This window comes from Rhinolophus sinicus, chromosome 4 (assembly GCF_057876585.1).
Source record: "Rhinolophus sinicus isolate RSI-liver-muscle chromosome 4, RSI-T2T, whole genome shotgun sequence".
Taxonomy (NCBI): Eukaryota; Metazoa; Chordata; class Mammalia; order Chiroptera; family Rhinolophidae; genus Rhinolophus; species Rhinolophus sinicus.
In genome coordinates this window covers 23,648,542-24,801,974 of record NC_142504.1, presented here as the reverse complement: position 1 = coordinate 24,801,974, position 1,153,433 = coordinate 23,648,542, and the positions used below count along the sequence as shown (strand labels likewise).

The window sequence follows — 1,153,433 nt, the reverse complement described above, 5'->3', positions numbered from 1 at the left end:
TTGAGAAGGATTGGTATTCATTCTTCTTTGAATGTTTTGTAGAATTCACCAGTAGAAACTATCCAATCCTGGAATTTTGTCTGTGGTGAAGCTTTTCACTACTGATTCCATCTCTTTACTAATAATGGATCTGTTCAGATTTTCTATTTTTTCATGATTCAGTACCAGTAGGTTATATGTTTCTAGGATTTTATTCATCTATGTTGTCAAATTTGTTGACATATAATTATTCATAGTACCCTCTTATGGTTCTCTGTCTTTCTGTAGTATCAGATATAAGATCTGTTTCATTTCTGGTTTTATTTGCTTCTGCTGTCTTATTTCCTTGTTGAGTCTAACTAAAGTTTTGTCAACTTTATCTTTCAAAAAAAAAAACAGCTCTTGGTTTCATTGATCTTTTCTATTGTCTTTTTAGTCTGTATTTTGTTTATTTCTGTTCTGATTTCTCTTATTTCCTTAATTTTAATCTATGTGTTTTATATTTAAAGTGGTTTATTTAGACAACATATAGTTGTCTTTTTTATCCATTCTCACAGTTGCTGTATTTTAATTGGTGCATTTAGACCATTGACATTCAAAATGATTATTGATATAGTTGAATTGATATCTATCATACTCACTGCTATTTTCTACTTGCTGCCCTTTCCTTTGTTCCCATTATCTTCTCTTTTTATTGCCTTTTGTGGTTTTAATTGAGAATTTTATATGATTCCATTTTCTCTTCTTTCACAGCATATTGGTTATACACTAGTGTTTGCAATATTCATTTACAACTAATCCAAGTTCACTTTCAAATGACAACTATAGTAGTTCACAGGTAGTGTGAAGACCTTATAATAAAATAATACTAATTCCTTTCTTTAATATTGTTGTCAGTCATTTCATTTATATATAAGCATATATAAATATGTATTTATATATATATATGTATTTATATATATATATCATACATAATCTAATACCTTGTTGCTAATATTATCTTGAACAAACTGTTAACTATTAGAATAATTAAAAGTAAGTAAAATGAAAGCTATCTTAACCTTCATTAGTTCTTTTTAAAAAACCAAAAATATTTTATTGGGGAAGGGTAACAGGACTTTATTGGGGAACAAAAGTCCTGTATACTTCCAGGACTTTTCCAAGTCAAGTTACTGTCCTTTCAATCTTAGTTGTGGAGGGTGCAGTTCAGCTCCAGGTCCAGTTGCCATTGCTAGTTGCAGGGGGCACAGCCCACCATCCCTGTGGGAGTCGAGGAATCGAACCGGCAGCCTTGTGGTTGAGAGCCCACTGGCCCATGTGGGAATGGAACTGTCAGCCTTCGGTGTTAGGAGCATGGAGCTCCAACTGCCTGAGCCACCTGGCCGGCCCGCCTTCATTAGTTCTTTCTTTAAGGCTCTTCCTTTCTTTCTGTAGATAAGAGTTTCTGACCTATATATTTATCTTCTCTTTAAAGAACTTCTTTTAATATTTCTTGCAAGGAATTTTTACTGTAACCAACTTCCCTCAATTTTTGTTTCTCTGATAAAGTTGTATTTCTCCTTTACAATTGAAGGATAATTTCACAGGGTGCCAAATTCTGGGTGGATTGTTTTTTTCCTTGCAACACTTTAAATATTTCAGTCCACTCTCCTTGCTTGTATGGTTTCTGAGGAGAAGTTAGATATAATTCTTATCCTATATATTCTTTTTTTCTATATAGGTAATGTGTTCCCCCACCAACATTGGCTTCTTCAGGATTTTTTATATTTGTTTTTTCTATAGTTTGAAAATTATACACCTCAGTATAGTGGGTGTTTTTAGAGTGTGAGTGTGTGTGTGTATCTTCTTAGTGTTTCCTGTGCTGTGATTTCATGTCTGACATTATTTGGAGAAAATTTGTTATTATTGTATCAAATATTTTCCTTTCGTTTCTCCATCTGTATTCTGTTTACATGTGTGTTACACGTTTTGTAGTTACTCCACAGTCCTTGGGTATTTTGTGGGATATTTTGTTCAGTGTTGGTTCTCTTTGCTTTTCAAGTTTGGAGATTTTTATTGATATATCTTCAAGTTCAGAGAATTTTTTTCAGCCATGTCATCTGCTAATAGGCTATCAAAGGCATTCTTCATTTCTGGTACACTGTTTTTGACCACCAGCATTTCTTCATTTCTTTGTGATTCTTTCTTAGGATTTTTTTTTTTCTTATCTTGCCCATCTGTTCTTGTAAGCTACCTATTTTATCCATTAGAGACTTTAGCATATTAATCATAGTTGTTTTAAATTCCTGGCCTGGTAATTCCAGCATCCCTACCAAGATTGCTTGTGACACTTGCTCTGTCTCCTTCAATTTTGTTTTTTGCCTTTTGTTATGACTCATAATTTTTTTCATGATAACCAGATATGATGCCCTGAATAACAGGGATTACTATAAACAGGCATTTAGCAATGTTATGGTAAGGTATAAGGGGAAGGGAAGCATTCTGTCATCCTATGATTAGCGATTAGTCCTTCAGTGAACCTATGCCACTACGCTGTGAATGTCATAAGATTTTCTCGATTATTTTCTGTCCCCTTAGATGGGATAGAATAACTAAAGTGGGCTGGAGTTGGGTTATCTCCCTTCTTCCAGGTCCTTTGGGGACTGTAAGTACCCCAGCAGATTAGACTCTGATTAACTAATTTCTCCTGAGGGCAGGTCTTGTTAAAAATAAGAGAGCAACCTGGTGTATTTCAAAATGATTCATTTTCCCCTTCCCCTGCTGGATTCATCTCCAATGTTTACTGTAATAATCAGGTTGAGTTCCTGGAGGTAAATGTCACAATATTGTGAGGGCACCCCTATGACTGCATCCTCCTGTAGTTTTTAACTCTCAACCTTGTGTGCTCTGAGCCTCCACAATGCACCAATTACTGTTCAGGTTTTCTTACGCTGGCACTACTTCCCAGAGAGGTTTCCACTTGTGAGTTTGTTCTTTAAGCCACAATTCCCAGTCTTTCTCTGCCTGTCTCTCCAGTCTTGGGGGCAGCAGTTTGTCTTGTGTGTTCCCCATTTTTAATGATCCAAGAAGAGTTGTTGACTTTTCAGTCTGTTTATCTTTTTTACTTATCAGGATGGTTGACTTCCAAGCTCCTTACATGTGGAACCAGAAACTGAAAGTTCTAATGCTTTAGATTTTTACAACTTTCAAAGCTCCATTGCAACAGATTTCACACTGGCCTACCATCCCACCTCCATAGTCTTTCAGGATATGTTTTAAAAAGACATCTGGCAATATTAATTCCTATCTTAAAAATATTTTCACTCTTCATTGCCCTCAAAATGAAGTCCAATCATTTTATGATGGCATAAAAGAGGCTTCAAAACTTAATTGCAGATAATGTCTTATCTCCCATTATAAAACTGTTTTATGTACAGAGAATCCAAGTTCTCTTAAGGAAGTGTACATGTTAATATTTTTGGCTTTTTCATTGGTTAACTTGTATGCCTAAAAGTCTCTTCCCATTTTTCATTGTAAATAGCTTTCCATCTTCAAAGACCCAATTGGAACATTCTCTCTTTAGAGCAGTTTTCTATAATCCCTAGAAAAATCTAATCCCATAGCCTTATGTAAATGTCTGCATTAAGAACTATTTTGTAATGCATTATTTTCTTTTTATGTGTCTATCTGTTCCACTGGGACATGATCGGCTTGAAGTGAGTCATTTCGTTTTCACATCTTTTGTTATCACTAAGTATTCTTAATGAATAAATGGATGCATTATGCTTACTCTTATGACTTGGACTTTGAAGTTTAAGGGGGAAGTTTGGCTTGGTTTCTCATTCCATTACAACACCGTGAAGTGAAAGAACAGAGGCTACCAGAGTATGGGTCCATTAACCGCTTAGGAAAAGCCTTATGTAACACTGATAACTTACATGTTCCTTACTTGGGAGGTAATGACAGAAGGATGGGTAATGATTGGCCTCAAACCATGACTTCCTAAACACCCAGGCATCCTTTGGTTTGAAGGGAAGCAAATACTCTTTGCAAGTAGAATGTCCTACTGATTTATTGGAGCTAGCCATGATTACCAATACTATATGAAAAATAAATTACTTAGAAGAATATCAGTTTTCAAGTATTCTTAAAATCCCCTTATTCTTGGAGCAAGAGAAACTGTTAACAGTCTGTCTAACAGGCAAATGGGCAACCATTTGCCTTCCAAATTGTAAAATAACTCCAAAATAGAAAGCTTTCTCTGTCTACCCTGGGCTGAGTTGTTATCTCATTTCACTATGTAATAATATTTTATTCACATTGCTATCACTGTACTTACTACTTTGTATTATAACTATTGTTGACATGTTGTCAATTTCTCAAAAGAGGGTGTCTTAGATGAAAGCATCAATTAATCAATATTGTAAAATTTAAGACCATAGATCAAAGATTATAACATCTACTGAGTTGTTTAAATCTTTGCGAAGATTTTGCTGTATCCTTACCCATATCTAGGGTAAAAAAAAAAAATTGAAAAATTAGAATTCCTAAATGTAAGAGTTAAAATTTCTACTTTCAGCCCTACAGAAGCCTATTATGTATTGCCCCCACTGGTATACTGACACAGGGTTAAGGCATTGTGTTGTTAGGAAAGAAAATATTCAAAATATTTTGATCCACAATGTGTGGATCAAATGCATGGAGAAACACAAATAACACAGCATAGTCCACACCCTTTCTTCAAAAGTTGACAGAGAGTCACATACCCAAAACTATTTTTACAGCTTGCTGCATCTTTGAGTATTTGGTGCACAATTTTGTTTCTATTTTAATTTCTAAGGTTCATTTGTTTTGTTTTGCTTTTCACCCTGTTCTATTACAACTAGCATAACCTTTGGTGATATTCATATACAACATTTAGACTTTATAAAGAAACTTTGTACAATAGAGATTCTTGCAAGAAAAAGAATCTTATAATAAGCAGTTTCTATGAATGAGACTGAAAATACATATTTCTAAATCTTGAGTTACCTGGAAAATGACCATGGATTTGATATCTTTTCTTTTTTGACAGACCCAATTAAAAAAAAAAAAAAAGAAAGTTTGTTCTTTAACCATGTTAAAGATACTAAAGGGTAAGGGTCTAGAATCCAGAGATGTGAGTGAAATACCATAGAAATAGTGTGACTATTATTATACTATGAAAACAAGATGTCATTATTCGTGGTCACTTATGACGGGAATACACAGCATAATGAGCTGCTTTCTTTCAAACTTTTAAATCTAAGAGGTACAATACGTCTTCCAGGACACTTTAGCGCTACCTAATGACTTTCTTACAAACTTCTTGTTAGATACATATACCAACCCTCTGTCCCTCTGGTTATTACCTAGGAGGGGAAAAGAAAAAATGACAAAAAGTGTTTTCTCTTTGAGGGTTAGTGCTCTGTGATAGAGTTCAGTCAACCTCCTTCCAGATCTAGTTACTCTCATGCTTTGCATACAGTGAATGTGCAACTTTGCTACCTTTATAAAAAAACAAAACAAAACAGGGTGTAGGTTCATGTTTAAAAGGATTTGAGCACCAGGTATATTACTATTAAGCAATTCCTTTTAGGTGGTTGAAATAAAGGCAAACAGATATTATCAATCAAGTTTAAAAGTATCAAAATATTTATTTTATACATTTAGAATGATGGTTAAATGGATAATACATGTAAAAAGTCACGCTTAACGAGTGGTAAATTCTTATTGTTGATATTCCAAAGAATGCTTGTGTTAATCACTTGGAACTTAGAGCAGAAATACAATTCCTGAAGGCAAGTTCTCTAGAAATGGAGATGAGAAGGAAAAGGCCAAGTTCTTTCCTTACATACCTGAGAGGTATTTGGTTGGCATTTCTGTAGGACCCAGTAATCCCTGTGACTCCCATTTATTCTGACATGACTTTGGAAGCTGCTACTCTCCGTTTTAAAGTGGATATAAAGTACAGAGATGAATGGTTCTTTTAGTACTGAGTGGCTTTAAAGATATCTTTGCACAGGATAAACTTATCAGGAGTGGCAAGTAATTAAGTGAGGGTTATAAAAATTTAGGAATCTTTTACTTACCCTAATTGATGGCTCGCACAAGATTCATAACTTTTTTGTTAGTTGCTTTTTACTTTCCTCAGTGTCTGAAGTCTTTACATGGCATAGTTTGGAGGGGGTTTTGTAAAGTTAATTAATGTTAATTGTGTCATGAATTACTTTAAGGAGTCTGTTGACTGATGTACCCAGTGAAGGGGGTCGATACCATTTAATGTTCAAGAGGAGATAATGCTGATCTTTGGCACCATTTTATGATCATTAGGGCTGTGCAAGAGCTTGTCAGGAACAGCTCTAAAGATCAGTTGCTCATGGCAATTAAAACAATTGAAAATGACCTGGTATTACATTATACATGATGCAACACTGATCCCAGTATGAACAAACTTTCATTCCATTAGCGATTTCCAATTTTATACCAAGCAGTGCAATTTATTTTTCTTAGTTACCTTACTATGACCGTGTACTTCTAACAGGATATTATTAATATTTATCCTATTATCTCATACAACATTTTATGGTTAAAGCACTTTGCAATCTTACCTAATTAATCTTTATATCCTGCCTAAAAGGATGGTAAATATCCTTTTAGTGTTAGGGAAACTGAGTTGGGAGTAGTTAAGAACTGGCCATCAAGAAAATAATCTGATAAATTCCAGAGTCTAGGTTTAAGACTTTCCCCCCACACCCCACCTCACCCCCAGCCCCGGCACTAAAATTAATGAAAGTTTGCTCCTCAAGGTCAAACTCTGAAATCTATATGTCCCTTTCTCTACCCTCATTACAAAGGTAAATGGAATTATTTTTAAATGGAATTTACTCTTTAAATTACCTCCCCAAAATGAAAAAAAGAAAAAACATTCCTCATAAATGAGTGTAGAAAATAGAAAGTTTAGTGATTTTTTTTTTTAAAGTTAAAGTTATTATCTATTTAGAGGAACAAGTGAAATTTTACTCAAAACACAAATATGTGTGATTTTTTTTTCCAAGAAAATGTCTTAGAGCATAGAGCATATAAAAATCACCTAATACCAGGTTTCCCTGAAAATAAAATCTAACCGGAAATAAGCCCTAGCATGATTTTTCAGGCAGACATCTCCTAAACATAAGCCCTAATGCTTCTTTTGGAGCAAAACTTAATATAAGACCTAGTCTTATTTTCGGGGAAACACGGTAGATACCAGACAAATATCAGGTACTTTATACACATTATCAACTTATAGCAATAGTTTGTCATATTTGGTATTTACCCAAATTTAATGATAAAGCAACTGAAACATAAAGGGTTTTGAGTGACTGACTGATGGCTACATAGCTAATAAAAGCTAACGCTGGAGTTAAAACCCAAATTTGTCTGACTCCAAAGTCGTTAGTTCTCAAATACATTGAAACTGATCTCCAGTTAACAACTCCCATACTTGACTCAATAATGATCTACTCTTTTTAATCCTCTGAAATGCTAGACATCTTACTGAAGATCTCTCTAGAAGCCCTCACTTCAGTCCATGACATTGTTTATTATCTCCTTCAAATAACAACACATCAAAACATAAAACTACAAGGAGTGAGTCTAGTAAATAAGTGCTCCAAACTATTAGAGTCAGGGGCTACTATTGAAATCCTGAAGAAGCATCCTTATGTTTTATACTTTCAAGGTGAATTCAAGAAAAATTAAAAGAATTAAATATATTTATAATTTGCATAACTAGGGTAGTGATACAAATTTTAGAAACATAGCTTTTATACTTCCTGTGAGAAAATATACATACATTATCATATGTGTGCCCATTTAAATGTTAACAAAAGTAGAGTCTGATGTGAGTGGCAGATATGCAACTATATTTTGGATTTGCTTTTACTCTTTCCAGTTTCTAGGCTTGTGTAGCAGAGTGTCACAGCATTCTAAAAACTGTGAAAAATACTCCAGAGTATTACACAGGTGAGTTTTGTAAAAACAAAAAACAAACAAACAAAAACAGTGTATCATTGCTATCTTAGCATTAGAGTAACCATTTCAAGTGATTTTTCCTATTTTGTGGCTATCTGATGAGAGGGAGAGGTGATTTTTCAAAAGACCCCAGAACCCTTTTTGGTTTAGTTCACTTTTTAGACAGCGGTAGATGATGCTTACAAATATCATGGCATAAAATACCTATTATTGAATCGGAATTGTTGAATATAACATAGCATATTACACTTTTTGTTAGTGAGGGTGGGGTTGGACATTGCTTTTCTTGGGAACTTGAAAAGATAAACAAGTACATGTGGCATAGATATCATCTAGCACATCTTATAAAACATGATCTTTGAGCCTTTAGACACTAGCAAATATCAGTCCAACTAAAGAAAAAGGAGACAAATCTCAAGAAATTCACTTTTTTCTCCAAATCTTTCAGCTTATATGATATATCAAATTATTTCCATATTTTTCTATCAGTATTTCTTTAAATTTCTTTCATAATTTATATGAACGTGTTAATCTAGTGGTCTCTATACATGGATTTATATTTGATTTCCTAAAGTGTACTAAAATAGTAGTTTTCTATTATTAGATATGTTTCTTCTTTAAAACTCCTGCTTCCTTGTAGAGAGAACCAAATAACTCTAAAATTATATCACAAAACAACATGTAAATTACTGAGAAAAAACTAGTAGAACTCATCTGAGTAAATTCAGAGCTGCCTATTTGTTCCTTCAGTAATACCTAGTAATGCACAAACAGCTCTATATTAGATTATTTGTCAATGTTATTTTATGAAGAAATTTAATAAAATTTACTACTCTGCAATCCATTGAGCACTTCCTAACTTAATTGTCATATTCTGCATTTCCTGAGATTTACAATTAAAATTGTGACGAGCCAGACATACAAACTATTCCTTGTGTGACAACACAGGTTATTTGTATTTTACCAAAAGTATCTGAGATACTCATTTATGATAAAATTTTTATTAAAAATTGATTTCACTTATCTATAAGTACCTATATGTGACATATTTTGTTTGAATATTTTTTCAACCCAAGTTTTTCTTAATATCCACTACAAAAAAAAAAGGATAGTTCAATTTACTATTTATGCCCGTGCCAGATCCAGTTAATAAAAAATAATGACTCTGACATTTTATATTTTCCAAAGATGATCAAATAAGGAATGGTCTCCAGAGCAGAATAAACGTTTATTTTGATTAAGAAATGTTCAGTCTTCCTATTATTGTCTCTAGTCACCAACATTACTTCCTAAATTTTTAGCACTACATAAGGCAATGTATTAACTTACAATATTTTATCCTAATTTTTTTAAACTTAAGTTTAATTGGTACAAAGACCAATAATAATAATGAGAGACAACATTACCAGTAGTATTGCTAATTTGTTTGATAATTGTATGAATTGTAAACAGGAAACAGCTTGGTACTAAAAAAAAAAAAAAAAAAAAAAAAATTCAAGGATTGATTTAATTTTACCGTATCTTTAAGATAAATTTAACTTTAAATACTTGTGACAATTTCCCACTAGCTTTAACAAGATATTCCTTACTGAATATGGATACAAAAGTCCACGTTTCTTCACGCTCATTCTTTTGTTTGTTCTTTCCAATAACCTGAGTGAATGAGTGTGAATGAAGAAGGTGGAATGATTAACAACTTTGTAAATGATTTCATATAGACATTAAATTGAGAATCAACTTTAAGAACCAATTGTTTAGTCATTTCACTACATTTTCAACAAATATTGATTTAGTTCTAGGTAGGCTTGTTGATAGGCTAGTTAAGGAAATGATACCATGTTTCCCCAAAATAAGACCTAGCCAGACAATCAGCTCTAATGTGTCTTTTGGAGCAAAAATTAATATAAGACCTGGTCCTATTTTAATATAAGATTGGGTATACTATAATAATATAATATAATACCGGGTCTTATATAAGACTGGGTCTTATATTAATTTTTGCTCCAAAAAAAGACACATTAGAGCTGATTGTCCGGCTAGGTCTTATTTTCGGGGAAACATGGTAGTGCTCTTAACTAAGAAATTTGAGAAAGGGAGACCACCTGCAAGTAATAGTAGCACTTGAAGTTCCACTTTGAGGTGTTTTGACTAGTTTTGGACATGTTTAAATATTTCTATGCTTGACATCTGAATAGTCTATGCTTATTTGACTTAGCTCATGACTTGGACTATTAAACTCTTTGAGAGTCAGCACCCTAAATATAAAATAGAATTAATATCCTATACCTTCCAGTATTGATATGAGGGAAAATAAGCAGACATATAGTATATATGAAGGTGCTTTGTCAACTATGCAAACTTACACAATTGAATTACATGGCTGTTAAGACATTTAACTGGAAATATCCAGAGGGCTTTTGTGTACATGCAACTTGAGGGTACATTTATATATTTCAGTTATAAAACAAAATATTTTTAAAAGAAATCTTAAGAGCAATTGACTTATCCTAGCCAAAAAGCAAGTCAAAGATAGAATCTTAAAATATATGAACAATTACAAGGTGTTAACAAGAAACAGAAATCAGATGAAAAGTGTGGTGGCATCCAAAATGTAAATGAGAAATAGAACAATGCAGTCATGCAAGGCAAAGACACAGACCTAGCTGAGGTGATGTCCGTGATGGAAAATCACACACCTCATTGACAGATATATAGGTGTTTTTTGATATTCAAGAGGTTGTTTACAGCAGAATAATCATGACGCAAGATTAAGAAATTCAGATAAAATAAGGGACATTGTCTTTATCTCTAAATCTAGTTGTTTGTATCTTTTTAAATTACTCCCACTTTCCCTCTCAATTGTCAAATGAACTTCAGAGGAGTAATATTCTAATGGATGCTTTCTGGTTTTGAATGTGTCAGATGTGGAGACCCATATCCCTAGAGAGAAAGAATCAATACGAACCTTGAAGACAAGCAAACTTGACTTTAGGCCTGTTCTAGTCTGTTCTGGCTATCATACTAAAATACCACATGCTTGGTATCTTAAACAACAGAAACTTATTTATTCACAGTTCTGGAGGCTAGAAGTCCAAGATCAAGGTGGCATTAGGGTTGGTTCCTGGTGAGGCCTCTCTTCCTGACTTGTAAACAGTTACCTGTCTCTGTGTCCTCAAGTGGCCTTTTCTCTGTGTTCTCAGAAAGAAAAAAAGATCTTTGGTGTTTCTCCTCTTCATGTATGGACACCAATCCTATGAGATTACGGCCCTGACTTTAAGTCCTCATTTAACCTTAATTACCGCCTCCCTAAAGGACCTATTTCTAAACACAATCACATTGGGGATTAGCGCTTCAACATATGAATTTTAAGGGAATATAATTCATTCCATAGTAAGATCCAAGATTGCCAATGGCTAGTGATTGGTGACAGTTTCTCTCATCTAACATCTAGGACATTGGTTATAAAATACCACTGAATTAACATAAATACTTTGTGTGAAGGAAGCCATTCAAAGTAAAGTCTCTACTTTTCTCATACTGAAATGTCTGACATTTCTTCCATATTTTCTGTCTTTGACTTTCCAACCTGTCCCCTATATAGTTATGAGTTACCTTCTTAAACTTTATGTCAGATCTTTTAATTCCTCTCTCCAAAACCTTCAATGACTCCCCACTGCTTAATTAATAAAATCTAACATTTTAATTACTCATTCAGTTCTCAGTAGCCTGGATCCAACATGCATTTTCAGTCTCATCAATTTCTCTACTCTTTAACCACAGAGGATTATTCATTGCTCCTGGACTTTCCATGCTTTTTAATGATGCTAGGCCTGTGCTAATTCAGCCTGTAATGTCCTCTCCCTCAAGATTCACTTCTAAATTCTAGAGCTCCAGCAAAGTCTTCCCTGATCTCAGTGAGAAGAAATCACTCCCCAAAATTTTGAGGATAAGTTAATTGCTTATATATGTGTCTTCCCCAAAATACTCTGAGCTTGTTAGAGCAGATAATTTTTTTTTCATATTTTAACCAACTTATCTTAAAACATACAAACATATCTATCATATAGTAAGTGTTGAATAATTGTTCAATGAATGAAGAAATGGTGAGGAATTCGGGAGGCTATGTAGAATAGTTATTACAAATGACTAGTAGGTAAAGAAAGGTAAAAAATAGAAAATGTCCTTAAGAAGTACATGAGTTGTTATTTTCTTTAAGTGGAGAAACTGTCTTTATTTATTAAAAAAAGAAAAAAAAAAGAAGCTATGAACATGTTTCCTATGACCACCTATACAAAATGGCCCCATAAATGAGAGACAACCAGACTCTATATCACTAGGCCTTAAAAAATACAGCTTGATTAAAGAAAAAAAGTGCATATATTCATTTTCCTTTTATAAAACAACAAGAACAACAACAAAAGAAGTAGATATAGGGGGAAAACTTAAAATATTGTCTAACTTCTTTGACCACATAAAGTAAAAATCTCTTGTACCTCTCTTTATAACCCAGGGAAAGGAGCAAAGTATTTCATGGACAAAGTCTATTGTAGGAAAAAAAAAAAAAAATCTTGTTCAGAGTTCACACTAAGTATCTTTTCATAAGAAATTATACAGCAGCATAATTAAAATGAAATACTAATTGTAACAAGAAAAGATGGTGGCTGTAGATTATAACTCAGCCTTAATAGATTTTCTAATGCCTTTCTTTATATCAAAGGGGAGTAGCCCTTTAGCCAATAAAGTAAATTTTCTGATCTCTAAATGGGTACTTTATCCTCATTCAGGCTGATATTGCAGCGACATCATGAATTACTCAGACAGCTTTGTGAATCAGCAGAGTATTTCAGAGGAGAGCACTGACTGCTAAAAGCAAAGTCGTTATTTTTTTAAACAGCCTTTAAACTAGTAGATGAAACATTTCGTTTTGGGTCAAGAATATATTTGCTCCAACAACCTGGAGGAACAGAAAGGGCTGAACCAGTTGGGAAGGAACAGAATAATGTTACTGTATCAGCCAAACTTCACATTATACAGTTTTGCAGGTCAAACATTTTTGACTTTTTCTTTTTAGTAACCCTGTCTATAATTCTTATTTCCAAAGAGCTTAAACATTGATATTCCATGAACTATCACCCTATATTTCCAAAGAATCTTTGAAAACGCATTAACTAACTTGCTCATAAGAAACTTTGAAGACTAGAAAAAAAAAGTTGGTTTTCTTTCTATTTAAAGAACCTCAAAGAAAGGAAATTAAAGGCAACAAAAGTGTATGGTTCCTAATACATTCATTCAACAAATTATCTGAGTGCTACCATATTCCAGACATTGTTAGGTGCTGGGAATACAGAAGCAATAAGACATAATCCCTTTCCTCACTCCTACAAATACTAAATAACAATGACTAGTACAACAATATGCAATATTGAAAGGCCAAAATAATTGAACTCCAGGTATCCCTATACCTCTCTCCTTCTCTATATGTGCATTTATAAGTGTTTTTGAATGCTTTTGTGGGGAAAATTCACATTTAAGTCTGACTCATAGTTTTAAATAGCTTAACATACATTTAATTTACTCAAAACTTGGGATATATATTTTACTTTCCGTTTTTTATTGATATAAAATATCTTAGTTTAGCTCTGTCTTCATCAAGCAATGTCTTTGAAATGTTATACTGCATGTACAATAAGATTGAGAGTATAGCATAGGATATTTATAAAAGTTTCTAATGCTGAAATTATATGTGTTAAGGAAAAACATTTTCTTACACAGAATAATCTTCCTATATTACTGGCAAGTATATTGATTGATTGCTATGGCTATGTGACCCTTCAGTCTCCATATAGGTGTATTCTTGTATCTTGTTAACTTGTGTGCGTGTGTGTATGTATCAAGTATGGACAGTTTAACTGCACAATTTCCTATGGCCACAGACAAATTTGAATCTTCAAATATCATTCTATGGGTTTACAGTTGTCTGCAGCCAGCTTTTTAAACTAACATAAAATTGAGAGCATTTATACTGCAGAAAGTTTCTTCTTAAAACAGGTTACTGAATTTAATTTTTCTCATAATTGTCATGTCTATATATCAACTATACCATTATTCATATGTTTTCAACTCATATTTTCTTTAATAAAGTTAGCCTTATCCCAAATAATAAATTGAAATCAGTTTGGTATTATATATGTACACACACATATCTATAATGCACACACATATATATTCTATTAAACAATACAATTAATATATAACCATAAATGCATGCCATTTTAGCCAAGGATCAACAATATTTTTTCTGTAAGGAGCCAAGTAACTCTACGCAGGGCATAGAGTCTCTGTTACAACTACTCAACTGTGCTGTTCCAGGGCAAGAGCAGCAATAGACAACCATGTAAACAAATGGACACTAAAACTGAACAGAAAGCCAGCTAGATGTGGCCCATTGACTGTAATTTTAAACTCCCCATCATGACACATCCCATATCACCAGTAATAGGCATGCCATTCTTTATGAAACACTCACTTTCATACAAGTCTTGGGAGTTACGATTCTAATATCTTAGGAGTTATTTGCAAACATAATGCATATCTGACCCTCTTCTGTTCCTTAAATAGCATTTCTTGCTCCATCAGTATAGAACTTGAAAGAACCCATGCTGATATTTCTGGTTAGGAAAGTACAAGGTGTGGTTGGTTTGCTGATTGGCATTTTGAAACTCTCCTAAGTACTCCTACAGGGAGATTAAGAAAAAGTGGTGTGAGTGAGCAGGCTTAGAAATTTTAGGATACAAGTTTTGTTTTGTTGCAATACTCATCATGCTTATTATAGTCATTAATAAAATGTATGTGTTGGCTACATATCAGACCTTCACTATTAAAATGTAGATTCACTAAAGGAAAGGTCTTTGAGTATTCATTCTTAATTTCCATGCATTCCTGCATATACTAACGTCCAGATAAATTTTATTGAATGAAAGAGTGATAAATGAGTAATGAAATAATAAGAAAATAGGAAAGTACAAAATCAGAGGGAAAAACATTTAAATAAATAGTGTTCCCATTTATTTACAGAAGAAGGATTTCTTTTTAAGAATATAAAGATCAGTTCTTCTCCATTAGAGAACTATACGTGTATGAAAAACAATGTCAGTTTCTTAATTTAGAAATCAAACCATCTGTAGCAGTTAACATGTGTCCCCAGTAAAAAAAATAATTATTTAACATCTAAATGGAGCTTTACTGTGAATAAGTTGATACAATATGACCATCCTTACTTTTCAATAGAATGAGAATATCTAAAAAATTAAGTATTTCGAAGTCTTACTATTTATTTAATTCATTTTAACGTGGCATGTACTGTTCTTATTGCATTAACTCACATCTTAGTATTTTCCCTGTAGCAAGAAATACATTTGACAGACTATTTGAAAAAGCACAATATTTGTCAACTGAATGCTAAATTATTACTCAGAGGATTTTTTTAAGTACATTTACAGTTTTGAATGAATTTTAATACTATCATAGATAAACCATCTATGTTATAAGTAAGTTAATCAAGCTTTGAAAGAAGAATTTGCTTTGAAACAGGACTGTTGAATGCATTTCATTAAAACTGTGTTTCATTTTTCATAATATATGTATGCTTCCTACTACTCTATAAGTGTTTTTACAGTTTGTTAGGAAATTAACATACCATTTAAAGTAGAGTGAAATTTATAGTTATACAATATACCATATCAGTTTCAAATAGTTATGGGTAGTGGTTAAAAAAGTAACATTTGAAAAGTAGTTTGATAAATATTTACAAGACTGGGCTCTAATGGATCTGACAGATACTTTCATTAAACAATATATGTACATATTTTGATTGTGACATTTTTCTGAGAAAAAAGCTTACACTAAAAATAAGATAAAGAATATGTTGAGACACATTAAAACAGCACTGCTTTCTATATTTTAATGTAATATTTTATATTTAAAGAGTTGACTCTCATTTAGTTGACAATTACAAAGTATTACTAGGACCAAGTGGTTAGAAAATAGAGTGGGGGAATAATAATTTCATTATATCAAAAGTACAGGAATGCCAAAAACTGTAAAAATTAAACAAAATATTAATTATGCCCACAATTTAAAATGTGGAAATAGATTGGATTATAGCAGCAAAGTGGAAAATTTAAAAACAATAGCAATAATAAAGACATTTCCAAATGAGGAACATATAATACTACATTTTTTAGTTAAATAGTTCTTATAATTAATCTACTATATGTATATATGTCTATACATATATAAAACATGTATATTAAATATATCAATATTTATATAAATAGATGTATATAGTTTTAAAGACAGTGATATATAGTGACTACATAATTATGTCACGAGTACTGAACAAGAATGTTTTTTATTTTTTAAATAAGCAATATATCTGTGTGCTGGACAGTGCATTTAGAGAATTATATTTTATTATTCCTTTACTACCTATATTTTCTATGTATTTTATGCCAACAAATTAAACAACCTAGAAGAAATTATTAAATTTCTAGACGCATACAACCTTTCAAGAAAACCAGAAAAAGAAAAAGAAAACAGAAAATATGAACAGACTGATTACTAGCAACAGAATTGAAGCATACTCCCAACAAACATGATTCCAGGACCTGATGGCCTCACCGGTGAATGCTACCAAACATTTAAAGAAGAATTAATACCTATGCTTCTCGAACTTTTACAAAAAAATTGAAGAGGAATAAATGCTTCCAAACTCATTCTACAAGGCCAGCATTACCCTGATACTAAAACCAGACAAAGCCATTACCCAAAATGGTAAACTATGGGCCAATATGCATGATGAACATAGATGCTAAATTTCAAAAAAATATTAGCGAAACAAATGCAGCAATACATTAAAAGGATTATACACCATGATCAAGTGGGATTTATTCTAGAGGTGCAAAGATAGTTCCACATTCAAAAATCAATCAACTTGATGCACCACATCAACAAAACCATAAATAAAAATCATATGATCATCTCCATAGATGCAGGAAAACCATTTGATAAAATTCAATATCCATTTATGACAAAAACTCTCAACAAAGTTGCTATAGAGGGACATACCTCAATATAATAAAGACCATATATGATATCCCACAGCTAATATTATGCTCAATGGTGAAAATCTAAAAGCTTTTCTTCAAAAAAAGGAACAAGTCAAGGATGCCCACTCTCATCACTATAATTCAATATAGTATTGAAATATACATATATGTGAAGTTGCAAGATATAAAATTAATATAAATTTGTTCTATACATTAATCAGAAGGAGAAATTAAGAAAACAATCCCATTGACAATTGCACCATAAGAATAAAATACCTAAAATAGAACCAATGAGGTGAAAGACATTTACTCTGAAAACTCCAAGAAAGCTATTGAAGAGGACAGACAAAATAAGTATGCATACACCATGCTCATGGATTGAAAGGAGTAATGTTGTTAAAGTGTACATACACCTCAAAGCCATCTACAGATTCAATGCAAAAAACAATCAAAACACCAATGACATTCTCAGAACTAGAACAAACAATCCTAAAATTTGTATGAAATTATAAAACACCCCAAATAACCAAAGCAATGTTAAAAAGGAAGGACAAAGTTGGAGGTATCATGCCTCCTAATTTCAAACTATACTACAAAACTATAGTACTCCAAAGGATACTGTACCGGCACAAAAACAAGCCCATAGCTCAATAAAATAAAGTAGAAAGCTCAGAAATAAACCCTCACTTATATGATCAATCAATCTATGACAAAGGAGTCAAAAATATGTAGTGGGAAATGACAGTCTCTTCAGTAAGTGTTGCTGGGAAAACTAGACAGATACATGCTAAAAAACAACTGGACCACTTTTTTATATTATATAATGAGCTCAAAATTGATTAAAGACTTAAATGTAAGACCTGAAACTATAAAAATCCTAGAAGAAAATATAAACAGTAAACTCTTTGACATTAGTCTAAGCAATATCTTTTTTGAATATGTCTCCTCGGACAAGGGCAACAAAGGAAGAAAACAAATGGGATTATAACAAACTAATAACTTTCTGTACAGTAAAGGAAACCAGCAAAACTAAAAGACAACGTATTGACTAAGAGAAGGTATTTGCAAATAATATAGCTGGCAAGTTATTACTATCTGAAATATATAAGGAACTCCTACAACTCAGCATCAAGAAAAAATAATTCAATTAAAAACTGGACAGAGGACCTAAATAGACATTTCTCCAAAGAAGACATACATTTGGCCAATAGACATATGAAAAGATGCTCAGTATCACTAATTATCAGGGAAATGCAAACCAAAACCACAATGAGATATTACTTCAACTTGTCAGTATGACTAATTATCAGAAAGTCAATAAGTAACATGTGTTTGTCAGGCTGTGGAGAAAAGGGAACTCTCTTGTACTGTTGGTGATGGGATCACAAATTGGTACAGTTACTAAAAACAGTATGTATGTTCCTCAAAAAAATAAAAATAAAAAATAGAACTACCATATGACCCAAGAATTCCACTTCTGGGTACTTACCTGACTAAAGTGAAAACACTAATTTGAAAAGATATATGCACCCCATGTTCATTGACTTGTTTACAATGTCCATGATATGGAAACAAACTAGGTATCCGTCAATAGATGAATGGATAAAGAAGAGGCAGAATATACAATGTAGTATCACTCAACCATAAAACAGAATGAAATCTTGCCATTTGTGACAACACAGATAGACTCAGAGGAGGATATTAATATCAAATAAAGTAGGTCAAACAGAAAGACAAATCTCATATTTTATTTATATGTGGAATCAAAAAAAAAGAAACACACACACACACATACACTAAACAAAATAGAAATAGACTTACAGATACAGAGAACAAACTGACAGATGCCAGAGGAGATAGGAGTGGGAAGAATAAGTGGTACAATATTCCAAGTATAAAAAAAAATACAGAATGTAGCGTACAACACAGATAGTCAATAGTATTGTAATAACTTTGCACCATACAGATGGTTATAGACTTATGACCTTAAGATGTGGTCACCATGAGAAGTCTAGTAACCATCTGTCATGGTGCAAAGTTATTACAATATTATTATACAACATAGTGATTAAACATTTGTATAATTTGCAAAGATAAGTGTTGAACCACTGTTGTATACCTGAAACTAATATAACATTGTATGCAAACTATATTACAATAAAAACTAAAAACTAAAAATAAAAAATCACTGGCAAATACAATTCAAATGTTAGTGAAATGTAAGATTTATATATTCTTATTTGATCAGTAATGCTTTGAACTGTCCCCAAATTTATAATGTGTGCTTAGTGAAATGAAACATCTAAAAACTATAAATCATTGATACTAAGTTTGTCTTAAAAATCAATTGATCCAAGTTAGATAACATCTGGTGGCAGCCAGTATCCAAAAGTATTACTAGGCAGATGGTGGATACCAATAAGTTTTAAATAAAATCTTCACTAAAAAGGTCAAATAGGTAACACTTGAGGAGTCAGGTGGTTGCATTAGAAACAAGGTTCTACATCTGCAAAATCCATGCATAGGAGTTCAGCTGTTCAGCTAAATGTATTAGTGAAGTATAAACATATCTCCAAGTTTTGCACTGGTATTTATTTTAATGTTGCATGTGCAAAAACTCAGTCAAAAGTTTGTGTCTTTGAAATCCATACAGTTTATTAGCAGACACCTGGAATTCAAACTTAAAACACTTAATTAGAATAATGTACAATGTGGGGACGGGAGCAACAAAACAGTCCTTAGCTTCTGAGCAGCCCCAGGTCCTTGTCAGGACTCGGCCATTAGCTGAGTTTCCCTGGGCAAGTTACTTCATCACCCTTGGTCCCATTTCCTCATCTGTAAAGTGAGGCATTTGGGTTTAATTGCTAAAATTGTTCCCAGTTACAAAATTCAATGACTCGATGAATTATAACAAAAGTTGTCACTATGAAAACTGTCCCTCTATCATTAAAATAAAAACATGAAAATAGTCTGAAAACCTCTCCTCAAAACCCTTTTATAATTTTTAAAATGCATAGAGTAGATACTGTTTTCCAGCTTACGTGTTAACTTTAAGGAGGATATTATTGTCCTTGAAGATTTATGAAATCATTTCTAACTAATATTTTATCTTCACACTTGATGAAGGCAAGTCTGCCTGCAGTAAGCGAATTGCTCAGACTTGTGAGCCATCAGTGGACACACAAATAAGCTTTCTCACTTAACTCATTCTTTTCTACAACACTGTAGTTTAGATTGGAAGGGGTGAACATAACAAGGACTTGTAAAAAAAAAAAGGTAAATCTTTACAGAAAAAAAAAAGGAATGTAAAATATGTGACAAGTAATATTTATAATTTAACCAAGTCAAAACCTGCTTAAGTATAACTTATCAAAGATAATTTTTATAGTTTCTATGACTTAGAAGATGTTAAAATTCATCTTCAGAATTTATTTAACAAAAAAAATGTGTTGCATAATTTCAAGTTCTTATTAACCACTAAGATTTTTGTTTGTGTATCCAAGACAAGTCTTCCTCCAGAAAATCTACCAAGGGAAAAATAAAATACACGCATACGAAATTATATTTTCTTATAGATTTCTATTTTCTCGTTATATATGTTCATTGTTGAAAAGGTAGAAAACAAGGTGTATAAAGAAAAAAATGTTGAATGCTCATTATATGAGAAGCTGTGTTCTAAAGCTGATGTATATTTTTATCATTAATTCATATGAACAATCTTATTTAGTTGAGAAATCCAAGGCTTAGAGTATCAAATTCAGTTGCTAAAAGTCAAAACATCAAGTGATGACACTGGAATTCAAACCTGGGCCTAGCTTCAAACTCTAAATTCTAAACCTCACCCTATATTTCTTTCACTTAAAAAAAAGGTGGGGCCACTGGCCACGTCTCATGATTCCCTGGGACTCCCTGCCCAGCTAGTGCTGCATCACCAAGGGCACTCTCAACACCACGTCAACCAGGCTGGCCCATGAACCTAAGGAGGTTCTTTCAATGGCTGGGCCTTACGTGATAGCTGGCAGGTGGCAATAGGCCTAGGAGGCCCTGAGCCTTTTGCTAAGCTGCCTCAAGCCCACTATTGATAGCAGCCATCCTTGGTTCTCAGTGAGGCCACACACATATGCCTCCAGGTCCAGCATTGGCAGCAACAAACCACATATAGCTTTTTGGTTCCTACCAGGTAGTCATGGGCCAGTAACAGGCAAGGCTGAAATCGACCTGCATGGGAGCCCCTCCCAAGAGACACCAGACACAATACACCCAGAGGCCAGCCTCAGGCCACACCAGAGCACTGTGTGGTTAGACCCACAAGCAGCACACACAAAGGAGGGTCTCAACAAGCACCAAAGCCTTTGGGGACAAAGCCTCTTCTGGGGGGCCAGCCTCCACACAGGAGCTCATACATTGTGGGCATAGCCAGTTCTCACAGTCAGTTAGCCTGGATCCCACCAACTGATGTGCCCAAATCAATCAAGGCTCGACTACAACAGGAGAATACACACAGCACACTGAAGGGACACTCCTAGAACACATGCACAGGAGATCACGGAGGCTGCACAATAGGACACATAGTACATATGGCCACCCAGCAGACGGTAAGAGACAGGAAATCTACCTAAGACATAGAAGCAAATACAGAGAGGCAATCAGAATGAGGAAACAAAAACAAACAAGCAAAAAAACATGTCCCAAATAAAAGAACAGGAGAAACCTCCAGTAATAGAGCTAAATGAAATGGAGGAAACCAACCTACCAGAGAGAGTTTAAAGCACTGATTGTCAGAATGTTTAAGGAACTTAGTGAGAATTTCAACAAAGAGATAGCAAGCATAAAGGACATAGAAACCACAAAAAAGAACCAGTAAGAAAAAAGGAATACAGTTACTGAAATGAAGAATGCCCTAGAAGGAATCACCAGCAGATTAAATGAAGCAGAGTATCGAACCAGCAATTTAGAAGACAAGGTAGTAGAAAACACCTAATCAGAACAGCAAAAAGAAAAAAAAAAAGAGAATAAAAAACAATGTACATAGTTTAAGGAACCTGTGGGACAACACCAAGTGTAACAACATTAGCATCATAGGGGTACCAGAAGGAGAAGACAGGGAGCAAAAGATCGAGAACCTATTTGAAGAAATAACTAAAATCTTTCCTAACCTGGTAAAGGAAATAGACATACAAACTCAGGATGTGTAAAGAGTCCCTGACAAGATGAACCCAAACAGGCCCACACCAAGACACATCATAGTTAAAATGGCAAAATTAAAGACAAATAGAGAGTACTAAAAGCAGCAAGAGAAAGACAACTAGTTACTCACAAGGGAACTCCTATAAGACAATCAGCTAATTTCTCAACAGAAACTTTTCAGGCCAGAAGGGAGGGACAGGAAATATTCAAAGTGATGAAAAACAAGGGCCTACAACTAAGACTACTCTACCCAGCAAGCCTATCATTTAAAGTTGAAGGAGAGATAAAGAGCTTCCCAGACAAGAAAAAGCTAAAGGAATTCATTACCATGAAGTCTGTATTATAAGAAATGTTAAAAGGACTTCTTTAAGCGGAAGAAAGGAGAAAACAAACAAAGGAAGATAAAAAATACGAATAATAAAATGGCAATAACTACCTATCAATAATCACTTTATGTACATGGATTAAATGCTCCAATTAAAAGACATAAGGTAGCTGAGTGGATAAGAAAACAAGACCCAGGCATATGCTAGCTACAAGAGGCCCTCCTCCAATCAAAAGACACACACAGACTGAAAGTAAAGAGATGAAGAAAGATATTTCACACAAATGTAAATGAGAAAAAAAGCTGGGGTAGCAATGCTTATATCAGACAAAATAGGTTTTAAAACAGAGACTATAATAAGAGACAAAGAAGTACATTACATAATAATAAAGGGATCAATCTAACAAGAGGACATAACCCTAGTAACATCTATACACCTAATATAGGAGCACCTAAATACATTTAAAAAAAAATACTAAGATAAAGGCAGAGATCAACAGTAACACTGTCATAGTAGGGGATTTTAATACCCAGTTGACACCAATGGACAGATCTTCCAGACAGAAAATCAATGCGGAAACAGCATCCTTATATGACACACTGGATCAGATAAATTTGATATTTTTATAGCATTCACCCCAAAGCAGCAGAATATACATAATTTTCAAGTGCACATGGAACCTTTCCCAAGACAGACTACATGTTAGGCCACAAAACAAGTCTGAATAAATTTAATATTGAAATCACATCAAGTGTCTTTTCAGACAACAGTGGTATGAAACTAGAAATCAATTACAAGAAAAAACTGAAAAACACATAGAGACTGAATAACATGCTACTAAATAATGAATGGGTCAACAATGAGAGCAAGGAAGAAATCAAAAGATACCTTGAGATAAACGAGAATGAAAACACAATGACCCAAAGTCTAGGGGACACAGCAAAAGCAGTCCTAAAAGGGAAATTCATAGCAACACAGATCAACCTAAGAAAACAAAAAAAATCTCAAATCAACAATCTATCTTTATACCTAAGGGAACTGGAAAAAGAACAGCAAAATAAGCCCTAAGTGCATACAAGGAAGAGAATAACAAAGAGCAGAGCAGAAATAAAATAGGCACTAAAAAAATAAAATATGAATAATCAATGAAACCAAGGGCTTTTTTTTTTTGAAAAGATAAACAAAACTGACAAACCTTTAACCAGACTCATCAAAGAAAAAAAGAGAGATGATCCAGATAAACAAAATCAGAAATAAAAGAGAAGTGACAATTGATACCACAGACATAGGGTAGTCTTAAAAATTTTGTAAGAAAATGCTATAAGCAACTATATGTCAAAAATTAGACAATATGGAAGAAATGGATGAATTCCTAGAAGTATACAATCTTCAAAGGCTGAATCAAAAAGAAACAGGAAATCTGAACAGGCTGATTACTACCAATGAAATTGAATCAGTAATTAACAAGCTCCCAACAAACAAAAGTCCTGGACCAGATGGCTTCACAGGTGAATTTTACCAAACATTTAAAAAAGAATCAATACCTATTCTCCTCAAACTATTCCAAAAATATCCAAAAGGAGGGAAGTCTCCCAAGTTCATTTTACAAGGCCAGCATTACCCTGATTTTTTTTAAAAAAAAAAGGTCTCCACAATTTTCAACCTGTTAAATTTAACTGTTTTCCACTTTTAGAGATTTAACTTGTCTAGATATTTAATTGTCTAAATGTTTTATTAATATTTTATGCATAAAAATTATGTGAATAGCTGCTATTCCTTTAGAATAAATTTCTATACTATGCATATATTTTGAGTTATTTACATATAATTTTCTATGAATTTTTCACTTCCATCGACTATTTTATATTTAGAATTCTGAATGGTGCATACCTCTTGCCTGAAAACTTGTGAACGTTTATTAACATCAGTAATATTTTTGAACACAGGGTCAGCATTATATGGCAAATATATTTCTTCTTTCTTCCTTCTCAACAAAGAATTAGACATCTATCCATGAACAAAAGTGCTAGTGTGAGAGTTGTGGGATTCAGCACTACACACCAAGGAACTTAGGGAGAGTCTTGCCTTCCTGTGCATCTAGTAATAGGCAGAACAATTCAGTACTGTGAAACAAACAGAATAGCAAACCCACCCCAATCCCTCTCACCAGAGTTAAAACCACAGATGAGAGAAATGGAAATCCAGCTTTTCCAAATGGGAATTGAAACACACCACTGGAGAATTAAAAAATGTATGAATTTGGACATAGCTGAGATGGTAAGATAAAATGTATAGTGCTGCCCTTGCCCCCTAAGGCAACACTGCATAGGGTTGATCTATCAGGAGGTGGTGACTTCTCCCACAGGGAAAAAGGAGAGCATTGACTGAGTGCACAGCTATTCCAATGGCACCAGGTGCAGCTGGAGAAAACATTTCTCTCCAGGAGCACTAAGTACTGAGGCAGGACTTTCATGACTGAAAGAAAGGAGAAGATCTAAAAAGAGAGAGAATATCAATGGGCGTTAAAGGGACACAGTTCCTGCTGACTGAGCTAAGCAGTAAGTCCACCCATAAGTATGTGGCAGGATCATACACAAGGATCTCCATACCAGGGCCGTGAACACCCCAAATGCCCCAAGTGCTAAACCTACACTTCTCCCCACTCCATGGCTGTCTTCTTGTGTATGCTTCCAAGTACCATTGTAAAAGGGAGCAGGCTCTAGTAGACAGGAAGTTAGCTCACAAACAGGCCAATCTGTAGGCAAGGAAGAAACCACAAAGTTGAGCTATAGTGCCACCTTATGGGGAAAAAAAAAAAAAGGAAAGAAAGAAAGAAAGAGAGAGAGGTTTCCACTAGACAGACTTGTGAGTTGTTAGAACCAGAGAAAACATAAAAGTTTAGGAATTCTGCCACAAGAAGTATGGAGCAGGTGTATCCATACAACTTTGGAGACAATAACAGACATAAACAAGACAAATTAAAAATCTGTCCTCCCACCAGACGACAAGTCAAGATTTGAAAAGTCTACTACTTCAAATGCAAAAACAATGAAGCAAGGCTCTAAGAAACATGAAAAATCAAGGAAATATGTCATCACTAAGAGATAAGTGTTCCAGTAACCAAATTCTACCAAAAATTTAAGTAATTAATGTTAACACTTCTCAAATCCTTCCAAAAAATTGGAGAAGAGGGAATTCTCCCAAATTCTTTTTATAAAGCCAGCATTACTCTGATATTGAAGCCAGACAATGACATTACAAGAAAACAATAGACCAATATCACTGATAAATATACATGTAAAAATTCTCAACATTTTGGCAAACTGAATTCATCAAAACATTAAAAGGATTGTACATCATGACTATGATTTATCCCTGGAATGCAAGGATGGTTCAACATATGCAAATCGATAAATGTGATATAGCAATTAGTAGCATGAAAAATGAAAATCATGTGATCCAATTTCTGGTCACCATAATGGTGAAATAGGTTCTTCCTCACTTTGGTCCCTTTCACAAAAGAACAATAAACAGGACACTACTGAGAAAATCCTAGGACATACGGATGAGCGTGATGAACCCCAAAGCACCACAGAGACCAAGACAGATTGTATTAGAAGGATAAGAGCAGCAACTGCATGCTGACTGCATTGCCCCTCCCCTCAGCTGGTACACTACCTTATGGAGAGGTTTACCATGAGAGCCTACAGTTCCACCAATAGGGGGAAACAACAACAACACAACAGGCAAGATATCAGCACCCCCAGTGTTATGGGTCACTTCTTAGAAGACAGGACTCTGGTTTCCCCCCATGGAGACTACATGGGAATCTGATTGTGATGGAGAAGAGGGAAGGAGCTTGCAACAACCAGCACTTGGATTTTGGCAGATTAAGTTTCTATCTAAATATATAGTCAAAGTTAGATTCTGTAACATGGTAATGGTAGTGCATAATTCACTTACAAGTCTAATTTATTTTGACTAAAGGATTCTAAGTATATCAAAAGTACTGTACTTGACTTTCAATTATGGAGTATGCATTTAGTGTACCAACTAACCAGTTATACGGCTGATAAATGTATTTCAATCAGCTCTCTAGGAAGACAGGGAACACTTATTTTCAGTGTTTGCTAATTTCTATGGTATAAATACTCCCATCATAGCCTATGTATTGTACAAATTGTTGCAAAGAGATACAATCAGATGCAACAGAACTTAGCTCTAGCAAACTGCTGCTCACCGGACTACTGGCCAACCACAAAAAGCAAACTTTAAAAACTTTAAGTTTTTAAGGAAGAAAAGCTTGAAATCAACTGTTGCATAGAGAAAGAATATAAGACATCAGAAAAATTTTATAACACTTCTCATAGAATTCAAGTCTTAAATAAAAATAGATTAGATTACCCTAAAAGGCAACTTATATTATCTGAAACCAAGTATCATAGTAGCTTTCAGTATACATATTTTCCTCCTTTCCTTTTTTGTAAACTCATCTGATTCGTAATTTCAAAAGTTATTTACATTAAATATATTCTAATTTTCATTTAATCTGCTTACTTTTACTTTGATGTTTCTTAGTTGATTAAAAGCATTTAGAATCTGTGTGCTATGAAATGTGATTGATTAGTAATGTCATATTTCTTAAGCTTATTTTGTCAACACTTTGCACATTGAATTTTGATCAAGTAATAGATAATATCTTGTTTGCAAATCTGTCGTGGTAATTGTCATAAAAATATAGCTGTAGTTTAAATTAATAATTGATCTAGCAACTGAAGAAATAGTAAATCATTTCATTTAATTACATCCTTTAAAAAGAGCTGATGTGAAGAAATTTTAAAATGCTGCTTCATACGTCAGCAAAGTATAAGATACTTTAAACTTCACTCATTGATTTGTTACTAAGAGACAGGTAGATTTGGGGAGGGTACCTTCAGTGTAAAACCTCTAAACAAAAGGCTTTACTATAGTCTCTGAAAAATCTACCTATAGAAATTATTCTAATCCATTTTTTTGTTTTTTTGTTTTTACTAAGCAACAGCTTTCTGTTGTCACTAAGTCACTGCAGATTAAGATTGATGTGTTAAAAAATAAAAAAAGAAGAATGATGTGTCAAACCTTTCCATGTTTGCACCCCAAAATAAATTATAAATAATTGGACATTAGTTATTATGAAAATGGTCTTCTATATTGGTTTGTTCCACAAGACACGCCATGGCACTGTCAATGAAAATGGACTCCCAGACTCCAGATCTCAATTGTGTGGCTAAACAAACAAACATACAAAAAAAATACCTTTAAGAACTGAGAAAGATTTAAGAGTGTGCCTCTTTGAAACTTTCTTCTAGATAATAAGGTGAGAAGAGCCTTTTTCAAAGAAATGTCTGTCTCTCTTAACAGAATGGACTATATTTTGATACTCAGGACTCCCACAAAAATGTCTGCACATTTATACCAGCTTGTAGTAAAAAGAACAGTGATAATTCAAAATTAAAAGAGGCTTTTGAGTCCCCCCAACTGCCAGCAAGCAGGACACAGCCTGAGAAAGCGACTCAGCTGCATACGTGGGATGTCTCTTAGGGAAAAGGATGACCCATTTGGGAGAGCCAGTGGCCGGCCCAGAGGGTAAAGCCAAGAGGCACAGATAAACAACCCAAGAAAGCCAGAAGGAGCCCTAATCAAGAAACTGACATTTGCCCATCTAAATTTCAAGATTTCCATGAACCAGTCACTGCTATTTTCCTCCCTACTTTTTGAATGAAGGTGTCTAATAAATTCTGCTGTCCTTATCTCAGCATTGCATATTGAGTTTGTGAGGGTCAGATAACTTGTCTTCTAGTTCATAGCTCTTCGCACCATGAGAAGTCTGCAGAGCCTCATCCATACCTAGACCTGATTTAAATAATGAGATGCTAGATTTTGAGCTTGAGACAGTAATGGGATGAGGTTTGGGGGTCCTGGGGAGTGGTGAGAGTATTTTGCATGTAGGATAAACTTAAGTAGTTTTTAACTGGACTAACAATAGCCAAACACTTTTGATTACTCTTCCCATCAACATGTGGAGTTCATTTCCCTTCCCTCTTGAATCTGGGTTGGCCCTGTGACAACTTAACAAATAGAATGTAATGGAAGTGACAGTGTTCCAATCATAGACGTAATTTTTAAGAGAACTTACAGCATCTATTTCCTCCCTCTAGGATTTCTCATTCTTGGAACACTTCTTGGAACTCAGCCATTATGTTGTGCAAAGCCCAAGCCACATGCATAGGACACGTGTTGATGTTCCCATTGACGATTTCAGATGAGCTCCTAGCCACTCGCCAGCCCAAATGCCAGCCATGTGAACAGTCCATCTTAGCTGTCCAGCACATCTGAGCTCACAGATGATGCAGGCAAAGCTGGTATCATATTAGGTAAGAAAGCAAGGCACCTTTCTTACCTAGACTAGTCAAAACCAAGACTAGTGAGAAGCAATAAAATAACTGTCGCTTTCAATCGGTAACCACAAGATTGCCATGGGGATATGAAAGTTAGTTTGGGGAATTTAATCAATAATGTTGTAAAGAGTTTGTAGGGTATCCTATGGACACTTGTCTTATTAGGGAGACCACTTCAGGGATGCTGTAGATGCCTGACCACTGTGCTGTACACCTGAAGCTGAAGCTGAATAATAATGTCAACAATAATTTATATATATATATATATATATATATATATATATATATATATATATATATAGTCACAAGAAGCAGAGTACAGCATTAGGAATAGAGACAATGGAAGTGTAACGACTGTATGCGATGTCAAAGGGGTAGTAGATTGGGGAGGGGGGTTATCACTTTGTGAGGGGTATAAATGATAAATGTCTAACTATTACATTGTTTTGTTCATGTGAAACTAATAAAAAATAATAATAGTTGTTGCTTTAAGCCACTAAATTTTGGAATGGTTTGTTATGCAACAATAAATAGCTGAAAAGGGAGTCTTCTGTTTCGAAGGTAATAAAGCCATATAAGAATGAATGAGACTTAAACAGTATGTGACATGGAAGGATAGAGGCTTAGAAAAGAATCCTGGGAATTCCAAAATGTTAGACAGAGGAACAGAAGCCAACAGCAAAGTCTGTAAAATCTGTTCATAAAGGTAGAAGGAAATCTAGGAGATTTTTAGTGACCTGAAAGCCAATGAAAGAGAGAGGGGCCCCAGAGTTGAGTGCTAATGAGAGAGCAAATAAGTTAAGATACAGCTGATAATTGCTTGTTACATTTAATGACATGAAAGTCAAAGGTTGCCTTAGCAAAAATAGATTTGCAAATTGATAGAGAAGCAGCTATATTGTTAGAGGTAAACGTAGTTGAAGAATGAACAGTAAAGGAGTAGAGAGAAAAAGAGTATAGATTCTGTTGAAGAGCCAGAAAAGATGACAGGAAGAAGTGTGTGTGTGTGTGTGTGTGTGAGAGAGAGAGAGAGAGAGAGAGAGAGAGAGAGAGAGATCTGGAAATATTTAAATTACCTTTAATGTTGATGAGAAGGAAAAATGTATAAAAGTTAGGGGAAGAGAAAAATGTGAGTAATATTTTACTCTTTCCAGAAAGGATCCTCAAACCACAGAACATCCATTTAGGCACTATCTATGTCCATTGTCTATACACACAGTAACCTCAAAAGAACATTTACTACAAAGAAGACTTTGTAATAATTTAGCTGTATCATGAATCCAAAGGAAATTATTTACTGACATCAAAATGACCTTGTTAAAATGCATGCCATGAAATCTGTGGAGGAGATTCAATCTTAAGATTTTATAGCTCACATAAACTATCTTTTCAAATTATAGGCAAATTCTTCTTTCCAGAGTGAACAGTGAAATCTACCCTTTGAGGGGTCCATCCTTTACTTGGGGAACAATTGCTGGAATAATATTCAACAGTGTCAAAAATATCTACTAATTGGTATGAAAAAGAGTATGCAAAAGTTTTGCTTGCCAGGCTTTTGAGGAAGAGTGTAGGTACTTAGGATTGTGGGTAAAGTTAGATATTGCCTTTCCCCAATATATTTCTGTTCATCCATGAGTTTATATACCTACAGAAGAGCCTCCTGGGAGGGAGTAGAAAGTCTTGTACCCTGGTTCTTTCTCTGGGTGTTTCAAAGATGTGAACACATATCCGATAAAATGGTTGCTGTATTTGACTAAGATCAAGTAGCAAAGAAAAATGGCACTGGAAGATCATACAAGGAAGGAAGGATTCTAGACTAGTGACTTCAGATCAACATGAGGATAGGAGTGGTTGAAGAGAAGAACTTCCTGAGCACAGCATGTGACTTGATGCAAGAAGCCATCCTGATCCAGATACCCTGGTACTATGGAGACGGACCATGGGGAAAGTTCTTTGAGGATATGAGTAAAAGATATGTGGTCCTAAAGACCAGTAATTTGTTCTTCAGGATGAAGGTGCTTTTCCTAGAGAAATCCTGAAAGAAGAAATTCATCCTATTTTCCTCCTTGAAATTCCTTGCAGCCTGAGAAAGTCAGTATGCTTGAGCTTGAGTGAGTCAGGCCACTAGCCAACTCTTCTTTAATCCCTCCCCTGTTCTGACTGCCTAATTTCCACTTACCTACATCAGAATTTGTGTTTTTTTTCGCCAACCCATTTTCTCCTTTATGTTAGTCTTACAGAAAAAATTAGCAAAAACAGGATTTTCATCCCATTCCCTTCCCTCTTCTAAAACTTGGAATTTTCAATTTTCTGAAAACTGCAAAGAATGAGGTAAGGAAAATTCCATGACCAATAAACAAAAGTATAGAAGATAATTTGTTTCTAAAATAATCTTATGAGGCAAAAGCACAAACCAGAGCAGAATTTTTCTTAACACATAAGCAACACCTGCTCAATTCCACTTGCTACAGTTGAATAAAAGTAAGCAGAGGGAACACAGACAAAGTAATTCTTTCAAGCAATCAAATAAAAATTCCATTCATTAATTTCTAGCCCAAGCGGAGCAAATCAGGATGTTTTCAGAAGCTCAAAGAATCTCCAAAGTATGCTTATGTGTTTGCTCAACTGCTGCCAATTACCATGCTCCCTAAGCATCCTCAATATTTTAACAATAATTTTAAGTCTTTCAAAGTTAATATATGTGCATCAAAAAATATGTATCAGATAACAATACTTGAATATGTATCAGATAACAATACTTGAACACTTTTCACTGGACTAATTATAGATTTGTGTCCTAATTGTTAACATGGATCAAACATAACAAACAAAAATGCAACTGCAATACCAAAATTGTCATCTGACTTACTTAGTATCAACTCACCAATAGAGAAAACAGCAAAATATATTAACCAAATGTCCCCAAGTTAAAATGAAGCCAATTAATTTCCAAATTGTAGAGATGTCTGTAGTTCTCAACTGGGAGGGATTGTGCCCCCCTACGTGACATTTGGCAATGTCTGAAGATATTGTCACAAATGGAATGGTTGCCACTGGCATCTAGTTGGCAGAGAGCAGGGATGCTGCTAAACATCCTCAATACACAGGCCAGCCCCTACATAAAAAATGTATTGGCTCAAACATCAGTAGTTCCAAATTTGAAATCCTGAGTTACAGTTAATCATAAAGTCCAATTTATTTTCTTATTTATGAAGCCCCCTATAGTTTATAACAACAAAATCATAGCATAGGTATGTAGACAGAAACATGTCTTCCAATCCATATGGTTTTCAGGCAATAGAGAGGAGAATTACTATTGTTATACCTGAAAACCATACCAGGTCATTAAGAATTTAAGTAAAGAGTGTCCAAGACACAGAAATCTTTGTACAACTTAATCTTTTAGATAAATTTGAAGTTTAGAAATTCCTTGAAATACTGATAAACTCTCCAATTTTCCAAGTTTACAATAAGCTTTCTAGAATATTCTAAGTGTTTACCTATGTCATATACATGCCAAACAAGATCCTAAGGTACTTAGAAGCAAACTGACTCCAAATTTCTATAAATAAGGCTAATATTACAATGATTCCTTAAAGGTCTAGACTAAAGAAAATGATTAAGGGAGATTAAAGTAAAAGACATAATGTTTAAATTAATTTTCAGTTAAGCATTATTAGTTGGTACCCACTTCCATTAATTTTATTTTTCCTCCCATTCAGATGTATATGCTACTTTTCAGAGGCAACGCAAGAAAGAAAAGAATACAGAAATTATTTACATTGATTCTGTGGCAGTGATTTCAAAAGGCTCAGGGGGAACAAGCAAATTTAAGGATATAAGGGAAGCAAACTGACTCTCTGGGAACTTTATTAGGTAAAAGAAAGACAGGCTTAAAAAATGTCTCTGCTGTTAAACAAAAGAAAACTCTTCCCTGGCAACATCTTCTTTTACTTTCCAACCATTTCATTTAAACGAAAATGTCATGCTTAAAATCTTGGGGACAAAGTCTACGACCTATGTGCTTTATCACATGCAGGTATCCAAATGGTAGGCTAAGAGTTAATATATAATGGGCTTTAGCAAAGATGTAACAAGATTAGGAACTTAAATTCTCTTTATAATTTTGAATTTTAATAACTCTACAGTGGATAGAGTAATTGTTTTGGAATTTACTAAAATCTCCATTAATAGAGATACACTTCTTCTGGCCAAAGCCCTATTTTTTTCAATGTTATACTGAAGTAAAAATACTCCAGAATGTCTATCATATTGTTCTCCTAGCACCATTAAAATTACAACTTAATGTATCAAATCAGATCTAATAGTATATTCGTAATTTAGAGAGAAAGGGGCAATAGATTTTTAAATGAAGATGATAAATTGACCTAAACGTTCTTTTCCTAAAGAGAAATCCTTAGAACTCTACATTTTTAAATTGGTAATAGAGGAAAAGATAATTTAAGTTCCTAAGAAGTTTGGGACATACTGCTTAGGTTAATTCTTCTTAGAGATTCATGGTGCTTATTAGAAGACTAAAGCCTTCGACAAAACTAGCTAGCTGTTTCTAGCAAGTGACCAAATATTTGTTCAGTTATCCAATGTGATCCGTAAAACCAATTAATATACCTTGGTATTAATATCCTGAGTAAAATTTGGGAACTAGATATCTAGGACATGAAGAGTGTTGTTGGATGTATTGGTTATCTATTGCTATGTAACAAACGTAATTATATGCTAATTTTCATGGGTCAGAGGTAAGGGTCAATGTAGCTGGGTTTACTATTCAGGGTCTCCTAAGGCTGAAATTACATATGGATTGAGGCTTGGGTCATGTCTGATGTTCAGGATCTTATTCCAAGCTTAAATGGTTGTTGACATCATTCATTTCCTTATAGCTGTAGGACTCATAGTGGCTTCTTCAGGGCTAGCAGGAAAGGTCTATGATTTCTAGTTCCTCCTTTAAAGGGGTCACCTAATTAGATCTGGTCCATCCAGAAACATCTCCTTTTTGATTAACTTCAATCAACTAAAGGAACCTAAATGTATCTGCAAAATCCCTTCACCTTTTCTATAACACATTCTCTACTAATAACTTGAGTATAGCCCCTTAAATTAAGAGGTCCCACTCATACTCAAGGGCAGGGGATTACATAAAGACTTGGAAACCAGGAGGTGGAAAACAGAGGACCATCTGGGGCTCCCATCTACCGCATTGGGGTAACTTGAAGGAAAGCAACAAACATATTAGGGAGCTCAAAGGAGAGGACAAAAGATCTTAGACACCATTTGCTTATGTCCCAAAGACCCTCCCATGGTCAATGTCCCAACAGAAATAATTATCATGTCACAGACTGCATACTCCAGGCTGCTTCACTTAAAAGATAAAGTAATTAGTTTTACTAAGACCAGTGGAAAATAGACCATGTCCATTCTGGTACCTACAGATGAAATTTTTAAGCCATACAAGAAAAATAACACATTTTCTGTCACCTTTTCAAGTTTCTCAAGATAGTGTCATTCTGCCATTTTATTTTAACAAACATTTAGGCCCATTAAATCACAACACAAAGAAAGAAAAACGTGTTGTGTCATGCCTGGCCTGTAATGAATAAAAACATCATTCTTAAGAATTGGAAATTGTGGAAATTAAGTAGATGATAGATATTGATAGATAGATAAATAGACAGACAGATAGATACACAAGATGTAGATAGATAGATAATCCATAATATAAGTAAAAATCTAATAGTTTGTCAGAATTTCTAGCAACTAGATTCAAGATTTCAAAAGTTATATTTTATCAAAATTTACCTTCACTAACTGCCGCAAATTGTTTCTGACTATAATCACCAATTGCAATATTTTACAGCCATGACGTTTATTAGATAATCTTTTAAAAAGAATTTACCTAGGATTTACATTATATTCAAACTTAATCGGAAGCAGTAAAACAGAAAAAGTAAGGAGGAGGTACAATATTATTTTTTATCATAATTGACTTTCTTAAATAAATTTACATTTTAAATTCAGACACAAACCACAGAAAACAGACTGAAGTCTGTCACTGCCTTTGTTGTTTCATTAAATCATACACAATACATTTTCAAAGTGAAAGGAGAGTCTCATTCCTGTATTTACAATCATGGTTTTTAGCCTATTGATTTAAAAAATATTTTGCTTCTCTTTTCAACAGGAAGTATGAGATCACCGATGTAGCTTAAGCCCATATGTCTTAATAGAGCATTATTCTTTGTACCAGTTATACTCTGTACTTATTGCATATTTTAAATTATTTATATTTCAGAGGAAAGAGTTAGCTAGGTGATTTACGTACTAGTGGTAAAATACCAGTCCACAAAACTAGCTGTACAGAAGACAATTGAAGCTTAGTTCTGAATATGTCTAGCTAGTTCTAAAAATTAGGATAACAATGTAATTTTCAAAAATCACAGTGAAAAGCAAGAAAAGTTCCTTTTTGAGAAACAGAACAGATCTAAGTTTCAAATCCCAATGGACTAGGACATAAATCAGGGCGAAAGATATAATTTCACATAGAGCCAATTCTCTATTGGAAAGGGGATGTGGGTTCTGGGAAGCATGCACTTAATTCTGACTTATGCACACCACATTGTTGTCCATAGAATTGTACAAATCACCCCCTGAAAAAGGTTAATCAAATATGTAGCGTGACTTAGGATAAAATGCCTGGGATTCATATCTCCTGGTGGAGATCCATAATGTCTCAATTCTTAATTATCTAGTCTTTTGTTCATTAAAAAAAATGGCCAATAAAATGTCAGCCAAGAAACACACTGTTCATTCCTTTCAGGTTTATTTTAAACCTATTGCACTTAGGCTAGAGCTAAATCAATTTTTCATGAATATCTACCCCGGTAGATTGCACCTCAAGCCAGTTCAGATCCCCAGAGAATTTTAAAAAAGAGATTTATCAAGTAACAAGTAACACCTCAGGAAAAAGAAACAGGGTTTTTAATTGCTTTGTGCGCTCCATAATTGAAGGCAGGCACCTTCTTGAGGCAGTCCGTGCCAGGAGGAGTGAAACTCCAGTTGGCCCTGCCTAATTAATCCTGTGATACAAACCTTCTGGCTTCAATTTTCACATTTCTGTCTCTTTTTAGAGGTGATAATAAAACTAAAAATTTATGTTGGTTACTGTATGACTATAACTGTGCCAGCAGAACACAAATAAAACCATATGGGCTAAAGAGACCTTGTGTCCACATTTCTGGTGTCTCTGTGGTACGAGGCACAAGGGCAAGCTTTGTGCTAACAAGAAAAGGTAGGGAAAAATTCAGTGGCGGACGGAAGTACAGGTCAACTCCTTCTGAGTTGACTGTGTTGCGATGACTCATTGAAGCATATGCCTTTTTTATTGACAAAAAAAAAATTCTCAAAATAGAATTGTGTTCTCTGAAAGCTCACTGGCTCAGTGACTACAAATCACAAAACTGCACTAGAGCTTTTAACGAAAGACAAATTGGGCAGCTTAGCCTTTAAAAAAGTTGCCAGAGTGACAAGTGCAGGGTCTTTTATCTTAATAGCTTACATATTAAAAGTAATATAAAACATCCTTCAAAACATTATCTGTGATATCAGCAATGTCGGCAGTTGAGCTGTGATGCATAATGCATCCTGTGTCAAGAATTGACTCCACTGTTGACACAGGTCAAAATTATTTTGCTTTTATAAAGAGCCTTGATTTGTAACGTGACTTTATTGTTAAATACCCCATGGAATGCTAGTTATATAAAGAGGTGGTGTATTACAGGAGATGTCACGTTAATAATACAGCCAGTTCCAGGGAAAAATCTATAAGCACCAAAGTATATGGATTTGTCCTTATACTAATTATGAGACATAACTTTTGTGTTATTTAAAACATAGCATGAAAATACTAAAACCACTCTATCATGATATTTTGAGCAGTTTTTTCCTACATAGTATTTTTTCTTCCATCTTGAAATACCAATAGCAATGGTATTATCAAGACTGGAGTAAAAACCTGAAAGGTACATGGTATCACGTTGTTCATATATATTTCATACATATTTTTATAGAGAGAGTAATTTCCAAAAATTATGGGACTTCAATTATTTCATGGTCTTAAGATTTTTAAAGATTATGCCACTTTCTTTAACTTTATTCCTTTTACGTCTACGTTTATTTTGAATAGAATTTCTACTCTTTCTGCTGAATTTTTAAAAATATGGGAGCCATCTGGTGGTCAACAATTATATTTTTTTTAAAAAACAATTTTTTAGCTAATACAAAATAAAATGTTACCCCATTTTAAAATTTAGTAATTTGTTTTTCTTTTTTAATAGCAGCATTTTAATAAAGGCACTAATTGTCCACTCCCATATACTTAAATGGATTCTGAATATGAAACTAACTTATAAAATACTCTGTTTTCACTGAACACACCACCCGATTTTTATAAATATCAAATGAACTATTTTTTCCATGTACTTATATTTAAGTGCATTAAATTATGCAGAGTCTAGAAAAATACAAATATATTCTTAAAAGCTTTATAATATGTGCATTTTTAAACTTTTTAAAATCAAGTGATTTTTGTAAAATATTCTTCATAAATAGGAAGATTTGGTAACTAGGTTCAGAATTCCAAAATATATACAGATGTGGAATAAAATTTTAAAAGGAAAGATTGAAATGTAAAAAATATGAAGGTTCAAGTTCTGGCCAGTAATATGGAAAACATCAAAACAGAGCTGACATTGATAGTGTTGTTGATATTCTACAAGACTTGTTCATACAGATATAAAATAAGCTATTCATCTTCTAAACTAGTATAGTATTAATATATATATATATATATATATATATATATATATATATATATATATATATACACACACACCAGGGTTGCCAAAAAAATGTGTACACAAGTTGTATTCCTCAGTATATATTGAGTATTACAATTTTAATAGTTTTTTTTTCCTTTCTTAAAAAGTGTATACTTTTTTGCACCCTCTGTGTGTATGTGTGTATAATATATGCACATATGATACACACATACGAGGTCTGACAATTAAGTTCGTAAACTCATCCTAGAAAAAGTGCTACACACCCTCATTGCTGAATATCACTATGTTCATCTTTGAAGTACTCCCCTTGGGAAGCTATTCACTGGTGCCAAGTGCCTAGTCCACCCTTCAAAGCAATTTTGGAACTCTTTTTCTGGAATGGTCATCAGAGCTGTCATTGTATTACCCTTGATGTCCTGAATGTCATCAAAATGTCTTCCTTTCAATATTTCATAAGCTTTGGGTAAAGAAAGAAGTCATTGGGGGCCAGATCAGGTGAGTAGGGAGGGTATTCCAATACAGTTATTTGTTTACTGGCTAAAAACTCCCTCACAGACAGTGCCGTGTGAGCTGGTGCATTGTCGTGATGCAAGAGCCATGAATTGTTGGCGAAAAGTTTAGGTCTTCTAACTTTTTCACGCAGCCTTTTCAGCACTTCCAAATAATAAACTTGTTTAACTGTTTATCTAGTTAGTACAAATTCATAATGAATAATCCCTCTGATGTCAAAAAATGTTAGCAACATCATTGCAACAAGTTCACAAACTTAATTGTCAGACCTCGTACATATTATATATACATATACACACATACACATATTATAAGGTGTGTCTGTTTTGAATATAGTAATACATGGCAATTGCACTCTGAGTTCTAGCATAATTAAACTATAGAATTCTTTTAGTTATCATTAGACTTGGTTAATTGTTTTTACTATTAACATGCATTGAAAATTTACTATATGACAAAAAGTTTTTGACTAAAATCTTTTATAAATTATCTCATTAAATCCATGTAAAATACTATCTTAGAGGTATTGTTATTCTCCCATTTAACTAATAAGGCATATAGGGCTCAGAGAAGTAATGAAATTTCAGTAAGCGTGAGTGGCCTTGATTTAACCTTAATTCTAACTCCAAACTCTATACTTTTATCTATCATTCAAAACTAAAACAACAGCTAGACATCTAGTTACCTGTAGTTTTATTATGTTTTCAACAACATAATTATATCCTCAATCAGCTTCGAATTAGTAGATAAGGCACCAAACTTAAAAGCCAAATCTGTTACTTATCTACCAAGTGATGTAGGAAGTAATACGAATAAGTCAAAGGATGGCTGTGAACTTGTCACCTAGTGTTTTAGTTCATCAGGCTCTTTTTTCTTCCTCCTGTAGTACCTACTCCTCCCCTTCCATCCAAGCTCAGCTCTCTCCCTGCTCCATCTCTGGAGTTGAGGGAGGGTGTCATTCCTAGTACTCTAGGGACTGGGCATGCAACCCAGGCCTGGCCACAGTGATGCATCCAGGAGAGAGCAGGGACCCAAACCAGGACAGAGGCATTCCCTGGAAATTTTTTAACTGTGGTCTGAGAATAAAGATGGTGAGAGCTCTTTCCTGTCAGATCCCTAAACTGAGATGATATAGGTGTGAAGCTGTACTTGCCCGTGGGGCCCTTACCACCCATCTCCATACACACACACACTCCTCAGTATGGAGGAATAGGGGAAAAAAGAGAGCGAGAGAGCGAGAGAGCGAGAGAGAGAGATGAACACACGTGGAAATACAGAAAATAAAGAAAAGCAGACAGCCTAGGGAAGACATAGCCTGCTTGTGTGTCCCTAAGAGCGCCAAAGCACTGTCCTTCTTATAGGAGTTCCTTCAGTGTTTGGACTACCTCAGTATCCTTCCAGTAAACCTGTGGTAGTACTTGGTTGAGTTTTGTTTTTTATTGTCATTGTTTTGGCTTGAGCTAGTGTGAGTTGGATATTTGTCACTTGAACACAAAAAGCCATTATAATTGTACAACAATAACAAAAATTGGGTTCTGTATGGCAGAAAACAGGGATAACTACTGTTTAACCAATAGTGTCTTCCGAGTGTGATTTAAAATAAACAATTTCCCTAGGAAAAGAGCCAATGTGCCTGCATATGGCAGGGAAGTGTGACACAAAGCACCAGACTGGTTGTAACAAACACAGGAATGAGCCAATTTCCAAAAGCTCAACAGTTTTAATCCCTACCAGCACATAATTTTTGTTTTTATCTCACCCTTATATGTGTAAAACCAGACTCAAAATTTTCACACTTAAAACCACACACATATACTTAGACACGCCTTCCTGATTTTGACATGACCTCACTCAGGCCAGGAAGTAATTCTTTGAACTCTATCTAGTCTACTGAAAAGTGGTAAACATATTGAAAGAAATAGTGTAAATTTGAATAAAGTCAGGACAAATTTAGCTATTGTGACTAGAGACACAGGATGAAAAAAGCCAAAAAAACATATGCTTTCAAATTGGACCACTCTAGCTTAGTATCCCAGCTTTGCCACATATAAGTTATGTAAGTTGGTTAGTCTAATTGTCCATTTCCTTTGCCGTATAACAGGGGCATATCAAAGTAAATTTGAAGACCGGAGCTAATCTATGAAAAGAACTTAAAATAGATGCTCAATAAACGGCAGGTGTTGCTGTGATTATAGTTTATATTAATGTCAATACTATTAAGTCTGCATATACTTTTATTAACTAAAGTATTGAGAATAAAACACATGGCAAAGAGAAAGAAAAGTTTAATTTCTTAATTATTAATTTTGCTTTTTCTGTGTATTCATAATAAGCTTCTTCTAAAGGCTCTAGCAATCAAAACTAATAGGTAGAAAATGCAATGATAAAGTATAACATAGTATTGTCATAATTGCAAACATTAAATATTCTATTGTGACGACTTTTCTAGTTAATCTTCTCATTTAAGCTTATCATGTTTCTTTAAATACTCCATCTATCTGTCTTCTGTTTTCTAAAATGTGATGAGAGAAATTTTATGGTCTCACATCCCAGCCCCATGACATGCTCTCATACACAGTGTATTATATAATCTCTACTCAATCTTTGTTATGTATATACTTGGACAAAACTATTACATGACAATATTGAATTTGAGAAGGATTTATTTTAAACAGAGTAAAGCCAAGTTTGAAAGTGACGCCCATTATATATGATAAAATAGCTGAGTCCCCAACTTTTTTGCTCATTGCAATCACTGGGAAACTTAAAAAAAATACTGATACCTGTGTCTCACTTCTATCCACCTACTAGATTGTCATTTAATTGTCTGAGGTATGACCTTGGCTTTGAAATTTTTAAAAGACCACCTGGTGATTCGAGCATGCAGGAACTTTAAGTAACACTGGACCAGCGTCCCCAACATGTCTCATTATTGTTTAAGCAGTCTCTCAACATTTCATTTCTTTACCTCTAAGTCCAAGTGTCCACTAGAGAAACTTTTATTTTGTAACAGACATTGAAAACAAACAAACAAAAAACTTTTTTCAATCAATTAATCAAATTAATGTGTCTTATGCTCCAATATTCAACACACTCTGGAAGGGACTAAAAAGAAAGAAAAAAGGTACAAGGTACAGATTCTGTCCTAATATTTTAAAAATATAATCCACATGACAGAACAAAAAATCTTCCTTATATACACCAGAATTTTCTCTGGCAAATGTTATGGAAATTCTGTTAAAATTGAGACAGCTATCTAGAAACTCCTTGATTGATTTTCATCTACACTGGAGGTGACCAGACAGCTACATGTAGGCAGCTTTTTCTGATTCATAATGACACTCTCTATTCCTTGAATCCACCATCTAGTCCCACCTGTGTGGCCATATCAAATGCTTATGCTGAGACTTTGGTGGCTGGAAGGCATTAATATGTCCTTAGTATCCATATTCTTTATTATCATATGAAGAACGGAAGGAAAGGTCTACATTTACACAGATTTGTTTACTGCTTTCTAAAAATCCCAACTAACACCACAACTTGGCATTATTAGGTTTCTAAGTTTTATATCCCAAGAATGCAATCTTTATCATGGACCTATGATAAGGACTAAAATAATGTAAAACAGAGGACTTAGCACTGTGCCTGGGACATAATAGCCACTCAATAAATGTGTGTTTTTAAAACAAATGTCTGATTCCACTCTCTTGAAATGACTGGTAATTTTTAAAGTATTCATAAAAAATTGCTTGAAGTCATTTATAAGGGAAACACTATCTCACTTTATTGAAATTAGTGCCAGTTACTCCCAAACTTACTTTTTTTTTTTTTTTTGACTGAGGGTAGATTCCCCTTCATTGGAGTTCAGTCTTTCAAATGTGAGTAGTTGTAGATTCTTAACTAATAGCCTGAGGATATCCAAAGTATTCTTGTCTATAGCAGGTTGTGAAAGGGACACATAGATAATTGGAGATAGAATAATAGCTTACTTCTCTGCCCTTTATTAAGTCCTCACTCATTTCCCAGCAAAGATAGAGAAAACCAAAGTCATAGAACACATGAGCTCTGTCCAAACTTCAGCTATATTTTGAAATTTCAGGTTAGAATGAATAATACATTAATGCTATACAACTTTTATTGTGTTCACTTTAAAATTTATATTAAGTAGATTGCTACATTATGGTAATGTACTAAATTACCTAAAGCAAAGTAATACAATGATGAACTGACTATAAACATTGGTTTATGGTCAGATTATAAAGTATTACAATGATTAACATTATGCATTTTCATAACAGTAGAAAATTGCAGGATGAAATATGTGTGGATTGACTCAGTGCCATTAGGAATAATAAAACAGTGGTGTAACTCAGTCTCAAGTTACATTTTGAGAGTAAACTTTGTTTTAAATCTCCTCTGTAAGTGGCTGAAAAATTCATTAATTTAAAATGCCCAAGGCTTGCCAACACAGGGTAGAGAATGCAAGTGTTCATTCAAATTCATGATGTTACGTAAAGTAGGGCTTCAAAGTTTTTAAGTCTTTTTCTCTAACACTTGGCTATTTGAAATGGGTTACAATCTTAAAAAGTAGACTCTCACATTTAGAGAAATTTTAGTTCATCAGTTCTACAACATAATGTGACAGACTGATCCTTTGGGGAGAAGCAGACAACACAGAGAAATAAAGACCTGGAGAAATCACCGATTTATATTGTCCTTTGAAGGTAAAGGGTTGGGAAGCAGGAAGGTATCAATCAAAAGACATGGACCTCAGGGAGGAAGGCTACAGAAAAATCACAGTGATGGGCTAATGCTGGAGAATGCTGTAGAAGAATTGTTGGGGCTTGACTCTCACTTTGCTACATAACTGTTGTATACTCATAATCTTACCCAAATAACTTAATTTCATCGTCTGTGAAATGGGCATATCTCTCAGTTGCTGAAACGATCAAACAAAAACTGTAAAGTGGGCCGGCCGGGTGGCTCAGGTGGTTAGAGCTCCATGCTCCTAACTCCGAAGGCTGCCGGTTTGATTCCCACAAGGGCCAGTGGGCTCTTAACCACAAGGTCCCGCAAGGGATGGTGGGCAGCGCCCCCTGCAACTAAGATTAAACTCGGCACCTTGAGCTGAGCTGCCGCTGAGCTCCCGGATAGCTCAGTTGGTTGGAGCTCGTCCTCTCAACCACAAGGTTGCTGGTTCAACTCCTGCAAGGGATGGTGGGCTGTGCCCCCTGCAACTAGCAACGGCAATTGGACCTGGAGTTGAGCTGCGCCCTCCACAACTAAGACTGAAAAGACAACAACTTGAAGCTGAACAGCACCCTCCACAACTAAGATTGAAAGGACAACTTGACTGGGAAAAAAGTCCTGGAAGTACACACTGTTCCCCAATAAAGTCCTGTTCCCCTTCCCCAATAAAATCTTAAAAAAAAAACAAAAAACTGTAAAGTGACTGGCCTTAATAGACAATCAATAAATCAGTTATTTGTATTAACATTATAATTATTACTAGTGATTACAAGTTAATTATTAGATTCTAATGATAGGGAATAGTTGTGATAGGAAAGGGGTAAAGCAAAATTTGAAAGGCCAGTTTAAGAATACTGGCTGATGAAAATGATATAAGCTTGGCAAATTGTATTAAGCCCCCAAACACATACGTTGATCATTTTATATTGTAGAGCCTCAGACTTTCCACAATGATATCTCCCTACTGGAAAAGATGTAGAGGAGTGAGAGTCTTTCCTAAAACAGAACTTCTATTATATATACTGCTTCTTCAGTGGTTTAATCCATCAGATTGCAATTACTTATGTTTTTATTTACTTTCCCTAGACAATAAGCAATTTTCATACTGGGAGTCATATTTTTTATTATTCTAGCTCCCCACATAGTCATGGTTTATAATAGATGCTGAATAAAGATCGGTTAAATTTCCAAGTAAATTAATGAATACCTAAGAAAACATTTAAATTAATGAATTTTATTTTTGGTCTATATTTAATTAATGTGTTAACTTCCATTGGAACCCATATATCCATTTATCTGCTCATCTGAAAACCTCTTTCCTGGTTTCTATTATCAAACATATTTAAAGCAAACATTAATTAAACAGGTCAATCATCATATTACCATGCTGTGTTTCTCAGGATGAAGAATCTACCTGTAAACTGAGTAATATTAGACTTTTCAACATGGCTACTCCAATAGAATGTCCTAGAAAAATAAGAAAAGTCAAACTCATTGGTTCTTACTTCCTGCAAGAATATGTCAATATAACATTCCTGGGGTTGGGTGGGTTGTGTGACAAGCAAAATGACACTGAAGCCATTTTGTATCCAGAGAAAAATAAATTTTAATATTCCTTAATAAAAATAAAGATATATAGGCAAAAAGTTTAGAATTTTTTTTTCAGTTCCATGCCTTTCTACATGGTATTGAAATGCCTCTTGCTGAACTTATTTTTTTTTTCCATTTATCTTAACCTTAAAAAAATTAGAGAACATGTTTTATATCATTATCTGTATATAAACTAATTCCTAATACAAAGCTTTCCTCAAAATGTGGTTTGCGACCTATTTTTTTTTTTGGTCTGTAATGTGACAAGTACAGAAATTTTAATCACCCATACATACACTTTCAACGAACTATGTGTATAGTTTTTGTGACTCTTTTCTTTATTCCTATGTTATGTTTGTTCTGATTTATTCATGGAAATGCAATTTTATGTCTGTCAAATCTAATAACAAAATATTGAGGCTTATATTGTGTATGTTTTTTAAGTTTATTTTCTAAGTAATTCACCTTTATTCCATTTCAGAAAAGTGTTAGTCTATGACAGATTAAAAAAAGAAAACATCAGTCCTCCACTACAGATAGTTTGAGAAGCACTGTCCTTGAATATTACGACCTTTTCTTCACACCACATATTTTCTTTTAAAAAAAATCTATTTTAAACATATTAAATAATTTCCAATACTGATTTCTTATTTTTTCTAGCTGTTGCATTCCATTTGCTATTTATGTGGTCACAAAGTACACAATACTTTTTAAAAATCATAGGTTTATCAAAACTGAGTTTGACAAAAACAAAAAAATTTGACCATATTTCATATTTCCCTGCTTAAAATGCTGTAGTGGCTTTTCCTTAACAGATATTTTTAATGATTCTGAAGACTTAAAAATGCTCCAAGATGAGCCTCTGATTACATTTTTTACCTGATCTCCTCTCCATCCCCCATTCTCTCCCTCTCCCCTACAGACCACAAACATATGCTCTCATCTGCAGGCCTCTGAACATAAGTTTACTTTCCATGTAACCCTCTTCTCTCTCTATCACACACACACACACAAATATACATCCATACACATGTACATACACCTGTGACCACTTGCTAATATTTCTAATATCTACCATTTATTTAGGTGTCAAACTACAGAGAACTTTCTCCTGAGTCCTTGGCCTCTTACTTATGCTGTTAGTTCTTTTCTATTTCCGTTCCATAAAATTTATTACATATGTAAAATGGTTTTAATAGCTATATTTTTCATTGGCTATAGCTCTGAGAAGGCAAAGAACTAGTTCTGTCTAGGCTTTTGTATTCCCAGAACCTAGCTCAGTATCTGACACTTTCAGGTTCTCAATATTTATTAAGTGAATTAATACATAAAAGTGATGCATGAACTGGTGATTTATAAATACAAATTCACATCAATTCTTTTGTTTCATATCTTTTTGCAATATGCCCTATAACATGTCAGAGTTATTATAATTATATTACTAATTTATAGAAAGAGTTCCATAATCTCTAGTCTTTTTCTTTTCTTTTTTTTAATCTTATAAAATCTTCTCTCTGCAGTGTTTGCTATACAAAGAAAATTGTTGAAAAATTCAGCTTGTCATTTCTGGCAGTTTTTTGTTTTGTTTTTTTTTCAAACTCATCGGAGGTATTTAAAATTTTAATCCTTTCCTTTATGTGAAACAAAAACTTGTTAAGGCAATTAATAAGGGGGGGAGGAGTGGGATAAAAATTCTCTAATTCAGTGTAGTTTGATCTTCATTTGAAATTAGACTCTCTATGACTCCAACCTTTAGATTAATTTACACTGACTTCAAATGTAGTTCAATCCTCCTTACATGTTGCTCATTTTTATTTATTTATTTTGCTTCGGTCTTTTAAAATAATACCTATTTTCTTTAATTTAGGTATTAATTTAATTATTAATTTTAAAACACTTATTTCTTGTCCACGTAGGAGCCAGACACTATATAAAGACTTTCGCATAGACTCCATACTCATCGTACGCCTCTGAGGCTGTTCCTATTATTTCTGAGAACCTGAATCCTAGAATAATTAAGTGATCTCTATTAAAGCATGTATTAAACTCTAGGAGAGCCAAAATTCAAACCCAAGCTGACTGACTCCACACGTAGGAGAATTTCTAATGGTCTTATCATCATCACCGACATTTTCTAAAAATGTATTTGGTTTACCTCGCAACTTTTTTTTTCTTTAAAGATTTTATTGGGGAAGGGGAACAGTGTGTTTTTCCAGGACTTTATTGGGGAATAGTGTGTTTTTCCTAGGACCCATCAGCTCTAAATCAAGTTATTTCCCTTCAATCTTCGTTGTGGAGGGTGCAGGTCAGCTCCAAGTCCAGTCACCATTTTCAATCTTGTTGCGTGGGGCACAGCCCACCATCCTATGCTGGGGGTTGAACTGGCAACCTTGTTATTAAGAGCACATGCTCTAACCAACTGAGCCATCTGGCTTCTCATTGGCAGCTCAGTGGCAGCTCAGCTCAAGTTGCCATGTTCAATCTTAGTTGCGAGGAGTGCAGCTCACTGGCTCATGTAGGAATTGAACAGGCAACCCTGTTGCTCAGAGCTCGCGCTTTAACCAACTAAGCCATTTGGCCGCCCTGGCAACTCTTTCAAGATTATAAAAATCTAGAGTAATTACCCTCAAAGGTTGTAATTGAGAACACATTTGGTACATTCATTAATCCAACTGAAAACCATGTAAAAGCAAAACATAAAGGGTAATGTTAGCACATAGGGTGATTTGGGGTATAAAATAAGAAATAATGACTGACTAAGTTACATGACATTATGGCTGATTTGATGGGAAAAGAGCAATAGTTCATCCTGCTCATAAGTCAGGTGAGTTGGCTCAATGGCAATGGCCAAAAGCATGCCTGTACAATTTAAACTCAAACTTACTTTAATAATTTTCAAAGCAGAAAAATCTAGAAATCTCTGTATTACTCCCATGTAGAATAGCATATAAAATGTGAAATAGAGATAGATTCACTTGGTTTCCCTTCCTTTCAGTATTTGTCTTTGTGCCAGAGTCATCAATTCTAGTCAATCTCTACTCAGGTATGAAGGACAAGAAAGACACCTGTAGGGAATTGACTCTCCTATGAAATAGCAGTCACTTCCACCAAAAAACTAGGTCTTGTCCACAGATCATCACGTTACTCAAGTTCTGTGATCTAGGAATGTTGTTTCAATTGCTCAGAAGTTATCGTAAATGTGACCAAGTTAATTATCCAGTCACTCAGCCACAGAGTAAGTTTTCTCTTGCAGAGCACATAATGTGGCCAGCTGTGCCACAAGTGTTTGCTACTGACCACAAGTAGGATCAGAGATGACAGTCTAATTGGCTACAAACATAAGTTAAAATATGTGACCTTCAGTTATTTGCCATTACACACAAAAGAAAACTTGATATGTTTCTAGAAATCCAAATAATTTAAGTCATTAATTATGGGATAGTCTCTCAAACATGTACCTGTTATTTTTATTACATATGTTAACATAAATAACTCACCATAAACCTTCATAACACATAAAAATCAATGTTTTTGTTTGTTTTTTAATGAGCAGAGGACCTGAATAGACATTTTTCCAAAGAGGACATACAGTTAGTTGGCCAACAGATATATGAAAGATGCTCACATCACTAATAACCAGGAAAATCCAAATAAAAACCACAATGAGATACCACCTCACTCTTGTCAGAATGGCTATCATCAATAAGTCAACAAACAAGTGTTGGTGAGGATGTGGAGAAAAGGGAACCATTGTGCACTGTTGGTGGGAATATAAGTTGGGGCAGCCACTATAGAAAACAATATGGAGTTGCCTCAAAAAAATTAAAAATAGAACTACCATACGAGCCATCAATTCCACTTCTGGATATTTATCTGAAGAAATCCAAAACACTGATTCAAAAAGACATACGCAACCCTGTGTTTACTGCAGTACTATTTACAACAGCCAAGATATGGAAGCAACCTGTGTCCATCAATAGGTGAATGGATAAAGAAAAAGTAGTAAATATATATAATAGAATATTACTCAGCCATAAAAAAGAATGGAATCTTACTATATGCAACAACATGGCTGGAACTCGTGGGTATTATGCTAAGTGAAATAACTCAGAGAAAGACAAATATATTTCACTTATATATGGAATATAAAAAAGTAAGTGAACAAACAAAACAGAAAAAACTCATATATACAGAGAACCAACTGATGATTGCTAGATGGTAGGGGTTTGGATTATGGGTGAAAAAGGTGAAGGGATTAAGTACAAATGCTCGTTATAAAAACAGTCGTGGGGATGTAAAGTACAGCATAGGGAATATAGTCAATGATATAGTAATAAATATGGATACCAGACTTATCAGGGTGATCGCTTTGGAAGTTATATAAATGTCTAATCACTATATTGTACACCTGAAATTAATATAACATTCTATGTCACCTGTAATTGAAAGTAATGTTTTAAACAATGGTTCTAAACAGATAAACAAAACATCCTTCAAACTAACAGGTAGATGCTTAATTTGGAATATGAGTTTTTTCCTCTCACTTTATACCTTTGCCTCCATAAGAATAAAGAGTCCTCTTATAAGAAAACCCCGTGATATATAAACAGGCAAGCAGAAATTTAAACCGAGTATGTTGTCATAAGGCAGATTGGCTGTTGGAAAATGTACAAATGTTCTTCAGAATAACATTCACATGAAATGGGTTTTGATTGTTGCTTTGATCATAGGGTTAGAAGTGATGAAGGCGGAAATCTTATCCACTATATAAACTGAGGGTGGAAACCTGTATTAGGCAATCTGAGAAGCCTAAATACAGAACGTTAAGTCTGTAGAAATGCCTTGCACATACAACTGAAATGGCAGAAAACAGAAACCTTCAGCCTTGCATAAGTATATTTCCACTTTTCAATTTATAAGAGCAATTACGACTGTAGGGAAGGATATTTCATAGGGATTAATGACCAACTAAAGGTAATGATTCCTGCCCTCATGTTAGGCTATCAAGTCCCTTCAGAGATGAAACCTAATCAATCTGTCATTACTGAGCTGATGTTATATAGGAACTTAAAAAAAAATAAAAAACTATTTCATTTGCTGCCAATAAGCTTCTGGAGATAAAGGAACACAATCGCCATCAGGACCACCCTGATTGACTTTGCCCCCAAAATCTGCAGAGAAATGTAACAACCTAACTGTAAAGCTAAAGTACTTGCCTATAGCCACATTCAACTTAAGACACTGAGTGTATGAACCTACAAAGCCACACTTTTCTGTGGCTGCAAGGGTTATTTGTACCATGGGGTAAGAATTGCTTTCACCCACTCAAACATTATTTTGGGAGACAAGTAAGCACCGAGCACTGCCTTAAGGACCAGAAATACAACTATGAGTAAGTCACAGTCCCTATCTTGAAGGAATTTTTAGTCCACTGGGAAAGAGTAAAGTGAGAAAGGAATTTCAAAGCAGAGTGCAAAACGCTACAATGGGTTGAGAGTGTTTTGAATGACAAGAATATAGATGAATTGTCGTTCTCCCTAGAAGAGTTAACATGTCATCTCTGCATATTATCTGAATGTGAAAAAAATTCAGATTTATTTTTCTTTCCAGTTTACCATGGTTCAGCTCACCCTATCAGAGATTGAGGGGATCCAGAAATGAGACAGTCAGCATCAATCGTTATCCCTTTCTCCCTGAAAAGGCACAGATTCTGTGGCTGAAATCATAAGGACTTCAAGAAAAGGTTGATGTCAAAAATACAACAAGTACATGACATACATACATATATATATATATATATATATATATATATATATATATATATACACACACACACACATATATACACACACATATATATACACACACATATGTACAGACATATATAAAGACATATATATACATATATACACACATACACACACATATAAAGTATACAACTGAACAGTTTCATGCCATCATCAAGTACACATGTGGGATTTAGAAATATCCAACAAGAGTTACCTATAATTCCAGATCATGTTTTAAAATGTTGTTTTAAATATGTATAAAAGTACTTAAATTTGGGTGGTAACATACAGTATTACCCATGAGATCTTGACAAAATTATCCTGGGTCAGGAGTTTGTAGCTCTGGATTTAACCCATGAATCTAACAACCAAGTTGGGCAAGTAATTTTGTCCACTTTCATGAAGTAAGGCAGTTTTGTTTTGTTTTATTTTTTCCCTGTTGTCAAAATCAGAAGAAAAACTGATTTTTTTCTGCAAAGCTTAAAATGAGCTCACTGTTTCAAACATTCAGTATTTCCAATGAGAGGAAATTTTTTTTACTATCGCATTCTATTTAAAAAAATTTTTTCACAGAAAATTACATCGAAACAAAGCCCCAGTTTCTTTCCTGAATAAGTTGAACTGCTAAGCAGTGGCATCTTAACATATAACTTTCCATGTAGTTGTTTGAAACTTAATAATGAAATAACATTTGACCAATAACTATTATATCAAATGCTTTCTCATCTGATAGCCCGCATCTTACTATAGTTTCAATGTGTACTACCTTGGTAAACCCAAGTTAGATTTAAAATGACCCCCAGATACTTTAATCCCATGGTATAAATTAACAGCTTCAGCAAATATTCTAATGTCACATTTCTCCTTACAAGCATTCTTTCAATCGTTGATGAGTTCTAACCAGAGATGATACTAAAACCACACTTTGGAGAAACATAATTTTAACCTGTCAAGTTATTCAGATTCTTTCCAAGGTACAACAAGGATTAATTTTATTTAATGCAATAAAATGCACTGCATAAACCCCAAATTTGTAGAAATTATATGAGATCCATTCTCTCACTCTTGAGTCACAGATGCCTTTAGCATAAATGTTCTGTATTACCTTCCTTTCCTGTCTACTCTAGGCCCTATCCAGGATCCATGGATGGGCTTTCCAACAGGTAGGTGTCTCAGTATTTTCTTTCCTGTGTGCTTGTCTCAACAAACAAAAGAAAGCATGTGAGAGTTTTGTTTTGCCTTTTAATGAACAGATGACTAACAACTATTAAATGTTATTCAGCATGCATATTGTGATTTCAAAACTCCCCGATATAAAATTCACAATATGATTTATGCTTCTCTTTTCTGAAAGAAGAGCTTCTACTGCCTTAGATATTGTTGGCTGAAGTACTGCCTTTGCAGTGTTTTTGGGTTTTTCGGGGGCTGGTGGGGGTGGGGGGCGGTGGAAGGATCCTAGGAAGGTAGCTGAGCTTTCTTATTTTCAGAACCTTCTACACCTTTAAAGCCTCTGGGTATTTTGGTTACATCGGGCCTCAAATCCTGGAGTGTGGAGGTGGGTCAGGGAGGAAAGGGGGATGGGCAAATGAGGTCCTTCATTATCATAGTTATCCCATACTTCTCTCTCTGGAATTTGACTCCTGTTTGAACTCAGGGAGCAATTAAAATGCAATCATACCCAACTCTCAGCCCTAGCCAAACGCTTTACACTTTTCTATTAAAGGAATGTTTGTCTCTTAAGCCAAGATTCCAGCCTCTGTTTGTCCCTAGGCTGGAAAGGCTCTTCATTTATCTGGCTGTTTAGATGAAGCAGAGATAGTGGACTGGAGTCCTGACCGTTCACTCACCACCACCCCAGACACACACACACACACACACACACACACACACACACACACACAGCACCCCGTAAAGCACCTCTATGAAACTTCTGGATTTTGTGAAGCATAGAGTTAAAACCACTAGTCTAGAACAGTCTTTCAAGGTTCTTCCAGGTCCAAAATCCTTGCATTGTATATAACCCAAGACTATCGGTTTCTTTGGGTAACACACATGTCCTTCTTTAGTTATTTAGGATTTTTGTATGATCTCTCCTATTCAAGTATGTGAGAGGTTACATTAGGAACCAAGTTTCCAATACATTCACCATGATTTTGGGACACAACTGTAGAGCATACTGTGGCAGTGGATATCTAATCCATAAAAAATGTGAAAATGTTTGTTGCTTTCCTAGGGATGGAGTAAAAGATATGATAATAGATGAATATAGGTAAATAGCAGAAAAGGAAGTTTAAAGGCATTTTGTCTGCTGCATGTGCTAACAAATTTCCGTGTTCTTTAGATAAAGATCAAGAAGACCCCCACTGATATACTACTGTCCCCTGATAGCTAAGTCTACAATTAGATGAATACTTAGCTTTAATCCTGTATCTGGAGGGACACAACATGTTTACGTGGAGCTGACACTGCCCTCTGGCTGCTAATCTTACAGAAATAGGTCTACAGTTCTTCATGAAGCTCCTTTGACAATATTCTCTGCGAGTCCCTCATTTGTGTCACGATGTCAATACTCCCAACATACTCTCTCAACAGTAGAAAGCACTTCTAAAGGGCCTTATATCAGTCCTCTGTGTTTCGACTAGTCAGTATTTCCAGTGAGAGGAACTTTTTCTTAAAAAAAAAAAAATCACATTCCCTAAAAATAAAAATAAACAAACTTCATAGAAAAATCACAATGAGACAAATTCTTTTACCAGCATCTCTGGCTTTCACATGTTTTTGCATAATGAAAGGGCTAATATAACATAACAAATCCTAAACTGTTTTCACAAGGAGTGGAAAAAAGATGTGTAAAAGTATGCTCTGTCTTGCTTCCTTCTGTTCACAATGTATCTAAATAAAACAAATGGTGTTCTTGCTCTTTCTGTCTGTTTCCCAATCTGTTTGGATAGTAGCCACCGTTCCACAGCCAACCATAATATCTGACACTTCCTGACATCAAGAAAGCCACCATCTGTCTATCACCAAAACTCTGTATGTTTTAAAGACTACTGGCTTGATCCTTAATGAAGCTCCACGTTGAATGCACAGATCACTTTAGAGAAAATACAGGGAATAATTGACACAAGGAATCTGTACAAAATCACGTTTCATTAGGATTCAGTCTGAAAACACAAAATGAAATATTAAGTCCCCTTTGCAGGCAGGAAAAAAGCTTGGTTTAGTTTCAATTGTGTTTCATTTCCGATTTGCCTGTGAAAGTTTAGACAGGACTGAATACCAAGAATAAACCTAAACTAAAACCTAAGCTTTAAATCCAATATTTTCAGTCTTGTAAAACTAAACAGTTAGACATGAGTTTTCAGTGTGTATATTTGAGCTCTGGAAAAAGAAGAAGAAAAATACATCAATTAATTTTCCAAGGCTTGAGAAAACCATGCCATTTAAAATTGAATCAACTTCTCCTTTAACACCTGAGCGATTATCCAGGAAACAAAAGAAGGCTCTGTATGTCTTCACTTGTAAATGTCACAGGTGAACACAAACAACTGAGTGCTGGCAATGTCAACTCACTCTGTTTTATTAAACTATTGTACCTCTATTATATGTGCAAGGAGGGAATACATTAACAAGGGACATTGAGGAAGAATATTTTCCTATGTAATATTGAGTTCTTGCAGAAAAAGTAGAGCTTTCCAGGAAGAAGACAGAATAATATGATTCAAATACAAACTTCATGACTGTACTCTATTGTTTGGGATTATATGATAGGTTGATTTTCTACCAATCTGGTTTTTTTCTCTCTTTACCCCAGGATTATTCCTGTGATTCTTTTAACAACTCATAAATCCAAGTTTTGTGAAGTTATAGAATTTCATTTAGCAGTCAAAAAAAAGAAGTATAGGTAAATAGAGAGACTATATTTGTATAAATGTATATGCATTTATGTGTATATGGATGTATACAGAGAGACAGACAGGGACAAAGAAAAGCTGTTCCATATATACGCATATATAAATTCTATATATAGATTATATTTAGTCTACAGCAGCCTAAGTTTGAATCTCAAACTGGGGGAAAGCTACATACGGCATTCTATATGAGTCCTTGTGGGAGTTGAAGTTACATCTCTCCAGAAAATATCTTGGTTAAATAAAATTTATTAAGTGGTTACTCTGTGCCAGGTACAAGATCAAGAAATTCATATGAGCTATTTCATTTGATTCTATGTGTTGGGCACTATTCTCCCATTTTGTTGAAGAGAAATCTGAGGTTTAGAGAAGGTAATTATGTCACCCAAGATCCCACAGCTAATAAGGGCTAGTTGTTAGATTCAAATCAAGATGGTCTGGTTCAAAGTCACTGCTCTATCTCACCACCATCCTACATTACCTCTTGGTTAGACTGCGTATTCTGATATATTGTAGCTATGACCTTATAAAACTTGGAACAGAGCAGGGCAGGGAGGTAGGAAAAAGTGTATGTCAGAATAGCTTCAGCCATATGAGTGACAGCCTTCAAAATCATCATCATGAAAATCTAAACTTACTCGTGCAAGGATGCTAACACTCTGGAAAGGCAAGTGACTCCAAGATGGATTATCAGCCTTAAAAGACCTTATTGCATTTTGCCCCACACTGTATACATAGAAAGAGCCATGAGTTCATTAAAAAGCAGTCTCGTTGCTATTCTTTGCCTGTCCAACTCTTCATCAATATGTTTTCAGATGGAAAGTGAAGAATGAATTATCCACTTGAAGTAATAGTGAGGGAGGCAGAATGGTTCACTTGAGCAGATAGTCTGTCATAACACTAGACTCTTACTCCACTCAAACAGACTTAAAACCGACAGATGCTCAGGGGGACTATATTCAACATGTTACCTGAGGCCCTTCCTAACTTGTCATGGATATAGCTATAATTTCTTTTCTGAATAAACTCAGAATAAAACATGTATTTTCATATCACTGAGTCTTCTGCTTTTTGCCTGTCGCCTTACCTAATTAGGAAAAAAAAAAAAAAAAGAGAGAGGTAAAAATACCCCGTCTTGAGCTGAGACATGAGCAAAACAAACTGTCCTTTAACTGTTTGTATGTCCTTAATAGTATGGCAATCTTGGGACGCTCTATAGACAGTTTTTACCCTTTAGTTTAATGACATTTAATTCCTTCTCATTTGTTCCATATAAACATACATTTATTTCATGCCACACTTCCCTCTGCTAGGGAATTCAGGTTTGTGTTCCTCAACCTGGAGATGGGGCATTGTAGTTTTTAGAATAGAAGCAATACGTGAGAAAAAAATGAAAGCAAGTTGTTCAAACAAAAAGTGAATAAATTATTCAGACCAGCTGTTTGGATTTGGAAAGAACTTTTCCGTGTTGATTAAAACATCTTAATTTTTTCTGTGCTACTGTGAAAGAGCAGGGTGTAAATAAGTTGGGATGAGAATGCTGTTTTCTGCTGAAATCATCTGGACCAGCCTGAATAGATATGGCCACCTCGATATATCTTAATTTTCATCTTTAAAATATGCAAAAAAGCCCAACTTTTTATAATGATGAATATATTTATTTTAAAAAGATCCAAGTGTTGATGAAAAGATATATTTGTTATTTTAAAAGGATGGAAATTTCCAGGGACTACAAAATGTATACCTTAAAATAATAATAATAATAATAATAATAATAATAATAATATCCCACGAGAAAAGAGAGAGAGAGAGATACAGAGACTGGAACTGTTTGTTCATTGTCCCGCCTTCATAACCTGTTAAAGGCTTTCTATGTTGGGAATCAGTAAATCTAAAAAGTATTCTCCTTTCAATACAAAGGCTACTTGGCCATCACTCTTTAAATCTCATCGTAATGACTTTTTCCTACATAGCTTTATTATGTTTTGATTCATATTAATTATAGCCAATGAATAAAATAATTAGAATAAGAGATTCTCATTTATGTGTATAATACCATAAATTGACCTTCCTTACATTCTTTTTTTTAAATATTACACATAATGAATGATTCCTAAGTAAAGTCACTTGTGTTTATAAACTGAAAGCAATGACCTCTCCCGATGCTAAATTCCTAGGGCATTATTACTCATGATAAATGCAATTTTCATATACTTGTTTTATAAATTTTTAAAACTTAAAAAGTAGAATTATTTTTAGCCTATTCATGAAAATATTAAAATTCATGCTGCAGTAATTATTGTTTGGCAACCTTTTTTGATGGTTTCAATGTAACTCAAAAGATAGAATAAAAACCTTGATTTTTTTCAAAGAGACATCCCAGAAGGACCCTTGGACGTAATACTCCTGTTTGGAGGAAGCAACTCCAGAAACATCTGTCATCACCCCACCAGGCTTGTTTCTTCTCTAATGAGATGTACAGATGCCATTTATTGGGTACGCAGGTAATTTAAACAGTGCCTACAGTGTAAATGTGGGCTAAATAGAGTTAGAAAAAAAAAGAAAAAAAGCATTCATAATTTATAAATAATATTCAACATAAATAGCCCCAAAGATATTTGTAGAAATACCTAGAGAGTAGGGAGTTGTGTTGTAGGCTGTTTGTCTTTCATTAGTTATGCAAATTTACCAACTCAAGTTAAATTTTAAAAAAGCTTGTATTAAGAATGTTTATAACATATGAAAATAAGATCCAGGCTTTTACATAGTACATGGCTTCCTACTTCTTAACCACAGGTAGCAAATTACAAAGCCACTGTTTTGCAACAAAATATAAGATGCTGACATCACTACCTTCATAGAATCAGACAAACATAACATTAAAGGCAAAAGCGTAAAAAGGTACAAGACACAGAGGACATTTACATTATGATTACCATTGGATTGAATTAGGTAGAAATAATTGGCATTCTTAAGAAAGAGGATTTAGACTGTTATTACTATAATAGAATATTAAATGACAAGGGAATACAGAAAGTATATTAAGTGAAAACAAAATAGTTACACATACGCTTTTTTAAAAGAATGTACATTAAAGAGAAAGTAAAGACGAAGAAAATAGACTAAAACCTTAATAGTAGTTACTTATGGATGAGAGTCAATGGATATTTTTGTATTATTATTTTTAATTATCTGTAGTTCTCAAATTCCCTACTATGTACATACATGTGTATTTACATATATACCCACAAATATACATATATTCACATGCACATAACTTTCATAGTGAAAATATTTACTTATTTCAAAAGGGGACTTTTATTATTTTTATCATACTTATAGAGGAGGTCGGAAAGCAGGCAAGCAGGAGGAGAGGAACTAAGATGCCCCCACAGGTAACCCAGTGGCATCATCAGCATCCTGTTACAGACCCACTGAAACGAGGAGCCAGAACAAAGACTTGGGCTAACAAAACACACCAGGATGAAGGAAACCTACAGAAGGAGAGAAATAAAACAACAACAAAGAACAACAAAACAGGAGAAGGGAAGGAAGAGGATAGCCCAATCTGTAGGATAGAAAAACAGAGTCCCAGAGATGCTAGGCTGCTACCCACCTTTGGGTCAGCTGGCTCTATGCTGAGTGTACTTACTTTAAAAATAAACTTCGCTATCGCTTGCTTCACTCTAGTCTTTTGATTGAATTATTTCTCTCAAGAAGACAAGAACCAAAGAAAATTGCTATTTCCAGTAACAATACCATACTTAGGCTATTGTCCAGCAATGTCAAATCAGTCTCTTGACAATTGTCCTTTTCTGCCACAATTGATTTCACTCAGAATTACTTTATTTGCAAAGACATTTTCATACTTTCTCTGGATGCAAAGATACTTGTGACAAAGATACCTAGAATCAGCATCTTGCATGAAGTAGGGACACTAGTGATGTCAAGATGCCAATTTCAGATTTATTTGCTAGTTCCCCAATTTATTTTATCCTTTGCTCATCTTCACACTAAGGTCTATTTGCTCATAAAATGACTAATTACTTCTTATAATTTAAGTTTATGTTTTGGGCTTTTTTGGCAAAATTTAAAGCCCCTTACCCCTTTTTTCACAGACAAATCAATTATGCAGTTCACATGTGGTAGTTTTATAGAGAATTAGCTGCATTTTCATTTTGTAGTTTAGATCTATCACACACAGCCTCCTTGGCTTTCTTAGTCTAATCGTAGTTTCTTTCACTGTTGTTTTAATGTTCTTTATCCAGTGCCATACGTAATTAATAGCAGAAAAAAATTTTCCAAAGACATTAGGGCTGTAATCCGTCCCAAAATAAGGGAAATGTAAAAGATATAGGAACCCAATTATTCTTTTGACACTTCCTTATTAAACGTATGGAATTATAAGTTTTATACCCTTTTGAACTGACTTCACAACTTTCTTACCAATGAGTTTCTAAGAATAACTAAATAACTTTTTCATGGACTGTATTAAAACGTCCATTGTTATTTTAACCCCAATAACTCAATAACCTTTTAATACTACAGAATAAACATATTATTTAATGTAATTATTATGATGACTTTTTTATAGAGTGTAGTGTGTTAATTATGGAATATCATTTGGAACCTCTATTTTACCTTTACCTTAGTTCTAACAAATTTAATATAGCAATTAGCATACAAAGTTGAAAAATGATAATTTAACTCAAATGTAGTTGGATAAAATATACAAATATGTACATGAATACATATGTAATATTTGAAATTGATATTTTTTGGAAAATCTTCTATCAAGTAGATTGGATAAATGTTTTTCAGCACATGTATATGCAACAGGTGTTTATGTTTTCAATATATAGACATTATTTTTAAAGTGATAAAATATATTTGATTCAAGTGCTGTAACTCAAAATGCTACATCTTGCAAAATATATACCAAGTCCATAAGTGTCTACAATGTTTTATATTACTTGATTTAATCTACTTAAACAGTGAAGCACAAGAAACTTTCTCTCCAAATTTTACATCTCAGTTTTTTTTTTCTTCTTCTAATATTGTTTCATTTTACAAATCAAAACAATTGCAATGTGGACATCTGCATGCAGACACTCTCATTTGCAAGAAACTACATTTGCAAAAACAAAACACCAGGAAATGTGAGAGGGAAAAGAGCTGCTACCCAGAATCCTGTAGCTAAGCAACGGGATGTCTTCTTTTCGGTAACCAAATTATCCAATCACCCCCTGTGGGCTCCAGAGCTCTATAGGATTTCTATCATTTGACTCTAACTTAAGCCATTTCTGGGCTTTTTCACTTCAGGCAATCAATGCTATCCCTGTCAAGCTTAGGAGGTATGGATTTCCATCTCAAAATTGGACGGTCTACTCTCTAACAAACCGTCTTATGGAATACTTGTTACAACTGATAATAATAACAAATATAAGTATCCATGAAAGAGAGCAGCTGCAATGAATGAGAATTATTTATACATGAGTTAATATTTATTCTAAATCTGAATAAAATTCTTTCTACATGCAAATTTCCCAAAGTCAAACATAAAAAAGGACATTTATACCTAAAATTATGTATTAGTGATAGAACTGTCTGTAATGGCCCACCAGTGAAACTATTCTCTAAAACATCCTAAGCTAAACTCTTATTTATTTATTTATTTATTTATTTATTTAAATTCTGGAAAATACCTTTAGAAATGTATACATATGCCAGACACCTAGGACTTCTGGAACCTGACAAACCACTTTTTAATTTTATTTTTTTTTTTAAGGAACAATGCCATCTCAACAGATGGGTGTTAGTGTAGGCATGCCAGGGAATCAAAATGTACATCACGTTCCACTACAAGGGGGCAGAATCTCATCCAGAATTGTCCGTCTGTGCCATTGGCTAAAGGAATATTCCATTTCAAACCCACCTCAGAGCCAGATCACTTAAAACAATAACTTCTAAGGCCACAATATTTATTTGTTTATTTATTTTGGCTTTTTGCATGTAAGAATTCACGATGCACTGGAGAAAGTAGGACAGGAGTCATTGCAGGGAAATTTTAAGCAGCAAAATGTTAGTATGACCCATTTAAGTTTTCGACTGAATGGCTTACCTCAACAGGGAAACCATTTCATGGAAACCAGCACATAATTTTTGTTAGATAGAACCCCAGAGATTCTTTCTGACTTAACAAATATTTTAAAATATTTCCCCCCTTCTTGGAACCTATAGAAACCCATCTTAAACTGGGAATTTAAAAATTTCACTAGAATTGCCCTACTGAGCAGAGTTGCACAGGTAGCCATAATTGAACATAACTACACAAGACTCATCCACTGGTTAAAGGTGTTCACCAAGTCTACTGTTAAAGAGGCTATTCAATGATTCTCTGGCTTTGACTACAGTATAAGAGAGACATTTCTGAAAGAATGGAAATTGAGCTTTTGTATTTTAGGTTCCTTTTCTCCCTTGAATTGATGACTTCATAACACCTACCAAAGCAATCTTTCATTGAGATCACAGTAAATCATTCATATATAATGGGTTTTAGTTCGGATTGTGCTGCTGAAACTAAATGTTTTGGTCGTGTGTGATAATGGAAGTTTGGGAGCTAATATCAATTACAGAGACAATATATTTTTAATTAGGCCTAAAGACAATTTCATCTTAAAATTTGCACTACTCATATCAATATTTGCTTCCCCTACTAGTCATGTTATGCCAGTTACTAGCTATGCATATTAAATTTCACTAGGTTTGAAAAGTAACTATTTTCAATAAATTATTTTAAGAGGTGGTCAAATTAACATGTATTTCCTAATCACTGTTAAGATAAATGAATACTTTTATTTTTATTTAAGCATTCAGAGTAAACTAAATCTATTTAGGTACATGGGTTCATGGACTACCAAGAAGCATTGTAATTTTATATCAACCATCGCAAGTCATATAGACTTAAATGTGACTTTTTTCATTTGTGATTTTTTTTTAAAACTTCTGCAGGGTTTTTTCATCTTTATTGTTATTGCCTTAATGAGGAACAATGTTCTTTATCATAAACATAGTAACAAAATTTAGGTAAAACAAATTCACCAGATGGCAGTAATATAGTGTTCTAACTATTAAAACAATTATAGCTAAATATACTTGTTCTAATGACATTTAGAAGTTCAAAGGAAAATTATATTCAATATTAAGATACATAAAGAATGTCTGGATTTTAAATTAAGAGTAAATCAATAATTGTTGATGAAACTCCCAAAACTAATACCTCGGCCATCAACCTAATTAGTAATTAAATATATTGCAGAACTTTGAGAAGTGACATATTAATGAAATTGTATGAACTATATAAAAGCATATTTCTCCTTTTTTTAAATACATATATCCCAACTAAATTTATTTTACCACATGAACCATAAAATCACCTGGTGATTAAAAGATATAAAACAAGACTTCATTTTTTTTACAGTTTTCCAAATATATTACTCCTTTTGGTAAAACTATTGTGAAAAACAACAAAAAAGTACAGCTGTTGCAAACACAAAGTTCTCTCTTTAAGTGGCTATGAGAATGATCTAAATGTTACTTGCTTTCATTTGCTCTTCTCATTTGTAAATGTGCCAAGTTGACTAGCCTTTCTATTAAAATAAAGACTACCTTAGCCAAAGAAGAAATTGGACAGATTCTCAGCTTTGTCTGCAAACATGAAGAACAAAAATACACTAATGGAAGCAGCATGATTCTTCATTATGGACCCCTCCAGGTCTTGAAAATCATCCAAGGAGCTATCTCATCAAAAGTTGAAAATCTTCCAGGGATCCCTTCACACACACCCTTTATAAGTGGTGAGTTCCGATCAAAGATTTTCTCTACTGAAAGGGGCTTCTGGAATGATTTCTATTTTCTGAATCTTGTCCAAGTTCTATCCACACACTGAAAAAGGGTTCAATATACCTTATTTCCTTTTTAAGGATAGATTTCCTCCAAGGAAGAAGTGACCTATCACCATGAATTCCATGGACATGTGTTACCTGTCGTTTGGTGGTGAAAAATATCCAGTGGATTGTGTCTTCATATGTATGTATATATACCTTCCTTCAGCCCCAAAGAATACAAGTATCCCTCTTTCGGTCAAGAATTTTCTCATAGTTACACATACGTTACAAATATATCCCCTTTTTTCTACTGAAATATTTCCAACTAGGAGCCTTCAAATTATGAAAAAGTTTTTCCAACAAAAAGTTATTCCTAATCATATTGTTTATATTTTGAAGTAGTACTTACATTTTAAGTACTCTAAAGCATTTTTAAATACATAATAAAGTAAGTTATAGAGCATTTATCCACATAGAGCAGAGCATGGTCAATAATCCATTATAATCTTCATATTTAAAAGATTTTACTTAACTTTTTCCTATTCTAAGTTCAATTTATCAAAAAAAAAAAAAAAAGAAAAGAAAAAAAAATTAGAATAGGAAAGGGAAATTATCACATTGTACCACCAAAGTCAGAAATTGAACTTGGGATACAAGAAGTAGAGATTTTTAGGTGTCCTGAGAATATGGAGATACAAGTCAGGCTCCAGATAAACCCAAAAGTGCTACTGGTAATGATGCCAAAACACATATGCTCAAGGAGAGAGTAAAGTCGTGACCGCTTTCTCCAGGTCAATTCCAGAACAATAGTACGCCTTTTGATTCAATTGCCCTTTACAGTGGTACTTCTAATTTGCACAGGTTACTTCTGTACAGGTTACTCCAACTCTTCTTATATGAAACTGTACAGGTAACAGGTTTTGAACAGGGCTTTCAGAGTACAGGTAAAATTAGCAAATTTTGTATGAGGTGACATTTGGAAGCTGAGAGCATTTGTGATTAAGAAAAATGAAGTAAATCAAGTATCCAAGATTAAAGAATAAGGTATTGGATGAATAAAGAATACCCGTAAATTAAAGCACTTGCTAAAACTGATAAAAACTTTTCATTAAAATTTGGGGAAATTTTGTTTAAATATTTTGTTTCTTTTAATATGGCTTAATTTATACCCTTGATGGGTAAACTCGGAGCTTCCCTTTGAGCTTTAATGATTATCCAGAGGAAAAGTTACTGAAATTTAGAAAGCTGTGACAAAAGGAATCAGTCAGAATTCCATTGTCCTAGCATGACCACTTTGATGTACTAGCCTTATTACATATTTTGAAGGTTTGTAATCTCACTGCACACATAGTGTTATTTAGATCTATTTTTTCTACTTAATATAGTATCAAAATAATTTTACAATTAGCTCATTTTTAACAATGAAATTTTTTAATGACTGCAGTATAGTTCATGAAGAAAATATGCAACTAGAAATTTAATTATCTTTTAAATATTTTTACATATTTAGCTTATTTCTAGCAATTCACTTTTTAAATAATACGTGCAACACATCTGTAAATTTTTTTCAACACTCATTGTTTGAAATAAACTTTTTGTTTGGGAATAATTTTACATTTATAGAAAAGTTGCAAAGATAGTAGAGAAAGCTTATATACACCTCTCATTTCAAACTTCAGTTTCTCCTATTTTTATCATATGACATTGTCATGATTCATTAATTAAAACTAAGAAACCAGTATTGGCATATTGCTATTATCTAAATTTCAGACTTCATTAGTATTTTACCATTTTCTCCAAATAATTTAATGATTTTGAACATTATGGAAGAAAAAGAAACTAGATAATGTTTATGTGAGGCTATCACAGGACCAAAAAATGGCCCATGAGGTTAGTGTATTTGTTTGTTTGTATGCTGTTTAACAAGAAATCAGTCATCACCATTAATTTTTAAGGCCACCTGTTTCTGTCCTAAAATCTAATAATGATTAGTAAAAAGAAACAGATAATATCAATTTAACAAGTACAAACACATTTTCTGTTCAAATTAGAATATTTCAAATGTCCCTAGGGAGAATATATTTTAGCAATGTGTGGGTCCATTTTGATGTATGTACAGGTAGTCAGTCTTAATGAAACGGCAATTATGTGCTCAACCCTATAACACGTGCTGAGAAAGGAAAATACAATGTATCTAAAATAGTTGACTCTCCTCTCAGAACCTAAAATTCCAAAAATCAAAAAAAGAAGCAATAATACATTCATAAAGTGACTATGTAAGCTCTGTAGCAATAGAGAACACAGAAATAATCAAAGAAGTTTTCTTGACACATATAATCCTAAGAAATGTTGAAAAACGCACACACAAACACACACACACACACACACACAGATGTGTCTTGCAGAATAAAGGAGAATTTTTTACCAGAATTTCTGGCTCTCCCTTTAGAGTTACAACAAGAGTTACTAAAGACTGCCAGTGCTATTGAGAGCTCACTACCAGCCAAGAACTGATGGGCAAGTCATGCATTCTCCAAACGAGTGAAAGCATATAGTACCACAAAAGCAGCTAATTCAGAATCCAAACTTCAATGAATTGTAGGTCTCAATATAAACCTCTGGATCAGAAGGGAAAAAAAAGAAAACAACAACAAAAAACACATTATTTTTGGTGGACCTCAGAAAGATGTTTGACACAATTAAAAACATATACATATGTTCATATATATATATATATATATATATATATATATATATACACACACACACACACACACACACACACTTATTAAACACTTGAACTCTTATTGAACTCTGTTCTAGGCTCATTTTTATACACTTTACATGCATTTCCTCATATAACCCTGACAACAACCCTATGCAGCAAGGTCTACTATTGCCTCCATTTAAAGTTAAAGAAACTGTCACGAAAAGCCATGTAACATGTCCATGGTATTTAAAATTGCAAGTAGAGGAGTCACTATTCAAACCCAGGCTGATACTGGAACCCTGTACCTAGAAAAGAGGAGAAACTGGAAGTAGGGGGTTCTAGTGGGGGTGGGGGGGAAGCCATAAAGAGAAAAGGAAGATTAAGAAGTAGATGCCTTGGTAGTAAGCTTTGGAAACTAGGTAGGAAAATTTAGATTTGAAATATAACAGTGCACCAACTTAATCTCATTTTCACAATAATATCATAACCAGTCAAAAAGCAGAGTGCTTCACTTATAACATACAGCATTAGGTTTAAAGTTACATGGCTTCTCCTTCTGTTTCATATAAACCTTCTGTTGATTTAGCTTGTTGTTGTTTTCAACAAAAGATATACACTATTTTCACTTGTGCCCAAACAATAGAACTGCAATTGCAGACATTAATATAGCTAGTTTTATGTCTTCTAGTTTCAAGTGTTCTGGAAATCTTTCCTTTTGTTTTCAATGTGTCTTGAACGTCATTTTGAAAATGTTCAAACTTTCCATGTTTCAAACTCTGTCCTTTGGTCATAATCTGATTGTTTTTCACCCACTCTCCTTTCGGGGCACATTTAACCATTTAATCTTTCAGTGCCTAACACAGTGCTAGACTTTGTTGTGGATCCCATGGCAGTTAGTCAAAAGCACAATCTTACCACTCACCAAGGATTAGCATAAGCCTAGCCAACCAAGAGCAATTTGGAGGTTGACAATATTCTCTGACGATCTCAAAACAAGAGTAACTTGAATGCAAGGCTCCATTATCAAGGCACTCGCTCACCCTTCTCCCCCTTACCCTCCTGCCTCTTCCCTTTTACATTTTGATTTTCTGGTTGGGCTGTTAAGCTTGCATTAACAGTCAGGTATTTGTCAAAAGTTTTGCTTAATATTTTGCTAATTTCATATGATTTAAAATCATGTTTCATGTATTTCCTATTAAGCATGATTAAGATGTTAAATACAAGATATTTTTGTAATATTTAATTTTCAAATTTGACCCCATTTTTGTTCTCTTAGTTCTACAATATTCAGAGGAGTAGAATATCATTCTTCATGTTATATAGTCATCTCATCATCATTATTAAAGCTCATATTTATTGAGAAAGTAATATATGTTTTACAGATACTAATATAATCCTCCTAACAACCTCTTTAGGTAACTGTTATTATTCCATTCTACAGATTGCACCATAAACTAAGGGACTGAGGTAAAGTAAATTGCCCAAGATTGCGCATCTATTACCTTATGGCGCCAGGATTCAGTATGGACATTTTTACTCCCAAACACATGTAGTTAAACACATCATTATCATTTTACTCAATGTATAAGAGAAATAAGTTTTTCAGTATATTTATCATTGAAGTAATTTACAAAAATATAGCATACGAACAGAAAACATTTGCACACGTTCAGAGAGGGTGAGAGAGAACAAAATTTTTTTTAAATTCACAGATATTGAAACTAGTTTTGATTCAGAGCCAATGTCATATTTTTCCAATTACTGAACTGTTCGTGCTAATCAGCATGCTTATAAAGCAACTACCATAGGTACCACTGTGAAAGATGTTATCCAAACGCTTGAATGGTTACATAATACTCTCAATGTTTACTTAAGTATTTGCTTCCATAATTACAACGTCCCCTGTTAATATTTCACCTTTAGTGTTCTTTATAGGGACAAATGTATTGCTTGAGTAGTTTTGAAGCTAGTTAGGAAAAAATAAATATTCCATGTAGGTTAAAGTGACTTCCATGTACACATGGCTTCAGAGTATCAAATGCTATATGTGCTGATGTTAAACACACCTGGGATTTACTGATAATTCATTCTGTTCAGGTAACTGCAGTCCTGTATGTGATCTATTTTTGTTGTTGTTGTGATTGATACATTTTATAAGGCTAACGTAAAATAAAATCACTTTACTTTATTTCTAACATGGTTAAATGAATGAATGGATATGATCTCTTGTGTTTTCTAATGGAATCAACTAAACGATTACAAATAAAAGAGCAAAGACAATAACTGTCCCTACTGTTTGTTTGAAATTGGGTGATAAAAAAAATCCTCTATTATTAAAATAAAGTGCAAAGAAAAATATGTTTTTATCTGCAACATTTGTGTTGGCTACTCAATGACCAAACCAAAATTTCTGAATAGTTCAGGCCTACATAAGAGGTGTTTTTTCTTGGGTTTTTTTCTTTGTTTATTTTACTTTGTTTTGTTTCTAAGTTTCCTAGTAATCTAGAGAAGGCAATAGGCAATGGTAAAAAGGTATAATATTCAAAGATAGTTGTCAGAGGTGAACTAACTAGAACATAGTAGATGGGTGGGTTGATTCCCATACCAGGTCTCAGGAGTCAGGATTTGCACAGACGAGGTTACCTAAAATAAAATCTTTACAGCATACCTGCTAGACACAGATAGTACAAGGACATAGCTTTGATAAACCTTTGGAACCATATTTTTGGCTTTGAAAATACACAGTTGTAACAAATTGGGCAAGTTACCTAATTTTTTTTTTTTTTTGAAATCTCCATAGTTCTTTTTTTTTTTTTTAATTTTCTAACGTACATAATGGCAATAAAATTGAAAGGTATGTGTAAGAATTAAATGACATCATACATATCAAACACCTAGCACATATCTTGGAAATTAAGACGTATTATAGCGAAGACATCACCTCAGCCTGTCTTCCACTGTTGAACCCAAATTCTAGCCCTGGAACCTGATGACAATATTGCACTTAAAACAGTGCTCAATAAGCCTGACACTCAAAAACCTCATGATTTCTTCACATTCTACTCATTATCAATGATCTTATATTTCATCTTTACGGTTCTATTTTCCCTGCCTTCTCCCCAACTCTTCTCTTTCTCTCCCTTTCCAGAAAAGTAACAAAATATACAAGTGAATGCATGGGACATTGCCTTATTCTCCTGAAATAGTCCAACCCTGGCAGTTGTACCTCATCAACAGAAGTTGTGCAATTGTAACCTCTTCCAATTAGTTCTCTTCTAAATAGCCAGATGTTTTATTTGGTGTCACCACTGGACAGATCAACGGAAAATACAAAACATAATCCAAACTCATTGCCTAGGAAATATCATGTGACTTTCAATTAGAAAGGTTAACAATGGAAAAAACTAATGCTAACTTATAAAGAAATGGTTAACTACTGTATACAAGTTGACAATCCATTTTTAAAACAAATCTTTCCAAATCTATCGACTTTAGCTTCAGATTTAATTGTTCAAAGCCAATATATTTAACCTTGGGGAAAAAAAGAGCTATAATATCTATTTACTTAGAGAAGTTAAATGATGCATGTAACATCTCAGATACACGGCACACAACAGTGACCGACTTTACCCCTTAAATTACATTTGTTATTCACTTTGACTGCAAAGTGTCCTATACTCATTTATGTTGATTTACATCAGATTATGCTCTTCAGTTTTCAACTGATGCTGAAAAATGAATACAGACTGGTTCAACATGAAAAATAAAAGAATTCTAAATTAGCCAAACACCAAAGCAAGTGTCTACAAATATCCAGCATCACTCGTGTTTACAGAGAACAAGACATCAAATGGTAGTTTCTAGATGTTTTCATTACTTGTCCTCCTTCCCTCACACTTAGTTGGGGGGGGGGGAGTATAAACTTAGACTCCGTTTATAAGTACAAATCCCAGCTCCATTACTTAAAAATGTTTTTGTCTTCGGCAAAATAATAAATCTCTCTGTACCTCGGATTCTTCATCTATAAAATGGAAACAGCAACTATAGTAGCCTCCTGAGAGAACTGTTGAGAGAGGATTAAATGAGATGATACACATAAAGCTATTTAAACAATGATGGATACAGTGAGTGCTCAAATGATGTTAGTTATTAATACCCTCAATAATGCCATTTTAGAGTCCAGAGAGGGCACCATTACAACTTGGAACCCTGCTCAATAATGCTATTTGTAAATCTCCATGCATTCTACTCACCATGGAGAAATTTCTAGCTGATAAGAGTAAGAGAAGAGTAAGTTGTTAAACCACTAGTGTATATAAACAAGTTATTTATCAGTATAACCTTAAATACAGCTTGATTTTAGTTTGGTATCCTGAAGTTCCAACAGAGGGTCAGGAATCAAGTGTGTGACTCAGAAAACTCGGGCAGTATTTGAACAACAACCTGGTAAGTCCAGATATGAGATTACGGCAATGGTAGAAAGGAAAAATGGTGAGCAATGCAGCTATTATATGAAGAATGGGAGACACCGGAGACGTATGAAAGAGACAGAACTGTATATCACTGAAGTAACATGGGTGGTACCAAATAAATCAAACCACACCAAATTATTTTTTTGAACTTTCTAGAACAGGAATCCACCGTAGTTTTCTTAGTATATGCTTCATACAACAGTAATTATTAACTCAAAATTTATCTTGCTCTCATCTTAATAATAATTCTAATGTCTCATTGTAGAAGATGGAAATAATGTATATAGCTGGTAAAATATAATCACCTTCAGAAGAACATCAGGTTAAACTATCTGTATACATTTATGTTAATTGATAATTTTCATGTCTCGCAACAAAGGTGTAAATTTTGGCATCATCTAACCTTCAAGGCACACATGATACCAGTGATGCTTTTTTTTTTTTCTTACTAAGGTGTGCAACTGCTAAAATTAATTGCACCCCAGGGCTATTATATTATGCATGAATTGTCACCCAAATAAATTACAATCTTTGAAAGGGAGTGAAAGAATAGTGATTTAGATGTGTTCTCAGTGAATGCTGTCAGCTACATGACAACTGACATGATACCCAATTACAAGATCACTAATTAAGGCTATCAAACAAGCCCATGCATATTTGTCCATACTAGCATTTTTGACCTTGGCTTTTGAATTTTCTTTCGGTAAATGAGTAAAAAAAAAAAAAAAAAAAAACCTTTCAGAATAGCTTATTCTAGATTTCTGAAACTAGGATTTATCGTTTCATAAGTAAGAAAATATGGAAATTTTAATGTGTCCAATTTTAACATGTAACACAATAGCAACAGTATGTTTTTATTTTATTTTTCCTATATTCAAACTGAAAAAGAACTAAGAATATCAGGTACACGACAGATAGGTAGAGCTTTTGTATACAATCAAAGTTAAATTGCTCTCAGTTTAAAATGGACTGTTTTATCCATAAGATGTTTATGTAAGTTTCATGGTAACCATAAAACAAAAGCCTATAGTAGGTACAGAAAAGATAAAGACAGGGGAATTAGAGCATACACCACAGAAAATCACATACACAAAGAGAGGGAAAAAAGAGGAAGAAACAAACAATGAAAATACAAAACAGCAAGAAAGCAATAAGAATATGGCATTAGTAAGTCTTTACATATCAATAATTACTCTAAAAGTAAATAGATAGGCAAAAGGTGGCAGGATAAATTTTTTAAAAATACCCAATTATATGCTGCCTACAAGAGACTCACTTAAACTTTAAAGACACAAATAGACTCAGATGAAGGAATGGGGAAAAAGATGTTTCATGCAAGTGGAAACCCAAAATAGTTGGGGTAGCCAAATTTATATCAGACACTTTAAAGTGTCTACACTTTACAGTGTACTAAAGTACACTTTAAGCCAAACTGGTAACAAGAAACACAGAAGCTCATTATATAATAATAAAGGGGATCAATTCATCAAGAAAATATGATAATCATATACCAGGGCCATACACACACACACACACAAAGGGTGCCAAAAATGGATACACATTTTAAGAAAAAAAAATATTAAAATTGTTAATACTCAATATATACAGATAACAAAAGATGAATACAAGTCACGTTTGACTTCTGCAACTACAAGAGGTGCTCAAAGTGGTTACCATCAGCCTAATTTTAATACAGTTTTTTTTCCTTTCTTATAATGTGTATACATTTTTTTGCTCTGCTTGTGTGTGTGTGTGTGTGTGTGTGTGTGTGTGTGTGTGTATACATACCAACACACCATATTTTGCTGTGTATAATGTTCACCCACATTTTTGGCTCAAACTTTCAGGGAAAAAATCTTTCATTTTAATTTTTTAATTCAAATATTTGTTCACATTTTGTTACTTGTTTTTTGTATTATAAAGGAATTTTAGCACTTATTCTTTAACATACTATGGTATGAGGAATTTTATGTAACAAATAATTACAAAACACAATAATAGATACCAGGTATAAAAAATTTTATGCACCGGTAACAAATTTACAATATTTACACATCATAGAAGGCCAAGAAATCTTCGTCGTTGCACATTTGTTGTAAATTGAACAAAGCCAATTATCGTATTCCTTGGGATTATTTTGCATATGGATATCATTATTGATTTCTAGAGTTACATTTTTAACTCATAAGCATAAATAAAAAAATTAAAAACATTTATATAGATACGGAATTAGCACTGCCCATGCATAATGTGCATCCTTATTTTTCCCTCACAAATTTGGGCAAAAAAGTATACATTATACATAGCAAAATATGGTGTGTATAGTCAACATTGGCGCTCCTATATGTATGAAGGAAATATACTAACAGTTCTGAGGGAGAAATAGAGAACAATACAATAATAGTAGGGGACTTCAATACTCCACTTTCAGCAGTGGATAGATATCCAGACCAAAAATCAATAAGGAAATACTGGACTTAAACTACACACGAGGGCAAATGGACTTAACAGATATTTACAGAAAATTCCATCCAACAGTAGCAGAATGCACATTCTTCTTAATTGCACATGGAACATTATCCAGGACAGATCATTTGACAGGTCACAACACAAGTCTTAGCAAATTCAAGAAGACTGAAATCGTACTAAGTATCTTTTCTTACCATAATGATATGAAATTAGAAATCAAAAAGAGGAGAACTGGGACATTTACAAGTTTGTAGGAACTTCTAAACAACCAGTGGATCAAAGAAGAAATCAAAAGCAATTTTTTTTTTTTAATCTCAAAACAAATGAAATGAAAACACAACACACAAAAACTTATGGGATGCTGCTAAAGCAGTTCTGAGAGAAGTTTATAGTAATAGAGGCTTAATTAAGAAACAAGAAAATCTCATATAAACAACCTAACCTTACATTTTACATAACTAGAAAAGGAAGAACAAACTAAGTCCAAAGTTAGCAGAAGAAAGGAAAGAAAAAAAGATCAGATTGGAAATTAACAAAATACAGACCAGAAAAACAAACAAACAAACAAAATCAATAAAAGAGCTTATATTTTGAAAAAATAAACAAAATTGCCAAAACTTTAGCTAGACTACGGGAAAAATAGACTCACAAAAATAAAATCAGAAATGAAAGAGAAGGTGTTACAGTTGATACCACTGAAATACAAAGTATCATAGAGACTATTGTGAATAATGATATGCCAACAAACTGGACAACCTAGAAGAAATGGATAAATGACAAGAAACTTATAAACTACCAAGATGAATCATAAAGAAATAGGAAATCTGAACAAACCAATAAAGAGTACAGAGACGGACGCTACTGAAAAAACCTATCAAAACACAGGAGTCCAAGACCAGATAGGTTTTTCACTGATGAATTCCACTAAACATTTAAGGAAGAATTAACACCAAACTTTCTCAAACTCTTTAAAAAAATTAGGAGAGAACACTCCCAAATTCATTTGCAAGACCAGTATTAACCTGATACAAAAGCCAGATAAAAATACCACAAGGAAAGAAAATTGTCGACCAATATCCCTGATGAATGTACTCGTAGATGTAAAATTTCTCAACAAAATACTAGTAAACAAAATTTGATGGCACATTAAAAGGATGATGATCAAGTGGGATTTATCTCTGGAATGCAAGGATGATTCAACATATGCAAATCAATAAATTGGGTACACTGTATGAACAGAATGAATAATAAAAATTATGTGATCCTCTCAATAGTTGCAGAAAAAGCATCCAAAAAATATAACATCCTTTCATGATCAAAACCCTCATAAAGTTGGATATATAGAAGGAATATACCTCAACATAATAAAGGCTATATACAACAAACTCATCTCTTATATCTTACTTAATGGTAAAAGGATGAAAGCTCTTCCTTCTAAGATATGGAACAAGACAAGGGTGATCATTCCCACCACTCTTATTCAACATAGTATGGAAGTCTTAGGTAGAGCAATCAGGCCAGCAAAAGAAATAAAACGCATTCAAATTGTAAAAGAAGTAAAATTATTATTAATGGCTGATATAATTTTATATACAGAAAATCCTAAATACTCAACCAACCAAAATTTTAAACTAATCAATGAATTCAGTAAAGTTGCAAGATATAAAATCAACATAAAAAATTGCTTGTGTTAATATGCATTAACAACAAAATGTCTTAAAAAATAAAAATAAAAAAGACTATCCAATTCACAATAGCATCAACATCAATAGAATACTTAGGAATATGTTTAGCCAAGGAAGTGAAAGATCAGTGCAGTGCAAAGTGCAACTCTTTGACAAAAGAAATTAAAGAAGATACAAACAAAGGATGTCAGTGTTCATGGATCAGAAAAATTAATGTTATTAAAATGTCCATACTACCCAAAGCCATCCATAGATTCAATGCAATTCCTACTAAAATTCTAGTGACATTTTTCACAAAAGTAGAAAAAAGTCCTAAATTTTTTATGGAACCACAAAAGACCATGAATAACCAAAACAATCCTGAGAAAGAACAACAAAGCTAGAGGCATCACACTTTCTGATTTCAAACTGTACTACAAACTATAGTAATTAAAACAGTATGGTACAGTAAGTCCTCACTTAATGGCATTGATAGGTTCAGTGACTTTAAGTGAAACAATGTATAACAAAACCAATTTTACCATAAGCTAACTGATATAAAAAGACTTATGTTCCTACTGCATCTCATCAATGTTATAATGAAACTATGTTGAACAAAATAATATTATTTGAGGACCTGCTGTTTTAACATAAAAATAGGCACATAACCCAATGGAACAGAACAGAGTCCAAAAATAACCCCCCACATATACAGTCAACTAATATTTGACAAAGTCAAAGCATACAATAGGGAAAGGATTATCTCTTTAATAAATGGTATTGGGAAAACTAAATAGCCACATACAGAAAAGTAAAATTGACCCCAATCTTACACCACTCATAAAAATTAACTCAAAAATGGATTAAAAAAAATTAAACATAAGACTTGTAACCATGAAACTCCTAGAATAAGACATAGGGGAAAAGTTCTTTGACATGGGTCTTAGCAACGATTTTTTTTTTTTTGTATTTGACATCAAAGTATAAGCAACAAAAGCAAAATTAGCAAGCAGACTACATTAAACTAAAAAGCTTTAGGAAAGCAAAAGAAACAATCCACAAAATGAAAAGGCAACCTCTGGAATGGAAGAAAATATTTGCAAACTATATACTGGGTAATGGATAATATCCAAAATATAGAAAGAATGCATCAAACTCAATAACAACAACAACAAAATCTAATAAAAAAAAAATGGGCTAAAAGACTAGATCATAAATGGTCTCACCAAAAAAAAATGAAACATAATGTGAGCTTATAGAGGTGCTAGCTAAGGCAACCATGGTAATCAGCCATCCAGCCACAAATAAATAAATAAAAAATAAATGTATCAAATCAACAGACTGTACATCGTAAACTTACACTGTTATGTATGAACTATATCTCAATGAAAAAGTATTATATTTTGATAAGATTTTTCTTGTTTTTATTGGAAAATGATAATCACAGCTACATTCAGGATTAGATCTTATGATCAATCTGATTTGTATTTTCTCTTACTTAAAAATTTGTTTTTCTTAAATTAATTCTACACTTCTTAAAGTAGAGCCCTATCCTTATTTGAAGCAATGCAATTCATGTCTTTTTAGTGGAGTGCTCGGTCATTTCCCAGAACAAACTCCTTAAAACATGATGAGAGGAGTACAAAAGGGCACAAAGAAAAGAGCAGAAGCTAGAAAAGTAATAAAAAGGAGATGGACTGCTAGGAAAGTTCTGAGCCCCTACATTATAGCAGAAAACTGATCAACAGTTGTCTCCAGTGATGTGGAAGCAATGCTACTGTTCATGGTTGACTTTTGCCTTGTCTTCCTTATAGATGACCCGATTTTTGACCTTGGCACCCAGCTCACTGCAGAAATCAGCCATTATGCTCCAGACTAAACTATCTGCCTAGCTGACCCACAAAATTAGAAACAATGAATTTCTATTGTAAACCACCAAGTTTGGGGATGGCTGAATAAGCAGCCAGAGAGAACTGATAACATTGCATTAATCCACTGAGATTTTGAATTTGATTCAGCAGCCAGGTTTTCTTTTGCTGAAAATTAATGCTAGTAACAGAACTGGCACAGCAGAGTGTTACAACCCAATGGCTGAGAACTACTGGCCTTGGTGACAGGAGATCCACTTCTGTAGCTGAACATGCTTTTGGTAGAATTTAATGGCAGTGGACAAAATACAGTTTTGTGGATGTCCTGGTTTTTAGAAACAGCTTTAAAGCCTGTCTTGAAAGAAAGGTCAGCATTCTGCTCTCCTTCTACTGGACCACATGTGTTAAATACAGAGCTTTCATTTCAGGAAAGTTTTCGTTTCAAAAAAGGTCCACCTGAAAATAAAATTTTGTAAAGATGTGAATGTCATTAATTTTGCCGAACTGCATGATGTATTTTTGAGCCAAAGCCCAGAGAAGTAAGATGGTTTGTTCAAATCCATGTAAGTGGGAGTGAGAGAGAAGGAATCCAAACTCCATTCTTTATCCACCTGCCTCAGATTTTTGCCTCCTACAACATCCTCAGACTTAATTTGGAGGACAGCAATGGCTTCTGAAACCCCAAAGAGCTTGCACCCTATGAACTACATATATCAGTAGTTTGATATTTTATAAATTTAATCAACACATATTTATTAAGCAACAGTCCCAGTCACCTACAAGTACATCCTACTCTATGCATATTCCTCTTTAAAGGAGGAAGCCAACCTGACATTGTAAAATAGCAGGACTGAGTCAGCCTTTTTTTTCTAAGTCTCATTACCACTCTGTGTTTATTAAGATAAACAAAAATCCACTCTCCCCTTTCTTTCTTTTTTATGATTCAGTCTTTGAGATTTTATATCCTACATACACAGCTTTTAATCCTGAGGGTTGGTTTTTGTTTTGTTTTTGTTTTTTAATGTAATTCAATAGAAAACATAGAAACTGTAGTCCCAATACTAAGCCATCATTATGTTGGATTGTCCACACACTAAAGTACAGTTTGAGTATTGTAAATGAGCTCTATTCATTTTGCAAACCAAGAACAAGTCAATAGTGTTTGCTTACAAGGTCAGGACAAATGAGTGCACTGTACTTTTCTCTTTCTTCCACTCCGCAGTAACCCTCAAATGAAATATGTTCAAAAATAACTATTTAGTATATAGTAAAATCATATATAAAACAAAAACCCCTTGTTCTTTGATAAGGAAATGGCTGCCTCATAGTAAATCTCCCATCTGGCTTACCCAAAGTGTATTTTTATCAAGCAGTCTTTATTAAGTCTATAGTGCCATTTCCCTAAGCAGGATAAATGAATATGCACCTGAATAACAACCATTTACAAACAAGTTAACAGACTGACCAATTAAAAAAAAAATTTTTTTTTAAAAAGCTTGCCAGAAATCAACATAGATAGAACTGGAGCAAACTTTTAAGAGTCCTACATTTAAGTCCCTTGGTTACATCAGAATTGTTAATGAACTTGCTATATTTAAGATATGTTTTGGATAGTATGCTCTTCCCTGGTACCAATAGAGACTTCACACATTTCACAAATTAAGAAAGTTCCTCTCACAATTAAGAATAATCACATTCCTGCTTTGGAGAAAGAAGTCATAGAAAGTTCTTTAGATTCAGCTTCAGCTACCATTTTGAAGACCACGTGCCACTTTTACTACATTTGGTTATTTAATCCTCTAAACAGTCTGTGAAAATGAAAAAAATTATCACCTCCTTTCCACAGATAAGGAAACTGAGAATAAGATTTTTTGAGAAAAATAGTAACTTTGTAGCAGAGCAACCTTACAGATATTATCTGTAGTTGCCAGACTAATGCCTCCCCACTCCCCACCTCCCCCCTCCAAAAAACATATCCACAGCTTATTCATTAGGGTCTGTGGCAAAGTTGAATTATGTTGCAGATAGAATTAAGGCTGCTAATCATCTGTCCTTTATATAAATTATCATGGATTAAGTAAAGTGGGCCCAATGTAATCACAAGTATCTTTAAAAGATGAAGGGCAGGCAGCAGATGTGAGTCAGAAGATTTGAGGATGTGAGGATGCTGGCTTTAAAGATGGAGAAAGACAAGCCAAGGAGTGTAGCAGCCTCTAGAACCTGGAAAAGGCAAGGAAGCAGATTTTCTTCTAAAGCCTCCGGAAAGGATGCAGCCCTGCCAACAACTTGATTTTAGCCAGTTATATCTGTGTTGTATTTCTAACCTTTAAAAGTATCAGAAAATAAGTTTGTGTTGTTATAAGACATTAAGTTTGTGCTAATTTGTTACAACAGAAATAGAAAATGAATACACCATCATAACCAACTAACAACTTTCATATCACCATTAATGTCACATGCTCTGATAAGATGCAATGAGGAGGGCATCTTCATCACTGTGGTATTCTACACAAAAATTCCTAAAATCTCTCAATGGTTCACAAATCCCAAACAAGCAGAATCTCTTCAGCATGATCTGTACCTCTTGCTCAGTAGCTCCAAGCTTGGCATTAGCAGCAGCCAGCTATTTTTGAGCTTAGTCTCTCCCAGGCACCTCCAAGCCCAGCATAAGCGGCAACCATCTGCAGATCACTTTGTAGCTCATAGCAAGTGACTCTGGGCTGGGCAGAGGCAGCAGGTAACATTGGCCTGCAACAGAACACCTCCAAGAAGGTTCAGAACTAACACACTTGGTGACAAGCTTCAGAGCACAGCAGAGCAACACTCAACCATCTCCACAAATGATACACCCAAAGTGCAGACTAGACAGGCACCAGAACCCTGCTAAAGCAAATCCTGCTCTGCAGGTCAGGCCCTATACAATAGCTCCGCCACTGCAGTCATGGCCAGTCCTCAAAACCAATCAGCCCAAGAGTCAATCCATTCTATTGACATACAAATAGCAACCAAGACTCATCTACAACAGGAGAGCACACACAACCCACACAAGAGACATACCTGGAACACCTGGCTCAGGTGACTAGGAAAACTGCTCCACTTGACCCTGCAGGACACTTACTACATAAGGCCACTCTACAAAGACTGGGAAACATACCATGTTTCCCCCAAAATAAGACCTAACTGGAAAATAAACCCTAGCATGTTTTTTCAGGATGCTTGTAATATAAAATAAGCCCTACCGTATTTCCCCCAGAATAAGGCTGGGTCTTATATTAATTTTTGCTCCAAAAGACACATTAGGGCTTACTTTATATTACGAGCACCCTGAAAAATCATGGTATGACTTAATTTCCAGTTAGGTCTTATTTTCAGGGAAACATGGTAGCAGCTCTACCTAATACACAGAAACAAACACAAGGAGGTAGACAAATGGGGAGACAAAGAAACATGTTCCAAATGAAAGAACAGAACAAAGATCCAGAAAAAGAACTAAACAAAATGGAGAAAACCAATCTACCAGATGCAGAGTTCCAAACACTGGCTACAAAGATGCTCAATGACCTCAGTGAGCACTTCAGCAAAGAAAGAGAAAACATAAAAATGAAGATTAGAAAGCACAGCAAAGAACCAGCAAGAAATTAAGAATACAATACACGAAATGAAGAATATACTACAGGGAATCAACAGTAGATTAGATTAAGCAGATAATTGAATCAGCAATTCAGAAGATAAGGTAGCAGAAAACAATCAGCACAGCAAAAAGAAAAAAAGAATCCAAACAATTGAAGATAGTTTAAGAGGCTTCTGGGACAACATCAAACGTACCAACATTCATATCACAGAAGTACCAGAAGGAGAGGAGAGAGAACACAGAACTGAATACCTAGTTGAAGAAATAATTACTGAGAACGTCCCTAACCTGGCAAAGGAAATAGACATACAAGCCCAGGCAGCACAGAGAGTCACAAATAAAATGAATCCAACAGGCCCACAGGAAGACACATCATAATTAAAATTCCAAAGGTTAAAGACAAAGAGAGAATCTTAAAAGCAGCAAGAAAAAAGTGGTTAGTTACCTACAAGAGCTCCCATAAGACTGCCAGCTGGTTTCTCAACAGAAACTTTACAGGCCAGAGGGATTGCCATGAAATATTCAAAGTGATGAAAGGTCAATACCTAAAACCACAATTACTCTACCCAGAAAAGCTCTCATTTAGAATTGAAGGACAGATAAAGAGCTTCCCAGAGAAGAGAAAGTTGAAGAAGTTTGTCATCACCAAACCAGTATTACAAAGAATGTTTTGGGGGGACTTTTTTGAGAAAAAGAAGAAAAAAATCAAAAATATGAATAACAAAATGGCAATGACTACATATCTAACAGCAATTACTTTCAAGGTAAATGGAATAAATGTTGCAATCAAAAGACAGATATAGTCTAAAAGTAAAGACATGGAAAAGGATTTCATGAAAATTGGAGGAAAAAAAACAAAAACTGGGTAGCAATAGTTATACAGACAAAATAGATTTTAACACAAAGGCTATAACAAGAGACAAAAAAAGGACCCAGTAATCCCATTTCTAGGTATTTATCCTAAGACACCCAAAACACTACTTTGAGGGTACATCTGTATGTTTGTATGTTCACTGCAGCATTATTTATAATAGCCAAGACATGGAGGCAGCCTGGGTGTCCATCAATGGAATAAGGGATAAAGAAGTGGAAGTACATATGTACAATGGAATATTACTCAGCCAAAAAAAAGAATGAAATTTTTCCATCTGCAATAACATGGATAGACCTGGAGTGTATTGTGCTGAGTGGAGTAAGTTAGACAGAGAAAGGCAAATGCCATATGATTTCATTTATATATGCAATCTAAAGAACAAAACACACAAACAAAACAGAAACAAACTTACAGATACAGAGAACATTTTGATGGTTGGTAGATGGGAGGGGGGGTTGGAGGAATGGGTGAAAAAGAGGAAGGGATTAAGAAGTACAAATTGGTTGTTACAAAACAGTCAAGGATGAAAAGTATAGTATAAGGAATATAGTCAATAATATTGTAATAACTATGCATGGTTTCGGATGGCCACTAGATTTATTGGGTGATCACTTCAGAAGTTATATAAATGTCTAATCACTATGTTGTACACCTCAAATTAATATAATATTTATGTCAACTGTAATTGAAAAGTTAAAAACACATATTTTAAAAAAGATTATCTAGAATAAAGAACAAGGTTATATTACTTGCTTAAAATTAGCAAATGAATAGTTTAGAAAAAGAAAAGAATCTTAAAAGTCTGTGGATTAAGAAACGTCTCTATAACTCATTCTCTTTATCTCAAATTCTCAGGGTGTTTTTTTTCCTGCTTATTCGTATCTGTCCTTGTGGAATTTTATTTTAAATCAGGAATAATACATCTACAATAATTTCTGGTGTCGATGTTGGCCTCAAACACTAGATGTCCTGAAGCAATGCTGTAATAGAAACATCTTATCACACGATTTGGGGTTAAATAGAAAAAAATGATCATCTGAGCTGTAATCATAACAACATTCACTGAACTTACTATCATCCAGGCACTACTATCAACATTTTAAATGTGTTTATCTCATTTAATCCACAAAATTACCTCATGATGTAAGACTATCTTTACTCATGTTCAAGTGAAAAAACAAACAAACAAACAAACAAACAAACTTTAGACACAAGAAAGTTAAGCAACTTGTTACGTAAGCAATAAGTGGTAGAGGTAGATCTCAAACCTCTTCGGTTTGATTCCAGGGTTTAGTGTCTGACTACAACTGTAAAATAATTTGGACTGAAAGTATGGTTCAGTACAGGTTTATCCAAATTACTATAAATCAATAGTCAATATTTATTAAGTGATCTCATTTAAGCCTCACAGCCATCCCTCTGAGGGAACCTGTGCCAGATCAGGTTCCCTGGTAATTAGAGTCTGACATAGAGATCAGAATTCAGGAAGTTTACTGGGAAGTGTACCCCCGGATTGACATCTATAAGGGAAGAGGAAAAAGGGAGATTGGGCAGAGGCAGGAGTTGGGCTGTGTTGCAGTCACAAGAAAGGTGTCAGTCATTCCCCTGGGGAGCTCTGGAGCTGGGATGTCCCTGCAGAGTTGTAAAACTTGGGACAAGTGAGGCCAGATGTTTAAACCTCCTCAGTCACCAATCACTGGATGTGGGCTACCCCTGGGAATGATTGAGGCCTTCAGTGAGGGCAGAGAGCAAGCTCCAGAATGATCAGCTGTGAGTCACCAGCTCTGACACCCTCAGCAGCTGGGGAATAAGTACTTCAGACCTGAAGTATAGGCAGAGGGCTTGGTTTATTCTGGGTAGTGTACTGGGTACTGACAGATGAAAAAAGCTGAGGAGAAGATAGCAAATTACTTGCCTCAAATCAAATAAGTAGAAAGTGATGCAGGTAAGGCATGACTCTAGATCTGATGGACTACAGAGTGAGTCCTACCCAGTGGGCTATGCTGCCTCAAGGTGTGCAAGAACTATTGGGGACCAAAGGAAAGGTTAGCTGGAGTGTGGTGGGAACAAATATGTCAATACAACTACACAAGAAGCTACCTAATTCTGTCCAGGATATCACAGGCCAAGGGCAAATGTTCCCTGAGAAGTGACAGAAAAAGGCAAGAATGAATTCAGTGTATGTTTTGATTTTGGTAATAGTGATTGTTAGACACCTTTCAAAAATGATGATACAATGTATCTTTTTTAAAAGAACAAGGAATTAAAATATTTTTAAAAGTTTACATTGAAAAGCATGGAAGATTAAAAATGGAAGCTCAACTAAGACAAATCAGTAGTATAAAAGTAGAACTCCCAGTCCAACAATCTCAAACTTTCTGGTAGATTAAGCTTTTTTTCAACTAGAACTCACATATGTGTAATTAACTCTACTCACAGAGACCAAGGGAATAGATTTCTGTGGGCAAACATATTTGTAACAATTGACATGCAATACATTTTTATATATTTACTCTAGCTCAAATCATTTAATGGTCAACTATCATAAATACACCCCCCAAATAACTATTTTACTTTTTTTTTGGGCTAATTTAACAGCAATTGAATGAACTCGTAAACTCTTTTTCCCCCCAAAATTACAGAACTTATAATGCCTTTGAAAGTCTCTAATTTCCAACATATTGAAGAGCGAATCTAATTCTCCCCATTCCATATTTAACAAATGTGAGCTAGTCGAAAAGATTTGAAAGAGGTAATTCCAAACAGGATTACAGGGAGTGTGACTAGGAGAATTAAAAGGAGTTGAGAAGGGAATGAAGGGGGAGATGGAGAAAAAGGAGGCAGAGATGGAGGAGATTGTTTGAGGTTTAACTGTAGAAATAGTAAATAACCATGAAATTATCAGAAATAAAATATTTTAGAAACTTGGTCTTCCAATGCTCTTTCTGATTCATATATCTCTGCAAAACTGCTAACAAGTATTATTCTTCCCATAATTGTGTTTTTATCTTTCCTTTAAATATAAAGAAACTGTCAAATGCCTTTTTCTTTCTCAAGTCAAGCTATGTCTATAGTAGAGCAGTCCCCCAGATTTTCTAGTCCAATAAACATTGACTGAAAAAGGAAATGACTCTGGTTTGACTTTAGTTCCTAAAAAATTGGCCCTATGATAACTGCGTCCTTTTCTAAGGATCTACAAAGTGACTGTTTATTAATCCATTTGAGAACTTGACCAGGGGGTGATGCCATAGTAACACATAAATTCTATGTTTCAAAATTACTCTACTCTTTGATATTTGTAAGATTACAATCTTTAACACCAGGTTGTTAATGGTTTTCCAGTGGTAAACAATCTCAATGGTAAATAGCCATAAAACCATTTTTTGCATGAAATTTTTACTGTATCTTAATATGAAGATTATTCTCCAGTGGCAAAAAAACATTCTCAAAATAGCAGAACTCCTGTCCACAGAAGTATTCAAGCAAACACTGGATGATTCCATGTCACATAGAGTTAAGTGCTGCTGCTTTCTTTCTGTCACCTATGGAATCTTTAGTCTTTCCAATGTAGTAGTACATCTACCACATAAATGTAAGGTATTTATTCATTCTACAAATGGTTGAGGAAAAAAAAGTTTTTATTTGATTACTATGTACTAAGTAGTGAACTGAACACTGAGGTACGAAGAAAAATAAAGCAAAACCTGAGCCTATAGAGTCTGCATTCTTTTTGCCATGACTAAACTCATTATAATCAATTGAAACATTCATTAAATAAAAACGTTTTCTGAATATTTTTTAAATCAATCTGTTAGAACCAAAGTATGATGTTCAGCATCAACATTAACACCAAGGATCATATATTCTACTATAGAACTTCTCAGTGTCATAAATATGCTAATATGCATTATGACTCTGTAGGAGAAGAATAGAATATAGCATTTGCCAAACTTATATGGTCAGGGATCCCCTTTTCGCCTTGAGAACTCTTAAGGGAATAGGCTTTTGCAAAAAAAAAAAAAGAAAAGAAAAATCAATGTTTCCAATCTGGGTGGGAAATAATAGACCTGAGAATTGTCTTTAGCACTGCACTGTCTTTCATTCTGTTATCACTGAGCAATTCAAAGATGATTCCGAGGCAACCAATGACTAAGTGCATGAGTGAACAATGCAGACCATACACTTGAGGGAACTGAGGTTATATTAAGTTTTTATAGGAAAAATACAAATCTTATTTTTTTTACTAACCTGAAAAGCTTCAGAATGGATTCTATACATAGCTACATTGATTCCCAAATTTGAGAGTGCCTGTACACAAAACTGAACGGATAATTTTTGCATCTGCATGGACTAACTTTTGTATCACTCAGATGTTGATTTTTCTTTTAGGAAATTACTTTGAACACCTGAAATTAAGCACAATGCTCCTCCCTAAAATAGTTATTCTCAAACTTTAGTCCACGGAGCACCTATACCCAAATTCTTGTGATGTTCATTAAAAATTGTAAATTTCTTAACTTTCAAAAAAATCAGAATCTCTGGTAGTGATCCACAAATGTGTATATTTTAAACTATTCTTCTAGTGATTCTTATGCACAACAAAACTGAAGAGGCATTGAACTAGAGCCCAATCTATCTTACATTTGTTCCCTCATTTTAAGAAACATATTCTTATAGTGCATTGCTTTGAATCTCCAGGGCAATGGGAGAACATATCAATAGAGATAACAGTATTCCACAGCTGAGTGAGAACTACTATCGTGTCCAGTGTGGCAAACTTATTAAAATTCAAACCTTCTAATGGGGGAAAAAAATAAGAAAAAAACAAAGATGGCTAGTTTTGGATTAATTTCCATCTCATTATTGCAAATTGGAAAAGCTAAGAAGTCAGAGGAAGGAAGATAATCAGCTTGAAGATAATGAGATAATATATTTCTAAGCATCTTTAATACATATTTATTCCCTAAGAAGTTAAAAATCCGTATCTGGAATGAAAAGACGATTCTGGGAAAATGGCTGCCTGAAATTTTCCTGGTGCCCTTGTCCTCTCCTCAGCTCCTTGATAAAGAGGCTTAACAAATAAATTAACTTGGATGGCAAAAGCACAGTTAGGTATTTCATTGTTGGTAATGTCTGGGAGAGAATCAATGTATCAACAGAACTGAAAGGTTTGGTAGAAGACACTGGTAGACTCTGCTTTAGGGGTAGTGAAGGGGGGTCCACTCTTTGCTCTCTTCTGAGAGTCACCTATTTCTCAATTTAGAAAAAAAAAATCTAGAAGAAGGTATACTCATAAACTGAGTCATTTGTGGCCCATTGGTCAAAAGGGGCCGATTCTCTTCTGCTTAGTCCAAAAGAAACCTAAAGTAAGAGGAGTGTCTCCCTATTCCCCAGTAGAATACTCAGTTTTCCCTCCCTGAGCGACCTGCAGAAAGTTCTCCAGGACTGCCACAAATGGAGAAGTCCCAAAATCTGTCTGTGCGGTGCTCAGGTAACTTATACCTAATGGACAGGCAATAAAAAATTCCAACCACCAAAGTAGACATCATAAAGACATTGACTATAAGAAAAAGACAAATCACCCAATAGAAAACATAGTCAAAAAATATGAAAAAGCAATACAGAAACACTCACCTAAGAAAAGCTCAAGCACATGTATATAAAGAGTCATGTACAGAAATATGCATTTCAGAATTACAGAAAAATTGAGAACCCCTTTTTAAAATTATTGTTCATTCATGTAGTTGAAAACTGAATTAAAATGAATGAAATAGAAACACATGAATATGGTCAAATTTCAAAAATCTTACATTATATGAGAAAAAGCAAGTACATTAATTGTAAATTCACTATACTATGTACACAAACCATAAAATAACACTATAGTTATGCATTTACATATAAGAAGACAAAATCTGCATGCAACAAATTGAGGATTATAATTACCTCTAAAAACGGAGAGAAGAAAATATGGCCACAGAATTTAGTGAACTCAGAGATTCACTACTGAATCTCTACTGTTTTATTTGTAAAACACACACACACACACAAAGAAGAAGAAAATTAGGATTTCAGGTATGTGTTCAATGATGTCTATTATATAGATTTTCTGTATTTCTATATCCTTAAAATGTTATTTAATGCAAGGAGGATATAAAAGACCTCAGCTTAGCTAAGTAACAACTCAAGTTTTCAATTAGGAAGAAAATCACTAAATCTCAATGATAATTTTAAAAAAAGAATAAGTCACATCTATACACAACTGATGAAATAACTGTACTCTAAGGACAAAAACAAAATTTATAAGCTTTTGGACAGAAACAGGAGACTAAAACAAAGAAAGGAGAATCAGACTAGAAACAGATTTCTAATCTTCAACTCTAGACAGCAAAATATAACCTGTTTTGAGGAAAGAAATGTGATTTCAAAATTCTATTAGCAAAGATATAATTCTTATCTGAAAGCAAAAGGACTTCTGCTTTCTTGTTCACATAAAGAGCTTGGAAGATGCCACTCCTTCCTAACAATAAGTAAAAATCTGAACACATTGAAAAATCAACAGTCCTTCATGGATGCATAAGTGAGGGTAGGTCACAGGTCAAAGTGCTTCACCCAAGATTGAAGAAATGGAGAAGCAAATACAAGGCATCATGGCTTCCCGGAGCAGAGACTCACCTCAGAAACCACCTTGAGAACTAGTGCGGGGCTGGCAGGAAAGCTGAGCTGTAATCAACAAGTTGCTGAAGGCAACTATCCACACTCATGTGGCCAAATCTGAAAATTAAAACCTCCAGAACACATTCATAGGTGGGCCGAGCAATGTTGTGAAACTTACCTCTAGATGCTGACCTGGTTTCCACAGTAGAGAGCAGCAAAAACTCTCCTCAAGCGTCTGGTAGGTGGATGGGGAAAAGGAACCACTTTTAAATAGGCCAGAACACACTGTTTTTCTTAACAAGGCCTATACTCAGGAAAAACTAGTTAACTAGAGCCTAGCCTGCTGGAGTATAATCAGAGCCTACCTGACCTGGAGTAAGGGAATATCCAACACCAGCCTCCTTTAGCCTCCCAGGTGGGAAAAGGGAAATATCCAAATCCAGCCATCCTGCATCACCTAATGGGAAGAAAAGAAAAAAAGAAAAATCACACACAGCTGAGGGGCACAAGCTCACTAAAAGAGTGACACCTAGTCAAATGACTAGACAACATTTACCCACCGCCCGTACCTCACCACCATTTACCATCAGTTCCTTTTACCCAAGTACATCATGAGCAGCTATCATGAAAGCAAAAGAAAGACATTTTCTGATATGCAGCAAATAATGTATATACTTTCTATAATCATCCATATAAACATATATACCGACTGTGCCAAAAAAATGTATACAACTAGACACTTTTTTCAATGTTGCTCAAGCCATAGTTCGCCAAAATCAGAAGTGTCTGGATGCTAATGGTAAACACTTTGAGCATCTCTTGTAATTGTAGAAGTGGAATGTGACTTGTATTCATGTTTTGTTATCAGTATACATTGAGTATTACAATTTTAATAGTTTTTTCCTTTCTTAAAAAGTGTGTGTGTGTGTGTGTGTGTGTATATATATATATATATATATATATATATATATATATACCCTCTGTACTCTTTGAGGAAAATACTAGATATGCCCATATCAAGTGACAATTTATTGAGAACACAATTAACAAAATATGAGTAAACGAAATTCAGTAACAGTGATTGTTTTAAATATATACAATGTGTATATATGTATGTATGTGTGTATGTGTGTATGTGTGTGCATATATATATATATATATATACATATATATATATATACACATACATATATATATATATACACATACATACATACATATATATATATATATATATATATATATATATATATATATATATATATATATACACATATATATATCCTGTTTCCCCGAAAATAAGACCTAGCCGGACCTGGACAATCAGCTCTAATGTGTCTTTTTGAGCAAAAATTAATATAACACCCAGTCTTATATTACATTATATAAGATCCGGTCTTATATTATATTACAGTATATAAGACCCGGTATTATATTATATTATATTACATTATAATTATATTATATTTTATATTATGTTATATTATTTTATACCCAGTCTTATAGTAAAATAAGACCCGGTATTACGTATTATATTATATTATATTATATTATATTATACCCAGTCTTATAGTAAAATAAGACCAGGTCTCATACTAATTTTTGCTCCAAACGACACATTACAGCTGATTGTCCGGCTAGGTCTTATTTTTGGGAAAACATCATGTATATATATATCTATATATATATATATAGATATATATATAGATATATATATTCTCAAACTTATATGACTAGGAATTATAATGAAAGTATTAAGTAATTATTTTCAAAACACAATTACTGAATTCATAAATAAAAATTCCAAATTACTAAAATTCAGGAGTAGGGGAAGTGAATGCTTTGCAAACATCTTCCTCAGTAGAGATTTTTGGGACATCAGTCCTGTGAAATGTTCTTTGAAGGCTTAGTAATTATTTAACATTTCTTTGATGGTAGATATATGTTTACATAGATGGTTACAATGGGAATGTAAGCAGTAATGAATGAGAAATACAGTAGTATTTCCAATTTAAATTAAGGAGCAAAAGAGAAAGAAACCTAAGTCAGTATAGGAAAGGCAATTTGGAACCAAGCAAAAAGAAAACAAAATGTACTCATTAATTAATATTAAATATGATGAAAATATGTGAAAATATCATAAATGATTGAATTTATTATACAAAGACAAATGCTATAAGATTGAATAAATTTAGGAACTCCAGCGACATGCCATTTGTAAGTGATACATGGAAAACAAAATATCAAAGATAAATTGAAAACAAAGGAGTAGGCATATCATAGAATTACAAACCAAAAGAAAGTAGAGTAGTTATATTAACATCAGGTAGCAGGCAATTCAAGACCAAAGGCAGGAAAAGGGACTAATCATTTGTAATGATTACTGCACACTTGTCATTTTCAGGTCAAAAATAGTCAAATATTTTGCAATTTCAAAAGTGTCTGCATATATAATTATTAAAAGTCCTTAAAAAGTAAGTCAAACACATCACTATATTATAATTCTAGTAAAGCAAAGAATATTGGGACATTTTTAACATTAGTAGAAAAAAGAAAACTCATAAAATTATATTAATAGATGCCAAAACACATTTGCTAAAATTACTCAACCATTTCTAATAAAACTTCTAAGAAAGACAGGACTAGAGGAAAAAATGCAAAAAATACTTATTAAAATTAGCAACAAATATTTATTAGACAGTCCAGAAAAAAAAATTAGAAATACATGAAATGACCGCTGTCAACATAGATTCTTAGTAAAATCTTGGCAGGAGAAAATCAAAGGAGGGATATTTATAAAGTTTGGGGAATTTGATTTAAGGTGGTTCTTTCCATATAGGGTGGAATGCCTGATTGGGATGAAACAAAGTTCATGATAGTTTGGGATTGATGGATGTAGCAAAATGAAGATTTTGAAGGAAGTCATAAAGAGCAAAAATAAGTAAAAAAAATTAATTTTTTTGAGAAGTAGGTTGTTTAGCCTGAGTATTTTCTTTGGATAAATGAAATTTCTGAAAGTTTCTGAAATAAATGATACAATTATTTATTATTTTGTTCAGTGTTATTATTCTGGACAAAAATTTCCTGGAATAATAGTGGTCTGCTATGGCAGATGAAACAAAGTTGTAAGTGTTCCCCAAAAAAGAGCTAATTTAAAAATAAACAAAACTTAGGAAAATATTCTGTAAACTTCAGGTGATGGTAAACTTTTCCCAGACCAGAAACTCAAAACTGGACCAGAAAAAATTATATATTTGACAACTTTTTAAAAATTGTACTTAAAAATAGACAAAATTATCAAAGTCAAAAAATGAAAGAGAGACTGGGAGAAAATTGTTAAAACACATATGAAAAAAATAATATTCATCATAAGATGAGGAAAAGACAAACCACCAACAGAAAAATAAATACATGATAGGAGGAGGCATTTCACAAAAGAAGAATGGCAAATGGCCAATAAATATGAAAGGATGATTATTGTAGCTAGTCATCAAGGAAAAGCAGTGTATACCATTTTGTGCACATCAAATTTGCAGAGACAGAAAGAAAAAACTCATCAGGCTATGCGTGGAAATAGGCACTCATATTCTGTGGCTAAGATTATAAATTACACAAGTTTATAAGTTATTTTTAGTTGTATTTGTAGTATTATATATTTACAGTGTGTTTCTATTGATTCTATTTCCTTATCAATTGGAAAAAAAAAAAAAAAAACAGGGACACCAACAGGACAGTCATCAAATGAAGAGCTGACCACATTCTTGTACATACATTTTATAAAAAATCAGAAAACTACTGTAAGGGAAGAAAAAAATCTTCTCTACCCTCTGTGTCTCTGGCTAGCCCTAAGAATTAAACAGACTAACAGGAGAAAAGAACACACATTTTACTAAATTCTTACATGTACATGGGAGCCTTCACAAAAGAATGAAGACCCAAAGATGAGACCAGAGTAGGCAACTTAATACTTTTTAGATAAAGAAACAATACAATTGTGAAGAATTGACCAAACAAAGGGGTTTGGGCTAGGGGTGGTAAATAGTGAAGAAGTAACTTGGAAAGCAAAGTATAGTTTAACAAGTTTTGTTTGTAGAGATTTCTCAGCCCCACATTCCCCATCTCTGGTGGTAAGAATGTCTTCTTTCTTCCTGATACAGGGAGAGTAACTTTCACATGTGAATTGTATCTTCTGCCTTCAGAAAGTAAAATACACTGCTCTCATACATTTCTTTATTTCAAAATAACCAATATGCCCAAATGGCTTAATTTGGGGTGATATATTTTGGTTTCTTTCACCAACTAAAAAAAAAAAATTCTTAGACTCACATAAATTGATAAGTAACTATACTTGGATTTGATTAAGTGGAAAAAGGTTGCAGTATAATTTTTACCAAATAATTATATTAAAAAATAAAAGGGAGGGAATAAATATATTTTAATATTTGTTTGTGAAACTTCATATGAGCTTAAATCAAAATGTGGAAAAACGAACACAAAAGTATCATTAGTGTCCTGGAGTGTGGCGGGGGATGGAAAATAGAATTGAAGCAAGGGGAATTTCTTGGTCTCTCCTAATATATCTTTTGTTTGTATAGAAGAGGAAAAAGTTTTCATTAAACCTTAGTTTTGCTTATTGGGTCTGAAAACTAAACTGACAAGGATAGATTAACAGAAGGAAAGCATACCAATTTATTTAATATAAGTTGTATATGACACGGAGCATTCATAAGGAAAAGAAGACCCAAAGAAAGTTAGACCTGGGTATATTTACGCTAGGTTTGATGATGAGTGGGCAGTTATGTTGAAATATGATAGGTTAAGGTGTATGAGGTAAGTATAGTAAACTGGGGAAACAGCAAGGCCTGTTTGTCCAGAACTCTTCTTGGCATCCCTTTGCTTTTAGAGGTTAAGATGCTCCATTTTTCTGGGTACAGGAAGGGTACCCCTCACAGGATAGCTTATGACTTTTGCCATTTTTTCAAACTCCTTCAGCTTAAAATATTTAATATGCCAAGGTGCTGTATTTTGGGGGTAGTGAGCCCCATCGTTTGACTAATAGCAAAGAGCTGATATTATTTTTGTCTTTGGAAAATTGTATCTAAAAACGTAAAATAAAAAATTGATCAAATTATCCCAAATAGTTTTTAAAGTTATGGTAGTTGTTATTTTTTTATGGTGACTCACTGACAAGTGAATTTTCTTCAAATGTTATGCTTTGTATCCCCCACTAAATACTAAAACAAAACTTCTCATGACAGATTATAGATTAGATGGTTTCTTTAAAACGATCCCCTGGTGTGACTTTTGCTGAGATTTAAGAGATATGCTAGAAACAAATCTAGCTATTTTTCTGAAACAGCAATCATGTTGACGATTTCTTATGCCACAAGTATGTCAACCGAGAGAGTAAGTGCCCTGAAGATCTCGAAGACAAGTACAATCTCAGTGTTCAGAGGAAGTAATTTGTTAGAAATGTGATAAAATAGTAATTAATAAAATAAGCTAATACATGTCATTTTTAACTCTGTAACAATGTCAAGTTTATCAGTTTTCATCAAGGTAGAAATTAAAAATAAAAATACATTTAGAAAGGTATTACTTCATGTTCATATTATCTGGGAATTATCTACAACCATTTTTTTCACCTTGTTAAATGTCACTTTCCTTAAATTATATCATTCTTAAACTACGGAAATATTACAACAAATTAACTGACGTTAGACCCAAAAAATGGCACATGGAATACTTTTTTCAATCTTAAATTCCATATATTTAAAGTCTATCATTATCTTCTCACCAAATTGCCTTTTTTTCCAACCATTTCATTTCTGTGAAATTTCTTAAGCAAAAACCAGGAAAACCAACTTCAATTCTTTACTCTGTTTATAAACAAGCTTGCCTCTAAGTCTATTACTTTTTCACTTATTTTTTTGTTTATCACTTCCATTTCACTAATTATTATTATCAAAGTATTTATCACCTTGCACCTAAATTATTTATGTAGTTCATACCCAATATCATGATAGCTATGGTGTTTCTCTTCATCTGTGCTGTTTCAGCTACAGTTTTCTTTCTTGGGAATCCCTTTCTTGGCAATCCCTCTCCCCAAGTTCTTTTCAAGCCACTGTTCTACTGTCCTTCTCAAGTGCTTATCATCATCACTTATTATAGCGTAGCCCAACAAATCATTCTTCCTGGCTGTTAAGTTCTTCTACAGTATACACTCATTTTCCCTCACTTGTGTTCATCTTCTACGATGGCGGCCTTCCACTTCCATTCAGAATAATATAAAGAGCAAAACATGGGCAGGGCTATTGTGGTTACCCCAATCATAGTAACAATTTACTAATCTTTTAAAATAGAAATTGGCTTTCATTTAGAGAATAAACTGAATGTAGTTTGAGAGAAGGTAGGAAAAAGGATCTTCTCTATTGTCCCAAGCAAAATAGCTCTGTCTCAAACTTAGAATGCTATCCCCAACACTGAAGCCCTGATGCTTACCAAATCTATCCTTCACAGAATGGAATTTAATAATCGTCCACAGTAACTTTTCTTATCAATGTATTTTTCCAAGAACATAGTGCTCCAAAAGAAATTCTAGCAAACTTAACCTTCTCTTAACATGTTATATTTTAATGGTATTTTCCCTCATCTGTGTTGTTTCAACTCCATTTATGGATAGGTACTCAGAGTGACTGTCTGCTTGTCCTACTGCTTAATCTGTATTTATGCACAATTCTTTTTAAATCCATACACCGGCTCTCTCCCACATGAAATGCTTCTCTTTCCTGTTCTCCTACAGAAATACAATTTACTCACAGGGGCTAACTCAAATTTCCCTCTTGCTTAAAAAGCTTATTCTGACTAAATCAGGATATAGTTCCCCCATTAACAAGTCATTATTCTGTTTCTGCTTCATCTATGCTAGTTTTGTCTCTTGATCAGGATTGCAAGTTACCAGTGATTAGGCACCCTGTTTTCTTTCTTCTGTGTCTCTCTAATCACGTAGCACACACACAGTGATCGATAAGTGTCTGTTGATCAATTGAATACTGTAACCCTACCATTTTATGATAGACAAATATAAAAACAAACTTATAAACAAAAGTAAACATTAGTACTAAATGATGAGTTTTAATCCTCAATAATTTGTTGGCATAACATAAGAGAGCCCAATGTATAAATCAAGAAACAATGGACTATTCATTATTGACCCAATAAATTTAGAGTATCAGAATAGTAGAATGTTATATATTTGAGTCATATTTTCTGCCCCAGAGATATTAACTCAAACCGTCTAAAATTAAAGTATTTCAGGAAGTACAAAAGATGGCTCTTCCTTTGTACAAGAAGATACCCAACGACTATCCATTGTGTTTCAGTTGCAATAAATGATACACCATGAGGAAATGAGGGAGTTCAAGAAATGCCATGAAAGAAAGGAAACAAGGGGAATGTTCTATTAAGATACTCTATGGTAAATGTTGCTTATATATTAGATAGTCTCAGGAGTGCTAGAAGAAAGGAATTAGTCATCAGTGATGTCCCATGAACACAATGCCCTGGGAAATTCATATCAGAGCACATTGGCATGCATGTTATATATTAGTTTGAAAATTCTTCCAGGTATATTCATGTCTTTGATACAGATGTTTCTTCTACATATTTTTTTTTTCCTTTTCAGCACTAAAAAACTGCCTTTGAAATTCTGGATCAACTTACGGATTTCACGTAATGTTAATTCATTTCCTATAATGCATAATTTGAAATTTTAAAAAAATCTTTGTTGTTTATGGCCATGGAAAAATCTTTTTGGAATAATTTTTAGTGAGTATAATAAGTTAAATAGTACATTTTGCTTAGGGACAATCTGGTTTGTTTTGATTTCTTAGAGAAAAAAGGAGTCAATTTGTAAAAATTATTTGTAAAAACAGTGTTAACTTAAAATTCATTCTGTCTTTTATTAAAAATTGTTTTTTAATTTTTTTTCAAATTCCTATTACTCTTCTAATTTAGCTATGCTTAAATAATTTTTAGAATCATGTTTCATAACTGTGACTAAACTTCAGGTTTAATGGTTCAAAAATTATGATGGTTACAACAAATAGTTTTGTTAAATAATAAAATGAAAATATTTTATAACACACTACTGCAAAAAAATAGGAAATGATGTCAAAAAACAATGCAAACAAAATTTTACCACAAAGTGGAAAAAAAACCCTCCTTGAATTACAAACCATGAATAGGACAAGTCCATAGTTTTACTGGCGTCTAGTGGGGTGAAAAGTTTATAGTATTTACCAACACAAATGAGCATTTTGTTTAAGTAAGGATTTTCCTAATAAAGTACTACATGTAACAATGCAAGTAGCCCAATATATATTAAAGAAGTTTTGTTCCTTTTCTACAATAGAGCTTCTCTTTTCTTACTTAGTATCATGTTACTTAAAACTTAGTGTTGACATTTTCTGTGCCTCTTGTTTAGAAAAAAAAAAGCATTATATAATGCCATGACTACATATTTACTATATTTTCCTCCCAATGGGAGAAATCAGTTTTGTTGATGATTCCACATTTTGCCTAAAACAAATACCCAGTACAATTATAAACCAATTATTGAGGATGTTTTAAAGATTTTCATTCACTTTACCACTCAACCACATTTTAGTTAAGAATGTTTCAAAGTCAAAGCTGAAGCAAATGAAGCTTTTAGGATTTTTTAATAGCAAATATCATTAATTGTCCTTATACTTCTATTTACATTTTTCTTTTTAACAATATATAATTTAATTTTGCAAAAGTTGTCCAAATTATACCAGGAAGGTGGAAATGTATGCCAGTTCTAACCACCTTTTAATAATTAAAATCCAAGAATTCATGAGACACTTTTTTCCTGAAATAAAGCAACAGCTTCCACCTTTGGCTGCTAATTGATCGCAACGTGAGGGAGGGCAGAGTAAAGATCAATTATCACACAGTGGTACCCATCACATAAGATAACGACAATTAGGAGCCTCTAAAAAAACAGATTCAGTCAGGGTGTGTTTCTCCTTCTTTTCAATGAATGGAGAACCATGTATAATTGGTCTTAAAAAGTGACTTAAGGGGGGCAAGGATTGGGTGAGTTTACCACCTATGCTTCTGAATCTATAATTTGCTCCTTTTTTTTGCTAAGTTTCCTGGTCCTTCAGAAACTTAATTCTCTTTTCAATGATATAATCAAACCTATAAACAACATTAAACACATATTTAAAAAAAGATATTTCTCATATAATTTTTACAAACATTTTCTCATTGTAAATTTTTCTCACTATGTACCCGATTATGACCTCTGGTAACTATCCCTTCAATCGAAGCACAATAATTCAATCTACTGAGTAATTATACTGTTTAAAGAAACTTTACCAGGGGAACTATAAATGGTGTCATAAGAACTCTAATTTACCCAAAAGAAAAAAATATATATATAATACTTCTGTCACAGTTTTTTATTTGTTACTTCAGGAAAAGTCCTTAGTGAAAGATATTTGTTTATATTAACAAAGGGCTAATTTAATGTTCTCACTTTTACGTGTAGAGAAACATACAGAAAATTAAACTATATTCAAGGAATATGATTTAAGGAAAACATTTGTTTTCAAATGTTGAGTAACAAATCTGAGAAACTCTTATAATCAGTATTACAGAGAGAATAATCTTGGGTTGTAATTATTGAGCATTTTTATTAAAAGTTCAATAGAAAGATATAGCCACGTGCATAATTCATTTTAATTTGGAAGAGTAATGTTAACAGAAAAGAAAAAATTAGGGCAAAAAAACCAAAAAAACAACAACAAAAGAAAACCACAGAAATAATCCAGGAAAGATAAACTTTTCATAGAAATAAACATATTTCTGGAGATCTATATTACCTCCATTTTCCAAATTGTAGAGACATAAATCATTCCATGAACTTCTAGGTCTAGAGACCATGTTTGGGTTGTGTGGATCAATGATGAGAACGGGCAAATGTCTTGTGTTTAGCCAAGACAGAGACATTGACTGTATATAATGATACAGTTAGGCAAAAAAATAGTCAAAATAGGATAAAATCACATGATTTAGTACATCCATGCAGGTGAACAGGGTACAGAGATCAAAAGATCATGATGTAAACATGTGACCTCTGATTCTATTTCCTTCTTGAAGTGGGCATTCCTGTGCCTAGAAGTACTCATCATGGCCAGGAATTGATCAGAAGCCTATAATTCAACCCATCCCCTCACTGAAGCCAGACAATGATACTTAGATTCATTTAACATTCGTTCAACAAATACTTATTGAACATCCATTGATTATGTGCCTGGTACTCTGTGGGGTACTGGGCATAAAACGGAGGACAAAACACATGTGATCCCTGCCCTCAAGAGCTTATGATCTACTGGCAAAGACAAACAATAAACAAAGAAACAAATACACAAATAAAGGCTTGGGTAGTATAATAAATAAAAAGTATAGAGTGTTATCTTGTGTTGAGTTCCCTAGAAATAGAATCTAGATCAGAATTCTTGTTTAAATGACTTATTAAAAGAATTCTCTCAGGAAAACTGGAATAGGCAAAGCAGGAGAAGCAGGGAAGAAAGCTAAGTAAGAATGCAGTCTCAGCTTGAGCTTGAGCCCACAGGGATCTCTGGAGTATGAATTGCACCACTGAGTTGGTCTCTCATTGATGCAAGGAGGCATACTTTTTATAATCCTGATCAGTCATTGGGTGAGGGCCACGAGACAGAGTGAGGGTCACCGGGGTGGGGATGAGGGGCATACTTCCTTTGGAATAATATCCAAGTTGAGGTCAGAAGATTGTATAGTATTTACCTAGGAAAACAAAAGGGCCAAGAATAGCCAAGGTAATCAAAGAGGTTAGTGGTCACCAGGCATCACAAGAAGATGGTACCAGTATAGTGGAAAGAGGCAGACAGGAAATCACATAGGCCATGTTTAAAATGTTGTTTTTATCCTAAGAGCAGTGGGCAGCTTTAAAGGATTACAACCAGGGAAGGCACTTAATCAGATATGCATTTTAAAAGATCATTGGAGAAAAAGAATCAGAGATAGTCAAGAGTAGATCTTGGAATACCAGTTAGGTGATAATTGTAGGAATCTAGAAGGAAATAATGATGGTTTGAACTAGAATAGTGATAGTGCACATGGATACGTATAAATGGGCTCAAGAGATAATTACCATGTTAACAGTGCTGCACTAACCGTTCCATACCTGCTTTCCCTATTATGACATCACATATTCTCTTCCCGCTGCCTCAAACAGTCCAAGTAAGATATATTGATGGATAGATGTCATAAAGAATATAATGAGGTATAACAATACCATACCAGACAGCTACCTTGTATTATTTTCTGTAGTTATGCTAACCAGGTACTGGCACAGCGAGAGAGGTCAATTAATCTCAACCAGAGTAGATGATTTGGCTAGATGTAATGAAAAGACAAAAATTCAAGAGAGTTTAGGTCACTGGTGAGAGAGTTATTGAAATAGTAGGCTATAGAATCAAAACTGGACCAAGAGATAAGAAGGATGGCGTTGCAAGTATGGAGAGACAGAGGCATCAACAGGCTGGAGCTACTCACTAGGTAGCCTAGAGATATGTCCTAACTACTCTATAGGGTTAGTCCAGTTGTTCTAATTGTGAAATTATCCAAATTAAATAAATCAAATTTAATAGCAACGAGTCCCTGAAAGAATACATAGAGGAAATTAAAGGTAACTTTGCACAGGAGAAATAAGCCTAGTACCAATGTAGACATAATTCAACAATGTAATGCAATGGTACTCAAAGTAAATTCACCACTGAGAAGATGGACCTTCGAGAAGCAGTGTGCACTAGTTAGGTTCTATGCTCACCATGGTACTCATTAGGACTGTACAGTAAATTCTGCATTGCAACACTAAAGCACATTAAATGAAATTTGGAAAGCCAGTAGCGACATACAAAAAGGAAAGCAAAAAATAAATATTGAGATGTGCCAGGGGATGAATTCTGAGGCCATGGTGATCTTACTGTTTGATTTGCTTAGATACTTGCTTCAGTTCTTCATTTTTGAATGTATACACACAACCTTTGTAAGTTTTGTGTACATTTTGAAGTCCTCGAATTCCACTACCATCAGGTAAATGGTAACAGGAGTGAAATCAGAAAGAGAAATCCACAGTGTGTTCCCTGGAATGGCTTCGAACAGCCTGACAGGCTGCCCCAATTGGCAATGTGGATCTTGGATTCATGAAAAACGCAGCTGTGTAGACCAGGGTGCAGATCAAAGGTGAGAATGCCTATTTTTATTTTAATGTTGTAAAAAATTCCCTGGTCCAAGAACCACATAGATTTTGACATAAAGGCTGCATAGTGAGAAGTCAAAGGCCTTCAGTTCAGAAGTCCGTTGGAAGGATCACATATTAGTGAATAGGTGGAAATGAAAGTGCTCAAGTTTTTTTTTTTTTTAAATCACATAAAATTGCGACATGAATTTTGGAAGTCTAAAAATACCCTTAATGCAAGCAGAGTGGATTTTAAAAGGTTCCATACTAAACTTTTACCTCTGAAAATAAACAACATGCTGTGTATAGCAACAGTGAGTTGTTGTTCAGTGTTTCTTAAAGGTGATTATAACTGTGTCAAGATTACATTTGGGATTCCAGAAGCAGAGCTGATCTCATTATCGGAATTATTTTTTCTTCATTTTTTCTTTTCTTTTTTTTTTTTTGTCAGGGTGGGACTGCCTCTACATTAATTCTACTTACGAACAAATAAAGTAGAAAAAATATTGTAAGGTTCTGATCTGTGCTACTAAAAAAATATTCCGTTAAAAAGGGAACAGTGCTGCACTAACCATTTCATACACCTTTTCTTTAATATGAGCACATATTCTCTTCCCTCTGCCTCAAACAGTCCAAATTTTGCCTCAAAATATATCTTCTTGAAGCCAAGAAAATCTACAAGACTGTTTCTGAAGACCAAACGCCTACTTATTTATATCTAAAACAGAGTTCACCCCATCATAATCCCCTGCAATTGGATAACCCCCATAGCCGAATCCCCTTTCAAATAGCAACTGAAGCTGCTGAGTTTTGTATTAAATTATAATACCAGGTAGATTAGGGTCAACACTGACAGGAAGAACATCCAGCAATGGAATACAATGGAACTTTCTGCTCCACAGCAGTTCCCAGCTTTGGAGGGGAACTGCGACTGCCAGCAGTTCAGAGAGTTAACATGAGTAGCATTTTGTCTCATTTATTTTTATAGTTTCCTCATTTTTAGCAGAGTTTTTTTGTTTTTGATTTTTGTTTGTTTGTTTGTTTGTTTGTTTTTTTGTCAGTGTTTTAGATTCCCAGTGAATACCAGCTCTCAAAAATACCTGGTAAAAAGTAAAAAAAAAAAAAAAAAAAAACTGCAGGAAGATCAATGAACTCTTAAATTGTTTCTAAAAATGTCCTTTTTTTTGTAATCTATGCATTATTTAGGGAATTCATGATAGCATTTTGAAGGCATCAGTGACCTTTAATGTATTACAGATATATTTCTTAGCAACTTTAGTATATACTGTACTGTGCCTTTAAACTGATGGTCGCATTATAAAAGCGAATTGCTTTTAATTTGAATGTATTACTACCAGAGCAACGTATAGTTAAAAGAATTTTATCTATAATTAATTATTTAGCTCAGGGATTTAAATCTGTGTAGTAAATGGGTTTCTCATTTTCTTAACAGAAGGTTAGTTCAGGCTTTTAAATGCTATCACAAGTTGGCAGCCAGGCAATCTCTAGTTGCCTCTGTGCTTTTCAATTTGTTCTAAGCTACCTGCTATCAGCTTCAATATCCAGGTTTGCCAGCTGCTCTTGTGTATTCTGGGTAGCATCATGGAACGCAGCTATTATGTACAATTACACAATCATTCCCAACCACTTAAATCTAACATTACCCCAGAACAACAAAAGCAAATAGGTTCAAACCTATTTTACTCCATGAGTGTACCAATGTGTGAAATGATTTTAATAAAAGTGTTATGTCAAATTTATTAGGTGATTGTGAGGAGAAAAAAAAATAAAACTTTACCCTGTCTAAAATCAGAATGTCTCTCTCACTGTGTGAATATGAATATTCTACTGAAAACTAGGGTAGCTGCTGCTCTCTGTTACTCCTGTTTTCCAGGCCTGGGAACAGATGGTGCACCACCTGACTCAGAATAGTCTAATGTAAGATTCATTGTGCTTCACAGGAAATCAAAGATCAAGCAACATTACAGAAGGTGACGCAGCACCTCAGCAACCAGTAACCCAGTATGATACAGTCAAGTGGAAAAGAAAGAGGGAAGGACAGCAACAAATTAAAAGAAAAAAGAAAAGAAAAAAAAGACAAAGAGTGTAATCAGTCAATCTACTCAGAAAATAAAACCTTCAGTCCTTCAAGGCTAATATTTGAAAATACTATCAACCTTCACCTCAAACCTTTAGCCCAAAACAGTAATAACTTTCTCTCTAAAGGATTTTAGTTATGTGATTGTTGTCAACATGAAAAAATTGTTTAAAAGATTGTTCTGATGTCCTTCAACGAATGTATTAAAATCAAATCATCTTTAAGGCACAACAGTAGAGTATGATCGTGACAACTGTGTTAAATTTGTAACTTTACCAAAGCTATGGAGAAGGTGCCTAGGAGAGAATAACTTGGATTATATGGGTTAATGTGCCCTCACAGCTATTTTAAAAAGATAGCAAGTATAGTGGTGCAAGCATCTGCAAAGCCCTCCTTCACTTAACCTAGAAAAGGAGTTGGCAAACTCTGACCTGTGCATCAAATTTGGCCCACTGCCTGTTTATTTTTAAATAAGGTTTTATTGGAACACAGACATGCTCATTCATTTGTTCATTGTGTATGGCTGCTCTTACACATTAGCATAGATGAGTAGTTGCGACAGAGAACGTGTAATCTACAAAGCCTGAAATGTTTACCATCTAACCCTCTACAGAGAAAATTTGCTGCGCTCTGATCTAGAACATCTTTCACTCTCATAATCTACATATGAACCCAAGTTTTCACCCAAGCCAAGAAGTCACTGAAAACCCCCATAACAAGAATATCTTATACAATTGACTTACTTTATCTTTTAAAAATAAACCAGTTCCTCTGGGTATAAATTCCTTGTCCCTTGCAGTGATATTATTTCTCTGACTCCCCTACCCACCACCAGCATCGTCTACCAGTTCAAATCAACATCAGCAGAAAAGATATAAAGATGGAGTCTTCATGCCCAGATGTCAGTTTCTGACATATATTTATGTGTGTGTGCGTGTGTGCGTGTGCGTGTGCGTGTGTGTATGTGTGTGTGTGTGTGTACATATATATAAAGTGCCTCTGGGTTACAATATACCATTTTGTAGCCCCCTACCCTTATTCTGCAAAATCTTGTTGATTCATTTGTTCCTGTCAAGCTGTCACAACAACAACAAAAAGTTTCAGGGCCTAGACAAATATCACGTGAGGATGTATTCCTAACCTTGTTATCTCTGTAACTGGTTGTAACACAGACTCACCCCCAGAGACAGAGTGGCATTAAAGTGCAGTCAAGTCATTTACAAATAAATTACTGCCTGAAAAAATCATAATAAGTGAAATAGCATTTCATCCACAAAGAGCACACTTGAAAATCCGTTATCAAAGTCAATTTGCTATTTCCACCCTACATTAGCCTAATACAATGCACACAAGGCACAGTCGGTGGTGTTCCAGCACACGCTCTCCGAAAAATAAGCCTTTAAGGATTTCAAAATATCTGAGGAACTGCATTACTGGTCAAGATAATGGCATTTTTATAACAAATGAAAAATAGCAGCTGAAATGCACAAGGGCATGAGATTGGGCATGAACAATCTGGTTCCAATACTACTCCACCATCTGCCACTCCACACATCATCCTGAAGCAGGTCGGCACTTTACCTATTTTGTTTTAAATCAGTATTAGCGAGAGGGATGATCATGAGACACAGGGATACCTTTCTTACTGTCCTTCCCCAATATTGCATCGAGAATGAATATACCACTTTTTGTGCCGACAACCAAACTTCCCAACTTTTCTCCCAGAAAACAAGATTGTGATACACAGAGGAGTGACTAGTTAGAGATATTGAGGACAATTTCATCCTACAGTAAACCCTTTATACAGTAGAACCAACAACAAAAAAAGGTTTAAAAAAAAACAGAATTGAATCATTGGTAGTACCCGTATTTCCTTCAGCCAACTCAGCATTTACTTATGTTAGGTAATAAGAATATGAAAGGTCAATGAAGAAATAGGGAACCTCCCTCTTTCTCTCTTTGAGCCTTTTCAGCAGGTCCAATAAAAACCTAAGTAGCTCACTGTACTGCCTTTGTGGAATTAGAACAGGTACTAAAGGGAGTTTTGTTGCCAATGAAAATCACCCTGCCATGGATGATCACTTTAATAATATGCTGCATGACTTACATACATACATTCATTCTTTTGTGTGTCAAATATTTCATAATAAAAATAGGGAAAAAGAAAAAAAAATATTTAAAAGCAAATGATTTGACTCTTAACTCACTGACCTAGTTCAAATGGCAAAAACAGATCTGAGAGATTATCTTCAGCATCACGATCCTTGCTGAAGTGGGCATAGTATCTATAAAGATTTTTGCTTTTTTTTTTTTTTTTTTATTGGGGAATATTGGGGAACAGTGTGTTTCTCCAGGGCCCATCAGCTCCAAGTCGTTGTCCTTCAATCTAGTTGTGGAGGGCACAGCTCAGCTCCAAGGCCAGTGGCCGTTTTCAATCTTCAGCTGCAGGGGGTACAGCCCACCATCCCATGTGGGAATTGAACCCACAACCTTGTTGTTAAGAGCTCATGCTCTAACCAACTGAGCCATCGGGCCACCCCTTCGGCAGCTCAGTGGCAGCTCCTTGTCTTCAATCTAGTTCTGGAGGGCGCAACTCACTGGCCCATGTGGGAATTGAACCGGAAACCCTGTTGTTAAAAGCTCGTGCTCTAACCAGCTAAGCCATTCAGCTGCCCCTTTGCTTTTCTTTTTAAAAGAATCGTAGTCTATAAACTTTTCAGTCTATAAGACCCAAGGCTTTTAATGGCATAATCCAAAGAGCAAACTTTTTAAGGCATATGAAAACTCAAACACCCCATCAATATTATCTTCTATAGTAAGAAAATTAACTCCTGAGCCTATCAACATAATTAGGAATAAATGAAAAGAGTTATTGGTATCTCCATGACTGTATGTCACTATGTCAGTGACACTGTAGTTTCATCTCAAGATTGAGCCTACTGAAAACGCTGTTATCTTGCCTAGCAAAAAACAAGCGATTTCGGTTACAGCTTTTAGCAACACTTTAATCTTTGATTCCCCAAATTTAAATAAATGTATATAATTTGTACCTTTTATAAGAATTTTATACAAATATTTTCTATTTACTCAAATCATAGCACATGAAGCTAACTTCTGAGGCTATAAAGAGGGACTAATTTTCAAAAGTTGGGAAAATACTTATTACAAGATGAGAAAATAGTTCAGTCTTGCTTTTGTAGCCCCACATGAAATAAATCAACACAGGAATACTAACTTCACATTGACCTGAAAATCAGTATTAGTCGTTCTAATATTATATTGCTATGTTTTCAGATTGTCTGCCACTTAGATCAACAAAACTATGTGGAGTAATTCATTCAACAAACATTTACTGAATACTTACTCTGTCCACTGGGGAACAGGAAATAGTTTGCAATAAAGGGCTTCTGGAAGAAAGTGACACCTAAGTGAATCTTAGGAATTAGCTAGGTCAGAGTGGAAAAGGAGAGAGTCTTCTTAATAGTAAGAACTAAGACACAGAGCAGAGGAATTAAATAGTGTCTGACAAAAATGCGAGCAGATTGGCTTTGCGGAAGCAAAAAGTACAAGACAGTGGGTCACTAGAGGTGACTGGAGATGTAGGCAAGAACTAAATGAGAGCTTTTGCCCTGAATTAAGATGCTTGGGATGTGTCTCCTAAATTATAAGATGAAACTGAAAGACTAAGTAAAGACTATTATATGCTTAAATCTGTATTTCTGAGGGATCATCTGGCAGCTGGGTTGAAGATAGATTTGATTGGTATAAGAATGGAGAAAGGAGACCAATTAAAAATATAATAAAGAGAAAGCAGCCAAATGAAAGATAATGAGGACACGGTCCAAGGTGATAACCACAGGGATGGATTAGAAAGGATGGACTGTGATTTAAAAATCAGCAGTATTCTATAATTAATTAATATATATATAGATGGTGGGTAAAGGGGAGGAGTAAATTATTTACAAATTTGTATCCCAGTTTTCTGGCTATGGTTTTATCAGTGGAGCTAAAAACTATAAGATGAGGAGATAAATTTGGTAGAGGACTCGCTTTTTGACATATTACAGGTAAGTTTCCCATACGACCATCATTTAGTGGTGCTCAGTAGACTGTGCGATATGCAAGTCTAGGGAGAGGTTTGAACTATATGTTTAAGTTTGGAAGATGAAACTGTGTGAGATGAGCCACTCCAATAAGCATGAGAAACTGACATAGAAGAGAGATGAATAAGACAAATAAGCCACATTCAGAAGACCCAGGAGAATACCTGTTCACAAAAGCCCAAAGAAGAGGGAATAGAAGGATCACAAATGGCAGATAGAGCAGGTCGGACAAAAAATAAACAGTAAGCAGTTAGGAACAATTAGAAGCCACATTATCGTGGATCAAGGACTAAATAGAGGTAAATGTGGAGTATTACTATGATCAGGAAAAATGGGCAGATTCTCAAGTAGCAGTAAAAAGAAATAAACTCAACATGATTTCTAGTTATTTTTGTCAGAGACTGTGGTTTGTGTTTTACTTCTGTTAAAAGGTACTATGTTATAATTTTTCCAAACCTCTTTCTCTGTGTTTAATACTCACTTGATTATAAGAAAATGAATTTTGCACAATCGAGAAAAACCAATATTAGGAGGCAGATGACATTGCTCCTTAATAGAAATGGTACCTAACCATAATTGGAGAGCAAAGGAAAACTAAGTAAGGTAGAATTGGGGCTTGGACAGTAGTAATGTCCACATTATAATTATTGAGTCCTTGCAAAGTACTTCTCCATGAGGATTCTCACAAAGGGCCAATTTCTGTCCATCCTTCACTTTAGTAGGAAGTGCTTCATGTTTATACACTAGATGAAGGACAGCACACTGCTTGCTTTGGGGACATGTGACATTCTGAATGAAAAGGGCAATAGTTATCAAGCTACATTATATTCTGAGAAAATGTGTCCTCTAAAATGTGACCAGAAATTATGAGTCACCATATATTGTCCCCATTTCTTTTTTTTAATGAGTAACAGAAGACAATAATAATTTAAAATCTGATTTATAGGCAAAAACTGCTTCCTTAGAAAAGAACCAATTTCACAAAGCCACTGATGAAGTTCAGATGATTCAATCACTAACCTCAACTTCTAAGTGAAACTCATACTTTTTCCCTCACTTTGACCAGAATATATTACTGCTGCAAAGCAATTTGCACTTTGCAACTTTAAAGAGAGCAGAAAGGACTAGACTTGCCAGAAGGCACTTGGGCAATTGTCACAGGCAGATTATTTATTCTACCTACAAGTTTATTATTATTTTCATAGAATTCTGCAAAGATCAAACAAAAGTGCTAACAGGCTCTGGTGGGTTTTTTAAAAGGTGGAATTTAAAGTATTATAAGCAATAAACCATCAAGTTGCCTGACACTTTATACGCATAGATAGTTCATATGACTATATTAGCAGAGAATACACTATATTTTCATTAATTCCAGAACTGTGCAGCCCAGCCAAAAGTACGATATGAGGGATTTTCTTTTTTTTCTCCCCAAATTTTAGTAAAGCTCTGCAAGTGATTCAGTGCTAGACTGCAGTATACCAAAAGCATCTGAATCAATATTGACACCAGAAGTCATGATTCTGTCCTTTTCAACTTCAAATACAAATGATAAGAATAGTAAGAGTACACTAATGAAAGCAACAGTCTCATAAACTTAAGCAAAAGAAAAAAGGAAGGGAAAAAAGGGAGCTTCCTTACTATAAAATAAAATTGCTCAAACTAGAAAACTGAGAAGTATCTGTATTAGTTTCCTGGGGCTGCTGTAACAAAGTAGCGCAAACTGGATTGTTTAAGCCACCCAGAAATGTATTCTCTCACAGTTCTGGAGGCTAGAAGTCCAAGGTCAAAGTGTTAGAAGGGTTGATTTCTACTGAAGACTGAGGGGGACTCTATTCCATGCCCTCCGCTGGCTTCAGGTGGTTCGCTACCCACCTATGCTTGTCCCTTGGCTTGTATACAAACACCTCGACCTTTGCCTTCATGTTCACATAGGGTTTTCCCTGTGCATGTACCGAAATTTCTCTTTTATAAGGACACCAATCATATTGGATTAGATGTGCACTCTACTCCAGTATGACCTAACTATTTCCAAATAAGAGCACATTCTGAGGAACTGTAGCTTATGATTTCAACAAAGTAATGGCCGGAGGTCGGGGTGGGGTGAAATTCTTTCCACATACAAATACTATTGTCTCAAAGTCCAGTTCATCCATGCTTGATCTCTCCATTACCACTATTTTGTCAGTTCTGCTATTACCCTTGCAGTGTCACATTTGGTCCTCATTGAACTATGATTCCACAAAGGTAGGGTCCCTGCCCACTTTTTCCCACTATGTATGCCTAGTGGCTAGTTGCTTGCTGGCTTGCTCTTAATATAATAGCTGTTTCATGAGTTTTAAGTGAAAGACTGCTCACTGATTATTAAAGTTAATTTCTCATTGGATTTCCTATTTTGAAACCTAATCTCCACTTCAAACCATTCACTTCACTGCTAACAGAAAGCTCTTTGAAATCGTTTTACCATGCTTAAAAATTAACAATGGCTTCTTATGACTTAAAAGATAAACATCTAAACTCCTTAGCTGACACATAAAGAACTTCATGCTTACTTCAGTTGACTCTTTCAGTCTCATTTCCTCAACTTCCTCTTTTACCCCTTAACAAATAAAAGCAATAATCGTAGCTCTTTGAAAACCTTATACTCTCTCATGAATCTATGTCCTTGTAACTCTTCTCTTTGCCTAGACTCAAACATAACCTCGGGTGTAAAGTCTTCACCAACCCCTCCAGTACAACTTTTATGTATATCAATGTTAGAAAAGGTTATGTAGTATATAAGTGCTTGTTTTTGTGTCCCACTTTCCGCAAGACTCTGAACTCCCTCTGCTTCTTGAGGACCAGATAAAAGGCATTGTTTCATCTTTGTATTCTCAATACATAAGGCAAGGGCAGGAATTGAATAAACATGTGTGGAAAAAACAAATGAATAGGAGGAAAACTATATGATCCAACATTCATTTACAGATCATACTTGGGACAATCTTTTTGGAAATATGACATGAAAGTAATTGTAATGCTTCCAAACCAGGAGCCCGAGACAACAGAACACATACTTCAACAATGACCTCAGTGTCAGCATTCTGCCTCTCAAATCCAGGCAAGCCCACCAGGACAGCACAGCTTAGAATCTCCCTTTGTTCCTAATGCTTTACAAACGTTTTCTGAGACTGAGGTAGGGAAGAAAACTCAATATACTTTGGCTTATACTCTAGGGGTGCCTAGTACATGTTATGAATGCAACAAATCATATAGAGATGTGAGGTAATATTTGCCCTTTTTCTTAAAGCCATGTTAATTGAGTAAACAGTTACCTACTCTTGGATCAGATAATAAAATCAAATTAAATCTACTAAAATTAGCAATAGAGTTAAGAGTCTCTCTCTCTCTCTCTCTCTCTGTAGAAATAGGTATCCTACATAGCCTGATCATTGCCCACAGATATTTTTCTGTTTATTGACAAACTTTAGATGTAGTGGTTTGAGTTTATTAAGAAATACAGTGAGCTTCCTTACATATGAAGGCGGCAGTGACATTAGTAAAAACACTCCAAAGAAATGGACAATCTGAAAGTTTGTAGCTCTGAGGCACAGACATTGCTACGAGAGACATTTACTCTTCTCTTTCTATTTTTTGTCATCCAGGCATCGTTTAATGATAGGAACAGGCAAACTGAATTTCCATACTTCTGTGTATACATGTTGTGTGGTACATACACAATGATATTGCAGGCATTGGAAATAAAAATAAGGTTTTCTCCTCAAGGAGATCACAACCTATTGAGGAAGGCGCATCTTCAAGTAAGTAATTAGGACAAAATGTGTGTCGAAACGTTTTGCAGAGAATATATTGCAAGCTCAGAACAAGCAGTAGCTAACATTGTCTCCACTGTCCATAAAAAATAAATCCGAGTTCCATGAACCTTCCTTATTTCTGCACTATATCACTGACAACATTTCCCAGTGTGGGCGAGACAGGACTGTGCAGAGGAAAGAGGTGGTGCTTCTGTCTGAGCTTGGTCAAGGTGATTGACCAAGTGGATAGTAAATAGTGAGAAATTGGAAGGCAGAAGGAAGCTAAAAGCACAGTTACGGTATCTCTGTCTTTCTCTCACTGTCTTGGATAGCATGTTCAGTAGTGGCTATGTCTCCTCCATAGCTCTGCACAGGTCAAGGAGTCCTGCCATTTTCCCTGAATTCCACATCCCCTGACTCTCCACACAAGGAAAAGCAGTAACCTCCCGCTGGCACTAATCTCTGGGTTTCCTTAGCATCCTCTGTTTGGCTTCTTAGCTCTTTTATCAACTGTGTAACCCACTCTGTATATTTAACACCCTCTGTTTTAAATAATTTGTGATTTCTACTTTTCTGTTGGACCTTGACTGATACACATAATACAAAACAAACCAAAATCAGAAAGGAAAATATGAACTTCTGTCTCCAAATCTGCAAATCTAGGATCTTCTATGAACAAATAATTGAGTAGTCAGAAAGATTACTAATGATTATCTCATTTCTTATTTCACACTTTTATGCTTAAAGATGAGCTTTTGAGTCCCAAGCACTAATATATTGTTTTTAAATCAATGCCAGAAATTCTTAGGGTTTTTGTTTGTTTGTTTGTTTTTAAACATGGGATGGCACAAATCAGTCAAATAACTGGGATTCAAAGGTTATGCACAAAACCCAACACAGTATCTGAGGAGAAAATAAACAATATTCTAATCTTCACATATAGAAAAATACCAGTAATTTACCTTTTAATTTCAAATTTTGCTATAGCTTTGATAGTAATAACAATGATCTAATTACCCTAAGGAAAGGAAACGGAATTTCTTTATTATCTCAATTTAATAACAATAATAGAGATAATATGAAACAAAAACTTAATACTAATATTAATAGTGATAATGATTAAAAACTGCTAATGCCAATAAAATAATGACATAAAACATGCAACATGTCTAACTACATTTAATAGTTGGCAAATGCATCAACTCTTTGGGACTCAATTTTCTCAGGGGAAACTGAAGAGCTTGGATTAAATAGTTTTTTCCAACCATTGATTGGTTCACAGGTCTAACAGTTTCCATAATTAAAGATAATATTGATCTCTATTGCAATTTCTGGTACTTTAATAAAAAATAAAATAATGGGGCCGGCCCGGTGGCTCAGGCAGTTAGAGCTCCATGCTTCTAACTCCGAAGGCTGCCGGTTTGATTCCCACATGGGCCAGTGGGCTCTCAACCACAAGGTTGCCAGTTCAATTCCTCGAGTCCCACAAGGGATGGTGGGCTCTGCCCCCTGCAACTAAGATTGAACACCGCACCTTGAGCTGAGCTGCCGCTGAGCTCCTGGATGGCTCAGTTGGTTGGAGCGCATCCTCTCAACCACAAGGTTGCCGGTTCGATTCCCGCAAGGGATGGTGGGCTGTGCCCCCTGCAACTAGCAATGGCAACTGGACCTGGAGCTGAGCTGTGCCCTCCACAACTAAGACTGAAAGAACAACAACTTGAAGCTGAACAGTACCCTCCACAACTGAGATTGAAAGGACAACAATTTGACTTGGAAAAAAGGCCTGGAAGTACACACTGTTCCCCAATAAAGTCCTGTTCCCCTTCCCCAAAAAAATAAAAAATGAAAAATAATGATTACAAAAATGTTTTCTTTAAAAAGGAATAGTTTAAGATATTCCATGTGCACTCAAGTGGGCATATTTGATGTTTGAAGGACCTCAGATAAACTGGTTCATGATTCAGTTACTTAATTTCTGATTCAGCTGATAATCCTAACTAGTACACTAGTTTTAAACAGCACATTGCTCTTTAAAATTCTAAGTTCAATATTGTTTAATTTATATCCATAATTGACCATTTGTTAAAGGCAGGAAGCACAAGGAACACTGATGTTGAAATGCAATAAGGAAACTAATAGCATTATGATATAATTCTGCAAATTTTGTTCAATTTTCCTTTCATCAGATCAAAATTCTTGTGTATGTTTAGTACTTCAAAAATCAATTTTGAAAGCATAAACTAATTTAATGATTATGAAATATGGCTTAGAATTACGGGAAATAAAAATTACACCATATATATATATATATATATATATATATATATATATATATATATATATATATTTATTTATTTTACAGACTTTCAAATAACAACTTGAACCTCCTCTCTTATCCATCTAGTTAGAAAAAAAATGATGTAAGAATTACAAAAGTCTTAGTTGTTTTTAAAGTAAAGGTAAAGAATAGTTCTACACATGTGGTCACAATCGCAATTTTTTCTCATATTATAGCATGCATTTTAAAAATATATAATTTGAGTTCTGCTCAAGATGGCACAGGTGACAGCTGTGCTTACCTTCTCTAGTGACCACATCAAAATTACAACTAAAGTATAAAACAACCATCATTGAGAATTTCCTAAATTCTTGCTGAACCAAAGACCTACAACAAAGGACATGCAGAAGAAGCCACCTCAAGACTGGTAGAAGGGACAGACACACAAAATGGGTTGGTCCCACACCCGCATGTTACCAGTAAAAAATTGGGAGGGATTTCTCAGCTGTGGAGGTCACTCCTGGAGTAGCAAGGGGTCCCAGTTCCTGCCCAGCCCAGGGTTCCTGTGTCATGGAGAGAAGTACCCATAATTTCTTGTTGTAAAAATCAGTAGAGATTATGGGTAAGACAGAGGGTGCTGCACTCCCAGGCACTCCCCTTAAAAGGACCTCGTACAGACTTAACTCACTGACGGAAAAACTAGCTCTGAGCTCTAGAGCAGCATTAGGGCAGCAGCTGGAGAGAAGGCAGAGATATATCATAGGAAATTGAGTTTTCTGGCTTCAGGACAAGGGCTGGAGGGTTCACTTTCTCCCAGATGGAGAAGCTGGCAGAGGCCATTATTCCTTTGTTGAGCCCTACATGTTCCCAGCTTGCAGATGCAGGCAGCTGCCAAGCTGGCTAACACCATTTGTTCACCAAGCCCTTGAGATTCTGAGACCCTGCCCTGCCCAACTTTCAGGCACACCCAAGCTTTTTCAAGTGCTTTTTCATACAAACCACCTGCCTTGGTTCATGGTGCAGAATTTTGTAGCATCTCTGAAAGGTCCACGGAACCTAGACAAGCAACATCTGTCTTGAGTATGTCCTGTACCTCTGGCTGAGCAGCCCTTGACCTGGCATTAGCAGCAGCCAACCTGCATTCATGGCTTGGTCACTTGAGGCACTTACAAGCAAGGCATGGGAGGCAGCCATCTAGGATTGCTTTGTGACTCCTGCTGGGTAGATCCAAGTGGGGCAACAGCTGCAGCTGAACTCCATTTGCAGCGACTCCCCTCCCAGGTGGCCCTGGGGCTGGCATGCCCAGTGACCAACTTTGAAATAAGCTGGAGGATCACCCATATGCCTCCAAGAATGACACACCCAAGGGGTGGATTAGACTGGCACCAGACCCCTGCTTAGGCAGATTCTCCTCTGTAGGGTAAGCTCCTGCACAAAAACTCCTCCACTATAGTCATGGTCAGTCCTCAAAACCACTGAGCCCAAGGGTCAATCCGTCTCATTAACGTGCAAATAGCAACCAAGGCTCAACTACAAGAGGAAGGTGCACACAACCTACATAAGGGACACACCTGGAGTGCATTGCTCAGGTGACCAGGAAGACTACACCACTAAGCCCCACAGCACATCTAGTACATAAGGTCACTCTACTAAGACTGGGAGATATAGGAGCCCTACCTAATACATAGACACAAACATGGAGACAGCCGGAATGGGGAGACAAAGAAACATATCCAAAATACAAGAACAGAACAAAGCTCCAGAAAAAGAACTAAACAAAATGGAAACGAGTAATCTACCACATGTAGAGTTCCAAACACTGGTTATAAGGATTCTCAATGATATCAGGGAGAATCTCAACAAAGACATAGGAACATAAAAAATGGAGATACACATAGAAAACATAAAAAAGAACCAATAAGAAATAAAGAATACAATAATGGAAATGAAAATGCATTACAGGGAATCAACAGTAGATTAGATTAAGCAGAGGATCTAATCAGCAATTCAGAGGTAGCAGAAAACAATCAGAAAAGCAAAAAGAAAAAAAGGAATTCAAACAATATGTGAAGAATTTAAGGGATCTCTGAAACATCAAGCATACCAGCATTTGCAGTTATAGGGGTACCAGAAGAAGAGATACAGCAAGTAATTGAAAACATTTTTTGAAGAAATAACGACAGAAAACTTCCCTAACCTGGCAAAGGAAATAAATATACAAGCCCAGGAAGCACAAAGAGTCTCGAACAAGATGAACCCAAAGAGGCCAAAACCAAGACACATCATAATTAAAATGCCAAAGGTTAAAGACAAACAGAAAGTTTTAAAAGCAGCAAGAGAAAAGCAGCTAAGTTACTGACAAATGAGCTCCAATAAGACTATCGGCTGATTTCTCAGCAGAAACTTTGTAGGCCAGAAGGGATTGGCAGGTAATATTCAAAGTGATAAAAAGTAAGGAAATGTGGTATTTGACGCGAAGTTCAACAAACCAGCAGCTGCATCTGCCACAGTTCGGTCTTCAGGCTTCGGCTTCACAATGTTTCCCTTGGCCAAAAATGCTAAGTCGTCTCCCAGCTCGAAGTATTCAGCAATGGCAAGGCAGATTCACCAGAAATGGACACCTGATTTCCATGACAAATATGGTAATGCTGTTTTAGCTAGCGGAGTCACAGTCTGTGTTGCTACATGGACATATACAGCAACACGGATGGAATAGAATGGAACCTGTCCCCTGTTGGCAGAGTCATCCCAAAGGAATGGCGAGATCAGTAATCATCCCAGTTGGCATAATACTGAATTGTTTCAAAACCAACTCATAATTGATACCAAGCGAAAGCACTATGTAGCTGTTAAAATATGGCATGACTGAATAAATAAAGTGCATTTGAAACCTTAAAAAAAAAAAAAAAAATAGTAAGGACATGCAACCAAGTACTCTACTCAGCAAAGCTATCATTTAGAATTGAAGGACAGATAAAGAGCTTCCCAGACAAGAAAAAGCTAAAGGAGTTCATCACCACCAAAGCAGTATTACAAGTAATCTTAGAGGAACTTAAGATAAAAAAATAAAATAAACAATATGAATAATAAAATGACAATAACTACATACCTATTAATCATTATTTCAATGTAAATGGTTTAAATGCTCCAATCAAAAGATAAGGGAGCTGAATGGATAAGAAAACAAAACCTTTACATATGCTGCCTACAGGAGACTCACTTCAGATTGAAAGACTCATACAGACTAAAAGTGAAGGGATTAGAAAGATTTTTCATGAAAATGGAAACAAAAAGCTGGGCTAGAATACTTATACCATACAAAATAGACTTTAAAACAAAACTATAATAAAAGACAAAGAAGGACCTAGTAATCACTCCTCTGGTTATTTATCTGAAGAAACCCAAAATGCTACTTCGAGGGGACATGATCATCCATATGTTCATTGCAGTATTATTTATGATATCCAAGATACGAAGGTAACCTGGGTGAATGGGTAAATGGATAAAGAAGAGGTGGTACATACATATAATGGAATATCGCTTAACTGTAACAAAGAATGAAATCTTGCCATCTGAGACAACATGAACAGACCTAGAGGGTACTGTGCTGAGTGTTGTAAGTCAGACAGTGAAAGACAAATGTCATACGATTTCACTTATAAGTGGAATCTAAGGAATAAACAAAAAACATTTAAAAACCTTATATAGAGAACACTTTGATGATTGCCAGATGAGAGTGGGGTTGGGGTGTGTAAAAAAGGGAAAGGGATTAAGAAGTACAAACTGGTTGTTACATAGTAGTCATAGGGATGCAGGGTATAATATAAGGAATAACTATGTATGGTGTCAGATGGGTACTAGATCTATCGGGATGATAGATGGGAGGGGGGTTGGTTGGGGGCAAGGTGAAAAAGGTGAAAGTATTAAATACCAGTTGGTAGTTACAAAATAGTCATGGGGATGTAAAGTAAGTATAGGGACTATAAACAATAATATGGTAATTGCTATGCTTAGTGACAGGTGGTTACTAGTCAGAGGGATCACTTTGTAAATTATATAAATGTCTAACAACTACGTTGAACACCTGAAACTAATATGAAACATTGAATGTCAACTCTAATTGAAAATTTTAAAAAGGGGGAAAAGATCAAGAAAAATAAGAGGTTCAAAGTTCCAGGTATAAAACAAATAAGTCTTGGTGATGTAATATACAGCATAGGAAATATAGTCCATAATATTGTGATAACGTGGTACCATGGTGATCACTTCTTTAGGTATATAAATGTTGAGTGACTATGGTATACAGCTGAAACTAATATAATGTTGTATGATAGCTACATTTTAATAAAAATCTTTTTAAAAAATGGGCAAAGGACTTATTGAATAAACATTTTCCAAAGAAGACATATGAACTGAAAGTTTGTTACTATAATTCCAGGGGCCTAATACACAGGATAGTGACTGTAGTTTACAATACTGTATTGTATACTTGAAAGTTACTAAGAGAAGATCTTAACTAAAAGAAAATAATAATTGGAATTTTTAAGTGAAAATGTTAACTAACCTTATTGTGGTAAATATTTTGTAATATATGTGTATATTAAATCACCGTGTAGTACACATTAGTCATATAGGATGTTTATGTAAGTTATATAGCAATAAACCTAGAGGGATAAAAAGATCCACTGGAAATTCTCTTTGTTCCCTGTCTTTGTTTTGGTGATTGTCAAAGCTCCTGTAAAACTCTTCCTTTAGTATGGGCCCCTGAATAGATGCAAAGCATCTCCATAACACATGTTGCATATGCAGTGCAAACAAGAAACATCTTTACTGGATTAAGCCACTATGTTTCAGAAGTTATTTGCCACTAGGAGCAAATCACACACGTTAAGTCTGCATAGTGCATAATGCTTAATAAGAGGACATAAATATGTGTTTCCTTTACTCTGGCCACAAATATTGAACCTTATTCAAATACTGTCTCAGTTTTCCCATCTGTAAAGTTGAAGCAATGACATCAATATTGCCTAATTCAAAGATACACCATGAAACTCAAATAGAGGTCTAAATGTTATTTTTTAAAATATGGAATCTATGAATGGAAAAGTATTACTTTTTCTGATCACTACTTTGTACTATCAGCTAATTATTTCTATAAATTCAGCTGTTTTTATTTTCATATTTATTCCTCTCCTGAAAGAGTGTAGCTCTTTCAGGGCCAGACTTTGTCACTGATAAAACATTCTCTTCAATATGTGTCCTTTTTGAGTTATTAAAAATACTGATTATTTTTAAAGAAATAAATCACCAAATTTGAATTGGCATCTTCTCAGTAATTGGAAGGTAGATTCAAGGTCCTGAAAGATGGCATTCATCATAAAAATTAACTTCTGAAATGAGCCTGTTGAAAACAACGTTCCAGAAAAGAAAATGTCTAAGAACAATAATTCATCCAAAGAGAATAGACTTTTTTAAAATAAGGAAGAAAAAAGGTAAAAAAAAAATGTAATTTACAAAGAAGTTTAATCCTTCGAAGGATAATTTAAATGTCTTTTCAGTTTAAAGGCTACATTCATGAAGCCATTAGCTTGTACTTCTAAACCCAATTATTTCTTTCCCTGGCCTTTGTTTTTCTTTATTGTTTCAGTGTATGTCCTAGACTTGTAAACATTCTACAGTGAGCTTTTACAACTCCATTTCTGTCATATACACATAGTTCTCTTCTATACCTGATACTGCTGCCAACTGTGGAAATGAGGTAAGGGAAAGCTCAGCATAGAAAAAGATAGAACAATCACCTGACCAGCTGGCCAGAGACCACGGTTCCCAAAGAGCCACTAAGGTGTACAGTCAGGAGAAACTGCTGTGGTTTTCCCAGTAGCAGGATGTTCTTTGTAATATGTTTTCAATTTAACCTGTTTATCATATATAAGACTTTTCACATATTAGTCAATGAAACATCAGCTGTATGATCTTATTGCCTCTCTTACGCTTCTATTCCACTCTAGTTGCTCTGGCTTTTTTCACTGCAATTCCCTGTTTACAAGGGGCACAAAGAGCTATTTTAAATAAGAAGCACTATCCGGGTGCCAGACAGCATGCTGGTGCCACATAGCATTCATTCCATAGTGAAACTGCAAACCAAGACCTTTCTCTGCTAAATGGTACTATATCTCCTATCCTACTTCATTAGAGTAGATTTCCTTCATCATACCCGCTGCTTTTCTGGCACCAGACATGAAGACTAGGGCTAAATTATCCCCACTAAAAAAACTATTGCTGGTGTCATTGTGCCAGACGCACCACTCGGACCTCTCTTCCATCAGGCTAAGTTGGAAGGCACATCTCCTTAGGCCTGTTTTAGATTTTTTTCTCGTTTTCCCTGGATTTTGTACTTCTGCATCATTTTTGTGGGCACGGTGTTAGATAAACGAGTTGATTGCTGTTACTCACGAATGAATTTCACAGCTCTTCATGCAGAGACTTGCTGTCTTTTCTTCATGACAGTCTCCATAATGAGAATGATATAGTTCAAAGAATCACAAAGAAATAGGGAATTAATAGTTTTGATTCAAGGTGAGACAAAAGTCATTGTGTTGTAGGGAGTCTGTCTCTTTACTAAAACATAGCTCTATGAATGATTTTCAACAAGCCTTCAGTGTAAATTATTGGTATACTGAGATTACCTCTATTGTTTTATGTGTATTTTATAACCCATTTTCCACAAATGGAGGTATTTCATAATGTTCACTTATTTTTTTTTTTAATTTTAGCTTTATTGTGGTATAAGTGACAAGTAATAATGTTCATTTCTTTACACAACTTAAAAACATAATCTTCACTGTTCCACAATGTTAAAATAATGGCAGAAAGTAAGACTTACCGTCCTTCACCAAAGTTGAACACCAGAAAGGGTACTTGGGCATAGGCTAAGTGATTGCAAAGTAATCTGCGTTTATCTGAGTGCAAAAGAGGGAGACAAGAACCACACTACATCTGGAGACTGGTCCTCACCTAAGAACTCTGTATTTTAAGCAACAGAAAATCAAAATCAAACTGGCTTGAGCAAAAAAAGAATCCATTGATTAATATACATGGGTGATACAGAAGTAGATAGAGCTTCAGATTTTGGTTGGACTTAGCATCTCGAGGACATCATAAAGCTACTTCCTTTTCCCCATTTCTAAATTGACTTCCTATGTGTCAACTTTATTCTAAGACTGTCTAAATCACTGCCACAGGTTCAAGATCCATATCCAAATACCATACCATCCAGAAAGACAGAAATTTTGAACTGCAGCTAGCTCTCATTCCCCAATTACTCATCAACGTCCTTCCATGTTTTCTTGGCCCAGATCACCCATTCCGAAACCAATTTAACTGACACAGGAGTATCTTGAAAAGCCAGACTGAAAGGTGAGCTTTCTGAAGCATTCATCATAGCAGGAGGGAGGAGTTTGCATGATGGAGTCAAACAGGGCCCACTTGTAGGTGGGGTGGGATCAGGGTGCCCTCCACCCCACCATCAAGTCTTTGCTCCTATGCAACAGGGAATGATGGGAAGGGAACATGAGACAATCACAAAATCCTAGCAATAACTAAAGCCATATCTTTCTCCCTAGAATCCTTGCCTAGAACTGCTTTGGGGGAATCTGTTTAACCTAAAGTCTATGCAAATCCACCTTTGTCAGAGGTCTCTCAGAACTGAGATAAGTAAGCTCCCGTTCCATATTCAGCGTACTTCTGAATTTAATTCACAAATTACCTTAAAATATTGTATTGCGTTTAATGTACAAGGTCTCCTCAACACATCAACATGCACAAAACTCCCTGTTTGAGGAACTATCTTGAGCAACTGATTTGAGAAAAACTCAGGCATAAAATAAAATATTATCTCTAGGACAAGAGCTTAAACTATAGTCCTGCTTTTTAAAGAAAATGCCGCTATCCAAGGAATTACATAAAAATAAATATATCTACATATCTGTACATATATTCATATATCTGCACTCACACAAACATAACATATATATATACATATATATGAACATATGTATATTTGGGTATGACAATGTATGTACATATGTGTGTGCTAGTATAATTATATGTGCATATATAGATATATACATGCATATATATATATACATTTTAATCATCAGATATATTTGTCTTCATTTACAAAGAAACAGGAGATAAATCTTAAAGTCTTCTTTAACAATTATGACTCTCAATAAATTCTTGTTTCCGTGTGGGTATCCATCAGAGATTATAAACTGAATGTGGCCCACAAAAATGTCCTATTTAATGCTTCTCTAGACAGGCATTCTCTCTCCAATTTGACCAAAGTCCCCAACTCCCTGTCTTACACCAGGCTCAATTGACAATTTATTGTTAATCCAGCCTCTAAAGATATTAGAGTACACCCATTAGAGTTGTGATCAAGATGTAGTCACCCTGTCTTAATGTAGGTCAAAAATTTAAATTAATAATCAAGCAACTCCTTGGTAAGCAGGAAAAAAAAATACCATAGTGTGTTCAGGGCAAAATGAGGACAATTAAAGCTATCAGAGATTTTTGCTGTCGCTCTATTTTTTATTTATTTATTTATTTATTTATTTATTTATTTATTTATTTTTACATCTAGGGTCAAACAAAATTGAGTACATGATAACTTTAGCTATGCTAAGACAGTCACCCAATAACCTAGTTGTGGAAATTTGTCTTTAGGTGTTTCTAGACTCTTCAGTCATAGATTATTACTTTAGTTCAGTTATTTCTATAGCTGACTGATCTCAGTTGTTTCATGATGATTGTGTCTAATTTCATTCTCAGAGGGAAACCTTAATTCTAAGAGCCCAGGTTACCTAGCTGTTACCCCCGAGATACTCACTACAATTTTCACTCTGGGTGTTAAACTCAAGATTCAAAAATATTAGTTCAGTATCACAACATGATATTAAATTGATATTGAATTATTTTCGCTCTTTTAAACATTTTCCTAGTTTTCTCTCTGTAGGGTTATGTTTTCTCTTTAGATGAAGTATAACACATTTTTAAAGCATAGAATTTCCATATATCATACTCTGTCTGACAATCTTGGCATTCAAACAACTAGTGTTGGGTTCATACAGCATTTGTATATAGCAGTATTTGCTATGCTACATAAAGGAGGCTGACAAAGGGCAAAAATCTATACACCTTTATGAGTTAAGTGATAGCATAAAAGGTTTGTGAACCAAGAATGATCGAGCTATATTTCTTCAGAACATTGTCTTGTTAAGCATTTTGTTCCCAGCACCTAGAACAATGCCCGGCACATACAAAGTGTTTGATATATATTTTTGAATGAATTAATTAACCACAAAAGTTGAAAAAGAAGCTCAGAGAAAACATTCTCCTGCGTACTTAGCATGCATGTAGACTTCTTGTAGATCATCTTACCCAAGGCAAAAATATACATACCAGGAAAAAAATAAATATATACATACCAGGAAAACAATGAATAACTGATTCTCCATTTGAACAAGTGTTACTTCCAAATTACTATTTAATGACCAATACTACTTTTCAAAATTCACAGGTAGAAACAGTTGTTTTCTATAATTAGTCTTAAAGTTAGATATTTTGTTTAAGGAGTCCATATTGTTAGGAAATGTTTCGTGAACTTAACCAGTAAAATATTTTGCTTCATAAAGAGCCTCTTCTTAAAAGAGATTAGTGATGAAACTAAAACATTTATAAAAGTAATATGGACATTGAAGTGTCACAAGGATTATTCATGCAGTTAAGCTCTTTAGGTTTACTCAGCTGTGGCATGCGTGCTAGGAGAGGACATTTTACTTTACCTGTTTTAAGTATACTCTTAAATAAATGAAGAAATTAAAATCCAAGCTAATATTATTGGCTATTACATGTTTAGATTATTAAGAAGTTTGGATCATAGGTATGTTTCAATTCAAAATGATTATTAAAATGCAGTAAATCTTTTTCAGGGTGGTAAAAGTTAGTTGAACAATAATTGCACTAGAACAACATGAAAAAATACATGACAGGCCATCACCAACACCACCTATAACTTTCCTGGCTATAAGCAATTTAGAATACAACTTTATTTTACTTATAATTCCAGCTTGAATCCAAGCATCTACTACCCCAAGCATCAATGCTCTTCAATATCTAATTTCACAGTTTTCTTAACACGTAGCTCATGTTATTTATTATAGTCAGAGGCATCCCAACACCTTTGTCTATCCTTGCTACCTTTTAAATGGTTTATCTGGCAAACCATCAATCACAAATCATGAAACATATTTTAACTCAAGTAAGATCAGTTAAGAAAGAAAACAAGGCTGTGTAGGCTAATTGGAAACATTACTCACATCAATAAGTGATAAATGCTTGTTCTGGGGAAGAATATTTTTCCCTCAGATCTGTCTGTAATGTACAATATGGACAAGATTAAAATCTCCAATCACCTTCTAACTTGAGGCCATATAGATATTGATAAAAACAACTCAAAGTTTTGTGAAGATAAAAGTTTCAAAAACTCAATTTCAGGTTCAGAAGATTGCTTAAACAAGTAGAAATATATATTTTGTTCATGACTTATTGTCCGGTTAAAACAACTGGGGGAAAAAAATGCACCATCAAATTATGCAAATGTTTTGGTTGTGTAACAAATGCCTTGATAAATTGGGTTACTTGGCTTTATCCTGAATGATATGTGCTAAGAGTTTTCAATGATCTCATTTGATATTTAAACTATTCATATAAACTTTATTAATGATATTATATAATGTATAAGTCAGAATTTATTGATATTATATATAGTATTTTCTGTGTCTTGTGGAGGATGCATTAAATATGTTCCAGTAAACATATTCTCAAAGTGGGAAAAGACAAAAAGTTTCTTTCATAAAATTTTAATTTAAAGAACATAGATGAGCTCACTTATTCCATGAGGTCAATTGCATTACCACAACTTCGGTAACCAACCAGGTGATGTTCATTTCACTTTACAGGTAATTTATTATAACTGCAGGACTGTCACAGTGATGGTTCACACAAATAATTTAACTTAAGTAAATACCATTTTCCAGTAATGATAGGATAAAACAAACTTTGGGAGCATTTATGAACAGTAACATCTCATCCTCAGTCCGCATTTGCCAACTGATCTCTGTTGTTTGCAAATGAATTAACAATGGCTTGAAAAATCATTAGAGCCATCTGCTTTGATGGTAAAGAAAGACTGCTGTGATCATTTTATTATAGGAGCAGAGACTAGGGATTATTTTAGCACACTTTAAGCATCATTTACCCTAAATTTTACATGCAATCTAAACAATATTACCAGTGTTATCCATTCTCTTTGAAGCTCCTTGTAAATCCCATGACTGAGAAACCATTTTGCACAGATAACTGTGCAATTTTTTAGAGATGTTGAACATGGCAAATGTCTATTTTCCCCCCATTGAAATCAATCATTCTATCCTAAAACTAATACAATATTGTATGTCAACAGTATTTGAAAACTAAATTTTTAAAAACTAGAAAAGAATGAATCATTATGGTTATCAAAATGCTTGATTTTTCAGTGTGTTTTAATCCCTCAAGTAAGAATTGATGAAATAAATTAAAATCAGATTAACAAATTAGTTCCTTTGGCTGTTTTTAGTCAATGGATTCAAAATTTGTTCATGTTCAATATATTTTCTTGTTTAAACAATTTATATGAATGTTATTTTCAATGATACCAACATTTGAATAGCAATTTTTTTCACTTTCTTGAAAAGTAACTATCTTTACTATAGATAGTTGATCCAGAAACATGTTTATAAAGTGACTTTTAGTATTTGCTTGTATTTGGCAGATATAAAAACAGAAGGGGAAGCGTATGTATGTACCCTGTTTCCCCAAAAATAAGACCTAGCCGGACCATCAGCTCTACTGTGTCTTTTGGACATGGTCTTATATTATGTTAGACCCTGTCCTATATTGTATTAAAATAAAACTGGGTCTTATATTAATTTTTGCTCCAAAAGATGCATTAGAGCTGATGGTCCCGCTAGGTCTTATTTTTGGGGAAGCACGATATGTATATACACACATACACACATTAAACCTATTATTGTATCTGTCTCTCAAAGATGCTTCCATTTTTCAATAGAAAGTAATGAGAAAGAAAGGATAGAGGGAGGGTCTGGGTCGTGGGGAGAAGAAGGGAGAGGGAAAGAAAGTTTACTGATGCATATCTACAATGGAAATTTTCCAATAACCACCGAGCTTAAATAATATTTGATACATGATATTAAATACGTTTTACCACAAAATCTTTTTTTCTTTTCTTACGATGGTGGTGGTAGCGAGATGATTGTAAAGAAGAACCTGTCCATTTTTAAGTACACTTGAATTCAGTAGACATTAAACAACTAAACATAATAAGGTCAATGGATGGATAGATAGATATATTAAACTGTATCCTTTCTAAAGCTCAATTAAAAGTTAAAGGGGAGGGGCCAGCCCAATGGCTCAGGCGGTTAGAGCTCCATGCTCCTAACTCCGAAGGCTGCTGGTTGCCAATTCAATTCCTCGAGTCCCGCAAGGGATGGTGGGCTCCGCCCCCTGCAACTAAGATTGAACATGGCACCTTGAGCTGAGCTGCCTCCCAGATGGCTCAGTTGTTGGTTGGATTGCGGGCTCTCAACCACAAGGTTGCCAGTTTGACTCCCGCAAGGGATGGTGCTGGTGGGCCGCGCCCCCTGCAACTAGCAACGGCAACTGGACCTGGAGCTGAGCTGTGCCCTCCACAACTAAGACTGAAAGCACAACAACTTGAAGCTGAACAGCACCCTCCACACTAAGATTGAAAGGACAACAACTTGACTTGGAAAAAAGTCCTGGAAGTACACACTGTTCCCCAATAAAGTCCTGTTCCCCTTCCCCCAATAAAATCTTTTTAAAAAGTTAAAGGGGAAAATTTTACTTATGTACTGGAAAAGAAGTCCTCTTCAAACTTAGAAATGTACTTTTTCTCTTCTGTGTTTGCATTAAGAGGGATACAAATATATATTCTAAATCTATCAGATTAGCTGTTTGACTTTTTGAATCTGTGGGGTGAAAGATATGCTAAATATATCTTCACCATAACTGCATTCAGAATTGTGTTTATCAGTAGGACATAAAAAGGAGTAAGCAGGTCGATTTCACAAGTTTCTCATAACCCTAAAGGTATATAGCAAAATAACAGATGTACTTGCTTGTGACAGTGAATATAACAGGATATATCCTTTAAAACTTAAGTTTGTGTATTCAAAATGGAATTTCACAATCTGGCAACTGACATTTTTTTTTTTTTTTAACATTATTGAGAAAACCAGCATTACTTCCTAGTGAAGGCTTAAGTCATTGAAGCCAAGGGCTTGCCACAGGCTGGTGGTAAATGCCTGGCCCCTTCCTCTAGTTGGAAAGTGTTGTGAGAGAACAAGAGAGTGGGCCCAAGATGGAAACCACTGTCTTTTCACAACCTAATCTTGGAAGTAACACCCCATCAGTTCTGGGATATTCATTAGAAGTCACTAGTTCCTACTCATACTCAAAGGGAAAAAAAAAATTACACAAGGGAGTCAATATCAGGAGATGGAGATCACTGGAGACCATCTTAGAGGCTGCCTACTCTAGTTCTTTAAACCATAGTCAGCCCCTTCTCCATTTGTTCATTCCAAGGTAAAACTCTTTTCTGAATTTCAATAACTTATTTTAAATTCAAACCTGATACCAATTAACCTATCTATAGACAAATGATTCCTTCATCCTTCCCATAGATGTTAGAAAAAGAACTCTTCTCTCACCTACCCTATAGGGTTACTGAAAATATTAACTATGAAAATGAATATAACATCTGCTAGAGCACCTGTGATACACAGTAGCCCTTACTAGGCCACCTCTTTTTTTATTTTTATTTTTAACCAACATTGTTATTTAATATTAATTTTTAAACCTATTCTGGATCCCATTTCTATTAGTTCTTGCACCATCAACCATTCTTCTGTCCACTTTAACACCAGTTATAGACAATTTTAAGTCACTATCATTTTATTTATTCATTTTAGTTTCAAATATTCTTTCTCATATCCTTCATCTTTAGCAGTAACTACCCTATCCATCCTCAAAATCCACTTTCCTATAGAATAATAGGAACAGCCAGACCCACATTCAGATCTCATAGCACTCTAGTCCTCCATCCCCACTATGCTTCTCTGATAATGATTGAAGGGGATCTTCTAACTGCCTAAACCAATGATATTCAAAATATGGTACCTAGATCAACAGCATCAATACTACCTGTGAACTTAGAAATGTACATTTGGGGGCCCTTCCATAGACCTACTGAAAATCTGGGGCTGAGGCCCAATAATATTTGCTTTAACAAGCCCATTCTGATGCCTGCTGGTTTGAGAACCATCAGCTTAGAACATAATAGAAGAACCAGTGGCCTACAGTAATAGACTCTTTTCAGTTTTTATCGAACTTTGTTTTTGCAGCTTTCAGAAACTCTTGAAAGTCTCATCACACACCCTCCAAAACATTCTCTTCTCTTTCTACCTCTCTGATAATTCATTCTTAGTGTTCTTTTTACATTTGTCTTGCCCCACTTGTCATAAGAATGTAATACTCATCTTAACTTTTCTTCTTTTATATTTATACATAAAAGAAGTTAATTTTGCCCATCCTATCAATTTATACATGGAACAGGTAATAACTACCAAACTCTTATCCCTTGTCCAGTCAACTCTAAGAGTTGACTCACATTTCCAATATCCAAATCAAGGTCACTAAGTATATGTCTTTTGTAAGTTCCAAATCAACATGTCTAAAGCAGAAATAATCATTTATGTTCCCATATCTCCCAAATCTGTTCCTGTTATATTTTTTTAAATTTATTTTTTAAGTGTTTTTCCAGGACCAATCACCTCCAAGTCAAGGAGTTGTTTCAAACTAGTCGTGGAGGGGGCAGCTCATAGCGGCCCATGTGGGAATCAAACCAGCAACCTTGTTGTTCAGAGCACCGTGCCCTAACCAACTGAGTTAACCGGCCGCCCTATAGTCTTTATCATAATAAAATGCAACATAATTTTTATAGTCATCACATTCACCAAGTTGGCACTCACTTTATAGTCTACCATCCTCCCATACTTTCATATAATCAAGACATTTTCTAGATTCTGTCTCTTCTGTTATCAGAACCCTACTCTGGGTCTTTATTGCTATGCCTGTAACTCCAGGTTTTCTTATTCTATTCTTTGAAAAGTTTTTTGTTCTTTTTAAAATAACTAATATGTTTTATTAAATATAACTGCATTTTTTAAAAAGTGAGAACACTGTGGTTGTTTTAAATGTTTGTGAATCTCTTTAATGTCAAGCTTACCAAAAAACTACTGGATTCTCATATCTGCTCCTGCATTCACTGATACAATTTATCATATTGGTTGAAGTAAACAAAGAAAAGCCTTTTTCATACTAATATGTAACTGAAAGATGGAGGATTATTTTAATAACCTTTGCATACAATTGTGAATATTCGTCTTTGATATCATAGAAAAACTCAACAAGTAATGGTTTATTAATAATAGATACAATGTGGTAACTGAATTTATATCAACAAACTTTCTATAATGTGTTATATTAAAATCTATTTGGTTTCCCATGACTTTTGAATGTATGTTTTCATGTAACATCATACATTGGCCATTTGTCAAATAATTAGTGAATTAGGCAGATCTCCCAAAACTGACTCAGTTTATTACATAATATTTGTTTTTAAATCACATTCATCATTATCACCACTAATATCATCAGAAAAGCTTTAAGTATTAGAAAGTGGTGGATACAGATTTCTCCAAATTCTAATTATCTCTTCAACACTTAAATTTTATCACTGATAACAAATACTGTCAGTTATTTCCCTTAAAGTGATAAGCTCACTTTCTTCATTTTCAAGAAAGTTTGTCAGCTACCCAAGTTTGAACAGCCAGTATTTGTCTGTCTGCCATTCTTTCCAGTAAAACCAATGCTCCTGAAAAAGATGGCAAATTCTAATGGGAACAAAGTAGCTATGATACCTTGGTATTTACTAGGTGTTCTTTATGAGTATTTCTCATTTCTTCACACAGTATATTAAATAGACATGAAATCAGAGACTGAGATTTAATTAAGTCATATTTTTATGGCTGCCCCCCCCCCCCCCCCCCCCATGAATCACTGGTGGTAAAGAATACTATGATTACTAGTACTGTTTGGTGCCCAGGTCTTTAGTTGTGCTAAGACACTAGGAATTTTATCCACCATTGTTTTTGTATCATCAATGCAATTGTCAACACAGTGAAAATAAGTGAATAACCTTACTACTAGTATTGACTTTGCAAACTTTCTGAAAGGATCTCAGGGACAACCCCCATCACCCTAAGGACTCCACAGACAATGCTTTGAGAACAGCCAATCTAAGCATTCTGTCTGTAAACCTCATGCACCCTAATTTTACACTCACTATCCTCCCCCATTTAGAAAGCTATTATGGTCAAGTTGCCAGGTCTATGGTCTCTGAGGTTGGAATGCTGAAATTTGAATCTGACTGTGCCATCTATTAACATCTATTAGCTATGTAACTCTAAGCAATAAATGTTACCTATAATTATTAACCCAAGGAGTGGGGGGAACAGCCTAGTAAACTGATCAAATAGGACTTAATCCAGGTTTGTCTGCTGGTACCTACATTTAAAATCTTACATTCTTTATGTGGCATTCAGTACTCCCCATAATCAGGTTCTTGTCTAGTCTCCCACTCTGTCTCTCTCTGGTCTCACTCTACTCTGAACCTCAACTCAGGCACCCCAGTACTAAACTGCTTGTAGTCTTTCCATTTACAAACATATCAGAAGATGTATTTCACATCTGTTTGACCTATGAATACTCTCTTCATGGTCTCTGCATCTCCAATACTAATCCCAGTACTGGGGCCCCACATACTTTTATAAGAACATTAGTGCATTTTATTCCACTTAAATGTTTACAAAACTGGTTTCCCTTTCTTGTAGAAAGGTATCTTTATACAATGGAATGGGTGAAATAATAATTATTTTATAACTTTCAAAGACTTCAAAACACAATGTAGTTTTAATTTAAAAGATATAAAAGAAAAGGATTTATTACAAAGCACTTGCATAAATATGTTGACTTTCAAATGAAATTATGAGAAATTTTTTAGAAAGAGCTGGAAATTTCCTCCTATCTAGAGATCAGTAGGTAGTCTTAAATGAAATCTGGCTTAATCACCGTATCTGAAGCTGGCAAAACCAAACTAAATTACCAAGTATAAAGAAAAATATGTGATGTAGACAGGGTGAGGAGGTGGAAGAAGGCACTAATTGAAGAACTAAACTTGTCTAGAACCCAGGATGATATTTGGGAACTAGTAAGGGATGTGCTCCAAATGTTAACAGTGGTTTCTTTGGTTGATAGAATATGCATGCATGATTTTTTTCACCATATTTTTCTTTTGACCCAAATTTTCTACATTGGAAAGGTCATAAATGTATAATTTGAAAAAAGAAAATGTTATTTTTAAAAATACCTGAGAAAAACAAAACAGAGTTGCCCAATCACAGTAGATAAAGGTAAAGTTTAGTAAAGGAAAATAAATTCCAGAAAGGTTACTTGTTTAATCACAGGACTGCAAACCAAAACTATTTTGTGGAAAACCTAAGGCAGGAAGGAACATTCAATGAAATTTAGCATTGACTCTCACCAATCTTAAATACACACACGCGCGTGCGCGCGCGCACACACACACACACACACATTTTCAAGCTGCTGTAATACCTAATCCTCAGGATATACAATCACAGTCCTGTGTGTCACAACCATGCCTGGCCTCTGTTAACATGTATAGTTGAGACATCCATGTGGTATGGGTAGAAAAAGTTAAAACACATTTATATCTAGATTTCCTCAATAATGAAAAAGGTTTAATAAAGCACCTATTGTATAGATTTGCTGCAAAGGACATACAAGTTAATTCATAAAAAGCACTTAGAATCATTGGGAAGAAAGTCCCTTGATCAATAAACGGTAATGCTTATTATTGTAACTATTATTATTGTTATTGATTTTTTAATTAGACATAAGTCGAGCTGTACCTATATTTACAGAATGGGACAGCAGTGATAACTACAGAAATACACATACCTTGAATGTTCATATTCAGAAATATTTACTGATGGGTTTCACAATCAAAATATTAGCGATCACTGACATACAGAAAAAAGACGAAACTGAATCTCACCTCCACCCAAAGTCTGCCTAAATTCAGCCAAGGTGACAAGGTCTTTTTATATCTGTGCAAAAGAAATTTCTCCTGCCTGGAATTCACTCCCACCTCCTCTTATCAGCTTAGTAAATTCTTTAATCCTCAACTTAACCATCTTTGTGAACTTTCCTTTCTATTTCTCCCTTTTTGTCTCATTTCTCTCTTTATAAAAATATTTATACACTACACATATTTTATAACTCCTATCTGGTATTATAATTGATTATGAATTTGTTTTTCTTACTTAATCATAAACTCCTTGAGTATAGAAACTGTCTTAGTGAACTTTACCTCTATGGGGATTAACACATTTAACAATTGTTTGTGGAATGAATATTGAATGATCTTCCTCTCTATCTTGATGTAGCAATGGACCAATTTCTTTCCCCATAGAGTGGTACAGGAGAAGCAAAACACACAAAAGAATCTAGAAGGAATAAATGTACATATATTTAATATGTATATTATCTTTTATATATCATATAGTATCTATTTATGTATAAGTTATATATATTTACTCTTTAGTTTTTTTGTATTTTGTTTTAATTGTGTGTATACACACACACACACACACACACGTGCGCAAAATCTCACAGATCTCTTTTTCTTAGATTATTAAAATCTGGTCAGAGATTGATTCCATAATATATATCTCCTTGGAGGTGAAGACCTTAGTTTTCCCCTCACTTGTCTGACTTTGATGTTTGACCAAGATGCTCGAACTGCTAAACTGGCAAAGGTTGCTAGGAAGGCCAGATGGTGTGGGGCAATGGATATACTTCAGAGTCATAGAAAACCTCAGTTTGTACGCTGGCTCTGCTACTTGGGAAAAGTCATTTTATACTTTATTTTATAATTTTATCAGTATATTAAAAGAAAATTATAAAGTTTAACCCATAGCTTTTTTTTTTTTTTTTTTTTTTTTTTTTTAAAAGAATGTAACATCCCAGACACTCTCTGGCATACTGGCATAGATTAGTTTCCTTATACATGATAAATATCACTGACACCCATGTAACTCAATCATTCTCTCCAAAAACGGGAATTGCATTTTTAAATTATGTTTTAATATTAGATGATTACCTCATGTCTTTACTATACTAAGCTCCTTGATGACAGACTCAATCTCTTCCTCCTCTTTATGATTGTTCCAATGTTAAGCCTGGGACAGAGTGCTTACTGAATCAATATTTGTTCCTTGAATTGAACTGGGGGCGGGGGGAGGTACGAGTTTCCTCCAGTTTGGGTTATTTTCAATGTGTGCTAATGTAACTTAGAATCTGGATGATCCCTCCCTCAAATACAGTCTATGTAGCCTTGCTCAGCTTGCCAGGCTGTGATCACCAGCCAATTTTCAGCTGCAAGACCACATTTTTTTTTTTTATTCTGGGAAGTTATAAAAATAACAATTCTGCCATCACTTTCTAATTCACAAAGTGACTTTAGTCTCCTGCTTTCTAATTCCTTTCATTTCTCCTTTATGTGACTGCCAAAAGCCTTGGCCTTTGCTGGCCTTCCATATTTAATCAGAGTAACCAATGTTGATGATTTTTACAGAGAATTAAGTCTGATTTGTTTTGAAACATTTATTTATTCCATATGGCATTTAAAGTGACTGAATTATTTTTGGTGTTGGAATGAGTTTGCATGAACTATATTCAAATGTCCCACTCCCCCCACCCCCCCAAAAAAAGAAAAGAAAGAAAAAGAAGAAAAAAAAACATGCAAAGCAAACACTCATGAGTAGTTCTGTGGGGGGAAAAAATCCTCTGTAAAAAGAATTAACGTATAATGAAGGATCAGATCAGGAGTTTTGGCAAAATCATAAAGATAATTTGGCTAAAGCTAAGTCTCCAACATAAATCTTCTCAGTCTCAGGCCAAGGTTTGCTTCCACATTCTAGTGAGCTCTGTGGATTTCCATCCTGCGAGCACCATGTCAGTGCTGTATTGCAGTGCTCTGGTTTGGCTGACATTGGCAGTGACATTCTCTCTTAGCTCTGGGGGATGAGGGGAGAGGGCTAAGAAATCTAAGCCAGTCATTGAAGTGTCGTCATTCTTGCACAGGTTCAGGAGAGTCAAGGGTCCAGACCTAAGCCCCAGCACTGTGCACAGTGACTGGTGATTTGGTCAGATTGAGGGATGGGACCTACTTTTGTCTAATCAGTAATTTATTCAATAGTTGGATAAAGATAAAATCTATTATTCCACATCTTACGGTTAGAGATATGCATCCCAACACCACTGTGGCCATTTTCCTACCATGACTACACAAACAAAAAAAAGAGAGAAAATTAAAGAAATACAGAGTTCAAACCTCATCACCAAGCACTGTCTAAAATTCACTAACCTTGATGTGAACCAAAATATTGTCTGTATTGTTTAAGCAATGTAAGTTGTTTTCTTTCTTTTTTTTTTTTTTTTGCATTTCAAAAATAACAAAATATCCTGACATGTATAAGCAGAGACATAGAAAATAAATACATCATTAGTAAATACTTGTGCTAGGGTTCTTCTGCTGGGGCTTGTAAAACATGGTGTATATTATTTCTCACATTCCCTTATTGAAATAAAATTGCCGTCAGCCCTTAACCATGCTCAAGGGGAAAGACTGTGTTGGGAAGACCACTGTTCCTAATGTATGTTGCAAAGTTGATGCTCATAAGCATTGTAAACTACTTAAGTGCATCACTGTCCTTTCCCTTCTTTCACAGTTAGAGGTGTGAGTCATGCTTCCTGTTAAGCCCAGAGACAGTGCCTCTGTTTGAGGTTTTATTATTTGGTAACAAAATGGAAAGCACACTGGTGCTGTGTCAGTGAGCTGGAAGCAATCAACTGTACTAGGCTTACACACATGAGAAATGCAAATATGTTCATTTGCAGGGATATGGGTTGGTGACTTGACTCAAACAGTTTTTACCCCCAGGAAAAAGGAAGTTAAACCACAGGCTTAATTCTTGACTAAATCTTGAGGCATTTAGAACCACAAAGAAAATTGAAACCAAAATGTGCTTTGCCATTCCAAAACTGAAGCCCTAAGCTTTTACTTCAGAGGCTGGTAAACCCCACCATCTTCACTTGATTCTTACCCACTGGTTTACTTTTATGGCCTACTGCCAGACTGTCTAATGCAGAGCTACGCAACCATGACTTTCAGCGATGGAACCAGAGACTGGGTTGCAATTAGGCTTGAGAAAGCACCAGAAGCTTCCACTAATATTTAATTGCTGAATTTCTAGGGATAACTACAGGAGGTCTTTGGGCTGTCTTGAGAGAAAAAAATAACAATAATAACCTAAAAACTCACATCCTTCAGAGTTGGTGTAAGAGGCACTAATTAAAAAGTTAAAGGTAATTACACTCCAGTAGATATGATAATACAGAAAAGGTAGAGAGGAGGTGCTCTGTCATTCAAGATGACAAGGTTCTCAGCAAACAGTAGTTGAAAATGATGATACATTAAATTTATGTGTTCCCTGAATTCTTTGTGTAAATTCCTAATTTTATTCCACAAAGATTTTGCCAGTGCAGTGAGACATTTTTAAGAAAACAAACAATTTTTGAGCACTGCTAAGTTGAAAATCTTATTAATAGTATGAGCAAAACAACCCAGAGAATACAAGTTGCTTATGATTCATTTAAAAAATAATTTTCAAGAGACCAGAAATTAACCCATACACATACTGTCAAATCATATTTGACAAGGGAGCCAAGAATACTCAAAGAAGAAGACAGTCTTTTCAATAAACAGTGCTGAAAAACTTTTCTTTTCACATGTAAGAGACTGAAACTAAATCCCTGTCTTACATTACTCACAAATATTAACATGAAATGGATTAAAGGCTTAAATACAAGACCTGAAACCACCAAACTCCTAGAAGAAAATTTAGGAACAAAGCTCTTTGATCCTGGTCTTGGCAATGAATTATTGGATATGACACCTAAAGCACAAGCAGCAAAAGCAAAAAAAAACAAAGAGGACTATATCAAACCAAAAATCTTCTGCATGGTTAAAGAAATGATCAATAAAATGAAAAGACAACCAACAGAATGGGAGAAAATATTTGCGAACCACATTATCTGATAACGGTTAATACCAAAATATATAAAGAACTTATACAACTCAAAAACAAAACAAAACAAAAATTCAATTTTAAAAATGGGCAAAGGACATGAATAGATATTTTAACAAAGATATATTAATGGCCAACAGATTATGGAAAGGTATTCAACATCACTAAACATTAGGGAAATGTACATCAAAACCGCAATGAGATATTACTTCATACCTGTTAAAATGGTTATTATAAAAAACATTAGTGTTAATGCTGGCAAGGATGTGGAGAAAAGGGAATCCTTATGTACTTTTGGTGGGGTTAGAAAGTGGTAAGCCTCTGTGGAAAACAGTATGGAGTTTCCTCAAAAAATTAAAAAAATAGAACTACCGTATAATCCAGTAATCCCACTTCTGGGAATATATCCAAAAGAAATGGAAACACTATATTGAAGAGCTATCTACACCCCCATATTCATTGCAGCATTATTTACATTAGCCAAGATATGGAAGCAACCTAAGTTTCTATCAACATATGAGCGGATAAAAAAGAGGTGAGATATATATTGAAATATTATGCAACCAAAAAAATCAAGAAATCCTGCCACTTGCTCCAACATGGTTGGACCCTGAGAGCATTATGTTAAGTGAAAACAGTCAGAAAGAGAAAGACAAATATTCTATAATATCACTTATATATGGACTCTAAATAAAGAAAAAAAGAAACAGATCAGATTTGTGGTTGGTGGCAGTAAGGGAAGAGGAAATTGGATCAAGGCAGTCTAAGGTACAAACTTCCAGTTATAAGAAAAATATTAATAAGTAGTGGGGGTGTAATGTACAACATAATTACTATAGTTAACAATTTTTAAATATACCATATAGCAGTGTTAAGAGTAAATCCTAAAGAGTTCTCATCACAAGGAAAAAATATATATATTTTCTTCTTTTTTGTATTTATGTGAGATGATGGATATTAACTAAACTTATTGTGGTAATCATTTATAAACATATGGCAAATCTTATGTTATACAACTTAAAATTAGACAGTGCTATATGTCAATTATATCACAATAAAACTGGAAGTAAAATTAATAATTTGGAAAGAACACGGTAGAGAAGTTAGGTAAATAATTTTGAGAACCTACAACCTATGAATCAGTTCACAAACTCTGGTTTATTTAATACTTACAGTAAAAAATAAAATAAAAATTCCTACTAATCAGAATTCCAGATATGAAGCCTGTTAATCTGTGTTTCTACAAATGTCCTGAGGTATTCTAATGAGTATTTGGAAGGAGTGAAAGCAATGCGTATGTATATCTTTCATTAATCATTCATTAACTATTAAAGCAGTGCTAACATAGTTGCAATATAGAGCTATGGAGCTACAAAAGTGAATGGAAAAAAACCCCCTGAAATTCCTGTCTCAAGAAGCTCATCACCTAGCAGCAGAAGAAAGGCATGGAACTGTGTGCCCTGCCCCTCTTTTGTATTTGGGATGCAAATTGTGTGCCCCACTTGTCAGGTCTGGAATTTGACTTTCTCTTAGTTAAAACTAGTAAATTCGCCAGTTTATGCTTCAGAGATGCTGGCAGAAGACAGACTCCTGTTTAGAGACAAAGAACTTTACTGATCATGCATAGCACAGCAAGCAGCATGAGCATCAACAAGGTTGTGTCATTTTCTACCACCTCCTACTCAAGTCCAACAGCGTGATGTGAAGGACCCAGACAGAAGTCTTTATGCTCAGTAGATTGTGTTACCGCAGAGGGACACTTGCATAGTAAGCATGAAGCAACACTGTCCCAACACCAGGCAGGCTCTGGAGTACAATACTGGAAATACCATTCATTGGTTAAAGCACAAAGTCCAATCTCTCTCCCTTCAATGTTCAACTATCTCCCTTTCCCATATCTAGGGATCCCATGTTCTTATACTTTTCTGAGGCAAGGGAAGAATCCAGTCTGTCAATGACATATCTCAGTAAAATGTGGTGCTGACTGTAGGGTAAAAATATGTGGGTCACAGCATATGCAGAGCATAAAGCCCAGTAGCTAAGTCTTATTTCTGTGCTTGCAAAACTAACACATGTTAGCCACCATAGTAATATAGTAAATATTAGCAACCGATATTATCTTTTAATACAGTGTATTAACTATTTCAAAATATATTTCAGAATCCTTATTTTGAATACTATAAAATTCAGAATAGTGAGGAGAGGGCAAAGGAGTCACCAGCTTTTGGGTAAGCTGTGTTATTTGTTGGCGTTCAGACATTCTGGTAATATCTGTGAAAATGATGAAGAGAAACTAAAAAGAAGACTTACTTGGAGAACTGAGAAGCCTCCAGGGCAAGACATCATCCCAAAGGAAGAGAGAGCTATCAATGACCAACTTGATTCTATACTTCAGGTTTGTTTTCAGAAGGGAAAATTGATTCTGAATATAGTCTCATGTCAGATTGTCACTGACCCAACACCGTGGATTTCTATCTGGGTCCTAATGGAGAGAGAGAACTCTGAGTTAAAACCTAAAGGGCAATTTCACTGAATACTTTAAAATTATGGCACAACTTGTATTGTTTTGGCATGCCTCTAACACATTTTAAAACAAAATGGTGGTACAAGGCATTCTATTCTAAACTGCCACAAATATCTGTGAAGCTTTGGAAATCTGAGGAACCTTGCAATGCCTGGTGGTCACAAATGTATCTAGCAAAGTATCAGCATGGGTGACAGAAACTTTAATAGTCCTTAGAAAACACCAAGAGGGAAGCACTAGCATAGCATATAGATGTGAAAAAGTAGAACGGTGGTGCTGGTAGTCCTTAACATCTTTAATTGGTCCTAGCAACAACTCTAATAGAGGATTATTACTATGCCCATTTCACACATGGGGAAAACTGAGGGTTGAACAGTGGCAATGCCTAGTCCAAGACCACAGAATTACTAGACAGAAGAAAAAGTATTTTAACCCAAGCAGTTGAATTTCTAGAGCTGAGAATTTTCTAAAATGCATGTTAAAAACCTTTTAAGAGCAGAGGTCAGGGATCTTTTTCTGTAAAAGACCCAATAGTATTCTCAGCTTCGGGGGCTTGATGGTCTCCATCACAACTATTTAACTTTGCCATTATAGTGCAAAAACTGCCATAGACAATATGTATACAAATGGACATGGACGCGTTCTAATAAAAGCTTATTTCCAAAAACAAGAGTCAGCTGGATTTGGCCCATAGGCCATAGTTTGCTGACCCTTGACTCCTTAACTGCTGTGGCAAATGATTAGTTCAGTCATGAAAACATGGCACTTAAACCCACATCACCTCTTTCTCCTCCTTTACTCTTAACCCCTGTGAAACTGTTCGATGTTAGTAATCAGCGCTGATTTGTTTCACTTAGTGAGACTAGTCCTCCTTGGTAACAGAGCTAGAAACAGACCCTTGATGTGAATTTTCCATAATAAATCATTAACTTTTGCATCTCTTTGCTACACCTCTCCATCACCTGCATGCTGCTTGTTTATATTTCCCTCATCATTTCCTCCACCTGTACTAGCCAACCTCCCCTTTCCCTTTTACTTCTAAGCTAACTCCTACTTATGTTTCTGAAATTTCAAAGTTGTTTGCTGAATTTTATATATTATATATAAATAAATATATATATTATATATTTATATATAATATATATATATTAATCTGTGGTCTTTTTTCCATTTGCTGTTCCTATTTCCCAAATACAGCTGTGATTGTAACACATTTATTTATACGTATAGCATATGTGTCTCTATGCACGCCACATAAATTCTATGAACACTTCAAATGATTAGACGATTAGCATTGGGTGGGTACACTCTCAAACGTTCAGTTATTCAAAAGTTTAATTATATTAATACAGCATAAAGACTGAGAAAGAAATACAAGATAAAACCAAAAGCATCTAAAGTGAAAGTAAACTGACCACGTTCCTTAAAGAGCTGAAAGAAACATAACTACATCCCCCATTCTCTTATAAAATAAATAAAAATAAATTCAAAAAAAGACTGAAATGAAGATATTTGGAGAAATTTACTGAACTGATTATAGAATTTATCGCAGAGCTGACGGGTAATTTAAATCTGCTGATTCATCATCTAGGCTTCTTTCTACCTAGTTAAGACCTGAACTGGTAGAAAAAAGTATGTCTAAAATGTTGTTCCTTCTGTTGATCTAACATTGCATCATTATTCCTGGTTCTAATTCCTCAGGCAGACTGACTGAGGCTTCTTCCCTCATCTACAAGTGTCAGGGTCAGAGTTAGTTACATCTTTAAAGAAAGTTCCTTTTTCAATATTCTTATCAATTCAAGCATCACCTTCTCTTCTTTCACTTGCAAAAAATTCCAGGACACACTAAATCTGTCCTTAGTTAGTCTTCCTACCTACAATACGAGATAAATTCCTAAAACAGTTCTGAAAACACCACTCTGCTGCTCACTCAAAAAGCATCCAGAGACTGCTCCCTGCTTCCTCACACTGCAAGTACTTTCTAATCTTCAAATTTTGCTTAGTTTTTTCCTTCACCTAAAACCAAAGTAAAACAAATCAATCTCTTTCTCTCTTTGCCAATATTCTTGTCAATACACTTGTATTAGTTTGCTGGTACTGCCCTAACAAAGTACCACAGACTGGGTGGCTTTAACAAGAGAAGAGAATTGTCTCACAGTTCTAGAGGCTGGAAGTCTGAGACCAAGGTTAGCAAATTTTCAGAAGTCTACAGGTATAACGCAGGGATATTGTGGGTTCTGCTCCAGACTACCGTAATAAAGCTACTGTGTTTCCCCCAAAAAAAGACCGGGTCTTATATTAATTTTTCTCCAAAAGACGCATTAGGGCTTATTTACAGGAGATGTCTTAATTTTTTCATGTACAACAATCTACACTTATTCAAACACAGTCATGTCATCTTCTTTTGGAACACCATCATAACGTACTGTCGTGTGGGGGACCCTGCTCACTGCGCCATTTGTCGTGTGGGGAGGCATGTGGGGTCTCAGTTCCCGCTCCCCACAAGAGAACGCAGGATATGGTGAGAACAAAAAGGAACACCCACAGAGCCATAGATGGGGGAGTCATACCACTATATTCTTGCTGGCGGCACTATAGTCTCACTGGAGGCTGGATCCACACTGTCCGCAACCCGCCATCCTAACTGCAATCCGCGTTTGCCAGCTCAGCCACCATCTTCTTGCTAGCCCCCATTTTCTGCTAGCATGGCCACAGCACTTATATTAATGGCCAATGGCTCACTGGTTACAGCTGACGGCCACTAGCCACAGCTGATGGCCATGAAATCACAGTTGATGGCCATTTACTACCTGAGCCAGCACCTTTCCACGTGAGGGCGAGAGCCTGGAAACTGCTCTTTGGGGCTCTGTCCCCACACGTACTAATGCATCTGTCTGGCTGACAATCTAAACTGGGGCTTATTTTTCGGGTAGGGCTTATTTTCAGGGAAACACGGTAGGATTGCAGGCAATAAAGCAAATCATAACCTTTTTGCTTGTGGAGGGTGTTGCCTTTAATTTGTAAAAAAACAACACCTGTGAAATGCAGTAAAGTGAGGTGCAATAAAACGAGGTGTGACTATGTTTGGTTCCTTCTGAGGACTTTGAAGAACAATCTGTTCCAACCTCTCTCTTAGATCCTGGTGGTTTGCTGGCAATCTTTAGCATTCCTTGGTTGTGGCAGCATAAATCCAATTTTTACATGGTGTTCTCCCTGTGTCTCTTATGTCCAAATATTCCCTTTTTATAAAGACACCAAACATATTAAACTAGGGTCCACCCTAATGACCTCACCTTAACTTGGCTATGGTTGCAAAAACCCTATTTCTAAATAAGGTCACATTTTGAGGTAAGGGGGTTAGCTCTTCAACATATGAATTTGAAGGGGAGACACAATTAAACCCATAACAACCCCATTCGTGTTATAAGGCCTTATACGAAAGTCATATGTCCATTTAAACAATTCCCTACCTCCAGGCTGAGGGAGTATTTTCCCACACTGAGCCCCTTAGTGACAATACCCTCTCTCTACTTTCTGGCAAATTTCTTGATTTCTTGAAATCAGGGATTGTATTTTTCTCAATTTGGTACTTTATCCCCAAAGTCTATCATGCTGTTTGACATGTAGTAGAATTTCCCCAAACATGTTTGCTGAATTGAAAAGGAGGTTCCTACCCATTATGGTGACAGGAATTTTTATGTGGCTGGGATCCAGGTAAGGGTTCTCTATCCTCTATTTCATATTTACACCACAGTGCTGAGAGTCTCTAATAACCCCTAATATTGTGGTTAAGAGGATGGACTAGGTTCAAATACTGATTTTGTCACTTATATCTGTCTGTAACCTGATGATGTTACTTAACATTTTGCAAACTTCTCTCAGATTTCCTCATTTATAAAACATGACCTGTAATCCATACCTTGAAGGATTTGACTGAAAGATAATACACCCAACCTCCTAAGCAATGGTAACTAATAATATTGTTTGTTGCGCAGTACAACTGCAAGCTTAAAGTGCTGACACGTTTTAAAGGCTTGCAAGAAGTTTTTCAAGAATTTAGCACCACTACAGATTACAGAGAGGCCTCCAAACACACAGAGGAAACGTTTTTGAGCCAGATTCACGAAAAGGAAAACAAAATAAGAGACACTTTGTATAACATCAAGGAAACAGTGGTCACCATTGGTCAAGGAGAACAGACAGTAATTGTGCTGAATAAAGTTATAGATCCTACCTTTGGCTTTTTAGTCAGCCACACAGCCAGAGAGCCGTTTTCAAATACCAAGGGCAATCCAAACAGAGTTATTATCACTCACTCTTCAAAGCAGTGACCTTTACTTTGGGCTAGTTTCTTTGGCATGGGAGTTTGGCACGAAGCTACTAAAGCAACCTTAAATAGCAAAAATCTGTTCTTATAACTACTCTCTCTTAATGGCAATTAAAAAAAAAAAACACAACAAAAAAAAAAAAACACCTGACGTCAGGCTCAGAGGTAAAAATGCTTAAGATAACCCACCTGAGACTCCCAGGCAGCCTATTTATCAAAACGAGTTAAAGTCACCTTCTGAGTAATTGCTATGGAGGTGTTTTAGCACAGCAGACAGGCACATTTTCTGTGGGTTGAGCAATTGATCACTAAGTTCTAGTAACAGGTGCATCTTGCTTCTGGGGCCCTGAAACATGACAGCCTGTAGAAAGACTATTAAAATCACTTTGCTAACAAAGAAAAATCAATTATTCTCCACAAGGAGGTGCCCTTCGGTACAATCGATATACAATAGTACAATGCTGAGCTGTAAAGCCTGTGAACAGATTTAAGATTTTGATTAGGTAAAAGGTAAAAAAAAGTAGCTATTTTTCATCTCTCTGATGGACTAAAAGAGATAAAGATATATTTTGCTGCAAGTTGAATTTGGTTTTCATTCAGTAGATCAACTTGTTAAAAGGATGGTGTTTTTTCTTTTCTTTCTTGCTTTCTTTTTTTTTTTTTTTTTAGTGTAATCCTGTATAAAGTATCATTTGACTTGTTTTCAGTTCCAGTATGTTGGGAGAGTCAGTTGGTCAGAGACATACTTATGAGACTAGTCGAAGAATAAAAATAAGGAGACATATGGGAGCTGACACTATCAATTCCATTGTTAAGAGCTCTAGTTGAAAGTATATAATATTTGTGATTTTTCTGCTAAATGTAAGACATATATGAGTTGAGATGTTGGTAAGGTCTTGGTACTTTGCACATTTTTCTACCAACAAATCAATAATCATTTGTCACTGACAGACATATTTTAAGAGTAGAAAAATGGCATTTTCCTGGCATTTACAACCTCTGTATTTTCATAAAGCTTTACCTGTGTGCCAACAATCTTTGAAGCAGGTACAAAGCTCAAAATAAACTCTATTTGGGCTGTTCAAATAAGGGAAAAGCATGCTCTCAGTAACAAAGAACTTTATGCTGAGAACACGAGTGCTTTTTTACCCAAACAAATGTTATTGTTGAATAAAGCAGACAAAATCCACTGAACAATTGTCAGAATTTTTTTATACTTAGCTAGAGTGTATATATGTTAACGGATATGAAATTCAATGTCAAAAAATGTTAAAGGTCTTGATTTTATAAAATCAGCAACAAAATTCAGTATTTTTATAGAAAATTATATGCATTGATTGACCATAAAACAGAAATAAAGATATATTTTTAATTTACCTGGTGTTAGAAAGCACACATTATTTAGAGGGTAAGTTTTGTTCAACATAGATCAACTAATAAGTATCATATACTATAACTTCCAACCTCATGAGTTTGAATTTAAGCAGATTAATCTCTGGTTAATTTTGTACCTGTGAGGCTGGTTTGGCCACAGAGAAGTCAAGTAGTTTGCCAGAAAGAAAACAATGTGGTTCTCAGTCTATGCATTCAAAATAAAGATCTGGATGTTTGACAGGTAGTGTTAGGAAATGAGGCCAAAATTCCAAAACAGCGGAGCACTGCAGAGTCAAAAAACCAGGAGAAGTCTATGAAATTGTTTGCTCTAACAGTCATAGAGATACTGCTGCCAACTCTTCAACTGGAATGAATTAGACATAGCTATGAATTATCCCTGATCTGAATCTCCAGAAGAGAGCTATGCTTATCACTGATCAGACACCCTCATTGTCCATATGCCTGAATAAATTCTAAAGGGAGTTCCTCAGGCAGATGAAATTAATATAAGAGGGAAGCATAGAGATGAAGGAAAAATGTTTGGAAGAACAATATATTTGGAAAGCTATAGGCAAACCTAAATGGATATTGACAATATAAAATATAATGTTTTAGGTTTAAAATATATAGTGTTTTAAGATCATTGTATTGTCTGGAAAATGGCAAATGTATTCATTTACATTAGACTTTAATCAGTCAAGAAAAGAGTGTTGTAATCTCTAGGTTAGATGTTAACACGTCAAGAAATGTTGTAATGGTAAAAATAGTTTAAGAATGTATAACTGATGTGTACCCAGCTAATGGATGTGAAATTTAATAATTAAACACAAATAAAAAAGACTTAGAAGGAGAAAAGATACATAGAACAGATAGAAGAAATAGAAAACAAATTATAAGATTTAAACACCAGTATATAAGCAAATTCATTAAATGTAAATGAAATAAAATTACAATTAAAAAATGAAGATTAAAATACTTTTAAAAAATAAACTCAAAAGCTTCTTGCAGGAGACATGCTTTCCATATTAAAGTTCAGAAAGTTAAAAGTAAAAGAATGATAAAAGAATTTTTGAACATCACTAAGAGAAAGCTTTTGAAACTATACTAATATCAGACAAAACAGACTCTAAGTCAAGATACATTATGAGAGATCAAAGTAATATTTCACAATGATAAAAGGGTAAAACCACTTAGAAAATGTAATTTTAAATTTGCATACACGAATAACATAGCCTCAAAATAAATAATGAAAATTTCACAGAACTACAAGCAGAAATGGTTTCATAATTATATTAAAAGACTTTAAAACAAATTTCTCATTAACTGATAGGACAAGCAAATAAATCAGTAAGAATATAGAAGAGTTGACTGGCATAATTAACCAACTTGACATAATTGACAAATATAGAATATCCAACCCAACAACTACAGAATATAAACTAATTTAAGCTAAAAGTAAAGGGAATTTATTGGCTTATTCTAATTTATGATAACAGGGAAGTCTGTGCTTGTATCTTCAGGATTCAGATGTCATTGAACCCAGGGAGTTAAAAATAGCTTGTGAATTTTTTGCAATTTTTTTTTCCTAACTCAGTTCTGCTTAATTTCACGTATTTGACCTCATTATCTCCTGTTGCAAATAAACTGCATTTTTTGGACCCAAAAAATGGATCCAAGCTATTCTAAATTTATATTATTCTAGCATTGAAATTCCAAGGGCAAGAGACAATTATCCATAGTGGCACTTACTAAAAAGATTTGGAGAGTACTCTGACCTTGCTTACATCACATGATAATCCCTGAATTAAACACTGAGAACAGGGAGATGGGTCAAGCATCTGTAGCAGCCCCCATTAACATCCCATAGAGCAGAAGAGAAGTTTGTCAAATACAAATATTTTGTTGTATGACTGCATAAGAAGGTCTAAACTTCCATCTGGTTTTTTTGAATACAAAAACCATCTTTGATGCTGGATCATAATAGAAAATTTACACAAAGAGTTATAATTGGTCTATTTTGCATCACAAATTCATCTTTTTTTTTAAATCTTTTTTAGGGAATATTTTTTTTTTTTTATCTTTTGACTTTTTATATGAAAATAATTTCAAATTTTCATTAAGTTTGCAAAATACTTCTGTTTCTAAACCATCTCAAATATATTGCAAACACCATGGCCTTTACCCTTCTCAGCCCTCATTTCCTAAATGCAACGATATTCTTTGGTATATTATAGCAGAATGATCAAAATCAGGAAATTTCATACCTATACGATACTATTATATAATGTACAGTTCATATTCAAATGTATCCAATTGATACATTTAGCCCGTTTTCCAATGTTGGATATTTCAGTTCCTCTTTTCTTTCCATATTCATTTTGATTCTATACGTTTCTTACCTCTAATACCACAGTAGACTATCTACCTTCTGTGTCTCTTTGGTCTTGTTGCTCTCTGCTACCTCCTTCTCTTGTCCCTTCTTTGTGTTGCCTACATCAGATTCAAGCATGCAGTCTGCGTTTCCTCCTTTCTCCTGCTACACAACAGCTACACTACTATGCTTATTGCTTTCTTATGGTAATGGTTATGCACAGGACTGCAGGTACTTTGGGATTATATGATTCTATAAACATGAGATATTATTCACTCTAAAAAAAATTTTTTTCAGCAGAAGTAGAAAGGAGAATGTTCCCAGGACTTCACCAATGTTCCTTCTAAGACCAGAGCATATTTATATCTTCCTGTAGCTAGAAAAAAGACAATTACTCTAATATTCCATAAACCAACCTGAACTTCCAGGCACTTACCTTAACTGAAAAACTCATTGATTTGCTTTTGCTTGGTTACCTTTTATTCAGGAATATGGCTTTGTTATTATCTCTAAAATGACCTTGACGTGATTTTTTCTGCTTGTTGATTAAACTTCAGCAAAAGTTAAAATAATGGCACAACAGCATATCCTGTGACCGAGCAATTTCAGTCCTAAGAATTTAACGACAACAAATAAAACTGCAAGATAAAACTACAAAGATAAATCCAGCTGGAATTTATAATAATGCAAAACAAACATAAAATCTAAAAGCAAGTAATTATCCAAATTGGAAAACTGGTTAAACCATAGAACAGCTATACAATTATATTGTATTACTTTTAAAAATCATTATGTACAATTGTACTCAAGAACACAGAAAGTTGTCCGGTCAATAAATCAAGTTATAAATAATTATTGTAGCATTACTCCTAGATTAGGTAGGAAAAGTTGGGATTGATGGATTTCTTATTCTGGAGACAAAAGGAAAACAGTACCTAAAGCAAAAACTAGATATATTCTTTACAAAACCTGTAGACAATTTGACAGTCATTCAGAGTTTCCATATATTTAGCCTCTGTGCCGGTCACACAAAGGATTCAACCCAGAATCTTACTAAGCTCCATGGGAGGCCAGTCTCTCAACAGTGTGTACAGTTTATATTCTTCTTCTCTCACCCATCACTATTGGTTAATTTTCTTAGGTATCCAACCTAAGTATAGTGCTGAAACACAAAGCACAACTCTCCTTTTCCTTTCCTCCAGCCCATAGGCAAAGTTGGGGTATATCTTATGTTAGAACCAGAATGACTGAGTCCTCTTGATGCAGAAAACAGTTGACATATGAGCTCTGCAGCTGGTTATCCTATCACAGGCAAGGTAAAGAAAAGCAAGTCAGGTCTGAAATACCCAATACAGTCCAGGATGATTCTGCACATGATTTTTATAACTTTTATCTTCTGCTTCTAGATGACAGAGACAGGGGCTAGTAACAGACTGCTTAGTGCCTTACTTGGACCATATACAGAGGTAAAGATTACCTCTAGACTGCCCCGCTCATTCATATCCCTGATCCTCCGCAAGTCTGCATACATAAGATATATGGAATTCCATTGCCCCGTTGTCCTCTTGCTGTGTTTATCACACTAGCAATAAAACATGACTATTCAATATTTGCTTAATATTGCATCAAAATATGTCTTGTAGAAGGTAAAATTTAAACAAGTTATTATATCAGTTCCTTTGAGACACTAATACAGAATACAGCTAGAACAAGCAGGGAGACATATTGGAGGGTGAATTTCAAAAGATTTCCCAGCATACACGATTGTCAGGTGACTCAGGGGACAAGCACAGGGAAAGAAAGAGTTGTTAGAGGATAACTGTTGAGTTCTGTTTAGGACACATTAAATTTGAGAGACTTGGAGAATATCCAATTTGAGGCGTCCAACAATAAATTTGAAATTAGGATGTGAAGCGGGGTTAAGAATTCAATTTTCAGAATACATCAGAATAAGTGTTTTCAAAGAGATAATCAAGAGGGAATATATGAACTGAGACTAGAAAAAGGCCAAAGATGGCCACTAGAGCAAGAACTCACACAGGGGACTCACAGGAGAAACAAAAACAGCAAGACAAAGCAATACCTGGTAGTCTCCTAAAGACAGAGGAAGTAGCCAAATGTTACAAAAAGATAGTATTTGTCTCTAGGTCTCACACAAGTCAACGTAGAATCAAGTTTATGAAAATACTAGAAGGATTTTCATCATAACATGCCCTCTCCATGTATAGGAGAAATTGTCCCTTCTTCCCTGGAATATCTGGTGCGTGACAAGAAGAACTTTCCAGTTTTCCCTGGTGTAGCCTACTTACATGGGTTACCTGTCCTCAAACTTTAGGTCCTGTTATGATCCCTCTCGTTCCACTGGTTCCTGCTTGACTTGCTGATGGGTCTTGGCCAGTTACTGCTTTTGCTTCAACTGTTCCTGCTCAGGCTGCAATGGCAGCAGACCACAGTCTACCACTTACCCAATTTCTTTCAACATTGACTTTCTCAGATATCCTTTGTTTCTCAATGCTAATTTTTCTAATAGGCCCCAAGTGATGGAGTCCTGAGGTATTAAAGGGCTATTTTTGCTCTTTTAACTTTCTATTTTCAATGTTTTGCTCTTTATGACCTATGATTGAGTTGACATATTCAAAGACATTCTACGCAATAATGCACAAAGGGTCACCTTCATCAAACTGGAATCTCCAAAACCTCAACTCTGGAATTTTCTGTCAGAACAATTTGGTGGCTCATAATGTGTAAAGACTTAAGGCACACCTTAAATCTCTGATCTTCAAACCCATGCAGTATTCTATAATGAACTGCAATACTGAATAACTATTTAAATAGACCTGTCCATCTAGTCTCTTCTGTCATTCACAAATGAGCCAGGATGCTACTATTGAGCTGATCCTTGAGGAAAATTTAAAGGACCCTCCAGTCAGCTTATTTCAGATCTTGATATACTGACCTCACCAGCATCACTGGCAATGTACTTAAAATCAGTCTCTCCAAACCAGGATACCAGTGTTCTTACTCCAGACCACGGTTGCACTCAGAATCTTCCCACACACACTTTCTTTCTTGGTTTATTTCTTTCTGTCATTCAAGAATGTCTGATTTTAAGATCCTTGGAAACAGATGTGATGATGATAACTGTAATCTCCACTATCAATTTCCCTGTGATATTAACATAGAATAAAAGACAATAATAGTGGGTGGGGGACAGGGCCAGGCATAAAACCACGGCCCTTCTTTTAGGCTCTCCCCAGAGGAACTCACAGTTCCTAGAAAATGAGTCTCCAGGGTCTAATTATCGTCTTCATCCATCTCTTGCCTCAACTAATTGCATCTTAATTGATCAGCTTGTCTCCACATTTGATAGTCCCTAGTATATCCTACATACATCTACAAAAGAACATTTTTAAAACAAAAGTATCAGTCTTCACACTTCTGCTTAATAGTTTTTAATGACTCACCTTAGCCAAAGCCAGATTTCTAAAGCATGCTTTATATTAAGAATCACTTGAGCCTTTTAAATTTATTTTATAAATTAAATTAGCATACAGTGTAATTGACTTTTCTTTTGGTTTACAATTCTGTGAAATTTCATGCATGTAGTACGTACCATGTTTCTCTAAAAATAAGACCTAGCCAATTAGCTCTAATGCGTCTTTTGGAGCAAAAATTAATATAAGACCCGGTTTTATACATCATATTATACTAATTAGTTATGTTATGTTGTGTTGTGTTGTGTTGTGTTGTGTTGTGTTGTGTTGTGTTGTGTTATGTTATGTTATGTTAAATGCCCGGTCTTATATTATAGCAAAACAAGACTAGTTCTTATATTAATTTTTGCTCCAAAAGATGCGTTAGAGCTGATTGTACAGCTAGGTCTTATTTTCGGGGAAACACGGTAGAAGTAGGCAGAATAGTACCGTCCCCAAATTTACAGCCCACCCACATTTCCTTCTCTTGCCATGGAAGAATGCCACTCTCAGTTTCAGCCACTCTCAATAACCTCAACCGCAGACATAATTCCTCATATCTTCCATCACACAAAAGTGAGATCAGGGGATCACCTGTAGCAGAACCAGGTTAGGATTCCTGGACCCTATCCCAGGTCAACTAAATCTGAAACTCAGGAATTGTTAAGGCAAATCCCCTAATGATTCTGATGTTAAAGAACCCAGCTCTAGTAGAACAAAATGTGGAGTCGTGATGGTGTTCTTACAGATTGTAGGTACATTACAATCATCTTCGAAGCTTTATCAGGATGAGCACGCCTCCAGTTTTTTTGTTTTGTTTGTTTGTTTGTTTTTTCTGTTGTGTCATTGTGAGTTGGGGGAGTGGGGTGCATGGTTTAAGAAAGTTTCCAGAATATTCTGACAATCGCAGATTCTTTCTCTTTTTCCCTATATTCCTCTCACCTGTCAGTCACTATTATCTACGTGAAATTGTTCACCAAATTTATATGCTTGGGTCATACATTATTTCACCTATAAAGATGTCTTCATATCCACATTCAAGCAAGATTAACTGCTCGGATAACTGTACTCCAATACTTATCAAATATTTATAATACAAAATTTCACTCACTGAATTATGTCAGTGATCTCTGTGTCTTTCTTGTGTGCTGGACTGTGTGTTCCTCAAAAGAAGGAGCTGTGTCTTCATTGTTTTTGTCATCTCCAGAGCCTGTTCAATAAACATGTTGAATTAATTAAGAATTACGTGTTTTATAAACATGACAAAACAAATATCTCAGTAACAGTAATAGGGAAGTCAGTGAGACAATGTCTAGGTTGTAACTTTGACTTTCTTGTCTCCAGAAACCTCTGTATGGCCTGATACAAAGCAGTTCTGTTCTAAATTTTCTTAACTTTTTATTATGAATGTCAATGTAGTGATGACCACCTCCTTTAAAGATGTGATTTCCACTACGAGAAACTTAATGATGAATTCCAATATTATTTTCCTTGAAATTCAGAGAGGATATTAAGGGCCAAAGCAGTTTGTTTATTCATATGAAGTTCCCCTCTTTGCAGAAAGATTACTATGTATGCCCACTCTGGAACTCAAGCATGGCCAGTTGACATTCTTGACCAATGACTATGAACAGAAGTGCTAATGTCATGTCTGAGTAGAAGGTCTGAGAGCCAGCAGATGGTTGCCATATTCTTTTTCCCCATGCCATAAAAACCATCAATGTTCTGGCCTGAGATTACACCATCATAAGGAAGTCTAGAACAGAAATGTAGCCAACCCATGGTGGATATGTAGATATAAGGCTCCTGTGACTTTGGACTCTTTATTGGACAACCATCAGCATCTTAGAATTCCCATGCAGGTGTGACAATAAACCTGAATAAGGAAAACTTAACTATCAAGCTGGTTATAGTGAGTGTGTTTAAATTTTTTTTGAGCTCTTCTGAGGTACAGGGTGAACTTAGGTTCACTTAGAAATGTGTCAGTGTGTGTCTGTATTTAGGGGTTTAGCTGTTATACATCCTGGAAGATCTACTGGTATGTAATGCCAGCGGTCTACAGATGTTATACATCCTACAATACACAAGAGAGTCTCGCTCAAGAATAGTTTGGCCCAAATGGCCACTGCGCTGGTAGAGAAACACTGGACCACAAAAACCACTTGAAAACGTGCAGGTTAATTTAAAAAAGAAAGAAAGGAGAGACGGGGAATGTGCAGATTCAATAGTTGTACTCATAATAAATATATGTAAAGTGTATATTAAAATTTGAATTTTTATTGAAATAGGTTACTGCATCTGTTCAGAAATTCATCACATTTCTAAATTTATGGCATATTCTTGAGTTCATTCTTTAATCAAAAGGTGAAATTTGAAGACTCTCAGATATACAGTATCTCCCCTTTCCAGGATTTTAATTTTTACTAATGTGGATATAAATTTATTCATTCTCAGCCTTTCCAATTGAGTGGGGGATTTTTTGCCCTTTAGAAATATTGACTCTCTTTTGCTACAGATGTTCACCTGCAGACTACCTCTATTTTGTTCCTTTCCCTTCTAACAATGCTATACATATTTTGATTTTTCATCGTGAGCTGATCCTGACACTTCAGGATCTTTCTTTGTTGCTATGCTCTGATTTCTCTCTGTACCTTTTAATTATTCTAGAAAATCATGTTTCCAAAAGGAATAAATTGAGTCTTCCAAAAGGGATCTAAACGTATATTCAGAAACTGATGAATCTTTTTCAACCTCATCTAATAGGTCAAACATCCTGTTACATCTCTTGGGTGATACCTGACATTGTAAACTCATATGAAAGTTGCTGTTTGCTCTCAGTGTCACCTTGTTGCATCCTGCTGAATGTTTCTTTCCTTTCCAAGTTACTCTTGTGCTTTTCAGTTGATATATGCATTTCTCAGTTGCACCCAGGCACTGCTATAATTTTACTGGCCTCACTGCTTTTAGTGGCACCTCCCCATTTAGTATGAACTATGAATTTCATTGGAATGCTTCTACTCTTTCCCATTTATTTAATTAGGTAACATATTTAACTTCCACCATGAGGGCTGTATCTAACATGAAGTCTACACCGTCATATAATTCGTATCCTGAACACTAAAAAGTCAGGCCACTGAGAAAGCTTGTGCTATCTTCTTCATGAATCTTTAGTATAAAGCCAGGCAGATTGGATGACTTAAAGAACTGGCTCATTCTGAGACACAGAAAAAGATCAAATAACAGCATCATGACAGAATCTTAGAGCATTAAGTGAATTAAATAATCCAGTGATATAAGTAACTATTTTCAAAAGCATAAAAATGTTTGAGGCCAAATCTATTTTCTCCTTCCTCTAAATCTGAGTTGATTGTATATAATGTCTGAAATCATGGGGTGCATTCTGAATCCTTTATTTCATTTTTTTTTATCAAATCTGAGAAAGCTGTGTGAATGTTAATATGTATTGAATAAATTCTGTGATCACTATAGCACCTTATAATGATGTGTTCCCAAGCTGCCATATCACGGTTGATTATTACTTCTTTCTCTTTGCAATCCTTCATTTAATTTCCATTCCTTACCCCAGTGTTAATATTCCTGACTATTTGAATTCATCTTAGAGTTCATGAGATGCTGTATCAAATGTTTTGCTAAAATCCAAATGTATTACATCTCCCACATTGCATTCATCCACTAATCTTGTAATTCAATAAAAAAAGCAATCAGATTTGTTTGGCATGATTTGTTCTGTGTAAACCCATGCTGCTTATTGCTCAATGGTGCTTAAATGATAAGCAGTGCTCAATGCAAATTTTCTCATTTAACTTCTCATTTTAGCTCAGAAAAGTCTACAGTGTTTTTCTTCATAGATCTTATCCTGGCACATAGTTCATTTCTAGGTCCTAAAAACCAGAAATCAAAAAGAACCTACTAGTTTTATCATGGTACCATTTTTCTCTTTCTGCTTTTATATTACCCATTTCCCTCATTCATTATCCCTACATCTTAATATAGAATTTCATTAAATTTATTATGTAAGTAATCCCTTTAGTCATATTTTTCTATAACATCTTTTTAGGAAAAGTGTTAATTGATGGTAGGGACACAAGAAGACTTTAAGAATAAAATTTATTTCAAACATCTCTATTTAGAATATAGAGTGATGCCTTTGTTATATTTATGCAATTATCCATATTATTCATGTAATGTAATAAAGATATAGTTGTAATTTATTGCTTAAGTCTGAATGTCACGTGTAATGGATGCCAATCATTTCATTTTAACAGATTCTTTCACTTACACTTGACCATAATTTAAATTTGTTATGGATTGAATTGTGTCCTCCCCCCAAAAAAAGATATGTGGAGTCTTAAATCCAGCATGTCAGAATGTAACCTTACTTGGAATTAGGGCCTTTACAGAGGTAACATAACATGAAGTCATTAGAATAAGCTCTAATCCAATTTTACTGGTGCCCTTCTGAAAAGAGAAACAGTATATAGAGGCAGACGCAGAGGGGATTGGATGTGAAGACACATGAGAAAAATCCAACTATCCGCCAAGGAGAGAGGCCTGGAACAAATCCAATGTTCAGAAGGTGCCAGCCCTGCCAACACCTTGATTTGGGACTTCTAGTCTCCAGAATGTGTGACCATAAATTCTGCCGTTCAAACCATGCTGTTTGTGTTACTTTGTTTCAGCAGTCCTAGCAAACTAATACTTTGCCTATCCTATATGCATACATTGTCATATTGTTTTATTCTCATTATTCCTCTGATACTTTTCTAGAACTTGGGAAATATTATTGCTTTTATGCACATGTACCACATCAGCAGGCTTTAAGGTCTTATAGGAATCAACACCCTTTTATGGAAAATGGAAGAACAAAAAAGACATTCTATATTCAGGGTTTTTCCCATTCTGAAGATTGATGGTACTATTTTTAGGGACTTTGAGAAAAACTGGACACCAAACAGGCAATTCGACTTCTTTTTAAGTTGCCAGTTACTTAAGGAAATTACTTCTCAGTCATTATGCAAGAGCTTGATGGGACTGTAAGAAAGATGCCATCCCCTTTACAGGCAAGGAGTGAGTACACAAACCCAGGGCAAAGTCTTGGGTTCTCTCTCCTGGGTTCCAAATATTGGGTAAAGAGGTGCAAGAAAAAGAGATCCAAGACGGCGGAGTAAATAAACTGTGGTTGCCTCATCCTGTGAACACATCAAAATTACAACTAAATTATACAAAAATCAACCAGGAGAACCATCTGAAGCTTAATTGAACAGAAGTTTTATAATACGGATATAAAGAAGCTACATCATGACTGGTACGAGGGGCAGAGACACAAAACGGGCTAGTGCCACACTCACATGTGGTGGTTAAAAATCAGGGGAGATATCTTGACCACAGAGATTCCTCATGAAGGAGAGAGGGACCCCAGCCCCGCACGAGGCTTCCCAGCCGGAATACTGGTGCCAGGAAGAGGAGCCCACAAAGCATCTGGCTGTGAAAAACCCAGATGTCCTATTAAGGGGCCTGTGCAGGTACTCACCCTGGGCTCCATTGGAGGAACGGTGACTCGGAGGGTGTCAGAGGCATATAAGGAGAGACTGAGTGGTGTAACTTTGGGGTGAGGACTGGAAGGACAGTTGCCGTTTTCCCTGTGAGGGGTCCTGTTCATTGCAGCTGTCAGACTGGCACCATCTTTCCTGGGTTGAGTCCCTCCCCAATGCCTATGGTCAAATCTGAATCTGAATTGGTATGGTGAGCTGCGATTGCTCCATCCTGCTGACTCACTGAGACTCCGTCACACCCAACTCCATACTGCAGGAGGCTTTATCAGGGGCTGAAACTTATGGGTGCTGGCAGGTGACAGCAGGCCTCTTAGGGAGCTACTCCAGACCTGGTACTGGTGGCAGCCATCCTTGGTTCAAAATGTGGCCTCTGCCATGTGCCTCCAGGTACTGCACAGCCAGTGACCAACCATGGATTGCTTTGTAGCTCCTACCAGGTACTTCTCTGCCAGTAACAAGCAGTAGCTGGCGTGGGCCTGCACTGGAGCACCTCCCACAAGGCCCTAAAATCAACATACTTGGAGGTTGGCTTCAGATCACAGCAGAGCACCACCCAATTAGCCCCACAAGTGGCACACCCAAAGGGCCATCTCAAAAGGCACCAGACACAGTTGGGGCAAATCCCACTCCATGCAGTTACCCCCCACACACAGCAACCTATAAACTGTGGACGTGGCCAAACCCCACAGCAAATCAGCCTGAGGGTCAATCCCACACACTGATATGCTAATAGCAACCAAGGCTCCAATGCAACAGAAGAACACATACAACCCACACAAAGGACACTCTTGCAGCACCCACTGCAGATGCCCAGGGACACTGTGCCACTGAGCCCCACAGGGCATCTACTACATAAGACCATGTGGCCAAAACCGGCGTTGTAGCCTATCTACTTAACATATAGAAGCAAACACAGGGAGGCAGCCAAAATGCGGAAACAAAGAAATATTTACCAAATGAAAGAACAGGATAAAACTCCAGAAAAAAGAACTAAATAAAATGGAGGCAAGCAACATACTAGATACAGAGTTCAAAACACTGGTTATAAGGATGCTCAAGAAACTTAGTGAGGACCTCAACAAAGAGATAGAAAGCATAAAAAAGAACACCGACACTAAGAAAGAAAAGTCAGAAATAAAGAATATAATAACTGAAATGAAGAATACACTAGAAGGAATTACAAGCAGACTGGATGAAGCAGAGGATCAAATCAACGATTTGAAAGACAAGGCACCAGACAACACACAACCAGAACAGCTAAAGGAAAAGAAAGAATAAAAAAAAAAAAATGAGGATAAGAGACCTCTGGGACACATCAAACATAACAACATTTGCATTATAGAGATAACAGAAGGAGAAGAGAGAAAGCAAGAAATTGAGAATATATTTGAAGCAATAATGAATGAAATGTTTCCTAACCTGGCAAAAAAAAAAAAAAAAAAAAAAAGACATAAAGACATACAAGCTCAGGAAGTGCAGAGAGTCCCAAACAAGATGAACCCAAAGAGGCCCACACCAAGACACATTATAGTTAAAATGACAAAGGTTAAAGACAAAGAGAGAATCCTAAATGCAGCAAAAGAAAAGCAATTACCTACAAGGGAGCTTCCATAAGACTGTCAGCTGATTTCTAAACAGAAATTTTGCAGGCCAGAAGGGATTGGCAGAAAATAGTCAAAGTGATAAAAAGAACGGACCTACAACCAAGAGTACTCTACCTAGAAAAGGAATCATTTACAATCAAAGGAGAGATAGAGTTTCCCAGACAAGAAAAATCTCAAGGAGTTCATGAACATCAAACCATTATTACAAAAAATCTTAGAGGGACTTCTTTAAGATCGAAAAAAAAAAAAAAAAAAGTTTTTTTTTAAATTAATAAAATGGCAATAACTATATACCTATCAACAATTACTTTCCATGTAAATGGATTAAATGCTTCAATCAAAAACATAGGTTAGCTGAATGCATAATAAAACAAAAGCCTTACATATGCTGCCTACAAGACACTTCAGATTGAAAGTCATACACAGACTGAAAGTAAAGGGATGGAAAATGTTATTTCATGGAAATGAAAACAAAACAACAATAAAATAAAACTGGGGTAGCAATATTTATAGCAGACAAAATAAACTTTAAAAAAAGACAAGAGACAAAGAAGGACCCAGTGTTCGCATTTTTGAGTATTTATCCAAAGAAACCCAAAACACTACTTCAAGTGGACATGTGCATCCATATGTTCATTGCAGCATTATTTACAATAGCCAAGATGTGGAGGCAGCCTGGGTGTCCATTGGATGAGTGGACAAAGAGGAGGTGGTACCTATATACAATGAAATATTATTCAGCCATGGAAGGGAATAGGTTCTTGCCATCTGTGGCAGTATGGATGGACCTGGAGGGTATTATGCTGAATGGAGTATGTCAGACAGAGAAAGATAGATGCAATGTGATTTCGCATATGCGTGGAATTTAAAGGAAAAAATAAACAAATAAAACAGATACAAACTTATGGATACAGAGAATATTTTGATTGGTGCCAGATGAGAGAAGGGTTGGAAGTGGGTAAAAAGGGGGAAGGTGTTAAGAAGTACAAATTGGTTGCTACACAGTAGTCATGGGGATGTAGAATATAACACAGGAATATAGTCAATAATATTGTAATAACTACTTGGTGTCAGATGGGCACTAGAGTTTTTGGGTGATAGATGGGAGGGATGTTGGGGGGCAGGGTGAAAAAGGTAAAAAGATTAAGAAGTACAAATTGGTAGCTACAAAATAGTCATGGGGATGTAAAGTAAAGCATAGGAAAGTCAATAGTATGATAATAACTATGTGTAGTGCCAGGTGAGCAGTAGACAAGGGGGCCACTTCTTCAATTTATACAAATGTCTAACCACTATGCTGTACACCTGACATTAATATAAAATAATATTGTCAACTGTAATTGAAAGATTAAAAGGTGGGCAGGAAGGTGAAGGGCAGTAAGTAGTACAAATTTCCAGGTATAAAACAAGTCATGGGGACATCAGATATAGCATGGGGAATGTAGTTAGTAATATTGTTGACACCATGGCATGATGTCAGATGGTTGCTGGACTTATCCTGGTGATAACTTCTTTAGGTATATAGATGTTGAATAACTATGGTGTACACCTGAAAATGCTATAATGTGTGTTATCTATATTTTTTAATACAAACCTAAAAAAGAGAGATGTAAAAAACCAAAGAATGAAATATTCATTTCAGTAGTACTGACCTGAATAAATTTATGATTATTTCCTTCTATTATGATGTTTTAAGCTAAGTTCTTTGTTATTTCCATCAGTTTTACCATCTACGCACTATTCTTCTAAAGCTCCTTTTTCAATTTAAAACAGGTAGTCATGGTGCATTCATTTTCATGAGGACATATCTATAGTTCATAAACCTTAAAATCTATCTAGTTCAGCCTCAACAAAAAACATACAGATGTCTATGTCCCTTATTCCTGTAAATCCCATCATTCCTTGACTGATATATAACATGCAGAAATATAAATATAAAATTTATGATAACAATTGTAGACCACAACAGATATAGAGGGGGGAAAAGGTTAATTTTATCAGGTAGGGGGACGTTTCAGAGATATCTCTCCTGGAGAGATAGTGAGATGATTCAATCACAGAAAGTCATTATTAGAGACTTTCTGATCTAGGGTGCAGGTAAAGTGAATTTATTTTCCAAATTTGAAAGTAAAATTGGGCACTGTTAATAATATGCAAGGATAAAATTGGTGCACTCTCCCAGACACAGAGACTATCTGGGGTACTAGGGCAGGTAACAACTCATGAGCTTCCTGCTATAAAGTTGTCACTGCAATGGACTATTGGATGGAATGGGTCAAGAATTAGAATAACTCAGGATGCTGTACTCATCTCTATTGCCTTTTTAAAACATCATTTGTAGGTTGAGGACAGGGGGCCATTTGTTAGGGTGTGTACCGAGGATAACTATAGCATCTATGAATGGGGCCCCTTGGCTTTGAAAATCTCCCAATCAGTTGGTTTCTGTTGCTTGGAACTGTCAAATACTCATATAATGACCCCTTCATAATACAGTGAGGAGTCCCCGTATGTACGTGTACACAGCGGGTGCACACATTAAATGCTTTTAATCAAGATGCTCAGGATCATGGAAGTCCAGAAGATAGTGACTTGGCAGTCTGCCCTGCCTTGATTTTTAGTTAAATTTTCAACATCCTCCTGTATTATGGGCCACATAAACTAACACTTAGTGATTAATTAAATGTTTTTCTTTATAGAAACAGGCATGATTGAACTTAAACAGTCATTATGTGTGAATAAAACTATCCCTTTTCCCCACTGTAACTAGCATTAAGGCCACTTTTTAACCATACTCCTTTTGCATAGATTCTGTGCACTAAAGGATAGAATGTTTCAGCCTAATTATAATATACCACATTGCATAGTTCTCTAAGTATGTGTTAGATTCACATGGGTTAGTCTTATTTAGTTTTAGGGCAGGGATCACTTTTTATAAATCTATCGTATCTTCCATAGACTCTACATATTGGGGGGGAGGAGTAATTTGGATGCAGAACATAGTACGTAATCAACTGATTTTAAAGCAGTGTTTAATACCAATTTGTAGAAAATTCATATTTGGCATTTCGAAGGATTAAATGAATGGATTTCCCAACATAAAAGAAATTGAAATGAATAATCCAAAGGCTGTTCTAATATGATGTAATATTCACTCAATGAATCAATCAGTGTGCAGCATATTTCTTCTTTGGAATCTAAATTATCCAAATATTTATTTTCATATTTCTCTATGTTTTGGTTGTAGAAACACTGCTTCAGGGTTTGTACATAATCACAAATTTGAGTTAAAATAAACAGTATATTTTGGGGAAGAAGTCTTTTTTCAGTTGGTTCTATTTCATAATTTGCTTGATACTGAATTTCAGAGGTAAGCATGTGAAATAATTAAAATGACAATTTTATGGGTTATTTGTAACTTTACCTATTTATACCTGCAAAATCAGCTCTTTGTGAAATAAACAAGTAAAAATCAACAAAACAAATTTGGAATGTATCACATTTGGGCCTGGTATTTTCTGAGGAAAAATTAAATATAATAGTAGACTCTTACCTAATCAGATGCTGCCTTTTCAATAATAAACCAAAAGTTTACTCTGTAAGTGAATGATTCTAAACAAGTCACCTTAATTTATGTGATTAAGTACCATATTTCAAGGAACAGATCTTGAAAGGAACCTATAAGACATCTTAAAAGTCACAGACAAATATTCAATTTATTTTAATTTAGGAAGTTCTCAGGGCTTAGACTAAAGATATGGTGAGGGTGTGGTGGAGAGATGCCCAATTTATCTTGCTAGCCTAATTTCACATTAATTAAACACTGTTATTAAAGCTAGCATGTTTCTGATTGGGAATTTTTTTTTCCTTAAAAAGTTATCTGAAATTATCACTGTCTTAAAGAGTTTAAGCGTAGCTTCAGTATTGTTGTGTCTTTATAATACGTTAACCAAATTTGTCAATTCAAATAAAAGAAACATGAGTGAAAAAGATCAAGTCAGTTTGACATGGCTTGTTTTAAGGGGCTGTTTTTATTTGTTAACATACACTTAAGTAACTGAGTTATTTCCAAAACATCCAATAAGTTGGTTATCTAAATGAAGTTTTTTTCCTGCAACAATCATTGGGCCTTTGTAGAAATAATGTTTATACATAATGTGCATTTTTCACTTCTTAAATACAACTATTAAACTATGGTATAAAATCAAGGCCAACCATTAATAAAAAAGTAATGTGAATTATTAGAAAGCATAAAGTTCTATGTTTTTTACATTTCTAATTCTAACATAAAACAAAGTATCTCCTGTAGTATTTTTAACAATAAAGCATTATTTGGAAATAATGGTGATGGATGCACAACTTCGTGAATGTAATAGAAGCCACTGAATTGTACAATTAAAAATGATTAAAATAGCAAGTTTTATGTTATATATATTTTACTACAATTTTTTAAATGGAAAAAAATAGAGAATTCAAGGTGTAAGAGTATTTTAAGTATAAAGTAAAATATTTCTGTCAAATTAAAAGGTAGGATAAAATTTTGCAGTTTAAAACATAGTGCCACATGCATTCTTATCTTCTTATTTTATCCCCCACCACATTTTTCTTCTGCCAATAAAATTCACTTTCTACAGGACAAATAGTTTTACTGGATATGCAGAAAATTAAGAGGTATGTAAGAGGTCACAATCCCCTTTGCAGCAATGTGACTTTTTTTAAATTAAGACTATTTTTATAAAATAGTTTCTATGCTTTCAGTTCTACCTTCTACTTCAAAAATCCAGTTGTTGTTTCTTCTGAATCATGTGACTTCAAATCTTCTAGGTTTTAAAGTGTTCTGGGGAAAAGTCATAAAAGCAGTGTTAATTTTCTGAGGAGTTTGATCAGTACATCTGTCTCTGGAGATCATTAAGCTCTATCCCTGTCCAATAGGAAACAAAAAAATCACTTTGATTTCTAAATACTTAAAGACTCAAAATACATACATATACATACATACATGCATACATACATACATAATTATGGCTTGTGTTGGTGTTGTTTAAATAGTACTTCATTTTCTTTTCAGATTTTTCTGTAGACTATTCAAAAATTGTTAAAGAAATAAATTCTAAGTAAGAATGTTTAAGGAAAATGTGAGTCATGGTTACCTACATTTTTAAGTTATTAAAAATTTAAATCGAGAAAGGTGCTAGGTCCAGATTACACAAAGAAAGTAGGGCTTATGAGTTTGCTTGGGATCACATGACATCTTGACACAAAGACATTTTGGTTTTACCATTAGCCTCAGCTTCTCAAAGCCAATCAAGCGATGGAGGCAGTAATGTATGTCACGTTGACTGGCTCATGGGAGTCACTGAAATAATTTCGATAGTTCCTTTACCAAAATTTCTTGCCAATACGGTTGCTGAAGGGAAAGAGGAAAAAAGTATTTAAAGAGAATAGAACATAGAACTAGAAACAGTTTTATCAGGTATCCTGGGATCTGTTACCAGAAAGAGAATCATACTTGATAATTGACAGAAAGAGTACAGACACGACTCAAGTGCCTTGATCATAAATTAAATGATTAAGATGTTACAGATGCTTAGAAGCAAGTCAAAACTTTAGACTTCATCGGTTTTAAAATGTGCCGTCTTCCAGAGTGATCACGATAGTCTAATATTTTCAGTTTCTGGGCTTTTATTTTATATTTAAATTTTGAGTATATTTAATTTGCTATAATCACATAAATTTCATAGCATGTTTTCTTAATCCATAAATATTCTAATACATCCAAGCGAATTAAAAAATTTCTCAATAGAAACATCATTTTAGAATGGAATATCAGTCGATATGCAAAAAAAAAAAAAAAAAAAAACTACCTTACATGTGAATTCATAAACCATAGCTATTCTATGTATACTTTTAATTGAACGTTCTCAAATGATCAATATTTCTATAAAGGCATTCACTACTCTAATCAAAGTATCTCTTCTTAAACTATATTTTTCCATAATTTCTTTTTATAAATCTTTCTAAACCAAATCTTATAAGTTTAAAAAAAAAAAAAAAGAGCCAAGCCCTGAAAGTACTTGCTGTGTTGAGCAAATTGGGCCAAATTCTTCAGTATCATGTCCAACACTGATAGCTTATGGAAACTTGGCTTTTATGCAATTCTTATCATAATTGCTCAATATGTCCATTTGCTTTCTTTAACTTCCTCCTATTACTTTTACCCAATTACTATTTTTTAATACGTCCATTTCTCCCCTGCCTCATATCAAACTGCAACTGGAAAATATTTCGCACTCATTTCTTTTTAAGTTTTAGGTGTTCTCTTTTAAGATACCAAGTAAGGAACATTCAGATGGCCTTCTCCTCTGTAATGTTTTGTCATAAATTCTGGAAATGCTGCCTTATAGACAAAGCGGCTCACTTTAGAAACTCCTATAATCGGGCCAAATGCTATCTTGGATAATAGATTTATTTCCTTGTCATATAAAGGTAAGTTGACTCATTCTAGAATTGTTCTTCTGAGTAACAGACATATGCTACATATTATTACCTAATAGTAATCACTTGCAGATGTTAAGACGACATAGTAACAACTCACTAGCACCAAATTTATTTTAAAAAATATAATCGGTCTTGGACAACAGAATTAACTGTGCTACTACTCTGTAATTATCACACCTGTGTTTTTTTCCCCTATTACATAATGTTTACATGAAGGGGGATTAAATAATCTAAAAGCTTGATGGGATTACCAGATGCTTTGATGAAATAGATGAACTCTAATATAGAATGCGATCTGTACCATTTATGCAGAATAAAGCAGAGACTATCTCAATGGTAAACAATGTTTTTCAGTAATTTCTAATCACAGTTTCATCAATAGAACTTTTTAATCCATAGGTAAGTCAATCAGTATTTTTACTACAGTGTCTTCCTCTGTGTGGTAGGCTGAATAAAAGCAACTCCCCACTACCACCTCCATACTCATGTCCTGATCATGGGAACGTATGAATATGGTATCTGGCAAAAGGGACTTGGATGATGTGATTAAGTTAAAGATCTTGAGAGAGGGAGATTGTCTTGGGTTATCTGGGTGGACCCTAAATGTAATCACAAGTGTCCTTAAAAGACACAGGCAGAGGGAGATTTTGCTACAGTAGAGGAGAAAGGGATGTGACCATAGAAGCAGAGATTTGAATGAAGCCAGGAGCCAGGAGTCAGGAATGTCAGCAGCCTCTAAAAGTGGAAGATGCTAGAGTGGGATTCTTTGCTGGAACCTCCAAAAGAACCAAGCCCAGCAGACACCTGATTTATTCCCTTTAGACTCATTTTGGACTTACGATCTCCAGAACTGTAAGAGGATACATTTGTGTTGCTTTAAGCTAATGAATGTGTGGTAATTTGTTACATCTACAGGAAACTAATACAGGCATACCTCAGAGGTATTGTGGGTTCCTTTCCAGACCACCGTTAATAAAGCGAGTATCTCAATAGTGAGGCATAATCTTTTTGCTGATGGACGGTCTTGTCTTCAGTTTGTAAAAAAAAAACACAACACCTTTGAAGCACAATCAAGTAGTGTGCAATAAAACTGAGGTATGCCTGTACAATCTGTAAAAAGTTTCAGTTAAATGACCTCCAAGATCCTTCTATGATTTGAGAAAACTGCTCTGCACTATCAGCATTGTGGATTTTTATTTTTAAGCATTTTTAATAGGCATAACTTAAGAAAAATTATGTTTCGTTTGTTATTTGGGATGTAAAATTGTTTGCTGTTATTTGTCAGTTGAGTATTAGTATGTCATCATTAAGAGACAGTAAACACTAGGGGAGATATTTTAGTTACTCTTACCAAGTTGAAGAAAAAATGTTTAATTTTTAATTGATTTCTATGTTTGAGTAGCCAATTCAGTTAGAAATTCAAAACACAAGAATGTTGCAGAAATCAGCTGCCAGATTTATTAATCTATCTGAAAATAGAAACACAACCAAACAAAAAGTAGAATAAAAATAGAACTTAAAGAAAAAAAACAAAAAACAAAAAACTTCAGATCCATTTCCCGAGTGTATAATGCAATGTTTTAAACCCTTCTGTATTGGAAATATCCTTAATGTTGGCCAATTACTTATTTTGTTCAGTGAGTCACTACCTTAAACAGCAAAATATATAGTTTGTCCTTAAATATTATATAATTAATAACAGTTTCTCTTTTGAAACCTTAAGATAACTGATAGCTCAATTCTTCCCTCCTGGCAAACTAGGAGTGTAATTTTAAAAAGAAAAAAAGAAAAGGAAAAAGAAAAAGGAAAAGAAGAAGAAATAGAAAAGGAATACAATTTTCATTTAAATCATATTTTAAAGACCCACTTTCAATTTTTCCTTCAAAAAAAAAAAAGAATTATCCTTCAATTTCTCCAAATATAACAATTTTCCTCTCAATAAAACTTTAGCTGGCTATTTTAAAACCTGTTTTTTATTCTAAGTACTATAAATGGCTACATGAGCATAGTAGGGTGAAAAAAATGTTCTGATTTTTAAGGCATACTTATTAGCCCACAGTGGGCCTAATGGTATATAACGTATGTGCAGAACAATCATTGAAATCAAAGGTTACACACATCTTGAAATTAGAAATTTTTTATAGGATTAAATGTGAATAATATTTATTATGATATGTGGATTTCCCAATAACTGTTCAATTTAGCGATGTGTGGGAACATGGGTGGCTGGAACATCGTTCAACAATCTTTCCTGTGCCCATCATGAAATGGCTTTCAGGGGTTGTTTTCAAATTTGTGTTTAGAATTTTTTTTTTTTTTAACATTTTGCTATAAACTCTTAAAAAAACTGTTGTTCCTCTGGGATACTGATGGACTGAACAAAATTCACTTGTGTTACTTGGCTTGGTTAGCAAGTTATTCAAGAGATACCATGACACCATTCACTTATGGTTGTTTCAACGTGAACGGAACAACATACATATCCTGCTTTCAAAATTTTCTCCAAATGCAAAACAGAAACAAAACAAAAACCTTTGAAACTTTAAATCTTTAAATCTTCTTTCAAACAATCCAATAACATTTACATGAGTGTCAAAACAAGATGATGGATATCAGTGCCAGCACTATGTCATACAGCAACTTCCTCATATATTTTAACAGTTTGTAAATAATTTTCCATTTCACGAAAAGTTACAAAAGTTTCCACAGTTTCCTTAGCAAGCTGAAGCTTACTCTTCATTTGTCAGTGTGCATCAAAGCTGCTTATAGCATAGCATGGCATAAGCTACTTCTTAAGCAATAAATGGTTTGAGTCATCTATTTTGTCCTGAAATGCTATCTGTAGTTAATTGCATTGCTTATAAATGTAATAGTAAGTTCAGCATGAAAGAGAATATTACAGAAAAGACAGCAGCAGAAGCATTAGCATTATCTAATATTTATATATGTTATCAACATAACACAGCAGTAAAAGGTTTAAATGCATATCAGTGGGTACCATCTCTAAAAATTACTATAGTACCTATTTAAGTGTATTGGATATTTTTCTTAAGGAATGCTTGCTGTGTCTAGAACAGCATAATATGTGATTTAGTACAGTTAATTCTTATTGATTAAATAATGTTTTTATGTGCTGAAGGAAGTGAAAAGACACGAATATTTTTTGCTTCATTGTGATCCCAGATTTAACATTTAAATGAAGGTCTCAAAGGACCATGATGTATCTTTATTTAACAGAAATGGGCTTCAAACTTTTTAAATGATAGTATGATTTGTATCTAAACAGCAAGGTGGCACCAGATACATGTAATGCTACTGGCCTGTGACTCAGTTTGAAGCCAGAGTCCAAAATCGTGCCCCTCATTTACAGTTGTATTGATTATTCAACTTCAGAGAGAATTACCCATTTTATGGTTATCCTCTGTGAGTCATATATAAAGCAAAACAAACAAACAGACAAAAAAACAGCAAATGCAATCTCTAAATACCTTTCTACAAGAGGTGCAAAAACAGTTATCTCTAACAATTAAACTGCCATTTACAGATTTCTTTGTACACCTTACACTCAGAAATGACAGGGGAAGATGCCCAAGGCAAATAGTCTCCAAGTGGATATTTACACAATGTGAATTAACTGTACCATAGATACCCAGAGACAATGAACATTTTTTTGTTGTTAGGAAATCAAATAAACATGATATAGCTTCATCATACTTAAAACCTGTAGGACCCCATCCCAAGCCTAAGTAAAAAGTAATCCCCAATGCCCCCCACCCATTATCTTCCTGTTACACAGAATAAATGTTTAGATTACTCCCACCCACCCTCAAATAAAGTGCGCAGTCCATGGCAGACCATAGAATAATGCAACAGGAAAAAGCCCCTTCTTGTGTATTATTATTTTAAAATAAAATACAAACAACAAAAATCAAAGATTCAAGAGAATTCAGAGATTCTCTGCATCTTGCAAAAAGACGGCAAGAGCAAGGAGGCCCTGCTTGGCTGTCACTTGTGTTAATATACGTAGCCTTCATTGTAGGGGTGGGGGTTGCAGCAACCCCCTTCAGGCATGTAGGCCATGCTTTCATCAAAGTGAGACAGCGGCACTGTGTCCTCTTCATTGATGTGACGTTCCATGTCTGTCTTCAGCAGCGGGCGCTGGTTATCTGGAAAGGCCATCGAGAAGAGGGCTTCTGGATCACACACAAATTTGTAGACATATCTCTCTCCAGCCACCTAATGAAAACATGGAAGAGAAAAACCCATCCTTATGTATGGAGCTGGATGTGAACTAGACTTACTATGGTGATCATTTAGAAATATTTACAAATATCGAATCATTATGTTGTACACCTGAGATAAATCTAATGTTGATTGTTAGTTATACCTCAAAAAACAAATAAACAAAATCCCACACATCTTCACCATACCAGATGGAGAAGGAAAGGGAAGGAAAAGAACAAAAACATGGTTTAATACACCAGAAAGGATGGATCAAAGAAAGAGCAACCAAGTATTTGCAGATACACATAAAAGAAAATAAAGGTTTTACTTTGTGAAATAAACTATGGTTCAATTGAGGGAAGTGCAAAACATTGGGTAATATTTACATTTATTCCACATATAAGTGAAAAGATTAGCAGTTTGCATGTTTTAATATAAAGGTAAACTTACATACATTGTTGGGAGAGGGAACAATGATTTCACGCACACATCTCACACTAAAAGTTTTTTTTTTTCTTGTTTTAAAAGGTAATATCTATACGTGTAAAATAACTGGACCTTTAAGGTATAGTGTGTCCCTTCTGATATTACAGTTCTGAAATTGTAGAAAACTAAACTTCCAAACCGTAAAAGTAAAACGTGCTGTGTTCCTAATAAGACTAGACTAGTGATTCACCAATTCACAGGGTGAACTATTTTTTTTTCCCCTACTGTGTATTTTCATAAAAAAAAAAAGATGCATACCCTTATTTAAATGAAAGATGGATCAAGACGACAGCATTATCCTGGGTACATCACTTTTAAAAATGAAGGCAAGATGCATTAGACAGAAGTTAAGGATGTGTGTAAAGTGTCAAATTGAAGTAAGAGGTGTAAAAAAGTGAAAGGAATTTAAAGTACACAACGCATAGGAAGGAGAGGAGAAAAAGAAATGTGACAGCTACTTGAAATAAAGAAATGGCGTAATTTGTAGGGAACGACATGTTCTAGACTTAAATTTTGAAGAGTAATGCTTCTCTAGGAAGTTATAAACAATTGAGTGAAACAAAGATGGTCCCCCTTCGACCCACCGCCATTAATAAACAACTCCAAGTTTCTCAAAACGGGGGAGGAAGGAGGTGTAAGGATGAATATGATTCTTTGTATTAACTTTGATAGTAACTTTTTGTGCGTATCTAGAGTTCAGTAATTTTAGAAAGGTGAAAATTAATCCTATCCATCAAATAGGCACGGCTAGTTGCTTTTTGATGTGGGGAATAACGAGTTCATAGTTTACTAACGATCTGTATATGTTTGGAAAAAAAGAAACGATTCCCAAAGAGCACTGCTGTTCTGGACTCAGATTTACAATATTTTTTGCTCTGGGTTTTTAACCCTGTAAGAGGAACCAATTTAGAGAATCCAAATAATATGAATACTCTTAGATTTGAAAACAGTCAATACTTAGTTTTTATGAATTTGGATATGTTTCTTAAACTGCCCTCAGTTCCCCCTTTCTAAAAGTAAAATGGGGATGGGAATGGCTCCTTGGAAAGAGCGTCTGTTGTAAGATTGAGATAGAAGTCCCTGGTATACTGCGTGGCAAACAGAGGAGCCTGGCATAAATGTATTCACTTTAATCCTTTATAAAAAGGAAATTAAGTTCATAAAAGTGAAATTGTGATATTACCATAAAAATAAAAATATCAGAAACAAAGCTAAGATGCTGAATCCTGGTTTTCCTATTTATATTTGTTCAAAGAATTTTGAGAAAAAAATAAAATGAATGCTTCTCATACCTCAGAGCCTCAGACCATTTAATAACCTGCTTGGTTTTGTTTGAGGCTGTGGAGAAAAAGGTACTTACTTTAGGCTACTGGAGTTTTTTTTGTCCAACCTGTTGCTATTGGTTATAATTGGAAATGATTTGATAAATCAGTGTGGAATTAAAATGTGTAACATGCAATCAAGATTATAAAAACCTCTTAAGGATTCTGCCTTGACTCACTGCTTCCTTCCATTTTTCTTTTGAATAAACATTTTTAAGACTATTACTATATTTATTGGACTATGTAAAAGGCTGCAGAGTTTACAACAAGGGATGATAACCAAAGTAAGGAAATAACAATGTCTTCCATTACTAGAGTTGCAACTTCAAAATGGAAAGTATGCCCAAATTGCAAAGCTGAGATAAACAAAACATGACTTCTGCAAGAGAGATGAATCAGAATAAAACAAGGAGGAGTTTTTTGAACTGCGCTTTAAAAGACTAGATATTTAAATTATGTGTTAAGTTTTTAAATTTCAGAATACAGGGATACTGGAGGAAAATGAACAATTACAGATTAAGCCCCCAAAATAATGATCTATCATTATATCTTCCACAAATAACCACTATTAAAATATTTGTATATACTTTTCCAGGTATTTCTAAATTTTGAAACAGAAGTATACACATGTACTGTCTATAAGGTATAATAAACATTATTACTCTGCCATTTCTTAGTTCTCCCATGACTACTGAAATAATCTGTGTTGTGGTTTATTTTTTACACATTTAGATCCACTTGGTCATTTTTATTTTATTTTATTTTTATTTTATATTTTTATTTTTTATTTCATTTTTAATCTTTCCACTTAATTTTCTATTACATACAACACATATATAAAGTTTTAAATTCATTTAACAAGTGTAGTTGTATAAATATTTTCCCTTACACATTGAAACATATAATTCTACACCACAGTTGATTTTCTTTAAAAAAAAAAAAAAAAAAGGACTGCATAATTTTCCTCTGAATGACTATACTAGAATTTACTGAACCATTGGAGTGGCACATATGTTAACAGATAAAAACAACAATTCAAGACATTCTAGAAAGCACGGATAATGAGGGAGTCAGGAGCAGCAAGCAGAAAGGCTCAACACGTGTGAGGAAGAAAAGTTAACATGAGCATCCATAAAAATTGTAAAAAGCCTTGATCGTTGTGCTAGTTATAAGTAGACTTCAACTTTTGCATGTTTCATAGTAAACGATTACCCTTTCTTACGTTATACAGCAACACCCCAAAAGGTCAGTCATATATGACATTTTGCTATCCTATATTAGCTGATGAATAAATACACAGGGTGCCAAAAAATGTAAACACATTTTAAGAAAGGAAAAAAAAAAGTATTAAAATTGTAATACAATGAATGACGCTAGCACTCATTCGATTAATGCACACTTTTGAGCAAATGTCATACTACACATTGCTATCATGTAATTCAATTCAACTTCGAAAGTAATACGTAGATAACATCTCTAAAAATGTGTACATTTTTTTGGCATCCTGGTACTCGCAAATAGTTTTCTTTGGCAATTAGAGCCTAATAGGAAAAAAATGTGAGGAGCAGCCACATTTGTATCTGCATTTCAACATCTATGCCATTATTTATTTGATAGTATCTTGCCTTATTAATTTATTAAAATAGGAGGTAAATAAATGAGATAACTGGAAAAATAAATAGGAACATGCAAGTGGTGATACTAGTACTAAGAAGCATAAGTCTGAACACTTTTGAGAATATTTAAGACCAGCGATGACATCCTGGAGATAGCCAGTCAAACACTGTGTCTGAAAGCAGAGGTGTGTGTGCTTAGAGATCTTTTAATACTTTTTAGTGCCCTGTGAATGATATCTTTAATGAGGTGTTAACAGTTGAGACACAAAGCCAAGTATGCCTACATTGTGAGATGCACTCAGAGCTACCATTTGTTTGAGACTTTTATTGTGCCAGATACAATGCAAGTGTCTCAAACACATTATTTCATAATCACAACAACTTTTGAGAGGTAAGCACACCACCATTCAGCAGGAGAAGCTAGCTTATCTGTTCAAAAAGGTGATCCGATAAGAAGCTAGCATGCAAACCTAAATCATGACAGCATTTTCCTTTACTGCTGAGCAACACAGCCCAGGGGAATTATTGAGTACCTACTGTGCCAGTCCACTCGATGTGCACTGGAATTAGAAAGATGGTGATGAAAATGAAAGGACTGGGATGCATTTGAAAGGATTTGGCTACCAATGGAAGTGGTGAATGATAGAAAGGGAGGAATTAAAAATGACCCCAGGGTTGGGAGAGAGAAGAGAGGAAAAGCAGGTAGTAAACACTTATACATTTTGAAGGTAAGACTCAGAGACATAGGAAGCAACTGAGAATCTAATTCAGCCTTATCTTTTAAAGTATCCTGGAAGTTCTAACTTCTACCTGGCAAACTCCAGAGCACTGATTTCCTTTCGTCTAGAAAACTCAATAATGCTGTTCTCTCTGTTCTAGTGTTTCATGTACCAACTGGTCTAGTTATTTGCCCCAACTATGGTGACATAAAAATATGCCACAACCGTAACAGTTCATGCCCTCCCAAATGAACAAAAGATGCATAATAAAACTGTAAATTTCACAATGGACACACTGTAAACTTAGTTCACAGTCAAGACAATTAGATTGAATACATATGCAAGGCTGAAGGATGTTATAATAACAAATGTTCAAATATTTTACTTTCATTTATTCATTACTGTCTTCAAAAATGTTATATTCTAAGTGTAATTCATTGTTTTATCTCACTTTTTTAACTCTTTCGCTGCGTTGATTTCAAGGCTTTTTTCAAAATGTGTCAGAAATCCACAAAAAACAACAAAAAAGTTGGTATTTTGACTATTTTATGCATTTAATAACAATTTGAGATGCTTTGCATATAAATGACGTTATTTTTATGTATAAAGTTTCCTATTATTACTCATTCTCGCAAAACACAAAAATGTGGGAAAATGTAGATCTGCTTTCCTAAACTTCCTTTCTGGAAGTTCTTATCTGTACTCACGGATGTAAATATTCATTTGGATATTCCGACTATCGAGGCAAAAGCAGTAAAAAGCTACTTTCAAAGATTAAGGGAAGCTCATTTGAAATAAAACAAAATATATTTCACTTAATTCTACCAACAAAATAAGATCAAATACTTATTTTTAATAAATAGTTTAGGGTGTTAAGCTGTCAGGTATTGAGACCAGGCAAGATTTCAGGCAAGAAAAATGTTTTTCAGAATGAAAATAAGAAATGTTCTGAATGTTTTAGGAATCAAAACAAAGGGAGAAAAGTAAGAATTTGGTTAGAATTGGAATTTATAAGCAAAAGCATTTCAAAATTATATAATTCTTGAGAATAGCAGAATATTAACAACTTCTGGGAATACATACATGTAATATTAATGCAGAAACAACCTCTTTTTATGAAAGACAACAAAGTAGGAACTTCCAGAAAGTCTACTACTTGGTATATCATGTTATTACACATTTGTCTATGATGTCCACAAATTTAGAAAAGGAAAATCTTGTAAAAAGCAAAACCAAGAGCTAAGCATATGTTAAAGTGACTGAAAGCTTGCTTCAGCAATGCAATATGTGGTTTTTAAGTATGACATGCAGATTTATGTGCAACATTTCAATGAATTTTAATGCTGTATTAGCTGCTCACCTTTTGCATGATTCCTTTCTCATAATAATACCGGAGTGAACGGCTAAGTTTATCATAGTTCATAGCTGGCCTGTTTTTCTGAATGCCCCAACGCCGGGCCACCTGCCACCAAAACAGAATTACATTGTAGTGTTAAGTATTAACTTATCAACATATTCCATAGAAATTGTTCATTCATTAATTACATCCAACCAATCCAAAACACATCCAAATCAAAGAGGCAAAAGCTACCATAATCTGAATTTCCTGTGTTCCGGTTTGCTTTTTAAACCAGGCATGCCGTGATCACTCTGAAACATCACAATAGAATTCTTTGTCATTATTGTTTTGGATACAAAATGAAATGGAAATAAGGGAATGTGTTTACAGAGGGAATGAACAGGCTACAATTCACTAAAATGAGGCAAGTTTCCCATTCTGAGATACACTGTGGGGTTTTTTTTCCCCTTCTTAGTTTTTCAGATAAAAACTATAGATTAAGAGCAGCTTAGTGATCGCTCTATAAAGGTGTTTTTGTGAGGTTATGATAAACCAAAGGAAACAGATATCCTGCTTGACATTAAATAAAAGTGAACAAGTAGCACAGTGTGTATAGCACAGGAAACAGTATACAAATTAATAATCTGGACTATAAATGATTTTCATTGCCTGAAGCAGCATCAGAATAAAATTGTAGCCAATACCAAACTGGGGAATTAAACATTCATTTAGAGAATAGTAATTGGATGCTAAAAATAAGAAGGAAATGGAAAAGGTCACCATGTATATGAGCCCACAAACAAAAATCTCTAAAGCAGAATGTCCACTTTGTTGTTTAGCAAAAAATCATCGGAGCTTTCTATAATGTGGCTTTGGAGGGGCAACTTCTTTGGCAAAGAAAAGTCTTCTATGGAGCTTTAAGAAAACCTCCTTCCTCAATATTTATATATCCCCCCAGTCGCCCACCCCTAACCACCACCCTGGGCTAGCTGAAACATTATACAGACCAGTGTAGCTAAAGTCACGTTCTCATTAATTTCCACTTTTTATTAGTCTGAGCAGAAACTGCAGCTGCCACTCATACCTAGCCAACCCCAAGAGAGCATTATCTAACAGGGTTAGTGTTTTCTTTCATGTCCATGAAATTTCAAGTTGTTGCTATGTCACATATACTAAAATAGAAAAGAGAGATCACGCTGTCTCTCCACTTTATTCGCAATATATTTTCTCCAGCGTATTTTTTTTTCTTTCTTTTTAAAAACACTGATCCTTGAGCTATTTTCTCTCTCACTGACTTGTACTCCCTCAATGAAGATACAATGTAATTTAGTCACATGCATCAGTGTATTTTTTTAAGAGCACAGAGTTGGGATTTAACAGGGACATGACTATAGAGCTTAGCAAACTGTCACCGTGGCAGGTACATCTTCATTTTCCAAAGATAAACTTCATTTTAATGTAAATGTTCTGCGCAATAGTGAAATGGCAGGGTGGCAGTACGAAATGAAAGCAATACTTGTAGAAAATAAAATGTCTTTTAAAAACCTAACAATGGACATTGCTTAATAGATTTGGCAATTGAGCAGCATGTGATCCAGGAGGGGACGTGGACATAGATTATTAATATCTCCTTAAATAAACAATGATTTCTGGAAACTTATTCATTTACAAATGATTTATTTCTAGGAACTCACCAGGATGCATCGAGAAAGTAAAATATTTGCAACAAACTTTAAAAAAACATTGTGGAAGTCTCTGCGAGAGAAAGATACATTTTTTAATACTAGAAGCAGAATTTGACTTAGGATACCAGTGAATTCTTATCACTGTGGGTATTGGTAGACATTTTGAAACAATAAAATATGGTTTTAGAGCTGTAGCAATGTCACGTTCATCGTAAAGTTGAGGGAAACGGACCAATATGCCTATGAGATACAGACAAGCTATACAAGAGAAGTAGGTTCTAGAACTCTGCTGTACAACCCAGTGCCCGTAGGTAACGAACAATACTATATGGTGCACTGAAAATTTTGACGAGAAGGTACGTCCCATGTTAGGTGTTCTGAGCACAGTAAAAAAGAAAGATTGAAAGTTAAAATTAACAATTAGCATAAACAATTTCTAGGATAGTTCAGACCACCCACCAACTAGGAAAGTCCATTCAGCCCTGACATAGGACCCACCAATCACCACGACATCCAGCACCCCTAAAAGCCAAGGTACCGTTTTCAACATAAAGTGGGTGCCATGGTGGCAGTAACTGCCGTGACATCCTTATAATACTCCTGCAAATGAAAACTTTGGTTGGAAGTGAGGAGAGTGAAAAGATGATGGTGCTATAGGAGTCACTCTTATTGTCAAATGAATTAAATAGGAAAATGTAATAGTTCATTCAAGTATTATTCAACGTATTTTTTTAAAATTATGCTTGAATATGCAACAGTAAATAATGGAAACCACAAGCAGGGCCTGACTCTCAGACTTCTTGGTAACTCTTCCACCTTAAACAAGTGTAAATATCATCAAAAACTTCTACCCCGAGTCCATAGATGCTTTGCTATGTTAATAAATGTTCCCTGGAACAATTCCCTCAGATCCATGATTGATTTGAAAATAATATCTCATTGTCTTAAATATCTCAAAAAGGAACAGTTAAGGATGATATGCTTGCTGAAGTTATCCAAAGACATGGAGCGGATAATCAGCGCAGATCTGCAGTCTCACTCAGTATCATTTTAAACTGCAAGAGGAAAATATAAATGAATTGAACCCAAGGGTCATTTCAACAAGGACAGCTTCACAGCCACCTTTCAAGAGTGTGCTGACATCAACCCCCAACGAGCTGCTGTATAATACACAGAGGGTGAACATGGGCCACACAGGCTAAAGAAATTTCAAAAACACTTTCCAAAGAAGACATTTAAACATAAACAGCACCTTCATGGCCTGATGGAAGCAATTGCCACAGTGAACAATGCAACCATCAGAAATGGGATGTTTCATTTTGAACAAAGGCCTTAGGAGACATTTAGTGCGTATCGCACAATTGCCACTGAGTTAGTAGCTATTTGGAAACGGTCTACTGAGTCTGAATTACCCAGCCCTGTTTGACTTTATGAGTCTGCTATAGACAAGGTGTCTAAATGTTCGTTTGTTGTATGGAACAGATGTAATTGTATTTCTTCCTTGCATTAAAAAACAAAAAAAAAATCACAGTAATTTACAATTTGATGGAACTTAGTGATCATCTGGTCAAGGCTTCTACTTAATTTGAACTTGATCATCATAAAAATCAACAGTTGCTATATAAAGAATTTAAACACTTGCGTAAGAATTTTCACTCTTCTGAATGGATCAATAATTACTGTCATAATTCAGCAATTTCCCCTAACTTAACAATCGTATGGAAAAACATTAAAGATGTGTTTCTGCTCAACTTTATTTTAATCATACATAGAGGGAAAGAACTGTTTGCTATAAATTCCTATTGTATGCACTCAGTTCTAGCATGAACCAACTCTTGCAATGATTATTAAACAGCACATATTTCCATCATGTTAAAGGGTTTTGAAATGACTTTATGTTAAGGGTTCCTAGTCTCCATTTGTTAGCGCTTCACGTTTGCATTTCTTTCACTGACCTCACTTAAGTACATCTACACAAAAACTAATTTCCTTTGACAAATTAAGCTGTAGAAACATTACAAAATTCAAACACTTATTTAGCCCATGCTAGATAACGGACACTTTCAATTTTTAGTATTGAGCCCTCTGTATGTGTGTTCTTGGTGTGGGCAAGGGAAAGGCAGCCAGATTAATCCCTAGTGTTACCAGTTACTGATATAACCTGGAGAAGACTTAATTGTGCTAACCGGCTCCTCTGTTTCTTATTTCTTTTGAATACATTTGACTCAGATAATCTCTTAAATCTTCATAAATTATGTGACCTTATCTTCAGGATATCAAATTAAAGCATATGATCTGATTATGACTGAACACATGGTTTCATAGGGCAGAAGATTTAAGATGTATAGGCCCATTAGCCTAAGTTGTAGTTGTCCAGTCTATGTGAATCTAGTCACTTTAGGTTCAAAATTAGCTGGGTACTTACTGAATTTTTCTACCTTTCTGGAATGTTTAGATACTATAGTCAGTATGACCAGTTATAGGTATGTTGGCTAAACGCCTTCCATTGCTTTCTCGGCTAATGTAAACTAAAGTTGATTTTAATAATAGCGGAGAAGATGTAAACATTTTGTATAACAGTCACCTTTCTATATGGGTCCAACATGTTATTGGTGGGTTATGCTGCAGTAATAACAGTAGCCTTAAGCCTAAAGCTAGTCCTGGGAGGAAAAAAAAAAACTGAACTGAGTTCTTCAGGAAAATACTCCACTTGTATGTACTTGGGAATGAGGAAGCAGTGGGGGACAGAGATAGATAAATATGTTTTCCATTTATCCGTATTATCTGTATCCGGAGTCCTCTCTCCTCTCGTTTTGGTAATGTCTTATGAATTATGGTGACATTTTAAGCTTCATCCCTACCTTCCAATGGATTCCGCATGGCCTAGTTGACTTGAAACATGTCACCAACAATCAAAGGGAAACAATGTTCCTGCCAGGTCTGTGTCTCCTGAGAATCACTTAAGGAGTGAAAATTCCCGACTGTGGCCCTTGCATGCTTGATCCCCACCCTCCCCACAGTTGTTTCTTCCCCATCCCATATTGCAGAGACTTTAGTCTCTAAATATTCCCCTCTAACCCCCTAAACCAAATCAAAAATGTTCAAATAATAACTGCTAATTTGCAAGAACGATACCTCTATATCCAAAACAAGTTGAACCTCAGCAGACACCCCCACTCTCCTCCAAATACTATCAAATGTCTCCAACTTAGATGCTCCTTTAGAGACTTCCTAAGCCCTGCATTCGTGAATAAAGGTTTATACTCATTTTTTATTTTTGAATATATGCATGCATTCCTCCCTCCCCGCCCCCCCAACTTCTGATTTGAGGGTTTTCTCTAAAGTTTTAAAATAAAGAAGGTACATATTTGGCATGTTAGTCAAATATGTTTCTTTGTATTGTGAAATACCTGATTTTCCTAACTAAAATCTACTACTAAACTCACCTCTTCAGGCTCAATCAGTTTAAATTCCATGCCTCGCCCAGTCCAGGCAATGAAATGAGAATTTGAAGGGTCATCCAGAAGAGCTACCAAAAACTGCCAGAGTTGAAGTGATCCTCGCCGCTGGTATGTGGGTCCTTCCCGATACATTCCTGGCTCTTGTTTGATGTCTCCTAAATTAAAATAAAAAAATTAAAAAAATTAAAGTTTCTATTATAGTATGACACATAAATTTACATTAGACCAATCGCTAAAATGGCTAAACCACAAATACTTTATTGGTTTATATGAAATATAATGTTACCATTAAGTAGCGATTTAAAATACCTAAAGGGTTGAATGTAAACCAGGAGTCTGCACAAACTTACGCACAACTATATATAACATATAAGGGTCAAAATAATTGCACACAGGTGCAGAATAAATCCACAGATGTCATTACTTATAAAAAAAAATTGTATTCCTTTTTTTTTTCCCATTGATTTCTTTAAAAACTATAGCATCTAAACATACTTCTTTGCTTTTACTGTTAATGCCATTTACTCACTGATCTAAGCAACACTGAGGAGGGAATAATCAATTTTAAACTCTGGGCTTTTTATTTGAAGAAATTATATTCTGTAAGTTACAATTTATAAATATCTCACTGACTCGCACATGACAAACTATTGCAAATTTAAGCTAATTTAATAGCATCTTAAACTCTGAATTAAGTAATCTGCATTTTATATAAATTAGGAAAATCTCATGGGCAATTCGGGGCATACTGGCTTACCATCATCTATTTCCTGCACAACTTCATACTAATACTACCACTTTCTCAACTGGAAACAAAGGAAAATTCTCTCTCATTTTTCTTTATTTCTAGTTTGTACTTCACTTACTTAAATTTAGTTTGCTACTCTTTATCTGAAAGTCCAGTTTAAAAGTGTACACACTAGAGCTTTCTGTAAATCTATTATTTTTCTGCAAGAAAAGTCTGTTATATTTATTTGGCATTCATATAAAGTGCAATAATCTATTAAATAGATTATAGCAATAAAACTGTTAGTGTTGAAATGCTTCTGGTATAAATCTGGTCAGTTATCTTGGTTTTACCAAAAAATTAAAACAAAAACAAACAAACAAAACTCGGTTCATCACTACTGATTATTTACTTGTCTCCTGCCATTTCAAAAATATGTGGAATTGGTCACGATGGGGATTGACTGTCTAGGGCCCGACAACATATCATTGTTAATGCGTGAATTTCTCTTCTCCACTAAAGAAACAATTCAGACAGAATATATTCAATCTGATCGACTCACATTAAGAATGAATTATAAAACAGACCAAATCACAAGTTTTTAAAAATCTTTCCTTTGGTCAGTAGACAGACATACACCTCTTAAAATAATTACAGAAAAAAAAAAAAATGAAAAAAAACAACCCTTTAAAAACCTAAACCAAAGTAAACTTACGGTCAGTAGCTGCTAAAAATCATTATATTATTTTGGTTTAAGCTAGGTCATATAGAAGTGTCTCTTCACATTGATTTCAATGACAGCTTTATTTATCTCAGTTTTTCCTTCTGAGATTTACAAATTTTTCATGGGAAAGCAGCAATTATAGAGACACTGAAACACTATCAAATTTTATAATCTCTAGATTGCTTCTGCCTATAAATGTGACTGATTGAACTGGCCTTGTATGATGAAAAAAATTAACCTTCTGTTACTCTTTCTTCTTGTTCTCTATTCCTTATAAATTGTAAAACTGAAGCTATCTTCCAAAAAAATGTTTTATTAGTGTAAAACTGAGGAGTATTTAAAAGTCAAAGGTAATAAATAATCAAGACAGTTAGCTTCCCTAAACATTAGTATGACTTTGGCCTGTTAGATTATGTCATAATCTTCTCTACAGTTTTGAGCTATTTTTCTTCCTTATATGCCCATAGTGATTACCAAGATTTCTTAAAGCTCACAAAGACTGAATGAAACTATAAAGGTCATTCCAAGAAGTAAAGGCTTTATGCTTTCTCTCAAGAGAAAAGGCTGTAGTTTTAAGAATTGTGATGCTCTACTAATGTTTAAAAATAACATAGATCACACGTCTGAAACTCAAAGCTTAAAATTAGTATCTATTGTAGGAAAAGGCCAAAAAAGTGACTCCTACTAGAGTTTTAACCCTGTGACCTTGAGTTAATTTAGCAATTTAAAGGAAAGCTAAGGAAACAGGTCTTCCCAAGACTTACCATCTTTTGAGAAGTATAAGAGTAGCAAAAATGTTGAAAATAGAATAGTCCACAAGCAACTAATAGAGACTGAGAAGCAATCTGAGCATGACTTTGCTGTTTAAATAACGACAATTAAAAACTTCTGAAAAAACTCAGTACAGCCAGGTTCCCCAAAGTTTGTGCAATTAGCTAATCAGAGGGTCCCTGCTCGTTTCCTGGTAAACAATCAAAGCAGGAAATATGGAGACCACGCTGAAGAACCACTAAATCAATTAACTGTTCAATTTTTACCCAAGCTTCCTTGTAGATGCCAATTTTTGCAACCGTTGTCAAGAAGATTCTGTCTAACTTGACACCCCTTTGAAACATCTGGGACCTTCTCATTGCAACAGCCCATGATATTACAAAAGGTAATGCTTTCCTAACTCCCTTTTAAGCAATTACAAAGTAATGCCACATTAGTAATGAACATCTTCCCAGAAATAACAAAAAAGGACTGACAATTACTAACTAAATGGGCAGCTATGTTGTTCCTGTGTTTCATAATGCATCTTTTCATGAACAATAAAAAGGAAAGAGGCTGCATTAGTCATCTGTGCATCCACAGTAGCATGCTTTCTGTTCTGCTTTGTTAATTATGGGATCAGCTTTCAATAAATCTCGAAAAACAAGCTGCATGTGCTCAGCAGGGCAATGGAAAGGCCCCTCTTATTCTACACAAAGCTCTGCAAGAACGACACTATGGTTATATTTCTACAAATGAGATGTTATGAGACAAAAGAAAAAAGCTTTCTAATGGAGGAAAGAAAAATAATTTATAAAAAGGTAAATTTTTAGCAAGAGCTGAGTGACTCGTAAGTGATGTGCATAGAAATCTTTAAGTAGGGATGTCGACTGTTTTCAAGAGACTGTTTTCAAGATTGCTCCTCTACAAAAATCTTGCAGCACAATGAAAAACCTACCATCAAATTTCTCTGGGACAACACAGGTGTCATCATAGAATTGCCTGGGACCCTTTTCAAACATACAACCTGTGGGTGGAAATGGGACACATTTATTCATGATAGAAATAAGGCTCACAAACAATTGGCGTAGAAAAGAACTCTGCCATTTTTCAGCTCTGGAACCTTGGACACATTATTTAACCCCTGTGTCTCAGTTTTATCAATAAAATGGGGATAATAACAATCCACTTACTTTATAGGGATGTTGTAGGATTAAATTATTTAATATATGCAATTTAGAATAGTGCCTGGCATACAGTGACATATATATATATATATATATATATATATATATATATATATATATATACACATATATGTCATAGAGTTAGCTATTTATATTACTACTAACCCAAGCACAGAGCTCACCTAATCACTGGCACACCTAGGAATTATAAACATATCATCTCTTTTTACATTTTCTTCCAAGTTTTATTATTCAATGAGACAAGAAGGAAATCAAAGTGAATTACTGATATTTGCCTTGCATTATTACCTTGATGAACTAAAAATTGATTTAGTTTAGCCCCTCCCTAGGAGAAATATGTATCTGGGTTAGGATTCTCATGTTTTTATCTTCAATAGACAAGGTAATTAAAAATAATAATAACTTTCCTTTTTTTTATAAGTCCGTAAGAAAAAATGCAAAATAAATTGACAGCTTTTTACAATTATTTTCTCCCCCAAATATCCTTGACTGTGGACCTTTATTTAATTGCTGATAGCTTTAATCACCAGGAGGAAATTTCATACAGTCAGTTTTATTTCACAAATGTATTTGTCTCTATGCTGGGTACATACTAATAACAACAGCATCAACAATAACTGCATTGCATTGTGTAAAATTTTTGGTCTCAAATATTTTAGATTTACCAGCTCATTTTACTATCCTTTAAACAAAGGAATTTACTTCTATTAATATAATTCATACAAAACAACCAATATTAGACCTAACCTAAAAGAATGCATCTAAATCATCTTACTGATAACACAGTATTTACAACATGAACCATGCATACACATATTTTCAGAAATATTTAAATGAGGGTTATACCCAGATAAAAGTATGTTTATTCATTACTTTGCAGGTATCAAACAAAGTCCATTAGATCAAAGCTTTCTCACCATGATTACCATAACCACGTCCACATTAAAATCTCCTTCTCTTGGCCTCTTATGTGAATTTCCACTCTTAACAATTACTTGTCCAAAAATGTAAAATCCAGGGTATTTAAAGGCAAATGTATTTAAATCTGCTGTTTTATTTCCAAAACAATGACTTAGGGCTGTAAAGCAAAATTGAAAATTCCTCGAAGATACATTTCAGTACTGAGTAATAAGGTGGGGTAATCTATAAAGCACATGTTTTATTTCAGGAGGATGTGGTTGTTGCCAAAAAAAAAAACAAACACACAGACATCTACTTTTCAGCTTTATATATGCACAAGACACTCATGTTAACCACCAAATGCAAGATATAATGACCTGATAAATCTTCCTTTTACTTTAAAAAGATAAAGTTTAAAAATAATGGTTTAGGGAACATAAGCAATGTTTCCCATAAAATATAATGATGAAGCGACTGCATCCTTGGGATGTGTGATGATTTTGACAGGTATTTATAAGGAATTTCAATAATGGAAAACTTAACTTCTGTTCTGCTGGGATGAGCCAGGAAGCCTTCTTGCCTCATATAAATCGAGTGGCAGCTAGGCACTTCTGAAAGAGGAAACAACAGTGGTCACACACAGTCTGGAGCTGAAAACATGTTGTAACAATGGACAGAGGGCAGATAGGAAAGTTACAGAAAGTGACATGAGTCTCCATGAGGGAAACTTGTCAACACATAGTGAACATTTCAGGCAGGGCCCACCTAAAAATGCAAGAATGAGTAGTTGATCATGTTGTACCAATTCTCTTGAACAGGCATGGGAATTCAAAGTTTTATCCACGTCAACTATGCTAAAGGTTGTTGGTTCTACCTACAATCCTACATGAATGTGATGGTATCTTTGAAACAAACAATTTCATGAGTTAAAATATATTTCAGGCCATTTATGTAATAAATTTATATACCCTATGGCATCAAAGCAAAAGTCAACAAAAGACCCCTTCATAGTTTATTTCATGAACACTGGATAAAATCATGAAAAGATAAAATCGTTAAATCTCTTAAAATTACTCCAGCTCTTTAAGGTAATTTTTTTTTTCCCTAGATAAAAAAGCATGACTGGCTTTTCATTTTGTTAAGTACACAGTTCCAACTAAAAACCAATGAGGCTATAAAACAGAAATCCAAAAATTTCAGCAAACACTATTATTATCCTAAGAATGGGGCCTTTCCTATGTGATCTAGTTAACTCATCACTGAGAAAATAAACTTGGTTAATGATTAAACTTGAGTCATATTGATGGCTGTGTATTTGATATGTTCAGTAGCTTAGAGGAAAAAAGGACAAGAAATATGGATTACAAGACAAAATATTAAAATTCAAGTCCTTCGTTCACTACTAATTAAGCTACATGACTTTAAACAAGCCATTTTGTTCACTGTTTCTATTAAATAAAGGGTTTGATCAGATGTTACCTAAAGTCTACTATAGTCCCAAGTTCTTTGATTTTGAGTACAGAAGTTCACTCATATAATCAGAGGTGGATTAATAGTGAAACCAATGAGGTTTAAACTTTAAGACTCTTCACTTGCATGAGTCCATTCTGAGGCCCTGAACCTAAATTTGTATATAGAATTTCATTTTCTTTTCTTTGAGATTCCCCAAATTTTGTAAGTTTTAGGTTCCACAACCCTGACCCAAAGCTGCATGTAACATATATAGTTTCTATAGGAAGGTATAAATATATGTGATCAAATTAATTCTAATTTCTATATGTATTATTAAAGCTTTTTAAATAACATATACAAAAATAAATTTATAAAATGTATATGAATGTGCCATTTCATATAAGAATATGTCCTCTGCCACCACTTGGAGTAAGCACATGACCTAACAAGTAATGAAGAGCATTTCAATTAATTTGAACCTAATGTCCCTTATCTCTTCTTAGCTATCCATCTATGGACTTTCATGCTATAATAGATAATGTGGCCCAGATGTCATTTTTCTTGACCTGGAATGTTCCATTTTTAAAATCTGTCTTATTTATTTTTAAATTTGTGTTGTGATGAATGTCAACCAAAATATGAGATTTCTTTTTTCACAGAAATTTTATCTTATGTGGGTTTGTCAAAAATATCTTATGGCAATCCATAATAGCAAAAACATTTGAAAGTATGTAGGAGTCAATAGCTTACAAGTTGAAAACAGTGTAAAATTCATTATCAAACATTTTATTATACCTCGCCTTCTTTATATAAAGTATTATGTAGTGTACATTCTGAACCTACAAAAGCAGCGTGAACCTTGTTTCCTCATATCAGAATTTATAATAGGTGGCAATGTAGTTGATCTTCTGGGTTACCAAATAGCTAGCAATCCATTTTATCCCAACATTTTAACCAATGGTACTTCAACTTAATTTTTAATATTATTTTGACTTATTACCAGGGATAAGGTCCCTCAAAGCAGCTGGGCCTGAAAGGGACAGTGTTAATGACTCTGCCATCAGCTCAGCAGCTGCTTAGAGGCAAGCATTTAGTTGTACCAATGTTGACACCCTGCTACAAAATACTTTTACTGACGCTGCCCAGCTGGAGTGTAGCTGTAAAACAGCTGGCTGGCTCTGGAGGCAGCTAGAGGAAAACATATAGGCTAAACTCTATTATATATAAGCGTGTGACTAAATGTAGTCTTTCCTCCCCAGAGGGCGAGAAAAAGAGAAAGAGAGGAAATGCAAGGTTTTCTGAGAAACCCACTATTCCAAGTTGAAGGAACATCTTATAAAAGTGTTCTAACACAAAATAAGCATAATCCTGGAAAGATAGACATTTGACATCAAAGATAGGATTTGATGGATAATTTTACTTATACTCATGTATCTTCTGAATGGGTTGATTTCTTGTTCTTGTTGCACTTACTCTGGAATGTTTATTAATCTATGATATTTAAAGTATACTGATTTAAAATACACAATGAATTAATGACATAATAAAGATAAAGCCAGAACCTCCATTACATTTCCAAAGGTACTTGGGATCTAAGTTCTAAAAAATAGAACTAAATGGCAATTTAGGGGGAAAAAAAATCATGAGAATATAATTGTGTCTTTGCCAGTTCTTAATACTATTTATTATAACCCAGAGTGAATAAAATTAACATTTAGCTCTTAAAATTGAGACACTGAGCTAGCACTGTTTAAATCCAGTCTATCTTTAAAATCAGTATCTTTCATACAGTCCAGAGAAGCCTGAAAAAATATGGCTAATAGGAGTTTATTCCCCTAAAGTAACTAAAGTCATGTTATCCTAAAGTGATATCAGTTAATTTATGACTATTAGAGTAGGTCAGACTCTAATCAAATTGTAGAAACATTTCCAAAGTGATTATTCAATCAAATGACTAACATGGTTAATTAGGAGCCATAAACATTGCTCTGAAGTTCATCAAAGTAATGACTTGCCCAGAAAAATTACTGTTAATTAAATTGCCTGCTGCTTTCATTTCTACCTTATCTAATAAAAAATCTAGCCAATGAAGTTTGGCATTACATTTTAACTTTTGCTAAATGCTCATCTAAGACCCAGCTAGCTAAGCGGTGACTTCAAAGGCAAATGTTTTGTGGAACAGCATGGAGGCATTGCATATGTGTTCACTTATATTTTTTCATGGAATAAAATTCAGCAACAATGATGAGCTGCAGTTTAACCTATGCACAAATGTTACTATGACAGCATTTTTGCATTGCACTCATCTATAGATTATAATCTTAGGGTTATTAGTATAGCCCAGTATTACAAACGTGCATCTTGTCATTAATTAGACCTGGTTTTGAATCTCATTTATGACATTTTGTGGGAGTAGGACATTTTGTTAGTTATTTAACATCTCTAATTCTCAACCTTCACATATGTAAAATGGGAATCATCATAGTGAAATCCTTCAAAGGGTTGTTGGGAGGACCATATGGATAAATGATAGATAACATTTCACCCCATATCTTTAAATAGTGAGGATTCCATATATAGTAATTATTACTAATAAAATAATCTATTTTTAAGTGAACTTCACAAATATTTAAACAGAATGAACTACAGTATTTAAAACTAGAAATAATTATACACATCCAAATTATTTTGTATCTTGATTTGCTGTTCCTATGCCACATATCTATTGAGATAGTTAATTTGTTGCTCATTAGTGCACTTATTCTGTAATACTCTTCACAAATCTACTAACCTGTGATATTTAAAATGTATCAATTTTAAATTCATTAGAAATGTATTATTTCTGAGTTTTAATTGAGAATCTCCATTTCATTTTAAAAATATTTGGAGACACCTCTTTTTAGCTTCTTTTTATAGTATCACTTCTTGATATTTGGTACTAAATAACCTTGGTTTAAAAAGTTTTAAATTCTATCTGTAAATCAAATTATGTAAATTCAATTTAAGAGAAAGGATTTTTTATTATTTTGAAATGTACAGATCAAAGAGCCCTACAACATGACATTAGTACTGGGTGAAATCAGCTTGCAGAAACTGAACTGCCTATAATTTGTCACAGATGAGTTCATGGTGATGAAAGCTGATCTAATATACTGCAAAAATTCAAAGCAGAAAAGCACTGTTGTCATTTGAATGCACTAGTCAGAGGAGGAGGGAGTTAAGAAGAATTGTAAACTAACACTCCAAGTTACCCAATTTGATTAGTCTTCATCTGTAGTAACATTGTTAAAATTCTCTTTAAATTAAGTGAAACTAAAAAGTTGTCCCTTGATTTGCATTTTAAAGCCATATTGGGAAATATAATACTGATTTGGGAAATTTTACCAAGTGTTTGACCACAAAATGTAGTTTTAAATTTGCACATATACTACTACTAGGCACTGCTCTGATTTGCATATCTGCTGCCTAATCACAAAGAATGAAGGTTTTCCTGAAGGGCATGGTTTGCCTAAAGTTTCTAGTAGCAACATCAGGCCAGATCAGAAAAAGATGTTTATCACGACTGTTTGAGCTACCCCTACAATATGTTGAAATTGTTATCAAATAGTAAACAAACCTGGATATATTTCAGATAGTAAACTCTAAACATGGAGGGGGAAAAATAAACACCTTTCATTTGATGCTTCTGGTTACACACCTATAGCAATTATCAGTGTGATAACTTAAGAGTAAATCTCTAAAAGTAAATGAGAAACCCCAGCAATTCAGGAATAAGTTTGATGTTGCATTTTAATAAGATTTTGCTTTCATATGCATGTCCAAAGCAAGGACAGATTGAGTATACACTTGACTAACTATTTGAGGAGGTAATATGACAAAATCAAGCGCACCTCAACTTGTGTATTATATATGATAGTGGGAACCTTGACACAGTAAATGTCCAGAGCCAAAATGTGTGTGTGGACATATGCTTGCTGAAAAATATGTGTATGTGCATGTTTGTATTTCAGTGTATACATAGGAGTTTTAATAAGTTTTTTTAAAAACATGTATCTATTATCTAAAGAAATATTGAGTAGTATCAAGAACTAGTGACACCAATCTCATTCAAGATAAGCATTATGGCATATCTTGCCTAAGTTTCATCTGTGCTAAACTTCATACTTTACTGTTTTGTTCGTTGTTTTCCTCATTTCCTGCAATCTCAGGTAATGTTTAAAACCCAAAGATTTTCTAGAGTACATAAATAACATGAGTTTTATGAATATGTGTTTAAATGCAAATACATTCACATACATCCTAGTATAGCATCCTTTTGCTCTGCTATTTGCACGTGTACATGAATAGATTTTATGTAGCTAAAATTTTATAATGCTTCCTGAAAAGGATGCAAATGGGAGGGAATTTTTTATTCTCACATGATCTCTCTATTACAGATCAAACCTAAAAGTAAGCAACTCTAAAAATAAGGCCCAGTATTAGTATGTCTGAATTCATTTGAAAAATAAATGAATAAGTATGAAACCAAAACAGTTGAGTTTTATAAGGCCTATTTGTTGTCACTCACAAAAGCCTTGTTTCCCCGAAAATAAGACCTAGCTGGACAATCAGCGCTAATGCGTCTTTTGGAGCAAAAATTAATATAAGACCCGGTATCATATATTATATTATATTATATTATATTATATTATATTATATTATATTATATTATATTATACCCGGTCTTATAGTAAAATAAGACTGGGTCTTATATTAATTTTTGCCCCAAAAGATGCATTAGAGCTCACTGTCCAGCTAGGTCTTATTTTCAAGGAAACACAGTATAACATCTTAGTCACTGAATCTCAGGTGAAGGCAGGAAAAATTGGAATTTGTCTGAAATCTTAAGAAGAAAGTGATGAATTTAGTATTACCTCATTCACACTTCGATGGAATTTTTTTCCATTAGGATTGTAGTAAACCATGAATATATAAAACTCCAGAGCTATCTATCACTTTCACCACAGCTCAGGTGGATTGAATCTACTACTGTTGATAGACTTGGAGGACAGAAAGAGAATGTGCCCAGCATAGTATTTGCAAAATTAAAAAAAATAAAAATAAAAAAGTAATGCAGTCATCTGCATTCAGATGCTTTTAAAACTTAAAATCTATGTAATGTGAAAATACATAAATAAAAAATTAAACAAAAAACCTTAGAGGCTACATAATGTGAAATAACAGTGTGGAATTTTACCTACAAAACTACAAGCATCTGGGGTTTTTTTGGGGGGAAAGGGAGGGCAGTGTTCTATACAAATAAGGACCAGATTCAAACACGATTAGTTTATTTGATCTAATAGGCTCAAACTTCTACAAGTTTTACAAGGCTGGAAGGTGTTATTAGAGTTAAAAAGTTGAAGTGATAGGAAACATAAGCACAATTGTAACTTTGACTGTTTATTAGATAATGTTGTACTCTGACAATTAACAGATGTTTGAAAAAAAATACGAGAAAAGATGCCTTTAGCTGCCCAAATAGGCCAGAAAAAAATTCTAAAGAGGTGGAAGTTTTAATGTTGAGCTTCAATACTGAATCATCCACCTTCTGGACTCTACATGATTTGAAACAAATGCATCATGGGTTGCTTTGTCCTCTCACTTTCATCTCTCCTTGGATCACCACAACATTCAGACGATTTATTCTACTTGCTTTGTACATGAAACTACTAGTATTCAAGAAGTTCACTATGATTGTTTCATTATCAGAAACAACATAATAGTACAGTTATCATGTTTGCCTTGCACAACACAATCGTTTAAACATAAGGATATGTCTCTTATTTTATTATCTCCTCTAGTCCCAAAAAGTGTATTCATAAATATTAGAAATAAGAACGGCATCTTATTCAAACACTTGCAGTCTTTGAGGATGTCTCTGGAAGTCAAGATAAAATTGGAACAGAATTCCTTTATTATTGCCTCTACCAGTAATGCTATATCTGTAACTTTACAAACATAACCATATTTAATCCTTATAGAAACAGAAAAGTATGAGAATTATTTGGCCCCTTTCATAAATGAGGAAATTGAGGACAAAAGAAGTAACAAAACATGCTCAGTGTGACATAGATAGTAAACAGACATCAGGCCCAGGAGTCAGTATAATATTTTCAGTGTCATACAAAGTGGGTGGTTTTATTTTTTAATGCTAAGAATAACAAAAACATGTGGATGAGGCAGTGAACTGTGAGGGCCAGCACACTGAAAACAAGGATCGTCAGAATGGGGCAAAGATACTTTTCTAAATTTAAAAGAATAGTACATAAATCACAACAATACATGCTGTCAATCTTTGGGTTTTGTTTTATTTGTTTTTCACATGTATCTTTGAATATCGATCCTTGTAAAATTTTCCAGAATTAGAAACAATTAACTAAAAAATTCATACACACACACACACACACACACACACACAACACATGATAAAAACAATCATCTATTTAATCTGATAATAATTCCTTGAAAAGGTCTAAATTAAGTTATTTATATGCTAGGTAAAATTATTTTATGAAACAAAAAAAGTCTTGTCCTCTAAACTATTAAATAGTTAACCCTCTTATTTAGAGAAATCCTTTAAGCGTAAAAAAAATTCTCTAACTATATTCTAAATCTAAACTTTAAAAAAATAAATAATATTTATCTCCTCTTTCCTGTTCACATTCATGAAACACACACACACACACACACACACACACACACACACACACACACACACAAAGGAAGAGATCCAAATATGCACCCTTAAACTGTCTCATTTAATTGTAAATCTTAGTTGCACATATAAAAACAGTTATTCATTTCATCCACTTTCAAAATGCAGTTCTGGGCCTAAGCATCCTGACTGTTTTCTTTAAAAAGAAACTAAAATTCTCACACTATAAAAGTACTTTCTCCTCCCCCTTCTAATTCCCTTTTTTCAAGCCAGTACAACTCACAAGCAGATTAGCCCTCCCTTCCCCCTTTCCTGCCTGTAAAATCCAAGTTAGACAAACACTGTGTGGCTGAAATGACATATTTGAATGGAATTCAGACCCACCAGTTCCTGTTTATGTTTCTGATTTGAGAATGTTGTCTTCTCATTCACTATACATTAGGAACGCTGCAAGGCCATAAATAGTGTCGGGTTACATGCAGGCAGGACCAATGAGCATTAATCATTACTTCCAGTCAACTGGCAAAAGCAGCAGCTGATGGAACACTACACCCTTCAGCTCTGTATAAATGAACATTCCAAAGAGTAAGAGAGTGAGTGTGTATGCGCGTGTGTGTATGTGTGTGTGTGTGTGTGTGTGTGTTTCCTTTCAGTCTCCATTTTATGAATGAAACTCCAGGCTCTATAGAGTCCATTCATGTAAGAGAAATGCTTACGGATCTGCCCCTAGGGTCCAATCCATCATGGGGAAAACTGATGTGATTGGTTTAAGACAGCCTTCAGCCTTCCATTACTGATTTAAATGCAGTCCCTGTCCATTTGACCTGTGTTAATGCATAAAGAGTAAATCCAGACCGTAGTCTCAATTCTCAAATCAAATCACTAGCCAATGCCACTTACTGTAACCGTAGATTTACAGCATATTTAAGTATTTCTTAGAAAAACTGACAGAGTGGACCAGAGTACTGCTTTGGGAGATTTGCTATTTTAACTCATAAAGGAATGAGGAAAACCCATCTGAGATACACTAAACAATAAAAAGCAAAGTCAAATCGTAAGGCCTATCCATGACCTCTATTGTAATAACAAAAAATCAATTAGGAAGACATCACTGTCACTTTTCACAATTGAGGCACCTAAAAATCAGAGATCAAGTGATCCACAAATCACTGGTTGAGTAAAAGAAAATTATCTTTGGATGTTAGAGAAACAGGTAAGATGTTAACATTTTCTAAAGGATCAATAGCTCATTCCTTTAAATTCCAAAGTGTTTTTCCACTTGAATTTCTTGAAGCGATAAAGTTAGGAGGGTAAATAAATGAGCTGCCATGTTTCAGGAGAAAGTGTGGGCTAAGCAACTGCTGCTTAGTAATGGCACAGGGCAAAGGCTCGGCTTTTGGTAGTATTATATATCAGGTACAAAAAGCCAAAGTTCATGGAACCATAACCATCATTATCCTAGAAATTACTAAAGATGGTTATGTTTAAAAATATTTACAGTTTTGAGGAGGGAAAAAAAGGCTATGTATGATAAATTATGGGACTGATTTGTGAAGTCAGTCCTATACTGCACACTGTTAAACATACACATTTTATCAGCCATCTGTAATCTGATCCTTCATTCCAGAGGAAAGAAAACACTTCTCTCTTCCAGTGAACTGAATCCATGTAGGAAAACAGTTGCAGTCAAAATCCCTATATATATCTCTAAACTATTTCTCACAGGATCTTCACCATGCCTGTAGAAGGAATGAGAAGGAGAAACATTGAAAATGCCTAGTTTTTGGTTTTAAACCTATGAAGGATTATCTACTACGATGTTATGACAGTTTATCTTCTAAATGTGTAATATCTAGTAAATAAAATGGCAGAGGATAAAGTTACTACCATATTTTGGAGTTCAAAATTGAAATACTTGACACAGCCAGATGTGGAGGTGATAAGGGCTCCTCTAATCTACCATCCAGAAAAAAGATGGAACAAAGCAAGACCACTGAAGAATAAACACACATAGAATTATGAATTCCTAAATAACATTTTTTAAAGACTTTAGAAAAATTCTGTATTCTTTTAGGAATTACTTTTTACAGTGATTCAAACATACGTAAATGAAAATGAGGAAAAGAGGCTAAATATTTTCAAATGTAATATTTCGTATTTTTTTAAATTTAAATTATAAGTATTAATCATGGGGCTTTCCACTTTGGAAATGACAAGCTGCTAGTTTATGGGACTAAATGTTCAAAATAAATATCAGGACCTTTACTTCCACTCCCTTTTTGCCATCTGACTTTAATTAGCATTTTTTCAAGTTTCCTTTTGTAATCACTGTATTCCTTGTGTTTCGTGAACAATATTTTTTATTATTTATGTGCAACTCTATTTCCAAAGGACATAAGGAAATTTATTAGAATATATGCATGAGTTCAATTTCCCTATAATATATAACTCCTCTTATAAATAAATAAATATATACATAAATACATAAATAAAAATTAAAAAAATAATATGCCCTAATGACAGAATTTCTGAGATATTGATAAAGTAATAATAGTAATATTCATAATGGTAATCATTTAGAGGTAAACTTATACTGAGTAATTTTAGCCTTCTGACTTTTTAGAAATTTTGTGCAAGTTGAGTTAGTTGATTGAGGCCCTGACAAATCATGCCCAAAAACATAAAGCACTATTTATTTATATTTCCATGTGGCTGATGAAAATAACTATGTTCTTGCTCTGATATCCACTGATTTCATCCTAAAACTTTCACTGTAAAACCATATTATACTACTCTGCCATAAGAACAGATGAAATAGTGCCATTTGCGACGACATGGATGGATCTTGCGATTATGCTAAGCGAAATAAGTCAGACAGAGAAAGTCAAGAACCATATGACTTCACCGTTACGTAGGAAATAAAACAAAGGAACAAGACAAACAAATAAAGAAACAAAAACTCATAGACACAGACAATACTTCAGTGGTTACCAAAGGGTAAGTGGGGAGGGACGTGGTAGAAGAGGGTAAAGAAGGTCAAATATATGGTGGGGGAAGGAGAACTGACTCTGGTTGGTGAATCCACAACGTGATATATAGATGATGTATTATGGAATTGTACATTTGAAACCTATATAATTTTACTAACCATTGTCACCCCAATACATTTTAATTTAAAAAAAAGAAAATGTATCTGCTAAATAAAAAATGGATATGTTTATAATTGAAAAAAAAAAATTATAAACTCTGCAAGAGGAATCCCCCAAGCAATGCTTATTAGAAGTAACATTAGGAATTACTTCCCTACTTTCCATACTGTTTGATTAAGATGTGTACCCACCAACACAGCAAAACACAGAATAGCATTTACAACATACAAACTTCCTCTTTTGTCATTTCAGAAACCCATGAGTATTTAACTCTCTTGACTAAAGTGCCAGCTTGGGCCTACATGAGTAGCAGGTATACTAGTCAGCTCTGACAGACGAAAGTTACATGTATTCCCAGTTTTAACCTATTTAACATGAGGAAAATATTTTTCAGTATTTATTTTATCACTTCTCAGTCTATACGTAAATTTTTGACATGCTAAGGACAGTTATTCTTTCTCTAAATTTAAAGTTTTGTTTACTGGCCTTCATCAAAGTCTCAAAAAGTGTGTGGGGAACTTGGGGGGGGGGGGGTTGTTTGGGTGAAGAATTAATGAATTTATAAATGGAAGATAGAAAAGGGCCATCTTATTCTTCCAAATGAAAACTTTCCTTACATCTGTTTCATACATTGCAGTCTCTCTTAAGCTTCCTGGTGAAACATGGATCCAGCTGACAAAAATTTAAAAAGACTACTTTAGTTAAATTTTAAGCTATCAAGCTATCAGGGGTTTTAACAAAGAGTGAAGTCCAATAAGAAACTTCAAACAAACTCAAAGTTCATTTAATCAAAGAATTTTAGATCTGGACGGGCCATTAATTTACCACTTTCCTTCTAATTATTAATTCAGCCATTTCCAGAAAAACTATTAGGAAAAGTCACTTCCTCAATAATCTCAAATCCTGACAATATATATTTTTTAAAAGAAAATAGAATGCAAAGCTAAATATCATTTGAGGTCCTATATTTTCCTATCTTTCAACAGTGAATACCTAACAATTAACCTAAAATTTGGGGACCATCTAATGTGAAATGTACACCTCCAGATTAGGAAAAGCATATCCTCAGTCATAGTACAGATGCTTTTGTTGCCCTGGATCATATAGAGCTTTCAAAAGCCATAGAAAAATATTTAGTCCTAACTTAGAGAACAGGATCAATAATGTATGTAACTAATAATGGGTTAAAGTACTTATTTGGACAATTATATAGAAAGACTGTGAACTATGCATTAAACAAAAACTAAGAAAACCTTGGTTCTAGTTTTGGCTGTTTCACAAAACATTGATGTTACTGTTAACTTGATATAGTATATGTTCAACTGAGATTTGGATAAAGAATTTGAATAGGTAATCTCCAAGAGCTTTCATGAGTTTAAAGACTGATAATTCTATGACTCACATTTGTGCCAATTTCCCAATTTAAAATAGTGCTAACATTTGTCACAGCATCAATATTACATGCCTCCAAATGAAAGGAGGCTGCGTCAGTACCCACAGGAGTAGCCACAAAAAAATAAAACTAAATTAAAAAATACAAACACATTTTCTTCTGGAAGCACATGTCAGCTCTCTCCTGTACCCTCTACTTCTGCCTCTTTTCCCCAAGCTCAAGACAAGCACTTCCCCCTTTTTTTCATTCCAGCAACAGTCTTCATGTCCCTGAAAGTTCTTTCACCTCTTCACTCTCAGCTCTCAGATTATTACTCTAATTCAGGGGTGTCCAAACTTTTTTCAACGTTTTTCACGAAGAGCCATACGAAGTAAAATACACAAACAGCCGGGCCACTCACTCGAGGTGAAGTACGTATTGCCTCACCGGGTTTATTTAAGTAAACTAAATATATTTTTGGAATTTGCTGCAGGCCAATTAACAATGGATCATGGGCCGCAGTTGGCCCATGGGCCACAGTTTGGACACCCTTACTCTAATTAGTTTAAAAGATGCCCCTCGGTTGTAAAATTTTAGTTTCATTTGCCCACCAACCCTTTAAAATACTGCCCTAAGCTATCAAAATAAATAAGAAATAAAACAATAACAATAATAATAACAAAACAAACACAAGACCAACCAATCAAGTAGCACAATTCTAACAACATGGCGTTAAGAATACCTCAAATAATTGTCTCATGGGGCATTCTGGACCTGCAGAACCTCATAGGTGAGCATGAAATAGGGAAAATAATCACAATTTTATGAAAATGGAGCACTGCCTAAGGTACTCCAAATTAAGCATTCAACGCATATTCAACTCTTTTTATGTAGTCAGTTGGCCCTAAGGGCAAGAAAGAGAAAATTATGTTGGATTCAGGAAAAACAACCAACCAACAAAAAATCTGTGTACTGCTTGGTGCTGCACCATTAGGTTACAGAGTAAGGGAAAAAAATAATACTAGATATAATTGGACTAGTTTGAATTTAATAGCATAGTACAATCACGATCACATTGTATAGGTCCAGCAAATTGGCTCCAGCTATTGATGTTTTATCTCCTCAGTGTCTTCTGATCCAAGTGCTTTTTTTTTCTCTTTCCCTGAATAAAAATTTCTACTCTACTAATATTTTGCATTTTTTAGCTTAAATATTCAGCAGTCGAAATTGCATTCCTGTAATTATAATTATAACTAATAGACCTTCCATTTCCCATGTCATAATTAATGTCAGGCTTTATTAGAAGTATAATCATGCTGCCTTTTCACTTATACAGCTTCTTTTATTTTCACAACATTTACATTGTTATATTAAATTAAGCAATAGAGTTCTGATGGCCTTCCGAAAGGACAACCTTTGATCACAGATGCTGAGTAAACTGACTATGAAACATTTTTGACATTGTTTTCAAATCACATAAAATATTTCCTAATTGCTCTTTGTTCAATATCAATAAGTGAACCAAGAAATCAACGATTCAGTGATAAATACATTAGATGTCCTATAAAGTTTACTTAATGTGCCGTCAGCAAAGATAAAAGAACTAATGACAACAAAACAAAATATCTGGATATCATACTTGTTGACTCCAATGTATGACATACAGAGTCGCGCCAACTTAATTGCTGCAATTTGGTGGCACCATGTAGTAAAGTACATTTTGATACCCACTGATTAATTTTTCATAAGCCTTTGTTTCACTGTTATTACAGTTCTTTTAGATCACATCCAGAAGACACTATTTTACTAGTCAACTATTCAAGCAAAACAGCACTGTATCCTATGGGCAATATTAAAATTAGAATTCAAAGGTGTTGTACAGCTTTAGCAATTTGAAATGTAATTTAGAGGGGAGGAAGTTACATAAATTAACAGCTTCTCAAATATTCTCAAGTATTCTACAAGGTATGTGGTACGCTTATCAAAGCGATGCCCTACATACTTTTAAAATAGGATACCGGAACTGTTATGGACTGAATGATCCTGTCCCCACCATTCATGGCTGAAGCCATAATGCCCAATACAATGGTATTTTGAGGTGTGGCCTTTGAGAGGAAATTAAGGTTAGATTAGTTCATGAGGGTGGGGCCCCCAAGGTGGGATTAGTGTCCTTACAAGAAGAGGAAGAGAGACCAGAGCTCACTTACTATCTCCTTCCGCCATGTGGGGACACAGTGAGAGAGTGGCCTTCTACAAGGCAGGAAGAGGTTCCTCACCAGGAACTCAATCTGCTGCCACCTTGATCTTGGTCTTCCCGCCCTACAGAACTGTGAGAACTAAATTTCGGTTGCTTAAGCTTCCTGGTTGATCATATTTTATTATAACAAACTCAGTTAAGACATGGGCTATGCTTTTGAGGTAATAAGTGACTGAATCTGTGCTTTTGAGGGTCAGACAATGACTGACTGGAGTTCCTATTAGTGTGACCCATAAATAATGCAGTTAAATCTTACGGCACCAGGTCCTATTTTTTGCCATCATTGGATTATTTAAACCTCTTCTTGTTTGGACCACATCTTCTCACAAAGTTACACATCCTCAACACCATGTTACGGGGTTTTTTTATATATAATATAAATATGAGGAATATATATATAACCACACAATAAAAAAAATGGCTTCAGTGTTAAACATTTCTAAAACACACAAAGAAACTTTTTAAAATGCTATGCTCTGCAATTGCTTTTGAGCCACTTATTTGAGCTATTTTATATGATTTCCATGTAAAGTTTCTTGAAACCATGGTGAATTCAAAAAACTGAAGCAAAGTAAAATATGGTTTGGAGAATAAGAATAACATCAGTTAACAGGATTTGAAATTTACAAAGAAAAAATGAATCTTATCTATAATAAAGTGCATTGTAATTCAGGGCTCTTAATTATGGACATAAATTATGGAAAACATAAAAGGTCCTAAACTGAACCCACTAAGGTACATTTCAGGATAGTCACCAAATTACAGGGTTTGGGGCAAGCATTCAACTAAAGGCCTTCACACCATATGTTCAAATGTTTTTCTTTACAAACAAGCCAAACAAACTAATACATACGTTGTCTCCTACCATTCCTTGAAAATATATCATCACAACAACCTGGAAGGCTGGGTCAAATCTAGAATTTGGGTAAATCTCTAAGATTAGCACTGGAATAGGATGGTGTGGAGCTCACTTCCAGCCTTCAGATCCCCGCATACCCCACTTCCTGCCTTTCTTCCTATCATTCAACCCCTCATTGTGCCGTACCATGGGGTCCTGACATGTAAGCATATGAGACATCAAGCTCCCTCCTCACCCTCTCACAAACAGACATCACTTAGCTGTCTCCTTGAACCTAGAGGCACACACAGGTTCAGTGTGCTCTGCCTTCAGAAAATTAGGCCACGGAAGAAACTGCTCAGGCCCTAAAAGTGGACTCAGGGCCTGCTTGGCAAGGAACACATGGGTCTTGGGGAGCTGGTGCACTTTCCAGAAATGGAGGCAAAACCTCTGAATGGGTGATTCCTTTTAGGCCTTTGAACTTCTTGCCCAATGAGGAAGGGTAGCTAGAGGGAGAGTCTCAGTTATAGGGCCCTTCTTGCCAAGCTTTAAAGGGCAATTCATAATAAATCAAGTAATTTTATGCAACTTGGAAACTCAAGACCCAGAAACAACACTCTTTCCTGAAGTAGAAGTGACACAAAAACTCAGCAGAGTTTTTCCTAGAGAAGCCATAGTTCTTTCATAAAGAACATCCATAAATCTGTATCTAAACAAAAGAAAATTACATTGTTTTCAAATATTCCCAACTCCACAACCATCTATTGACCACAGTCACAATGTTAATATTTTGCAAATACATGGTGTCCCTCTTGTAAGTATTAGTTTTTATTTCATACAAAAACAAATAAATAAAATAAAACCCTGAGATATTTGAAAAGCAGACGCCCTGATTGTGAAATTGTAACAGGAGACACAGCACAAATGAGTTAAGTAATCCATCTAAGGTTTCAAGGTCAAATTTGGTGGTAACATTTGCAATAGATTTAAGAGTTTCTTACTTTTAGGAAAACTCCCTTTTCCATGCTGATATACTACTTTGTGGGGCCATTCTGGCTCAGTGAGCCTCCAGCTAAAGCTCTATGAATAAACCATAATCTTTATTTTTGTATTTTTCTCCTAATATGTAAGAATCTTATTTCTGAAACCTTGGAATCTTGCCACCAATAAAGGAAAAAGCAAACAGTTATCAGTAATAAGTGACCCCGTATAGAAGAATATCACTTTCTTTAAACACAGTTATTAAATAGTGAGTGCTGTAGCAGCAAAATAGAAAAAAAAAGCCAGAATCCAGAAAAGAATGATACTGTTATTCTCTTGGGCTGAGAGTGTGCCTCATTTTACAAATTGCACTCTTCTGTGGACTGGTTTCATTTCTAGACACTATTTCAACCATTGGCTTATGCCAAAATGGTTTGATTGTCCCACCCTTCACATAGAGACAAAGATTTAAAGAAGGGGTAACATCAGAAAGATTACACACACACAAAATGTCAGAAGCCACCCAGTCGGATGCCAATACTAATCCAAGTGACAAGCCAGTGAAAAAAATGTCTTACATGTAACTTAAAGCATGGGCCTACCTGAATCATATGCAAAATCTCTGGGTTCCTGTTTAATCATCAGAGGCGGGGGGAAGCTTTGGCTGGGCGCACCACCAACCATGGTGTTGTGTTCATACACTGGGTCGTGGTACTCCTGCTTAAAGCCTTGAGGTGGGAAGGGGATGTTTGGCTCAGACATCTGCCGTTGGTACATGGGACGTCCTTCCCTCGGCATTGTCGGCAAAGGAGGAAAGGAATTACAGGGTTCAGAAAGCTGGCGGCGAAATCTGGGAAATAAGAGAGCATGTTTCAAATAAAACAGTAACAGGGAATACTCTTTAAAACATTGGTATGATTTATAACTGTTTAGTTGATGAACATAATACCAACTGACAGGAAGTGTAAATCTTTAACGGAGACTAGATTTCTCCCTCTTAGGTCAGCAGCACCTAAGTGCGTCTTAATCATAACATGACTTGTGTTCCCCTTTCTAATTAGTCCTTTGCAGAATCATTTGGTACATTACAGCAAGTTGAAGGTGTGCTTTGAGTAGGGCTGGGAGAGCAGTGCACTATTTTGACGAAATACATACCATAACAGTAAAAATACCCAATTCTAAATCAATTGAATCATTTTTCAAATTTCCATATTAATAGAGGTTCTCAAACAATTATATACTAAAAAAAGAACAGGGAAAAAACAGAAAGAAGCTGATCTCAAACTGCATCCTCCATCTTTTAATTCTGTTACCCAAATAATCAACAAACAAGCAAACAAACAAACCCCAACCAAATAAAAACCTGCTTATTGGTTTTCATTCCCTCACCAACAGTTAATGAGGAAACAAGAGAGGAACGACTCTCTTCTCAAACGGACAGGGCTCTTAAATCTTCAACAGTGTTCTAAATAATATGGTATTCTAGTGATAAATAAAACTGTGAAGCAGAGCGACTAATCCAAGCTGGCTTTTAAAAGACCATCGCTTCACTGTCAAACAGTAGCACACAACACACTGACTTCCAAAAGCTTCAAAAAAAAAAAAAAATAAGATTGATAAAAATCAGCTTAAAATATACAGCAGCCCTTGAAAGATGGAAATGACACATATGTGTTGCATAGGTTTGGGACAGGTCACGCTGTTAGGAGATGAGGACGTTCTGAGGCCTTGGCAGAAAGCTGAAAGTAAGACTTGCTGCTCCTTCCTTCTTGGTTGGTTATACCCTGTAGTGACTGGCTAATCATCATAATCGTTGGGTTCTGTGTTTTTCATCCATAATATCATTGACCTACCACAAAGATATGGATTCATTAAAGATTTAAAAGTGCTCTAAAAATGCCCAGGAGTGTTTAAAAATAACCTATCAAACATCACTGCGAGCTAATATAAGCCTGTTAACTCCCTTCCCCCACACTAAACGCATTCTGGAGACTTTAATTTGGAACGTTAACATTTAATTTTGATAATGTTAAATGAAAATAAAGTAAAAGCTAAAGAAGTGCAAAGCAGTTGCTTTAGCATTTCTGAGAACACTCCATCCTGTGTTTTAACCCTCGCCTCACTGGCTGCCCTAGAAAGCAATGACATTCCACCTACACCTGCAGAAAATAAGCTTAGAAACTTGGATATTGCAAAACTGTTAGCCTTGCTGGCACTGCATTCATATCCCTTCCCTTGCTTATTTCATTAGTCAAAAAAAGAAACAGAATTTATCATTAAGAACTGTCAAGGAGTGAATCAGAAAATTGTAACTTGAAGTTAAAATAAGAAAGCAGCTCACTTGTAAAGCCTTAACAGGAAGTTAACAATACTTATACCAAAAACTTTAAGGAATCAGCCATTTGTTTTTACAAATCAACCTGATTCCAGTTGGTACTTGCTGAGGACCACATTATATATCAAACAGACATGCTTCATAGGAAGCTACACAATGTTGGTGCCATTCTTATGAGCTGCCAACCAATTATAAAGAGAAAGTGACTCAAGAAGCTTCTGAAAGAGAGCTAAAGATAAGGAGAGCATGCCGATGAGCTCTGGGATAAAGAAAAACAGCATATAAGTGGTGGGAAACACTGAGGAAAAAGAGACAGGGCTCCTGCACAGTAGGTTCAGGAGAAAGTGCCAAAGGGCTGGCCTGAGGAGCAGAATGAGCCTGAGGAAAGGAAGCAGGGTGCAGCCCAGTTGGCCACAAAGCATTCCCAGAGTGAGGTGGGGTGCCTAGGCTGGAGGGGGCTATTTGGGGAAAGGATCTGTTCCCAGAGCAAATTTGCCATTTATAACTGAGGGACTGTCATTTGTTGGCTGGAGCCCTCCAAGAAATCCTCCTCAGAAACATACGGCTCCAAAGATTTTCCTGGGATTGGCCAGCTGGTACTGTCCTCAAAACACAATGGGGGGCAGTGGGAAAAGACCCTGAGCTTCCCTCTTACAGTTCCGGACCGGCTGTTCTCAGTCTCAAATATTTGACTTCAAGTAGAGAAACTAAAATGGATTTGGCTAAAGCATTTCAAGTTAGGTCACCTAAAAGCAGGCACACTGCTTGTTTAGCCGTCACCTTCCATAAGAAATAACTACTCTGCATAAAAAAAAACCCTGCAATCTAGAATTCCGGCACTCATTTGAAGAGCACGAAACTCAGGTATCAAGAACTCTGGGAAGTCACCAGAGTGGACAAAATAAAATTTGCTTTTTTGTTCATACTTTTTTTTCCCCTCTTAGCCCCGCACCATGTGCATCTGTTTAACGACCCACCCTGCAATAAGATTTCTTTCATCTGTATTTACAAAACTGTTTACACAGATGCACATAACCATTATGCTCTGACAAGGTCTTAAGTCTACAGGGTGAGAAGGGAAAGATAATAGGAAACATTTAATAACTAAAGCAAAAGAGGACTTAGTGATGGAAACAAAGGTACAGCTTAGTTTCACATTGGAAAGAATGCTTTCATCTTATCCCTTCACACCAAAAGAGAGTCACTGAATTTGAGATTGGGTCACATTAAGAACTTTTAAAAAGCAGATTTGAGTATTCCCTCATTTTCAGCAAGTTGCCAGTGGCACATCTTCCGGTTTCCTCTGCTGATCTAGAGAATTCCTTCACCTGAGTTATTTTTATAATGGTGTGTCAGAGCCAGGTTGCACTAGCTTATTGTTAAATTTTCAGAAATGCTGTGAGTCCGTTGTTAAACAGCCATTATTAAGAAAGCAAACTATGTAAATTTATAATTAAATATATATATATATATACACACACACACAAAACAAATTCAATTAATACTGAAAACTCATAACTTCCTACTTATTGTACTACATTTTACTACCAATTATGATCTTGAGGTTATGACTGAAGTATCTGTATGGTAGAAATACTACACAATGGTGTGCTACTGCACATCTCTTTCCAATTCCACATTCAAGGTTGTCACATTGGTAACTTAGAGTCAACCATGGGAGTAATAGTTACAACACAGATTCACCAAATGCTACATATTAGGTCTTTTGGATTTTTCTCCCATAGAGCCTGTTGTTAAACATTTACCAGCACACCACTGGCTCTATATATAAGTACAGGGAGAGGGGGAAGGAAGGATGCTCTATGTAATCAACCTGTGTTTTAAGTTGTATTAGCAAGACCTCTAAAGGTCTCCCAATATTTGATTTAAATGTGAGTTAACTCATCTCTAGGAATCAAGAATTAATTACCCACCACAGCATTCTCCCTAGCTCCTCGCTCTGGTTCTTGCCTCACTCCTTTCTAAGTAATAATAATGTGGTCTCTATTGCCTTAACTTTATACTCTCAGTGTCCAGGGTCATGTATCTACTGACATTAAATATTCATCACTTGGAAAGGATGGAAAATACTTTTAATCAAATAAGTTCTGTTCTGCAAAACTGTGTATGCCATTCAATATAAGGTAGAGAAACTAATTCCATAAGCCACCTACTAAAATTAGTCTAACTTTATAGAACAAGTACACACATATGCTCATAAAAATGGGATGATCTGATTTAAAGTTTAAGTGAAGCAATTTAATTCAGGCAAAGCGAAAGGGAAATGTTCAAATGTCAGTATATAGATTAATTTTCCATTTTAGCAATACGTTAAAATGTTTATAAAAGGAATATTTATAAATGACCTTCTCCACAAATTACAACTATAGATAAAGGTCTTTCTAAAATATTTTTCACAGATGTGCAAAATTAATATGCTCACCTTGAATCGAGTATAGGTCATAGGAATTGGTAATAGTAATTTCTTCCAAGAATACTAAAAAACAGTTTTCACAATAATAGGATTTGCTGTATACCTGTGGTCCATGGGGTAGCTGCTGTCTTGCATGGACTGCGATGGAGGCAGGTGAGCTGGGAAAGCGCGGTCTGGTTTTGGAGTATGAGTTGAGTTTGGAGATGCATGATGTAATGGGGACACTGGAGTGCTGGATGGTGTTGGGGGGTTGGAGGGCCTCATTCCCACTTGTGGCTTCTGATCATAGGCACTACCCAAGGAACAAAAAAGAGAGAAAGACAGAGACAGAGAGAGAAAAAAAAAAATTTTTTGTTTCTTTGGAGCAATTAAAAAAAAAAGAAAGAAAAAGAAAATTCTAACCCAAGGAAAGAAAAACATTTTAGCCTTAAGTCATAAGGAAGTTAGAATTTTATGTTCTTGGTTTTTGTAATTCTAGAACGTGCAATCTTAAAAATCACCACACACTTAAATAGAAAGTAGGATACTTAATATATGACTTGGTAACAGCATAAATATAGAATGTACATATTTGTAATACATACAAACAACTTAGTATAAGGAAAATCACTGCTTATGAAAGTGTTATTATTTCCATCTGTTCTTGGTATGTCTCCTTGAGCAAATTGCACAGACCTTTTCTACATCATTAAATATTTCTGGTATAATTCTTCTATATTAAATTAGATTTTACAACAAGAACAAACACCAGTTAAATAAGATGGAGATCATACCTGGCTTGACATTATGGAAGAATTTTAAGGAGATGCTGTTGCCTTATTTTCATTATTTTCATATAAAATAAATGATGCTTGGCATTGACTTCCTCACATGGGATAATAAAAATCAATGAGGCAAATTAAAATCCCTATGATATATTTAAACATTCTTGGAGTATAAGAATAAGTACAAAATCATAATGTTCTTAAGAACAAAGCCCTATTGTCACAGTCTAACTTCTAAACACTCACAAATGAATAAGGTTATTTATTATGAATTTCAGTTGATTTCCTATGTGTAGCCTTTGAGAATGTGATTTAACTTGTTTTTGTAATCTAAATATTTTACTAAAAACAAATTTTACTTAAATTTCCAAACAAAAAGATATTTCTAGGTTATAATACTGTATTTCTTTGTAAAATAAAAAGCATTCATCAATACATACTTTTATTTAAAAAAGGAAATTTTTTTTTTTTGCATTAACTTATGTGATAATTTATTCTGTTGCTCCATTTATACAAGAGAATTACAACCAAGTGCAAAAATACTTCACAGAATTGAAGGAGTATGTGCTGCATAAGTCTAGTCTTGCCTTAAAGTCAATAGTATTAATATGAAGAAGATTATGTTTGGCTCTTCTTATTTTCTTTACCAATATTTCTAAATGAGAATCTACTTCTTTTATAAAATGGTTCACCTCTCTCAACCCACCCCACCCCCAAAATAAAAAAACATACATCTTTTGCTCTGGGACATTACTTTGTCCCCCTATGAAATGTTGTATTTACAGTTTGCATAGAGAAGAATATAATCCATATTTCAGTGTGGGAATTATTGGTTCTCAGGGAGAACTTCAAAATATTCAGGCAATTCCTCTACTGTTAATTTATGGATGTTATATGTGTCACACGAGGTGTGATCAGAAAATATGGTGAATACTTAAATTTTTAAAAAATATATATATATTATAGTAAAAGACACACTGCCGTTAATCCCTCTCACTTCAAACACACTTATCCCATAGTTCTTGCCACCTTCTGAAGCAGTTCTGGAGTCCTCTCTCGTGAGTTCTTTAGTTGCGCTGTTGTGGCTGCCTTGATGTCTTGAATTGACTCAAAACATTTACCTTTCATTGTCAATTTGACTTTAGGGAAGGGCCAGAAGTCGCACGGTGCCAGATCCAGTGAATAAGGTGGATGAGGACACACCGTAATGTTTTTATGTGACAGAAGTTCCCATACCAGAAGTGATGTGTGACATGGAGCCTTTCCGTTGTGACCAAAGAATACAGTGAATGCTGCTGCCGAGTGCCATCCAACGGAAAGACAGGTATCTTCAATTTGGAAGCGGCGTGGCGAACCTTAGTAACAGTGAGTGACAAGTTTCATCTTGTTCACTGCAATCAGTCAGATGTGAGCTACGGTTGAGAATAGGTGTGTTTTAAAGTGCATGGTAAATCATCCTCCATCGTGACAATGCTCAGTGTCATGCATCACTTCTGATATACAATTTCTGTCAAATAAAAACATTACAGTCTGTCCTCATCCGCCTTATTCATTGGATCTGGCAATCAGCTACTTCTGGCTCTTCCCCAAAGTCAAAATGATTTAGGGCATTGAGGCAGCTATGACAGAGCAACTAAAGACACTCACGAAAGAGGACTTCCAGACTGCTTCAGAAAGTGGCAAGAGCAATGGGTTAAGTGTGTTTGAAGTGAGGGGAAGTATTTTGAGAGGTATTAATGGCAATGTATCTTCTACTGTGATTTTTTTTATTTAAACATTCACTGTATTGTTTGATCACACATTACATATAGCACTAGTTATTTCAGTCACATTTCTGATCAATGCTGAAATGCAATGACAATTCTACATTTATTTGGTTCATTAATTTAAAATTCTTTAATATATTGAATAATTATTCTGTGAACACATAACACTCTTAAGGAGAAAATGCAAAACTTAAAAACAGTATAAAATAAAACTTAGATTGATCAATATTGTTTTATGTGAAACAACTATGCTTTAATAGTTAGCTTCTACAAGACATCTTTGGTTCTACAAGATAGCTTTTCTATAAAAGCTTTGTAGTTTTAATTGAACTGGCTCGTAATTTCAGACTCTGGTGAACCTCCTAGAAAAGCAGATATAAAAGACAAGTTTGCAAGAATAAATAGTAATCAAATATGTAAGTACTGTTCAGCTTCCAAGAGACTGCACAAATCTAAGTTTCTTGAATCTTATATATCCTGGATCTAGAGAGTACCAGTAGCAAACATATGAAGAAATAGAAGACCTCTTTGGATAATAATGTATTACAAACTTGAATCAACGTAACTTATAAAGCTGCAAATATTTGTAATCACATTTTTAAGTTTCCAAACTAACTCCTTTTAAGAACTACGTGTTTACTATAATTGAGAGTAATAATACTCAATATGCAGAGCCAACTTCTTCCTTATGCAATTAGAGGCCAATATGAAAAATAGCAGAATGCAATTTACTATGAAGGGTTTTTAATGAACATATATGTTATCAAATTTGACAATGTACTTTTACTGCTCCACCCTTTATTATCAGAAGGAACACTGGCTTTTTAATACATAATAGCCTCTAATAAGCCTTATAAAATCCTAACTTTATTGCAATTGTTCATGAATGCATCTTATAGCTCATCTGCAAAGCCTGTCAGATAACTAATGTACTGCTGAGACCTGCCAAATGTTTCTTTTTTTTTTTTTTTCCCTATAAACTCTATCTAAAGTGCATAATGCATTCATTCTAATGAGAATTTTCAATAGCTACTCAGGCCAAGTAAGACCCTCTTTTCAAGCCCAGGATACATCACTACAGTAGGAAAGCAACCAACAATGTGGATGAAAAATACTGCTTAAAAATTTAATTACAATTACATTATTATTTTATTATTTTTCATTAATAATAGTGAAATAATAATAATGTGTGATCAGATGGTACATGGTTCTTTGGAGTTCTGCTACACATATTACCTAATTAGCTTGTTATATGCTGAAGATGTAAGTCTTATGAAATATGACTCAAGATTTTATGTTATTCCGGACTTTTTGTTTCCATAAGAACCACCATCCTCTATATATACACCTGATTGCTTTACCTGACATTGTACAGGCACTTTTCTCCATAGCTGAATTTAAAGGGCTGTTCTTGACTGCAGGCAGAGCCAAGTTCTGAACAGGGACTGTGGGGTTCTTTCTTGATTTTCAGTGGTAGGCCATGAAAAGCCACTAGAAACAAAACAAAAATACCCATAAAAATGAAATGCAGTTAGCAATTAAAAATATTAACCTGACCTATTTCTCTTGGTTAAAATGCCATTAAAACTTCATATTAACTTACATATATAAAAAAAAGTCAGATTTGATGAAACTTCATGGAAGATTCTGGAGAAATCTCTGTATACTCCTTTTCTGTTTTTGCTAAGAAACTATTTGCTTGAACGTGCTCTCATTATTTAAAGTGAATCACTTATAATTTGCTTAGCTGATACCAATAATACTAGAGGCTCAGTTTTCAGAAACTACATTTTGAAAACATTTCAGAAAGATTTCCAGTGATTAAAGCAGAAAAAATACAACTGGTTATACAAGAATTAACGGAAGATTGGAACAGAGTTTTAAGCATTACTGAAAGGAAAACATCTCAAATCCATCAATAGTAATGGTTTAATGGAATGATAACTGAACTAGGCGAAAGAAAATCCAGGTGCAACTGATGTCAATTTGGTAACATCTTTGAGTCAAATGCTCATCTATAAAATAGAGAGAGAAGTACATGCCTACCTACCTCCCAGAATTGTGAGGAAGAAATGTGCGAAATATGTGAAAGTTGTCACATGTAATCCACCATACAACAATTATTCTCCATCAAATGATATTTTGTCCTTTTTCATGTCTTATATGTGGTTATATTTATTTACATTCATTAATGCTTAATATAATACAAAGAACATATAAAATATGAAGGCTAGAAGACATGTATATTTGAAGAGAACCATAGCTTTAAAAACAATAAATACCATGTAGTTTTTTTTTTTATTTTTGTATATGAAATTGAAAAAATAGCTATTAGAGATCTTGTCAGAATAACTGAAGTTTTACTATAAACGGAAAATCGATAAAAGAATAAAGCAGACATGAAAATGGATTTTATTTTTATGTATAATATTCACAAGTATGACTAATCAAGGGATAAACATAAGAAGTACACACGTTCTAGAGATTTATAGTAACTACTATAAAAACTAGAATTAAAATAAAATATTAAGTCTGTATTCTATAAAAATGTGACAAGAGAAACCTTGTAGTTTATGATACCATTCGATCTTGATTATATTATGGCATAATAAACTTGTACCAGTCTGAATGTTATATACAATTTTAATATAAAAATTTGATATCAAGAACTACTAGCTACAGGAAAATAAATGCTATTTGTTTTACATGTACATAATTTTGACAAAATTGTTCAATGTTACTCAAAAGCCGTCTGAAACATCATAGAAAACAAATTTGCCTAAGAAACAAATTTCACCAAAATCAATTGTTTAAGGAAAACTTAATAAATAGTAACAAAATAATTTTACTCGGTGGTCAGTTTAATATCTGTAATGTGTGTTTAATATACCTATTCACTGTAGAGAGTAGAAGAATAGAAACAAAGGGAAAATTACACGTCTTCATATGCCAAGGGTGTTCATGTTCATTAACTTTACCAAGTCAGAAAGTTATAATGTATTAATCATTCAGATAGGAGAGATTTAAGAACCTCAAGAATCAATTATAAGGACTTGTCAGGGTTCTGATTTGAACAACTAAGTAGAGAAAGAAAACTGCAACAAATAAGACATTTGGTGTTAGATATTTAATAAATTATTGTTAATTTTGTTGGATGTAATAATAATGGAATGGCAGTTGTACAAAAAAGGTTTGAAGTTAGAGAATCACAACGTATTTCCAGAAAACAATAAGGTATCTGGGATTTTCTTTAAAATAGTCTAGAAAAAATGATGGGGGATGATGCAAATTAGAAAAATGTTGATAAATGTTAAAATCTAATTGATGGGTAGATAGAAGTTCATTATCTTATTCTCTGCTTTTATCTACATCCCAAATCTGCAGGATGAAAAGTCTTCATAATGTGACAAAAAAAAAAAAAGAATTTAAAGTCATATGTATAAAAAAAATTATCTTCCTGTGTGTGCATCTACTACTTAGAATGACAAATATTGTATACGCAACCATTAGCCACATATTTGTTGCTTTCTTAACAGATCATTTTAACTATTTATTACATCTTTGCACATATACAGAAAATGTGGATACTCAAGGTTAGCACTTGGGATTAAGTTTTAAGTTCTATATTTTTCTAAACAACAACAAAAAAAAATCAGTAGTAACATATAAGGAACTCAATTTGTGATTCAACGAAGTAACAGATTATTATACCTGAGAGATCAGAACTAATTTATAAGAATAAATTTGATAAGACCAAAAGAGTTAAATATGCAGTATGATGCAAAGTTTACCACATTTGTCAAAATGTCCAGTATATCAGAGACTAAATGTCTTTGGGACCATGAGGTAGAATAAGATTAGTGAACAGGACACAAAAATCACTAATCATATAAGAAAATAATCTGAACAGTAGGTTTCACTGAAATTTAAAACTTCTCTTTATCAAAATACACTATTAAGAGTAGAAAGTAAGGGAGCCAGCCCGGTGGCTCAGGCGGTTAAGAGCTCCGTGCTCCTAACTCCGAAGGCTGCCGGTTCGATTCCCACATGGGCCAGTGGGCTCTCAACCACAAGGTTGCCAATTCAATTCCTCGACTCCCCTCCTGCAAGGGATGGTGGGCAGCGCCCCCTGCAACTAAAATTGAACATGGCACCTTGAGCTGAGCTGCCACTGAGCTCCCAGATGGCTCAGTTGGTTGGAGCATGTCCTCTCAACCACAAGGTTGCTGGTTTGACTCCCGCAAGGGGTGGTGGGCTGTGCCCCCTGCAACTAGCAACGGCAACTGGACCTGGAGCTGAGCTGCGCCCTCCACAACTAAGACTGAAAGAACAACAACTTGAAGCTGAACAGAACCCTCTACAACTAAGATTGAAAGGACAACAACTTGACTTGGAGAAAAGTCCTGAAAGTGCACAGTGTTCCCCAATAAAGTCCTGTTCCCCTTCCCCAATAAAATCTTTAAAAAAAAAAAAAAAAGAGTAGAAAGTAAGCTACTGACTACATTGCAATACAAAGATCTGACAACTCATATTCAACATAGTACAAATCATATTCAACTGCTACAAATTAATAAGACAAAACTAGTAACCCAATTAAAAATGGACAGAAGACATGAACAGGCAATTAATAAAAGAAGACACCCAAATGGCAAAACAAACAAATGAAGAGCATAAAAAGCATATATGAAAAGGTATTCAACATCTTTACTCATCAGGAAAATGCAAATAAAACCACATGAGATTATTACTATATACCTACCAGAATGGCTAAACTACAAAAGCTTGGCATTATGAAGACTGAAGTTCTAAAGCAACAGAAACTTATATATGCTATTGAGATTGTAAACTGATAAATAAACTTTGAAAAATATTTTGGCAGTAGCTGCTAAGGCTCATAAATCTACCTTATGTCCAATAACTACACTCTAAGGTGTATATCCAAGAGAAAGGACTGCATATGTTCACTGAAAGACGCATATGAGAATGTTCGTAGCAGCTTTATTCATAATGGCAAAAACTGGAAAATTCAAATGTTCATTAGCAGGAAATAGATAAATAATATGTGGCAAATTCATACAATGGAATACTATGCAGGAATAACAAAGAATATATTACTGACACATGCAGAAACACAGACGGTCTCACAGACGTGAGATTGAGTAAAAGCAGCCAAGCATGAAAGTGTGTGGAGTATATGAATTTCAAAAACAGACCAAACTAACTGATAATGAAAGAATCCCCTTCTATTTGTGGATGCAAGTAACCTGCTACAGTGCTGGAAATATTTGATATCTTGCTCTGGGTGATGGTTTTATGAATATATAAATCTGAAAAAGTCATCAAGCTGCACGTGTAGGGTTTGCATTATAATAAATGCACATCTCAACAGTAAGTTTTTAAAACATGAGGACCATCAAGCAATGCTATACAAATTAAGATATTTGAACATGTCTGGCCTCCTGTTCCAGCAGAGACATCTGAGAATGTGCTTCAAATTCATAGGATAAGTAATTCCAGATGAGTGAGGGGAGGAATGACAAGTCTGATGCACCATCAGGAATGGTTGCTACCATGACAGTAGCCTTCTACCAAAATATCCACTGGCATCAACCAAGAAGCAAAAGGCGTGATCCATCCCAACGGATACACTGTCTATCTGGAGCTCTGGGGCTTTCAGATTGGACCATGAACTCCCTGAATTGACTTGAGACGAAAGGACATACGGATTCCCAAAGTGCCATCAGAGACAAGTTAATCCCTACAGTCTAGATCCCAAATCTAACTAATCACCAAATTGCCCAGGCAACTTTTGAAAAAACAAAGATTCCCAGACCCCACATGTTATAGGATGAATTGTGCCCCCCCCTAAAAATCAAATATTGAAGTCCTAATACCAGTACTTCAGTATGCGACCTTATTTGGAAGGTTAATTAAGATGAGGCCATTAGGGTGGGATCTAATCCAATATGATTGATGTCCTTACAAAATGGGGGAATTAGGGTACAGAACTACTCACAAGAGAACGCCATGTGAAGATGAAGGTGGAGATCAGAGCGATGCTTCTACAACCCAAGGAATGCCAAAGATTGCCCGCAAATCACCAAAAGCTGGGGGGAGGCATAGAACAGATTCTCTCTCACAGCCTTCAGAATCCTGCCGACACCTTCATCTCAGACTTGTAGCCTCCAGGACTCTGAGACAATAAATGGCGGGGATGTTTTTAAGCCACCCAGTCTGTGGTACTTTGTTATGGCAGCCCTAGCAAATTAACATACCATTTGCAGAAGTTCCGATTCAAGAAGACTGGGAGATAGATAGATAGATAGATAGATAGATAGATAGATAGATAGATAGATAGATATGGATTCTGTATCTTATAACATTTTTAGGTGATTCTCATAACCAGGCTAATTTCAAATCCATTGTAATGCTTAATAACACCTGGATCCAGTGTGCACTACATTGAAATGTGTCCAGTAATTGGAAAGACTTTAAAAAAACAACACTAACAACGTTGTCCTTTTCGTCAGATGTCGACACTCAGGAATTCTCACAGTTCCCCTACTTCCAGAAGTTCAGAGCTTCCCTACTTTTTCCAAAACCCATTCAATGTGTGTGGGCCTCTTAATCATTATGGGCCCTTGGAACTGTGATTGTATTTTTCTAATCATAAGCCAAATAAGTAATCCAATGAATTTGAGTTGGCTAGATTTTTTTTTTTTTTTTTTAATTGTTATGGGCGAGGAAAACAAGGAGAGAAGCCACCCTAAAGATCCTACCATTTTGCACAAGAACCACATGTTATTTTCCTCCTTTTCACTTTCCTGCTTCCGGGAGATTCTATACCACAACAGTGGCTTATCTTATTTATTCTTAAATAAGGGTAGTACAGAGACTCCCACCAGAGAGGGCTGAGCTGAGAACATGTTGGATATTTCATCACAGGGCTGAGAGTCTGAACGTCTGCTAACAGGCAGTTTTCCAGCTCACTGGCACAGGCACAAGTGAAAGCAGCACATTCATTTTGTGCAATTTGCTTTACCTTCCCACATGGAGTTGGTGCATGTAAAAGGCTGTTAAGTACTAAATTATTCCTTATCAAATCACCATCATCTGGAGTCATGATCAACACTAATTAAATTACTTTTGCTGAACACGGCTCCAGCCTGCTGCAGAGGCTGCGAGGTACATTTCATTTCTCTAACTGTACCATCCTTGCTGGGTCTGGAACAGAGAGCTACAGGCGTCTGCATTGTTTGTAGTTTTAATTAAAGTGAATCTTTCCTTCTTCAAGTGCATCCAATCAAGTGAGTTAACTCCTTCATTTCATTTACAAAGAAGTGATGGTTCAAAATGATATCACATTATATCTTGATCCCTGACTTCAGACATTCAGATAAATTCTCTTTGAATTCCGCAGTCTTCCTGAGGCACTCCTTGAACACATTTCCATGCAAACTTTATGACCTGTAACTCCTTTGGACAATCCAGACCTTTAGGAGAAGAAGCAGAAAGAACACGCAAGAGCTGCATCTTGCATTTTTTCTTTGATAGCAGCTTGACCTTTCAAACCACGTCATAAGGCTGACTAAATGATGACAGTTCTTCTAGTAGTTCAACTTAAAAGCTCCAAAATACCAGGACTTAAAAAAAAAAAGAGTACTTCCCAACTAAACTTAACCACTTCTTAACTCAAAAAGTTTACTTGGGATTATTGTATTCATTATAAAGTATTTGTTTAATTAGTAATCGTTTTCATTTTAGATTTATGAACTATGTGACATCATCTTGCTTCCATTTTTTTCTGCCTACATTTTTCAAACAGAGGCGCAAACTTGTCCTCATTCTATTGCAGCATAGAAATGCCACTGGCTTTCCAAGTGCAGCAACTCCAGTATAGAACCACATCTTTGGCTGAGGGTAGCTATATAATAAACCACATTTAAACACCTACAATGTAGATGAAGATAATGAATTTAAAAATCTGCTTATAGAAGAATAATTTCTAAACAATCAGGATACCGAAGCATTCTTTTTGTACTTTATATTAAAAACAGATCGTGTTTGTTAAAACTGACTGGTTTGTGTTCAGTCCAAAGAATAAACAATGTAACCTATGAATTGAGTTTTGATTTGCATGTCTATGGTTGTAAATTTAAGAAAGATAATGTGTTTCACTGTAAGTGTCAACTTATTCAATTGTGGTTGAGTTTGGAACAGTGATAGAAAACAGTAGCTGTAAAGCTTTTTAAAAAAACCTCAAGTTTACATAGTATTACAAAGTTTGCAAGGAAGCTTCACCTATATTATGTTTGATTCTCATTCGAGACCACAAAAAAATTTATTTTTATCTCCCCATTTTGCAAATTTAAAAGAAAACAACAACAAGAAAGAAAAAAAAATAAGGCGCTAAGCTTCCCCTCTAACTAAAGACCTAGAACTAACTTATAACCGGTTAAGAATTAGAGAGCCCTGAGCTTTTGACTGCAACTCTGGAATCCTTGAGCATATAATCAAATTTATTTTGAATAAATACGCTTCTGATTTCTTTCATGCATGAGCAGCACTATAAAATTATATCAGATGTTTTTTTATCCATTCATTTTTTTCATTAATTCACTCATTTATTGTGGCTCAGATACTGAGAGGAGGAGGGAATGTGGGGCTATAGAAAGAAGATGAAAATTGAGACAGTTTTACCATCAAGAGCTCACAGAAGTCCAATTAAAACTTTATTTAGGTGTTTTGTTTTGTTTTAAAGGAGTTTTCTCTAATAAAGATATTGGCAAGTCTTTAAGTTTGATTAATTCATGGGTATGTGATGCATATTTCTGTATACATGACCTTAATGATCTATTCTAGGCACTTGTATCTAAATGAACATATTTCTCAGAGCATTTGTGTTTGCTTTTAGGCATTCTGCCTTCTTTCAATTTATTACTGTGACCAAAGGCATTTAAAAAGTCCCATCACTCATAGTCCACTGAAGGAAAAATGGTGCTATCCAGCATCTAAAGCTTCCCCTAGACTCTGATAACCAAAATGTCACAAGTGATGGGTCCCCTTTTGTATGTGGACAGCGATGTAAATAAAACAAGTTGTCTTGGTGCTGACCTTCTACTCTGCTTTCCTCTCAACTCTTACCATAAGAGTGAAATAGAGTAGCAATTTCTGTGAGTACAAAACAATTACCCTAGGAAAAGAAACACATCACATATTTAATTACTTCTCTAAACAGAACCATGTTTTTAAATCAAATCTGTAGGTTTTGGTTTTTTTTTAAGTAAAACTAGCTAGGAATACAGAATCTTGATGAGAGTCATGGATTTTGATGTTGAGATTTCTGGTCTGCTCAAAAATTCTGTTCCAGAGTAGTTTACTACTGTATGATGTTCTAGAATCGGGGTTGGCAAATTACAGTCTGTGGGCCAAATCTGCCTTCCCGACTGTTTTGGTAAATGGAGTTTTATTGGGACATTGTCCCACCCATTCATTTAACTGTAGTCTAGCTCTACTTTGAAGTTACAATGGAATTTTGTGGTAGACTCCCTATGAGCTGCAAAGCCTAAAATATTTATTCTCTGACCCTTTGCAGAAGAAAGTTTGCTGATCCTTATTCTAGATTATGGTCTACAATGAAAAAGGAGAAAGAAAACATGAAAGTGGCGGCATGGTACAGTGACATCTGCTAGTGACAGGGTGCGGCTAAATTAGTTAACAAAGGACGTTTAATTTTGCTTCATTAACTTTGTTTGTTCTGACTCAAAACCAAGTGTGCAGCTTGTATAGCCAATCAATGGGTATATATATAGAAACAAGATGATGAAAAAAAGATACAATATTGAGGCTCTAAAATACTACAAATGTATGTGATTTGAGGAATTTCAAGGCATTTACTTACCACGGCTATGTCTGATGTAGATAATTTTTTTTTACACTTGTCCACAAAGTATAACTGAGAAAGTCAAAACAAATTCTGTGGACACTGAAGTGCTTGTAAAATTTTTTTCCACTTGGCTATAGCAGTGAATTTATATACATACATATATATATATATATATATTATATATATATATATTTATTTATATATATTATATTATATATATAATATAATATATAGATCTGTGTATACATATATATATCTGTATATATATATCTGTGTATATATATATATCTGTGTATATATATATATCTGTGTATATATATATCTGTGTGTGTATATATATATATATATATATATATATATATATATATCTGTAAAAGGGTAAAAAAGTAAACAGTATACATAAATTAGATTAAGACCTGATACAAGCATGGCATGAAAAAACGCATGCAGCCTTTTATACAAATATATAGAGATAGTTAGGGATACATTCACTAATTGCAAAACATTCACTTTAAGTGAGTATCACTTCAAATTCAGGTGATAAATGGATAGCAATGACCTCAATTAGTACTCAGTTAAATTCCAGAGGCAAAGGGGAAGGCTTGTGTACAAATAAAGACAATAGTGTCACATCCCCTGTAAATCCATCTTCCAAGAAAGACACACAAAAAAGCAGTAGGCACTGCTTCCACATCTGAGGCTCACAAAGATTCTTTTCCAGTGCATTTACCTCTTCCGAGGCCCCACACACACACACTGTACACACATATCATTCACACATACATACACCAACATCCATTACTAAAGGGCTTAATCTCAGCTATCAGCAGACTGCCTTTATGGGGCCATTAAACCATTTCTCTTGTTTACAGTGCCTGAAGAAAGATGTGAATTATGTCTGTGACAAAACAAGCGATAACATTTCTAAACTGCTATCAAAATGCAAACTGAATCACATTTAAGGACAGGGACCCTGATTCAAGTTTTCATGATTTTCCATTACTTGAATCATTTGGAAATACATTCACCTATAACATTTCTGAGACAGGAATTTAGACCATAGCACAGCAATCTGATACTTTTTTAAAAATGATATTCTTTAAGTAGAGCAGTTATAAAATAGATGATACCTTGTTTTTAAAGGACTATTATCAGTTGGGATAGATCCCATACCTAGTTCGCTCTTTGTTGTTATTTTGGCCACACAAAATATGCTATTTAGTAGTCATCACAAAGGCAAAGGAAGGGGGACTTTCACCCCATGTTATGCATCTCAGAATTTTTCAATTGAAGAGGATATTAGATATGAACACGTTTTAGGAATTGAGTTAGTGTTTGTACTAGGAAACCTTCATATGACAGGAATTATAAATGGAAAGCCAATGGGTAAACGGATAAAAAAGAGAAGGTACTTTAATTATTAGAGGAAAGCAAACGGTCATCAATATTCCCCTACCTTGCTCCCAGAAGTACTTACTCAGAATCTGTAAGGAACTTTCTGGGCAGTTTCGAAACCAAAACTGAGGCTCGCAGAAATCAAACACATTTCTCAGAAGAGGATAGCAAACCTTTTTTTTCTAATACCAAACTCCTACAGTAATAGAGATTGCACATTCTATTGTAGGGACTCCTGAATGGTCTTTCCAGGGGCGTGCCTGGATAAAGAAGGGGATGTAGATTTTAAAAGTCCCAGAGGTGATCCTGCACCTCAGCAGAATTGGAACTAGTGCTGAGGACACAGCTGAAATCAGAAGCCAGGAGTCCACAGAGTAAAGCCTACTAATTAGGTTACAGTTTCAGAAGACAATTATTTCTTAAAAGTATACTTAATAATTCAACTTTCTCTACACTGCAGAGTACCATTATGCCATCTTTATAGAAAAGAATAGACCTGAAACACAGGGTTTGGCTTGTCTTCCTTCTCTTCAAAAACAGTGATAAGTGAAATGCAGCCAGCTCTCTCATCTGAAGGTCACTTACCGTGTTTCCCCGAAAATAAGACCTAGCTGGACAATCAGCTCTAATGCGTCTTTTGGAGCAAAAATTAATATAAGACCTGGTATATTATATTATATTATACTATACTATACTATACTATACTATACTATACTATACTATACTATACTATATTATATTATATTATATTACTATATAAGACCGGGTCTTATATTAATTTTTGCTCCAAAAGACACATTATAGCTGATGGTCCAGCTAGGTCTTATTTTCAAGGAAACACAGTACTTATGGGTCTTGATGATCTAAACCAGAGGTTGCCAATGTTTGTTTGGTTCACAGATGGTTTCAGATTAATTTCAATTAGTTGTGATCATTTAAAAATCAGCTTCAAAACCTTTTTTTCTGGTTTAAAAATCTAAACTCCTGGATTCTCTAGAAAAAAACACTATATCCAACAACACTGAGTCCACTTTCCAGACTGAAAAGCAGGGAAGCCATTGGCTGAGCCCATTATCAGCTGCCTTTTGCAAGCATCTATAGTTTATTGTTTGCTACAGTCCCCACCATCCCCACCATTCCCACCACTCCACACCTCATTATCTTTTGCACTAAATAACTTCAATCACTTATATGCTTGGAATGAATGTTTTCTACCCCTCATTTAACACACACCTAAGAAATCATTAGTGAATGTGTATCCACATGTGGACCTGCATGAGTGCACACACACACCCTCTCTAGTCAGCAAATATAAATATTACAAAATGCATGTTACCCCATGGCTCACATACTCAAATACTCATTCCTAGGCAATAAGGCATAGTGGCAAAGCTGGCAGTCACTCAAGTCTGCCTAACTTCAAATCTCGCCACTGCCACTTACCAGCTATAAGACTGGGCAAGCCACTTAACCTCTCTCTGTGCCTCAGTTTCCTCACCTATAAAATGAGGATAATAACACCCACCTCACATTTACTGATAGGATTAAATGAGACACTATGTATAAAGTGTATAGAACCATAAGTGCTCAATAATGTTAACTGTTGGTGATGTTATTTTTCAAACCCAGAAGCATTAGGCATTACAGCTACAGTAGATCATCCAGAAACTAGAATGGTTGAGCACAGGGACGCTGAATCTTGGCTTTGCTACTTACTAGCTAAAGGACTCCTGGTAAACCAGGTAACTGCTCTGTGACTTAGTTTCTCCCTAAGTAAAAATATGACGTTTATCACAGACCTTCCGCCTGGGGTTTGTGTGAGACTTAAATGAGGTAATTCACATGAGACTAGTACCTGGCACATTGTAAGTGCTCAGTAAATGTTAGTTATTACCATTATTCATCCCCAACAGCTTCCTTTCACAGAGGATAAACTGAGACTCAAGGAAATAAAGTGACTTATGATAGTAGCAGGACTCCCGGCCATCAGACTGTCACTTCAGTAATTTTTCTATTTCATCTTGTACCCAATTTCACTTTCTGTCAACTACATATTAAGAGCGAAAAAAAAAAAGTACACAAGAAGAATCTGTAGGGAAAGATACCTTGACTGAAGGAAAAAGTAAACATGTGGCCTGGTAGAATGAGCACTGGACTAGGAGTAAATTAATCATACCTAGATCCTACCCCACCCTTAACTAGCTGTGTGACCATAGACAAACTGTGCAACCTCCCAGGGCTTCTGTCCCTAATCTACAAAATAAAGGCATTGGACTAAGCAACCTTTCCTTGTAGCTCCAAAATTGAATGTGTGGGTATAGGTGCCTGCTTATCAATGTCAGAAGGGAAAAATGTAAAAATCTAATGTAATTCAGAGGGCATAATGTTCTGAGGACACACAGGTGTCTACACACCTCAATAATAACTGAGGGCGTTACTGCATTTTAGCAAACAGTGGTCACTGAAACTCATGATGATGAGCCTTAATCATCATGAAAAAGCAAAATCGGGTATAACCCACTATATTCAAGAAGGGAGGGTACATAATGCACATTAGAAAGGTATACATGCAATATGGTTAACATTTTAAAACACTTGATGTTTAAAAGGTGTTTCATGGACCACCTACTTTCCAGATGATGTCAGAAAGTAATGTTGTTATATTAATAAAACAAAAGGCAGAATCAAGGATAAAGTTGCTTTCCTAATTTTAAAAGCATCAAACGCACCTTTAATTAAAAAATAAAGAAACAAAGTACAGAATGTATTGATTCATTCCTCTAAATTGTAAAGCCCAATCCTGCTATCATAGGGCTTCAGCAATAGTGGTACTAAATGAACCTCATCTTCACAGTCTAATTGCCTAGAGAAAGTGCCCTGGGAGGAAACTAGTTCTTCCATCTGGAAAAAGGTAAGGACAGGGAAAGAAAAGCCTAATGTATGAACAATCCAAATCTAATCAGTTTTGCATTTTGCATTGGCTTCGAATCAGATCTTCCTACCCCTACTGGTCCAGTAGATGGAAAGCAGCACGACACTATTTTTTTGGAAACAAATTCTGTACCGTGAGCCCAAACATACAGGACTTTATATCCAACTGGCAGGAATAAAACCTGAACAAGCTGCAGCTATTTGAGAAACAGACCTAATAAACTGAAATGAAGTTCTGAATCAAGATGCCCACCCAATCCCACACTTCTCAAAAATTGCTCCACTTAATAAATTCCCTCATTCTGATTATGACTTTTATGAATATACCTCTTCTGCAGAAATTGGTCTACTTTGCTTTAATATAGTCTTGGTAGCCCTACAAAGTTACAAAAGTAAATAGGACTTCTCTGCCTAGTCATTCTACAGTTTCTTTTCAATGATGGGCAAAACTATTTGGGAAAGGCTTCCCAGTAACTATTATTATTCCTAGGGAAGGAGGGGTTGGAAGATCCCAGCACTACCTAGTGTTCTTCAGTGTGGCCTCAAGAAGTTCTGAGGAATGCTATGACAGATGGGCCCTGCAGAATACCCAGAAACCACGGGTGCTCAGCCCACGCCACTGTGGAACCAGAAAGACAGACAGGCCCTTCCCACAGTTAGAACGCATTTTAATAATAATAGGTAGGCTTCCTCTGTCCTGCCTCCCCTGCCTCTCTCTCCTCCAGAACGAACCCCAGAGTTCCACCCTTTGTACACTATCTGTATAGATCTCTAACAAATGGTTCTGGAAAAAAAAGTTGTTAAAAATATCATTTAAAATCCACCTATACAAAAAAAGAAGGCAGATAATAGTCATCAGACAAGAATTAATGCAGATGGTAGGATCTAAAGATATTTTATTTATATAATAAACAATGTGCTCTTCAATTTTCCTTCTTTATTAAATCACAAATAAAGGAGCTCAAACCTAAAATTTTATATTACCTACTCTATAGACCATAAAAAACCTAAAAAAACAAACAAAATTAAGCTAATTATTTCATTGCCAAAGAAGACTGCCAATTACTAATATGCCTGTCATCATTTTGGAAAAATAGTCACTAAATGGACCAGCAGTTTCTATGATTTGTAGGTTTTACTAAGAACAATTAGACAAATAAATAAGTTTTTATGAAATAGAGTATAACCATTTCATCCAGCATTATTTTAAAAGCAATTAAACAAGTTATTAGTGATGCAAATACTTGCTTAAGTGAATTTATTACTGTGGTCTTCAGAACTGGAACAATATTAACTCAAAATTTAGAATTCATCTCACATGCATCCACATGATATGGAAAAGTCTTTAAGTAAGCCCAGAGATCAGGAAAATGGTACATGGCCTACAGAGTGACTACCACCACCAAGACAACTAAACCTACAAACCTACGTACCACACTCCTGAGTCTAACAAAATCCTATTATTGTTCCATTTCTTCAAATGTTTGAGCTTTACTTGTTTTGGTATTTACCCACTGAAAAGGATCTTTCAATTTTGATTTGATAAGCCTGTACTGCTTGAAAAATTCTATTTTCTTTCAAGTTAGTGAATCCTGACTTTTGATTTATAATTACAACATACTTTTTTTTTTCCCCAGGCTGCATGTGAAAAGAGCCTGTAATTTGCATGGTCTTAAATCGATCAGGTCAGTACAGAAATGATACACTAGAATAAGTAGGAAGCAACACTTATATTGAAGCACACCTGCAGCATTCTGAGGTCACTCCACTAAAGACAGGATTGAGATCAATCCACATTATTAGCCACTTGGCTCCTTGCTCAAAAAGACCCCATTGGTAGACAATCAAAGCTGAAAATATGTTCTTAATACCAAAGCTAGAAAAGTTTGCCCAAAAAAAGCAAGCCAGCTGGCTAGGCCAAAAAAAAAGTATTTTTCAGGAAATGCCAATAAAACTCTACATGCTGTCAAAATAGTAAAGATAAAGTGATTACAAAGGAAACTTCGCAATTTTCCTAACAATAAACACCTTCTTAAAAAAAATTATCTGTCACTTGGCCTCAATTGTTATAGCTATTAATATTAGCTAGGGCAAATCCTGCAAACACATTAAACCAACTACTTACTAATTTGGTGCAAAATTTTGAAATTTCTTCCCCAAAATGAATTTGGGGATTTTCTTTAAAATTGGCTTGTAATATTTAATTCTGTATATATTAGAGCCGCTTCCATGAGGAATCACCACTCTACGGAAAAATTTTTCCCCAAAGTATTTTGCCCTTCTTGGAAAATGTTCACTTTATCAGATTAAGAATCAACTCAAAAGGAACAGGGAACAAGCATAAGATATAAAATTACAAAAAAACAAAAACAAAAAACTATGATTTGGGAGCCACATTTTTTAAGCCCAAAAATAGCCTTTGTGAAGAAAAAAAGCCATCGTGCTTATGTAGAAACATTTAGAAAAGTGCATTGTTTCTTCATGCAGCAGATAATATTGATGTTGGCCAAAATTCCTTATGAAAATCCATGAGACTTTCTTAAAAAGTGGGACTCATAGGTAAGTAGCAGTATTGGCTTCCTAAACTGTGACAATACCCCATCATCGGCACACAACCAGATGCCAGTCAAGCCATTTTATCATTTCTTAACAATAAATATTAACTTAAAAATATCTAAAGCACAAGAGTGACATTAGAATAATTAACTATAGTCTCTTCTGACATAAGCCCAGACTTAACCAGTAAAACGAGAAGCAAACAAGCCAAACGTTGACAAAGAAAACCAACCAAGAGAGCCCTTAGGTTTAACATGGCTATGAAATTAGTCAAGAAACACCATGTAAGATACACTACACATACTGTGTGATTTTACTGTGTGAGTATTGAAAGAAGTCAATATAAATGATCAGTGCGTATACACAGATCACATTTCCATAGCTAAAGGATAAAATCCTAAGAAAACTGTTACTGGAATGAAGAGTTTTAGAATTAAATTACCATTTTGTGATTATTTAACATACTCATTTTTAATAGATTGTGTCCTTTAAATATAACCTTCTTTTTAAAAATGTGTTATATGTTAGATTAAAAAGTTATTTTTCTTCCCTACAGGAACACATCTCTAATTTTTCATTGGCATAACAGTTGGGAGTTATGACTCACAAATAAATGCACCAAGTCAGATTGCAAGACTTCATAAGGAATTTAAGAGATTACTCTGGTCCATCTTCACATTCTTTACAATGAGCAGCTATTGAGAAATACTTTAATCATGGATATACAGCTTGTTAAATCCGACTTCTATGCCTTGCAGGCCAACTTACATTAAGACCTGTTTAAATGAAGTTACAATTATATTTGACTTAGTTGATATGATCTAGGGATATAAAATTGCTAGAATAGCTGAAAATATAAAATCAAGTGTGATGCAATTATTCATTAGTTATATACACATGTAACCTAAGACGTTTTCTCAATTTTCATCCTATTTACAGTATTCCAGAAAGGTTTCTTAAATGTGTACAAACTTATCCTTAAATTTTTATTATGCATTAGTTTTTATATAACTTCCGAGCGGCTAGTTCAAAGGATGTCTGCTTCTTTTTTCCCCTACTCTAGAGCCTTCCTATGGCACCATCCCACAAGTCCATCCTCGAGGCTACATTACAGGGGAAAGCTCCGTATAGTACACTACACAGGTCATTCGATCCTTCAGGAAACAGGCCCTGTCTAATGGGAACCAAGATATCTCACCAGTTACTAAATGTGGCTCCATGCAATAGTGCCATGGCAACATTCCAACGCATGGGATTTTTTTTTTTTTTTTACTTTGACTTGCTAACTGCAAATAAGGGGAAATTAGATAACCATCATTAAACATAAAATATAGAGCATAACTAGGTAGCAATGTGGTACAGGTGTTATAAGATATAGACAATTACAGCACAAAGACAATAATACATGAAGATTACAAATCTTTTTACTTCTATCTTGGGCAGATCATTTCATGATAACATCAAAATACACATAAAATCAAATCAATCCTTGTGCAATGCAAGCCTTTATGTTATCCACAATATATAGATGTACTAACTGGGAAATAAATTCTGCATTTGATTTAATTTTCACATGAATTTCACTTAAATAAATAGTAGTTACTAATCCTTGTGGATTTTAAAATTTTAGGATGTGATGTGAGTTACACATAAATGGATCTCTAATCTTAAATGAGGTAGCATATTCAAACACTCAATGTATTCTTTCTTTTAAACTGTCAAAACTACATTTACTGCTATGTAAACCTAAAGCATCTACAATTTAAATTTAACCTTTTTGAGACACTTAGAGGTTAACAGTATGCTCACAGGAATGCAGATATTATAATGCCTGCTATAGATCACAGAATATACAGGAATAATGATTTTTCTATAACTTAGTGATCGAAGAGCATAATACACAGTAATGACAAACAGCATTCTTTCAAGTCTCTTCCTCAATAGTTTACCAACGCAACATAGTGTAGGAAATTCAGGTGTAGAACGGATTTATTTTTTTACATTTCCTTTTCATTTTATATTCTGAAATATAATCTAATTCTTTAGAACACAGAGCCCTGCCACTGTCTGTGCTGTAAACTCCAGGTATAAGAGGACTATTAGGTGTGTCAAATACTGTAGCCAGTTGATATATTCAGCAGCTTACATTATCACTTAAACACACAAAGGAGATTTATACAGACCTCCTTTGTAACTCACCGTTCCAAAAATCTAGACAAATATGAAGATGAAAGTACTTTGGTTTCCTCCCATGTGTGCAAATAGAAAAGATGAGCTTTGGAGAAACACATGGATACCACCTGCAAAACAACTGTATGATTACAAACATAATAGGCCTGGCTTGCATTCTCCTCCTCACCCCTTTGAAGTTAATAAGAGCTTTGTAAATTGAGGGTGCGCATAGGGATAAATATTAAGTCAGATGAAGTTTGAGTCTCCTCTTCCCTTACAATACATACGTACATTCTTAGCCAGTGCACATTTCTTTGAATTACCACATTAGATTCCACTGACATAATTATAATGTCTGAAACATATGCATTATTTAGTATGTATTTGTTCTAAATATGGTTAACTACAGTGTGCATATATGGTAAAACACATTTACAAAAAAATGTATTATACCCCTTTGTTTTTTCCTCTCCCTTTTCTCTTCCTCAATAACATGACATCTAATTTCATACTCAGACATTTCCAGGCTGGGGCAGTTGCCCTTAGGAATAAACCCCAAGTGTATCTGATTGACTTTTACATACTCACAAAATATGACTGACTTTGACCTTTCAAACTTCATCTTTACCACTATCCAATGCACACGTCTGTCTCCAAATACTGCGCCTTTTCCCTGATGAGGGACAGAAAACGCTCATACCTACTTCAGAGCAATTAACACCTGTTCCCTAACAGGCTGTCCCTTCACCACTGGGTAATTCATACAAATCTTAAAGAGCCAACTGAGGTGTCATAAACACAGTAATATTGAAAATCAGGGGCCAAGGAAAATTAAATTCCACCTCTGTCACTTACTACTTGGGTACTAACTAGTTGTCACCTTGGACAAACTGTTTTGCCCCCACCACCTTATCTTTGGCACACCGCTCTATCTGAAACAGTGTAGGATATCGGTTACAAGTGTCAACTCCAGAGTCAGGTCTGCAACTTTGTCGTTATGTGACCAGAACAATTCATTTAACTATTCTGTGCCTCAATTTTTTTCATCTGACAAAAAGGAGATAATACTGTGTTTCCCCGAAAATAAGACCTAACTGGAAAATAAGCCCTAGCATGATTTTTCAGGAAGACATCCCCTGAACATAAGCCCTAATGCGTCTTTTGGAGCAAAAATTAATGTAAGACCCGGTCTTAGTTTCGGGGAAACACGGTAGTTCCCGCTAAATAGATCACAGAATATACAGGAATAATGATTCCCACTAAGTAAGGTTGAAGATTGGATGCATTAAGGTATATATAAAGCGGTAGAAGAGCAGCACACAGTGAATACTATGAAAGTATTGGTTATTACTGTTCATTAAGGGAGGATGATCTCTAGGTTCGTTTCATTTCTAATTATTTCATGAGCCTGGGTTTCCAGTTCCAAGTCATGTTTCATTTTCTTCATGAAGCCATTCTCAACTATTCCTATCTATATTGATCTCTTACTTTAAAAACCAAAAGAAACAACAACAACAACAAAAACCCTATAGAATTTATGGTCTGTACTATTGCTTTAATTTGCAGTCATATAGTATTTTTATTATTAATGTTATAGTAATGGTGTCAATAATTATGAATGCCCTGACTTCTTGTATCTTTGTTCCACATCGACAGCATCCTTACTATTAGGTGCCCCTTCGTAAGCTGAGAAAATGGAAATACTGGGAGATTAAGTGACTCACCAAGGTCACCCAGCTAAAAAAGTAGCAGACAGGGGGCATGGTGCCTAACTAGTAGCACTCCAGAACCTGCATGTTTGGCTATTATATTCACTCCTCACTCTACTGTATCTTAACTATCCTCAGCATGTTTCCCCCTCTTTGTCCAAATTTCCTAGTAGGTTTCTTGAAGTAAGGGATCATGAGTCTTTTTTTTTACATATATTTATGCATGCAAATTTTATCCTATGTAAATAAATACTTAAATATCTAACTATATTTACCTTGGCATTAAAACTATGCAAGTAATTAATGCAGTTTCTAAAATGAAATGACTCTGTAAGCAATGGTTTAAAAATAGTTTGGTCCGTGGAACCATTTTTTTTTTTTTTCAGTTAGTAGTCATGAATACAGTGTTCATCCTTTTTTTTTTTTTAAAGTGTGTTTTTCCAGGACCCATCAGGTCCAAGTCAAGTAGTTGTTTCAATCTACTTGAGGTCGTGGAGGGCTCAGCGCAGAGTGGCCCATGTCGGAATTGAACTGGCAACCCTGTTAAGAGCACCGCACTCTAAACAACTGAGCTAACCGGCCGCCCCCACAGTGTTCATCCTTTTAATTAAAAGAAATATTTAGAGCAGTGTGCATAGACAACCTACCACACAAATTAGAGAAGGAACAGGGCCTTCCACAAATTTGTAATGTATATGCTACAACAGCTGCAGAGTTTCCTCCTTTTGGATTGGTACAAGGAGCATAATAGAAAGGAGTGTGATATTTACTTTTTGGAGAAAAATCTATTCATTATATCTATCTAAGGAAGCTATACCAACTACCTGCATGTGGTAGGGAGCAGGAATATCACAAACCAACATGTTTCACTGCTAGGCCAAACAAATGCAATCATTCTGAGTTATTTTTAACTGTATTATTGGCATTACTGTTCTGAAACTGTTACTGTAGCTTATGAAACCCTCTGTCCTCAGAAAGGTGCATGTATTAAATAGATATTGATAATGTCTTATTTCTATAGAGCTACTGAGTTATCAAATACTAACCTGTGTGCCAAAATCTTGACGTAAAATATCTCATTTAATCATTGCATTAACCCATTCACTTTCCACTTTTACTTACAAGGTTTAAAGATGTTAGATAACAGCCCAAGATCACTAATATGATAAACAGGGGAACTAAGATTTGAACCTAGACATGTTGGGTCCAAAGTTGACATGTTGCTTTGTGAAATTATAGCTACTTTAAGATCTTCAGTGCTGAACAATCCTCTGATGTTAATAATGCTACTTTTTTTTAGTTATAACAAGAATCTACTTTTCTTAAATTTAGCATGCAGTGTCCCATTGCTGGGTTAAACATATCAGGTCTGGTAGAAGTTCAGCCACTGCCTAATAATTGATTCATTGTAGTGGCTATTTTATAAGGATGATCTTAGGTCATTCACAATTTAAGCAGCCAATTACTTTTAAATGAGTTTCCAGAGGCCACACCTAAACCTGAGTATCATTTTATTGCAAGTAGTGGTACAGCAAGGGTTCCGTGGATTCATTTTCATTATTTAAATAAGAAATGATCATAAAATTAGCACCTTTCTAATATAGTTCTCATTTTGATTATTGCTATTTAACTAGTGAGATTTGTTCTTCAGGCTGAGTGAACACTATAATTATTATTGCTTTGCATTGTAAAGGTTGCGTCTTAATTGAAAAATCAACGCTTTTTTTTCCCTTTCAATGACTACATCAGTTTCAAAGTCAACAAAAATATTGAAGATGCAGGCAATTTTCCTAGACCCACAAATTAGGGTGTCCTTGATCAATCAGAATCCATAACCTGTAATCTTAAACATAACATGGTAACTGATCTTACAACCAGGCCTGTATTTCAAGTACAAAATGTCTCCAGCTCAACTTTCTCTTCATGAATCCTCATTGTCACAAATGATAGCAGGCTTGCACAAACAACACTTCTAAACATTTTCTGACAGTATCACTGTGTATATGCACTGAGCTGCTTAACGTGATAAACCGTAAAAGGACAAGCTGTTCTCATAACTATTTTACAGTATGTGTAGATACAGCCTATAAGTTGGTAGCTATAGATATAATTTCTGAGCATGGCAAAAACAAACAAATAAAACAAAAACAAAAAGAAAGTTAAGTGGATCAAAATGCATGCATTTGTGATATATGAATTATGCATTTTGTATATATTTGAATATATAGAGAAAATGTATATAGAATGCTTTTTATTTGCCAGACATATATATCACTTACATATTTCATATAAACATGCACAATTTACCCTAATACTCAAATTATTCTAGGAAAAAGTAACATTATTATTTCTGTTTTAAGTAGGAGGACACTGAGGCTCAATGATCTTAAACTGCTTGTATCGTACAAGGTCACACATCTAGTAAAGAGCAGAAATTGGAACTCAAATGTCCTAGGTCCAATACCTTGCTCTTATGCAGTACACCATATTCAGTCCCCCTGAAAGAATTACATCATGTTTGTATTATATGACTGTAGTGCATAATCACTAATACTATAAAATGACATGGATAGATATTTTAAAAAGTAGTATCAGACAAAATGCCAAATACAATGTTCAATTAATCTCAGCATAATATTAGCAAATGTTTCCGGCCAAATTATATAATATCTAAAGATAAAGTGTCCAAAACTGAAATTTAAAAATTTTCCTTTGAGAGCATAATTATTTTGTTAAGCAAACGTTCAGGATTTCTAAAGCTCATGGCTTCTGTATACATAGGACTTAACCACACTTCTACAATTCAAAGCATGGGGACGAAGATTTCCATAGCATAACAGGGAACTTACAGGGCTGTCTACTCCACCCTTGCTTTCCATATATGTGTAATTTTGCCCATGATGTGAATAGACTAGAAGAACTCTATAAATAATAAGAAATATTTTTGATGCTTTCCATTTTCCTTGATCTTATACAAACATAAATTTCAGTATGCATACATACATATGGCAAAAATATTTGTATGTATTTTATTCACTTGTATAGTCATAGCATTTGAATGAATGATTAGTACATTTTGTTGTGATGTAACCAGAGAAAAATGTTGCAAGCTGAGTCCTGGTTCTGCCATTCACTATCTGAGACTTTGGGAATCACAATAAACCTGTAGGAGGCTTATCTGCCCCGCTTACATCCCAGGGCCAATGTGAGAAGCAAGTAAGATGTGGGATGTGAAAAAGATCTATGAATTTAAATTGCTAAACAAATATAAGAAATTAGTATTATCACTAATATTATTTTTACCTTTTATTCCATAGCACCTAGTATAATGTGTGGCACTATGAATATCTGTTAAACTTAGTTTTCATATTAAAAATAAAAAAGCCATGGTAGAATTTAACTAAAAGAACAAGCTGCATTTTACCAAAATAAAGATGCCAAATCTTAACATTCTAAAACTGTTATCCATTTAACTATATAATTAATAATAAATAAGAGTTGATATTTTATTTCATAATCGCAGCATCTGTATCTATTTCACAACATTTATAATTACTGAAATTTTACAGTAGAGATTTAGGAAGTATTTTAATACTAGTCCTAACCTCCTCCCCACAAAAAAAAAGTTTTATATATTTAGAAAAAGAGAAGTTTGCTGATGATCAGAATTTGACAAAAATGTTAAGAAAAGTGAGAATGCAAAAATAAAAGGAAAGAAAAGAAAAAGAAAAAAGAGAAAAGTAAGAATGCAATATTTTAAATTAAATGCAGATGAAGTCATTTCTACGTGTGGATCTGCTTATGTGTACATCACACACACAGAAATTCCTATGACTACATCCAAATATACATAAGATAGGTCTATACATTCCATAAGCACATTCTCCAAATCTCCAGAAATTGCCATTTAAAAACTAAGGGCCTAAATTTCTACTTTGATCAATGGGACAGCTTTATTACAAGATGGGGATGACTGAAGTTTATTGATTAGCTGATAACCTTCTAATACACCAGCCTTTAATCTGCAATACAACAGTGAATGAGAGTAGAGCTTTCAAAAAAGAAAACAGGGTTTGATTATCCTAGAAGAAAACAAGAACATGGAGAGACTCAGGAAGGCAAAAATATCCAGAAAAACAGAGCAAGACATCCAGTTACTTAACTTTCCCTGCAGATCGTGAGTTGAGATAACTGTGTCACCTGACAGTCTAGCCTCAGTGCCAAGGACTAGAGAGTCAAATCAAATCAACATAATAAGGCTGTTGTGTCCAGGAGGATAAAGAACAACCTCAAACAGCAGCAAAAGTTCATTTCACAGCATGACCGTCATTTCAAAGGAAAAGCTAACATTATTAAAGGGTTTACTTCAATGTTATCCATACATCTTGATAGGAATGAGCCACTTTTAATGGAGTCCAGTGACTTGATAGTGTTTGACAGAATTTTCACAGACAACTTTATGGCTGGAAGGAAATCTAAGAAGAGCATCTTATGGTTAAGGACTGAATGTCAGTGTTAAAAGTTCAGGGGGAAAAGTAAACAAAGGGGGAGATAAAGTTTCTTTCTGATCAAAACGTATCCAGAAGTTTGAACTGGTTTGTAAATTTTGGCCATACTTAATGTGAAAAACTTAAATAACAGTAATCGAAGAATTATGTAGAGCTACATTAAAATTGGTAGATAAACAGAAGCATGGCATAAAGATGTGTCAAACTGAATTCATTCCTTTATCCAACAAATACATATATTGTGCTAGTGAGACAAAGGAGTTTAAAAGGGCCTTCTTTAACAAGAAAACGGTTGAAAACATATTTCTTATTCCAGTCACTAATCGGTAAGTATATGGGTTCGTATAATTCTTAATTTGCTATTTCCCCAACACTCAAGTAAGAACATACAATATTTCTTATAAAATTAGACAAACCAATAACCTTTTTGGATTTCAGTTTGTCACCTTAAAATAAGCGTTTTAATATCATTAATCTACAATGTCTCTTCAAGCTGCAGCATTAGGATTTTCATGAATATTTACGACTACTTTGGGGACTCCATGAATACTGCTACTATGACTAGTACTCTACTACCACATCTACTGTTGCTACTAGTATTACTGTATCAATTGTTCAAACAGACCTTCTCCTCCAGTGAGAAAAATGTTCCCCGTCTGAAATATTTCAGAGGTCAAAAACTGTACATAAACAACATGTAAGTATACAGTGTTGCCATATATCTCTCAAATTCTAGACAAGTAAGATCAAATCTTTGAGGCAGGGAAATACAAGCACTGTAGCCTAGATGAGAATTGGCGCAGTTCCCCAGTACCAAGGCCTCCCATCTTGCTTTCCCACAGTTATTAGCACAAACAAGTACCCAGAAAATCTTGAGACAAACCCCTGTGAGAAGGTTCTCTTGGTCTCTCTCAGTTATGTCATACCTTGATAGAAAAATTTTCAAACAACATCAATGTTCTATATGAATAACATTCTTTCTTGGTAATGTAGATTTTTTTTTTTTTTTCAAGAGTAAAACAGTTTTGAAGCCTTCAAGTGAGCTGAGTACTGGCTCTTAGAGAAGGAAGACCTCCACAGAGTAAGCAAGTATGAGCTGGGGAGCCAAGCTAGTAATTTCAGTCATCCCATGCCTCAGTCATAACGATTATTTTATGTCCTAGGTTTCTTTCTATATAAAATGGGGATAATACCAAGTCATTTCAGAGTATTTGTACTAAGTAGAGATTACTGAGAAATGTATTGTGAGTCTCAAATAACATTTATTAGTCAGCCCCAATCTGATAAATGAGACTTAGCTCTGTTACATAAATGCAAACAGCTTCCCATTACCCCTCAAAGAAAAATGAAACATGTGAAAAATAAAGGCAGGTATGTGTATTAGATTTCAAACAACTTAAGCCACCTGTGAAATGAATATATTAAAAAAAAAAAAGTTTCTGAATACCAAAAAGCTATTCATTCAATTCAATTCAATATTCACTGAGTGCCCACAACATGTGAATTATACGAGGATAAGTAGGACGTGATCCATCCTCTACAAGTCAACTGAAAGCATTAAAATTGATATGTATATAAAGCACTTACGGGCACATAGAAATCATTAATTCTGACTAAAATAATCATGGAATAATGACATCTGAACTGAATCTTAAAGAACAAGTATGATCTCAAAAAGTAGAAGAGGTCAATATTCTGTGTATACAATAATTAACATCAGAGTACATAATGTTTAGAGAGCTATAAGATATTTTTCTTAGTCCCCCATCACAGGAATTTAGGCATAGGTTAAAGAGACATGAACACAGACACTGATAGTCGTCCACTGGAAAATGCAGTGGCCACACCTTAAAGCAGAGTGTTTTTTTATGGAAATTGACATAAAATTAAAACACACACACACACAATACAAAAACAAAAAACTAAGAACATTTTCTTCAGAATGTAAAAGATCAGCATGTGAATATACAATGATTATGTATAGATACTGACCCCTATACAATTTCACATCCCTTGAACTGGGATGAATTAAGACTATATATCAGTTACATACAGTTAAGAATGTAAGTTGCATGAGAGCAGAGGTATTTTCTTGTTTGTCCACCAATGTATCACCAGTGCATAGACAGAACATGACATAATAGGCTCAAAATATATTTGGTGACTAAATAAACTTTCAGGGTCTTATAAACTTATAAACCTACTTAGCATCCTCAAAAAAATATCCATCTGTAGAAATATGTATCCATAAATAAGTGAAACTAAAATTTCATAAGTAAAATAAGAATTGTTACACTATGAAGACTTATTTTTCCTATTTTTAAATCATAAAAATTAAGCTAGTGACAAGGCTCGCATTAGTAAGAATACAAGCATTGTAATTTTGCAAACAGAAATATGATTATAAGATTTACCTATAAGAAAACATAAATAAAGGAACATTCACAATTCAAACTTCTCCAGGATCTAAAAATCACTCCTAACAGGATTACACAGCCAAAGCTAGGAGGAACTGTGAAACAAACCTCTGAATGATTTAACAATGTGGCATCTACAGCAAAATGAACTTCTTTGCTGAACCTTAGATTTAAATAAGATTTAAAGACAGCATTAAAAATGATTACACCAAAGTACTTTTTCTTAAAGTTTAATCAGACATTGTATAAACAGGATTTTTAATCTAGCTTTTCATGGTAAATTGTTAATAATTGAGTTCTTGAGTTAGCATTTCCCTCACCTAACGTCAAATGCAAGTAGTCCTTGTTGGGGTATAATTAATTACATTTTAAAAAGCAACCACATAACACCAACCATTTTACTCACTGAGACACCACACAAAACTCTCATTAGGAGAAAATTCAATAACAGACAGCAGCAAATATGCACTGTGCATATTAAGTGCATGTTCAATGTTATAAAAGAGAAACAATGGGGAAAAGAATTATATAAAAACCCCTAAAAACACTAAACATGCAATTATGACATAAAGATTCAATTTAGCTTAGATTATTTCCTCTTTACACCTGATTTCATGAAATTTACATATTCTATGAAATGATGGCCCCAAAACGTACTTATTTTCATGACTACTTTGGCTTTATTTGCAAATACTAACAAATGTGTTGGAACACTATACTTAAGTGTATGTATGTGTATTAAAAATCCTGAAAAAGAATATTTGGTTCTGCAAATAATTTTCCACCTTCATCCTTCACCTAATTTTCCAGCAAATACTGTTTGGGTCTTAGACTAATAAGTCCAGTTAATATATAACAATATACTTATTTAATATTGAGTAAGGTTCAACCAAAGATGGCACAGATCTTTTTCTCAAAATAATTTGTTACTAATTATAGGCAGGGCGAGTGAAAAGTATTTGTTGACATACGTCCTTTGAGCATGCTTCTAAGGTCAATTTCTAGGATGATTTGTTATACTAAAGACAAAATTAAGAGGGTAAATGAAATAGGAAAGAAAAAGCTAAAAACCTGTGATATATAATTTCAGCTTTCAGCTATAAATGGAGCAAACCTCAGTTTTGCGGGGGGTCGGGGGAAGGTTGTTGTTTTGTTTTGTTTTCATTTTTATTTTGTCATTAAGCCTGAACTACTATCTATCTTAGGAAGAATTAACAAATAAAATAATTTTTTTTAAAAAGGCTCTATTAAAACAAACTTTATTAAAATGGATGTAATTTTCTAGCTATAAGTATATTGTCATTTACAATAATTTCTATTTCTCCATTATTTCCCATTCATTATGTTTTTTCTAAAGTTCACTTTTAAATTCGAGCAAGAATTCACCACCATACTTAGATGTTATAGTTTTATTTTTTTCCAAGTGTGGAAAAAGTATTATAGGAAATCATGTCCTGTGCCTGAGAGATTATTTCTTTGTCATAAGTAAATAAAGGTTAACTGACATGCCCATGGTGTATGATTCAGATTTTGTTTCTTCTATTGAACTTAATCTATACCTGGGAGCTTATCTAAAACAACATTTCTTGCAAGATATAGCTTTTATCCCCACTAGGCTTCTCTTTTGATTCGAAAAATACGTTCCTTGTGAAACAATCAAACACCAAACTAAAATGTCTGTTTTGCTGAAAAGGGGACCACTGGACTCTAACCTGTGACAGATATGGGGTAGATGTGCACCACCCATGGAAACGTGAACTACCAGATGACAAGACGTCCTACTGAATGAACCTGGAACAGGGTAGGTCCCCAGGGCTCTTCAACCAGAGTTGGGAAGATTTCACAATTTTACTAGTCTTTCTGACTTCCAATTGATTCTAGCATGACAGGGAGCTATAGTCTGCAGTGACTTTCTCATAGCTAAGGGTAAGAGAAAATAAATAGAAACTAGTCTTTGGAATTGGAAAATACAAATAACTCTAGCAAAGATGACAAAACTAAAGAAACTATTTTAACAATATCGTTTTTACATATACTTCATTTCTCATTTCCTAGAATATTTAAATAATACAATGACAATATATTACTTATATACAAAATTTTTAGGAAGTGTACTGCATTATGAATTGTACATGTGTATGAAGAGCAGTGTCCATCTCACGACTTAATTGCAAAAGACTGACATTGCCCACTTTATTCTACAAATAAGTAAATAAATGACAGAACGGGTAAAATGTCTAACTTTGTGTTCCACGGAACACCTGCATCAGAATCATCGAAAAGCTCGTTAGAAATCTGGGGGCCCAATTTCAGACCTAAAAAGTCAAACTCTCACAGGATCAGGAACATGAAACTGCATTTGAACAAGCTTCCCAAAGGATTCTTAGTCATAGTCACATGTAGGATTACTGGACTCCTGTAGAATTACGTAATTGATCACATTCAGGAAAATAATTAAAACTCACCCAAAGTTTCTCTATAGAGCAACAGATAAAATCTGATAAATCAAGAACTTGTAGTACAAGCATATTACTTAGTGGTTGCCTCTATAGAATAAAAATGGGGAACGATTTTGTGGGGGTTTTTTTCCTACTCTATGAATATATTGCTTTGATACAATTTAAACTAGAAAAAAGAAACAGCCGAAGACAAAAAACAAAGCAACCAACGAACACCGACCAAAATAACAACAAAAACCCATCCACATAAGACCCAGAACCTTTAAGAGCCAGCTATTGCTTTGAGCTCAAGCACGCTATCTCAGATGAGGAAACAGGAGACAATTCATCTCTGAATGGAAAGCTTCAGTCTGACTGCAGTGACATGTTTAAATACGCCTTTTTTTTTTTTTTTTTTTTTTTTAAGAAAACAAAACACAGTAACAAATGCATGTCCTCAAATCTCAGAAATGGAATTACTCTTTGAATGTGTGCTCACCTTCTGGTAAAAGCAGTCAGAGGAATGAAAAGACAAAGTCTTTCTCCCCAGTCATACCCAAAAATTTAATCAGGCAAGAAAGGTTTTCAAATTAGGAACAAAAAGTAAAGTTTTATAAACTACTCACTATATGTGTAGAAAGGAACAGAAGGCAGCAAGGCAGCTTAGAAGAAAGGCAAAAAATTAAGAAACAAACCATATATGGAACTTTCCTCTCTGGGGCAAGCCCATGTTAATATAAACCATTCAGTGAGGGTCTACATAGACCTGTCTGATTTCAGTTTTTTTAAGAAGCAGATTTGTAACAATAATCTACGTTATTTTTTCCCCACTTCACTGTTCAAGAAAAGTGTTACTCTTTAAAAAATTCCTAAGAAAATGAAGCATAGCTATGCCTTCTGTTCGCTTGAACAAAGCATCACCCATGTATGGCTTTACACAGCCAAGTACCCACACACCAGTTTGTCTTGATTATTTTCAGATGGGTCACTAGGATTGTAGGACAAATTTCAGTTAACGCATAGAAATTTGCAAACTTTTTATATTTACTCTATAAATATGTCAGAGAAGAGTGAAGATTATTTTTCCTTTAATGACATTATTCTCATTGACTTGCATTCCAGTGTCCTTTCTTTAGTGTAAGAAAAAGGAGTAGAGTTACAAGGATCTGTCCTGCCAGACATTTTATAGAACCCTGGATATACCTCCATGATTGGTCTGTGAGGATGCAACATATAAATGTGAACATCAACTATTACATGAGTCACTATAAAGAAGACACTGAAAGGAACTAACGCAACTGATGGAAACAAACTAGAAAAATAATAACACATAACTTTGTAATGAAGAAAATGAGAGGTGGTAGATTTTAAAAGATTAGTGATATGACTAAATTTAAAGTATATAATTTAACATATAAGAGCACTGATATATTAAAACACAGGATTTAGAAAAACTCAGTTTACAAACAAATTTATATGTATTTTGGAAAAATAAGGTCCATCCATGTTCTAAATAATTTTTAAATTCTCTTTTCTGAAGAGACAAATTCTACTTCCTCTGGACGAAAGCATATCCTAAAGTAATTCATTTTTTGTTTTCCCCAGGAGAGTGGCTGAGTTCTAAAAAGATTTGTTTCTAAGAAACACATAATTTGTTAGAGCTACATAATTGTTTCTCTTAGCCTTCATGCATTTCTTAGGATGTACTTATAGGAAGGTTTTTGTTTTTTGGTTTGTTTTCGTATGTCTATACGTGCTTCAAAAGTCAGCATCTTTCAAAGGTTAGCAAGCTATAGTGTAACATCATTAGACTCCAGATTTCCAATTGATATATTCTATAAATAAAAATAAAGAATGCTCGGGAATATTTTTAGAGAATGCCCAAGTGTTATTGTTTAATCTCACTTTCACAATTTTTGAATGCTCTATTCTCTAATCTTCTATATATATTCACACATGTTATAGTCAAATGTATGTTCTATAATCTGGTGTTGAGCAGAATTTTGCAGTTCGTTCTCCTAACCTATATTTACCAAAGGGCTAAAGCAGTAAAAGCAGAAGCATTTTATTTGATTGAGGCATGAAAGGAAATCTGATTATTCATGTTTGAAAAAATAGGCCCATAGAATTTATAGACGGGCCACACAGGTGGAAGGGAGTTTCTTTCTATCCCGAGAGATAGGATGCCTCTGAGCATTCCCAGACAGACAAGATTCAAACATTTGTAAAGGGCATTTAGGAGACAATACAACCTTTCAGTTCCAATATTTGATAAACTTCTCTATCCAAAAGTCCTCCTTAGAATCGAATCCATATAACCTATTCCTCTTTTTTAAATAATTTCTCTCTTGTTCTGTCCTGAATGAAGAAAATTGAAACTAGATGGTCATCATCATCTTAACAATAGTCTTTTATGTCAGTCAAACCTTGAAATAAAGCATACCTCCACTTTCTTTTCAGTAGACTATTTCAGATTTCGGTTTACCTTTGTTTACAGGTTCCCATTATAATTAGTTGCTTTATCCACAAATCTCACAGTCCTATTTGTTAAACTATAAACATTCACTAATTGAAGTAAACTAACATTTTGGCATTCTGAAATTGTTTGGTTAAACATTCACGGTTTCAGCATGTTTTTCCAGAATGAGATTATATGTATTCCTTGAAGGCACGATCACGTTTCTACCTTAAGAAGGGAATTAAGACTTTGAAAATACCTAGGAGGAAATAAGCACTAAACAGCTGACTGTGATTTTGATGACAATTTTACTTATTGTGCTTTTATGACATGCAAGGCATACTGAATATGACATACGCCTAATTCTCAAGAAGTTCAGACTTATCAAAGACATGCATCTAAAATATTATACTATAATAAACACAAGATACGAGGTGGTATAAAGTCTAACTCTGTAAGGTAAAGATGGCAAAGGAAAGGTCAAGAAAGATTTCAATGAGATGAAGTCTAAACTGAGTCTGCAGAATCATCAGATCATGAGGCAAAAGTGAAAAAAGTATTCAAACAAAACTAACATGTGCAAAGACAAAAAGGCATAAAATAGCTCACTCTGAAGAACTGAAAAATTAGAAGGGCTCGAGCTCAGAGAGTGGGGCGAGACAGAGTGCTGGAATGACAAGAGTTAAAACTAAAACTGTAGTCCAGGCTCAGGTTATAGAAAAATGTTCTGTATAGTTAAAGATTTAGGACTTTGTCCTGAAAGAAGTTTCAGGAGAAAATTAACAAGGGTAAACGGCTGTGTGATAATGCCTCTGCAGAGAATAGACTGGAAGGAGGGAAAATGGAAAGCAAGGCAGATTCACAAGTTCAGTCTAAGCAGAATGTGGGTATGAACTAAGGAAGTGAAACAAAGATGGAGTAAGGCCATGAGATTAAGATATTTTTGAAAGGTAGACTCAATAGTTTGGCAGCAATTGGAAGATAATGGTAAAGAACGGGAGCGACTGAAGATAAATCAAAGGTTTTCAGCTTGAATGGTGAGGCCATCAACTTAGAAAGGCAACAACAGAACTAGAAGTCAGATGTTAGTCAGAAAAAATAATGATTTCAACATTGGATTTACTGAGTGAATTGTCTGTGGAGCAGCACATGGATGGTTGGGGTTGCTGTGTGAATCGTGTTTTATGCTGTCGCTAAGCTGAGGGCTGAGGAGTGAGTCCAGCGGTGTCGCTTGTTTCTAATTTGCACAAGGACCCCAGCGTTGGGTCAGGGAAGATGCCCAGTTGGCAGGGCAGAGTGAGACCCAGGCTAGAGGTAACAATGTGGGAGAGCTAGCCACATGTGCCTATTTAAATTTAAAGTCACAATAACTAAATACAATTAAAAATTCATTTCTTCAGTCCCATTAGCCACATTCCATGTGTTCAGTGACCATTGTGATTAAGGCTACTGTATCAAACGGTATAGATATAGGTTATTTCCATCATTGCAGAAAGGTCTGTGGGACAGTGTTGGCATGGCACATGTAAAATAAGAGGAAAGGCCTGGGAACAGAATCCCGGGAATGAGAAGGTAAGGAAGATGAGCAGAGTGAGGAGACGGAATTGAAGGAATAAACAAAGAAAGGGAGTATCATACCCCGTGACCACGAGAAGAGCGTTCAAGGAGACAGAATGGTGAAGAATAAGAAAAGCTGAAAAAAGGTCAAATAAGGAGTAAAAAATTCCTTAAGATAGCTATTTTACCCTGGCATTTGGTATAGTGTTGGAACCAGGACCAATTTCTTCGGAAGCAAAATGACTCAATGAGATGAATTCTCCCACTCAGATGACAGGCTTAGCTTTCAGAAAGAACTCAAGTGCCCCACAGGAAGGAAAATATCGGAAATATGACCATTCTCTTCCCACACTTTAATGAAGGGGAGGCCTCGCCTAGCCGTCATCCTTAGCTATCATCCTTCTGGGAGTTTCTAAGTCTCTAATTAAGGTATACATCATTATGGTATAGATTTCTTGAAATCATATAGATAATAACTATATCCAGACGTCAAGCAACACACAAAATTATCTTCTCATATCAAAAATCAAAAGGCTAGAATAGCAGTTACCAGGGGCTAGGGGCAGGGAGTATGAGGAGTTAATTTTTCAGTAAGTACAGTTTCACTATGGGATCATGAGAAAGTTCTGGAAATGGGTGGTGTTTAGGTTTGGACAGCAAGGTGAGTGCCACTGAACTACACACTTAAAAATGGTTAAAATGGCAAATTTTCTGTTGTATGTATTTTACCACAAGCAGGGGGGGAAAAAAAAAACAGTGAAGCTGAACTAAAAACATTTAACATGGGAGAGAATCTGGAAGAAATCTCTTACAACTCTTGACACATGGGAAATTTAAGATACCAAACATTAAAGTTGAAAACAATGCTCACAAACATCTGTTACTTAAAGTAACATAGGTGTTTGTAATAGATTTATGATATTAGACGTAAAAATATGGGTTTGATAAGTTGTCAGATATCAAGCATATCTTGTTGCTGTTGATAATTGCCTCATGTGAAAACGTCAATGGTCTGGAAAAATGAAACAAGTTAGAGCTTTAAATGGTGCTAACAGAACAAAAATATATTAGGTCAGTTACATAATCAAGATGGTGTTTAAACCCTTTTCTTTGCTATTGGCACCTCAGGTCAGTAGCGGCAGTTAGCTGGTAGAACCACAAAGCAAAAATATCAGAAGTAAACCCCGAGGCAACCATGTTTGTACAGGCAAAATGATCACTCTGCAATTACAGGAGGGCAAGTACCCATGAATCACTCCTCCTGCATTCTCTGACAAGCCCAGAGCAAGACTCAGGGAAACAAACTCTGAAGGGATCCTCAAAGAAGCCAATGGCTACTTCCATTTGTGTTAGTGCAACCAGGAAGCAGAAAATTAGGCTAAAACTTAATCCAAGCAGGTGGAAGCTCATGAATGCAAAATAATACAATAAGCTAATGACTGTTTGGCCCAGCAGTTTTAGAAGTTATACAATAAATAATTTCATATGGATTTTTAACTACTGACTGTCTCCCATCAACATCCAGACTTTTCCTTGGGAACATACTGAAAAACTGAAGTAAACACTTTCAGATTCATAGATCTCCCTTTGTTTTTTCTCCAAGGATATTGATCAGATACAGAGAACAGGACCATCCTATAATCAAATCAGTTTTCCTTATCCATTATTTGGAGTTCTGCTCAGATCATACAGGGATTCTGCTGATGTCACAACCTAATAAGTAAAATCACCTCATGACTGTAAGCTACAAACACACCGACAAAATGCAAGAACACACACTGGGAGTGGAAACGAACCAATGGCAGAGAATAAAAGAAGGAAGACAGAGAAAAACTCAAGAGATGAGTCAAGCTTTACTTACAACTTTCAGCCTGATAGTCTGGCACAAACTGCTCATCATTGTCAGGTACCTGAGCTGAAGGGGAAAAAATGAAAAAAATTAAGAGAAAAACTGCCAAGACAAGGAATATCAACTAAGATCTTTCATGTAAGATCTTTTTTAGGCTGAGATAAAATGTATTACTATTTGCCCATGAGCTCCTATTTAAAATGGTATTGATAGCAATACTTGGAAGGGGAAATAGAAATAATCATTGATGTCAACTAGAACACATGTGTCAGAAATATAATGGTGGCAGTCCCTCTGAATTTTACCTGCCAGGTAGAAATAAAAGACACATGCAAAATAAAGGCAGCTACAGGATTTCCATGAGGTACAGGGTTTCTTTTTGCAAGAATGGAGTAAAAAGTATTTGAATTCACCCACTGCCAGTGCTTAAGCAGCCCATTTAATGTAACCACATAATTCTTTCAAATGATGCACAGTTAACACACACACCCCTCTGCTTTATAGAAATTTCCGCTTTTGGTGTGTTCTGTCAACTGCAAATAGACTACCATGATTAAAAATGTTTGCCTTAAATTTGGCAAAAATATGCGACAAAATTTCTTAAATTACTGTCATTGATTTTGGTCATATATAATAAAATGTTATACTTCAATTATTATGGTCATAATAATGCAAATAAAAAATAAACTCCATCTTTTCACGCAAAATATTTTTCTAGTGACTATTTAGCATTAACAAAAAAGAATACCATTATTTCATCAGTCCTAATGTCAAATGACTTCCTTATTTTTAGCAAAGGAAAAAAAAATTACTGAATAGAAAGGACTAATCACATTTGGCAGTAATCAAAACACAAGTAAAATTTTTCACTTTTACAATCTTTTCATCATGGTTGTTTTAAACATTAAAATAGCCTATTCCAAAATGACAGAATATTAGAAAAACAAGTTTTCACATGCACACAAATGTGCATACTCACACACATACAAACTACATAAAATAGAAGTTAGGTTACTTTTAATTTGGTAAAAATACATGAGTGTCCTAATTAACTTTAGCTGTGATCTGATTAGCTAGTTAGTATTATTTTATTAATACTATCTAATAATGAAACTTTTTATCCAATCATATCATGTTAAAACAGATGTCAATTAATTTTTTAAAAAGAGCCTATTCTGTATGAGGAATGCTCATTAAAATAATCAGTCTCTGCTGAAAATGTTATGGGTTGGTAACTGAATGAGTTAAGAAAAATTCTACATAAAAAAAAGTCTATATTTGGAAATTCTAATAAAAAGGATTACAACACACACAGAATTAAAGGTTCTTTTTACCGGCTTATTTAATAGTATTTTTTAAAATAGAATTATTTGGCTAAATAAAATTTGTTACATTATTAAGAGTAGAACTAATGATAATCTTGCCTATTATCAAAATATATGCAGCTTGACATTCAACCATTTTCTAACAACTTTCTTCTTTACACCAGTATTTAAGCTCACTAAAGGCAAATTCCATCCTCTGTCACAAAATGAAACCAAACAAATTAAGAACTTTTTTCCAAATTATAACTGATGGCTATTTCTTCAGCCTATATTAGAAGTGTTTTCTCTTCCTATTCCACTATTGTCTGATATCTAACTAACTAAAGTCATGCAAACTTCAAATCATAGTTCTATGACTTGCTACATTAGTTAACCTCTTTGAACTGCATTTCATTCCTCAGTTCAGTAGTGATAATACACGTTTTTTTATAAGTATTAAACAAAATATTCTAAACAAAATGCGAGGCAATGCCAGATATTCAAGGAAAGTTAGTTTCTTCTTTCCAAGTCTCCACCACCCACCCATTATTTTTCCATTTCACATGCAAAAAACTACTTTACTTATTATAATGCAAGTCTAGTATCTTCTAATGAGTTATATTGGACACGGATAAAAACAACTGCTAAAATTTGTACATTAGCATTCTCTTAGCTATAAACATTTTTCTTGACATGACAAGTAAACTTGAGTTTTCTCAGACTTCCAAATTAAAACTGGAGGAGTGCCCCCCAAAAGTTACAAAAATATTTTTAACATCTATTTAATAAATAAAAGGAAGTAGACAGAATCAAATCCCGCGTACTTTTCCCATCATAGCCACATGTTTTGGTTTTCCTTCTAAATTAACATCTAGATAGATGTAAGTATTGAGATGCAAAAATTATCAACCACAACAATTACTATGCTTTTCAAAAACCAACATTTACAAGAACCTAATAAAAATGTAATATCCCTTACAGGAATAGTTAAAAATAGCTGATGAGTAACAAAAGTATATTTGTAACTGAATATGCTCGTATGAATGTACTACAGGCCAGACTTCTTTTTTTCTTACTATCATAAAACCAAGTTGCAAATCCATGACACATATCACTTCAAGAAAGGCATAAAAATCTCTGGTGGGTGTGTGGTACGTGTGTTGGGACATGTGTGTAAAAAAAGGCAAAACTTTAGGAGCAAAAGAAACTGGGAGTTCTACCTCACAAATACACAGAAAATAGCTGCATACTAGCAATTTGTAAAAAGAATAAGAATTGCTATTTCTGTTCTAACTCCTTAACATACTGAATAAATACTTCACACTTATGCTTGAACATATTACAGAATTTTAACAAAAAACATATGACTCACATTTTTACAGAAGCTAATCTTCAGAAACTGAATAGACCAAATGAAGCAGCATGCTACTTAAACAGACAAAGGCTTAAGTCTACCTCTAATTTGAAGTTAGAGTAAAAGGAAAGCAGTTAACGAAAAACACAAGTTGGATCTGGACAAGGAAAATATGACAAAGTATTGCCACACTCGTATCATACATTTCCTTTTTTTCCCTCTCAATTCTCGGGAATTCTGTGAAGTAGCAAAATGCAGCTGCCTAAAAATTTGTGACAAGTCATACCAACTCCAAAATGGAAAATGAACAATAGAGGCCAACCGAAAAAAAGAAAAAAAGTTTGTTTTCACTACTATATATTATAAACTATGCTTGGAATAATCACCTTGGAGGAATGAAAATGTTTCCCCACATTATGTAATTAAAGAGGAAGGGGAAGGAGAAGAAAGGAGAAGAGGGGAAAGTATATACCAAAAGACCAATAAAAGGCTTTCAAGGAGATTAAGCAGGTGGATTTTATTGGTAATAGCTGGAGCTGCTCTAACAGTTCATTGCACATTAATAGACAAGTGGCCATCAAGTCTCAGGACTTCGGCTTTAAAAGGGTAGTGTCTGCACTCTCAGCTATTTGCTTTACCTAGATTATTATCCAAAGTTCCTTCTCTCTGTCTCTCTGTCTTTCTCTCTGTCTCTCTCTCTCTCTGTCTCTCTCTCCAGCCTGCAGTACATATCATGATAAACTAATGAAAGTATTAATTCTGGTCTAGATGTCACAGAATCACTATCCTTTATATTTAATTTTATTATATACTTTTTAAACTAACATTTCCTGTGGGGGGGGGGGGGGTAAATAGAGCTTGCCTTTCTGCATATTTTAAACTTTCAAATAAAATAATAAGCATTACTTAGGAAAACGTTGAGCGTTTAAATATTTTCCAAGGTTGGCTGCAGGCAGTTAAAAACTCCTTTTTTCTTACAAACTAGGCTCCTGTTGAGTTTTCTTTTAAAGCTAAGGGGAAAAGTGGAAAAATTACAAAGGAAACAAATTGTCAAGTATAAAAGGGGTTAATATTTAATTAAAACCAGTTCTATCCACTGTAACAATGACCTGGAGCCAAACAAGGCGGAAGATGTATGAGTCATTCTTTCTGCCCGTGAATGAGACAGCTGATCTCCTCAGCAATTCCTCCAGACAAGCAGGCAGAACTGGAGTTCTGCCTCCATTCACAAAAACACAGTCCAGCATGAGCCATGTGGCCCAACCACAATCTTTTCATGTCACACCCTTCTAGAGAGCTGAAGCAAGTCAACTTGAACTTGCAATATAAACACAATCTTATGTGCTCTATCAAATACAGTTCAGATCCATTAAGGCATACATTTAAATAAATGGCAAGTTTACAAAATTAAATCCATATATTTTACATATTTAACCCATCCTGCTTTGTAGGGTAACTTGTCAAAGAAACTTAAATGTACAAAACTAAGAAGGAAGGGAGGAAAGAAGTAAAGAAAAAAAGGATGAAATGATGGAAGGAAGGAGAAACACCCTTTTCAAAATGCCTTATTTTTCTGGCCTATTATTCAAAGTTTCTGATCCTAAGATTATAACAGATTACTGCTGACTCTGTAGCATTTCACTTTGAATCAAAGGGTTAAAAACAACTTTCTCTGAAGAATTTTAAATCTTCAGTAAAAGTAAAACAACAAGAAAAATCAACCTTCATACAGTGGTATTTTGTTTAATGCTAAAACGAAGCTTCAGGCCATGGAATAAAATAATCATGAGGCCACTAAGCCTGGTTTTATACCACATCCGCTTTCAACATTAAAATGATTGTACTAATGTATAAGCATTAATTAATGCAGAAGTATAAACATATTTAAACAAACCAAAAAAGGGGGCTATTTCCCCACGACAGGAACATCTTTTATATTTTGATAAAGACATTCTATATGTTCTAAAAGAAAACAGCACGTTTTAGTTGTCTTTAGTCTCAAATTAGTTCCAATTCCTAACTCTAAACTGACCTATTATAATGACTTGAACATTTAAGGGTAGCTCAGACCTGTTGTTTCCAGACAAATATTTTTATTATTTTAATTACAAGTTTGTACACAGGTCAAAGGGAATGAAGTTATATCATGAATTTCAAGAAATTACACATTTCCTGTAACTGAACTAGAGAAGCTTAGCAATATTTCATAAACATTTGTTAGGCCCTCTGGAAAAACTATATTATGCTACACCGAATCCAAATTCTATTCTTAAACATTTCTATTTTGCAAATAGACCTCAAATGAAAGGCATTTCTATAATTCCAATGAATATTTAGAAATATAATACATTACCTATCTTTTAATCAAGTACAAAGGCGAAGTGTTTCTTTCCCAGTTTCGAGTATTTTCTGGTACAATGCAAAGAGGGGTAGTAGCCCCACCCACCCCAAAATGACTCTTGCTCAATTCTAAGAAATAGTATAGATGCTGTTATTTTAATGTTTAAATTCTCAATTCCTTTTTTATGTAAACCACATAAAATAATGTTTTTAAAGGTTTTATTCTTTACTGTATCACAGGAAAACATTCATGAGCACATATTCAATTTATGTTTTATTAAAAAAAAAAAAAGGCGTAAGTTTTGAAAAATAGAAATGAGTACATTATAACTGCTGAGTATTGCTGGATGACAATGTGTATACCAAAAACAGCACATAATATTTAAGGAACTTCATAATAAATGACTTTGAATATAAACAGGATCACCACTGAAGTGAACTGATAAGATACAAGGATAGCTCTACTTTTAAGTCAACCTGATTATTATCTGAAGGTCACATAAAACAAAAGAAAACAATTTAAAAAAAAACAGCCTTTTCTACATGAGGTACGAAACTTTCATGTAGAAAGGTTGTTCTTGGAAGATAAAAATTTGACTCAAGCGTGGTGGCAGCATGAAACCTGACTTACTACAACTCCATGGAAAAACATTTTGCCCTAATGGCAGGGAATCGTTGATGACTTTTTCCCTTAATATTACTGAGGAAAGGGAACCTCAAGAACAATCTAGACCAACAGCAAAAATAAGTACTATGCATTTCTATTAGATACATACGAAATTTATTATTTCTCTTTAGGTTGTGTTAGTAGGTAAACTTTAATAAACAACTTTATTAGAATGTAATCTATTTAAAACTCAAATTTGCATACTTCTATTTCTGTCCCCCACGTATAAAAGGGTCCATTTTAACTATGAATTTCTGGGCATCTTTCGCTAAAGCACCACTTAAAACAGGTTGTTAAGAACGGACGTTACCGTGATGTTGATAGGATTGATATTTGAACTCATTATTTCATGGGATCAAATAATTGAAATTGCCTTTCTGTCAGTAGCAATCTAATTCAAAAGGCAAAGAATCAATAAAGAGTTGTACATAGTTAAAATTACAATATTAAGTAGCTATAACAAAATATAAAATAGATACAGTTTCTACTTTTTTGTTTTTAAACTGCTACGGTGTTCACTGAAAACATTACCTTTTCGATTTCCTTCAGAATGAAACATGGTTATTTTAAATTGTGGTATATATGTTAAAAATATTTAAATTGCAGCATTAGTACTTGGAAAGTGATACTAATATAAAGTTACAATCTTCACAAACACATTTTTAATCCCTGTTTGAAAATAAATTTTTTGAGAGAATGGAAGTCTATTTTTAGAGATAACTTTAATGAATTAAAAAAAAAACTGATTCCAAACCCACCGTCAAATAGCCCTGCCTTATTACCCAATTTCTCCTTAGACGTAAAACATATTTCTTACTCCATAATAATTTACCTAAGACCAATCCATATGTTGCACTTTTGGTCTAATTCATAAAATTCTTATAGGAAAAATAAACATGCTAAGACACATCATCTCCCAAGTATTTAGTGACTTCGAAAATTTTTTCTTTTTTACCTGATTTTCATATGACACAGGACAACTAAACTTGACTCTCAGGTCCAATAAGATTTTTTGACCTGGTTAACTTCCCAGTGGGATTCTAACTCATAGGAGAAACTTGGTTAATTGTCAATGATCTTCTTTAAAAGGGTCAAGATGGTTTAAAATTCCATGGTCAGTTTCTTGGCTACAAATTATTATGAAAAGAAATATGTACACGGTGCATGGTCAGCCAATTTGGCAAGGTTATAATTTCTGAATGTCCAGAGGGACATAAATGGACAAATCTAGCTACGAATAAACTAGTGTAATTTTGAGATCTCTTTTTAGCTAAAATTGTTCAAGAGTGGAATAAGTCAAGTTAAAATGCTAATGCCAGTAATACTTAGCTATAATTGCTAAAAATAAGAATAAATACGCAGTATAACAAATATTAAAAACAAACTTCTCACTATTAGATTAAAAAAAAATCATAGTAACAACTTTTTGCTTATATCATGATGGGATAAGTTAATGTAAACTATTTTGGAGAATGTTACAATTATTCTAAGTGCAATTGTATCCATAGTTTGTAAATAGTAGCCCACCTACGTATTTAATTCTTGAATTTGGGGATTAATTCCTGAACTTATTTAACATTATGAATTGTTTTCTAAGTAAAAGTCCATGTTCCTCCAAATACATCAGTCATTTTCTAGGTTTATTTTATATAAAGCTAAATCTTCAGATTTGATTTACAGGCATGTTAATACACATGGGTAAGAACAGTCAGTATAGAGTTTTGAAAGATAAAGTCGGATAAATTATTCAAATCACTTATCCAAGGCACAAAGAAACAAAACAAGTCCAAAGTGAAAAATTGTACTGAAACTGATTATAAAATGGTAAGAGTCTGTCACAGATTCCACATTTTAAAATTCCAGGAACAGAGTTGCTATGCACATTCAAAATCTGCCAGCAAGTGCACCGAGTTGGAATCAATGAGACTTAAACATCTTAAAGAAGAAACCTACCTTCCAGAACAATTAAAATAGATATTTTAAGTTATTTGGGGTAAGCAAATAAATTCTCTCATAAATGTAATGTTCTCAAAACCTTCAACTTTCCAGACTAACAGAAAAACGTTAACACAAGAACCTCTGTGCATTTTTTTCTTGAAAAAGTTACATTGAAGTATATGGCTTATATTGCAATAATAAGTGATGTATTGCAATAAGTTTCATTTACAGAGACAAGCAAAATGACCTTTAAATATAACTAAAACTTTCATTAGTACTTACCTTTCATTAACATACAAATACAATCACCCTTTCCGAAGGGCTCCCAGGAAAGCTATTTAACTTAAAAGATTAAAAAAGACTACTGCAAAAGCTCTTTGGAGATTTAGAATATCAGCAAAACAAAGAAACTTATTTTACATGCTAACAGCAACTTTATCAACTGCAAGCAAGACCACCGATAAAACACAGCAGTCGGCCTCAAATAGCGACAGCAACACTTGGGTTCCATTTAAAGAGACCCTGCCTCTTCTTTTAAACACTTTAAAAATGTGTTCTAAAAACTATGTTTCCCATATAATGTAAAAACAGAAATAAGACAGTTATACTCAATGCTTAAATATCTATAACTTTCTTTGTTTCCCACAAAACACATAACAGTACAAAATTAATATTTCACATTTATTAGGACAGATCCAAAAGAAAAATTTCAAATTATGGACACCAACAAAAAGTCCCTCAACATTAGACATTTCTCAAGTTGTATAAAGCTGTACTGAAGCAGTATCTCATTGTTCCTCTAAAATAAAGTTTACGCAATAAAAGGTACCATAGATTGCAACACAATTTTTTATCCAAAAGTAGTCAAAAATTAAAATAATGCCTTTAAATGTCTCCTTGCTGTATTAAATAAATCCTAATAGAAGTGGCATAATAGCAAAGGTCATTTTCAGCAAACATCACATCATAGTAACAACAAATAGAAAACATTTTAAAATTCCTCAAAGCCCCCAAAGATATATTTTAAAGCCATAGATTTTCTAAGTATTGGATACACACCTAACGTTCTGTGTTGTGAACAAGGTGGAAAGAAGACACTTGCACTTAAATCTTGAAGCATCCCGTCCTGATGAACCCAGAGAAACTAATTTCTGCCATCAGAAAAGTCCTCCACCAGAACACCAAATAATGATATGCACTGCTCTAAAGGAAACAGCAAGCTGGGTTCTGGCTCTAGGAGGTCTCTCGAGGTACAATAATATAAACCTGATCAATTGCAATTAAAATCTGAACAGAGGCTTAGAACTTGAAGTCTTGGTGCATTAGTTCTTGCCAAAAGCAGATGTGATTGTGAGTTGGAAGCAATTTCTCCTGGTAATTTGTGATGACACTGGGTAGTGCAGCCCCAGATTCCCCAAAGACAAACTCATCAGAGGCTCTAATGTATGCATGACACATGAGGTGGCTCTTTTAGAGCTCAATTAATTGGGCTGAACATTAAGACAGCAAGTTCAGGACTCCCTCCCCCCCCTTCGAGTTGTCTTTCCCCTCCTTTTAAAGGAATTTTATTTTATTTTATTTTATTTTGCCTTACCTTCTGCAAGCCATGTTTCCTGTAATTGACTTAGATCTTGAAAGAGTTCTAAAAAACAAGTGAAAGACAAAAGATGTGCAAACCTTTAGGCTTCATTAAATGGAAATGTTTGTCATACAACTAGATACACACACACACACACACACACACACACACACATATCAATTTATTTGGGGGAGGTCAATACAAAAAGAAAACAGAATTCATAACTTAAATATCTCAATAATCCTGCTCCTTTTGATGGCTATCAAACAATACTTCTTTAAGAAATTACTGCAGTCAACTAAATAATAAAGTCAATATATTTTCCCACCTTTTTCAAATAGCTTAATAAGTTTAGGGACACCAAACAACTCACATACACTAAGATTCAAAAAAAAGGCTGAAGTGAAGATGTGCCTATCCATGGAAACCTTTCTTAAATATATTCAACTCTTGTAAAATAGTAACAGGGAAAAGATTAAAGACTGAAAAACATTTTATTTATATCTTCCGAATTTTATAAGAAAGATGTAACAGTACATGGTGTAACTCTCAAAGTAATGTACATTTTTGGGTTCAAAGATAAAAGGGACAACTACTAAATGCTAGTTTTCAGAGGAAAATTTCTATATTAATAAGTTTACAAAAGTCAAAGAAAGATAATTCCCTGGCACCTGTTTATTATCAAGTGCAAAACTTTGTATTCTGTCATAGTGGGGAGGGAGAGAGGTGTCCAATAATTATGAAGATTTCAGGAAGTTTCAGAATTTAATATACCTAATCTAAATGGCAGACTGAACTTTGATAATTAAATCTAAGTATATTAAGTTTATTATTAATGCTCCCATATGGCTGGAATAATTTATAATACATTGACTTCCTACCAACAGTTCATAAAAAGAATCTGTAACCTAATTTCCCAAATAGGTATTATAATTATTAATTAGGCCTTAATTATAATTCAGTGAATACTTTAATACCTACAAACAAGATATTATGAACTCGCCATGGAGTCATCGAATTCACCCATGAAAAGTTTGATAACAGTATATGGTTTTAGTGTAAGGGGGATGGGAAATCAAACAATAATTTATATTGTTTAACTTCTAATAAAGTAGAAAGGAGAAACTAAGCAGTGTTCATCGCTCCTTGATTTGTCCCACTGTGTTGGATATTTTTAAATTGTTACCTTAGTGTATGGGATTAGTTATATGCCATATGGGCAAGGGTATTTAAACATAAAAGAATGATTAAAAGAAGGACGTCACTGTTAACTTTTTATTTCCTTCTTTCATTAGTTTGTGACAGGGCCATGAAATATCCTCCAATGCAAACTGTCACATTATGGTAATTGCTCTAAGTAAAAAAAAAAGTCTTAGTTAAATACAGTAATTTGAATGTTCATTATTTTTAAGCAAAGATTGAAGTGCTCCTCTTCTTTGTGAGGGTGGGGAATATAGGGAAAGGGGGAATTCAGCCCAAAATAAAACCTCACCTTCTGAATCATGAGCCAGATCTCTGTTAATGAATTTTCTTTTCCTGACATTTGTTGGTTTCTCGTTACAATTTCTCCCACGCTGATTCTACAAAGGGAAAGATAAAATCCTTTAAAAGAATGTAAACCTCAAATGTCACACACAAAAAAAACACATGCATACATACGTCTACTGAATCCTCTCTCTAGATAGAAAAATTAAAGTCCACAGTATCAATTCTAATATTCATTTTCTGCATTAATTTGACAGTGAAAGCTTATGCTGGGATTTCAACAGCCCCGGAGGGTTGCTTCCCAGAGCCGATCCTAACACACTACTAGTTATTAGTTATATATTCATGGTATCTCAGCATCAAAACAACAGTAAGCAATTACACTTCAAGTCGTTTTTAAGCTGGGTCAAAGCTAAATTAAAATACAATGAATTTTATCCTGATACCCCCCTCAAAAAATAAAAAAGAGTAGTGAAGAGTAGTGAAATGAAAAACTACGAGAGAAAAAGACGGAGGAAAAAAAAAGAAACAAAAACACCCCATGTAAACAGAAAGTGTCAGTATTTGTCTCAACTTCATTCTTTTCAATGTGGCAGACAATCCCAGCCAAAAACTTTGAGTGCAGCAGCTGCTGCTGCCCTCCATCTACTCTTCCACTCATCTTGGACACTTTAATCAGGAAAAAAAAGGGGGGGGGGTCTTAAAAATAAAACTATGCCTTATCCAAATCACTGAAAGGTAAGCTCATTTTGAAGATTGGGCTTCTAGAAGCAGAGTCGCCCTACAGTGGCAACAAAGCAGATAAAATATCTGCAATCCCAACCCCCTTGCCCCCTCCCTTCTCATTCTATCCCCCCCGCCCCCCCCCCGGAGTCAAGTTTATAAACAGCAACTTTCGAACTGATCACTCACATTGGTGACCATGTAAGGCACTTGCTGGTCATAAAATCCATCCATTCTGCTGCTCTTCGCAAATCTCAGCTCAGTGTTTTATATTTTGAGCATTTAGCAGGAGCTTTCCTCGGGATCTGGACTTCTGTCAACCTAGAGGGGAACAAGATGGCTTTTAGGCTAAAAAAAAAAAAAAAATCATGAATGAAGCTCTTGAATTTGCATAGCTAATTACCCTCCGACAGTCCCATTCACAAAAATAACCCTCCCTACACCGCCTCCTTCACCTGGATCCAAAGAGAGCCAAGAGTTCACAATTTACATATTTTCGGCGGTAGCAAAAATCCGAACAAGAGACGATGTATTTATGTACACTCTCGATGTTTCCCTGGGCGGTCGGTGTACCCCGGGCAGCTCTGATTCGCAAACGTGTGCAAAACTAGCAATGGCGATCAACGAGACTTGCTTTGCACCTAACGGGACTAAAGAGACGGAGACACCTCTTTCATAAGGATAGTTTTTGCAACCCAGAACCATGCAATTATCTGGAGAGACATAAAAAGTTGTTGGAAAGACCCACCTGAAGGCCACGCTAGGCGAACTGCTGCAAAAAATTCCCTCCAAATTTAATAAAAACATTAATTATTGCCCAGCACTTCCCCTTGGAAGCCGAAAGCGCCTCTGACAGAGCTCAATTCGGTGGTTTTTCCTCTACTTCTCCTCCAGGGGCCTCCAATCCAAACTGATGGATCGCTGCCTCCCATTGGCTCCGCGTCTCTTTCACAAGATCAGATTTCGGGCTGTCAATCAGGCGGCTTGCTGCCCCTTCTCCAGGATCTCGCGCGCCCCTCTGTCCAAGCCGGTGTTTGGTGGACTGGTGCAGGGTCCACAGCCTGAAAACGCCACAGAGGAAAATCGGCTGCCTTCCTAACCCGCTGCTTATTGTTAAGGCGCCGGGGCATACTGGATCCATGTGTAACGAGTCCTCAGTTCTTACTGGTGTTTGGTCCACTATTGAGCTGATTTCCTAAAACACTTTTGTTCAGTTCGGGTATATACTCTGAAGCCTGATCCACTAAGCCCGTGCCTCCTTACTCCCCCGCCTCCCCTCCCCTCCCTCAAGATCACCATCCCCCCAACACACACACACACACACACACACACACACACACACACACACACTTTTAACCTGATGAGCCCACCTCAGTCTGTTGCGTTGTTCCCACTAAGTTTTTGGCCCAAGTTCTTTTGCCGTTTCAACACGACCACCATCACTATGGTTTATAAAAAACTTTTTTTTTTTTTTTAACGGCCTTCCTCAAGTAAAACAAGACCCTATCGTTCAGGGAGCAGTAAAATAAAGAAGCTGTGGGGAAAGCACCTGGGAAAAGCAAAGGGATTGCTTGTTAGGCGGGGTGGCGCTGGGAGGGAGAACTGGGAGGGCTCCGGAGCAATCTAGGTGAGGAAAAGTATAAAAGTCAGATTTCTCCCCCATGTGCACTGGGACAAGGTGCTGCCAGTCCACTTTGGAGGTGGGGAGGCACAGGGAGGGGGTGAGGTGGCTCGGATATCCGAGGGACCCGCACATTTCCTGAGCTTTTGTTATGTATACACGGAGACAGAGGGTGTCACTTACTGAACTTGACGCTTTCACTTCCTCTTCAGCTTTTAAGCGCCACAACCCAGAGTTGGGGGCGAGCAGTGAGGGAGCTCGGGTTTCAAGGACAATGACTAGGACGTTAAAAAGTGAGGGCTGCAACTCTGAAACCAATTGCTCTGACCCTCGTGTGGGGCTTGGCGCTGTAGACTCACTTAGGAAACCACGACCCAGCAGGGGTTGGGGATGGGGATGGGGATGGGGATGGGACCAGGGACTCAGTGGTGTTGAAATTCACTTGTGATCCTAGTGGCGACCAGAGCTAGAGACCAAAGGATGTTTCCGGCAGCTGTTCCGCCCGTTGGAAAACATGCTGCAGTTCTCAATTTCTATTTGAAAGTTTCCTTCCTTAAATGGAACGATATGGAGACGCATTAAAATGGAGTGTGAGCGCACAAGGCTCCACAGGAACCAGAAGGGGAAAGATTTTTAAAATAGATTTTTAAAGAAAACGTATTTCTGGAGAAACACCAATAACTGTGAACAGCGAGGACACAGACCATGCATTCCCTGAAACTCATAAATCATAGTAGCGGGTGCTAACGCGCGCACCTACGAGCATTTTTTTTAGCGGGAATTGCACTTTAACCCCAGCCAGGAGGGGTTCCGGCTACAGCCAGCGCCTGGAGGCTGGGATACTGAGGCTCTTGGGAACTTTCTGAGGGTGCAATCAGGCCGTGAGCCAATAGCAAGGGTGTCCCTCCGCCAAGCACTCCCGGGATAACCCAGCCTCTGTAATCTGAGCAACAGTTTCCAAAGACCTTCTCAGCGGTCGGAGCCTGACAAGTATCCAGGGTAACGGGGAGGGGGCGGAGCTTCAGCTCAGGGCCCCGCGCGGTTCTCGCCGCAGCCAATAATATACCGTATGTTCCCAGCCTATTGTTGTTTATTGCTGACCCCGCAGCGCTCCGCTAGGAGATTGGCCGCTTTAGGGAAGGGGGAGGAGCCTCTCCCCGCCCCTGCAGCCACCTTTCAGTTCCATTCACAAAATTCCGGCCTGTCCTGGTCACGTGGCTGGGGGCGTGGAGGTGCAGGGGAAATGACACAACAAAGGCCTAAGTTTCCCAAACCACGAAACTTCTGCCTTGCAACCTCCTCTATGTACCATTACTGAACAAATACTAGAAAATGAGAAAAAGGGCCCCTAGTGCAGGGAGCAACAACAAGAGAGGGGAAAAAAAAAAAAAAAGAAGTCTCATAGGGGAATAATTCCAGGGTGCACTGCAAGAAAAGCTGCGATAAAAGGGATGTAAGAGAATTAAGGAGAGTGGCGAGAAAGCTTTAAGGACAGACTGCTTCAAGGCATTGCCTTTATAAGTACAAACAGTCCCATTGTAGACGGATTTTTTTTTTTCTCACTTAACGTTCTGTAATTTTCATTTCTACCTTTGATTTATCCCTCAGGTTCTCGTTAACTTTTTTAAAGCTCCTTTTAGGAATATCGTAGGGTTTCTCTGGCTGACAGTTTTAGTTTCCATTTCCCAAATCCACACTCATTCACAGGTCCCCCCAAAGCACTCCTCCTCCCCACTAATACTGGATTGGCAAACAGAAGCGGGGCCCTAATCCTCTGATTTTACTCCATATTTCCCATTCGGATTCTTTAAGTGAACCCAGCCTTTAACTATTTGATCTTAACAGTAATTGAAAATGATGTTATGTAGTCAGCCAGTCTCGCTACAGCTCAGTTGTGAAACGGTATACAATTTTGAGACAAATGTGCCCCTCTCCAAAGTAAACTGTTGGACCAAGCTCCTTTCTCTCTTCCACTTTCTCTTCTGCCCTTTCTCTTTCTGTCCTCTTTGTGCCGTGATACTTAGTAAGACACTAGCTTTTAGTTTGATTGTTATCTTCTGTGCTTGGCACTGGGAAAAACCAATAGACCTAGTGGCTTAAGATTCGTTTTTCAGAAAATATTACCTTTGTGGAAAATGTCTACAGAGGAGTCTATTCTATCCACAGAGAGGGACTCAAAAGTTGCACAAAGTTTCCACTACTTTTGAAAGTGAGTCTTTAAAAACATCAGTTTAGTAAATGCCAGTCCTTGAATGGAAAATTTCCTTTTGGCAGGATTTCAGGCATAGAATGGCAGAGCAGAGGCCAAGAGGCTTTGACATTTATTTACTTGTATTTTGAAATCCCATTTGGGTTTTGAAATAAGAGCTCTTGAGAGAAAGCTACCCCCCAAAAAAAGAAAATCCGTTTCTGAGTTTGGAAAGTTTTTAACTTGCATATAAAGCTATTTAAATCTTTATAGTTCCTTTAGTGTTATTTAATAAAGTAAAATATTCATTAGTTGCTTTTCTGCAGTTAGCTTATAGCATCATACTGAAAATACAAATTATGTTAAATAAAACAAATTTCTAAAAGCAGCAAAATATAAAAAACTAAAATAGCACTCATTGTTTTAAATGGTTAAGATGATTAAAATTAAATACAATTTATTCAAATTGGATTAATTATTAAATAAAATAATAACATATATAGCTTTTTTTTTAATACTGTATAAAGCAAATTTTTAATGGCCAAGTTTACACAAATAGATAAAGAAAAGGTAGACTATTAAATAGCCAAATGGGCAAAGTAAATGAACAGGTGAATATAATTCCAAAGGAAAACTTAGAGTCCTGCCATTATGGTAAAAAAATAATTAGTGGTTTTAGTGGGCTCCCTGTAGGAAGAGAAGCTGGGATTTGAGAGGACGGTAGAGCCTAGAAGAAGGTAAGCAAGGAAACTGACACTCTGTAGGTGTTGGCTCCCACTCTCAACCCTGACCTTGTCAACCAGCGAATATCCACAAACTTCCCGAGTAGAGGAAATGCAAACATATGATTAAAAAAATATTCTTAACTGCACTAGAAGTCAGGATATTATACATTATAAAAATACAGAACATTTTTATCCCATCACGTTGGAAAATAAAAAATCTAATAACCAGAGACGTCTGTGTTGGGATAAGGACACTAGCATATATGGTTACAATGTAACGTACTACAACTTTTTAAAAGTAAGTTTATAAAATCACTAGACGCTAAAATGTCCAATATGTATTAGACCCTAATATTAGACCCAATAATCTTGATTTGGGAAACTCATCTCATAAAAATAAAAGCAATGTGCATGCGGACATTTACTGCAGTACTATTAATGGAGGAAAAAATTTAGAAGCGACTACAATACCCACCAATAAGGGAATGGTTTAAACAAAGTATGATAGTTATGATAGTTTTATTCTTTCAAATTTAGTTATTATTATGTAGCTGTTAAAAAGTATGTTATATCCTTGGTTTTCAAACTTGAGATTACATAAGAAATTTCTTGTTAAAAATTCATATTCTTAGGAGGATCCATCGAGTTTCTGATTCAGTAAGCCCGAGCTGGGGTCCAGCAAGCATATCAAGTGAAAATTCTGTTGCAGAGGATTTTATTGTAGTTGGTCTCTCAATCTTTTTTGAGAAAACGTGGATTGGAATTCTACCAGAAGTCCAAAAGAAGGCCTGCAATGTTTATTTGGGCAGCCATGTTTTGAGTGACTCACATAATGTTGACTCTCATGGGGAATTCATAGTCAATATTTAAAATTCAGATTTCCGGTATTGCTTGTCAAATCAGAGAATATGATAACACTAGGCTTAAATTCCCACATGGCAACCATCAACTTTTATGGAGAATGTGACACATTTTTGTGACACAGAAAAACATTCTTTGTGACATCTAAGGTGTGATATTTATGTCACCAACAGCAGAGTATCTGAAGTATATAATTCAGGATCATAGTACCAATGTGACCTTTTTAAAAAAAATTATTAAATGAAAGGTTTGTACTAGATGCCCTTGAGACTCCTTATGAAAGAAATCCCCTGATTTTCTTATTTTTAATCAGTTGTTGTGTTGGATTCACTCACAGAAAGAAAAATAAACAAACAAACAAAAGGGATATAGTGGAAAGAGGATTTGGCATCAGACAGTCATGGATTTGAATACTGGCTCCAACACAGGCCAAATTACTTCATCGCTCTGAGTCTCAGTTTCCACATCTGTATGATGGATATGAAACCTATTTTCTAAGATTACTGTGAGGAAGAAATGAGCTAATGTTATTTAAGCTGCCTAGCAGAGTTATTCTCCATAAAAGTTGGAGATGAGTATGGCTACCTCTTGTAAGGAAGCATGGGCTCTCAATTTTGCCATGGTCCACACTCTTCCCCAATCTCTGTATTTTTTTGTTTATATTATCCACCCGACCCCTGTTATCATTTGCATGTCTCAACCCTGAGTTATATAGGATATAACATGTTAAATGAAAAAAAGCAAGAGACAGAATAGAGTATCACATATCCTGCTTTTTTTCAAAACAAACAAAAAATAGTGTACATAAGGTGTATGTATATATAGACACATACAGATATATGTATATGTACATAGATATCAGTGTTTCTCAACATTTTCTTCATTATTCCCATTAAGGATCCTTTTTAGACATTTTTTTTTATTAATAGTTACTCTCCTCCTATTAAATTTTAATACCACAGATATACTATATATCTGTTTATGTCCTATAATCCTTTGGAGGGTCACAAATCACTCCAATAGGTAACATCCATCCCTTCAAGAAATAATTATCAACATTTGGGGGCAATCTCACCCCCATTGAAAATGTATAATATACACCTATACTTTTTTTTAATAGATACTATATTTACCTATAAATATTGATTTTTATCATAAAAAGGATATTCATTTTTTATTAATTACATGTATCTCTAGTATGTCTGATTAGAGATATAAAAGAACATAATTAAATTTTTCTTTTGTTTTGGGGGTGGTTTGTTACAACATGCTTGTATCACAGTCATATTTTTTAATCCATTAAAGGGATGAACAAATTAGTAGTTTAAATTAAAGTTAGTTTTGTAAAAACCACAGATATTTTCAACAAACAAAACAAGGAACAAAACGTAAATCCTTTACCTTCCTTTAGAAAGACCACTTGCATTTTTTTTAGACTTGAAGGCATGTTGTTGATAACTTTAAAATAAATAGTAAAACATCATCAGAGTTCACCAATCTCCACTCTTGTAGTTGTCTAGAGATATAAGTATGGTTGCTGTGCTTTCCTGAAAAGTAAAAGACAGCTTATTAACAAAGGCAAAAAAGGATTCTAAACATATGTTTTCAAAATAGAATTTTATTCTCCTGGGACACCATTTGATTTAGAATGATCTAAATCACTAACAATATAGTTAACCATTTATGTGTATTATATAATTCACTGGGAGGACTCTTATTTTCAGGATGACTTCCCAAATACCTCGGCGGGGTGGGGGGGAGAGTCTTCCTAGAAACTGTTTTCCCCAGTTCTGGACTCGAAAGTAGCATTAGGGGAACTCCTTCATGTGGGCTCTCAAAGCTGGCATTTTCCCATAGCTCTAAATTCTGTGTAAATGATTATTACTGTCCTCCATTGGATAAACTCCTTAGGACCCTGATTACACTTGTGTTTTAGCTACTGGCATATAGAAACTGTTAATGCTTGCCGTGAGCTGAATGCATCAATGAATGAATAGCATGCTTCTGAACTGCCCTGCTCTGCAAATATAAACAAATTTCAAATATTAGCTAAGCCATGTTAGCAATGACTGTTCAGAAAACAAACAAAAATTTACTGGACCATTGTGAAGCATTGAATACCCAAGTACAAATGGCTTTAAGATAAAAGTTTGCTCTTAAAATGATTGTCGAAAAGAAAATTAAAAGCTGCACTGAGCTAAATATATTTCTCGTGAGTGTAGATTCATTTCTTTTTCTTTTTTTTTTTTTGTGACACAGAAAAACATTATTTGTGACTTCTAAGGGTGTGATATTTATGTCACCAACAGCAGAGTATCTAAAGTATATAATTCAGGATCATAGTACCAATGTGACCTTTTTAAAAAAAATTATTAAATGAAAGGTTTGTACTAGATGCCCTTGAGACTCCTTATGAAAGAAATCCCCTGATTTTCTTATATTTAATCAGTTGTTGTGTTGGATTCACTCACAGAAAGAAAAACAGACAAACAAACAAAAGGGATATGGTGGAAAGAGGATTTGGCATCAGACAGTCATGGATTTGAATACTGGCTCCAACACAGGCCGAATTACTTCATCTCTCTGAGTCTCAGTTTCCACATCTGTATGATGGATATGAAACCTATTTTCTAAGATTACTGTGAGGAAGAAATGAGCTAATGTTATTTAAACTGCCTAGCAGAGTTATTCTCCATAAAAGTCATGTTTCTTGTCCCTGAGAGCTTTTCTCTAACATAAGCAGATAGAGCGCTCCTGTCTGGGTCAGTCCTTATTGGCCTGATGCTATAAATCTGTCTGCATCACCTTCCGGATGACTTTTAGAACTGTCCTTGACATCTAGGCACAGTCGGCTGGACTTCCTGCCTATGATTAAAACAATTTCCCGGCTTCCCATCTAGGTGGGAGTCAATTACTAGTTTCTAATACTTCCCCCTCTTGGGCAGTGGACTGATACGTAAGAGTCCTCTCCCAACTAACTTGATGCCTGACAGAACTAGCCAATTTATCTTGCAGTTAAGATCTCCTTACTGAGTTCATAATAGTTGCAGGAGAAAGAAAATGTTGTTTGACAAGAAAGTGCAACAGAAGAATCAATCTCAAGAAAGTAAAACTGAATAATGGTCCAAAACAGAAGTTTCTGAACAGGGGAGGTGGGGAAAGGCAAAACAGAGCAGTTTCTGAAAAGGGAGCAAAAGAATGGCCTCACATCCATCACTTTCTTAAAACCTAGAATTTCTTCCCTGAATGAGAGTCACCACTGATACTTAAGTCAAGCTTCTTGGTATTTGAAGAACAATGTGTCTTTGAACTTTGTAATAGTGATTTCATTTCTTTGTGATCTTGCTGAATTCTCTTTTATATTTAAAATGTTCCTTTTGTCCTGAATTTCTTCTCAAGTTTAAAAATAACCGTTTGACTACAGGCATTTCATGTGAGCACATCAAAGAAAGCTACAAATCTTTGTGTCTGTATGATACAACCTAAATAAAACTCAGGTTTTCACTCTTGGTTCGGTTTTATGTTCTAAACTGAAATTACTCCTTGTTTCTATTATGTCAAATAATATCAATGCTCATTGGTTTGTCAAATATATTTGGGAGCAACACAGTGCTCCCAGAAAATAAATTATTTATGAATAAGTCTTACCTTTGTTAGGAAAGCTTTGTATCTGACACTCTTGACATCATTTGAGTCAATAAAGGAAGGCATTCAGGAATCAGCACCCCATTGCCCAGGTATGTGGATGGATGACATCTAAAAATAATCTTTGCATTTAGAATTAAAACAAAGACAGTCTTTCCTGTATATACACACATATTCTCACACCCATTCCCACTGAAATCTACTCAGAATTCTTAAAATAATGAGCATCATCAGTTAAAATAGGGGGAAAGGCCTTGCTATTTATTATAGGTAGCTCTTAGCATTTGACTCATTCATGATGCAATGGGAGATATCAGTGCTTGGATTCTGGATAATTCAGCCTTACAGCAGGAAGAGGCATCAATAGTTCATCTACTTTGTTATCAATGCCTTAACTACTCTTCTTATTTTCTACCCCATAGAGCCATACTTACTAAGAGCTTGTCAATTCCTAATTAAGTCTTCAATATCTGACCATTGATCAAGAACACTCTAGAACATTGTTTGTGAAACTATCTGCTGTGAATGACCTGTATTAGTGATCTATCACTGAGTAACAAACTACCCCCAAATTTAGCAGCGTAAATCAATCCACATGTATTCTCACAGTTGCTATGAATCAAGAAATCTAGGAGGAACTTAGTTGGGTGTTTCTAGCTCAGGGTCTCTCTTGAAGTTGTAGTCAAGCTGTGGGGTAGAGCTACAGTCATTTGGAGCTGGGAAATCTGCCTCTAAGCTCACTCATGTGGTCATTGGCCATCTCCCATCTCAGCTCTTTGTGACTACTGGCCATAGTGTTCACATTTTTACCATGTGGATTTCTCTGTAGAGCTGCTGATGACTTGGCTTCCCAGTGCAAATAATCTGAGAGAGAGCTGAAGATGGAGGTGATAGTCTTTTACAACTTAATCTTGGAAGTGCTGAACTATCACTTCTGCCATATACTATTGGTCCCACAAACCAATACAATGTGAGAGAAGAATGTAACAATGGCGTGAATACCAGGAGGCTGGGATTCTTAGGGGCCATGCCAGTGGCTGAATATAAGAACTTTTTTTTTTTTTCAAATATCCAACCCATCACAGATTGTACAGATTTGCCATTCTAATTTATGCAAAATATTTTCCACAGCTAGACATAGGGCTCCAGGAGAAGAGGGACTTTATCCCATTCATGGTTGTATTCCCATCACCTAGTTCAGTGATGAAAGTTGAAGGAATTAATAAACACACGCTATTTTTAAAGCTGCTGAAAACAGTGTTGTGGACTGAATGTTTATGTATCTCCAAAATTCATATGTTGAAGCCGTAACCACCAATGTTGAGAAATCAGGCCTTTGGGAGGTCATAAGGGTTAGATTAGGTTTTGAGGGTGTCTCCACATGATGGGCCTAGTGGCTATATAAGCAGAGGAAGACGAATCTTGCCCCCATATTCTCTCTCTCTTTCTCTCTCTCTCTCTCCAACATGCTTGTCCTGTGAACACACAGTGAAAAACCAAGCCAGAAAGAGAGCTATCACCAGAACGTAACTATGCTGGCACCATGATCTTGAATTTGTAATCTTCAGAACCAATACATTTCAGTTGTGTAAGCCACCTAGTAGTCTGTGGTATTTTCTTATGGCAGCCTGAGTAGACTAAGACACAAAGGAAACCCAGAACGTCAAGTTACAATTCTATTTAGGGATTTAACACTTCAGGATTGGGATATGTTTAGTAATTACTAAACTAAATCCCTTATGCTGAAGTTTAAACTTATTTCTTCATATTAAATTCTCTATTCATCTTTCATTACTACAGTGTACAAGTCATTGTGTTATATCAGGAATACACAGAAAATATAGCACCACCCCAAAAAATGAAAAGGCATAAACTACAAGTAGAGATATAATAACGGCAAAACACCCCTTTAGAGAGTCCTTCCATAGCCACCCCATTTTGTTTCCTCTAACTCTCTAACATACTGATGTTTTATTTTCATCATAGGACTTAGCTTGTTTAATCTCTTCCTACTTGTTTACATATATGGGGGGGTGCCAAAAAAATGTATACAAGTGGACACATTCGTCACTGTTGTTCAGCAGTAGTTTGCCGTAATGAGAACTGTCTGGAGGCTGATGGTAACCGTTGTGAACACCTTTTGTAATTGAAGAAGTCAAACATGACTTGTATTCATCTTTTAATATTGGCATATATTGAGTATTACAATTTTAATATAGTTTTTCCTTTCTTAAAATGTGTATACGTTTTTTAGCACCTTCTGTAAGTCCCTGGTTTTTGTTCATTTCCTGACCCCCCTCCTTTCCAAAATGTAAGCTCCAGGAAAGTAGAGTGGATCCTGGTGGTCTTATTCATTATTTTATTTATAAGCCTTCCTAGAACTGAACTTGGCTCAAACTAAGCATTCATCAATTACACATTGAATGAATACAGTTAACTAGAGGTATGTTCCAGGCAGGATGGAATCTATTACTAGTATTTTCTATAAATCCTGTCTTAGACTGTCTATGACAAGGCCTAAAGTTCTCTTTTTTGTCATTTATGCTTTATTTAAGAGCTTGTCTTTCAGGATTTTGATCACTGTTTTGTTCCTCCACTGAGTCCTCTTCTTCCAGTTGTTTAGGTTGTGGAGCCACAACACGAGTACAATATTCTTGTGTCAGTTCGGTGGTCCTGCTTTCATCATTTATATCACCTAATTTAGTTTGGAACTAAGTGATGTCAATGGGAGTTTTGCATGAATAAGGACTGAAAACACATCTGTTCAAATTAAATAGAAATTAAAGAGACATTTTCAAGGACATTTGCTCTAAAAATTGATCTGCTTTGCAATTAGTCTTATGTAATATTATTTTTCAGTAGTCATGGAAATATCAGGTAGCCCATGAACAGAAGATGATTACAGTAGATCAACTCTTTGGAATTTATAAAAATTGGGGTAGTAAATTTATTTTGTTTTTCAGTTAGATTTTTTTTTAAATGTAAAAAAATGTAGATTTAAAAAAATGTTTATTTGTAAAATGTAAGGGGTGAGTAATGGTTGGGCAAAAATATTGAGTTATCTGTGCTAAGCTGTGCACTGGGCACTTCATGTATTACATGGATTCTCTCACTGGATCTTCAGAACAACACTGCAACAGCAGTACCAGTGTCCCATTTTACAGCCAAGTCTGTAGACACAGTTAATCGTAGCAGAGGTCAATATCATAAAGCATAGGACTCAAATCAATTATTTTACTAGGCCTCATTCATTTAATGAAGAGCCAGATTAGGGTGGTGGTGGTGGTGGTGGTGGTGGTGGTGCTGTATATATCATTGGTTCTAAAGAATCTCAGATAAATTACCATTACCAAGAATGGCTAAAATTACATTTAAGTGCAAGCCAATTCTTACGACTTTCAGGACAAAATAATATTAACACCAAACATACAAGTGAAGGCCCATGCATGTGTGGAAACCTGAAAAGTCTGAGTCTAAGGACAGGGCCCCACAGGTGTTTCTGGGGGGGGTCATGAGTCTCCCTAGAACCCTGGCACACAGATTATTAGATTATAAAAGCAAATTATTAGAGCTGAAAACAATAGAAGCCCAACAAATTCATGAGTTTGTTACCTCTGCCTGTCTTGCCAAAACAGATTCAAATAGAAAAACCTGCTTTAGGAAGGGAACCTTAGCATATTCACCTCAGCACATATGAATTAAGTGTGGCAGACAGGGAGGATCCCAGCAAAAATCTGTCCCTGTGTTCCATTGTTTCTGAGAGACCCTGCAGGAATTTGTTTGCCAGGTGCTTGATCTTTCTCATCTGCCTATGAATTGCTTACCTCTCCCTCCTTGGTCCAAGAAGACGTGTGTACCTCATTTTGCCTCACTGTCTTTGGAATTTTCATGTTTACAGGAATTCCCTGTGCTCACATATTCAAATTCGGTTTTCTCCTGTTAATCTGCTGTAAGTCGTTTGAATTACTCGACCAGCCAGAAGACCTAAAGGGGTGAGGGGAAATTTCCCCGACCCCAAAACTTCATCATTCTCACTTATTCCCTTCTATTCTCTCACACTTTTAAGAATGAAAGGGAGTAGAACGTATATGTATATTCGTAATCTCATTCTAATGGTTGGTTTGTGTTCAACAAAAGTCTGGAATTCAGTGAAGTGGTATAACTTTAATGGAAGAATAGCAAAGAAGGGGGATTTGCATTTCCTGTTTGGTAATGTGAATACAACAGAGAATTTAGGAAGTGGCTGCTAATACCATCAGGAGGTGGTTTACACACTATTACAAAACATTTGCTTTCCAACTAAGTCCTATATATGGGCATACTCTGGGGGTTTATAAAGGAAAGAGTTGAGAATTTAAAATCATGGATTAAAAACCTGGGTACTTTAGGGTAAGTCTATGTTTATATATATAAATACATTTTTTAAATATAGAGGAGGAGAGAAAAATACTTACAACATATTTGTCTGTTCATATAAAGTTTTCCTCCAATTTGACTATGTAGCTTATTTTCTCTGTGTTAAGGAAACCAAAGAGATGATTTCTTTGGCGTTTACATGTAAAAATTTCATAGACCCTTTATAAGATAGGCTGCACCCTCCACAGTATTATCTATTTTGTGTTAATTACTTATTGTTTCTTTAAGGAGTGGGCATAAACTTGCTTTATTGGCTAAATATTCTTGCATTTTATTAGGCAGAAAGCTTTAACTGAGAGAATTAGTACATCTGACTTTACGTGTTTTCATCAAATGAAAGTTAACTGGCTTGAGTTTCTTTATGTTTTAGACTTAGTGTTACTTACTCCATAACTTTGTGGATCTCACTTACTGACGTCTTTGCTTCAGTTTTCCTAACTATAAAATGAAATTACTACCTTTTTGTCTGGTTTCTTTCCTGCCCTCAAACCCTGTGGACAAATTTGTGTATTCCTAGTTCAAGTGAATGCCTTTGTTTAAATCCCATTAAAATATTTTAAACAATTCCCATTGATAAGGCAAAGAATGTGTATGCACATTGTGATTGTACAGTTATTAAACTGATTTCCAGCAAACATTCCAAATCTTTAAATTCAAAAAATGCTGGCCCCTTGATATTCTGGGTCCTCGGTTAACAGCGGGTGCATGTCTAACAGAAAAGGGCACTTCTTTTAAAAAAATCATAAATAAATAAAAAATCAACATGCATTCCTTATATTAGTGAAGTGAATAAACTATGTAGACTAAAGGGTGATTATTGCAAAGACACTTCCTTTGCATAAAACACTTTCAGATCTTATCCTTTGTAGCTGGCAGTACATTCTTGCTGAATAAGTTTAATATAAGAGAGTCTTTGTGGATTTTCTTTGAAACAACATAAACCACTTTGAGGGCAACTTGTGAATAAAACGGTTTAGGTAACGTTGCCTTTGTTCAAATATCGGTGTGAGTTTAATATCGGTGTGATAGCACTGGGACTCACTTTGTTGAGTAACTCAAATGGACTCCGAAGACTATAAAGAAAAAGAATCATTTATAATGTGACTCCTCTAATTCGCAATATAAATACATGAATGGCAAGGATGATGGCAGTTCTTAGTATATTTGGCTGAAGCCCAGGGAAATAAAGTAGTTGGAAAAAATATTTTTATAATAGAGAATTCAAGTTGGCTGAAGCTTTGGAATCTCTCATTATAATCTTTTTAATTTAGAGATGATACTACTGAGAATCGGAGAAGTTAAGCAATTTAATCAAACCTACAGAGTGAAGTCAAAAATTGGGACTAGAGTCAGGATACCCTACACACAGTAGAGTGTTTTTCCCACCACTTTATCATGCATGGTGACAAGTTCACTGGGCTGTCTCTCAAAATAACAGCTTTGTTATTTTAAGAGGTTATTTGTTATAATCTCTTGAATGTGTAGTGATGTACATGAATAAGTGCTAATATATATGTGTATATATATACACATACATATATATGCATATATATATATATATATATATATATATATATATACACATATATACATATGCCATATTTATTGATTTATTTAAATTTTACATTTCATCCCTTGAATTTATAAAAGCGAATTTGGGAGTTTTACAATTTTTGTGCATTAAAAAGTTCTAGAGACTTTTTATCTACAATGATCCCTTCTAGTGCACTACAACACTATTTCACTCTATCGTAACATATATGTATATTTGGCATCTATAGTTGGAACTAAACATTCAAAAATGTTTATAGCAGAGGAAAATAATTCTAACTTAATTGCTCAAAATTATGTTTGCAGATCATTTTCAAAAGTATTTTTATTGTTCACTACTTGCTGCCATTGTAATTTTCACTTCCTAAATACACGAGCAAGAAATGTCACATTATCTTTGTTGTCATTAACTCAAACTGAATCTGACTCCAAGCCTCTTCTTGTTTGGCTGGTAAGAGATCCAACTTCAGTCATTGTGGCAACACTCATCTGCCTCTCTGGGACCACACAGGAATCCAGAAGTTTTACAGGATGATTGGGAAATAGGGGAAGGCCTCAGTTCTTTAGTTAAGCATGACTGATGACATGCTCAATAAACCCAAGCTCACTTCTTCGTGAAGGTAGGTAGTGCCAAAGGAATCTTTGTTAAGTCTTTCAAGATTAGCCTTCCTAGAAGTGACAGTTAAGACAATGTTCCTTCTCTACTTTCATGCTTCTGCCCTCCTGCATCTTCCCCCATTCTGCTTCTCGCTCCAGCCTCTACCATAACCCCTCAATAAACTGAAGCTTTTGAAAACAAAAGCTAGAAAGGGAGTTTATCATCAGCTAACAAAAGGAACACAAATTCTGGCTACTGTTTGGAATGAGGGCGTGACATACAAATGTCAAAGTAAAAATAGCTCTTGTTCTCTCTAATCCTTCCATAGCAATGAAAACAAAACATAAATTAATATCTCAATAAATAATCCTGTCCTGTGCTCTACACTTTATTTTGATCACTATGAATATTGGTCTATAAAAATAATGACTAAGCACAGTTCTTTATTACTACAATAGCCTATTAGCAGAGAGGACCCTGGAACTAATGTAGTAACCATTCCTCATTTTGCAGGATGTGAAATTAAGAACCAGAGTGGGACATCCTCATTCTGACCATCCCATACTTCGGTAAAGTTAGTAGTAATTACCAGTCCAGCATTCTTTGTATAAGAAAAATTCAAATACTTTTCTTTATGAATAGGAATAAATAATTCTAATGAAGACAAAGATGTTTTTAAAGCACGAACATTGTCAAAGTTGACAATAATTTCAGAGTAATTTGCACATAGCTCTTGCATTATTTATACTTTAACCCTAGTTAAAATCAATTCATAATACATTGAATAATTATATATAAACAACTTGTTTTCATTATAAATTACTTAAAATTAGAACTTTCTTCCCACCTTTCCACCCCACCTTACAGAGACAGCAGAAAATTAAAATGTTTAGACAGGAATAAATTATTTCTTGTGTTTCCTCTTTAATGATGTGATGATAGTCTCGGGACCAATTTTCCAGTAGGATCTCTCTTATCTATTCCCTACCCATGGCAACTGCAGTCAAAGAACATAGCTAATGTGTCACCCTCTTCAGAATTCCTGGAAAAAGGAGGGAGAACCAGCAGTTATTAAGCTGCGTGTGGCAACGCAAAAACAAAGTCACAATCCTTAGGCTTATTTTGACATGAAATTTGTAACAAAACTGGGCTAAGAATTTTTGATAGCCAAGCCCTAAATTCTCTTTTTAATTTTGAGCTTTCTAAAACTATTTCATCTATAAGGGCCTTGAAAGGAATTTAAGGGTTTGATCATCCTAGTATTATTAGCAATACGTATAGCTAAATGCATAGGTATAGATCTTATTAAGTACTGTGGAGAGTAGGAAACTTTTTGAAATAAGGTTATGTAATATAATCTAACAAAGTGTTCTTATATAACATGGTGCTTAGTCTATATGCAATTACGTATTGGCAAACACTGCAGGAGGCAAAGATTTGGTAAAAATCAATAACTGTTGAATATTTTTTTTTTTTTTAAGGAGGGTGCATCTCACAGTGGCCCATGTGGGGATCAAACCAGCAACCTTGGTGTTACTACCACCATGCTGTAACCAACTGAGCTGACCGGCCATCCCCTGAACATTTTGTTCAATGATGTCATTTCCACATGGAAGTCAATGCAAATGTGTAAAATAGTTTGCAGTGTATTTACATAAACATGTTCCATGAAGTTTTCTTTAAGAAACTGCTTACTGAAACTGATTTTGGGAAACGTGTCAAGAGACAACAAGGGTAATTTTTAAAGATTCAGATCTTAAGCAATCTTCTCATGAATTTTATCACTGTAGATTCAAAATTACACATTTTAATTTTTGTGTTTAGTACAAACAGGAAACAAAACCCAAGTCTCTTAATATTTTAAAACATAGTTTTACTTATTGAAATTGCTAGCTTGAATGAAATCATTGTAATTTCTCATACTAGTAGAACTATGAGTAATAAAGAATAATTAGTACAGAACTGCCACATAAACATGTCAAATATAAGACAAAATTGGATATATGTTTTTTTCCAGTTTCATAATGCAGATATAGAAACTAAATTTCTATATTGTTTAATTTTCACTTATTTTCTTACAATTGAATTTGTTACAAGGAGTATCTACAATTGCATCTTTAGAAATCAACGATTTTGACGTATACTCATATTTCAGATATAAAATATAAATGTAAACTTAATAAAAGCTAATTATAAAGACATGAGGTACGTAGATTACTGGTCTCGATTCTTCACATCCTTTCTGTACATTTATGCACTTTGCCATGTGACTTTGGAGCACTGATCTTGGGCTAGGCCAAGTTAACTTCCTTTGGCTCCTAGAATGCGAGCAAAAATGATAGTGGAACAGTTCAGTCTATTTCTTGAGGTCCAGTGACGTACCAAGAAAAAAAACCATTCCCAAGGTAGCCGCTGCCCCTTTAGCTTGACCGCCAGAAAGAAGATACATTAAGAAAACCTGAATCCAACTGTCAGTCCACAGTTAAGCTCACCTGGACTGCAGCCCAAAGCAGAACTCAATGTAGGTCAGCTGAAGTCTCATCAATGATAGTCTCCTAAGCATGAAGATGGATACTTCTTGTTGTATGCCAGTGGGACTTGGCGATTGTTGATTATACAGGATTGTTGAAGCAATAGATTAAGCTTATATAAGCTTATACAAGAGTTAAAAGTAAATACACTAATTCATGATGAAATCAATGTATAAACCATTGGGACACGGAATTAGTCCATCTTACTTCTGGACCCATGTTGTCCTTAACAGCATGAGTTGGGCACGTCCTGGTGGTTCTCAGATTTCTCAGCTGTAGTGCTAATGTTGGATGAGATGATTTCTAAAGTACATGTTCATTCAATAAAGTAAGGTCACCTTTGCATTCCAAATGTAATTAAAAGATCTAAAAGAGAAACATTTCATAAATTGCGTGTCTCTAGAAAAGCATTATTGCAGGTTACAAGTTACCATCATTTATGCATGTAGGGGTTACTTTAGAATAACCATCTTGTGTCAAGAATTAATTCCAAGCACCAAGAAGTATGAAGAAGAAGAGATGATAAGTTATTTGTCTACAAGAAATAAAAAACTCAATAGGGGACATAATACCAAAAGAAAAATCTAAGTGTTGTAAAAGTATTACTAAGGGCTTTAAGAAGGTAATCTCTTCCAGCTGGAGAGATTAGGAAAAGCTCTTGGTAGGAAGTGGTCTTCAAACTGGATTTTGGTGGACGTGATTTCAAAGGGAAGAAATTTAAAGTCATTTGTTGACTAAAGGAAGGACAGTGAAGCAGGACAGAACTTGTTATTTGAAACAGCAAGGTTTTTTGTTTTTGTTTTTTTCCCTTTCAGTGCAGTTTACTGTGTTGGGGACAGAGCAGTGATGTGACTAAAAAGAGAGGGACTAATTTTTGAAAATTTTGATTTCTATGTTCAGGAGCTTAAAATTTATCTTATAGAGAATGATTAAGAACTAAAAGATTTTGAAAACAAGGGTGTCTAATGAGGGCTTTAGAAACATCCAACTGCTAATGTGCAGGAAGAAAAGAGATGAGGAAGATTCAAGGAACTTTGGAAGCAGTTTTGAATGAGACTGAGCTAGGGTGGGTGAGAGAGGGAGTGGGTACTTTAAATGCAAATCCCAGCAGTGTGCATTTATTTTCTTCAAGGAAGATAGCATATTGATAAGATAAAATGATGGAGTTACTTAAGAGTGACTTTAAACTACTGGTAGATGATAAGAAAGCAGTATTAAAAGATTAAGTTCAAGTATCTAAGAACTGTTTAAAAATTTTTAATGTGCATAAAAGTCACCTGGGATTCTTGTGAAAAATACAGATTTCTAGGTCTCAACCTTAGAAATCTTGAAACAGTTGGTGCTGAAAGAGACCCAGAATTTGTATTTTTACTAAGTGCCTCAAGTTATCATAATACAGGTGGTTTGCAAATCATTCTTCGACACTGGTTGAAAAATATAGAAACAATAAGAAGAAATGTCTATTGCCTGTTTCATATGTGACACACTCAGCTAAATGCGTGCGTACAGTATTTCCTTACAGCTTCATGATAAGCTTAAAATGAAGCTATTAATATTATTCTTCTCTCCACCTTACCGAAAACCAAGAGTTAAAGGGGTTCCATAACACTTTGAAAAGTCAAAGTGATAAATTTAGGATATGAATCAAAGACTGCCCAACTTTAGAAGTCATATTGGAGAAGATCATGATATTAATTACTGTTGCTTTTGTCTTTCTCCCTATACTTTCTCTTTTCAAAACTTTCAACGAATTGGGACTAGTGCCACATTTAACAAGATTGTCTGATTAAATTTACGCCAGTAAAAAATTTCATTCCTAAGTAGAGAAAGACCAGCTGGAACATAATCAGGCATCATAGTGGGATGTCCTAGATATAAAGATGCCCATCCTATCAAGAAAAATACATATGCACATAGCAGTAATTTTAAAATAAATATAGAAAATTTCTACAGCTTGTGTTATTATAACCATTTAAGTAGAAACACAAGGACTTTAAAGTGGGACATTATCATTGCCTTGAACATTTTTCCCTCACTGTCTTAAAATTGACATCTCAAAATAAATTCATGATCTTAAAGCCCAAGCATTAATTGTCTAAAGGAATGGTCTACAATAAAACATGCTAGAGGTCAGATTTAACTTTATTTTTCTTAACTATTTCTTGGTTCAAACTACTGTTTTTAGGCTGAAGGGCCAGTCACTTATCTATATTTCCTGTGATAATGGAAGCAGTATTAGTTTATGTTGTTCCTAAAACAGGAAATGGGTTAACTATGTTATGGGCCATATTGAAAATGCAGTCAGCTGAGTACAGACACTAATTCTCTCCACTATGAGAAACACACAAAAGAGGGAACAATTAACAGGTCTCCCTCCCCCCTCCTAAAACTAAAGGAGAAATGAACAACAACGTAAAAAAGTTCAGAGTTGAAGCAGCAATTGATATGTCATCAGTTGTAATTTTCCAGTTTTAAACCCAACTATTCGTTGTTTGTTCTTGAAGACAATGACTGAGCAAAAGGTAGCGATAACATGTTATTACTTTAAACTGATAGTGAAGTTTTTGTTTGTTTGTTTCTTTGTATTTTTAGTTTCAGGTGTACAACTCAACACCAACAACCCAAACGAAAAATGGGCAGAGGACATGAAGAGACACTTTTCTAAAGAGGACATACAGATGGCAAACAGACATATGAAAAAATGCTCAACCTCACTAATCATTAGAGAAATGCAAATAAAAACCACAATGAGATACCACCTCACTCGTATCAGAATGGCTATCATCAATTTATCAACAAACAACAACTGCTATTGAGGATGTGGAGAAAAGGGAACCCTGGTGCGCTGTTGGTGGGATTGCAAATTGCAAATTGGTGCAGCCATTGTGGGAGACAGTATGGAGGTATCTCAAAAAACTGGAAATGGAACTAACTTATGACCCAGCAATTCTACTCTTAGGTATCTCTCCAGAGAAACCCAAAACGCTAATTCAAAAAAATCTATGCACCCCTATGTTTATTGCAGTGCTATTCACAATAGCCAAAATGCCCATCAGTAGATGACTGGATTAAGAAACTGTGGTATATTTATACAACAGAGTATTACGCAGCCATAAAGAAGAATGAAGCTTACCATTTGCAATGATATTGATGGACCTAGAGAACATGATGCTAAGTGAAATTAGTCAGACGATGAAAGACAAATACCTGATAGTGAAGTCTTTATTTGCATTTCTTAATAGTGAGTGACATTCTCTCATGTAATGGCATTTCTTTCTTGCTCCTAGAAAGGAAGATGATAGTTTTAGAAAAAGTTCTTTTTATTTTCAGACTTAGTAACCAAAATCAATTTATGAAGATTTTAAAATTATTTTTCTAGGCCTTTTAGAGGTGGCTTTTATTTAAAGTTTATTCAGAACTATGTCCCAGAGACTATGCTAAACTATACTCAGGGCACCAGTGAGTACTGATTTCTCTGCATTTGAATACAGCTTCTTTCCATTTGAATACAGCTTGCTGTATACTTTTTACATCCTCAAGGAACTTAATATCCTGTAAAGAATAAGGAAAATATAAAAGCCTACTTTACCATGAGCAAAAAGTTTGATACACGATAAAGGATAGATATTTGAAAAATACATGAACTGAATGTTGCAGATTTTATTTAATTCCCTTCTTAAAAGAGATACATCATATAACCATTCAGGGTCTCATTCCATATACATTCTCTGGTCTACACTTCAGTATAAACTTTTTGATTGTTTGATAATGTAGAAGGAGCCAGGCAACTGTTTATAGAAATGGAAGCCTGAAAAGAGAGTTCCAAAATGATTTACTTAGGATATGATTATTTATTGGGAAACCAAAGAGAATCAACTGAAACTGTTTAATATCAATGTATAGATACAAAAAGTAGATACAAAAGAAATACATCTAAATCAATAATAGTCTTACACTTAATCAAAAAATACTTTGAGAATAAAAAAAAAAATTCTCACTCCTAATAAAAATAAAACAAAATAGGGGTGGCTGGTTAGCACAGTTGGTTAGAGAGCTGTGCTCTTAAGTGAATTCCCGGTTTGATACCCGCATGGACCACTTTGAGCTGTGCCCTCCACAACTAGATTGAAACAATTACTTGACTTGGAGCTGATGGATCCTGGAAAAACACACTTAAAAAAATAAAATAAAATAAAAATAAAAAATAAATAAAACAAAATACCCAGTAATGAACCTTTAAAAAAGGACAGAACTTATATAAAAAAAACTATAGAAATTAGTATCTTTTTATATAACTAGTTTGCATAAATGGAGAGCTAACAGATGTGAATATTCAATATTGCAAAGATGTCGATCCCTTCCAAGTGAATCTATAAATTTAGCACAATTCCACTCAATATCCCAATTAAATTTTTCTTATAAGAATATGTCCAAAACTTTTGTGTTAAAAAGAGCATTTGAGGTAACATTTAAAATGCATTATTATTATTATTATTATTATTAATACGTTGTGGTATGAGCACACAAATTAACAAGCAGATAATTGGAATGTAAGAGAAAAATCTAGAAACAAAACATATAAAATAATTAAGAATATAACGAAGTAATGCTTGAATTAGGAGAAAATATAATCAAATATTTGGTATTAAGATAATCGGCTAATCATCTAGAAAAATATACATCAATAGTTCCCAATCTCATACCTTACACCAAAATAAGTAAAAATAGTTAAGTGAAAGTTAAATTAATGTGATACTATTTTTCTATTCATCAGATTTGACAAAAATAAAAACAATGATAACAATTATAAACTAGTTGAAACATTTGAACAAGGAATTTGGCAACATGTACCAAAAGCTTTAAATCACACACATGGACTAATAAATTAATTTTTAAGAATTTATGTTAAGAAATAAAATGACAAGTGTCATACTCATACAGCAAGTTAGATAGCAAGAGAAGGCAAGCAAATTTGGACACAGAGTCTTTTGTAACCTAATCGTGGAAGTGATAACCCAAGATTTTTGCTGCATTTTCTTACTAGAAGCAAGTCACTAAGTCCAGCCCACATTAAAGGGTTGTATGTTAAATAAGAACATGAAGACTAGGAGGGGGGCCGATGTTGGGAGCCTACTTAAAAGATCACCATTGCAAATTAACTGCACCTTTCATTAAACATCTGACTTTCTCTCCTGCAATTTTCCCCTTGGTCACTCTGCATCAATTACACTGGCTCTTCTGTTATTCCCTGTGTCAGTTATACCCCTTTAGGCCATTTGGGCTAGACACAGGAAGAGTAGTTGTTGTTGTTGTTGCTTTTAAAGGTTGTATCCAAGTCCTAAGAAGTTGTCTAGAGCAACAAGGATGGTAGTGATCTCATCTTAATTTCACAGGAATCCACCGTCGTCCTGAAATCAGTAGCAGGTTTAGTCTTACTGTTGAGAGTGGGCTATGTAATTAACGTGTTACCATGAATTTATAGTATCGTGCATGATGGAAAGTACCTCAGGAGTCCTACAGAGCTGGCTTTCTGAACTAAAGGATTCTCTTGACCAGTTACAATTTTATCAGCAGGTATGAAGTGAATCTCAGTTATCCCAGTGCTTATTCATTAACTAAGATAAGAATGTTATGGTGGCTGCAATGCTCAGAATGATCCAAAAAGAAATACAATGTAAAAAGTCAAAGTAAATATTCAGATGCAAAACAAATAACTTAAGGCTAAACATTAAAAAAGAAAGAAAAAAAAAAAAGAAAAAAATTAACAAGAGGCAAACAAAATTACTACAAGAAATGACCAGATTGAGCTTTACAGAAACTTGAAGGGAAAGCTACAGACAACATGAAATGTCTTTATAAATGAAGTGAAAATTTGGTATGATAGGATATGGGTAAAATATACCATTAATATAGAAGAAAGACCAGTGATGTGGCCCTAAGTTGTGACTGTAAAATGATATACACCATCAATCTGTTTTGATGGAACAGTGAAAGGAAATAAGAAAGTCTGAAGGACAGAAAATTATAAAAAGAAATTCATTTTGATAAAATATTTACCTTTGCTTCACCAGATCTTCCATTAGTAACTTCTTATAAAGGTTAGTATACATTCTTTCAGACAAAGATCAGGCTTTATGGGTTTCCAGTTAACTTTATAGATACTTTGTAACTATTAAATAATTAATTTCAACTCAGCAAACAATGACAGGATCTTCAATAACAGCACTACATTTTTCTGACCATTACATTATCCACAGATAAATAGATTTTTTTTAAAAAAATGACTGAATACAGTATTTATTTAGAGTACTTTCATTAATTTACCATCTCCCATAAAACATTTAAGCTCATTTAATATGAAATCATATTTGCTACTTAAATACCAAGATAAAATTTGAGTATTATAATTACCAGTATACGTTATTAAACACTAAGAAAGAATATTTAAAAAGAACTAATTTTACCATATTATTAAAAAAGCCCAGACCTTTTAAAATTCTTATTCTGTGAAATTTTTCTCTAAGTTAGATTACTAAGGCAAACATTTTCAATTGCTATATTGCATAAATAGTAAGGTTTTTAATATTACATATTAAGAAGAAGGGATCATGGTTTTTATTAAATGTATTCAAAGGTAACTAATCATATTTGGAGTTCTCTTTACCTAACATTGTTAACTTGACATTTAAAAATTAAATAGGAAGAAATGCATCGAAATCTATGCTGCACATTTGAAATTGATCGTTTATATTTGGTATAAAAGGGATAAAATTTATAGTCCTGAGTGACAATTTTATGTAACAAGGCATGAGAATGTAAAATTCCATTCAAATTCCTTTCTTATCACTATTCATGAAAACCGCATTTCTCAGCTGGGAAAGCTAACAGTGATATTACATGGTGACATTATTTCAGAAGAGTTGTCTACGATGCAGAATATCTAATTTTTTCACACATGAGTAAGGACTATGCAAAATTTAGCATTTAATTTGCATTCTATATGCAAGATTTTAAAGGGCAAGGTTAAGTATTTTTTGAAATATTATAATAACCTGAAATTAATTTAAAAATAAGAATTTAATATTTATGTACCTCCTTTCTTCCAAATCTTTCTAAATAGCTTTTCCAAAAAGAATAGTATATCTTGATATATATAGAAGATACAAACACTATTATTGCTGCTTTAGAAAAAGGAAACTGGAGCATGGAATTGCATAAATGATTTTTCTAAGGCAACCCCAGTAAAATGTAAAAGTAGAGAAATCATAATATAGCCACAGCTTCACTAGTCCTCATTTTAGTGCTTGACACTGTTCTTTTAAATATTAAAACCAGTAGAACAGCCTAATAACATTATACGCAAGGGACAAAGCTGTTAACTGCACTGTTTTCACAACCTTATAGCATCAGTCGATGCAAGACCCTGCAATTCAATCCCCTGTCTTTATGGACAAGGAAACTTAAATATAAGGGGATTGTGACTTTCCCAAGGCCATAGAGTATATTAATAGTACAGATAAGACTCCAACTCAGGTGTCCTTTATGCCCTGTATAGTGCTGTGTCCACCGTAATAAAGATGAAAGAATTTATCAGGTACCCAGATACTTTGATTCTTTATGTAACTGATACAGTTTTGTTATAATACATTTTGACTTTAATATGTTACAAATATAACTATACACATTGCATTGTTTTTTTACTTGCCTTTTATACTTCAGAGGCAACATAATTTAATCATCTTTCTTACTTAATTCAGAAATAGATAAAATGTTTGCTACTCTTCATATCTGATTCTTTACGTATTTATTATTATTATTATTTAACAAAATAGCACTAACTCTTGTATTCCTGTAGCTTAGCCTCTAAAGCAGTTGTTAGCAAACTTTTTCTGTAAAGGGCCAGACAGTAAATGTTTTTGTAACTACTCAATTCTGGTGTCACTAGCAGTGTTTATAGCACCAAAGCAGCCATAGACAATGTCAATGAATGGAAGTGCCTGTGTACCAATAAAATTTTATTTACAAAAACAGGTGATTAGTCCATGGGCTATAACCTGTTGACCCTGATCTAAACAAACTATAGTGATTGCAGATGAAGGCCCCAAATGATGATATGCTGTGGCATTTCAGTTCAAAAATATTTCAGTTCTCTAACAAAATCACCATCAAAGTCTGAGAGTTCTAGTGTTGTTTTTTTTTTTGGTTTTTTTTTTAAGTGATATCTATAGACCTGCTGAGTTGGCATGCCTTTTAAAAAATAAAACTTATCTTAACCTCTCTCAGACTTCTCTTTCTCTGTCTGTTTTCAAAGTTACCTTAGTGTTATCATCAGCATTATTTTCTTTTCAGGAGAGAAAACTGAAGAATTAGACAATGCATACATTGTAAAGAACACACTATATACTTTCTTAATTTAAACACACGTATTCCAAATTTTTGACCTGCACACCCATTTGTCTCATTGTTCATCACTGCCTCTTGAGAAAACCAACAAAATGCCAATAAAAGAATTTAAAAAGGTATAAACCCACAAGGTTGCAGAGAACTAGAGGAGATACATTGATGGGCCAGAATTTTAAGCACGTTTGGAAGATGAAAAGCAGAAGGAGTGATGGTGACACACTTAGGAGGCTGAGCGTAAGGCACCTGTAGAGAAGGGCACAGATGAGAAAAGGGCCAATCCAAACTTCAAATTGCAAAATGTTGGGGAGACTCAGCACTTGAAGTTAATAAGGAAGTTAAGATGCGAGGCATTGGAGTGAAGATAGGAATATTGCTTTAAAGTTTGCATGTCAAATGTATAGTTGCCTTCTCTACATCCCCAGGTTTCCAACTCTCTCACAGGCCTGCATCCCCTGAACACCTCCATAATCAGTGGGGACTGGAAATTTACTCTGAAGTAACTGTGCCAGAGATGCTCAGGGATTAGGGACACCCAGTTCAATGAGAGGAATGGAACGGAAAGAAGGAGATCAAGTTACCGTCACTACAGTAAATTTGAGATCCTCTAGGCTTCATTTTCTACCTTGCTACCAGAACACCAGCCACAAAGCCCGAGGAGGCTACACTTGCGAAACCAATAGTCCAGGAGAAAAAAAAACAGAAAACACCAAAACATTATATGTTGACACATGAGGGTCCAAATTACCCAATTTAAGTACTTATACTTCTTTCTCCCTGTCTTTCCTCTCCAAACCATCATTTCTTTAGGATGTGGCAGAAGAGATCTATGTATGATGACTGACAATTAAGTTTGCGAACTTATCCTGAAAAGAGTGCTACATACCTCATTGTTGAATATCACTACAGTCACTGAAGCACTCTCTTTGGGAAGCTATGCACCAATGCCAGTGCCTACTCCACCCTTCAATGCAATTTTGGAACTCTTTTTCTGGAATGGCCGTCAGAGCTGTCATTGTATTACCATTGATGTCCTGAATGTCATCAAAATGTCTTCCTTTCAATACTTCCTTTATCTTCAGATAAAGAAAGAAATCATTGAGCCAGATCAGGTGAGTAGGGAGGGAGTTCCAATACAGTTATTAGTTTACTGGCTAAAAATTCCCTCAGAGGCAGTGTTGTGTGATCTGGTACATTGTCGTGATACAAGAGTCATAAATTACTGGCGAAAAGTTCAGGTCATCTAACTTTTTCATGGAGCCTTTTCAGCACTTCCAAATAGTAAACTTGGTGAACTGTTTGTCCAGTTGGTACAAATTCATAATGAATAATCCCTCTGATATCAAAAACAGTTAGCAACATTGTTGCAACAAGTTTGAGAACGTGATTGTCAGCGCTCGCATAGAGTGCCTGAAGGCTACATGGCTCTTCATGTCTCTTCTAGTGCTGGATACCCAGGAATCTTTACAATTTCTAGGGAGTGTAAGAAAGTGGTTGGGACTAGATATTATAATGGGGAGTGGCCTGTGAATAAATGACTCGACTCAGGGAAACAGAGGAAAAGAGGAGGAACAGGACCTGGGGTGATGCAGATTCCAAGGGAGGGAAAAGGAAGCTGTGCCAAAAAACAAACAAAAAAAAAGTAGAAGTGGAAAGAAAACAAGTATCAGAATTGCTGATTTTACATAGTATATCACCTCAGCATTTTTCTCGGCATGTGAAACACTGTGCTGTATTCAGAATATCGGTTTCACCCTATTCCTTTCTGAGGTATAAATCTTTCCATCTGAAATTTCTATTTGTAAAGTTATTACTTGGTTTCAGAGTTATTCAGGCTCAAATGGCTCCTGCCCCGCAGAATTTTCCATTTATAATAGTGTCCTAACTAGTGTATCTTTTCTGGGAGGATAAATTACTACAGCTGTGGCTTTATATCTATGGTTACTTTCTGACCTCCTGCATTTTTAACTGAATTTACATATCAGACTCTTCAGAGAGAAATATGACTAAACAACCAAGAGAAGGTTGCATTACCTAATCCAATTGTACATTAGTGGCAGGATAAAGACAAACTCTAGGCCCGATAAGCAAGGTAGACAATTTCCTGGAGACTCTTGTGTCTCCTGCTGCTCTATTTAGCTTTTACCTGGGACTGACGCTAGTATGATAATTGTAACAGTTATTGATACAGAGTCATCCATATTTTTATGAATCCCTCCCCACTAAACAGGCAACATGACATTTGTATTATAAATTTAATAGATGGAAGACCACAGAAAGAATAAAAACGAAACTGTCAATAAAAGATTAATTATAAGGAAGCGTTTCCATGAAGATGGCAGGTAAATCAGGTCAATCTAAAGGAGATGAATTTAGTATAAGCAGGAAACATTATGAGCAAACAGGCCTGAATGGGGTTCCTTCCATAACTGGACTGCATGGGATATTATTTGATGTGGGCATATCACTTGACTGAGACAGTTTAAGCAAGGAGGAGGGGGGAATTGCTGGGGCTTGGGAAGCATCCTTGGCTTAGTCTCATGCATTCCTCAAGCTTTGCTGGAGGCTAGACCGTGATGGAACAATGTGCATACCTGCCTTCCTGCCTGCCTGCCTGGGTTTTCCTACCCAGAAATTTCTGGCTGGCACAATTAGCACTTATTTTCTTGAGAAATTTCTATTATGCCTAATATATTGGGTATATCAGTATGTCCTAATATACCCAATACTAATATGTTCCTGTATACTCAAATCTGAACAATCTAAGGAATTTACATTTTTCCTTCCAAATTCTTCTGGATTCTTATTATGGCAATCTTTGATGATAAGGCAACCTATATGATACTCTTCTCCCCAAGCTTTTTTAATGAATCTGTAATTTGAAAACTTGTATATATACAAGGTGTGATCAAACAAGATAGTGAATGTTTAAATAAAAAATTGATTACAGTACAAAGACGCATTGCCATTAATCCCCCTCAAAATAATCCCCCTCACTTCAGACACAGTTATCCCATTGTTCTTGCCACTTTCTGAAGCAGTTCTGGACATCCACTTTCCTTGAGTGTCTTTGTGCTGTTGTGGCTGCCTCAATGTCCTGAATCAATTCAAAACGTTTTCCTTTCATAGTCATTTTGACTTTGGGGAAGAGCCAGAAGTCACATGGTGCCAGATCTGGTGAATAAGGTGGATGAGGACACACTGTAACTTTTTTTTTAAAGTGTGTTTTTCCAGAACCCATCAGCTCCAAGTCAAGTAGTTGTTTCAATTTAGTTGTGGAGGGTGCAGCTCACAGTGGCCCATGTGGGGATCGAACCAGTAACCTTGATGTTAAGAGCACCGTGCTCTCACCAACTAAGCTAACTGGCTATGCCTGTAATATTTTTATTTGACAGAAATTGCCATATACCAGAAGCAATGTGTGACACGGAGTGTTGTCATGATGGAAGATGAAGTAGACATTCACTAAAGTGGACTTCCAGAACTGCTTCAGAAAGTGGAAAGAATGATGGGATAAGTGTGTTTGAAGTGAGGGTAAGTATTTTAGAGGGATTAATGGTAATGTGTCTTTTACTGTAGTATTTTTTTTTAATTTAAACATTTACTGTATTTTGTGGTCACACCTTGTATATGCTATATACGAAATAAATGGTATTTATATATTTTTATATTATATAATACATTTATTATATATAAATATGTTTTATATATAAATTGATATAGACATACAAATATATGACCATATATATTTCCAAATATATACAGAGGGTGCCAAAAAAAAGTATACACATTTTATGAAAGGAAAAGACTATTGAAATTATGCTGATGGTAACCACTTTGAGCACCTCTTGTAATTGCAGAAGTCAAACGTGACTTGTATTCATTTTCTGTTATCAGTATATATTGAGTAGTAAAATTTTAATACAGTAAAAAAACTGTATTAAAAAACAGTTTTTCAAAAAAACAAGCTTTTGTTGCTTTTGGTCAAATCTCTATTGTACCTTTGTTTTTATCTCATTAAGTTATGCTTGTACCTCTAATATTTCTTCTCTGCTCTTTAGTTTTTATCTGCTTTTAAAAAAAATTTTGAAAAAAAGCATTAAAAATATGGTTTTAAAAGTATACCAGGAGGTATAGTTTATCATACAGATTGTTTAATTTTTATCATTAAATTTGTCATTTTATGATTCCTGAGCTTTGTGTCATTCAAGGAAGCTGTTTCACACATCCAAGGTAATAAAAGCGGTATCATATATTTCCTTTTAGTACTTTCGTAATTTATCCGTTGGTGCTATTTATGTATTCAATGCATTTGGAATTTACTTTTGTTATGGTCTGTGTTATTTTCTTCCAAGCTGATGGTTAATTGTCCCAACAAGGTTTAGCAAATAAATTTGATATTCTCTTTTGGAAATTATATGTTAAATTCCCAAATCTATCTGGATTTATTTCTGGATTTTTTTCTCCAATTTTTATTGGGGAATATTGGGGAACAGTGTGTTTTTCCAGGACCCATCAGCTCCAAGTCAAGCCATTGTTTTTACTCTAGTTGTGGAGAGCGCAGCTCACTGGTCCATATAGGAATCGAACGGGCAACATTGGTGTTATGAGCACTGCACTCTAACCAACTGAGCCAACTGACTGCCCCTATTTCTGGATTCTTTAACCCATTCTACCTAGCTGGTTATCAATCTGTCTTGTGGTAATATACTGTTTTAATTAGAGTTGCTTTATAGACAATTTTAACATTCAATAATAAAAGACTCCTCTCATTATTCTTATTTTCCAACAGTTTTCTCCGCTATTTTCACATACTTATTTTCCTTGATTAACTTTATTTCTTTTAAGATTTGGTACTATGCACATGTACTACAAAATTTATAAAAGGAAATACAGAGAAAAGTATGTCTTTTTGTACATTTCTCACCCAGCCTCTTAAACCTGTCACTGGAGACAACTCCTCTTACCAGAGACATTCTATGCTATAAAATAACATAGATATGTTTTCCTTTCATGCTCATAAAATAATAGCATTTGTGATGTACTTTGCTTTTTTTCACTTACTACCTTGGGCATTTTGTTGACATCAGACATAAGAGGCTATGCCTGATTAACTTCAGAAGTAATATGGCAAATTTTCAACAAAGTCTATATCATTGAAAACTCAAACAAATGACCAAATGTCATTTTCAAATGCTACTTCTAGCAACTTAAATCCACAGAAGTAATGCTTTATCATGTCCTATGAGGTCAACATTTCAGCTCAATCAAATAACAAACTAAGTCAACTTATGGATAATATTCTTTGAAAGCTGAGATATAACAACTTTCATGTCATCACACTATACTGAGGAAATGCTAATTTAAAGCACAAACATACATATACATATACATTTTTTTTTCATAAATTTGGGCAAAGTATGTATTCTCTCTCTGCTTTAGTTTCCTCATCTTCAAAGGTATTTTTGAATGAAATAACTGAGATCACTTTTAGCCCTTTGAAAAGTCTATTTTATTATATTCTGAAAGGAATTACTTCTTGTTAAGTCAAACATGAAAGACAATGTAATGGACGGATAACGGAATATATCTTTGACTTCTTGGAAGAGGTGAGCATTTGTATTTAAAAGTTTTGTCATTATGGCAGCTTCAGTGGCCTCAGCAGTAGCCAGCCATGGGCCTGCTCAGCAAAGCATTGCCATTAATGTGATTCAAGCCTCTAAATTTCCCTTTTTGATACTCTGGTTTTAAAATTCCATTTTTCTTATAATGGTGTATCTGGATTGACTCAACTTGAGACTCCAGCCACCTCTGGCACAACAGGCAGAAAATAGCAAGATACCTGAAATAACAGCTCCCCTTGCTGGAGCACTTAACTGGGAATTGAAGCTTCTCTGAAAAGACACCATTGTCATGTCCTTGGGAGCTATACCGAGAGGTATTTATTCATCTAATGTGATTGGTATGCATAGTATAATTCTGTATTCCAAATATATTCTAGTTACTGTATTACATTTGCGAAAAAAAGTACTGGACACCATTACTAAATAAATATTTCAATTTCACAAAGTGAATTCAGTAAACACTAAATTTGCAGTGCTTTATTTCTATATACACAAAATTCTTGAATTTCTTTTGTGTTTCCCTTCTTCTTGTTTTGGTGTGGGATTACTGCTGAATGTGTTTTATTCCTTAGAGATATTGGAGTCTAATAGACAATGGAGTAAGCAGTATTGATTTTACTAGGAAGTCAAAGAATACAATTTCTAAGACAATACTCTCCTGTTTGTTATTATATACCCGTAACTATTTGTTTAGTGGATATAGCAGTTGGATTGAAAATCAAAGCAGGTGACTTTACTTATGTATGAATGAGGACTAATAATTTTGACCTATGCATGAAAAGAGAGACTGTGAGGAGTAAGTAATGCATTTACAGAAATTTAGGAATGAACATGTTGAAAATATGACATTGTAAAAATTTATTCATGGTCTAGCTTTTCCTTAATAGTTTTACCAGATAATTGCTAGACTCTTAGCTCCCTAAGCACAAAAATCAAATCCATATCACTTATTATCCACTAGAAATTGTGGCAAATGATCAATGCCTCCGTATTTCATAGAAGGAAAGTGGTCTTGGGGGGAAAGAGAAATGGAATTACAATACAAAATATACTGAAAATGAGACGAATAAAACCATGATTGTAAAGGTGAACTGGCACAGAACCTAACAGCAATGCACACACAGAGGAAACAGAATTGGTGAATAAGAAGGTCATAGCCAGGCTGGTCCAGAAAACAGGCATTTGCAGAATGACTCGACCAGCTCTCAAACTCCACTACCCCAGGCAACTGTCGATCTTCCTCTTGTCCTTGTGCCAGCCTGTCACTCTCCCCTGATTCTTTGAAACCATATAGATTCTACAACAGTCCAAGGAATATTTCTCCTTTATGGTCTTGAATCTTTAAATCATATTCGGTTGATATTTGACATTCTTGTTGACAGCCTAAATGGATTTTTTAATAGTGTAGCTTAGATAAATCTTTCCTCTGTTGTAGGGGAGCCAAAAATGTTTTTACGGCTAACTCTAACTCAGCCAGAGTTTTAAAAAACTGCAACCATTTAATTTTTAATATGGATTGGTTCCTTTTGGTAATTAAAAACAAACATTTTGTAAAACTGCCAACGCATTAATCAGAATAATATAGGGTTATGTACGTCAGGCATTTAAACATGTTTTAAACCTTTTTGAGATGGAATCATAAAGTAAAATTAAAACAGATTGAAACAATGTTCTTTATTGCTTATGCCTGGTGTAGACCAAAGGTCATAAAGTTCAGTTAGGGCCATATTAAATTTCAGTAGATTTTAAGGTTTACTTGGTAATACATATATAAACGTGTGTGTATCATTATAATAACATGTAGCACCAAGAAATAAAAGACATATGCTTCACCTTGGTTATGTAGGCCTCAAAGTTTTTGCCACTGGTCAAGTTTGATCAATGACAATAGAAATCTCTTCTGTTTTTCTCATTAGTAGCAATGCTGACATTCTGCTCTTGAGTCATCATAACAATGTAGCTAGGTATTTCTTGGCAATTTAGAGATGGAAACCCTCTTGTTTTATCCAGCCAGAATGCAAATGAAACAGTCCCAAAGGACAGTTTTCTTTCTTTTTTGTGCTTGAATGGCTATGTTGTTAGTAAGCTGACAGACATAAGGATTATCAAGTGTAATCATTTTAAGACCCTTGAAATGGGTATGCTTTGTACAGCTCTCTGGACTGTGCTCTCATTTCATTTACTTCTATTATTTCTGTACTGTCAGGAGTAGTTCAGAATTCTTTTTGCCATTTTAGCCACTATATCAGTAAAATAGAAATTAAATACTAGTTATCTTACATTGGATTCTAATAAAAATCAATACATTAACATTTTTGTCTTAATATTAAACATCATGTATCTTACTCTTTTACTAATATCTTACTAACTTTCCAACATCAAATCGTAATACGTATCTATGTCTATATATATATATATAGAGAGAGAGATAGATAGATAGATAGATAGATAGATAGATCTCTTATTATGCCACACTGGCAGCTCTTTTGGTTTAATCAGAATCTTAGATCATTAAGACATTAAGAATGATCAGACATTGTTGAAACCACTAAAATTCCCAAATAGCCAAAGCAAGAAAGCAGAAAGAAGCAGGAGGTATCACACTTTCTGATTTCAAAGTATATTGAAAAATATAGTAAACAAAATAGGATGGTTTTGTCATTAAAAAAAAACACGACATGTAGATCAATAGAATGGAATAGAGAGCCCAGAAAGAAATCTGTGCACATATGATCAATTAGTTTTCGACAAATGGACCAAAAATATACAATGGGGAAAGGATAGTTTTTTCAATAAATTGTGTTGGGAAAACTGAATGGTCACATGCAAAAGAATGAAACTGGATCACTGTCTTACAGCAGATACAAAAATCAACTCAAAATGTTTGATTAAAGACTTGAAAATAAGACCTAAAATTGTAAAAACTGTAGGAAAGCTCCTTGACAATGGTCGTGACAATGATTTTTTTGGATTTGACACCAAAACCAAAGGCAACCAGAAGCAAAAAGAAACACATGGAGCTACATCAAATTAAAAACCTTTTTTACAGAAAAGAAAACCATCAAGAAAAAAAAAATCAACCTATGACAAGCAATACAACATTTGCAAACCACATATCTGATAAGAGTTAATATCTAAAATATACAAGTAGCTCATGCAAGTCAATGGCAAAAAATCAAAAACTCAATTAATGGGCAAAGGATCTAAATAGATACTTTCCAAATATCCAACAAGTACATGAAAAGGTACTCTAAATCACTAATCATCAGGGAATTGTGAATCAAAACCACAATGAGACATCACCTCACATCTCCTAAAATGTCTATTATTGAAAAGATAAGAAATAACAAATGCTGGTGAAGATGTTGGTGGGAATGTAACATAGCCACTATGGAAAACAATATACAGGTCCCTCAAAAAATTAAAAATAGAACTGTCATATGATCCAGCAATTACACTTTTGGGTGTATATCCAAAGGAGATGAAATTGCTCTCTTAGAGAGATGCCTGTACTCCCACGTTTATGTCAGCTTTATTCACAATAACCAAGATATGAAAACAATTCAAGTGTCTGTCAACAGATGAATGGATAAGTAAAATGGTATATATACATATAATACATTTTCAACCTTCATAAAAAGAAGGAAATCCTACCATTGGCAACAACATGGATGAAACTGGAGGGCATTATGCTAAATGAAATAAGCCAGACAGAGAAAGATAAATATTGCATGGTGTCACTTACATGTAGACTCTTAAAAAAAAAAAAGAAAAGTCGAACTCCTAAAAATAGAGAGTATTAGAGAGTATAGATGATGGTTGCCAGGGGCTGGGGGTATGGGGGAATAGGGAGAGACTGTAAAAAGGTACATACTTTCATTTTTTAGATGAATCAGATTTAAAGATTCAATGTATAATATGGTGACTATAGGTGATAACACTATTGTATAAATGAAATTTACTAAGAACTTAAGGGTCCTCCCAAGAGAAAAGAAAAACAAACAACTATGTGAGGTGATGGATGTGGTAATTAACTTGATGGTGGGAATCCTTCCACAATGTATATGAATATTAAACCATCAAATCCTTCCACAATGCATATGAATATTAAATCATCATGTAGTTCACTTTAAATATACAACAATTTTTTCAATTATACCTCATTAAAGCTGAAAAAAAGAATGATCACACATATTCTATCAGTCTCATTCTTTCAAAAGACTGAGCTGAGAATGTGATAAAGTTTTTAATTCTGAATTTAATTTTCCTCAATAAATAGAGCTAGTTTAATAATATTAAATGATGATCATCAATGAAACGATGATCTCAGTGAAGTAAGTTTAACAAACTGAACTCAAAAGGACATTCCCTCTGCTCAAAGACAACGCAACATTATTCATTTTTAGAAAACGAATAGGTTGCAAGAGCTAATAGTTTGGCCTACACAACACGTAGAAATGTAAAGCCCTTTGAAATAATGTAAAAGTATATGTGGAGATGGAATTGGTCTGAAACTTGAACTACCATATAGATCGGTCTGCTTCCTCCTGATTGTTAGTTTTTCCATGTATTTTTGCAGGACTATGAAGGTGAAGAACACCAGACTCTCATTTTCTTTATGTTGATGGAGCCACTGAAAGCCCCAAACCACCACAAAGTCAGGAAATGCAACGTGTGGTCACTTTCCACAACCTATTATGAAATAAAATTGCTTAGTATTCTTGCGTTATGTGAGGTTTCAGTTATTGATTTGGAGCATAGATCATCAATAGTGAATGCAGACCTCTTTCCCCCCTTTATTTTCTATAAAGAAACAGCCTCATATTATACCAGCCACAACTTCACTGCCCCCCAAAAGATTAGTGTACATGCATTATGAAAATCAACAATTAATGTGTTTTTTATTATTGTGCATTATTAATGTGTAGTTTATTTTTGTGATGAGAGTCTAAAATTACTTTTTTTTTTTTTTTTAATGGTTTCCTGTAGTTCTGTGCTTGGGAAATACAAGTATCAACATTAAGAAATGCTTCAGCTGAAATGTACTGAATTTTCACTTTTGGAATATAAAGTTATTTTATAGACGCCACTGAACTGAAATGATCTTTAGTTATTTACTATCCAAAAGATAAGACTTACATTTTGCCAATTAATGCAGTTCTCCAGGTAAAAATGTATAGTCTAAGACAAGCTAACATTTAAAATAAATTTTCTCCACAGAATCAATTGCATATGTTCTTTAAACTTTGGGTGTTTTCTTAAGAAATAACTTTATCAATTTTCCTTGAAATGCACTGTCTCATTTGCAGCAATAAACTAAGATCGTTAACAATTTGAAAAGTCTCAACAGTTTCTCTAAGGCCTCCAAAAGTCTGTAATGCAAAAGACTATAGGATTTAAATTTGTTCTTTGTTTTAGCATCACTCCACACTTTTACACGAAATAAAACAAATACAGGCTAAAATCCAAAACAAAATCTGTAATTATAATGTAGCTGTTGAGAGTGTAGGATTCGGAACCACATAAATTTGGGTTTGAATCTCAGCTTTCCTTTATTACCTTGAACAAAATATTAGCTCTTCTAAGATTTCATTTCATATGTAAGATTCCTTGCAATGATTGTTTCAACCTTCAGATTTTTGGAAAGATTCTGTGGTACATTCTGTTTAGCAGAGAACCTCCCACTCAGGAGCCTGGTTATCAGGCAAATGCCTGTTGGCTCTTATCAGACTTTTCTTACTGTCATGGGCAGAATTAGCTTCTTCCAAAAGTCATATGTTGAAGCCCTAACCCCCAGTACCTCAGAATGTGACTGCATTTGGAGGTAGGGCCTTTAAAGAGGTAATTAAAGTAAAATGAGGTCATATGAGTGGGCACTAATCCAATATGACTGATGTCCTTATAAGAAGAGATCTGGATAGACATGTGAACACAGAGAGGAAAGACCAAGAACACAGCTACCCACAAGCCAAGGAGAGAGGCCTCAGAAGAAACTAACCCAGATGGCACCTTGATCTGGGACTTCTAGCTTGCACATCTCTAAAAAAAAAAAAAAAAAAAAAAAAAGTCTCTTGTGTAAGCCTGTGGTGTTTTGTTATGCCTATCCTAGAAAACTAATATATCTATGCAAGACAAAATTCTCCTCTTGTTTTGGAAACAGATCTTACAGCATTGGACAAAAGAGTTGAACTTATGACCAGGCGAGGCTGTGATCATTGCACATTAGAACAGCCATAGTCATTTGTCCAGGCCCCAAACATGGTCTCTCAAAGTCCTACCAAAGGTCTTTTCTGTTAAAGGAGGTGAGATGGTTGTCTAACTCATCATTAAAGATTGTGTTCCTAGAACTTCTGGTAACGTCTGGTACTCAGCAGGTACCTGGTGAGAAGCAAACATGAGAAGAAGCAAGGGAGAATCCCAGGACTGCCCTTTGATTCAGCAACACTCTTTAAATTTGCGAGCATCCCTCCAAAAAGAAAATTATTTTTAAGTTGTATTGCAGTTACTTTCCACTAAGAGAATACTGACTATTCTTTTGATTTTTGTTATAAAATTGAACATATGGTTCCATGAGTGGACAAAAAAAAATCCTTACATCAACAGAATTGATATGTTATGGGTTGAATTGTATGTCCCCCTCCTCCACCCCCTCAAAAAAAAAAAAAGAGATGTGTTGAAGTCCTATCCCCTGGTACCTCAGAAAGTGACTTTATTAGCAAATAGGGCTTTTGTGAATATAATTAGTTAAGATCAGGGCATCCTGTAATAGGGTGGCCCTTAGGCCAATATTATGACTAGTGTTCTTATAAGAAGACAGCCGTTTGAAGATACAGAGACATATGGGGGAATGCCGCATGAAGATGGAGGCAGAGATTGGAGTGATGCATCTGTAAGTGAAGGAATGCCAAAGATAGCCGGCAAACTACAGACGCTAGGAAGAAGCAAGGATTTCAGACATCTAGACTCTGGGACTGTGAGACAACACGCTTTTTTTGTTTTTTTTTTTTAGGCTACCCAGTTTATGATAATTAGCTCCAGAAAACTTAGGAAACTAATACAGTTTATGGAAAAGGGGTTAAGTCTGTAACACTGAATTTTTTAATTGAGATCCCATGTTTTGAGCAATAAGGCCCTCCTCTTATCTCCTTTAGTCCCTATTTGCACTCTTCATATTTTTAAAAAGCATAATGCTATTTATATTGCTGTTTTAACATATATCCTATATCAACAACTAGATGATAAACATTTTGAAGTCAGGCTACATGTCTTTTAGCTTTCCACATCCAAGCACAGTGAATAAATTTGTCTCCATCACCTTGTTTTCATTGTCATCATCATCACCATTATCATCACCATCATCACCATCAATCAATGCCATTAATACAGCTACCATTTATTGATCACCTACTACCTTGCCAGGAGTTAAGAAAGGTACATGCCATACATTATCTCATTTAATAGTCACGAGACCTGTGGCAAATAGATATCAACCTATTTAAGGAAGATAAAGTGGCTGCTAAAAGAGATGTATAAATTCCCCAAATTTGCACAGTTGGTGGGAGAGGGACATGAAACACATTTCTATGTGTCTCCAAAGTGACAGCCTTGATGATAATGTGAGTGTTCTTTCCTAATTTTGTAGCTGTTATATATTCTAGAATCTCATCTATGCTGAGTCATCCGAAATACCCTACACTTTTTTATGGGGGCTATGTTATATTACTATATTATTCGAATAATTACCATGTTTCCCCCAAAATAAGACCTACCTCGAAAATAAGCCCCAGTTAAGATCGTCAGCCAGATGAATGCATTTAGTACGTATGACAATATTCCAGAAGAAGATGACATGATGTATTTGAATAAATGTAGATTGTTGTACAAGAAAAAATAAGACATCCCCTGAAAATATTCCCTAAAGCATCTTTTGGAGCAAAATTAACGTAAGACCCAATCTTATTTTTTGGTAAATACGATATAAGACCCAGTCTTATTTTCGGAGAAACACAGTAGGTTTGTAATACTGATCTCTTCTTTCTCTTCTTTCTTTTCCTCTCTCTATCTCACTTTCTACCATGCCCCTCTTGCAATTTCCTTAATCTCCTGGCTGCCATTGTGATTTAAAGTTAGGTGAAACGAAATGAGTACTTTTCCAATACCATAGAAAAAATTCCAAAAACAAATTTTCATGAATTGAATGATACAGACATTAGCTATTTTTATAATTTCCAGGACAAAACTAGGGCTCCTTTAAAAACCACGGGGGCAACCTTGACTTCTTTTCAGTCTCAACAATGAACTAGCACTGCTTCATTGTTTTCTCAGAAAATGTTTACTTCCCACTCTAGATCAATGCCCACATTATATATTAGAACAGTACCATTCCCTATTCTTTGGTAGCAATTATTATTATTAATTTGTTATAAACTTGCTCACCTGATTTTTTTCTCTTTATTCTTATATTGGTGTTCTCCATTACTTTGTAAACATCATGAGGGTACTACAACTTCAACTTTTATGCTCACCTCCATGTTCCTGGTAACTAGTTCAGTGCCTCGTATGTAAATAATATTTAAAAAAAATTGAGTAATGAATAAATAAATGACCCTAAGTGCACTCTCCCTCACTTCTTTCAAACTTCATTCTATTTGGATTCTGTATGATTTGTTCCTAAAAGTATATTTTCCATGGTTTCCATGACATGGCACCCTGGGCTCTTCTCCTATTTCTATACCCACACTTGATATCTTTTCTGGATTGTCTTTTCCTCACCAATTAGTATGTGCATTTTTCTTCTCCCAACATCGCTTATGGGACAATCATCCTCAGTTGTCATCCTGACCTTCCTCCTCAATTCTTTCTCCGGTGCTGGCTTGCACCCTATACCTGATGCATATTTCCATTATGGCACCAAAATACTTCATAGCCTTCACTTGTTTAGTGTGTCTGTCTACCCTCTCATGCTCCTTCAGTGATGGAAAGGATTTATATCTTATTTGTTTTACCTAATATAGGGCTTCACACATACATTTATGAAAAAATAATTGTTTCAAACTTTGGGTCACTCCTTTCTTATATACTCGTATAAGAAGAGAGTCTGTCTCTTGAATCATTGATTTTGAATTTAGTCTTTAACTTTTTTTGCTATTACATTATTTTATCTCTCTTTCCTATCTTGCTTTTCCTGTTATACGTTTAGTTTACATACGAGACTACTAATAGTATGAAATATACAGATACATGAGCAAATTTTAGGTCTATAGTGCAACAGATTATTTTATATGGAACAAATCTAGTACCGACAAAGATTACAAATAGTTCAATAAGTATGTCAGAAAGAGTCATAGTAGATAAGTTACATATAATTTAGTAATGGTATAGAGTCTTCTATGGAGCCATTTTGGCTAATCATTATAACTTTGTTATCAATAAGTGGAAATCACGATATACTGGGCTTTTGATACCATATGAATGCAAGTAATAATCACTTACCAGAGAAGAAAAATGTGGAATTTAACTGAACTGTTTATAATTTTAGAAATATTTTCCATAATATGAGTAAAAAATTCCTGGACTGAATTTCAGAAAGTCAGATTGAGGTTTACTGCTTAATATTTGTCATTTAGAACCAAGTGACTTAAATTTTTAGTATCTCAGCTTTCTTTCTTATATATTGTCTTTTAAGCATCTCATCAAGGTAAATGAAATGGGGAGACTTATTTTTTCTCTTCTTTTAACGAGGTCTTATTCATACTATGTGTGAGGGTTCAGCCCTTTCTTTAAAAACAAAAATTCATGGCACAACTAGTCCAGAGAAGTTGTAGAACTTCCTAAAATGAAGAGTTAAGCAGATGTGTAACTGACACACAACAGGGAATCCAAGCTATAGTTTCCTCACTTAAACATTATGTGTCGGTCATGTTATATAAACTTAAAACAAAATGAAGCATGTTTGACTCCTCTCCAACTGACCACTCAATTAGCATTCAGAGAATTTTTTATTTGAGTCAACCATATTACTAGCTAAAGGGATGGGAAGAAAGAAAAGGAAGGCATCAAAGCTGCATCCGCAATAAAAGGATCTAAAAGACTAAATGATTTAGTGTAAGAAACTCTAAACTGCAGCTATTATAAGGAAGGCACATTTTAATAAAATTCTATGTCAGGGGTTCATTACCTCACATCTACCAACCCCGGGGCCCCTAAATTTCAAAGGCTGTGTGAACATGTATAGGGAAAACAATTACATCTTTATTTTCATTAACCTCCAACTGAAATTTAGCGTTTTCTTTAATTATGAATGTACCCAACAATAGTGGTAGAATCACCTATAATTTAATCACCAGAGGAAATCAGATACTTTAAAATCACATTATAGTTGTTAATGATATCCAGATTATTGTTTATGCTCATCACTGCTTTGATAGTTATTTCACATATTACTAGGTCTTTTTATTTAATGTGTTCATAGAGTCACACACTTTTAAAAATATTTAAATAGCTGCATTTCAACATAATTGGTTACGTTTATAAGTCTCTGTTTTGTTTTATACATTTGAAAATATCATTCTGAGAACTCAGTCTTTAATCGACTACCAAAAAAAAAATTGTTTGCACAAAAAAAGATTAAGAATCTCTAATAGGTTGATATTTTGTATTGAATTAGTATTATTTGCTAAGATTAGTCTGTAAAACCAATTTAAAGGGCAAAATAAAATAAGAATTGGAACAAAAACTCCTTAAAAATCATAAAAATGGTATAATGAAGACATTACCAAAAAAGTGTTGTTGATAAGAATATAAATGAAATTTATAAATAATATGTATTATAAAATGATGGATGTGTAACTACCTTCTAACAATGTATATCAACATAATCTAGAACACTGACTCCAGGCCCAAAAAGAAAGCTTTATGACCTCTCTCAATACAATTTCTATAGAATGGGCATTTCCCTTCCAGAGAAGAGCTAGCAAGACTTTCCATTAACTTGACAGTGTCTTTGAAGTTACTGGTACATGTGTGAAAATTCTCTCATGGACAATTAGATTTTTTTGATATGTTTAACATCACCTCCTGCATTATTTGCACATTTTTGTTAAGAAATTTTCTGGACAATATTGCCCTTGTGACAGAAGCATAATGAAAAACAAGTTTTCTTTAATAAAGCTTAAGAAAGCTTTAATTGTAACATTGGATTTGGAGCACCACAAATATAATTTCTATCAATCTCTATTTTTAAGTGCATCTCTATTTTTGGAAAGAGATAACTAAAAATGTTTCTTTTTTTTTAATTTCTGAGAAATTATTGAGATATATTTTTCCTTCAGTTTTGTTTTTTGAAGTGGAGAGAAAATGCACTTTATCTTACCATTGCACTTTAACAAGCTCTATAGGCACTGAGATAATCAGATTGGTTCTGAAGATGAGAGGGAAGCATATTAACAAACAAAAACAAGCCCCAACATCAATGACAAAAGTGATTGATAGCTCAAGAATAACCTAACCTAATTTAGAAAAAAAATAAAAAAATGTATATATATAGGCTTAAAAATAGTGTAAATAAATATTATTTTTAGAAAAGTCATACTCTGTTGCTAAGTGATTTGCTTATTAGTTATGACTTATACATGAATGTGACCCCAAGTTCCTCATTTCTTATTCGCTACATTTATCTTTCTTGAACTTGTGGGGTTGACTGAAGGGGTGAGGAGAAGTGATGATGAGATGATATTTTAAAAGTTCTCTTTGATCTTACTTGAAAAGTTTATGGCACAGTGGATACCATCTCTTCTAACCATAATCTAAATGCCAAAATAGAGATTATAATAACCTTTAATCTTTCCATTGGGAGTTCTAAAAATACATTTTATGAGAGGTTAAACTAGAAATATTCTTTAAAAAAAAAATTAGGTAAATCTATTTTAAAATTATGAAACTAGAGCCACATGTTTTAAGTAACCATCTAGCTTATATTTATTTCTCCACTTTGGTAAACCATATGAGCCACAAGCTGACAAAATGTAGAGAGTTCACCAACATAGTTACTGTCTATGCACAGTGAAAAGGATGTCACCTTTTGAAGTGTTAGTAGTTAAATCTTTTTTTTTTTTTTTTTTACCATATTTCTTATTATCAAATAGAAAAGAATCTTCACATTGAATGCTACCCAACATTCCAGAAATAACTGACTCATAACTTAAAGGAATCTTTTAGAAATTGTATAGTCGGTCCTTCTATCTAAGAGAAAAACATATTTAAACAGCAAAGTTACAAAACATAGAGAGATTAAATTGATCAACGTTTTAGACCTTGAGTGAAAAAAAGATTAAAGTGTTTCTCCATTTTTTATGGCCAGAAAGCCTTTTCTCTATCTCACCTAAGTGGAAATTTAACTTCTTGTTCATTAACTTGTTAATCATTCTGTGTTTGAGGATACATGGTAACTTTCAAGACAAATAAGGTAGGATCTGTATCTTCTGCTTTTCTTACTTCCTGTAACCCACTTCAAAATAATAATAATACTTGGCATTTATATAGCTTTTCACAAAATTTAAGCTCTCTCCCATACATTATTTTATTCAATCCCTAGTGAAATGGAAGAGTAGATATAGTAATGTCCTGGAGCCAGCCCGTCTCAGTTGTCTTAGCTCCTGAGAGCCAACTCTTAAATTTTTAGGAATAAGTTTAATAAAATGAAATAAGTTATAGAAATTTATAATTACATAAATTATATTTGAAACAAAGGTACTAAATACTCAAGACTCATCATTTCCTGATTAATTTACCACAAATTCTATCAATCAGGGCTTTTTCCCATTCACTAACATAATTATTATTAGCCTAACTTCACTAAAGGGGAAAACTGAATCTTAAAGAGTGGAGGAAGTAAATGACTTACTTAACAGGGTGGGGACTAGAGTGGGGCCTTTAACCCATATCTATCTATTCTCTCTCTCTCTCTCTCTCTCTTTCTCTCTCTTTTTTGTCAGTTGCATAGTCAACACATATTGAGTACCTTCTAAACGAAAGTCATTGTAGTTGGAAATTTATAGTGAAAGCTTAACACCTCCTTCCCCATCCTCATTCTCCGCTGGTGATTTTGCTTTCTATTCCACAAAGAAAATAGAAACTCTAAAGAGAGAACTTCCTCAGGCTTTCTCAACCACATTTGATTATCCTCTTTGAATCAGACCCTCATCTTAGATGATTGATTAGCATCATTTGATAGTGTAGATTATTCTTCTTTGAAACTTCTCTGGGATTCCAGGAAATCACTGTGGACTAGTTGTTCTCCTTACATTTCTGACTGCAACATCATTTTTTTTTTCCTTCTCATCTCACTTGCCTCTAAATGTTGGATTGTGACTATGAGATCTTATCATGTCTCATGGCTTTATAATCTGTCCGTTTGTATGTCTATTTATGTGTCTTTCTATCAGATTTACATATCTCCATTCCAGAAAGCTCCTACAGATCTCGAACTCTCACTGGCCTATTTGACATTTCTGCTTAGAAATCTTTCAAATAAATGGTGATGGAAGGAGAACTGACTCTGGGTGGTGAACACACAATGTGAGATATAGATGATGTAATACAGAACTGTACATCTGAAACCTATGTAACTTTACTAACAATTGTCACCCAAATAAACTTCAATTAAAAAAAAAAGAATAAAAAGAAATCTAAGACGCATTTCAAATTCAACATGTTTTAAGTTTGAAACTGAGCTCCTGATATACCTGCCCTCTACCTAATTCTACATCAGCTCCTCCTTCAGTCCTCCCATTTCAGGCCCCAAATTTTGATTCCTTTACTTCACCCACACCCTAAATCTACCTAACAGTAAATTCTTTCAGTGCTGTTTTCAAAATGTATGCGCGATTTAATTGCTTTTCAACATTGCCATTGACACCACCTTGGTCTAAAGCAATCATTCAGTTCCTACTTTGAACATACTAGTAGCCTCTTAACTCATCTTCCTTCTCTTCCTTTAGGCACTTGTAGTTTGTTATCAACACTGTAACCAGAATGATCCTATTAAAACTTCTCAGAACATGCCACTTCTCTGTTCAGAATCTTTCAATGGCAACCCATTTCACTTAGAATAAAAGCCAAAATCAGTACTGTGCCTGAAAAGGCTCATCCTGATCTGCTCATGCTCATCTCACTCACTCTGCATCTCACCTCCCCCTTTCCCATGGCTCTCTGACCTCACATCCTAATTCTTCCCCTTGTTTAGTCTGTTATTCTTTAAACATATCTTGCACTTCGGAAACAACACTGGGCCGTTGTGTTTGTTTTTCCCTCCACCTAGAACTTTCCATGTATGCTCATAGCAATGGTCTTATTTTCTTAAAGCCTTTACTCAAAAGTGATTGTTTTCCTTGTGACCTTTCGGGGCCACCTTATGTAAAATTTAACCACCCCTTTTCTCCTTCAGTATTTCATATCCTTTTGCTTTGTTTTATTTCCTTTTCTTCTTAGCATGATCACTATATTAAAAGGTGTATTTAACTTATGCATTTTCTATATGGTATCTCCCTTTCTGTAACATAAGTTTCAGAGACCAAGGATTTGTTTTGTCTTCTGTTCAAGACATCCTAAAACCTAGAGGAGTGCCTAATGCATAACCGTTGCTAAATAAACATTTGCTGAATAAAAGATTGACAAGACAAATATATGGAAAATAATGAATGATCTAGTTAGGCTTATATTGGTATAAAGAAGAGAAATACAGCCAAGATTCTTCAAGTTATGAGGAAGTGATTCTGATTACATACACACCCACGGATACAGGAATTTTGAGGTTTATTATGAGGTAATTCCAAGTTAATACAAGAGACTTGGGCAGTAAGAGTTTATGGATTCGTACTCGAGCACTGAGCCATTAACTTCATTCAGCAACTCCGGGCAGGTCCCACTTTTTCTTCTCTCACCCTACTAACCTACTGTCCAGACAATATATCTGTCTTGTATTGCATAGTTTTTATTCTTGCATGCCTTTGGCTTAAACATAAGCCACGTCAACACCCAACCCCACAACCCCACCACTTGCTTTGTATATTATGAACTTTCAGCTTCAGTTGCCACTACTGTATACTTTTCTCTATCTCTTATATGGCATTCATAAGAGATAGAATCTTCTTTAGCAAATATTTTTAGAATTTTGGTAATCAACCAGTCTAAGCATTGGCTCTTTGTTTTAGACACATTCCCATGACACTATCTTGGTACAATGGCAGTGTCTCATAGCTCAAAAATGGTTTCCTAAGGACTAACTTTTTTTTTTTTTTTTAATGTTTAATATGGAAAATTTTAATTGAAGACAAAAATAATATTACACCAATTTTCTCAGCAAATCTCTAATTCAGGATTAATGACCACCAGTATCAATTTGGATTTAACATTTTCTCTACGACATCCTAATTTTAGGAAATAATGACAGAAATACTACTACCTCAATTTATGAGCTCAATATAATAATTTTTGGTTAATTCATTTCATTGAAAATATTTAGCAGTGCTTACGCAAGGAAATGGGATATACCAAGAAACAAGATGGAGTCCTAGGACTGACTTTAGCAGAGTTTCGCAATAAAGCATGGTTTCTTAGAAAGAGTCATCAGCCAATTATAGTATCAAGACCGATGTATTCGGTAAATGTAATGACATAAGAAACATCAAACTTATCTTAAAAATATCATAATCATCACAATGGATGCTAGAGAGGTCAGTAATTGAACACATGTTATTGAGCAACTTTTTTTTTTTTAATCTCTATACACTGTTCTAGGTACTATACCATTGGTGGTGAACAAAACATACAAGGTCCTTGCTTATATGGTGCTTAATGCTGGAGGACAAGATGAACAATAAACAATTAGATAAAAGAAGACAATTTCTGATTGCAATAAGTGCTATGTAGATAATTAAAATAAGGTGCCACATCCTAATTTAGATTGGGAAAGAAAGTGTCTCTGAGATGAGTATTAAGCTGAAATGTGAATGACAAAATTACAACAGTCATGGGAATATAGGAGGATAACATTGCAGGTCAGTGTAATAAACTTGGTAAACTTGAGGATATTTAATGCTGGGGTGACTGGAGACTAATGATTGAAGTATAGAGAGTAGAAACTTTAAAGTGACAATCTTAGATTTTACTCTAGTTTGGATAGGAAAACACAGAAAATTCTTAAGAAAAGCAATAGCATTATTTCATTTACATTCTTAAAGATCACTTTGGTTCCATTTGTTGTTTGAAAACAAGAGTGGAAAGTGGGCTACAAATTGGTAGACTGTTGCAATCAGCAATCATCCTGTTGAGAAATTACAGAGGCCTAGATAAGGAAGGTGTCAGTGGAGATGTCAAAAAGGGGGAGACAGGAGTTTTAGAGATTTAATTGATAGAACTTGATAATGGGTTAGGTGTAAGTTATACAGGAAAGAAAAAAAAATATCAATGCTAAACCTTACAATTTGGTTTGAAAGGCTGGCTGTCTTGTAATAGTACTTATCAAATTAGAAGTCTAGGGAAGGTAAAGTTTGGTTGTATCTACATATTGTTATTGTCGCACAACAATTCCTACCCTTTTAAATGGTCCAATTTTTCGATCACTGAAAACATGGAATCTACATTTCTCTAACTCACTTGTCAACAGTTACTAGTTTCAGTTTCGTCAGTGAGAGACTCCTGTATGAGATTTGAAAGATGAACAAGAAATAAAAGGCATTATTCTTTGTTGGGAGCCGTAGGAAGCTGCATGGGCATTTGAGAAGGAAAATACAGAATTTCCCCCAGTGGCTTCCAGATATCTTCCTAAGTGTCACCCACTTCAGTGTTCCAGGTAGCTGAGACCACAAACAATAGTTTCTGAATTTCCTACTTATCCTGATTTCTTTCCTAGTGGGAGCTTCTCCAGACTTGATAATAGTTGTATGATTCTCTAGTTTCCTGAATTGTCACTTCCTGTATAAAATGCTCAGAGTGGTTATAGTTTCCTGAACAAACTGAATAATATAGGGAGAATAATCAATAATTCTGCTTTCTGCATTGAGAGAGAGAGAGAGAGAGAGAGAGAGAGAGAGAGAGAGAGAGAGAGAGAGAGAGAGATAATAGCTGGAGATAAAGATTTTGGAGTCATTTAGATAATAAATAGTATATAGATAATAAACATGGAACATGATAAGATTCCTTTGCAGATAAAAAAAAATGAAGCAGGAGAGAATCCTGTGGGTTCAAACCTTTTGAAGTCAAATAAAAGAGAAGTCAGGAAAGAATACCAAGCGGAAGACTTCAGTGAATTAGAAGGAAATTCAGATGTGTATGGCATAAATACCATGGGAATAAATTGTTTTAATGAGTACAGAGTTCATTGAAGTCTAGAATGGTCAGGGATGGTTTAGTTGGAGATGAAGGGCCTTGAAAGGTGAATGTATTTAGGATTAGAAAAGAATGACTTTTTAGCTACTTATTGAAGACAGCTAGAAGAGTTTGACCATAGGAACAGAAGTACTAATTCTTATAGGGCTGTTGCATATGGAGTAGGGTGGAAAAAAACAGGAGAGCCATTAAAGGTTTTGGATTTGATGAAAACTATAGGTGAGGCAGGTCATTCAAAAAAAAAAAAAATAAGGTGAGATAAGCAAAAGTCTTCGCAGTGAAAGATATTTAGAACGCCTTGAGGGCATTGAATAGTGACATAAAATAGACAATTTTGGTCAATATTAAGTTGAAGTGATTAGAAGTAGGACAACATTATTCTCAAAAAGGGCAGTTAGGAGATGGAACTAATTCTGCCTTTTTTTTAATAGAAGTGGCATTTTTTAACAAAGAATAATCATCACTCACCAAAATAGATGAGTTAAATCATTTAATCAGAATTTTATATGGAAAGACATTGCTTTTCTCTTTTGTTCTCTTTTTATTATAGAAATTCAAAACTTGTACCAAAGTAGAGAGTAATATGATAAATCTTTACATTTCTAATATCCACTTCCACATGCCCAGTGTTGTTTCACTATAGCCCCATCTACTTCCCCTTCAGCCCTAGGTTATGTAGAAGCAAAATCCAATTATTGTATCATTTAACCTGTAAATAGTTTAGTAAGTATCTCTAAAACAGAACTCTAAAAAAAATCAAAACTATAATACTCCACATACCTAAAACATTAGTAGCAATCCCTTAATGTCAGTGTTTAGTTGAAGTTCAATTTCCCTGGTTTCTCATATTTCTTTGTTGGTTTGATTTAGTATCCAAATTATGTGGACAATTGTCTTTTTAAAAACATTATGTAATTTTACCACTCATAAATGGGTATACATATAATATATATGAAAGATATAAATCAAATAATAAAACAAATACTATGAACCTCAAATCCCAACTCAAGAACTAGAATTTAACAATACTGAAGAATCTACTCACTTTTCTCTCCTCTGTTCAAACCCTGTGCCATTGTATCAAAAGCTAGCACTATCCTCGGTTTTATATTTCTCATTTCCTTGTTTTCTTTACTTCTTTTGTTTTAAAAAATAGCTTTACCACATATGTATGTGTTCTTGAACAATATGTTATATAGTTTTACTTGTTTTTAAGCTTTAAAAAATACCATACACTGTAATTTGTTTTTTTCACTCAAAATTTTTGTAACTTTTAATCTATATTGTTTTGAGTAGGTGAAGTTAATTCTTTTTCACTGCTATATAATCTTTCATAGAGTGACTATTGCTGTTTATTTACCTATTTTCCTGTTCATGGTCATTTTGTTTATGTCTATTTTCTATTATGGACAATTTTTTTATGAAGATATTTCCTATTAAACATGTACAAATGTGTCTACAAAGTGAACCAAAGCATGGAATTACTAAATCATAGATTACTGTTATGTTCAACTTTGCAAAATAATGCCAAATTACTTTTCAAAGTGATTATACCAATTAACATTCCCATTAGCAGTTTATTAGAATTCTCATTTCAGCACATCCTTACCAAAGTAAGAAATTTCAAACTTCTTAAGTTATGCCCATGTAGCTAGTAAAACCCAGTATCAAGTCTTCGTTTTAGTATTTCCCTGAATACTAGTGAGATTAAACACTTTTTCATATTATTATTTACTATCAAACTCTTCTGTGAAGTGGCTGATTATTTTTAGCATTTTTATGGGATATTTGACTTTTGAAAATTATAATGTGAAGATGTTAATCTGGATAGTCATCCTTTACTACTAACAAGGTTTGAAATACTTTCTTCTAGGTGGTAGCTTCTATTTTCACTTTCTTTGTGGTATTGTTTAACAAGACATACTTATTTTAATGTAATCAAAAGAATCAACCATTTTAGTGTTAGCTATTTTGGGGTCAAATTAAGAAATCCTTTTTACCTCAAGTACATAAAAAAATTATCTTACATTTCTTAGGGTAAAAAAAAAACACTCCAATTGAGAGATGCAGAGGACTTATTGTGTGCTTTTGCATCCCTGTGTCTAGTGGTTCCTCCTAACCAGGCACATTCCAGTTTTTGAGTTGTATGAGACATATGTCTTATATTAATGATCTTTGTTGTTGGTTACGAGAGACTGAATATTGTCTCTATGACATGCCACCAAAAGATTCCAGCCTAATACAATTACTATTTCCCCAATAAGTTCTGGAGAGTCGATAGGTTTCATTTTGAATATCAACTATAGTGCCTACTGGTATTCGCTGCCTGGAATGTTTGATTGAGAGGGAATCCAAGGTAGGGGTATGTGTGTGTTTTCTTTTTCTTTTTCTTTTTCTTTTTTTTTTTTTTGAGAGAAAGAACGAGAGAGAGAGAGAGAGAGAGAGAGAGAGAGAGAGAGAGAGATGACCATGAAGAACAGGTCCTCTCAACCTCAGCACAATTGACATTTTGAGCTAGAAATTATTTCTTGTGGATTGCTGTTTTGTGCATTGTAGGATGTTTAGCAGAATATTTCGTTTCTAATACTAGATACTAGAATACATCTTACCACACAGCTGTGACAACTAAAAATATCTTCAGACATTGTTAAGTGTCCTCTGGGGGACAACATTTCCCTGGGTTAAGAACCATCGGTATAAAAATATTTGCAAGAGATAGCAAAGTGGCAGTAAGTAAACTAGATATTTTTCAACCCAATTTAGATCATACAAAATGTGCATCAAAATTATCAATTATCAAAAAAGAACAAGACAAACAAATGAGAAACAAAAACTCAAAGACACAGACAATAGTTTAGTGGTTACCAGAGGGTAAGGGAAGAGGAAGGTGGGAGATGAGGGTAAGGGGGATCAAATATATGGTGATGGAAGGAGAACTGACTCTGGGTGATGAACACACAATGGGATTTATAGATGATGTAATACAGAATTGTACACCTGAAATCTATGTAATTTTACTAACAATTGTCACTCCAATAAAGTAAAAAAAAAAAAATCAAAAGGTTATTCGTAATGGATATTTATTTGTAAATTAGCTGCTCTTTCAGTTTAATATATAGTCACATACATACATACAAGCTAAGGGAAATCTACCGAAAAAAGAATATAAGCAAAATTTTTTTTTACACTTCTGTTTCTTTTACATGCGCAACTTAACATTTGTCCTCCTAGATGTTGATTGTTGACTAAAAGTTCTGTGCAGCAATCATTGCCTGCAACTGCTCTGAGATTCTCTTAAAAATGATATACTAAGTCTGAAGTAATAGGGACCATCACGTAGAGAGAAACTTCAGAGAATGAAGCCATCACAGAAGAGCGCTGAGCTGAAAAATGGCTAACACTATTTGAGTCTGGGAATCCAGCCGTAAATGAAATCAGTATTTTTCAGATACAGGAGAAAATGAATTTCCTTGTTTTGCTTAAACTTATTTGAGTTTTCTTCTTTTATAACTATAATGATCTTCAGCAATGCAGAAAGGCATGACAACAACAAAATCAGGATATAATTATTTCACTATTAATTGTTTCTTAATCCATTTTAATGCTGGTATACCAAAAAGAGAAGTTATAAAAAAAAGCTGAAGGTGATTCAGTGAAAACAGAAAATGTCTTATGAGGTAGAAAAATGAATCTTATGAATAAAATTTGTAACATACCTAGAGGAGATAAACTATAAAACTGCTTAGATATAGTTGACCGTTTGCTATTTAAAAAATTTGCGCAGACATTGTCAATTATTGTATTCCTCAGTCCATAGCCCCTCCCCTGGAAAGGGGAGCCATGTTTTATGCCATGTGACCCTATCTCCAGGTACAAAACCAATTAGACTAGAAGTGGTCTCAAGGACAGCTAATCTATACACTATAATCTTAGTGGTGTCTGGTGCAAAAAGAAATGAACTTTGATAAATAGATTCCCTCTTTAAAGAACTGGGGACACTACATTATGTCTTGATAGAATGCAATGCAAATAGAAATGGAAGTTGAAGCTGAAATGTCTCACACAGAGAGCAGTTAGAGAGATTATGATGGCCATACACAAGTTAAAATGATAAAGAAGGAAACCAAGAATGAGGAGGGAAAGGTAGAGTTCAGAGAGATACCTTGAGAAAAAAAAAAACTTATAGTCAGGAGAGAGAGAAAAACAGAAAAAGAGAAACTTGTCCCTAAGTGTAGACTTGATCCCTTATGATTTTTTAGTGTCAGTTTTATTCCACTCCCATTTGTGCCAATTGTCCCTTTATTGCTTCACAGCTTCAGATTCACCCTTCAGTACCTGCACTGCAATAATGAATTAGACTTCAAGCATTTCTCTGTTTTAGTGAACACATGTTAAAATGTGTCAGTAGTGGGTGCAGGGGAGACACTGAGTGAGGAAGAAGACTTCTGAATCTGGGGTGCTGCATTTTATTTTGCATTTATTTTTACTCCTGCAGTACATTCTATCAGTGGTGGATGTACAGGGATACCCAATGGCTCTTTGTCCCAGTTCTGTCCCCAGAACATACAGTCCTTCAGTGACCTTGTAAGCCAAGGACCAGTGGTGACCATGGCCCTCTGTTAGAACACCACCTCCACACTCTGTGTGCCTGCCCACCAGCCTGTGCCCTGGATAGATGTTTCCCACAGTCATCCCTGTGAACAATGAGCACTGCTGGACTTGCAGCAACACTCTGACCCTCTGCACACCTGCCCCAGGCTCAGCTTGTCATGCACCTGGAAGGCTGTTTCCATGAGTTCTCTTCACACGGACACCATGATTCCAATTCTCCAGTGAAAGCCCTGCTCCTACTCTCTCTGTACATACAGGCTTAGGAACCTTGTCTAGCTGCTGCTTTAGTTTTTGTTTTCCCAGCCGGCATGGACTAACTCTGACCTAGCAAATTTTTCAGGGGGTTGAAGCCACATCTTCTCCGAAAAGATCTAAAGCCCACCTTGGAATCCCCCCTTGTAATCTTGTCCTTCATTGCATATTTTCCCTCAGCCTTGGGTAACCTGTAAAGTTCTCTTTACATCCTGACGGTTGACTCTCCCTCTCCCATCTTAATTTAATCATTCTTTATACAAAAATTTTCCTGTTCAGATTGATGTGTCTTTGTTCTCTAATGGAACTCAGATGGATACAACCTCTTTATAATAAATTCCATTTCTCTTGGACTAACTTGAACAAATTTCTGCTTCTTCTGATCACAAGAGCTGGATTCAAACAGCGAGGACACACCAACAGATTTTTCTCTTTAGATCCAGATTCTTCTGCCCTTGTTCTTCGACTCCCACTGAATTTCATGAAACTGACCTCAAGGCCTAGATGTGACCTCTCACAGCAAAGTGCTGAACACTTAGATCAGTTTTGATGAACAAAAGGTTTGACATATTTGTCAATAATACCAGGAATAGGTTTGCATACTATAATATTTAATAACCACAGGAGAAGGGCAAACCAATATAAATAAGGTTAAGGGTATGTGGAATAATTGACTCAGAAAAACTTAATGTGTCCCTATTAGTATTTTAACTCTGTTCATGAATCAATGAACTAAAGCAAAGACATGCAAAAAGAGTAAATATCCAAAAAGGATTTGCTGGACTTTCCCCAGATGGATTGTATGTAATGCAGGTTAATTTATCCATGGAGAAAGCATGCAATTTTCCTGATATTCCCATATGCTCTGGGGCTGCAAGTCAATTCTTTCATTTAAGAAAATAGTCACAGAATATCCTCAATGGTTATTTAAAAATTGATTTTAATAAGATATGTACAAAACGAATTTCTGCAAAATTAGATTCATTGATGTTGGTACACTTGGGCACAGAAAACTTTTAAAAAATGGAGAGTAGAAATGGAACCTCTAAATTATCTCATACCATTTTGCATTTAAATATGCTTAGTCATTAATTATATCACTAACAGGCTACAAATCTGCAATACAATGGTTTTGACAAGTATTGACATAAGAATATTAAATAGAATTAGGAAAAAAGACAATGCGATAGTTTTGGGGATTTTTAATATAATAAATATTTTTAAATGATGTCTATACTAACATGAGAAATTAAAAGTAGTCTGACAATCAATAATTATGCAGCAATACTGGGAAGAGCAAAGTACAATGATTTTCAGTATAGCTGATTGTTCATTACAGATAAACCATCTAATAGAATCTGAAAAGATGAAGAGCATTTCTGCTTAGAAAAGCTGATTAAACATTATAGTGTGCAATCAATATGGTATTTGCAGAACATCAAAAACTAGTACCTAAATATTAACTACTTCAAAGAAAATTTCAGCTAGGTCATGACACATTAGAGACTGACATTGAAAAGAGACAGAAAAATGTCTTTCTGAATAATTTACTTTTTAAGGTTGAAAATTATAAGGTTAGATTATAAATTTAAAAAATAAGGAAAAAACTTTTTAAATGCTTTAAGAAATATTTTGGAAATAGCATTCAACTGAGATCAACATTTCTATTCTCTTGAGGTGAAAAGAATACGGCATGAGTATTTTTGATGAGAAGTGGAGAACCAATTAGGATTACCACAGGAATTATTTCTCCTGAATTAAGTACATAATTATTTAACTATGCACTTCATGAATATATACAGTAATACATTTCCAATGCAAGTATTCTTACTCTAAATAACATTCAGTATTTTGTGGGTACTTTAAACTTAAACATTATTTATAAGTAGAATTATATATTTAGAGTATAAATCAAAGGTTTTCAGATATTTTATGAGGTCAACAAAATTGAAATAAACAGGAAAGTTTGTAAGAAACCTCCTCAAAGAGTAACCATTACAAATTGTTAGTGAAAAATACCTGATCGCAAAAAGGAAACCAAAATGTTGGAGAAAAATATTAAAATTTAATTTAGGCTCTAGATTAATAAAAAGGAATTTGTGAAAAGAACACAATGAAAACATATACAGCAATATGAAGCTGTTAAGCCTTGTTTTTTTTTTGGTACTAAATTCCTGGAGAATATAGAAAAAAAAGACACAAAATATCCTCAATAGTTATTTAATGATTTTCATTAAGATATGTACCTAACAAATTTCTGAAAAATTAGATTCATTGATGTTGGTCTACTTTGACACAGAAAACAAAAAAAAATGGAGAGTAGAAATGAAACTCCTAAAATATCTCAACCCATTTTGCATTTAAATGTGCTTAGTCATTAATTATATCACTAACCGGCTATAAATGTGCTATATAATTTTGCTAATAGATGATATTTGGGATAAATAGCTCAATTATTCCTCAGAGATGCTCAGCCAAAACTTGAAATATTTTACATATGAGTCCAAATGTTGTCTATTCCCACTCTTTTGAAAATTCTAAAACTCTTTATTTCCACGGGACTATGGAAGAAGAGCATTAAGTATCGGTTAAAAGTACAGTTCTACTCATCTCCACATCTTATTAGCCAGGTGAACTTGGACAATTGTCTTATCTCTCTGTACCTCAGTTATGGACTGAAAAATGGGAAAATAATACCTATCTTATAAGGTTATATGAGGAATATATATGTACATACAATGTTCTTAGACTAGTACTTAACTCATAATAACCATTCAAATAATAATATCAGAATACATTTTGGTTTATTTAACGTCCTTTCAACAGCGTTAGTTTCTATACACTTATGATATAGTGATAATTGAAGATTACAATTATCAATTCATTCAGCTTACTCACTTGTTCCAGGATAGTTTTATTTCAATTCTTTCCATCAATCTACAATATTGTTCAAGAACTAATAATGTTCCCCTACTGCATAGACCATCAGAGGTAAGTTCTATCTGGAGTCTAAACCTCTGTGTAATTGAAACTAATTTTAGTTATTTAGGCTCCTTTTCTCTTTACCCCATATTATATCCCATCTTTTCACTTGAGATTGCCCTTTCCTATTTTGCATGTGCCATGTCTTTGTTCATCTGTACTACTGGCCTAAAACATCTTTTCTCTTTTCTATTCTTTCAGAGACAATTCCAAAGCATTTCATTGAGGAGACCTTGTGCTTGGAATTTCCTCCTCTTCATTCTTCAATGAGGTATTTTGCAGTTTTTGAAGAATTGACCCATTTCGTCTAGGCTGTCAAATTTATGAGCTTAAAGTAATTGTTATATTCACTTATTATTCTTTTAATAGCTACAGGATCTGTGGTAATATTCTCTATATCATTCCTAATATTGTAACGTGCGTCTTTTTAAATTTTTTTATTTACTCTTGTCAATCTTGCTAGAGGTTTATCAATTGTACTGATTTCTTTTGAAGAATCAACTTTTGTTTAATTTATTCTCTTATTTTCAATTTCCCTGATTTCCACTTTTATGTTTATTATTTTCTTCTTTCTACTTTCTTTTGGTTTATTTTGCTCTTTTCTTTTTTCTAGGCTTTTAATGTGGGAACCTAGATGATTAATTTGATCATTTCTAATGTAAGCCCTTAGTACTATATTTTTCTCACATACTTATAGCTGCATATTATATATTTTGTTATATTATATTGTTTTTCTTTTTTTTTTTTCATTCAGTTCTTTGTCTTCTGTTTTTATTTATGGATTTAAAAATAAAGTTTGTTGTTTAATTTCCAAATGTTTAGAGATTTTCCTGTTATACTGTTACTGATTTCTAGGTAAACTCTGTTATAGTTAGAGAACATACTCCTGTAATTTTAATTCTTTTAAATTTGTTAAGGTTTGTTTTATGGCCCATAATATGACCTATCTTGAAGAATTTTCCATGGACGCTTGAAAAAATGTGCATTATGCTATTGTTTGATAGAGTGTTCTATACATGAAAATGTAATCCTCTTAGTTGACCGTGTTGTTCAATTCTAACACATATTTGCTGATTTTCTGTATAATAGTTCTATCAGTTGCTGAGAGGCGAGTGTTGAATTCTTCAACAATAATAGTGGATTTGTCTGTCTCTCCTTTCCACTTCATTAATTGTTGCTTCCTGTATTTTGAAGCTCAGTTGTTTGATACCTATACAATTAGAATCTTATTTCTTCATGGTAGATTAATTTTTTTATCATTATATCTCATTCTTCTGTCTTTAGTAATTTCCTTTGTTCTGACTTCTATATGATTGGCTATTTATATATCCACTCCATTTTTTATATAAATGCTTGCATAGTATATCTTCTTCCATGCTTTTAGTTTCAACCTACCTATGTCAATGACTTGTAAATAACATATAGTCAGGACATTTTTGTTAATTCTTCCTGCCAAATTCTGTCTTTTGATTGACTTATAAGGTAATTAGTCATATGTTAGGGCTTAAGTCTACCATTTTATTACTTGTTTTCTGGTTCTCATTCCTCTGTTTCTCTTTTCCGTTCTTCCTCTGGATTACTTGAACAATTTTTAGTATTTCATCTTGATTTATTTACATATATTACATTTTTTCTAACTATTCTCTTTGTATAGCTTTCATGATGGCTCTCATCATTATAATACACAGTATTACTTATCACCATGTATTAGTACATGCATTTTACCACTTATAGTGAAATGTAGAATGTTAATTTCCTTTTCAGTCCCTTTACCTTCCTTATTAAAAAAATAACTATCTAGATTATCAGATGGTGTCACGGTTTTCATTTCAATAATCAAATATAATTTAAAAAATTAATCGGGAAAGGATAGTACATTTTATATACGCATATTTTTGCCCCTTCTATCATTCTTTCTATAGTCTTAATGCTTCAAAGTTTTCTCTTATAATTTCATTTATGTTAAAGGTCTTTCTTTAGACAATCTTTAAGGATAGATATGCTAGTGAAAAGTTCCTTTAGTTTTCTTTCATCTGAGAATGTCTTTCTTTCTCTTTATTTGCTTAACAATAGTTTTACTGGCCATAGAATTCATAGGTAGTTGACATTCTTTTCTCTCAGCACTTGAAAAATATTGGGCCGTTTACTTCTGGCCTTTATGGTTACAGATGAGAAATAATTTAAATTGATATTCCCCAGTAGATAATGTGTGGCCTCTCTCTGGCTTTTTTCAGAAACTAATTATGATATGCCTTGGTATGGATTTCTTTGGGTTTGTCCTGTTTGAGATTCACTTGACCTCTCACATCTATAATTTTGTGTCTTTTGCCAAGTTTGGAAAGTTTTCAGTCATTATTTCTTTGAATATTCTTTCAGTCTCACTCTCACCTTTCTGCTGGAACTCCAGTGACATTAATATTGAATATTTGTTATTGCGCCACAGGTCCCTGAGGCTCTCTACTCATTTGTTTTTCATTCTATTTTTTCTGCCTGTTATTCACATTGGGTATATACTATTGATTATCCTTAAGTTCACTGATTCTATCTTCTGTCACCCCCAATCTTGTATTGAACCAATCCAGCAAGTTTTTTTTTTTTTTTTTTTTTTTAAATTTCCATTATTGAATTTTTCAGTTCTATGCTTTCTATTTGCTTCCATTGGTTCTTTTTATAACTTTTGTTTCTTTCCTGAGTTTTCTATTTTTATTTGTTTAAAGAGAATTTATAATTGATGCTGAAGGGTTCTATCTTTAAAACTGGATGCTGATAACTCCAGCGTCTGATTTATCTCAGTCTTGGCATGGGTTCATTATCTTGTTTTCATTCAAGTTTATATTTTCTGGTTCTTAATATGATGAGTAATTTTGGATTGTCTCTCAGAAGGTTTGTCTATTATGTTAGGAGATTGTGATTCCAAATTAATTTTTTTATTTTAGCATCCAGTCATCCTGTTTAGCTCTAGCATTCAGGTTCTAGCTTAGTCTTGTGGGCTGATGTTCCAATGACAGTTTAATTTTGTGTATCTTTTTTTTTCCTTTGCGATTTTATTTTGGTTTGCATGTTATGTCTTGTGCTACTGAGGCTCTCACTGCTTCTTGTTGGTAATGCCTGAGGGGATGGAAGGGATAGGGAATCTAACCAGGCCAGGCTGCCTGGTGTCACCCACTGGATGAGGAAAGTCTCAAGCCCACAGGTTCCTGCTTATGACCCTTTACCCCTATGGAAACAAATTCCCTAATAGGATACCTGCCCCCTACCCAGTTTATGATTATACTGTAATAAAAGTGTCCCATTAGTGAGGCACTACAAGTGACTTTGCTGTTGGGACTTCCGGAGTATGGACAAAAAGCAGTCACAGATCTTTTATTCCAGCTTCCTCATGTGGGACTTAAAGACAATAAAAGGGAGCAGCTATTTAGGACCTAATCACTTGGAAGCCTTGAGAAGGTTAATTATAAATGGTATACAAAAGGAGAAAACTGACAGTGTGCCTACCAAAAGCTTGGTTGAACTGTATAGAAAACTCAGGAACTTACTATTTCTCTTCAACCTTTCTAGGATACAAAAACTTCAAGGGATACATGCTTAATTTATCTGAGCTTAGACCAACTACAAAGAAAAGTTTTGATGAGCCTCCAGTACTGGATATCAAAGTGCTCTCTTTTAACATTAAGTTTGTAACGTAAGAACATTGACATGATGGTGAGGGTCTCCTGACCAAGTCTCCAGTAAGACACCGTAATATTGGATGAAATGTGTTAGGGGTTGAATAGAAACTTGTTTTGGTCCTTTTGGATAAAAGAGCACAACATATAGTACTACTTAGACCTGCCAATAAGTCTAAGAAGGGGTGACAGAATTAATTTCTGGGGTATGGAGTTACAGCTGTAGTAGGGTAAAAATTAAAGGCTGGTTAAATTCTGAAATGTATGTTAAAAATATATATGTCCTGGTGGCAACTACTTTACTTAAATGTATAATTGGCTATAGATATTATATCTAAAGGAAAATTCCTCCTATTAACCAGGTCAAAATGAAAAGAAATATGCTCTTCATCAATGCTAATTAGGCAAGCAAAACTGAATCCTTTAGAGTTACCTAAGCAAAATAAAAAAAAAAAATAAATAAATATGAAACAATACTGGATATCTGGAGGACAACTAGAAACTACAGCCCTAATTAAGAAAATCTCAGATTCATGTGTATTAGTGCTTGCAAACGCATTGTACAATCACTCTGTGTGGACAATAAAGCAGGCTGATGGAATTAAGGGGCCAACAGTAAATTCTAAGAAACTCAATTAAAAATATTCCCAATAATCTCAGTTTGTGACATGATACACTATTCAACGGATACAATGTGGTGACTGGTATTCTGTAATTAATCTGGTTAATGTATTTTTTCTTTTAAAGCAGTTGCCAAGGAGAATTAACAATGATTTAATTTTATGTGAACCCATCTCTAATATACATTTACTGTATTATCTCAAAGATATTTGAACTCTCCCTTATATTGTTGCAATCTAATGAGGTGGGATCTAGATTTAATACAACTGGAAATATTGTAATACACTATTTTGATGATATTATTATTTCTGCAACCAAGTGTTAAGCTTAAAGCAACCGTATTATGGTCACAAATCACATGATAAGCAGGGTTTACTGATTAGCTCCATAAAAATCCAGAACCCCACATAAGTTGTGAAGCTTTTGAGGATTGGACTGTACTACATGCTACATGGACTAGAGCAATCTGTGACTTATCATAGACCACTAAAATTAAATTATTTTCTCTGTCTCTCAGAGTGAACAATACCTAATGGAATTTCTCCCCCTTTTTACCCCCCGCAACTCTGATTCAAGCTGTTGGTCTCAGTCTAGTTGTGTAAGACGCAGCTCCCTGGACCATGTTGGTATTATGAGCCTTGCGGTCCACCTGGCTGAGGCAATGGGTCACCAGCTATTGATTGTCAGTTGGCCACTCACAGCAGCATGGCGGCTCTCGCCGACTGCCAGCCACTCACTCCTGTCCTCTGGCTGCCCAGGGCAGCCAAGTTCCAGGTCGAGCCATTGTTCACAATCTTAGCTGTAGAGGGCGCAGCTCACTGATCCATGTGGGAATCCAACCAGTGACCTTGGCATTAGGAGCACAGAGCTCCAAACACCTGAACCACCGGGCTGCTCTCTAATGGAATTTCGTGACTTTTGGAGGAACTAGAAGCAAATAAAAGCCCCACTATTTTGGTATACTGATTTGGGGCTTGCAATTTGTTCTGCAAAATGGACCATGAAAATGACCTTTATATGGGCTACTGCTCTTTGAAAATCTCTGTGGTAATTCTGAGATAAAATCAAAGTAAGGCATGCTGATGCTTGCCAAAACAACCCTGTGCCAGGATCTGCAGGTGATTGGAATTGAGAAGTGGATGCTCTAGTTTGATCTCTTGAAATGTCAACTATGTTGAGTGAAATCAGCCAGTTACAAAAGGACATATACTGTAAGATTCCATTTATATGAGATATCTAGAGTAGTCAAAATTATGAAGACAGGAAGTAGAATGGTAGTTGTCAGAGTCTGGGTTGGGAAGGAAAATGGGGAGTTGTTCAATGGGTATTGAGTTTTGGTTTTGTACAGTTAAAAAGTTCTAGAGATCTGTTATGCAACAGTTGTATATAGTTAACATGACTGTACACTTAAAACGGTTAAGAGGTTACATTTTATATTGTTTATTACTACAATTAAAAATTAAAAAATACTGATATTGATGTCAAATGCATTGGTAGATTAAATGACACCTTCCTCAGGTCATCATGAAGGAGAATTGGCCTGAAAATGATTCAGACTGGATTACTGATAGATGTATTCTCATTCTTAATTACTCAGTGGATGTATACCATAAAGTACAGGAAGCTGAAGATCAGAGAGGTGAAGGAATTGTAAAGTTAGCATGAAAATACAAGGAACTTTGTGCTGATGTTATTGAATAATCCAAATGTCTAAGTCCATTGCAACCTCTAAGGTGCTATGACAAAAGTGAAAATGTAATCTGTAGGGAATCTTAATTGTGTATTTGATTTTGCAATGTTGTAAGACATGTGACTGGTTAATGACTAATGGAATAACTATTACTCCTTAATCTAGTATTTTCCCATGATAAATGCAATTTTAGCAAAAATTGTTGATTTTGTTTCCTAATACTAGTAAGTTCTGTAAAATGACATAACACAGGGATAACTTTTCATTTGTGGCCCATCTTCCTTTACCAAAGAGATTTCTACTTTGTAGTATATTCTGCCTTTTAAGATGAGTGAATGCTGACAGATTTGCTAAAAAATAAAGAAATAAAAGGGAAAGTTCCATTTCTTTTTTTATATTAAATAATTAAAACTGCCATGGCAGTTATTAAAAAAAAACTGCTACTTCTTTCCATTTATTATATAATTTTCATGACATCAAAGATGGGATTATGGTAATAAATTATTATTGTGTTTTCTACAATTTCACTGAAGGACTTTGTTCAATTGCCATCATGGTTTTGAGACTTTTATCGCCAAGTTAGAACACCCAGTACCATATTGGATAATTAATATTGACTATAACATATTTCAAAAAATATTTTTGGTGAGATGCTTATTGGGCACTTTGGGGATTTTTAAAATAGTTTTGAGGAAAAATGAAATGTTAAGAAGTGCTGAAAATATTTTTACGAGCTATCCTACCATATATCTAATTATCTAGCCAGTTCCCAGGAACACACACACACACACACACACACACACACACACACACTCACACACACACACACACTTCTAGAACTGAATCTATCCTCATCAAACAATATTTTCTTCAAAAATAACATGTTATGAAAGCTTGTGTGAATTTTTACTTAATTTAAACAATGTGATAATTTTAGTGCTTTCTGTATTTCTTTAGGTTTGTGTACTTTCTTCAGTTCTCTAGCTGGTTCATTGGAAAGACCATACAACTTAAAATTAAAAAAAAAAATCCTAATTCTCTCATGAATTAGTTGTGGATTATCCCCTGGGAAACACCAATTTTTTTTGTACTCATTTAAGTATTTAGTAAAACAACTACTCAGCCCAAGAAAGGTAAAACAAATCCATAAATGAAATAAGATACAGGGATGCTTTGGGCAACCATGCCATGAGTATTCTCATACTCAGTTTTCATTTCTGTTTTATTAGACCCAGATGGTGCAGTTTCTCAACACACCTACTAGAAAGGTAAGAAGAAGAAGAAGATGTTCACAAACTAACAGAATTCCAGTGATGAAAATATGACTGTTAATTGCTAAGTTTTACTTCCAGATGTTCAGACAGCTGAATGCTTTTCAGATAGCACCAAAAGCTTGACAGAATAACTCCAAGAAAGTAAAATAAAACAAGAGGTCAAAAAACAACTAAAGTTTGAGAAATATGAAACCACCATAAAGGAGTGAATATTCAAAAAATCTTGGTGATGGGAACATCTGGAAGATACGTAGAAGATACACCAGGAAATAGAACACCCAGTTTAGGCTCATTTTATGGAAGATAGAGTTCATGACAATTTATTTAACCTGAATAGTAAAATACACAATATCTTTCTTTTACTAGGCTATTAGTTGTGAACATTAAAAATTCAACAAGAAGAATTTAATATGTTTAATGTTTTTACTTGTTTAAATAAAACAATTTTTAGTAAAACGAACATGATTTTTATCATTTTTTAAGTGCTTCTATAGTTCATCATTTTTCAAAAAAAAAAAAAGAAAAATTCTCCAATGCAGAATATTGCTATATCTTTATGAAAGGACAGTTTTGCAAATTTCTGTGGTATATAAATATATCCTATAAAAATCAGATTCTACATACATAAATACATATTTCTCAGCCAGAACCATTGATAAGCTTGATTTCATCTGGAGCAGATTTATGAATATGTTAAGAAATCAAGTATGGGTGGCTTTTGGAGCAGTTTAAAAGGATAATTTTCTGAAACTGTGATCTCCAAACACTGTCGATCTTATACCAATATCTATGAAACATTTTTTAAGTATGTACACCAAGTATATGTGTATTAATTTTGGCAATAAAAAATAAACCTGTACTTCTATAATAGTATTTAAACTACATTGTAAAATATATTTAAAAAATATTTTAAAGGATAGAATGGCTTTTGTGTTGGATATAATACATTATAGTAGGCCACTGGTCCTGCCATAACAATGAAAAGTAAAAAAATATATATATATTAGTTCTGGTTCAAGATGAAGATGCAAGGAAGATCCTGAACTCACCTCATCCTAGACACAGCAAGTTTACAACTACAGATGGAACAATTTCCTCTTAAAAAAACCTAATGTCCTCAAACTCACTCACTGGCTAAGTGAAAACTACACATCAGGCAAACGAGAAGAAAACCACATCAAAGGAAGAGAAGCTGAGATACAATCTCGCCATAAACCCCAATAGCGTCCAGCAACTCACAACCAGGAAGAACTCAAAACCCTGAGCTTCTCTCTGAGGAATAAAGGCTTGAACCCCATGTCAGGAACCCCAACTTTTAAGACATGCATTTGAGAGATGAGCCCCCAAAACATCTAACTTTGAAAACGAGCAGAGCTCATATCCTAAGTCCATAAGACTAGAGATCTGAGAATTGACACTTAAACCGCTCCTGAGCTCAAACTCACTTGTCCCAGGGCCCAGCTCAGAGGCAGCTGATCATACTCAGAGTTAGACTAAAAGAGGCTCACTTGCTTATATTAAAGCCCAGTCCTAAGGGGCAGGCATCTAAATCAACACACATATCTAGGAGCCTGCTGGAACATTCTCTGGGAATAGAGATGGACCAGGTGCCATACTGGTGCTCTCTTTTAGCTGTATTCTAGAGTACCAGTATCTTCCAGAGGGAGCTTTTATATCCATTTGGTGTCCCGATTTTGGGGGATGCCACCCAGTGGACTCCTCTTGATCACCTGGCTCTGGAAGCCAGGGGATCTTGCGTTACTGTTCTCAGGCGATCGTGATAAGCAGTGTCTCCCAATAATCCATATCTGGTGTCCTAATTTTACATCAGCTGGCCCTAGTGGCCAGTGGGCTTATGCTCATGGGACCCACAGTATTGTAACCAATGGAGAAAGTTCTTAAACAGCTGCCACCCCCAACAGACTCAGGAACACAATCTATCTTTGAAGGAGGCCAATTAGCTAACCATCATGACTACAGCCTGAGGTGTAGGCTACTAATTAAACATGAATCTAGGGACTGAGTGTACTTTTTTCCAGAGACCTTGGAGGGTTCATGTTATCTTCATACTCATTCTCTGCTATGCTCCAAAATGCCAGTGTCTCCTAAAGGGGAGATTTACATGACTCTGGTACCCTGTTTATTATGCCCGGTGCACTGGTTTTTACAGTTGCTGTGAAGGGGATGCCTCTTGATTGTCTAGCTCAGGTGGGCAACGGTGGGGGCTGCATTCCTGGCTCCCATGGGACTGTTGCAATTGAAGAGATGATTCTTGACAGTCTACCATCCACAAGGTACTTCATAGACAGGGACAGAGGCACCTCCTCCCCCATATTTCTCTGAAGGAGGCCCCTTCACTTGTCCTGAGAGGCAAGGTAAGGTTTGGCACACATCTAGTGGCATACAGAGCTGGCCATAAGGAACCAGAGGCTGTGGATGTCACCTTGGTGCTCTTTCTCTGCCTTGCTCCAACTCATAAATATCTCCCAGAAAAAGGCTTATATGCTTGTCTGGAGCCCACATTTTTGCAACTGCCATTCAGGGACACCTTCAGATTGCCTGGCTTTCTTGGCCAGTGGGGCTTATGCTTGTGGACCCACCGGATGGTATAAATTTGCATACTTTTAAAAGCTGTTTCCTGAGGATCTGGCTTCCCGTTAGCCTGAGTCTAGAGAGTGATATCCTTCCCCTTGGGACACTGACAGGTGTTGGCACATTCATAACTACTGGGACCCATTAAAAATGTAATAGACTGCTTGGAAAATCACAGAGGATTGAGAGATAACCAAGAGCTGGGGCAAGGTTGAACAAAGTTCATGTCCTATCTGAAGCCACTCCTTCAAGAATGGGAGTAGTGATTGTTTCATCTACTGTAAAGAAGCCAATAAAGACAGTCAAATAAAATGAATAAAGAAAGGAATATCTTCCAAATGAAATAACAAAATAAAACCTCAGAAAAAATGCCTTAACAAAATGGAGATAAGCAACATACTTGAGAAATAATTCAAAGTAATGGTCATAAAGATGCTCACTCAATTAGGGAGAAGAATGAATAAATATGACAAGAACTTCAACGAACAGAGAGATAATATAAGAAAGTACCAAATAGAAGTCACAGAACTGAAGAATGCAATAACTGAACTGAAGAAATACACTAAAGGGGTTCAACAACAGACTACATGAAACAGAAGAAAGGATCAGTCAACTTGAAGACAAGGCAGCATAATTCATCCAATCAGAGCAGCAAAAAGAAAAATATGAAAAAAACAATTTAAGATAGCTTAAGGGACTTATGGGACAACATGACATGAGCTAACATTTGCAAGAAGGAGAGAAAAGAGAGAGGGAGGGGTAAAAACCTTATTTGAAGAAATAATGACTGAAAACTTTCTTAACCTGGGCAAGAAAACAGACATCCATATCCAGGCAGCTCATAGAGTTCCCAATAAGGTGAACCAAAAGAGATCCATATCAAGAGACATTATAATTAAAATATCAAAAGTTAATGACAAGGAATCTTAAAAGCAGTGAGAGAAAAGAAAAACAAAAACAACTTGTTAATATTCATTTTAAAGGGATCCCCCCCCCCCCATAAGACTATAAGATGTTTTTTTCAGCAGAAACATTGCAGGCCAGAATGGAATGACACAATATATTCAAAATGCTTAAATTAAAAAAAATCTGCCTGCCAAGAATATTCTACCCCGCAAGTTAGTTAGAATTGAAGTAAAAGCTAAATAAGCTTATCAAGAACACAAATGAAAAAACAACTTTCACTGGAAAAGTAACTATACAGTAAAAGTAGTGGATTAATACAAAGCCAGTATAAAGGTTAAAAAACAAAAGTAGTAAAAATAACTATGATTACAATCATTAAGGGATACACAAGATAAAAAGATATAAACTATAAAAAACAAACGGTGAGGGGGAGAGTAAAAATGTTGAATTTTAGAAGGGGATCAAACTTAAGTTATCAACTTAAAATAGGCTTATAGAAATAAATTATTATTATAACCTTCATGGAAACTACAAAGCAAAAACCTATAGTAAATCCAAAAATAAAAATAAAAAGATAAAGACAAAGGAATATAAGCATATCATTAAAGAACATCATCATATCACAAAGGAAGACAGCAAAATAATAAAGGAATAATGAGGAACTATAAAAACAGCCAGAAAAAAAACAACAAAAATGTCAATAAGTATATACCTATTACTAGTTAATGTTAATGTAAGTGAATTAAATTATCCAATCAAAAGACAGAGTGGATGAATGAATTTAAAAACAAAACAAAACAGCACTTTCATTCAACATAATAGTGGCAGTCCTAGCCACAGAAATTACAGAGGAAAAATAAATAAGAGACATCCAAATTAAAAAGAAAGAAATGAAATTATCACTATTTGCAGATGACGTAATATTATACATCGTGAGCTGTAGAGTGTTAGAACTAATAAACAAATTCAGTAAAGTTGCAGGATACAAATTCAAAACACAAAAATCTGTTGTGTTTCTATACACAAATAACAAACTATCAGGCAAAGAAATTAAAAATAAATCCCCCTTACAATTGCATCAAAGAGTATAAAATAGGAATAAATTGAACCACGAAGATGAAAGACCTCTGTATTGAAAACTGCAAGATATTAATAAAATAAATTGAAGAAACAAATAAAGGTAAAGATACTTAACGTTCATTGACTAGAACAACTAACACTGATAAAATGTCCATACTACCCAAAATAATACATACATTCAACGTAACCCCTATGAAAATTCCAATTTTCCACAGAAATAGAAGATATAATCCTATTTCTATGAACCGAGAAAAGACCACAAATTGGCGAAGCAATCAGTTTAAACAAGAGTTTAAAACTCCTAGAAAAATACATAGGCAGTAAATTCCTTTGTATAGTTTTTGGCAATTCTTTTTTTTTTTTTTAATCTGACACTATAAGTGAAAACAACAGAAGTAAAAATAAAGAAGTGGAACTACATCAAACTAAAATGCTTCTCCCCAGCAAGGATGCCCTCAACAAAATAAACTTATGGTCAGCTCTTCTCAAGATACATGCCATATTTTAAACCTCCAAGTGTTTGAGGTTTAAAAATCCTAAACTCAAAACCTATTAATGATGAAAATTAATTCCCCACAGTGTTTCAGAATCAAGGAAGCAGAGATCAGCCAGACTGTCAATCAAAACCCAGAAAAAGGTGGGACTAAAACTCAAGCTCACCTAGCCCCACCTTTTTTTTTTCTTTCAACACTTTTAATAATTCACTCCACTCTCTTCTTGCTTGCATGGTTTCTGAAGAGAAGTCTAATGTAATTCATATCCTGTACCTGTATATGTAAGCAATATTTTTCCTTTCTGGATTATTTCAAGATTTTCTGTTTGTCTTTGGTTTCTACAGTTTGAATATGATATGCCTAGATTTTTCTTTTCATTTTCATCTGACTTTCTGGGCATGATGAGAAGTCTGATGTCAATTTTATTTTCCTTTGTTTTTGGAAGGTATTATATTATATTCATTTTAAAGAACATTTTAGTATATCTTTCTTATCTTTATGCTTTTTACTGTGAACCTCAATAGAAAGTATATATACAGAGGGTGCCAAAAATGTATACACATTTTAAGAAAGGAAAGCTGTATTAAAATTGTAATACTCAATATATACCAATAACAAAAGAAGAATACAAGTCACATTTGACTTCTGCAATTACAGGAGGTGCTCAAAGTGGTTACCATCAGCATAAACTGTTCCAACACCATGGCAGAACAAGCAGGACTTATTGCTGTGTGAGGCCTCCTGGCTCTTCCCTTGTGCACATCACACAAAGTACCTTGTATCTCAAACTTATCACAAATGCATACAATTGTTAGGCGTGTTGGAGGTTCTATTTCATACTCACGTCTCCATTGTCGCTGTACTTCCACAATGTCCTCAAATTTCAAATACCACTTCAAAATGGTCTTGTGCTCCTCAAACAACAACTGTGCTTCCACCATTTTCTTTGATTGTCCTGCCTGTCACATGGTGATGCTAGCATTCATTTGATTACACCATCTTTTGAGTGAACGTCATACTACATATTGCTACTATAATTCAATTCAACTTTGAAAAGTAATACATAGATAACAGCTCTTAAAATGTGTACACATTTTTTGGCACCCCCCCCCAGGTATATAATTTTACCCTATATTCCAATTTTGTGATATTTCCTTTCTATTTTAAGACTTAAGTATTTCTTCAGCTTGGGAAAATGTTATTCAGTCCTTTTCTCTCTCTTTCTTCCTATTTTAAAAATAGTTATTCCTTCTCATTCTTTCTCTTCTAATCCTCTGAGGATGAGATGCTACAGTTTCTGAAAACATTATGTCTTTCAACTTGACACCTATATATTTTTTGTTTTTGTTTTTGCTCTATACTCTAGAAATTTCTTTGACCTTACCTTCCATAGTGCTGATTTATTCTTCATCTATTCTATGATTTTACTCTAGAACATTTTTACTTTGCAATTATGTGTGTGTGTGTGTGTGTGTGTGTGTGTGTGTTTAACTATGCATTCTTTTTTCTTTACATTTTTTTAAATTGGGGAATATTGGGGAACAGTGTGTTTTTCCACAGCCCATCAGCTCCAAGTCATTGTCCTTCAATCTAGTTGTGGAGGACTCAGCTCAGCTCCAAGCCCAGTCACCGTTTTCAATCTTAGTTGCAGGAGGCGCAGTCCACCGCCCCTTGCGGGAATTGAACCGGCAATCTTGTTGTCGAGAGTTCGCAATCTAACCAGCTCAGCCATCTGGCCGCCCCTCCAGCAGCTCAGCGGCAGCTCGTTGTCTTCAACCTAGTTATGGAGGGTGCAGCTCACTGGCCCACGTGGGAATCGAACTGGCAACCCTGTTGTTCAGAGCTCGCACTCGAAACAACTGAGCCATCCGCTTCCCCTGGCAATGATATTTTAAGTCTATTTTGTTCATATTGATTCTTTCCTATAATCCCATTTTTTCTTTTTTCTTTTGTAGTTGTGGCAACTTCTCAAATCACTATGAAAATGTAATTCTTAAATTATTTTATTTCTTGAATCATATCCCTTTCTATGAGCTTAATTGTTCTATTTATGCATCTTGGTCCTTCTCCTTCCTGCTGCTGATTTTTCATAAAATAAAATTTTAATCATCTGTTTAGTTTTGCTTAAGCAATAAATTGAATATTTCTTCATAAATGGAATGTCTAGGAATGATCAGGCATGCTGAAACAAGATCTTTCTGTTTCATTTCTAATCTCCGTTTTCTCACAGCTTCTTTTAATTTTCAGGCAACAATCCTCTAGTAGAGAGATGGCCACAACAATTCCCGGCAATATAATAGCATCTGCAATCCCAAAACACTAGTTTTGTTTTTGAAAACTTCCGCAAATGCCCCAGAAGATAATCTGTTTAGCCTGATTTAGCTCACATACCTTAAGACCATTTTTATAGAATTACCAAGAAAATACATGTTAATTATAACACATTTCAATCTTAAATCAAATATAATATTTGTGTAAAAATAGAAATCCCACTCTTTTCTTATGTCAAACTATAAGATCGATTTTTCCCCCCCAAACTTTAGGTTATATGATGTCAATCATTTCTCCAAATGAGATTTGATAAGCAAATTTTTCTTCTTAAAATTGCTGTCACTCATTCTCATGTAACTAAAGGCTTTAATATTCTGCCTTTTGATATATTATGAAATCATAAGAAAACTTTTCATTTTATTAGAATAAACACCAAGAAATCAGACTGCTGTCTTGATGGAACACAAACATAAAGGTAATACTCTGTGAAAATGCAAAATTATACTGTTTATTTATATCTTCTACATTTGAGAGTTCATTTTTGAACATATATGAAATATTAAAGCAAATGTAGAATGAAAACTTTAACAAGCAATTATTTTTTACTACGATCGGTTCATATGCTCAAATTTATTATAGGGTTTAGTTTGAGTACTGTAAATTAAAAAAAATACATATAACTTATGAACTCAGAGAAAGGCTATTTTGTATGATCTAATCTACATACTACCAAATCTATAAATTATCCTAAGTTCAAAACACCAATACAGTTATAGATTAAATTGTATTGATATAGGATAGGAGGACTAGGCTATTGGAAAAAGGAATATTTTCAGTACAGATAGATCAGTACCAACCAGTGAGAAGCAGAAGAAAGAACCTTGAAGATCAGCATGAATCTGGGACAATTGTGAAAAAACTGAAGAGAAGACCTGTCACCTAGAGATAAAAAAGCCTGTTTCAGAAAAGGATCAAAGCCCTAACAACAGAGAAAAACTGCAAAAGGAAAATTGTTGGAGGTGATTATAGAAATAAGCTCTCTTCCCTTGGAATGAACTTGCTGAAATTTTGTTGCATCATTCAAAAAATAGTTTGAGTACATCACTGAAGTGTTTCTTCAGGGACTCCATTTTTCTAACAGCTGAAAGTTCTTTAGTTGCAAGAGGCAGAAGAAAGGGTTCTCTTATGTAATGTGCTTTGCTTGATTTGGAAAACTTTTCAGGCCTTGGAATGCCTATTGTGTATATATACAGGTTAAAAAATGTACACAGGGACACACTCTATGTAATCAAATAATGCTAATTCAGTTTTCATCTATGAAATGGGGAAAACATTGGACTCTGTGAGGTGCAGGCTAGAAGATGGATATCATAAGGATATAAAATACTCTTGACACGATAGATTTGACACACTGTTTTAAATTACTTTTGAGACATTTTGTACACATATATTATATAGCAATATGTAATTTTGCTTGTTATAAGTGTGAGCAACTCATAGCACAAAGCTAGCAGGTAGAAATGAGCTTTAGCTAGTGAGCGAGATGACCACCAAGCAATCAGATTTCACTGTCATTTTGTGTTCTCACATTTACAGTATATAAAATTCTAATGAAATGCTATAAAACTGTGTTTCTTTACAAAAAATGACTCAGGAAAATAATCCAGCTGCTAATGGTAGAGATTCATTAAGAATATTAACATTTTTATCCAGAAATTACATTTTGGATAAATTAAAAATGGATTATCAAATTGTATGGTGGCTTGGAAATTTGAAGTTGTCAAGCCCACCATGAGTTCTGTGTAAAGACAAGAAAAAGAGATTTGTGAATCTGATTCAGCAAATGTTCTACATATTCTAACATTTGTTCTCATTGTGAGAGATAAAACTTTAGTAAAATTTGAAAAAGCAATTAACTTGTAGTATAAAACATGTAACATTAGAAGTGAATGTGCTTTGGGAGATATTTATTTTAATAGCTTTATAAATAAACCATAGTCCCATATTATAGATGAATTAAAAGTCTGAAGATATGATTGGTGTTTTTCAGTTATACTCTATTGCATTTGAAAGAACAAAATATATGCTTAGGGCTGTATTCTTAAATTAGAGAAGACCTCAGAAGTCACTTTACCAAAATATGAGGGCTCTACTACATTCCACTTATAATTATCATGAAGAATTCATGATGTCGTAGAAATAAAATATGATTGGAATGCAATAAATCTGGATTCTAGCCTTGATTTGGGTAGCAGATAGCTGCATGATTCTGTTCAGGGTATTTGATCTTTCCAGAGTTTGGATTCTTTCTCTTTTAACTGCAGGAGATGAGGGATGGAATAACAAATTCAGGTGTGTCCCTTCTACCTCTAAGCTGTCATGCTTTCTCTGATGTTCTTTGTCCACAAAAGAAATGGGAATGTCCCAAAGTGTCTGCAGATGATTATGAGTCACTTCAGCTGAGCCTCACTTTACATGTTGGCAGCACCACAATTTATGAAAGACTTTCTGCCATGAGATGAGTAAGAGATTGTGATCCATCTACTCTTTGAGCAGACTGGCTTTTCTCTGTCACACGCCCTCAGACTGAGTGGGAAGTGGCTGCCAAGCCAAACCTGATGACACTGTGGATTTGAACATTAGCCTAAAATACAGGAGTTAAATGCTATTACAACTGTCTATGGTTCCATCTACCCTTCAATTAAGTATTCATTGATCCAGTTATGCGATCTAAATACATTTTGGCATTCAAATATTTCTGTAGCTTTCCCCTCTCATCTTTTTATCTTTGAGAGTAATGCTTATAGCATTTTCTCTGTGAATAAATGGAAGAAGGAGGAAATGATAGGTTAAATCAACACATCACCAGTGGCTTTTGTTAGAGAGAATTCAAGAGGCACCTGGAGCCGGTGTGAACCCATGCCTCCACCTAAAATTAAAAGAGCGATGTTACAATGAGGTTCCATTATAAATTTAATTTTAAGGGGCAGAGATTTTTTATCATGCTCCATGATAACTGAGGTATTTAATCACTGTAACAGGATGAGGTTTTTCAGCCAGGCTTCAAGGTCTATTGAGGTCTGCACTCTTTTGTGTACCTAGCCTGCATCCATTGAGTGGATCTGATTGTTCTTGGCCCTGTGCTCTCTACTCTGCAGTCTATGTGGCATCCATGGATCCTAGCACCCATCACTTTTTATTGAAGTCTATCTACTTACATGTTTACAAATATGATGGACCAGTCCTTGAGGACAGACTTGTGCTCATATTTTCTACTTTAGAAACCAGGAGCCACCAAACACATAGCAGGCACTTAATACATGCTTATTGAATACATGTACAAGTTATGTTCCTCTGACACTAGTTGTATCCTCTGAAATTTCTTTGCCAGAAGTTCTGTAACAGATGATGGTGGAACTTTGCCCAACAAACTAATTGCCAAAATTTAAAAGGAATTGACATTGCCATTTTCAAAATTAGAGAAAAAAATTTATTCTAGCTAATATTTATATAGAGCTTAATTCATCTCAGGCTCTGTCCTAAATTCTTTATATATCTTAACAAATTTAGTCCTAACTCAACCATATGTGAAAGATATCATTATTATTCACATTTTACATATGAAGAAACAGACACAGAGAGGTTAAGTAACGTCATTAAATACAGACATTGTCTTCTTAAAGATTATGCTATGGATCCCTATAACCTTATTTTTAGAAACAAAAAGGTGACTCAATTAATTAGAATTGGAATATATCATCCAGAGGAATCTTTAATGAGCTATACTGGTATAAACAAACAAACAAACAAACAAACAAATAAATAAATAAATCACACACACACACACACACACACACACACACATCCCTTGGTGTTAATTATTTTAAAAATGAATTAGATCTATTGGATAAACATAAAGGATTGCCTCTTTTAAAAAGATGACTGCTTCCACTCAAAAAATTTTTACCATTGACTTTGGCTTATAAATATGAGTAAGTGTGCTACTCAGCTCTCCCATGAAGTTCTATTGTTGCTAAATTTGTTGAACCAATAAGCAACTCAAGGAAGCTTTACAAATTCTCATTGTCTGACCACTTGTGAACTTTGATTTTTATATTGTCTCACTGACCTCCCAATACCCAGTGATAAGGTATGCATGTAAAGTATGATAATGTAGATTTCTGTGGTCCCAGAATGAAAATAATCCAAACAGTTTTAAAGAGCTAGTATCTGTGACTCCCTGTAACCCACACAAGCAGATTGCTGCATTGCATTTTAGCAGTGGGATAAATATATTACGAATTTAAGAGAAAGGGGGAGGGGCAAAAAGTAAACACAAAGCATCAAGCCCTTAATTGTAAAACAAATTTTGAATTTGCTGGGGCCAGAAGTTATTACAGTACTGAGCAAATAATGAATATGCATTTGTGCTATAATCTTTGTCTGGAAAAGAAAAAGCAGTGTGAATAAAACTGGAAGACTTGAGAGAGATATTTCCTAAATTGTCAAAGGATTTCCTATTGCTTCAACTTCTCTTTGGTAAACTCTGATTATTGTAAACTAGTATCTGAGAACCTAACTATATCAATAGCCATTTAATGTTAAATTCCTTTTGGTGAATTAGTGATATTTTCATTACTTTGAGTGGTACTTTTGTTGTAGCATTTGAAAAAATACAATCACTTAAGGTATGTTTAATATATGTATAATTAACTTTTTATACTAAATGAAAATTTATATTACTAATGCAGGGAGTTTTGTACTAATTTTTCATAGATACTGTATTTCATGTAGAAGCTGTGCTGCACGAAGATCATCTGTGATGGATTACTTCACTTTACAAATGATTTTTCCACTATCGGTGAGTATTTAGAGTACACATCAAAAAATTAAATTAGTGGCATTTGAAGAGACTGATACATTAGTTTTTAAACTATTTTAAATATATTATCTGATAATAGTGTTATTTAAATTACTATAACTGACACAAATATTTTAAAAAATACATTATGCATACAGTGGTGAAATTGAGATATATTTGAATATAGTAGAATGATTTCCAGAAAATCTAGTAGGATCTCATTCCAGAAAATTCTGGGCAACTGCAGAAGTGGAAACTAGATGTGTCCCTCGTCATACAAACCAACTGACACTTCTGAATCATCTTTCTTATTTATCTGTCAGCATCTTTTCACCCTACTGATCTATCTCTCCCTCTTGTCGCATGGCTCATAGAATATAAGTCCCTGGTGGTTTGTCTCTTATCTTTCTGGCTGCTTCTTCTAAGTCTTTTTTTGCCTTCCCTTTCTATCCAATCCGTAAGTGATGATGCTCTGCTAGATCTATAGCCCAGACATCTGTCCTGAACTTTTTTGCAGATAATTAATTCAACATCTCCACCTACATTTGAATGACTAATTTATCCTTTTCCTCTTTCGAAAACAGGAACAGTCCACAACATCTATGCTCCTTGGGAATTGATATGTTCCTGGTATTTGATGATTATATTAATAGTCATTCCATCGCTTAAACCAAAAATGAGGAAGTTATCCTTTTTTATTCCTCTTATCTCTTATAATCAATCATCAATAACTCTATATTCTACCTTTCAAATATTCTCACATCTGTTTTATTTTTAAATATGTCCTCTGTGTTCTCCCCTTATGGTAGGAGAAGCTTAGAAGTATCCAGAATAATAGTAAGAGCGTTGCTTCCTGTAATTGCATTGTACTTTCTAGCTAGGTTCTCCCCAGTCAACACAAGATTTTGGAGCTTTCCAGTTTATATATTATAATTCTAGTCCCATCCCCATACTACTGTTGAAATCTACTCATCTGACCTAAGCCTCCACAAAGCGCTTCCTCACAAACCTTCTGACAACAACTACCAGATCACCCCCTCTGTGATCAGAAAGCTCTCCGGTGTCTTTAACCTCCTCTTGGGATATTCTTCTCTCCTCCTTGCCTTAAGTGAAACCCAGATATTTACTGGAATAAATTTATTGTTTTCTTAACTTGAGGTTGTTTCACTTCTCACTCGCCACTTGGTCTAGGTGTACTACTTAGAATTTTTTACTGTCCATTATTACTTATATTCCATTATTACTTACTTAAACATCATTTTTTGAGATTCATTCATCTGGATAAATTATCCTTGCATTCATGCTGTCAACTAATTATCTTCTTTTCATCAAGCTCATTCATTGAAGGCTACACCTTATAGCTAATATATTTTTCTCTAGATACATCTCATTTTGTTGTGTAACTTCAGTATGTACAAATTCTGTCCCATGGCCTTTCAGTTTTCTGCCGTAATCTTTTCCAATTACGCGTTTATCCATTCTATTGCTGCCATTTCCATTTACGATAATAAACATAAACCATTATCACACACAAAAACACTTTAAAATAGAGATTTAAAGCAATCCACTCTGAGACAAATAACTTTGTGTTTATGGCTTTCTTATTAAATATTTCTATGGCTACATCCGAAGTCAGACCATTAAGTTCACGAACTCATCCAGGAAACAGTGCTACATACCTCATTGCTGAATATCACTACCGTCACCTTCTAAGTACTCCCCTTGGGAAGCTAGGCACAGATGCCAGCACCTAGTCCACTCTTCAAAGCAATTTTGGAACTCTTTTTCTGGAATGGCCATCAGAGCTGTCATTGTATTACCCTTGATGTCCTGAATATTATCAAAATGTCTTCTTTTCAATATATCCTTTCTCTCTGGGTAAAGAAAGAAGTCATTGGGGGCCAGGTAGGTTGTAGGGAGGGTGTTTCCATGCAGTTTTTTGTTTACTGGCTAAAAATTCCTTCACAGACAATGCTGTGGGAGCTGGTGCATTGTTGTGATGCAAGAACCATGAATTGCTGGTGAAAAGTTCAGGTTGTCTAACTTTTCCACGCAGCCTTTTCAGCACTTCCAAATAGTAAACTTGGTTAACTGTTTGTCCAGTTGGTACAAATTCATAATGAATAATCCCTCTGATATCAAAAAAGGTTAGCAACATCATTGCAACAAGTTTTCAAACTTAATTAACAGAATATATATATATATATATATATATATATATATATACACACACACACACATATATATACACACATATATATTCTGATTCTATATATATAGTATCTCTCTCTATATCTATATCTATATCTATATCTATATCATCTATCTATCTATCTATCTATCTATCTATCTATCTATCTATCTATCTCTATAGAGAGAGAGATTTAATGTAGGAATTGACTCATGTCATTATGGAGAAAGAAAAGTCCTAAGATATGCTGTCTGTAAGCTGGAGAGAGATGAAAGGTAGTGGTATAATTCAGTCTGAGTACAAAGGCCTAAGAAATGGGGAGGCCACTGGTGTAAGTCCTGAAGACTGATGGCCAGGAGAACCATGGCTCCCATGTCTAAGGACAGAAGAAGATGGGTGTCCCATCTCAAGGAGACAGAGAGGGAGAGAGGGAGAGAGAGAGAAAGAGAGAGAGAGACAGAGAGAGAGAGAGAGAAGATAGAGAGAATTTGACCCTTCTCTGCCCTTTTGTTCTTCAGCTCTCAATTGATTGAATGATGTCTGCCCACATTGGTGAAGGAGTATCTTCTTTCCTCCATCTATTGATTCAAATGAAAAAACACCCTCACAGACATACCCAGAAATAATGTTTTACCATAAAGCTGAGCATTCCTTAGTCTAGTCGAGTTGACAGGTAAAATTAACCATTACAGGGAGTGACAAGATCAATGCCACGCTTTCTCTTTCTATACTGGTATAAGGTCTATACTTTCACATTTTCCCAGATTACTGATTTAAGTTCTTATTGATTCTTTGGTGACTATTTGTAAATTTTATCATGAGTTTTAGTATATCTTAACAGACAAGAGTTAGATTTTGTGAGAAATTTCTTAGGTAGAATTCTCCATTCACATTTCAAGGCTTCCAAACTGCTCCCATCACTTCTCTGCTCAATCAAGGTTACCTTCTTGTGACCCCCAGTGCCATTCTTGTGGAAAAACAAATAAACATTTCTTCAAACTTGTCTTCTTTGGTCTCTCAACATAGTTTCCTAAGATTGTCAATGAATTGGCTTTTTCTTGAAAGATTATCCCATCTGGGCTTCCTGGAAACAAACGTCACCTAATTCATTGGCAGCAATTTTGTTGTCTCTTGGTTGGATTTTTCTCCTTTACTTCAGAAAGAAAGTTTTCTTCAGAGTACTGTCTTGAGCCATCTTCTTTTTCTCCACACTCATTTATTCCCTGGCTTACAGACCAATTACATGCTGAAGATTTCCAAAGTTGTATCTATAGCATGGACTTCTACTTTGAGCTCCAGAAATGAATGTCTGTCTGCACTTCGATATTCCACCTTTATCTGCAACTGAACTAAAACAGAATCTTACTTTTCCCTTCTGAAATCTTTACCTCACATTCCAGGTGGATTTTGTTTTAGTGTTTATAAATAATAAATCATATTTTGTTCAGCTATTTACTGTTGAAAAATAAATAATATGTACAAAAGATGTGTACATAATATATGTACAATATAATGTTTATTAATAAAGTAAACACATATGTACCTGCTGATCCTAAGAAATAGGTCAATATTAGTAGCTTTGAAGTCCTCTGTATTCCTCTCTCAGATGCATCTCCTTCCCAACTCCTCTATGTAATCACAATTCTGAATTCTCTTGACTTTCCTTATGGTTTTTGCATACATGTGGGTAGTATCTGAATATAATTGTGCAACTATATATAACTATATATAAATAACAACATATACATATATATATATACACACACACATACATATATATGCATATACACACATATAAACATGCACACACTTTTGGTGTATTTTTTGCTTAGAGGAGAAACCTTAGTTGCTTTCTCTACTTGAAGTTCAAAGTTTTAGGATTATTTTCGCATACAAATAAAACCCATGCCATACTCAGACAAGAAGTTTTTACAGTGTACTAAGCACAACTTATACATTTAATGGGTAAGTATTTGCTCCTCCACACCCAAGGGAAGAAGTACCATATTATTAATATTATGATTTAAAGGTTGACTGAGATTCTTAATTACGAGAGATTTGGATCTCTCTTTCGCTCTATAGAGGCATCTTTGAGGTTTACTAGATGCTTGGGACCCAGGAGGGTTTACTCCTGTAGCCATGGTAAATCCCATCATTGTTCTTTCTTCTTGAAATGCACAACCAATTAGCACCTTCTTTTCCTATTTCTATTAAGCAACGATGCCTCTGAGAGGCTCAGAGACAACTTATAGCTGACGTAGCCCAGAAGAAACTTGTTGCTGCTCTCAAAGGCTCAAGTTTAGGAGCTAGGCTTCTCAAGCATCATGCCCCCACCTCCCTTCTGGCCTGCTGAGAACAAACAGCACTGAAGAACTACCTTAACTTCATCAAAACCTCTTCTGTTCTTCCTAGGTCCAGGCAAGACTAAAAGTGCTGCGTTTCAGGTCCACCACCTATGCAAATACAGTATCATGTGCACACTTTTCTCCGCTTCCTGCACACACACACACACACACACACACACACACACACACACACACACTATATTTAAATCCAGATGACGGAGAACTGTTGTCTCAGAGGCTAAATATCTCCTCTGTAGATCCCTGAAACACAAAACTTTTGACCCCCTAAAGAAAATGGATTAAAAAAAAACACACCTTTCATTCTTTCAATCTTTTAGTGTGAAATCAACATTTGAAGGAACAACTTCTGCATAAACACGATCGTCTTATCTGAATCCTTGTATCTTTTCCCCCTAGTTTTGCATTATTGGCTAATGCACGTCTGTGGCTCTCAGTATCAATGTTCCATGTCAGTTTATTGCTGCAATTGTTCAGACTTCATCACCTGTATTTCTATGGTTCTAGCTGCTCTGGACACTATTTGAATTTGTGACACCATCCACTCCTTTATCGTGCACAGTGCTAAAAATCCTCCTGCCGTTTAGTCTTGGAAAGTGTAAGGTCTTCTCTCTTTGTCTGCCTATGTCTTTCCTTTGGATATTTTCTTTGCTTTCTTCTATACTCCTCTTCAATTCAGAAGAAGAAAAAAAAAAAGAAACCCACAAAAACGAGAGGGGATAATATGGCCTGAATTGTCTTTTGGATAAAAGAAATAAGCTTTCAGGTTGACTTTGACTCTAAGCCTCTTTTGATATTTCTTGAATTGCAATATCAAACAGCACCTCTATTTTCCATTCCACTGAAAATGGTACAAAACTTTACAGAATAACTGCTTCCTGCTCACTTCCTTGTGGGCTGTAACAACAGGTTCTAGCGTGCTTCCATATTCTGTCAAATCATGAAAAGATTTTGATTAGAAACTTACACTCATCAAGGGACACTTCCATTTTATAATCTGACTCTGTTCTCTTTATGAAAGAAAAAAAACACAAAAAACAAACAAAAAAAAACACAACGGCAATGTCTCATGTTAGCAATGGACTCAGCTCTTACCTAGTCTGACAAGCTCAGATAGGGCTTCTCTTGTCTTTCTTATATCATCTATTGTCAAGTTTTTCATTCTTCCATGTTAGCAAAAAGATTGAGGAGGGAAAACGAAAAAAGCAATGGGGTTAGATTCTGGGGTTTAGGAATTATTAATATCTATAACATTAAAAATTTTGTTTTTTTGCTAGAGTAATTTTGTCGGTGAATAAATTATCATTTAATTCAGGTACTATTTTCTTCCACAGACTTTTGTACTATCTGAAACATGCCTTCTGGTAAATGCTTAGAATTAAACTCAATGATGCATTCCCATCAGTAGTCTTATCTAGCCCTCTACTCAATGAGGCTAGATATCTTTTTATTCTTTGGAAACATTTAAGTGAACCTGTTTAATCTCTCCATAATCCTCTTAAAATCTAGAGCCCTGAAAGGGAAGATGAGTCTAAAATCAATTATCAGTTAGTAATTTATTTTTCATAAGTCATAAAACTGCTTATTACATTAAACTATCTTGTATTAGTATGTACTATGCTATAATACAAAATAAGCACAGCTATCACACTCATAGGCCAGTCCTGTTTGTGTAAATTGCATAGAGTAAACACAGACAATCCTGTTGCCTTTCAGAAATTGGAATTGAAGTTATTATTATTTTTTTAAATAAGAAATCACTTAAAATTTCTTCCAATGCAAGTCGGGATAAGAATATCCAGTTTATGAATAAACTATGTAAAATTTCCTCAGCTGTCTGGATGTGCACTAAACGCAGACACCCTTGGACAACACCTTTCTGTTATTTCTTATCCTGTTAGCACTATTTTTCAAGTTTCTGATCTTCAATGTCAGTGAAATTTCTCTTGATGACTGCCTTTGATTCATGTGCACTGAAATTCAGGTGGGAAGTACAGGATAAATCTAGTTTGAGAGTAGCAACGCTATTTATGTTTGAAAAGTTTTACTGGTCTTGGCTAAACATTCTAGCATTCAAAATCTAGTTTGCTAAAAAGTAAATATGAAATATGTTCATAACTCATATATTAGTTATAATACGATGACTATACTGCATACTTCTTTAATATAGTTAGTCTGTGATACTCTGTGAACCTCTGAAGTAGTGTTTTTTTCTTTGCTCTCTGGTTTATTATATATAGAGTATGAGTCTCTCAGCCTCTTCCTGTGTCCAGTGTACAACTTCATCCCCTTAATCTCAAAAAAGACATGGCATGACATCATTTCTCTGTATAAGACAAAATGTATCCTTTGTTGTAGAGAGGTTGAAAAAGTTAGCCACATTGTAAAAAATTTTGGTTTTTATTATACAACAGATGCCACAACCTGTATTGACAGCAGAGTCACATCTCTGTACTGCAGATAGAATATGAGAGAATTGGAACTTGCTGTGCTAAACTGCTGAGATCACCATCATGCATTATTAATTAAAATAAACAAAAAATAAAAGAAAAAATGACTTTTGCTTTTGCTATTTGAAAGGTCTATAGTGCATTATCTAGTTATCAATTCAATTTCTTTTACCACATCATGCATCCACACTTAAACTTTGTGGGTGACAAAATTCTCTCTGTGACCTTGTCACTTTAAGTTTTTATAAATATCCCCTACTCCATTATCTTTCTCATATTCACTGGAAACACACTTCCCTGAAACTTATGCTCATAATCACAAAGACTTAGAATAATAGAAAAGATGCTGCCATTGATGGGTTATTTCAAATTACCAAAAATAATGAGTGAATTTGTCACTTGGAAAACTTAGACTGACATAGTTTGATGGGTGACACTGGAAGAAATATTTAGGCTATACTATTACATTCCAAAGCAGAAAACTCAAGTTGTCAATTGAGCGAAAGAGCAGATGTTTGAAGAAGGAGGAAGAGGAAGAGGAAGAGAAAGAAAGGAAGGAAGGAAGGAAAACCAATTATGTTTTAGTGAATTTACTAGCTATTAGAGTAAAATAAACAGTCTTATAATTAAAAATAAAATGGGAAAATCTTAATCTCTTATGTATGTCTGATGATTTAAAAATATCTCTGCAAATTCACTGATATTCCTTTCTCTAAAAGGAGGAGCATAATGTCTCTATGAATGTCAGCTGGACTTGTGAATCATTTGTAATGAACAGAATGTGGTGCAAATCAAGATTAAGCCATAAAAAGTAGAGCTGTTGCCTGCCCTTTGCTCTTTGTATCACTTCTAGAGGAAGCCAGTTGTCATAACATGAGGACAGTCAAGCAGGCCTTGACAACGATATCTGAGGCCTCTTGACCGCAGCTAGCATCAATGTACCAGTCATGTAAGTGGCCATCTTGGATTTAAATGCTTCTGCCCTAGCCAAGAATTCAGATGACTTCAGTCTTGACCAACATCTAACTACAACATCATGAGAAACTTGAAGCCAGAACTGCCCCTTTAAGCTGCTCCTGAATTCATGACCCATAGAACCGTAAGAGATTAAAAACACATATTGCTCTTTTAGACATTAAAGTTTTGAGGGCAACCAGACAAAGACACTCTAAGAAAACTACAGGCCCATATCCCGGATGAACATAGATGCAATAATCCTCAACAAAATAGTAGGACACCAAAGTAAAAAATGCATAAAAAGGATTATACACCACAACCAAGTGGGGATTTCCTCCAGGGATGCAAGCATGGTTCAACATCCACCAATCAATCAATGCAATACACTGTATTAGCAAAGTGGAGGATTAAAAGCACACAACCATCTCAACAGATGCAGAACAAGCATTTGACAAAATTTAGCATCCTTTCATGACATAAACCCTTAACAAATGGGGTAGAGAGGGAACAGACCTCAACATAATAAAGGCCACATATGACAAGCCCACAGCTAATGTCACACTCAATGGGGAAAATATGAAACCTTTTCCTCTAAGATCAGGAACAAGGCAAGGTTCACTCTCGCCATATTTACTCAACATAGCACTGAAAGTCCTAGTAACAGCAATAGATAATTAATACTTAGTCATTTTAATATTTTTATTCTTTAACATGTACTCTTTGAGGAAACGGTGGAGATGTCTATTTTATATGTATTCTACTACAAACTTGTTTCTTCTATTTCTCCATTTAAATTGCAAGGAAAAAAATGTGAGTTAATATTAAAGATGGCTTTTGGATATGATGGAGTAAGCAGACTCAAGAACAGTGCCTCTTCTTATTCTTATTATTCTTCCTCTCCCTCCTCTTCCTCTTCTTTCTCTTCTTCTTTTCTTCTTCCGTGTTTTCCTGAAAATAAGACCTAGCTGGACAATCAGCTCTCATGCGTCTTTTGGAGCAAAAATTAATATAAGACCTGGTCTTATTTTACTATAATATCAGACCCGGTCTTATATACTATAAGACCCGGTCTTATACAATATAAGACCGGGTCTTATATTAATTTTTGCTCCAAAAGACGCATGAGAGCTGATTGTCCAGCTAGGTCTTATTTTCAGGGAAACACGGTGGTGGTTCTTCTTCTCCTTCTCCTTCCCCTTCCTCTTCCCCCTCCCTTGCCCCTCCTCCCCCTCCTCCCCTTCCTCCAATTCATTCATTCAACACACATTTAATGAAGGCCATCTTTGTGCCAGGTACTGGGAACCTAGCAGTGAATACAGTGGATGTTATGGAGTTTACAGAGGGAAGTTAAGCTATATTAGTAATTAATTTACGCTATAATATGAAGAACTTAGAGTGATTAAGCATGTTAACATTGTAGCAAGTAGAAAGGCCCTCTGCATTTAATCTCTTTGTCTGTGCTACTCAAAAGTATTTGTCCATGAAGCGGTCCATGAGTGTGTCTGAATGGAAATCAACACACTGCTACCTTCATTGAAAAAGTCTTAATGAGGAAAAAAAATAGCAGCTGCAGTTTAGTGCGCCTCATGATGTAGGTCATTTACATTCTGGCACAATGCAGTTTCCTGCATTGTGCAGTTTATCGCATTATGCAGTTTCTACCAAAGTCCTTACACTTCACAGACTAGTGAGAAGCAATTTGCAGATGGGTAGCCAGGCTTCTGACCTCAGTTTGGATTCCATTGCTCTATACTATTATATATTAGTGCCTTGTTGAGAGTTATCAAGCATAGATTCAGTTCACAAAGGCTATAATTTGGGTGCATGCATAGAAAAGTCTAAATCTTAGTATGAAGAATCCCCGTTCAGAGTAGACATGGGGGGGTATACTGCTTGTTTATGTCACACCTGCCACATGTGGTGGATAAAGTATATGATGCTACTACTATAATTTTTAGAGAACTGGTTTCAGGTTTTTTTTAAATTTATTTAATCTTATACATTTTTTCTTTCATCTATATCATCTCTTATTCTTTTTATCATTCTATTCTAAGATTTACATTGGTTAAATATTAATAGGAAATCAATTTTAATGCTGATTATTAAATATCATGAGAATGGTTAGGGAGAGAAATATCTAGGAAAATGCTATCCTTTGCCTGGGGCTGTGGAAATAATAATAAATTTTATCATTATTTTTGTTTTCTATAGGCATTTATTTTATGTCATTCTTTCATTTTTTCTTTCTAAAAGAAAAATATTTAATATTATTTATTGAGTGTTTCAATATTCTACTACACAAAGAAACAATTTTCAAATGATTTAAAGCAGACTGAATATAAAGGAAAGTTATATTAAATTAAAAAAAAAAATTTACCTTGTCAGTAAGTTATTAGAATTTTAGAGTCAGGACCTTAGGATTTATCTGGCTAACCCTCTCCGTTTATATACAGGAAAAATCAAAGGCCAGTGCAAATGGGCAAATAGTGGGGGAAATAACAGTGGGACACAAGTTCATAGTGTGTCCTTGCCACTTTATCATCTTGCTGTCTGTTTTGGATATATTTTTCTTAGTTGCCAAATTTACCTTTGATTCCAAAGTTACTATTTTATTCTCAAAATCTTATACCATTTTCTTACATCTCATTGGACTAGGCTAAGGTAACATAAGTTTTTTTCTACCACAAAAAACACGATGGAGCTATAGAAGCAAACATGGTCCATCATGGTCAAACATGTCCTGAGGCTGTTCTGTGCCCTGGAATCCATTATCTGGGTCACTAGTCTCAGGTGAATCACTGAGACAGTTGAACTGTGCTCTTGGTCAGTAGTGCCTGCATGTGTACAGGTTATTTTTCCTCTATACCTATTTTCTTGGATATGTAATCAAATTACTACAAAAGCAGAATATGAAAGTATTTAATTGATATTTCACCCAGTAGCTTATCAGCGAAATTGCTCGCAATCTTCACTTTGTTGCTCTAAGTTGAAATCTACCTCTTCCCTGTGGATACTGCTTACCTTGTCGTCTCAAGGAACACAGATTTGCTTCTTCACGCACTGCATATTCCTCTCCCAGAGAGGTAATAGACCCCCTTTCTTGTCCTTACTCTTTTAAAACATCTGATTTTACTTCCATGAATCCATGTCATGAAACTATCTAGTATTCCTCCTTAGTGCAGTTTGTAACCTGGATCTCTTATCACTTCCTTTTGTCCCTTGAGAATTCTAATAACTAGTTAGTAGTCACTCTCTCTGCCACTACTCCTACCATAATTCTAAAGAATTTCAATATCCATTAGATGATTCTTTCAATATCTTTACCAAAGGTTTTTTTGACCTCCTTCCATCCAATGCCTGTGGCCCCAGTTACTCTCAAGGTCACTCCCTAGAACTTGTTATTACCAAAAACTGATGTCCATCCAAATTTCATTTGCAAGCATCCTGTTCTTCCCAACAATCAATCACATCTTATCTTTCTAGTGCACTTGGTCTAAAATCTCATCTCCAACAATCTCTTTAACTCATGGGGTCTGTCATCCTTTTACCCACCACCTTTTATTATCCCTCACTCGTCCTCATATTTCTATTCTCCTTGTCATGCTTCAATTCCATGTTCAGTCATTACAACCACTCCCTGGTCTCTACCCTTTAGTTGTCCTGCCTTTCACTGACTTTGCTCTACTTTTTTTGGCAAGGCTTGTGTCATCCTGTTTACATCCAACTTGTCTCCCTTTCCACTCCTACCCAGAGAATGCCGCTAAACATGCTGGAGAAAAACACACTGCATCACTTTAAATATGACCACAAATGTCAAGTGAGTTTTTAATGATGCATGGAATTCATTGCATTTTCCCAATCCAGTCTCTGTCCCATTTTCCTTGATGACTATTTCAAACTGTCTTCTCCCCTCAAATCTTCAACATCTATTCCTTTATGTCATTCTCAGGCCATGACCCAGCATGTTATTTTTTGAGAATACTGAAGCAATCAAAGAGAATTTCAAAATGCCCTGGCAAATACATCTACCCACTTATACGCAGCTGTGCCTGTGAACTGTGTCTGTTGTTATAAATTATTTGTACTCAGCAATGGCCAACTCTTTCACTTGTGTGCCAGTTTCTAATTAACCACTCAAGCACACTGCTTCCATAAATTTCCCACTGCCACTTCATCATTGTTTCTTTCCTCTCTACTGAGTTCTTTTTTTCATAAACATAACATATTCTGTAGTATTTCCCACCTTACAATTCTCCTTGGATCCCTCTTTTTTCCCTAGTATCTACACCAAATATTTTCCATCACGTATTTTTTTTTTTTATTTAAAAAAGACCAGGCTTTTATTATTTATTTATTTTTTCAATTACAGTTGACATTCAATATTATTTTATATAAGTTTCAGGTGTACAGTATAGTGATTAGACATTTATGTAATTTTCGAAGTGATCCCTCAATAAGTCTAGTACCCACCTGGCATTATACATAGTTATTAAAATATTATTGACTATATTTCCTATGCTATACTTTACATCCCTGTGACTGTTTTGTAACTACTAACTTGTACTTCTTAATCCCGTCACGTTTTTCACCCAGTCCCCAAACCATCAGTTTGTTCTCTGTATCTATGATTCTGTTTCTGTTTTGTTTATTTATTTATTTTGTTCTTTAGATTCCACATATAAGTGAGATCATATGATATTTGTGTTGTTCTGTCTGACTTAGTTCACTTAGCATAATACCCTCCATCACTTTAAAGAAAAAATTCTCAAAATCAGTGTCCTCACTAGCACTCTCTAATTTCTCTTCCTTTATTCTGCCTTGACCTCACCACATTCAGGTTTTCATGCTTTCCACTCCACTGAAATTACTCCTGTCAATGTCAACAATGATCTCTTTATTGCTCCTATTCTTAGTCAGCCTCTACTGACCTCTCAATAGCCTTTGACAGAGTTAATGGGTCTCTCATCCTTAAAACACTGCCTTCACTTGGCTTCCAGAATGCCTCACTATCATGGTTTTTCTCCTGAATAACAAGTTGCTCATCACCTCTACTTGCCTATCTCTAAAATTGGAGTGTTCCAGTGCTCAAACTTTAGAACTCTTCTATTTGTTTAACCCATACTTTTAAAAAATAAAATCTTTAAAGATTATTTGGATTGAGAAACTCTAAATGAACATCTTCAGTCCAAACCTGAATCCTAAACTCCCAGCTGGAATAAGTAACTGCCTACTTGAGATTTTCACCTGGACATCTGATGGTTTAGTGGGCATCTTAAAGTTAGCATATTACAAAATGAACTCCTGATGTTCTAAGTTTCAAAGCTGTTTTCCTTGCAACCTTTTTCATCACTTAAAGACAGTCCCATTCATCTAGTTGCTCATGCTAAAAATCTTTGAGTCATCTTTTTTCTCTAACACCCTAGTTCAATCTGTCAGTATATCCTTTTGACTGTACCTTCAAAATACAGAGGGTGCCAAAAAAAAGTATACACATTTTAAGAAAGGAAAAAACTGTATTAAAATTGTAATACTCAATGTATGCTGATAACAAAAGATGAATACAAGTCACATTTGACTTCTGCAATTACAAGAGATGCTCAAAGTGGTTACCATCAGAGTTCAGACACTTTTGATTATGGTGAACTACTGCTTGAGCAATTTTGAGTGAGGCCTCCAGGATCTTCCCTTGTGTACATCACACACACAGTACCATGCTTCTCAAACTTATCACAAATGTGTGCAATTGTTAGATGTGTGGAGGTTCTGTTGCATACTCACACCTCCACCATTGTTATTGTACTTCCACAATGTTCTGGAATTTCAAATACCATTTCAGAAAGGTCTTGCACTCCTCCCACAACAATCTTGCTTGTGCCATTTTCTTTGACTGCCCTGCCTATTGCATGGTGACGCTAGCATTCATTTGATTAATGCCATCTTTGGAGCGCATGTCGTACTATACATTGCTACTGTAATTCAATTCAACTTCGAAAAGTAATACATAGATAACATCTCTTAAAATGTGTATATATATGTTTTGGCAGCTCGGTATATTCAGAATCTGGCCATTTCTCATCATCTCTTATTTATTTATTTATTTATTTATTTATTTATTTATTTATTTATTTATCTATCACCACACTGGGTTAAGCCTCCATCATTATTCACTTGAATTAATGCTCAAACTTTCTCACCAATCACACAGCATCAGCCATGGGCCCATTTACTCTGTTATTATCACAACTGTTAGAGTGCTTCATATAATACGTAAATCCTGTCAGAGCAACCCTCTACTCATGATTCCTCAGTGGCGTCCCATCTCATTTGATGTACAAGCCAAGTTATTGGAAACGATCTAAACTCCTGTTAAAACTTATGGCTTCATCTGTTACGATCCCCCGTTTCTCACTTTGTTTCAGCCACTTTGAACTCCTTTCTCACTCCTAAACAAATCAGACATGCTCCCATCTGAGGGCCTTTGATCTGGCTATTTCCTCTGATGGAAACGCTCTTCCTTTGGAGACCCCTACATCACTTTTTACCTTCACCAGATCTTTGCTCAAATGTTACCTTCTCCATAAAGATTTTTGGCAACTCTATTTCATCTTCCGTGCACTCCCTATAATCCTTTCCTTCTTTGTTTTTCTTAATAGCAATATGTAATATGCTATGTATTTTATACAGTTCTTTTATACATTATTTTATGTTCTGCATTCATTCACTACTAAACTAAAAACCCCATGAAAGTAGGGGTTTTTCTTTGTTTGCAGCTATATTTCTGCATCTAGAATAGAGCCTGATGCAAAGTATACATATTAATGATATTCATACCAGTTATATTACCCAAAGTAATAATGAGCTAAATTAATGTTGTAAAATGTTATATTTCTTTTACTTTCATGATGATACATATGAAAAAGTGTATTTCTTTTATTCCTTTAGAGGTGTTTAACATTAGGTGGTTCATAGCACAGGGCACAGAGATGAATAAGAGTGGAAGATGCCGGTTCTACTCACACTGATAGATATGGCAGGCCAGCGTGAAAATGGTTAGGAGGGAAAACATGAGGACAACTACTCTAGGAAAGGAAGACCCTTTTTATGGTTTCAGACTCAAAGCTGAAATTGAATAAATTCATGTACCCACAGAGTGGGAAACATCAAAATATAGAAGACAATTTTATAAGCGACACATAGGTCTAGTAATTCAGACCAAGAAAAGTGAGAAGAGTCTCAACAACATTTATAAATAAAGGAGCATGAGCCAGCATTCACCTTTGAAAATAGGTGCCAAAGACTAGCAATCCTTGACCCAGGCATGGCCCTCCACTATTTTCAGCCATTATCATATGTGTTCCGTTATTTAACCCTCACAACACACAGAAAAAGGCAAATATTCACTTCAATTTTATAGAAATGAAGTTTAGAAGTCATGTACCATATCCAATGTCACATGGCTTCAAATGAGTATAGTATGTTTGCCCGGCTCTCAGTTCAAAACATTGTCCTGGCAGTAAGCCAGGAACTCTGACTGGGCTGAAACTACCCAGGTAGGGGGCCTTTATCTATGTTACATGAAACTGCTGTGTGGACATTGGGATGGGACCTTCTGTTCCAAGTTGTCAAGGGTTCTTTAGTGTGGATAGATCCTTTCAATGAGTCAGGGCTCCACAAGTATTCAAGATGGGGTATGGCTGCTATATTAGTCATCTATTGTATATAACAATTTGTCCCAAAACTTAATGGCTTGAAACAAGAAGCATTTATCTTTCCATTTCGGTGTTTCATGGATTTGGGAGAAGCATAATTGGGAGATTCTGGCTTGGAGTCTTTCATGAGGTTACAGTCAAGATATCTGCAATCATCTGAAGGCTGGATTGGGCTGGAAGACCTCCTAATGTTGCTCTCAAGTTGTTGTTGACTCTTGGTAAGAAGCCTCATTTCCTTTCATACAAATTCTCCATAGAGCTGCTTGAGTATCCTTATGGAATAACTGCTGGCTCCCTTCCCTAAGTGAGTGATCCAAGAGAGCAAGGTGGGATTCTCGATGTCTTTATTACCTATCATTAGATACCACATTCCATCATTTCTGCATATCCTGTTGATTAAGCAAGTCAGCCCTATTCAATACGAAAGGGCACAGCACAAAAATGCGAACACCAGAAGATGAGGATGGTCCTGGCCCATTTGGGAAGCTGGCTGCCACAGCTGCGCTTGAGAGAACCAGGTCTCACATTTCTAGCAAGAGCATCATATTTTTGAAAGAATGAGTATAAATGTTGAGACCTGGATAAACGGACATCTCTAATGTAAAAATAATTATTTTATCACAGTTGTTTATGTTTAAAAAATAGTTTCCATTTTATACTTCCACGTCTGTATTCAAAATGTACCTCAGCATTCAATTTTTCAGGAAGCTTGGCCAGATCAATCAGTGTAAGAGCAAAATAGTGAGAAGACGGAATCTCTGCACTGACATAATAATAAAACATCTATTACTGGCACTCTAAGAGTAGTAATGGTTGCATAATTCTCATTAATTTAACATTAAATATCCAGCAAGCATTACCTCATCATATAGGTCCTGTTGCTATAGCACTATCAGTTCAACTGTTTTCTAATCAATTTAAATGTATTTTTGAGCGGAAATAGTGGTAAAACCCAAGTAATCTGTAGATTTATAATGTAATTTTAAGGTTGGAAGAGAAAACATACATGATGCAATTGAATTTGATTGATCACACTGAATTTTATCACTCTCAGGGAGTTAGTGTTAATTTTTACTTGTTAACAGATAAGAACATAATCTACATTTGTAAAACAATTTGCTCAAGATTGAACACAAAAAACGCAAAATAATCATAATTTTAAAGTATCATATAAAGTTGAAAATAACCTAGTCCAATATTTAGCTTAATAATGCCGTCTTCTACATGATTAACAGGTGATTATCTAGACCAGCAAATTTTTCTGTAAAAACCCCAATAGTAAATATTTTAGATCTGAGAGCCAGAGGCTCTTCCACAACTACTCAAATTTTGCTCTGCTTGTGTGAAGACAGTCATAGGTGATACATAAGGGAATGAGCATGGCTGTGTTCTGATATAACTTTATTTATGAAAACAGGCAGCTTCCTGCATTTGACTCACAAGCCATAGTTTTCCAACCTCTGATTTACCTTATGGGTCAAATGCTGGTAACCCAGGCCTACTATAAACAAAATAATAGTTTTTTTTATTTCTATTGAGTCCATGTTTTTCAGGATAAAATGCGTTAAACATTTTCTTGGAGATATAACCATTTTACACTTTGTTTCAAACTCAGTCAGCTTTCAAACAATTGTGTTTGTTATCCACATTGAAATGCTTTTGAGTCCAACTCATATTTGGCTCCAATGTCTTCTGTGTTTGGGAATGTCAGTATCTACCTCTCAAGGTAACACATTAACTGATTGACTGTACTGAAATGAGCTAATCACCACTTCCTCTGTACTCCCTTAGCATATTATATTACTTTATAACATTTTATTTATTTTCATTTTATAGATATTGGTCTCTTAGAAGCTCCCAAGTATATAATACAGTTTTGTTGACTATAATCATCCTTCTGTACATTAGATCCCCAGAACTTATCTTATAACTGGAAGTTTGTATCTTTTGACCAACAAGAGATAAAACTTCTTAAAATAGTCAGTGCCCTCTTTTAGGGTCCTTATCTATTTTTGACTGAAATTCATCCTGAAAAATGAACAGTTTGTCAGATGCTACTAAGACTCATTTGGAATACTAATGAAGTAAGACTCCTTCATCTGTAACACATAACTGACAGAAGATTACTTTTCAGGATATGTAAAAATAATGTCTACAGATCCATAGGAAAGAATTAACCATCAGATTGACTACAAGAGTATAATGTCAAAGACTACAAAATCCACTAAAGAGGAAATCTGCATGGCCAGTAAATCTTTTTAGTGACCAGGAAAGCCCTGTAACCCTTATGTGGACACACAGTTATTTACAGTAATTTTTCATGTTTATCTTATTTCTCATTCCTTAGATATTTGTGTACAAGAATCTGATACTAAAATTTGTGTTGCTGAAACTCTTCTCTGTTGCTTCTGTACTGGTTATTCTGTTTTTTTAAGTGTATTTCTTTTTCTGTGAATTTTTACCCCACCATCAAATTTTATTGAAATCTCTTCTCTCATTCCACATACAGAGACAACGTCTCATTCCAATATATTTCCTTTCTAAAACACTAATTTTCCCTAACAAAAGTTTGAAAGCATTAACAGTGCCCACATGACTTCCAATTTCTTATCACTAAAAAATATGTTTCATCTCTCTTCTAGAAACATTCCAGCCTTCAGGATTATACAAACTCAATAAATATTTCTTAAATTGAAATGAACTATGTACATTTTATTTTCACATGAAATCACAAAATGATGCAGTGATGAGGGGTTGATATAACTGCAGGGAGAGAGAACACTTTCCTATTAGCTATGTTACACTTGGCCTCTTGAGTACCCTTCACCATTGAGTGTGTTACAAGTTTCTCTAACTGATAGGAGAATTCTTCATCTCTACTATCACTTAGGAGTCATTCTTTTCACATAGGTTGTCCTTCTTCTCAAGGACTAGACCACTGATTTGCAAATGAATACTCATGATTCACAAAATCAATTCCTGACCAGCAATTTTTTAAATCAAGTGAAATACTAGCCTGGGTCCTGCCCCAAAGAAAAGTAGAAGTTGAGAGTAGAGTATATGTGCAAGTGGTTCATTTGTACTTTGGTTCTCAAAAAACAGTAGCCAAGGACTGAGAGTTGTAAAACAGAGAAGAAAGAACCAACCCACAGGTGTGTTATCCTGGTCATTACTGTGGGCATCAGGGGCTAGATGTCACTGATGCAACTCTGAAAAGTGACATGTCATGTGTCTCAGAAACGGAATGGAAGAAAGGATATTTCTTCCACTGGCCTCTGTCCCCTAACTGTCAAGTTTATTTCCAAAATATGGTAACTACCTCACATGTTTAGTTTTATGCTCTCAGAATGGTTGATGGTACAGGAGAAATACTTGATACAGCTGTGGAAAACATTATCATCTGAATATACAACACAGACTACAGTTACCATTTGGAGCATGGAAGTTGCCACAATACAAATGAAAACAAACAGAATAGGATGAGATGAGATGACATGCAATAGGATGTGTTAGAAAACACCAGAATATATCTCATGTAATAATGGCAAATGTTATTTCATGAAAATTATATATTTCATTTCTCTTCATGTGTATGTTACTGGATAATGAAGTAAATCCATATATCTTGGCTCCGGCCTGTGGTCAAATGTTCGAAAGCCACTCGTGCATGCTTGCGTAATTTTGCACATGCTGCTCTACTTGCATTGTCCGCTTTAGAAGTCAGATTGTGTTATTTTTTTCTCAGGTCTTCTGAGATCCTTTTACATTGAACCATCATAATCTCTAATAAACAGAACCATATAAAGTAGTTCCTCAACATTGTTCATCTTTCTTCTATCATTTATAACTGAATATTTGTAGTTTGAATATCTTGAATCAGGTACAAATAGCATTTGGATTGGAGTGTGGTTTACCCAGGAAGTTAGGTAAAAGCTATATTCTACTTTGTTTATATCTGAGAAACAATGGCTACACCGTGAATACACTTATGAGAAAAATCAATTAAATAAAATGTGGGCAATGTATTGAATTAAAACAAAGAATTAAACTGGAGTCTGAAACCCATTTCTGTAAAATAAACCCCATTTTAGGGGCCGGCCTGGTGGCTCAGGTGGTTGGAGCTCCATGCTCCTAACTCTGAAGACTGCCGGTTGGATTCCCACATGGGCCAGTGGGCTCTCAACCACAAGGTTGCCGGTTCGACTCCTGCAAGGGATGGTAGGCTGTGCCCCCTGCAACTAACAACGGCAACTGGACCTGGAGCTAAGCTGCACCCTCCACAACTAAGACTTGAAAAGACAACAACTTGACTTGGAAAAAAGTCCTGGAAGTACACACTGTTACCCAATAAAGTTGTGTTCCCCTTCCCCAATAAAATCTTAAAAAAAAAAAAAAAAAAAAAATCCCATTTTAGGCACTCGCTTGATGCCCAAGATGAAAAGCAAACAAAATAATGTTTAGAGGCCTACATATCAGATGCAATTGTTTGGGGGAAAAAAACAAACAAAAAAAGACATTTAAAAGCATAGAAGTTGATCACATGCTCTTTAACCAGCAAAATTCTACAGTCAAAAGAAATAAAAGCCCAGAGAGATGGAAAAACCAACAACAAACAAACGTCTGAGTTTTGATTACTACATGATCTTCTCTGACTTTTCCTTCCATATAAGGATTTTGGTTACTGTTGGGGTATTTTCCAGAGGTCAAACGTTTGAGCCTGAAGAAAAAGCAAGAAGTTGGATCTTTCACCTATTAGGAGTACTCATATGTCATTCATGTTGAAAGAATACAGTAGGGCATGTGAATTGACAGATTTGGATAAATTATTCAAAACTCCCTCCATTTTTTGGTTGATAAGAAGCAAAGTCTTTTCAGACAGTGTTTGTGGCTTTCTTCAGGGAAATGCTCTAGAGGTCAGAGATGGACACACATCCTCCTGTGTATATTACAGGATGGACATTTCTATTTCTTGTTTAACATATTTGATATTATGGGTAATGCATTCACTGTCAAGCAGGCTAATAAAAGGTCATCTGTGATTTAAGATTTTTCAATCTATAAAGATACATATAAATATTTCAAGTATCACCTCATCTCTGTTAGGTTTAGAGCATTTGCTTTGCTTTGAAAATCTGATTAATAGTGATATCTATGTATGTAAACATTTAAACTACAATTTTAAGCACTAGAAGTCAAGTGTTAAAGTGATTGAATTTTCTGCTTTGAATTTCAATTCATGTGTCATCAGTGTGAGATTAGTAATACTTAGTAATACTTGGGCGTCACCAGATTTTAGAAACACAACTTTTTCACTTTCCATTTTCTATTAGCTTCAACAGAATGAATGCCACTAAAGAGTAGCAGCCACTTCTGTGAAAGGCATGTTTCTGTTCTTAAATAAAATAACTGACAGTATTACTCAGAGAAAGTTAACCAGTAGCATTCTGACTTTGTATGTATAGCTTCTTTACCTGGCATATCATTAGGCCACCTCACCTGGGAAAAGGGCCAGAAGTTTTAATAATGATAAAAATCTCTCTTCTGAGGGAGAAGGGGGGAGAGGAGGGTGGAAAAGAGGAGGGGAGAGGGAGAGAAAAAGAGGGAGAGAAGGGGAGAGAGAGAGAGAGAGAGAGAGAGAGAGAGAGAGAGAGAATTGAAGTGTTGTTTCTAAGTCAGTAACAGGAACTCCAAACCCGCAATTTTCAGGGGCTTTGTGGTGTTATTGCAGGCTTACAGGCGAATCATATATTAGAGAATGGCACAAATATATCCAATTCTATTTGGTATTTGGCCATTCATCTTAGTGAAATAGGCTGGAACTTGTGTGAGCGGAAAAAAAATTATTTTGCTAATTTAACTTAAGATTCAGGCTGAGTCAAACCAGTCTACCTTGTTCTTTTACCTGATACTATATCTAAAGATTTACTATACTTACATGTTGAAAAAGCATGGAAGATTTAGCTCTTAGAAAAATAATTCTTATCTCCTTCAAAAACTTGGGTGTGCAGCCTGCCATCTCACCCACCCTATGGCTCCAAACCTTTTCAAAGGCGGAAAAGCAGATCTATGCTTATCTTACTCTCCATTTGAGAGGGAACAGAGAGAAGACAGAAAATGCTGTCCAAATTCATAAAATAAATATAACAACAAACATTTTTTTTTGGATCTTGCTATGTATCAGGTACTGTCCTCAGCTTTTTACATTTAATATTTTATTTCTTATAATGTAAGAATATCATTATCCTCATTTTATAGATAAAAAACACACAAGAGGACCGTCCCGGTGGTTCAGGCGGTTGGAGCTCCGAGCTCCTAATGCCGAAGATTGCCAGTTCGATTCCCATATGGGCCAGTTGGCTCTCAACCACAAGGTTGCCGGTTCAATTCCTCGACTCCTGCAAGGGATGGTGGGATGCGCCCCCTGAACAGCTACTAGACTTGGAGCTGAGCTGCGTCCTCCACAACTAAAATTGAAAGGACACAACTTGACTTGGAAGAAGTCCTGGAAGTACACACTGTTCCCCAATAAGTTCTTGTTCCCCATCCCCACTAAAAACTCTTTAAAACAAACAAAGAAAAACAAACAAACAAGAGTTCTAAGAATTTAGAAGTCCAATGTCAAACAGCTAGGACTTAGAAGAGCTGGGGTTCAAAAGAAAAGGGGGAGGATGATAGACATTCAGTTGTGAGGTGATATCTCATTGTGGTTTTGATTTGCATTTCGCTAAGAGCTAGTGAAGTTGAGTATCTTTTCATATGTCTGTTGGCCATTTGTATGTCTTCTTGGGAGAAGTGTCTGTTCTGTTCCTCTGCCCGTTTTTAATTGGATTATTTTTTGTTGTTGTTTTGAGCTGTACCAGTTGTTTATATATTTTAGACATTAGCTCGCTATGGGAGGCTAAGATGTTTGTCACTATCTTCTCTCATTTGGATGTTGCCTCTTTGTCTTGTTGGTTTCTTTGGCTGTGCAGAACCTTTTAAGTTTGATATAGTCCCATTCATTTATCTTTGCTTTTGCTTCCCTTGCCTTTGTGTCAAATTCCTAAAATCCTCTCTGAACCCAAGTTCCATTAGTTTAGTACCTATGCTTTCTTCTATGCAGTTTATTGTTTCAGGTCTCGTATTTTCCCAACACCATTTATTGAAGAGGCTTTCTTTTCTCTATTGTATGCTTTTGACTCCTTTGTCAACAATTATCTGTCCATAAATATTTGGTTTTATTTCTGGGTCATCAATTCTATTCCATTGGTCTGTGTTTCTGTTTTTCTGCCAATACCACATTGTTTTGATTATTATCGCGTTGTAGTAAAAATTGAAGTCAGGGAGTGTAATACCTCCAGCCTTGTTCTTTTTTCTTAGGATTGCTTTGGCTATTTGGGGTCTTTGGTGAATTAACAAGTGTTGGAGAGGCTGCAGAGAAGAAGGAACCCTCGTACACTGCAGGTGGGAATGTAAATTGGTATAGCCACAATGGAAAATAGAATGAAGGTTCCTCAAAAAAAATTAAGAATAGAATTACCATACAACTCAGCATTCCTTCTTCTGGGTACCTATTCCAGAAATCTGAAAACATTTATCTGTAAAGATATGTGTAACATGATGTTCATTGAAGCATTATTCAAGGTGATTAAGACATGGAAACAACCAAAGTGTCCTTTGATAGATTGAATAAAGAAGTTGTGGTATGTATACACAATGAAATACTACTCAGCCATAGAAAAGATGAAATACAGCCATTTGCGACAGTATGGGTCTTGAGAGGATCATGCTAAGTGAAATAAGTCAGACAGTCATGAACCATATGACTTCACTCATATGTGGGATATAAAACTGAAAGCAACGAAGGAGCAAGACAAAGAAAGAAAACCTCAGAGACACAGACAACAGTTTAGTGGTTACCAGAAGGTAAGGGGGGAGCAGGAGGGTGGTAGAAGAGGGAAAAGGGTGCCAAATATATGGTGATGGAAGGAGAACTGACTCTGGGTGGGGAACACACAATGTGACATATAGATGATGTTTCATACAAATGTACTCTTGAGGGCTGGCTCGGTGGCTCAGGCGGTTGGAGCTCCGTGCTCCTAACTCCAATGGCTGCCAGTTCAATTCCCACATGGGCCAGTGGGCTCTCAACCACAAGGTTGCCGGTTCGACTCCTTGACTCCCGCAAGGGATGGTGGGCTGTGCCCCCTGCAACTATCAACGGCAACTGGACCTGGAGCTGAGCTGTGCCCTCCACAACAACTTGACTTGGAAAAGTCCCGGAAGTACACATTGTTCCCCAATAAAGTCCTGTTCCCCTTCCCCAATAAAATCTTTTAAAAATAAATAAATAAATGTACACTTAAAACCTATATAATTCTACTAACCAATGACACCCCAACCAATTTAATTAAAAGAAAAAAGAAAAATACGAGGATATACCAAAAAAATTAAATCCTTTACTCACCTCACTCTTCACACCTAAAGCCTTGCCCTCCAGCCACAAACGCCATCATGCAGACTATAAAGTCTTCCTCCTTAGGACATAGTGGGCAGTCAGAAAATTTGACCCATAGATGGCAAGTCTTTAAATGACATCATTTATATTTACCTTTTGGGGTCTATTATTATATTTTTTCCAATTACAGTCTCTCTAAATCTCTAAGGAGGGAAAGTCATAGGTTTCTTGAGAATGGAATCTGTTGCATTATGTGTAACTACTGAGGTTGTTTTATAGTTAACTTCTGTTTGATACCAATATAAAAACATCTATGTGTGCTCCCAGAATCACGCACACCTAATCATCTAAAGCATCTATTCAGAGCCTGTGCTATTGAGGGTTAGTGTCCTATGGGACTGTCTCACTTAGGATGCAGTTTTGAAGGGGAGAAATATTTTTACCAACCTCGTTTTTACATTTATTTCACTCTCCTGATGAACTTGCTTTCCCAAATATTCTCTAAGGACAGGAGAAATTAATAGTAATGAGCTCATTTGGAAAGAAATGGACTCGTGATCATTTTGGCTTCATTCACTCTGCAGCTCCTGCCTTTTTATTTTAAGGAATTTTGCTTAGGCAAGGTTGCTGATTACAGCAAGGTGGTGTTCACTAAAATAAACTTATTGAACTTTGGTGAGCCTTTGGGACAAAAAAGGAAAGACAATTGCCTATAAAATGTGGAATTGTTATCTTTTGGAGAAGGAGAACAGTAGGTGTATGCAGCCTCTAAGTGATAAACATGTACATTTCTAGCTTCATTTGTACACCTGCCAAGTCTCCCCAGCAGCTGTCTTCCTTACAGCCATCTGAGTGCTAACAGAACAAGTCCAAAATTTCCCAAACAACATGCATCATAACTAAAATTTAAAAAGCTTTTTATATCATCAGCTGGAAAGTTTCTGACAGTATGTATAGTAAATTTTAGGGTGTAAACTTTGTGGGGATTTTTATCCTTTTGTTTTACATAAACACTATGGTTTTACAAGATAGCACATTTAATAAATGAGAATGAAAATGGCAGTGTTTGTTTCATGTAATGCAGTATTTGTTATTGCTTAGGGTTGGATAGGAAGGCTGTGTTAATCTAACAATCTAAGGAAATGATCCTGTCTTATCACGGTTCCCATTTTTGATACACGTAGTTTTAAGAACCCGATTTACGATTTTCTTATTGGGAAAAGTTGGAGAACATGAAAGGGAGGAAATAGTCCCTGTTTCTTCTGGGGATTTTCCAAGGTGATGATCCTAGGCTCATGTCTGACCTGCTTAGGAGTTTGCTTATCCAATGTAAGCATTATAAGGTAGGATGGGGAAACACCCGTACGTGGGAAGCAATCCTCCTGGTCGGTAATCCTGGATGCTCTCCTATTAACTCTGTTGTTTTGTATATTTTGATTTACCTCTCAGTTTACCCATCTGAAATAGGGATAAGGTCCAGCGATCTACTGCATCTTTCAGTTATGAGAACTGTTAGATAATATTGTATGTCCAAAGTGCTACGCGTATTACCTGGCACATATTGCTAAAGGAAGGCAATTAATCATCTTACTCGTGTGAAAGCTGAAGAAAAATTTTCATGAACTGATTTTCAATATTTGAAAATTAGAACTCGTATGAATAGGGCTTACAAAAGGACTGAGAAAGTGGCCTGAAGGCTAAAGTGCATTCTGCAGTCATCTTTAAAAGGGACTTGTTAGGAGGTCAGGTCACGTCACACAGTGAGGTGTGATTCTTAGCATAGAAAGAATCTCTAGCCTCTCAAGAAGGAAATGGAAGGAACGGGGCAGATGGCTCTGTGTGTGTGTGTGTGTGTGTGTGTCTGTGTCTGTGTGTTTGAGGTGTTTGTATTTGGCATTTGACTGGGGGAAGGGAGTACAAAAGCATGTGAAGGTATAGCAGACAGAAACTGCAAAGACCTCAGTCCTACCTTATAATTTATAGTGTGGTAGAGTTGCGAACAACATTTAGGAAATGATTCTCAGTCTGTTGTTCACTGATGTTGGATGACATATTGGGATTACGCTGTATGTGAATTAAGCAAAACTTGTTTCCACCAGAAGAGAAGTAAAACAGTTATTTTTTTTATTTTTAAAGTTGCATGGTCTTTCAGATTTTGAAGTCATCTGATAGACTAGAAAACCAATGGGCTCAAAAGTCAGTTTTCTAGTCCATCAGGTGACTTCAAAATCCAAAAGATCATGCAGTTTGAATTGAGCTTCCCTTATATTGCTATGGAGTTTTAGTCAAGTCATCTGCTTTGAACTGAGGTCCACGCTTAGACAATAGGGGATTTTAATACCTCCTTTAGAGGATTCTTGTGAGAATCAAAGTGAATAATATATGACATATCTATGACAGTGCTTGTCTTATTACAGGTGTTAGAGAAATATTACGTTAGTCTCTCTCTGTTTAATTATGATGGAGTTATTAACTAGGGAGACGTAGTAGCTAAAATAGTTTATGGAAGTGAACAAGAAAAGGTGTTTCATGTAAAAGAGTATAATTGAATCAGATAATATTAGGAGACCATGAAAGTTCAATGAAGCTAATCACTTAATAACACTAATTAGAAAACAGTTTATTGAACTCTTACTGTGTGCCAGGCATTGTGTTAATTTCTCATACGCATCTTCATAGCCATTCCTGACAAAAGCCCTATAATATAAGTAATAACCTACATCTTATAAATGAGCAAACAGACATACAGACGTTAGTAGTGGTGCTATGTTCAGTAAGTCCTCAGTTAATGTCATCGATAGGTTCTTGGAAAAGATGACATGAAGCAAAAAGACAAATAATGAAACCAATTTTACCATAGGCTAACTGATGTATACAAAAGTTCCTACAGCATTATTTCTGGTCACAAAGACATCACCAAACTTATAAATGAAAACCACAGACACTTCTAATATTGAACTTGAATGTGAGCTATACATCTATTTAAGAAAGATGAATAAAAACAAGTCAGATAATTCTTTTCCAACCTGCTGATTGCAGTTCAGGGTCACCGGAAGCCAGAGCCTCTCCCAGCAGCTCTGTGCACCAGGCAAGACCCACCCTGGACAGGACACCCTTCCATCGCAGGATCACTCACACCCACACCCACACCCACACTCAGTCAGACTGGGACAAGGGAGACACGCCATTCACCTCACATGCACGTCTTTGGGATGTGAGAGGAAACCGGAGGCCCTGCAGAACTCCCTCGCAGATATGGGATGGATATGCAAACTCCACACAGACAGTGGTCCTGAACCAGGATCATTTCTTTTTCTCATCAATGTTATAACAAAAGAAATAACATTGAATAGAATGACAATGTTATTTGAGGACCTGCTGTATTGCTCTCACTACATACAGAAGATAAAGAAAAAGCACGTACAATACCATGTACTTAAATAAGAAAACAAGTGCCATCTCGTTTTTAAAAACAAAAACCCTTAATTATTTTTTCTAATCTGACCTAAGACATAAGAGAAACAAGAATTTTCCAAATTTTGGGTTCAACTAAGTAAGACATTTAAATGTACTTTCAAGAAGTTATTCTTTTGAAGTACTGTTTATTTTTCATAATGACACCTTACCAGTGATGTCTTAAGCTTGTCTGTGGTATACAGTTTTCAAAGAGTTTTAGAATTTCACAAACTTATCTCATACGGGGCAGTAGTGGCCAGAGCACATCACCAGAATCCTGGCATTTTAATTCCAAACCTGCTGCAATTTCCCTTTGTAAGTTTGGCAAATTAAACACTTTTTGAACCTCTCTTTTTGCTCGTTAAAATGAGAGAATATGGTCTGGATTTTCTGGTACATCTCTGCTCATTTTAAAACTGTTTCAAGGTCATGTAAGTAAAACCGACAACAAAAACAACAAAAAGAAAACATTTGACATAGCTCCTTTTTGGCGTAAGGAAATCACTACGATAAAGTGGCAAAATATTTCATAGTACTGTAACGAATCTGCCGTGTCATTCTCACAACGTGATGAAGTGAATATTTCAAATTTTTCACGAGACATTCTTATAAAAAATGTTCAGTTAAACTTGTAATTTTATTCTTTCAAGGGTTGCAGGTTGGTTATGCATATGTTGCCTCAAAATACATATAAATTTAAATTATCTTACATTTTAGGTAGATGCCACTGTGGAATGACAGATATCAATAAAACCATGTCCAAATAAATTTATATTGAATTTTCATATTCTGCTTTGTTTTGGTCATGTTAAATATAAATTTTCCTATATGGATTGCATATAGTAAGGAAATTATTTTGTCACTAGTCATAATACATATAAAATGTGTTCTATAATCCATTCATATTGGATATTTAATTTATTCTTATACCCCTTCCCAGAAGAAAGCTTACACTTGGCATTATAAGAAGGCTTTTGTTTCAAATTAGAGGACAAGTGGAATGGTTTCAGATTTTGGTTATATGAGGGAAACATTAGCAAATGAAATAAACGTGATTTGGAGCTTTCTAGCACTTAGTGGCATAATTCATTTTGAACTCTAAATTATTTATGGCATAAAAGGAGACACTTGGTAAATAACAGGAAAGGCATAGAAATCAAATGCAGATTGTGGTATTTGCTAACTCTAACACTTGGGTTACCAAAACCCACACCTGGTGATAATTTATTTATTCTGAATTAGTTCCCAAAGAATAGTTACATTTCTGGTGGAAAAAAAATAAATTAGGCCATTAGCAAATGGCTAAAAAAATTTCACAAGGAAAAAAATAATCCTTCTGATCTGATGTTAAGGCAAATTGTATAAAGCCAGCAAGAATCTGAAAATATTTTTCTTAGAACTGATGAATGTTTGATAAATAGCCAGTCTTATTTCAGTGTAAATTAATAGGACATGTATCTATGAAATGTAATATGTTACCACCAGGGCAGTAAATAAATAAATACTCACAGGAAAGTTGGAAATCTATGTGTCTGTAAAAATTGTTACATATGTAAGTAAATAAGTGTGTGTATATGTATAATTTCAGAAAGCTACTGACTCATAAATAAAAAAAATAATACAAAAAAGAAAACCAAACACTGTTTGTATAAACAACCATGAATTAGAGTTCACTTATTCCAAACCAACTGGACTTAAAGAAAAATTGAACTTTTGAATTATCTTATTTAATACATTTCAATCTCCTTTATGGCATGCAAATAGTTATCCTTATTTTTAAAGCTTTTTTTTTTTTTTTAAGTATTTCTCAAGAGTTTCTCTTTTCTTTATTTGAATTGGTTTCTACTCCTGGATTGCACGTCAGACACTATGGGCTTGAATCCCAAGGACCTGGTCGGTCTCCTTTTTCATGGAAGGAAATAGTCATACATGATGCTTTCTTCTATCAAATTCAGTAGTGAATTCTTTCATGGGCATTCGCTCCATTTGGTTTATTTGTTATATAATACACAGAGTTACTGTATAAAGCGGTAGAAGTCATAATGCTTTTTTCCTGAAATTTCCCTTAAAGTTTCATTATGCATACATTTAAAAAAACTCAGCGTTCATTATTTATACACCCTTTCAATATAAATACCATATTATTTGTTTCAGTTTTAAAGTGGTAGAGTCCAAATACAGTAATAACTAGAGCACAAATGCAGTTTTTACTTCTTATTTATCATCACACACTTACTCTGTTCCTTCTTTTCCTTCTTCTTGTTATTTTCTTTTTCTCAGGATTTTGGAATTGAGTCAGACTGACTGGAAATCTAGGGAGCTTTCTGCTACCTTAGGCTGTTTCTCAAAAGAAACATTTTGCAAAAACTAGATCTCTAACTATAAAAGACCTGGTTATAAATATTCTTTGCAATCATGGATTGTATTATCAGTTTCTTGATCCCTGAGATAAGATCTTTTTCAATGGAAAACATTAAGTGTTTCTGATAGAATGCAACCATTTATAGTTGGCATAAGCTTTGTTGAATTTTCAGTTTTGACCAAGGCCAGAGCGGTATACACATACTAGTACAAAAGATAATTAATCACACAGGATGTATGTACTGTATGCATGTATTCTCCAAGAAAAGTTGCAGTTTAGTAGACACATAAACTATGAAATGTGAAGGGAAGATGCTGAGAATGTTTGACAGACCCTCTTGTGACTTCCTCATGATTGATTTCCTGAGACTTTTGCTCTTCCTCACTGGTCACAGGTAATAAGAATGATACAACTGGCAGAAGTACGGGAGATTACACAGAAATCTCAACCCCTTAAAATTTAAAGGTGAAATACCAGAGTAGATCAAGATGTTTTCAAAAAGATCGGCTGGCAAGAAAAGGAAACCTGACTCCTAAAACAAAATATTTTTAAGAAAAGGTAGAGTCTAAACGCTAAAGATAAGATCTAATGAAGGAGAGTTGTTTTGAGCACAACTTTTGCCCATTTCAACAGAGCAAACACAGCATGGTGTTATATTTTGGTGAAAAATGGTCAAACACTGTAAGTGAAGAAAGAGACATGTAACTGTAGAAGCTATGCTTCGGGGGTGGTTACTCTCATAGCATTCTCAGGGATCTACATCAGCATAGCCATCACCACCAGCTTGTCGACAACTTTCAATGGTGTCACCTCACGGCTCTAAAAAACAATGGTACAATTGTATGTGTCAAGATTAATTTTGTCCTCTCTCTGTGCCTTCCCCACACGTGGCCCTTCTCCTCATAATACAGGGTCCTGGTGAGTGATACCTGCATCAGAAGATGATTATCAATTGGTTTCTATGCTAACAGGAAATGTGCAATTATGAGCAATCATTTGTAAAAATAAATATATGACTATATTTAAATCCTGAGTTGATGGAGAAGGTCAAAGATTAAACACATACCCATTTTGTTCTCTATGTGCCAGAATAAAATGCTGTTAATTCACTGCAGCACTAGCAATGATCCAGATGCCATCAGCAGAAGAGAAATACAGTAGGAGGTGAGTGACCATACTAAGCATAGGCAATGGTGTAACAGAAAGATATTTTTTTCCTGTCATTTCCATCCAAAACCAAAGGTTGAAGACAAACCTCGTGGATGGCTTTTGACCTTAATTTAAAATCTAGGTTAAGTTGGTAGGGAAAAGCTAACAGTGAGTGAGTGTATTCAAAGTATCTATGAAGTATTTACTCTTAAAAGTGTTGAACTAAGAAGCTCTATATTATTGGTAAAAATTGCTTCAAATCAGTTTTTAAATAAAGTGTTTTTCTTATTTAGAGAAGAAAAGTATGCCTTTCTCTATCTAGAATCAAATGATGTTACAAATTTAGTCTTATTTTTTCAGACCAGTATGGCTAGATAACACTATACCTGGCTACCTGGCTGTATAGTGTTCCTTAACAAAGCTTTCTAAACCAATAAATAAATAAATGAATAAATGAATAAATAAATAAATAAATAAGTAAATAATATTTCAATAATTATTATAAGTATGTGCATGACTAGTTTCTTATTATTGCTTTTTTTTAGTTATTTCAATGATACTTTCAATTACCTGCACAGTTTAAGGTTTTGCATTTTATCCAAGACGTGTAGTCTGAAAAAGCTTGCCAACTCCTGCCAACCCCACTTCTCAATTTTCCCTATTATCATCGGGAATTACTTATTCAGGAGAAGCAGAGTAATATTAATATTTGCCTAATAAAACATAACTATGCAAATTGCCTCTAAAATTAAACAATGTTCTCTAAAACCAAATATTTTGGAAATAACTATTCTATCACACATATGCTTTTATTTTATTGGATAATTCAAATTAGACTATAATTCTTTTATTTTAAAAGTCTTAGGGCTTTTTTTTTTTTGGCCAATTTTAGCTATTTATGGAGTAGGAGAATTCTGGAGTATGTGGGTGCTCTATTTCTAGTTAACTGTGAGAACATGGCCAAAGAACTGAAGTTAAGTGGGTATAATTAAAAAAAAAAAAAAGTATATATATATATATATATATATATATATATATATATATATATGTTTAAATATATATTTAAAGTAATATAAAATATATATTTAAAATAAAAATATATATTTAATAAGGGGTTCCTATAGCTCTAAAATGGGCAAAGTGTTATTGAGATTAATTCAGAGAAATAAAAAATGTGGGAAAATAAATTATACTTTTGTCCAGATAAAGATACCAGAGAATAAGTATCACATTCAGATATTTGAAATCCATGTCCCCAAGACATAGAAAAGGAATGCATATTTGAAAATTAAAATGAGATAATATCGAGGGTGCCCAAAAAATGTATACACATTTAAAGAGATGTTATCTATGTTCAAGCAGTAGTTCGCCATAATCAGAAGTGTCTGGATGCTGATGGTAAACACTTTGAGCACCTCTTGAAATTGCAGAAGTCAAATGTGACTTGTATTCATCTTTTGTAATTGGTATATATTGAGTATTAAAATTAATACAGTGTTTTTCTTTCTTAAAATATGTAATCTTTCTTTGGCACACTCTGTATGTGTGTGTGTGTGTATTAATTTGAAAAAGTCAAATTTAAAATAGCTCTAAAATTGAAAGGGAAATTCTAATAATTTAAAAATAACTACAAAATCAGAGGTTATTATGCTTTTCAAAAAACACCTGGACTAGAAACCAATCGTAGATAGAGTTCTACGAAGGAATGTTGATTGCTATTATTTTCAATTTTCAAATGCCATTGTCCTTTCTCTAAAGTTGACAGGGCATTTTAGGTTAGGAGCACTTGTAAACTAGGAAAATAACTGAAATCAATATAAGATCAAAGCCCTAAAAGTTTTTCCTTGAATTTACAAATTTCACTGTTCTTAAGTGTTAATACTATGTGTTTGGGAGCAAATATAAAAGTTATTTGAAATCAGTGGATCATTTAGAAACCTTAACGTATACATTTATTAAGCAACAAAACATATTTACCTAAGGGTCATCACTGGTCTTTCAGCTACATGAATAAAAGGGAACCTCTACTTTGCCTATGTGTTGTCTTATATGAAAAAAAAAAAAAAAGAAAGAATGAAAAATAAATATGAAATAACAACTGAACGAGAATTTTCCAATAATATTTTAAATTCCTTTCCATAATATAAACTTTAATGCAGCAAAAGTAATATAGGTATATATGACTCTTCTATTCTTCAATTAAGCTTATTTTGCCAAATTGTGTGTAATGTGGCATGTGTATATGTGTGAATAAAAGAATTAGACAAAAATTGTGCCTTTCTCCAAAAAGTGTCTAAAAGGTAGAATACACATATTGAGAACAAGAAAACAAACAAACAAAAAGACAAACATATCTATCACATAACAACTTTAAAATAAATGCCAGATATTTAGAGCTACATGTGTTAAGGTAATCTAAAATATTATAAGCCAAAATACAACTAATTTTTCACGGATGTGAAAATAGAGCTCAACACATATCTTTACCAGACAGCACAGAAAAAGTTAAAATCATGTATAAACATATTGGAAATATTATTTAGTCATCTGCAGATCTTTATAGATCCTAAGTGCTTTAACTCTCATTTTATCCATAGTTTCTTACACCAATCCATTAAAAGTCACTTTTTGTTTAATGATTGGATGCAGCGAAACAAGCTTTGAATGAACAAGTTCTCTACTAAATTGTGAGCTATTAATTCATGTAGTTACTAAGATTGCAAGGGTATTAGAGAGTTAAGGAAATACGAGGGCATAGGCTTTGGGATTCCTTGGAGCTCTGAGTTTTTCTGGAAGTCTTCTAAGTGAGTATTATTCAATACCTTTATCTACTGATATGGCGGTTAAGGTCCATGCATCACTACCACACATGTAACTCGATGTTGGCTGTGATAAGATATTGTTGATGCATATTGCTATTATGTTTGTCCTTTCTTCCCTCACTCAAAATAGCTCATTTTAATGCAGGAGAGTAAAGACCTTATCATAAACATTTTGAAGCCGTTACCAATTATATGAAAAATTAATCATTCACCTTATTCAGTCTATAGTCATTTCCCAGTGTGTAGTAGTCATTTATTCATAATATATTTGGGTTTTAGAAAAAAAATTCTTACATCTTGTGGTAGGATCAATTTAATAGCAGAATCAATTGAAAGCAGATATATCAGTTAGGTTATTATTGAAAAAGTTTAAATGAGAGCTAAGGACCAAAAATTAGACAATAGCATGGAGTAGAAGTAGAAGACGAAAGAAAAGATATGAAATACATTGAATAGAAAAGACTTGGTGACTGATTAGCTGTGAAAGAGTGGGTCATGCTTCTATTACTACATGGAAAGCCAAGGACAGACAGGAGGGCAGTTTGTTATTTGAGACTGTGGATGGGTCAAGTTTCAGGAATGGTAAATCTGTGATGCCTGTGGAAGATCCAAGTAGAGATACCAGCAGTCAGTTAGACACAAGTCTGCAGCTTAGAAATGAGATCCAGGTTGTTGGTGAAGATTTGAGTGTAGGGCAGATCTTTTCCTCAAGTATCTTCCAACTTTCTGCTTGCATAAACCAGGGAGCTTGGGAGAATATTTTAAGATGACCTATTGCAAACCTGAAGTTGCACTTTAATATTGCTTCCATTTTAAACATGCATGTAGATTTGTGTTGGTTTTTGCATAAAATTTATTTACTTTTTCAAAATCCAAGAAGACACTCTGATGGATGGATACCAACCCTACTTCAAGAGACACACAGTGAGTAGTGAAATATTCAATTCTTAGTATTTAGCTGTGTGACCATGAGATTATTCTCAGCTCCAATACAGAATAGCATCATTATATAATGTAAAAATTTACCCATCATGTTGACTTTTTATCCCTTTCCTTTCACGATGTAGAAGTAAAAATCAGGAGTAAAAAAAGTCAATGAAATTTGATGAGGAAAATTGAATAAGTAGAGAGCAAAGAATGAAAACAAAAATCCCAAACCTAATACTATAATATGAAAGTAGTTACTTCTGCTATAAAAAGACTTTCCCATAAGCTTCCCAAGCATAAAACAAACTCACAGAAGTTTTAAATTGTAACTTTTACATATTGCCATTTTAAATGACTTACAGAGATTAATTGTTATGTCAGCTAGAATGTAACCCATGTGAGGACAATGGACTTTGTTTTATTGATGGACATTTTCTGAGCTCATAGGCATTCAAATAACATGTACTAAATTTGGTAGAAGTATCTATAAGAGATAAGCAATATTTTTGTCTCATCAGTGTTTTGGTACATTCAATCTCAGTTGAAACATTTCACATTAACTATAATCCACTTTTTTTTTTCCAAGTTAAATTGTTGTCCTTTCAATCTTAGTTGTGGAGGGCGCAGCTCAGCTCCAGGTCCAGTTGCCATTGGTAGTTGCAGGGGGCACAGCCCACCATCCCTTGCTGGAGTTGAGGAATCAAACTGGCAACCTTGTGGTTGAGAGCCCACTGGCCCATGTGGGAATCGAACCGGCAGCCTTCGGAATTAGGAGCACGGAGCTTTAACCGCCTGAGCCACTGGGCCAGCCCTAATCCAGACTTTTTAGCAGAGGAATTTGAGGTAAAGAGTACTGAGTCTTATCATTATCAGATAGATAAATAGTTCTGACTTCAGAACTGACATTTCACATAGAACAAAGTCCTTAAGTGAAAGATGATGAGAATTTAGAACCAGTGGGCTGAATGCAATATACAGAAGTGTTTTTGCTTGTTCGTTAGACACAACATTTTAAAGTTAAAAGACTTCATATAAAAATCTTAGTTTGCCACTTCTCTTGAAAAAGGGAAGAAATGACAATGTCAGTGTAACTTTCTCATTTTGCAACAATTTGTTTGCTAAGTGATCACAGACCCTTATAAACCAGGTGGTTGTGAGTTTGCTAATTGAACATAGTTCTCACCACTATCAAGTACTCCACTTATCAAGGTCTACCCAGTGGGCTTTGCCCCTTGTGTTACCCTTGTTCAAAACAAAACAAAGCAAAGCAAAGCAAAGCAAAACAAAACACCAAAAACTAATGTTAAAGAAAAAAAAAGTCAATGGCATCATAAGGAAGACTTTATTTAAGGAGGGACTATTGGCATAGATTATAGGGACCCCTGCAATGGCATTTTGCAGTGGGGGAGAGAGATTTGAAAGGCTTACCTTCAAATATAGCATGGGCAAGTGGGAATTTATAGCTAAGGAGTAGGGTAGGGGTCAGTGGATGCAAAACTACTAAAAGGAAATATCACGGGCAAGGGAGGATTCTTGCTTACAGTAGGCCAGGGTAATCAGACATCATCTGGGAGACGGTGGGAGAAGGCTGATTAGATAACTAGTTATCAGATACGGAAAATGGGGGATTCTGGCTAAACTGACTTAGAACGATCCTTGCTAAAATTGAACAATGCAGAGATACACATGGAAGTCCAAACGTTGAGGCCTAGTTGAAAAAGACTTTGGAGGAGACTGAGTAGAGTTTAGTCAAGGAGAGAATCTGTGTCACCAAATTGTACCAAACAGACTACTGAATTGACTGATTAATTTCTCCCGTGTGTGCAGAAGACAAAAGAGTCTTTGGAAACTACATAAAACTCCGTTACAATCGGGAAAGCTCTGGAATATGAAAAGGACTCAAGTTAAAGACATGCTAAGTTTTCATCTGGCTGGCAACCTTCTTTTGACTCAGAAAATTCTGATCTATGCACAAGATAAGAGGCCCAGAAGGTCTTTTACACTATATAATATCTGCCAAGTACTTTAATTTTCCATTCCAAACACCTAGTAATTTAAACATAAACCAGTTTAAATTCATTAGCATTTGCCAAGCACACTCCTCTTCAAGAGCTTCAAACTGGGCTAGCAATGCAAATGGAAAAGCAGGGCTCTGACCCAGCAGGTAGGGGCGGCTTCATTAGCTGACTGGATTCAGCTATTTCTCCTGCTCAAGCTGAACTTGCGAAATGAATGTGCAGGAAAATGTGGGGCAGACATAACATAAATAATTTAACTTAAAAGGAGAACTCTAAACCTCTCATGTACGGTCACCTTTTATTATTTTTTTATCCCTAAAGACAAACGTAGAGTGTCTTAAGTGTCTCGAGAAGGGAGAATAAGCATTGTTATATTTCAAACTTCCAAATAACTAAAACCAGTATTAAATACATCATCTTAAAAAAAAATTACTGTGATCATTGTCTTCAGTGAAATAGGTCTTCTCACAAGATGCTTATATATATTTTTTTCATTTCGTCCTTCTTAAAGTGATATCAATCAAAAACTAATGAACTAGCACATAACATCCCTCTCCCCTTTTCTGCCTCCCTCCCCCCCTCATCAATTTTTCTACATTAGGGTCCAAGGTGAGAACATGTATACTGGATTCTAGCAATCCAAATGCATTTTAATGAGGATTAAGCAATTGAAATGCATTAAGGTTTAAACAAGAGAACTTTTACTCTATTTTAAAAGGCATCGATGTGTAGCCACAGCTCTCAATGTGGATATTCTATTTTCCTACCTCCCTGTAGTAGTTTCCTGTTGCTGCTCTGTAACAAATTACCACTCATTTAGTGGTTTAAAACAACAGAAATTTAGCTCACAGTGCCACAGGTCATAAGTCCAAAATAGGTCTCACTGGGCTAAGACCAAAATGTTGTATTTCTTCTAGAAGCTCTAGAGAGAATCCGTTTCCTTACCTTTTGCAGCATCGAGAGTCCCCTGCATTCTGTGGCTCGTTAGTCTCCTTTCCCCCATCTTCAAAGACCATAGTGTAGCATTTTCAAATCTCTTATTTACTTTGACTTCCTCTTTTGCCTCCCTCTTCTACTTTAAAGAATCCTTGAGATTACATGAGGCCCACCTGGAAAGTCCAGGCTACTCTAAGTTAAAGTCAGCTGGCTTCATCTCAGGGCTCTCTTTGTTGGTGGTAGTAAAATTTAAGTTGTACTTTGGAAAGTGTTCTGGCAACAACTAGTTTACTTGAAAATTCTTCTACACTAAACCAGCCTCTGGGTCTTACATTCTACAGGAATTCTTGGCACATGCACCTCAAGGAGCTACGTACAGAACATTCACTGCAGTATTGTTTTCAATTGTAAAAACCGGAAACCAATGTCCATTAGAAAATGAAAGAAGTGTGATATGTATTTGCAGTATTTGGCTATTAAAATGAATCAATACAAAGTATGTGTATTAACTTGACTACATCTCAGAAACCAATGATGAGTTAACATGACCAAATGATACGTGCTATGTGATAAAATTTGGTAGTTTTAGAACATGCAAAATAAAGACTGGTGTATATACATATACTAAAAGTGTTAACAGCACATATGAGAATGATAAACACCAAAATCTGGCCTATTTATCTCTGGAGACTTAGGAGGAAAATGGGATTAACGTGTGCACAGGGGAGCCTTCAAGTGTGTCTGTAAAGTGTGTCATTAAAAAATATCAAATGTGAGAAAGATTTGGGTTTATTGAAGTTGAGGGATGGTCAGTCACACATTTATATGCTTGATATTTAATAATAAAAAACAATATTTAAAAAAAGAAAAACATCAACGGATTAGTATCATTAATTCTATCTGCAATCTTAATTCCCTCTTTCCATGTCACATAACATATTCACAGGTGCCAAAGATTAGCGTAGATAGATTTTGAGGGCTATTATTCTGCCTACCATCTTACCAGCATTCCTTAGAGAATAAGAAAACAGTTGTCCATGATTTCCACTCACACTGGACATGCAGACCTTGCCCTAGCCCAACAATAGCATTACATTTTAAATAACATCTCTGTGCCTCAATTTTGTAATGAGTGAATTGGGTGTGGTGTTCCTAATTATAGAACTCAGATGAGTGCATTTATGTGTGGAATTGTGTATCAAACAGAGAAGCACTATGGAAGCATTGGTTCCTACTTTTCTTAATAAAATTAACATTGTTAATGACTGATGGGTAAGGTTTTGCTGGGTTTTAACAAACGCATCCTCTTAGATGGAATGGTAACTCATAGGGAAAGTGAAAAGTAGGATATACAATATCCCCCTCATTCCATATACCCTATGGGCCTTTTCTATCTCCTGCAGCCTCCTTTCCATAGCTTGTTGCCTGTGGTTATACCACCTGTGCTTACACCACAGGCAATAAGCGATAGAATGCTTCCCATTATTGTCCACACTCCTGCTTTTCCAGCCTCTCCTTTCTCACACACAAAGATCCATGAAGTCCATAGATTCTGCAGTTTCTACCAGAGTCCTTGAGAGGGTGACTCTGGGGCAAGTCCTGGCCATCAGGGTGAGGTCTACAGCCCCTGCCCCCCAACACACACAGTGTAGTCTGGCCAGAAGCAAGGAGGGTAGGTATCAGTGTGTGAGAGCCATGGAGGTGCACAGGGCTGGTAAATACTAGCTTTACTCACAGTAGTCTTCCCCTAGGGCCTGCCAGACCTGGGTGGTATAGTAGAAACAAGGGGAGTTCTCTGGAGTCCCTGTGGCTGGTTGGCTGTGGGGGCGGGGGGGGGGGTGGGCTGTCAAAAGTAGTGCTTATTATGAGAGGCTTAGGATCTGACAACCATAAGTATCCATCAACTGTTACAGGTACTGAGGTTCTCTGAAGAGAGATGGGTCAGAGTGGATGCAAGAGGTAAGATGTGCATTGAGTGAAGAATTTGAGTGTCGGCGGTTTAATTTGGATAACATTGATTGGAGTTTGAGGTGTGGTAGGTGGGGTGGAAGGAGAAGCACAGAGAATATAATTAAGAAGTTAATGGAATTTCATGTGAAGTATTTATGACTTTGGACAGTGGCCAAGGATTCTGGTAATGTGTCTGTCTCATGATATTATATTACTTTGATCCTAAAGATGATATGGAGTTGTCCAACTGTTGGCTTCTCTTGGTGGTCTAATGACATTTGCCTGAATTTACAGTTTGTATGTTATTCTGGCACATGTGCAACAGTCCAGATAAGTTTGTGAGAGAATTAGGTTGGGAGAAGTGTAACACCTTATAAATACTGGATATACAGTGACAAGTTATGTTGAACCTGAAGTTAACAATTATTTTTCTAATAGACAAAGTAGCCATTTGTCAACCATTTTTGCAGAACAAAGTAAGGTCCTCTGTACCATGGAATTGTCTTGCCTTTATTAACATGTATGTGCCAGACACTGCTCTGAATTCTTTAATATATTAATTTAATTTTAAGTACATATTCTGCTTTTTCAGTTGAGAAAACTGAGGCTCAAAGATCTTGAATAATTTGGCCGAGATTTCACAGCAAGTAGGTGGCAAATCCAAGATTCGTACTGAGGTCTGGTCTTGGAGCCCTCATGCCTAAATATCTCAACATATTATCCTTTGCTGGGAAGTTGGAAATGCATTGGGAGCTTAACACTGGGATGGTCTTCAATATTTTAACACTGTATTGAAGAGCATTTTGTGGGGCTGTGTAGTGTTTAATTTTTCTACCACTTTCAAATATTTGAAATGCAACAGGGACGTAGAAACATTTTTTCTGAATTCTGGGTATTGTTTGACAGTACAAGATTCTAATAATGGGGCTATAGTAGGAAGTCAAAATATACACATACACCCTGAGTAGTCTTCTTTTAGCACAAATATATTTTCTAATTTTCCATATTTTTTCAACAATATGCTATAAAGTGCCTAAAAACTTGAGTATTAACACAATATTAATCACCAATTTTTTTTTCTTTGTTCCCCCCCCCCCCAACCCCCCTGAGATAAACTGAATTCAAGGAATGGATACTTGGTTAGAAAAACTAAGTAACAGAGATAGAGCCTTTTGTACCTGTTAGTGACTGCCTCCATGTGTAAGATGTTAGACTATTCTATTTTTCTACTAGGAATTTTTCCATTATTCTAGTAATTATTCTATATGAGTTTTAAACTTATTTTTTTATGTATTTTATTTTATTTTTTTTGTAAATTTAGCATTAACACACTTTACACTTAGCATTCTCTATTAGCTTTAGAGGGTCTGTAAAGTTACCTACATTATTACAATATTTTATAATCAAAACTCCCTATAAAAGGTACGATGGCCAGACATTGCTTTGAGGCATTATATGTCAGAATACCTGAGAATCGTTTATTTTTTTTTCTCTCTTGCAGAATGCAAAATTAATTCTTACAGCCACTTAATCCTAATTTTGAGATTTGCCTTTATTCTCTTACTTTCTCATTATGTCCATTCTTTACTTTTTCCCCTGCCTCTCTCTCTCTCTCTCTTCTTCTTCTTCTTCTCTTGCTCCTCTTTTCCTAATAATTTTAGAACAACCATCCAAATGCCTGATTTATAAATTCCCTAACCTTTTTGTGAAATGACGCAAAGAAGCATCCAGGACTTGATTTCCATCCCTTCTCTTATTCCGGAGTTCTTTTTTTCTACTTCTCTCTCCATGTAAAATTCTAGTTACCCTGAAAAGGCAGATTTATGTTCTCTAGAGGCATTTATGAATTTCTCCAACCAAATTATCTTTCCTCGTTTGAATATTTATCACATTTTGCTTACCTTGGTTCTTACCTTACTCCATCATGTAATATGGTCATTCATTTACTTAATTCCTCCAATAGACGAAAGACATTTAGAGAAATGTCATTTAAAACAATTCTGCAATTGCTGCAGCCCCTTTGTAAAATATCTTGTACCTAGTCAGTGCCCATGAGATATTTTTTGAAGTCTGTTACACAAAATAAAATTAGAAATCAGTTTCATCAAGAAAATTCAACATAAGTCTTCCAAGAACCCCTGGCCTAGTCATTTAGTCTTCACTATTTTATCTGGTTTACTGGTGTTCCTGGAATCTCCGAAATTTCTGGAATGATGTTCACAGCAGCAACTCGGGGCCAAATCACCGCACAATAGAATGGTCTGGTTCTTAAAAACACAGAATTCTGTCCCCAACTATTTAGAATCCTTCCTACCCGACAAAAGCCAGGGTTGCTGGCCTGGTACTCTTAGTGGATTTCACCATAGTAGATTGGCTGTCAACTGCTTGAAGAGTTCATTTATGAACAAAATCTGGCCAACACGGCAGTAAGGAATGACACTTATCTGAGTGATCAGCATTTTTATTTCAAAAAACACCCAAAAAACACAGAATACTGTATATAACACTTTCTGAGAAAACATGGTACTTTAAATGCATTCCATGGTTCTAAATGTAATAAGGATGTATAGAATCCTTCAAATGTGATTTTATCCAAACTTTAAATAGATGAAATTTAATTGGGAGATTTGAAGAGCGACTTCTTCCTTTCACAAAATAAAAACTCTTTTGCAGGTTTCTGTTTGTTTTACTTAATTAAATTTTACATCCTCAACATACATTATAAGGGCTTAATCATTTAATTTAAGATCTATGTACTATATTTGAATAATTATTTGGGGTTATATGTGCCATGAAAAGTACATTTTCTAGTTTGTAACTAATAAATAGCAAATTGACTTTGACAGAAAAATGAATGGAGCCATTTAAAAGTTTTGTCTCATTCAAGTAAAATACAGTCTGAGATTCAAAACAGATTCTTCCTTGAAAATTGCAATTGCTTCCCATCTCCCTAAAAAAGAAAAAAAAAGAACAAAATGCAGAAACGTATACATGACTCATTAATTCTCATTGGATTTAAAATTCTGCCTCTAGTAGACCACACTAAACATCTGAAACTTTTACTTTATTCTGGCTATAATTGCATAACCTGTTTAAAAATAAAAACTTGTTTTAAAATGTTACTTTTCCCTCTTCTTCTTCCATGCATTTTTTGAATCAAATACACATGGTATATAGATGTAAGTGGAAAAATACATCCTGTAAAATTTGTAGTTCTACATAGATACTTCCATTCCTATATATGGATATCCAGGTTTATTCTGGAATCTCTTTCTCTGTTTATCAACTAAGTGTATAAAAATGTTTAGCAAAGTACACATCTTCTTTTTCTTTTTCCTCCGACCCCTGTAAACTCAGTGTGAACTTTTACTTAAGAGCTTCAGCCACTTAAAACTTTATACCACTATGTCTAAAAGAGGTTGACTCAATTATTCAAATCGTCATCCACATACATGTAAGAAAAAAATTCTCTTGTAATGCTAACATTTTTTATTCAATATTTTAATATACCATAGAACTTTCAGCTTAGAAATTTTCTTAAAATAAATATTCTTTACTTGAAGCTGTCATAAAAATGGGAAGAATATCTTCTGTGATTTCAAAACCATCAAAGTCTGTTTTTATAAACTACTTTCCAAACCCCAGGAGAAGTGTACTTGAAGGGCAAGCACATCAGTATCTTTAGGAAATGAGTTGGGAAAAGTAAAATTTGATCCATATTTTAACATTTGTTATTGGTACCAATGACTCCAATTGACTGAAAATGTAACTACTTATATAATTATAGTTACATAGCTACATTGAAGTAAAGCTGCATCCTATTATTTCAATTATTGAAGTCTTATAGGCAAGTTGTTTAATTTGTCTCATCCCACCATCTATTCAACAGCTTTGCACTGTACAGATTGTCAAAAATGATTCACAAACTGTTGCTGCCTTCAAACTATATACCCTAAAAGGTAGCCAAGAACTAATTGTATGTTGTACCCAACATAAAATAATTTGTGGAATTCAGAATATGTTTTTGACACAAAGACTGCCTGCCCATTGTAGAAAATTTTATCAGTTTATGTGAGGATATTTATTACCTATAACCAAAGATACACACAAAAAAGCGTGTGTTATGTAACATTATATCAGTAATACATTTGTTACTGTTTTGAGATTTCTTTTGGCCTAGATTACAGTTCTGCCAAATACCATTTTTTAAATTATGCTAGGGCAAGTGACTGCTGTGGTACATTTGCAATTGTAATAATAATTTTCCTGGGAATGCTAGTCTTAATTTTATTCAAAAGCTTTTATTTTCAAAGCAATTAAACTTATTGTTGATTAATATTTACCATCCAATATTCCTGGAACACTAAAAGAATATGCTTTATACATAATCTTCCATTACAGCACATTGCTTGAGAGTAGCTATTTGATATAACAGCATTCAGTTGAGTTTTCAAACCAAAGAACAAAAATTATAGCAATTTTACTTGAAACCCATAAATCCATGCACAGGATTGTGTTCAACAGAATCACTAAATGCTATTTGTTATTCAAAGATGAATGAATCAATAAAAAAACAGAACTGATAAATCATTAGTACTTTAATGCAGAGTGAAGAGAGAAACTAATAAATCATACATTTCAAGCACTTGTTTTCCTTATGGCATGTTTGAAAACATAAAACATGCAATGATGAGATGCATATCAATATGAATGAACAATACCAAAACTGCTCAAAATAGCATTTCATTTTATATCATAAGTTAAATGAAACACTAAGAAAAGTACTATTCCATAATTTCTTTAAACAGAAAGTCCAACCATGCCATGAGCACTTTAAACAATGATCTAGGCCATTATTTCCAAATAAACATTTGAAATGTCAGAGATGGGAGTGAAGTAGGTGAGGGGGCTAATTGCATGCAAGCTTCGCTTCAATGAGCTCAATATTATTACAGGTCTCAATTCATATTGGAAAGGAACTGATACAGTCATTTTCTTTCTCAAGTGTACTTAACTTATCCGTTAAAAATTACAGATACTTATATTTATAAACGACCCCCTAAAAAGCAAGAAATCAGCTTTTTATATATTACCTCTGTTAGGTTAACAATATTGAGCTTTGAATGTGTTGTATGGCCTATTGTCTATGAAAAGTGAGAATTTTAATTATAATTAATGGGTAATTCACTCTCTTCCAGGGTTTTAGTAATCACAAAATTAATCATAAGAACCATACATTTTCTCCACAATTAATTATGCATTAAAACATTTCTCTCAAGTGTCTTTTTACTGAGTCTTTGGTGGGAAACACAGTTTATTAGGCACATAGTTTAAAATATCTATTTGGTTACTGGTGTGGTTATGAATATTCTTCTAGATTCACGTGCAGAAAGGAATAAGGCTTGTCATACGACCACACTTTACTGCCAAGTAGCATGTTTTCACTTATTTCTGGAATTAAAAACAAACTAAACAAAATAAAAACCACTTCCTATTTTTCAGCACACGAAAACGTTGTATCTGATATTTAAATTCCACTCAGAAGCATTAAGATGTCAAAGAAAAACTATTTAGATACAGCAAGGTATCATATACAACTATTTAATAAATTCTTTCAATTAAAAGCTTCTCCTTAAGTCATAGGTCAAAGACTATTGATACACTGATTCTAAGGGAAAAGCATAGCAATCTGCGATTATCATTGTAGCATTACTGATTAGTGCTTATCGATAATGGAATCACACTGAGAATCACATTTCCCAAGGCATTTCCTTTTTTATATTTCATAGGTTTTTCTCCCAGGTTAGGAAATGGAAATTGAGAGAGGAATGGGTGGGAGACATAAAAATCTATGGGGATGCATGCAACAAAAATAGGCAGTATCACTTCATGTAAACTTCTGCTTGCTTCATGCAAAGATGCCTATAAAAACTGAGACAATAAATTTTCTAATAGATGAATTTTACATGAACTCAGTAACAAAAACTGTTAAACCAATTCCATAATTTTGCATGAGCAGGAGACTTGAAATGATTCAAAGACTTCCAGCATAAGTGTTCCATGGCCCAATTATGCTAATTAGATCTCTAAGAAAGAAACTATGCAGGATTATTCCTTGCTTCTGTTTCTTGTTCTTTTGACGAGGGAGCAGAACAACCCAGTTTTTGGAGGAGGGCCCATCAGCATTGGAGCTTGGTTCTTGTGTGTGATTTTTATCTAGGAAAAAAATAAAGAGAATGAGAAAAATCTCCAGATACAATACCACTTTCTGAGAATCTCCGTTAGTTAATTAATATTCCATGAGAAACACCATAAGTATAAGATGTAGTTTCATAGTGTTTATTATTTCGAAAATATTTTTAAGAGAGATAAAGATATACATTTGATATCCCAAATGCTCAGGGTACTAACGAAACATAAAAATTAACTGAAATCACATTTTAATCATCATCTTACCTTAACCTCACTTGTAACAATACCCCCAAACTCCTTGTTTAGGTTACATGATTATCTGATGTAAAATATTGACCATTAGTTATGCATCATTTACTTAATGCAGGAAAGGATGCACTGTTATATATTCTGAATCCCAGTGATAGCCAAACATGAAGATGCACTTGGTATTAAGGCAAGCCTTATTTATCTTGCTAATCAGATTGTTTCTCTCTTTCAACAAGAACTGCAAGGCTTAATTTCAAAACAACCATTAGGATTGAAAGTCACAAGTTAACGTGCATAAAAGGTCAGGAATGATGAACTAGATTTCTAATCTGTTAATTAATTGGTAATAGAATAGAATCAAATATTGAAAAGCCTGCTTAAAACACTTTGAGAGACTGTTCTAAAGCTACTCGTTTTGATTTCTTTGATATAAAACCACGAATCACCTTAAATGAGACAAGCTTAAAGTAGATTATGTCTGCAATTTTCTCTAATTCAAGTCTAAATTAGAGAAGACATTTTGTGAATATATGCTATGCTCAAAGCTAATTGAAAGCAATTATCAAAGTGGCATTTTGTCTGTGACTTTAAGATACATTGTAAGATAATAAATGATTCTCATTATGTAATAAAAAGGTCACATCTTGCCTTTGGGCTAGTGACGCTAAGAGTTTTTCAAAAGCAATCTGAGACATTTTCTTTAGAGAACTGTGACTAATACAAGAACCATCGCTTATTAAATATCAGTTGTCACCTGCACAGCACTGCATCAGAGATGAGTATGTCTTTCAAAAAGAAACACCATCTCATTAAAAGCTGAAAAAATATATCTCTTAAAGTGCATACGTGACATTTTCAAGTTAAAATGAATATCCTTCACTTGTCATTCACTAATAGAAGTGAAACAAAAAGAAAATATGTCACGTGGACAGGATCATTAAAATTGGTACTGGGGCTTTTGGGAAATAGAGATTTACTTCACAGTCTAGAAAGACAGAAGTATGTCAAAAACCTGGAAAAACGAACAACTTTGTTTAACTCTGTTGGAATCAGGTTATTCTGGGAAGATTCAGTGTTCTTCTCTTTACTGTAAAAATAAATTGCACCTGTAAAAGGCCACTAGGCTAAACCGGCCCCTAACTCTCTGGATATATTATTTTATTTTATTATTTTATTTTTATTATCTTATGAACTGGGAATTGATAGCCAGATTGTTAAGATTCTAAAATGTACATACACACACACACACACACACACACACACACACACACACACGAAAAGATCTTTACCAGATTTTTCTCTCTTAATAATTCAGCGTTAGATTACACTGTACCACATGCTATTGATTTAAACTCCTCTGAATGCTAGCTTTGTACAGTATCTAATAAGGCATTCATTCACTTGTTCATTTCACAAAATTGACTGAGCTCCTACTATGCTTTAGACACTGTACTAGGACCTTAAAAAAAAAAAGACAATGCACAGTCTCTGCCTTCAAGAAATTATAGTCAACTAGGAAAGAGAAATATAACAAGCACATATGATAAAGATATTGATGCTGAAATAGGCTAAACGAAAGGCACTACTTTTTAAGGTCGAACATGAAAATGAATCTCTTCACACAAAAATATCATTTTTAAATGAGTATCTGGGGAAGTAGTTATAACATATTACTTATATGATAACCTTAGATTCAAATAGAACACTAGCAGCTGAAGTTAAAAGGTATACATTTCTCATTTACAGTTGCTGGACTCAATCCTTTAGAGAGTACAAAAGTATTCGAACATGTTGGAAAATACAATCATTATTACCAAATTATTGGTGTTAAGACTTTGGAAGAAACATATCATTGTAGTCACTTATATAAGCTTAGCATCAATTTATGACAAAGCATACACAAAATACCACAAATTACTATGTATGAGATTTTGTTTGCTCTTTGTGTTTTTTAGGTAATTGAATTTTGGTCATGGCTATCTTTATATTGGCAATCCATTTGTTTTGTTTTGTTTTTTTGAAAGAAATAACATGTTGGTATGCCTTTGAAAAAATAGCACAGTATCTCCTTCTGTGCTGTTGACACAATGGGACACTTAATCCATGTTACTGAGTTCTAATTTTCAGTTTCTAAGCAGAACAACAGCCAGTCCTATTTTTAAAATTATCTATAACCTGTTCTCTTGGTTGTTTAATCAGTCCTATGGTTAAAGTACACAATTCTTTCTTTAACCTAACATTATTTCTGTAAAAACAAAAAATAAATCCACATATGTTTTGGTTTGTTGTTTATGGAAATGAGAAACAATTGGCTGTGTTTTCCTCTTAGGGGAGATAGCATGGAAGAAACAAGCCTTCATGAAACGTCTGTTAGGTGTCCAGGCTCTTTACATATGTTATTTCATTGTAAAATTACATGTTTTTTAATTTTATTTTTTATTTTTAAGCAGAAGCAAAAACTAGTCCATCAAGGAAGAGAATATTTCTAGTAATGCTGAATTGATGCTGTGGTATTCACAGAGTCCAGGTGTAGGCTTCAAAAAGCTGTAGAGCAAGTGTAACTTTAGATTCAGATTGTCCATGTCAGGGAAACCTGGTTAAGGGCCTGGAATAATGACTCATGTGCCTGTGTTGTAACAAGATTTGGTTCCTACTGTGTGCTGACCATTATACTGAGTGTTTTACACATGTTATTCAGATACTATCTGTTTCATCCATCTCTTTGAGTTGCCCTCAACAAAAGTCTACTCCCACACAATTATTATTATTAAAGAGTGTAGAATTGAAGTAAAATTTCATAAAAGGGATAGAAGACAGGGTTTATGTCTCACAGCAGACAGTAAACAGTGCCTATTCCCATTAGACATTGATATTGTCTCCAATGACCTTCTGTAGCCAAACTAAAATTGAGGGAAGAGGGGAGGGTCTTCCCTGACTTGTTCTCCAGGCAGGTTTAGCGCAACTCATTGGTATTTTCTTCCCTAGTTCCTTGTTTCCCAGCATGGAATATTCCCACCACCCTTTATTAAAGAGGGCAGTGTCTCTCTTTGTCAGGTTATCTGAACACCTTGCTCAACATCCATTCCCTAGAGGCCACCTCTACCCACTTAAGGGCTTATCAAAGCACTCTGATTAAGAAAAGATGATATAGGAACATTTGTGACAACATGGATGGATCTTGAGAGTATGATGCTAAGCGAAATAAGTCAGACAGAAAAAGCAGAGAACCATATGATGTCACTGATATGTGGTATATAAACCAAAAACAACAAAAGAACAAGACAAACAAATGAGAAACAAAAATTCATAGACACAGACAATAGTTTAGTGGTTACCAGAGGGTAAGAGGGGTGGGAGGTGGGAGATGAGGGTAAAGGGATTAAATATATGGTGATGGAAGGAGAACTGACTCTGGGTGGTGAACACACAATGGGATTTATAGATGATGTAATACAGAATTGTACACCTGAAATCTATGTAATTTTACTAACAATTGTCACCCCAATAAATTAAAAAAAAAAAAAAAAGATTAAAACAGAGGTGGATCTATTCTCCCTTCAAGGAGTTCTCATACCTGCTTCCTAAAGGATAATTTTTTTCATAACTCTATTTTTATATTATCTAATTTTATCCTCTCAACAACCCTGGGAGGTAGGTTTCAACATCCTTAATTTACAATATAGGACAAAAGCTTAGAGAGGTTCTATAACCTGCATTACACGACTCAAGTTGGTAAGTGCAAGAACTGGGTTTGAGAGCTGACTCAAATCTCCCAAGCACTGCTTGTTAAATCCCACCTTTGTACCTTTGTGCCAGTTACTGCACTGGAGAACCTTCCCTCTATTTTCTGCCAATCAAACTTCGATCCCATCCAGTTCAAATCACACACTATTGTGACATTTCAAAGCACAAGATAAAAAGGAGATTCTAAAATGCCCTCTGAGAGGAACAACAGATCACTTACAGAAAAATAAAAATCAGCCTGGCACCAGGCTTCTCAAAAACATTAGTGCTAAACAACAAAGGAGAAACCCTGTCAAACTCCAGAGGAAAAGTTAATTTTACCCTAGAATTCTATATTTAGTCAATATATTGATTAAATGCAAGGGTACAATGAAGACATTTTCAGTCATAAAAGGATTTAGAGTTTACCTTTCATATGCCCTTTAAAAGATATTTGAGGGCAGCCAGATGGCTCAGTTGGTTAGAGCGCGAGCTCTGAACAACAGGGTTGCTGGTTCTATTCCCACATGGGCCAGTGAGCTGCACCCTCCACAACTAGACTGAAGATAACAAGCTGCCGCTGAGCTGCTGGAGGGGCGGCCAGATGGCTCAGCTGGTTAAAGTGCAAGCTCTCGACAACAAGGTTGCTGGTTCAATTCCTGCATGGGAACTGCAACTAAAGATTGAAAACGGCAACTGGACCTGGAGCTGAGCTGAGCCTTCCACGACTAGATTGAAGGACAACGACTTGGAGCTGATGGGTCCTGGAGAAACACACTGTTCCCCAATAAAAATTAAAAAATATATTAAAAAAATATTTGAGGGTGTTCTCTATCAAAACAAATGAGTGAGCTAAGGAAGAGATTCAAAATACACAAGATCACACTGCCAACGCCAAAGTGTGGTGAGGATGTGGAGCAACAGGAACTCTCCTACATTGCTGGTGGGAACGCAAAATAGTACAGTCACTTTGGAAAACAGTTTGGCAGTTTCTTACAAAAATCATACATACTCTTATCATATGATGATACTCCTCAGTATTTATCCAAAGTTGGAAACTTATGTTTGCACAAAAACCTGCACATGGATGTTTACAGCAGCTTTACTCATAATTGCCCAACCCTGTAGGCAACCAAGATGTCCTTCCGTAGGTGAATAGGTAAATCAGCTATGGTAGATGCAGGCAATGAAATATTATTTGGTGCTGAAAAGAAATGAGCTATTAAGCCATGAAAAGACATGGAAGAAACTTTAACACATACTAGTAAATGAAAAATCTGAAAAGGCTAAATACTGTATGATTTTAACATATTACATTCTGGAAAAGTAAAACTATGTAGACAGTAAGAAGATCAGTGGTTGCCAGAGGTTATAGAGAAAGGAAAGAATGAATAGATAGAGCACAGAGGATTTTTAGGGCAGTGGAAATATTCTGTATACTATTATACTGATGGATATGTCATTATAAATTTGTCCAAACCAAAGCCATAGAATATACAACACCAAGAGTGAACCATGATGTAAACTATGGACTCTGGATGATTATGATTGTATCAATGCACCACTCTGGTAGGGGATATTGATAATGGGGAGGCTCTGTATTTGTAGGGGTAAAGGATATGTGGGAAATCTCTGTACATCCCCTTCAATTTTACTGTGAACCTAATAGTGCTCTAAAAAATTGTCTATTAAAAAATAAAACAAACAGAGGATACAACTAGACCCAAAAAGATAGATTTGCAATAAACTTGCAGGGAAGGGCTTCTGCTATATAAAGGAGGGGAGTGAGGATAACAGATAAATTGATACGGTGTAGCTTTAAAAAGTGAGTATTGTAAGTTTTCAAAGTGAAAAAAAATATCTAAAAGCTTTATAGGAGAGAAAATGTGGTTAGTGTCAGTGCTTGGCTCTTCAGTTGATTCATTTTCATAATCTCAATTATTATATATTTCATATTGATTTAAATAAAATTGTTATATCTTTTTTTTTTTAGAAGTAGAATTGGCATAATAGTTAAAAATCAGACTGCCTGTATCCACCACTTCCTATCTGGAGACTTTGAGCAAGTGACTATGATTCATTTCTCTCCTCAATTTTATAGAGATTTTCATATAGGTCTATTTCATTGGTTTCTTGTAAAGACTAACGAATCAATGTACACAAAATGCTTAGAATATTACCTGGTACATAGAAATCATTTAGTACATATTAACTATTAGTAAGAGAGTTATATGGAGTAAGGTAAGAGTGTTAAAAAACATGTTACTATACCATGAAGTAGAACACATCTAAAACAAATGGTTAAAAAAAAAAAAAGAATAGCAAAGCATATGTCTACAAATAAGGAGTAAATGATTACCAGAAACAGCCAAATAATTAAAAAGTTGACCTGGTGACATAGAAATGATGGTACAGAGACTGGCCATTTTTCTTGCAAGTCTATACATTCTGTTTTATTTTTTTCCAATAAGCATATGTTATTATGGTATAAATGTTTAAAAATAAATAACAATTACAAAAATCCCTCTGCAGATAATTATCTTGCACTCTAGTGTTTTGGTTTTCCAAGTGTGGTCCACAGACTGGGAGCGCTGCATCACTGATAGAAATGCAGACTGCTGGGTTCTTCCCTAGACCTTCTGAACCAGATTGTACTTTATAACAAGAGCCTCAGATGATCAATACGTACATTTAAATTTGAGAACCCTGATCTATTCGCCATTTCACCTATCTTCCTAAGGCCTAAGGTCATAAGAATCTGTTGACTGACTGATTGACTGAATGAATGAATGACAGCACCTCCTTATGCTCACTCCGAAAACATATGGCTGAGAGCTAATATTAATGGAAACAATCTAATTTACTAAACTGTAATTAGCTTTAATGTTAATCTACAAGTTACCAGTTTACTTCAACTAAATGCTGGGGATTCCAAGTTGAATGTAATTTTTTTAAAAAAATGACTGAGTTACTAATAGTCTAATGATGATAACATACGCGGTAGTAGAATGTGATATGCATTGTGCCACAGAGATAGTCTTAGGCTCAATGGGAGCACAGAACAATGCCATTTAGATCATGTTGGATGAACAGGACATAATTGAACTTGAGTTTTAGCAATATTACTCTGGAAACATCGATTAGGAGTTGGATGCCTTAGGAGAGGCACGGAGATCAGATGGGAGGTTAATATAATAATCCAGAAAAGAAGCAAAATGGGCTTTAGTTATGGCAGTGGCAGATTAGAGAGATATCGCAGATTAGAAAGATATCACGGAGGTGCAATGTACAAGACATGGTATTATTTGATTTGCTGTGTGCAGTATTAGAAAAGGGAAAGATTCTAGTATGACTTCTATGCTTTTAGCTTTGCTTGTTATACATGTGGTGATAATTCTTATAGAAAGATGCATCTTTTTGGCAGGAGTAGGAACCAGGAAGTTGGTCAACTCAGTGTTAGGTGTGACATTCTGAGGAAGATGTTCAGCATCATTCAGATATGTAGTCTGGTGTTCAGAAGATAGAGTAAGTCTCAAGACAGATTTGGGTGTGATGAACTTATAATAAGATTCATCGAGAAGAGATTACTTAAGGACAGTGTGCCAAATCTGACTTGCAGAGGTTAGACTATGTGACTGGGGAACACTGACATTAAAGGGTGAAACAGAAGAATGATATTCTATGAAGGAATCTAAGTACAAGTAGCCAGAGAGGGAGGAGAAAAAACTAGGGAAAAAAAATCATCATATAAACATTTCTAATCAATCTTCAGTGTGGCCTATTCCTCTTCTAGTAATGCGAGTGAAACCATCAAATCGAAAGCATCTAGGCTAGGTATACCTCATTTTGTCACTACGGTTTGCATATAAGTGATGCAAGTTACTAAAATGCTTACACTAATTCTAAACCTAGAAATCATTACATTTGAGAATTATATATTGCAGGATGCTTAAATCACTGTTCATATTACTTACAGGTTGGCAAGCATTTTCTATAAAGGGTTAAATGGTAAATATTTAAGCTCTGTGAGCTATGGGGTCTCTGTAACTATTCAACTTTGCCATTGTGACACAAAAGTATCCATAGACTATATGTAAATAAATGGGTGTGGCTGTGTTCTAGTAAAACTTTATGCATGGAAACTAAAATTTGAATTTCATATAATTTTAACATTATGAAATTTTATTCTTATTTTGATTTTTTCAATCATTTAAAACTGTAAAAAAAAATCCTTTTAATTCTTTGGTCATACAAAAACAGGCACCTGTCCAGATTTGGCCCAAAGGGCATAACTTGCTGACTCCTGATGTAATTACAGTCAAGTACTGAAAATTACATCTATAATTATGAAGCACATGGTGGAAGAAAAAATTTTTTATTTAAAATTATGATTTAATGGGTCAATAGCTGAAAAATGGATGAAAGTGCAAATAATTTCACATGGCATATTTTTTGCTGTACTGAGTGCCACCATTCAGAATTCATTGTGTGAAAATCTGAAATAGGACAAATACGAGCTCTCCCAAATTTGATAATGTATCAACTGATAAAATTTGACTTAAATATATAATATCTTTATTGCTATGCACTAGGGTGGGCTTAATAATATTGTAGTTCTTAGAATGTACCTTGGCAGGTGGCATTTTCCTCTTGAAATATTCTCCCTGTATCTAGCCATTATTTTCCTTCCCTGCATCATCTCTTTAAAAGTTTATTATCACTGGATTTATTCAGCTACCTTAAAAATGAATGGGGTTTTCAGAGAAAAATAAATGCCATAAAATATCTGTGGGGAGAGCTTAATTTAGCAATTATCTGGAACATTAAAAGTTACCTAGCTTGATTCTAGAATAAGACTGCCTCCTTCCAATAATGGAAACCATTTTGAATTCATGCGTGTAGCTGAGCCATATGACAGTGGGAATAAAGAGCATGCTAAATTTTTCAGGTCTGTAACTGCCAAAAAGCAAAGCAATGAAACATAACAATTTTCTGAAATCTCTGTGCCAGCATCTCTATGATTCCAACCATTATTTTCTGGAATGAGAGTAATTTCAAGTTGAATGTTAAAGTGTTTGATTTAGCATCAAATCCAGAGAAATCATTGAGAAGAATTTACAATAAATCTTTAAAAAATGGGTTTGAGAGGTTTACTTGCTGATGAAATTCATAGGAATTTTAAATATGTATGATAATGAGAATAGAGAAACTTTTTCCTAAAAGTAATGGGCTATTTGGCAACATTGCAGGGGAAATATTAGTACCTGGATTTGAAATCTTGTTGAAGATATAAATTTGGTTTTTCCTTCCAAAGTATTTTATTGTTGTAGATTGTTTGCCAGGGAAAGTCAACATTAAAAAAAACAACAACACCTTGTTATAACTTCCATGTCTGTACACAGAAATTTAACGCACAACTTTAACCCAGTAATTGTTTTTCTTTTCCTAGGGCCTCTGCAGAGCTTTGGTTATATGAAAACAAAACAAAACAAAACAAAATAATAATAATAAATCTCATCTTTGACTATAACCAGAGAATATTTACATTATTCTCTACTAGTGATTCTACTTTTCTTAAAAAATAGTACTTCATATATTTTTCTTTATATGACCTCTTCATATAGCACAGGGGTATTTCACATTTTGAGTCTCAGTCTCTATTTACTAAAGGAGGATAATAAGACACCTATTTTATAGGACCATTGAAAGTAACAAATGAGACTATGTATGTAACATATGTGCTTATTAATCTCTTACCTACTATTTTTAGTATAATTATGTTTAGTCTAGTAGGGAACACATTTTGCTAACCCACCTTCTATTTGAGACAACAAGGGTTTCAAGTTTCCTTCAGTGACATTGAGAGGTGGCATATTATGGCCATCTGCCTTCTCTGAGATGGCCAGAATTACCTGGTAGCATTCCAGCCACGTTCCAGTTTCCACTTCGACCCAAAGGAAAGACTAGAAAAAACAATCCATGTGGGACATTTACTAACCCACAGAAAGAATGGATTTTTTAAACCAAGGGAGACCAATAAGCGTATACTGACATATAATGAAAAGAAACTTCTTTAATGACCCGAATTCCTAGACTCAGTTATACCCTTGGCTATTTGGAGCATCATAGCACTGATCTTAAAAAATTTCTATCAATGTTAAACTATTTCATGGTAATCTAGTAAACATTTTGAAATGCTACCCGTAAAAAAAATCACTATCCCATGGTATAATGATAATTGACATTCTTAAGAATGTGCCTAGGACATTGACTGGGGAGCATAATTTAGTTGAATTAAATTGTAAAGAGAAAATAATCTACAGATTTTCCAAATTCTCCTGTTTTAAGGAATTGTTCTACCATTTATTCAGTTGTTCAATTCAGAAATCTGGTTCATCCTTGGCACCTTCTCCTTAGATCTCATAGCCAATCTATTAATTTTATGCCTCAAATACTTTCTGTATCTCTTGATAATTTTTTGTACTTCTACTACCATCAGTCTAAAGCCAGAACAAATGCAGAAGTTTCGTAACTGGTTGCCTTCCCTTCCAAACCATTCCCCACCCAGAATGATCTTATTACCTGATCACAGCACTCTCCTGTTTCAAATCTGTTTAGTTCCTCATGCTTCTTAAACTAAAACTAAAAATCCTCCCTGTGGGCTTCAAGGCCCTGTATCTCTGATTCACACTAAATCTCCTCCCTTAACCCACGTCTGTCTTCCTTCTGTTCCACATCTATCATGTCATCTTTCAGATCCTTGTACACACCATGCTCCTTCCCACCCCATGCTGTTCCCTCTGCATAGGACACTCTTCCCTACCTAGTTATATGCTCCTATATAGGTTATGCCTAGTTATATGTTCCTCACCCTTTAGTTCTCAGGTCTATTTTGAGTTCTTTTGAAAATCTCAGACCTCCTTTGAGAAGGTCAGATTCTTCTATTACACCCTGTCATAGTACCACAGTACCACAGTATCGCAATACAATGGACCTGTTGCTCCAAGTCTTTATATCATTACTGGAATTTTGTATTTTTATGACTCTGACTAATGGATACCTGCACTGTGTTCAGAAATTAAACCTCTTTTTTATTAAATTTATTGGGGTGACATTGGTTAATAAAATTATATAAGTTTTGAGTGTACAATTCCATAATACATCATCTATATAGCTCATAGTGTGTTCACCACCCAAAGTGAAATCTCCTTCCGTCACCATATATTTGACCCCTTTTACCCTTTTCTACTGCCTGTCCCTGCCTTGCCCTCTGGTAACCACTAAACTATTGTCTGTGTCTATGCGTTTTTGCTTGCTTGTTTGTCTTGTTCATTTGTTGCTTTCAGTTTTATATCCCACATGTCAGTGAAGTCATATGGTTCTTGACTTTTTCTGTATGACTTATTTCACTTGGCATGATGATCTCAAGATCTATTCATGTTGTTGCAAATGGGAGTATTTTACATTTTCTTAGGGCTGAGTAATATTCCATTATATATATGTACCACATCTTTATCCAATCATCTATCGAAGGACACTTTGGTTGTTTCCATATCTTGGCCACTGTGAATAATGCTTCAATGAACATAAGGGTAAATGTATCTTTATGGATAAATATTTTCAGATTTTTTTGGGGTAGATACCCAGAAGAGGGATTACTGAGCTGTATGGTAATCCTATTCTTAACTTTTTGAGGAACCTCCATACTTTTTTCCATAGTAGCTGTATCAATTTACATTCCCACTAGCAGTGTATGATTCTTTATATAGAAAACCCCAAAGACTACACCAAAAAAACTATTAGAAACAATAAACGAATAAAGTAATGATGTAGGATACAAAATCAATTTACAAAAATCCATTGTGTTCCTATATACTAAAAGTGAAATTTCAGAAAAAGAAATGAAACAATTGATTTTGCAATTGCAACAAAAAGAATAAAATACCAAGAGATAAACTTAACAAAGAATGTGAAAGACCTATACACTGAAAACTATAAGACATTATTAAAACAAATTGAGAACACAAAGAAATAGAAAGATATCCATGTTCATGTCTTGTTTTGTTTTTGTTTTACCTCCATTATAACACTCTAGGACAAACTGTCAGTACCTTTATCAAGAAGGAATTCAATAAACATTTGTTGAAGGAATGAAGAAATGAATCATTGACATTCTTGACAGCTTGGATGAAATAGTTGTATTCTCGTATTAATTTTTATTTATTGATTTGAAAATCATGTTTAATAATGTTAATTTGTTCACCCCACAGAATCATCATGTGAATAAAACAATGTAATATGTCAACTTTTAAAATTTTCTTTGTCTCCTCAAATAAAACATGTGCAACCATGTTCTAACTATTTAAGAAAATAAAAAACAATAATGTAGTAAATTCTATTCAGTGTGTTTTTATTAAGAATTTTTTAATTCAAGTTTTTATTTGCAATGTGTAACTCACCCCAGGAATACAACACTATGAAACACTGGATCCTGTTCTCTGTTATTGCATATAGCAACAATACAGCTTGTTGCTCTTTGAGGAAAATCTAAGAATGTGATAGCCATATTTTCTAATTTGAATACACAAAATCAGAGGAAATGAAGAGCTAGATATGTTATGACCACAGGCAAATGTGGGAGGAAAGTCAGGCTTAAGACTTTTGATTCTACAGTTTGTATCCTCAGAAGAAAGACCTATAACTGCTCTGAAAGGAAAGAAATCAAATATACAATTATTAGTCTGATGATGCTCATCAACTAGGAGACTACTTATTCTAGATGAATATATTCATTTATGAACTAGATGTAAATATAAAAAAAGAAATTGCCTTCTCGAAAGCTAATGACAAAATTCTGTTAAGTGCATACAATTTTACCACTTTTAGAATGTTTAACAGTCCTGGATAAGATCAATATAAATGCATAAAGTATTGCATGCTTAGTAAATTTCTTATTTCAATTTTTGCTCTTTTGTGTTTTTGGACATTGTGTCCAATTTGGGTTAGAAATTTCTATTAAAAAAATATGAAAATGAGAGACCCTATTATATTTAAGCATAAATGAAATGAACTTTTCTAAATTGAAACTGACTAGATTAATTCAGGTTTAAAAATGAAGAATAAAGGAACAATTTAGGTTGATTCCACAATATTAAAATAGTATGTATTAAAGAGAAGAACTGTAAAAAGGAGGCCTAATTATAAACATAATATGTTTGAAATAAATTTTTAAATATAATATGGTAAGAAAATTTTTTAAAAATATTTTTGTGCAAAATGCAATCAAATCTAATCAGTTTGGCATTAATTAAGCTCTAATAATGTAGTTCAGTATCTCTCCTAAGTAGTGTGATCCATTTCCCCTTCATCTAGGTCGATTTGTGCACATTATGGTGTCATCATAATTTTAAAACATACTGAGAAAATGACAGAGCTGCAAAATTAAAATAAATGATTAATGGTATTTTTTTTCATGTTTTGTACTAATAGGTATTAGTGAGCCTTTAAATTAATAGAGCTGTCAAGCTCATGGGTATTACAGATCCAGCAATGAACCAAAATGGAAATTATATATTCCACAGACACCTAAAGATGACACTTTGGAATATTTTAAATTTTAATTAGTAGGTGCAATTGTTTGGTTCCCTGTAACCACAGCAAATTAATTGGAAATTAGTCACAACCAATCCTCTTTTTAACAATCTGAAATGAAGAGATTGGTGCTTTACAACTTAACATTCTTGTTTGGAGGCCAGAAAGCACACATGCAGTAAATTGCATTGTCAATTACAAAAACAACAACTGTTGTGAAATTAGGAAAAATTATGCACAGGTAAACAAAACTAATTAATGCATAAGTAACAGGGGAACACACAAAATAACACCCAACTAAACACTAAAGTGCCAGTCTTTGAAAGAAACTAAAGGCTTTAGAAATGCAAATTTATTCAAAAGCATTTACCAATGAAATCTTAGGTAAAAGGATGCTTTTAGTTTATGTTTTATTTAAACCGTTTTTGGAGTCTCACTACCACTCACACATTACAAAATATACCCATCAGAATAGCAGTTGGCTTATTCAAATGTATGTCAAGATGGCAGAAGACTGTTAGTTAATTTCTATTCTTCAAAATATCAAGATTCAGAATCAATAAATAACAAATAGTGGTATTTCCTTTTTTAGGACTTATCTTTATTCTGTATTTAATTAGACAAAATACAATTTCTATGCACATCAGAAAAATATTATCTTTAACTACCTCTTAAGCATTTTCCAATTGAAAATGTATAGGTTATTCTTTTTCTTTCATCACAAAAATACAAATGTTCCCTCCTCGTTTTTTTATCCCCCTCTCCTAAAGTAAGCCATTAGAGCATCTTAGGATTCCCTGATAATGGTGTGTCTACAAAGTCAGCAAGTGTCAAGTTACAACAGCTGTGTAACTTTTAATGAGAAAATAATATTCTCATCAAACTTTCAAAACAACACTAATTTCCAGGATATCAATCTGGTACATTTAATATTATTTCATGCTATTTAAAGTTAATAGATTTAATGAAAGTGTCTTGAGAGATTCAAGAGTTCGGTAAACCTTAGATAACTTTCACAGCACTATTCTATTCTGGATGAGTTTTAATATAATTTTCTATTTAGATAATTAATAAAGATGTTAGATACTATGGTATAATGATGTCCTTTTCCAATATAAGCTTTTCTGTAAACGATCACGGGAAAACAATAAAAGTCATAACTACATTTTCTGTAGCATTTTGGCTAAATCTCAAAAACATGTCAATTTTTGTCCCACCATAAAAAAACATGGGTTTGGGCCGGCCCGTGGCTCAGACGGTTAGAGCTCTATGCTCCTAAATCCAAAGGCTGCCGGTTCGATTCCCACATGGGCCAGTGGGCTCTCAACCACAAGGTGGCCAATTCAACTCCCTGAGTCCTGCAAGGTATGGTGGGCTCCGCCCCCTGCAACTAAGATTGAACATGGCACCTTGAGCTGAGCTGCCACTGAGCTCCCAGATGGCTCAGTTGGTTAGAGAGCACCCTCTCAACCACAGGGTTGCCGGTTTCGACTCCTGCAAGGGATGGTGGGCTGTGCCCCCTGCAACTGGCAATGGCAACTGGACCTGGAGCTGAGCTGCGCCCTCCACAACTAAGACTGAATGGACAACAACTTGAAGCTGAATGGTACCCTCCACAACTAAGATTGAAAGGACAACAACTTGACTTGGAAAAAAGTCCTGGAAGTACACACTATTACCCAATAAAGTCCTGTTCCCCTTCCCCAATAAAAAATAAAACAAAAACAATAACAAAAAAAAACACATGGGTTTAACCTTTTTTTGTTGTACGATTAAGGATAACAGGGAAGTTAATCTAAATAATGGAAAAAAGAGACAATTCAGATGCATTAATAAATAGAACAATACTTAATATACACCATAAAACAACTGATATTTTCTTAGTGTTATTATAATGTGATGTATAGTAATTTTCACCAAACCTTTAAAACTCCTTTGTGACTTTTAGATAGCTAGTTTTAGGACTAAAGAAACAGTTTCACAAAGATTAAGTAATTCTCTGAAGTCCAGAGGTCACTGACATGAATATGAAGCCCTGGTCTCTGGCCTTTATTTCTGTTTTCTACCTATTGGGATATATTTATTTTGCACAGTACTTTTCCTAAGGAGTATTTTTCTCTCCCTCCTTATGAAAATCCCATAAAACATTGTTTTCAAGGAGTGAAACACATTTTTAACCTCAGACTATATTGGATTTCTGCAAGAGTGCTAGAAAAGTTGACTATTTCAAGTTGTAGATGTCAGCTTGCTCAAAATAACATTTAAAATATTAAAACCTAGAATGGATTTTAAATAAAAAAGCTGATATACAGAAGTTTTAATAAAATGGTTGAGATTCTATAATAAAACAGTGGTAAGGCTGCATAATTTCTAATATATTATCAGTTCTTATATCTGTGATCTGTTCATTTAGGTAGTAGGTCTAAGGAGACACACTTACCATAAAGATAAGCAAATTCTAGTTATTTTCCTACTTCTCAAATTCACCCCATTCTCCCCATAAATCTTTCCATGTGCTGGAGTAGGCTTTAGTAGTTTCTTCTCACGAAGCAGTTGTACCCACTATTTGCCTTTAAAAATATTTATTTTATCTTTAGCAATCAAGAGACATATAAGCACATAAACTGAAAACAAACAAACAAAAAGCAATCCATCTAATACCATTATATTTTCTAATGTTATGTAAAATGCTCATTTAAATGGTATTCCCAAGTAGAAAGGATTTTCATGGTATTCAGCTTTATAAGTGGTTTGAAAGTTCCATTAAAACAATCCCTGCTTATTTTTCTTCTCAGTTGTGTCTTATCCTATGCTGGGTGTGCTGTGGTTACAGCTGCTGGTTAGAGTGTCAAGGAGTCTCACTGGCCTGAGTGCCCCCTTTACACTTGTGCTTTTTCACTCAATACTATGCATTGCAGAAAACTTTATAGAGTCTTTGTATTTCTTTTTCTAAACTTTTTCATCCTTAGGCAAACAAACTGATGAAGTGAGGGCATGTTTGGATGTAGAAAAACAAGTTAGGAACAGTCTCAGTCGTATAACTCTTTGCTTCGTGACCTTGGACATTCACTTAACTTCACTTTCACAGTCTAAAAGCCTCCCATATGATCACAAAACTTATTTGCAAAGCCTTAAAATATGTTTACCGACAGACAAAGTAGTCTAAAAAACATAGACGTATGTGGTGATCTATACCATTACTGCTCTAGAGAAATAACTAAAACTTAACTTTATCCTTATAGGTGAGTAGAAGAGCTGTGTCTTTTTGGTCAATTATTTTCACTCAAATTGAAAAGGTAAATACTGACTCAAATGATTACATGCTGGACAAAAGAATGGAAAAAAATAATGAAGTTTTCTCAAAATGGAGAAGATTAAGGATTCAAGGGTTAGGGCATTTCTTAGACTTATTTAGTACTTTTGTAAGGTATATGAAAATGGGGAATATATCATGGGATCTTAAAGTTGGAAGATAAGCAGTTCTGGCAAATAATATGCCAAACCGATGGAGACAATTCAGGCAGCTATCCAAACAGCCATACACGATAAAAACCTAAGGAAAGTGGTGGCATTTTCAGTTCTAGTTAAAAAGAAGTAAATATATTTTACTTCCCCACTGAAGGCGACTCCAAATCCTGCACAGAACACATGGAACAGCTATCTGAGGATGCTGGAAAGCAAATGATAGCAGGCGACTGGAGAACAAAACCAGAGTATGAAGTGCCACTGATCCAGTGATGAGTTTCTTGATTTTTCTTCCTCTCCCGCATTTCTGACTCTGGACTTAAAGACAGTCAAAAACCTCAAATTGTACACCAAGTAAAGATAGAGAGCACTAAGAAAAGCCCTGTCTTTCTGTTTCCAGGAGTATAAAATTAGGGCCCCACAGGTCAGAGAGAGTGGGGAAAATATCTTGTCCTATTTAAGCCCCGAATCTCTCCCATACTATTTCATAGCAGTGCTCGGTGTCTACAACCACAGTGAGAAAAGCCCTTCTCTGACTAGTGAAACCATGATCTTAAAAGCATGGGTTAATACCTGATTTTTGTTTCTCTCTCTATCCCCTTACTAGATGGTCCTGGAGTCAGATGCTATATCAGGAAGTACATGGCAGAGCAGGGAAATTAAGACCTTTGATTTCTAGCAGAAGAACAATATGAGGGCCCTGGGAGGAAAAAAAATTCAGAGAGTTCCTGGAGTAGATGGGGGCGTAAGAAAACTATTCTTTAAAGTTGTATATGATCTCTTCATTACATCCCTGAGCTGTTTATGCATAGATTTGACCTTGAGAAGCATACTGACAATTTAGAGAACTGAGTTAGGGGTTAGCCCACCACCCAGGTTCCAGACAGTCCTATGGATCTTAAATTTAGGATAAATCAGAAGAAAATTGCAAAGATTTTGAAAATTGAACTGACATGGGAACCGCAACTCTCAGGAAGTAGACTAGAATTTGTGATCTGAGCCTAACTGGGTTACCTGCTAAAATAACAACAACAACAACAACAGCAACAACAAATCGACATTCTCCACAAGAATTGAATAACACCCAGAATTAACATGATATCTAAAATATTCAGGATACAAACTAAAATTTCTCAACAAATGGTGATCCAGGAAAGTCTCAAAAAGCTCCTAAGGAGAAAGATAGCCAGTGATGAAACCCTTGAAATAATACAAGTGCTGAAATTATCAGATAAGAACTTTACTATAACCATGTTCCAAGAAGTAATGGCAGACCTTCTTGAAATGAAAGGAAAGATAGAGACTATTGGCTGAGAAATAGAGGCTGTTTTTTTAAAAACGGAACCAACTGGAACTTTAACAACTGAAAAATACAGTGACCGAAAAAAAATAATTGGATGGGTTCAAGAACAGAATGGAGATAAGAGGAAAAAGTCAGTGAACTTAAATACAGATGAAGATATTATCCAATATGAACAATAGAAAGAAGAAAAAGGAAAAAAGAACAAAAAACATAAAAACATTAACAGACTCAGAGATCAATGAGATAACACACAAAGAATCGCTGGAATTACAGAAGGAAAGGAGAAAGAGTGTGGATCTTAAATAAATATTTGAAGACATAATGGCTAGAAATTTCACAGTTTGGCAAAAGACAAACCAACAGATTCATGAAGCTCAGAGAAACTAAAACAGAACAAGCTCAAAGAAATCCATGCCCAGACTCATCAAAATCAAATGACTGGAAATTAAAGACAAATAAAAAAATCTTGAAAGCAGCCTGAGAAAAACGATTATTACACACTGTGGGGCAATGATTCAACTGACTATGGATTTCTCACCAGAAACCATATTATGTAAAAGACACTATGCGAGGTATGAAGTGGAATTAAGGATGGGTTTTAAAATGCTTACAATTATGTCAGAAGAGCCGGACGCATACATGTATAGCCAAAATACAGGACCATGCATTGGGATGCCATTAAGAAGATATCAACAGACAGTCACAGGAGTACAAAGGATCAGGCAAATATTTCAGACAGATGGGGAGTTAAAAAGGCTTCATGAGGAAATTGCTGCTAAGCTTGGCATTGAAGGAGGGATTTTATTTTATTTTTAGTGTACATGTATTTATATCCATTGCCTTTCAGAAAGATTTTGATGTAACTTATAAAAATACATATATCCCAACAGGATATGATCATTAATTCAGGCAATCGAAGTAACAGGAAAAAAAAAAAAAAAAAAAACTACAGGTAATACTAGATGAAAGAAATGAAAGCCATGGGTCCTAGAGAATTGCTGGAAGAAACTACAGATTTTCTGGTAGCCTTGGAGGCCAGAAGATGAGTCTATTTCTAAACAACAACATAGGGAATGGGAATTTTAGGCACAAAGTTAAGAAGCATGAGTAGAAAGCCTCTGGAAAGTGGTCACTATATACCATGGCAGGCTGATGTGAGCCTTGAGAGGATCATTTCATGTCATGACAAGGATTCTGGGCTTTATTATGTGCGAAATGAGGAGACATGGAATTTTGAGATCAGGCAGTGCTGATCATAGTTCCGCTGTTCAGTAGTGATTCTGGCAGTAATGCTATAGGTGGCTATGGGTATACTGGCATTCAAACGATAATGTATTAAAGGGTAAAAGATGTAAATAAGCTGAAAAAGTATTGAATTCTGTTATAAATAATACAGTTGTGATTGACTGGTAATATTAGCGCTACATTAAGGCCCTGAGAAGTGACTAAGTGCGGCAGCATAGCATCATAGGTAAGAGGAAAGGCATTAGAGCCGGTTGCCTAGTCTACCTCTGACTGAGTGGCCCTGGGGAAGTTGCTTGACTTACCTGGTTTCAAATTTTATCTATTTATTTTTTTTAAATTTATGATGTGGAGACCATAACTTTACTGATCTCTTAGGGGTGTTGTGAGGATTAAATAAATAATGAATATGACTAAACAGAACAGAAACTAGTACATGGTAAACATGCAATAAATATTAGGCATCATTACCATGTCTTTGTTACATATATATATATATATATAATTTTCTATCTTAATGACCTGAGATTAATTTGTTCTCAGCAAATTATTCAAGATTAACACTTTAAAATCATGATTATTTTCAAAACATACAACAACAAATGCATAAATACAAATTTTAATTGTGCTGGAAATATTCTCTTTGTGAAAACAAGTGTCAAAATGAAGATTAACTCCAGATAATGGCATTAGGACAATGGAGAAAAAAAATCCAGTCTTCCTAAGAGATGGTGCAAGCAGAAGCTAGGCAAGTAGCCAGTGTCTGAGTCAAATAGATGATAGTGCCAAGGAAAGAAACTGACACTGAAGTCAGAAAATAACATATTATAGAATGGCCTACACCATGGAAATGGGTACAGCAGGAGGCAGGTCCTCTTATCGCTGAAATGACCAAGTATTTGCCCCAGGAATTCCAGGGACCAAGCCTAAGGCAACAAGACAACCAGACTTGGCAAGGATTAGGTCTGTACCAGGTCAGGCCTGAGTTGCATGTTGAAGGTATGTAACACTGGAAGCTAAGATTGGGTAAGTAGTTTCAGGGTCTTGACAGGTATTATACCAATGGAGGTATAAGAAAAGTAAAACCCATGTAAATGCTTTCCAGAAGTTGCCTTGACTTCAGCTCTAACTTTGATGAGTTTTTCTACTTTATCTGTAGTTATTTTACCATTTAGCTTATGATCTGTTCATGACTTCCTTCCCATTCTCTACCACATAAAAAAAAGTTTCAGGAATTCTCTCTGTCTTAATTGTAGACAAAACATCCAGAGTGATATTACATTATTACCTCTTTGGCATTACTTTTCATAAGACAATCACAAGTAATAACTAATATATGACTTCAAATTATTAACAGAATGCAGCCTATGTAATATGTAAAAGAAATACATAGTTGCTAAGGCAGAGGAAAGTGACCTAAATAAGTTTAATCCTACCATATCAGAAAACATAAAGATTAAATATTTTAAGGTTGAGAAAGAATTTCTTCTCTGATACATTCAAATTTCTTGCTTTGAGAATGTAACGAATAAAGATAACTCAAAATAACGTGTATGTGTATTTATGCATAAAAAATAGGTGAACGAATTGCTAGCCAACCTACATTATGTTCGGAAAAAGAATTAGTAAAAAACATTTCTTCAAGTTGTTTCATTACCTCAAAAACATTTAGGAAACTCACAAATTTAACATGCTTTTCAAATTGTAAGCCTAATGAGGTGTGAGGCAGAGTGCTATGCTCTGGGGATACAAAGATAACTAAAATCATGGTGTCAGACCTCAATGACTTTATGCCTACCAAGAAGCTAGCCAGATTAAGTTGATAACTTTCTTTTCTTGAAATTTATTTTTATTAAGTATAGTTGACATACAATATTATATTAGTTTCAGATGTACAACATAGTAATTTGACATTTATATGCCTTATGATGTAATCACCATGATAAGTATAGTGACTATCTGTCATCATACAAAGTTATTATATTATTGACTATATTCCCTGTACTGTAAATTATATCTTGTGACTTGTTTATTTTATAATGGGAAGTTTGTACCTCTTATTTCCCTTTACATTTTTCACCCATCCACCCACACCCCTCCCCTCTGGCAACTAGCAATTCTTATCTGCATCTATGAGTCTGTTTCTGTTTTGTTTTTTACATTCCACATGTAACTGAAATTGTATGGTATGTGTATTTCTCTGATTTATTTCACTTAGCATACTTTCTAGGTCCATCCACGCCGTCACAAATACAAGATTTCATTATTATTTATTGATGAACAACATTCCATTTTATGGCTGAATTATATATGTATACAATGCATCTTCTTTATCCATTCATCTATCAGTGAACATCTAGGTTGCTTCCATATATTGGCTATTGTAAATAATGCTGGAATGAACATAGAGGTGCATATATCTTTTTGAATTTGTGTTTTTGTTTTCTTCAGACAAATACTCAAAAGTGGAACTGTAGAGTGTATCGTAGTTCTAGTTTTAGATTTTTGAGGAATCTCCATCCTGTTTTCCATAGTGGCTGCAAATTTACAATCCCACCAAGCATGCAGAAGGATTCCCTTTTCTCCACATCCTCGCCAAAACTTGGTATTTGTTGACTTTTTCATAATAGCCATTCTGACAGGCGTGAAATGATATCTCATTGTGGTTTTGATTTGTATTTTCCTTATGATTAGTGATGTTGAACATATTTTCAGAGGACTGTGGCTATATGTATTTCTTCTTTGAAGAAATATCTACTCAGGTCCTCTGCCCTTTTTTAATCAGATTTTTTTTGATGTTCAGTTTTATGAATTCTTTATATATTTTGGATATTATACCATTATTGGATATGTCATTTGAAAATATCTTCTCTCATTCAGTGGATAGTCCTTTGTTTTGTTGAGGGTTTCCTTCACTGTGAAAAAACTGTTTAGTTTCATGTAGTCTCATTTATTTATTTTTGTTTTTGTTGCCCTTACCTGAGGAGATATATCCAAAAAATATTCCTAAGATCAATGTCAAAGAGTTTACTGACTATGTTTTCTTCTAGGAGTTTTATGGTTTCAGGTCTCACATTTAAGTCTTTAATATATTTTGAGTTTATTTTTGTATATGATGTAATAAAGTGGTCCAGTTTCATTTTTTTTATGTATCTGTCCAGCTTTCCAAACACTATTTATTAAAGAAACTGTCATTTACCTATTGTATATTCTTGACTCCTTTGTCATAGATTAATTGACCATATACGTGTAGGTTTATTTCTGGACTCTATTTTGTTTCATTGATAGATGTGTCATTTTTGTGCCTATACTATACTGTTTTGATTACTCTTGTGTTGTACTAGAGTTTGAAATCAGGGAGCATGATGCCTCCAACTTTAATCTTTCTCAAGATTGCTTTGGCTATTCAGGGTCTTTTGTAGTTCCATATAAATTTTAGGATTATTTGTTCTAGCTCTGTGAAACATGCTATTGTTATTCTGATAGGAATTTCATTGAATCTGTAGATTGCTTTCTTTTCATTTTCATTTGCACCAAAATAATTTTTCCATCCCTTAACTTTCAGTCTGTGTGAGTCTTTTGATTTGAAGTGAGTCTCTTGCAGGCAGTACATAGATGGGTCTTACTTTTTTATCCATTCAGCCACCCTATCCTTTAGATTGGAGCATTTGGTACATTTACATTTAACATCATTATAGACAAGCATGTATTTATTGCCATTTTGTTAATTGTTTATGGTTGTTTTTCTAGTTCTCTCTTTCTTTCTTCTTCTCTTGTTCTTTTTCCTTGTGGTTTGCTGTTTTTCTTTAATGTTATGTTTGGGTTCATTTCTCTTTACTTCTTGAGTATCTTTCCTAGGTTTTTGGTTTGTGGTTACCATGAGGTTCACATATAATGATATATATGTATCTATATATACCTCTCTCTCTCTCTCTATATATATATATATATATATATATATATATATAGAGAGAGAGAGAGACTCTATTTTGTTTATATATATATTTACACACACACATATAGAGAGATAGATAGATAGATCTATATATCACTCTATTTTAAGTTGATAGGTATTTAAGTGCAAATGCATTCTAAAAGTGCTACATTTTTACTGCCCTCCACGATTTATGTCTTTGATGTCATATTTTAGAACTTTTTGTTTTATGTATATAGTCGATTTTGCTACTTTTGTCTTTTAACCTTCATACGAACTTTTCAAGTGGCTGATTCACACTGCTTTTATTATATATTTGCTTTTACCAGTGAGATTTTTTTTTCTTCCATATGTTTTCTTACTTATGGTTATGGCCTTTTCTTTTAGCTTAAAGAAAACTCTTTAACATATCTTTTAAAGCTGGTTTAGTGGTGATGAACTCTAGTGTTTGCTTCTCTATGCAGTTATCATTCCTTCAATTGTGAGTAACTTTACTGAGTAGAGTGTTCTAGGTTTTAAGTTCTTTCCTTTCAGTGCTTTAAATATATCCTGCCACTCCCATATAGCCTGCAAAGTTTCTGCTGAGAAATCTGCTGATATACTTAAGGGTTTCCCTTGTATGTGACTATGTATTTTCCTTTTGATGCCTTCAAGATTCTCTTTATTTTTAACTTTTGTCATTTTAATTACAATATGTCTTCGTGTGGATCTGTTTGTGTTCATCTTGTTTGGGAATCTCTGCTTTGTGGACCTGGATGTCTGTTTCCTTCCCCAGGTTAGGAAAGTTTTCAGCCATTATTTCTTCAAATAAGTTTTCTCCTCATTTCTCTTTCTTCTCCTTCTAGGAGCTATATAATGCAAATGTTAGGATGCTTGATGTTGTCCCGGCATCCCTTAAACTATCCTTTAACCCCCTCCCCCTTTTGCTGCTTTGATTGGGTGATTTCCACTATTCTGTTTTCCGGGTCACTATTCTGTTCTTCTGTATTACCTAATCTGTTATTGATTCCCTCTAGTGTCATTTTCAGTTCATTTATTGTATTCTTCAGCTCTGATAAGATCTTTCTTATGTTTTCTAACTCTGTTAAAATTCTCACTGTATTCTCTATTTTCTCCCAAGTTTGGTGAGCCTATTTATGACCATTACTTTGAATTCTTATGCAGGCAAATTATTTTCATAATACTTAGTTTCATTAGCTTTTTTTTTTTTCTTCCTTTCTGTTTTTCTTTCATTTGGAACATATTTCTCTACCTCCTCATTTTGTTGGACTCTCTGTCAATTAGATGAAGCCGCTATCTCTCCCACTCTTGAAGGAGTGGACTTGTGTTGGAAAAACTTCTGTATAGATGTGTGTTTTAGTGGCTTTGGCAAGCTGGCTAGAGCTGAAGTGGGCCCATGTGACTCTGGGCAGGACACCTTGACAGACTGGCTTGCCATGTCTGGAGTAAGTGTGGGGTAAGGTATCCAGGAGCTCGCTATGGCAGCTTTGCAGGCTGGCTAGAGTGCCTGGATTGAACTCCCACCTGTGTTACCTAGGTGGAAGGGGAATGCTAACAATGGTGCTACCTGGCACCTCTGATCCTGCAGAGTTTCAGCAGATCCTTGTGAGTTCCTGCAATGCCCCACCTGTTTGGCAGGTGACTTTTGGTTGGTAAATTGATTTTTTATGTATAGTCTAGATGACATCTAAATTGTTGTTTTATCACTGTGCCCCAGGGCAGGTGACTCTGTGACAGGCCCAATGATATCCCACCCTACAGCAGGTTGACTTTTCAGAGTAATGTTCCCTTGGCTACCACTTTTCCTATCCTTCTCTGTGTGGTCCCTCTCTCGTTTGTTTTGCAGAAGTTGTTCAATCAGTGATTCTTCAGCAGGAATTGCTCTATCTGTAGGTATATAGTTTGTGTGTCTGTGGGAGGAGGTCGGTTCAGGGTCTTCCTCCACCACGTTGGACCCCAATAAGATGTTAATTTCAATGTAATATAATCACATAAAGCTATGAAGCACTAAGGCTGAACTTTTGGATTAGTTGAGGTCAGGGACGATATGGAGGAGTGGAGAAAATGGCAACATCCAGAAAAGGCTTTATGGAGAAGGGGCAGTATGAAATAAGTCTCAAAAGATGAGTTGTGGAGAGTTCCGGAAAAATGGCGGAGTGAGGTGAGCCTCTGTAAAGCTCCCCTGGAATTTACAAAGAATCGAACAACAAAAACTCCACAAAGGACTCCCTGCACAGCAGACAGGCAAGACGAAGAGGCCCACTACCGACTGAAATCACCTACAGGTGGGAGATTCGCGCGCGCGAGCGGGGGGAGGAGGAAAGTGAGAAGCGGGCGGAGACGCAGCTCCGCGGGCGCAGGACTCAGACCCAGCTCAGTGCGCCGAGCTCGCTGCTTCCCGGAACTACCGCAGCTGCGGGAGATCGGACTGCTAGGGCTCCGCCAGGGCTCCACAGGGCTGAGGGGACAGCATATAACACGGCTGAACCCAACGCTCACGGCAGAGACCTCGGAGAAAAGACTGAGGGAAAAAGGCTGAAAACGGTGGTTTAAGCCCGCACTGCCGAGCAGAGAACGGAGCCTTAGGCACTGAGACTAGCCGCCCCCTCCCTCCCCTCTCAGAGCTCGCCCCGCCCCCACCTGCCCGGTGCTAGAAGCGAAACAGTAGCAGTGTCAGATCAAAACAACAGAAAATTTGCTATATTTGAGAACTGTGGCCCACAAACACAAATCCACAGCCCAACTAGTTCCGGCAAAGGGAAGAAAGCTGTGGAAGCAGGACAGGCTGTGGTGGTGGTCGCTGCCATTGCTCTGGGCCACCTCTCACAGCTCACCCCGCCCCTGGCCCCACCTATCTGGGCGGTTCCCTGCAGGAGTAAACAGAACTGCTGAACAAAAGAAAGACCTCTTCCTATCAACTTGTTGCAGAAGTCACTCCTGTAGATGTCTAGGAAGAGAAATAGTAAACCAGTAATCGCCATGAGTAACCAAGGCAACAAGATAGCTCAGAAAGAAAGTGAAAAATCTCCAGAAAAGGCACTTAAATATACAGAAATATGTGACTTAAATGACAGAGAATTCAAGGCTGCAGTTCTGAAAAAACTCAACGAGATACAAGAAAACACAGATAGGCAGTTAAATGAACTCAGAAACTCAATTAAAGAACAGTATGAGCATTTTACGAAAGAGATTGAAATTTTAAAAAAGAACCAAATAGAATTTCTGGAGATTAAGAACTCAATAGAAGAAATTAAGAATGAAATAACCAGCTTAGGTAGTAGAGTTGACCAGATGGAGGAAAGAATCAGTGACATCGAAGATAGAAACCTGGAAATGACACAGATAGAAGAAGAAAGAGACTTGAGACTTAAAAGAAATGAAAGAACTCTACAAGAACTTTCTGACTCCATCAGAAAGAGCAATATAAGAATAATGGGCATACCAGAAGGAGAAGAAAGAGAGAAGGGAACAGAGAATATATTCAAACAAATCGTCGATGAGAACTTCCCAAATTTGTGGACAGAACTGGACCCTCGAATCCAAGAAGCAAATAGAACACCTAGTTACCTCAATCCCAACAGGCCTTCTCCAAGGCACATTGTACTGAAGCTGTCTAAAATCAACGACAAAGAAAGAATCCTCAAGGCAGCCAGGGAAAAGAAGACGGTAACTTACAAAGGAAAGCCCATTAGATTATCATCAGATTTTTCAGCAGAAACTCTACAAGCCAGGAGGGAGTGGAACCAAATATTCAAACTATTGAAAGAGAGAAATCATGAGCCAAGAATAATATATCCAGCAAAGATATCCTTTAGATATGAAGGAGGAATAAAGACCTTTCCAGACATACAGAAGCTGAGGGAATTTTCTAATACACGACCTGCACTACAAGAAATACTAAAGGAGGCTATTCGACCACCATCAACAGGGACAATTTGTGGCAACCAAAACTCAAAAAGGGGGAGAATAAAGGCCTGAACCGGAATATGGGAATGGAGAAAGTAAGCGTGCTGAAGAAAATGGAATACTCTAAATATCAAACTTACTTTTACATAAACTTAAGGGTAACCACTCAAAAAAAATCCAGAACTGAAATATATACTGAAATAAAAGAAGAAACAGAGGGAAACATCATAGAATACCACCACACAGAAATAATAGACAACAACAAAAAGGCAAAGAAACAATGGAGACACAGCCTTACCAGAAAACTAAAGATAGAATGACAGGAAATTCTCACATATCAATAATCACCCTAAATGTAAATGGACTGAACTCACCAATAAAAAGGCACAGAGTAGCAGATTGGATCAAAAAACTAAACCCAACCATATGCTGTCTCCAAGAGACACATCTCAGCTACAAGGACAAGCATAGACTCAAAGTGAAAGGGTGGAAATTGACACTCCAAGCAAATGGTGCCCAGAGAAAATCAGGTGTAGCCATAATGATATCAGATGAAACAGACTTCAAGGTGAAAAAGATAACAAGAGACAAAGATGGACATTTCATAATGGTGAAGGGGACTGTAAAACAAGAAGACATAACAGTCATCAATATTTATGCCCCCAGTCAGGGAGCACCGAAATACACCAAGCAACTACTAACAGAACTAAAGGGAGAAATTGACCAAAACACAATTATACTAGGGGACTTAAATACATCATTGACAGCTATGGATAGATCATCCAAACAGAAAATAAATAACGACATAGTAGCCCTAAATGACACATTAGATGAAATGGACATAATTGACATTTATAGAGCACTTCATCCTAAAACATCAGACTACACATTCTTTTCTAGTGTACATGGAACATTCTCAAGGATAGACCATATATTGGGACATAAAATCAGTCTCAACAAATTTAAAAAGATTGAAATCATACCATGCATATTCTCTGATCACAAGGCTTTGAAATTGGATATCAACTGTAAAAAGAAAGCGGGAAAAAACACAAATACATGGAGACTAAACAACATACTTTTAAAGAAGGACTGGGTCAAAGAAGAAATTAGAGGAGAGATCAAAAGATACATAGAAACAAATGACAATGAAAATACATCCTACCAAAATTTTTGGGATGCAGCGAAAGCAGTTTTAAGGGGGAAATTTATCTCATTACAGGCCTATCTCAAGAAACAGGAAAATTCCCAAATAAATAACCTCATGTTACACCTTAAAGAACTAGAAAAAGAAGAACAGGTAAAACCCAAGGTCAGCAGAAGAAAGGAAATAACAAAAATTAGAGCAGAAATAAATGAAATAGAGAACAGAAAGACAATAGAAAAAATTAATGTGACAAAGAGCTGGTTCTTTGAGAAGATTAACAAAATTGACAAACCCTTGGCTAGACTTACTAAGATAAAAAGAGAGAAGACACTGATTAACAAAATCAGAAACGTAAAAGGGGAAGTTATCACGGACACCACAGAAATACAAAGGATCATCCAAGAATACTATGAAGGACTATATGCCACCAAATTCAACAACCTAGAAGAAATGGATAAGTTCTTAGAAACATATAGCCTTCCAAGGCTGAACCATGAAGAACTGGAAAATCTAAACAGATCGATCACCAGTAACGAAATTGAATCAGTCATCCAAAACCTTCCCAAAAGCAAAAGTCCGGGACCAGATGGCTTCACTAGTGAATTCTACCAAACCTTCAAAGAGGATCTAATACCAATTCTGCACAAACTCTTCCAAAAAATTGAAGAAGAAACAGTACTCCCCAACACATTTTATGAGGCCAACATTACCCTGATACCAAAACCTGGTAAAGACAGCACAAAAAAAGAAAACTACAGACCAATATCTCTGATGAATACCGATGCAAAAATCCTAAATAAAATTCTAGCAAATCGAATACAACAATGCATTAAAAAGATTATTCATCACGACCAAGTGGGGTTCATCCCCGGGGCACAAGGATGGTTCAACATACGCAAATCCATCAATGTGATACATCATATAAACAAAATAAAGGACAAAAATCATATGATTATATCAATTGATGCAGAAAAAGCATTTGACAAGATACAACATCCATTTATGATTAAAACACTTAATAAAATAGGTATAGAAGGAAAATACCTTAACATAATAAAAGCCATATATGACAAGCCCTCTGCTAATCTCATAATTAATGGAGAAAGACTGAAGCCCTTTGCTCTACGTTCAGGAACACGACAGGGATGTCCCCTATCACCTCTGCTTTTCAACATCGTGTTGGAAGTCCTTGCCAGAGCAATCAGGCAAGAGAAAGAAATCAAAGGCATCCAAATTGGGAATGAAGAAGTTAAATTATCACTCTTTGCAGATGACATGATGCTATATATAGAAAACCCTAAAGACTCCACCAAAAAGCTATTAGAAACAATCAACGAATACAGTAAAGTTGCTGGCTACAAAATCAACGCACAAAAGTCCATTGCCTTCCTATATACCAACAATGAAATCTCAGAAAAAGAAATACAAAAAACAATTCCTTTTACAATTGCATCAAAAAGAATAAAATACCTAGGAATAAACTTAACCAAGGATGTGAAAGACCTATATGCTGAAAACTATAAGACTTTTCTGAAAGAAATTGAAGAAGACACAAAGAAATGGAAAGACATTCCGTGCTCATGGATTGGAAGAATCAACATAGTTAAAATGGCCATATTACCCAAAGCAATATACAGATTCAATGCAATCCCCATCAAAATCCCAATGGCATATTTTAAAGAAATAGAACAAAAAATCATCAGATTTGTTTGGAACCACAAAAGACCCCGAATAGCCAAAGCAATCTTAAGAAAAAAGAACTATAATGGAGGTATCACACTTCCTGACTTTGGCCTGTACTACAGGGCCACAATAATCAAAACAGCATGGTATTGGCAGAAAAACAGACATATAGACCAATGGAATAGAATTGAGAACCCAGAAATAAAACCACATAAATATGGACAGATAATTTTTGACAAAGAAGCTAAAAACATACAATGGAGCAAAGACAGCCTCTTCAATAAATGGAGCTGGGAGAATTGGATAGCCACGTGCAAAAGAATGAAACTGGACTGCTATTTGTCACCATGTACCAAAATTAATTCAAAATGGATCAAAGACTTAAGCATAAGACCTGACACAATAAACTGCATAGAAGAAAACATAGGTACTAAACTTATGGACCTTGGGTTCAAAGAGCATTTTATGAATTTGACTCCAAAGGCAATGGAAGTAAAAGCTAAAATAAACAAATGGGACTATATGAAACTTAAAAGCTTCTGCACAGCAAAAGAAACCATTGACAAAATAAAGAGGCCACCAACTGAATGGGAGAAGATTTTTGCAAACAGTGCCTCCGATAAGGGGCTAGTATCCAGAATATACAAGGAACTCATGCAACTGAACAACAAAAAAACAAACAACCCAATTGAAAAATGGGCAGAGGACTTGAAGAGACATTTCTCCAAAGAGGACATACAAATGGCAAATAGACATATGAAAAAATGCTCAACATCACTAATCATCAGAGAAATGCAAATCAAAACCACAATGAGATATCACCTCACCCCAGTCAGAATGGCCATCATCAACAAGACAAATAGTAACAAATGTTGGAGAGGCTGTGGAGAAAAAGGAACCCTCATACACTGTTGGTGGGAATGCAGACTGGTGCAGCCGTTATGGAAGGCGGTGTGGAGGTTCCTCAAAAAATTACGAATAGAATTGCCATATGACCCAGCAATCCCTCTCCTGGGTATCTACCCAAAAAATCTGAAAACATTTAGAGATAAAGACACGTGTGCTCCAATGTTCATTGCAGCTTTGTTTACAGTGGCCAAGACATGGAAACAACCAAAATGTCCTTCGATAGATGAATGGATGAAGAAGTTGTGGTATATATACACAATGGAATACTATTCGGCAGTAAGAAAAGATGATATAGGAACATTTGTGACAACATGGATGGATCTTGAGAGTGTAATGCTGAGCGAAATAAGTCAGACAGAAAAAGCAGAGAACCATGTGATTTCACTGATATGTGGTATATAAACCAAAACAACAAAAGAACAAGACAAACAAATGAGAAACAGAAACTCATAGACACAGACAATGGTTTGGTGGTTGCCAGAGGGTAAGGGGGGTGGGGGGTGGGGGGTGGGGGGTGGGAGATGTGGGTAAGGGGGATCGAATATATGGTGATGGAAGGAGAACTGACTCTGGGTGATGAACACACAACGGGATTTATAGATGATGTAATACAGAATTGTACACCTGAAATCTATGTAATTTTACTAACAACTGTCACCTCAATAAATTTAATAAAAAAAAAAAAAAAAAAGATGAGTTGTGTTACTCAACTAAAGAAAAAGAAAAGTTTATTTGGACAAGAGGGAAGTGTATGAGGAGATGAAAAATGAAGAAATGATATTGGTGAAACAGAAAGACTGATTCAAATCACATGAGGTGTGATAAAAATATACAGTGAATGTTTAAATTTAAAAAAATACATATTACACTAAAAGACACATTGCCATTAATCCCTCAAAATACTTTTCCTCACTTTGAACACACTTATCCCATCATTCTTGCCACTTTTTGAAGCAGTTCTGGAAGTACTCTTTTGTGAGTGTCTTTAGTTGCACTATTGTGGCTACTTTGGTGTCCTGAATTGTTTCAAAACATTTACCATTCATGGTCATTTTGACTTCGGGGAAAAGCCAAAAGTCACGTGGTGCCCTCAGATCCAGTGAATAAGATGGATGAGGACACACCATAATGTTTTTATTTGACAGAAATTGCCGTAGCAGAAGTGACGTGTGACACAGAACATTGTCAGGATGGAGGATGAAGTAAAGACACTCATGAAAGAGGACTTCCAGAACTCCTTCAGAAAGTGGTAAGAATAATGGGATAAGTATGTATAAAGTGAGTTGGAGTATTTTGAGGGGGATTAATGGCAATGCATCTTTTACTGTAATATATTTTTTTTAATTTAAACATTCACTTTATTGTTTAATCACACCTCATATTTTATCAGATAGAAAACAATTAAATCATTTTAAGTAGAAGAATGTTACGGTGCGATTAATGTTTTATAGTGATCATTATGGTAGAAAAGTGAAGGATGGATTTAAATAGAAAATATGGTGATTGGGAAAGATTGCTGTTCTTATTGCTGGGAATGAGAGAGAAATAAAATGGCCAAATCTAAGACAGTGGTAGTAGGTATGGAAAGAAAGGAACATATTTCAGAAATATGTCATATCATTAGGCGGGCATGACAATTGAATTTGAGGGTATGAAGAAGTATAGGATGACTCTCAGATCTCTAGCTTAGAAAACACTGGATGCATAATGGTAACTAACTCAATATTGTAAAGGGAGGAGCAGAAGTTTTGGAATATAACAAGAAGTCAGTATTTGGTGGCTAGGAAGGAGAAGGAGGGAAGCAGATGATGAGTTCACATTGATTATATTGAATTTAAGGTTCAGTATGGTCACTCCTCGTTTAACAAAACTTTACTGGGCACCCATCACTTGTAATAATTAGGTGTGGGAGGGCTGTGTGTGCAGATACAAAATGAAATCTGACCTAGTCTATGATCTCCTGTATCTTACTGTTTTCCCTCTCTATCCTCCTGAAGTTGCTCTTTTTTTCTCCCTCTGATAGGAACATATTGAAAAGAGAGTCAGTATGTTTGACATCCTCAGGAGGAAGGATTGGGGAGAAAGAAGATAGAGAGAGGAAAGCAGGCTCTGGAGTCCAGCCTAAAGAAAGGCTTTTTGTGAACTATTTCAATATGAAGTTTTCTAGAATTATCTTTTTAGTTTGATATGCCTATTAAGATGGCTAATAGTTAAATAATCCATTATCTGTTAACTCAGTAACTATTACAAAACTGTAAACACAAGAGTACTTAATAAACATCTGTTAACTACTTTAGTGTGAGGTAATTTAAAGGGTCATAAAACTAACTGCAAAGTATATATTCGAAGAGTTAATTTTAAGCTCTTTGGTTTTTGCTTTTCTTTATATTTGAACTCAGGATTGGTCAAATTTGTAAATAAAGATTATCTTATTTTTTTATTGTGGTAAAATATATATATCAAAATTTACAATTTCAGTTATTTTTAAGGATGCAGTTCAACAGCATTAAGTACATTCACACTGTTGTGCAAACATCACTGCCATCTATTTCCAAAACTTATTATTGCTTTGATTTTTTAAAAGTACTAATTGATGTAAGAATCAAGACCCACTTATCACCTGCCTTTCCATTTTATGTATTCCACTTAAAGAAAAGCAGAACTTCTGCTGTGCTCTAAAATTATATCTAGAGCAATTCCTGCATAAATTGAAGATCAGCTTATGGATATTTAAATTCGGCAAAGAATTTTAACATTCTACCAATTCTTATGTTCTGTAAGAAAAACATTTTGTTATTCAATTGAAGCAAAGAGCACTTTTTAGTGAAACCATACCAATGCTATGAATTTAAGTGAAATTTAAAGTTCAGAACTCCATGTGGTTCTAGGAAAAGTAGAGAATGCCAAAATGTGAAATAACAATAATAAGCCATAACCTAGTACAGTTCTTGGCCCACTATAGACAGTAATAAATGTTTTAAATGAATAAGAGAGTTTACACGGAGAGCAAATTAAATATGAGTTATATAAAGTGTATTATTAATTTAACAATTGTATAGATCATGATATTTAATAGGTGAAATGAATGTCCAATTACTAATAGAAACAAAACAATAAATGTATAATATCATTAGAAGGCCTGTGTGAAATAAGCTAAAATTACTCTAAAGCATTAGATTTTAATAGATGTATACTTTTAAATGCTGGAGAAAGGCAATAAGTGATTTACCAAAGGCCACACTCATCCTGCCACAAGTATGGCCAGGGGCCTTTTCAGGTTGAGATCTACAGTGGGGGATAGCCACGAAGAGTGCAAACAGTAGAGCTAAGACACCTACATTTCAGTTTCTACTCTGCCACTTATTATCTGTGTGGAATTAGGCAAGTTATTTAATCTTTACCTGCCTCAGTTTTATCCATAAATGAAGGTAATTACAGGTTTTTTTGGTGAGAATTAAATGTCTCAATACAGGTCAAGTGTCTCAACTGTACATGGCACAGACTAAAAGCTTAATAAATGTTAGATATTATTATTGCCATTAATCCTTCCTGATTTAGCACAGAAACTAAATTCACCTTCCCCCTGAGAAGAATGCAAAAGAATATAAAGTACTAATGGAAGATGTTTGGTTTCAATGTCTTTAATTTATTTTCTTGTGACCCAGGCTGATGAAAAGTGGTCTTTTATAAAAGACAAGAATAGTGCTACTATCACCGCCATCACAACCATCACAACCACCATCACCACCAGCACTGCAACTACCATAGCTCTCATCACTGATAGCACCTCCACTAGTACATCATGACCACCATGATTGCCATCACCACCACCATCACCACCATCACAACCATCATCACCATAAACACAGATTCACCACTATTTTCACCATCAGGATCATGACCACTGTTGTCCCCAGCACCATAATCTTAAATACCATCATCACCACCACCACTCACAACAACAACAACAACAACAACAACAACACCTTTAACTTGCCTATGAGTATAAATGTGAACCTCGAGGTGTCATTGGGAGAGTGAACAATAATAGACAAGATGCAATTGTATACATGCTGGTAAAGAGAGGAACAGGAAAAATTGTAAAGGGTATTTTGAAGCACATACAGAGATAACAAAAAGCATTAAGAAGTAGCCAGTCTAAAGTAATTTTTAGACCAGTTTGTTTTACATTATTATTATAGAATTAATGGATTTCACAAACTTGGGATTTGAGTAGCTAAAAGGACTATACCAGGAATAAACAAAAAGTCATACGTATATGCTATACACAAAGACTGAGCCAACAGCTTCGAAGTAAAATCACTGGAAAGGCATAATTAAAACTTTCCTCTTATATGCTAAGCTGTGCTGTTTGGAAGACGTAGCTAAAGTTGTTTAAACTAGTGGTTAAGAGAATGGGCTTTAATCAAAGAGTCGTAGGTTTGAGTTCCATATCTGCTACATATATGATCTTGAGTAAATTATTTCACCTTCCAAAGCCTCAGCTTCCTCCATCTGAAAATTGGTGATAACCATTATTTAGAGTTTGTGAAAATATATAATAAATACTAATATCATGCAGCATGTCAATTATACCTCAATGAAAAAAATACACGTTACACCAGCACTTAGCACAATGATTGTACTTTAAAATTAAGACCTCCCCTGTCACTCCCTAACCAGTTTCCCGCCCAGTCTTAACTACACAGTAAATGGCACCATCAGTCACAAGTAAGAGCTAACATTGATTGTCTCTTTCTCTCTTCCCCTACTCCCCTTCCCAAGGGAACTCATTAGCAAATTCTTTTTGTTCCAGCTCCAGTATATAGCTCAGATCCATCCATTTCCCTGCCACTATCCTTCCCAAGCCCAACCTAGTCTGATAGATCCTGTCTCCCAGCTACCTGCTAGTCAGTATATCCATTTTCCATCTAGCAGCCAAGGTGAACTTTAAACGTGTAAATCAGATGATGCCTAAAGCCTTCCATAGCTTCCTGTTATACTTAGAATCAGATGCTAAGTCTCTACCATCATTTTACACACATGATCTGACTCCATTTTTTCTATTTTATCTCTTACCACGTTCCCCCTACCTACCTCTAGAAACTTTAGTCACACCCTCCTCCTTACTGTTTCTTTAACACACTGAGTTTTTGACTCTTCTTTCAAAGAGGCCTCCCAGATCCACTTATCTACAGTAATACTCTCCATATCTCACCCAGTGCCTCTTCATTGTTTTGCCTTATTTTTTTTATGATTCTTGTAACCTGTAGTTATATTTACTATTTATATATTTATTTAAACTCCTATTATCAAAACGTAAGTTGCTTGAAGATAGTTATGTTATTGACCATGGTGTACTCACTGCTGCTGTCTCAGTGTTCCATTATTGATCATGAGCTATATTAAGAAGTATATTTCTATTCATAGTGCCAAGAGCAGTGTCTAGCATGTTTTTGAAGTGTAACAAAATATTCACTATACAAATGGAAAAATAAATTTGGGGGGTATAAATGCCTGACTCAAATAATATCTCATTATGGAGAAAATAATTATAAGAGGAGTTTTTTCTATAGAGAACGAAGCCCTCAAATCCCCAAATGGAGGCAAAAGAACAGATGGGTAATAAATTCAGGGAGACTTGTATCTGAAGGTACCATAAATAATTTTCTCATAAGGTATTCTGAAATAAGTACAAGAAAGGTTAAGAGAAACTATCAATTTTGTTCAGTTCCAGAGTTTATAATCACTCTATAGTATTTAAAGGTTACACTTAGGCTAAAACAAACATTCCAAAGCTAAATCATTGCCAAGGGCATATAATGCCTAACTCCTGAATGCAACGGCTCTGCCACATAAATAACAAACAAACAAACATAATAATAGGTCCAAAGCTTAGATATTATGATTATTTAGTGATATGAGTATGTGATTAATTAGTTATAGGGAAGCAAATATATCTGATATCTGGGAAGCAAAAATGAAACTGACATAGCATTTCAAATCCTCTGTACTCACTGTGCATGGGGTCTGCATCCATGGTTCCCCATCAATCTGCATTGGCAGAGACTTGTTAGTCCTGGAAGAAAACATTTCATTTTAAATATAACACAACAGACTATATGTAAGATATAAGATAGGAACAGGAAATGCAAATATGGTAATAGCTGGGCTCTAAAGTTATCTTTTCTGAAAAGGACTTCAACTCTTAATTATTAATGAATAAATACCCTAAAAGGTACCTCAGTCACAGGAATGTTAAGAGCTTCCTGGTAGATGTAGTAATATAAACAAAAATTCTGATGCCAAATGAAAAATGTAGGGTTCATGTTTAATGATAAAAATCAATTTTCTTACAGCCAAAAGAGGCTGCTTGCTTTCATGTAAACCCACGTTGCAAATCACAAACCTGGAAAAATGGTGTTTGGTGTCTCAGACTTTCCAGTATGAATACTTTTATATAAATAAAAAGCAATTATATCTGTGCTATAATCCATGTTTGCACCTTAGGGGCAAATACACCTTTTCTTTTCTTTTTTTTTTTTAAAGGTAAAATTATGGGAGAATGTTTCTTGACAAGGTTCAAATTTAATACATATAAACACTTAATTCACAGAAATTCATTATTTAATTTTTATAGAAACACTGATGCACTTCAGTCCATGAAAGAATTTAATAATGCTTCAACAGTGTTTTCATTGGGTAATTTGCCCAGCAGATACTCTGAGGCTTCAGTAAACTAAATTGAGTGTGAACCAGATGAGAGGGGATAAAATCTGTATGTTAGAATTGTATCATTTGTCTTAGTAAGAGAGAAGCTAATTTTTTTTTGGTTTTGAGAAGGAGATGCTTTTTATTAATGAGGTCAGAGAAACTAATACTAAAAGTAAACAAAGTCAGAAAAACAACAACAACAAAAACAGATCAAAACAAAATAAACAACTGTAGGACAGAATCCCTCCTGAATATAGACATAAACATCTATAACAGAATATAACAAATCAAATTCACTAGTGTATTCTTTAAATGCAGCACCACAGCCAAGTGGGGCTTATCCCAGAAATGCAAGGCTGGTTTGACATTCAAAAAAAATCGAACAACCATGTTGATAGTTCAAAGAACTGAAACCATATGATCCCAACAATAGATACAGAAAAAATATTTGGCAAAATCCAACAAAAATCCAGGCTCACTAGAAACTGAAGGGAACTTCCTCAACCTGATAATGGGACCTCTACAAAATCCTGCAGTGACCATAGTATTTAATGGTGGAAAACTAAATGTAGGTGGAAAACATGGAGGAGGTAGTGGGAGACATGGACATGAGGCTTTTCTGGGGAATGCCCTAGGTCTTGAAAGGCACTTGTCTTCCAGCAGAGAGTCATCCTCCCTGTGGCCATCCAAGGGCACATGAGAGACACCATAGAGCCTGTCCTTCTTTGCATGAGACACAGCCTAGAACTACTTATTCAGCACGGGCAATGGTTCACCCAAATGAGTGTCTTGCCCTTAGGAAAAGGCCCACGTGCATCCAGCTGGCCCAGCAGAGGATTTTAAAACCCTTCAGCACAGCAGAGCCCTCACACTTGGTCTTTCTCTGAAACTCCTTGCTGGTTAAATGTACACCACACATTAACCATTAGCTCCCACATCCCTGCCATCTCATAGTGTGTGAGACGTCAAGGTGATAGACGTGGGTTAGAAAAGCAGCGGAGTGGGAGTTTGAACCACCCAGTTCTATCTAAGAGTATCACATGTTGGTAGGATGAATGTGGACAAATCATATGACCTTTCTTAGGCACAGTGTCTGTTTCTGTTTAAAACTAAAGTAACTATTAATCCACAAAATGGTTGCGAGACTCACATGAAATGCCACATAGGCTATAGAATGCCTAATATAATTACTACTACGAACTATTTGCATCTCTTGGGATAGTATCCCCCCAAAGCTCACCAAGAGCAAGGAACATCAATGTATGTCTGTCTCCTCTCCTTGTTCATAGGTCCTCAAGGGACTAAACCTTCCTGGGAAAACCAAGTGGAAATAAATGTGCCCTGACTAAATGCTGAGGGAGGATCTTTGTGGACTGAATGTCTCAGAGATGGTGTTTTCTTGGTTTGTTGGTTGGGTACCCTGGGGCCTCTGGTGAGAAAGTGAGACCCAACTCCCTGGGGCTAAGCAGGATCAGGCTTGCCAGGGCCTGTGCCCAGCTCTCTGGTGGGGGCTGGAGGGCAGGCAGTAATGTTGTGGTCTCCGGCTTGGGCTTATGTGCAGTTGGAGAAAATCTAATTCTAATGAACCTGATAGGTAGTAGCTAACCAAAACTTTGTAAAATCTGCATTACTTTGAAAGGTACCAGTACTAATCATTAATAATTTGATGCACAGATAAGATAAATGGTATCATAGTCCTGCATACTTTTAATTAGTTTGTAGTGATGCCATGTCAGCTCCCTCTGTCAATCATAGAGAAAGAGTTACCTGATGACCACAGAGGAGCATTGAGCTAGCCGCCTCCCAGCACTTTTCAGGCCTGTGTATATTTGCCCCATCTCCATGGCTCCTTCTAAGCCAACCACCTCCAGCAGCTGATCACTCAGATCTGAAAGAAAAACAAGAAAGAAAGAAAGAAAGCGTTGTACGTTATAGTACATATGCACATGTGTACAATTTAATGTCTTTAGATATTATGGAGGTGAAAAATAAAGGCTACTTCATAAAAGCTTCTCTTTCTTGGATGCTGAAAGGAATGAAAAGATGGCCTACTTATGAAGCTCTCAGTTTAACTAAACCTTGAGGTGCTGTGGGAAAAGATTTGCTGTCAGCTTATTCTAAAACAAAAGATTCTGAGCCAAATAATGCCAAAAAATATACCAGTAGTTTTTAACATCAACAAACTTAATGTTATTCCACATGTATATATGGAACATTTATATATCCCACATCAGACATTTGGCAGCAAATAGACATTTCAGCACTATAAATAAAGTATGAGGATATGCTGTCAAACATGATTTTGTTACATTACTCGAATAAAAGACCTAAGAGATAATGAATTAAAGTTTCTCATTTTAGGGATATGAAGACAGAGTCTCTAAATCACTGAGTGGCTTATCCAGAGTAACTTCACGCCAAAATTCAAGAAGCAATATTAATTTCTTGAAATGTTTTTCTGATGATAAGGAATCTGCTATCAAAATACTATTTGGAATAGACTAGATAATTATCACAGTACAATCATTACTTATTTTCTTAACAAAGGACAGTAGAAAGAGGCTAATAGTAATAGGCAGTGCTCGTTGAGTATTTACTAAGTACCTGTCAGTGGACTAATCACTTCCTACCTATCATCTCATTCGCTCCCTTTAAAAACCATATTACAACAAATATGATGACTCCCATTTGTAGACAGAAAAGCTGAAAATTAAAGAAGTTAATGAATTTATTTATATGTACATACTTAGGAAGTGACAGTGACAAAACTTAAACACAACCACTCTGATGCATAACCACAAACTATGCTATATTTGATACATCAGCCATATCAAAAAGAGAGACTTTGAAAAACAATAGAAACATTTCTTACAGAGAAGGAGTGGTTGCACTGTGTGAGCTTCAAGGTCCCTTCCCAACCTGAAGGTTTTCACTCAGCCAGAAAGCAAAGGTTGCACTCACATCGGTCAAATCCCATACAAACTAGCCCTGACACAGAGCCCATCCACTGACCTACTGAGCTCAGAGTGCCTGGACCCTTAATTTGAAGGCAAAACTCTCAGTGCACACATATGGTCCTTTCTATTTTAACGTTCTCATGAATTTTCAAATGTAAATAAGTAGTTTAACATTGTTTTAGTAGCAGAAAAACCTGGAGGTTGTGGCATAGAGTGGGAGGGTATGATGTTTAAACAAGGTAATCATGTAATTGCTGGTCATAGCTGAGGTTCTACTTGAAGAAAAACAAGCAAATATGTTTTGTATGGTTTCCATTTTGTACAGACATCCTTCATTCTCAGCTAATAAATCCATTGTTGTCTGGAGTTCAGGGATGTAGATGATACATTTTCAGGGTAGTTCAAGTGTGCGGCAAATAGCACATTGAAATCCCAAAGTTTGTTAGGCTCATGACCACTGGGAAATTTAAGATAAGCCCTTAGAAAGTCCTTTAATAGAAAGTGTGACCAAGCCTCTGTATTTTTTTTCAGTGAACTGATATATATATATATATATATATATATATATATATAAATATATATATATATATATATCTAAACTTTAAGCTATAGTGGCAGCATAAAATTTTTCCAAGTAAACACAATCTTCTAGCTACAAAATCAAATGTTAACAAGTCGTAACATGTTAGACCACTCACCTTGCTGTTCTAAAGCCTATTTAGACTTATTTCTCATGAAACTTATTCTGTGTTTCTAGTTTAAATTTATGTTGCCAAGAACAGATGGACAAGGAATGGAAACATATTCTTTCAGCTGTAGCCGGCACTAAAATTTGCTTGGCTCTATAGCCTGGGTGTTAATATACGCATTTCTTAGATATATGTCAACCAGAAAACTACACTGTGGCAAGCACTAAAATCCCAGATGTGTGTCTTGTAGTATTTATAAAACAACAACAAGGTTGAAGTTCATATTTAGTGTTATATATTGTGCACTTCCTGATTCTTAAATAGGTGAAATTTTATACCAATTTTTGTAATGATCCAGTTGATATGAACTGTTCTACAAGAAATTAAACACTTTCTCACCACAGAGTTAATCTGTGAGCCCTAACTTTTCCATGAATCACAGGGATTGTCTATACCCACATCATATTGCTAGTGTCTACCATCCTCTATCTATTTTTTTTTCCTGCCTTTTTATTTATCTTTGTTTTTCTCCTGGCAAAAATGCCCTGCAACTCAATTCTACCATTAATAATCAGTAGTGAAAATATTTCTTATGCATTTAGAATACCCAGGCTTTCAAACTTTCATGTTGTTGCTAATCCAAAGAACTATATAGAAAGAGTGGAATATTTACTAACTCTGGTAAAGGTAAATAAATACCATATTCCTTCAAATTATGTGTTCAGAAAAAAAAGAAATAAAAAAGAAACTCTAAAGTTGTGCTATATTTTTTTGCTCCATAAAACTTGCATATTTTTGATATAACAGTCTGCAATATCTGTTTACAACTAATGCTTCTTTCATATTGTCTTTGAGATCAAGGTCCTGATTGATTTTAGACAAAGCTAGTTTCTATCTATAAAACTTTGAACTCTGTTTCTATATGTGGCATCACCTAAAAATATCAAAGACTTTCTCAAACTTCACATTCTAGCTAAAATTTATTTTAAGTGCAGGCCCCCTTGGGATGTCATAACTAACCAGATGAACCTACTTAATTGGTTTGCTACCTGGCTATTGATCTCATACTTAAGAGTAGGAGTAGCAAACTACAATCCATAGACTTAATCTGGGCCACCGCGTGTTTCTGTATGGCTTGTGAGATAAAAATGGTGTTCACATGCTTACAAAATGGAAAAATAAATAAAAAAAGAATAATATATCTTGACATTTTAAGGATTATATAAAATTCAAATTTCAGTGTTCATCTACTTAGGTTTTGTCTATGTCTCCTTTCATATAACAATAGCAGAGTAGTGGAAACAGAGACCACGTGTCCCACCCACAAAGCCTAAAGTATTGACTATCTGACCTTTAGAGAAAAAGTGTCAATCTCTCCTTAAGAGAAATATTAACTCTTTCAGGTCACTGTAGTTTTCACTTTAGCACTGCCACTATAACTGTTAAATGGCATCACGGTGGACTGAAAGACACAATGTCCGAGTACTCATTCCTTAGCATCTGTATCTCTGTGTAGAACAGCTGTTCTCAACCATGGAGTCTCACCACACTGGTGTACTATGAGTTTTCTCACAATCAATTTGTTATTAATCACAAAATACCCAAGTTTCCAAATAACTTTATTACAAAAGAAGCTAGAGCAGTTTAATGTTCAACATTATACTAGGTCACTGCATCCTGTTTGCTGTTCTTGAGCGTGAGGAAAAGAAGTGGAGTCATAGATAGGAAGGCACAAGTTGCATCCGGACCTGGAGATCCAGGTGAGACTCAGTCCATCTGTGAAAGTCACCTGCCAACTATTGAGAAATCTCGACATCCTGATATTTGGAAGTGTTTGCCTATCCCAAGGAAGATGTTGCTTTTATTCAGGGGAAAAACTACATTTCTGAAAGAGATAATATGTCTTTCCAAATGGATCCATGGGGGTAACAAGGCAAGAGAATCCACCAAATTTAGTATTTTCATATTTAAAATAAAAAGTCTAGAAGAGGTGCTTTAGAAGGAAGAAACAATGAATTAACCCAAATCGGGTCATATTAGAGCAAGATTCTCAACACAAAATCAGTGATGCTGAATGCAGAAAAACACAACTTTATTTTCACTAATATGAAAGTGAAATTAAGCACTTTTAAAAAATATAAATTTAGGTGACAAACCATAGTTGTGTAAAAATACCTGTGATTTGTCACTGACAAATATCACATATTTAACATTATATTGTTGCAGTGTTTCATAATGCTGTTTGTACTAACTATTACTTTTAAATCTTAATACTTATTGATCCTGTTACATTTTGAAGTGAATTTATTAATAAAGAAGGGCATATATTGCTAAATCAAAATTTTAACAGTATTTCAATATAATTTGTTTCCATTGTTAGCCTATCAATATTTTTTTATGAATTTTGAAACATTGCTCTGAAAGGAGTCTGAAGATGTCACCAGACTTGCAAAAATGACTATAGCACAAAAATGGTAAGAAACCCTACTTTAGAGTTTAATTTGCCTTTCATTTTGTAAATCATTTCCTGAAATTTGTTAGTGCTGCATTACTCTGTTACACAGGTAACCAGGGGCTATGAATGTAAAATCTGAAAGTAGGGGTAAAGTGCAGATTTGTGAGCACAGGAGCAGCACAGCTAATAAGTGGGTAATATTTATTCATAGCTTAGTTTCATCATTTTTGACAGTTATGCCCTGTTAATATGTCTCATTATGTAATTGTTTCAGACTGCCATATGTGAGGGAACAGAAGAGGATGCATTACAAACACAGACTGAATGTGGGTTGCAGCATTTCAATGTTTCATAGAATATAGTGTATACTGAAGTGAGAGGAAGGGGGCAGTGCAGGGTATACTCCTTTTGCATGGTGTCCAGACACATGTTGCAACACTGTGGGAGGCCATGTTCTGGGGTACACTTATTGACTCAGCATAGACATTTTGTAATCAGATCACCGTAAATTGCTAATTATATCACCATCAGGTAAATCCTTATTTGGCCAGGGTGAGACCAGACTAGCTATGGAATAGAGTTGTACCTTCTGAGTGTGGGTATATTTTATGTCTACCTGTGATGGTTCATTTATCTAGGAACTATTGGAACCATACCTGAGGATCCAGAATAAACTTTTGAAAAACCAAGGTATGTATAAAATTCATCCACCAAAGTAAGTGCTTTGAGGATCCTTCCTTAACATGTCCATCTATTACCCCTTGATTCTTAACTTAGATGACTTCTCACAAGAATAAATAGCTGTTTTCCCAGACCTCCATAAATTAAAACAATGCAAATTAGAAAAGGGGGTGAATGGAGCGAGCTGAAGAAAAATTATTAATATGGACTCTGTGTTTCACAGTACAAGTATACAAACATTAGAGCAGACTTTTAGCATCTCAGGGAATATAGTAACTAATTATAAATCTATAAAGAAAATGGGAAGGATATAAATATACGTATAAATATACATATAAATACACACACACACACACACACACACACACACACACACACACACACACTATATGCCTTCTATGGGCAGCTCTCTGTTCCGGGATTTACAGGTATTTTTCCATGCAAGACTCATAAAAATCATTTGAAGCTGTATCATCTCCTCATTTTATTGATGAAAAAACTATATTGTCCAAGTTTTTTTATACAGTTGAAAAATCTGGTTTTCCAAGTAGGTATGCTTGACTCCAAATTCCATGCAACGGTATATATGGACAACAGTAAGACCTAATCAATTGAATGTTATTAGTAATGGAAGAAGACAAAAAAATCTACAAAGAAATATAGGTATATAAGACCTTGAAATGGTACCACTAGTAATCATACCACTAAATAGTTTCAGATGTTATCACCAAATGAAAATACAGTATAAAACTCTCATTTACAATTACTACTGAGGTCACAAATAAGTTAGACTCTGACGAATCTCTATAGGAAGGTTAAGAAATGCAAAATACTTTTTGGAATGGTTTCCATCCAAAATGGTTAAAATGTAAAAACTAAAAAGGTTAGAGTCTCATATGTAAATAGATTAACTAGAGTTATCTGGAAAATCTAGCAGTGTGAAATATCCCATTTCCTGTTGAAATTTAAAAAAAAAAGGGGGGGTTAAGGTATATATACAGAAACTATATATATATAAAATGTAATCACAAGCCTGCCTTTAAAAATGACTTTTAAAGAATGGATTTGATCATCTCCTTTAAAGCCATCTGTTTTTTGAAAACAAGCAGCTAAAGCTGACTAAAACTGTATTTTCATTCTAAAATTCTGAACTTCACTAAAAGAATTCAAAAAAAAGTAAAGACCAGAAATCACAGTGTGACATACTGTCAGCACTCTCCCTTATTGTGACCAAAGTGGTTCAGGGCCTTCAAATCACTTTGTTATTTGAAGGTGTATTTGAAAAGTGATCTTCATCTCAGGACATACAAGAAATCATGAGCGTTTCATTCACAAGGCCCATTGAGAACCAGCGTAAGGAATTCCCACAGCAATCTATTCCTGAAACTGACAATGTGTATTAAGTAGATGAAAGTAGAGAGCATACAAGCCCAAGCTAGCAGTGAATCTCAACATTGCTGCTTTTGGATTCTTAAGTCAGTTTGTTCTCATAAAGCTTTGTGGAGGGACTGAAGTCTGTGGCTCCTTTTCTGTGTGAATGAGCCATTAAATTGTGTAGGAACATTTTCACAGCACCATGCCTCTCCTGTCCTCTTCCATAAAGCAAGTTACTTCACTTGTCTCCTCACATCAACTCCATCACTAAACAAAGCAAGTGCTCATGAATGATAGCTGATGTCAGCAAATTTGGAATAGCTTCTAGAGGGGCATCCTGCACCCTAACACTGATGCTTGCTAAAGGGGTGAAGTTACCAAAGAGATCACCCACCCTTATTCTCCAAAAAATTAAAAAGTTCTGACAAGTAAAAAAAAAAAAAAAAAAAGAAATTAAAATCCAGTTTATTAGCGGGGCAGTGTCGTATTACTTTACATATGGCTATATGGTTTTTACATTCAATTTCCAGAAGCACTGTGAAAATCAATTATTTTCTTGAAATATAATATAGAGTATAAAGGCATGTTTTATTGTCCCCTTATTTTAGTTTCAATGAAATAAGAAAAACACTTGTGAAAAACAATAAAATTTAAAAAAAACCCCACAAAAACCATGGTAATGCATTTAAACTAATTTATAAAGTTAATGCTGAAAATTAAAATAAGGACAACATAATGATGAAGGACAGTGATTTACACTAAAAATTATCCCTGTATAACCGATCTAGTTTTTATACCCAGTTTATCCTGGTAACACAAATATTGTACTCCTACCAAGAGACTAGAAGATTGTTACCCTGGGGTTATTGTGCTTTCACAGACCATTTGCATAAAAACTCTCCTGGTCAGAAGTCAATCTTACTCCCCTGGCAGCACGTCTTCAGAAAAGAGGTTACATGCCCAAATAGAATTAAATCCTGTAACCGTCATTTAGAACTTTTTTGATATCGGTAAAATATAGGATTATATCCTGAAATCTGGCTTTCTGCCAGAGAACCCTTGAAAACCTGCTGAGTTCAACGCGTTGTACAACAGGAATGCCAACGTTTCTGGTTAGAACCATGTGTGCATTTAAGTAGTTTTGCTGTAATGTCGGACCGAGGACCCCCATGTCAATGGAGGCCAGGATATGAGAACAGAACTGAGACAGGATCTGTCAGTGTCTCAAGCACTAAACAACACACTGAACATCATCATCGCCTCCCCCTTTAAAAATGAGTGGTTTTTGAATATCAATGACTTTAGGAAAATAAAATTACTCAAGGCAAAGAAGACTCTGCCTAATTTGTTTTTTTCTTTTTCTTCTGCTTTTTATACATTGTAAACAGATGGCCCATCATACCTGATAGGCTACCTGTTAACAAGTTACTACAGCTTACAATATACCTGAATTCTTCTGTTTTGTATATATCCTCCCTTGTTTCTTTTTTCTGCAGTAACATAATTTTATGACTTTATGGCTACAGAAAAAGGATTATATTACATTTTGGATTACTAAATCGAATTAATGTTGACATAAGTGGTTTTATTTGGATGGGATTTTAAATTAATCCCATTTGTAAATATAAGAAATACAATATCCTTTGTCATGTCAATTACAAAGTTAGCAGAGAAATCCGTTCAACACATGCAATCACTTAGAAGACAGAACTTGCAACCTACTAAGTATAGGAGATTTTCAGGGTCTCTTCACTTCAGGACACTTATTAATCATGCAGTGACAAGTTTCCAAAGAGCTTGAATTTTTAAAAAAATAAAGAATAAGCCCTTGTATATAGACATATTGAGGGATTCAGATAAATACAAAAGATCTCTGTGAAAAGTTTTCCTTTACATTTTAAAAAGCATGTCATTTTAATCTCTATAAAAGAACTGCACTGATATTATTCCAGCTTTTAGAAAATACAGAAACATTCATAACTAACAGTAATGTGAAATGTAGAAATGGAACATTCAAAGTTCCATCATCCCTAACAACATTTGAGAACATAAGAGAAGTTTGAATGCAAACTTTCAGGTTTCCAACACTGAGAAACTAAGGACTTTATCGCCCCTTTCAAGAAGTTGCTTTGGGGGTGGGGGAAGACAAAACCTCTTTTATAATATAAATTTTACTAATATAACTCATTCTTCTCCTACCTCCACTTAGAAGAGATAAACTATTTTTAAAAATAGTTTAAAATACATTCGCATCGATACTCCTGGTACAAAGAAAAATTATTCTATTTAGTCGTATTCTTTTAAAACTTATTTGTTTAAAAGGGCTTCACTGTATTGGTCTTGTAGCCCTTCATACAACAGAACAAAAGCAGTTCTTTGAAAGAAGTCTAAACTTGGACAAACCGTAAAAAAAAAGCAAAGTTCCTCTCTGTTTTTATCAAATTTGATTGCTGCAGCTGTTCCCAGTTTCTGTATTTTAAAAATAGCCTTATTCAGTGCCTTGTTGGCTAAAGGCCAGAGTGCCATTAGAACATGCTGTACGGAAAACCTCTATTCAGTTACAGATACAGAAATATATTTAAGATCAGTGGGGGTCATCTGCAGCAAACACTTGTAAAGGAAAATAGAATTTTAATGTGTTTGGACTGATCGGCACTGTTACCAGATAGTTTAAAGCTCCTGAACAAAGCATTTCTATTATTATTTTTTTTCCTCTTAGGTAAAAATGCAGACTGAATATCAATTTCATTGGAAAAATATTACTACAGAGGTCTATTTCTCCAATAGCAGTTGTATAACAGAGATAATGCATTTCAAAAAATACCTTCTAGTGGTTTGTTTGACACGTTCACAGGAACGTGAAAAGGGGGTATTATAGAACAAATGCTACAAATGAAATCACTTCTCTCTGATATAGGCCACCTAACTAAGGTTATCAGGTGTGAAATAGACCAATGTGCCCAAGGAAAATGAGGCGAGGGACTCATTTTGGTCCCTATATATCCTTTGAAATGTGCATCTCAGCTATACAACTGCTATTTGAGAAACACACTGATAAATTAATACCTTTGAGATTGAAGTGTGTGGGGATAGGTCAAAGAATTGAATTATTCTGTAGAGTCTTAGAGTTGTACCCCACATCTATTCAGTTCTTTCCTTTTTCCTCAACAAAGGATTAAAATGACTATTTGGAACTAAACAGATTTATAAAGGAATGCTAATTTGAGTTGCAAGTAAAAGAAAAAAAAAAAAATCTGTCCTGCATGGATTATTAATTAAAGAAAAAAAACAAAAACAAAACAATTTTGAAGCCAGAGAAAGAGTAGTGAGAAAGAATCAGAAAGCAGGGATTTTGGGAGAACCTAGGTGAGAAGAGAAGATTACTTTACAGAAAGGTACACTGTTGTCAAGAAGTGAAGCATCTGAGATTTCACTGTTTTTGAAAGCCACCATGTTAGCCTTCCACAGTTTTGGGGAGGCTGGCAGAAGACGTGAATCTCTGGAGTCAGAGACCCAAGATTTTATTACCTGCAGCAATATGTCAGTCCACCAAACCTCAGTTTCCATAGAATGAAGCAAAGAGCATTTGCACTGTGGAATAAAAGGGAGATACAGCAACTAGGCCAGCACTCTGCAGGCTTCTTGGGACAGCACTAGGCTCACTGTGAACCTGAAGACAGACCTATGACCCAGTATGGTCTTATTTCCACAAGGAATAAGGATGAAGAGACGATGCCCAGGTGTTCTACAGTAGGCACAAGGCATAGTAGAACCAGAAGTTCAGTGGGATTGAGTTGATAAATAGAACAAAACTGCACTATAACAGGGCTGGCGGCAGTCCATTGTAATGAAGCTATTTATTACGCTGTTAAATTAGTACAATTAATTTACTATTATTACTTAATGATTTCAGAAATAAAAGTAGTAGAGATGACAATATGTACAATTTCTTAGATTTCTGGAGAGCAGTATTACAAAACGAGATATTTGTTATTGACCCCATGCTGATTATTCTCTCAGAAATAATTTTTTAAAAAATGTCGAAACAAAAATTAAAGAAAAATATTAATATCAGATGTATCAGTTGTCAGGCTAGGTGCTGAGTATACAATGGTCAGGAACACATAAACAGTCACTTAATGTAAGCATTAAGAGAAAGGAGAAATTTACCTGTCACTGTAGGTTCAGAACTGGACTTAAATCTGGAACTCCTGAAGGGTGACTTGCTATCACACAGGAGAAGCCATTCTGGTTACTACATGGTTTGAGCCTGTGTATTCGGCTATTCCTGAAGCTGGTCATGGATCTTTCAAGCATATAAGCAATATATCCATTTTGTATCTTTTAAAATCACTTAAGATTTAAATATAGAAAATAAAAATGGTCTAGTTTTGTTTAGCCAGTTGAATTGGGTTTCTTTCACTTGTGAGGAAATGACACCTGAGTGACACGACTTGCGGCTCTTACTACTGCCAGATTCATTGTCCTCATTATACTTTGGTGGTGTCATTCTCCTTCACTGACACTTTTAACTGATTTGTATTGCTTAATGAGTAAGAATCTTGACATTCAGCTATCTATAATCTTAATTCTATTTCCAATATTACTCTATGTAAATTTTTACACTTTGTCTAAACTACTATTTTCTGTTTCCTAATTAGGCCTCATTGCCACTACTATGCTACCCAATAATTTGGAAGCTTTTTCCTCCTTTCCTATTTAAACTCTGTTAGTCCTTTCAGGCTTAGTTTAATAACATCTTTTCTGCAATGCTTTCTTTTATGCACCAACCCACCACTAACTTTTATAAAAACACAGTATCTTTATGACTCTTTTGGCATTGAACCTACCCTGTGAGGCGACAATCACAGAATCAAAGATTCAGATAGGGTGGCCCCCAGAGTGCAAGACCCAGCAGTTAAAAAATGACACATAACACTTTGCATTTTGGTCATCTCATGGCCTAACGGAGCACATGAGAGCTCTTTGCTGTTGAGTATGATTATTATCAACATTTTAGTCCAACTCTGATTTGGCCCCTACACTACTGACAAAAGTAGTTCCGGATTTTACATACCTATTATGAAGTTCTAATTATCTCATTTTGTCCTATCTTGATTAGAAATTTGGCTAGAATTTTTATTTTCCTAGTTTAAATTTGATCTCTCTGTTTACCTTGCTATGTCATACTTATTGTTTCATAATACTACTTAACATTCATTTGTTCATTTACCCATTTATTTCATACAACAAAGTTACATTGAGCACAAAATAGATGCTCTGTAGACCAATTCAATTGTCCCTCAGTATCCACTGGGCACTGGTTCCAGGACCCCCTTGGATAACAAAATTTATGGATGCCCAAGTCCCTTATATAAAATGGCATAGTATTTGCATATAACCTGCACACATACCCTGTATACTTTAAATCACCTCTAGATTACTTAGAATACCTTATACAATATAAATGCTGTGTATATAGTTGCCATACTGTATTGCTTAGGGATCAATTTTCTGGTATTTTACTTTTTGAATATTTCTGATCCATGGTTGGTTGAATCCATGGATATGAAGCCCTCAGATATGGAGGGGTACAACTGTATATGCCAGGTACTGTGGAAGGTGACTGAGATGGATGTGAATGAAGTTACATTTCCTAACCTCAAAGAGGTTAGTATCCTTAAGAGAACTGACAGGTTAAAAAAAAAAAAAAAAAGTAGTATAGTTTAATTAATGCGACAATAGATACACATACAAAGCTTATGTTGCCAAAAATGGAGAGTGTTTAACTCTGTGAATGGTGGCTGGGAGTGGGAAAAGTTGGGATGGGAGAAGTTTAGGGAAAGTCTTTCTGTAACTGATGATATTGAAGGTAAACTTCAGTTTTCTAATGTTGGGTTGAGTAAAGGTTTTCCAGGATAAGAAAAGCGTATGTAAATAGAATAATGTTTAAAATCACATGGCATGTTCAATGAATTAGTAAAACCTCGATTTTTCTGCATTATAAATAGCAAGGGCAAGAGTTGTGAGAAATGAGGTAACGAGACTCAGTCATAAAGGGTCCTATAAACCTTGCTTGGGAGTTTGGATTTCCCTGTAGTTGACTGGGAGCTCGTTAGAATTTCTAAGCTAAGTAGAGAAGTGATTAGATTACATTTTAGAAAGAACATTTTGGGAGTCATGTGGAAGATGGATTGTAAGGAAATGAGTTAAGAAGTAGGGTGATCAATTAGAGAAGCACAGAAATAATCCTAGTGAGAAATGACAAGGAGTTAAAGTAATGCTGTGCCCAGGTACTTGAAAGAAAGAACTGTTTAGGAGGTAGAACTGACAGTTATCATTACCTGGAAGGTGGGGTGTGTTAGAAGCATTGTGATGACCGGGGCAGGCTTATGAGAAAAGCCAGTGGCAATGCCACCAACCCAGATAAGGAAAAGAAGAGGAAAAGCAAATGGGGAAGAGGACGTGAGAGAGTTTGGTTTAGGATATGCTGACAAGAACTCTGTGGGACATTCTCATAGAGTTCTCTGAAACTCCACCCAGAGGACAGCTTGGAGAAATCGATAGATACAAACACTATTTTCAAATTAACATAAATCTTTTAAGGGTGAGAAACATATACTGTTTTGCTTTGGAGTTTGTTGTTTTGTTTTTAGATTTCCCAAATGCACCACCTGGCACAGAACAGACAATCGATAAGCATATGTTGAATTAGTAATAGTGTACTGTATTAAGTACACTTGAAGCTTGCCTCACAGTCTTATGTAAGTGTCTCTGAAAGAAAGATAGACTCACCTTTGAATTTGTTTAACAATGAGTATTAGCTGGAAAAAACAAAATGGCTCGTGATTTGAGAGAAATTTTCTGGAAGAGACAAACATATTCCTTTTGATTAAACATAAACATTGATAGATGATCTTTTATGTAGTAATTATTTATTACATTTATTTGGCTTCTTTATTTAGTTTTCCATAGTTTCTTTCATGATTTAATATAACCATAGTACTTAGGAACTATGCTTAAGCCATTGCTAGATGGATTTTTTTTTTCTTCCTTGTTTAACTTGCAACCAAAAGCATTCTTTACTGATACAATTTTACAGGTGGGGAAAAGAAGTCAGAGCAGATAAATTATGTGCCCACAGTTATACAGGGAGTGTCTAGAGTTATGCTCATAATATCACAATTCTTCTTTGCACCTCAATGATACTGATGGAAAGATTATTTAGATAACTATTATTAATTAATATCTGATCAAGGTGAATTTCAAAGGCAAAGCTGTTGTTATCTAGTCATATTTTTGTTGGAAACTTCTTTGTCATTATTAATTCTTCTCAATCTCATCATGATTCAAGGATATTGATAACTTCCTTATTTTTACTGACTGCTCTAAAGATTGAAATCAATTTGCCATATTTGTTGATATCTTTTCAATAATATAAATAAGTATAACAATATAATAAAGTGCTATATAGCTGTCTACTAAAAGCTTTGTTTTCAAATATTTCCAAAACTAATTACAATCTCATAGAATTTTAAAATTTAAAAATTATTTTCTTTTTTTCCCCCATCCGTCCAACCCTCTCGGTTTTTTTCTTTTTTTTAAAGCCATTGTTTTTCAGTCTTGTTGTAGGGCGCTCCCTGGCCCATGCTGGTATTATGAGCCTTGCGCTCCACCCGGTTGAGGCAATCAGTCACTGGTCATTAGTTGGACGCTCACAGCTCTCGTGGACTGCCTGAGCCATCGGGCCGCCCCCCAAATTCTTTTTTTTTTTTAAATCAGAAATCGCCAGGTACTTATTTGTCATTATAAGATCCTAATCATATCATTACATTGTTAGTTGTTAGAAGTATTTTATAAATCTTAAATTCTATTAAATGATGATTTATTTTTTCTAGATAAGTCATCATGCAAGAGGCACTTACTTATTACACATGTTTTTCAGCATATGTTGCAAGTTTATTTTAATGCTGAAAAGGCACATTATGATCAAAGCAGAAATCTGCCCAATTTAAACTGTTCCAAGCTATTTTCATACATTCACTCATGTAATATTGTAAGATTTACATTAAAATGAAGGCTCCTCTACAATTAAGTGATTCAGTCAACATTAAAAAAAAGGTGCAAATGTGTGCAACATGAAAAAAAAAAATCAACAGATGTGCGAATAATCTCTGATTGGGGGCCAGTCTCAAAAAGAACAGTAGAAAAAAAAAATCAACTTTTATTCTTTCTGTGCTTTAAGGTTTTTCTGCACCCACGTTAAAGGACATACACAAAACAAACACAAGATTTTCACTTATGATGACAACTGGATTAGCCAATAATAAATTGGAGTAAGGAGCAAATAGTAACTACAAAATCAACAATAGTACTTAGAGATGGATATATATTTTGATTTTGCCTCATTCTTATACTTCTCTATTCTAACAATGAACACATTCCAAGGGCATCAAATTTTCACCCATATTCAGAGAAGGTTCATATGTACAAACCAGAATATTTAGCACTAAAGCATTTAAATAGAATTTAGCCAGCTAGTGTACAATCACAAAAAGAAAAGGTTGTGATCCTGGAGGTCGTCAAACCTGCAGGCCAGCGCATGCAGTTGTACAGGTTGTATACCACACATCTATGGTCATGATCACATCCTAGTGACATGAATGGCATCGCCTCAAAGTTTACAGAGCACTTCCTGCACAATCATATACACTGAAGCCCTGGAAAATACCATTAGGCTGTGGGAAATGTGAAGAACTTTGCATAGATGGGATAAATGAAATCAAAGTACTTCATAAAGCATCATTTCTGTTTCCGTCAGGCATATCATGTGATTATGGGAAAATGTCCATTATTATCTACTTCAGTAGGTGTGGATCAAAGAAAAACTTGATGTGACAACTGACAATCTGAAATATTTAGACAATCTGAAGCCCATGAAAGACACGTGTCATTCCTATTCTCTCTTCCCTGAGGTCACTGCAGACATGTATCCCTGTCATTTTAACTGAGTTTCCCAGTGCCATCTATTTGAGAAAATATAAAACTGGAAATGACACTCACTGACAAGCACATTCCTAAATGGGAGGAAAATGAGCTGATGTGATTGTACTTAAAAGTATCCATTCATGTTTTTTCAACTAATTAACATTTATAGAAGTTATTGATAAACATTATATTAAACCACACACTTTTAAATGAAGAGGGTACTTTTGTTTACAAAATTCAACATGCTCTACTATTGTAGATGAAATTTTACTACATGGAAACTTGTATATCGAGGCTTAATATTAATATATGCTTCCATGTACAACTCTGACATGACCCAAAGCTTCAGTAGTTCTGATATATTGCAGCTCTTCTACACATTTCTACAAGTAGCCTTGGTGAGCTGAGCCTTCTAAATGTGTCTATGTATGTGTTTATCTATATAAATACGAGTGAGGAAATGATTAGCCTGAGGTCTCTGGTTAAGTCACTGATCATACTTCAATCCATTACATGAGACCGCCTCTCACACACATTTTAAATTGGGAAATATAAAACTGCTGAGAAAACATAGGGTTTATGATTTGGTGAGAAGTTAATATGACCTAAATTGTCTCATAAAAGTCTTTGTTGGCTCTTTGCCCATGAGAATGAAAAAGTTCAGTTTAGTCAACTGGCTAAAAAGAAGTTCAGAGTGTTTTGGTACATTATGAAACAGATAAGACCCCTGTTGTAACAACAGAGCAGCAATTGTTTTCCACAAAAAAAGAGGATATAAAAGCAGGGTCATGAGGATGGGAGGGAATGTAGGTTCAGGTGGATGAATTCAAGGAGAAAAAAGAAAAAATGTGTTACTATGGATTGTTTCTGTTCTTTATCTCTGGTAGTTATTTTCATGCAATTCTTTGAAATAACAGAATGTGCTTTTATTTGGAGAAACTTTAGGCATTTGAATAAGCTTAGTGTGCATGCGTGTGTACATGTGCTCACACACATACACAATATTTTGCGTTCAACAAAATTACCATAATTTTTATTTTCTGTTAATCAACTTAATTCTGCCTCCGTGTTCCGATTACTCTACCCTATCAGTAAATTAGATCTATGTTGTTTTAAAGGCTAATTTCCTCTCTAAAGATCATATAATAGCCAAGAAAATTTGAAAGCAGCCTCTCGTTTGCAGTAATTGCCACTGTTATTTGTGTTATGTAAGCATGCAGTCTGACGCCATGCACAGGTGGGACTGAAGAAACTTGCTGAGACTTGTCCTGGGGCTGCCTCTCAGCTCCTCCATCTCAGATGGAACATGCCTTCATAGCTCTTCCATTTGTGGATCTTACCACCTCATCAAGAACCTTCCAGGGAACCACTTGGTTCTACACTGTTCTTGGGACCCACCCACAGTAAACCTTTCCCCTATATGGCCCAGCAGAACCTCTTCTTTTTCTGTCTTTACTCTTACATGCTTTTCTTTCTTTGGAACAGCTCATATAATCACTGCAGAGAGCAAAAGTCACAGTTTTTTGGTCAGACGGCTGAATCTGGTCCACAGAGCTCTTTAACTCATACCATACTATGTCATAAAATTGTTGCTACCTATTTTTTAATCTGTCATTTTTTAAAAATTACTTTATTGAGGCATAATTGACACACAAAGTCATATATATTTTATGTATAGAATTTGATGACTTTGGAGATAAGTATATAACTGTGGAACCATCACCACAATCTATGCCATAAACATATCCATTACCTCCAAAGTTTCCTCCCCTCTTTTTTGGTGATAAGAACACTTAGCATGAGATTCACTCTCTTAACAAAGTTTTAAGCAAATAATAGTGTTATTAACTATGGCTCTATGCTATTCACTAGATCTCTAGTATTTATTTTTTATGGCATAAATGAAAATTTATACCTTTTGACAAACACCTCCCTGTTTCCTTCTCCCCCAATCACTGGTAACCACCATTCTATTCTTTGCTTCTATGAGTTTGACTATTTCAGATTCCTCATATACATGGGATCATATATTATTTGTTTTTCTACATCTGGCTTAGTTCCCTTAGCATAAATTCCCTCCAAGTCCATCATGTTGTCACAAAGGGGCAGGATTTCCTTCTTTTTAAAGGCTGAATAATATCCCATTGTATGTGTACACCACATTTCTTTATCCATTCATCCATCAATGGATATTTAGGTTGCTTCCACGTCATGGGTATTGTAAATAATGCTGCGATGAACATGGGAATACAGATATCTCTTCAAGATCCTGATTTCAATTATTTTGAACATATACCCAGAGGCGGGATTGTTGGATCATAGGATGATTTCATTTTTAACTTTTTGAGGAACCTCCACAGTTTCTACTGTAGCTGCACCAATTTGTAATTCCACCAACAGTGCACGAAGGTTCCCTTTTCTCAACATCTTTGTTAACATTTAGTTTTTTTTTTTTCAATAATAGCCAGGTATGAAGGTGTGAAGATATGAAGTACTATCTTATTGGTTTTGATTTGCATTTCCTTGACGATTACAAATGTTTAGCACCTTTTTATACACCTATTTGTCCTTGCTTGTCTTCTTTGGAGAACTGTTCATTCAAGTCCTTTGCTCATTTTTTAATCAGGTTATTTGTTTTTGGTTTGTCTCTGCTAATGACTTGTAGGAGATTCTTATACATTTTGTATATAAACTCTATTTTTAATTAAATTTATTGGGGTGACAATGGTGAGTAAAATTACAGCTTTCAAATGTACAATTCTATAATACATCATTTATATATCACATGGTGTACTCACCACCCAGAGTCAGTTCTCTTTCCATCACCATATATTTGACTCCCTTTACCCTCTTCTATCATGTTCCCTCCCCATGTCCCCCCGGTAACCACTAAACTGTTTTCTGTGTCTATGAGTTTTTGTTTATTTATTTCTCATGTTCATTTGTTGCTTTCAGTTTTATATCCCACATATGAGTGAAGTCATAGGGTTCTCAACATTTTCTGTCTGACTTATTCTGCTTAGCACAATAATCTCAAGATCTGTCCATGTCGTCACAAATGGCAGTATTTCATCTGTTCTTACGGCAGAATAGTATTCCATTGTGTATATATACCACATCACCTTTACCTAGTCATTCACCAAAGGACACTTTGGTAGTTTCCATGTCTTGGTCACCATAAATAAAGCTGCAGTGAACATTGGAGTACCTATATCTCTACAGATAAATGTTTTCAGATTTTTTTGGTAGATAACTAGGAGATGGATTGCTGGGTCATATGATCACATCACTAGATGCATAAATGCATTTGACAAGATACAACATCCATGTATGATTAAAACACTTAATAAAATGTGTATAGAAGGAAAATACCTTAACATAATAAAGGCCATATATGACAAACCTTCAGCTAATATCATAATTAGTGGTGAAAACTGAAGCCCTTTGCTCTATGTTCAGGAACAAGACAGGGTTGTCCCCTATCACCTCTGCTTTTCAACAGTATTGGCAGTCCTAGCCAGAGCAATCAGCAAGAGAAAGAAATAAAAGGCATTTGAATTGGGAATGAAGAAGTTAAAGTGTTATTTTTTGCAGGTGACATAATTCCTTATCCAGAAAACCCTAGAAACTCCACCAAAAAGCTATTAGAAACAATAAACGAATACAGTAAAGTTGCCGGCTACAAAATCAATGTACAAAAATCCATTTCATTCCTATATACTAACAATGAAATTTCAGAAAAATAAATGAAAAAAAAATTCCTTTTGCAATTGCAACAAAAAGAATAAAATACCTGGGAACAAACTTAATAAAGGATGTGAAGGACCTATACACTGAAAGCTTTAAGACAGTTTTAAAAGAAATTGGAGAAGACACAAGGAAATGGAAAAAACATTCCATGTTCATGGATTGGATATTAGCTCTGTATCAGCTATGTAATTTACAAATATTTTCAACCATTGTGGTTAACATTAAAAAAAATAATAAGTAGACTCCACATAAGCAGGTAACTCTAAGACTCTTGAAAGACTGGAGGATCTGACAATCTTGAGCCAACTTGCCCTCCTTGAAAATCTCATCTTTAGGAGAAGCCCTTTTCAATTCAACCAAAGCCCTGCCTGCAGTGCTTCACTTCTAACCCTACAAAGCATTTATGATTTTGTCTTTTGAGCTTAGAATAGTAACTGGAAAAACTCCAAGGGCCAGAATGTGGAAGAGCCTTACTACATCCATAAAACTGGGAATGGAAGAATACAGGCAGACAAATCAAATAATAATGCATGTATACATTATGTATACATATTATTTTAGATAGTGATGCAGACAGACAGATGGAGAGATAGATAAATGTAAGCAAGAAAAACTATCGACTTTGAATAAGATAATTTCTGATATATAGCACTAACCAGGTGATAATTTAGTTATGTACACATTAAAAACAAAAAACAAAAAAACCCACAAAAACAAAAAAACAACGGGTGTGCTAACTACAAGTTGTCAATTTCTTAATGAGTTGCATTACTGAGATGAATTAGAAAGACATACGACCTCACAGGGATTCAAGTCTAATAAAGAGAGGAGGAGGTGTATGGAATCCACATAGACAAATAATTCATTAAAGCATCAATTGAAAAAAGTGATAAAGGTTATAATAGGGCTAAGTTCAAGGTACTAGATCATTTGTAGGAAGGGAAATTAACCAACCTTATGGGAAAATTTCTCAGAGGAAGTCATGTATCTGCAACAACCTAAGGAATATGAGTCTCAGTCAGGTGAATAGGTAATCAATGGTGGTTTTAGGCAGAGGAACAGAATATGCAAAGGTACAATGAAAGGTGAGATAAATCCTGATACTTAAAATGACTTAGAAATTGTTCAATATGACTGGAGCATGGAATTTCAATGGGTATAAGGAAAAGGCAGATTAGGCTCAAAAAAGTGACCAAGTGAATAGAGACATAATTTTATAAACTACGTTAAAGAGTTTGGATTTATGTCAAAGGCTGTTGGGTCCCCATTGAATTATTTATTGTGGAGAACATAATCAGATTTTTGGTGATGAGAAATCACCTGACTCTTATTAAATCCAGTTTCTTTATCTGTGAAGTAGAAATAATGTCATATATCCCCCTTGCCTCTTTGGATTATTGTGGCGATCAAATAATATAATATATGCTAAAGGTAAACACTAAGATTTACCTGAGTAAATCTTATATTGGAAAATTCATTTAATGTTTTAACTGTTTTGTAGATAAGTGAGAAAGATTTTTGATAGGTAAATACATTTTATTATGTAAGACAATAGTAGTAAAGAACAATATATGTTAGTTACTAGCGAATATTCAATCAAAAGACAGATATGATACAAAAAATAAGTATTAGGGTAAAAACTATGAGATTAGTGACTACAGGTGTTGAGAATAACTTTAGTTAACCTTTTCTCTTATTATATTGTTTCTCTTTTGGGGTGTTAAAGACATTTGTCAGGTTTCCTTGCTGTCCAGTACTATTTAAACAATCACCCTAAGCTTCAGGAAGATAAATTATGACTTTAGCAGAAAGCAAAAACCCACTCCCCCTGCCTCCTTTGGGGTCAGCATTCGATCTTTCAGTATATAATCCACCTGCGTGTGACCTATAACATGTGACACATCAGCATATGATTGATCAGAGGTGATCCATCTACACGGGATCTATCAGCATATGACCCAGCAGAGTGTGACCCACCAGCATGCGACTAGGCGTTATCAATCAGGTTTACCAATGTGAGACTTTAGTTTGGAAAGCAGTGGCTTGAAGAAGGAGGTGCCAGGCAGAAACAATTCTCACCAGAATGGCATGGATACATTCTGTTCCCTAAAGAAGCAGTGTCAGAGGTAGCATCCTGTGTCCAGCATCTCTAAGGTAAGGTGTTGTACTCCTGAACAGTGACAAAGTTGCTCATGATCAAGTCAGGTGACATACTTTACATGTGGTTCCTTGTTGTGTGGCTTTTCAGCCTGATTCTCTGTCCTCTGGAGAGATTCTGAGGCTACTAATATCATTAAATAAATTACTTTTTCTTAAACAAGGGAAACTGGATTTTGTTGTTTGCAACTAAAATTCCTGACTGATATATGTGTCAAAATAAAACTATGATGTTTATCCTGAGGTGGCAAACTTTATAGGGCCATTCTTTTAATGTACTTGGGAAGTAGGGCATGAAAACAGTGAGAGTGAGAGTGTAAATGAGGAGAAAGAAATGAATTCTGATACTATATCCTCAAAATAAAGTAGACTTTTTAAAATTAACAACTTCAAAACTGAAATATGAGTTAACACAATTTCTTATGTGATCCTTGAATACTTCTACAAAATTTTGTTGGTAACGCTTTATTCTATGATCTTGATAGTTTTATAGTTTTAAAAAGTTATAAAGTTTTAAAGTTTTATAAATGCATACTTTATAATATTCTGGGTCCAGATGGTTGTTCCCTAAATAATTAAATGTGTGACCTTGAAAAAATATTTAATCTTTGCATTCAAGTATCTCTTGCATACAAATGCCTACTGAGAGAATATATTCCATACCCTTAGCATAATGCTCGGTACAGGACACTCAATAATTGCTGTCAATATCATAAAAAGTAAAACATTTTGTTGAACTAGAAAAGTATTCCAAGGATGGGAAATGGAACAGTGTGTACTGGTACTCTGGCTTCTTGGGCTGTCGTGGGAGTGCAGTATTAGAAGCCTCAAAGTTCTCAAAGAGAACAAAGACTAGTCTAGGATAAAGAAGTATATTCTATTTAATCCTCACGTTTGAAGCAGGAGGCAGGAAGGGTGAATGGGGGGTTCAAGTTCTACTTCAAACCATTTTACTGGAAGCCAGTGATGGCCAAACAGTTCCAACTTCTCTTTCTTTACACTTACTCTCCTTCCCTCTTTCTTACAAGATATGGATTGATGTTTCTTTGTGCCTCTGTGTATACATATACCAGCATTTATATGTTGAACCAAAGAATTCAAAATGAAAATAATTGCATGAATTCTAAAATATTTGAGGAAACCGGCTTTTATTGATTCCTTTCTTCATTTTTCTGTGTTCTAGCTTTATGTCTTTAATTTTGGAATAGAGGAGTACATACTAGGTAGCCTCTGCAGCTAGCTTTATTCTCTAACTGTCCACTGAATACACTGCTAGTGTCTGTTCAATCCTATCCTAGTGTTCCAAGAGTTGTCAGAAATAAACAAAAGGACATTCATAGCCTCCTGGATATGGCTAGTTTTTATTTTTTTATTTATCCTTTTTGTGCCTTCATTCTTCCTTTTGGGTTTTCTTTTCGTTCCATTCCTTAATTAGCTGGCTTCTTGGTGGCCTCTAATTCTACACAATGAATGACTCAATTACTGGAGTAATATTGATATAATGACGTATATCATTTCTTTTTCCTCTGTGGGATGCACGTATACGTCTCAAACAATATAATTGTGGCTATATGCAGAGTGGGAAATAAGCAAGACATGAGTGTAAACCTGGGAAACTATTACTACTGATGAAAAAGAAAAACACCCAACAACTTTAAAACCATCACCACTCATCAATTTTTAAAATATTGCTCATGTTTAAACATTTATTTGTTTCAAATGAATAATGAAAGGCTGCTCTATCTCCCCCAAACCAAAATTAAGTAGCACTGAAATTCCTTTTCATAGAGAGCTATATTTCAAAATTAGGTATTTGGAAAGATACAGACAAAGCTTCCAACTATAAAAACAAGATCAAAACATTTGATGCCCTTTCCTCATTTCAGTAGGACAGCAGCTACACAAGGCTATTCTCTAGAGTAATGATCTTGCCTCCCTACAAAGGTTCTTTTTTAAAAAAATCCCATATTCAGGAGGTCACATCCAGTCTTCAGCTGCACAGAGCTCCACTCCTATTAATTTAAAATGGGGGCTTCAGAGGTTCACATTCAGGAAAATGTGCTCCTTTAGAGGTAAGCTCTACCAAAATCCCATTTGGAAAAAAAAAAAAAAAAAAGGAGACTATTGAGAAAAACAATCTATAGAATCTATCTTCTTCACCAACAAGATATAAAGAAAAGCTTAGAATAGAACTTAATAAAATATCTTTTGCTTACCCTTATTTCAGCTTACCTTCATGCTTTAGTAACATTTTTTTTTTTAAATCTAGTATTGTTATTTTTATCATCATCATCACGATTATCATCGTTTTGTTAAGCTATCCAGCAGAATCAAACGGTTATTCACCCTGTGGCTGACTCGTGTTTAGGAAAATGTTGAGCTTCCATCGAAAAGAATGAAAGACATCTGGTTAAAGATGCAGGTGCACTAATAAATAGGTGGTCTTTGGATTACAGTATTTATGTGTGCAAAGCTGAACAGAAACCTAAATGTTATACATACAAAGTGGTACAACAAGAACATCTGTGTTGGGGGGATTGAACTGGCATGGCTAACACCTCCAGTGCCAGGTGCAAAGGAAATTTCAATACAGCTTGAGTAATCTTGACTGCTAGCATCTGCCTGCATCAGATTATCCCCTATGTTCCTAGGCCACCACTATCCATTAGAGTATTTATATGATACATCTGGTGGTGCAATGTCCAAGCGAGACATAGCAATGCCTCCATTACTGGGGGCTCATGCCTGTCTCTTACTCAATATGAAGGCACACAGGAATTCTTTTCAGGTTCAAGAGCAGCCAGCCAGTTCTATGAGACTGATTAGCAGATAGTTCTCCAGAATAATGGCCGCTATGTCCTTTCAGATTATTTAGATACATATCCATGTGCATAATCTGGAGAAGGTTAACACTTTAGTTTAAAATTCTGTCTCTAGATAGTATTGCCAGGAAAGGAACAGAGTGTTAAAGTGTTGTAAAAATCATAATAGAGTTTTAATGTGATATGGATCAATCAAAAGTCTCAATATGCATCTGATTTTGGAATCAGCCAGTGTGGTAGGATGACAATGGTGGAGATTCTCCACCCAATCGTCTCCATGATGTGAAGCTTCACATAATCAACAACTTGTTCAACACAATGACTATATACCTCTCTTCAAATTTCCCTTACCCTCAAGAGATGGCAATGCCACCTGTTGCAGAGAAACTAGAAGTCGCCATATGGGTACCTCTTCAACTTTCCACAATCTTGGATTCTACACAAACTAGCACCCACCGTTTCCCCTTTGCTTCTGCTTCCTGTCAAAATAGACTTGTGGGCTCTTTATAAAGCAAGCCCATCTCCTTCTGCTTTATGTGTTCACATTTTCTGGATTTTCCATGTACTCTCCCTCTTTATTGGACCCTAGCCATTCAAATCTTAACCTGTTCAGGATTCCCTCCATAAAAGAAAACCTCGATAGGTGCTCAGTTCACCTGCAATCATTATCTTCAAGATTGCTCTCCTTTTTCTCAATCAAACATCTTTACAAGTTGCTTACCTTGTTCCCCTCCTACTTACCTCTCAAACCACTAAAATCTGGCTTCTCTCCTTAACATTTAGAATTCATCATATTAATTTCATAAGTCCCTTCATGCAGCTAATGTCAATGGACTTCATCATTCTAATAGATATTTCTGTATCAGTTGACGTGTGTGACAACTACTTCTACATTCAGTGTCTTTCCTTAGCCTCTGCTTTGTGACACTCACTCATTTTTTTTTCTTCTTTATCTCTGGCCACTTATTCCTAGTTTCCTTTACTCTCCCCTTTTCCTCCAACTAATAATTAAAGAACAGAATTCTGCAGAGTTTTGTCTTGGGTCCTCTTTTCCATTATACTCTTTCATTACCAACATGGCTTCAGTTACCACCCACAATTTTGCAGCTGACCTATAAAGTTTTAATCTCCAGTCTTCTAGAATTCAGGCCCTAACAACTGTTCATCCAACACCTGCATTTGAATGACTCACAAGTACTTCACACCATACTCTTCTGAAGTTAACTTATTCATTCCCATATCCCCCAAATACCTATCCCTTTTCTAAAGTTCTTGATTCTTCCAAATTTCACTCCTATCCACCCAATTAATTAAGCCTGACAACTTGTCATCTTTGACAGCTGTCTTTCTCATTTCCCAAATCTATCAATAACCAAGGCTTGCCAGTTTATTTTAGAGATTAAATAAGTCATATACGAAAATGAACTTTATAAAAGACGGCAAATGTGGTCTTTCACCATGGCTCTTAATCTTTGTCCATCTTTGTATTTCTCTATCCAAAAGTAAAATTAATTATGAATTTGTTGTGCATTTACCTAAAGCAATTGTCTATTCTTATATGCACTAGTATATGCACCAATTCAATTTCAAATATATGGATTAGTATGTATGTCAGTTTTTACAAAAAAAAGAAAGAAAAAAAGAAAAGAAGGAGAGAGAGAGAGAGAGAGAGAGAGAGAGAGAGAGAGAGAGAGAGAGAGAACGAATGAAAGAAAAGATAACATACTTTGCAATTAGGTTTATTCAGACAAAAAACATCCTGGAGAATTATTTTTGTATATAGTTGACCCTTGAATGACATGGGTTTGAACTGCAAGGATCCATTCACACACAGATTTTTTTCAATAAATACCTGTACTGTTTTCCATCTGTGGTTGGGAGTCCACAAATGTGAAAGGTTGACACCATTCATTGGTCTACACTATTTTATAGAGGGGACTTGAGCATCCATGGAATTTGGTATCTGATGGGGGTCCTGGAAGCAATCTCCTGTGGATACCAACGGTAACTAAATTCGGGGGAATCAAAAGTTATATGTGGATTTTTGATTGGGTGGAGTTGGCGCCACTAATCCCCATGTTGTACAAGGGTCAGGTGTATATAGATTTGTCTCACTTTAATAAATGCACAAAATACCACAATATAAATATCCCAATGTAAGAGTGTTCTCTATTTAAAGCTAGGCTTCTCCTTTTTTCTATTACAATGCTGTAATGAGTGTACAGCCATAGTTTGTAAATATTGCAGGTTCAGTTCCAGACTACCCAATAAAGCAAGTATTACAACGAAACCAGTAGTGACATTTTTGTTGGTGGAGGGTCTTGTCTTCAATTTGTAAAAAAATGCAACATCTGTGAAGTGCAATAAAGTGAAGTGCTCTAAAACAAGGTATGCCTGTACTCATTTCTTTATGTGTTTCTCAAGACTGAAAAATAGAGTTTTAGAAGATACTATGAGATTATACTCCCAAGTAGTATTGGAAGACCATGGATCCCCCCCCCCCCCATTTCTGTATATCTGACAAGTAAACTTTTGGCTATCTGTGTTCTGCCCTATCATTTCAATGATGCATAGTGAACAGTCTTGGAAGACAGTATGTCTCCCTCCAGAGCAAAAGGAAGACATACTTACTGTACAATATAATAACAATCCCCTAAACTCAGAGTTCTTTACCTACAGTACAACACATTTCATGGACAGATGTTATCTGGCTCTCTTTGTATTGTCCTGTGGGAATTAGGGCTTGGGGAACCAGTGTAAAAAGGCTGATTTTTTGGCTACTGTTACTATGTTGACTAATAAACTATACATCATCTCCAGTCAGGATTCTTATGTCTTCTGCCAGCATTCATGAAAGTATAGTGATAGCCATACAATTTAGAGTTTATATTCTTACCATAAGACTATGGAGAAGATAACCTTCCCCACATTATAGCCAATGATTGGTAGTAACAACTTTTGTGTGTGCGAGTTTGTGCATGTGTGTGTGTGTGTGTGTGTGTGTGTTTATTTCTAATAAAATAGGAGAAAAATGATGTCTAATTGTTTTAGTTTCATTTCCCGGGTTATCAGTATAGTGGTTGTACATGTGCCTCACTACCCCCAGCCCTCTACTATTGGCTTCTTCTCAAGTACTCCTCATACTTTTTGTTTTGTTTTTGTTTTTGTTTTGTTCATCTCTGATACCACCATCCTAGTCCAACATAACTGTAATAGCGTCCTAACTGGTTGCCCCACATATACTCACTCTCTCAAATGCAGATCTGATCACATCACTTCCCTGTCTAAAAACACTTAATCTTTCTGATTATTCTTAGGATGAAACTCCAGATCCTTGACAGGGCTTACGTGGCCCCATGTTATCTTGTCCCTGCTCACCTCTCTAGCTCTGTCTGTTGCCATTCTTGCCTTAATTTTCTACAATAAACAGAGCTGTTCACTCTCTTGAATACATCATATACTTGTTTTGGGGATGTTCATCTATTTATGAAAGTGAATTCCATATACTATTTCAAATTCATGTTTTTAAAGAAGTTTATTATGATTTCATATTTTGGAAATAAATTTTGAAAAACTCATGCGTTTTGATTGTACATTGAAACACAAATAAAAGAAAAAGTATAGGATATATACATATATATATACACATATATATACATATGGAAATATTACATGGCACTTATTTCTGGGTAGTAGGATACATACATATTCATCATTAGAGTTACTTTAATTATCCATATTATTCCCCTTTCTGCAACATTTTACTCCATTGTTAGAAAATTCATTTCTAAAAAAGTCGCATGTTTATCTCTATTCCGCTCTCTTCTTTCATATAATTATAACAAAACAAATAATAAAGTTTCAAATGTAGTGCCTGATTCTACTTACAGGAAGGTATCACAATTTTGGAAATACCAAGAGAAGATTAAGTGTATTAACTGCTTCTTTATCCTCACCTAAATGAACTTCAAATTAGTAAGAGCTAAGAAAATACAGCACTGAGTTGAGAGGACATTTTATTGACTCACAGGTTTTAGAGTCTGACTGTTCCACAGGTTTTACAGTACTGTCTTGGATTCCATTTACATCTCCATTCCTCTTGCAATCCTTTGCTCCTCTTCTCACTCAACATTTAATAAGCACTATCCATATGCCAGGACACTGCTAAGGAAGTGGGGGAATGGAGGTCATGGGGGAATGGAGAAGTTTATCTCTAAAGTCCTATTCTCATCAAAAGCACCCATGGTAAGACCAAAACATGAAGGCAATGATTATGATCGAAAGTAGCATTTGAGTAGTGTCTTGAGGAAAACGTGAACATCTGCTTGGTGGCTGAGGGATGCAGTGAGAGGTTTTTTTTCATGCAGGAAAAATAAGAAGAATCTTGCAAGTTAAGGCAAATATAAACAATTCTATAAAAGAGGATGAGTAGTATAGGTATGCATGCGTGACAAATGGTTAATGACAAACCTGGGAGAAAATTAGTTTTGGGGACACATTCTTCTCAAGGGTAAAAAGGGGCAGTATACTAAAAGCACCTCACAAAATACAGGATCCCATAGTAAGCATAAATATTAGTCACTTTCCTTCTTCCATCGTTTATATGCACAGTCCCTTTCTCTCAAATTTCATAACAGTCTATGCATGTAGTTCAGCCCATAATGACAATGGCAATAGTAATAATCACTAATACTTTGAGCGCTTAATAAGAGCAGTTAGTGTACAACTGTCTTATATGTTTTATTTCATTTAGTCCTCAAATAGTCCCATAAGATAGGTGCTAATTATCTCAGGAAACTGAGACACAGAGTTAGCTAACTGGGCTAATTAATTAGTGGTGAAGATAGGATTTGCAAGCAAACGTTATTATTTTGGATTTGAGCTTTTATCTAATGCAATTACTTCCAATGTTACTTCTCCATGTACTGAAATCATATGCATATGGAAAAAGAATGACTTAAAAGGCATACACTTCATTCACAAAAGTCAAACATTTTGAAACATATCTGTTATACAATGTTAAGCTTGTTTTCCTCTATATGTGTCCCAGTGTGTACAAGCCATAGCCTGTGTATCATTTCTTTAAGCAGATTCATTTGCAGATTCACTGACAAATAGTTACCGGGTCCTTAAAGTCAAGTCTTATGCTAGGGCTTTAAAGGGTTGAAAGCAAATGGATGCCATTCTTGCCTTCCTGAGTTTACTGTCTAATGAGTACAACAGAGTTAAAACAAAAACTAAGATCCATAACTGCACATTATAATACATACTATGAAGGAAATGGAAAATATGCCATGATAAAAAGAATAATAAGGGGACATAATTTTTATTTATGTTTTTTAGCTTTTTAACTTCTTAAGGCCATGCTAGCATATTGCTCTGTCATGAATAGTACATTTGGTTTTAAAATATTATTACAAACCCAAATTATAAATTAAAAACAAAAAAAAGGTATGGCCCATGATAGCAAGCTATGTTCCTCTCAAAGTACCTGATTCTCCACCATTTTCTCTTTTTCCCCCCCACTTCCTTTTTCCTCCCTTAATCTATTAAGGTCTATGTGGCAACAACTCCATTGATATGAACCCGTGGTCCTGACCCTATTTTTGTAAACAAGTCTCTTTGTAAATAAACCTTTCTCTATCCTAACTCGAATGTGTAATCTGTTTCTTATTAGGACTCTTACTTAAATGTTAAATTTCATTTGGCTTTGAAATAAACTGTTTTATTTGGTAAGGTAGATTCATATATATACATAGATATACCTACCAGACATAGCTCTGTGTTCATAAGACTGCAGTCTTCCAAAAAAAATTTGAATGAAAAGAATAATCATTTAAAAAAAGAGTTATAAATCTTGATAAATATTACCCTATGTGGCTTAACACTGAAAACATCTTGCAAAAGCACTCAATAGTTAAATAAAACTATCACTGTAATAAAAACAAATAATAAAAACCATAATGGTATTTGTTCAACTTCATAGGTGAATTTGTTGGTGGTCTAAGATGTCTGCCAACAAAAACTCTTTTTTGTGCTGGAAAGTGACCAAAGGCCAAATGTTAATGGGAATGAAGACCTGATCTGCTTTGGAAGAGGCTCTAGTCTATAATGAATAAAAGATGGCTTGAAGGAATATAAGGGAAATCTGATCATACTTTGGTCCATTTATGGACTTTCTAGACTAAAATATTATAATATTTGAGGAAAAAGCTAAACCACCATTCCTAGGGCAAACATTTGTTTTACAGCTTTATTAAAACATAATTCATGTGATATAATTCACCCAAAGTGTACAATTCAATGTTTTTCATAGATACATGCACCATCACCACGGTAAATCTTAGGACATTTTTTCATTCCCTCTAAAAGATATTCCATATCCTTTAGATAGTGCCCCCTTATTATTTCTCAAACCTCTAATCCCCAAGTCCTACCAACTCCTCAGGAACTACTAATCTACTTTCCATTCCTATAAATTTATCTATTCAAGATATTTCATATAAAAGTAATCATATAATATGTGACTTGCTTCTTTCACTTATTAAGAGTGTAATGCTTTTAACGTTTATCTATGTTGTAGGATGTTATCAATATTTCATTCCTTTTTATGGCTGAATATTCCACTGTATAAATATACTATATTTTGTTGGTCTATTCACCCATTTAGAAACATTTTGATTCACACCTTTTTGCTGAATAAATAATATTGCTATAAACATTAATGTACAAGTCTTTGTGTGGACATATGCTTTCATTTCTCTTAGACATTTACCTAGGAGTAGAATTGCTAGGTCATATTCAAACTATGTTTAACCACGTGAGGAACTGCCAGACTGTTTTCAAAAGTGGCAGCACCATTTTACAGTTCAACCAGAAAGGTATAGGTGTTATTACGATTTCTCCATATCCTCGTTAACACTTATTATTATCTGACATTTTGAATCTAACTATCTTATTGGGTATTTTGGTACTATGCTGTTAGGTACATATATGTTTATAATACTTTATATCCTACCGATGGACCAACAATTTATCATTATAGGATGTCTCTCTTTATCTCTAATAACATGATTTGTTTGAAAGTCATTTTTGTGTGTGTGTGTGTGTGTGTGTGTGTGATATTACTTCAGCCACTCCAGCTTTCTGTGATTGCTGTTTGCATGATATATTAGGTTGGTGTAAAAGTAACTGTGGTCTTTGCAATTATTTTTAACCTTCTAAACCACAATTACTTTTGCACCAACCTAATATCTTTCCCTGTCTTTTACTTTCAATATAATTTTATTTTTGAATCTAAAGTATGTCTTCTGTAGAGAGCATATAATTGGATCTTATTTTGCTATTTGTTTTCTATTCTAAATATCTCTGCCTTTTGATTGGGTTGTTTCATGTATTTAGATTTAGGGCCATTTTTATACAGTAGGACTTATGTTGGCAATTTTACTTTTTGTTTTCTGTATGTGTCATATCTTTTCTGCCTATCTCTTTGCTGATTTTTTTGCAAGTGACTATTTCTTAATATAGTACTTTCATTACTTTAATGCTTTTTTTTCAGTATATTTGTTGAGCAATGTCAACAAATTGCTCAAGGTCCATTATTTAAATCTTAATTTGTCAGAGTCAACTGAAAATTTAAACTAACTTAATTCCAGTGAGATATAGAATTGTTACTCCTATAACTCTATTCTCTTTTAAATTCTTATGTGATATTTTTTATAATTACTATATCTATAAATGTTAAAAATATTTTAACATTAGATTTATAATTATTATATTATATAGTTTCATGTCTTTCAAAGAAGCTGAAAGAAAAAAAGAGAGGAAATAAATATAGCTTTTGCTGAGTAATCTTCTTAATTATAATTTCTGGATTTCTTCATTTTTTCCTGTGGATCTATTTGGAATCAATTCCTTAGCCAAAACAGCTTTGATTTCACTCACCTCTTTTGAAATACTATTGCTAAATGTATCACATATCTATATGTTATAGGTCAAATACACCATATGCATTATATTTAATACAATAGCTTTTTAAATCAGTAAAGTGAAGGGGAAGAAATATGCATTTATACTATATTTCATAGTTACATTATTATCTTTATCATTGCTTTTCATATTTTTGTATAGATTCAATTTACCATCTGGGGTCAATTGCTTTCAGCCTGAAGATTTTCCTTTAGCATTTTATGGAAACTGGTTTTGTTAGCAATGAATACCTTGTTTTTTTTGGGGGGAGGGGGAGAAGGATGTTCATTTTGCCTTAATTTATACAACATAGAGTTGCTCAATGTAGAATTTTTGGTCTACATTTTTTGAGCACTTTTAGTGTATATCTCACTTCTTTTTGGCCTCCATTCTTTCTGATGGGGAGTCATCTGTTAATCTTACTGGAATTCCTTTGTAAATTAGAGTGTTTTTTTCTTCTTGCTTCCTGAAAGATTTTTCTTGTTGTCTTTGGCTTTCAACAATTTTACTGGATGTGTCTGATTGTGAATCTCTGTGTTATCCTACTTGGAGTTTTTTGAGCTTCCTGGATGTGCAGATTAATGTTTCCAATAAATTCAGGGAGTTTTTAGCCACTATTTTTTGAGTAGTTTTCCTGCTCCTTTATCTTTCTCTTCTCCTTCTGGCATTGCCATTAAGCACATGTTGGTGCACTTGATAATGTCTATATTTCTCTGCGTTGCAGTTTTGATTCTTTTTTCCTCCTTATTTCTCTGATTGCATAATCTTTATCAATCTATTTTCAAATGACTAATTCAGTTCAAATATACCGAATTTCCCCCCTCAGTTATTGTACTTTTCTATCCCACAATTTGTTTTTTAAAACTAATTTTTTTGTTGATGTTGTTTCGCTATTGTCTAGATGATGTGATCATACATTCCTTTATTTCTTTAATCATGATTTCTTTACTTCTCTGAACATATTTACAATAGTTATTTTGAAGGTTTTGTCTGTTGAATGCCACATCTGGTTGCAATCACAGGCAGTTTTTGTTATCTATCTTTTTTCCCTTGTGTGCAGATCATACTTTCTTGTTTCTGTGCAGTTCTCGTTTTTAAATTTTTATTCTTACGTTTTTATTGGAAGCTTGACACTTTCGATTATGGTTTAGCAATTCTGGGTACTACTTCCTCCTCTTGAGGCTTATTATTGGTATTTGCTTATTTATTAGGTTGGTGCAAAAGTAACTGTGGTTTAAAAGGTTAAAAATAATGGCAAAAACCGCAATTACTTTTTCACCAACCTAATATTTGTTTAGCGATTGTCTCGGTAAAGTCTATTCCACTACCACTACTAATGCCCACTAGCACAAAGCCTCTGATGTTACTGCTCAGAGAACACAGTTAGATATGCCCACCGTCACTCTGGGATGACAATGATTTTTACAGGGTACTCTTTGTCTGTCTCCTTCCCTTACCACACCCAGGCCCACTACTTGCAGGCTTATGGTGCTCTTATTATCAACAGTGCTCTTGGGGGTAGATTGCTTGACAGATTCATTCAACACTTTTTGGATCATTTGAAGGGGTAACTCCTGAAATCTGTGTTTGAGATTTGTTCTAACCCCAGGAGGGTACTTCCCTGCTACAACTATGCCTGGTCCTCTCCAGCAAAGCAGACAACTTGCAGTCGAGCCTAAGTCTCCAATAAATCTACCAATCTCTTCCCAATTGCCTTTTACCATAAAAACTATTTTTGAGAACACAATTCAGCTTGAACTTCTGTACATTCTATTGTATATGAAGTTAGTTCCTATGGGAAGAGATATGGAGCTCTTAATTTTACAGCCTGTTTTTATTTTGTTTTGCTTTGTTTTCCATTGCAAAATCTCCAAGGTACTGCTCTGGAGCTAGGTGTGAGGAAAATAATACACTTCTCTCTGAGTAAACCACCACTTTGGGAGCCGAGTGTTCAATTAATGGGGAGGGCAAAATAGTTGTAGCAGATTTTCTCAACTATTTCTTAATATATACATTATATGACTCATGTTTACCTACCTTAGAACCATTTCCAGAGATTTACAATTTTTTCAAACAATTTTTACCAGTTTTATTAGCAAGTAGGTCTGCAGAGCTCTGTGTAGTATCATGCTGAAAGTGACACTTCAACATTTTTTTCTTTCTTTAGCTGGGAGTTGGGGGCTAGATTTATATAATTCAGTCATACGTATTACTTAAAACTCTGTACTCTATTTTATAAGTACAGCTGCTATGAACAACAGTATGGAGGTTCCTCAAAAAATTAAGAATAAAATTACCATATGACCCAGCATTTCCTCTCCTGCGTATCTATCCAAAATATCTGAAAACATTTATTCATATAAAGATATATGTACCCCAATGTTCACTGCAGCATTATTTACAGTGACCAAGACATGGAAACAACCAGAGTCCTTCGATAGATGATTGGATAAAGATGTGGTATATATACACAATGGAATACTAGTTGGCCATAAGAAAAGATGAAATAGTGCCGTTTGTGACAATGTGGATGGATCTTGAGATTATTATGCCAAGCAAAATAAGTCAGATAGAAAAAGTCGAGAACCATGTGACTTCACTCATATGTGGGATATAAAACTGAAAGCAACAAAGGGACAAGACAAACAAAAAAACAAAAACTCATAGAGGCAAACAATTTAGTGGTTACCAGAGGGTAAGAGAGGACAGGGGTGGTAGAAGAGGGGAAGGGAGATCAACTATATAGTGATGGAAGGAGAACTGACTCTGGGTGGTGAACACACAATGCAATATACAGACGATGCATTATAGTATGTACACTTGAAACCTACATAATTTTACTAACCAATGTTACCCCAATAAACTTAATTAAAATAAGTGGATTAAAAAAGAGTACAATTTTTTGCTTTTCCTACACTACAAAGGACTAAATTTATTCTTTAAAGTCACCAAGGTTTACGCATATGCAATGTGCTTTTTTTATATAAATTTATTTATGTTCTATTTTAGCAGAAGAATTCAGGCCATTTAATCTTATGATTAGTTCCTTTAAAATGAATTAGAAAAATATTACTTTTCTTCATACTTAATATAATTTGTATTTATGTTTCCCACCCCATGAGTCATTGCTTTTATAGTTTCTAGACTAGTTACTAAATTTCAGTTTGAAATATCCAAAGGTCAAATTATTACTTGGCTATAGGGGTCCAAGGATTGAGAAAATGTCTAATCACATCATAAATAACCTTTCAGAATCCCGACACGGTATAATAGAAATGAAATACATAAAAATAAATCCACATGCACAGACAGAAACATATCAAAAATTATTACAAATGGCTGAATTTCAGAGAAAAATGCTATTATAAATATGTAACCCCTACTCATTTTTCCCAAATTCTTAGATTTAAAGCTCAATTTCTTCATTATTTCTGACCTGATATGAAACACCATCTGGCATGTGCATGTTAATAGGATTATATGTAAGCAAAATAGACATTTTCTCTCTTTCTAACTTTAAGACTTTTTAAAGGCGTATACATTATTTACATTTGTAATGTGAATTAAAACAAAACTGACAAAGAGAAAAGATTGTTTTTAGTATCTATTTTTTAAATTAAAGCAATTATACATTTAAGTACTTTAAATTTTAGCCTCATGACTATTCATTGAAGAAAGATTTTAAATTGAGATTTCATGGAGCAAATGATAAAGAAAATGCTTTTATAATTATGATATATACATATGTCAAACTGCATCACGTAGTTCACTAAATCTATATTGGACAAATTTTTCAGATAATTAGCAAATATTTATCAATATCCAGTATAAGTTGTTTTATTTATATTATATGAAATGAATTGTATGTGGAAATATAAAATGGTATTGGAATATATATATATATATATATATATATATATATATATATATATATGCACACACACATATATATTTTTGGATGACAACTTTCTGCTGTTTTTAACATTTACTTAGAATCATAAGCTTTAAAGAGAATAGCTAACAGGTCATGTGGTTAATTATTTTTTGTTTTTTATTTTAAAAATAAGAAAGCTGAGGCTTAAAATATTATTTATTATATATATGGGGCTATAACTATTTAGTGAGAAGTCCAGGCTCAGACTACAGATTGCCAAAATCTTGGTCCATTCTACTTTGGACCCTGCTGTACTTCTTTCATAATCCTGATGAATTTCTGTCCAGAGAAATCTCATTCTGGAGGGTCTGAGATCTATATAGTTACTCTAGCCTCATGCACACCGCACTGGACATTCAAACTAGATTCATACTTTGGGAAGTTCTCTTTACTTAATTTTTTACTTAAATAATCATAGTGGCTAAGTGTTTGAGTTTTAAAACATTTCACAAATGTGCAAGCTAGTAGAGAAATCTGTGAGAAAGTAGCCAAGTACATCTAGCCAAGCCCATCTAGCCAATACAAATAAAAAAAGTATAGACCATAATAAATGTAACCAAGAAGGATTCTCTAAGGTCAATTACCAGGAAATAAGATTCAACTAAATTTCTATTTCAAATATGGAATAACCAAGGCTCATTGGGTTCTAGCTTGATAAAACTACACAAGAAGGCAGAGCAAGTAGGAGGCATAGAGGAAAAAGAGAATCAGTGATCTTGTTTATTAGTCCAATCTTTATGCCAGATTATACGAAAAAAGAAAATTATGCAAATACTAAAAGCATGGAACAAAGGTATATAATTATATATACATTTCACATACACCTACGTTACATTTATCCATCATTTCATTAAAACAGAAAACAGCAGGAAAAATAATAAGACACTGAAAACTTGAAGTTCTGTTAAAGTTGGATCTACTCTCTTTCATCTCTTGCATACAAGATTGTATCTGTCTTCACAATTCTGGAGGATTATGTATGCCAGAAAATATGAAATAAAATGTTTTAGCAAAGGTCACTAGTTGTTGTTAGGTTGTGTCTGCCAAGAATATGATCAATTAAGCATTTATTAAGCCATTGTTTATGCTGAACTAGCTACTGTACAAGTGGTTTAACCACTTTTCTTTAGGCTCAGAGAACCATTTCAGCATCATAGAGAATTTCTGGCTTTGAGGACAAAGGTTGTTATGTCATTAGCTTCTGTGGCTCATTAATTCCAGTGAAGACAGGGTTCTTTGCAACTTATTTTTATTTTGTTGTCCAACTGATGCCTGTTTGCCTTGTAGACGGACCACAGGATAGAAACACCTGCAAATGGTGCTATTGATTATTTTTTTCTCAATTTGAAGGAAATAGAGGCTGACGACACAGAAGGACAAACACTTAGTTGTTGTTGGACATACTCTGGCACAGAGATCACTTCCCATTGCAATATGCTCTACATTAATGCAGAAAATACACTCACTGTTATTTTAATACTGTAACCGTCTGAAGTAGTCTGTCTGTTGTGGTAAAGAATTTCACCTCATTATTGCTTTTGTAAAAACAAAGACTCTAATCAGAAAAATCACCAATTTAGTATGAGTAGTCTGAAAACATCTAGGGTTATGTAGATAGCACATGTGTGTAGACACCACACACACACACACACACTCACACACACATACAGTGTAATACCACACTGTGTGTGTCATGATGATGACACACAGACACAGTTACACACAGAGCAAAGTGGCTTTGCCCAAAACAGTGCATATGAGCTAATGTGAAACTGGCACATGATTTTGCCCTTTCATCAAAAAAACCATAAGAAAAAAACATAGGTTTTCAGGGATAAGTAAGCACTAAACCTCTATCACTGTATGTAATATATTAAACATTTTTTTTAAAAACTTATTTTGTGTTTCAAAAATCATTATTTCTGTAACCAACAAAGAGGACTAAAGCTTAAAACTACCTGGAATCAGTTTTTTTTAATTTGTTTTTTTTCTCTGTGTGTTTTAAAATATTTTCCTATGAATGATGACACTTGAAAAAAACACACATTTAGAATCACTTATAGTAAATTTGATCATGTATGTACATACAGGTAAGTCACATGGGGGTCATGCTTCTCCTGTACTAAAACTGAGCTTAAAATAAAGTTATAGAGCTTGGGAGTTTTGGTTTCATATGTAAGGAGTTTGGAAGTAGCAACCCTGTCCTCAAAAGTATAAAGCTAAACAGACTGAAAGATAAACAACTCCTTTTGGATCCATAAGAAAGAGGAGGACACAGGGCAAACTGTGGAAAGACAGTCAAATACAGGGAGCCCAGGCTTACCAGGCAGAGACTCAGTTCACAAGCAAAAACTGCTGTGGGCACTAGTGCTTGAATAGGAAAACCTAAACTGTAATTGATGAATTTCTGGAGGCTCACTGTGGACAACTCTGATAGTCAAAAACTCCAGGGGGATCCAGTTATTGGGGGCTCCCACAATATTGTAAGATTTAACTCTAGGAGCTTGAGAAAATTTCCACAGTAAATTAGAGAGAAAAATCCCCTTAGTCTTCTTGCAAGGGTAAGGATAAAGGACCAATTTTTAAAATATACCAGAGTACTCGGTTCTTTTAAGCAAGGCCTGCCTTTGGGGGAAACTAATTAACCGCAGCCTAACCTACTGCAGTATTATTGGACTCTAAGGGAAGGGAAATAGCCAACTCTAGTCCATTCTAACCATGCTGACCCACCTAAGGAGGGAGAAAAAAACCTGAGAAATATTTGTAAACTTCACAGACAAGAGGCATAAGATCACTAAAAGACCGAGACTCACTTATAGGACTATCGACCTAATTATAGGACTATACGCTCCCTTTACCTAACACCTCACCAACACATTACTAAAGGCCTATCTACAGTAATTACTTTTACTTGGTATATCATGTCCTGCTATCAAGAAAAAAAATTATAAGGCATAGAAAAAGGCTAAAAACAAAATTTTAAGAGACAGAGCAAGCATCAGAACCAGATATGGCAGGGATGTTAGAATTATCAGACCAGGAATGTAAAACAACTATGATTAATATGCTAGTGCTCTAATATAGACAATATATTGAAAATAGAGAATACAAACAGAGAGATGAAAATCCTAATGAAGAACCAAAAAGAAATGTAAGATATAAAAAACAAACAAACAAACAAACAAACAAACAAACAAAACACACTGTAACAAAAATGAAGAATGCCATTTACGGGTTTATTAGTAAACAGGACATGGTTGAGAAAAGAATCTCTGAACAAAACTGAAAAACAGGTAACAGATTATCCAAGGACTGTGGGAAAACAACAAAAGGTGTAACACATGTGTAATGGGACTATCAGAAGGAGAAAAATAGGAAAAAGGAACAGAAGAAATACTTGAAGCAACAATGACTGAGAATTTTCCTAAATTAATGTCAGACACCACCCCACAGATCCAGGAAGCTCAGAGAACAGCAAGTAGAATAAATGCCACAAACAAACAAGCAAACAAAAACTATACCTAGGCATATCATTTTTTAAATTATAGAAAATCAAAGAGAAATAAAAAAAATCCTAAAACAAGGCAGGTAAAGAGAACACCCCACCTACTGAGTAACAAATATTAAAAATTATATTCAATTTACCCTCAGAAACCATGCAAGCAAAAAGATAGTAGATGAAATATTTAAATTATTGACAGAAGAAAACCACCAACCTAGAATTTGTACCCTGCAAAATTAACATAAAAAAGTGAAGAGGAATCAAAGATTTACATGGACAAACAAAATTGAAGAAGTTTGTTGCCAATACACCTGCCTTGCAAGAGATATTAAAAGATGTTCCTTAGAGAGAACGAAAATAATATAGATCAGAAACTCAGACACACACAAAGAAAGATAATCAAGGAAGGAATAAGGAAGGTGAAAGAAAATTTTTAGTTTTCTTATTCTTAATTGATCTAACAGATAATAGTTTACTCAAAATAATAGCAACAATGTATTTGATTATGTATGCTTATGCATATATGATATATACATCCGTACACATGTATACATATCACACACACACACACACACACACACACACACACACACACACAGTTACTCACACTACCTGTGAAGTGCTATGGTGTCATTTGAAGTGGACTTTTAGCGACCACTAAATATATTCAAAAAGAAATATAACTAATATGCTAAGAGAGAAAAGAAAATGGAGTAAGATAAAAGGCAAGAAAAAGGCAGGAAAAAAGAGTGGAACACAAAATTAGAAATGAAGAACAAGGGCGAAAAATAGAAAAGACTAATAAATATGGCAGATGTTAATCCAACTACGTCAATAATCACTTTAAATGTCAAGGATCTAATTAAAAGGCAGAGATTGTCAGAGTGGAACAAAAACCACGACCTAATTATATGTTGTCAACAAGAAACCCACTTTATGGAAATGTAATGGCTGTATGCGATGTCAGAGGGGTAGTAGATTGTGGGAGGGGGATTATCACTTTGTGAGGGGTATAAATGATAAATGTCTAACTATTGCATTGTTTTGTACACCTGAAACTAATAAAAAAGAAAAATAACATGAGTTCAACGCCCTCCACAAAAAAGTTATGAAAAATGTTATATTTTAAATGTATAAATGAGTAAATTCAAAAAATTTGAATAAGTTATTTTGAGTTTTAATTACACATAACATCATGGCCATAGCTTGATAATAGAAAGAGTCAAATAAATTTTGATATTTAATTGTTGAAGAGCGGTTAGAGATTTATGAAAGATTTTTAACCCAGAACTTTGGGAACAATAAGAAGTCAATACTTTTCTGATGATGGTAATAGGCAGGTTGACTATATAATTTATCATCAGCCAGCAAAATTTTGAAAATCTAACAGGTTTTAAAAATAAAATATTAGTATGAAATAAAAAAAAAGAAAAGAAGCTCACTTTAAATATAAAGACACATGTAGATTGAAAGTAAAGGAAGGAGAAGAAAATACCATGCAAACACTACTCAAAAAAATAAAAAATAAAAAGGTAAGAGTAGTTATATTGATATCATACAAAGCCAACTTCAAAAGCCTGATGCTATGCAACTTCAGGATATTATGAATCTACAGTGTTCAAGACAGTGTGATATTAGTAAAATAATAGACAAACAAAAAATATCAGTGGAACAGAATAGAGAGCCCAGAAACAGACCATCATAATTATAGTCACCTGACCATTGACAAAGGAGCAAAGGAAATACAATGGAGCAAAGATAGACTTTTGAGCAAATGGTGCTGACACAACTGTACATCCACATGTAACAAAAGAATGAATCTAGACAGAGACTTTGCACTCTTCAAAAAAATTAACTCATGGATCATGGACTTAAATGTGAAACACAAAACTATAAAACCCCTAGTAGACAACATAGGAAAAAATCTAGATGACCGTGGGAATGATGATGCCTTTTTAGACACAGCATCAAAGGCATGATCCATGGAAAAGAATAATTGATAGACTGGACTTCATTAAAAACTTTTGTTCTGCAAAAGAAAATATCAGAATTATGAGACAACCGCAGACTGAAAGAAAAAATTTGTAAAAGACACATCTGATAAAGGACTGTCACTCAAAATGTATGAATGACTCTTAGAAACTCAACAATAAGAAAATAAACAACCCCATTGAAAAATGGGCCAAAGACCTTCATAGACAGCTCACTAATAAAAGATATACAGATGACAAATAAGCCTATGAAAAGATATTTCATCACATGTCATCAGACAAATGCAAATTAAAACAACAATGAGATACCACTACAAACCTATTAAAATGGCCAATGTCCGGAACGCTGACAATACTAAAAGCAGATAAGGATGTAGAAAAACAAGGACTCACCTATATTGCTGGTGGGAATACAAAGTGGTACAGCTATGTTGGAACACAATTCGGCAATTTCTTGCAAAAATAAACATACTCTTGCCATATGTCCAGCAATCATGATCCTTGGTACTTATCCAAAGGAACTACAATCTTATGTCAACATAAAAACCTACACATGGATGTTTATAGCAGCTTTTTACATAATTGCCAAAACTTGGAAGCAACCAAGATATCTTTCAGGGAGTGAATGGATGAATAAACTGTGCTACATCCAGACAATAGAATACTATTCAGTGCTAAAAACAAGTGGAATATCAAGCTACAAAAAGACATGGAGGAATCTAAATGCATATTCCTAAGTAAAAGAAGCTGATCTGCAAAGGCTATATACTATATGATTCCAACAGTATGACATTCGGAAAAGGCAAAACTATGGAGGCAGTAAAATGATCACTCGTTGCCAGGGGTTGGAGGGGATGGAAGGATAAATAGGTAGAGCACAGGATATTTTATCATACTCTGCATGATACTAGAATGGTCCGTACATGTCATTATACATTTGTTCAAACCCATAGAATATACAACACCAAGATGAAACCTAATGTAAACTATGGATTTTGGGTGATTTTGACATATCAATGTAGGCTCATGGCTTGTATAAAATGTACCATTCTGGTAAGGGATACTGATAATGGGCGAGGTTCTAGAAGTGTGGAGGGCAGGAGGAGATATGAGAAATCTCTGTATTTCCCCTCAATTTTGTTGTAAACATAAAGCACATTAATAATGCAAAATAAATAAATAAATAGACTAGGAGCCAAAAAAAAAAAATTACTAGGACACAACAAATATTTAACATAGGATTACCTCAAAACAGGAGGATTAGATTGAAGTGGTGTAAACGATGCTTCCTCTTTAATCCTTCACTTGGTAAATTCACACAATTAAAACTTATTTCATATGACTTATTTTATTAGGAGATGTGACTTTCCATAACTTGGTGACTGTAATTTTTCTTGAAACAGTAATGTCAATATAATACTGCTTATGGTCTAGTCAGTGTAGTTTTGGGGGAAAAAAGTCATTTCACTGGGAAAAAAGAAATCTTGTCTAAAAAAATGGTATATATTTTCAAAAACTGTTATGGTGAAAAGTCATTACATGAGAATTATTATGTGAGGTAATCTGCAATGTCAAAAATCCTTCACAAATTAAGAAAAAAGAGTAGAAATTAATGATATCAAGATAAGATAGAGCAATAACTAAACTATTTTGAATGAAAAAAATGGTATAAGCAGTGAATTATTGTAACATTAACAACTTGGCCACATTTTATTACAGCAACATAGATATAAAAGTATTTTAAAATGTTAGACTTCAGATAACACTTGCTAGATCAGTAGATTACCCTTGCTAATCTTACCTCTTTTTATTCTCTTTGATGTTTACTTTCCTTATTTGAGTTACTATAAAAGAACAAACCTACTATATGCAGTGCAGCTTTCACACATGCTATTATATCTGTCTGGAAAATGACCCTCTCCTCATTTCCTGCTAAGTCCAAATACCTCAGCATAGTCTTTCTTCCCTTCTTATCAGATGAGACAGGTCCCTAACAGCTAGGTCTATTACAAATATCTTTATAGCAATTAAATGATTACTATGTAATTGTCTGTATCTTCATTATTATGCTGTAATCCTCCTGGAGGACAAGTGTGGAGTCTCTATTGTTCATTTTTAGTTGACAGATTGGATTACACAAGAATCTACTTTTTAATGACTATTCAGGTGATGCTATTTTTTTGATAATATTCTATAAAAGAAAACTGCATAATATTAAAGTGATATATTAGTAATTGAAGAACTGAGTATATCAGAAATTCATGAAAGAACTGGAAAAAAATAGTTGGGTATACTGGAAAATTAATTGAATTTTGTTATGTGTTTATGTTTGTGTGCATATTATTGCATTCTCTCTCTCTCTCTCTCTCTCTCTCTCTATATATATATATATATATATATATATACATATATATATAGTCTATATACATATATATGATTATATATATAGTCTATATACATATATATGATTATATATATATATATATATATATATACATATATATATATAGTCATTTTCTGCTATCAAGAAAAGAAAAGCATTGCTTAAAACTAATTTCTGTATTATATTCCCTCATAATGCCTGAAGGTTCACTATCATATGGTGATTCTGATTAAACACAATCATGTTTATAATTTTCAAAGAGAAAAAAGAAAAGGTCTAGTTGATGTCCAATTTTGTCATTTATAAGGGAAACACAGTGTTGGAGGCATATCAACAAAATTTTTCAAATATCCCAAGTTATCAAGACTTTGACTATGTTCAACTTTGCCTAAGCCCCATTCTATGGGTTTGAGAGAAGTTGTTGAGTTCTACTGAAATTTCCTATTAGGACTTCTGATAATTCCTAGGAATGAATTCATAGCATACAAATCTGCCAAGTGCTTCTCTCCTGTCGACCAGATTGTTCTACTGGTTCACTGCAGCTAGCTCAGGACCACGTCTTCTAATTGCTGTACTCCTTCTGCAACCTTTGCCTCTCCTTTAATTCTCCGCCCATATGTAACAAAATTAAATAAAGATTTAAGAGGATGGAATTAAATGAAAAAAAGTAATAGGCTAAAGTAGATATTGGATACCCCTCTAGAATCCATCAGTGTGGCCTTCCCAGGAACCTACTGCCTCTCGTTATCTCAGTCCTTCAATGCTGTGGCGTGTCAGGAGCCATATGACTTCTACAGACATACAACTGCTCAACATTTCTTCCCTTCAAAGTCCAGAGAAATTTTGAGAGTGAGAAAACAAACGAACAAACAAACAACAATTTAATTCCCATCAGGAACCCAGGGTTGACTAATTTTTACTTGAACTTGGAATAATTGGCAGTGTGATCATGCATTTTCTTCGGAAGAAAATTCCCATCCCATTATGTAGAGTGATGCAGACCCTGAAGACAAAGAAAAGGAATCTTTAAAGTAGACCAGTGCTTCTTCTCATAATCTGTGTGATTTAATCTTACCCTATCTGGCATGTAGCACACATCAACAGGACCGGCTCAAATTCCTAATTTGGAAAGCAAAAAACTAACTTCTTTAAGGGCATAGTCTTGCTAAGAAAGGAACCAAAATGCTAATTAGAAAACGTAATGTTTATTGTAGATTGCCTGATTAATTTATGAGTTCAAGGTTTGTCTCAAAGCCAGGAAAGGTACTTTTAAGACAAAAGTGACAACTCCCAGAATAACGGGGATGCCTGATTTAAGGACAGATTCCAGGTTCCACCTTATACGCACAAACTCTTTACAAGCCGTGAAGTGTCCATTTCTAAGCTCCAACAATTTTGAGATGTAGACTACATCCAGAGCAACAACAGGAAGAATCTGCTGGCCACTTTAAAATAGCATTTTGTCCTTGCTACACAAAGACCACTCAAGCTTATTATTCACGCTTGATATTTTCCCTTTATGGTTGCAAAAAGGAAGACTAATTTCTTGAGGTGTCTTGGCTAGAGTCGGAAGACAGAGAGAAACACATGAAGGCCTCAAGACAATGCAAGCTTATGTATAAAAAAAATAAATAAGTAAATAAAAAAAGGCTTGCCTTGAGCTATGTACAGGCAAAGCAAAAAGAAAAGGGACATAGAAAGGAAGTAGTGGGGAAATGATTTTTCAGACAATTCTCCACCCTAGTCTGGCTAGCCAATGACAATTGGGGCTATCTGAAGTGACTGTGTGAAGAGGAGCAGTCTGAAAGTCTCTTTCTTTTGCCTTGTACTTCATATCTTAGCCAAGGGAGGATGTTCATATTTGCTATTTTGTAAAGCAAAAATTCATGCCAATGCCCTCTCTTCTTAGCCCCATTAATTGAGTCCTAGAATTTTCTTTTTGATGATCCTTTGAGCCCCAGGCCCCGGTCTTCAGTACTGAGTGGCAAACTTAGTGAGATAAATGCTGGTATTTGCTCCTTTTGTTTCCTTAGCAACTGTGAGAAGGTGTGATTAGAGAAAAACCCAACCCTATCAGAGGCCCGTACTGCTCAGTAATAACTCTTCTCTTAGAGGTACTGTGACTGAATCCCTGAGGTAATAAAGTAGGGATGCATTTATATCCATTGAAATGAATATTCTATGCACCTCTATAAATCACTTAAAGATGATGATCATTATGTAAGAATATTAAGTACAAGCTATATAGAGGTGAGGGAGGAGGTCAGGTAGTTCCAGAGGAAAAAAAAATCTATATAATTAAGAACTAAATGTCAAGACTTAGGAACCAGAGTATAGTGAGTGGGGGTACATCCAAAGATAGATGGAAAGAAGAGTGACTCTCCCACTCCTCTCCCTGACCTCCACACTCCTACCCCCTCAAAAGGGAAAGGAAACTAGAAATAAAGCTTTGTTTGTCACTCCCCGCATTACAATTTAACTCAGTTGAGCAAAGGACTAGCAAGGAAAATTTTGTAACTGCAAGTATTTTAGGTTCCACACAAGAAACGCAAAATGCCTGAAAAGCCCGGTATCTTCATGATACTCCTTGCCAGGCAACTAACAACTTTTGTTACCAAATTGCCTATGTAGCTGTCCTTCTATCTCTCCTGGGGGTGACACTGTCCAATGGAGAAAAAGTAGGGAACCTTTTGATACAATTTGAAATTCAACATTCTATTTAAATATTAAGGGAAAAAAGAGTCTCCATTTCCTCTCAGAAACACAGTTACACACATCCTGTCATTGCTAGTTGGTGAATGAAGGATACAATAACAAATAAAGATTTAAAAGAAAACTAAATTTCATATAGTAGTCTCCAAAAGTAAGTGTGGTTTCTGAAATTTACAAATACACGTATGTATTTTTACGGTTCTCAAACTTCTCGGCGCTATCTTAGGAATATTTTCCCAATGAAATATTCCTCTTCTTCTGGAAAACATGAACCACACAATGTTAAGTGAAATACTTATTACAAATATTTTTTTTCAGTGATATAAGTGCTCTAAATGCCAAATAAATTGCTAGGAATAAAGATAATAATTTTGAGAATGGTTTCATGTGAATGTTTATGCAAACATTGATTTAATCATCTGAATTCAAACAATAAAAATCAGTCCAAGATATACTCATTATATTATACCGTCCTATCCAGTTTTCATCGAACTTATGCCCTTGAAAAGTTACTTCCTATTGATATTTTTGCACTGGCAACAGTAAAATCCCAAGGGATTTAGAAAAGGTGATGAAGGGGGGTGTATTACAAATCTTATATCACTGCAGTATTCACTTTAAAGCAGAATAATCCTTTTCTGTTTCTGCCCCAACATTTCATAATTATGTCATTTTACAAGAATTGTGTAATTTACATAACCACCTAAATTGTCATAATTGCTAGAAAGTGCTGAAAAAGCATACGTTAAGCATTTCAGATTCATTTCTGCTCTCTGTTTTAAACTCATTTGAAATGCCTTTTGCATAAAAATTGTTTTGGTCAACAAAAAAGTAACTTGGATTTGATTTTGAAGGAACCCTCTCTTCTTCCACTCAAGCTGACTTCTCCTCTTTTCAGGAAGCCTCTCCCAGGTGAATGCTGAGGTTCTACCTCAGTACTGGAAGGCCACCAAGGTAAACTAGCCCCTTATTTTGATTTTTCAGAAGAGGAAACTGAGACTCTGACTTGATCTGTGTTACACAGGTCATCTCCACTGAGTCAAGTGTAGAACTCACTTGGTTGACTTACATATTTTGTTAATTGTCCCACACCTTTATCCACTGTATTTAGAAAGAGGAAAAAGGCAAGATAAAAGAATGGAATGGTCTCTCCAGTTTTCTCAGTATGCCATTTCCATTATAATTATCTTAACCATCTGTTTTGCTTGGAACAGGAAAAATAATTTGATATTAAGAAATGAAACTGTCATTCTGCACAACAGAGAAGGGCTTCAGAAACAGGACCTTATTTCAGGATACAGGAGTGGGTATCAATTTTCTCAGGTTTCATCAGCATTATTCTTTGGGAAATTAGTGGCTCATGTAATTTTATAAATAAAATTTATAACTAAAAATCAATGAAGCATATTATATACGATAATTGCTAAGAGTGTAATCGGAAAACATGACGTAAAACGCAACTAAACATTTAAGCATATTTGAAAATGTCAACTAATTTTCTTTATCTAACACTGCTTCAAATTTTCTAAAAAGCTAATCTAACTTGCATACTTAAAAGATAATATATATATATATATATATATATATGTAGCTAACTTGGCTGTTATGTGATGCTATAAAATTTTGTGGCAATATAAGTGATATGTATAGATAGCAAACCACGTTTCTGGAGTGTTTACCTCTTGCATGTATACACATATATGGTCATAGACTGCATACAACACACATACGCACAATTTATGATACTACTAATTCAGACTGAGCTTTGAAATGAAGTAAATAAAAAATGAGCTTATTCACTTATTTGATGTTTTGTTAAAAATTACTGCAAAATATGCACTTAATTCTGATTTAAAGATAGAATTTAGTGATACACATATTTTGCAGTTAGTCTTTTAAAATTATAAATATTATTCGAAAGAACCAATAATACTTCATATTCATCATTTTAAATGAATTATAATTGTTTAACTTAAACCAAGCATCATAATAACTAATTATCAACAGAAAAAGAAGCTTATCATTTCCCAAATAAGCAGGGAAGGCACAGCAATTTTCTTAAGGAAATGAAGAGTATTCAATTAAGGAAAAAAAAAGAAATAATAAATGATGATTTCTGCCAAAAAACTGGGAAAATATTAGCAAAACTAAGAGGAAACAGAGACCCCTTCAATGATAACTTCTTCCAGAACTTAAAATTTGTAATAACGACATTGAAGAAGAAAAAAGGAAAAAATGAGACATATATTTTGATCAAAGAACAATTTTGGGCTTTCAATAAAAATCAAACTGAGAATCAAATTTTATAAAGCTGATATATGTAACATAGTCCAGTAAATTTAGTCAAATAATTTTATATATGATGGCAAATTTCATCTGAAAGGAACACAATAAAGTTCATAAAATTTTCTAAAACTCAAAGCAATGAAACTTTTCCCAACTATAAATTATATATGAGAAAGAAATTATTTAATGCCAAATTTATGTTTTCTGTGATAGTTACCAAAATGTTTATTAACAAATAACTCAACACACTTAAGGCAATTCAGCTCTTATACTAGCACTATTAATTGCATGATCAAATCTCCAAAAAATTAAAATTACGTGGAAAAAAATTAGTGAAAATAAGCATGTAGAACACTAAAAATTTTCAAAATTTAATATTAAGCCCTTTTTTTCTTCTCCTGGCCTCTTTTCTTTTTATCCTTTCTTAAGTTTTAATGTACTATATTTACCTTCCTTTTTCTTAAAGTTTTTGCAGTGTGGTAGAAGACCAACAAATCTACAGTACTAAATCTAGCAATCAGTTTAGAATATAAGAAACATCTTTCTGAGATGTTTTCTGTTTATTCTCTTCTAGTAAATAAAGTTCATTTTAAAGCCACAGGTAACACCCTGTAGTCCATCATTACATTTGCCTAATACTTTTCTACAGTAATCACTCATAATAACCTGTTACTCTGTTAAATAAATATGTATATATATACATACACAGGGTTCCAAAACATGTATACACATTTTAAGAAAGTAAAAAACTGTATTAAAATTGTAATACAATGAATGACGCTAGCGTTCATTTGATTAACACCATCTTTGAGCGAATGTCATACTATACACACTGCTACCGTAATTCAATTCAACTTTGAAAATTAATACTTAGATAGCATCTCTTAAAATGTGTACATTATATATATACACATATTTACTTATACAGTATATGTATATATATATATATTACTTATGTATAAATATAAAAATAAAGTTGAAATTGACTCCACTGAAACAAACAACACAGATATGAATTATATGTTCAATTCATGCTTTCCTCCTCTCTCCCTCCCTTCTTCCTATAGTCGTTTTTTGCTTTTTTTTTTTAGTTACTTTCTGGTTTATGTATTGCCTTCCTTGCCCCCTTCAAGTGACCAGTTTTGACAGTGATAATAAATGAGGCATTTATTCTTCACTGTAGTATGTTCAATCCATTAATGTGCCTGTATAGCCACTAATGTGAGACTATATTGTCCCAGTAAGTGCAAATAATATATACTTCATTTTTCCTAATATTTCACAATTATTCAAGATAATTTTAATTACATCTGAATTTTAATTCATAGAGCATTTATGCAATTTACCCAAGACATTTCAATAAGAATCAGAAATAGGTCTGATAACAAAATAGTTTCTATGGAGAAATCAACAATGTAATTATCTGGGATATGGCTCAAGCCATCAAAACGCATCATTAACTTGGCAACAAAGATTAGAAGTTATCATTTTAAGTTTATCTCTTTAACATGATGTAAAGAACCAGTTATTTTTTTTTCCTTTCGTGTATATATTTTTCTTGATAATCTTTGTAGTGTTCCATGAATGTTACTCATTTAACATTAATTTTGACACAAAACATAATCAATAATTTTCTGGTACCCAGTAGAGTTTGTAATTATGAAAGGCACTTTTATTACTATACATGTCACTGAAATCTAACAAAGTCATTTTCATGTTAAAACATTTTGGATATATCTATTAAATTGGTCGGTAATTTTTCTATATCTCTCAGAGGTCGTTTGGTGAAAGAAAAAAGATTCTCTTAAACCTAAGAACTTCCTTTTATCCAAAATAAGAATCAGTGAAAACTGTTACTTTTGCCTTAGTTTCCAGGAATCCCAGGGTTAAATTTTGGGCTCAACTGTAATAACCTTTCTTGGAGTATATTTTCTGATTTAATAAGATTGAAACTCAACAATGTGCTTAACAAATAATCATTCTCAAAATAGTATCAGTCAAAGGGTTATAGTTTTTTCTTCTGTGGAGAGCAGAGAAGTAGAGGTGAAACTTCTAGGCAGGGAGGTTTCAGACAATATTCTTGATGTTGGAAGCCTGGGCAGTGGTGGTACCTCCAGCTTCCTAACCCAATTTCCCTGGATTAGGCTGGCAGACAGGAACATTCTTGGCATCATGGCTACTGGCCACAAAGTCCCAGTGAGTCACAAGACCTGTGCCAACCCTACTACCATTTAAACCAGATTAGACCACTGTTTCCACATGCGAAACTCAACTGAGACACACGAATGTGGGTGGTATATCCACACCCGTGTGTCTCCTAGACGGGTAGACGTACAGAAGTACCCAAAGTCACTTACTTACCTCCACAGCAATACAACCCTGAATTTTATGGAACTGGATTCATCACATTATCGTGCGAGTTTACAGAACTTATCCTTCTTCTCAACTCTACCATTTTAACTTTCATTTTGATCTCTTTACTCCTACTTTAAAGATTTTAAATTGTATTGCATCTGTACCTTTTATTATAAAGCTTGAAAATCTTACGTAAATAAGTAAGTATGGTCTAAATTCAGGTATGATAATTTTAACAACTCTTGAACTATTAAACTAGTCAAAGATATTATAGGAGATGAAAAGGAGGAAAATCTATGTTAAGTGCAGACAGGCATTCAATCAATTATAAATATAGTATCTATTATCACTCAGAATAAAATCAGAATTATACAGATTTATGAACAATTACATATCGACAAGGTGAATTTGGTTAACCAAGACAGGTAATTCCTAGTATGAACATATATCAAAGAAGCAGTTGGGTACTATTTGAAGAATATATTAGTTGATATACTACCTATTACACGTATGTACACATGACTATTAATTTTCAGGTGCTTGTTGAAGTATCATAGGAACATAGCCTATGAAAGTTAGCATGCTTTAGCTAAAGTCTTAATTTTTCTTAATTTATTTCTTTCTTAACTTGTCAAAAGGAGATAGTGACATTCAGCAATGATTATATTACAGTGAAGAGGGATTTTGTATTGTCAGCAACAGAGCATCTTCCAAAGGAGATAGATGAATGCCCACTCCCAATGCCTAACTCCGTAACTGCTTTTGCTGTTTGTTTCCTCTCATTCATTTTGCATCCATGTTAGGCTTGCATCTGTTTATGTACTTGTCTATTATTCATCTACAGGATAACTGCTCAGCAGTCGTTACTTCCTTTCATATCTTTTCTGCATCTTTTTTCCCCCCATGGGTTGTTTTGGCAATAAAACCAAGAAAAGGGTACAAAGCTTATAAAAAAGTGCAGTTGGAACATCATGTTTTTATAGCTCTAGGAACATTATTGCTGATTTCAAAAAGTTTTAAAAAAATGTTAAAATGTATTCAGCAAAGTTTAAAGCTCATAGGTATGATAAACTTGAAAATTTGAGAAAATGGAATTTAAAAAGTGTTTTCTAAAACAGCTCACTACTGTTTGATCTTTACATGGCAGACTGCCTCGTGCAATTTTCTGTAGACTGTACATTTTTATACCAAAACTCAAGCAATGTAGTCACAGTAATTCCTTACATTTATATAGCACTTCATAATTATATTATGTGTTTACTCATTCATTATGTCCTATGATCTTTCTAGGCAGATAATTAGCACCATCATTTCAAGAATGAAAAAAAGGAGAGTTACTATGTTAAATGATGTGCTAAGGTCAAAAGGTCAATGAATCTGGGAACCTAGACTAGAATCTATATTTACCTGACATCCATCCAGCCTGATGTGGGCCAGAAGATGTAGGCCAAAGAGGTAAAATATAATTTGGGAATCTTAGATTATGTAAGCATAGCCCTGTATGTGATTTCAAATTATTTTTGTGTTTCTAAATCCAATAAAACTGTATTTGTAAATAAAGACCATAAGGACACACAATACAAAAATGTTGCTTTCTGTGTTAGAGGGTTCATGAATTCCCTGAAGTCCTTTCATTTACCCCAGAATAAAAACTTCAATTTTGTATGATTAATTTGGTTGCCTCAAACTACATTATTTCTTAACTATCTGATTCAACATACTAGGTTGGGCCCAAAATATAATTTTAAGGTTATTTTCAGCAAAAATATTGAAGGTACATAAAACCAATTCAAAGGATCAAAAGCAAGACATCCATATAAGCTTTATGGATTCAGAATATACTTGCACTTGTTTCTTTACAGAATCTTCATATACACATATTTACATGCGATGCTTTGTAGATTATTAGAAATAATTGCTATTTTCCTTATGTAGACACTTGTTAATTTGTTCCATGTCTTCACAACTATGAAGAACATGAAGTATTACAAGGCAACCACAATGTCATTCCTTCAAATGCAAGGCCCATTAATCATGAAAATATAAAATCTCTTAAAGTTTGACAAAGAATGATACAAACAAAGAAACAATGAAAATCATGATAAAGTCCTTGTGCACTATTTAGGCTTGGTTGAGTTTAAAATGTAAAAAAGGGATGCAAACATGACATTTGGTTCTGTCTAGGATAGCAAATTTTATGTGAATGATGAAAAATATTCCATGGTTTTGAAAGCCTGAAGGACTTCTCAGATTTAAGCACTAATTCTTTCATTAAATGCCAAAGACTTCTGCTTGAGCCCATGAATTAGGTTATGACTTCCAAAATAATACTGAGTTGGGGTCATTGGTTAAGCTACCTGATTATTCTGAGTTGGAGATTAGTTGGTATAGGGGATTAATATGGGGGTGGCGTTTAAAGATAAATCTATAAAGATATTTGTATTTTATCATATTAGTATTTATAGATCCTCCAGGAAAACATTTTGGGTCTCAATGTTGACATGTAGATATAATTAAAAAATAACTTTATCCTGTTACCTTACCAGCCACATATATAAGTTTTGTTTAAAATAAAAATGGAACGGTCATAGCACAGGTACACATATGTCCTATATCTTTCCTCACCAATAATATATTGCCATTAACAAGAAAACACTTTTCTGCTAAAGAGATTTTATTATTATGTCTCCTTGTTAAATTATTTTAACATCCTATATCCTACAATAGTAAAAGAAAAATAAAGCAATCCTCTAAAACCTAGGTTCCATTGAAGAGAAATTGTATTTGGTAACAGTGTAATTGTATTTGGTAACAGTGTATATTGTGAAATATCGTAGAATTTTAACAAGCCATCTGTATTGTGCCCCAAAAAACAAAGTGGCAATGTTTGAATAATTGCTTAATTATTTTAAAAGTTACTATCTTTGGAGTGGTTAAGCTATCATTAAGTAATAAGTGGCAAAATTATTTTATTTTGTCCCGTGACATCCAGGATTCTCCTAAGAAACCTAGGAGATGCTTCCGTATCATTATAAGAGCTGTCACTGTATCAATAAACGACTCATAAAGAAAAATAAACTACTCCCTCTTTCAATCTCCTCAATCAGAAATGTCAGAAAGTGCCCCCTTACCTTTTGTTCCCTCCCCAAAGAAAGATCCTTGGTGAAAAGGCTTAAATCCTGCCATTTGGGTCTCCTATTTACTTATAGCAATCAAGAAAGTAAGACCATGTAGCTAGAAGAAGCGTCCTTTCTGCTCTGACACCTTGTTCTTCACTGTTGTCTTTCAGTCACTGAATAAATAACTCTTAATAAGCTAAGTGACATACTCAGTAAATGGTTAGGGTTTAGCAGGATTAACAGAAGGTGCTGTTAAAAAAACACTCTTAATAAGCCACAGAGGTCACTGAAAATTTTTGTATGTGCACCTTGTTGAGTCTGCAGAATCTGTGAGTAAATCATTTCATAAATGTTTTTGAGGAGGTCTCTCTGTTTCTTCCAAGTAGTTGTGGTCATAGATGTGGCCTTTAATCCTTTGTCCTCCTTTTAGACTCTCAATCATAAATGCCTACTAGTGGTTAGAAATTCAAGCACCATCAGGAAATGGTCCCAAGTGACTTAACTGTTCTGATTTAGATTTAGTCTTTCAGAGCATTAATTAAATGCATGGAGTTTTCTTCTTCTAACCTAGCTTTACAGGCATCTAAGCAAATGTTCATTATTATTATCATTATTGTTAAAAATTATAATATTAATAACCACTATGCATGATGTACATCAGTATAAAACAATTATATTATAAATACATAATTATAAAAACAAGATACATATTACATATAATATAAATATCAAAACAATCAGTAGCCTGATTTTCATTTAGTAGTTCAAACATACAATTTCTCCTACCTAATAATACCTTAGCATTTTCTTCCATGGTGATCCATAATTCTATAAATGTTATCAAAATTCTGAGTATCATGACCATGTGAAGAAGGGTCTTAAATAAATCTTAACATATTAAATATGTGAACGTTGTGTTCAAACCCAACTCATACAGCTTCTGAAAAATGACATAAGTAATATCCTATAGCACTTATACATGCCCTAAAACCGTCCTGATAAGCTGATTTTTTAGGCAACTTATACACATTTAACAAGAAATACTGCAAATTAAGTATTTTAAAAATTTAATTGAATTTGAAAATGTTTTATCTTAACTAGTTGGCTTTTCCCTGAAAGGAGGGAAGCAAAGTAAAATGAATGAGTAAAATTGATTTACCTGAACTCCAGGGGACGTATAAACACATCATGAAAACATTTATGTAGACATACGAACAGAAAGGAGGAGAACATTAGAGATACCATATGCAAAGTTCAGGGGAAAATATTCCGAACAAATAAGCAACTTTACAAACATTATAAAAGTACTGCAAATTAATGATTAAATAATAAAGTATAAAGAAAATTACTTGTAACAAATTACTTTTAGAAGCAATAGATAGAAAATAATTAATTGGGACAATAGGACCAATTGCATTAGGGTACTGACCTGCAGTAATTTCTATACTTCAACACATCTATATAACAAGGCAAATGTGAAATAAACAAACATTTTCTGGTCCATATTTATTAGGCACATGATGACGAATGAATGTGAAAACCTAAGCCAATTTCACTTGACGCTGCCTGTCCCTGACCTGCCTGCAGGCTGACATAATTTTCCTTCCCAGAAACCAGTCTCTGGTGGCTACCAGTCTTGATCTCATCCAGTGTAGGATGAGTTCTCTTTGAATTACTGGAGCAGGGCGTGTGCTAAGATGGATAAATCAGCCAAACAGAAAGGCCTAATAGGGCAAAGAAGCAGTCGGGCACACGTCCTCACATTGTCCTGAAAGTGACCTCAAGAGTGACTTTCCACGAGGTTAAGAGGTAATTCCGTCCCTACTGTGGCTTAGTTTATATCACTCACAGTAAAGGTCACAAATTGTGACAGTTTTCTGTGCTGGAGAATCCGATTACTGTTTGTCTGAGAGGGAGCAGAGAGCCGGGAGGCCCGCTTCTCTTAGGAATCTAGGTCAGGATTCATCCAAGAAATGCCACCCATGCCTTTCAAAGCAATATCTTACATTGTGGAAATGCTTTGAGCAAAACCTGACCGTTGTTCATAAATTATATTACAACCTGAAGGGAGAAAAAGTGATTCTGTCCTTTTTTTGACTCCAGCTTTTCATAAGGTAAGTCATAAAATTTAATTGGTGACCTCAGAGAAAGGTCATAGTTCTTAAATTCAACTATATCCTTCATAACTTCCAAGTCAATAATGATAACTGAAGATGATGTTAGTGCTTCTAAATTCAATAGAACTGTCAGCAGCAGTAAATATACAAGAATTACATCCAAATATATGGGAGCTTAAAAAAACAAAACAAAACAAAAAAACTCTATCAAGTGTTCTGAGTGTCCTGGAGATACTGCAAATAATTTGTACTTCATGCAAATAGGAAGCACATGCACATATCTTAGTAGAGGTGATAATATAAAGATTGGAGATTGGAAGAGGATATGATAGTGGAAAAGAATTACAGAAATAGAATAATCTTTTTTTTAAAGCAGTTTTACGAGTAGACATTTGATGTAAATAAATGAGAAAGTCCATAAGCAAATGCATTAAGCCTATTTTTTTTATGATTTACCTTTTCTTATACAAAAAGAAAGACAGGAAAAGAAAAAAAAATAAAATGGAAAAGGAAAGACTTAAGGGGAGATTTGCTTATTGCTCTGAGCTTGAATAAATAATGTTGCCTAAACTATGCCCAGTGCCTACTAAAGTGTGGGAAACAGAACTGACATTTAAGTTTTGTGCAAATATGACTTCCAAGTCTGGAAGCCTGTTGCTGGTGTGAATGGAAGTGAACTTCTAGTTCCTTCAAGGGCCAGGCAAATCAAAGAAGATGAATAAGTGATGAAAACTGGTGGTGAGAATTAGCAATACGGAGATATTTTTAAATTCCTAGAACCAGATGGACACTAATATATTAGCTTTTAATACAAGTAACTAACTCAAATATCCTGATTTTTTTTATCTTTAAAAGTCAAGGTCATATGCTGAAATCACCAACATTTCATCCACCTTCGAACAGGAATCACATTTTTAGACCCTGATCTGGCATTTCAGTTTCCAAAATAAATATATCAAGGAATGTCTTTTGAAGCATTAGTATATCAAAGCACACTGCTTTTCAAATACTTTATTCAGAGAAAAAATACTCAATTTGAATTATTTCCTTAGCATGTCTCATCTGATAAATAAAAACTTCCCCTCTTAATGTTACCATTCTTCTCCCGATGAAGCTGAGACTACAATCACTTTAGAATGTAGCCTTTTCCTCAAATTAGTCTACAATATTGTCAATTCTTCCTTCAAAATGACTCTCACCTTGTCCTTTTTTTATTTTTATAGACATATCCATAATTTGAAACTAATCTGGGATTCATGATAACTGATTTCTGTCCCATCTTTGCTGTTTGATATTGTTCAAATTTCCTATCTTTATTTATGAAATGAAAAAGACTGCTTAATCTAAATTTCTGTTATTGCTATTTCCCTCTAAGTGCATAAGGTACTATGAGAAACTGTGTGTGTGTGTGTGTGTGTGAGAGAGAGAGAAAGAGAGAGAGAGAGAGAGAGAGAGAGAGAGAGAGAGAGAGAGAGAGAGAGAGAGATATTGATATAATTTCCAGGTGCTCATCACCATATAAAAAGAGAATAAAGTGACTTCTGGGAAAATGAGAAAGATGGGGAACACATAAAAAGGAGGTAGAACATGACCCAGGCCTTGAGTAATGAGAAGAATGTTAAATAGTTAGAAAGGGGAGCAAAAATGAATTAATCTACCACCATAATTCTTGGTAACAATTTTCTCAAAATTAATTATTTTTATAATGTCTTCTAGCACAATTTCACTAAATACCAGCCATTTTTATTACTTCACAACTCTTATTGCTTTTACCAATTGTGTCTAATTTGTGGAGAGAGAGAGACATGTATGGAGTAGTTTTTGAATGGAAGGAGGAATGAGATTCATGGAGACGTCATAGAGGAGTCTCCCCAAATTTGAATCTAATTTAGTCTTCAGATTTATTTATACTGGGGAAACACAGTGACTCACTTATTCACTCACTCACTCATTCACTTACTCACTCACCATGATAAACTTTTGGAATCATAAAAGAAATGGCTATCTGCTGCAGTTAATACCCTACTAAAAAGTTTGCTAAAGCCCCAAACTCTAATTATGATTACTTACAGGTAAGGCTGGGTAACAAAGATAGGAAATGGACTGAAAGAAACATAGAAAATGTGACATGTTCAATTACATTATACTCTGTTGGGAAAAAGACCCCACAAATAAATAAAAGGGAGTTGGGTAGCCAGAAATGCACAGAAAAAGGGAAATCCTAGAAGTAGGTGCTGGTCAAAAGGTAAGGAGCCTGTCCAAGTGGCCTCTAAGTTCCAACATCGTGGTTTCCATGGTAATACACATTGTTTAATAGTAAAGAGTGCCTCAAGTTATATTAACTAAGGGACAACTTTACCAACAAAAATTATAATAATTTTACCCTCCATTTAACACGTCTTCATGGAGAGTATGTGCTAGCCAGAGCAAAGTGAAAACTGATTTATTTGACAGTTGTGTTTTGTAAATAAGAAGTGACATTGTAGTTATAAATTGGCTTTCTATAAAGAAAGTCTTCTTAAGTGACAATTCTTAGCTAGTTTGTCTGCAATGTTCATGAAGGCTTCAGTTAGTTCAGGCATCTGTATGTCATGCTACCTGAATGGTTTTTTGATTTTTTTTTACTAAATCAGTATATTATAAAATATTAAATCTAAATCTAATGCTAACATTTATTGGGTGCTGCTTATTTGTTAGATGCTGCTCTAAATGCTTCACATCTAATCTTGACAATAATTTTATGCTATGCATTTAAAAAATCAATCCCATTTTATAGATGAGGGAACTAAGGAACAGAAATATTAAGTACCGTACTTAATATCACACATTTGGTAAGTGGAGGGGCCAGAATTCAGAAGCAGATAATCTAGCTTCTGCTGCCACATTCTTAAAGAGTGTGCCAAACTGCCTGTTGGATTGTGTGAAAAATGCTACATCAATTTCCATGCTAAGAATGGCATATAATTCATTTAAACACTGTACAGCAAATTAAAATTGAAAAGAATATATCCAGTAGCTTTTGAAAAGCCAAGTTCTATGTGTTACTATTATTGGTATTATTATTATTATTATTATTATTTTGGCTAAGTAATTGGTAGTAACTTTAAGAAATGTGGCTCAGAGATCGGTCCCCTGAGTTTCTGTCATTTCCTCCTCTGAGTCTCCAGCAATCTGGCCCCAGGCTATCAGCACTGGATCCTCTAACATTTCCCTGAGGACCCTTATTACCACCTCCCCTCAATAACTGATTATTAACCACTGAAATAGCTACTGTTCCCTATTTCTCCATCCTTAATATTCTTATGTCTGAAGTCTCTGGCAACCAATTTGTTCCCCCTCTTCTGGGAATAGAGTTTTGAATACTGTGGCAAGGGTAAAATTTTTAAGCATCGTCAATAAAATATTTTTCAGCTTAGAGACGGAAATTTAAACGACTCTTCCCTCTGTTCTCTCACAAGTATGTATCCACTCTATGAATGCAATCTGACTCTACCATACTCATGACTCAAATTCTCTCACTCTCTACTGTTTGCCTTTCCTCCTTTCCCTTCCTCCCTCTCTTTCAAACTCCGTAAGAGACAAGATCCACTTGGGTAAAGTAGTCACCTTCTGAAGCGGACACCTGTGTTAGACACTATTCTTGTGTTAGGCTGCTTCTGTGGCCCATCGGTCTCTCAAATACACAGTGTACAGAAATTTGCCTTTGGTTTAAGGACTAATGCTTGTCCCATATCAACTATGACCAATTTAACGGGATCACATGAAAAAAAAAAAAAGGTGTTTTATATTCAGAAAACAAAATGTGACTGCTAAACTCATGAGGATTATGGATAAAAAGTTCTTGCGTCATTTATGGTCTATTCTGTATAACAAGTAAACACTTCCCTAACATTAAGCTGTTTAAACTCAATAACATGTGGGTTTCACTTTCATGTATGTAAACTCTTAAAGAAGGAGGAGGAGGAGGAGAAGAAGTGAGTGGGGGAAGGAGAAGGAGAAGAAAAAGAATATCACCAACTACATTTTATAGATATAAAATCTGAAATATAGAGGGGATGAGTAACTTTTCTGAGGAAATGAAAATAAGGGGCAGAACCAAAATTTGAATTGAAATCATGATTCCTGTCTTATTGTATTACGCTGAATCCCAAATAGATCCCAGGTTCTTTATAAGAGGTCTTTTCCACACTCTTGTGCTTCTCTATATGCTTGTGTGCTCTCTCTCTTTGTAGTTTCTACGCATATATTTCAATTATTATCACTGTAAGCTACTTCTCGATATTTTAAAACTTTTTTCTAAATGTCCCAAATTGTATCTTTTTTCCCCTGCTTTTCCTCCAGAGCAAACACAACACTATGTTATCAAATTTATCCTAAAAGTAAATAAGAAAACAAAAATAGAACCCAACTGAGTTTTTTTTTTTTTTTTTTTTGACCCTATCTCAAACCCTTCCCTTAAACGCCATGAAGAATTCTTACCACAGGTATTCAGAAATACTGATGATTTCCATAGAACGAACAATGATACTTAGCACTGAGAAGTGTAAACAATGGGGCTTTTCTCTTCTACTTGGCAGGGCAGCCAATAGAAGCTGGAGGAAGTTTCACATTCAATTCATTATATTAACTTAACATGAAAAATTCAGACTTTGTTTTTAATGTAAAGAATGAGTTATAGCACGAAAGAGAGTTACAAAAGAAAAGACAGATGTAGAGGTCAATGTGATGAAGTCTAAGTGTAGTACAACCCTGTTAAATTAACCTTCTCTTAAAAACTGTTCCCCATTGCCTACCCAACAATTATTTGCAATCCACAAACCTGAAAATTCTTATTCAGGAATGTTTTTATTTTTGTTGCAACATTTGCATTAGACAGATGCAAATGTTGCAACAAAAATGAAAACATTCCCATATTAAGCCTTGGAAAAAATAAAATAATTTGGTTAGAGGCATTTTAATGATTACAATATTTTAATATTAATCACCCTCCTATTGCTATCACACATAATGCAATCAGCAGAGTCAATATGTGTATACTTCCATGATGATAAAGGCCAGGACGCAGAACTCAATTAAAGACATTTCACTCTACTCGAAGCATCTCTTTTGGCCCCTAATTAAGTAGGAAGAAAGAAAAAATGTATAAAGACTTCGTGAAAGATTATCAGAGAACTCTAAACCAGGAAGCATACCTAGAGGTTACTTGGAGACCTGTGTGTCACGGCAAAGGTAAGAGTGAAAACCAAGGCTAACATAATGTCCTTGCCAAAGACTTTCACACACACCAAAGAATACTATGGGTACCTACTCCTAGATCCAGAACTTACCTTCTACTGAGTCCTTCACTGTAGTTTGTGAAAAAACCTTTCATCATTATTATACTCTCCTCCCAGGCTTTTCCCCCTTCTCTTCCTTTCATAGCTAAGCTTTTAGTACAGGTATTTGCACTTTCTTTTCCACACTTCCTCACCTGTCATTGACTCATTTGTAAAGTGCATTTAAGCTTCGTCCATGTGGTCTGACCCCACTGAACCCATGCCGACAAAGATCACCGAGTTCTTACCAAGTGTGAGACATATGCACATATATATTTCAGCTCTGCTTCTCTTGACCTTTTGGGTGTTTGTGGAACACCTCTATATTCCAGAAAGTCTCTTATTTCCATATTTTTATCATAATGTTCTCTCTGATTATCCTTATTCCTTACTGATCATTCTTTTTAAATTTTAGCAGAGTTTTGTCCATTTTATTAGATTTTTAAAGAACCAGTTTGTTTGATTTGATTAGCTATTGAATATTATCTACTAAATATTTTTTTTACCTTTACCTTTTATATTACTTCCTCCTTTTATGTTTTTTGCTTTCACTCCATGATTTTTCTATTTTCTAAGTTGATTGCTTAGCTCATTAATTTTCAATCTTTCTTCTTTCCTAGTACTTACATTATAGCTATATAATTTTACTATTAAACACAATTTGAGCTGACATTCCTAAAGTTAATCTATAGTATTTTATATTTAATTCCTTTGTAATATTTTCTTACTTACATTTTGCTGTTTTAAACTTTCCAAATGTATAGACATTTGAAGTACGATATTTTTTGTATTTTATAACAGCAATTTTCAGTGAGAGAATAAAATAATTTGCTTTATGTGTTTTAAAAGATTACTTAAGCTTTTGTGGTGATAGTGGATGGAATGTGGCTAGAGTGGATGTTAGAAAATAAGTTGGAGGTTATTGAAGTAGTTGTTTGGGAGAGAACAATGGTTTTATTAGGATATTCATAGCGAAGATAGAGATAGAGTGGACAGATAACAAACTATTCATTGAAGGTACAATGAACAAGGTAAGTAGTAGCGTCATGAACAACATTATGAAAAAAGTGAGTAAAGGATAAGCAAGGGCCAGGAGCAAGTAGTTTCTCCCTGATTTTTCAATATGTGTCCCTTCTAATTAAATAATGAGAATAACTGATGTTGGTGCTAGACTTTAAGTTATCTGACCCTGACTGCACTCATTATTTCCATTTTTAACAAAAACATAGATATGTTTTTTTTTAAATTCACTTAGTAAACAGACTTTAAATGACGCAAATACAAAATAATAGCGTTCTTCATTTGGAAGAGTCTCTGAGTTGGATAACAAAATGAACCAAAGGACTGTGATGAGTAAAAGTTGACATACATAACAGCAAAAAATGTTCTTTTAACTGTGAAAAGGCTTAATAATAAATCATTTTCAATATTTATTTATTTACTTATTTTTGCAATCCAATACGATTCTGTGATACCATTTACTCAATATATTGGATCGAACTGAATTTTTAATGGGCACGCACAATAAGAAGACTGTGTGTTAGGGGTAGGAAGAATTGTGCTTGGGAAAGGTACTTTGAATAAGAACTAGGATACAGATTTTTTTTGGTGGTGCATTTAGATTTTTTTTTTTTACACAGTCAAGAATCAATCAATAGTCTGAATTAAATACATTTTGGATTTGTTGCCTAGAGGAATAATGAAAGATACATTTTTCAAAGACTACGGACAAAATTTATAGACAGCTGAAATCAGAGTGAAATACAGGACGTTCTCTCCTACTTTGTCCTATAGCTTCCTTGCATAATCCAAGAACACTTAATCAGTTCAAATTTGCCTGAATAGAAGAGAACAAAAATTGCTGGAGGGTGAAAGGGATGGGAGGGAATAACCCAGAGATGGCAACTGCAGCTGTAGCTCTCCAATGGCAACAAGTGTTATGGAAATACCCATCAGCACAATCAAGTCTCTGCATAGCAAGAACGTGGTGTTCGGTGCAAAGAGGAACAGACTTTTCACAGTTGATTTAATTTGCCCATGTTGCAAAGTGGAGTAATGGCCATATAAAGGAATTTTAAAAAGAACCCATAGTTCTAGGATAAGTGTGTTGCTTTAATAGGGCCCACTCCTCTAAAAAAAAAAAATAATAATAATACAATTAGCCCCAGGAAAATCTACAGCTTTTGAATTATTATCAAAGGTATTTATTTTAAACCAAGAAAATTTTGATTCTTCAAGCCTGGTTTAAGTCATACTTTAATTTGTAATGTACATGTCTGATGTATTAATCTAGGAAATCTGTTCAACAAGTTTGAAGCAATTATCCTATAGCACAACTTGGTTTCTTTTTGTTTTGTTTTGTTTGTTTTTTAACTCTACACAATTCCCTGTTGAACATGGTTTTTAAAAAAAATCCCTTGAACACCTACCTCTTTTCTAACTGGTGTAGAGTACAGATTCACTAATATGAATTGACTGTCTCTGTTCTACCTAATGAAATTTTTTGCAGAAACACAAAGTTAAATACAAACTCAAAAAAAAAGGAAGTACAGCTATGTGCAGTAATCTTTGACATATAAAGGTCATTTTATATATTTATCAACAAGATATTTTTTTTAAATGCAATACTGGTAATGTAACAAGGTATGTTAAGTTAATTAACTTCAATGAGATTTTCTGCATTTGTTCAAAATGCAGTAAATGTTTATATAGTGAAGTGAATATATTTTGATTGTTCATTTTAATTGCACTTGTCTTACAATTATGGAGCGTGTGAGATTGCCAGTTGATAGCTATGGATTTCTCTTTTTGGTAAATAATAGGGATTTCTCACATAGTCATTGAAACATTAAAATTACAGAAATTTTTCACCACGTTTCCTATTTTTCTTTTCACCTTTTATCTAATGTTAAATGGTGTTTCTTAATTTTACAATCAACTTACTATATAAAGCAAACACATTTTAAATTGTGGAGCACTTTTATCTTCTCGATTTGCAATTATGTGTGTCCTGACTTTGAAAGTTTATTGCAGATTAAAAATAGATTAAAACACACGCACCCCCACCCGCAAACACACACACACCTTGAATTTGCTTAGGAAAGAAATCCATCAAAATGAATAATTCATGTAGGGATGGACTGAAATCTAGTCTTTTAGGAGGTGGCAACAGATGGTTTACATTTATAGAATGCACACTTGCTGACTTCCAAACAGAAATTAAAATTCATAAAGTATATCATTAGTACTCCTTATAAGCAGCATTATGTTTATAATATGAATCTGGATTTTCCCAGGTGAACAGTTTTCCATCATAATTTTACTAAAATAGAAAAGTGAAACAAATTGCTTTCCAGTTACAATTTTGTGTTAGCAAGCTTAAAATTAAACCCTGCTGGGGATCATCCAGCAACATAAATCAATGGTCTCAGAGCTAGATGAGGTTTTGTTTTCACAATATTCAAGATTTTATAAGAACCTTTAGACACTTATAATCATTAAAACAATGGGTATTATTGCAACTAATAAAATAAGATAGTCTCTCTAGCATTCATTTCTTATTACATCAGTTAGGTTAGGAACGTCCAACCAATATAATTAAGAGTAAGACTTCAGCTTAGTAAAGGTCAGGAAACTAGGGCCTGTTAGTTAATTTTAGCAACTCTTTGGCCTAAGTGTGGCCACTTAATACCATGGAATTACAGTAACATTTCATTTTCAGTGAACCTTGCTACTAACTAAAATGTTAACATTTAACTCAGGTAAGGTTATGATTAAAACTTGCTTTAAACCCACAAAAAGAGATAATTTATTGCTCATTAAGATTTAATCTGCATAGTATAAAGGGTAATATTGTCAATTATGCATTCAATGCGATCAAAAATCAAGAAAATCATTAAAAAAAAAATTCTGGGACCTTATTCACTAAGTATAAATAATGGCTTACTTGATCAAATTAACTAAATAAATGGCAAAGCCTCTACAGAATGGCTGTATTTACATGCAGGCTATAAGAAAATTAACTAAATGAACTGACCAATTGCTAGATCATCTTAACTATGTTTTAACTGCTTTAAGTTATGCAGGCAATTGTTTTCATTTTCTTCTTCAACATGTTGGGTTGCCCAATGCCAAAATAATTTAGACAAATATTACAGCAGCAGCAAAAATTTGTCATTTCAGAAAAACAAACAAACAAAAAGTCAAATATAAATGTTTTGGCATCATAGAAATAAAACAACTGGCACTGAAGCTGGATTTGTTGCTTTTCAAGCAATACTTTTAATAATGTGTAGATAGTTCTCCCACATTTTTATGCAGAAATACCTCAGTGCTGTCATAAATCATTCCAGGGCAAACATAATATTCTCCCCTTGTAAACTTTACATATCATATACCCTATGGTGAAGGATGAGAGACAAATGTTTTGGAAACATCTATTCACAAACACCTACAGTTGAGTTGATATGTTTGCCTTTTCAGTGATTAACTTGATATGCTAAATTAAGGATAAAAATAAACATTATATTTAGATTCAATTAATCCATAATCAGTTTAATATGTGGTTAAACATGACCAAATATAAAATAAGATTGAGCAAGTTCCTCTTCCTTAACATGGGTTTAGGAAAAAACAAAACATATTTAATGCAACTATATTTTATTCTTAGAAATAAAATATAGAATATAATTTTTGATGTTTTAAAAGGGATACAATGATCTGGTGGTATTTTTGAAATTTATGCCCCAGTATTCAATATTATTATATGCCAGTCTGGTTATTTTTCAACTAGACACATAGTATTCCAAAAGCTTACATTCTATATTCTTTTCTGAAAAGCAATTGTCATTAAATGTTCTTAGGAACACGAACTAGAAATAAATTCTTCCATATAAAGCTTCCTAATTAAACAACTAAAGAATAAACTGTGAGCATAAGATTATGCTTAGTGAAATATACTTTGTACATCATTGAAGACCTTGAATAAATCCTGGGTTGTGTGGTGAATAATTAATAATATGGATTTATCCTCTCTAGCCTTACATTAGGAGAAGGTATGGTGAGGACAGAGGGAGCCCTCTGGAGATTTAGAACTCCCCAGATAATAATACAGTAGTTAAATTTTCAGCCTAGCGAGGGAAACCCAATAGTACAATGGTGGTAAAAAATAATTTACATTTTTGAGCCATCTCTTTTACCTTGTAGCATGGATGGAATACACATATACTCAACTGTCCCTGGTAGAATGGCTTGAAATACTTCTGGGCTCACAGTCAGGGACCTGCCACCATTGTGGACATTGCAAAGGATAGTTTGACTGGATAAAGGTGAAACACCCAGATGGGGAGTGGATGTGGGATGACAGACCCAGAGTTTTGGTCAAAGGAGCTCCTGTCAGACAGACCGTGTTAAACTACAGCAGACTACAGCTTACAAGAACACCTGGGCTAGCTGCAATTATCTTGACAAAGGTTACTGCCCTGGGAACCAAGGGAGCCAGAGGACAGTTTATCCAACAAGTTGAATTTTCCCTTCCCATCATGAGATGACATAGGCCATACCCCTCCCATCATACATCAAGATGACATTTTGGAAGAAATCTGAGGAGGGGGACAGGTGGCTAAGAACACTGAGGAGCGGGACGTTTTACCTTAGATTGACTGAGATTATGTAAAGAGATTCATTAACTATCAGAACAAGCCCATTTTAAAATAGGTAAGACTATACTTTGTTTTGCTTTCCTGCTATTCAGCAGATGGTGGTAAATTAGACTCAATTAATTATTGATAAATAAACTAAGTGTTTTCTACATATCTGAGTAAACTGTGAGTTTGCAACCCTACAAAAGCAGGTAGTATTACTATGATTATTTATGTTCTTTATTTTGTGATATCATATCCTACATCCAAGGGAAGGAGGGAACCATAAAATGTCCGACTTTTTAGTTTTCACACATTTTATCAGAAATCTCTCTGAAATAGCCATACCACGTTCTTTAGAGTTGACCTAGGTTTCTACATTAAATAAACCCAAAGATAAAAGGAAAAAACCTGCCTCTAGGGACCTCAGTGTCCTGATTGTGAGACACCTAGAAATGCTCTGGTTGTTTTCAAGGCAGGGGTCCTAAAGGAATAGTCCTAAATCTTGATCATAAATAAGTCTCTCACTCAGAGTATAGGCTCAAGTTTCATGAGTAGTAGAGACTGTCAATGAACTGAACCTAAATCTTAAGAAAGCCAAGGAGCTACTGTTTTTGTACTTTTTGGAACCCTGAGTCACGATATAAAAAATATGGTTATTCTTTTGAAGTGACCTTCAGAGAGGTCGTGTGGCGTGTCTGAGTCTCTGAGACTACATGGGAAGAGAGGGCAAGCTGCCCAAGTGTCCCAGCACAGACGCTGCCATGTGAGTGAGCCGTCTGGTACATGTCAGCCCATTGTGCTCTCTGATGGTCAGAGGCCTAGTGATATCAATAGGAGCAGAACAACTGCTAGGCTGAGCTCAGTGAATGCACATGATCATGAGGAAAAATGGTTGTCGCTGTTTAATGCCACTACAACTTGGAATGGGTTTTTACTCAGTAATAAGTAACTAAAACTGCAACTTTACCAGAAACAGGGTTTTCCTGTAACACAAACTGGAAATATGTGGCGTTGGCATTGTGACACAGACTAGGGAGAATCTGGAAGGACTCTGAGGAGACTGTTAGTGAAAATCAGAAAGGCTCCTTTTTCCAATTTTCCACCCCACACTCAGATTTATGCAACAGTCTCTTGATATTCCCATTTCCAATCCATTTATTCCAAGTCAGAGATGATTCTAAAACCAAATCTGATTTTGTGAGATTAAAACAAACAAAAAAACCCTTCAAAGACACTCCACTAATACTTTGTTTTCATTTTCATATTGAGGGCTTCATGATCTAATTCATGCTTACCTCTCTGGTCCTAATAGTTAGCACATATGTTTTGGCTTTAGGAATGTTTCTCTCTGTTTGGAATGTTTTCTTTTCTCTTGTTTTTTTTTTTCTTAGCAGTGTCAGTTCCGATGTTATTCACCTTACTTATGAAATCTCCACACTCCTCTGCTACCCTCCCCATACTGTGCTAATTGCTTCAACTAACACATTTTTTCTATTCTTCTGTCATTTTCATATTCCTTTCTCTCTTTTGTGCTTTCCACATCCTTTCTTAGATAAGCTAATTCCCAAATGTCTTTCTCACATTTATTTTGGGAAATCTCTATCCCACTTTTCGAAGACTGAGTTAGATGCTGTGCCTCTGGATCCCATAGCATCTGATCCTTACCCTAGAAATTGTGTTTTTCAAACTGCAAGTTACCTGTGTGTTTATGTCTCTCTTTCCCCTTAGATTTTCAGTATACTCATATTGAAAGCAAGAGCTGTGTCTATGTTTCTCTATCCCTGGGGTTGAGAATAGTACCTGGCACACAGTAGGCTCTTTATAAATATATTCTGAATAAATAAATTAATGAAAAATGAATACATGATTGGGCTAGGTACTTTCCCCCAAAATATAATTTTCATTCTGGCAAAGTAAACATGCAAAAGACCATGTCCCAGTTGGTGGTATTTATGTGAGTTTTAATTTACTTGCTTTTATTGTCAGGGGATTATATAGTGGAATGATGGTAAAAAGGGGGAGTTTAGGTTATTTTGAAGTACTCTCTTACCCTTGTCTTAGACTAAATAGGTAAACGCTATTGAGTACATGTTAGTACTACATAAAAGGCAACCTTTTCTATGGTCGCTTGTTCTCTGTGCTCATTCAATTGTTATTTTTACAAGGCAAATAGCTATCAGTGTATATAGAAGCCATCAGGCTCTTATAAATGGTTTTAAAATACTGTTTTTAGTTTGTATGCCTTCAAATTGCATCTAAATAACATAGTTATTTTTGACTGATTGATTCTAAGAATTTTGCTTTTACAGCCAAACTATGACATTTTGCATCATATATTTTTAGCATTTTTAAAGAATGAAACGCTTTTCTATTTTTTTAAATGATTTTTCATTTTGAGTTTCAGCCAAATATCTCAAAAATCCATAGCTCCTAGAACTCAGAGAAAATTAGCAAGGCCAAATAAAATATATGTGGCTTGCTGCTGCAGCTGTATGTTTTAAAGAAAGCTAATATATTGACTAATTCTTAGAAGAGCATCCATAAATTGCTGTCTTTGAAAAATGTTTGTAGCTATAAATGCTAGAGATGAAGTCATTTTGCTGCTACAGGTAAAGAGGCTTCTGTGTGTTTGACCTTTTAAGTATTTCTATTGAGATTCTAAATACAAATGTACCAAAATATATCCACCAGTATTTATCTAACAAGGCTCAAAATAAAACATTTCACTATATCAATTTATATCCTTATATTATTTTTATCCTCTGATTATTTTAATGGTGCAGTAGCCTTTTAATACACAAAGGAATATACCTTGGTTTAACTAAATGGACAATACTGTTCATTTTAATACTACCTCATAATTTAAAATGACCATTGTCTACTCAATTTACTTGATATAAATGATCATCACCAGCATTAAAATACATGAATACTTAAGCAAGATGATATGCTTCAGTATAACTGAAGTTTTTTGTTTTGTTTTTTAAATTTCCTGGTCATATTTACATTACCTTATTTATTTATTTAGCTAGTCAATTTTGTGTTTTCTTTAATTAAATTATTGTAACCCTTTTCAATTCAGATACTTTCTCAGACATATGTAAAAAAATACAGTTTTTACCAACTCATGATAGCATCTAATAAATTACTAATAACACATCTTTGTTGTTACAAATGTAAACATCTGTCTCATACTACAGACTATTCGATATAGTAAAATACTAATAATCACAGTAATAAGAATCATCAAAGTAATATCTAACTGCGACTGAGTACCTAATATTTGCTAAGTACTTTTATGAATTGTTTCATAGATGCCTCCCCACAACCTCATGAGAGAGATAAAAGGATTTGCTAATTCCTCTTTTCGTGAATGGCTATGATTTGTATTGAGAACCTACTGTGTACCAGGCACTGTGCTCAGAGCTGTACATGCACTAACTCATTCATTCTTCACAACTGCCCACACAGCAGCTGCTCTCATGATGCCCATTTTAGGGAGGAGGAAACAGGAACAGAGTGGAAGTGACCTGCCCAAGGCCTTGTAGCTATAACTGACATCGCCAACACTCACACTCTGGCAGGCTGTCTACAAGCTCCGTCTCTTCCTTACTAAGCAGCTGCTCAACACTAGCTATGTTTTCTTTGAGCCTTTTGTGTGCCAGGTACTGTGTCAAATGATCATCATGTGTTCATGATCCCTCCTTGAGGAGCCCCTTGTTGTCCTATTTTTCAGATGAGGAAAGTAAGGCAGAGGCCATCTGCTCAGGGTTCAAAACATGGTCTTGGCCGATTCCCATGCTTCCCATATTCTTTCCATTTGATTACACAGGAAAAGTAGGTATAGTTTTGAAAGGTGCACAGTGACTCTGAGGGAAAAGTATAGGCAGTGTGAGAAGACAATTAATCAGATCCCGAAATCCCATCAACATATGAGACACATAGGAGTTAAGAATGAGACGGCACACTCTCCATTTATCTCCCTGCACCTTTCAGGTTGCTGGTCCCAGAAACAGAGATAAAGAAGCTGCCATCCTCAGAAAGCAGTCCTAGAGGGTGAGTCAGTCTCGTGGCAAGCTTGACTTTTATGGCCTTGCCCAGGCTCGAAGACACAGGATCAGACTCTACCTCATGGGTCCCGATTCCATCTGTTTCTCAGATTTTGGAGTCATTGATTTAATATTACCTTATATTTTAAAGCCAACTTTATTTCAAATATAGATGATGAAGAAGTTTGCTTCCTTCTAGAGATATGTGTGTTACGTGAAACGTATTTGTGTACACATGTGTGACTTTATGTCTTCCAGAGTGTGGAAGATTAAAGATGCCTCGCTGTTCCTATCAAGTCTTAGAAGGTTCAACGATTGTTTTAATCAATACACAATGGCAGAAGTGATACTGTGATAATTCCTGGGCCAGCCCGTAAGAGACGTAGCAGATTCCACCTCCTGTCTCTTCAGACTATAGGGAGAAAGAAGTGAATCCAGATTAACCCAGCCTTTCAGCCTTCCATGCTAAGGTGCTGAGCTAAACACCACTAAGTGACCCAGTCAGACCACATGGAGCAGAAATACTTACCAAATTACCGACCTATAGAACCAGGAGTTGTCATAATCAGTTGCTGTTTTAAGCCACTGAGGTTTGCATGGTTCGTTATACATCAGATAACAGAATATAGGGGACACGGTGTGATGCTCCTGGCTGACACTATTTTGTGATTTTCTTTTATCAAACTATGATCAACAGAACCATTCTAATGAGGCTACAATAGGACATATAGCTAAATATCAGAAAATGACTCACAGGTATATAGAAATATTGAAATCATTTGGCCTGTAATTCAGAGCTAAAGAAAAAAAAAATCAGGCTTGCCAGCCATGTATTACCTGATTTTTATAATTGTTTCGGAGGTAAGTCAGCTCTGTTAGCTTCTAGCCCACTGATCTAACCACTGAGTAGAACTATCTGACTTAGATTTTAAACATGTATCTTACATATTAAAATAACACACACACACACACACACACACACACACAAAATCTTGAATCACCAGATTATAAAGCACTTTACAAGTTATCTTATAAAGATTCTGTGAGATAAGCAGTGCCTTCACCCACCACCCATAGGCAGCTGCTTTGGGGTAGGAATTAATCTACAACAGCAATAAATAAATAAAAAATGGAATGAAAAACAACATACGCATTTTAGTATTCCTATGTACGTATATAACCTGGTGAAGAAAATAGAAACACAAGCCCAGGAAGCACAGAGAGTCCCAAACAAGATGAACCCAAACAGGCCCACACCAAGACACATCATAACTAAAATAGCAAAGGTTAAAGACAAAGAAAGAATCCTAAAAGCAGCAAAAGAAAGCCAACTAGTTACTTACAAGTGAGCTCCTATAAGGCTAACAGATGATTTCTCAACAGAAATTTTGCAGGCCAGAAGGGAGTGGCAAGAAATATTAAAAGTGATGAAAAACAAGGGCCTATAATCAAGACTATTCTCTCCAGCAAGGCTATCATTTAAAATTGAAGAAGAGATAAAGAAATGCACAGATAAGAAAAAGATAAAGGAATTCATTACCACCAAGCCAATATTACAAAAAATGTTAAAAGGACTCCTTTAAGCAGAAGCATGAAGAAAACAAACAATTATCAAAATATGAATAATAAAATGGCAATGACTATGTACCTGTCAATAATCACTTTAAATCGAAATGGATTAAATATTCCAATCAAAAGACATAGTGAAGCTGAATGGATAAGAAAGAAAGACACATGCATATGCTGTCTACAAGAGACTCACCTAAAATTGAAAGACATACATAGACTGAAAGTAAAATGATGGAAAAATATTTCATGCAAATGGAAATGAGGAAAAAGCTGGTGTACCAATACTTATATCAGAAAATAATAGACTTTAAAATGAAGATTTTATTGAGACAAAGAAGGACATAACATAATAAAGGGATTGATCAAACAAGAGGACATAACCCTAATAAACATCTACGCACCCAACATAAAAGCACCTAAATATATAAAACCAACATTGAATGACATAAAGGCAGATATCAACACCAACACAATCATAGTAGGGGACTTAAACACCACACTGACACCAATGGACAGATCTTCCAGACAGAAAATCAACAGACTAAATGACACACTAGATCAGGTGGCTTTAATTGATATTTTTAGAGCATTTCATCCCGAAGCAGCAGAATATACATTCTTTTCAAGTGCACATGGAACCTCTTCCAAGATAGACTACATGTTAGGCCACAAAACAAGTCTCAGAAAATTTAAGGAGATTGAAATCATGTCAAGTGTCTTCTCTGAACACAATGGCATAAAACTAGAAATCAATTACAAGAAAAAAAATGAAAACCACACAAACACATGGACACTAAATAACACACTACTAAATAATGAATGGATCAACAATGAGATCAAGGAATAAATCAAAAGCTACCTGAGATAAACAAAAATGAAAACACAATGGCCTAAAACGTATGGAACACAGCAAAAGCAGTCCTAAGAGGTATGCCTTCATAGCAATTTAGTCATACCTCCAGAAACAACAACAAGAACAACAACAAAAGTCTAACTATGCACCTAAGGGAACTGGAAAAAGAACAGCAAACAAAGCCCAAAGTGAGTACAGGGAAGGAAATAATAAAATTCAGAGCAAAAACAGAGGCTAAATAAGCAATACAGAGCCAGCCCGGTGGCTCAGTCGGTTGGAGCTCCATGTTTCTAACTCCAAAGGCTGCTGGTTCAATTCCTACATGGGCCAGTAGGCTCTCAACCACAAGGTTGCCAGTTCAACTCCTTGAGTTCCACAAGGGATGGTGCACTCCACCCCCTGCAACTAAGATTGAACACGGCATCTTCAGCTGAGCTGCCTCCCGGATGGCTCAGTTGGTTGGAGCACGGGCTCTCAACCACAAGGTTGCCAGTTCAATTCCTCAAGTCCTGATGGTGGGCAGTGCCCCTGCAACTAAAGATTGAACAAGGCACCTTGAGCTGAGCTGCCACTGAGCTCCCGATGACTCAGTTGGTTGGAGCATGTCCTCTCAACCACAAGGCTGCCGGTTCGACTCCCGCAAGGGATGGTGGGCTGAGCCCCCTGCCACTAGCAATGGCAACTGGACCAGGAGCTGAGCTGCGCCCTCCACAACTAAGACTGAAGGGACAACAACTTGAAGCTGGACAGCACCCTCCACAACTAAGATTGAAAAGACAACAACTTGACTTGGAAAAAAGTCCTGGAAGTACACACTGTTCCCCAATAAAGTCCTGTTCCCATTCCCCAATAAAATCTAAAAAAAAAAAAAAGAAAGAAAGAAAGAAAGAAAAAGCAATACAAATAATCAATGAAAGCAAGAAATGGTTTTTTGAAAAGAAAAAAAAAAAGACAAACCTTTAACAAAACTTACCAAGAAAAAAAGAGAGGACCCAAATAAATAAAATCTGAAATGAAAGAGAAGTAACAAACGATACCACAGAAATACAAAAAAGTTTTAAGAAAATACTATGAGCAACTGTACACCAAACAAATTGGACAATCTGGAAGCAATGCATAAATTCCTAGAATCATAAATTTTACAAGACTGAATCAAGAAGCAAGAGAAAAACTGAACTGACTGATTACTACCAATGAAACTGAATCAGTAATCAACAAGCTCCCAAAACTCAGAAGCCCTGGACTAGATGGCTTCAAAGATGAATTTTACCAAACATTCGAAAGAGAAAGAAAGAAAAGAAAGAAAGAAAAGAAAAGAAAGAAAGAAAGAAAGAAAGAAAGAAAGAAAGAAAGAAAGAAAGAAAGAAAGAAAGGAAGGAAGAAATTTAACATCTATTCTTCTCAAACTATTTGAAAAAAATCAAGAGAAGAGAAGGCTCCCAAGCTCATTTTACAAGGGCACCATTACCCTGATTCCAAAACCAGACAGAGCTATTACAAACAAACAAACAAAAAAAAAAACTATAGGCTGATATCCCTGATGAACATAGATGCAAAAACCGTTAACAAAATATTAACAAATTGAATCAGCAACACATTAAAAAGTTCACACAAAATGATCAAGTGGGATTCATGACCAGAATGCAAGGTTGGGTCAATATCTGCCAGTCAATTAACAAAATGAAAAATCATAATCATATGGTTATGTCAATAGATGCAGAAAAAGCATCTGACAAAATCCATCATCCGTTTATGATAAAAACTCTCAGCAAAGTCGAAATAGAGGGACAACATCTCAACATAATAAAGGCCACATATGACAAATCCACAACTAATACACTCAATGGGGAAAAGCTGAAAGCATTCTCCTTAAGATCAAGAACAAGACAAGAATGCCCACTTTCACCACTTTTATTCAATATAGTTCTGGAAGTCCAAACCAGAAATATTGAACAAGAAAAATAAATAAAAGGAATCCAAATGGGAAAGGAAGAAATAAAACTGCCATTTGCAGATGACATTATACTATATATAGAACCCCAAAGATTCCACCAAACTATTAGAACTGACAACTGAATTTAGTAAAGTAACAGGATACAAAATTAATATTCAGAAATTAATTGCATTTTTATACACCTATAATGAACTATCAGAAAGAGAAATTAAGAAAACAATCCCACTTACAATTATATATGTATAATACTTAGGAATAAATTTAACCAAGGAAGTAAAAGACCTGTATTCAGAAAATTATAGGACATTGAAGAGAGAAACTTAAGAAGATAAAAATACCATGTTTCCCCGAAAATAAGACCTAGTCTGACCATCAGCTCTAATGTGCCTTTTGGAGCAAAAATTAATAGAATACATGGTCTTATTTTAATATAATATAAGACTGGGTCTATAATATAACATAATTAATATAATACTGGGTCTTATATTAATTTTTGCTCCAAAAGACACACTAGAACTGATGGTCCAGCTAGGTCTTATTTTCAGGGAAACACGGTAAATGGAAACATATACCATGCTCATGGATAGGAAAAATTAATATGGTTAAAATGCCCATACTACGCAAAGCAATCTATAGATTCAATGCAATACCTAGCAAAATACCAATGACATTTTTTTTCTTATAGAACTAGAACAAATAATACTAAAATTTATATGGACCCATAAAAGACTGTGAATAGCCATGGCAATACTGAGAAAGAGGAACAAAGCTGGAGGTATCAGGCTACCTGATATAAAATTATACTACAAGGCCATAGTAATAAAAACAGCATAGCATTGGCATAAAAACACATAGATCAATGGAACAGAATAAAGAGCCCAGAATTAAATCCATCCCTGGATGGTACTTTAATCTGTGACAAAGGAAGCAAGAATTTGCATTGGGGTAAATACAGTTTATTCAATAAATGGTGCTGGGAAAACTAGCCAGATACATGGAAAAAAGAAACTGGACCACCTTACACAATATAAAAGAATATACTAAAAATGGATTAAAGACTTAAATGTAAAACCTGAAACCATAAAATTCCTAGAAGAAAATATAGTAAGTAAACTCTCCGATATTACCCTTAGTAATATTTTTACTGATATGTCTCCTCAGGCAAGGGAAACAAAAGAAACAATAAACAAGCGGGACTACATTGAATTGAAAAGGTTTTACACAACAAAGGAAACTATCAACAACATGAAAAGATGTCCTACTGAATGGTAGAAGATATTTACCAACGATACATCTGCTAAGGGGTTAAGATACAACATTTATAAAAATCTCATACAACAACTAAACGCTAAAAAAAAAAAAAAAAAGAAAAAAAATCCAATTAAAAAATAGTCAGAGGACCTGAACAGATATTTCTCCAAAGAAGACATCCAGATAGCCAATAGACATATGAAGAAATGCTCAATGTCACTAATCATCAGAGAAATGCAAATAAAACCCACAATGAGATACCACCTCACTCTTAACAAAATGGCTATCATCAATAAATCAACAAACAACAAGTGCCAGCAAGGATGGGAGAAAAAGAATCCTTACTATTAGTGGGACTGCAAATTGATGTAGCCACTGTGGAAAACAGTACGGCGGTTTGTCAAAAATTTAAAAAATAGAATTATCTTATGACCCAGCAATTCTGTTCCTGGGTATTTATCCAAAGAAATACAAAACATTAGTTAAAAAAATATGCAATCCTATGTTTACTGAAGCACTATTCACAATAGCCAAGATATAGAAACAACCGGAATGCCCATCCATAGATGATTGGATAAAGAAATTGTGGTGCCTTTTTACAATGGAGTATTACTCTGCCATAAAAAAGAATGTAATCTTACTATTTGCAACAGCATGGATGGATCTAGAAGATATTATGCTAAGTGGATTAATGCAACTCCATATTCTGGCAATATGGGAGCAATCCAGGTCAAGGTGTTAGCTAGATTGGAAAAAAACTGTGCAAGGCTGAAAACCACCAGCACTGAATTGCAGTTCATGGATTTAGAAACTTCCTATTTAGATGCAATCCATTTGTCTTCTCAGTTTTATTTGTTAGGGGAAATTTTGTTTTCACTCCAGAGAAATACTGTAACATAATTTGAATCCAAAATAAATCTTAAAATCAGCTACACAGAGAAGACTTCATAACACCTCTTTAAATAGATGGCAAATATTTAATCATCTGAACTAAAAGTCCTATAACACTACGTAAGATAGAGAATTAATAGGTAGGCATTGAGGAAAGGTGGAAATATATTGACCTTTCTGAACCAGGAGTCATGGATTTCTATGGTTTTCACCAAATTCATTATAAGGCCTCTATTGTTACAAGAGAAGGATTTTCCTCAATTTACCTCAAGAGAAAGGGGTTTTATTTTCCAGATGAATGCAGATAGTAGTGAAACAGAAAAGTAAAACTCAAAAATGATGCAGCTCCAGTTTCAGACTACATGTTGTTTCTCTCTCATAGGCTGCATACTCCGTCTCTCATGTCATTTCCACTTTTTACTGTCTATGCTACATATCCCTCCTAACCAGGTTGCTGTGCATACTCCTAGTTTCTACTCTGTCACAACTTTTGCTGGCATTTGGCCCATTGGAGCCTCCCCCAGCCCTCTGCCTATCATATCTTTCAGCTCTATATCATGTCTGGTCAGCCTGTATTCTGTCCCACGTAATTGGGGGAGGGGAGGCACACCCATCCTTTCAACCAATCAGCTCTGGTTGAGGCAAAGAGGCTGCAAAATACTTTCTCTTCAGTAAGGGCTGTGGGAAATTTGTTCCTCTCAGAAGGGGAGTACATGTCTTTAGTCGTTGTCCAAGTAGCCAAGTGTTAAATAAATAGATGATTAACTGAATTCAGTATTTTAGTTCTATCTTTTACTAACGTCCTACAGGACCTGATGAAAATATGTTTATGGGTGTACATTTTCTTATCTGTCAAAGAGAAATTCATGTGTTTATTTACTAAATAATCATATTGAAGACTTATTTCTGTGAAGACATGTGCTAGAGTTTGTGGGGTTGTGAAAGATGCTTAAGCAGTTCCTTTACTTAAAAGCTTTTAGTGATTAATAGGAGGTATGAAGCATAAAATAAGTAAAATATGAAGTAGAAAGCGATTTTTAAAAATAGAGTTCAAACATATAGCTATTGGGGTTCACATTAGGACTAGGTAAATCAGAGATAATATCTTCCTTAACTACTTTACAGAAGTAATAATGCATTAACTGATGTAATATGGTTACAAGCGTTCAAGGAAAAGTTTGTAGGAACAAGTTATGAAAAGAATAAAGTCCTGCAGAAACAGGCTCTGTAATGAGAAAGCAATAATTTAGCAATTGATGACCAAATTTTTTAAAGCTGCCTGGAATTATTTAAAATATTTTTATTAGATGCTCAGACTTTTTTCCCAAAAAGCCTGTGGCCAAATTTAAATTCATTTTCTATACTATTTTAATATATAACAAAATTTGATTCGAAGATCAATAATATGAGAAACAGATTATGCCATGGTCCCCGCTTTTTTGTTTGCTATTTTTTATGTTCTGGTGCAAGTCTTAGTATTCCTTGAAAACATAAAATCACTAAAGAATTTGAAGATCCTTGTAGCTCTGTGAGTCTACTGAATCTGGTCCAAGAAGTCAGTTACCTGCCATTATAAAGGCTGCGGTGTATACATTTTAGCACCAAACCACAATTTAACAGGGCACAGGAGCCACAAAGCCTCCTATTCTGTTCCATTACTTATTTATCAGGGGCTAAAAGCAACCAAATTGAGGATCCCAGGCAGACAACGGTGGCCTTGAGGGGCAAGGGAAGCATCATTTAAAGGGAAAGCATTATCATTCTAAAATAATGGCAGAGCACATGACTTGAGTGCTTGGAAACAGAGCACCACAAAAAAGGTATTCTGGGCTTAAAGGACCCAAACGTAAAAGCTTTTAGTTGGGACTTTTAAGGATAAAAGAAAACAGCTCCCAATAAATTGGTTTCACCAGTATCCTTTTGTGTATGTGCTGGTGCTGAGGGGGCTAGAAGTGGGGGTAGGGAAAAGGCAAACGACCAGCTTCCAAAATCTATTACATTTCTTATTTGGAACAAAAATTGCTCATGAGAATAAAGAGAGCAGAAGAGATATTCCCGTGCATTTAACTATTTCAGTTTTTGAAAGATCATGCAGAGAACCATACTTGTTCAGTGTGTTAGCCAATATAGTTACATATCTTTTGTCCTCTGCTCTCCTGATACTCTGATTTAAAACAAGTAAATAAGCATACAGGACTATATGTGCATATCTGATTTCATTTAATCTGATTTGAAGGGCAGGAATGAGACTAAAAAAATAATTTGCTAATTAATTATGTCACTTATCTCTCATAAGGACATATGATGATAGTATGTTTTAGTTGGAGAATTAGATGACTTAGTGGTTATCGACTTAAAGAAATACAAAAGTAACCTTTCAGTATCTCCATCAGGTGCCACAGCATTTGTTGACAGATTTTCAGTACTATAGATTTTTAAGTGTGAAAAATTGTACTAAAATGCCAGGAATTATTATTACCGTATACATACATATAAACTTATAAATTGGAAGAATAATCTCATATGATAAAAAAGGAATGTGTTTTCTAAATCTGTTTAGATAACCATAAAGTATGAACAAATATTTAGATATTTAGATCAGAAAAGCCTATTTCTGAATCAGGATCATTTTTCTATTGAGATTCCTGTCTTTGAAGAAGCTATGCACATAATTACTTGACAATTGCATCATGCAATAGTTATCTTTATCTCCCATATCTTTAGCACCTCCTTAACTATGTGTAATGTCACTCTACTTTTGTTGTTTAAACCAGATGTCATTCATGACTGAAAACATTTTCTCTCTGACCCATTATTGTCCTTATATAAAAAAATAAATCCCATAAGAACCAGGAGATGTTTGTAGTGCACTCTGGAGTTTTACCTATTAACTTATCACACAGAAATGGCTATTGCCCTTGTATCTTTAAGTGAAAGATAGATTCTAACCTCAACGCCCTCCTGAATAATCAGATTTAAAAGGGAAAGAAGAATATAAAGTTTGTAGGTTATAGTATTGAGAATAAGAAACCTATTTTGGGGGGCAGACGGAATAGTTGAATAAAGGATGTTTCTGATAATAGTCAGGATATCTGGTATAGCAGAACCAGGAAATGACGGTAATGTAACCCAATATGTTTGTCTCCCTATGAGTTCTAAATTCACAAGAAGGATCACAATTTGCCTCAATAGGACATGTGATGATGTGTTTGACAATCTCATTTCAGATGTAACAATATATCAAGGACATGAAACTGAGTGCACATAGCTTATGGATTCAGGTTGATCGCTTTATACTCATAGCCATTATATTAATATTAGGCACTGTGGGCTCTCTGGTTTAGACTATTGTTGTAATGACAGCGCAGCAGGGGTGCTGAGTTTAGGGATGATTGACTGTTCTGGTTAGGATAATTTAATGGTGGATATTCATGTGATATTGTTCAGAGAACAGATTTTAATTGACTGACAACTCTACAATTGAATGCTGTGAGCATCTCCACTGGCTAAGCTTATTTCTCTTGTTTTGAAAAGGCATGTTCTAAAACTGTACAGACATGATATCACTCAGTTGTTACTAGTAAGTGGCTCTAATTTAATTTTCCTTCTTCCTTTCTCCTTTCCTTCCTTCATTTCTTCTTCCCTCCCTTCTTTCCTCGTCTGTTCACAATTGAGGTGAGCGTATGTTGTATCTAAAAATATATCTGCATATTAGTCATTTCTCATTTTACCCACCAATAATCAATATATGAGTATCTAGAATGAATTATTCTAACACTTAACTCGAAGAATGATTTTCAGAGGGATCAAAATTCTTGGACACGTTTATATATCTCATTGTGTTATGGAAGAATGTCCTAGACTTGAGTTGCCATGTCCTTTTTTGATGGGCTTGAGAAATGTACTTTGGAGGGGGTGCTAGGGCTAATATCAGAATATGGTGACTTGTATGCTCAGCCCAGCATTTGAAGTAGAAGGTAATTGCCTCTGTAGACACTGACTGCCTGCTTGCTCCACAAAAGCTTCTCGACAATAAATGATCTTGCCTTCATATACCTAGCCAGAGTTTTAGTACTAAAATTTAAGTCACTTCCTACAAACAGTATTTAATGATTTCTAGTTGTCCAAAATTCTAATTTGAGAATATGGTACTAAAGATCCTTTTTGTCATGACTTTCTCCTACCACCTGCCTTTATATTGTCTTTATCATTTGACAATTTGTTCGCTGACATCATACTTACGGTTTTTCACTCTATACTGTTTCTATGAATGTGTTACAAATGAAATGTCTTCTATTTTGAATGTCCTCCACTGGCTTAAATTCTTTTTCATTGTTTAAAATTCAGATTAAACACCACATCTGAAGTATCCTTTTATCACCTTTGGGCAGAAGTAATTTACACTTTTTGTGTTACCATTACTTTGAATATACTTAACTTTTGTGTTTATCTTCATTGCACTCTGGTTTTGCTTTGTTTCGTTCTGTTTGTAAATGTGTGCTTCTCCTAGAATCTTGAGGCAGATTCCATATCATATACATATGCCGACTCCTACCGCAGGTACGGACATAGGGTTGTCACTCAATAAAAAGTTTTTGCATGAAAACTTGTTTAACTAATATTTATGAACATTTTTTCCCCAACATAGAACACAAGGTTCTTGTTCACAATTCACTATGAACCTATTTCTTCAGCTAAACCAAGCTTATGTTTAAATCTTTCCACATTTTTTCCCCTCTCTTTGCTTTTCATTCAAGAGAGGAAAGCAACATTTAGCAAGCACTTAATTGCAGCACGTGTAGAATGAGTCAAATGGCATCCATGTGTGGAAATTTTAATAGTTTCAATTCACACAGGGTCTCTGCCTGCTGAAACGGCCATGCTTCCTAGGCCTTGGACATTTGACAAAAGACAAGAAACACCTAAAACAAATAATGTCTCTTAACAAAATCAACTAGTAATGCTTAAAAGGCCTTAACAAATCAAATTCACAATGTTGATGATGTCCTGTCAGTAACAGATTAGAAGAATCCCTTAAGTTTGGAAACACACCTCTAAAATGGGTCATAATAATGATGAGGATAACCAAATTTTAGGAAAATGAGAAATGTAAGTAACGAAATAAGTTGTCATTTAATCATGTCTTTTCCAGCACATGAATATTTATCTAATTTGTAATTCATAAAGAATCAGTTCTTTATGCTCTATAAATATATATGCAAAAGGTTCTGAAATCTCATTCACAATTTTAGTTACTAGCCTCATATGCTGTAGTGCTAGACCTATTAGTATACAGAAAATACTATTTTGTTCTTTTTAATATTCAAAAATTAGATGATGTAAAATTGATATTACTGTGATGTCCATAGTTGGCATTTTATTGTTTCTTAAGTTAGCATAGTTATATGTAATCTGCCCCTGCTAAGAACCACAGCCTCAATATTTAGTGAAACAAATTGTTTTGATCAATGATAATACACAGTTCCCCATTCCCTAAAAAAGGCAAGTAAACCAGTTATCATTCTTGCTGAATAGTAGAACTACACATTTTCTTACTTTCTTTCTACTATCCTCAAACAAGCATCTTTTAATAGGTAAATATTTCTTGACATTCTACTTATTGTTTTAGTTAGCTAATAAAGACATAATAAATGATAATAAATAAAAAGACATAATAAATTAACTAAAGACATATGTCTTTAATAAAGACATAAAACATGAGTTAGATCAATTACATTAGATCCATATAATCATATGATAGAATATTAAATACCATTAAAGTCATATATATATACATATATATATATGTGTATATATAATATATATATATATATATATATATATATATATATATATATATATATATTATGAGGTAAATACCCTTTAGAGTACACTCTAAGTGAAAGCTTTACTTTGCAATATTATATGCACAGCCCCATTCCAACTTCATGATATATATATATCATCTACATATTGAAAACTACACATTAAATTATTAGAGGAATTTTACCTAGATCACACTATGATGTGTTTTTTTTGTTTTGTTTTGGTGCTATTCAGTATTATAAAAATAATAACCATTAATAATTAGGGAATATTATATGCTGGCCACTTTGCTAAAATCTTTCCTATGGATTATATCAGTTAATACAACAACCAAATGGTATAGACACTATTATAATCTTTATTTTATTGATGAATGGAAATTTTTAATTAAAAAAAGCTTATTAGTTTGAGAAAAATAAGCAATGTTCTACTCTTAATCATTACTTAACCACACTTTCTCACTCTTCATCTGTAGAGACCATTTTTGCTTTACACTGAATGAAAAATAACTTGATTTAATCCTAGTTCGTAATTATATCTTTTATTTATTGGACCATATATGTACACCATGCCCTAACTGAGCCACGAAAATGTACTGCCATTGCATGGTAACTGCCATCAAAGTTGCTACGAAGTTGAACGAGACATGAAACTTAGCTAGCTTGTCCAGCTGCTACTCAATGATCGATTGCAACACAATTGCTGCTGCAATAGAGGGGCTACAGAGTGCTAATGGAGCAAAATTATGGGAGAGATGTAGACAGTAAACGTCTCATAGAGAAAATGCCCTTTCTACTGGGTGTTTAAGCTGCTTACTCTCTTCATCTTTCTTGAAGGCATGCCAAGTATAGTAAAGTAAATAAGAACAAAGAACTAAAATTAAATATACAGTGGTTTAGCAGACATTGGGGCAATGTTATTGTCAGACAAGTTTCACAGACCACTGTGCATGACCCATCAGTTGGGTTGAGCTCACTGGTGGTTGTATCAAACTGCATCTGATAATTCCCATAGTGTATTAGTTGGATATTCATATATACCAAAGGACATATATAAAATCTTCTTTTTTTTTAATTTTTGAAATTAGTTATGATACATACTTTTGGAAGGTACATTTATTTTTGTGGGAAGATGTTATATAAATAATTTAGAAAAACAAAGAATACATTTATGAGTCAAATTCACATTTAGCATATTTGAGAAATCTTTGACCTAATGGCAGCCAGCATTACTGGAGTAGCTTCAAATACTTAAATATCACATCTTCTTTGAGTTTAAAATTTTTTTGAAAAGGAGACTTATCTTTGGAACTGACTTTTCTGTATTACTAGAAACCGTAAGCATTCAAAAGGCTATTGTAGGCTTTTGCTGTTGTTGTTTTTTTAAGTGCCTTTAGAAAGTGACAGCAATTAGATGCTGGAGACCTCCTTGCCTACTGACCCACAAATTTTCAATGTCAGAAATCACTTATAATTAGTACCAGTATACTGCCAAGCATTCTCTACAACCGCTGTGGGAAGCTCTTCATGAACTCTATCTTGTAAAACACACAACACCTGTGAGCCAGCTTTGCCCCGAGTTGTGTGGTATCACTTGCTATCTATCCAAAAAGGGTGCATCACTAAGCACTGAGGCATAATACTTTGGAAGGGCAGAGTACATGTAAGTAGGCAAATTTAAGGAACAATAAGGCTTCCCATGTTAGCATGGTGACAATATGAACCTCATGGCACCCAGACTTTGAAAAGTGAAAGAATAACAGGAAAATATTACTTGAGCACTAATGTCTTCCACTAAAGGATATAAGAGCAACCAAAATTTGGATTTGGATTTTAGTATCTCCTATGGTAACTACTGATCTTCAAAAAGGGGTAAGATGCCTAAATTGGGAATTGGGTAAATGTTCATATAATGGAAAAGGTTGCTTACAACTGACTTAGTCATTTAGATGTTTCATTACCCTACATGCTCATTTTTGCAGTCCTTTAAGTATGTTTTAAAACACTTTTTCCCCCCCAGATCTTTCTGGATAGGAAACATTCATAAGTTAACTGAACATTAAATGCCTGGATAATTTCTGAAATTCCAGACTGTGTTTCAATAACTGCAGTTATAAGTACATAAGCATATTATAACTGAACATTTTAGTTATTATTAGAATTATAAAATATGTGCCCAAAACATGAGACACTATTGGCAAAATGTTTCAATAGACAAAAAAGTCACCAACAACACAAAATTTTCATTACCTGCAACTGATATATCAGCCACTTAGAGACATGTTACTTTTCCCACTGGTCACATCTTCACATATATAGTGACATATACACATATGGACATTTACAAAACATGCTTATTTTTGGTGTGTGTGGGGGTGGGAGAAAAGTAGGACCATGTGATATCTACCATCTCTTTTAGCATTATAATTATGTGACTGTAATTTAAAATATACTATGGTGGCCCATTACAAAAACAGATTTGCTAACTTATTATGGTGGCATGTATTACGCAGAAACTACAGACTCTAAAATTCCAATATGGCATAGAATAAAAGTTAGGTTTTGAGTAGGTTGAATATATCGGACAAAATTAAAAAGGAAACTATAGGTTTTAAGACTATATTGGTTCCTCTACCATGTGTCATTTTAAGATGTTTTAATGGTTTCTTGTGTTCTACATTTTAGCATATCTCTTCTGTTAAGGTTAGGTTTAACTCAAAGAAGTAGGATTTGTGATGCCACTTTTTCTTATGTCCAGAATTTTTAAGGGAAACTTATAGGATCTTCTAAATGTCTGTCACTATGTTTGGCATTCAGTAGATGCACAATAAAGATTTGTTGACTTAATACTCATTTATTTAACTATTGTTTTGTACCTACCTCTACTGTATGATTCATGTGACTGGTAAAGAAACTGAGTCACTGTAAATACAGGGTGCATGTCCTTGGTTAACGTGGTATTAGAGCTTCGACAGGAATACATTGACAACTGCTAGACTGCAATTAAAGCTTTTAAGTGAAGGATTTTTCAAAAATTAGAAGGTGGAGTACTGAGACTGGAACAGAGAAAAGTGAGTGTAGAGATCTTTGAAGACATGATCTAGATATAGAACTTGGTGTTAAAATGTTGCTTAATATTTCATTAACATGCTTAGATCTAAGGCATCTTAATGATTTTAATTTAATAAGAGGGCATCTGGCCTCACAGAAGCTACTATGAAATATATCTGAAGGGTGAGGATCTCAGACATCATTTTATCCCATGGCATTGTGGCTTTGCCTCATTTCCACATGGATCTCATTGGGATACACTGGAGCATATGATGGAAAAGAAATGGAAGACAGCTGAGGCTATGACACTTTGGGAATAATAGGTTTCTTTGCAAGAAGTTTTCTTATGATTCTTGTGTTATTATGATCAGAAATAGAAGACATGGAACCAAGACGATCATGTTTGTTAGAGCCAAGAAGATCATGTTTGCAAGCATGTAAGAAATCGTATTTTGAATTTCCTGAACTGGTTGGGAAGAATTTGAGGGTGCCAGAATTCCTGTCATTTTGTAAGTGAGGCCTGTCTCTGAGTTTTTACTGTGATAGCCCTAGACTGCTATGGTCTGGGAGAGATAGATTATGATATATTTATTTTGTAGTAATTTTTAGTGCCATGCCTATGGTACATTTCATACACTGAGTTAATATACTGAATTCAAATTCCTAATTTGAAAAGTAAATGGCAGTAATTCTTAATTAGGCCTAACTACTAAAATATATCCTTGTAATGAAGGCAAAGATATATTTTAGTAGTTAGGCCTAATTGTTGCCATTTACTTCTGGCCAATTATATATTCTCAGGAATAAAATACCCCTTGCAACTTTTAGCCATGACTCACTCTTATTTTCTTCCTTGCAACTTTTTTCCCCTGCTTTCCTGTTTCCCTTTTAGCCATCTACCTTATTCACACCCTTTTTTTCTACTCCCTTTTGCTTTCATCAGTTTGTCCTTGTACAGTAGCCAAAGTCAGCTTTCGGTTGTTAGTCAGACTCCATGGGCAATTCCCTCAATGTTTTCATTGTTTACATGAGAGCATCCAAATGTATAGCAAATAGACCAGCTGGAAACCTCCCCACAGACGGACGTATCCAAACAGGAGGTTCCTTGATGTGCTGTGGTGGGTCGGTCTGGTTCTGCTACCAGAAAGAACAGCCCACACCCATATGCACTGTTGCTCCTGAATGCAAAGCTTGTGGTAGCATCCACATGGGCTGGGCCTCAGCCAAAACTTAGCCCTTAGTACATACAGTGATACAGAAGGATGTGACAACGGCAGCATTTTGGAATATTATTTGTAGCACACTGTTCTTTGGCATAGTTCTTCAGAATCTAAGAACAGATTTCTCCTAATTTTCCCAAGACACATTATTTATTATAGAATCAGGCTTTTAGATTTGAAGGCGATTGATTGATTTAATCAATCAATAGATTTGAAGGTGATTGATTGATTTAATATTAAACTCAATATTTATCGTACATGTTTTGGAATTTGTTTTGAAATGTTGCAACAGAGACTCATGCTTGAAAAAAAAACACACCTAATTTTTAGTATTTTTTTTCAGGGGAAAAGAGGAACACTAGTAATGATCCTTGACTCTACCTGGAGAAATGCAGTAAGTAGATACCAATAAAACAAAACTGTTTAAAAACGGAAGCAAATATATTTGAATAAACTTCACAAACATAGACAGTTTCTGAACAAAAATAACATGTCTGTATAAGTATGCATTTATATGATACCACATTAAAACCCTGCTTAAAAATTAAACACTGCCTGTCATTTATACACTGTATTTTGAAGATGATGGATAGTGGTGAATAACATGTTAAATCAGTAAATATTTTTGTTGTGATTTGAAAAAGTAATCAGTTACAAATTTCTATCTAAGTTATGGCAATACGCTTAACAAAGAAGGATGATACCATTAAGAAATCACTGTCTTAGCTTTAGTTTTAAAAATTATCTTCTTCCTTTATCGCTATACTTTAAAAATAAAATAAAGCAAAAATAAAAAAGAAAATGATCAAATAAAACGAATGAAAGTCATTCTGTAAGGGTAATGTGGTGAGAGAAGCATATTTTTGGTGTCTTCTAAGCAAATGCCTTGATGAAAGCCAAGTGGGACTTTGCAAATCTGATATAATTATTATCAAGGAAAACACAGGAACATTCTTCTGCCCTTTATGTTTGTTATGCCAGGGTGGTCAAACACATTAACCGACACTCAAAAATGTACAAAATCAAATGTTATATCCCAATCCAAAAATGTATGTAGAACTTTTATAAATTTGGCATATGTCACAACCAACATGGAATCACACACAGAGAAGGGAGGCCGAACCTGACGCCAAAACCCAACATGGGCTCTGGGTGAAAAGCTGTCGGCCTTCTTCCAAGCAGCCTCAGATTTTCAATGCATTGCATTCCAAGAAAGAGCTTTGGAACACAGGAGAGAGAAAATTATATCTCTTATCCCTCTCTGCGAAAGACATGCACTTGAATTCCGGAGACTGACTGATTGACAGTTACTTAATCTTTTGCAATTTGAACATCTAGAATAAGGGTGACTTCTTGGACTTTACTTTTTGCCTCAAAAAACCTATAAACAGTGAGAGATGAATGTTGTATCAGTCACGGACGGCTAGGTTATCCTGTTTCACAAAGAATGTAGCATCTTGTGGGCTTACAAACATAAAGTTTAAGTTTTCATTCATGCTACATGTCCAAAATGAGTTGTAAGTGGTTGCATATTTCCTTCAATCTATCTGAAACATTGCTAGTTGTGTCAGCGAGGTCGGGGTGGGGGGGAGGGACACCCCAACTACACACTGGCTCTTAAAGGTTCTTCCCAGAGGAGACGCCAACTACTTCTGCTCACATGCTATTGGGCAAAAAGACCCTCATGCCACACTGGAGGTTAATAGATTAAAGACAAAAGATAACCCTTTCTCCTATGAGGAGAAAGTGTTTGTGAACAACAGGACAGTTTACCACAGATAGTATCAGGAGCAAGGTAGAGTAATTGTCCTCTGCTACAAATAGACTAAAGTAGAAAATGCTAGACTAATAGGCACTTGAGTGGACTGTAACTTTATGGTCAACCAAAATGACCACAAATACCAGATCCATTTTGCCACTCCTAAAGTATTAGGTAGGAAGTGCCAAAATATCACCCCCATACACTTTAATTAAAAAAAAAGAAAATCACGCTATATAAACGTAGACAAATATTGTTCATTGTTAAGCATAGGGTATGAAATATTAAGCAACTTCCTAACTTGTAAACTGAACAAATTTTTTTACTACTGGCCCAGAGAGGACGGAAAAAAAATCATTTATGTCTCAAGGAGATACAAACAAGAAGTGAAATGGATCCTAAAATGTCTTCTCAGATTTTGGCCCTTTCCCTGATAATCTCAAAATTTTTTGGTCAGGAATCTGCAGTCCTTCTCAGAGTGAGTTCCCCAATCAATCTTATAAGAACTCTACAGTTTTAGACCCTGAACACCCAGGCCTAATTGCTTTGATGGGGAAAAAATATTCATTGGAATCACTTTTATGGGACCCAGTAAAAGCCTCAAATAAAAAATATTCTCAGAATTTTTTTTTATAGATTTTTACATAGTAAATATCAGGAATACATCCAGGTGAATTAGTCAATGTAAGCAGAAAATTCTGCCATTACTAGTGAAAATCACATATGCACGCAACAAATGTCTTGTTGCCTTAAACATTCCGCTTCTCTAAGCAGCAGACCATAATGTAATTTTGGACAACAAAGCAAACATTGGTATAGAGAGCCAAGAGCTAATCTCAGGATTCTCAGATACAGTAACTTCTGGAAATTGTTAGTAGCATCTACTATTTATCTCCTTTTCAATTTCTTGAAAAAAGAGGCACAATCTCTGAGGGACAAATGCTCACTTTTGAAGTTTGGATGCTATGTTTATCAATGTTATGGAAAGCAGTGGAAATTATGACAACTTATTTTGTTTGTGGAATGTCATTTTTGGTTTTAAAGGAACAATTGTTAATGTGTTTTGGGATGATATTAACTACAATGCTTAAATCAAGAGTCCCTCTCTGTGACAAGTACTCTTATTCACTGCATTTTCATCTATGGTGGATATAACAGGATTCATTTGTGCTGCCTTTTCTACCTCCTGCTGGGTCTTCTTGCCTAGCAAAATGTCTCTACTGCACCCTCAGCACTGACTCAGAATGTGGAATGTGGTGGGCATGCCTTTTTCACAGTATTTTATGGACAATCAAACTGTGAAAAGTGTCACAGCAATACTCCCATTCTGTGTCAGCTGAACTCTGTTTGCTCATATTCAAATCTTAGATTGACTACCATTCAAACCTGGTTATGTTTTAAAAAATAATTTTCTTTATATTTTGATTAGAGATATTGCTATTTGTTGAATAGGCACATACTTAGTTTAATATGTACATTATGCTTAGTAAAGTACCAATTATTATATAGTTTAAAAATAAAATTTCTTTTATAAATTCTCTCACATAAAAATAAGAAAATTCCTCAGAAATCACGTCAAGAAAAACAGTTTACCTGAGTGTGCAGGTGCATGATAAAAATACCTCAGTGCCCAGCTTCTATTTGTATCTGCCAATACGAAGGCAAACGGGTATAACTGTGTAATCTCCCCATGGTTTCTGTATTTCATTCCATCGTGGGTCACCCAATGTCTTCTTTCTTCCCAGCATAGGAAATAATATCTTATACCTGTAGCTGATTTATTCTCCATATGGTACACCATTTATTGTTAATATATGTTTTAATCACCATGTAAAATGTGCTCAATAAAAAAAAGAAAAAAGAAAAAGAAAACTTGTAAAACAGAAAGAAAAAAAAGAAAACACAAAAATCATCTGTCACCCAAAATAGCTAGTGGTAACATATGGTTTGGCCTTCCGGTATTTTTTTCTATGTCTATTCCTCGTCTCTTCCTGGGCTCCCTTCCTTTTTCTATCTGCATACTTTTTCTAGGTGACATCCTCCAGGCATGCCTATAATCCATCCTCCACAGAGCAGACTGAGTTTACTTTTCAAACTCTCCAGTTTAAAACTATCCATGCCTTCCTACTGCACTTTGAATAAATTTCAAAGTCCTTATGCTGTTCTTGCTAAGTCTTTACAACTTGCCTCTCTGACTCTGTATAGTCAGGGTTTCCTACTCTCCTCCCCTCTGTAGGTTTTCTGTTGCTGAAACAAATTAACACAACCTTAGTGACTTAAAACAACATAATTTTTTAATCGTTTCATTCTGGAGGGCAAAAGTCCAAAACAGGTCTCACTAAGCTCAAATCGAAGTGTTGGCTGGGTTCCTTTCTGGAGGCTCTAGGGGAGAATCCATTCCCTTGTCTTTTCCAGTTTCTAGACACCATCTGCATTGCTTGGCTCATGGCCCCCTTCAAAGCCAGCAATGTTGGGTTGAGTCTTTTTCAGGCTATCATCTCTCTGTTTTTTCCTTTTCTACCTCCCTCTTCTGATTACAGGGACCCTTGTGATTACATTGAGCCCCCCTAGATAACACAGGATAATTCCTTTAAAGTCAATTGATTAGCAACTTAAATTCTATTTGTAACCCTAATTTCCCCTTGCTATCTAAGAACGTATTCATAAATTCCAAAGATTAGGATGTAGACATCTTGGGTACAGGGGGCCTTGTTCTGTTTACCACACTCCCAAGCATTCCTTGGAGGGTTAAAAGTAGGTATCCACAACCTCCAACAGCACTTAGTACGCAGACCCTGTGCAGGCCCATCCATAACCAGCACGACATGAAGAGAGCCATACATGCCTAATGAATAAATTGAAAGGTTTCAAATGTTGGGATATTGCAAATGGAAAAGTATAAGAGGTGAGAAGGGCATCTGGATGGAATATAAGTTTATTCAGCCAAAGTGTATAAGGGATACTAAAAATACTTATTTCATTGTATTCACATCCATTTATGGAGCCTGTTTTTCTTTTATTTTTTAATATAATTTCTTCAGAAACAGGTAATACAAATTTACTGCAACTTGTGAAGTATTTTGATGGCTATTATTCAATCAGTCAAAAATTATTGAAAACCTATTACGGCATTATCTTGGGGATAGAGTATTGAATAGGAATCAAGTGACTTTCAAGTGAATCATCAGTTTGATGAGAGAATCAGACAGGTGATCACACAGTAAGAACTTTAGCAGAGGTTTCAGAGAATGGAGTTGCATAAACTCTAGACCAGAGACATTCCAGAAATCTTTCCAAATGAAGGTGACCAGCTGTTGGGGGAGGGCATCTGTCAATGGGTATCAAATTTCTTTCTGTATTGTCTTTTTCCTCCCAAGAGTTTCATGAGAGAAAAGAAATCTTATTTTTCTAGATCATCACTATTTCCTTAGCAGGCAGACTACTTTCTGGCACAGACTAGGTTCTATGTAGATATCTAATGAATATAAGAGTGGTTATATGCATATAAATTATGTTTCCATTAAAAAAATGGCATCACATTGAATGAACTATTTGGTAACATGCTTTACTTTTAGTTAGCAATATGTCACCATCATTGTCCGATCACACTGTGACTGAAATTCAATCCCAAATAAATGTTTCTTCAACCAGGCTTTTCTGTATTAGCTTCCTTTTTTATATAACTATGAATGATATTATTTCCTTTTACTTCTTAAAGGAGCTTCAGGAACTAAAAGTGTGTTTGATTATAATTTTTCAAAGCCTGAAACCTACATTTGTCCAACATGTGTCTGTTAAAAGGCCTTTGTGCTTTAGATCTTATCTCCATTTTCCTACCTAAGTTCAGGGCTATGAGACCAGCAATTTCACTTATTTATTTATTTTTTTTCCTGGACAAGGTTTTCTGGGATAGTTTACTTTCAATACTCTGTCAAACTTTAGAGCCAACTCTACCTTCCCAAGTAGAAAAGTATTCCAATCTTCAGTCATCTCTCTACCTTGTTTCAAGATCTTTATGTTACTTTCTATAATACTAACTAATCCTCATAACATTTCATATCTATCCAATTATAGTGGAGGAGTGGCGGTGGAAAGTGGGAAAGGTAGGTAATAGCAGATAGAAAAAAGTAAAAATACGTTCATAATAATTCCAGGCTGGCTACAACATACAGTTTACACGGAGAAAAGTAAATGAAAAAAAATGCCTATTTAGAAAAGTTTGTACAATATGTTGAATTATATTTCTATAACTAGTCATCTCACCAATATCACACTTTTCTAGAATAGTTTTTGATACATTTTGAAGACTCAATGTTAAAGGGGTGAATGGATAAATTATAGAATATATTAACAAGAGTTTTTTGGGAAAAGAGAGGTTTGTTATAATACAGAAAGCAAAATAAAGTTAGCAACACTACAGAAGTGCTCCATTTAGATCAACTACTACAATATATTACCCACATTTGAGCCTCGTAGTTCTTTTTCTCTCCTCCCTTAGCTTCCCCTTCTCTCTCTCTCTCTGTCTCTCTCTCTCTCTCTCTCTCTCTCTCTCTGTCTCTCTCTCTCTCCACACACACACACACACACACACACACACACACACACACCCATGGTGATAACATTTTATGAATAAAAAATTGAGTCACATGGTTTGAGTGAATGGATAGAAAAGCATTTGAGAGGGAGGGTTTTGGAAAAGAGGAAAATCGGCCTCAGACTACCAGCTCACTTGGGGGATGCTTTTACACCTACCACTTCCCTTATGCTTTGTTACACATCTCCTTGGGTTATGCCCTCCACTCCTCATCATTGAGTACTTTATATTGAACTACTGTCAATAATTTCTGTTATATTTGTGAAGATTATTGACCCAAAACAAAAACAAAACACTAAAAAAAGTTATAATCGTTAGAAAAACAGGAACAAAATATTTGAAAATGAAATAATTCCCTAAAATACAGGGTATATGGTCACCATATTCGTATAGCAACTACTTCTGAAAACACATAGAAGAATGTGTAATCACACTTTTATGATTGCTAAAAGAAAGCTACTATGAGTTATGAAATAGCTCTAGTGTAATTTCCAAAGTCCACCAACATGTTCAAATACTATGTGATATCAATATTTCCTAACCAAATTAGTTCAACAAATGTTTGTTTGTCTTTTAAGGAGGGCACAGCTCCTAGTGGCCCATGCGGGGACTGAACGGTAACCTTGGTGTTACTAGCACCGCACTCTAACCAACTGAGCTAACTGGCCACCACCTTCAACAAATGTCTTCTTTTTCCTATTTTAGATGTCATCATTGTTTTAAATGTTGCCATATAATAGCACCTCATTCTTTCTATTTCACTTCTTTCTCCACTAAGTATCATTATGACATTTCTTAAACGGTCAATGATATGATTCATGGATTGGTACATAAAATAATGCTGTTACAATCACCAATAAGAACTTACCCTACATTTGAAAGCCTTGTGTGAAAATGATCACTTATTTTTTTAAGATTTTATTGGGGCAGGGGAACAGGACTTTATTGGGGGAACAGTGTGTACTTCCAGGACTTTTTTTCCAAGTGAATTTGTTGTCCTTTCAATCTTAGTTGTGGAGGGTGCAATTCGGTTTCAATTTGTTGTCCTTTCAGTCTTAGTTGTGGAGGGTGCAATTCAGTTTCAATTTGTTGTCCTTTCAGTCTTAGTTGTGGAGGGCAGAACTCAGCTCCAGGTCCAGTTGCCGTTGCTAGTTGCAGGGGGCTCAGCCCACCATCCCTTGCGGGACTTGAGGAATCGAACTGGCAACCTTGTGGTTGAGAGGACATGCTCCAACCAACTGAGCCATCTGGGAGCTCAGCAGCAGCTCAGCTCAGGGTGTCGTGTTCAATCTTAGTTGCAGGGGGTGGGGCCCATCATCCTTTGCGGGACTCGAGGAATTGAACTGGCAACCTTGTGGTTGAGAGCCCACTGGCTCATGTGGGAATCGAACCGGCAGCCTTCGGAGTTAGGAGCACAGAGCTCTAACCACTTGAGCCACCGGGCCAGACCCTGATCACTTATTTTTATCAGCAATAATTGCAAACCTACTTAATAAAGTTTACTATTCTATAAATCTCTGAATACTTTCAAATATATAATAATCTCTTTATATTCCTTCTTATTTCAGATCTTTTTTCTTGACTTGCCATTCTTGATTTTAATTTTAAACAGATCAACTTTCTTAGAGCATCCAGAATCCAGTTTTAATAAATGCATCATTCATAAAAATGTATCCTCTATAGCTCTACTCATTTTTAGTTTCCTAGTTTTGAATAGTCTTATTTCTATGATCAAAAATGAACTTCGAGGTACCTCATTTCAACTATAGCAAATGGTTGTTGAATCCAGTGACTCACTCAGCAGACAAATGCATTCAATATCAGTTTATCAGTCAAAGATGGCATTTGCTTTGAGCCAGATGGATTTTCTTGAGGAAATCCTTTAACTAGATGCAGATTTGATTGGATTTTAACTTCCCTATAGTATTAGGCATCAAAACTTCATGTGGCGCACACCGTCTGCAATATATTTGTGTATGTTTGACATGATTTTAATAGGCAAGATTTTAAAAATAGAAGATTGTACTTTTTCTTTAGTTTACCTATTTATGGTATTTGACATCTTATTTGTTTTAATACATGCATCATCTTATACATATATTGCTCAAACTTCAAATCTGAGAATGTATTTTAAAATTGAATGTTACACAGTAACACCAAAGAACAAAATCACATTTGACTAGGGTACCTAGTAACAGCAGGATAGGAATAGTTGATCCTAGACATAATTTTCTCTCGGAACAAAACTCCCTAAACTCCTCTACTTCCTGTGTCCTACATATCCTAACAATTGGCAACTCCTAAGATTTCTATCAAAAGAAAAAGAAAATTATCTTTTCACAGCTATTGTACCCAAAGATATCTTCCTATATTGTGCAGACAATTAACAGTATCGATCTAATTTACATCCGGCTTTAACTCTTACCACTTAATTCCATTCTCCTCAAGATTAAATACAGGCATACACAAATTTATATACTTATACATACACACATACACATGCACGGATAGGTGTTTATTTGTGTGTGTCTGTACATATCCATCTATTTGAAGATTTAGAAAGCTGATAAGAGAGTAAAGAAACTGGGCCATCATCTGACTAAGGACAGAGTTCCCCAGGGAGGTGGACTACTTTTGCCCTGTGGGCTTTCATTCATTGGGTGACTGACTGAGAGAGTGAAGAGTGCTTCTGTCAGACTCATGGGATTGAAATCGAGGCCTCCAAAGTAGGTGACTTGGGAAACATCCCTTGCCTTGTGTTGGGACCCCAAATGGCAGTACCCTAGCAGTAAGAGCCGATCAGAATTAGGCAGACTCTCACCAGGACTCTAGTGCTGTTTTGATTCTTTCAGTCTCTACAATACTACATAGCAACAAATGAACAAACTAAAGCCAAAGACAACAAAATGAGCTATTTTCACAAACAATATAGTAAGTACAGGAATGCAGGAATGCGGACAGAAAATAAATACTAAATCACTGTTTATTTTAATATGCAAATTTAACTATAACATCTAAGGATTCATTCTTAAGTGTTAAAATTAGTTGGAAAATCAAGAAAGCATTTATAATCAAAGTTAGAATAATGGTTCCTATGATAGGGGGTAGAGGCTTGCAGGTGAAGAGAGGACATGAGGACATTTTCTGAGGTGCAGCCAGTGTTCTATTTGGGGTAATGTAAACATAGGTGATCACCACGAAATGTAATTTTTTTCCAGACATTTGTGTACCTGTGAGCTATAGTCTGTTTTAAAACTATTATTTATTAAATCATGTTGCTCCTTTCTAAAAAGCATCCAATAACCTGCCATTGTCTCTCTCTTACGCTCATCTAGAAATAGGCTGCTTTCCTTCTGCTCATTTCAAACTAGGCACACAGAGTTCCTTGCTCTTGCTCAAATAGAAAAACAGAACAAAACAAAACAGAAAAAACATGTTCACGTCTGCATTTGAATTTATTTATCTTCCTGCAATATACTTTCAATGGCCTGCCACATAACTGTTTCTTTATTCTTCAGCTTCAAATTAATTGTAGCTTTCTCAGAGACAAATGCCGTAACCACTGATTCTAAACTGAAAGCCACCCAATGTCTACATCACCTTGTTTATATCCTTCATATTGGAAATCTTCATATGATGAAATTATACTTGTAAGTTTTTTTGTACATATGTACAAAATATGTGCATATAGATGTACATGTGCATGTATATACATGTATATGCACACATTTTGTACATATGTACAAAAAACTTACAAATTTATTCTGTACATATACACATAAATGTGTATATATTTATATGTATATATACACATATATGTATATATGTGTATATATATTACTTAATTTCTTTGCTATAATGGAAGATCTATCATAGTAGGTACACTTTTGATCTTTCTTAGCACTGAATGAATCATCAACAAAGAAAAATTATTTCAGAAGAGACTTTGCAAATTCTAAAGATGATACACTGTGGATTGTATGAGAAGCCTAACATCTAATTATATAATTTGGTTATCATAACTCTGTTGTTAGTCAAGAAGGATGCTTATTTACTCCAAATATCTAGAATTACTTAGATCAATTTTCATATATATGATATATCCAGTGCCAATTTTAAAAATGATTTTTTTTCCACAAACACCTGAGTAAAGTATTTCTTCCAGAAACATAATTAAACAAGGAAAGGAAATGCCTTATTTTAGGTTATAGTGGCAAAGTGTTTTTTTTTTGTAAGTGACAAAGTTTATTTGTAATGTAATGTAATATAATGTACTATAATGGCAAACATTATTGTATTTCTTTTCTTTCTTTTTTGTTTTTTAGGAATCGCATATGTCCTTTAAGGACATTTGCTTTCGCTGTTATGACTATTTCCCCACTAAGTTTAGCTTTTTATTTTAGGGAGAATGTTTCCTATTAAAGCATATTTACCCTTCCACAATAATAAATGGGTATTAGACTTGACTTGGGAAACTGTTTTCTTCCTGATTATTGACCTTTTTTGACACTGTGCCTAGTTCCACTTCATTAAATAAAATAACTTACCTGACACATGTACTTCATGAACACTGGTTTACTTTTCCACTTAATATTTTCTTCCTTTGCTGTTTGATGTTTCTTTGCTCATACCAAACCTGACCTTGATTCGGCTGCACTGTGCTTGTGTCCAAGTTTAAATACATCCACTGAATCATGGTGGCACTCTCTATTAACTTACAAGCATCAAAGAAAGTCAGCCAAAACAGGGATAGAAATCCAAAGGTCAACTGCCACTTACACAGGAACACTGGCTCCAGGTAAACACTTAGTCATTTCTTTAGTTATAAAGAGTTATGGGGCCCAGAAGACTTCACAGGGCAGGTGGCTTGGTGGTTGCTGCAAAATTTTCATGCACCTTGGGAATGTAATCATATACACAAATAATTTAATGTTTTATTTGGATTGGAAAATGAGTTTCTTCACTCTTATTTTATTTTTTTATGTTACCTATCTTCTAGTCTACACAGATTCATGTTGAAGAACTAATATCCCACATGCACATACAACACTTCATATACACATGCACCTCAAGCAAAGAAGGAGGCTGCAGATTTTTTTTTTCAGAAATAACAAATCAATCTGTAATTATTCATGCTAACGGTAAAGTGTATGTATCTGCCTCAAATTAAAATGACTACCTTTCAGATGAATTCTTGTTTTATTTTTATTTTGTGAGACCTGCCTAGGCTGTCAGGGTTCTACATTTAGCATCATTAAACTCAGCTAATATAAGCAGCTTATTTTTATAGTGCAGTGTTTATAGATTTTTCTTTTATTGCACCATTAAGAGCATTTTGATTTCTGCAATATTGCCAGATTTTCTTATCATAATACACAACATTCCACAGTTCCACTTTGTGCATTCTTGAGAGCATTCACTTACGTCCATGTTTCTGCCTCAGAAGGCCAGGTGATGAGTTTCGGAAAAATAAATCGCTGGTTTAGTTTTGTTGTTGTTGTTGTTGTTTTTGATTGTTTGTTTTTTTACACTAGAATTCCAAGCAGATTCTTTTCTCTTCAATTGCTAGCCAAAGCTCAGTTCACAGATATTCCCCTTGCAAGGGATCACTGGCAGTTTAATATCTAGTAGTGAGTTTACTGTTCGTAAATGTCATTTGATTTTTAATTTTTATACTGAGAAATAAAATGTTTATTTCAATATTCTGTGAATTTTAATGAACATTTGGTAGAATTGTTAATTTCTTTGATAAAATAGAAATTTGTCCATTTATGACACAGTAGGCCCATTTATTTATTTTTTTATTAGTTTTTATATTAGATTTTATTAGATTTGGTTTTTATTGTAGAGCACACATATCAGGGCAAAGTGCTGCACATACACACACACACACACACACACACACACACACACAACTGCAAATCATTTTTGGGATAAAAGCTGTGAAAAAAATAAAACTGCCTATATAGTCCCAACTTGAGGGGCAAAGGAGTCCTGGTCCCTGAGAGGGGTTTCTGGTTGTGGGCTGCCCAGATTTCTGCAGCCTCAGGCCTGGGCCTCTGTAAGACAAGGTCCCCTTGGGGTGGTGGCAGCCTGGGGACTGGAAGGGCCTCTGCTCTCAGTAAGCCTGGGTCTTGGTCCTGGCTAGCAAGGCGACATTTCTAATAAATCTAGATCAGCAAAACCTTGCAGCCTTTGAGGATGTGAACGGGTGGTAACTGCCAAAGATTTCACTTTTTTCTCCTTTCATTACTGTTATTTAAAAGCCCCCGCCCCAGCTCCCACACCCCTGAGACAGAAGAGAAACACAGCCTGCGGGCCTGAGCTCTGGCCTTGGGTTTGCACTGCAGGTAGACACAGGAGGCAGACCCCTATGGGGATGACATGGGGAGAAGGCCCAAATTGGCCAATGTAGGAGAAAGAAATGGGAAAGGAAAAACACCAAGAGACCAAAGGAAAAAATAAAAACTCAAAACAAAACAAAAACCCTACCACACACCACAATTTTCCATACCCCAAATGTTAGATTTGGAAAGACGCAAGTCCCTCTAGCTAGAAACAATTCTTAAAACTGCCTCAACATGGCAAGTCTAACGGCTCCATAGAATCACATGCATAGGCCTGAGAGGTGCAACCCAGCAAAGAGGCATGCTCTTGGCAAGAGAGGTCAGGACCACTGCAGCCAGCCCCTCCGCAGCCCCAGGCCTGTGAACAGAGGAGGCCACTAGGTGTGGAAGAAGCCCAGGGCTCAGCCCACAGCTCTGAGGTAAGGGGCTGCCACTGTTTAAGCCCCTGCCCAGTCATCCTGAATAAGTCTGCCACAGGAGGAAGAGGGTGTTTGGGTGAGTTTCCGGGGCCTGGAGAGCAAGTGAGAGGTGGGAGGACAGTAGAACTCCTGCAAAGCAGGCAAGAGCCAAGAGACCTCAACCCAGCATGGAAATGGGGGGAGTGGGGGGCAGGAGACAGAACTTCATTTACAACACTGAGAAGATTTACATTTAGAGCAAAACAAGAATTTTCTTAACCAAAACATTTTGTTGCTTTCAAATAAAACCAGCCTGACACAGCCCCACTTGTGAACGCCGCCTCCCCCACCCCCCAGCCCCAATGCCTCTGCTGGCCACTCCAGCATTAGCTTTTGTCAGCCTTTCCACCCAGGAGGAAAACCACACAGTAGGCCTATTTAAAGCCTAATGATATCTAGTAAGAGATTTATAGTATTGACATCAATTAGTTTTTATCACACAACTAATTCAATGGTAGAGGCGGCCTCTGGTTTTGAAGTTTACAATTTATGACTGCATTATTTCACTCCCTCAAAATACATATGTTGCTCATAAAAATACCACTGAAGAGTTACCTCATTTCTTTTTCTGTTACCATTATTATTTATTAGCTAACTTAATCTACTTAAGCTCTATGTTTCCTTTTCTTGCCCCATTTCTGATAATAGTGAGTAGAAGTCTAATTTCTGGTAGTTAGGCTTGACAATAAGGCAGGCATGATTAGAAAGAACTGATTTTAAAGAGAGCAACCTCTTTCATGTACATAGATATATGTTTGAAATTATTGTTCAAAAGCTAAAATTCAAAGTTTCCTGAAGATGTTTAATAGCAGCATCTATTTACAGGTCTAGCAGTTTGTGATCTATCAGATGTCACAATTGCCACTAGCTTCAGGGACGAGGTCTCCTTGGCAGTGGTCCAACATATTTCATCAGTATAATTGTAAGGCCTTGATTTGCCAATGATCCAATCATAGTAGTGTTCAATATTTCTCAAGGTTTCTCATCTTATAAGACAAACATTAGAAAGTAGAAGGTTCTACAGTAATTGCTATAACTTGACCAGTTCTTGACAGAGGAGATTGTCTGCCTGTTTGACTTCATTTTTTGAAATGGTCTATATTTAAATGTTTACCCAAATGATTAATGCTATTTTGCATAAACATAGCAGAGAAAAAAAAGCAGATGAACTTCCAAGGGTTAAAACATAGTGGATGAGATCTAGTTGACCTCGAGGACTTAATATTGAAGATTAGATTTGTGCATCTGGTTGGCCTGCAATGTAAGCGATATTTCTCTTATTTCTTAGAGCTGATCTTTCCAGGTAGGATTTTAAAATTCATTCTAAAGCAGTCAAACTTCTGGAAAAATTATTTACCTATTTGGAATCACTCAGTTTTATGTTAGCGTCATTGAGTCCGTGTGTGTGTGTGTGTGTGTGTGTGTGTGTGTGTGTGTGTGTTTAAATTGATATTGTCAGTAAAGCAAGGTGAAGAAGTTGAACAGACTGGAACCAGCAAAAGGTTTAATAAAGAATACAACTAAAGTAAAGTGAGCAAGAAGGGCATAAAACAGATATTAGGGGAAAAGCAGAAGAATAGGAATTAATGATTCTACATTTGATTTCTGAGAAGGAGCTGCTAATTAATGTTGTAAGAATTTGGCTGGGATTTTGAACACGGATTGGTTTTTACTGACCAATACTAATATCGAAAAAATAGACACAGGCAGGATATTAGCTATTATAGGTTTATGTCACGTACATGTTTGGGGTTTCATCAGGTGATGTGAGTCTTTCCTCAGCATTTTTGGATAGCTTGGTTGATAGAGTATAGCACTGAAGCTAAATGTTCCCTGATCTGTTGGCTTCATGCTTCAGGACTAGGCCTATGTTTTTAAGAGTCATCATGTATATTGCAAACCACACTGTCTTTGGAGAGAAGTGAGTTGTTACCCTCACTTTACCATATGCCCTCTTTCTGAGTTTTAGCACTATTTCTAAAGCTGAGTCAGTTTCCTCAATGGTAAAATGTTGGTTTTTATGAATATTAGCCTTGATGTATCCCTGTGATGTGCACAGTTTTTCCTCATCCTCAGGTCTTTCCTGTGCTCTCCTATTTCTTTTTCCCCCCACAAATAATCATTTGGTTACTGCTCTGTGCCAGGAACCCAGCTCAACCTTTGGAATACAAGAGAAAACAAAATAGGTATGTTCCCAGCCCTCATGGTGTTTACAGTTCAGTAGGAGAGAAAGACACAAAAGCCAAGTAATCAGGCCAATAATTAGTTAATTCCATTGTGATTTTTACACTGAGATGCCTTTGGCTATCCAAATCTGTCCAGTTACCCCACCAGAAACCTGGAGTAATGTGAACATGTCTCTCCCTATTTGCATACCTAAGTCATTCTCATTCTTCAAGTCTCAGCTTAATATCATGTGTTTTCTAACTTCTCTAATATCTTCAGAAAGATTTGGTGCTCTTAGTATGTATTTCTATATCACCAGTACTTCCTTCCCATAATGGCACTGCCCATACTTGATTAAATTTACTGGATTAATTTTCTTTTTCACTTTCTTTCTATTTAAATCTACCTCATTGCTTGGCACATAGTATCAGTACAATAGTATTAGTGGGAAAAAAATGGATAAATAATTGAGTAATATGCTTAATTCTATGTTTGGAGTATAGTAGGAATCCAATAAATAATGACTATCATCACTATCTCAAACTATCTCTCTCTCTCTCTCTCTCTAATTTCTAAAACAGGAGAATTTTAATGTAAAAAATGCTTATAGTCATTAAATATTTTCAGACTTCAATTAATTAAAGTCTTCCATAGAAAATGATATGGTGTTAGAAGCTTTCATCCAAGACATTTAATTCTAGTTTTAACGTATTTCTAATGTATGACTGGGCATATTAATTGAATAGTCAAATAACAGTAAAGGTTAAAGACTAGAGGATGTTCTAAATGAAAGATGAGCAGTTGGCTGCTATATATATGTGTAGAAAAGAACAGCTGGAACTTTCTTACGATTAAAGAAATATGCCCATATGTGTATAAATAAAATACAATTCTTTACCATATACAGTATTGAATGCCAACTTATAAATCATCTAATCTGTGGAGGAAAACTCAATATCAGTAGTTGATATGATACCAGTAATGTTAGCAGATTTAAAGCAAGTGATTTGCTTCACTTATACATTGCTAACTATATCTACTGTGTTTTCCCCTGAATATCAGATTGTATCATTGTCTTTGTTTTCCTTTTGAAATCATTCTCACAATTTTATATAAGATCGTATCTTTGTTCTAAGTCATTCAAATATTCCCATGTTGATGCCTTGAAATTAATTGAAAGTTTCCTTAACTTCAGCTTTTATGTATCAATACATTTATCTAATGATTCTACTAGCTTAGGGTTTTCGGGATAAATATCAGTAAGAATTTATTTTTCTAATAAAATAGTTTTGAAATGACACATTTTCCTAATTTGAAAAGTAATATATAAACTAATTTTAGAAAAAATGGGGAAACAATGTAAAAAATATTTATTATTTTATTTTTGAGATTATCACTTTTTATATCTCTCATATACATGTATATACAAAAATGAAATAACAAAAATACTATTTATGTACTTTTATACCACTTTCTTCATGTAATTTCACATCACAAACATTCTCAAATGTTGTTAAAGTCCTTCAGTCATCTTGCAGTATATAAATGCATCAAATGAACATGCACACTTAAAGCTTATAGTGTTATATGTCAATGATATCTCAATAAATAAATAAATACCATAAATGTAAACAATACTTCAACCAATAATTTTAATAACTATGCCATGATAAATTTAACCATTTATCTAAACTTGGACATTTACATAATTTCTCTTTATGTAATGAATATATTTATATATAAATCATTTCTATCCTCATTAACTTATAATAGATTTCTTTAATAATGATTATTAAAGGACGTAAACTTTCTAATAGGCTATTTCTAATATTATCATACTATTTAATGGTATGAAACTACATGCTCAAAAGGATAGCCAAACTGCAAATATAATTCCTCTTTTAATCACAAATATCTGTGCTAAATCGTATAGCCACTGAGAAAGTAATATTGAGGCATAATCATCTTGTTTAACATGTTGTATGACTAGGTGCGAATATGGAATTACTTATAAGACCACAAATGTTAAACAATAGTTAAAAAGCTATGAGGTATACTTAGAAACAAATGTGAAACTGAAAGTCTTAAAGTACAAATGTATGGGCTACGTTAGGGACGTGAGAGAGGGACCGGGCACTACTAACCCTGTGGGAAACTTCAGGGAAGAAAGCCCTTAGATACTGTTTTAGGGTAGAATAAGGTCTTATCTCTAAAATAAACTAAAAATATGGCACACATTTTTTTCTCAGTTCCGCAAGTAGGTCTCTAGCCATCTATGTACTTTGTTCTACCCTTTGAGATAAATAGTCTGAGATTCTTCAGCTTAAAATTTAATGACAATCTGATCAAGGCAGAGCACTCTCTCTCTTGTTCCCCATGTATCTTTAGGGGCTAGCACACAGTAGATCTTCAATACAGTTGCTGTTGTTGTTGTTGTTTTTTAATGGCTCTACCTGAAAGCAAGTACCACAATGATTAATCACCAATTCCAGGCAAAAAGTGAAAGCCAGAGGGCTTATATTGTAAGATTTAAGGAGATCTAATCTTCTGCTGCCAGAGAACCAGGACAGCACAGGATCAGGCCTGGCGCTTACTCACAAAAGCAGCAGACTTCAGAGAAGTCTGGTCTCCTAGTCCATGGTCAGAACCCTGAGAGTTGTGATTGAGCTATCTGGATATCAGGATAGAAGCGATTCAGAAATGAGATTTCCTAGATTCTCTCTGGGCCTGTAGAACTGGCCCAATCACTCTTTCCACAAGGTAGCACCCTTCACACCCCCACTTGAAGATCATGTAGAAACCTGAAAAGAGGTAGGTTTCTTATAAATAACATTTGCCCTTCCTCAGGATTTGCTGTCATCATTCCCCTTGACAGCCAAATATTAAGGGTCAAATACCAGCACATCCAGAACAGGGATGCTGTGGGACTACTAAGAGAGGAGAGGAGCTATCACAGAAGTTGCTGAAGGAGCTGGGAGTGCATGGAAGCATGGCTCCTGAGGGTCCATGATGATAGATAACAGAACGTACATTTAGATACAGTAGTTAGCTGATTTGGAAGCACTCTCCTGTGATATAGAATTTAAAATCCTGGTACATATTCTAAGGAGACGGTGTTAACACCTGCAAGGATGGTCCTTGAAAGCTTGGGAAAATATATGACCCATGTTAAGTGAAGTAGAAATTCCAGAACTGCCATGGAAGATGGAGGAAGAGATCAAATGACTCAGTATATTAGGCATGCTTGAGAAAAAATATATACATAGGCTAGAAACACCAGCAGCTAACTATAATCTACTGGATAGCCCACTGGACACTCCATCTATCAAACAATAAGGAACGTGCTCTGAAGAGGGACATCAGTATCATCAAGAATCTCAGTAATAGTTGACTTCTGTAGGCAGGATGGGAGATGACATTACAGAAGTGGGATTGCTGATAAAAATGATAATGATATAATCTCTAAATATTAGATATCAAGAGGTAGTACGTAGTAGCTGGAAGAAAGCTAGGTCTAATTATTTCAATAAGCAGGAAGATAGGAGAGACAAACATGGGGCATAACCTTAAGAAAAAAGAAAGAGTAAATAAATAGAATATGGAGTTCCTAAAACAAGATAAATGGGCACCCAGCCACCAAGGGTGTTGCACAATTCATACAACTAAATTAAATACAAAATGAATGATCAGGAGGCTAAGGGCAACTTTCCATCCTCTCCCTCTTACAAACCCCATTCTCCATCCAAATCACCATCTCTTACCCAGATTCTAGACCTGAGTTGATCTTCAGACTTCTGTTTGAAGACTATGTATTGAAGTACAGGGCAGATCTATTAAGATAATGCACTAAGCAACACTATGAGACTATCATGTACTAATTTCTCTAGTCCTTTTCTGAAGGGACTTAAGGCCATTTACTCAAGTGACTATGCATCAGGTAAAGAGGACTATTTAGAACTTTTGAAGTTTGTTGAATTCAGAGTCAAAACTAAAATTGACACCCTGAGGCCCAAACTGATCCAACAGTTCCCCTAATAGAATGAAGTCATATGAGATCCAGATAATAAATAAAGTTTTGGCCTGCATCTGACCCATAGGAGTCCACAGATCCATCAAGTTGTCTTTTCCAAGACCTCCCAAGGTATTATCAGATTGCACAACCTTGGTAATTGGCAGATCATCACACTGGTTTCTTGTCCTGTATGTAAGTGCTATCAATGACTACCACCCACAAAGATTTAAAGAATGCAGAGGAGGTCATTTCTGGCATATCCCCATTAATGACAGCAGTCTAGCACCTATAAAAAAGGGAAGGACCATGATATGCTTTACCAAACAGTAACCACAGATGTATTTGTTTTACCAGATGTGTTTTTTTGTTTTTTTTTTGTTTGTTTGTTTTGGAGCAGATCAACGTAGTCCTCAGTCTGAGGCATGCAGTCACTGAAATGGAGAATGGATTCATTTCTGTCACTTTCAGACAGAATCAAAATCAGTTTAAATCCATATGCAGTAAACATCAGCAAAACATAGTCTTAGTTTGGGGCTCTGTTAACTTTCTTAACCTCTTTCATAATATATTTGGAAGAACCGGCCAAGATATAAGCTCAGAAATCCATTGTAAGATGAATGGAGTGTACCTGGATCAGACATGAGTAGAACTATAAATAAAAATATATGAAGACACCATCATAGTGAGAAAATACCTCAATCTACAACTGACAGGAATACTAGACGAAAGTCATTATGATGAAAAAAGCTTTGATGAACAGAGTTACATGAAATATGTGCAAAAGTTGATCATGTGCTGGGCCATAAAGCAAACCTTATAACATTTCAAAGAACTGAAATTATTCACTGTATATTCATGACAACAGCGATATTAAGCTAGAAATAAATAACAAACAGCAACAAATTCTCAAAACTATTGGAAATAAAGCAATGTGGCACTAAGTAATCCATGGGTCAAACAAGAAATACAATTAGAATTAAATGACACAACAATAGAAAAATATATCAATTTATAGGATCCCACTAAAACCATGCTTAGAAGCAATGCAGAGCCATCAAAGCATATATTTGAAAAAAAGATTGGATACAGAAGATGTAGTACATATATACAAAGGAATATTACTCAGCCATAAGAAAAGATGAAATACTGCCATTTACGACAACATAGATGGATCTTGAGATTATCATGCTAAGGGAAAGAAGTCAGACAGAAAAAGTCGAAAACCACATGATTTCACTCATGTGTGGGATATAAAACTGAAAGCAACAAACAAATAAAAACTCATAGACACAAACAACAGTTTAGTGGATACCAGAGGGTAAGAGGGGAGGCAGGGAAGTAGAAGAGAGTTAAGGGGGTAAAATATATAGTGACAGAAGGAGATTTGAATTTGGGTGTTGAACACACAATGCAGTATATAGATGATGTACACTTGAAACCTCTATAATTTTATTAACCAATGTCCCCCAATAAATTTAATTTTAAAAATTGAATAAAAAAGATAATATTGATATTAAAAGAAAATAAGAGTGTATCTGGAACAACTTTGTGGCAGCAGATTTATAAGTGCAGATGGTATGGACACATTGCAAGCGGAAATAAAACCCAAAAAACCTCAAAACTTACACAAGAGGAAATGTGAAAAATGTATATAATATTATATGTATTTTTATGATATCTGAACTTTTCAAACCTTCTCATAAGGGTTTAAAGCCATGGGTACACATGTCTTCAGAGAATACAGTAAGATAGCAGACTCTCTAACTTGTATTGTGAGGCTGGCACAGTAACCGTACTTAATCTTGTTAACTTAACCTAATCATGCCATTGTAAGAAAATAATTAGTGATGGTTCTCATGAAAATAGATGCAAAAATTATATTATTAATAAAAACATAAAAACCTATTATTAGTAAATTAAATCCTGTGCTGTCTAAATAAGATATCATGCCAAGTTAAATTTATTTAAGGAATACAAGGTTGCTTTAAAATTTGAAAATTAAGTAAGGTAATTCATTACATTCACACAAAGAAAAATAAAATTTGTATGATTTTCTCAATAGATACAGAACAAGAATGTGATAATGTTCAATATCCATGTATAACAGAAACTTAGTAAACTTGAAATAAAAATGTACTCTTTAGTCTAAGATGTATCTATAAAAGTATACAGCAAACATCATATAAATGGTGAAATAATGAAATCCTCCCCAATATCAATGTCCACTATTACCACTTGGATTCAATGCTGTATAGGAAACCTTAACTAGGAAAATAAGAAAATGAAAATGAAAAAGTATAGGGTATTAAAAGAAGAAATAAAACTTTCATCACTCATGTGTGACATGATTACATATTTCTGAAATCTAACAAAATAAATAGATACATTATTAGAACTGATAAAAGGCTTTGGGAAGTTTGGTATTTTGTATAATAGCAAAGACAATTAGAAAGTAAATGTTAGAAAAGATACCATTTTGAACAGCATACCAAAACATCAATATCTAGGATTAACAGTACTACGTAGAAAATTATAAACCATTATTATAAGAAATTAAAGAAGACCCAAATCAATGAAAAGATCCACCACGTTCATGCATTGGAAGATATATATTGTAAAGATGTCAATTTTCCCCAAATTCACCTATGCGATTTCAATCAAGATCCCTGAAGTTGTTTTCTTGTAAGAGGGGAGGAATTAACAAGCTGATTCTAAAATGTGTAAGAAAAATGTGAAGGGTATGTTCTTCTTGAAGACTAAAACATTAATTAGGATGGTGAAGTACTGACATAAGGATTGAGAAATAGACCAGTGATACAGAACAGGTGTCAGCAAACTGCACCCTTGAGCCAAATCTGGCCCACTCACTGTTTTTGTCAGTAAAGTTTTATTGAAACACTGCCATTCCCATTCATTAGAAATTATCTCAGACTGCTTTCGTGCTGCTGTGACAGAGCCAAATAGGTGTGACAGAGCATACGACCCACAAAACCTAAAATATTTACTATGTGACACCAGAGAAAAGCTGCCTACTTTTTTTTGCATGGAATATGGAGTCCAGATATAAATCAACACATTAAAGGACACTTGAATTAAGATTATGTTAACACCAATGGGGAGAAGCCTTTTCAATAAATAGTGCTGTGTAAATTGAATAGTGATATGAAAAAAGAAATCATTCCTGATCTTGACCTTAAACCACACACAAAAATCAATACCATTTAAAAGTTAAAGTTAAACAAATGAATCTTCTCAAAAATAACATAGGGGATATGAAAAAGATTTCTAAAAAAACTAACCACAGATAAACATCAATAATCAAAAAGGAATACATTGACACACTGGACTTCAATAAAATTAAGATGTTCTGATTATCAAAAGACATCATTAATAAAGAGGCAAGCCACACAGTGGGAGCATATATTTGCCACCTATCTAAAAAAATACTCTAGTTCTTTCAGATACAGATAGATTAGATTAGATTGGATAGATTGATTGATCCAATAAAAATATACAAAGAGACTTTCAGAAAAGAAGATATCCAAATACCCTGGTCATACAAAATAGTGCTCCACAACATTAGTCGTCAGTAACATGTGTATTTAAAACAAAATAAATTAGAATGGCTAAATTAAAAAGACTCATATACCAAGTGTTGGTGAGGACATGGAGCAGCTGGAAGCCTCATTAGCTGATTGGAGTATAAATCAGTACAAACACTTTTAGCAGTACATAGTAAAGCTGAACAGACACATACCCTATGACCCAGCAATTTTCATTCCTCAGTCTAGACCCAGAAGAAAAACAACAACAACAACAACAACAATATACACACACACATATATATACATATATACACAAACATACATCAAAACACCTGAACAATAATGTTCATAGCTCCACACACACAAAAACAACAACAACAAAAAACCCCAAAACTATATACTAATATAATGTATAATATTGAGTAATGAAAATATGAAATTAAAGCTAGACATGAACGAATATATGCTATGTAATTCTACTTATATAAAATTTTAAATACAACAAAACTTATCCACATAATGGAAGTCAGGATATTGAGTAGGGTGTGTGTTTGGGGGGCTCCTGTGGGGTTGGTAAAGTTCTATTTCTTGATCTGAGAGAGTGGTTATATAGATGTGCTCACTCTGTCAAAATTCCTCAATTATACATCTAAGATGTGTGCACTTTTCTGTACAAATTCATTAAAGGGACCACATATAGTGGAACAGGGAGTAGGACATGGGAGGAGATGGCATGATATTTTTAGAAATATGGTCAGGGAAGTCTTCTCCCAGGAGAGCATATTTTAACAGTGACCTGAAAGAAGCAAGATAGAAGCCATGTGAAACTCTGAGAAGATGTGAGGTGAGAATATTCCAGGTAGAGGGAATATCAGTTCAAAAGCTCAGAGATGCTATTGTGCTTGGTATATTTGAAGAGAATCAAAAAGGTAAACTGGGCATGAGTGGAGTGAGTGAGAAGGAAAGTGGTCACAGATTCGATTGGCACATATTAAGCCATTCAATGCATGACTTATATGTACATTGACATTTTTGGCCCTAATATGATTGCTCTTTGTTTGTTATTTTCCCGTCACATATACATAGCTCATTAAAAACAGCCTTTAAAAACCCTATCTACTAGCATTGGGGAGGGCGGGGGGAAGAAATAGATTAAAAATGAAGGTAATCAATTTGCTCAATTTAAGAGCTCAGTCCTGTTTCATTTAATCTTTAAAGTTTTGTCCATCCTACACAATATCTGATAAAGACAGAAACCATCAGTTAATCAAGAAAATAGTTTTAAAAAGTGTTAATAAAAGCGTAATCTGTTCATTCACTGATCATTTATGGAAAAAGAGTTATGTGCATATTTTATACATACATATGAAAGGCCTATATAGAGATAATGCTAGATTTAAGACATGATACCAGCAACGATGAAAACAGGACAATAGAAAATCATGCTTTAAAAGAACATATTACTCTTAAAAACCTAGTGAGTCCATCAAGAGCAGGCAATGAGATTTGAGACAATTGAAACTTATTCTCAGGTGGGAAAAGAATATGAACAATGATTACACTTCCTACACTTTATGAGAACCTAGATATCTCATACTCTGATAATTTCTCCTTTTTAATTTAAGCATAGTAGCATCAACATTACCAACAATAAAACAACGCATGTAAGAACAATAAAATATAAAAATTCAACGTCTCGAATCCATGCAAAAGCTTCCCTGAGACTTGTGAATAACTGACATCCCTTCTGCCTAGAAAGAGTTGTTCAAAAGCAGGAGACACTTGTCTTCAAATAAAATCATACAACGCCTCCCACCTTCTCTTCCTTACTGAGTCTATGTTAAAGGGCTGTACATCTCGCTGACAGTTATTGCCACATCTACTGGCACACAGTCAGCACCAGTTTGAAAAGAGTTTTGCAGCCTGGCTAGGACCCATTACCTGTCCCTTGTCTTCTCTTATATGTGTTTTCATCCGAGCAGGCAGCACCTCGCAATGTCATTACTTGTCTGGCAGCTTATACTTTCCTGTACAACCTACTTTAGAAAGGGCTGTTATAAACATCTCTGTGAGTCACAAGTAATGTATTGTACCATCAAGAAAGAAACAGAAATTTAAGAGCAGTGGGTACAACCTGAATTGGTTGCTGAGGTGACTTGGTCTCTGCAGTAAAACAAATGGTGTGTGCAGTGGGGAGAGTGAAAGGTCATGGGCAATTTGCTTACATGGCTCCGAGGCAGTCAGTGCTGTTGCCACCACAATCTTACCATCTTTTAAAGAAAGTGAGAGATGGAAGGTGTGCAACCAAAGGGAGTACAGAGAGCAAATATTGTATTTTCCATGATTCACCAAAGGAAGAATAACAAATGAGTAGTGGAGATACCAAGAAACTAACTGGCATAAACAAAATATTTCAATCATTCCAACACCAAGAAAGAGTCAACTGTATTGTATTGTAATCAACTTTTATTGGTACATACATCCTAATGAAATTTGTCTCTTTTTTGGGAAGGAATGATAGATAACTTTTAATTGAAAGATAGATCAGAATGAATTCAAAACCTAATTCCTCATCAGGTCTCATTTAAAGATTTCAAGTCTTGAGAGCTCCACGACTTCATACATAATCTGAAATATGGATTCTGTTTTTATAATTCTCTGGTGTCTGGATTAATTCTTAGAAGGGCTCCTGGTTGCACAGCTGGAGAACGGCCTCTTAATTTTTGCCTCCTCTCTCACAAATGTGGGCCAAATTTGGAAGTATTTCACATATTCTAGATAGCCTTGTGCATAGTTTTAGGTTGATGGAATAATAATAAAACCATGTTACATTTCTATAGTTAATTACTATTTTTAATGTTTTGAGATGTACAAAATAACCTATGAGGTGAAAAAAAAAATCAGAAATGATTATTTCCATTTATATAGGTTAGGAAACAGACTTGGTCAACTTAATTGGTCTGAGGTCAGAGATTTCTTTTTAACATAGAATGTATTATAGTCATATACTTATAGTCTAGAAAACTAAAACTAAAGCCTGTCTGTAAGAAATTCACTGGTCTTCAATGTCCATGTCAAAAATCTTTCCTCTCAAAGCTTGCTGACTTGACAAGAGTGACGAGGAAACAGCTTGGATTGAGATAAGAATTCTGTGTGAAATAAGAAATTGGTATCATACTAATTTCCTCATTTTTTTATTGCCCATGAAATAACTTCCTTTTATAATACAACTCATAGAAAGATGCAAAACCAAAAAAGATCAATACAGTATAGTCAACAATACTGCATTATAAACTTCAAAGTTATTAAGATACGAGACCTGAATTGTTCGCACAATTATGAAATTCTAATTATGTGAGGTAATAGAGGTGCTGGCTAACATGATTGTGGTAATCATATTGCAACATATAACGGTATCAAAGCAACACCTGTACACCTTAAACTTACACAATGTTATATAAGTGTATCTCAATTAAAATGCAAAATAAAATAAGTATCTCGCACACATAAAGTCAATACTGTATTGGGAAACATTTTTTCTACAGACCTTCCGAAGCTATTGTCTACTGAGTCATAAGTAGGTGTAAATGTGCTAAAATGGCCAGTCAAGAGAGTGAGTTGTTCAGCCACTGTGGCGGGCTCTCTCTATAGGAAGGGCCTTCTCATCTGGAGGAGGAAGAGTGATGAAATGTGAAGAATGCAATATTTTCAAAGGATGACATATAGAGGAAGAAAAGGAAAGGAAGTCAGAAAAGAAGAAATTCCCTTCTTTACCTATTTTCTTCCTCCTTCTCCCTTGGGATAATGCTTTGTAGTTAGTTTAGAGAACACTTTGTTCTCTCACACTCTCTTCTGCTATTAAAACAAAAGCTAAAGCCCCCTTCCTTCCTACTAAAGCAATGCTTTACTTTCCCTGGTTTTCTGATTGGGAATTTCAAAAGAATTTTTGTTCAAGTGATTTTTTTCTTCCATGCATCATTTAAATATCTGCATGGCCATTAACCTTTCTCCATGAATGAAGTCAGTATATATGCACACAGACACATAGACACACACAGACAGACACACTCATGCACACCAACTGTCACTACATGATCAAAGTGTTTGAGTACTTAGTAGTAAATATCATGATTTGTTAAAGTCCACCAGAGGAATTTAAAATGTCAGATTTTTAAAAAGTTAGATCAACCTTAATGCCTAAATTAATGCATTTGTTTCACTTTGTTTGTTGGCACTATTTGGGATAACTGAATGGCTTCTTGACTACCAAAGGAAGCTGCATTTCAGCATCTACCGTAGACAGCACATTCAATTCCCTTCCTCAAGAATGAAAACACTGTTATAGTTCCTTGTAAATTGCTAACTTTTGTATGAACATTTGGATGAAAAGCAATGCTTGCAAAGCTAACATATAAAACATTCAGAAAACAAAGAGCAAAAATGAAAAACCAAAGAAAAAGCAATGGAAATCTAAAATAGTCTATTGTAAGACAATTGAGATAAAGACATTATAGAATCCTGTTCAAGAAATAGTTTTATTAATACAAAGGACAAAATATATTAATAAAGAATTTAAAAATAATTCCTAACTACAAAAATGTGCAAAACCTCAGATTCAACATCCCACTCAAAATAGCATGGTTAATATGCCAGTATATTTTAGTTACATACTTTTAAAATAAGACATGCAGATTAATTCATTTTATCTGCAAATCCTACACACATTTAAAATTCCTATTTAAATTTGATATAATTCCTTGTCTTTTAAGAATGAAATAGCATCTTTTGTAGTTTTATACTGGGTAAAAGATGCACTGACTTCTTGCTTCCCTCTAGGCTCACTAGATACCCTGGTACCTCGGTCTTAGTGAGCTGGCCAGGGTAATCTTAAGACTACACTATAAGGGCTCAGTGAAGAAAGTGCTCACCAAATATAAAAAGTGTGGCAGAATCATCAGTGATTAACATATTATTTCATTATTGCTCAATTACTTACAAGAGATTTAAGAGTTAAGGTATTCACTTACATGTGACTATGGATAGCTTATTTCACAGCATCAACATGTTCAAATATGAAGTGAAGGTCTCAGACCTACTTTCCGAAGACACATTTTTATGCACATGACTATTTAATTTTGAAAAGACATTTAATCACAAATCCCGTGAACCTTTCTTGCAGTAAATCTAAAAATGAGATGTCCTTGATGTTGGTTGATTTTCTATGTCTCATTATTCTTCTAAGAAGATACTTGGAAAATTTGAGTGCCATACTTAGTAAGAAAATATGCTTTATGTAGTTTTTTGGATGCAAATGTCCATGTTCTAAAGCGTCAGTAGGAAAAAAATCAGTATTCGAATGGCTTTAACTATCAGAAGATACATGAATTTAAATCATTGTGCATGAAAAGATTCTTAAATACTGCTATTCAATATTTTTGAAAATATTGTTACATTTGTGTTTCACACACAGAAATTAAGTTCTACAAATAGCAGCTGATTTTTTCATTAAATCAGAACCAAATTACTAATTTCAGTAATAATGGTTAGCTTTAACATGTTTTAAAAGGGTAGAAGGTACTTAATAGACCTGTCTTCAACACTGAAATGAACAACTGTTCAGGGAAATGAAATTGTTCGAAGATACATTTTCTTTCTGCCAATCTGTGAAATATAATATAATTATTCTCTTTTAATGAATCTCTCAATGAGGAACAATCTTTCAGAGCTTGAACAGGTAAAATATAATGATTATGGGAGCAGCTTTGTAAATAAAAGGATGGGATGAGATTGTTATTTTGTGCCATGTTATGAGATAATTAGAATAACAGTGTGACATTCATCAGGCATTTGCACTTTCTCAAAAAACTCCCTAGGGCTCATTTAAATTAGTCATGTTTATCCATGGAGATTTTTAGTCTTATTTCAAATGACTGTCACCTTGTAACAGTCAGGTCTCAATCTTTACCTTATTCTGATTAATAGCTGTACTTTACAGCAGCCAATAGACACTGCCTAAAATAGATACCAAAATCCTCCTGAGTTTACAAATCCGCAGTTTGTCAAAGAAAGAGCTAAACAGATGTTTTTATTATGCCAAGAAAATAATTATTCAGTGTGGAGAGCATGGTGATCTTTATAAATGTCTATCAATTTCCACAGAAACAGAGCTGGCTGGATACTGTCCAAGGAGCTACCATTTATATGTTAACTAGCTCTATGTAATAAAAGAGTATACTCATGAAAATTACATTCATGGCAATGGGATTCCGAGTGGTTAGTTGCCTTGGTTAACGCAAATTCATACTGCTCAAAACTAATTTAGTAGATGGTGGTATTTTAATAAAAAACAACAACAACAAAAAACAGCTCTCTGCTCTACTGGACCCACTGGCACCCTGTTAGTTAGACAAATGTGTACAAGGAGAACCAGGCACTAGATTACAGTGGTTTCATCATATCCATTAAGGTAATCAGAAAAACAAACACTTACAAATAAAGACAGGTAAAGTCTACTCTCTCATCTGGTATGGCTTCAAATCTCTAAATAAGATATCATTCCACAAAACGGTGCAATCGAAATTTAATTCTCAATGAGATTATAGTTTTGCTTGGTTACTATTTTCGATCTTGATGGAAAAGAAAACATAGTGTTTAATACCAAAAGAAGAAAAAAAAAAAAGAAACATGTCTTATGCTTAACAATTTGTGTATGTGATTTCATGTTTTTTTATAGTTCTTTATGTTTAGTGTTTTTAAAAAATCCTCCCTAATGTATTATAATATGTTCTGATTACAGGAAAAATTATTGTGAGTTCACTGGGATACATCTATTACATGAGATTTAAATCATTACCCTCAAATGGCAAGATTATTATAGGGTTTTATATTTAGCAAACGTCTATGAATAGTCTCATATTTGGAAACTTTATGTGACTACTATTTGAAGCATTCTTACAAGTATTATTTAATTAGTTGAGGCTTATATAACCAACCAATATTTACTTAACTTGAAAAATAATTTTTTTTATTTCCCCTACTGCATAAGTTTAACTTAAAATTGTAATGCAGTTTTTATAATGCAGCCTTAGCCTAAATTTGTAATAAGAACCTGCTATTATTTTCAACAAACTTCTGGATTGGATACTATGTCACAGAAACAATAAAGGTATCATTTTATCACTGATAGTAGATGTCAACATTATAGAGAAAATGACCCAATAAAGCACTTATACTTTTCACCCTTCTCTGAAGTTATAATTAAAATCAATAGTTAGAAATATAGAGGGTCTCAGCATTAGCATTTTGAAAATAAGAAGGTATTTTATGGATGTCAACTACAATTTTATATATATGTATGTATGTATATATAAATATATATATAAAATATATATATATATATATTATATATATATATAATATATATATATTATATATATATATTTAAAAGAAGAGGAGTATAGCATTAGGAATAGAGACAGTTGAAATGTAATGGCTGAGTGCGATGTCAGAGAGGTAGTGGATGGGGGAGGGGGCTTGTCACTGTGCTAGGGATATAAATGATAAATGTCTAACTATTACAGTGTTTTGTGCACCTGAAACTAATAAAAAAGTGTTATAAAACAAACAAACAAACAAACAAACGAAAAAGAAGGTATTTTGCCAGCTGAGCCTTAACTTTAAAGCTCAAGTAAACAAATTCCCTTTCTTTTTCCCTTGCAGCTATTAAATTTATTCCCAAGTCACATATTTTTTTCAAAAAGTGACTGCTACTAAAAACTGATTTTTCTCAAATTTTCCCAGGTTCATCAGGTGAAAGCAAGTTGCTCCTTGTTCTAACATCCCTACCCACCTGTGCTTTGGATTGTCTCCATTTTTCTCATTTCAATTTGTTTTCAAGAATAAGCCCTTAATAGCAATGATCTCATTTATGTATCAGAAAATACCATTATTCTGTTTCAGTGATTTCTTCTCTTTTGTATTATATCCAAAATGATTATGTGGCCCTACGAATTTTACCAATCCTTTTAAAATAATTTCTTGAATTATACTGCATGTCAAATTTTCTTTGGAAAATTATAACGCATGTCAGATTTTGAAAATTTGAACATGGGGATAAAGGGCAGTAATGCCAGCCACAAAAAGGTATGTCACATAGCTCCAGAAGGGATACAGGAATATCCTGAAGATTATCACATATAGTTTCAATTGTTCCTAAAATATTAACTTATTCAATGCAAGATTCCTGCTTTCCAAATTTCTAGGAGACTAGTAGTTTCGGTGAAGCTTCTATAGGGCCATGGCAAATAAATTTCATAAATGCTTCTTCATAATATATATGCTTTTATAGGCCAAAAATAAAGAGTGCAGAGTCTTATATTTTGAAATACATTTCTATTTTTATACACAAGATATATGTCTTATATGCTCTAATTTCTTTTCATTTCTATTTTACAAACTTTGGAAGCATGAGTTTTGTAAAAACAAAACAAATAAAGTCACCACATTAAGATATCCAGGTACAGGATGCAATCTTAAATTGCAAACAGAAATTTTTGTATTTAGATAGCTTTATTAAGTATGTCCTATTCTATGCATTATCCATTGCTGGAGAAATTCAAGGGAGGTAGTTTAAAAACACACAATTAGAAACTCATTTTGCAATATGTCCTTAAAGGTCACAAGGTAGCAAATGTGTGGACCTATATCTATTTTCAACCAATGAAATTATCATAGTATTAATATATGCATATATTTTTGTGAAATGCTACATCTCAAATACCTTGATTTTTTTCCAACAATTTTAATATCCAGGTATAATAATAATGCAGCATGAAATCCTTTTCTTGTTTCTAAATTTAATTGATTTAATCACCGAATCTAAATGCTTGGAAATTGTTCTGCTTGCCGGTGTTTGAATGCCAAACACATCATCTACAGTTCTAAAATGAATGTTGCAGTTATATTTAGACAACTTAAAACACTGCATTCTAAATTACCCTAAATAACCCATAGAAATATCTAGAAACAATGATAATAATGGATGACATATGTTCATTACCATCAAATTTCAGATAAGTATAACTTCTATGAGGTATAGAAAATATTACAGTCTTACTATTTAAATGCTCTTTGTGAAATTATCTAGTAGGCAATGCAATGCACAGCACACATGCATTAATCTCAACTCTTCCAGAACTCACCATTCCCAATTTAAAGATGAAGACATCAGAGCTAATAACCTTATTTATCTTCAGAGACAAAATAAATTCAAGTTTTGCCAAGGTTTCACAGACATCAACTCATTTATTTTCTTTGATCAATTTGGCTTGAATTGACTTTTTATCCCTGCTTCTTGAGAGTTTTCAAAAAACAATATTAATAAAGTCATTTGATATAGAGAGATTCCTTGACAGCCAATCAGATAAATAGTCTCTCATGTCTGGCTCCTAAAAAGAATCAGGGTTTTAGTCTTTCCTAGCAGAGTGCACAGACATAAAATAAGTAGGGTAGGTGCATGTGCAGTGTAAAGTACACAGGAAAAGCTTATTCTTGGGGACCTGGTACATAGTAAATTTTATGCAAGATGATGTATAATAAAAATATTGCTTACAGGAAGTGTTCAAAATTGGGTCTATGAAAATGATGTGAAGTGGTGAAAGCTGAAATATTAGCCTGGTGAAGTTGTCTATACTTTAGTTTTTCCTGTCCCATCATCATAATTTTTGCCATATGCATGTACCTCCTGTATTATTATTTAGTTTTGTGTTTTCTTTTGAACTCTAGTTTTACTTAAATTGATTTATTAAAAACAAAACAAAATTTAGATTACAATGATAAAATTAAAAAGCATCCCTTTAAAGAAAAAATTAACTGTAACTGCAAATATGAACACTATTAAATTTAAAAATATTCATCTGTATACTGCTTACACTATCTCAGCAGAGTACATGATTCACTTCGGGAAATTGTGTCCAAATAAAAGAATCAGCATTGGTAAACGGGGATGAAATCATCAAAAAATCCATGGATGACATCATAGGCTAGTTTTTAAAATACACTTTTGTATGACGGGTACCTGGCTAGCTATATCCATATGTGGGGTAGAGAGTCACCTAGTTATTGAGATTATAAGCAGGAAGCCCAGCTGCTTCTGACAGTACCTCCCTTAACTTCTGACAAAAGTTTGAAACTCTATGGCTTGAATATAATTACTTTTGCTCAGTGGATTTCAAACTTTTTAAAGCAGTCAAAATATTTTTTTCAAATGAAGCAGTATTTTTTTAAACAGTAAATAAAAGAGAAAATAAGAATTTTATTTGTATAAACCTATTTTAAAGCTTTAAATTGTTAACACTCTCAATACAATCAGTCTATGATAGTAATGGGGTTATTTTGATGAAGACAGTTGCAATGTCACAGGCATCCTATTTTTCATTGATTTCTGCATTTTGTCTTGTGTACCATTGGGAATATTATGATCCAGACAGATAAGTAATTGTAAATGGTATGAACTTTTTATGGTCGTCTTGTACCATTTTGAGTTCATTAATGGAAAGTGGAATAGTTGGACTTGTAGCTTCAAAGCTAAAACCTTTAGGTTAACTATCATGTTCCCCCCAAAATAAGACCTAGCCGGACCATCAGCTCTAATGTGTCTTTTGGAGCAAAAATTAATATAAGACCCAGTCTTATTTTAATATAAGACAGGTATAATATAATAAATATAATAAATATAATAAATATAATAAATACAATATAATATAATGTAATATAATATAATATAATAAATACTGGATATAATATAATACAATACAATACAGGGTCTTATATTAATTTCTGCTCCAAAAGACGCATTAGAGCTGATGGTCCGGCTAGATCTTATTTTCAGGGAAACACGGTAAAAACTGCTCACATTACTACTTGAGAGGCCCTCACTGGTTAAAAAATACTTCCCAAAGGAGTCTTTTTAATAGTTCTTCATTTTTTTCAATACAAATGTATGATACAATGTTACTTGCTGTCTAGTTCAGATGTTCATTTGAAGTTTCAATTAATCAAATTTCTCTTAATCTGAATACCTAGCTGAACCATTGTTTCAATTTCGTTGCTGGCTCTTTATCTGCATTTTGAGAAGGTTTATAATCCGTGATAAACATGCACTTGCTATATAAACTAGTACAGGCCTTTTATTTTTGGGAGCTCGTTTACTTATACAATTTCTTTATAAGCAAAACATTTTCTAAAAAGTGATTTCCATGTTGATTTAAAATATTAGTATTGTCATTTCCTTTTATTTCCACTGGTTATTATGCTATGTTTGTGTTTTGTGCCAAACAAAAGTACCTGAGTTTATGGGACTTTTAATTACATGTGATTCACATGTGCTGTGGTGGCAATGTACCCATTTGCACAATTATTTTCATTAAATATGCAAATATATATATATATGTGTATATATATATATATATATATATATATATATATATATATATGACCATTGCACAGCAACATACTCCAGTTAATGTCACAGTTATTTATTTATTTATTTATTTGTATATAAATGTGGACATGTGTATATGTAAATCTATCTTTTAAATCTATCTCTCTATCGATCCATGGAGAAGGAAGAGGAGCAGGGGAAGAAGAGGAAGTTGCTGTTTTTTGTTTGTTTTTTGTTTTGGTCTGGTAACACAATGTGATGATTTGAGAATCGTTAATAGGAGAAAACGATTTTATAGAACACACTTTAACGTTTTTTTATTATAGTTTTTCTATATCGTTCCAAAATACAGCAATAATGAATTTGAACCAAGTTTTTTACAGAACCTCTGAAGAATTGCAGTTATAACTCATTCGAACAGTTTGAAAAATAATGGTTTAGCTGAAGGCCTTTATTTCTTTTAAAATGCAAATATCTCTACTTTTATCTGCAATCAGTCATTTATACATTAATGTGAATCAATTTATTAGACATCTTTCTGAGGCTTAGATTTAATTCAGAAGAGGGGGAAGCAAAGATGACCTCAGCAACTGAAAGAAAGGGGAGAGACTGACTATTAAAGCTAAGACCTATTTGGTCTACCTCACAATTTCCTAAAGACCACGTTGTCCATATACAATACACTCATTTGTTTTTCAAAAAGAAAAAAACAAAACACCAAAAGACAAACCCACTAAGAAAGTGTCTACTGAATTAGGTGAATGTGAGTGTGACTATGTTTCAGAATCACATCTAACTGTTTTAGACTATTTTGCTGGAACAATAAAGTAATTAAATTAATGACTTATAATTTTGGTCAACTCAAATTAAATCAACCATAAAATTTCCAACTAGTGAATTTATTAATTGGAGGTACTCTGACCTTATGCTGTGAGTATACTCAAATGTTGGGAGCAATTTTATTGTGCAAGAGTCCCAGATCATGTACAGCATAATACAAATGAGAAGAATGCTCCAAATCTAATTTTGTACCTTGTGTTGATACCTTTTTTATTTAAAAAAAAAGAAAGAAAAAGAAAAAAACAACAACCTGTAAACTTTTTAATTTAAATCCTACAACTAAATAAAATAATTTATCTTTATTACAAAACTTAAGTTATGTCTGTTTCCTCCATTCTTTCCCCCAGCCCCCATCAAAAGCTTTCTAAAGTTTATGGAAATAAGCATCCATTGCAGTATAGTAAAAATTTAGAATAAATTTCAAGTTTTTATGAAGGCATATCAGAAAAATTGTTAATTAATATTTTGAGAAAGTGCTTTCTGAAAAAGAAGAAAGTTACACTATTCAATTTTTCATTTCTTTACTTAAATATTTTCTAAGAGTGAAAGACATTAATTTGAATCTGGGTTAAAGAAAAGTGTTGGACTAGAATTATGTTTCCCATATTTCATTCTAAAGGCAATACTAGCGATCATTTTGTGTAAATTTGAAAATATAGATCTAAAATATTGATCAACCCGCACAGTAATATGATTGTTGTTTTTGTGTCAAAAAATTGAAACCAAAATCAAATGATAGAAATATTTACCATTTAGGATTGAGATACATGAAGATATTTTAAGTAGTAAATTTCACTTTTTACTATCATGTACGACATTCAATAATTAACCAAATAAATTTGAAATCAAAACTTAGAAGCATTTTGAGACACTTTTGGCTATTCTGTTGCAAAATATATCCAATTAGAAACATTTCCTTTATAAATTTAATTAAAAGGAAAAACTGATTATTATATAATAGTCTAATTTTTTATACTCAGCTGATAATGTCCCTTGTAGCAATGAAATTACACTTAACTTGAAATAAAACTAAATCCAAACTACAAACATAGTCGGGTGACAGAAGGAACACCAAGTAGAGCCAAATCAGTTAGAAAGACGCTTCTGCTATTGCTCACACAAGACCTTCAAAAACTCTAGCTTCTACCATTTTTCTCCATCCTTGTATTGAAAAATAAGTATTCCTAAGTCACAAGCCCTGTAGGTTCCCTACAGCAGAAAGCAAGAAGATAGAATGGGAAGAGAAACCATATCCTATAGTTATGAGCACTAACAGTCTATATGACAGCACTTCTGTATGAATTGTCTGTGCTTTATTCCAAATGTGTATTCCTGAAAAAAGCATACAAAGGGGAAGAGTGAGGCCAATAAATGGCATGTCTGCTGTATCTCCATACAGGGTGTATACACACTTGTCCTGGTGGGCCGAAGCTATGAGTCTTAGAAACTTTAACAGCTCAGTGGGTGAACACAGGTGACAGTTGAGCATTGAGAATCAATTCAGATACATATGTGTAATATCTACATGCAAAAGAACAGGTTATATATTGGTATGTAATGACCAAACAGAAAAATAATCCTGGAAGTTCTTATATATACTATATATAAAACTTAAAAAAAATTATATGGACTATGTTACTATATAATAGATATGTACTCATTGCTTTCCTAGAGAGAACAGAGATTTTTAAGTTTGATCTTAGTATGGTCCTTGAACTAATTTTCATATTTAGACATTTTCATTAATTTTCTAGAAATCTACTAATGTTACATTTAAACATACACACAATATTCATGACAATGACTCCTATAAATAAATGATTACACCTAATTCCCCTCCTTTTCAAATTTACAGAGCACAAACCTACTCATTTTTTAATGTACTTCTCTTTCAACAAAACATTTCCTCCAATGTTTTCATACAATTAGATTCATTCTGAGTATAAAACATTTTAATTAGTTTTATGTAAACTTGCTTATATTAAATTGCATGACACTTTAGGATTTACCTCTATTAGAGTTACACATTTAAGGTCCATCAAAGCCTTCTATCATTGGCAAGTTGTAACAAGCGCTTCTTTGAAGAGGATACCTAATATTTTCTCCATCAATATTTGTCACCCTTATAGTCAGCAAATTCCATATAACAGAAGTCACTGCCTGCTACTGAAACTTAAATCAGATACTCGAAGACATCAAAACATAAAGCTATTTCCTACCACAATCAAGCCTGCCAACCATCCTTACATTTTATTTCTTTTAAAAATATATACATTCATTTATTTTATCGGGCTATAACACCTTCATATTTCATCTTTGATATGTTGAGCTCAGCCAATATGTTTTCTTAGATATGTGAATGCCATCAATGGTATTAGGTAGATTTGGGAAGGTAAATAAATATTATAGATAATATCATAAATTATTAGGGCATGATCAATTATCAGAATACTATCAATTTGATATCTTTGTTTTAGCAACAAGGATTAGTTGTCATGCCCCAATGTGAAATACATTACAATGGAGTTGAAAATTGTGATTCACAACTATTCTGTCCTATTTTGTTAGTTCTTTGACCTCTGTTTCCCAGGTTTCCTACTTGTTATTAAATTTCTGGAAAAATAGCAGCATACAACTCAAATTTGTTGTGGGATATTTGAACATTCCATTACATATGGTAGATAGAAAAATAGCTCAATGGACGATAGCCTCAATGTCATAGCTGACTGAGAAAAACCAAGAACAAACAAATCTCGCAACACAATCTTAGAAAAGCCTTAATTAGGCCCTTGTTACAGCAGCTCAAATATCCTGATAAAGATAATCACATTCCAGAATTTAATGTACAATACATACTATATTTTTATCCACAAAATATCCACATGTATTTATTTTCAGTGGGAAGATATATATCCAAAGAAGGAGAATAAAGGAGGAAAAAAGTCATCTAAAAATATAGCCAGTTTACACACATGATTTTAGATTGTATAATTTAATCACACATGCATATCTGATATTATGAAAAATACAACTGTATAAGTATATAGACTTATACAATGGAAAACTTTAATGTTAACATAGCCTTCAAAAGCAGATTAAGATCAATTTAACAAATAAATGTTAGAAAACCTACCTTGACTTGCAAACTTCAACTCTTTGGCATCTGTGAGCGTGGTCCTTTTGTCAGACACTTTTTTCTCTATCCGGCGATGGCTTCGTCGTTTCTTAGACTCTCCCCAAAGATTGGATCCTCCATGCATGCTTGGTATATTCAAAATAGCAATTCCTTCCAGAGAGATGTTTATTAAATCTATCTGTACTCCATCACACTGATCAGTAAAAGAAAAAAAAAAAAAAAAAAAAAAAAAAAAGACAGAAACAGTAAGATATTTTATCTTTTTTTTTTTTTTCTTGATTTCTTCTTTAGGCATATCTTTATCTCTTAAATACATAATCTTGTTATTTCTAAATAATTTTTTCAAGAACACTAGTTACTGTAAATGTCAATATGAAAGATAAAGCAGCCCCTAACATTAACTAGTTATCAAGCATAGGCATTAAAAATGATCAAATTAAATCATTAGTGTCTCTTTGTTCACAGAAAACCTTTGGGAGGGAGATATGTTAGTGTCTGAATATATAACCAGTTATAAATTTCCAATGTGTGTACAAAGATGTTGATTCTGGGAAGTTTGTTCAGATTTTAGGCATAACTTTTAATGATTGCATCCTATTTAGAACACACTGCAAGGCACTATTGGGGGAAAGTGAAAAAAACAGAATTCATAATTCATGGTCTCACTTTTTCGGGCAGAGAAAGAAGTAGCATAAGGTACTTTTGAAAATAAGAGAAACAATGTAGAAAACAGCAATTGCAAGAGCTCTGGAGAGGCTAAGGACGGTTTCTTGGTCTAGAATAATTTCCAACACAGTGTCAAAGGCAATGAGAGGCACAGTTGTCAAAATGAATATGGAGGACCAGGCAGCTGAGTGAGGAAAATGCCAGGAGTAGCACTACACAGAGTCTCAGCCCATCATTACCTTATAGCTGCTGTGACGATAAATTGGGAAATAAAAACCATCAGGCAGGCAGATCGGTTTTGTTTCGTTTTGTTTGCCTGGTGACAAAGCACTGTCTTGATTTTGAAATATATGGAACTTGCTAACAGACTATGCTTTGCAATATTCAGAATGGTCACTTTAAAAAAAAAAAAATTTGTTCTGTTCAGGGATCCCACTGCTGGCCATATATGGAGAGTGACAAGGCCATACTGTTTTTTTTTTTTTAACTATTTATGTATTCATTTGCTTTGAGTTTTCTAAATGGTAGTAATTTTAAATCTATCCCAGATATTGTTCTCCCATGTTCAGTTTATAAGTCAGTACAAGAAGAGATGTAAATATACAACATTTTGTTTTACAAAGAACTTTGCTACGGATACGCATTTCATAACGTGAGGTATGTCTGCAGTGGGATTGTTTTATTTGCCATGTCTTGTTACAGAAAAAAAAAAAAAAGGTAATAACTTCATCATTCTTTCTCAAGGCAATCAGGATTTCTGAACCTAGAAGAGATAATGTTCCACCAAAATGATAAAAACAGAAAACATAAAAAATCTCTTTTTCCACATTTGCCTCATCACACTAAATCTAATACTGTAACTTGTTCACTAAAATATAAAAACTGTGAAATAAAGAAACACATCTTGAGCCTACTTGGCAGGGCTAGAAACCAATTCTAGAGAAGGTGCCAAGTTCTCATTCAATTTGTTTCAATGAGGGTGAAACCAAGGTCTGGGTAATGCCTTCCCCCCCCTTCTAAACAAGTGTTTTTGTTTTTGTTTTTTTTTCTTTCCTCCTTTTCGTGTATTAAATTAAGATGATTTCTTTTTACTAAAGAATTCTGCTCATGTGTATACTCACTTACCACTACATATTCTAGATAAACAGATATTAATTTCATAATTAAAAGTAATCTTGTGTAAATACCCTGCAGGCCTCAATGAATCAAACACATACTGTGTGTCAGGCCTCCCACTGTCTTCAAGTGGAATGTACTGGCTGGATAATTAGATAGTACATATTTTTTAACCTTATTTGCATGCATATTATATCTTTTGCACACTGACAAGCAGCAGTAACAACAAAAGTCAGATTACCACAGGGAATTCCCACAAAGAAGTCTTCATTCCTTATAATTTGCAGCCTAAATTAAAATAATTTGATCTTTGACAAGGATGAAATGTCAAGCAGAAGGGGGTCCTCTACAAGCCATGGCCTGTGGCTTCTGAAATCTGCCTAATTTATGTCAGTCACTTCTTAATACATATTTAAGTATTACACGAAAAATATGATAAATATGCAACCTGACACCTTTGGTATTTCCCTGCTGTTAATTTATAAAGGTCTGGTTTCCCCCAAACTGACTAAAATCATTTAAATAACAGAAGAATTGCGAAATAAGCTGGAGTTGGGGCCTGGCTTCCATTTTCACTCGATATTGAACACAGCAGGTAGTATACTAAGACAATTATTTGACGAGTCCTTAGAACCCCACTGTGACAAGTTACTTTCAGAATTAGGGAAGTATTCCTTTGTTCATCTTCAGAAAAGGAGAGCATGTTGCAAATAGGATTTTTTTTTTTAAATTGAACTAGGAAAGTTACATGTGACTATTGAGAAATATCATTGTATACTCTTATTCATGTTTTCACTCTTCAGAGTCTTGTCAGGTGTAGTTTTAAGGAAACAGAGTAAGTAGCTCTCTGAAAAAATGAAAAAAAAAAAAAAAATGGTCAAGGAGTGCCAATGAAGAAGGAATGAAGAACACGGAGGTTCCTGTGAGAGCAGGACAGTTAATGTCCTTACATAAATTGCTATTTATTAATGATTTGTTTCCACTAGTTCTTGACCCCAGGCTACCTTCCTCTGTTTGCTTTAACATTATGTTCATTAGTCTGGAAAATTTCAGGGCTAGTTCTGATAGAGACCAGGAATTGTAGCACACCGGTTGAGTGCATAGAAATAAAAGCTGAGGTGAAGGCTATGAAATATAAACAAGTTATAACACTGTGTCAGATAATATTTTCATCCGCTTTGAAGATTTATGATTTTTAAAAAGGTAGCTACGGAGGAAGAGAATATAAAAGCTTAAAAGCTAACAGCCTCGGTTAGTCAATAAATCCTGAATATTTTTATTATGGAGAAAAAAGGTCGTTAACATATAGTACTACGGGAGCTATTTGCAGAGTGCAAAACTGTGATGCCATTGTCCATTCTTTCAGTTTTAAAATAGAAGGTTTCATTACAGACACAAATTTACCTAAAAGAAAAGATGTTTTAAAAAAATTTGCCAATGTATTTTAATCTTAGTTTACAAATATACCCTGAACGATACCATATGGATGTTAAGGTCAAGCTTTTATATGTAAATTTAGTGTTTCAGATTCATTTAACATGTCATTTGATATGAAAATTCAAACATGTGAAGAACCCTGGAGAGCTATAAATGTGGACAATAAATTTGATGAGATAAAATTAATGATACACTAATTTTTTTTCATAGTGAGTCTAATTCTATGACAAGGTTAGATAAAAATTATTTTAAATTTTACTCAACGAAACAAAAAAAAAACATTGCTTTGTGCATTGTATAAAATAGAGTAAAATAGATTACTGTAAGCTTACTTTTAGGAGAGTTTCTGCAAACTCACACTAATTTATAAGACAAACTTATTTGTGTTTTTGCTGAAAACCACAGCAGCAAACCTAGAAATTAAAACAGACATATACAAATGGCTTAAAAGTATCTCTTCTGATATGTGATGTCTGAGGTACTCTATGTTTTCCCAATGAATAAAATGCATTTTTCTGGAAATATGTCTCATAAATTTTATCTATAAAACACAGTATGATGTTAGAGCTCAGAACAAGCCTTTTAGGTAATTTTAGTAATATTGCTCGTTCAAGATATCAAGCATTAGCCACAGTATCAGCAGAAAACCAGTTTAGTTTTATGTTTTTCATTTTTGGTAGATTCTGTGAAAGCTAGAAATTATTGCTGGAATATTAGCATTCTTACCAAAAATACTTTATTAAAAATAACTTCTGGTAAACACAGAACAGAATTTTCATCTTTTGGTCATTCACTCCCCTTTTACCTGTCACAGTTCTTCCTCACTCTCTCCACTATGAAAAACTATGATGTATTTACCTTGATGAAATTATAATGCTATGCTTCACCCTCAGCACATTTCTGATTCTTTTCTGGAATAAGGAGTTATTTTTTGTTTTGGACTTAATGAGTCCACAGGAAACTTTGGTTTCCTATGACTGTCTTTGTTGAGGTCCACATTGTATCCCTTCCACATTGCTTCTAGAATTTCATTGAAAAAAAAAAAAGAAAAATCACCTGGGAATCTTTAGAAGAGACAATAGTTGTTTTAAGTATTCCTTTAAGTATTCTTAAATATTAAATATCCTTATATCACACACACACACTCACACACACACACACACACACACACACACACACACACACAGAGCAGGAAGAAACTTTTGGAAGTGATGGATATGTTGATGGCATTAAGTTTGGTGGTAGTTTCACGATTATATACTTATCTCCAAACTCATGAATGTGCATATATTAAATATGCACAGCTTTTTGTATGTCAGCCATGCCTCTATAAAGTGGGTAAAAAAAAAAAAAAAGAGAAAAAGAATGTCCTTTTACAAGTTTCATTTCCCATACCCCAAGATAGTGTTTCGATAAGGCTAGGGCTAGACAAAGGTCCTCTTGGTACATGTTGAAAGAGGATGGTTTTGATACAGGTGAGGCACAGACTAAATTGGGAAACTGCCTTATTGCCTTGAAGAGCTCTGGGCTTTCCAGTTACTGGGAGTAAAATCTTAACTTTGAATCCTGTCAATTTATTTTGTGTCCTTGACACGCTTATTGCTGTTTTTTAATTCTTGAGATCACTTCAGGTTTTATAGAAGTACTTAATCATTAAGAAAAATCTCAGTATTTTGGGATGAAAATTCTTGGCCTTAAAACTTACCATCTTTCCCAGCCTCACTGACAACCACAAAACTGGAGAATGGGCTATTTTATTCTCCAATGAATTTGCCTGGTACATGAAGCAAATAAAAAAATCTATGAGCTTCATAGTTTCAATGACAGATGTTGACCTGAGATTCTTAGGTGCATGCTCCAAATAGTTTAAAACAAACTTTGCTTTTAATATATTATGTTGTAATTATAAAACTTTATATTTTATGTTTTATTTTTTATCTTCTGTAACAATGTTAGAGGATAAATGAAACTCTGAAAATTAAAAATGTCAACTTTGTTTATCTCTCTATTGCCATAAATATTACATATGTACTGCCATTACACACATGTATATGTGTACAACCTACAATTGACTTGTTCCCTTAGATTTAAACTTTTTGGAGCAACACAATTCTTATTTCTCTTAAATTATTCAAGAAAATGTTCATCTGCTCACCTTTGCAATGGAAATATAATAGAATCTCTTTAATGCATAGGATTTCGAAGAAGGCTAAATCAAATAATGTATGGACACTGCTTAGCACCAAGCATGAGGTATAATTAATAATAGATAAATCTTAACTATATCATTATCAACTATTGCCCCATGATATTCATATTATTCCAAACATTCAACCCCTTTTGGAAACAGCTTCCTATATGAAAGAAAAATGTGAAACAAAGGATCACACAGTAAAATGCTTTGTTTTGAAGGTGCTACTGATAAAACATATACCTATTACTTGAGGTACTCTTGTCTTGAAGTGATTTTATTTTCTGTTATATATTTTCAAACCATAGTTGGTATAATTTTAGGCCAAATAGGAAGCAACAGGAAACAAAATCAAATCTCCAAATTGCTGTTTTTGTTATATTTAATTATGAAGTAACCTTGAGGGTAGAAAGGCGCATTCTGCTAATATGATAGACTGGATTCATTAAAAAGTGAGTAGAGAAGCAGATTTTGTATTATCATCCATACACACAAACATACACACACACACACGCACCAAGTTTTAGAATTAAGATAAATACCTAAAATTAACAGTATTTCAAGATGTACAACAATAGAATGGGGAGTGTGCAGCCCTGGTTCTGATTTATAAATGCTATTGCTAAGCCAGTAAATGCAGAGCTGGCAAACCAGACTTGAAGGGCATGTAGAAACATGACCCTTAGAAGAATCACTTAGAGCTAGTTGTCCAGGTTTCTTGGAGAATACTCTAAATAACTTTCTGTGTATAAGGCTCTGTGGAACAAAATCACTAACTTCATCATTTATTAACTTTAAAATCAATGTTTCCCACATTTATTTTTATTCAAATGTCTTTCGCTATGTGATACAACATGTCCTTGAGTAGTTTTTACTTTGTGACACATATAACACTACACTACATAGATCAGTGTTTCCTTTTTAATGAACACTTTATTTTTTTAGAGCAGTTTCAGGTTCATAGCAACGTTGAGAGGAAGGTACAGAGATTTCTCACACGTACACCTCTGCCCCCACACATGCACAGACTCTCCCTTTATCAACATCCTCACCAGAGTGGTACATTTGTTACAACTGATGTCCTACATTGACACATCATTATCACCCAAAGTCCATAGTTTATATTAAGGTTCACTGTTGGTGTACATTCTATGGGTTTGAAAAATGTATAATGACACTTACTACCACCATCATATCATACAGTTGTTGTTTTTTTTTTCACTGCCTTAAAAATCACTTTTTACTGTTTCCACAGTTTCACCTTTTCCAGAATGTGATATGTTGGCATTATTCATTATGTAGTATGTTCAGATTGTCATCTTTCACTTAGGAAAAGCATCATGTTCCTCCATGCCTTTTCATGACTTGATAGCTCATTTCTTTTTAGCACTGAATAATATTTGTCTGGATGTACCACAGTTTATTTCCCCGTTCACCTACTAAAGGACCTCTTGTTTGCTTCCAAGTTTTGGCAATCATTAATTAAACTGTTAGAAATATCCATAGGCAGGTTTTTGCGTTGACATTAAGGTTTCAACACCTTTCGGTTTTCAAATCCAGGGAGCATGATTGATGGATTGTATGGTAAGAATATGTTTAGTTTTGTAAGAAACTGCCAAAGTGTCTTCCAAAGTGACTGTATCATTTTACATTCCCACCAGCAATGCCAGTTCCTATTGCTCCACATTCTCGCCTGCATTTGGTGCTGTCAGTATTCTAATACCGTAGGTGTGTAGTGGTATCTCACTATTGTTTTTAATTTGCATTTCCTTGATGACATATGATGTGGAGTAACATTTCATATGTTTATTTGTCCTCTGTGTATATATTTTTTTGATAAGATGTCTGTTAAAGTCTTTGGTCCATTTTTCAATGAGATTATGTTCTTATTGTTGAATTTTAAGAGTTCGGTGTATATTTTGAATAACAGTCCTTTATCAGATGTGTCTTTTACAAGTATTTTCTCTCTATCTGTGGATTGTTTTCTCATGCTCTTGACATGGTCTTCCACAGAGTGAAGTCTTTAATTTCAATGAAATCCAGGTTATCAATTTGTTATTTCATGGATTGTTCCTTTGAATCATAGGTAAAAAGGCATTGCCACATCCAAAAGCATCTAGGTTTTCTCCTGTGTTATCTTCTAGACGTCTTACAATTTTGCATTTTACATTTAGGTCTATGATCCATTTTCATCAAGGGTGAAGGTCTATGTCTAGATGTTGTTTTTCTTTTTTGCCTGTAGATGTCCAGTTTTTCCAGAACCACTTGTAAAAAGACTGTCTTTACTCCATTACATTGCCTTTCCTCCTTTGTCAAAGATCAGTCAAATACAACTATTTTGGGATCTTTATTCTGTTCCATGATTTATTTGACCATTCCTTCACCAATATCGCACTGTTTTGAGTACTGTAGCTTTATATTATAGTAAGTCTTTAAGTCAGATCCTCCAGTTTTGTTCTCCTTCAACATTGTGTTTGTTACTCTGGATTTTTTAACTCTTCAAATAAACTTTGGAATCATTGCTGAAACTACAAAATAATGTTGAGATTTTGATTGGGATAGTATTGAATATATGGATTAATTCATGAAGAAATAACATCTTGACAATGAGTTTTCCTAACTATGAACTTGGACTATCTCTTCTTGATCATTTTTTTTTCAATGTGTGTTCAGTGGTAGGATAAGGTAAACAGAGGTGCAAGAGGCTTCAGAGTATCCACCTTACGTTCAACCAGAAGACATACATATATATATATTTTTTTTTTCTTTTTTTTTTTTTTTTTCATTTTGGCCTTATTCTACAAATTTTCTTTGAGAATTCTGAATGTAAGATATGCTCAAAATCCACTATATAAATAAATGTTAAAAAGATTTCTGAAAGTAAAGGGATATTGTAGATGTTTTTCATAAATATCTATGCACATATGCAACTATATAAATTATAACACCACACACACACACACACACACACACACACGAACAGGAATCCTTCATGAACAGTAATCACTGAAAATCCATGCGGACCCCAAATCCTTCATCTTTTGTGATTCTATTCCTTTTCAGGGTTATGATCTGCTTCAGTCATGAAAGGCTTTTTCCATTCCATGACCACCAATTTATACTTCTAATAGTTTGATTTATCCACCAATCATAATGAAAAAAACAAAACACATTACATTCTGAGATAGTAGCACTTCTCCTGTTATTATCATTAACAGTAAATTAGAAACATACGATAATGAAGAAGCAAGCCAGGCCATTACGATTCTATGTGTTCCATAAATACTTTTGTTTATCAAACTTATTACCTGAATATGTGACACAAATGATTTAGGTCTCAGAAGACGCATTATGCATTTATTCAAAATGGAAAATGTTGAAGGTAATATTTCTCAATTCACATCAGTCATTAGGTTTTCTTGTTTTATAATTTGGGTCCTTCGGTTTATCTTTACCACTTATCAAAAAATAATGTTTCCGTTTTCTTTAACCCCTAATATCTCCCAATAAAACTAAGTTATTTTCTATTATAACTCATCTCCAAAACTTTTAATTCTATAGCGTCTGTATTTTTTCCCAGACCTATTTGCTTCAAATCTTTTGAAAATGTATTTTTCTTGCTATCTTTGCTCTCTATCTTGGCTTTTCCACGTCCTATAAAAATGTAATGGGGAAATGGCAACCTCGGGAAGTGAGAAAATCTAGTTAATGAATGGGAATGGAATGGAAAAGTATACTCTCTAACCTTTATTCATGAAAGTAAGTACAATTTTAGTGAACTGTGTTTTAAAGGTTATAAGATATTGAGACCTGAAAATACTAAGTTTTTTAAAAAAATGTATCTTGCAACTTTTCTCTTTCTGTTCAAGTACTTACTTTTATCTTACATTTTTCTATCCACACTATGCCCAGTAACTTTTCCATTGATTTCTAAAATTGTGTTTCACCTTTCATTCTTTTATACTATATTAAAATAACTCATACTCAAACTTAACTTTATACTAACATTTCAGGTAGTGCTAGATTCCCAATGAGTGATAGAAATGAAATTTTAGAATCATGGGTAAAGATATGTGGATTTCTCAAAATATAACTCTTTCCATGTGCTACCATAAACATATTGATAATCAAAGATAATTTATTTTTCTTACTTCTATTTCTACAGATTCATGTAGTTTCTTGCAGGTGGCTGAGAAAGTTTCAGATGTGCCAAATTCAAAATACCAAAATTTGTTCTTCATTCTGAAAAGGAAAGAAAGAAGCAGCTTAGGAAATTATCAATAACAGGAAAAAAAAAAAAAAATTAATGGATTAGCCCTGTCTTGTGCTATAAGTCATAGAAAAGGTTTGAGGACATGTACCTTCCATAATGTAACAGATGTTCACATAATTTTCAAAGCTTAAATGTTGGTGTCAAATTGTATGATTGTCCCTGAGGGGATTACAGGAATGTATTGGTCTGACAGATTCAAGTATATCTTTTACTTTTCTATACATTGGTTGCTCAGATTTTAAAATATGATTGTAGTGCTTACTATTTTTAGCATATTCTTAGACAACTTCATTTTTGACCTGCTACTCTATAATCATAAAGAGTAAAAAAACAAAAAAAAACTCTGGACTTTTTTGAGAAAATAAATAAATAAATAAATAAATAAATAAATAAATAAAACTAAATATGCTAAAATTTTCTAGATGGCTATGTAGCCATTAGAAGTTGGCATGATTGAATAGCATATTAAAAGTAAATTTAAAAATGAGGTTATCCATAAAGATAAGATTTAGTAATTTGAGGATAAGCATGGATTATTTCATTAAGACATTGTCCTATATTATATAAATACTGGAAAATTATGATACAGCATAGAAAAACTAAAGAATACTGTTTTATTAATATAACAAAAGTTGCAAAGAAAATATAGTTTAAATCATTTAAGGATTTAATCTGGAAGTAAGATGTTCAAAATGTATTTTCTCTCATGACCCATTGACCATACATTTATTTCTTCATGAGTTAATTAAATTTATGATCATTTAATGTAATTTTACAAAAGTTGACTAGATTTTTATATTACCCAGTATTGAATTTAAAAATTTGTTCTATAAAAAAAGTGCAGTTTTAATTATATATATTCAAATAAGTTATCATGCCTTCAACTAGAAGAAAATAGGTAAAAAGAGACACATGTATTCACAAACAAAGGTAAGACAGAAAGATATTTTTGTTATGCTCAAATATGCCTCTCATATCAAATTATTCTTTTTGACATAAATATTGCTATGTGCTTTTCACATTAGCATATAAAACATTTCAACCATTAAAAAGGCATTTGGCAAGGACCTCATTACTTAATTAAACTCTAGTTTAGGAAAATGATATGGAACCTAATACAGTGCTTATTATTATGCTGTACTGAATAGAGTTCTCTGATATGACATTACAAATTATAAAAGTAATCGCATCTATCTAGACATATCCAATAATATTTAGCCTCATACAAGGTTTTATTCAGTTAACAAACTTTTCATTAGATCTCCTTGTATTCATGCTAGTAATCTGAAGACCAACACAGGTTTCACAGAATTGTAGCACCATGAATCCTTAGTCTTTTCTAGAGAATATTTTCTATGGGTTGTAGCCTATTTTCATATATCTGAGTACATAAAAATAGATGGTAGCAGTTAGAACAGGGGCAAACATTTAACACCTAGATCCATGGGCCTGAACCTCCATGCAAGTTTATGTTAAATATATGCAAATATCTATTTAATAGATGTACTTTTACAAATGTATACACTGGCTGAAGTTACGTGAAATTAAAAACATTTCCCTAATGATTCATCATTCTGATGAAAAATCTATCATTCAGTTTACTAAGGGGAAAATATTGCTCTGTTTGAGGTGGTCTCAAGACCACATTAGAATAATCATTAGTAGGTATTTCATGACAGTTTAGAATTATTTTCCACATTCAGCAAGTTTTCTGATAACATTTTTGTGTTGGCCTTTTATCCAGACCTTTCTGGATTCATTTATTCATCATTCATTCATTCAACAAATATTTGGAGAGAACATTTATTTCGATACACTAAAGATACAAATATGAATGTAATTATCTTTGTCTACATGGAGCTCAGGATGTTATAAGGCTATGGGCATATTCAATAATTAAAAAGTTAATCTCTAAATGAAATATGAGCAAAGTATTGTGAAAAAACGTTTTAATGAATCAGTTACTTTTACCTCGAGGAGTCCAGAGAGCTTTAGAAGAGAAGGTGACATTTTAATAGGTAAGTAGGGGAAGACAAATGGGAGGAAGTTGAGACAACTTCTGAGCGTTCTCAGGAGGGCAGTACAACTGAAGAGAACGCTGACTGCAAGCTAACAAGGGTTTGCTTCAGGACATGTATGTCAAGTTATGGGGTTTGAACTTGAAATGATTGATTAATAGGATACTGACAGAAGTTTGTTAGTAGTGGAATGACATGACTAGCTTAATTATATGGGCAAATAATGTGGAAATGCTGGTATTGGGACAGAAATGTGGCTATTGGAATACTACAAATGAAATATAATTAGAGGCCTAAAACAAGTGGCAAGGGAGATGGATAACAGAGGCTCAATTCAAAAAGACATAAATGAGGTAGAGTCAATAGGAACTGGTGATATTAGGTTATGGGAATTTCTGCCATAACTAGGTTATCTCTGGCAGCATACGTGGGAATACCAGAGCATTACTCCAGCAAAGGAAGGGCTTGTGAGCTTATATTTTGACACATTCTGAGATCTAATGTATATCATATTGCAGTTTGAAAATTTAATATATATGAGGCTTCTGATTTAATATAAATGATTACTCCCTATTTTTTTTCATTCTGTCGATCAAAGTTCTTTATAGCTTAATTAAGATGATGAGGAGCTCGGATCAGCTAACCAAGATATACCTTAGCAAACAAAAGAAATAGAAATTCTGAGAATTTACATTCAGCCTTTATTCACCCTATTAGTTAGCATTACTGCTCATGTGCAAAAGCTGCTTTAAATTCTCCATTATTACAACCATTTTATGCTTCACTTAGATAAATATATGGAGGTCATAAAAAGCACATAGAATCAGATTCCACATGACAAATTAAAAGCTGTTAAATTTTATTTTTTTCAACCAAACTGGTCTTTAGGTTGTAGAAATGAAAAAAAAAAACCCAAAAAACAAAACACATTTAAACATATATGCTATATACTTTTATGGCTCACATTAGAAAATGACCCAAATAATTCAAACTCAAATTTGTCAGAGAAAACATATAAGGTAACTGGACATTTAGCCTAGTATGAAATGTTCACACCAAAGTCTTATTTATTGTATTCTTAGACAGGTTTTGTGATTGCAGGTATGATGACAACTGTCCGACCAAAAAAGTTATTTATAGCAGTATAATTTTAAGTCATTAACATATTAAACCCTATTTCAACTAATTTAATTGTAAGTTTGCAGGTTTCAATTTAATATTTAAAGTGTTTGGCTACCAGATGTTCAGGTAAAAATGAATAAATTAGCTCATATTTATCAGGCATTTTCTTACTGACAGTAACTTTGCTTCTTTTACATATCCTCAGGGAACTATGACCTATCAGCGTTCTTGCTCAAGCAAAAAATAATTCTTGTCATTATGAAATTTACTTAATATGGAGTTCTCCAAGTTCTGAACTTTCAAATAGGTAATTTAATATCTAGCAATGTATTTTCTGTGGAATTTTTCTTCCTGGTTTACATGTTTTTTGCTTGTTTGTTTGTTTTGGCATTTGTGTGCTAAGTAATTTTAATGCAGCAAACATAAAACAAACAGAATGTGAAATGGTCGTGCAGTTCCCCCCCAAAATACCAAAGAACCTAATTAGGTATGAAGCTCATTTCTAACAAAGATACAATATACAGAGATGTGAAATTACCTCATTTATCTTACTGTAGAAAGCACATAGGTCATAAACACTCAAAGTTTTAATTCAGTGAAATTACTCTTAAATTAAAGGTCAACTTTCTCTCTCATAGGTGTCTTTCTTTTATTATTTTATGTACTTAGTGGTGATATAGGAGATACAGGAAGACCATTTAATATGTATAAAGCTAAATAATCTATTAGATACTTGAATTTGTTTTACAGAATACTTAACTAAACCATTTCAATGTCATATAAATAACATGATCATCAAATGAGAAAATGAAACCCTGTTTAATCTTTGTTTTTGAAATGAAAGCAAAAATATAATGTCCTAAGTAGCTTAGTTAAAACGGATTTAAAATTAATATTTTTCTTACTCATTAAAGATGTTTTGAAAATTTCATATTTTTCATTAGCTTTCTCTCACTTTTGCTGTGTTATGAAAGTATTTCAATAGTGATTTCAAATCTGGTTTAAACTTATTTTCTCATGGAGACAATGTTTCTAACAATTCAGTAACTTTATCTTAATAATAAAATTCAGTCTCACAATTTCACAGAATAGCCTTGAAACATAGACAGAATTTTGAACTTGGCTAACAATGTTGGTGATGAGAGATTGCAATACTGTTGACTTAGCGATAGGGTGAGTGTTAAAAGTGGTACATTTATGTCACAAAATCAATTCAGTTTTATTTGTTTTTCATTGCCAAGAGACATTACACCAAATGTTAGTTATAGGGTTATTCATTTATTCCTAAACATAGTGAGGTATTACTCTTAAAAAATGTACCAGGCATCAAATGCAAGGACCCGGGTGAGACCCGATTTCACCAGTGGATGAGCAGTGTCTGAAAGCTGTAGTTCAAGGAAGAAGCTTTCTTGGGGTAGCGGCATGTTGGCAGGGCAGCGGGTCCTGGTCAGTACAACAGCCAGAGGTTAGCATAGGGGTAAAGGTGGGGGACACCTGTAGTTTGCATTGTTTGTCACCTACTGAAGTCTCCTATAAACTAATGTCATCTGAATGGACTACAGTAATGTACATGTTTCAAGAACCAATCCATACCCAATTCAAATGAAATCAACAATTTAATTTTTTCTTTTGATTGGTAAATATAAATTCACCAATAAATGGTGATGAAAAAGATTGTTCAAAGTTTGAGATATTGGAATAAATGAGAACTTCTACTATAAATTATAAAAATTATAGTAGCAAGCATCTAAGTATGTAAAAAGTTATATATTGGCTTGTAGAAATCTGAAACTACAGTGTTATGGCAATTACCATCCATATGAACATTCTAGTGGCAGAAGTAACCCAAATTACATATCATTATATGTTATAAAAAGAACTACATTTTATTGAAACCTTCTAACCTATGTTTTTTGGGTTTTTTTAAATAGCAATTTACACTTCTCTCACAGTGAGAGAATAATGTTAATATTATTCCATAAGAAAGAAACATGGCTGTAATTACTACAGTGGGGATATTTTATATTCACACCAAAGAGAGCAAACATTTTTCATGTCTCCAAACAAGATATAATTTTTTTTAAATGACATAAAAATGCTTATATCTAATGCTCATTTGTAAGTCCCCAGGAGACAATGAAACAAGCCATGGAAACTTCAGACACAATCATATAATACTCCATCTTTTCAGAAAAAAAGATGGATATTCTAAAAATACAATTTTTAACCTGAATTACTTTTACAAGAGTAAAGAAAGTTTCTCATATGTAAGTATATAAAAAGGCTGCTACCAAAGTAAAATAGTTTAGTACATTTTTTCAATTCTCTTAAAAAATAATATGTGGTTATATGACTATTGTTTTGGCTATAAAAACTTTCTATCATAATACTAATCAATTATTCCTTTTCTAGATGTTCTTTTTCTCTGCTTGCTATGCACATTAGAAATAATTAGGAGAATTAGAATGGATAAGTGTAAAAGCAGTAGTAATGCCAATTGCAGTGTCCATATTAAAGAAATATATACACATAGTAAGCCACCAAAGAGCGATAATAAATTAATAATTATATAAAGTGTAAAATTAAACCTAAAAAATACTTAAACAATGCCCAAACATGTTTAGAACTGGATCTTTCCATAATAATGCGATCTTTAGTATTAAAAGAAATATTTTGTAATCATAAAAGTTTCCCTAAGAAAATTGTTAGGGAAAATGAATGAAATGTGTGATAGCAAAGATTGCTTTTGTTACTGAGCATGCTACTGTGATAGGCAAACCCAAAGTCACTCTCCCCATGGGAAGACTGGGAAGTAGCAAATATAACTGAAGAAATTCTAGCTTTCCCCCACCCCACCCCATACTCTTTCATTAAATGTAACAATGAATTTAGCAGCATGCACTGAAACATTTTTCTAAGCCATAAGGAAAATGTTATAAGTCATATGAGCCATCATAAGGTGGCACCTTTGTTCATATTGATATTTTAGAATATCTTTTATTCCCCTCCCTTGAAATTAGCTAACTGAAGATGATAATGTAATCTGGAGTTGACCAATGAGACCTGAGGGAAGTATAGTGTGGCCTTTAAGGAAATATTTTCAACTCTGATAAAGAGACACATGCAAAGTGAAAGCTCTGCCCCTACTTCCTGTTTTTGCATGTTGTCAAAAAAGTATATTATAATTAGAAATGGAATACCCATCTTACCACCATGAAGGGAAAGGCAAGGAGGCGGACCCAGATCCCTGACAGAGTTGAACTTCATAATCAGTCAACTCTGAAACAGTTTGTCCCTGGATTTCTAGTCAGGTGAGATTTATAAATACACTCTTAGTATTTATTTTGTATATTTTGTTACTGGCATCCAAAAATCACACTGACAAGCCCATTGTAGTTTAAAGAGAATTTTCACATATATTATAATCAATGAGATATTTAGAAAATTTAAACTAGGTGCTGTATTTGTCATATAATACTATTTTTCTAGACATGAAATTTGGTAGCAATTGAAATAAAGGAGTTAGGGTGCAGAATTTCTGTTCAGCACAATTCCCTGTGCTTATCTTTTGACTAGATGTGCATATATCACTAAATATGCTTTCCTCATTTGACTTGCTAGCCCTCTGAATTTTTAAAGAATTATTTCCACATTAACATACTTGAAATATTCTTGGAGGGGGGGACCTCATAAAATATCCCGTTTAGAAGTGTCCTCAATTTACATCTTATGCTTTTATCACAGTCAATGACATTTGTATAGACTAGTAAGCATCTATTAAAAGCAAGTTTATACTTCTCATCTTCTCTATCCTATATCCAATAGCTTAGAAATAGTCACCTGGTGACATCTGAATTAATGAAATACACCATGGTATCAGATTTTCTGCAGAAATATTTAAGGTACCTTATTTCTTACTAATACAAACAGGAACAGGTAGCACCTAGCCAAAACTAATAGTGAAAATGCAGTTAAGGTTTGTATGTCTCAATATAAAAAGAAAACTCTAGCATATTTCAATGGTTTTGGTATTCTTAAATCGAAACTGTCCAGCACACAAAAACTGTCTTTAGTATGTTTAAAAATAAAAAGAGAAGGCACTACAAATTCGGGAATTAGCATGTCTCCATACGTAACTCTGGACATCCAGGGAAGCTACCATGCTCTCCTCTCAGGTGGCACAAGAATTCATTTATTTAACATTCTGAATCTTGGGCACTGCCATCACATCAGTGCCCTGTCGAAGCCTCTACTTGCATAACACGTAATTTCTAGTCAAGAAAAATATATTAAACTATGAAACATTAATTGTGATAAGTGCCAGAAAGGAGCTTTACAGGATGGTGTAAGAGTATATACAATAAAAAGGAGGAGGAAGAAAAGGAGTAGGAAGATTTTCTTAAGGAAGGAAATTGGTCCAAAGACAAGGTAACGGTTTCTCAACCCATTCCCTTTCCTTTGCTTTAAGTCCATAGTTAACCAAGCAGCTGGGGAGTCAATTTGTCTTTCCATGGATTTTGATATCATGAAAATTACGTCTTGAATCCTGGAATTGTGTATTTTAATCCCTAGAAAGGAATTACCACCAACGTTCCCTGTATTTTAAGTGGTCTATAAATTGTGTTACCTGGTAAACTTGAGCAAGTGAAAAGGGACAGATCACTTTTGGGTGCCATGATACAAATGTGTTTTTGCATTTATCAAAATGAGGATATACTGGACTGTAACACAATCAAGATAGTGCACACTAGGGGGCCTGCTGAAAGTCCAATTAGCCTTTACAGACAATAGCGACAACTAGCTGCATGACACAAATTTAATATGTAGAGCTAGACAGTGAGAGAATTGCTTGCTACATCCTCTCTCATTCTGCCATTACCCAGTTGACTTTCTTGGTTCTTTTCTTTCTTTCTTTCCTTCCTTCCTTCCTTCCTTCCTTCCTTCCTTCCTTCCTTCCTTCCTTCCTTCCTTCCTTTCCTCTCTCCTTCTTTCCCTCCCTCCTTCCCTTGCTCCCTCCCTCCCTGCCTTCCTTCCTTTGTGTCCTATTTATTTGCTTTTAATGAATGTACTAAGCCAATCAATTATTTAAGCCCCAAGTATAAGAATATAAAGATTCTTTAGTATTAATGCAGTATTAAACACATATTAAGGAGCACCAACTTAAGTTTCAGGGAAGTTAATTAAAAGGGAGGTTAATTAAAAGCAGTTGTTTCAGTAGACTTAATATCACAGACAGCTCTGGTTTTCTGTTCTGACTCACGGACAATTCTTCACAACTAGAAAAAAAATAAGTTTGGTAACTTGGTATATCTAATAACTATGAGAAGGGGGTCAAAGTTATAAACTAATTAACCCTGTTTAATGACATTTGCTTTGCATATTAAAATATGAATGATATCTGTAATCACTAGACAATGCAGTTTCAAAGTACAACACAAGGAGTTCAAAATGTTTAGAAAATATATTACACAAATATTTTGGAAAAATGTATTTCTTTCATCACTAAAGGCCAATTGACTTTTATATTACTGACCTCAGTATCACTGGATAATTTTAAATCAATAATTATGTATCATTAGAACATATTATACCTTGCTAAATTTTCATCTATTTCTCCTAACAACTTTAGATGTTATATTTTTTTAAAACTTGTAAAAATAAGGAAAAAAAATGACACCTCTCTAGTTCTTTCACACATTATTTCCCTTACCTATACTCTGTGATGACTACCACAGTTTCACAACTTAAAACATATATATATATATATATATATATATATATATATATATATATATATCACGTTTCTAGTCTCTGAAAATTATCTAAATGTTTTACCTTTTGTTTTTCTTCACAAATCAGCAGTTCTTTCCAATTCTGTAACAATAAGCACAACTTTGCATTGTGAAAATGTCGTTCACCTTAAAACTTCTCTCATACTAGACCTAAAAAAATAGGGTAATGCTCCTTTTTTTCCAATCTTATAGAGTGGTTGTATAAACACATTAATTATCTTGTATAAAAATGATAATGAAAGGTATCAGCTACTTGAGCGATATTGAAAATGTTGATATTTTTAATCAAATTGAAGAATTATATAGTCTAACACATGAATCAGTAAACCTATTATTATTTAGATTGCATTTTTTGACACTGATCTATATCTTGAGGGACTCAGATGACTCCCTGAAATATCATGATCTGTTTTTGTTTCCAGCCAAGATGCTATAACTTACATAAAATATTCAGGCTGACTTGTATATAAACTAATTGACAGATGTAAGCATTATCATTTGGGAATTAATCATTGTGCTGGTACACTCAAGTATATGTTGGATAATTCTATGATTAATGTGCAAACCCATTTCCCCTTTTTCTCTCTAGTATTATTACTGTTCTATTTTTAAAATATGCCTAGCCGATATACTATTTTCTCTTGTTTGAAATTATGTCCATGTAAGCAGATAATAAATGGAAATGAATTCTACTGGAAATTTTTTTTTATAAAACTATTTTCAATTTGCAATACTGTCAACAAATCACCAATCCAGTTTTTTTTTCTTCTATGTAAAAATAGTTAGCAACATGTTTCATTGGTTTCCAGAATTTAAATAGTAAGTCAGCCGTGTTTTTCAATTGAGACAAAACAGAGTGACACCCTTGTCCACAAAGATAGTACTATAATCTGAACCTAGATAAAACATTGAAATCATCATAGCCTGAATATTATTGGATTTTTGTAGTCACTCATTTAGGTTAATAACTCAATTAAAGACGTTTCCTATTCTGAGCAGACTATAGAGACTATCTCATTTTCATTTTGTATCTATCAATATGAAAACAAAATCTCCTGGAGGCTTGTTCTTACTGAGTGATGAAATATTCATAAAATAATCATAAGATTGTTCCTTATATGTTTTTGTGTCACTTAATCTTGCCAGAATTCATTATTATGGATTCATGGAATCATATATGTGAACAGGAACACTATTTTCCATTCAGCTATTTCTCTAAAAATTTAGAATGTAATCATTTGAGACAGATGAAAACAAAAAGCTACTTTCTTAGGAACGTAGGGAAGACCAAAGAAAGGGCTGTCTATTCTTTTTTGTTTATTCACTCAACAAACACTTATTGAACACCTATTATGTGTCAGGCTCTGTTCTAGCTACTGGGAATTCATCAATGATTAAGACATAAAGTTCCTGCTGTCATATTGCTCATGGACATGATTTGTCTAAATAATGTTTAGATTGCCTATTATCAGTTAGAATTAATGAACAACTCTCTCTTTCTCTTCTCATTTAAGAGCAGAGTGTATACAAAGTAAAAACACAAAGACAACAAAACAAAACATAGAACATTTAATTCAGCCAACTCCTTGATTAGTCTTTACAATTAAATTGGGATTTTATCCATAAGTAATTAAAGTATTATTGAATACAGTGGCAGATTGTCTAATGGGCCCAACTTCTTCCCAATCCTATATGCATGGCCCTATGCAGTGAGGCTAGATCACTTCTCCCTTCCAGAGGTAAATCCCTCTCTTTACCCTCTTACATCTGAACTAAGTCTCGGTGGCTTACTTGGACAAACAGCTCGTAGCAGACGTGTTGATGTGTACGTTTCAGAGTCTAGGCCTCGAGGGACTTGTAAATGCCACTTTCTCCCTTTTGCAACATTGTCCTGTACCTTCATGTTGTGAAGAAGCTCAAAATGGAAATGACATGAAGAGGAAGATCCGATATCCTATCTGAGCCCAGCCCCTAGCTCACCCACTTGCTTACTGCAGCTGAAGCCAATCCACAGAAATACGAAAAATAATAAACTGCTGCTGTTTTAAGCCACTATGTTTTGCTGCGAAGCACTATGTATAAATGGATAAAAGACACAAAAATTTATTTTACACATTATATTGTGCTAAGCAGAGCATATACAAAAGTTAGCAAAAAGCTCTGCCTATAATTTCTGTCCTACAATTTAGTAGGAAAGATAGTAATTCCTCAAACATTCACCCTAACATTGTGAAATTGCTATGGTAATATGTGAAAGAAGAAAAAGTAAAAATATTTCCTGAGAGGTTATAATTATTAGGAGGGAGGTACATTTCTGGCACAGATGACTAATCACAAAGGCCCGTGGCAGAAAGCAGACTCCCAGAACAACTGAGAGAAGGCCAAAGAGCCTAGAATAGAGTGTCAGCTCGTTGGAAGGTCGTGCTGTCAGGGTAGGGCGAGATACTCAGCTTCACAGCATATTTGTCTTATGATGAATACTATTAGTAACAGTACTTACATGGTATTTGTATTTCTTTGTGTATGTGTTATATCATTTTAATGTAATTATTTGCTGCCTGAGCATTCAGGAAATGGCAGCAAAACATGTTCCTACTAGATCAGAAGAGCGGGGCTTGAATTTCATTGTTAAAGCTCCTTGCATATTCAAACCCTCGGAGTTGAAACTAAGTAACCTAAATAAATTTAATAATGGAAATGAATTAGAGAGAAAGGGCTCTGGTAATTGTGGTTGTATCTGTCTTTCAATTGAACTATTAGACTTTTACATAGAAGGAGTATGATAGGGCAATTGAATACACTAATAACCAGGCAAATCAACGAGTTACTGCTGTACAGGTTGACTCTGAACTATGTGGTCAACTTCATCAATCAGCATAATATAAAGAGTATGTAAAAATCTGAAAGGGTGGTGAAATTTCTCAAGCTCTTCTATTGTTCACATAAAAGTGCCAAGTAAAAAAAAAAAAAGTCAATTATTTCTAATCAGATAATACTAGTGAAATATTTCTGTTGGAAACTAAGTCTTGCTTTCCTCTCAGATCAAAATCATATATAAATATAGCAATTAATATCCTGGAGCTACCTTCCTTTGCCTACTAGACTGGGAAATAATATCATTTCCCAGAAGTACTGGCAAGTGACCAGGATGAGGAGGCATTTGGGGGGATTATTGTTTTAAACAATAACCCCTTAAAACAATGAAGCAAAAGGAAAAATGGAAAAAAAGTTATGAATTCTTTTTGTTACATTCAATTGTCACAATAGAGTAATTTTCTCTCGCCGTCCATAAATCTATCATCTTGCTAATACTTTGGTAAAATCATTTCATTGTAGCACATAATATATATTAATAAGCTACTAGAATTTTTCTAATAATCTACTTTCCTTTCCACTTTAGGTTTAACAATCATGTAATAATCACCGTTCTGCTTGTGAATGAATCATATGCAAAAGTAAGGAAATAGCTCAGAGGGAGATACAGCCCATAAGAGATTTAATCATAGGAAATGTCTGACGTTTTTAGTTCCAATAGCCATCTGCACTCCTGGTAAATCAGGTGCTGATGAAGCTCCAGCCCAGACTGCACAGGAACATAAATCTCAAGAACCGAAAGTCATGGAGCAACAGACTCAGAAAAACAGAACTTTTTTAAGGAAATGCACCAAGATTATCATATAGAAGGTCACCATCTGCAAATGTGTCACAAAAATGAATATATTTGGTCGTCCTAATACCACTTTATGACACTGGTTGTAAACATCAAATTATGTACCTTTCTTTTGAAACTTATTTAAAAATATTCTCATCATTTATCGTTTCCTCCAGGACCAGGGGTGTCCAAGCTGCGGCCCACGGGCCAACTGCGGCCTGCGATCCATTGTTCATTGGCCCGCAGCAAATTCCAAAAATATATTTAGTTTACTTAAATAAATGAGATGTGGCAATATGTACTTCACCTCGAGTGAGTGGCCCAGCTGTTTGTATATTTTACCACATATGGCCCTTGGTGAAAACCGTTGAAAAATGTTTGGACACCCCTGTGACCTAGACAGTCAGTATCTTGAGGGTAGTGGCTCTCCATGCCAGTTTTATTTGTAACTCCTTCATAGTGCCTTCAACGTGTAAGTACTCAATAGTTGGAGAATAATTGATATAATAAAATTATAAATGGTGGAATCCCACTTTGTGAGCAGAAAAGTACTGCAGATTTTTCTTCATTTTTTTTCCAGTGGATGAGACAGCCAAGACTACATTGGGTAGAATTTGTGCCAGACATGGGATTAGATTCAAGTCATCTGAGAATCAATCAATGTATGTGTCTACGACTTTTTGTCTCTGCCATGATAATCTCTAACTTCTGCCTCACCATCATTATTGGGGTGATATCCATGTTATGAATCAGGACAGAAGAGAAGGACAAGGGACAACGCAGAACCTAAGTATAATTTAAATTCTGTGTCACAAAAAAAGAAAAGATTGAAGTCTGAGGACTTGACAAAATAGTGACCTTTTTCTATATGCTAATATAAAACATGGATCATATCGATCTCTGTAATTAAGAATGATTATATTCTTAACCATTTGCAAATAATACAAAAGCAAGGACCTGTAATCACAGGAAAAGATGAAGTGTAGGGTTTCTATTAATACTTGAGTCAACCTGAATTCCCCAGTCTCCCCAGGTCAATGTGGCTTCATCATTTTCCACTTATTACAATATACTCAAACGCAGAAATCCAACTGCAGTGCTAAGAAGTCTTTTCTCTCACCTTTGTAAAAATAAATCTAGAAAGCACTAAAAAGAAATCTAGATGCTAGAGCCAGTTAGTCTGTAAACAGATGTATGAATTATATGAGGTGGCTACTTAGAGCAGTCATTCTTAATTTACTGTGTGTGATGGATACTTTGAGATGTTGATGAGAGTCATGAATCTTCTTTCCTAAATATACACATGACCATATGTAAAGAATTATGCCTAAAATTTCAGGAGTTTTACAGTCTTCTTGAAATCTATTCATAGTGCCCAGAACTATGTAAATCCATGTTAAAAGTCCCTACTATGATTCCATTTGCAAACTGGATAATTAATAAAAATCCTAAGTGTTATGCATCATATATGACAGACCTTGAACATAAATTATGTTTGATTTCTTGTTCTGTTATTTGGGACCAGCATTTGTCATGTTAAATCACAAATATAATTTTCAAACTGTTTACATATATCCATGTGAAATTCACGTAAAAAAATGATAATTGCTTTCATTTAAAATTGAGAAGACAGACATATATTACCATTTAATTGATATTGAGGGCATGATATATAAAGATGTAGTCATGTGATGTTTATTGTAACAAGAATTCACAAAATTGAAGTTGATTACATTTTATAAGTGGATTTTAGTCCTCAGTTCATACTCCTTCCTCCAAAATTGCATTGCTATATTTACATTGCTGTATCCCAAATACATTGGAATTTGGCTTATTAGAACCTAATTTACTGTTAGGGAGAAGAGGATTTGTATACATATCCTACCATATATTATTTTCACCTTTACTATTTTTTTCCTCTAATTTATTCTCAACACATTGCAAAAAATTGACTAATCTTTGTTCATAATACAGATTATCGCACCTGAGGCCAGGTCCTACTCTACTCTCAATTCCACAAATAATATGAATGGAAAATAGATTTTATTACATCTAATATTGCATTATAATCAGGCATATTTAAAAAAATAATGAACTATTAAAGTTAGATGCTAATAAAAGCTAAATACAAAGTTTGAACTTAAAATTTTCTTCAAAGATTTCCTCTAGAAAAGAATATACTTTCATAATTATGTTAAAATAATAGAAATTATTTTAAAATGAATGTGAAGGAAATACAGTGGTGATATAGACTATAATGCAAGCATATCATAATTTGTGGCAACAGTTAGCAAATTATTTGAAAAAAATACATGACAACGCAATGCGTACATAAGTACCTGCATCTTGTGATTTGGCTTCTGCTTGTTTTGTGATATATTTACCATTATGAGAAATGTGTGTAATAGGAAGAATTATGAAAATGAAAATATTGTAGAGCATTTTGTAGAGCATTGAGCACGTACCAAATATAAATTATGTTTATATTTATTAATCTATTACTTTACATAATCACATTATTTGAAGTGCTCACATACTTTCTGAGTAAACATAAATGGTGAATATTTTTTTAAAAATTATGACTCTAGAAGGATTTATTCAAGTACATCCTTTGAATCTTCCCATTTAACTTGTCCATATCTATTTCTACTACTTTAATCTAAGACGTTATCATCACTTTCCCTGAATATTGCATCAGCAAAATTAGATAAATATTTTCACTTTCTCTATTTTAGGAACAGGATGGGATAATGCCCTTTGGCTTCCTTATGGTGGTATGGGGCCATGTGGCTACTTCTGACCAATGAGATGTTAGCAACACAATGTGGGTTATTTAAAGACTGGAATATAATTGCCAAAGTGAGCTCCTCTGGAATTCTCTTTCCTTCTTGCATACTGAATGGCAAAGTTGAAGTATGCGGCTGTGCTAATCAACTTGGACACTTGACTTAATAAACAATCATCACTGCTCTTGCAAAAATCTTGAACCATAATGGAAAAGAATCTTTTGTAGTTTTCAGTCACCCTTGTTTTGGGGTTGTTTATTACTTTGCATAACACTTTGTATCATGTTCAAAACATACTCTAACATATCTTTTCAAATATTGGTGCTCCACTCCCAAACAATTCTCCAAAAAGAAGCCACATTTTTTTTTTTTTTTTAAGATTTTTTTTTTTTTTTCCAAGTCAAGTTGTTGTCCTTTCAATCTCAGTTATGGAGGGTGCCATTTCAGCTTCAAGTTGTTGTCCTTTCAGTCTTAGTTGTGGAGGGCGCAGCTCAATTCCAGGCCCAGTTGCCGTTGGTAGAACTGGCAACCTTGTGGTTGAGAGGACGCGCTCCAACCAACCGAGCCATCTGGGAGTTCAGCGGCAGCTCAGCTCAGCTCAGCGTGCCGTGTTCAATCTTAGCTGCAGGGGGCGCTGCCCACCATCCCTTGCGGGACTCAAGGAGTCTAACCTGGCAACCTTATGGTTGAGAGCCCACTGGCCCATGTGGGAATCGAACCGGCAGCCTTCTGAGTTAGGAGCATGGAGCTCTAACCGCCTGAGCCACTGGGCCGGCCCAAGAAGCCACATTTTTGCACATTTGTTTCCATTTGTGAAATAGTAACTTTTTTTATTGAATTAAAATGATTGAAGTGATGTTATCATAAATTAATTTTTCAAATTTGTCTTTAGATTTATTCTAAATAGTTAATTAGTTCTTTGCTCAAAATAAAGTTTCAGTTCATTAAAATGCTAGTTTCATCAAAACTCCTAACCTAATTTAAAGCTGAAATTTCTTTCCTGCCCTAGCTAATGGCTGATGCATGAAGAAAGCCTATGATAAGGAAAGGGAAGGGTAGACAAATCTTCATTCATTTTTCACCCAAGATTTCTCTTCCTGTTCCATCTTACTATCCATGTTCTCTGACCTTTCTGATTTGGAGCCCGGGGTAGAAGAGGTACAGAGAGTAAAATAGTTCTTACTTGATTTGCATCACCGTAGAAAACTTCCAGTAGTACTTTCTAGTTTGTTCATATTTTAAAAACTTCTTTCATTCTTCAGAGATTCCTCCTTCCACTTTATCCCCTCCTTTCCACGCTTTACCCTCAACATTGGAGATGTTCCAGCTACAGTCCTCTGACATGGTCAAGCACATTGCCACTCCACCTGGTCCATTTTGACCTCATCCGCGTACCGTGGATGGCTGCCAGTTTGACTTCCATTTCCTTCTGCTGTGTCCTCTGAATGATCTAAAACGATCTCAAAGCAGCTCATGTTCTCCAGTCCCACCCCCCCCCCCCCCCAGCCCCCGGGCAGTTCTCCTATATCCAGCCCTCTGGCTGCATGCTTTGCCATGGCAAACTCAGAGAATACAGTCCTTCCCAGATTGCAGTCCTCTGCTCTGCTGTCAAGGGCACTTCAGTCAACGTCCTGCCCTTTACCTTCCTCAGGTGGGACTCAGACACGATGTCCTACAGAGTAACGCACAGATATAAAGATCTGCTAGTGAGCTCCTTACAGCTCCTCTCCCAGCTGTGGGCTAGGTGGCTGAGTGTACTACTGGCAGGCATGAAGTGGACCTGACAACATAGCTCCTCAGAGAAATCCTCTTCAAAACCTTCCAATCTCCACCAGTTGGCGGTTTTATACCTGCGGTGCAGTAGAGTGCTTTCACAGTTGGCAAATTGTTTTTCTGCATTAGCACCTCTCTTTGCATTGTGCCTCGGCTGAAACTCCTGTTCTACCATGTTTCCCCGAAAATAAGACCTAGCTGGACCATCAGCTCTAATGAGTCTTTTGGAGCAAAAATTAATATAAGACCTGGTATTATATTATATTATAATTATATCATATTACATTATATTATACCCAGTCTTATATTATATTATATTATACCTGGTATATTATATTATATTATATTATATTATATTATATTATATTATATTATATTATAATGTTATATTTAGACCCAGTCTTATATTATATAAGACCCGGTATTATATTATATTATATTATATTATATTATATTATATTATATTATATTATATTATATTATATTATTATATTATAGACCAGATCTTATATTATCTTAAAATAAGACAGGGTTGTATATTAATTTTTGCTCCAAAAGATGCATTAGAGCTGATGGTCTGGCTAGGTCTTATTTTCAGGGAAACACGGTACTAATCGGTTCCATTTATAAATCAAGTTTGCCAACCCCACCTGTCCCCATGCCCACCCACAGACATCCTATTTAAGATCCTTCAGTGCCTTGGTTTGAATTTAGGACACAATATAGTTAAACCTACAAAGTCCAGTATGATTTAGACCCTGCTTGTCTTAACCACTTTGTGATAATAAGAGCTAGTCACAGAGGTCTTCTTTAATTCTTATATGAAGCACTTTCTTATCTTAGAACAGATGTCTGAATTTCAGCATTACTGATATTTCAGGATCAGACAATTCTTTGTTGTGGGGACTGTCCTGTGCATTGTAGGATGGTTAGCAGCATCCCTGTCCTCTACTTACTATATGCCAGTAGCACTTCCCTATTGTGACAATCAAAAATGTTTCCAGATATTTCCAAATGTCCCCTGTGGAAGGGATACATTGTCTGCCTATTGCCTTAGAAACCTTAAATGTGATAGATACTTCCTCTGCCTAGAAAGTTTGTTTTCTCACTTTTCACCTAGAAAAATCTTACTCACCTTTAGCCCTGGATGACCAAAACTAAATAATCAGTTCTAGTTATAAAGTATCCCATATTTCCCTTTTCCTTTGTGAGGAAACAGGTTTTTAAAATTTGCCTCCCCATGCTCTCCAAAGAGATACTTTTGGAGAATTGATACATAAAACACTCCACACACCAAGGCCAAAACAACAAAATGAAACCATTGGTAATGAAAGTGAAGGCTGAGGAAAATCCAAGACTTTGTTGGAAGAGACTTCCACGCAGTGTAATAGTTTTAATTTTTATCTAAATATGCAGCATGCTGAATCCAAAATCTTTACTGATGTTTCATTTGAAAGTGGAATAGATGAAACTGAATGAGTGATAATAAGAGCTAACATTTATTGGACATATATCGTGTTTCCCCAAAAATAAGGCCTAGCTGGACAATCAGCTCTAATAAGTCTTTTAGAGCAAAAATTAATATAAAACCCAGTCTTATTTTACTATAAGATCGGGTATAAGATGATATGATATGATATCATATGATATGACATGATATGATATAATATAGTATAATATATTATATAATATAATACCAGGTCTTATTTTATTATAAGACCGGGTCTGTAATATAATATAATATAATATAATATAATATAATATAATATAATATAATATAATACCGGGTCTTACATTAATTTTTGCTCCAACAGATGCATTAGAACTGCTGGTCCAGCTAGATTTTATTTTCAGGGAAACACAGTATTATGTGCCTCACATAGATGACACATTCAATCCTCACAATGAATTCGCTACTGGTACTACCTTCATTAGGTAAGACAAAACACAAAACTGAGACACAGAAAGAATTATTAGTTCAAGGTCAGTTTGTTTCATTGCTGAGCTTGTGCTCAAACCAAGCACAGACCTGTATTCGCTCTTTATTACCTTCCATTCTTTCTGTCTGGAATTTTCTTCCCCCAAATAACCACATGTCTTTCAGGTCTCTATTCAAATGTCAGCTTCTACTGTCATTCCCTGCCTTGCTTTCTTCTGTAGAACTTCCTACCTTCTTAAGTACTGATGTCTCATTTGTCAATTGTCTCCCCCAAGAGACTAGCAGGTCCTCCAGGACAATGATTTTGTTTCATGGCTATATCCTCAATGCTTACAATACAATATGCTTCACATTTTGTAACTTCTCTGCAATTATTTGTTGAATAAAGGAACAAATACATTTCTAGCTTCAACACAAGGGGCTTAGTATTTGAACCGGACTGGACAGCACAGAGACCTGGGTTGAAATGTTGGCTCAAACTTGTTTCAAGAATGATTTCATGTCAGTTGTCTACAGATCGTGATGCTGCTGTACAAATGTTATACAGATGATCCAAGATATAAGAGGATAGAAGTGGCTCTCTCTTGCCTCTCTAGTTTCTGCCCAGAGAGCAAGGCCCTGAGGCAGAAAGCAAGAGGACACCCAGCTTGCACGAGTGGAAGGCTGCCAGCTTGAGGTGAGTCCAAGGTAATTGCGGCTGAAATCAGAGCGGGATGAGGCACCGACGTCGTCTGTTATAAGCCACCATTGTAAACTTACATTTCTCAAAACTCCCTTGAATTTCATAAGTAACCTAATCCATTATGCGGTATTTTAAATATTATTTTCTATCCTTTTTGTCACAAAAATCATGAAAACAGATGCACACTCTCATCACAAAAATAACCTTATATCAGATGAAGGTTTTACCAGCCCTTCCAAAAATATTAACAAAATCACTAACTATGCAATTTTTCATTTTAAATTAAATCATACGAATAATTTTCCTCTCTCCCTAAACCCATTAAAAGTCCAGTACTTCATAGCAGAGATGACATTGAGTGATTCACAAATTAATGAAACCACTGTTACAATGCTCTAAACTTTAGGGAATAGTAGTATAAAAGTCTTACAAAATCTGCCCCCACTCCCTGCTCCTTCAGCAGTATGTGTCTTGCTTATTTAAATACTAAATCTACGTAAAGCCATGTTATGAACACTTTTGTGCTAAATAATTTTCTAAGGTAAGTAAGAAGTACTCAGATATTTCCATGCAGGCCGACTGGTGAAAGGTTGATCAAGCAATCAAACTGTAATCTTGTTCCTTGAAGCAGAAGTGAGCTTTTTATAATGACTGAACTTGGAAGCAAAATTTTGCAGGTGCTGTGAGAGTTTGGGTCCCCAAAGCCATGGGAAATTTCCTAAGAGACCCATGGCACTTTGTAACTTCAGCCAATATTTAGGAAATTTAAGTACATGATCTCTACATTTTGCAGGTTCAGGTAATGCTGTTATAGCACCCAGGTTACAGGATAAGGGGTGTAAACCACAAGAACCCTAAATTTGAGACAATTTTATGTCATGATATTCTGAGGTTTATCCCAATGGATTTTATCTTTTGACCCATTGTGCAGGACTGTTTCCTGATTAGGCTGTTTCAAAGCTACAAGAGACAAAAATAGGGCTGAACAGCCAGCCAGCCAAATGTACCTTTTATAAATCTATCTCTAAACTTGTAGAGAACTCTAACAATGGTTTCATTAATTTAGCAATCACTCAATGTCATACCTATTATAATGTACTAAGCTCTTAAGAGAGAAAGAAAAAAAGAAAATTGTTTTATTCCCATGATTTAATTTAAAATGAAAAATTGCATCGATGGTAGTCTTGTTAAACTTTTTTGATTTGCTTTATGATTTAAAGTATGGACTTTCTTTTCTCAAAGGCCATGCTTTTGTCTTCTGTTTTAAAACTCCTCAGTGAGCATTTTTATCTTTCTAGGACAGTTATGAAAGCACTTAAGTCATATTAATAAAAACTGGTAATATGTACTTAAAACTCAGTAACACATGCAGCCCCAAAAGATGCATATTAAAATAGTATAGAGCTAAAAATATATACCTAAGTCAGGACCCCAAGTTCTCTGTGACAACAATGAAGCACCCTGTCCCCTTAAATCATCATATACCTTGCATTGGCTGGGACCCTCTCCTGGATTTCTGGGACCTTCTGGGGATACTTACTAAATACAGTTCTCAGCTTTGGGGTAGGGGGTTAGGGGGTGGGGGAGGAGCAGTGTGCTCCACTTGGCTATAGGCAGAATTGTTCAGCCAGCGATTAGGATTTTCCCTCTGAAGTATCTTTGCAGACAGTACAGAAATGCCCTTTCCTCAGAGTGCTCCTTTGATGGTGGCCTAAAATCTCTGTCTTGCCAATTTATAAAACGTTTTCCTAGACTGGGAATTTCAGGAGTCTGCCAGCCTTCTAAGTGCCCCTTATAATTCGGAGGTCAGATGAAGTATCTCAATCATGCCCAATCAGACATCCTTGAGACAGTTCAGACTTCACCCAGGATGGGCCAGCCAAAATTGTGTACATTGCATGGCTGCACAGGAGAAAGGCTTCTATTGAAAGCAGAACATAACGAAAGGCAAATGAATTTAACTCTAGGCTCATGAGGCCGTTTAACTACCTACTGATTTGGAAGCTGGCCTCTTTATGAACATTGATTCTCTTTGGAGATTCGGTCATTTTTAGGGTCAGAAATGACATTCTAACCCATTTGCCCATATAAACAGTAAAAAATACAGTAATGGTAATTTCTTTGTTTTGAATGTTCACTTCTTCATTTGGGAAATGGGCCATGATTATGTGTAAGATGTCAACTTTAGAGGGAACTGGGTAGAAGGTATATGTAGAAATTCTCTATACCATCTTTGCGACCTTTCCATAAATTTTAAATTATTCCAAAATAAAAATTTTATTTAAAAATTAGTTAGTAGTTGAGAGGAATCTCTAGTAATTCAAAAAGTCAAATACACCTGAGGGGATGATATAATCAGTCTTTATAAAGGACTGAAAATTATCTAATACCTATCCTAGATACACCGACTATTTTCATTAGTGACTAAACATCAAATGTCTTAACCTATGTTTTTTCTATGTAAAACACTCACAGATTTAGAAGAATGCTTGTTGTAGGATATATACTGAAAACTAAGTAACGCAAAGGACCAGAAAGATCCCCTATTTTAAATAAACTGTATACTGGAAAGCATTTACATACTTATTTTCTTCTGACCTCATTTTTACTAAGTGATTATGCAAATAGAATTAAGAAGGGGGAAAAAACAACAACAACACAATCTGCTTTTTCCTCTTGTCCATTATAAATATTTACACATTTCGGTGAAGTAGGAAAGTGGTTCTTAGCAAAACTGATTTGGAAGGATAGGAGGAAATTTTGATTAAAAATAAAGTAAGGCATAATGAGATTGGGGAACATGTCATCTGAGGAAAAAAAATATTATTATTTTTCTTAGTTTTTACCAACATCCTTTTTTGAGAGTACTGTACACAATTAAGCTACACAGACATTTTAAGACTTTTTCCCATTACACTAGATCTCTTCATTTTCTAAATTTGTTATTTGCAAGTGGAATTCATTTCTCTGGCTTCATTTTCTTGTCTTATTATGCTGCATTCAGCAAGTGTTTGTTTTGAAACCCTCTTTAAATAAGAGCTCTTTTTTTTTTTTTCATCATCTGTAAGTCTTTACGCACAAAATCATTTTTGTTGAATCAACTTTCCAGTTCACTCACCACTGCTACCATGATAACACTCATCATTACGTACCTCATAGAAATAATGGAGTTACGGTTTTCCCCCCACACTTTCTGTTTTTTGCCTGCACTTGAGAAATTTGATGATTTGGGGAAAACAAAACAAGTGTGGGTGGAGTCCTGATGGATGTCGTGTCAGGTTACTTGATGATTTCAGCTGGCTTTAAGCAATTACGTTTGATGTAATGATTCCTCTTCTAATCTCTGCCCAAATGGACTCACGCCCATTTTGAGAACCTGGACAGTCCTCTTCCCTGATGGTAGAATGTGCTGGTGTGCACCCTTAGGCTTAAGGGTTGGCCAAGGGGCTGTTATGTGCAGGAGATATGTGCGACAGGGGTGTCCTGCAGGTAAAACTGAAGCTCCTCACAGTGCCAGCGCATGATGGAGCTGGGAGCGGGAAAAGAAAAGACCATTGCTGAGAGCTGGGGACAGAGGCTCATTCCCTCTGTGCTGTCATCTCAGGGGAGAAACTCCAGAGTTGGAACTTGGCTTTTTATGTTGTTGTGCCAAGGTTATCAGATAGAGCCTATGCTATTTAACATCAATAAGTAAGTAGGATAGATTTGTCTAAAACTTTAAATATTTAGATATATGGTATGTGGACCTCCATTTATACTTTTGCTCCAGGTCGTGATGACCTCAGGTGCAGCCCTGAGGGTAATAACAATAACTCCAGTGACTAGGATTTACTGAGGGGCTTCTATATGTCAGATACTATGTAAAAAGCTTTGCATGTACTATTTTGTTTAATTCAGATACCAACCCTTCAAGGTAGGAAACATTCATACACACATTTTAGATATGAAATTATGGAAATTACAGGGGTAGTAAGAGATTTTAGTAATAGATTTTCTTCTTAGTTACACAGAATTTTCAGAAATGTTTCCTTCTTTGGCATTCAGAAAGTGGGCATGCTCCTCCATTTCTTTCTATTTTTAGCAATGGCCTAATCACAAACCTTTTCCTAAATTATATTGGTCTTAGGGGAATGGTGATGATGTTTGCCACAATTTCAGTTTCCATCTATGCTTAAAGTGGAATAGCATCCAAACTAAGCAACCCTTAACTTTGGTTATTGATTCTACAAACTGTTTTCAATAATGCAATCTTTTCATTTTGTCAGTGTGATTTCTTTCTTCACCCTGTGGTAGGCTTTTCTCATGGTTCAAGTTCAGCTATCTTCTCCATATTTCTTATGAGAAAATTTGGTCTTGGGACTGCAGATAGTTTTCATCTCAGACTTTACCTCTGAAAGGCTGGCAGCAGCTGCCTCAATGGTTCTACTGAGAAAGAACATGGGGCTGTGTGTGGATGCAGAAAGAAAGCAGCACAGAAATGGTGAATGGGAGGATATTCCTTCTATGAATTTCCTATCCACAATTAATAGAGTTCTTGTGCACAGATACAGAAAAGGTAGCATTTTTGTGCACCACAGTATTATTCAAGGAGGCATATACAAGTACAAAGGAAGATGCCTCTTTATTCACTCAAATATACTCTCCTTTTGCATCGCTCCTCGACCATTTCCAATGATCTTTTTTTAGTATTTGCATACATGTGCATATGTGCACTCATGCACACACATACACATACATCCCAAAGTGTTTAATACACAAAGTATAGGTGGCTTTATAGAAGGAAAAGACTTGATCCTACTCACAAGTGTAATTCCTATACATCCTCTGACAGGTATAACCAGTTAGGAAAACTAAGGGAGTATTAAAAGCCAGAGTAGCAACTCTTAGGAATTCAGCATTTCAGAGGACCCAATAGATGTCTTTTAAAAGAGTGTTCAAAATATGAAGGACCATAAAGCTTACAAGTTTTTATTGCCATGGTCTTTCCCCTGTAGCTACAGATCTAGAAGAAATAACAGAAGGTGCTGGGGGTTAAAATGAAGACTTGTCGGGGACAACGTCTCTGAGACTTTAAATAGCCAATGGTGGCGACTCTCAATGAGGTGGACTCTGTAGTAGCAACAGGGTCCAGTGGGCAGTGACAGTGGAATAGAGAGTGAGGAGGAGCCAAGAGGGGATCCTTTAAGAAACTGAATTTTTGAGGAATAGGTAAGAGATGGGATAATCTTACTTCTGTTCTGATCTCTAATTTGGTAATATTTTGATAGTTCTGAGCAAAACAGACTTCCTTCTCCTTTTCTTTTGGAGTAGAATGAAAAGAAAGATCTGTGGTAAAAAACAAGATTCAACAGTAACATTTTCCCCCCAGTAACAGTTTCTACTTATAATGGCTTGTCTCACTTTCAGAGAAGAACATCTGAAGAAAACACAGGGTCCCTACAGACCACTGCTTATCTCCTCATCTCTTGCCTCTTGGGACTGACACCTTGGTTCTTTGCTTGAGGTATACCAGTTCCTAAAGCTCTACTTATGAAGTCAGGGTTTCATAAGATCATCAAATGGGTATTATAATTATTTTCAAACCAACATAATCAATTATGATTATGTCTTACAGCACATAACATAAATTCCAAAACCACATTGGCTAAAAACAGAAGACAGGAGTTCATTCATTTTTTATTTAGAAGGCTATCAGGAGTTACGCCGTCCTACGTGTTGGCTTCTCCATGTCATCAAGAGACCCAGCTTCCTACCTTTCTGCTCTGTCATCCACAATGTGTGGTTCCTATGTTCATGTTTAAAAATTGTTTCTGTTGCTCCAGCCCTCATATCCATTTACCAGGCCAGCGGAAAGAAGAAGCCAAGAGAGCAAAAGTAGGCTCCTTCCTGAGTCAACATTTTTAAGCATCCTTCTTGGATATCCCACACACCACTTTTGCATGTCTCATAGTCCATAATCACACGGCCACATGAAATTGGAGAAGAGGCTGGGAAGTGCGGTATTTTAGCCGAATGCATTAGCACCTGAATTAAAGTCGGCCTTCAAATTCTAAGGAAGATGGGGAGCAAGACTATGGAATGGTGTCATTTAACATAGACTGTCTATAGAGGACATGTTAACTGGTATTCACACTGGTGTTTTAATAATAAGCGTATCGTTTGTTTATAAAAACCAACATTGACTACACTTTGTGGCTGTCTTTGGTCATCATTAATCATGAACCGAGAAGCTTTTAAAAAGGAGGCAGGCATTGCCTAGCATTTCTGTAACAACCCACTTAGTCATTTCCACCTTAATTTCAAGCACAAGATACGAAAATGTAAACAAATCTATGAGGAATAGGCCAAGCTGATTAATTAATTTATGTAAACAAACTTTTAGATAAGATAATGCCAAGTTAGACTATTAGTATGGTTTAAGAATTAGTTAAATGTATATTAAATACATGAAATATTTTCTTACAAAGCCTCTTTCTACATTGTAGACCTAAAATTATTACATAGCATTTAAGGCAAGGGCTGGCAAAAACAGGATGCTGGTCAAATTTGGCTTGCCATGTTTTTGTGTAAATAAAGTTTTATTGAAACAAGACACTCTCACATGTTTATATACCACCAGTGGCTACTTTCAAACTATACTGGCAGAATCGAGTAGCTATATGGCCCACAAAGCCTAAAATATTTACTGTCTGCATTCATGTAGAAAAAGTTTGCTGATTCTTGGAATAAGGTACAACAAAATACATACAAGACATATTGAGTTTCCTTCACAATTAGAAGTAAGAGTGCATAGAACTCTCCTGAAAAATTGCTTTTATAGTTACATTATTTAATTGTACAGTAGATTAATCAGTTTTTATCTCAACTCTGACTCATTCCTAGAGAATGGCAAATTTCTTCCTCTTATAAACGAAACATTTACGTCAGTGGTTCTCAAGTGGGGGCAATTTTGCCTGTCAAGGGACATCTGGCAGTATCTGGAGACATTTTTAGTTGTCACAACTGGAGCAGGTGGCGGCAGCGGAGAGGCAGCTGCCACTGACATCTAGTGGGTAGAAGTCAGGGTGCTGCTATGCATCCTATAATGCACAGGACAGCTGCCTGTCACAAAGAACTGTCTCACCCAAAACATCAGCACTGCTAAGCTTGAGAAAACCTGTGGCAAGTGAGAACCCCCTCAGGACTGAACAGGAGGTAGCCAATAACCAATCACTTTCCTCAAAAGGGAAATGTCTTACGGTAGTCTATCTTGGTGGTAGAAGCTTTGTCATATCTCCTCATCGTTTTTTCTATAAACAAAAATAACATTTTTATCTGTACTTACTTAGTAGCTTGAAGTTTCCCATTAATCACTTAAAGTGGACTGACACAATGTTTCACATACATGTGTCATGCTCAGTGCTAGCTCCTGAGTTCTGTTCTGAACGAGAAACGGATTTCATGGCCAAAAGCACAGGGGAAGGACGCTTTTAATGTCACCATCTTTGAAGTTCATGGTGTACAAGGATATTAATGCTTCTAAGAAGTCTGGTGGTAAAGAAACCTGTAAACTCTGGACAAGTTGATCCACCCTACTGAGGCAGCTGATTATAGACAGAGTTCTAGGGAAAATGCAGTAGGTTAGGGAAGCAAAGATCGTGCCAGAATTTTCTAAATAGGGTTCCCTAGATGACTCATTGAAATGTGGTCATCAGTGGGAAAAATAAAAGGATTTCTAAATAAATAAGTTTGGAGATTATTCGGTTAGATAGAATTTAAAGAGTTTATAGCAAGGGTTTTAAACCACTTTTTGTGTGACAGACTCTTTTGACAGTCATACATCCTTTCTCAGAATAATGCTATTAAATACATTAAAAAATAAAGTATAGGATTTCCAGGGGAAATAAACTATAAAAATAAATTTATGGGATATTAATGCAAGTATTTATTTATTAATACCTTAAATAATAAGATCTACCATGTTTCCCTGAAAATAAGACCTACTCCGAAAATAAGACCTACCCCAAAAATAAGTCCCAGTTATGATCATCAACCAGACAGACGCATTTAGTACGTCATGACGATGTTCCAGAAGATGACATGACTGTATTTGAATAAATGTAGATTGTCGCACATGAAAAAATAAGACACCCCCTGAAAATATGCTCTGATGCATCTTTTGGAGCAAAAATTAATACAAGACCCAGTCTTATTTTCGGGGAAGCACGGTAGTAGGGGGTCTAATGACTACAATAATTTTAATATAGTAATGATTATAAACAATATTTCATGATATGAAAATATCTGTGATTTTTATTGGGGCATATTGTCAGGTACTGCTAATATAACTGGAGCTTGCTTTCCTTCAAAATGAAGGAAATAATTTTAGTGAGGGGTTAGTAAAAGCTAAGATGGAAAACATCACAGAGCCTTTTAAATGTTATGTTGATTGTGAATTTCCAAGACTGAGGTTGCGAAACTTATTTGAACTTGTTTGAATATGGAAACTATTAATTTATTTCAAAATTACAGTTCCACATGTCATGTGGGAAATTCTACTCTGAACCAGTGCTTTAAGCCTGGAAGCTTCTAATGTCATGATGCAGTGTTGCATTTATAATCATTGTTTTAAGCTAGCGTTTTCAAATCCAGTTCAGCTCCATGATAACAGCTGTTGTTTTCTTCACTGATCTATTTCACTCAGAAATGATTTTTTAAAAACTTATTTAGGCTTTGGACTTGTTCTTAGCAAGTAACTCCATTTAAATTCCCAGGATGAAAGGAAAAATGACTTGTCCCACACCTCTATACTTAGAGAATCAAGGCTGACTGAAACTTTGCCCTAACATGTGACTCTGTATCAAGTATAATCCCCTTCTAATTAAGTAACCTCATTCATCAAGAAAGATCTGTGGTGATAAGATAATTTTTTTCTTTTTCCTTTTTTGCCATAGGAACCATGACACAGCCATATGCCAGATGCTGAAATAGTTGCACAGATTTTAGTTAAAAACGAGATAAGTGAGGAAGAAAGTGTAAATTGTCAGCCCATAAATTATTGCTGCCCTTGGTCTAGAGTAATTACAGCAAAGCCCTAGCTAGCTGTCCCTCTGGTGAACTCAGGCTTATCAGCACATACATGTACAGCTACTCTCCCTGGACACATGACCTCCTCTAAATGATCAAATGTTTTGATGTGAAAAATAAAGGCCAGAAGAGGTAGAAAAAAGAAAAACAAAAAAGATTAACATTAATTAGATTAATTTTTACATTTATTATTTTTAAAAGGTCTAGCTAATATGACCCTTCATTTTTTTTGGTTTCTCTACGTGGTGCTTGCCATTTTAATGACAATGAATAGACATGACAGAAAGCAGGCAGGTTGCTAAATTTTATATAGTGAAAATAAAATACATGGAAGACTCGTGTAAATCAGTTTTTGAGCTATAAATGCAAATGATTGTTTCTTTCATTTATGTATGTATGTATGTATGTATGTATGTATGTATGTATATATGTATTTATTTTACGTCTTTATACTCTCAAAAATCTCATGAGGTAGGAGTTCTTCTATTATTCCCATTTTATATGTTAGTATTGTCAGTAGGATAAGTGCCCTTTTTAAGCTGCCCCTGCTAGGAAACAGTGGTACCACAATTTGAAGGAAAAGTCTCTCTTGTAAAATGCTCCTGAAATAATGTTAAGTGCAACAATATGCAATTGTTCTGATTTTTTTAATATTAAGGAAATGTACATACACACCTAAACAACAATAACAACAAAAAAAAAACTGAACAGAAACAGTGCTTATTCTAGGTGGAAGGGATTATGGGTGATCTAATATTTAATAAAATTTTATGTATTATCTAAATTTTCTACAATATGTAACTGGTTTTATAGACAGGAAAAGGAAATATTATAAAACAAAGATGACTGTTTATCTTCGAGAATTGTAAGAATTAGAAAGTTGATGAATGCAAAGGTTCACCATTGATTTTAATTGATACCATAAAGTTTAAAATGTTTTCACTAATGTGGAGGAGAAAAAAAAGAACACTGACCACTTTCTCAAACAGCACCATTTAAAAAAATGTGATAAGACGGTAGATGTGGTGATAACACTGAGAAAAGAGCACACGGATGAACTGAGAAGCTTCTTGAACTCCCTTCTCCTTCTCCTGCCAACACAGAATAGAGAGCTTTTATATAGAATTTCAAATGCTGTCCTTTACCCCTTTGTTAACTCGTTCTGAACATGAAGGCAAGCACTCTTGGAAAGATCATTTAAAACACTAACTGCCCTCTCATTATAGCCTCCTCACACCTTGCCAGCTGCGCGGTAAATCACCAATCATTTTTTGTTGTTATTGTTGAAGGATATCTTTCAATATAATCACTGATGTAAGAGTTGATGTCTTTTTAAAAGTCAGGCTACCATGGTAGCATTTGGGATGAGCCCTCTTTTGTGTGTCTGCTTCATTCCTTTGTTGAAGTTCCACATTTTCTGTGTGTGGGATTGAGGAATCATGGAAAATTGCCACTTGTGTGATAAATTACTGTTTTCACCCATCAAACATCGAAAATGCTCCATATGAGTCTTGCATACCATTATGTTGTCCCATCTAGGACCCTTTGAAAGTCAGCAGGGTGCATCTGGCTGAAATTCAGTCAGGCGATTCAATTTATTCAAGCTTGGTGAACTTGAGAGCTTTCAAAAGGAGGGTAGCTGAAGGGATGAGATTATAGTCCTGACAGGGCTCTGGAAAGGTGTCTGACATCTAACTGCTCATAGTGAGGCATGATACCTGTTCCCATTGATTTGCAACAAAGTCTTTCTCAATAAGTATTTCCACTTAACATTTCCTCTCAGGGAACCTGTGCAGTTGAAGATATTTACGAGTTGCTTTCAGCTTAAAAATAAATCACCTCTAATTCCTCTAAGCGAAATCAATCAAAAACCTGTAAAAAATGGACTGGTTGTTTGATCGATTCTGGCAGAAAAGTAAACAGCACTTCAGCTTTTCTCCGCCATTAAGGCCTAAATGGCCTAGAAAGTAAATCAATATTTCTAGTCAGCCTTCTGGCTATTGTTTAGCCAGTAGATATGGATTTGCTCTGGCTTACTGCACTCCTTCGGGACTAACCTATAATCCTCTGAGAGGAATAATAAGTTCGTTATCTAGTTCAGCTCTCTGTTGTACATTTAAATGGACCACATCCATCAGTGGCCCTTGTTAAAGTTAAAGGATGAGGGCATCCCATTCAAGCCCCTTTATAGTGAAACCCTTCTAACACAGTGAGGGGGCCATTACAACTTAAAGTGGTACAGGTTGGCAAATGACCCAAAAACCATCAGTGGGGTCCAGGCAGTAATTTAAGTATGAGGAGGCATATAGTACTGCTGTTTCAAGATAATAAGTATTATTTACTCATTTCTGAGTAAATTGTGATGTATTCATAAAGCTATATGCTACAGAATCTTTCATTATTCCTATTAACCCTTCTCTAATATTTCTATTCCAATACTGGTGTGATTCCAAACAGTAAAAGCTAGTCAGATCTCCTATGTCTTCTGCTGCTGCAAACCAAAAATGCCTCCTTGTGTCCAATTCAGCAAATGGAAATCTCTTGTACTCTCATTTATTTCACTTTAATAATTTGCTGTCATAACATGATCAGAAAGTTCTTGAGGATTTCAGAAAGAGAGAATCTTGGGAAAAGATAATTCCTTAAAATAATGAATTTCTGCTTTGCCTTTTCAATATGAACTGAAATTCTCTTTTTAGGTGTCATACATGTTTCCTGGCTTAATATGAGGAAGTTATGATGAAGAAATAATTCATCTTTGAACTATTTTATATACTTAATTCTCATGTCACTTTATTGATTTCTTGATAAGAGCCACAAAGAGATGAATTATGATCATTTGAAACTTTCAAATGTAGATATTTGTAGTGCACAGTACATTGTTTCACCAAAACAACAACCACAACAACAAAAGGAAGAAATATTGTTAGACACTTATAGTGTAAATGAGAATTATGCAGAAATAGTTGAATTTATTTACAGAAGTGAGTTGATTTTCATCTTTGATTATACTTGAACATCCTTGTTAAAATAAACTTTTAGTAAATTGTTTGAAAATGTACGTAAGAGCAATAACTCCTAGTACATTTGTAATATGAATTCATATATTTCCCAAATGAATATGTTACAAATAGCCTGACAGGACAACAAACAGTGCCTGACAATTTATTGTTGTCAAGAAACTATTATCCTAAACTTTTGATACTGCCTGATTATTTTTGCCTCTGTTTTCTTGTTATGTAATAATCTATATAAATCCTTAATTTTGCATCTTGGCCTAAAAAAACCTAAATATTTACTATTTGGCCTTTACAGAAAGTTTGCCCCACCTACTCCCCCTTTCCAGGATTTTGCATTAATTTCTAAAGATCATAAAAGATCTACATTGCTAATTTAGCTGATACAACATCTTTGAGCCTTTATCTTTTCTTCCTTCCCCTCACCATTTATTTAACTATCTTAATGGTCCACCAGTTGCTTATGGGGCAGCCAAGGATAATGTTTTTACAGTTTCTAATGACATACTTGTTTTTGAATTAGGACAAAAAACTCTGTGTCTACTGTTTGGTTTTAGAAAAACTGTAAGCAAACTCTCTGAACTGATTTTTAATATGAAGATTGTGAACACCACCTTAGAGCATATGACTAAGAACAATGAGTCTGATGACACAGGCAAATAGAGAGAAGAGACTGTAGATACAGCTGTATGATGAATAATAAAAAGACTACTTGCAAGTTCAGTTCATTTCTTTTTATCTTAAATAGCAAAAAAATTGACTTTTTTTATTTTATTTAACTCATAGTAGTATCTAGAAATCAGTGATGGCAAAAAAGATCAATTAGGTCATTTAGTTCCTTTCCAAGGTTCCAATTTTCTCATTCAGAATAATAACTTTGGCCTGTCTAAATTTAAGTGACTGAAGAGATGGGTTTCTACAACTTAACTTGGGATATATTTCTAAATCAAATTCATCTGTACCAAAGCATCATTAAAGGCTTTGCTATTAGAATTATACTAAATTGTTCTCTGCTTTAATTGCATCTCATTTGTCCTTTATTCCCCTTGGCTAGCCAAAGCAAATTTTTTTTTTCTTTGACTAGATTTATATCATAGATCAGCTAGTCCATATATATTATTGACAAAGACTATATCATTAATGGTTTCTGTTTATTGGTTGTACTGTTGCTTAAATATTTGTTTTCCTTTGCTCAAACGACTTGTAGAAAGAAGACTCCTCTGTAATAAATATTACCATATTTTAAAAAAAATTTCTGAGATTCTGCAAGGAATCCAGTGGCTTATGTACAACCTATTCTAGCTTCATTTATCAACATGTTGAACAATGAACACCCATATAACTTGCTATAATATGTGCACTTTCTTCCTGTGTTGTCCATTTCCCCATCAATGCTCACATTTTGATTTTCTGAAACCTCAATCACATTAAGCTCTTCTTTTTCTGCAATAAAGCATGGCTCCCATGCCCCTCATTGATTAAGTCTAACTCGAGAAATTCTGAGGATGCTAGGTTCAACAGCATATCATTCTCTTCTTCCTGCCCATTTGATGGATATCCTATAACACAATCTTGAATCCCAAAATGAGCTGATTAAAGAAGTATTAAGAAAAATCCATATATATGACTAAGTCAATCCATCAGTGTTTTGCTCAGTAGGGTCAACTTTTTCTGTATGTAGAAAATACCACTGCCAGGAGATAGTAATGAACTACGATCTCTGAGAGTATTGCAACAGGAACTAGCGAGAAGAAAACATTTGCTATTAGAGCAAATAGACTCCTAATCAACATATTATCGATCCTTCATTTTTGTCAAGGTCATTTTGTTCTTTAAAAAATGATCCTACAGTAAGGCTTTAATAGGAAAAGTGGACTAATTTGATTTAAAGAGTAAATGCTATTAATTATGAAAGACAGTCAATAAAAAGCTTGTTCTTCCAAACATAAAGGCAAATTTTACAGTGCCTTTTGATTTATGGTAATGAATACGATGATAAAATATTTTCACTAGTATCTCTTACTCACTCTCATCCCATCTTTTGCTCTTTTTCTTGTTCACACATTAGAAAAAAATCCTTAACATAATCTTTGTAATTCAAAGCAAGTTATGGTACAAAATATTTCTTTATGATTTTTTTCTACACTTTTAATTTTCAGTAGATAAATAATATCTCAACATTATGCCTAGAATAAATGTAAGAAAACAAGAAAAAAAATCCCATTGTATACTTACAGATTTAGGTAAAATTTTAAAATAGCTTATTAGAAATTATTTATAGTCAAACAATATATAGTGATGATTTAAAAAAATGATTTTAGCATTCTGAAATCGGATAAGTAAAAACATTTTAGAGAACCACCATGTCCAAATAATATTCTACCACATGTACAAATATATACCTTACTATCTGTATAAATATGCACACATACCAAACATACATTATTTTAGATTCTGGGATCTATTAAGGTCATTTTTATGTTAAATTAATTTATAATTTATATTAATTTATCTGAAATACACAAAGACATACATTATTTAACTTATAATAAAATAAGCTCAGTGAATTTAAGATAAGTAAAATCCTTGAATACATATGCATAACCTATGAATTCTTACTTTGTCCAAGGAAAGGGTAATTATTTTTCTTCTAAATAATGACTTCATCATAAGCAATGCAGGCTACTCTATATCCCACTTCAATAACATAAAATTTCTTGGTTATAAAATATGCATTTGAAGAACTACCTTCAATATAAGTTTTCCCATTGTGAGCCATCAATATGTGAATTGAAGTTTGCTTTCCTGGACTATAATTATGTGACTATGTCACTGGAGAATGACAGAGCAGGTTAACCTCACATGTCTGTAAGGATGCTGTTTTCTTGTTCTTTTTATGGAAGAGTAAGTTTATTGGTGAGGAAATAATATATTTTCAATATAATAACTAGATGTAAATAAATGCAAAGTCCCAAAGTCTAGTTTGCTGACAAACTGTTACCAGACGAATATTATTTGTTTAGTAACAAAATATTATTCCCAAATATTCTAAATTTTACTGAAGATTTATTTATTTTGAAGAGCAATTAATGGCAAGGTGAAAATACATGAGTATATCTTGTAGGAAACAAGGGATATAGAAGTTTCGCTCTGCACGGTGATTAAGTGATCAGAACCTTACACAGAACAGACATTTGAGGCCATTTACCTAAATTATGAAATGATTATTTTTTCGAGAAAAAGAAAGCATGTTAACTTATCATAGGAATCCCATTAATTACGGATTTGTGGGCATTCTTAGTTAAACCTGATGTATTGGGATTTAATGCTAAGATATCCAAGCTCAACCCAAAGCAGGAAGAACCCCAGCTCCCCGTGACCATGGACCAAAAGGTCGTTATGAACTTTTGTTTTTTGATGAAGCTTCTTCAAATAGCATTATGACATCAACAGCCTGGATGACACGTAGATCAAAGAAGATAACATATTTAAACAGAATCAGTATTTTATTTTAAAAATGCTCTAAGCACTGTGTTTTAAATTACTTCTGGTTGCATTTCATACTAGGGTGAGAGCATGCTTCAGTCCACACCCAGTTCTCCCACAGGTGAAGCTGCCATGCTATGCAAATATCTATAAAGTGGAGATAAAGTGGAATAAAATTCTAAAAGCCAGAATGAAAATGTACAGGTTTTTACCGAATGAAAGAGGCAGAATATGTTGCTCTAGTCTTTACTTCTGACTGATTGAGAGGAGGGAGAATTCCCACATCTCTACTGGGCTGAAAAGTTATCTACCAGTTAATGTATATTTTTTATTACAAAAATTACATTAAATAGAAATACCGAAGGGATAAAATATTCCAGACAAGGAACTCTTCAAGTTTTCTGAGATAGTTTTTTTCTAATTATTTACATAAACTGGGGTTGGAAATTTCCATAAGAGTTATGTTTTCTTGCTATCTTTACATAGATAGACATGACGTGATTTAACTCGCTTGATGAGAGAAGATTGCACTATTATTAGCATTAATAGTCATGCTGTACTATACAAACAGGTGACATTACAAATGTCATTTTTATTGGTACAGAACTGAACAGTGGACAAGAATGGTCAGGGCACTGAGCTGTGGATGTTTGCTGCCCTCAGATTGTTTTAATCATAGTGTTTGGCTTACTTTTAACATGCAGACTCTTTGTGGGTATACAAGTATCAATACGCATATTTACACCTTTTCCCCTTTCCATTATCTAGTCCTTAGAAATATTCCAGGAGTGTGTCTTCAGGTTCTATTGTGGGTAGTTGGCTCTTTGCTTCTTTTCTCCTTTTAAAGTAGTGACAATCACCTCTATTTCCATGTTCCACAAGTTGTGGAGTCCAGAACCACTGTGTCCTTCAACCAACAAAATTGCTTTTCCTATTATTCCTCCTCATTATTCACTGCCTTTAGCATTACAGTCTCATTCACCACTTCTGTCACTGCTGTTGACTTTCATCATTACTGCCATGGTCCAATGGACCCTTCTCTGCTGTGTGTTCTCTCTTTTCATTACACATTTTCACTTTTGTTTGGCTATGTTTAATGTGGCTTCTCTTGTGCTTCTTAGCTTTTATGTGAAAAAAATGCCTTGTTCTTATCAGCTAATCAGAGTATTTATTAGGCTGCTTTCTTGTATCAAATGTAATCTTTGGGTCTTCCAGTTCTTTTAGATAAATTAATTATTCCTGGCTCCCCCCAAATAAGACTTTGTTTTCTAGGAATTAATTGTGAGTCTTTTTTTGTGTTTATTTTCTTTTAAGATGAATGAGAGTGCAAGAAGCTTGATTTCAGATACCCCAAATTTTACTGCAATCTCCGAACACTTAGCATTGATATAAACATTGGATTCGCTTCAAAGAATGTTTTACGCATTGGAGAAAATGTGACATAGGCACCACAAATGCTCACCTACTGCAACTACCTAAATGTCTACTTTGATCTCATTCTCTTGAATGATTTTGATCAATGATAATGACCAGTTGAAAAGATTAAAGATGGGAAAAATGAAGAAATGCCAAGTTTTATAGTACCCATTGTGAAACATTATGCTAGACCACATTTACCAACAGATAAGTGTCTCCTATGTTTTCTATGAACTGAACCATTTTAAATGTCCTTGTGAATACAAAATGAGTAATTAGGAACACAGAAAGACACCTTATCATAGGCATCAGTATGATTGGTGTATGGTACTGAAGGCATAACTCATTCAAACAGCGGAGCAGCTGACAATCAATGTTTTGAGCACAGATTCACATTATGATTTTGACAAACACACTATCATTTTGAAAATAAATAATGATGCGAAGCAACACGTACTTTTATAACAAGGAAAACTAGCAGGTGTGAGGGCAAAATCTTGAACCCCGTTTTTATTATTATTTCGTTCTTTTCAAATGAGCAAATCATCTACACAAGTAAAGAATTTAGTAGCAATTTATCTCTGATGAACTGAAATGAGGCTGTCACCAGAACAGTGGCTAGAAACACACCATGGGAATAGAATCAGAGTGAACGTCGTTGACATTTATTATCTGGAATCACCTATGAAGTAATGTGATCTCAGATTCTAACTCATAGTCTATGACTGAAAAAATTGCAGGAAAAAAATGAAGCCAAATATTGGTCTGCAGAAGAGCATGATGTTCAAAGTCCTTAAGGTTTTCAAGTTGGTTGTCAGTGGTGGGCCTGGTCTGATGCTAGGGAAGAAGTTCTAGGGGCGACTTGAGTTCATCTTCAGCAAGTCATCTTGAGATGGACATGCCTATACATTCTGCACGTATGGGGCGCCTACTCCCATTAACACCTGATGGACATGAGGATAGGTATGGTGAAATTAGTAAGAAATTTGCAATCAAGTCATAGGAGTCTATGAGTTTGCTCTGTGACTTATAAAACATACAAATCTGAATAAATCTTTGAACTTTTCTAAGCCTCATTTTCTCACTGGCAAAATGGGAGTGCCACTATTATTATTACCATCTTTACTTGCTCTAAAACAAAAGGGGCCTCAAGCTTTTGAGACTATAGAGGCTATATTTGAAAGCACTTTAGTAAAAAAAGCATATATTATTAATAGTGTCTATTCCCTTATAAATAAATAAGAATAATTAAATATCCACAACATTTGTGGATATGGATCTAATTATGGAATGAAACACAAGAATTTACCATTTGTACCTGAGTGTTCAGTTCCTCAATTGTTATCTATAGCTCTATTTCGTGTCAGAAACCTACATAATGGAATAAGTATTTAATTTATCTGATATTAAATTCAAAATAATTATATTTTATTATCAATTCAAGATTACTCTTAGTACCTTCAATTCTGCAAATAGATATTTCCAAAATAGAAACAAAGATGAGACTTAGAATCCACACTGAAACACATTAGGACTTTTAAACTAATTCTATAACCAAGCACGAGGTTTGAGAAAAAAAGAGTATTGATTATCATGTACAATGATTGTCCTATATATTTACTTTCATGAAAAAGTGAGGTTTGATTTTGGCCCAAGAAAAAAGAAAATTTAGAGTCGATTGTGCTTTAATTGAGTCAGACTGTGGGAAGACATCCAAGTTATGTGTTTCTAGAATGGCAAAGAAAATCTACTTCAACAGGGTGTTCTTTGAAAAGGCATTTCTCTTGAAGTTCTCAAAAAGAAACAGAACAGGGAACAGACTATTCTGAAACCTTTGAATCTGATAAAATGAATTTTTTGAAATCATCCTCATAGACTGCCAGATTTTTCCCCCTTTGGTAGGAGAGCTACATCAAGACAATACTAACAAAAAAATTTAGATTATTATGAAAACCACCATGAATTTTGGCAAGAATAATAGAATTTATTTTCAAAGTGTTTTAAGGGAAGTTCTACACAAGTATTTAACAGGCTATCAAAAAGAAAGAAAAAACATTTGTACACTGAAATGTGTGTAAAAATAGTTTTCTAAGAATCCATTTTGAAGTATTTTATAAATCTCTTCAATTAAATTGTGAGTCTAAGATGAAAACACCCTTTTTGGTTTCCCTTAGAGTCAGGACCATGATTTGACTTCGTTCCGATTCTCAGTAATGCAAAACATAATGCATATTCAGTAAATAGAATAACCCAGACATTGCCTTGCATTATGTTTAATAATTTGTAACTCTTAGAGAAGTTAAGCAGTGATACCTTACAGAAATCACCCAACTAATCCAATCAAAATTAGAATATTTCAGGCCTCTTCTGCTGTTTCTGCACTGGCCAAGTACAAGCATATACTCTGGCATTTGGACAAATACTGGTGCCTGTACAGAAAGCACCATATTCTCCAGAGATCTGGCAAGTAACAGACTTCATCTTGCCAGTGTAGAAATAGCATTAGAGCAAGACTAATTGCTGGAAAGCCTGTTCAGAAAGATTTGTCATTCAGGATGGTAAAAATAATCTCACTTTTCAGAGTACATTCAAACTTTGTATTTCTTAATTTCCAGTATTTAATAGAGATCAAAACATTTCCACTTCCACAAGTGAATGCATTTTATGTAATACAGCTATTTCCTTTGATTTGAGTTCAAGCAGGGAAGATAAAACGAAAAAAAAAAAAATCTGTCTAGACGTACCATGTTTGTCCCTTGTGTAAAATGAAATTTATTATGCCTGAAATGTGGCTTAAAGAAGTATTCATGTGTTCCATAAATATCTCATTGAAAAGTAGCAATGCCAAGAGGAATAGTCCTCTTAGATATGCACTTGACAATACAGTAAAGAAGAAGCAGGTTAGATTGCCATGATGAGTCTAGAGATTTATAGTGAAGGGAAAGTTTTAGAGAACCTACGTGCCAAGCTATCTTTGACTACTTCCTAGCTCAGTTTGCTACCCTGTACTAGATGTGACGTCTTTTTAATGCACAAACATTACCGCCAAATATGCCTGCTTATAGGAGGAGCAGCCAGTACCTCTCATGTCCTTGATAACTTGATTCTGCCAGTGTCAATGTCGCTAATAAAATCTATTGCCTCTGATTATTTTAACTTTTGGTTCAAGCCTCTGATTTATAAAAGAATGTTCTCCCCTAGAGTTGCAATCACATCCAAAATGTCTTCCATTGTGCAGGGCTAAACTGCCATAGTCTTATCCAAACAAAGTCCAGATTAAGCCAATTTCTTTATTGTCAAGTATTAATGGTATTGTGAACAGAGTTGTTGGATTTCTATCATCTACTTTCCTTATCTACCATCCCATGAGCCCAAAAAAGCATATCTGTCATTTTCAACACAAGAAAGCTGACATAACCACAGTAAATAAAAGAGAAACATGTTATGATGTTAAGCCATGTGCACTGCTTGGCATTCATTCAGTTCACTGTAGCTGAAAAAATAACTGTGAGACTCCATATCCCATTAACACAGTGTTAATTATTGTCATTGTCTCATCAGTGGTTTGTTTATGACAGCTCTGGGTGACAGGAATAGTGGGATGTTCTGTCAAGGCCATCACCTGATGAGATTTTTATTGGCAAAAGGTCTTTCTTTCTCCTTTACTCAACTTTGTTAGGGGAATCAGTGCTTCATTAACTCCAAACATAATCACTTTCATGAGGCTAGTTTTTAAATAATTGGTATAACAGTCCCTTTATAGCATTATTGTTAACCAATTCACTCTCTAAAAATGAGAGAGATGCTTCAATCTTTGTTAGCTCAAATGAATTCCACTCAATGGCAGTGAAAGAGAAATAATGCCTTACTCAGGGATGCTTTGCAAACATTGATAAAATTTTTAATCCCCTTATGTATGACACCTGTGAATAAGAGTGATTCCATTGGGAGGATATCTATGTCAAGGAAAAGAAACAACAGAATAATGACACACACACACACGCACACATCCTAGTCAACTAATATGAACCATTGCCCTTTTTTCTTTTAAGGTATGGGGAAAAGACTTTTAAATCTCCTTTAATGGGAGGGGGTACTTCAGATTTTTTGGTAGGGACTGAAAATTATTGTTCTGTCTTTAATTCTCTCTTTTTCTCTCTACATATAGGTATAGATTACATGAGAGAAGTAGATCTATTTAATTTCTTGTATGATTTTAATGTTTATTTTTCAAAAGAGAAAAAAAAAGGAAGACAGTATCATCTTTACCGGTAAAATTGTCAGAGTTTACCTATTTCTGTACGTGAAAATATTTCAAGTTAAAGTTGCCTATAATTTCACATTTATAGAATAACTAATTTAATGATAAAGATGACACTCCTACCCAAATCAAGTAATGGCTAATTTGAACTCCAAGAATATATTTTCTTTCTAAATTTCTTTCTTTCTTATTTATTGATAATAAAATTCTTTATGACATCGAATGTGGATGTCAATCTACAATTTAATAATTGTATGTTTTTAATCATTCTGTCTCCTCATTTGTCATTGGAGTGAAATTTGATGCCCTGCTTAACTTGCAATACTGTTGTTAGAAGATGAAATTTCTGACTATGATACTATATAAAAACAGATACCAAAATGTGAGGGTTTATCATCCATAGCACAGACCTGGGTTATAAGTAAGTACAGTAAGTGTGATGGTTAATTATATGTGTCAATTTGGCTGGTCTGTGATGCCCAGCTGTAGGTCAAACACCAGCCTACATGCTGCTGTGATGGTATTTTTTAGGTGGGATTAACACTTAAACACTTAAATTGGTAGACTTTGAAAAAGCAGATAACCCTCCCTGCATTAATGGATGGGCTTCATCCAATCAGTTGAAGGCCTTAAGAAAAGAGACAGAGGTCCCTGCAGAGGAAGGAATTCTTTTCTCCAGATTGTAACATAGAAATTCTGCCGAGTGCCTGGCCTTTGGACTTCTAACTGCCACACCAGCTATAGCCAAAATTTCCAGCCTGCCAGCTTGTCCTATGGATTTCAGTTGTGCCAGCCCTCAAAATCCAATTGCATGAGCCAATTCCTTAAAATAAATTTATATCTCTCCATACAAAATATACATATACACATATGTAACAGATATATGTTTTATGTATATATATATAAACATATATGTGTGTGTGGTGTGTGTGTGTGTGTGTGTGTGTGTATCCACTCTATCAGTTATGCTTCTCTGCAGAATCCTGACTAATACAGTAAGCGTTTTTTAGGAAGAAATTATATACATTTACATATCCTTCTATAAATTGAATTCAAATCTCTTCCTTAATAACAGAATGCCTGACATTCTGGAGGTCTCTCATTGTGTCATAATTATTTTCTGCTCCTAGAGAGCATTAAGTTTCTGCCAATTGATACCACCTCCTCCTTCCTCTAGCCTTATGCAAGCATGAAAGTAATTAATTCTCATGCTTGCTTGAGTTTGGTTTGGCTTTGGCACAGCATGCTTTCCCTAGCAAACCATAATTGATTCTGAATAATTGATCAGTGACGAACATTCAATTTTCTTTATCTTCTCTTCCTCTCATTCTCCTATGATATATGTTTTCATTGGGGAACCATTTTCCACTTCAGAAAAAAAGCCTCAAATGCAAGGCCTTTTAGTGATCAAATCAATTTATGCTGCTTTCAGCCAATTCACATCAACTCCAATGCGACTCCTCTTGGAGAACTCTTAGGGATGCTAATTAGTGTCCCATTGTATCCATTAGTTTTCAATAAGGAAGTAAACTTCTCATGTAAAGACCTGGAAACTATTTACATATGACTGCTTTGCTATCTATCTAACCACCATGTGGACTTGCTCTTTTCAAAGATCGTTTGATAAGGATTGTTATTGAAACCACTAAACCCTATATGAATCATGGAATGTGGCAGAATAAAGACACTTAAAATCATGACCTGTGATACTCATTTAAGCTTTTTTAATTTGCCTAATGATTATGTTCTTTACTTTTCTCTTATGTAAAAGATTGCATTATAATAGCACCCCACCTTATCTAATTATTACAATTCCTTAGCTACTAGAATGAAACTTCCTTCTTAGATACAAGTAGAATAATCCTTTTAGAAAGGTAGTTTGCAGAAAGTCCATACATTTTATCATATCAGAGAGAAGTGGGTGGGTTTTGGCCAAAGGCACACTTAGAGTAATACTCCTGTGCAAGTTGATTTAGAAAGTTGCATATTTAGTTTCCCCTTATAGTCAAGCACAGATATTAAATCACAGGTATGAGTTAAGAGACGCATCACACATACTCGCATATGTCTCCATTTAACCTACCGTTTCCTACAGATGCAATAATCTTCCTTTCTCCTCAAACTTCTGAAACAAGAACGTTATCATTAACTTCTCTCTATTGAATGCTATATGTTATGTCGTCCACACCTTTCCAATCTTCTGAAACCAAATGTTTAAAAAGGCAAACCTACAAATGGACTTTTTTCATTGTTCTTTCTCCCTAAGAGCATATTCAATTCAGTCCTGGTGTGTGATATTAACATTTACAGGCGAGTCACAATGAGCCCAGTGACGGAAATAGAGCTGCTGTCTCATTTTGTAACAAAATTTCCCAGTGCAGTGGTCTCTATTCACTTTTTCGATTACCTCATCCTGTATTCTCTCTCAGCCCAATCCCTTCAGTCTTCTCCAATACACCAAAAGTGCTCTTTTCTGTTCTGCTCTTATGTTACTCTGCCTTCACCAGAATTTATTTTTCTTGAATCGCTTTCCTGCTCATGTCTGTGGATCTCTACTTCCCTGCTTTTCTCTTACTTTGCTGGCTGCTCCCTCTCAGTCTCCCTTGTTCATTGCCCCTTCTTACCTCAGCCATTAAATCTTGCTGTGACCCAAGCTTCAACCCAGTGCCCTGGGCCACATTCTCTCCCTGTATAGTCTCATATAGCTCTGAAGCTGAAATCATCACATAGAACTTGATCATTATTAAATTCATATCTAAATCTCCAAACTCCAACAGGTTACTTGACATCACCATTTAGATCTCTTATCTAATGTATCAAAGCCAAATTCTTGACTTCCACATTCTAAAAACTCCATTTCTAGTTTCTCAAAACTAGTAACCCTATTCATTATTGCACACCTGAGTAGCTAAGGCATTATATACGCAAGAAAATAAAGAATTCTTACATGGCTTTGTCAATATCTTTTATTTCAGATGGATGATATTTAAAAAAATAAATTCTGGTGAAGAGTATGAATTATAAAAACACAAAACCTGCTTCTTTAATACAGATTCTACCATTTTTAAGATCTTTTGAATAAGTTATTTAATCTTATGACTTCTGAAATAACTCATGACAAGCTACTTAATCTCTAAATGTCAAGGTCCTCACCTGTTAAATTGGTTAATAATAATAATTATGGCATTGGCTTATACTAAGAATTAAATAAAACAGGATTCCTGACGTTCACAATCAGATTTTATTCATTCATTTGTACTTTGACTCATCCAAGAAATGCATTATAAATCTAATATGTTCCATTCTAGGTTTTGAGGTTAGGGAGATAATCAAGACTGAGAAGGTTTCAGACATCATGGAGCTATAATCCAGTTGGAGAAGTCAACATGCAAGGAAAACAATAATCACGTAAACTACACAGACTGCGACACATAGAATGAAAGGATTCCATGTGACAGAGAATAATGGAAGCCAGGTATAGCTTTGCAAGGAGATGATACTGGGAAGGAGACCTAAAGGAAAAGGGGCTCTCTCTGCACAAAGTGAGAAAACACCATTTTACATCAGAAGCACGAGAAAAACAAAGAGACAATGGCAGGAAAGAGGTTTGTGTCTTAGGAACAGATGCGCCTCCAAACTAGGGCTGGTGGGGCAACACAAGATTAACAAGAGTAGGAAGCCACTACTACCTGTAACCTGTAGGGACAAAAATGGAAGTGATATCACCAGAGAGCAGGGGAAGGGTCACCCAGCATAAGATAGAATCTTAGGTTGATGGAGACAAGGGAAGTTGAAGCCAATGAGGAGATATAGATACTGCTACATGTGTGGACCAGAAAGAGGGAAGGAGAAAAACCTTTAAAATTCCTGTTCACTCTTTCCTCCATTATCCCATTATCAATGAAAGTCTCCATTATCAATGACTTTCAATGCTAAACCAAAGCAGATGGCAGATGACATAATAGGCTGCCAAATGCAACCTAAGAATCCAGTCCCCTGTCTACCAATAGAAAAAACAAAGGATAAGGAATTGATCTCAGAGAAAGTTAGCTCACAACTAACAGAAGATCCTTCGGGTCATTGGGGTTACCATCTTTAATATTGTGGGCAACAAACCCCACTGAAGGGGAAAAGGGGATGAATTCAGAAACGTTATGTTTTTAGGGACATAAAGAAAAAAATACCTCCTTGCCCTGATACAAACACATGAAAAACTTAGACAAAAAACTTGGATCGATGAGTTGGTATACTCGTCAAGACCACCCTTACAGGCCATGTCTGGTTGACCTTCAGAAAGATGGCTGTGTAGGGGAAACCAGAAAGAGATTGTGATGGTGACCCTTATTTCTCTAGACAACAAAATCTCTTAAGATAAAGAGGACTGGCCCAATTTGGGACTATCTAAACCCAGGGATCTTGGAAAATACACAGAGTGAGAAACCTCTAGGAGATCCTAAATTTTTTATTATTATACTAAGTGGCATTTTGAACAATTAATGTGTATGATATGAGATATGACCATATTTGTACCTAATTTTGTGGAGTTATTCAAGTTATATACAATTTTCCCAATTGGTATTAGTAATCTGAATTAAGGCATGAAGATGATAAATTGTGTGCTTGATCTATGTTTGGGGTTTCTGGGGAAGATATAGCAAATGAAAGAGAAACAGATTGGTTGAATATATAATAAAGTGAGTAACCATGGGTTTTGTGTTAAGCAGAAAATTTAGTTCAAGACACTAATAGTTATGGGAGAAAGTGCAGGGGACAAGTGCATGAGGTCAAAGAATAGTTTAGGACTGAAGGAAAGAGTTAAAAGGATATAAAATTTCAGAGAGTGAGGGAAATGATTCTAGTTTATGACTATGATAGGGGATAGATGAACAGAATGGAAATGATAATTCTTCTAGTTCTTAAGTTCCAGGAGCTATGAATACAATCTTAGGTAGCTAAAAAGTTGCCCCAATAGATTTAGAATTTATCTTCAATTCATTCATTAAATATATTAAGTGCTTATAATATCCACTAGCTTTGCTGATAAACAATCTCAAATATCTCACTGTTTTACAATAACAAACATTTTGTCTTATGCCTGCGTGTCTTTAATTTGGCTGTATTCAGTTGATCTGGGCTAGGCTTACCTGGACGACCCTTCTCCAAGTTATTGGTTTGGGTGCTGTGCTCTCATATGTGGGTCTCATCTATGTGTTCATTCTAGAGATCAGGTTGATGGAAAATAAGTTATGGGTGCATGGTCTTCTCATTTTGGGTGACAGAAGCACAAGAGGCAAGGCTAACCTCAACTCAATTCATACATGCTAACACTCCATTGGCCAAAATAAAAATAAATTGCATGACACAAAATGAAATTAATGAGCTAGAGAAAAATCCCCCACCTTTTCTAATACATTGTATTACAAAATCACATGACAAAAATCTGTGGTTAAAGACAGAGAGTGAAGGATTCAAAGGATGAGGCAATAAGAATGAAGACAAATGTTATAAATTAAGTGCCTCAATGGTCCTTTGAGACTATGGGGAAGTGAATGGGATGTCAGCAGACACTGGAAACAAGGAGACACAGAATAAGTAGAATTATGTATCAAACTTCACAGATTCCCCCATTTCCTAAGGAAACAGAAGAAGAACATTCTAGATAGGACAGTAAGGCAGTATAAGAATAGAAGCTCCTACACCCTGGAGATGGGTGGGTGGGAGTGGGGAGCAGACGTGGAGAGCACAGTTAATTTTGTGTTAACTTTGTCCTCTTTATACTCTCAGCAGTGTATAAACGGTATATGATCAATAACATAAACTTATTGGAAAGTATGGGTATTGACACAGATGTTAGAGGCAAGACAATCACCAACTCTAAAGTAGTTTTATATTGAACAGAAATTCCAACAACTCTGGAAGACATCACTTTTCAATTCTTGGAATCCATATTGGTAACTATTAGTCATCAGGAGTTAACACTGCATGACACATACTCTATCTAAGAAGAAAGAAGCTATTTTAGCAAATATAGGTATGAAGAAAAAACATGGTAGCTCTTGACAAAGTAGTTATCCCAGAGATTAGTTATCAGTTACGCAGTTGATGTTGCGGTCCCTGAAGGCATAACAGTCAGAGTAACAATTATTGGGAGTTTGCAGAGCTTGGTATTAAGCTGCAGGTGCCAGAACCATCCAGGGACAAGACTATTATCCTGGAAGTACTCAAGGTTTTTTGTTTGTTTGTTTTTTATCTTGGGTGGAGTAGGTACAGAAATAAAGAATTTTGTTTTAAATCAATAAGCAAACTATTATGTTTGCTTCCTACTGTATGTCCAGTATGTTTTAGTTACAATGTGGAATATGAAGGATTACAGGACAAAGCATTCATTTTCACATGGTACATCAGAATGAAACTGACCACATTATTAATGTTACCAAGCTTTTGGGTGAACAGGAAATGTTTGAATAATTTATTATATTGAGGTGAGGGCAAAATACCTTTGGGAGGTACATCTAATTACCTTTCAAATTTATGGAACAATTACCATTTTATAATTCTATTCTTCTAGTTCACTGATTTTATTTTATTTTTTATTTTTTTTAAATTTCATATTTTTCTTGTTCATTATAGAAATGATCATAGGAATTTCAACAAAGCACTGCAAAACCACAATTAACAAAACCCCTATTGAAACTCAAAATTCTTAGATACTCTTCCATCAATTTCTCTGAACTTTTTAATCACACCAAGCTTGCATATATATATATATGCACTCTTTAAAAATAATCTTTCAGCAGAAGCTTTACCATATTTTAAAATTTATAATATAGCTGTATACTTTATATAAAGTCTGATTCTGAGTAAATTTCTATTCTTTTTGCTCCAAATTCATCTCATGTGTACATTCATTCTATTTCCAAAATCTTTTGCTATTCCTATCTTCAAGACATTTTTATTCAGCAAGACACATCTAAAATAGATTTCATCTACATTCACTTATATAACCAACCATATTTATAATTTATATTTCCAAGCACATTTCTCTCAAGAATTATTTAACCTTTATTCGTCATTAACATGTTTTCGAAAAGTCAAATCTCGAATATGTAAAAGCTTACGGCCTTGAATTATTTGGCTATACGAAATTTAAAATGACTACATCAAAGTAAACACACAAATGCACATACACACACCATAAACAAAATTAAAAGAAAATTGACAAAATGGCAAAATATTTGTAATATATGAAGTACACAGTTAATGTCCTTAATATGGAAAGAGCTCTGATGACTCAATTATATTAAAAAATATATACCAATAAAAACAATAAAATGATAAGTCTAGATAACTGACAGAAAAATACAAATGTATTGAAGCTTACTTGTATTCAAACACACAATAAATCAATTCCTGTATCTTAAAGTGGCAAAGCATTTATTCCCTAGTAACAGTACTACTAATAATGATGGCAAAGATATGGAAATACAGAAATATACATTAATATAAAAATCTCTGGAGGGCATTAGAAATAAACATCAAGACACTGAAAATGAATACAGTCTATTCTTAACACATCTTATTGTAATGAGACAGTCCAGCACTCAGACTGTTAGTCTGCCACTTGTTTCTTATATAATCTCAGTAACTTACTTTATGCCATGAATATTAGCTTACCTTTCTGCATAATGGGAATCATAATGACCATCTAACAGGGTGGTTGTACACTTGTAGATTTTAGCACATTTTCTGACAAATGATAATTCTCTTCATATAAAAACTGCCAGTATCTCATTATCCTCTTCTATCTCCTTAATTTCCTCTATATTAAGCACAGCTTAATATAAAAATATGTTAACCAAGGTATATCTATCTCTAACAGTAAAGTAAGAGGGCACTGATTTAATACATCTTGTCACATTCATATAGTGGAATAATATGTGGCCACTTAAGCACTGGTATAGAAAAAAAGAATTATTTGGTGAAAATATTCAGGCTATATTGGTATAACGATAAAATCAGATTGTAACAATTTATGTGTTTTATTATCACCAATTGTTTATGTGTGTATGGAAAGTATAAGGGCAGGTATTTATGTCAAGGTTATGTGTAACAATGATATGATGTATATGCACGTGTAATGGTATGCATGTATGTGTATGCATAGAGAAAGAGCAGAAGTATATAAAGCAGACCATTCTAACTTCTGGTGATAAAATTCTCAAAAAAAGACACAGACACAAACTTGTATAGCAAACAATTTTGGGGAGACAGATATTGTTAGACTATTCTCACAAATAGCTTTCAAATTGCAACTAGAATAACGCTACAAAGGGAAGATGTATGGGAAAGCATGTAACAGAAACATTTGACTTCTAAAAGAAGTCAGATCAGGCTTTCCTACTAAAGGCATAACAACTGAAATGTGAAGGAAGAGCAGTAAAATGTGGAGGAAATATAGCTCAGTGAGACTGTGCAGTCAGGTGCGTGACGGATAATGTAAGGCATTATTAAGCAGATTTAAGGAGGTGAAATGATCAGAGATATGGTCAAAAAATGTCACTCTGGCTACAAATTGAAGGTGAGCAAAAGTCAGTAAAGAGAATTGCAGTTATTTGCAAGTGAGAGATTATATGAGCTTACATTAGAAAGGAGTTGGGAGAAATGGAATGAAGTGATGGATCTATGGGCTACTTACAGGGCAAAACTGAAATGACATGATAATGGGTTGAATATAAAGAATACAATGTAGAATAGTAATATCTACCTCATGTGTAATAAGAATTAAAAAAAGAAACAAAACAAAACAAAAAACAAGTCACTTAAGTACTCAGTACAGGACCACGCCCAGAAAGGAACTAATTGAGTGAGGAGCCAATGAAGGTGGGTTGGGGACCCTAACTTGCCTAATGAGATGGACAGTGTTGCTATTCATGAAACAGGAATTGATGAACAGCATCAAGTTTGAGGAGGAAAATCATAAATTCACTTTTACATGTCCTGATCTTGAATTACCTTCAAAATAAGAGGAGATGCCAGTGAGACAGTTGGATAAATTAGCCTGGATTTGAGAAGAGTCCTGGATTATATATAAAATTTAGCAGTTACATAGAGGGTGAATAAAGATAATGGTAAAAGGGCCTAGTAATGAATCTTGAACTATTCCAGATAAATGAGAATAATCCTGGAGGGGAGGCTAGAGAAGGAACACTTAGATATATGGTATCATAGAAGCCAAGAGAAAAATAAGTTTTTTTGTTTTTTTTTTCAAGAAGTATCCAACTATAATGAATCCCGCAGAGAGCACATGTAAGATGTTAAAAGAAGTCTCACTAAAGAAAGTGAGATGGAGGCTATTGGTGCCTACAGCAAGAATGATTGATGTGCAGACACGATTAAGTCAGACTTCAGCAGTGAACATAGAAAATATAGAAAATAGCTTTAGTAGTGTGGCTACTAAGAAGAGTGGCAATTAAGGGTACTGATTAAAAGGGTATGAGTGAGGTAAATGAGAGCAGAATTTGTTTTATCGGAGAGATTTAAGCACATGAAGAGTAAGGATATGCTCGTAAAAGTTAAAGGCTAAATCTATATTAAAACTTTTTAATATTTAAAAAATCTACTGTTCATTTTCAACAATATTCATACTGTTTTTCAGATTGTGCCTATTTTAAGTTTACAGGATCACAATCTCCCATAGGTAACTCAAGAAAAATAAAGAGTAAATAGATTCTAATAAAAGATGGGAAGTTTCAGTTTATAGAATTAAGAGTTGAAGTAGATTGTGGACGAAAAAGGGTGCTCTAATAAATCTAATGGGAAGTACTGTCATAGTGATCTGATTATAAATTCCTAACCGAGCAAGTTAAAGAGGATAGTCATGCCCCAGGCATATCTTTCATTAATCTTTACCTTATGCAGCCACTATGGAAGGCAGTGTGGAGATTCCTCAAAAATTAAGAATAGAATTACCACATGACCCAGCAATCCCTCTCCATGGTATCTACCCAAAAAACCTGAAAACATTTATCCATAAAGACATATGTGTTCCAATGTTCATTGCAGCTTTATTTATAGTGGCCAAGACATGGAAACAACCAAAGTGTCCTTCCATAGATGAGTGGATAAAGAAGTTGTGGTATATATACACAATGGAATACCATTCGGCCATAGAAGAGATGAAATAGTACCACGTGGGACAACATGGATGGATCTTGAGATCATAATGCTAAGCTAAATAAATCAGACAGAAAAAGTAGAAAACCACATGATTTTACTGATATGTGGGAAATAAAACTGAAAACAACAAAAGAACAAGACAAACAAACGAAGAAACAAAAACTCATAGACGTAGACAATAATTTAATGGTTACCAGAGAGTAAGGGGTGACGGGGGCTCTAGAAGAGGGTAAACGGGGTCTAATATATGGTGATAGAAGGAGCACTGACTCTGGGTGGCGAACACACAATGTGAGATATAGATGATGTATTACAGAATTGTACACCTGAAATCTATGTACCTTTACCAACAATTGTCACCCTAATAAACTTTAATTAAAAAAAAAAAAAAAAGCCTTATGCCAGGCCTGTCTATTGTTTTTGTGTATCTAGGTTAACACACCTTTGAAATGTGTCTTTTTCAGACTCCTCAGAAGAGTAACCACCCTCAAGAGAGCACATAGTCTTGTAAAGTATCCTGTAATCCAATCCCCACCTTGCTTTCTCCTACCTTCAGGTAATCTTCCATACGTTCTCTCCTTAATTCCAAATGCATAAAAGAATTGCAAACTGTCAGTTCTGGAAAACATTTTTCTCAGTCTGTTGAGATCTTGATTACAGGCATGTCCTGTTTGGCTCAAATAAACTCTAATACACTCTTACAAAAATTCTCTACAGGTTTGAACATGTCTTATATTGACAAGATGAATTAGCGACTAATGTGTGTCCTCTGCAAATGTTGGAATTTGGAAAGTGAAAACTCATTGTAAGACTGGGACAGGACAAGTTAGAGATAAGTGGTATGAGAAATCTGGAGGTGGTTAAGCAAAGTTTACCTTCTAAAAGCAGAACAGAGCAGACTTTGGGAAGATTTAAAAACACATTTGAACAATTAAAAATAAAAGAGAGATGAAAAGAATTCTGTGATATCATCAGGCCGTTTCACTACTATGTAACACACAAATTGTTCTGGAGATGGTACAATTGAAAAATTCCCTCCCTAGAAGTCAGGTACAAGGGTTTGCCCTTGTCTCTACCAATAACAAAGAGGGGTGACTTGGACAAGTAATTTAGTGAACCCAAACTTATTTACTTAACATACATAATTTACTAACTTATTTACTTAACATGTGGAATTCCCTATATTATTTGTAGGTCTCTTACAAATGTTATTATTATTATTTTTATTTCTGTTACCAAAAGAAGAGAAAAAAAATATTCTGCAAAGACAACAGAAATCATTGATGGAAACTTAAATATCTGTATAGCATAATATTATCAAAAATGTTTACTGTATGCCCCCACGTAAATGGAGATAAAAGCTCCACACATTCCTTGACTTAATTTTAAATAGGTTGGCAAGGGTGTGAAATGACATTCTCCAGTCTTAGGGATGTGTGAAGGGCACTTAACATTTCTGACAAGTTGAGTCATTTGACATTATTCCCTGTGTAACTTATCCATTAAAATCCTATATCTTGTGCACATAATTTTTAACAACTACATAAAATTTAAATACTCTGAATAATGCAGCTAGTCATTTTCAGAGGTTTTGATGTGATCTATGCTTAAAAAACAATAAAATTTACAATAGAGTATCAATAGAGAATAAATTTTAAAGTTGACACATATATTTATAGAAGTAAACATTTAAAAGCATATAAATTAATGAGCATATAACATGTTATATAACACGACTATCTATCTATCTATCTATCTATCTATCTATCTATCTATCTATCTATCTATCTATCTATCTATATTTATTTATTCCTTTTTGGAATTTGTATTTTCTACTGAATGTTAATTTTGGTTTAGTTTTATGCATCAATTCAATGATTAACTTTGAGTCAAGTGATACTTGCGTATTTTTAAATAGGGTTTTGCTTTGATTTCATTATATCTAAATGAATAAAATTCTACGGTGTTTCTCCTCAGCTATGTTTTATAGACTACGGATAACTTCTGAAATTTTGGAAGATATGAGGAACGCACTTCCATTATTAAACATTGCCTCTGAACTCCGCCCCCCTCCCGCCAAAAGATACTGTTTAAATATACATACATTTAAATTTTCTTTATATTATGGATCTCTCCAAGTAAATTTACTCAACATCTCCTTTGTCTGGTGACACACTGAAAACTTTCTGAAATTGCAATCCATGCCTTCAATGGACAGGACTGCACTTTGCTTCAGCAGGCATCGCTCATTGGATGATTTTCTTCCTTTGCGTAAGTATTCTGATAAAGTCACACTCTAACAGTTACTATACCTATCATTGATTTTAAGGATACACCTAATGGAAAGAACTAGGATCACAGGAACAGCTATTATATGTTACACTCTGTTCAATAAATTACACTTTGACCTTGGGAAGACACTGAAGTTCTGCGATCCCCTATTGGTTTTAGTATAGATTAAGTGTTTTCTGAAATTCCTCCCCAGCTAAAGTTCTAGAAGTCTACATCCATGGGTTGCTAAAGAGAAATATGTTTGGCTAGAACAAAAGCAAAACAGGCATTGTATCTTGTATTTGGGAATTGGGGAGGGGGAAAGGGAAAAGGAATAGACCATAAGCTTCTTAAATGTCAACTGTACTTCTTAAATGTAACTGCTTTAAATTAGCAGATACATTTGGCACTTTGAATATATCTAACCTGAAACTTCAAAGGACAAATATCAATATTTTTATTTATCTTAATATATTTTTAAAATACCAATTAAAATGCAGCCCTAGATAGAGAAAATTGGGTTTTTAAAAGAAGTTCATACTTTAAACTTGCTAAATTTTCATTAAAGACTCTAAAAATGATTTCACGGGGGAAAATTAAATATTATCTAGTCTATATGAAAGATAAATTTAGGTGGCAATATTCTCATTGTGATATGGCCGAAAACTACATTTTGAATCTTGTGAGGAATCCTTTTCTTATTGATCTTCAGTCTTTTAACGATAACCTGCAGGAGGGTTTTTGAATTTGTTTCAATTCATTTGCAAATATAACTTCTAGAAAATTATAGAAAATCTGGGTAAAATATTTCTCTGCTTACTATAAATTCAGTGAAAAGATTTTTTTGGGTCGCAATCCTGAAGAAAAATAAGGGGTTCTATGGAAAATAATCTCACAGGGTGATCTGATCACAAATTCCTAAATGGGCAGGTCCTGGTGGATAGTCACACCCAGTCACACAACTTCTTGAGTAAAAGGTTTATCTTTGCCTTTGGCAAGCCATGTCCATTGTTCTTGTGCATCTAGGTTAATATACCTTGGAAATGCCAGAATAATCCTGTTTTTCAGACCTCTGGGAGGCATAACCACCCTCGAGGAAGCACATAATTTTGTTAACTATCCTATATTCCAATCCCAAACTTGTTTTCTCCCACCTTCATTGAATCTTCTTTACTTTACCTCCTTAATTGAAAAATGCATACAAGAAGCTAAAAACTGTCATTCTAGGATGTATTGTTTTTAGTCTGTTGAGATCTTGCTTCCAGGCATATCTTGTTTGGCTCAAATACATTTTTATAAAATTTTCTACAGGTTTGGATGTACTTACATCTACATTTATTGGTGTAGTTGGCAGAATTCTGAAGAGGCCCACCCAGAACTACCTAATGGACATGGGTCTGGTGCTCGGTACCAGTAGAAACCCACAGTGATCCACTGGCTCCCCGAATCACCTCTGGTGAACTTGGGTGATCCTTCTCTTGGAATCCTGGACCTACCTGCTTTAGGTAATAAGTCTTGAGTTTATTTGAGCTGTTCTTATGTGGCCTCTTTTAATTTTAGCTTTTCAAAATTGGCTCAAAAGAAAATTTAAAATTAGCATAGGAAATCATGCCTCTGAGGCTGACACACCCACAAAAGTCAGCCTCCCATTGCTAACTAACCTGGCAGGTATTATGTACAACTCATACAGAGACTCAATTTGCAAGAATCTACAGAAATGGGGAGATTTAACTACTAGTGTTATCAGTTTAAGAGTTATAAAATGAGTTGTTTTTTTCCAACACCTCTGAATTAAATTTTTTGTGCACTCAACTTGAAAAATCAAGCTCTAAAACTGAACTGAATAATTCTGATGCTCACTTTGATTGGAAAATAGAAATCTCTAAAAGGAGCACAGAAATTTTTTTTTTTTCTCTTCAGGAAATTAATACAAACATTTTAAAGACTGTCTCTGAACTCAGATAAAATTTCTTTACTTCACGAAGTTAGTAAGATTCCTTTATAGACTCTCTCAGAACTAAAGAAGGCTTCCAAAACTGCTCAATGCAAACACCCCCCTTTCCGCCTTTCTCCAACTACCTCACTACTTTCTGAGCTTCCTTTTCCAGACTGTCCTTCCTTTCTCTTCCTCCTTTTCTCTTCTACACCCTTCCCATACCACTTGGGGGAAACTAAGAGGAGAAAACCAGATTAGGATAGGTTAGAAAAGACAAAAATTCTGGCAGCTCTCTTTAGAGAAAAGCGAGTCTCAACACCAGGGGAACCAGCAATAATTTACTCTCTTTGGATTAAAATAGAATTAAACAATCTAATTAAAGATTTTCCCAATCCTCTCTAAGACCCTGTTGGGTTTGCAAAGGAATTTGTTAGAATATATGATTGTGGCTATTCTGACTTATTCCAACTAATATACCTATTTGTTTCAGAGAACAAAGTAGCATAATGAATAAGTAAGGTCTGCTGGAACACTCTTGTAGATATATATATATATATATATATATATATATATATATATATATATATTTTTTTTTTTTTTTTCCCTTAACAAAGATTAAGAGACTGGGGAAAATGCAGGATATTAGCCCATAGCTTCACATCCCTGAGATTTCCCCCCAGAAAATAGACCGTATGAAAATCAAACAATATAGATGAAAACCTGATGAAACCATACTTGATTTCTTTGAAAATTTTGAATACATTTTCAAACAATATTCAGGATTGTCTCCAGAAAGTTTTAAGGATCATCAAAATGATCCAATGTTCAATCCGGCACTTTTGGAAGGATTCAATAAGGAGCTTGTAACTCTGATTAAATAACATGAATTAATCTGGCCAACCACACATACTGATAAACTAGCAATTCTGTCTGATCAATTATTTAAAACTGTTCAAAAGGAATAAAAAAATAAAGCTACTAAAATTATGAATTTACAGTTCCAGCAACTAAGCAATCAATTCAGACCTCCCCGAAGGCCTTTTCAATTAGGGGAAAGGAAAGTGTACTTTTACTGTAAAAAAAAAAAAAAAAAGAACAGACCATCTTAAGAAGGACTGTAGAAAACTGAAATGGGATTTAGAAAAGGAAAGAAGATAACAGCAAGCATAGGGCTGCTCCGAGGATTGTAAAAGGGTACCCCCCTTCTCCTTACCAATACTTTAGGAGAAATTGAAATTCCAATAAAAGGGGCAACTACAAATGTCCTTGTAGATGCTGGGCCTACTTTATCTATTCTTAACCCTACCCACTTAAGTTGCCCTCTCTTTCAGAGTGAAAAGTCTGTACAAATAGTAGGGATAGCTGATCCACTAATGTCCATTTTCAAATCACAATCTAATCCCTTCCACCTAGGAAATGTTGTAGAGCAACACATATTTTCGCTAGTCAAATCTGCCCCAATTCACCTGGTAGAGCAAGACTTTCTTGAAACCAACTGACACCCACATATTCTTTTCTAGAAGGGCAAAATGTATTTAGAACTAAATAAATCAAATGTTGAACCAACTGAAAAAATAATGGTTTTAAAGGAATTTCCACAAGAGAAAACTAATCTTGAGATTTAACGTTGGCTGCAGGACATTCCTATGGAGTTCTGAGCACCTTCTAGAATATTTATTGACAAGAGCAATTTAACCACTCCTATCAAAATAACTACTGACAATATTTTGCCTCTACGTAATATTTACCAATATCTTTTTAAGACCTGATGTGCTAGCTGTAATTAAGTTAATTATACACGATTACTTAAACAGGGGGCTTATAATTCCATGTATGAGCCCCTGTAATTCTCTTATCCTTCCAGTAAAGAAACTTAATGGAAAAGGATAGAGATTTGTACAGGCTCTCAGAGTTATAAATAAAATAGTTATTCCCAGACATCCTGTGGTTCCAAATTTACATACCTTATTATCAGCCATTGCTGTGGACTGCCAATATTTTTCAGTAATAGATTTATGTAGTACCTTTTTAGCATTCCTGTAGAAAACAACAGTCAATATGCCTTCAACTGGGATGATCACCAGCTTCCTATGAAGGACTCCAGTTTTCAGAGTTCAATATTACTTTAGATTGATGGAACAGTCTTAACCGAGCAACTTTACTACCTTCTTTAGAATAAAGACACTGATGATTGCATTTTGCTTACTGACCACCTTCTTGCTCCTTTGACTGATTTATAGGAAATTCCTATTAGTAATTTTGACTCAATTTGATTCACAGATGGATTTTATCTCAAAGACGAAGATGGACATTATAGAGCTGGATATGCAGTAACCTCCATGGTGGATGTAATTGACAGTTCTTATTTACCTGGAATAAGATCTACCCAACAAGCTGAATTAATTACTCTAACTTGAGCTTGTCAATTGGCCAAAGAGCAAATAACCAATATTTACAATAATAGTCACTATGCCTTTGGTGTAGTTCATGACTTTTGAGTATTACGGAAGCAACGTGGCTTCTTAACTTTCTCAAGGCAGTCTGAAAATTATGGAAAATAGGTTGTAGAATTATTAGATGCCATAGAGCAACTGAGACAAGTGGTGATTATCAAAATTCCAGGACATTCTAAAACTACCACCATGGAAACCAAAGAAAATCATCTAGCTGGTGCTGTAGCTAAGAAAAGCAGCACTAAGCAATCACATTATCCAGACCCAAGAATGTTCTTTTCTTCCTGCTAAGTCAGTAAGACATTCTCTTTTACATTCTAAAACAGAGCTACAGAAGAAGAAAAAAAAAAAAGAAGAAGAAGATCAATCAACAAAAGGGGGAACCTTTGACAGAGATAAATATTGGGCTTGGACCCAATGGGAAACCAATCTTATCTATAGGGGCTCAATTGCCTATACTTCAACATGTACATGAGTGAACATATTGGGGTGCTGAAAAAATGATTTTGTTGAGTAACCAACATTACTGGAAAGATTCTCCCACTGCAGTTCATAAAGTGTATAGTAGAAGTTCTATTTGTCTAAAATACAACCCTGGAAAATCCTTCCACATATCCCACGGACATTTTCAACTCTCTTTGGGTCCATTTGAGGAATGTCAATTGTATTTTACCCAAATGACACCATTTCAAGGATAAAAATATGTGTTAGTTATTATTTGTAAGTTCTCCCATTGGGTTGAGGCATTCTCTTGCAACAGCCGTAATGGTAAGTACGTTTGTATTGGAAAGAATAATTCCCAATTGGGGAATTCCCTGAGTTACATAGTGACCAAGGGACTCATTTCATTGGGCAAATAATGCAATCCATTTGTAATATTTGGCTTATCATACAGCATTTTCATTGTGCTTATCACCCACTGTTCTCTGGATTAGTGGAATGTACTAATGGCATAATTAAAACTCAACTAACTAAAATTTCAGAAGCTTTTCATCTCCCTTGGCCAAAAGCTCTCCCTATAGTGCTCCTCATCCTGCGATTTATCCCCTTTGGTAAACATAGCCTTCCTTTTTATCAAGGAGTCACTGGTTGCCCTATGCATCAGGATGAAGGAGTATATGAACCAATGTCATTAAAAAGGTGACATTCTGTATTATTGTCAAGAACTTATTAATGAGCTTAAATAAACTGATAAATCAGTAACTGATTCAATTCATAGTGCACTCCCAGGAGACAAAGACTTCAAAGACTATGGCTAACAACCATGAGATTTTGTCTACGGGAAGAGATATTTAAAAGAAGGCTCTCTCCATCCTCATTGTAAGGGACCTTATCAAATGTTACTAACTAATCCATGTGGAGCTATACTTAAAGGGGTTAAATCATGGACCCACATTTCTCTTTTAAAAAATGAATGGGCATCTACCTCTGTCTCTGACATTCACCTCTGCCTACAGAAGAATCATAGATTCCGCTAGGATGAGAAGCCACTGACATTAGAAGTAGACCGTTAGCTCAAGACATCCACAAAGCCTGTATATCTACGGATTGATGTTGAACTCAGAAACCATTTTGTCTGATTGCCTTTACTTGTTTGCTAATGATATTAGTCATAATAATAGTTATGTTTTGCTTTTTTTCTATGTAGTCCAACTGTTTATGATTACTGAAGATGTACAAGATAAATGTTAATATTCTTTTTATGACATATGTAAATGTTATACTAAATGCCAAGTAAAGAAAAATCAGACAGAAGGCAAAACTCGAATTGCGATAATTCACAGGACAGAAACAATACAACGTTTTCTGGCAATGATGGCCATGAGATGTGACTGCCTTCCATTTACCTACCCTTCCTTTTTGGGAAAATTCAACCTTAACTCACATCTCATGATTACAGTATTGCCCTATCCTCATTGGTCTACCATTTCAACAAGATGGCGTCTATGCTGAGACTTTCTAGGAATGAATCTTCTTAGTGCTGTGACTATACTGTCTGACCAAAAGGTTGATTACCCATGCATTCTTCGGATTGATTTATGACTGAAAGGGGGAACTGTGGACAAAACAGTAGTTCTAAGATAAGTAATCTCACAGGGTGATCTGATCATAAATTCCTAAATGGAGAGGTAATGGAGGGTAGTCCCACCCCAGGCATATAACTTCTTTAGTAAAAGATTTACCTCTGTCTTAAGCAAGCCCTGTTCATTGTTCTTGTGCATCTAGGTTAACACACCTTGGAAAAGCCAGAGTAATCCTCTTTTTCAGGCATAACCACCAAAGGAATATATAATCTTGTTAATTATCCTGTAATCCAATCTCCACCTTGCTTCCTTCCACCTTCATTGAATCTTCCTAACAGTCCCTCCTTAATTTTAAGTGCATAAAAGAAACTGCAAACTACCATTCCAGAAAGCATTTTTTCTCAGTCTGTTGAGATCTTACTTCCACACATATCTGTGTTTGGCTCAAATAAATAAAAAAAAAAAACACTTTTTTCTACGGGTTTGGACGTTCTTACATTGACAATCCCATTTATATCAATATAGCTTTCAGAATCTGTTTTTTTCTCTCTATACTTCTGAAATAAAACATGAATCATAACAGTAGCTTTAAATGTGAAAGTATACTATATTGGCCTTAATCTTGTACCCCATAGATGATATAGATTCAAAAGCCTCAGTTCACCTGGAAATTCTTAAAGACAGTGACTACTGCACTTAGTTTCATTTACCTAAAACTTGAAATTTAAGTTTGAATTATATATGGCTGAGATGCTAATGTCGACATAACATCCAAACCTGTAGAGAATTTTTATAGTTTATTTGAGCCAAACTGACGACATATGTTGGGGAGCAAGATCTCAAATGCTTCCCAGAATAACAGTTTTACAGCTTCTTTTATGCATTTGAAATTAAAGAGGGGACTTAAAGATTGGATTACAGGATAGTTAACAAGGTTATGTACTATCTTGAGGGTTACATCTGGAATTTCAAAGGTGTTAACCTAGATGTGTAAGAACAATGGACAGGGTTGGCTTAAAACCTTTCACTAAAGAAGATATAGGCCTGGGGCAGGACTACCCACCATTACCTACCCACTTAGCAATTTATGATCAGATCACCCTGTGAGGTTACTCTCCACAGAATCCCTTTTTTTCCCCTCCACACTAATTTATTTTCATATTCAAATACTAAATAAATTCTGATCTAGCTGATGAGAAAGAAACAAATTGCTCACACTTTACAAATGTATATGCTCATTTTAATTTTCAATGTAATTTCTTGGAATATATTTGTTCAGTCATCCAAAAGTACTATAGGATTTTGGAAAAATTAATGCAACTCTAAAGAACAAAGCTTTTAATGTTCAAAATATTTCAAATAGTAGAGCATTGCATCTCTACTATTTACTCTCTACTATTTACTACCCTTTTGATGATGAATAACTTTCATCAACAGATAAAAGGATAGAAAGATAAATAGGGATAATGATAAAGACCACTTATCTCAAAAGATTTTGCTCAGCAGGCTTAAACAAAATAATTTCTTTTAAAAGTACTTAGTAAACTGTAAACTACTACATAATATATTAGTAGTTATTGCGTGTTTATTTTTTTTCCAAAGTACAAAGTAGATACTATTTATTCTAAAATAAGTTATCGAAAGGCCTTAGGTCAACTGCCTCTAGAATTTTTGATTAAAAAAGGAAACATTTGGCCTTTCGACCTTTATCAATGGAAAACATTTCACTCAATCTGAAAATACAATTTCCACAGATATTTTATTGGGTAGAGTACATTTTAAAAGCTCTAAAATAAGAATATGTTGGTAATGGAAAACATATTTAGTATCAACAGTGAATGGGCACAAAGAGCACTCCTGTAATTAGACATACTTAGATATGTAGCTAAAGAAAATATACCTCTGGGAGAAACCCTAACTGCTGTTACTATTTTCAAACAAATATGTGACTCAAAAGTACCTATTTCAGTGCTGAAATTTAATGTCTCACCATGTTTCCATTATAAATCCTGTTTTTAGGGGTTTATAACGGCCATAAAAATTCACTTCAAGCACTTCCTAGTATCCAAAAAAGTTATTACAGCCTCCCAGGAAAATAATAAGCATATTTATAGAATGTATATATAAAAATATTGATATATCATGTTTACCTATTTTTAAAAACGTATTTGTGACAACTAATCTCCTTTATCAATTTGCTGAATCATATTACCTTCTTCAGTTCCATTAATGTAAAAGGAAAAATAAAATTAAATTCAGTGTCCTTTCAATTGTTTCTAAATATGATTAATCTAGTGTCTACAAAGTTTCACTGCATTTTAGAGTTTACTTGCTGGCGTCTAAAAAAATTGAGAAGAGCCAATACTCTTCAGTAGAATAAACTCATATTTATTTTTCTGAAGTTCTTTTATTTGTTTATTTGCAAGTGTGTGTTGTTATTGTTGGGAATTACTGTTGCTAAAATTGTGTGCATTCTATTATCTTAAAGAAATAAAGAGACTTAATAAGAAATACATCTTTGGATAATTTCCTTAGAATCAGGAAGGCTGGAAATCAATGAACATTTATTTTATTCAGGTAAAAGATCGTCAATTTTTCCAGTTATTCATATACAACACCAAGGGAACACAAAGACTCCCCAGGCTTTATTTATTTAAAATAACAAAGGACCCTCTTGAAAAGAAAATGCCTTTGTTGTAATTTATTAGACAGTTTAGTCTTAAGGTTCTATTTCTCTCATAGGATATTTTTACTCTTAACTGCTGAAAAGTTCTCCCCATTAAGACATTGTAGGTGCTTAATCCTGGGGTATTCATGCATGAGTTTTGTTCATTAAAAAGCTATAGATAGACTAGCTTCTTCAACATGTAATAATAATAATAATAATAATAATTTAGTAATAGCAATACAAGGAATACTAATAGCAAGCACCCTTGTTTAATACTTTCTATATCTCTGTTATGGTATTAAGTTCTTTATGTGCATTATCTCATTAAATTCCCAAAATAACAATATGAGATCAATGCATGTTTTGATGGGAAAACTGACCTCTAAGGAAAAAAAAAAAAATGACTGATAAAGTATTATATAGCTAATCACTGGCAATGCTATAATTTTATATTAATAGACCAAATTTCATTCTGAAGATAAAGACTATATTTAATGATCCTGCTCTACTTACCTCTACTTTAGAAGAATACCATTATGGTAAATTAAATGTTCTAAAAATAGGAGCAGTATAACTGACCCAAGTAATAGATAAATAACTAGTTGGCAAAATAGCCAGATGGCTAGACCGTAAATGAAACCATAGAATATCTCCAGTTGTTTTTTTGTTTTGTTTTTTCAAATGAAGACTATTCTTGTAATCATAGAAACTAGTCTTTGAACTTATTACATACATTGGTATTCCAGTCCGAAATGAAAGATTAAAAAAAAATCACCTATCTTTAAAATAACTGTCAAAAAGAATAATGCTATTTACCTTTTGAAATCAGCAATGGAATATTAATTACATGAAAACTAATAAATTATCTGACATTTAAGAAATTTTAAATGGCTTCATAACTCATATACTTTAGTCTTTACCAAATTGGTATTCAAATATCATCTAGCCCATAATTAGTATATAAAAGCTAATGAATTTAGCTATGCATAAATTTTTTATTTAACTGTGTAATTACTTCTTAGTTGTTCATAAAATTGGTTTGGAAATATTTTGAAAGGCTTAGCAATAGCTTTGCTTCTTTTAACTCATGGGACTATAATTCTATATCAAGTTAGACTAAGAAAGGAGCATTTCTCAAAAAAGTTAACTGAAATCATTGACATTTCACACAATGATGATTACATTAAAACCATTGACATACACTTAACATTTATAACTGCTCCAATCTTTGAATTTGGTACACGGACATATATTGAAAATAAAATTCTTGGTCTCCTATTCATCAATCTGCCTCTCTCTCTTATAATGGTCTCCTCTTAAAAAATGGTATCTCTATTCTTCTAGTTGCTCAGGCCCAAATTTCAAATTTATCATCTATTTTCTCTTTCCCACCCATCCCCTTTCACTCACCACCATTACCTTAGTCCAACCAATATCACTCCCTGCCTGAAGTTGGCAATCGTTCCCTAAACAGTCTTGTCACTTAAATCCTCACTCCTATCAGTCAGTCTTCCATGCAGAAATCAGACTTGCCCCTGTGCAGCTTGCCAAACTCAATCATTCAGTAAAACCTAATCCTTATGACTGTCTGTCTATCAGGCCATATGTGGCCTGGATCTTTGCTATTCTGTCCTCATTCTTCGCATCCCCATGTTTTTCCTTTTGCTCACTCTGACCTACCATGTTGCATCCTTGCCTTAAACATACCAACCCTGAATTTGTTTTGGGCCTTCATACCAATTTTCCTCCCTGATCAAAATACTCTCCCTCCAGATTTCTGCACATCACATTCCCCCCTTAAGTCTTGGCTCAAATGTCATTTAGCAAAAAGCCTTTTATTGCCTCCCTTTATATGAAAGAGGTAGCTCCATCATTCTCTATCTGGAAGCTTTATTATATTAATATTCCAAGCACTCTGTTAAATGTATTACATATGCTAGCTCATAATCTTCAAAACAATTCTAGGAAGTAGGTTTCATTTTTTCCCTTTTATACTGAAGGACAGATAACTTAAATAACTTACTATAACTTACATAAAACCCTAGACACATAGCTAAGATTCAAACTGTCTCCAGATTCTTCAGCCCTTGTACTTTATCAAATAAGTCCCAATTATTCTTCAAAATTCTCCCAGTTTTACAAGCAGGGATGTGAGAGTCCAGAATTAAAGATAATTGTTCAAGATTACACAGCAAGTAAATGGTATAACAGGGATTCAAACTCAGAGTCATCAAATCTGGTGATTATTCCTTTCAACCACACTGCCTTATTAAGGGATGCTGTAACTGTTACCAAAGGACAGTTAAATATAAGGCATTTGGTTCACTCTGCATGTATCCTGCACTTTATTTTTGCTCACTTACCCGTCTCATGTGAGTCTCATTTCAAATTGATTATCTGGTTGGTGTAGAAATAACCAGCAAAACATATATATGATATAGAACATCACAGATATTCACACTATTGCAGAAATTATTTAGAGTCAAGATTTATGATCCCCACTGATTTCTATTTTCTTTTATTTGCTAATATCCTGTTTTCTTAACAGCAGAACTGCTAGACTTCCTATTTTCCAACGTCCATACTGGAACACCCTTTAAACATACACTTAACCATAATATAAAGCATATTGTTTAAGAATATTTTTAATGTATTATTGCTCCCAGGCCATAATAAAAATCCCCTTCCATTGTCTGTATATTTAGTGGAAGATAAAGATCAATTGCACTATACATTTGCTTTATATGTAAATCAGCCTTCACATACTTAATTTCATTTAATGATTGTCATAGGTGAAAAATGACATTTACATACTAGAATCAAAAATAATCTAACAGGGGGCATAAATTTATATAAAGATATGATGCATTAATCTGATACATCTACATCCAACAAATAGAACCAACCAACTACAAGCAATAATCTAATAGTATTAGACATAAAGTCACTGAAATAGAAATTGATTACAAGATCAATGCTTTGAGAATAAACATTTCAGTTTTAGCTCAGCATTTATCCAATAGCAGGAGAAAGAAAACAGGCTATCTTGTTTCTTTTCTTTTTTCTTTTCTTTTCTTTTCTTTTCTTTTCTTTTCTTTTCTTTTCTTTTCTTTTCTTTTCTTTTCTTTTCTTTTCTTTTCTTTTTTTTCTTGTTTTTAAAATATTTTAACAGGTTTCCTTGTGAGAATATTCTATGGTATGCATTGACTTGTAATCAGACTTGCATTAAAGATGATTAGGAGTGTCTTTGGTACCTAATCAGTGTAGTCCTATATCATATATACAAAAAGGGATATTTTACATCATTTTAAGTCAGAATTAGTAATAATAGTTTTATTCCATTCCGATCAAAGCCATCTCAAAACCAATAACAAACATTTTCATCTAATTTTTTTTTTGCATTAGTTTGAAAGGAAATACTATCACAAACAAGAATTAGAATTACTGAAATTCAACTTTTATCAAATTAACCTTAAACTTTTTTTAAAAAATCCATATTTAAGTTACTATTGTGGCAATAGCTATTATTTATGTAAACTAATAGAAAAAAGAAAATTTCTTCCAGAGGAATACACCACAGACTAGGTTCACATAGAGTCAATATATAGTTTCATGAATTACCTAATCTGAATTATCTGTAGGAATAGGAGAAGGTATTTCAGTCTACTATCAGCAATATAAGCTCATTGCGACAGAAATTTGTTATTTGTGCATTAAAGAGTAAAAATGGATTTAGAAATCTGTAAACCAAGTTAAGGTGATTTGAAGCCATGCAATCTACATGTTAGATATATGAAATCAAAACCTGATGCTTTATTGTAACATAAACATTGGTGAGGAAGGAACAGTCATGTGTGCCTAGCATACAGTGGGAGATCAATAAATGTTTGTTGAATAAATGCATGAATGGATGCAGTGGCTTCATTGCATAAGAAAGCCATGCATCACAATATTTACAGGGCACAGAGGGAAATAACAAGCCTTTGCAAAGTGACTGGACTGAAAGATCTTGAACCTTACTCCACAATCCCTCAGCCCTTTCTCAGATTTAAGTGATTTCTTGGTAATGATGTATTCCAGCCATCTCTGCTAAATTTATGAGTCGAGGAAACTATTAAGGAGGTTACAGATCCTCATGAAAATTATCATCAAGCCTTGCGATTAAAATTTGTTCATTCTAGTATAATTAGTTCTGCTAACTTTATATTAAGCATTACTATTATGAAACTTTATTTTTATTTACTAAAGACAGTCGTATCTCTAAATCTATTTGCTTCATAAGTGGTGTATTGTTTAATATGCAAAAATTTAACTGTCATTGTTTTGTCTAAGTGATTTGAAACAAGTCAATCTACAGGTAAAAAATATAAGGATTCAAAGACTGAAATAATTTAATTTTTCTTATATCAGTAAAGAGTATGATTTAAAAGTCTCCCCAACTTAAAGTATTGAAGCTCTTTCCTTATTCTCCTTGTTTATTTTACTTCATGGTAAAAAATTTTAATAGGTTTAAATTTCAATTAACTTGCATTTGTTTTCCCTTTAATTCAGTTTTATATTTTATTTGTGTTTGACTGTTCAGTTTGAATAACTCACATTTCCCCCATGTGAAAATTAAAACTGACTATAATGTTCATATAAATGCTAAAACAATGATAATACAAATGGATGACCACTTTGCTATTTCTAATGATAAAGCTGTCCTTATAAATTATTTTATTATGCATATTTATGTAAATCTTGATGTCCTAGATCCAATTCCTCTCAAATAAAGATTTATTAAATGCAGCTGGATAAGACAAAGGGGCTTAGTGCTCTGGTTTCCCAAAGACACTATTCGAACAACTTTCTTGAAAACTCTGTACAAAAATTTTTCTGACTTATGATTTCAAGTAAAATCCTAACTGAGATAAACTAAAATAGGTATGGTTATAATAAATGCATTTAATATATATTAAATATATTGATACCTTTATTGCTTTATTATTAAATTAAATCCATTAACCTTTCAGTTTCTATTTGTTTTTATTTGTTTTGTAAACAATGTTTACAAAATTTCATAAGAATTTTGTATTCTTTATCTATAATAATTAGTATGCAACTTGCAGTTCTCTCATTGTAGCATCTTCAGTAATCTTTTTTCCTTGCATGCTCAAAAATATTTGTTTAATATTAATATGTTTGTGTCCAAATGACATTTTGGCTGGTTATAAATTTTTGGGTTCACTCTTTACATAGTCAAGAATTTTGTAGGTAATTTTTCGTACTATATTCAAAAATTGATTTCTGTTTGTGAGAAGTCTAAGCCAAACCAGAAACATTTTCTTTGCAGTCAACTTGAATCTTTTTGCCCAGATACTCTAGAGATTATTATTATTTTTTATATCTCAAATCCACTTAATGTAATATTAAATGTTTTTTTTGTTGTTGATCGTTTCATTTTAATTTGCCTTGGAACACATTTGGCCCTATAAAACTGTAAATTCGAATCTACATTCATATCTGGAAAGTTTTCTTAAAGGATATCTTTGTATACTATTATTATTATTTTTTTTCCAGGTGTTTCTTCCAGAACATCAATTTTGTATAGGTTTATTCATTTGTTCAACTGGCAATTATCAATAACAAGCATTGTTTAATGCCATTATATACTAGGCACTGTTCTAGTCTCTTTGTTTCATAACTTTTTCTGCCTTACACGTCTTTTTTTTTCCTCTGTATGATTTTTGTTTCCACTTTTGTTCCATTTCAATTCACTTTGCTTACTTTATCAATTCGTTTTCTGCATCTCTTACTCTTTCCATCTGTGCCTCCCATTTTGTCTTTCATGTCTGTAATTATTTTATATTTATCTTCCACATCTTTCTTAATCTCTCTCTTCTGGTTCAAGTTTTATCTTTGTCTCATTATACATTCTGAGGTATTGAATTTTTGCTTTGCTCTGTTGCAAGAGGTTTTTAGGAGGCCTGGGGAAGTGGGTGGTTCATGATAAGACTGTTGTGATTACCTTCTGCTCATGGTAATATTTTTCTGGTGGTTTTTCTCTGCCTCTCTCTGTTTACTCCTCTCTGTTCCCCTGTATCATTGTATAGAGTCTGTACTGATTCATTTTTTTTTTTCATTAGTACTCAAATGAAGTTAGGTATTTCTTGGACCATGGAAATGAGTTAGGAATAGTATAGATTTTTCCTGATTTAGAGAATGCTTGTTAGGAAAGAAATAGATGTTTGTGTGAGTGTGTGCACGTGTGTTTGTGTATTACATTGTAAACCCCTCCTTTAGTCTTGACAGTTACTGATTCAGCATAAGAGAAGACAGGAGAGGAAGGGAAATTAAGCCCTGCAGCCAGAAGCCTTCTTAGAATTACTAACTAGGGTGGTTATCTTGGGAAGAAAAAATTCTGTTTTGAGGGAAGAAATAAAAATGCTTGTGTTATAAATAATACAATGCTCATTATGAATGCTTTTGGATGTCTTTAATCCTTGTAATCACATGTAAGATATACCTTAAAGAGTCCGAGCTCCACTTCACCTTGTGCCATTTTTGATGGGTTCCAGAGTACATATGAACATTTATTTGGGGGGACTTCCTGCCTACTAGTTTTAACACATATCAATCCGGTTTCACTTGGTAAATCATTCTTTTTACTCATTTTTCATCTTCTCTAGACTTCTTACTTCTACTCTTTAATAGGAACTTTGTTGGGTTAGATGAGACAGTCTCTTGTTTTTAATTAATGTATGCAATGTCCTTTTTAGGGCCCATTTTGGGCTCCGGCGGGATAATGGTTGGCTTGTACTTTCACACATTAATCACACTTTTCTGAGCACAATGAAGTAAGACTTGGGTAAGATCTATGATTTTATAATCCACAATAAATTTGTTTTCTTAAAAATTTCTTAATAATTTTCAAATTATAATGTTTTGTCTATTTTTATAATTTATATTTTATAATGCTTTGTCTATTTGACATAAAAATATTATGACAAATTATAATGCTTTGTCTTAAATGTCTTTTTTTAAATTAATTTTTGGTTCATTTTTCAAGATTCATGTAACTGGTATGTATATTTCGGAATTGTTAGAATAAATTGTGCATATTTAGACATGGAATATATCTGATCTGTCAATTCATCTTTCATTTCAAGTACACCCAAAAACAAAATCCATGATTGCTTCCCATGTGATTCTATTAGTCTTATTTAGCATAAATTATCAAAAGCCACATCCACAGTTTTAAGATCTAAAATTTCACATTTCTATGACCAATAATTTATAAAACACTCCAAGCCAAGTTCTAGCCTAAAATATTCATTTGAAACAGAAACCTTCTCCTTTTGTAGGTGAAAAAGTAGTTGAATAATAACAATTTAGTTGGATCAATCTAATCTTAAGGTTCTCCTGAAAATGTTTTGCAGTTCAAACTACTCTACTTCAAAGCTCTGATACCATGTCATGAACCAAAGGTACAATTCGGTACCTCTTATGTGGTAGACTTTTAAATTCTCATCAAAGAATATTAAGTGCCTATTTTCTTTAAGGCAATGTTTAGAGGTCTTAATTGTTAAGCTTTATCTGTACTTATTAAATAAAAATTTCCTGACAATATTTTAAATCGTTTTGTATTTAATCCAATAATTAAATTGATTAAGTTATATCTATATTAAATGATTGATGAATTATTGAGAAGAACAGACATACATACAAATTGTCTCATAAAAATTATACTAAAGCAAAATAATATTCACATAATCACAGGAAAGCCACATGGATACAGAGTATAGCTTGGTTTTAAAGATCATGCCCTTATTATGATCTTCACTTGCACATTTATAAATGTCCATTTTGCAATGTCTTGACATTTGCTAGTTTTAAAAGGCTATGCCAGATATGCTTCAGTGGAAAATGAAAGTGCTTGCCCAGAAATACAAAAATGATGATATGTCTTCTCCTACTATACATATAGTCTTATTTCTATCGATAAAATAGACTTCAGTATGCCCTCGTCAAAACATGCAAAATCCCTGACTTACAAAATCCCCTACAAACAATTATTCTTTCTGGTTGGTAAGTACAGAAATGTTTACCATCAAATTAGAAATATTTCCCTTTGTGACTTTCTGTACTTGCTGTTGCCCTATCACCCCAATAAAGGGTTCTCTTTCTCATTTTCATTAAGAACTGATTCAATTTTCAGAACTAAAAGTAATGAGAGGTAGAGAACATAACCCTTCCTAGAGCCATGCATTCATGTACCACCATTACCACCACCACCAGTGGCAAAAAAAATTGGCTGCAAATCCTACCAATTGCCTATAGCAGTCTTTTACAAACACCTTCATTCTTTCAGGTTGCATTCCTTAATCAGTTTATTTCCAAATTGTTGCCAACTCTTCTCTGTTTCTTATTCATAATCCTACTTCCATTCCCCCAGGTTTGGACTGTGGCTCTTATCTCTCTAAATAGTCACTTTCAATTCCCCTTCATGACCTTTGGCTTATATTATACCTATTAGATTTCCTGGCTTGCCGCAACTTTTTAAAATTTACACACAGAAATTGACCTCTTCTTACAGGTCAATTAAACATAATCCCCAAAAGAAGGAAATTTGAGGAGTGGTTCCCACGTGTATCTCCATCCTTTGCGTGAGTTCTTATTTCTTTAGCCTTGTTCCGGTCTTCATTTCATTTCCTCCATTTTCCTCACTTCATGCTACTTTTTCTATTCCTCCTCCATCTTCCTTTTTTTCAAGAGGTCCTAGAGCTTTTTTTTTTTTTTTCTCCTCTCAATTGACACATTCTAGATATGTTGTCAGGGGATGAATAAAGAAGTGTGAAACCCAGGAAAGAGCAGAGGTGTAGTGGATATTTTGCTGATCTTCCCAGTTCCCCCCTTGAAGACTAAAGTATTCATTCCTCTAGCTCCTGGAAATACTGAACACTGACACTAGCTGGTCAGGGGACAGCCAACTTTGCCCTGGGTAGCAGCTTCACCCAGGGAGCAGCTCACATCCATTAACTGGTCAATCAAAATAAAAGATTTGGCTCTTTGCTTCAAGAATTACTCTTAATGGCCACGCCAGTTCTAGAGCTCCCCATGAGATCCACTGAAACCTTTCTTTTAAACATTTCATTAAAAGTCAATTCTTCTCAGTTGAATTTCCTTTGCACCCTCACTGGTGTTGATACCAATAAACCTCTTGCATGCAAACATCTATCTCAGAATCTTTTTCTCCAGGCAACTTGACCTGAAACAACAGGCTTTGTGGTCAGACTGATCTAGGTTTGAATTGAACATTTTAACTTGCTGTGAGACCTTGGGGGCTTTAATCTCCTCAGCATCAGTCAGCAAACAATGGTAATGTGAGGTCAACAGTATTATATTTTATGAGAATAGTATCATTGGAGTTGTACTACATGACTCCCTGAAAATAATTACTTAAGTGAAAGATTAAATAACATATATGAAAAATTTTGCAGAGTAGATACTCAACAAATTGTCTTTATTTTTCCTTTTTAAACTTTGGATATAGATTGAGAAAACTTAGAAAGTAATAAGCACAAATACCTTAGTTAATTTAAAAATCTAAATAGCATGTTTGGAATACAATATAAGATCGCCATCTCAGAATCAAAGAGATCTTCAGTTAGTTTAATTGAACCAAAAAATTAAAGCTGGACAAGCTAACAGTTTGACACTGCTGAATTATCTTTATTTTGATCTGGAAATCTTACACTCTGTGTTAGGCAGACTAATTCCTACCTCCCCCAAAGAAGATTAATCTGTTTTTCTCCTAATCCCTCAGAATCTATGAATGTGTTATTCTACCAAGTAAAAAGAGCTTTGCAAAAGTGATTTAGTTCTTTGAGATGGGGAGGTTATTCTGGATATCTGGGTGAGCCCAATGTGACGATAAAGTCCTTAAAAATGGGAGGCTGATGAGAATCTGAGGGAGATGTAACTACAAAAGAGGTTAGGGTGATGTGATGTGATATGATGCAAGTGACGTGACATAATGAGATGTGAGAAGAATGCAGCCTATCACCGCTGGATTTGAAGATGGAGAAAAGAGACTATGATGGAAAAGGCATGGAAATGGATTCTCCCCTACAGCCTACAGAAAGAAACACAGCCCTGTCAATACCTTGTTTTTAACCCAGTGTTTTAAATTTCTGATCTAAAGAACTGTAAGATAATATGTTTAACAAATGTTGGATTGTTTTAAGCCACTAGACTTGAGGTAATTTGTTACAGCAGCAAAAGAAAACATGTCCACATACTCTTCTGATTTATAGTCTTCCATGCAGGCAAGAAAAGAGTAAAAGTAGTTGCTTTCATTAATATGAAAATTTAATTATATTTGCAAATAGTACTTATTTAATTTTCTATCACAAGTCATGACAGAAAACAAGTTTTGTGAGTTTATTTATGAAAGCTATCTCTGGAACTGTGTTCTCAGCTACCAACAACCATATATAGTTGTTGAATTTCGGTACCTATTATACTAATTTTTCTTCTCTGGAAACATAGGGTAAATGATTACTCTATTAGATTATGATTTAAAACAATAGCAAAGGAGAGATCAACAGGAACCATCACTGTTCTTCAGGCACAAAATATTTCAAATGGAATGTCTAATTTTTCCCATTATATGTATTAGCATATTAATTTAGAATTACAGAATTTACAAAATTAATTCCCAACACCAGTGGTTGTTTCCTATTTACTTTTAATAGTATTGAATATTTAGCTCTTTGAGCAAAGCACATAATTAAATACCGGGGTGCCAAAAAATGTATATACATGACTTGTATTCATCTTTTGTTACTGGTATATATTGAATACTACAACTTTAATACAGTTTTTTCCTTTCTTAAAATGTATATACCTTTTTTTGGCACACTCTGTACATATAAGCTAAATTTTAAACTCACCAAAATAATATCTATTCCAAGAGTTGGATTCATTTACCAATACGATGGATATTGCTCTGTAGCCATGACTGAGGACTGAAACTTCCTGCTCCCTCTCTTCATAAGCATTTCTGGACAGCTGTCTTGGCACGCTGTTTACTTGGAGACAGGTTGCTACAGCCCTGATCACTCTCTGGCCTCCTGAGAGAGAGGCTGCTCTCCTTTTAAAATGTGGTGTTTTGTTTTTAACCTAAATTCAGTAATTAGACACATAAATGCTATTAGATGCTCCTTTGATTTTTCATTTCCCTTTTAGTGAATTCCCAGTGATTCCTTTACCAGTTGTAATATACCTATTTCTATCATAAAATTCATTCAAGATAGTCTAGCCTTAGCTCAAATTCTAGGAACCTGACTTTTGTTTTAAGTAGAGAGTTTGCAGTATTACAAAAGTACTGGGCTCACCAAAATAGGCATCTTACTAGGAAATATTTTAATGGATCTCAGAGTGAAATTACATAAATGGACAATTAAAAAGTATATCACAGTTAAAATGCTTCCATAGTATTTACTAACTACGACAACTAATTTCATCTTCCTTAATAAACTTAACTCAATTAGCATTTGGTCTTTTCTTTATCTTTTTTTGGTTTTCCTTTGCTTACTTGTATATTTCCGCACTAAAGAATTGCAACCTCAGCAAACCATAAATTTTATTTTTAATACACAAAACATTATTCTGGAAACCGAGACTTAATGATTTATGGAGACACATTTCATTTCCAAATATATAAGGAGCTGGGAGAACGACAACAACAGGGGGGAAAAAAACAAAAAAAACAAAAAACCTTATACCAGAACCAGAAAAAGTATTATAATTAAAAATTAAGCCAGAGTTGATTAACTCAGTAACCAAGTCCAAGAGAGCAGAGATTCAATTTTTACATTACTCATTAATATAAAAGTAGCATAAAATGACTTTAATAATTATAAAGCTACTCATGCCTTTGTATTTATTTTGAGTTTCCTACACATTTGGTTTTTGGTTTATTGGTTTCTGGATTAGAAAAATAAAATTTAATGTAAGTTGACTCCACAGAAATGGAACATATTCCATTCTTAAATGTTATGCTAAACTTATTCCTTAAAGTTTTTCATTAGAAATTATTTACTAACCAAATGTGATTGCATGTGCCAGCTTTATTCAACTGATGTATTATTTTGACTCCATACTTCCTAAATGTTTTCAACTATGATAATTGTGTTGATTTGCATCTTTAAAGGGACACTTTGAATACAGAACTATTTTTTTTTTTTTCAGAACTATTTTTAAGGTAATTTCTGGAGAGTTACACAATAAAATAAAATAAAAATATGTTCAATAACTTATAATAAGATTTAAAAAGTTAATTCCCCATTTACTCAATAACCCTCAAATTTTCCCTTAGGGTTCTCTTTGAAGTCCTTCTTGGGACATAACTGTAAGACTGTGCCTTACAAAATTCTAGGGGAAGCATTTTAAGGGCAGAAATTATTTTATTCTTTAAATAACTGAAAAATAAGACAAATAAATAAAAGCCAAGAGTTTAGTATTTCCCCCTCAACATAAGGTACAATTATTTAAAAAATAAGCATTTTAATGCAAGATTACAAAATGACAAAATCCAGTAATATGTCATACATAGAACCTAAGTGACAAAGCCTTATAATCAAGCTTGAAGTTCAGGAAGTTTTGAAGTTTCCAAACATTTTTTCCCCCTCCTACAAGTATCTATCTAAATCAAATAGACACTCAGGGGTTCCAGGACAAATTAATTCAAACTTGACAAAGTGCTGATCCAACTTGTCAGTGTAACAGGAGAACAGCCAGGATTAAGAAAACGTGGCTCAAGCTCTCTGCCTTGTTACCAGGTTGTATGCTGTCACTGCTTCTTAGTGAAGTTGATGGAATCACATTAGGAGGTCAAGAGAACAAGCTAGTTAGTCATTAAAACAACAACAACAACAAAAAAATTCAAGTCTAAATCAAACATGTGACTTTTGGAGGAGGACTTAGGAGAGAAACTATGAAAAACATTATTTTTGTACTTAAGTTCTAAAAAGGAAAAAAAAAAGTAAATGCAGACTCTTTTTAAAGGGATATTGTCCAGCTAGACTTTCATTACTCGTCTGAGAACAATTTACTGCCTAAACCCGCTATACAGTTAACATGATTAATTTAGATAAAAACAGAGAAAAGTGCAGTGAATCTTGCTTCGTGGAATGACAGAGGTTGGAGTATGGGTGAGATTTCAATGAACTACACTTATGAGTGGCCATGAATTATAGATAACAGCATAGTTAGATGCATTATTTTATCTCAAATTAGAGCCGGCATTGTGAAGCAAGATGTTCTTCTAGCAATCTTAGTAAATGTTGGCAGCAAGAATAGGTTTCAATCTAGCAATATATTCCTTAAAGAAACAGACAATTAAGTATCACCTAATTATCTTCCCTATACCTTTTGAAAGGTTAACACTCCAATGTTTCAAAATCTAAGTAACAACTATATAGTGATTGAATATAGTCTCTAACCTTTAGCAATTTCTAAGATATTTTTTAACATTTCAAATCCTATAATAATGGAGAAATTATATAATAATGGGAAAGCCTTATTATTATTATTTTAAATCCAGGCTCATTTGAAGACAAGAGTATTTCATAATGAGATAAGCTGATGTATTGTCATTATTCTATCTCAGTAGAGAAGAAAATGAGGCTTCTTAAGGCATTTGTAATGTTTGTTTAAGAATTTCAATATAAAAGAAATAAAACATTTTTATTTCTTTTGAAATAATATTACCAAAGATTTTAGATATGCCATGATTAATACAAGACATACAAGAAAAAACCTCTGTTCCATTCACTTATTGAAGAAATCAAATTTAAGTGCAGCTCCCGGTGTCATGCTCTTCATTCACTCTCCCACCCTTTCTCTACACTGCTAAACACTTTCTTCAGTTTGACATTGGTTGTCATGAATTTATGATTTGTCTATGTATGTATGTATCTAAAACACATGAACATTTTTGCAAGTTTTAAAGCTTAATGAAAATACTATCAGAGATATGTATCTTCTTCATTTCGCTCTTTTAAATTCTACCATTTGGGTTTGTGAGATATAATGAGATTGACAGATGTAACCGATTCCTTCATTATTGCTGCTGAATCATATTCCATTGACTGGATTTGCTACTACACTTTATTTATTGACCCACTGTTGATGGTGTGGTAGGTTGATTTGAATTTATTTTGTAAGCATAAACAACGTGAAGAATGTTTAACGTTCTTAAACAAGTCTCATGATATACATATGTGAGAACTTCTTTAGAATACATACCTAGGAATGCAAGTGCTGGGTCTTAGCATATGCACATCTTTAAATGTATTTAATAAGTTGTTTTCAAATGTTTCTGTTAACATATACATGACAGGCTCTTCATGCATGTCAACACTTGGTATTATCAGATTTTAATTTTTCTCATTGATGTGAACTAGTAGCTTTTTAAAATTTGCCTTTTCCTGTTTGAAATTAGTTGAATAGCTTTTTTTGTTTTTATTAGGCATTCATTTTTCCTATTTTAAAATTGCTTTTTTTCATATAGTTTGCCAATTTTAATACAAAATGGCTCACTTTCCTCTTTATATCACAGATGTCCTTTAGATATTCTAAATAATAATCCTTTGTAAGTTATTGACATTGCACTTATTTTATCCCTGGGGGGAGTTTATCTTTTGTTCTGCTATTGTTTGATAAACAGAAGTTACCAATTTTTATGCAATCATTTTTTTTTTTAACTTTTAAAAACATTTTAAAATTTATTAGATTTACATGCAGTAAGAATTATTCTGTATATGTTTATGGTACAAAATAGAGATCTGATTTTAATCTTTTTTTTCCAAATGGATAACTAATCTCACAATACAATTTTAATAATCTCGTCTTTGATTTGCAATGCTCCTTCTGTGCAGGGACATGTTTCCAGACCCTCCTTTCTAAAGGTAGTTTTTTGTACTTATGTTAATACCATATTACATGTTATTATACCTTCATAATAAATATTGATATTTGGTAAGGTAAACTCCTGCTTTCTTTTGATTGTTACTAAACATTTGATTCTCATATCATACATTTTCAAGATAAGCTTGTTTAGTTCCTCTAAACAATATTCTTTTAAAATTATGAATGAATTTAGAAATTGAGAAGAATTGATATCTTAGGACACGTAGGCTATTTACTAATGAATATGATTTTGCTCTTCACTTATTTAATTCTGCTTTAATGCTTTCTGTAAATGGATCATTTTTGTCCTTGAAGTTCTTGTGCAACTTTGTTAGATATATTCCAAGGTAATTTGTATTTTCTGACATATTTGTAAATAGGATCTAGTTTCTTTGTCTTTTCAATTATATTTTATAACTATATGTTAAATATAAGATGGCTCGTATTAGTTCTAATAATTTGAATGTAGACTAGTGTTTTCCATGTAATCATGTAAATGACAAATAAATGCAATCTGGTTACTTGCATTCTAATCATTATGAATTTCACTTTATTTTATTACATTTCATGTTTTCGATTTACTGATCTGGTGATAACTTCCAGTACAGTGTTTTGCAGAAATGATGATTGTGAGCATTTTTGTATCATTCCTGAATCAAAAGCAAACACTTCCATCATTTTGTATCAGGTTTGTTAAAGTTTTCTTTGTTGTTGTTTTTTTAAATTTTTAAATTTGTATTCTTTGCTTTTCATTCCCAGCATACTGGGACCTTCTCACTTTCCCTCCATTCTCTCTGGTACTCTGTAGTTTTATAAAGATGAATCTAGAAGTTTGGTTTCTTTATTTATGCATTTTTGTGTCATTATTCTGCATAGGATTTATTGTAATTCCTAGATTCAGAATTTATGTTAATTAAGCAAAACTATTATGCACTATTATTTCCAGTATTAGTTCTTGTACCTTTTCTTTAGTGTCTATTTCTGGAATCAAATCACTGCTTGTTTCCTTAATATTTCTTTTCCTCTCATTTAAAAAATCTCTTTTCCTCATGTGTTGCTCTATCTTCCATTTCACCAATATACTCTTCAACTGTATTCTAATAATTACTCCAACAGTGATGAATTTTTTTCAATTTTTAATAATATTTTATATTTATGGACATTGGACTTGCACAAACTGACTGGTGCTTTTAAAAAGTCATGTTGTCTTTTCAAGTTTTGAACTTTTTTATTGTTAACCTTTTAAAAATATTTAATATCTGTTAATTTTAACATATGCTTTCTTTTAAATTTTGGTATAAATCTGCTTTGTTCTGTTTTTACTGCCTTTTGTTCACCGCAACTTATATTCTCATCTATTTTTAAATTTTCAACTGTAACTTCTTTATTTGGGTTTTTTTTTCTTTCCAGATTTTATAGATGGGAAGTGTACAAGCTCTTGATTGAGAGTGAATGTCTCCAGGTAGAATTTCCTTTTGATTCTGCTATATAAACAGTGCTGATATCAACTCAGAAATACTTTAAATTCTTATCTTGGGTTTTTTCAGATGTCCAAGATAGTAGAGATTATAATCCCAAACTTTCATGAAGTTCAGTGTATGGTTTTTTACTTCCACATGAATTTGTATTGTATCAATTTTGCAACCAGGCTGAAATGGGTATGAGTCATTTTTACTTGTGGAGGATGATTTTCCCTCCACTCTCCTTTTCATTAAGCATTTCAAATGTTGAGTTTTGTATGAAGATAACCTTCTAACACCAAACTGAAGAAGCTAATAATCCTGTTTTATGACTTTAGTGGAATAGGTATTCTGCAGACATGCCCAAGGTAACTTTGCATTCAGTGAAACTAAGATCTTTAATTTTCTTCTTGTTTTGAGCACTGGGGAACTCCCTCTTACTTGCCACATAGTCAAGACTTATATTTTATATTTCCTAATTTTATCACAGCCATGCATTTATATTTTATCCAGTTGTTGAGTGTTTGGTATGAAGTTTTTTCCAGTATCCACCATAATGCCAACAAGTAAAATATTACATTTAATTATTTGCATTTTCAACATTGGAAAAGAAATTTCTAAATAAACATTGGATAATATATGAAAATAATTATCCTTTATACATCTTAAAATTAGTCACTTTCATTTCAAATATTCCATGCATACATATACATGCTAGATGAGACTGTCCAAAATTTTGGTATTGTCTGAATTTTATAAATCTTCTTTACATCTACAACTGTAGCAATTTAATATTAATGGTTTTCAAAAATATTAATAATGATCAGTCATCTATAACATGTAATGAAGTAACATGAGGATGTCTTATTTTCCTTCTCTATTAATTCTAATTTTTTGGTCAAATTTTTATATTGTATATGATAGCTATTATTTTTAGTATTATTCATTGGTATATATTAGCATTTTATGCTATTGATAGCTGCATGTTATTTTTCTTAGCAAATTTAAATTTAATGTTGTAGCAATATCATGTGTGACAAAAAGATAAGCTATGTGTTTATTATCAACATTCTAGTATGGTTGTCAAATACATGGACTTTGAAGGGGGATGGAAAATTCAAATGTAGCCTCAAACAATTACACATTTTATAACTTATTTGACCTTGCTTATCCTTCAGCTCTTAATCTGAAAAATTTGGATAGTAAATACTGCAGCATTAAGTTCTAAAATAATAATAGCCAAAACCAAAATAGATAACATCAGACATTTAGAAAACACTGCTCTAAACACTTGATATCTTGATGTATATATATATATATATATATATATATATATATATATATATATATATATATTTCCAATGTCCCAATAAAACTTCATTTACAAAAACAGGTGATGGGCCGCAACATTTGGTCCATGGGCCATAGTTTACCAATCTCTGCAAAGTATTTGATATTAATCAGACATTTTCTTCTTCATAGGAGACTATGAAGAAGCTACTATTAATATCCCCACTTGACAAATATATATGATGCATGTAAAGGTCTTAGCATAGTATGTATTATATTGTGTATGCCCCAACAAACAATGACTATCATTCTGATGTTTAAAACTCTACAATTTCAAGTTGAACTCATGAATATTGTAGTCTTAACAGTGGTGTAAAAAAAAAGCATAGAAAATAATAAATGGTGTACTGTCACAGCTGAAATGTCCTAAGCACTAATGAATATCTGATTATTCCCTGTAGCAAGTTCATTTGAAAAGTATTATAATTACAGTTGAAATGCTTCTTTAACAATTAATTAGTAATAGAGGAATGGCATTAATTCTTAGCATATTTCAGTTTGTCTACCAGCATCACTATTGTCCCCAGCTCTGTCACTTGTATACTTTTAATTGTTCTTTTTGTAATCAACATGGTTCCTTTATGTGCATACAAGATCCAAGATTGAATATTTTCTGATCCTTATGGTTACCTGGATACCAAATCTGTTTTCACTACTCTATTAAAAAATGCATAGGAAAGTATATTTTTAAGGTTAAAAATAATAAAAATCAAGAAGAAAAGTTAACTTTTCTTTTTCTAAATCACAGGTTCTATAAATTATAATGATTTTTTATAAAAGATCTAGTTCCATATTGTTTATGTTATACATGGAAAAATAATACATTTATCTCTTTTTACCTCTACTGAATGAATAAGTTGAAAATATTTTTAAAAATATCAAACACATACCTATCGGTTGCAAAATACAGGCATAGAAGTAACAAAATACGAAAACTAAAGAAAATAAAATTTTAATTTGAAAGATTGATCTATGGAATCACACATCTCAATAAATTAAATATTAAAAGATTAGTATCATAGAAAATAAAAGCAGGTACCAACAGTTGTTCATAATGTCAGTCCCTGAATTATCCCTTACTTTAAGCTCATACAACTATACAAGCCACATTGAATTTTAATCAAGAGGATTATTTGCAAGGAATTGTTCAAAGATAAATGAGCATTTAAAGGTTATTATGACCAAGTTAATAAAAAAATTGATTAGACATTCATATGAAAAAATTGTGAGGGCAGATTTTAGCAACATCTCTGAACACATGACTATCTTGCAAAGACAGTTAATGGAAACTAAATTTGATAAAAAGTGCTAAGCCCAGTTGCACTCGCAACTCTGTTAAAGGTCAAACCAACTCATTAAATACTTTAAAAACATTTCAGAGAAAATAGTTGTAAAAATTGAACTAATATTTTCCCTAGCTTTTTTTTTTAAATTATTATTCTTGCTGTTTCTTTTCCTTGTGGCTCCTTGTTATGATATATACTTCAAAAACTTGCATGTCTTCTAAGATGACAAACATTGAAGGGAAGTAAGGGATAAAGCCTCTGATCTTATTTTCTTTACTTCCACTATACGTTTTAGATGTATCTTTTCAAAGACTGCCCACTTTCCTTTGCATTATAGAGAGCAAGATGAAACTAGCAATTAATATGAAGCAAAAGTTGACCGAGACTGAGAAAAAAATCCAAACAGAAATACATCCCAAAGTTTGCAAAAGGCTATTTTTAATTTATCAACTGTATTTTTTTCATTTCCCTAAATCATTTAAAAATATTTCATTAGGACACATAAAATTCAGAATATACTTACATAAGTAGAACAAACAAAGGGAAGATAATGAAGAGAAAGCAGTAACAATGGAGCCCAAAATGAAGCTAAAATGCAGAACATGAACTCTGATTTTAATTGCAATTCTAAGATTCATCAAACCATTTCTGATTGTAACAGGTAGAATCTGTTTCCAAGGATCACAAAGAGAACCTTACATACTAAAAGGTAAAGTGGCCCTAGTAATGTATTAATACATACATTAAACACAGCCACAAGTTTCATGTTTCTTATAAACCAGGGCATCTATCAGAATGTTATTTATTTTTTTCTAGAATTATGATTTTTATAAAAGCAACTTTTTTGATACTGCGTTCTGTGAACTCAACTCCTTTTTGCTGTAGGATTTTCCCAGAATTCAGAGTCCCACCAGAAGAGGATGTTTACACTGAGTGTGTTCAGAGGCTTTTTTTTACTTGTAAGTTAAATTTCCATCACTATAATTTGTAAAATAAGGAAAAGCCATGTTTCATTGACTTCCTTGGCTGCTTAGCCACTCTTGTACACAGATCACAACTAAAATTTTCTCCAAACACTCCTTGCAATTTTCTGTTTAGTCAATGTATAGGGTCTCCCCATACTTCATGAAAGAATTCCCTTTGATGTCAATTTGTGCTTTAAAAGGCATGGAGAAAATTCTAATAGTAGACTCAAGAGTCATACAAACTTTTTGTGTTTTGAAAAGCAGCTACTTAACCAACGTTCTATTCAAACAGAATGTGTTCTTTTCTAGGATAGTTATTTGCACATGCTTAAAACCTCTTCTGAGATCCTTATTAAACCTTCCTGAGAACTTAGGTAAATTGGTTTATTTAATTTCTTTTTTAATCAATTGCTCTATTAACTCCTTGAGAATGATACAATAGGGTAAAGAGGTTTAGTTTTCTTTAATAGAAACTTGCTTTCTTGGCTTTTACGTACTCCACATATTACTTTCAGACATGGCATTTAGCCAGAAACATGAATGGCAATCTCAAAAACAATTCAACGAAACACTGACAAATGGTCATATCTTTGAATAATATTATAATCAACAAAATATGATAAAACACCGATTCTATTTTGTATGTTCTGAGAAGTCTCTGAATTGCTCCCTTATCGAGTTCACTATTTGCTGACTTTGTATTTAAAGACATGTTTAAAGTACCTGGTACAGGATTCTAGGTAAGAGTTTTGTCCATGGACATATAGAGGCTCATAAAAACCAGTTCAAAAATTTGGTCTCATTAACACCATGCTCTATTCCAATAGCTTCCAAAATATGGATCATGGGTAGGGTACATCAGTATATTACAATAGGTCTATAAATTCACATATGCAGAAAAACAACAACAGAAATATTGTTTTCTATTTGTATACACTGATGATTTTCAAAGATATTTGTTTTTTAAATAGATTATAGAATGTACTTATTTTAAAGCACTGGTACATGTACGTTACATTGTACCATTTTATGAGGTTGGTGCAAAAGTAATTGCGGTTTAAAGGGTTAGAAATAATTGCAAAAACCTCAATTACTTTTGCACCAAAATATATTTTTTCAGTCACTGGGTACTAAAAGTACAACAACACACTCCAGATCTCAGATGTGAAATATTAAGAACCCTTCTATATACCAGCACACTTACTTGTCAGGCAGTTATAACCCATCAGCTGTTTCTAAGCTCCTATGTATATTAGAACAGTTCCCTGACTTTGGCAGAATCAAGAAACACTAATTATGTGCTTTCACTGGGGATCTCAGACTATTTAGGGATCCCTATGCACTGGGGAATCTCAGACTACTTGATTTTTAGAGGGCTCTTGGCTAAACTGTAACTACCTAAAACCTGACAGAGTGATACTGAAATTCCAAGAACCTTAGACTTTTCAATCTCATTAAACAATCCCATTGTTGAATACTCCAGTTTATGCATGCATTCACTTGTCTGCTCTTTCATTTTCTCATTCAACATATACTTATTAAGCTCCTTCTGTGTGCAAAGCCATATGCTGACTGTTGGTGCTATGATCTCTAAGAATTTAGCAACTTATTTGGAGAAATAAAAAATCTTAGAAACAACATAATGTTATTATATTGTTATACAAGTGGCTTAGGTTATTAGTGTTGGAGGAATTCAGAAGAGGAAGATACTTAGAAAGAGGGTGAAAAAGGAATATATTATTCAGAAGGTGGGATATTAAAGAAGGACTCTGAAAGTTATGCATGGTCTAATAAAACTTGGAGGATGGAGATGAGTGTGCTATTGGAATGTTGACCATCATCTTAGTTTGAGGAAAGCTAGAGGTTAAATGATGCAAGCAAGAAAAGGCAAAGAAATGGAATACTGTCTGAGTAGAATGCTTGCTTCTGGAAAAAGGTTGGTTAAGACTGGAAAGTGGGAGGCAGATGGTGGAAAAGACCTTGAAAACCTGATTAAGAATTCTGAACTTTCTCTTATGCAACGGGGAGTCCTAAAGTTTTGGGAGCACAACAATGACCTTTATTAAACACTTACAGTATACTTGCAATGTGCCCTGCATTGTTTAAAATGTTTTGCATATAATAACTAATCTACTCTTCGTAAAAAGTTTCTAACGTAGGTCATTTTATTATCCAAATATTTTGTATTTGGAGAGCTAAGCAACTGACAAGTAAGTTGCCCAAGGTCACAATTAGAAAGTGACAAGGCTGAAATTCAAACAGGTCTGTTCTGTTTCCAGATTCTGTGTTCCTATTCATGAAATTATCAAGTGAATGAGCAAAGTCAATTTTTAAGAAAATCAATCTGAAAGCAACATATAGATGTGTTTAAAAAAAACTAGAAGACTGGAAATGGAATTCAATTAGGAGAATCTTCAGCAGTATGAGCATGAGGTAATGTCGTTTATGCTGGAGTGGTGACTAAGAAATGGATGGATGGGGTAGATTCAAGAGTCCTTATGAAGGTAAAACTGAACATAATGACCACACGTAAGTTAAACCATGTCATTTCTCAAAGACTCTATGCTTGTCAAATATGAATAGAAAATATTAGAGGTTGATAATCGTATCTTTTAAATGCTTGATAAAATGTGTTCTTTTAAAACACAAACTTACAAGTAGTTTTAAATATGATTTTTCCTAAGTAGAAATTTATATTTTTGTTGACGAGCAATAGCTAAGTGTTACATATAAAAATTGACCATGTTGGCTAAGTTCTATTTTACACAGTGTTACTTTCTGCTTGTATAAATACATTTTACTGATTCCTTACAGACAAAACTGTGTCTTTGTGAATTGTCTGTAAGCTTTCTGAGATATAAATTCCAGGTTATTTTCAAGTTATGTCTGTTTGTATCATTCGCCCACTCAAGACATCACACATTCTTCCAACCACCCCCTACACTTGGAACAGACACTCAATTAATATACGCCAGGCAGGCCACCTTGCTCTTCTCCTTCAAAAACTCCTAAAAAACCATCTGCTCTGGGAGGCGTTCCAGCTACAATAACCACCTACTACTTTCAATTGCCTATAATATCTACATCCACTTTCTTGGGCATTGCTGACACATTTTTACCATTAAAAAGTCCATAAGACAAGATACTTTCCAAATACCTTCTAGTGGTATTTAACCTCTCCTCAAACATCTACATTCACTCAATGTAACAGTATAGACTTGCAGGCTTTTCTTTCATGACAGATTAGGAAATATCAGCTTCAAAAGAGTAAGAGAATTAACATTTAATTTGTATGTGACTCTTGGATCAAAATGTTTAGCCAACCCAGTTAGTTATACTGATTTGGGTTCTGTGCCAAACTCTCATGGGAGAATGTTCAGTGAAACTATCTAATTGAATACTCTATAAACATACTATAGTATGGAAAGTAAACAATGTACTGAATTGCTTTTAAATGAGTGGAATTTGATTTTCAAAGTTCATTACAGATTATTTTCTAGGTAACAATAAATAATTCTGATCTTGCAATATTCTTGATAAGCTGTTTCATGGAGTAAAAAAGAAATATGACAAGAACACATTGTATCATTATGCAAAATAGATATAACAGAGACTTTTTAATTTTGAGATATTAAATCCATTCACTGTTGTGCTGTTTAATACCAAAATCATGCATGCCTCTGAATCCCCTACTAATTATGCCAATATCATGTACATCTTCTTTGGGATGTCATTATCCAGGGAATAATCTGAAGACACGCATTTTTGACTTTTGCAAAAGTCAGGTTGCACTGAAAGATAAAGGGCCTTTCTGTGCATTTCCACAGCAAAGATTTACTAATCAAGTGACAGGCACCAGAAGACAAAGGATAGAAGAATTAATACACTGAAGCTATAGAACAAGGAGGTTCAGTGGGGTCTTTCTGCCTAACCAATAGGGCAAAGCCCTGCTGTTGATGTGTGGAGGTGGTGGATGGCAAGATGGGAGCCAAAATGTTGGGAATAGGAACAAGAGATTAGATGTATGTGTTGGCACCTTCATTCTTCAGGTCAACCCCTCAGAGTGGAAAAGAAAAATATCCACATAAGGCAAGGCAATCAAAGAATCCCACATGTAGCCTTGGGAGACCCTATCTGTGACTGAGAAATATAATGGTGTTTTGAAAATTCTATGCCTTACATAGCATTGAGGCAGAGAAGCAGTAATAGCTGAAAGAGGTGTTCTGTCAAGCAGAGCTGAAGAAAGCTCTTGCAAGGTAACACAGACCTTATTAAGGTGAAAAATGCACCTTAAAATTATAAGACTTTCCCACAATGTGGACTCAAAAGTGCTAAGAGGAGAGAATAGAAGGAAGTATAGGTTGAGGACAAGTAGTTGGTAAGTGTGGGACATTGAAGATGAAGGTAATTACATTATTCTGGGAAGGAGGAAACGAAGGACAAAGTCAGTGAGTGAGTAGAGAAAGATACCTAGAAAAACTGGGCAGTTACATGGAAAGGACAAAGTTTTAAATCAGAAAAGTGAAGTATTTTAATTGACAAAATCCATTATTAAATTCCATCAATGAGAATGCTGATTCAAGAACAAGATAAGATTAATTATAAAAATTAAAGGCACTCTTTTGAACAATTTAACTTGTGATCGCTTTATATTTTACTGTTGTATTGATGTGCTTATTGCAAGACTAGTAATTTTTATGTAATGATGTAAAATGAACCTAGGTACTCTTATCATTAACTCTATCCCACAAAAATTTAGATATAAACAGAAAGAGATCATTAAAACTTCCATTAAAAAATAACAAAAGAAGTTTAAAATTTATAGCACTTAATTATACAGAATTGTACACTTGAAGCCTATATAATTTTACTAACCAATGTCATCTCAATAAATTTAATAAAAATTAAATTTTTTTTCAACTGATTAATTCTTAAATAAAAATAATAAAGTATATTGAATGCCTACTGTGTGTTAGGCACTTGATAATCACTGAAGATACAAAAAGGAATAAAGCATGTGTCTTATCTTTAAAAATTTAACTTCATAACTATTTCTAACAATATTCTTAACTTGAAACTTAAGACAATTTCTACTTTACTTTTTGAATCCTTTTTGTAGTCATTGAACAAGTTTGTTTTGACTTTTATTTGGATTTATTTGGAAAGGTACACCTGTTTTTTGACTGTTTAGAAAATATTAATTATCACCGTCAATATGCTTGCAATATTTCCTGCCAGAAAGAAAAAAACATACATGGCATACATCTCTGTGCTTAAACATCTCAATATCACATAAAATATACAGAGGAAAGCAAACTTTAAACTGTAAACCAGTATGCATATGTGTTTTATTATTTAAACAATAATGATGAGTATCAAAAATCTTCTTAGAATATAAAAACAACCAGGTAATGACCTAGGATCTGTTAAGAACTTTGATTTTCATGTGAATTCCAAACTATTCAACTATGTATTTTAAAACAATATTTATTTTGAAGTTAAGGAAAAACCTGTGACTATGGGATTGCAAATTTTATCCTTTAGTACAAAAATATTTATGTTTCATTTCATCTATCCAGGACCCAAAGAAATATTTATATAGCAACTAACATTTTGATAACTGTTGTTTGCGAATCATTTTGTAATACAATTTCTTGCCTGAAATTTCAGATAAGATTCCATTTGTCCAGACAGATATATCTATGTGAAGGCAAATTTAAATCAGAACCCTATAAAGCTATAAAAAAAAAGGATTAAATGAGATTGAGTGAATTCACACTGTGTGATGAAAATCAACGGTATATATAAATGTAATGTCTAATATATGCATGTACTGGAAATGGAAGTAGCAATGGCTTACACATATAGTGATAACTATAGTGATCTTTGAGTTTTACACATATTAGCTGATATACTCCTCTCTATAGGTAGGAATAATGCTGTGCCTTTTTACAGAGGAGGAAACTGAGGAACAGAGAGGGTTAATCTACTGGCAAGCAAAAGAGCCTGCCTGGATTTGGATTTAGGCTATAAAATTTCAGAGTGTGTACACACCACCACTAAAGTCATTTCAAAGATCAAATGCGTAATATAGCTCTGGGATGTCTTGCCTTTCCTACCAAACACATAAGCAAAACTGACATATATATGGGACTGCCTAATTCTCTACTTCATGTATCGCCTTAGTTCCCTATTAATGTAGCATATATGGAATTGAACTAGAATCTACTACATTTCAGAGAATCTCAGTGTCTCCACAATTGCTCAAAGTTCGCACACTACTTAAGATTAGGAGTCTACTTAAACCCCTTATCCACCGTATTTCTCAATTGTATCTATTGTACAGGTCCTTACATTTCAGAACTTGAGTTTCCCACTCCTTTCCTATGCTCTGAAAACTATCCGAACTCTTTTGAATATTTTTTCTCATATTTCCAGTTTTTCATCTATTGTAGGGGTGGGCAGTAAATTTGTTCTGTAAGGACCAGATAGTAAATATTTTAGGCAATGGTCTAGGTCACAACTCAACTCTGCCCTCGTGGTTCAAACACAGCCATAGACAGCAGAAAAAACAATAAATTTGGCTATGTTTCAAAAAAACTTTTTTTCCTTTTTTTTAAAGCAAGCAGAGGTCTGAAACTGGTATGTGTGCCATAGTTTTCTGATGCTTGATCTACCTTGTTATGAAACACTAGGAAGCATTTATATCTTGCTCCACCTTTGGAGAGGGAAGCATAATGTAAAAATGCTCTCCCTTTTAGAGAAACCACTTAATTCTATGGCACCGCTGTACGTCTCTGTCAAACTTGTATTCTCTTCTCGACCACAATTTTAACTGAAAAATCATTTTGAGCCAATGCTTGTGTAGCCCATGTTTTTACAAACATTATTTCTCTTGATAGCCACAAAAAACCTGTGAGTTGTCTACCCAAATAATTTCAACTTACAGAGATAATTTTCACAACAGGAACTATGATATGGCTCCTTCATCCAAAGCCTGCTCTTTTTACCATATAACACAATTTTTGTATCACATGTGTAATTATTAGATGCATATTACCTATTAAATAGTATTTTTTTCAAAAACTTCCAAGTCCATTTTCTACATTCCACAAATCACTTAATATTTCTGACCTGCCTTCCTAAATTCCATAGAATTATTGGAACTCTGTATTATGACATCAATATGCCTCATGCACTAGATTCAGATGATAGTTTTGATAGTAAATTCTAGTGGGGATGAAAAGGAAATGAAATGGTATTACACTACTTACATTAAATGTATTATTCAATCTAATTTAACCTGACAAAAACCCTGAGAGCTAGAAATCACTAGGCTGTTGTAACAGTTGATGAAATGGAGGATCCTAAATTCTAAATAATTTACCCAAGGTTTCAGAGCTGATAAGAAGCAGAAGCAGAATCAGAATTCATACACAGACAGAATAGAAGGTTTGTGCACTTGTGAGACATCACGACATTTCTCACAGCTGAGTTATCTATGGAACCCAATACCAGGTCCAAACTTCCAAATCACAAACATACTTTTTTCTTATGTAAATTCTCCTTAGAATTATCCATATTTCTTAATAAGGACTGAGAACACTTGCTTGTGTCATTTGAACAGTGAAGTTAAAAATCTCAGAAATAACTTCAATATAAGTTTTATTACTGTTTATGTTCTAGAGAGCTTGGAACACTCTGAATGAAATTAAAATGCATTTCCTTGGTGTGGAATTATGAACATTTGTCAAAATTTTTTTGTACAAAACACCCTAGGTTTTCACAGCTGTATAAATGCTACCCCAAAGAAATAAGTGCAGACTGAATAAAAACTGATGTGGCATTTTTGCATATAATAAACAAAAATCTCTTTATTTTATCTTGCCAATGTCATACAATAACTTCATTTACGTCGTAACTGTGTTAAACACGTGCAAAGAAAGTACATGACATTTGCGGTGCATTTAATGGTCTTCAATAAGTTTTTCTGGTTAGTTATATTTCTCTAGAGATTACCTTTCCACAGGAACTAATTTTATGTTTTCTAACTAAAACCCAACCTTTCATGCTGTGCATTCAAAGTTACACCAAACATTCTCCACTCTATTAAAAGTAATTGAGTCAGAACATAAAGGTTTTTTAAATGAATGAGCACTGAACATTGTCCAACTTGGTTCAGGAAATAGATTTAGGGAAGTTTTTAATACTCTGCAAACTTTAAGAAGAGGAAATTACCTTTGGTTATTTAAAGCTAGACAAGATTGGACTTTAGAACTTTAAGACAATGTGCTATCATCAACCCCAAGGCAGTGAAAGAGGGCCTTTTTTTTTTTTTTTTTTTTTAAGTTACTTAGTGTTTTATTTTTATAAATTGTGTTTTCACTCTTGGAAATTCAAATACCATATAGTACTGGTTTAGGCACTTATGATGTAAGATCTAGTTGGTTTTGTGTAATAGGATTCTAAAATTGAAATAGAATCACTTGTAATATCAAACAATAATTTGAGCCCTCAACAACATTAGAAGTTGGGGGTGTTAATGCACATGCACAAAATGATTCTTTGTGACTTTTCAAAGATTAAATTGCACACTCTGTATGGACAAAGGAGGAAATTAAATCAGGATATGAATGAGTCCTATTTTATTACGTAGATGTTCTACAAAGCCTAATACCATTGCTTTACCTGAAAAGTTAATCACTTCTTAAATTATTTTTTCCAATTGTTAACCTTCCAAAGAGACATGCTAGCTTAAAATTAACATGGCCTATTAGCTGCATTCGCTTAAAAGTTCACAGAAATATTTTACAGCTTTTAATTGTTTCAAGTTTATATAAAGGATTAAATATATTTTAAGCATCTACATTAAGTAACGTGATTATTTTATTCTAATCTGCAAACCTAATTATCACCTTCTTATGGAGGACAAGAAACAGCTTTAGAGGCAAATTAATATATCCTATCAGTGGGGCAGTTTGTCACTTTATTAAATAATCATCTTGGCAAATAAGATTGTTATAAGGTTCATAAAATGAAGAAAATAGACAGGAACCCCTCACACGATTACACATTGAAATTAACTTCCCACAGGTCTTTAAACAGTTTACTGCTCTTTCACTGTGTTGGATCATAAAGTAGAAACGACAGCATTAACTTCTCTTTAAAACATAAGAAGCAAATATATGCATATTTCATATTATCTTTTAAATGTAAACAGATTTCAGACACTACTCAGATCTAGCATATATTTCACTATAGACAAGCTTTAAGAAGCATGCTGTGTGTGTTACGGCAACAAGAAATCATGGTGTACTAGTAAAGAGAGTATGTAAAAGAGCTTAAATTATTAAAACTAAGTAATTGCCTAAAATATACAGTTGCCACTAATTTCTGTACATTAAAGAGCTTCTATGTGCTTAAAAATGTGCTATTTGCTTATCTAAATAAGAAGTACATGGAAAAAATATAAAAATAAATGTAAAATATGAGATTCATGAAAAAGACTTTTGAAAGAAACATAATATTACTTGTATTTTTGGAATAATTATAAAATATTTTAAAAAGATCATTAAATACTTCTAAACCAAAGAGGTATGTGGAAAAAAGTTTTATAAATACTATAATCTATGTATTATACAAGAGTAATGCTACTATTCCTAAACCTAATATTCTATGATTTTGGTTTTAAATAAGAATTTCATGTTAGAATGCCCTCAGTTCCAATTAGAAAAGTGTTTAAGACATTTTGGCATTTATTTGATTAGCAATGCTACAGTTAAGAAAGAGTATCAACACTTTGACTTTTAGTTTGAAGTACAGTCCTTTGCACATCAGATTAAAACTAGTCTTGTTCATCAAATATAATCAAAAGCTACTTAATTAGCACGACTAAGGTACACAGATGGCCTTTGACCTATCACAGATTGCTCAGATTTTGGCATTTTATAACAAATTCTTAAGTCGGCTGGCGGGCATTCAAAGACAACTCAAATTACACTTTACTAAAAGAGATACATACTTCCACAAGTGAAGGACTACTGGTATAAAGATCTAAGATCTGGAATTAACACAACACTCAGCAAAACAATTTATTTGCCAGTGTGCTTAAGAAAGGACTCTATTTCTGTGTTTTCTTGATCACAAGGATTGCTGCAATGACTGAGTGTGTGTGAGCCAGCGCCCTCTGCTGGCTGGATTCTTCAACTTCTTTAAAGTACTTAGCATCTCTTCAAATTTCACTAATAAGGATGTCCTAAAGCTTAATTGTTTTTGGAAGTAAGAAACTATGGAATGTTTATGTAAAAATTTCAATTTTAAATTGAATTCCAGGCATTCTAACAAAATTAGATTTTCCATGAGAGGCACAATAAAGTTAGACTCTTAAATTGCTTATCCTAAAAACTGAAGAAACACTTCAATAAGCTTTATGCCTAAATAATAAATAAATGCTTCTGAGAAAATGGTATAAATAAGCAAACAAAATAACTTAAATAAATGTCTCTGATAAAACTAGTAACTAATAATAATGTCTAATTACATATTAGTATACTTACGAAAACATATGAAAATATAATTCACCAATGATTTTAGGTCAGTCTCTTCAAAAAACATAACTACCATTTATTATGGCAAGTATAGTTCAAAATAACCAAACCCAGTCAGATAACTCAATTATCACTACCCTGGATTTTAGCAATGCTCCAGTTTACAGATGATGGAGCAAGAATGACTCCTTTATTACAATGTTTTTTCATCTCCATTCCAGACATTCCATCTAATTCCTGGCCAGTAAAATGATGTGTTGTCTATGGAATTGACCTGCATATCCCAGAGATACCTCACATTCAACAAGCACAGAACAAAATTAATACTCTTCCTCTCACACACCATCTCTTCTTCCTACATTTACCTCTTGGTTGGTATCGTTACCACCCTGCCTTCACTCACCATTTCCTTTATGTACATAAACATACCTCTATCAGTTATCAAGTTTGGTAACAGTAAACACTTTTTAGTTCTAAAAATCCATTTCTTTAGGCTTATGTCCTTGTTTAAAACCCTATAATTGTTTCATGTTATTTCAAGGATAAAGTCCAAGTTTCCAGTGGGACCAGCAAATTCTTTGTGATCTGAGTAGGATGAACAAACCTCCTTTAATCTTAACGTTTAGTATCTAGCTATGTGTCCATCTATGTATCTACATATCTCTGTATCTATCTAGAACTATTTATACTCTCCACCACACCTTGCTATGTTTTATGTTACTTTACCTTAACACATGATATTTCTTCTATTGACTCCACAGTTACTTGTAAAGTGTCTATTCATTTTTTAGAACCATGTGTGAACATTGTGTTTTCTATAAAGCCTTCCTAGCACCATACGACACCACTATCACATTAGAATAATTTTCCTTTTTATTCTTATGCGTGATACTTTGATTACTGCATTCATCTCATAGTACTATACGTTTGCATGTATCTTTCCCCAAATAAACCATAAATGCTAAGAGGCTGGAATGGTATCAAACTCATCTTTTATCCTGAGCAATAGAAGTATTTTATTTTTTATACATACGCATTAAATGATTACTTATCTGGACAAAATGGTTAGTAACTTGCTAAACATGTACACTACAGCAATTTACTTATAACAGTAACTCAGTTATATGTAAATGTCTACAGTGAGAATAATAATAGTAAATATCTCATAGGATTTTGTGTGCATTAAACAAAACAATCCAGGAAAACCATTTGGTAGAGTATATGAAATAGTCCAGCCTTTAAGAACTATCAGTGTTGAGTTTTATTATAGTACATTGGTACAACAAAAGACAACTATTAGATCTGAATTCTGGGTATTAGGCTATAAGAACTCACAATGAAAATAAGATGGCCACTATTACACAATTATTTTACATTTTCATGGTAACCCATCATTTCCTTTTCTGATATAATTTTTCTAATAAAGAAAGGTTAATAGATACAAAGAAAGTAGTAGAATGTTTTCCTTAAACTTTGCATTCTTTTATGTCATATAATAGTTTTTGTTTAGTTTAGATGTAAATATGGTTTAGATCATTAGGTAAATACAAAACAGGATAAAACATCTATTTTGAAATGCAAAAAAGCCAATAAAATTAAAGTTATTGAATATGAATATAAATGGATTTCATACTGATAAATTCACAGATTACATGAATCATGGTGCATGAATGTTTCTATACCATAGAAGGTATTATCAAAATTCCAGATGACCTTTCTAATTTGAGTATACCTTAAAAATTAAAAGACAATGAAGTAAATAAGAAAAAAAGTTAATGATAGATGACAATAAATAAGTAAAACAATACATGTAAAGAACTGAATATGTCTATGCGTAAAAACAAAAAAATTATGCCATCACAGTGAGTAATAAACCTATCAAATTAGAAGTGTGGCATAGGTGGCATGTGGCTTGCTTAGAGATACAAGGACCTGTAAAGATTTAAACTTACAAAGCAGATAAATGTAGGGTTGGTTTCCTGAACGAGTTTTATTATATACGGTTTTCTACATACTACTTATAAGTATTTTTATTACATCACTAAACAGATGAAATAGAAGATGAGTACCATAGAAATTTAGATATAAGCTACTTCCCAAAGCTTGTAAATGAATTTAGAAATGTGAAGTCTGTAAAAAGCCCAACTTATTTTTACATTGTCCTAAGATTTTGACAGAGACTGCTGATTGGCCCCTATTGTCTATTTTCCTTTCTTTCTCTGTGTATCAGAAACTCCCATGCTTTAGGTGGGCACATGAACCCCCAGCAGGAGACCACATTTTCGTGAGCTTTTGCCTTTCACAGTGGATGCTTCCCTAAGTCATAACGTGAGCAGAAGTGACAAGTACGATTTTCAGTGGAAGAACATGGTGAAGATGCTATGAGCAGGGGACATGGAGATGAGAAGAACACTTTTTGGGGGGATGTCCTCTCTCCTTACCTCAGACAAAAATAGACACTTCCTCCTGGCAGCACTTTGCACTCAATTTTGCACTTAACTTCTGTGATAATCTTTACCACATTTTATTTTGGTTTGTCTTCCCCACTGACCTGCAGGCTTTTCAAGGGCAGGGAGGATATTTAATTATTAACCTTACTTATTTTCCAAGCACTTTCATATTATAGAAATATTTATTACTATAAATGTTTTTTGTTACACATTAAAAATGGAAAGAAAATATGAAATTATGTCAAAGGGGTTTGTGTTAAAGTGGTAAAGATTTTTCTTTGGTTTTCTTCAAAATTTAGTAGTTTTCATAATGAAAACTATAAATGTATTAATCTTTAATTCTTTACTGAGTAAATGATATATAAATGAGTATTCTTAAAATATGAGAAAAAAATATGAGAACATTAGGCCATAAAATGAGAAGGGATTAATTTCCTATGAATCAATATTTGCTTAAGAAAATTATATATATATTTGATGTATATACATAAAACATTTATATTTCAATTAGAGGATAAGTCTCTTTGGTGATTAGTTAGTTTTTTGAACATACTTAGTTTTCTCTCAGCACTTAGAAAGCTTTTCAGAGAGCAGAGACCTAGGTTTTAAAACCTTTAAAGACATGTTACATAGCAAATCAAAGAAACACTAAAATAAAATAAGAAGGCTCATACACAACACAAAAAAGAAAAATCAGTTTTGAACAAATATTGCTCATTCTGTTCCACACCAAAGATGTGAGAGACAGAGAGAGAGGGGTGGGGCGGGGGCGCGAAGGAGGTTGGGAAACAAAATGAAACTCAGGGGATACACTTTTACTTAATTATTTGAAGATAAAGGTACTAGGCCCTATCAAATGCCTTTTATAGAATAAAATTATTCTAATACAGCTTTTAAGTCCTTTTAAAGTTGATTTGCAGAAAGTTTAAAGTACCTTTAAAAACTAGCTTAGGACTTGAATATATCTATACACCAATGTAATCAGCAGCATTATTTACAACAGCCAAAATAACCCAAATGTCCATCACAAGATGAGTGAATAAACAAAATGTGGTATATGCATATGATGAATTATTCAGCCTTAAAGAGAAAGGAATTTCTGACACATGTTATAATAGAGACTAGTCTTGAAGACATTATGCTAAGTAAAAGAAGCCAGTCACAAAAGGACAAATATTTTGTGGTTCTACTTACATGAGGTACATAGAGTAGTCATATTCATAGAAACAGAAAGAAGAATGGTCATTGTCAGAAGCTGGAGGGAGGGGAGGGAAGGGAGTTATTGTTTAATGGGTACAGACTTTAGTTTGGGAAGAAAAAAATAGTTCTGGATATGGATGGTGTTAATGGCTGCACAATAATGTAAATGCACCTAATGCCATGAACTATACACATAAAATAGTTAAAATGGTACACTTTTCATTACATATATTTTACTATAATGAAAAATTAAAAAAGTAGTTTGAAATATAGCATATGACTCAAATTTTGAAAAATTTTTCAAACAATATAAACACCTAGCTTCATTCCTATGACTTTAATAAAAACCACACAAATGCATCTGTATAAACCCAAATAACCTTTATTCAGCATAAAGAATTCTACAAGTTTGTTAGTTTTGGTATGTAATAAAGACTATATTAAAGGGGGAGGGGAGTTGTAGAAGAGGGTAAAAGGGGTCAAATATAGGGTGATGAAAGGAGAACTGACTCTGGGTGGTGAACACACAATGTGAGAAATTGATTATGTATTACAGAATTGTACACCTGGAATCTATGTAACTTTACGAACAACTGTCACCCCAATAAACTTTAATTTAAAAAAATTAAGAAATAATAACTAACAACTAAGAAGAATATTGAAAACAGCAATCAGGAAGATCTTCCTTTATTTTAAATGTTTTCATAGCCTAGTGCAACTGTCATTTTGTCACCCTTTCCTGTGAACAACCAATTCCAAGATTAATTTCCTGACTATGTACTTAGCTCTTTATTGCCAAACTCCCTTGAGGTATAAAAATACAAATACCATACGGTTTCATTTATATGTGGAATCTAAAACAAAACAAAACAAACAAACAAACACACAAACATAACAAATCAAAACAGACTTATAGAAAAAGAGACCAAAGGAGAGGTTGCCAGAGGGGAGAAGGATGGGGGGATGGGTGAAAAAGATAAAGGAGAATATAGTCAATAATATTGTCATAAGTTTGCATGGTGACAGATGATCTAGAATTAGTGGGGTGAGCACAATGTGAGGTATAAACACGTCAAATCACTACATCGTATACCTGAAATTAATATAACTAATATAATATATACCAACTACACTTAAGTTTAAAAAAAAATAGCTTAAAACATAAGATCATGGATGAAAACAAACATATTTTTAAAACAATTAAAAAAAAATCATTTCAGATCCCTTCAGAGACTGTATTACCAGAATCATGATTTAACATACATCTCATGCCCTGAGTCCTTTGGGCCTCAACTTTTGATATTCAAAAGCCAGAATTATAAAATTTCAAATCTACTCTCAAACTTTTGTCTCTATAATACATTTCAAGTCTGTTGACATTTAATAACTGAGAACTGTGATCCCTTCCTTCCCAACCCTTTCATGAAGTAGTAGACACATTAGAGTTTGGAAAAAAGAAAGGCCAGATAGTTAAATCAAAATACATCAAGAAATTATAAACACAATAAGTAGTATTTCAAATTATTAATCCTCTACAAATTCTGCAAGAAGGGAGTGCAGGGTGGTTTGGGAGCCAAACCTAGCCTGATGGAACAAGGGAGGAGTAGCCTCAGGACGAGGCAACTAAGCAGATATCAGTCTAATAAACAGCAAAGGCCAAAATAAAAGGAAGGAAGGGCAGGTACAGAAAAGGGGAAAGGAAAGATCCAAAGTCAGGCTAGGTCCCAGATCGTGGAAGGCCTTATACATTAATAAGGACCTGAGAAATCAGTCAGTTTGATAAAGGAAGGTAAGTTAGCATTTTTCAAAGATCACTCTCAAAGACATTTCAAGAGATTAGAGAAAAGAATATATGCTGAGGAAAAAGTATATCTCAGAATTCTGAGAACGGTTAACAATTATGGCTTGGTTAGACAGCAGAAGAAGCCATAAATAAAACTCAAAGCTTAGTATAAGCAGTTAAGATGGTGTGTTTAATGGACTAAGAAAGAGAAATTGACAAATTCAATTTCAAATTCAAAGAGAAATTGACAAATTCAAAAAAAAACATATATATAACCTAGGAACTTAGAGATGTTTTGTGACCTCAATGAGAACAGCTGCACATTAGTGGAATGGAATACAGATTAGATTGTTTTTTCATAAAGGAATGAATGAGTAATGAAAAAGTGTAGAAAATTTATTCAAAGAGTGGCTGGGAATGTCACTGTAGTCCTTTCTATAAAGATGAAGCCGTATTCTGTTATTGATACACTCTATCTAAAGAAAGCTATATATAAAATATACCATACCATTTATCACCCTCACCAATTCTCAGCAAATAAGAGGTACCTTTACCCTTAGGTCTAGCATGATAAAAATATGGGTGCCCAGTATAAGGTCTCAAGGTCAGTGTCAGTGATTAGCAGTAAGTGGTATTAGTGAAATGCAACCAGCATTAAGACTGCTCAAATATTACTAGAAGCAGAGGACCCAGAAAATGAGGTAAAAAGAAGGGAATTGGAAATTCCAACATAAGTTATAACTCAAGAACCAAAAGAGAGTAAGTTCCATGGGAAGAAGGGACATGAAGAGACAAGGAGCTATTTCAGAGGGACAGTTTATTCCTGACTGTGTGTACATGTCTTAAAAGCATGAGCTTTGGTTCTGCTACCATGTTTCCCTGAAAATAAGACCTAGCCGGACAACCAGCTCTAATGCATCTTTTGGAGCAATAATTAAAACAAGACTTGGTCTTATTTTACTATAAGACTGGGTATGATATGATATGATATAATATGATTAATATAATACTGGGTCTCATAGTAAGTTTTGCTTCAAAAGATGCATTAGAGCTGATTGTCCATCTAGGTCTTATTTTCGGGGAAATACGCTACTATGAATCGTCATGTAGTCAGTATCAACGTCTGTAAAATGAAAACAGCAATAGTTACAGAGGAGATTTACTCTGAGGAACAAAGAAAATATTGTATGATAAAAAACACTTAATGACTTGGAAGAGTTATTCCTAAATAAATAGTAGACTTTATTATAATTCTATGTTGTGATTATCATTCCCATTAAACTCTAAGCTCTTTTGAAAGAAGAACCTGGTATTATTCATCATTGAAAACCCTTGTGTGGAGTATTAAAATATGTTTTGATACTCCTCTGATTGAAAGGTGTTATTGATGTTCCCTTTCTTTGAATCTGAGTGAGTTTTTGACCACGTCAATCGAAATAAATGCAGTGAACATGAAATCATGTGACTTTTGAAAGTAAGTCAAAAAAAGGCCAAAACAGCTTCTCATTGCCCTTTTGAAACATTCACTTTTGGAGGACTGAGCGTCCATGTCGGAAGTTTGGCTATCCCAGGCCACCACACTGTGAGAAAGCCCAGGCCGCATGGAGAAACCTATGCAGGTACTTGTGATGGTTCATTTTACGTGACAACTTGAGGAGTTACAAAGTGCCCAGATTAAACATTGCTTCTGGGTGTGTTTTGAGAGTGTTTCTGGATGAGATTAGCATTTGACTTGGTGGACTCAGTATATTACCTTTCCCAATGGGGGGTAGGCATCATCCAAACTGTTAAGTGCCTGAATAGAATAAAAGGCAAAGGATGGAGGAATTCCCCCTTTTTCCACTGCCTCATTGATTGAACTGGGATAGCTCATCTTCTCTGATCCCCTGGATTGACACGATCATCTCCCCTGGTTCTCAGGCCCTCAGACTCAGATGGAATTACACCACCACTTTCCTGGGTCTCCAGATCGCAGAAGGCAGATTGCAAAACTTCTTAGTCCCCGTAACCATGTGAGCATGTTGGTTCTGTTTCTCTGAAGATCCCTGACTAATATAGTGCTCCAGGTAAGGTCTCAACCAACAAACAGCATCAGCTACCAGACATGAGAGTAACCAAGCCTCAGGTGATTCCATCCCTTAGATGTCAATTCACTTTCAACCATTGAGTCTTCCCAGTTGAAGGCCCAGATGTGAAGAAGCAGAGACTCCATCCCTGCTTTGCCCTGATTCAATTGCTGACCTCCAGAGGCTATGTACATACTAAAATGGTTGCTTCATACGGTTAAGCTTTCAAGTAGTTTGTTATCTAGTAATAGTTAACAGAAGAGATTTTGATAATGTGGAAGTGCTGTGCAGCCATTACAAAAACAAAAACATAAAAAATGTGACATTTGCTTTGAACCTGAATGGTGAGCAGAACCTGGAAGGGACAGGACACTCACAAGACTTAGGAAATTGTTAGTGAGGGTTTAGACAATATAGGAACAGTGTTATTGGAAAGGGGAGGAAATTGATCCCATATTATTATGGTGGCTAAAAGTTTGTTATGAAGCAGTAGTAACTAGGATAACTTGGCAAATCCTACCAAATGTTGACACAGTGTGTTTGACAAATAAAATCTTTTAAAAATACCATAAAGTTGTAGCATTTCTGGTATTTTTCTTGCTAGAAACTTAGGTGGGAAGAGAGAGACTTCTGAGAAATTAGAATAAAAATATTCCTATATTAATAAATCAAGATTTTGTGCTTACACTTCCTAACTCTCCTCAAGAGTTTTGCATTATATTAAGGAAACATTTTCTTTATATTTTAAAGCTAGTCCAGGTGAGTATGAACATATAGGATGAGAGCTGCTTAAGTAAGAGTCCCTATGGTGTAAAAACACTGGTCATGTAGAAACACAAAGTATAACATACAAACTTCAAAATGCTGCATATGTGAGAATATTATTTTTTTCTCTTCAAAGAAAAATTAATGTGAGGGAAATCTTTTTTAAGAAAAGTAAATCAGCCATTCAAGGTTAACATTTTAGAACTAATTATGTTCAGTCAGAAAATAATGCTGAACATATCCACATAAGAACATGTATTCCAAAAGAAAAGGCATTAGTGATTAATGCTTGGGTGGAGCAAGAAGCAATGGATAGTATCTAATTAGTTCCAATTAGCCATGCCAGGGGATTATTTTCTAGGTAAAATTACCTTATAATGAGGTGATTAACCTCTTTGGAAAGAGTTCAAGATAGACTAACTTTATACTGAATATGCCCTATGAAGAAGTGCTATAACAAGGGTCCTCAAATTTGTTGCCAGGGATAATTCCTACTAAGAATCAATTGATTTCATTCTAGAAGAACCAAAGACTTTTATTATATTATTGATAGAGTGAACTCTAAAGCATCTAGATGTTATAAATTAGGTATTTAAACTTCATATGAAATTAACTAACCTAGGTGGCACTAACTTTTTCTAAAGGCTATAACATTCAAACTCTTATCAATTCCAAATTCTAGCCTATAGGTTATCTACAAACATCAAAAAAAAAAAAAGAAAAAGAAAAAAAAAAAAAAAGAAAAGTCTGCCATTGACATTGATCAATGTCACAGGCTTATTCCCCAAAGTCAGCTGTCCATTGTCTAATTAGTTTAGTGGATCCCCTCAGTCCCCGGAGCACAACTGGTTCTTATTATAGTTATAGAGACTAATGCTTGAGGGGAGTGGGTCTGAGCACACAGGAAACAGAGCTTCAATGTTTTAAACACAAAAACACTTGGTAAATTCGGAATAGGGTGCTTAGAAACTGTAGCTTTTACTGCTGGCTAAACTTACATTTGCTTTTTTCCTTAAAATTGATAATTTATTTATATGGACTGGTTGAAATTTTATACACATAAATTTGCATATAATCTAATGCATATATAGTTGGTGTCAACTTGAAAAGAACAAAAAATAATTTAATTTTGTGTTCTAATTTGAAAAATATTTCCTGAAAGATTCCACGTAAGCATAGACATTGTAATCATTAGATTTTTTTTTTCTTAAACTACTTTCTTACTGTTCAGTACTCCTCCCTACAAGAAAATACTCTATCATGCGTGTTTCACCTGTGATTTTGTGCACATGTCTGAATCAACTACTGTTACTTCATAAATCTTGTTTCTCAATTTGGTATCCTAGAAAGTGAATGTGTGCATCTGTGTGTGTATAAAATTTTTGCATAAAACACATGCAAATTCATGTAAAGCAAAAACACAAATCCTAGGAAGAGACAAGCAAAATCAAGGAGGAAAATATTGGGAAGATTTGCATGGAATGATACTCATAAAATGTAAGAATCTTATAAACAGAAACTAGAAATAAATGTTTCTTTTTCAGCTAAATCAGAGAGTATACAAGCAACCTTATATACTTGAACATATATTCTTTAGAGCTCAATGGTCACCTGAATTGGGGAGCCCCAGAAAACATCCTTAGGTCTGTACTATTACAATGTAGACTTTTTTTTTTCTAGTTTATATTCTTCTACAGAAACTATCACTATCTAAGGTTTCTATGTAACTCCAAATTCATTTTCCTCTTATGCCATAGAGATTGGAAAGATTCAGTGTCTAGATGGCTACCTGTCATATAAAAGAGGCTGCATATTAAACATCTATAGAATAAATAATTAACCAATCAATGGCAGATGAGCAGTATTTTATCCAAACTTTAGGGCCCTGATTGGAAGACAAATATACCACTGAATAATAAATAATTTAGTGAATAAATTTAGCAAATATCTACTGAGTGCTGATTATGGTTCATGTACTGTATAGATACTGAAATCCCAGAGAGAGTTTCATTTCATGATCTCGCAAGGCCTATTGTCAAAAACATCAAGAATCACTCCACAGAATGAATGCAATTTTAAAGGCATAGCAAAGTTTCTAAATTCATTTATGATATTAATTTGGTAATTTGGAAAACATAGACTATTTTTAAAATAAGGGTTACTAATACAGTAATATCACATTGTCAGCCTATTATACGCATTTGTCAGTTTTGTTTCTTTTCTTCACACATTTGGAAGGCAAAACTTTCCGACATACCTAATATCACTACGTAGAATCTGAGTTAAATTGCCTTATTTAAATTCACACACCAATTTTAGTTTTCTAGTTGTAGATTTCATCATAAAAAGCAGAAAGTAGTACAGAAATGAAGAACATACATCTGAATGGGGCGGGGGTGGGGGTGGCGGTGGCTAAGAAAAGGAACTTTATGTCATTAAAGGAGTTAGAGACCAGATACTTTTAAATAACCGTTGTGGATTTAATGAAATAGTATCTTTGTAGAGTATTGCTGGCCTTCAGTGTTTGTTAGCAAATGGTACTATGCACTGTATATTAAGAATTTGAATTGGTTCTCTGAACACAAGCTATGACTACACTATTAAAAAACTCCTTGTAAAACCGCCAATACTTTTTCTATACCTAGTTCCTATTTTGCATATTACTTTAAGTCCTTGTCAAAGTTACATGGTTTTATTCATGGAATTAAATAGTTCTGCATTTCCCCCCAAATTATCATAAACCTTTATACTTGTCATTTTAATTGATGCATATTTTTGTGTTTCAGTTTATAGTTATTAATGTCATTATTTTTTTAAAGCAAGAATTTAAATTGTTCCACCTATATAGAACCAGGAGAGGCATAATGTACATGAATTATAAAAATGGAAATAAGATTGTACATATTAATAGGCAAGTTATATAATTATTTTAAATACCAATATTATGTAATAAATAGTTTTAAATAATAGTAGCATAAATACTTTAAGGATGATTTTGTTTTAAGTCTAAAAGAACAGAAATATGTATTAAAATTCACTTTGAAGAAAATCTTAAAGTTTAGACAGTTGAACAGCATGCTACCTTTTAACAGTTGACTTAGATTTACATAGAAAATTTGAAAAGAATATGATATAAACCTCTCAAGTAGCACTCTTTTAAGCACCGGAAAAATCATTATCTTTCCCAGTTCTTTCAATTTCTGTCATAAGAAGCATAGAGAGCAGGACTATATATTTTGGTAATTAATTTCCTTAAGATAATGTTGGAAACATCATGTTCTTTAAAATATAAATGAATTTCAAGGTGAGCATTCTAGAGGATAGTATTAATGGCATATGATTTATTGTGACAAGAAATCTGATCTGAAACACCATTATTAGGAGTACCAAAAAAAAATCCATTTGCAAATTCCTGAAAATATGAAAGAGTGCTATGGCTGAACCTGTCTCAATGTTGAAATCTGAAAATCTGTCCTTTTAAGCATGAAATTGCTTGTGCACAATATCTGGCATAGAAATTTATTAGAAAACGTTCATATGCTAAATATGTTGCATTATAGTTCAGGGAATTACTTAAATGCTTATAATCCTGAGTGAGAAGGCTTAATCTATAAAAGTGCAGGCAGAAATGTATATGCCTAATTGACAGTAAAATGTATAATTTTGGGTGGATTGTTATCTTAAAAAATAGTTGGTCAATAATACAATGAGCATCTACTCTACACCTGGCATTCTTTGAACTCACAATAGAAACAGATAGATATGTGTCAGTCTAGAAGGTGTTTTGTAGTTATTACTGCTCCAAGTGAAATATTACTAATTTATAACATTAAACTATGCAATCAAGATTTACTCGTGCCTCAAATTTGTACACTGGGGTGTACAAACACATTGCTGTAAATGGTATCTTACCACAGTGAACAGCAGGGAATGTTATAAATTAGTACTGTAATTGATAATAAAATAAGTAGATATATGTGGATAATAAACACCTGTATTATTAAAAAAATAAAATATTCTAGAGAACAGAATTCATTGGCCACTGACACTTGAAGGAGGGTTACAAATACTGGCATTCTTATACGTAGGCTGTCAAATTTTTGAGGATCACATAAATTTATTGATACACCACTGTATACTTTTAATTTTCCTTTCTTCCTCCCATCTCGCCCATCTCTATCTGTCTCTGTCTTTCTTTGTCTCTCTCTCTCTCTCTCTCACCCTCTCTCTGCAGAATAATTTTGGGACAAACATGACAAACATCATTCAACTTTTTTTAACCTTTAGATTTCTTAAAGCCACTAATGGGCTTTCAAATTGTGAAACTACTGAAGGGGTACACTGCATGCCGCATTTTCCAAACAGCATTTTTTAAAACCAATTTTAATACAGGAATATCGACACATGAATGCTTAATAGAATGGCATGAGGGTAAGCACAGGCTAGTCGATTCTACAATATGGTTTTATGTATATTAATAAATATGTTCATTTCTAGGACACTCAAGGTATATTATCAAATGCTAAATCTATAAAGTGAATATAATTTCATTGTTACATCGATTTACGTTTACATATTTCATGAAATAAAATTAAATCTTGTAAAATGAAATGTCTTTTTATTCTAGATGTAAAGAAAACTTATAGGTGCAAATTTTTAATTAGATTATTTTTGACTTAATTTTTTAATATACATGGCACAAAATTCAAACAGTACAAAATTCAAACAGTGAAGTAAAAATTCAGTCTCCACCCAAACCACTTGGTTCCCTTTTTCCAAACAGAACCAGGGTTAAAAGATTTTTGTGAATCCTTCTACAGATTTATGTGCAATATATGTATTCATAGATATACTTTTTTCTTTAAAATGAAACTTATAGCTGCCTGAACTATGAGAGAAAAAGCAAACCATAACACAATGATTTATCATTTGTAAGGTAAGAAAGAACACAAGGCAAAAACCTACGGAAGGTATTAGAAATAGTTTTCATATGTTTTGATAAACATTTAAATAGGTAAATTTGATGAAAAATCAGATAGGACCTCACTAATCATGAAACTGTTTACTAGGATGATTCTTGTATAAAGTAACACACAAAAGTCTAGAGTTAAGAAAAATCTATAATAATTCTGCAAATACATTTAACAGCACTTTTTTTATGAACAAACATGGAAGAAAAGTATGTCAATGTACTAGTGTGAGTCAAAATTGAAATAAATATAAGAATTTCCAGAGGCAGGCAGTTGTCTAAAATGTGTTTTGTAACATTCATGACACAATTTCAACCTAGACAAACAGAGAGATCACAGAACCTTTGGCTTTGAACATTAATATATAAATCGCTGAAATAAATATATATATATATATATATATATATATATATATATATATATATACATGTATATATCATCTATATAAATGCTGATTATGATTTTGAAACTTCATGAAGTGAACAGAGTAGAAATTGGTATAATTGAGGCAAAACATGATTTACTTCTTCTGCCCATTTTTCCAAGGGAGTGGGTGAAGATAGCCATATTTCTTTCGAGAAACGGGGGAGATACAAAGCCAAAGCTTTCCCTATTTCCCTGAATATCAGAAAAAGTCAATGTCTACGTTATGAAGGGAAAACTGTTCATGTATTGCTATGGTGGCAAAATTTTGGTTATCAAGAATTTTCTCCTTGAAGAAACAATCTCTAAAAGAAGTTTACATTAGCATTGCTAGGTCTCTGGTCTATTTGCCATTTAGTTGAGGTCAATAATGGACAAATAGTACAAAGACTAGAGGACTTTGATGAGACCTTTGTAATATAAAGTTAGTTAGCATTACCAAATTAGAGCCCCATGTTTTTTTTCTTTGGGATTTGGGGTGATCAACCCTTCACATATTAGCCATGTAAACACTTCAGCATGTCTTAATAAACTATTATTTTCACTTTACATTTGAAATCTTTCTTTTCAGCACATGAGAATGGACTAGAGATGACCACATTGCATTTCCCATTGTAATTGCAGTAAAACCTAAAAGGAACATTTGAATTCATTCACACTCTTGTCTTAATACTTACACACCAAGCCTTATTCAGTGATCATATGTGAAACATATTACAGCACATAGTGATCCTTTTAATGATATATTTATCAATAGCAACCAACATTAAAATTTCATCATTTATCTTACCTGCTGTTGAATTTCTCTGGGTGTTTTTCTCTCATGATGTGGAATCTGTGTGCAATGGAGGCATCCTAAGGAGAGAAACAGAAAGGAAAAATGGGACAGTTTATGATCCAATTGTCTTGTGGAAATAAAGATTAAAAGAGAAAATATTAGTTAATAATATTTCAAAATTAACTTTTTTTTAAAACAACAGCATTGCCAAGAAGATGTTCTGAAATTATGCAAAAATATGTATTCCACATAACTCCTGTGCAAGTCTGATTTATGCTACCGTTTCATCACTGGTAACTTGTCATATGGACTTCTAGGAATTGATTTTTCCTTAATTTATATATCTCCTTTAATAAATTGTTTTGGTCTCATGCTCAAGGTTTAAGATAGTGCATGTGAGCATATATGTTAAAAGTCGTTGAGACTATTGTTACACAGAGCTGGAATGATGGACTAAGTGGAGAAAAGCTCAGGAAGAGAAGCTCCTAGTCCTTTGAAATTAATTATGGTAAAAAAGACAGTGGGAGGGTACATATCTAGTAAAGCTAAGTATAGTACATGACTTCAAAGTTTGCTAACAGTGTCTTGGATGTGTAATTATTAACTGTTTTTTTCCATAAGCAACTTTCTGACACAGGTATCTTAACTTGTTTAATGAAGAAAAACAACAAATAGAAACTTTTAATTTTGGATTATTGGTGACAAATATAACTAGGCTCTGAGACCCCAAATGCTGGTGTTCAGGACCCTAATGGATATTTGTTCTTTTTAGGAAATCCATTCAGAGTTCCTGTAAGACAGGATCACACTGAATGTGTGAGATTTGTGGAATACTGTGATTCTTAGCTTTTCAAGCACAAAATTTCTGTTGACTTTAAACAGTTGCCCCTGTTATTCCAAGAAAGGAGATATTTTCCCATTCTTCATCTACACTTGATTAATCATTCCAATGAGAAACTAATATATTTACCAATCATCTCAACAGAAACAGGGCGATTGTGATTAACTGCTAATTCTGTTTCATAGTGGAGATAAAGGACAAAGAAAAACCAAGCACAAAGGAAATAAAGAAGTTGTGTAATTGAGAGAATCTCCAAAACACTAATCAAGGACTAAAAGTCTAATGAATGAAATGAAAAGACTAATGTGCTTACTCATGCATAACAAAACATGAGACACAACAAGAGAGGGACCAATGCCCACTGCAGATGGCAAACAGAGAGTGGCTTTTTCCTACAAGATAGAGCTGTGACAGACGTGTAATTTTTTCTGTACACTTTGTCCTCAAAAAATTGTCAAGTACTTGAATTAATCCATAAATAAAAAGAACACAGGTGTATAGAGAGGTATATATAGAAACAGCATTTATAAAAGAGTTACCAAAAACAAAACAAAACAAAACAAAACCACCTCTATGGTTTGATATTCTAAGATATAACTGTTATATACACATGGTCAACTTCCTGGTTTGCTAAGAAGAAGGGAAGTCAGGATGGTTCACTTTTATTGCTACAATAGTTCTCAAACCCAGTCACAGAGTTTCTTTTTTTCAATTTTCACTAATAAGTCATAAATATATTCTATTTTAGAATGTGAAGTTGTCCTATTGTGTTGTGAAATTACAGGAAAAATCTGAGTTGGCCTATTTATGATATATTACGCAGCATGACCATTAATTAATTTTTAAAAATCATTTATTTTAACTCTAATCTGTTTCAAAATCAATTTATAATACCTTATAATTAAATGCATACAGCCAGCAGACCTGTACAACAAAAGCAAAGAAATATGAATCAAGTACTAAGAAAGAATGATCAATATTGGTTATCCATAGGGAGATTATCATTGAATTTACTTCTGCTTGAATTATTTGTTTCTGCTAATTTAGAGAACTGAGACTTTAAAAAATAGATTGTGTAGTATAATTTGCTTTATAAGCAGATACTTTTGCAGTAACAAATGTCTTCCTTTCCCAAGGAACAGAAATGGAGGTGGGGGGTGGCGAGGAGAGAAGAGGAGAGGATCAGAAGAAGATTATTTAAATAGACTGGACTATAACTGAGTAAACTCCTAGAAATATAGAATGGAAAATAGCCAAAGATAAACTTAATGTTAGCTCTACCTCCAGGCTACTTGGGTAATGGATCATAAAGAGAGGGAGAAAAATAAAAACTACCAAGTAACACTGGCATGCCTTTCCTGTGCTGAATGGGTTCCACCACAAAGAGAGTTAGCTTTGCTGACTATGGGATTGATAAGGAACAATGACAGCAGGTGTTCATTTGGATGAGAATTCACACTAAATTCCCATGGGACCCTGTCCCTTTGGCATAACCCCAAAAGGCCTGAAAGAGAACTGCCAAATGCTGTAAACTTATCCAGCAGCCTTATTTTAGGATTCTCTAAAAAGAGACCAAATAAGAAAAAGCTAAAATAGTATTGTTTTCTTTCTTTTTTTCCTTTTTTTTTAAAAAATATAAATGTTGTTCTCCTCAATGTATTGCAAGTTTTAGGAAACAGAAATTAAATCAGCATCACTTCCATAACCTGGAATACGCAACTTTGAATTCAGACAGATTTCACTTCCAAGACTAGTGACTTTCAACAAATTATTTATTTATTGTGAGTCACAGCTTCCTTATCTTTAAAAAAGGATAGTGATACTCCTTTACAGTAGTCTGGTGGAGCTATTTTGAGATTTTTCTAAATAGCAATTGTAAGAGTATTCTCTACAGCTGGGTTGTTCATTATTTTATATTCATACCAGTATTTTATTGAAAGTAAGGAGGGTTGCTATTGCTAAAACATAAATTTCATAATTTTGAAATGTGTACTTCCTGACTCTCAAATTGTTTTTTTATTATTTTCTAAACTTATAAAATATTTTTGTTTTGAATTAATTTTAAGAATAAATTCTAAGAAATAAAAATAAAATACATCCATCTTTACTAAAGCAAAACAAATTTAAATCTCAATATATTGATTTTCTAAGAAGCAAAAAGTAATTTTTCTTTTCTTTTCTTTTCTTTCTTTCTTTTTTTTAAAGGAGGGCACAGCTCATAGTTGCCCACGCAGGGACTGAACCAGCAACCTTGGTGTTATTAGCCCCACGCTCTAACCAACTGAGCTAACCAGCTGCCCCCAAAGTAACTATATATATACATATATGTACATATATATACACCGTGTTTCCCCAAAAATAAGACCTAACCGAAAAATAAGCCCTAGCATGATTTTTCAGGATGACATTCCCTGCACGTAAGTCCTGATGTGTCTTTTGGAGCAAAAATTAATATAAGACCCGGTCTTATTTTCGGGGAAACACGCTATATATATCTCAGAAAATCAGCTTCTTAGCTCCATCTGTATTTAATACTTTGTCACTGGTATTTTTCTGAAGAATGATTTTTTCTTTTCCTGTAAGGGCTGTTTGTTATAATTATTTTTTAATAAAGTTACCCTAATTCTCCAAAGTTGCATTTTAAATGATTAATTTGAAAAATCTGATTATTTTGTGAGGATCTTAACATTTTACATTGAGAAAATACTCTATTAAGTGCTGAGATACCGGAGCTTATAGCAAATTCTACTAAGAGAAGGACACTGTGAACACTAATATTTTTCTTGAAATGTAAAATATATCTGCCCAAATACTGTAATAGGTACTATCTTTTTGTTCCATTTAAAGAAATTTCTCTGAAAAATGTTTTCACAAAATATGCCAAATAAGTTTTTTTATTTTTATTTTGGATTATTGTATTATGATTATACCAAATTAAATACAGTCTTAGTTTCTTTCCATTTCAGCATAGAATATAAAATTAGTCAATTCCAAAAGAGGATCATCAGAATAGTTATTCCAAATGAAATTATGGAATTTAAAGTTAAACTTTGCATACTAGATGAGTTTTCATTGTTAAAATAGTTAAGTTCCTCTTTAATTTTGGATGGATAAATTGCAATATCCCCCTCTGTGTGACCATTATTTACTTTTTTTTTATAACTGTAATTTCATAAAAAGCTTCAAAAGCTGTATTTGTTGAATATCTTAAATATTTCCGACTCACTTTCTTTTCTTCAAGGTATTATTTACATGCAATAAAATTCACCAATTTTAAGTATACAATTCATTAAGTTTTGACAAAGGTATATAACCTTTGTCGAATAATCACTTTTACAATCATGATATAGAAAATTTCTATCATCCTGAAAAGACCCATAATCCCTTTATACTTATATATTTTAATACTTATATACATCCCCCCTTCTACCCAGAAAAAACATTGATCTGCTTTCTGTCACTGTAGTTTACCTTTTCTAAAATTTCCTATAAATTGAATTTAAGAGTATTCTTTTGTCTGGCTTCTTTCCTTTACTATCATGCTTTTGAGATTCAGCCATTTGTCCCAGTATTAGTTGTTTCTCCCATTTCATCGCTACGTAGTATTCTATTGAATAGATATACCACTATTTGTTTGTTTATTCACTAGTCGCTGACTTCATGAATTTATGAATAAAGCTACTATGAACTTTTGAGCACAATTCTTTTTGTAGACATGTGTGATTATATCTTTTGGGTAAATACCTAGGAATGAAATTGAAGGGTTGTATGGGAAGTGTATATTTAACTTTATAAGAAACTGCCACATTATTTTTCAAAGTACTTGTACCATTCTGCATTTCTACCAGTAATACATGAGAGTTCCAGCTATTCCACATCTTTACCAACACTCCACATATACACCAACTTTTGGCAGTCCTTTAAATTTGGTTTATCAGACCTTTATCAGATTTTGAAATTTTAGATAAGAGATCATAGTCCTACAATGTATTTCCCATCTGCAAAAAATAATCCTTGCTCTCCTGACAATCTTTACCTGAATGTACTAATTATATAATGTTACTATTTGTTAAGATTTTAATTTAAGAAAATTACACCAAAAACTACAAGTGAGATTGCCTCATCAGCACATTTTATCATATGTTGATATCTGTTGTCCTGACTTAATAAAGAGAGTAGTTTCTGGAGGAAACATTATTGCAATTTTCTGGTTTCTCTTCACATCGCATAAATCTTTCACTAGTTACAATATTTTAATCTTGTCTGAATCCATATTATTTGCATTCTTTCAAGTCCAATTGCATTATTATTATTTTTTCTATTAGTTTCAGGTGCACAAAACAATCCAATAGTCAGACATTTCATTCCCTACAAAGTGACAACCTCCTTCCCCAATCTACTGCCCCCCTGACATCATACATATCTATAACAATTTCATTGACTCTATTCCCTATGCTGAACTCCATATCTAATGACTATATGTAGATACTAAATAATAGTTGGCATACAATATTATTGCCATGGGGATATGAAAGACAGTTTGGGGAATATAGTCAATAACGTAAAAATTTTGTAGGGTGTCAGATGGGCATGTGTCCAATATATATTATTATTTGTATTTAGCATGATGTTTAGAATCCATAACTAAGCTAAAGTTACATATGAGAAGATAAGAATAGGCATCACAAATTCTGTATGGTAACTACATGAAGTGGGCATGAAACATTCAAACAGCAAAACTTTAGAAAGGTAGAATTTCTTGCTTTGACAACAAAGCCTTAATTCAACCCAAGATACCCCTGATGAGTATCTATTAAAATTGCACTAGAGGTCTTTAGAAATGCAATAGACCAAGAAAAAATAAGAAGGGGTTTATGTATTATAAAACAAGTGAAAGCAATCCTTATTTATAGATAGCATAATGTTCTGTATAGAAAATCCAGAGGAATCAACTAAAATGTACATAAATTAGGAAGAGTTTAATGAGTTGTCCGGCTATACGGATCATGAATAGCAAAAAATTAGTAGAATTGACTACATTAAAACAAAGAAGTAAAAAATTACCTCATTCACAATGACAATAACTACAAATAATAAGGGGGAAGAAAACTACCCATGTGAGTCCTATAGAAAAACAAAATAATAATTATGAAAGGGCACAGAAGAAGAATGAAGCAATGGAGATGCATACCATCCTGAGTTACAATGATTTATGGAATTGGGATTAGAGAATGTGAGGGGGTGTGTACAGTTTCTTCTGCTCTTAAAAATGAACCTGAACCTGAACCTTTCTGTATTAGACCACGCTTACTGTCTCATGAAATTGTTTTTTGTTGTGTGTGTGTGTGTGTGTGTGTGTGTGTGTGTGTGTGTTTCCACAGGAACTCAGAAGCATCGAGTTGCACATCTGCAACTTATCCTGCTGTGAATCCATCAGACATAACACATTGTATACCTCTGTTAGTTAGCTTTGAATTACACTCCTGGGACAACCAGGGCATTTTCTAAAATTAAACATTCGGACTTAGAAAAAACCATGGCTGGGAGTAAGACAACAGGTCTCAGAATAAAGCCAGTCCCTGAGGTAGGATATGGGATTTCCTGAATGGTACATACAGATTCAATAACAGGTTTCAATAGGTTGACTTTTACCAAGAGGCGGCTTCACAATTTGGGATGATGGGCATCGAGTCAGAAACTTATTCTGCGATGGTTCCAGAAAAAGAGTTCTTAAGAGTACTACATCTATAAATATTCTATAAGTTTGCAATTATCTCAAAACTTTAGAAATCATGAGTATAAAACCAAAATAAATGACAAAATAATTAAAAAAAAAGAAAAAAAGTGGCGTGGCTTCCCTATGGGCACATCTCTTGTAAATCATTTAATTTCTTTAAGGACTTTCTATACATTACTTTTGCTTGGAAAGCTATAATTTGCATTCAGTTTAAACTATTGCTCTCATATTTTACAATTATCTTTATTATTTTTTCCCAATTATTCAGGAAAGTTAGACAGAACCGTGCCACTCTATGTCACCACACTGCTGAGGGAAGACAGACTTGAGGCTATATGTGAGACGAGGCTTCTTCCCACTTCAGCACCTTCCTATTCTCCCTTCCATTCTTTGGGAAACAAGATCATGCAGAATCCTGGGATAATTACTACACCTACCTCCTTTGGGACAAGGTGAGGAAACAACCAGACCCAGAAAGAGAGAGCTACATTGAGAAAATGGCCTTGAGAGTAAAAGATGTCCAGTCACAGGTGACTTTTCATTGAGGAAGCCAGAGATTAGGTACCCTATCCAAAGACCGTGCAGACTGACAAACTAAATCCTCAATGTGTGTAAGGCTGTTTGCTCTACACTGAATGACTCCAGGCTGTTATGTTGTGGTTTGTTTTAGTTTTCTTAGGGTTTTCTTATTCCTAAGAAAACAGTTTCCTCATTTGAAAAAGGGAAATAGTCCACATTTACCTCCTCAGGTTACTACTAATTAAATAAGATCATTCTTGTGAGGATCTTTATTCCTTAGCATAAAGCCTAACAGTAAACAAAACAAGAAAGCTATTATTACATTGTTTGGGTACTAGGCAAATTAATACTAGCCTATAAGTAACAGCACAAAACAAATTGGTGTCATCATAACACAAAACCAATCCACTTCCTTATGTACCAACTGACTAGAAAATATTTGTAAAAATGGTTAGCTAAGATGATCACAGGCCTAGAATATTTTACAAATTCTGCCAATATCCACTAAATGGTGTAGGGTTCTAATGTGTTTTTTATTTTTTTATCTCTCTGTAGTAGAATTCTTATCTCATAGCTTGCATCCTTCTTTCCCAATTTTTAAAAAAAGACAAGTATATGAACTTAAATACTAAAATATTTACTTATTACAATCACTAAACTTGCCTGAGATTTTGACTTCAGAAAAATCAAGTCAACATTATATATCTTTAACTGCTCTTTTCATAGCAAATTAGATTTTAACTGTTTTAGTTTTTGGAAACCTTAAGCATTTTACTAATATCTTAAAATGCTTATTATCTTAAATGATTATTTCCAATACTCAAACTATCTTTTTTAGTTAAAAGAGAAAGATTGGATCCACCAATTACACTTATGTCTGAGGTTAATTTGGTCATTACAATTCATTCAATCTGATAAAAGCCGCAAATACATACAGTGCTTTGATGTAATTTTCAGCAAATCTGCAAGGAAAGTCCTGTCATCTTTGAATAGCCAGGTGGTTGAAATGTGATAGCATTTGCGATAATATCTAGGCATAAACTCAAAGTAGGCATAATTCTTGCATTTGCAAAATAAATCTAAGTCAACAAACACTTGGTGTGACATTACCAGTGATTAAACTGGGATTGGGAATGGCCAAAGTAGTACAAGTGCAACCAGTAAATTGGAGTGAGATGGGGTGGAGGAAGAAATAGTGAAACAGGTAGGAGTGGGGTTAAGGTGGATGCAAAGGAGCATGGGAACTGAGACTTAGACAATAAAACAATTTCTATGTACTGTCTATAAGTCGAAACGGGAGTAGATTTCCTAGGTAAGGGTGGAAATAAACCTGCATGTGAGACTGGGGTGGGGTGGGGTTCCCTGGAGGACATTGGGGCAGGGAAAGGAATCGTTTATTAAAACCAAAACCAAAAATAATTTTCAGGTGAAAACTTTGAATGTAAGGCTGTCCATAAAATATTCATAAAGTCCACAAATGCCAGTAGTGCTGATCATGTACCAAGCTAAAATATAAATCAGAATATATGCATCTATATGTAAATAGTTCATAGTCATGCAGTCCACTGTTTATAAAGGCCAGATCTTAAGAATTGCATCCAAAACAACTCTAGTTTTATTACAGGAATGGCTTTCAAATACAACTCGACTTGAAAAACAATTGATACTAATAGTTTGGTTGACTTCATTAAGGTATTTCAAAGTGACAGCATACGTTCTATTTTTATGCTCCATCTTAAATGAGAAATTCACTGAAGAGTATTACACTACACTTCATTTTCCTGTCTGCTTTCCTATTCCTCTCCCTCCACTTTCTCCTTCTCTATCCTCTTAAAGACACATAAGAAAGACCCTTAGGAAGATTTCATACTTTTTCTACAAAATATACCTACCAAAGGCATTTTGGCTCTAACAGGGGAAAACTGGGATGTGGCAGACATTGCTTGTTGCCTTCCTAATATCTATTTCCCTTCTGTTTTTAACCAACAGAACTTTCATTTCATCTGGGCAGCCATGTATCCCCAGCTAACAAGCAAGCAGGCAAGCAAGCAAGCAAATAAATCCTAAATTCCCTGGTTTCCTTTGTAGCTAGGAATGATGATCCAGATATAGTTCCTTCCCACCTTCCACCACCACCACCGTCACCACCACCACCACCACCACCACTTGACCACCTTAGTCACAGGAATGTGGATGTAATTCCTAAGAAGTATAGCAGATAACTTGAAAACATGAGGATAAAAGCCATTACTGAGAAATGAATGAGGAGAAGAAAAGGAACCTGGTCCTTTAAAATATTGTGATGGCCATAACAGCTTTGAACTGTCTTCCTCTAGATGTCTTATTAACTGAAAAAGAAGCCCCTGACTTGTAACCTTGTTATTGTTCCACGCAGCCAAACATAATCTTAACTGAAACATAGGTGATCATTTCCAAGTATCTTATTCCTCTGAAAACATAAAGATTGGGGGTTTGCAAATTCTATAATAGTGATTTCTTAAATATATTTCACTCAATTATTTGTTTTTATGGTTAATATTACAAAACCTTGTATTTGTGTGATTTCTAGAGGGTTTTCTGGCAAATTACATATTTTGACCTCATTACTTTTCCTACATTAGATATTTGACCTTTTTTTTGTTGCTGTTGACAAAAACAGGGAAGATATTAATATCTTTATTTTAGAAAGGGAATATCTATGTGGGTTTCAGGAACTTTCCTAAGGTTATGCAGCTCACCAGGAGGGTAGTTGACTAGAGTCTTTTGTCTCCCAATGCATGACTAAGTGTGTGACTTCCTTATTTATCCCAGGAATATGGATAGTTGACTTGATGTTCATTTTGATGATGATCTTGCCAATAAGGTATCCCAACATTAGTTGTTGTTAATGCCATCAGCATCCCATATTTCCTAAAACTAATATTCCTAATATTATTCAGAAAATCAGGGGAAGCTGCTTGTGTCCATAATTCTATTCATACTATAATGGTAGGTTTCATTTAATTAATGATGGATTTGCTAGGTTATGTTAGAAAATAAAATGATGTTGCTCGATTCTCGTTAAATAATAAATAACATTTGTGCTTATTCTTTGTACTCAAGTTAGAACACGAGTCCAAAATCCCTCAGCGAAAACACCTCATGCCTCAATGCTACAAAGAACATCATATAAAGTGACCACAGAAGTCCCACATCAGTAAACTAGTACTTTCAAGAGGGAAAGGGCTATGACATCATCTTCATGAATGAATAATATCGGTAAATAAATTTGCAAAAGAATTCAGAGATAAAATTGCTGTGTTTCTGATGTAATATAAAACTTAGTATCTATTCAGCATATAAAACAAAACCAAAACCAAAAACTTATAAGGAAAAAGTGCTCCTGTTAGTCTCCTTTGAATATGCACAAACAAGGCCGTAACTAGTACTTTAATAAAGTACTTTCCTATGGGCAGGAGAGAAAAGAGCAATCCTGTCAACAGGTTCTGTGTACAGCAGACCCGCTGGGGAGTGAGGAAGGAGCTACAGTCTGGGGCAGAGGTGATGGTTCTGGTGGAAAGCCTTGAGGGAAAACCCATAAATAGCAATGAAAGACTATGCATCAAACATTGCTTCAGTAACACTTAAAATATTTGGCCATATTTTTCTAACAGAAAAGTAAAGGCCTAATCCTTATGCAAGGAAAAGTATCTCACCTTTTGTCTTGTTTGAAACTAAGTAAATACAGTAATCACATTTATAGTGCAATAGAGATTACACAGATGCACAGACATAATGGATATTAGAAACATTACTTTAATCTCTGCCTCCCCCAAGTCATGAACTCCTGTGAAATGATCCTGGGAAATCCATAACAAGAGTGGCAATGAAATCTTAAACACCTGAATATTATCCACATGCCTTTTTGGGGCAGTTATTACACATAACTCTGTACTGCGTGTTCTACAAAAAATTTATCACAGTGGCAAATTGTTAGTGCATATAACCCGTAAATGTCATAACATATAATAATGTATAGAACTCTATTTGTGATAGAACACAAACTATTAACACACAAGGACTTTCACCTTCCTTCTCCTCTGTGTGCCCCTTAATTTCTTTCTCTTCTCCTGTGTGCTGCAAAAAGAAAGTTCAGATGACTTTTGGACTGATTTTCTGGAGAAAAGCTCTATAAGAAAAATAATTACACTTCTTATATGATGCAGTTTCTATAAGAGTCAAATTCATAGAATCAAAGAGTGGAATGGTAATTGCCAGAGGCTATGGAGAGGGAGAAATGGGGAGTTACTAATCAAAAGGCATAAAGTTTCAGTCAAATAAGATGAATAAATTCTAGAGATCTGCTCTACAACATTATACCTATAATCAATAATATTTTGTACACTTAAAATTTTAAGAAGGTAGACCTCATGTTAGTGTTCTTTCCACAGTAAAATAATATAAAAATAAAATTACAATCCTCAAAGGGCTACTTACTGAAACATAATTTATGTGAGGCATACCTCATGGGGCTGTGTCATCAAAAAGAGAAAAGATCAAGATGGCAACATAATAATAGGGAAACAAGTGAGATCTGTTGAAATTGGAGAGTTTAGAGAGGCTAGAAATTGAAAATGGACTGACGGTATTAATATAAGTTGTTGTGTCCAAGGGAAATATGAGTACAGATGAAAGGTTCTATTTGGGTCATCCTTTAAATTTAACTTTGCTCCAAAATAGGACCTCAAAGGTTATTTCTTTATAAGCAGTTCAGTCATTTTATTTTTATTTTTAAAGTAATTTTGAAATACTTAAAACTGTTACTCTGTGAAACCTTCCTTCTTTGAACATTTATTTTTCATGATGAAATTTCCTAGAAGAAATGAATATAAGAAGACTCTCCTTAGAATAGAATTCAGTATTTATAACTTTATGGTTTTGGAAGTGCTAATCAAACCTGTCTTGACAAATACGCAGACCAACTGCTTGGGCTGAAAGTAGTTTTCTATAGCTGTTCTAGATTTGATGTCTCTCCAGGTCTGATCTTTGATTGATGGCATCATACTGGGTTCTAATTTGGAATCTGCTCAAACCCTCACCGTGTTAGTTGGTCGATAGCATTTCACACACACACACACACACACACACACACACACAGCTAACCAAAGGAACTTTTCAACAACCTACCCCCAAATCTAACACATAACTGTTTCCAAACATATCATTTTCCCCTGTTACAACAAAAGTATCTTCCCTCCATTCTATGACCATTCCCGAGACCTGTCCTTGGTTGGTTCCTATCCCTTCTCAATCTCTTAGGAACCACAATATATCAGGAATTTATACCTTTCCTCCTTTGTACTTCATCTTCTTACTCTATTGGGCTCTTTTTCCTTAACATCAAAATTGCTTAGGTATCAATAATGTAAAAAAAAAATAAAAATCCCTTAACATCCTGTACCTGCAAAATACTGACACTTTTCTTTCCACCTTTCACCCAGACAGACATCTTATAGAAACTAATGTCTAACTTCACTTCCTCGCTCCCTCTGACTCTTTTTACTGCCGTCTGCCTTTCTACTTCAGCACTTAAGATTATTGACTATGATTGCTCTCTTTGCTTCCTCTACTAACACTCACTCCCTATCCTACTGCATTCTGGAGTGTAATTTATCACTCCATTATATTGTTACATCTTTGGCCTCTTGGCAAGTTTGATACAATTTCCCCTTCCTTCTTTCCTTTCCTTTCCTTCCCTCCCTCCCTCCCTCCCTCCCTCCCTCCCTCCCTCCCTTCCTATATACTTTCCTTCCTTGACTTGGATCAGACCAATTCTTGGTTTTCCTCCTACTAGGCAGGTCACTCTATCTCAGTTTACTTGGCAAGCTATTGCCCCTCTGCCTGTGTCTTCAGTATGACCTTTCTTGGGATTCTGTTCTCATAGTTCTTCTTCCTAACTCTACACAAGTGGGTCTGAAAAGGCAAGGTCTTTACACATGTTAGGGAGATGAAACTTGATTCTAAAAACAAGATACCACAGAAATATTTTTAAAGGAGCATCTTATTTGTATTTTTTAGAGCAGTCACTTGGATACTGTATAGATGATTCATTTGGTAGGCTCAATATTGGAGAGATATAAAATAACTGCTGAATTAGAACAGAAGTAGTATGTATGTATGGAAAAGAAGGTACTTGGTCATGAAATATTTAAAAGGTAAATACTGGCCTTGATGAAAGATTAGGCATTGATTGATTGAATGGAAAAAAGAAGGAAAGGATCAGAAATGACTTGCTAGTTTTTGGCTTGAGTAACCGTATTATGATAATTAGGTAATGGTGCCTCCAACTAAAATAGAAAAATAATAGGAAATTCAGCAGACAAGTCTTTTTTTTGGTTACATTGAAGCTTTTTGCTTAATTTTTTATTGAAATGCAATGTCTACTTTTAAAAGGTGCACACAATGAATAAACGGACACAACTGTGTCATTCACATTTATATTAAAAAAAAAAAGAAAAAGAAAAAGAAAAAGCACATCTTGTTGTCTCCATAAGTCCAGTCCCCATAGTGAGAAGTTGAGTTTTATCCCTTTAACATTTCCTAGTGAGCCTTGACTTGGACTCAAATATAGATCATTTATAAAAGTATACACACACATATAGAAAATAAAAGCCTTCACTAAAATAATATGGTAAAATGTATCATTTGACTACAGCCATTGCCTATGTCTTTGAAAGGCTGAATGGCTATAAGCCTATTAAAGTTATTTCTGGAATAACTTTATTCTATGAACTTATATGCATACATAATTATGCGATGGTGTATGTTAATAACTTTCAAATAATTAAGCAAATAGTAGAATTGATTGATGGTTAATGAGAATGTTAGGAGAAACTGTGTTAACTGGAAAATATTAAGAAGAATACTGGAATCTTAAATAAAAACTTACATGATACGTTGCTATAACACAAAGGCATTTCTTTCCAGAATTTATCTTCCCTTTGAAAACGGCCAATAATTATCAACATTTAGGTAAAAATTTTAAATGAAATATATGAACAAATTTATGGAATGTTTACATGTGATTAATAATTCAGATTTTGGAAGTGCATTATTTCAACAATGTTGATTCTTATTTTATTTGACATAGGTTAAACTAAAAACTATTCAGTATTTCACAGGAAAAAAATCAAGTGAAGTAGCAATTTAGAATCAAATAGTCCTTATTTGAATCCTTTCTCTGTCACTTGCTAGCAGTGGGATCTTGGGGAAACCTTTTCCTCTCTTTGAGATTATGGTCAGAAAACAGCTTGGTGAAAAAGTCAACTTAGTACCTGCAATGAAAACATACTCAATATCAATGATGATGATGATTTTTTCATTATATTTGGATCTGCTAAGGTAAAACTTGTCACTGGAAATGTATTATACTAAAAGTGTCAGATTTATGACTTTATAAGTTATGAGATTTTTAAATACTTAAATGTGTTATTTTTAAAACATATCAATTGAAAATAGTCTTCACTTGCAAGTTACATATAATATATTGACCTAAGTTAAAAAAAAAAAAAAAGAATATTTTCTTTAATAGTCACTTCATACATGAAAATTATTGGTGTTGTCCCTGGATTTCCCTTATCTTTCCAGCAAGTCTTAAAAATAAATATTTAAAAATATGCCATATATTTGTTTGAAGACCTTTGAGTGATACGGGGACCTATTTCATTGACAGTTTTGATGTGAGATCAAAGTTATTAAAAATTTCACAGCATGAGAAAATGACCCCAATCACTGAACTCCAAAGTCTTTGTCAGGATTGTTCTCTTGGTCCCTGAAATATTCAGCACTGCTCTCTATTTCTTTCAAACTCATAATCTTAAATCTTCCTATCTTTGCTTACACTCTTCCATAGCTTTCAACTATCCTGATAAAATCTAGTTCAATATCTGGAGCCTTGACCAATCTCTTCATATTCAGCTCCATGTTTCCAAACCCATGTTTTATATTGTCATGTAGGGGTCATGCTGAAAATTCAAATTCAACATCCATCTTTTCCTCCAGAGTGGATCCTCTTCTCAAAATTATTTCCATCACTGATGCCATCCTCCTACTCCTAGATCCACTGTTTCAGAGGTCAAGTTTTCTCTTTTTTCTCTTTTTTCACACATATAGTCAATAACCAGTCCTATCAATCTACTTGTAGCTTTTTATTTCTATAGCCCTTGCCTGACTCCAGGTTTGATCACATCCCCCCTAAACTATGATAAGAGCACACCAAATAGTTTTTCATTCTAATTATGTGACATATTAATACAATCCAGCTTATGTATCATTATCCATTTAAACGTGATCATTACTTGGCACTGTCAAAGTTCCAAATCTGAGGCTTAGCTTTCAAAGCCTTCCATCCTCTGCCCTCTCTATCATTTAAAACTTATTTGCCTCTAGGACTTTATCCAAATATTTGCAAATATCTAAACATAGTTGGTATACTTCTCCTTCCACAATTCATCTGTTTCCAATTAACAAATATTTAAATGTACTATCATATTATAAATTAATGTCACAAACACAAACTGTTCTGAGTACCATGTAATTATTGAACCTGTAAAATTAAGATAGATGGGTCACCTCAAAAAGCAACAGGTGCCAAGAAATTTACATAAATTTGATATTTAACATTCAATAGAAAGAAAAACCATAACAATAAAATTGCATACTTATAGTATACGGAAATAAAATAGTTAAACTTGAAGAGTTAAATTTTTTAAAAAAATATTTTAATTACACTGTTTGTATGTTTTAATGAATAGTAACAACTGAAGTCATACATTGCAAAAAAATATTCATATATACTTATGTAGACATAACTAACTTCCAATACCTCTATTTTGAATGCTTAACTGATACAAACTTAACAGGCATATTTGCCTAGTGTTACTATTTCTGATAAAATATTTTTATGTTAATATTCTTAGCAAAATGGTTCTAGGAGTAGGAACAAAATAAATATTCAGTTATGTGCATTGAAATAAACTATGGGTTAAAAATAGAGTTTTATGTTCCACATTGCTATCTGAAGACTTAAAAAGAAAATATAGTAACTCTTAATAAATAAATGGATAGAAATATTATAAAGCCTTCTAGGACTCTGGATTTACCAAGAAAAATTCTCACATAAAAAACTTATTTTTAACTCAAAGAAGGGAAAAAAATCATCACAGAATTACATATTATGGCAATGTATACATCGGAACAATTAAACAGAAATGTGATCTTAATCAAATGCCATAAACCAATATAAGATGTATAAATACATGAATGGACAAAATAGTTCATGTTATTGTGGCACCAACATATTAGTTTCAATCTTTTAAGGACTTTGAAGCTTTAAAAGGTATGAAAATGTTCAACTAAAATTCTAAAGTCCCTTTGCTTAGAGCAGATGTATTAACTAAAATACGGAAATTTTCCTTCAAAGAGTGCATGTTCTACTAAATTAATTTAACATGTTATATCATTTAGTATTTACCATTTTATCTTATGCATTAATGTAGGATTTTAATTTACGTAATTTTCATAAAATGATCAGATTTTAGAAGTCTAACTCAATTGTGTCAACAGCTTGAGACAATCCATATTTAATACTGTGAATAGGATACTATTTTTCTCTCTTTTGTGAGGATTTTAACTGACGATTCCACTACTCAAAGGTGGTATAAAATTACTCAGTTTTTACAAATATAAAAATATAAATTTAATCTAAACTTTGGCTTACATCTCTTTTCAAATAAATGACATTTTTACTTAAGAATTACAACCGCCTTAAATTAGTCTCATAAACAAAATATTATGAGGCACCTTGGATTGAAATGTTTTGCTAGGCAAAACATCACTGACTCTGCCATCAAATATGCAAAGTGAATAAATAGATGAAAGTACCTATGACTTTTTAAAGATATTCAAAATTATACATTTGTAAAATACTACTTTGCTTCCATGATTTAGTTAAATCATTTTATGTATGTCAAATTATATGCCATTCTTTTGCTGCAATGTGAAAAACCAAAAATTAGACACTAAATTAGTATCTAGTACTATCAGTGTTTTCAAGCCTAATGGATGTCTGTGATATAGCCTCATGATAAACAGCTACCTTACTGGTTAAAAAAATAAACCAAACAAATAAGCAAACAAAGACCTCTTGAGAAAGTCAATAGTATTAAGGGGTAGTTTAAGTCAAATCTGATAGTATTATTGATATCTATCATAATTAAATGATTTGTTTTTGTCATTTAAATGAAAAGACCAAATATATATTTTTTTCATATTTCAAGTTGACCTGTAAGTCTCTAAACATAGTCACCACTAATTAGTGGCACCATGGAACTCAGAGACAAATCCTTCCTGATACACACAATGGAAAATACTTTAATAAGTGAATACCTAACCTAAGAATCTATAATACCATTACACAAAGAGAACTATAATAATGGTCAACAAATGGCTTTTAAAAAATGCACTATTTGTCACTAAATACACTGCCATTATAACCAGAAACCTTTTGTGCTTTAAAAGGGTATGTTTCTCTCAGTAAAATATTTATGCTTTTTAGAAATTACCAGACTATCTATATAGCTCATCCACAACAATTTCACTGTTATTGCATAAAATTGTAAATTATTTCTTTTAAATTATTAATGCAATGGAAAAAAGAATTTTTTAGGCTTATAGTCTTTTGAAAGGACAGCAAAATAGATGAAACAAAACCAAGATGACAATTTCAGCATTTAAAAATCTACACATGATAATTCAAACAAATGTTATGACATTTAAGATAATGAAACCCTTCATTTATTCGACTATCTGGTATGAGTTTTATTTCACATATAAGGAGTCAGAACAGATGTCCAAATATTGTAATGCCAAAAGAAAGTTGGGGCATATCTTGATTAATACCCTCAGAGCAGCCTGTAGTGTCTCTTTAAAACTGGCATGCATTACCTCAAAATATTATTCAAAATCAATTCTAGAAAATATAGCTAGACAAAGCATTCCCGAGACAAAAAGAAAACAATAAAGCTCAGTATAACCCTTTTAGCAATGTGAGTTTCATATTATTGACAGACCGTTCATTGCAATCAGCAAATGATTAATTGCAAATTTGTTGCTAAATTGACCACAAATTTAAAAAAAAAAAAAGGAAAAGCTTCAGGCTACAGAGGAAAAACTTATGTTAAAAATGATTGGAGACTTTTTGTAGTGAATTAATTCAAATCAATATCCTTGTTGACTACACATTGGAATAATGACTTCCTTAAATAGCAAAGGTCCCCATTATTGTAGACATTCAAATTAATATTTAACCTACTGACTTGCATTTTAAAAATTATTGAACTAGCATTTTTGTCTTACCTTTAATAAATAAATAGTCTATGTTTTATCAAACATGTGCATAAGATTTGTTTTTCAATTTCAAATGTAGATTCCAGAAATAAAGCCCATATGGCCAAATTTATAAAAACAGCCTGAAGCAATTTGTTCTTGGATTTTTAAAGATAAACCTCAGTGGCATATTAAAAATATTAAAGGTGATAAGATAGTAACATGGATGACTATTTGTTTCTTGGTTAAAAATGGCTGTTATTTTTTTGCAAACTTTTAGGGGTTCCTTTACTTGGATCCCAGTGATTCAAGCAATAAAAGCATGGGGCCGTGGTACATTAAAATAAATACTTTGTTCAAAATGACCACTTTCATCAAACTGACTTTTAAAGTCATTTCCAGAATACTTATTGAGCACCTTGCTATATGCCAAACATTGTGCTGGTTCCAAGTTGGCAAACTTAAATAAACTATAACACTTGCACTTAAGGAAAATCATAGTATTTGTAAATCTCTTCTGCCCTGTCTTTGTTTTCCTTGAAACTCACTGGGGATGCATCAGTGATAAAGAGGCAGGGACAATATTCTAAAGTTCTTGAAAATAGCAGAAGCAACATTTTTTGCAATAAAACTGAAATCAGTGAGAGTAGAATTTCTTCAGATTTTATAGTAATTTAATTACTACTAAAATATGTTGGTAATTATGCAGTCTTACTTTCAATTAGGGTATCAAAACTCAATAACCTATTAGAAATGTATTTCTGAAAATATGTGACGGTGCTTCAAGATGTAGATTGTATTAAGGCAGGAGAGTTGTAAGAAAAGTGAACATGTTTAGTTTTCAACACTAGCTCTTCATATTGACACTGCATTGTACTTGTGGGAAAACTATACAGAACTCAGAACACCAATCTCCACATCACAGAGAATGTCTTCTTTGGTCAACTGAATGCTTCTGGGATCTTCAAACAGGGCATGTAGTAGAATGTGTCACTGTATTCCTCAGTACACAACCAATAAAGCACACATGAGCCTAAAGAGCCTCTGCTACATAATCTAGAGAACACCAAATGACCTAGAGCTAGTAGACAAGAATTGAAACCTGACTGGACACCAGAAGAATAAGTAACTTACTGAAGCTATTGAAGGTTGAATATTACTATACATATGGTTGAGCTAACCAAGCTTCAACAATGTTGGATAAATTATGCAATACTACAAAACCAATATCCTGTTTCAACTGATATGCAAATCCAGTTCAGGTGCCTTCCTCTGCTCTAGATGTCTGGTTATCTTATTTCTGCAATATCACTGAATGTTGAAAGAATTGCTGTACATCACCGGGGGCCATTCAAGGAAGGACAACTGATATTCTAACACTTACTAAAATGCTATACATTTAACTTTATTAATAGAAACATACATTTAATGTCTTTATTTATTTTAGATTTTTATGTCCCATTTGTATTGAGTGAAATTCTTGAGTTAAGTTTTAAAATACATGGGGAAATAATCACATTTTATTCTATTTGAAGGGTTTAAACCCAGTTTAGTATATGTTCCGCTTCAAAAATATGTAATTTATATCTACTCCTCCTTAATTTGTGAAAGTATCTTTTAAAGCAAGCATTGTCTTACTGAAGCAAATTTGCCACTTTACACATTCTCCTTAATAGCATTTGTTAAAGATGCTTACCTTGCTTAAATGTCTTTAAATCTCATTAAAAGATATTCACAAACTTAAGTGCTCCGTTTAAAAAAATTGCTCCCCTAAGGATACATTAATATAACCAACTTAATTAACACACAGTATTATAAAATCATAGCACTACAAATTTAAAAGAAACAGCACAAGTAACAAGCCATGGAATTTTTAAAACATGAGCAGTTTTTAGAGATTCAAGCTCAGAGATTCAGAGAAATATCTGTCTAAATATTAGTGCTGATCCAGGAACAAAAGTCTTCTAAATTAAAATGCAGGCATCCTTCTAATTTTAAGATAAATCATACATATTTAGGTCTATTGAAAGTAATTTCATAGAATCGTAATTTTTGTTGCTCTTTTTGCCTGAAAATATGTACTACTGTTTCCCCAAAAATAAGACCTACCCCAAAAATAAGCCCCAGTTAAGATCATCAGCAAGACGGACACATTTACTGTGTTATGACGATGTTCCAGAAGAAGATGACATGACAGTATTTGAATAAATGTAGATTGTTGTACATGAAAAAATAAGACAATCCCTGAAAACAAGCCCTGATGCATCTTTTGGAGCAAAAATTAATATAAGACCCGGTCTTATTTTCAGGGAAATATGGTAGTCAGTGATTACTAGGATTTATCCATAAGCATTTGTCAGCTTTTTTGCTAGCAAGGACAAAAGGAATCCAACTAATTTGGATTGCGCAGTGAGAAAATATTCATTCCAACAGACTGAAAATGTCAGATACACTAATTACTTTATATAGCAATATAGTAGTTTACTTACTTGCGTTAAAGTTACTAATTGCTCACATGTGGGAAGTACATTATAATTGATAGGAAAGGGAAGGAATCACTTGGAAATGGACGTAGAAGAAAACTGGGTTTTGAAGAAAAGATTGTGTTTAAACATGAAGGGTTCTGACACTGTGCAGCTAAAGAGTTTTAATTTGTTTTGATTGACAATTCAGTATTCATCATAAGTTTTCGAACAGAGGGAGTAAAAGCCTTACTTTTTAGGGCCTCATTGTAAAAAGCTGTGATTCTGTTTTGGAGCACTTACATTCTTATTACATAAATGAAGGTTTTTACACAGGTTTCTGAAGTGGCAAGATGCAGCAACTAATGCCCCAAATATGTTTATGCTCAAAATTATTTTCTGTCCTTTCTACTGATTTTTGTCCAGAAATGTAACTCAGTTTGTTCTGAGTTGGCTTCTAGGAGTTATTTGAGGTAGAGAATTACCAAGGTTGGTGGGAAGCAAGGGATGGATGGATATATGTGTGTGTGTATATATATATATATATATGTATATATGTGTATATATATATATACACACACACATATACATATACATATATACACACATATATAAATATATATATGTATGTGTTTCTATTTATCAGTATGTTTTGCTCATTTGGAACTCTGCCAAAGAAAGATGGGTGGACTTTTTGTTACCATAATCTATATATAGACGCTATTTTTATTGGCCATCAATATCACTCCCAAAAGACCCATTTTGGTTTGACTCCTGTCTTCTGGTTCTGTAACTGTGCCCCAACAGCCAAGCCCTCTCTTTTTAATTGCCGCCACACCCCCTTTTTAGGACTAGTTGAACCTAGTTTCTTTCATCTGTTTGTTCTGTTTTAATCACAAGTTGCTTAAGGTCCTAACCATAAGACTCAATAAGTTTGCAACACGTTCTCAAATCAATAACCTGTGACCTGTCTGTCACTGTAAGGAAACTATAGATAACATCTTAATGTAATGTCTTTGTTTTTCCTCATAGAAAAAAGTAAGGAGAAAAAGATCATGAGGTAATGATTTACAGGTATGCTTTGCAGAAAAGAATGAGAACCAAGACCACCCCAGGAAGCATGCAATGGCACAACCAAGTCTGCACATTGAGATCTTATCAAGGAACTGGAAACCATAGAAATTTACCCTGACCCCCCTCCCATTCCCCTTTTGGTGCTGAAAAACCCTTAACTTAGTCCAATGACCGAGATGGATTTGAGGCATCTAAGTCTCCCACCTTCTTGGTTGGCAACTTCTTGATCAACAAACCTTTCTTTGCCCCAAATTTTAATGTTTTGGATTCTGACTTTGTGAAGCATTGGGCACATGAATCAGAGTTCAATAACAGTTCAAGTTACTCTGAACACCAAAAAAAGAAAATGAGGGTATCCCAATCAGGGAAAGATTAACATAATTACAAAACCATAAATTTAGAATCTCACAATCTTGTTTGAAAATTCCTTTCACAAGAAAACAAATAAGGAAAACACCATATATGGAATGATTTGCAAATAATTAATGAGCTGGTGGCAGAGCTGTGTCTTTTGATTCTTGGTGTACACCCTTCATACCACATACTCTAACTTTTATCCCAAGTAGTAAAGACATCAAATACCTTCTGGAAAGTGAATGGCAGAAGGTGTTCAAAGAATGCCCAGTGTAGTATGATAAAAGATAGAACAATTAAAATTTCCCACATCCTAACAACCACTACCACAACAAAAAACTTAAAAACTGTCGTAGGGATCAGACACACAGCTCATCCCAGGATTTTCTCTCTGGCAGTGGCAATGTGAAGAAGGCACATTTCTTCTCCCACAGGTCAACCTCAAGTTAGAAAATAAAATAAGTTGAATCAAGACTATAACTCAACAGCCTGTTTACCTTTGTGGAATTATTATTCATAAATTTGTTGTAGCTTTTGGAATATTTTATATATCTTTCTGTTGCCCAATTGTTTATGCTCCATAAAAAATATCCTTGACTGAGTTTTTATTTGCTGCGAATCAATGTTAACTGTTAGGAATCAAACAATGGTCTTATAATTGTATTTTTAATTTGATTAACATATTTGCCCTTTATAACTTTATTGGCCAAGACTATCTTTTTGGATAAAAAAGTTCATGAATTTTTCATATTATTTTTTATTTTTTCATCTTTTTGGATATAAAAGTTTACAAATTTTTCATATTACAGTGGTACCTCGGTTTTCGAATGTAATCCACGAGTTCTGAAACATTCAAAAACAGCCGACAGCTAGGCCTCAGGATCTTGCACTCAGTGGAAGCCGAAAGACATATTCAACTTCTGACTCGTGTTCGAAAACCGAAGTATTTACTTCCAGGTTTACGGCATTCATAAACCAAAATGTTCATCAATAGAGACATTCAAAAACCGAGGTACTACTGTATTTTTATTTATCAGCCTTTCACATGAAATTATTTTACCTTTCTTCGAATTTAAAAATTGCTCAATTTTACTATTAACTAATTTATTTATCATTGAATCTTTAATATTTATTTGATACTGGAGTCAGGGCTTGAGATAAGAAAACAGAAAGGATTAAAAAGTCCCCTGCTTTCCTATTGCTATCATAAGTTTCCTAAAGGGGAAGAATAATCAGAAGAAGTAGTAACTCTAGCAGCATTTCCATACACTTTGTAAAATCTCCTCACTTTCATCCTTTTAATTTCACTATCATTGTTGACATTAATAAAAAATAAAAAGAAAATGATATATACTACTCCTAAACATAGCAACCTAGTGGTATTGTGAACATGGTGTCTGGAAGTGTTGTTTTGGGGACTGGCTGATGCGCAGAAGCTCAAAGGACTTCAGGGAGTCTATTAGTGAGAATGTGAAGTACAGTGAGGAAAGTATATTGGGAGCTAGAGAAAAGGTGACCCTTGTTGTGTACTGGTGAATTGTTTAGAACATTGTTCCTGCTTGCTGCATGGAAGATAGAAATGGTGCCTAATAAACTCAAGAATATAGCTGCAAAAATTCTTAGGCAAAAATGTAGAGAAGTACCCACTCACATCTTCCACCTGCTCATAATAAAATGGGGGGGGGGGGGAGAGAGAGAGAGAGAGAGAGAGAGAGAGAGAGAGAGAGAGAGATTAAATAAGAAAATTAAATTTTGAAGCAAAATTTAGAGAATAAATCAATGAGCTAGGACTCGATGGGTTTCGAAATAAAACTGTTTTTCATACTCAGTCCTCCTATAAAAATTCTCAAGAACTGGCTTTAGGGAGAAGATCAAACCCAGGCACCACCAATAACTCATAGACTCAGACTTAAGATCACAAGGTGACTAAGATTTTTGTAAAACCTTTAAAAATGTTTAAGATTCCACCTACAAGGCCTTTTTAAGGTGATTAAGAGTATGCTTTATAGACTCTCCCAATTAACAAGGGTGTTTAAGAATCTTAACGGCCTTGTCCCATAACAGCCTCTTAGGCAACTCAAGTTAGAGAAAAGTCTATTAGGAATAGAAGTATGGGTAGGCCGTTGTCTAATGGAGCAGATTTATAATTTGACCCATCGGAAGCACACACTGTTTTTAAAGGAACTCTTCCAGTTGGGCGGAGGGAGAGACACAGTACAAAATGAGTTTCTTCAAGCCCCAACATACTATAGGAAGGTAGCAGCCTGAGAAAACTGTTTAACAGAAAACGTAGGCTATCTTTTCCTTCCGGAAAACAAAACAAACAAATAAAGATAGAGTTGACTCAGACAGCAGAAACAAGAGCTCAGGAAATCATCACCAGGAAGCTGAACTGGGTACAATGAGACAAAAAAACTGGCAATATATGCGCTGCTGGATTTCAGAAGTGCTATGAACCATTGGTGGCTATGTACTTCGCGTTTACTCACTTCCTGAATGGCAATGTCTATTGCTGTTACTCTAAGCCGTTTTAGGTTGTGCATATGACATGTAGATAACTTGTCTCCTTAGTTACTATTAACAGATCTTTAGTTCAAGATGAATCATATTCAAGGAGCAATACCTGAGGAACTGCGTTTAGGACACTCTTCTATACCTGGACCTGATTGAAATAACGATGTTCTGGATTTTGAGCTGATGCCATAATGGGATAAGACTACTGGTGGTCTTGGGAGATGGTTAGTATATTTTGCATATGGGATGGCCATAAATTTGGGGGGCAAGAGGGTAGATGTTGCAGCTTGTCACCATAGTGGCTGTCATTAATTCTCTATCTGATCATACATGTCATGCCTCAGGGAAAGGTACAGTCTTTTACTCTTTTCTTGAATCTGGGCTTGACTAACAGAACACAGTGAAAGTGACATTCTAGGCTTTGCAGTTTCCATCTGTTTCTTAGAAAACTTGCTTTTGAAATGTTTGCTTTGGGGCGAGTCAGCCTCCATGTAAGAAACCCAAGTAACCTAAGACCTCCTTTCTGTGAGAACAGAGAAAGGCCTTCCCATCATAGAGGGAAAGAGACAAGACAAGCAGAACCAAGGTACTAGACATGCGAGTGAAGAAACTATTTTGGAATTTGCTCTTCTAGGCCCAGCTGCCATAGCTAATGTCCATGAATCAAAGATAAATCACCCTCTGATCATGTTCCAAATTCCTGCCCTACAGAATTGTGAGCAAACTAAAATTTTTTTTTAAGATATCACATTTTGAAACAGTTTGTTACACAGCCATAGATAACTCTTAAGTAAGCCACACACACCTATACTATCATTTCAGTATTCATTTATGATTCTGAAATATTTTGGGTAATAGTTATTTTTCTGGTACTAAAATGTAATTTATAAAAGTTAGAGCTTTAAATATAGTTGACAGAAATATACACATCACACATTTTGACATTAGATAGAAAAGTTAGATCTACATTATCTTGGTTTTTTAATAATTCCAGTTAAAATGTTGATATATAGTCCTTGAAAATATGATACAATCTATATAGCACCTTGAAAATATGATATAATCTATGCCATCACAGTGCATTCCAACTGCAAAATCCCTCTTGCTTCTTGCACTAGTCATTCAAAGCCCGACACAATTCTACTGACTTTGGAAAACCTTACCCAGTATTCTGACTCTCAGACATCCTTTTTCCTTCACCTAAGAGCTTTCTACTACCCTCAGCTTGAACTCTTTCCAAAATTCCCTTCAAAGATCAGTTTACTTATAGAAAACTGGAATCAATGAAAGCATCACTAGACAGCTTAACATTTGAAAAGCCTTGCTCTGTCCTTTGACTTTTTAACTTTCACTCCAGTAATTATGTTCTTGTCTTTTTTCTTCCTCTTATGATTACATGCCTTTCCAGGATCTAATTATATAAGTGACTATATGTTGTTTGGTAAGTTCTAGCTTTAGATACATCTGCATGTCTGTACCTCCGCCACTTTTTTGCTCTCAATTTCACACACACACACACACACACACACACACACACACACCTCATATACTTCAACATTTGCATAAGACATATTGCTGAACCTATCTAATATTAATCGTTCATATAGAGAGACATGTTTGGTGAGACATGCTTCTTAAAATTCTTTCAAAAAATTAGCTCTGTATTTGTGTGACTATCTTCTCCAGGAACAGGGCAATGCTTGTCTAGTATGTTGTCCTGAAAAGGAGATAGTGGCTTTAACAAACTGCTTTCTCTCTTCTATCACACTGCATGGATTATTTATATAATCTGACTTTTCACATATTTTGAATTTATAATCTATACTTTTACTCACTTTTATTTAATTAAGAGTGTTAATCATTTGATTGAATTGGTAATACTCTCAAGGCAAGCACTAGATTACTACCTGTGGTATTGTTATTATAGAATTCCTTTTCAAAGATTAGTATTAATAAGATTAACTCAGATTTATTCGGTAAGTCTGGAATGGGGCTAAAACCTGCATTCCAGTTGATTCTGGTGAAGATGGCCAGAGACGATACTACAAAATACTGCTATAGTTGTATGCATGAGGATGAGATTCAAGACAATTTTCCAATAGTAATTCTAAGGCAGTCAAAGTAGAGGGCCAAGTCGAGTTAGAAAACCTTCACAAAAGTGCAAATCGGAGCTAACGGAGGTCTATCTAGGTAGTGGCATTGGGGTTAGAAAGGAGGGGACAGATGGAAGGTAAACTAGCTGTTAACAAGTTCCTGAAACTGTTTTCTATTAAAGCTGACTTAAAAAAGAAAAAAAAAGAAAATGAAAATGCACTGTTGTAAGCACTAAAACAAACACAGCCAAAAAGATGTTTTCTTAACTGGGAAATTATGATATGCAGTTTTGTTTGATATCTAAATGCAAATTTTGCATGTGGGTTGCATTTATGGAAGAACTGAAAACAACCATAATATACTGTATCATAGTAGAAACAAAACAAACTAGCTGTACTTGGCATAGTAATGATAAGCCCTTTAAATTAAATCTTTATGCAGATTCTATTTTATACTCCCAACTTTTCCTGAAGCTTGTGTAATTCTGATGTGTAAACCAGCAAATGGATATGCTCTGTGAATTGAGTAGCCTGTTTGGGTACCAGCTGGCTTGGCTGTATGCCTTTCTAATGGTAATGAAGTCACACAGCTGCTAGGACAATCAGCTGGAGTTCAGATTATCACTAGCTAAATGGATACCCATTGACTAGCTTCTTATCCGGACTTATTAAAGTTCAGTATTGACAAATGAAGAGTGGCTAGGGGTTTACAGCTAAGATGCATGTAGACATGAACTTGTTGCCTTTTTGTTGTTGTTGTTTGTTTTTTACAGCTATTCTTGTGATTCACAGAGTATCATTCATCTATTTAAGATGTGATTACTAAGGTACTGTAAAAGTTTAAGCAGGCCTCCATTTACTGTTTTTAAGTGAATGCTCTGAAACAAGTAGTCACATGCATCAATAAGTTGTCTATATAAACCAAAATAAATAAATAAAAAAATCCCAAAATATTGTTTTTTCTTTGAACCAAACAGAAGAACACATGATTCCACAAAAAGTTTATAGTTAACTTGAAATTGATATTTTAGTGACTCTTACTTGCAGGTATCTTGGTAGATAATTTCCAAGATTTGATTCTATCTACACTAGTCAATATGTCACTAAAAATGATTTGATTTCTCTCAACCTAACAAATTAGGTAAAATGTGATCAGTGTAACTTAGTTAATTCTATAACCATCCCTTGAAGTCTTGTAAATCCTCAAGCTAACAAAGACTAAACTTAACAGTTCTTGCGCTCTAAATGTCAGAAGCGGAGAACAGGCTTTCATGGAATGGTAAAGCTGTTTGTCCAATGCGCCTCCTTCCTTTACCACATGCTGCAATCAGGGCACAGAGCTCAGATATAACATCCCATTTCCTTTACTCATATCCTGTTCATTTCATGTATTTAAATTTGTTGTTTCATTTTGTTTCAAGATCGCCTAACCTGATGGCCCACAGTCATCTTCATCTTTCCTTATCTCAAAAACTACCTTCTACTTACAGCCTTGTGAAGATTTTGAAAATGCTTGGTCCATGTTTTCCAATTTTTGCCCCCCAAACTCAATTTAAAATTGCCTCCTAACCACATATGTATATAATTATTTGCCTTAGACTTTGATGAAATATCCTTTAGACTTTCTTTTATCCAAACAAAAACCACATTTCCGCCGGCTTGCCTCAAGAAGATATGGAAGTAGAAAGTGTTGAGGCAGAACAAATGTGAATGATGCTCATACACCCAGTTTATTTGCGTCAACTCTCTGTCCCCATTTTTAATCTGCAGTATACTTACTTAATCTCCAGGTCTCTTTACTGCTGATTCTAAAGACAGAGCAACATTGTTCCCCTGCCCATCCTGGGATTTAAAATGCTTTCACTTTTAGCTATGTCCAGATATTTCTATAGGTCTTGCCTAATATTCTCAAGTGTAAGTGCTACAAAGCAGAACTTACGGTGTTATAAATGTGTATTCTCTGGCTCAAAGCGTGCGCTACACTATGACTAACCACACTTCCTGGTAACTCAGAATTAAGATTTTGGCAGGATCCTCTTACTAGAAAAGGACAAAATTCCAGGCCTCCTACAAACCAATAAATGTAAACTCACCCACAGGAAGGATGCTATCCTGACTCCAGAGAACATGCCCAGATCAAGTCCAGACCTTCATGTAGAGTACATTTTATTGGAGGCAAAACGGCATACGCCTACAGTCAAAAACTACTTCTTAATCATTTTTTTTAAACTTATGAAAAGGAATAATTAAATGGTCTAGCTTCAAAATATTTACACTGAAAAGCTAGACTATACCCCCTAGATTGGCAGAGTTGCACCAGAAGACAGAAGATCTAGCTATCTCTGGGAATTTCTGAGTCATTGAATCTCTTTTGATTTGATAAGTAAAATAGGAGTTTAGGTTTCATTCAGTCACTCATTCATTTATTCACCAAACACAGATGTGCTGCTCTACACTGTGTAATGCACTTGGAACACAGAATGAGAAAGCCATACACAAACCTCAGAAGAGATCTGGGATCCCTGAGGTTCCTGACAAATCAAAATTGTGTAAGTACTGTAGGTGAATGGGATATTATTACTCCCTTGGGTTTTCCATACACAACAAAAAAAAGTTACCGCTGATATCATCTTCTATAGCTGAGGCTGTTGATACTCCTCGATACTCTGTTCAATGCTGACCATTGACTAGCTCTGGCCAGTAGATTTTAAGTGGAGGTAATAGGGGCACCAGGTAGCACTTCTAGCCAAGACTAGTTATGTGTCCAGGATTCTTCTTGCCCTCTTTCCCATTCCATCTGTAAGCTGGATGATGCCAAGGTGACATTGTACTTATAATACGGCAGAGGTACTAGCAAAAAGTGCCTGGTGCCTGGGTTCATTAAAGGATAGCTGCCTGATCCATGGACAACATATAACTTCTATCGTGTTAACCCATAAAGATTTGGAGGCTTGTTTGTTGTTGCAGCATAGCCTAGCACAGTGTGCTTAATTCAAACAACGATACATATTATAAGTCTCACTCACTGACATAAAACAATTAAGACCAATATATTTTTCAGTGCTTTTCATGACAATTACAACACCTAACATCTCAGTCCCTGACCCTCAAAACTGAGACTATTTAATCACTGATATTAATATTTTCTCCAAGGAATATTGCCAATTTTAATCAATTACTTAACTCCCCTGAGCATACTGTCAGGAATGCTCCTGAAATATTAAATGTGTCATATAAAAATCTTAATGATCTCTTACTGATCAATATTTTCATGGAGAATCCACATATGACTTCATGTTAAATATGTCAAGCCATAAGGTATGTGAGGATGTTTTCATTATGTACTTTGAACAGAGATTTTCATAGTGTTCTTATTTTTGTTGCCATTTGGGAGTATCTGTGGATTCCATGTCTTTGTTCACCCTTTCTCTTCAGGTATCCAGGGAAGGCCATATGTTGAACCAATGTGGTGTTCCCTGAAGCAGGTTTTCCTCTTTAAAATGCTACATTTTGCAGTATTATATGTACCATCCATCGACAGTCCATTATGTTGGCACAGGTATAACCAACTTGCAAGCAGGCACAATGCCAAATACACAGATGGCATGAGGAGAAAGAGCCAAAAAAAACATGTGAATCAACTGTGGGTATTGATGGCATAATTCCCAGACATGGAAGTCCAAACACTTGTCCATCCTAAACTTATAGTACATACTTAGAGAAACACAGGTTTGTCAATGATAATCTAGCACTGACATATTAATTTAAAAATAATTTAAAGCCACCTTTGACTGCTGAGGATAGCTACAAAGCGATAATTCTACAAAGGCTGGTGTTCAGTCTTTTGTCTTTACCCAGGTGACTCTTCAAAAGACAATCGGGAAGCACATTTCAAAAAACAAAAAAAAAGTATCTAATTACATCAGTTATAAATAAAGGGAAAAATGTATCTTGGCTTAATTCATATAATCAGTACAATAAAAACAGAAGACAAATGTCAATGAACTATGTGCAAGGACCAAAGATTGTTTGCACAGTAGGCTTCAAATTGTGCTTCTATTAAATATTCATATTTGACCCTCCTGCCTGTGGGATCAAAAATGTATTATTTTATAAAGTAGTAAACTTCATTGTTAGGATTGGACCTGTGAGCACATAAAATGGACAGTACATGATTTGAGGATCTTTAAATAGAACATCCACTTAATAAATCCTTTCCCTGCTATTTTGGCATTTTGCCTAAAATTTCCTAATTCATTGTGAGTTAGGTTAACTTATTGTATCTCTTGAAGGTACCAGTTCGAAGGAATGTATTTTATTAGAGACAGAAGAACAAGTAAATTTTAAATTCTTGGAAAATGTAGGATGGAATTTTTACAGCAAAGGCCCTTTGGACCTATTGTGAAAGACCCTCAGAATCTCTTACCTTACTCATAAGCTTAATAAGGACAATTCCGATTAAATTGGCTCTAGGGACAGTGTCTATTAGAGAAGTTGACAGTGAACTTCTCAAGGTTGAAAATACTTAGAAGATTAATCTGGAACCTACATAGCCTATTAATATGTTCAAAGTGACTCAGTGAGTCATATATTTGACCCCAAATCCAGTGCTATTATTATTATATCACCCCGCCATTGTACAGAGTTGAAGTAGTTAATTTACATAATTTTTACAGTTTAAGATAGGAGTAGGAATATTACAATTTTCAAGAAAGCATTTATTATATGATCACTAGCATGTAAGCATGGGATTTCAATATAACATGGAGAAAAACACTTGCTATTTGCAAGTAGGTAGTTAAATCCCGTTAAATTTCTATACTGTAACTTACTTAAATTCTGTACTAGTGTTTAGTACACACAAAATTTAGTCACTTCTATGATCATTACCACTTTAGTTTTGATTCTTGGTCAATTTATGTCCATTACCTATCATTTACCAAGTGTTCATACATACTTCCAAAACAGCATATTCATGTTTGCAGAACATCAAACATAGTCACAGAATCTGGTGTTTGAGAAGTCCACTTTATCCTTATATTTTTTACAACATATAATTATTTGATTTTATTTGACTGCCAAGGAGGATTTTAATAAGTGACATATATTCAAAGACTACCCAGAGAGTAAAGTTTTCTCCATAATAACTCTGTTTTTCTTGAAAGATATTAAAATGTTAAGAATAGGTTTACTCTTAAAGTTTAACTTAAACATGAGGTAAGATTAGAATGCTTTTCACATGATCAAAACTTCTTTCTAAAATTTCATCCTAAAAATCCCAGTCTCTTTAATTGTTAAATTGTCTTAAAACATTCCTATAGATAGCTCAGGTTTTGGAGAATGGCTTCCAGCCATTCCCATAACAAAGAAGCTACTAGAGTACATGGTTTTCTCAGATTATAATTAAGATACACAACTGCTAAAAATTTAGTTTTATCAATTTTCCCTATTAAATGTAATTAAGAAAATGCTTATTAATATAGTATAGAAATGCATTATAACAAGCTCATAAATACACAGGTTTTGAAACGCCACAAAACCTAAAATCTCCCTGAGAGCAGAAGTTTATACACGAAAATCTGAAATAACATATTTGAACTAAACAGAGTTTTCGCTTTGTGGCAACTTATTTTCTTTTTTAGTCTTCCCTTCATTCAATCATGTGTTCCTTTATTCATTTACCAAATAATTGTTGAGCATTTACTGTAAGTCAAGAAATGGGGCAGATACAAAGAAGACATGGCATGTAGTCAAAAGAAAATTCCTTTGGTACAGCGTTCAGAATTGAAAAGATTATATAACTTCTGCTATGAATACATGAAAGGAGATGAGGTTTTCATTCAAGGTAGAAAATGACATCCATTATAAAAGTGCTATTAATAACAGCCCTTTAATATTTAACAGAGCAGAGTGATTAAGACAGAACCCATACTTTATTATTCTATCTTCTACATGTATTAAGTAGGTATGACCACATTTGGGAGTATTAGGTATAATTAAAATACAACTGTGTTTTTTTTTAAATCCATATGGGACATAGTAGATAGTTGTGAGTATTTAAAGCAATTATATTTATGTCAACAGCTATTCTGCTTTTGCCGAATGAGAATTTGTAATTCCCAATATGTCACCCAATAAAATAATAAATTAAAATGAATTACCTATGTGAGCATGATGAGGGAATGATCTTTGAGTTTATTCACTTGACTTTAAGACAGAGTCAAACTTAATCTAATTCTGGAAGCAATTAAGACTAAATTATTCCCTATATTTTCATATTATAGGAACACAACAATTTTAATAAAATGAAATTTTTTTTCAATACAGCTACTGAATTTTAAGCATTCTGGTTGAAAGCCAATTGTTTTTATTATGTGTGCTTTCAAAATTTTGTATCGAAATACAGTTGACTCTTCAACAACACAAGTTTGAATTATGCAAGTCCTCTTATATGTGGATTTTTTAATACACACTATAAATGTATTTTCTCTTCCTTATGATTTTCTTAATAACATTTTGTTTTCTCCAGCTTACTTTATTGTGAGAGTACAGTATAGAATACATATAGCATACAAAATGTGTCACTCCATTGTTTATGTTATTGGTAAGGCTTCTAGTAAACATTAAGCTATTAATTCAGTTTTGGGGGAGTGAAAAATTATACACAGATTTCGACTGCACAGGGGGTTTCAGCTCCCATAACCCCCGCATTGCTCAAGCGTCAACTTTTTACTAGATTGTAAATATTTTTACAGGTACAACTACACGTTGCTTATCTTTGTATACTCCCCAGGACCTAGCATAATATTTCACTTAATTAAAGGGTATTATAATGAAATGAAAATGAAAAACATAGGGGTAGTTTTCTAAATAAGTACAAAAATATTCTATGTAGTTAATATGTTCTCTTGTTTACTAGTGCTTAAATGTTCTACCTGCTATTTTGAACCTAAATTTGCTGGTATTGCTTTTGGTCTTCAGACATTTTTAGGCAACTAATTACCAAAAACATAATCTGAATCTCTTTAAAGTTCCATTTCTTTTCAATGCAAGTTAAAATCTGTAAATCTATGAGATAAATGACAAATGTTAAACATGTATAAAATGTCAATGAAATCCCTACTAATTAACTTGTGAACTAATCATATTCGGAGTGCTTTTTAAATCACAAGACTTTTGTAGTCATAGCCAATGAAATTCTTTCTATAATACCTTTCTAGATTGTGATGCAAATAATAAACCAAACTTTGATCTTCTTACTAAATCCTGCAGATACTCCACCCACCATGTACAAAAAAAAATGAATAAAAGTTGTTTTCCAAAATTGTAAAATTTCAGTTCAGAATTGACAAATGAAAATATATATATGAGGATCATATACACACCTAACAATAACTTTTAAAAAATAGGATAACTTGACTTTGTTAAAAGCTATACATTTTGTTAAAAGCTTGAATTCGTTAAATGCAGTTGATCGGTCTAGACCGATCAACAGCATTAGTTGGACATTTCCAACTATTACTTGCATGCCATAACTTTTGATTATAACTGCAAAATATCTTTTACTTCAATGTTTGAATATAAAATTTATCATGGATTTTTAACGTAATTATGAAACAAGCGATTAAATATTTCTGTTATTAGCAAAATAGATGCTTATCAGACTCACAAAGATATTACTTAACATATATTGAGATCTTATTTTGTATCAAATGAACACATTTTTTATTTTACCCTGTATCAAATATAGTAATAAAATGAATGTTCTCAATTAATTTTTACCACAATTTTACAAGAAAGGTACTATTATTTTCCCATTTACAAGATAAATAGACTGATGGTTAGTGGCCTCAAGATCTCCTAGTCAGAGAAGGGACATTCTTTCCACAATACATAGTTCTTAAATAACAATTTTCATGTTTGAGTGTCAGAAAGTCAGTTAACAGATATTAAAATCAAAATAAATATACAAATGGAAACACTCATCAATATATGGTTACACTATTTCTATTCCACTGGCAATGACAGGAAACTTCCTCAACATCTTTGAGGAAACAGATGATAGCAGGTTCTGTGATTATTTGTCTAGAAAATAATGAAATAACTGATGGCACTGTTCAGAGTCCCATAGTAAAGAAAGAAGTTGTTTGCTTTGAGATGGATTGTCTCTTAGGTGTTCCTGACAGGCAGACCAAACACTTTCCCCCCCTATTATTATGAATAAATCAGACACTGATTCAAACAATTTAACATATTTAATAATTAAAATGTATTAAACTATCTCTTCATTTATCTATTAACTTGCACATCAACTTGTTTCAAAAATAATTTAGCCACCTAATCCAAAAATGTACAAGACACAGAGAGGGAAAAATCAACAAATTTCACATTTCAAATACTAATATCAAAGTAGTCACACAGCATTGCTGCAATCTGGATAATATACTCAACCTTATACCTTTTCATCTGAAAATAACACATTATCACTAAATTACTTAAATAATCACTTTGGCTATTTTTTCTTAACACTACTTGGATTATGAATAAATGACATGGTTACTACAGAAATGTAAGAAGACTATTCATTCCAAATTGCTAGCGTAGAAGTTAGAACTTCTTAAAGAAGAAAACAATTGTCTTACAACACAAGTAAACATAGCAGTCTATCACTCTTAGGAATGAGTAAACTATTGTTGGGACTCCCAACACATGAAACAGAAAAGTAAACCAAATAGAAGCACATAATTTGAACAAAGTCACTGAACTAGTTAAAAAAATATGGCTATAAAATTAAAGTCTGCACACACTATCCCGAAACCATTACAACCATACTACCTTAAAACTACTTTCTTGCATCCTTGAACAATTCAAAGTACTTTCGAAAGTCTGTACTTTCCACTCAAGTAGTTTGGGGGTATATTGGAAATCAAGAGTAAGCAAATCAGACCTGGAAGACCATATAGAGAATCAAGATGAATGAAGAAAGTCGTGTGAGACAGAAGCACGCTGACCAGCCATGCTGTCTCAAGGGATACTCAGAGTCTCCTCAATCTCAATACTGCCGTGTCAGCAAGACAAGAAGACTATTGTCTCATCTTGGGATTTTTCAAGAAAGATATGAAATTTAGAATTTTATACTTCTATTTATATATCTGCCCATTCAACATTTAAAAATAAATTTTAAAAAAAGCATTTGGCTTATGGGGACTTAGTCAATAGGAGCCTTTTCTCAAGACAAGTGAGAATTATACAACTAAAGAAATTTGAACATATGTTGTCTCTCAAATTTTAGCATGTACCAGAATCACCTAGAATGCTTGTTAAAATACAGATGGCTCTTTCCCAGACTTTGTGATTCAGTAGGTCTGGGGTAGGGTCTGAGAATTTGCATTTCCAACAAGTTTCCAGGTGATGCTGCTGCTGTTACTGCACTGATCTAAACCGTGATATTATGTCTTCTGTTTTAAGGAAAAGGAACAAATCATGAGTCTCCATTAACTTCTTAAGCATTACTGAAGTATAATAAACATACATGTATTTGCATGGATACAAATTTTCAATTTTCTTGAGTACATTTCCTGGTGTGGAATTAATTTTTAAAGAAACTACCAAACTGTTACCTAAAGTGGCTGTTTCACTTGACCTTCCAGAAATTACTGAGGGTTCTGGGATTTGTATACCCTCTCCATCATGTAGTATTACCTGGCTCTTGATTATAGCCTTCCTATTGGGTATGTAGTGGTATCTTATTGTAAATTTAATTTCCATTCCCTAATGATTAATAAATAACTTTGTGTTTTTCATGTGCTTACTTACATTTTTACAATATCTTCTTTGGTGAAATGTCTGTTCAAATCACTTGTCCATTTAAAAAAAAACCTGTTGTATTATTATTCTTAAATAATAAAATTGATGTAATTTGGAAAAAGTCATTTATTGCATACATGATTTGAAAATATTTTCCCCACTCAAGCTTATCTTTTCAATTTCTAATGGTGTCTTCTAAAGGGCAAACATTTTTAATTTTATTGGAGTCCAATTTATCAATTTTTAATTTATGGGTCATGCTTTCACCATTGTGTCTAAGCACATTTTGCCTAATGCGAATTCACAAAGATTTACTCCAGTTTTCTCCTTTAAGGTTATAGTTTTAGTAAATATTATTCTGAATTTTGGTAACTTGTACTTTTTTTCATATTTTCTTGGCTAGTCTAGGTTGGCTTTGTCAGTTTTGTTCAACTTATCAAAAAACAAATCTTTGATCGGTTGCACTGATTTTCTCTATTACTTTTCCACTTTATATTTCATTGATTTATGCTTTAATATTTATTATTTCATTCCTTCTGTTTGCTTTGGATTTAGCTTGCTTTTCTTGTCCTGGATCTTAAGGTTTAAACTTAAGTTATTGATTTTTTCTTTTTCTTTTCTGATATGGACACTTAAATGTTTAAATTTCCCTCTAAACACTGCTTTAGCTGCATCCCTCATTCTTTCTTTCTTTTTTTTTTTTTATGTTGGGGTATCATTTTCATTCAGTTGAAAATATTTACAATTAACTTTGTGATTTTTTTCTTTGACCATGGTTTATTAGAAGTCTTGTTTAATTTTCACTCTTTGGGGTTTCCCATAATTTTGATTTCTATGTGTTATTTTTAATATAATTTTGTTGTGGTCAAAGCAACACCTTGTATGATGTCAATACGTTTATATTCACTGAGACTTGTTCTATGGAAGAGAAAATGGTTTCTACTGGAAAATGTTCCATGAGTGTGAGTGTTTGAACACAATGTGTATCCTGCAGTCATTAGGTGGAGATATATGCCAATTACATCTATACATGCCAATTAAATCTAGTTCATTGACAGTGTTGTTCAGTACTTCTGTATCCTTGCTATTTTCAGTCTAGTTTTCTTATAAATTACTAAGAGTGGAATATTGAAACATCCCGGCCAGACAGTTAAATTTTTCATTTATTTTTCATTCTTTCAGATCTTGCTTTGTGTATATAGGGGATCTATAAATGTGTAAGTGCATATACATTTATGACCTGCACTCTATAGGTATACATATATTTATAACTGTTAACATCTTTCTGATGTATTGTTATCTGTCATTTTGAAATCCTCTTTGCAACAGTTCTCGTCTTTAAGAACTCCAGTTCTCTTATGGTAACAATTTACATGGTATTTCTTTTACCATTCTTGTACTTTTAGCCCATTTATACATTTAATGAGAGCTGAGAAACTGATTATCTACTAAATGTTTGCATTTTATATTTACTACGTTATACCCAAAGTACAAGAAGTATTTCATATTCTAAAACAGTTTCTTAGAAAGTAAAGTTAAACTTGAAAAAAAAAACCCAATGTTCCTGGAAAACAGGATTCCCAGTGAACTGGTTATAGTTCCCTTCTCTGAGTTTAGGTAACTGCTCTCACTCCTTGTTGAACAAGGAGAAGAGTGTAGAAAACACAACACTCTTTCCCCAGATTCAAACCAAGTTACTGAACTATCCTTTGTTACCTATGTTATCCCCCTACTTCTCCCAAAATAGTTTATTTATTAAACTTTACCTTAAATGATCCCAATTTGACTGTACCATGTGTTTCCTATTGGAATTATACAAATATTAAGGAATTATTGTTAATTTTGCTAGATATGATAATACATGGTAGCTATATAACAAATAAAATGCCCTGAACAGTTAGAGACACATACTGCAATATTTGTAGGTAAAATGAAGATTGGCAAAATGTTGATAATTATTGAAGCTGCTTGATAAGTACATCTCCTTTATTGTATGGTTCTCTTCATTTTGTGGTATATTTGAAGATTTCCCTAAGAAAATAAGGTTTTTTTGCTTTTCGTTTTTTTACTGTCGCTACTTTGAAGCACTTTGGTAACTTATTTTTCATTATAATCTCTGCTTTGGTGGCCCTGCCATGAATACAAATAGAACAACCATTTCTAAGGCAAGTAGGTCAATTGTTTCATCTTTTGTCCATTCTGCAGCCCTGATTTTGGTAACATTCTCACACTTCAGTTAAAAACTTCTTTATGCATGATTCTAAACTCCATCTTCATTTGTTTCAGGGCAGCTCTGAGGTGTATATGTGACCTTAGTCCCAGATGAAAAAAGAAGACATTTTCAGAGGTTTGAGTTAAATTGTTCTAGAAACACAAACGACTGTTCTGGAAATTACACTCTTTTGCTACATTTGTATCATGTCCTGAAAAGTGTTATCAAGTTGTCTCCATTAAGCAGCAGAGGAAAAATCATTCTGCCCAACAAGGAGTTCTGTCCCATTCAGCTAATGATTGGGTACGTGTCCTTGGCAGGTCACTTAAATGACTTGGTCTATGACCTTTAAATTAGAGTCATAACATTGTTGATAGTGGGCAAGATGTGAGATCCAGTTGCTATAATGGACGTAGAGACATTGAGAATTCAAAAGAAACAATCACTAGGCACCTTAAAATAGTTGTGGAAAAAGAAAAATATTTTAGCTTTTAAAAAAATTATTTACTAAGCTAACTACTTATCTCAACGTATTTTCCATGACATATTAATCTGTAATAACAGCATCGTAACAACTAGGTGCACACTTAAGTTATAAAGTAAAGGAACAATATTTGAAGAAAAATAACATTCCAAAAGGGAAATTTTAAGTCATTAGTATACTGATTTAGTATAGCATTTTTACATATGCTGAAAAGTAGGTGCCATTTCCCCAAAGCTAGGCAAACAGATTTTTATTTTATGTTTTATTGTAGTGTTATTTTCGAACTCAATTATATAAGTATTTTTCTTCATTTGTGTATATTTTAAATAATTTTGAGGAAAAACATTCTCCTAAAATTATGTGTCATTTCTTATAAACTATTAAGATGAACGTATGCTGATTGCTTTAAAGCAGAGTTTTCTAACCTCAGCACTATGGAATTTGGACTGAGTAATGGAGGGCTGCACTGTGTACTGCAGGATTTCTAGCAACGTATCCCTAGTCTCTACTTAATAGAAGTCAGTGATACCTCCCTACCAAGTTGTGACAAACAAAAATGCCTCCAGACACTGCCAGATGTCACTGGAGAGGCAAAATCACCCCCATCAAGAACTAAAACTTTAAAGTGAGTTTTGCTTTATGTCTGCCTAAATTCCAATTACTCCCAAAAGATTATAACTCAAATACTGGGGAGAGTCAAACAAAACAGAAGAAATGATGTTTGAGGACGGTATTGAGATAAGAAATAGCTTTTCAATTAAAAAACATTTTTAAACTAAATAATTGCAAGTAATGTGTGTTGAATGTGAGGATGTGTAAGAGAGTGCCGCAATGAGCTTATGCTGCTGTCTAAAAACTCGAGTTGCTTCTATAGCCCAGGGAAATGGCAAAATAGCAAGCAACGCATTTTTCATCAAATTGCTTTGAACTTTCTTCATGTAGAGCAATTCATCATGGAAAAATAATGAATTTTAAACCTTCATACTCCAAACCCAAATTGGTCAGAGGTAAACACACACACACACATACACACACACACACACACACACACACACACACACACACACACAATGATATGAGTAAACACTACTTTTTACTTAACAGTTTACCTATTCCACCCTTTCAAAAAAAAAAATCAAATGATAATGTGAAATATGGTTGCTTAAAGAGCTAATTGACCTTAGTCTTTATGTACTTACAAAGCCTACAAGTAATAATACATTTAATTCATTTATTTAGTTTTCAAGGATCTTTATTTTATTCTAAATGTCCTCAGCATTTATGTTCAAAGATGTTCTTTGAACTACCTTGAATTCACTTGCATATCTTAGCATTGATCTCTGGGTTGATTTATTTCAACTCTACAACTACGTAGGAAGTTCATTTGCTTTGCATCACCCACTGGATACAGAAAGGCATTGGGCATAGACTAAAACCTGAATAAACACTTGAAGGCTTAAATTGAGGATTTTTTTTTTCTACCGTGTTTCCCCAAAAATAAGACCTAACTGGAAAATAAGCCCTAGAATGAGTTTTCAGGATGACATCCCCGGAACATAAGCCCTAATGAGTTTTTTGGGGCAAAAATTAATATAAGACCCGGTCTTATTTTCAGAGAAACACAGCATTCTGTGGTCATCTTAGCTTGTAGCATCTTCATCAAAGAAAAACTAACATTTGCACATTTTAAAAGTAAACAGGCACATTGCTGGTAAACTAGCAACTTTGCAAATTTTGGCACTAGAGAATGCACTGAGAAAATTAAGTTTAAAATGGATCTCAACTCAAACTTTTCCTGGGATTCTTTTACATACTTGACTCTGTCTAAATTACTTTTAGGAGTTTCAAAGAAAGTATAGGACAATATTACCATAAAGTGTTATAAGTTTGGATGGATTAAGATATATATTTTTCCTTAGTAACACAAAAAATGCCAATTTCTATTGATGAAATATGATTGTAATGAATATAAACATGTAAGAAATAAAACATAGAGTTAAATGAATTACATAGTTCAGTATGAAAATGCAACCATGTAAAACTATTTTTAAAGCAGCATTTTTTTTTTTTTAACTCTCAGAGTGGAAAATTATCAATTCTTGCCATGCAACAACTCAATAAAAAGAAAATGTGCTAACTATGATCTTTTGCCGAGGTGCCAGGTGCTGGCACTTAAAATTTCTTGCTATATGGAAGTGAGATGGAAATTTTTAGTCTGTGAACCTTGTACTATATAATTTAAAATGGTCTATGAGGAAAAAGAAAACATTTCTGGGTAAAGTGTAGAGAGGTATCTTAACAAAAATGACTTGCTGAAAAAAACAAGTTGAAGGACTTCATAAAAATTGCAACAGTCATTACAAACTATGGATTTTCTCATTCTGTTCATATTTTGTATTTACTAGTTATGTATCCAATCTTGAAAAAATCAGTCACTATTCTTTTCCTTTACTAGGCCTTTCCATTGCAGTGTCACCTGCTCCCACCTTTACAAAACGGTCCCTCTCTTTCAGACAATTTTTACCCAATACAGCCCCCAGTGACCTTTCTATGCCTGAGTCATAAATCCCTAAACATAGGGGATGGAATCACTGACAGTGCCTTACATATGGTGGTGTGAATGCACTACAATAATTGCTCTGTAATTACATGGTAATTATTGACCATTTAAGTACATTTAAGAACAGGGTGAGTACCATGTAATCAAAGACTAATTATCTGATTATTTCTGTCTTTTAAACTGCAGGCTTACAAGATATAAAAATTGCAAGTAACATGGTGATTAGTCATTGAACTACATGGTAACTTGAAGTATAATTATAAAGTAATCCATGGAAATTGTATTTGTATTATGATTCTCCTGAACAGTAATTGTAGTGTAGATATTGTAATACACATCCTATGAAAGGATAACAGAAAAAAAAACAAAAAAACATCGTTACATTATACCAATACAGCATGAATATGTTAACCAAAATATTACACACTTCATTAAAAAATTATGACTAGGGATATGTATTTTGTAAGACAGGTTAGCATTATCTGAAATAAGGATTGTTATGGTTTACCTATAAAATAGAGAAGTGCCATTATATCTTTTAATAGTCTTGCATAATTTCCTTGCATGTTCCTTTAAAAAAAACAGATAGGGTAAATAACTGAGACAGGGATAGAGAAATAGAATTAATACTTTAAGGTCAAAAGAAATGGAGTTCAGAAATAGATCAATCACACTGGGATTTAGTGGCTGGGACCCAAGTTGAAGTTATTTACACACCCTCACTGTCTTCTTCCTGAAATTACTAAGTGACAGGAGAATTGTCTGGGTGACTATTTACAACGATATTGAAACACATTAAAGATATTTACTTAAATTTATTTCCAAAGTGTCTACTTTAAGTTTGAAAAGGGAATAAAATATTCTCTCCTAAAAATATATCTGATATACACTGAATCTAGAAACTTCGTAAACAAGTACAGAATTGTGGAGTGGTAAGGATGGGCACCAGGAGAAAGATGTGGGGAACCTATGGGATACACATGTGTTTATTATAAAAGGTGATTGATGATAATAAAAATTAATAACCTATAGCATCTACATAAATAACCGTTTCTTCTTTGGTTACATGATTGAAAACACCAATAATATGAGTCTGCAATAATGATCATATTGATCCAATGATAAAGTAATTATGATGATACTTTGTATCTAATATTGGCATGGAGCTCTGCAAAATGTCAATATTGTCCCTCTCCATGAAAAATATCTTTGAGCAATAAATATTCCTTACCTGACAGATAAGGGTGATCTGATAGCATTTAAAGAAATGATAATGCTATCAAAATAGAACTTGGTTACTTTCAAATTGGTTGCTATATTTTTCAACATAGTCTTAATGTTACTTTTTAGTGTTTGTCTATTTTCTCCCATGAAACACAATTATACCTTTAAGTATTTTTGTATGGTTCATTTTAGATTAAGACTTGATTTATGTTGTTTTGCTGCTATGTTCCTTCTCCAAGGAATTCTACACTACAATAAATTGCAATCTGAAGTGCTTTCAAATATTGTCTTGTACAATTAGCTAGATGCAAATGCATAGTCGAGTGAAATGCTATTAGAAGTCACTTATGAACTTGTTAATCTTTTGACCTGAGCAGCTACTCATAAAGTGGACTGGACTAGATTTATTTGATCACCATTGATTAATTCATGTATCATTACTGAAGTATTTCCTTTGATTGAGATCTCATTAAAAGTCTCTGCCTTACCTAATAATGTCAATAATCCTGCTAAGGCAGGAATGCGATTTTATTAAGACTATGCTTTTTAATGTAACTAAAAATTATTTACAATTTCTTTTCCAAAATAGAATGTTTGCACTCTTAATTTTTTAAATAAATGACTACGCATTGTTTTATGAAGCATAAAAAAAAAATGGGATGTAATGAAGACCGTGTGTTGAATAATGCCTGTGGTCAGCCTGAGGAAAGGAGTTGGTAATTAACATGGCTTGTCATTTTGTGTCTACAATAACTTATCTCAAGTTGCCTCCTCCCTTGATCACTTCTTAACTGATATAGCCTACAATTTAAAATTCCTATCTTCTTTATAGAAGGGTGAGAGTTGAAAAGAGGATGGCATATATAAAACATGAAAAGATGCTTTAAGTGAGTTTACCATACAATATTGGGTGCCCCGTGAAAACACAGAGGAAATCAAGCCAGCCATTATATTAAGTTCCTGAGGAGAAATATGCCTTCATACAAGATATACCAAGGTGGTTCAAACTGACTTCTTAACAATCTTACCATGAATCATTTATGTAATTTACCATTAGACTAAACCTCTCCTTTGTCTTCCTTTCCCCCTACTAATTCATTGCTCTTGTATAGGATGACATTTCTCATAAAATAAAGAAGCTAGCAGAAAATGTCATGAATGTAAACAAACTAAGCTTCCCAGTTCATTCTATCTAAGCTGTTTTGTTTACAAAGTAATGGTAAGAAAATATATAGTATAGCTAAATAATCTAAATCTAGAGCAAAATATGAAAAAAAATCTGTATATAATAAGGAGTAAAAAGAAAGTAATTTTTGTCTGTTTAGTAACATTACTAAATATTGTCACAAATATTTTACAATTATTTATACATTTCTATATTGGCAAACACAAAGAGAGAAGCTTGTAATTCCAAATGTACTTGAATCTATCCCTTGAAAAGTTGCTACACCAGATGAAATATGCACTTTGACCATTTATATTCAACATTTCATGGGCAGTTATAGCTAGAAAAATAAAGGGGAGAAAAAAAAGAAGAAGCAAAAGCTCCCAAATTGAAGGATGAATAAAAAAAAATAATGTCCTGTGTGCAGACAAGTTTGGTCTTGTACGTAGAAAATGCCAACCCAAGCTCAACAAAAATATTACTACTACTAATAAATGAGTTTAGTATGGTCTCAGGATACAAAAACAAATCTAGAAAAATGAACTGAATTTCTATATACTAGCAACAAACAATCTTAAAGTAAAATCAAGAAAATAATTTCATTTGTAATAGTAAGAATAAAATACCTAGGAATGCATTTAACAAAAAAGTGGAAGACTGGTAAAATGAAAATTACAACATATTGCTGAGAAAATGGAAGAAAGTCTAAATAAAGTTAGACATATTTTATGTTCATGGATTGGAAAACTGAGTATTGCCAAGAGAGCAATTCTACAGAAATGACCTACAGATTTAATGAAATCTTTACCAAAATGTCAGCAGAATATTTTGGAGAAATTGACAAGATGACCCTGTAATATATGTGGAAATAGAAAGGACTCAAAACAGCCAAAACAATTTTGAAAAACAGAAACTAAATTGAAGGATTTACACTACGATCTAAAAGTTAGTATAACTCCATAGTAATTGTGAGTGTGGTATTGGCATGTAGACCAATAGAACAAATTTCAGATTCCCCAAACAGACCTTCATATTTATTGTCAATTGATTTTTGACAAAGAAATCAAATTAATTCAATGGGGAGAGGGTAGAATTTTAAGCAAATGGCAGTGAGATAAACGGATATCAATAAGCAAAAAAAAACAAACAAACAAAAAACAAAACAGAGACCCTTCTTGCAGACCATACACAAAAATTAATTCAAATGGATTCTATAGCTAAATAGATAGGTTAAAACTATAGAACTTCTATAAGAAAATATAGGAGAAAATCTTCATGACCTTTGGGTTGGACAAAAAGTTCTTAAATATGACACCAAAACAAAACAAAACAAAACATGAGCAACCAAAAACAAACTGGACTTCATTAAAATTAAAACTATTGTACAGCACAAAAACACCAAGAGGAAATGGAAAAGACAAGTCACAGATTTTAGGAAAATATTTACAAATATACGTCATATATCTGATAATGAGATTGCTTCCAGAATATATAAAGAACTCTAATAAGAAGACACAATTGTTTTAAAAATGGGCCAAATTTTGAATCGATATTTCATCAAAGGAAATGTATCAGTATCAGACTAAATGAACACCATCATTAGTCATTAGGGAAGTACAAATTAAAATCATAAGGAGATATCACTACACATCTGCTACAATGACCACAATAAAGAAGACAGACTCTATCCAGAGCTGGTGATGATGAGAAGGAGCAGGAATGTTCACGTAATGCTGGTAGGAAAGTACAATGGTACAACCCCTTAGAAAAAGAGTTTTGCAGTTTCTTAAACTGTTAATCAGACACTTTCCAAACAACTAAGCAACTCTACTCTTACGAGTCTATCAAAGAGAAATGAAGATGCATGTCCACAAAAAGATATATATGTGAATGCAGCATTGTTTTTAATAGCCTAAGCTGAGAATAATTCAAATACACATTAATTAACGAAAGGATATACAATATTTGATTTAGCCATATAGTGGAACACCATTTAACATTTTGTTTTTTAAAAAATGAACTAGTAATGCATGCTCTAATTTTAATGAACTTAAACATTATGCTAAGTTAAAAAGAAATCAATGCAAAAGACAGCCTATTGTATGGTCCATTTATATGAAATGTCTAAAAAAGGTAAATTATAGACACAGAAAGTATATCAGTAGTTGTCTGCGACTGAAGACAGGGATTGATATTAACTGTAAATGAACACAAAGAAACCACTGAATTATACACTTAAAGTATAGAACATATAAATTATACCTCAATTGCTGTCAAAATAAATCAGACGAATAAAAATGGTACAGAACAAAAATATGTTAAATGCCAAAAAAAAAGCAATAAATGAGGAAGAAAGGAACACATTTTATGAGACCTATAGAAAAGAAATACAAAAATCACAGATGTGTATACAACCATATAAACAACTACAGAAACATGAAAATACAATCACTTGCACTAAATAGCAGATAGTCATCCTGATGCAAAATTAGATCAATTATATTCTGTCTATAAAAAACATGCTTTACATTCAAAGACAAATAAGATGAAAAAACATTTACCATGCAAACAGTAATCATAAGAGAGTTGGAATAGGTATAGGAAGATATGAGGAAATAAACTTTAAAATATGAAATATTGTTAGAGACAAAGAATGATGTTTCATATTGATAAAATTCCCAATATCTAAGGCAGGTATAATAATCCTAAAGGTATACACACATAATAATAAATCCCAAAATATATGAAGTAATGAGTAACAAAACTGAAAAAAAAATTGAAATATTTAACAATTATATTTGGATATTTATATACCCCACTCTTAATATTTGATAAAACAATTAGAAAATCAGTAAAGACAAAGATGATTAAAACGACACTATCGACCAAATGGACTAAACTGACATATCCTGAACACTACATCCAACAGGAGCTATAGATTCTTTTCAAGTACACATGGAATATTACCCAGGAAACAAGTAGACTACCAAAGAGTATCAATAATTTTAAATTTACTGTAATCATTCAAAGTCTGTACTTCAACCACAACAAAATGAAACGAGTAATCCAACACAGTGATAAAAACAAAAACAAAAATACTAAGAAACTCCAAAATATTTGTTTAAATACCACACTTCTAAATATCTAATGATCAAAGAGAAAATCATGAAAGAAATCAGAAAATCTCTGACCGAATACCTATAAAATCATACAACAAAATGTATGGGTTGCAGCTAAAACAGTGATGAATAGAAAAGTGATATTTTTAAAATGTTACCATTTCAATGGATAACCCAAAAAATCATTTGATAAAATTTAGTAAAACTCGTCATTAAAAAAATATACATATATCCATAATCTACCATTAAAAGAGAACTTCCTCATCTTTACATCAAACACTCATGATAATCAAAACCTCAAATTTAATGGTGAAAGATTGAATACCTTCTCCCTAAAGCTGTGAACAAGGAAAGTATACCTGTTTACTGGTAATTGTAGCCAGTGCAATAAGGTAAGGAAATGAAAGAGAAAGATCTGGTGGCTGCCTAATGTTGGCGGTAGGAGCAGGAAATGACGGCAGAGGAGCATGAGGGAATTTTTGGGGAGGTCAGAAATGTTCTAGAACTGCTATAGAGATGGGTGCACAATTTATAAATTTACTGAAAATAATTGAATTAACCCTTATAATGGGTTAATTTTATGGTATGTAAAATATATATCCTAAAACAAATTTCAAAATATTGATCAGATATGAAACTTGAACAAGTTACTTACAACTTTTATCAGCAATAATTTTTAAAATTTTAATTTATAATTTCAAAAACTCATACAAGGCACATTCATCTTGACAGCCATAGCAATTCAGTAATAAAAAAAAAAAAAATCCTAGAGTTGCTATCTGATCCCTGAAACAGCACGTTAAAAAGGTTTAGACTTAGTACCTGTCCTCTGTTCAACTTCATATTATTGACTTTTAAATATTTAATTTAGATCCAGAGGTGTCTATATGACCACTAACTAGTCACAGTATGTGGATGATTTTCAGGGGTAACCACTTCAGGGTGTAATAGTCAGGCATTTTCATGGCCAATTATAATATACCTTTTGAATTCTCCATAACAGTTTGTAAAATAATTTTGATTACTCTCCAGTTGCACAAATTTCCATGTGATAAGCAGAGAAAAGTCATCAAGCCTGTTTTCCTCATTTATGTACAGCCATTTTAGACTATGTCACATCAGTGGTTTTACTTCAGTGAAGTATTTGTTAGCATACACAGACCTTATATGTGCTCATCAAAGTTGTAAGCCAACGATATTAGGCCAGAATCAACAATATCATTTGATAAAGGTATTTCCTTCTACATCATTATCGGGATATAATATTTATTATTAACCTTGCAGTAGTTATAATACTCTCAGAAACCATGTGACAAATTTACTATGAAAATGTAACTTTAATGATGCCTTTGAAGTGCTAATCTCTTCCTTGCCTTTAGCAAAAATAACAGTAACCAATTTTGTAAACATTATGACTGCACTGAAATAACTCAAATTAGTTTACCAGAGAGGTTATTGCGCTTTGCTTGAAAATTAAGCAAAAGTTCATGCCCCAAATTGGCAGATGTATCTAACTCAAAAAGCTCTAGGGTGAGGTTGAAAAAAAAAAAAAAATCATCAATCCAATAAAATCTAATTTTAAAAGATTTTTATCTTCATAATTCCTATCATATCATTTTCTATTTTGGCTGCAAAGTTATCACACTTATTAATTCACTTCTCTGAGAATGTATAGCTTTACCTTCTGTACTTGTAATACAGCATGGTCACATTTTGGGTTACATCATGACTGATTTTATCATTACATTTATATTCAAATGGTTTATTTCAAGGCTTTGGCTCATTTGTAATGACTGTGGATAAAACTCAAAATAATAGTAACAATGGAAAATGCATATTTAAAACACACAGGCAATAAATGCAAGACATATGAACACATTAAGTGAGGGAAATTTAGACTGTTTTCTGAATGTGTTCTGAGACAAATGGATCAACACTGTCTTTTTAGCATGGATATAATCTTTAAAATGCAATGATTTTGATAGTTTAATAGAGTGTCTATGAAAATAGTAATTAGTCTTGCTTTTCCAGTTTGTGCAATATATGTGAACAAAACGACTTCATTATGGTTTCATCTAAAGCCACCAAACAAACAGCTTGTTGATATTTGACAGACAATATACTTCCACCAGTGGCCCATGGTTTCCGTGTTGAGAAACACTATATTTAAAATGTTGTCCTTTCTAAACTATTTTTTTCCAATATTCATAGGACAAGTGATGCTTTGTCCAAAGATCTGTGCGATCCCTTCCCTCATGGGAGCAGAGAATAACTCAACTGTATGTTAGCTGTAGTATTATGATGATATAACTCTGAGTCTTTGCTAATAAAAATTAAAATGAAAAACATTCACAAACATAGGTCAGTTATCATACCATTTCACTTGCGAGGCACACTGAAGTGCTACTAAATTGGATGAGAAAGGTTGGCAACACCTTAGAGTCCAAATGGAAAAACAGTGCTGTGGGCATATGTCCTGCTACTTGTGAAACATGACAAATGCAGCAGGAATGAACTGAGCCCACTTGAGATAAACCAGTAAAAAACACAAAATATCACAGAGATGCCCCCCACACATAAATGTATAGAACAACATTTTTTAAAGTAATTATTTGTGTTTTAGAGGTCTTAAAAAGCAATAAACTGATTGATATTTGTAGAGAGCTATTCAGGAGCCATGTACTATCCCAAAGCACATAATTGACTTTATTTCTTACTCAGTCCTAGACTTTCTGTCCATTCTAAAGGAATTTCCTAGCAATCATATCCACATCAATATACTCTAGAATTTTTATCACCGTACTCTCTTTTTTTTTTTTTTTTTTCTTTTTTTTTTCGTACTCTCTTTTCTGTTACAGAAATTTACAACTTGGCATCAATCAGCTTGTCAGGGAATGTGTTTGAAGTCATATCTTTAATAGACACGACAACTTCAATTCAAATCTACTTCCAAATTGTATTAATTGTTCTTTTGTCCTTAGCACATTTAGATATTTAATATCCCCATCAAATAATCCTATTCTATTTCATTACATCATCTATCTTATCACCTGGAAACTATACTAACTTCTGAACTTGTTATTGGCCTCCCTGCCTCCATTTTTAATACATTTTCTTGGCGGCAGTCTGGTTATTCTTCCTAAAACACTATCCCTTTCAAATGATCTATTGTTTTTTCCCAAATGTTCCAATGGTTCCTTACAGGTTACATCATAACCTCCAAACTCTTTATTAATTTTTTCAAGGTGCACTATATTTCTAACTCTCTTAGAATCATCTACTTCTCCCCTGTCAGAACCTCTGTCAAACCAATCGTGGTCACTCTTCCCTAACCATGGTTTCTACTACCTGGATTTTCCACATCATTCTTCTTATCTAGAAAACTCATGCATACGTTAGTTTCCTATTTAATTCCTACACTCCTTAAACAATCCTGGAGAGAAAGAAGTTCTGTATAATTTTTCCAGTTTTGCATTTCACTAATTTTCCTGGTTGTCTGAACCAACCGGCAGCTGCCTCTCTATTGAAGAGGCAAAAGATTCAGACATTCAAATATGGATATAACACTTCTGCCTGCCAGGAGTCCAAGTACACAATTCAAGGGCTCTCTGTTGGAGAGGATTCTGCATGGGAATATCTTCCTAAGACTTAACCATGCCTCGTCCCTCCCAGCAGACTGCCAGCTCAGTTACCATTGTCACCAGAGGACTTCAGGGTACTGTGGTGCATGGAGAAAATGCCCTATTTCTATTGCCACATTGCTCCCAAATCTATGTTTACAGAGACACTACAAAGCTGTGTGTTAGCTGACTTTGCTGCAATGCCTTTGAAAAAGAGTGAATAGGTCCACTGGGAGTATTTAAGCATTTTTTCATAAAAATTTATTTGCAGTTTCACATTATGGGCTGCAATGCATTACTAGTTTATGCCATGTTTTATTGTCTTAAAAATGTTAGAAAATACACAATGATGGACAAATTTCCATTTTATTAACGCTAAACTATGTAAAATACATATTTGTAAAGAAACAGCTAATTATAATAGAGTTAGAAGACCTACCTGAAAAAAAGAAAAACAAACAAACAAAAAACTGAATTTTGATATCGCCCGCTCCCTTACTAGCTGCAAAAACATGGGAAAATTTACCTCCTGAACATCAGTTATCTTATCAGTGAAATGAGACAATAGGTGTGTCTAGCTCACTGTAATGTGGAGACAACTAAATGAAATAACATTTTTAAAGCATCTAGTACAAAATAATTCTCATACATGGTAGCATCTCAATAAATAAGAGCTCTTTGTTATGGCCATGAATTTATAATTCAAGACGTTGCTAGCTCAGAAGGTACTCATTGGTTATAAACGCTAGACAGGGAGCCTCACAAATCCTTTCTAGACATCTGCATACACCTCAGGGAATTCTAAAGAATGAAAAGGAAAATTTTAAATTGTCGGATAGCATGTGCATTTATAGAAAATAATTTTACTTTGATCCAAATGAATATATTAACTAAAATTTAGTTTTCATGTATTATTAAATATATTGCTTTTCAGGTGTCATTTTTGTTTTTCTATATTCCAGTCATTAATTCTGAAATTTCAAATAATCTTGAAATAATTCAAAATTTCCTTGAATTACAGTTATAAGACAATCATCAGATATGCAAAAATCACATATATTTAGGAAGAGTCAGCAGAAGATCAGAAGAGAGTTTTGGAGATGCTGCAGATTATAACAATGAAACAACAACAACAAAATCACTATTTAAGTTTCTGAAACCTGAATTAGGTACAGTCACTGAGTATTAATTGAACAAAGTCAGCTAATAAAAATTACACAATATATATATATTTTTTATGGATTATATTTATAAATATTTAGTTTGTGGGAATGTAAATTGATACAGACAGTATGGAAAACCAAATGGAGTTTCCTCCAGAAATTAAAAATAAAGCTACCATATGATCCAACAATTCTATTTGTAGGTATTTATGAAAATACCTACAGGAATTGAAAACAGGACCTCAAAGCGATATCTGTACTCCCTAGCTCATTATAGCATTATTCACAATAGCCAAGATATAGAACAACCTAAATGTTCATCTATAGATGAGTAGATAAAAGATGTGGTATATGAGTATGTGTCAGTGCGTGTGTGTTTGTTTGTGTGTGTATAAAATAGGTATAGTTCAGCCATGAGAAATAAGAACATTCGGCTGTTTGTGACAATATGGATGGACTTTGAGGGCATTATGCTGAGTGAAGTAAACCAGACAGAGGAAGACAAAATACAGAGTGATATCATTTACACGTGGAATCCAAAAAAAGTCAAACATATAGAAACAGAGACTAGAATGGTTGTTATCAGGGCCTGGGGATGGGGAAAATGGGAAGATCTTTATTAAAAAGTGCAAACTTCAAGTTCTAAGAGGAATAAATTCTGGAGACTAATATAAAGATTGTAGTTAACAATACTGTATTATATGTTTGAAAGTGGCTAACAGTAGAGATCATAAATGTTCTTACCACAAAAAAAGAAACGGTAATTTTGTGACATGTGCAGGTGTCAGCTAATGCTATGGTGATAACCATTTTGTTATATATGTTTATCAAATAAATACTCTGTATACCTTATACTTATACAATGTTATACATCAATTATATCTTAATAAACATGGAAAAATTTCCATGATTTTGTATTTGTAAATGTTTAGTAAAATAGTAATATTTTCATCAGCCTTAAAGATATTTATCAAGAGATACATGCATGTAGAACAAAGAGAATAAACATAAAATACAGAACCATTAAAGTAATAGAAAATCTGCATAACAGGCATTTAGAATGAACACATATTTGGAGATTCACTCATTTTTGCATATAAAACGCCAATAACATTTTTCATTCTCATGGTTCTCTAACATTGCTGACATGCATGTCAAAATATGGTGTCTAATGGAAAAAAATTCAGCTTATTGTTTTTCAAAGAAAAAATATATAAATTAAATATGCCACACTGATTTTATGGATTATATGGATAGTCAAAAATACTGGGGCCTGAATAATAGTAACAATATAAACTTCACATTTTGCTTTTTGACAGGAAAATTATTCTAGCACAGGGTGTTAAATTCCTTAGTAGTGTTTTATCTTGTACAGAAATTCATTTTTGCTTTTCAGGGCCATCGCACTGTCTTTTTTTTTGTTTTCTTTTTTCCCATATAAGTCAGTTTTTTCTCTTTTTCCACTTTCTAGGCTTGCTCCCAAATGTCAATTTTCCCTCTCATTCACTCCCACTTGTATTTCTACTGTCAGATGCTTTTTCATGTTAATGCCAAAATATGTATTTTTTTAATTCAGTTTTTGAAAATTCTCCCACTTCCTTTATACCTGCTACTATTTCATCCTTTCTATCACCATCCTTTCCAACCTCCCGCTATTGCTAAATGTTTTATCTCTGTCAGATTTTTCTAAAATGTTGTTTACTTTTTCTACTCCTCTCTCTGCATCCAGGCTAGAACAGTAGTTAGGGCTATTTGCCCATATTTCAGATCTCCTCTTTCTGGGCACTATCAGAAATTAGGAGTGGCCGTGTGACTTGCTTCCGAAAAGAAAAAGGTGAACCAAAATGATAAATGTCATTATCAGTGAAACACTTTCAAGAACCAGCGTATCATATACTATATCTCTTTTTCTACTGGCAAAACAACCATCAACTTTCCAAGTCGTGGAGACAAACCACATCGAATTGTGTGTCCATAAATGAGGATGATATGGATCAGAGAATCCCAGCAACAAATGCTGGACATAGCCTGAATGAAAAATATACTTTTAAAAAGAGATTTGTAGTGCTCTTTGTTACCACACTCTTGCAGACATTGATACGTTACAAAGAACACTGTTATGATTTAGAAAGAAAGCATATGACATTGGCTTATCAGTTAGGCCTAGGATGGTGCGCAGTGAGGGAACAATTATCAGAGGCAGTAGGAAAGAAAGTGATGATCCCTGTGATGCGTGAGAGAAACAGATGTAAATCGTGTGCTTAAATATTTGGAGCTCTAGGAGGAAAGATGTGGAAAATTGTAAGTAATCTGTGTTGGCTGCTATTGGTGCTTTTGTAAGAAAAAAGTGAGCACAGGAAAGAACTGGAGAGTTTGTGATCAGGAATAAAATTGGAAGAAACTTCTCAACCCATACAGCATAAGATAAAACTGAGACTGCTTTGGAGAACAAATGTAGATTAAAACTCAGCTTTTGTAAAGAAAAGAAAAAAAAATGTAGTCATATCTATTTTTAAAAACTTTCAATTTATTAAATTGCCTAAGGGCAAGGATATGATTAAAGTAATGCCTTCATTCCCATCGTTAGAATCTCTGAAAGATTGAGATGCATTGGGGGGAAAAGGCTAATGTATGCGGTACACAGTAAATTTTTTCAATTGCAAAAGATGGCTCAGAGGGAAAAAAAAAATTTAAGGGTGTCTCCCACTGAAGTATATATAATTAAAGTATCTTAGACTAAAAGGAATTATGGGTGTAGGTTTTGAACCATATTGCTGACTGGAATTAAACAGTTAACAAGCCAATGAAGCAGTTGGAAATACTTCCAAAAGCATGTACTGTGAATCTACACGATTTGAGATGACCCCAACAATCCATAAGCATAAAGTGCCCTGAGAAAACCTAACATTTTTCAAAAAAGACATAGGACCAAACATCTACATCAGATATGGCCAAAGAGGGTAATAAAGAAAGACTAGAGAAAAGGAACTATAATAAACAGTGGACCATGCAGCCTCTGCAAAACAGATAAAATGCTTAATTTGATCCCATCACTTATTGTCAGAGCTGGAACACTCCACTATATGCTCAGCAGCATTTAAGAATTGCTACAAACCAGAGACAGCTGGTAGATTCCCGTTCTTTCCCTTTTGGGGGTATGTATTGTGGTTATCCTGTTCCTAGTCTGTCATTATATATACGGTGAGAAATAAGGCAGAAAATGTGTTATTTTCAATTTTTAATTCTAGGTCTCTGTCTCACGGTTGGCCACACACAGAACTGAGGTGGGCTACTTTTATCACATCCTAAATAACGGACAAGAACGACTAAAGGAAGAGAGTCTGAACTTTGTCCTGTCTGGATGTCACTGGTTAGGACAATATAAGTTCAACCTCCTTGATCAGGGCATGGATGTACTGGATGTGGGGCTGAGATAGAAATGAAAATTGTCTAACCAAAAGAGCCAATTCTGATAATCATTGGACATGGCTCCCAATATTCTGGTTCTTCTAATGGGTATTTGGCCAAAATAAAAAATTGTCTCCTTGAAGTTATCTGTGGCCTCCAACTTCTTTAGTAATACAAATGTAGGTAGAAGTGATCTATGTCAACTTTGGCTAAAAGCCTTTAAAATCCCCATCTGCTTAAGTCATTGATCCATTTTGAATTAATTTTGGTACATGGTGACAGACTGCCATCCAGTTTCATTCTTTTGTACGTGGCTAGCCAATTCTCCCAGCACCATTTATTGAAGAGGCTGTCTTTCCTCCATTGTATGTTTTTAGCTTCTTTGTTAAAAATTATCTGTCCATATTTATGTGGTTTTATTTCTGGGTTCTCAATTCTATTCCATTGGTAAGCATAAGACCTGACACAATGAACTGTATAGAAGAAAACATAGGTACTAAACTTATTGACCTTGGGTTCAAAGAGCATTTTATGAATTTGACTCCAAAGGCAATGGAAGTAAAAGCTAAAATAAATGAACGGGACTATATGAAACTTAAAAGCTTCTGCACAGCAAAAGAAACCATCGACAAAATAAAGAGGCAACCAAATGAATGGGAGAAGATTTTTGCAAACAATGCCTCCGATAAGGGGCTAATATCCAAAATATACAAGGAACTCATGAAACTCAACAACAAAAAAACAAACAACCCAATTGAAAAATGGGCAGAGGACCTGAAGAGGCATTTCTCCAAAGAGGACATACAAATGGCAAATAGACATATGAAAAAATGCTCAGCCTCACTAATCATCAGAGAAATGCAAATAAAAACCACAATGAGATATCACCTCACCCCAGTCAGAATGGCCATCATCAACAAGACAAATAGTAACAAGTGTTGGAGAGGCTGTGGAGAAAAAGGAACCCTCATACACTGTTGGTAGGAATGCAGACTGGTGCAGCCGTTATGGAAGGCGGTGTGGAGGTTCCTCAAAAAATTACGAATAGAATTGCCATATGACCCAGCAATCCCTCTCCTGGGTATCTACCCAAAAAATCTGAAAACATTTAGAGATAAAGACACGTGTGCTCCAATGTTCATTGCAGCTTTGTTTACGGTGGCCAAGACATGGAAACAACCAAAATGTCCTTTGATAGATGAATGGATAAAGAAGTTGTGGTATATATATACACAATGGAATACTATTCAGCGGTAAGAAAAGATGATATAGGAACATTTGTGACAACATGGATGGATCTTGAGAGTATGATGCTAAGCAAAATAAGTCAGACAGAAAAAGCAGAGAACCATATGATTTCACTGATATGTGGTATATAAACCAAAAATAACAAGACAAACAAATGAGAAACAAAAACTCATAGACACAGACAATAGTTTAGTGGTCACCAGAGGGTAATGGGGGAGGGGGATGGGAGATGAGGGTAAGGGGGATCAAATATATGGTGATGGAAGGAGAACTGACTCTGGGAGATGAACACACAATGGGATTTATAGATGATGTAATACAAAATTGTACACCTGAAATCCATGTAATTTTACTAACAATTGTCACCCCAATAAATTAAAAAAAAAAATAAAAAAATCCCCATCTGCCTGCCATAGTGAAAGGAGATGTTCCAGAGAGGAGGCTGTATTAGCCGGTGCCCCTGAATCAGGGCAACTAAAATATAGTCTCTTCTAGACTGCAATGGAATACATAACATTAACAAGAAGCAAAGTTGAGTTTGTTTGTTTGTTTGTTTGTTTAAGTCCTAGAAGTAAGATTTTGAGGGTTTGCTTCCTTAGCAAACCTAGTCTATCTTAGCAAATACACATATTACTTTCGTTTAACTTGTTACTCTGCTTTTAATGTAGTAACTGTATCTGCAAAAATATTAACCAGTCAAAAATAATAACTCAATATTTTTCATAGTGTCTCAAATCTTTACAGCTACATCACAAGCACTTTAGAGAAAGTATCATTTATTATAGTACTTAAGTAATAGTCACACCAACAAGGACAATTACTTGTATGTGGAACCTAACAATTTGAATTAAGGTTTGTTTTCATTGATCTTTCAGTTTCTTTCTTGACTTCTGATGGGCATTTTGTTTTGCTTTGCCTATCAGGCACTCTCTCTCTCTCCCTTCTCATAATGGAATCTCTTTTTACAATGGAAAACTCATTCCTTGGGACTCAAGTAGAAATACAATCATCACCATCTGCATTATCATGCTTTGTTATGGTAGTAATTCAGGAAACAGTGATTGCCTCTGGAATGATTCCATGTAGGACTGGCTTCAGAGCCAAAGGATTTATGTAGTCAAAAAGGCCCCACCCTCATGAGAGCCTTTCAATTAGTTTAATGTTCTACTGTTGCTGTGTTCTTGAAATTCTTAATAACTTTGTAAGTAGAGGCTCTGCCTCTAGTTTGCACATTGTACTGGGTCCTGCAAATTATGTGGTCCATTCTGAGTACATGTCCCCAAATTTTTCAATCAAATATCTCCCTTGGTTTGCTGCTGGGACTATGAGTTAAAACTGTATCTTTCCACTATGAATCTAGATTTCAGGTAGCATTTTTTTTTTCTTTTTTACTTCATAGGGCGATTCTGAGGTAAGCAGAATCCAAAAATGGAGAGAGGAATTGAATCGAAACAATACCGTTTAAACCCAGATAGAAAAGAAGTCAAACATCAACTGAACCGAGAGATAGAAGAAGTAATATGAATGGCATTGATGATGACGTGGAGTCTCTAAACCCAGCCTGAAGCCTGAAACACTCCTAGGTTAGTTATGTGAGTTCATACACGTGTATTCCCATTTGAGCTTAAACTTGGATGAGTGGTGTTTTGGTAATGTGAATCCCAAGCACTTCTAACCAAAACATGTTTTATTTCTGTGCTGAGTCTCTTACTACTTTAATATATTCCTGGAAATGTCTGGAAAGGCACCATACTTAGCATAAAATACACTCTGTCCTTGTTAACTAATATCCATAGTGATCGTGGAATGTCTGAACCTGTTATGGATTCAGTGTTTAATATGGAATGATCAGTATGGAATAAAAATCTGGTTCTGGGTTTGAAAGATAAAAAATTCCTTACTCTATTGCTTGAATTTTTCTTACTAACAGCTGCTCAATGTACATTGAATGCTACGCCTCTGCTTTGAATTAATATTTACTATATACACCTCCACATTCTCAAAGAATCCAAAATAAACCTGCTGCACTGAGTTCTAGTGAGAACCAATCTAATCACAAGAAATCAGGCTTTATCTTTAAATTATCCATTTCTGTATATACAATGTAAAGAATATACATTTACTTCTGCTGCTCAAATAATAAGGGTAAATGGAACAAAATGAAACGCATGACAATTATATTGTAACAATACGAGTAAAATATTAACATGAATTGTAAATCATTACTTAACAAATTACAAGTTTCATATGGAGAAAATAATACCTTACATATATAATGAGTGATATTACACTTGGAGTAATATGGTTGTAAGTTAATTATGCACTACACAGCTGATTTAGTTTCATTTACCCAAGGAGCTGTTCTGACCCTGTTGCAGATTAATTACATATTCAGGAATACACTCTCATTTATCAATGTCACTTGCAGCATTATGGCTCTTAGCAATAGTGTAGGGCTTTTTTTAATGTTAAAAAAATTTTTTAGCTATGATACATTTTGTAAGTTTAGTCATTAAGAACACATGACAGCTAAAACTAGGTAAGATTAAATTAGCTATGGAACATTAGGAAAGTTCATGTCCCAAAAGTTAAATGACTGTAGAAACTCAAAATTCTGTTAAAACCATTCAAGTCAGACAGAGGCCTCTCTCCTTTATTATATAGCATTTTTGAGAAAATCCCATGTTTTGAAATGTATAGAAAATGTATGGCACAATATGAATTCTTTTGTGTACAGTAGGCAGCTTTTTAATATCCCTGTTTTCTAAAATTGTTAGAAATATGCAAAATAATATATATATGTATATATAGATATATACACACATATATACATATATATGTATGTATATATCTATATATACATATATATATACATATACATATACAAACATACATATATATACATATACATATACAAACATACATATATATATATATATGTTTTATTTCAATTATGATGGAAATTTTATACTATTGGCTTTCCTCTAACAGTGAGCATGTTTTTAATTAAATAAGAGCAAGAGAAAGAACCAAAGAGTTCTGTCTGTAGCTTGGAACAGAGTAGAATGTTTATTCATTCACAGCTTACTGATCATTTAATATCTACTGAGAACTGCTGTATTCTAATGTATGTGCAAGAGTAGGCATACTCGAATAACTTACATGACTGATCTCAAGGAGCTCAGATTCCAGGAGAAGAAAAACAAACAGATGACTAAAAACAACATGGGAATGAGATTAACATTCAATATATACGAAGGATAATACGTGGTACAAAAAAGAAATGGAAAACCCCGTCTGATAGTTTAGGAAAGGCTTTTTGAGGGAAGAAGTGCTTGAATTGATGATTCAAAAAATGGACAGGAGCTAACCTTATTATTTGCAAATGAGGTAAGAGTGGATATATTTGGAGGATATTAGAGGAAGGGGAATGAGGGTAGTCAGTTTCATCCAGAGGTGACAACATGAACAAAGCAACAGAGTCAAGAAAAAGAATTTTAGAAACTATAGGCTATTATTCTCAAAAGGAAGCTGCCGCTGAAGATGAGGTAGGGCCCGAACAAAAGGGGCTTGGAATTCATCTGTATGCAATAGTGGACCACTGGAGGCACAGCTGGCTAGGTGAAACAACGATCTGAGCAATCAAGACTGGAGGCAGAGAGAGACATTGCAATAGAAAAACTAAAAGGTGATGAGAATCTGAGCTACCTTGGGGCTAGGAAAAAATATTTAGAGAATAATCAAACATATAATCAACAGGATTCCTTGACTAGTTGTGAGGATTTGTGAAACTCCAAAATCTAGATGAGTGAAACAGAGAATGCTGTCATCTGCACAGATGATGATTCAAACCATGAGGAGGAATGAAACAACCCAGGCGTATGTGGAAAGAGCAAAACAGGAAAACAATACTGATAATCATCAGCAATTAAAGGCCAGATGAACTTAGTAAAGCCCATGAAAGGTGATACAAATCCATCAAGGTGATCAGTTAATAATTATATGACTCAAGAGGGTATGGGGTTGGGTAAGCCCAAAGAAGAAGAAAAGCATTTCAAGAAAAAAAAAAAAAATCACAGTGAAGTGCAGCAAAATACTGAGAAAGATAATGCTATTAGATGGGTGAATTTGGACATAAAGGTGAAAATAATCACAGAAGTTTTACAAAAAATGGCATGGTAGAACCAGGTTGCACTGCTTCAGCAAATGGATGAATAAGTGGTGATAATTAAAAATAATTGATTTAGACTTTTAAATTACCTAGGAATAAAGATTGCTTTTTTCAGTTTATTTTGTTTTTTCCATTTTCTTCTTTCCCCAAATATGTTACACACTTATTTTACAATATTATGTTTAATATTTTGTACTTTAATTATTTAAAACTAAATATTATCTTCTTCAGAGATCAGAATTTGTCAATAATCAAAACCCACTGTAAACTTTCTTGGGTGATAAAGAAAACGCAGGAAAAATAACCCATAAAAGTATTTAAGTTGAACATTTTTTAAAAAACTGAATCTTTCTCTGGTTGGGAAAAAAACTGAAAAAATACAGTAATCAGTTGCTCAATGTAAGAGCAATTTTTGCAAATTTATTAATAAAATATGAACAATAATTTTGTTTCAGCTTCTGATTCACTGTTCTAGTTGAGGTTTTAGTTTTAGCGCTGAAATCAAATTATAGTATCCATTATTAGTTTTTATGTTATGTGATGGATCTGTTTTTGAAAAAAAATCCCATTATTTTCTATTTGATGTTTAATAAATTATTAATCATTCATTAAATAATAAGTTCCTTATTCACTTTTTCTAAAAATAATTTACAAAAGAATATAATGTGGCCTAGTCAATAAAAGAAACATTGCATAATTATAAGGAAATGATTTCAATTAAATTTGCCATGAAATTTTGTAAGTAAAATAAACTGCTTTGAGATAAAATTGTCAAGTATTTGAGATTAGTGATCTTTTTGTGATTGACAATTTACTCAAATAATGTAAATCTTGTGTGAAATAAGTAACCATTTCAGTAACTAAAGTCCTAAGAAAGAGTATCTTCCAACCAAAAATATGAAGTTGACTTTCCCAGAACATTTTACACCAGTATAAGATTAATGTCATTATAACATTTGTCTTGTCATAAAATAGGAAAAATACATTTCGAAACAATGTATTTCTATAATGAGAATTATATCTTCATTTGATTAATTTTTCAATTTATCAAATGTATAATCACAATTACTCATTTAGGAATCACATAACAATTATTGTTGTCAGTATAACAATAGAATTGTCTTTAGACTAGTAGAGTTTGGCAAAAATAAATGTAAGAAATAACAAGGTGATTGCTTAAAAATTACATAATAGTTATAATAAACAGGTGAAATAGACACATCAAAGAAAATGAAATTCTGATCATGTTCAGAACCTAATTTTGTTGACTTCAAGAACCAGACAAGAAAACTGCACAGTCTTAATCAGTCTGTGATCATAACTCAATTCCTAGTTAAGATAGTTCCTTTGTATTTTTGGAAAAGGCATAGGAAAATACGAAACGTATGAAAGGGCTGAGGACTAAAGGAATTCTTACTGGTAACGATACCACTAACTTGAAATTTATGGCTATGAGAATTCAGCAGTCATATTTTTCCTGCACTGGCGGAATAAGAGGCTCTCAGTGACTGACTGAGGCTGAAGGACATTAAATCACAACCATGCAAATATCTATTTGATAGGACATTTGGGCGGTAATATATATGGTGCACTAAAAGTCCACTTGTCTTTGTCAGATTTTTCCTAGACTCGGAGAATAATTCCACAGTGAGCAAAGACCCATGTCCAATGTCAGAAATACTAACGCAGATAAGGTTTGCTGTTTCATATTGGCTTTTGCTTTTTCCATGGTGTGAGATACTAATTTGTTTCTGGATATGTTCTACAAAAATTGGAAGCCCTTTCCAGATGCCTTTGAAATTTTTCTTGCCTTGCTTGTCTCTGCTCACAGTGCTGACTTCTGCGTTGAAGAGGGTCCAAATTGGAACTTACTGGGATGATTAACAGCTGCTACAAAATCAATACTCCATGTAGGGAAAACAGAATTGGGCTAAGATGGTCTTACATGAGCACTATTCTGTGGCTGAATATCTTTCGATGTCAGCAAGCCAAACGTAATTTATGTTGTTGGAAGCATTTCCATGGATATAATCCATGGGCTTTTCAGCTTCGGCCTCAGAGACATAGGGGGTAGCGATGACAATTCATAGGTTTCAATTATGCATAATTATGCATATTCTTAGTTGCAAAGATGATAACTGTTAAACTTAGTAAGAAATGGGCTTGCTTAAATCTTCTATTATTTTAACATTTATTATGGTTGAAACACTATGTCATATTATTATTGTTACTGCAATCTACCTCAAAGAGTCTTAAAATTTGTTCTCCAAATATTTAATGGAAAGGTAATGCAGATGTTTGTGTATTTGGTTTTTATACACTGATGCTCCAATTACAGAACACTGAGGTAGTTGCTGACATACGTCCTAAATATCCTTTATATCTATTTTTGTAGTGCTACATACAGTAACTTAGAATGTTTAAAATAATTTATTATAACAACTTTACAATAACAAGGATAAATATGCTAACAGTTTAAAAGGACATAAATTAATTCCCTGAACCATTACTTATTTGTATCTCTTCTTGCCACATTAAAGGGAAGTTGCATATGTGTAATGTTTTATCTCCAATATACTGGAATTCACACTTCTTTCTGGAATAATGTTCACCTTTGTATCCACTAGAATGCTTATCCCAGAAATTAGAGGAGACACTCAAAAGGTATTTCTGCAATGAACTTATAAGCTCTTTTGTGTCTAAAATGCTAATTAGCACGAGGGCACTAAATGGTCACGGCAACTCAATATTTTAGATTTTTATACTAAGTATGGCTTTACACCATCAGAAAATGTTAAGAAATGTTTTTCAACAATGCCATTTATAAATCCTAGTAAATGGCTCATAAAAGTAATATTTTGCTGATCTGTATACCTGGATCCCCCTCTGGGAAAACCTGTCATAGGAACATTCCCCCCACCCTGATATTGCATGCAATACTCTCATTCTTGCAATACAGCTTATGTTGCTTCAGTGAATGATATGTCACAGGGGAGAAAAAAAAAATGTTTGAAGGGACTTAAAATGAGTTTTTGTGTATGAGATAGCTGCCATTAATTTGAACTACACCCTTTGTATATTAAGTATGTAATCTCTCGTCCTTTCGGTGTTGTTGGGAAAATGGAATGTTGTGGAACAGGAAGCTATCATGGAGGATGGATTCTATAGTCCCCAGATGTGTGGGGGTCCTATTAGCATTTTATCCAGAAATTAACTCTCCAGCTCAAAGCCACAAGGAAAAAACATGAGAAGGCAGGATCAGTACTGTAATGGACTGGGAAAGTCACAGCTATCGACAAAATCAGAAATCTGGAAAAGAAAGTTAACGAGCCAGTGGTTTTAAGACTAATACTGAGGGCCTTGAAACCTTTAGAATACATAAAGCCTAATCCCCAAAGAGGAGACAGCATAAGAGAAAGGGGAGTTTTAAGATGCAAATGGAAAGAAGAACATACGAAATAGAACAATTTACCGTGCTCTGGCATAGGCAGCTCAGCAGAGATATAGTCATTATGCAAACTGTATCAAATAACGTGGAACAGAACAAAAAGTATTTCCCATACAACAGTGAAATGAAGACCCTATGCAACATGCATACTTTTAATCACTTTCATAGAACAGTAGCCCCCTCTTACTCATGTGGTATATGTATACAAGTCATGTCTGACTTCTGCAATTACAAGAGGTGCTCAAAGTGGTTACCATCAGTGTCCAGACACTTCTGATTACGGCAAACTAGTGCTTGAGTAACATTGACCAAAGTGTCTACTTGTATACATTTTTTTGGACACCCCCGGTATATAGTGCTTTTTCCTATACACTTTGTGGCTTCTCTTTAGCATATCTGAATTCCCAACATCACTATTCCTTTACACTGGGGCCATTATTAAGTAAAATAAGGGTTACTTGTACACAAGCACTGTGATACCAATCCTATAACCCAGAAAGCTACTAAATGACTAATGTGCTTGGTAGCATGTACAGAGTAGATATGCTGGAAAAGGGATGATTCATGTCCCAGGCAAGACAGCGTGAGATTTCATCACATTACTCACAACAGCACCAAATTTAAAACTTATGAATTGTTTTATTCTGGAATTTCTCATTTAAAATTTTCAGATCACATTTGACCATGAGCAACTCAAACTGTGGAAAGCAAACCATGGATAAGGGGGGATTACTGTACCCTATATACAGCTATTCCTTCATAATATTTATCACTATTTGAAATTCACTTTTTTTTTTTTTTGTCTCACCTCCATGAAAATGTACACTGAATGAGAAACGAAGTATTGTCTGCCCTATATTCTCCAATGCTCATTTCCACTGTACCAGCCAACATTTAGAAGAATTTCCAGCACATAGTGGTCATTCATATAAACAAAATAAAATTGTGTATAAATGAATAAAAGGAAACAACACAAGAATACCTAAAACCAAAAGAAAATCAACAGAATAGCAACTATATTAGTAAAGCCTATCCACTTAAAACATGATCTAAGCAAATAAAACTATATTGTCTCAAATCATTATTAAAACAATTCTGTAAGAGTCAAGGACACAGAGCAGGTTAGAAGTTAATATTTGAATGAGAACTTAAGCATCAAGTAGGTTTAGAAGCATTTAAATATATTTGAATAATCCTGTGGAATTTTAAGGATTATCCATGATCCTAGCACATTTTTGAGTTACATTAACAAGAGAAGGTTTCATTTCCCTGTCCGTGTCCGAGCTTATCAGAAGGTAATATTGTTAACATATATTATTTGTTGACTTTTTTATATGTTCTTAGAGACAGAGATATATAAAACTATTCATATTTTATCATCACCATCATCCTAACATTTATTAAGCACTAGTGCTAGGTATTGTTGTAAGAGCTTTAGGATTCCCTAACTCAGTTCCCACAACCTCCTTGAGATAGTTTCTACAGAGGGTGCCAAAAAAAATGCACATATATTTGAGCCTTTTTACCCTCTTCCACAAACCTCCATATCCCTTTACTCTCTGGTAACCACTAAACTGTTATCTGTGTCTGTGAGTTTTTGCTTGTTGGTCTGCTCATTTCTTGTTTTGAATTTTATATCCCACATGAGTGAAATCATATGGTTCTCGACTTTTTTTATCTGACTTATTTCCCTTAGCATGATAATCTCAAGATCCATCCATGCTGTCACAAATGGCTGCATTTCATCTTTTCTGATGGCTGAGTAATATTCCATTAGATCTATGTACCACATCTTTATCCAATCATCTATCGAATGACACTTCAATTTCCATTTCTTGGCCACCGTGGATAATGCTGCAACGAACATAGGGTTACATATATCTTTAAGGATAAATATTTTCAGTTTTTTGGGGTAGACATCCAGGAGACGGATTGCTGGGTAATATGGTAATTCTACTCTTAATTTTTTGAGGAATCTTCATATTGTTTTCCATAGTGGCTGCACTAGAGTCCCACCAGTAGTGTATGAGGATTTATTTTTCTCTACAACCTCCCTTTGCTATTATTTGTCTTGTTGGTAATAGTCATTCTAACAGGCGTGAGGTGGTATCTCATTGTGGTTTTGATTTGCATTTCCATAATAGCTCATGAAGTTGACCATTTTTTCATATGTCTGATGGCCATTTGTATGTCTTCTTGGGAGAAGTGTCTGTTCAAGCCCTCTGCCCATTTTTTTTTAATAGGATTGTTTGTTTTTTGTTGTTGAGTTGCATAAGTTCTTTATATATTTCAGACATTAGCCCCTTATAGGAGGTATTGTTTGCAAATATCTTCTCCCATTCAGTTGACTGCCTCTTTGTTTTGTTGACAGTTTCTTTTGCTGTACAGAAGTTTTTAGGTTTGATATAATAGTCCCATTCATTTATTTTTGTTTTTACTTCCCCTGCCTTTGAGGTCAAATTCATAAAATCCTCTCTAATCCCCAGGTCCTTAAGTTTAGAAAAAGAGCAAATAAAACCAAAAGTCATCAGAAGGAAATAATAAAAATTAGAGCAGAATTAAATAAAATAGAGAACAAAAAGACAATAGAAAAAAATTAATCAACAAAGAGCTGGTTCTTTGAAAAACTAATAAAATGGACAAACCCCTGACTAGACTTACTAAGGAAAAAGGGGAAAAGACACAGATAAACAAAATCTAAAATGAAAGAAGTGCAAAGGATCATACAATACTAGTATGGAGGACATAAAGTCACCAAATTCAGTCACCTACAAGAAATGGACAATTTCTTAGAAATATATAACTTTCCAAGAATGAATCACAAAGAACTGGAAAATCTAAATAAATACACTGATCAACAGTAAAGAAATTTAAACAATCATCCAAAACCTTCCCAAAGCAAAAGTCCAGGGCCAGATGGTCTCATTAGTGAATTCTATCAAATATTAAAAGATGATTTAATACCTGGCCTTCTCTTTTGAAGAAGAGGCAATCCTTTCTAATTCATTTTATGAGGCCAACTTTATCCTGACACAAACCTGGTAAGAATAGCACACACACACACACACACACGTATGTGCACATGTGCACGCGCGCGCACACGAGAATTACAGACCAATTATCTCTGATGAATACAGATGCAAAAATCCTACATGAAATACTAGAAAACTGAACACAAAAATATATTAAAAATATTGCACATCATGATCAAGTGCGGTTCATTCCAGGGGCGCAAGGATCATTCAACGTATGCAAATCAATCAATGTGATATACCACATAAACAAAATAAAAATCGTATTATTATATCAAAAGATGCAGAAACATCATTTGACAAGACACATCTATTTATGATTACAACACTTAAAAAAATGAATATAGAAGGAAAGTACCTCAACATAATAAAGGCCATATATGACAAGCCCTCAGCTAATACCATACTAAATGGTGAACAACTGAAAGCTTTCCTCTAAGATCAGAAACAGGACAACATTGCCCCCTGTCACCACTGTTATTCAGCATAGTATTGGAAGTCCTAGCCAGAACAATCAGGAGAGAGAAAGAATTAAAAGGCCTCCAAACCGGAAATGAAGAAGTAAAAACATGTCACTTTTTGCAGACAATATGATTCTTTATATAGAAAACCGTAAAGACTCCATAAAGGAACTATTAGCAACAACAGACAAATACAGTAATGATGCTGGATATAAATCAATGTAAAATAATCATTGATACAAAAAAAATCAATAAAGAAATCAATTTTGTTCCTATATACTTACAACGAAATTTCAGAAAAAGAGATAAAAACAATTATTCCTTTGTAATTGCAACAAAAATAAAATACCTAGGAATAACCTTAACAAAGGATGTGAAGGACTATACACTGAAAATTATAAGACATTATTTTAAAAAAATTGAAGAAGACATAAAGAAATGGAAAGATATTCCGTGTTCATGGATTGGAAGAATCAACATAGTTAAAATGGCCATATTACCCAAAGCAATATACAGAATTACTGCCATCCCCATCAAAATTCCAATGGCATGTTTTCAAGAAATACAACAAAAAAATTATCAGATTTGTATCTAATCACAAAAGATGCCAAATAGCCAAAGCAATCCTGGGGATAAAAAGAACAAGTCTGGAAGTATCACACTCCCTGTCTTCAATTTATACTACAAAACAACAATAATCAAAACAGCATAATGTTGGCAGAAACACAGACACACAGACTAGTGGAATAGAAAGGAGAACCCAGAAATAAACCCATTATAGAATATTTGTTATTTCAAAAAATTACAAAGGTATTTTTTTCCAACTGCAAATCACCCTTTATCAAAACAACTACCAGTAATCCCATTAGAACTCTCAGTAGCAATGGACTAATTGTATAAATTAATTTAAGGAAACTTAATCTATTAATATGATTAAATATTCCCATATAGGAACATGAAATTACTTATTATTCAGTTCTTATTTTATAACCTCGCATAAAATTATTTCATTTTTTTCCATATAGGCTCGGTGTCCTTCTCATTGAATATATACCTTGGTACTTTACAGTTTTTTTTTTTGTTTGTTTTTTTTTAACTAAATTATATTCATATTCAAATATTAACTGGTAATTTTACAAATGAAAGCTACAGGGTCCTTCTTTTTAATCTATTTTGGCAGGCCATGTTAATTTACTAGTTTATTTTTAGTTGTTGTGTATTTGTATTATATGTAATCATATCAATTTCAGATAATTATCTTTTTTCAATATTTATATGACTTACTAAAATTTTTACTTTTAAATCACCTTACTTTTCTAAAAGTGTTAACTGAACTGATGATACAAAAATACCTGCATTTTTATTTTATTTGGAATACCTCTAGTATGCCAATATTATTATGATGCTAACTATTGATTTGCAGAAAATATTTAACATATTTTTACATTAGTTTTTAATTATAAAAATGGCAAACCTGGTTTTCATTTAAGTTAAATAATTATGCTAACATTGACCCATTTTGATTTTCTTGAAGTAAACTCTACTTGATCAACAGGTTTTAGTCTTTAAATATAATCCTTGAATTTATTTGCTAATTTTGTTGTTTGTAACTTGCATTTATGGTCACATGTGTATTTCCTTTTTAGGTAATGTGTATTGATTTTGAGGTTTGTTAGCTATGCAAAATGAATGGAAAAAACATTCCATTTTAATATCTATATTCCGGAATAATTTTTAAAATACAAGAATTATTTGTGCTGTGAAAGATCTTTTGAAATGACACCAGTTTTAGTAGCGGTGGGGACACAGCCAGGAGTGCAGTTTCCAGGCTGTAGGCCTCACATGAAAAGGTGCTGGCTCAGGTAGTAAATGGCCATCAACTGTGATTGGATGGCCATCAGCTGTGGCTAGTTGGCCGTTAGCTGTAACCAGTGAGCCATTGGCCACTAATAAACTGCTGTGGCTGCGCTAGCAGAAAAATGGGGGCTTAGCAAGAAAATGGTAGCTGAGCTAGCAAACGGCGGAGTGAGGGCTGTGGATCGTATGGCTCCTGTTTCCTGTGTCTCCAACCCAGCCGCCAACGAGAATATAGTGGTATGACTCCCCTACCTATGGCTCGGTGGGTGTTCCTTTTTGGCCTCACCATGTCCTGCATTGTTATGTGGGGAGCGGGAGCAGAGACCCTGCCTGATGTCCCGCGTGACAGTAGTTCTTTTACTACATTTTCACTTTTTCCTCTTTGGCTATATGCTTAGAACTATTCTCAAAGTATGATCCTGGATACGCAATATTGCGGTTGCCTGGGAGGTTGTTAGAAGTATAAATTCTTGGCCCTCATCTCAGACTACTGAAATAGAACATCTGAGTTTGAGAGTCATCAATTTGCTTTTTAACAAGCCATTCAGATTATGATACAAGCTTAACTTTGAGAACTACTAGCTTAGATTTGCTACTCCTTTCTCATGAGCAAATTTCAGCTATTTATACTTGGATTAAATAAAATACTCCACTTCTACATTATAAAGTTTATTGGCATAAAGAGGCAAATTATATACTCATAATTATTTAAATGTTTCCCATAGCTGTGGTTATGTATCTTCAAGTTGATTGCCCGTGTGTTTATTTCTTCCTGTTCAAAAAATATTCTTGGAGAGTGACATCAACAAGATGACAAAATAGGAATTCTCCGCCATTAGCCTTCCAATAGAACATCCATTTTAACAACCACTCACCAACGAGAGTACCTCTGTGGGAATGAAGGAGTCCAGCAGAGAAGTTCCAGCATACCATTGGAGCAAAAAATTTGCAAATAGATGCATTGAAGAGGGTAAGATGAACACTTTCACTTTGTGCGACTCACTCCTTCCCGAGGGAAGCACAGCTCAGTGCCAGGAGAGAACCCCTCAGCCTGAGGTGCCTCTGACCAAGAGAGTGAGTGAGCACTCTGCTTCCCAAGCCTTGCAGGACACGCCCAAGAGGCCGCTTCTTTCTTGCCTCACCCAGAATACTGATTATCACATATCTGAGTGGTTAGGAGAAAAGTGGGAGCAGGTGAGAGAGGCGAGAACTCATAGCAGGAAGGGGTTGGAGCTCAATGAAGGGGAGTGGATCCTGCAAACCACTTCATGGACTTCATCAGGAGGCCTGTCCATAAGCTGCTTGGGACACTTCACCTGAGAACCCTGCCTCAACTGGCCCAAAAGCCAATGTTTTGTGTGCCTCACCTCTCCCCCACAGCAAGGCTGGCTCCCAGTGCGAGCTCCCAAAATTGTCCCCCCACCTCACCCCACCCCAGCCCCATGTAGACTGCATTCCTTCCTGCATGGGCAGGCAAGCCTTTGATGACACTTCCTGAGCCTTGCAGCCAGCCAGCTCAACTTTGCAAGATTGGAGGAAGGCACACAAATTTGAGTACTTCAGGCACTGTGCTAGGCAAAACACTCAGGAGGCAATCAGTACCTAATCAGGCTTTGCAGGATGTAGAGAAAGAATGAAGCTGAACAATAATGAATGTCAACTATTATTTTATATACATATATGTGTGTGTGTGTACGTATATATGTATATACACACATATATGTATATATACACACACACTATATATGTAGGTATATATACACATACATATATAATTAACCTGGATATAGAAAATATAAATTTATTTTGTTTAAAGAGTAACCAATTCTGTCATTAAATTTATTTGCACTTCATCCTTACCCAATGGTTTGAAATTTCAATATCTAACAAATGTTAAATTCTGTCTCTGTATATTTCTTAATCTAATTTTATAATGTGTTCTGTTAATCTATTTTTGTGTATATATATATCTATATACATATATATGTATATAGATATACATATATATCTATATACATATATATGTGTGTGTGTGTATATATATATATATATGGTTACAAGAAGTGGAGTACAGCATTAGGAATAGACAGTGGAAATGTAACTGTATGCGATGTCAGAGGGTTAGTAGATTGGGGGAGGGAGGTTATCACTTTGTGAAGGATATAAATGATAAATGTCTAACTATTACATTGGTTTGTACACCTGAAACTAAAAATAAAACAAAACAAAATGCAATCTTAATAAATTCTCAGCCCTCACTTTCCCGCAGGATGTACCGCCTGCCCCCCCAAGAGGGAAGAAGAGTTGCGGAGTGGGTACATCTATGGAGAAGTTCTGAGAGAATCTGAGGATCCCTAGCTGGCTGACTGATAGGATATTTCTCTACTGTAAACAGTCAGTGAAGACTGGAAGGGGCATTGCCTCTTCAAATGCGGTGTGACTCTGAATCTTGAAGATGCCCTGTAACCTCATTCCAGTCCCTTTCAGCAATGGTCAGGGAGTGGTCTTGCCTGCTCAGGGACCAGAGGGAGACATGCCCACCCTTGCCCTTGCAGGAGGCCCACCAACATCCGGACTGGATACTGAAGCAACCCTGTGACTCAGTTCCAGCCCCTCTCTACTACCGTCTAGTAAACCAGCACATTTGTATTATACTTCTACAATTTGAGGTGTATTTGTGTGGTTTCCAAACACTGTTTATGCCACTTTTACTTTATGTTACAATTATATAATTTAATTGCGTATTATGTAAATGGAGAACTATGATTACAAAAATAAAGAGTCTATGTTTTATATGGAAATAAAGATTTGGGAATATTTGATATAAATGTAATGCTGAAACTGCTATGGAATTATATATTCTTTGCTATAGAATTAGATGTAAGAGAGATCATTATAAAAGAATTTTTTTAAACTATTGTAAAAAAAGAATGATTTCATACTCAGATTGCTTCACAAGTGTCTTTTGAGTTTTTATTCCACTTAAAAGAAACTAAAAATGGAAATCATAGATGGTTTATTATGGAATGTGATTTACACAAGACTTTGTAGAACCCCAGTTGGTGACCCACATTCAAAGAAATGACATTAGCTGGGCCTATAAGAGAAGATTGGCCAATTCAATTGTAGTTATAGGTTTTAGGTTAAAATGAAATATTCAAAGTTGCATGTATCATTTTTATGACACTTGTTTTATCTTTCAATTAATGTTCAACTATCACATCTGATAGAAGAGCTCCTGCTGTACATAAATTGAACTACTTCATTTGACTATAGTTACTGACTCATTCAATTGCTTCTCTTAAAAGATAAGCACCACACCTTGGCTTCCAAGAGTCTTTAAGATATGGCATGAGCCACCTCCACAACTGCTTTCCGTCATTCATCCCACCTTCTTTATGTTCCAGACACACTGATCTAGCAGGTCTTTGAACACACCATGCTTTTTCCCACCTCAAGCTTTTCACATACTATTAGACCTACTTAGTATGCTCTTTCCATCTCTTTGGTGTCTATCTCACATATATTCTTTTTTAAAATTTTTTTAGACATTCAATATTATTTTATATTAATATCAGGTGTACAGCATAGTGAATAGACATTTATATAATTTAAGAAGTGACCTCCCTTACTAGTACCCACCTGGCACTGTGTATAGTTAATACCATATTATTGACTATATTTCCTATGCTTTACTTTACATTCCCATGATTTTTAACTACCAATTTCTACTTACTGCCTTCATCTTTTTCACCCTGTCCCCCAACTCCCCTCCCATCTATCACCCCAATAAATTAGTTCCCATCTGACACCATATAGTTATTACAATATTATTGACTATATTCCTCATGGTATGCCCTATATCCCCATAACTACTACCCTGTTTCCCCGAAAATAAGACCTAGCTGGACCATCAGTTCTAATGTGTCTTTTGGAGCAAAAATGAATATAAGCCCGGGTCTTATTTTACTATAATATGACATTACTATAATATGATATATGATATTATATAAGACCCGGTCTTATATTCATTTTTGCTGCAAAAGACCCATTAAAGCTGATGATCTGGTTATGTCTTATTTTCGGGGAAACGGTATGTAGCAACCAATTTATACATGTGAATCCCTACCGCTTTCTCACTCACCCCCAACCCCTCTCCCATCTGGCAACCATCAAAATGTTAACTGTATGTATAAGTTTCTTTCTGTTTTATTTGTTAATTTACGTCATTCTTTAGATTCCACCTATAAGTGAAACCACATAAAATCTGTCTTTCTCTGTCTGACATACTCCACTCAGCACAATACCCTCCAGGTCCATCCGTGCTGCTCCAGATGGCAAGAAGTCAATTCCGTCATGGCTGAACAATATTTCATTGTATTTATGTACCACCTCCTCTTTATCCATTTTCCATTGATGGAAACCTAGGCTTCCTCCACATCTTGGCCATTGTAAACAATGCTGCAGTGAACATAGGGAAGCATAGGTTCACCTTGAAGTTGTGTTTGTGGTTTCTTTGGATAAACATCCAGAAATGGGATCACTAGGTCCTTCTTTGTTTCTTGTTATAGCCTTTGATTTAAAGTCTATTTTGACTAGTATATGTATTTCTACCTCAGCTATTTTTCTTTTTCTCCGTGAAATATTTTTTCGCCATCCCTTTACTTTCAGTTTGTGTGTGCCTTTCCATCTGAAGAGGGTTTCTTGTAGGCAACATATGTAAGGAACTTCTTATCCATTCAGTCACTCTATCTTTTGAATGGGGTATTTAATCCATTTACACTTCAAGTACTTATTGATAGATATGTAATTATTGCTATTTTATTATTCAAATGCTTGATCTTCTTTGTTTTCTTCTTCATCTTCTTCTTAAAGAAGTCCCTCTAACATTTCTTATAATACTGGTTTGATTGTGATAAACTCCTTTAGTTTTTTCTTGTATGGGAAGCTCGTTATTTGTCCTTTGATTCTAAATGATAGCTTTGTTGGGTAGAGTAATTTTGGTTGTAGGTCCTTGCTTTTCATTGCTTTGAATATTTCCTGCCAATCCCTTCTGGCCTGAAAAGTTTCTGTTGAGAAATCAGCTGACAGTCTTATGGGAGATCCCTTATAGGCAACTAAGTGCTTTTCTCTTGCTGATTTTAAGATTCTCTCTTTGTCTTTAATCTTTGGCATGTTAATTACGATGTGTCTTGGCATGAGCCTCTTTTTATTCTATTACATACATCTTCTTACATAGGCCTTCCCTGACTAAGAGATCTTGTCTCTTATTCTACCTCATGGTAACTTTTGCTTTCTTTCACAGAACTTATCGTAATTGAAAAAAAAAAAAAGTACTTGTGCCTGTTTTTCAATGCTTCGCTCTCCCACTAAACTCCAAGCTTTAATAATGAGGTGATCTATCTCTTAATTCATTCTTTTAATCTAGCGTATGACCAAAAAGAAGAAAAAAAGTACTAAGTTTTTTTCTGTTTGTTAAACATATGAATGAAGAATCAACTACTAGAATAAACTTAATGGAGTATGCGGTGACAATGCAGTGGGTGGAGAGTTTTCTTCCTAGGATTTTTGAGATCATCTAATGTTATCTTAAAGTTCAAAATCAGAATAAAAGGTAAGATGTACCATTTTAAAAAAATTAATTTCTATAATCTATGCTTCTAAAGTCCAGTCATTCTGCCTCTGATGACAATACTCTCTCAACTCACTATAACAGAAGCTTACTGATTAGAGAGACTTCTTCTATCTTGTTCACTGCCAATCCTCAAACAAATCTGGCACATAGGGTAGTAGGTGTTTAATATGCTTTTATTGAAGGGCCACCACTGTAGAAAAATATCTGTTTTCAGAGTTAATTATGATTTCAGGATCACTTCCAATTGTTTTGGCTATAATTGAAAAGGATTGCAAAGAAGGAATTAGAAGAATCTGGCTAGTTATTTACCAATTAACCCTTGCTTCTTGGGCAGATAGAATTCCTTTTCCAACTTCCTTAAAATTAGGTATAGCCAAGTGATCGAGATACGGCCAATGGGTGATAGGTGAACACCTTTCAGACCTGGTCCATAAAAGAAACCTCACTCCAATACTCCACTTTTTTTTGGTCACTCAATTGTTGAATTGAGAGGGCTCTGTATATCTGCAGGAGGGTGAATTCACAGGATGAAGAGATCCTGCATCACTGACCGATAATGCAGGGCAGAGCTTCTCGTCAATGTCAACCCATGCTGTCTGATCCTGTGAGGGAAGAACTAATTTTTAATTGTTGCCAGACCACCGATATTTTGGGGTCATTTGTTCCAGCAAGTCAACACACTCTGACTAATACAAGGAGTACATCATAATGTATAGAAGATGATATTTATCTATATATTTCTGATCAACGCAGGTTTTCTAAAAAATTGAAGTAAGATCTATGTAAAGTATAGAGCACTTACAGTCAATATATGAATGACAACTTAAAATAATAAAAACTATACTGGTAATAGTCAAACTTTGAGATCATCTTGTAACTAGTTGGCAATTGGGTCCCTAGAGATAATTTTAACTACAAATTATGTGTTATTTTAAGCTTTCTCATTCTGGTGACAACAAAATGTTGAAATGTTTTCCTCATCCTTTCAATGCTCCAATTCTACTACTTCTTATATATTCAGAAACAGATTGACAGATGATTCATCCTATTTCATTATTTTCTGTATTCACTGACTGGAGTAGAGGAATACAAGTTGCTGAGTAGATAGTGGACTTGCTGAGTGACAGACAAAGCTTGAAATCTCTATAAGGTCTATTGCTCTGATTGTGACCCAGAGTGTGGAGCCTTTGTCTTGCTGAAACACATGGAAAAGTTTCAGAGAAAATGCTGTCTTCTCTTCACATCTCTATTTCCCATGTTACTAGGTGAAAGAGGTTCCAAATCAAATGAAATAGGACCTTTAGAAAGAAAACTTAATCCAAATCTAACTTGTTTAGTTAGTTCTGTTTTACCTCAAAATCATAAATGTATTCTACTACATATTATTTTATTAGGGCCTTAGCTTTTTATTTCAAATTTAGTATGTAAATGTGTGTATATATATATATATATATATATATATATATATATATATATATATATATATATATATAAATTACCTATATAATGTAAGGTAGAGTTCTAACAAAATTTTCTCCTGCTAAGAAATCTGTCATTTCTCTAATGAGTATTTTTGCCACCCCTATACTGAGTTTCAATATATGTTTCTCTACTTCTCCACTGATTCTTTCATAGCACCATCCTATTATAGTTATCCAATTTACTTAGTGTTAGCATGTCTAATTTGGGAAGACAATTCTTCTATTATTTTATTAAAATCAACTTACCTATTTAGTTATATATATTTTTCAATAAGTTTTTCAAGTTTGCCATAAAATCCAATTCTAATTTTGATTATAAGTTAAATCTATAAATTAATTTGCAAATATTAAACTATCCTACAAAAATAGAAAATGTCTCAATTTATTCTGATATTTTATGTCTTTGTAGACAGTTTTGACATTTCCTATATGTAGATCTTGTTTATTCTTTATTAATTCCTAGATACTTTTATTTTTTATTGTTTTTTTAAATAAATTCATTGATTATCACTCAACTAATGAAATAGTATGGAATTTTAAGTTGGTTTTACATTTCTTAATTTTGCTACACTCCCATATTAAGTTCTTATATATTTGCAGTTGAGATATTACTTTTTGTGTTTATGGGTTGTTGTTGTTGTTTTTCTTTGTCTTTTTCACTCTATATTGTTTATTTGGAATTCTCTGAACAATATTTTTTAAAATTAGTTTTGTAATATATTTGATTAACTTTTCAGTAATCCAGCTTTTGTTTTCACTAACATTCTCTATTTTGTTGATATTCTCTTCTGTATTTCCTGTTTTATTTCTATTACAAGTTCCCTTCTCATGTCTTTGGGGTTTTGCTGTTTCTCCTCTTCTAACATGTTGAATTTTATGTCTAATATTTCTGTTCATTGATGTCAGGGTTTCTCAATCTCAGCGTTATGTTGAGCTGTGCAATTCTTTCTCATTTGTTTGGGGAGTTGTTTTATGCACTGGGATTATTCAGTAGTATCCCTACTTTCTATCCATTAATTTTCAGTAGCCATACCCTCTCAGCCACCAAATGTTTGTCCAAACATTGCCAAGTGTCTCTTGTGATGGGAAAGGAATTATCCTCTATTGAGGAACACAACAGAAATTTGGAAATTGATCAACGGTATCTAACAAATTGGGGAGTGTTTATTAAAGAAAAACTACTAAACTTCAGATAAGAACAGTACAAATCTGTAATGTTTCAGCCTTGAGCTCTCCTTTACCCTCCAACTCTATTAGTCCTGTAGTTCTACCAAGGTGGGGCAAGCTATGAAAGCAAGCAAGTTTATTATCAGTGGAGTTGACTTGATTTGGAAGAGAAGCAAGAAAAATTCTATGGCTCAGAGAGTTATCTAAAACAGTAGTGATCTCTGTGGCAAATCAATAAGGAAGACCAGTGTAAGAGCTCACCAGTGTTTGCAAAACTGATTACGGGAAGTAACTTACCAGCCAATTAGCCAGAAATTCAACAGGAGATCTTGGAATGAGACAGCCATAATAGGCCTTGATAAGTTTCCACATATCCCTGGTTGTCTGAAAGGCCATATGCATGTTTAAGGCTGCACACATGTTCAGAAGAGACCAAAAAGGGCCTTTATTATTTATGTATCCTTGGCTAAAGGAGAGGACTTATATATGGCCAGAAGAGACAAAAGAAGGGCTACAGATACTAAAAGCTACATCAATTAATGATTGCCTAAAGTTTGCATGTGCTCCCCAGTGAACACACAGATCCAAGAGCAGAGGGCTGAAGACTTACTGGCTAAAGGTGTTTGAACACAATCTCTGAAAATCATACTAAGAAAATGATGCTCTCTAGGAAGCCAGAATTAAAATAAATACAAGAATTAAAACAAAACAAAACTGAGACATCAGTATTCATATACCAGAGGGGAGAAAGGCTCTACATAATTAGGGTAGGCAAGTCACTAAACAAACAGAAGATCAACCATAACCCCTATGGGAGGACATTGAGTTGTTATAATAGAGTACATAAAATAAAATCTCTAGTTTCCAACTAAATATTGTCAGACATGCAGGTGAATAGGAAAGTGTGGCATGTACTTTGGAAGAAAGAAACAATACCTCTGATGGGGCCCAAATGTTGTCAAATTCTCTGATCGTCTCCAGATGTAGGACTTACCAGACAAGTACTTCAAAACAGCTATTATAAACATGTAAAAAGAACTAAAGTAAACCGTGTTTAAATAAAAAAAGGAACTTCAAATAGAAAATAGTGACTAAAGATAAGAAATTATAAAAAGAGAATCAAATAGAAATTCTGAGTTAAAAAGTATAGTAACCAAAACAAACAAAATCACTAAAATGACTCAAAATAGTGGCACTATTCATAATATCCAAAGGCTAGAAATACTTTAAATGTTCCTCAATTGGTGAATAGATGAAAATATGTGACATATTCATACAATGGGATACTAGTCAGCAATGAAAAGGAATACAGTATTCTCACAGTTCATATGGGTGAACCTCAGAAACATGTGAAGTGAAAGATACCAGATGTGAAAGACTATTATATAATTTCTTTTACATGAAACATCCATCAAAGGCAAACCTTAGAGGCAGAAAGATTAGATACTGCTTGGAGCTGAGGAAAGGAGCAAGAATTGACTACAAATCAGCATGAAGTTTCACGTTTTGGTAATGAAAATGCTCTAAAATTGAATATTTATTAAAATCCTTAAAAGGTTCACTTAAAATGAGTGAGTTAGGTTGTATATAAGTTATACGCCAATAAAGCTGTTTAAAATAGTGTTCATATTCATATCAAATATAAATAGGAGGACTTTTATGGATAAAGATGCCTTACATTTTTCTTGCAAATAATAATAATGGTCATAGTATTAGTAATGATTATATATTTAGCCTTCATTATACACCATTATTTGAGGTTCTTTAAATGTATAATCACATTATTTATAACTATGAGGGAGAAAAAAATAACTATCATGGTACAGATAAAGGAATGATCAGAATATAAAATTTGCTAAAGGACTCTGACTTACCTAAAGTAGCTTGATTCCTAAGTTCATAGACTCAACCAATGATTTTTATAGTCTATGAGTGGTGTGTGTGTGTGTGTGTGCGTGCGCGTGTATGTGCACAGGTGCACGTGATAGAATATGAAATGACAAGAAAATATTGAGTGGCATATAAAATGGAATGCAATGCTGTAGATAATATACATTTTAGACTTCAAAATTCTCTGGTTAGATACGTTATAACCATATATATATATATATATATATATATATATGGTTATATTCCTTAAGGATTAAAATTCTATTAACTCTCAATTGCCAAGTGATATTTTACTTTCAGTCTAAGATTTTCAAGAACTTAAATGAAAAGTTAGCTTTTTGACTTATTAACCACTTGAGAATAGTAGCAGTATTTTTCTTAGACTTGAGACTTAACCATAAATTTAAACATGTCTATATGTAAAAACCTAATAGATTATGATGATTTTATAATATAGATCTCAAAATAAGGTAAATTTGATTAATTGTTTTCACATTTTTACTAATGTGGAACTTTAGCTTATACTCTAAACTTGTAATTAAACCATTATCATAAACCATTCTAACTTTCATTTTAGTAACACAAATAGTCAAACCAATTACAAAAAAAATATAGTTTCTTTCCTTTGTTTAACACATAAAAATTATTTATTGCTGATACTCAGACTTTAAATTCATAAGTTTTATCTTTGCCCATTTAAAGAGATGTTTTGCTGACACAAAGATAAAATGAATTATTTGTAATCAGTAAACCTTCATAATGTAAGAGTTGACAGACAGTGACTATTCAGAACTGGTAAAAAAAAGAACATTTACTGGAATATCTTACCACGCCAATGGAAAAGTAATTATTGATGATACTGTAAGGCACTGGGTCTCCCTTCTCATCTTTATCATTAGGTATAACTTCAAACTTCCACCTGTCCAACATGATTTCTGTGCTGTTTTCAATGTCTTTTAGGATTTTCATCAGGTTCTCACCTTCATAACCTAATGGAAAAAAAATATCTTTAGAAAAATGTATAACCAAATGCAAAAGCTGTACTTACATGTGTTTGAGTTTGTGTATGCATGTGTATCATTCTAAAACTAATTAATGCATTTAAAGCAAATTATAATATAAGAAGTGAATTATTCACTCATATCAATATTTTACTTTTAGCTTTAATTTGCAACTCATATTTCTCTCTTGTGGTACAGATTTTCAGTACAGCCAACTGTCAAACAAACCTCCACTGCAAACCCCCACAAACTTTATATCAACATATTCAAAATGTAATTAATTATCTGCTACTATATCTTTCTCCTGTGAACCATCTCTTAGAAAGGCAACACCCTATACCCAGGTGCTGAGGTAAAACTCCTGCATGCCATTTTAGATTTGTCTCTTTCCATCACTCTCTTATTCTCATGCTCTCCTTCTAGTTATAAAGAACAACTTTCAATTTAGGTAGAAAGTTCTTCACTCTCTAACTTTGTGCCATATCATTTCTTATTCTATCTATCCAGAGTATCCCCTTTATTTTGGCTGGTTTGCTTCTATTCCCTCTGCAGCTTTTATATTTGATAGCACTTATGTCCGGAACCTTCACCCTCAAAACAATGGATTCCATGCAGTACCACAGAACATAGTTCTCACAACCAGCTCTATCTTAGAATTAGTACACTGCATATAGTTATTTGCATCTTTCTCATTATAAGATCTTTTATACTAGATCTGCCTTAGAGTAAATGCAAATCCACGTTTTAATGAATCTATTACAGATAATCAACATAGCCTGAAAAGACTTTATTTTTTTAATATACTTTTTCTTAAAGGTTTCTATAGGTATATAACATTATATTTAAGACTGTAGCCTAATCCTGACTATATTACTTTCTTAAGCATTTGCCTTTAATCTCCCTCAACAGTTTTTTCCTCTATAAAACTTAGTTTTGTTGTGAGAATTAAAGGAGAATAAAAGAGAAAATGCATAAAATGTCTTAGTACCTGAGGCATAAGAATAGAAAATTTTCAATATGATACTGGATAACAATTACATCAGAATTTGAAATATTGAACTAACTTAAATAATATATCTCTCTATACACTCATACACACTCTCTCTTGAAATTATACTTTGAGTTGGAACAATATTTTCATAGATTTTTTCTATGTTCAACTTTAGTCTACATTTTAATAATATATTTGTTGAACAAGTAAATGCCAGAGGCTATGAGTCCTCATTAGCTGTGTTAGCACACATAACATTGGGAAAACTAACTGGGTTAAAAGAAAACAGAATAGACACTGTAATATGCAAAAATTCTCTAAAGACTAATAAATCACATTTATGGTATATTTGCTCAATGAATTAATAGAGGGTATATAAAGCCATAATCTAGGGATACCTATTTTGGAGACTACCCTCACTTCTCATCATACATAGGTTTAAAAAAATAATTATGCACTATTTAACTCATACAGCAAAGAGTAAACAATGATTACACAGATGTAAATAGTAAAAGTATCAAATATTTCAATGGCTGTCATCATACTTATAGCATAAGTAAAAAACTATGAACATACATAATTGCATATAATTGCATTCAATGACAAAACATTGAATTTTTTAAACTACAAGACTATGATTACTAAAGTTACTTATCTTTGAGATATTTCTTAATTCAACCTTTATTCTCAATTTTTAAACTCTTAATTTTTAAATTATTTTTAAACAGAAAAAATAATAACCTCCCAAATAAATTTCATATCTATTTCTCTAGTGAATTGAATAAAAAATGTTAAATATATTCACTTATTTTCTAAACTCTACTCATTTGAAAATAAATGAGTTTTTAGACATAAATGAATTTACATGTATTTATATAATACAGTATAGTATGATATAATATGAAAGTATAGTCATATATATATATATATATATATATATATATATATATATATACACGTACATACACACTCAACAGAAATATAAGTAAATAATAGTGATTTAAATCAAATATTGAGTTTGTCCTCACCTACAGTTTACGTTAATTATAGCAAGTTTCAACCAAACAATAGAAAAATGTGGGAACAGCAACTGACCAGCAAAGAACAAAATAGAAATGAATTTGGTAAAAAATTAATGACCGTAGCTAGATTCTACTAAGGTCATTTAACTTGAAATCTTTACCACTATGTAGATTCTCAAACTTTTCATGAATAAATATGAGAAAGACTGGTATCAATCAGACTGCTAGGCAAGTAAAAATGTGAAGATGGGCAGTAAATAGACCTATTTTGAGCATCACAACATCTGTATTTTAGAGCTAGGTGAACTTTTCACAAAGATAAAGAATTCCAAACTATAATCCCCTACCTTACAAATATCTATGCTCTACTTTTCTATATTTATCTATGCTTGAGCTTGTTAAATAATGATCCATAACTATAAATAGGATTCCTGCACTGAAGAATATCATATTAAACAAAAAAGAAAAACAAATTAAATCACTAAATATGCAAGCAAAAGCTTCTTTCCAGAAAAGAATGGTGCTATTTTGCTTTCATTATTTTTATTTAAAGTCTATAATCACTCTAGGCTAAAAAATAAAATGAAAATATAATTAATATTTATATTCTATTTAATGCTATGATGTTATTATAATGACTGAATTTACCTAGAATTAGAGAAATTTTTACAAATGAAAATAACATACAGAAAAGCAAAAACAAGCACTTGTAAGAATTTTCTATCTACAATTCTGTCTCTTACCCCCTTACTCTTTACAACATGTTTTTTCTTGTAATGATCTTCCAATTTTTGTTATACTAATAATTGCCAGAAAAATTACAGAGAATATAAATTACATATTTTTCAAATGCCCTAGGACAGCCTATCATCCTACAGTGTTACATTTTCCAAAATACGGAAATGTATTATTATAAAAAAAGAGCTTCAAGTCAATATATTATATGAACTTAAGTGAATCAAATGATTTTTGGTTAAATAAAGCACTTTTCTGAATGTTTCACATAATGATAATTACTACAGCTATATAAAGTGCTCACCACAGACACTGGGAAAACAATTTAATAGTTCGGCATAAGAACCTGTGAGTCAGGCACTATTATGATCTTCAAATTCTAATGAGGAATCTGAAGCACACATTTGTTAAACAACTTGCTCAGTTTCTCAACTTTCAAGAAATAATCTCACTCCAGTGCTTTTTAAATTAGTAAACTCTGTCCCATCTCCATTTTCCTAATTGCTGAACATTGGCGTCTTTCAGTCCCCCTTGCTGCCTTGCTTTCTCTAAAACGCCTATCCAATCCACTGTGAAGTTCTCTCAGTCTATCCCCCAAAATGTACTCGTCTGCCTACTTGTCTCATTCGCATAACCACCACCCTAGACCAATCCTTTCATTCTTTAATAAAGTTCTCATTTGGAACACTGTAATTCTCTACATTTCTGCATTTTCTTAACAGTTAATTTTACAACCCCAAATTCATCTATTTTTGAAAATATAAATGTCATTGTGTCATGCTGTTTTTGCAACTCTTTCAAAGTTTCTTTAGGTTCAGTTAAATAAAATTCTTATCATGACCACCAAGCCCCTGTATCGTCTGGCTCATGATTATCTCCTTAATCTCCTAGTATTCACCCCCCTCAATCTTTACCCATCTACTAGCCCATGACAACTTCAATAGTCACATCAGCCTTCATTCAGTCATTTTGATACAGGAGCTATCTCTCCCTTCTCATGGTCTAAATCCAGCTTAAATGTTACTTCCTCAGAGAGGCCTTCTTGACCATCTAGCCGTCTCCCTTCTGTTTTTCTCCAAAAAATACTCTTTTTGGTTCATAGCCTTGATCTTATTTTGCAATTGCGTATTTCATTGTTCATTGATTTATTGCTTCGGTAATCAATGAAAATGTAATCTCCAAAAGGGTAGGAAACATTTTTTTTTCTTTCCTCACACAGTATCTAGCACTTAGAACAGTGCCAACACATGCTAAGCACTCATAGTTTGTCATTAATATATACTTTGACATACACTATAATTCACATGTCTTTTGGCCACTGATATCTTTAAAACATTTTAATAAGAAAATCATTAACTATGCTCAAAATGGAAATTATGTGTGGATTTTTAGATTTAAGCCATTTGTTAGTTTGAAACAAAAATAAATTCCTTAATTTTCAAATATCAAAAATATTTTCCTGAGGAATACAACTAGTAGCCACATGCATGATTCCCTTCCTTAGAATCCATACACAAATATAAGCCCTGGCAAATACAAGCATCTCATAAGCAATGTTCTATCCATGCACCTATCTATGCATCTTCCTATCTATTTATCTGTCATCTCACTTTTGATTCTAAAATTTAACTTAATATTTTATAATATTATTTTACTAAATTATATCCTTACTGAAAATCACAAATAAAGCATATGCCAAATTTTTAATTTAGTCTTCAACGCTGTTACACACATACACATATATACAGCTCAGGTTTCACCAGTTGGCCAGAGACTCGTGAAACAATTCTTCTTAAATTTTGTTGTAAATTAGAGTTACTTAGGGAGTTTTTTTTTTTTTTTTTTTAAATCATCTGCCCAGGTCCCACCCCCAGAGATTTCCGTTTGGCATATTTGGAGTCTTCACAGGTCACTATATTTTTAACAAGCTCCCCAAGGGCTTCTGTTTCGCTCGCACTCAGTAGACACTTTGCAAACATCTCTAAGTGAGTTTAGATGCTAAAAATATTTAGGATTCAATTCTTGCTGCTTTAGCAAAATCTGGTATTCTTTCCTTTGGTATTTTCAGTTAAGTATATTAATGATACTTCAAAATATTTTAAGACCTCATCTTGAAATATTCTCCCCAATTCATACTGTTCCATCCACACTATTCCATTTTGAGTTCCTTGAGTGTATCAAGTGCCATCGTATCTCTGAGCCTTTGAACTTGCTGTTCCCTCTGCATATAAAGTCCACTCCTAGTTCTATAAGGCTCTCATTATCCATCCATTAGGGATTTCACTACGTCATCTTGTAATTTCCTCGGTGAGGCCTTTCAGTATGTTAGTTATCTGCTTACTTGTTAGTAGGAAGTCTCACAATTTAATATGTGACTTTATGTGCCGCTAGAATTTAAGCCTATATTTTCTATTCTTAGCCCTGCATCCCAAGTGCAGAAAACACTGTCTGATGTAAAGTGGGTTTCAAAATACGTGTGCATTCCTGGACAAGTCATTCATTAGCACTTACATTTTTCTTTTGTTTTTGATTTTACCACACAGCTCAGAGATTAAAAACCTGAACATTAGAGTTAATCCATGGTCATGTCATTTCTCACATTAGAAACCCCAAACCAGAAAGGTCTGGAAGCTTGCCTGCCCCATCAAGTCTATAATTAGTATCAGATTAAAGCCCAACACTCACAGTCTAACTATTGGTCCACTATTTGTTTCTCTGTCCCATGTTTGTCTTCAAAATTATATACTATATATTTGCCAACAATTATGTTTGCTAAAAGCTCATGGCAGTAGCCATTTAGTAAAAAAAAATGCTGGGTCTATGGTGCGCAGGGTGTTCTGCACTGTATTTTGTTTTGTGTTTTTGTTTTTTCGTTTGTTTATTGTTGTTTTTTTAGATTTTCATTATTGTTGAGGCTGTTTTACCTCCTCCCCATCGCAGGCATCTTGCTAGATCATTACCGGTCCCAAGAGGCAGAATGGCAACTGGAGGATGCTTGACTAGGTTAGCCTTTTCTGTGGAATTGAAACAGTAAAACAAAAATTTGATCACAGGTAGAACAATAGTAAGAAGACAGCTTAGCATGAAATGAAGACATTCCACTAGGTACTTATAAACAGAAAATTTATATTTCATAGATAAATATAATTATAAATTATGATTCATCTGTATGTATTTGTAACAAATTCTAAAACACAAACAAATGCACAAATTCACAAAGTGACTAGCATTCTCAAGACTCACTCATGAGGAAAGTCTTGTAAATATATTGACCCAGTTAAAAACTGTGGTAAGTTTGATTTAACTCCACTAAAATTCTCAGGGATGCAGGAATATGTAGCATAGGAATATAGATCCAGGGACGTCACCAGAGTGCAGGGGTAGGTTCCTGTATAAAGTCCTTTTGCAACATCAACTCGAGGCACATTTTACTTTAAGGAATATTTTAAAAACAATCAAATTCCAAAAGCTAGTAAAGTGCTCACAATATCGTTGTGTTGTCCCCACCACGGTGCTGCTTTGTGTTCAACAACATAGGAGCTGGGTAACCATGAGGTCAGCAGGATTTCTTACACATTCAACTTTCCATAACATAATGATTTGAGCTCAGAGCAGTAAAAATCTCTGCCATTGGACTTCCTTATGCTTTTGTTTGAATCATGATGTGCCTTGAATGACTCTCACAAACATATGTTACTTTTCTCTATTTTTTCTCTCTTCTTAGATGCATGCTTAGAGACTATGCATCTACATGTAAACATGGGAAGGGAATAGATTAATTAGGGTTGTACCACAGTTTTTAACAGGCAAGGCTAACTTAGATTTTGGGGGTTAAAACAAACCAATAATATCCTACTATTTTCACTGTAAAATTCTCACAAGTCCTCAGAAATTGTTCAAGAAACTCCTTAATTTTTGCAATTACTGAATTCTGGTATTCTCCTTAAATGTAACATATTAATATTAAGTACATCTTTCATTAGAAAGCCAAGGAATACAATTTTCAGTTTCTTTCTTTAACAAAAATGTTAGTACAGTTTTTAGATGCTTACCAAAAGTGTGCTGACAACTTGTATTCACTTTTAATTTGAATATTTTCACATATAAAATATTCACTAAATAAAAGTTTACTTCAATATACACAGTAATATTTCTTTTGAATCAAGAATTTCCTTTTTTTCTTTTTAAGGAGGGCGCAGCTCACAGTGGCCCATGTGGGCATCAAACCCACAACCTTGGTGCTACCAGCACCTCATTCTAACCAACTGAGCTAACTGGCCACCCCAAAAATTTCTTTTTTGTGAAAGGGTCTATTTTTAACAAAGAATTGGTCATGTAGGAACTGAAATGAGAACTTAAGAAGTGAATATTTGTTTTGGGTTTAAGTCCTCATAAAGGCAAATTTGTGATCTAGTTTACTGACCAGTAATTCCTTCTGACAGCTGGCTGTCTGAAACACCAGATAATTTTTCTGAACATATCAAGCTTTTGTTGTGACAAGTCTCCCTTTCATCTTTAGTTGTACACCAGTTTTGTTTGCTTATAAAAATCAAGTCTTTAAAATTTGCACAAAGAGGCGATATAGAAAAAGTTTAAAGCATGGGTTCCAATCCCAGCTCTGTCAGTTCACAATTATAGGACTTTGGTCTAATCATTTAACCTCTTGAAGCCTTAGATTCCCTGTCTCTAAAATAGGATTGTTAACAATGTCATAGATTTGCGAGAATTAAGATGACTGGGGTGAAAATCTTAGCACAAGGGCTATTAGTACATAGTAAATGAAAATTAGCTATGAGGATGATAATAGTGATTGCTGATGATATGAATATATACAGAGGGTAAGGTTTCTAGGCCGCATGCTTAAACAAAATAAGTACATCAATGAGACAGACTTTATCACAAATGCTAAAATCCTCTTTGGCTCCATCTCTAGGGCAAAGAGACAAATGGAATTTGTTGAGCCTGATTTCAAAATAACTGAGGATTTACTAAATTACATGAGAAATTGATGAGAAAAGAACGCTATCTAGACACTTGTCAATTATTTTGTTAATTGAAATTTTGAAATATAGAAGAATTAAACCAGTAAATAGTGTGCAATGCCAGATTTCCAAATATACTACTGTGGCATCCACAGATATCAATGCATTAATAAAATAAATAAGTAAAATATACAGAATTGAAGGTTACCACTCTCACCAGAACCACATTAAATAGTGTCTTCATTACCTATGCAATCCAAAATCCACCCCACTGTTCCATCTCCACCGCAGGCTAACACTTTGAAGTCAGAAACATCCCGGAAAAAGTTTAACCTGAAAAATAAGCATGTTGTGACACATGATTGATGTTTTTAAAATTAGGACTTTTTTGGTTTCTCATTCTTAGAATTTTATTGAATGAAAGATATTGTTATTTTATAAAAACTGTAAAATCTCAAATATTTTATTGAAAAATATTAAATTCTTATCAAGAATAAAACTATAAAATAGAAATATTAACATCTTAATGTAAACATATTTTAATTATATATTGCAGAGTCTATAATATAGATTTCTTATTTTTATTTTATCAACTCTGAGCTACAAAAAGCAAAAACTGTAAATTATAACTTTTATTAAAATATTCTCCCAGATGTGATCTGCAGTTAATATAATCCAGAGTGCCATGAACTATATCAATTAAACATTTTTATTAATCAAAACTTCTCTTTTGAGTAATTAGATAAACATACTTTGTCAGTAAATGAGTCTGAGAGTTTTCCGCCTTCTCCTTTACTAGGAGATGTTGATCAGGCTGTTTTTGAGGTTCTACCAAGAGTTTCTGTGTTTCTCTCTGATTTAACAATCTGCAAATATGAGCCAGGCTCCCCCTGCCTTCTGACTTGAGCCACAGTGTTTGCTACCCAGGAACACTCATGCCTAATTGCTGGGTCAGCTGAAATAAATGCCCACTGCTTCTGAGGCTACTGCATGAAGTGTGCACATTAAGGCAATCTACCGTGGGGAAAGTTACAAAGGCAAGTAATGCAGCCAGTTACATAAGCATGCACGCCTATTTATATGCAATGAAAGAACTGAAACAGGACATACATATTTGGAATATGTCTCTTCACCCCCCTTGCCCCAGAGGTAAGAACTGCTAATAAGATATAATATGCAATCATCGAAGATTTTTTTCCTGTATATTTACACATAGGAATATACACATATGAATTTTATTACACACATTTTTAACATGAATGGGATTGTTGTACATCCTGTTAATTTATTTGTGTGCATTTTTAGATTTAAAAATGTCTAAGGGATCTTTCTGTGTCAGCACATAGAATGTCGTGGCATAATTTATAAGAGAATGCATTACATAAGGTGTACATTCCATGATTTAATAAACCACTTATCTTCATGTACTTTAAAACTATTTCTAGTGTCACTATTACAAAAATATAAGTATCATAGTGCATCATTTCAAGAGCATTTATGTGAACATGTGCATGTTTTGAAGGCTACTCTTCTAGAAGGGAAAAAATTCGCTATAGCATCGTATTACTCTCTGAATGGTTTCCATTATAGAAGATGTAAGTGTTCATTTATTTGCAAATCCAAAAACTTTATGATATTTCTTTAATAATAATGAAAAACCGCATCATGATATTATTGTAAAATCACATCCCTGTTTACTAGTGGGTTGAGTGTATTTCTGTAGGATTATAGCAGAAGTGTAACCTCCTCTGTGAACTGCGTCTTCAACGTCTTGTCCCTCTTTTCCCTTGGGTTGTCTTTTATTATTATCTTATAAACTCTTCACATAGTATAAGTGATACTTTCACTTAAATGAGTATTAGAAAAAAATTCTTAAAGTAATACAATGCATATAGTAGAAACGTATAAAAAAAAATGAAACCCCACCATCTTATAAAACCTTGATTAGTTAGAATATGAAATTTTCATGTATTTCCTTATATATTATACAGTGAATATTTACTTTTAGTTAGATATGTTGCAATATTTTCTTCCAGTCTATTACCAGTTGGTTTGCTAATGTTATGTAATACATAGTATTATGTATAATACAACACCTGTGTACCAACTGGCGACTCCGAAGGGTAGAGTATTTTCAATCACTTACATATGCCTCTGTGCTCTTTTCCTAGAGCATCCCACTTTCTCATTCACAAAGCTGAGCACTATTCTGAATCCTGGGTTACCATGCGCATGCCATAAACAACATTTTGTTTGCGTTTTGCTTTTTCAGCTTAACATTTTTACTATAATTTAGTCATATGGTAGCAGAAGTTCTTTTTATGTGTAGTTGAAGTTATTTAATTTCTACTGCTAAATATTATTTATGTGAGCATGCCATTTTAAATCAATGTCAATGGACATTTGGGATGATTAGCTTTATGTTCTTTTAAATTGGACATGCTTGCTACGGGTCATGGGCAGTGGCTACATTTGGAGCAGGAGTTCCTTATATGCAACTTTTGTTTCCCAAAGTTGTACCAATGCATACATTCACTAGCAATGTAGATAAGATTTGGCAGAGCCTGTCATCTTTAACACTAATAATATCACACTGTTTAATGTCATGTGTTTCCTCTTTTGTGAAATGCCAGTTCAAGCCTTTTGGCTCTTTTCTTTACTCTTTTCTTATTGATTTGTAAAAATTATTTATTTGTTCTTAATTTAAATCATTTTTGCAAATATCTTCTAAATTTGAAAGATTTTTGTCAGTTTAATGAATGTGCATTTTAATAAACAAGATTTTGTTTTAATGTATTCAAATTTATCAACACTTTCTTAAGTGGCTAGGTATCATAAGTAGCTAGTGGTAGGCCTGTTTTGTGTAAGAAGTTTGCTTACTCAAAAGTCAAAAATAATTCAGCTATACTCTTTTAAATTTCAGTTTGACTTTTGACAGAAATTCTAAGTGGTGGTGTGTGATAGGGATTATGGTCTATTATCAATATATAGACTATAATCCCTATCTCACATCACCATATTAAAAAAATATATATAATATACATTATGTTGCAAATATTACATATACATTTTATATATAAATATTATATACATATATTATTTACTATATTCTATTGTGTTGGTGTGAAGTAGGGATACCCGTATTCTCTTACCCCTCCCTCTGTTCTCTTTTTCTCACATTTTTTCTCTTTCTCCCTTTTTACCTTACTTCTTTCCTTTTGGCTGTTGTGCACAAAATTTCCTTTTTATTTTTTAATTCATCTCTTTTTTTTGTTTGTTTTTTTAGTGTTTAATTCAATTTCTACCATGCAAGTTCCATCATAAGTCAAATTTTCACATATGGGAACATGTCTTTTCGGACCGTTTTATTTTATTCCTGAATTTGTCCATATCTGTACCAGTACTATACTTTATAATTATTATAGCTTTATAGGAATTCTATATCTCATAGAGCATGAATAATCTAATTTATTTTCCCTTCTTTGCTTTGCTAGACACACTTTAAAGTTAACTTGTCATATTCCACAAAAATAAAAATAAGAACAAAGAAAAACCAATCATAATTTTGACTGTAGTTACATTAAGCCTATAGACCAATTTTGGGCAAAATAACATCTGCATAATGTTAAGTTTACTCATCCATAAATACAGGTGTGTTCAATTTATTTACATATTGTTTAATGACCTTCAATAAAGTTTCAATTTTCTGCTTACAGGTCTTGCATGTATGTTTTATTATATTTATTTTTGGTTGATTTACAATTTGTGTATTTCAAATATTTTTAAAATTATTAATTTTAATGTTTTGTTGCTGATATATATACATATATTTGATTTTTATATATTGATCTTATAAACAAACACATTACTCATATTTTTTCTGTTGCCTATATTTTGTTTGAAGATTAATTTGAATTTCTATGCAAACAACAGTATCATATGCTAATAATAATGGTTTTATTAGTCATCTCCAATTCTTATAATTATTATTTATTTCCTTGTCTTATTATGCTGGCTGGAGCACATGCCTGATTTGGAGTATTCATCCAGAATTTTCACATCTTCTTCTTGAATTTAAATGGAATACCCCCCAAATTTCCCTATTTAGGTTGATGTTTGTTGTAGGGATTTTTTTCTTCTTGTCTTTTTCGAGTGACACATTTTTTAAGTTTAAGTAGGTTTTCTTCTATTCCTGTTATAGTAATAATTTTTATTTTGACTCAATGGTAACTTTTTTCTGCATCTTTTCAGATGTTGATATGGTTGATCCCATTTAATCAGGAATATGGGAAAGCATCTTTATATATTTCTACATCATTAAACCATTCTTACAACCATTTCATGTACTTAAATTGGACATTTTTTTATTAATATTATTATAGAGAATTGGATTTGAGTTTATAACTTATTTAGGAGTTATATATTTAATTTCATGAAAAAAATGGACTTCCTATTTTCCTTCCTGATACCATCTCTAATTTTTTTAATTAAAATTATTCCGTCTCATAAAATGAAATACAGAATATGCCCTCATTTTCTATTTTTTAGGAAGGATTTGTATAATTTTTTAAGTTCCTTAAAATTGGTTTGCTCTTGTACATAAACTATACAATCTCTAGTAAGTCTTTGATTTCTTTTCTTTTTTTTAATACTAAGGTCTTATATAATCATTTCAATTCCTTTAATAATTATTGAAAAAAATGCTATTTTCTAATTCTTGCTAAATCAATTTTGCCAGTTATATTTCTGTATGAATTTGTCTCTGTTTTAATAATTACTAAAAAATTCCTAGTTTCTAATTCTTCCTAAATCAGTTTTTGCCAGTTATACTTCTGTATCAACTTGTTTACCACCTAAGTTTTCAAAGATTTTTGTCACTGAAGCCTACAAAAGCTTTTCAAAATATGCCAGTAGCTGAAAAGTTTGCCATAGAGCTAATTGTTTCTGGTGAAAACCTAACCACCCATTTGACTCACCATTGTTCTTCTACTCCATGATGATGTTTCATCTGTTATTCATTCTTGTTTTCTTTAAAATTTGTCATCATTGGTTCTTCAGCAGCATCCTACCCCCAAACATAAACCCCATGTGACTGTCAGACCAGCTTACTCTCTGTAAATTGATTGCTCAATGGATTGAAAAATTGGTCTAGCTCAGCCTTTTAATCCACTCAATCCATGTTGTTTTCCCTTGAGATTCATCCATTCCTTATTTCATTCATTCATTGAATAGGAGCCTTGGACAATTATTTAATCATTCTGAGTATCAGTTTCCTTATTTTTAAATTGGAATTAACAATGTCTGCTTCACTGGTCATTTTTAAAATATAAACAAATTGTGTATGTAAAAACTTACATTGGACTATCCACAGGTTATTAATTTAATTATTTTCCCTTCATTCAAAGTAGTATATAGTTTTATAGGTTAGAGTGCCACTCCTCTATTTTTCTACCTCCTTCAACCCCAGTATTCAGGCAAAATCTTCACAAAGGTAATTTTCTAGCAAGCAAAGCTGGATGGACAGTGAAGAGGTAGTTCTCCTACCTCCAATCTGAAACTGTAGCCACAGAACTATTGGGAGAACTGCTTATGGCACTGGGGACAGAAAGTGGAGAGGAACACAGCTCTGATTGAAAAGAAACAAATCCAAGAAACTTGGCAAGAGTCAAAATGCAACTCTAAGCGGGCATTCACTTTTTGTACATTAAGCTGTAAAGACCAGCAGGTATGATGCTCCCACTTCACACATCTGTCATCCTACCAATGGGGAGGGAATGAGGAGTGTCTAGACAGATACCCATTTGTGGAAACTTTAGTACTATATACTCTTCATCTATAAATTTTAGAGGTTCACTTGCAGAATTTGTACGTATAAACATTTTGCAATGAAGTAATCATGCATGGCTCCAGAATATATTTATACTGTTTTTATGGAAATGTATTGAAATTAAAACTTAAAAAGATTTATGAAGTGAATTAATGATTTTTGAGTTTTCAGTGTTGGTCATTAAATATTTCGTAGAGCATTTTCTATTTACTCACAGTAGCTAAACTTAAAAGAGACTCTCCACGGTTAATGTATGGGTTTAGTGGCTCTGTGTCAAATGCTTTCTTATCACATTTGTTCAACAGCCATCACAATATTACACAGTTTAAAAAATAAAAAAAAAAAGTGGGTGGTGATATTATGATGCTTAATACCACAAAGCAAATCAAGATATTTCATCTAAGATTCAGAAGTCTTGTTTCCATTTTTAATAACTGTTAAGATAAAACTGATGTATAAAATTTAGGAAGTTTTCATTTGTTCCCGACAATAGTATTTTAAAAGCACACCAGAAAAACTTTTTAAGAAAGAAGAGAAACTGCAGTACCGATTCCATAATCTTGGAAAGTGTCTTACTTTCTTAAATGACAATATGTAGGAATTTCTTTCTGTCCTAATCTTGCATATTCTAAGAAAATAAATGATACTGCCATTTATATATAATTTGGATGTATCAGTTAGAAATGAGGTTGAATATATAAAAATAAAAATATGTATGGATATTAAACAATATATATACTATATATTATATATTATAAAATTATATTGCTTGATACTGAAGGGCAACTAATGTGAGATTCATAATTATCAGCACAATAATACAGAGTGAATGGTCATTTAATTGTACATATTTATATTCCTTCATATTAAAGCAATACAGGTTGAAGGACCAAAAATGACTTTTTCATATATCATCAATTCTTCTCTTCTTCCTTTTCTTCTTTGTTTAGAAAAAAAAATAGGTTACCTCAAGAGCATGCCTTAAGAAACGTATGTATTCTGATTTAAGCATTCAGAGCAGAACCAAGCAAACTTATCTCCTATTATTCAGCTCAATTTATATTCATACTTGCATGTACATGGTTACATATTATTCTTACATGTAGAAGATTAGATGGCTTCACATTCACTTCACTAAAATCAGGCTGATTTTTTTTTTTTGTTTTTTGGTTTGTGATGTTACTACAGTTTTTGTTTTTGAAACTATATTTATAGTTTATAAAATGAAATCTTAATACCTTCTACCTTGCTTTCTAATACCTCGGCTGTATCTATACATCTCTTGGTATTATTGATAGTATTATTGTTGCTGTAGCAACTTTTGAAAAAGGTATGCATAAAGAAATTATGAAAAAAGTTTTCTCTATATTTTGTAGTACAAAATGGGGGCAGGATTAGAATCATCTTTTTTCTGTGTATATTGATAATGTCATCTTCAAAGTGATGATTCATCAACTGGAAATTGCCTCCCCCATCATTTCAGCTTAAAGCATAACTAATTATAACCATGTCCTATGATCTCATATCTTCTGTACTCTGTTTTATCAATACATGATAAACTTTAGGAAAACTAGGAAATGCACCTGTTTCAAAAAATTCAGCAAGTCTTTTCAGGATATTTTATAGACAGTGAACTTACAGGTTTTTTTGGAGGGGCATTTTATGTAGTATAATTCAATGCTGTTACCATCATAGCTAGAAAGAACTTGCAGAGTATTTGAGAAAATAAATATCCCAGTGAACTATTAATAATTGAAACATTAATGCCATTATCTCCTAAAATCTCAAAAACATTATGCATATGTTTTATTTTAGAAGAGAAGGAGAGAGAAATAGAGAAAGGGAAAGAGGCAGAGTGAAATGACAGAAATTAGAGATAGAAAACAAGAGAATATTTACTCCTTGGACACCTATGTTATCTCATTGAATAACTTTAAAATTCTCGCGAGTATAATATGAGTTAGAGAGCAGTCAGTAAATAATAGGCTCTGTAATGTGGTCCAAATATGTGTTCCTTTTTTGACTAGTGTATATTATTCTTGGAAAATTATGTGTTAAAAGGAATATCAAATTTTCTTAAGTCATTTTTGAATGAATAAAAGCAAAATAATACTTAGCTAAAATACCTTTGATCGTTTATTGAAACTGTTCATGATTTCATCAACATAAGCAAAACACGTCTATAAAGTTATCACTTTAAAATATACATTTATTCTGGTACATGGAAAACAGTAACCCTTTTAGGATGTTTTAAATATACAAATATAAATTAGTATTTAAGGGACAAGTTAACTGAAGAATATAAAACAGCCATTTTTTTTTCCTTTTAGTCATTTTCTCTCATCTGCTTGGACGGGAGTTAAATCAACTCAGTATTTACATAGTATATTTAGAGCTACAAATATGCACTCAAGTTTGTGGTCATGTACATGTGTCTCCATCGCTCAAAGCACTAATGCATATGTATCTGTTATGTGTTTACTGACATATGCATACATTTGTAAATATAATTCTTTCTTTTAAGTTTGTAGTTACATGACTACCACATAAGCAGAACTGATTGACTATTTTGGAGTGAAGGATTAAGTGAAAAATATGATCAAGTATTTTAATTTAACTATAAATTATACATACTTTCTGATCTTTCAAAGAAGTTAACTTGGAAGACTTCATTCTTAAAACTTCGAATTAGAAAGCACAGAGATATGACTGTGGTCCAAAGGACAGTCTAAAATTAACCCCTGAGATGTAACAGCAGAAGTGATTAGGTTTCTTGGATCTGTTTGGCAAATCTATGCAAATCCATTCTGTCAACCTAATGCTTTTATTATTAATAACTGGGATGATTTCATTTTATATGAATCAGATCACTTCACCAAGTTAACTTTAGAATGTGAAGGAAGAAGGGTTTATGAGCTAGGAAGTAACTCTAGACTTCCATAGAGAAAGAAAAAATGTTACTTTGACTAGGATCTAATACAAAAGTATAGTTACAAATGCCTGAAAAAAGAGAGAGAGAGATTGAATGGAAAATTCACATATAGGTTTCACTCTGAATTTCTATGAAACCTTTCATTAACTGAAATCGCGTAAAGCAAAGAGTATTCCCCACCTTATGAAAGTTCAGTAGTAGGTTTACGATGGGCATGGCGGTTTTTTGTAAAAGCGATAATCCTTTTTGTATTTCTTTCAGTTAGGGAAAACAGGTACTAATGTAGGTCTTTCCTAAAAACAAAGCGGTGTAATACAAAGTTTTGGAAAGTGGGAGATACCTTTATATAGAAAAGTAACTTTATATATCATCGGCCTCAATTCCCTGACTTAATACGTATTGAAAAGCTACAGCTGTGTACCAGGAAACGGGGTTAGATAGCAGAGATTCAAAAGCAAGACAGACAGAGTCCTTGCCTTCAAGTATCTCACTGACTTAATTGAGAAGGCAGACAAGAAAACAGAATTCTGGTCACCAGGGGATGTTCTTTAAAAGCAGTTAATGTAGATTTGGTAGAGGAGGATATCAGAGTTAGCCTAATAAAAGTGGAGACATCTGAGTTGAATTTTGAAGCTTTTGTAAAAGTTAATTCACTGACAGATTGGGAGACAGGCATGAGGAAGAACTGAGTGAAGGGTTAATATATAAGAATGAGAGGAAATATAGAATACTAGGAAAGTGATTCGATGAGACATGCTGGATAGTGTGAAACAATGCATTTTCAGGGAGGACAGAAAAGTGAATGGTCTTTCCATTCATCAAGTTAGAGAATAAAGTCAATGAACAAGTTTGGGAAAGAATGAGAAAATGAGTTTAATACTAGACACGCAACATTTGAGATACATATATGACATTGACATGGAAATGTTGAGTAAGTAGTTAAATAAATTTATATGGTGCTTTGTAGAGAAATCTGAGATGGAAGGAGCAATCCATTTACACTTGATCAAAATCATGAAAGGGAGTTGGAAGAGAGACCATAAAGGAGAGGTTTAAAGTATCTTGTTGGTGTACAACACACATGGATCTGCTGTTTTATGAGATTAAAACCTTCAGCAATTTATTTAAGCCCTCTGATCATGTATCCCCATCTACAAATGGAAAAAGGCGTAACTCATAAGGTTGTGTACATCTACATATTCCCAGGCCTACATCCAACAAATTACTTTTATTCTAGTATTATAAAATTAAGAAGCATATGTATATGAAATTAATGGAGTTCTAGGTATGAAATTCTAGGAGAAAGTGACATTAAAAGAATGGTCTGAGGAGAATGTATCCAAATATAAAAGAAGAAGTACCTCAGAGATTACAGACATTGGTTTCCTAATATTAAGGGAGAAGAGACTTTCAGGAAAGGTGAAACAGCCAAGGCTATTTGATTTAACAGCTACAAGTTTATTAGCAACAAATAGCAATCTCAATGGAGACTAAGTCAAAACCCTAACTGCACTGAAGAAGAGATGAAGAAGTGGGAAAACGGTCTATTTTATTCTGCATCTAGTTGTGAAGAAAACAGAGTTGAGAAGGTAAGTAACTTTACATTTGCAGATATATATATATATATCTGCAAATGTATACGTGTATATATATAGTTTTATTTTATTTTTAATTCAAAATGAGAGCTTTGTCAATTTCACATGTTGCTCATTCTTTTTTTTTGCACCTCTGCAATAAATAACTTGGCAATTGTGTTTTCTTTGGTCTTGAATATTTATCCATTTCTGTGCTGGTAACACTTTAATCATTGTGTATGTTTTCATCATCAACTTTTTAAAAAAATAGAAATTCAGAATTAATTTTTTCATTTAATATGCACTTTAATTTTGAGCTAATTTTTGCTGTAAAGTTTTATTACAAAATGAAAGTGTTACAAAACCTAAATATAGATATATATTGCATGTCTAATTTAAAAAAAAAAGAACACAGGCAATATTTTAAACTATTCACTAAACATTCTTGGCAGGACTGATCACCTTTTCTTTCTCACACATATTTTATGTCATCTAATCTATGATTTCCCACAATCTCCACTGCCATTGATGATTGTTATATCTGTTCTCCTTCACTTTCCACCGGGGACACGTGAGGCACCAGCCACAACACAGTGGGCTGGCATAACAGGTGTAACAATTGTTCGACAGTTTCTTTCACTGCACATTTCATTTCAACTTTGAACTTTCTGCAAACTGTACTTTGGAGGGTGTTGCTTGTCTTTCTGTGTGGGAAGACTTGGGGAAAGAGAGTTGTTTTCCTGGAAACGTTTCAGATATAATGACTGTGTTAAAGTGAGAAGTCTTAATTGAACATACACGTGTCTTCATTCTACTAGAAGATAACATAGTAAAGGCTGGGTGTACAAATTAGAGAGCTAACAAACTCATAATCTTAAGAGTTTAGTAATGTACTCAATAATAAAACTTAAATTAAAATTAGAAAATCCTGGACAAATGCTAAATCGGGAGGGATGCTAGAACACCAGGAATAGACCAAAAGAGTTCTGGGTAAACTTAAATATTATGCTCACAGTAACCGTATGACACTATATGATCTGACCCCTCAGTACCGCTTTCATATGCTGCAGCTATCTATCCATCCTTCTCCAGCTACCTGGCCTTCTTTCTAATGTTCCCCAATCATGTCAAATATTCTCCCACCATGATTCTTTTCCTGTCTTAAAGGCTCTTCTATGAAATGGCCGAATGGTTTGCTCCCTCATCTCCTTCAGGTCTATACTCAGTGAGTTCTTCCCTGCTGAGCCTATTTTTAAAAAGCAACCACAGAACACTCACTACACATACACATTCTGTTCAATTTCTCTGCTGACATAATGTATATTTATTAGTTTAATTTGTCTTCCTCCACTAAAACATAAGGCAGGAAGCATTGTCTGTTTTGTTCAAAATGCACGGGCAGTGCTAAGACTCGTTCCTGGCATCTGGTAGTCACTGAATAAATATATGCTGAATCAATTTATATCATTGTTGTTATTATTGTTAAGCTACCATTTCAATTTTTACTTAGTTGTTGCATCAATATTCTGTTTGAGTATGGAGTACACTCTTCATTATTATTCTTTATAATTAAATTATGGGAATAGCTCACTACATCCTCATTTTTAAAGGATTCTGAGATAATCATCTACTATGAGTTTATGTATTTTGACTCATTGTCATTTAACTGCCTGGAGCTGATGGCAAAGTTGTGTCAGGGAACTTGCCGGGTAACCTGGGATTACAGAAAACTGGACATTCAAGTATAATAGTTTAGGTTGTTTCTTAGAAATTTGACTTTTGTAGAATAAAATAAGAAATAGGTTAAAAGATATACATAAATCAATTAGTTTTTTCTTTCTTTTCTATAGCCAGTACAAGAGAAATTGTTCTTTTTAGTGTACAGAGAATTTAGGTAATGACCACTAAATAATGACACATGGATGTCCGGTTTAACTGCTATTCAGCCAACTACTATCCCTTTATTTGTGAGATGAATAATAAAAATTCAGATTTTCAACACCTTTTGAAGTCATAATGCATTTGTTAATATATACGAGAAGTTCCTACAGAGCTGTAATACCCTAAATGGGAGAATTCTTCCGTAAGACAATTATATAACTTTGTTAATTGTAGCCTTATGTTATATTTTTTGCTACTTTTACTAACCTATGGATTTTTAATACAGAAGCATAAGTCAGTTGTCTAACTCAATCACTCTGGTAGTCAAGGTGAGGACAGAATTATGCTCACACATTTAATTGACGGGCTTACAAAATCATCGGCACGATATTTTATGACTAATCATAAGTATTAAAAGGGTAACTGGAGTGCTTCATTTTTACATTGGCAAAGCAACAATATTTTCTGGAAATTTCCAGTAGAGCTGGATTGAATTTTGAGAAACATTTTCTTAGCCGTTTGAGGATTTTGTCAAGCAATCTGACATAACAAGAGAGATATGTAATAGGTCATAAATTATGATTCAGGAGGGATTTCATTTAAATAAAATATGGTAGAAACTTTGTTATATAAATGATATTTTGAATGAAGAAAGTTATGAAATCTGAGGAATCTGTTATGCCTTTTCTAAATTACATATTTATTTTAATAGGAGAATATATTCCAAGGCTTCAATATGCAAATATATAAACTTGGAAAATGTGAATCTGAAGGTTAACTGTTAAATTTTATTTTTAAAATTATATATGATTTACATTTAATTCAGGTAAATAAAACCAAAGATGTCAATAAAGCACCTATCTCCAAATAATTCATTAAGCTTAGTTATGCTGAACAATCTGGGAAATAATTTAGAATTCCAAAAGATTCATCTTATATTTTATTTCGTCAATAAATACTTATTTTTACTTAAATATTTTAGAGATAATATTAGAATAAACTACCTGTAATTTCATGAAGCTTAGAATCAGAAGGAAACAAGCAATGTCACAAGTATACAAAACAACTGGATATTAACTTTTCATAAATAGTATTAGCATATGCAGTTGGTATAACAGCTGGAGATGTTCAGAATTATATGAATGTTGTGAAAGAAAATAAAACTCATTCTATGAAGACCAGACAGCAGTATATATTTTATAATTTCATTTTTCCAACTAATATATACCTATAAATTTATTAAATTATATCACAATATGCATCATTAAGAAACAACTTTTATTATATAGAATCTAGTATCAGGCATTTTAAAACAGAATAGTCAGAATCAGACTGAAATAATTTAAATTAGGAGATATAATGGAAACAAATAAACACCAATTTCTGTCTTAAAACACAATTAGAGATAAAAAGGGAGATGATCAGAGAGTTTTGGTATTTAATAGATAATTCACTATAGGAATTAGCATAGCTTCAGTATATCAAGAAAAGCTTCTACTCTATAAACAAATAGGTAGTAAAATAATATAAAGGAAAAATAATATAAAGATAAGATGAGAGAAGGAATGCATAAAAAAGTTTTCAAAATTTGGTGAGGTAAAGAAGATAAATTGGCGTAAAAAGGAAATTAAAAGAACAGCTGCAGGTTCAAGGTGGCAGATAAAATATAGACTTTTAAAAAGTATATCTATTATAGCGTTGGAATAGTGATAAGGCAGAAAAAGTGATGAAATTAAATCACAATGGGTAGTAGATTAGTACAGACACCTTATGGAGTAGAGAAATTTATAAAGCAATACATAAAAGGGAACCACTGCAAAAGGAACTCTCCTAGACAACTAAGGATCAGGGACAGCAGAGCTCGAACAGGAATGAGAGGAGTTACAGGAAGTGAGCAGGTCAGCCATGGGATTAAGAGAATGGTTACAGCATAGCCTGGCCAGAGCCCCCATTCAGAGCAGCTCCCAGTGGCATTTTGTCACCAGGCTAACAACAGGGGAAGGACTCTCTAATAGAAGAGCTGCTGGGACACTGAGTACACAGTGTGGGCATTAGTAATGGAGGCAAACGGCATTCTCATAGTGACCAAGATGAAACTAGAAATTCAATGCAATTTTATTTAAACTCACATTTTAAAAATGTGAGTCATTACTTAACACACAGCAGAGAAAAAATGTCACTAAATTTGGACAGGATAACTAGGGAGTCATAGTATATAAGAATTTATCATAAGAATCAACAAATAGATGAATGTAGCAAAGGAAAAGACAGCAATACTCTACAATCTATCATTTTATCTTAGATGAAGTACGTCAAATCAGGGGAGAAATGCTGGACGAATCAACAGCTTTTGTTGGGACCACTAGATTTCAATCTGATGGAAAGAAAGTGTTCCATTCCCACTTCATCCTAATCTGTCAATGCATTAATGAGAAAAATGCCAATTTTAGAGATTGAAGGTTATAAATTTAAAACAAAATGTAAAATTAATAAAAAGAAGATACAGAAGAACATTTCAGTAATCTTGGCTTGTGGAAAGGCTTTTCTAAAGTATAAAATTGAGATATCATTCAGCATAGAAGTAGTAGATGACAATTTTAAACGTTTATACGGCTAGAAAAAGTATTTAAATTGAAAGCGAGCTGAACAACCTAGAAGAAAACATTTGCAACATATATAAAATGATAACATTAATATGTATGCACTAGGATCTTAATATGGACATGAAAAAGACAAATCAAAAAGAACATGGGCAAATAAAAGAGCATATGTTTTATATTAAAAACACAAAAGTTTGTTACACATAAGAAAACAATGCTTGTTTTGAGCATCTGTAGTTTGGGCCTTATTTCATTGTGGGGAAACATACTGCTGAACCCCAAGTTTTGGTAGGTCTATCTAACAAGCAAACCAACTACACTGACCCAAACAATGGGGTCGGCATATGGCCAACCAGACAAATGAGACACTTTTTCTCTGGAATTTGAATCTGAATTGTGATCTTTGAGACACAAAGATCCAAATGGATTGCTGATTCTTCCCTATGTGGCAACTTGCAAGGAAGGTAGTGCAAAAAATAAATGTTTGTTTAAGAATTTACAGTGATGTACATTTAAATGGGAAGTTACTCCAATTGTAGCATATTGATATGGCTTATAACATCTTATTTACATGACAATTGATGTACTAAATCAGTTGTTCTCCATGCTGCTTGCACATAATCAGCAGGGGTGCATTTAAAAAATTCAAGTATCTGGGCCCAACCCTCAGATATTCTGATTCTGGCTACAGTTTCCATATCTCCTTCAACCCACAAGTATATCCTTATAGAGATTTGTCCACCCAAACTTTATATATGATGAAAAAACTGGTTTACCAATGACTCACCATGATATATCAGAAGCAGTAAGAAATAGATAGTTGCGGCAATACAACTACCTTGGGAGTAATTTGAGGACAGAAAAGAATGCCATTTGACAAGTGGGCAGTATTTCAAACACTAAGGTTTTCTGTCTACCTTTTTTGGACAGAATGATGACCAGAGTTTAGTAAACACACCAATTCAGCAATACTTGCTAATCCTATATCACACACTATGAAAGACTTGAAAAAAGTAAGAATGGAGAATTAGTAATGAAAGGAAAATTTACACAACTGAATTTCTCAGAATGAACCCATAATTGGGACTAGAAATGCTCCTTAACAATGCCAGTCAGCATTTTTGCTTAGTCACTCCCAGTGAGTGTTCGAAAATCTCATGTTCATGTTGGTTGGAGGCTGTAGAAGAGGTAGAGAACATTGATTTATCTTCAGCAAGGAGGGGAGTTACTGGCTGTGGAATACTCAGTTGTCACCAAAGGAACCAATGAGTGAATTCTAACATGTTACTGTACCTCAACGGAATCAGCCAGCTACTGAGGGAAAGCCTAAATCCACAGGACCCTTTCTATAACAGAACTGCAGGGTTTGCCTTGCTGAACTAGACATTTATTCTAGCAATTAGATTTACTTTTCCTTCCCATTATACCTTTGTCAATGGTCATAGCAATTGACTTACTGGATGCCTTATATACTGTTACAGTGTCTCATATATTGCTGGCTCTTTTCAAGGACTTTCTTTCACAGGGAAGGAAGAAAAGCAGTGGGCTGATGCCCAAGGGACTTAAAGGCCTTCACATATATTTTTTTATCAGGGAAAAGCAGTTGGTTAATAGAACATTGACCGAGCCTATTGAAGACTCAGTCTCTGAATAAGCAGGAGCACTTAAATGGTGTAGCATGTGCACTGAACTATGTGATGCCGTTTACCCATGTCAGAAAGCATGCTTCTGGGGCCAAAAGGTAAAGCTTGGGTGATGAAATTTACAATTACACTTAAGACTTTCTGTGATGGCTAATTTTATGTGTCAACCTGGTTGGGCCAGGGAGTATCCAGACAGTTGATCAAACATTATTATGGGTATTTCAGTGAAGATATTTTTGGATGGGATTAACATTTAAGCTGATAGACTGTGTGTAACATATTGCTGAACCCCTCCATGCTTGTGTGTAAAGCAGGTTACCCTCCATAATGTAGGTGGACCTTATCTAATCAGTTGAAGATCTAAGTAGCACAAAAGGCTGTCGGTACTGCAGAAAGAACTGGGACATTGGCCCTTCTTGATTATACAATAGCTTGCCAGTCTTTAGATTAAAACTGGAACATTAACTCTAAAGATTTTGGACTTATCAGACTCCATTAATATGTGAGCCAAATCCTCATACTAAATATTTTCCTATCTACCCTATTGTTTCTGTTTCTCTGAAAATCACTGACTAATACACCCACTTTCAAATATTTGCTTCCCATCCCTATGGTTTTGAAAGCTATGGTTTACCTGTTTTAACACCAAAGCAAGGAATGCTGCCATATGAGACAATGATGTTTTCATTGAATTAGAAGCTAAAACTAACACCTGGATATTTTGAGACTCATCATACCACTAGACAAACAGGCCAATAGAAAAATATGATGTTAACTGGTATAATTGACTCTGATTCCCAAGAAGAATTAGGTTTGCTGCTATACAATGGGAATTTGGAGTACTGCCTAATGGGATCTCTGCTCCTACCATGGGTTTAGTCATTAAAGGCTAAGTTACATACAGTAACAAACGCACAATCTTACTGGCATAACTTGAAAGGCTTATTGGTCACTCATTCTATGAGGATCACGGGTAAGCAGGGGTCAGGAGGAGCTCTCTCTCTTCCTGTCTTCACTCTGATATGCAAGCTAACAAAAGAGCCAATTCTGGAATACTGCTGATTACTGTAGGAAAGGAAAAGAACGTGTGGAAACTCTACTTTCTTCCGCAGTTATTATGAGAGAAAGCCATATGGCTACTCAATACCTAAGGTTAAAAGAAATGAAATAAAATCAAGGGCCTGGGAGAAGGCCAGGAAATATTTGATAGATAACACTAGAACTGTCATGTGCCACCATGTCTATCAGTACTGGTAAGTGAGAGACTAACTCAGCCCTGTACAAACAAGACTACCAAAGTCTGAGGCCTAGCAGGTAAAAATACTTAGGTCACTCCGCTGAGTAAACATTTTTGATCAGTTGACATATCAGCAGGAAAATATTTTGTATTTTAGCTACAACTCTCAACCATTTGCAAAAGCAGGACTATAGACTTTACGTGTGTTTCATTCTTTATATTATTAAAAATATAATTTCATTAAACTCATATTTTACTTTATTTTATTTTGTCCTTATATTTCTGTATTTTAGACCAAATGAAGAGAGAGGAGAAGTAGTCATCTACAGACTTGAAGCTTGATATAGTAACTACATGAGAATTTAGGTTGTCTATATTTTAGGAGGGGAGTGTGTTTTCAGTTATATATTTAGTAGTAGCAATATGTTGACTGATATAATTATTTTTCAATTTGTGTGTTCAGAAAAGAAGGGATATTGGACAGCCCAATGGTTGGGCTGTAGGTAACACTTATTGTTTATTCCTACCAAGAATTCATCTTTTGTTCTTAGGTTATAGCATCATCATTTGTCTTTGAGGAAACAAACCACTTAGATATAGTCTTGACAGGACTCTCAGTCAAGACGCCCCCTCCCAAACTAGCCAAGGCTATGACATGAGAAATAAGATATACCAATGGATGTGCTTCTCCCTGGGCTTTGAATCCTGAGCAGAGAAATAAGAATACCAAAAGCAATCGAAAGAAATTATTTTCAGCAGTAACTACCATGGGACCATGTCCTCTATTCCAGCTACTCTGTTGCCTCAAATTGTCCTGATTCCTATCGTTTCTGTAACGGTTCTTCATTTGTCTATTAACTCTATGAACAACTTCCTAATGTTCCAGGAAACTTTATTTTGGATAAGTTGGAGTGTATTTCTGGTGTTTACAGAAAAGTAAATCTAATTACTTTTCATCACAGACATGCAAGTTCAAATGACAAGAATATATTTTTATCTGTTACTTTGGACAAAAATAGAAATTGCTAAAAGTAGCTAATTTCAGGGAGTTTGTGGAAAATAAGCATTATACACTGCTGTTGAGATTGGAACTCAGTACAGACTTTTTGTAAAGCACTTTGGCAAAACCTTACAAAATTAAAAATGAAAATATTTGCAACCAAGCAATTCTACCTATATCAATCTATTTAATGAAAATATTTGAATATGCTATTTTTTAAAAAAATACATAAATTGTTAATAGCATATTGGGTGATAATTTTAAAGCATAGGTATGCTAAATGTTTATTGATAATGGAATAGTTGACAAGCTATGGAATATTGTACAGCTCTTAAAAATAATGAAACTGACCAATATGCACTGAATTCTAAAAATATCCATCATATGCTTTTGAGTATAATGAAAGAACTATATGTAAAAAAATCTATTTATCTATACAACATATATGTGTGTGTCTGTATATGAGTGCATGATGCACATATGAATACATTATATATGTAAATGAATTACATACATACATTAGTTTTAAGTTTATAGAAAAGTTCTGGGAGGAAACACGCAAACAATTTGTAATAGAAATACTTGAGGAATGATATTGCTTGAAGTAGGGCCTTTACTTTACTTCTCAAATAATATTCATTGCAGTGTGTATTTTCACACACACACAAAATATATATATATATATATAACTTTTTTTTACTATATTAAAGTATGGTAGATGATAATAGGATGCCTACAATTGAAAAAGTGAAAGGAAACATAGTAGTATATATTTAAAATAGAGTAGGGGAAAAAATGAAATGAGAAACAAGGCTAAACTCAATGTTATTGCAGCATTTAGATAGAACTGAAGTGGTCATGTTATTTGTAATTATTAATATTGCTATATTAGTACTGATAATAAATAACATTAATTGAGCACATATTATGTGATAAGTGCATTTTCACATGCTTCATAGGCATCAATCAACCAATTTAACTTCAGAACTGTCCTATAAGAAAGCTAATACTTTGTCGTTTTACGGAGAAGACCATGAAGACACGGAGAGGTTAAGTTATAAGGCTTCTAATTAGCACATTCAGTAGGCATTGCATTCAACTATGAAAAACAGGCAAATCCTAGATTTACTTCTTTGAGTCAAACTACAGAGATCTTGGAATAGCGAAACTTTTGAATGCACATTTTCTTAATCCTGCATACTAAACACTACTGCTTGGAAGTTCAGACTATTAAAGAACAAGAAAAAGAACCATTTTGCCTAAGTTTCTGTGTTAATATAAAGACTTTACTTTTGTTTGGCTTTATCTAGATAGGGACTCCCTGTGTGGCTGACATAGCCAATAATTTGATCATAATCCTTTAGATTCAGGAGTCTGAAGCTTGACAAAGGCATTGTTCTGAACTAAATTCCTGTGGTGAGCCTGCCTTTTACAGCAAGAAGGTTTCACAGACCACTGCTCAGTATTTGAAAACTGACACTGCACAGCAGGTAGCAGGGAGTGGAAGAAAGAGATGAATGTAATTGTGGGAGCCTGTGCTAATAATTGCATTGTATTTAAATTTATTTAACATAGACACATTGGTATATATTTTATTCTGAGCATTTAAAAGAGTACGGAGAAGTTCAATATTTAATTTCCAGTTTCTGAGAATAACCCAGGAGACTTATTTTAATCATACTGACTTATTATATTTTTTAACAGGAAGCATGTGTAAGTTTTATAGGCCTCTCTCCACTCATTGGCCTAATGTTTACTCTCACGGTGAAGGAGAGAAAACAGGTCAGTAGAAGAAGATGACATTGATTAGTTAACTAGGTCAAATTATTGATGACTGATTTATGACATCAAAAGTATATGGTTTCTGGTGAAAAATACTTTTATTTTACTGCATATTATCTATTAACAATAAAGTATCTTATAAGAGAGTGATATTCATTAGATTTTTTGTAGTAATTAAAAAATTATGTGATTTGAATCTTTTTTAACTAGCTTTTCCTTTATTCTGTAGATTTATATCCCATATTTAACAAATAAAGAGTAGTAGTTTTTCAGATAGTTTAGAAATTTAACCACCCAGCTAGTGTGCGTGCATTTATGTGTGTGATTATTATTAGTATTAGTATTACTATTACTTCACAATATTTAAAAGAGAGGAAAATGTACTTGAAACAGGTTTTTTGAAAAATAGCATTTGCATTGATTTATCTTATGTAGTTGATATTCAATGTGTTTTTCTATGCTGTTCTGGCTTCTGTACTCAAATAATATTATTTTTAGGCATGTCAGGCTGCTTATTTAAATAATAGTATTAAATAAGTTAGTGGTTATGATATTTCCTTGGACTTACCCTGGCATTGGTCCATTTCCAGCAAGACTGTAAACCTGACGAGGATTTAGTAGATATTGGAATTTTCTGTAAATCCTATCAAATGAAAACATTAAAGAAAAAAACAGAAATTTAGTAATACCCCAAATTTTAAAATAAATAGCACCCCTTAATGTTATAATTATATATATATATATGGTTATAACTACATATATTTAATAAATTTTGCGTTAATAATATTAGAAGTATAAAAGCTCAATAGGAACTGCAGTTTCTTTTTAAAACAAAGCCTTAGTGGTAATTATAAAGGCAATAGAGCTTATAAATTAGAAATAATGATATTTGCATTTTAAATATGCATATGCATTTAGAACATTAGCCTTCTTTTAAAATCTTTTAACAAATTAGATTTCAAATAAATATTTTTAAAATATCGCTATAAAATTACTAAAATGTCTTCTCTTAATAGATCTGTTTGAAATTTATAGGTTATTGAACCAGCCTAACACAGATGAAAACTATCTATCCCACAAATAAATGTAGAATATGCACTTTGTATGCATGCGTACATATGTAAGAAAAGACTGTGACTTCATTTGCCTATTTATTTCACATAAACAATCATCATGATCAGCTGGCTTATAAAATGGCTAAACTGTTTCAACTGTACATATTAAATAATTCATTTTTTTCTGAAAGAAATCAATCTTTGTACAACAAATGCAACAGAAACGTTTCTAAGTACACATATAGCCCACATCATTAGAAGTCTTAGACAAGAAAAAATAAAAGCTAAGGAATATATTTAGATTTTTAAATTCATTTTTACATTCATGTACAAATATGACTACATATTTTACAAACACATCCTACAAATTAAAAAATTAGAAACTCTACAAATTAATTATGTAATATCTGCTTATACTCCCCTCACGCCCAAATCTGCAATAACCCTCACATTCTAGATCTTGATTAATTGAATCACCTGGTTACTCAAGAAAGATCTTAACACGTTGTGTATGGCGGGGTTTAAATCCCTCATAACCCTCTGTTCCGGCAGGTTTTTAAAAGAAACTACTTTAAAATGCACTCTTCTCTTTAAAGCGTAAATGCTTCTATGTCATTTATTATTTTTCTATGGAATTTTTTAGGATTTACTCACCTATGATGTTAGTAATCCCTCCTGGTGTGATACTGCAGAAAGCAGCTTCCTTTGTTATTAACGAAACACAAATAATTCAATAAAATGTGCAAAGTAAAAAGAATCAACAGTAAAAACGAGAATTCTCGTTATCTGTCCTTAACGCATGGCTCAGAAAAAAACGAAGATTCTCGTGATCCGTACGCAACGTGTTAAGAGTCATTCTAGTACCTCGTTTTTCTCAACACATGACCTGATTGTGGATAATCCTGTACCTTCTACTGAATAATCTCTATCAAACCTGGCTACGCCATCTTACTGCCTTCATTTAGGCCAGGGGTGTACAAACTGCGGCCCGTGGGCCAACTGCGGCCCATGATCCATTGTTAATTGGCCTGTAGCAAATTCCAAAAATATATTTAGTTTACTTAAATAAACCAGGTGAGGCAATACATACTTCACCTTGAGTGAGTGGCCCGGCTTTGTGTATTTTACCACATATGGCCCTTGGTGAAAAACGTTGAAAAGAATTTGGACACCCCTGATTTAGGCTTTCAAGTTTTCTCACCAGTTCCATAAAAATCTTGCCTATCTAGCACTCTTTCTACACTGCTATTTAAGTACAGCCATTCTAATATAAAATATTTTACTATATTTAGAATCGTTTGCGTCTCAATGTTTCCCCTGCCCCTTAAAATTTAACCTTAGTGAATATCTCCCATTTCCCCCACAAACACAACACCCTTTCGCAAATCTGTCTTTCTTCTTTCCCTGGGCTAACATTGACTTATATCAGAACCAACTCAAAGCTACTTCCTTGACAAAGACTTCTCAGTCTTAACAAACAGTCATTTCTTCCTCTGAATTTCTGTAGCACCTTTATTTAAGACATATCCAGTTTAGCATTTATCACGTGGTATTGCAATATATCTGTCATGCAAGGCATCAGGCGGGGTCTCAGCTCCTGCTCCCCACATAAGAATGCAGGACATGGTGAGGCCAAAAAGGAACACCCACGGAGCCATAGATAGGAGAGTCATACATACCACTATATTCTCACTGGCAGCTGAGTTGGAGACACAGGCAGCAAGAGCCACTGCCTGCCATCCACTACTCTGCAATCCGCAACCCGCACTCCATGCTAACTGCAATCCGTGCTTGCCAGCCACCATCTTCTTGCTACACCCTTTTCTGTTAGCGTAGCCACAACAGTTATATTAGTGACCAATGGCTCACTGGTTACAGCTGACGGCCAACTAGCCACAGCTGATGGCCATCCAATCACAGTTGATGGCCATTTACTACCTGAGCCAGCCCCTTTCCACATGAGGCCGAGAGACTGGAAACTGCACTCCTGGCTCTGTCCTCACAATATCTGTTTATGTGCCTGCTTCTGTGCATGACTGTGTTATATGTCTTTTATCCCCAGTACCAAGTAGAGTTTGCATTACACTCAGGCACTGGTATCTAAAAGACCATGTGTGGTCCACTTTCACACATGTTGACTGATACGGGAAACATTGTATGAGTATGTGATTCTGTGACCTTCTGCTAGCTATCTAACATATCAAAGTCAAAAAAGCCAAAGTATTTTGAAAGGAAAACTCTGAATGGAATCCGATTGTTTGCGAAAATTTATGTTTGCATTTGTAATAGATCTTTCTGAAAACATATTTACATTTCCTGTGACTTTGAACGGTCCCTGTTAGTATATAAAGGACAAGAAATAAGTGAGTGTGCATATGGAAAGACTCGAATATCCTACCACTCCTCTATTATGTTTAGTTTAATTATGACTTCATGTATCTATATTTTGTTGTATTTTTCCCTTAATTTAAAGAAAATTATTTTTATGTACTGGGAAAAGGAAAAGGCATACATTCAAAGGAAGGGTATTCTATATGATTAATGTTATCTTAATTTGAGGAAATGGTTTATCCTTTGAAATATATTCTTTATTTTTTTCTGTTGAGATTTCATTTCTGTGTAATTCCAAATATGAATTTAAGTCTTACCTAATTCTTTAAGAATTTACTGTTTTTCAGGATATCAATAATATATACAGCAGACAGACTGTTAGTGCTGGAGGAAATAATTTAGTGTTATTATTTAATTATTTATATCTCTGTAAGTAAGGCAACTATTCTCTTTGTAAAAAAACATTATAAATATTTTAATTATTAAGCCACTATTTATTGAACATAGTTTATATCATGATAGCAGAGTTAAAATATAAGTTACATTTTGCAAAACAATACCTTTAAGCAGAAATAATATTTTCTTGATTAGAAAATGAAGAATGTATTTCATTTTATTGAAATACAGCTGGAAAATTAAATGGCAAGAAATTACAAAAGTTTTATTCATGGAAACATTTCAACTTCACTATTTGATAAGTCACAAATGTAATTTTTGATTTATTATTACACTGTTAGTGCTTTTATCTGATTGCTAGTTTATTGGTTAAAATTAGTAAAAACCTCTAGAAATTATTAAGTATCATCACATTTTTATCCTTTTTAGAAGAGTATAAGAAATACTTAATTTGTTTATCTTCAGATTTTTTCTTAAATATTATGAATGAATTATTAATTAATTACAAAAATGAACAATTTGTGATCTCGGCCAGAATATTGAGATACCTGATAATGCAGCTCCTTGTTATTCAGATTAAATGTATTATGTTCCTCAGGAATTATACCATCATGTTCTCCAAAATGCACATGCAGACAATCATTCTAATATGTTTTGCCTAGAAGTTGAGTATAAATTCTGTTCCTTAATACTTGATTAGATTTACCTGAAGTCATGTTATAGACAATTTAGAGAAACAAATTGTCTTAATCTGTATTTTTTAACTTTCCCTAAATTTTTGGAAAGTGAAATGAGAAAGATTCACTGCCAAAGAATTTTGGGAAAGTTTAAAAATAATAAAGGCCATATATGACAAACCCTCAGCTAATATCATACTTAATGCTGAAAAACTGAAAGCTTTTTCATTTCTAAGATCAGGAACAAGACAAGGAAGTCCACTCTCACCACTGTTATTCAGAATAATATTGGAAGTCCTAGCCAGAGCAATCAGGCAAAAGAAAGAAATAAAAGGCATCCAAATTAGGAATGAAGAAGTCAAATTGTTATTTTTTGCAAATAATATGACTATAAAGAAAATCCTAAAGACTCCACCGAAAAACTATTAGAAACAATAAACAAATACAGTAAAGTTTCAGGATACAAAATCAATGTACAAAAATCCATTGGTTCCTATATACCAAATATGAAATTTCAGAAAAAGAAATAATAATAATAATAAAAGATTCCTTTTGCAATTGCAACAAAAAGAGTAAAATATCTAGGAATAAACTTAACAAAAAACATGAAGGACATACAAACTGAAAATTACAAGACATTATTAAAAGAAATCAAAGAAGACACAAGACACATGGTCATGGATTAGAAGACTCAACATAGTTGAAATGGCCATATTACCCAAAGCAATATGCAGATTTAATATAATCCCCATCAAAATCGCAATGGCATTTTTAAAAGAAATAAAACAAAAAAATCAATAGATTTTTATGGAATCACAAACACCCCAAATAGCCAAACCAATCCTGAGAAAAAAAGAACAAGTCTGGAGGCATCACACTCCCTGACTTCAAATTATACTACAAAGCAACAATAATCAAAACAGCATGTTAGTAGCAGAAAAGCAGACACCCAGACTAATGGAACAGAATTAAGAACCAAGATATAAACCCACATATAGATGGGCAAATAATTTTTGACAAAGGAGCCAAAAACATACAATGAAGAAAAGAAAGCCTCTTCAATAAATGGTGCTGAGAAAATTGGAAGGACATGTGCAAAAGAATGAAACTACACTGTGAGAGAACCAATTTTCATTCAACAGTATTTGTGGAGCCACACTGTATGCAAAGCTCTTTGATAGGACTAGGATAGAAAGGCAGGATGGACAGAATCCAGATACCTGAGCTATGATAATAAGAATATTTATAAAAGTCTATTATTATTTTAAAATTTCAACTGGGAAAAAAAGAAGAGATCATATCAATATGTTACATATAGATACTAGAATCATTTATTTCATATTAAAATCAGTAGACCATGAGAAATAATTTTTCCAAATATTTTTTACACCATGATTTCAGTTAATATATATGTATATATGTAGCATAGAAAATAAAAAAAAATGACTCAAAAAAACATACCTTTCTCCTTGCTTTCCTCCACTTTTGGGGTTGACAAAAACTAAAAGCGGATGAGTACCAGGAACAGGAGTGATCTAGAAGAAAAGTTGAATATGTAACCAAATTATTTATCACAATGTATATGAAGAGGACTCCTTAGTTATTTCTAAGTCATGAAGTATCGATCAGTAAATTCAAGAATATGGCTCTTTTGTTCTGAAATGTGTATAGATAGATAAATAGATCTATTTAGCAACTCAGTTGTATGTGTATGTGTGTGTGTATATATATCTATATCTAGATATATATCTATATCTAGAGATATATATATATATGTGTATATCTATACATATATATGTGTGTATATATATATATGTATACACATATACATATACATATACATACATATATATAGATTCACTCCACAAAGAGAGGAAAGATCTAGCTGGATATAGGGCAGAGAGGAAGACTGCTGAGAATGGAATAAATTTGAACAGCTATGAGATGAAAACAAAGGGTATCATCTATGGGGCAGTGAGTAAACCAGCCAGAATAAAGCAGCATATAGTGGGGAAAAAATATTAGAAGAAAAGAATCAAATTATAGAGAGCCCTACTTACATAGAGGACCCCGACTTAAGAGCTCTGTGACATGGGTAGAATGCATCTTTCCAACCACTTGTGAATAAGATGACTTAAGGCCCATTTCTGCCTAAAAGTCTCTTTCCACAGAATGTCTTCCCAGTGCTTTATTTTTCTTCTTCAAGAGTAGAGGGCCATTTAATTAAATCTATTTGCAAAATGGGAGTCCATTAAATTGACTGTGTCCTTACTATATGTTATGCACTGGTTTCATCACTACTCATTTCTTGGTTGAACAAGAAAAAAAAGGGCCTGCCCTAGTAGAGCTTATATTCTAGCGGAGAAACAGGCAATAAACAAATATACAGACAAACATTAATTAGTAGTAAAACATTTCAGGAAGAGAAGTAAGGCAGGTAAGGAGATAGCACTTTGTTGGTGGGGGTGGAGTTCTTTTTGATAGGTTGGTAAGGAAGAACTCTTGTAGTCTACATGACTTCAATGTTAAGAAAATAAGGAAGAAAATGAGGACATGATAAAAAACTCTTTATAAAAGTATTCTGATTCAATATACCTCTATACAACTCTCATCTAAACAGTATGACAAAACAATATTTAGTAACAAAAATATGCAAGTAATGGAGTGTTCTAAATATTAAGGTGAAAAATTTTAGATCAATTTACTTTCTCAAAATATTCAATGTGTCCTTTATTGCTATATTTCTTTCCTAGAAAGTACCCTTAAATATTTAATATGATAATTAAAAACAACCATGTTACCATATCATGTCCTCATTTTCTTCCTTTTTAAACAAGGTAAGATAAATTATTTTACCAACACATTTCCTGTCAATTCTTAAATGAAATGACAACTTTCTAATGACTATAGGCAAGGGGCCAATGCTAAATTCTTCGCATTAGCTATATGAGAAGTTTCTGTACAATAGTCTTTATTTTTCTACCCTTATCCAACTTGTTCTCGTTTTAGAATTTTGCATCTCTGCCTCTGATTTACTTTCCTTTGAAAAGAGGATACAGGTTGTTTCTGATTTGTCTCTAATTCAGTTGGGAGATGGAACGAATGAGATGGATCTGTGGTAAATTTTCAGTTGTTCTCCCTGAACCAAATGTGCTCAATCAATTAATGTACAGAAGTGTCTACTAGGTTAAGTCATTGTGCCCCTGACTTGCCACATATGCCCTTCTCCCCCGCCCCTCATCCCCACCCCTTGGAAGCTAAAATGAAGACAACCCAAACACACCTTTATGTGAATAACAGTATTGAATTTCCTGTATTTCTCATCCTATTAAAAAATCAGATCAACTCTTAAAGTTTCCACATGTAGAAAAGCAATGGTAACAGATGTGGATTTCAGTTGATTTTTGCACTTAATTTGAATTATCACTCGTTAGTTTTGTTTTTGAGCAAATCACTAAATCTGAACCCAAATACACATTAGGATGATCCTCCCCAAATAAAACATTCAGCTTATCATAATATGAGATTACATTAAATTCACACTGGGTTCAATATTTAGAATTCATTTGTAAACATCTTTTGGAATGCCTTTCAGAAATATTTATTTATTGAAATATTTAAAGGCATCATTATTATTTATCAAATAAAGATCAATGCTATAATACATAACAGTTGTGTTCTAAGCTGCACATTACTGTAAACAAATAAATATCCCACTAGAAAATTACAGTCTGTAGAGGATTTCAAAATACAAAAATCCTGATCTCATTCTTACAGGTAGTTAAATGGATAAATGGGTCAAGTAGATTAGAAAAAAATAGAAGATAATTTAGATAAAGAAAGAATTTAGAAGAATGATGATACTCTACAAGAGATAAAAATCAAACACCCAAAATGGAAGTACAGGAATAATAAAACAAATTTAACAATCTTTTCCACATATCCCCTTATCAAAAATTAGGCTTGAAAGACAAGACTATAAAAAATAAACCATTAAAAATTTTAGATATCTATTTGTAAGTTATAAGACTCTGTGGAATAGTGCCCCTTTGACAACGATGTAAACAGATTAAAAACCTGACCTAACATAACCTATATTTAAGGGGTGAAATGTTAGATTAAACATCAGCATCACAAAGACTCTTGTGTTAAGGGCTCAATTAATGGTGTTATACTAGATATGTCAAGATTCCAGGCAAATCTGGGAACTTTTGAATGTGCATTCAAAAAGCTTTAAAAATCTGCTAAACTTTATTATTATAAAAAGAAGTCTAATCTAGTAAATTTGGGTGTTAGAAGACAGAAAATGCGGAGTTCATACTTTGGAAAGCCGAAGACCTATAGTACTGCATAGCCATTTTCAAGTCTGAAAAGTTAAAGATAAACAACTACTGTGTTCATTAATAGTCCTGAAAAAAAAAAAAGCAGCATCTCAGTGTCAGAGTATCTGCTATTGTCACTTAATTCTCATATTATTCTCCATCCTTAATGTAAAAACCTTGACCAAGGGGCAATTTTGTAAGATTGTCCCCTATATTCACACCTGTGTATTGGAAGCTGTTGCTACTGCTTGCATGTATGTGTGTGTGTGTACACATATATTTCTTTTAAAGAGCTTTAAAAAATTATAACTTTTGGTGCCTTGTCATGTAAGAACACAAATAAATATCGCAAGTAGAAACAAATGTGTTTCTTTTTTTTTCTGATGTGACATACATTGAAAATTGCTATGAACTGAATTGTGTCTCCATAAATTCACATGTTGAAGCCCTACCCACACCTTGTGATAGTAATTGGAAATTGGCATTTGGGAGGCAATTGAGGCTAGATGAGATCATGAGGGTGAGAGTTTCATGATGGAGTGAATATCATTATAAGAAGAGATCTCTCTTTCTCTTTCTCCACAAACAAACACAAGGACATGTGGGTACACAGAGAGATGGCTGCCACCTACAAGCCAAGAGAAGAGGTCTCAGAATATAATCTATCTTGCTAGCACTTTGACCTTAAACTTTCCAGCCTCTAGAACTGGGAGAAATAAATGTCTGTTGTTTGAGCCACCCAGTCTATGATATTGTGTTGTAGTAGCCCAAGCTGACTAATATAGATGTATCCTACGGAAACTCAAGAATGCTCCTTAAAAAGGAAGAATGTACCAATCTTTGATCATAAGGTGACCTTGAAGATGCCACAGATGGTTGATGGAAAAGGTAGTATCATGCCTGATGAAAACATGGAGCTTATTAACTGAGATCCCACTTATGGACTATATTTATGAAAGAAAAATTTATTGCTCTCTTATCTGAACCACTGTTGTGTTTTATTTATTTCTTATTTCTGTTTTTTTTTCCCTGTTAAACTCTGCAGAACCTAATTGTAATTGATGTGAAACACAAGATCCATAGAGAAAAAGATTTGGATACAGTTGAAACTAGGCATAGACACTTTATTCTTCATCAAACTTGTTAATAGTTCCAGCTCGTGACTGAAAAACAACAGAAAAGTGATATCAAAATCTATGAATGTCCTCTATATTTCATTTCATTTTATATTGTTATTCTCATTATTGAATATGGGCATAATCATTTTCAGTCAATCCTTTTGTGACCTAAGTAGTCTAAAATAAGGGGGAAAAGTAGGTATTATTAGATATGATATTTCTATTAGTTAATTCAATATATTTGATTCCAGATCCTATTTTACAGAGTTCTAAATTGTGTAAGAACTTAAAAACAAAATTCAAAGTTCAGTCCAAGGGAAGTAATTTATATTATAATGTAAATCATATATACTTAAAGGAATTTAAGTAGGTTAAAGGAATACAAGCAAATTTCTTGGTTTCTGAAACTCAGTGTATCTGATTTTAACAAATAAAGTTATATGGAACTACCTTACAACATATTTTGTTGTTTTACAGTAATATTTTAATTTTTATGTTTGAAATACTTCCAAATTTAGAAACATTGCAAACACTGTACAAACTCTTTCCTGAACAACTTCGGAGTAAGTTGCCAAAATTATACCTCATCATTTCCATTTACTTTAAGATTACCTACACACAAGAATATTCTCTTTCATAAATACAACACAACTGTCCAAGTCAGATGTTAACATGATTCTGGACTAGCTTCTTTTGCTATAAAAGCCATTATTGAGACAACTGGTGAAACTGGAATGGAATCTGAAGATTGGATATCACTAATGTATCAATTATATGTAAGTTCACTAATTCGAACTGTATCTAATGTAGTCTTCAACATGACACATTTTGAATTTTTACATCTATATAACAATTCTGAAATAAGATGTACAACTCATTTGTTTTGAAAACTGTTTTATTGTCATCCTAAAATATTGTATTTGTTTTGTTAAAAATTTGGTGGGATGGAAGAAAGAAGACCAACACATGAATATAAATAACTCTGTTAGCCTAAAACTATTTGTTCTTAGAGGTAAATACATATACAGCACTTGAAAGAATTATAAGTGGAACAGTATGTAAAACATATGAAGGACAAGTTGTTCTGTTTAAAGCTTAAAAAACAAACAAACAAACAAACAAACAAACAAACAAAAACCCTGAACCTGTTCTCAGCCTCACATCACCCCAGCATTGTGCTTGAGGCATCTCTACATAACTCTGGGCTTCTCAAAAACTGTTTTAAGTAACATTAAGATAGGGTAACAATATATAACCCGGAAAATATTAATAAAGGGAGAAAATTTTTAAGCAAGATTTTATAGCATGTGTAGTACTTGAAATCTTAAAGAATGGTTATAAACTTGGTGTTAAGGGCATTCCAGAAAAAGATGTTCATTCAAGGTTCTCCTCTACAGAGAATAGAGCTAGACCTATGTAATCTTATTTACTCATATAAAGGGACAATTTCATACATTAAATATTAAAGAACATGACTTTACAGACAGACAGATATGGATCCCAGTTCAACTACAGCTTTCTATATATACTCTTCCCCTTAGTAATTTCATTTTATATGATGGTTTTAAGTTCCATCGATATGCCTTTTACTTTGAAATCCTTATTTGTCCTCCTGCCTAAATTCTAGATCCACAAATCTGTCTTCCTACTTGGCATTTCCATTTGGATGTCTCACAGCATCATAAATTTGTCTCCAAACCTTATTCACCTAGACCTTTCTCCATGTCAGTCAATGACCACTCCACCATTTCAGCTACATGTGCCACCCATCTTTGAGATGTACCTGACTCTTCATTTCTAATCTGGCAATCTTAAAATTACAGAGAACTCCAACTCTCTGCCCTGGCAGTTATCTTACACAGCTCCATTTTCCCCCCATATCTTTTATAATTTAGCCATTATTTGTATGGAAACTTGGACTCATTTTAAAGGTTGTAATATTCAAAGTATAAAGTAATAATTCTGGACTTACAGAGGGAGTTGAAATGACAATGAACAGATGATTATGAAAGAATCAACAGGCTTGAGGATCCCAAAGTAGGGAAAGGACACACACACACACGCACACACACACACACACACACACGCACACGCACGCATCAAATAAAGGGAATTAATTTGATACACACACACTATATAGTTGGGTATACCGCATGTGTGATGTATGGTTTTCAGTCTTGGTGATTACAAGAATGAGACACTGCAAATAAGAAAGATAGCAGGGATAAGGAGAAGCAGAGAGGTGGTTTAGTTTTAGGTATTTCATTATAAAGGTCTTCCTTTTTTCCTTATGTTAAGAACATTACAAACTGGACTTTTCAGTGTTCAAGTGATCCTTTTATTTGGAAAATTTTCTCAAAGAATAATTAGGGACAAGGTACCTTTAGTTTACTACAGTTTAAACAATTCTTCTGTTGTTCTACTTATTTATTCACGTGTGGACAGTCATCTTGTTACATCTCCTGTATGTTAAGATATCGTAGTTTCAATTACATTTGATCATATGTATTAAGTGTAAACCTATGGTGTGAGCGATGACAGAGACAGAGTGCCGAACCACCTCTATTTGAAGTCCCCTAGGATTCGGGTTAATTAATGAGACTCATCCTAAGGTTATACATGATCTATTACTTCCTCTAATTAGAAATAATAATCCTGATCATTATGCTGGTTAGCTGGAAAGAAGTAAGATGAATGTGCTTAACTATGATTAATAGTCTTCTTTAAGCAGTGTAGATCTCTTCTGTCACTGAGGTATATGCAAACTGGGCTGCAACTCAATGCTTTTTTATGATATATATTTTTTAAAACTTCACAAAAAATTAACTTTCTGGTAGATCATTTTACCTTTCCTGACAAAGAACCACCATTTTATTATTTTAAAATTAATTACCACAACAAAAATTACTTACATTTCCACTTTACAAGAAATAGCTATCCAAGAATTTAATCTTTTACCTTTTAAAATATTTTCCCCAAAATACTTTCAATATCTATGTGTATCGTATATTACTCCATTCTGCTGAAGTGAAAGAGACCATTTCACATGATTATATACTAATTTTTTTTAAAATTAAAATATATGATGATGATCATTTATCAATATTTATCCATTGCTGTTTTTTAAGAGCTGATGTCTATACTTTGCTTACTGACAACTTTACCTGACATTTTGTATGCGAAAGAAAGCATGGAACATCGTTATCTGGTTAGAGAGATGAATCACATCCACATAAAAAGTTAATTACCTATTGTTTTCAATGTGACTAATTTAGTTGGGATAAGATTAAATATTTCCGATTCTTTTTGATAAAAAAAGAAAATGCAACTTATATTGATGTAAGTTTAAAGTTTGTAAAACAGTCTGCATGCACATGTAATTTTAATTTTGGTTTTATTTGGTTTAATTTGGGTAAAGTCAGGTATAATTATCCAAATCTTAGGAAACTGAGACCAGAGAAGTTATAATTCTGATGCATGCATAATTTTTATTTCAAACTCTGCAACAATATAAAAGTACATGGGAAAATAAGGTGGTCAGAAATTTAGCATTTATAGACTATAAATGCTAAATTATTGTATAAAATGTATTAGCCAAGGAGAAGGGATATATTAGAAGTAAAACACATAAATCCAAGCCAGATGATGCTCATTCAAACCTGGATTTACCAATGACTAACTAACTGCAAGGCCCTGAGAATAATTTTCCTTTTGAACATCAATAGGGTCATTTTGAAAGTAGTGAAGAATGATAATATCTATAATACACTTATTGAGAAAACTAAGAATTAATATTTATCTCATAGGTTTACAGAGAAATCATTTAATATGCATAAAATATTACCATATTGCCTAGCATCTACGGTTTAACAAATGATGAAGTTTTCCTTTCATGTTGAGAAGTGCCTAGTCAAGTATGAAATGTACTTGAATTTTAAAATTAGGTTTCCCTTTCATTATTTTTATTTCAGGAACACAGAGTGACTAAAGATTTAAAGTAATCAATATTTGCAATTGACATATTAAATTTAATTTTTTTTCACTAAAAATGTTATGGGATCACTCAATTACATTTTTTGCTATCAAAATTGTGAATAGATTTCATATTTGGGACTTTAACTAAGATTGCTAAACACACAGATATGACTTCAAAAAGTAAAGATTCTGATTTCCTCTTTTGATAATTCACTTCTATATGGTCTACCTAATGTAATAATTTTATCATTCAGAATTTTCTCTTTTTATATTTGAGTTTAATAATTCATAGTAGATTTTCTATTCACAATGCATGTTATTACATCAAAACAAAGTAATCTAGTTATCAATGTTTAAGCAAGTATTAAATGTTCCACGAGATGTTCTATACAATGAAGAAGCTAGCATTTAGGCAACTACACTGTGCTCTATACTGTGCTTTCAAATTAAAGAATATAAAAGACATAATCTATAGTATCACAGATAAAATAATAAATGAAAAAGAAGACATAAAATCATGTATATTGAATGAATGTGACATTATATAACTTTATGTGGTAAATGGTAAATTTTCCTGGAGAATATGAAACTTGTAGCATATTCTTAAGGAAAGGAATTGGAAACTGGAAGAGAGAAACATATAGGTAGGAAAATTTAAACAAAAATAAAAAAGAAATTCATAATTTCATAGAGTATTGCTTCAATGATTGTTTTCATGATGGAGTGAGAAACAGAGGCAAATAAAATACATTCACTCTATAGGACATTTTAAAATGCAGATGGAAAGAAATCTTGTTTTCAATGTCAGAGACACTAGGGGTAATTCACAGCTTTATAAAGTACTGAAAACATGATTGTGAGCTACCTATTTTTACTTAAACGAGAAATACAAGTATATACACAGTTTCAATTTTGACTTAAAAACTTAGGAAGGCATAAAGAAGTTATAATAGATTCCTTAGTTTTATTATTTATTTACAAACAAAAGTTTCCATGCAAATAGAATTAATTTTATTCTTTCCTAAAGAAATGTTTTGCCACCAAAATGACTCTTTAAATTATATACAATAATATATTTGGAGAAAATATACTTGTAAACAAATAATATGTATGTTTATAGTAAATGTGTGTAGTTAGTAATAATTTGCAAAAACATCAGCTTGAGAGAAGATCTCTTAAATTTAAGTTCAAATGGACATAACATTATAAATGATGAATCTAATCAGAATGTCACTCTGTCAATCAACTTTTAAGTGACATCCTGATAAATTAATAAAGATTTTTCTGAAGTCATTTACTGAGCTAATCTGCACATTAAATAAGTGGACTGATATCTTGACATATGCCTGTCTACGAGCACAGAAGTAATATGGAAGCTACGACAATTTGGATTTTAAAAATCATACCTGCAGGCCTTGTCCATCCACAGTAACAGAGTTGGCTCTTTGCATTTTGTTCTTGTCAGCCACTTTGTTTGGCTGTTGGGAACCACCTTTTTCCTTTTTCACTGTTGCTTGTCTTTCCTATAAGGGGGGGCAGGGGAAAAAAACCTTTTACAAATGTTGAATTGTTTTTAAAAGGGGAAACGTATAAGAGTTTCATGGCTACAAATTTGGGACCAATTCCTAGTGAATAATATGAAAGCTACTGCTTTCAACTGATTCAATATATATATGATAGATGCATGGTCAATGTATCAGTTAAAGAAAGGATATAAAAGGAAACCAAATTGTATAATCCCTACATGCCCAACTGTGACTCTATCAAAAGTTATTAAGGTATACTACGCTGATTTTTTAAATAAATAATGGTAAAGACAATATAGGATTTTAAATTTAAATATTTGATACTAAACACTAAAAGCAATGTTTATCAATACATGCAATATTGAAAATGAATACATGGTGAACTTTTAAGCTACTATTTATATTAAGAATTACCTAAACCTTAAAACTCACATTGCATCCCAGCTAATTCCTTTGTTCACCATAATGGACAAAAGTGTTGTAGTTGTCTGCTCCCTGTTTCTACATCCTCCCCTCCACTCTCTCTTCTTTCTATCCAGTAAACATTTATTATCATTCATTCATCAAACCAGATTTTGTTAAAGCATCAGTGGCCTTCTCATTGGAACACCTGTTGGTCAGTCTTCATATTGTCAAGTTTTAAGCAACAATGAACAGAATTGGCACCTCTTCCCTCTTGAGAACTTGCCTCGCTGGGCTTGCAGACACTTCTTTCTCTTCTTTCTCTTAGAGTTCTTCTGACTTCACTAACTCCCTCATAGTCTCCTGTGTTGGTTCCTCCTCCAGCTTTATAGTTCTTAACACGTAACCTCTTCCTGGGACTTCTCATCTCATGTTCACCGCTTATACTTGCTCCCTAGGTCACTTCATTTAATCCAAGGCTTTCCATTTCAATTTGATGATGAAGACTTTCAAATTTATATTTCCTGTTCAGGTTTCTCCCTTGAGCCTTAGCTCCTATACACAAATGCCCTTGCTATCTGTCCACATGAGTGTCTAAAATGTGGATATCAATCCTTAAAGGATCTAAAATTTATTTCTTTTCCTGCCTACCACCCTTGAAAATAAATCCCAAACTAAACAATTACCACCTCCATCATTACATGGCTTAAGCCATCATTATGTTATTATAGTTGCCCGAATTATAACTATCACTATACAAATCAATCTCATTCCATCTTTGTCTCCCTGCAGTCAAGTCTTTATGCAACAGCCACACTCATCCCTTTCACTCCACTCCAATGACACCCACCTCCTGGTTGTTCCTTGATCACAACAATCATGCTCCTAATTCAGGATCGTTGCAATCACTGCAGTTTACTAGAAAGCTCTTCCTCTGTATATTTGTTGGGCTTGCTCTTCACTTACTTCAGGTTTCTGGTCAAATGTCAGACAGGCTTCTCTATTCTCTTTAGCCTCCTTTTGAATGTGCGTAATATATTACAACATGAAATGTTTACAATTTAGTTTGTTTAATGCTGGTCTTCCTCCACTTTAATCAAAGCTCCATAACAGAACGGTCTCGGTTTGCTTAATTGTTCTATCAGATCCCAGATCAGTGACTGATAAAAGTCAGGATAAATGAATGGAAAAATATATGAATCTTAACATTAAAAAAACAAACAAACAAAAAATTAAAGTGCCTTAACCACTACATTGATGATGATTCTTGGGCCAGCTCTAGGCTCAGTATGAAAAAGTGTCCTGATCAGTTAGCAATGTCTTCCATATGTGTTTAAATGCTTGAGTGTCACCTTCCTATCCTATCACGTATTCATATATACATTCCCTAGTTCTTATATTTGCTTTTTAGAGTATCATTTTAATTTCTGTCATTTAGGAAAATGACAGAAGTGTACTTAGTAAAACTTTAAAAATTTACTAGGGACAGATAGGTCAGAAAACTTTTCAGACCAAAATAAATGCCTTGTAATTTCATGGAGCAAAAACACTACATATATATTTGATGTGGCTGAAAATGGATGATACAATAGGACTCCTGAAATTCAAATTCTTCAGAAAATGATGTACTTACATATAACCATAATTTCTGGCAAAAATATGGACATTTTTTAAAGACAGATCATTCTTTCTAAGCTTGTAAATTACAATGTTGTCCATAGATGGTTAAGAATATAATGCACAGACAGAATGAATTATAAAATGAGGTTTGGAGTTAAAAAGCGTGCGCTAAATCCCATCTCTGCTACTTAAATATTATGTAATTTTATAGAAATCACTCTTATTCAAAATGGAGATAGTAATACCTATTTCTCAGAGTATGTAAGGTTTAATAGAAAATGTATAATCCTAACATTGTACCTGTATTAGAGTACGAGTTCAATAAATGAAAGTTATTAATAATATAAAGCAGGTGTGATTCACAAATCAAGGCGCTCATCAATATTACCATTACGCATAGTGTTTGTTATATGTCCACAAGAATATATATACATATACATATACACACACATACACATATACATATGCATATACATATACATATATATATTCTACTAGTTACATTTGGCATATGTTTAAATAAGCTCAACGTTTATATTTGAAAAAACATAGCTTATGTTAAAAGTTCAAAAATGTAATCCTGTTGGTGAGTATGGAAATAATTTCTTTCTAGTTTCTTACATGCAAGTAAATCAAATACGGTAACAGTATTCTGCAAAACTCTACAATGTGAAAATTTTAACTTATCTATATACCTTACATTATACCATACAACCCGGCGATTGTTATCTAGCATTTAATTCCTAAAATACTTAGATTACAAGAACCAAATGAAATTTAAGTTGGTAGTCACATTTTGGAACTAGCTATTTGTCACCAGACTATTTATATATATAATTCTGGAAAGTTAAGACATATAAGTATATGTCTGCAAAGAGCTACCATATCATCTATTAACATTATTTTATTCTTGGCTGTGCATATAGTTTGGGAAATTTCTGTGTAGTAAGACTTCATAACTAACACTAAAGTTTTAACTAACACTGAAGTTTTAACACTTTGAGTTTTCAATTGATATTCTGTTTTTGAAATATATAATTATAAGAAAGACATATGTAACAAGTTAATAAAAAATCCTCAGATATCCATACATGAATTTTATTATATAATCTGGATAACACTACTAAGACAGTAAACATTTGTTTACACACACACATTCGAGCACACATATGCTAAGGAAACCAAGTGGTTTCTTTGTTTGAGGAAACTATACGTAGTAGGTAGAATTTATGGAATTAATTCAAACTGAAAATTTTACAACAGGAGAGACTGCTAAGTATTTAATTTTTCCCAGGGCTTTCTTTTTGTTATACTCATTTGTTTTATCTTTATTTCCAAATTTTATAGGCGTGTCCCTGAGATAGTCACTATATTTTATTTAAGCAGCATAAGTTAACAAGAGGGTATCTGAATCCTTTTTTTCTATTTCCACTGAGAAAATCTTTACTTCTTTCTTATTTTAAATGAGGGGCAGGAAGGGGGAGGCTATTGGATCTTTGAAAATCTGTCCACAAAATTTTCATGAGTCTGTTTTAGAAGTCAATTAACCCCGACTGTCAGAGCTCTATTATGATATTTGAGAGTTATTCCCAATGCTGAAGTTATTGAAGTTTCAGGTAGAGCTCCCCAACTTTATTTTCCATCTTTATTTCAGATAAAAATTGCTCTCTGACAATTGGGTGTAGTGCTCATCACTTCACCTTCAGTTTTTCTTTTTCTTTTTTTTTTTCCTCTCATTGTTTTGGACTCTAACTCACAAAATAAATTTCTTATAATTAAGACAAAGTTTGTTCTGCCAGGTAAATTATCCCAGACATAAAGAGTTGGAAAATCATTGCCTTAATCAATAGAAATTATTCAAACAATAACAAGAATCACTCTAACCAAAAAAAAAAGAAAGAAAAATCATGAAAGACCATAGAACTAAAACATACAAAATACAGTTATTGATATTTCAGCATTTTCAAATGTCAACTATTTGTGTTTGCTACGCAGACATTTTTAAATATAGAATTAAATGTTTTGTCATCGTTAGACTACAAGTAGCACACCAGATCTTAACTGGGGGATATATTGTATTAGAATTCCAGAAGAATAATCACCATAATAAACACAGAAAAAAAGCTGAAAAGACCATTCACAGAAAACAGAAAGATGAAATAAATCAAATAAAATGACCACACTTTAAATATGTGCTCTAAAAAAAATCTTTTTCTATTTCATGCTGATTCTCAGAGGTATTTAGTATTTGTACATGGCTGTAAACTGCTTTCACAAAAGGGCTGTTTACCACAATACTTAAGCCTGCTGTTATCGGATCACTCACAAACTATAAGCAGCAAGTGATGATTACCTCAAGCACGGGGTTTTCTTCTCTTTGTCCAATCTCAGCATGAGAGACAGGCAGCAAGAAAGCACCTCAATTGGTAGAAAGTCACAAAGAAGGGGAGAGGGATGCTTTGCTGTCAACGACATCCTTCAAAGGAATCCTGGAACCTGCTTTCTCTGGTACTGCACCACTTGCCTCCATGGAGACTTAAAACCTTTCCCGCCACTAGAGCTAGGCCACGAGAATTTCCCAGAAAGTCTAGAATTGTAACCCAAGGGAACACTTGGGTATTCACAATATAAAAGATCTCCCTGAAGCAGAAGTGTCACCATATTCACTGGGGCTTGTAAGGGTTATGAGCTCTGAGAAACCATTTACTGAGAGACACAAAGCTGTGCCTTTAATTATTGTGACCTTACTGTGGGATTTGAACCTTTTACTGCCAGAGAAACCAATTCATTTCAAAAATGGCAAAGGCTCTAAATCCTTGGGCAACGTATTTACTACCTCTAAGCCACCACTGAACTCATCCATAAAATGAGAAGGCGCGTGATGATAAATTGATAACACATGAAGTACTGGCATAAAATTGACAGTCAGTAAATGGCATTAATTTTTAAAACAGAAAAGTATAATACTATATTTAATCATTAAATTTAACACAGTAGGCTGCTTAGATTGTAGTAGTTAAAGATGGGTGCTGTGAAGTTCCATGCCCAAATTATCTAATTTGGGCTATTTACTAGCAAATGGTAGTGCCATTATAAAAATTACGTGTGTATACATGTACCTCAACTTTGCTCACTCTCCATTCCTTTTGTAAATCATACTAATTGATGGCCATGGTTAAAAGCAAGGAGGCAGCTCTCCTGTATATGCACCTTCATCATCTCTTTCTATTAGTTAAATGATGAACATACTGATTTCTGTATAATCCCCAATCTGGTTATGCCAGTTCCAAGTAGAATTTATCTTACTAATGTAACTGTGTAATTCAAGCCATTGAATTGTGTGTGTAAAATGAGTTATTTCTATGTAAAACAGCTTGCACGCTTTGGTAAGACATAATAATACAAGATAATGTGTGTGTGTGTGTGTGTGTGTGTGTGTGTGTGTGTGTGTAGGAGAACTTGTCAAGTTGGGTTTGGATCTAATGACTATAAAAGTAGGGAGAATTAATAATAAATATCGGAGTTTCTTTTTTACACCAATTGCTTCACAGATATCCTTGAGTTTGCTTTGTTTTTTAATTAAAGTTTATTGAGGTGACAATTATCAGGATGGCAGAGTGGTCTAAGGCGCCAGACTCAAGCTTTGCTTGAGTTCTTTTTATACTTTAAAACAACTGAAAATAATTGAAAACAATTGCTTTCATTAGCATTTGAATGTCTTTAAACGAGATGATAGGAATGCTTTTGTTTTACTTTAAAACAGTTGATAATTGAAATTTATGATGGGTGACAAGACCATGATATATGCAAGAAAGGCTTTGTGCGATTTACAAATAGTAATTATGTCCTCATAGAAAAGCCGTTTATCCTGTCAAAAGTATAGCCAATTAATAAATATATATTTTAAGAAAAATGTTTAAGGTATGTATACATCATTCTGTAAGATCCCTCACATAACTTTAACCACCTTTTCAATTAACCAACAAGCAATTGTTCTCATGGTAGAACATTAGGATTCTCGTCTGTTTGTGTATATATGTGTGTGCATGTGTGTGTGTATGTGTGTGTGTGTGTGTGTGTGTATGTATGCATTCACACACTCATTCATTTGTATCTCCATACATGGGCTTAAGAAAATTTTTGGAACAACATAGTTAAAATAATCTTATATAATTATTTTGGAAGATGGTGGAACATTTAAGTTAATGCAAATCAGTATGTTACAAGAAAAAAAAAAAGGCAGTGTGTGAAAACCTTTAAAAGTTTAAAGCAGAAAAAAATATTTAACAAATAAAAAAGCTACTATGAAAACAGTAATTTTGGTCCATTTGTTCAATCTACATAATATAAATTATATGGCTCAATATGGGAGATCTTTGGAGGTTTGTAAGTGTAAAGAAAAAAACTTTAAATCTTAAATACAGTGCCTATATTCACTTAATGGGCTATGATAGGGGCAAAAATAAACTCAAGGACCTTAACATATAAAATTAATTCTTTTACACATAAGTAATTAGACTAAATGATACACTTTCCTAATACCTTTGTCACTTGAGTGTGTAATATAACATCTCTATTTTATAATAATTATCATAATGGTATCAACTGACTTAAAGAGTATAAAAGCAGCTTAATATTTCCCTTAGATTAGAAACATTATATTTCAAGCATATCTCCGAGTACTTTTTAAAGTAATTTCTAGTTACAAAAGGAAATTTTTTAAATATTCAATGAGACATTCTACTCCGATTAGAAAACTTCTTAGTGGGGAGTAGAGAGGTTATTACATTTTTTTTGTTCAATTACGTTATCCTCTAAATAAATTCATCCTCATATGTTATATATATTATAAATGATATTTTCCTAAGAAGCCAATTCCAATTGTAATTTTAAGGAAAAAATACCATTTGAGCATATCCTTTAAAGATAATAACAATTGAGTAATATATGGTCACAGAACAAAGTGGGGGTTTTGCTTCATTAATGCAAAGGTAAAGCTAACACTTTACTGAAAATAAATATTGTGACAACGCCTACATTTATTTTCAAAATAAGTCACTTATTCTGTGACTACATTTTTTGAATGACTTTCCATAAATAGCGTATCATATGCTAAATGATTCAGACATAATCTTTAACAAATGATGGGCATTTCAATGAGAGGAAGAGTATCTTGGTGTACTATCACTGAAAGCTACATTTTACTGTCTCAGAAGATTGACTTCTTTTGGGTTTTCTGCAAGGTATTTATATTTTAACTTAACAAATAGGAACGATGGCTATTCTTATACCCTCGTCAAAACTCTTTGCAAAGTAAGTTTTATGTTTTCTCTGTATTTGTTTCACAACACTTCTTGCTTCCTTAATGTTTATCACAAACGTAGGTTGGAAATGCTTCAAGTCTATTCCATCATGAAAATATAAAAATCCCCCAGAATATGAGAAAAAAATAAAACATGCAAATTAATATTAGTAGTTCAGTGAGACAACCCCAAATGTCCTTCATAATGATAAAAGATGCATAATGACCTATAATTCCAAGTGTGAAAACCTGTTTGGCTTACGCACCTCAGGGACTGAAACTCCTGAAGTGGGCAGATTCTGTTGAAAAAGAGAAGTTCATGTTAAAGCTGAAAAAAAAAGGCATACTGAAAACAAACACCAATGACAGTTCTTACACCACTATTCTCCTGTGAAATAAATGAATAAACATCAAGTGTGTTTTCTTGTCATAATTTTTCTTCTTACTTTCATTAAATACATATTAATTCACAAAATAAGGAATGTTCTAACGCACAGTGGGTTAGGCTGTGGAATTATAATACTTATCCAAGATACAATTTTATCTACCTAAAGCAGACTGATCAACGTCTTTGGTCAGCTTCACAGACCTCACTACAACACTTATGTCTTACATTTATATTTTGGAATAAGAACTCATCTCCAACTTCTATAATCTTTCATAAAATGTCCCTACTAATTTTTGAAGTTGCCTGTTTACCAGCCCACTTTTTCATTTTCCAGTCCAACTCTCCTTCCTTCCTAAAAATACTCAGTGTCTTTTTGATGTAGATCTAGCTTATGGTGCTGATTTTATTTTGTGATTTCTGGAAATAAGAAAAAAATGCATTAATACCAGTAAACATAAAAATATAATTAAATAAGATTTTACTTGAGAGTAACTTTTATTTTTATTTATTTTTATTAGTTTCAGATGTACAAACATAATAATTTACACCACTCACAAAGTGATAACCCCCCTCCCTAAAACAGCAGTTTTCTTTTTTTTTAAGATGAGATTAAATATACTAAGGCTGGTTTTCATGACAGTGTATCTTCCATTACCCACCACTCCTACTTTGCTGAGTCACACTGGGAAGGTTTTCTTTTGGCAAGAAACAGAGAATAGATTACTGAATTCCAAAACTCTGTGTCCTATGGGACCTAGAATAAATTTGGAAGAATTATTGACACTCCTAAAACTAGATAAAGGTTTCCCATGGTGGGGGGTGGAGGAGATTAGGAAAGTTGGATGGGAAGCTAGGAGATTTTAGACAATTGTGTGTCTCTTAAAAGGAGGGAGTTTCTTCCCCGGGACCAAGTTATGTGAGAGGGACTGTGGGAGAATCCCTAAGATGAGTCTGAAAAACCTGCGAGCACAGATATTAGTTTACATCCTTACAAAGTAGAACTTCAAGAAGGCAGCAAGAACCAAATGAATAAATAGCCTCTTCTGAGGTAAATGAGGCTTCATATGGCGTCACAGTGGCTCAACATAGAGATGGACTAGAAGGATCCAATGCACTCTAAAGTGGGACAGAAGGAGAAGGGGTCTAGGACCACTCTAGAGGATATTAAGGTGTCCAGGAACACAACTTTGTTTATAAGACTATATAAGTAAAAAATACTGTAGCTGCAAATTTTTAGTCAAAAAATGTAATGAAGTCTGGGAAGATGCACTAGGGTTAACAATCCCATAAGCATAAGAAGCCTATGGAAATAATTGCTGTTGATCCTCAGATGAATTGACAAAAGGTTTGGTAGAACTTTCATTGAAAGCTTCCTGATTTCAGTGATATTCTTGACTTCTTGCATTTAAGTCAGTCTATATACACCTAGGGCAATGGATTGTGGGAAAAATGTTAGTGTGAGCTTCAATATGGGCTAGCTCAAAGCTTTTTGTTAGCCTACTATTTTTCTTCCTCAGCTCTTGGTTGAAGCTTAGATTGAGTAAACATTTTTAAGACATGAATGTAGCCCTTCCATCTTTATTGTAATATATACGTATTTCCTTATGTTCCCTCAAATTCATATTAAGTAATTTATCCTATGATTTCTTATCCTAATCTATGCCTGTACCCAAGAGAGTCCCAGAGACTCAAGAACGAAAACAAGATGCCCATGAAGCAGCCTCTAGGGCGTAAGTCTACTTTGGGAAGCGTTTATATTCACTGTACATATGTCAGCCAAGAAAAGGCAATGAAAAGGCAAGGGAAGTAATTATAGTTGTTAAATGATTCAGAATAATAACCCAGTGCAATGCAAGATTCTCAGATAGATCCTGTCTATCCACCTCTACCACCAAAACAAAAAACTATTAAAAAAACACACACTTTTAATTGTGGGCACTTGACTATAAACAGGAAAATGACTCATATTTTGGAATTATTGATAATATTCTTAAGTCTGATGATAGCATTATAATTGTATAGAAAATTGTCCTTAATCTTATAAAATGCCTGCTGAAATATTTACAGATTTAGTATCATACTACCTATAATTTATTCTCAAAAGATTCAACTTCACAAAATATATGGTAAGTGTATATTGTTGTAAATATGTATATACACGTATACATAGTGATCTACATATAAAGAACAATGGCAAAATAATAACAATTTTTTTTTTCATATAAGTTGGGGATTTCAGGATTCATGTAGGCCAGTGCCACAAAGAACAAAGACTATGCGAAGTTGGATAATAAAAATCCCACTTTAAAAGACACTGTGGGTTGAAATTGAACCCTGGCTGCCACTTTGCTACCACTTGTGCAGAGAACTTCTAATTTGTGGATAGTCGTGTTAGCAGGCTTCTTCCTTCTTAGGGTGGTGGGGATATGGGTTATCTCCTGAGAGCAAATGAGTTTGGCGGAGAAAGTGATATGAAGAAAGTGAGGAAATGGTAAAGATTTTGTGAGTACTTCTTCGAGAATGGGAAAGCAGTTGACTAAAGGTTAGTAACAGAATCAAGTAAAACTGAGAGCTCAGATGGGCTAGAAGTCATGAATATATAAGACAGAAAACCACCAGCTCTGAGAATTTTTTCTAGCAACACCCAGATGTCTGAGAGATACACTACAAATTCACTCTAGGAACAAGAGTAATGAGACAACTTTTATATGAGATCACTTATAATCAAGATGTATAGGCAAAGAGTGTATTAAATATCATGTCCATCAGTATCTCATCACTGAGTTATAATAAGAAAACTATGGTATCTAGTAAATGAAAAAGAAGCAACTTTTAGAAAATAAATTGAGATATTACTTCATTTTTACTCTTATGTATATGATTTTTAAATATCAGGGAGGAGCAGAAGAAATGTTTTATTTTTTTAAAAATTATCATGAGTGTATAATTCTAAATGTAATATATTTTTAATCAGAATTAATACAGGAACTGTATATTTGTATTTAATCAAATGTGAGGTGTGACTACAGAGGAATGTGATTGATTTTTTTAATCAGTATAATTTTAATATTAAATAGAATACACAGTACAGATAATTAGTTTAAAAGATGCATTTGCCTTCAGGGCACTTATTAAGTTCAACCTAGTATCAAAGAATTTTTTAAAATCCTATTATTCTAAAGTATTGAGATATCTCTTGTCTTCGTATTTTCTAACATGTAATCATTTTAAATTGACAATTTAATCCAAATTGTCATAGGACAAAGAAAAATCTTTGGTGGAGAGATTATTAGAGCTTCGACTTAGTTAAAAATATAATAAGAGAATAGTACTCACATTAAAAGGGTCATCAGTTATTTTAAGAACGAAGTAAAATTAACAGAATTATACCTTATACCTATATAAGAATGTTCATATTTTTGAAAAATTGCTTTCATATTTATTGTTTCATTTAATCCTCTCACTAAACCAAGATGATATACTCCATTTTTTCAGATTGGGAAAGTAAAAATCAGAAAGATTAGCTAACTAAACTAAGAAACTAAAGTTAACGACAGAATCCATATACAGTACTTTTTTTTTTTTTTTTTGTGGTCCCAGGCTTTATTTATTCAAATAGCAGGTTCAACAATACTTTTCTTTTTTTTCAGCCAAGTCTCTATTTTTTAACTGATTTTGAAATCAAATTATTTTAAAATGTGGCTGAACACAGCAAAGTATTTTGTAACCACAGTGTATATTCTGTTCTGCCTGAAAGAACTGGCTTGGATATTATTGTGGGTTCATTTAACATAACTTCCAGTGCAGTGGTAAATTAAAGAGGCCACATAAAACCATTTTCAATAGCTGTTTTCCTTACATACAATTGGATATTTCTGGTATCAAAAGAGAAGTGAGAGACAGAGAAAGGCAGGTTTAGTAAAAGAACAATTGTCTGCCGAAAATGGTACAGTGCCTCATCCTAAGAGGAGAAGCTGCTCTTCCCTCACAGAGGATACAAAATGCATCCAGGGCAACTCTAAGATATAGAAATGAAGCATATGTTTCGTTTCCATGAATTTTACTTTCACATTTGAGCTTCAATTTGTTTAACCCTTTATGATTTTGCAGGTCCTTAACTACGTACACTCACACATACGAATACAATACAAATTTCGATAAGGAAGCGGGATTGTAATAATTTTAATACTGCTGCTGCTTTATTAACATCTTTAATCAAAGATTAATTCAATGTAAGACAAATAGGTCAAATAGAAGAATTAAAAATTGTTTTCTTTTCCGGTGGCACTTTGACATATCTAATGAAAACATAACTATCAATATATTTTAGAATATACCCATATTATAAACTTATCCTGGATCCCTTGCATAACCATTCTCCCTACAGCCAAATTTTTAAGCTTGCATCAACATAAATTTAATGGTAACAAACATTTTTAACTGAGATGATTTCACTACGTTTATAGTTATAACTGCTGAAAAAATACCCTATTTTTACTCTTGTAAATGTAACCATTTATGCATATTTGCAGAATTTTGGTGTGGAGATATTAAAGAGAAGGGAGTATGAGGCTCCCTCCTTAACAGCTCCATTAATGTGTGTGCATTTCTGTGATCAGAAAGGAAACACACTGAACCTTCAGGGAAAGGGCACCTAGTACAGTGGATATTTGGAAACATAAGGGGCACCAAATGTTTTCCTTGAAAATGTTAAAAATATTTCTTTATGGATATATTCAAATTGTTTCCAACACAGATTTCTATATATAAAAACAATTAGCGAGAACAACTAAAACCCTATCTAATATGATTACTTTTGTCCTGCCTACATGATTAACTAATGAAATGAAATCATTAGAAATGTTATCCTACTTGGGTACATCTCATAAAATCATCAGAAGCCAATATGGTTGAAGAAAGTTACTTCAATTTCTTTTTAGCTGTGCTCTACTGTAAGAATATTTTTATATTTAAATGCTTGCAAAATAATTTCAGAGAACACTGTACCTGTGTGTCCCACTCTCTAATATATTCTATAATTCTCTCTCTTCACTTCTATTCTAATCTTCTTTATTGTTTTTCTCTACATTTCTTTTTGAAATGCTAGTCTAGATCCCCTAAATTCATTTCATGTCTCACCAATTGTTAAGGACTGCACCACAAACATTAAAAATAGGTTTAGAACATGAGATTTGGGATAAGGCAGATATTGCTTCTGCTACTTGAATGTTGTACAACTTTAGGTAAATTTCTTAATCTCGCTAAGTGTCACATTTCTTAAATGTACAGTGGGCATTATAACTATTCTCAAAAAATGGTAACTTTTGGGTGGCTTGATGGCTCAGTTGGTTAGAGTGTGACCTCTGAACAACAAGGTTGCCTGTTTAATTCCCGCATGGGATGGTGGGCTGCGCCCCCTGCTACTAAAGATTGAAAATGATGTCTGGACTTGGAGCTGGGCTGTGCCCTCCACAGCTGGATTGAAGGACAATGACTTGACTTGGAGCTGATGGGCCCTGGAAAAACACACTGTTCCCCAATACTCCCCAATAAAATCTTTTAAAAAAAAAGGTAACTTCTATTAACCTTAGAACCCACGATTCCCTGAGTTACCACTGCCTGCTTGGACCTCAGCAAGAAAGGACAGATTGTGCTTCATCTGAAAATATTTTTTAGTTGCTAATAACTAGATGGCAATCAACAGTTTTATTTATGTTTTTACTGAAATATCTATGTTAGGGCTATTACAATAGAGAGAAAGAAAGAAAGATACAGGAGGGAAAGAGAAAAGAGCAAATGGAGAAAAAGGGAGAGAGGAGAGGCTTAGAAGAATAATAGTGAAAATCCTCCCTGCTATCCTCCTCAATCCTAGAGACTGTCCTTTCCAAAATCTAAACAAAGAAAACAATGAAATTGAGAAAGGGAAGGATGGGAGAGCATAACCTTAGTTTTTTTGTTTGAAGTATTGCAAAATTCTTAAACATAAGATTCAACCATCTCCAAAGCATGTCAAAATGAAACATACATGTGTTAGTATTTGTTTCTTCACATTATTCTTTAGCATTCTGACTTTATATAGGTAATTAATATTAAGAGATACCGATATATATGTACGTATGATTATATTTGTGAATGTTTGGGACTGAAGTCTGATCTGAGTGCAGTTGGTGGTTTGAAGTAAAAACAAAGCAAAACAAAACGAAACAAAAGAAAAACCCAGGAGAAACGAACCTAATATAATTGGTTAATACCTACTGAATTTTATATTCATAAAATTTATCAATAATGCTTCCTGTTATGGCTATTCTTTCCCTCAACAAGTACATGAACCCATTCTAGAAATGTATCATTGTATCATTAGTGTAATGCTGCTTTCCAAAATATGGAAAAATCACTGTACATAATAAAATAATATTGATAATAATATTTAGAATTAAAGCATTAGGCTGCTAAGTTTTCCTTTTCAACAATCTTGGTGAAGACCTTGAATTAAAAAACAAATAAGTTATAATGAAATTTGTTCTCATCCTTTGCCCCTCTAAGTATCCACTGATCTTACACCAAAGCATTTTCTAACCAGGTTAAAGTCCAATTCTGTACTTACATTAGGCAAAGATTCAATTGAGTTAAAATTTTACACTAACTGCCAGTCAACCTTATCATGATCTTTCATTATGTGCATGTAATTAATTGGGTCCAATGAACAATATCAGTACTGTGTTATAGAATCTTTTCCCCCGACCATATAATTAGAATATAATTACCCACAGGATATCAGAATGATGCAAAACCTTTCCTCTAAATGTGCCCTCATTAGGAAACAAGTCTCAATGTACATTTATTCAATCAGTGTGAATTAATTAAAATGTTACTGGAATAAAAGAGGGCAACAATAAAGAGTATCTGACATCTATTAAGAGACTATCGCTTGAGATCTGCATGCACAGTTTATGTTTAAATCCATTTAACTCAAGTAGGAACTTTGCCATGCAAAGTTATATACATCCTCTATACTAAAATATCTGCGTAAACGAATTATCGTGCATCATTGTTTTTGAAAAGAGTACAGTATGCAATGCATGCAAAACCTTAAAGAATCTGCATAGGACTTCAGAGGTCCCATTGTTTCCTGATGAATCCAAAAAGATGTTATCATCACACAGTGGTGGGAAGAAATCATTTTTAATTTGAAGTATCCAGAGAATTAGTTGTTCACCCCACACCTTTCTATTACAAATCTGACATGTGTATTCTGATATGGTTTAAGAGATATTGGTTGGGCAAGCCTAGATTTACCAAAGCACTATTTTTAATTTAAAACAAAACAAAACGCCTAAAGTATTTAAGCTAGATCTAGTTATTTCAATAACATCGTTTCTTTAAGTAGAACATTTATGTGTTCCTAATAATATATTCTTTTTAACAGGATGCATAATAGATGCCACATATTCAGATTATGTAAAACATGGAAAATAATAGTAAATACATAAAGAAGCTGAGGGACACGTGATGCATATCCCACAAGAAGCTGCAGATTCATGTAAAAACATTCTTCCTAAAAGCTATTTATGTTGGTTTCTCTAGTACCTGGAATATTGTCATGTGCAATAAAATGTTATTAAATAAATGAATAAATAAATAAATAAATAATCCTAATACAGAGGAATGTTCAGCATTATTCAACAATATCATAAATAGTAACTTTTTTTAAAAAAACAAAGCTGTATGTGATATTTAATATATTCAGAAAATTTTAAGCTCTCTATGTTATAATTCCTTAGACATTTTTAGATTTAGATAGATTTTATAAAACTTAGTTCTGGTAATCAAAATTTGGTATTCCTTTTTACAAATAGACATGCACCACTTTATAATGGAAATTCCAAATGAGCACTAAGATAAATTAGGTCATCTAGAAATGTGACTTATTATATGCTCTTTAGGAGCAAATCTAATTAGTTTCAAAATTGTTGCTTGTTAAAAAAAAGAAATTGTAATAACATAATATTATACATTTTTTAAATGTTCTGAATGTGTGTTATATTTACCAATGGTGTATGTTTCATTCAGACATTATACTGGTCATGGTAAAGATCAAAGAATGAAAGTAATAATGCACTAGTCTTGCTAAACAAGAATGGAGATTGCTTCACACAGGTTTGCTTTATTTTTAACATGAAAGTTTCTGTAGAATTTCAGTAACAAAGACATGTAGCTATAGTTGCCTGATGAAAATGCTGCATTAACTAAAACACTACATTAACTAAGGGTAATCACCACACACACACACAAACAAATCCTACTAATAGAATATGAACAATTTTAAAGTTCCATTTAGTAGTAAACATCAATTTCCACTTTCTGAACTACATTAAGAGTGAATATATGTTACATGGATGACTGTATTGTTTAAACTATATTTTTTAAAAAGTCAGATTTAAGTATGATTTACTACCTAGAGGAAAATGTTTGATTTGCCTCAGAATTCTGAAATATTCCCTTTAAGCTCTCTACCTGCAATATTGCTTTATTTTAAATATTAGGCATTTCACAGTACCATCTATTGGATATTTTATACAACTACAACAACATAATCACTAGTTTTTCAAAATTTAATAACAACTACAAAATACTTCAAGAGCCACTCCAGAAACTAAACACAATGCTAATTAGAAATCCATTAATATTACCTCACTATCACATACTTCAAACTCAATTTTATTAGCTTATAACAATAAAATTCTATTATCATATGTTATCAATAAAGAAAATAAGCCTCTCTTTCACTTATTCATTGTATTATAAATTTTATTGGATACTTATGTTACTCTTTGATACATGTTTCCTTAACTCAGGAAAAAGAATGATGACTGATGGGAGTAAAAAGAGCTGACTGTTACATTAACTCAGTAGATATCTGCTGACAATCTACTACACATCAAATTGAACGAGGTACTAGAGATAAAGAGATTAAACCCTTTTAGTGTGGTGGTGTTATTCAATGAGCACAGAGAACAGTTTCACAAGAAACAATTTAAGTTTAATTCCTAGCATGCATGTGGACTTTGAGGAGTCTGGGACATTCAAGAGGAAATTTACAACTTAAAGCTGAATGTTTGGATCTAGAGGGGTAATGGAGATCAGAATTACACAGACATTCTCAAAAAGGGTAGTTGTAGTCGTGGAACTGGATGAGATCCTTTATGTAGAGGATTACAACATGAGCATATAATTAAAAATGGAAGTCCACACATACGTATTTTCGAATAAAAGGAGGACGAGGAATTTAGTGATAACAATAAAGTGTGACTAGAGAGGTAGAAGAAAAACTAGTAGAAATGTGTTAGATGAGTGTTACAGAATATGAGAACAAAGCATTTCAAATACTGTCAAATGTTGCAGGGAATTCCAAAAATATCCTTCTGGAGAAGGGTGTCTAGCAATCCTGTTGGTAGGCCAAGACAGATCCTTTATTACCTGACCAGAGCACCTATTCCTAACTGCTATGAGTGCTGATTGCCAAGACCTCCCAGCTGTCCCATTTTCTGAAGAATTATCCTTTGCTCACAGAAGCACGGTCTCCTGAAAGCACCTTCTATCTGGAGAAGGTCATAGCTAATGGATGATTGATTTGGGTTAGAAAAAAGCCACCCCTTTTGCCTTTGTCTTAAGATATGGGTTAAGAAAAAGCCAGCCTTTTTGCCCTAAGTTAAGAATAATCGTATGGTATGATTTGGGTCCCAGATTCCCCAATGTCCGAAGTTTAAACTCTCCCTATGACCACTTCCTTGCTCAAAATATACACCTTCCCTCTCCTGTTTCCTGCCTCCCTTAAAGATTTTATTATTAATCACACACAGCTAAATCCCTGATTCATCCTCTACTCCTTGGAAAACCAACCAAAAAGAATAGCACTGGATTTAGGATTGAGGGCAAGAGCAGTTTTAGACCACTTTACAGTAAGAAATTAGAACAATGTGTGTTGAGAAGGAGAAGGGAAATTTGACACAGTGAGTGTATCTTCACACCTGCACATACTTGTGACTACATTAAGAAGCAGACAGAGATCACATCCACATAGAAACATAAAACAGTAACATTGCACAGGACAAACAATAGCTCTTTCTCTGGTACGGGTTCTATGACAGACACACAGCTAAGGGTAAAAATACAGAAATTTGAGTCCTGGACCCAAATCATACTGCTGTTGAGTGCTACCTAACATAAGCATGTTGGATTACCCCTTGTATGTTTATTTTTCAATTGTACATTAGCAAATCAATAGTATGTTATATATTATTACAGGTTGTGACAAATGCTATAAAAGGAGAAAAGTGGAGAGTGCTAAGAGAGAAGGGCAGAAAATGGAAGAATGAAAGAAATTGGAGGAATATAGTCATGGATGACTCAAGGATGTTGGAGAAATGGTATCCACATTAAACTATTTGTGGTTGGGATGAAATAAAAATAAGAGTAATATAATACAGAAGAGAAAAGTAGGTGGCCCGCTGTATTCCTCCAGGATTTGATTTTCCTTGGGCAAATAAGGCCAAATTGGTCAAAACACCAGTGAGTATTAGCAGCAGAATTTGAAATGATGGGTTTTTATCATTTAGAATGGATAGCAAGGAGTGGGCATGGAGGTCTCAACAGAACTAAACTATCCTTATTCTGTATAAGGGGAAACAGGTTTAACTAAGGAACAAAATCAGGAGTGAGTCAAAAATCATTGCACATATGCAAGAAATTGATGTACAGTCAGAGCCTCATTTTATTGCACTTTGCTTTATGTTGTGTTTTTACAAATGGAAGGCAAGACCTTCCACCAGCAAACATAACGACTTGCTTTATTGACACTCGTTTTATTATGGTAATATGGAACTGAGACCACAATATCTCTGAGGCATGCCCGTAACTCTCTTTATTGCAGTGGTCTGGAACTGAACCAGCGACATATCTGAGGTATGACTGTATGGACCAAAAGTTATACGTGAATCAATTCTTGCTTTGGCTTCAAGTGAAAGTTGAAAGATAAGTTATATTTAACGGCCAAACAGAGGAAAGGACATACATAAATACTTTATGATCACCACCATTTCATCTGGAATCCTAAAACCACAGAATACCTTTGCAAGGTGAAATTTATTCTTAAACGTCTAATGGTAAAGGGATTCTGATTTTTACTGCTCTCTCACAATTTAAGTTAGAAGATGGGAATGATATAAAGCATTTATTTCTATTTTAATGCAATTAGACCTGGATATTTGCCCTGCCCGAACCTCAGTCTTCCTAGGGAGGGAACAAGCAGAAATACCAGCACAGAGGTTCACATATATGAGAGATTTTATGCCACAGTTTGTGACTGTTTAGTGTAACCAATGTTTAATGAGAATAGCTAGTTTCTCACATTCTTGTCAACACTATTATCATTTTTAAAATATTTGCCAAAATTGATAGAAAAAGTATATCACTTTATTTTAATTTGCATTTCTTGATTATTTATAAGGTTTAAATTATTATTATTATTTAGTTATTTGCATTAATTTTACAAAACAGAGCTTTTTTTATTATACTGCCTCTGTTTACCGTGATTTGTTAAGTTTTGGTCTTTACCATTTTTTTTTTCAATTTATTGGGTTGACAATTGTTAGTAAAATTACATAGATTTCAGGTGTACAACTCTGTATTACATCATCTATAAACCCCATTGTGTGTTCACCACCCAGAGTCAGTTCTCCTTCCATCACCATATATTTGCTCCCCCTTACGCTCATCTCCCACCCCCCACCCCCTTTACCCTCTGGTACCAACTAAACTATTGTCTGTGTCTATGAGTTTTTGTTTCTCATTTGTTTGTCTTGTTCTTTTGTTGTTTTTAGTTTATATACCACGTATCAGTGAAATCATATGGTTCTCTGCTTTTTCTGTCTGACTTATTTCGCTTAGCATTATACTCTTAAGATCCATCCAGATTCTCTGCCCATTTTTCAATTGGGTTGTTTGTTTTTTTGCTGTTGAGTTTTATGAGTTCCTTGTATATTTTGGATATTAGCCCCTTATTGATGGCACTGTTTGCAAAAATCTTCTCCCATTCAGTTGATTGCCTCTTTATTTTGTCGATTGTTTCTTTTGCTGTGCAGAAGCTTTTAAGTTTGATTTAGTCCCATTCGTTTATTTAAGCTTTCACTTCCCTTGCCTTTGGAGTCAAATTCATAAAATGCTCTTTGAACCCAAGGTCCATACATTTAGTACCTATGTTTTCTTCTATGCAGTTTACTGTGTCAGGTCTTATGCTTAAGTCTTTGATCCATTTTGAATTAATTTTGGTACATGGTGACAGATAGCAGTCCAGTTTCATTCTTTTGCATGTGGCTATCCAATTCTCCCAGCACCATTTATTGAAGAGGCTGTCTTTTCTCCATTTTATGTTTTTTGCTTCTTTGTCAAAATTTATCTGTCCATATTTATGTGGTTTTATTTCTGAGTTCTCAATTCTATTCCATTGGTCTATGTGTGCTTTTCTGCCAATACCATGCTGTTTTGATTATTGTAGCCCTGTAGTACAAGCTAAAGTCAAGGAGTATGATACCTTCAGTATTGTTCTTTTTTCTTAAGATTGCTTTGGCTAATCGGGGTCTTTTGTGGTTCCAAACAAATCTGATGATTTTTAGTTCTATTTCTTTAAAAAATGCCATTGGGATTTTGATGGGGATTGCATTAAATCTGTATATTGCTTTGGGTAATATGGCCATTTTAACTATGTTGATTCTTCCAATCCATGAGCACGGAATGTCTTTCCATTTCTTTGTGTCTTCTTCAACTTCTTTTAAAAATGTCTTATAGTTTTCAGCATATAGGTCTTTCATATCCTTGGTTAAGTTTATTCCTAGGTAGTAAGGGTCTTTACCATATTTTAAAGAAAAGAAAATTTTGATTCGTCAATTCTCTTAACATTTTTCTTTTTCATCTTTCCATTTTTAGGAAAAGGCAAAAAGGCATTGTACAGGCAAAAATTAAATCTTGAATCCACGTGTGATTTATTTTGGAATAGGTATATAGTAGAATATATCTTAATTTAGTTTCTCAGATGTGTATACATTAATCTCAGAACCATTAATCCTCATGATCCCCTGCCAGATTTGATATGGACCAGTATCATATAATAACTACATTATTAAATACATATAGTTCAATATGCTTTAGACTTTCTACCAGTTCTTCATATCTTCTATAGCCATTATTACATTATTTTTATTGCTGCAATGTTAATAAACATTCTTAAGATTTATTAAACCAGATCTTTCCTTATTTCTCTTCTATCTCAGAATTTATAATGTGTTTATGTAACATTTATTCTTCCAGGCACACTTTGGAATTATTTTGTCATGCAAAAAATATTGCATGGAAATTGAATGAAGTAAATGAGTGAATTTGAAGAAATGTAGGTTCTTTTTAGTTCAATTTGATTTCCTTTAGTATACGGTAATTAGACTTAAGAGAATAGTTTTAATTTTTTGTTTAGGGATAGCATGATCTCTTCCCACCTTGTTGCAGTTCTCTTTGCACTATAGATTTTCTCAATCCTCTCCTCCAATTACTGATTCAGGTGTCCTGAATGTTGACTTTCCCTTATGCCGATATTCATATATTTTAGTTTCTGATAAGGCATTATTTTTTTTTTGTCTACATCTTTTCTTAACCTTCTAGTTATCCCTTTCAAATTATATTGTAAAGCAGATATTTTCTTTAGTACTCTTGATCATGTAAAACAATTGCTATTAACATTTTCCTCTGATTGATGCAATAAATCTTCATGCATGACATCCACGTAACTTTTAACTGTTACACCTGTTCCTTTGTCTTCGTGTTGTAGAATTATCACTATTTTATTTTGGCAACAGGTAGACTTATTTATACTAAAATGCACTTTGGCCATAAGCCATCAGTCTGTATTAACAATTGTTACCAAAAAGTACAACCAAAGATAACAAACACCATTACATAGGTTATAGCAATATTGTTGAGGTATAGTCCCCTACCAACACAATTTCAAATGGAAGACATTAATCTTGGTTCTCAGTAACAACAGTAAGAAGGAAAAGTGTTTTCTCTACATGAATAGTTTGTTTTCATGCTGTGAATACTGTCAAAGCTTTATTTCCCCCTTTTTGCTAAGGCTATTAAGAAACTCGCACAAATTTGCAAACTACCTCTAATTTCAGAATCAACTTTTTAGGATATTGGAACATGTATTTCTAAGTCTAACAATGTTGGCACAAAATTATGGTTTCATATTGCTGTTTACTGCAGATTTACATAAGCTGCCTTGAATATTGTTGGTAACATATTGTAGAATAACTCAATTATTAATACATAATTGCATAGCTTCACTTTTAAATCAGACATATGAATAATATTCTTTGTTTTGTTTGAACCTATTTCATAGATCATAAATTTTGAATATTTTTGATCCTTCTTTAGATAATGCTCATTTCTTTGTAAACATTTTAGATTTCCATTAAGATTTTCAACTAATTGAACTTTCAGTTATGTCATATCAGCCTTTTGTTTCTGCTATTCTATAAATTATGACAAAACCAACAAGGTACAAGTTTGTTTCTTAAAAAAATATATATGACTTACTCAAGATACAGCTATATCTTAGGCATAAAATATAATAGAAATGTGCAGGAATATTTTGAAGCCCTATTATAAAATAACTAAAAACAATATTTTAAAAGTCTTAAAAATAGAACTCTAACATATTCCTTTAGGTAGAAACAAATATAATTAGCCATAATATACGAATTTTTCCCTCTAGATTAGATCCTGTTTATAGGTATACATACTCTACATAATAAAACCTAGGTTAACATAAAAATGTGTTCTTCAGGAACCAATAACACCAATCTAACTAAGACAATGTAACAGATAAATGGTTCTTCTTATAACTGTGGGATAGAAGCATCAATTAGCGAGGCTGGGTTCTTCTCCCATTTCTTATACCATGCCCCTTTAGATTATCTGTACATAAGGACTGTGACCAACCAAAATAGATGTAAACATGTTTTAAAAACATTATAGCTTTCTAGTACTTAATGTGCTCCTCATTGGGATTTAAATCAGAAAACCATTGGTAAATAAAAAAATAGAGACATACAGAAATTAATTCTACACATTAAAAAAAATATAAAGCAACTATCCTTATGAATAATATCATGAAATTGAGTCTGAGTTAGATTTTCAAAATATGAAAAAAAATGAGATTCCTTTTTGCCTATCATTACTGTGATGACAATAATGAATTGATATATAATGAATATTAATTAAATGAATATTAAGTAATGACATTGATGAAACATTTATTGAGCACTGACAATGTGCTTTGTCCAACTCTTTAGACAAAAAAGAAAATTGCATAGGCACAAACCCATGGTACATTACATAAAGAATTTCAAGAAAATATATGACTTCAGTAACTATAGTTAAAGGTTAAAGAGGTAAATGGAAAAGAAGGGTGAAGCAGCTGAAATGATGTTAAAAACTGAAGCTCAACGCAGCAAGTCACATCCTTAACCAACTGTTCACACCTTTTCTCCAGACTCTACATTTCTGGGAGCTCTGTAACTAGCATAGTAAATAAGGTTACAGAGACTTCAAAATCCAAATTTCAGAGAATCACAGAGAATTCAAAATCTCCCTTCCTCCTTTAATTGGATGATGTTTTGTATTGAAGTTGTCATTAACTGTTGCTGTTTTGAGATAGATGACAGATAGAAGAGACAGAACCCATGCTATTTGGACACTATGCTTCCACCCCCTAACAGACCTTCTGACATTGTTGAGGAGTAGTGACTTGGGTAAACACATGTTCTAAGGAAAGATTTAACATACTCTATGCTATTTAAGACTTAATCACCATATGTACAATGCATACTTTGGTAGAATTCTTATCATTGTGGAAGTGTAACCAAGATCGGAAGAAGACAATTTCATATAGACGTATGGTTCTCTGAGGGTGTTATACATAGAGATAGGTAGATCGCTAGCTATTTCAGCAACACTGCAATGTGGCCAAGTATGCAAAGTTATAATGAAGAAGAGGAAAAATCGGAACCATTTGAATCAAATCTAAAAAGTATGTTTAAGATTTATATTTTCCAAAATCTTTTGCTTTTCTCTCTGAGTTAACATTCTTTATTATTTATCTTATTGGCATTCTTAAAAGTTAAAGTAATATAAGACATTATTACAAGAGAAAAGTATTCCAGGAAGCACATACCACGCACAATTGGTCTAAAAAGGCACCATACTGAACATATTCTTTGTTTTACATTGTATCACTTCCTGTCAATAAGAACTACTTTTACTGTATATTCTGAGATTACTTCTATTTTTAAAAAAGATAATCAGCTAACTTTAAATGTTTAAATAATTAATATTTTATTCTAAAACTAACTTTTGGTTTTAGAAAACAATCCAATCATTATGTTCCTAATTTGAAAATGTGTTTATAGTACAAAAATAACTAAACTGTGACATCTAACTCATCTGTAGAACAAAAATAATACAGTATAGAAAAAAATGGAATATTGATTAGAGACTAATCAGGAGAAGCCATTCTTCATAAAGATGTTCACTAAGATATTATTTATAACAAAATAAGGAATTGGAAACATGCTGGATATACTGTTTTAACTACACTATGATATCTTCAGTTAATGATATGATGCAGCCATTAACAGTAATGTTCCATAGTATATGAATATAAACATTTAATTATATTAGTTTAAGTCTAAAAATAGGATTCATATAATATATTGTTTAATTACAAAAATGGACATCTAAAAACCAAGAGGAAAATTTTAATAGTAGTTCTATTTATATACTAATGGCTCTTCTGATATAATTGATTACAGATTTTTTTTTTTCTAATTTTTACATTGTATTTACAATTTCCATTTAATATATACACAGTTCTTTTATAATAAAAGGTTAAATTTTATTTTTTAAATTCCAACATTATACTTATAATAACAGTATTATCAGATGACACAAACTGAATAATTACTATTTACCAGGCATGGTTCTAAGCAATATTCATCAATTAATTTATCTAATTCCACTTATGTGTGGAATAAAGAGGTACAAAATATTAATAATTTGCCTCATGTCACAAAACTAGTGAAAAAACAAGATTAAAATGCAGAGACTATACTGCCAAACAGTATTCTAACACAGTGAACCAATTTACTCTCCCACTTGCAGTGCATGAACAATCCAACTGCTTCACATTCTTTCCTAAAATTAGGATTTTCAGTTTTCTTAATCATTGTGATAGGTGTATAATGATACCTATTGAGATTTAAATATGCATTTCCCTGATGAATAATGATCATGAATACATATTTATATATTCATACTTATAGGTGACATGTATATACTAGTATACATTTTGTTGGTTGTTCAAATGCTTGTTTAGGTCTTTTGCCTTTTTGAATTAGATTGTTTGATTTACATAAATTATTTTTATGGTCTGGATCCAAATCATTTGTCACCAGTCTGTAACCTTTTGAAGAAAACAACTTGCCCACAGATCCACAGTTCGTATTAGAAACTTAAGTTTCTAGCCTTTTATCCTTTCTGGTTATCACTATCCCATGCTTATTTTCTTGCTTCCTTTCTCCTCAATTGATCTTCCATAACTCATCTCAGTTCTAAAACTTTTCACTGAGCTCTCTGGAACTTTTGCTTAAAATAAATGTTATAATTTTCCTTTCTAAGTCACTGCCATTTCCCCTATAACACTTCTGAAAATAGATTGCCCATTCTCTCAACCATTACTAGTTGTGTAGTTTTATGAAAATCGTTTGGTTTTCCATCAAAATCATTATTCCTCCAGCCCCAAAGTAGAATCTCATCATTGGAGGCTCATGGAATCTAATAGGTCAGCTGTCTACCTTTCTTCATTACTGTCAATCTACTACTAGCAATCACTTCATCAAGACCCTGCAATTTTCCTGGGTGGTTTTAAGGACAATGTACAATAAACTATCCCCAAAGTTCTGTAACTTCCAAATATCTGGACACACCTATTGCGCTACTCAGATCCATGACTGCATATTGGAGTTTACCATCCTCTGAAACTAGCCTACTATAAAATCAAACTCTCATATTCCACTCTCTGCTGCAATCTTCTGTCCTGATTCCCTCATTTTCTTACTCAGTGTTTTTTATTATTATTGACACAACATTCCCATAATTCTACTCTCATATATCCTCTGCGCTCAGCTTAAAATTTATTTTAAATCACATTGCTAGCAGAATTATCTTTCTAAAACACAAACCTGATCATGTAGTTCCCAATTTATTCTAGAGACATCCAATTCCCTCATAAGATACATCAAACTTTTCATTATCTCAGGCCTTGTCTTGTCCATCTTTCCAAGCCTCACCTTTACTCATAACTCTTAATAAACATTTTGCAATTTCAAGATCTTCACCTACTTTTTTGTTGCTGAAAACATGTATATGGAGCTCACTTTACATTTGACAGCTAAATCCCTATTTATTCTTCAAAGATTTAGCTCAGGCATCATATCCTCAAGAAAGTTTTCATTTACTCTTTGAATTGTCCTCAGGATGAATGAAGCTTTTCTCCTCTAGAGCCCCTGTAAGTTAATATTTATCACACCATAATGTGTAATCTGCTAGTCTGTCTTCACCAATAGAATCTAATTTACAAGAAATAACAGAACTGTTTAATCTGAATTTTCAGCTCCAGTGACTTTAAGAAAAAGACAATAAAAATAAGGAAGAAGATGAAAAACCAGAAAGAATCTAGCACTACAAATATTGCACATAAAATAATGTACATTGATTATCAGTAATGATCTTCAAAATACTTTAAAGATATAACATAAATTAGTATATAAACAGTTGATACTTAGTTGTAATATAAACTCAAGTTTAAAGTAATCAACATTATGTCATCCCTCTATTTTAATTTATAAGCTTTACTAAGATATATTGATATAAAAAATGACTAAATAATTACCTCCTTATTTAGAGAATAAAAACTTAGCTTTTAAATCGTAATATCCAAAACTCATTTTACATATAGAGAAATTAAATCAATCATGGAGCTAAATATAATAAAAATGATTTTTATGATAATCTACTTCATTTTACTGTTCAAACATAAAGTTCAAAATCCTACTCCTCATGAAACATTCAAGTCTTCTTTTGTTCATAGTAGCAGAAGGAATTGAAGAAAAATCTGCTTTAAAGTAAAGAATCATTATAAAAACATGTGGATTCTTAGAAAACTACTTTGACTGATCATAAATAATAATAATAATAAAAAAACTTGGAAGGCACGTAAGACTATAGCATAGTTCTATAGAAGCTAATCAAATTTAAAGCTTCCTCTGTGCAATTACTCTAAGAATCAAAAGGACTTTATCGAGCCTATACCATTAATTTCTGTGACATAACAAATTTATATACTATCAAAAATAATTTTAAAAGTACCATTATAGTGAAGGGAATTTTATGGATAGGATAGTAATAAACTTGTAGATTAGCATATAGAAGTAAGTAATATATATACTAACATCAGTGTCAAATGTGGCATATATTTAACTCTATGCTTTCTAAGTATATTTAGATAAAACATGACAGTAATAAGACTCATAGGATCCAAAAGATAACAAACTATGATAAAACGAGCTGATAGGGATTTCTGTTATTAATAGTAAGGAAAGTATCTCCAACATCATATCTTTCTTTCTTAAAATAGGAGGCTTCATGTGATTTTTAAAAATGTCCTTCAATGCAGGTTAATGACATAAATGGTGAGAACAAATTTAATTAAAGCAAATCTGTATGGGACTAAAACAACTTGGACGAAATCTGTTTTGGGTTAGGGGTAAACTTTAGAACATAAAATAGTGAGTGGACTGCATGCTCATCAAGCTGTGTTCCATGTGAAATGATTACAGGTTTTCTGTTGTTTTTGTTTTGTTTGTGTTGTCAATTGTCACTGTGATTGAGATTGGACAGCAGAGATTCCTGGGTGCGATCTAAAACAAGAACCAAGAATTCATTTTTTAATGAAGTCCATCTGTTTTGACAATCAGTTGGGAAGGGTTAACGGCATTTATAGAAATTAAGCTGTCTACCAAGAACTTAACTGAACACATTGGATTTACTTTGTATTTGTTTGGAGATGGGATGAGGGAAAACCTTTAAGAAATGTACTTTTGTAAACAGTTCTGAATTTGCTTCAATATGGCAGTAAATGGACTGTGGTTATAATAACTTTTGCTGGAAAACTTTTCAAAGAAAGCATTATAAGTACCTGCACACATAAAAATGTCATGAAAAATCTTGATAAAATTCCTACACTACATAAATTTTAAGCAATGTAGTTTTTTTGATAGTATCCTCAAAATATTCTAGATGTCAGTTGCAACCCCAGAAAACAGTGTTATAGCTGATGTATGGAATCATTGATGATTACATTTTGATTTTAATTTCAAAGTAGTTGGTTTTAATTCATTTTTGTGGCAACAGGCACTATCAAGAGAAATTGTCTGTGGAAGCCATTTGTAGTGCATGCTTATAAAAGCATGTCATCAATGAAAAAAAAATGCTTACCTTAATAATTTCCATAACAGGTGAGTACATACCTATTGAAACAACTTAAAATTAATAACAAGTTTGGGGGAATGACTGGGAGGCTGAGAAAGGTGTAACAGACATTTTTTAAGTATATAAATATCATCTGAAAAGATGTTCTTCTGACTGTAGAAGACTGCTGCTATGGACTTTGACCTTATAATATGTCATTAAGATGCCTCAACAAGGAATTAGGGATATATGCTAAAGCTTGTATCACTCATTCAATAACCAATTCCTGACCACAGAGTCAAAGCAAAGCAAAGCCAAAGGAGAAAAAAAAAAGCCAGCTCAATAAAACTAAATATCTTAAGTCTTCATTTTACATTTTCTCAAATATGATAGATATGATATTCATGGTCATTTTGCAATAACTGAGCCTCAACCTCACCTGGTTTTTTTTTAGAGGACATTAGCATGAGTAAGCGGGACTTATAATTTTTTAAGAAAGAAATTGTTATTAAAGAATAAGGAACAAAACAACTTACATTATCCATGAGTACTAACAAATTTTTGTAAAAAAAGGGTAAACACTTATAGCAGTGATGTAGTGTGAATCATCCCTGGAATGTTAACGAGTATTCACAAATTAAAATGTCTCAGAGCCCATCAGTAAGAGCACATTAGGCAATTTTGTGGACAGCACAACGTCATTAATTTGTTTAAAATATAAGTATTTAAACAGTTAATGGTTTTAAAAGTCAATGTACTTATTCCATGATAAAAGAGTAACCTTTAATTTCTATTTAGCAAGGTGGGGGGATTTTTTAAAGCCAAATGATTTAGGCTGATCTAGTAACATATATGAAATCCCAGAGGCTTTAGAGAGCAGGTTTCCTTAGAGAATTACAAGTAGTTCAAATTATTCTTGATACCTAGGTGGTAAGGTGATGCGTGAGGGACTAGGTAGTTTCATCTAGTTAGAGCCATGTTTACCGTTCTAGAGAGTTTGGAATTCAAATAAGGAATCACTGAAAATATTTAAGCAGGATAACATTTTACTGTATTTTTTAATGTAGATCCAGGAAACAGAATGGTGTATGCATGAAAAGGAGGCAATGTAGTAAGCATGCTACTAGGACAATCCTGGGGAATAATTTGTAAGAGTGACATATAAGGCAGTTACAGTTGGGCTGAAGAAAAAAGAAAAGGACTAACAACTTTAGAATGGGCTGCCTAATTATTAATTTGATATGTAAGATGAGGCAGCAACAGTGATCCTTAGGTTTCTGGCTTGGGAAAGTTGCGGCATTAAGGTTTTAGTCACAGAGATAAAGACAAATGGGAAAGGACCCTTTTAGGATTTGGAGAAAGGGCGAACATGATGAGCTCAGTGCACAAGTTCTAGAGTGATGCTTCTTGGGTTCCTATCCCAAATTACTACTTCATAGCCAAGTGACACAGGAAAGTTATTTAACCTCTTTGTTTCTCAGTTTGCTCACATGTAAAACAGGGATAGTTATAATATTAACCTTATGATGTCACTGTGAGCATTAAATAAATTCACACAATCATTACTGACAATGGTATTCTCTTCATAATTTTAATTGCTACTTCATTCACTCTCATAATCTGACACCCATAACCTTGATCCCAACAATCTTTGATTCAACTGTAATCTGCAATGTATTATCCCTAACATCCATTTACTGTATCTCACTCTTCATGTCCTTACTTCCCTCATCTCCAGGCTTAAATTCCATGGTCAATTCCTCTTAATCACTCTTTCGCATACACTCTCAACTCTCTGGCTACTCTCTCATTTTATCATATTTGGCAAAACACAGTCTCATTAAAGCTTTCCTATGCCTATTCTACTCCTGGAGCTAGAATGTAATGGGAGAAATATGACTGAATGTGACCAGAGAAATATACTCAACCAATAAATTCGAAATTACTAACAAGTGACTTCTCATTACTCCCTGCTAATCAAATGGGATTCCTTGATCCATTAAGCTCCCAATATCCTAGACTTATGTTGAGGAGCAATGATGGAAAAATATGACACTTCTGTTTTTGCAGAGATATAGGGAGCTGGGTTCTTAGATGACTGTTGTGTACCTTCTTCCCAATCCTCAAACTTTTCATGTCTTACATCATTCTTGCTCTCATCAATGACCAAACTCCCTATATCGCTGCAAAAATAGAAGCGTCATATATTTTTCCATCATTGCTCCTCAACACAAAAGCAGATTATCCATTTTAAAATGTAAGTCAAAATCCTCTAATGGCTTCCATTCAGAGTAAAATCAATTGATCTTACAATGGACTAAGTTGCCCTACACAATATGAAAATCTTGTGATATCCTTGACTTTCTCTGTTACTGTTCTTCCCCTGCTCAATCAGGCCCAGCCACTAATCTTTATCAGTTTTGTCCTACCTCTGAGTCTTGTCTTGGTGACTTCTCTTCTGTGAAGTTCTGTCCTCAGATAACTACATGGGTGACTCCCTCACATTATTTAACTATCTCCTCGGTGAATGCTTTCTTGACCATCTCTTTTATAATGCAGCCCCAGCATTTCTTCTCTTCTTTTTCTGCTTTAATTTTGTTCTTTACACTTAAAATACAAACAGTATTTTAATATAAACAGTACTAAATAATTTATTACTTTTTTCTTTTTTTTTTTTAATCTTTCACTCCACTGGAATAAAGCTCTATGAAGATAAAGTTTGGATTTAGCATTTTACTGTACCCACACCCCCATTTATAATACTATTTGGCACAGACTAGATAATAAATACCTATTGAATGAATGAACGAATGAATGTTTAGCAAAGTAGCTGGGATAGTATATATGCTCAATAAATAAGAGTTATCATTATTACATTAAATAATAATAATAAAACAACATGGGACTTCCAGATTGTAGCTTTATAGGTTTGATATTCGGAAGGGGAGTATGAACTGAAGATAAATTAACAGGGTAATGAAATCCACTAAATAAACAAGATCTCACTGGCAAGAAGTTAAGGATAGAAAGTTATGAGGGTGGACCACAGGGATCCACCAATGGGCAAGCTGAAGGCATGAAAGCCAGGAAAGATGCTTCTAGAGAAATAGAAGAAGGACAAGGAGAGTGCAGTATAATGGGAGTCAACGAAACGTAGAAATTCATGAAGGTGGTCAATTGTCCCTAATACTTCAGAGTAGACAGTACCAAGGAAATGACAAAATAGCAAACATTGAGATACATATGATGATTAAACCTGCAGTAATAGTTAAGTATTGAAAATAAAGCCTCGGAATCCAAAGTGTGTAAAAAAAGCAATGAAAGGGTTTGCAAGATTGTTAGAAGACAAGAATATTCACATCACACATGTTCTTCACCTTTGATTTTCTCAAAGGAAGAAAGGGTAGGGGAAGAAAAAGAATCCATCTCCTGTTGGACTTTATGTGACAAGCAGCTGACCGAAGGGGGCCGAAGAAGTTGTCTCCTGACTCACAGAATTGAGTAGAACTTACAAAGGCAGCTGGATGACAGGATGACATAATACATTTCTTCTCAGAGATAAAATTTGAGATCAAGAATGCATCTACACCAGTAAAATTACTTCACTTTTTCAAAAGAATGAAAACATGTAAAAAATCCACAATTCCTTTCTCTTTAAGAAAATACTATAAAAGTCTAAAAATAACACCAAAATTCATCTGAAATGTAAAGCATTTTTACATGGCTCTCATTAATTTTAATTACTCTTATTTACTACAAGATGTCTAATAAATTTTACATGAAGAAAGGAAAGTTGAATTAGTTATTGCTATCCTCAGCAATGTGGGGCATTTTCTTTTGCTCTATATTTGCAGTTTGAGAAAATGAAGTTTTTAATAATTTTTAAATAAAGACATTTAAAATACAACTAGTATTTTACAGATAATTACAAAATGAATCATAAGTGGGTGCAAATTGAGTAATTTGATTAATTTCTAAGTTGACCTTTAGAAAAGTATTTGTCTAACATTTCTTAGTTGTATTTTTATTATATCAAACTGAAGTACCAGCCACTTAATTTCCATGTTGTTTTCTAAAAAATGAGAACTGTACTATGGATATAAAATAGTTTGTTTTGCAAAATAACAGTTTCACTTTAGAAATAATTTGGATTTTTTGAAATGTAATATGAACATTATCTTTGAATATCTGCTTCTCTTTCTACCAAGTTTGTTCTTTACTATTACTTTACTTCTGCATTTTTCACTTGTATATTTAATGAATTATGTAATTTCTTTCATGTTAGTTCAATTTATTGTTCACTAATAAAAAATAAAATACTCCTACTGGCAGTGCATAACATTCTTCAAGGTATGTGTCCTCATTCTAGGTAGCCTCTGACCTAGATGAGACCTCAACATTGAAAATATATAATGTGCATCCCCAGCAGAATTGCCCATAAGAATAACTTCATTATTCTGGGAAGCCAGATCTATAAAACATATAAAATGTGGAAGTGTTCTGCCTATACAACTTCTGGTAAGCACAGCATGACTAAGTGATAAAACCTGAGTCAGCTTCAGTTAGAACATACCTTACTAAAACGCTTATTGTGTCATGAAGGAAAAAGGACATATAGTGGGCAAAGGTGTCTTCTCTGAAGTAAAGAGGTATTTTATATCTATTTAATTCTGTCTTGATCAATGGACAATTAGTTCTGGAAGCATTTAGTGGTAGAGTGTACCAGTTTAGTCATAGGAACCCCAAGTTAGCGCAGCATGATGAAAAGGGAAAACTCACCAGTACCACTGGACAAATTGCTGTGGGTGGTAAAATATGGTCTTTCAAAGGTCCGCAGTCACATTCAGGTTTCAGATGAGAAGCACATTTGTTGTGCAGCTAAGAAAGGAGAAAGAGGACACCATCAAATTTTGCATGACAACAGCAAACATGGGGCCGATTATACTTCAAAGGAGAGAGATAGCAAATACATTCAAAGTATGTTAAAAGAATTACAAGAACAAACAGGATCATAAAGAGATTCATATAGCACTTGCCCATATATATATATATATATATATATATATATATATATATATATATCTTAAATAAACCATTTAGCAAATTTTGTGACCCAACCTATATATTTTCTAATTCTTAGGAATGCTTATATTAGAAATGTACTTTAGGTTTTACATAAAAAAAAGCCTGGTTTCTTTGACAAACACACATTATGGTTCATTTCAGTCCTTCTTTTTCTAATTATTTGTTAGCATAATCTTGAAACCACTATGCTGTGCACTGTGGATGCTAATTTTTTTTTGACCCTCCTGTTTTCTCAAAGTCATTCCAAAGTGCACAGCTCAGTATGGGGCATAATTGATCCCATCATTAGTTTTAACATTGTAATTCAATATGTAAATGTAACCAGAGATTCATCTCAGTAGGAGCAGGATATAAATATAAGAAGATGATTACCATTATAAAAATGTATCTTTATATTATATTTATCAGCTCTACGTTAAGTGAGCGTATAATCATATAATGTATTACTTTTCTACACATAGAACCTTAAACCGATATTTTTTCAACCTTAGTCACAAGTTTAAATTAAGATATTACAACATAGTGCATTAAACAGTGATTTTTAAAAAATTGAGGTTGTAATTTTTATTGGAATAATACAGATTTGCTAAAGTAACAGTTGTTTGAAGGCATCTAGGGATTTCTCCCTCTCCCAGTCCATATCAATTCAATTGAAATATCATACTTCAGAAAAATTATACATACTAAAGTGACATGTCTTGTTCAAAACAAAAAAGGAGCTGCCTCATTTTTCAGTTTTGAACCAAAAGGCAGTGTGTTTAAGTCACGGTTACATTAATTTTCACAACAAATTTACCTTTGTAACGGTTAATTACTAACCACATATAGGAGTCCAATGAGTGTTGATTTACTGTTGGTGATAGAACTCTATTTAAGGGGGTATTTCTGTTGTCCTTGAATCTAAAATATCTGTCAAGCTAACTCCCTGCCTTGTAGTAAGTCTACTTGTATTGCAACTAATGCACAATAGGTCAGATTAGATGAAATAAAAGTACCTTTAAGACTTTCATCCATAATTAGCAGTTCTGCTTCTCAGTGCCCTGTAAACTCTTTGAAAGAAGTGTTTTAATGTAATCAGTCACTGGTAATCTTTGTCAACCCGCAAGAGGTGTTGAAGATAAAGAAATAGTTGAAGCCACATGAAAACCAGAACTAAATAAATGGGCACTCTGAATGGCACATGCATAGTTTCTTCAAAATAAAATTAGTGACTGATTTAAATATATGAGATTTAATCAATTTTATTACAAGAAATCATAGACTTGGAATATTGGAATTAGAGATAATGGACTACCAAGCGTTGTGGGTTGAACTGTGTTCCCCAAAAGATATGTTGAAGTCCTAACTCCTGGTGCTTATGAATACAACTTTATTTGTAAATACGATCTTTGTAGATGTATTCAAGTTCAGGTGAACTTATACTGGATTGTTTGGAGCCTAATCCAATGACTGATGTCCTTATAAAGAAGAGAGGAATCTGGACATAGAGAGACAGACATGGAGGGAAGAAGGCCATGTGACAGCAGAGGCAGAGCTTTGGTGATACAGCTGCAAGCCAAGGAATACCAAGGATTGCAATCGACCACCAGAAACTACAAGAGAGAGACCCAGAAGAATTCTTCTCTCCAGCCTCAGAGGGAGCATGGTCCACCTGCCATCCTGATATCAGATTTCCAACCTCCCAAACAATGAGGATAAATTTCTGTTATTTACACCACTCATTTTGTAATATTTTGCCATGGCAGTGCTAGGAAACAAACACACTGATAACTATGAAAACTGGACCAAAAACAAAGACGGACTATGTGTCTGAAGGATCTTCTGCACCATTGTGTCACAAAGAAAAAGCTTTTGTTTTCTGATCCTGCACAACCACTTTAAAATTGGGAATGTAGGCTCTAAGAAACCCCAACAAATAGCAAAATAGAAGACAAAAATTATTGTGTGTGCAGAGTGAGTGTACTGAATTTTTAATCTTAACCATAGTTTGTAAAGCCTCACATGTGACTCTGAAGGACAGAGTGGCGGGGCCCTCTAAACCTCTTTCCAGAGCTGACCACAGATGTGCAGTCTGAGGGCCTCGGCCTCCTCCATGCGTCCATTCCATGAGTTCCTAACAATTTGCAACTGATATGACTAGCCTCTCTCTATAGTTATTTGAGGGTTATCAGATGTAAGAAGAGATAGCAGAAATAAAATAAACTTAGTAACAGATTTTGGCATTTAGACTAGTTTCCCAGCCCAAAAGATAAAATAAAGGACTCAGGTAGAATGGCATGGTTGACAAGCCGAAGAGAGTGTGTGTGTAAGGAGTAACTCTTCATACTGAGGTGTGAGGGTTTCAGAGTATAGGTGCTAGCAATTGGTCCCTCCCATGAAGTACTGATCTCTGTAGAGCTAAGTAAAACTGGCATGGAGTTTTCTAGTTTGACTATCGTTTAGCTCACATCCGTGAGTTTTTTCAAGGCAGCTGGGAGGTAGTCTTGCAGGTACATAAGCATGTAGCAGGTTCTATAAGAAGGTCGGTAACCATATCATCATCAGTGAAACAGGCACACACATGCATGAAAGTCTATACTCCTACCAGGAAGTCTACATTGCTTAATAATGAGCAAGGATACTTTACACCTTTGTTAAGACTAAAACTGGCAGCTGCTAAATATATCTGAGTGGCCATCTACTCATGACATTGTTCGTAAACAGAAGTGTCAAAGTTGAGGGCACCACGTTGGAGCTACTGATCGTTCAACAAGCTGTGAGTCAAATTTGTATAGCAATACTGATCTAGTTTATTCACCGTATTGTTCAGAAATATAGTTGAAGACAAAATATAAAATATGAAAGGCAAGGAAAACTTAGTTCCCAGGACTATTTAACCAAGATGAAAAGTGAATAGTATTTTTTCTGTGAACTTAAAACTGTTCTATAAAATAAAGTCTATTTAAAAAAAAGAGATCAAATATCAACAATATAGAAACCATATAATAGAATTGAAAAGCCCTTTCCCCCAAAAATATCTTAGGTTACTGGTAAAGTTCTGTTTCTTGATGGGGTGCTAGTTAACATGGAATGTTCATTAGTGCAAAATTCTTCCAACTATACCCTTAGGATAATTACATGTTTCTGCATGAATGTTATTTTTCAATACAATTTGAAAAAGGAAAAAAAAAATGCTTAAACTTGTCACCATGATATTATGCAGACAAGCATATAAGAAAAAGACACATTTGAGTCCTTCTGGGTGTCAATCACATGCTGAAGACTGATAATTGTCTTAAAGATAACCCAGATCCTAAATCAGCAAAAGCGTAAACACAGAGGTCCTCGTCAAGAATAGAAATAAACTAGAGCATTACAAATCCTCCCCCTTCAATAAAATGGCCAATGGAGTCCCAGAAAAAAAAGAACTATTATCTTTTTAAAAATGTTTTTATTTTTGTCCATGGTTCTCATAGCTAAGAGTAAGGCATAGAAATCCTGAGGTCATTATTTTATTATATGTACAGAAATTCCCATTCATGTTAAGTGAATCAATTCCATATCTAGGAAGTCCATAAAGTATAAACCAGCTTTTCCTGGAAGTAAATTAAACAGTTGGAAATAACTTCATAATTTATGGAAATTTCGAATAGCACCTTATTTAGAGCCAGATCTATGTTTATTGAAGAAAGCTGTCTCAAGTTAGGGAGAAAAAGAAAGTGTGTGTGTGTGTATTTATGGGATGGAGTTGAGAAAAGAGAGGTGGTGTTGTGCTGATAAAAAAGCAGTGTAATCTAAGAAGTAAAAAAAAAGGGAAAATAAAAAAACAAATTTTCATAAGAATTTGGAGGAAAACAAGAGAAATAAGTCATTCTTCTAAAAAAACAAAACTAAGTGATTTAGAGGAACATTTGTTGGTTTATTTTGGTTTATTTATACATTATTTTATCCCTAATGTTTTGCAATTTCAGGGTGCTGCCTTAACACAGGTATTTACTAAGGCATAATAAACCCTTCTTTTGGAAAAGCACTGGAAATCTTTAAACCTATTGTTAGCAGCTTAATATTGTGATAAATGTAGTAGCCCTGCATGTTACCAAAAGTAAATAATTCATAGCCATAATACAGGCTTTCTTTTGTTAAGCTCAAATAAAATGTATCACCCTCCTATCCTGGTAAATCCTGCCTGACCAGAGACAATTTACTACAACCAGGAGCAAATTACAACATGTTTTAAATAGAAAGTCAAGGAAATACACTCACAGAAGAAATAGACAGGTAAAAAACAGTGGGGTCTTGAGGATCAGGGGATGTAAGCAAGAGAAGAAATAGAAAATCAATGAGGACATTTAGCCCAGATGATTGAATTATTAAGCACAGGAAAATGAATGCCTAAAGGTTAGAAGATAGTTTCTCCACTATTCTTCCTTGGGATTTTCCTGTTTTTATTTTTTAAATGGTTAGTTTTGCTAAAGAAGGTAGAACTTAGTTCTAAGTGCCTATGTTGCTGGCTACAACATGGCAAAATAATACGATATCAAGAAGCCAAAGGTAAGAACTAGAAAAGGGGTGTTAAAATGGGTTTATAACTTTAAGAATTTGTCTAAACTTGCTTGTGTATCAGATGCGGATTTGAATGTTACAGGTTAAATAAAAAAAAAAAAAAACACAGAATTTAACTCATTCACTTAAAATTCGTATTAACAGTAAGAAGAACAGTATCAGCAGTCATTAAAGTGAACTTATTGAGGACCTCCTCTAAACTTAGCACTCAGTCAAGAACATTGAGGGGTTAGGAAAAAATATTGGACCAGAGATGGATCAAATTGTGATCTAGCAGTGAAGACCATGCTAGTAGCAGATGTACAACCACTGGAGACCATTTCAGTCTTTCTTTCTGGAGTGGATTAAAAGCACAGAAAGTATTCAGAAAAAGGAAATATTAGTGTCAAGAAAAATTTCAGGAAAGGTAATGAACTTAATTTGGTTCTTGAGGTATAGTTAGAATTTAAGGTGGGTGCATTCAAGGAAATTGTGTAAGAAAAATAACAAGTAGGGGGAAGCATGGCCTTCTCAAAGGACTGCCAACAATTATACATAGCTACAGAGGGGCTGTGAATAGAAGGGAGTATCATATATATCATGTGCCTTAGGAGTGGGTCTGATATTTCAATAACTGAAATGAGTTCAGGGTAAGAGGAATTGAGGGCTGCATATATTATCACAGAACTATTATAGTTGCTGAAGGTGACATATGATAACAAACTAGTACATTCAGAAGATGATTCTGGAGGTGGTTTGCAGCCTGCATTATAGGAAAAGTACCTTCTGTTAGAGAGATAAGCCAAGAGATTCTGATCTAATCTAGTTAAGAGGTGCTAAGAGCTTGCACTTGGGCTGTGAAAGATGGAGACAAAAACTCAAATCTGAGAGAGATATTTTAAGGAGGTAATTTCAAGGCTCAGTGATAGGTTGTCTAAGATAAAGGTGAAAGACAAGAATAAATTGTCTTCTAACTCTATTTCCAATGACTACAAACATGATGATACCATGTCTGATTGAAAAGAGTTGGAATACTTTCCATTTGTGAACATAAATATTCAGTTTAGTCTAGGATTTAGTGAGAATCAGGTACACATTGTTCTTGATGCTGTTAGAACGTACAGGTACAATTGTGACTTTGACTGGGCAACTACAAAATCTTCCAGAGGTGAGAGAGAAATGGTGTGAGTAATATTGATGGGGTTAGCTTTTGAGAGCGTGGGGTTGGCTTTCATTCCAGCACATGATATTTCACCTAGTTTTCATTATGATAATAATGATCAGTTACTGAGTACTCCTTATGTATGATGTCCTGCCTTAAATACATTGTACATACTTTTACTCATTTAATTCTGTAACAATCCTACAATATAGATATCATTAACTCTATTTTACAGATTAGAAAACTGCCCAAAACCTTTACATACCTGGCCCAATATTACACAATGATTATTTTAGTTATTGGACAGAGACCATCTTCAGAATCTGGTCAGTCTGACTTACAAGAATCAAACCATTCCCAAAAGTAGTATCTAAAAGGAAGTAATGGCATTTGGAAAACACTGAAATGAAGTCAAGTCTCACTGTCTTTGTTTCTCTCCACAATCTACTACTCTCAGACTTTATTCAGACAGGCTTTCCTATAGCTGCACATTGATGGTGCCATAATCCATCACTTTCACAACTTCTGCTAGATCTTTGCTATGTTAACCGCACTTTCTGGGAAGCATAAGAACGTAAGAAAATAGATTCAGTGTGTTTAAAGGCAATCAGTAGTAGTAGGTAAGCGTCAGTCAAGAGCAAATAAACCTTACACTAAAATCATCATACAATGGTTAAATAAGAAACTATAGATTACAATAAATGTTCTGAGGAAATTACTCTGTTTAACCCAGACAAAAAACTAATAAGTTAGTTTTATTAATAGTCCTTATAATTGCTTAAAAAAACACACAAAAAAACCCTGAAAGTGTACCGAGGCTAAAGTTACTTTTAAGAAGGCTATATATTTTTCTGAATATATACGGCCTTTTTTTATTTTTTTTTTTAATTGTAGAAGTTTTGTTTCATTAAATGAATACCCACGGGACCCCTGGAAACCATGGTTTACAGCAAATAAGGGTGAAGTGGCCTGAAGCCTCAGGACTCGGGACAGCTTACTAAGAGGGCAGCCATTTTTTTTTTTTTTTTTTCTAACTCCACCTTAAAACTCAGAGCTCCCTGGCTGGCCTTGTTTCCTAAGTAGGACTCAGGGATTTAAAGACACCTATAGTTTATATTGTGCACCACCATAGTAAACAAATAGAATCATCTTCACGTACACAAATTTCTTTAGTTAAGAATAAGATGTTAGAGCATGTTGTCTGAATTGATTTGGACAAAAAATCCTTAGATTTTAAAAAGTATAGTAACAACCTCTTTCTTTTCTTTTCTTTTCAATTCCCCATTCTATTTATTTAATAGAATATTCTGCTTCCATATTAGCTCACAGCATGCTAATCACTGTAATTTAATAAAACATTTAAATACTTGATAGGCCTATTTCCCTTTATAATACCCTCTTTCTTATAAAAAGGAAGGGACTAATTTCTTACAAAGCTAGAGCCAGGATCAAGATCAAATATAAACGTAAGTGGTAAGTGGTGGGGCTAGAAATGTAGATTTTTGGAATCACAGATTAGAGGGATTGTTAAAACAAAAGAAATAAAATGAGGACAACAAGATGGAGTATAAAACAAGAAAAGAATTGCAAGGTGCCTTGAGTACCAGTAAGACCACTAGCAATGGTAACTTTGAAGAGAGTGATTCCCATAGAATGCAGATGTAGAAGACATACTTCATAAAGATTAAATGGGGAAAGGAAGTAAGAAGTAAACAAAGAAAATTCTGAAAGCTCTAAAAGCTTTTATATTAGGAGAGGTAGCATATTTTTAGAGTGTTCAAGGTGAGCACGTATTAAAATATTGATTTTTTTTTAAGAAATAAAGAAAAATAATAAACCTAAGACATCACATTTGAAATTTAAGACTAGAAAAATAACTTGAAATACAAAGAAAATTTCTAATATCCTCTAATTTCAGTTTATGTTAAAGATATAACTAGTAAATGAAACCCTCTACGCAGAAAATAAGGAACAGACTCCTATCAGATCTGAAATAAAAACTACATATTATTATATATGCTTAGCAAACAAATTAAATAACCACAACTTTTTTAATGGGCATGGATTTAAAAAGAAATAAAATAGTTGTGGTTTTCTTAAAACTGAGAACTCAATATGTTTGAGTAATTCATATTTGTAATTTAAATCATTGTTAGACATTATAATAAATAAACACTTCAAAAAACAAAACTGTCTTTCATAATTAAGGAAATTTCTAATGTAAATATAATTTAACTGAGTAATAGCTGAAAATGATTGAAGAAAATGTGTTCATTTAAATAAGGTATTTAATTTTATATTTGAAATGCAAGGCACAGTTGGTTTTTCTCATTATCTTGGGTGTATGTGTGTGTTTAAGAAAAAATAAATTAAATGGTGAGGGGGGTTTCGGGAGCATGACAGAAGAACTTAATTCCTTAACTGAAACAGTGATCCATACTATTTTATTCCCACAAAAGCAAGAATAATTTGTCCTATAACAAGAGGATTCAAACATTAACTGGAAAAACAAAATCAATGGAGAAAATGCACAAAATCTCAGTCCCATGAATGCTTTTTCACTGTTTGGCAAACAAATTAAATCAAATCAAATTAAATAAAAAACGGTTATTCTTAAATATGAACATTCTAATTAATCTCCAGAAATTAAATATGAAACACAAAAAGTACCATCTAACAAGTGAACTTATTCCAGAAGTGGGGTATAACCATCATGGAAACCAGGTAAAGTCCTCAAATTTCCCAGGAAAGAAGATTTACCTCTTCTTTCTCAATTGTCAATATGGTGAATGAGTTTACTTCTATCTCTTCTCCCTCAATTCATGATTTAATTGAAGGAACAAGGCAACAAAATGCTGTGAGAAGGGTAAAGTGAGTTCTTAGAAGCATCAAGAACTAAAATGCGAACCAACTTGCATCTCTACCTAGCCATGTGGTCAAAGACAATTTGCTTAGCTTTCTTTGATCTTAGTACCTTCACTACATAATTAAATCTTTGGAGCACATTGTTCTTTCTTCTGCCCTGTAATTAAAATACACCTACAATATATAAAACAGAAAACTACCAAAATAGGGTTGTGGAGTAGATGAAGATCTGAGCTCTACCCAGTCAGAATCTCACGTTCATTGCCCACCCCTTGCCATGGTTCCTGATTACATTCCTGGCAAACTCCTAGGGCTCCAGGGAGCTTGGTTTGAAAACTGCAGGAAAGTATCATCTCTGAGGTTGTCACTAGCTCTAAAATTCTGGATTCTATGAGGAAAAAAATCTGACTTCGACCCTTATCCCTTTTGGAGCCAGATAAAATAAGAAATGTTTCTGGTTTTATGCTGACTTAGACTGAAATTCAGGATGATCTTTGAGGGTAGGACTCTCAGAAAGTACGAGATACGCAGTCTTCAGTGTGAGTGAATACTAGAGATATGTGTTCCAATGTTACTCACTGTGATCTGACACCAAACACAATGCAGTCCTGTCAGGCCCTGGTAACACTTAACGGTTTTGTGGCACTTATCACACTTGGTTGGGCAGTTGCCTTCAACCCAGTAATGGTGCATGACCTAGAACAGAAGGAGAGCATTGCGGTAAGAGGAGACATCTATAAACGCCACCCTCAGGAAGCCGGCACTGCCATACACTTACATCAGTGTTCTTCTTGGACTTCACATAGGTCTTGATGCAAGAAGGAGGTGCCCTGGCCACACAGCGCTCATGGACTGTGTACTTGCAAACTGTAAGGAAACACAAATTCAGAACTCACTCATCCTGGTCCTGATTGCAATTTTATAGGGAAAGAATAACATTAACAGAACCTCATTTCATAGCCACTGCTCCCTAATCAATCCAATCAGCCACATCAAGGAAAAGCCCAAGTCGACTGTTTTTACCATAGAATACAAAAGGCCAATTAGTACAGGAAATATTATGCATGTGAAAAACCAAGACTCGTCTATCATGGCATAGCAGGAAATGCTTAATTAAATCAGACCTCCCTCAAATTTTTCACAATAATTTCCAGATGACAAAAATATTAAAGACAAATTGATGACTGCCAAATGGGTTGGTGTCATTTGCTAGAAGAAAGACATCTATATTTTACGAAGTATAGGCATGAGAGCAGCTGGAGGGCATGGTAATAAAAGCCCATGAGTTTATGCTATTTTGTCTATTGATTTATCTAAACCATAAATGGTTGATTAGTCTATTTCCAGAGAATAGATTTCATCATACATGCCAGGCCTGTAGTAACAGTTCATCCCTCATCTGCCATCATCGAACTATTTGTCCAAAAGAACAACTTTTGCTAGAAAGCATATGATATAAATACATATGCAATTTTTTAAAATTTATGAGTATATACAAATATGTATCAATACATATAGGTACATATATAGATATACGTAAATTGTGATGTAAAACCAAGACACACATTTTATTGGTATCGTCAAATTATTTCATGGCTTGATTCTGAATACCAGTTAGGGTCATATACAGATGTTCTTTTAATAAAACACTGGTTCAAAATTAAGAGTTCTAAGTGCATAAATACATAGAATAAAAATTAAATTAAAAAAAGACCATGTAGCTCTCTTAATAAAACAAACAATAACTAACCACTGCATAAAATTAGAATGAAAAATACTAAATCCACATAATATTTATATAGTAAAAAAAATTCCAAAATATACACATCTGTGATTTCTTTTGTCAACATTGTGGAAGAAAACATTTTGTTCTCTGCCATATTGACAATAATGAGTACTACATTTGCCACACCAGGCAGTTAAAATTTGTGAGCAAAATTCTCGCTCTTTATATTACATCTCACCTTATTTGAGAGTTATCATTTTGTTTCCTATGGTCCCATCAATAGAATCTACCATGAAAATTTATTTTCTTAAAAATAATAGAAATTTAAAAACATTGTTTCCTTTATACATGGAGAATGTTTTAGTGTAACTAGCCTTTCATATGTAGCCACCAGAAACTGCCCTCTGAGGACAACACCTGGCAATTTCATGTCACTTTATTAAAATCCGTAAGTACTTATCACTTAAATGTAGCACTGAGACATGTGTTTTTTTTTTAAATAACTTTCATTGAATTTATTGGGGTGACATTGGTTAGTAAAATTATATAGCATTCAAGTGTACAATTCTATAAAACATCATCTGTTTATTGCCACCCAGAAGTGTTCACCACCCAGAAGTGGAGAACCACATGACGTCATTAACTCGAGTATGTGGGATATAAAACTGAAAGCTACAAATGAATAAGACAAACAAACAAACAAACAAAAATCATAGACATGGGCAACAATTTAGTGGTTATCAGAGGGTAAGGAAAGAGGGGGTGGTAGAAAAGGGTAAAGGGGGTTAAACATATGAGACATGTTTTTTAATGTCAAATAATAAAATAAATCTGAAAGTCAATTCCCAAATATACTACCAAAGAAACTAAAACTAATATCTGAAAAGATGTATTGTATGGAAGTCAAGTGAGAACTTAGATTTAATGTAAATACACAAAATTGGGATGTGTTTAATAAACTTGAAAGTTTCATAGCAGAAAAGGGTAAAGATAGACATATTGCTGGACCAAGACAACTTCACTCCTCACTGAGGAGGACACAATATATGTTCTGTTTTAACAGGGGCATCAGGGAATGTAAAAGTTTCTCAGGCATATATGGTGTTGATTTAAAAATACTTAGGTGACTTACAAATTAATTTCAATGTAAACTATTAGAAAAGTCTAATGGGCAGTCCTCACTTAGTAGAATACAATGGAAATTGCAAAGATAAGTAACTGAAATGAAAATATTGGCCACAACTCCTGAACCAGCAATGCTTTGGGTTCCAGTATCCATTAATCACTTATGAAGGTTTTCTTCATGACAGAATTTTTTTAAAATGTGCCTAAGGTGGAAGATTAGTTCCTATTTCTTATGATTTCTTAATTTGAATGCAAATTGACAATCAACTGATTTAACTGTTTTTGTTATTATTTGGGTTTGTTTTGTTTTGTTTCTTTCAGACCTGAAGGAAGTGACTCATTAAGAGAAGTCATTGTGAATAAGTGACTAACTTAGGGGGAAAACAGGATAAATATGAGAAACTGGTGGAAATTTGTATAATAATACCAGTAGAGATGGGAATAATAACTACATTAAACTACAGTGGAAAGAAAATGGCTAACAAATTGGAAAATATCCTTAGCTTTTTTCCAAGGGAGCGTTTCCCCAAACGGAAGAAAGTTAAAAGTAGAGTGACCTAAACATTCAGAAACCACAGGGAAGCATAAATCATAATTACAGGAAGGGTCAGGATTATTCCTTTGCTCTCCATCTACAAATAGGGCTACTCCATAAAAATCCATCTTTCCTCACTAGAGGTGATGATGTCCAGACAGAAAAAGACATACTCACAGGAGCAGCAAAGACCCTGCTTCCCCACACCAATCAGCATGTTCAGGCAGAGATTGCAGTAGGCAGGTTTGTTAAAGTGCTTGAGTCGCCACACATGCTGTCCATCATCTTTCACGTTCTGCACGGGACGTAAGAGAAACAGATTTCACTTAATGAAATAAACAGTGGAATATGTAAGTGCCAATAAAAATCAGAGCTGGACTGAAGCATTTGAAGACAATCTGTTATTTCATCCTAACGTTCTCCAAGATCGCCACAGAGTCTAGAAAAACACATGTGCTCTAGTGGAATGAGATCCTGCTAACAAATCTTGGATGCTATAGCAACCCGCAAATTCTTGCCTAATGTCAACAGTTCAACAGCATGTCCCAAACCATCATAATGACCTGCCAAACGGAGGGAACGTGTCTGCCTCAATTCTGAATCCTTTATCCTTTAGCACAATTCCATAAACAAATGAACAAAGAAAGGAAAAATGAGTGGAAGGGACTTACAAAGGAACACTCGGAAAGAATATTTTAACCCTTGCTTAGTAGCTAGAAAATGCAAATGTTATGATGGTCATTAGGTCTTGTGAGAAAGCAGAAGAAGGGGTTGAGAAGGAATAATACTTAAAGTCAGTTATGGGTGATATTCTAAGGCATCAGTTGGGAATTCCCTATGTTATAGCTTATATCAATATATTTCTGTATATATCTCAAAAGCTGATTTTAAAATATAAACATTTTTAAAGATCTAAATTACATTATCATGTTTCCTCCTTTTTAATAAAATATAAATGATTTAAATTGCATAGAAAGATAATCAAAATATTAAAACTGTATTACTGTATTTACTTATAACAATCATTACTCATATATTTATTTGCCACAATAAACCTTGAGTTTAATTCACATTTTAGCAAAACCACTGTAAGTAGTACTTCTTCTTCCAAGGAAAGCTCTCTATATAATAATATCATAATAGCTACTTCACTACCAAGCATTTGATTACATCTGCAGTGTTCAAGATTAAAATAAAATGAAATAATATAATGTTTATGAATGCCTTGAACTCCTTACGATAAGTTTAAATGTATTATGTGAAGTTACGATACATCACTACTTTTGTTACCATCATTTCCTCATTAACATCTAGTCCTTGTATATCGTTTACCACATTGTACCAAATTCAATTAATTCTGGACATCATTTATTTGATATCCTATAGAAACCATTATAGATCACAAGTATTTAGGTTAGCTAAGTTGTTGTATTTCTTAGAACACATTCACCCAATAACTTTTTGAGTACCTACTATGTGCTGGGTCCCAAATACTAATTCTGTTGTAGTGGAACAAAATAAACATGCCCAGATTGTCTTGTTTCTTTTGATATATATATATATGTAATGTTTCATAACCACGTTTTCTTATTCCAAGAGATAAACCACCGAATTTGTAGTACCAGATTAGATCCACAGCAACTAATTCTCCCATTAGAACCATGAATGTCAAATTTGCATCATTCTATGAAATAATAATGAAAATGCTTCCTGGGAGATAATTCTCCATGGATCTCTTGAATTTCTGCATATTTTGTAAGCAGAACTGTCTTTTTTTTCACCTGGGTTATCTTTTTAGAAATGTTTGAATAACAAGCAGCCTATTATCTCTCCAGGGCAGAGGGTAGGTTTACTTAATGTCCAGTAAAATAAATCTCAGCAAAGGTTAAGCAGGTTTGTTTACTGCACATTATTTATTAAAAAAAAAAAAAAAAAATTAGTTTCCCTAAGCCAGGGTTCCAAGCTCTAATGGTGCACACAGCAATTACTTGGGTTGTACTGTCACCCTTATGATACTGAGGGCGAGCAGAACTGGCTTACACATAAAGTTCCTACTGCTTGTTTTACTGTGAATTAAAAAGTCCTTGGTCTCTGACCCAGGAGTCTCATGTCCTCTGTCAGCATCCAGAATGAAACTGTGCCAAGCTAACTTGTTAACATGTAAGTAGACTAAATTTTAGACTCTTCACAGTTCTTGAAAATGTTCAGATTCATTTTTCTGACAAAGAACTAACATGCTCTCAACAAAAGCAGTTATGAAGATGTCATAGAGAGGACTTCAGAAGACTTCAGTTTTAATTTTCTTCCAAAACTTATGAAATAGGCTTTGTGGTAATTTCTGGATCCAGCTCTAATGTTCTCGAGTCATAAGATTTCTAGTATGTTCATTATATGAATAGAAATCTTTAAATACTTGTTTAACTTTGCTGTATTTTCCAAACTGTCTATATTTTTAACTTTCTATTCCTACAAATAACAATAAAACATCCTGATGTGAGAAGTTTGAGTAATTGGGTTGTTAATATTTTTAAAACATATTGATAAAGTTTATAGTTTAATGCTTAAAGAACATTTTAAATGAAAAGGAGGAAGGAAAAATCCAATTTTCATATGTATTACTGTTCTTATAATCCTTGTCATTTTATTTTTAAATGATTGTCCATTACATGCGAATAAGTCTCATCCTGTTGAAGAGCACATATGGACTAAGCTAGCTGGCATTTTCCTTATCAAAAAATAAACAAGTCTGAACGTGGGTGTTCTGTCAATCAGAACACTTAGCCATGTTACAGGCTGCAACTAATGTACAAATCCATTACCCAGACATAAAATGCTTTACCCAAAAACAAATTAAATAGCTTTATAGCTCTTAGTTGGATATATTGCCAAAATATGCAAAAGATGAAATATGTATGTGACTTCAAGAGAAGAAATTGAAACCAGGAGCCAACTACTTCTGGGCAGTGCGAATTATAGTCGAACTCTCTGTATTTTCTTGTCTTGTCTTGTTTGTCTTATTTAGATTGTAAACTTAGTGGAGGAGGGGGAGAATCTGTTCCTTGCTATATTCTATCAGCCAGTTGAGCATATGCCTATCAGTATTTCTATTGCAAATAAATATTTATTGTCATAGAAAGGAATTCATTTTTATAAGAAAGAAATGAAGAGGAAATCTGGAAGGCTTGATTCCTGCCTACTCTGAAAATGTGGATAAGCCATTTCACCTTTCTTCTTATTTTCCTCTCTAATAATATGAAAGTACCCACTTTCCTCTCCCAAGCCGTGGTGTGTGTTTTCATTATGCAATACCTGTGAAGTCAATTTAGCTTCTCAGAAAACTACTGTTATATAAATAGCAAATATTACCATCATTGGGTTGAGTTGTGTAACATCCCGAAGTTTCAGCCTAAAGATTTTTAGAAGGATGTTTGTAGGTTTACCATACTTTATTGCATAAAAAAATGTGTTCTCGTGATTTTTTTTCATTATCAGACATTATTCTTAATAGAAATCTTTCTTGGTATTTAGAAAAGATCATATTTTATAATACAGTAGTTTACTTCTGTGTTTGTGACAAAGGAATGCTTAACGAAACTTAGGCAAGTTCACACAGAAAAGGAGCTCCAGGTTCCCCCTCTCCTTTTTATCCTCTAGAAGCCAAAAGGAGGTTTCAAAGGGAAAAAGTCCTTTGGAACTTTTGATACCTATTTCATTATCAATACTGATTTCTAAAGTTTTAATTTTTTCCCCTGAATACATTTAAGATCACGTATAGTATTCAACTGAACTAGGGCTATTAGAAATAATATCTTTTTGTTTTTTCAAAAGACCTCAAGGAGGAATTTCACTGATGTCACGGCCAAAATGCTCCTACCATGACACCTAGCCATGTCCCCATTTCCGTTGATATCACTTATAACACACAGAAGAGCTAATGTTGCACATTAATTCCAAGTCATTAAATAATAAGCACCATTAAATTACCTTACTTTTCTGTTCAAGGTCTCCAAAAAGTTATAACAGTATGAAAGAAAGTGCTTTTAGACAAAATGATGAGTTATATCAGGGCTGAGCAAAAGGAAGGAAGGGAGAAGTTTTAAAATTCTGAGTAGATTTGAAATCAACTGCTATCTCCAGGTAATACTTTCTGAAATCTGGCTCAGACCCGGCCATTCATTCCTTAAGGTTCAAATGCGAATTCAACAGTGGCTAACACCACATAGGCATTCTCCTTGAATGACCTAATCTGGAATCTCAAGAATTGTTTCATTTATCCAGCTTCATAACTCCTTTGTAGATTGAGCAATGTATAAACAGCAGAAAAACAACTTAACAAAATTAAGTTTTAGAAAACCATGCAGAACATTAGTTTTCCAAATATAGCTTAGTCTATTAACAATACAAGATCTTCTGCTCTTTATCAGACCCAGAAATTTCATCATGGAACACATTTCATCAGAAATCAGGAGGCAAACCAAAAGATTACTTTTATTTTATTTCGTTAGGCCAAAAAAACAAGAAAAACAAGTGTCCTAAAACATTTCAGTCAATGGCCAAGTTTAAACGACCTGGATTAAAGACCAGGATTCTGTGAGTACATAAAGTGAAATCAAAATATATATCCATTCAAAAATCATACAGGCCAGACGTAGGCACAACCATCCGAGACTAAGAAGTTCAAGTATCCTTATTTTAAGCAAGGCTCCTACTTAAATGTGTATCCCTTTTTATATAGTAATATGAGCTTAGAAATTCTCCTTGAAAGATCTAATAATGATCTAAGATTATAGACTTTCGGAACTGAAGTATTATTAATTATATTGTTAATTATATTGTTATTCTAGGAAATATTAATATATTATTAATATTAATTAATACTAATATATTATTAATTATATTGCTCTTCTAGGAAAAGGAATGTTACTGGAAGACTATTAGAAAAGGGAAGGAATATTCTTCACTAACTTCTCTTTGTATGTCCAGAAAGGATGACTGAAAGGCACAAAATGACCTAGTTAGTTCATTTAACAGTACCCGGTTAAGATCATTATGATGCAGTTCACAGTTACTCTACTATCTTCACTAGTCTTCATGTCTTACTTGGGTTGTCTAATTGAGCTAAAACAGAAGGTATTAGATTCCTTTCTCCTAAATGACTAAAAATACATTAAAAATTTTGTTTGTAGTGTGACAGATAGAATAAATCAGGGGTCAACAACTATGGTCCTTGGGTCAAATCTGGCCATCAACCTGTTTCTGTAAGTAAAGTTTTACTGGAACACAGCCTTGCTCTTTCATTTACGTAGTATCTGTGATTGGTTTTGCTCTTAAATTTAGAGTAGAGCAGCTGCAACAGAGACCTTACGTCTCTCAAAGCCTAAAACTATTAACTATCTGTCTCTTTACAAAGTTTGCCAATTACTGCAGAGTTTCTTATTAGATACAGTTATTTTTAAAATTCATTCAAAACTGAGATTTTTTAAAAAACAATTCTTCAATGAGATAAATATTGAAGGAAAAATGAGTAAGTCTCAGGTATAAAATTTTTATTATAATCAAAATCACATATGGAACCTGAACTCTCAATTGTCCTTTAGATATAAGCGACTGTACTTTTTCTTTTCACATGGGGTACCATGAAGTTTGAAGGACTTCTTGTAAGAGAAAGGAAATGACTCTTACTCGATCATTTGCTAGAGAATCAGGTTCTGATAAACTACTTTTCTGATTTGGGCACTGAAACAGGTAGTATTGAAAATAGATTAGCTTTTAAAATTCTGTTAAGGGAGAAAAATAAACTATAATAAAGTCACAGCTGCTCTGCCTTACATTAGTGAGGATTCCTCTCCCTGGACAATATTCTTATCTGTGTAATTTGGCGAGTAGACCACAGTCACTTTCAAATACACTGTGGTATTCAACATGCACTGTCAATTAGAATCTACTCCCCAAGCTCATAATTGACAACAGACAAGAGCACATACAACAACATAACATGACTGTCCCAGCAATAAATAGCTGCGTTCAACCTAAAGCTTCTAGATTTCCAATTTGATAAGCAAAGGGGGGTGGGGGTGGCCCAAGGGGAATGGCACCATGAATCAAATTCTCTACAGGTAATAACATAACACATTAACTGCCTACATAAAAGGAAATAAATCTCAATTAATAATAATAATAAAAAAAAAGGCCTTCATCATTCAGTTGTCATTGTGTCATTCCTGCTTTGTAAAACACTTACCATGCCTTGGGATTAAAAAGCTGTTTCTCACAAATTGATGCTGTTTTGTGATCATAATTACATAGCCTATGCATTTTATTAAAAGACAATTTAAAATATTACTGGCTTATTCTTTTTGAAAAAGTGAAGGAAAATGATATTATTCTTTACAGGGGAAAAAATCCAAACTCCGTTGTTCACCTATAAACTTTAAACAATGTAGTCCTGCCATCTAGTGGCCTTCGCTGGAACCACAACTTTGGAACACAGTTCAGGTTACTACTTTGAAACCCTAAGTTGATATCCCTTATTAAGCTCAAAAAATATACTTTTTACTAAAAACACAAATTAAGTTTAAGAATATGATTATAAAGTAAGTCATGCATCATTAACTTGATGGACATTAATGGCAAAGAATTGTCATTCAGTTGAAATAAATTTACTGCTACACTAAAAAATGATGAAGTATTGGGTTTGTTTAAAATATTTTGAGTTAAATACATCTAGATGGCTTATTTTTACCCGTGATATTTTTATTTTATATGAATAAAATAATTGACAATAGACAAAATAACTGACAATAAAATAAAACAATTGACAATAATTGACAAATTTATAATAAAATTGTAAAAAATACTTTCCAAAGAAAACCATAATTTCAAAATCTTTCAGTGATATTTAAAATATAGGTGACTTAGTCTCCATTTCTGCACTTTCCTATCCGATTCACCAATGACCAAATGGTTCAGTGACTGATTTCTGCATCTTCTTTCATTGTCTCATACTAGAATTTCCATAAATGTTTATAATAAACAAAATTTCACTTTAAAAATACAAAATTCCCTTCCATTATTAGTATTAACACTTTTTGACATCATTTGACAACTATTTTTGTATGCTTGATTTAGTATACTGAGTATACGCTAAGCCTTAAAATGTTCACATTTTGTCAATTTCCTTGTATTTTCTCCTAATAGTTTGATTTACACATTCTTTTTTGTCAGAAGATATATTAAATGATTAAGTAAACATTTACAATACAGAGGTACAGGATAAATTATTACAAAAAGATACTAGGTTATCTATAGTATAAGAAAAGTCAGATATAAGGAAAGATGACTTCATTAATTTTCAAAATGTAGACATATATACCAGAGATGCCAAAAAATGTATACAAGTGGACACTTTGGTCAGCGTTGCTCAAGCAGTAGTTCACCGTAATCAGAAGTGTCTGGACACTGATAGTAACCACGTTGAGCACCTCTTGTAACTGCAGAAGTCAAACGTGACTTGTATTCAATTTTGTTATTAGTATCTATTAAGTATTACAATTTTAATACAGTTTTCCTTTCTTAAAATGTGTATAAATTTTTTGCACCCTCTGTATATCTATTAACAATAAGATCTATATATTCAGTTTTTGTTTTAAGAATTTTTTATGTTAAGGGCAATTTCCTATATATCATCTATTAGTAATTTTTCTTTACTTCCTCTGGCCATGTCTAAAATCTCATACATACACCTCATGAAGGGTAAGATTAACCTCAATGTAAGAGAATTTGAAGATCCAAGTGAAAAAGAGACAAATGCTAAAGAAGCCCATTTATATATTTCCCCAACCCATATGTAAATATGTAGAAACATGTTTGTATGTACTCTCACATGTTTTACAAACACAGACTGTAAGATTTTTTAAGAGGTGACTTTTAAAAAATCAGTATCTTGAGTAACTGTGGTAAAGCCTTAAATCTGCAAAATTGGTATTGCTGGTAATAAGCATGAAACGTGTTGGGGTCAGCAGAAAGTGATGAGTACTGAGGTTCTCGTATCTCAAAATTCTAACTATTATATGTGCTTTCCATTAGAAATGCTCTTTGAATCTAAGTACACATTTTCCTACATGCATGATGCAGTTAATTCTTGCTTAATTATTAACGCTAAAAACAAAAATTTTGTACTGACTCATTGAATTTTTTAAATTAACTGTTACTGAAATTAACATCAAGATGGAGGCAGCAAGATTTGGTGTCAAAGTCAATATTATATCACATCTGAAAATAAATTCATCCATTTTATTCCCCCAAACCAGTTATTTAATTACCACCAGAGGCACTGATACAAGAAAGTGTTTGACAGACTTAGAATGAATGGCTGATCTGATCTGCTGATATGTAAGGGGGAAAAAAAAATACACACACACACACACACACACACACACACACACACACACTCAACCACTTCAATATATAATTGGCTCCTCCGAGTATTAGTTATCAATTAAATAGATCATCTTCATAGGGAGGGGGGATGTGGAATGGGAGGAAGAACCACAGAAAGCAATAATATTGGGGAGTTTCCTGTATTAGATAAAATGAGAAGGTCAATCACTTTTTAAACTAGATTACACTTTAAATCCAGGAAACAAGAGAGAAATTATGTATTAAATAGTAAGTTAATACCTAAAATGAATCAGTATGTTTGTGACAACTATTACTACATAAGTAGTTATTGTTAAATTGCACTGTGACATCCTTATTAAAAGTTCCAGGCACTCACTACATGCTTAATGGGAGAAAATGGCCAGATCAATTTACAACTGAAATGTACAGCAGAGAACCCACTGACTACCCCCACGGCACCCCCTCTGTGTAAGTGCTTACATTTTCCAAGCCCAGGAGCACAAGAAGTGGAATTGTTGTCATTCCCCCTTGGATCCATTCCTCCAGAGAGACCGTTCCATCATGATCATAGTCAATTTCTTCCATCATTTCATGGAGGATCTGAAGTAGAGGAAGAGAGGAAAAACTTACAATAAATCAATAAAATCAATTTCATATGATATAACAAAGCATTGCATTGAATTGGTCATAACTGTGACTAGCAGCTAAGTGGAGAGTTGAGATAAATATCTACGTAACTTTGTACAATGATAATCCTATTACTGAGGATACAGTTTTAGGCTTTGCTGTGATTTCCAGAACCTAACTACTTTCACAGGTCGTTTAGAAATAATTGCTGAACTTTTCAATATGTTGTCACTGAATGATACAGGTAAAACAAGAAGGGATCTTTAATGTAAGAGTACAAATGGTCTTTAATTGCTTCCTCCAGATTATTTTTTTAATTCAAATATATGCCAGATAATGTCTGAACAAATTAACTTCACGGCAAAGAGCTGAAATAATTCTTTGCTAAATGGTAAGAGGAGGGGGAATTATGTTGCTTTTAATTGCTTATTACAACTTAATAGAGACAAGAAGTTAAACAATCAAGTCATTTTTCACTAGATTTATTTTCTAAAGATGAGTTGCACAGTGTCCCAAAATGTTGTCCACAGTGTGTGCTGGTAATACATTTATCTCTTGGTTTTACAGCCCTTGTATCAGTATTCAATTCAAAGTGTAGTGGTGAGGGTTAAATGTGTTAATATCAGTATCCTCGAAAAGCATCTAGCATATATAGAAAGTGTGATATAGGTGATCTTAGTGTTATATTAGCAAAAATTATAGATGAGCTCTAAATATACTACCCTTGGCCACTGGGAATGCAAAGTACTTGCCATCTGATTGCATCTAAATGGCAAACATGGTAGAACTTCAGTGAAGAAAGTGGCCACTGTTCTCTAATATGGACATTTCAATCAATTTGGAAAAAGAAAGAAGTGTAGAGAGCATTGGAACAAAAATTTGAAAAGGTGCAATAAAACGAAATACTTAATATGTTGATAGAAGTGTTGTTTGCCTACAATTCCCTGAACTTGGTGGATGACTATCTTACTTCAGAAAGTGTTTGAAAATCAGATTATTTTCCTTTGGAACAAATAGGTATTGGAAAGAAAGAGACTTTTTGGAACAAAATGGTGGTGAAATAATTACTCCATTATTCTCAAACTGAAACACAGTGGGAAATTATTTAAAATTTGGCAAATGGCATAAGCTTTCATTAAAATGTCCTGCCCCTTGAAGGCAACCTGGTGAACTATGAGAAAGGAATAAATGAGATGATAACTAAAACACAGAGCATTTGTTTCAGATGCCTGATGCTTTCATTTTGTACCTAATAAATCTAATGCTAGAGCTTGGGTAAGTTTTTTTTGCTTGTGTTTTTTTTTTTAATCCCTTCCAAGAACATCTTCCCTACCAATTGCCATCAACCTCAAATGCTCAATTCTCTTAGTTCACGTATGCCAAGTTTATCAGGGTCTGACAGTGTGTACAAATTCACACACTTGTTTCAAATGGGGAGAGCTGTTGAATCATCAGGCAGGGTGAGGCAGTTATTTGACAGCAAACACAATCACAAGGGAAGTCTTTTACTTGACTTTCTACTATTTATATCACTTAATAGAAGTGGCAGACTTACCTGTGTGTGCCACAAAAAGACAAATAATGCTACATAGTTTATTATGTATTTCCCATCAATTATTTATCATAATTAGACTGCCTGGCCACCGACTGGTCCCTTCCTTAGAGAATCTAGAACACCTTTTCTCAAATCCAAGCCACACACCTCCCAAATATTTTTAGGGGGAAGTGGTGGTGTCCACTTCTGCTTTGAAAGCTGGTGATAACAAGATCCCCCTTCCTTCCTTCACTCCAGTGAGGAGAAGAGGTTTTATGGATAGATGAATAATATTCACAGGTATTAAGGTGAGCAGGATGGAGAAAGTTGTGTTAGATTAACATAACCAAAAAGGGCAACCTTATTTATAGGAAGTCCCTCGATTTCAGCAAAAATAGTATTAAGATGAACCAAGCAGTATTCCTCTAATTAAATACATGTTACCATAAACTTTATCATTCCATAGACAAACTGCAACATTGTTAACATCTGCCATGCATATGCACAGCACAGCCTGTGCATTTTCACATCCAAAAAAAGAAAAAAAAAACAAAAAACAGTTGAGCTAAAACTTGGAAAAGCCATTTCCCAGTAAGAATGGTGTCCTCCTTTGTACATGACAATGCACATTACTTTGTTGTACTCTCCTGGCAATGATTTCCAAAGCAAGGGAAATGCCATCAGAACTCTTACATCACATATTCATGCCTATTCATGCCATTATCACGCTGATAACTGTGTAATTGTGAACAGTGCTTAAAGAACAGGCTTTTTTGAATTCATATAAAATACAAACCATTTGAATAAAATTGATTTGTATTTATTTGATTCATGTACAATTCGCTAAACTTAGTCCTTTTCAAAAATAAACTGAAATTACTAACACTTATTATCTTTCCCCCGAAACTGTGGCTAAAGTAAAAATTCCTAGTAAACTACGTTTTAATATACATCTGAATTATGTTGTATCTTTGGTATAATTCTATTAAAAATAAGAAGTTTTTATGTTTTTATATGCATTGTTAGGTACTTCTTTAGTTGATTTAATTAAAATTTCCTTGCTCTATTTAGCTGAACAGCTTTGGACGATTTTGGAGTCTCAATTTTCTCATGTGTAAAATGAATAAAATAGTAGTATCTACCTCAGAGAGCTGCGAGCATTAAATAACACACATACAAAAGCTAGCACAATGAACTATACACAGTAAAGTATCATTCATCATCTTCTTAATCACCTTCATCCTCTTTTAGAATGATTATTTTAGCCATTCCCATATAAGGAAAATCATAGAGATCAAAAACATATACCAATTCTGACTTTTTTGATGGCATGGTGACAATGTGACAGTGTCCATGAGCAGCTTCTGTTAATTTACATGTATGGAGGACCACCACTCAAATTAATTTCCATGAGGAAGAAAAGCAAAAGCCACTGCTAAGAGCTTCAGAACACCACACACGCCGTTACTTGTTCAGAATCCACTTTGGCTACTGATTAGAAAGAGTAATTTAAAAGTTATCAAAAATAAAAAAAAAATCAAATGACAGTAATAAATTAGCGTTCCAAAAAAGACAAAAGACAAAGGGGCCTTCTAGAATTTAGCCAACAGTTAGTCATTCATATACCTACTGGATTAAGTTCAGTGACATCCCACTCAAGGTACTCTGCAACATGCATCATCTGACTGATAATATTTTCTAGCTCCTGGAGAAGAGAGAGAGACAGAGAGGAAGGGAGAGGAGAGAAAATGAATACAAAGTCTTAGTAAATACTCTAGCTTTGACTTGCAATAATTATTTTATTCAAACTGTAGCTCAAAAATTATATATATATATATATATATATATATATATATATATATATATAATATATATATTTATATAATTAAATATAAATATATCTTTTTAAAAGGTTTGGTGAACTATACATGAAGAGTCCAAAAATAAATTTACTTTTTACTTTGTCTAGAAATCTTCACCAGGAGAGGGCACACTAGACAAAGAAAGAGTTTCTTCCAGTAGAAGATTTTAAGGAAGAAACTCTTTCTTTGGAAAGGAACAGCTGATAAAAGTGGGAGCAGGCATATTTTCACAAGATGTGATTTTTAAATCATGGCGTCTCCTGACCTTTTGGCTTGAAAGCAGGTGTGGAAGGGTGGAAGAAAATGTTTGAGGGCAACTGAGAGGTTTATTTTTATTTCTGATACACTGAGAACGTATATCCACTGTGGCAGCCATACATTAGGATAATAGGGAGTGTTCAGGGTCATGATTGCAAGGCTAAATACATGTAGAGTTTATTTTTGAGGGGATAGAATTTTAATTTGAATTTTCACATTATTCTGCTCAAATATCAACTCTTGAAGAGCTGCTAGTAAATACATACGGCTTGGCTAAATAAATTAAAACATTTTTTTCAAACCTCGTTATTTAATGCTTTAATTTTTCCCTCTCTCCAGAAAAAAATTAAAGATACATTGTAAATATTAGTAATTTTAAACGTAGTAAATGATATAATTAAAAGTGGTGTTTAATACTATGATAATTTAAAATATAAGTATAAAATAACAAGGCTTCAAAATATATTAATCAAAGATTATTCTACTCAAATCTCTGATCTAATAAATGTAGTTAACATTTATAGTATGAAAATAGATTATGGTAAAGTGCTTTTTGGGGGGAAGTCATGGATCCCTCTGAAAAACTATTATAATAAAAGCTATTTTCACACTCTTCAGAAAAGATCTAATCATGAAAATGTCATTTATGTAACAAAGGTTGCTCCAGAAACAATAAAATATAAATATGTTTATTTATTACAGATAAGAAAAAATGTAAACACAAATCCCTTGAAATAATAGGTGTGTGTGTGTTACTAATCCTACACCTACTCCATTTTTGCTTACACCTTAATGGTTTGGAATAATTAAAGTCCCTGGATTTAGGGACTTTATGATTTCAGGAGCGGATACTAATTTTTGTGGATCATTATGAAGGCATGCAACATTAGATAAGTCTCTTAACCTCTCTAAAACTCAGTTTCTTCATCAGTAAAAGTATTATTTTTAATATTCTAATCTTGCTTAGTTTGTAGAGTTGCTGCAAAGATTAAACATGCTATTATATAAAATTCATTCATCTTGTCTGGCATATTGCAAGTGATCTATAAACATTAACTAGTATTAATAGACATAGTGGTCATTTTTCAAAGTATCAATTTTCCTCTGTTTTGCCTCTAATATGTGAATGGCTACACCTTTCAATTTCTAAGACAAATAACATTAGAAGGTGCAATTTCAACTTCATATTGAAGGATTTATACTGGGCAGTAAGTTCTGTGGAAGAAAACATAGATAGAAATTAAATCCAGAGCTTTAATTATAAAAAAGACTAGCTTAATAAAAAACAAATGTATTTATCCCCAATTTATTGTTTAATATTGTGAATATAGTCACAGATATTACTAGTAATATACTATATGTTAACAAAAAAATGGAAAAGACCAAAAAAAGCATTTGACTGAATTTTCAAATCAGCTGCCAACCCATGGCTAAAAGCCTAGTACTAAAGAAACACCCTTTTAATTTAATTAAAAAGAAACATTAAATAAAACAAATTTGCAGTAAAAATATAATTTGCATTAGTGTAGTCAGAAGTGCTACAATAAGCATATTGAAAGACCTAGGAGAAATTTAAACTCCTAGCTGTCAAATGCCACCAGAAAATGAGCAAATGTATCATGCAGCTTAATATTCCTAAACAGAAAACTGAACACTAGTAGGCACTTAAAAATAATACCATTTGAAAAGATAGAGACTTAAACATAACAACTCCCACAATCAGATCATCAATTCAGACTGGTGTTCATTTTCCTGAGTGGGAATTATATGTTTTTCTTGCTCTCCAGAGAAGTTAATGCATCATTATCTTCCTCAGTATTACAAAAGTATGTCCCAACTCCATTGCGTTGCTTGTAAAAGTCTGTTGGAGTTCTGCCGTAGGGAGGGACATCAGGTGATGGAGAAACTCATTACCAGAAATAATGTTTATTTTAATCAACATTAAATATATCAAAACTTTTGTTTTGAGATACCTGTGCACTTCAAAATTTCTATAATCTGACACTTGCTTTTTTATTAATAGCCTTATATTTCCTTTATAGAACAGGAAGTAATATGCAAAATGTTATTAGCAAGTATGAAATACATTATTGGATGGAGCCTGAGACAGATTTACAGGAGGCACTAATTTGTGCAGTAGAACTGAGTCTAACTACTTTTCTGAAAACTGTTAATGATTTGCATATATTAGAAAGAAAATAAACCTTTAATTATTCCTTTCAGTTAAATCATACAGAGATGGTATTTTTCCTCTATTGCTTTCTCCAACTAAAACTATAGCATGAACAAGTTGCATTTAAAATTGGATGAGAAATTTTAAAAAGGGAAGTTTGTCAAAGCAATTTGTAGATGTATTTAGCTATTTCAAAAGCATATATGATTAAGAATACTTTCAAAAAGTGGGAAAATAATGAAATGATTAAGTTGATTATATAATTCCTTTAAATTCTACTTTCATTCTTGTTATTTTCTGTAGTGTCAAATCTCATAATTTTATTTTTCTTTTTAGATCAATGGCCTCAACCGTCTCATGTTTTATTCAGACAAGGTTGGAGTCCTTTTTATCTTTCAGTGTATAAAAAGTCACTTTTTTTGTAGTAAAATTATTCAATACAACAACTGTAATCCTAAGTTTCTTCAGATCACACTCTTTTAAAAAGTCAGATGATAAAAATGCCGTGTGAGTGCATGAAAACTATATTAAGTGCATCTTCTGTGGTAATAGCTATAAATTTATTCATTGCATTTTTCAGAACAAACTACTTTGAAATTTTCTGTGAAAATCTGAAGAAAAAAATTACCGAGCTGTCCAGGAAGCCATTCCCATCCGTGTCATAGAGACGAAACATAACTAGAAATAAAAGAGATGTTGAAAAAAAAGATTATAGGTGAGTAAGATCAGTGTTATGATAAGGCATATTCTTTACATTTTATTTTCTGTTGAAAACAAATACTAAATCCCTCCCTTACTCAAAGCAAGTGATTAGTGAGATCATTCTCAAGCTAAACTGAAAAGGAATTAATCAGTTAATAAAAATACTGGCTACCAGATATAAAGTCTATCAATTTTTGTTACATATCTATGAAACACTAAAATGTACTGTTGCTTTTAAAGTTCTTTATTACAAGAGCAGTAAATGGCAATTTAAAAATAGTAGAGGAGAAGATAGACGGGATATTAAAGGGCAGAGCGAATAAGAAAAAAACAAGTGACTCAGAGGTTTGGAAATCAATTATAATTTGGAATCCACCATCCACTATTGCATGAGCTTAGTCAAACACTGTTTTCTTCTCTGTAAAATGAGAATAATCACCCTATCATAAGATATACATTTGTTGTGAAAATTAAGTGAGGTGATACACACAAATGCATATCAAAAGCCATAGTTCACTACACAAATACAAGCCATTGTTTGATTGATCCCCAAGCAGTATGGGAAAGAAAAGCTTAGTGTCAAAGGAGGGAATTTTTCTGATAGAGGATGACAAGATATAAACTGCATAATTATCATGGTTATAATGGTGCAGTTGTTTAAATCTGAGATGTAGTTTCATAGGGAAACCGCTCTTTAATCAAGTAAAGAAAAGGAGTGTTGGCTTTGTGGCACTGAGCTCAGGAATGCAGATGACAGAGGTCCACGACAGGCCTGGGGATTCCCTTGTATAATTCCCACACCACCAGGAGTCTATTGCAGAGACTGCAGGTGTCGATTTGAGATAAACAGAGAAGAACGACACAGCTGTAAAAATAGAGGAGTGGAAGTGAGGGTTTGTGTTGGGTTTGTATTAACTTCCTGGAGAATCTTGATGTCTGAGGTCTTAATATTAGATAAAGACACTGATAACTAGGAGATACAACTATGCAATGAACTTGAACATATATTTGTAACTAATTTTTATATTTCTATTTAAAAAGCATTATTATATTTCACCAATTCTAAGATATGACTCTTTATAAGATACTGAATGTGTCTGCACATCACTAAAAGGAAAAAAAATGCTGCCAATCTATCCTGCTCTATGTATTGAAAATGCAAACATACTTTAAAGATGTTAAAATGTAAGGGGGAAATGTGTACCTATTGAATTAAGGGAAATACTAGGCTGGCTAATAGACATAAATGTCTTTATTTGCAACCCATGATGATTGTTCTGTCTCACATACTCAATAAATGAGAGTAAAATCCAAAAAGGGAAACAAGGGAAAAAAAAAAAAAACTATCACAACATGGATACTAACCATTTCAAGATTTTCTAGTATAGCAGAAAATGGTAAAAATATGTTTGTCAATGGCAAGGACTCACACACCACTCAGAGAACAGGTTAAGTACCAGGAACAAGGCAAAGACTTATGAAAGCCTAACTGTATGTTAGAAGGAGGGACACTTGTAATTCTGTGAATCCTTATGAAAGTAAAAGACTGCTAAACCATTTCATGCCGCTCAGATGTATGGGAACTTTATACCTATTGGTAAACCCTGCTAGAAACATGAGCTTGAAGACATACACACAAGTGGGGTGTGCGTGTGAGTAACTATCGTTCATTTCTGGCAATATCTGAAACTTCTTACTATGTTGTGAAAGCCACATTTTACAAAGCACAGTCATAGATGAAACACCAGATACCTTTCCTTTACTAGCCTGACTTGAAGGTAGACTTGTAACATGACCCAGGCTCTACCAATCAGAAGCAAAAGTCCAGATGATCAATCAGATGCTAGTGACCCAAGAAACAAGGACCTACACAGAATCCATTCTGGTGACAGCAGGCAGCAGCAGCAGCAGTAGCTGTGACTGGAGGTACAGCATCCAGGGTCCTGGACGTGTCAGGGGTGTTGGCATTGAGAGGGGATCTGTGCTCAGAGAGGCAGCAATGGTGTTTTGTTTTGTTTTATTTTTTCCCCAGTACAATTTATTCTTAATTTTGCTTTGTTTCTGGAGAAGTAGCCTCCAAATCTGGTTCTCCGCCTAATGATTCTGTGTGTTCCTTAATATCATTTAAGAAATAGTAATAACCTGCTTTATTAAAAATAATGAAACACTAACCTGCTTCTCTGTTTCCCATGACATGATACACTAAACATTAGCTTTTAAAAATGAACATATTATTGAAGCATTACACTTATGGAGAAGTTCAACATTCAACAAATCATCAGAGTGAACACACCAATGAAACTAATTATCCAAGTCGAGGAATACAAGATTGCTAATACAACTGAACCCCTCTCATAATACAAATGTTCCCCCATCGTTATTTCCACTCCCCTTTCCAAAGTTAAGCACTCTTCTGACTTCTATATGCACTCTTTTGATTTTAACATCATTTATTGTATATTATGTTTCTGATCTTTATCTGTACTAGTGTAACATTCACTCACCTATTTTCTGCATATTATTCTAAGGTATAAAAATATCACAATGTATTCATTCTAAACTTGAGCAATGTTTAGGTTGTCTCCAATTTGCTATTTCTATAAACTTTATTGTAAATGGAGTTTATGCTCAGATGAACATTTGCCAGTTGGTTATCAACGGGTAAAAGGAATGTCTGGGTCAAGGAATTTGCAAATGTTTACCTTTAGTAATATTGCCAAACATTTCAAAGTGGTTTTACCAACTAGATTCTCAGTAGCAGCCTATTAGAGTTTGACTTGCTCTACATCCTCACCAACACTGGGTAATGCCCATCGAATTTAAGCTAATTTGCTGAAGGTGTAGTGGTATGTCACTAAGGTTTTAATTTTCATTTCCCTGATTACTAGTGAGATTGAGCTAATGTCCATATGTTCATTGTCCAGATAGGCTTGCATGTTCCCAGCATAATCCAGAACCCCACTGTTCCAGTTCTAGCCTGTCTCACTGCAGTTACATGAGAGACCTATAGTCAGAAATGCCCAATTAAGCTTTTTCCAGACATAAAAATGAGAGATAATAAAATGAATTCTGTTGTCTTAAACCACTACGCTTTAGGGGTGATTTGTTACAATAGGAAAAGGAATAGTATGGATACCCAATTACTGAAAAGATAATCTTCACTGTTCTGCAGTGCCAACTTTGTCACAATCAAGTATCCATATAGGTTGAGGTCAATCTCTGGATTCTCCATTCTGTTCCATTGACTTGTCTATTACTGCATCAATACCACACTGTCTTAATTACTACAGATTTTTTTTTTAAATATCTTGATATGCAATGAAACATACCCTCTAACTTTGTTCAACTTCAGCTTTGTTTTAGAAATTGACATGCCAATTTTAAAATTTATACAGAAATAAAAAAGGCTAAGACTTCCCAAAACAACCTCAAAAAGGGAAAACAAATTTGGAAGGTTTACATTACCTGACTTCTCAAGGGTTGCTAAAAGTCAAGGGTAATCAAGAAAGTGAAGTTCTGGCTTAAGGGCAGACAAATACAACAACAGGAGAGAATAGAGTCCAGATAGAGATCCACAGACACATGGTGAACAAGAATCCCCAAATAATTAAATGAGATAAGGGAAATCCTATTAAAAATGGCAATGGAACTAGATGGATATTCATATAGAAAAAATAACCTTGACTCTTACTTCATGCTAAACATAAATATTATGTCAAAATGATTTTGAACTTTAGAACAAGCTATGACTTAAAAAAACAACTCTGTAACACTAAAACTAATCTATAAAGCTTCTAGAAGAAAATATAGAAAAACACCTTCACAACATTAAGGTAATCCAACAAGAATCATCAATGACAAAACAATAATTAAAAAAATTGAATGTCATCAAAATTAGAACTTTTGCTCACACACACACACACGCAAAAAAAAAAAAATAGAAGAAGACAAAGAAAAAAGAAAGAAAATAATATAAGCCTGCTACACACTTGAAAATTTTTCAGAACACACATCTGACACAGAACCAGAATATATGAACAAATCCCAAAGCTCAGTAATAAAATGACAAACAATCCAATAAACAAAGAGGCAAAAAAAAAGCAAATATTTCAAAAAGGAAAATACATTAATGGCCAATCATAACGAAGTGCTGAACATCATGAATCATAAAGAAAATGAAAATTTAAACCACAATTAGACACCATTACATACCTATTAGAAAGACCCTGAAATTCAAATGTTTTTCCCCAAGACCAATCTTTCAAAACTGTTCAGCTGCTCAGCCTCTCTCAGTTGTAATTGTAAGAATTTACAATTTAAAAACAGTGTCAAAATCCAGCCTTTGCCCTCAGTAATTTGACCCACAAGTGCAACTTGTCTTAATAATTCCCTGAAAATTTCAGATTACATATATATGTATATATATATAATCTGAAATATATATATATATATATATATATATATATATATATATATATATACACGTTCTTGTGTCCAAATTTTCTAGATGTTTCCAGTAGAGAAAGCTGGTCTGAAAACAATTAGTTCACTATTGCCTGAAGGAAAACCCCAAATACGTTTCACATAATTATTTTCTAAACACATTAATAGGAGTTAATGGCTGTCTATGAATTCTGACTAATGTATCAAGGAAGAAAGTTGGAAAACTTTAATCAACAATAATAGCAATAATAAAAATAGCAAACATATATTGAGCCTTATGTATCATTTACTCTAAGGCTCCCCAGTCTAAATCAAGAATAAAAGTTTTATTTGGTGCTGGATAATAGAGACAAATTCTAGGATTTTAATTTTTAGAGATAAGTAGTTTTCCTAATTTAAAATTGTAGTGGGGTCATGTAAAATATGAAGTATTGAACACACATACTTATCTTGGCTTTCCATTGAAGTGCCACAATAGTAACAGTAAGGGATGAAATAAGCATTAATCTACAAGCACAAAAAAAATCTGAGAAGAAAAGAATAACCAAATTGTAGAAGCTCAAAAATACATGGTGACTAACAGAAATAGAGAAATATAAGCTTAAGCTGGTAGTGAAAGGAGGCAAAGATGTGTACAGAAAGGCTGATGAGTTTGAAAACTGATCATCTTCATGAAAAAAAGATTAGACATTCAAATACTAGCCCTCACACCTTGCAACTGAGTATGCCAACTCTCCACTCAAGTAGAAGATTGGACCTTTGAGCTCTAAAGCAGTCCAACCACAAGAATTCTGAACTCAAGGTACTTAGGAATTCTGATAGTAGGGTTTACTATACACCAAGGACAGGGTAATTTTGTGAGTCTATACATTGAATATGAAGAGTATAAATCCCCTTCCTCATCTCTAATGAATCTTGACACCAGGCAAGACTGAGAGACATAGTAGCCCTACCTAATACATAGAAGCAAACACAGAGAGACAGCCAAAATGAGAAAACAAAGAGATACTTCCCCAATGAAAGAACAGGCAAAAACTCCAGAAAAATAACTAAACAAAATGGAGGCAAGCAAGCTACCAGAGATAGTTCAAAACAACAGTTATAAGGATGCTCAAGGAACTGAGGGAGAACTTTAACAAAGACATAGCAAGCATAAAAAATGACACAGAAACCATGAAAAAGAACCAGTCAGAAGAAAAGAATCCAGAAACTGAAATGAAGAATTCATTAGAAGGAATCACCAGCAGACTAGATTAAGCAAAGGATTGAAAAAGTGATTTAGGAGACAAGGTAGTAGAAAACACCCAATCGGAACAGCAAAAAGTAAAAAAAAAAAAAGATACGAAAAAAAAAAAAGAGGACAATTTAAGAGATCTCAGGGACAACATCAAACATAACAACATTTGCATCATTGGGGTACCAGAAGAAGAGAGAAAGCAAGGGATTGAGAATCTATTTGAAGAAATAGTGACTGAAATCTTTCCTAACCTGGTGGCGGAAATAGACATACACACCCAGTAGTGAAGAGAGTCCCAGAAAGATGAAACCAAACAGGCCCACCCCAAGACACATTATAATTAAAACAGCAAAGCTTAAAGGCTAAGAGAGAATCCTAAAAGCAGAAAGAGGAAAACCATTAGTGACACAAAATGGAGCTCCCATTAAGGCTGTCAGCTGCTTTCTCAACAGAAACTTTCCAGCCAGAAGAGATTGGCCCAAATATTCAAAGTGATAAAAACAAACAAACAAACAAACAAAAAAAAAACCAAGGACCTAAAACAGAGTACTCTACTCAACAAAGCTATGATTTAGAATCGAAAGACAGTTTCCTAGACAAGAAAAAGCTAAAGGAGTTCATAACCACAAAACCAGTATTAACAAGGAATGCTAAAGAGACTTCTTTAAGATGGGGAAAAAAAAAAAAATCAAACTATGAATAGTAAAATGGCAATAACTACATATCTATCAACAATTGCTCTCAATGAAAGTGGATTAACTGCTTCAATCAAAACCTAGGGTGGCTGACTGGATAAGAAAACAAAACCCTTACATACGCTGCCACAAGAGACTCACTTCAATTGAAAGACATACACAGACTGAAAGTAAAGGGATGGAAAAAGTTATTTCATGGAAGAAAACAACAACAAAAACAACAAAAAGGCTGGGGTAGCATACTTATACCAGACAAAATAGACTTTAAAACAAAAGCGGTAACAAAAGACAAAGAGGGGATCCAGTAATCCCACTTCCTGATATTTACCCAAAGATACCCAAAACACTGCAAAGGGACGTATGCATCCATATGTTGATTGCAGCATTGTTTACAATGGCCAAGATGTGGAGGCAGCCTGGATGTTTATCAATGGATGAATGGATAAAGTGGTATATAAATATACAATGGAATATTGCTCGGCCATGGAAGGGAATGGGTTTTTGCCATCTGCAGCAGCATGGATTGACTTGTTGGGTATTGTATTGAGTGGAGTATGTCAGACACAGAAAGAAAGATGTAATGTGATTTCACTTATATGTGGAATCTGAAGAACTAAATAAACAAACAAAACAAACTCATAGATACAGAGAACATTTTGATGGTTGCAAGATGGGAGGGGTCTTGCGGGGGTGGGTGAAAAAGGGAAAGGGATTAGGAAGTAAAAATTGGTTGTTACAAAGTAGTCATGGGGATATAAGGTATAGAATAAGGAATAGTCAATAATATCATAATAACTATGTATGGTGTTAGATGTATGTATACAAATGTCTAACCATATGTTGTACACCTGACATTAATATAAAACAATATTTACTGTCAACTTTAATTGAAAAATTTAAATGAGGAGGGAAAGTGAAGGGCAGTAAGTGGCCCAAATTTCCAGGTATAAAACAAGTCAGTCATTGGGATGTAATGTACAAGAAGTCAATATAATGTGATAAAATGGCACAGTATCAGATGGTTGCTGGACTTATCATGGTGACCAATTCTTTAGGTATATAAATGTTGAGTAACTACTGTGTATACCTGAAACTAATATAACATATGCTAGCTATATTTTTAATAAAAATCTTTAAAAATGCAAAAAAAACAAAACAAAACACTGTATCTGAATAATATTGATAAAATTAACACCTATCTTCAAATGTTATAATAAGACTATTTTTTCTTTAACTTTAAAAGTAAAGTTAGGCCCCACAGTCAAGTTACTATAAGCAAATAGATTTTATTTTTTAAACCAACATAATAATGATATAAATATTTAGGTGCAAAAATAATTTAAGCCCAAAATTAAAATCATTCTGTCAACAGGATAGCTTCCAAAGGTGGGCACCTGTTACAAAGTTACAAGCTAGTTTAACCCACATTTTTCCTATTTTTATGCTCATGCAATTACACTTTATATAGAAACAATTATGTGCCCACACATGAATATGGTTAAAAGATCACAGCAAAGGCATATTATGCAATATAAAGGAAATTCTTTTTTCTCTTCCAAAAGATGTGCAAGTTTTTGTTTTTATATTTTCTCTTTGAACATCTTATTACATATGCCCTGGTGTTTTCATATCTTGTATAATATGTTATCAATATAAAAACATGAATACGGACTTTGTTATTGAACATCAGAAAATATATATTTTAAAAGGCATTTAAGCTGGTATTTATTTAATTCACAATATTTTTTTTACCATTTTATATATTTCAATAGCTACTTAATAAATATTCAAGGAAGAGGTAGAAATATTAGCTGCTTGGAGTTGGTAACAATCTAACATAATACAGTATTATTTTCTCCTTTTTTCACAAGAGAAAAACAATAAAAACAATGAGAGGACGTTTTTCAAAATAAAAAGAGCATTTATACAGTAGGTCAAAATTGTGAGTTTTATCACAAATAGATAAACTGGTGGTATAATTAATAACCAGTCTTTCTGGGCTTAAACTTTTTAATTGACACTATAGTGAGGTTGACTGCATGATCTTTAGGGTCTCTTCACATTAAATTTCAGTGATTCTGAGATTAATACTGTACATAGCAGTAACTAACATACAGGTTAGTCTTCATTATTTGCACATCAATTATCTATTGTCTGGTTATTTTCCTACTGATTTCTCTTTAGTGATATATTTTCAGTGAATTTAATGTAAGCTAACTTAAATATCATTCTAGTTAAGTCATTAATAATTTATAAACACTAATCCAAATGTGAATATCATGCTTTTTAAAGTCACAGTATAAATGAAATTATTGAGTTAGTGCAAAAGTAACTGAGGTTTTTGCAATTATTTTTAACCTTTTCAACGGCAATTACTTTTGCACCAACCTAATAGTATTATTTCATGCTTTAAATAATTGAATTACTGTCCTCAAGTACCCATTACCTTCAGTACAATTCCATTTAACTATCATTTATTGAGCATCTATCTGTGGAAACAGCCATACAAATACACACACACTCACCACACAAGTGGTAGGTGCCCATGCAAGGGTACGAGGAGGGAGAGCAAAATCAATCTGATTTGGACATGGCAAGAAGATTCATGATATGAGCTAGGCCTCAAGTGTACCTTTAATATACATTGGGAATGAACACCCCCAGCAAATGCACATTATTAGCAAAGGCACGAAGTTGAGAAAGTTCAGGATTTGTCAGATGATTGAAAAGTAGATCCATGTGACTGGGACGTCGTTTGTGCACAAGTCAAGCCGAATGCAAGACTGGCAAGGTAGGTTGGGGTCAAACTGTGAAGAAACAAAGCATCTAGAATAACTTTTAACTAGAAGCTGATGACCAGAGACATACTGAAGCACCCAGTTGGGGTTGATCCATAGACTTACACTTTTATTTCAGTAAATCTCTACCACCTCAGTATATAAGCAAGTCAATTGAGTGCCTGAAATGAAGTGTGAAAGAATGATTGGCATCGTGGACTATAGTGTCAGTCTATATTTGAAGGGAGAGGAGGCCAATGAGCCGCAGGCAAATTCAGGAAGAAGTGAAGTGGTTAAGGGACAGGATTCTTAACTTTTATTTCACTTCACAGACACATAAACTAATAAACGTGAAGGAATTTACGTGAGCAAATATTGGTTCATTCAATCCTGATAGCAATCATATGACATAGACATTGGTATGATCCCAATTTTACAGATGGGAAAACAGACGTGTGAAGAGGATTTTTGTTTGTTTGTTTGTTTTAAATATGCCCATGTCACTCAGATAGGAGGTGTCAATTAGGGAAATCCAAATCCAAATTCAGTATTCACATACAAAGTTAATTATACTAGGTGTATGGACATATCAATTTCTGTGTTAATTGTAATTATTTTTCTTCTTTTCGTTCCTCTAGCTTATATTGTGTTTAATAAGTTATAATTGCTTTGGAAATAAGTATATATTAAATTAGCAAGTATATATTAAATAAAATTTCTTTAAAGTCTCATTCAAAAAAAGTTTAAATCTATAACTATGAAAGAACACATGAATGTTAGGAATTCGTAAATTTTCAATTGCAGAAGGGGAAAGTCTATAGTACTGTATATTGCTCAGGAAGTGGGTGAGGGGAATGAATTCTGACTTAACTGATGTCAGAAAGGGCCAGGCATTGGCATTTAAAAACAGATAAACAAACAAATACAAGTTCCAGGTGACTAAGGGCAGCTTCAGGTCCTTCAAATTAGAGGACAGTTGAGAAGAGAACTAGAGCATATCTGGAACACAGGTATATTTCAGTGTGCTTCTGAAATTGAACTGCATTTACTTTGAAGAGTCCGGGGGAAATCACAGTAATAATACCATGCCATGACAAGTCTGCCTATGAGAAGAGTCTGAAGAAATAGTTAAGGAAAAAAAGGATAATACACATGAATCTGGCATAAGCTTGAAAGAGAGCTGGAAAATTCAAAAAAAGAACAGAGCGAAGGGGGTTGATAACACTGAAGAGAGCAAAGTGGAAGGTCAGGTTTGACTTCATTCATCAAGTGGTTGTGAAGATTTGTGTGTCAACCTTCTACCTGCAATTGTGGATGAAAACTGTTAATACATAGGCTCAAATTGAGAACCTAAAAGCAGGTCTCTTAGGAATTCTACCTTAAAAACAAAATTCTTCCAGTTGGCCTACAAAAAGAATTAAACTGCAACACAAAGACTATGTCGGGGAGGGGTGACAGTGCCTTTATTCAGTCTCAGACCTGGAAAAAAATATTTGCCTTTGTATTTCTAAAATCATCACAAATATGGTCCTGATAACACCTGAGCAAACTTTCTCTCTGGCTGTCACTTCAATAGAAATTCACTGAACATTAATATTTATTTTGGAATGAGAGAGACTTCTGTAGGTTCTTAGGAATACAAATAAATTTTGAAATGCAAATATTCAACATTTAGGAATAATAAATATTTATTTAAAGAATAATGTTAATATAGCCTACTCAAAAGCAGGTGTGACTCAAGCATATTATAGTAATTTTTTTATTAGTAAGATACATATTATCAACAGTTACTATTAAATTTAAATAAACATACTTCCTAATCATAATTCTGAAATGTCACAATGTTCTATATTTGCTTTAGAAATGACAAATTTAGGATTCATTATCTCCACTATCACTTCAGTAGCAAGAATTTTTAATTCATTTTAATAATATCCAATGTAATTAAGTTAACCAGATTATTGAAGACACCACCAGCTCTGTATTTAGCAAGAGCTTTGGAGACAGAATAGATTACTAAACAAATGATCAGGCTTAGAGTAAATGTTTGAAAAAGTATTTTTCTTGCATTGCAATGAGTACAGTCTGCCACCAGAGAGAGCCCAGTCACTATATTTTCTTAAAGAGAGCAACTGATAGCCTTGCAACTAGATAGAAACTTTCTATCTGAAATACTTGCTTGTATTGCAGAAAAAACAAACAGAGCTATTGTTTAATTATTGAAACTATCCAAGACATCTTCTATAAATGAGACTCTCATGGTTAGTACTTGAGAAATGATTTGTTCGGGGCACAGAAAGTGTTAGGGCTGAAGGTTTCAAGAAAGATTTCCAAGGGAGATAGACTCAGGCTGCATGTGGACAGTGAAGCCTCTTGCTGCCTAAAGGGAAGACCTCCTCATATACTAGAAATGAATGTTGTTGTTGTTGTTTTTCCTTTCTTTCTTTTTTTTAAACAATGCAAAGGATACTTTCCAATATCATCTTGTTACCAAACTGAGCAACATTTAAAAAAATAGTCCTTTGACAGAGAAATATGCTCAAGAAATACTTGGTTATACATGGAACTTGACAAAGAACCTGTAAATGATAGATTCTTGATATCCTTTAATTGTCTGGTTCTCAATTGGAGGAATTTTTTTCAAAATTATTAATCAAGGTCACTTTATTTAACAAAAATCTAGACAACCATAGTAGATGTCATTTTAAGTTCCCAACGGTAATAAGTAAACTAAATGAAGAACTACATACATTCGAGTTTATCCTCAGGTCTTCCTCTTTCAAGGAGAGACAGGTAACAGACAATGTCCTTCAGATGGATGACTTCGGGGGAACACGTATTTGAAGGAGAAGTACGGGGAGGGGTGATGGCACCTTTATTCATTCTCAGACCTGGAAAAGAAATGTTGTTTTTACATTCTTCAAAATATCCACAGCTTTCTCACACAAAAATACCAACAAAGAAATAGAGAGTTTAAAGCATAGACCACGTAGAGAGCTATATATTTCTAGGCATAGGATAACGAAACTCTCTGGAACTCCACTGTAGCAGAGTCAGACATATCCTATGACTGCTGTAAACCATGGAGAATTTGGGGGGTTTGGGGGACACTAAGAATGCTCTGGTCACCCACTGGAGGATGTTAAGGTCAGGATGCTATTGTCCAGGGTGAGACGTAGACAGATTTGACTGCATCAGGAACCATTTTCAATTCTAGTTTTTTCTGCTTTAAGCAGTGACAGCTATACAGCTGGTAAGATATATAAAATTGGCCTCATTATCAAGGAGAGGGTGAGGGGATTAGAAAGCACAATTGCTAACCCCAAGATGGCCATAGGGATACGAAAGACATTTTGGGGAATATAATCGATAATGTTGTAAAGATTTTGTAGGGTATCCTATGGACATTTGTCTTATTAGGGAGACCACTTCATGGACTGTGTAGATGTCTGACCACTGTGCTGTACACCTAAAGCTGAAGCTGAATAATATTGAATGCCAACTATATAATTATATACATATATATATATATATATATATATATATATATATATATATATTTCCACAGGATGTGGAATACAGCATAAGGAATAGAGTCAGTTGGAACTGTAACCACTATATACAATGTCAGAGGGGTAGTAGATTGGGGGCAGGAGGGTATCACTTAGTGAGGGGTATAAATGTCTATTACATTGTTTTGTACACCTGAAACTAATAATAATAAAAAAAGTTAAAGAAGAAATGTAAGTCTGTCACAATATGATTTATATGTTGATAATAAGGAATCATTCATTCATAGAAACATGTATTTGTGTCAAATATTTGCCAGCACCATGAACAAGATATCCTTTTGGCCATCAAAGAATTTGCCCATGAGTAAGAGAGAAAAAGAACATAAACAAAAATCTGGATAAACATGACAGACATTTAATTAGAAAGGTAAGAAGACATGACTGCAGTTTGGTTTGAATACGGTTCATACTTAATTTCTGAAGCCCATTCACAGTGGCTAAGACAAGGCTAGAGAACTTTAAGGCCTGTTCCCAACAGCTGATGCTTGCAGATTACCTGGCCAATGATAATCAAACTGAAACTTACTCCCACTAAACAGTTATTTCCATCTTACAGAGATGTCTCTGCAACCAGATCACATGTACCGGATAAGACCTGAACGTAAACCCCAAATATCCTTTGAGGTACATTTGGCAACAAAAGAGGTGTTTGGATGAGATGGCTAATGGGCTGAACTGTGTTCCTAACCAACCAGGAGTTACTAGACTAGAGGGAATAATCCCAACCAAATACAGTTCTACCGGTGTGTACAAGCCTGTAATTCCTTAGTGCACCTCTACTTGATCATATCTTGTCCTCTATTCTACTTCCTTTGATGAATATCTGTCATCTCCTGCAGCCATCTCAAGCTAACCAGCATATAATGTAATGCGTTATGAAAAGTCGTAAATTAGTTTTATCATTTACACTGTCACTACTAATACAAGGAACCATTTGTGGCATGGCAAATACATGGCAGGAACCATGCTAGGAGCTTTAAAATGTGTCATCTCACTTAATTCTCACATTAATCCTGTGAAGTAGATTGTGTTATTCCCATTTTATAGATGAGTAAGAGGCTTATAGAGATTAACTTCCCAGAGTTTCATAGCGAGCAAATCCATCCTCTTTATTCCATACTAATAGTTTACAGACTATCGTTGGTTCAAGGCCAATAGTAAGAAGAAAAACAATATACATCTTAATACAGCGTGATCCTTTTGCACCCACTAAGTATCATAACTGCCCTAACATTTTCTTTACTATGTTAACTTATTCTCTTTACTACCATTTCATTCTCAAAATTCTGTCAAAGACCCTCTAAATTGAATTCATTACCAAATAATATGTCCTTACCCAGTTTGAAAAACACTACTTCACATCCTTCCTTCATTTTCTTTACCAAAGTCTTATTTATTTCAAAAACATCTCTATGCTTCACGTTAATTCTACTTTTATTTATAGTTATTGAAAAAATATAATAAACTGATTTTCCTTCTTAACAGAAGCATCACTAATATATATCTAATGCAAACTAATATAGTTATTTTTAAAGCCAACAAAAGGCAGAATTTAAAACAACCTTATGCTTTAAAAAAAAAAAAAACTATTTCTAACTCACCAACTAAAACATAGTCTATAAGAATAAGCAGATTCAACTTATGATAAAAGTCATTTTGGGGGTGACCCTTGACATGACCATAGCTTCCAGCCATGGAGAACAGAGCCCTTGAATTATGGTTGGGTAAACCATGACCTAACTCATCCTGCCTGATGAGATAATCTTGTCCTCTCTGCTTCCCTCTTATGGTACTGGAATGATTTAATCAGCTTGTTTTAAATCTTTTACACAAGAACTCAGAACAAAATAAGAAAGAATGAAAAGAATATGCTGTGACATTTATTTGAAAGAACGCCAAACTTATTATACATTTGCACTTATTTGGAATACTTTTGATCATCCGTTTATATTCATAAAAACTAAGGTGCATGGTCTTTCACTAGCAGCTTTCATAATACTGAATATAAACAGTTAGAGAATGTGAGGACCACATGATTTTGTTTGCCTTTCCTGTATGTATTGTATATATTGTATATGTATATATGTATGTATATGTATATATTGAACATGAACATACACATATAATTTATATTTAGCCCCAACCTTTCTGAAAAACCATATTAGTGTCCTAAAATTCTTTTTGTTTGACAAAATGAATAAATACTTCCCTTCCCATTTGCTGTTCATGACATGTTGTAAACTAAAAGCTGTATTATGTGTTTAATTGTGTCATAATTTTGCATTCAAAAGGATTTAAAGTTTACAAAAAAAAAATAAATCATGGGCATACATGACAACACACATTGAGGAACTATTTAACTCTTCGCCAACTCCAATTACAGCCAAATTTGAGGTAAAACATACACTTTTTTTTTTGCAATGAATTATAGAGTGCATTAAAGAAAAAGAAGCAATGTCAAAGACCTTTTTCACAATTACTTTATAACAAAAAAATTTGTAGAGCTGGACTTTCCTAAATCTTGAGGTGTTGAATTGATGAAAAAGCTCACAGGTTTGTTCCTACTCCTCTCCCTCCTAGAGATCAGCCCACTTTCTCTTTTGTGGTGAAAATGCTTCTTTATATTTTCATTTTGTTTTCTGAAAGCAGACCCTGAGCCTCAATCTGTCTAGAGACGGATATTCTACTCTACCATTTATAATTCATTTTCCTTCCCCTAACCCTGGCTAAAGGTCTTTCATGCTACTTATCTTCCTCTATGACAGTCCGTTGCCCTAAAGTCAAGTCCTTTTCCTTTCAGACAGATTATGCTAGTGGTTAACTGGAACACCCAGAAAACAGTACAAATGGAAAACAAGAAGTTGCAAGCCTGGTTTCTTGACTATAGCTCCTCAGTGAGATGGTAAATCGGATCCTCCATTCCTCTTTAGCTCCAATAACCTCTGGGGAAGAGGCTCAAAATTCCACTTCCCGTTAACAAAGTCTATTTTAACCCATCCAAACATTGGTGAAACTCTCTTGAGAACTAGAGATGAACGTGAAGCCAGGCAAAACAAAAGGTGTGTCTTTGGATTCAAGGGGCCAATATTTAGCTCTGTCGTGTACTTGATTGACACGCATTTTGCAGGTTCTCTGACTTTCCTGAGGTTATCTTCTTTAAATATATCTTCACAAAAGTGAAGTGTCTGCATATACACACCTTTTATGTCCACATACCCATATGTAACTATACATGTATACATATATATGTAACAGTGCACAACAAGATACTAAGTGAAAAATAAGCATTGTAGTTATAGTATATTAACACTATTAGGAAAATTATCTTGTATTTTGAGAGCAATTTTCTGTTTTTATGATGATTTTGGCATACTACACACACACATATATTAAATATACATACATATATATAAACATTCACATATATAAACATTCTAGTCAAAGTTTTAACTACAAAAATAGTTAGCACTTGTCAAATTGAGCATTGCCTACTGTTATCATATTCTCCAAGCACATAATTTTCATTTTACTAAAATCTAGATACTCCATTTCTGGAAAGAATAACCTGAAAAGTTTTGTTCTAATAGCTACTTTAATTCCAGTTTCAAGGTTCAATTATTATTAGCAAATAAGCTTGGGGTACATGTCAATTACTGAAAATAAAACTGCCTCTGCCAGTTTTATTTTCAAACACTTGCATTTCAAATACTGAAAACATTAGCATTATCTCCAGTTTCCCTTCATCTATTCAAATGAAATATTCAAAACTAATAACATGAATTGCATGTCTAAACTTCTAAGGCAATAAATCACTGGCAATCTGGCTTTTCAATTTTTGTTAATACTGGTTCAATATGCAGAACTTTATCAGGCTTATGAAGCAATTTGTCACATAGTATAATCCTACTTCTCATATCCATTTTAATGGTTATGATGAGTAGCATAGATAATCAAGAGCAAAAGCAATTGTTTAGTTTTATCATATATTTCATGATTTTTACCCTTCCAACTATGTTTGTCTTAGATAGGATTAGAATTATCTTTTTATGCTTACAAACTGGCAACACAATGAGATAGACTGAGGTGCCAATCAACAAGGAATGTAAAATAGATGGTGATGCCTCATAAGTCAGGAGAGGCAGTAGGATTCTGTCACTGACAAGAAACCAAGGTCAGCCAAGTCCCTCTAAGAACATACTCTGAGTTTCATGTTTGAACTTTGGCAAAAACTCAAACAAACAATTATAAGGAACAGGGTTTGAAGTACAGGTCTTTGGGGGTAATGTTCTAAGGCCACTTCTGTGAGGAAGGACTAACAACACTCTGGCTGTGTGTCAACAACACTTAAACACAATGGTCTTATTTTACTCTATGAGTTTATTTTACAGACAAGAGGGTGAAAAATCAGAGAGCAAAGTAAACTGCTGATGGTCACATAATAATCTGAGGAACCAAGGGCTAAAGACAGGTCATCTAATTTCAAGCTGTAGGCTCTTTTCAAAAGCAGTTAAAACAAGATCTGTCCATATCAGTCCTATCCAATACAGTATTTTGCACTGATAGAAATGTTATACATATATATGCTCTGTCAGTATAGTAGTATAAACCACATTTCTGTTGAGGACATGAAATGAGGCTGATGTGAATGAGGAATTCTTGTCTTATTTGTCAACTAATTTAAATAAAATAGCTGCACTGGACGAGTGGCTACCATGTTGGACAATGCAAGCTACGTAATGTCTTCAGGTAAAGAATTGAAAAGTTGGTTGAATTACTCTCAGTTCTTTAAATGTACCTAAGTATGTGGGGGAGGAAACACATTAAGTCATGATACCAAAATTTCTATTTTTGTCACATTATAAAGAAATCCCAATAATGCTCCTTAAATTTTACTGTACTCTTTCAGAATATATGACATCTTAGGAAAACAAATAAAACAAAACAAAACAAGAAAACCCTACGTTAAATCTGACCATTATCCTATGTCTGCAAACTAAAACTCTGGAAAACAACCTGTTTAATGAATAATGGTAATAGCTGGTATGCATTGAAAATTTATAATGCACCTAATACATTATGCTTTTGAGCCCTACAATACCAAGTAAGATAGATGCACTTATTTCCATTTACATTTGGCCAAACAGAGACAAAGACAAGTAATGCAGCCACGATTCAAAAGGCAGTCTGAATTGGGATTTCATGCTTTGAGGATAATTCCATGGGGTAAGAGAGAAGAAAATAAATCAGAGGAAATCTGTCTCCTGCCTTTCAATAAATGACCTTTTGTTTTAGGAGTCTAGTTTCCAAGACTCGTAAGAGTGCATACATTGATTATTTCATAAACCTTTGGAAGGAAATTACAAATCCTAGCCATGTCTGCAAGCTCCAAATGTTCATCTTACATTCAGCCCATTTATTGACCATCCATTATAATACATGTTTATGAGAAGTGTGTGTACATGTGTGCCTGCATGTGTAAATATACACCTACATGCATACATGTTTACCAAAATTTTACCAGCATTTTCTTACAGGGATATGGATTACGAATGATTTTCTTTTTGCTTATCTGTTTTTTTCTAATGAGTATGAAACTAGCATGCCCTTTATAAACATAAAGCCAAATAAATATTAAGGACCTTTAATTGTTAATCATGTAAAATCAGGGTCTAGGCATTAGGGAAAAAGAATTGAACAAAGCAGGGTGAAAAGTCCCATTTTTACAAGGCTTTCATTCTAGTGGATCAAAGCAAATGCTCAATACCACTGAATATTTTCTGGCTATTACTAGGCATTTTTAGATCGTATCACAAATTAAATAATGTTATGATTGCGTTAGAACTCTGCAAGGTACTGAATGCCATATTTGTCTTTATTAGCATCTCAAAAACGGTAAAAAATATTTGTGAACATGACAGTGCAATAATCTTAAGATAACACTATCATGTAATATGTAATTATTAAGATGTAACTGAAACTACAAAAATCCCTTTATTTTGGGTGAATACACCTCATAGTAAAGATGGAAAATTTGAACACCAAAATTTGATTTAGAATATTCAGAAAGAATAAGAAACCTATATAATTAAGTCCAATGTATTCAAACTCATTTAATAATTAAAGGGTAGAGATAATAGGGAAATTTTTCCTTAACTGTCAGTAATTTTATCATGAATGGGTACTTAAAGTTATGGGGTTTTCTCTGGTTTCAGTGAAGGGTTTTCACAATAGAAGATTTATTGGAGTAAAATAATGTGTGGATTACTACTAATAATAATAATAGTTAGAAGTGTGGATTTGGTACTATGGAGGCATAAGAAATGTAATGGTTGATATAAATAAATGCTAATTTGCCAGTGGATGGAAACTATTTTATCTTTATTTCAAGAGCATTTGTATGTAGATATGTAAGCTGCACAGACTGTATAGAATCATTATTATACAGTAAACGTGAATCAACATTAATAAATGTACAAATATATTTTAAATGCCTACTATGTGCCAAGAATCTCCCTATTTCACTTAAGCCTTTACTCTGTTCAGTTTGTGTTTCTCAGGAAATTGTCTGCCCGTTTTAGCATTCTGGAAACTGAAGTAGCTTATTAGACACAAAAGACCTATAAAGCTACCTACAGAAAAGAGTGTATACACACACACACACACACACACACACACACACACACACACACAGACTTTTAATATCCTCAAGATAGTCCTGATAAGAGTCCTGTATAGTTTCTTCTCAGCACAATTAATGAAGTGTGTCTTTTGGCAAGAACATTCAGTAAAGTCACTTGGCAAAAGAATGTTTTCCCAAAGGTTCAAGTACTTCATTTTCATTGTGCAGCTTTCTGTTCTTAATTTGATTAACTTCCTTATGGACAAAAAGGAATTGTTTCTCCTTTTCTACCTAAAAAATGTACTTGTGTTGTGATTCTCTGATTACATAGAAAGCATGAGAAAAGTTGTATTCCACTAATAACATTATAGCTTAACAGCACAAATCAATTAACAATCGAAACATGGGATAGGCAGTGAGAAGGGGCCAAAGAAAAAGGAACTTAACTTTTTCAGAGACAGTTGTTATTTTTTTCCAATCCTAAATATCTTCTGGATTCTTTTATACACCTTCAGCCTCAATCCCCTTCATGATAGCCTCCACACCACTGGCAATGTGATTATTTTCTGGCTTAAAACCTTATAATGGCTTTCCAATTTCTTCTGGATAAAATTCAAAACTTAGCATGACAGACAAAACTCTTTACCATATGGCCTTGGCTACCTCTCTTCCATCTTTTCCAGCCATTCGCCTCCAGTAATTTGATCTACTTCAGCCCCACTGAGCCAAGGCATAGACTAAGATCTCTCAGTGATCCCAGTAATTCTACCTCCCTCCAACCTCCTAAGGCCATCAAGACTCTGATCCTGCCAGGACTACTCCTGCAAACCCACCTCCAGGCTGCGTCCAACACTTCTAAGGTCCAATACATCTGTTCTGGGACCATCGAATATGATTTTCATATGACCCTTATCTCAGTTTCACTCAGTCATGGGAAGCCCAGGATTCCCAGTTATCCTGAGCTTCAACCTGTGCTGTCTGTATGATTCATTTTCCCCAGTAGCACGAATATCATCTGGCATGCTATACGTTCTTACTTACTTATTAGTCTTTCTCTCCCCACAGATTGTAAATATCTATGGGGTGGGGAGAGTTCCATTTTGCTCACTGAGGTATCCCTAGCACTTTGCATAGGACGTGGTACATTGTAAGTATAAATACATATTTTTGAATGAGTAACTACTGAATGTCTTACATTTAGTGTATTGTCCTTTGATGGGACATGTTGTTTATAGGTGAAAATAAATGTACATGTTACTTTCTCTTCTTGGAACCCCCTTTCTATTCTGTCCCAAACTGTATCTGCCCTTACCTCTACTTAACCTGGATAATTTCAATTTATGGTTAAAATCTCAGTCACGTGATCCTGATAAGTAGATCATTGCATTTATTTTATTGTAATATACTTGATCACCTAATTGTCTGTCTTTTGCTTGGCTCTAAAGGATCCTCAGCTGTCCTACAGAATGCCTGGCATATAACGTGTATTAAAAAATGGATGGTTGGATGCATGAAGTAATGAATTAATGAAATGGATAATTAAATGGGAAAACAGGTCAATTTGCTGCATGATCTGAGTTAAAGCGTGCTAGGAAAATCTTTTCTCTTTTTGCCTTATAAAGCAACTAATAAAAAAGAATAAAACTTTCTTACACCTACCCATGATTAACAAAGTACATTTACTACTATTATGGAGTCAATGTTTTGGACATCGTGAAGCCTGATAGGAATATACAGTATGAGTGTCTGTACCAGTTAATAAATCATATTATATTCTCTTTTAATTACTATATTCTTAGGTACAGTAGGTTATTAATAACTACTATCAATTGTTATCCTACACAAACACAAAGATAATTTACCTAAAGGTAGATCATTCCACGAGTTTGTGCTGAGTTGGCATATGGGGGAGTTGGGACTGGGTGCGGGGGGGGCAAGGATGAACCAGAGGTACATGGTGTGACTTTCACAAGGGTTCCATGGTTGCTTCCCAGTTGCACACTCATCTTATCGATCATTGCATTCCTAGCACGGATCACAGCATGTACTATTGAATTAGAGTGAAGCATTACCTGAGGCTTGAAGAAGTCAGATTTTGCGATAAGGGCAGAGGAAATATCATGCAGGAAAGTACAGAATTCTAAGTAACCAGAGCATTTTAAAGTCACAGACAAGAGTTGGATATGAAAAGGGTCTGGAGTACATGGAGCAATGAGACATAGAGAATTTTGAACTACAGGCATGGGTGCACGGCATTGCGCTTAATGCTGTGGAACTCAGCTTTTATCATTTTAATGGCATTTTCCAGGCCCTGTGGTCTCATTAAGGGTATTTCAGAAGGAGTGTCTGAAATAGAGGGGGAAAGGAAGAGTGACTAGGACTCTCTGTGCTCATGTCCCCTGCACCCCCTTCACCAAAAAAAAACTCTGCTTTAATTGACTTTAAATATCAAGGATTTAAGTTCTCCTGGAAAATAAAAGTTTAAAAAAACACTCCATGAGGTGATAGTGAAGACCTAAACCTTGGAAACCCAGGAGAAAATAGTAAAACTTCTGTGTTAGAAAGAACATTTTGGAGATGCGAAGTCAGGGCCTATTGGGAGCCATGTTAATTGATGGACTATCATACAAGCAATAATGGATCAAAATGCCCCAGGGAGAATGAGAAGAAGAAATTGTCATGAGTAACATAAAGCATTTTGTAATTAACTAAACATGACCCAGTGGAGGGTAGGAAGGGTCCAAGATTTTAGAATTGGAAAATTGATAGATATGTGGATTCCATTTACCAAGAGAGAAGATAGGAATAGAAGCAGGTTTGGGAAGAATATAATTATTTGATTTTCAGACACATCTAGTTTGACTCCTTATGGGACATCCAGATGAAGATCTCCATTTGGAGTACAGCTAATACATATTCTCCGTGAGGTGAAGAAAAAGTTCTGGGTTGTGTAGGAAATAATAGGAGCATGTTTGTATTATGTAAAAAAAAAAAAAAAATGTCACGTAATTGTTGAGAATGAGGGGGAAGATTTGAGAAAACTGAAAAAGGTTTGAAGAGTTTAACCAAATTGATCTAGCAGAAAATATCAAGAATAAACACATTTTACAATAGACTTTTTTTTTTTTTTTTTTAAACTGAAGAGGTGTTAAGGCCAGGATAATACTGGGTGTTAGGAACTTGCAGTGGCAGCAATCTGCATTTTTACGAAATTTCTCTCTGGTCATGCTCAGTGTTCAAGCTGTAGGAACTGAGCTATGAGATCATAAGTGATTCATAGTTAAGGGTTTATGAGCCACTTGCAGAGAAACAAAGGTTTTCAATGCTTGAACAATACTGTAAACAGAGCAGTTCAAGTGACATATTTTAGGGATGAAGGTAAAATAACAAGTGGATCACCGGACTCGCCAAGAGGTCAGGGATAAAGGGAATGGTGTTTGCAACGAAGCACAAGAGGTTATGAGAAAGCTGGAAAGACCGTGCCTTAGGGATACCTTCAAAAACTAAAAGTCCCACATGGGAACACTAGAAGTAATCATCTTACACATAAATAGGTGATAAGAACCACTTACATCGCAATAAAATGTTCCAAAAATGAAATCATCCACTATACAAAATGCCAGATGGATCATTAGGTATTACAAATTCAACAAAACACAGCTACCCACACAACATTCATACCCATTCATAATTATTTTAAACATTTTTAGTCTATAAAAACTATTTTTTTTACTGCACTTATGTTTTAAAATATGGAAGGCAAGCTTTGAAAAGGAATCACAGTTTATTATTGCTGCATAAGGGTTACACAGCCCAGCCGTTGTCGCAATCGCTTTCAAGCAGGTCTGTGACTGTCCCAAAATGAAGTACAAGCTATAATTCCCCTTTTTTTTTTTTTTCCATTTTGAAACCTCATTTGATTTCTATTCCTTTTAAATTTGGCATCTGCTATGTAGTACTTGCTATAAGCTATTTGATAAAAAGGGTGTGAGATTCAAATTTCTGGCAACACTACCTAAGTAATTTATGTTCTCTATCCTGTCTGACACAATTACTCAGACAACATATCAAAGAATGTTCCCCCTTCTCCTTTCTCAAAACCCAAAGACCGTAACGTTTCACGTAATATTAAATAAGGAACAACATTTTTATTTTATTCAGTCTAAGGTATGTGCAATCCACTGAAAGCATGACATGGAAAAGGGGGAAGTTTTCATTTCTAGATCAAAGTAAGCACTTGTCCCATTTTAAAATGACCAGCCCAGGACACTGGTGAGCTCTGCCATGATACTCTAAGGACAGACCTCATTGGAACTCAAATGGAACTCATTCAGAGAAAACCAGCAAGTGTGGGGACTGCTCTCAATTCGTGACATAAGGGGGATTATTTTAGGAACTAAAAATATTGTACAGGTAGTTAAAGGTTAGGATAAATGTATTAATTGTTATATAATTAGAAGGGATCAAAATATATCACGTGAAGATCTACACTTGATTTTCTAAAGCATGGACCAACATGTGATTGTTCTAGGAAACATGTTATTTCGTTAACAGAAGGTGAAGAAGCACAGCATGAGGGTTAAGAGTGTGGACACTTCATCCGATTGCCCAGGTTTTCTTTGTGGCTGAACCACCTCTGTCTTAATGATAGGTTTTTAAATTTTTAGTAATCCATGTGCCAGTTATTAAACTTCTCCTCATCTCTTTACCCACACTTCAATAAATCTACTTTGTGATGCTAAGGCTGGAAGTCTCTGGCTCAGCTCGGATTCCCCAGGCCCTTCTCAGCAGATTGTAAGACCAAAACACTTTGAATGACGATTCTGAGATAGCATTTGCTTTTTTTGCCCTCATTCTCTTATGAGTATACGGTGGTGTTTCCAAGAGGCTATATGATACATGATATGGAAACACAGATGCTGGTATGGTTGGTTATTCAGCTGTCTTCTATGAAGTCAGACATTACACTGTAACAAAGTAAAACTATGCCACTCTTCTCAGTATATTTTTAAATAGTCACTTTCATAAAGACATGTTATTTTTGTTAACATTCAATGGGTTGCTCATTGCTATTCTTAGAATATCTCACTTTTAATATGGTAAATAGCAATAGATATCAGCCACATAAACAAAAGCTCTTTGAGGCCCTCAATAATGTTTAAGGTATCAAAAGACTGTTGAGATCAAGGAATTAGAGAAATGTTTCTCTAGACTACGTTTCTCCATTGCCAGCTAGAAACCTGTGAGATTCACAGGGGATACTACAGAGACATTAGAAGGAAGGGAAGACAAGGGGATGGGTCCTGCTAGTCTACCTGCACTTCCTAGTAGATCTTTCCAGCATTTCACCCTCACAACACAGAGTTCCAATAGCAATAAACTCTAATTTCCAGCTTACTTCCACACCAAGAAAGGTATAGCAAGTTCCCATTACAGGGTCCTGCACAGACCATGGTGATACTTCTGAGAGGTCTGACATCAGGGCTATAGGTCCCTCCTTGAGCTCCTGAGTTACCAAAGCCAGCCAGGAAGTATCCTCTTCACAGAAGATCTGCCGGACAACCCCTCCCCTCAGAACTCTGCATCTCAGCTCAGAGTTCCTTCCTTCAGGCTTCTGGGTTTTGATTACTCCACCCTAGGGGGCAGCATGTGCTTCTGCCTCTGCATGACCTCAGTGTCCACCTTTGCTTTTTTTCCAACTCTCCAACACTGTTGAACCGATTTCCTATTTCACATTCTCTAGATTTACACCGTGAGGTTTGTTTGTTTCTGACTGGATGGTGATTGATACAATTAGCAACAGGTTTTAACGTATTAGACATCTCTAAAAAGCTACACATAATGAAAGAACTAATCATCTTGATGTGACAAAAATTTAATTAAGTATCTAAGAGAAAAATCAAAACTCTTTTCTGAACTTACAAATACAAAAATGTGAAAGTATGTTAGTAATTTCCACAACTGATATTAAATATTATGCTTTCTAGACATAACTGCTTTGTGACTACATTTATACATACATATATATATTTGATTCAAGTATCTTTTGAAATTGTTACATAAGCATAGACTTCTCAGGCGATGAATGACAACTGATGAGGATAAGGAATATTTTCTCTAATGTTTAGCGTTTATTATTTTGGAGACATTTTAAATACTTTGCACAACCTTAGTATGAAACTATAAATCCTGCGACAAAGGTGAATTTTAAGCAAATTATCTCTTCTCTTATAGAGAACTTATACTGATTTTCACTTTGAGGTTTCTACTGTATATAAATTTTTAAAGTAAATAATTAAACTTACCACCTGAAAGGAGAGCAGGCTTGCTTTTTACCATTGGACTAGAATGAGGAAACTTGTTGCTAAATGACATGAAAAGATGTGCTGTGAAATCATCGGGAAGCTCGGCTTCCAGGAATGTCTTCATAAATAGCTTGAAACCTTCAAAATCTATTGTCTGGAAAAAAAAATATATATATATATATTTTAAAACTCAGCTAATGTTAAGATTTTATGCTATATTTCAAATTATTAGCAATACAAATGACCTCATTTTTATATCCAAGTCTACAAAAGCTAAGTAACTATTTGAGAAAAAGACTGGGCAGTCCTAGGCTAACATTGGTGACCAGATGCACGTCTTACCTGTGGTGGTGTAGCAGGAAAAGCAGGAGCATTCCATCAGACATTTCTATTTCCATGATATTTGTATGATTTTTAAAAACTTACTCTTTGAAACTTAGTTTCCTCCTCTATTAATGGAGAATAATATTCTCAATCCCACAGAGTTGTGTAATGACTAAATCAGGCACTTAAAGTGAACATGCCAATGCAGAGTCATAAATACTCCAACGAAAAGAAATTTCTCTTACCTCCTTTCCCTGTCTTTAATGGCGAGTATTGTTTTCAACAATTGGGGAAAAAATGGATAACATTAAAGTTCCACCCTAACAGCAAGATCAACAGATATAAAATTCCAAAGGAAATTCTAAAACTTCCTATGCAGACTTTCAAAGAAACCTATTTCAACCTCACTAGACAGGACTATAAAAGAGTAGACATTTCTTTGGAGAGAACCACTGCTGCATGGAGGGTCTCCCTGTCCACCTGGGGAAACGGTAATGGAAGCCACCTCAATTCTCATGTTAATAAGAGGATTTCACAGGAGCTACCCAGAGAGCTTGCTTTCTCCAAGGAGAGTGACAGTGGGCCAGGAGCTGACTCTCGCCTATGAAACGGAGGGCAAAGACAAGTAAGTGGTACTGTATTAGGCTTGGCCAACACTATCCATGACTGTAGGGACAATGGAGCAGAACTAGATGTAGACTCCATGGAAAAGACCAGTGAAGTTGTGCTGGGTCCCATCCAGTAGCCCCTTTGAAGCAACAAGGAGACCCACAAAGAAGCAGCTGGAATAAAGCCACATCTACCCAGATCAAGAGAGTGCAAGGACAATAGGTCACGTAGGAAGCCCTTAAAGAATATTTTTGTTTTACTTTTCCTTATCCAGTTTAAGGTAAATGAGATGAAACTAAAAATAGGGCGACAATAAAATTTGGCAGACTGACGCTCTTAATTTTGCTCAAACTCCTGGCAGATGAGAATAAAAGCAATTCTTTTAAACTGATCTTTTAGACAGAATATGTCTCTTTTTCCTATATAATAATATTGGGGTGAAGTGGTAGATAATGACCAATTACATCATTGTATTATTTTGAATAAACCAGAAATGGAATATGATATACAGGGATATCATTGAAGAAAGTAAGTTTTATTGATCAGATCACATGCCAATTAAGTATCCATGCTATGTATGCTTTTGTATCTAATATAATCTCAAGCCAATAAGAAAACAAAGCCAAAAACTGCACTTTATTTATTAATAGTTCCAAGACTCTGCCTACACCTTAATGTGGCATTTTTAGTTTAGTTCAGTTTAGTCTGCTTTGCTTATTCATTCTCAGAAGGGCACTTCAGGCATTTACATTTGTGACAATAAAAAAGACTTCATTTTCTTCTATATTTAATAAATCACCTCTATAACAGATCATTGTAAATCCAACTAATAGGTGGAACCACAAAACTAAAAACTTTAAATAATGTAAAAATATAAGAACAGCCTCAAATAACATAAGTACTTTCAAAAAGCAATTTGGCCCAATGAAGGAAGCCAAGATTTTAAAATATGTAGATGAGGCCAACAGCCTGAGCACTATACACAGAAACAGTTTCTTGAGCAGGGGCTCCTATTCTTACTAATATGGTTCCTTTGAGGTGGCCTATTGAAAGAGCACTCCACTTTCAGTTGTATGAGTGACCGACTCTGAGAGCTAGCCCTCCACATTCACAACCCATGGGAAACCAGGAGTTAATTGCATTGCACTATTGTAGGAAATCTGCGTAAGGAACATATCCATAGGCATTGTGGTTAGAAGCAAGATTGTTTACATTGGCTCTTCTCCTGCACCCTAAGTTGTTTGTAGTCAGCACTGTGTTGGTAACTACAGATGTAAAGAGCAGAGTTTTGAAGTCATACTACTACCTGGATCAACTCTGGGCTCCAGCACCTTCAAGCTGTATGATGGTGAGCAACGCATGGCACCCCTCTTAATAAGAAATACCCCTTAGTTCTTGTTTTCAGTTATCAGGAAAATTCTGAACTTTCTCAAGTGTTGCAGCTCTCCCTTGATCAGCAAGCAAATAACAGCTTAGTTTTATTCTCGGGCAGCTCTAGGCCTTAATTTTCTCCATATAAAAATCAACCATTTAGGCTTGTTTCCTAAATGTAATAACAAATTGATATAAATCAATATAAAAGATACTTAATGTATGCTTGGGCACATAGTACTAAAATAAAATTAAATAAATAAAAGGAAGCAATTGTTTATAGTGAGATAGATTTCTTTCTATGATCTTAATTTGCCTTTTATTTTTTTATTGTTCCAGAAAATTGGAAAATTTGCTGCATTTTCACAAATTAAACCTGAAGTTTTTGTATCTTAGATATTTTGCTGTAATTGTTCTGTATCAGGTAATATTGGCAAATTACTGCTCTCAGAAAGCAAGCATTTAAAAACAGATTATCTACTTTAAAAAATAAAAGCCTATTACAGACAAAAGAATGGAATAAAAACGCCCTCATTCTAAGATGATTTCTCTTAGATGATGTCATCCCATTTATTACTGAAGTTTTATTGATGATGTAAATTTCTTTCTTCAAAATCTTTACAGGGTTAATGGGAACAAATTTCCTTTCTCTTACATTTCCTGTCATTACACACAACTTACAATGTTGCAAAACCCAACTTCCTTAAAGCCAAAAATATTAGCTGCTTCAGTGTGTCCAAAGCATTGGAGAATTATTCTACAATTCCTTGCCTGGTTAATCCATCTCCTCCTTTTCTTATTAGTAAAAGATTTTCAAATCTCTTGTAAAATTGTATGCTGTCCAAAATATCAAACATTTCTGTAAGGACAGATAAGGTCCTCAATCTACACAGTTTCCTAATCTCATGATTTAGCAGACAATTTCTAAATTTAGGTATTGTATTTTTTACTGTCATGTAGCAGCATTAGAATTACTTTTTGAAGATCGTGACTTTTAAATAGAATGAGATCATTTATATGCATATCAGTGGAAACACTAATGAAAAAAATTGGGTCACACTTAATTGAACTGGATGTAAGCTCAGAGACACCCACACCAAACAATGTTTAAATTTTTGAAAACTTCGTTTTATTTATCTTTCTTTTTTCCCCCCATAAGGAACATCCACTGTCTATTTAGGGAGATACACAGAATCTGTAAAGAATATAGGCTGATGAAGCTGCTCAGATGTTACTGCCAAATTGGCACCAATTCAAAACACATTTCTATATGCCTTTCATTATGATATCTGACCATCTGGACCCTTTGTTTTTAAATCCCTGTTAATACTAAAGAAATAACACCAGTACTCATCCAAGTAGATTCAAAGTGAATGAAAATAAATGTCGTCATTCTATCACTAATTTATTTTGGCAGTTTCAGGATGAAGATTTTCTCATATTCAGCAAATGTTCACTGTACACCCACTTGGCACTGGGTTTTGCTCCAGGTGTTGGGATAAAGACGTTACTGGAACATGCAAAAAATCTTTCCATCAGGGGCTTATCTTCTAATGAAGGAAATAAGAAAATAAAAAAATAAATCAGTTAAATGTACAATGTCTGAGGGTACTGTGTTGTAGGAAAAAAAATGAAGACAAAGGTGTATATATGTGGGAGGGCAGTTCTTACTGTTTTAAATCTGATGACCAGAAAATGAGAATCTGTTCTCTGAATAAAGATTTACAGGAGGTGAGGGAGAGAGCTTTGCACATATTTGGAGAAAGAACATTCCAGATAAACAAAAGAGGTAGTGCAAATGCCCTGAGGTGTAAAGATGCTCCTGTTTTAGAGGAATTTCTGTTTGAGCCAGTGAGGAGGAGCAGCAGACTGCAGCAGGTGTGAGAGAGGACTGGAGTAGTAAGAGATATGGTCAAAGACATGACCTTTGGTGGTGTGTGGACTGGGGCAGATTGTGAGGAATATCAGACCATCAATACAGAGTTATAGCTTCAAGTTTGAGTGAGAGGAACAGTCATTGGAGGGTTTGCAGCAGAAAATCCCAGGATTCAAAACACTTATTAATCAGTTGTGTGTACAAGTTTGTTAGAAAATGTGAAAACTGAACGTGAACTATGTTGTCAGATAAAAAGGAGTGTTATCATGGTCATATATGGTCCTGTTCATTAATAAATGGTCTTTAAAAGACAGAAATGAATCACTAAACCATTATAGATTATATAACTAACAAAAATCATGAACAAAGAATTGATTTTAACTCATTTATCAAGTTTTGATCGCGTGCCTACTATGTGTACAATACTATGTTAGTTAATGGGCAAAAGAACTCTGATCATATGAGGTAGGCAATAATGTAACTTAGCCAGAGGTTTTCTTTCATCGTTTCAATTTTGCTTTCTAATGTACATCATTAGTAATTATTAAATAAAAAAATAATGTAAAGTCCGGTGAACTAAAGCATATAAACTAATATGAAGCATAGCTACATTTCTGAGATTTCAAATACACCTTTTTGATATTGAAATACCTTCAGAAAAAAAATTATTTTTTTTAAATGTCTCATGTCTTTTGCATAGCTTGTACTGCAATTGATTGTTCATTACTTAACAAACCAGAAAGCTGCTTAAGAGACCCCTAAAATTGCAGTGGAGAAACTTCCTTTATAGAGAAAGAGTGAAATCTGAAATTTTAAAAATTATTCTTGGCAAATAATTTTTTTTTCCACATAAGAGGCACATAATCCATCATTGTAGCTTTACCTAAGACTGACAATTATTAAGACTCAGTAGACAGAAAATTATAAATTTATTTTTGAGTAAAAGATAGTAAATAGCAAGAAAAACAAACAGTGCTACTCTAAGTTATTTCCGTGCATAATTACAAAATGCAAATGATGGATTGGAAGAATTTTAAGCAGAATGTTTTAATCATGATTTTCAGTACATCTTGTAATGAAGAGTCTGCCTCCAACTAAGCTTTATACTTCAGTTGGCATCCATTTTAATCTAGTATGACACTGTTTTGTCTATTTTTCAGCAGTATCACTGGGGCAGATATGAGCTGTTGTTGAAGCACACATGCAAATACTCTAACGTTATTTTGTCCTCAGAAATAAAACCCAACAAAACTTTCTTGAACTATGCATATATATTTTTCATTAATAGTGTCAGCTCTTAATTATCACTTGTGCGTTCAGTTTTAAAGAACATTTCAAAACGGAGTTCTTTTACTGTAGGTATGTGTGCACACAGATTTTCAAGTCTATCTTCTTCTTCCCTGCTAGACTATAAGATCCAACATGACTTTGCATCACAGAGCATTTAACATAGTGTCTTTTACATTATAGAAACTCATTATATATTCGATGTATGGACACTGGAATAGTAAAAATAGCAAAATTTCATCAGATACCTCTTTTAAAGGCAAACTAGTAAGATAAAAAGATGATTCAGGCAGGGTGATAATAATTTGCAAAATAGATTATTACAGAAAGATTCTCAGCAGGAATATATTTTTTACTAAGTTAACGTCAAATGAGATTAAAGTATAAGTGTATAGCCATATAGTTAAAACAAAACTAAAAATAATAAAATAACCAAGAATTTGAAAGGATTTCAAATATATACTATCTCACAAATTCTGTTATTTTTAATCATCAAGGCCCAAATCTATCAGTATTGGTGCTGTGAGATATACAAGACCAGGAAATACTCAGCCAGCACGAGGGACTGAGATTTTCCAACTGGGTCAGGAAATCCACTAATTATTGTCAAGGCTTAAGACTTCCCTGAGTTGAAGCATTTTGTCAGCATTTTATAAAATAGATTAATTTGATACTCTTTGATAGCAAACATCATCTTGACCATTTCTGTTTCTCCCACAGGACCAGAAACAATATTGAGTATATATTATATACGCAGTAAATGCATTTGGGATGCAACCCAACAGCTTCTTTCTGTTCCAGATGTTTTTCTCACTTTCTGCATATTTCTCTCTCATAGGTGGATGTTTTATGTCAAACTCCTCCTTAAAGCTTCCAATCTCTCCTTATAATCTTTATAGTCAGTGATATGCTCTATCATCCGTAAATGGAAAGATAATAGATATCAGACATTTGATTAATATGTTTGTTGCATATAATGGAAACACTATATAAATGTTACTGTACTCCAGGAACTGTGCTAAGTATGTTATGTGTATTCTATACTGTAATCCTCACAATTAACCAGTGAAAATTCTATTATCACTCCTATTTTTATGGACAAGGAAACAGACTCAGAAAGTTAAATAAATTGCCCATGGTCTAAAGACACTTAGTTAGTATCAAGGACCTAAATATTTTCAATTTCAAAGTTCACTATGTTATAGTTAATCTAACTGTAATTTTATAGACGTATTTTCCAATAGTCACACATAGTACAAGATACTTTGTCACTGGTTAATCACTAGCAACTATATTCATGAACCTATCGATAATCTTGCCACTTTAGAAAACAATGATATGAAGTATAAAAATGAAAAGCAATGATCACTTCTTAAGGTATATAAATGTCTAATCACTATGTTCTACACCTGAAACTAAGATGTAAACCATAATTGCAAAATTAAAAAAAATAATAATATAAAAATAATTCATAAATAAAAAGTAATGATATAACTATCCACTCAGTTGTCCAATCTTGAAAAATCTGAGTTAACTATAATTCTGTTTATATCCTTTGACATTCCAAGCATAATCTATTACTTTTGACCATATATCTCAAAGGTGTTCTAAATCTGCTCTCAGCTTCCCCACTCCACTGCCATCCCAGTTTTTATCAGCTGACTGTATTGTTTTAATAATTCAGACCTCTGAAGTCTACTGTCCACATTGCCTTTGGAGGTATTTTTCTAAGTGAAAATTTTAACTTGTTGATCTTAAAAAAATATTATGATTTTCTTTATCTATTAAAAATCCTTTAAATACTTAGGCATTCTAATCATTTCTAACCAAATCTCTAGATTTATTTCCCTTGGATCTTTCACTACGCTGCTCAATAAAACCATTCCTGATTGTGAGAACACACAAACAAAAACAATAGATAAACACTAAAAATAAACATTAGGTACAGCAAATACCTAAAGTGTTTGTTCTACTAATCCTTGGAAAAGTGCAAAAAGATCACGTGAAGATCCCAGCATCACATTTTTTCTCTAACCTGATTTTTAACTCTTACATAAATTATGTAATAAATGTTATGAAAGAATGATATACATAGTGTTTAAATTCCACATTTCAAAGTTGTCTGTTATTATTAAACTATGGAGAATTATTAATTTATTTTCCAAATAATTTAAGCTTGTTTTTAACTCATTTGTAGAGAAAACAATTGGAAGCAATTGTTAGTATACAGTATATATCTTAAATAACTTAGTTTAAATTTCTGTATTTTTGTTTTTTTTTATAGAAGGTTAGGGGAGAAATAGATCAACTGTGATAGATATCACCTAGCTACTTGAAGCAGTCAAATTATTAATTTAAGCTTTCAATTGAGGATAAGATATAGCAGATGGTTCATTCTTAAATTCTAAACATTTTCATAGGTATAAGATAGTGTCTTTTATTTTATAAATGATGAGATATGCAATTTACTAGAAACTTGCAAGAAGCTTTTCAAATTAATTTGTTTAATTATGATAAAATATAATTAATGAATCTCAAATATTTATGTAAATATCTTCTCAAATTGTTGAAATTGATTTCATTCTGTACTACAGTAATTCTCTGAATATCAAGGCATGAAAACTGAAGCCACATATTGAAATGCAAGCTACTATATAATTATTACATAGTCAGTATCAGGTTAATAACAGAACTGTAGTAGGCACTTTATTATTTAATTTGTTGTTGTGTTTTCAAAACTGTGTTCTGGTTGTAGGTTTGATAAGAAAAGGGAGAAGACTCAAATTGTGTTTTTAGTAATAGGGGAGAGAAGCAGAAATACTGGTGAGCATGTTACTTCCATTCCTTGCTAACTGTCTGGCCTGCATTTATGCAGTTGTGGGAGGTGGGGCAAATACCACAGATACATTAACTCCACTATAGGGACAGCATACTGGATTGTGGCCAGGCTGGGCAGGGAAGCAAATCACATGTCATGTCCTCCATTCACATCTCATAGCAGAAGGAAACTGAAGTTGGAAGAGGTATCAGTGTTATACTTCCTCACTTTATACATGAGAAAAGTGAGACTCTGAGAAAATCAAGGTCACGGAATTGGTTAGGGGTGTATCTTAGATGTTCTCACTTCCACTTTTCAAGCATGTTCCAGAACTTTTGTATGAAACCGATTGGTTGCTAAAGCGTGACAACAGCCACTGTCTCCAAACATCAATGGAATACCTATACGTCACAGATAGAGCTCATTATTTTATATAGAATTTAACCCTTTTAACAACTCAGTGAGGCCGGTACTGTCTTCATTTTATAGGTGAATAAACTGAGGCTAGGAGAAATGAAATAACTTGTCCAAGACCTGTTAATATGTGTCAGATGTGGAATTTGAACTCAGTTCAGTTGGACTCCTAAGACCACGTTTTCTCTGTTATTCTTTCCAGATGCTTCCCTTAATGGGAAAGGTTTAAATTTGCTTCTGGAAGGACAATTATAGCTTACAATAAAAGGGTGTTTATATCATTGCTAATAATTATATCAGTGTCAGTATCCTCGTTAAAGGCATTTAACATATTACAGTAGGCCGCAGCAGTACAAAATGTAGGTTGTGAATTCCCAGGTTACTTACTAAGGAATTGAAGCAACTTACTTGTCTGGATGTAAAGGGAATGCACATTAATAAAAACTACAGTACATAATACAAAGTGCAAAGATAAGGGAAGCCCAGGGAGCTAAGAAAACACAACTCAGCCTGGGGCTAAGAATCACATCTAGAGACAGGAAATGTAAAAAGAAAATCCTACACTCACAGACTACTAATAGACAAAGAACACAGAGCGTGCAACAAATACGGAAGCCCTCATTCTTTTTTTCCTTTGGCTACACTCAGCTTTCCCTGTTCTATTCTGCAACTGAAATTGCTTCCCTAAGAAATAACTGTATGTGGAATAAAGACTGAGCAATGGGTGTGGGGAGGAAGAAACTCATCCTGCTGACTCCAGGGCTAACCTTGACACCATTTTCAGACAGTCTCTAGTGGGGACTCAGGTTATGCAGAAAGGTATGTTTGTTGACCAAAGTGTTAAACAAATGACCTTTAATAGTTAAGGCTGTTTCATAAAAGCAATCATGTTACGCTGAGGAGTTACCTCCTAACATCAAAAAGTCTATCTAGTCCCTCTTTGGGGGTCTAATAGGTTTCCACGCTCTGAAGGAGGCTAGTAAAAGTCATCACAGTCAATGAGTTGCCATTTCCGTCTGCCTCATACTAGGAGATTGTAATATGGAAGGCCTCTATCTAGGTCAGTCAAGATCATCATGATGCAATCAGTCAGACTGTAACATGTTGGGGATGAAATTACAGTGCCAGCTGTCATTGAAACCACAGGGAACCTTGTGAATAAGAAGCTGCTAGTACACATCCAGTATTGTCCAAGGGGCCAGCATGATGGTTTTAGACAACTCGTGTACTAGTAAGATATACTCCTAGGGTGAAAGAAAATTCCACTTAGAGAACCCCCAAAATGTGTTGTAATTCGTTACATCCAATTGAACAATGGACCTAAAACTTTCTTTGCAAAAGAAACTACCAGGAAAGAGTGGCTGAAGTAACAGGTTACTCTTTTTTTCCCCTCAGAAAGGCAAAATTCAATAGCTTTTTAGTTATATTTCCCTCACAGATTCTAATAGCATTGTAGATCAAGTTTTAAAAGTCCTTATCAATTGCATTTAAATGCAATCTTTAACCTCCCATTGTAAATTAGTAAAGAATTGTATTAAATAAATTATTTTATCCGAACCTGACTAAGTTTAGTGAAATTAGAAAATGAAATTCAAGAGTCTATAAAACTAAAGCCCACACTCTGGACACTTTTTGGTTCCATTATTGCATCAGGTCCTCCATCTAAGACTTTGATTTGAACAAATATCAGTCAATTATAACTCTGTAAGTATTATAGGGAATCTTGCATATTACATGAAACTTACTGGTACAGAAGTATATAGCCCAGTGATAAAGATGAGAAATTCATAGCTTATATCAGAATAAAGAAAGAAAAAAACAGATTTTAATAGAAAAGAAAATGTCTTACTTGGTTAAGAATGTCTTGTTTCTGTGCATGCAAGGAAAGAAAGAATACATGTATTAATGTAAGACAATTTACGCTCATTATCTCATTATCGCTGATAATTTAACTAAAAAAGGTCAAGTTTACAGATTGATTTTAAAACACACCCTAGATCCATGGGACTCAAAATGTAGTTCCAAACACCGGCATCAGTCAACTGGGAAATGTACAGAAATACAAATTTTTGAGCCTCACCCCAGAAACAGAGAAACAAAGGGGAGAGGTGGGGGAGAAATCTGTGTTTTAAGAAAACCTCCAGGTGATTCTGACACAAGCTAAAATTTGAGAATCACTAACTAAATAAGTCTTTGAGTGTAATAAGCAAACAGTTCTAATTAATACATGCTTAATATAATGAATAACACATACAGTATGATTAAAACATTCTAGAGAAGATTATGGAATATAACAGTATATATAAAGACATATTAGATTATAAATACTTAATCCCTACTCCTAATGTTTCATTCTATTAGAACATGCCTAGCCTCTCTTCATGCCTTTAAAGATAAATATATTTCCATACATAAACCACTACTTAAGTTCTTCCCATCACTTTAGATGTAAATGGAACAATTTAGAGTTGAACTTGAAATTCAGGGCAGAAACAAAAATATATATGTATGTACGTTCAATGCCAAACTGGTTCTCTCTCATTATCAAATACTACTACACTAATGAATTATTTATATCTGAATGTCCTGACTCTGTTTTACTGTGGACCCTCTCACTAAGAATGGATAGCTACTACAAACTAGTTCTAATCATACTCTTAACATTATATTATTCACATTAAGATTGGATGGAGACTAATAGAAATCTTATACATTGTTATGCATGAGTCAGTAATAATTATGGGCACTAATATGCCATCTCGTTACATAGGCAATGGATGGCATTCAATGTACTATTCCACATACTACTAGGTGTGATAAAAAAAAAATATGGTAAATGTTTAAATTTTTTAAAAATATTACAGTAAAAGACATACATACGGTCATTGATCCTGCTCAAAATACCTCCCCCCGTTCCACACCATCTTCGAACACACTTATCCCATCGTTCTTGACACTTTCTGAAGCAGTTCTTTCATGGTTATTTTGATTTTGTGGAAGAGCCAGAAGTCGCACAGTGCTAGATCTGGTGAATAAGGTGCATGAGGACACACCATGATGTTTTTATTTGACAGAAATTGCCATACCAGAAGCAATGTGTGACATGGAGGATTGTCATGTTAGAGGATCAACTAAAGATGCTCATGAAAAGGGACCTCCAGAATTGCTTCAGAAAGAGGTAAGAATGATGGGATAAGCGAGTGGGAGTATTTTGAGGGGTATTCATGGCAATGTGTCTTTTACTGTAATATTTTTTTTTTAAACATGCACTGTATCTTTTGATCACACCTCAGACATTTAATGGAATTGCCTATCTGAAACACCTTTCCATTCCCCTATTCTCATCCCTCAAGACCTTCCTTCTCATTCTATGGCCTAATCAATGAAGTGAAGAGGAAGGGTGTCAGTCTTAAACTGGGATTCCAGATAACTAGGTTTTAATTACGGTTATTGTCATGAACTTAGCTAGTTAATATTGGAAGTCATTTTATTTTTCTTAAAATGAGTTCTTTTTCAAAAAGACTATAATCTTATTTATTTAGGAATCTCAAGACCTTTTAAAATTCTTAAAGAATCTTTAAAGCCATTTGTTTAGATTTATATTTTATGACTCTTTTGTTTCTTCAAAGAATGATTATCAAATGATTGTTAAAAGACAGGAATTAAAAATAAATGAATCGCTCATACATTACACTTCATATATCTTCTCAATTAAAATAAACTTAAACAGGGCACATTATCATCGGATTAAGTTTTTATATATAGTACTTCCAAATTCACTAATTCAATTGAATGATAAGAAAAATAATGCATCTACATTTAAGCAGCTATATTTTATAAGGGGAAAGTGAATTCAGAGATATTTAGATGGTTCTCTCTTTGTAAATATGGATAATTATATGTATAATACAAGCCATGTTCATTTGAGAAAACAAAAGATTAGTTATTCATTCTAAAGGCAGATTGAATTAATTATTTTAATAATATTTATTATAATAATATTTATAACACTTATATATAAGATATATAATGTATTATAAAATTTATAATATTCATAATGATAAAAGTTAATTATTTTTAATTGAGCATTATTAAGTAGTCATCAATACCAAACAACTTTGGGCTCAACTTGACCAGTCAATAGAGAGTGAGAATTTCACATGTGAGTTGACAGTATGATTCTTTACAATTTTTTTAATGAATTCTTTATGAATTCTTTCATACTATTAGAGTAACCTTTTATAAATTGGATGAAGTCATGTACTAAAGAGAACCTAAAGGTCTTTAAGATTTTTTTCTCCCAACATTGAACATTCCTAATTATTTCCTATTGTCTTTTATGAAACAGAAACTGGTATTTAAAAGAGTCGTATAAACTTAATTTTTTTCTCCTGAAGGGAAAATACATACTACCATTAACAGTAGAGAGTGGTTTCATTCTTAAATTAGAATTACTTTTCGGTCATAATGAGATTTCCTTTCTTCTTTTTTTTGTTTTTCAACTGTTTTTTTTTTGTTGTTGTTGTTTTGTTTGTTTTAATATGCATTTCAAGAGCAGATCTGTGCATTTGTGGGGAGATGTTTCATTATTGAAAAGACTGACATCATATGTGTGTCTAACAATGAATCTAGTAATTACCTCAATAAATCCAATAAACAGTGACAGATAATCCTCATTAAATATGTCATCAGTAAGACTAAGTCTTGAGAGTCCTTTAAATAAGAAATCATTGAACCAAAAGGCTACTATGCAAACAACATCACATTCCAACTGAATTTATAGCCAGCAGGTATCTTTAGGGAAAAAAAAGCTGTTTTTGTCTCTGTATATAGATTAGAAGACATGCATATTTTCAAGTATGGTTGGGAATGCAAATATTAATTCCGTTTTGGGGTCTTTATAGCAATTCAGTAAAGTTGACATATTTAACTTTCCCATTCTGCTTTCCTGATCTTTGAGATTTTCAGTTCTAAAAATTTATCTGCCAATGTTTTTTCTCTCTCACTTTATAGCATCTAGGAAAATAAAATGTGAAGAAAATGTAGTCCAGATATCTGTTCCCCCCCCCCCCCCAATATCCTAACATAGGAAAATGGGAATGGCTCTAAATTGCCTTATTTTCTCCATAATTTGTAGGCCCTAAATATTAACTTAATTAAAAAGATAAATCTAGATTAAAGAGCTTTAAAAGGTACAGTAAAGCATTATAACCTAGATATAATAAAAAATATGACACGAAAATAGCTGATTATTAGAAATACTGAAAGGAAATTATAAAACAATATGAACATTTCAAGACTGGAAATTAGAGATTGGGTTTAGACTAAAATGTATGTTTTAAAAATCCCAGGAAAGTAAAATACTGAAGGATAACTAAGAACTGTGCTCCTTTAAACACTCAAAACCACAATGACATGACAACAAAAACAAATCACATTTTAATCAGCAAACAAATCTATGTAGATGGCTAGATAATACATTCAGACAAAAGGGTCTTTTGCAAGGGGCAGTTTGTGTTAATTCTTGTAAACCTAGCTTTGGTGAAGCAGCAAAAAGACTCACAGTAATGATGATCAAACATTTAAAATGTAACGTCTCTCCGCTGACATTAAACAAGAGGTTATTTAACAAATAATTAGGAAAGGAAAAGCATTCATTCAAGCAAGGTCTTCAAAAGCAACTGAGAGGACATGACATTTTTTATAGGGGCAGAATTTCAGGGACTCTTTTACTAACCGGGAAGTGGCAAAAACAAGACAGGGAGAAGAAATCCCTCTCTTTTTGTCCAAGCTGGCTCTTTAAATTAATAGTTCAGTTATAGCCATCACCAAATCTTTCTTCTGTCAAGGGAATAATTCCCTGAAAGTAGTAACCCCCCGGTCCCACATCAATGTTCAATTGGGGTTTAAATTTGTAGGTCATAGAGTGAGACTAAGGCACACTTTCTCGCCCCTTCTATCTAGTCCTTTTTCTTAACATCTAGGAAAAGAACCAAAAACTATATAGTAGATAATCAATACTCTTCAAGCACAGAACATAGAAATGTTATTTTCATTAACAAAATGTTTTTAGATTAAAAAAAGGTAAGTACAACATTTAATATATCTTCCAGAATATAATTTCATTATGAATTTAATTTTGTTTATATTGCCGTATACAGTTTAACATATATGTATTCATTCCCCTAAGAACAATTGATTAAGAAATCCCTCCCCCAGGCACTTACAGGAAACTGATATAAAGAAAAAAGAAGATTTACCCCTTCGGGATTATACTTTGCAAGCACACCATTGCCATGGAATTCTTCAAGAACGTCCTTTAATTTCTTTGTAGAATCTGTAAGAAGTAGAAAACACACAAATTATTTATATATGCCTGCTGTGGTTATGTATCCCAGTCCAGAAACAAAGACCTCTTAAAATATAATCACCAACAGATATTAAGTTTTCAAATGAACATGTAAAGTGTTCTTTGACAGTTTTAAAAGGCTATTTAATTGCAAAAAAGACAATCACATAAAAAAGAAAGGAACAGAAAAAAAGTATATTTTGCCCAAGTGTATTGTCCAAGAATAGGACCATTGTCTATGTATTATATGAATAGGTAGTGTGTTTTCTTCCCTTTATCTTGATAACATCTAAATGAATGAAATAAGTTTAGTTTAAGAAGAAAAAAATAAAACTGGCACTTTTTTTGAACTTTATAATTTATACAGTACATTTTTCATATATTGCTCCATTCACTAAATAAGAACCCTACTGAATAAACAAGAAAAATAAAATGTGTAGCTAAGCCTCAGTGGTGAATCCACTCAGAGAAAAGCTGTACATTTTACTATTTTGCTTGTAGTACTTTAGGAGAGCATTTTCTAAATACAGAGAGGGTGCCATAAAAACGTGTACACATTTTAATGAAGGCAAAAACTGTGTTAAAATTGTAATACTAATTATATACTAATAACAAAAGATGAACACAAGTCACATTTGACTTCTGCATTTACAAGAAGTGCTCAAAGTGGTTACCATCAGTGTACTTTTAATATAGTTTTTTCCTTTCTTAAAATGCATACACATTTTTTGGTACCCTCTGCATACATAAATCTTAAACTAAAGCTTATTTTAATTCAATTAAGAAACAAAGTTTAGATACATTACCAAAAGTATGTTTTTTCAAATTTTAAATAAATTTTAGGATCTTCATCATATTAAGAAAAGAATTTTGAGTTAATATGGGAAATAATGTCATGAGAGAACATAAATATTATTAAACTTTAAAAAATTATATATAAATATAAATATATGTATTTAATTTACTAAAATAATGCTCTCGTAATTGTCAAAATATAACTTTTTGACCAAGAAGTCTCAGAATTATAATATAATTAAGTTAGAGGAAACCTATAGCTAACCAATATTTATACGTCATCTAAATAGTCAAGCTTGAATAACAGTGATAAAACATGCTTGAAATTAAAATGTGAGAAATAAGCAAAAGAGTCTCAGCTTTCCATTAAGGAACAGGGCATAGATATTGATTCCTAGAATTTGAATATAATCCTTCCTGTCTTTCCCCAAGATTTAATGATATTTTAATCACCATGAACTATTTCCCAGTTCCAAAAAAAACTAATTTACAAATGACGCTTTGAAACACCCTTTAGAAAATTCACTCTTAGATGCCCATCGAATGCATCATGACAACATATATTTTGTGAATTGTACTTTCATTTGAATTAAAAATTTTGTTTGTTTATTGTAAATTCTGTGGGGTTTTATACATGTGACTGTATTTTTTTACTGTGACAAAATTCATTCTACATAAATTCACCACTTTAACCATTTTAAAGCGCACAATTCTCTGTCTTTTTAGTATATTCACAATGCTGTACAACCATCACCATTATCTAATTCCAGAACATTATTATCACACACAATCCCCCCACCCCCAAAAAACCCTATATTCTTGTCATGTCACACAAATAGAATCATACAAAGTGTTGCCTTTGTGTTTGGTTTCTTTCACTTAGTGCAGTGTACTTAAAGGTTCCAGTTTTCCCCACTATCCCAAAGTAAAGTGTTCCTACCATACAAAATCTTTTGTAAGTCAAAATGGTTGTAAAACAAAGAAACAGTTACTATGTATTTAAAAGTGAAAATCCTCTTCAGATCTTTTCTGGTTAGCAAAAGCAGGTACTAATGTAGGTCTTTCATAACATGAACTTTGTAAAGCATGAATTCCTATGCTATGTTGCAGCATGTATCAGTACTTCATTCCTTTTCATAGTAAAAAAAAAAAAAAAATTACATTTTATGGATATACCACATTTTTTTTATCCATTCAATAGCTGAAATAAATTTAACTTGTTTTCATATTTTGGCGATTATGTAAACTGCTGCTATGAACATTCAAGTGTACATATTTCTATGCAAATATATTTATTGATATATCTGAGAATTGCTATGTCTTATGGTAACCATTTTTAACAATTTGAATACCTGCCAAACAGATTTTCATGGGGCTGTACTAGCTTATATTCCTACTGGCAATGTATGAGGGTTTCAATTTCTCCATAATTTTGCGGACACTTTTTATTTTCTAGTTTGTTTTTATTATTATTATTATTATTACTATTACTATTATTATTATTATTATTATTGCCATCCTAGTGGATATGAATGGTTTTAATTGGCATTTGATTAGTCATTTGCTAATGACAAATGATGTTGTGAATCTCTCCATGTGTTCACTGACCATTTGTGTATCTTCTATGAAGAAATGTCTATTCAAATTTGTTGATCATTTTTTAATTGGGTGTTTGTCTTGTTATTGAGATCCTCGTGTGTGTGTGTGTGTGTACACACTTGTGTGCATGCTATAACATGCTTGAAGCCTGTACCGTTTCTGATATATTTCTTTTTTAAAATATTTTGCTAACACTTTCAATACTGTGATTATTGTTAATATGTTATGTTGTGTCCCTTGCAGGTTGCCTTAGAGAGGAAAATGTACATTTTCATTGTTGCACAGCATTCAAATTTATTACAAAGCTGTAACAACAGAACTGCAATAAATATTGAGATGGAATTGATCAGAGGTATCCTTACATTACAACACATTAAAGTAATAGCTTCAACATGTACCTTGGCTTGGCAGAAACTCTCACCACTTCAGAGACTTGGTTGCATGTTAAAAAAGAAATGAAGCTGGTCCCTATTCCCAAATCCTTCTTTGTGGATGATAAGGCACCACTCTACGTTGGCAGAATACCTTTTACTTTCTCTTGTTGATAGATGTAGATGCAGACTATTTTGTATATACCTCCCAATACATGAACATATATGGATGCATAAATTCTGGGATAATATATCCGAATAGACTATGATTATTTTAACCGTATGTTAGACCCATGATAAAATGGGAGGAGGAAGGGGAAAAAAAGGTTCTTTTACATAGGACTTCCATAGAACTTTAGAGATACTGCCTGAAGATGGGCTTTTCATTTCAGGTTTCTATAGGAGTAAAAAATACATTCAGTCATCATTTATAAATGCCCAGAGAAGACAGCAACCCATACAATTGATATTCATGTCATTTTTAATGGTTTATTGGTTATAGTTATATTGGCATATTCTTAGTGTGGTGACTACTAGGAACAAATAAATAAAGAGCCAAAATCTCTCTATGTGTGACTGCCATTTCCATGAACTCAGGTGCAATGATGATCTTCATCTGAGACAATTTAAGGATTACTAATTCATATTCAGATGAATCACCTTCAAGCCAACTTGCTCCTTTTCCAGTCTCAAGTTCCATTTTTAATATTTTGACATCTGAAGTTTATACATGATGCAATCCCCACTTTACAATACAGTTTAGAAACTGTAACATTACCTTGTTACTCTATTCCCATCCCAATAACCTTTCTAAAGTAGGGCCCAGTCTCTCTAATATTGACGCCTTGACTTGTCCAGTTAATCATCTATAGATGGAGATTTTGGAATGGAACACCAGAGGGTCTCCTATATCCTGTCTAGGGCTCATAGCCTTTAAACAGAATCCCCATATGTGAACTGCCTACAGATCTGCTTAGATTCCCAACTTGCACTCAATTATGAAATTCTTTCTGCTGTGTTCTACTTATCTTCATAGGAGGACACTCATTTACTTATTTTGTAACTCAGCTGCTTATCTGGATTTGTCCCTATTACCTATCACCATAAACATTCCTATCTTTTTGACTGCTGTGTCAACTCTAAGACATGTTAGTTCAAAACAACACTGCGGCAGTGGAGAGGACCAAGCATGCATGACTAGATCTGACCTGTCCTCTAGTACAAGACAGATACCAAGGAAGTGACACCCGGATGAATAGGCAGTAGGTCAGAGAAAGACATAGTCTCAGTCACATTTCAGCTACTATTGGAGCCTCAAGTATAAGAGCACAGTGACAGATTCTGGGCTGAGCGATGCTGAGAAATCCGGGCAAGTAGCCAGACAGGCAGGCAGGCAGCTGTGAGCTGGGAGATCAATTCACAGTTAATACATATCTGTAATGGAACAAAGGTCTGGCATCCAAAAAGATTGACAACTTAAGTGCTGGGCAGCCAGGTTCAAACAGCTGGTTTAATCCTTGGGATAAGGGATCAGGACAGATGCTTAGCACAAAATATTGGATCTCCTAGAAAGCAAAGGAGGGTTGTGACTTGAGGCAATTATGAAATACAGGGCTAATTCCAGAGGCACTGATGTTTGGCTTGGCTAATAGGGCAGAGGACTTGGAGAATAGTGGATACCAATCGTTGCCCTCTGACTAGTGTATTAGTCTCACCAAGAAGTAGTTTAATTTTAATAACCTCAACAGAGAAGACGGGGTCATTTTAGGCTGTGTTTTCCGTCACCGTAAGAATTATCTAAGAACTAAGGTGGTACTGAACCTAAAAGTGGAAGTCATTTTGTTCATCAAACACCTTTTTATATGCTAGGATGAAGGAAATGTATATGGGGACTAATACAGTAGATTTTCGCTCATGGCTTGTCTTTCTAGCACCTGCTCTAGTGCATGAGTCATTCCGGAGGGCCCCTAAAAAGTCTATTCCCTGTGAATCCTTTCATGTTTGGTTGAGTCACATAATATACAATGCCATGAGAGTTAAATTAGGTACATTTTAGGAATGTACCATTAGGAATGTTCTGATTTTCACATGATATTCAAGGGAAACTTAATTATTTTTACATAATTCTGAAATTTAAAAATAATCGTTAAGTATATTTGACAATGTTTAGAAAATAGAAAACTCAAACTAATGGGTCCTAAAAATGTTACATGAAAAATGAAACACTTTTAGTTTACGTCATATCTCTTTGGGTGTCTGCTGCATCGTAAATGAGCTAGCTTCCTTTGTGATTTCACTGTCTCTTTATTCCAAAAATTCAACACACACTTGTCAGATTAATCAAAAAGGTCCCGTGGAGTAATGGAAAGATTTAAAGCCAGATAGATTTGGATTTGAGTCATGGCTCCAAAATTCTTGGCTGAATATCCCTGGGCATATTTTTAACCTCTTTGTGGCTCAGTTTTCTAATACCTAAAATTGGAATAATGATATGGACCATCCAACGGCATCTTGCAAAATGTCTGGTACCCAATAAATTCCTGGTCCTTTCTTTCATCCTAAACATGACTTCAAACATATCATCATTCAACAGTTTTCTGTTGTCTTTGGATTAAAACACAAAATCCTCCTCTTCCCATCATGGGTGTGTCAGAATATGATCCAAACCTACTTACCAATAATTGTTTTCTATGCCTTCCTTATTTACATTTCAATATCCAGCCATCCAGTTCCCAAGGTATCTCACGATTTTATAGCCCCTCCTTTGCTCATGATGTTCTTTTTTGACCAGGATTCCCTTTATTGTCAAATGAAGTTCAAGCATAATGTATGTCATAGCTTACCTGACATTCTGTCCACCTTCAGGATTTCCTTCAACCATAGTACATAACAACTTACTCTACTTACTCTCCATGGAGCTCCCCATAATAATTCTTTCTTGGAATCCACACGTGATTTATGCACTGAGTATTATTAACACTATTAATTAAAGTTTGCAAATGTCAAGTGATTTAGAGTTTGCAAAGTGTTTTCTCTTATCATTTAATTTAAAATTCACAATCACCTGTGACTTTATCAAACTTCCTCTCCATCTAACACAAGAAGAAATCAAGGTTAAAGTAATCACTGATTAAAAATCAGCTAAAAGGGGTTGAAGTAGTGACCAAACTCTTGCATATGATTTAAACCTGTTCTTATTACTTGGAACCAATGTAAGTTTCCATTACAGCCTAGGCATCTACTTTGGAGTCCATGACTTTGTTAATTTAGTTCACGGAATTTTACTACCTATTTTTCTAGTACATGGAAATACTTTATTTCTTTTTTACCAACTTAAATTAACAGATAAAAACATATCCTCTATATACACAAGAAATATAACCAAAAATTCATATGGATATTATTTAAAGTTTTTAATGCAGTTTATTTTATTTTTGTTCAGGGTTATGTTTTTCTTTGATAATGGAATTAGAATACACGTATGTACATGTGCTGCTCTTTTTGAAAACTTTAAAATATATCCAAATTTTATATAACATATGTTTCATACAGTTATTATAAGAATGCATCTTCAATAAACATTAAAATTGTTCATGCTGTATTGTAAGGGAAAAGCATATAGAAAAGACAGGACTATCGAACATTAAAAAAAAACAATTCTGCAAATAGTACATTCTCACTATGCCTCATGAGAAAACCTTTTTTGTTTGTTCCAAAGTAAATATATTTTTAAAATCAAGGCCAGTAGTTTTACTGTCCAAATAGTAGTCATAACTGCTGTGAGAAGATGATCATATCCCACTGTTAACACCAAGACTGTCTAACTTATAAAAAACATTTGTCATTTTTATAAATGACAAGTTTTTGAAGAATGGACTGTAGGTTAATAATCTAGTCCTTTATTTGCCAAAGTAGACAGTGCCATGATTCCCTGTTTCAGTGAGGATTTCCAGGGAGAAATGAAGGCTCTGACACTGTGAAAGAGGCCGCCAATGTCTTAAATCCTTAAATCTTAATATTACATCGTTGGAAAAGTCATCTTTGGAAAAGTTCTCTCAACACAGTGCTTACAAAAGTTTCCTTCACAATGCAGGCTTCCCCCTAGTTTTTTACCCTTATCACAAAGGATATTAGTGGCATAGAAATATTTCCCTGTGTCCAGCCAAAGCATGTTTTCAGTGGCTGTTTTAACTCTGCAGTAAATAGGGTTCTGTAGCTATTACTGTTTAAAGAGAATAATTTTCAAATTTAAATATTGAGCTAGCAATATAAAATAGTATTGAATGTCAACTATAAATTAAAAAATACACAGTCACAGGATGTAAAGTACAGCATAGAGAACATAGTCAATGGTATTGTAATAGCTGTGTATGAAGTCAGAGGGGTAGTAAACTTGTTGAGGTTATCACTCTGTGAGGGGTGTAAATGTCTAATCACTATGTTGTTTTGTACACCTGAAACTTATGACATTCATTAATTCATTAATTAATATTGAGCTAGCATTAATGTGCATATGACATATTAGTATTCGGTACTAAGTTAAATTTTATCATTAAAGTTTCCATTAGAAAGATAGTATTTAAAATTAGCAAAAGAGCTTTACCTTTGTCTAACCCAAACTGTTTTGTGTCTAACCCAGTGGTACTCAAACCTGGATCCATTGTAGGATTATCTGGGTAGCTGTGATGAAGATTTCATCACTGTGGGTGCAATCCAGGCTGGGGATTGTTAAAAAGCTCCTTGACTGATTAATATATGTAGCTAAGGTTGAAGTTTTCACTTCTCTAATCCTTAAAGAGAGGCACAAAGAAATTGGGAGTTAATCAGCATTTTTTTCCTGCTACATTGTGTGTGTGTGTGTGTGTGTGTGTGTGTGTGTGTGTGTGTGTGTGTTTGGTTGTTGTTCGAGGGGCTTATTAGGGGGAAAAAACCTGTTTAGAACATTTTATTCAAAAATATATTTACCCTGAACTCAGATCACAATAGCAAAAAAAACAGTATTTTGGAAATTCAGAATATCCAGAAACTGATATAGCTATTAATACAATTCCCCAGGTGATATTAAAATATGTTCTATTTAAATTTTAGTCAGCAGCAGAAAAGAAACACGTTCAGCACAATAGAATATTTGGAGAACTAGTCACCAAGAGTCAGAAGTTCATATCTACTTGTGTGAAAATTATAATAAAAGTACAAAGAGATTGTAAGAGAAATATAGAACTCTTGTTAAAAATAATAAGAGTCATCTTGTAGCAATTTATATGCTCACTGAAATCTATACAGCTGGATTTTTAAATATTTTAAAAAGAATAGTCTAATGGTAGAGCCACATTAGAAAGCTTGGGGCAGGGGACCTCTTACGCTGTTCTGATGCAAGCTCCCTCTCTACACTTTCCTGTGATGTTCTTGGGGTCATAGTTAACTTGAAAAGATGATGGTCATACTATGTTAGAGAAATGTGCATAGCAATACACATCGCACTGACTGTTTCTATTTATCTGGAAAGACAACCATTTAAGTTAAATTTTAGTCAGCAGCAGAAACTATGAAAAAAGTTTTCCTTTTTCCTTTTGATATTATTTGCTAATAACTCTCTTAAACAAGCATTCCTTAAAATGCTTTCCTGCATTTGCTGTTACGACTTTTTGATGTGCACATCTAGTCCAATAATTACAAATACTTATTCGGAAGAGTGATTGTTTAGAGAGACAAAATATCTGATAACTTTCTTAGCAAACCTATGCCCGCCAGACACTGTCCTAGGAACTAATTTACATTTTATACAGATTTGATTGTGTAGAAAATTTATTAAGAAAACATACACTTGCATCTGAGGCACGAATCTATCTAATAACTAAACATGGATATTGAAAACATAATTTTAATTAAAAAATATAATCGGTGACTAAAATGATGGGTGTGATGCAGTGGTGTACTGGTAAATGTTTAAAGGTTGAGGGTGCGGAGTGCTGACTTGCAGTGTTTGCTGAATGACCAATTGTAAATTTTCTCATCATGTTTATTTCAAGCCTCCAGCATGACATCAAGAATGTGGAGTTGGGAAAAGATGCTAACATTTGACTCACAGGCGCAGTAATTAATGAATTAATCAACATAGAATTTTATGTGCCTTAGGGAGAATGAACAGGTCTTACAAAACAACTAAAGAGCAGAAACAAAATTCCCCAGTTGTGACTGACAATCATTCTTTCAAATACTTGAGAGTATTAACTTTAGAACAAATACTGTTCCAAGTACTTGGAATACATCATTGCACAAAAGAGAAAATATTCTTGAGCATGTGTTTTGTAGTCTAGTGAAAGAGAAAATAAACATAATAAATAAATGTAATATATTAGAAGATTTCAACTGCTATGGAAAAATATAGAACAAGGTAAAGGGGATTATTAACTTGCAGGCCAATTTGCAATTTTAAATAACAAGGTTAAACTAGACTTCTATAAAAAAGTGACATTTGGGCAAAACTTTGAATCTGATTTACGTTTTAAAAGAAGCACTCTGTTCATATAAATCTGATGAAATCTGAATAAACTCTGTGGATTATACCAATGCCTGTGTTCTGGTTTCAATAGTATTTTATAAACTGTAGTTATGCAAGATGTAACCATCTGTAACTGGTACATGGGGCCTCCCTGGTCATATTTTTTTTAAATAAATTCCTGTGAATATCATTGTTTCAAAAGAGTTTTAAAAGGAATAATTGGACTATTGTAATGAAAATAGACTGTAGAAGACAAAGGTAAAAGCAGGGAAATAATTATGGAATTATTACATTAATTCAGTCTAGAGATTTGACGACTTTTCATGACGGTGTTAGTGTTTGAGCACAAAAGATGGATCATTTTGAAAGTGGAGCCAAATGTTTTCCCGATGGATTGGATACAGGCTGTGAAAGTGACGAGTCAAGAATGATCCCAAAATTCTATGTTTGAGCAATTAGAGAGATGAAGTTGCCACAAGAGGAACAGGGAACACTGCAGATGGAGCAAGTTTGGGATGGAGAGTTCTCAGTTTTCATTTTAGGCATTTTATATTTGAGAAATCTATTAGACGTCCAAGTGTATCCTGAGGAGAGCAATTATGTATGAGTGTGGAATTTAGGAGAGGCGCTGGGTTAAAGAATTCAATTTGAGTGTGATTGGTATAAATGATGTTTAAAGCCATAGAACTATGTAATATCACATGGAGCGTGAACTTAGAAAAGATACCAAGCCCTGAGACACCACAGGCACTTATTTGGAAATTCAGATGCTGGGAAAAGAGGAGGAATCTGCAAGGAGACAAAGGATGAGAAACTGGCATAAAAGAAAGAAAACCAGGAGAAGCAATGTGTCATGAGAGCAGAGTGTCATGTAAGCTGAGGAGCAGAACTTGACTGTTGGAGTTAGCAAGAAGAAAGTCATTCACATCCCTGGTTAACACTGTTTCACTTCAGTAGTTGGGACAAAAGCCCAATCAGAGTGAGATAAGATAGGAGGAATGGGAAGCAGCAAATACAGGCAACTCATTCAAAAAGATTTACTGCAACAGAAGCAGAGTAGTAGCTGGACGGAAGTGGATTTAAGTTGTTGTTTGTTTGTTTGTTTGTTTGTTTGTTTGTTTTAAGAGGAGAGAAAAGAAAACCAGCATGCTAATAAATGATCCAGTGGAATAAGAACATTGAAAATGTAGAAAGAAGAAGCGGAAGCCATAGAGTGGTATCCTTAAGTGAGTGAGGAAGAATGTGGTCTCATTCACAGCAGGCCTGGCTTAGGATGGGGACACGGACAGTTCCCCTAACTGAGAAGACAGAGTGTATGGGTTCATATACTGTGGGGAGGTAGATGTCCATTTGGTACATGTAAGGTTCTGGTGCCATTACTTTAGTCATTGAAGGAGGAAGAAAGGGCATCAGTTGAGAAAAGAGGATAAGGGAAGATTTGACATTTGAGAAAAGTACTGAGGGTATTGAAAAATGATCCAACAGATAGGAAAAGTTCAGTGACAAGGGAGGTGTGGTTACGTTTACCAGGCCACACTGAAGGCCAGTCAATTATAAACTAGGTTATAAAGAAAGTTAAAATTCATTAGGGTTATTGTTTGTCCATCCAAGTGCTATGGAGAAGGGGGAATGGAAATTGAGGAAGGAAGCAAGGAGAAGATTTTAATGACTTTTCATAGAAGACTGCACTTAAATTTTGGATCATTACTTCACTTTAGAAAGAGTCCACTGTGTGACTTTGCGGGGCATTCTCTTTAGTTTGAGAGAAAACAATTTCCAGTAGTTATTGAGCTTTTCAGAGTTTTGTGCCCTCTACTCAAATGTCAACTTCCTCTATACCAGCCATGAGGGGATGTGCAAAAGAGAGATTTATAATTCAGGTTGTCTTCTTGGTGTGTACCTCAGTGGTTCTTGCCTCTCTTTATTTTTTGTTTTCTTTTTCCTTCATTTTTCTCTCCATTTTTTTAAGTGGCTAATTATACTTGGACATATTTAGTCCTGGTTAATTAATTGTCTTTTCAGCCTTCTTTCTTGTCCACAAAATGAAAAAAAATAGAGAACCTGAGATCAGCTCTGTGTGGATCCGGCATTATCAGTGGTGAAAAAAGGTGATTTCTCTAGAGACACATCCAGAGCCTCATGTCCCCACTCCCCGCCCCTGCTTCTCCCTTCCCGCTTGATGATGCTGCAACATCCCCACTCACTCGATTCATTTTGAAGAAGTTGAAAAATAACAGGGAGATAATGCTAGAGAATCTCTGCTCCTTGGTGATACTTTCCAACTTGTATATTTGAAGTTACATACTTTTTTTTCTGCTCCTTTCACTTAAAGTCTGCTTATTTATTCTCTACATTTTTTTCTTTTGTTTTTAAAAGTGATTTAAGGTCATTTATTAGATTTGGTGGAGAGAGGTTTTGCAAATTGCATTCATTTTATTTCCCCAGAAAGATAGGCTAGATTTTAAAATATTTATAATTGCAAGAAATGATGATTTCATGCAATGTTTGTTCAAGTAGTTTATCCACAAATACCACATGGGTTCTCCAAACTAATGAACCCATTTTCAACTCAGTATCCAGAGTTTAAGATTAACAAGTGCTGCTTAACTCCCATTCACTATTTGTGCTAACGTTACTGCTATTGGTAAATGGGGATAATAAAAATATCTCCCTCGTACTTCTGCTGGGATTAGTACTTGGCACATAATAAATATTCATGACTCTGAGCCCTTACCATTATCTGTGCTGTCATATTTACACTGAGGTCTGGGAATTTTTTTCTAATAATCTAATTTTAGATTATTCTCGGGTGTCTTTATTTTCTTTTGCATTTTCACAAGATACTTTAAACTTCCTATGTGAACCAATAACCAGAATATAATGCAAAATGTGTTGAAGTTAAATTATCAATTGTAATTTTTTTGTTATGGGAAACACACTTTTATAAGCAATAGAATTAAGTGCAGTCATGCATTTCAATCAAAATATAACAAAATGCAACTCTGAGTTAGAATCTGTATATTATTAAACATTTGAATCTGTATATTATTAAACATTTTTAAGCCCACACCAATTCAAAAGATGAAAGTTTCATTCTTTAAAGTTTCCATGTGGATTGCAAAACACTTACTAAGAAATCAGACATTGTAGCAACAATAGTGTACTTTCTAGTTGCAATGCTAATAACATCCTGTTTTAACACAATACAAAATGACCAAAGTTTCCAATTCATTTCTGACCATAAAATTTTCAACTCCCTGTACATTTACCAACAAACACAGTATTAGGCAACCTGGGAAAACCAAAATCTATTTTGTTGGCATACACAATTCAAAGAATATAATTTGCGTACATACAAATTTTTTAAAAAAACACAAAACATAAAACCCAAAAATAATATCCTGAAGTTTTAATTTCAAAACATAACTCAGGGACATGTGCCATATTTGCTTTGTGGCTTTAGTATTTACTCATCTTTACCATGCCTCTGAAGACTATAAAAGCTTTAATGTGAAAAGGAGGGCTATAACTATACATGGAATTAGAAGTAGTTGAGTTTTTCTTCCAGGCCTTGGCTCTTAGATGTCCTGTAGGGTATTTTCTCATACTATTCATAGTATTATGAATACTATGAATATTAGTAGAAGGGCCCTATCCTAGTATCAGAGAGCTCTCCATTTTATCCCTCTAATACTGAGGAAATTAGAAGAAACAATATCTGAGAATTATTCCAGCCACAACATTCTATGATTATGCAAGAATATCTTCAGAGAATCTAGAAAGATACTCAGTCCCACACCCCCTAAATATTGCCCTCCTAATATTCTCATCTCTAAATTTTACTTTCCTTAATTCTTATCCAACTTTTGAACAGAAATTTCAAGTTGGGGAACATGGAAATTTGTACTCCCACTACCAGATAAACTGAAAAAAGGGGGAGAGCAGCGAACATTTCAGTTCATAAAGGAATATGTTTTTCTGACTTGTCAAATTCTCCAGTAATATTTGAACCTCTAGTAAGTCTAGTATAGGTATTATATTTGAGAAATATGTTTAGAATTATACTTATTCTGAAAAGACACCTGCTTTGATCAAGCTCCCTTTAAGCTAAAATTGGAGATTTTAAACAGAGACCTTTACCTATAATGTGACAATTTTTATATTTTTTAAAAAATGATTGGGCGGATAAAACACTAAGTATATGGATATTGTGACTTAGTTCTTCTGAATATCTCTGTCATGCAGTGTTCAGCAGGGAAATCTATGTTTGTTTTTTGTTTTTTTGTTTTTATTAAATGGTTCTCTCTCACAGTCTACGTTATCACATTGGAATATTTGCTATAACTATTTCCAACAGACTTTGCCATAATTTGCTATCATATATATATATATATATATATATATATATATATATATATATATTTATTTATTTTTAATTTATTTTTTTTAACTGCTAAAATGCTAGCTAAATGTTCTGGCCATTCTGAGTGGGAGGATTTTTACACCTCACCTGTATTTCAGCCATTCATTGAATAGAATAAAGGCTAGCCACATATTCTTTAAATCTTTATAAAGAACTAAAAAAGAAGTAAATGATTAAGGGTGATGATTTTGTAAAAAAGTAATTACAAAGCCAGTCTGAGTTGGTTTGAGAGGTTTAAGGACTGTGCAACATTGAACAATTTAAAAATCAACACCGTAAAGACTTCAATGTGAGAGGCTGCCTGCAGCAGCCTCCCCAGTGAATTGCAGGAACCCATTAATTAATGTGCTTTCACTACAGAGGAAATTCTCAGTCACGTTGGGGGGATAAAAAAAACTGCCTGAAAATAAAAGCTGCCAACACCGTTTATTAGTTTCTTAAGGTTAATGTAAAAATTATCACAAACTTGATGGCTTAAAAAAAACAGACATTTATTTTCTCGTTGTTCTAGAGGCTAGAGGTCTGAGGGCAAGGTATCCTTGGGATTGTTCCTTCTGAAGGCTTTGAGGAAGAATCCATTTCATGCCTCTCCTTCAGTTTCTGGTAGCTGAGGGAAATTGACAATCCTTGCCTTTTTCACCCACCACACTAATCTCTCATCCTGTTGTCACATTGCCTCCTCTCCTTTTTCTCTGTTTGTTTGTCTTTTATGTATTTCGCCAGAACATTCATCATTGGACGTGGAACCCACCCTATATCCAGGATTGAGCTCATCTTGAGATACTTAATTACATTTGCAATGTCCCAAATAAGGTCACCTTCACAGGTTGTTTGGATTTAGACATACCTTTTTTTTTCTTTTTTTGGGGGGGGGAGAGTGTCAGAGGGGAAGGTGGAGGGCACTATTCAACCCACTACATATTGTCTTTAGGTAGAAATGTTAAAATTGATGTTCAGCCAAAACTTTCATTGTGGCATTGCTATGAAAACCTCAGGGACCTTAATGGAAATTTGTGAATTTGTTATTTTGTTAAATAATATGTAAGTTCCGGTCCTCTGAGAAACACATGCAAATCATTGTAGATACATCTACGAAGGATAAAGGGGAGCAGGAGCAGGAGTGAGCAGGGAGAACCTTCAGGCTGTGCAGGAGGTCTCACACTTGGGAAAGGGGACAAGAAGGAAAAAGACTGGGTAGCGAGGCCTCAGGCATAGTGCTGCTCTGAGAAAGTCTCCCCCAGGCCAATGGTTAGCTCCTAGGCAAACACTGCCCATTGGAAGAGTGCTGTGTTTGGAACCTGAATTTATCATCAGCACTGTCCCTGGTCATTGCCCGGAAGCAGTCTCAGGAGAGCAGGGCCCCAGCACCCACACTGTAGTAAGTTCAAAGTGTAATGCCTAAATGATGAGGGGTATTCTAAGCTCAGGTAAAAAGCTTCCTGTCCCCATTCATCAAAGTTCCAAGAAGAATTCAAGAAGAAGGAACATTTTGCAAAATTAGCTCTTTTGATATCTCTAGGGCATGTCCTGTTCCAGGACACCCTTTGGGGAATGTTGATTATGAGATAATGTTTCCCAACTTCACTATTAGTATTACAGCCAAGGGGACTGACAACCTTGGAGGCACGTGACATAGTGTTGGTGGTACAGTCTGCAGTGGATGAAGGATCAATTAAACAGTCCCGAGAGCATGAGATACTCCTGCCTAATAGATCTCCTGCCTCACAAAAAAAGTGTGGGGAAAAAAGTCACTGTTCTACACAGTTTGGTAATCTTCAAAATTTTTATGAAGAGAGCTAACCAAAAAAACTTCTTAGATCTAGTATAGAGGCCAGATTTCCCACTGAGGACAGTGTTGGGGAACAGTTCGTACGCTAACAGCGAGGAATTATAGCAAGGAATTTGTTCAACTTTATTATTGCTGTGGATTGGAACAAGAGAATTCATTAATACTTGATACAAATCTTGGAATAAATTTTAGATCATGCAGATAAAAATCTGGCAAGTGGACGTGATCATGACACGAATATGATTATCATGTATCTTTATGTTACCACCGGTTACAATGACACAAACAAATTCCACAAACACATGTGGAATTTGAGTTTTTAACCTCCTATTATTGTTATCCATGGCAGCAGTTGACAGTTCTCAGCCATTTGTCCTCAGAGTCAAAAGAGCTAACAGCAAAAACTGTCACTAGTTCCATGTACTTGGGTATGGTCTTCTTGTACTTAGACACGGCCAAACCTCAGGCATTTTCTTCCTGCCTCTCTCACACCCCCTTCACCAGCTCCCCACCTTCACCAAGTAGCAGCTTTTACTACATGTTACACCTCTCTCTTCAGTAAACTTCAATCAGTAAGTCTACAAAAGTTTGACTTTAAAAACTACCTTGTCTCTGTTGTTTTTGTTTTGTTTAAGGGTTATTTTTACTCACTATGTCTTTAACATATTATTAATTCTTCAAGTTTCTGCTTAGAATGAAATTTATACCTAATACTTTACACAGCAATATCATCGTATACTGCATACATGTGCACTAATAAGCTCATAAAGTGCTAGATAATTAGACGTTAAATGATTAACTGGTGCTTTAGAGTTGTATATTATGCAAAAGTCTCTGTTGAGTTTTACATAGATTTTTCAGTATTTATTTTTACTTGGAAAACTTTGGTTGGATATTTTAATAGGCTGGATATGCATTTTTTGTAGTTTTTCAAATATTTTTATTAAAATATATTAAAATATAGCTAACATACAATATATTAGTTTCAGGTGTACATCATATTTATTCAATAATACCCGCCTACCACTATAGAGTTATTACCACATTAATTTTAGTCTCTATACTAAATAAGTGATCACCATGATGAGTCCAGCAACCATCTGACACTGTACCACGTTATCATAATATTATTGTTCTTCTCCCCTTTTTAAATTTTTCAATTAGAGTTGACATTCAATATTATTTTATATGAGTTTCAAGTGTATAGCATAGTGATTAAATATTTATGTAATTTAGGAAATGATCCCCTGACTAGTATTACCTGGAACTATATATACATAGTTATGACCATATTATTGATTATATTCCCTATATTTTAAATCCCATGACTATTTTGTAACTACCAATTTGTATTTGTTAATCCTTTCACCTTTTTCACCCTGGCCCCAACCCCCCTCCTTTCTATTACCCCAATAGATCTAGTATCTATCTGACACCATACATAGTTTTACAATATTATTGACTATATTCCTCATGCTGTAGCCTACATTCCCATAACTGCTACGTAATAAACAATTTACACTTCTTATTCCCTTTTTTAAGGGACCTCTGTGACACCATCAAGCATACCAATATTTACATTATAGGGGTACCAGAAGAAGAAAGCAAGGAATTGAAAACCTATTTGAAGAAATGACAGATAACTTCCCTAATATGGCAAAAAAAAAAAAAAAATAGATATGCAAATCCAGGAAGCACAGAGAGTCCTAAACAAGATGAACCCAAAGAGGCCAACACCAAAACACACATTACGTCAAAGACAAAGAGAGGATCTTTAAAGCAGCAAGAGAAAAGCAGTTGTTGTCTATAAGGGAGCCCCCATAAGACTATCAGCTGATTTCTCCACAGAAACTTTGCAGACCAGAAGGGATTGGTAGGGAATATTCAAAGTGATGCAAAACGAGGACCTACAACCAAGATTGCTCTACACCGCACAGCTATCTATCATTTAGAATCCAAGTACAGAGAAAGTGCTTCCCAGACAAGAAAAGGCTAATGGATATGCATTCTTATTTTCCCTATTTAAAAAATAATGGCATAGAGGCCCTATTATTATAAAAATCAATAGTCAACACATTTTCTATAATGGATTAGATTCAGATAAGGAGGGCAGCAAATGTTACACTTATTAAGGAGAAATAGAATGAATATAATCAGTAAATTCAAAGTAACTGAATAGCAAAGGATATAATGAAGAGACTACAAGAAATCAGAAAAGCCAAGAACAGCACTGAAATTTAACCAAGCAGATTGGAGGGTCTAAATAAACCTGAACAGCACAATCCCCAATATCAGCTGCTCTAAATATGGGGTTCTCCCTCCTCAAGTTTATAATAAAAAATGTAAAGTAATCAATAACGAAGGGCAGAGAAACAATAATTATACCACCTCCACCCATAGAAAAAGTTCTGATAGGGATTATGGGAGAATGGTTGCCATGAACAAGAGACGAAATCACCAAAAAATGTAAATGGACCATAAAAACACTAATTATCCTGGCCTACATCTGTGGAATATTCTTTTGTATTGCAACCTGTCAAACATCGTGATAAAATAATGTTAATATTAGAGTTACATTTTCATGAACATGTTACCTAATAAATATTTTATACTGTCCACTGCAAAGGGAAGAAAAAATAAAAAAAGATAAAAACAGACAATAAGCTCATTTCCCAGACGTTGTGACATTTGTAAATTGGCTTGACATACTAGAAAATTTGTGACAGCCAGCTGCCTTGTTTGCTGTTTGGCCCTTACTTGCATTAGTGTTACTTGCTTTCATCTACAGAATTGGGAAGAGTCTAATGATGAGTGAAAGTCTATCTGAGTTACTGGGCATAACAGATTTACTGTGAAGAAATCACCTTGATGTTTTTGTGATGAGAACAGGAGAAAGAATGGTGAAAGCATCCCCTTCAAAGTTAATGCTGGTCTGGAGAAAAACCATTTAAATTGGAAGAATTCCAAAAACAATTAAACTCCTAATTATTACCTAGCAAGAGTTGTGTCTAAAGTAAATTACACAAACACATGCAAAATTATAAAGAAGATTCTAAATTGTTCCACTTAAAATCTGACATTACAGAAAAGCCGAGAAGCAATGTAAATGGAAAATGTCAAAGATCTTAGATTTCCTTTTATTCATGTTATCATAATTGTTATTTAGCTACAGCATATTGGTTTTGCTTGAATGTTGCTCTGAAAGAGGTTATCGGATTAATAACTTTTTAGCAACTGGCCTTTTGTAAATGTTATTTAAGTCTTAATCAGACTGTAATTGGATATCATCCTTTTCTTCAATCTAAAAATATGTATAGTTATATGCAACAGTCTTCTCCAACTTATTCAATTTTTTATGAAAGTCCAAATTAATAAAGACAGGTGGCCAACTTAGTAAAATTGACAGCAAATTTATCCAAATTCATGAGATTTTTTTCAAAAATAATTTGTTACTGTCTTAAAATTCTCTCCTCCCTTTCCTATGTCTTCTTTCCATCACAGATTGCTTTACATGCCTTGGTTCTCACTGTCCAGAGTGACATCATATTAAATAGCATGCATCCCTTGGCTGTTAAGATGGAAGTGACTATAATGTTTAAAGACAAGATCATTGCATTTTTATGATTATATAATATATAATGTTCATTACAACAAAAGAAAACCAGAAAGTACTTAAATACAAACAGATATAACCATCCATAGGTTTTCTAACTGGAAATGACTACTATTATCATTGTAGTGATATCCTTCCGGAATATTCCCAGTATGCATGGATACATATTTATATAACTGGGATTAAAAATTACAAAAATGGGATTAAAGATTACATGGCATTTGTTATCTGTTTTTACACATATTTTAACTAATTTTATGTGAATAAACATACATCCAACTATCATTAGTATTAGTTGATTAGTGTGTTCTTGTGTGGCTGTAGCATACTTTCATTTACTAGTCTTTTATATTTGAGCATTTAAACTACTGTTAAAATTGCATTAATATTAAAGTATAATAAATGTGATATACATATATCTTTGGAAGATATTTGATTATGTTCTTAAGATAAATTCCTAAAAGGAAGCATAAATGAGTCCAAAATTTTATACATTTTAAGGAATTTTTATATCATGCTAATTTGCTATTCAGCAATTTTGAACCCATTTATTTTGTGGTATGAGTGTATAATTGGAATATATGTGTTATTGTGTAGAGAATCTGAACATAATTCAAATGTGATGTAAATCTACTTGCATTCTAGCTACCAAAATCATACGCTCAAGTAAAATGCTACATTAATTCAGATTCCATATCACTACCGATAACTTACTAAACATAGGTTTATGCGTAAATTCTGTTTCTCTTGCCTTGCAGCAGAGTACTTACTGAGCATCGTGCTCTGAAAGACTGTGGGCGGAAAAAGGGAAACATATTAAACCTGACAATCTCAGGAGACTGAAAAGAACCACATAAGATGGCATAAGCAAAATTTCATAACTAAGTGGGCCATGCCGAGAAGTCACATCTTTAGCTTCCTTCATAAAGTTAACCTGTGCCTTTAAGTGGGCCTGTTTATTGTCTTTTTGCACCTAAGATGACATCCATGGAATGTCAGTAATCTCTTTTTCTGGACCAGAGCAGGAAAGAACAAAATCCCTCATTATTATTCTTGTCCCTTGATTAACAACTCTGTGAACTACAAGTTGGTGCAAAAGTAAATTGCGGTTCAAAAGGTTAAAAAACTGTAATTACTTTTGCACCAACCTAATATTAACTATCCTGTACCCACCTATGTGAAAGACATAACCTGTCTCTCCAGTTTACTTTTATCCAATCCCAGAGATTTCCCCGCTTTGCTTTCTCCCACTGCCTTAATCGATCACCAATGGATTTCATGTAACCTTCGCCCTTTGATTCTATGTATAAAATAAGCTGCAAACTGCCATTTCTTGGAGCATTTTCTCAATCCATTGAAATTTTGCTTCCTGGCAATTATCGTCAGTTTGGCTCAAATAAACTCTTAAAAGCTTTCTCTGAGGCTGATTGTTTTTCATCAACAAGACTATCAAGATAAAGTGACTAAAGAAGAGCAGTGCTTTGAAGTGGAAAGAGCACAAGATTCAGAGTTAGGAGACCTGCGCTAGTAGGGCAAATACATTCCTCGGACCTAATTTATTTTCTTATCTGTAAATAAAGATGATAAATTGGGCAATTTCTAAGTCTTTTTCAGTTATAAAACACTTTACACATGTTATATTGCAACCTCCATTAAGCTAATGACCGTGACTTACATTCTTATTTTTTTCCATAACACATAGTGGATAAAGTACTTTGCATAAAATTGTCATTTTTGTGTACTACTTAGATCATATTAACATCTATTTTTAAATAAGTATGCTAAATTCTTAATTAAATTTCATTTTATAGGATTGTATAAAAATAAAATAAGAATTTTCCAGCGTTACTCTATAATACTTTGCAGATAGTCAGTCTTCAGTTGCTTGATTTTTTAGAAAGTAAAAATGTTGAGGTATTATACAATATTCACAAATATGAACTATTCAGTCAAATAAGAAAGCACTGCTTTTATATTTATTGTCTTCAGATAAAAGAGGCGAAGGAGTTGAATTTTAACTTACAGTGTTATATAGATAGCACTATATTTTAAATGTGCATATTCATTTTTGTAACTTTTAAGTATAATATGAATTGCTTAGTAGAAAGAAGAAAACATTTGCTCTTATTTTTATTCCAGTTGCTTCAGTTAACAGGAAATTTTGAAAGATTTGTCATTTTTAAGAGTAACAGCTGCCCTGTATTTACATTATTTATTTTTAATTATAAAAGTGCTGTGATTATAAATAAAGTGGCAGAATACAAAATCAATGTACAAAGATCCATTGCGTTCCTATATACTAACAGTGAAATTTGAGAAAAAGGAACAAAAAAGTAATTCCTTTTGAAATTGCAACAAAACAAATAAAATACCTAGGAATAAATTTAACAAACGATGTGAAGGACCTATACACTGAAAACAATATATCATTAAAATAAACTGAAGAAGACACAGAAATGGGATGAGGTGCCATGTTCATGGACTGGAAGAATCAAAATAGTTAAAATGGCCATATTACCCAAAGCAATATACATATTTAATGCAATCCCCATCAAGATCCCAATGGCATTTTTTTTCAAGAAATAGAACAACAACAACAAAAAATCATCAGATGTGTATAGAATCAAAAAAGGACTTCCAAGAGCCAAAGCAATCCTAAAAAAGAACAAGGCGAGAGGTATCACACTCCCTGACTTCAATCTACACTACAAGACAACAGTACTCAAAACAGCATGGTATTGGGGGGGAGGGGGCAAAAAATCAAACCAGACACAGAGACCAATGGAATATAATTGAAAACCCAGAAATAAAACCATATACATATATATGGACAGGTAATTTTTCGACAAGCTAAAAACATACAGTTGGGAGAAGATAGCCTCTTCAATGAATAGGAAAATTGGAAAGCCATGTGCAAAAGAATGAAACTAGACAGCTATCTGCAACCATATACCAAAATTAACACAAAATAGATCAAAGACCTGAAACAATAAAACTTGAAACAATAAATACCTTAGGAGTCAACATAGGTACTAAACTTACGTACTTGGGTGCAGAGAGGATTTTATGAATTTGATCTGAAAAGCAAGGGACGTAAAAGCAAATATATAGTGGGACTACATAGAACTAAAAAGCGTATGCACGGCAAAAAATACCATCAACAACAACAACAAAAACAAAAACAAAAACAAAAACAGGCAACCAACCAAATGGGAGAAGATATTTGCAAACAACACCTCTGGTAAGAGGTTAATATCTACACTATGTACAGAACTCATACAACAAAAACAAAAAACAAACAATCCAATTAAAAAATAGATGATATATTATAGAATTGTACACTTGAAACCTATGTAATTTTACTAATTAATTCTGTCCTACCAATTTTATTAAAGTACTATGATTATAATGATGATTTAGGAGTAATATGGCTAAAATAACAATTAAAATATCTAATCAATGCCAAAGTACATAAAAATAAAATAAAAAGTAAAGGCTCCCACAGATCTCAGAATAACACTTTTATCCAATTCTATTCTGTTTAACCATGTCTGTTTTCTGTCACAATACTATATATTTCTTATCTGATATAAAAGAAAAAAATATGTTGTATATACACCCGGTGACAATACACACAGATATTGAAAATTATACTGGTTATATTACTAGTGTCAGTTCTTCTGATTGACACTTTATAACTGTAAATGTTTTACTAAAAGCTCTATTTCTTGATATATCAATTTCAGAGTGTCAGTTGTCTCTTCTCTACGGAATAAGGGAATAACGTTTGACTACACTCTCTTCACTACCCCTTTTTACACTTTTCCTAACGACACCTTTATTTGTACATTTTTACTCTGCAATGGAGCGTCTTCTTCTAAAGTTAATGCGGCAGCAAGATGTATGACCAGCTTAGATATAAAAACAAGGCATGGAATGGAAGGAAGTGATCTATGTTAATTATAAGTAGGGACACTTTGATAACGATATGCCTTCCTGATGCTTTCTCTTCCCTCCTTTTGCCAGCTGAAAAATTAACCAAGAGTGTGTAGGAAATGGCAAGGCCACAAGATAAATGAAAGCTGAGACTAACCATGACCCTGTGATATAGAGCCGTCCACAGATCTGGAACACTTCCCAGCTACTATTTATTGGGGAGACAGGGGGGACGAGAATATGATATAGACTACTTTGTTCTTTAAATCTCAGAAATTTTGGTCTCTCTGTTTTGGCATCTTAGCCCATCTTAACAAACACACTTAAGTATTTCACCTATTTTGTTGCTTCTAAAATTTTAAAAACTACTTAGTAGCACTTATAGCAATAGGTATATAATAGTATCATTTACTTCTTTAAAAAAATAGTATGTTTGATCCCTGAGGAAAAGAGCTGTAAAGCTAGATTAATTCTGTGTAATTTGAAAAAAAAAATATTCTAAGCATCAAGTACATTCCATTTTCTTACATTTAACCAACAACTCAAACCATGTTATATTTTAGCTAGCACTGTACTTTGAGCTTGGTAGTCTTATATACATTTTTTTTTTTTTTCAAAACTTCTAAATGTCTTTCTATATTCTTTCTGAGATGTTTACTAAATAAATAATAGACCTTATATCTATTATTTTGTCCTATGTTCCAACTGGATCTATCATTGACAACTGCAAATATTTTACTAAAAACTCTATTCCTTGATCTATCTATTGTTAGTATTTAAGGTTATCTTCAACTGTACAGATTGTATTACTCAACATTTTTTACGTTGCCATCATAATTTTACTTTTGGAGAAGTTGTTCCTATTCACAGACTTTTCTTATTTTATGTTGGAGCACTCACTAACATAAATGACTTTTTCATTATAATATAATGAAGTCTGTAGCTTAATTTGTGCACAATTGATTTTTTTTTCAAAATCAGTTCTTCCTGGTCATGAAGATGAAATATCATTCTTTTTATTCATATTTTAATGAGTTTTCATAGGTTTATACTTTCTCCTTTAGGTTTTTGTACATATAGATTTTTATGCACAGTAAATTTTGTTGCCCTTTTGAATAACAATTTTTACTCTTTTAATTATGTGTTTTCATTGCTAGTTTTGGAATATAAAACTTTCTGTATTGATCTTGCATTCAACAACTGGTTAATTCAATTATTAATTCTCAAAATGTATCCATAAAATCTCTGAATTTTAAAAATAAAAGATAACATCGATGGACTACCAAATTTGTTTTTTTCTATTCCAATCCTCGTATCTTTTGCTTCTTTTCTTACTTTACTGTTAGGAACCTTCATTTTAATGTTCATTGCAACTAGTGACAATGGGTATCGTTCTTGAGTTCCTGATGTTAGAGGGAATACCTGTACCAAGGCCAGCTGTTGCTAGTGCCAGGCTTAGGGCTGCACATCTAGAGGTTCAGGATACACCAAAGTCAGATGCTGCTTGTTCTGGATTTGTGATCATTTGAGATATTGTAAGAAAATCTGCAGCATGAGTTAAAACTGGTTGTTTGTATGGAAAAGTTACTGGTAGAGGCTTGAGTATACCTGCAAGTTGAGTGGGGCAGGGTCTCATATAATCAATAGGGCAGGACAAATGAAAGGTGATAGCCAATTTGATGGAGACTCAGATAGGGTCCCTGCCTGTGTCTGCGTGCAGTAAGGGGAGCGCTAAATGAAGAAACAGTGCCTTCTACCAGCTCTTCCTCCAGGAGAAAGCAGCCTCTCCAGCCCTCAGCCTGAAATTTCTCCCCGTATGTCTCTGGTGCCTTTCAAGTTGCTGTCCTAGCACTGGAGCTCAGAGCAAGTGAGTCCATCAGCAAGTAAGTTCATGCATGGGCCCTTTAAGATAAGCCCCCAGGATCCCAGCTGCCCTCCATCTTACTTGGCCACAAATCTGCTGGTTTTCACAGATAGAAGTTATGGGGACTTGTTTCCCAACACTAGAATCCTGGGCTGGAAAGCCTGGTGTGGGGCTGGGATGCCTCACTCCTTAAGGAGGGACCTCCACAGCCATGCTATCCCTCCCAATTTTCAATGGTCACACGTGGGTATGGGACCAGCCTGTTGAATGCATCTGCCCCTCCTGCCAGTCGCGATGTGGCTTCTTCTGTATGTTCATAGTTGTAGGGCTTTTGTTCAGCAAGACGGCAGGTAATTCTAATTGATGGTTGTTCTGTTGTTTACTTTTAATTGGTGTGGTCCTGAGAGGAGGTGAGCACAACATTTACCTACTCTGCCATTTTGACCAGAAAATCTCAATTATATGCTATTTTTTCTTAGAATTGTATTTATTTATCTATTTGTTTGTTTGTTTTTAGTGTTCACAAGAAATTATTACAGTTATTTATATACTTAAGATTGCTTTAATTTCCTGATATTAGCCTTTTCGCCAGGGCAACCTAGTTTCTTCATTCTATTACCCCTCTCTCAGAGCTTTTTTTCTTTTTTGGCCTTGGGGAATTTTTCATTCTTCTTATGAGTTCAACAACAAAATATTTTAGTGTAGGTTTGTTGCTGAAAGTCTTTTCAATATGGCTAGTCTGCTGCACTGCTAGAAAGGAAAGTCTCTCATTCTTTTCCCAGAACAAAGTTATCATAAACTAAGGTTCTGGTTATATCCCCATGAAATGTAATATGGAGATAACAATGTACTTTCTATGGAAAAAGAAAGAGTCAGCTAAATATTTTGAGTGGCTTTATCTATATTTTTCACCCTCCCTTGGCAGTCTACACTTATTTTATCATATGACTTTCAAAGTCTCAGAAAAAAGTAAAAAAAGAAAGTAATACAACATAAAAATAAGACACTTCAAGGGTTTAGAAATAGCTAATTTACTTTTTTAAAATACTTTTCAGGTATTTTATTATAAATATCTCAGGAAAAGTATAGAAAATGACTGGCAAACTCACTAACTCTAGAAATAGTCTCAGTCTTTCCTTTGGTAACTTCCTTACCTTGTCATTTGATTTTTGTTTTTTAAGTAAAGTATTTTGGCTTTAAATACTGATTCCTTCCATCCAGTTAATTAAAGATGATAGATAGATAGATAGATAGATGATAGATAGATAGATAGATAGATAGATAGATAGATAGATAGATAGATAGATAATAGACAGACAGACAGCTAGAGAGATATAAGATCATGCATATAAATGTCATAAACTTTATTGTAATTCACCATTAAATCCATTCACTGCTGTGCTTTTGTCAGCAGAATGGAAAGAGGATAGAGGTCTCATTAGAACTGAACGAGAAATCCAAGGCCACCTGCATCAAAAACATATGGGAGAGAGCACATAACAGGAAGAGTATGGCACAAAGAAACTTAGGTCAGCTTTTTCCAGCTGAAATTATGAAACAGGTAATCAAATATTAAATTATAACTTCAAAATATACAGTTTGTACATTCAGAAGTCATGAATAAGATTATTTATGAAACACCAGATTGAGTTATTCATTTCATATCCCAAAATTTAGAATAGCTCACCTATCTGAATATTATTCAAAAATATATTTGTCAGATATGAGAGAAAGAAGAATTTTTTTTCTTTTTTCTAACACCTGAATGATCTATTAGTCAATGAAAGCTATATTACAACATTTTTTTTTTAATCCCATAAACTCAAATAATTATTTAGAAAATGTTTTTAACTTTGTGGCAGAAATTAATTTGCAAAAGTCATGTGGCTTTCCTTCTTTAGCTCTTCCTGACATCTCTAAGTAATTGTACAGAGATCTCCTGTGTTACAAACTTCATAAGAAGCAAAAGTAAAAAAAAAAACAGAAAAACAAAAAATAATCCAAGGAAGACACACACATACATACAAATATTTACCCTTTTAATATTACAGATTCTGGGGGGGCGGGGGGAGAACGGATGGTTAAGACTAAGGCTGGATCAGGGGAATAAGGACATGCTCTGAGGACCTAGGAGCATTGCACAGAGTAACAAGCCACAGTAATACACTGTTGGGAAATGGACAGAAAACACCCTGGGACCCTGATGCCAGAAAAAAGCCTGAGAAGAAAAAATTCTAATATTCAGGTTATTGCCCTCATATAAAGTAGAGGTCTATTGCCTCTGGAGGATGGTTAGAAATACTGAAAACCTTACCCATGAGAATCAGGTATACAGAACCTTTCAAGTCTGAGAATGTAGCAGATGATATGAAACCCTCCACTGACATCTCCGTCCCATCAAAATCCATGTATATTAACCAGGCCTTTAATTTTGTGCATTCTAATGCTTTGACCTCTTGGGGCCTTGCTAACCCCGGAGGGACTGGCCCTTTTAGGGTTACACATTACTTAGGGTTAACTAGTTTCTAGAGATAGCAAATATGTACCTGTGAGTCCAACTTTCGTATACAAATCCAGAAGTTATATCCCAACCACCTTCCTTATGGAGTGTGGCTCATACTCTGGGCCTAGATCCATCTACTCTAATTGTTCCAGACTTGGTACCAGACAAGTAAGGACAGCCCTATGAACCAAAGCCTGCTTGAATTATTCAGATTAACCAATGCTAAACTTGCTTTCCCTGTCTCACCTACTGCTGTCCACAAAAACCACAACAATGGCTCTTGCCATGTTTTTTCCTCTCACCTTCTATCTTCTGACCAACCCTGGTGCTTCCTCATGTGACCCCCGGTGGTAGAGTATGCCGTCTTTTCTTAGGATCTGTCAGTACAACAGTACAACAAACTATCTCCTCAACTGTAATCATCCCCTAATCTGTTGGCCTAAATAATGATAAAACCTATTTTTCAAAACACCGTACACACCAAGTAACATGAAACAGCAGTCAACTTCTAAAGGATGGGAAGAAGGACAGATACAGTCTCCTCTGAGGGCCTGTTGAAAGATGGCAGTGCAGCAAGCACACTAAGAAAAATCCTTCAGTATTCCAGACCAGAACTTGAGCACCATGAAGCTACAGGTTAACGCTGGAGGACTTCTTTTTAATTCAACATTTAAATTTGAGATCATTGCAAATTCACATGTAGTTCCAAGAAATACGACAGAGATCTCATGTGTCCTTTTCTTAGTTTTCCTCAATGGTAATATCTTGCCAAAATAGAGTACATCATCACAACCAGAATGCTGACATTGATACATTCAAGATGCCGAACATTCCTTCACTGCAAGGATCCCTCACACTTCCCTTGTATAGTATACCCAATTTCCTGTAGTTCCCACCTCCTCCTTAGTGCCTGACAAGCATTAATTTGTTAATTTCTGTAATTTTATCATTTCAAAAATATTATATACATGGAATCCTGCATTTTTGGACTGACTTTCCTGTCAGCATAACATATAGATATAAAATTGACATGGGATGCTTATCTTGTATCATGACAACATTGTAAATTCCATTAATAATTTGAAGAATTTCTTTTTAATTACAGTTTATTGGGGTGACCATTGTTAGTAAAGTTACTTAGATTTCAGGTGTACAACTGTGTAATTCATCATCTATATATCACATTTTGTGTTCACCACCCATAGTCAGTTCTCTTTCCATCACCATATATTGGACCCCTTTACCCTCATCTACCGCCCTTCTCCCCCCTTACCCTCTGGTAGCCACTAAACTATTGTCTCTGTTTATGAGTTTTTGTTTATGAAGAGGTGTTTTTGGAGGGAGGGAGTAATATCCCTAAAGATTTCAACATAGACAATTATGTCATCTGCAAATCGTGACATTGATAATCTATATATTTATTCTTTCCTTTTCTTCCCTTATTTCATGGGCTAGAAATTCACATTACTGACACATGCAACAAGGATGCATGCAAAAGCATTATGCTAAATGAAAGGAGACAAAGGAGCCAGAAAACAAGAAGACATAATAACAATAAAAAATATATTCTTTATGACTCCATTTTTATGATATTCTTGAAGAGACAAACTGCAATGACAAAATCACACCAGTGGTTGCCATGGGTGAGGTATGATAGGAGTGAATTGACTTAAAATGGGCTAGAGGGAATTCTTTGGAAATGATGGAAATTATAAATTAAAACTTTTAAAGAAGTTAAATACAATACTACATGTCTAAAACACTTTGCATAATGCTTCCATACATTATCTCATTTTATCACCGTATGAACTCTTCCATGTAGCTCATCCTATTTTTTTGTTATTGTTATTTACACTTAATGAGACTGAGCAAGAACCCATAGTTTTCTCAAGCCTCATAGGAAAATGAGTTGAGACAGTAAAGTTGCAATTAGACTATTCCATATGTTTTCTGTATATCATTTGTTATTTTGTACTAGTATGCTATGTTATGCTATGCTAGTCTATGATTTTTAAAACTTTACAACTCGAGTAGGTGCTAACATTAAGTAGAAAAAAATAATATCCAACAATTTATTTTAAAGGATTGTTATGGAAGCAGGGGCGTGAAAGAATAGCAGCGAGGGTCCTAATAAGGTACAAACCAATCCTTGAAGAGAAAAAACAGAAACACAGTAAAGGCAGCACAATCCGCATTGTTTTGCTGATAATATATATGCTCGTATTTTAAATAAATAGAAACACTATTTGGTGCATCTTCAAAATTAAGCCTTCAATCTGCTTTTCTAAAAGGTTCACTGAGGTTGTTTTCAGCTTTAACATAAAGCATCTAATTATTTCCATTAGAAATTAAATATAAGTACATCTGTCTTCTTATTGGCGATTCCTTTGTCAAGTGTTCCAAAGCAATCAAAACAGACAATATGATGAATCACGGGATCAAAGGGCTCCTTGCCAGCTGAAACTGTCTAAAGAATATTCTGACAGGTTTCAGAACTGTATTACTTAAAATAGCCAACTAGGTGGGTGGGGTTGTTATTACTGTTCTAGGAATAGATTTGCTTACAAATGGCAGGAAGCCTTGACAGAATTCTGACTGACAGTTGTACAGTCATTTACCTTGTTTCAGACCTATGATTTGCTTTGCCTTCCCAGAGCAATATGTTCTAACAGTCACCAAATATGAGAATGAAAAAGTACTGCCACTTATTCATTCCACTCTAATCCCCAAATCCAATTAGCATTCAGCCTTGTCATGGAGTTACCCTTCTAATGCTTTTTCAGCTACATGCAGCTCTGCGGCTCTGATTAAAAACAGTGGGGGCCCTTGATCACTTAAGATGCTTCTTACAAAATCATTGGGAGCCTAACAGTGAAAAAGAATGAGATCCAACAGAAGGATTGAAACTACATAATAGTCCAAAAGAAAACTACATTGACATGCACCAAGAAAGACATTTTCATCTTAAACCATCCATTGACAAGATTAGGTGAAGAAGATAGAAAATCAGACAATACTCATATTTTTGCAATATTAATTTGAACAATACAATATAGAAAAAAAGGAAAACATAATGATTGTGGTTACTATATCCCACATACTCTTCATATTTATATTAATTATCTCATTCATCCTCACAATAATTTTCTGAGGTACATGTTATTTTCCCCATTTTACAAAGGAGGTAACAAAGATCAGAGATGCTAAACATCTATGTTCATGGATCTAGTAAGTAGCAATGAATAATTCAAATTCAGGTCACTTTGATCCTAATGGCCAAGATATATTTTGGGATTTTTGCTTTTTTTTTTATCTCCCAAAGCTTTCATTATATAATTCTTGTTTCTAATTTATCAATTAACCTCCTAGCTTCTCAATAGCTATACTTTCTTTTAATCACCCTGCTATACCTTAAAACATATATATATATATATAATATATATATATATATATATTATATATATATATATATATATATATATATATAGTTTTGGGAATGGTCAACAAAGGACTAACAGAGAGGAAATTTCAGTAGGTAATAAAGAATACAATATAGCTATAAAGAAATAATGAGAAAGTCTTTATATACTGCTGTGGAAATGTTTCCCATATTTAAATAAAAACAAACAAACAAACAAAAAACAGAGTGAAGAGAATACATATATACCATAACTCAGAGAAATTTTGTTTAAAAGGAAGACAATAATATATATTAGATTTTATTTGTATTTGCAAAAAGAAACACTGGAAAGGTAAATAAGAAACTAATAAAAAGAGCTACCAATAGAGAACCCGAGGTAAGGAAAAAGATTAATGGGAATAAGCCCTCACTGTTATGGAAATGAAACTTTTCAAGTTGTTTCCATTTTTTTATGGTTTTAACTTTTAGCATATGTACATGTTTAACCTAGTCAAAAATAATGTTAAAAAATGTGAAGGATATAGTTGGATAGTCAGAGTTGATCCAGTAGTTGACAAGGGGTATCTTGAGGTGTATCGAGCATAGGGTCTCAATAATTTACTTTTCTATTCAAGCAAGGGTCAGAAGGCTTAGTTCAAACTTCAGTTGGGACAAGATTGGACACATAGTCAAACAATTCTGAGTTTAAATACTAGCTTTCTTTTTGCTAGCTATGTGATATTTGCAGGTTCCTTAACATCTTAGAGTTTCAAATGTATTATCTGCAATAATAATGGTATAAATTTCAAAAGAATACAATGAAAAATGAATAAAATAATGAATGTAATGTACTTGGCACACAGAAAGTATTTGACTAAAGAATTGCCCTCACTCTCATCATAGAAGTGGAATGGAAATAGATAGCACACCTTGGAAGCCAGCCAAAGGACTGGGAATAGGAAAATCTCACCTCAAGTAGATGGATGGAACTATAGTAGGTAGAACTAAAGGAAGGCTCTCATATGTTCTGAGCAAAACAAACCTCTTTTCCTAATGTTTCTATAAATAACAACATTGGTAGCTTTTGATATCTTAATATTTACAGCAAAAAATAGACTGGTGAACTCAAGTCAAAAGATAAACACTAAGCCAAACTCCAAAAACAAAAAAAGTTGAGCAAACTTTGGAACACACTTTGTAAATATAACATTTAGAATCACTTTTTCTAAAACCTCATCGTTTTGCAAACCGGCATTAAAGAAAAGGCACCATATCTACAGTATTACCCTTAATTTCTTTATACTTTTTTTATCCCAATACTTTCATTAGAATCCAATAAAGAATTTTCCCCCAATGGGAATATGACTGATCTTATTAAAATAAATTCTATAGGAAATTATTTCTACTTTAAGCTAAATGTGTTGAATTTATCAATTAAGAATATATACTCATTAAATCTAAAAAAAAAAAAGTTCTTTCAGCAGAAGCACTATCATTCTAATTAAGGAGAAAAGACAGGTATGTGAAAATATACAGAGATACAGAGTTATATATTACAAAACTCATTAGTTGAAATCCTTGAAAAAAGACTGCACATACTAAGCACACTTATATAACATACATTTTATAGGAAAGAGGAAGGTGAAAACAGGAGAAAGGAGCTAGAGAAGCTTCTTAGAATTTTTGGAGGAAAAAGGTGCATTGGTTATTCTGTATAAATATTATGGGAAATATTAAGAAAAAATGATGGCATTCATTCTGGCAAAAGGCTACTGGAAATACATTCTATAAGAAATGTTACATGAAACTTATTGAGACTCAGAAAAGAGAACTATTGGAATGCGACTCATCTCATCCTGCTCTATCAGGACTGGGCATTCCACCACTACTGTCCCAAAAGAACATTTCTACGTTTTCTCCCAATACCTCTTACTTGTGATACTCAAATACTCTATTTCCACTTTGTTTCCTAGATGCAGTGAGTCTGCTTTGCTTTCTCTGTGTGGGTTTCTGAACCTCAGCTTTTAGAAATCAGAGAACATTTATCACTCAAATATTTTATGTAGTTAGCTCTTAGAGTTTTTATAAAGATGATTAATATTGCTTGCCAGAAGCAGAGAAATGCACAAACATTTCAGTTATTACAAAGAGTGTATACATAAGTTTACTTTAAATGAAAAAAACATATGATAAGATTAACTATCGCCATGAGAAATTCTTGTATTCCACCTAAAGTTACAATTACTGTCGAAGTCTGGGATCTTGCCACTAAATTATGGTCCTTTTAAATCAAGAGTTTGCTATTGTATTATAAATTAAAGACTACTAAGATGATTTTAATCATTTCTACAGGTGATTTAAATCCCAATTTAAAAAATCACTGCCACCATAACTGCAACATAATTTTAAAGGAGCAATCAAGTCTGTAATTCTTTTTTGCCTGTCTTTTTTTTTTAAATTAATGTTGCAAATGCAATTATTTTTCTGAAAATTGTTCCCATTGCAGTGTCCACTGCCATAAGTAGGAATGTGATGGTTATAGCATTTAAGTGGGTAGACCCATTAAAATCTAGCCAGTTTTATATATTAGTATATTTGATAGGATGTATTTGGCTATTCTCAGCCTACATTGTGAATTGAAGGTTTTGCAAAATATTATTTTTAATTACAGTGAATTTCCAAGAATACTTAAAAATCTTTACTTGTTAACATTCTTGATACAATTATTTATAAAATAATATTGAAGTTGTACCAAATTATAGTTGATGAAATTATCATTCTCTTAGAAATATTTCAACTATTCAGAGAAGTTTAGAGAATAAAATGAACATCTGTGCACTCATCACATAGATTTAACAAATGTTAAAATGTAGTATTTGTCTCTGGTTCATTTATAAAAATCACGATTAGATTTACAGATTCATGAAAAACTGTATAGGGTTTCTAGTTAGCACAATTGGTTAGAGCGTGGTGCCAATAACACTAAGGTTGCCAGTTTGTTCCCCACACGGGCCACTGTGAGCCACGCCCTCCTTAAAACAAAACAAAACAAAAAACTGTATATATATTTCTCTCAATCCTACCTGGAAATAACTGCAATCTTAAAACTGGAGTAGATCTTCACCATCCGGACTTTTTATACATCTGCTGACTATGTATGATTCATAGGCATATAGAGAGACTTATTTTTCTAATATTTGCATAAAAGTTTTCGTTTTCTTAAAAGTTTTCAGCAATTTACCTTCATTCATAAAAAGAAAATAAACTGCAACATAATGAAAAACGATCATAAAAGTGATAGTGCTAAAAAAAAAAGGCAAATAAGGAAGGTTTGAGTGTGTCAATTTGGGATAGGTTGCAATTTAAATAAAAGAATAAATATTGGCCTCTTGAAAAAGGTGACATTTGAGCAAACATTTTAAGAAAACAGAAAATGATTTTTTAAAATCTATTATTACCTCTAGACATTACTCTATTATTATTATGTCTATTATTGGTTTCCTTTCAATGCAGGATATAGCCCTCCTTATCCTTATTAATGGTTTTACGTTTAATCCTTGTATCTAATATTGCTATACTAGCAAATTTTGTGTGTGTATATATTTTGTCTACCAAGGTCTTTCTTTGCTCGTTTAGTTTTCCTTTCTGGCTTCTAAGGATAGATATATTTGTCTATATTTTTTTATCATTTACTATGATTTTTGAGAAGTATAGATACCACTTTTTAAATTGATTACTCTTACATGTTAAATATGAATAATATAACTTCTCTAACAATGTCTAAAATAGTTCAATACTCATTAGGGCTTCAAGTGAATCTTTGCATATTTTAGCCACAAGTGAACACCTCCCTCATTTTCCTTGTAATTAGTGTCTACAATTTTAGTTCTGTCTTTCGAAACATAAAAAAAATTACTTATTTTTATTATTAACTCCACTCAATAATGCATTATATTTACCACATTGTTCCTTGTATTGCTTCCTTACATTGAGTTCATTTTTTGGGGGTTTTTGCTTTTAGTAGTTCTTTCATTTAGGGACATTTTGTGCTAAAATTTAACACTGTATTACTTGTTTGCCTCTACTCTTCAATAAATTATTATCAATTTATAGGATTATACTTATACACCTAATTTTCTTGAGCATTCTGGGTTATTTTTTCATTGTCTTTTAATATCTCTTATTGAAGAGGATGTCTGCATTGGGCTTTTAAAACATTAACTCAGGTAATATGTCTTTTTTCTCTAATTGCTTATATAACCTTTCTCCTTATTTCATATGTTCTGCAGTTTTAATATTAGAGTCTAAATATACACTTTGTATATTTCTCCTTTTATCTATTCTTTCTCTCTCTTCCTGGGTGTGTGTGTGTGTGTGTGTGTGTGTGTGTGTGTGTGTGTGTGTGTGTCTGTTTGTGTGTATACCTCTCTTTTACTATCCATTCATCTGTCCACCCACCTATCCATCCATGCACCCATCTATCTTTCCCAGTCAGCACTGGGTATTCACTTTCAATTAGAAGACTGTGCCTTCCTTCAATTCTAGATAATTCATGAAAATTACTTTTAAATATCACCTCTCAACTTCCAATTCTCTTTTGCCATCATTGCTAATATTTGTTACATAGTCTCAATCTAATTTTGGTGCCTCTGAAATGTCCCTTTATTACTTTAATTTCATCTGTGCTACTTTTGGGAAATAATCCTTCATTGTCTTCAATTAGCTAACCTCTTTGATTCTTCACCATGTAGGTATTTTTCCACCTATTGAGTTTACAGCTCCTCATTAACTATATTTTCTTTCCCAGATATTTCTTTGGCTCTTTCCAGGCACGCCTGTTACTGTTTCACTTCTATTTATTTTAATTCATTATGTCTTGTTACTGATGTTGTCTACTTATATTCTATTTCTTTATCTCTTTGAGAATTTTCAGTCATTATAGAGTTATTATATTTCTTCTCTAAGAGATTATTTTCATTGGTTTCTATTGGTTTTCCTTGTTGGTTATCACACTTCGATTTTTTAGGCAGATTTTAAGTGGAAGATTCTTCCCCCTTGTTTTAGTCTCACTTATTCCTTTATAGAAATTATACAGCTCCCTCCATGCAGTCCTAAATCCCACGACCTAATAACAAGATTTAGGTTGGTGAATTGTTATTCTCAAAACCGCAAAATAGAGCTATTAGTACACAAATGCAATGGACCCATTTATTTGGACACTATGTGATACCCCTGAGAATTGTGTAATACATCATCTACACTATAGGCTGCTGCCCTACGGAATGATATACATCAGTGAAAATGGGAATACCACAGAGTAAGTTATAAGCTAGTAGGTGAAATTACTGTAAGATTCTAACTGCTTTGTTCTCCTTCCTTGTATTTGGCTGCAGACAGCAAGTACGTCATTTCTAAGATTCTGTTCAATAACTGATTAGACTCACCATAGCATTGGGTATCTAACTTCGAACATGTTTCTGGTATCTCACTTTTTGTGGGGTTATTTATTTGCCATTGATACACAGAAACTGTAGCCTCAGCCTCTTATGTTTGAGTCTAAAAGCAGAGCCCAACATACCTGCATATTTAGTTACATATACTATTTTATGTTTCTCTTCAGTTTAGTTCATAGAAATGTATATCTTCTTTTTTAGATAAACAATGATTTGGATTTTAATTTTTGGAATGTCTAACTTATCAATACTTTTAGTATTTGTAACAAAAGGGTATGAACTTAAAGTTTCATCTTGATAAGAATTCCAAGGAAACAATCCATATTCTTATTTTTGATTCTCAAAATTTTAGCCTATAACTCTTCCCCAGAGTAATTTTACCAAGAATTCATAGAATTTGAATCTAAAGTATATTTATATATTTTTAATTAAAATATATTCTATAGTTGTAATTATGTTTTAGAAAATATCTTTATACCATTTCAAGTTACTTCAGCCTATTGTAGTTCAGTCTTTCCAAAAATTTTCATACAATAATTTTACTATGATTTTATATACACTAGAATATCAACATTTCCTCATAATTTAATGCAAACACAGCTGAAATGATTTATTTTCTTTTACAAATTCATACTACAAAGTGACCTTGCAGTCTTTTTCCTCCATCATAAGTTCAGGTAACAGCTTCTAAGTTTCATTCTAGCTTAATCTGCAGTCTTCATGAACAGTTACCTTTAACTCAGTGTGCTATATTATGAGATTCAGAAAGATCAAGGAATATTCTTCATCCAATGTATACTTGGATAATTTTAACTATTATTCACTCATGTTTATGTAAAGGATTATTGCCTAGCACTGTACTACAATCACTGATTATATGGCTATAGAACCTACACTATTCCTGAAAATAATGTAGGATTCATACATGTGCAAATTAAAATGTAGTTAAGATCGTGACACAATACCTAGTTCTTTATTATTAGTTATGTAAATATGTCATTCCAAATAAAGACAAATGGGCAAGTGATAACTGCTGTCTGCTTTATAGAAAACATATGAATGACAACGATATTGCTCTAGTTTTTAAGATGAAAACAATAAAACATGTCATTGTGCTCATGTTTACACTTCACATGGCATCTCCTTGGCTGGTGGATAGTGTCCCTCCTACGCTTCTACAGTACCTTGTAATTGTCGCATCTTATTTTCCATAATGAATATCTGTTCTATATGCCTACTTGGTATTTATGAGCTGCCCTCTTTTCTGATAACGTATCAATTTCCTTTAAGAATCTACTTTGTTCCTACTCTCAGACAGTATTGTTCCAGAGGTCCTCCCTATTCCATGGCTACAGGAATGACAGAGTACGCTAGATCCAGATCATCAGAGCTACCACATTGTCACAGCAATGAGCAAGTGAGCTGAGCCACCATTTAGCATCATCAGCTCTAGGGTTTGCCCTGAACAGCTGGAAACAATGACAGCTCTTTCTGCCAGGTTTGTAAACTGGTAAGGTATTCATCTATTACTGCTGGTGTCACCCTGCTACCAGAAGGAAAGACAATGAAGCTATTGGAGCAAAAAACTCAGAGCTGAGAGATGGAGACAAATTCCTGAGGGCATGAAGCTATGCCTAAAGCTAGAACAGTCCTGGAAATTTTCCATTGTCAGTAAATCCCTTCTCTCTCTTCCCTCCCTCAGTATTCAATGAAGCTGAGTTTCTCTCTACCTGAAGTTTTACCCCACAGATCATATATTATAATTGCCTGTCCTCTCCTCTGTATCACACATTATGTTTCTTCAGAGATGAAAATAAAATATTTTGGGGGGATGAATGTAGCACAAAAGATTTCAAGAAGGAAGTAAAACATGGATAGAGGCTGTTACAATACCCCAGGTAAAAACTGATGAGGGTAGAATGTTTGCTTTTAATTCATAGGTTTCGTTTTTTTTTCCAGAAAAGGCCAAGGGGCACTTTACGAAACAGTGAAAATAACCTCACTAAGATACAGGTACTTCACGTCCTTACCCCGGCCCTGTCACTAATCAGCTGTGTGACCTTGTCGACCTCAAGAAACACACGTAGCCCACAAAGTCCTAACTGAAGTGTGTGTGTGTGGGGGGGGGCGAATTAGGTGACAACTAAGCTACAGCTCCACGTTCCTCTTAACTAAGGAAAGGATTTGTTATCCCAGCCATCCTCCATTTACACTTTAAGTTGCTTGAAGTTTTTGAATGTGAATATAAAAGCATTAATTTATAAAAAGGTTAAGAACTTCAGAAACAAAACTTGAGAAAGTGATAGCTTTAATGTAGGCCAAGTTTTCTCTTAACATTTTTTTCATAGCTTCTGTAGAATAGTGTAATAAAACTACTTTTAAAAGACAAGTGTATGATCAGAATATTGTACAAGAAAGTCTACCAGGATGCCCGATGGCTCAGGTGATTAGAGCATGAGCTTTTAACAAGGTTGCTGGTTCAATTCCCGCTTGGGACAGTGGGCTGCGCCCATGCAACAATGATTGAAAAACAGCAACTGGACTTGGAGCTGAGCTGCGCCCTCTACAACTAGATTGAAAGACAGCTACTTGTAGCTGATGGGCCCTGGAAGAACACACTGTTCCCCAATGTTTCCCAATAAAATTTATATATAAGAAAAAAAAAGATAAAAAAGAAAGTCTACCTAGAAATATAAGAATTCTGACTCTATTTCTTATATTAGGCATTTAAGTTTTATATTTTTTTCATGTATATGATTTTACTTGTATTTTAATTTGAAACAATATTAACTACTCACCTGTCAGTACTAGGCCTGTGATAAGCCCAGATCTCAAGCTCTGATTTTTCAGGTCAAAGACTAACTAATAGAGTCCATGTTTTCAAGGTCACATCATCAGGAATGAGTAAAACATCAAGTTTAAGACTTCAAGTTCAATTGAAACTAGGGCCAAAAATTTTACAGGAGGTATCACCATCTCCAAGAACAAGGTCATATTTTAACTTCTACCCATTTAAGAAATGTAGAGTTCTTTAACCAACTTTTATAACACATATGGGATCCTTTAATAAGTGTTCATTAGTAAAGAATGCATAAAACTTTACAATTTTTTATTGCTCAAAAGTATTTTATTAGGCTTTAATTAATAGTTTTTATAAAATCAACTTGAATCAATGTCTGACAAACAGATCTTGAATCAAATTTATACACTATTTCAGTGAACATAACAGAGCAATGTTTTAGGCAATAAGAGGGCAGGGAGTAAGGAAATAAGGGTCATTCATGAAAAGTAGTAAATGTAGTTATTTTCTCAAAAAAAAATTAAGGTCTTGTTGCTTTTGATTACGTGTGTGAAAGTGAGCATTTGATCCTTTATTCAGTATCCCCTGGCACATTTCAAGGATATCAGGGCACTGCATTTACATGAAAAATCTATCTCTAGATTTCCAGTCTGAAACTTCTAGATTTGCGTTTACTTCCCTGTTTTCTCCCAAATTGGGTGCACAAGCAAATCCGTGTTAAACATGTTTGGATCTTTTATTGTTAACATGCGTTAACTCATTTAGATCACTAAGGTTTCACTTCCTTTATCCTTTGTTTTATTGAAGCTTTTCCTTGAGGCATGAAATAATACATGCATACTGTAAACATAAATGACTTTTTATATTTAGAAACTGGCCTAAAAACAGGAAATATGATTCCCACAGGCTGCACTCAGAGATCAGTGACAGAAGCACCTATGCTGCCACTCTCAAGATACTACAATGAATTGGGAACAAAACAAGTGAGTTATGGTATGGTTTCTGGTTATCCAGTGAACCCCAGTCACTCCTGGAAATTAGTCTATATCCTGAGTGAATGTATCCTATCCTGAATTTATATTCTCATTAGTATCCTCAGTTATATTTAGCTTATGGCATTCTTGGATAGCCCTTGCTGTCATTTACATAAACTGCAAGCCACAAACGTGTACCACAAACGTTAATTAAAATTCTATAGTAGTATCACTGAAAAAAGTAAAAATAAGTAAAATTAATTTTAATAATTTATTTTAATTCAATATTTCCAAATGTTAACATTTCAATATGTTAAATGTAAAAAAATAATACCAATGTGTATGGTATTTTAAAATACTTATGAATATCTTTATCTTACTAAGTCTTTGAAATTTGTTTCCCCTTTTTATTTATGGCACATCTCAATTTGAAGTAACCACATTTCAAATGCTTAACAGATACGGTAGCTAATGTATCAGACAATGCAACTCAAGAATAGTAAGGTTTCAAATACTTTAAACAGTGTCAAGCAGAGTACCATGAGCTTGAAGATTATTAAAATGCCCTTTGATTATAATGGTATAACTAAAAGGTGGAGTCTACAAGCCCAGAAGAGCTCTAACTGAAATATGTCCGACTTCTCATTCTCTATCAATACAATCCTTGTAAGGTTGTGTTGCTTCAAAACCGAAAAGTAATGGTGATTTTAATAATATTCAAATTGTTCTCAGTATTTAATTGTAAAGCATTATAACAAAGACATAAAATAAGGAAGAGTAAACACTTTTACACATTGGCTCTTCGAGATAAAAACCCATGATCTTCATAAAATTCTTATTCAAAATATTAGGTACTATTCATATTTTTCTTATTTATTCCAAATTAATAATACTACAAATGGAAAATGAATAAATCAATATCAACTTTGAGTTAAAGAATATTTAACTTATTTACGTAAGTGATTAAAATACCCTAAAATTAAAAATCTCTGAATTGATTATTTTCATCCTGTCAGTATAGTTTTTAAGATTTGAAATTTACTTTTTTTTATTGTGGTAAAATATGCATAATATAAAATGTACTGTTTTAAAGCAATGTTTAAGTGTGCAGTTCAGTGGCATTAAGTACATTCACGATGTTTGGAACCATCTCCAGCATCCATTCTGCAGAACTTTTTCATTCCCCCCACTGACACATTGTACCCATTGAATATTAACTCCCCATTCCCCTCACCTCCCAGCTCCTACTATTATATTTTTTGTGCCTATGAAATTGACTATTTCAGATACCTCATATAATTGGAATCATACAATATGTATCCATTTGAGTTGGCATATTTCACTTAGCATAATGTTCTAAGGTTCATCCAAGTAGAGGCAAGTGTAACATCTTCTTTTCAAGGCTATCATTTAGTTGTGTGTAAAAACTACAATTTTCTTAAATATGCATCCTTTGATGGACACTTGGGTTACTTCGATTTTTGGCTACTGTGAATAATGCTGCTATGAACATGGGTATTCAAATATTGGTTTGAGTCGGGTTTTCACTTTTATTACCTGTCCTGAGTTTGAGGACCACTTATCTTTCTTGTTTTTCTTTCATTAAAATAGTGTCAGATTTTTCTTCACTTTTAAAATGAAGTAAAATCTTTCCTCTTGGTTTGGTATATAGTTTTTCTTCCTAATAGAACAGATAAATGTATTTCCCTGAACACTTTAGTATTTTCTGCCCCTTATTTCCTAGTTCTTATTCCAGTATATTCTTTGAAGGTCATAATTCTTTAATATTAAACTATTTCACATGTAGAAATATTAGTAGACTGAATGCTGAAAACTAAAAATATCTGCAGAATATTCTAAGTTACAGCTCCCTGGGACCCAGATAAATTATCCTGGTTTCACACTTCTGTTGGAATTTATCTTGTCACATACTTCAATCTTTCAACCTCCTTTGCTCTATTAGTTCTTCTCCCAGCTCCCACATGTGAACTATTCTTGGTATTAAAAACTCATTTTTAAAGCAATGTGATTTCAACAACTAAAATACCATGTGTGCTTGGTTATATCAAATTTCACCTTGTGAAATTGTGCCTTAGCAATTTTGCAGCATCAGTAAGTGCTTCCCCTATCTCCAATTCCTTTTCATCCTCAATCCACAAGTCACATTCAATTGTAATCTCTTCACCTCTAGTAAATATGATTTTGAGAACACATGATTCAAACCAAGGAGAAAAATAAACACAGTGATATGCGACATGTGATCTAAAAATAAGAAAACAAAACTCTTGAAATCTTGAGAAAGGATGGTCTTAGCAAAAGGAGACTGTTCTCTAACTTTCTCAATGGCATATTTTGAGTGATGAGAGACTTGTGAGAAGCATATGATAATTTTATTAATAATGAGAACTATTCCAAGGATCTTCACTCTCTGACTTCCTAACACATTCTATGTCCCTTACTTTCAGCTGTTTCCTTTAGTAAGTCTTGGCAGGGAAGGATGAGAAATACAGATGAGCAATTGTAAATAATGCAACATTTAATGTTTGCCTCAATCGCAATAGAGTAACTACTCTCATTTTAGATACACCCATCAGACATATTTCCAGAACTTTCCTCAACTAGGATTGATCTTGGAAATATCAAACTATATAATACAAATAAACAACAGAGAAAGACAGGTGGCATGGGAAAAAATATGCACATACATGCATTGTAGCCACTTTGAGAGAGGAAATCAATATTGTGGCTGAAAATACACTCTACAATAAGAATTTCTTCAAATAACGTTTTTTGATGAATAAAATTCAAAGTGTTCAAAAAACTGAAGAAGAGGCAATTCTTCCTAACTCACTTTATCAGGCAAACATTACCCTGATTCCAAAATTTGGCAAGCAAACAAAAACAAACAAACAAACAAACAAACACAAAAGAAATAAAGAAAACTACAGACCAATATCTCTGACTAACCGAAATGCAAAAATCCTGAACAAATACACAAATACTAGCAAATTGAATACAACAATACATTAAAAAAATTATACATCACAATCTAGAGGGGTTCGTTCCAGGGACACAAAGGTGGTTCAATATGTGCAAATAGATCAATGTAAACACCAAATAAACAAAACAAAGGATAAAATCATATGAGCATATCAATAGACGCAGAAAAATCCCTTGACAAGATACAACATCCATTTATGATTAAAACACTCAATAAAATGGGTATAGAAGGAAAGTACTTCAACATAATAAAGGCCATATATGACAAACCCTCAGCTAATATTATATTTAATGGTGAAAAACTGAAAGCTTTTCCTCTAAGGTCAGGAACAAGACAAGGATGCCTCCCCTCATGGTTTTGATTTCCATTTGGAGTTATTTTCTACTCAACATTTAACTAACATCATCCTCTTCTAAAAACTGGTTCTGAAGAGCTAAATTCTGAAACTAGGCCATATTTCCTTACTTTAGAGATTACCTGCGTAAGAGTGTGTAAATGTTTTCTTTAGCCTTTAACTTTAACTATATTTTAAGAACATTCTACGTGTTTTGATTTTAATTAAGCCCTATGGTCAGCCAACTTATGTCTACTTCAGTTCAGAAAGGCTTATTTTAACAAATAATTATTAATGTTTATAAGTGATTCCTCTGCTCTCTTATTCTGACATTTCAATTACAATATTTTGTAGTTTCTCTAATCTTCATGTTTACTATACTTTCTCTCCTATTTAATTATTTTCCTATATTTCTAACATTATTATAAATGAAACATTATGAATTACAAAAGAAACATTATAAACTCCAATGAATACACAGGGGTATTAACAGAAAATGGAGGAATAAGAAAGAAGGGATACCTTTTTTTTTTTTTTTCTTTGTTTCTTTGCTTCTTTGTTGTTTCCTTGTTTCCATGTTGAATGTGTCTAGCTGTCTGACAACCAAGACTGCTGGTTGTCATTATTCACTGCTGGGCAGGTATCGAATGCCAGTGTTCTCAGGTGCAGGTATGAAATTTTCCCTCACAGCCTGCATTGCACATTCTTCTGACACTGAAAATGTACCTGTAGCTCATCCTTTCTTCCCAAACCTAAGCTCGTGCAGCTCTTGCTTCCATGTCCCCTCATTAGCAGGCCTCCTCTGGACTACGACACTGGCAAAACAGCTCAAGCCTGGCCAGCCTTCAGTGAATCCATTTAATCATGGCAAACTCACACTTCCTTGCCATGTCAAAAGATGAGGTACAGGTTGTCCCATGCTTGCCCCTCTTTTCCCAGCTTCTCATGTCACATGATTGTTTCTTCTCTTGCTTAGGTAGGAGTATGGCACATTACCAAGCCAAATGCCTAAGCCAAGATCACCACTGAGAGAGACATACCATGTTTTCTTCTACCAGCCATCCTAATATCTTAGAGTGGTTCTTTTGGAGACCCAATACCCTGACTTTAGTGTTTGGGGTTGGAGGACTTCAAACCAGAGAATTACCCACCAGGCAGGCTCAACACTCCCTTTTCCTCCCTTATTTATTTCCCTATATGATCAACAGCACAAAAAGAAGTCATGAAATTACAAACTGCAAGCAGTCATGAAAAGGAAGGAAGCAGTTGGTAACATATGGTGAGACACAATCCCCTCGACCAGACTTGTTGGGCACCAGATGAATAAAATATAACTTCAGGTTACACATAAGGAGGAAAATGCAGATTTTAAATATAAAAAAAGCTTACGTTGCAGGGTGTTATAATATGCTTATAGTGTATATCTTCTAAAACAGCCATAAAGTCCCTCTGCATGCATATTAGGAATTGTCTGTATGTTCCTTTTTAGTGTTCACCAGATTGTCATTTTGCCCTAAGAGCTCTTATACATGTTGATGGTTAGAAGTTATTGAAACAATCATTGATCATTGTTTTTAGTCTCTAGTTGTTAGGAAGAGGAATGGTAGCCACTCATCAGAATAGCAAATGAATAAAGAACATGGAATATGGAATCAGACAAACCCAAGTTCTATTTCCAACTCTATATTATAGCTGTGCCACTTGTCTAAATCTTGATTTTATTGATCTGAAAAATAGTGAAATAATATTGTCTCATAAGTTCAATGTAATGATTAAATGGGACAATGCAAACAAAGGATATGGCATAATGCTTTACTTGTGGATAAATATCTGTTATATTACTATTGTAGGATTATACCTACATTCTCTATCAATGTTTTTATTGTCATAAAAAAACAAGCAAACAATAAATAAAAATCTCTGACCAAAATACGCAAATAATAACAATGACTTGCTTAAGGTATCCAATATATTTATGCAAATGTCATTCAGGGATGAACTCCTGCTAAACAGTTTGACTTTATATTCGTTGCTGCTGATGAAACACGCTTAACATAAAAGCTCACAGAATACTAACATAGCTGGTGAACACTAGAAAGGTACATAAAGATAATACCTAATAAGCATGCAGAGGGAGTTTGTGGTTATTTTCTAAGATATACACCATATACAGATCAAGGAGAGGTTAAGTAGTAATTTAAAAAACTGAGTAAACATTACATTTTTATTTGCAGAATTTTTAATTTTTTTTTGAGGGGGCTAATATCTATGCTTCTGCAGTCATTTACCCATTTTTAGAATTTGAATCAGAATTATATATTTTAATTAATATACATGTTTCCTTCTTATCAGGGAAATGCATGCTTTAATCTAAAATGAGCACAAGTGATACAATGTTTAATTACATTGTCAAAACCAGTGGTGTACTTGGTATCTACTCCCATATCCCTGCCACAGGTATTGACAATAATGGTACAGTACAAAGTAAAGTCTATTTTTAATCACTTCTCACTGAACTGTAATATGAAAATGTACATGTGCCCGCAGCAGCATACAAATTATGGCATGATTCTGATAGCAAGAATCATTTCTGGTAACAACAGCAATAAAAATCAGTAGGTGTCTCATGTATCTGCCAGGTCTAATTGTGAATTTCTACTGTCTGCTAATATAAGAGAGAGCAACCCAGATACCAACTGGGAAAAACTCCAGATTTTTCTCTTGGGTACACAAATCGTGACTTCTGCTAGGAAACTGTGATAATACCAATGTTCCAGAAGATTAGAACATGAATTCTTAAGATCCTTAAACCTCCACAGGCTCATGGAGGGGGCTTAACTACTAAGCACATTTGTTTCAAAAATATCAAGGGGAATTAGGCCATTGTCAGAATACTCCTACAACGGACTATTGAAAGTAGTTTAAAGGTATTTTCCAAAAATATAAATAAAATGGTTAAATCAGAGGTAGTCTAATTTCTATTCTTATTAATTCAAACACTTAACTCTGCCCCCTCTAATGCATGCTGTTCTAGAATCTTTAACCAGCAGGCTATGATGAGAATGCCAACCTGCATACATAAAAGAAGAGCAATAAATAGGCAAGCAGGGTGATTGCTATGCTCCCAGGTGGCATGGAAAAACAGCCCATTAGACTCCTGCAGGTACCCCTTTCTCTGTGCTTCCTGCCATCTTGCCAGTATCAGAAAACTTCTGGGTGAGGTTCTGAGTAAAGGACATGAAGAAAGGAACTATAAAATAGTTACAACATAAAGGAATCAGAAGCAGACAATGACTCTTTGGAGCAAAAAAAACAAGAGCTAAAGAAGATAGTTGACTCTAGTCAAAACATTTCATCTGTCAAGATTCAAAATTAAACTTTTAGTTGTCAAATGTAAGTTTCCATTTTGCAAATGAGGAGAAGGGAATGATGATAAAGACAATAACCCAACAGTTTTTTGTTGAAACTATATTTGGACTACTATATGCTCAAAAATCCTTATATTAAGGGTGATAATATTTGAGGAAAAGAGAAAATAATTAGAGATGATGGCGTTGTAAGAACGTGCAAGAGACAAAAAATCAGACATAAGTGCCAACTACAAAAACAGGCATAGCTCTGAAATTAAAAAATGAATATAAAGTCGCAAATATTTAATTCTTCATTAAGAGAACTGATTGCATCTAATATTTAGGCTATTTGCTCTTTCCTTTATGCTACAACTTGGTCCACTTTTCTCTTCTTCTTGGTTTCCCTTAGTCTATGCCCCATCATTTCCAGATGCCAAGGAGTAATTCACTTTCCATACTCTATTTCTTTTTCCCAATGTCTCGTATTTTTCTAACACTTACAGAGTACCTAGTGTGTATGATACTGGAGGATAAATGGACATAGAGGCTGTGCCTTCAAGTTATATGGATTCTATTTGAACAAATCAATCGTTTTATTGACCATTAACAATAAGTGCTAATAATAATAATTACGAGCATTATGTCTCTACAACATATATACTATAATTATTAATGTTTTACAGATGAGGAAACTGAGGCACAGATATGAAGTAACTTGCCCGAAGTTCCATAGTTTATAACAGGCAAAATTCAAACCAAAGCAGTTTAGTTCTAAGCCCATGTTCTTAACCACTATATCATGTGTCTAAAGAGTTATAAAAGTACATGAACTAAACGTACTAGGTTAAGTCATAAAAGTAAATTAAGAGTAAAATGAATATTATAACCAATAAATGTTATAAATTCTGAAAAGATAGAGATAAGCTGAAATAGTCAAAGATCTTTATAATACTGAACCCCTTCACCCTATACAATGTTTTTTGGATCTTGTGGGGAAGAGAGATTCAGGAAGAAAGAGAAGGTAGAAAGAAGAGAGGAAGAAGACACCAAAGTTTTTGTTTGTTTGTTTTATTTCATTCTTTCAATAATTTGTCTGATGTCAGCTCATTATAGGAATTAACTAGTAACATTCAATCATCTATAATCTAATGATTCTCAATGCTTTAAGGCATGCTTAGTCACCTTTTACATAAACAATAAAGATTCTGGATCAATAAGAAACCTTCTAAACCCCATTTAAATTCACTTTTAAAAAAAATACCATCTAGAAAATTCTATTTTCTTTATGTAATAATTTGTAGGCAATCTTGTATTATTTTGTTACCCCAAAATATGTGTCTTTGGCATAAGGATTATTTTAGGTTGATTGAGAAACAAAAGACTCAGGAAGGGCTTTTTAACTCCCCCTTAAGTGCCTAAAAAAATAATCAGATAAAAGAACTGGCCCAGGAAAAGCATTATTATCAGAGATATCTATAAAGAATATGTGTTAGGTGCAGTGGGAGGAGTCAACTGGGCTTGGAGACCAAAGCCCTCTTTGTGTATCCCTGTGTCTGCATGGCATAGCAAATATTGGTTTACCAAACATTTGTTTTTCCATCGTCATATGAATTGCCTTCTTCCTGTTGGAAGCCCCAGACCTCTACCCCTTCTTCTTAGGTCAGAATGGCATATAAGCCACAATTGCCTGACTGCCTGTGGGGCCACATATTCTTATTGAGCCCCTGTACACACAAAATTAAATTTGGTTTATCTGCTGTTAATCTAGCTAATGTTAATTTGATTATTAGACCAGAGAGAAGAACCTAGAAGGGCAGAGGATAAAACTTTCTTCCCCAACATTTTCATTGTTTCCTAATTTCTTATACCACACTTTATTTCAACATAAAGTTGACTATTTCTATCATCTAATTCAGTAAGTGCTAAAATCCTAAAAAACAACGTTGGCAATGGGATTCTGCCATGCCTGATATTATAACACTTGCAAAGGTTCCCCTTGGGTTGGGCATTTTAAAGCACTTCAAATAAATAAATAAACAAACAAATAAATAAAATCTGAAAATGGTATCTATGGTTTATTGTTTCTAATTAACTAAAATTTTACATTAAATAAGTTTGTTGAAAAATTCAAATCATTTCAATTGAACAAAGATAAGTACAAAAAGGGAGCAAACGTTCTTAATTAACTTCCAGTTGATCACTGCATGGATAGTTGGAGAATGCATTGTGTATGAAATGGAGAATTGTGTTTCTTCCTTGATGTGAATTTCTATTGGGTTTAAGAAAAGAAACACAAATAAAATTAAACAAAAATTATCAGAAATTTATTTCAGAGCTAGAAATTTGAAAAGCCTGGAGCAAAATTTGGCTCTGTTAAATTAAGCTAGAACTGGAGTACTTCAGTAGGTCCACTGCAAATTTTTTTGATCCAAAGTCCATACTTATAATCTCAGACCAGGCTTTTTAGAAACCAGAATTTTACAGTAAATATTCCCATCTAAGTCAATAACATAGTGAGTCATAACATCTAAGTCAATAACATTCCCCTGCTAACCAACCAGTGCCTTTGAGAATAGGCCCTGATACCCAAGCCTGCACCCCTCAACTCTGAGCCAGACACCACACCTAGGTCCACCCTGTCACCACATTGTCATCCCCACCCCAGCTCCCTCAAACCCCTTCTGGCAGCTCACACTCATGTCTGGGTGGAGCTATGGCTCAGAGGTGGGGGGAGAAAGGGGGCATCTGAGTGGAAGGTCCGGTCTCCTATCTGTATCCAGTCTGGCCCCCTCCCTCTGGCCCCTCTGTGGAGAATATATTGGAGAGGGATATGGGGGCAGGGTCATAAAGAAAGACCAAGAAGGAGGATACTGTGGTAATGGAGGAGAGAAACACTGATGACAGGGTTCATAGTGGAAGCAGCATAATTTAAGATAAATTGAGATTTTTATTCTAGAGCACTGACTTGTTGACAGTTTATGTGTTGAGAATGAGAAAAAGATGAGCATCGAGTTTGAAGTCTTAGCTTTTTTTCAAAAGTTATGGAATGGTAATATCACAAATTCAAAATGTAATAACCTAAGGTAGGAACAGAGTTGTGTTTTAATTCTTTCATTTTTATGGAGAAGGGAATCAATAATTCAATTTTGAATCTGTTAAATGTGAAATGTCAATGAGACATCTAATTGAAGATGTCAGCTAGACAGCTGCATATTTATAGCTGAAATTGAGAGGAGAAGATTGGGTTAGAAATATACACTTGAAAATCATTCTCACATATATAGTATTTAAAACCTTGGAACAGATGATTACAAAGGATATGAAAGCTGAGTTTTAGAAGGGAACATAATACAGGAACCAGCCAACATTTAGAGGACAGTTTTAGAGGACGCTACAGAGGAGGTTGAGAATAATAGTCCAGAGACTGGCTAAGAAAGAGGAAATTATGGATCTGTAAGCAAGGAACATAAGTGTTTTAGGAAGGAATGATTGGTTATCTAATTCAATCCATTTAAAGAGCTCAGGTAAAATAAAGAATGGATATTGACAACGAAAATCTTAGTTTTAATGGTTTCCCAAATTGTTGAGAGCAGAAGCCAGACAGATAAGTAAAAAAATTAAAAAAAAAGTAGAGATGTTTAATCAAACTCTTGTAGGATGAGTAATTCTAGAGAACATTTGTAGGTTGATAGGTTGATCGCAAGAGTTGTAGGAGAGAAAAATAATAATTTTTCCTCCTTTTTCTAGGTTTTTGGCTGAGATCCCTGTAATAAAAGACAGATTAACAGAAAAAAACAAAAAAAACAAATAGAAGTTCAATAACATATATACTTTCTGTATATATGGGAGAACTGATTAACTCTCAGGAATGACTCAAGCCACCACCTTAAATATAACATTTCTAGATCAAGACAAAGGAAAGATATTGGGGGTGAGGAGCCTAGTCATGGGAGCTTATCAGACAAAGCACAGTAAACAAGGGTATGGTAATTATATAGATTTACTTAGGTACCTGCCTTCCCCATTGGGAAGAGCTTCTACAGATTTGGTTGTCCTCTTCCTGGTACAGAGAGGGAGACATCCTTACAAATGGAGATTGTCCTTATAAATGTAAATGTCTCTTACAAAACGGTTACTTTTAATCTGTTTTCAGAGCTTCTCCAGTGTCTGCAGTTTCTTTAAAATAATCAGGTCAAAGTAATCCTTATGCCAAAAAGGCATATTTTTGGGTGGTAAATTCTGCTCCCCTTCTGAGTAAAGAAGAATTAGTAAGACAACAGAATGGGGACAGTCCTTGAGATCAATGAAAATCTAACTAGTGGCTTATAAAACTGCGTGTCCTTATGACTTGCATTAAGTTTATCTTTGAATCCTAGCTCTAGAAATCATCTCTCTCTCTATCTCTCTGTCTCTCTCTCTCTCTCCCCCTCCGCCCCACCCCCCCCGCCTCTCCTCCCCACCACTCGTCTTTCCCCTGGATAATCAGCAACCCCAGGCAGCAAAAGACAATAGCCTGGACCTGGCTAATTTTCACAAAGTCTGCACCTCTGGTAGGCTCAGGAAAATATCTTGACCTAAGTTATGCATCAGATCCTGAGACCTAAGGTGGAACGACACCCTGAAACTTTACCATGCAACTTTTCCATGAAACTACACGGAGAGAAACAAGAGGAGACATCAGAGCAATCCTCAAGACCTGAAGAATCAATTTAATTACCCTTATCTCACCTCCAACCAATCAGTTCCCAACATGACCCCGAACCTCTAACCAACGGTGCCTTGTGATTTTACCCTATATAATCTGTAACTTACGTGGGTCAGAGTCAGATCTTCAGAGCACTGGCTTCTAACACTCTGAATTGGAGAATTCAATATTAAACTATTTTCCTTTCTACACTGTAAACTCCTGATCATGCATTTCTTTTGGCCAGTGCACACAGGAAGAGTAACTCACTTATTGGGATCTGTTAACACTTGTGAAAGGATAAATATAAATTACCAAATAAGAAATAAAAGTGTTGGATCCTTCCACAACTGTTCTAACAAGCACAAAATAAAGACTTCAAGTTCTGATTATGAATACCTATTTCTAGGAAGACTTTTTCTTTCATCTCAAAATCAAGGATTTCTTCAACTATAATTTTTTTTTATTCAATATCTTAAGTACAATTGGACAATGCAACCTATTTTTCAGCAGAATTCACCAAGGATTTAAGGAAATGTGTATATATATATATATATATATATATATATATATATATATATATATAAATATTTAAAATATATACTTATGTTTTATAATTTAAGAATTGAATTTGTATCTACTTTTGTCACTTCATACAATTATTGAGTCCAAGATATTTTAGTACATTAATTTTTTTTTTTTTAAACTGTTCAAAAACTATAATTGAGGAAGCAGTGAGATCTTGGTAGGAGAAAATAACTAAATTAATAGAATACTAAAATATGTAGATAATCTACAACACATAATTTTTTATTCTGATTTCTTATCTTCAATTATTACTTTTTATTCCTGCAGCCAGAAGATCTTAAAAATATTTTCTCATTTTTAAAATGTATCTCTGTAGTATACTAAATATAGCATTTTTTTGCTGTATCAAATATTAGCTTTTGGGAGAAAACAGTTATTAAAGCATCTTATTAAAGGTAAAAATCACAGGAACATAGAGGATTTTATATTTTACTTAATTTCAACAGAGAAAACTTAAAGTTGACTATGCTTAACAATATCAGATTTAAAATTTATCTCTGCACTAAATATATTATTTTTTTCTTATCTGAGAAAAACATGCAATGTTTAAAGTCAATTACCCCCAAGTAAATAACTCTAAACAAAATAATTAGAATAACAAAAACAATAAAGCTATGATTAAGACCTAAGAAGGATGTGAAACTAAGAGTATTATCCCCTTCCCCCTCTGGTTCTTATTTTGCAGATTACCTGCAACAAATACATATATGTTTTTGTTTTTTAAAGACTATTATTGAAAATACAGCTAACATACAATATTATATTAGTTTCAGATGTACACATATTATTCAACATGTATATATCTAAAGAAGTGATCACCATAATTCCAGCAAACATCTGACATTGCACCATGCTATCATAATATTATCGACTATATTCCCTATTCTGTACATTTCATCCCATGATTTTTTAATTTTATACCTGCAAATTTGGACCTCTTACTCCCCTTCACATTCCCCCCCCTTTATAAATTTTTCAATTAGAGTTGACATTCAATATTATTTTATATTAATTTCAGGAGTACAGCATAGTGGTTACACATTTACATAATACAAGAAGTGATCCCTCTAACTAGTCTAGTAACCACCTGTCACTATACATAGGTATTACCATATTATTGACTATACTCCCTATGTTTTACTTGGCATCCCCATTACTATGTTGTAACTACCAATTTGTACTGCTTAATCCTTTCACCTTGTTCACCCTGACTCCTAACCCCTCTCCCATCTATCACCCAGATAAAGCTAGTACCCATCTGACACCATACATAGTTATTACAATATTATTTACTATATTCCTTATACTGTACCCTACATCTCCATGAATACTTTGGAACAACCAATTTGTACTTCTGATCCTTTCCCCTTTTTCACTCACCATAACTCCTTTCCCATCTGGCAACTGCCAAAATGTTTTCTGTATCTATGAGTTTGATTCTGATTGTTTGTTTACTTTATTCTTTAGATTGTACATATAAGTGAAATCACAATGCATCTGTCTTTCTCTGTCTGACATGGTCTTCTCAGCACGATACCTTCCAGGTCCATCCATGCCACTGCAGATGCTAAGAACCCATTCCCTCCCATGGCCAAGCAATACTCCATTGTATATATGTACCACCTCTTCTTTAACCACTTATCCATTGATTAACACCCAGTTTGTCTCCCTGTCTTTGCCATTGTAAATAATGCTGCAATGGACATATGGATGCGCACGTCTCCTTGAAGTAGCATTTTGTTTTTTGTTTTTCAGATAAATACCCGGAAGTGGGGTTACTGGGTCTTTCCTTGTCTCTCGTTATAACACTTGTTGTAAAATCTATTTTGTCTGGGGTAAGTATTGTTACCCAATTTTTTCTTTTTCAAATTTCCATTTTCATGAAATATATTTTTCTATTCTATGTGTCTTTTGATCTGAAGTTAGTCTGTTGTAGGTAGCATATGTAAGGGTTTTGTTTTCCATTCTATGTCTTTTGATTGAAGAATTTAATTATTTTAATAGATGTGTAGTTAGTTATTGCCATCTTGTTCTTCATATATGTTTTTTTAAAATCATTTTTCTTTTTCTTCTTAAAGTAATCCCTTTAACATTTCTTGTAATACTCATTTGGTGGTGGTGAACTCCTTTAGCTTTTTCTTGTGTGGGAAGCTCATTATTTGCCCTTCAATTTTAAATGATAATCTTGCTGGGTAGAGTAATGTTGATTGTAGGTCTTTGGTTTTCATCACTTTCAATGTTTCATGCCAATCTTTTCTGGCCTGAAGAGTTTCTGTTGAGAAATCAGCTGACAATGTTATGGGAGCTCCCTTATAAGTCATGAGTTGCCTTTCTCTTGCTGCTTTTAGGAGTCTCTCTTTGTTGTAACCTTTGCCATTTTAATTATAATCTGTCTTGGTGTGGGCCTGTTTGGGTTCTTCTTGTTTGGAGTTCTCTGTGTTTCCTGGGCTTGTATGTCTACTTCCTTTTGCCAAGTTAGGAAAGTTTTCAGTTATTATTTCTTCAAATAGATTCGCAATTCCTTGTTTTCTCTCTTCTCCTTCTGGTACCCCTATGATGTGAACTTTGTTACACTTGATGTTGTATCAGAGGTGTCTTAAACAATCCTTTTTTTGGGGGGATTCTTTTTGTCTTTTTGCTGTTCTGATTGGGTGTTTACTGCTACCTTCTCTTCCAAATCGCTAATTTGAACCTCTGCTTCATGTAATCAGCCGATGATTCCGTCTAATGTATTTTTTATTTCAGTTATTGCACTGTTCACTTTTGATTGGTGTTCTTTTATGGTTTCTATGTCATTTTTTAAGCTTGCTACCTCTTTGTTAAAGTTCTCACTAAGTTCTTTGAGCATCCTCATAACCATTGTTTTGAATCCAGTATCTGGTAGGTTGCTTGCTTCCATTTTGTTTAGTTTGTCTTCTGGAGTTTTCTCCTGTTCTATCATTTGCAACATATTTCTTTGTTTCCACATTTTGGCTAACTCTCTGTGTTTATTTCTATGTAGTTGGTAGATGTGCTATGTTTCCCAATCTTAGCTGGGTGGTCTTTATGTAGTAGGTACCCTATGGGGCCAAGTGGCACATCCTCCTTGTTCATGTGTGCCAGGTGCTCCAGGAGGGTCCCTTATATGGGTTGTGTGTGCCCTCCTATTATAGTTGAGTCTTGATTGTTATTGGCACATCAGTTGGTGAGAATGACCCTCAGATTGACTGGCTGTGGGGTTTGGCCAAGTCCATAGCTTACAGGATGCTGTGTGTGGGGCTTATCCAACTGAGTGGAATTTGCCCCAGTGGGCTCTGGTGTCTGTTGAGACTGCCCTTTGTATGTGCTGCACGTGAGTCTAATTGGACAGTTTTCTGCTGTGGTCTGAAGCTAACCTCCAAGTATGTTGGTTCTGGGCCTCTTGGGAGGGGCTACTGTGCAGTTCCAAGGTATCCACGGTCTGTGACAAGTCAGAAACTACCTGGTAGGAGCTATAAAGCAATGCGCAATTGTTTGCTCCCTGTGGTAAACCTGGAGGTGTGTGAAGAGACCACACTGTGATCTGAGGATGGCTGCCACCAGGACTGGGTCTGGGGGAGTTCCACAAAAAACCAGGACACCCTGAGGCCTGCTGCCACCTACCAGCTACCTCAAGTTTCAGCTTCTGATAAAGCCTCCTGCTTGATAAGAAAGTTGGGTGGGGTAGGGTCTCAGGGAGTCACTAGAGTGGGAAGAATTTTGGTCAACAAGTAGACTGATTTGGTGCCAGTGCTGAGCTATTCAGCAAGTTTCAGAGCACACCAAGGCCAGTTGCTGCCTGCTTGGGGCCTGTGGAGTCTCCCAAGAAAGGGTGCAATGCAGGCAGGGCTGTCTTCTCACTAAGAAAGTGCCTCCGTCATTCAAATATGTATGGTTTTTTTAAAAGTAAAATTTAATTTCCTTAATGGTTATTACTCACCAATCTATATTAGTGTAATCTATATCACTATTCACTTTTCTTTTAGATGAATATTTTTTCTCCTCATTGAATTTTTTTACTCCCTAAATAAACAGTGTGATAATTAAGCTAGTTTTCATGTTACAAAATACAATAATTTTGTTTTTGTCAATTAAAATATGGATTTTTAAATTATCTCATGATTTTGTTAATGTAGGGGAACAAAATTTGCCACCCTGAAATGTGTCTCTTGGGCATAGGCTGATTACTTTCAGGAAAAAAATACACTCAGGATAAAACTCTTCCCCTTCCCCTTATCTGCCTAAAAACTTTAGACATAGGACCTGCTCTAAGAAAAAACCTATCATCCTAGATAAGTACATTATAATATGAACTAGGTGTGACAGACAGGGAGGATCCTAGCAAGGCCCCTTTGATCAAAGTTCTCTCTGTGATCCATGGTTTCTGTATGACTCAGCGAACATTTGTTTGTCAAACATTAATGTTTTTCATTTTTCTGTGAAATGTCTTACTTCCCTTTGAAGTTCCAGACCTTTACCTCATTTTTGTTAATGAAGAATAGCATATATGCCTCATTTTGCCTAACTTTTATTGGAATCTCTCTGTTTGTGTGGATTCCCTACACATACGCGTTAAATTTGATTTTTCCCCGTTAATCTGTCTCATGTCATTTTAATTATTGACCAGCCAAAAGAACCAGAGGAGGAAAAGGGGAAACTAATAGCAATATATCTTCATTCTTGATCAGAATTCAGAAAATTACATTATATTATATAGCTAAAAAGTTACTAAGAGCCTCAAATTTTTCATTGTTCTAGACTTGGAGAAATTTTTCAATATGGTTTGCTCTGCCAAAAGGTGAGCTACCTCAGAGATTACACAGCATATTAAGTTTATTTATACTTACCTTTTTTAAAAAAAATTTAAATTGACCTTGTCCTTGTCATTTACGATCATATTACAAAGTTATATAAAACATAATTTAGGGGGTTATTTTTATTGTTAATAAAATCGTAGAATTTCAGCCTTTTTGATTCTTATTATAAGTGACCTCTTCCATACTGTCTAGTCCAACAGAAACAGTCTATTTAATGGGCACATTAATTGGAGATAAACTAAGAAAATTATATAGCAAGTAAGCAGATATACAACAGAGCATTCATTTAGGTATTGTTCTGGATGTGTTCCTGAGGGGTGTGCAATGGGTGGCACCCTATGGGCTTGCACCTAGGAGGTCCTCTGTAGAACAAGATTGTGCTTCAGATGGACTAAGCTGTTCAGCTGGCAAGGCAATGCTATCACACTCCAAAAATACATTTCTAAAGGTTCACAATTTAAAGGAATGATCTGGGAAATTTCCCTTTTCCTTAAAATTAACTCTCTATTCTAAACAAAAGCATAACTGAATTCTCACCTCTTGAAAACAAAAACATAATTGAACACTTACCTCTATACCAGGGGTGTCCAAACTGCAGCCTGCGGGCCAACTGTAGCCCGCGATCCATTTTTTATTGGCCCGCAGCAAATTCCAAAAATATATTTAGTTTACTTAAATAAACCAGGTGAGGCAATACATACTTCACCTCGAGTGAGTGGCCTGGCTGTTTGTGTATTTTACAGCATATGGCCCTTGGTGAAAAACGTTGAAAAAAGTTTGGACACCCCTGCTCTATACCAACAAAGGATATACTGTGAGGAGAACTGAACAGAAATAAATATAGAGGTATCTTGGACTTTCTGAATAATTTCATTTTTTTTTCAATTACATAAAGTCTCCAATTGCAAGCTTCCCTTTGCCCACTTACTGGATTATACCTTCAGCATTTTTTATTACTGCTGCTGCCTGAGGCATCCTATTTGATTTTGCCTACACTGCTCAGGAGCTTGCACACCACAGCAGTGTTAAATTTGCTGTAAAAATGAGATAAGCCTTTAAATGCTTTACTCAAACAACTTGGCTGACCTCATCGTGCTTCTTCCTACTAAAGCTTCGAAATGGATTCTGCCTGAGAGAAATGTATCTCTTTATCAAAGTTTCTGCCCATATTCTCTCTCTCTCTCTCTCTTTTTCTCTCTCTCTCTCTCTCTCTCTCTCTCTTTTATGAGTCTCTCGCTGCTTTCAAAGTGATTCTAAACTCCCTGCCCATCAGAACTAACTCAAGGCTGTTTTAAAGGATATACACAAAACACATGAAAAAGTATTTCTCATCCCAGGAATTTTTTAAGAAATATCACCCTACATTTTTGTCTTCTTGTTCATTGCAAACATTTTCAGCCTTAATGAAAAATTTGAACATATGGAAGAATGGAGTTTCCTGATCTCTTTATTCATTTCTTCCTTTCTAGTATCATTCCTGTTAAGGTGCAATTTTGACTTGTTTATGCTTTGTTTTTAAGCTAATTATCACCCAAGGGTAATAATTTTAAGCTAATTATCACCCAACATTAAAAGAGTCAGTATAGCAGTACGTAAGTGCATGGATTCTAGATACAGTCCACCTGATTTGAATCATAGCTCTCTAATTTAATATCTCTATGAACTTAGGCAAGTTATTTAACTTTTCTGGCCTTCAGTTTCATTTGTAAAATGGTAATAATAACAATAATTACTGGCCCTGTAGTTTTGCTATAGGGGTTGAATGTGTCAACATACATAAAGCATAGGTTCTTAGAAAACTCTGACCAAAATAAACTCATGATAAGCTCTTTATAAGTATTAGATATTATATTATTATATTATATTATATTATATTATATTATATTATATTAGCCATCCCAGATATGTTCTGGGCGATAATAAATATCAGCATGCAAACATTTGGCTTACCTTAAAAGTGCACCACTCTGAATATTCTAAAACAGAACCATGGCATGCAATAAGCCATCTTTTGCCCTCATGGAATGAAGCCATGAATAATAAATAGCTGACCCTGACTACCCAGGACACCAAAATAATGGCATTTCCAGCTGTGACTTTGCTGGACTCAGTCAGGACAGAGCCAAATACTGCAAAGGCGTACAAAAATAAAGAGAAATGGAAAAGGGGAAAGAAAGGGCTTGGGAAAAAAAATGAACCAATGTTTTGCCCCCTCGTTTGTACCCTAGGTATGTTTTTGATCAGACATCCATAGTATTACATTCTTGGTGAAATATGGACTGTACGTGGACACGTTTTAAAACATTATATGGAGTAATAGCCTGGGGACAACTAGATAAGACATTACCTAAGATTTTTGACCTATGAAATGGCCACAACTAAATACAAGCATATCATTGAAAGTTCCAAAAGCTTCCACTATGGCATTTAAGTTGACAATAGAAAGGTGTAAAACATTTTGAGAGAGAGAGACACTAACATCATAGAAACGTCTTGCACTCCGCAGTGGACTGACTAAGGAATATAAGCTTTGAGAATGCTATTTCTCCTCCAAAGTCATAACCAAGGTATTTTATGTGTGTTTATCAAGATGATCCCTCAAAGACAGCCCCTGTAGGAAATACTGTGTAAGGAAACCTGCTACGGAATGAATTATCACTATTTATTATACAATGTTTATAAAGAAATTTGGGGATTCTTTATGAAAAAGAAAGACCCAGGAAAGATATTTTGTAAGTTCCAGGAAAGGATAATTTAAAACATCTACTGAAGAATTCAGTTATACAACAAAAATATGTATTCTGAAATATAAGTGAAATATGAGGCGGTTAGAATGACATCTGCAAGGTGGCTTATGGAGGAGAATTTGGAGAAACCGGGAGAAAGTGGTGGTATTTCAGTGTGCTGAGTTCTGGGCTATTAACAATTTAAAAAGCAACCCTTCATTAAGTTAGGAAAGCCAAGATATACATGATAAGATCTTGACCACCTAGACCAAAGAAGTCTATATATAATATTTTGTGATACACTAGAAAGTTTTTACAAAGGACACTAGAGAGGAGGGCTTAGGGGGGAAAAAAGCCAGTTGAGACTCTAACAAGACTTACTAGGAGTAATATATGGCCCAGCGCCAAGCTCTGCCAGCCATCACTTTCCCCAAGATATCTGAGTATCCCTGTGTTTCTTTTTTTTTCGTTTGTTTTTTTTTTTAATTAATTCAAGGGGGATCAAGAGAAATCAGAGGCTATGGAGAACCAGGAAGAAAAATAGAAATAGTTGAAGGGCAAGGATCATTTATAAACTCAGAAGATATGTCTGACTGAAAACTGAGATGTTGGTGGACAATTTAGATGATTGGAATGAGAAACTCCAAATCTCGTGAGTGGAGGTGGTGCCGTGGGAAAGCTATGGAATCCACATCAAAGGATGTCCCACTTACTGCTACCCGTGTAGCCTGAGGGAGTGTACAGCACAAGCTGGAAAATTATATTTCCAATTGATTCTCTCCTAAAGTTGGACAAAACATCATTCTATTAGATTCAGTTGGGCTATACAATAGAGGCCCATTAGAACTGCTATCTTATAATACTCTGAGAAAAATGTAAGCATTCCAAAGTATATGCACTAACAAAGGAAGAATAATTCTGGACAGAGTCTCAGGGACGATTATTATTTAGTCTATCTCTGGGAATTACTGTCCACATTTCTCCAGAAAGAATATTGACATAACTCTCTCTGCTCTGAATATACAAGTTATTTGCAGCTGGGCTGAGTGTGCCGAGAAGCCCCTGATGTTGCCAGAAGAGAACAAGGAGGTCAGAGAAATGGTGCATGTGGACCCAGCACTTATAATCAGACTAAGATTGCTAACTAGGGTCAATTCCAACTTCCTTTAGGTATTAACCTATTCTTTAACTCTTACAGGAGAGATTGACTGGCATCTTATCATGCTTCCTTTACATGCCTGTGTGCCAACTTGTATGATAGGTAGAAGTCAAACGTATGATGAGAACATTCCCAAAAGTCTCAGCCTACGGGCTGTAATGAAAAGGACCTGAACACAAAATATAAACCTTTTTGACACTGGAAGTTTTCAGATTCCCAAGGACCCAAAAGAGCGCATGAAAGGGAAACTACAAGGTAGGAGGAAGACCTCTCTCATTTGATGTGTAATGTGGACTCAGGAACACTAGAGCGATATACAATTATAGGACATGTGGAATTTTATCAGTGATTATTTTAGGAATATCTGTTATGTTGCGATGAATTATTTGAGGGATTATATTAAGGAACGCTTAATTAATGGTATATATATATATATATATATATATATATATATATATATATATATTTTACTTCTAAACTCTATGCTCTTTTGATAACACTAGGAGATAAGGTAACAAACAGAAAATTAGCACAGAACTCAATATAATGATGATGGCAGCCAACAGTGGAAGAAGGAAGAGTTCTGCAAGGTGTTTTCACCAGAGAAATTATCATAAACGAAAGGATACAGTAGTGCCTCATCAATAGCCTGGGGAGTAGTTATTGTTCCTTCATAAATACCTCCCAGAGATGCTGAGAGCCATGCCTGATATCTTTGACACCTGGGAGAAAAAAAGAGACTGGAGATCTTAGGGTTCAGTTTTTCTGACCCAAAAGAGCTCAACATGTTTAAGATGTTAATTTGCTTCTTTAATTCTGGCATCTGTAAAGTATGAAAGTGGTGAAAAGGAAAATGTGTCCTTCTAGAAAAATTCATTTAGAATGATTCTGGCAAATAAGTTTCAAAAACTGTATGCACTGATTCATTTCCATCACAACCACCTAACGTGATATTGGTAATCGATTATTTCAGTAGTCACATCAAATCACATGCCAGCAATAATCAGAATATGTCTTCTGTTCCATAAATGCTGTGGTATTCCTTTCATTACAGAATAACTTCTTTAATACCTTATAACCAAAAGCTTTTAAGAGCCAATTTCTAGAGACAGACTTTTCGCATGGGAGAAATAACATATATATTTACTAATCTATGCTATACATACAGAAAGTGTAAACAACAAATATTTCACAGAATTTTCTAAACATCTGGGGATTCTCCTGTCCAAGTCAAAAATGCAGCTACCAGCATTTTACTATTTTCTTGATTTTTCATGTAAGAGTTTTGGCTTCCCACTGACTTCAGTTTGGGGATAGGTTTCAAGGGGAAGTGGAATATCATTGCAATTTAGAAGTCACTTATCATTTGACAGCTGTAGCAGCTCAAACAGTACCACATTCTGCCCCCAAAATACTTATAACATTGGTCAGGAAGTCAGCAGCATCCTCGACATTCATTCAGCTGCAAGTTCTCGAAGCATTCTACAAATGGGAACTCTCCCTGGATTGATGCTATTTGTCTCCTTCTCCAAAATTCTTCCTTTCTGTGTTTATTCTATAATAAAGCACTGAAAAATAAGTTAACTGTGATCAGTACTTGTAAGGTGTCGTGTGTGTGTGTGTGTGTGTGTGTGTGTGAATATCTGTGTTTTAAGACACTTGGAATAAAATGGAAAAGTTAAGCCTATTTTTTCATGGGTAGATTCTAAAATACCAGACAACTAAATTAATTATCCTTAATCCTCCCTAGACAAATATAGAAAATTGACTGAGTCTCATTCTACCTAAAAAATGTAGGGCACAAATCGGATGACCTGAACACTAGTGATAGGACAAAGAGAAAGAAAAGGGTCAGAAACTAAGACAAGAGACTTCTAAGCACAAATCTGAGGCTACTTTTGTATGAACTGTAGAGCAACCTGACAGGAAAATATGTGCTTTCATCAACCTCCAGACTACTGATTATGGTGGTAATATCATAAGTTTATGTTTATTTGGAGACAATTCTCAGTGTTTCTGCAGATTTTACAAGCAGAGGGACAGACTACTTTTATTCTAGACTATCACTTCAAGGATGCTTTTGTAGTGAAAAACCTTAAGAGGCACAGATCATGACCCCTCTTGAGCAAAGGGCAGGTTTGTTCACTATCCATTGTAAAAGATTCAGGTTCCCTAAACTTGAGGTTCTTCTCCTATAACTCAATTCACTGCTTGTATAGAGGTCACCTGGATCTTTTCATGTTTCCCTATGGAAACTGAGTAAGGAAGGAAGGAACTGAGTAACTAAGTAAGGAAGCCAATGAAAACATGAGGAATGTGCTGTTTGCTATGACATGATTAATAAAGTCCTTGTTCTCTGGTGTAGAAGTTTCATGTCTTCTATCATCAGTCGTGGCAATGTTCTTCCATTTAAAATACATTTTTGGATATGAGAAAATATTTCTTGCACCTGAAGATGCCTTGAGAATGCTTGAAAGAGGCTGTAGGATTTGAAAATAAACTGTGACCTAAAAGGTTAAAGAGGAAAATTGGGCAACAAGATGCAGGAGGGTACTTCTCATGGTCCCACACAAGCAAATTGTAAAATTCAATAAGTAATGAAATTATAAATGAGTATTTAGGAGAAACAGAGATATTGAACCTCATAAAAGAAATACTGTAAAGCTAAATCTGAACATTCTACAGATAACAACAATGAAAGCAATAATTAACTTAGGTGTGATGGTTAGCAGCTTATAAAGGATTTCCACACGTTTTATTTTTATTTGAGTCTTAACAACAATCTTGTGAGATCGGCCTTACTATTGTGTTAAATGCACAGTCAGAAAATTAAAGTTCAGAAGGTTATATAACTTGCTAAAGGCCCAAACTAACATGAGAAGAAAATCAACAAGAGAGATTGACTTAAGACGACGGAATAAAACCAAAACAAAAATCAACATTTGACCATGAGTTCAAAATCTTTCATCACAACTAATTCCCTCTATTAAGAGTCCCCACTTGCCCCTTATAAACATGTCTTTCTCTCCTATATGGAAAAAACAAAATCCTTCTTTTTACCTTAGTCACTTTAGCTTTGATACTTTCTCTTTCTTTTTATGGCTAAGATTTTATAAAGAAGAGCTTATATATATTCTCTTTGCCTTTCTTCTTTTCCACTCAATTAATATCTTTAATGTTTCCTAAAGACTGTATGTTGAAAGGCAATTTTTTTAATAATGACATTTATAAATCCATCTTTTATGACTATTGCTGAATTCTTTAGGATGGTCCTCAATGTTTATACACATGCTCGTGGACACACATACATTCTCATACTCAAATGTGTACATACACCAAAACAGACTTCCAAGTTTTCCCTAATGACTCACATTCTTTTATGCCTCAGCACATGCTCTGATAACTGTTTGGAGTTTCTCTACTTTTCTTAACCTTTTCAATCCTTTCAAGTAAAATAAAAATCAATTCCCCTTGCAAGTCCTGGTCACATGATGAAAGAGTTCTCCAAGAGTTTTGCATAGGTCCCAGTTCAAAATGGTGGCATAGAAGGCTTCTGAACTCACTTCCTCCCATGGACATGCCAAATCTACAGCGTCATATAGAAAAATTCCCTCTGAAAAAAGTTTATAAACTAGCTGAACACATGAGAAGAATGAGAAGAAACCCACATCGAAACATATAGAAGAGTCTGAGACACAATCTTACCACAAAGTGAACTCCCACCATGGAGACACAGAAGTGGAAAGGAACTCATAGGTTCCAATTTCTTCCTGAGGAGTGAAAGGTTTGGACCCTACACCAAGTGCTCCAACTTTTAATATTTCTAGTTGAGAGACTGGCCCCCAAAACATCTAGTTTTGAAAGCCACTGGGGCTTGTGTCCAGGAGACCAACAGGCTACAGGGATGGGCAGTGTTCTTTAACAGACTTTGTGCAGACTCATCAGTGGCTAATCCACCAGGTCCTGAGCACAGAGGCAGCAGCAGGGTAAAGCACCCAGTCTTTCGCGGCAGCAGGCAGAGGGGCCTATTTGCAGCCTGAGGAGAAGTCTTACAATTTAACACACATCTAGAGACCAACTGCAGTACTCTCCAGAAATGGGAGGTGGGCAGATGCCATCTTTGTGCCCTCCCTCTGCCTCACTCCATGTTGCCCAAATCTACCACAAAAGAGCTTGTGCCCAGGTCTGGTGCCATGGCTTTTGCGGCTGTATCCATAAGACACACTCCTTGATCTCCTGGCACTAGTGGCCAGCAGGGCTTATGTTCATGGGTCCCACAGGTCTGTAACTAAAGAATATCGGTCCTTAACCACCTAAACCCCAGGACACAACATAGAGGCTACAGATTAAAAGGCCCAGTCTCTCAGAGAAAGATGCCTATTTGCCCATCACGTACCAACATTTACCTGAAAAGATGTACAACGTCACTAATCATTAGGGAAATGCAAATCAAAACCACAATGAGATAACATCTCATACCTGTTAGAATGACTACCATCAAAAAGACAAGAGGTAACAAGGGTTAGTGAGGATATGGAGGAAAGGAAACCCTTGTGTACTGTTGGTGGGAATATAAATTGGTTCAGCCACTATGGAAAACAGTATGAAGGTTCCTCAAAAAATTAAAAATAGAACTACCATATTATCCAACAATCCTCCTTCTGAATATACCCAAAGAGAACAAAAACGCTACCTTAAAATGTATCTCCACCCCACATTCATTGCTGCATTATTTACAATAGCCAAGGCATGGAAACAATCTAAATGTCCACATGTCCACAGGCAAATGAATACATAAAAGAATTAGATAGATAGATGATAGATAGATAGATAGATAGATAGATAGATAGATAGATAGATAGATAGATAGAATTTATATAAATTAGTACATTATTCAGTCATGCGAAAGGGCCTCCTGCCCATTTGTGACATGAATGGAACTTGAGGACATTATGCTAAGAAAATAAGTCAGAAAAGGGAAAGACAAATACTGTATGTATGATTCATTTATATGTAGAATCTTTACAAACAAACAAACAACAACACACACACACACACAAAAAAAATCTTACAGGTACAGAAAACAGACTGGTGGTTACACAAGGCTCAAGTCAGGAAAGGGGGGATGAAATGGTTGAAGGTGGTCAAAAGGTACAAACTTCCAGTTACAGATAAATAAGTCTGGGGATATAACGTATAGCATGGTGATTATAGTTAACAATACTGTTTTGTATATTTGAAAGTTGCTAAGAGAGTACATCTTAAAATTCACATCACAAGAAAAAAAAATATAGCTATGTATGTTAACTAAATTTATTTTGCTAATAATTTCGCAATACATATCAAATCATTATGTTGTACACCTAAAACTAATACATCATTATATGTCAATTGTACCATAATTTTTTAAGAAAAAGTACTGCATATATAACATTTAAAGAATGTATTTCATTGCTTTATCATCATTTGCCACCATAGTTGTCTCTTTGAATAAACCAAGCTCTTTGATTAAAAGCACCACAATATTCATTTCTGTATTACCTAGAACCAATCATAACGCCAAACAGTAAAAGACACTAAATATTGTTGGTGAAATTATGGCCAATGAGTAAAATTAAGTTCTTCTAGTCTGCATACTCATATTTTGTGTGTATATGTGGGGGCCACTTCCTGCTGTAATTGAGAGAGGGGGAGAGGCAACCATAGAAACTTCCAGTGAATAACAACCTTTAATCTATAACTGATTTAAGGATATAATTTAATGTAATAGTAAATGAATATACTAACAACTTTTGTTATAATTTGTCATACTAACATTAGTAATAAAAATAAGAGTTATTGTTTATAGATAGGGAGCATTATCCTCATTTTATAAATGAAGAAACAGAAGTTTAAAGAGATTGCAGTGACTTGCTTAATGTTCCAAAGTAAATCGCAGGTTATATTTTACTTTTGTGATACTGGCCATATTAGTAGTTTTCACCAAATATTTCAGTTCTCCCCTGATACTCAGCAGATGGAAGGAATGCATTTGCCTCCTCTCTTGAAGTTATATGTTGTCATGAGGATTACTTACGTCAATGAAATGTAAGCATATCATTACCAGGGAGAAGCCTTAAGAGCCAGCACCCAATTCACAAGCTTTCCATTTTTCACTACCACAGCATCTGCCAATTTTTACAGTTGAAGACTGCTCCATCTGACTGGGACTTGATCAAGGACAATGTGAAATGAAACCATTTACTGGCTATGATTTGGAAAAGTAATATGAGAAATAAATAAATGTTTATTTTGTTAAGTCATTGAGATTTTGTGAATTTCTCAATCATAGCCTTACTTAGCTCACCTTTACCAATATTTCACAGAAATCCTAACCATAAATTTTAACAAAACTGTTTCTTTTTTTTTTTTTTGGCAAGTTGACAAGAAATAGATGCTTAAAAATCATTGAAAAGTATGTCTTTTTAGGATACTAACATAATGCAAATTTAGACAATCATAGTTATTACTTTCTTTATTATTACAAGATTTAGACATTGAAAATTTAAGACATATGGACCTACAGAAGCCACCAATGGGAAATTCAGACTGAAGCAGTACAACAAATAGAAAACAGAGCCAGAGATGAGACAAAAGAGATTATTCAGCCAACATACATTCCAGAAATAAAATCTGGGTCAGAGCCAGGAACTGCTGTGTTAATCAATGTGAATCAGAAGAAACAGTGTCGGAAATGAGAGACAGATATTATCTAAAATAGACTCACAGATTCCAGTTTCAGACCAAGTGTCCATGCAAAGTAGTATAAGTGAGTAGGCCTAAATCAAAGGCAGAAACAAAAAGTTCTCATTTGATATTAAACTACCTTAGTCACCACCATAATGGTCCTCATCGTAGCAATAATACGCTTATATAGAGTTCTGAGCACTTCACATGCAATCATCATTGCATCTTAGGACAGAGGTGAGGAAACTGAGGGGTACATCACAGCACTAGAACTCAAACCCTGTTTTATCTGACCAAATAATGTGTCCCCAGCTGTACACCAAATTACTCTGTACCATATATTCTTTTGTCTTGTACAGAGAGAGCAATTATCAGTAAGTGGCTTGGTCTCCCAAAATAGAGCCAATGTATCATTGGCAAGGACCAAAAATAAAAGTTAATCCCAATAAAAAAAAAAAAAAAAAAAATTAGAAAGAGGGCTAGCATGTGATCTAAATTTGCTTAACAACCAAGTGAATATAGGCATATAGGAGGAGGTCAAGTCTCTCTCCCTCCACTCCCTTTATCCCATCTTGTAAGGGTCAAGTACAAAATATATCTAAAAGACAGAATTGGACCATCATTTGAGAGAGTGGAATTTCTCAGGAGAGTAAGGCTACTTAAAATGGAAAAGAACTTTACCATATTTTATTACAATTGCTTCATGATCTCCTTCTCATCGCTTTCACCTCCCATGTTTTTTATAAAGGAAGGTTGAGAGAGGTTCCAGGCATAGGAAGAATGAGTGTGGGTAGAATGAAGGAATATGTCTCTACTGTAGGCAGAGCATCACTGAAGTTAATACAAAATCAGGTCCAATCTACAAGGGTAAGAGACCAGAAACACAATTTGGGATCAAAATCATAGTTGGCAGCTTTGCTTCTTTGTTTTGCCCTGTATGCAAAAATCTTTTGTCGGAAAGTTGTGGCTGATGGCGGTAAGAGGACCTGAATCCCAGATTCCAGATTTCCCTATTTTGGAAGCATGATTAATAACATGTTTATTACCATATCAAACTATCAAACTGCATTAAGAGACATAAATGAATTATTACTGTTTTGATCTTTATCACTTATTGAGCCACAGCAATAGACCAGGTAATCTGCCTGAGAGAGGTCAATTGCCTTTTTCTAAGGCTTACCATGAGTACTAAATTAATTAATACTTGTATGCTGTTTAGAGTAGGGCACTAAAAATATATGATTTATTATGATGATAATTGTGTTGTTAAATACAACAACAATGTGAGGTGGGATTCTACTCTTCCCAGTGAGGAAGTTGAGGCACAGGTAGTTTATGTAACATTTTCAAGGTCACATCACTAATAATTAGAAAACAGGGCTGTGGTATAACACTGTCGAATATTAGTTTGCTTACAAAGCCTGCGCACTTTCCACTAAGCCACGCTGCCTGCTTCTCTCCGATGGAAGAAATTGTACAGCAGGTCCAAAATTAGGCACACTGGTCCTTACTGAAAAGAACAAGTTCATCATAATTTTGCAATGCTCTACAATGCCAGCTGCTATAAAAAGTATGAAATGTATGAAAGTTTGGAAGTGTTCCAGCCATAATAACACAGTATTTTCCAAAAAGCAATTTGCATGCTATAGAACACACTTTATATATAGCAAATAAAAAGCTAACCCTAAGTAACAATATGTGGGCACATCATGCATCACTTGGAAATAATGTGTAGAGTTTCATAGAAAACAGCGTTATCCATGAAAAGAATGGAGTTTCTTAACCCTTCACTGTGCCATGAAACCACAGCAGGAAGCACTGTCAAACTAATAATGTGAAAAGCTCAATTCTCTACACAGTAGGAGTGAGAGCTATCTTATAACTACAGTTTGGATGACTTTATATAAAGTGTGGAATAGAAAATTATACTCCTCCCCCACATGTCAATGGAAATCTTTCCCATGGAGTGACTCAGCCTGAAACCCTAAACTGGAGAATAGTCTCAGCATGCTGTAGGCAGCAACAGCTGGTTTCATATTAGATGCATTCAGCATTTGTGAGGACAACACAGAACCAAGGATGCCAATAGTACCAGAAGCTTCTATCTTGTTGAAAGAATCTAGTCTTGTAACAGAAAATAAGATATCAACTCAAGGCTCCAAAATGTGGCATTTTTCTACTAGATCAATGATCAAACAGCCAACATAAGCAACTTACTCCCTCTCTATTAAAATAATAATTATAAACAGTTATATCATTCAGAACTTGCAATGCACTGTTCTCATTACTTGACATATATTAACTCATTCAATTTTATACTTACAACACTTGACATATTTGTTTTCTCCATTTTATAAGCTCAAAAACTGGGACACACAGATGTTAAGTAACTTTGCCAAATTGGAAATCTAAAATATGTTAGGACCAGAGGATCTGATATGCCATAGTAGATAAATGCTGTCATCCTCCCATGACCACAATTAAATTATAGAAGAATAAATCTGGAGAACCATCTGAAGTCTAGCTGAACAGAAATCCTATATCTAAGGATATAAAGAAGAATCCACATGGAGACTGGTAGGAGGCGTGGAAATGCAAAATGGTCTGACCCCACAGCTGGTGTAGCAATTGAAAATTGGGAGGAATAGCTCAGCAGCAGAGGTATTCTCTTGGGAAGAGGAGCCCCACAACAGCTGGCTGTCAAAAACAGTAGAGATTCTGACTGGGTGAGACAGAGGACTGCAGAAAACCCAGACATACTATTAAAGGGCCCACAAACAGATTCACTCACTTGTGGGCTCCAGTCAAGAGACACTGACTCAAGAGGCACAAGGAGTGACTCAGTTGTGTGGCTTCAGGACAAGGACTGGTGAGATAGTCTCCATATTTCCTGTGTAGAATCCTCCTCCCACACAGCTGGCAAGCAGGGACCATCTTTCCTGTGTTGAGGACTCCCACACACAGCCAAATGTAAATCTGCATTGGCCTGGTGAAATCTGCTAGCTCGACCCAGGTGAAACCCTGGAACCCCACCCCACCCAACTCATGAAACATTGGAGCACTACTTTGGCCAGGAGCCAGCCCCACCCATGCTGCATTCTTTATTGGACAACTCTCAGGCAGTCTACAGGCCTTAAGTGGGTGGCATCTGGCCTTAGTGTTCTCTGAGACTTTTGCTGAGTAGCTCCAGGAAAAGCACTGTCATCAAACCAGAATGTACATTAAATTAACCTGGTGACCACCATTTGCCCCACCCTGGTGAGTCTCTGATACCCTGCCCCACACAACTCATGTACCACTCGAGGTTGGCAGGTGGTACAGAGCTATGGGGTGCCCTGGGCTTTTTGCAGAGCTACCCTAGGCACCAGTAATTAGGATTAGATGAGGTAATGAAGGTGGTGAATTGGATTAGTGCCCTTTTAGAGTCCATGGAGAGCTTGCAGCTCCTCTTTTTCTCTCCCCACCATGTAATGATACAGAATAAGTTGACAATTTGCAACCCAGAAGAAGGATCTTATCAGGTCCTAAACATGCTGGCACCCTGAATTTGGATTTCCAGACTCTGGAACTGTGTGAAATAAGTTTGGGTTGTTTATAAGTCACCCAGTCTATGGTACCTTGTTATGGCATCCCAAATGAAATAAGACAAGGTATATTGTGGCAATTGTGGAGAGAATCCAAAATCAGATAACTTTAGGAAATGATATTCTCTAGGTTCAACATTCAATGATTTCGTTTTGCTGGGGTGGGGGGTTCCATGAACTCCTTCCAGAGTTCCATAGCCCTGTCCCCTCCCCCAAAAGCACAGAAAACACTTATTTGATATATACTACATATAATATTAATAAGTTGCAAGTTTCAACTTAAATCAATAACTTGCTCTTTTAATTATTCATTTAATACACATAAACAATTTCTTATTGAAAAATACAAAACAACTAAAATCCAGAAATCTTACCCATATAAGACTTTTATAATAAGACTGTGGAGGAGTGTCACTTCATCCGTATTGCCCAGCAACACTAAAAGTCTGATCCTTAAATGCTGTGATGAACTGCTCACATCTATTAATAGCATGGAAAACGTACTACTTTTATAATGTTTAGGATGATGTGTTTCCAGCTATATTTTGACAATGGCAATTTATGACATGAGGATACATTCTAATCATGATACCTTTGGCTCCTTAATCATATAGGAACATCTCCGAGGATTAAATCAAGCACTTTTCCTGTTGTCTTTGTTATTTAAAAAAAGAGTAGCAAGTCTAATTTGAAATCAGCACTATTTTTTTTCCATTTACAGTTAATTGGTTAATTTGACTTCTCATAAAATCCATTTTAATAATGTTCTGAAAACCAGGCCACTTCTTCCTACCAATTTATTGAATGCTCGTTAATCTTTGTCTCAATGTTACAACTTTTACATTATGACGATTTTTATTACAACTCGTCAGGCATTTACACAAATTGAGTACTAAATCAAGCATTCTTGTGATATAATTTAATGCACCCCTATATTCCTTAGCCAATAAAATAAAGCAGCAGCCTACAATTATATTTAAAATTTTAGTATTAAATTCTGTTTCCCAATTCAAATGGACTTTGAATATCTGAGCAATGGTCATTATAAATGATATTTTAGCTATCATAGCAACAATTTACCTATTTTGTATTAATGCTTCCTGTAAGACACTTTTCCTGTAAGTACCCAAACACCGGAAAATATATTTTAATAAGCAAGCCAAATTCAAAATAACCTAAATCAAACTCATTATTTTCTTTGCTTGGGACATTATGTTACCAAAATGCCCCATCCTCCAAGTCAAATCTTTAGAGCTAAATTTTAGATATCTCTCTTTAACTATCTCTATCTCTAAATTCTCATACTTTATTATTCCCCAGCTCTCTTCTGTTAGTTTTAACCTGAATTTCCACTTAGTTTTAATCTGATTTTCCACTTTTCTGGTCAGCTTTCATCATCCACATTGTTTAGTCTATTCCAATAGCCCACAGGCCTGACAATAGTCTCTTTTCATTATCACATACTATTTTCATAGTTGTCCAATTAAACTTCTTGAAGCATAGCAGTCTGTGGTGTGGCTAAATATGGCTCATCTCTCCTCAAATATATGTTGAATTTCCCTTTTTATCTATAACATTTTCTTCACCATTTACCTTAAACCTATATTGCAAAATTCATCTCAAATTCTACTTTTCATAAAGGCTTCCCTTTTCCCATCTTCAACTGAATACTAAAGCAGTACAGAACCCCAAACTTTGCTTGTGGCACTTACACTATTCTGCCTTGAAAAAGAGTCATTTATCCATTTGTTTTTAGCCTCATTAAGCTGTAAATTCCTGTAAAGGGAGCTGTAAAGGGAGGCTGTAAAGGGAGGGTCCATACCTGTTCATATCTGCATTTCTTTCAGTGTTAAGATCCCTAAAGATGCTCAGAAATATTTACTTAATTTTTAGCTATAACACTTACAGCGTATAGAAATTGAAAACCATAAGTGAATTGTTTTTAGTCAATTTAGAAATTACTGAGTATAAGGTGGACAACAACTCAGCCATTCTGGGTTAAATTTTACTTATATGATAAATGGATGAATTGTACTTTCAGTGGTTCAAAAAAGTTTTTTAATATGAAGACCACATTTTTTTTTAAATTTTATCGGGGAAGGGGAACAGGACTTTATTGGGGAACAGTGTGCACTTCCAGGCCTTTTTTCCAAGTCAAGTTGTTGTCCTTTCAATCTTAGATGTGGAGGGTGCCGTTCAGCTTCAAGTTGTTGTCCTTTCAGTCTTAGTTGTGGAGGGCGCAGCTCAGCTCCAGGTCCAGTTGCCGTTTTCTAGTTGCAGGGGGCACAGCCCACCATCCCTTGTGGGAGTTGAACCAGCAACCTTGTGGTTGAGAGGACACATTCCAACCAACTGAGCCATCCGGGAGCTCAGCGGCAGCTCAGCTCAGCTCAAGGTGCCATGTTCAATTATAGTTGCAGGGGGCGCTGCCCACCATCCCTTGCAGGACTCGAGGAATTGAACTGGCAACCTTGTGGTTGAGAGCCTGTGCTCCAACCATCTGAGCCACCGGGCAGGCCCAAGGACCACATTTTGATGGGACAAAAAAATTTCTGACCCTTCCCCCATATGATGGTTGTATTTTTACTATTATTCACTAAGAAAATGCACTTGTTCTTGTGGATTTGTGACTTCCTTGTGAATACTCAGCAGCACTCTTACACTGTCACCCAGAATACTGCAGCCATCTAGTTAGGAAGGCTCTAAAAAACCTGTGAAGTTGGCCTTTTCAGATAATATGCCTTAAGAGTTTATTAATGTTCCTGACTTATAATATGTACCTTACAAATGTGTTATTATTCATCGGTATCATCACATCTATTTCTTATTATTCCAAATCCCTCTTCTGTTTAACCTTTCTCTCTGTCTCTCCTTCATATTATTCAATTTATTCCAGACACTTACCTCCTGTATGTCACACATCCTCTCTGCTTTAGCATCACCAGCTGCTTCGGTGCTTGCCTCTTTCACTATTATGTGCTATTGGTTCTTTGTCCACTTCTTGCATTTTATTCTCCCAGTACCATGTTATTCCCTCCACTCTCACCATTCTTACTACATTCTCTCTGGATTGTTTTTTCTCTACTCATCGTCTTCCAAACATTTCAGTGTCTCCTATGTATTAGTCGCTTCCTTTATTCTCTTCAATACTTTGACCCAATTACTGTTTATATATAGAAAATGCACATACATGTATATACACATGCATATATAGAGAGAAAGCTGAAACTCATTTTGTAAAACAGACACATTCCTGAAAATCTACGGTAATAAGAAATTTCTTGTAAACAAAACCTTATTGTGTACATACTGCAAAACAATATTTTAAAATACCTTACGATGAGGCAAATTACCATAGTCTATCTTTTGTCTAAATGCACAAACTGAGCAAGTTGGCCAAAGATCCTGGCAAACCTTTCCCCCCGCCATAACCGCTAATACCAACTCCACAATATGTCAATGACTCCCTACACCTAGTCCTTTTTGAAATGTTAGGCTGACAAAGAGAGGAAAAACCCTCACATTTCCCCTTCCTCCTGATCTCTATGAGTCAGGTCCTAATGATTCAAGTATGACACCATTTTTTTCTCCTCCTTTTACTTTCTTATTACTGTCGTTATGCTCCTGGTGCCCTCCTTCTGCTTGGTTACAATCTCAACAGTCTCCATTTTCGCAGACTGTCTTATCCTTTGCTTAACTTCTCTTACAGCTGGAGTGTTTCCAAGTTTAGTCTTGCATCTGACATCCTAGTTTCTTTCCTCCTAGATTTGATGTTTGATTCAAATTTATTATTATTTTTTTTTCTTATGGCAAAAGGGTAGTCTCCAGTCAACCTACTGGCTAATACAAAAGATACACCTAAATCTTTCGTGATGCTGAGCAGAATCTGTATTCTGTTTGTTTAAATCATTCATAACTTATGCAGCACAAGTGCCCCCAAAAATCATATTATTGATATGAATACTTACATTCAGCATATTTCTGAAGTTGGGAAAATTCTGAGGGGCTGAGATGGGCCCACTTTTCCTGATTCGTCATGGTGGTGGTGAGGACGTCTCTTACATACCAGATGAGGACTTCTTTATTCAGGTGTTTGACAGAATTCTATGCTTCAAACTTTCCACCGAGCATGTTTTATGATAAAATACCTCAAGCTTTAAAATATGAAATTTGTCAGCATGAATCCACTGTGAAAATGAGTTTGTTGTTTCAATACTGTAATAAAGCACTGCAAAAAGGGAAACAAAGATAAAAAAAAAAAAAAAATTAGTATTATTGCCAAAAGAAAAAAAAAATCAACAAGTTATAAAATGTTAAGTATTTTCAATTCTTAAATAATGGATTTTAAAGTTTGTCTACTTTGCATAATACTCACACTTTAATTACCCATTCAGTCTTTAATGGAATATTTACATACATTTCCCAATGTAAAAATCATAGAAATAAATATGATAAAGAATACAAGATGTGAAAAAAAAATAGTTAAAGTCTAGTTTCATACAAGTACTTTTTTTGTTCAACTTTATACACTCCATATTCCAAGAGTTGGTAAGGATATCATTTTCATTAATCTGAATTCATCAGTTCTTTAATATCTAAATAAACATAATGTAAAAATATCTAGACCCAAATTATTAAAGGAGGTTACATAAGCTCTATAGCTCCCTGCACATACAATCTGCTAATGTACCAAATTTACATCAATGGCTTGGAATGGTCCTTGGTAGCTGCACACATATTCACAATCATGCAAATCAATTTTGGGGAACATATAATTTTTTTCTCTAGCAATAACATAGAATACTTTTACAATTTTTAAAAATTCCAATAAAAGTTGCTAACTTAAAGCAATTCCAAATGTCTGACAGACTTGCATAATAATAGTAGATGATACTATTGTGAATCATGCTTAAAAATAAATCCCTAGGTTGTCATGGATCTACATTCAGTGCAACATCTATAAAGACAAACAAAGAAAAAGCCCATATGGTTTCAACTTTTAATCAGAGATGATAATCAATTGCTCAGTAATCCACCAGACCAGCAGTGTGATTGTTATAGCAAATAAAGCACTTAGGAACAATGAGATTTTATACAGTTGTATGTTTGGAAGAAAGGTTATACAGACATCATTACCTAAAGCCACAATAACTTTATTTGGCCTTAATGCCCAACCTTTCGTCAGCATCTCTTTACTGTTTTCAATTATCAAGCCCAGTACCTCATTGTCATATCCTCTCATCTTTGCCTAAAAAACAAACAACAACAAAACATCTATTCTTGTTAGTTTCTGCACTTAGTTCTACAAGGTGATGGTTTTCTATTTAATTGGAAAAAATGAAGATGCTGATGTGTTAACAGAGTCCAAATTGCTAGAACTCTTTGTCCTTCCAGGGGGTATTCTTATATCACAGCCACGATTTTGTGGAAGCAATGCAAACTAAAAAGAATAGGCATGTGTCATGAACATTCCTTGGGTTGTCTGCCTACTTTCTTCTTGCTGATTTTATCTTCCACATTGACTTCATCCTAATTTTTTCTTCTCTCCAGTTACATGCAGTTTCGGTGGAACTATAAAACAAGGTATCCTGTTCTCTCCTATCCAAATGGAGACAGATGATTCAGTCACATTTGGCACATTAGACTGTCTCATGGGGCTTTAAATGTTGAGTGGAGTGATTCAGGAACGGGTGAAAATAGTTGTGCCTAACTTATTACAGCAATAATTGGATACCTGTTCTTGTCTGAGACTGACTCTCCAGCTATCTTGTCATTTTTGGAAGCAAGTAATATTCTTTTAATAAATTATGAAATAGACCAGAAACAGTTTTTTTGTTTCTTACAACCCCAAAATCTTAACTGATGGTAATGACAGTTTATTAATTTAAAAAAAAAAATGTTTATTTGAGCTCCTCTGTATGCCAGAAAGCATTCTAGGCACTGAGGATGCAACAAAGACTAAAACACACAAAAGATGAAAATAATGCTAATTTCAACGATGTGTTAGCTGTATTAAGAGATCACAGTATGCATGGCACTCTCCTAGCAGTGTGTTAGCTCATTAAGTCTTCACAAAACAACTCTCTGAGGTACTCAGACTCCCATTTCAACAAATTAGAAAACTGACACTGGGTGACAGGAATCTGGTATATCTGACAGAAACTTCTAGAAGCCCACCCAACATCCATTCTCTCTTACTTCCTTGGTTACACAATCCTAATTTTATTGAATGAAAATATATCCATCAAAACAACTACATTCCTCTGGTTCTTTGCACGAAAAAATGGCGAGATGTTGGGTGAGGTATAGGGGAAGGTTCTATTTGAGGAAACTGGTGGTACGTGTTCTTTTAACTATTTTCCTTTTCCTACAAGTTCCTACCTGGAATGTTGATAGATTGGCTGCAAATTCAGCAGTTTCTTACACAATTGATATAACTTTCAAAATGTAAGCTATGTGCTAAGAATGGTAGAGTTACATAAAATAGACCAGGAGAAGGAAAATAGGTAACTGCAAAAATATTTGGCCAACCATCCATTTTTGTAAATCAAGTTTTATTGGAACACAAACACATCTATTAGAGAAACAAGCAAGAGGCCAATTTTTGAAGGATTTTAATGTGAAATCAGAAGGTTGAGGCATTATCCTAAAGGTAGTAAAGAACAATGAAAGGACTACAGAAAAAAGTCCAGATACCTGATCACTTTAGAACAAAAATGACATTTTGGAAAAATGTCTTCATTTACTTTCTCCCTTGTAGTGTTGTGGTAGTTCCTAATTGCCTCTCTTAGTGCTCTCCTTTCCTTAACATGGCCCAATTCCTTGATGTCCATCAACAGTCACAAACTATCAGTAAGTTGATTCTAGAGGGCTGTCTGACAAATTACCAACAATAAGTTAATTAACAAATTACAACAGTAATTAGTTAATTAATTATAGCTTTCCACATGTTTTGAAATTTATTAAAATTCCCCAGTTAATTAAGCATAAGAAACTCAAATTTAAAATGACTGGTTATCTGTCATCCTTCAGATATTTACATGAATGTTGTCTTCTTAGCAAGGTCTCACCTGGTCATTCACTTTAAAATTGCACACTCATACACACCATCTTTCTACCATGCTTTTATTTGTTTTGAATATAACATTGAATCAAATATTTTACTTATTTATATTATTTAATATCTGTCTCCTCACACTAGAATTAGGAACAACATGAGTAGTTTTGAGCCCTAATAGTATTCTACAAAAAGGACAAAGCAATTAAAAATATTTACTGGATTTGCCCTTGATAATCATCTGAATGTCTGCATTATATTCGGTGTCACCATTCTCGCATGTGCTATAGGACATAAGTCACATAAGATCAGGGATTTTTGTCTGTGGACTGCTATTTCCCAAGTGCTTAGAAGAGAGGTTGATATTCAGTAGATAGTCAATAAGTATTTGTAAAATAAATTCACTTATATGCTTTTTTCATAAAGAAAAACTTGGGCAGGAGAGTTCAAAGGAGGCCCTAAATTTGAGAAAGAGAAAAGGTGCATAAAGAAGACGCCAGGAACAGAAGTCACTATGGGTTCACTTCTAATAGGGGCCACACCCCTTTCCTTAAACTAATGGAACAGAAGAAGTTGTACTTAGAAATACAAAGCATTTACAGTTGTCTGCCAAAAAAGGATTTCACACAGTTTGTAAGTATTTTATTTTCGTTGTTGTTAAATATAACAAACTCCACATAAATGGGCATCATTCCCAAGGAATGCCTTAATCAAGATGTCAGTTATCCAATTTATAAAAATGATAATTATACATGAACATCAAGACTATCTTTTTTTAAAGACATTTTTCAATACCTAACAAAAATTTTTTCGTTTTCTATGCTCTAGCATGATCTTATCAACTTAGGTCTTCACTTTATGTACCAAGAACAGCTTCTCTGAATTGAGCTAATCCAATTTGCATTTTAACAAGCAATATTTAGAGAGTAATGGCAGCCCTGAAAGTAAATTCTCTTTGGTTCTTGATTTGGTTTATTTTAACATCAGTATGCTTAGAATAAAACCTGTCTTTTTCATCTTTCTGCTAATGATAAAAGCGTTTGGGTTCTCACAATTCTGGTGGTTCCAATTCTTATTATATGATGTAATTTGTAACCAAAAAAGAAAATATATGGGTGGTGTACAGATGGAGAAGGTTTCCTAGTCAAATCGTTTAAACTAGTTGAACTGACATATCAGAAGTCTATGTAATGAGAAATGTTGCATGTGTAATAAAAAATCATGAGGCACAGCTATTCTTTATGACTCAGAAAGACATGGACATGATGGCAGTACTTTCTTTTAGTCTCTGCCCCTTCATAACTGTGCAGAAAGAGTATGACAATATTTAGCTAGGGTTCCCTATGGTGCATTCACAGACTTCACATCCTCCCGCAAGGGGCTTTCTTTAGACACATGAATACCAGGAGGGATCCACTTTGCTGGCTGTTGGAAAGCAGTCTAATTCTGGCATTCTCATCTAGTCAATGAATGTGCTACTTTGTTTAGTTGGTGACAGGAAATAACTATGTTGAAGGAGTTGGAAGGCTCTTCAGCCTATTGCACCTTGGCTAAATCACATGCTCCATAATTAGGGAAGGAAACCAATCTCTTCATGAAGAACAGGCAATGTCTAGATAAATGGATCTGGTGGCTGAAAGCATTATTTGTTAGTCATATGAAGTGTAGATTTTAAAATAATTATTAAAAGTCAGCATCCAATCATTGAATAAAGTTAATATACATTAAGGCACATTGAAGACTACATGTATACAAATTTAAGGCATTTTTCAGGACTGAAAATATTTACTGGGTCACAAGGATCATGAACTCCAAATTATAAGGTAACCAATGGAAAAAATCACAGGAATGAAAAAGGATGGGAGACAAAATATCATAGACTTTCTGAAAGAAAAGTAGGATAAAATTAAATGGGCTATTGATGCTATCACTTGATTTATAATTATTTGTTTATTTATTCATGAACATAAGTCTAAACCGAGACCTGATGGCATGCTAGGCATTATACCAGTCACTGGATATATAGTCATAAGCAAAAAAGGTATTATATCTGAGCTCCTGGATTTTGTTTAAGCAGAAAGACCTACATTAAACAAACAGCTACATAAATAAATAACTGCAAACTATAAGTTATGGGAGGGAAAAAAAGGCAATGGGATTCTATTAGAAAGTGTAATAGGAGACTTGATTTATATTGAGAGATTCAGAGAGTAACCCATAAAATTGTATTTAAACTAAATGATGAAAGTTGAATAACAGTTGCATACCTGAGTGAGACGAAAAACATTCTGATCAGAAATCTGGAAGTAAAAGAGAGAAAAAAGTTCTAGAAATATTAGAAGATCTTTTAAAAAGACAAGTGTGACTGAAGCCTGGTGAGCAAGAAGGAAACTAGCACAAGATTAAACAGATATGAGCTACATCCTGAAGATTCTAAATAAATTATGAAACCATTAAAGTATTCTGAGCAGGAAATAAACACGATCCAAACTTATATTTTAGAGGTTCATCCTGATCAATGGATTGGAGGAGGACAAGAATAAAAGTGGGAAGATAGCCAAATAGGAAGCTATTCCAGTCCAGTACTGGAGGAAAGCTGGAAGGGGCTTTAACTAGGGAAATGGCAGTAAAGATGAAGGTGAAATGCCAAACTCAAGATATATTTTTGAAGCAGGATTTCATAATAAATAGGATACATTATGTACAGAATGAAGTGATCAAGAATGACTCCTTTAATTCTGGCTTGAGCACAGCATACAGAAAGGTGGAGTTTAGAGAAATCTAAATACTGGAATAGTACCAGGTTTGAGAAGAAGACAAAAATCAAGATTTTGTTTTGGGATGTATTAAATTTGAGAAAACATCTGAAATGAAAAGACTAGTAGACAGTGAGATAAGCCTAGGGCTAAAAACAAGAAATAGAAGTATGATGTTTTGGCCTGGTATAGATAGTATTTGAAGATATAGGAATGCAGAAGTTTGCCTGATGTGGCAGCCACGAAGCTGAGCCACTAAGGTCTGCCTTCAAGAAAGAACTCATATTCAGTTGCAAAGACTGCAGTTAGCTTACAGCCTCCCTCTTAGAGCTTTCAGAATCCAATCAGCTTTTTTTTTTTTTTTTAATTTGCTTTTTAAATTTATTGGGGTGACAATTGTTAGTAAAATTACATAGATTTCAGGTGTACAATTCTGTATTACATCATCTATAAATCCCATTGTGTGTTTACCACCCAGAGTCAGTTCTCCTTCCATCACCATATATTTGATCCCCCTTACCCTCATCTCCCACCCCCCACCCCCCACCCCCCTTCAGCTTTTGAACCAAGGTCACAGGCAGAGGTCAATGACTGAAGATGATGTATATGCTAAGGCTATGCCATTTTTATCCAATAGAGGGCTCCTTTCACGAACTGTATTTGCTCCAGAAATTCCCCCATGGGACTGAAACTTTATTAGATCTGCATTGTCATCTGAAGCTATTCATACCAACCCTGCACTCCCCACCTCCTTTCTTTTCTTGTGTATCAGATCTGCATTATTGTCTGAAGGCTCTCTCTGCCCAATCCTCCCTTTTATCTTTCACCTGAATAATTTCCTGATAAGCCTTTATATCCTTAACACCATCTTGGTGAAGGATCTCCTATGTCAGGATCCCAATAGCAAACAGATGATGCACTTAAAATGTAGGTCTTTAATAAAAGGAATATTTAGGAAGTGTGGACAGAGGTTAGGAAAACTAAAAGGCTGGTGCAGGATCCTGGTCTAGCAAAAATTGGGGATTTATTGATCCTAAGCCTGAAGAGCTGAAGAGACTAGGGATACTGTGGTTAACAGACCCCAGATTGGGGAAGGTGGTTTTATATATATATATATATATATATATATATATATATATATATATATATATATATATATATATATATAACAATTTGATAATTTGATAGGAGCCATGGTCTTAGGTAACAGGGCACATCCCTATTTGAATGACTTAGCTGGCCGGACATGGGGAAATAACTTCCCTGACCTCTGACCTTGTCCACCTCCAAATCTGCCATATCCTCCAGTGCCTCACTGATCAAACCCCATCATAAGTCAGAAGGCAAAGGCGACCCCTGCAGGGTATATAAAATAGCCTCAAGAAGCACACAAGAAAATGGGAAGAGGATAATGGGGGAGTCTGAAAGGACAAATATGAAATATCAAGTACATTTGGGGAGTGTGGTATGAGAAAGAGGACCTGTAAGAGTGAAAGTCGGGAAATTAATGACTTAGATTAACTCAGTCATCTCATAGCTTGCTATTCAGCTGTTTTCTCTTTGTTTTTCCCTTTCAGTGCTTGATTTAATGACTGCTTGATTTCCTTCCTTAAGACTATACATACCTTATTGATCTAACTAATCAGCAGAGCATTAACCTGGAAAGAACAATTTCTTAATTCTCAGGTTCCTGTACACCAGGTTCCATGGCTAAAACTCCTCTGCAGCTTTTGCTGATGACGTATGACACAGTCCAGCCACAACTGCTGAGTTCCAGATAACATTATGAAGCTGACCAGGCCACCAAGAGGCGATTGCGCAGACCAGGCCTTGGGAGGCAATTTCTCAACTGGCAGCCCTGAAAATTACATGACCAATTCCTACTTTTCTTTGTTCTTTCCCCCACCTACCTGTCTGACTATAAAACCTCTTGATTATTCTCAGTTTGGGGAAGGTGGTTTTTTCCTAGACATTGGTCTGCCATCTTCCCTCAGTGCTGGCATCTAGAATAAAGTATGTTCTACACCTCACCAACCCTTGTTACTCCTGTTCTGCAGCCCCGGGCAACAAGCAACACCAGAACTGAGTCCAGTAATAGGCCCAGGATAAAGGTCCAAGGAGTTGCCATATTTAGAGAGTAGAAGTGTGTAATCATACAAAAACTTCACTTCTTTAAAATGACGTTTTATATTTTCTTTCTCCTTGATTTAAATTGGCCTTCTGTAATTTAATAGCACCATGACTCACTTGCTTCTTTTCTTTCCTTATCCTGCTACATTTGCACATACCATGATTCCCTGAAAATAAGACTGGGTCTTATATTAAAGTTTGCTCCAAAAGATGCATTAAGGCTTATATTCAGGGGGTATGATTTTGAAAAATCATGTTAGGGCTTATGTTCCGATTAGGTCTTATTTTTGGGAAAACGTGGTACTGCACAACCACTCCCTTAATCATTAAGCGTTTAGGTCAGAATCAAACAGTCTTAGGAACAAAGCCTCAGATATGTTGACCACAGAAACAGAGTTTCTATCAAACTAAAAATAACATCTGGACCTCAGTTGTGTTTCAGCTCCACACCCATGAAGGTGGACCCAGCCTATTGGCCACATCCCCTCCAGACCAGATAGAAGGATGCATGCCTGACATCAGGACTTGATGCAATGATCAACTGCCTCCTACCGTTGCCCTGATCAATCAGTAGAGTCTATGACTCCAACTCTTTAGCGACCATGACTAATGATCTTTTCCCTATGTAACCTATTCCCTAGAGACCATTGGAGAACCAGGTCTTTGAGGCTTAGCATCATTTCCCTAAATAAACCTTTACTTTTTTTGCTGTAAACCCCTGGTCCTATCTCTTTCAGCTTTGATGTGCACAGACAAATGAACCACCTTTTATTTCAGTAACAAGTATAAAAAGATTCCCCACCACACTCTCCACCCAAAACAAAATAAAACGCAAAACCTAGATGAATAGTGTGCCAAACAGACAACAGAAGAGGAAGAAAAGAGTCCTTCAAGGAGAGAATAGAAGCACTTTTCAAAGGTTGCCAGGTAGTTAAATAAGATTAGGATGGAAACATCCAAAGGCAACATGCTGATCACCAGTGACCTTATTGTAATAATTTCTCTGAGGTTGAGCAAGTCAAACTGGAATAGGTTGCATAACAGAACTGAGTTTGAGAAGACTGTGAATGTCATTAACTCTTTGAGAAGTGTGATTTTAAGGAGGAGTGGAGAGCTAAAAGTAGCTACTGAGAAAGGAATGTAGAATCAAGGAATTGTTTGTAGGAATCACTGGAACACATTTTACAATTGAAGAGAACAGTTTATAGTGAAAATTGTTCAAGCTTCTGAAGAGAAAGAAACAGATTAGTGTTTCTAAATCCCTTAAAGGGACGTTAAAGGTTCTAAAAAGTCCTTAAAAGTAGGAAGAGATAAGTTCCAGAAAACATGTGAGGGCCAAAATTAATCTTAACAATGAGTACAGATGCAAGTAGTTTTGTAGGTTTGGTGTTTAGAGAATGGAAAATTTCTGGTTGATGACTTTTGTTTTCTCAATGACATGGAAATCTCACTTATTACCTGAGAGTTTAGTTAGGCAATGATGGGGGAGGAAGAAAGTAGCAGTGGGGAAACAGGAAATAATTCTGCACAAAAGTGATAAAGTGAGCTCACTGAAAGCATGTAGTAAGAACAACAGAGAGTAAAAAGCCAATGGTATATTGCTACTTACTGTCTTAGACCTGCAACAGCCTAATTTTAAATTATTGACTTACAGACTAAGAAATCAAAAGGATAATTAGTCATATTCTTAATCTACCACTTTTGAATCAGGTTGATCTATATTCTCATTCAAGTTCTTATCTGTCTGTCTTCCCTATGTAAAGTGAATCACTTAACCTATCAGTTTCAATTCCTTTCTCATAAAAACTGGATAATACCATCCACCTCCCAGAGGTATTAGCATTTATGAAATAACACGTGCATAATACATAACAGATAAAAGATTCTCAATAAAGGTTATTTTCTCCTTGCTTTTGTAAATAAGGATTTAAAACATATTTGCAATATTAAACATGAATATATATAGGCTACACATAGGGGAAATAAATTGGAAGTCTACAAACCTTTCAGATTTATGTGGGTGGCTTAATATAAGATTCATAATTGTGTTATTTTGGAACTCCACTGATACATAAAAAATCTAAATGCAAAAATTCAAGGGAAATATTTGGTAATGCAAAACAGGGAACTATATCAAGTTTTATATTTTCTTCACTTTGTAGTCATGGTTTTGAACTCGATTTATTTTATCCTTCTTAAGAAAATTAAGTGAATTTTCAATTCTCTTTATGTCCACACATGATTTTAAGGAGAATGACTCTTAAAATAAAGAATTGAGGGTTGGGTGACAATGGTGACCATGTACGGGGTAGAACATTCATCAACATAAAATACTAAATGCAAAGTTCTCTGGTAGCTTCCACTTTTCAGTGATATTTCTCATCCCACATGCCCTTCTAGAAATCTGCTATACCCCTTCAACAGGTGAAGTCTATGTCTCCTCCCCTTGCATGTGTGAGAACCATTGTGAAGTACGGTTGTGACTACCTTAACAAAGAGATTACACCAGAAGTGATACTATATAACTTATATGATTAGATCATAACAATATCACACTTCAGTCTTGCTTTCTGTCTTGGAACATTTGCTCTTGGAATCTAATTAACATATTCTAAGAAAGCCCAAACTAGACTATCTAAAGAGAACAGTTGTAGACAACACACATAGGTGCAACAGCCAACAACCCAGCTGAAGTCCTAGTCAACAGCCAGCATCTACACCCAAATATGTGAGTAAAACAACACAGCAAGAGCAGTCCTAAGTAGCAGTGCAGGCCTACCTCAAGAAACAGAAAAATCTCAAATAAACAGTCTAACTATACACCTACAGGAACTTGAAAAAGAATAGCAAACAAATCCCAAAGTGGGTACAAGGCAGGAAATAATAAAAATCAGAGTGGAAACAAATAAAATAGAGGCTAACAAAACCCACAAAGGGTCAATGAAACCAAGAGCTGGTTTTTTTAAAAGATAAACAAAATTGATGAAACTTTAACCATACTTATCAAGAAAGAGAGAGAAAGAGAGAGAGAGAGAACCCAAATAAATCAAATCAGAAGAGTAAAGGGAAAAGTAACAATAGACACCACAGGAATATAAAAAAATAAAATAGTATGAGCAACTGTACACCAACAAATTGGTCAATCTAGAAGAAATGGATAAATTACTAGAAGCATACAGTCTTCCAAGGCTGAATTAAGTAGAAACAGAAAATCTGAACAGCTTGAACAAACAAAATCAAATCAGTAATCAACAAGCTTCCAACAAGCAGAAGTCCTGGACCAGATGGCTTCAAAGGTGAATTTTAACTAACATTCAAAAAGGAATTAACACCGATTCTTCTCAAACTATTCCAAAAAAAATTCAAGAGGAGGGGAGACTCCCAACTTCATTTTACAAAGCCACCATTACCCTGATTCCAAAACCAAAGACATTCCAAATAAACAAACAAATGAACGAACAAACAAACAAACTATAGGCCAATATTCCTAATGAACATAGATGTAAAAGGCAAATGTTAGCAAACTGAATTCAGAAATACATTAAGAAGATCATACACCACGACCAAGTGGTCTTCATTCTTGGTATGCAAGAATGGTTCAATATCCGTCAATCAATACGTTATGTGATACACCACATAAACAAAATGAAAAATAAAACTTATATGCTCATATCAGTAGATGCAGAAAAACTGTTTAACAAAATCCAGCACTGATTTATGATAAAAAAAAAAAAAAAAACTCAGAAAAGTGGGAAAGGAGGGAATATAGCTTAACATAATAAAGGTTATACATGACACACCCATAGGTAATATCATACTCAATAGAAAAAGCTTTTTAAAACCATTCTCCTTAAGATCAAGAATAAGACAAGGATATCCACTTTCACCACTTTTATTCAACATAGCACTGGAAGTCCTAGCCATAGCAATTAGACATGTAATAAATAAATGAATAAATAAATAAATAGCATCCAAATGGGAAAGAAGTAGTAAAATTGTCATTATTTCACATGATATGATACTATATAGAGAGACGTGACATATACAAAGAAACCGAAGGATTCCACCAAAAAATACTGTTAGGGCTGATAAATGAGGTTAGTAAAGTATCATGATACAAAATTAATACTCAGAAATTGGTTACATTTTTATACCCCAATAATGAACATTCAGAAAACGAAATATAGAAAACAATCCCATTTACAATTGCATCGATAAAATAAAATAATTTGGAATAAATTTAACCAAGGAAGTAAAAGACTTGCATTAAGAAAATTATAAGACATTGAAGAGAGAAATTAAAGAAGATACAAATAAATCAAAACATGCCATGCTCATGGATAGGAAGAATTAATATAAAATGCCCATACTACCCAAAGCAATATAAAGATTCAATGCAATCCCTATCAAGACACCAATGGCACTTTCTACAGAACTAGAACAATCCAAAAATTTATATGGAACCAAAAAAGACCCTGATAGAAATGACAATCCTGAGAATGAAGAACAAAGCTCGTGGTATCACACTACCTGATATCAAATTATACTACAAGGACATAATAATCAAAACAGCATGGTGTTAGTATACAAACAGACACATGGGGGCAGCCAGTTAGCTCAGTTGGTTACAGCACAATGTTGTGGGTTACAGCATTGTTGGTTACAACACCAGGGTTGCCAGTTTGATCCCCACATGGACCACTGTGAGCTGTATCATCCACAACTATATTGAAACAACTAATTGACTTAGAGCTGATGGGTCCTGGAAAAACACACTTAATATAAATAAAAGTTTAAAAAAAATTAAAAAAACAAAAAACAGACACATAGATCAATGAAACAGAATAGAAAGCCGTGAAATAAATACATGCCTATATGGTCATTCAACCTATGACAAAAAAAAAGCAATAATTTATATTTGGGCAAAGACAGTCAGTTCAATAAATGGTGCTGGAAAAACTAGACAGATACATGCAAAAAAAAAAAAAAAAATTACACTGGGACCACCTTCTTAGGCCATATACAAGAATAAACTCAAAATGAATTAAAGACTTAAATGTAAGACCCGAAACCACAAAACTCCTAGAAGAAAATATACACAGTAAACTCTCAGACATCAACTTTAGTAATGTTTTTACTAATATATCCCCTCAGTAAAGGGAAACAAAAGAAAAAATAAACAAATGGGACTAATTGAAACTAAAGTTATTACACAACAAAGGAAACTACCAATAAAATGAAAAGACCTCCTGAATAAAAATATTTGCCAATGATACAGCTGATAAGGGGTTAATATCCAAAATTTATAAAAATCTCATACAACTCAACACACACACACACACATACACACACGCACACAACATCAATTTAAAAACGGACAGAGGATCTAAATAGACATTGCTCCAAGGAGGACACAGATGGCCAAAAGACATATAAAAAAGATGCTCAACAACACTAATCACTAGAGAAATGCAAAGGAAAACCACAATGAGATACAACTTCACTTCAGTCAGAATGGCTATCATCAAGATATCAACAAAAAAACAAGTGTTGGTGAGGATGTGAAGAAAAGGGAACCCTTGTGCACTGTTAGTGGGACTGCAAATTGGTGCAGCCACTACGGAAAACAATATAGTGGTTCCTCAAAAATTTAAAAGTAGAACTACCTTGTGACCCAGCAATTCCACTTCTGGGTATTTTTCCAAATAAACCCAAAATACTAATTTTAATATATATATATATACTGCAGTGCTATTCACAGTAGTCAAGATATTGAAGCAACCAAAATGCCCATCAATAGATGACTGGATAAAGAACTTGTGATACATTTTTATAATGCAGTATTACTCTACCATAAATAAGAATGAAATCTTAACCATTTGCAACAATGTGGATGGACCTAGCAGATATTACCCTAAGTGAAATAGACTGAGAAAGACAAATACCATATGGTCTTGCTTATATGTGGAATCTAAAGATCAGAATAAGTAGACAAACAAAACAGACATAGACTCACAGATACAGAGAACAAACTGATGGTTGCAGATTAGAGAGGGGTTGGGGGGATGAGTGAGAAAGGTGAAGGGATTAGGAAGCACAAATTTGTCATCACAAAATGGTCACAGAAATGTGAAATACAGTTTCAGGATACAGTCAATAATGTTGTAAAAATTATGTATGGTGTCAGATGGATACTAGACTTATCGGGGGGATCACTTCTTAAATTATATAAATGCCTAACCACTGTGCTGTACACCTGAAATCAACATAAAATAACACAGAATGACAACTACAATTAAAATTATAGAAGATAGATAGATAGATAGATAGATAGATAGATAGATAGATAGATAGATAGATAGATAGATATTCACGGGATGTAAAGTATAGCATAAGGAATACAGTCAATGGTTTTGTAATAGCTATGTATGGCACCAGATGGGTAGTAGACTTGTTGGGGGGTTCACCACTTTGTGAGGTTGTAAATGTCTAATCATTATGTTGTTATGTACACCTGAAACTAATAATAAAAAAATAAGAAAAAGAATAAACATTAACCCGTTCCTTCCAGGATGGACTACTGATTAAGGAAGAAGCCATTGAATGCATTTTTCCAATCTATCTGACCTGGGATTTTTCAACAGAAAGAGATTATTTCCTAGGATGCTGATTATTTTAAGTTGACAAATTTCTCTCTACTCTTTTTCACGGCCACTTTAAGAAAGCAGAAATTCACTAAAAATAATTCTCCAACCATTAATTCCTTTCCAGAAGAGTCCCTGATAAAATACATGCAGACTTTATATTGAATTAAGAATGCCTGTGCTTATAATTTTCTTCTATTAATTAAAAAATAATTAATTCAGTACTATGCTCTTCCTGGAAATTGATGATTGCTGGTAAGGCACTAATATTTTTCAACCCTTTAATCCCTAGAAAATAATCAACTATCATGCTGTTATTCAAGTTAGAATACAAAACAGCCTAAGGAAAATCATTATTGAAGTACACTGGGGACCTTTTTACCAAATGAAATTTGATGTCTGCTCTGGGAAACAAGCAAAGCTTGCAGTAAATCCACAGTATAAAAACAGAGAGCTGCATTTAATTTGCAGATAGAGATAGATGTCAGCAATAAAAATAAAAGTAAAAAAAATACATATTTTAGCTATATATAGGTTTGTTTTCTTCTAAAAAAGAAACTCTCTTAAAACTTTCCACGTACATCATGGTTCACCAAAAACACCACTGGAAACCACAATTTAATGTTCTCATTTGAATTCTCTTTTGTTGCTAGTACTGAAATATAAAATGTTGCCTTTCCCTGCTTGATAAAAAAAAAATATTAAACTTTTAATTACCAAAGGGTCAGGATGTTTTAACGTTAACCATAAATTGCAGAAACTTTTAGAAGTGAGCTCGAAAAACCTTTGGAACAGAACCATTTTTCTTTAAAATTTATCAAAAAAACAAAACAAAAAAAGATGATTAGTTTAAATTCCATATGACATGCTACCGTGTTTCCTCCAAAATAAGACGTAGCTGGACAGTCAGCTCTAATGCACCTTTTGGAGCAAAAATTAATATAAGACCCGGTCTTATTTTACCATAATATAAGACCGGGTCTATAACGTAATGTAATGTAATGTAATGTAATAAATACAATATAATAACAATAATATAACAATAATATAACAATAATATAATATAATATAATATAATATAATATAATATAATATAATATAATATAATATAATATAATATAATAAATATAATACCGGGTCTTATATTAATTTTTACTCCAAAAGACGCAATAGAGCTGATTGTCCAGCTAGGTCTTATTTTCTGGAAAACACGATATAAGCAAAATATACATTGACTCCATTCCTCTGGTCATTATGTTACTAAACACCTTTACAACATCTTCCCTCCCTCATTAGTAGTAAGCCCTCTTTATTCCATTGCAATCAAGGTACCCTTTCTAAAAGTCCATCTGCATTTGTGACTTTCACATCGGACACCCTTTAATAGTTCTTTATTACATACAGGATGTCCAATTTGCATATTTAAACCTATGAAATTCACCCATAAACTCTAAATTAATTTAGAGCGTGCCATTTTAAGAAGTTAATTTTGGATCTATATGGATCCCAGAACTGTCACTTTGAACAATATTTAACTTGTTCATATCCTATTTGCATCTGGCACAAAATGATAACACAAACGATCTCAGGAAGTCTAAATCTACTATGTAAAGCACCTAGTGCCTGTCACATAATCCATGTATATTATAGTGCATGACTAAACTGAAAGGATTTTTTTTTACAAGTTTCTTAACCTATAGAAGTTTATGTACAGAATTACAAAATAATTACAAATTGATTAATGAAATTAGTCTACTTCCCATGTTACTTGGACTAAAAAAAAAAAAAATTTAAAGGTTTTGTAACCCACCCCCCAAAAAAACAACTTTAGAAAAAGTGAACCTAATTCCAAACTGGAATAATTGCTGGGTAGATACACAATGAGGTGTAATGCATTCAGGAGAATGCACTGCAGGACATGCTTCAAAAACCAGCAACACTGACAAAACTGAACCATATTACAAAGGTTTTAATGTAGGTTTTTAAAAAATGGTATTAAAGTTAAATTACACTTTTTGAGAAGAATCCAAGGTGTGAAACGAGACTGTAATATTTTAAATCAGGTCTATCTCAAAAAAGGTTGGTGAGCAACATCAGCTGTTTGGCGATCGGTGTAGAAATAGCACACCTCAGCCTCTTTTGGTTTGAATGGCCTAAATTTAGCAGCACTTGGAAATCCAGGGAGAGCCTAAATCACGGTGAGATCTACTTTCAACAAAGACTCCTTCTTCAAATTTCTTTCAGAGAGAGAATATATATCCATTCCACTTAGGTATTTAGTTTTAATCTTGAGAAATTTGTTACAAATATGTGTCTATGACACATTGGAAAAAGATAAAGAACTGAAGATTTGATTATGTAAATCTTAATTTGCACAGACCAACAGACATAGCTGACCCCAACACAAATAAACACACCCACATGCACACATGTATACAAGCACACACATCCATCTCAACAGTTACATGCACACATTCATTTTGTCAGAGATTGAGCATTTTGCCTTCCTAGGTAATAAGTGATTAAACTCTTTAAGTAAAGTCTCAGATATTTAGCAAAATATTTTTTTAATCCAATGTTTGTGGAAAACTCAAATTATGTCCACAGTTAATTTTTTATTCTCATTTTTGTTTCTAAATATTAACACCCTATTTGTTATTCATTAAATAGGACTTTTGATATAATTTCCTTTCTGTTGTTTTGAAGAGTGGCTCACATGTACTTCCAATTTATTTTTCAATCCTGAGAATAAGGCATAAATAATAAAAAAAACATAAAATTCAATATAAAATATGCAGAAGACAATATATAAAAAAATATCATTCTCATAGTAATACTAATGGTTTTAGTGTCAATATACTTATTTAGATGATATATATGAATACTGGTAATTAACACTTTCCTAAAATTGATCAAATATAAAATCTAAGAGCATTCAAGGTACATATTATAGGGGAACTCCTAAGTGAAAATCTTTCAATTTATACATTTTTCCTATTATCCTTCTGAGACTTTTTTCTAAGAACTGAAAATTCCCAGGTTAAAATTTGAAAACTGTCTCAGCAGAACGTAACACAAAGATCCCAAACTATCCTTTGAAAAAAGATTCCCAATGAAATGAAGACATAAAGTATACAGTCAATTGATCTTTTTCCAATGGGTAGCATATATTTTTTTCACTCACACAAATTCACATTTTTTAAACTCCAGATGTTAACGATGCTGTTTATTATTTCTATGCTACCTTTATTCTTTTACCTCATGTTATATACATATGTAAAATGAACACTATAGTACTTTTACATGTTTTAAAACTTTATGTAAGTTGGATCACACTGCCTTTTTCTGCAGCTTGCATTTTTTCACCCATTTTTCTCAGATGTATACTTATTAGTATATGTGGCTCTGATTCATTCATTGTCACTGCTGAGCTGTAAAAGTATTGATTTTATTAATATGTCAGTTATTCATCTAGTCTTCTATCCATGGAATAGGTTTTTACGTCTAATTTTTCATTATTAAAATAATAAAGCAACTGACATTTCTGCATGTCTGTTGGGCACATACCTACATGGAACTGCTAGACTTCAGAGAACCGATGCTTTACTATATGCCGCCAAATTCCTCTCCACAATGGAGTTATTTTAGTCATCTTACTAAGTTCTTGCCGATAAGATGAGAGTGAGAGACACACTCTAGGGTGAAACCCAATGAGTCACACCCTTAGGTCGTCCCTTCCCCTTGAATGTGGGTAGAACCAGTGACTTGCTTTTAAACAACAGATTATGGCAATGTTTACTCCCTTGATTAGATTATGTTATATTACATTATATGGTGAGATTAGATTATATTACATGGCAAAAATAAAGGGATTTTGTACATAACGAAAATCCCAAATCAACTGACTTTAAATTCATCAAAAGGAATCTTATCCTGGGTGCACTTGATCTAGTCAGGTGAGGGAGCCCTTTAGAACAGGGTCTAGAAGCCAGACTTGAAGCAGCTCTCATTCCTCCCCTCCCCTCTCCTCCCCTTCTCTCTCCTCTCTCTATCTCTTCCTCTCTCTTTCTTGCAAACTTCCATGAATTCTACAGCCTCAAAAAAAAAAAAAAAAAAAAGAAGAAAAAAAGAAAATTCTGCCAATAACCTGAGGGCACTCAAAGTAGATTCTTTCCTAGTCAAATCTCCATGTGAGGAGGCAGCCCAGCAGACACCTTGATTTCAGCCTTATAAGAACGATCTTGAGCAGAGAATTCAGCTAAGCCAAGCCCAGATTCTTGATCTATAGAAACTAAGAGGAAATAAATGGATGCTGTTTCAAGCTATAAAATTTGTGGTTTTGTTAAAAAAAAAAAAAAAGCTGTTTAAGTGGTATGGAGAACTAATACAAATAGCTATGATAGCACATTATTTGTTTAATTTGCATATTTCACATTCTAGGACACTGAGCACCTTTTCATGTGTCCTTTGGCCATTCACATATCCCTTCCAAAACACTGCCCATTTATGTCCTTTTACCATGTTTCTTTCTATTGGGTTATTTTTTTTCTTTTGCATATACAGAAGTTTTTCATAGGTAAATTTATTACTTTAAGCATATTTCAGTTGTTGATGGTATCTTTGTTGTGAGGATTTTAGATTTTACTATGTTTAAATGTGCCAACTTTATTTTATAATTTGTTACATATTTTTAATAGTACATGAAATTCAATGTATCTCGAGACAGGAAGTCTATAAAACACATGTCCAAAGTGAATGACTCTTCTGCTATATGAATAATTTCTTACTTGACCTGTGATCTTTTAGAATTAATACTCAAAGAATACTAGTTCTCAGCTTTAATTAAGGTTCATATTCCAGACACCAATAACAGTGTTTTTCAATGTAATTAAAAAGTGAATATTCAAGATTGTGGTGATGAATAGGATGTGAAGGTAAAACTGTTTTCCAATAATGGCAGACAACACTTTAAAAGCATACCCAGGAACCTCGCTTTGGGATTTATCTTTTGTTTTCAATCGCCTCAGTAAAATGCTGCTTCACCGGAAATAACCCAGGACTTCAGTATGTTTATGTTCTTGAGTCTAATTGCTACCACAAGATTGTTCACAGCAGATCTCTATGTTCAAAAATGATTAGAGTAAAAGAACTTTGAAGACCACCGGTAATATATATCAAAGAACCAGCACAATTACATTCTTCTCATATTCACTTTAGAATATGAATGCATTTCTTCTGAAATAAATAAAAATAGAAAATATGGGAGACAAATATAAAAGGAAATAAAGTAAACTACATTAGCTTTAGATCCTGCCATGTGGAGCAAGATGTGTTAAATGAAGTGGCACCTTCAAAGGGAGTATAATTACTTGGCAATCAAAATGTGTATTATCATTAGGTGGCAGAGCACCCTGAGGAATATTAAGTTGTCATGGTGTCAAATGGCAACAGATGAAGGAGTAAGGGGAAAGAGAAAGAAACACTAGAATGGCAGAAAGCTAAGAGATAAGAACAGAAATCTTAGTAATTGATCAAGACATAGAGACAAAGTAGATCACCAAGGCAGTTAATAAAAACTAGTCAGAGTAGTTAAGGAACGAATATTAAAATCAGTCATCAAATGACAAGTGCATGTCACTGTCAAGGGTTCTGAGGGAAAAAAAAATACATGATTAGGCAGTGGTCTAGGAACTCACTGATCTCATAGTCTATCTGGAAAGACAGTTAAGTGCGTTCATCTTTATATGAGGCAGCTTGGTGAATAACAGAGTGCTTCAGAAGCACAGAGCTGGAAGTGTGATTCTGATGGGGAAAATTAGAGAAAGCTGAAAACAGAGAAGATATACATATAATTCAAGTTTTGATCTTGAATTATATGTTCATTGGGAGAGAGTACATGAAAGAGGGCACTCCAGGCAGCAGATATATTGTGATTAGCCATCAAGAAATGATTCAGGCAGACAGTAGGGTTTGTGGGTGGATATCAGGAACAGAACCCAAAGTCTGAGAAAAAAGAGGTTACTGTAGTATATCTATCTGGATAAGAAATCAGAGTATCAAGGAAAGAGAAAAACAAAGGGAAACAGGGTCAGAGTCCAGTCTCCTTGTTAGCCTTGGTTATGAGATTTGATTCCTCAGTTACATGTGAAAATATAATATGTTGTCATTAACTTCATTAAATACATACTGATTTAGAGTCAGAAACCAACTCTTTAAATGAGCCAGAAAGAAGATAGGAAAGCTTGACTTCAAAAGATGAGCCAAGCGAGCTGAAGTACGGATCACTTCTTTTAATCCTTGGAGACTGTGCGAGAGTAGAGAAAGAGGTAACTAGTAAGTAGTAGGATAGACTGTTAGAAAATACATTCTGAATATATATCTTTGTTTAATTATTGTTTTAACAATTTGCAAATTTTCTTCTCTATTTTCCTCCTAACAAACCATTGAAGATTACTGCTGTATTCTCTTGATGAAATTCTTACTTTGGTCCTTTAATTATGGAATATCCATGTTGTTTAATAAATACTTTCCTTTCTCCCCTCACCTCCTCTCAGGAAAAGAGGCAAGTATCTGGTGCATAAATGCACATCTCACACGGTTGTATTAGATTCAAGTATCCTACCTACATCATCATGTCACTTAAAATACACACTAAAGGAACACACTTAGATACAGCATATAGCCAAAATTGAACAAAGGTGATTTAGGTTATTTCAATGAATGGTCATATGACCAGAATATTGTACCAAGAAAAAAAAAATTTAATGATATTTACTTACTTGTTTTCACTGTCACAAACAAGATAAGAAACAATTTCATTAACTATAGAAACTATGAAAAAAGCAGTTCTGTATTTTCATCATTAAACGTATATTCTAATTTGCCAAGTATTTTCTTTATTAAATACCTTCTTTGTCTAAAAAGAGAAGCATAACATGCATTTAAACTATCATCTATTACTTTTGTCATTTTAAAAATTGTGAAATTTCCTAACATGAAGCACTTATTTAAAAAATGTTTTACACTTAAAAGCTGAATTTTCCTAAGAAAGACAAATGTCATTCATTCTTGATAATTCATTGCTTCTCTTGTAACAAAGTGCTTCTTGGATGAAATCTGAATTCTGATGACAATCATGTATGTTTATATTTGTCTCTCATTGTTTATTTTATATATGTATATAAGGCCTAATAACTTGGTTTTCAGGAAATTATTTATGAAGGAGACACAAAAACTGAGATAATTTAGGAAGAAAAAAGACAATTTTAAACAGTATGTTGGTGACATTTTCCAAAGACAGATATTCCATTCTCTTTTTAAAACAATTAACTTTGGATGACATATAAATCATAAGAGATGAGTATTTCAGTTGCAAAACATTAATATAGAAAAAAATTAATGAAATGTTTTACTGTTAGTTATTTATTTTATAGTTTCAAATGCCACAGTTATATGTTATTTATAATTAGAGATTATGTAAAACAATCTCCTGCCCTGAGTTTTTCTCCCAAGATATTGAATGGTTCATGGACAGTGTCAGGTACCTTTGAATTCCATTATTATGTGCAAAATTATATGAATATGTGTACACACTTAGAGAAAATTCATGGAATTTGTGACATCCTTTAAAGGTTCTATGATTCTAAATACTGAGATCATAGATTTTCCTGGGAATTTAAAATGATGCATGTACTTCTTTCATAAACAGTAAAGGACCCATTATATCTCTATAATACTTAAATCCTGGCAAGAAAATGATTATTAGTGGTAATACAATATTCTTAAAATGCAAGGAGATAAATATAAATAGAGTATGTGTTCAGGCATAGTTATGGGAAAACCACTGAATCTCGATAAAAGATTTCTGAAGAAAGGTTTCACATACAATGGGATATTTGAGCAGAATTCCATAGAAGCATTAGAAATTACCCAGAAGAAACAATATATGTATAGACAGAGAACTGTGTAACAGCCAAGGGTGTTAGGAGCCATTTAACAGCAGAAAGCAAAAGCAATGGATAAAGCGATGATAGATGATGGGGGGCGGGGGGGTGGATGGAGTCATATCATGCCTTGAGGTTTTGTTCTTTTCGTAATGGGTAATGTTTTAAAAATATGTATAACTAGAAAAAAATCTCATGGTTTCATGAGATTATATTCCAGACAATATTCTACTGGCATGTAAGGAAAAGACTAGAGGCAGAGCTGCTAGTTTGGAGGCTTCGCAAGGGTGCAAGTAGAGATATATTATGGATAGGCCCAAAATCATAGCAGTGGGTATAAAGAGGAAATGGCAAATTCTAGATATAGTCCAGAGTTAAAATTGTAAAGAACTGATGATCTATTGATGAAATAAGGGATAATAAAAAATGGCCCTAGTAAATGGTAATTCTATTCATGGGACTCTGGAAGGACAAGGAATTTGCATTAGAGGTAAGGAAAATGAATGCAATTATGTTGGGAGCTCTAATTCTTGCTTGTTTACACAGGTCTGTCCCCTTTTTCCTACTACATCTCGCTGGCTCCCTTGCTAGCTGGCTTTAGCAAACCATCACATAGGAATGGAGAGTAGGAAGAGGAATTTCTTTCTCTTGGTCTGCCGGTATGTGGAGGGTTTATTTTCAGGCAATGGTTGTCACGTCCTCTTTAGTTCCACCTTCTCACTGCCCATCCCTCTATGGTCTGAGCTCTCCCAGAAAGGTCTGGACTTTAGGATTCCTGTTAAACATTCCCTTTAATAAGTTTCTTCAGCCCCAACATAGTAGTGGCTTCCTGCCGTTGCCGCTTCCTGTTTGGCTTCTCTTTCTTCCATCATCTTTGCTATCAAATGTCTGAAATGTTTCCTGTCTCTTCGCTGATAATCTGAAATACTCAATGTGTACAAGGAAGGGATAAAAGCAGGGTGGAATCGAAGGCAGAGTTCTGGGTTGAATTTAAAAACTTGGGAGTCATAGTGTATATGGATGATAATTACTCAGAGAGTGTTTGAAGTGAAAAGAGGGTCAAAGAATGAGCTAAACTGGAATGAGAGAGAACACACTAGCAGAAGGCAGTGTATGGCTCAGAATAATTTGAAATTAAATCAGAAAGAGTGAAATTTAAAGAGCGCACTGAAATTACTATAATTTTCATGAGTCTAAGGTAGAAATGTAAGGCATTCTTGGTGACATAAATTGTATAAACAAAAACACAGAGATGAACACAAAAATGTAGATAATGATGGAAGGGGTTGGGAGGTAGTGATGGACAAAGGTTATTTCCCAGAACAAAGAGCCCTGACTTAGAGGCATAAACTTAAAATAGATAAATAAATAAATAAATAAATAAATAAATAAATAAATAAATGTATGCATGTTTGATATGGATCAGTATTTAGCAGATATTTTTTGGCCATCTTTATCAAGATCTTAATTCCCATGCAGACACAAGCTCACCCAAGAAAGTGAGAAAAAATATTCTGGTTTTAAATTTTTGAAATAGTTTCAACTAAGTTTGAAATACAGATGACCCCTAATTTTTTAGTTATATTTGAATTTATTGAGCTCTTTCTTAGTTATAATAATTCCATTTCTAAAGGGTAAAATGATAGTAGTTGTCAATGAATGTGACAGTCATTAACAAAATAAATCCATTTCCACACAGAATATTCTACAAATACAACCAGCAAAGACCATGCAGAGCTCCATACTGAAACACCTAGATTTTAATCTCAAGAATCAATTTACTCTCTTTCCATTACTTTTAAAACTGTGGTCCCTGTATGGAATCTGCCAAAGGGATGGTAATCAGTGTCAAATATGCGTGTTTTCAACCAAATCAGGCTTCCCGACTTCTCATTATTTTAAATCTTCTAAAGAGTGTCCCAAAATAAAGCAACTTTTATTTACCCGTTGATTAGTAGTAAATAATCTTTTTGATTGACAGAGATGGAGAGTGTCGTGTACTACTAGTACTAATTTTTTTAGCTACAACATTATATAAGGCTTTTGGAAAGCAAGCATAAGGAGGACATCTAAATGATTTATAACAATTATGAATAACATCAGTAAATATTAAGGCTAAAAATAATGTATGAAGGTAGCTCAGATGGAGTTAAGTGATGATTTTTATAGAGCAGTTGTTCTCAATATGAGACAATTTTGTCCCCCAGGAGACATTTGGCAATGTCTGGAGAGAGTTTTGATTGCGAAGACTGTGGGGTGGGTGTGGGAAGGCTACTGACATCTGGTGGGCAGAGGCCATGGATAGTTCTACACACCCAGCAATGCACAGGACAAGTCCCAAAGAATTCTCTGGCCCAAAATGGTAATAGTGCCAAGATTAAGAAATTCTGCTATATAGCATTGCAATGTAAGCTGGTGCTTTTAAGATACTGATATGCATAAACTTAGGGGATTATATTTTTATGATACTGGTAACTTTCATAGGTCATTTAATTATCTGAAGATAGTAGTAGTCCTGTTTCCTAATACATTCACATATATGATTAAGTAGTGTTTCAGAAAATACCCATTTTCTATTTCAAATGTTTTCCTGAAATGTCATACATTTTATATTTCAAGTGCTTTAAGAATTAATAAATGATATGTCTAACTATTACATTGTTTTGTACACCTGAAACTAATTTAAAAAAACCCATACAAATAAATAAATAAATAAAAAGTAATAAAAAAGAACTAATGTCTTAATGCATCATATAAAATACATTAAGTCAAACATTTTTTTTTTCATTTACACATTTTTATAACCATAAATTCTTGAAACATATATTTGCATTTCTTTTTGTACTGAGATGGCAATTGTTAAATCATTCTTTAAATTTAAAAACTGTGTTTTCTGAAATTGGAATACTAACTTTTCAAAGTTATTTGCTTAACAGTGTTTGTGAAAAACAAAAAGCCCTAAATATTTATAAATTATTAAAAGCAAATTTAATTAACCTATTTAAATATCTCAAATGAATTACATTTCCTCTTTACTCTTAATAGAATGTGAAACTGATGTAGGCTTCTGTTTACTCCTTTGAGAATCGTCTTTATAAATAATACTAGCAGAGCAGAGGAAACAGTTCCTTAGGATATGAATGCCAGAACTACTTAGCATTGATTCCTTGACTGATGTATAATTCTGAGATATCTGCCCAAACAATCAAATCAGCTCTCCATTCAGACATCCCTACCAGAATACGAAGGTATGTCAATAAAGGATACAGCCGAGTTCTTGAGGTGTTTCCCCTTTGGTTTATTGCTGATTTCAAATTGTGTGCAAGGTGAGACAGTAAGAGAACTATGAGATTTGGAGTCAGATGGACCTACACTGAATGACACTTTTAATTCGAATTAATATCACTGTGTCTCCATTTGATCATCAACATGTTATCTCCATGTAACTGGACCTTGTTCTGGTTCTGATCAGACCAAGAATCTCCCTCGAGTCCTTGTTTCACTGACAATAAGGTGGATTATATGGAAGGCTTTGTGGTAAAACACAGAAGAAGGAGCTATTGCATACATTTTCCAAAGCAAAGCATTCCCTTAATCATCTCCTTGGTCACTGCTCGCTTCTGCATCTGCCCCTCATGCTTTCCTGTCTCCCCTCTTCTACAGATTCTTACTTCAGAGACCTTCCATGCACAGTAGCTCAGGCTCTGCTCCCCGTCTCATTCTTTCTCACCATCTGCCCTTTAACTTTCCCACCATTTTGCCTTTAATGAACAATTTCTCTCTTAACCCTCTAATTTCCCATTTTCCAGTCCTGCTTTTTACAAATGCAAAAATAGTGTATTTTCCCTCATAAATGTAATAATGTGAAAACAGTACCTCAAGGGGCTGTTGTGAAATTAAAGTCCTGAAAATCAAGCAGTCTCTATTCCATATTTATGCACCCAATCAACATTAGCAAATTGTTAGTTCCTTACTTTCTTGCATAAAGGCAAATTCCAAATTTCTTAGGGAAGATGAAGAAGTAAAATAGCTCCATGAAGACATTTAAAAAGAAATCTTCACCACTGTTTGTCTTAGAAGTAAAGATAGAATATATTTTTTAATCAAACTGCAAGGACAGTCCCTCTGAATATTATAATCTAAACATTGTCAGAATTCTTCTTAATGAAATATTTTAAAGCCTACCTTGGGATGGCAATCACTAAAATAACCAAACCCATAGAGATGAACGACGGCATCCTGCCAAAGGGAGCATTATATACAAAGAAAAAAGTCATGTCACTCATTAAAATGAGTAACGAATAGCTGAAAACAACCTGGGTAATTTTTGGGAAATGAAATTTAGTTCAGAATTTAGCACTGGTTTTTACTTCACATTGGGGTCCACCTTGAAGACTTTGAGACTCTTTCATGTTTGATAGGATTAAACATTTAACATTAACTGGGCCCATATTTTCCTGTACATTTTAAAATGTAAATGTTTCTCTTTTTTTGCTAATGCATTTTATTACAACTTTGTAATTGTACATATATTCCTCCAGAAAGGGAATATTCTTTCCATTTTTAGAAAAATGGTGAAGATGCCATGCAATATATATTATTATTATTATTATTGATCTTTTTAAAATAAATTCATATCAAACACTTAAGTACTTCATTTCTAAAAAGAAATGTGATCAATCTTACCTCAACAAAAGTTTTCTAAAACTTTATTCTTATTGAATTATATAAAAGTATTTCATTTATAGGAAAGAATATATTATAAGCATTTACTGTGCATGGGCATTTCTCTGTTCTACACTAAATATACCATTTGAAACAATTTTCTATACTACATATTCATACTTTTAAATTAATTCTATTTACATTTATAGTAATGTACTCACATCTAGTCAGTCTGCATGGATCATGACATAATAATAAACAAACAAGAGATTACCTACTAAAGTTCATGACATACCAGATGACCTAGTTTATGATTGTGAAGACAATATTAAATAATGTTTTGTAATGCAACACATTTTTTTAAATTATACTCTTTCTTGACTATTCTTCCACCTCTCTACTTTCTAATTCCCTTTATCAAATTTTCTTCTTTTATCCAACACCTTGACCCAGAGTTGTATTTGGGGCATCTTGGCTCTACATGCTTTTCCCCGAGAAATCTCACTCACATCTTTGGATTCCACTGCTACCCATATGAAAAGGCCTTGTAACATTATCTCAGTCCATAATTCTCACCTGCCTTCTAAGCCCACACTAGGGATCCCACACTAGGGATCTTCTTCATCTAGGTATCCTACAGATGCCTTAAATGAAGTATTCTCTGCACATCTTTGTTTAACCTACCTGTAGCTTCTTATAACCCGCACTATAGGTGTACAAGCAATTATTATCTAATATTGAATGAGTAAAATGAAATAAACACATGAATTAATGAGTTAATTCTTTAAAAAATACCTTGACCTTCTGCTCAAAATATTTTCCCTACTGTCTTTGAAAAAACCTTTTTCTATTTCCTTTAAATATGGAAATCCTGATGAAAACTAATTTAAGTCTGACCTTCTTGAGAAAAGTTGTCTCACACTACCATTAATTCATGCTACTCTGATTTACTATCCTTAAGATCAGTCTCATATAGCTTATCACTTATTTATAAAACACATGTTGTTCTCATCTTTTAGTAATGTTAATATGTCTAGATGTTTGGCATGTTACCTAGAATTTGGAGTAAGAAGGATTAGGACTCTTTTTTTCTCATAAAATATACATAGCACAGTGCTGAAAAAAAATTCTAAGAACACACAGATCAATCTTTTATCAAATCATTAACAAGCGTTTATTGAGACTTTACTAACTGCCCAGCACTGTTTAAATTTTATAACAGTATTCACATATTTATTATGTTATTGTTGTGTATGGGGAGATATAAAGATGGAGGGCACGGTGCAGATATTAGCTATTAATTATCAAAATGAATTTTAATGTTTACACACTTGGTTTTTGTACTTTTATCTCAAACAACCTTATAAGTTTGAAATGTAAGCATTCTCTAATGCTTTTTGCTAAAACTTCAATCATCGATATGGCACTTTGCCCAAAATAAAGCTATTGTCAAGACAGGACTGGGGTTTTCAAGAACATTAACCTCCCTAAGTTCTTTGTGAAGCAAAGGGCAGATGGTGATTCATTGGATCTAAAAATAAAATGAGTTTATAAAGGATGAGAAATCGAGCAACGTAAGTCATTTCTGCAGTTTAATATAAGAACCTTTTGCATATTAATCTGCTCATATTATTCATTATATAAATATGCTGCCTGTGATGTAAAAATAGTGCACCTATTTTTCTAATGAAATGCTGATTCTAAATAAGAAAACGGAAGAGCAGGGATAACAAATATATGACATATATATATATATATATATATATATAACAAATATAAATCTACTACCACTACACATTCCCCTCCCCAATACTCAAACAGCCACAGTCGTTAATGAATAATTAAAATGGAATCCTTCTCTACACAGCACTAGAAGCAAATACTACTAGTTGATTAATTTTGGCATATGTAATTTTTCATCTTCTCTAGACTCACAGAATTCATACAAAGTAGCCTCACAAAATATTTGTCTTATATCGTAGTACACTCCAAATGCCTAGCACAGCTCCTGATTTAGGATACTAGATAAATTGCCCCAATGAACTTCGTATGTATATATTCTTTATATATACATACAAATGTGTGCACATGCTTTTCAATGATATGTACATGCTCAACAATTTATAGTTCGTTTTGGGCTCTACTATTCCTAGGCAAAGTTATTCTTCCACTCCAAAACTATAGATTCATTATTATGTAAGTCTCTGAAATGAGTGAAAATTATGTAAAAGTCAGTCAGTTTCTTAAAATAAATATAAGCAGAATTTAGTAATGGCACTACATGAATTCTACAAGTAACTTATGTGCAAAATATTACATAGGTAGTACAAAACTATGGAATAATTTTATTAATTTATCAAAGTATGAAGAAATAGAATGCTTTTACTAAAAATAAAATGAAAATATATAGCATTGACTTTAAAACATTTTTAGTAACAGCATTCTTTCTATGTATAAAATTTTCTAGTATAGCCAATGCATCAATCAGAGGTTGAATTTCTCTAGTTGAAGATGAAGAAGAGATGTACCCAGTTATCCTGCATTACCACTTACTGTCTCTCTCTCTTTTCTGTCGTATCCTTCTCAAGGAATGTGTTATGAAAATGCTCAAAAAGCAGGACCTGAGTTTCTCTGCTCTATCTCACACTCTTTATTTGCCTCACCCACTTCTCACTAATCAGGATTTATTTTATCACAATTGAACTCATGATGGTTTCAGGAGACATGCATTTACTGGAATGCAACGTTTGTGGAGACAAGTTAGTTGATACAGCTTAGCACTGGAACTGTATATATATATATATATATATATATATATATATATATATATATATATATATATATTCCACATTTCAAATTAAACAAATTAAAGTAAATAATACAAATGTATTGTTTTTGTTTATTTATATTAATATATCAGATGTATTTCATGTATGAGAATCCCAGTTGACTTATCTACAAATTCTCACCATGAGATTGTAATGAGGAAAAATACAATACTACTGTATAATACATTTAGTAATATAACACTATAAACATATAATGCCAAATCAATATATAATACTACCTACCTATATATGATTTAAAGGTGGGGAGTATTACAAAATATCAAAGTCATCTGATATATTGCTTTTTTCAGTAACAACTGAAAAAAGTAACAATTGCAACAAAATTCATTGTATCCTGAGCTTCAAGGCATATTCAACATCTATCCCCTAAGATTGATTTATTATTAGATACAATATAAAGTCTTCAGATCCCACAGTTCCCTATATGTACATTTTTAAGTTGTTTCTCCAAACTAAGTAGAAGGAAAAAATAGCTTTGCAATATTTTCCTTCCAAAAATCTTTTTTCATCTTGTTAGCTTAAGGAAAAAACAGATTTTTCTTCCATGCTAGAATATAATACCAATTTTCTAAAAAGGAGCTTGGTGTGTCGTTAAGTAGTTAAGCAAATATGATGGAGTTAAGATGAACTCCTTGAAAGCTATGGACAGCATACAGATAATAGGATAATTTAATAACAGTTTGCTCAACGCTACATAAAAGAAGTATTTATGAACAAACGACGCTGTCTCAATAAGTGAACAAAATAAGTTTCATTCTTCTAAAGCTATTTGCTATCAAGGACCTTCCATTATTTTCAAACACCCTTATTGAATGCCAAATGCTATTTCTTTCATTTCAGAAGGAAAATCCTGCTTCCTGTACCTGCTTGTAGCTTAAAATACAGGAATACTTCAACTGTTCACTTTTTAGAAGTCATCATGCTTTTTTCGTGTATATCTGAAATACATTAATTAGCAGCACTCTGTAAAATAAAAATGCTTTTGCTAACTCTAAGTTTACATAATATCGTGTTTGCAAATTATTTACTTAGTTATTTGTAAAAATCAATTACTGGTCAACTATCAGTAAAGATCATCATGGAATTTGTGAATACATGCATACAAGCTAAAATTGTTAGGTGTGTGTGTGTGTGTGTGTGTGAGTGTGTGTGTGTGTGTGTGTTTATACACATGTGATATCCTTCTCTCAAAATTACCAGTATTAAGGTGAAACGGAATTATCTTTCCTAACACACTATTAAGCATTGTTTGAGTAAATAAGAACTTTATAACTATCATGTCTACATCTTTGCCTTGATTACTAAATAGAGTCAAACTATAATTCAACCAACAATCCTAACTTGCTTTTCTTATATACGAGTATCTTAGGTTTTCACGATTTTTTAATTCAGTGCTACCTTATCCGCTTTGTATTATTTTTATTTGTATTGTAAGTTGCAACAAGTTAGTCTCAATATAACTAAACTGCCTTTCTTGACTTATTTTTTCTGTACAATATTTGACTAAATTATATAAGCCTCTACATTGTTATTTAATGACATATACATGCCTCCTCAAATAGCTACAGTAGATATTCTGTACTTTTTTAAAGTCCTCTGTGCCTAGCACTATTATAACATAGTCAGTGTAAACAATTGGAATCAATTGAATCAAAACTTAAATAAAAATTTAACCCATATTTCAAACAATTTTTTATATACTGTATGTTGTTTATTGGCTAAGATCAGTAACACCCACCAAATTCTGCTTTCAGAAAATTTAGTCAATGTTTGAGATTTGAGTAGCTCTATGCTTTTTATGTGCTAAGAACTGTGCTTAATGCTGGGAAGGCAATTATGAAGGCAATATTTTTAGACTAGTATGTGGAAAAAAATAAAAGGACTTATATGACTACAGTTAATTAAGAGTTTTTTTCATCACGTAATAATGCTGGGATCTAGGGGAAGTTTTGTAACTATATACTAAATGTTGTCACTGCAGTCTCTGAAAATTTGTATATATAATTTAAACTCTACAATATTATTGCTGAAATCCTGCCAAAGTTCTGGTCTCATTCCTTACCAAATATTCCTTGGAAAAATTCTGTTTTGGGTGATCACACTGACATTGCATTTCCATCACCCTTGGGCACAGCTCATGCTGGTTTGCATATGTCAGTGGTTTATAACTTACGTATATAAGTTATATATATTCTTTTGTTTTGGAATGTTCTCCAGAAAACCAAGCTTGTAATAGATGCTTAATGTTGATTTACTAAGGTAACTTTAAATTTTAAACTTTTCTCAGAAGATAATTAAATAACTCTCCAAAGTGCAGAGTTCTACAAACAATAGGCCCTTCAAGCTTTTGAAAATAGGTTGATTTGTTGTGGGGGAAAATCATATACAGGAGAATTAAATCAAACCCCTTGCTTTGAGACACTGATTATCATTTTATGACGTTTTGTTCCTCTAGCACCTAGTTTATATAAGTATGTGTTCAAAAAAGAATTCATAATCGTGCCAACTCTTACAGAAGAGCAAAAATAGGTTTTCCATTCTGTCTAACTTGGGGTGACTTTGGGATTGCCCAATGAGGGAGGGGAATCCAGTAATATATTATCCATGAATTATATACATATACAAATAAAGTTTATTGAGAAAAATTCTTTATGTCTGACCTTTACACATACAAATCCATAAATCAAGCTAACCAAAAAAAAAAAAAAAAGTCATGACAATCATACTTCAGAAGTTAACACTTCCACCTTTTTCTTCATTCCATTTGCATTCATAAATAGTAATGTAGAGTAAAACTTTTACCAATTGCTTTCTCTTTCTCTTTTGCTATTACTTCAATATTCCTGCATTGAAGCTTTAAGACTATCAAAACTAAGGTAGCTATGACTATGCATTTTAATGCATAATTTGAAAGTTGGTGAAAAGTCCACATAAACTACACTTCTATTGGGTATAAAATATAGTGACAGGTATTTATTATTTATATCATGTCATTAAAATATCTTACAAACTAATTTTGCTTTCCTCCTATTGAATTTGTTACGTATTGCATACATTTTAGATTATGGGCTATAGGTCATAAGAGGTCTCCGACCATTCAACTTGGTGTCAAAAGCCAGCAACATCTAGTATTTAAACATCACCAAGAAAATAAATGCTGTAACTCTACATCATTATATGTCAGTGCTCAAAAATCCATGCTTTTATTTGATAGTAATAAATGATATACTCGTGGTCTCATGTTACCAGACAGAACTAAATGTCATACAGATTTCTGATATATTTGTTTTATTAAAGAAGTAATATCTATCAAGATAAGGGCTCATGGTTCAAAGTAATATAGCTCTTCCCAAATAATGACAAACAAAAATGATCTATATTAATGTTTTAAAATATTCATGACCTGAGGTAAAGAGTATCCTGTTTAGATGCCTGATTTATCTATATTACCTACCTAAGAGTACCGAACGAAAAAATTTAATATGGTAAACTTCCACAGTTTGCATTCAGTAAATGGTCAGATATACCACTTGAAAAAGAGAGACTGTTCCTATCATTTCAAATCAGAGTTTGCTCCCTAAATATAAAACACTTAACTCTTCTTCCAAGTTACTTAGGTATTTCATACTTTGTCTTGTCAGGACCTCTTAAATTAATACTTGTATTCTATCTAAATATTTATGTCTTTAGAAGGTTCTAATCCAAGTGGCCAAAACTTTTTTTTTTTTTTTTTTAACATCCGAGATTACCTAGGGCTATAATGCAAAGAATACACCTATGATCCTAAATATTTATGTTAGTAAACAAACTGGTAAAACTCCTTTGTTTCAACAAAAATATCCATAGTAACAGCCTCTATGGCTGAGAAAAAAAACTCAAAAAAGGGCATTCATTCTCCATGGTAAATTAAACCAATGTGGAAATAATCCTGCCACATGAAACTTTTGTATGACAAGTTGAAATTCTTTTTAAATGAAATAATCCAGGAGATGTCAATGTAATAAATGACAAATGTATGTGTGATCCTTATTTTTCTCTCATAATAGGATTCTCATTTTTAAAAATTACATTTAATGAGTATTTATCTCGTTCACCTTGTATAGCATACTGAAAAATCTTTGTCTTAGCAATTCTCAGCTTCCTAGGATGTCAATTTGGTTTCTATTTAAAAACTAAATTCCTCAGAATCCTTACGAGAAATAATAACTGAGGGACATGATTTTTATTGAAGGATTCAAATGGCAAGTTTACAGAAGTGACATTTAAACTGAATCATCCAAACAGACTATGGAAAAGGTGGTTCCAGCCAGCGGGTATGGTAGTGAGTGTGAAGACTTTAAGGTAAGAAAAAAACTGCACATTTTCAAAATAAACTGAAATTGGATATTGTTTCTAGATGACTCTAAGAAGCGCTGGAATTGCTTAAGGTCAAGTTGGAGAAAAACTGAGTCATAAGAAACTTACAGATGAGGGTGAAAGGTTTTGGTTATATTCTATATTTGGATTTTGAGCATGGGGGAAGAGTTATAATATGGAATCAGTTAGAATTATATGTGTAATAATAACATTCATAGTCTTTTTAACAAAATGCAAAATATCAAAGTTAACAATATCCTGAGAAACGTCATACCAATCTCATAACCTAAACACCAGTAAAGATTGTGTATAACTTTACTTTGCTTATACAACTCATCCTACATAGGGAACATTGCTTTGCCATTAGTTGTTTTTATTTTTAAAGGTATGATCATCTGAGGTTGGACAACTAAGTTCAAGAACTCATCCTAGAAGAAGTGCTACATACCTCATTGCTGAATATCACTACCATAACCTTCGAAGTACTCCGCTTGGGAATCTATGCACCGATGCCAGTGCCTAGTCCACCCCTCAGAGCAATTTTGGAACTCTTTTTCTGGAATGGCCATCAGAGCTGTCATCATGTTACACTTGATGCCCCGAATGTCATCAAAATGTCTTCCTTTCAATATTTCCTTTATTTCCGGGTAAAGAAAGAAGTCATTGGGGGCCAGATCAGGAGAGTATGGAAGGTGTTCTAATACAGTTATTTGTTTACTGGCTAAAAACTCCCTCACAGACAGTACTGTGTGAGCTGGTGCATTGTCGTGATGCAAGAGCCATGAATTGTTGGAGAAAAGCTCAGGTCATCTAACTTTTTCACACAGGTGTTTCAGCACTTCCAAATAGGAAACTTGGTTAACTGTTTGTCCAGGTAGTACAAATTCATAATGAATAATCCCTCTGATATCAAAAAAGGTTAGCAACATCATTGCAACAAATTAGTGAACTTAATTGTCAGACCTCACATGCTACACATTCTCTAAGATACCACTTTTAATTTAAAAATAGAATGGATGGAGATATCCAAGATGGTGGAGTAGACACATCTTGTGCTTGCCTCCTCCCGTGAACACATCAAAATTACAACTAAATTACAGACAATGAACCTGGAGAACCATCTGAAGTCAAGCTGAACAGAAGTCCTGTAAGTAAGGATACAAAAAAGAAAGCCACATCGAGACTGGCAGGAGGGGTGGCCCCAAACCTTCCTGTGGCAGAAGAAAATTGGGAGGGATATCTGAGCCCCAGAAGTTCCCCATGGAGGAGCAAGAGACCCCATCACCTCCCTAGCCTGGAGTACTGGTGCCAGGAAGAGGAGCTGTCAGAACATTTAGCTGTGAAAACCAGTGGGGATTCCAGGCACCTAGGTGGGATGGAAGACTGTGGGAAACCCAGATATCCACTTAAAGGGCCCCACAAAGACTCACTCACAGGCACTCACCCTGGGCTCTGGTGGTGATACGGTGACTCAGGGTACATCAGAGACATACGAAGGAGGAACAGACTAAAGTGTGTAACTTTGGGGGAGAGCTGGAAGATAGTTAACATTTTCCCTGTGTAGAGTTCTTCTCCCATACAATTGGCAGACAGGCTTTGCTTTCCTGTGTTAAGCCCTCTCACAAAAGGCCAAATCTGAATCTGATTGGCCTGGTGAACTCTGCTGCTCCACCCTGCTGACTCCCTGATATGCTGCCACACCCAACTCCCTACCACATGAGGCTTTGTCACCAGTTGAACCTTATGGGAGCCTGCAACTAGCAGCAGGCCTCAGAGTATCCTGGGTTTTTGAGGAGCTACCCTAGACCCGGTTATGGTGGCAGCCATTCTCAGTTCACACCATGGCTTCTCCCAGGTGCCTCCAAGTCCAGCACAGGCAGCAACCAACTGTGGATTGCTTTGTAGCTCCTACCACATAGTTCCTGACCTGTCCCAGGCAGTGAGTGATCTGGGCCTGCACTGAAGGCCCCAGAACCAACGTACTTGGAAGTTAGCTTTATACCACAGCAGAGCACCACCCAAATAGCCCCACAAGTGGCACACCAAAAGGGAAGTCTCAACAGTCACCAGAGCCCACTGTGGGGAAGCCCGCTCCATGTGATAAGCCTTCCGCACAGCAGCCCGTAAGCTGTGGAGGTGGCCAAACCCCACAGCCAGTCAGCCTGAGGGTCAATCCCACCCACTCATGTGCCAATAGAAACCAAGGCTCAAATATAAGAGGAGGGCACGCACAAAGGACACTCCTGAAACATCCACTGTGGGTGACCAGGAGACTGTGCCACTGGGCCCCACAGAGCATCTCTCACATAAAGCACCCAGAAAGACTGGGAGATATAGCATATCTACTTACTACATAGAAACAAACACAGAGAGGCAGCCAAAATGAGGAAACTAAGAAATGCACCCTAAATGAAAGAACAGGAGAAAACTCCAGGGAAAGAATTAAATGAAATGGAGTCAAGGAACATACCAGAGACAGAGTTCAAAACACTGGTTATAACGATGCTCAAGGAACTTAGTGAGAACTTCAACAAAGAGATAGAAAGCATAGAAAAGACTTAGAAACTATAAAAAAGAACAAGTCAGAAGTGAAGAACACAATAATTGAAGTGAAGAATGCACTAGAAAGGAATCATCAGCAGACCACATGAAGCAGACAATTGAATCAGTGATTTGAAAGAGAAAGTAGCAGAAAACACCGAACTGTAACAGCAAAAGGAAAAAATGAATTTAAAAAAAAATGAGAATAGTTTAAGAGACCTCTGAAACAATAGCAAGCATAACAACATTTGCATCATAGAGTTACCAGAAGGAGAAAAGAGAAAGCAAGGGATTGAGAACCTATTTGAAGAAATAATGGCTGAAAACTTTCCTAACCTGGCTAAGAAAAGACATACAAGGCAAGTAAGTGCAGAGTCCAAAACAGGATGAATTCAAGACACATTATAATTAAAATGGCAAAGGTTAAAGACAAAGAGAAAATCCTAAAAGCAGCAAGAGAAAGGCAACTAGTAACTTATAAGGGAGCTCCCATAAGATTGTCAGCTGATTTCTTAACAGAAACATTGCAGGCCAAAAGGATTGGCAGGAAACATTCAAAGTGATGAAAAGCAAGGACCTACAACCATGACTACTCTACCCAGCAAGGCTATCATTTAGAATTAAAGGGCAGATAAAAGTGTCCCTGACAAGAAAAGACTAAAGGAGTTCATCACCACCAAACCAGGATTACAAAGAATGTTAGAGGAACTTCTTTAAGACGGGGGAAAAAAAATCAAAAATAGGAAAAATGAAATGGCAATAACTGCATATCAACCAACAATTATTTTCAATGTAAATGGATCAAATGCTCCAATTAAAGACACAGGGTGGCTGAACGGATAAGAAAACAAAACTCTTACATATGCTGCCTACAAGAGACTCATTTCCGATCAAAAGACACACATAGACTGAAAGTAAAAATATGGAAAATGTTATTTCATGAAAATGGAGAAAAAATAAACAGAAAGCTGGGTAGCAATACTTATGCCAGACAAAACAGACTTTAAAACAAAGGATATAACGAGACAAAAACATGACCCAGTAATCCCACTTTTGGGTATTTATTAAAAAAAAATAAAAAAAAAAATGCTACTTCAGGGGTATGTCTGCATCTATATGTTTACTGCAGAATTATTTACAATAGCCAAGATGTGGAGGCAGCCTAGGTATCCCTGAATGGATTAATGAGAGGAGCGGTGGTATATATATATATATATTGCTCAGCTATGGAAGGGAATGGATTCTTGCCATCTGCAGCGGCATGGATGGACCTGGAGGGTATTGTGCTGAGTGGAGTGTCAGACAGAGAAAGGTGAAATGTGCTTTTATTTATATGTGGAATCTAAAGAACAAAATAAACAAACAAAACAGAAACAAACTCACAGATACAGAGACCATTTTGATGGTTGCCAGATGGGAGAGGGGTTGAGAAGGTGGGTGAAAAAAGGAAGGGGTTAAGAAATACAAATTGGTTGTTCCAAAGTTTCCATGGGGATGAAGGGTATAGCAGAGGAATATAGTCAATAATGTAATAACTACATTATTGGTATCAGATGGGCTCTAGATTTATTGGGGTTGCAGACGGGAAGGGGGTTGGGGGACAAAGTAAAAAAGGTGAAGGGATTAAGAAGTTCAAACCAGTAAGCACAAAGTAGACATGAGGAGGTAAAGCAAAGCATAGGGAACATAGTCAATAATATGGTAATAATTATGTGTAGTGTCATGTTAGTACCAGTCAGGGGGATCACGTCTTAAATTATAGTAGGTTGGTGCAAACGTAACTGAGGTTTAAAAGGTTAAAAATAATTGCAAAAACTGCAATTATTTTTGCACCAACCTAATACAAATGTCTAACCACTATGCTGTACACCTGAAATTAATATAAAATAACATTGAATGCTAACTGTAAATAAAAAGTTTAAAAGGAAGGGGAAGTTGAAGGGGAATAAGAGGTTCAAATTTTCAGGTATAAAACAAATAAGTTACGGGAATGTAACGTACAGCATGGGGAAATATGGTCAATAATATTGTGATAGCGTGGAATAGTGTCAGATGGTTGCTGGACTTATGGTGATCACTTCCTTAGGTATATACATGTTGAACAGCTGTGGTACACAACTGAAACTGATGTAATGTTGTATTTTAGCTATATTTTTTAATAAAAATCTTAAAAATAATGATAATAGAATGGACACACAGCAATTATAACCCATTCTTTATGATAGCCAAAGAGCATTACACAGTAGGGAAGTATAACTTTCTCAACCACATCTATACTGATGTTTATTTGCTATTTCCAGTTTTATGCTATAATAAAACTGCAATCCCTGACATATGTCATTATATTCTAGTAGGTTAACTTTATGAATAAATAAATAATAATGGATCTGTTAAGTCAAAAAAGTTCGAGAATGTGAAATAACATATTATAGCAAAGTACTTTCCAAATATTCCACAGCATTTACAGAATTGCTGATGCTTTATCAGAGAACAATTTTTCTACACACTTGTCATACTAGATGTTATTAAATGTTTTTAAATTTTACCTATCTGATGGGTGGAATTTGGATTATATTGCTACTGGTGGTGGTGGTGGTGGTGGTGGTGTGATCATCATTTCATTTCTATAATAACAATTGAGATTTGACATCTTTCCACAGGTTTGGTCATTAGAATCAGTTCTATAAATTAATTGTTCTTATTCTGTTTAATTACTTCTATGGCTCTGTCACCCTCTTTTAAATAGTTTTTTTGTACATCCTTGAACATTAGAAAAACTAACCCTTTGCCTATTATATGAGTAAAAAGTATTTTCTCCCAACATATCACTCACTTTTGATTTTGATTAAGATATTTTTTCCATAAAGGTGTTTTAAATTTGTATATAATAAAACTGACAATGGAATATTCATGCAGTTTTTAGAGACTATATTAGGAGTTAAGAGTATATCCAGAACAATTAAGTCAAAAACATGTGTCTGCATTTGGGAATAGGCATGATGATGAATACGTATCATTGCAGCATAATTTCTGGGTGTTGTTTACCAGATATACTCTAACTGGAGATGTTCTGATTTTCTAGGGTTGTGTACCTTTGTTCAACTTCCTAGCTACTATTGATCAGGATATGGTGCAACTACCAGTAAAGGTTAACTTGTAGAAATGATTGACATGACAATACTCCTTCTCTGAGAAACTTGTAATTGATTTTTGTCTAAAAGAAATTCAAATGACTTCTATACTATAACCCAAATAGCCCCTTGTATGACTTTAACCACTTTTGTGTCTTTTGGTAAATTAATTTCTTCCTTCTTTTAACGCCCTCCCTAAGGAACAGCTGTTCCTGTTTCAGCAAGTCACTGCCTCAAGAGTACACACACCTGGGATTACCAGATCTGATTTCTCAAAGGATGGAAGAAATGGGGATTTCCTGATTTATAAATATCAGAAACTCAGTTTTAGAAACTTCAAATTTAAATCTCTAAGGTTAGAAGTCAGGTGGTGTTTTTTCTTGAAGGGTGGGAATAACCAAGAGGGGTCACTAGGGGTATTGCAGGAAATGTTCTTTCTTGATCTAGGCTGGTTACATGGGTGTGTACAGTTTGTGAACATTTCATGTAGCCCTACCCTTATGATTTGTGCCTTTCCTACCAGATAAAAAGGTAAAAAGAGAAACACACAAATAATTTGTTTGCAATGTACTAAATGTCTATCCTTCCTAAACATGAAGGGTGGAGGAAGTTAGGAACCAGACCTTTTTACTCCCCTTTAGCACCTAGCACATTGCCAATATTTAATTATATGCATATTAATGAGTGCTAGTGAACAACAAACAAATGCATAACTGAAATACAAACTATGTCGATACTTGAAATATTTAATGAGTTCAAATTCTCTAATTTCTACAAATAAATATTTAAGGTAGAAGAATGCACAAACACATACACAAAGAGATAGAGGTGACAGAGGTAGACAGAATCTGCAAGGTTTTTACTAGGAGTCTACACTGAAAGCCATGTGGTTTTTATACTAACTACTGTGACCATTCGTACTTTTGAAGAAATTGGAGAGTCACGTTTTGGAAACCTCTTATAAGAAGAGGGCACTTGAACTTAGTCATTGTGCTCACATATGTAGACTCAGTAACTGCAAACAATACCTTACTCTGTATTATCTAATTAAGCCCCTCATAAACGCTTTAGCTGGGTGAGGCAGCTATAAATTTATTATCTTTTCACCGTTAGCCCTCTTCTAAACTCAATTATACCCAACAAACAAATGAATCAGTAGAACAAGACTACCAACTAAAAAATAGGTGCTCCCATCACAATTCTGTCATGTATCACAATTAGAGCAAGCTTCTTATTAATGTTATTATAGAAAACAGAGTAGAAATTTCCTTTTATGATACAATTTCCTTCTCAGCCAGGGGAAAACAGGCTATTTTCTTAAAGGACAAGATAATAATTATTTTAGACTTTGCGGGCCAAAAAGTTTCTGTTGTCATAGTACAAAGCAGCCATAAGCACATTGCAAACAGATAAATTCAGCCATGTTACAATAATATTTTATTTACAAAATTAGGTAGACCTCTACTTTAGGCAAATTTGGGAGGATATTTTTAATATAATCATTTATTTCTCTGACATGATACCTATTTTTAAAACAGATTGAAATAAAACCTTTAACAAAGAAGTTTTCCTCAGTACTACACTACTACAGAAAAAAAAAACAAAAAAAAAACAACATTCACTTTGAATGAGTGATCTTGGATTTCAGGTTATTTTTTATGCGTTGGCAGCTCATAAATTATAAATAAAATGGATGCAATATCATGTCATATTGATCTTCTCCCTTACCTTAGAGAGTTTTCACACAGTTTTTTAAAAGGTCTGTTCTTATCCTGCTCTGCTTCCCAAATGTAGAGATAAACGCCTGATTTTCTGAGTCAGCATTCAGTTTATCACTGCTCCTCGAGCACATTTTCCAAAACCTGACATAAAACATCCCTGAAACCTTCAGAGGGGAAAAATAAACCCTCATCTCAGGCCATGTAAATTATCACCAAGGATAGCCATGAATAAAATAAGAATCAATCCTGATTCATGCTTTTGGAACATCCTAAAAAATGGCAGCTCAAATATGCTCCAAAGGCCGTTGCTTGGCAAAAGGTATACCACAGGAAATTAGGCAGGAAACCGAAAAGATATTAAATATTCTTTTTCTATGCCAATTTTTGTTAAAGAAGCCAATTATTGGAGATCTCTGAGTGGAACCGTATTAAGCTGGTGCTTGGCTACCTCTCCTAAAACTGCGGCCTTCAAATTATATATACCTGGGAAAAAAAAGTGAAGGGCTGTGGAACATAAAAGCAGGGCCATTGTTGCCAGAAAGGTTTAGTTAAATGCACGTAGAGTTCCTGAGAGCACAGGAAAACTCATTAGCCGTCATTGGTTTAGCCCTGACTGCTGGCTTGAAAGCTCCTGTTCTCAAGGAAAAAGATCTTTGACAGGTAACTTTATGTTTCTTGATGGGGAGTAGAGCCAAAACTAATCTGTATGGGAAGGAAAAGAGAAAATCTACAGTTGACCAAAGGAACTGCCTACTTACATTGCAATCATTTGTTCACAAAGACTAGAAGAACTATGGACACTGTACAAATAAATGTGCGATACTCAACCACCACCATGTAGTAAACATAAGAAAGCTATTAGGTGGTGCAAAAGTAATTGCAGTTTTTGCAATTAACCTTTCAAATCACAATTACTTTTGCACCAACCTAACACATATTATATACACACCAGGGGAGACAAAAAAATGTATACAAGTGGACACTTTGGTCAGTGTTGCTCAAGCAGTAGTTCGCTGTAATCAGAAGTGCCTGGACGCTGATGGTAACCACTTTGAGCACCTCTTGTAATTGCAGAAGTCAATCGTGACTTGTATTCATCTTTTGTTATCAGTATATATTGAGTATTATAATTTTGATATTTTTCATATATATATATATATATATATATATATATATATATATTTGGCACCCTGTGTGTGTGCATGTGTGTGTATACAAGGAGCTGATAAGATATATGTTAAATACATAAAAATGTAACGTAACAGAACCTGTGATTAGAGAGGCGGATAAGCTGGGGAAAATGTAATATTTCCTGAGAATCGAGCAGGTCCTCGAAGAGATGAAAGAATTAAGACAGGAAGAAATCATGTTCTGGGGAGAGGTTGTCAAGAGAGGAAGAATAAAGACTTCTAGGCAAAATTCAAGAAGTAGAAAACGGCACATAAGAGATATAAAAGGCATGCTCATGAAGTAGTTAATTGTGCCTGCATACATAGAGGGGGTATAGTGGGAGGCTGCCCAGAATAACAATAGAAGCTGCATTAACTGAGAGCTAGCTTTGTGCCAGGGACTGTGCTAAGAGAAGTTCATCAATTTAGACTTTAAAATGCCCATGTAAATGAGTTGCTATTATTAATCCCATTTGAAAAACAAAAAATTGTGATTAAATAACTCAACCAAAATCACACAACTAGTAAGTGCTGAAGTAAAAAATTAAAACCAGGCAGTTCCTAATCACCTTGTTATTCAATGTGGCACATTAAGGAAAATCCACAGAATTTTTTCTGTGTTTTTTTTTTTTTTTGCCTGAATGCCAGGCCAAGGTGAATCTATAGCTCATTTGGAAAGAAAAGGAGAGACACTGAATTATTTTGAGCAAGGATATTGGAAAATCCAAATCTTAGATAGGAATATTGATACTGAGAATTTTCTTTAAAAAGTATCAAGCAAGAAATTAATTGAAAATGAAGAGACTACATAGCAAGTTAGAAGTACAGTCGAGTGAAAGTTAAGAGTTTGAGATTGCTTGGTAGGGGGTTAAAATGGGGGAAAAAAGTATAAATGTGAGTAAGAACAGAGACAGGAAAGATCAAGAGACAAAATTTGAGTCAGCTAATAGGAAAGCTTGAGGATACTCGGAAGAGGAGATTTTTCAAGATGACTGGATTGGGTCTTGGGATCATGGGAAGGAGAATATTTGAAGGGATGAAGATTAAGTCAGTATTAATAATGTTCTTGAGGAGGCAATAGGATATTTAGACAGAAAAGTTTAGTAGGGAGATAAGAACCACTCAAAAGTCTCTCAAATTCAAAATGTTTAAACTGAATTCATTAAGGTTCATAAAAATAACAGCAAACCGATGGAATGCTGCTCTAATTTTCTCAATTGGTACGAAGGCACTGCATCTCTACTCTGTAAATGTCAGAAGCTTTAGAGATCAGGCTTCACTTCTCTACCTCATTTCCTTATATACTCATAGCCAGACTGTCAAAAACACTACCAATTCCACTTCATAAATATTACTCAGAATTATCTTTCTCTCCATTTACATTGTTACAGCTGTAATACAGGCTAAAATAATCACTCACCTTTATTTCTACAAAGGCTTGCTAATGGGCTACCCAATTTCCATCTGGTCTACCTACAACTCACCCTATACACATTACAGCTAGAGTAATCACATCAAAACATAGATATGTCCACATATCTTCCCTTCCTTTAAATCATCAATTATGTCCAATGCTCTAAGGTTAAAGACAAAACAGCTCCTGCCATCTAACTCCTCTTCAAACTCATACATACTCCAACCTGTATTGACTTCATTCACATTTGCTTTGCAATAAAGTCTTTATATGCTTTTCTACTTTTGCTTCCTTATCATCTCGTTATACCAACTCGTCTTTCAGACCTCAGTTTATAATCACTTCTTCATAAAGCCTTTAAAATTCTCTAGACTTGGTCAAATAATACTGTTATATTTGGACCATTAATTTCAGGTCAACTTCCAATGTATTTGTATTCTTAGTTGATTTGTGTTTTCCTCCACATCAACACTAACAACTCACACTTTAATCTGCTTCAGTCTGACATATGCTCTACCACTTCAAGGTCAAAAAAGACCTATGTTTCCCAATCCTGTGGTCAACCCAAAGTCATCTTTTTAGCTTTCTCAGTTGTAATGGTCACAATTGAACAGCCTTTTCTTATTGAAACACTTTGCTACTTGGTATCCAGGGAAGTACCTTGTCCTGTTGCTCCTTCTTACTTACTTTTTTCAGATTCCTCCACATTTTCTCTACCCCATGAAATGTTTGTTTACCCGAAGGCTCATCACTGACTTTTTCTCTATCTACACTCAATCCCTCGGTGATCTCTACTGGTTCCAGGTATATACACAACTCTCACATTTTGCCTCCAACCACTTCCCTTCAGCTTCATGTATTCAACTGACTTACTTAAACAGCACCTCTTAGATATCTTAAAGGCATCTTAAATGTAATATGTCCAGAAAAGAATGGGATGCATTTTTTAAATACATCTAAAATAGTACATTATTTAAAATAGCACCCACTTTCTATCACTTTCCTCTTGCCCTGACTTACTCTTCTTCACGGCACTCATATATAACATTATATTACATACTTGTTGGGGTCTATCTCCAAGATAATGTAACTTTTTGAATGTACTGTTTTTACATTACATTTCTGAAGCCTAGAACAGAACCTGGCACCACGTAGATGCTCAAACTGTATTTGTTAAATTAAATAATAAATCATTGATATCAATCACACTCACTAAACTGTACAGTTACTGGGAACAGAAACTTACATGTTTGATTAGCATTGTTTTCCAAGTGAGTGGCAAATGGTAGTCATTAAATGCTTTTTGACTGCTTGAAAAAAATAAAAATAATATTATAGCAGTGCGGTCTTACCAACGGCAAAGAAGGATCGAGTTGCAACAATGAGTGAAGCCATCAAAAATGGCAAATGCTAATAAGAAGCTGAAGACGACAAGAATGGTAAAAGGTAAACTAATTTAGTAATTAGGACACTATTAATAAATATCAAGGCTAACTTAAGTACAGGTGTATATTGATTGCAAATTATAATTGGCTAAAGAATGAGTGGGAGGCACAGAGACGAGTCACCAAGGGTAAACATGATTTAGTAGTTATTATTGCTAACACCTGTTTTGCTTTTATTCCATATGCCAGTGTTGAAATGTCCTGCACCATTATATCACCGAGGACTCCAATACCTCTCCACCGTGCCCTGAAAGACTTATTTTCACCATTGGGTATCTTAAATCTGAAAGTACTGGCCCTCTTCATTTTCATCTTTTGTGAAAAAGAAACCATACATCTGAAAGTTAGGAACATAGGTCATTGCTTAGAATGTAGGCCATTGCTATGAAGTTTCAGATTTGGTTTCATGTATGTAGTGTTTGAGCCCTCTTATTTAAATATTGAAATTGGAAAGTATAAGTAAATAAGGGCTGGTTACTATAATGTTTACTGGTCTGTCAGAATTTTTCTAAGGTTAATGATTTTTAAAACATCAACAAGACACTGTAGCGTGCACCCTAGTGGGTATGATGAGGATAAAGAGGGACCCCATGGAATTGTAGGAGCCAGGAAGGGTTGATGTTGTGCAGGAAGTGGTAAGAAATCTATCCAGTCCAGTAAGATGTTTTTTATCCTTGATTCTAAACTGTTCAAAATGAAAAAAGCTAATTCAGGTTCTAGCAAGAGCAAGAATTAGGACCATGACTCAGCTATGATGGGCTTTCACTTTGATTTATAATTAACTAGAAAATAATCCTTGCAAAGAACAAACACAGAATTAAGAATGCAAGTGAGTAGATGCTTCTGGAGGCTCTGTTTTATTCCACCCAAAGACATAGCCAAAGTTCAATACGACCAGAATCCCACGCAGCGAGAGAAGTCCTCCCAGGCAGCACACACAGCAGGATGTGGGATTTTGGTCTTCTACAACCATCAGAGTGGGGGCCCATGTCAGCTCTAAAAGGGCAGCCCTCTTCATTCTTGTGACATTCTTGCTGCACCACAGACACATACTTCTGTAATCTATTTCTTTTGCTTCATCAGGCCAATCAAACGGCCAGTGCAACAGGCTTCTCTATGGCCTACCACAAACCTCACTTGGAAAATCGCCCCCAGCCCCAAAGTAAATGGGAGAGAAAGTTCATCTTTCACAGATCAAGGATTCAGTTTAAGAAATAGAACTGAGTAATAGATAACAGAGAATGAACATTCCTTGTGTAGTAAAAGACAGGCAATGTTTTACTCATCACATAAGAAAGAACAAGTCTTCATCACTTAATAGTTTAGAGTTAATCTCTAAAGTAGAAAGTGAAAGGAAAACATTGCTAAAATGAGACCGTGAAATTCCACCCTCAACCTACAAAAACAAAAACTGTGAAATGACTGGAATCTAAGCAACATAAGACAGAGGGAAACTTGACCTCCATTATTGTCAAGTCAGATATATCCAGGAAGTTATTTCTCAAAACTGAAAATTAGTTTTTCAATTTGTTTTTTTCTGTTTGGCCTGGATTAAATATCATATAGAAATACATCAACCTCTTTCAGTGCTGTTTAAAACCAATAAAATGCAGACAAAAAACAAACATATGTGCATTAAAAATATATCTGCTTATTAGAATTTAACCAATCATAAAATCTAATAGTTTCCCAGCCTGAAAATTTTCTCTTTTCTCTTTCCCAGCCTGAAAGTTTTCTCTTCTTAGTTTTCATTTCCTTGTAAAGCTATACTTTTTAAAATCTGACAAAATCAATGAGGGCACAAACTACATTGTGCTGTAAGCAAAATTACAGCATATATATATATATATATATATATATATATATATATATATGCATAATGCTAATGTTATTTATATCACTTATGTAACATTACATAGCAAAGAAATATTAGAAATTCAAAAGCTATTCCAGGGATAACCTCATTCTGTGATTTCTGAAGCTACTTATAAGTGAAAATGTCCCCTTGCAAAGTAGGCTAGTGTATCACCGTGGATAAATCCACTTGAAGCTAAGTTTGATATAAATTATGTTTCTCCCTTAAAGTGCCTTCATTTATCTCCTTTAGTTGATATGTGTTTATATGGAAAGAATGGAGGAAGGATAAGGCTAGGGGAAAGCAAGAATCTAAACAAGTGACCACTGGTGAATCACACCTGGATATCATGATAGAACACTTCTATAAGCATTTTTTCCCCCATTTCTTTTGATAAGTATTTGATGTGTCTGGGAGAAATATCTTCTTTTTGTTGTCATTGGCAGATCATCATTTACATGAGACTGATAAAGTGACATCGCTCTGGATAAAACAGACAGGTTATTTTCTATTCTCTCCACATGTGTGACATCTTAGTATTCTGTTTACTTCCTATAAAGCCCTCAAAGTCTTCATGTTTGTTTTTGTCAAATACTGAAAGTACCCCTGATCCTTCCACTTCTTTATACCCAGGTTCACAAGTGAATTCCAATAATCAATTCACAGAATGTGTCACAAATAAAACAAATGCCTAAATCTAACTTAAGCAGCTAATACTGGAGAAATAAAGCTCCAATAATTACTACACTTGGTCAAATTAAGAATAAAGTCATTCTCTTAAAGCAGAATAACATGGTTGAATATTATCTCCAGAATGAGCAGATATATTCACTGTTATGTACCAAGGGAAAAACATATGCTAAAGGACAGGCACTTGTTCAGAATCAGTACAAACCATATTGAAAAATGGACAAAGAGGAGGCAAGAAACAGTTTATTTCAGAGAATAAAGGAGATGGTCATTTACCTCTCTAACAGAGTAGATTGAAAGATAAAAACATTGTTGACCCAAGGAGGTGCTTTATGAGACAACTCATCACCCTCAATCAAGAAAGTGGCATTTTCAAAGTTCATTTATTTATTTAGATTTTTTTTTTGTACCTGATTTATAACAGGTGGTGTTCTAAGCACTGAACAAATAAAGAACCTGAGACACAATGGGAGTGCAAGTAAGGTGAGAAAGAAGTGCTGACAGAAGTTAATATCAAAGACACATAAAATTGGAAGAGAATAGAGTGGCAATAGACATTCTTGAAGAGATAAAGAGGGGCTGTATTTTGCAGCTTTGTCTAAAAGCATGGGAATAGAGAGGGTGGGGGGATGGTTGGGAATAGGGTTGAAGTAACTGTGGATATTAATAAATGTTTAATTAAAATCAAAATTTAATTAAGACCATTAAATGCCAATACCAAACATAAAGATACATGATACAAAGAGGTACAGTTCAAAGGTACTCAAATCTTTCTTTTCTTAAGGAAATATGAAGTACATGTGGCAAGGCTTTATGAGAAAACTGCTGAGAAGAATGGAAAGGAAAAGAAAACATGGGCACTTAGAATAATTACCAGGGTCAGACTGAGGCAAGAAATCACAAATTTATTATGACACCAGTTTTCATGGTTTTGTGATTTTCAATAGCATTCAGCACCCCAAGTAAAAAAGAAAAGCCAGACTGCTCAATTGAGAAAGGGTAAGGGTTTTACCAGATGTAAAATGGAAGGAACAGAGTACAAAGATATAAAGACTTGGGCAAAAGAGTTATTTAAGTTTTATACTGGGTCTTGCCTGGATAGTAAGGAGAGGGTGAATGAGAATATAACTATTAGAACAAAATGAGGTGTGTCAGGGTATTGGAGACTGGTGGGAGGTAGAGAAAACAAGACAATTATTGTTTTGTAATTCATGATTTCAAAGATGAGAATTCCGAGGTGATACCAAGATCCAAAATGGAGTCATTGGCCAATGGTTAACATGGAAGGGAGTGTAACGTCAATGAAGATAACGTCATTCAGGAATTTCTGTAGGGTACTGATTTGTCAACCTATATACTTTAACCAATCATCATGATGACAGGAGATATAAAAGAAAACTGTCATCCAAATTTCTAAATCTGGGGTGTAATACAATGACAGATGATACTGAGGGGGTAGGTGATGATATTATAAAAAGCTAAACAAGCTAAAACAACAAATCTTGGATAAACTCTATGTTTTCTATGCCACATCCCAAGCAGCTGAATGGAGTCACACATTGAGGTAAACTGTTATCATTGTAAATTCATGGCCATCTACTACTGGGCTACCTACTATTGTCCAGATCCTTGTAAGTCAGTAATTTCTCCAAACTTGTCCAAAACTTTAAACATTCTTCACTTTATTCAAATTCTTCAAAGAAAAATTAAATTCCATAAATACCCACAGTTTAGCACTGCAAAATCTACACACCTCCTCAGATTGCTCCTTTCTCTCCTTCCTCTCCTTTCTTTATGAAGCATGTTGTTTCTGGTCAAGGTCAACTCATAACCCATGTCATCATTCCTATTCAATTTCACATTCTGAGGTATCAATTAAGTATTTATTTTCTCTTCTATATGTTTAATCCCTTCAACTTCTCACAGATATTTAAACATGCTCAAAAAACTCCTATCTCAGAAAAGTAAAACCTCCTTCAAACTTCTCCAGAAACAGTTCTATCTTCCTTCTAACCTTCATAGAGAAACTTTTTGAATGAGTCACTCTCTTCATTTCCTGAGCTCCTACTCACCCCTTAATACATTTACATCTAGGTTACAGCAATGAATCTTTAGCTAAGATCACCAATGGTATCCCTGTGTTGAAATCCAATGGCTAATTTTCATTTCCTTATCTCAACTTCTCAGCAGCCTCTGGCAGCAATGATTACTGTCTTTCTTATATAGGATGTGTTTCTCTGCTTTTTGGAATACCACAAATTTCTGTGACTGTTTCCCTCTTCTGAGACAACTCATTTTCATTCTTTACAATCCCATCTACTCCCATATACTCTAAAAATATTAGAATTCATCAAGATGCGCTACTAAAATTATTTTCTTTCTCACTCTACATTCTTTACCCAGGGATTCTTATCCACTTCAGAAGAATCAATTACTATCTGTACCACCAAAGTTATATATCTCTTTCCCAGTTTGCAGCTGTCATCTTTTGATTCATGTACCATCTGTGCACTCACGAGTTATGCTTTGATGAATGAAAGTACTGGTTTTCATGGGGGTAAAAGAATAATAATATCTGGAGAGAGCTTTGTAAGTTATTTTATCTTTATTTGGTAAATTCCTACTTTCCCTTAAGACCCAACTCAAATTCTAAATTATCTGTGGTGAATTTCTTAGTCTCATACGCTCCTCATTTACAATTAACAACCTACTGTGTACCTCCTGTGTGCTACTTCTATGGCTCACCGTAGCCCACGGTGTTATAACAACTACCTTTATGTATCTTCCTCAAACCCCCAATTAGGAGCAGTTTAATATCAGGGTCAGGTTCTAGTCATACCTTTTTTCTAGAACCTACTACTCTGATATATAGTAGGTGCTCAAAATATTTTAAATGAATAATTGAATGTCAATAGACCAGTAAATTCTGGTCTAGTGTTTTCAAAGAGATATTAATAGATGTTCCCAGAAGAAGGAACTCTGCGATTAAATTAACATCAGGGAAGTTTGTACTAAACCCCCCTCCTGGATATTCCAACACACACTTACATCTGAGGAACTATAAGAAGTCCTTAAAATAGAAAACTATTTAAGTTTGTTTAATATTTACATAAGGAAAGCTTTCTTTCCCTTTGCTTCTTTTAACACAGATGTTAGCATCCCTCAAAAAATATTTCCATATGTCTTAACATATTAGATTGGTGTAAAAGTAATTGCAGTTTAAAAGGTTAAAAATGATTGCAAAAACCGCAATTACTTTTGCACCAACCTAATAGTTTGGATCTTAACTCATTAGGATCAGCAAAACAGATGTTAAAGAGCCAGAGTATGTACATTCTCTTTATCCAGGATGCTCCCCAATGGTAACATGTAGCTGCTAATTCCTTCCATATAGCTTTGACACTTCGTGGAGAAGAAATTTTGGTCAATGTAGTACTGCCACCTTTGATATATACATCAAATCTAACAGTCTTACAGTTTCATTTTTACAAAGTTACTAATTTCCAGAACTAAAGAACATTACCTAACCACAAATAATAGCAACATTATTACAGCCACATTGAAACCATTGTTTTGATTTGGTTTGGTTTGGTTGAAAGTGCTGTTAGGATGATAATATAGTTACCTAAACATCAAATGTGCCACCAAGCTGTTATGCAGGTAGCTTGAATAAAGCTCAAAAACCTTACCACTTTAACTTTCACAGTACGTTGTATAGTAGAATTTAGAGTTCATTAAAAACCAGGGACACAAATCAAAAGCCCTACCCTGAATGGCTTTCATGCTTTGCTTTCTTTAATGTGTGATAGCAAAGGGACCTCTATTTGACAAATAGAAAGTTCTGGTGTGGCAAATAACATTATATAACAATAAAGCACCCATCCTGGTCATCAGAACGCTTATTAAGAATAAGATAGCAAAGTGACTCATCAGCTGTGTGCTATTTCTCTAGTAATTTGGGACAAGAGGGGGGAAGTTACAAGTTGTTTATATGCAGCCCCAAATGATAGTCACTAAGCAAAAATAGAAGTTACTAAGCAACATTAAGTACTTGCATTTCACTAATCTTTAAAAGTTGCCACAAGCAAAATAATCTTATAATATAAAGGTAAAGGAAAAAGCAATGTGGGAGTCATGTTTTTGACTGAATAAAACTGTGTTGCTCAGTAATTCTAAAATTCTGATTCAACATGAGTTCATCTGTCTTGGTTTTAAGAATTACTTCAGGTGTATAATCCTCTTCTACTCACTATCAACACCAGACACCCATTCTTTAATAATAATTTTTAAAAGGATAATAGGAGAGTGGTTAAGAATTGTTCCTTATACGTCTTAAAACCAGTTTGTACCCCAGTAAATAACAGGACCTCTGTTCTCTATTTCAGCTGTTTTTTTTTTTTTTTCTTTCAGAGCACTTATTACAATAGCAATAGATCATGTACTTGCTTTCTCATTTAGGTTTGTTTGTTTCTTTCTTTCTCTTTCACTGAAGTTTGGTTCATACTGTAGGCACCTGTCTATTATTTTACTCTTCTTTCCCTGAGTCTGGCACAGTACCTGACACAACGTATTCCATCAATACTTGAAGGATAGAACAGGATACAGTATCATAGTGTTATTAGTATGGTTTCTTAAGGTGATAGTTTTGAAATAACAATATATATTTATATAAACCTTAAATTTCCCAGAAGTAGCTGAGTGTTACTGACAATCTCCAAAATACCTGCTACAAAAGTCAGGCAAGCAAGAATCCCCCAGGCCTTTTTTCTTTTCACTAAGGGCCCAGAAAAGAAATTCCTTGGTCAAAAGCCCAGAAAGAAACATTTCCTAACATCCTCTGTCTCAGCAAAACAAGTTGCTGAATAAACTACACCTCATCTCTTGTGCTTAAAGTTCTGTTCTCAGGTCAAGGATCCTCTAAAGCTTTTCCACAGCACCTCCATTTCTTTCTCCTTTCCAATACATGGAATTCAAAAGGAATCGATCTGGGTAAAATACTTCCTCACATACGAGGTCACATTTTCCCAGTCTGCTTAGGTACAAATAGCAGAGTAGTCAATATAGATAGAGCATCATTTTGTAATATTAAATGGATGATAGCTGTGATTATATTTTAAGAATGTCAGGGGAAGAAAAATGAAAGGTTTTAGGTAAGGGGAAGGGAATTCAAATTTCTGAGGGTTGATTGTATGCCAGCCATTCTCTTGTGGATGTTCACATGTGTTATCTAATTTCTCTTTATTAAAAGTTATCAATAAAAACCTTTTGGGCAAAGTAATTAGTAAAAAGGGTGTTTATTATAACATTTAATAGATTTTATGAGTCTCATTTTTTATTAATAAAACTAAAATAAAAACGGCTTTTAGATTTAGATTTAGATTTTATTTAGAACATTTTCGCTGCTATTGATACTTTACTCTTTACCTGAGACAACATCCCAAGTAAATAGAAAATAATAAATAACTATTTTTTTGCATTATTTATTATGTGCCTTCTGTTCTAAGCCACTTACATGCTGATTCAATCATGTAATTTTGTGACTTGGATATCATTTTTATTATCCCTGTTTTACAAAGAGAAATCTAAAGCATAGAATGTAAGTTATTAACTCAAGGCCATCCTAGTAGTAAAAATTTGAGATCAGGCAACTTGAACGCAAAGAATAACTTTTAACCTCTATGTCACAGTGCCTAAGAAAAGAATGATGAAATTCAAATAAGCATCTTTGCATATTGAGAAATTATACATGGAATCAATTTCTCCACACCTTTACCCACAATTCCATCATCAAGAATAATCAAAACATTATATAAGCCAAACTCTTTAAAAGAAAATTGTATTATAAAGGAAGGTCCAGCTACATCACTGGGTTAACCATGTCTTGAGATTATTCGTTTGATGGAACCCCAAAGAGATTTTAAATAACTATTGCACTTCTCATCCCATTTGTCCTTTCCCTGGTTAAAAATGAATATTTGATAACTGATTCATGTGGATTAGAAAGACAATAACAACAAATTATTCTACTACCCAAGCTGATATTTTTAATAAAAACATTATGCTTGGAAACCCATATGTGATGTCAACCAAGTTCATTGTTATAATATTTAAATATTGAATGAAATAAATTTACAAAATCATCAATAAGTAAATCTAAATTATCCCATAATCTGAAAATGTTTCTTTGGGGGAGGGGGAGAGAGGATTGATTTCCCACCATTACCCATTTCTTCATTTTTCTAGTGGTAGTCAAGTTTCTAATGTCTGCTCACAGATATGACTCAATATTTGTCAGCTAAGACTGAATAAAAATCTTCTCAGGCTTCTCCTCAAAGGAAATAAGAGTTCAAAAAACAATTTTTAAAAAGCACCATTTCCCAACTTCACTCTATTTTCTTACAAGGGCAAAACATCTTTGATAAACCAGTTATTCTAACATTTGCTCACCCCCACCAAAGATACATTAGTAACAGAAATTAGCTATCATTAAAAATGCCAATATTGTGATCTGGAAATAAATATGCCACCTGTCATATTCCAAAATATTTCCCCTATATTCAATACGACAGAGAACAGTAAATGTTTTCTGAGTAATTTTATACTAATTATGAGTTCGATTTACTAAAATAAACTATCTTTCTCAGACTTTGTAACTTGCAACTGAGAGACCATTCTCTAGTCTTTTTGTGGGGTAAAGACTGTGGAAATGGAACTACCGATCCCTTCAGGGAATTGAATTAGAGCTTCAAATCCAGTTGACAAAAGAAATATTTATTGATCTCAAATATTACATTAGAAACTATGCCCAGCACTAAAGTTCCAAAGATCAAGTTTGGCTTCCTTCCCAAATACAGAAAACAGATTGCTTCAACCCTCTGTGGCATATTCAATAATATAGACAAGCACGCATTTCAGTGGAACCACAGAGAAAGACAATTGGGCCAGTGGTAGATTCCAAATAGAATCCCAGGTCATGATGCTAGAGTGGATGCTTAAGGGATAAAGACGCATTATAAAGTGAAACACAGATGAGGTGATGGCAGAGGAAACTGGTGTAAAGAAAGAAATTACAGACAGAGCAGCTGTAAGTGGAGACCAAACAAGTGAACAAATATAATAGCATGAACTATTGAGAGTTATAAAAAGCCAGAGATAGTTAATAGTGGACTTTGAACCTTTTGGTTAAAAGCATGGGTTGTATAGCCAGACTGTCTGGTTTATACCTCTATTCCTACTCATAGGAATACCTTTATTCCTACTCATTTCTAACTGTAAGTAAGTCATTCATTTAACTCTCTTTCCCCTTTTATAAAATGGGGTTAAGGATGATAAAAGGATTATCCCATAAAAGTATTATTAAGATTAAATGTGCAAGATGCTTATACAAGCAACTTATGCAAGTATCAAGAGCTTAATAAAAGTTCCTGTCATTATTTTTAAACTATAAGGAGAAGAAAGCCAAAGTATCACATTAAAAAATCAACTCGAGGGCGGCTGGTTAGCTCAGTTGGTTAGAGCGCGGTGCTCATAACACCAAGGTTGCCGGCTGGATCCCCACATGGGCCACTGTGAGCTGCGCCCTCCACAACTAGATTGAAACAACTACTTGACTTGGAGCTCATGGGTTCTGGAAAAACATACTTAAAAAAAAAAAGCAACTTGAGACTCTATTCCTAACCTCAACCTGTAGCGTCACAAATGGCAAGAAACAAGAGAAAGACCAGAGATAACAATGTGAATGCATTGGCAAATCTCCATCATATATACACACACACACACACACACACACACACACACACACACAGAGGGTGCCAAAAAAATGTATATACATTTTAAGAAAGGAAGAAAACTGTATTAAAATTGTAATAATATATACTGATAACAAAAGATGAATACAAGTCACGTTTGACTTCTGCAATTACAAGAGGTGCTCAAAGTGGTTCCCATCAGCGTAATTTTTGCCCCTAAGACAGTTTTGTGCTTCTTAAAATGTGTATACATTTTTTTTGGCAATCTCTGTATATACCAGGGGTGCCAAAAAATTGTATACAAGTGGACACTTTGGTCAATGTTGCTCAAGCAGTAGTTCGTCGTAATCAGGAGTGTCTGGACGCTGATGGTAACCACTTTGAGCACTTCTTGCAATTGCAGAAGTCAAACATGACTTGTATTGATTGTTTGTTACTGGTATATACAGAGCATTAGAATTAATATAGTTTTTTCCTTTCGTAAAATGTGTCTACATTTTTTTGGCACCGTGTGCGTGTGCGTGTGTGTGTGTGTGTGTGTGTGTGTGTCAATAGGTCAGTAACAACTTCCTTTATGGAGCATATACATTTATCCTCTGGTCTTGAAGGTAGCAGCTTTTGTGCTGCTTGATCTGTAATGATTGGTATTTTGCCAATACAAAATAACTGAGTCAAGGACATCGTGTTTTAAACTTACAATACAGATTCTCTATTAAAAGGCAAATCGTTCATTTCAAATTGTTGACTCAGATAATACTTTAAAAAGAATTTCAGCTGTTTAAATTTAGTATGCTGAGAAAGACCAATCTTAAAATATTGTTTGGCTTTATGCCCGTAACGTTTTCATTTTATTCCTTGTTAGTGTTGTCTTCTGTGAGAAGGAGACAAGTGACAGTAATCATGTTATTCTCCTTAATACTTCAAATTTTACCTCCATGAAACATTTTGTTTTTTATCCTCACCAGTTAAAGATGTCTTTTTATTTCCTGGCAAATTTTCAGGAAGTGATTATGCAAGAACCAGTGATATTTCCATGGACTGTTTTTCCTCTTCAGTCATCATCTGGCCCTTCTCCCCCACTTTCCTTTGAATCATCATTTTTTACTCTTTAAAAAAAATATGTGAAGGAGATTATCCGAAGACTAGACTATTCTAAATTCTATAATCAGACCTTACAACTATTTAAAGAGATGCTTTGGTCTGTGTTTGTCTGTGACTTTGAACATCTCCAACCCACATACAGCCCAAATAGTTTGTTTTTTAGAGTCCCACAGGACACAGAATCTAGACAAGAACTCATACCAGCCTCCCACCATGTGATCCCTTATTTTCCTTTCATCCTCCTTGGTGTTTAGATCTCCCAACCCCTCCCCTCCCATATGAACTCCATCATCTTCCTTCCTGGCAAAGATGTTTCTAGCTTCATTTCCACAGTTCATGAAGCCAGAGAAGAGCACTGAAAGCGTAATGGTTGAGTATGCCAAGTTTAGATTGGGGATCAATTTAGGTAGATCCAACCTTGGGTATCAGTAGGGCAAGGAATTATTTCCTGATTTACAGTTCGATTTCTCAAGCCCTCTCAACTCACTCCATCTGCAAAACAATAAACTCACCCCACTTGATCCAATGTAGAGTACCATTTTACTAAAATAAGGTGGCAAATTGATAAAGAGTTAGCCCTAGTCACACCTGGGGGCCAATCCTATCCCACCATTTACCAAATATGTTGCTTTAGGGAATTTACTTATTCCCTCTGGGACTGAGTTTCATATGAATGGGAACAAATGCCACCTCCCTCCAGCAGATGTTAATTCATAAATGATAACACGCATTCAAAGTGCTTAACCTAGTACCTGCCATGAGTGCACTTACAGTAACTGCTAACTATCCGTGCTTTGCATGATGAGTAAATCACACATGCGAATAATCCAAAGAGCTATCAAGGAGTTGAACCTACTTCATAGTCAATGCCTAAGGGTGAAGAAGTACATAGCATTCTTACTTGAGGTAAGATTCTGTGATGAGGTTTCATAAGAGAGAGGAAATGACAGAGATGGGAAAGGGGTAGTAAGAGGCTTTTTCAAAATTTTGCCTAGAGTTTCCTCCAGGCACATGCTCCTAGGCTAGAAGTATAACTCTAAAAATAGGATATTTAAACAGTATCATGCATACATAGTACAGTTGCGTTCCTTGACGCCAGCCAGGACGAGACACATTTAGGAAAGAATATTTTTAAAATGTCTTTTCAAGCCTACAAATCAACATCATAGTCATTATTAGCAGGGAGAATTAGATTGAGGGGCCAGCAGCTATCTTTTTCTGGTTTGTCTGGCTACAACTCTTCCTTCTTTCAATAGTGTGCAAGGAAAAGCAGGAGTCAGAAGATACTTGTCAGGTTCAAACATTGCCTCAGCAAACCTTACCAATGGTTTAAACCTTAAAATAAGTGTTCTACTTTAAAAATGATTTTGAAAATCTTCTCAAACAACCAAAATATGAAGCAAAGGTATTCCCAAAACTCAAACTCCACGTGACTAAGTTTCTATCTTAAAGAAGTTCTGACAAATTCCTATTCAATCCAAATTCCTATCAATTCCAACCAGGCTCTCATCCTGATGTTTCTCCTTTTTAGCTAAATACTCAAGGTTCAGGTAATGATTTATTCTAGAGTGTCAGGGAGCTGTTTGCAAACTCATTCCAACCATACACTTTTTGGTCTTTACATAGATGTTTTCTTTTATTATTGCTAATTTTTTTTAACCACGCTCATGCATGATAGTGTCATAACAAGTATATCCCCTGGATTATATTTTACTCAGTAATTTACAGAGTCATATGGGGAGTTTTTGCAGCAAGAAATTATGTGTGTGTGTGGAATGAGTTACCTCTAACAAATTGTGTATTTGAATACTGACAAAATATTATATTTGAGGCTCTCTGAGAATAGGCATAATTCATTATTCAGAATGTTTTACTTTAATACAATAATGAAAATTAGTGGATTAGAACAAAGAATAACACAATTTAAAATGGAAATGGGTACGAGTGATCCGGAGTTTCTTCGTTTCTAATGACAGAGAATTTCAGAATTAAGTACTTTGCATTTCACAAAAGTTATTTCATAAGTTTTGATACCCCTTTATCCTATAAAATTTATGGCAGCATATTGCATCCAGCTTAAAATCTTGGGTTCTGTTTTAAGGTAACCTCTCCTTTTTTCTTAATTATTTTGAGATGACTATAGTAATACAGTAACTTCTCCAATGATCCTGCAACTAAGTCTAATAGTTTTGTGTCACACTTCCCTTCTGCTTGAGAGATTCCTTTTCTTTTTCTTTTTTTTCTTTCATGTCATTATTAAAATGTAGTCAGTGTAAAAGAGGACCTAGTTAGATATTCCAAGATTTTTAAATTAATTATTTCTGGTTTCCCTTCTAAAAAATCCCTTTAGTATTCTTGTGGCATTCACATTCATTTGGTCATTTGCTTTAAAATGGGCTGGCCTTGCTGACCTATTTTTACCTCCTTTTAAAGGAGTTGGTTATCTGCAATTTGAGCAACCGGTTGAAGTTGTTTTTAAAAAGTTTTTTAAGCCTTTTTTTTTTTTTTTTGCAAGTGAATACAGTGTTGCTTGGTTCTAAATATACAGTCATCAGTTAAAACTACCACTTTGAAATCACAAGGAAGGGACCATTTAGAAACCAGAGGAAATTATTGCACTAGTAAGAAATTGAGGGAATCCTGCACATTCCACCCACTAAAGAGTATTTGAATGTTTATCATATCATCAGTATTGGCTAGGCTGTTGCCTAGCAGTTATCTAGAGACCTACTTTACGTTTTATTTTGATTTAATAAAGCAAATCAAAGGCTTTTGTTTTGTTTTGTTCAATTGCTTCTTTATTTTACACATTAGGGATAAGTCTGGAATGAAACTTTTAACAACTGGGTATTTGAAAAATCTAAGCCAGCCTCTTTACAAATTTTCTTTTGAAAAAGCAAGCTGCCATCCATTAGTAACTTTCAGAGGACGACTCATAATTCAATCGAGAGCACAATGACCAGGTTTTTTTTGCCTAAAATCACAATGGATAGGGGGTCTTTCTGCAAACCTAAGTAACCAGCGGTATCCGTGTGGAAAAACTGAGAGTAGCCAACTATAGCATAACTAGAACAAGAGTCAGCGAGGCAAACCGATATAACATCTCATGGAGAATTCAAAGCTGTGCTTTTCTAACTTTCCTCGCCATGTCTCCTCAGCTCCCCTTCCCCCGCACGACATACCCAGAAGCCACTCAAATTGCTAACCATGTCGAGTTTAACTTACTGCAGTGTGATGCAGGCGAAGGCTAGGCGCATCTCTGAAGCGAGAGCAACTGCTTTTCCGGAGAGGAACTGGGACTAGCCAGCCACCACGAGCCTTTCCGATTCACACGCTCTCCTCTCAGTAAGAAGGATCCCTCACAGCTCGACTTCCCCTGAGGAGTGAAGCTTCAAGAACTCAGATCACAGCATCTCCTCCTCCCTGCTCCCCCCCGTTCCTCCCTCCCAGAACACACGGCCCATTCAAACTAGTCTGAAAGATGGAAATCGACTTCCAGGCAACAACACAGGCTGCCTGCAGCTACTAGTCCCTGAAAATTTGCAACTCAAAAACAGCGGAGGCTGAAAGATGTAGGTTTCCGGAGTCTGAAAGTCATCTTTGGCATCCCCCTCCCCACCTCTCACTCCTCCCACTCCCCCGCCTTCACCGCGGCCACCTCCAGTCTCCCACGCAAGCTCGTTATCACAGATGACTATTTTATTATCCACCAATAAGCATCGGAAAGAAATTGAATTTGTCAGAGATGAAATACCTGTTGTCCATGCCTAGTGCTCTTCTATCATCGCTTTGAGTCCTTGATTTATATAGCAAGACGCGTTGATATTGAAATCTGTGAAGTGTGTGTGCATGAGCGTGTGTGTGCGGGTGTGTATGTGTATGCGTGTGTGTAGGCGGCAATCTGCGTGGCTGTAAGCAACAGCCCTGCCTATCTCTGGCTGCCGTTTCTACAGCGGCTGTTGCTACTACTGCTGTAGGAGCTCAGGGAATAATGAAACAGGGAGACAGTGCTTTACAGCTATTTAGCTGCTGGACCAGTTATAAGACAAGGGAGGAGACTGTGCAGGTATGAGTGGCTTTGTTGAGACATTAAGCGTGATGCAATGCAATTACTACCATTCAGCATACATTTCCCCTCCAACAGGAAACCTGATACCTGTCTGCCCTCTCCTTTTTACCAAGGATAGTCCTTGATGGGTCATTGGTTTTTCATCAATCACCTGCCTAACCTACTGCTAGCAACTGTAACAGCCGCACACTCTATTTCCACATTCAAACTTGCTAACCTGGGAAGAGGCTACTGGAAGATGAATGAAAATAAAGAAGGAAGGGGAAAGCAGTGAATGTTAAAAGCAATTTGTATGCATGCCTAACCAATCAGGCAACAGATTAAAATGATAATTTTGAGCCACGTGTGTAAAATAATAAAAATGAAACCCAGTAAATACTCATGCCTATTTTACAGAATGTGTGCAAAACTGTTATTAAGAAGTGAGTTTACCAGCTTAAATTGCAGGGTATCTTGATACATACGTCTCTTGGTGGCTCTCAGCTTCCCCACATAATATCCACTATGATTTCTGTCATCTCTGTCAGCTACACATTCTGTTGAAACTTACTGGTTACTGCTGTCTATAGACTCTCCCTTTTTCTCCCTATTAATTGCCAACTCTCTGCCCTGATTTATCTCCAGTATATTTTCACATAACGTGATTTTCATCAGAACTTAAAAGTTAAAGAATTTCTCAAAACCCTCAAAGACTAGAATACTTCTTAATAACTAACTTAACTTGCTCTAGCAACAGTTTGTCTTCACGTTCTTGTTCTGTAATAGATTGGGTAACCATGTACTCCTCCTAAATACACACACACTCACACCTCTTAATAAATAGTAGTATTAGTTGATTTTCAGCGTTCAGTTGTCTGAGCTAAAAATAAACTTAATTCCTTTTTATTCTATTTGTAATGTGCACCTTTAATTATTTGTCTTGCTTTAAGCAATTTTCATGTTTGCTATCTATTTCCCAGTTGTTAGGGATTATGTGATCCCCAGTTGTTAAGGATTGTGTAAAATTGAACAAATGTTAATGCAGAAAAAATAAAGCCCCTGGAAATATAAATGAGAACCCAGAAGGAGAAAATAAACCCAAAATAATCAAATAATACATCTTCTCCTGAACTGTTCATATTTTTTAAAAAAAATCACTGTCTTTAGCTAAACAAATGCTAGTTACTGTGCAAAGCATTTATTAATTATCTAATAAATATCAACTTACCAAAACCAAATTAACCACAATTGTTACAGAAATTGCAAAGGCTAATATTTTGTCTTAAAATTATGCAATTCAAAAAGTATCCAGATTTTTTTAAATGTCAAAATCCTAATGAAACATGATGCCAAACAGCCACATATTTTCACCTCTTCATTTTTTTTGTCTTTTAAATAGCTACTATGCAATACACTGTTAATATTATTAAAACTCTGAAGAGTAACTTCATATTTTCATACTTACATACAATGCAATGTAAGGAAGTAAGAAAAAGTAGTCTTGACCACTTTAGAAATACAGTTGATACAGATGGCTGACTTTATCCATAGCTGATGTTATTTAATGCTTATGTTGTCCCTCATACTCATCTGTTACTAAAATTATCAGAATCTAAAATTCCATAGTTTTACCATTTTTGTTTGTTTTACCTTTACTCATTTTAAAATTCAAACATATTCAGGAAGACTATTTATAAATTAAAGATTCTTGAGAGATTATTAGATATCTTTATTAGAGACAAGCGGGAAGCTAAATATACAGTCGAGGTAGAGACGAAAGCACTAGGAAGTACTGAAATAATTGGTAATGGGCATTTAACACCAATTTGGTCGACTTTTGAAAAATTGTTTATTGCATTACTGACATTTAAGAACAAACAGCATTCTTAACAAAACAACCACACAATCCACATGGTTTGGTTTGGTAATGGAGGAAGAAAATCATCAGTTGGGGATTGATGGCTGACTCTTAATCTCTGACTGTTTTAACTCAAGAGTTTCCATTTTGTGGGAAAACCTACAAATTGCTGTGTTATAACCCTGTGCCCATTTCTCTAAGATGCCTCTCTGCTCCCATCACTGGATTTTCAGAAACTTTATAGGGATCTTTTTACAATTAATCAATCTCAAAAGAAATTGTTTTTAGAAAAAGAAACTTGTTCTATAAACCCCCATTAATCAACTTAATCAACAATTTATGAGACCATAGAAAGAAATAATATCTTAGTTTTCAACTAAATCTCTTTTATCATCAAAACATGTATTCCCAAATTAAATTGTGCATATTAATGATATTTATTTACTGGAGAAGACCCAAGACTAAGTAAACTCTGCAAAGGTAAAAGCCATGTTTCTTCACTTCACACATGTGTCTCTAGCATCCATCAAAGATGCTTAGAATGTGGTTATGTGCACAGTAAAGAGTTTTTAAATAAATGAGTGAATGAGGAAATGAATTCATCTCTAAAGACAAGGCATTGGATAGATAAGTGAGCTGGAAATAAGGATGTTTAAATTCTTCCAGTCTACTCGGCTGATAAATAACTGTGGCACTTCAGGGAAGTGATTCATATATTGTGCTCTCAAAATATCCTTTCTTAGATCTATCAGTCAGAGACTACACAAAGCTTTGTAATAAATGTCAGTCCTAATACTCCTCCTCAATGGTTTTAAACTATATAAACTCAACCAATAAAATTCCCTAGAATCTCATTTCCTGAGCATTTTGCAAAGAGGTAATATCAGGACCTATTAATCCCTAAGAAACGCGTGGTTTCCCCTACTTTTGACATGCAACTCTGCACTAGTGAGTGAGTACTGGACTAGATGGTTAAAAAAAAATAGCTTGTCATACATTTATGTGTGTGTGTATTCCTAAAATTTCACTTCTGTATCAAGGATAACAGTAAAGATAACCTTCATTGACCTTTTATGAACTAAACATGGTAAATCTTTAAAAAAATAGAAGAAACAGAGCTTAAAGAGTGAAATATCACAGATTGCTTATAATAAATATAAGTTCATATTTAACCTCAGCATTTTATGTAAATCTGTCCTTAAAAACACCTTGTCATTTAATTTTATTCAACAAACATTTATTGAGCATCTATTATGTGCAAAGCATTGAGAAGAGAAACATAGTCCAATCAGTCATAGCAGCTATTTTTAAAGGACATATGGTCCAACAAATAAATATGTTCTTAGTTTATAATTTAAATTTTTTCTTTGATTTAAGTACGTTAAGTTTCAGAAAAATCAAATAGTGAAAATTTACATCAGACATGATTAAAATATTCACCACCTTTGAAATGATGAGAGGAAAGCTACTTCCTCACTTGAGCCAACTGTCACATGGCTACAGGCTTAGATATTAGGAGAGATCCAGAAAAGACATGATTTTATGTCACTATCTTTAAAGGAGTAATAATAATAAAATACTGGGTTTAGATAGGCCTTTAGAAATTCTCATATTTCATAGGAAGGGAAACAGTAGGTCATCAGAACTTATTTGTTGCTGTTAAGGCCATTTACCAGTCTGTCTGTGGACTATCTGGTTATGAATAGCACAGTGTTAGACATGTAAGCTTTGGCATATATATATATATATGCCAAATATAATCAGCTCTTCGTTTTGCTGATGTCTTCTATTGTGTTCTTAGTCTCCATTTTATTTATTACCCTGTGATTTTTGTTGTTTCCTTTCTTCTACTCATTTTGGGCTTACTTTGTATTTTTGTTTGTTTGTTTGTTTGTTTTTTGAGGTCTAATGTTAGGTTGTCTTGTTTAATATCTTTCTTTTTGTCTTAATATAAGCATTTACCACTACAAACTTCCCTCTTATAGCTACTTTAACTGCAACCCATAAGTTTAGTGCTTTGTGTTTCCATTTTCATTTGTCTCAAGATATATATTTAATTTGTCTTTTGATTTCTTTTTTCACTCATTTGTTGTTCAGGAGCATACAGTTTAATCTCTACTTATTTGTGAATTTTCCAGTTTTCTTCCTGTAATTGATTTCTAGTTTTATACCATTGTGTTGGAAAAGATCCTTGATATGACTTTAATCTTCTTAAATTTATTAAGATTTGTTTTGTGATGTAATATATGATCTATTCTGGATAATGTTCCATGTGCACTTGTGAAGAATGTGTATTCTGCTGTTGTTGGATACAATGCCCTATGTATGTCGGTTAGATCTGTCTGGTCTAACATATAGTTTAAATCTACTGTTTCCTTAATGATTTTCTCTTGGATAATCTAACCATTGTTGAAAGTGGGATAATCAAGTCCCCTATTATTATAGAATTGCTGTCTATATTTCCCTAAGATGTGTTAATATTTGCTTTATATATTTAGGCACTCTGATGTTGGTTGTGTAAATATTTACAATTGTTATGGACTCTTGATGAATTGATGCTTTCATCATTATATAATAACCTTTTTGGTTTCTTGTTGCTACCTTTGGCTTAAAGTCTATTTTCTTTAACATAAGTATAGCTACCTCTGCTTTCTTTGTTTTCCATTTGCATAAACTCTCTATCTGGTAAATCACTTATCTTTGTTTCATTAAGAGGGTTTCTGAAGATTTACCTTGTTTTTCTTGTTTGAAACATAGTTCCTTGCTTCTTCATTTTCCTTGACCTTCTGTGTTGGTTTCTGAACATTAGATAAGACAGCCACCTCCCTCAATCTTGACAGATTTGTCTACTATAAAAGGGAACCTTGTTAATCAGCCAGACATGAGCTCCTCATTGTCTCTCATCCTTCTGTGACTGTCCAAGCCATAGTCTTGCTCCTTAGTGGCTCCCAGGATTTGTGGGTGTGCTAAGACCCAGCATTGTCCCAAAAGGGATAACTGCAGTCAGCACCTAGATGCAGTATAATTACAAGTTGGATTGTCAGAAAGCAGCTAGAAAGTATGCAGTTAAGCCCCTTTCGGTGAGAAACTGGGAGATGGGCGTTTTTGCCTACTTTTTCTGTGCTAAGTATGGATGTATAACTACCGTGATGGGTAAGGGTCAGGGGGAGTACTCCTGCTCCCATTTAAAAACTGCTATTGTAGAAGACATAAATAAATGGAAAAATATACTGTGCTCATGGATTCAAAGAATGTATATTGTCAAAACGTCCATAGTACCCAAAGCAGTCTACAGAGTCAATAAAATCCCTATCAAAGATACAATAGTACTTGTCATAGAAATAGAAAAAACAATCCTAAAAATTCATATGGAACCACAAAAGACTCCCAATAGCTTAAGCAATAATGAGAAAGAAGGACAAAGCTGACATCACACTTCCTGATTGCATACTATATTATAAAGCCATAGTAATCAAAACAGAATGGCACTGGCATAAAATCATACACATAGATCTATGAAACAGAATAGAGAGCCCAGAAATAAAGCCACACATATAGGTCAATTAATTTAAAACAGATAAGATAATAATATATAGTGCAAAAAGGATAGTGTCTGCAGTAAATGGTGCTAGGAAAACTGGCTGGCCACATTATAAAACAATGAGGCCAGAACACTATCTTACTCCACATACACAAATCAACTCAAAATAGATCAAAGACTTGAATGTAAGACCTGAAAACCTAAAACTCTTAGAAGAGAACACAGACAGTAAGTTCCTGGACATTGGTCTTGGCATTTTTTTTTTTTTTTTAAATTTGACACCAAAAGCAAAAGTAACAAAAGCAAAAGTAACAAGACTACATTAAACTAAAAAGCTTCCTTACAGCAAAGAAAACCATAAAAAATGAAAAGGCAACCTACGATATGGTAAAAAATATTTGCAAGTTATATGTACAATAAGAAGCTAACATCCAAAATATACAAGGACCACACAGAACTTAATAGCAAAATTCCAAACATTCCAATTAAAAAATGAGTTAAGGATATGAATAGAGATATTTTCCAAAGAAGACATATAAACGGCCATACACGAAAAAATGCTCAACATTACTAATCATAAGGTAAATGCAAATCAAAACTAATGTGGTATTATCTCACACCTGTTAGAATGGAGAGCATCAAAAACAGAAGGCAAGTGTTGGTCAGGATGTAGAGAAAAGGGAACCCTTATATGCTATTGGTGAAATGTAAATGGGTTCAGTGACTATGGAAAAAAATATAAAGGTTCCTCAAAAAAATTAAAAATATAGTTATATATACCATATAATCCAGCATTCCCACTTTTGCATATATATCCAAAGGAGGCAAAACATGATCTCAAACAAATGTCTGTATTCCTATTTTCATGGCATCATTATTCATAATAGCCCAGATGTGGAAACAACCTAAGTGTCTATGATCCAATGAATAGATAAAGAAAATGTGAGACACACACACACACACACACACACACACACACAGGAATATTATTCAGCCTAAAAACGGGGGGTGGGGGGGGCAACATGTATGAACCTGGAGGGCATTATGCTAAGTGAAATAAGCCAGATGAAGAAAGACAAATACTGCATGGTAGCACTTGTATGTGGAATTTACAAAAAAAAAGTCAAACTCATAGAAGCAGAGAGTAGAAAGCGGTTGTCAGGGGCTGAGGCAGGGTTGGGGGAATTAAGGAGAGGCTGGTAAAGAGTACAAAATTTCATCTGTAAGATGCGTAAGTCCTGAGGATCTAATGTAAACATGGTGACTCCAGTTAATAACACAAATTATACAATTAAAATTTGAAAGGGAGTAAAACTTAAATGTCCTAAATAAATACATAAATAAGGTGATGGGTGTGTTAATTAACACGTTGCGTACGGCGGGGTTTAAATCCCTCGTGAAAATTCTCATGATCCAAACGTGTTAACTACATGGGAAACCCTTTTACAATGTATATGTGTGTGTGTGTATATATATATGTATATATATACATGTATGTGTGTATATATATATATATATATATATATATATATATATATATATATATATTCACCACAACATATACTTTAAATATCTCACAATTTTACATGTCAATTATCTCAATAAAAATTACATTTAAAAATTAAAATTGTTTCTCTGTTACATCCTATTGGAGTTGAGAATGCAAGCCTCAATGCTATCAGAGTCAGGTAATCCGGGGTTATATCCCTCAGGCAGCAGGCATAAAAGCTGAGGCACCAGGTGTCTGCATAATTTCTTTCGAGAGAGATGCGGATTTTATTGTTGAAGCACTATTGGGAGAAGGTGGCAGAAATGTCCTTTGGCTCCCCTTGGACCTTGGAAGATCACAGCCAGCTCCTAGATGCATGAAAATTAGAAGCCAGACTCTGAGCAGCAGCTTGTAAAGTATGTAATCAAATTCCTTCCAAGAAAAGACAGGGACATGGGCATTTTGCCTGTCCCCTCTGCACTGAGTCCTGGGGTGATACTTGTGGCTAGTGCTTATGTGTCCATTAAGAAATGCTTCTTTGTTTTCTATAGACCCACAGGTCTTGTGGACAAGTCCCTTTGGCTTTCAGAGCTAGGTGTTTTGGGAGCCCATCCCTTGAGTGGGAGCCTCAAAAGTTGGGGCACCCGATATGTGTTTCAAACCTTTCACTCATCAGAGAAAAACAAGAATTTAGGGGTTCCATTCCAATTGTACGGCACTGTGCCAAGGGTGAGGTTTAAGGTGAGAGCATTTCTCAGCCTTTCCTACATGTTTAGATGTGGGTATTTTCTCATTCACCCAGGATATGGAAGTCACTCAGGTTAGTTTCTGGCTTCTCTCAGCTATATGTAGCTGTACATTTGGTGCATCCATGCGAGGAGGCAAATTCAGGAACCTCGTATGTCACCATCTGGGTTCCTCTCAAAGGGAGGGTAATAGCACCTACCCCATAGAGTGGTTTAGAGAATAAAAATATTTAGCACATGTAAAGTGCACAGCACACTGCCTGGCAGAGTTCTGCATGAGACACACATACATACACACAGATATGTGCAGGCATGCACTTGCACACACCTCGACTAGCAGTTTTTATGACTATTACCTCTCCTCTTTATTGGAATCATACTTTTTGAGGTTAATGTTTAAGTACATGACTTTCCATTTACTTGTTTAAACTGCATGATGATGGCAGACACTGCATGATTCACTTAGGGGAGGCAAGCACATTGCTGCCCTAACAGACAATTTTTAAAGTCAGGGAGAATTGCCCTGCTACTTCAAAGAATGTAACTGGTATTGTAAAAAGGTTTTGCTACACAATGAGTGATAAATAACATGAATTACTGAAGAAGCCATTCAGTCAGACTTTCTTAAGCACCCATAATATGTGATGTCCTAAACTACAAACACTTAAAGAACCATAGAAAATGCGGCAAAACACAATTTAAAGCAGAAAATAGAATGCCTATGAAAGAGAAATTAGAGTTTGGAAATGGAAGTTTTATGTGGGAAATTAGCAACTCTAATATAGCCTGGCAATTTATTTGGCTGTCTCCATGATGAATGTGGATTACAGTATAATTGATTTAGCAATGGTCATCCACACAGAGTCCCTAAAACTGGACATATTTTATATTGCATGACCTCATTTTATTATTTAGACCACCAATGGTTTAAAAAAAGACAAAGTGTACATATTCTGTCATGACATTTTCTTCTGTGCCTTCTCTAACCCTAGAATGACATCCCATCATTCTTTGTAACACCCTGGAAGCCATCAATTTGTCTCTTCACTGAACTGCTGGCTAAATTAAAGTTATATTTGCAAAGAGCCATGCAAACAAAAGCTACTCTAAGATTTTCAGTTGCATTGATATGGCGTTCTAGCAAATAATCATTTTAAATGTTATATTTTGAAAGAGAACAGATAGACTTTATCTACCAGCTAAATATATAAAACAGCATGCTGTAAATAGATACTTTAGCTTTAAGCTATTTAACTCGTTTAATACGGTTTATATTGTCTGCACTTTAGAAAAGACTGCTTAAAATAAAATGCAGGGTTTTTGTTTTTGGTGATTGAATAGCTTTCCATTGTATTTTATATGTGATTTAATCTTAAAGAACATTTTTTTATTAAATTGAAACTTAGATTTCAATAACTTCTAGAATGACAAGTAACCTGAAAGTATGAGTCTGTATTAAAATTTATAACAGTAATTATACTCATCTGCATCTGCATTCAAAATGCATATAGATAGATAGACAGACAGACAGACAGACAGACAGACATAGATAGATAGATAGGTTTGGTGTGGATTTGACAAAGCACTTTGTTGAAAAGAGAGGTGCTACATCATTGTAGAAATTTGATAACAAGATTCATTATCCTCACTGCTGTGAAATTAGGCAACTCTGTGGTATTTGTTCTTCAAGTTAGTTTGAGAAACTGAGGATGCATTTCTTCAATTAACCTTAGTTTATACTGGCTGAGACATAAATGTAAATATTAACATAATAAAATATGTTTGCTAAGACATTAAAAGAAAATGAATAAGATACAGTAAATGGAAAGATATTCCATGCTCAGGGATTGGAAGAATTAATATTGTTAAAATGTCCATACTGCCTAAAGCAATATACATATTCAAGTCAATCCCTAGTAAAATTCAAATGGTATTTTTCATAGATATAAAACAAATAACCCTAAAATTTGTATGAAACCACAAAAGATCCGAAATAGCCAAAGCAATACTGAGAAAGAAAAACAATGCTGGAGGCATCTTGCTACCTGATTTCAAACTATGTTATAAATCTATAGTAATCAAAACAGTATGGTATTGACATAAAAACAGACACATAGACCAATAGAACAGAATAGAGAGACCAGAATAAATCCACATATATATAGTCAATTAATTTACAACAAAGGAGTCAAAAATACACAATGAGAAAAAGATAGTCTTTTAAATAATATTGCTGGGAAAATGGATAGCCACATGCAAATGAATAAACTGAACCACTATTTTATACCACACACAAAATTAACTATAAATTGATTAAAAACTTAAATGTAATACCTGAAAACATAAAACTCCTAGAAGAAAACATAGGTGGTAAGCTTTTTGACATGAGTTTACTGATGATTTTTGGATTTAATTCCAAAAGCAAAACAACAAAAGGAAAATAAACAAGAGGGACTACATCAAACTGAAAAACTTCTGTACAGCAAATTAAAAAAAAAAAAAAAAAAAAAAAAAAAAGCAAGTGATCTGCTTAAAAAATGAGCAAAAGATGTGAACAGACATTTTTCAAAAGAAGAATAAAAATGGCCAACAGGTACTTGAAGAGGTGTTCAATATCACTAATCACCAAGGAAATATAAATAAAAACTACAATGAGATATGATCTCACATCTGTTAGAATGGCTATTATCAAAAAGATAAGAAATAAGTTTTGGTAAGGATGTGAAGAAAAGGGTACCCTTGTGCCCTGTGGATGGGAATATAAATTGGTTCAGCCACTATGGAAAACAGTATGGATGTTCCACAAAAAATTAAAACTAGAACTAACATATGATTCAGCATTTTTACTTTGGGATATTAATCCAAAGAAAATAAAAATAATAATTTGAAAAGATATATGCACACCATCCCTTGTTCACTGCAGTACTATTTATAATACCCAAGCCATGGAAACAACTTAAATGTCAGTAAATGAATTAATAAAGAAAATGCTATCTATATACACCATAGAATAGCAATTGGCCATTAAAAAAAAAAAAGAAAGAAAAAAAGAAAAAAAAGAAATCCTGCCATTTGCAACAACATGGATGGATTTTGAGGGCATCATGCTAAGTGAAATAAGTCAGATAAAGACAAATGGTTCATGATCTCACTTATATGTGGAATCTAAAAAAACAACAACAAACAAACAAGCAAACAAAATAAAACAACTCACAGACACAGATAACTGATTGGTAGTTGCCAGAGGTGGGGGTTTTGGGGTGAGTGAAATGAGTAAAGGGGGTCAAAAGGTACAAATATCCGTTTATAGAATAAATAAGTCCTGGGTCCGCACCGGATGGCTCAGTTTGTTAGAGCACAAGCTTTGAACAACAGCGTTACCAGTTCAATTCCCACATGGGCTAGTGAGCTGTGCCCTCCACAGCAAGATTGAAAACAATGAGCTGCCACTGAACTCAGTTCTCGAGCTTGGAGGGGTGGCCGGATGGCTCAGTTGGTTAGAACATGAGCTCTTAACAAGGTTGCTGGTTCAATTCCTGCATGGGATTGTGGGCTGTGCCCATGCAACTAAGATTGAAAAGCAGCAAGTGGACTTGGAGCTGAGTTGTGCCCTCCACTAATACATTGAAGGACAATGACTTGGAGCTGATGAGCCCTGGAGAAACACACTGTTCCCCAATATCACCCCCCACCCCCCAAAAAAGTTTTAAAAATAAATAAATAAATAAATAAACAAATAAGTCCTAGTGTACAGCATGGTGACTATAGTTAATAATACTGTATTGTATATTTGAAAGTTACTAAGAGAGTACATCTTAAATGTTCTTTTCACAAGAAAAAAATATTTATAACTATGTATGGTGACATATGTTAAGAAGACTTATTGTGGTGATCATTTTGGTATATATGTAAATATAGAAATATAAATGTATACACACACACACACATCAAATCATTATATTGAACAACTAAAGCTAATATAACGATATATGTCAATTATACCTTAACAAAAATTTTAGAAAACTCCTTGCATTCCAAAAACAAAACAAAAAACAAAACATGTTTATAAGATAGAGCTCATTTTAATCCATTAAATGTTTCTTAAAAATTAACCTTTTGGATTTTCCAGTCAAGATGGCAGAGTAGGTAAATGCTGTGCTTACCTTCTCTCATGACCACATCAAAATTACAACTAAACTACAGAATAAACATCACTTAAAATTGTCTGAAGTCTAACTGAACTGAAGTTCTACAATGAAGGGCATATAGAAGAAGTCACCTGGAGATTTGGTAGGAAGGACAGAGAAGCGTAACAGGCTGGTCCCACTGTCATGTGTGACTGTTAAAAACTGGAAGGTATATCTCTGCTGGGGAGGTTGCCCCCTAGAGGAGTAAGGGGTCCCAGCCCCACACCAGGCTCCCCAGCCCAGGGTTCCAGAACTGGGGAGAGAATGCTCTGTAACTTCTGGCTATGAAAGCCAGTGGAGATTCTGGCTGGACATGAGGGACAGCAGCTGCAGTCTCAGGCATTCCTCTTAAAGGGCCTATGCATGGACTCACTTATTGATGGGCTCACTCTCTCTGAGCTCCCATGCTGGAGCAGCAGTTTGGAAGGTGCCAGGGACATATGAGGAGGAACTGAGTTATCTAGCTTCAGGGCAAGGGCTGGGGGAGTACCTTTATCCCAGACAGAAATGCTGGTAGGAATCATTGTTTCTTTGTTGATCCTTCTACCCTTCCAGCAATGCAGACTCAGGCCAGACTCTACTTCATCCTGGTGATTCCCTGAGGCCCTGCCCCACCCAACTTGTAGACTCACCCTGGTTGCTTCCAGTGTCTTTTCCATACAAATGGCCTGTCTTGGCTCATGCTGTAAATTCTCCTAAAATCTCTCAAAGATTCCAAAACCCAAACAAGTAGCATCTGGCCTCAGCATGTTCCATACCTCTTGCTGAGCAGCTCCAATCACAGTACTAGTGGCAGCTGGCCTCAGATCAAACCTTGGCCTCTCAAGGCAACTCCATGCCCAGCATGGGTGGTGGTCATCTGCAGTTTGCTTAGTGTCTCAATGCCAGGTGGACCTGGCCAGGGCACAGGGTGTGGCTGAACTTGGCCAGTCAAGCACCCAGTGGCCAGCTTTGAACAAGATGTAGACTCACCCAACCACCTCTAAGGACAACACACACAAAGAGCAAACTGGACAAGCACCAGAGTCCTGCTAAAGCAAATCCTGCTCCGTAGGGTCAATCTCTGTACAGCAGCTCCTTCAGTGTAGTCATAGCCTGTCCTCAAAAACATTCAGCCTGAGAGTCAATCCATCCACTGACATGCAAACAGCAACCAAGGTTCAACTACAACAGGAGGGCATGCACAACCCATATAAGGGACACACATGGCTCACCTGGCACAGGTGACCAGGGAGACTGTGCCACTGGGCCCCACAGGACACCTACTACATAAGGCCACTCAACAACAGGGAGACATAGCAGCCCTATAGGCTACAAAGAAACAAACACAGGGAGGCAGCCAGAATGGGGAAACAAAAAACAGGTTCCAAATGAAAGAACAGAACAAAGATCCATTAAAAGAATTAAACAAAATGGAGATAAGCAATTTACCAGACACAGAGTTCAAAACTCTGGTTATAAGGGTGCTCAATATCTCAGGGAGAACTTCGACAGATAGGTAACATAAAAATGGAGACAGAAAAAATAAAAGGAAACAGTCATAAATAAAGAATCCAATAACTGAAATGAAGAATACATTAGAAGTAATCAACAATAGATTAGAGGAAACAAAGGAATGAATCAGTGATTTGCAAGATAAGGTAGCAGAAAATACCCAATCAGAACAGCAAAAGAGAAAAAAAAAAAGAAAAATACAAAACCGAGGAGAGTTTAAGGAGCCTCTGGGACAACATCAAGTGTACCAACATTTGCATCATAGGGGTACCAGAAGGAGAAGAGATAGAGTGAGGAATTGAAAACCTATTTGAAGAAATAATGATAGAAAACTTCCCTAACCTGGCAAAGGAAATAGATATACAAGCTCAGGAAGTGCATAGAGTTCCAAACAAGATAAATGCAAAAAGGCCCATTCTAAGACATATCATAATTAAAATGCCAAAGGTTAAAGGCAAAGAGAGAATCTTGAATGCAGCAAAAGAAAAGCAGTTGCCTACAAGGGAGTTCCCATAAGATTGTCAGCTGATTTCTTAACAGAAACTTTGCAGGCCAGAAGGGATTGGAACCAAATATTGACAGTGATGAAAAGCAAGGACCTACAACCTAGATACTGTACCAAGAAAAACTATCATTTAGAATTATAAGACAGGTAAAGAGCTTCCTAGCCAAGAAATATCTAAAGGAGTTGCTCACCACCAGGCCAGTATTAAAAAAAAATGTTAGATGGACTTCTTTAAGTTGAAGAAAAAAATTAGATCAATGAACAAACATTAAATTTCTTGTTAAACTTGGCAAGAGTGGAAATGAAATCAGGGACATGTCAGTCCAAGTGTACAAGGAATAATGCCGTGCAGAAAATGGCAGTGTATAAATGTATTAAATGTATTTAATTAAATGTATTAAATGTGAGGGAAGAGAATGTGTCGCTGAGGAAGAGAGTTCATGTCAGCCAGTAAAAAGCAGAACTGAGAAAAACATTGAAAAATTTGTGGAATTGTGCGTCAAAATCGTAGGCTCACTGTGAGAAGCATAGCAGACCAAGTAAACATCAATAGAGAAACAGTTAGGAAAATCTTAACTGAAAATCTTGGCATGAGAAAGGTATGTGCAGAAATGGTCCCAAAAGGAGCTCTTGCATCACGACAATGCCCCAGCTCACACAGCACTGTGTGTGGGGTAGTTTTTAGCCAGTAAACAATAACTGTATTGGAACACCCTCCCTACTCACCTGATCTGGCCCCCAATGACTTCTTTCTTTACCCAAAGATAAAGGAAATATTGAAAGAAAGACATTTTGATGACATTCACAACATCAAGTGTAATATGAAGACAACTCTGATGACCATTCCAGACAAAGAGTTCCAAAATTGCTTTGCAGGGTGGACTGAGAGCTGGTGTCAGTGCATAGCTTCCCAAGGGGAGTACTTCAAAGGTGACCATAATGATATTCAGCAGTGAGGTATGTAGCACTTTCTCTAGGATGAGTTCGTTAACTTAATCATCAGATCTCACAAGCTGTACACCCAACATTATTATAAAATTTACCAAATGTCAACTGTCATTGAAAAAATTTTAAAAGGGCAGAAAAGATGAAGGGGATAACAGATTTAAGTTTCCATGTATAAAACAAATAAGTCATGGGGATGAAATGTACAACAGAGAGAATACTGTCAATAATATTGTGATAGCGTGGTACAGTGTCAGATGGTTGCTGGACTTATCATGGTGATCACTTCTTTAGATATATAAATGTTGAATAAGTATGGTATACACCTGAAACTAATATAATATTGTATGTTAACTACACTTTAATAAAAATATTTTAAAAATGCAGTCTTTCTTTTGTGATGGCTTTCTATTATATGATTGCCTACCATTCAGCTTGAAGAGTTTGGAAAAGGAAAAGTTTGAACATCTATTGACCTGCACAATTCCCAACAGCTATGACCATTAAAACAATTAATTTCATCATACAGTGAATCATTTCCTATCTTTATATTGTAACCATATTTTAAATGTCACATTCTCAAAAAAACTCAGCATAAAACTCTTCTGAAAGAGGTGCATTGCTGCCTTTTATGATCATTCTTATATATTATTCTTACATGCTTTTAATAGCCCATTTATTCTACATTATTGACACTCAGTTTTGTAGTTCTTTTTAGAATGTTCTGAAGAGAAACTTTAGTAACTTGTAAATAGAAAGAAAAATAATTGTCTTTTTAACTTTATGTAATTATAAGATTATTTTTTAAAAAATATTTTCAATTACCATTGACATTCAATATTCAATTAATTTCAAGTGTAAGGCATAATGGCTGGACATCTATACAATTTACGAAATGATCCCCCTGATTAGTCCAGTAATTTTCATTGGATATTTTTCTAAACAGTTATACATATACCAAGCCCAATATTTAAAACTAAGGTTTCTTGGCCAGTATCAGAAAATTAAATTTGTAAGTGGTCTTCATTACATGTCAGCTTACAAATTAAAAATAAAGTTCAGAGCAGGCCCGGTGGTTGGAGCACCCTGTTCCTAACGCCGAGGTCGCCGGTTCAATTCCCACATGGGCCAGTGAGCTGCACCTTCTACAGCTAAGATTGTGAACAATGGCTCTCCCTGGAGCTGGGCTGCTGTGAGCAGCCGAAGGTAGGTGTGAACTGCCATGTTGCGCAATTAAAACAGAATGATTTAATATGTTTTTTAAAAATCAGTCAGTTTTTCCTCAGTTTATATGACCTGAATTCAGAGGCCATATTTGCCCTGAATGTTTTACCTAAAAATAGATTTTGAGGTTGAATAGTTCCATGAAACACTAGCACGTAAGAGCTTTTATGTCAATAGAAAATGACGTCCAAACTGTTCAGGAAAAATTGTCACCCATTGTGATAATCCTTAGGAGATATGATGTCATGATACCTTATTCAAACAAAATATATGATATTATTTTTAAAAGGAGAAAAAACTAACACCTAAGTGAGTAAGCATTGTTTTTCTTCGAAAAATTCATTCCAAAATATTTTTTAAAAACTTGGAAGAGCATGTATCCTTACATTAACTTTTTTTCCTATTTTGTTCACCAAAACATGTTCACTTTTAGTAAGAACAAACACTTTTAGACTAGGCACTAATCTAAGAGATATATAGTATACAATGGCACCGTATTTAGCTATCACAACTATGCTATTAATCAGATACTGTTGTTACATACAATTATTGTGCTCAATGAAGTAATTCAGACAGAGAAAGACAAATGCAACATGATTTCACCTATAAGTGGAATCTAAAGAACAAAATAAATAAACAAACAGAAACAAACTCATAGATACAGAGAACATTTTGATGGTTGCCAGATGGGAGTGGGGTTGGGAGTGTGGGTGAAAAAGGGGAAAGGGTTAAGAAGTACAAATTGGTTGTTACAAAATAATCATGGGAATGTAGGGTATAGCATAAGGAATATAGTCAATAATATTGTAATAAGTACGTATGGTGTCAGATGGATACTATATTGGGGTGGTATATGGGAGGGGGGTTGGTGGCAGGGTGAAAAAGGTGAAGGGATCATGAAGTACAAATTGATAGTTACAAAAGTCATGGGGATGTAAAGTAAAGCATAGGGATATGCTCAGTAATATGGTAATAACTATGTATAGTGTCAGATGGGTACTAGTCAGGGGGATCACTTAAATTACATAAATATCTAACCACTATGCTATACACCCAAAATTAATATAAAATATTAAATATCAAGTGCAATTGAAAAATTAGAAAAGGAGGGGAGAAGAGAAGAGAAGAGAAGAGAAGAGAAGAGAAGAGAAGAGAAGAGAAGAGAAGAGAAGAGAAGAGAAGAGAAGAGAAGAAAAAAGAAAAGAAAAAGAAAGTGTTTGGAATAAGAAACATTACCAAAATTATCACAGTATCAATAAATGTTTTTGTGTCAGGATCTGTCCAAATGCTGAAAATACTTTAAACAGTTGATATTACATTATGTGAACATTATAGTCTGGCATTGATGCATTTGTATTTTCCTTTCATAGGGCTTAGAATAATTATTAATTATACAGTATATTTGTTATTTATATGCTTAATAATTGTCTGTCTCACTAATTTGTAAAATCTATTAAGTGGCAGAATTGTGAAAGTTTTTTCAACACAATAGGTCCTACACTAAGCCCAATGCTGGGCAGGTGGTCGTACAAGTTATATGATTTATTAATTGCCCATATCTAAATAAAATTAGTAAGTGCAGGAAGAGTTGGTAAATCTCTTTGTTTCCCTTCAAAGAACATACCAGCTTTTTCAAGTATAAATCATCTGAGAAGGATATGCATGCTTACCTGAGGCTGTCACGAGAGTCTTAAGCATCTCAGTACATGACTTAGAGAAGCCAAATAGTAGCAACACTATGTTTCATTTAACATAATATAGGAGATGAAAGATGTAAAAGAAAGCCAATTAATTAAATTAACGGACCATTCTGTTATGCATGTTCTGCCTTTGTTTATACAAAAATATGTTGAAATATTGTATGACACTAAAACAATATGTAGAAGCCGGAAAAAAAGAAAAGGTTGAACATCAGGTTAAGATGTTTGGACTATGTTCAGACACATCTGAGTATTGATTATTTTGAATGTGTTTTAGTTTCTGTTTATTGCTACTCAGTGTCCAGTTCCCTCCCCTTATTCTGGTAAAAATGAAACAACAGTGAAAAAAACAAACAAACAAACAAAAAATACCTCTGATTTTTCTTTGGATTTTTCTTTCTTGGAATGTAAATAAAGGCTCCCTGTTCCCAGGGTCAAGAGGACCTAAATTATATTTATTATTTCTGGTTCTTGCCGGTACTGCCTGTTTCTTTTTGTGTTGTATAGAAAATCTGCTCATTTTCCCTTAAAATTTGCAATGGGGATTGTTTGACACTGTACCAAATATGATTCTTCACATAATATTTGCATTTGCTTCCATCTGTTTGGAAGGGGGCTAGAGATTCTTTCAATCCCAGCCACTTTGAATATAAATTCTGAGCTTTAGGTTTAAACCGCCCAGTTCGTGAAAATTTAGGCTACATACTCATGAAGGAGCCTGTTCACCATTACAAATTCACGGGAGAGTGTTTTTTTGTTTGTTTTGTTTTATTTATTTATTTGTTTGTTTGTTTGTTTATTTTTCACACCAAACATCCAGTTTTAAGAGAGGCATTTTTTCTTAGAGTTTCCTGTTAGTGGAGTTATTAGAAGGTGGATATTTCTACCTACCTGTTTCAATGATGATTTAGATTGTGTGGGTTCTGATTTTATGCAGGGATATGGAGGAGAGTAGTCTCCTATTAGAGTGGTCCCCCCTGAAACGAAGAGGCCATGGACCTTTTTTCATCTCCCCTCCTATCCCTGTGAAACTGAAAATCAGGTTTATCTGTTTTGGTAAATGCTGTCAAGATAGAGAAAGCTGGTTTCAGTATTCTGCTCATTAGCTGGTTCCTTTGTTTCATTAGTTTGAGCCTCTAAGTGTTGATTTTATTTCCAGTTAATTGATGCCTTTAAACAAAAATTTTAAACATTCTTCTCATGTTTTTTTTGTTTGTCTTCATAAGATGAGTATTGCAGGACAAATGTTCCACAACACACTCTTCTTCTTTTTTTAAAACTATCTATGCTGACCTAGGAGGAGGCGTGCTAGGTTTTGTTTTGTTTTATATTGTCTCTGTAATTGAGAAGTTTTAAAATCATAAAAACAAGAATGCAAACTCCTACACAAATCCTGCAGTATTAAACACAGAAATCATGGTCAAGAAATATTAAGATAAAGGTTAATATAACAACAGGATTATATTTACTTTGAGAAAATGTTTTGCTTCTTGTTTTTTATGAAGAAAAACAACACCTCTTTCAATTATAATTTCCCCCATTTTGTCTTTCAGCTATAGTCTGTGTTCACAGAGAAAAGTCAGAGAACAAACTTAGAAAAATAAAAATAATTTTTCAAAAAAAAACTTAACCAGTTTAATTCAGTAACAACATTTTGCATCTATCTCTTTCCCAAATAGCAATATGCAAAATCAACTGTAAAATCCCTGATTCTGAGATCTTGGTACAGATTCAATTTACAACATTACATTATTGACTAGTTTATTTAGGTGGTAATTCATAGTCAATTCTGAGTCAGTCTATAAAAAGGCAAGAATGCTACTACAAATATATCCATCATAGTAGCATATCTAGATAATATACCAAGAGTCACTAATGGAATGGCTTGGAGATTTGAGAAACCTAAATAATTAAATTTTCTTGCAGAAATTCTTTCAATCTGTGAACAAAAATCTATTTAAAAATCACATTTCATAAAAAATAAAAATACATGTACTAAAATATAGATTAATTCTTTAAAAAAATACTTAGTGAGCAACTATTATTTTTCCAGGCACTGGCAAATCAGAAGAGGACAGCAGGAACCTCATGGACCTTGCATCTTAGTGATAAGTTTATAGAAATTTATTTGGTAGCAATTATGGCAACATAAAAATTTGTAAAATATATAAAAATGTTAATAATGTAAATACGTAGTTATCCTAGCAATACTCGAATTAAATTAAAAATTTCTCAGAATTCTATTTAAGACATCAACATCTCAAAATAATAAATAAATGAGTATGCTCTTTTCTGTCATATTAAAAAAATCTCTTGATTCCTTCAGATGTTACGGAATGTTTCTGTTGTTTTCCAGCCAAGTATTGTTTTTTTAATAGTGTTTGGTATATGTTATATGCTGGATTAACTTCCTCAGTGGTTCCACACAATTATTTCTGTATTCTGTATTCAATATATCACTGAAACTGTTCTTCACAATGTCAGTGGTGACCTCTCTGTTGTCAAAACCAAGTCACACATTTTTCTCTTTACCTGAATAACTAATACTAATTTTTCCAAGTAAAGTAACTACTTTACTTTCAGATTAATATACATTCTACTAATCCTGAACTGTAAAATTACACGTTTTAAAGTGCATGACCTGTGATGGTCACATCTATGAGCAAAATCACTCAATGCTTTTCTTATTACTTAAGGTACATTCAAGAAATAGAAAATAAGCTAAGTATTTCAAAAACTGACAATTTAATATAGGTAATTGGTTACTCAGATAGTAAAAGGCTAAAGCAAACATTGAATCTACAAGAAGCAGTTATGGCCACTAAGGCCTGAGAAAAAAGGACCTAAAATGTAATTAAAAACTACAAATTCAACAAAGCGACTGTGCTGACTATCAAGGGGCTTCCAAATGGGACCTACCTGGAGGCTCTGGGGAAGAAAGAGGAGGTGGGGAAGGGTGGCTGGGAACTTCATGGGTAATTCTTGGACCACCTTGGAAAGTGCTATCAAATGACACTGGAGCTGCTATTGTCTAGTGATGCTGAAAGGATGCTGACAGAATCTGGACACAGAGAGTCCCCTATCCTCTCCTCGGACCTTCCAGTCACACACCACTGCGTCCCAGATAGTAAAGAAATCATATAAATTAAGTTTATAGATTCCTATCCCCAATATCACAGAACATATTATAAAACTGGCAGCCTGGCACTGAGACAATAACCACCACAATCTATTCCACTTATGATAAATCTTTGCTTCCAGATTATTTTACTTCTGAAGTATATCCCTGCTTATTCTCAATTAGGTTATTCGCTATCACCTGTACACACTTAAACTTGTCGTCAAGCACATTATATCATAACAATTTTATATCCCCAGAGTATACTTCTTCTTCTTTCTCCACCGCTGGAAATTGCATCTATCAATCCTTTAGTTCCTGTCTTAAATTTGATTTGCCTATAATTTTTTTTCTTATCGTTAATGATTTATTTTTAGCATAATATTTGGCACATAGTCTATGGGAACTTTGTGTGTGGCATAAATGCAGTGTATTTTCCATCTACTTTTGTATTTCTTTTAAGGATAATATATTCTGCCTTTTTCATTAAATAATTATTGTTTTGCTATTCACATTACTTTACAAGTTTCTTCAAAGTAGAAATAATGTCTTACTCTATCTGCAGTCCCCAGTTGTTTTCAATTGATGGAATTTCCAAATCTGATGTATACAAAGATACAAAAGCAATCAAGATCTTATGAATATGTGAACCTTAATTTTAGGAAAGCAAGAAGTTTAGCTAGCTTGTCCAGAACACAAATTTCTTTCCTTTTTCTTCTTTATGCTTGCTGCTCTTTAGTTATGATTAATATTTAAGAGATAAAATAAGTCTAATTTTCAATAGCCCCAGAATTCTCTCTATTAGGTTGACACTTGAAAATTATGAGATCACATTATTATTATTTTTTTCTTTATCAATTATGGCACATACATCAAGAACTGTGAAAGGTTGCCTACCTAACTATGTGACATCTCAAAGTGTTCCATTCTGGATATCTACTCTCAATTATGTCGAAAAACGATATGCTGTCAGTAGTAATTTTTCTTCGTGATACAACAAAAAACAATACCCTTTTTGAATACCCTTTCATTGTTTTATACCTGCAGATTATTAATGTCCTCTGGAAAAAGTGAGCATTTGAACTACCTGTCAGCTCTGGATTCTATAAATAAGGCTTTAGAGTCTTAACCTCATGAATAAATTCAACTTTCATTTGATCAGCAGAGAAATAATTTAAATTATTTTTCCCTTTTGACATTACTAACATTCAAAATTACTATTTTAATAAATTACTCACAGGAGAGGAACATCACTTTTTAAATTTCAATGACAAACCTTATTTATTTGTATGCCAATGTTCTAAATAAGCATTTGTAATAGGAATAAACATTATGCTACATTAAAAAAACAGACAAGCAATTACCTTATAATCACCTGGATTATCAATCCTTTGAATGCAGGAGTGCTTGGCATGCTATAAACTATAAATCTATGATCTCATTGAATTACAAGTTCATTTTCATTTATTAATTTTCCAGTCATCATTGTAAGATTAAGCTATTGCTTTTTGAATATACTGATTGAGGACCCCAAAGTAGAGAAGAGATAAGGAATAAGAAATCATTACATGCTAATTTTAAGAATAATTAAGAGTGAATCTTTTCATATATAGTCTACCATAGTTTCTGTTTATATCTCTAAAATATATTCTGCCTAATATAATACATTTTATGTAAAAATAACATGGAAAGATGGATATATTTCAGCATGAATACTCACTAAGCAGATGAAAAACAGACAAAGCCAAATAATTACAATAAGCAATGTCTGCTTCACTCAGTCCCGTAACTTGATTTAAAACTTCATGTGGTATATTGATCATGTGGTACTTGACATTTCCCAAACTTTTTTTTAATTCAATGATGTTTATCAGTGACTAAAGCAAACAAAAGAAGTAAACCCACCTAACTGAATTTCTTTGCAGTCATAAATTTAACCTACAGCTGAATGTTACATTTGAAGTCTGGTGGTTTTAAAAGTACGTTATTAAGGCTGAGACAAGCCTTAGAGCCAATTTGAGTATTATTGGACAAGAAAACATTCAAGTGCCAGTTTTATTCTGAGCATATCAGCTGACAAATCAGCAGTGACCAGGTCCTGTCTCTTTGTGGGCTTTAATGAGCCTGCAAATGAGATTTCAATTTAAAGTGGCTTTGGCAGCCTTACTGATCTGTGAATACTCGATGTTTTTATGGAGAATCTCCAAAAAGGAAGACAGCGTTTATTGTGAAAATGTGTAAGAGAAGTGGGTGTATCACTTTGAGGTATCTTTTTATCAAGGAGAAAAACAATATTCCTCTCATAGCAATAGCAGGATGAATTCTGTAGGTTTTGGATGGATCACGATTGTCTCACCAAGAAGCAGTAACACACCTCAATCATTAGAATATCTATCAAGTATTTTGTTTTTCTAAAAACATTTCACCAGACAATTCCTGACAAAAAAAGTTTATATAAAAATAATTTAATGAAGCTATTACATGCATTATTTACTAAAAGCATTCCGATAAATCTTCCAATAGATTGTTTGCAGGTGGGTTATGGCAATCATGAATAATAGCAGTAATTCATATAAAAAATCGAAAATGAGGAAATCAATGCATGTAGAACAGTTGCGATGTGTATAATACTCTTTACAAGCTCTCTAATGTATATTACATGCAGAATTTTATTTCTTTAATATAAGGCGTTACACAGACTAATATACTGTGAATATCCAAGGGGAGAAACATGTTCTCTCTCTTCTCTTGCCCTCTTCTGCCTTCTGCCCTCTCCTCTTCTCTCCTCCCTTCCCCTCCCTTCTCCTCTCTTCCCTCCTTAAAATATATTAGGCTGGTGCAAAAGTAATTGCGGTTTAAAAGGTTAAAAATAATTGCAAAAACCACAATTACTTTTGCACCAACCTAATATGTACACATACGATTATAAAAGCTTATATATAATACTTCAAAAGTGAAAATGACCTAAATGTTCAGAACAGGAGAATGGGAAAACAAATTGTCTAACCACATAATGGATACAATGCAGCAATAAAAATTAATGAACTATAACTATATGAAACAGCAGCAATAAATCCTCACAAACATAACATTGAAAAAGATGCAATAATATTTGTATCATATAATTCCATTTATGTATAATAAAAAAACAGGAAAAAGTCACCTATAGTGTTAGAAGTCAGGAGTTCGAAGAAGGGGAGCATATGAAGAACTTCTGGAATATTGCTTATGTTCTAGATCTTGAACTCCGTTCTGGTTATGTGTGTGTTCAATTTGCAAAAATATTTTTACCTGTGCACTTAAGATTTGTCCACTTTTTTCTTTGTATGTTATCAATTAAATAATTACTTACAAAACTAAAAACAGTTGTCATTACAAATATGAGTACACATACCAAAACTAGATATTTTATAAATAACTGTAGTGGTTATTAATTATAGAGGTTGTTGTCTTATACACTCACAAACAAGTGCACATACAAACACAAATATGTACATCCCCCAAGGAACTAAATCTGAACACATTTCACTAAACCTCATATACAAATACAGGCAATACAAATATTCTACTGCGAGAAGTCCAACCATTTTAGTTACAGTAGGTGAAGACAAATGAGAAAGCAAGGCAGTGTCAAACATCAGTATTCCAAATACTAATGTTTATTGTATTTTGTCATCATTAAGAATTAACAAAATTCTTCGTTTTTGATGGCTTATAGATATCACACAAGAAGAATATCTATATCAGGCAAATGAGCAAATTACAGTAGCCTACTTATAACATTTTCCTGCAATTTTTCACATCCATAACTAACTAAAAGAAAACAATTTAATTCCAAGGAGAACTATTTTAGTTTTACTATTAATGTGGTACTGTGGAATTAAATATTTTTCTTTTCAATGTATCAGCATGAAGATGTAAAAGCATTGAATATAAGATTGTGCTATTCATAGATAAAATATAATTAATACATGGGTATTCTTACTCTTCTAATTTTGACTTATTGAAAATTTGTATACTCTCTATTATTAATATATGTCTTGCTAAGTTTTTCAATATGTTAGCCACTTGATTTTTTAGTTTAATTCCATACAGGTTCTATAGCATTTGTGCTTTTGATTTTTCATGACCTGCTTAACACCTCCAGTAAAATTTTAGCTTCACTTTTGACACAGAGTTTCAAGAAGAAACAAAAAACACTCATGGACCAATTCCTGGGGAGAAAAAATCAATAAACCCTCAATTTCCTTGACTACCATCTTTATTTAGGCCAAACTGACACATGCTTTACAGTGCTTTCTTAATACATTTCCCTCCATGCTGATCATGGTAACCTTTGGTTCAAACTAATTTCCCTGCCCTTCCAACACACACACATACTGCATGTAAAATAAAATCTACATTTCATAGGTTGGTATGTAATCCTACATCTTTTTTTATGTGATATAGCTGAACGACAGTATCCTCACTCCTACTTCAAAACTATACACATACACACAACTTTCAGGCCTTCATGTTTCTGGATGTCTGGCACCCAAAGGACTCAGTGTCATTATATAAGTGGGGAAACTGAGAAGTCTCTGGACACATGACTTGCCCACAATCTTACAGCCATTGAATAATCAGAAAAGGAATAATACTTAGTCTTCTGAAGTTCAGTTCTAAGCTCCTTCTTCAATATTATTTACTATTGCATATACACTGCTTGGCAAGATTCTAACATTTTGCATCAAGTACTTTAAAGTTAACCTATTTTTATTATACTTGGTTGATTGTATATTCATCAGAACCATCCACCTTATGAGATAGAAATATATTTCTTTAATATTTCAAAATAAAATAGCTTGTTTATAACAACCTGAAAATAATAAGCTATAATCTAAGGCAATATTTAAGGAATATTGTATTTTTAAAGAGATTAATTTACATAGCTAGATTGCTGTTAAGACAAGGATTAAAAGAAAGGCAGGAAATCTAAAAGAGAAATTAATATCTGTTGTACACAATGCAAAGGATTTCTAGTAGGAAACAGAAATTTTAATTTTTGTGATGAGTCACCTTCTATCTGATGAAACATCTTTACAATGTTTCAGTTTGTTATGTTTAAACCTAAAAAATATAAGGTCCATTTAGGTATCTAAGAGCCTAGCAACAAGAAGATTGTTTTAAGTCATTTGTTACTTTGCTTGTAAAACAAACTCCTTTATATAGAAATGAAAAACAAAACTGTTCTATTATAAATCATTTAATTTATGCTTCGTACATTCCATTTGTTTCTGGATAAAGTATTGTTCAAATGTAAATTTTTACTTAATAATATTTAGTCCTACCTTCTTAACTTTTTGAAACATACATAGAAATTATGTATCTACAGAGGGTGCCAAAAAATGTGTAAACATTTTAATAAAGAAAAACACTGTATTAAAATTAAAATTGTAATACTCAATATATACCAATAACAAAAGATGACTACAAGTCATGTGTATACATTTTTTTTGGCAACCCCCAGCATTTAACTGGAATTCTTACATTAAAGTAATGAAATTATACTGAGCACAAGGGAATCAAGTTAATGTAATTATATGATCATACAACAGTGTGTACTGAATAATACCCATAGAAGTAAAACACTCTTCTAGGTTTGTATATGTGAAGAGCGTTAAAAACGAACAAACTGAAAATGTCTGCACATAGGTGTGTTAATTTGGAGCATACATATTTTATCATGTATGTTCAAAGAGAAGTTTGGGAAGAACAAACGTTGAAATAGTTATACTAAATATAGCAGTATGTACTCAGTTCCCCGGAATCTTTTTTTTTTTTCTTTAATTGAAGCATATGTTATTTTCCCCCCGCATCAATTGGTTCAGTAACCCCACTCAACCTATTATCATTAATCTACTACTTTCATTGAAAGACTTGTCTTCATATTCATTCTTACTCTTCCCCACTCATTGGCTTCCACATAAAACCAGTTTATTATGAGGCTTGAAAGGGAAAAATAAAATTCCAGCCCCACACTGGTCAAACGAATAAAGCATGGGAAGCCAACTGCTCAACAAAGACACCTGAAGCAAGACTCTTTAAGTAGACAGTTTAAGGGAAATGCCTATATTATCACAAGTCTAAGTATACTATATTGGCAATTGTATTTTTTCTTATCTGAAGAAGAACGTGTCAACAGAAGAGGAAAAAAAAGTATGAGGCCTAGAAAACGAGGCCCAGAGAATCTGAAATAGAATCACAAAACTGAGATTACAAACACTCTAATTGTACCCCTTTTTGTCTTCACTATTTTCTTTTTTTAATCCGGACTAAAAGATCACTTATTTTAAATTTATTGTGAAAATCCTTTACAACTTTTCCACCTTATGTTTCTACTGAAATTTTCTGGTAAAATTTCAAACTTAGCAGTACGGTATTTAAAATAGGGGTTTGACATGCCAATCCTTAGAGCTCCCCTTCCCCTGCTAAAATATATTAAGCTTCCATGTTACTATAACATACAAGAAGTTTAATACACTACCGGGTTTACTAAAACGTAAAGGGAATTTCCAAAGCGTAAAACAACAATATGGAGTTTAGATTTTAGCAGCGATAACAGACAAGGAAAATACAAACCATAAAAAGTTTTACCTTGAGATATCAGCAATCCAAGATGAGTTCACTAATCATAGATCCCCCAGGAATCTGAAGAAGCTGAGGATAAAACTCCCACATAAATGTAAGGACCCGTAGAAAGGTGCCATTGACTTAGGGTGTGGTACAGGCAGCAGAGTGTTTAAAAACGCCCTCAGGTGATTTACGACGGTGCCGCTAAGGCTGATAACTACTTACTAGGGCAATGACTCTTAAAGTGTGGTCCGGGGACCTACAGCATCAGTTTCACATGGAACTTATTAAAGATGTAAATTCCAGCCCTCCACACCAGCGCTGGTGAATGAGAAACGCTGGGGGTGGGATCCAGCGATTTGTGATTTACTAAGCGCCCCGGATAATTCTGATGCTGCTCTAATTTGAGAATCACTGTATTAGGTGATCCAAGAAGACCCTCCTGAAGAAGTTTTATCTACTTGGGGAACCTCCAATTTAAGTAGGTGTGGAAAGGGAAGATCATGCAGGTCTGTTTGCTCGGGTCAGGAACCCCACAGTCAGTCATCTCTGACATGCCAACCTCCCACGTGCTGAGACGCTACATTTGTAACAAGCTGGCAATTGATGTCGGTGGTGCTGGCGGTGAGGAGAGGGTATTAGTAGTCGGTGGGGAGCGTTTCCGGCAGATAAGCGCGGAGGATGAATGAGTTTGGAGAAATACATTAAATGCCAGGTACAGAGGTGTGAGATGAGGCTAAAAAGCCCCCCCCCCCCCCCAAAAAAAGGGTGAAATTATCCGAGCCTTGTAAGGAACACCAAGGTTTTGAATTTTATCCTTAATTTTTAAAGGAAGTCATTCATAGATTTAAGCAGTGTAGAGGTATGATTAGATTTGCATTTTAAAGAATCACTGAGTTAAGAATAAACTGCAAAGAAAGCCAAAGTGCAAGTTAGACTATTAATAGGAAGCCATTAGAGTGATCCAGGTAAGAGCAGCGATATTTTTTGGGTTACAGATATGGGGGCGAGATAAACAAAAAAATTTGAGATACGGTACGTTCTGGAGAAAAAAACTATAACCTTTACATGTCAGATATGAGATAAAAGCAAAATAAAATATGAATAAGAGGTGTGTATAATCAAATACACGAAATTTTAGATGCCTACTAGATAACCAAGAGGAGATAAGTAAATAGTTGGCTATATAGGTCTGGAGCTCTTAAGACAAGTTTAGGTTCACGTGCAAATGTGAGTGTCCCTGGTATGTAGATATTTTTCCAAGTTCATGACAAGCTGTGGAGAGGGTTGCAAAGAGAAGCTGGTCTACAATTGACCTGCAGAAACTTGGAGAGATTTGGCAGAGGAAGATTAGCCAACCAAGAGCCTTCAGAGAATCAGCTAAAGAGGAAGAGCTCCCAGAAGATTGGAGGGATACAAAAGGCAAGAAGAGAAAGTTTAATAAGGAATAAGGGTGAGACCAACACTGAAAAGTTGCTGAGATATCAAATAAAATTAGGACTTGGAAATGCACATTTGACTTAACAATGAAGATCATTTACAAGAGCAAGTCCAGTGGACAAGTGAGAGCAGAAACCAGATTTTTTTTTTTCAGTTGCAGAGTGCATAAGTGAAACAGAGAAAATATGTGTGAACAATTCTTCTCAAAAGTTAGTGCTTCTTAATCTCTTTTGTAAGCATCACATTTTGTTTAAATTTCTTAAATTTTGACATTCCTCTCTTTTAACTCTCATTCCACATATTTTTCTTAAATTACCTAAACTATACCCTTTCTTTTAAGCAAAACTTTATTTTCAGAGCTAGTTCTTTATACTCTTCTTTCTTTTGGAAATAAATTTCTATTTTGAAATTCTCAGTGGTATTTCAACCCCAACTTCTCACCCCAAATAAACACATATTCCTAATCGTCTTCCCATTTTCCTTTTCCTTGTTATGGTATGAGCATTAGGGAAGTGAAGTATTGGCTCAAGCCAGAAACTTGGGATTTATCTTTGATGTTCTAGTCTTTTCCATGGCCAAATCAAATTGTTCACGAATCCTGTTGATTTTTGCCTCCCCTACCGCTCTGCTAAATATTCTATTCCTATGCCAGTATATATCTCCCCCCGACCCAGTATATAAGATTGTGTAGTTTCTTACTGAATTTTGTTTTTCTAATCTCACAGCCCTCTTCCTCTCACAATCGATTCTCCACATTCAATGCATTTCCTGAATCAAATGTGATCATTTTACTTCCCCTTCTTGAAAGATTTCAGGGTCTCTCATTGTAACCTGTAGGGAAGCCGCAATTCCCTAGTAAAATGTGCAATTTTTACAAAATACCACTGCCCCTTGACAATCTGTTCAGATGATATCCTACCATTTCCAATGTCATGCCCAATTCTTAAACCATAGTGTCCAATTTCCCACAGCACAGTGTTATTTATTTCTCTCTGCTTTTACATGGATTCTTTACTTCACTTTAAATATATATATATATATATATATATATATATATATATATATATATATATTATTTTTTTTTTCTTTTGGTCACACCATCAAAAATTAACTAACTTCAAACTCATCTTTCAAAACTCACTTAAGCTATAATTCCCCATATTAACTGAACTTTTGGTCCATCTCTATCCTCTAAGCCCTGCTGGTTAGGTGTGCTTCCTAAGCTTGTTAGGCTTCTATCATAGCACTTTTTGCAACATGTTGTAATTGTGTGTTTTACTTGTCTGTCTCCTTGATCAGACAGTGAACTTTTCTTTTTTTGCACTAGTACTTGTCACATAAAAGTAATTTTGTAAGTGCTTGTTAAGTGAATGGGTGAATAACACACGTGACAAAAATGATTGCTTTGCTATTTTATTAAGTGTCAAAGTAACAGTAAAACCAGTGGAGGTCAAAGGTTGTGAGACCACTACTTGTACCTGTCTCCTCTTGATCTGAGGAAAGTTGATCATCAGAGTGCACAGCAGAGATTTCATGAAGATTCCTGCCACGTGCAAGACACACAGCTGGATGTTGTGACCACATACCATATTATGCTGTGGCCTCTCCCTCCGCAGGAGCCTCTCTTAAGAAGTTTCTTTTAGTGGGTTAAAATTCTAGGCATAAGGAAATGTCCTAGTTCATACCTGAATAAATCATCTAGTTCTTATGTCAGAAGACAAACACAACAAAACAAAAACCCAAAAAACCTAACCCCATAATCTAAAAGTTTCATTCTAGATCATGTTTCTGGAATTCATCTCTATTATTTGACTGAAAATCACTGATGTTGATTTGGTATTTTATTTGGTACTTTATTTGGGATTGAGTTATAGATCAGTAGCAGAAGGAGTTGTATAAAATCTAGCATCTTTACAAAAGTGTCTTCACATTTACAAATACTGCATATGTTTCTACTTGCTCAGATTTTTATATTCTTTAGTAAAATATTGTAAGTTTCTTCACAGAATTGGTGCACATTTACTGATGGGTTTATTTCTAAGTATTTATAGCTTTTTTACTTACATTTTCTAATTGGTTATAGCTGGCTTATCTGAAAGCTATTGATCTTGACAAACTGTACATCTGGCAGCTCAGGGCTGTCATTTGGCAGTGCAGTAGAGAGTTTTTGTTTTTTTAAACATATATATATATATATATATATATATATATATATATATATATTCATCCTTTTAGGGTATTTTAGGTGGTAGAGAAGTTATGACTTTATTTATTCAATCTGCCATCATGATCCAGTTTCTCAAATTTAATATTTTTAAATTTGGAGGAGGAAACTAATTTGGGTATTCACAGCTCTGCAGTTCACTAAGGACAGCATAACTCATTTGTAACCTAGTAACCACTTTTGTCACTAAATTACATATTGCCATGCAAGCTAAGTAACTGCTCCAATGTGTCAACCTAAAAGAGGTTACTGGAAATCTCAGTAATTTAAACATTTTAAGTTTGCTGTGGTAAATGTAATTCTTCCACATCATCACTGTGAGGAGAAATGGAAAACTCTATAATATAAAATTAGATTTTGTCACTGAAAGTAAAAAAGAAAAATATATTAGTTTTGTCTAGTAGTTCTCCTTTATGTTAAATCAATTTATCCAGAGATTTTCTTCACCTCAATGAAAATAGCTATATGAATAGAAATATAAATCTATACACACATATACTTATTATGTGCCTAAGATATATCTATATTTTTCTTTAGGGAAAAATGGTTTTCATATATAATCCTAAGTGAAAGTACAACATTTTCCTTCATAGCTTCTCCACAAAGTGGTCATGTTTTCAACTGTATTTTCCAAGTGAAGACAAACTTCATCATCAGTCATTTGCGACACAGCCATGAGACACAAGTTAGAAATCTACCTCAGGGTGTATTCTGGAGTCTAATTTATTTATAAATAGACGTAGGGAGTGTGTGTGTGTGTGTGTGTGTGTGTGTGTGTGTGTCTGTATGTTTATATATGTGTGTACACACAAAACAAGATAGCATGTGCAAAGCAAGATAGTACACATAAAACAAGGCTAGTAAATGTTCCTACGATTATTTCAAGTAATATTTTAAGTTTTCATTTTCCATTTTATCATTTTCATCAAACATATAAATCTCATAGCTGCTAAGTATACGCTATTATTTAGGGTTCTATTGGTTACAAGTGACAGAAAAGCAAGTAAAACGAGCTGAGTTAAGATGTGGACCATATGGAATATATTGGCTTATTAATCAAACTATAGGTCTCAGGGCAACAAAGAACCCACAACTTGTGAACCACTTGCCTCTCTGTCTCTCTGTCTCTCTGTCTCTCTGTCTCTCTGTCTCTCTGTCTCTCTCCCTCTCCCTCTCATTTGCATCTCTAGGTCTGCTTGCTTGTTTCATGGATTCACATTTGAGTGGGGGCTGGTGGGGGTGGTATGGCTACCACTGGAGAATCAATTACCTTCATAAAATTCAAAGCAAGTTGTTTGACAACGTTTGATATGCTAGGGAGTGATGGAGCAAGACTTGGTTGACAAATAGTCTTGTTCTAGAGCTCCCCATGTTAAGCATGTTATATTTCCATTCCACAAAAAAATTTACTGAGTTTTTTTTTTTTTGGTCTTCTTTCTATTAGGTGGGAAATTTATGCTAATTAGACCAATATTAATAAAGATTTAATGCTGCAAGCACTATGTTTGGCAGTGGCATTAGATGGAAAAATAGAGTATAGACTTTACTTTGTAGTAGTAGCACATAGTCCAATAAGGAAGACCAAAAGGTAAAAGTAACAGAAAATTATATAACTGTGTACATATATATGATATTTACTATAACAAAGTTATATACGAAACTTTACGTTACTAAAAGTTGATTATCTCTGCAGAAAAGGATGGAAATTTGGGCGTAGGGAGAGATTTTTACATTGGAGCTGATGCTGGATAAAGATTAGGAAGAATTAATGTGTCTAACAATTGAGTTATAAATAAAAATATAAATTGTCAAAGCATAGAGTCACAGAATAACATGGTGCTTTGAAGAATTATAAGTATTTCAGATAAATGGAGAATACGTTACGTGGGTAAGTTTTACAGACAAAGAGCTAGATAGATAGCCAAGACTGAAAAAGAAAGATTTTGTAGATTATGTAAAGGATATTGGAATTTGTTCTAACATAATTTAAAGTTTTTATACCGGATTTGGGTGAGCTAAGGGGCAGTGACAAGATCAAATTTTCATTTTAAAGAGATCTTGCTGGCAACGGTGTGGGAGAAAGACTGACAAAAAATTGACTGTTGGCCATTACATGAGATAGGAGACAAGAGGTATAATGTCTTGAACCAAATCACTGACATTTAAGATTAAAAACAGCTGATAGAAACCTGAGCATCATTTAAAGCATGGTTTCTAAGAAAAATATGAACCAAATTTTAGGACAGATATTAAATAAAACAAACAAAACGAAACACCTGTCTCTTAATTGTTGATTAGGGGTGGTTTGTATTTATCATATACATGTACCACTTAGTTATCAACACAAGATTACTAAACTTACATACATCTGTTAGTAAATTTATAATTTGGTTTAACACGTAGAACAATGAAACAGAATTGAATGACAATGACATTTTAACAATACCATCCATGCCCTGTTAAATTTATATAGGCCTAATATCAAAAGAATAAAACATAATGAAAAAAAACCTTCTTATCAATTCTAAAATTATATATTTGACCTTTCAGTGCTCTCCTTTATTTGGCAGCACTGCTATATTTCCAACTCAGACATATCAGGGACACTCCAAAATGGCCTTTCCCTTCTCACTCTTTAATACTCGATTTTCTTCCTGACTCCATACTTTTAATTATATTTTCTCCCATATTGACACGCCTTTTATTTCTCTGTCAACAAAAGTATATCTTCCCAAATTCTTAGGGCCTGGCTCAAGTCTTTTTCTTTCACGGCAATTTTACTATAACAGCCTGATTATTTTCTTGTCTTATTTCCTTCAAGTGAATGAGTAGATACAATTTAGCTGTTAAATATGTCTCCCTAATTAGATATATAATGCCTTGATGGAAGTACTAAATTTTAAAAGGTTTTTTTGTTTTTGTTTTTGTTTTTAATCTTACATAGGACAGCACTAAAGACATAGTAAAAGTTTGCTAAATAAGTTTTAAGTGATTCTTGCTGGTAATATCAGAATGGATTGTCATCATTTTTCTTACTCAAGGAAAAGTCCTAATTAGACAGAAATGGTAGAAGTTTTTAAGAGGATGTTCAATCAATGTTGTTTACTGCCTGAGCTGGTGACACTTCTATTACAACAGCCTGACCAGATAAGAGAGTTAGCTTGATTTTGAACTTGGCCCCATTCCACAATAACCTCAGGCAGTCTAATTAATTTTTGATTTTCTTTATTTGTCAATTCAAGTACAAAGACAAATGTTGTAAAGACAAACAACTGAGAATTGGAGAAGGAAATACCTTCACCATTTGATTACTAACAGTTTTGTCAAAGCATACCATATAAAATCCACATCACAGAAAGTTAAATAAAAATAAAATGATGGGAGATTCTGTATAAAACTTTTTAAAATTCTGACTTATGGAGGTAATATGTATAAATTGTACATTTAAAATAGATCGTGACATGTTTTACTCATTCTACATAAAATGCAAACCTTTGCAATGCATCAGTTATTTGAAAGGAACCAATGTACTGATATGCCTGATGACAGTTATTGGTTCGGTTAAATTACTGAATTAATATTAACTTTTATTATCAGACTGAAACAACTAGTTAACTGCAGAGTATTTTTTAAATAGAAAATGAAAAACTTTTTATTTACTTTGTTTTTTATTAAATTTATTGAAATGACACTGGTTAATAAAATTATATAGGTTTCAGATGTACAATTCCATAACACATCATCCAGATTAAGCATCATGTGTTCACCAACCAAAGTCAAATCTTTTGTCACCATATATTTGACCACGTTTACACTTTCCTATCTCACCACGCTCCTTGCCTCTGGTAATCATTAAACTGTTGTCTGTGTCTATGAGTTTTTATTTGTCTTGTTCCTTTATCTCTTTCAGTTTTATATCTCACATATGAGTGAAATTATATGTTTCTCGACATTTACTGTCTAACATATTTCACTTAGCATTATAATCTCAAGATCTATCCATGTTGTTGCAAATGGCAGTATTTCCTCTTTTCTTATGGGTGAGTAATATTCCATTGTATGTATGTACCATGTCTTCTTTATCCAATCATCATTTATCGAAGGACACTTCAGTTGTTTCTATGTCTTCAGCATTGTCAGTAATGTACAGTGAACATAGGGGTACATATATCTTTACAGATAAATGTTTTCAGATGTTTTGGGTAGATAACCAGAAAAGGGATTGCTATATCATATAATATTTCTTAATTTTTGAGGAACCTCCATACTGTTTACCATAGTGGCTGTATCTGTTTACATTCCCACCAATAGTTTATGAGGGTTCCTTTTTCTCTACAACCTCTCCAGCAGTTATTACCTGTCTTGTTGATAATAGCCAATCTAACAGGTGTGAGGTGGTATCTCATTGTGGTTTTGACTTCCTTTTCCCTAATACCTCATAAAGTTGACTATCTTTTCATATATCTGTTGTTCATTTGTATTCTTTTTGGGAGAAGTGTCTGTTCAGGTCCCCTGCCCATTTTTTTAATTGGATTGTGTGGGTTTTGTTGTTGTTGTTGTTTTGTTTTGTTTTTGAGTTGTTTAAGTTCTTTATATATTTTGGATATTAGTCCCTTATTAGAGGCATTGTTTGCAAATATCTTCTCCTTTTCAGTTGGTTGACCATTTGTTTTGTTGACAGTTCCTTTTGTTCTGCAGAAGCTTTTAAGTTTGATATAGTCCCATTCATTTATTTTTGCTTTTACTACCCTTGCCTTTGAGGTCAAATTCATAGAATCCTCTCTAAGACCAAGGTCTGTACGTTTAGCACCTGTGTTTTCTTCTATGCATTTTATTGTTTCAGGTCTTATATTTAAATCGTTGATCTGTTTTGAGTTAATTTTGGTATATAGTGGCAGATAGCTGTCTAGTTTCTTTCTTTTGCATGTGGCTTTCCAATTTTCCTAGCACCATTTATTGAAAAGGCTTCCTTTTCTCCAAGTATGTTTTTGGCTTCTTTGTCAAAAATTATCTGCTCATATATATGTGGGTTTATTTCTGGGTTCTCAGTTATGTTCCATTGGTCTGTGTTTCTGTTTTTTCTGCCAATACCATGCTGTTTTGATTATTGTAGATTTATAGTATAAATCGAAGTTAGGGAGTGTGATATGTCTCATCTTGTTCTTTTCCTCAGGGTTGCTTTGACTATTTGAGGCTTGTTTTTTTTTTTTTTTTTTGATTCCATACAAATCTGATGACTTTTTGTTCTATTTCTTTAAAAAGAATGCCATTGGGATTAAATCAGTATATTGCTTTGAGTAATATGCCATTTTATTTTATTTTATTTTATTTTATTTTGAAACTTTGTGGGTTTTTTTGTTTTGTTTTTGAATTTGTGTTTGTTTTGTTTTGTTTTTAAAGAGGGCGCAGCTCACAGTGGCCCATGCGGGGATCAAACTGGCAACCTTGGTGTTATTAGCACTGTGCTCTCACCAACTAATCTAACTGGCCACGCCAATATGGCCATTTTAAACTATGCTGAGTCTTCTAATCCATGACCACAGAATACCTTTCCATTTCCTTGTGTCTTCTTCAATTTCTTTTAATAATGTCTCATAGTTTACAGTGTATAGGTCTTTCACAATGTTAAGTTTATTCCTAGGTATTTTATTATTTTTGTTGCAATTGCAAAAATACTTTTTTCTTTCATTTCTTTTTCTGAAATTTCCTTGTTAGTACATAGGAATGTAACAGATATTTGTACGTTGGTTTCATATCCTGCAACTTTACTGAATTTGTTTATTGTTTCTAATAGTTTTTTGGTGGTGTCTTTAGGGTTTGCAATATAAAGAATCATGTCTGGGCCAGCCCAGTGGCTCAGGCGGTTAGAGCTCCATGCTCCTAACTCCAAAGGTTGTTGGTTCAATTCCCACATGGGCCAATGGGCTCTCAACCACAAGGTCGCCAGTTCAATTCCTCGAGTTCCGCAAGGGATGGTGGGCTCAGCCCCCCCTGCAACTAAGGTTGAACACGGCACCTTGAGCTGAGAAACAAACAAAAAATGCCCACCATTTTGTCAATCACAACAAGAAAGCAAGCATAATTGCCCCTCAGGTTTTCATGCCCATTTCCCAGAGTTCCATAATTGCCTTTTTGTGATAACCCCTGCAACTGAAAGTCTATGGTTTTATTTTATCTTGTTTTAACAGGAATACAAATCTTGTTAAGAACATATGTATAGTATTCCTTAACTCTCTTTTTTTCAAAGGTTAGCCTTGAACTTCTGCCCTGGAATGGAAAGCATTAATGATAGCAGTCTGTAGTGCAGATCAACCTTGTCTTATCCATGGGGGCGGTGGCAGTCAGAGGTATTGGGCGGGGGCGGTGGAGGTGTCCCTGGGCTCTTGAACCATTTCTGTGGAAATCCTAAAGTGAAGGTTCTAATGCAAATCTGAATGAAAAATAATTAGCATTTTCTTTCCTTATCCCAAGGAGTCCGATAAGGTAAATTATTATATCACAATGAAAAGAAAGATAAACTCATGCTCCTAAATGATGAGTTCAACTGTTTGGATTAATTTCTCAATTGAACAGCATCCACAGGTGGGATTATTTTGTTGTTGTTGTTGCTTCTGTCCAACTCAAAATGTATTCTGACAGATGGTGATAGCAAATAAATAAGACCTGTGTATTTCAAAGGCTGGAGAATGCCTGAGCTCATGAAAAGAAAAACATAATAATAAATAAATATATTTCAAGGTGTTTCTATGTTTACTTAGCTTTGAGATAGAAGAAAGTAAAATTGAGATTTGCAGAAAGTAAATTTCGTACCTCCTTTCTTCTGAATAATACTATCAAAATGCTTGTGCTGTATTCTTAGGGGAAACCTCTGTCTATCAGTTACTTCTTTGTGGACAATAATATAGTACTTTTTAAATGGCCATTTGGCTTAATATGTGTAGGTCAATAAAAATATTTAGCATTTTCCATATCCTAACTGCTAGACAGAATCAACTGAACTTAAGACAAACATTTGTGAAAATAATTAGGTTTATTTGAGAAAAAGAAAGGAGAAAATAATTAGTACACTAGCATTAAGCTTATCGAATTCAATCCTGTTTGCAGGAAAATTCCTAGATAAATGAAAGTCATTTATTTATTTATTTATTTATTTATTTATTTATTTATTTACTTACTTACTTACTTACTTACTTACTTACTTACTTACTTACTTATAAATCACAGCAATGCCTAAAGTTGCTTATAAAAGAATACTGACTGTAATTTTAAGGCAAATCAATATGATGTTCCTCTAGTAAAATAACAACAGGCCACTTTGCCTTAAGATCTGCATGTGACAAAAAACAGCATCTAAATCCCAAATGCCATTCTTACCATGCATCACAAATCAACTAAATCTTGATATATATTCTGATTTTAACATATATACTAGAAAAAAGTTTTTGTTTTAGATTTAATATCTTTCTAAACAGCAGGACTCCTTATACACTATAAAAGCTATTTGATGTAAATTAGGCTGGCAAGGTGGAATAAATCAATCTGTATATAACATTGAGATTTTGCTGTCTTTTTGTCCTAAATTTATAAATGGCAATTTTTATCTACCTCTAGAACAATGAACATTGGCTTTTTGAATCCAAAAGAAAGAAAAAGAAACAATTTCCTTGCTTCCTTCTATTTCTTACTTACTATAAAATCAATGAACTTAAAGTTCTAACACTACATGAGGGAATAGTCATCACATTAAAGTGATTTAATTTATGTATAATATTCTATTAGATCTTAACTTATTTCTTAAGAATTGAATTCCTTTTGTAAGGCTATGATTTTGACGTCCTAGTTCCTTCAAAGATTATTGTTGCTTAAATCTTTAAAAAAACAACAACACCAGTTCTTAGGAAATTGGGTTTTAAATTTGTTTACTTCTGCAAGAATTTTAAGGGAGAGGCATAAAAAAATAAACTTACGGTGAAACATCATTTGGATGACAGAGAAGAATAAACACAAAGGCATGTGTCTGTGTGTGTATGGGAAGAGGCTGCAGAAAGTAGGTGAACAATATAGGATGTAGGGAATCTAATGCTTGCATTATTGTGATAAAGTAGGTTAGACGGAGGGTGTCAAACAGGTTTTTTCAGTCATATACAATATGGTCTACTAAAAGCTTATTTTGAAATAGAAAGTACAATTTGTAAGGGAAGCATGCCTCATGAAAACAAACCTCTCAAAGCAATCAATTTTGAAGTTTTCCCCTAAAAGTAGAAGTCTGAAATCCTCTCCCCTTGAAGTTTCTACATATCCAATAGATTTTTAATTGCATTTCTTCCCTTTACATCTATGCTTATCTATGTTTAATTTTTGTTTAAAATGCTATTGAGGCATATTCAAAATGTCTTCTATTGAAACAAAATTTTCTTTCTTGTTTCTTATACTGACTATCCATGTCACTATAATTTTGAAAACAAAAGTGTTTTAGTTAAAAATAGTATAATCAGAATATGTACATCTGAGTTCTAAGAGATCGATACAACAAAATATAGATCGAATATTAAGTTAATCATATCACTTCTCAGAGAAACCTCAGGCTGCTTATAGGTATTATCCATGTTCATTTTTTTGTAATTATTTTTCTCAACTGTTCTACATAGGTACTTGAGTGACACACAAAAAAATACCTGAGTTTTTCATCAGATAATATACTTGGACTAGCCACCCTTCACCAAGAATGTTTCTGCTTTTCTTTCAGTGTCAAACGATGCATTACAAAAAAAAACAAAAAACATATAAACAAACAAACAAAAAACAAAACAAAAAACAACCAACAAACAAAAAACAACAGCCTCCAATCATGTTCATCAAGAATCTCATAATTAAGAATTTATAAAAGAACAGAGCATCCATCTGTATAATCGCAGCCCATATTTATATATGATGTCAGACAGTTATATTCTCTGAATTGCTCAAAATGAAAAGAAAACTTTTAAAATCAAGATAGGCTTTACCTTTGTTTTTCTTTTTTCAGTCAACCAAGTTTTACAAGGAAGGAATTCCTTTTAAAGAGTTTCAGATTTGGCTCAGATCAAATAAAAAGGCAAACATTACTGGGAAAACTGCCATTTGTCAACTGTTCCATGTCATATCATGTGGTGATACAGTTCTCTAAAAAGCAAATGTCAGAATGCTGACACTCTACTGTACAAAACTAAAACAAGTACAAAATTGAGCATAAACGACCCAAAACTATTGGCAGCAGTGTATTTCTAGATGAATGAGATTTGTGATGTCTAATATTTTCTTCCTAAGGTTTTAATATGCCTTCATTTGCTTTCTATAGGACATTCCTGGGGGGCGGGGGGAAGGACAGACAACACATGAGAGTCAAGTTATTTTTAAAGTTAACAAAGAAAAAATGATTTTGAATTCTCGCTTAATTAAAAATGGAACAGTACAAGAGGGTGGTGACTCACTTCTATCATAACAAGCAAATTTTTTAAAAAATTGTGCAATGTCTTAAAAATATAAAGACTGATTCAAACATGGCTTCACATAAAAACCTTCAAATAGATTCCAAAGCTCACCTATTTAGACTATTTGTTCATATCACTGCATTGTGCTTTCTTTAATGCAAAATATAAACAAACAGGTAAAAAGGCCATCTATTACACCAAATAAATCCTTATGTTATAATAAAACAATTGCTTCCTTTCTAACTGACTGAAAAATTAAAGTATACATTCTTCAAATATTCAAATCTTACCTTTAGAGAAATATTAACATGAATTGTTTCTTCATCCAATTGTGATTCAACCCTCACCATTAAGGTACTATTTTACGTAAGAAAGCAGAGGTTCTAATATGTGTTACATTTTATTCAGAAATATAGATGACAATTCCTTTTACTAGGTAGCTTAGAGTGACTAGTTCTTGTCACAATGTTGTCATAGTGATAGTGACATCAGTGTACTTCACGGTAATCAGTGCAGCGATTTATCTAAGAAAAATATCATTGCTGATTCCTGGTGCATTTTACATTTCAAAATGCTGTGAAATAAACTATTTAACATCTCACAGGAAAATAGGCTTTACTTAATTCAAGCACTCAAAACTGTAGAGTAATTCATGGATATATGTATTTGTGAAATGTAGATAAAACACAAGTGTCTGAATGGATGATGGGGATATTGGTGAACACAGCCAAGAGATCATGATTAACCGGTTGCTAAGGAAAATTCTGTTCTCAAGTGCCTTTGCCAAATACAAAAGCTCCTCAAATCATGAGCTCAGTTTAATTATTTTGTTAAATCCTTTTTAATTTTTTTTTTGGACTCCAAGAGTGATATGGCAGTAGTAGTCTTGAATTCTGGATTCCATCCCTCACTCTCTTGGCAAAACACGTCCAGTCTCCACCTTTCATGCCAAAGGGTTGTTATTGAAACTTCTAATGTTACACTCGATGGTTTGGTTAGCTCTCACTGCAGTGGTCGCTCTGCAGATTGTCATCACAATAAGCAGTGAGAACATTAGCTGAGCCTCTCAGAGGTGGGAAGAGAACCCCAAGTTTTAGGTCAACAGCATATTAAAAATGAAAATAACATATATGAAAAAGAGTTGTGTTTTTTTGTATATTGAAAATGTCTTTTTTTAAATAAGCTGTTTTAATATCAACCTATTATACAGTATAGTTGAGCTTTTCACACAATAATTACAGGATTTATTTTTAAAATAAAAATTCATCATCAGCCATGGGTGTTAACCAGGAAGGAATCCCATGCTAAAATTTGGAAGAAAATTACTTCCTCTTCCAATCTGGGAGGCTGGTCTCTGTACCTGACTGTGCAGCCTCATTTTGAGAAGACCTAATGCCCTTACTGAGTGCCTGTGCCAAGAGTCTAGTTTCATGTATTCTAAGTGAAACGTGTGTCTTGGTCACTGTCACTAATGTCTGGAACTCCAAAGGGTATGATAAGGAGTGTCCTGAGAGGGCTTTATGTGGTGGCCTTAGTATATCTAGAGATATGTGTGACCTTGATTTATATTTTGGGTATGTGGGATAAGAGGTCTTTACCCTGAATAGAGCGGACAACTCTTAGGCAATGACTCAAGAATTTGTTAAAAAAAAATGTGTACATGGGATAATTTGCTGACTAGGACATCCAGTGCTAAGATGACTGTCTGAAGTTTTCTGCCAGATCTCCTGCCTCTTGGACACTGTTCTTTATAGAGACATACCAGTTAAGAGATGGAAAGCAGCACCATTTTCATCACGTATGATGGTGGTAATATCATCCATACAATGTGCCAATTTCCACTACTGTTCATTCAGTTGATTCCAAGGAACTCCCCAGATAGCTAAGGTGTCTGGGAGAATGGGCGACCTTATCCAGCATCCTGGCATTTGGCAAGGCAGGGGAGACCTCCCATCCTCCATGTGATATATGCCAGATGGCCCAGGTTTGGCTCTATCCTGTATCAAGGAGGCCTCAGTAGAGGTTCTTAGTTTGAGGGTTGTTGCATTTATGACCTGAGTCATAATGAGCGACTAGGGGTAGAGGGGCACAGTCCCATGGACCTCTGAAAGCTCCTATTACTAGCAAAGGCCAGTATTTGGCCACTTACTTTTGCTCTAATGGTGTATAGCACAGTCAAGGTCAGTCTCTACCATCAGGATCCCAATGGCAATTTATGGCCATCATAGGTGTCCAGAGACTCCTGGAGGCATGAGAAGAGGTTATAAAGCCCATACCATGAAGGAGTCTCTGAAGATAAAAATGGAAGTGCTTGCCATTTTTTTTTTTTTCCTAACTCAGTGATTTTAATACAGGGAAAATGTGCTTTCTGAAAGAAAATAACTGAGCTTGGCAGTTTGTACTTCTGTAAACAGTACAGTCTGATAGTTAGCTGAGAGTTAATATTTCGAACGTTGAGATTAATACCATTCAGTGACTCTTTTTTAGGCAAGAGAAGTTGCTGTTTCCTTTTAGGAGAAATGTATATTCACTGAGATGAGAGGCCAAACTCCATTTTTCATGGGATGGTGTTACTTTGATCTTAATTTTCTTTCTGTCAGGATCATGCATAACTACATGACTTGTGAGACTTTGTTTCACTGCAAACCTTTTGCCACAGCCAGCATGTTTACATATAAGTGGGTGTTTTCCCTCATGAACAGAGAGAATATGACTCTGGAGACTAAGCACAGCTGTGGTAGCTTCTACCACAGTCTTCTCTTGGACATCGACACACATCCCTTTCTGGGGCAAGAATTTTCATATATTGCTTGTTTTTATATTTGCCTTTGAATGTTTCCTAGCACACTTCACATATTTCCTTTTTATAGATTTCTCTCACATGATTTTGCCACAAAGGAACATCTCTTTGGATAGATAGCCCTTGTGGAACTTCCCGTGTCCTTTCAGACTGGCTGTGAAGCAGTGTTTTCCACATCTCTCATGATTTCACTTGCATTCATTTTTCTGCTGGCACTGGATGGGGTTTCAGCTGCTGAAGTTTCTTGCAGGTCTTCTTACAGCTTTCAAAATTTTATCCGTATTGTTTTTGCTGACTATCTTTTTTGCATTCAAACGTTTCTTCAAGTTTGGTTTTGTGTTGAATTTTTAATCACAGCCACTAGCTGTACAATTAAACTTTTTATCTAGTGTGGATCAGCATGTAGTTTTTCAAACAGTGGTCCCTGATGAAGGCTGTACCACACTCTTCAGCGTCACAAACAAATGACCTGCCATCCATATGCATGCACAGGTGCATATCTGGCTTCCAGGCCTTGTTGTAATTGCCTCTGCAGTCTCCTACAGAACAGAAGGACCTTCTGGGGATCCAAGGAAGTGGGTGAGGGAGTGAGGACAGCTGGGGCATGGCTGGGCTGGGCTATCGCCTAGTCAGTGAATGTGTCTCTGATAACACAGCCTCAGCGACTGAGGCCAGGCATCCAGGGAGTCCCCTTGCAGAACCAGAAAGGTATTCTCATGTGTGGCTACTTGTGGTGACCAGGTATAGGCTGCCAAGTTTCTGCCATTGCAAACCATTCTGGATGGACACCATGTGTGACCCAGGTACACTTTCTGGAGTGGTGTTCTGTGGGGCCTGTCGATTTTAATTTGGACAGATTTTAGAGCCTTTTGTTGGAGGGGGACTCCATTTAAGGTGGGCTTTTGTAAGTAGCAGCAACAGGGAGATTAAGTTGAATCTGTAAATGAGAAATACGCTGCCTCCAGAATAAAGAAAGAATGAAAGAAGTTGGACTCTTATTCCCTTAAAAGTGTGTTAAACAAAACTCCTTGGAGGAGGATGTCATCACTGTAATGTCATACCTGTGTTAATGGAGAAAGGTGGATGAAGTTAAGGTCTTGTCTGCAAAGACTGTGTGTAGTGACAAAGCTGCTGAGGTACTCTAGCAGGTAACCTGGAAAAAGTGTATTGCTTCTCTTGCAGAAGATGGCAAACTGCTGCTGAGTGTCTGCTGAAATAGTCACTAAAGAGGATATTTTAACCAAATCTCTGCTAACAAAATAATCACTCGTTGTTGATTGGATGAGGTTGGTAATTATAAAATTATTGGGTATTAGGTAGAGGACTTGAATGGATGCCACCACAGCACATCACTTTGTGAGGGGTATAAAAGTCTAACTATTACATTGCTTTGTATACCTGAAACTAATAAAAAATAATAATAAAATCATGAAATTAAAAAAACACACAAAAAAAACACAGTTACACAAGTAATCCACTGTGAGCAGTATTCCTGTTTTTCTTTTTCTTTTCTTTAGTGTTTAAAGGTTTAAGAGCAAGCATTTGACTGTTAAGTGTAGGAGCAGTGGGCACAGTCACTCCTTTATTAATTAGGTCTTATATAATAAGTTTGAATTCTTAAAGGGCCTGTTTTAACTTACATTGGGTCATCTTAACTATTTTAACTGGAAGGTTCATGGGGTCCCATTTCATCAAGACAATTTGTAAATGCCAAAGGCTTTATTTAACTTCAATTTATTACTCATTGTTTCAGAGCGCCTATGTCCAATATGGAATATTTTAGGGCAATAAATATTATGACTATAGAAAATTTAGGCAAGGCTATAATTAAAGTGAGGAATACCTATTTATTGTTTTTCTATTTTCTATTTAGTTACTCTCCTAAGGTTATAGGGGTATTGTGTTTAAATTTAGTGGAATCCTCTGATATAAGTGTAATTTGAGACCCCGTGTAATTAATGCCATGAGGCTTTGTCAATTGGTACATTTTAGCAAATGTTAAAGTTAATTTAGAACCTATGATGTGGAGACAAAAAAGACAACCAGCACCCTTTTAATGTCTTTGTTTTAAAAATTATTTTAATAAATTTTGGATTTCTAATTGGGTCAAATTATGAGCCTTTGTTTGAAATATATCTATATCTATATCTATATATAATTATATATATATATATGTTATATAATATATATAATTTTTAATTCCCCTCCATATCTAGGTTCCCCCCCCTTCTTTTTATTATTTTCCCAGTTTGGGGTTCTGGCCACCTAAAGCTGTGATTTTATTTTCTCTTTCTGTGGGTAACTGCAGCAGCAAGGGGCTACGTTTTAAGTGGCCACAGAATTTGGGTGTCCAATATGCATTCACCATGCACACTGAGACGGAGTTGAGGCAGCAAAACACTATTTATTAAGTGAGGCAATAAGATAGACAGAATAAAGCAAAGTAAGACAGAGAGTAACAGCGAATTCTCACCACCTGAAGAGTGTTTCCAAGGCGCTGTGGTAATGAGACAGCATCTTGGCTTCAGGTGTGTCCAGCCATCGTCCCTGTCCGAGAGTTCCGACTAGGGCTCCCCCGGGACACTAATTTTATAGGTTTTTTTCCCAATAGATTACCAGTCTGGAAAGAATGCTAGGCCATAACGATTCCAATCAGCAAGCATGGGGACAATGAATCACAAGTTTCAGGGTAATTATCTAGGGTAGAAGGCAGGGGACATAATTTTGGCAGTTTCACAATGTACACGAGGTTACTATGGCCACAGGGCAACCTGCGTGATCCTATTCATGCGCTCCACTGGCGGGTCAGCTATTGTTCAACCAGGGAGTCTGGCGAGGCCTTCCCGAGTTTACTCCAGCTGACCGGGGAATCAATGTCCGAGTGCCACCCGGACAGAGCGTTCCCCTGACGCAACAAGTGGAAGGCACAAAGGGGCACCTAACTCACGTTATACTTACTTTACAGTAACTCAGTGTGAAACTTCCAGGTGTTTACAGGAAAGGAGGGAGTAGGACGCTAGCATCCTGCCTCGTAGGGAGCCAGTTCGTGCTCCAAGCCTTCCCAGTCAACCTCTAAAGGATTGGGGTTTGCACTTGCGATCTATAGCAGCTTCTGCTTGGGAAAGTGTGGTTAACCCATTGTTAGAAGCATCAGTCTCTTCACCTGTTATGTTGAGGCGCTTACTAAAGCCCAAGCACACTGGCTGAGGGTCTTGCATTATTTCAGTAATTGGGTAACTGGCAGGTGTTCTGAAGGAAGTTGCTGGGATGAGTTTTAGTTTCCTTGCCCCAGAAGTTCCCTTTGGATTATACATCGTGTGTCTGGTCTCCAGGGTGCAGCCCATGATGTTCCTGAGGGCCCCGGGAGCCCTAGTGACAGCAACAAGGTATGCAGCAAAGAAAACATGTAGCTTCTACCTCCACCTGAGAAACATTAACAACAAAACCCAGGTACCATTTCTCCATCATCGGGGAACCCAACCAACACCTTCCTGCACAGGAGCCTCCTGAAACACATAGACAAACCCCAGAGTTCTGCCCCATATAATAATAATAATGAAACACCAACATCTAAAAGTGACAGTCCCCTGGAACAGGTCTCTGCCAAACACAGACTGTGACTGGATGCACACCATATCACCCAATCCCAGAAAGCTCAGCTCAAGTGACCCATACATTACTCCTATGGGCATAAGGTGGATCCCCACCTGGCCTGTTATCTAGCCTCCAGAACTGGGCCAATTTGCACTGTTTGTTTTGAATATTCAGAGAAACACGGCAACCACCAGCAGACGCAGCAGCAGGCAACAAGACTAAAGCACCAGCTCAAGTTCCATCCCAAACCGCTCTCACTGTGGTCTGGAACCAATTAGGAAGCCAAGAGCAGTCTCCCAAGAAGTTTTCCAAGAGTCAGTGGTTATGGCTACGGTGCAAATTGTTTTATAAGACTTTAAGAATTCTTTTGATGGTAGGATACAACACACTGCCATTCATGGAGATGAAAGGCTGACTTTTCTGTTACTTGCAGCTATTAAGGAGAGATGAGGGCTAGGCAGGGCCACACAGGAAATTGCACCTAGGGATGAATGGGTAACGGCAAACTCGCTTTAGGGGGCAGCTATATAGGGTATGGCTATGGCAAAAAGGTGGGTTTGTTAGGTTTTGTAGCCTCCCTGAGGGTTAGCTAATTTGAATAGTTGGTATAGGGCTAACCTGGTACTATCCTTAGTTCTCTGGTACTTGAGGCCTTTAGAGTGGTACCTAGTCGCCTGGGTGTGAGAACCTGATAAGGGAAAGCAGCTTTTGAGCCCAATATGGTGGGCTGTAGCCATGCGCATACTTTACCCTGAAGTCTCCAGCAGCCAGATTACAAGAGTGAAAGTACAACACTGGATAAATATCCAGGTCACCTTACCATTTATAGGCACCTAGAGATCTCATTAAAAAATAATGTTTAATAATTGAGAAATGCTTATTTTTTGTTACTCATTGGCACATAAACTGAACGTTAAATTATACACTCAATTTTTCTTAATTATTTTGTTATGAGGCATTTGTTCCTTTCATATGTTTCTTTTCAGAATTCTCTATAATTCCAATAAAATACAGAGAAATGATGTCGCTTGTTTGAACTTCCCATGTGAATGTTCATTTTGAAGCCTTAAGAGAGTTACTGAATTTCACGAAGTTCCTTATTTGTTATAAACCTACTGACTGGGGAATTCCTAACACAGATTAATTAAGCAGGGTTAGGCAAAAATAAAATCACATAGTTTCCCTACTCCTAGCTAGTATAGTATTTCAAATAATAAAATTAACAGAGAAACTCTAATAATGTAATTTATTAACACCCAAATTAATATAGCAACCCAATGTCACATTGACATGCTATTACAATGATTTTATGTAGATTTGTGCAAAGTGATTTCAAATAGGTCTTTAATACTGCTCAGCAATCCATCTATATTACTCTAGAAACATCCTTTTTCAATTTCCTCCTCCCTTTATGTCTCTTTCTTTGCTGTTACATTAGAGACAGTTTTTTTGTTTGTTTGTTTGTTTTCCTTTTTCTATCTAACTTCCCTACTTCAGTCTGTGTGTTTGGACCCCATTATACTTTCTCAGGAGTATCACCCAACTTTTCTTTCCTGATCATTCAACCAATCTTCTTAGCTAGGTCTTTTCCATCAACATATAATAATTCCTAGGCCTCTATCCCATATCATGCTCTGCTTCTATACCTACCTCACCACCACTCCACAGTCGATTTTTTTAAGAAACTGTATTTTGATGTCTTCATTTCCTCATCTCCTATGCACTTACTAACATATACTATGCCAACACAGCTTATATATTATCATTTTATGGAACAATCCTTCCTAACAAAATGTCCTCCATTTGGCCAAATCTAGGGGACAATTTTAGTGCTCCTTTCATTGAGTTCTCAGTAGGATCTAACAGTTAACTGTATTCTTTCTTAAATTACCCTCTTATCTCAGCTCCCATAATGCAATTATTGTACAATGCCAGAAAGTACCTTACTGAAAGCAACATCAATAGGAATGTAAGAAAAAAGAGATAAAACACATCACCAGTAAATCTTATTGTCCAAAAATAATTATGTAATTACAGTTACGGACTATCAACTGTCCACCAAATCCCTCTACCTTCTTTTGTAGTAAGTGGTTTGTCATTTTCCTACAGGTTGTCCTATTTCTCTTAAAACTGACCCCCAGCTCCCAGGCCACAATATCCTGTCCAAAGATGCTCAAATATGTCAATAATTAGGGGATCAGACTAGAAGAAATAAGGAGACAAAAAAATGGAGTGGGAAAGGCACTTCACAAAGAAACATGATTTTGGATTTTGAAAATAAAACATAGAAAAATAAAATTTTGTTCCAAAATTTATCTTTTATTTTCGGGTGGGGGTTGGGGAGGAAGGAAAGGGGGCGGGGAATGTGTGTGGTTCTGTAGCCAGGATACAAATGACAAATGCTGTTCAGAGAGAGTGGATGCATTGGATAGGAGTCAGAAGAAATGGTCACTGATTCAAATTCTGTAACTGATTAGATGAGAAACTTTGGACAACTGACTTCAACCATGAGGGGAGTGACCTAAATGAGGTCTGAGATCCCAACCAGATTTGATAATCTGTGACTCTGTTACTGAACTGCTTATTTTATAATAGGGCAAAAGTTAAGACCTTTCTTTTCCTGTAATGACCCGTACACAGTAGGCTCAAAACATTTTTGATGAACATATGTATTTTTATGAATTTTAACTAGAGTAGAGAGAGGCTGCCAGCCTTAAACTTGATATATTTCAGGTTATATGCATTGAATATTTTCTTAAATATAATTTAAGGCATGTAATGGGAAATGGAAAAATGTTGTCTATTAGCAATTTCCAAGTCGTATAGGACAAGAACAGAGCTTTCACTCTTCTAAATACAATTTTGTATAACAGCTCTACTAATATTTAGCGTTTCAATTTGACTCATGTTTAGGAGATGTTTTTATTTAATTATCTTTAAATGTCTTTAGGACATTTAATGACTAAACACAGGTTTTTTTCCTTTCCCATTACAATTCTTCATCCATTCCCTATAAGCAAGTCTGAGTTATTAAAAATGAAAGTCTCTTTATTGGTTGACATTCAAGAAACCTTGAATTTTTCAAGAAACCATTTAGATAAAGTAATTATCTCCTTTCCTTTGATTCAAATCATAAACCCTAAAGACCACACAAATATTATCTCTAGGCTATCAAACTTACCCTGAATTTGCTCCTGAAAGCATGTCTTTTAATTTCTGATCTTCTGACTTATCTATTACATGAAAAAAAAAAAAAGAAAAGGGAAAAAGTTCCAAGCAAGAACAAAGTGTGGCAAGTTAGGCAAATGAGAAATTAAAAAGAATAAATTGAAAAATACCCACTAAGAAAGTCTAAACATAATCCGATTTTGTAAGGCAGGAGAAGAACTGATGGGTGACTACTAAAACCGATGCATTGTGAAAAGTATTACAAAGGCATGTCTACTGGCAATAAAAGACACAAAAGACTAACTTCTAATGTAGGGAGATTTCTAAGGGTATTGGAGATCTGATATGCTGTAATAAATGGAAAACTTGACATTAATACAGGAGGTCTGATCTCCAGCCCCAGCTGTTCCATTCCCCATATTACAAGGTTAACTGCTTCACTGAGTGGACTGAATTTGATGATGTTTCCTGGAAGCCCCTTTGTTTTTCACCAGCTATTCCCCTTAAATGTTCCTTTTTGATCAACCTTCCTTTCCCCCTGGTAGCACATTATGCAAATCTCATAATTTCCAAGTCACTTCTAATTCTTTTTTTAGTCATTATGACTCACTGTCAGTTGTACAAAAGTTCAATCCAGTCTAAATCAGAACTTCATTCTCTAATTCCATTCAAATCATCTTTCTTCTCCACAACTCAAGACTGACATGGCTCAAAGGCCTCTTGGGAGAAAGGGCGTTTTGACTTCTCTTTCATTTTCCTTCATCCTTCTCTTCCTTCCTCTTGGAGTCAGGTAAGAAAGGGAAAATTGGTAGAAGAGGTACACAGACTTTTTTCCGTCCTATTTTGTGGCCTGGCCTTTTTGTCTTTGCATGATTGCATTCATTATTTTGGTTAAGACACCTGATCACTAGAGGGACTTTGCTGCCTCATCTGTAAAACTAGATATAACACAACCTCTAGGATATAATGATAAGCAAAATTGACTTAATCTCCACCATACTTAAGCCCGTAAGTATATACATTGACAGATCTACCCACCATTCTTTTTTTCCTTCAATTAAATTTGTATGGCATTAATATCTAACTCATATTTATTTATTTTACTCACTACATCATTGTATGCTCCCCCTAATAAAATGTAAACTTCAGGATGCTGGGGGTTTAGTCAGTTTTATTCATCATTATATACCTGGAAGAGTTCGCCAAAAGTAGGAGCTCAATTAATATTTATTGAGGAAGTAAAGGGCTATATAAATCATATTAAATACTACTAACAAAATTCTATATATTGATTTTAATAAACAGTGGTAGATACAGAGTTGTTTCATATCTAATGGGTAAAAGATAAATAAATTATTGAGTATACATATATATCATCTACCCAAAGATTGTAGTAATACTCAATGGCAAACTTATGTGACTATCAGACATATATATATATATATATATATATATATATATATATATATATATACATATATATATTTTACAACTCTATGCCAGAGGACAAACTGAAAGACACTTCAATCCATAAATAAAATGTGAGAAGAAATTCTGTATACATAAAATTTATTTTAAAGACCTCATACACATAACTTATCTATACTTAAAAAAAGTTGTTGAAAATGTTTCTGTCAAAGTTTTTTTCTGAAGATTGAATAACAATAGAATGTACGCAGGAGAGAGAGTACTTTACCATACAGAGAGGAGAAAGAATACAGTATTACAAACTAGTATGTAGACCTATAATAATTATGAAAATAGGAAAGTATTTCAATTTTAGTTAGACTGAATATTTTAATCTGTGACATTTTATATCCAATTAACACAGATAATTAATAAAGCATAAGTTTATTGAAATGAAAGTAAATGACAGCCTTTACATTAAAAAAAAAGTCTTCTAGTTGTAATTACTCTAATTATACAGGTTTTAATTGAGATTTTAACTTGGCATCATGTTTACAAACCAGTGACTCTTAATTTATGGTTTTCAAAATGTTGGCATTTAAAAATTGATGTCCTTGTTAATGAATTGTTGATTGAAAATAAGAACATTGAATTTACATGTTAGTTCAATAAGTCATCTAATATATATATATATATATATATATATATATATATATATATATATTTTTTTTTTTTTTTTTTTTTTTTTTTTCCAGTAATGGGATTCTGGATTTGGAAATATCTTGAAGCAAATAATATTCAACAGAAAAATACTGTTTTGTTTTTTTTTAAATCTCATTCAAATATCCAATTTATTTTTAAAATTGAGGTTGCTATTCGTTATCTAAATAAAATTCAAGTAGTTTTTCAAAAAAAAATATATTGGCTATCTGATCTACAAAAATTTAAAGTAGAATCCATGTATTACGTAAGTGATATTCTCAGACAATTCCTCTAGTTTCAACTGTCTATGTTATAACGCAACTTGGCTGATTCGAGAATTGGTGAATGTGAGCAATTTGTTTACAAGCTGCATTTTTTCATGTTCAGCAAAAGATACTAAAGGAAAAAAGGATGGGTGATGCTCCTTGAGTACAGCCTTTCAAGCATCACTTGATTTTTTAGAGTTGATGTGCTTAGAAGGTGATAAGCAGATTCTGCTTGTGCAGGGAGGTGTCCTTGACGACTTTGACCAATAGTTTGGCACAAGTGAAACTATTCTAGTTTCGTGCTCAGTTTTTACAAGTACAGGCAGCTTTTACTTTCATCTCTGGGAGCCCTGAACTGCCACATAAGTAGTCTAACTACCTTGCTAGAGATATCACATAGTGAGGCATTGAGACTATGTATGTGAAAAAAGAAAGAGAAAAAAAACCCAGCTGAGCCCAGCCTTCCAGCAACACCCACCAAAGCACAAGACATGCAAGCGAAGCAGTCTCAGACCATCCAGTTCAGCTCAGCCTTCCAGCTGAATACTACCTAGTGATCCTAATAATTGCACATAGAGCATAATAATTGCTCAGCTGAGCCCTGCCGCAATGCCTGACCCTAAAAAATATCACATGATATATTAAAGTATAGTTGACCTTGGAACAACATGGAGGTGAAGGGCACTGACCCCCTATGCTAAAATATCCACATATAACTTTTGACTCCCCCAAAACTTAACTACTAATAGCCTGCTGTTAATAGGAAGCCTTACCGATAACCGTTTGATAAACATATTTTGTATGTTATAGGTATTACATATTGTATTCTTATAATAAAGTAAGTTACAGAAAAGAAAATGTTAAGAAAAATCATAAAGAAGAAAGAATACATTTACAGTCTTTATTGAAAAAAGTCTGCATGTAACTGGACCAGTACAAGTCAAACCAGTGCTCGAGGGTCAACTGTAGTTGTTTTAATTCATTAACTTGTGGGGGAGTTAGGCAGCAATAAGTAACCAGAACACCTAAATAACTCATCCTGACTTAGCATAAATTACCTTATGGGTTTGAAAACAGTTTTTGCCAAATCATATCAACAAATTCAACTCCAGATCTGGATATAGTGTTTTTATATTACTTATGTCATCCTTCTACAGTGGCCATGATGATGAATTGTGGAGTTGAATGTTTCACATTTGCACAGTAAATCAAAACTATGTAATGTTATAATGAGCATGCAAAATCACTCATGTTCTGCTTTACAAGGTCTGGGAGAAACTGAGAAGGACAGACTTGTCAGGGTATCATATTTTAAATCAGTTGGTCTAAAGCAGATCAACTTGACTTTCCTCTTTAGGAAAGAGCTGACATTGACTGCTCAGTCACATTCAAGACATTAGAACCATGTACAACTATTGCTCAAATAAAACTAATATCAGAGCTCTATAATATCTGCCATTTCTTGAGTCAATTACAGTATCTTTGCCTTGCCCCTGTTTAGTGATTTGAGGTCCTCATTATCTTTCACATAGTTTCCCAGATTTATCCCACTAATATTTTCATGAAAATGTCCACCTTAAAACCTTTCAATGATGCCTAATGATGTATGACATTAAAAATCAACTCCTCAATTTTGTTTTCAAGTCTTCCCAAAGTACTGTAGTGTTTTCTACTGTCTGCTCCCAAATTCACTTAAAAAAGAGTATTTTTCAGTAGCTATAACTGTGGTCAATAGTATCCAATCCTGAAGAGGAAAAAAAGGGAGAAAAAAAATACATTCTTATCTAGATAAAGAAAAAAAAAAAGAAAAACTAATGGTAAGGCTCATACCAACAGACATTATAAATTATTCTAAATAATTTTGAATGTAGAAGAAAACATTTTAATCTATCCATGTTCCAGAATTTTTGCCTAGGTTGAAGGTAGCATGATAAAGTTGAATAAGTAAAATCAGCCCATGTCCACATATTTGGAGGCTTTCAAATCATGGCAGTGGGGTTTAAGTCAATTGAGAAACTGCTTGATGAGCCCCCTATTAAAGGCAGTAACTCATATATTGCAATAATAGACTTACTGACCAGGGAAAATGACAAAACAACATTTCTTCTTGGTTAAAATATCCCTGTAAGAATCCATAACCAATCAGCAAATACCCTCTGCTTCTTTCTGATACTGATTTGCATAACCCTTCTTATACCAACTCAAAACAACCCCTAAATACCCTATAAAAGCCTGTCATAATTTCCTAGATTGAGAAACTCCTAAGACATGCCTTTGGAGTTCTTTCTTGCTACAGCAAGAAAATGATCTTGGCATTCTAATACTACAGGTGTGTTCCTGGTAACCTTTAGGCATTAGTCCTCAAAACTACAAGTAACAAAACATGTAGTCTTGGCCTAGTTAATTATTAGTCATGAACCTCATTTATCTTTCCTTGTATAATACCGATAATATTTATCTTGTAGTATGTGGTGACATTTAGGCACAATTGTGAAAAGTATCTAGTGTGATATATATTATATAGTAAGCATTACTATGTAATAAAAAACTCTCTAAATAGTAGACATTTTATTAGTATATTTAATTGTAGCTAACAGAATTGTCCGTGTTCCTGATATAACTCCTGGTGTCTTTCTTTTAAATTTAATTTTTATAGTAGCCCATGTCTGGGAAAATACATCTAAATGAACTGTCAGACAGGGATGTCTTCAATAAGGATGACTAATGCTAACTTGGATTAGCAAATTCTATTTTGATTAGAACATTCCATGAATGTTCAGAGCCTATTGGCTTTTGGAAACTATAAAACTGGGTTCAATGACCTTTAAAAATTTTCTGTCCTTATTAAATCATGCATCTAGAAAAGAAAAAAGAAATAAGTGTCTTGTATTCTTGATGTGATCAGAATTTGATTAAGAATGTGGGAAAAGAAAAAAGAGAGAAGCATTATAAGTTTTTTTTTTTGAGACAATAAGCACAGGATTTTAATAAAATGATGGTAATGAAAAAGATGCAGAGCTTTTCCCATTTCCTTTCATAGTGCATACAGTTTCAAAATATAATTAATTAGGAAGAGGGACGATGCCAAGGTTCCCCAGAAGTCACATTCTGAGATGTGACATTTGCATGCACATGGGTTATTGGATAGAGCTCTTTAGGACAATGCCTGAGAAAGAAAGTTCAGGAAGCAAAATTGGGTAGAGGTAGAAGACGAACTGTAATATTGTTAACACAGAGGACTTAGCTGATCCCTTAGGTAGCTCTGGAGTTGGTGTTCCCCTTCAGAGGTTTCCCAAATTGAGTCAAGGGATTTTGGCCTTTTACTCTTTCACCTCTTGAACAGTCAGTGGAGAGAGAGCTCCCTTAGGCGAAAAACAATCATTAGGGAGGGGCTCAGCTGTGAGCCAGGCAACAGTCCCAGCTTCTGCGGGGACATGTGTATTGGTCCTAAAGGGGGATCGATGCACTGTACCTCAGCATCCACTGCAGTGAATTCACAACTTCATCTACTTTTGAGTGTTAGAGCAAATTATCTGATTATCTTCTATTTGACCTTTGAGAAAATAAACAAAGTAAATACTCATTTAAGACTTATTTAGGAAAGGAGTTTTAATAAATCTGTATTATCAGATCCAATATTAATTTTCCTAAAATAATTATCTCCTCACCTTGTGTGCATGTAGATTGTTGTGCTGTGATTTTACCACTATTCTCACCTTATTTATCTTGTCTGTATTTACTCTTTGAAATGTTAACTAGGTTTATGTGTGGTGGAGATGAACGTCTTCAGTACTGAGTTGCTTATCCCTTTGTTCCGTCGCTATATTTTTGGGGTGCCTACTTATTATTTTGTCAATGTCATAACAGTTTGTTCTAATTTTGCTTTTTTTCATACTCAAAATTGGTGGGAAGCTGCATGAGACAAGTGCAGCGAGTGCAGCATAGCTATTAAATTATTTGCATGGAATATTCAAATGCTATTGCATGGAAGACAGGAATAGCTTTAGAGGTATTTATGTAGAGGTATACATCACATACCAATTTATGAGCTGAAGCTTATGCCAAATGCATTTGGTTTACATATGAGACTGTTACTTCTTGATTGATTTTTAAAAATAGTATTATAATATAATATAAAACAATCAATTGTGATATTTGTATGTTTTTGTTTTTCCTTTATTCCATTTCTGAATGCCACCTAAATGTTGATCACTGTTAGTTTATTTCCTGCGGCAATTCCCAGATCCATAAAGGCTAGCTCTAGTACTTCATCAAGCAAACTTCATCATGGGGATTTAATAAGTTATTTTCTGATGTAGATCACATGCCCAGGCACCAAATTCTTTTTTAATAAGAAATGCTAGTTGATAAGGTACTCCATCACATTTAGATTTTTTTTTTTCTTTTTTCAGGCATTGGCTTTTGTGATATCATCTTGAAGTCTTGTACCTTTTATGAGTAATGCTAAATTGGTAAAAATGCTACCATGCAAGTAATTAAAGTATGTATTTTAAAATATAACACTTTCCTTAGCAAGGCACTAGAACTAGGGTGTTCTTGGAGAGACAGAGAATAAAATAGCAGTCTAACATTCAGCCAAAAAGGATGGCTGTTCTGCCTGAGATGAGTGATATGCACTTAGTATATAACCTATGCTTCATTCCACACTGGGCATTGCCATTATTTATTCTGCCCATTGGAGTCTTTAAATTGATTGTGGAAGGTTAAAAGACCGTTTTAACTTATCTGTAGGGATAGAATTTTGGTTAGTGCTGTTCATTTTCCATTATCTGTTGAGACTCTAAAATCTCTCAGTGGGTATTTTATTTCATTGTCTCATTAAGCCTAATAAATCCTGATCAGTTAATCAATAGTAGGTTTGCACCACCTTCGTCACCTTTTAGTAAATCTCTGAAGGGTAATGCGGAGCTAGAAATCAGAAAGATGTGCTCATTAGTCATTTGTGCTGTTGGGGATGCATAAAACTCTCATTTTAAAATGAATTATCCCTTTTGAGATAAGCAGAGGTAAACATTTTTTCTGTCACTCTCTATTTTGAGTGCGCTATTCCGATTTGCCGGTACCAAGTTAAAGAAAACAGAAATGAACAGATACATTTGTATGATTTCTCTCACCTGATATATTTGATGAATGAAGTGATGTGATTAAAATATTTAAGTTAATTGAAAGCTGTTTATCTTTTTTATTCTTTTTAATATATATGTATTATAAGCCTTCAAGAAATATGGTTGCTATTTTTAAAACGAAGAATTTGTGTTATAGACTTTAATCCGATGGGATGCACTTTTAGAGTTTAGAATAGTAGTTCACTGTCTTAGGAGAGCCATTGGCAACATTTTACATAGAATGCCTCACCTCAGGCAGTTAAACAACTTGCTTGAATATGCAACACAGGACAGGCTTGGAGCTTAAGCTTTTGATTTGAAACCTAATTTATTTACTCCAAACCCTGTCACCTCTTTTTATTGAAGCACGCAAGTAAAGTCCAGTCATCTAGTTGAAAAATCCTTTGTCTGTGAAAAACGAATTCAAAATTATCTCTTACTCACAGTGCTAGACAAGGTTACTCACAGCTAAACGTGAAAAATGTCAAGTGGTATTTAATGATTGGATTTAAACCTATGAGGCAGTGACATTTGTTTTAGAATTACATTTCTAAGCACCTTTAGACAATATATCATACCCTAGTATCTTCTAAGCGAGTAAATTTGACAGCTAGAAGGCAAACATGAAATAGACGATAAGCAAGGGACTTGGTTTGTAGTTCTATCCCCAACACATAAAATAACGCCGGGCAAATGGAGGCCCGTCATATGAATATTGAGTGAATGAAAGAATGAATAGCATTTAAACAGCTAACCTATAAGAATGATTTAAACAAAATCTCAGTTCCTTAGCAAATGAACTCTGCTATTTGGAAATGACTCATTGAGAGCTGATTTTCACCAGAGGATGTACTCTTTGTGCTCAAATAATTTAAATCTCTCATTAATTAAAAAAAATTACAAAATGGAATTAATGGATGATGCAAACTGGGGGATCTACCAATAATGCATTTATTTGATATGATGCCTATTTTTAACCCTTAGACATACTGAGAAAAATTAATACATTTGATTTTAATTGACATTTCTTCTTGATGGTTTACAATTAGGCTAAAAAAACAACAAGAAACTCTTTCCTTACTGGGAGCAAAAATTGTAATTCATTCAAACTTACAAGAACACATTATTGATATTCTCTTATTTGTAAACACATATTTCTGTGGCTCTATATCTAGATGTTTAGAAATTTCTACAATTGATGGACTGGACATGTTTTAAAATAATTCTGCTTTTGTTTCTGAAGTAAAATGGTTTCCAAATGCATTTTGACAAAAAGCTATTGACAATCTGCTGTGACATTTTTATTCTCAATTAGATATGAAGAGGGAGTTGTTTGCCTTGTGGGGAAAGAAGAACTTTTTCTCTACCTTTCCAGGTTCTTCTGGCTGGTCTAATAATTTAATCAACATGAGAGATTAACAAGAGAAAATAACAAAACTTAATTACATACATACATAAAGGAACCCCATATACATGAGGGTCAAAGAGCCCATATGCATGAAAAGCTCAGACACAGAATGATAAAATGAGGTATATATGGCATCCTGAACCAAGGAATGAGGTAAGATGTTTTGGGGATTTAAAGGGGAAGAACGTCATTCACGGGATGAAAAGAAAAGCAGCTGTTCAGTAATTAGAAGTTTTCCTGTTCTATAGAGAGGTCATAAAAGTTTATCTCGGGTAATAACTCTCATTATGGGCAAGGCGGCCAACTTAGATTCTTCTATGTAGTTAAGGGAGGGGCAGAAGTTTCCCTTGAACCCACAGAGCCTCAATTGCCTTCTGCTTAAAATAAGCCACACGCCAGAGTGGCACATCTTGGGGAAGCCTGTTCTGAGTCCCTGAAGCCTCATCATATAATAGACACAAAGAATTATAGAATGTTGAATCTGAAATAGACCTCAGATAATCCGGTAAAGCCACTTCACTTTTACAAATGAAACAGAATGAGATCCAAAAAGATGATGTGACTTGCCCAAGATACAAAATTAGACACTAACAGAGCCAAAATTAGAAGGCAAAATTCTGCTTCATTTTGCATTAGACAACTCAAGCACTATAGATACATAGCCCTTAAAAATTACACAGTACTTGTTTTATATATATTTTTTACTTTTTAAAAGAGTTTTATTAAAATACATCTAATGCATAATATTATATTAGTTTCAGGTGTACACCATAGTTATTCAACATTTATATACCTAAGAATTGATCACCATGAGAAGTCCAGCAACCATCTGACACCGTACCATACTATCACAATATCAGTTACTATATTTCCTATGCTTCATATTCTATCCCCATGACTTGTTTTATACCTGGAAATTTGAACCACTTATCCCCCTTCATCTTCCCCCCTTTTTATATTGTTCAATTACAGTTGACACTCAATATTATTTTACATTATTTTATATTAATTTCAGGGGTACAGCATAGTGGTTAGACATTTATATAATTTAAGTGATACTCCTGACTAGTCTAGTGCTTTCCTGATACTATACATAGTTATTACCATATGATTGACTACATACCCTATGATTTACTTTATATCCCCATGACTGTTTTGTGACTACCAATTTGTACTTAATTGCTTCACCTTTTTCACCCGGCCACACAACCCACCTCCCACCTATCACTCCCATAAATCTAGTACCCATCTGACACATACATAGCTGTTACAATATTATTGACTATATTCCTTATGCTATACCCTATGTTTCCCCATGATTACTTTGTAACAACAAATTTGAACTTTTTAATTCCTACCCCTTTTTTACACCCCCCCACCTCCATCTGTGTGTCAACCATCAAAATATTCTCCTTATCTACGCATTTGTTTCTGTTTTGTTTGTTTATTTTGTTCTTTAGATTCCACATATAAGTGAAATGACATTGCATTTGTCTTTCTGTCTGACATACTTCACTCAGCATAATACCCTCAAGGTTCAACCATGCCACCACAGATGACAAGAACCCGTTCCCTGGCCTGGCCAAGCAATATATCTATTGCTTATATGTACCATCTTCTCTTTATCCACTTATTCATTGACAGAAACCAAGGCTGCCTCCACATCATGGCCATTGTAAACAATGCTGCAATGAACATATGGATGCACACATCCCCTCAAAGTAGTGTTTTGGGTTTCTCTGAATAAATACCTAAAAGTGGAATTACTAGGTCTTTCTTTGTCTCCTATTATAGCCTTTGTCTTAAAGTCTATTTTGTCTAGTATAAGTATTGCTTCCCCAGCTTTTTTGTTTGTTTTAATTTTTATGAAATATATTTTTCCCATCCCTTTACTTTCAATCTGTGTGTGTGTGTGTGTGTGTGTGTGTGTGTGTGTCTTTCGATCTGAAGTGAGTCTTTTATAGGCAGCATATGTAAGGGTCATGCTTTCTTATCCAATCAGCCACACTATCTTTTGATTGGAGCATTTAATCCATTTACATTGAAAGTAACTGTTGATATGTAGTTATTGCCATTTTTATTCATATTTTTTATTTATTTATTTTTGCTTCTTAAAGAAATGCCTATAAGATTCCTTCTAATTCTGGTTTGGTGGTGATGAACTCCTTTAGCTTTTTCTTGTCTGGGAAGCTCTTTATCTGTCCTTTGATTCTAAATGCTGGGAAGAGTAATCTTTGTTGTAGGTCCTTTCTTTTCATCACTTTGAATATTTCCTGCTAATCCCTTCTGTCCTTTCAAGTTTCTGCTGAGAAATCAGCTGCTAATCTTATGGGACCTCCCTTTTAAAATAATGATCTGCTTTACTCTTTACTGATTTTAAGATTCTCTCTTCACCTACTCAATCATGTTGACTGGATGTCCACTTTTTTTCTATATTTAACCCTTGTTTGACTCTGTATAGATAGCGCCATGCTACTAAGTGCTGTCTAATCATAATCAAGGAAGCATGCAACCATGTTTTCTCTCTTAATAAAAGCATACTTCATATTCTGCAGTTATCTCTGGCTTTCTTTCAAGTGCGTTGTTCACCCTGGCATTGGTTCCTCTGGGGTTACTTATATATGTCCACCCATAATCCATAATTTTTCCCTCTTTTATAGAAACTACCTTGTTCCAAACTAAGCCATCATTCATCTGTTTATTGCCAAAGGCTTCCTATACCTAGTCTCCCTGCATCTACTCCTGCTTCCCTATGTCTATTCTGCAAAACAAGATAAGTCAAAAAAGTTTTCTACTATGCTGAAAACCTTCCAGCGATTCCTTATTTCTCTCTGACTCTAAATCAAAGTCCCTACTATGACGTCTGAGTTCAAACCCCTCAGTGTCTTATCTAACTTGTTCTCTTCCCTTGCCTGCTCACTTAGTCCACTCTGGCCTCACTGACTTCCCTCCTGTCACTGGGATACACCAGCTTCATCACATGGCATAGTGTGTGCATTGATTCCTTCTGTCTGGAATGCTCTTCCCACACATACATTTTCAAGACACACTCCCTCACCTCTTTCAAGTCTTTTCTCAAATGCTGTTTCTCAGTGAGGTTATTCCTGGTCACCCTGTTTAGGTTGCTAACTTCCTAGTCCTCCTTACCATCTTCTTTGTTTTATTTTTGATAGGACTATGATGTTTTAACATACTAAATGACTTACTTACATATTTTGATTTTTGTTGTTGTTTCTTTCTCCACTAACTAAACTTAAAAGGTGCCATGACACAAATTTGTGTCTATTCTGTTCACTGATATATCCATAGTACCTAGAAGAATGTCTGATTACATCCTCAAGACTCATGAAACATTTATTGAATGAACAAATGAATCCTCCAAGAAGAGTGGAGAGGAAATATCCATTTGTGGAAGGGTAGATGTATCTCACAGACACAGCTAGTTCAGATTCTTCTTTCCCTTATGGATATATATCACTAAGTACAGCTGCCATGACGTCCAGCTGAGACCACAGACTTACCCATAAGGCCCATAGAAAAATGAAACCAGGTTGTCAAGACATCATTCAAAGTTCAGGGATAATAGGCAGGGTTACATAAAGGAGATACTTTATAATTAGCTTCCTAGGTTTTCTTTTCAATTGTTCACTGGGCCTTACTCAGAAAAAATTGGCTGCCATTCCCCTGCTTCTTCCTTGTTAATAGAATCTCTTTGGTGGCTATAATCTCAGAATAAGCCAGGCATTGATATCGATTATTTTATTTCAATTAAGATACTAGTATTTTCCTTGCCAGTGACTGATTCACAAGCAGCAATGAAACACTGGTTGATGGAAGATGAAAGTTGAGTCAGTAGAGACAGCATCCAGGAATAGTCTCCAGCTATTTAAAAAGTATGCAAGGAGGTTACATGCTCTTCCCCAAACTGCTCACTGCCCCTACTTTATGAAATTAAGTGTTGTGATTTTTGCAAGTACAGTTAATCCTTGAATAATATGGGTTTGAACTGTGCAGATCCACTTATACACAGATTTTTTTTTTCCCCCGGTAAATACCTGTGCTGTTTTCAATCCATGGTTGGGGGTCCACACATGCCGAATGCTAACTGTATGCATTGATTTAGCACCTTTTTCTACAGGGGACTTTGGTGTCTGCAAAGGACGTGAAACCAATCTCCCATGGTTTCCAAGAGACAACATAAGTTTTGGGGGATTCAAAAGATATACCCTAAGTTTTGACTGTTCAGGAGGAGGTCGGCATCTCTAACCCTTTCATTGTTCAAGGATCAACCATACAGGATCATATTGCATTCATAAAGGGAAAAACCAAGTACCTAAGCCAACCTTGTGAGGATGACAGAGGGAATGACAATGATCACAGTAAGAAACGTCCTTGATTTACGTTGTCAATCCCCTGATTCAGCCTGCAATTGACTTATCTCCAGGCTTCTCATATTGTGAAGTAATACATTTTGTCAATTGTTTGAGACATTTGAATTGATTTTTTTCTTTTAGTTAAAACCAAAATCATTCTCATTGACAGGAAATGATCTAGGGACTCCCAAAATCCCCACACTATTCCACTGCTCTTTCCTAATAGCAGAGATATTCTTCCCTTAGGCATATTAGTATATTCCCTGAAAATTCAAGCTAAAGGGATAAAGTTTGGTGTGTGTGTGTGTGTGTGTGTGTGTGTGTGCGCGCTGTAGGGGCAGTGATCTCTTCCAAATTCAAACTTTCCTTTCCCAGAATCTGACTGTTTTCATGGCATTGCCAAACCCTATGGCATCAACAAAGCAGCTGGGACATATAACGAAATTCACTATATACAGAAGAAGCCCCACCCAGTTTTTCTTTCTTTCTTTTTTTTCCCCCTGGTGTTTAACAAGTTGTAGCCTGAATATTGCTCAAGGAAAGTTTTAGGTCCTTGGAGTCTGAAAGCATATATTCAAGCCAATGAACTGATATGGGTACATTCTGAACTAACATTTGTTTACCACTCAAGGCCAGAGTCTGCAATGAAGGCAGGAGGTTTTCCTGTGAGATAAAACATTTAACTATCACATTCAAGAATGCTATCTAAAATTAAGTGGGTAAAAGGCAGCCTACAGAATGGGAGAAAATATTTGTGTATCATATATTTGATTAAGGGTTAATATTCAAAATATATTTTAAAAACTCATACATCTCAAGAGACAAAAAGCAAAAAATTCATTTTAAATATGGACAAAGGAACTGAATAAATATTTTTCCAAAGAAGACATACAGATAGCCAAAAAGTACATGATAATGTGCTTAACATCACTAATCATCAGGGAAATGCAAATCAAAACTACAACGAGATGTCATTTCACCCCTGTCACAATGGCTATCATCAAAAAGACAAGAGGTAACAAGTGTTGCAGAGGCTGTAGAGAGAGGGGAATCCTTGTGCCCTGTTTGGGAATGTAAATTGGTGCAGCCACTATGGGAAACAGTATGGAGGTTTCTGAAAAAATTAAACGTAGAATCACAGTATGATTCAGGAATCACACTCTGGGTCTACACACAAAGAAAATGAAAATCCTATCTTGAAGATATACCTGCAGCCCCCAGTTCATTGAAGCATTATTCATAGTTGCCAAAATATGGAAACAGTCAAAGTGTCTGTCAATGACTGAATGAAGGACATGCAAAGGAAGGACATCTTGACATTCTGACAACATAGAATGGACCTTGAGGGTATTATGCCAAGTGAAGTAAATTGGAGAAAAACATATACTGTATGATATCACTTATATGTGGAATCTAAAAAGCAAAACTCACAGAAATAGAGACTAGAATGGTGGTTGCCAGGGCTGTGGTATGGGGGAAAAAGGGGAGATATTGGTCAAAGAGTACAAACTTCCAATTATAAGATGAATCAATTCTGGTGATCAAATGTGCAGCATGGTGATTATGGTTAATAATGTTGTAATATATACTCAAAAGTTACTAATAGAGTAGATCTTAAATAGTCTCACCATAAAAAGCAAGTTATGTGAGGTGAGGCAGGTGTTAGCTAGTGCTATGGGAACCATCAGTTTGTAATATTTAACTATATGAAATTATCACATTGTACACCTTAAACCTACACAACATTATTATGTCAATTATATCTCAGTAAAGCTGGAAAAAAAATAAAATGGACGGCCTTTATTATTTTTTTCCCAAAAAGGAGTCTATGGAGGGGAAAAAACAGTTGAGAAAGTTGATAGGCCTGATTTGGGGTTATATCACCCATGTTAAGCAAGACTTAGCATAATTATGGGGAGGATGTGCGGGTATGTGAAGTGATCTACAAAGTCTCTCACTATTTCTTTGTATCTGTATGTGCTAGATCTATGACTAATGTGGAAAAAACTATAGTTGACACTTAGGTAGAACATGCAAATGATAAAGAAAGTGCAAATCAGAGGACAGCTGCAATCAGGATCTCATACCCATAATACTTCATAACGGAACCAGGCTTTTATTGTAAGCATTTTCATATAAAGTTGGGGTTTTTTTTAAAGTGCCAATTTCCCTAAGAAAAGCACTGTGCAACTACAATGGAACCTGAATGAGTTTATCAATTCCTTTCTTCTCTATCAAGAAGAAAGAAGACTGAATCCAAAATCTGGGAGTAGGGCTGGTAGTAGAGGGGGGCATTGGCTGGGTTGGCTGAAAACTTAAAGGAAAGTGGGCAGGTTGGAAGAGAGCTAGCTATGATTACATTCATTTTATACATGTGGTTACTGATCTGAGACGTTATCCTGCGAGGCTCTGAGTGACAGAGCCTAGATATGCACTTACCTCTAGTCAAAATCAAAATCCATTAGATTAGTTCCTATACCAAAGTCAAATTGACATGAAGGTTAATTATATTCAATGTTGTTGAACTGCCTACCTTTCTTTTGTTTTTTGTCTCTTAAAGAAGAAATGAACAAGAGATTAACAAATCATAGTAAATAATTTTTAAAAAAGCAGTATAGCATGGAGGTTTATAATACTAAGTGATTTGGGACAGCTTGTCTCTGTTCCTCAGTTTCCTCATCTAAGAAAACAAAAGAGCTACAAATGTTTACATCCTAGGGTTGTTGTGAGAATCAAATGAGGGCTTAGAACACTGCCTGACATGCAGAAAGCATTCAGTAAAGGTTTTGCCATTGTTGGAGTTATTTGCTTGATTCAGATTCTGTGTCCTATTTTTCTTCAACTCATCAAAATGTGTTTATTTTTAAGTAAATTTTATTTTAATTTTGGGGGATAGTTTTGAATTTTTAAAAAATATTATACATATGTTAAATACAATAAAAAGCAAAACTTCAAGAAAATTAAAGTTCCCATTTTCTGAACTTCCAGTCAAGATGGTGGAGTATGTAAACCCTGTGCTCCTCTCCTCCCACAGCCACATCAAAATTACAACTAAACTACAGAACGACCATCATTGAGAACCATCTGAAGTCTGACTGAACAGAAGTCCTATAACTAGGGATACACAGAAGAAACCATGGAGAGATTGGTAGGGGGGCAGAGACCCAGAATAGGCTGGTTCCACACCTACATACAGTGGTTAAAAATAGGGATATTTCCACTGCACTGGTTTTCCCTGAGGAGTGAGAGGTCCCAGACCCACACCAGACTCCTCAACCCAGGGTTTCAGTGCCAGGGAGATAAGTGGCTGAAAGAACAGAACAAAACTCCAGAAAAAGAATGAAATGAAATGGAAATAAGCAATCTACCAGATGCAAAGTTCAAAACACTAGGTGTAAGAATGTTCAATGATCTCAGCGAAAACTTCAACAAAGAGATACGAAACATAAAAATGGAAATCAAAAACATAAAAAAGAACCAGTCCGAAGTGAAGAATACAGTAACTGAAATGAAGAACACATTAGAGGGAAATAACAGTAGATTAGATGAAGCAGAGGATTGAGTCAGTGATTTGGAAGACGACATAGCAGAAAACACCCAATCAGAACAGCAAAAAGAAAAATGAATCCAAAAAAAATGAGGACAGTTTAAGGAGCCTCTGTGGCAACATCAAATGTACCAATATTTACATTATAATGGTACCAGAAAGAGAAAAGAGAAAGCAAGGAATTGAAAACCTATTTGAAAAAATAATGATGGAAAACTTCCTTGACCTGGTGAAGGAAATAGACATATAAGCCCAGGGAGCGCAGAGAGTCCCAAACAAGATGAATCCAAAAAGGTCCACATTAAGTCACATCATAATTAAAATGCCAAAGTTAAAGAAAAAGAGAGAATCTTAAAAGCAGTAGGAGAATGGCAGCTAGTTATTTAAAAGGGAGCTCCCACAAGGTTGTCAGCTGATTTTTTCAAAGAAATTTTGCAGGCCAGAAGGGATCGGCACAAAATATTCAAAGTGATAGAAAGCAAGGAACTGCAACCAAGATTACTCAACCCAGCATGGCTATCATTTAAAATTGAAGGAGAGATAAAGAGCTTCCCAGACAAGTAAAAACTAAAGGAATTCATCACCACCAAACCAGTATTACAAGAAATGTTAAAGGGACTACTTTTAGTAGAAGAAGCAAAATATTTTTAAAAATATAAAGAATAATATGGCAATAACTACGCATCTATCAACAACTACTTGAAGTGTAAATGGACTGAGAGCTCCAATCAAAAGACAAAGGGCAGCTGGATGAATAACAAAACAAGACCCTTACGTACACTGTCGATAAGAGACACACTTCAGATTGAAAGACACACACAGACTGAAAGTTAAGGGATGGAAAAAGATATTTCATGAAAACCGAAACTGAAAAAAGAAAAGTTGTGGTAGCAATACTTATACTAGACAAAATAGACTATAAAACAAGGGCCATAACAAGAGACAAATAAAAACCCAGTAATTTCACTTCCAAAGAAACCCAAAACACTAATTTGAAGAGACGTGTGCATCCATATGTTCATTGCAGCATTGTTTGCAATGGCCAAGAGATGAAAACAACCTAAGGATCCATCAGTGAATGAATGGATAGAGAAGTGGAATATATATACAATGGAATATTACTCAGCCATAAAAAAGTGTTAAATCTTGCCATCTGCAAAAATGTGAATGGACCTAGAGAGTTATGTGCTGAGTGAAATAGGTCAGACAGAGAAAGACAACTGTCATGCTGTTTCACTTATGTGTGGAATCTAAAAAAACAAAGTAAAGGAAGACACAAAACAGAAACAGACTCATAGATATGGAGAATATTGTGATGGTTGCCAGATGGTACAGGGGCTGATGTGAAAGGTGAAGAGGGGAAGGGATTAAGGGGGAGGGATTAAGAGGTACAAATTGGTAGTTACGAAAGAGTTTCGGGGATGTAAAGTACAGCATAGAGAATAGTCAGTAATATTATAATAACTATGCATGGTGTCAAATGGATACTAGAGTTACCAGGGTGATCCATTCATAAATTATATAAATGTCTAACCACTATGTTGCACACCTAAAACTAATATAATACTGTATGTCAACTGTAATTGAAAAAAAAATAAAGTGCCCATCTTTTTTGTTCAATATCACTTCTCACTACTTAGAAGTGGTTGTGTGTGTGTATTTATATTCATATTTAACTACTATATGTATATATAAATATATAATTTTAGTCATCTCCATTTCTTTTCCTGAATTGTTACTTTGCTCTTCATAATATGTGGCTACCAATGACCATGAAAATGACTTGACACATTGCTTATCTTACAACAAACTAGCTCTAAGGACAGATTTAAATGTGTCAAAGGTACACTCTGAGCATATAGTATGAAGTGCCTGGGTACATATCTCTCCATCTGCAAACTTCCATGCTAAGGTGCAAAGAAAAGCATTTTTCATGCTAGCTGATGGTCACAAGTGGGAATAAAATTATCCCAAACTGGCACCGGCTATGTCCTGAAAAGAGTGAACCAACAACAAAAAGTCTGTACTGCAAATCCTAGGTCCTCACTCTCCCTATCCGTTTTTTTTCCCCCTTTCTCCACCCCCACACACATGTTGTTAATCCAGGGCAATCTACTTAAAATCAACTCCAAGGGCAGAGACAATAAGTGAGAAGATGAGGGAGAATGGGGTTGTTGCAAAGAAGGAAGTGGGAAATGTGGAGGCTGCCTGGGTTGCCTTGGTAATACAAAGGAGACAGTCAAGGGGGAAGGATTATATGCTGATGCTAATTGGTTTCCTAATTACATCTATTGTGCTGAACTGCCTGCTTCTGGTAGTTCACCATTCTGAGTCCTTAAGGTGTTCTTGAGTTTCCCTTACCGTGCGTCCCCACCCCATCTAATTGTATCCCCTCTTCCAGTCCCCAGGCTCAGTTATCAGAGTGCTAGTTTGGCAAGGCACTGAGGAAGGCTCTGTTGTAACTGACTGTGTAAGGTTTTAGAAATCCTGTAGGAAAATATTTCCCTGCTGGAGTTTGCTGGAATGTTGCTTTGCTGCTCAACCATGGATTTACAGCTAAAAAAAGCAGCTGAAAAACCAGAGAAAGTAAATCTGAACGAAAGTTCCCACAGTAAAATTCAGGCTGCAAATGATTCACCAGGAAAAAATAAAATACTGAGCTGTTCCCTCTGGAATTTAGTGTACCTTCATTTGGAAATTTGCCTGGATTTAGGGCTTTGAGATTTGCTCCCTTGCTCCCCCTGGTGGGCATTTCATTCAATTACAACAAAAATCACAGTTTAAGTGCATCCAAGTATTACAAAAGGACCTACTGGTGAATTATGGTTCTTTATATCCCCTCATCACTGACATGAAGTATTAGCTTCCATCACTCTTGCATGTGGGAAAAATTAACAAAGACATTACATAGCATGCAGTTTCAAATGATATGTGGACATATTCATAAATCATGCAACGTATTTAAATATTTCAAAAGTGATATATATGAGATCTATGTTTAAGTTAAGTTGCTCACGGTAATGTTTTTTTTATTTATTTCTAGTCATATTATCTCTTTCCCTTTCATCTTTTTACAAACAGGGTCTATGAAATGGCAGTCTTTCTTCAGTCTATTTTTGTTTCCCTTAATTATTTTTATTCCCTTGATTTAAACATTTACTGTCCCCGGTTGTTCCATCTCTACTAGTTTTCTAAGAGTTAGAGTTCTATTTTGTTCCAACTCTTGCATTTTAGCAACAGACCTCTTCTGAATTCTCACCTGGTGTTTCTGTATTTCTTAAGCACTGACACATTTCACTGTTCAGAGCTCAAATTGGCTCCTGGAAAGCAGTAGAAGGCAGGCCAGGCTGTCTCTAGGCTGCTCAGTGTCTGTCCTGCTTTGTATTTGGTCATAAAGTATGGCAGATTTCTCTCAGTGGAATTTTTTTCCCCCTATGGAAAAGTTTAATCACTGTACACACTGAAAAAAACATTCCCTGCAAAAGAGCAGACTCCACACCATTCCTAGTCTTTGGTCTCCCATCAGTGTTTTCCCCTTTTGTAAGCATATGAAATTCCTTGCAATCATCAGTGACGGTAATGGGAAAGGGAGAAAGAAGAAGGCTTTGGCTTGGATCCCTGATGATTATGACGGACTAGCTATAAATATATCTGAAACCTAGACCCATTGCAGGCTCTGTGATGTCAACACAATATTAATTTTGCCTTTGTATCTTGTCACAATACATAACAATACAGGGTGATTCATAATGTGAGAATTGTGAAGGGGAGCAGAATTTCTCACCCCAAAATATGCTCTGTTGGCATAAAGATTATTTTAAAAACTGCAGACATAGGAAAACCTCTGAAAACTGAGTAAAAGTTATCCTTTTGTAAGAGACATTTACATTTATAAGGAAGATCTCCATTTGTAAGGATGTCTTCCTCTCTGTACTATGAAGAGGGGGATGGCTTTAAGTTTCTAGAAACTCTTTTTTATGGACTAAGCACCTGACTTAAATTTGCATAACAATTTTACCCTTGTTTATTGTTCTTTTCCTGGTACCCTCGCATAACTGACCTCTCCCCATCTCAACACCTTTTGTCTTTAGCTGGAGTTGTTATTTAAGGTGATAACTGGTCATTTTGGGGGAGTTACTCAGTTTTCCTGGGTCTCTCCCATGTATATAGGAGATATACCTGTTATTAAACACGTGTTTGTTTTTCTCCTGTTCATATGTCTTGTATTATAGTGGGGGGTAGGGGAGTGTCTCAGACAAGAGCATGGAAGGGTAGAGGTAAAATTATTTTCCCTCCCCTAAAATTGCAAAGCAGTATCCATTACACTTCAACACAGGTGTGAAAAGTCCTGGCTGCCATGTTTGTTTGTTTTTTTAATAAAACAAAATTGGAGAGGGATGTGAGGCTCCTCAATTGTATTCCAAGTCTGGGATGGATGAGACATGTTCTCCCGTCTCTATGTGTATGAGTCGTATAAGAAGACCCTCGTGGGAGAGAGACGTGTTTGAACCATTTCAAAGCTTCAGTTATCAGAAGGGTAAAATGATCCTGAGAAAAACATGAAAGAGTCACTGAATTTGTATCTCACTCAGGGTTTCATAGATTTGTGCTGAATCCTAAGAGAGACGGCTAGGAATTTAAAAAGTATAAAAAAATAAATAATCAAAAATACTCTGAAAAATCTTCAGAGCAGTGGAATACAAGACATCATTGTTGCTATGAAGGTAACTGAGGAGAGAGCAAGGCGCATTTTCTTTTTTACTGGTTATTACTTAGAGGAGAAGATCCACACAGAAGATTTCAAAGCACTCAACAGAGTAGCACATATGGTGGCAGAGACTGGCAGTGGTACAAAAAAATTTAAAAAATCAAAGTCTAACTTGCTGAGAGCTTGGGGTACAGTGGAAGAGCCATCACATAATTCCTCTGGTGGCAAACATTAATAGAACAGTGGGTCAGGGTGGAGAAAAGGAAACAGCAGACTTCATGGTGGCTGACAGGAATGGCTCATGAGCATACATGCAAACACCTCAAGAGTTCCCAAAAATCATGGAGAGGAACACTTTTTAGGGAATGAAGACCTTGTATTAATAGGTTAGGATTTTGTGTTAAGCAATTTATGTTCATGGTAATTAATTTGTACTCTGGGAGAACAGGGATGGCAAAAAAAGTGAGTTCTATATTTCCATTTGTCACTCATCTACAAATGTTTGTCAATGAATATTTATTTAGTCTCAACTCTGCTCCAGGAAGGTTGTAAGAAGCTGCAATATTGTAGTCAATGAAACAGGCGTGGCCCTTACAAATGGTAAACAAATAATGAAAAGAAAATAAGTTAATTACAATTGGGCTAAGGGATACAGATTTTGCTCAAACCAAATAGGGGGAAAATAGATAACCTGAAGACCTTGTTTTATTGTATCCAGTCTGAATTACTCATTGTGTTCATCTATGTTTCCATTGAAGCACTTACAGGCATTTGAGGTTGTGATCTCCCTCATATGTCAGTTTTCACAGCATAGAAGAGGATGGAAATGTACACAGAGGGATGAGAGGGCCCCATAACAGAGTTCAAAGTCTTGATATTTTCAGATGATATGAATCTTACTGAGGTGTATTTTATTGTGCTGAATGTTCAGACCCTATCAGGTAGGGAGCCAGCAGAAGATGAGAAGAGAAAGCTAGAGAAACAGACATCAAGAAGGCAACACACAGAATAGCAGAAAAAAAAAATGATGTTGGAATTTCTCCAGAATGAATGGAAAAGGATGAGAACACATATACACCCAAACACACACACACACACACACACTCACACACACACACACATACACACTCACATACACATAATGGTCCCCCAATAATATCTATTTAAGAATATTGAAAAATGGTCACTGCAATATTTTTGCCATGTTTACTAAGCTCATTGTAGAGCTCATGCTATTATAGTTGTAATCACTAACAAGAAAACTTATGACAGTTTTCAAAAAATAAACCCTCTCTTTTCTGACACAATGAAGGAAAGGGGTGTTCTGGTTAGTTAACTATTTTAAGAAATAAAGAATCACTATCACCCACATTAATATATCATATATACCATAAATGTATTTCCACACTTCAAACTTGTGAAAAAGATGCCTAGTCTTTTGCAGAGGAGGTAGCTGCTTCCACTGTACCCACGTTTTAAAATATTTTTATTCTCAGGCTGCCTCAGGCATTAAACTTCTCTTATTCCTTAGGCTTAGAGTAGCACAGCAAATATAAAGTATAAATATCCTACCTTGACATCCCATATACTTTCAACACCTGAGGGTGATTATACAACTATCAATTACCAAAAGCAAGTGCAAGTGTCAAGGGAATGTATACATCGAGATGATAAAATAACAGGTAATAGCTGCCTTGACTATAATGTTTGTGTGCATATATTTGTGTATCATGTAAGAAGCTGTAAGTATTCACTTATTTAATGTATTTCAAAGAAAAATAAATAGTAGAAGGTCATGAGGTAGATTCAAAACCTAGCTGACCTGGCTACTACACTATTGTGAGAGAGGAAGAAACTTTCCTCTACCCTTCTAGTTTCTTCTGGCAAGTCTAACAATTCAATCGACATGAAACAGACGGACAATAGAAAATCAACTTTAAATACATGTGTCTGTATGGTAATCCCCCATACATGAGAGGTTCTAAAACAGAAAGGGAAAATAGGGTGTATGTGTATTCTGAGCAAAGGATGCCATAAGGCACCTGGGTGCTTCAAAGAGGATGACAGTCACTTGCAGGACAATAAGAACAGATATTCAGTAATTAAATGGTTGTCCTGACCTACAGATAGGTCTTTAAAAGTTATCTCTGATAATAACTCTTATCATGGGCAAGGCCCCAAGTTTAAATTCTTTCAGGTTAAGGTGAAAATTCCTTGTGAGTCTGTAGGTTCTTGATTGCCTTCAGCTCAAAATAATTCACATGTTGAAGTGGCACATCTTGCAAAGGCCTCTTCCGAACCCCTTCCCTATCAAGAGATATAATCTGTTTTTCCTCCTCTGTGTACCTGTGCAGTCCTTATGATTGGTTTGGCTAACAGAATATTGTGGGGATGACGCTGTGCCAAGTCTGGGTATAGCCATGGACTCAGCTTGACAGCTCCTCTCTCTTAGAAGCCAGCAACTACATGAGAAGAGTGAGCGCCCTGATATCATCATGCTGTGTGTGAGAAGTCAAAGCCACATGGAAAGGCCCTAAAGAATGTGAGGTATAGAGAGAGATAAGCCAAGGGGCACCAAGACACCAGACCATGAGTGAAGAAGCCGTATTAGAAGTGTATCCTCTGGTCCCAGCTGACACCAGTGGATCAGAAACACACCTCTCAGCTGAGACTTTCCAAATTCTTGATGCACACAATTGTGTGCTAAGGTTTTTAGCCTTTCATTTGGAATGGTTTGCTATGCATCACTTGATAATGAGAACACTCTCTAATAGGCTTGTTTAGAAAAGAAAACAAAATAAGATATGTGGAATGCTACGTATTTGATACTTTATACATCCTTGGTAAACTGTAAAAAAAAATTGTATTGTAAAAGTTGAAATAAATAGAGCATTTCAAAAAGGAGTCAGAGCTACCATATCAGAAAAAACTACCTTGCATATCTTGATCCTTAAACCTTTGGAATATTTGAACTGGGAAAAACAACCTTTGGACTGGGCCAAACCAATATCATGTTATAAACAATTATTTATAAAGCCAGCAGTATGGCAGATGTCCTGACCACAAGGACTGATGATTGTGGAGTCTATCTGAAGATAGACAGTAACCAACCATGTACAGCTAAAGAGTAACTCAGTTTTACAGCATCAATAGAAATGCTTTTTTTTTTAACATGTAATTAGTCTTTCCCTATTATCATAAAAACCCCTTGCCTTCACCCTGTAATCGGGACACAATTTTGGTTTCTGCCTGAATCGTGCTCTCTGAATTGCAATTCTTTGATCCCATATGAATGCTTATTGCCTCTCATTTTGGTTTCTTTTAAATTTTAGATGAACAGTAACATAATTATTTGCATATTTCACTACAGTTTACAAAGGATTTTAAAAAATGCAATCCTTAAAATTTCTCTATGAGGCAAAATTATCACCTTCACTTTATGAATGAGAATTTAGACAGAGAAGATAAATGATGGGTCCAAGCTACCACTTGCTGTGCCAGAAATAACACCCGGTCTTCTAATTCTCAGCCAGAAGCCCACCCATAGCTGTCCTCTAGAAAAAATTAATTTTGTCTTCCAGGCTTTGAGTAGACTATGGGATTTCCACACTAAGTAAACAGCAGCTAATCTTTTCTCTTTTCTTTTACCCAGTACCTTATTTTACATTGCAGGGAAAAGATTTATAAGGAACATCTCTACGATGAATCCACGAAACCCCTGAATTAGGATCTATTTCCAAAATAAATAGAAGGCAAATCAAGGATATTTCTATGTTGCAGTAAAGTACTTGTGGCACAAGAAATGTGTTTTAAACCAAGTTAATTTTCCAGTTAGGACTTATAATGCCTACATTACAGTAAGAGTAAATGGATTTATAAACGTGCACGTATTCACATGTATATCTATTTAAGTTTTTTTTTAAAGAACAAATTATAGTTTTTTTCTCATTGTGCATTTATTAAACTGCAGCATTCAGTCTGATTCTATAACTTCTTGAAAAATTTGCTCGGCAATCATTTGAGATTCAAATAACATGGAGGTGAGCAGTGGCAGTCCCTCACCAAGCACTTCACCCAAAGATACTCAAATGCATAGTCATCAATGACATCTGCTAGGATTTACTGTCAGTATGATGTATGTGATACTCTCATTACTGAATAATAGTAACCACTTTCCAGCTCCTCTCTAGTTTCATGCCATTTCCTCCAGATGCTACGTGACAGCAGCACCAAACCTGATATAACCCATGCCCTTGTGAACTTGTTCTCATTCATGGGGAGGAGGACATCAAGAGAGAATCATGAAGAAACATGCATACATACTTATGAAATATATATGAAGCTTTCTAGTTCACGCATAAAAACTATATACCTACTAGTCAAACTTCTCTAAAATTATATTTCAAGAAGAGACAAGTATTGCAAATCATCACATATTTCTTTTATTTTTCCTTTAAGTCATCTTTAAGTGACTGAAAGGTATTATTCCTTTCAAGTACCAAAAGGAGCTTCAGCATCTCTTGGCATGAAGTATCATGCAATTACGGAAAAAAGACGGAGGGAGGAGAGGTTTAGCATTAGTACCCCCTCAAAATAATCTCGATTTGAAAAGAATGCAATACTTCGTTCTAAGCATACATGAGCTACAGTTACTTGATCATTTTATTTAACTAAACAAAATTATATATTTTAGAACCCTGTTGATTTAAAAAGGACTAATACAACTCACATGCTGCCCTCTAAATTATTATAATTTACATAATACTTGTAAAAAGTGTATTACCACTTTAACAAAATACTTTCCTTCTTTGGGAAAGTTTTCTTTATCCACTCCTCCCTCGTTCCTAACCTACACACAGACACATCCCAAACGAGAACTGAGCTATTTTACCACTCCTTGGCTTTCCAACTCCTTTCTTACCCTTTGATGCCTTTTCCATTCTTCCAGTTTCTAGTTCTTTAAATCTCAAAACCCCAGATTTGTATGCTCAGTTTGTGAGCTCATTCTCTAGAACTTAATGTAAGTGCAGGCATACCTCGTTTTATTGAGTTTTACTTTAATGTGCTTCACAGATATTGTGCTTTTTATAAATCGAAGTTTTGTGGCAACCCTGTGTCAAGTAAGTTGATCAGTACCATTTCTGTTTTGATACTTTTTAACAACATTTCAAACCTTTTATTATTGTTACATTTGTTACAGTGATCTGTGATCAGTATTTTTGATGTTACTGTTGTAATTGTTTTGGAGCACCACAAACCATACCCACATAAGACAGCAAACTTAATTGATAAATGTATCTGTTCTGACTTATCCACCTACTGGTTATTTCCCCCATCTCTCTCCTTTTCCTGGGGCCTTCCTATTTCCTGAGACACAACAATACTACAATTAGGACAGTGAATAACCATATAATGGTCTCCAAGTGTTCAAGTGAAAGGAAGAATCAAATGTCTCTCAACTTTAAATAAAAAGATAAAAATAATTAAGCTTAGTGAGGAAGGTGTGTCAAAAGCCAAGACAGGCCCAAAGCTAAACAGCTAAGTTGTGAATGCAAAGGAAAAGCCTTCGAAGGAAATTAGAAGTGCTACTCTAGTGAACACAAACATGATAAGAAAGTGAAATAGACTTACAGCTGATATGGAGGAAGTTTGAGTGGTCTGGATAGAAGATCAAACCAACCACAACATTCCTTTAACCCAAAGCCTAATTCAGAGCAAGGTCCTTACTCTCTTTGATTCTATGAAGCTGCGAGATGTCAGGGAGCTGCAGAAGAAAAGTTTGAAGCTAGCAGAGGTAGTTGGTTCATGAGGTTTAAGGAAAGAAGCCATCTCTATAACATAAAAATGCAAGGTGAAGCAGCAAGTGCTAATGGAAGAACTGCAGCAAGTTATCCAGAAAATCTAGTTAAGATAATTAATGAAGGTAGCCACACTAAACAACAGATTTTCAATGTAGACAAAACTGCCTTATGTTGGAAGAAGATGTCATCTAGGACTTGTATAGCTGAAGAGGAGAAGTCAATGCCTGGCTTCAAAGCTTCAAAGGATAGGCTGACTCTCTAGTTAGGGATTAATGCAAATGGTAACTTGAAGTTGAAGCAAATGATCATTTACCATTCCAAAAATCCTAGGACCTTTAAGAATTATGATAAATATATTCTGCCCGTGCTCTATAAATGGAAAACCAAAGACTAGATGCCAGCATGTTTATTTACATCATGATTTACTGATCTTTTATGCCCATTGGTGAGACCTACTGCTCAGAAAACACACACACACACACACACACAAGCAAAACAAAAAACAAACAAACATTAATTCAAATATTATTGCTCATGGACAATGTACTTGGTCACATAGCTCTGATGGAGATGTATAACAAAATTAATGTTGTTTTCATGCTTGCTAGCACAATACTCATTCTACAGATCATGGATCAATATTTGATTTCAAATTTCAAGTCTTATTATTTAGGAAATATATTTTGTAAGTCTATAGCTGCCATAAATAGTGATGGATGTGGGTCAAGTAAATTGGAAAGTTTTCACCATTCTAGATGCCATTAAGAACATTTGTGATGCATAAGAAGAGGACAAACTATCAGCATTAAAAGGAATTTGGAAGAAGTTGATTCCAACACTTATGGATGACTTTGAGGGGTTAAAGAATTCAGTGGAGGAAGTAATTGCAGACATGGTGAATACAGAAAGAGAACTAGAATTAGACGTAAAACCTGATGATGTGAATGAATTGCTGCAATCTCAAGATAAAACTTTAACAGGTGAGGAGTTGCTTCTTATGAATGAACAAAGAAAGCAGTTTCCTCAAGTGGAATCTACTCCTGGTAAAACTGTGCTGTGAAAATTGTTGAAAACAAAGAATTTAGAATATTATATAGACTTAGATGATTAAGCAGTGGCAGGGTTTGAGAAGACTGACTCCAGTATTGAAATAAGTTATACTGTGGATCAAAAGCTGTCAAACAGCATAGCATGCTACAGAGAAATCATTTGTGAAAGAGTCAATTGATGCAGCAAACTTCGTTGTTGTCTTATTTAAGAAATTGCCAGTTACCACAAATGTGAGCAACCACTACCCTGATTAATCAGCAACCAGCAACATTGAGGTAAGACCGTCCACCAGCAAAAAATTACAACTTGCTGAAGGTTCAGATGATGGTTACCATTTTTTTTTTTTTTTAGCAAAAAGTACTTTTAAATTAAGGCATTACATTGTTTTTTAGACATAATATTGTTGCACAGTAAATAGGCTACAGTATAGTGTAAACGTAACTTTTATATGCACTGGGAAACCAAAAAAAAAAAAAAAAGAAGAAATTGTGTGACTAGCTTTATTGCAATAATTGCTTTATTGTAGTGGGCTGGAACAGAACCTACAATATCTCCAAGATATGCCTGTATAGGTGCTTCTTTAAAAAAAAAAAAAAAACTATATGAAAGTCATCATGCACCATATATATATATATATATATATATATATATATATATATATATATACCTATATAAAATATCCAAACTAAGTAACTAAGTTTCTCATGCCCTAAGTGCCTAAACTCACATTAGTGGGTATCAGCACTATCCTTAAAACAAATGAGGACAGGAATAGTTGACATATTATATCTGTATTCCTGTTCCTGTCATTGGTGTAGTGAAATACTAGAGACCAAGTCACTAAACCCAACCTATTTATCTATAGATAAACAAGCCAAATCCTGGTTATGTAAATGGAGTGAATACATATCCTATTTGGAGGTTAAAGATAACAAAAGAGAAGTAATTCTAAGTCAAATAATTAGTGTCAATTTTTTTTCCTAATATTTGTAGATACAATGGTTATGAGATTTACCTTATCTTCTGTGTACTTTACTATGACTTTGTTCAAAGGAGAAAGTAAGTGGGTCATAGCTTAGAGCACCACTTGGCATCCTGTCTCCTACTCAGTTATTAAACATCTATAATCACTGAGGCTGTATCAGTGGGCATTAATCCTGGCTGGACAAGAGAGACACCCAAGGATCATTTAACATTTATCAATGCCTGAGTTCCACCCTAGATCAGTGAAATCAGAAACATTGGTGGTGAGATCTAAGCCTCAGTATAGTGGAAAACGTTCCCAGACGAATCAGGGCTAGATCTACTAAAACATCCTCATTTCATTATTAAAAAAAAAAAAAAATGTGGCCAAGGCTACACATTCAATATATAAAACCTGGTGATTTGTCTTTTAGCTGCTATAGTGAATGGTCTATAGTTTTGTATGATTATAAACCTGAAACCAAACCACGGTGTGAAGATAATCCTTTTGAGTCTATTACACTATGAAACCTAAGTCTAGGTTTCAGCTGGCAATCTATTTCAAAACAGGTATGGAGGTACCGAAGGTTAAGCAGCCATGAGGAACCACTCTAACCTCACATATCAGTTCAACACAGCAAACACAATGAACAGCATTCAAGAGAAAAATAAATTATGCCTATCAATAGAGGCCATTTTCATATAAATCAACATCATATTTGAGAATAATAATTGGCCTTAAGGGATTTTGAAGTGTAGCCAGACAAAAAATGTAGAGGTCCTGGAATATGTAAAGAGCTAAGCAAGGGAACCAAGAAAAGGGAGATTGGGGTTCCATTAAAATTATTTCCTTACATCAACAATTTTTCTAAGCCTATTTTTATATTCCAGAATGACAAATCATTAATCACTGGGAGTTAAGAATAAGCATCAGTGATTTGCCAGGTTATGGACGCTTAAACTATTCAGCTTTTAACCTAATTATAAGTCTCTAAAATTAGTGTCTTAGCTCAGGAAGAAAAATATAGCCTTATATAAAAATGTAGCCAATTAAACTTAAGATACTTAATTTGCCTACCCCCAATTCTTTTTCTAGCAGTCATTATAATATTTGGTTCCATTAAGAATCAATGGTGAAAAAAAATTTGCACCTAGTTACAAATGTTCTAAATGGCATGGAACAACTTATTCTTCTATTTTTGGTTCAGTTAATGAGCTTTCTCAAAGGAAATGACTATAATGAATTAAAATAAATCAAGTAAAATGTCTTTCCTGAGTTATATGAACTATATTCTGTTGGAGTCTGAATAAATTTGTGATAGCATTAATAGTTCATATATACTAAAACGCAATAAATAATGTTCTCTCTGTACTTTCCTATGAATTTATTACTACTTGCATTGTCACTGGTAATAGCAGTCAAAGTATATATATTGATGTAGTAGAGAATATTCTGCTATAGAAACCAGGACAGTTAGTTCTTAGTCTGGTTGTGCTAAAATCCATTCTATGACTTCCGGTAAAACATTAAACTGCTACCCTTTAAATTCCTCCATCTTTTGAAAGGGAGTAATATACCTTATCTCCTTCTGAAGAATTTTTGTGAGATTAGTAAGCTTTAATGAAATAAAAGACACAAAACACTTGAAATTTTACAAAACTGCATAGTATGTAGTATCTGGCTCTTTTGGGTATAGGGCTGACATACAATTTGTGAAAGTTAACATATAGATATACAAATGCATTAATTCCTTCACATGCAAATTATCAGTCTTTGGAGAGTTATACAATCGTAACCAGTAAGTAATTGTTACGCTGTGAATGAAGAAGAAAGTTAAGGGAGGTTATAAACCCTTGTCAAGTGGTAGCTTCTGGTTCATAAAGAGAAAATAGATCAAGGAGCAATAATGATGTCCTTGTTGTCCAACAGTAAGCATAATAATAAACAGACTGATAAAGACCCACCAATAAGGTCAGGCTCCTAGCAAAAGTGATACCAGAGAGGGCATGAAGGTGGCTACTGAAACGGAATAGCAATTAAGGTTGTTTCTAAGGACAAGATTTTCCTTTTTCCCAGTTATGGAGTGTCAACCCTATGCTAATGTTTTCTTTTTAATTGGTGTTACTGATGACTTGTAAACAATATCTACTGTTGTCAAATAAGCAATTATAGCAGATTTTTTTTCACTCAGTTGGGAAATTATTTTTAGGCTCTGAACTATGTTTTCTCCTTTTGTTTGAAAAAGACTTAAGAAATTAAACTTCACCAAGAGAGGAAAAATACATTTCTTATTTAAAAACTATTTATTTATATGTTGCATTCAAATGGCATATGCAATCCAAATTTTATTAAAAAGTTTTCATCTATGTATTTCTAGCTATGTATTTATGTATTCTTCTATTAGCATGTCTGATAAAGATATCTGGAATGATGTTAATCTCATTTTTAACAGTATGTACTTGTATATATATCAGGTGATCTTTTACTTTTGTCCTATGATGTACTTTTAAAAAAATAATTAGCATGTATTGTTTCCAGGAAATAATAAATTCATTTTGGAAACACTATTCCAATATTTAAATATAGACATAACACTTACAGTGGAAATTCTTAAAGACCTACTAATGTGTGATAGTTTTATTTGTTTTATTTACAGTGGGAAAAATTTAAAAACTGAGACATTATCACTGACGATAATATATGGTTTCTGTCATGGTAGTCTACACATTTGTAAGCAAATTTATTATCTGTGACAGTTTTGGAGACTTTGAATGGATCACATTCACACAGAAGAACGTGGCTGGGTAACAAATTCAAGATAGCAGAACAAATTCTGTTGATGCTATACTTATCTTTTTCCTTATTTCAGTTGGCATTAACAATAATTGGCATTATTATCATTACACTATCCAGTTGTTAAAGCAGTGTTTTTCCAGTTTTTGCAAATCACTCTGTCTTAAGATATTTCAAGTGCAAAAAGATTAAACTATAAGGTACTTGAGAGTAGGTGTTATGTCTCATTCAACTTTATGTTTTCTTTTCATAAAGAACTATGGCCTTTTAAAGTATAGCAGTAAAATGATAACTGTTTAAAAAAGCAATGAATGAATGCATGCATGAATGAATGAATGAATGGGAGAAGCATGGCTCCTGCTTCCTTGAGTTTCTGGTAGGATGAGATAAAGCAATAATGGACTCTACTTACCTTCTATGTGATAGAGAGAGTGTGGTCTTTGAATCAGATAATCCTGGACATGAATATTGATTTTGTTGTTTAATAATATCCAGTTTCTTTATGCCAGTGTTTTCTAGCCTACCAAGGGCCCAAAACATTTTGTGTGCGGAGGATTGTTGTGAAGAAAAAAATGACTTGAGTTATAAATCCCAAATAGCTCCTGGCACAAAAATAGCCAGGTGGAATCTTTTTTGTTTCGTCTTTTTTATAAGCCAGAGGAATAAAGAATGACTACATGATCTGCTTTTCAAAACTACATGAATGGGAACAGCATGACTAAATATAGGGGCTACAGAAAGATTCAGGTTTGAATATAGAGATGGGGAAGGGGAGAAATGGTAGACACATAGTAAGTCCAGATGAGTTGAACTTAACATGCCTGCAAGATTCCTGAATTGTCTCTTTCTGGAGATAAGTCTTTATCAAAGATCATTTATCAAGTGTCATTTGCATCTTGATGATTACTGAAGTCTTAAAAGTGATGTGCTTACCTAAAGAAAGATTTAATGATGCTGAACTTTTCTGTATTTTTCACCAGTTTGATAGACAGGTAAAGTCTATGAAAATCTCCTCGGATAAATCATTTAAATGTGTAGAATTAAATACGTACGTATATACGGCCACAGAGAAAACCTAGCATTACAATACAATTATCAAAATATTTATAAAACACATTAGAGTTATGGGTACACATCTGCTTCTTTACTGCCAAATCAATATCAAGCTCTGGTGGAAAATGCAATAGCTACTGTAATTTCAAACTAGTGGTGGGTATAAATGATATACTGAGTATCTGCAACAAATTTCATGTAACATAAAAATACTCCATTTCTATTGGTCACAAAGATACAGGTACCATCACTACTCTTGTGGTTTCTTGCCTACATTCAAAAGTTAAAGGTTAATGAAAATATAATTACAATCATTTTTCTTGTCCTAATTCATAGATCCTGCTGAATTCTAAGAACAACTTTGATGTCTGTGAGACTCAAGTAAAGAATACCTGACTTGGACAGACAGAACCCTGGGGAGAACTAATCCTTAATGGGGCACATGGGAAAAGAAGTTGCCTGCTATGCTAAATAACTTAAGGGGAAAAAAACAAAAACAAAAACAAAAAAACAAAAAAGAGTTAGGAGAAAGAAAAAAAAAGTAGTCATCTTGAAGTCAAGGTAGAATATAGTACCTACTGGTAAGCGGTGGCCAAAGCAATATAATTCTTAAAGGAGATCAAATAGAATAAAATTTGAAAAGCAAACAAGTTTAGCAATTAACAAGTTATTAGTATTCTAATGTTTCGGTTTCTATTAAATACTGTAGAAGAACCCAATGCTCATTCTAAACACAAAATAGAACTTGAAATATTGAACAATTACTCAGGCAATTTTGACCACAAACTGTAGACATTGGGGATATTTCAGAATAAATTAAAACAACTCAAAGTTAACAGATGGACACATAGATTACTGTGGTCTACAGTAGGTCATACTTCTTTGAGAGGATCATATTTTGTATTTTAACTAAATCAACTGAATGTGTAATACATGCACATGAAAAAAGAAAAACTCCAGTACTGCAAAAAAGAGATCATAAGGATCTCTCCTGAGGTAAGAAATTCTTCTCACAAAGGCTATATCTGTTAAGCATTTGTGTACGCTTCAAGAATTTTTTATGCATATAAAATCACACATACATAGGTGTATATATATATATATATATATATATATATATATATATATATATATGTGTGTGTGTGTGTGTTATATATATGTGTGTGTATGTATAGAAAATCCTTTTTACACAAAATCATATATCATAAACATTTTTCTACCTTTCTCTTTTTACTTAAGAATATATCTTAAAGTAAATTATATACCTTTTAAAAGTTATTGTATGATATTGTATTAAACAATGTACACAGAAAGGGTGAAGGATTCATTCATCCAACGATCTATGGGCAGTTAGGTCACTTTCAGTGTTTTGTTATTATATAAAAAAAACCTATAATATATATTTGTGAAACATATTTTAAAAACTGTGGGCTAAATTTTGAGCAGTGGAACTCTGGTTAAAAGCTAGATATCAATTTCTAATTTTCATAGATACTGCCATGTTACCACCCTCATGGTCCTACCAAGTTGCTCTCCCATATTTATACTGTGCATGAAAATTCCTGCCTTCCCACACTCTTACCACTCTCTGTACTATCAAACTTTGTGCTTTTGCCAAAATAATAGGAGAAAGAAACCTCCTTGTTGCTTCAATTGTATTTCTCTAACTTTGAGTGAGATCGAGCATCCTTTCAATATTTTAACACAGTATTACCCCATATGTAGATGGTCAGAACAATCTGACTGAATGCAGTTGATCTATTACTTTGGCTATTTCTACAACAGGTTCGCACATACAATCCTTTTAAAGCTGTTTCAATAGAGTGTTCAAGAAATGTGAAATGACAAGATTAGAGTCAATCTTGAGTTCCCTTTTCTCTCATACCCAACATCTTTTCCATCAACAGATCCTTTATCCAGCATCCAAACTCTTCTCATTACCTCCGTAGCTAAACTTTAGTCCAATGATCAACTGTCGCCTGCATTATCACAATAAAGCCTACTAATAAATCCCACTTACTTTACCTTTTCACTCTGTATTCTCTTGTCAATACTCATGCAGAGGCATCCTGTCAAAATGTAAACCACATCAAATCAATTCAAGTGAAAGCCAGAATCCTTATAATGGCCACAAAATCCTACACGAGCAAGGCCTCTATAGACTGTATCTGATGCTCTTCTACTAAGGCTAACACCAGATGCACTGACCTTTCTGTATGGTAAACATGCCCACTATGCTCAGAAATTTAACCTTTCTCAAAATTTATTTATAGGGATAACTAAAAACAATACAAGTTGTGATCAATTTGGTGAATGTTTAAATTTAAAAAATATTACAATAAAATATACATTGCCATTAAGCTCTAAAAATACTCCCCCTCACTTCAAACACACTTATCCCATTAGAACACACTTTCTGAAACAGTTCTGGAAGTCCTCTTTCATGAGTGTCTTTAGTTGCACTGTCATGGCTGCCTTGATGTTCTGAATCATTTTGACTATGGGGAAGAGCCAGAAGTTGCTTGCGGTCAGATCTGGTGAATAAGGTGGATAAGGACACGCCATAATTTTTTATTTGACAGAAATTGCCATATACCAGAAGTGATGTGTGACACACAGAATTGTCATGATGGAGGATGCTTTACAGCATGCTTTAAAACACACCTTCTCTCAACCATAGCTCACACCTGACTGCACCGAACATGTGGCAACTTGCCACACACTGTTGCTAAGTTTCGATGCTCCGCTTCCCGTATTGAAGATCCCTGCCTTTCTGTTGGATGACACTCAAGACTTCTAGAACTGCTTCAGAAAGTGGCAAGAACAATGGGATAAGTGTGTTCAGAGTGTGTGTGTGTGGGTGGGTGTATTTTGAGGGGGCTTAATGGCAATTTGTCTTTTACTATGATAAATTTTTTTTTTAAAAATTTAAACATTCACCATATTTTTTGATCACACCTTGTAGACTATGCATGGAAAAGACTGAGCAACAGCTTGTTGTTGGTGGAGATGTCATTTAGAAGTTTGATTTTGAAATCAGGAGTTAGAAATACCTACTAATTAATGGTAACACCGTATCTGTATACTGATAGAAATGGAAATCTCATCCTGATTTTATAACATACAGTCAAAGAATAAATAAATAAAAGGTTATCTTATTTCTAATGGTAGTATAGGTTTTCATTAAGGAATTTTAGCCACATCATCAGATTCTCAGCTCGAGCCCCTTAAAAAGGAAGTGTTAACCAAGTACTCTGATAGATATTAGACAGAGACAGCCTGTTAGATGTACACCAAAGAGTGTCATGAGAATCCATAAACAATTAACATTTTCTTTGATGACTCATGGAGCTGACTCAAAGGCAGAACACTTTTATAGGCCTCTTTGCTGGCTACCGTGTTTCCCTGAAAATAAGGACTAACCAGACCATCAGCTCTTAATGTGTCTTTTGGAGCAAAAATTAATATAAGACCCGGTCTTATTTTAATATAATATAAAACCAGGTATAATATAATATAATATAATATAATATAATATAATGTAATACAGGATCTTATATTAATTTTTGCTCCAAAAGACACATTACAGCTGATGGTCTGGCTAGGTCTTACTTTAGGGGAAACACAGTACTATCATAATAGCTAATCTGAAAGGAAAAAAAAAATACCAAAAACATCTGTATTTTTTTCTTCTCTCTCTCACCTTTCACATAAATCTGTAGATAGTTTTCATTCAACAAAGGCATAAAAAAAAACATGATTTATATAAAAGATGAGAGAGAGAAGAAAAAATAGATGTTTTAGTAATTTTTTTAAATTCTTAAATGAAGTAGCCATATAACCATGCAGTTAAAATAAGACAATAATCATGTGAATAATCACAACTTTCTGAAAGCTTAACTGTTAAATTACAAAATATTCTCTCACTTATATTTTCAATGCTCACTAGGAGGTAATTACTTTTCCATTTACGTTTCTTTAATGAGTAGTGGCCTCAGAATTTTTATAAACAGTTAAAAAGTTATTGAATAAATTTGAAATGTAACATTATGTAAAAGTAAGGTGTATAGCATGTTAATTTGACAAATATATTGTAATATAATAGTCAACGTAGCTATATCTACCACATTTTGAGGTCTAGATTAAATCTCCCATTTCAATCTAGGAAAATAAAGAAAAAAAGAGATGGAATTTCAATATACTTTCAAATATCTCTCTAACCTTGTTTTTTTTTAATGTATTCTACCATTTTTTTTTCTTTCTGTTACAAGTCTTTTTAATAAATGACATATTCCCAAAGCAATACATTTTGAAATGAATTATTCAGCAGTGTGTTTGGAAATGTCCTATTTACTGTCCATTCTCATTTCAATTATTGCACATTCCTAAAAAAATGTTGGAATAAGTGTCATCGAGAGACTTGTTATAATATGCCATCAAGGAAAAACATCCTCATAATAAAAAGTTCTAGAGTGTATCAGAGAGTTATTTTCCACATGAAATGGAAGGTTTCTATCCCTTGAATATGTTCACCTATGACTGACATAGCCAAGGAATCATAACAATAAGCAAATGAATAATAGCAAAAGAATTAAGATCTTACAGAGTATGACATGGTTTTCAACAATACATGCTACAAAGAAAGTATGATATCCACAGCTGAGAGTTAAGAAAGATTTACATGTCTACATATTTCAGTATTTCTTTACTATTTTTATAGATTGCTTTGCACATGTTGGTGAGAGAACTAAATTAATTCTTAGTGGTAAATTTATGGAAGACTAGAGAACAAAAGAAAATGAAAAAGAAGATTGAGTTTGATAGATGGATTCAGGGATAGTTTGAAGATATAAAATAAGATTGCATTGGAGTATTTTAGAATTGATAGGTACAATCAATAGATAAATATGCAGAAATCACAATAGGTCTCACTTTCCCTTCTCAATTTTTACTTTAAGAGGATAAAGACAAAATAATATAAAATTTTAAACCCCTTCTTTCCCTTATGTCATCTATTTTCAATCTGCATATCTTACACATTTTCTATATCTTCAAAATTTTCTGATTAATTTCTGAAACTACCAGCTAATGCACTGAGGTTTCGATTCCTTTAACACAATGTCACCAATGAATGATAAAACTGTCATTTCCCCTGCTATCCATTCTAAGACTGCTCGATCATTTTTCTTCCTATGTATGGTTAAATTTTAAATTTAAATACTAAGTTTTAAACTGTATAAAAGCACATTAGAGAAAAGTGAACAGGCTAAGAAAAAATGATCAAAAATGTACATTGTAAGACAGTTGGAAAAGAGGAAATATGACAAACACATTCACAATTCTATCTATAGTTGGCAACTTAGTAAAATTATTCTGATTACCTTTAAAAATATGATTGATGTCAAATTAATTATTATTTTTTTTCTTTTCTAACTATATCAGCCTTTACTAACCAGTCATTGTTCAAAGGATAGCACTTACTTCTGGTGTTATTGCAAGCAGTTTTAGAAACAAAGCACTAGATGTCATCTAAAATTGATTGGAAAAACAAACCTATGAAAGAATAGTTTCCTTCCACAGGAAGGAATAGAGAGTAAGGTATATCGTACAGGAAATCACAAGTTAATTCTATTGTGAGAATCATGGAAGTAGACAGAGGGCCAGAGGGAACGAAGGAGTTTGTGTCATCTACTCAATGGATGGTAAAACATAATAATCTAAAAAAATGAAAATGAAACTAATTATAGTTTTAGCATAATTTCTTTCCTAATATATGTGTTCTTGGAAAATCTGTACATATATTTATACTCTCCTGGGCAATATTCTGGATATTTTTAAGATATCTACAAGGGTAAGTATAGAAAATAGTATCAACAACTCATCAAATCCCAAAACACCATTGTTTGGCATTCCATTAGCGCTTTGTATATGAAAAGAACAAGCGTGTGTGTGTGTGTGTGTGTGTGTGTGTGTGTGTGTGTGTGTGTGTGTGTCGGTCTTTAAGTTCCTGAAAATATCACAAATTTGAAGATATTTTTTAGCTTTGAAGAAATTGTAAATAGTCCCTGGTGACAATCTTTTTTTTTTTTTTTTTTTTTTTGGCATGAACAGATGCAAAAATTAAGCATTCTGTTAGCCTGTTAAAGAGACAGATTTGGCTGGATAAAATTAGGTGTTACTGATCTTTCAGAACTTATACAAGTCCCACTTTCCTGAAAAGCTGCTTTCCATTATTTTAACTTTCTGTCTTTAAAACTCTATGTCACTGTAGTTGAAACTGTATAGTGTAACATCTGTCATTCATTTGCTCAATGTAAGGTAGGTATTTTCCAACAGCAATATTCATATCATGCAGAACAAGTCATTGATTTATTTTAAATTATGTTTTTTGTTTGCTTTCCTTCTTCTCTATAGAGCCTCTCAGAATTCTGTTTAAAAAAGGTATTCAACTAAAACTTGTTGGTAAATTAGGTGCTTCTAGAAGGCAAAACATATTTAGGTATAATGTTTGTATCAAGCTATTTAAAGTTATTAAAGCATTAATAAAAATAGAATGTAAAAAGCAGTTATACACATAGAGCATGTAGAAATCTATTTGCATTGAAATGAGTTTAGTTATGGCACCATGAAAAATTTATAGTTGAAGAAAAGACATAATGGATGCTTTTGCACAGTTTTCAGGTATTCATTGAAATATATATATATATATATATATATATATATATATATATATATATATATACATTTTCAATAAACTTTAAAACATGAGATATAATTACATATAGGGAAAAGTACAGTACAGTAGGGTTTGGTGAGGTTTAATGAATACGCACACCGGTGTATGCCATTCCCCTTTTAAGATATAGAAAAATTGTATCACCCCAGAAATATCCCTCATTTCTCTTCCCAGAAATCTCCACCTATCTCTCCCACCCCTACATCCCCTTTGCCCTAAAGCAACTGTTGCATTTTTGTCAGTTCTAAAATTTCATGTAAATGAAATTAGTATATATGCATTAGATCTAATGCCCATTTTATCCAGTATGACCTGATCTTAACACATTTGCAAAGAACCTCTTTACAAATAAGGTGACATTGTGAGGTTCCACTTGGACATAAATTTTGGGGAAACACTATTCACACCAATATACACTCTACGCTTCCTGGTCCAGAAAAGCCTCCAGGCAGAAACGAAGGTGACTATGGGTACACTATATTTGCTTCCCCGCTATAAGAAATACTCTCGCTTTGCCTATTATACAATCTTAAAATATCTTTTTAAATATATATCTTACAGAGGTTTTTATTTCTTTAGTACAGAAGGACTAGTCTGATACCTGTTACTACATCATAGGCAGAATTGGAAATTCATCTAAATATATAAAGTTCTAAAATTTTTAAGTAACAATTCCAAAAATAATTGATTTTAATTTTTAGTGTAAATTTTTCCTAGATTCTGGCTGTAGAACCAACCTGAACTCAAAACGACATTGAATCTTGATTTCCTTTCTTAGATATTTTGGTTGCTTTACATATATGTGTGTGTCTGTGTGTGTCTGTGTGTGTGTGTGTTGCTTTACGTAAATGTGTGTGTGTCTGTGTATATGTGTATATATATATGTATATATATACACTTTACATATATATGTATAATACATATTTGCTTTATATACATTTGCATATATACACACACACATACATGCTTTACATTATTTACATAATATGCATATTTGCACTGGGTCCTTTGTGAAGCAGATTCTGAGACAGAGTTAGGAGTGAAAATGGTTTACTGGAGAGTGACACAAATGAAAGGAAACAGGTACAAGCAGGGTTGGGGAAGGGGGAGCCAGTGGATCTTAATGCAGAGTTGACAAATCCTGACAGCCAATAAAGACGAAGGACTAGCTCTTGGAGAAGTCCTGCTTTGGACAGAAATGACTGGACTCTTGTACCACAGTGTTTGTCAGTCAGTGACTGGGGCCACCAGAAGAGTGTGATCTTAGCTCAAAAGTGGTGGCAGACCTAAGGGAATCAGCAGCCAAGGCAGTCAGCTAACCACAGTCCTCGCAACTAGTCAACAAGCCCTTTCTTGAAGAAGATTAAGTGTCACATCTCTTTACTGCCACTGCCCTTTCCTTGTGTCACATGAATCCACTTTTCCATACACATTTGGGGAACCTTTCTCCAGAATTCAAGTGTGCCTGCCTTAGTGAGAAGACACTCAGAGGAATGATGTAAATGTGGACAAAATATAGTCCCTTTTACAGTTATGGCCACAGACTGCTATTTGTTTTCTTCTTCTTCCTCTTGCAATCTAAATTCTCTTAAATCTCAGCTCTCACCTCTGCTGGCCTTGGGTGCTTATGCGGAGGTGGAAGAAACCTTCGTTACTAAAGAGTTTTGAGCCAATGATAACATACCCTTCTCAGTAGCTGCACAGTGTTAGTCTATGTGAATAAACTGATTCTCTCTCTTGATTAGCATAGGAAATAACATTCACCAAATCAATGATTACACACCACCTACTGGAAGCCCAATTATTCTGCTCTAGTAATGTTTCCACATGAGCATGGTAGGTACAGGTCTACTACTTAGAGGAACTCTGGTAGTCTAGTCATACTTCTGGATCCATCTATTTCTTCAAGAGCCGTACTTGCTAATGTAATATGACAGAGACAACCACAATATTGCTTATATCTCTGCTGTTATATCGAAAGAGATACTGGCTAGAGGGATAATTCACACTTCTACTTGACCTTTTGGCTTTCACACTTAGTTTTCAATTATTTGTTAATAATTTTTAGGCTTTTGGTATCTTTCAGTTAGGATATCAATAAAATTCAATTTCAACCAACAGATTCTACTGATGTTGTATGTGTTGTTTTCACTGTATTTGCACCAGTGATATGGTAAAATATTGGACTGCCAGCTTGAACTAGGGACTATCCATGCCCCATAGTCCTCTCTATATGTGTGGTTCTCATTTCCAGCTGGGCAGTAAATGATCCAGTTCTAAAACTCCAGTTCTGGTATCAACAAGCCCTCTGAGAAGCATATAATGACATAAAGTTAGGAGTACAATAGATATATTGGGGAGGTACACCTGGAAAAGGAAGCACGAGGAAGCAGGACTGGGAAGGGACAGTCATCAGGCCACTTTGTAGCTCTGACAGTCTGCACACCTGGAATGAACACTGCTTACTGGAGAAGGCCTCATACCCTACACCCTTGTACCACAGTCTTGCTCAGTCACTGGCTGAGGTGATCCTGTAGGAAGCATATCCTCAGCGTGAAAGCTGAGATGTTGCATTTGATCCAGTTAAAGCTGTAAGGCACTACTCAATCCTTGTACCTAGGCAATGAGACCTTGCGAAAGGGGACCCTAGTGGTGCAGCTCTACGTCTACTACGCATAACTAAATAACCAACAAACTGGATGAACAAATGAAAAAACAAATAAAATAAAGAAATATTCCAGCAGTAGCAATGATTTCATTAGTAAAAGATCATGCTGTGGGTAAGTCCATGACATACCAATAACCAAAGGTCAATTCAGGTTTCTCTTCCAGGCTATGTTATAAAGACTTTGGTCAATGGAGTAGCAAATGTCTTAAATGTTAATGTCACAAGCCTGGGTTGTTTTGTGAACCAAAAGCCATTCTGAGTGATCCATTAAGGACCAGTGCACCATTGGTTTTGTTGTATATGAATTATCCAAATGTAATTTCACATCAGAAAACCTTTTCTAATGTTGCAGTTTGTTAAAAGCACCACCTTTTGCATAAATGTCATTGTATTTTTGGGAGCATTTATGTTATGTATATAAACCAGACTCACTTTAACTCCTCATACATAGGACGTAGTAATTGAGGAGATTAGTAAAGAAGGTAATGCAGTCATCTATAGAGAATACACCAGGAACGTGCAAGAAGAGCAGTTTTAAAATAGAGTTGACGGTGAGCAAACTGTTGAGACTTTCGTAAAACAAAAAACATGTGGTGGGTGGAGAAAAAGTGAGGAGTATCATTAAGACTACAAAATCCACCTTTGGAGAATAAACCCAGAAATACAAAAAGTGCCACAGATTAGGAGCATACCATTTAGAAAAAAAAAGGCAATTAGCTATTAGAGGACATTAATTGGATATTTATAGGAACAAAATAAAGTTCCAGATTGAAAACCTGTGTTACATTTGCTAAAGGTCAACTGGGAAGTAATGAAGATCATGCAATTAATTAAAGCAGAAACAAGCACATTTTGTGAACCTTTTTCCTTTTCTTTTCCCAGGTAGGTGGATCTTAGAGAAGAGCAATAATGTTGTGATATAATATTGAGCAATAATAGAGCAATAATATTGTGATAAAAAGTGCTCCTTTTAGAATGAGCCACAGAAAAGTAAGCATATTTGTGTTTGTTTATGTGTGTGTATATCTTAGAAAAATAATTTGCAGAAAAATTTGGAACTAAGCCCTTTATAGAAAGCTGATATTAGCAGATTTTTTAAAAAATCTGATATTGCAAACATTTGAAACCTGTCGTTAACTCCCATGTTATAACTTTATACTGTTGGCTTTCTTAGATTTTGTCCATAGAGGAAGAATGCATATAGATGTCTAGTCCCTGTATAGCAGCCTTTGTAATTTTTAATGTAAACCAGTAAATCAGTATTTTCGTTAGAGAGACACTAATGTTGGTGAACTCAGTTAATTTGAATTCCACCTGTGAGAGATGAAGCACTGCTTAGTATACTCAAACACGTTTCTGTTGCTATGCAGTGGAAAGCCTTACCTATGCTATCAGCTGATTTCCCCATGGTGAAGGCCAGTTTGTAGAAGCCTGTCTAATGGTCTTGCTATCCCAGGTCCCTTACTTATTTTGAGATATCTTTGAAATCTTCACATAAGTATGAATATAAATAACTATTAGAATCTTGCAGAACATAAATTCTGCAAGTATAGGCAACCCTGCTTTATTCACTTATGTATTCCAAGTACTTAGAACAGTGCCAAGCATAGAGTAAGCACCCAATATATGTGTTGTAAAAATGTTCTCTCATTAAATGAAATTGTTGCTATGTACAGTTTTAGCATGAGTTTAGGTAAAATTATATTACTGTAGATAATTGGGGATTATGGATTTATTTTCTTTGTACCTTGAATGAGTCCTATGGATCCTGAAGGATAAAGCAAAACACATTTTTTCTATCACTTATACGATAAGCAACATAGATTAGCAGTTGTTAAAATAACACAGTTAACATTCCAATTTTTCTAAACTTATCTAGTTTACTACAAACTGCTTATTTTCTTCATTTGTATTTTCATCCATATAAATTTTATTGCGCATGGTGAAATATTTCCATATTTGACATATAATTTTCCCGAAGGAGGTTTGCAAGGTGTTGAGAGATTTCATAGGTGAAACTATGATTTTAAGTATAAATGGAAAAGTTAGTACAACCAATTCTTCTCTTCTGAGTGAGTACAGAAAAAGGCTCACTGCTTACAAAAGCTGGCTAACAATTTTGTTTTTCTTGCACTTATAAAATGCTCTTGAATTCTAAGGTGTAATAGGATTTCAGGTATACATGCTAGAGAGTAAGTAAAAAGTGTTTATAATAGACACATTGAAAACAGATTCTTAGAGTGTCTTTAAGTGTGATGTGTTTCTAAAGATTTAAAGACAACTGAGCCACCTTTCAATGTGAAGCACTCTCAAAGTGAGTAAAGGAGAATGTTAAACAGTGGTTGAACATGGTGCTGAACTGTCGCAGTGATGGCTTCGGATCGCCCAGCATGGTTTTTCTCCCATGCTCCTTCTTCTGGTAACAGACCCTGACCCCGGACACAGAGAAAGACAGTCCCCAGGCATATTTCACAGTAACGCCAAGGCACATGATCCAGCAAGGCCAATCAGTGCCTTTCTCTGGAATTTTTATATGGGTGTTGGGCGCGGAAAGGAAAATTTATTCCTGCCCTAGATGTTAATCTGCATAAAGTAAACTGGAACTTGGAGCAGCCATTTTCCCAAACCATGAGGTAGAAGTCAATGGAAGGAAGCAAGACAAAGAGAAAACTGAACTGAGAAACAGAAAAGGAGATCAAGAGAAGGGTGTGTTGCCATGAAACTCATTTATAGAGGCACAGCAATGTTGTCTGGAGTGTTGGAGGCCATTCAGCAATCATTAGTATGCACAGGCTGCCATAACAAAAGACCATACACTGGGTGACTTAAAGAACAGAAGTTTATTTCTCACAGTTCTAGAAGCTGGGAAGACCAAGATCAAGATGCTGGCAGATTTGGTTTTTGATGAAAGCTCTCTTCATGGTTTGCAAACAACCACCTTCTTGCTCTGTCCTCTCTGGCCTTCCTATTCCTCTTCTTGTAAGGCCACCAGTTCTATCAGATTTGGACCCCATGCTTATGGCTTCATAAAACCTTAATTATCTCGTAAAAGCCCCTTCTCCAAATACAATTACACTGGAGGTTAGACCTTCAACACATATATTTTAGGGGGACACAGGTCAGTGCATAGCAATCAGGAAGTAAAATTAATTTCTTCACTCTCTCTTGATCTCTTCCACATTAGTGCCTTTATGCTGCTCTGTTTTGCTTAGTTATCTGTTACTCATTCACAGCTCAGATAATCATCATTTTGTGGTAACTATCTCTGACCTCTATGATTAGGTGAACCCTCTTTATTATACTCTTATTATAGGTTTCATACTGCCACATGCTTTTTTTTTTAGAGCACTTGCATAATTGTCAGGTTATTGGTGCAAGTATTTGCTCTAGGTCTGTTTTCCTATTTTGACTCTAATATCCTTGAGGTTAATGACTATGTCTGCTGTTACTCATCAGTACGTCTGCAATATCATCATAGTGCCTGGTAGATTGTAGGTAGTAAACAGAAGCTTCTTGAATGGATAAGAGGATAAAATATTAATATGAGAGTAATCTGGTTATAAAAGACCAAGCATTTTTTTAAGCAGAGATAACACCACAGGCAAAGACTCTGAATATGTCTGAATCTAATCTCAATGAAGGAGTTATTTAAAACCACAGTGAGTAGAACGGGGAATGTGAGGAGGGTGTAAAGCTTTGGAAGGATCTGATTCTGTAGGTTCTTATCTGTCATATTCAGGAATTGTGTCTTTTTTCCTAAGAGCAATGAACAAATATTGAATTTTGTCTTTTTTTCCTATGAGAAATGAGCAAATATTGAAGAATTTGTAATCAGGAAAAATACCTGATTTGTTTTGCACATTATTCAGAGCTCTCTGGTTCCTATGTGGAAAATGATTCGACAAGAGCAAGACGGATATAGGTAGAACAGATGGGAGGCCTTATGAGAATCTAGCAAGAAGATAACTAGAACTGAACTAAGGTAGTGACAATGGAGAAGGGGAAACAAGAATGTTAAAAGATGTGAGGACATATACAATAGTTTAAATGTACCAATAGTGAGGCAATCCAATAGTTTTATTATAACTGGCTAATGCTCTCTTTTTGCAAACAATTTGTCAGTTTTCCATTTATGTTAATACTACTCAATGTATGCTGTTATGGTCAAGATTATTTAGTACCAAGAAAATAGAAATGAGGAGTAGTAATAATAAATGAATGAAAAGTCAATGATTTGCTATTAAAATCCTTCAGGCATTCAATTTTATGGAGGCTCTGCGACCAGCTAAGAAAGAAACCAGTTCATAAAAATACATAAATGCACTTCATAATATTCAGGATATGTTTGCTTATACTTGGCTGTGTTTAATAATGAATCCCAGAGATTAAATCTATAGGTATACAAATTTGGAGTACTTTATTGAAGGCTTTGTTTCATACAACCTTTTTGTAAAGTGTGGGATGATTAATTCCCTAAAACATGAAAAAAATATTCAGTGTAAAGCTTATAGAAACTCTCATAATTAGAAAATATTAGTAAAGTTTTTGAAGCCACAAACTATTTTGCTCTTTCTTTTGTTCTTCCATTGAATTTTAGTCAACAGTTGGGTGTCAGGAATTTGCTTATTATTCTAAAATTAATTTGAGCAATGGTTAAAATACTGGTAGAAAACACTTGCATAGTATTGAAATATCTGGGTTAAAATGGGTGGTTGAATATTCAGGTTTCTCTACTCCTTTTGAAAAACCTACTGAAATGCCAAAAAGAAATACTAATAAAATGAAACCTATGCTAATGACCACAAGAGATTGTGAGGACTTAGCAAACATGAAGACTAAGGAGTTAATGGAATTGACTGAGTTAAACAGGCCCAGTATAATTGTGAAACTTAAGACAACTGACGAGTTGATAATTCTATGCCACTCAAAAGAAGTAGCTTCAAAAATATTCATAATAGAATCTGGGAATCAATATCAGAAGGGGACTGAGGACAATTGCCTTAGGTGGTCGGCCAAAGGGTGGCAGAACAACTATTTTTATTTTCTTTCTCTAAGAACTGCTGGCTCCAGTGTTTGCCATGGCTTCAGTAGTGAAGTATAGCTCTCCAAATGAAAGATGGATGTTCTGACATGGGAAAGTCTAAAAGAGTATGGGGACTGTAGAAGTGGGATAATTTGTCTTTTACTATACTAATTTTTTTCTTCTTCTAAATTTAAACATTCACCATATTTTTTGATCACACCTCGTAGATTATGCATGGAAAAGACTGAGAGAGCAACAGCTTGTTGGTGGTGGAGATGTTATTTAGAAGTTTGATTTTGAAATCAGGAGTTAGAAATACCTACTAATTCATGGTAACACCATATCTGTATACTGATAGAAATGGAAATCTCATCCTGATTTTATAACATACAGTCAAAGAATAAATAAATAAAAGGTTATCTTATTTCTAATGGTAGTATAGCTTTTCATTAAGGAATTTTAGCCACATCATCAGATTCTCAGCTCGAGCCCCTTAAAAAAGAAGTGTTAACTAAGTACTCTCATAGATAGTGGGGTACTGCTATAAAAGGAATAGGACCCCAAAATAAGAAAGGAGACAATGAAAAAAAAAATTCACTTGGTCATGGTCTTAACAGTCTCATTTTACAATTCCAGGGCCATTTTAGACAAATTTTGTTAATTTCCACAAAAATAACCTGCTAAGATTTTGATATGGATTATATTGAATATATAGAGAAATTAGGAGAGAAATCACATCTTTACATTATAAACCTTCTAATTATGATTATGGTACATCCTGCCATCTATTTAGGCTTCGAGTTCTCTCTATAATGTTTTGTAGATTTCTACTGGAAAGTTCTTGCACATATTTTTTTCACATTTATTCCCAAGCATTGCCTAATTTTTATGTTGATTTAAATACTGTCATTTAAAATATTTTCTATTACTTGCTGTTACTTGGAAATGCAGTAGGATTTTGTATATTGATCATTTGTCTAGTAATCTTGGTAAATTTTTTTTAAATGTATTTTTAAAATTATTTGTTTATTTATTTATTTTTATTAGTTTTGGGTGTAGAAAACAACATAGTGACTAGACATTTATATACCTCACAAAGTAATAACCCCAATAAGTCTATTACCCATCTGACACTGTACATAGTTATTAGAATATTATTGACTATACTCTCTATAATGTACTATATATTCTCATGACTAACTTTTTTAAAAATTATAGTTAATATTCAACATTATTTTATATTAGTTTTAGGTGTACAGCATAGTGGTTAGACATTTATACAATTTATGAAGTGATCCCCCTGAGAACTCTAATAGTACCCATCTGGTGTGATACATAGTTTTTACAATATCATCGACTGCATTCCCTATACTGTACTTCCATCCCCATGATTCTTTTGTGGCTACAAATTTATACTTTTTAGACTTAATCTTGGTAAATAAACAGATTAATTATATTACCTGCAGATCATTTTGGATTTTCTATATACACATTTCCCACATATAACGAGAGCTTTTTTTCTCTTTTATTTCCTCTCATATTTTACTTTATTTTCTGGCTTGTTGAATGAATTAGGACCATCAGAAAAATGATCGATAAAAAGAAAGTGACTATCTTTGTACCCCTCTATATCTAGAAGGGAAATTTTTTTGTTGTTTTAATTTAATTTCCCTAGTACATATAAGTTTTAGAAATTTGTGGGTATGCAATATTGATTGAGAAACTTCCCCTCCCCCCGCCTCTGTCTGCTTAAGAGAATAAAGAAGTCATGTTTCACTGTTGAATTTTACCAAGTGCTTGTTTTATATCTATTAATAGAAGCATAGAATAACTCATTCTATGAGGTCAGAATTACCCTAATATGCAAACTATGCCAACCCATCACAAGAAAGCAAAACTACAGACCAATATCTTTCATGAACATAGATGAAAAAATTTTCAGCAAAGCATTAGCAAATCAAATCCAGCAATGTACAAAGCATTTATACACCATGGTCAAATGGAATTTATTTCAAATACTCATGTTTGACTCATAATTTGAAAATAGTTATATACTTTGAGACTATTTTCTATAGTCTCATATACATCTAAAATAGTTACAAATTCCTTTTTATCATTATGAAGTATTCCTCTTATTATGGATCCACAAATGCCTTAAATAGAATACATGGGGTGGCAAAAATATTTTTTCCACTGAAACTATACATCCAATTCTAGGAATTTTAAATTGACAGAGTGGTTATATAATATTTTCTATATACTGGCATCATTTATAAAAGACAAAATCTAATCAGAGGTAATTTCTTAGTGAGACAAACTAGAAATTTGGCCAAAAAATGGTAATTATGTCTAAATCTTTTGGGAATGCAAGCTTGTACATTTTTTCATTAGCTTCATATGGAACTGCTCTGTACTGGAAGAGGCAGATAGGATTAACTTGCTGTCAAGCAGGAATGAAAACTAATCCTTGTCGACAACATATATCTGTTGTGAATGAAGCTGATGACACTTACTTCTAAACACTCAATTTTCCAAATGTTCCTTACCAAAACTCTTGTACTTTCCAAGAAAAATATTTTATACAGACAATTTCTCATTTAAGTAATGGTTTAAAAAGTCTGATGAAGATATGCTAATATGATTCCTTAATTTATATATGATCTTATAAAATTATGGCATACTGAAATTTTCTCTTTAGTGAAAAAAATGAAGGTGGGAAAATTTAAGATATGAACATTTATATCTTTTAAAAGAGATTCTTTTTTTCTAAGCTTTGAAAAAGTACTACCCTAAAATGTGTACCTTTCTAAGTATGTTTTCTTACATGATGTAACTCAATTTGACATGTCATAGTAAACATATGTCAGGCTGAAGATATTTTGAAAAGAAACATTCTTGTTCAAAAGACTAGCAATTCAAGATGTTGAAAATATAAACCTTGCAAGATATGGGGACATTTTAATCTCAAATTTGTAACACAAGTGATAAAAGTCAGCAACTTTGATACATTAGCTATTCAAAGACAATTTATCCTGTTTGTTTGGGAGATCATAGTTCTGGAGAAGAAGAATATTGATTTTCAGACTAATTACACATGTTTCAAGCTATTCTCCAGCATGTTTAAGTGCTATAATTATACCAATGGTTTTTCTCCCCTTGAGTCCTCCCATCTAAAATGAAGATTTATCATTTTACTAAGTACACCTTACACATTTATCTGCATAGTGAAATATAAAGAAATAAAGAGTTTACTGTAATGGACCATGACTAGGAAACCTCTTTTTTGACAAATAAGATCCATCATTTTGCCAAATCAGTCATACAACTTGAGGAATGCTTAATACTATTAATAATACTGTATACTGTTCATACTCTATGTATCTCAAAGAGTTTTCAAATTCAGTATCCTCCTTACTTCTTGCAACCTTAGGAAGGAAGGTAGGCAGAAAAAGGAACAGATTTGGGGTTGTAAAACGACTTGCTTGGGGCAAAAATGGAGTAAAATATACACATAAAAATGCTTTTAACTTTGACTCCAAGTCAAATGTAGACCCAGAAAGCCTGTCTAGCAATTTATCTCAATTTCAATGTATAAAATATGTATAAATAAAAATAATATAAATATTTAATTTAATGTATGTCATATATTGTAAAGAAATTTTATTTTCTCCCTTAATCACCTTAAAACCTCTCACAATGACTCACACATAGCAGGCTCACAAAAATATTTTAGTTATATAACATATTCATACATAAATAAATTTGAACACTGTTATACATGTGTTTTATAGAATCACTTTGAGCAGAAAAATGAAACAAACTATGCAGCATAAAGAAGAAAATTAAAATCTAGAAAGTTTATTTTAGGCTCCCAAAGGAAATAACTATAGGTACTATACGGGTATTAAAAGTCATCTCTTTGTGTTTACTTATCTGTGTATACCATGATACCGTCTAAAACTCAAAGTATCTCTATTTTAATAGTTGTAGTTTTTGCCTTTTAAAAACTAAGGTATCTTTAAAACTTAAACACATAAAAATAAAATAATATATTTACATTATAACATAAAACATAGAAAATTGTATTAATAACGCTTAGTAAAGCACTATGAAGCTTCAGTTCAAAATATATTGCTCAAATTAAAAAATAAACTATTTTATTTTAATGTGTCAGTGATAAATTGTTCAGTTAGTTTGCATATTGAGTCAATGAGCATATTGATGTTCATCAAATATTTAGTAATCAGTTCTAGGCACCCAGATATCACTGATTTGGGTCCTTTTTTGTGTGTCTGAATTGTGTCAAGTTGTAAATTTGTGACACTATGCAAAACATTGTGAGGAAGTTGATTTTTTATTTCAACAGGGAATAGGGGAACTTTTATACATTTCTGTTTTTACTAACAAAATATTAAGGTATAATATCCTAGAATATATCATGTAAAGTTAATAATACTGAAATTCAAAAAAGCTTGAATTATAAATGTGTTTTATTTACATGTAGCTATGTGCCCAGTTTAGGTAAGATCTGACAGGAACATGTACCTCACAGGTGAACTTAGAAGTACTGAGTAGTGTATACTAATTCATAAGGAGACCTCTGGGGAGCTCCTTGGGGGAAATTTTTAATCAAATCCATAATTGGCATTAGGACATATACAGATATATTTGATAGATTTGGGGTAAGAAATGGAAACCAAATTGTAAAAGACAATGAGGTGTATGATCGATTTCACCATAATTGAAAATATCTGGCATAGAAACTCCAACTTTTCATCAGGATACATGTTTTAGATGAGATTGGGGGTTTTGAGAACCAGAATCAGCCCAAGCCATCAATTCAGTGGGTATAAACATGTCTAGGAAAAAAGTATGTTTCATTTAAATTGAAAGAATAACTATCAATTAAACTCTCAACATGAAACAAAAACGTGCATATTTTAGGAGAAGAGATTATAAAAATCTCAGTGATTCCACAGCCCACAAATTTTAAGAATATTAGGAGATAAGGTTTATAAACATAAGTTTAAAGTAATTTTGGCAATTTAAATCTTTAAGCAACATTTGAACATAAAACCATGATTTTATTTGTAAGAAATGTTTTCTTTTGTAGATGAAAAGGGCAGAATAAAAGATTGTCATTTTCGATAAAGTTTTTTCCTCCATATTAAAATTATTTGTGGAGATCACAAATGAGAACTCTACAATTAATCTATAATGAATTTACTGTGGTAGGGATGAGAGTATATGTAGTTTGCTTCTTCCTGAGGTTTTACAATATAAAAAGTATGTGTTTTTTCCCTTTTCTCTCTTTTCACTTTCCATTCTCTTTCCACTTTATCCCACATCCTTTTCTAACTTCAAAACTTCCTATTCATCCCAGGAATCTCTAATTAAATCAGAAAACTGTCTTCAAGGTTTCCCTAAGGGAAGCTAGATGAAATGCACAGAATCTTTGTAGAGAATAACATAATCTCACCAGATATACTTCTCTTGTTTGTTCAAGCAAACAATCTAAAAAAAAAGTAAGCGAATATATGCAATCACTGAGAAATCAGTTGAACGCAAATATTTTTCATTTTCATACAAAATGGTAAATAGAATATACATAGTTCAAAGACTCATGTATTAACAAATCATTTACTCATTGACCATTGAGACAGGTATCTTGGCTAAAAATAACACAAAAAGATTGAGAAAAAATATCTCTCCATCACTTTACCACTAATAAAAATCTAGAAATATTTATGTTCTAAACTTAGTCACTTTAAGCTAAGATTAAAAGTATTAAGAATTTAAATTTGTACTGTGTATATTTGATGTCATAATTTAATATAATGAATGGAGGCATACATTAAAATAAAATAAAAAGTATGTAAAATCATTAGGAAACTTTAATGAATAAGGAGATCTAAATTGATATAGGCAATTTATACCCCACCATGAAAAATGTGACGCTAATAAGATGCATATTATAAAATCCCATATAAAATTCCCAAATATAAGTAGATACATAGAAAAAAACAATCTTTACACTGAACAGTTAAAATTATCTTTGGCAACTCAAAGTATAAGGTATTAAAGAATACAAACTTGTAAGAAGAAAAGAAACAAAAACAACCAGAATACATCATGCCCTTTTAATATCATTGTGAGCCTTTTCTAGTATGGATCATTTCATTTTCTAGGTCCCAGCAGAATGCATGTTTTTGACTTTCCTAGTTATTATTTAATTGTAGTCCACACGCTGTGATGTTATTTCTGTCTGTGAGACAAGACTATCCCTTAAGTACAGATTTATTGCCATGTAGGACATTATGATAGTACCTAATTAACAGTCTTATCCTTACATCATTCTTCTACTCTTCCTCCTGCTCTTCCTTCTCCTTCTATACTTATAAATGCCCAGTTTTTCAAATGCTCTTAGAATCAGCTTTAGCATTTTAGTGAATTCCTCATTAATAGGTGATAAATCTTTGACATTTATTGGGGGTGAATCCTTAGAGCAATTTCCAATCGCCAACAGTAGTCTCTCTCTCTCTCTCTCTCTCTCTCTCTCTCTCTCTCTCTCTCTCTCTTTCTCTCTCTCTCTCTTTCTCTCTCCTCTCTCTCTCTCTCTCTCTCTCAATCCCCCCTCTAGATTCTGTTTTGGTTTGGTTTCATGTTCTTGATAAAGTTTAGTATGTAATATAATACATATAACTTTGTTTACTTTATTACGTTACTTTGCGTCATGTTAATGAGCATACCCAGTTAGAAATTTTAAGAATGAGTAACAGGGATGTGGGTATCAGTGAGTGATCATTGCTTTGGTTGTGAGCCTTTTCTGTCTGTCAACATTCTTGGCATTCACCTTCCGTTATCAATCACTACCTTCCAGACTTTTCCTTGCAATAGAACTTATACTGATTAAAATTTATAATTAATATTGATGTTTGAGAGTATACTAGGAATAATATTGTCATGGAAAAAACAACTTTGTATGTATAAGTTCTTGATTTTAAGTAAAAGAAAAGAAAGTAGCTTTGTCATAAAGTAAACTTGTCAGGTAGTTTCAAAATACACAAAAGTCAAGTAAAGGGAAAAACTTGAGTGTGTACGGCAAGTTTTAGGAGGTTTGAGAGAATTTCATTTTTATTTACCTTGCAAAGAATCTATCTGCAAATAATGAATATATAAAGAAGAAAATAAATATGTAAAAAATTTGGCATAATTTTAGTATTGATAGCCTATCCATAATATATTTTAAAGGGATCTTTTGAATTATTTTTTTGACACATATTATATTATTTCAAAACTGAATTTAGTTATCTATTAAAATGATGATTGAAGTATTTAGTTTTATCTTAACAAGGGTTATTACAATGGTACGCCCCAAATTTTGAGTTTTCATGCCTTATCAGAATAACTGTGCTTTGTATTGACTATATCATGTCCTTGAGTTTTAAACAATGAAAATATATTATCCATATCTGAAGGAGCTGAGGTTTCTTCTCTCATGTATATTTAAAATATTACATTGACACATTGATTAATTGTTCTTAAGCACCCACGATCCTACTTTAATCAAATGACCAAATCATCCCAGCTAATTTTTTTTATTATTATTATTTTTTTATTTTGCCTTCCTCCAAATCAGACCCTAAATCTTGTGGGGGGAAAATTGCATGTCTTTTACACGTAAAACGAAAGCTTTGAGATCTCAGAGGGCTTGCAGGAATCACAAAGGCTTTTTCTTTGACCTTATCAAACGGGGAATACAAGAAAAAAATAGATTCATGTGATGTGCTCCATATTTCCTGACTAGGTTAACGCTATTATAAAAGACGCATGGAATGAGATTTCAAACAAAAAGGATGATTCTATACAAGTAAACTGGAAATAATATAAATATTTTAGAGTTTCTACAATGTACAAAATTATAATTAAAGGCCCTGATGATTTGTCAATGTCTTCACTGTCCTTAATATGTTCTCACTGATACAATACTTATGAAAGTTATTTATTGTACGCCAATAAATAACTTTATTCCTCTTCAAACTGATGTCATTGCTTTAGTAATAAATTACGTAGAGATATGCAGTCTCATTTACAGATGTTTTCTGCTTTTATCCCATGCTTAGCTATACAGTTTTTGTCTTCAACAAAGAAAGGTATGCTCTCAGTCTCATGGGAAGCAATACAACAGGTTCATACTTCAAGGAATGGACTCACACTTATAGGCTTTAGGGTTTTAAAGCTGACATCATTTAGACACCTATCAGGCTATATCAGAAGACTCAATCAGGGCATCTAGGTTTTTGTTTGTTTATTTGTTCCTTTACCCCGGAAGCAGAGAACTTCATAAATATAGACAGCTAGCCTAAGATTCAGTAAAATAATTAATCCCATTGGTCTGAATGAATTAATGAGGGAAATTTAAACATGGTTATTTGTTTGCAGTCTTGCTGATTTAATTTTATTTGTGTTTACTGGCAGATATATAGGCGAGCTCATTCTCTTCCTCTTAATCTCTGTCTAATCTCAATTTACTTACCTCTTTTACCTCTCATACTTCAAAAACAAATACTTCTACTGAGACTGCACTTTTGATGAAAATATAGTTATTTGCAAAGGTTAAATAAAAATCTCTTTTTCTTTAACTAAGATATAATTGGAGACAGCAATGGTGAATTCAAGATCATATCTCGTGTGTCATATTAAGAGTGCTACTCATTTAATCAGAATATGCGAAGCCATCTCTTAAGGAACAAGTTTCCATGTGGAGCCTACGGTAACAGAGCACTTTCAGGGTAAACTGGCGGCTACCCTATTACATATTTCTAGCCTTACCAGTAAGAAAGGCACTTCCTGACAGACCAGAGACCATAACAAATTTTACACACCTCAAAGAAAGTACAATTCCCCAAGTTTAGAGAAGAGACTTTCTTAGTCTCTTGTGTCCTGGTCTTGTTAAAAAAGAACAAATAAAATAAGCTTATAAAAATCAAACTGGGTTTCTTTCTGAAAATTTGTAGACAGACTTACTTCTCTGGTAGATGCTTAGTAGTTGCTCAAAATGTTTGCTCAAAGAAACTTATTTGTTAATCAATACCCCTTACTTAACTATACAAATAAGTAGTCCAACCATAATGTGGTCAGTCTTTGTTTGTGATCAAGAATATTTTGGGGAGTTTTTTATCAAAATGGGGGGAACTGTTAAAAATATCCAAAATTTGGACAAAAGGTAAAAGAAAATACATGATGTTTTTTCAATGTCATATAGGAGCACTGTTTTCGTATTTCAGTCAAGGGTTATTAAATTCTCTAGAAGGATGTACCTGTGTTTGACTTTGTGATTTACTATTTAATTAGAGCTTAAAAACTATAAATTGACATAGTAACTTGCAGATTTCTGTCTGGGAGAAAAGCTAAGCCCAATTTGATTTTATTTCCCTCTAAAACATTAACAAGTTTTATGTCTAAACCAGAAAAAATATTGTAACATTCCATTCTAAAAAAATAGTTATAAATATCCAGTTGCATTGGCAACCAACATTTAACATCCCAGTAATTCCTTTATTAATTAGTTAAAAATTCTTTGACATATTTCTTGTATATATGTGCAAGCATCACATGTTTATATTTTTGAAAAATATGCTTTGAGGTAAATTTGACATTCTAATTTCTATTTTTTTAAATGTTTACATCGATTTTATACTATTTTGTTATCAGGAAAAAAGTAACAAAGAATTGAAATAGGTTGTATTGTGTCAGATACAGCAAATCTATTTTTGGTGGGGATACATTAAGTGATCTCTTGTCATAATATATTAAGACGAGGCAATTCATTTTTTGTTCTCTTATGTCAAAAAATAGACACAGCTATTTGATATTTAGCACCAAGTTCACTTCAAATGTCTGAAATATATGATACAGAGACAGAATGCAGTGTTAGTAATCTCCCAGATACAGCTCAAGGTCACCACTACTTTCTTGCATTGCTCAGAAGTATTTTACCTCCCTGACACTTTTGATCATGCCCTCTCACTAAGTTATGAGGACTGGTTCTATCAGATAGTGGCAGTCTGCAAGTGAGTGATAGAGAAGAACAGACAGGCTAATGCTATATCCTAAACATTCTGAAAACAGAAACTCAGCACTACTATTTCACCGTTTCCTATCCACAACCTGAAAACTCCCTTGAAGGAAAGGGCGACATAATCTTGTCCTGCAAAATATCACAATATTACAATGGAAGCCCAATTGTATAGAAGTGATCAAAATGTGCCTAAGTTTCTGGAGTTTCTTTTGATGTTATTTGGGTGAAGCAAAAAGAAAGTAAAACTATGACAAAAATGGATTTATCAGGATTTCACTTCAAGTAATAGATTTACTAAATGGAGAAAATTAACTCATCTTTTGCTATATTCATGTTGAGTTTGTGAATGCAAGACTGCAGAAAACTATATATATATATATATATATATATATATATATATATATATATATATATATATAAATTCTCTGTGGCAATGAATTTTATCACTTAAAATCAAGAGAATTTAACATTTAGACTAAGAGACTATCCCAGCTTTCTTTTGGTTTTGAAGAGTTTGTAATTTTTTCCAGTGATTTTTTTTTTCCTTGATGGCATTTGCTGTTCGTGCAAGTTGTAGAGAAATGTTAAGGATTCACAAATGAGTAGTTCTAGGCCCAGCAGTCTTTTATAGAAAGGTCTTTATGTAGCATTTTAAAAAGTTGAAGTAAAATATAAGATATCTATACATCATACCTTCAAACGATAGACTTATGAAAGAAAAGTTGGCTGTGTTGAACAATCAGATCAGGATATATTGATGCAGTTTTTGGAATTGTAAATATGTTCTGATATTTCAAAGAGGCTGGTATCATCTGAAAGCTTAGCCTGTTTCCAAAAGGCTCTAAGTTTCTGAAGGACATCTTCGGATGTAGAAATTCTTGTTTAGAACTTGAGAATGAAGCTATTCAACTATAAGAAGATTAATTTAAATATGTGATTCATTAGCTAAATGAATAAAACCACCTAAATTTATTCTAACAGAATTACAAAAATGAAGTATCTCAAAAATATTTTATGTATGAAAATATCAAGATTGGTATAGGCATTTGGACAGTTATACTTTTGCTTTTAGCAGGACATTATCACAGACATTCTTATATCACAGGGACAGGAAATATCCCCCCCCCCCCCAAACAATCAAGCACAATTGAATGGATGGAAGCCCAGTTGTTTATAAGCTAGTGGGTAACAACTGCCCTTACCAACCTCCAGAGGGAGCGCCCCCCCATTAGACCTCCGTCACTTCCCTTACATAACATTTCTCTGTTGGCTACAGAATAATCTGTAGATATTTCTCTCACTTCACTTACCTCCCTTCCATTTGATTTGACTGAATTTGACAACCAATAAGCTGCATATTTTCTACAATCCATTTATTTTCCAACTGGATTTTATATTTTCTGAAATAAAACACTAAAAAAAAAAAGGTGCCTTGCGACTTACTTAGCTGATTTTTATTTATGAGAATATGTATGTGTATATATACAGAGAGAGTTTTATTTGGAGGACTACTTCAAGTTAGAGAAGGAGCTATAAGTTACACAATGCTGAAAAACAGCTTATGTCTCCATTCTTTCATGACTTTATCTTAAATATTTAGGCAAATTCAAAAAATATGTTTCTAATGCATCAGAGACCATATTTGGCCCTAGAATAAAGATTTCCAATTTAAGCAATAAAGAAAAAAAAGATGTCTTTTAAGGAATGGATTGAAATTGAAAATTAATTCAAAGAAATATTCACTTTTTGTTCTAAGTAAATCACTAAGTCATAAGAAAAAAGAAGTCAAAGTAGAAGAAAATAATGATGTACAATGACTTCAATGCAACCTGTAGGAAACCTTAGGCTATTTTGAAAGGCTTCAGAATTTTAAAGTTGTAAAATCAAAATAATACTGGTATTACTATTTCCCTATTCTGTTTTATCCTTACTCCTACTTATGGGCAAATGATTTATTTTAATAACGTTTGTTTTTAAGGCATACTTTAAAAATATTAGTGCTTTAAATATTTAATAACAAATAATGCTAGTTGGCCCTTCCACATTTTTACAACCATTTTGTCAAGGGGAAAATATTTATATGTGTATATGTATAAGAAGTTAAATGTCTTAAGATAAATGCCTTTGCCTAGGGCAAATTAATGTCATTATATTTTAATCTTACATGCTTATTGTAAATCACGGTAATAAATGCTGTCAAACTCATACCTGTAACTAAATATTATTTCCGTCTTTTCTTCTAGTAAATCACTATTTTTAATTATATGTATGTATGTGTGTCATTATATGATACAAATACTTACGAACATGCATTCATCCATACAAAAGAGAGAATTATCAACTCATCTACTGAAAAAAAAAGGTAGGACGAAATAATTATAATAACTTGCTTATCCCTTAGGAAAGCTGAACTTAATGAAAATGAAATCATTTGCTTAAAGTATTGGCATTTATTTCACAGAACTAGAACGCATCATCCTAAAATTTATACGGAACCATAAAAGACCCTCAAAATAGCCATGGACATCCTGAGAAAGAAGAACAAAGCTGAAGGTATCATGCTACCTGATAGCAAATTATATCGCAAGGCTGTGGTAATCAAACCAGCATGGCACTGGTATAAACATAGACACATAGATCAATGAAACAGAATAGAGAGCCCAGAAATAAATCCACTGCTATATAGTCATTTAATCGATGACAAAGGGAGCAAGAATTTAAGAATTTACATTGGGGAAAGAAAGTTGATTCAATAAATCATGCTAGGAAAACTGGACAGATACATGCAAAATAAAAAAAGAGAAACTGGACTACCTTCATACACCACATATAAGAATAAACTCAAAATGGATTAAAGACTTAAATGTAAGACATGAAACCATAAAATTCCTAGAAAAAAATATAGGAAGTAATCTCTTAGACATTACCCTTAGTACTATTTTCACTGATATATCTCCTCATTGAAGGGAAACAAAAGAAAAAATAAACAAATGGGACTATAGCGAACTAAAAAGTGTTTTCACAGCAAAGGAAACCATCGACAATACAAAAAAACAACCGACTGAATGGGAGAAGATATTTGTCAATAATATATTTGATAAGGGGTTAATAACCAAAATGTATACAAATCTCATAAAACTTAACACACACACAAAAAAACAAACAATCCAATTTTAAAAATGGGCAGAGGTCTTGGATAGACTTTTCTCCAAAGAGGACATACAGACGGCCAATAAACATATGAAAAGGTGCTCAATCAGAGAAACGTAAATAAAAACCACAATGAGATACCAGCTCACTCCTGTCAGAATTACTATCATCGACAAATCAACAAGCAAGTGTTGGCCAGGATGTGAAGAAAGGGGAACCCTTGTTCAGTGTTGGTGGAAATGCAAATTGGTGCAGCCACTATGGAAAACACTATGGAGATACCTCAAAAAATAAAAAATAGAACTACCTTGTGGTCCAGCAGTTTCACTCTTGGGTATTTATCCAAAGAAATCCAAAACACTAATTTGAAAAAAAATATATGCACTCCTATATTTATTGCAGTGCTATTCACAATAGCCAAGATATTGAAACAACTGAAATGCCCATCAATAGACGATTGGATAAAGAATTTGTGGTACATTTATACAATGGAGTATTTACTCTGCCATAAAAAAAGAATGAAATCTTACCACTTGCAACAACATGGATGAACCTAGAGGACATTATGCTAAATGAAATAAGTCAGACTGAGAAAGACAAATACCATATGATCTCATTTATATGTGGAATCTCAAAACAGAATAAATGAACAAACAAAACAGAAATAGACACATAGATACAGAGATCAAATTGATGATTGCTAGATGGGAGGGGTGTTGGAGGGATGGGTGAGAAAGGTGAAGGGATTAGGAAGTACTAATTGATAGTTAGGAAATAGTCATGGGGATGTGAAATACAGCATGGGGAATATAGTCAATAATGTTGTAAAAACTATGTATAGTGCCAGGTGGGTACTAGACTTATCGGGGGATCACTTCATAAATTATATAAATACCTAACCACTGCACAGTATACCTGAAATTAATATAAAATAATATTGATTGTCAACATTAAAATATATAATATATAACTTATACATATACATATATGTGTGTGTGTGTATATATATGTGTGTGTGTGTGTGTATATATATATATATATATATATATATATATATATATATATATAGTGCCAGAAAATATACACATATTTAAGAAAGGAAAACTGTATTAAAATTGTTGTATTCAATATATATGTATAAGAAAAGATGAATAAAAGTAACATTTGACTTCTGCAATTACAAGAGGTGCTCAAAGTGGTTACCATCAGCGTCCAGACACTTCTGATTATGGTGAACTACTGCTTAAGCAATGTTGACCAAAGTGTCCACTTGTATACATTTGTTGTGGCACCACCAATATATATAGACACAGGATATAAAGTACAGCATAGGGAATATAGTTAATGTTGTAATAGTTATGTATGGTGTCAGATGTGTAGTGGACTTATTGAGGTTATCACTTTGTGAGGTGTGTAAATGTTTAGTTATTACGTTGTTTTGTACTCCTGAAACTAATAATAAAACAACAACAAACAATATGTATTGGCATTTAGAAATTAGTTGGTACCATTACTGATTACAATAACAATATGCTGATTTACTAAAAATGGATATACCTGAACTTTTAATCATTTGGTAAAAAACTGTAGTAAACCAATGGCTTCCCTTCAAAAAAACAGCCTGTTGATTCACATAATGGAAAAACCAATGGTGAAAAAGCTCTTTCTTTAGAAATTGGTATAAAGAACATGTTCATCCTTGAATACATCAAGGGATAAAATCAGGAAGGCCAAACTAATCTATGCTTTTAGAGGCCAGGATTGCAGTTATGGGGTCATTAAGTGTAATGGGGAACTCAATGGAGTTTTCTGGTATTTTGGTGATGTCCTGTCTCTTAACCAGAGTGCTAGTTCCATTATTGTGTTCAATTTTGTGAATACTCATTGAGTTTGACACTTGAGATATGTTCTTTGTTGATATATATTATCCTGGAGAAAGGTTTTTTTTTAAAAAAATCGAAGTTTATCTTCTGAATACTTCCAAGAGAATGATGAAAGATGCAATATTTTGGAAACTACATTTATGAACAATTAATATATAAAACAATTTGCTTATAACTCTTCATATTTTAAAGATATCTACTTTAGAAACTACCTTGAACCATAGATTTTTTCCAATAATTTCCATTCATAATTAAAGTAAAAATCAGAGTTTTATTGTATCTGTACGTGGTTTTACTTTTAAAATATGTCAACATAAACTATAGCAACGAGTAGTGTACCTACATATAAAAATTTTTTTTGAAGGATTCGGTGTGGTAGTCTCCATTATATTCTCTTCAGTTCACATATATGGCCTTTGGTTAAAACCATATGGATCATGATGGATGATGGTGGTCTGCTGTAAACTTATCAAAATGGTAATCTTAATTGAAACTGCTGTGACAGTTTGGAATGACTCAGATAAGCACAGTCTCTGGCACTTAGCATGCAACATTTGATTTAGCAAAAAGTTTCTTCTTGAGCTCCATGATGGAGAGGCCAAAAGCAATTTGCCTTTACATATTAAGACGAGCGGTACAACTTCAATGTAGAACTCAGGTTTATTGCAGTCTTCTATCATGATATATTCATACAGACTTTGATTTTCCTTGATATGCAACAAAACATCACACATGATACATGTATGCTCAGTCTACAGAATATCACATACCATCTCCTATCGATAACACCATATTTATTCTAATGAGCAGAATGCCACAAGTACCCTAGATACCCAACTAATTAACTGTCAGAATAGAAAATATATTTATTGAAGCTGGCTTGCAATGGCATGTGAGATCCAAATGTACATAACTTTTCCTAAGTATACATTTAGGAATACACCTTTGACAGTTTAACAACATCCATGGTGGGAGTATTTACATGAAAAACAAATAGACAAAGCTAAAGATTAGTACTGATTTTTTCTTCCTAGAGAGCTGACTGTTAAACATTTATTAGCATGTCACATTGAAAATAAAGTCCCGCCTCATCACAAGTTGTGGAAAGTTGCTAGCTGTGAATAGATACCAAAGGAAAAGAGAACTATGAAACAAATCTAAACTATGAGTTAAATTAGTTTCCCTGACAACTGATCTCGTTATCCAGAACCTTTAACAAGACTGGAGTTTTCGTTGGTGAACAGGGACATTCAATGGAGTCTCTGGTAAGCCCCAAGAAATGAGTTGCAATGCAGATTCCTAGGAATCTGGAGCAAAATCAGGTCTTGCATAATAAAGAAAAGATTATACTTAGAAAAATAAAAAGATATCTCAGTGCACCACTGGGTTTTTCTAGAGAGATATAATTTGACCATGGAGTCTAAACTGCCATCTATGAGCTGCGTGGTATTGAGTTACTGTGTCATGACATTATGAGTATTTCAGAAATTCATTATGCTTTGGAAATCACATGATTAGGACTGAAGAATTTCCAAAAAGCATGAATAAATTACAGAAACAGCCACTCAGAAAGAGATACATCCATTAACTCAGACAATCTGGACAGTTCTAGGGAAACGATGTAAATATTTTCAGAAAAGCATATTGGGAAGTATGGAAAGGGTAGTTTATCTCATCTTATTTGCATTTCTGCCCAGCTTCCCTTGCCGCTGGTCAAATTTCACAACATGGGGAGTTAGAATCTCTGACTTTCAAGTTATATTAGCTGGTCCTTGGACAGCCATTGATGAAGTTGATTCTTTGGTGTGGGATTTCATATGGAAGTGGTGAGAGCAACAAGAAACTCGGGGCATCAGCCTCAGATAGGCAGAAGAGCATGGCTGCATGGAGTCGTTGCTATGGTAGCAGCTGATGGAGAAAGCAGCTAAAAGACCAGGAGGCAGATTAGGTTGAAGGAATCTGACACTTACCATGCTTGAGATATGTCCAGCTCACATCCATAACAAAATCAATAGTCTCACAACCAACATCAAAAATCTCATTACCTTTGGTTTACTTGAAATAACATAGAGCACTTATTATGGCTCAGACACTTTTCTAAGTAACCTCTCATGTATTAAATATTTAATTCCAACAGATTTTATGAAATAGGTGCTATGACCTAGAAAGTTTTAAAATAAAAGGAGAGCAAAAGCTACATAGGAAAATCATGAAAATAAAGATGGTGAATTACAAATACCAGGCAAAGTAGAATTTAAAGCAAAAAACAGTAAATGTGAAGAGAAGTCATATTATAATATCAACAGTATTCACATCACAAAACATAAGGACTAAAAAGAAGTGCGACCAATGAAGCAATAACATGATATACCTCATGAAAATGAGCTCAAATTCATTCTATGCATCTATTTAGCAATAATCAACTAGCAATAAACCCAAATGGAAAATTACACTCTACACAAATTACACCCTTATTATAATTTGGTGACTGAGAATGCTGAGCCTTTAAAATAACTTGAGTAAACAAGAAAAATAATTCACTAAATAGCAGCATATGATCTCTCACACTATCACACCACCTCCTCCCCTTAACAGGCTTATGGGAACGAAAGCAAATGAGTAAAAAACTGAAGGGAAGACAGACGAAGGAGCCTAAGTTATTGGCATTATACTCACTTTCTTAAACAAATTTGAAAGTTTTTGCTTGTTTTCATGGCTTTGGAATGATTCCTAGAACAATGAGACTACCTGGTTTTTGAAGGTTTGGTAGGATTCCTCTGTGCAACCATTGAGCCTGGTGCTTCTCTGCAGTTCCTTAATAATTTACTTTATTAGGAGATTGGCCTGTTGAAGCTGTCTAACTCTATTGGGGTTATGTTTTGTAATATCTATTTCCCCAGGAAATTATTCATTTCATTTAGGTTTTCAAATGTATTTGCGTAGAGTTATGCAAAGCAGCCTCTTTAAACATCTTATGATTCCACTGTTATGTCCCATTGTTATTTCTTATTTTTAATATCTATGCCTTTTCCTGTTTTCTCTCCATTAACTTAGTGAATGGTTGGTGTGCTTTGTATTGTGAGTAGTATAAAAAGGCATGAAAGCTAATCCTTTGCTGATACCATAGTTCTATCATGAATGAAAAAATTGTGTGCTTGCCTAGTGATGATTCTTTTGCTTCCTTAATCTAGAAATTCATAAATATCTATTAGAAAATCTATTAATATTAATTTATTGTTTACAGTATTCAAAGGGGAAAATAATGAATTAAAGAAATGTCAAAAATTTTATAATATAAATCACCATCTATTCCTGATTACAAAACAAAATTCTTAGTAAAACATCAATAGAAGAATAGTAATATAATTTATAATCAGATGATAAAATCATGCTAAATGGTGAAAAACACATTTCTATTAATTGAAAAACAATGCAATAACTACTGCTAGGAGTACTTTTATTTACCTGAAAATGTTAGCTAATATAAGAGAACAAAATAAGAGCTAAAATATTTAAGCAGTATGGAGATTATCAAAGGCTCACAAAGTAAATCAGTGATTCTAAAGCTTTTTGTGTGTCAGTATCCTTTGGAGAACTGATAATTTTTATTCTCCCCCAGGGGAAAAAATGCTACATACTTCTGAGGAACAGAATTTTCCATGAAACATATGTTGTCCCTTTGAAATTCAGTTATCATTTAAGTATAATATAGAAACAGTTACAAAGACATAGTTCTCCTACACTTTTATTTTATCAAGAACTTCACTATTTCAGAAAAAGGTAATAACAAATTAATACAATAAAGCAAAAACAAATTTTAATAACGCTCAAAAGTGATTTTCAAAATGAACATGCAAAATGAAGTTTAAGAAGTATTTGGAAACATAGAAGAGTTTGAGAAATGACAATGCACATGGAATTGTTTCTATTTAACCAATTTAATTTTTATTTTTGTGGCCACATGTGATGAAAATTTAGACTCACAAATGTATGTGGGAACAAAAATAACCAAGTCCCTCTTAGCTTACATTGCCATACAGGTCTAAGCTGTGTTGAGAAACTGTGTTCAGAATTTTCCAATGATCTTCAAGGTAAATTAAGGCTGTAATTGCCTCTGTACTTATGCCAATTAAATAATATCTGTCTCGGTTTTGGTCAAAAGTGACATTTACATCTGCAAAGAAACAACTGAGAAACTACCTTCAAGTTTGAGGTAATCTGAGCAAGTAAGACTTGTGAGCAAAAAGACTTTAGCAATGTTTCCAGATGACTGAATATTTTAACTTTCAGAAACAATAAAAACCACTGACATCTTTGATTCCCACTTCTTAATAACGCTTCTTCAGCTTTAAAGAGTATACATGGTGGAACATTTCTAACATATGTAAAGGAGATTCAGAATATTTTAAGGAAATACTATGCCCACATATAGGTTAATTAGCTTGAAATCTCAATAAGTTAATGATTTTTCTAAACATATATAAAGACAAAATTGACTCAAGAAAGATAAAATATGAATATATCAATTATTGTAGAAAACATAAAAAATTTTACAAACTATATCCAAATAAAGCTTCAGGATAATATATAAAGTTCCTTCAAGCTTTCAAGGAACAAATAATTGCACATTATATGTGGGTGCATTTTAAAGTTGTTTTGTTTTCTATGTTGTCAAGATATCGAAAACCTAATTCAGGTAATGAAAATTTATTATATAGATATATTAAAAAGTTAAAAAAATTAAAACAGCTGAACAATCAAACCTCACAAAATAAGAACTGGTAGATTACTCAGCATAAAATAGCTCTATTGGCTAATATATCTTAGTTCATCCATGACAAATGTTTATTGTTATCTAAATTAGAACTTTCTATTTATACCAACCACTTTTGGTTTTTTGAAATCTACTTTTACATTAATGATTTCCTCTCTCTCGATAAGCTTTGAATTCAACTGCCTCATGGAGAGAGAGGAAAAAAACCAAAACAATAACTAATTTGGTAAGAAATATTATTATTGGCCACCCAGATTGAGTAGAGTTAATGTTGTTTCATATAGGCACCATATGCACAAAGCATAGATATAATCAATCAACAAAAATTTGGTCATATATATCTATCCATATAGATATACACGTATTTTTAAAAGATTGTGTGAAAACAATAAGTTAAAATCCTACATAAATTCTAGTCAACTGAAATCAAACACCATGATGAACCTAGACTTAGCCTATCAATTAAATATTAGTTTAATGTTATAAAATCACTACATTATATCCCATGTGACTAGGGAAAAAAAATGCTCACAATTACATTATAGATTCCTGTCTGTATGGAATTCAATTAAACTCTTCTCAAAGTTAAAACTACTAGGGAAAAAAAATCCCCTTGAACTAAAAGTTGATAGGATACTAGATTCCTTCACATTAAAATTAGAAGGTTGCTGTCAATAGTATTATTTAGTCCTTCATTTGGAACATAAGGAAAAAAAATTAAAAAGAGTGTTGTACTAATGAAAAGAAAGAATCTATATTTTTATTTTGTTTTGTTCATGCAATTAATATATCTGAATTGTTTTGCTTAGAAAATGCAAAGAAGTGATTTCAGAAACTATAAAAATTAATTATTGCTTTCAGCAAAGTAAATTGGATCAAGATTGGGGTTGATAAACTACCCTGTAGAGCAAATCAGTCCACTGACTATATATGTAAATAAAGTTTTATTGGCACACAGCCATGCTTATTCCTTTAGGTATTATTTATGGCTGCTTATGTGGGCAGAGTTGAATAGTCATGCCAGAGACCCTATGACCTGCCAAAGCCTAAAATATTTAATACCTACCCCTTTACAGAAATGTTTGTTAAACCCTGATCAAGATAAATATTTAACAATCACTTTTTTAACCAGCAATTAAGAGTCCCAGAAAGAGATAACAAAGAAAGATATGGGGAGGAAAAATTTTCAGACCTGAAGATATGGATTTTCAGAATGTAAGGGCTCACTGATTACTCTGTAAAACACAAGAAAAAAATAAACAACAACAACAAAACACCAAAGCAAGCTAGGCATGATCACAGTGACACTTCAGATCAACATTCAAATCCTAAAAGCTACCAGAGGAGGAAAAAGATCACATGTAAAATTTATATCATATACCTCAAAACCAACCTAGGAAACTAAAAGCTAATAAAATAACTGCAACCTACAAGTCTATATATTCAATGTAAAGTCAAGTCATGCTTAGATAGATAAGGTCTTTAAGTGTTTTACTCCTCATCTCTTAGAGAATATACTCCATCACGACTCGGGAGTAAACAACAAAAAGTAAGACACAAGATCAAGATAAAGTGGATCCAACAGAAAAGAGAGAGGAAAAAAATCCCAGGATAATGAAAAAAATAGTATTTTTTTCCAAAGCCAGATGTGAAGCAGGCTTAGTAAATAAACAGGTCATTTGGGAGCAGGGGGACAGAGAGGTCTAGGAGGAATATATCAGAGAAAAATAATGACTTAAAGATGTAAAATGCTACCTACCTCAGTGCTGAATATCACTATGGTCACCTTTGAAATACTCCCCTGTCAGCATCTAGTCCACCTCTCAATGCAATTTTGGAACTCTTTTCTCTGGAATGTCCATCAGAGCTGTCGTTCTACTAGACTTGATGTCCTGAATGTCATCAAAATGTCTTCTTTTCAATATTTCCTTTATCTTCAGGTAAAGAAAAGTCACTGGGGGCCAGATCAGGTGAGTAGAGAGGGTGTTCCAATACGGTTATTTGTTTATTTACTAAATACTCCCTCACAGACAGTGCTGTGTGAGCTGGTGCATTGTTGTGATACAGAGCCATGAATTGTTGGTGAAAAGTTCAGGTTGTTTAACTTTTTCACGCAGCCTTTTCAGCACTTCCAAATAGTAATTTTGGTTAACTGTTTGTCTAATTGGTACACATTCATAATGAATAATCCCTCTGACAGCAAAAAAGGTTAGCAACATCGTTGCAGCAAGTTCCCGAACTTAATTGTCAGACCTTTGTATATGAAATAGTTGACCATATTGAAAACAAGTTTACAGTTCTGCCAGAGTGTTTGGGTTCTGACTTAGCAATAAGTATGTAGAAAAAAAGCAATTGAAGAGAATGAGGTAACTCCAGGATAAAGAAAAACTCACAGAAGAAATGAAGTGTTAGTGTCTTTAGCATAGAAATTAAGTGTGAGAGTTCTGTCAATGGCTCAATTGAGAGTAATTTTGCAAAACCATACCAATGTAAAGGTTGAAATTTGACTTAACCAGGAAGTTGGTTATCAGTATTTTAGGAGAATGCCTATGTACGTGGAGTCCCAAAGGAAAGAACTCTATGAGCTAAATCCTCCTCTTGTGTAATGAAAGTCAATAACTTAAAAAGTTAATGTCTGACAGTGAAAAATAAAGAAATAGCTCTACAAACTATATTAGTTAGAAATGTGGAGATTTTTTTTTTTTTTAAAGAGGAAGATGAAGGATATAAGGAAGTAGTAATTGGTGATGGCAAAAAAGGGAGGCATTTTAATTATGAGTTTTGTAATACTATTAGATAATCTAAAAATAAGTGGAATTTGTCAAGTATACCTCAATAAACCTGAAGGAAAAATAATAAAATCAAACAAACTATTGCTTAAAAATATAGGTTTTATAAAGGGCCTATGTATAACCCAAACTTGGCCACTTACTAACTGTAATTCTGGGTAACTAAATAAACCTCTATGTTTCTCAGTATTTTTGTTTGTTTGTTTGTTTTTTTCCCCTTTTTAAAATAGGGATAATGGAAGTATATAAGAGAAACATAACAGAGTATAAATGAACTACTACATGAAAGGCATTTATTATAAAAGCATCCCTTGATAAAGTAGAAATTGGCGTTTTTAAAGTAATATGAAATACAAGTGAGAAAATGGTCTCTTCACAAAAATAATTTTACAAAGTAAAAATCTGTGTTAGTAATGTATTAGATGTATACAGTGTCAGTAACCTGAGAGAGATAAAAGTTTTGAAAATCCTGATTATGAAATCAGTGCATTTAAAATTGTTTTTAATTCTAATAATAAAATATACTTTTCATGCTGCTTAATCAGATTATTGTATTGGAGATAAATGCGTACAAGGTATTTATGAAGATAAATTAATCACAATAAATTTATAGACATTTAGGACCCCACTGGCCCTTAAATATTCTCCCTCAGGTTGAATATTTTAAACTTACATATAAAGGGAAAAGGTGCTGTAAATGGCAGTATTTTGAGTAATTTTAGAAATTTTTCTGAGGACCTAGTTTTTTTCCAATTTAGCCTCTTAAATAGACTTCATAATTTCTTTGTTGTATCATTATATTTACAAATGTATGTTTACAGCCCTTTTGAAACTATCAAAATATAATTCCCATTGTACCACGAGTATTTATGAATAACTGTTGGTTTTTCAAACACTAATATATAAAATTTTTTGATGAAATGGGGAGGGAGTCTATGGAGCAGTGCTTTTAAAATGTGTGTATACACTCAAAAGTTTGGCACAGAAATAAACACTTAAAAGTGTATAAAACAGTCCTAAACTCCAAGGAAAATGAAATAGTTCATAGACCTCCTCTTTCCATCTCCCCCCGAAAATGATTATTATGAACAGAGACTAACCTCATAGTAACCATTCACTTTGATTGTAAATTGAGGAATTTAACCCCACAATGTGTGACATCAGTGGAATTTACAGTCTCAAAGTAATTTGCCTGAATGCAGCCCCCCAAACCATTTACACTTATGAAAACATCCTGGTATTGTGGATACAAAGTCTGGAAGAACACAACACTCTGCTTTGCCATTTCAATCTCTCTCCATCCACACTTTGTGCACAACCCGTTAGTCATGACCCACCCCGCCATCCCCCCGCTCCCAGCTTAACTGCAAAACCTTCCTACTTTTCCAAAGATTCTGATAATTTTAGAATCTTCTAGAAAAAAACAGTGATATGGAATTCACATTGTTCTATATAGGTGGTCCCTTAAAAGGGACACAGTATGCATCTACTTATATGGTATTTTAAAAGAATTTCCAAAGGTTTTTCTTTCAGAATACTTCAGTGAACAAATAGAGGCACGATCATAAGAATAATTTGGTTGTTCCCTACCAGAAAAATGACAGCGAGTAACTGGACATAAAACAAGCTTTGTTGGGGACACTTGGCAGAAATGTGTATTACAGGTAATTGCTGGGGTAAACAAGATAAGGTGGAATGATCATGGGCAAAAATGGGGCAACAGAGGCACCACAAGGAAGTACAGGTGGCATATTATAGTGGTTGCAAGCCTAGTCTGGAGCCCTGCTGAATAGAGTCTTTGAGACCCCTCTTGAATAGCCATTTTTCTACAAGACTAATATTCAACTTCCTGGTTACTTACTAGCTCTGCAGTAGACAACTGATTTACCCATGTGTACCTTAGTTTCCTCATTTGTGTAATAGAGACAATAACAGTACCCACTTCTCAGGATTGTAGTGAAGATTAAATTGACTTCTGTCTGTGTTTAGAATAGTATCTATAATATAATGAGCAATATCATGTTTTTATTAGTAGAAACACTTTTATTAGGAGAAAGAGCATCCAGGTGGGCAAGCAAAGGTATTAATTTCTAGCCCTTTAATTTTGCCCAGGTCTGTCTCTGATTATTTTCTTTATCCCAGATCTGCCGCCCTGTGGCCTTTTAGAGGTTATTTCACATCTGTGTGAAATACTTCATGTGAAAATTCAAACAGAGGGCTGACCTCCCTCAAAGGAGGATTAACTGGTAAATGATTGCCAAGACCTTGTAACACTTGAAGAGTTCCAACAATGTTGCTTGCTAATTCTCCTCATCCTGAGAAGGGCCAGCTGATGACAATTCTAGGCTGAGGTGTCTCATGTCATATAAATACTCACTCCAAAATTGTTGTGAGATTTCCAATTTGTTAAGTGGCCAGAGGGCACACTAACAAGATAATCATTGAAGAACAGCACATTCTGCACCTGGCATAAGATTAGTGGCTGTTTAAGGAAATGTTATTTCCGGCATCCGGTTTTCAGTTTGGTTTATTTTTTCACATTTTCACGTCTGACTAGTTAAGTGAGCTTCACATAGCAATCTTCCTTTCACATATAATAAGATTTTATGGTGAAAGACAATATTATCTGAGAAAATCTGCTAAATTGAGACTATGGAAATAAATTAGGTTTTTTACGTGTTGTATAAGGTCTGCAGATGACATTATATTCACAATTTTTATTGTATCATAATCCTCTAGAAAAGATACTTAATGGTCCCAAAGGCATCTTCAGCAAAAGTACACCATGAAATCTAAAAGGAAAGTTTTTGTGGAATTGTGAATTGCACAGGAGTACCATCTAGAGATAAATATTCATGTCATTAACAAATTCCAGATCAGTCCATGATTATTCATCATTAGAGCACATGTATTCGATTTTATATGAATTATTCATTGACTTTGTTTATGAACATCTTTAACTGATTAATGGCAAATCTTGATGAATATTCCTGAATTGCTCAAACTGAAGCATAGATCATAATGAATGAAGTCATGCATTGCTTTTCAGGACTGTGAGATGAATAGCTGATACAGGAAGAAAAATAAGAAATTGCAATGGTTTTTGCAAATATGTCTGGTTTGGAAATCTGAGGGCTTAAATTTTTATTAGTAACACATTGACAATCAACATCCCACTCTTTAAGCTATGAGTCGGCTTTAGAGTCAGAAAAGGTGATGCAAGACAGTGCCAGGAAACATGCCGCAAGCAGTTCAGAGAGTTCCTCTGGCGGAACTTTCTGAAACCAGACTCCAACTCTTAAATAGGTATATCGTATATTTAAATAGTTTCCTAAAATATAGTATTTAATTCTAATTTATCCAGTAATATTTATTTTATTGTATTGTATTTTATTTTATTTATTTTATTGTGATACCATTTAATAAGAAATTTATTCTTATTTTAAATATTTGTATTAAATTTATTGGGGTGACATTGGATAGTAAAATTATATAGGTTTCAAGTGTACATTTCTATAATACATCACCAGTCAGTTCTCCTTCCATCACCATATATTTGACCCCCTTTATCCTCTTCTACCACCCCCCCTTAACTTCTGTTAACCACTACACTGTTGTCTGTGTCTATAATTTTTGTTTTTTGTTTGCCTTGTTTATTTGTTGCTTTCAGTTTATATCCCACATATGAGTGAAGTCATACGGTTCTTGACATTTTCTGTCTGGCTTATTTCACTTAGCATGATAATCTTAAGATTCATCCATGTTGCAAACAGCAGTATTTCATCTTTTCTTATGGCTGAGTAATAGTTCAGTGTATATACGTACCACTTTTTTTTTATCCAATCATCTATTGAAGAACACTTTGGTTGTTTCCATGTCTTGGCCACCATGAATAATGTTGCAAGTAACATATGGGTACATATATCTTTATGGATAAATGTTTTTGGATATTTTGGGTAGATACCCAGAAGAGAAATTGCTGGGTCATATGGTAATTCTATTTTAAATTTTATCCTCAATATGTTTTTAAGTGTATATTACAGTATTGTTAACTCTAGGCCTAATAGTGTACAGTAGATCTCTAGAATTTATTCATCTTGAATTACTAAAACTTTATACCCATTGATTAGCAGCACCTCATTGTCTCTTATTTCCTGCCACTTGCAACCACTGTTCTCCTCTCTATTTCTATGAATTTGACTACTTCAGATACCTCATATAAGAAGAATCATGCCGTATCTGTCCTGTGAATGGCTTATTTCATTTAACTTAATGTGCTTAAAGTTCATCCATGTTTTCACATATTACAGGATTTCCTTATTTTTAAGGGATGAATAATATTCCATTGTGTGTACATATCACATTTTCTTTATCTATTTCTCCATCAATGAATATTTATATTGTTCCACATCTAGCTATTGTGAATAGTGTTGCAGTGAACATGGAGTGCTAATATTTCTTTGAGATCTTAATTTCAATTATTTTGGATAAATACCTAGAAGTGAGATTGCTGGCTAATATGGTAGTGTGAGTTTTAATTTTTTTGAGAAAACTCCATACTGTTTGTTGTAGTAACCTTATCATTTTTATATTCCTGCCAACAGTATAAAAGGGTTAAAATTTCTCTTCATCCTCAATAATACTTACTTTTTAAAATAATATCCATTCTAATAGGTATGAGGTGATAACTCACTGTAGTTATGATTTTCATTTCCCCGAAGATTAGTGATTTTGGGCATCTTTTTATTAACCTGTGGTCCGTTTGTGTGTCTCTATATATTCAAATCCTTCACCTTTTTTTTGTTTTTAATGGGGTTGTTAGTTTTTTTGTTTTGTTTTGTTGTTGTTTTTGCTACTGAGTATAGGAGTTCCTTATATAGTCTGGAAATGAATCCCTTATCTGATACATGTTTTGCAAATATTTTGTTCCATTTTGCAAGTTGTCCTTTCATTTTGTTGATTATTTCCTTTGCAACGGAGAAGATTTTTAGTTTGATTGGAAGACTTCATATTGTTAAAATATCCATGCCAACCAAAGTGATCTACAGATTCAGTGAAATCCTTATCAAAACCCTAATAGCATTTTTACAAATGTAAAAAAAAAAAAATCTAAAATTCACAACACCCTGAATAGCCAAAACAATCTTGAGAAAGAAGGACAAAGGTGGAGGCATCACACTTCCTAATTTTAAAATATATTACTAAGCTACAGTTATTATAACAATATGTCATTAGCATAAAGAAAGACATATAGACCAATGGAACAGAATGTATACAGTCCAGAAATCCACACTTATATGGTCAACTGATCTTCTATAATGGTGTCAAGAATGCACAATAGGGAAAAGATAGTCTCTTTAACAAATGGTGCTGAGTAAAATGATTATGCCTATACAAAAAGTATGAAATTGAACATTCATCTTACACCATACATAGAAATCAACTCAAAATGGATTAAAGATTTAAATGTAAAACTTAAAACTTCTAGGCGGAAACAGGGGAAAAGCTTCATGACATTGGTCTTGACAATGATTCATAAACATCAAATGCCCAGGCAACAAAAGCAAAAACAGACAAATAGGACTACACCAATAATATTCTTGGTCACCAAAAATAACCTTGTTTTTCAAAGTTTCTTAATGAGGAATTATTTTAAAACCCAGTCAATGAGGTATATTAAAAATGGAAAAAAATAAAATAAAACGATAGTTTATATTTTTGCCTATGTTAAACATAGTAAGTAAAGCCTTGGTATGTACTGGGAGTGCCAAAAAATGTATACAGATGACTTGCATTCATCTTTTGTTATCGTTATATATTATCATAATTTTAATACAGTTTTCCTTTCTTAAAATGTGTATACGTTTTTTGGCATCCTCTGTATTTATTTCTGTTCATGAGTCTATTTTCATACATATATTTTCTTATTTTTGCATTTTAACCTGATTTGTGGTATACCAAGATATGTATGTGCTAATTGATCACAACTGTTCCAAGTTTTTTAAAAATTAATATGTCATGACTCTGTTTGGATACAATGAAATATTTCTTTTATACAATAATATTTTAATGACTAATACATTATCATGAATGTAGAAAAGATATGTGTGTATAAATGCAATAAACACATGCATTATGTGTAAAGAGAGGATCCATTATATCTAAAGAGAAAACATATTATTGTGCATACATTATTTCTTACGTAGAAAAGAGAAAAATCCAAAACATAGACAAATATGTTCCATATTTAGATGAGAAGGTAAAATGAGAAACAGGTATCAGCAAAGGAAATTGAGAAGGAAAAATCAGAGAAGAAGAAAATCAGGTAAGAGTGATGCCCTGTAATTAGAGAAGTCACTGTTCCAAAACTATGAAGGAGAGGTCAACTGTGCCAGTTGTTGCAAGTCATTAGCCTTAGTCAGAGCAACACCTAGGAAGAGGTGTGGCTTCTCCACTTCTCCACTATGGGAAACAGAGCATAAAAGCCAAGTGAGGGGATGACGGGAGAGTGAAACACAAAACACAGTGGAACAGATGGAAAGCTGCCCTAGGTAATCCTCTCTGTATCCCATCTATCATTCAAATATCTACGATGTCTTGGACTAAAGTGAGATTATTGAAGAATGGGCACTGAATGGTTGGCAGTCACACATGGATTTAAAGTGCCGTGAGATTCCAGAAATCCGGGATGACTGGGGACAGCAGAATGTGTAGACATTGTCAAAAAGAAGGGGAAAAGAGATCTTAAATATCAGAAATATTACTCTGTCTTCCAACTTAAAGATTCTAGATGACCATTAATAATGCATCATGTTATATTGATAGAAAGCAGGGGAGATATTGGGGGTAACTGAGTAAGATCTCCAAAATTTGCTCAGAAGTTTTGTGTGTTTGAGTAAAATTTGAAATTGAATCTTACCTACCTCTATAATTTCATTCTTTGGATAGCAAACATCAATTTTGTAGGGATCATTTGTGGCAACAAGGGAAGGTAGATGGTGAAAGTGATAAAAACATGCTTTACAAAAGGGAGATAATTCAATTACAGGTACATATCTAGACTGCACTCCTCTATAGAAATTATAAAACCCATGCCTCAAACTTGATTTCCTGAACTTTGGTTTCAAATCTTTCAAATACAACATTCAGTGGTATAGACTTTCTTTTCCATACTTATTTCTGCAAGCTCCTTTATTTAAGGGCTTAAGTGATCTCAGCTTTCTCTCACAACAACGCAAAAGTATAAAAAGAAAAGAACAGAAAAGCACTATTTTGTAACTAGGTCTGAGTGGTATTAAGGAATTTCTAAAATATCAGTTGTCATTCAACAACAATCCCATACTCACCTACACCACTGTAGTAATGCTGAGAAATCCTGGGGATATCATTCAATGTTAGTAGATAAAAAATAACTGAAACATCAAGTTGAGCCACATGCTGTCTAGATCAAAGACAAGGTCATTTTGCCCTCAGTGCAAAATAGACAGAGACCATGTCTTGGGCAACATTTTCCGTCAGTATCTTATTAGAATAATTAAACTGCTTCTCCCTTTATGGGCAGTTTAATGCAGGTGCTTAAAATTTCTAAAAATATTTTAAGACAAGCTGCAATATTCATTACATATAAACTGAGGCAATTCAAACATTAGAATTCTGATTTACTTGACAGCGTCCTGATCCTTGTTTTTAAATTTCATTTCAGGGTTGTCTCCTCAGGGCTGGACAGTTTAGATATCAACCACTATCTCAAATTGAAGCAGAAAGGTAAAGAAGCAGCAGAAAAATAGAAGGGTAAAATGAAGTGTAAAAAAAATCTAGCAGGGAAATTATACCCAAGCCATCAAGTTCATGGTTAGGAAACTGTTTGACTTATTTAAAAGGCCATGTATCAAAGTAGGTAAATAAGACTTGTTTGCTCCTCAACAATTCTTTGTATGCAAATCCTCACCATTCCCCTTTTTATTTTCCTTCTTGCCCTAGTATCGTGATAACACATATTCTTTTAAATTCCGTTTTATACTTTCATCTTCATTTTGATTTATTTAAATGTTCATTTCAGTATTAGTAAATAACAATGTTTCCAACACTATTTATATTTATGGGCAAACAGAGTACTTACTCTGGGACTAATGTAAGTCATTTTAACAAAAAAAGTTGAATTATCACTCTATAAATTTGTCATATTTTAATGAAGTCAGTTGATTCACTAGATTTGAAGTTTCTAAATTGGCTGAGCTGATACTACTTTGTGTATGATATACAGAATGACTCAAAAGTTCTCGTTGCCATAATTTTTTTTTCTTGAATCCACTGGGATAACACCCAACCATGATCTTCATAATTTACTTAATTTCTCTTTCATAATTATTAGAAATCATTGCTGCTTAGTCTCTTTTAAATAATTGTCTTGTTTAAATCCTTTACAAAATATAGAGCTATATCTGAAATTGAGTTGGCGTGTAGGATCAGGGGAGAACTATAGTGTTTGTGGGACTCAAGAATTCTGGCTTAATTTCTATAGATTTTAATAGATCTGGATGATATAAAATTCTAAATTTTTATGGCAAGTTATAATTTACTGACTTTTGCAAATGAGTAGATAAAAATTTGTCTGTCTTGAAAATAATTTAAGGGAAAAAAGGAAAAGAATTTTTAGCAAAATAACATACACTGTCTTTGAAAAGCTGTGGAAAACTCTTGCAAGAAAAAGCTTAAAGTTTGTTGAACAGAAGGGGAGCTCAATTATTATTTTTATGAGTATTTTAAGTGAATACTGTACTTCTTAGATATTTGAAAAATGTATTATCTAAAAACGTGCACTTTCCCAGTTCTATGACTCACAAGCCAGGTACTTTGGGAAAGTTTCTTGGTCCTTTTCTTCATCTCCAAAGTAGGGAAAATATTAGTCTTATGTCAAGTTGTACAAATGAAAACCTATATTTAAAGTTCTTAGTACAGTGCATGAGCAAAATAAATAACTACAAAGGGAGCTGTTCTGTGCTATTAGGGTCAAAAAAACTTATGGTACATCTATTATCAATGATATGAAAACAATTTGGGAGGTTTATGAACATGGTTGATTTAGTTTCTTAGGAAATGACTTATTAAGTCAACATTTTAACCAATTTTTCTACCCCATCCATTCAGAGAAAGTGACATTTTAATCAATATTGGAAGGAGGTGAGTGAGTCCCTGCATACCTGGAGAAAAGAGCTATCTAGGGAGGAGGAACAAGTAGAGCTAAGACTGTAAACTGAAGCATGCTTGGGATGTTCCAGGACCGGCAACAAGGCAATTGTTACTGGAACAAGTGAAAGAGGGAGAGCTTAGCATGACATGGGCGAGGTTGGAGGACCAGATCATGGAGCGCCTCACAGGCACTGGCTTGGACATTGCTGTATTTTGGGGAAAGTGCCTCTCTTCTTTACAACTTAACCTGGATAATCATGAATTACAGCACTACGAGATACCAGATATATGTGGAAAACATAAAGAAAATACATTAAATCCCCAGTTCTAAACCAGGGGACCTTCTAAGAGAAATCAATAACATACAGTTAATTACTATATTATCCTGTTGTATTTTAAAACCATTCTACTACAGACCATGTAGGATCCAATGGATTAAGAAGGTATTCATCTAAACTATTACCAGACCACTAAGGAAATAAGGACAATTTCAGAATCTTAATTTTGAGGCAAATAAAGTGAATATGTTTTAAATGGGCAATATTCAGTATAAATTTCATTTAAGTGATATCATGGTAATACAGCCATGATATCTCCTATCAGAAAGTAAGTGTCAAACAATAATTAGAAATGTATTTTCTTCTTTCCACTACTATAGCACCATGGACAGTGACTCACCAACACCCATAGTTAAACCCAGTCTGTTGGTTAATCTGGAAAATGCATAAATATCACAAATTTTATAGAGAAGAGCCAACTACATAAAAAGGCTTTGAGGAAATAATTAAAATTATATACTTCATTTAGTTTCTATGCTTCCAGTGAAAGTATAGTATAAAGGAAAGAAAATTGGACTACAAATAAAAACAAGTGTTTTAAATATAGCTCTAAATAAAGCTCTTTTAAATATAGAAAGCTAGGCTATCTTTAGGAATATAATTAATATTTATGGAATTCATTGTATTCTTTGTAAAATGATGAGGTGGAAAGAAACTGTGGAAAAAGTTATCTAAGATCTTCTCCTGCTCTAAATTATGAATAATATTACCTAAAAGTTGTCCTACAAATTTAGATGAATGCAATCCTAATTCATATACCAGTTCCATGGACATTGACTGTCAATGCTCTCAAATTCTATCAGATAGAATGTCTTACATAAATATTTTCATGGATTGAATACCAAGCATCAACTATGGTGCACGTAAGAGAAGAACCAAGCAAAAATAACTTGTCAATATAGAAATTTAACATTGCCTACAAAAAGAAGTTCAGAGGCAGAATGATTGGTTAATTTAGTGAATTAATTACATCATAATGATTCATTCTTACTATGAGTTTTCTCTGCTTATATGTATGCTGACTAATTCTCTTAATGCTGGCTCTATTCATGTTCTCAAAATGACTGCCAAATTTTCAGGGGTCAGAAAAGAATCCAACAAAGAAAAGACTTGTATTTTGCATCTACTTTTCCTTTTTATCAGTGAGAAAAGTGGTTTATTCCAGAATACCCCTTGCAGATTTTCCCCTATGTTTTTGGGCCATAATTCAATTATACGTTTACACTTATTCCAGGCATTGGCATGAAATCTGAATCACAATCATAGGTTTAACTGAGTAAAATTAGCCATTGGTATGTACATTTTGAAATTTATGAACTTTTCTTTAGCATACGGCTGTCCAATCCCTGTGCAGAACTGGGATTCTCTTAAGAAAAATGAGAAATGGTTGTCAGATCTACCTTATCTAACTTAAAAAGAAAGGTAGATTCTACCCAATTTTGCATTATTATTAGATTGGTATGAAAGTAATTGCAGTTTAAGAGATTAAAAATAATTGCAAAAACTGCAATTATTTTTGCACCAACCTAATATATTTATGCAAGTTGACATTGACAGACATGTGCAACTGCTTTGCAATTAGATACAATTTAGGAAATTGACCATATCTTAGTAGGAAGACACTTCATATGTGGCCTTTTAAACTCTTTGGAGTTTTACCAGTTATGATCAACACTATGATATGATTTTAAATGAACAAATATGTACTAACATCTTATTAGTGCAGTGCTTATAACTTCAGTTCAACTGATAGTTTGTTGACAATGAGTATTCCTTCCACCCTGTTTTATACATTCATCCCATCAAATTTATCCCAAAGGCTTATAATGAACCCTAACATTTCCACTCACTATCATTTCCAATTCAATTCTAAATTATATCCAAAACATTTACTAAATTATCTTTTGCCAGGTGTAATGTCATATTACTTTAACTAAAACCAGATCCTGTCTTTAAAATACCATATTATTGTTTCCCTCCAATCTTAATACCCCTGATATCTATGTTTTAATTTTTACTTACGTCTAATAATCCTAAATCCTACAATATAAGGATGATATTCAATTTACTAATAATAGTAATGTAATTATTTAAAGTCCTCTTCCATTCATCCTATTAGAGCTTGCCTTAGTTTTCTTTGCCAAGGTAAACCATTAGCACTTGAGTAGTCTAAATATTTTCAAATAACACACAAAGTGTGAAATCACTTTCCAAAGTCTTAAGCCAATGAGAAGATATTATACGTTATTATCCTTACTTTACCAATGACACATGGTGCAGAGAGGTCAAAAGACTTGCCACACCAAAGACAGAGACTGAGAACAACGTCATCATGAGTCTGATAACTGACTCTTATTCTTAATTCTCTTAGTCACTAAAATATGATTAATGAAGCAAATGTAGGCTTGTTACCTGATTATTATCCCCTCTGGGTATGACATAATTTTGTCTGTCTCTTCACAAATACATTCCATGTGTGATGTTGATCCAGTGCTCTGCAAAACACACCAGGAAGGCATTAAAGTCCCTTTGCTCTGGAGAAAAAAACAAAGAAAAAGAAAACATCAGATTTATGCAAGCACTGAAAATGGAGATTTATACTTTTATGCCATATGACATTTTAGAGAGGGCTCTGGTTTTCCCATGTGCGACATCATAATTGTCCTGTGAGGGAGACAGAGAATGGGAAAGTAGTTAGTAGTTGATCCTTCAAAGATCAATGTCTCTTGGATCTGAAAATGGATTACTCCAATATTAATTCTCTGATGATACAGTTTGGGTTTATTTAGTTGAACATAAATGATATGAAAGGTCATATTTAGTTCCGCAAGCATTGAGCAGAGTTTCATCCTTAGTATCAAAGTCTAAAGCCAGTGAGTAATGGTTGTGAGAATGCTCCTCATAATCTCTCCATGTTAGAATGCATTTAATACATCGCAGTTACTGAAAATGGGGATAAAGGCAAAGACAGAGGTAATGAAAACAATCTGAAGGC

General features: G+C 34.2%; 2 protein-coding genes and 2 pseudogenes across 16 annotated transcripts; 1 reads left to right on the top strand and 3 right to left on the bottom strand.

The window, feature by feature from the left end:
- The first annotated feature begins 113,500 nt into the window (after positions 1 to 113,500).
- On the top strand, positions 113,501 to 114,124 carry LOC109445045 (cytochrome c oxidase subunit 7B, mitochondrial pseudogene; annotated as a pseudogene).
- A 48,749-nt stretch (positions 114,125 to 162,873) lies between these two features.
- On the bottom strand, positions 162,874 to 253,099 carry ETV1 (ETS variant transcription factor 1). 12 transcript variants are annotated; one of them, XM_088797720.1, is made up of 15 exons: positions 252,656 to 253,031; positions 252,363 to 252,557; positions 252,097 to 252,255; positions 251,192 to 251,279; positions 249,715 to 249,762; positions 240,530 to 240,583; positions 235,280 to 235,315; positions 206,003 to 206,132; positions 202,215 to 202,403; positions 197,945 to 198,192; positions 181,144 to 181,210; positions 179,450 to 179,520; positions 176,276 to 176,445; positions 171,166 to 171,267; positions 162,874 to 165,674 (listed from the first exon to the last, which is right to left on the bottom strand). In XM_088797720.1, exons 3-15 carry the CDS (start codon positions 252,139 to 252,141, stop codon positions 165,453 to 165,455), a joined length of 1,470 nt encoding a protein of 489 aa, XP_088653846.1. In that variant the 5' UTR covers positions 252,142 to 252,255; positions 252,363 to 252,557; positions 252,656 to 253,031; the 3' UTR covers positions 162,874 to 165,452. The 12 variants fall into 12 exon arrangements, with proteins under 12 accessions (XP_088653846.1, XP_088653844.1, XP_088653847.1 ...); XM_088797718.1 differs by having other exon boundaries at positions 252,097 to 252,228; XM_088797721.1 differs by having other exon boundaries at positions 252,097 to 252,228; positions 252,398 to 252,557.
- Positions 253,100 to 372,759: 119,660 nt separating this feature from the next.
- DGKB (diacylglycerol kinase beta) lies at positions 372,760 to 1,020,447 on the bottom strand. Of its 4 annotated transcripts, XM_019727049.3 has the most exons (27): positions 1,020,204 to 1,020,447; positions 1,019,675 to 1,019,825; positions 959,203 to 959,462; positions 884,158 to 884,234; positions 879,747 to 879,767; positions 869,199 to 869,352; positions 855,453 to 855,593; positions 843,477 to 843,526; positions 840,186 to 840,260; positions 836,875 to 836,994; positions 828,172 to 828,289; positions 825,387 to 825,475; positions 825,188 to 825,304; positions 815,755 to 815,853; positions 790,220 to 790,252; positions 782,510 to 782,626; positions 773,150 to 773,223; positions 767,798 to 767,872; positions 747,001 to 747,086; positions 744,696 to 744,785; positions 738,851 to 739,011; positions 657,925 to 657,989; positions 550,255 to 550,345; positions 540,691 to 540,886; positions 414,304 to 414,424; positions 411,841 to 411,901; positions 372,760 to 374,694 (listed from the first exon to the last, which is right to left on the bottom strand). In XM_019727049.3, the coding sequence occupies exons 3-27, from the start codon at positions 959,270 to 959,272 to the stop codon at positions 374,587 to 374,589; spliced, it is 2,409 nt and encodes an 802-aa protein (XP_019582608.1). In that variant the 5' UTR covers positions 959,273 to 959,462; positions 1,019,675 to 1,019,825; positions 1,020,204 to 1,020,447; the 3' UTR covers positions 372,760 to 374,586. The 4 variants fall into 4 exon arrangements, with proteins under 4 accessions (XP_019582608.1, XP_074196901.1, XP_074196903.1 ...); XM_074340800.2 differs by lacking the exons at positions 879,747 to 879,767; positions 1,020,204 to 1,020,447 and having other exon boundaries at positions 373,059 to 374,694; XM_074340802.2 differs by lacking the exons at positions 790,220 to 790,252; positions 1,019,675 to 1,019,825; positions 1,020,204 to 1,020,447 and having other exon boundaries at positions 373,059 to 374,694; positions 959,203 to 959,413.
- A 43,069-nt stretch (positions 1,020,448 to 1,063,516) lies between these two features.
- On the bottom strand, positions 1,063,517 to 1,064,453 carry LOC109444850 (transcription factor IIIA pseudogene; annotated as a pseudogene).
- Between the last annotated feature and the right edge of the window lie 88,980 nt (positions 1,064,454 to 1,153,433).

Coding starts and splice junctions, on each gene's coding strand:
- ETV1 (XM_088797716.1), bottom strand. CDS start 251,845: ATGAGTGGAAGAGTAGATGGAGGGCAGCAGCAGCTGCTGCACTCAAAG. Junction 251,280..251,758: donor GCCACATTGAAAAGAATGAA/GTTGAGACAAAT, acceptor TTCCCTTTGTAG/AATCAGCGTGGGAGAAATTG. Junction 249,763..251,191: donor TCTGGCTCATGATTCAGAAG/GTGAGGTTTTAT, acceptor CTTGTTTTTTAG/AACTCTTTCAAGATCTAAGT.
- DGKB (XM_019727049.3), bottom strand. CDS start 959,272: ATGACGAATCAGGAAAAGTGGGCCCATCTCAGCCCCTCAGAATTTTCC. Junction 869,353..879,746: donor AACAAGACATTCTTAACCAA/GTAAGACATTTT, acceptor TTTTTTTTCCAG/ACAATAGATTTTGAAGGTTT. Junction 828,290..836,874: donor TGCTCCTGGGCTTGGAAAAT/GTAAGCACTTAC, acceptor CGTCCCGTGCAG/AACGTGAAAGATGATGGACA.